Source organism: Eleutherodactylus coqui, chromosome 5 (assembly GCF_035609145.1).
Source record: "Eleutherodactylus coqui strain aEleCoq1 chromosome 5, aEleCoq1.hap1, whole genome shotgun sequence".
NCBI classification, from domain to species: domain Eukaryota; kingdom Metazoa; phylum Chordata; class Amphibia; order Anura; family Eleutherodactylidae; genus Eleutherodactylus; species Eleutherodactylus coqui.
In genome coordinates, this window is record NC_089841.1 from 150,647,769 (window position 1) to 151,610,429 (window position 962,661).

The window sequence follows — 962,661 nt, forward strand, 5'->3', positions numbered from 1 at the left end:
GCGCGAGACAAACCCGATGCAGGGGTTTAAAAAAAACCCCGGATAGTGCTTACCTGAATCCCCGCGCTCCGGTGACTTCTTACTTACCTTGCAAAGATGGCCGCCGGGATCTTCACCCTCGGTGGACCGCAGGTCTTCTGTGCGGTCCATTGCCGATTCCAGCCTCCTGATTGGCTGGAATCGGCACACGTGACGGGGCGGAGCTACGAGGAGCCGCTCTCCGGCACGAGCGGCCCCATTCAGAAGAAAGAAGACCGGACTGCGCAAGCGCGTCTAATCGGGCGATTAGACGCTGAAAATTAGACGGCACCATGGAGACGAGGACGCCAGCAACGGAACAGGTAAGTGAATAACTTCTGTATGGCTCATAATTAATGCACGATGTATATTACAAAGTGCATTAATATGGCCATACAGATGTGTATACCCCAACTTTGTTTCGCGGGACAACCCCTTTAATGTAACTCTTTGTTGTTTGTTTGTGTGTGGTTGTTTGCTACTGATATAAAGCCAAAATAATAAACATAATAAAATACACCCATTCATGGCAAGAAAAGCAAACTGGTTATTTGTTAGGCCTCCCTCATACAGACGTTTTTATACAGTGCTTAGCATTGCCTTTTCAGCGCAGCGCTGAACGCTGTACAAAGCTCCTATTAATTTCAATGAGGCTGTTCACACAACCATCTTCAATGCTGCGCTTTGACAGCATTGCATGTTCTAGCTTTTGCCGTTTTTAGCCCTGCATCGCCTGTCGCAATGAATGGGCAGCGGTTTCAGCGCTCCTGAAAACGTGGCACAACTTGGTACCACATTTTGGAAGCGCTAAATGCCAGCACTAGCTTCACTTTTAAAAAAAAAAAGATACTCAACTAGCTGGTGCTGTCTGGGACTCTCCAGGGCTCCATTGAATGGCTGTGATTGGTGCATCCAGTGCTGGCTGTGATTGGCTAAGCTGGCTGTCACTCAGCCAATCAGAGCAATCTCTCACTGGGAGACGGGGAATTCAATCCCTGTCACTAGCAAAAAATCCTCTGCTGGCTTGACAAGTGCCTGGCAGCCTGCACGGAGGTCCAGAGAGTGGGGCTGGAGACCCAGACGGCACCTGCAAGGTGAGTATTGATTTTTTTTCCCAGCATCCTTGGATGCCAAAATGCCAGCATAACGCATGCCAGCGCTGCAGAAACAAGGCTGAATCTGCAGTAAACGAAGCATTGAACAATGCAGCGTTTCTGCAAATGCCTGTGTGAGGAAGGCCTTATGCACGGAAATTTGACATCTTGCCAGTGGTGTCCCAAAGACATTTTAATTAAATGGGGTTGATCTGTTACTGGACAACCCTGATTCAATAGAATCCCTTGTATTAAAATAATAAAAAGAACTATACATACCCCTCCGCAACCACTGGGATCTAGTGCTGCAGTCATGCTGTGATCTCATTGATTGTAGTGATGGATGATATCACAGGAAATCAGGTGACCCCTGCAGCCAATAAGAGGCTGCAGCATCACCACTTGTTCTCCTGGTATCAGCACTCACGTCCTGAGTGCCATGATGCCAGGAGTTCAGGAACAGGATGCTGCAGCTTCACATTGACTTCATCGGTCACCTGATTTCCTATGACACTGGGACCACAGCGAGGCTGCAGCACTGGATCCCGGGCAGCCGCAGAGGGGTAAGCATAGTTCACTTAATAATTTTAATACACAGGTTTCTATTGAAGTTGGGTTGTCTAGTAATTGGACAACCTCTTTAATATTTGTGTATTCTAATTTTTTGTGAATGTCACAAGAATGGTAGGTCCTAGAGAGATGAAAAACTGTCTAAAACATTCAAAATAGCTGATTTACCTATCTGGCAAATTTGGTGCAGATTGGTCCAGTTGGTTGCCAAGCATAAAGACTAATGACTTAAGAACTTCTCCAAAAGTAATTGGCAAATGGTGTTTCAAGTACAGAGATGAAATTAGAAATCTAGATTTCACGAGTTTTTCCCAATAAATAAAGGCATACAAAGCCTCACTAGGGCAGTTTCACGCAAGGTATTATGGGTGTATGTGTGCATTCATAATATAAACGAGTGTACCGACCTGAACATTCCCTGAAGGTCCCTTCCAATTCTATGATTCTATCTATGTATTCCATGGAGAGCACATGTACCCATAATAGCCAATGCGTCTATTAAAATTAGTAATTTTTTCCCCAATGGTTAGTATGAAAAAAAATTGGTGCAGGTATTATTCTCTTCTGTTTAAATAGTCAATAGTAGGCTATGTAGTGTACAGTCCTCCGAGAAGCGTCCCTGTGCTGTCAGATATACAGTATTTTTTATCCGAACATAATAGGCTTGTGAATAAGCTTGTAGTGTATCACAGCCTAAAATTAATAAGTTCTACAAAAGTAAAAAGGAATATTCATCAACAGTAGATATGTACTTGAAGATATATATTAATACAATGGAAACTTAGTATCAAATTGTAAAGGTAGGTACAGTATTAGTGTTGGTTTTCAAAAATACCTTTATTTTCATAGATGCTGTATGGTTGAGGAATATGGGACTTTCCTGGAGTAAGGAAGTTTCAGTGTTCAAAACCTCAAAAAACATGACTGTACATCATCAACAAGAAAACAGATGATTCCTGTTGAAGGCGGTTTGATTTTTATTTCTTATAACAGCTTATAACCTGCAGGTGACACGTGTCTTAGATGTTCAGACTTCTAGGTACACAATGCTATTAATTCCCATACGTAGGTTTGCTAATCAATATTAATTACTTTGAGTTGCACAGAATAACACGCTGAAGCTGATCAATGGCAGCTAATATCAACTTAAGCTTTAATAAGCAGAAAAATGTTTACGGTCTTGATTACATTTGACTACAACAGTTACAAGCCCAAAGGCTACACATTAGCTTAAGTACTAGGTATTTTAACTTTCCCTTTCAAGGAATGTATGTTTTAGTAAGTAAATAAATATAATACTTGGAAAATCATGAAAGGCGGCCATACTTACGGATATACAAATATAAGGGCAGGTATAAAACCACATTCCTCAGCATGCAGATAGCTAAATAACTATATGAAGGAGCATTGCACAGCTGTAATATACTAATGGACAACCACTCACTGCTTAGTATTATACTTGCACATAGATAAGGCATACAAATGGTGCCAGTCACACTGATGCGTGTAGTGCATTATGCAGGCTTACAACCTATTAATGATGCCACATACAATACAGCCCGGCAGGTTGCCCTGCTTCCCAAAAGTGAACCACACTGGCAATGCCATACTGGGCTTCCCTAGCATCTAAAGCCAAATTGTTTGCTGCAAAAATAATGATAAGGCCTTGTTCACACAGGCGACGAACGAGCATGCGACAACCCGACACAAAAAATTTGTGGGCCCCGCAATATGCACGTGACTTGTGAGGTTTTGTAACCCATGTTTCCCTATGGAGCCTTCCTCTCTGTAGCATCGAATTGCACAAAAACGCGATTTTCGTGCGGTGCAATGCAACTTTGATAGTAGGAAATCCTACTGTCAAAGCCATAACCTAAACCCTAGCAGCAGAAAAAAAAATACACATATATCACCTAAGAAGCACTGTCAGCCCGGCCATATCTACTCCCCGGTCCTGGTGGTCTTCTTCTCTTCTGGCCAGGGATTAAAAAATCCCCGCCTCCTGCACGCGTTGTCTCTAAATAGCCGAGACACTTAACCAATCACAGCCTCCGCTCGATGAACCAATCACAGCCATTTATTGAGTGCTGGCTCTGATTGGCTAAGTGTTAGCCAATCACAGCCAGCGCTTCCAGGAGGCGGGGATTTTTCAATCCCCGATCAGAAGTGAAGAAAAACATCAGTGCCGGAGACCGGGGAGAAGCTGCAGTGGAGCCCCAGACAGCTCTTGTAGGTGATGTATACTTTTTTTTTAAATGTTTTTCTTCAGCTATGGCTTATTTTCAGGGTAGGGCTGATATTTCAAGCCCCCCTTCTCCCCCCAAAATCCTTGCATGGGGTGCTACAAAGGTGCAGTATCACCACGAGAAACCACAGCGATATTGCACGGACGAGTGATGCGGTATCGTTGCGATTTACTTGCGGTGATGCCTTGTCGCCTGCGTGAACGAGGCCTAAATTCCAATAAATACGAGGTATTAATCACTACTTTTGCCAAAATATGCAAGCTCGCAATCCACATGAAGAGTTTAGCTGTTGCTACTACTATTAGAATAGTGGGGAAGGGGCACCTGGCCAATGCTGCTACTGTTAAAAATGATGAGGATGCAGTGCTTGGCTGCTGTGGGGTTGGTGGGGAAGAGGATGCCTTGCTGCAGTTATTGTGATGGCCGCAAAAAGGCAAAGCTCCTGTTAATGGGGGAAGCTTTAAATGTAATTATTAGGCTAGGGCTACAAGGCAACTTTTACCACAACAGTGGCTACACAACCAACTATCGCTGTGTATCCCTAGAATATCGCACTCACACTGAGGTCAATGGGGGTGTGGTGGGAGCAACAGGTTGTCGCCAATACAGGTCAAATAAAATCTGAGGTTACAGTTTTTTGCAACCTGTGACCTGTGTTCACAGCAACCTGTCTTGCGCCCTGTGACTCCACTGACCTCAATAAGAGTCTGAGGTTGTAGGGCTACGCAGCAATTTATGGTCATGCAACCCCTATTGCAGCCCAAAATCACAATGTAGCCCTAGCCTTGTACTGCTGAGGGGAGGCTCTAGATCAGTGATGGCGAACCTTTTAGAGACCGAGTGCCCAAACTGCAACTCAAAACCCACTTATTTATTGTAAAGTGCCAACATGTCAGGGGGCGGGGCTTATCACGACGTATAATTTTTACTTCTGTTGTTCTTAAAAGGACAAGGCTGTTTTAGAATAGACTGGGTGCAGATTTTGACTTCTTTTGGATGCGGAAATGCTGTGGAATTTGCCACGAAAATTTCCACTGAGGACATTCTGCAGCATTTCCACCTCGTGTAAACATATCCCAGCAGTGATATTGACCCCCCCCCAGAGTGGGCCCAGCAGTAAAGGTGGCCCCCCCAGAGCGGCTTTAGTGGTTATAGTGACCCCACACAGCGGCCCTAGCGGTAATAGTGACAGCGCACCGTGGCCCAAGTCGTAATAGTGACATCCCACAGTGGCCCCCCAGTAGTAATAGTGACATCCCACATCAGCCCAGTAGTAATAGTGACATCCCACAGCAGCCCCTAGTAGTAATAGTGACATCCCACAGCAGCCCCAGCGGTAATAGTGACACCCCACAGTGGTCCCCAGTAGTAATAGTGACACTTCACAGTGGTCCCCAGTAGTAATAGTGACACTTCATAGCGTCCCCAATAGTAATAGTGACATCCCACAGTGGCCCCCAGTAGTAATAGTGACACCCCACAGTGGCCCCCAGTAGTAATAGCGACATCCCACAGTGGCCCCCAGTAGTAATAGCGACATCCCACAGTGGCCCCCAGTAGTAATAGCGACATCCCACAGTGGCCCCAGTAGTAATAGCGACATCCCACAGTGGCCCCAGTAGTAATAGCAACATCCCACAGTGGCCCCTGTAGTAATAGCGCCCCCCCCCCTGAGACCCCAAATCCCCCCCACTTGGCGCTGTTGCTGCCACTGATCTCAGGAGCACACTGTGACGTGCTGCCGGAACCTCCTCCCCTCCCCTGCTCTCGCGGAACCAAGTAGGAGACGTCAGAGGAGGAGGATCCCGGCTGCACACTGACATCACAGCTGCGGCACCCCTCCAGGTATTTACTAATGTGGTGAGCGGCCGACGGTGGCGAGTGCCAGCTGGGAAGGCTCTGAGTGCCGCCTCTGGCACGAGTGCCATAGGTTCGCCACCACTGCTCTAGATGTATATACTATAGCACTGAGCACACTAAGCATTATTCATATTTCTGTTGTCCGGTTTTCATCATGGGTTCTGTCTTAAATTCCAAGAAAAGTAGAAGAGCACATTGCACTATATTTTTCAGTAAAAAGATTGAAGCTATGGCAAACACCAGATGGAACACACACTATAGGCAATGGGGTTCGTCAGATGCCGATGGTTTCCATTATTGTGACAGAACTGACAAACCATTTTATTTTTGTGTTTCTCTTCCACAACAGAAGAATGGAAATTTGAACAGAGCCTTATACTGTAGGCTGAAAAAGACAAACTCTGCCCTTTAACCATGAGTGTGTATAGATAAAAAGTGAACCAGCACCCATGTACCAAGCTGCAGACTTTAGTCCCTAGGTCAACCTGAGAGCTACAGACACCCTAAACTAAAAGGAGAATAGCCGCCCAATATATTTCGCCCATACAGACGTGTTCAGGGAAATTTTGGGCTAAAATGAATCTGTGGAAATGACAGATCTTAAATAGTCTTGAGAAATCTAGGTCTTCCATTCTATAAAGAAAACAGCAGAAAAACTAACTGTACCAAATAAAGAACATGGGGGAAGAGAGAAGTAGAGCGCTCATCCAAGACTACAAATGGTATGTATAGTCTCCCATAACGTACGGGGATTCAACTCCCCCAATAAAAGAAAAATGGCCTTCCTGTCACACTTAAAACATAAACCCGATGTGATATGTATACAGGAAACCCATTTCTCCCACACCTCGGCCCCTAAATACTTCCACCAACACTACTCTAGACACTTCACAGCAACGGCACAAAAAAAACACAGAGGAGTCCTCACCCTACTACATAATTCCTTCCCGTTTCAAGTGGAAGAGACAGATATAGACCAGGAAGGAAGATTCTGTATCTTGGTAGGAAAAATATATACACAACCGATGGCCATAGTCAATGTCTTTGCGCCCTCAGAAAATCCAATCCCAACCCTACTGGTGGTCTTTCGGAAGCTTCTCAAATATACTCAACATAAAATCATATGGGCAGGCGACTTCAACTTCCCTTTCTCGGGAACCCTAGACAGATCAAACAACAACCCAGACAGATTCTCAAACCACCAGAGGAAGGAATGGGGAAACAAACTAGCTCTACTGATGCTAGCGGACAGTTGGAGAGAAATACACGGCAACAGGAGATGATACACCTTCTTCTCCTCAGCCAATCAGACATATTCGAGACTCGATTACATCCTAATGTCCACATCCCTTTTACCCACACTGGTAACCTCAAGGCACTATCCATGTTCATGGTCGGATCATGACTTGGTATTAGCAGTGATACACAGCGACGAGACCCCCAAACCCATCTATAAATGGAGACTAAACGAAGCCCTTATTCGAGACCCTAATATCTCAAACCAAATCCAAAAGCAAATTACAGAATTCTTCAGCCTGAACTCGACCCAAGAATCGCACCCCCATTGGATATGGCTCGCCCATAAGGCAAGCATTAGAGGACAATTAATCCAATTAGCATCTCAGAGAAAAAAAGAAAAATCGCAAACTTACTTAGCTCTAGAAAGGCGATTGTCCCTGCTTGAAACCTATAATCAAAGCAACCCCACAAGGGCCACGATTAAAGAAATTAGAGACATTAAGATTAAACTGAACATCCTACTATCAGACAAGGTTGAGCAAGCACTCCAGTGGACAGGATATAAATATTACAAATACGCTAACAAACCAGACAGACTACTGGCCACAAAATTGAGAGAGAAACAGAAGACGAACTCGATATTCAAACTATACACCCCCCACAACATGACAACATCCAATCCAGACAAGATATACAATGCATTTGCCACATATTACGCATCCCTCTATAAAGAACACAAGGGGAACATCGAGGCCACAGGACCTTCTTTTATAGAATCCCTCCCTCTTCCTACCTTAACTCAAAATCAACGAGACCATCTAAACGGAGATATCCCGATCGAAGAAATAAGGGAAGCCATAGACAACCTAAAGTTAGGGAAGGCCCCTGGCCCCGACGGCTACACTGCAATCTATTATAAAAAATACAAAGAATCCCTAATAGGACCATCACAAAATCTTTTTCAATCACTGCTGAAGGGTGATACCCCTCCCCAAGAATTTCTAAATTCCAATTTAACAGTTATACCCAAGGCCAAAAAAGACCCTCTCTCCCCCAAAAGCTATAGACCTATCTCGTTGTTGAACATCGATTATAAAATCTTCACATCTATCCTGGCGACCCGAATGAACCAATTTCTCCCAAATCTGATACACAAAGATCAAGTTGGATTCATCCCATCAAGACAAGCCCCAGACAATATTAGAAAGGTACTAAATATAATCGACTATTCAAAAGACACAAAAATCCCTGTCACCTTATTAGCCCTAGACATAGGAAAAGCTTTTGATTCTTTGGCCTCGGACTACCTATTCTTTATCCTGCAGCGTATGGGCTTTGAGGGAGCCTTTGTACACTCGTTAGCGGCGTTGTACTCCACTCCCTCCACCTTGTTAAAACTACCAACAAGCAAAGAAACCCCTATCCCAATCAGGAGAGGCACACGGCAAGGCTGTCCCCTCTCACCTGCTTTATTTGCACTAGCTATTGAACCCCTCACAATAGCCATTAGGCAAAACTCCAATATAAGAGGAGTAGTGGTGGAGGGGATGGAGTACAAGTTAAGCCTATTCGCCGATGACCTTCTGCTTACACTAACCCAGCCATTAATTTCCCTCCCCAACTTAATGGGCCTATTAGATAAGTGGGCGGTGCTCTCGGGGCTAAAAATCAATCCAGATAAATGTGACATTACATATTTGAACTCCCCGCCCTCCCTAACAAAATTAATAGACTTAAATTTTGGCTTCCAACATCAACATCACTATACCCCCTACCTGGGTATCAACTTAACCACATCCTTAACCACTTTATACAAATGGATCTACCCCCCCCCCCCCCCCCCGATACAAAAACTTATGGCAGACCTGACCAAATGGGATGACCCCCTACTATCTTGAGTGGGAAAAATCAGCGCAATAAAATTGAACCTACTACCCCGCATACTATATTTATTCAGGACACTACCTATCCCAATCCCCCGTCCAGTGATAGCAAATCTACAGAGACGTGTCTTTCAATTCATCTGGGCCTCAAAAAAAACAAGAATTAAAAACACCCTCATGTATAAGCATAAAAACAGGGGAGGTCTTTCTGTCCCCAACCTTTGGAAGTACTATGTGGCGGCACAAATAGCCCAAGGGCTATCGACACTGGGGGGAGAAAAAGCCCCATTATGGGTAAAGTTAGAATCATCTAGAATATCCCCACAAACTTTTCCTAATCTAATATGGTCTAACAATCCCTTAAGCCCAAACTTACATACCAGATGTCCCCTCACCTTCCACTCCATGAGAATCTGGAGAAGTATCCGATTTAAATATAAGCTCACCAATAAACACTCTAGGATGATGCCTATTATACCTAATATAAGATTCCCACCGAGTATGGACTTAATCCATTTTCAATGGTGGAAGATAAATGAACTGACAAATCTTAACCACTTTTTAATGGGTTCCCAGATAATAACGCTAAACCAACTTCAAACTAATTACAATCTCCCAACAGCAGAAAACGTCCAAGCCAAGTCTTCCATTTCCTACATTCACTGAACTTACCAAGGGTGATCCCTGAACTGACAACACTTGAAAGATTATGCAAAAATGACCCCTTGAGGAAAGGAACTTTATCTTTACTATATAAAATGTTAAACGAACCTGATACAGAAAGCAAACTTCCATTTATGAGAAAGTGGGAAACAGAACTACAAATTCACATGTCAGTGGAGAGATGGCAGCATTGCTGTGAAACTATCACCAGAGGTAGCCACCAAGTGTCCTTAATGGAAACATCCATTAAGGAAACATCCATTAAGATCCTACACCGCACCCATCTAGTCCCGGTAAGAATAAATAAATTTTTCCCCTTGACCTCACCACTCTGCTTTAGGGGATGTAGAGAAGTAGGATCCCAAGCCCACATATGGTGGAGTTGCCCGGTAGTAGCCAGACTATGGTCTCAGATACACAGACTATTACAAAGGCTATTTATTGGACCACTCCCAAAATCCCCAACACTATTCCTACTAGGAGATCGTTCGCCAGGAATAAAATACCAAGCACATAAATTGATCCAGCACATATGCATGGCAACTAGAATCCATATAGCAGCTAGGTGGAAACAACCAACCCTCTCATATAATGAAGTCCAAAACCGGATCTCCCAGATTGCCTTATATGAAAGACTACATGCTATACAAACTGACACTCTAACGAAATACAGTGAAATATGGAGACCTTGGATCGAAATGTTGGACATCCCAGGCCTCAGACATAACTTGCTCTCAACCTAAATTCCCCCCCCCCCCCCCGATAACCACATAAATCCTAGAAGAGTTAAGCAAAATAATTACCCAAAGTTGGTAACGAATGGAAAATAAGAAGTGAAGACCTACCTTTCCGTGTTTTTACGTTCTCTATATAAGTTTATAATTGCAGAAGCCTGAATACCCAGAATTCACTGAGAATGTCAGAAACAAGCGATACAATAGAATTCAGTTTGTTAAATGAAAGGTCGTGTAAGAAATGTACGAAAATGTATGAAAATAAACCTTTGTCATTCCTTTAAATAATCCTATCACCCCCTTGCGTGGGGAAATTAGAAAGCATGAATGACTACGGTTTTAACTTTCTGATCTATATATATAAAATTGAATGTATGCGTGTCTGTCTGTCTGTGTGTGTGTTTGTCCTTTATGCGCTACTACTAGAGATGAGCGAACGTACTCGGATAAGCACTACTCGTCCGAGTAATGTGCTTTATCCGAGTACCTCTCTGCTCGTCCTGAAAGATTCGGGACGCGCTGCGGAGCGGGGAGCTGCAGGGGAGAGCGGGGAGGAACGGAGGGGAGATCTTTCTCTCCTTCTCTCCCGCCCGCTCTGCCCCGCTCCCCACTGCGACTCACCTGTCAGCAGCGGAGCGCCCCGAATCTTTCAGGACGAGCGGAGAGATACTCGGATAAAGCACATTACTCGGACGAGTAGTGCTTATCCGAGTACGTTCGCTCATCTCTAGCTACTACACCATTCATCCGATCGCCATGAAACTTTGGGAAGTTGTTGAGTACACTCCTGGGAAGATTATAGGCATAGTACAACTATCCTACGATAAATGGCACGCGTGCGAGCGTCGTCGACAGTTACGCCCCCCCCCCACGTAGATCGTTCGATTTCCATCACTGCCACTAATTCTCTCACATCCCAATGTCGTAGAAACATGAAATTTGGCACAGGCATTGATTATGTCATAAATAGGAAAAGTTAATGTGTCCCAACTCGATTATTCAATTCTAAGCGCCAAAGAATTAGCGTCCAAATTTTACGTACGGAATCTAATTTTCTCGCTTCCCAATGTCGTAGAAACATGAAATTTGGCACGAGCATTGATTATGTCAAAAATAGAAAAGGCTAATGGGTCCCAACTCGATTATTCAATTCTAAGCGCCAAAGAATTAGCATCCAAATTTTACGTACGGAATCTAATTTTCTTGCTTCCCAATGTCATAGAAACGTGAAATTTGGCACGGGCATTGAATATGTCATAAATAGGAAACGCTAATCAGTCCCAACTCGATTATTCAATTCTATGCGCCAAAGAATTAGCGTCCAAATTTTACGTACGGAATCGAATTCTCTCGCTTCCCAATGTCATAGAAACTTAAAATTTGGCACGAGCATTGATTATGTCATAAATAGGAAAAGCTAATGGGTCCCAACTCGATTATTCAATTCTATGCGCAAAAGAGTTAGCGTCCAAATTTTGCGTACGGAATGTAATTTTCTCACATAGAAACTTGAAATTTGGCACGGGCATTGAATATGTCATAAATAGGAAGCGCTAATGGGTCCCAACTCGATTATTCAATTCTATGCGCCAAAGAATTAGCGTCCAAATTTTATGTACGGAATCTAATTTTCTCGCTTCCCAATGTCATAGAAACTCGAAATTTGGCACGAGCATTGAATATGTCATAAATAGGAAAAGCTAATCGGTCCCAACTCGATTATTCAATTCTATGCGCAAAAGAATTAGCGTCCAAATTTTACGTACGGAATCGAATTCTCTCACTTCCCAATGTAATAGAAACTCGAAATTTGGCACGCGCATTGATTATGTCATAAATAGGAAAAGTTAATGGGTCCCAACTCGATTATTTAATTCTAGGCGCAAAATAATTGGCGTCCAAATTTTACGTACGGAATCTAATTTTTTTGCTTCCCAATGTCATAGAAACTTGAAATTTGGCACGAGCATTAATTATGTCATAAATAGGAAAAGTTAATGGGTCCCAACTCGATTATTCAATTTTAAGCGCAAAACAATTGGCGTCCAAATTTTATGCACGGAATCGAATTTTCTCGCTTCCCAATGTTATAGAAACTTGAAATTTGGCACGAGCATTGATTATGTCATAAATAGGAAAAGTTAATGGGAAGTTGTTGAGTACACTCCTGGAAAGATTACTGGCTATTACATCTATCCTACGATAGGTGGCGCGCACGCGTGCGAGCGTCGTCGACAGTTATGCCCCCCCAGACAAAGATCGTTTGATTTCAATCTCAAGCACAAAAGCAAAAGGCATTATGAGCAACGGGATGCGTGTTCAACTACAAAATGATGCATCCGCCGAACGTATCACAAGACAATTCCTGGATATTGAGAATGCTGAGGTAAAATAAAAGCTGTGCTGTGATTGGTTGCTATATATTATACCGCTGAGGTAAAATGAATGCTGCGCTGTGATTCATTGCTATTTTTTATATTGCTGAGGCAGAATAAAAGTTGCGCTGTGATTGGTTGTTATTTCTCTTACTGCTGACGTAACATGAAAGCTGCACTGTGATTGGTTGTTATATTTTATACTGCTGAGGTAACATATAAGCTGCGCTGTGATTGGGTGTTATATATTATAAAGCTGAGGTAACATGAAAGCTGCGCTGTGATTGGTTGTTATATATTATACCACTGAGGTAACCTAAAAAAGCTGCGCTGTGATTGGTTGTTATCTAGATATATAAAAACGAATGTATGTCTGTCTGTCTTCGCAGCAACGCGCGACGGGTAAGCTAGTCTTTAATAAAATCTGTTGAAACTAAATAGTCTTGAGACCAGTCAAACAACAAGGTATGCCAATGATAGGTTAGCTGAAAAAGTGTCCAATAGCAGAGCCAGATTCCAACAGGTACAGCACAATTAACAGAGGGATCGACCAACAGGCACACAACTACCTGACGGCTGCACAGAGCAGTGGGAGGAAAACATGGATGCATGCGTGCAGGAGCTGCTTACTACACGTGCACTTACCCACATTCAGGACTTAAAGTTTTGTTTGGCGATCTGCATCCTCAGCATACCAGCAGTCCATGCAGTTGTCCTCACTGATAAGTTGGACTTACAAGTCGATCCCTCTGTTAATTGGAATCTGAACTTACTATTATTGGCGTGCCTTGCTGTTTTACGCACCTCAAGACTATTTAAGATCTAGCATTTCTTCGGATTCTTTATTATAGCCCCGGTTTTCCCTGATGATGCCCGTAAAACATGTAGCTGCGGCTATTCTGGTTTTAGTTTAGGATGTTGACCTAGAGACTGAAGTCTGAAGCTTGGTGCATAGGTGCGGGTTCATTTTTTTTATGGTGAACAGATATTATTGTATTAGATTACCACTAGTCCATTTAGGATAGTACAAAGTTATTCTTTAACATCCTTCAACCCTTATATTTTTAAACGTAATATGAGTTTTAATTAAATTAGGAAAAAAGCTACGTATCAATAGGGGACCATGAACATGGATCTTTTTGCTGCCCTTGTGCAATTCTTGTGTTTAATTATACTGGGAGTGGCTAATTTTAGATGTGTAGATGAGTGGTTCTCAACTTGGGCGTTATTGCCCCCTGAGGGGTGTTTTTACTTCTCAAGAGGTTGGTGAAACATGAAGGGGGCAGTAGGGGGCGTTCTGTGTTTGCTTTGTTGATTTTTTTTTTGTCTGGTAAATACATTTTTCTAAAGATTAGTAGTGATACCTCGATTTTGACGATAGTCCATCTGAAAACAATTGGTGAAATCCAAAATTGACGAAAACCGAGGCAATTATTTGCATAGGATTCACTTACATCTAATGGGAGTTGTATGCAGCCTGTGTGCCTCTATCATATAATGTATGACTTTCATAACTCCATGACTCTGCTACAGATCAATAACACTTCATAGCACTGGATAACCTACAACACAAGTTAGTAAACAAGGTAAACTTTGACTGGGTTTAAACTAGTAAGGCTTGGGGGGCGCTGGCCATCAGACCTTACGTATTTTTTTTAATTGGTCTGGAGTCATGTGAATGGAACATGTATAGATGTAGCAAAGTTTAGCTTGTCTGTGATAACTTTCTGCAACAAGTTATCTTATGTATTCTGCTGGTGGCAACAGAAATACAGCTATATCAGATATAAATTTCCCAAGACTTCTGTGCTTTATAACCCAAACTACTTTTTTCATAAAGAGAACTATTGGGTGGATATAAAATATTCCGAAGTTGCTGATGATGAATCTATTGCTTTAGGATGTCCAGATAGTTCAGAAGTGACAAGAAGAGCCAATATTATATGGTTAAAGAGAGAATAACCTATAGTTTCCAACAAATAGAGTTGTAACATTTTATTATACATTCCTAACACTTTTCCTCTGCAGGTCATTGTCCTCACTACACATAGTAGCTTTTATCTGTAATTGTTTTTTAGCCTAGGCTAGTGTTAGTTTAGTGATTTCTGAAAAGAAATTTATTTAAAAAAACACCTCTGTACATGAAGGTGATAAAGTGCAAAGAATGAAAAAGATTCATTGTAAATTAGTCGTAAATTTGGCTAATCTTACATAAGCAATAAATGAAGGCAAAATTAAAGTGATTTATAAAAAACCACAACACACTAAAAAGAAGATTAACATACTGATTTTAGTTAGTATGTGTAACATTGCTGTGTCAAGGAAATTGCCTGCCCAGTAACTGCACTTCTATGGCACCACAAATTTCTATAAGTTTGGCACACATCTACCCTGGTCAGTATGTTGCTGGTTAGAGGTTGAGTTTATTCATTTAAAGAAATTACCTGCTTTACTACCAGTCTAGGAGAAGCAGATGTGGAGGCCTACTATTGAGCAGACAGCAGACTTGTTATCCGGATATCTGGATAGCTGAAAGTGATCAAAACTACCAAAAGATTAGCTTAGCTAATGGAAACGTTCCCAGAAAGGTTAGAGATGCTCCGGTGCCACTCGCAGCAGTATAGAACGGAGGTTGAAGACAGATTTGAGAAGGGATATAGCCACCACCAATATTGAAACTGTGAATTTGCTGATTTTCAAGAAGTTTCCCTTTATCTTCTGGATGTTGTACAATTATGCTTTTATTGAAAGTAAAGGCGAGATTTAATTTTTCCACTCCTGTCTGGCTGAATTTTATTTGGGGTGACAAACTGAACACCAAGGAGCAGAATCTAGCCTCAGTGCATCTTATTCCCCTATAATCCCGCTCTTCATATATTATAAAATTGTGTGACTGAATGGGTTGGAGAACAAAACAGTGTGACTAGTGTTAAGACATACCATCCCTCACCCAGTCACCACACTTCCACAGTCAGTGTTAGTGCAGGTTACTCTGGGTAACAAAGCCTAGAGATCACAGAACTTCACCCTTTTAACTTCTATTCAGGGATGTGCTACTTTGTTGCTAATTGTGTCCCCAGAGTAGTCATTGGTGTGGTAGAGCAAACAGGCAACAGGTAAAAAAAAGCCAATGGTTCAGTATTGGAAAATCAGGAACAATAAACATCTGTCCAAATCAGCATAGATACTCAGGAAAAGAGCCAGGTCAAACCAGGAGTACTACAAGTTACAGAATGGCAAGCTGAGCGTAGTCGATTAGTCCAAAGTCACATTTTGTTCAGGCAGGAGATGGTTAATCCAGGAGAATATTCATGTAAGCCAGATCAGAATCAGAAAGGACAGTCTACATTACACAGATAGCATACCAGGACAGTAACTGGCACAGGTATTCTGTAAAATAGGGTTCAACTAGAATGACAAGCACTCTCATAGGCTGATGTTAAGCTGTCCCGATTGGTCTGCTGGCTGAGCCTGATTGACAGGTCAGCAGAACTAGGAAACCTCTATGCTCAGACATAAAGAGAATATACTGTACTAGAATATATTATACAGAGTTGCCTGAATACTTACATGCACACTGCACAAGTTTCCTGGGTCCACTGCAGTGGCCAAAGAGCCAACACCGAACCCCAAGGACTTATTGCTTTATAGTATATATTGTCATAATTCCAAGCCCTACAGGGAACTTAACAAGTCTGGCATTTTTCTATTCAAGTCTTTAAACTCAAGTGTGTTGAAGTAAGATGTGACAAATTTATTAAGGGTAGCATGTCTCTTAATAAATTGGCATATCTTTGCCTGTCTGTATGCCTGAAATTTAAATCCACATCTGCTATGAGCTGGTGTAGATGTGAGCTATAATGTAGGCCAGTTTCTGGAGTAAATTACAGTAAATTGGTCAGTCCATGGAGGCTACTCCCTTTTATTGCTACTTTTCAAAAGTGGTGAGAGAAAGTAGAAATTGCAAGTTTTATAGAAAATGCAGGGTTATTCAAAAAGAAAAAGCAGATTTGGAGACTTAAAGGGGTTGTCCCGCACCGAAACGGGTTGTTTTTTTTTTTTCAAACCCCCCCCCCCCCGTTCGGCGCGAGACAACCCCGATGCAGGGGTTAAAAAAGAACACCGGAGAGTGCTTACCTGAATCCCCGCGCTCCGGTGACTTCTTACTTACCTGCTGAAGATGGCCGCCGGGATCTTCACCCTCGGTGGACCGCAGGGCTTCTGTGCGGTCCATTGCCGATTCCAGCCTCCTGATTGGCTGGAATCGGCACGTGATGGGGCGGAGCTACAAGGAGCCGGCATCCAGCACGAGCGGCCCCATTGAGGAAAGAAGAAGACCCGGACTGCGCAAGCGCGTCTAATTTGGCCATTAGACGCCGAAAATTAGACGGCCTCCATGGAAACGAGGACGCTAGCAACGGAGCAGGTAAGTGAAAAACTTCTTATAACTTCTGTATGGCTCATAATTAATGCACAATGTACATTACAAAGTGCATTAATATGGCCATACAGAAGTGTATAGACCCACTTGCTGCCGCGGGACAACCCCTTTAATTACAAACAAACTTAGAAGACAGGTACACAACCACACATCCCTGAAAGCAGGAGGGTTCAAAGTTTTTATGATATATAAATAAGTTCCATTTTCTGCCACAGCACAACGCTGTTTCTTGCTGTTTACAGTTTATAGGAAAATGGAGACACCACAGGAAAAATCATTTCAAGATATCAAACATCAAATGATTGAAGCTGTACACTCAATAACTAGGGAACAGCTGATTCATGTGTTGCAAAAATGACTACCAGTTTGATGTTTGTCGTGCAACACATGGTGCACATGTTGAGTGCATACCATCCCACGGACCATAAAACTGTAAACGAGACACTCAGCGCTATGATGCGGCAGAAAATGGAACTTACTAGTATGTCATAAAAAAAACTCTATCTTTTCAGTGATGTGCGATTGTATACCTGTTTTTTGGAGTTTATTTGTAATTAAATCCCCAAAACTGCTCCTTCTTTTTGAACAACTGTGTATCAGGTATGTCGAAAGTTTTGACTTTCATATGCCAGAAAACTGCAGTAAATAGGTTAATAAATTTTCCCAGTTTACAGAAATGTATATAGCACCACATAATGTATATGCTTAAGAAATAAAAAGAAGAACAAACAGTATAAGTATAAAGAGTACAATCTTTTCAGTGGGATTCACTGACATAGCTTTTCGTTCATCACTTCTAAACGAACTATGTGTAACTGATAAAATCATTAAAGCTTAGATGATTTTTTGAGAATAAGCCGCCGTGTGTTCATGAGTAATAACACTATATCTGGCCGCTATATGGCTTGTATCCAGTGCCAGATTATGAAATAGACAGAGTTGGCATCGGAAAGAAAATTACAATCAAGCTCTCTTAAATTGTTTCCATAAGACAGAAAAAAAAATAAATCAACTTAAAGAAACTTTACATGAAAGTCTCTATAGAGAAAATACTGCATTAATGTAATGCACCCATTAACAACTTAAAGTACATGAATTGGTTCATACAACAGTTTTCCTCTTAACAGCTCATCTTCTATCCGTTTCTAAAAGATTTTGGTGCAACCTACATATGTGTACTGTACAGTAATAATGGCCATCTCCATCTAGTGGCCGATTTGCACACCACACTACTTAGTTAAATGGTATATTACTAGAGTGGATGGGGAAGAAACCTTGAGAAATAAAGCTTTCTGTGAGTTAGTATGTCACGAGTTCCCGTGAGTAGAATATTCATGAGTAGAGGTATTGTTTAATAATATTGTGTAATATTGTTTAGTAATATTTAATACTTTGTTTAATAACATAACGTGTCAACTTGTTTAATAACACTAATAATTTGTAATGTTTGCTTTGTGTAAAAAAAAATTGGTTTATTCAAATTGTTGTTTGCTAAAAATTAAAAACATTTAAGTAGATAATTAGCGAGGGGGTCCCAAGATTTTGACTGCCTAGGGCCCTCCGCAGGCTTTATTCCTGCACTGCTTGTATCCAGTGTTGTTCCTTATTTACCACCTCTGCAGGGTATAGATCTGATTTACAAACCTCTCAGGACTGGTGGGGGGAGCCTGGTTGCTGTTATGCACAGTCTATAGAGTGTATACAGAGAACTTCAGGCTCTGTAACTGTAACACACAGAAATAAAATATAGGACAGTGTGCAGCAAGAATTAGAAAGGGAAATGTGATTTCTGTAGCTAAAGCATAGTAAACAGTGACCTACTATTATCTGCAGGCAGTGTTTGTGTGAGTCTCTCCTTCCCTCCTGCCCCTTCTGCTCTCCATACACTTCAGTAAGCACAATGTATAATATATCCCACCGCTTGTCATGGGCTATTGTCACAACATAAAGTTAATATACATGTAATAGGTTAGGATACATATATTAATGTAATAGGTTAGGATATATATATGTATATATATATATATATATATATATATATACATATATACACTACCGTTCAAAAGTTTGGGGTCACCCAAACAATTTTGTGTTTTCCATGAAAAGTCACACTTATTCACCACCATGTGTTGTGAAATGAATAGAAAATAGAGTCAAGACATTGACAAGGTTAGAAATAATGATTTGTATTTGAAATAACATTGTTTTTACATCAAACTTTGCTTTCGTCAAAGAATCCTCCTTTTGCAGCAATTACAGCATTGCACACCTTTGACATTCTAGCTGTTAATTTGTTGAGGTAAGCTTGTGAAATTGCACCCCACGCTTCTAGAAGCATCTCCCACAAGTTGGATTGGTTGGATGGGCACTTCTGGCGTACCATACGGTCAAGCTGCTCCCACAACAGCTCAATGGGGTTCAGATCTGGTGACTGCGCTGGCCACTCCATTACCGATAGAATACCAGCTGCCTGCTTCTGCTGTAAATAGTTCTTGCACAATTTGGAGGTGTGTTTAGGGTCATTGTCCTGTTGTAGGATGAAATTGATTCCAATCAAGCGCTGTCCACTGGGTATGGCATGGCGTTGCAAAATGGAGTGATAGCCTTCCTTATTCAGAATCCCTTTTACCCTGTACAAATCTCCCACCTTACCAGCACCAAAGCAACCCCAGACCATCACATTACCTCCACCATGCTTAACAGATGGCGTCAGGCATTCTTCCAGCATCTTTTCATTTGTTCTGCGTCTCACAAACGTTCTTCTTTGTGATCCAAACACCTCAAACTTGGATTCATCCGTCCACAACACTTTTTTCCAGTCTTCCTCTGTCCAATGTCTGTGTTCTTTTGCCCATCTTAATCTTTTTCTTTTATTGGCCAGTCTCAGATATGGCTTTTTCTTTGCCACTCTGCCCTGAAGCCCAAAATCCCGCAGCCGCCTCTTCACTGTAGATGTTGACACTGGTGTTTTGCGGGTACTATTTAATGAAGATGCCAGTTGGGTACCTGTGAGGCATCTGTTTCTCAAACTAGAGACTCTAATGTGCTTATCTTCTTGCTTAGTTGTGCAACGCGGCCTCCCACTTCTTTTTCTACTCTGGTTAGAGCCTGTTTGTGCTGTCCTCTGAAGGGAGTAGTACACACCGTTGTAGGAAATCTTCAATTTCTTAGCAATTTCTCGCATGGAATAGCCTTCATTTCTAAGAACAAGAATAGACTGTCGAGTTTCAGATGACAGTTCTCTTTTTCTGGCCATTTTGAGCGTTTAATTGACCCCACAAATGTGATGCTCCAGAAACTCAATCTGCTCACAGGAAGGTCAGTTTTGTAGCTTCTGTAACGAGCTAGACTGTTTTCAGATGTGTGAACATGATTGCACAAGGGTTTTCTAATCATCAATTAGCCTTCTGAGCCAATGAGCAAACACATTGTACCATTAGAACACTGGAGTGATAGTTGCTGGAAATGGGCCTCTATACACCTTTGTAGATATTGCACAAAAAAACAGACATTTGCAGCTAGAATAGTCATTTACCACATTAGCAATGTATAGAGTGCATTTGTTTAAAGTTAGGACTAGTTTAAAGTTATCTTCATTGAAAAGTACAGTGCTTTTCCTTCAAAAATAAGGACATTTCAATGTGACCCCAAACTTTTGAACGGTAGTGTGTATATATATATATATATATATATATATATATATATATATATATATAGTTAGTGGCAATGTAGTTCACAGAAGGGCCTCCAGACACACTACTGCAAATGAAGAAGTTGGCTGAAAGCCACAGAGAAAGGTTGCGGTAGCAGCGTCAGGAACTGAGAGACTGAGGTCCGGTGTGTACCAGACTAGGGCCCGTCGCATGCCTGACAGAGGAGGACACCCTCTAGACACCCTGGCTGGAGGAATAGTGATAGGGACCCTGCAGGTATGTTCCAGCGTGTTGATGCTGAAGAGGTTGAAGTTATCCGATGGTCCTGAGTTTTTATACATGTGGTACCAACTCTCTTGAATGGAGAAGGTGCGATCCCAGAGAGTAAGTAGCCCCCAGGGTACCACTATATATATAATATTACATACCTATTACAGGGGCTGTGCTATGTAGTAGGTTATGTCACACACCTGCCTGTTTGTGTACAATTTGCTACGCAGTTATTTGGACTTTTATTTTAAAATCATGAACAACATAAAGTGAGAATTGTGAAAAGAACTGAAATGATACACAAATGTACGTAGTGCATCAGACATCGTGAGTGCGAGAACTAAAGTGTACTCTAATGCTTGGAAACAAGATCTGAAGTATCTTTGATTCAGTACAAAGCAGTTACCATAGCAACCAATCATGCGGCAAAATGCAGATCTGCGTGTATAGAAGAAACATTGACTGCACAACCATAAAACATGAAAGTTCATCTCATGTCCCAATGAGACATACTGGATACATTTCCTTCTCCCTGCAATATTTGCTGCCACCATTGACCACTGAACTTTGGCTGCAATTGTTGCTGTAAGGCCAGAGGGTGGAGGCTGTCCAACACACTTCATCATCAATTAGCAATTCTTAAAACTGGTCATATTAGATCTAACCAGCCAAATCTATTCCACCGAGATAGGTGACGCAACCTCATAGAGCTTAGTATGTCTCTCTAACCACCGCGGTTAAACAGTGGGAAGTGCAGAGAATTGTGGTTGTCCTTGTTGGTTTATAGATACTGACTAGAGATGAGCGAACGTACTCAGTAAGGGCGATTTCGCAATCGAGCACCGCGATTTTCGAGTACTTCACTACTCGGGTGAAAAGTACTTGGGTGCGCTGTGGGTGAGCGAGGGGTTGCAGCGGGGAGTGGGGGGGAGAGGGAGAGAGAGAGAGAGAGGGCTCCCTCCTGTTCCTCGCTGCTACCCCCCACTCCCCTTTGCAACCCCCCGCCCCACAGCGCACCCGAGTACTTTTCACCCGAGTAGTGAAGTACTCGAAAATCGCGGTGCTCGATTGCGAAATTGCCCTTACGAGTACGTTCGCTCATCTCTAATACTGACCAAAATACTGCCATGTGAAAATTCCCATTCACACAGGGAATTATTGATGCCATCCAGGATTCACATTGGAATGCATGTCAATTTTACATCCCATTTAATTCACTTTAAAATCGGCATTGGGCGGCTGCACATGGATTTGTCCTACATAATGTGGCTAAATCTGCAGGCAGGTCGGCATGTAAATCCACAGCAGCGTTCTGAGGCCCAGCCTGTGATTTCTGTGGGGTACTACTGCAGAAAATTCATGTTGGAAATATAGAATGTCGATCTGCTAAATAAAAGCCTGTGTGAACAAGCCCCAAAGATGGTTTCACAAGATTTTTGAAAAAAAGTTCGTTTTTGACAAAAAAATTTTAAGCCAAAGCCAGAAGTGGATTCAAAAGATATGGGAAATATAAAGGAAGGACGTATCCTTCTGTGTCCAAGGTGTGCAGGGTTGTATGAAGCAGAATTGGGAGACAATCCCGCTCTATACATGGTGGGTGTTTGCTGTCTTTGCAAGCAGAAACCCACCTGCAACAGCCACAATCAGCGTTCACATTGATCATGGCTGTTAACACTTTAAATGCTACTGTCAATTCTGACAGCAGCATTTAAATGCCATGACCGGTGTTGGGGGTCTCAAATCCCCCCCTTCCCCCATGAGGAGATTGCGAAGTGCCGTTAGGTTACCATAGCAGGCTGGGGCCTTTTGAAGGCCTGCAGGGCTGCCATGACTAATTGCCTATCAGACATAGTGATCACAAAGTGAAAAAGAAAAAAGTTTCCTGCGCTGCTAGGTGCCTGAAGATTTAACAGAAAAAAGACTTATGACTAATGCCCCATTTAGACACAACAATAATCACTCAAAAGATGTCGCTCAAGCGACTTTTGAGCGATCATCGTTGTGTCATTTACAGCGCAAGATGATCGCTTGTGCTGCCAGCGAAGGATGCAGAAGACAAACGGGTCTTCTGCATCCAGCTGTTCCTCCGCTACGAGCGCCCGGCTGTTATACAACCGAGTGCTTGGAGCGGAGGATGCAGAAGACAAGCGGAGGGGCCCCACTTGTCTTCTGCATCTAGATGTTTTCTGCACGGAGCGCCCGGCTGTTATACAGCCGGGCACTCCATACCAGGTATGGAGAGCAGAGCTGGATCGCTCTGTTCTTCATACTGAGCCTGTTAGCAGGGACGGCATACAGCTGAAACAATAGTATCAGCTGTATCCCCCTGTGAATCCCTGATAAGGCTGATCATCATCTTTCAGCGACGGGATAACGAAAACTGCACGATGTCAGGGCAGTTACATACAACGATTATCGCTCAAAAGACGGCTTTTGAGTGAATTTTAAGTGATATTCGTTGTGTGTAAATGGCCTTAATTTACACACACATATCTTTCAAAAGATTGAAAGCTCAGCGATCGTTTTGCATAAAGTACTAATTGGTATTAGTACTTTTTTAGCTTCATTTGCATGAAAATGAGCTTCTGGGAACTCCATGGAACTTCCCTGTGGAACTCAGCAGGAGGTCTGAGCTCTGTAATTAGCTCCATTGTATAGCCATGGACTGCTAAGAGAAATCAATGCTCTCCCGCCTTAGTGGCTGCCTCAATGCGAAAAGAGTGAGAACAGTTATCACGCACGGACACATCCAACTTCTTCAAATCTGCCAAAATACGGACAAACTGATAACGTGATAAAGCTATCCCGCCCTTATGCAGCAACAGAAAACCATGCAAATCACATCAAATACTCAGGCATTCAAACATGCACTGAACTGGGCATATTGTGACCCCAGGAAACTCTTATAATCACATGGCCCTTGCTACAATGATCGCCACCTTGGAGGCCACCAACCTACTGTCCCTTTGCAATTCCCCATTATCATACCTGTAAGCAGAAACCAGCTCATTTGTGCGGAACACACAGAAAAATGGCAATATAAATTCCAAACAAAATTAGGTTTCCTCGAAAGACACATGAAAATCTAGAATCCAAAACAGCCAAAGTAAAAGATCAGACAAAGCTGTTCTACAACTGCTGTTATTAGTCCTTGAGCCACAGGACTACCTGAAGCCTTTATTGCTTGATGGACAGAAAAAAGAAAATGTATCCTGCTGTTCGTCCCTCAACTCAAATAAAAATGACAGTGCTGATAATTTCTTATTAATCACATTAGCTGAAAAACCTCCCTGAAATACAAGAACATATCCACCAAATCAGCAGTGCTACCCTGTATCCTTCCAGCAAAATTGTCCGATTTTCACCACACTCTACTATAACTATTCAGGTCATTCTACCTAAAAACCTACGCATTAGCTCACCCATTACTCTAGTGGCAGCCTTTATACTAGGCTTGGGCATTTGATCCCAAACTTGTCCGCCCCTGGCGCCAATGCATGGAACCTGCTTCTCTGAAAACGGTACAATCAGCCAACTGGTTCTCAACCCCTGGCACATGTACAGCTTGACAAGAAAATTAATTGACAAACACAACAGCAGCAGAGACCTCAATAAATGCACCACAGAAGGAGATGAAACTGACGGCCTATTAATGGCCAACACAGCACTCATGGCGCAATGAAAACAAGCCTTCTTATTGCATAAATATTCCCTCCATAACTCACACAGTTCTAACAAAGTTAAATTATCTAACAATCTAGCAGTAATCTTCCCCTCTCAAGAACAGAGTGTCTGCTGGTGTCAAGGGGGCTAGACCTGAGTCCTTCAAAGCCTCTTACTGGACCATGCCTGTGCCGCTTCTAGGCACCATCTTGGCTGGAGGATCAAACGCACAGAGGAGGCCTGAGCCCATGTATCTGCAGCGAAGAAGTTGGAAAGTTGCAGAAGAAGGAGCTGGGACATCACAGTCTAGGGTATCTGCACTCTCCCGTGGCTCACTAGATCCTGTTGGTGCTCTTAAACAGCAGTGAATCTTGAGGTGGACTCTGGACTTAGGCATTTAGGAGGCCTTGACCTTCCAGTGTGACATTGATCAGGGGAGGAAGCATACTCATCTTGCAAACCACTAAGTACAGAATGAATCTGTGCTTGCAAGTACTCAATGCCAAGGTGTTGGACAACAGCCCTGATCTTAGCCACCAGAGCTTCTAGGTTGGCCATAACAACGCTGATCTCTCTTGCAGCATGCTCCAAACCAAAATGGCTGGTTCCAGAGTGAGAGATGACTCTATCTACTCCCACTTTTAAATACAACCCCCCGAAGGTCCCAACCCTTTGGGTTGGTAAGTATAAAGGTCCATTTAGACACAACGATTATCGAACAAAATTCATTTAAGCTTTCAAAAGTAAGCAATGGTTTTGCTTTTAAATACGACAGTTAAAACTTAACGATTATGGTTGGAAAATGGACAATAAATGATAATTGAACTATAGTTTGTTTAAAAGGCGTGTGCATCATTGATGTTAAAAAAAATGAGGTAAAAATCGTTAAATGACTCAACGAATTTAATTTAAACCAAACGATAAGCGAACTACCAAACGATGGATTTTAAGCGGACTGAAAAACAACGATGAATGAATTACTAACGAAAAGTGCACGATTGGCGCGCGTTTACACGTAGCGATTATAGCTCACTTTCGACACTTAAATTTTGAGCGATAATCGTTGCATCTAAATTGGCCTTAAGACCCCATCTAGGTTAACCCCTCCCTTTCCCATAACCCATGCCATGGCTCCCTTGCCTGTGTTCACTTTTTGTTGTCCTTGCACTTGTGGTTTTGTAATGTTAAGTGCATACAGAGAATAAATCATTTATATTCAGTAGCAGATCATAAAGCTACTATTGTGTTTAATTATGTAAATGGACACCGTCTGTAAGAGGACCAGGACTAGAATAATGTATATATGTCGTTTGTAGTTATGTAGTTTCCCAGTATAGGCTGATGCTGGTGCACACAAACAGTTTATGTTGTCATGAATTTATTATAGAGGGTGTTAAGTTGCAGCTGCCGTTTTGCATTGCAGTGCCTATTTGCATAATTAAGTGCAGCGATACCATTTTATGATCTCGATGATCATACATTTTTTATGACTTCTGAGCATTGTTATTTCTCATTTTTTATAACGCTTTAGTGAATGGTAAAGCGTACATTTCTCACTATTTAATTCAATGGGAAATATGGTGGTTTACGGTTTAAAACGGTCCTCATTCCCAGTTCCCCCTTCATGTATGAAAAATGCCTGCCAGATTCTCAGCCTGTAGGGTATGCCTGGGGCAAATACAAGTTTATTGTGTACTGTGTCGTTAAATGCTTATAGGTATGTGTAGTGACCCGGAGGGTCCTGCAGGGTAGGCAAAGGGTTAACAGGTCCCAGGGTTCTCTCTATGAGCGCTTTGGGGGACATAGGAGACACACCTCCAGGGAAAGATGATCGTTTTCCCCGAATATCAGGGTAAATATGATCTGCCTAGCAAAAGTGGCCCTTTTTATTGGCTGCTGCCAGCTACTTGTCTGATTGGTAGAGGGAGAGGAGTCAAGAGAAGCCCACGAAAGGAGCCAGGGGGTGACAGAGGAAGTGTGAGAGGAGAGAGGAAGCGTTGAGTCGGAGGAGAGCATGGGAAACAAGAGGAAGCAGGGAGAGGGCATGGGAGTCAGAAGTGTAGTGTCTTTACCAGACAGTGGAGTCTCTTTCATCCCTGCCAGAAGGATCCTGAGCCAGGGCAGACCCTGCAGAAGCTGGACGAAGAGTAGATAGTGCAACTGTGAGCTAAACTGGTCCCTTCACAGTAAGTAGTCAATGAGGCTCAGTAGAGCCTGCACCACTCCCTCCATTCCTCCGCAAATAACCTAGGAGCAGCAGCAACCTTGTAATATAGCTAGTCAGGCTCATCCCCAGAAAAGTTTGAGGGATCAATTCATGTTGATGGATACGTGTGGGAAGGAGTTGAAGTTTATTACTTAATTGAACTGTGATACTCAGTAAACTGTGTGCCTCCGGTTTTACTGCAACCTATGTGGACTGGTCTCGTTATTTCAACACCCTATCACCCTCAACGGCACTGGCGTCACACCAAATTTACACCATTCTTTCAGTTAACAACCCTTGTGTAATCAGTGTGCTGCGCAAGCCACCAATCTATGCAGAATAGCCACTACCGTGAACAAGCCCGAGTTAAAGCATCTACTCAAGCTACTCCTGTCAACTGTCCGCTACATATGTTGATGCACTGCATGCGCCGTTATATTAAAATAGGTACAGTATGTTATATAGAATGCTGTTTTATATGTGGCCAAGTCGTAGCTCTCTTAGGTAAACATAGAAGGTGTAGGCTGTACTAGAATATCATCATGTGAGGAAAACTGGTTCTTTGGGGGAAGTGTTTTGTGAAGCTCAATACGAGGGCAGAGGCTGATGTAAAACAGAAGGCTGTGTGCTTTGTGAGTAGTGCACAGGATCTGATGCAGAGACAAGTGTAGCCCAGCCACGTGCAGTAGCGGAGGAACACCAAGCAAAAGAGGAGAGTGGTTGCAGACCCCAGTGACAGACTCTGTTAGAGAGTCATGAGAGCCTAGAGTAGTCTACGGTGTCCACTGCCAAGCTCTGGAGGAAGTGCCATCTGAACTGGCCACAGAGAGAGTGGACCCTGAAATATAATAGTGTGAGAGTAAGATTTTGCCACGGCTGAAGGACATGCCACAAGGTGCTTGATTGATAGGCAGGTAATGAGGAAAGCCTCCGTGCATGCAGAAACTTGGAGGCACCATCACCATCAGCAGAGTTTTATTGTACTGCAGCTGTTCAGATTTTGTACCTCCATAGAGACTAATTACACCAGGGGCGTCCAACTTGCGGGCTGCATGCGGCCCAGGATGGCCATGAATGTGGCCCACGGGAGCGGATTGGCAGTTTATTGCACCAGGCAAATTCCCAGTGGGCCAGCCACTGTGCTTCATTATACACAACACCGGCCGCTGTCAGTGACAACTTAACTATATGCGGGTGGTGGTAGGACAGAGTGGGGCGCTGTGTTATGGAAAATAAAGTAGATCTAATAGAGACCCTTTATACACTGTAATTCTCTACAGTAGTGTCTGCATCTGTTCTGTAGAGAGCAGGTGCAAACGCATCTCTACTGTTATACAACTAGATGAAGACTGATTTCTCAGCCCCATCTTCACCTAGCTGTATAGTAGAGGAGGCTTTGAAAAAAAAAAAAAGAAAAAAAAAGAAAAATGTACAGAATAGGCTGATAAAACATATTGCAAAAATAGAATAGAATCACTTATTCTGTACATTAAAAAAGTGTAGAGATGAGCGAGCATACTCGTCCGAGCTTGATGCTCGTTCGAGTATTAGGGTGCTCGAGATGCTCGTTACTCGAGACGAGCACCACGCGGTGCTCGTCTCGATTAAACGAGCACTGACCATTGAATTCAATGGAGCCGGCAATACAGCCGGCTCCATTGAAAGCAATGGCCTGCCGGCGAGTGCGGGATGAATTGTCGAGAAGGGCTTAAATATATAAGCCCTTCCCTGCAATTCATCCAGAAATGTGTAAAAAAAAAAAATATATATACACTCACCTTGTCCCGGCAGAACGATGTTAGCCCATTGAATTCAATGTAGCCGGCAATACAGCTGGCTCCATTGAAAGCAATGGGCTGCCGGCTAGCGCGGGATGAATTTTCGGGAAGGGCTTAAAAATATAAGCCCTTACCTGAAAATCATCCTAAAATGTGTAAAAAGTAAAAAATATATATATATACTCCCCTTGTCCCGGCAGAACGATGTTAGCCCATTGAATTCAATGGAGCCGGCAATACAGCCGGCTCCATTGAAAGCAATGGGCTGCCGGCGATCGCACAATGAATTTTCGGGAAGGGCTTAAATATATAAGCCCTTCCCTGCAATTCATCCAGAAATGTGTAAAAATAAAAAAATATATATATACTCACCTGGTCCCGGCAGACGGAGTTCAGCTGTGGCCAGCTGGCAGTTCTCCTGAACTGCTCTCTGTAGTATTCAGCAGCCAGGGATTTAAAATCCCCGCCTGCTGAATGAGCTGCCTCTGATTGGTCACAGCCTGACTAATCAGAGGCAGATCTCACTTACACCCATTCATGAATTCATGAATGGGTGAGTGAATGCTGCCTCTGATTGGCTCAGCGCAGCTCTCAGCTGAATGACAGCAGTTCAGCACCACAATGCAGGGGACAGCAGGAGAAGACGCAGCTGTGCCCCAGCAGCTGAAGGGAGGTGAGTATCTATTTTTTTTGTTTTTAAATCACTTTTAATTCATTTCCAGGGAATGGCTTATATGTAAAGCCCTTCCCTGAAAAAGAATTCAGGTGTGCCAGCGGACCATTGTCTTCAATGGAGTCGCCGTCAGCAGCAGCGGCTCCATTGAAGAGAATGCCTGCATTTTTATTCTTTTTTACACTAAAATCTTTCTTTTTCAGGTAAGGGCTTATATTTTTAAGCCCTTCCCGAAAATTCATCCCGCGCTCACCGGCAACCCATTGCTTTCAATGGAGCCGGCTGTATTGCCGGCACCATTGAATTCAATGAGCTAACATCGTTCTTCTCTGCCACAGCTATTACAGCCATGGCAGAGGAGAATGATCGTCATGCTGATAGTGGGGGGGGGGGGTCTCACTCTTGCCACTATTGTGGCTTAATAGTGAGACCTCGGAGCCCGAAATGCAGCCCTGCATGTTGCTCCTCGCCTGCCCTATCCATTTCTGTGTTTTTTACATGACTTTGGTGATTTGCTAAGATTTTCACAAATGAAAACCTTAGCGGAGCACCAGTCATATACAAAAATGCTCGAGTCGCCCATTGACTTCAATGGGGTTCGTTACTCGAAACGAACTCTCGAGCATCACTGAAAGTTCGACTCGAGTAACGAGCACTCAAGCATTTTGGTGCTCGCTCATCTCTAAAAAAGTGTAGGCACTAGAGATGAGCGAGCACCAAAATGCTCGGGTGCTCGTTACTCGGGACGAAATTTTCGCGATGCTCGAGGGTTCGTTTCGAGTAACGAACCCCCTTGAAGTCAATGGGCGACCCAAGCATTTTTGTATATCGCCGACGCTCGCTAAGGTTTTCATTTGTGAAAATCTGGGCAATTCAAGAAAGTGATGGGAACGACACAGCAACGGATAGGGCAGGCGAGGGGCTACATGTTGGGCTGCATCTCAAGTTCCCAGGTCCCACTATTAAGCCACAATAGCAGCAAGAGTGGGCCCTCCCCCCCCTCCCAACAATTTTTACTTCTGAAAAGCCCTCATTAGCAATGCATACCTTAGCTAAGCACCACACTACCTCCAACAAAGCACAATCACTGCCTGCATGACACTCCGCTGCCACTTCTCCTGGGTTACATGCTGCCCAACTCCCCCCCCCCCCCTGCACGACCCAGTGTCCACAGCGCACACCAAATTGTCCCTGCGCAGCCTTCAGCTGCCCTCATGCCACGCGACACTCATGTCTATTTATAGGTGCATCTGCCATGAGGAGGAACCGCAGGCACACACTGCAGAGGGTTGGCACGGCTGGGCAGCGACCCTCTTCAAAAGGGGCGGGGCAATAGCCCACAATGCTGTACAGAAGCAATGAGAAATATAATCCTGTGCCACCGCCATCAGGAGCTGCACACGTGGGCATAGCCATGGGGAACCTATGTGCCACACACTATTCATTCTGTCAAGGTGTCTGCATGCCCCAGTCAGACCGCGGTTTTTTCTAAATAGTCACAGGCAGGTACAACTCCGCAATGGGAATTCCGTGTGCAGCCACAGCATGGGTGGCTCCCTGGAACCCACCGGCGGTACATAAATGTATCCCATTGCAGTGCCCATCACAGCTGAGGTAACGTCCGATTAAATGCAGGTGGGCTTCGGCCCACACTGCATGCCCCAACCTGATCGGGCTTTTTAATTCATAGACACAGGCAGTTACAACTCCCTATTGTGAAGTCCCTGTGGACCGACAGCATGGGTGGGTGCCAGGAAGCCACCGGCGGCGCATAAATATATCCCATAGCATTACCCATCACAGCTGAGGTAATGTCATGTTTAATGCAGGTGGGCTTCGGCCCACACTGCATGCCCCAGTCAGACTGGGGTTCTTTAGAAGAGGACACATGTAGTTACAACTCCGTATCCCATTGCAGTGCCCATCACAGCTGAGGTAACGTCCGATTAAATGCAGGTGGGCTTCGGCCCACACTGCATGCCCCAACCTGACCGGGCTTTTTAATTCATAGACACAGGCAGGTACAACTCCCTATTGTGAAGTCCCTGTGGACCGACAGCATGGGTGGCTCCCTGGAACCCACCGGCGGTACATAAATATATCCCATTGCAGTGCCCAGCACAGCTGATGTAACGTCAGCTGTAATGCAGGTGGGCAAAAAATTAATTGGATTACACTGTAGGCGAGGGCCCCAAAAAATTGGTGTACCAACAGTACTAATGTACCTCAGAAAAATTGCCCATGCCCAACGAAGAGGGCAGGTGAAACCCATTAATCGCTTTGGTTAATGTGGCTTAATTGGTAACTAGGCCTGGAGGCAGCCCAGTTAAAATAAAAATTGGTTCAGGTGCAAGTTTCAACGCTTTAATGAGCATTGAAACATATAAAAATTGTTTAGAAAAATTATATGACTGAGCCTTGTGGGCCTAAGAAAAATTGCCCGTTCGGCGTGATTACGTGAGGTTTCAGGAGGAGGAGCAGGAGGAGGAGGATGAATATAATACACAGATTGATGAAGCAAAAATGTCCCCGTTTTTGATGGTGACAGAGAACGATGCTTCCATCCGCGGGTGCAGCCTACGTATTGCTTAGGTATCGCTGCTGTCCGCTGGTGAAGAAGAGAAGTCTGGGGAAATCCAGGCTTTGTTCATCTTGATGAGTGTAAGCCTGTCGGCACTGTCGGTTGACAGGCGGGTACGCTTATCCGTGATGATTCCCCCAGCCGCACTAAACACGCTCTCTGACAAGACGCTAGCCGCAGGACAAGCAAGCACCTCCAGGGCATACAGCGCGAGTTCAGGCCACGTGTCCAGCTTCGACACCCAGTAGTTGTAGGGGGCAGAGGCGTCACCGAGGACGGTCGTGCGATCGGCTACGTACTCCCTCACCATCCTTTTACAGTGCTACCGCCAACTCAGCCTTGACTGGGGAGCGGTGACACAGTCTTGCTGGGGAGCCATAAAGCTGGCAAAGGCCTTGGAGAATGTTCCCCTGCCTGCGCTGTACATGCTGCCTGATCTCTGTGCCTCCCCTGCTACCTGGCCCTCGGAACTGCGCCTTCTGCCACTAGCGCTGTCGGATGGGAAGTTTACCATCAGTTTGTTCACCAGCGCCCTGTGGTATAGCATCATTCTCGAACCCCTTTCCTCTTCGGGAATGAGAGTGGAAAGGTTCTCCTTATACCGTGGGTCGAGCAGTGTGTACACCCAGTAATCCGTAGTGGCCAGAATGCGTGTAACGCGAGGGTCTCGAGAAAGGCATTCTAACATGAAGTCAGCCATGTGTGCCAGGGTACCTGTACGCAACACATGGCTGTCCTCACTAGGAAGATCACTTTCAGGATCATCCTCCTCCTCCTCCGGCCATACACGCTGAAAGGATGACAGGCAAGCAGCATGGGTACCCTCAGCAGTGGGCCAAGCTGTCTCTTCCCCCTCCTCCTCATGCTCCTCCCCCTTCTCCTCCTCAACGCGCTGAGATATAGACATGAGGGTGCTCTGACTATCCAGCGACATACTGTCTTCCCACGCCTCCGTTTCCGAGTGCAAAGCGTCTGCCTTTATGCTTTGCAGGGAACTTCTCAAGAGGCATAGCAGAGGAATGGTGATGCTAATGATTGCAGCATCCCCGCTCACCATCTGGCTAGACTCCTCAAAGTTTCGAAGGACCTGGCAGATGTCTGCCAACCAGGCCCACTCTTCTGTAAAGAATTGAGGAGGCTGACTCCCACTACGCCGCCCATGTTGGAGTTGGTATTCCACTATAGCTCTACGCTGCTCATAGAGCCTGGCCAACATGTGGAGCGTAGAGTTCCACCGTGTGGGCACGTCGCACAGCAGTCGGTGCACTGGCAGATTAAACCGATGTTGCAGGGTCCGCAGGGTGGCAGCGTCCGTCTTGGAGTTGCGGAAATGTGCGCTGACCCGGCTGAACCACCAAATTAAAGACATGGGCCAGGCATGGCACGTGCGTGAGGCTGCCGAGCTGCAGAGCCGCCACCAGGTTACGGCCATTGTCACACACGACCATGCCCGGTTGGAGGCTCAGCGGCACAAGCCAGCGGTCGGTCTGCTCTGTCAGACCCTGCAGCAGTTCGTGGGCCGTGTGCCTCTTATCTCCTAAGCTGAGTAGTTTCAGCACGGCCTGCTGACGCTTGCCCACCGCTGTGCTGCCACGCCGCGCAACACCGACTGCTGGCGACGTGCTGCTGCTGACACATCTTGATTGCGAGACAGAGGTTGCGTTGGAGGAGGAGGAGGAGGGTGGTTTAGTGGAGGAAGCATACACCGCCACAAATACCACCACCGAGCTTGGGCCCGCAATTCTGGGGGTGGGTAGGACGTGAGCGGTCCCAGGCTCTGACTCTGTCCCAGCCTCCACTAAATTCACCCAATGTGCCGTCAGTGAGATATAGTGGCCCTGCCCGCCTGTGCTTGTCCTCGTGTCTGTTGTTAAGTGGACCTTTGCAGTAACCGCGTTGGTGAGGGTGCGTACAATGTTGCGGGAGACGTGGTCGTGCAGGGCTGGGACGGCACATTGGGAAAAGTAGTGGCAATGGGAACTGAGTAGCGCGGGGCCGCCGCCGTCATGCTTTTGAAAGCCTTCGTTTCCACAAGCCTATACAGCAGCATCTCCAGGCTGATCAATTTGGCAATGTGTACGTTTAACGCTTGAGCGTGCGGGTGCGTGGCGGCGTACTTGCGCTTGCGGTCAAACAGTGGCTCTAGCGACGTCTGGACGCTGCGCTGAGAGACATTGCTGGATGGGGCCGAGGACAGCGGAGCTGAGGGTGTGGGTGCAGGCCAGGAGACGGTAGTGCCTGTGTCCTCAGAGGGGGTTGGATCTCAGTGGCAGGTTGGGGCACAGGGGGAGAGGCAGTGGTGCAAACCGGAGGCAGTGAACGGCCTTCGTCCCACCTTGTGGGGTGCTTGGCCATCATATGCCTGCGCATGCTGGTGGTGGTGGCTCCCCAGCTGATCTTGGCGCGACAAAGGTTGCACACCATTGTTCGTCGGTCGTCAGGCGTCTCTGTGAAAAACTGCCACACCGTAGAGCACCTTGACCTCTGCAGGGTGGCATGGCGCGAGGGGGCGCTTTGGGAAACAGTTGGTGGATTATTCGGTCTGGCCCTGCCTCTACCCCTGGCCACCGCACTGGCTCGGTCTGTGCCCACACCCTGACTTGGGCCTCCACGTCCTCACCCGCGTCCACGTCCTCTAGGCCTACCCCTATCCCTCAGCATGCTGTATTACCAGTAGTGCAGAAACGGAACGCTGTAATTAAATGTGCCACTTATTGGCCTGTGGTTGGAGGCTGACTTCGCTTACGGAACGCACAGCAGAGCCAGGAAATAATTTTGCGCAAGTCTGCTGTAACACTTAGCTGGCTGCGTATGAATTAGGAGGACAACTACCCCCAGCACAGACCCAGTACACTGAGGACAGTCACAGGCAGCCAGAATAGATTTTTTTTCCCAAATGTTTTTGGAAAGGCCCACTGCCTATATTCAATAAATATGTCTTCTGTCCCTGCCTCACCACTACTGGCCCTGGAGTATGCAAAATACCTGCAGACTGTTGCACTGTGGACTGGAATACAGCGGTGATGTAACAGCCAACACAGAGCCAGGAAATAATTTTGCGCAAGCCTGCTGTAACACTTAGCTGGCTGCGTATGAATTAGGAGGACAACTACCCCCAGCACAGACCCAGTACACTGAGGACGGTCATAGGCAGCCCAAATAGATTTTTTTTCCCAAATGTTTTTGGAAAGGCCCACTGCCTATATTCAATAAATATGTCTTCTGTCCCTGCCTCACCACCACTACTGGCCCTGGACTATGTATAATTACTGCAGGGCGCAATGCTCTGCACAGCCGATATACACAAAAAAAAGTGCAACACTGCAAAAAGCAGCCTCCACACTACTGCACACGGTTAGATGTGGCCCTAAGAAGGACCGTTGGGGTTCTTGAAGCCTAAAATACTCCTAACGCTCTCCCTATAGCAGCTCCGGCACCAGCAGCACTGTCCCTGATCTCTGTCAGAACGCATCTGTGGCGAGCCGCGGGAGGGGCCGATTTATATACTCGGGTGACACCTGATCTCGCCAGCCACTCACTGCAGGGGGGTGGTATAGGGCTTGAACGTCGCAGGGGGAAGTTGTAATGCCTTCCCTGTCTTTCTATTGGCCAGAAAAGCGCGCTAACGTCTCAGAGATGAAAGTGAAAGTAACTCGAACATCGCGTGGTACGAGTAACGAGCATCTCGAACACGCTAATACTGGAACGAGTATCAAGCTCGGTCGAGTACGTTCGCTCATCTCTAGTAGGCACTCTAACTTTAAATTCTGCATTTATAGTGACATTTTTACTATGAATGGGGCTGCCGTTTTAACCCAAAGTTTTGTTGTACCATGTATTTCACAATTACTACCATCACACAGCATTCATAAATTTACATAATACAGATTAGTACAGTACAGGAGAGTTCATAGCTGTGTCTCGCCTTGGACAAGTGGAGAAAGTCCCACTTGGCAGGGCGGGCATCAGTAGCACCCAATTATGCAGGGATGATTGATTAACTCTGCTTGTCTGCACAAAATGCATACCCTTGAGGCTGGCAATGCTTGCACGGGGTATAAATCCAACCAAAGGCAACGTCTGCAAGTTAGTATGTCTTCCTCATTTTTACAAACATTATGACAAGCTAATAGGCTTCCTACAGAGTTGGAATACATACTGCTTGCAGTGGGTGCTAGGTAATTCCAACCATAACGTGTCGGCAGGACACACAACAGCTACCTTCCACTAGCGTAAACTCACTGCACCGAGATTTATACAGCTCCTATTTAATGCAATACGAGCTCTATATTAATTAATTTGCAGTTAGCGCTACCTAGTGGTGAGAATCAGAATATACACCCGGAATTATATAATCTATGAAATCAGAAAAACAGAGCTCCCATAAAGGCATATTATAAAATTGATCAGTCCAGATTTTTGCAGCTATAAGCAGAATAGTGAACATTAACTTTAGTAAAGGTGCAGTATATTTGGCTGCAATCTAAGTTCTGTTATAAACCCCTGCCAGCAGTTTCCTTTCAGTTAGCCCATGTATGCATTACCCAGGACTCTTCATGGACTATGCCCATAGGCATAACTACCATTGTAGCAGCCATAGCATCTGTTATAGATCCCAGTCTCAAGGAGGGCATTGTTCAGCACCTTGTATGTTTGCAGGGCTTATAAGGACTGCTACTGATGATGGCTGGCAGCATTGGAACATTCTGTAGGAAGATTTCGACATGTCAAGAGCTTGAGTGAGACATCATCTAAATAAATAAAAATAAATCTTGGTATTTGTATAGCGCCAACATATTCCACTGCGTTTTCAAGAAATGTATTACCCCCCCAGCAAGCTGGGTATTAATTTTACTGACCATGGAAGAATGGAAGGCTTAGTCGATCTTGACCTGGCTACCTGAACCATACAGGGATTGAACCCGTAACCTTCAGGTTGTGAGCAAGAGCTTAGGACTGCATTTCTGTTGCCTTAGTACTCTACACCACATGAGGCTCTGAAGTAAAAAACCAAGAGGATCCAAGGGTGGTAAGTCAATTAGGGTCTGGTCTGAGGTTTAAAGGATATATGGATCGAGTCTGGGTTTTGAGTAAGTTTAGGGGTCTGATTTGGAGTCTTATTAATTTAGGGGTCTGGAATCTGACTTAATCTAGGGGTCTCCTCTGGGGTCTAACTAGTTTACGGATGTTGTTAGGGTCAATGAATTAAGGGGACTGAGGTTTTTTTTGGTCTGGTCCGGAATCTAATTATTTTAGGGATCTTATTTATTTATGGGGTCTGGTTTGGGGTCGGCATTAATTAAAGGATCTGGTATGGGGTTTAAATCAATTTAGGGGTCTAGGCCTGATTATTTTAGGGGTCTGACCCTGGTTCTGAATAAATCTGGTTTAAGGTCTGAATGAATTCTGGATATTGGGCTTGAGTCTAAATGAAAAATGAGCAATATGAATATTAACATACTAGTGCTTAAAATGCACTAACTTTTCAAACAACTTGTGCTTGTTAGGGATAAATCCATGTTACATTAATATGCTGTGGGGCTCCAAATCAGAGGTGGTTATGGCAGCCACCATGAGAAAGCAATAGACACAGGCATCACGGTCGTGTCTTAGAGCAATCTGAGTTTATTGTATACATTGCCTTATTCTTATACAGAAAATAGTAGGCGTATCAGAGGTTGAACTGCTTTACAGAGGTCGACCTGTTTTACTGGTACATAATTTTGTCTTCTCTATAAACAATGCTTTATTTGTTTGTATGTAGACATCGTGTCTGGTATCCTGATTATCATCACACTCTACATATTAATCACATGCCCTACCTAGACAGCAGACAATGATCAAAGCATTCCTCACAACCTTTGTAAACAAAAGCTGAACAAGATCTTGGAGACATGATGGACATTTAAGATTACACCTCCACTTCATTTAGCAGAGCTTTTCATAGGACACAGAATAGAGTGTACAATTTAGGCCTACAGCCTCCGGAAACGTATATTACAGATGGATGAAATGTATACATATATAAGTTTTCATGTTCATAACCCTCACATGCTTATATAATAACTAGTGTGATCGCTAGCAAAAGTGCGATTAACTTTCATAGAATGATATTTTTATGCTGAAAAATCACTCTAAAGTGTTGAACACTAGGACTCGTCTTTCCTTCTAATTTGCTTTCCACTGCATGTCGTCAAAATGGAGAACAGGAATGAAAGAGGGGGATGCCTTATTTTGCCCATAGAAGGCTATAAAGAGGAGGAGGGGAGGCAGAGAGAATCAGGGACATACCCAGGTGTAGACTGCAGCTAATAGTAACTCATTGGTTATGGTGTTATAGTTACTGGAATCACCTCTACACTGCTCAGTACTTCTCTAGTGTCCTCCTTGATGATGTTTGTCTTTAGCACAAATATAGACATCTTTGCAAGCAGAATCTGCAGTTTGCTGTGTACACTGTATAGAACATATCATTAGAGCTAGTCTGCACCAACAGTAAAAGAACTTTTAGTGGCCCAATGATTCTTGTTATGCAACTGCTCATAAGAGGGGGTAGGGATGCATTGAAATGTTTGCTATGTGGCTGAGCCCTTTCTAGTTACACCCCTAGCTAATCAACTGTGCATAGATACAACTGCAGTACACTGGAAAATGATATAGTATCACTCATCCCTGCATAATTGATATATTAGCACACTGTACAGTTCCATAATCTATAGCATAAAAAAACATAATACCCCCTTAAGTCACACAACCATTACACAAAAGAAATGGACTGAATAGCAGTACAACTACTGCTATATTGTGCAGGAGTGAATAGAGGCCATGAGAGGCAGTCATGAAATTTGGGCAATTTGTACTAGTCATATCTCAGGATGTCAAGGTGGGAAAAGCTGCATGTCTCCAATCTTGTGAAAGTTACATTACTTTATCCAAGACCTACAACATTGTATCCTTCAGCTAAAACAAACTAGGAGTTGCCAGTGATGATGATAAATTCAAATTCAATCCTTTTTGTGTGAAGATCTATAACCAATAAGGAGGCCTTCTTCTCTGTTGGGGTATGTTCACACATGTCCCTTTCATCTACATGAGGCTTGTAAAAATACATGCATACACAGCCAAACCCCATTCAGACATAGGGAATGGATTCTCAGATGTTAGCAGAAATGTACACACTAAATCTGTCACAGCGGAGGAGGCTCCCTTATCATTTACAACTTCATAGTATCCAAATGAGGACAAGCAGTTCATACCGCATATTAGTCAGCGTGTATATATTCTATATTATATTACTGGATTTTGAGCAGATTCTGCAACAATTATGTGCACAAACTCTGCCATCTAGTGTTCATTTCTAACAGTTACAAGTATTTAAATGAGTTATTGCGCAACTGCTGCATGTAAACAGTGACAACTGCAATGTTGTGACCTATAGTATATTATGCGATCTACGTTAGCTCAGAAATGTCCAACACATATACACCGTTCATCATTTACGCACTTTATAGGTGAAACAAACACTTCTTTCTCATTAACAAAAGCCATAGGTACTTCCAGAAACCTGTAACTCTGACCTTCAAAATATAGTATGTTCTTTGGAAGTCACATTCCCTCTTTTGGCCCCAAATCCCCATTTTTCACTATTGATGCCCAATACTGTAATGTGTCTATACTTTCGCACAATATGTGATCTTTTACAAAACCGTGGGACACATGCCTTAGTGAGGGAAATGTCTCTTATATTTATTATCATTAAGTCTCTTAAGATACCAGGATTAAACATTATAGCGTGATGGACCATGGTGGTATAACCTGGGCATCTCCTGTATATAATTATATAGAATCCTAGACTGGTAGAGTTGGAAGGGACCTCCAGGGTCATCGGGTCCAACCCCCTGCTCAGAGCAGGATTCACTAAATCGTCCCAGACTGATATATACAGCTAGTATAAATTATACTTCTCCCTGTATATAGTGATATGAACCATGGTGGTGTCACCTGGGTATCTTCTGTATATACCGTATGTACAGCTGGTATAAGTTATAAATCTCCAAATAGTGATATGGACCATGTTGGTACAACCAGTGTATCTCCTGTATATAATTATATATGTATAGCTGGTAAAAGTTATATATCTCCCTGTATATAGTGATATAGACCATGCTGGTATAACCTGGGTATCTTGTATATATAATTATATATGTACTACTGGTATCAGTTATACATCTCCCTATATATTGTGATATAGACCATGCTGGTATAACCTGGGTATCTTGTATATATAATTATATATGTACTACTGGTATCAGTTATACATCTCCCTATATATAGTGATATAGACCATGCTGGTACAACCAGGGTATCTCCTGTATATAATTATATATGTATAGCTGATATAAGTTATACATGATGTATATAGTGATATGGACCATGCTGGTATAACCTAGGTATATCCTGTATATAATTATATATGTATAGCTGTTATAAGTTATACATGCTATATATAGTGATATGGACCATGCTCATGTAACCTGGGTATCTCCTGTATATAATTACAGCTAGTATAAGTTATACATCTCCCTGTATATAGTGATATGGACCATGCTGTTATACCCTGGGTATCTCCTGTATATAATTATATAAGCAGAGCTGTATATAGTGGTAAGGTGCATGCTGGTATAACCTGGGTTTCTCCTATATATGATTGCACACTTTAACCCCTTCCCGCTGCAGGGCGTACATTTACGTCCTGCAGCGCCTGGGTATGTATGAAGAGAGATCCCGTGGGCAATAGCTGCAATCAGCCACATAGCTGATCAAGCTATTAACCCTTTAAATGCCCCAAAAGATGAGATCGCAGGGAGCCGTGCAAGTGTCAAGGCCCCAGGGCTGTTTTAGCAGTATGCCTTATGCTATGGCGTTACATCATTCTGCAGAGCGATAAAAGCATCACTAGTTGTTGTCCCCTATGAGGGCTAAAAAAAAGTAAAAATAAAATTAATAAAGTTTTACAAATTTTTTTTTTTTTTTTTAAAGTAATAAAAGTTCAAAAAAACTCCCCTTTTGCCACAAAAATACATATTTGGTATCACTGCGGCTGTAAAAGTCCGATCTATCAAAGTAACGCATTATTTACCCCGCACAGTGAACATCGGCCGAAAAAAAATTAAAAACACCAGAAATAGTATCAACGGAAACTACAGGACGCACTGCAAAAAATGAGCCCTCGCACAACTGTCAATGGAAACATAAAAAAGTTATTGCGCGCAGAAGATGGCGCCAGAAAATAATTTTAAAAAATTAAATGTCTTTGAAAAAACATAAAAGTAGTACAGCAAAAAAAAAATTTTATAAATTTGGTATAGTTTCAGTACCTTATATGGTACATTAAATAGTACCAATGAACAATACAACTCGTCTGCAAAAAACAAGCACTCCTACAGCTACGTTGATGGATAAATAAAAAGGTTACGATTTTTTTTAAATAGGGGAGGAAAAAACGAAAATAGGGAAAAAAAGGGGCCATGTCCTTAAGAGGTGAAACACAATTAAAAAAATGCATCAAAAACCTGCATGCGGTTTTAAAAAAAATGCAGGTATTGTTTAGGGTGCATTCAGACGACCGTATATCGGTTGGGTTTTCATGCCCAGCCGATATACGGCGTCTCTCTGCAGGGGGAGAAGGCTGGAAGAGTCGGCAGCAGTGCTCTGAGCTCCCGCCCCCTCTCTGCCTCCTCTCCACCCCCTCTCCACCCCCCTGCACTATTTTCAATGAGGAGAGGCGAGACGGGGGCAGAGCTAATTCCCGGAACTTAGCCCCGCCCCGTCCCGCCTCCTCTCATTGCAAATAGTGCAGAGGGCGGAGAGGAGGCACAGAGGCAGTGGGAGCTCAGAGCAATGCTCCTGGCTCTTCCAGCCTCCTCCCCCTGCAGAGAGAGACGCCGTATATCGGCCAGCGTGAATACCCGGCCGATATACGGTAGTCTGAATGTGCCCTTAAATCCATATATCTGGAGGAAAAAAAAAATTTAAATAGGAATGTTTCCTTTTTCCCCATTGGTTTCAATCAGCTTTTAAAAAAGGAATGTTTTCAGTTTGTCTCCATTAGGTTTTTGTTTTATCAGTGGAACAAATAGTGTGGTCTGCAGCACTACTTGTTCTGGTTAAAAAAAACAGAAACGTAACAGAAGGAAACTTAAAGCAGTCTGTTCTATTAAAACCAATTGAAGTTAATTGGAAAAACAAATAGAAGAGTTTAATGCCAGCAGAGAGAAACAGAATTGTGACTAAAAGCCCAACCCAGGTGTGAATGAGCCCTAGGACTTTAGAGAGGAAGAGGACTAAGCTAGACATGTAAACAACTCTACAATTTTCCTACAGCATAGACATTAAGAAGCATAGAAGGAATCCAAGTATTGCCTTGTTTAGTCCACTACTGGGTGTTACCCTTCTATATGTCTGATGACTGACACAGCGTTACCGACCTCTCCGTGGGTCATATAGAATTGCAGGGTGGTAACCACAGGTCAGATAACGGAAGTGTCACAGATATTACTGGCAACAGAGCAAGCAGAACTTAGATCAAAAGGGTAATGTGCTTTATTTCATAATGGCACATGCTGATGAGATGCTAAACATACAAATTGTAGAATACAAGGTTGACTGATGTTAAATTGCTTAAAGGCACTTGAATTTCAAGCACTGTGTAAGATTAAACAATAATTATCACTGCTTGTTTTAAAGAACTAAAGGCAATTTGCAGCATAGAAAAAGTACTATGGTGTCAGATGCTGAAAACCAGTAATCAGACTACGGCATATTATGGCTATGCACACAATTTCCAGTATATGAAAACTTCCCTTAATACTGGCAAAATCACAAATAACTATATCATCATAATGAGAGGCCACTGCTGTCAAGTTTCCCAGAGATGCTTCTTCATGATAATTCTTTCTGGAAAATTTGGTTGACACTAGAGATGAGCGAACGTACTCGTCCGAGCTTGATACTCGTTCGAGTATTAGCGTGTTCGAGATGCTCGTTAATAGAGGCGAGTACCACGCGATGTTCGAGTTACTTTCACTTTCATCTCTGAGACATTAGCGCGCTTTTCTGGCCAATAGAAAGACATGGAAGGCATTACAACTTCCTCCTGCGACGTTCCAGCCCTATACCACCCCCCTGCAGTGAGTGGCTGGGGAGATCAGGTGACACCCGAGTATTAAAATCTGCCCCTCCCGCGGCTCGCTACAGATGCATTCTGACATAGATCAGGGACTGTGCTGCTGATGCTGCTGCTGCTATAGGGAGAGCGTTAGGAGTTATTTTAGGCTTGAAGAACCCCAACAGTCCTTCTTAGGGCCACATCTGACCATGTGCAGTATTGTTGAGGCTGTTGTGAGCAGTGTTGCACAATTTATTTATTTTTTGTATGTCGGGCGTGCAGAGCATTGCGTCCTCAGTCTGCAGTCATTGTACAGAGTATAGGGCCAGTACTGGTGAGGCAGGGACAGTGGGAAAGGTGAAAGAGATATACTGTCTATATAGGCAGTGGGCTTTTTCAAACAAATTTGGGAAAAATACTATCTTTGGGCTGCCTGTGACTGTCTTGAGTGTACTGCGTCTCTGCTGGGGGTAGTAGTCCTAATTATTACGCAGCTAAGTGTTAAAGCAAGCTTGCGCAAAATTGTTTCCTGGCTCTGTGTTGCCCGTTACATCACCGCCGTCATCCCGTCCAGAAGGAAACAGTATACATATATACGCTGCCTACAGTATCTGTCTGCTGTCTCAGCTCAGCCTTTAAAAAAAGCAAAATACTTAAGGCCTACTAGTGGCCTTTGGACACTTGACTGCTTCTGCGCTGTGAATTCCACTAGCTCAGTCATACGCACCTACGTCTCACTACAGGCTTGCGCAAAATTCTTTCCTGGCTCTGCTGTGCGTTCCGTAAGCAAAGTCAGCCTCCAACCACAGGCCAATAAGCAGCACATTTAATTACAGCGTTCTGTTTCTGCACTACTAGTAATACACCATGCTGAGGGGTAGGGGTAGGCCTAGAGGACGTGGACGTGGGCGAGGACGCGGAGGCCCAAGTCAGGGTGTGGGCACAGGCCGAGCTCCTGACCCAGGTGTATCGTAGCTGACTGCTGCGGGATTAGGAGAGAGGCACGTTTCTGGCGTCCCAAGATTAATCTCACAATTAATGGGTCCACGCGGTAGATCTTTATTAGAAAATGAGCAGTGTGAACAGGTCCTGTCGTGGATGGCAGAAAGTGCATCCAGCAATCTATCGACCACCCAGAGTTCTACGCCGTCCACTGCTGCAACTCTCAATCCTCTTGCTGCTGCTCCTCCTTCCTCCCAACCTCCTCACTCCATTACAATGACACATTCTGAGGAGCAGGCAGACTCCCAGGAACTGTTCTCGGTTCCCTGCCCAGAATGGGCAGCAATGGTTCCTCTCCCACCGGAGGAGTTTGTCGTGACCGATGCCCAACCTTTGGAAAGTTCCCGGGGTCCGGGGGATGAGGCTGGGGACTTCCGGCAACTGTCTCAAGAGTTTTCAGTGGGTGAGGAGGAAGACGACGATGAGACACAGTGGTCTATCACTCAGGTAGTAGTAATTGCAGTAAGTCCGAGGGAGGAGCGCACAGAGGATTCGGAGGAAGAGCAGCAGGATGATGAGGTGACTGACCCCACTTGGTTTGCTAAGCCTACTGAGGACAGGTCTTCAGAGGGGGAGGCAAGCGCAGCAGGAGGACAGGTTGGAAGAGGCAGTGCGGTGGCCAGGGGTAGAGGCAGGGCCAGACCAAATAATCCACCAACTGTTTCCAAAGCACCCCCTCGCGCCATGCCACCCTGCAGAGGCCGAGGTGCTCCAAGGTGTGGCAGTTTTTCACTGAGAGTGCAGACGACCGACGAACTGTGGTGTGCAAGGTTTGTCGCGCCAAGATCAGCCGTGGAGCCACCACCACCAGCCTCACCACCACCAGCATGCGCAGACATATGATGGCCAAGCACCCCACAAGGTGGGACGAAGGCCGTTCACCGCCTCCGGTTTGCACCACTGTCTCTCCCCCTGTGCCCCAACCTGCCACTGAGATCCAACCCCCCTCTCAGGACACAGGCACTACCGTCTCCCGGCCTGCACCCACACCCTCACCTCCGCTGTCCTCGGCCCCATCCAGCAATGTCTCTCAGCGCACCGTCCAGCCGTCGCTAGCGCAAGTGTTTGAGCACAAGCGCAAGTACGCAGCCACGCACCCGCATGCTCAAGCGTTAAACGTGCACATAGCCAAATTGATCAGCCTGGAGATGCTGCCATATAGGCTTGTGGAAACGGAGGCTTTCAAAAACATGATGGCGGCGGCGGCCCCGCGCTACTTGGTTCCCAGTCGCCACTACTTTTTCCCAAAATGCCGTCCCAGCCCTGCACGACCACGTCTCACGCAACATTGTACGTGCCCTCACCAACGCGGTTACAGCCAGGGTCCACTTAACAACGGACACGTGGACAAGCACAGGCGGGCAGGGCCACTATATCTCCCTGACGGCACATTGGGTGAATTTAGTGGAGGCTGGGACCGAGTCAGAGCGTGGGACCGCTCACGTCCTACCCACCCCCAGAATTGCGGGCCCCAGCTCAGTGCTGGTATCTGCAGCGGTGTATGCTTCCTCCACTAAACCACCCTCCTCCTCCTACGCAACCTCTGTCTCGCAATCAAGATGTGTCAGCAGCAGCACATCGCCAGCAGTCGGTGTCGCGCGGCGTGGCAGCACAGCGGTGGCCAAGCGTCAGCAGGCCGTGCTGAAACTACTCAGCTTAGGAGAGAAGAGGCACACGGCCCACGAACTGCTGCAGGGTCTGACAGAGCAGACCGACCGCTGGCTTTCGCCGCTGAGCCTCCAACCGGGCATGGTCGTGTGTGACAACGGCCGTAACCTGGTGGCGGCTCTGCAGCTCGGCAGCCTCACGCACGTGCCATGCCTGGCCCACGTCTTTAATTTGGTGGTTCAGCGCTTTCTGAAAAGCTACCCACGCTTGTCAGACCTGCTCGGAAAGGTGCGCCGTCTCTGCGCACATTTCCGCAAGTCCAACACGGACGCTGCCACCCTGCACACCCTGCAACATCGGTTTCATCTGCCAGTGCATCGACTGCTGTGCGACGTGCCCACACGGTGGAACTCTACGCTCTACATGTTGGCCAGGCTCTATGAGCAGTATAGAGCTATAGTGGAATACCAACTCCAACATGGGCGGCGTAGTGGGAGTCAGCCTCCTCAATTCTTTACAGAAGGGTGGGCCTGGTTGGCAGACATCTGCCAGGTCCTTGGAAACTTTGAGGAGTCTACCCAGATGGTGAGCGGCGATGCTGCAATCATTAGTGTCACCATTCCTCTGCTATGCCTCTTGAGAAGTTCCCTGCAAAGCATAAAGGCAGACGCTTTGCGCTCGGAAACGGAGGCGGGGGAAGACAGTATGTCGCTGGATAGTCAGAGCACCCTCATGTCTATATCTCAGCGCGTTGAGGAGGAGAAGGGGGAGGAGCATGAGGAGGAGGGGGAAGAGACAGCTGGGCCCACTGCTGAGGGTACCCATGCTGCTTGCCTGTCATCCTTTCAGCGTGTATGGCCTGAGGAGGAGGAGGAGGAGGATCCTGAAAGTGATCTTCCGAGTGAGGACAGCCATGTGTTGCGTACAGGTACCCTGGCACACATGGCTGACTTCATGTTAGGATGCCTTTCTCGTGACCCTCGCGTTACACGCATTCTGGCCAGTACGGATTACTGGGTGTACACATTGCTCGACCCACGGTATAAGGAGAACCTTTCCACTCTCATACCCGAAGAGGAAAGGGGTTCGAGAGTGATGCTATACCACAGGACCCTGGCGGACAAACTGATGGTAAAATTCCCATCCGACTGCGCTAGTGGCAGAAGGCGCAGTTCCGAGGGCCAGGTAGCAGGGGAGGCGCGGAGATCAGGCAGCATGTACAGCACAGGCAGGGGAACACTATCCAAGGCCTTTGACAGCTTTATGGCTCCCCAGCAAGACTGTGTCACCGCTCCCCAGTCAAGGCTGAGTCAGCGGGAGCACTGTAAAAGGATGGTGAGGGAGTATGTAGCCGATCACACGACCGTCCTCCGTGACGCCTCTGCCCCCTACAACTACTGGGTGTCGAAGCTGGACACGTGGCCTGAACTCGCGCTGTATGCCCTGGAGGTGCTTGCTTGTCCTGCAGCTAGCGTCTTGTCAGAGAGGGTGTTTAGTGCGGCTGGGGGAATCATCACGGATAAGCGTACCCGCCTGTCAACCGACAGTGCCGACAGGCTTACAATCATAAAGATGAACAAAGCCTGGATTTCCCCAGAGTTCTCTTCTCCACCAGCGGACAGCAGCGATACCTAAAAAATACGTAGGCTGCACCCGCGGATGGAAGAATCGTTCTCTATCACCATAAAAAACGGGGACCTTTTAGCTTCATCAATCTGTGTATTATATTCATCCTCCTCCTCCTGCTCCTCCTCCTGAAACCTCACGTAATCACGCCGAACGGGCAATTTTTCTTAGGCCCACAAGGCTCAGTCATATGACTTTTGCAAACAATGTTTATACATTTCAATTCTCAATTCAATAAAGCGTTGAAACTTGCACCTGAACCAATTTTTATTTTAACTGGGCTGCCTACAGGCCTAGTTACAAATTAAGCCACATTAACCAAAGCGATTAATGGGTTTCACCTGCCCTCTTGGTTGGGCATGGGCAATTTTTCTGAAGTACATTTGTACTGTTGGTACACCAATTTTTTTGGGCCCTCGCCTACATTGTAATCCTAGTAATTTTTAGCCCACCTGCATTAAAGCTGACGTTACCTCAGCTGTGCTGGGCACTGCAATGGGATATATTTATGTACCACCAGTGGGTTCCAGGGAGCTACCCATGCTGTCGGTCCACACGGGGTTGTAACTGCATGTGTCCACTTCTAAAGAACCCCAGTCTGACTGGGGCATGCAGTGTGGGCCGAAGCCCACCCGCATTAAACCTGACGTTACCTCAGCTGTGATGGGCAATGCAATGGGATACATTTATGTACCGCCAGTGGGTTCCATGGAGCCACCCATGCTGTGTGTCTACAGGGACTTCACATTAGGGATTTGTACCTGCCAGTGTCTATGTATTAAAAACCCCGGTCAGACTGTGGCATGCATTGTGAGCCGAAGACCACCTGCATTTAATCGGACGTTACCTCAGCTGTGATGGGCAATGCAATGGGATATATTTATGTACCGCCGGTGGCTTCCTGGGACCCACCCATGCTGTCGATCCACACGGAGTTGTAACTCCATGCGTCCACTTCTAAAGAACCCCAGTCTGACTGGGGCATGCAGTGTGGGCCGAAGCCCACCTGCATTAAACTTGACGTTACCTCAGCTGTGCTGGGCACTGCAATGGGATACATTTATGTACAGCCGGTGGGTTCCAGGGAGCCACCCATGCTGTGGGTGCACACGGAATTCCCATTGCGGAGTTGTACCTGCCTGTGACTATTTATAAAAAAACCCGGTCTGACTGGGGCATGCAGACACCTTGACAGAATGAATAATGTGTGGCACATGGGTTCCCCATTGCTATGCCCACGTTTGCAGCTCCTGATGGAGGTGGCACAAGATTGGATTTCTCTTTGCTTCTGTACAGCATTATGGGCTATCGCCCCGCCCCTTTTAAAGAGGGTCGCTGCCTGGCCGTGCCAACCCTCTGCAGTGTGTGCCTGCGGTTCCTCCTCATGGCAGACGCACTTATAAATAGACATGAGGGTGGTGTGGCTATGAGGCCAGCGTGTGGCATGAGGGCAGCTGAAGGCTGCGCAGGGACACTTTGGTGTGCGCTGTGGACACTGGGTCGTGCGGAGGGGTTGGGCAGCATGTAACCCAGGAGAAGTGGCAGCGGAGTGTCATGCAGGCAGTGATTGTGCTTTGTTGGAGGTAGTGTGGTGCTTAACTAAGGTATGCCTTGCTAATGAGGGTTTTCCAGAAGTAAAAATTGTTGGGAGGGGGGGGCCCACTCTTGCCGCTATTGTGGCTTAATAGTGGGACCTGGGAACTTGAGATGCAGCCCAACATGTAGCCCCTCGCCTGCCCTATCAGTTGCTGTGTCGTTCCCATCACTTTCTTGAATTGCCCAGATTTTCACAAATGAAAATCTTAGCAAGCATCGGCGATATACAAAAATGCTCGAGTCGCCCATTGACTTCAATGGGGTTCGTTACTCGAAACGAACCCTCGAGCATCGTGAAAATTTTGTCTCGAGTAACGAACACCCGAGCATTTTGGTGCTCGCTCATCTCTAGTTGACACACAAAAGGATTGTGTCACATTATGCTCCTGGGACCTGAGGTTTTGCTGGGTTTCCAGGTACACACTTCTGCAAGTGTGGTTGATTTGGCTGGCTGATGGCGTGGAGTTCTTTAGCCAGCCAATCACCACCAGTCTGCTGCACATAAATGCCAGCCGCTCTTGCTAGAGGAAGCTGGTCATCTATCTTGCTGCTCATTCCTCTCATGACCCTTGGTGTTTGGGGTTGCTGAATGCATGAGTTGCTGGGTGGGATTCCCTCGTTTGTTGGTATGAACAGTGTCTTTTTCTGTTTGTATGCCATTTACCACCTATGATGAGCCAGGCCCCTGGGTTCCAGTGTGGAGCCGTCCCTATTAAGACGATCGCCCCGCTTGCATGCAGGACTCCTTGGGGTTTGAGTTGTCTTGTTAAAGTATCAACGCACGAGATAAAGAGGAACCTTGTGTTGGGCTCATGAGCTTAAGTTTATTGGCCAAAATACAAATCAATACCTCGTAGTACTTTAGCTATTCCATCTGTTTATGTGTGTTGCTATTCTAGGTAAGTGTTTTGGTGTTTGTCAGTCGCTGTTGGATGCCTGCTCACAAGATACATTTTCAGTTCACTTGGTTGTGGTGCTTGGAGTGGTATCCAAGTCCTCTTGGAGTTAGCAGTACATTTATCAGTTAAGTTGCGGTTTGTTTCCCACATGCTGGGTTATTTATACTGAGGTTTGGTCTTCTCCTTTACCCCCTGTTAGGGTCAGGTAGCAGTCCAAGAGGCTTCAGCAGGTTTGCACTTTTCAGAGTGGTCTATCTGCTTTCAGGTAGGAGCTTTCTTGGTTGCGTGCAGGGTCAGTTTTCCCATTTGTCCAATGTTGACATAGCCTTGCATCTGTTCTGGGCGTGATGTGCATTGCGCCCAGGATGGATGTGAAAGACTGCCATTAAAACCGGCATAAAGTTGCTTGGCATCATCTTTGGTCTATTCTGTCTAGCATCATAAGTCTAGCTCTTAGGTCTACAGCAGATTTGTACTAGAATTAAACCACAAGTTACCAAAAGGTAATAATCAAATTTCAAACACTTCTTCTACAAACGTCTTCTAGCAGTTATATATGGCACGTAAGTTATATGAGCCCCGCAAGCAAACTTAATTTCACCACCATTTCTATTACCATAGCTTCTGTTTTCATGTTAACTCTGCTTCAGATATAACAATCACTGTCTGCCTTGAGCGCACTCTACTTCTCTCACCCATGCACAGCTCACATGCACTTTCTTAAATCACCTCAAACAATGATTGCACTGTGCACCACAGAGATCACTCTCATAAATCCCTCACCCACCTGCTCATCCTCTCCATTTTCCTACCCCTAGCTGCAGGAAACATTACTCCTAACCTTGGTCCACCTTCTATTTATTTTAAAGGGCCACTCCAGCAGAAACACATTTTTCCATCCCTGCCCCCCTCACCTGATTGCCCGTCACACTCTGGAGGTCTCCTCTGTGTATTCCTGTCACTTACCTACAGTGCAGCCCGCTGTCTGATGCTTATTGGGTACCATCTTGAGGTTGATATTTTTTACTTTTGGTTTCACATCTATCCCATGATGCATCAGCACTAGAGATGAGCGAACGTACTCGGTAAGGCCAATTTCGTAATCGAGCACCGCGATTTTCAAGTACTTCACTACTCGGGTGAAAAGATTCGGGGGTCGCTGGGGGGCGGGGCGGGGTGGAGCGGGGGGTAGCAGCGCGGAACAGAGGGGAGCTCTCTCTCTCTCCCACTCCCCTCTGCAACCCCCCGCTCACCCACGGCGCCCCCCGAATCTTTTCACCCGAGTAGTGAAGTACTCGAAAATCGCGGTGCTCGATTGCGAAATCGGCCTTACCGAGTACGTTCGCTCATCTCTAATCAGCACACTATTAACTGAAGCTATACCATTTTCCTGCTGGGGGAACAGTTTAATTATCATTACATTCTATACTAACCTAAACAAGCTATAGACCATAAGTATACAATCAGGAGGATGAGCTGTGATCTCCTCTACTATACCTGTGTAACAGGAGCTGTGTGATCATTATCATTAACTGTGATAGACGACTCTATAACCCCCCTCTAGGCAGTTTCTGTGGTAGGACGCATGTAATAGCATGACGTAGAATGAGAAATTGACTAGAAACTGAAAACACAACCCCAAGTAGATCTGAGCTGCTCATGGCTGAGATCACTTGACCATCTGACAAAAAATAAGCCAGTAGTTTCAGATAGAAAGGAATAAGTAACCAAGGTAATACTAGCTCACTTATATAAAGGGTTAATCAAAAATAAGGAGCAGATTTGGGGATTTATTATCATTAACTGTGATAGGGGTGCCTGTGTCCCCCTCTAAGCAATTTCTAGGGATCATTTAATAGCATCACACAAACTGAGAATTTGAGTAGAAAATGAATACATTAGTCCAAGTAGATTTTAGCTGGTCAGGATTGAGATCACATGACCATCTGGGGAAGAGAGCCCAGGAGTTTCAGATAGAAAGGAATAACTAACCAAGGTAACAGCAGTGGGGAGAAAGCTATATAATGAATTTTAAAAAATCACTGGAGTGGCCCTTTAACTACCCCACAAAGAAACACTGCAAATCTGGGCGGAATTGCTGTGCGGACTTTCTGCACGGAAATTCCGCGGCAATTCCGGCCCGTCTGAACCTAGCAATAATGTTTAATATACAACCAGGTGTTAGGCACTATACTGCCAATGTAGAACTGACCACAAGAGACCAGATGCAAAATGTTCTACTAACCACATAATAATCTTCCCAGAATATTGCTGGCACTGCCTGGCCGAGGTATCTTCTTAGTAGTGTTCTGCAATATTCATACTATATGCTGTCATTTTACAATAATAATGCTCTATAACAACTAAAAGTCATGTTTAAAATATACTGAACTTCCATATATCTTTCTGCCAACACGGCAGCAGTTCAATCCAATGAGCTAGGTGGTGGCTAAGATTGCATGTAAACAATTTTCCTGCGTGAGTTCTGTCTGATTGCGATATGGACAGAACTTGCACATGAAAATAAACCATTGATTTCAGTGGGTTAATTTATATGAATGATTTTTTTGTTCACACCGATAGTGCAAGATCGATAAGTTGCTGTATGTACTATATTTGGGCGATTCTCTTGAAGAATCACCTATTTTCGCTATGGGAGAAAAAAAAAATTGCAGGGAACTCGCATGGAAATGTGAGTTTCATGCGAGTGCGATGGGATGTTCTATTTTTTTACTATTTCCCTTGCAGGTAAAAAAACACAGGTTTGCAAGTGCGAAATCGGTTTGAGATATTGCATTCGCCTGTGTGAATACACACTAGTTCTTAGCTTTGCTATGGAGAATTTTAGTTGAACTATTAGTACCAGTATTTCTGGTGGCGCAATGCGCCATTTAGTAATATAATGAAGCGGATTGAAGTTGGTCAAAATATTTCCGTTCAGGGCGGAGCCTGACCGCTGAAGAAGATGGAGTGCTGAGCCCAGAGCTCTGTCTCATCGGCACCTGCGGGGACCTCTAACAGCCGCTCCAGGAGGCTTATTGATGGGGAAAATCGGCAAGGAAAGAGGGGGAGAAGTCCAGAGTACCCCCAAAGCACAGAAGGGACAAGCAGACATGCAGCGGTACCTAAAAGACCGGAGCACCCGCTCTCCCCGTGCTCCCTCCAAGATGGCACCGGCAGCAGCAAGAGCTTGCAGTAACAGTAAGGAGAGAGAAGATGGGGACTCTTCTGATGAAGAGGAGGGGGGAAATGTATCGAGGAGCTTCATGAGGGAGCTCCTTTCACAGGCACTGCACCCAGTTAAAGCAGATCTGGCTGACATCAAAGAGGATCTGAGGCAGCTGGGGCGCAGGGTGGAAGAGTTAGAGTCCACTGCAGCTGCTATCATCTCTCACTCACATGGGGTAGAAGACACCTTAAAAGAACACAGATCTCAAATTAACAAAGTCCTCTTGATGCAAGAGGACATTGAAAATAGGAACAGGCGTAATAATGTCCGCATTAAAGGACTGCCTGAGTCCTGGGCTGCAGAGTGCCTACATAAAGTCACCAAGGAAGTGTTCTGCCAGCTTGTGGGAGAGGAGAGAGCTGCCTCCATTTGCATTGAAAGAGTACACAGAGCACTTAAACCCCCTCCCCCCCCCTCAGACCCACCGAGAGACATTATATGTAAAATCCTTGCATTCCCAGACACACTGGAAATATTGAAAGCAGCGAGGCAAGCAAAGGACATTCGTTATGGGGACGCATCTTTACTCATCTTCCAGGACTTGTCTCCAACTACCCTGGCTAAGCGCAGGATGATGCGCCCTCTCCTAGAAGTCCTGAGGAACAGGGGGATCAGATATGCTTGGCTGTTCCCCTTCGGCCTGGGGCTGACCCACAAGGGCCGCAGGCTAAATATAAGATCCCCAGACGATTTGCTACCTTGTTGGCAACTTCTGGACATGGAACCCATCGAAATACCCAGCTGGCTCCCACTACCTGACCAGATGCGATTCCCTACCTTAGCAGAAGCAGGGAGCTGGCAACCGGTTACCAACCATAAATCCCCAAAGGGGAGGAAAAGGAAGCCCAGGGAAGAAACAGCAGCGGTGGACACTTGAAAGACCGGCTGGAGCAAGCCTGACAAGTCCACTTGTTTGGCGTGAGTCACGGATCACGCCAACCCCCTTAGCCCTTGGTGGCGGCTTGTTGTTCATTCCGGTTTAAAGGTTATTGTTGGCAGCAGCAGGAGAATTGGGAGTAAGGACACAGGACTCACTGCAGCGTGGCCTGCCGCGCTCGTAGGGCCAGACATACTGCCCTGTCTGCCACTCCTCCTCCTCCTGACTTTCTTTCTGCTTCTTTTTCCTCCTTTCGCATATAATGTTGTTTTAAATATGCCTCATCTGCTTTAAACAATCACTCCCCCATAGTTGTTGTTATAATGTGTAACTTTATTTGTTATCTCCTGGATTATCACCAGTAATTTCCACAGGTCCCCGACCGTGCCTGTCAGGTCAGGCTGACTTGGTTATATAGTTAACTGAGTACTGCGCTTCAAATTTGGAAGCAGGCCGTCCTCTACTTAGTGTGAAGTTTGAAACGTTTTAAATTACATTTCTTGAGGGGCTACCCCGGTGGTTCTCTCAAGAAGCACCTAACGGTGCTCTCAACTTCCCCCCAATTTTTCCTGCCCCTTCTCCCCCTCCCCCACCCTACCCTATTCCCAAGCACATTGACTCGGGTAATTGTTTACCTCAAGTGAACGCTCTGGTTATTTGTTACTTATTGTTTCTCTTGTGTCTCCGCATCAAGTGACCCAATGAACGAGATTAAGGTTACGTCTTTTAATGTCCGGGGCCTCAACACGCCAGCGAAACGCCACAACACCGCCTGTCTGATCAAGAAGTATGGGACGAAAATCCTACTCCTACAGGAAACCCATTATAAGGGGATCAGGTGTTTCTCTCTGCCTGGTAAGCAATTTTCACAACACTTTCACAGCACGCACGCGACCTCCGCCTCCAGGGGAGTCTCAACTCTTCTCCACAAATCTATTAATTTTACCTGCGATTCGCAGTATACAGATGGTGAGGGAAGAGTTCTGCTCCTGAAGGGGAAGTTGGAAAACACACAGATCACCATTGCTAACTTGTATGCACCCAACTCTGATCAGGTTCCATGGCTGATAGCCCAACTGGAGATTCTAAAGAATTTTGCTGTGGGACAGATTATCCTGGGCGGGGATTTGAATCTAACCCTTAATCCCCTTTTAGACACGTCCACTGGTAGATCTCAAATACCTCAAAAGAGATTGAGGAAACTCAATAAAAGTTTACAGGAGTTGGGCCTGGTGGATGTATGGCGCCTGTTCCACCCAGCAGACAGGGATTATACCTTCTTTTCACAGGTCCACCGAACACATCAAAGGTTGGACTATATCCTAGTCTCCCCGGGGCTTTTAAGGGCTCTTCAGGGGGCTCACATAGATGTGAAGACTGTTTCCGACCACGCTCCAGCTCATGCGGTACTACATCCCTTCAGACAATCTCCCAGAGAGTGGCGCTGGAGATTGAACGCTTCATTGTTCGATTCAATAGAAAATGTAACCACACTCTCAGCTCAAATAGAGGAGTTTTTTCAGTTAAACGCAGGTGGGGAAGTGAGCGAACCCACGGTTTGGGAGGCACACAAGGCCTATGTTAGAGGCTTACTGATTGCAATGGGATCCAGGGCCAAGAAGAAATCCCAAAAGGAAATTGATGACAAACTAAATCAAATTGCCAGGCTAGAACAAAGAGTTAAACTTTCCCAATCAGAGACCGAGCTAGGCAAGTTGACGGAAATAAGAAAGGAGCTGTTGCTCTGCCTCAACGCCAAGTTTAATAAGAAACATTTGTTCTGGAAGCACATATTTTACATCCAAGGTAATAAGGGAAGCAAACTAACAACTTCCTTAATCAAAAAAGCAAGGATTAGAAACACAATCACCGCGATCAAAACAAAAACGGGCAAAGTATCTTCAGACACTAATGTTATTGCCAAGGAGTTCCAACAATATTATGAAGGCCTTTACAACTTACACAACCAACCTTCCCCTGAGGAGGCGTTATTAGCCAAATCCAGGATTGACGCTTTTCTCAAAAAAATCCCCCTTCCGAGACTAAGTGAAGAAGCCGCAAATTCTTTATTAGTTCCGGTTACACAAAACGAAATCAAAGAAATAATAACTTCCTCCCCCCCAAACAAAAGCCCGGGCCCAGATGGCCTCTCCATGCCGTACTATAAAACCTTCCAAGACATCCTGATACCCAGAATTACAGACCTATTTAATTCCCTGCTTGAGGGTGCCCCACTTCCCAGACAGACACAAGAGGCGCATATTACGCTTATCCCCAAAGATAAAAAAGATGAGGCCCTCTGTAGCAGCTACAGACCTATTTCCCTTATTAACTTGGATGTTAAACTCTGGGCTAAACTCCTGGCCAAGAGGCTTGGCAGATACTTACCAGACCTCATTAACGAGGAGCAGGCGGGGTTCGTGAGGAGAAGGGAGGGAAAGGACAACTGTAGAAGACTATTGCATGCTTCACACATAGCGCGCTTAAACAAGATCCCCTTAGCATTTGTTGGAACCGATGCGGAAAAGGCGTTTGATCGGGTGGACTGGCAGTATATGAAAAGTACCCTTCTTAATTATAATATTCCAGTCAGCTTCGTATCAGCGATCTTTTCCCTTTACGACGCCCCTAACGCCAGGATTAGGGTGAACGACATTTTGTCACCCCCCTTCGAAATTAAGAATGGCACTCGTCAGGGGTGCCCCCTCTCTCCCTCCTTATTCGTCTTGGCCCTGGAGCCCCTACTGACGCAGATCAGACAAGACCCAGGTATAGCGGGGTTATCTGTGGGTGATACCTCCATATCCACCGCGGCCTTCGCGGACGACATTGTCTTCGTTATAACCAACCCGGAGGAAGGACTTTGTAGACTTGTCGAGATTCTGAAAGCATACGGCGAGATTTCAAATTTCAAAATCAATTTCGACAAGTCCACGGTCTTGAACGTTTCTATCCCGCCTGCGCTTGGCAAAAGACTCTCTAGCTCTTCACTGTTCGCGTGGTCAGAAACAGCTCTGGACTACCTGGGAGTTAAAATTCCCAAAAATTTAGATGATTTATTTGCAACTAATTTTGCCCCACTACTGGATAAGGTGAAAAAACTGGTTAAGGACTACGATTTACCAAGCATCTCCTGGTTCGGGAGACGCAATATACTTAAATCCTATATATTACCGATCATCCTCTACAAGATCAGGATGTTGCCAATATATCTTCCCCCAAGCTTTTTCAAGACGCTCCGTACGTTATTTGCAGCCTACGTGTGGAGGCAAAGAAGACCTAGACTAGCATACAGTCTAATGATCAGGAGGAAATCGGAAGGAGGTATAGGTCTACCTAATATTGTAGATTATTACCGGGCGGCCCAGTTAAATTACTGGATGGATTTGACACACCCCTTAGGAGACAAGCTCCTTCCAAAATTAGCACTGGACCACTCTAAGAGCGGTTCACTAGGTGACTTGTGGTTCCCGGAGAGGAAAAGATATTGCGCAAAAGATTTTTCCCTACTGCTGAAGGGCCCATGTGAAGTAGTAGATAAACTAAGGGAGAGTTTGACTCCGAGACCATCTCCAGTGACCCCGTTAAATTTATTACCTAGATATCTGACTCTACAAGGAGATTCGGTTTCTTCCTCCATTTGGAAAAAATTTAATCGTTTTACGGTGGGGGATCTCCAAGGGATGGCTCATCAGCCGGTGGCAGAGATCATTCAAACACTTCTGCCGGACTGGTGCCCTTCATTCCTGGTGAGAGCCTCGGTGACAAGAGTCCTTGAGGATTTCCTTGGTACAAGTAGATCCACCAGGCCCAAAACACAATTCGAACGCTCCTTAATAGATCCTGACCCCAGGGCGCGCAGAATTTCGTGGCTTAGAGGTCAATTTATAGTTCCACAGGTGATAAATAAGCCCGCTTTCTTGACCTCATGGGAAAGGGAATTGGGTATCCAGCTGACATCAGCGGACACTAAGTCAATCCTGGCCTCCGCGTATGGCCTCTCTCCATGCATCCTCGCCCAGGAATCTCACTATAAATTATTGGTTCGATGGTATAAAACTCCACAATGGTTGCATGCATACAAGTTGGCTCCAGATGACAGATGTTGGAGATGTGGAGTGGAGACTGGCTCCTATCTGCATATATGGTGGTCATGCGGGAAACTTGAGACCTTCTGGAGAGGAGTGGACGTGGTGCTGAGTAAGATAAAACAGAACTTTGCTTTAACACCAGAGATTATCTTTCTATGGAGACCGTCCCAAACGTTCCATCCGTTGAGAGACAGATTGGTAGCTCAACTGATCGACGCAGCTAAAGCTCTGATTCCGTTGCATTGGAGGGAGGAGTCTCCTCCCCTTCTCTCACATTGGAAGGAGAAGGTGGATTGGATTTATAACTTAGAAGAGCTCGCTAGCTGGCAAAACAATACACAAGAGAAATTCATTACAACGTGGCACCCCTGGCGTGATCTGAGGCTCTTAGACATACTAGCCCAGTAGTCAATGTGCTATCCTATACCCCCCCCCCATACCCTCACCCCACCCCTCTCTACCGCCCCCGGCTTCCCCCACAAGTTGTTATACAGGTACTGAATACAAGCACTTATCCCCGGGGCCAATAGCTCCATTCGGGGGGTGGATATACTGCGGCTGCAGTACCCTGAATTGGTGTAATACGCGTTTGTTGTGAATTATCTCGTCAGGGCAGTAGATACCTGTGTATAGGTTAATGTTTATATGACAAGTAACTTTCCTTGTATGTATCGAAAAATCTTGAATAAAATTTGATTTGAGAGGAAAAAAAAAAAAAAATATTTCCGTTCAAATAGTAAGCTTTTGCCATTATTTGTAATTTTGCGGAACATTGCAAACACCTATGAATAAGAAAATGTCAGTAAATGTATAAAATAGCAATACCGATACTGCAGCATTTAGACCCGTGAAGCTTCCCGAAGAGATACTACCAGTGTTTCTGGTGGTGCGATGCGCCACTTACTAATATATACTGTAAGGAATTGGAGTTGGTACAAATATTTCCGTGCAAATAGTAAGCTATTGGCATTTTTTACAATTTTCCAGAACATTGCAAACACCTATGAAGAAGAAAACGTCAGTAAATGTACAAAATAGTAATACTCATACTCCAACATTTAAACCTGTGAAGCTTGTTGCTTTTGCATATAAGCTGCATGTGATTTATGAACTTCAGCTGCTCGCTGAGGAGACATGTTTGCTCATTGCTTTCGCATATCAGCTGCATGAGATTTACAAGCTTTAGCTGGTGGCTGAGGTTAAATCATGGTTTGTGGCTGTGTCATGTAAACTGCATTAGCTTCATGGCAGTGTTGAACCCTCTGTGGTGACACGTTTGCATGAAAGCAAAGGTTTGTTTCAACACTGGACAACGGTTGACGATTAGATGAAGGCTGGACTGGTGTTGGCGGCATTAGCACTTGAGATGACATGATATCACGTTCAGTAGATGTGAAGATAGTGGTGAAGGACTATGCTTCAATGTTGTTGGTCAATATGCACCACCAGCTATTTATGGGGACATTAGTGATTTGTCATTTATTGGAGTCTCCACACAGGTGTGCAGCTGTGTCACAACCAGCTACAAACTGCCAGACTGAGTAGGGGTAGGGGCACTGTGGGGGATGTAGTCTGCCCATAATCCCTCATTCAGTGCACAGGGATGAAGGACCTGTGAGGACAACATGAGATCAGGGACGAAGGTCAGAGCCCTAGTGACTGATCACATGACTGTGACATCATCACATGTAACTCACACAGTCAGTCATCACTCACAAGGCAGGTGGTCACTAGTATTTTGATAACCCCACTCCTGAATGGCCATATATCATAAGTCATTTTAAAACAAGAGAGAGACTGTGGCTAGCAAGCTGCTCCAATGCAAAGTAAATAGCAGTAGCTACATTCACATACTCTGAAACTCTGAGCAGGTTGCGGCAGCGGGACAGCGGTTGCGGCAGCGGGACAGCGGTTGCGGCAGCGGGACAGCGGTTGCGGCAGCGGGTCAGCGGTTGCGGCAGCGGGTCAGCGGTTGCGGCAGCGGGACAGCGGTTGCGGCAGCGTGTGAGCGGAGTGTGAGCAAGTCTATCTTCACTACTTCCACAAGTAAATTGTAGATCCCCATTAGGATGAGCTCCATGCCTGGCAATGTCATCCAGTGTGCTACTTGTGCAATGTATGCGGTCCTTGATCAGCCGATCGAGGGTGCATACTGTTGCGCAAGATGCATGCACGTTGCAAATTTAGAAGCCCAAATTCTGGATCTAAATGGGCAACTGGCAACACTGAGAGCCATTGACATCATGGAAAGGAGTTTGGTGCTCACTGAGCAGGCACTCGCTGGGGTAGAGGCGGGGGCGGATGGTAGTACGGAAGTGCAGGGGGAGCAGGCAGTCAGCTGGGTGACAGAATGAAGGAGGGATAGAGGGAAGAGAACCAGGGAGGCTAGTCCTGAACTGGCACAACCCAACAAGTTTGCACGATTGGCAGATGAGGGGGATGCCATTACAGAGCCAGCACCGCTGCAGCACGACACGCCCTCTGAACGCCAGGGGGATGACTGCTCCAGTGAGACGGGGACGGGGAGCGCAGGGCAGGCTAGACAGGTTCTAGTGGTGGGGGACTCAATTATTAGGGGGACAGAGAGGGCAATCTGCCATAAAGACCGGGATCGTCGAACAGTGTGTTGTCTTCCTGGCGCTCGAGTTCGACACATCGCGGATCGGATTGACAGATTACTGGGAGGGGCTGGTGAGGATCCAGCAGTCATGGTGCACGTTGGCACCAATGAACAAGTTAGAGGTCAATGGAGGGCCCTCAAAAATGATTTCAGGGACTTAGGGTCCAAGCTCAGGGCAAGGACCTCCAGGGTAGTTTTCTCGGAAATACTACCTGTACCTAAAGCCACACCAGAAACGCAGCAGGACCTTAGGGAGGTAAACAAGTGGCTCCAGAGTTGGTGCAAGAAGGAGGGATTTGGGTTCCTGGAGAACTGGGCTGACTTTGCGGTCGGCTACAGGCTCTACCGTAGGGACGGGCTGCATCTAAATGGGGAGGGTGCAGCTGTGCTGGGGGAAAAGATGGCTAGAAGGCTGGAGGAGTGTTTAAACTAGGGACTGGGGGGGAGGGTAAAATGAGAAATAGTGGGGTAGCCAGTGTAATTAGCGATCTGGGTCCAAGCAAAGGGAATGGGGGACGAGCAGGGGGTGGGGTTAGTACAGTTAGAACTGATAGATCAGCCATAAGTACGAATAGCAACAAAACAAATCTAAAAAACAAAAAAAATGAAATAAATTGTATGATCACGAATGCACGAAGTCTGATCGGTAAAGTGGGCGAGCTTGAAGCAAGAATGACTGATGAAAGTTATGATATGGTCGGAATTACTGAAACATGGCTTGATGATAAGTGCGATTGGGCGGTGAATTTGCAGGGGTACAAACTCTTCAGAAGAGACCGAAGGAACCAGAAAGGGGGAGGGGTATGTCTGTACGTCAAATCGAACTTGAAGCCGAGGCTACGGGAGGATATAGGGGTAGGAGACGAACAGGTGGAATCTCTGTGGGTAGAAATACAGGGAAGAAAAAATAACAAAATCTTGATAGGGGTCTTCTATCGACCACCAAAAGCAACAGAAGAAACTGAAGACTTACTACTAAGGCAGATAGAAGAGGTGTCAAAGCGCAACGAAGTAATTATCATGGGGGACTTTAATTACCCAGATATAACATGGGAGAACGAAACCTGCAAATCTCACAGGGGTGATAAGTTCTTGAGAGTAATTAAAGACAATTACCTGAACCAACTTGTGCAGGAACCAACAAGAGGGAGAGCCATTCTGGACCTAGTGCTAACTAACAAACCGGAACGTATAAAGGGGGTGCAGGTTGAGGGGCACTTGGGGAACAGCGACCACAATATAATCAACTTCCAGCTGTCAATCAATAGGAAGCCTTATCAGGGAGTAACAAAGAAACTAAACTTTAGTAAAGCAAAATTTGATGAGCTTAGAACTACTATCGGTAACATTAATTGGGACAACATCCTCAAAAATATCAGTACGGAGGAAAAATGGGAAAAGTTCAAAAGGATCCTAATCGCCTCATGTGAGCAGTCCATTCCCTTTAAAAATAAAAGAAACTCAGCTAAAAGGAAACCAATGTGGTTCGACAAGACGGTACGAGGGGCAATAAACGAAAAGAAGAAAGCGTTCAAACTACTAAAGCAACAAGGCAGCGAAGAAGCGCTAAAATCTTACAGGGAAAAAAACAAAACATGCAAAGACACGATTAAAACTGCCAAGGAGGAAGCAGAAAGACGGATCGCAAAAGAGAGCAGAAACAACCCGAAGCTATTTTTCAACTACATAAACAGCAAAAGGATTTGCAGGGAGAGCGCTGGCCCTTTAAAAAACAATGCAGGAGAAATCATTGATGATGACGAAGGGAAAGCAAATCTAATAAACAGTTTCTTCTCAAGTGTGTTCACCAAAGAAAAGGAAATGCCACACGAGATGCAGGGGAATAAAACGAACTCCTCACAAAATATCTCATACCTAACGCAGGAGGAGGTGCGGAAGCGTCTAAAGAAAACTAAGATTGACAAATCACCGGGCCCAGATGGATTACACCCAAGGATACTAAAGGAACTAAGTGACGAGATAGCTAGGCCGCTATACCTAATATTTCTAGACACTATCAAGACCGGAGTAGTACCATTGGACTGGCGCATTGCCAACGTGGTTCCAATTTACAAAAAAGGGAGCAAAAGTGAGCCTGGTAACTACAGGCCAGTAAGTCTCACTTCAGTAATGGGAAAAATTTTCGAGGGGATTCTGAGAGACGCCATCGATGAGTACCTCAAGGAGATTAAGGGAATAACTCCTCACCAGCATGGATTCATGAAGGGTCGCTCATGTCAGACAAATCTGATCAGTTTCTACGATGAAGTAAGCTCTAAGCTGGACCAGGGAGAATCTATTGATCTTGTATATCTGGACTTCTCTAAAGCCTTTGACACCGTGCCACATAATAGGCTAATATACAAAATGAGGCAGCTCGGACTGGGCGAAAACGTGTGTAAGTGGGTAAAAAATTGGCTCAATGATAGAAAGCAGAGGGTGGTAATAAATGGTTCGTACTCTGATTGGACCACAGTCGCTAGCGGGGTGCCACAGGGTTCAGTATTAGGCCCCACTCTGTTCAACATATTTATCAATGACCTGATAGAGGGGCTGCACAGCAAAATATCAATATTTGCAGATGACACAAAATTATACAATATAATTAATGCAACGGAGGACAATGTGCGGCTACAAACGGACCTGGATAAGCTGGGGGCTTGGGCAGAAAAATGGCAAATGAAGTTCAATGTTGAAAAATGTAAGACTATGCACATGGGCAAGAGGAACGGATGTCACAAATATTCACTTAATGGGGTACCACTAGGGAAAAGTGATATGGAAAAGGATCTGGGGGTATTAGTGGATAATAGACTAAACTGGAGTAACCAATGCCAGTCAGCTGCTGCAAAGGCAAATAAAGTCTTGGGGTGCATCAAAAGAGGTATAGGGGCGAAGGACGAGAACATTATCCTTCCATTATATAAAGCACTTGTCAGACCTCACATGGAATACTGCGTACAATTCTGGACACCGGTGCTCAGGAAAGATGTCACAGTGCTTGAGGGGGTTCAAAGAAGAGCGACTAAACTAATACATGGAATGACGGGACTGGAATACCCAGAGAGGCTATCCAAATTGGGACTATTTACTCTAGAAAAAAGAAGGTTAAGAGGCGACCAAATAACCATGTATAAGTACATGAGGGGACAACACAAGGATCTCTCCCGTGATCTGTTTACACCCAGGACTGCGACGGTAACAAGAGGACATCCGCTACGATTAGAGGAAAGTAGGTTTCATCACCAACACAGAAAGGGGTTCTTTACTGTAAGAGCAGGTAGACTGTGGAACTCTCTGCCTGAGGAAGTGGTGATGGCAAAATCCATAGAGGAGTTTAAAAGGGGACTTGATGTCTTTCTGAAGAAGGATATTACAGGATATAAATTTTAGGTTAAGTGTCAATCCTGGTATATAGGCAGGTAGGAACTATTAGGGGTTGATCCAGGGAACAGTCTGATTGCCATTAGGGAGTCGGGAAGGAATTTTTTCCCCAAAAGGGCTAATTGACTTCTGGCCTTGGGGTTTTTTGCCTTCCCCTGGATCAACACAGTAGGATAGACAGGCTGGACTAGATGGACAATGTCTTCATTCGGCCTTACATACTATGTTACTATGTTACTATGTAATGCAAAGTAAATAGCAGTAGCTACATTCACATACTCTGAAATATCCCTGGTGACCTTAAGAAATTAAAGCAAAAAAAATGACACAGAAAATAGTACAGCTTCAAAACTAACATTTCTAAAACCTTCTGAAATGTCATGGTGACATGTGAGAATTTTTGAACAGTGGGTGCCCAGGTGCTGAGACCTTCACTGATTGCTACAATGAAGGGTGAGAGGCGCTCAGCTGAGATCGGTACCCATTTGAGTTAGATCGGTGAGCGGTGTGGACCCAAACTTTCTATTGAGCTCACAGACAGTTCCCAGGAAAGCAGAAAACAACTGATTGGGCACAGCGCTCTGATAAATGTGCTTCTGCCCTTTTCATTTTAGAGATCAGTGGGGGGCTCAGCATCCAGACCACCACTGATTAAAACTGTTAACCTCTCATTATGAAAAATCTGAAGTTTTTAAATTTAACTTTTTATTTCTTCCAATTGGTACTTTTATTTGTAGTAATACTATGATATACACTGCAGATGAAAATGATACACCCACTAAAAAAATAGGGGGGAAGTGCTTTAGAGAAGTATAAACCATACTGAGAATTTTTCCCCCAGTTTTAATCAGGAAAATGTATGCTTGCTTTCAATGTTAACCACACTTACAGATGCAATTCTTCACCAATTTCAAGAACTCTGCTTGCTTTCAGTGAACAGACACATTATGTCCTGAAGCTGAAAACCCACATATACCTAATATTTACAAATCTTCTAAAATACTTGCCACAACTACATTTTGTGACATGTAATTCCCTAGTAGGTGGAGCAATATAGTGCTAGGGTTAGCATGGGTTCACACGCGCTGAGGTTTCCACTTTCCTGCTCCGTTCTCTGGACGGACCCAAATAGTGTCGGGTGGACTGCATTAACTATAATGAGGTCCTTCAGCTTTCCACCCAACTGACCTGTTTTTGGGACAGAAAAAAAACACTGCATGCAGCAATTTTTCTTCTGGGATTTGCAACCAGATCTGCAACGGAACCTTCAACCACACGTTCCAATGCAAATGTGAAAGCACTCTTAACCTGCCCTTTACCATTCTGCTTTATTACAAGCACAACCCCCCCCCCCCCCCCCAACAACTGCTTACCTTGCTCTTTGTAACTTTGGCTGCATTGGGCTTTTCAGAGTCTTTGCTGTTAGCCTTCTGGTTTGGTTGCTTTGATGTACTCGCTATTTTACTGCTGGCAGGTTTTTGCTGTGAAAAGTAACAAAACAATAAATGACATTGATTTCTTGCTATATGGTAGTGCACGTTCAAAGGATCAATCACTGAGTATATGGAGTATGTAAACTATAACTTTTTTCCTAGTTTATTGTTCCTATACTTACATACTTCGATCATTGGTAATGTAATATTCAAAACCATTTCAAGGAACCTTTTCAGATATAAAAATAAGTGCTGGTTTATTATAAAGGTTTCCTATTGTATTTGATGTGAATAGAGAGGCAATCTATGCAGTGAGCAGTAAACTACATCGACATGGTAAACATTGCTGCATGATTTGCACCGTATTCTGAGACTGAACATATGTTTGGCACTTTCCTCAAAAACAGCATGGGATAAAAACTTCCCTAGGAAAGCAATAAATCTCTTCCATATTTAAGCCTGCATTTCCTTGTTCACTTCTGCTGTGTTGTTCTTTGGCTTAATCATTAATTTATTATCCACAGTGTCTCTGCACAATGCTGCCAAGAGCTGCTAATGTAATAATCACTGTGCTAGCAGTGTCCAAATAATTAGCTAGCAGGTTATTAAAATGTCTGTATTCTACCTATCAGTGGAGCAAGCTGATCAGCACTCCAAACGTATAAAGAACATGCATGCACGCCTCCTCTCTGGGAAGAATCCCAACCATGTAGATCAAAGAAAGTAGACGGCAACTTCCAAAATGTGGCACCTGCTCATTAATGGCCCTTTTTGAACACCGTATTTTGGAAACTGCCTACTACTTTCTTTGATGATCTACAGTAGAATGGACCAAATGCTGTATATGAGGCAATATATTTATATTTTATATTGATCATTATCTTCTCAGTCTACACCTTTGGATTAGACCAGTTTATAGAATCACATGGCTTTCAGTACTATCTTTATGCCATTGACAGTAAAATCTACCTCTCTGTCCCAAATGTTACCGCTCTGCTTTTCAAAATTCCAGAGGGCCTATCAACTATATAAAAAACTTACCATGGAGAAAACAGAACCATGGGCAGCTTTAGCTACATGCCCCCCATGCGGTCACACAAGGCACTGGCCACAAGTAGACAGGAGCAGCATTATTTCTAAAAGGGTTCATTACTTCTAAAACGGTTCAATGGGGGCATCATTTCTGAAAGAGGTAAAATGAGGCCTTATTTCTGAAAGGAAGCAAAGGGGGCAATATTTCTAAAATGAAGAAAAAGAGGCATAATTTCTAAAAGGAAGCAAATGGGGACGTAATTTCTGAAAGAGACAAATGGGGGCATTATTTCTAAAGATGGACAAAAGTAGACTATTTCTAAAAGTGAAGTGGGGACAAAAGGGACAGTATTATTGAGTGGGGGCAAAAGGGGGTACTAATACTGAATGGGAACATTAAAAAGGCATTATTGCTAGGTGGGGACACTTTTCGGCCTCTTTCACACAGGCGACAGGAATATCGCCACTACCCATGATTTTTTCAAACAATTTTACTGTGAGAAAGTAATAGCAGTTCCTAATGTTAAAAATGTATCGCACAGCATGAAAATCTCAATGCGACAAACAAGGAGGCTCCATAGGGAAAGATGGACTACGAAAAATAGCACATCGCAGAAAGATGGAGCATGCCTCGATTTTTTTTTTCCTAGCAACATAGCATTAGTGAAAACATTGCTAATGTGTAGGAACACACTGGAAAGCTTGGGCAATTTTGTAGCCCATGTGAAAGCGTCCTTACTGTGTGAGGGTCACTCTAAGCAGCACTTCCTGTGCAGGGCTTACATGGGGCCCCAAAATGAGGATGCAACTACTGTGTGGGGCATCACAGGTGGGATTATTACTATCTGGGATACTGTAAAAGGGTTGCTAAAAGGTGTGGATAACGTAGTGACTGCGTTGTCAAGAGCCAATTCTGTGGAGAAAAGTTGTGGCTGGGGGAAAATATTGTGATGGTCTGGGCTGGATACAGAAGAAAAGCTAAATTGAATGACTCCAGTCACGGTGGATATCACCTGTGATCATTGGATATAATGGTACTGTAATGACACAGTCTGCAAAGCACATGTGTATAGCTGGTATCTACTCCTATATGGTCAATGTATGGAGGCAATACCGGTCTTTGCATAGTGTTTGTATTTCTTCAGTATGGTGATATTATTTGGCCCACATACAGTCTTAATATTGGTAATACTGGTCCTTGTAGAGCTCTTTATTCAGCCACAGATAATGGTCTGGAGGTATTATTTAGCTCTCATGTAATGTTATTATTGGAAACAATGATCTTTGTACTCGTCTTTATTTAGTAACAGTACGATGGCTTAGTGGGTTAAAAATAGGAGATAACTTAATTTATAACTCCAGCACTAACATGATCTGTGCTTCATGGAAAATTTGCAATGGGAAGCTGCATAGGCGTCTCCCCTCCTACCAACTACATGGCTGTGGCTGGCAATTTGCTAACCCCTTCCTACTTGTGTTTGCCCCAGTTAAAGCATAAGGCTACATTGTAATCATTTTCCAGGGCTACTTTGGGTTCCCAATCCTCCCCTAGTACAGTGCAACAGTTGCCGCAGGACACACGATTGAAATGATGCATCTTGTCAATCATGCATCCTGCAGCAGCATCTGCACTGTCAGCGTCTGTTGTGTGACATGACAAAATGGTACCAATAAAAACCAGAGCTCCCCCCAGAAAAACCAAGCACTCACACAGCCACATTGTTGGAAAAATATTTACAGGTTCCAGAAATTTGTGACACAATGTAATTATTTTATATAAGGTTTTTTTTTTATTTTTAAGAGTAGTAAAACATAACAAAAAATTATAAATTTAGTATTGCCGTAATTATATTGACCCACAGAATGCAGTTAACCTGTCATTATTTCCAAATAGTTAACACCGTAAAAATGAAATGCAAAAAATAATGCCATAATTACACTACTACCGGTATGTGGTGGCACAAAGGGAAGCATGCTGTGTATGAAGAACAAAAGGCAGCACAAGCTGGTGGTTTAAGGACATGTCCATAAGAAAATGGTAACCATCAAGTGTAATCTCTGGCGCTCTCATTAAAATTAATGAATGAAGTTGTGGCTGAGCATGCACACTGCTGGCTGTTTCTTTTGCCAGTCTCTAATGGGACATGGGACCCCCCATTTTACTGATGGTCCATGTAAAAAAAATCACAGCATGTCCTATTCTAGTCCCATCCACTGTTGTGCACATGAGATAGTACATGGACAGGGTGTCTGTGTGAAGTCTGATGTGAGGTGAGCCCGAGAATCATCGCACATGGCCATCTGAATGTATCTGAAAGGCTTAGTGTTTCGTAACTCCAGTCTTCAAATACCTTCTGCAGGTCTCGTTTTCACGATTTCCTTGGTATTGCACAGGTGATGTAATTGCTTTTAGAGAAACTTCCCAAAGTGTTCTGTTTATAGGATATTCTTAAATCATGACTGTTGGGTATAGCTGAAGTTAAGAAACAAAGGCCTAGAGCAAGCACAACTACTCTTACGTCGCAGCAGGGAGACTGTCGAATGGAGGCAGAGAGGCCTGGGATCACAGTAAACAGGCAGTGATTCATTGATAAATGACTGCCTGTTCACACAGGCAAATGCAGCGGCAGACCGAGAATGATTCTTTCACTGCCTGCGATCACACTGCACAATTATTGTGAAAACCGCTCGATCTAATGAGCTGTGTAAAAGGGGCTTAAGACATAACATTAACTTGACACTTAACAAGTTAAATAGCTGGTTGCTGCAAACTGTAAGTAAACACTTAACAGAACAAAAGCCATTGAAAACCGTCAAGTTAAAATTAGCTGCAACTGTGTATTTAACATGTTAAGTGCCAAGATAATTGCTAAATCAGTACATATAATTCTCTAACCCCCGCAAAGCCACTCTATACAATGTCCATATGACATACATGGATAAGGGGCCGCCCTAATGAAACAATCCCTATAAGACAACTTTGTAATACCTTGATGTATGATCTGTGTGTTCTCTGTAGGACTGCTGGGAAGCCAGCTAGTTATTAAATGATGGCACATTATATAAAATAAACTGTAATAAAATCCTCATTATAACAAGCATAAGACTACCAGCATCCTAAAAACACTGAAGCTTGATAGTACACAGTATACAGTTTAATTATGTCTTTTTGGGTTAACATGCTATATCTTATAATTGTCCACCTTCTGAAACGTTCCTCGGAAAGTTCCGCAGCTCTAACGTAGATGCAGGCACTTCCCTTCTAATAATGCTCCTGACAGAACCTGCCAAGCATCCTATTAGCTACAATGTAATGGATAAAGGTCAGGCCTTGCTTAGGAAGGGAACTCACGCATTATTACAGGAGTGTCCTGAAAAGTGTTGTACTGGCAGCAGAATGAGAAAATGTATCATAATGCAAATCCACAAGCACAGCAATTCTGCCATTCCTAATGCTCTGAAGGGCTGACTGCAGAATTTACAAGGCCAGTATTTTTTATATTAAACAGAGTTAGCAAAATGTAAGAGATATTTATACTTACAAGGCAGACCATATACTGCAGTGTTTCTTAAGGTTAGAGGAAGATACAACACAATTTTAGTAGAAAGAGGGAGTGACATTTATGTCTCTAAATGAGATGCTACACCCCTGAATGAACCCGGGATATGAAATCACACTAATTGTTGGGGTAATGGCAAAAAATGATAACATCAGCTTTGCTTAAGTAATAAATCACTCTGTAAATTGGAGTTTACTTCGCCAGAGTCCTGCAGTACGGTGCACTGAATTAGCCCAAACTATAACTCGTATCTGCACTCGAAGACATATATTAGATATGTGCCAATGAAGCACTAGAAAGTCTGTAACATTTTTAGTAGCTCATTCAGACTCAATAAGGAATCATTTTTTGGCCATGTTGAAAGTTAAGTAATAGCCCGATCCTACTCGGAAGCAAAGTCTCATCACGCAAGTGACAATTCAATCACCCAATTCTGTGCTCAAAGTTCCAACAATGAGACTGTGTTCTATATATACACTCGTTGTCTCTTGGCTCATCTGGTAAGAAGGGATTTTTTTAATACAGTATACAGCACCTCGCTCACGTTAATCTTTCTGTTCTATCATAGTTTGGATGTGATTGCCATCAAAAACATTAAGAATCTCGATGGAGACCTGACGGAACCACAGAGGACCTCCTGTCAAGGGTGACGTGGATCCGCCTTCCTCTCCTCTGAGATAAGAACAAGCATGCAGCCCTCCGCTGACAGAGTACTGGAAACCTTTCCTTAAATGATTTCATTGATGAAAACTGCCCCTACAATAGCGGCAAGAAGCCAAGTAAAACGTGCATCTTTGCTGTGGTTGCTTTGTGCGATAGTAGGGTCTTTGAACCGGTCTTTTAATTGCTCGTTATATTTTAACCCCTTAGTGACCAGGCACAATTTTGGAACTCTGACGTGTCAATATAACATAGAATAACACCGTAAAGGTTTTTCATATCCAAGTTATTCTGACATTGTTTTTTCACCACATATCATACTTCATTCAAGAGGTAAAAATAGACCGCTAAAATTTGTGTATATTTATTAACAGGGTCAAAATTGGGAAAATTTCGACAATCATTCTTTTTTCAAATTTTCAACAGCAAATTTTTGATAAGATATATATTTCCATAGGCTTACTTTATTTTGGACGCACACTGGAAAAACGTTTGTTTTTTAACCATTTAGGAGACGTAGAAATTTAATATTTATTTTGAGGAACACTTTGTTTTCCTGCACCAAGCCAAGATTACAAAGGCTCATAGGTGTCAGAATGATAGATACCCCCACAAATGACCCCATTTTTAAAAATACACCCCTTAATATATTCACTGAGGGGTGTCAGGAGCATTTTGACCCCCCAGTTTCTTTTCAGGAATTACTGCAATTTAGAGGAGAAAAAAATAAAATGTTATATTTTTGCAAATATGTCATTTTAAAGACAGGATTTTTTTCTATAATGTACATGAAAATGAGGATTTGCACCCCAAAATGGATACCCCTGTTTGTCCTGTGTTCATAAACATACCCATCGTGGCCCTAATCTTCTGTCCGAATGTACAACGGGGCCCAAACCAAAAGGAGCAGCCGGTTGCTTTCGGAAAAAACCTTTTGCTTGAAGGCGTTTTAGGCTCCATTGCACACTTGTAGAGCCCTTGAGAAGCTATAGCAAGCGAGAACCCCACATATGACCCCATTTTTAAAACTTGACCCCTTATCGAATTCATCTAGGGGTGTACTACGTATTTTGACCTCACAGTTTTTGAATGAATCAAAGCAAACGAAAAATTTACAATTTTCATTTTTTTGGCAATTGTGTCATTTTAAAATTTGTTTTTTTTTGTACAGCACACATATGAATGAAGACTTTAAACCCAAAATGGATACCCCATTTGTCCTGTGTTCAGAGACATACCCATTGTGGCCCTAATCTTCTGTCTGGATGCACAACGGGGCCCAAACTGAACAGAGCATCAAACCTAAATCAAGCGTAAACTGTCTTTTAATTTTTACGTGATCGCCATTATCAATTGGATAATGGCGATCTCGTGATTGGAAACCACTCACCTCGGCCCTTGGTTACTGCTCCTAGCTCTCGGCTACCTTTAGTAGGAAAGAGCAAGGAGATTTTAAATTTTCCGGGCCCTCCCCAGCTTCTCAGCTTGCACCCGCCATTTTGGCGACAGGCACATGCGCCAAAGCTGGGGAAAGATCCATGGATAAAGATCCCATCGGTGGACATTGTAGCAGGCCTTAGGTAAGTAATTTCACCTCCCCTCACAGTTCGGATCCGTGACGGGAGGTGAAACTTTAGCTTTTTTTTAACTTTTACGTGATCGCCATTATCTATTGGATTGCATCAATCACGTGACCAATAACCACATACCGCGGCCCCCCTCCAGGATCTCAGATACATTTAGTAGCCAGGTGCGTGGAGATTTTAAATTACCCCGGCAATCTGTGGCTTTAGCGCATGCGTCCGCTATTTTGGTGATGGGCACATGCGCAGAAGCTGGGGTAAGGTCTGTGGATAAATGCAGGGGCCTTTGGTACCTAATTTCATCTCCCCTCACTTTTTAAAACTTTTTTTTTTAACTTTTACATGGATAACAGCGATCATGTGACCAGGCACTGCATACAGCAGCTCCCAATGACAGCTCCCTGCTCTCAGTTACTCATACTAGCCGGGAGCAGGGAGTTTTTAAATTTCCTGGGCCTCCAAGCCGTATGCGCGTACACGTGATGTAATGATGTCTGGCATGCATGCGCAAACGCCGGCGTCAGGTCCTGCAGGACCAGAGAGTGGGAACATCGCGAAGGATGGGGGTGAGTATTCTTAGCACCATTACGGATCTGATCCGTAAGGGGAGCTGAAACTTTAACTTTTATTTACTCTCTATTCATTTTAATGCGATACCAGCGATTGAGTGACCGGGGCAAAGTCTCGCGGCCTGGGATGACAACTCCAGGATCTGGACAGCATGGAGCTGTCACGTCCAGAGCCTGCAGGGCTTTAATCCCCAGAGGATGCATATTTTTACATCCCCAGGGATTAAAGCCCAGCAGGCCAAGATGTAAAAACACTATGGGCTGGTCACTAATGTGTTAAATGTAACCAATTTGTGACTGTACAAATGTCAATTTCTAATGTGTTTTTGATATTCTTGTATATTTTTAACTCAGATGACCCTTTTTAAAAATTTCAGTATTCAAAATTCCATATTAACCACATTTTGGTTACCTTTATTCCCCTCAGGCTTTAGTACAGGAAAACTGCACTACAAAGAACCCTGCATGTTTGACATATTTTTTCCTTCAAATATGAAGATTTGGAACAGGAAGAGGGAAAAAAAATCTGCCTTGAAATGTAAATAGCACCTTGTTGTGGGTCCACAAAGTGTCTTATTTTATAGTTCTTAAACTACACAAAAAAGTCTACAAAAATGCCTGCATTCTTCTAAAGTTGCAATGGTTTTCATTTTTTCTTTAAACTCCATCTTTTTGTATGTGCAGCTTTTGGGGTGCATAATAAAAAAGCCTACTGATATCTGTGGAGAAAGATGGTATGAAAAACACCATACCTAGAGTATGCTGGATTTTGAAGAAATGTCGCCGATCACAGAAGTGCATAGAGATAATTATATCTTACTATAAACAACAACAACTCTCTGGTTACAGGGTTGTTGACTATGTGTGAAGCCAGCCCTTTACACAGCGAGTGATTCACACTAAGAATATTCTTGAGGCCATCTAAGTGTCACTCACTTATGTATTAATACATGGCAACAGCAGTTCCGCCTCAACAAGAGTTTTAGCAAGATGGCAGCCACTCCCTAGAGGTCATGTGAAAATATTTGTTCGCACTAGGATGCGTGTGTAGCGGGCATCTTGTTCCAGGATGAGGCATGCAATAAAATTAAGGATACTTAAGTGGCAGCTTAAGATCTGACTAAAGATGCTGTCTGATACACATGAACTGTTCATGGCTGCTTGCATCTAATTTTCGAGCAAGAGTATAAGATCTTTTAATGTTTGTGGAAATAAAAATTTAAATGCTACAGTTTTAGGGCTCATTCACACAGGCGTATGCGTACAACGCTGCGAGTGTCTCGCAGCATTGTACACATTACAGACCATATGCTTCTATGGGAGATTGGAACCACGCATGCTCAGGAATCTGGCGTCACGGACATGCGCAGTGTGTTTTTTTTTCCCCCCCAAATTCTCCATTCTGTTCAACGCAGAGATGCGTAACAAAACGCTGCCCATATACAATGCATGCATAGCCCATTCAAGAACCGCGTATGATGCGTGGAGAAATAGAGCACGCTGTGATTTATTTCTCCTGCGTATCAATACACAGTGCCCACATGCAGGTGCGAATAGAAGAATGAAAGTCCATAGACTTTCATTGCCTCCATTCTCCACGTGTTACGCACAGGATATACGCGTGAGTAATAAGTCTTAATTGTGCAGAGCTTTTAGGAAGTTTTCCTACATTTTCTTTTAACATTGCTGAATTGGAGGAGGGAAGGGAATCTGTCTGCAAGCATAACATCTGTCTGTTGGAGTTCTTTGAAGGAAAAGTTTTTAACAAGAGATGAGCGAGCATACTCGTCCGAGCTTGATGCTCGTTCGAGTATTAGGGTGCTCGAGACGCTCGTTACTCGAGACGAGCACCACGCGGTACTCGTCTCGATTAAACGAGCACTGACCATTGAATTCAATGGAGCCGGCAATACAGCCGGCTCCATTGAAAGCAATGGGCTGCCGGCGATCGCGGGATGAATTGTCGGGAAGGGCTTAAATATATAAGCCCTTCCCTGCAATTCATCCAGAAATGTGTAAAAATAAAAAATATATATACTCACCTTGTCCCGGCAGAACGATGTTAGCCCATTGAATTCAATGGAGCCGGCAATACAACCGGCTCCATAGAAAGCAATGGGCTGCCCGCGATCGCGGGATGAATTGTCGGGAAGGGCTTAAATATATAAGCCCTTCCCTGCAATTCATCCAGAAATGTGTAAAAATAAAAAATATATATATACTCACCTTGTCCCGGCAGAGGGAGTTCAGCGCGGCTGGCCTGCAGTGGGTGTGAAGGGGGTGTGAGTCAGACATGCCCCTGATTAGCTCAGCGCTGAGCCAATCAGAGGCAAATCTCACTCACACCCATTCATGAATTCATGAATGGGTGAGTGAGTGTTGCCTCTGATTGGCTCAGCGCAGCTCTCAGCTGAATGACAGCAGTTCAGCACCACAGTGCAGGGGACAGCAGGAGAAGACACCGCTGTGCCCCGGCAGCTGAAGGGAGGTGAGCATCTATTTTTTTTGTTTTTTAAATCACTTTTAATTCATTTCCAGGGAATGGCTTATATGTAAAGTTCTTCCCTAAAAAAGAATTCAGATGTGCCAGCGGACCATTGTCTTCAATGGAGTCGCCGGCAGCAGCAGCAGCTCCATTGAAGAGAATGCCTGCATTTTTATTCTTTTTTACACTAAAATCTTTCTTTTTCAGGTAAGGGCTTATGTTTTTAAGCCCTTTCCGAAAATTCATCCCGGGCTCGCTGGCAGCCCATTGCTTTCAATGGAGCCGGCTGTATTGCCAGCTCCATTGAATTCAATGGGCTAACATCGTTCTTCTCTGCCACAGCTGTTACAGCTGTGGCAGAGGAGAACGATCGTTATGCTGACAGTGGGGGGGGGGGGTCTCACTCTTGCCACTATTGTGGCTTAATAGTGAGACCTCGGAGCCCGAGATGCAGCCCACCATGTTGTTCCTCGCCTGCCCTATCCATTTCTGTGTTTTTTTACATGACTTTGGTGATTTGCTAAGATTTTCACAAATGAAAACCTTAGCGGAGCACCAGTCATATACAAAAATGCTCGAGTCGCCCATTGACTTCAATGGGGTTCGTTACTCGAAACGCACTCTCGAGCATCACTGAAAGTTCGACTCGAGTAACGAGTACCCGAGCATTTTGGTGCTCGCTCATCTCTATTTTTAACCATTAATATATAAGGGTGACTACCCACTAGCGTTTTTTTCTGCTGCGAATTTGCTGCTATTTTTTCTTCCAATTGTCAATGGGACTTTTTAATGTTAAAAACGCAAAGTTGCGTTGCATCGCGGTTTTAACATTAGGAAGTCCCATTGACAATTGGAAGAAAAAATAGCAGCAAATTCGCAGCAGAAAAAAAACGCTAGTGGGTAGTCACCCTAATAAAGAATTATATCCAGAAAACAAAGAATATTCTACTTGGTATTATGTATTTTAAACACTTGTCTATCCTATGCTTTTTTTTGACATTTTTAGTATGTTCAAAAATTTCGATGATTGGAGCCTGACAGAAGAATGTTCTCTGTGATATCATGCCAACGTACGTGCCTTTCTTTGGACATCATTCTAAGAAATCCTGTCAAAGTATTTGCATCTGCTTCTTCTGTATATAATAGCTTCTTTGGATCTGTAAGCAGAATAGATGTGCGCACCTATACACTATCCTACCAAACGCAACTGTACACCTGAGCAAGAATCAAAAGTAGCATTAATTTATATATGTTAATACTTAGGGGGGGGGGTCTTTTGGCCCTAATGACATCAAATACTCTCTGTGGCATACTTTCATATACAATACATCTAGTATTTCCCTCCATTCATCCTGCAAACGTCTGTCGAGTTCTCTCAAAGAAGATGGATGCTGTTCATATTTCCTGATACAATGTTCCATATGATCCCAAAGATGTTTAGTAGGGTTCAGGTTGGGACTCTGTAAAGCCCAGTCCAATCATAGAACATCCATATCCTTAAACCAAAGTAAAACAGTGTTGGGTTTGTAACAAGGTGTATTGTGTTCGTGGAAATATGATTGACCATTCCCAGAGTATTACCACATGGTTGGTTGCACATTATTGCCTGAAATGTCATGGTACACCTCCATGTTCATGGTTCTTGCCACTAGAACTAACAGTCCGAGACCGTGCTATGTAAAAAAATCCTCAGATCAAAATGGAACCTCCACCATACTTAACTGTTGGCACAACTCATTCCAATTCTATGCATTCAGTTGTGTCAGAATCTTGGATACTCTGTAGGTCAGTCCTCTCCACGCTTCTCTATTCTTTACGACTGCCTTCAATTGCCTGATGACCATTCCTGTGTCTTTTTTGAGTTGGCACAACACACTCAGGCAAAAGGTACTACCCAGGCATCCTCCACACCCAGGAGTCCATCCATCTGATTTGATGATGGAGTAACATGATTTATCACTCCATAGAACATTCTTCCATTGTTCAACTGTCCAACGATGATGCTCCTTGCACCATGTGGATGGGCCAATGGATTTTCTGTGAAAGAACTCACTTGATATTTGCAGGATGAATGGAGGAAATACTATCTGAAGTGTATCAGAATTTAGTAGAAAGCATGCCACAGAGAATATCCAATGTCATTAGGGCCCAAGGAGGCCCCACTAAGTATTAAGAAATGTAAATAACAACTACTTTTGATTCTTGTTCAGGTGTTGAATTACTTTCGGTAGAATAGTGTTTGCATCGCTCTTCTTGAGTAACTGCTTACTGTTCCGGGGAGGTGGGCGGCGGGGGTGAGCGGGGAGGAGAGTGTGAGAGATCTCTCTCTCTCTCTCTTTACCCCCAAGCCGCACCCCCGAGCCTGCTTGGACAAGTAAGCAGTTACTCAAGAAGAGCGATGCTTGCTCGAGTAACTGCTTTATCCGAGCAGGCTCGCTCATCTCTACTTGTGACGGTTTTCATTTTGACTCAAAGATGTGTTGCTGCCAACAATACAACTCTACTGACTGACCAGTCAAAAAAACTGAAACTGGAGTGGCATATTTGGGTTCTGAAACAGTGGAACATTCACATTATATCGATAACTTAAGAAAAATATTACCGGTTAATACAGATGCATACAACGAAAGCTACATAATGTGCTATATGTCACATTTTTATGTGTATAGATGTCTTCAGTGACGTCTATAAGGATAAATTTAGGCCAATACCCCAGCATGGGATTTCTTTCATTTCAGATAAAAGATCTGTACATAAATGGATTTAGATCCTGCAAGAGAAGACTGGCATGGCAGTGAAGTAGGTTCATATCCCTCTAGCCAGAAATAGAACATAAATTGGACCTAGGAACAAGTTCAGAGATTCTAAAACTGTAAGAAAAGTATGAGTCATCTCACATAATCTCAAAGCCACAGATACTGGCAGATAATCAGCATTGGAGGGACAAAAAGACTCTATAACAATATGATCTGTCATTCAATGAATATACATTGTTCACTTTTTGTTCTCTAGGGAAACATGCAACCAATGGAGAAGACCTCATATTGGTTCAACTGCAGCAGGTTTGTTATGGTGCCCTACTGCATTTAGCTACTTTCTATATGAACACATTGCTCTGCAGAGGATACTAAATTTGGGCTTCATTATGTAAATAAATACAGGATATATTCTGTACAGAAATGGATTACACTGCATCGTCAACATGTTCCTGAAATATAAATGAAAATGCTGAAATAATGTCTCCCCAACTCCCACTCCAACACGCCAGAGCGTGACTAGTAAAAGTAAATCCCTGGCAGGGAATGCACGCAGATACATCCTCATTATCGAAGACAGATTGATGTGGGTGGCTCCATATGCATTACCAACTTGTTCAGTTTATGGAGAGCAATGAGTTTACAGACCCGTCTGAACGGCACGGTGCCTGTTTTAACACTTTAAAGTTCTGGAAAATTGTGTATTACATGTATTGATTATCTCCTTGTTGCAAGACTCAGAATCGTTATTTTTCTATTTTGTTCCTGTATTCAATTATTAAGATCAGAAACTTTGTTACAGAAAAGATTGCATTCTTTCTGCATTGTGACCTACTTCTATGCCAGGTAATCCTGTTGGGGTCCCATCTGTCTTTAAGCCAATTGCAGTACATTACATATTCATATATCCTCAGTGGCCAGTTTATTAGATAGAAAGGTTATAGGTAAGGGCTCATTCACACTGGCGTTAGCCTCAGTTAACCATTACCTTTTTTCTGTTTTATTTGAGTAGCAGAGAAACACAGATAAAATGGAATTAAACGTTTGTTGTTCTCCTCATTGATTTCAGGTTTAGAAAAAAAAACATAAATATTTCCACTTAATTCAATTCCATTTCCATTTTGTGAAATGGAACAAATAAGCAGCTGACTGTACTATTTCAATTGAACTCAGCGCTCTATATACGACTTCTGAAGAGAAAGGATGTCCAAAGATATTGCTTTCCCTTCCACCAGTAGAAAACACCCCCAAACCACTCTCAGATCTAGCTAGAAAAGCTTCATTTTAAGTACCATATATACTCAAGTATAAGCCTAGTTTTTCAGCACATTTTTTTTTTTTTTTGCTGAAAAAGCCCCCCTTGGCTTATACTTGAGTAAGGTAAAAAAAAAAAACAACAACAAAAACCCCACAATACTCACCTCAAGCCGGCGTCTGTGTCCCCAGTGTGATCGTCTCTCCGGCGGTGCAGCAAGCTGCTTGAGAATTTTCTCCACTGTCATCTCCCTGCTCAGCTTTGAATTCTCCCACCATCAGTGCTGTGTTGGTAAGCACTGTGATTGGATCGAGCGCCAGCCAATCACAGCCGGAGCTCGATCATTCACAGCCATTCAGTGGATGACATCACTGAATGGCTGTGATTGGTTTATCAAGTGTCGGCTGTGATTGGCTGGCGTTTACTTACACAGTGCTGACGGCAGGGGAATTCACAGCCCAGCAGGAAGATGACAGCGGGGAGAATTCTCAAGCAGCTTGCCACACAGACGGGAAGACCATCACGCCAGGGACACAGACGCCAGCTGGCGTATACTCAAGTATAGCTAGGCCTATACTCGAGTCAATAAGTTTTACCAGTTTTCTGTGGTAAAACATATTGACTCGGCTTATACTTGGGTCGGCTAATACTCGAGTATATGCGGTACTTTAATATAAAAGCACATATAGCATAAAATGCAGCAATCCATGTCACATATACTGCCCAACCCAAGGTTTTGCCAACAAGCTTCTTCTGGGGCATAGTGGCTAATGGTCCCAGTAAACTTTAAATACTTCCTAACATACACATAAAATTTGTAATAAATGCAGTAAACCCACCATATTTGGAATTAAAATTGTTATACAATAAAGATTAAAGTAAAAAATGAAGGGTTATAAATAAACAGATCTGGTGTGCTACATGTTTAAAACAGGAGTCTTCGTAAAACAGGAGGCGTGTCTATCGCTTTCCATAGTTCCCTACAGATTCAGCCCCTTGATGTGCTACGCGACCCGGAAGGACGCTTTATATTTATCAAAGCGGAAGTGATGGGCGAAGTGATCTCATTTGCTAATTTATATTTCCCAAATCAGGGACAGAGCTCCTTTGGAATCTCCACCCTAGTGAAACTGATGAAGTTCGCAGAAGACTCGGCCATTATACTGGGAGGTGACTTCAACCTTGCATTTGATCCAGAATGCGACACTTCTTCGGGTAAGTCCTCTGTCTCGCGGGTTGCAACACGCTCCCTTCTCAGAGAGCTAGGAAAATTACACTTGGTAGACCTGTGGCATGTCTTGCATCCGGGCGCTAGGGACTACACCTTCCACTCGTCTGCACACAATAGCTACGGCAGATTAGACTACCTTTGGGTATCCCACATGCTTCTTGACACACAGCCATCTAGTTCAATAAAACCCTTTATCTGGTCGGATCACGCGCCAGTCTACGCGGAATTTGCGGACACGCAGGGTGACACGCGCTCCAAAATATGGAGACTAAATGATAATTTGTTAAAAGATCCCCTAAGCATCCAAGATGTAAAAACAACCTTAAACAACTTCATAAAAGACCATCAAGAAGATGAAACACGGGCCCTGCTGAAATGGGAGGCCTTTAAATTTGTCCTGAGAGGAATATTAATTTCGCACGGAGCCAGATTGAAAAAAGAGCGTTCACGTGAGCTGGGCGATTTACTGTCATCCCTTCAAGACCAAGAGATGGCCAAAAAAAGAGCCCCGAGTAACGCATTACAGGCAGATATTTCATCCCTCCGCCAATGAATCTGGTCAATATTAGACCAGAGGTCCTTGGCGTATAAGGACAGGATTCGCGGGGAAGCTTTCGAGTTGAGGGATAAATGCAGCAGGTGGTTGGCCCGGTCCTTGCATCCCAGAGCGCCACAGACGTTTATATCAAAACTCCATAAAAAGGGGGGAAATCTGGTCTTTTCCACTCAGGACATATTAAAAGAATTCCACCTCTACTACGATGGCTTATACAACATTGAGCGAGAGCACGGGCTAAATGAGGTCACCAGAAAAGAAGAAGAAGAGTATTTAAAAGAGTTTGGACCGGGTCCTCTTGACCGGCAGCTAACTGAGGCCCTAGAGCAGGATTTCACCCACGGGGAAGTTCTGGAATGCATCGGGGAGCTAAAAATAGGCAAACGCCCGGGGCCCAGATGGGCTCTCCACACAATTTTATAAATTATTCAAAGAGGAACTAGCTCCGCTCCTAACGCAATCCTTCAATGAGGTGTCTCGGGGAAGCCCTTTTCCACCCCAGGCTTTTGAAGCGCATATTGCAGTTATTCTAAAATCGGGGAAAGACCCCTCCTATGGCGCAAACTTTAGACCGATTTCCCTGATTGACATTGACGTCAAAATGTTCGCCAAGCTCATAGCCAACAGACTCAGTAAACTTATTTCTGACCTGATCCACAAAGAGCAAGTGGGTTTCGTCCCTGGCAGGGAAGCCAGAGACAACACCATCAAGTCCATTTCTCGGATTGGCAGAGCCAGAGCAAAAGATAGCTGGCTCTGTCTGCTCGCAGTGGACGCGGAGAAAGCGTTCGACAGGGTCAGGTGGAGGTACCTCGATGGGACCCTCCAGCACTTGGGGCTGGGACGGAGAATGAGAGAGTGGATTATGGCGTTGTACAATTGCCCCTAGGCTAAAATTTGAGTAAACGGAGCCTTCTCGGACACCATAATGAGCCGTAATGGCACACGCCAGGGTTGCCCATTCTTGCCCCTACAATACATTCTGTCAATGGAGTCTCTAGCCAATGCCATCAGAAAAAACGCCTCAATTAGGGGCTTAACTGAAGGCACCATTGAACATAAAATGGTGTTGTTTGCAGATGACCTCCTCCTGTTCCTGTCGAACCCCAGAGTGGGTTTACCAGTGGTGATGAAGGAATTTACGAGATATGGACGGGTGAGCAATTTCAAGGTCAACCTACAAAAGTCCGAAATACTTAACGCAACACTCCCCCAAAACGAAGCCCAGGAGCTTTCAGAGGAATTCCCCTTTAAATGGAGATCCTCATCTATTAAATATCTAGGGGTGTATTTACCTGCAGACCCCGCCCAGATTTTCGAGCTAAACTTCAAGCCCTTCCTATCCAACCTTAGGGCGGAACTAAAAAAATGGAGTCCTCTTTATGTGTCATGGACCGGCAGAGTCAACGCAGTAAAAATGGATTCCCTGCCAAAGTTCCTGTATCTGTGCCAGACTCTGCCCGTTTATCTCAACCGACAATACCTGATGTGCATCCGATCCCTGATCATCAATTTCGTATGGAAGGGACGTAGACCTCGTCTCAGCTTCACGCTCCTCACGCGCCCTAAGGAGGGGGGAGGGTTGGGACGTCCAGACTTTGCCCTATATTATAGGGCGAATCTTGCTAACTTTGTGCTAACTCTCCTTCAGGGAAGAAGCTCCAAGCTATGGGTAAAGATGGAGCATGGACCAGAATCTGCAACAGTACAGGGGGCCCCCTGGATCCCGAGGCAGCTCTTGAAAGAAATCCGCACCCTCTCCCCACTTTTGTCAGGAGTTCTTAAAATATGGGGGACATTCGCTCCAAAAATGGGCCTGACATCCGTTCCGGGACCACTGACTTCGTTGGCGGCCAATCCTCAGTTCCTAGCCTCTAAGGGTAGAGACACTGTCCTGTCCCTGCCTAGTGCCATAATCCCACGTGTAAGAGATGTAATCACTCAACCAGGGGTAAAGCCTTTAAGAGATTTTTACACTGACACTAGACCTCCCCCGGGGGCTTGGTTGAACTATTTTCAGGTGAGGGTTATGTGAAGTCCCTAGCGCCCAGAGGATGTTGCACCTTACCGCTGACATGCTTTGAAGCTTTATGCATGTCGTCATCCCCTATTGACCACAGGATCTCATTAATATACAAACTGTTGATAACCCACAGGACAGAGGACAGCCTCCCCGGCTACACGGGACACTGGGAACGAGAACTGGGTGTAGAATGTACCAGACAAGACTGGAAGAGGGCCTTTTGCCTGTGCCACAAGAGTACTAAATTCAGTAGAATCCAGGAACAGAAATTTTGTCGCGCTGGTATAGGACACCGTCGAGGCTGCATCAAACGGACGCCCAGGTCTCACCTGTGTGCTGGAGGTGTCAGGGTAGTCCGGGGACAATGCTCCACATATGGTGGGACTGTCCGCCAGTTAGAGATCTGTGGAAAAACGTAGAACTTCTCTATAACAACATGACCAGATCAACGGTGTCCCTGACAGCCAAGATGGCCCTCTTACTTATGCTACCAGGGTCTATGGCAAAGATTAAGTTAGAACTACTGAGATTGGTTGTCTGGCGGTTAGGATGTTTGTCCCTGGTTTGTGGTGCTCCACATCCTTCCCCACAAGGATTACATAGACAGAAAAACTCAACACACTCATGAGATATGAAGTGGAGGGGTCAGTGGAGGAGAGCGAGTGAGCCAGGTCTTACGAACTCTGGAGACCATGGATTGTTATGAGAGCCTCAGCTGCCTTTGAGAATTGGTTGAAAACAGGCCGTTTGGACTCCTAGAGGTCCGTCAAACCGAGAGAGCAAGGTCTTCCCCCTCCCTCCCTTACTTTCCCTTACCCCCTACCCCCCCCCCCCCCCACCCCCCCGGTTGCCCCTCAGTTAGGCGTTCCCCTTTTTTTTCTCCTTTTTTTTTTCTTTATCCTTTTAATGAAAATTTAGTATAATCTGCTATAACCACAATAACACTTTGCAGAGATGTGATCCGGTCACGTACTGACTGAAAAAACACTGGCGGACCAATACTGTGAAATACTGCTTTGTACTAATTGAAAATGTTTAATAAAAATTGATTGAAACTAAAACAGGAGTCTTAATTCATTGGTTGACATTGACCATGTGACCTCCATTTTTAAAATGTAGCACACCGGATCTGTGTAATTTATTTGTGAACTTATGTGAGTATGACCAGTAATTTCATATTAAACTATGCCCAAAGGTTCCTGCACTATGCGTAGCCTTGTCATTAGGTGAAGATGCCTTTGAGGAATTGTGTTTAGAGGATTAAGCTGATTATACCAGCAGCTGAGTGAAGCTTTTCTGGCCGGATCTGAGAGCTGTTCGGAGGCATTTTCTGCAAGTAGAAGGGAAGGTGATATCTTTGGGCTTTCTTTTCTCTTTAGAGATCCCATGTGGAGCAGTGAGATCCATTGAATTATTGTCTTGAAAGTTTGGGCTCCAGTTTTTTTTCGTCACCCGTTTCCTGTGACTTTTCAAACTACTCGCATTTTAATCAACTTTTGACTGCGGTATTTGTTTCATTTGAAGAAAACAGAATTAAAATGGAACAGATTTAAACGGAAATAGTTTCTTTAAAAAAATCCCAAAACATTGAAATCAATGGGGAAAACAACTAAAACGTTTAATTCTGTTTTTATTTCATTTCCATTTCTCTACTCCTCAGATAGAAGACAGTAACAGAAATAGTTACTGAGGCTAACAGCAGTTTGAACGAACCCTAATATTGGAGAACACAATTGGTTTTAAAGGGGTCATCTAGTTTTTGAAAAAATAAAAACCCTCCTTAAATGTTTTCTGTCCCAGCGATCCAGCACTGAAGCTCCTTTGAACTGTCCATTTGGGCTTTGTTTACAAATGGATAGCATGTGACCATTGAAGACATTCAGTAGCTTCCACTTGTAAACAGAAATCATTGGGGAGCCACTGCAGCTTCAGGACAGAGAATAAGCAAGTAGTGTTTGATTTTTATGTTTATCACTCTGTTGGGGTTTTTATTTATTTTTTCTTCTCTTTTTAAGATGGATAACCCCCTTTAAGTAAACTGTAATATTACACATAGAGGGATGCCTATCCCTATAAAGTATAAAAGTAAATGGATAAGGAAGGGGTATAACCAAACTGCAGTGGATTAGGCATACTGATGCTCTATCATTTTTAAACTCAAGTTAGATAAAACGTAAGTATGCAACACTGCTCTATGATCTAAAGGGATGGAGTATTTAGAAAGACATCTCATGCTATTAAAATGACACTGGAATTTGGAAGTTCACATGTCTTGACTCTAAAGGAATATAGTTTCTCCCTAGTTTGAAAAATAACAATGCTCACATTCTCCCAGTACAGCAAAGCAAAAAGGCAATGCTGTGTTGGTAACAGACTGGAACCGTGTATGTCCTTGCATACATTATGCTTTCTGCAGTTTAACCTTTTTGCAGTAGACATTTCTAAAGTCCAGAAAGTGATCATGTATGAAGATGACTTACAAGTTCATGAAGGAAGAGTTTAGAGAAATGACTCAACAAGTTTACAATTGTTATTTGTTTGTATTCTATTGGTCAGACACAGGTTGTGGCTACCAACCAAAAAAAAAGAGACACAAACTAAGACATAAAGAATCATATAGAATTAATCTTGCAACCAAAAAAAACACAAATGACTACATTGTGTGAAAAACATCACTAGTGGTTAACAGAGGGCTGAAGAATTGGCTTCTCCACTTATAAAATATGATACATTGTTATCTGTGTCCAACTTGTAAAATACATCCCCAAATGCCCCGTGAATGTAGCAACATTGTATATGTGTAATCAACACTTTATTCACTTCTATGAAATGGGTGGAGATTGCGAATCACATCAATCTCCACCTATCCAACAGAAGTGAGTGGAGCAGTGGTTATGCATACGCAATACTGCTCCATATCAAAGGAGCATTCGGGAGCATATTTCTCAGGATTGTTGGGAGTCCTAATGGTCAGACTAACAGCAATCAGACATTTATGTTCTATCCTGGATAGGGAATAAATGTCTTCTGTGGTAAAACCCCTTAAAGGTGGGCATAGACAGGTCAAAATATTTACATTTTTGGTTACAGTCTGATTGTTTAAATGGTTACTGCACTTTGAGACAATTTGTGTTAATATGATAGCCGGTGGGTTAACTAGCAAAAGTGACAGTCACTTTCGTTTACCTAAAGTGAAATTTTGGAGCTGAAAAATCCCTCTAAAGTGCTGGTGACTAGGGGTCTGCCTTTCTTTCTAATTTGCTGTCCACGGTCTGTTGTTAATTCAACTCCATCTCTAGTAACAGAAATAGCAAGACGGAACATAAGAAGTGGAAGGGGGTGTTATCTCATGCTGCCCATAGAAGTCTATGGAGAGAGTAGAGGAAGGAGGCGGAAGCTGCAGCAGAAAGAGACTCACACATGTGTAGCTGCTGTTAGTAATTATTTACTGCCCCACAGCTACCAAAATCACATCTACACTGCTCTATTTTTTGGTGTGTGCTAAAAAGACTAAGGGAAAAAAATCTGCCGTTTTCTCCATGTGCAATGCATAAAAGACTTCGTAGCAGTTGCTTTCCACTTACCAGCTCAGGAAAGACTGAAAATTATAGATACAGCCTGCAGAAATCTAGAATTCAAGTCATAGAATTGACAGAAATGTTATTCCTCATGTACACACTGGGCAGTTTATTCTCAAAAGTCATCTGAAAAGTGGGTATTAGAAACCTGACGTGGATTAGAAGTCAATGGGATTTGTCAAGCTATGTTAACCGTCCCTGAAGACAAATCCATTGTGTAATGGATCCTAAGACCAATGAGCTTGTTATTGATTGCTGATTACATTCATAACAACACATTCAGCAGATTAGTTAACACGACAGATAATGTGAGCATTTTTGCTACAATTCTAACAAAATATATTTGCATACTGTGTAACATATTAGATTGTGTGTTGTATTGAAGGGGATTTGCATCTATGGTTACCTTGAGATGCAGCAAAAAATAATGAAGATTATGAGAACAGAGGGTGAGAAGAGGTTACATAATATGCATTGTTAAATAGTACCACCAATCTTCATTATCCTATTATCATTTAGAGTGTAAATAACTCACCAACTTTTTCTTCTCCTTATCCTTTCTTGGCTTCTCAGATTTGGTGTCAGTGTGCAAATCCTCCTGAAGAGTAACAGCATGATCATTGCTCTTCTCCTAGAACACAATGTCAGGACAGTTAGATACCATAAAAACCATCATGACACAACATCCTAAAAATGTCAGAATCTAGAAAAAGGAATAAAAGATTCTTTCACCATTGGATACAATGTAAAAGATGCAGATGCAATAGTGAAGTGTATAAACATTGACAGTAGCATGTTAATATCCAAATTCCAAAAATAAGCACCATCACGAAAATCTCAAAATATTAATGCATTATTCTGACCTAAGAGCTGTGTCATATCAGTGTTATATTCTGCTGTGTCAGTGCTCTGTTATCTCCAGATGGAATAGATCTGTACATTCCCAGAGCCTAGGACTAATTATCTCCATATCATTTTGAAGTTTATTCCTCGGTGACTAGTGAGTCATCCAGTCTTCCACATAACAGTAACCTTATGCTACTTTTAATCTTTCCTCCCACCAGCTCGCATTCTGACAATTACCAACTTTGTCTGTCATATCCAGCAGTTCTATATGGAAATAATGATTAGACTTAAATTAAATAACGCACCTTTTTTGCCTCCTCCGTATGATAGGTACCCTGTCCCATTTACTGCTGAGAAAAATAAAAACCTAGGAAGTCAGTGAAGGATAAAAAAGGAGAATAGATGAAGACTTTACAGCTGTTTCTTGATAATGACTCAAGAAAAAAACTCCACTGAACTTCATCTCCATGGAAAACAAACATTTCTCCAGATCTGTCCCATGTTTCACAAGTATTGGAAGGGACATCACTTTATATGGTGTCAATTAGAATTGCCTGCTGAAGACACACTCATGAAGACTAAAGGAGGGAAGTTGCTTTGTCTAAGGATCACAGACAATGTTAAAGTTGACAGTCAAAGGGCAAAAGAAAACTGCTTAAAAATAGAATTTCTGCATACATTTGTAGAAGTAGATTTTGTTCTTAGAAAGAATAAAGTTTATCTCTTTCCAAAGAATGAAGAAGTGCAGGCATTTCTTCCAAAATAAAAGACGCCATCATATTCCTCAAGTAAGAAGTATTTCGTAACCAGCATCTTCAGCAAAGTGTCAACAACTGCCAAGGATCCCAGACTATGAGCGACTGATCGCACTGAAGTCAATGTGCCTCCAAATGTTGCACTCTGAGCCTGTATGTGCTGCTTGTAAGACAAGTGATGAAGCCGGAGCTGGTCCTTCTCTTGCCATCAGCTGCAGTACCTAGCATTCTTTTTCACATGTTTTCATTTTGATAAGGAAAAATCAATAGCAGATAAAGACTCCGCTTAATCCCAGAGGCATACAAGGGAGTGATATCTCTTTTTCAGCTTCAACAAGCATCAAAAGCAGATGGAAGAGCTATGCAATCTGTATGGGCAGTTACTGAGGAATGCACTCAGGACCGTTCTATTCTTTCCATGTACCTGATGAGTGAAGCGTGCAGCATCAATGAACTGAGCTTGCTGCTTGTGGACGTGGGTGGGAGCATACTTGCTGATAACCATCTGCAGATCTTATTCAGTGTATCGTGTGCTGTCATCACAGTAGGAGGGAGACAGAGTAGCGTTTTATAATTTACTCATCATAAGGAGGAGACATAGTATCAAGATGGACTGAAAAGCAGTAAACATTACAATAATACTGGATATTACTGCTTTTTGCTCAAATGCACCACCTACACATGAATTATGTTTATATCTTGGATAAATATCCCTAAATTATCACTGTGATTTTCTTAAACTAGATTGACCCGATGTTTGCTAAGCGAACATAAAAGGTTTGAGAAAATGCTTGGAAATGTTTTAAGAACTGCTTATTTTAATTGGAAGGGACTTCAGGATAAACTACATTTTCAGTGTACCAACTTCCATCTGAGCGTATCCCTTGAACTGTTCGCCATCCACGGCTTGGTCTTCCACATTTTGGGGACATAGCAATAGTCAAACTGGTAAGTACTTGATATGAGCGTCACTTACCAACGCTTGACTCGCCCTAGCACAACAGCGCTGCTAGACTTAACCCCTTAAGGACCAGGCTGATTTGTACCTTAAGGACCAGACACTTTTTAGGGATTTTACTAGAGATGAGCGAGCATACTCGTCCGAGCTTGATGCTCGTTCGAGTATTAGGGTGCTCGAGATGCTCGTTACTCGAGACGAGCACCATGCGGTACTCGTCTCGATTAAACGAGCACTGATCATTGAATTCAATGGAGCCGGCAATACAGCCGGCTCCATTGAAAGCAATGGGCTGCCGGCTAGCGCGGGATGAATTTTCGGGCAGGGCTTAAAAATATAAGCCCTTACCTGAAAATCATCCTAAAATGTGTAAAAAGTAAAAAAAAAAAATACTCACCTTGTCCCGGCAGAACGATGTTAGCCCATTGAATTCAATGGAGCCGGCAATACAGCCGGCTCCATTGAAAGCAATGGGCTGCCGGCGATCGCACAATGAATTTTCGGGAAGGGCTTAAATATATAAGCCCTTCCCTGCAATTCATCCAGAAATGTGTAAAAATAAAATATATATATATTATATATATACTCACCTGGTCCCAGCAGACGTAGTTCAGCTGTGGCCAGCTGGCAGTTCTCCTGAACTGCTCTCTGTAGTATTCAGCAGGCGGGGATTTAAAATCCCCGCCTGCTGAATGAGCTGCCTCTGATTGGTCCCAGCCTGACCAATCAGAGGCAGATCTCACTCACACCCATTCATGAATTCATGAATGGGTGAGTGAGTGCTGCCTCTGATTGGCTCAGCGCAGCTCTCAGCTGAATGACAGCAGTTCAGCACCACAGTGCAGGGGACAGCAGGAGAAGACGCAGCTGGGCCCCGGCAGCTGAAGCCAGGTGAGTATCTATTTTTTTTTGTTTTTTAAATCACTTTTAATTCATTTCCAGGGAATGGCTTATATGTAAAGCCCTTCCCTGAAAAAGAATTCAGGTGTGCCAGCAGACCATTGTCTTCAATGGAGTCGCCGGCAGCAGCAGCGGTTCCATTGAAGAGAATGCCTGCATTTTTATTCTTTTTTATGCTAAAATCTTTCTTTTTCAGGTAAGGGCTTATATTTTTAAGCCCTTCCCAAAAATTCATCCCGCGCTCGCTGGCAGCCCATTGCTTTCAATGGAGCCGGCTATATTGCCGGCTCCATTGAATTCAATGGGCTAACATCGTTCTTCTCTGCCACAGCTGTTACAGCTGTGGCAGAGGAGAACGATCTTAATGCTGACATAATTTTTATTTTTTTATGTTTACACATTTTAGGATGATTTTCAGGTAAGGGCTTATATTTTTAAGCCCTTCCCGAAAATTCATCCCGCGCTCGCCGGCAGCCCATTGCTTTCAATGGGCTAACATTGTTCTTCTCTGCCACAGCTGTTACAGCTGTGGCAGAGGAGAACGATCTTTATGCTGACAGTGTGTGGGGGGGGGGGGTCTCACTCTTGCCACTATTGTGGCTTAATAGTGAGACCTCGGAGCCCGAAATGCAGCCCTGCATGTTGCTCCTCGCCTGCCCTATCCATTTCTGTGTTTTTTACTTGACTTTGGTGATTTGCTAAGATTTTCACAAATGAAAACCTTAGCGGAGCACCAGTCATATACAAAAATGCTCGAGTCGCCCATTGACTTCAATGGGGTTCGTTACTCGAAACGAACTCTCGAGCATCACTGAAAGTTCGACTCAAGTAACGAGCACTCGAGCATTTTGGTGCTCGCTCATCTCTAGATTTTACCCATGTAGTAGTTTTACTGCCCTATTTTTTTTCCTTCAGCTACCAAAATTATTTTTGCTGCGTTTTTTTTCCCGTGAAATATAGGACTATTTTTTAATATCTTTTCACTGACTTTTTTTCCCCGTTTTTTTAGTTTTTTTGGGGTAAAAAGATGATTTTTTTTAACATTTATAGTTATTTTTTTTATTAATATATATACGCTAAAATAAAGTATAAGAAATGGTTTCCTCATTTTGTTTTGGACGTTTTGATATATAGTATGTATGGTTTTGGTTTACAGGGCGCGTACTGCGACGGTTTTAGTTGGTGTCGGCTGTGGGTTATTTTCTTTCTATGTAGATATTGTTTTATTATGTAATTTTTATTCACTGATGTATGTAATTCTGTTTTTTACTATATGTCCCTGATTATGTCATATAAGACCTCTGGGGGACATTCACATGTTTTAGTTTTTTTTTTGACATTTTCCCACTGTTGCTGGGGTATCCATAGGAGCCCCTTGTGATTGTCCCCAGCAAGAGAAACCACGTAATGTTGTAGATATGATACCTTTTAATAGCTAACAAAAATACATGATGTTATAGCGAGCTTGCGAACCAACGCAGGGTTCTTCTTCAGGCTAAAATGGAATAGATCCGAAGAGGCATGAATATTTATACACAACTTACAGGGAAAAACATCCCGTGTAGTGACATAGTCACTGGCAGAGCTGGTTAGGGTCTTCTGGGACCCTGTAGCTCTGCTGTAGCAGGGAATCCCGGCGGTCACGTGACCCCCAGGCTCCTGTAGTGTAAGTTACACTTTGCTTTCACTTTTCAGTACACAGCGCTCATTGAGCCAGCCCGTCACTACTGACGTTTCTGTGCGGGCCTCTCTGAGGCTTGCCCAGAATTAAAACATGCCGCGATTTGTTTTCCGAGCGTGTTTTCATGCGGACAAATCGCAGCTGTGTGCATAGGATTGCATTATGTAATGAAATCCTATGGCAGCGGGCACGGGCGGAAATTCTGCGGAAAATCCCGCCCGTGAGCAGGGGGCCTAAAGAAGTTAATTCCCTTATAAACGGAATGATAATTGTTAGAAAAAAAATAGTTTTCAGTTCAGTGTAAACGTAGTGTGAACGGGGAACAATTTGTTTGCTTTTCATTCATTGTTTATTACATGCAAGCTTGAAAATCATCGTTGGCTCGTTTGCTAATCGTTTGGTTTAAATACAAATCACAGAAGGGCAGAGAAAAAGAAGAGAAAAAGCTGTAAATCACTGGAAGTTCTTCTTTAACAATTCAGTGCATGATACACTTAAAGGGGTTGTCCCGCAGAAGCAAGTGCAGTTATGCACTTCTGTATGGCCATATTAATGCACTTTGTAATATACATCGTGCATTAAATATTGGGCATACAGAATTTATACACTTACCCCCTCCGGTGCTAGCGTCCCCGTCTCCATGGCGACGACTGAAGCCTTCTTCTCTGGTCGCCGCAACAGTCGCGCTTGCGCAGAGAAGAATCATCTCCTGTAGGCTACAGACTCACGAGCAGCGTCCTGGCTCCTCCCCCTTCTCAGCATCATCACATAGCTCCGCCCCCGTCCCGTGATGCCGATCAGCCAATGAGGTGGCTGTAATCGGCAGTGGAGCTCAGACTGGAGAAGAACATCCACGGTGCACCATGGGAGAAGACCAGCGGTGCACCTTGGGAAATGACGGCGGCCATCTTGGAAGAAGATTTTTATAACTTCATGAAACAGTTTCATGGTGAGTAGAAACGCTCTAAAAAAATGATTTACATGTGTAGTTTTTAATGCTTGCTTAACATGGGGGACTGGGGTGTGAAAAATTTTTCGTTTTGGCCGCGGGACAACCCCTTAAAAGGAGCCATGATCAAGATCATGTCCCCCTAATAAACACATCAAGGTAATCATAGATGTGTTACAATAACTGAGACAAACTACTCCGTCTATTCACCCTGCGTTGAATGCAGAGGAAAAATGACAACAAATGAACTACTGTCATCAAAACCTCATGCATAAGAACCAATAGCAATGATGGGGTGAAAAAGACATGAGCAGGGATTCACAATTAATCAACTACCAAAGAAAGTTTGATACCCCCCACCCCCATCCCAAAAAAACAGAACACTAGCTGATCAGAAAATAGAGAACGCAAGCAGGAAACTGTGGATAATAATACACATCCCTGTTACCATGCATATAGACTCCAGTCCTTTACAAAAGTGGATATTTGCTGCTCTGATGTACAGCCAGGGAATTAGCTATAACGGCTCCCATCCAACTGTGATGCTGATGGTAAACCTATATACCAAAATAATATAATAAAATTATATATAATCTGTACACAAATGCTCCAAACAAACAACCATTGACCAATGATCTACTGACGTGTTGTCACTGAATGGCGATAATGGCTCCCATCCACCTGTACACAACATCAAGAGCATTAGTTAGGATAGGCTGGTGATATCAGCAACCAAAGGACTAGAGAAGTGGAATGATAATCTCTGCTAAATTGTTCTGCTGTTTAGTGAAGGAATGGTGATAGGGGCTCCCATCCACCTGTATGCAACACCAAATCCTTCAGTTGATATAAGCTGGTGATATCAGCAAACGTAGAGACTGTGTGTAAAGACTAGAGAGGCTAATAGCTAAAGAACATTCTCTGCTGAATAAACTACATACTCAATGTGTTTCCTTCATAGCGAATTCCTCAGGAGCAATACTATAGCATTACAGCAATTGAATACGGTCAACTCTGATAGGGATTTGACGGCAAAAAATGAAAATAACAAAAAGAGCCGCCACCAATTCTGATGGTGAAATGGTAGCGATTTAGATCAGTCCTTGGGTTGCTGATATTACCAGCCTATCCTAACTAATGATGTGACATTGTGTACAGGTGGATGGGAGCCCTGGTCACCATTCCCTGACTACACGTTACTATACCATTGGTCAATGGTTGTTCACTTGGAGCATTTGCGTAGAGAGTTTGAATATACAGTGATCCCTCGCTATATCGCTGTTCAATGCTTGCGGATTTTAGATAGACCATACAGTATATAATTCTGTTTTCGCTGAGTTTTTTGCTATATCGCGGAATTTTGAGGTACATACAGGAAATACAGTACGTCACTAGCACTTGCCAACGCGAGATTGTACACGGCACATTATTGGCTGAAGGAATGTGTTCTGTATCCTGTGCGCTGATTGGTTCACTGATCGTAGCATGCTGTTCGTTGCATGTAGACCGCCGTCGCTAAAGAGCGTGTGCTTCATTCACTTTTGCGATTGTTTGGCAGTTCACTCAACAGATTGATTTGTGTAAGTTGAACACCGCTACTTCGCGGATTTTTACACATCGCGGGGGTCTCTGCAACGTAACCCCTACGATAGACGAGGGATCACTGTATATTATTTTGGTATATAGGTTTACCATCTGCATCTGTTGTCCTGTTATTGTACACAGGTAGATGGGAGCCATTATCACTATTCCCTGATTGTACAGCCAAGCTTATGTGTCCGTAAGCGGAAGTCGCTCCGAGAGGCCGACGGCGATTCCAGCTGGGAGCCCAGCCACGCAATGTACTATGCATGACCATGTATTCGCACAGGCAGTCCAATGCAGTACAGCTTTATTTTTTGTTCATAATTCCTGCGCCGTCGTTTAGCGATGATGCAGATTCCCACAGCCCATACGCAATGTAGTTGCGTATGGAGTGTGGGTATATCCACAACCATAGAGAACAATGGACTTTATGTTGCAGATATTCGTGATAAAATAGAGCATGCTGCATTCTATTTTCCGCCAGCGGATTACGCAATTCCAACCCGCTAATGTAAGCGGATCTGCATAATCTAATGTATTTGATCAACTGTTTATGGAACCTGCAATTGCTATGAGGTTGTGCAAGACCGGCCTTTATCAGATCAAGAGAGTTATTATGAACCTCTCATGCTCGCCTACAGGACTTCACTAGAGCAGCACCCATCCTCTGGAATGCTCTACCCCAAGGCATCCGGACAATTCCCGATGCACGAAACTTCAGACGTGCCTAAAAAACGCACCTCTTCAGGGAAGCATACCAAATCTCCTGGCCTAGTCCCTCGCCCCTCCCTATGGTGCTCCACCGTTTGCCTTCTGATAAATGATCTGTACATAAAATTTCCTATTGCCTGTGTTCCCCAACCCCTGCACCTCCTGTACCACCCTCAACCCATTTGTGTCTAACCCAATGTACCTTATATTGTAATTGTTGTATTGTTTTGCATTTATCCATGCCTGAAAGCGCTGCGGAATAAGTTGGCGCTATACAAATAAAGATTATTATTATTATTATTAATGTCCACTTTTGTCAAGAGCGCGAGTCTATATGTATCATTATCTACAATCTCCTTTCTGAGTTCTCTATTTTCTGATTTGGGGCAGTTAATCCATTGTGAATCACTGCTTATGTCTTTTTCATCCTATCATTGATAGTTGATTCTAATTCGTGAGGTTTTGATGACAGTAGTTCATTTGTCGTAATTCTTTCCTCTGTATTCAACTCAAGGTGCACAGCCTTCAAAGTGTTGTAGCTAGTGGAACTGCTGCTGCTCTCCTTCTCCCAAAATTAACATTTTCTAAAGCACAAGAAACAGCTTTAGCTCTACAGCTGTTCCTTGGAGCAGGCCCATGCTTGGCTGTTCTGTTCACCTGGCAGAATTTCTCTTTGTAAAATGTATGACATTGCTTTAAAAACAAGCACCCCACCTGCTGTCTTGCATAGTGTAATTTTTGATCTACCAGATCCCAAGTGGGCCTTCTTTTGTTTTCTGTGACACCTATGTGCAACAATTGACCCTAACCCTCTGTACACTATTTTGACTACTTTTTGGGAGGAATACAGTATACCCCAGATGTGTGGCTATATTCACATGCAATATGAAGGGGCTTTGGCTTGGGGACCTTCTGGAGGGCAAATTCGTGAACCCTGTTTAAACACCCATTGACTTTAATTGGAGTCGGATTTAGCTGCCTCAGTTTACAGTGTTTTTGGTGAAATCAGCCCGATACAGAAACAAACCGATTATTCCACTAATCACTCATGACTACTAGAAACTAATTATATGTTTTACCCAATCCAAGCTCCTTTGAGGTAGGAAGAAAAGTAGTGGTTTCCCCGTGATAAGAAGTTTGGGAATCACTGTGCTAAACACTTAGGAAAGAAAATAGTGCACAATCCTTGCTGGCGACCCATAGGTTTTACAGTGCTTTTTTCCCCCCATCTATTCTGAAAAGTAATGGAATAAGTACACTGATAATTGCCTTACTGAAGCTTACATAAATGTAAATTCTTCACATTGCGTCTATCTGATGAATTATTTTATACAGGATGTAATAAATGGATAGGATTAAGAAGATTTTATTTAGTATGTTCTCAAACACTTTGTTCAAAATTTTGATAATTGCCTCTGTAATGGAAAGACATATCTTATCCGCTCTTTATCATTATAGAACAACTGCTGGTAGAGAAAGGGAAAGTATTGATCGAGTGGTTAAGAGGCATCACACTGTTGTACACTACTAATGCAGTCACACGAGGGATTCTGTCACCAGGTTCATGAAGTTTGACTCAGACTTGAGCTCCGAGTCACGGAGGCAGGTCGTGCCAAGTTCTCCCCACACACAGCAGGCAGGGTGATAGATCTCTCCCTATACACAAAAGGGAAGAGAGCTGTCAGTATAGATGATGCGGTTGGGGAGAAGCTGGCGCGATCTGCCTCTGTGACTCGAAGCTTAGCTCTGAGTCAAACTTCATGCACCTGGTGACAGAATCTCTTCAATTTGTAGTGTGAGGAGAGAAATCTCCTGCAGCCTCCCCGCTGTGAGCCAGCGATACTAGCTCCCATACAGCAACACGAGATCGAGTATGTGTGGGGAGTGCGAGTGTAGGGCATCGGTTGCCAGACACTCATCCCGTCTAAATGGGCCTTTACCTTGGTAACTTATTCCTTTCTATCTGAAACTACGGACATCTTTTTTGTCTGGTCAAGTGATCTCAATCATAAACAGCTCAGATTAACTTGGGGTTGTGTGTTGGGTTTCTAGTCAATTTCTCAGTCTATGTGATGCTATTAACATGGATCCTACCATAGAAACTGCCTAGAGGGGGTCATAGACTCTTCTATCACAGTTAATGATGATGATCACGCAGCTGACAAACAGGTATACTAGAGATCACAGCTCATCTTCCTGACTGTATACTTATGGTTTATTGGTTATTTGGATGAATATAAAAGGTGATGTTAATTAAATTCAGAAGGCAGAAATGCTACAGCCTGTAGCTAATGCTGTGCAGATGGATCATGGTATTGATGTGAAAGTGAAACCAAACAATCTTACTGTCAAGATGGTGGCTGATAAGCATCAGACAAGAGGCTGCATTGCATGAAAGTGGCTGCGATACACAGAGAAGACATTCAGAATATGACAGGCAATCAGGTGAAGCTGGCAGAGATAGAAAAATGTGTTTCCTCCAGAGTGACCCTTTAATATTCCGAAGCAATAAAATCTATTCTGCTATAGGGCACACAAGTCTATATTTTGACTGTATAACAGATGCGCACTGTAAAATATAATTATTAAATATATTAAAATGCTTTCCCCAGTGGCCTGATTCACACTTGCATAATTTGGTCATTATTTTGCAATGTTACTTGTAAGATAAAACCAGAAGTGAAGTAGCAACAAGGGGCGATCAGCCCACCTGTGAGATAGTTGAACAGCTTGCTGCACCGACAAATGCCCGGGTCCTCAGGATTCCAATGGCAGAGTTAAACAAACGCAAGTCCAGCATGATAAAAAAAACTATTAAAATTTATCAAAGGTTTTATTACTATTCCAAAGCAACAAAATCTATGCTGCTATAAAGCGTGCCTAATGAACTGAAACTGCCTACACTTTCCAGAAAGTATCCTTAATCAAGGCATGCCATGGTTTGGGGTATTTTTCAAAAAGCATAGGAAGTTTCAATTTCTGGGTCACGCTTTGTAGCAACATAGATTTTATTGCTCTGGTATATTAATTATGGTCATAATCTTAATTAATGTACATGAGGTCGCAACGAAGGTTCAAACCCATTAGTTGTCGACTTTCCACTGACATAATCTAACATCCCTTCCTATTTTGCAGTCTGTTTCTCCATTCCCCCCTCTTGAGGGTTTATTAATCCTTATTAATTCTTGTACCCAAAATGTATCTATCATATTTTTTGCTTTTTAAGACGCTCCCAGAGTGGGGGGAGGGGGGAAGTCAGTGCGTCCTATAAAGCGAACGTGCCGAAATACAAGCTGTCCATTGCGATCGTGCAAACTAAATCGTGGTCACGCAAACAAACTCACGATTTTGAGAACAAACGCGCAATCAGTTAGGAGTTCTCTGTCCTCTGCACTGCTGCCTGTATGTACTGCTATTTTCCTCCTTTAAAACCTTGGTGTGTCTTACCATCCGATGCGTCATATGTCTTACAGCTAGGCACAGACGTACTATAGGAATATGGTTCACAATTTTTACGCTTTTAATAAATAAACACAAATTCTATCGGTCTATTTTTTCCGCCTAAATTAAGTACAACATGTGGCGAACAAACAATGTCAGAATAACTTGGATATGCAAAACCTTAACGGTGTTATTCCATGTTAAAGTGACACAGGTAAGATTTTCAAAATTTGGCCTGGTCATTAAGGAGCAAAAAGGCTTGGTCACTAAGGGGTTAATTTTTCAAGCACACATGTGGTATATATGATCACAGGTACTCTGTGTTAGTTTTAGCATGTTGGTTTGAAAATGGCGGCGCTGTATGGGGCTGTGTGAGGCGCTAAAAAGAGCAGCGCAAGACGCTCAAAAAAACGTCTGTGTGGGGGGAGGTCTTAGGGAACTTCAGGAGGCATTGATCCATGTGTAGCATCACAAATTACATGAAGAGTACTTACAAATCCTTGTTCTCCTCATGCCATGCTAGAGGCGGGCCTACACAATACTAGGAACCACAACCAACCACTGTATCCCTGTGTATCCCTCTTTATGGAACATTAGCTGATATACGGTGCGTTACACTGCGATTTTATCACTAACAGTCCTGGAATATACAAAGTGGGCGATAAAATCAGCCCCGCACCGCACTGTTATGTTCAAAAGAAAATCTGTGTGTAGCTTTCATTTTACCTCAACAGTATAAGAAATAGCAACCAATCACAGCGCAGCTTGCATTTTACCTCAACAGTATAAGAAATAGCAACCAATCACAGTGTAGTTTTCAATTTACCTCAGCGGTATAAGAAGTAGCAACCAATGACAGCGCAGCTTTTATTTTACCTCAGCAATATAAGAAATAGCAACCAATCACAGCGTAGCTTTCATTTTACCTCAACAGTATAAGAAATAGCAACCAATCAAAGCACAGCTTACATTTTACCTCAGCAGTATAAAAAATAGCAACCAATCACAGCGCAGCTTACATTTTACCTCAGCAGCATAAGAAATAGCAACCAATCACAGCGTAGCTTTCATTTTACCTCAACAGTATAAGAAATAGCAACCAATCACAGCACAGCTTGCATTTTACCTCAGCAGTATAAGAAATAGCAACCAATCACAGTGTAGCTTTCACTTTACCTCAACCGTATAAGAAATAGCAACCAATCACAGCACAGCTTTCATTTTACCTCAGCAGTATAAGAAATATCAACCAAATCACAGCGCAGTTTGCATTTTACCTCAGCAATATAAGAAATAGCAACCAATCACAGCGTAGCTTTCATTTTACCTCAACAATATAAGAAATAGCAACCAATAACAGCACAGCTTTCATTTAACCTCAGCAGTATAAGAAATAGCAACCAATCACAGCACAGCTTGCATTTTACCTCAACAGTATAAGAAATAGCAACTAATCACAGCACAGCTTTTATTTAACCTCAGCAGTATAAGAAATAGCAACCAATAACAGCACAGCTTGCATTTTACCTCAGCAGTATAAGAAATAGCAACCAATCACAGTGTAGCTTTTATTTTACCTCAGCAGTATAAGAAATATCAACCAAATCACAGCGCAGTTTGCATTTTACCTCAGCAGTACAAGAAATAGCAACCAATCACAGCGAGGCTTTCATTTTACCTCAACAGTATAAGAAATAGCAACCAATCACAGCACAGCTTTTATTTAACCTCAGCAGTATAAAAAATAGCAACCAATCACAGCACAGCTTGCATTTTACCTCAGCAGTAAAGGAAATAGAAACCAATCACAGCACAGGTTTTAGTTAACCTCAGCAGTATAATAGCAACCAATCACAGCGCAGCTTTCATTTTACCTCAGCAGTACAAGAAATAGCAACCAATCACAGCGCAGCTTTTATTTAACCTCAGCAGTATAAGAAATAGCAACCAATCACAGCACAGCTTTTATTTAACCTCAGCAGTATAAGAAATAGCAACCAATCACAACGAGGCTTTCATGTTACCTCAGCAGTATAAGAAATAGCAACCAATCACAGCACAGCTTTCATTTTACCCCAGCAGTATAAGAAATAGCAACCAATCACAGTGTAGCTTTCACTTTACCTCAGCGGTATAAGAAATAGCAACCAATCACAGCACAGCTTTCAGGTTACCTCAGCAGTATAACAAATTAGCAACCAATCACAGTAAAGCTTGCATTTTACCTCAGCAGTATCAGAAATGAAAGCTGCGCTGTGATTGGTTGCTATTAAGAACAAAAATTACAGGGAAAATATGTGACTTTTTGATTTTTAATTCCGCCAGTATTCGTCTCCTGGGGCTGAAGAACGCTCATGTAAAACTTCACTCAAATCGGACCAGAACTGTGGCTTTGTACACGACACAGACAGATTTAGCATTTTTTATATAAGATGTTAACGGTTACAAAATGGCTTTCATATAAAAACTATTGCAGAAAGTGTAATTTTGAAAGCATTTTTCCACAGGCTGATGGTGGCGGGACGCAGCGGCTGATGGCGGCGGGACGCAGCGGCTGTTGTGTGTCATTTCAGAAAACTCATGGTATATTGTTAGCAGGACCTTGATATTAAACCACGGTGAAGACCCATGTGTGTGCGCTCTTATTACGTGTCGCCTCCATCGTATCCCTTCAGCTACATATTATGTATGAAAGATTACCAAAACATGGAGTGATGCAATCTTGTTGTGGTCCGCTGTGTGTAGAAATATACCCTCCTTCCAGCGATGCACCTCCATCCTCTCCCGCTGTGTAAACGGACGTCCAACCATTCAGGTATGTGATTGGCTGCAGCAGCCGGTGATGTCCCGCCAGACTGCCGGAGGGGAGAATGGAGGTGTGCCACCGCAGCGGTGGTGAGCCGGGACAGGCGAGTAGAAGCTCCTTCATTAATTTTTGTTTTTCCTTAAGGCCGGCTGTCCACGGACAAAGCTCCACCATGGGAGCTGCCGCTGAATCTCCGCCGGTCAGCCCTATCGAATAGATAGGCTGACTGTGGAGAATCGGGGCAATTCGCAGCCTGCCGGCGCTTTCCATTACAAAAAAAAAAGAACCAAGACGGATCCATTCCTTAACACAGAAGTAAACCGGAAGCTATCCACTTGTTTCCATTTTTCATTTCTGTTTCTTTCCTTTAGCTGCTCCCACAACAGAAAAGCAAGACAGAAACAGGACCGCTGGTGTGAACATGGCGTTAAATGTTTGTAGCAGTGCTGTGGCCAGTTGTTTCTGCAAGTTCTCCCTAACTGTATGGAGTGTAGAGGGTGAAGATAGGAGGACATGGTCTCTTGCTTCAGGAAGACTCCCACAAATAGACATGTTGGACAGATCATACATATCATACATCAGTCCATGCTTTAGGGCTGCGTCTCCATCTCTCTATGAGGGAGCACATTTTATACTAGACTTCCTTCTCCAGGAAGGAATTATTTCTGGCTCTCATGAACTAGGTCTTTCAATTGATTAAACTTGCAGAGGCTGCAACTGCAGTCTATTTCAGAAGAACGAGGTTTAGATTTGCTATCCAAAAGTAAAGCTAGCGGAAACACAGAGGAGACCTTTTCATTTCATTTTTACAATCAGAAGGTTTTTATAATGAGATATTCAAAGTTACAGAAACCTTCAATCAAGGCTGTTGGGGGATGACCATTTAAAAAGTGGGCGAACCACTTAATCGGTCTATCTGTAGGGGGTTCAAGCAAAGCGTTCTACTGCAGTAGCCCTCCGATAGGTCAGTAAATTGGGAAAATGAAAAACTAAAAAGGGGATCTGTAACTAGAAGGGTCCCCTTCACTATAGACCATGTCAGAGTTCAGCTCACAGAGAAGACCTACTGGTTGTATTTGCACCCAAATAAGAGGGCTTAATAGAGGCACATAATGAATGTCATTACATCATACCTCCCTACAAGCCTTTGTCACATGTGTTCATACATCCATGTCCCATAGATATTATGTGCAAACATTAAGGTGTACAGTACTCACATTTACATATCAAGATTATTTCTAGTTTTTCTTAAAAACCTCAGTACTTTGCTGTGATTTACTGAAAATATCAAAAACCTGATATAACTCTTATGCGTGAATACACACTGAAAGGGAATCTGTCACCATCTATATGCTGAGAGCAAGGTAAGGCCCCCTGTCCACGAGTGTGATTTCGCCGGTGGTAAATCGACGGCGAATCACGCCGTCTGAAGCTTTCCATAGCGTTGCTATGAAAAGGGCCGGCCTCGTATCCACGAGCAGAGTCATTGCGATTCTCCGCTCACTGGCGGCAATTTGCTGCATGCTGCAAGTTGCCGCGGTCAGCCTGTCAGATAGACTGATCTCCACGGTCAGCCTGCCGACTCCCGCGGCACAGATCCACTGCGGGATACCGCAACGCCCCTGGACAGGGGGCCTATGGCAGCAACTGGCATACTGATTACAGTAAGTCTGCTGTGTGTATCCCTGCAGCAGTTTGATAGAAATCTACATTTTATTACTAGCAGCCACACCAGGGACGAGGGCTTCACATTCATGAGGTGGCTAGCCACACTCTTCCTCTCCTCCAACCAATGATTGACAGCTGTGTCCTTACTACTGTGCATAGAGAAATAGCTGTCAATAAATGACTAGAGGGCATGATGGGGAGGGCTAGCCCTGAGGATGTGCAGGCCTAGCCACTGCTCATGAATATTAGTCCTCTGTGTGTGGCTGTTACTAGTACAATGTAACTAGTACACATACATCTGTTTTTTCGGGGGAAGGGGTTTGTATCACTCTAAGGCTGGGTTTACACAGGGCGGATTTGCTACGGAAATTCCGTCCGGAATTTCGCTGCGGCAAATCCACATGCGTCCAATAATCTGGGGATTAGCCATCCATATGGACGAGATTTGTGAAAAATCTTGTCCACACAGGATGGCCAATCCGTCGCAGCAAAGCCTTTAGAAGCCGGCGCTGCGGCGTGGATTTTCTGGCCGCAGCATGTCAAATTTTTTTCCCCGTTGCACCTGCACTCTCCTCTATGGAAGCGCTGGTCATAATGGAAAAGCGTGCGGCCAAGTCACTCCTAACCCCGTGCTAATTGTCGTGGATTTTGAAGCAGGTCTTTCCCGGATGAAATCTGGCAGTTTTTCGCTGCGGCAAAACCGTGAGATTTCCGCTGGGAATACGTCCCGTGTGACCCCAGCCTAACCACTGTGCCTATCCCTACATAAGGTTGTTCTCAGTGAGGGCAGCATAAAGATGATGACAGATTACCTTAAAAAAATAAAGAAGATAAGCCATTAACTGCAGAAAGCAATTACATATGCTAGAACAGTTACTGCCATAATATATGTTTTCAATACTATGGTATTATGCAAACAGTAAAAACCTATTCATCTTAAAGAGACACTAACCTTTCAGATAACTTATGCTTATCTAATAGCCTGTGTGCGTCTTATCAATATTGTCATATACTTTTATTAAAATGTTTTCTTTTACCTTTGTAAATTAAGTTTGAAGTGTAGCCCCTCTGCAATCCACTGCTTGTTGTTAAGCATTCAGCTTCTCTAGTAACTGGGACAGTTTAATGTCATCTTAGCTATAAGAGTGAGACTGTCTTCACAGGCTCACTCCCCTGCACTCATACTGCTCTCAGATCTGCAGTCAGTGTGTACACAATCTCTGCCTCTCTAAATATATTTACCTAACCTGCTATGTGCACTTATCTTTATTGTGTAGACATTATATGTGTTCCAGTTTGCTGTGGGCAAAGTAGTATAATTCTTATTGAAGTGATCTTTGTTAGCTGCTTAGTAGGTCTTGTGTGTTTGCATAATCAGAGAATATAAATATCTATATATATCTATGTATGCTATGACAATGGAAAACACAGAATACCTAGTAAAGCAACTAATGAAGATCATACTAGATTAGGTAAATAAAACATCAGGAGAGGCAGAGCTTGTGTACACACTGACTGCAGGTCTAAGAGATGTCTGGGTGCAGGGAAGACAGTCCCTTCCCACAGCTAAGATATTGTCTTAGTTGCTAGAGAACCTAAATGCCTAATGACAGGCAGTGGATTCACAGAGGGGTTGCAATTCAAACTTTATAGTGGTGAAACAAAAAATTAATGCAAGTATATTACAAGGTTGATGTGACACACAGACTATTGGAACATCATAAGTAGTCAGAAAAGTTGTGTTCCTTTAAAAGGCTGGAAATGGAAGAAAGCATTTATTTTTACATGTAAAAATGCAATACTTATCACTGTTTGTATATAATAATTAGGTTTTATCGTCATCTACTAGTTCTGGCTAACCTGTATGCTTGTCTATATGGCACATTGCCGAGGCACTTATGATTCAGAATTGTTGGGCATTTACAGTATTTGTTTCGTTATTATTTCAGCCCAGGCATGAAAAATTATTTAATTACACTCTTCTGGCTTAGCAAAGCATTGTAATGCCAAAAAAATAAAATTCTCCTGTTTGTAAGGTAGTGAGAATTCACTATTGTCTCAGACGTGGCTGCAAAACACAAGACAAAGAAGCAAATATACACTAAAGTGGGCTTTTTTTGACATATTTGGCCAGAGCATAAATGTTTGATTGATCAGAGTTTGACAGCTGGGAGTCCCACCAATCCAGTTTGTGGAGAAGAGCTGTGCGTGCATGCGTAGCCACTTATTATTGCGAAAGATACATACGAAGAAACACAAGCCATCGCCATACCATTAACATCGATTAATCTAAAAAGGTACAAAGAGCAACCTAAATGTGATATGAATAAAATGTATTTTGTGGATTTATGATCACAGCATCGCCCATATCCAGGTGAAGGAAAAATGAGAGGTGACCATGCACTGGGCAGATTCCAGTTCTCCTTTTATTCTCTGCCTGGATGGGGCGGCCACTCAACCAAATAAGCCGTATTCTCCCAATAGCTATGTGTCCCAGTCACAGGACCCACATCTTTCTGACAAAAAACAAAATTTTAAAAAATCACGGAAGACGGCCATACTTACTGGTATACAGATACAAATTATAATGGCAGGTATAGACACCACATCCTTCGACAGACAGGCAGATTGGCTTTCAATACTACTTATATGTAGATAACACCCAAAGCTACCTCCCACGGCCTGAGCTTTCCTCTTTGGTATCCTTCAATCCCAACAGTTTTACAACTTTAAAGGCATAAAGTACAAATTTTGTTTCTAACTTGAACTACATTGTAATACATCAGAAAATGCACCGTAAAGTACTATGGATTTAAAGGGAACTAACAGAATGCTATTTAACAAGGAGAAATGCAAAGTCCTACATCTGGGCAAGAAAAATGAAAGAACCACATACAGAATGGGAGGAATTGGGCTAGGCAGCACATGTGAAAAAGACTTGCGTATACTAATAGATCATAGACTGAACATGAGTCAACAATGTGATGCAGCAGCCAAAAAGGCAAACACAATTCTGGGATGTATTAAGAGAATCATAGAGTCTAGATCATGTGGCGTAATTATTCCCCTCTACTCTTCCTTAGTCAGACCTCATCTGGAATACTGTGTCCAGTTCTGGGCACCCCACTTTAAAAGAGAAGAGTTACCAAGATGGTGAGTGGTCTGCAAATCATGTCCTATGAGGAATGGTTCAAGGATCTGGGAATGTTAAGTTTGCAAAAAAGGCGGCTGAGAGGAGACTTAATCAGCCCTATTCTCATTTGTACAAGGAAAGACTAGAAGCAATGGGATGAAACTGAAAGGGAGGAGACATGAATTAGATATTAGAAAAAAAACTTTCTGACAGTGAGGGTAATCAATGAGTGGAACAGGTTGCCACAGGAGGTGGCGAGTGCTCCTTCAGTGGAAGTCTTTAAACAAAGACTCGACAGACATCTGACTGGGATGGTTTAGGGAATCCTGCCCTGAGCAGGGGGTTGGACCAGATGACCCTGGAGGTCCCTTACAACTCTGCCATTCTATGATTAACCTGGCACCAACTATAACTAGCATAAACTAATTTATGGTGCTCATAGTTTAGGTGATGTTTGGGAAGTCTCTTTTCCTACTCATGCAGTTTCCCATTCCTGTGGTGTCCATAGGTGAAGTCAGCGTGTGCATAACAAGCATGATTATTTTCAGAAAGTTGTGCGTGCACTCACATAGGGATGAATGGGATTGTGCGTGTACTCCCTCCTGAGAAGTATTAGGGTTGCTATGCATGCACCAAGTGCACTGAGACACCACAGTAAAGGGATCGGGTACCTGTTGTATTGCCTCTAGCTTGGATACAAGATGTAATATGGTTGGGCATGAAGGCTCTAGTACTCTGTTACATCTTGTATCCAAGCTAGAGGTGGTGCAATACGGGTGGGCATGGAGGCTCCAGTACCCTGTTGTACCACCTATAGCTTGGATACGGGTGGGCGTAGAGGCTCTAATACCCTGTTGTACCACCTCTAGCTTGGATACAAGATGTGATATGGCCAGCAATGAAGGGATACAGGTTCCATATGTATCATGCAGGCTATCAGTCCACATTTACTCTAACTGAGCCTTTAGATTTTTCAAACTCGTAGATTGTCGAAAGTTGGCATCCCAGATGGTCCCATACATGTTTTATTGATGATAAATCTGGCAACTGTGCAGATCACGGAAGTGTGACAATGTTGTAGGAGGCATTCTTGTGACAGCCTTGCTGTGTGTGACCGAGCATTATCCTGCTGGAGAATGTTTCTTGGAAGCTGCCATGAGAGGAGCACATGTGGCTGCAGGGCGTCCTGAACATATCGCTGAGCTGTCATTGTCTCTCGCACTGTGCTGCTTTACAGCAAAGGCAGGATTGAGGCGCTCACCCTTAGGTTTCTAGACACTAACATGGCCATCGTCAATGCTCAAACTAAACCTGGATTCATCACCAATGACAACCTGATTCCACTTTGTAGCAGTCCAGTTTTGTTGTTCATGACACCACTGCAAACAGAGGTGGTGATTGGTGTCAAAACAGTACACATAATGGGCGCTGTGAGACCAGAAATCCTTCAGTAAAGCGCCTGAAATGGTTTCCAACAGACACAGGAGCCTGTAATGATGGTACCACCTGTGTCAGGATGGTGGACAATAAGAGTGTTGCAGCTGCTCATGCTTGTTGGATAATCAGACAATCATCTCTACTGGTGTTGTGTTGAGGGTCTCCTAGCATGCGTGCCCTCACACATCCAATGGTCCCAACACTTCCTAACAGTTTGATCACAAAAGCCCAGGTGACGGTCAATATGTCCATTCAGCTTCTCATATTCCAATAATGCATCCCCTCTTAAACTTTGTTAACTTGGCAAAATCTCTTTGGTTGCTTTGTAGAAGCGTCTAGTGGTCAACAAGCTACACACAAGCGGAAAACTACACACAACCTCTCCAAATGAGTCTTTAGAAATGCTTTTGTAGCCTTTTCCAGCTCTAAGCATAACTATAATACATTTGAAAGTTGTATGTATCAATCATAGAATCATACAATGGTGACGTTGGAAGGGACCTCTCCAGGGTCTTCTGGTCTAACCCCCTGCCCAGTGCAAGATTCACTAAGTCATCTGAGACAGATATTTGTCCAGCCTTTGTTTGAACATTTCCATTGAAGAGGCAAGGCATGGTTCACACTAGTCAATGTTTCTTGAGAACCCCACCTTTGACAGTAACCAAGCTTGGGGTGTCTTTTATATAATAGGCAAAGCACCTATGAAACCCATGCTTCCAATCTTATCTCCTTAACTGAAACAAGTTTTGGCAATTACCTCTTCAAATAGCATTAAGGCCAGGCTCAGATAGCCATAATTTACTGCGTACTTGCTGCATGCTGCCAATCGTCTCACACTATCTTGGCATGTATTACATGCCAAGATACAACATGTTGTGATTCTTCTTGTGTGCGTATTTTGCGCAATTCATGTGAGGGGCAAAATGCAAGGTTATGGGAGATTGGTTCAGCGTATTACATGCACAAAACCACGCTGTGACTATATACACGTGAGCCCAGGTTGACAAAGTTGTTCGCCTCCGTCATCCCACCCATCTGCCATTTCCAGGTCCTGTTTTCAGGCATCCAAGATGGTCAATGCAATCTTCAGACTACCTAATCTCCACAGCGCATTATTGGTAGTCTTAGACTACCAATGCACTATATACCTGTTCTCTGATTAGCCAGAGTTGTTCATGTGATCAGCACTGGTCAGAGAGCAGTGCATAGTGTGCATTAGATGGTTAGAAAACGGATGCAGCCATCTAAGATTGGTGAAAACAGGGCTTGAGTGGCAGTAAAGAACAACAACTGCAGGTGAAAATACCCCAGAGTTGGTCATGAAACTGGAAGGTTGCTTTAAAGATGTTGTCCTAAAGCTGCAATCCTTTTTGGAAAGAAGCCATCACTATGATGATTAGTTGATAGCTATTGGTCTTCATTCTCTAACCCCCAGCAATGAGCAGTTATTGGCAAATGAAACCATGTCTAAGGATGTATTCCCTGTACAACCTGCAGGGGAAATGTAAAATGAAATGCTGGGCATTCACATGAATGGCAGTCCTTGAAATGTAGGGTCCATTGGTGTTCACCATTCTGGCACACGGACAATGGCTGTTATTGTTATTATAATGGAAACACTTCAAGTACAACCCTGTTTTAGATAATACATATAAAAACAAATAAGCACCTCAGAATATAGATGGTCTGGACTCACCTGGTGTGGACACCTGGACCCGAGAGGGGTCTTCAGGTGCCTCACCTGTGGTCCTACGGATAAGTCACAGTCTGTTCTTCCTGTGCTGGTGGCATCCACTGTATCAGAGGACTGATGCACGACTTTAGGGGGACCTCTCAAGGAGGATAGCTCCCCAGCACATAGAATGAAGAAAGAGAACAAAACAATTACAAAAAAAATCCTGCGCTCATAGGACAGCCATAAGATGGTATTCCATGGTTATCAGTAGTTGTGCCCCAAGAGATAGCTGACACTTACTTTGGAGGAGGCGGGTATGAAAATCACACTTCATATAGATCTAGTAGTATCGCAGCAATGTTCTGACCAGTACATGGGTGGAAAAGTTTCTTGAATATTGACAGGATAAGCCAACGAGTTTCAGTGCACGCAAGCACCTTTCTCAACCGCATTTCAGAGTTTTTTGTAAACTGGTCACTTTAATGTAAGAGCCAATATTTTTTTGGCAGGATCTTTCCCAAAACTATCCCACATACAAAGTGGAATGCCAAAAATGAAATATTTCACACAAATATCCAAACCAATCAATTTTCATAGAATTTTCTTCCACTAGTCACTCACTCCAGATAGTTAAACACGACTGGCAGATTGGGTGTATGACAGGACATGGACTACAACTCAGTTATAATAATAGGAGGGGTATATGCAGTAAAGATAGATCCTGTGTTTATCCTGTTTTTTTTCCTGCTTTATTTACCCAAATAGCTGTCAACTGTGCAAACTAGAAGGCATTCTTGAGAAAATGTTCTGCAGATATCCTTAGAAGCAGAGATAATGAGTCGCATAAAAAAAACCTTCCATTTGAAGTTGATACAAGAGAACCACATAGACTGCACAGATTGCAGTATATATTTAAAAATAGCTCCAGTATCGTCAGCTTCAGTAGGGCATCTAGTCCAACGCATTACTCATAGAAGGAGCAGCTGGTAACCTATACTGAAAAATAAAACTGCAGCGGAATAATAGAATACACTTCACTATTACTAATAAAGGCCAGAAATGACAACAAATTATGTTCTGTAGTCATTTAGCAATCTTACTTACACTGATGTTGCAAGTGTAACAGTCAGCCTGTGAGACTTCTACAATGTCACCATATACTGTGCTGATAGAAGTACTGTACACTATATAGTTCATATAAGAAATACATTCTATATATTTTGCTCTAAAAGAAGTAACAAAAGAGTCATTAATTTATTCACAGCAACATAGTATGCTTCTCTACCTTTTTATAAAACGTTACAGTTTGGTGGATATTGCGTTTACTCAGATGACCGCTTCTCGCAAAGAAAAACAACTAGATTGTATTTTTCACAAGAATTCGATTGCTAGGAGCAGCATTTTACTACTTTAAGGCCTCGTTCACATGGGCAATTTTGTCGCGTTGCTACAATGCTACAAATTGTATGTATGTGAAGCCCACGCTTTCCTATGGGTTCCTTCACACATGTGATGTTTTGTAGCCTGCTACAACTCGACACAAAAACTTCACAGGTCCGGCGATATGTCTGCAACTCGTGAGGTTTTGTAGCCCATGTTTCTCTATGGAGCCTTCCTTTCTGCTGCATCGCATGAAAACGCGATTTCCGTGCAGTGCGATGCAAATTTGACACTAGGAAATCCTACTGTCAAAGCCAAATCTAAGCCCCAGCTGCAGGGAAAAATTAAAAAAAAAATGAAAAAACACATGCATCACCTTAGGAGTGCTCTCCGTCACCGCCGCAGCTTCTCCCTGGGTCCCGGAACGGTTTCTCCTCTTCATCTTCTGGCCGGGAAGTGAAAAATTCCCACCTTTTGGAAGCACTGGCTTTAATTGGCTGATGCTTAGACAATCACAGCCAGTGCTCGATGAATGGCTGTGATTGGACCAATCACAGCCATTCGTCGAGCACTGGCTGTGATTGGCTACACGTCAGCCAATCACAGCCAGCACTTCCAGCAGCTGGGATTTTTTAATCCCCAGCCAGAAGATGAAGTAAAGCATCAGTGCTGGGACCCAGGGAGATGTATACTTTTATTTTTTCTTTCTTCAGCTACAGTTTATTTTCGGGGTAGGGCTTATATTTCCATAACCCCCCCTACCACCCCAAAAATCCTCACGTGATGCTACAAAATTGTGGGATTGCCGCGAGAAGACGCGGCGATATAACGCGGTGCAGCGATGCGATATCGCTGCGATTTTCTCACGGCCGTGTTGCCCGTGTGGAGGAGGCCTTATAGGCAATTGCCTCTGTTCTTCAAGAGAGCATACAAGTTTATTCTCCCACCACGTCCACCTAGTCCTCATATACTTTCAATAATGCAATAGTGATGCTTTGGCCCATCTCTGCATGATCACCCAAAGGGAAGTTACGCTGTTTGAATGCTCCCATGACCACCCACATGTATCCAGCGAGTCAAGAATGAAAACTCCTCTTAGGATTTGCATTCATTTTTATAGACAGAGGTATAGTTAAATAGTCACAGATATCAAAAACATGTTTAGTCGACATGAAAAGGACGAAAAAGAAGAAGAAAATCCAACACACACCAAAAACTGCACTTGTGAAAAAGTACATTTTCCCAAAAAGTGTGGTTTTCAGTATAAACCTTTTGTCGGGGTATGCTATGTTTGCTCTGTACCAGCATTAAACACCAGCCTCCTTTTAAAAAGGTTTTTCAAAATACATAAGGAACTGCATAAAAAAAGAATTTCTTCAAGGTGCAGCACCTCAAAGCAAACATTTTTTTTAAAGGGATAGTAACTTCTTAGATCATGTGGGCAGATCTGGTCAATCAATCAGAGAGAAAGTACATTGGTATTCTAAGACAGGGGTCCCCAACTCCAGTCCTCAGGGACCCCCAACAGGTCATGTTTTCAGAATCTCCTATAGTAAAAACAGCTGTGGCAATGTCTGAGGCACCGACAATAATTACATCACCTGTGCAATACGGAGGAAATCCTGAAAACATGACCTGTTGGGGGTCCCTGAGGACTGGAGTTGGGGAACACTGTACTAACACCACAAATGTACAGTGCGTATAAGATTAGGCTGAAGACTGCACTGGCCCATCCTGCATAGCAGAACATGGTACCAGGAACAGGTGGATCAGATGGAGGGCAGAACAACTGTAGGTAATATACCCACCACCTCCAATCCTAGGACAGAAATTGGCTTTAAATGCATATTTATCTCAAGCTGCATGTAAATAAACCGGATGTAAGATTTTTTTCTGGGAGAATGGATGGAGTTATATATTTTCCCTGGGTTTTAGAAAAATCCCATCTACCCATGTAAAAAGAAAAAAGTCACGTGACAGTTGCATATCTAGTATTTCTATTGATGATCATTATGTGAGAAAAAAAAACAACATTTCTGTAATTTCTTGATTACCAAAACACGCGCCTATAATTGCAGACAGTATTGCACTCCAATAAAATGAAGGTGGTACTATTAAGGCTGGGGTCACAACGGACAATATTTCAGCGGAATTCTCGCTGAATGGCCGCACTGAAAAACCACAAGAATTCTACTGGAAAAGCGCAGCTTCAAAACCTGCGGCCTTTAGCTGTGGGTTTTGGAGCAGGTTCACCGTCAGCATTCTGCTGCAGCTTTCTCTCACTGTAGAGAGGAGAGAGGCTGCTGCGGAAATGAATTCTGTGCTGCATGTCAGCTTGGCCGCAGCGTCTGGACGAGATTTTTGCAAAATCTCGTCCACTTTGCTGGCTAATCCCGGGATTAGGAGTCACGGGCAGAATTGCAGTGTCGACTTTCTGCACGGAATTTCGCCCCGTGTGAACCCAGCCTAAGAGTCAAGCCCAATTGCTCTAAGGGCTCTCTCAGGCGTGCGTTTCCTCCCGCACAGGGAGCACGCAGCAGTATGCAATGCATCGTATACTTCTGCATGCCGAAAAAAAAACAAAACACTATTTTGGCATGGATGCGTGAGTAATATATGCCACGATAGAGCATGTCATTTTTTTGGCGCACACATTTCACGTGCTGAGCAGGAAAGGTATTGTTGAAAGTAAACTTTATTAGCATGTATTACACGCGCTACTACTGTATATCAAGTGTGCCATCACTTGTACAAGGAATAATTCAGAGGTCACAATGTTACAGGATGACATTTTTTGGCATTCAGTAGAAAAAAAATGTTGCAACATGTGAAGAAGTATGCTACCATTTTCTGGTGTAACCTAAATCATGTATAAACACACACAAAACCCAAATCCCTTGAGCCCCCGCCAGTTGTCCATCAAGCCTAACAGGAACTCCACCACTCACTCACCCAGCCAGCAGGTACAGTGCAGTCTGTGGCAGCTGTCCGCCCCGTTTCTTCATGCACCATCCCCATCCTGTACGCAGCGCCAACGGCGAGGTGAGAGGTCAGCAGTCACAGACACAGCAGCAGGCTGGGTGAGTGGAATGCCTGTAAGGATGCTGCCCGGCCAGAAGCCAATAAAGAGTTTGCTATTAATACTGGGACCAGAGGCGTATGTTGATTCTTCTGGTCTCCAATGCAAAATCTGTAACGGGGCCCCCAAATATAATGCTTTATTCCTAGTTCTGCGATCCCTGTAAGGAGAGGAGTGAACTTATGGGCCCCCTAAGGCTCCTGGGCCCGGGTGCAACTGCACTCCCTATAGTTACGCTGCTGACTGGGACTTCTATGGGGGGTCATTATTACTACTGGGGCCAATGTAGGGGACACTATTATTATTGGGGTCAGTATTACTACTGGGGTCACTATTGGGACTTGTTCACAGGGGCATAAGCACATTTCAGTGGTACAAATAGGCTGCGTATTTTTCAGCCGCTCTGGTGTCTCTGTGAACAAACTGCAGACAGGCCCATTGAAATGTTGGTTTCCTCTGTATTCACTGCATATTTGCGCCCACTTATTCCCTTCAATGGCCTATTGTGGTGGGTAATGCAGACCAAAATAGGTCACGCTGCATATTTTTTCAAACGATTGCACATTGCGTGACAAAATACACTTATGTGATTGAACCCATTGAAATCAATGGGTCCTACTCACAGTTTATTACATGTGCAAAGATGTTGTGCAAATATGCTCATGTGAACGAGCCCTTACTAGATAATTACAATGGACCCTTTGAAGTCACCAAAAAGCTGATGTGGCCCTTGGTGAAAATGAGTTTTGACACCCCTGATGTATAGGCTGTAAGCGGACAGAGTAAGGTCTGGCTATGTGCTAGTAGAGTTATACCACTTCTAAAGCAGTAAAAAGAAGCACTGCCAAATGTATACCACAAAGAGCAAAAAAACATATAAAACACTGGACCAGTTTAGTGTTAGACATGAAAATACTAATAAGTCACACAATATATATCGGACTGCATTAACCCTTCAGCTGCTTCCTAATACTCACAGTTGTGATGTACAAATGCGTAACGCATCCACTTCTACTCAAAAGAGATTCTGCATAGACGCTGAGAACCCAACTTTTTTTTCAACTTCCTCCATCATAGCTCTATAATAAGGTAATCCAAGGAGCCATCCCTACACTGCCAGAGATGTTGCATAGTGTTACATGCAGAATGAAATCAGAGCCTGCAGTATGCTATTATCCCTACCAAGGGGAGGAGCTGCGTATTAGAAAAGATTCAGCTGTGCCCTTTCATCGGCTAATACAGATTATCTCCATCCAGGTATACAAAGTCATTTCCTGGCTTTGCTGAGCACAAACACTTGCCTTCATTATGTTCTCCAACAGCACAGCACTAGAAGTGATCATCTGCTGAAACGGATGCACTTATTAAATAGCAGCTCGTACTTTTCACATTATTCCAGAGGGAGTTGGATTGTGGTAAATAGACCGTATGTAAAAGCACTACTACATGTTCACAATAGTGACCCTCTGGTTTCAGGACAAATTCTGTCTCTAGATAGGAAGGTGGTATATCATCTGCAGTCCTCTGCCGCTCCTCCGATCCGCCACCTCCGAGCCCCGCTTCTGACTGTCCAAGAGGACTGCAGCAATTACCTATCTGTGCGTTGCTGACTTACTGGCCAGAGAGCAGGTGCAGCGCATTGGTAGTCCAAGGGTGCATTCACATGGCGAAAAAAAATCATGCAAGTTTTGTGCATTGAAATACAAACAAAATTCACGCAAAAATATACCATAACAAATAATGTGTTCTATTTACACGGCGGTTTTTCTCCTGGCAGCAATGATGCAAGACGGAAACGTCGTAGCGTGTTCTATTTTCATGCAAGTCTCACATAAGGATACATGCAGATATGTGGCGTGCCGCACATCACACAAACCACGGATGCGGTGTCTGTGTTCTGTGCGATGCTAGTCATACCCAAGCATCTCAACTCGTTATAGGTCATGTGAATGCACCCTTAGGCTGGGGTCATACAGAACAGAAAATTCTGCGAAATTCTCGCGGAATGGCCGCACTGCAAAGACGCAATAATTTCTCCGGAAAAGCGCAGCTTCAAAACGCGCAACCTTGAGCTGCGGGTTTTGAAGCGGTTTCACCGTTGGCATTCCGCTGCGGCTTTCTCTCCCCATAAAGAGGAGAGAGGCAGCTGCAGAAACGAAAAAAGAATTGACATGCTGTGAAAGTCAATTCTGTGCCCGAAGTCAGTTTCCGCTCGGCCGCAGCAAAAATCTCATCAACTTTGCTTGCCAATCCTGGGATTAGGAGCCGCAGGCAGAATTGCCGTATAGAAATTCCATCCTGTGTGAACCCAGCCTATGGCTGCTCTTACACAAGAGCTAGCAGCATCCGTTAGCGCTTGTGTTCACCTGAATGCACCTGCCAGCGCAGGTGTAGCCCAGCAATTAGTGGTACTGCACAAGCGTTAAGAGCATGTTATAGTGCCGATTGCCGGATGCACCTTCACTTGTAAGTGCAGTCTGAAAATTGTCAGAAAAACACAAGCCGCTAGCACTTGTGTAATAGTACCCTGAGGCTGGAGTCAGACGAACGTATATCGGCTCAGTTTTCACACCGAGCCGATATACGTTGTCCTCATGTGCAGGACGGGGGGGGTCAGATGGAAGAGCCAGGAGCAGAAACTGAGCTCCCGCCCCCTCTCTGCCCCTCTGCACTATTTGCAATGAAAGGAGGCAGGACAGGGCGTGGCTAAGTTACAATAATTAGCCCCACCCACCCTGCTTCTCCCCATTGCAAATAGTGCAGAGGGGCGGAGAGGAGGCAGAGAGGGGGCCAGGAGCTCAGAGCACTGCTCCTGGCTCTTCCAGGCTCCCCTCCTGCAGAGAGAGACGACGTATATCGGCTGGGTGTGAAAACCCAACCAATATATGTTCGTCTGAATCCAGCCTAAGGCTGGGTTCACACAGCGCATAATTGCTGCGGAATTTCCGTGCAGACTTTCTGCCCGGAAATTCTGCCTGCGACTTTTTAACCTGGGACTAGCCAGCAAAGTGGACACGATTTGCAAAAATCTCGTTCACACGCTGCGGCCAAGCCATGCTGAAATTGATATTTTGCGTGGAATTCAAAGATGCAGCATGTCAATTCTTTCCCCATTTTTGCGACGGCCTCTCTCCTCTCTAAGGGGAGAGACTGCCGCAGTGGAATGCAGGCAGCGAAGCCACTCCAAAACCCGCGGCCTTGCATTTCCGTGCAGTCATTCTGCGAGATTTCAGTTCCGTGTGAACCCAGCCTAACACTACCAATGCACTGTGGGCATTAGGTAGTCTGAAGACTGTGTCAGACATCTTGGAAAGCCAAAAATAGGACCTGGAACCAGCGGATTGGAAGGACAGCACAAGAAAACTGCAGGTAATATACCCTGGACAGGATATTGTCCTGAAACCAAAAGGGTCACTTTAATAAATATATGTCCCAACTAATAGGCGTATTTGGTACCTGCATGAAATGTACATAAGGTTTTAACAGTTTATATTGATTAAAATAAAAACTGTTACTATTTTATTTAGGAGGAAATATAAGAAAAGAGTAGAACGTATTAATGTAACTGTCTTCACAAAGCATTATGTACGTTAGGACCGCCAAAATACAAAGAAGGAAAAGTCTAAAACCTCTTTGGGTCCTGAAGGTGTTAAATCCATCTAAAGAATGCATCATGTTGGAGCGTGTGGCCACGGACCAGGTTATTTCCTTCACACTGCAGCAGACAACATGACACAACAGTCACAGAAAGTACATACCAGGTCTTCTGTCTTGCGGTCCATTGCTGGAAGAAAATGGTTTTGATTTGTTGACCTCGGTTATAATCCAAGAGGTGTCGGATGTTAAACGGTATTGTAGGAGACCAGGGATGCAGACCAAGATGCCAAACCATGAGTCTTTAACTATGACAACTTCAGGTCCAATCAGTGTAAATGACATAGGGCTGAGCTACTTCACAGGTGCAAGGTCTGACCCACTGCCTTTGGAGGAGGCAATTTGCCAGCTCTAATTTTAGCAGCGGCTTATGAGGCTTATAAATATAGGAGACATGGAATAGTGATCCAATCCGAATTGTCCCAGGAAAGAATCGCCCACCTATTAAGATTACTATAGCTAGACAAGCTTGATAAAAAGTGTTCATTCGTCCACAAATCATGTCTAACTGGCAGTAATCTGCCGAGAGGTGTTGGTTGCATCACAGAACATTTTGCACAAGAAACTAAGTAGTACGATTTTTATGAAAATAGGCTGCGCACATTGGACGAGCCCCTTTAATACGGGTAGCGGGTCAGTGGATTACTACACAGTAGCGCGGTTTCTACTACTTTTACTGCAGTGTTGCTACAGGAACAAGATAAAATAGGTGTCCTTGACTAAACAGCACTGCTATAAAGAAGGTGGTGTCCAAAAGCAAACCTCCTTATTACAAAATTGTGCTGAAGTGCTAATATTCAAGCAGTGTATTATTAAAAGGGGTATTCTCATCTCAGTCCATCCCTGGGACCGGCACATATCTTCAATTGGGGCCCTCACTGCCCGTGGCCAAGCTGTAAGGGGTGGCTGTAATCAAGGAAGCGGCTGAGCAGGCGTCACTACGCCCATATGACGCAAATTATATAAACAGCGTAACGCCTGCGGTTTCTTTAACCCCAAAGTTACGTCAACGTGGCTAAGCAGTGCTAGACTTTTAGCGTAACTCTCATTGAATTCTATAGGAGCTCTGGAAAGAGCGTATGCCAGTCACGCTCAACTGTATTTGTCCTTCAGGCTATCTCACAGAGTGGTGCCCCCATCGTAGCCATGTTTGGTGGAGATAGAAACAACCCCTTAGTTTCTTTATACACATTGGTATAGCAGCCATTGTGGCCTATATATGCAGTATGTTGAAAGAGACTGTTGCATGTATGTGTATTTGTAAAAAACACCAAGTGAATCATTTGGAATTACCTTGATTTCTGCTTTAATTGCTAATAAAATGTAACATGATTATTATCAAAGTCATAGATAAACACAATCTAACTGAAACACTATAAGGGCTCTTTCACATGAGCGTATATCAGCCGTCGTTTTCACGGCCGGCCGATATACGCTCCCATCTGATGCATTGGATTCCAGTGCAGCAGATCACATGGCCGTATTCCAGCTGCATAAAAGCGCCCAGCCGGGCCAATATAGCACTGGGCGCTTTTACGCCAGGCCGGAAAGACAGTCCTGGAACTATCTTTCCATCCGGAATAAGTCAGCTGCTGTATGGGCTCCTATGGGAGAAGGGAGGGAGTTTAGTAGCATGACTCTTAAACTCCCTCCCCTCTGGCTCTTTGCAATGGGAGGGGGCGAAGCTAAGCTCCGCCCCCTTCCATTGTTGGCTGCAGACAAGGGGCTGGAACTTAGCTCAACCCCCTCCCATTGCAAACAGCCAGAGGAGGAGGAGAGTGGACTAGGGGCGGCGAGGGCAAGGGAAGGGGGAGACAGCTAAGCTGTCTCCCCACACCCAACAGCATTGCGGCTTCTGCGTATATGCATCGGGGCTGTGTTGTCTGAATGGGCGCACATAAAAACGCCTACGGCCATGTGGAGGGGCCCTACAGCTGCCTTCACACTTGCTAGAAAATCGTGCGATGTGAGTAAGAAAACACAGGATTATGAAACGCATGCTTTCAGTCATCCGATGGTGCAAGATTTTGAAGTCGCTGAATGCCTTATCTTTCTGCGTTTTGCCATTTTTCTCGCCCATGTTTCCCTATGGATTCCGATTTATCGCATTGCAATGCACGAACTTGCAATGCTCGTGTTATGCGTTAATATTAGAAACTCCTATTGTCATCTATCATGCGAGACAATCGCTAGCGGCAGCTATGCGAGATTATTTTCTAGGAGAAGCATTGCTGACGCTCAGACACTGCATGAGCACATATGTGATATTGCAGCAATTTACTCGCGGCAACATCGCATTCACCAATATGAAAGAGCCCTAAAGGTTCACTCACACGAGTGCATTTAACTTCCGTAATGCGTAGAGCTAAAAGACCATTGATTTACATTGGGCCATTTAGACCTACGTACTATGTGCTTGAAAAAAAAACACAGCATGTCCTATTTAGGTGCATATTACGTGCCTAATACACACCATTATCATAGTCTGGTGCATTAAATATGCAGCAAATACATCTGAATGAGCCCTAATAGTGGTACCATTTATGTCTGAAAGGGGTTTTGTCATTTAAAAAAATGTAAATAAAAAATTCTATCCTTACCTATTTCGCCTCAGACAGTCTACTCACCAATCTTCTCCTGGCTCCTGCAGTCCCCGCGGGTCTCAACGCAAGCCGGCAGGATCCTCCTCTTCCTCTTATGAAGCGGCTTTCTTCTTCCTGCAGGTCCATGTAGGCTATGTCACATTGCTATGCCTGGCTAATGATGAGACTGTCTTGTGGCGATAGTATAGGAACACTCGCGGTGAGACAGCACACATGCGCAGTTTCGGAATTACCCCGGCATAGCATTCGGCGCTCCCTGCAGGACAGTGAATGCTACGTCACTAGTGACGTTGTGTACATTGCCCTGCAGAAAGGAGAATGCTGGCAATGTACGTAACGTCACTAGAAGAATTCGGGCGGCTGGATGTGACACGGGGACTGCAGGAACCAGAAAAACATCTGTGGGGAGAAGGTGTGGGAAGGAATAGGTGTTTTTTTTTTAATGACAAAACCCCTTTAAGGACATTAGAAGGAAGCATTCACAATGCTGGGAGAAAGTGAGCAAACCTCCGAGCTTTAGGGCTTATTCAGATGTGCGTATATCGGCCAGGTTTTCTGGCCCGGCCGACACACACTGTCCCTCTCTGCAGGGAGGGGGAGGAGGTGGGCCGGGCACTGAGCTCCTGCCCACTGTTAGCCTCGCCTCATCCCGCCCCTCCCATTAAAAATAGTGGCGAGGAGCAAAGTCCCATTCGCCCCCTCTCATTGTAAAAAGTGGCGAGGGGCGGAGAGGGGGCGGGAGGTCAGTGCAATGAGAGGGCTATTAAAGTCTTCTCTATAGAACAGGAAGCATCAGCCACCACTAGGCTTAGTGGTCTGTCATAACTGTAGGATTTTAGATTTTCTTTTTCTAAATACAGAATGTTAAAGAAAAAATTATTTAAAAATCTGTTTATGTATCAGAAATTTGAAGTGATCTAAATAATTTACTTTTGAGGAAGGAAAACAGACCATGGTTCGTTTGCAAGTAAAGTGCATTTTTATTAGGAAAAGGTATTAGTACATAAATCAATTGGATTAAATTCCTAAAAGTCACAGTTTACAAAGCATCACATGTCACAGAATTAGGCACTTACTAAAGGTGTACAATATTCTAAAACATGGTGCTGCAAAACACAGGCAGAACAAGGAAACACGAAAATAGATTATACACAGTCGAAAAGTGGCTGGAGGACATGTGAAACGGAGGAATTTCCCATTCCGACCCCAGGCCTTTACAAATACAGCTACCATGGGGTAATTGTTCCCACATCAGGAATTATGAAGAAAGATTAAAAATGTACAAAGGAACTGCAGAAATAACGGGACAATTCACTGGACTGGATCTGAAAACAGTGCATGCAGGCTACCTCCACACACCGCGCATTTTCTGCAACACATTTTCCCAGCAGCAATTATATACCAAATTGCGTGGACACTGGCAGATTTTTTTTGCCAATTTCCTGGCGCCTTTTAAAAAGAAAGACTAAAAAGAAAAAAACTCCATTATACTCAACTCCTACGGCATCGCTTGCCTGCTGCCCCACTGGTCTCTGTACTCCAGACCTGCATATGTGATATCACCACCGGAGGTGGGGTGTACAGGGAATGGCGGGGGGCCGGGTGAGGGTCACTGCCACAGGAGCACCAGGAGAAGTTAGTTTTTTGTTTTTTTTTATTGCTGTCTTCCGCTGGAATATCAGCAACCAGATCATGGAAATTTTCTGCAGTACATCCGTTATGTGTGGACATAGCCTTAGAATCCTTTTTTGTCAACATTTGCTGAAAAGAAAGGGAGTTGACAATCAAATTTCAGCTATCCATTTTATAGGCCAAGCTAGAGCTCATGGAAGCTCATCAACTTGCCCACAGTGAACGTCCGTGAGGTCACTACTCCATAGTGTAACAGGTACACGTCAAATAGGTCAATGCACTATCATTATATTGGAATGTCATATAGAAATTGATAGCTTCAAGACAAACAACAAAAAAAGGATATGTTGTATTACAAACCTTCTCATCCATTTAATGCAAGGGAAGTAAATTGCTGAGGTTATCGCACCAGCTTTTTGGTGTAGATTCATTACTGTGAGTGCTCCATTGACATTAGGCACAAGGCTATAGGAAGGGTTATAAAGCTATGGAACACGTCTTGAATAAGGCTTAGTGTATATGTGACATTGGTTTACTCCATGTAGACGCTGGTTAAGATGCATTACCTCTGGATTTACATAAAGGTGCACTTCAGTGTTACTTAGCAAGGCACAACAACATATCAAACAATAGACTTAAAACATGTACAATGATATTAGTGACACCAAGATCTGAAGGAATCAAAAACACATTTTGGCATGACCACCGTGGGACGCGTAGACTTTAGTGTTACCAGCACCCTTATTTCCACGGTTATTTAATGCAGTAAACCAATATAAGCCGAGGCACATTAAAATGAACATGATCTAGAAATGGATTGTATATATAAATTTCATTTCAATAATGGAATAATCCTTCATTTAAAAAAAAAAAACAGGAATGAAACTGCATTCACATTCAAATACATCTAAAGGAACGAAAGAAAAATAACTTTTAATAAAAAGGAAAAAAACATAAATTACAACTGCAGTTTATGCAGCTTTAGGAAAGTTTTAGAGTAAGAAAGGTAGTGCTTTAACAAAAAATGCCAACCACACAGCTGAGCCGAGGAAATATCATACTGGTCCAAAGTACGAACCGGTCAAGTCCAAGAACATCTGCTCTGCAGTATGGAAGCGACTTCATTTCACATCAAAGCATAAAAACATTGTAGTAACCTTACACAAGATCAGATGTGCATCATAAAAAGGACAAAGAATCTCATTAGATATTTAAAAATCCCTTCGCATACGTAACTTGACACAAATAAAAGTTAGTCCACGTTAGACTCTGTAGGGTGGATTTATCAATGTGAAGACTATGACAGTGGCATAAAGCGTCCTGAAGCAAGCCTCAGACAACCGTCTCCAGATTTATCAAACTGCCAAGTTCTACAAGACTGTTCGGGGTTATTGCTCTACATGTGGCCAAGACCACACCGACATAAGGTGGCCAATGACTACATGATTTTGCTAGTTCTATCCTTTTACTGAAAATCTCATGCACCCATTGGCCACAACCCTGGGTGTAGTTTCAATGGCATGCAGCATCCAGCCTGAATGGTGTTCTTTTATAATGGGCACAGCACGGGTGTCATCTGTGTGGTTAAAGGGAATTTCGTGGACCTTAAAAAAAATAAATAAAAAATCCCTCGACTTAAAATTGCTTTAACTAAAGAAAACAAAAAGTGCACACTTGCCTACTTCATAGGCTTTCCCCTCCAGCACTGGAGTCCCAGTGCCCTCCACTCAGAACCCAGAAGCAGCCAGAGGGCCATCGCATGTCACACGTTGTGCACGTGGCGACTTAGTCAATCAGCAGCCACAAATGGCTCACAGCCGACGTCTGTGATTGGCGGTGTGGTTACGTGCACATGACTGGCAACCTGCTTCTTCCAGGTTCCAAGTGGCGGGCACCAAGAATCCAGCACTGGACGCGGAGCCTCTGAAGTAGGAGAGTATGCATTTTTCTTTATTTTAGAAAGTTTTAAGCCTAGGAAATATTTTTAAGCCCTGGAAAACCCGTTTAACTAACCCCAGCTGTGATACATTTATACCCAAATACATAATTGTGCCTCACAATATAGAAGCACGGGTATGATGGCAACTTGCTCCAGAGACGTTATTGATAAATCTGCCCTAGGATAGGGATATATAACCAGCACAAAAAGGAGAAAATGGTTAGGCCCATTTCTATGCCTGCCGTTGTGGTTCAACGCGAAAATGTAAATGCAAATCCATGTTCAACCACACTACACAAATGCAGTTGATCAGGCAAATATACACCACAAATCAATTTGTCTGGATCCATAAGCGGAAAAGAAGAAACAGCAATAATTAGTTTACAAGAGAATTTTTTTTTTTTTAGAATATTGCAGTTTCAATCGTGTAGATGCAGGTTTTTCGACTCACACATCAGGAGGTGCAAATGTTTACTTAACATCCATTGAATGTTATGCAATATACAGTCCCTAGCCATCATGATACATAGTTCACATTGCCAGAAGAGAAAGTAATTGCTAAGGTACAGTGTAATCTCTACTGCTACACCCCCGGAAGTACTTTGGGCTTTAGAAGTAAGGCAGGGCGCGGACATTGCTCCCTTTGTTAAGCATTCATACTATTGGAATAGTTGTTGGCTCTAACACAATAAGATCAAACGAATAACATTCAATCTCTCTTGTCCATTCATCCTCAGCAGGGGACTGTATACCACCATAGACTAAAATAGAATCACCGTGACATTGTTGACTACTGCCCATACGTTTCATTGGTTCAATTCTAACTAGAGTTAAATATTAACAAGCCACTAAGCTAGATTTAAAAGGTAGCAGCAGAGGAAACCAGGAAGAAAGAAGCCCATGATCCAACGCAAGGCATGGTGGTTAGTGGCGATCACAAGAGGCTGCAAAATCAAATATGAAAACAGAAGCAGCGTAATCTACATACAGAAAAAAAGAAAATGATGCTAAGGAAATAAAGATGGCGGTCACCTACCTAAAGCACCATAGAACTAACGGTGCTGTTATTACAGAGGACAGGGAGTCGGTGCTGCATTTTTCATACTCACCCGCTTCCTGAATCTGGCAGTGCCCACTTGTAAGGTCGATGCACAGCCTGAAAATCTGACCATTTTTAGCGTTCCATGCATGTACCCTCTCAAGAGCGTGAACATGGGAGTTTGAAAAAAGCTATATTTGCGGCCGGCATGCAGAATTTACAGATGAGCACTGAGAGATACAGGAAACTGGCGAGTATGAAAAATACAGCACCCAACTCCCTGTCCCCTGCCCTAACAGCACTAGAACTCAGTTTATGGTGCTTTGGGCAGTTGACAGGTCCCCTTTAAGACAGCTGCCGGTTAAACTGCTATTTCACCCTACTACGTCATAAATATGCTTTTTTCAGATGTGGACAGAGGAAAATGCTGCTGTCAGCCTTCAGACCCGACAGTCGCCTGTAATTCACGAGAATAAAGCATTCACCATAGCAGATATCAGGGGAAAAAAGAAAATCTGACACCAGAGAAGAGTTGGGAGACCCCATAAACATTAGTTGTCTGTTTCTACTGAAGTTGCCATTTATCTGATGTGCATAGAAACCTTACGTGAACGCAGGGCTAATAGCACTAATACTTGTTTATAACACAGGTAAACAATAATAGAAAGCAATGATAAGTGCAGTACAGATGTAGGGTTTATGCAATCAAGTGTTCCAAATTGGGGGGGAAAAAAAACAAAAACAAAACAAAAAAAAAACACAAATATGACTGTAAAACAAACAATGTGATAAGAAAAGTTCAATTCAGGGGATTGTCTTCTGTTAATAAAAGGTAGGCTGAACAGTTGAAGATGACAGTAAATCAGTTTAGGAGGGCACATAACCTCAGAATTAGTCCTTAACATACAGTATGGTGAGATATACAAAGTTAACACTGGGTGGATCAGCATTTGAGGTTTAAAGTTGTGATGGACTGTAAAGAACAAAAAACATAACATGGTTACAGCATTGTTAGATCTACTCCGTAGCAGGAAGGGGAGCGCCACGGCTCAAAAGGAGAGAAAAAAAATACATATATGTATTTTTTTTCTGTTTCATAAAAACGTATTAAACCTAAAACCTTGTTTGTTAGGTGTAGTGAGGAGCATGCCGAGCATTGCTCTGCTTTCTTACAGAGGACGCTGTGCTTACTCCCATAATAAGAGGCCAACGTGTTTCAGTCTGCAGCCACTTACTCCACACTCCTGTTGTGTGTAAAAGAGCCTATATGTGGCATACAATAAGCAAAGAAAGCTACAAGGCGTCTCATCACTAAGGCAGCCAAGTACTTAAAGAAGAGATTCTGGTGCAAAGCTGAAGCGAGGAGGTGGGATGGCAGAGTCCTTTCTTGGTGGAATCCTTATTTCAATGTTGTACCCAGGATGATTGCAAGAATTAGCAGCAAGATGGCCACGCAGATGATGATGAAGATCATTTTCTGGAAAGGAAAGACGTAAATGAACATATTTTAGCACAGAAATGGAACTAGAAAACAGGTTGATTAGAATTGCTACACAATACAGATAAGAGACATGACTATTTTGTTAATACCTATATTATATTGCCATTCAATATTTTAGATGAAAAAATGAGAAAACAACATTCTCATTGCAGAGACAAGTTACTTCTCGATGCGCCCTTTTTTCCTCCAGAGGTATGTGTAAATATTTGCTCTCAAATCACACATGAATATTTAACGCATGGCTATGGAAAGCGTGCACTGCGCTACTCACAGTTGGATTATCGCAATGCAAGATCGCCCGTGGACAGGAGACCTTATACATTTCATGTCTTTTTGGTACATGAGTACGTTCACTCATCTCTAATTAGAGGGAATTTCTAGTGTCACATTACCTCAAATTAACACTAAAGTATGACAAATACAAAGTAAAACAACAAAGATGTGCACCTAATTATCCCAAGTGTGTACAAACAGTGCTCACATTTATACAACGTGTGTTCACCGTGTGTTGAACTGTAGTGTTCACCCCTTATACAATCAACCTGGTTTACCAAGAGCAAACTTTAAACTGATCCAATAATACAATCTATGTGTTATTACACCCCTATAAATGAACAGTCTTCGTATAGCAGACAGAATCTGACATCCCCATTTCCAGGTTGATGGTACAAGAACAGAGAAGTAAACTAATGGCTTACTTACTGCCTCATGGGCAGATGCTGAATTATAAAAGCAACCAAAAGGTTCATCTGATGCCAACCGATAACCCTATAATCAAGGCAACTATGCCCATCACCACCAACACTAAAATGGCAACGATCCATCTTTTCTGTAAGTAAACAAAAAATGTTTAAAAGAATATTACTATAGTCCAGTTTTTAATAGCATGTAAGCCATTTTTACATGAAACAACCATTGAGATCACTTCTTGTCTAAGGCCTCATGTCCATGGGGAAAATCAGGCCCGCCGCGGATTCTCCATGCAGAATCCTGCAGCGGGTCCCTCCTTTCCCGGGGACATGAGGCTAAAAAAAAAAAAAATTAAACTTGCCTGTTCGGACGCTGCAGATCTTCCCTCCGTCGCGGCCGGATCTTCTTTCTTCGGCCCGGCGGATGTGTTCGGCACGCCGGCAGCGTGCCGCGCGCATGCGCTGGGCACATCTGCCGGGCCGAAGAAAGAAGATCCGGCCGCGACGAAGGGAAGATCCGCAGCGTCCGGACAGCTAAGTTTTAATTCAGGTACGGGTGTTCCGCGGATCCGGACGGATTTCATAGGCCTCAAGAGAAGCCTGCGGGAGCCCCGCACTAAAATGGAGCATGCCGCGTTTTTTTTCCCTGCACACGCAATCCGCTCATGAATGGAAAAATGACATCCGCAGGTATTTAACTACCTGCGGGTGTCCAGTGCATCCCTATAGGGCACGGATCCGCGTGCAGGAAAAACGCTGCAGATTTTAAATCATCTTTTTACCGTGGCCTCCTTCACACGGGCGACACGATATCACCATGAGAGAATCACAGCAATATCGTATCCGTGGTCTGTGCGATATCACTGTGTTTTTTCGCGGCAGTACCGGGATGATTGTGGCGCTACAAAGTCGCAAGTGGTGCCAAGTCACGCGCCTTTGTAGCACCAGTTGCGAGGATTTTCGGGTGGGGTCAGGACACTTGAAATATAAGCCACACCCTGAAAATAAGCCCTAGCTGCAGGCAAAAAAAAAAAAAGAGAATACATCACTTTAGAAGCTCTGTCAGCTCAGCTGCATCTTGTTTCCAGTCCCTGGCACTGGTCTTCATCATATCTTCTGTCTGGGGATTGAAACCCCCTCCCCCCCTCCTAGAACTGCCTCTGATTGGCCTAGCATTGTGACGCTTAGCAAATCAGAGCTAGTGCTCAATGAACCAATTACAGCCATTTATTGAGTGCTGGCTCTGACTGGCTAGGCATCACAGCGCTCAGACAATCAGAGGCAGCAATTCCAGGAGGCGGGGATTTTTCAATCCCTGGCCAGAAGAGATGATGAAGAACAGTGTCGGTGACGGGGAAGAAGATACAGTGGAGCCGGACAGCGCTTCTAAGATGATGCATTCTTTTTTTTTTTACCTGCAGTTACGGCTTAGTTTAGGGCTTTGACAGTACGTTTTCCTACTGTCAAAGTTGCATCGCACAGCACGAAAAAGAGAGAGGAAGGCTCCATAGGGAAACAGACTACAAAACCTCATGAGTAGCGTGTTTATCAAGAAACCTGCAAGGTTTTTGACTTGCAATGTTGCATTCTACAAAATATCGCAAATGTGAAGGAACCCATAGGAAAGCATGGGCTTCACATACATGCGACTTGTAGCATTGTTGCAACGGGTGAAAATCGTGCGACTTTCTCGCCTGTGTGAAGAAGGCCTAAAATTCAATAAAAAAATGAGAGCTGGAATGTGACTGGTTACTATGGATAAAGTCCAATATTCTATACAATAAGGTTACTAACTTACCCTGCGCGATTTGCTCTGATATTTTACAGCCTTCTTGGTTTCTTCTTTGGCTTGTTCAATGTAATCAACAGCATTTTCAACATTCTTTTCAATATTGTTTATCATTTCACCCTACGTAAGTGCGAGATCAAATTTAAAGAAAATATTAAGACAACTGCAAACCAATAGAACATAAATGGCTGATTAAATGTATGAAACTAGACAATGCAGAAAAGCCCCGACAACGCTGATGAGGTGGGTGGGGGGGGGGGGTTCTTTTTCTGGGGAAAAAAAAAAGGGACACGATTTTTTTAACTCTTAAAACCCTACAAGGAAGTAAAACTCATTTTAAAGGGTCATGGATGCCAAGAAACAAAGTCAAGACATAACCGAGTACATTTTCTCAGGCACTATAACTGTATACTGACGAACCTTAATGTTAGAGGTCAAAACAGCTATAGCATTCATCCACTGATGTTTTTTTCATAGCTACACATAAAGGGGCATATGCATCTAAGGATACACCATAAATGTCTAATAATGTGGGTCCCTCCATTAGGGCTTGTACTCATGTCAAGAATGTAACTGTCTGCTCTGTTGTAACTCCCAAAGAAGTGAATGGAGAGACCTGTCCACATGTGTAGCCACCTTTCCATTCATTCTCCATCTGACAGCTGTTGCCACATCAAAAAGCTAGATGGGGTCAAAGTGGAATGAATTTCTGCAAAAGGAATACTGCTTACATTTTGTGCTGATCACATGGCTTTGCTAATATGACAATGGATTTTCCCACTAACTGAGAATTGCTATTATTTTATACCCTTCACTTGACGGATGGTGCGTCCATGTCCTGTGCGATGCGAGTTGTGCTTGAGGACCTCAGGCACAACGCACTCCTGACCACGTAAATATGGCCTCAATCCCAGACGCAACGTCAGAAACAACTTGGGGTCAAAAATATAAAAAACACTGACAAAGTACTGAAACACTCCGAAATCTGCATCACTAACCGAATATCTGGGCACTGCATAAAGGCATCCAAACATAAAAAAGAATGCCTAGTGCTCAGATTGACCAGACAGCCATGCCTTCTGCATGCACCACAGCGCCGCCAGAAACTCTATAGTGGTGGTGGCAAAGAAAGACCATGCTGGAACAAGAACCACTCTTATTTAGGTTTGTCGTCATTATCCAATACTTCAGCATTAAAGAGAAACAAAAACATACAAATGAACATTATGTAAAACAAGCACAAAGTAACACTTGCACAATAACTCTGCTTTTAGGCAATGTTCCCCACTAAGGATTGTGTCTAAATGGTAGTAAAGTCCTTCACTACCAACACATAATAGTCAAAAAGTATCAGACACAAAACAAAACTGGGCGTTGACCTTGAACTCTATGGAGTTTCATGCTATGGGTGACAGGTCCATAAAGAGCTTGGATAGAAGTGATCCATGCATACAAATGGAGGTGACTGTATTAACCAAATACACTGTAAATAGAAAAATGTTTCATGTCATTTGGAGGTGTTGGAATGAAAATGCTGACAAGAGGACAACGTGTGGATTTACCTCAATTTTGGTCCTTCAGAGGATAGAACCAGCAGCAAATAATAGAGCATTAAACAATTTATTAAAATAGGTTACGAAGATCCTATTATTTTCCTGGTAATGCTTTCTATTACAATATTTATATAATGCCGTTACGTTCTGTAGCACGTCACATAGCAAAATATTGCTAACATAGCACCAAAGATATGCATAGAAAATAAAACTATCATTTGTATGTATGCAATTTTTTGGGTGTTTGTCTAATAAAAAAATCACTCATAAATGGTAAAACATAAAAGTTACTCAAATGGTAAAACGTAGTCAGCAATCTGCTTAAAGGGGTAGTCTACTTTAATATTTTTTTTTTAAATAGTTTTAGACCCCAGGTGCCCAAAACTATATAAAAGCAGTATACTAACCACGGCGCCAGAGCACACTTTCGGTGTTCTGGCATCTGACAGATGACATCACTGAATCTTCTGGCCTGGTGACATCACGCAAACCTGTCATGTGAGCTTCTTACCTTGGCAGGTTTACGGGACATCGCTGATGATGTCAGATGTCTCTGCTGTAATACTATAATTAGGTCTTTACACTTTAACCCCCCCTTCCCAAAGTTATTAAGAGCACTATATGACTAACATTATATAGAAGTATTTTCTTATAGCAGATCTGATAAACATACAAGATGCAACTGGGAAGATACTTCAGTGCTAGGGTACCTAGGGTGATGGGTCGACAAAGAGCTACCCTGTGCAAACAGGCAGTTTGCCGTGCTCATTTTTCAGAGGCATCAATGAAAACAGCCATCTTACGAGGCTATGACGAAGTCCTCCGCTTCTCCATAACAGACTGTATAAATGAACGTCATTATGAGCTAAAGCAAAAAATAGTCACCTGAGTCTCCACCAACATTGCAATGTCCGTAAACATGTTATGTAACTCCCGTATGCTCGATTCCAACTTCATGATGTCCTTGTGTCTTGCTTCAATCTCATTCAAAGCCTGCCGCGTGATCTGAGAATCTGAAATAATCTAAACGGGGAAAGAACAGTTGAGGAAGACAAACTTTTGTACTTGCTTGTCAGATGGATTTTGCCAAGCAGTTCTAATACTTACATCTGAAGTGAAGATGGATGGGTTCCCACTCTCCAGCATCTCCTCCAGTTCATCATCCGTGGTTGTTCTTCCAGCTGCAAAAATAAAGATCTAATGCTGAAACGTATCAAGTGAAAAAACAGAGAAAACAAAACCCAGTCATGATAGAAAGAGTTTATAAAGGGTGAACCAAACAGTAAAATAGGCGAAATGAGGAACTATAGGAACTCCAGCACCATAAAACGTAGAAACTTTACTGAAGATCCATAAAAGAACAGGGAAAGGCGCACCACATTAAAACTTGTCGACGTGTCGCAGCTTACCAAGAGCTTTAAACTTAGATGCCAAACTAAAGGGCCACTCCGCTGATTTTTTTTTTTCTTAAATTCATTTATGATGTAGTTGTTCCTTTGCGTCTAAAACTCCCAGACCCTTTTTCCTCAGATGGTCATGTGACTTCAGTTCTGACCAGCTGAGATCTACTTGGGGATTATGGATTAATTTTCTAGTCAAGTAGAAATCGAGCATATGTTGTGTTCTGAGGAAAGTCATTGTGTGAGGGGTACTGGACAAAACATGTCAAACTACGATAAGAGTTTTTCTTACCTGTGTGTTTTGTTCGCTGTTGGCAGTCCTATGTAAGTACAATTCCAGTTTCTACTACACATGGTAAGCTTATCAGTGTGTATGAATGAATACGTGTCCCCGCTGTTTGCGTAGTGTGGATTTGTAGTTTGTATATTACACTCTGAATCCTCACATAGTATTAATGTGACACGTGATTGACAGACGGCGGGATGATGGGATAATTCATGTATTCCAAGAATGTAGCTGCCTATTTGGGATGCAGAAGTCCTTGATCGGTTCAAAAAAAAAAAGAAAAATGGTAGTGGTGGATACCAGGACCACTTCGAAGGAATCTACTTCTCCCCTACAACTAGTGACAAAGAAAATAGACAACTAAAGAGCAACACACAAAGAATCTTGTGATCCAATGTAAAAAATACCAATTTATTCGATATAACAGGGGTAGGACTCACCTGGTGTGATAGGAATGCCTGACGGCACTCCCTCACACCATCAATCGTTAAAGGCCTTAAGATAATCAATCACAGATCAACCCCTCCAAATCCAAGATTTCTCTTCATATGTCAATTCAATTCCAGACTCCTGGCCCCGCCTCTTCCCCACAAGTAGGAGGTGGTTACATGTAGGTAGGTTCCCAGGGTGAGGTGCTGCCAGCAGCTGCTGTGTGTTCAGTTAGGGGACGTGTCTGCCGGCACTAGGGGAGGAGGCCTTTCCTGAGGTTCTCCAAAGTGCGTTGCGTTTCCTGACTATTTATTAAAAAAAGTCCAAGCTTCTTCACTCTAAAAAGTATGAGTCTTCTGTTCCAGCTCTGGACGTGAATAGATATAGGAAAAACAATCTTGGATCAGGGAGGTTAATAGAACCATCACCCCACATGAAGTGATGATTATTTGTGCCCTTTAATTGGTTAGACCCCTGAGCGCTGGTTTATATTTTCTCCATATACTGTGAAAAAACCTTGTGGTTAGAGATGGCTCAACCAAAAATCACCTACTGATCACCCTCACTCTGCACGGAGAGAAGAACACCACAACAGAAGTGGAAGATTTGCTGGGCTTTTCTTATTCTAATAAGTATACTCTTTACTGTATTTTTCTTCTTCACCATTTCCATGGGCCCTTTTACATGGGCCAAAAAAAAAATAAAAATCATTCAGTGCAAATGCATGCCTGATTGAACAACGAATGGGAATTGTTCGTTTTTCAGTTTGTCTGTGCAAAAAATTGGACGGATCGGCCTGTGTAAATGGGCACTTGTTCATTAATGAAGGACTGCCTGTTTAGTGCCAATGGAGGCAGGCGGGCCGAAACAATCGCTGGCCTGCTCTGCCTCCATTCACTAACGATGCTCATTCCTCTGTTAAAAAACAAAACAAAAAAAAACAAAAAAACACAACAATAAGGGTAGGACCCATAGGAGAGTATCCCACGCTGAGCATACGCAAACAGCTAATTACCCGAGGGTTTTAGTACTATTAGCTTCTAATATAACCTTTAAATAAAAAACAACAACAAAAGAAAAATCTGAATTTAAATGAGGGCCCATAAGAAAATCCTAGAGCAAGGGGCAAACTGTCTCATATCTTGACATGAGCTTATTGACCATCTAAGTAGCTAGAGCCTGCAGACCCTTTAAGTTCTATATAGACTCTAGCTACTTTGGATATTTAGAGGTTTGCGTTCCTGCATAGGAGCACAGAAACGATTACTGCTGGAAGACCTGTTGGGCATCTCAGCTTGACAGGTTGTCCCGTGTAAAAGGACTCTTCAGCTTGTCTGCCACAAACAAGCATTGATGGACGCTCCTTCAGCATTATTTACATAGATACGAGAAGTGCTAATCGCTCTGACCAATCATTAGTGCGACCCTTCTCACACACAGGTTTATTGTTTTTGGCAGCACATCATTATCTACACAGCGATTTGCTGCCAAACTGATTTTTGCTGTCAGAGAATAGATACAGTCACTTGACAAATGAGTATGGTTTGTTGGATGATCAGCGTCACCTTCACACGGACAGATGATTAAGTGGATGGATGTTGCTTCCCAGTAGTAAAGGCCCTTTAAAAGAGATTAAAAGGATGCTGGCTGATAAAGGACCAGATGACAGATCTCTTAAGGAGTACACTCACACGTAGCAGAAATGGGGCTGATTTTCCACAAGAGAAAAATCACACCAAAATATGCAGCAGATTGCGCACAATTGGTGCAGATTTAACACTTGCAATTGAAAGGCTGAAGTCTGATGCAGATCCACTACAAATTCCGTACCAAGGGTGCAGATTTGGATGTGATTTTTGCTGTGGAATGTTCACCAGTTCCGCTACATGTGAAGTACCCCAATTCCATTAACAACCCAGCTCCTTCAGGGTCATCAGTGGCTGGTGAGCTCCATGTTTAACTGCCAGGTTGGACAGTATTTTTGTTTAAGCTAAAGCATCTTTCATTAAACAAGCTATGGAGTGTGCTGTTCATATTGCTGCAGTATGTCATCACAAGGGGCAGGAATTTAGTAAGAGTAAGGGAAACAAAAAAAAACAGAGCTCATGCCTGAAATGGGTGCTCAGCTGAAACACCATGATCTAAAAGGATGATGAATTCACTTGACTCACACTTTATTTGTACCACTGTTCATGGTTTTTGTGTTATGTTTCACAATAGAATGGTCACTTGTCCACATCGGACCCCTCAAATGCCAAGATATTATAGGCTGGGTTCCCATGGGGCGAAACTGCAGCGGAATTTCTGAGCGGACTTTCCATATGGAAATTCCGCCGGCAATCTTAAACCCGAGCCTAAGTACTGTGTTCCCCCCGATAATAAGCCCTACCCTGATTTTCAGAGGTGGAGTGTGTGTGTGGGGGAGAGGGGCTTAAAATATAAGTCCTCAACTGAAAATAAGCTCTAGCTACACTGCATGTAAAAAACAAAAACAAAAACAAAAAGGAGCAAAAAAGCGAAAAAAACAAACAAAAAAAACCCCCTCACCTAGCAGCCGGCGTTCACACCCCTCCTGCACGCCGACAGAGCAACAAAGCAGTTCTTTCTGATAGTGGGGCTTGAATACCCCACTTCCAGCAAGCTAATGCTCCGAAAGGTTAACTGAGTGCCACATAAGCCAATAAAAGCCGGCGCTCGATTAACCAAATCACAGCCATTTAATGAAGCTTGCTGGGATTGCTCTGTTGGCCACACACTACGGCCGCGCTGAAACGGACATGCCGCGTGGAATTCAAAGCCATGGCCTGTCAATTGTATTGCCGTTTCTGTTGCCGCTCTCCTCTCTATAGGGAGAGATGGCCGTAGCGGAACACAGGCAGTGAAGCAGGTTTTGAAGCTGCCTTTTTGCCGTGGAAATCTTGTGGAATTTCCGTGAGGTCCCGCTGCAGAGATTGCACGAGATTTGCGCAGGATTTACGCCCCATGGGAACGCAGCCTTAAGGGCTCTCTCATACAAGCGTATATTACTGTATATTCTGTTTTATTGCGCGCTTAATACACAGCACCAATCTTTACATTACTTTCAATTATGCCTCACACACACAGTGTGAAACGCGTCCAAAAAAATAGATCGCAGCACACACCATCTTGGCATGTATTACATGCGCTCACACTCCAAGATAATGCATCCGTGCTACAGAGCAGGAGGTATGAGCGTGGTTCGCTGTATTAAAAAAAAAACCAAAAAAAAAAAACTTGTGTTTTGAGACCCCTTAGATTTCAAAAACTAATTCCATACAGATCTTTATGCAATTGATATGTTGGAATCTGAAAGTGACTGATGATCTTTTGACATTGAGATGCACAAGCTGAAAAAAAAAAATTCTTCTGCACCAAGAAATTATGGGTTCATCAGACTGATGCATCACTGGGCTTTTTTTTCCTTTTTAAGCTTTATAATTAACTGTATGTATTTTTGTAATAGGGTTTTATTAAACATTTTGCACCATTTGACCTCTGCAGCTTTTATGTATCACAGCACATACAGTGGCTATAAAAGGTCTACACACCCCTGTAAAATGCCAGGTTTTTCTCATGTTAAGGGTGGGTTCACACAAGCGTGTTTTTGTGCATACTTAGGTGTGTACATACATGCGCACCTAGGTAGAGCAAAAACACACGTGAACACAGCTGCGTGCTTGTTGTCAATGGAGCCGTGGCTCTTGCCGGCGGCTCCATTGAAAACAATGGTCTGCCGGCCCCCTGCATTCTTTTTCAGGAAAGGGCTTTACATATAAGCCCTTCCCTGAAAAAGAAACATTTTAGTGTAAAAAAAATAAATAAAAAATGATGCAGCAGAGGAATTCTTTAATTCTCAACCACAGCTGTCACACGACAGCTGCGGTTGAGAATCCTGCTGCCGGCATCCTTGTCAATGGCTTTTCAGGAAAGGGCTTCATAAGCCCTTCCCTGAAAAGCCATTTAAAAGAGTGTACAAAAAGAAAAATCAATACTCACCTGCCAGGGCTCAGCCGCGACTTCTGCCGCTGTCCCCGGCTCTGTAGTTCTGAGCTATCAGCAGCCGGGGATTTAAAATCCCTGCCTGCTGGTAGCTCTGATTGTGATTGGCTGAAGCGCTACAGAGTCGGGGACAGTGGCAGAAGTCGCTGCTGAGCCCTGGCAGCCATCAACGGCATTTCAGGGAAGGGCTTCATAAGCCGTTCCCTGAAAAGCCATTTAAAATAGTGTACAAAAGAAAAAAAAACAAAAACAAACAACTCATCTGCCGGGGCTCAGCCGCGACTTCTGCCGCTGTCCCCGGCTCTATAGCGCTGCTGATTTAAAATCCCCGCCTGCTGGTAGCTCTGATTGTGATTGGCTGAAGCACTTCACGGCAGCGGCGGAGAGGTACGTCTTTTTTTAAGCTAAAAGGTTTCTTTTCCAGGGAAGGGCTTATATGTAAAGCCCCATTGCTCACTTGTAGAGCCCTTAAGCTGCCAAAACGATGGAGAACCCCCACAAATGACCCCATTTTGAAAACTAGGCCCCTTCATGAATAAGTATTGCGCATTCCGACCCCACAGTTTTTGAATTAATCTAAGCAAAGCAGGAGGAAAAAAATAATGATTTTCATTTTTTTGGCAATTATGTAATTTTTGAAACAGTTTTTTTTTTTGTACAGCATACATAGGAATAACACTCTCACCCCAAAATGGATACCCCTGTTTGTCCCGTGTTCAGAAACATACCTATTGTGGCCCTAATATGTCTGTATGCACAACGGGGCTCAATCCGAAAGGAGCATTAAACTTCAAAAGTGTTTTAACTTTTAGGTAATCGCCATTATCCATTGGATAACAGCGATCACATGACCCCTCATCGCGGCCCAAGCTCCAAGCTCTCGGTTACCTTTAGTAGTCAGGAGCAAGGAGACTTTAAATTTCCTGGGCCCTACCCAGCTTCTGCGCTTGCGTCCACCATTTTGCTGATGGGCACATGCGCCGAAGTTGGGGAAAGGTCCATGGATAAAGATCCCATCGGGGGACATCGCCGGAGGCCCTAGATAAGTAATTTCACCTCCCCTCATGGATCAGATCCGTGATTGGAGGTGAAACTTTAACGCGATTGGCGTTTTCTATTGGAAAATCGCGATCACGTGACCAGGGACCGTGTACTGCGGGCCCCCGTAAAATCTTCAGGATCTTGGCTGTGTTCGGTAGCCAGGAGCAGGGAGATTTTAAATTACCCTGGCAATCTGCGGCTTTTGCACATACGGCTGCCATTTTGGTGGCGGGCGCGTTCGCAGAAGCCGTGGTGAGGTCAACGGATAAATCCGGGGCCTTAGGTACTTAATTTTATCTCGCCTCATGGATATCATCTGTGAGGGGAGATGAAAAACTTTTTTTTTTTTACTTTACATGATCGCTGTTATCCATTGGATAGCAATGATCATGTGACCGGGAACTGCATGCAGCGGATCCCAGTAACCTCTCTCTGCTCTCGGTTACACATGTTAGCTGGGAGCCAGAGAGATTTAAAATTTCCCGGGCTGCGCTCCCTTCTGTGCACGTGCCCGACGTATGGCGTGCATGCGCAGAAGGTGCCGTCGGGACATCGCGGAGGAGTCAGGTGAGCACTTTCAGAGGCTCTGATGGATCTGATCCATCAGGGCAGCTGAACCTTTAACTTTTTATTGACTTTTATACAAATCGGTGGCATTCGGTAAATGCCAGCAATCATGTGACCAGGGTGGGGGTCCCGCGGTCTGGGATGACAGCTCCAGGTTGCTGGCTATCTCCGGGAGCCGGCAGCATGGAGCAGTCACGTCCTCAGCTTGCAGGGCCTTAATCCCCGCAGGAAGCATGTTTCTACGTTCTCAGGGATTAAGGCCAAGCAAACTAGGACATAAAAAGAGGATTTTTTACTCACCGTAAAATCTCTTTCTCCTCTTGTCATTGGGGGACACAGCAAAGACCGTGGGATATAGCTTCTGCCACTAGGAGGCGACACTAAGCACAAAAAGTTAGCTCCGCCCTCTGGCTATATCCCTCCTGCCGACAGCAGGCTAATTAGTTTGTCGTGCCAGCAGTTGGAGTAGCCATGCGGGAACAGAGAGACAATAGTTAGTCATATGACACGTCAACAAAAAAATTTAACTGTAATGAAAAACACATAACCATGTGCGACTTACAGAATCCGGAGTCCGACCAGGACCACCAACCGTGTCATATAAAGAAAGAGGGGCGGGTGCTGTGTCCCCCAATGACGAGACGAGAAAGAGATTTTACGGTGAGTAAAAAATCCTCTTTTCTCGCTCGTGTCATTGGGGTACACAGCAAAGGCCGTGGGACGTCCCACAGCCGTCCCCGAGGGTGGGTACAAATAAATCAAAACGCATGCGGTCAGTTTACAGCCGTCTGTAAAACCTTTCGACCCAGCGAAGCGTCGGCTGACGCAAACGTATGTAACTGATAAAACTTAGAAAAGGTGTGCAGGGATGCCCAGGTAGCTGCCTTACACACCTGTGATACTGAGGCACCGTGATTGACCGCCCATGAAGCCCCCACCGCTCTGGCGGAATGTGCCGTCACCTGGAACGGCGGTGCCTCACCCTTAGCCTGGTAGGCCTCCACCACTGCCGAACGGATCCAGCGAGCAATTGTCACCTTTGATGCCGCAAGGCCACGTCTCGGACCATCCGGTATCACGAATAGGGAATCCGAGCGCCGGAAAGACGCGGTCAGCTCCAAATATGTCCTCAGGGCGCGGACTAGGTCTAAAGTGTGCAGAGCCCGTTCCCTAGGGTGAACAGCCTTTGGACAAAATGATGGCAGTACAATGTCCTCATTAATGTGAAAGGTAGACACCACCTTTGGGAGAAAAGACCGCACCGGTTGCAACACCACTTTATCTTGGTGAAAAACTGTAAAGGGTGGTTTTGCCGATAGCGCCGCAATCTACGAAACCCTACGAAGGGAGGTAACTGCCACAAGGAAAGCGACCTTCCAGGACAGCAAGCGCCACGGTACTTCCGCTAATGGTTCAAACGGATGGGCCTACAAGGCATCGAGAACTAAGGTGGGACCAGAGACCGGAAAGGGGGTGCCGTATGAGCGACTCCCTGTAAAAAGGTGCGCACCGCCGACCTTGAAGCCAAAGGTCGCTGAAACAAAACTGACAAAGCCGAAACCTGTCCGTTAAGGGAGCTGAGGCTCAGGCCCAAGCCCAACCCGTCTTGGAGAAATGACAGGAGACGGGCCAACGAAAAATGCATCGGGTGCGCCCCTTTCTGCTCGCACCAGCGAAAGAATGTTCTCCCCACCCGGTGATATACTTTCAATGACGACGGCTTCCTAGCCCTAATCATCGTCTGGATAACTGGGTCTGAGAAGCCCCTTGCTCTCAGTACCGCGGTCTCAACTGCCACGCCGTCAAACGCAGTGTAGCTAAATTCTGGTGGTAGAGGGGACCCTGAGAGAGAAGATCCTTTCGCAGGTGTAATCGCCAGGGCGCGTCTGCTACCATGTCCATGAGCTCCGCGTACCACGTTCTTCGCGGCCAATCTGGGGCTATGAGAATCACTGGTAGCCCTTCCTTCCTGTTTCTCCTGAGCAGCCGAAGAATGAGAGGAATTGGTGGGAAGACATAGGGGTAATGAAACCCCGTCCATGGTGCCGTTAGCGCATCTGCTGCTAGAGCTCTGGGGTCCCTTGACCTTGCCAGATAGGCTGGAAGCTTCTGATTGAAGCAAGACGCCATCAGGTCCACGTCTGGCTGGCCCCATCTCAGGCATACTTCCTGAAATACCTCGGGATGTAGCCCCCACTCCCCTGGGTCGACCTCCTTCCTGCTGAGGAAGTCGGCCGCCCAATTTTCTACCCCGGGAATGAAGACTGCCGATATCGCTGGAAGATGTTTCTCGGCCCATGACAGAATTCCCTCTACTTCCTTCATGGCTCCCCTGCAGCGGGTCCCGCCTTGATGGTTTATGTAAGCCATCGCGGTCGCGTTGTCTGACTGGATTCGCACTGGAGTTCCCTCCAGCCGATGCACGAAATGCTGCAAGGCCCGGAGTATTGCTCACAGCTCCAGGATGTTTATCTGGAGACCGGACTCCTGCGTGGATCAGGTTCCCTGTGCTCCCTGATCCCCCAGCGTGCACCCCCAGCCTGTCATGCTGGCGTCTGTAGCCAGCACCTGCCACTGCAGGGGCAGGAATGACCTGCCCTGCTGGATACATGGCAAGTCCAACCACCACTGGAGTGACTGCTGAACCCCTGGCGGAATCCTCATCTTCCGCTCGTGGGATCGTGCTAACCTGTCCCACCCAACGAGGACTCGTCCGGCAATAGGAACGAAAACATCTGTGCTGCGGAGATGACCGCTTTGGACGGTTCTGTAGCAAAAGCGAGCGCTTTCCACCCATAGCCTCTGAGATGAGCTCGTCTAGCTTGGTGCCGAAAAGACGAGATCCTACAAAGGGCATACTGATTAACGACCCCTTGGAGGAAGCGTCCGCATCCCACGATTTTAACCATAGGGTCCAGCGAGTCGCCACTGATGCCGCGGAGGCTCGGGCCGCCAGCCTGGCTGTATCCATAGAGGCCTCACAGAGAAACATGCCCGCTTGTTCAATCTGGTGTGTAATGCCCACCAGATCCTCGGACGCTGCCCCTTCGAGGATTCCTTCCCGTAACCGCTTTTGCCCAGTCAGTAACAGCCTTACTGACCCAGGACGAGGCAAACACAGGCCTAAGAGCGGACCCTGCCGCCTCAAAAACGGTCTTTGCTAGGGCCTCAACTCCTCGATCCCTGAGGGAGGAGGACTCTGCCGTGGGTAGCACCGTGTGCTTAGCCAGGCCCGAAATGGGCGGATCTACTAGCGGTGGAACTGACCACTTCTCCACTAAGTCCTGCGGGAAGGGATATTTCCCGTCCAAGTAACCTATCTTGGAAAAACGCTTGTTCGGTGCCTTCCATTCCTTAGATAGGACCTTGTCAAAGTCCTCATGAGGAGGAAAGGTTTTTGGAGAGCGTCTAGGCTGCCTGAAAGAAAACGATATCCCAGATGCCTGTGGTTCCTGTTCAGCGAGCTGAAAAGTGTCACGCACCGCAGCCACTAAGCTCTCCACCATTGCCGAAAATTTTGGGACCTGATCCTCCTCCACAACAGAGTCTGAGGAAGATTCAGACCATTCCTCGTCCGAAACATCCTCTTCTGCCGACGAGCGCCGCGACCTAGTGCCAGAAGAGTGCAAAAGCGACGAGGAGGATGGTGACCGGGAGGGGCGCCGTGAGTCCAAAGGCCTGACCCGTTTTCGTCTACGGCCGCGCTCCTCACGTGAACCGGTGGCGTCCTGCGCTAATTTTTCCAAAATTGCGCAAGATGCCCGAGTGAGGTCAGACACCGCCATTGACAAGGAGCGGCCCCACTCCGGCTCGGCCATAGCTGGGGGCTGAACGGGGGGGGGGGCCTGCACAGCCACCTGTCTCGCAGGGGAACAATCTCTACAAAAGGGCTCAGCCTGTCCGCATGCGAACTTTAGCAAGCAAACGTGAGCAAGCAAAGTGCGTTACTCTTGCTGTCCCTGGTCCAGCCTCCAGGGCTCTGGGGTCGGACATGGTGCTGGGATTTCACCGGGCAAAGAAAACTGCGAGCTATCCTCTGCTATGCCAACCGCCGGCAGGAGGGATACGCAGTGAAAGAGGGGAGCTAGCCGCCAGGCAGAGCTTACCCAGGTCCTTGCCGAGGTCCGAAGAGGTCCAGGGAGCTGCTGGGTTGGGAGACTGCAGGTGCTGAAGGGCTTTCTTTCCTGGAGCTTGAGCTGTACAGCGTATAAGCTGAGCAGAAAAAGGCAGCAAGGAGTGGAGCAGCAGGGCGGTTTTTAAGTCCTGGCGCGCTGTCAGCAATAGGCTGCTTCTCTGATGTCATCCCCCTTCACCTGTGCTGAGGGAGGAAGGGGGAGGGGCAGGGTGGCGTGCATTGCCGATGAGGCCACGCCCCCTACATGGAGTCAATGAGGGCAGCGTTCTGCCGCACCCACGCCACGAAGCCATGCCCCCCGTGTCACACGGGGGGCGTGGTCACCAGGCGAGGCCACGCCCCCTCAGCAGGGTTGCTGTGAAGTCACGCCCCCATGCATCATATGGGCGTGACCACATGCAAGGCCACGCCCCCTCCGCTCCCAGCATTGCCTCGCCCGGGGCTGCACTGCAGCCCCTCCATTGAGCCCCCACATCGCAGGAACTCCTGCCGGGAGCCCCTGCAGGGAGCCGGAAGACCAGGGCATACTGGAAGTTGTTGCTGCCGTCGCCTGAGGTGCCATGCCCACGAGGCCACGCCCCCCCCGCCGGCTTGTGCCTGGAACCAGCGCCCTGAATATCCGGAATAATGCCCTCCGCTGCCGCAGCCATACATAGCGGATACAAGCCCCGCGAAAGGGAGCCTGTCGGCCTGCGCCTATCCCTGCGCCTCGCTGCAGCCCACAAGGTACGCGTGCAAAAGCGACATACTGGGAGAGCCAGGGAAGGGAGAGGGAGTCGCCAGCGCATACTTACCTCCTGCGTCCTTGCTGGAAGAAAAAGCGGCTCCCCAGTTCCAGCAGCCTACCCCTGTAACATCGCCTGCCCATGGGAAGGGGATGCGGACCTCTGCACCAAACATGGGGGGCTCTCGCTGGCGGGCCACATGCGGATATAGATGACCCGGATGTGCCACCTTTTCTTCTGAGGCGGGCCGGGCAAGAAGCAACATGGACAAACCCGAGGTTGTTCGCCCTCCTCTCCGTTCGGGTTTGATGGGGAGTGTCCTGCCTCTCCGTCTAACCCTGGCCCTTAAAGCAGCCCTAACGGGCACGACCGTCCTCCTACGAGACACTAAGCTAAAAACTAATTAGCCTGCTGTCGGCAGGAGGGATATAGCCAGAGGGCGAAGCTAACTTTTTGTGCTTAGTGTTGCCTCCTAGTGGCAGAAGCTATATCCCACGGTCTTTGCTGTGTACCCCAATGACACGAGCGAGAAAAGGCAATTGGCTGGTCACTAAGGGGTTAATCTGGATATAAACTGGGAAGCCAAAACCTGTGAATTTCATAAAAGGTAAAAAGTTTCTGTCAATATCTAAAGATAATTATCTTACCCAATTTGTTTAAGACTCAACTGGCCATTTTGGACTTCCTATTAACCAACAGACCTGACAGAACAACAGGGGTGCAAGTTCAGGGGAAATAATGACCATAAAATAATGGATTTCCACTTTACTTTCAAGAGAGTTTTAAAGGGGAGGTACTAAAATACTGAACTTCAGGAAGGCAAAGTTCAACCAGCTCAGACATACCCCTAACCTTACTGACTGTAACAGCGAAAATTAATGTATTTGAATTGCTGCAATATACGGCATAATACACAATTCAAACATGCTCATGTGAGCCCGGCCTAACCTATTCCATTCCAGGTTCACATAAAATAAGCTATTATTACTATGGAGTCTGTGCGCAACTATCACACCAAAGTTCATAGCAATATCTCCAAAAATGTTTGGCAAAGACCTTGGGCAATCCTGAAGTTATCCCCCATATCACAAATGTCCTGATTGACTTTAGGAAACATCGTGAATGAAAAATGGGGGAAAACCAGTTAACCCCCCCCCCCCCAAAAAAAACCACAACAACATACACCAAGCCGTATAAGCATTCCCACTGTCACCAACGAGTGACAGAAGCCAAACAGAAAAGTGCATGCTCAAAATGTGATGAAAAAGTCAGAAGGTCTCCATGCCCGCTAGTCCTGTCCACAAGTGCAGGCATACTGGCAGCTGGCTTCCTCTCTACTGAATCAAACAAGCTCATTTAGAGAGACAATAAGCCCGATAGGGGCACAGTGTCACAGAGAATAGAGATTGTGAGTCCTACTTACTCCTACAGCTCAAGCAATTAATCACTTCCAGAAAGGTGGCAGCTGAAGTACTGGTAACGGCTCATGTTCCTGACCTCTCATTATTGATTCTATGCCGGAAGAAAATTATTCTACTTAGATAGGGCAGAAATACTTAATGAAAGAGGAAAGGAGAAAAAAAAAATCTTCAGCAAATTAAGCCTCTCTCCCATATACAACACTTCTCACAACCCGATACGGCGCATTCAATAAGCCCATTTAAATTCTTTATATCAATCGGCTAAGCAGTCAAATCAGCTCCTAACATTTGGGTTTAATAGCCAGGACTGGAGAGAACTACTGATGGCTGGTGATGTACACGGGCACTAAGGCACTGTTGCCAGTTTTTTTAGCAATAAAATGAAAGCAGGAGAGCTTGCTGGTCCCCTAAGAAAAACTGCTAGGTATTTTTATTTTCCAAGCTTGCTTATGGGGTGAGGTTTGTAATAGATTTTCATGTACCAAAACTTATACATGAAAGAATTCTGCTGAAAGAATGTTATCAGCGCTGCCCGCGGGGAAACTTAGCGTGCGGTCCATTTTAACAGTCCCAAAGGATGAACTCAGCGATGGACGAGAAGTGCACAGTAAGTGCACGATGGGCGCACATTTACACACAACGATTATCACTTTTAAGCAATCATTGTTGTGCGTAAAAGGGCCTTAAGCAGTAAATAAGGAAGATGGAACGATACCTCTGCAGCGCCACCTATTGGACGGCAGCATTCCTTCAAATATCAGACCCTTTAAACAATTCTTTAAAACGACTGGGAATTGAAGGCATGTCATTGTTTTAGCAACCTAAAAGCACATCTGTGAGAGGCGCTAAAGTAGTGGAGAATTCAAATAGTAAGCAACTGCCAATTTTGTTTATTCACTGTATTTTTTAGACAGAAAATGCCTTTAACATGGGTCGTTAGTCAGTTATGCACAACTCTTTTTGGTTTGGGATTTTTGCATGGCTAGTTTGCATAGGTGGTAGATTTTTGGGCACTGCCCACACAGGGCAAAGTAGTAATGCATGTGTAATTGATTTTGCACTTGTTTTTACATGAAGACTAGAGATGAGCGAGCATACTCGCTAAGGACAATTACTCGATCGAGCATTGTCCTTAGCGAGTATCTCCCCGCTCGGAAGAAAAGGTTCGGGTGCCAGCGCGGGTGAGAGGTGAGTTGCGGCAGTGAGCAGGGGGAAGAGGGGGAGAGAGAGGGAGAGAGAGATCTCCCCTCCGTTCCTCCCCGCTCTCCCCCGCCACTCCCCACCTGCAGCCGAATCTTTTCTTCAGAGCGGGCAGGTACTCGCTAAGGGCAATGCTCGATCGAGTAATTGTCCTCAGCGAGTATGCTCGCTCATCTCTAATAAAGATGTTAATGGGCAAATAAGCCTAAAAAATTACAAAAAGAAATAGAGGAACATTCTCTACTAAACAAAAAAGTCATAAAATGTGTCACAATCATCCACTTTTCAAATATTCTTAAATTAGTTGATTGTGCCATTTTCACAGTAAGTTAGGTTGCATCATACTTATTTCCAGCTGGCGCTGTATTCTTCCTTTACTTCGTTCTCGGAACTGAATCTGGGTTTCATTATACGCAATCATAACTTCACCAAATTTTCTGGACAATACTGTATGCTGAAAAATGGACAACACAGTCATATCAGGCAAAATGAGAGAGTTCAAGAGACCAGTACTTACTCTGCAAATACTGTCCCTTTATATTCCCTTTAACTTCTTGTTGGAGTTAGATTCAATTGTCTGTGACTAAGGCTAGTTTCACACGGCTGAGTGCAATATGGGGCTGTGAAACTCGGCCCGATATTGCGCTCGTGCGATGTTCCCGCGGATGCGAGGATTTCTGTGTCAAAAACGCCTCCCATCACTCCAGTACAGATGTGATCCTCTGGTGCGCCTTTCAATGGAAAAACTCACATCGCATGCCGTGAAATGCGTTTTCAAGCCCCATTGAAAACAAGGAACGAGGCATTCCGAGACAATGCTTAAAGATAGGCCTCACCCCCCAAAAAGGGGGTTACTCAAGCTGTGTGTGTGTCGCTTATGGCTCCGGGAATGCACACACAAATCACTTTCAAAAATAAAACCATTAGCTTAATAAAATGCAGAATAAAGGTAACTAATTACTTGTCCTTTTTTTGTGGTGGTGGGGGTGAAGTTGTCATTGAAAAATACAATTCATGCAGCATAAACGATGGACGATGAGCTGATTAATGATTGCTCAGTGTAAATTGCAGCCATTCAGTACTGAACGGCCGCTTTGTTAGGTCAATGGAGAGGGGCAGGTGAGTGCGAGGAGAGAAATCTTCTCCAGCCTCCCTACTGTGCGACAGCGATACTAGCTCCTGTGCAGCAGCACGAAATCGAGTATGTGCGGGGACGAGTGTCGGGCATCGTTTGCCAGACACTCATCCCATGTAAATGAGCCTTTAGACAGCCCCTGAAGAGCCGTATGCTTAGACCCCAGACCTCAGTAAGTCATTCCAGCAAATCCAACGCAAACGTCTAAGTTTTTGAAACTACTCATTGGATTGTAAAATATGTGAAATAATAAAACAGACTTGTCATACCTGAGATTTTCTTATTCTTAAATTCACAGAAGACCTGTTGGCATTCTCATCTTGGTCAATGGTTTGCTCAATAGCTACAACAAAAATATATATACAAATTATTCCTTTAGAAATCTAAACTAAACAGGAGCATCCGCTCGCCCCCCAAGCCAGTGTTCTCCTATGTGACCAAGACCAATTTGTTTAAAAACCCAACATTTCACTTTATGTTCTCATAACTCTGGAATAGTACTACTTACCATATATACCGGCGTATAAGGCGATGGGGCGTATAAGACGACCCCCCAACTTTCACCTTATACGCCGGTAATACAGTGGAGAAAAAAAAAATCATTACTCACCTCCCCCGGCGTTCTGTCGCGCTCCGGCAGGATGTCGCTCGCTCCTCGTCCCCGGCGCAGCATTGCTTTCTGAATGCGGGGCTTGAAATCCCCGCCTCCAGAAAGCTAATACACACGCCGTCAGCCAGTTACAGCCATTCAATGGCATCATTGAATGGCTGTGATTGGCTAAAACACACGTAGCTTCAGCCAATCACACTATTCAATGACATCATTGAATGGGTGTGATTGCTAACACACATGCGCCTTCAGCCAATCACAGCCATTCAATGCTGTCATGGCTGCCGGCGTGTGTATTAGCTTTCTGGAGGCGGGGATTTCAAGCCCCGCATTCAGAAAGCAATGCTGCGCCGGGGACGAGGAGCGAGCGACATCCTGCCGGAGCGCGACAGAACGCCGGGGGAGGTGAGTAATGATTTTTTTTTTTTACACTTTTTTTTTTGTATTACCGGCGTATAAGATGACCCCCGACTTCAGGGCAGATTTTTCGGGGTTCAAAAGTCGTCTTATACGCCGGTATATACGGTATTCAAGGGATTGTGAGATAGGTTTTTTTTGTGACACATCTTACTTTATACCCATGGTAAATCTTAGTTGGATTTTTTTACTAAATTAATATAAAAAAAACAGCCATTTGTGGACTGTACTTCATAGCATGGGTTTTAACTGGGAGAAGAAAGGGGTAATCTTTTTGGAATATACTAAATGTTTTCTTACCATTTACAGCAATTCCCAGTAAATGTTTAAAAAAGAAGAGTGAAAAAGATTTAGGCCATATTAGCGAAGATAGATGGGCCGCAGTGTTGCGTGGGATTTCAATGATGGCTCTAGCAACAAATATCGCAATCGTATTTAGTGTATAGAGCACTGTTTCCAGTCCTTACGGACCCAAACAGGTCATGTTGATCACCTGTGGCAATGTCTGAGGCACTGATAATAATTACATCTCCTGTGCAACATTGAGAAAATCGTGAAAACCGGATCTGTTGGGGGTCTGTGAGGACTGGAGGTGGGAAACACTGGTATACTGTTTATCGTACTCCATTAAAGTTGTTTAACATGGGTAGTGCATAAAATTCAGACTGTCCAAATTGTTATATGGATTGTGCAGATTTAATACACATGGTCTGGGATTGTGTACATTTTGGAATGGGGTACTATAGATAATTAAAAATATACATTCTGTCAATATTGTTCTTAATCCCAGAACTTATATATTGGGTATTGTTGATTGGTACTCTCTTTTGGGAATTCCAAAAACATTGTATCAGGCACAGAAGCAGATTACTGTCTCTTAGATGCAGCCTGTCCACCCAAGACTTCGAAATTTTGAAGCAAAAATAATAGGAGCGATAAATCAAAATAGAGTCTGTTTGACTAAGTTTGAGAAAATTTGGGGAAGATGGTCTGATATACAGTGGTGCCTTGGCTTACCAGTGCAATTCGTTCCATAACGGAGCACTTAACTCAAAACACTCGTAAGTCAAATCACTTTTGCCCATTGAGATGCATCGAAATGCCATTAATGCGTTCCAGACCTCCCTAAGCCTTACCTATACTACATGTAAAAAGCAAAAAAAAAAATCAATAGTCACCTACTTCCGGCATTCCGGTCTTCGCGCGGGTCGCCGTAGCTGCTGCAGCCTGCCGTGTCGTCCTTCACGCCGACAGAGCATTTCATCCTGGCTACCTTGTTAGAAGCGGGGAATTCAAGCCACACTTCCAGGAAGAGATGCTCCTTTGGCGTGGAGGGGGAGGCGGCAGCCTGCAGCAGCGCCACAGGCCATCGCAAGGATTGGTAGGTGAGCATTAGACCCCCCCAGCCTAAGCTTGCGAGCTTCTTGACTTGAGAGCAGGCTCGTAACCAGAGTTTTTGCTCTTAAATCAGAGCAAAAATTTAGGAGAGAGCCTGCTCGCAAGTCAAGAGGTTCGCAAGGTGAGGCACTCGCAAGCCAAGGTACCACTGTATATATAATGGATATTTCACAGCGAGTGCTGGTTGCATGAAGGCATTGTAGAAAAGCTGATGGGATTTGGAGGGGGTGGGGAAGAGAGGCGAGAAAATAGTGGAGAGTTCGAGAAAACAAACAAAAGAGAACTTTTTTGTATGTCTAAATATTTTCTTTCATTGGGAACAGGGGCGATTAGGATTTGCTTAAGTATAGTTGTAATGGATTGCACTGTTTGGGTGGGGTAATGATATGTTCCATGAATATTATACTTATGCATGTATAAACGATTGATTGAAAAAAAACCGATATGGCCTATGGTACTGTTTGTATAGCAGCCTCTGGAGGGTGCATACCTAGAATTTTGTATTTCTTTATATGGTTAACTTTGCTGTATCTGGCATATTACCTGTACCTCAATGCATGCTCTTGGCAGTGTACAAACAACCCAAACAGCGGTGACATTCAGCTGTATTTTTAAACTACTGGTGGCTTACATGGTTGCCCTACACCAGCGGTCTCCGAATGATTTGCCTCATTGTATAAGAATCCAATCATAACTGGAGGTTTTATAGAATTGGTACAGTGACGTGTTTAGGACTTCATTTCATTATAAAATTAGCTTCATATTTCAAAGCAAGTCATTCCGAGAAGAGAAAAACAAGCAATGTGACTTATACAAGGTAATTAAAATTGTTCTAAGAAACAGTCAGTGTTTTCCATAGAAAACAATCAAGTCATTTTTTTCCAGTAACTTAAATTAAAGGGTATGCCTATTTTCAGAAAAACATCGAGAGCGAAATACAGGTCGGCTCCGAGTAGCCCGGATTACAGAAACAGCCGATATGGATGTTCTATACTTTCTTTACTTCCCAAGGAAGTGGATGGGAGTTATACAAATGGAGTAGCACAGCAAGCTATGCGGTTTCTATAACTTTTGAGATGCGGATACCGCTTAGCTGGCTGTGCTAGGTTGTTTTTGCAGCTCACATTCACTTATAGGAGTTACAGAAATGGCATAGACCGGGCAATTCAGCCGTTTCTGTAATAGTGGCCACCTCAGGCATTTGGTGGTGAGCTTGGAAGGGTTCGGGAGGGCAATTACAGAAATAGGTGTGGGTCCTGCATCTATCAGAGATTTATAGCATACCCTTGGGATATGCCATAAATGTCCAAGATGGGAATACAGCTTTAAAATTGTTGCTATGGCAATACTGACTGTTTTTATACACAAGAGGCAAAAAAGGTTTTTAACCCCTAAATGCTCCAGAAGATATATTTCTATTTTTTCCAGTTCACTCCACTTAGAATTTTTAGAACGTTTTTTAGTAGATTATATGGTAAATTAAATAGTACCATTGAAAAATACAACTCGTCCCACAAAAAACAAGCCTGCAGAAATCTAGGTCAATGGATAAAATTAAAGAAAAAAAAAAATCTTAAGAGTGGAGGAAAAAGAAAAATGGCAAAAAGAAAAAAAAAGGCCCATAACTTTTGCCATGAATATATTTCCCTTGTTCTCCCAATTCAATTTATAGTCTTTCCAACAATCTCGAAAAAAGTTTGGTACTGTTAGCCAGATTATTCCAAAAAAGGAAGTGGGGCTTTTACATTAGTTAACATATTTCTAGGATAGAACCGAACCCAGCCACGCTACTGCTGAGACAAGCAATACCTTTATTACAACTATTCTTTTTCAAGACATACATACCGTATTTCACCGAAAATAGGTCCTACCCCAATAGTAAGGCCTGAATGGCTGTGATTGTGCTGGCGCTCAAATAGCCAATCACAGCGCTCGCTTTGCTGCATTCAAAGCCCCAGGTGAGTATAAGGCCCCCCCCCCCAAAAAAAAATAAGTCACTGTGCTCTTTTTGGGGGGCGAAAATTAATATAAGACAGTGTCTTATTTTCAGGGAAACGCGTTAGTTGATTTTCTGCTAGATAAATTGTAAAATGACCTAAAGATGTGTTGTCCATTACCATAATGTACATGCAGTATCATGAGGTCTACGGAACTGAAGAATCTGACAGTATAGACTTTAAGGTTTTTTTAGTTGGACTGCAGGGACAGTAGGTCTCATACTTACCCTTTAACTTTGTTCGTACTTTATTGGCAATACTCTTTATTTCTTTGTTAAGACTTTCAAGTTCATCCTTTGTTTCTGGAATAACGGAAGCAGAAGTACATTAGTAACATCAATGTCAGATAAATTGGCAATTTATTTGTGTAGCATGAAATAAACCAAGGTCTCTTTATTCCTTAACAGGAAAATGATCGACTTTTTTTACCAATTAGATCTCAATAGTAAAAATGGTTATGTTTTTAGCTTATATATTTTCCAATTGTAAATTATAATTTTATTTTATGTACATGATAATGGAGACAGCCACCGCACTAGAACTGATGCTAAAGAGGGTATCCAGTTGTAAACTACTGATGGTCAGTCTTCAGACTAGTACAAGTAATTCTGGTGGCACAATGCATCACTTACTAATATAATGAAAGGGATTGGAGTTAGTCACAGGTCCTAAACAGGCAGAGCTGAACAGCAGCCTTATAGTTACAGGACCTGTGATGACGTCACCATCATGTGATCAGGCACTGGGGCTCTGAGCTCCACCCTGATCACATGATGGTGACCTCATAGTTCCTGTAAGCATACAGCTGCTGTCAGGCTCTGCATGTTTTAGGACCTGTGAGGTCACAGTCATGTGATCAGGGTCAGAGCCCCAGTGACTTATCACATGCCGGTGACATCACCACATGTAACTCACAGTCACTCACAGACTAGGACATCAATAGCAGATTGGGCTTTTGTGCTAAAGTTCCCTGTCACTCAAATCAAATTTTTTCTGGGCTGGGGCAGTAATGCACCAAGTTCCCACAGCAGTTGATAAGCCTGGTATTGCAGGCCAAGTTCCCATTGAAATGAATGGGAACTTAGCCTGCAGTACCAAGCCTGGCCACTGCAATGAGAATGGAGCCATCTGCAGAAATCAGCTTGCTGCATTACTGCTCCAGCCCAGAAAACAGCTGATCCGTTGGGGTCCTTGCACAGACCCCCACCAATCAATCTACTACTGATGACCTATCCTGAGAATCAATCATTAGTTTACAAATGCACGTTTTCTTGTAACAGTATTCTGAGATATGCATTACAGCAGCCATGGCTCACAGGGACCTTTAGATTGAAGAGACTCATTGACTACTATAGGAGAATTAGGTGCATGCTATGTGACCCATGTGGATGCCGTTGTGCAGGCTGGGGAAGGGGTGAGCTGCAACCATCACCTATTGTGAATCCATAAGATTCCAATATTCTATTTATCAAATACAGATAATGACATGAAAATCTAAAAAGCTAAACATTTTTAAGAATATTTGAAGTATTCTATTTAACATTGAAAACTTGGATTTAAACATTTGGCCATTTCCAGACGACTCATTCCCTTTAACACACAGCAATACGTGCAGAACATATAACTCTGCAAGTGTAGGACACAAAAACCCCGACTTCAGCAAATTCAAAAGACAAAGAACCAGCAAGAGCATTGCTTTTGCACAATGAGTTAATTTGCTGTATGTGTACTTCTGCCAGAAATTAAAAAGGAAAGGAAAAGGAGAACAATAGATTAATATAAACCGGAAATGAGGCGGAATCACTGAAACTGACACATGAACATACAAAATATATAAAAACATTTATATTATATGCATACACACACTTTTTTCAACATTCGGTATTAACTTGGAGATTAGGAGTCGAGAAAAGGAAGAAAAAGCAAAGAAAAGGAGGAACTAACATTTCTGCCCAGATGAACAAGGGACTATATACATTGTTTGCAGCAGATGCTTAGTGGTTAGTCCTCATCGACAGTGTTGGCTACTTTTTAGGCTTTTCTACATTAATGGGTATTCTTGACCTATACTCAAACTAGGTTGCCAATATCATATCAGTGGTGGTCTGACTGCAGCACCCCCACCAATCAGCGATTTGCAGGAGCCAGTGTGCATCTAAACAAGCACAGCTCTGTCCCATTACTACAAGTTCAGTCCCATTCAAGTCAATAGAGCTGAGCTTGAAATACCATTATGAGACACTGCTTAATATACAGTGGGTATCGGCTAGGCTACACAGCTGACAGATGCTTGTAGTGGCTGGAAATGGAGTTAACTCCACTCAACCCCTTAGATGCCATTATCAACATTAACCATAGCATCTAACTGGTGAGATAGAAAGAAAAGGCTATTTCGGTCACCTGTACACTCCCTGCACAACATGATCGCTGGGTGCCAAATAGTTGCCCTAGAAATAATATTGCAGAGGGCACTCAGAATTATTATGGAAATCCAGCACAAAATTGTTAACTTTTATCCTTAAAGGGGTTGTCCCGCGATAGCAAGTGGGGTTAAGCACTTCTGTATGGCCATATTAATGCACTTTGTAATATACATCGTGCATTAAATATTGGCCATACAGAAGTTATATACTTACCCCCTTCGGTGTTGGCGTCCCCGTCTCCATGGCGCCGACCAAAGCCGCCCTCTGCTTGGATTAGACGCGCTTGCGCAGTCTGCCCTCTTCTGTCCAGCTCCGGCGTGCTCGCGCCGCAGAGGTCTTCTGCGCATGCTCAGAAGATCTGTGCGGCGCGAGCACGCCGGTGCGGCCCCTTCAGCGCAAGCGCGTCTAATCCAGGCAGAAGGCGGCTTTGGTCGGCGCCATGGAGACGGGGACGCCAGCACCGGAGGGGGTAAGTGTATAACTTCTGTATGGCCAATATTTAATGCACGATGTATATTACAAGATGCATTAATATGGTCATAAAGAAGTGCTTAACCCCACTTGCTATCGCGGGACAACCCCTTTAAGTGTACTCAAACTGGAGGGGGGAGGGAAGGAAATATCCAAATGACCCTCTCTTAATCTATGAAGGCTTGTAAATCACTGGGAAGAGCATTAATTGAGGATAGAAACCTTTATTGAAGCTGAACATGTCACAGGGATCTATAATGCTCTCCTGCAGCAGACTGTGGTGCTTCAGCCGAAGCGCAAGCAGCGCCGTTTTGTTGTTCACCATCCAGAGACAGGTGGCACCATTTTTCTAGGCCCCTGTGTCTGTCTGAACCATTTCCAAGTGCTTGGCTGAAGGACATTTGATTTCACGACATCCATTAGGTGTACTGCCTTTGACATGTAGACATCGTTGCAAATTAAGGTGACGGTGAGTGGAACGACTGCTACGAAGTTGAACCAGGTTGTCTTCAGCAATGAATCCAGGTTTAGTTTTGGCACCAATGATGGGCATGTTCATGTCTAGCGGCCAGCACCTAAATCCTGCCTGACTCGTCACCAGATCTATCGCCAATAGAGCATGCATGGGACCATCTGGGATGTCAACTTAGAGTTTGCATGATCTAGAGGCTCAGCTACAGCAAATGTGGACAGATATGCCACAGGATACCATACAGAAACTGTATACCTCCATGCCCGCCTGTATAACATCTTGCATCCAAGCCAGAGGTGTCCACATTTTTTCCTCCAATATTGTAATTGCTTATATCAACGTTTCTAACAAATTCTTCTAGGTGCTTCATTTTTTTGACAATGAATGTAGCAGCACATAGCAGAATGACAAAAATAAAACGTACCGAGAGTGAAACTTACTCTACTGGGGAAATAGTTAACACCAAGTCATCTACCACCACTCCTCTGTTTTCCAGCACAACTTGCCAATATCCAAACAAGAAGCCTTCGAGCCAACCACACGTAGGAAACTTCAAAACAGCCTGTTTATTGGTAACCACGCTGTGAAGCATGCGACGTGTTTCAGAAGGGATAAAGATAACATTTTTTTAAAAAGATTCAGAAAGAATCGTATAGGCAATCCACATATTTTTACACTACTGTATTGGCAAGTGTGCAAGGCACATGAGTTTCTGTCCGCTGGTAGGTGTGCCTTCCGGATACCTGAAGTGATGGCAGGCTGGAAGAGACTGGGAATGCGGGTCAAAGGCTATATGTAATCTGAATTCCACCAATGAACCGTAGAGAATGCTACATTTACAGGACCAGGCTCCATAAACTACCATATTAATGAAAAAGGCTGCAAGTCAAGAGTATTATGCGGTCCCAAGACAAGAAGTGGGATGAGTTAAACTGATGTTTAGAACATCAATGTAAACATCAATACAACCCTTCCTAATCCTCGCCTTAGGACCACATAATACTCTTGACTTATGGTCCTTCTCATTAATATGGTAATATATGGAACATGGTCCTCAGGTATTGTTTTCTCTGGTTCATCAGTGGAACACAGATTATTTCTGGCCTTTGGACTGCACGTTCCTTCCAGTCTACCACCACTTCCGGTATCCGAAACACCTGTCAATTGGCAGCCAGAACCAATCAAGTCACTAATACAAGTGGGTACAAATGTGGCGATTGTCTAAAATAAGTTTTGAATGTGCTTGAGATAGGAGGTTATCTTGCTTCCCTAGAAACATGTTGCATGCGTCACATTATGGCCACCAATAAACAGGCTTTTTAAAGTTTTCTACGTGTGCTTGCTGGTTCGAAGGCTCTTTATTTGGATATTAACAAGTGGCCCTGGAAAAGAAAAAGTGTAGATATTTGGCGTTCACCATTACCCTAGCAGATGACGTTTCACTCCCAATATATTTATTTTATTTCTGCCTACTCAACATTCTCCTGCGTGTTATTTTTTCTTTTTGTCTATTAATTGGAGTCTATGGTAGTCTAAGGGTTAATGCCCACAGACGTATTTATGCCGCGTTCCCTTTGGCGTAAATCCGCAGTGGAATAACATAGCCATTAGGTTCTATTGAACCTAATGGCTCAGTCCTGACATGCGGGATTCTGACACGGATTTATGCCGAGGGAAAACAATCTTAGCATGTTCTATTTTACCTCGTTTTTCTGTGGCTGGAGGTATTCATTAATATAGTATTAATGGAGACCACGAAAAAAGCAGGCATATCATGCTCAGTCTGTGGGCAGGAGGCCTAAAAGAGAATATCCACAGGATATGCCATAAAAGTCTGATAGATCTGGGTCCCACTTATCTCAAGAACTGAGCCCGACCACCCCCAGCTAGACTGTATGAGGCGGCTGGGAGTTACCAATACTGCTACGCAGTTTGCGGAATTCCTATTTTCCTCTATGGGAGTTACAGACGGTGCAACAGGCCTCTCAGTTGTTTCTGTAATCTGGGCCATCCTCACAGCAGCGAATAGTGGTGAATTCTCATCTGACATGATGGGAATACCAGTTTAAACTACAGCTTGCTTTGTGCAAGTTGGCAGATCAGTATCAATGCAAGACATGAGAAAAATGCAATGAAGTAACTGACAATGGTAGATTTATGCAAATGTACATAAAAGGGAGTCTTGGAAAGTTGCTATAGGGGGATTCAAGAAAAACGTTTTAATGCAAATGAATATGACAAAGGCGGGCAAAATCTGGTTGCAGCAATCCTTTTAAGTTTTATTCCGCAATTTCCTGTTATTGTCAACATCCCAATTTCAACACCTCTTTGGTCTTCCTCTTTCTATAAGATATCCTAAAGGTATTAACAAGTTGTCAGAAAGTGAAACTACACATTAGAGCCACTTTAAGAACTATGTCAATAGGCCTCATCATATCATATGAGCATCAAACCAAGCTGGGCCTCTCACTCTGGTGGACTTCAGCCATCCATGTGTAGCCCATGTATCATTACATCTAGCAAAATCACTATAGGAAATATATAGATGGTAACACCCCTCCGTGGCAGAACCATTTGTTTACCGGTGGTGTGAAAAGCAAGACCTGAAGCAGTCAGCTAATTTATTACTTATTTCCAAAATGCAAAGATTATTAAATTCCAAATAGTCTTCATTGAAAATGCCTTACTGCCTTTATGTTGCATGGTGTATGCAACTCTTTCACATAGTTAGCTGTTCCAGACATAGATTGGACAGCACATGGTACCTGGCTGTGTTGGGTCTCTACTTTCCCCCTCCCTTCTGCATTAGAAATAGCAGCAGGGATGGGGAGGAGAATGTACGAACAGATCAGAATGCGGGGAAGGCAAAAAGCATCCAAGCCTACACGGAGGGCAGATCACACAGGCAGTTCTGTATTAGTGTACACAGGGAGAAAAACACACACAAAGTTGTATGCAGGTAAATTACAAAGACTGGGTTTGAGAGAAGAAAGGAGAAATCGACAGCAAACTCTATAGGGGAGAGCAAGGGGGGAAAAAACGCACACACACTCCTCAGCATCAGTGCTTGTTAGCTCAAGGGAGAGGAGAGTCCACATAGGCTAAAAAAGAAGAATGGAGCCCAGGACTAAAGCTCGTGCATGAGAGCTAGTGAGGGCAGCAGCATCCTAGACACAGACCCCATGTGCAGCATCTATTACTGGATGGCAGGAAACATCAACACTGAAGAATGAAGATAGCAGCAGGACGCTTAGTGCGCCTTGTTAACTCAAGGTAACCATTAACATACGGAAAAATCAAGTTTTTCATGCAAGAAGTTCATAGCCTTTAGGGAATGAAACATCAAACAAATGAAAAAGGTGATTTCCAAAGTGACATCCATTTTCCAAAGAAATTGAGTCAAGAGTGGTTACTAACTTTTCATGATGCTTGCTGTATTATTAGCAACATGTTACGGCCAAAAATCACTCAACTACCTAAAAAACAAAGATCACGTTTTATTCCAGACTGTCACCACAGAAAATGCTGTTTTGTGGAAAACGGCATTTGTTGGATTTAAGTTACTTTGGGTATCATCTCTTCAAATTTTGGACCTAAAAACCACATTCTAATAGAAGGTGAAGAGTTACTTTTAGGCTGGAATCACTCATGGAGTTATTTTCTGCTAAACATAAAACAGAGTGGATACAAGAGGGATGTATACGTTTTTTTCTTTACACTTATGGAAAGCGCCGGCCCTGTGTCCACGAGAAGAGAATCATTGCGATTCTCCGCTCGCAGCTGGCAATTCACAGCATGCTGCGAATTGCCGCAATTCTCCGCGGTCAGCCCATCTGTCAGATAGGCTGAACTGTGGAGAACCATCTACTGGCTCCTGCCCCCGGGCGGCGGCTCGCGCGGCAGAGATCTGCCACAGGATACTGCAACGCCATTGGACAGGGGGCCTTACCCTTCCTTTTGGATGCACTTCTGGCTTTGGATTAAAAACATTTTTTTTTTTCAAAAACCGTCACAAAAACGAACACGCATGATACCAGCCTAAAAATTGCGCATTACAAGAGCTTACTTTCTTCTGGATTTGGTGCAGATAAAATAGTGCTATGCTTCTTTTTCACCTCGTCAACATTTTCTGATATTTTAGCAATGTGATTCCTTATTTCTTCTACCTAAAAGGAGAGAAAAATAAAACAGAAAAAAAATCAAAACTAGTAAATTATGCCATACTGCTACTAACAATCATGCAGTGGACTGAGCGATTGATTACCTAAACTCATAAGGAAGAATGCAGTTTCAAGCTGAATGAAAACACAAATGACCTGAAATCATACATCATGTCTGTATATATGCACATAGAATATGTTAAAAGTCACGAAACAGGAGCTAATATTGCATAGAACCCCCTCTAGGCCGCCAAAGTACAGCAACTAGACATGGCATCAATTCCAAAAGTGGATGGAAGATGTCTGGAGAGAGGTCAAGCTATGCCGTTTGGATAGTCACCCACAGGTATTTGTAGGCGCAGGCTCTTGGGTGCGAATGGAACTCTTCCCCACATCCTATAAATACTGGATTGGGCTCATGTTGGACGAACGTGCAAGCCACATCATGCGGAATATAGAAGAAAAGTCAGGACAGTGCTCCGCAATCTTCGAACATACAAACCTTTCATCAAAGGCTACAAATTCAAAATAATTTAAGGTAGACTTACCCAGTGTCTAGTGGGGTACCACTAAAGGAACACTACACTAGCACCTCCATATCCCTGTTTGCTTCTAAACAGTGGCTCCTCTTGTGCTCGTCCGTATCCTGTGTTCCCAGAGGCACAGAATAGAGTGTCGCATCACAGAAAATAAAAAAAAATGAAAAATCTCTCTGTGCTCTTTGGAACAAACAACTTGGGAGTCACCATTAACCATGGAAATTAATTCATTTAATCCAGCATGTTCTATTCTGTGTGGGGAAAAAAAAACAAAAAACACGGATGGCTTCCATTGCAGTCAATGGAAGCTGTCTGTCCCATGACACTTCCTTTAAGAGTCTGTTGACACTTGTGTAAAGGCTTTTGACATTAAGGGCCCATTCACACAGATGTATTGTCACCACGTATTACGCACGCATATTTACCTACGTAACATGTGGTGAATGGAGGCGATGAAATTCTATGGACTTGCATTCTTCCATTTACACCTGCGTTGGAGCTGCGAGAGGACACTACGTGTGAGTAATAAATCGCAGCATGCCCCATCTCTGTGCATGGACAGCATTTGAAAAAAAAAAAAAGGCCACACTGACATGTCCGTAACGTCAGAATTCAGAGTATACGCAGTGCCAATTGCAGCCCATACGTAATCTATGCCGGCAGTACAAATGGCCTGCGATGGGTACAACGCTGCGAGACTCATAGCACTGTACTCATATGCCCGAGTCAATGAGCCCTAGAGGAGTTATCTCATGAAGGCCATCTCAGTCCATATGCCCTACGCAACCCTATGGTTGTCAGAGTTTATCTGTTTTGGCAGACTTGAGCAGTCATTGTATTACAAGGATGTGCATTTAATACTACACCGCTACAGGTGAAATGCCTGGCTGGTATGGCTTTCCATGGAAAAGTTAGCCCTTTACTAGAGGCGCAAGGAGCAGAACCCAGGGAGACCAGTTGATCACCTCAGGGACCACATTTTGAGGTTTTGAAAGGGGTTGTCTCAGATAAAGCCATCCCAAATCTGTTATGAACTGGATCTTCACTTGTCTAGAGCAGCAGAAAGCCTTTCATGGACGAGAGGCATGACTAATGGAAACAAGGGGACATTTTTCATTAGACATTTTTCTTCTCACCTGATGGAAAAAGTCATCCATAAACTGCTCCTTCTCAATAACCACCACTGAATCCCCATCTTCTTCAGATGCTTTAGCCTGTGGAAAAAAGAAACAAAAATAAGCTGAAGAATGACTGTAACCCTTTAAGGCTGGGTTCACACGGGGCGGAATTACCGCAGACTTTCTGCGCAGAAATTCTGTCTGCAATTTTAATCCCAGGATTAAGCAGCAAAGTGGATGAGATTTGCAAAAATCTCGTCCACTCCGTGCTGAACCTGACATGCGGCGCAGAATTCAAGGCCACAGCATGTCAATTGTATCGCTGTTTCCGCTGCTGGCCCCCTCCTCTCTATGGGGAGAGATGGCCGCTGCAGAATACAGGCAGCAAAGCCATTTCAAAACTCACGCCGTTTTGAAGCTGCCTCTCCGCTGCAGAAATCACACTGAATTTCCGTGCAGACCTGCTGCGGTCATTCAGCAAGATGTCTGCGGGACTTACGCCCCATATGAACCCAGTCTAAAGGGGGCTATAAAGATTGCTTGATGTAACAATGATGCATACAATATAGAGGATACAACAGGAGCATAATGCTGGAACAGCTAATCATTCTCTCACTTGTGTCTTCTTTACCTTCCTGAGACTGGGAAGCTTTAAAAGTAAAAAAAGGTGGCATCTTTCAGATGCCAATAGGGGGTTCACACCAAGTGTCCCCCTACATTGCCGGCACCTGCTCTCCTCCAGCCAGTATTGCTATGCGCTTCCCATCATCTACCTTTCTTTTTTGCCTCCATACTAAGTGCCTACTGATGTTCCATTCAAAAAGCAGGAGAAAAGAGCAGAATACGTTGTGCTACTATGTCCAGTAAGATGCCACAGCTGGAAACCAGACCGGCCTCATTACAGTCAATGTGATCCATTCGGCGCAATTCTCTCTGTCACATGATAGTTCTGTTCGCCACTGGGTTCTGCTTTCCTGCTTCCATAACCCAGCAGGAAAATGGAATACATGGCGCTAATGTGAATGAGCCCCAAGTTTGTGTTTCTTGTTCTGTTGCCATTCTGAAGAAGTATGGTGCAGATCCTATTGTTCGCCATTGAATTTAAGATAAATAAATAGAGGCTCATAGACTTACTTGGGTGGCTGCATTTACCAAATTACATAAACCAGAACCAAAAACAGCTAGAAGAAAACCGAAGTGAGGTTACTAAATGGAATGTATTTACTTCCCCAAGGCCTCATCTAAATGTGTCACTGGGAGATACAGATGCAAATCGTGTCTGTGCAAGCCAAACGCCGCGCCGAGCGGTGAGCATGGCTGAAAGTAAACACCTTGGAGTATTGGTGTACGAAAATACAAGAAACATGGAAAATCTGATTCCGTCACAGCGATTGCTGAGGTGGCCTTTTATTCCAGGAGGAATGGAGAACGGAAAAAAAAAGAATTTCTGCTCCCCATACATAAAACACATATACCCTCTAATGACCAGAAAGGAGAGCTAACGAAGCCTCAGCTGGGTACATGGCGGAAATGTAAAAATATATAGAAAAAGTTGTGGCTGACATTAGGTTTGCACTATTTTCAGTAAACACCATGAAAGATCATTAGGATATAACATACTACAATTAAAAGATTGGCTCTGCATTATTTAAATACTGACTTTCTTGGTTCGACTCCCCATCCCCTAGAGCAGGGGTCACAGAATTTTCTAGCCTGAGGCCCACATTAAAGGGGTTGTGACACAAAAAGGAAAAAATAATTTAACTGGCTGGGCAGGTGATAAAATAAAAAAAGACCACATACTTAGCTGTCTTCAGCCCCCTCGGACTCAGCTGACCAGCTGCTGCTGCGGACGGCTGGCGGAAATCAGGTGACCACTGACTTCTGGTGGCAGATAAAAAACGGCAGCCGGTCAGCTAGGTCCCGGAGAGCAGGTAATCCTTTTTTATCACCTATCCGGCCATTAAACTTTTTCTTCTGTTTGTCACTTAAGTACATACTGAAACTTAAAAGGGGAATTACTAAGACACTCATGGTATATACGTTTGATATACCATAAATGTCTGATAGGTGCAGGTTCCACTTCCTGAACTCCTACTATCTCCTCTTCTCCTTCAATGAGCACTCTAGAGAAGAGGAGACCATGCACGAATGTGGCTCTCCATTGTAGGTCATGTGAGAAAACATACCAAACTGCCAATTACATTAACTTCAATTACGTGTTTTTCTCCATTTTCCCTTCTCCATGGTGTGCACTGGATTGTCAATCCTCTCAGGACTGGTGGGAGAAGCCTGGCTGCTGTGCTGTGTTCGTAATACTGGGGCACAGAGACCTATAGATCCTGATCTCTGTCTGCAACAATCCAATACATAACATTATCATGAGAAGTGTACAGTATTAATGAGCATTAGGCAGGGCTCACATGAGCGGGTCAGATTCCACGTGCAGATATCCACAGCGGAAAACCAGTCAATGTGGATGGACAACAAATCATCCGCGTGGAAAACGGAACGCAAGCAGGGTTTGACATCAGAAAGTTGCCCAACCCCCCCAGAAAACACCCTTCTATCGCTCAGACGAACACCCAGGTGACATTCTCTTGTGCCACGTGGTGAGAGCTGTTCTGAAAGCCATGCCTTTAGAACAGGATACTTGCTCTCCTGGCTGGTTTACACTACTTTTTTTTGGAAGTAGTATAAATCATTAAAAAAAAAACAAAAAAAAACACTTGTTCTTGAGGAGCCCAGAAGAATAAGCAGAGGTTGCAGACAGCAGGCTGGATCGTGTGTTGCTCCCCCAGATTCCGTCCTGCATTGTCTGCCCACAAATTCCTGCTTTCTTTATACCATTTGTATCCGGTCTCCTAGAAACGTGTGTAGGAATCTGCACCCATGCACAATGTTAATTGCGTATGCACTGTGGATCGAATGCATCCATAGAGATCAATTGAGCCCATACACCCGGAATCCACAGTAAAATAGAGCATGCTGAGAATTTTCTTCTGCTTGTGGAATCCGCAATTCCTACTCGCAAGTGTGAGCGAACTGGCGAAAGTCCATGCATTTCAATGTCCATGTATCATAGACGCAGACGGCGATAGCAGAATCCACAGTTTAAATCTACTTGTGAGAGACCGGCCTTATACACGGGAATAAACCGCAGCAGATAACTCACCAATAGCTCCTGCGTCTCTCCCTCCTCCTCTTTATACAGTTCAATCAGCAGATGACCTGTATTGCGGATGACCGCGGAGGCTCACAAGCGACCATGCACAGTATAGGGTTTTTTTTGTAGTTCCCACGCTGTCGCTTAGTGAGGACGCAGGTACCAACAGCCCATGCGTAATGTTAATTGTGTATGAGCTGCGGGTTGGACGCCTCCATTGACAATGTAGGCTGTCCGAGCAGATTCACAGTAAAATAGAGCATGCTGCAATTTTTCTTCTGCTTGTGTGAATAAAAAAAAAATTGAAAAGTGCATGCATTTTAATGCCCACGTTTTACCGTAGAAAGTCTGCATGGATGCTGATTGTGGAATCCGCAATTCAAATCTTGTCGTGTGGGACTGACCTTATCACATACCTCTTTTAATGCTTCTCAAACATTTGGGAGCAGACCGCAAGTTAGGAGAAAGGGAGACCCCCTGGTGACCAGCGCTTCAGAGCAAGTTTTTCAGCACAACATTATTTTAAGCAAATAAAGTAAACAGTTTTGTCTGTTATCACACTGGCTATTATTAGGGAATAATAGCAACAGTGTTCCTGGTGGCGCAATGTGACACACAGCTCTACTATATGTGCGTCACACACACACAGCTCTACTATATGCATTTTTCATCCCATACAACAGGAATCACAACTAGCACAGCAGAGTCCTGCACACACTGATCACCCCCTGGTCCTGTGACCACAGACTCCTTGCACACAGGTTACTGATGACATGCGGTGACCTCATCACAGGACCTGTAAGCACATGGCTACTGTCCAGCCCTGCAGATTTTCCAATAAAGCGAATGACGTCACAGTCATGTGATCAGGGGCGGAGCTCAGAGCCCCGTAACTGATCCCATGACGGTGTCATCTCCACATGTAGCTTACACAGTAACCTCACTTACAGACAGGTTGACGTTAGTATTCCATAGCAGCTGAGACCGCGGGGGTTTGTAGTGCACCCGTAATTTGCATAAGGATGAAGGCCCTGTGATGTTGTCACATCATGTAATCAGGGGCGGAGCATGTAACTCACAGGTACAGAGCCCAGGTGACTGATCACATTATGGTGACATAATCACAGGTCCTGTAAGCACATGGCTGCTGTCAGGCTCTGCATGTTTGGTTTCAAACCTCCTGCGCCTGGGCGGATTTGCATTGCAAAAACCAGAGTGGGATTCTGCAGCAAATCTAGCTCATAGCATGCCATGAGAAAACGCGATTTCCAGGCAGAAATCGTGGTGAAGAAATCGCAGCATGCTGTGATTTTGTGCAGGTTATGCACGGCCGCGTCTATTATACTCAATGGAGGCCGCCCGTCACTGCAGAATGGCTGCAGGAGCTGTGTCATCGCCATAGAGACGACCACAGCACCCTCTGTACTGTGCATGTGCCAGCCGGTAATTCACCAGCCTGGCCGGTATTTTTGACGCCAGGCCGGTGCGGGTATTTTTTTTTACTGGCCCTATTACAGGCTGGTATTTTGGTTGGGCTGCTGTGTCCCCCGCAGGGATGACGAACACATCTGCCACAAGAGGCAGAAGTGTTCTTCATCCCCACGGGGAATAAAGAATTCCCTAGCGCAGCTGTCACAGATGACAGCTGCGGTAGAGGATTTAAATATAAACTCTTTCCTGAAAAACAACCCTAACTGGTGTAAAAAATAAGAAATTTAAAAAAAAAAAATCGTACTCCCCTTTCTTCAGCCGCATCCTGTCTCCGCTGGCCCCGCCTCTGCACTGAAGTTCTTTCAGCAGGCTGGAAATTAAATTCCCCGCCTTCTGAAAGAGCTGCTTCTGATTAGCTGAGGCGCTCAGCTAATCACAGGCAGCTCTTGCCTGTCATTCACTGAATGGCAACTTCAGTGCAGAGCCGGGGACAGTGGAGACAGGATGCGGCTGAGCCTTGGCAGCTAAAGAAGGAGGAGAATGATTTTTTTTTTTTTGTCACCATTGACCACCATTTTTATACATACTTGTATGTCTTCAGGTTAACACACCAATTTTACTCCTCGTCTCTGTAGACTGTTCCTAAAGGCCCATTCAAATGGGTGCATGCGAGCTGCATTCAAGATTCTCCATCGCAAATTGCATCGCACAGACATGTGCCGTCAGAGTGGCAAATCTGTGCTGTAGTCCTGTGGCCTCTAACTTGTACCCCTGATGTAATCACAAAGTGTAGTACATAGCAGTGTGTAAATGCTCACTTGTGTGTAGCACACAGCAGCAGAGTCCTCCCACCAGGTCAGAGGGAGCTGAAAAATCGGAGAGACAGCCTGCAGAGGTCATATCATCATATAAGGGTACAAATCATGTAATGACCAGACACAGTGTTATTCCTCATGTGCAGACCGCTTATTCTGTTAAGTGATCTGAAAAGTCAGGTGTGCTTTAAAAAGGTTCTGCCAATCCTAATAAGCCCCACAAACAAAGGCCGGCTGCGCACGGGCGGATTTGCATTGCGCAATCCAGTGTGGGCATCCGCCTCCAGATTTCGCCCATACCATGCTATGAAAAAACGCTTTTTTCTCTACACAAGTGGAAATCAATTGCGATTTTCCACTCTTGAGAGAAAAAAAAAAAAAGAAAAAAAATCATTGCAGAATGCTGTATTTCTGTGCGGATTCTGCACGGATGGCTTCCATTGAATTCAATGTAAGCCGCCCGACCTGTGGCCCTTCTGCAATGACATTGCGGAAAGGTTGCGGATTCCTCGTCATTGCCTAGAGACAAAGCGGGAAAAGCAGAGATTTTTAAAAAAACAAACAAAAAGAACCCCACAAAACACTGTACTGTGCATGTCCGACGGTGAGCCGTCTGGATCAGCTGAAGTGCAGGAAAAAGAAGAAAATCACAGGTAGGCGCAGATGCCGACCGGGCACAGGGTTGGAGTTCTCTGTGGGCTCCCGCATGCAGAATCCAACTCGGCTGTGTGCAGCCGGACTAAAGTCATGGTCTCATAGGCGTTGGGTTGCTGAGTCTGGCAATGTCACCATCACACCTTCCTCAGGGCTTCCCTGCTCCGCAGCCACCCCGGAGCACATCTTTGGCATCAGTGGCATTTTTGTTCAAATTGCAGAGTTCAAGGAATAGCATTTTTGCAGCACTCTTTTTTAAGGTTTTCAATAGAACTACAAAAAATGAATGTCACCAAAAACACATGTATACTACTATTAAGAACTGTGTCAGCAACTAGTTCTGATAAGCCATCGAGTAGTCATGGATACAACGGAGAAAGTGACAGCCACACCCTTGCTGCCAGGCTCCCTGTCTCATCATCCCGGTTATCTCCCCCCCCCCCCCCTCCCCCGTTATCTTATATAACAACCACAATATTCTTCTCATGTGCAATCACGAGGATGAAACCTACACTTTATATATAAACTGACAGCAGTGTGGAGACATTCTTATACTCGGAGATGAAGAAATGATAATTCCGCAGTGGTAATTTGATTTTCTTCGATCCTACAGCAGCACTATGAGCGAGGGACCTCGTCCTCAGGGACAGGAAGCTTGGACTATTGAGACAAGTTAGTACAAACTCCAGTAAGAACAAGACTATACACCACATGACTCCGTGACACAAGTGAGTGCAATCATTGTATCCTCTCTCCCACGACAGCGCCATGAGAAACATAGCAGAAAGGAGACCTGGGGGTGACCACTGCCAACAGCACCTGGCAATCAGACGGAGAACTCTACAACCCACAGAAATCTTCAGGCCTCATGTCTTATGATTATTTAAAATCCGCAGCTGATCACCCGCACGTGGATCCGCACCCCATAGGGATGCATTGACCACCCGCGGGTAGATAAATACCCGCGGATCGTCAATAAAAGTGATTTTTTTAAAAATGGAGCATGAAAAAATCCGGACCATGCTTCACTTAGGTGCGGGTCTCCTGCGGGGACGGCTCCCGCGGGCTTCTATTGATTCTCCATGGAAAATCCGTAGCGGGCCTGATTTTCCCTGTGGACATGAGGCCTCAAGGTAGACCGGGAGGACCATACTCCTGCTTTACAAGTCTGGTCTATGCTGGCCTCCCTACTGCTGCATTTTTTTTCCCGCGCATGAAAAACGAAATTAACATGCCATCCACAGGTGCAAAATTCAATTTAATTGACCGCGGATGGCCAATGGTTCCATATGGACAAAATGGAGTGCGGAAATCCGCAATTACATTTTGCTAGTGGACATGAGCCCTAAGGCCTCATGTCCACAGGGAAAATGAGATCCGCTGCGGATTTGGGCTGCGGATGCACTGTAATTGTCTTTTATTTTTCATGCGGGCGATCAATTGAGCTATGTGCTCTATGAGCTCCCGAACACGTGATCCGCACTAAAATGGAGCATGTCCATTTTTTTTCATGCTCCAGAATTTTTTAAATTCACTTTTATTGACCATCCGCGGGTATTTATCTACCCGCGGGTGGTCAATGAATCTCTATGGGGCGCGGATCCGCGTGCGGGTGATCTGCTGCGGATTTTAATTCTTATTTTCCCCGTGGACATGAGGCCTTAGTGCGGGTCTCCCACGCGGACGGCTCCCGCAGGCTTCTGAATTTCCACTCTGCCGCGGGAGAGCAGAAGTTAAAAAAAAAAATGCACGGTGCGTGCACGGTGCATGCACACAGCACGCTGCCAGCATGCCGAGCACATCTGCCAGGCCGAAGACAGAAGATTCGGCTGCAACGGGGGGGGCAGATGCGTAGTGCCCGGACTGGTAAGTTAAATGTTCTTTTCAGGCCTCAGGTCTGCGGGAAAGGAGGGACCCGCTACGGGATTTTGCATGGAGGATACGTGCGGGCCCGAATTTCCCCAAGGACATGAGGCCTAAGGGGTAAAAGATTGTTTTGTATGAGGTTCTTTCATCAAACCATTAAGAGGAGTCTGTCTTTTACCCAGTTTCCCCAGACCAGTTCTTTACCCAAAGAAATCTAATAAAAGCAGATGAACAGGTGGATAATGCATCTAGAGAAGCATCTGCCATAAGCTGCACAACCACCTTCTACTAAAGACATTCCTATGATTGGGCTTGAGTCAAACAATGATCCAGCAGTGCATGTTGCTACAATATTAGGCTGGGCTCACACAGACGGACCGGATTCTGCATGCATAAGGCCCGCAGCGGATTCCGGCTGTCACCCTGCATAGCTACATTTTCTGTAATGTGGATGACCGCGGTGGCTAGTACAGGTTTTTTTTTTTCCCCTCAAGGTTTGTATTTCCCACGCTGTCAGTTCAATGGAGACCGTCCGCGCAGAAAAATCAAAAGTTCATGCCTTTCAATGCCTGCATTTTGCTGCGGATCCTCTGTGCAGACGTTGACCATGCAATTGGGATCAGTCTGAGTAAGACCACCCCTCAGGCTTAAAACCTGCCAATGATTCTTACCGGTTGAGGTACCCATCTAGCAGATGTTAGAGAAAACCTAGGTCCACCAAAGTGAGTGCAGCTTTACTTAAAACTTTAGATATGGGAAGATCTACTTTTTTTAAACTTTTTCTTCAAAGACCAGATATTCTTAGGTATAAGAAAAACTCTCCTCCTAGACCCGTGGTTGTTAACCTTGTTGGAGGTACTGAACCGCACAAGTTTCCTATGTGCCTTCACCGAACCCTACACAATTGGAAAAAATCAAATGTTGGATACGACCCTCTGGTGGGGAAGTATTGGTCGAGAGACTCTGCGAGACCATCCAAGTGTATGGCAATTGCTTGGCGTTGTTCCCCAGGTACAGAAATGTCTCCGATACCAGACACGTCTTCAGTCTTACTTACACAGTCGTCCAGCAACGGAAAGTTTGCGAACTTATCATTCTCTGTTCGGCGTTTCCATAATGGTAGCTTTTTTCAAAAAGCCTTCAGGTTTTCTTCTGCTTTGATGATGCTGACTTCATCTCCCTACATCCGAGTCTTGACCTCCGAGACTGACTCACCCTAACCCTGTGGTTCGATCGAACCCAGGTTAAGAGCCACTGTCCTAGAGGTATCCAACTCTGTAAGCATGGCGTCCTGTATAGAGTCCCTATTGGTTCTTCCATTTTTATCGTGCTCCTAACAGCTTCTAAGAGTTGGTCAATGTCCTGGGGGCAAAAAAAGCCGTTTCCCAAACAGATGAAGAGAAGGGGGTCAGGAAAAAAATTCTTCACTATTGTGACTGTCATTATCATCAGATGAGGTAAAGTGAGAAAACCAAGAAGCTGAAGCTTTACTTTTTGCTGCCTTTTTCTAAAAAATATAAAACGTAAGGAAATTACAGACCTCTGGTTGGATAAAACATTGTCTGTCCTTGTTGAGGAACAGAGGTCCATCCAGAACTCCTCTTCCAATGCATTCACTACAAAGCGGCTTGGTATACGCACTTCCAGCTTCTTTCTACAAATGCTCATCACATTTTACTAGAAGCAGTCTTTAGGCACATTTAAATGCCGCTGTCAGAATTGATGGCGGCATTTAAAGGGTTAACAGCTCCGATCAGCGGCGTTGCTTATCGGAGCTGTTGAGCGCGGGTGTCAGCTGTAGGAAACAGCCGGCATCCGCATTGTATGGAGGGAGATCACCTTGTGATCCCCCTCCATACATACCTGAAACCTGCAAGACGTAACTGTACATCCTGTAGCGTTACGGGGTTAAAGGGATTCTGTCATGTGGTTCCTACTCCCCAAACTACAAACAGCATAAGCCCAGGACCAGGATATATGTATTCTTCTTAAACCCTGCAACATTTCACAATAAATACACTTTGAAGTTAGACTCGGCGCCGAGGAGGTCTGAGTCAGGAGGCGGGCCGCCACTTTCCGAATAACATACAACAGGGCAACAGGTATTCCTGTCCCGGGTTCATGCTATCCGTAGTACAGGCAGCAACAACTGGATGACAGAACCGCTTTGAACTGGGCCTTTCAGTTTCTCATTAGGGCATCTACAATGTTTTGTAACAATAAAGTAAGACCAAAACGCAGAGCAAAAACAAAAATCATTTTGCCTTGTAAAAGCAGAAAGTGCAGTTTTCTCTCTCTTAGCACATGCAGCGAGTATGCAGATGTGTATCATCACCAAGGAGAGATCAGCGCTGGCAAAGAGGAATCCTTCAGTCTGGAAGTGAAACCTGATCGATGGCCGCCCTTCCCCCGCTCTCTGGGAACAGACACAGAACTTTGTTCTCCGGCTACAGAGGAGTCTTGCTACATAAGTGTCTGATATTTGTACACAATCTGTGACATTCACAATGCTGGCCGCCTGCAGAGTTCCTGTAGTCACAGAGAGGTAGTAGGTTATTTCCAAGGCTCATGGTACCAATTACCCCGAGGCTGGTGCTGAGCAGAGGCTGACACTGCCGAGAACAGGAGCAGCTTGTCTTGTCCCTATTACTTCTACTAAACCCTATACAAAGAGAAGTATGCCGAAACTGACCGCCTGCGGGAGGACTGAGCGTACATATATACACTCATCAGCCACTGCATTACAGCCCACTACTGAGCGCTCCCCCTGGTACTGCCAATAGCACTATCACCCACTGAGGCCTGAACTTCACAAGACCCCTGAAGATGCCCCCAAGGACCTGGCACCAAGATGTTAGCTTTCATACATTGTGAGGTGGGGTCTTTAAGGATGGCACTTGTGTGGCAGTGCTGAAAGAGGATTCATCAGACCAGGCCACCTCCGCCCACTGATCGGTGCCCATCGTAATCGCTCTCAGCAGTGACCAGGGGGCAGCATGCTTCCTCTGATCTACGGCTACACAGCAAGCAGTGGCGCCCCCTTGGGTGCTGACACCTTCCTACAGTCCTAGTATCGCTTCTTTCAGTGATTTGTGCTTCTGTAGGACTGGACCAGATGACCAACCTTCATTCTACATCTGCGTTGGTGAGCCTCGGGCAGCCATGACCCCAGTACCAGTTCCTTACAGGAACACCCGCAGAGTATCTGACACTTTGGAGATGCTCTAACGAGAAAATTGAGTGAGATCTCTTCGTTGTAAGATGAATAGAGATGAGCGAGCGTACTCGGAAAAGCACTACCCGCTCGAGTAATGTGCTTTATCCGAGTATCGCTGTGCTCGTCCCTGAAGATTCGGGGAGCGCCGCTGCTGACAGGTGAGTCGCAGCGGGGAGCAGGGGAGAGCGGGCGGGAGAGAGGGAGAGAAAGATCTCCCCTCCGTTCCTCCCCGCTCTCCCCTGCAGCTCCCCGCTCCGTGCCGGCACCCGAATCTTCAGACCCGAGCACAGCGATACTCGGATAAAGCAAATTACTCGAGCGAGTAGTGCTTTTCCGAGTACGCTCGCTCATCTCTAAAGATGAACAAATATGAACCCCATTCACATTAGCGACATTTTCCTGCTTAGTACCGCAAGTATGGACGCGATCCTCTGCTGCGGCACCTTGCATCCACGGGGGTTTCACATGGATGGCGAGGGCGATATAGAGCAGTGATTCACAGCCCGATACCGCACTCACCCGTGTGACACTAGCCTCAGGCCACGCTCACACATGCGCTTTTTACCACAATTACCGCGGTACAACTCTCCTGGACCTCCGGTGGAACACAGTGTTATTCTAACGGCCGGGATTTTGGAGCGCTGTCTGCTCTATTTTGGTGCTTTTTCACATTTTTTAACGCACCTCATCACCCATCAGAATGATGGGATGTGTTTAAAAACGCTGTCAAACTCAGCAACCTGGGTTCGAAAAGGCAGATATAAATCACGGTAAAGCGCTGCGATCAAAATCTGTAAGTCAGAAAATCATTTTCCATGAGGCCTTTGTTGGAGGTGTGAAAACGGCGTCTGAAAGGGTCTAAAATGCATCACAGATGGGGTATAAAGTCTGATGGGCGTTCTGCGGTACAATCTGTGCCAGAAAACTGTTGCATTTTCAATGGAAAATCAGCGCCATACAGTACTAGAAATAGGACACTGTCTTATATTAATTTGTGTCCCCAAAAAAGAGACTGTCTTATTTTAGGGGGTGTCTTATACTTACCTAGCTGACAGCGTCCCGATGCCTTGCACTGGTCTCCAGTGCTGCAGCAGTCTGCAGTGTAATCCTCCGTGCTGACAGCATTCTCTTCCTGGTAACGGGGCTTTGAATACCCCACCTCCAGCAAAGGCAGTGCTGCGATTGGATCATGAGCCCCGCTGGCTCAGCCAATCAGAGCTGACGCTCGATGAACCAATCACAGCCATTCAGTGATGTCATTCACTGAATGGCTGTGAATGATTGAGCGCCGGCTCTGATTGGCTGAGCCGGCAGCGTTTGTGATCCAATCAGTGCAGAGGATTATACTGCAGCCTGCCGCAGACTAGCACAAGGGACCCCGACGCCGCCAGCTAGGCGAGTTTTGCCATTTTTTTTTTTAATCCAGTGTAGCTTGGGCCTTTTTTCGTGGGAGGGCTTATGTTTCAAGCCCCCCACCCCCTTGGAAAATCCGGATAGAAATTATGGGGGTAGGTCTTATTTTCGGGAAAACAGTACAAATACTCATACGCAAAAATAACTATTAAATAGTGTTGTGCCCAGATATATGCGAGTGCAGCTCAGCAGGTCTTTTAAGGGTGGTTTCAGGTCCGGGTTTCGAACACAACATAAAGCACGGCTCGCACCGTTTTTTCTTCATCAGTGACGGAACGTCCGGCTGGAGGTTTTGACATAAACGTGAGCCCAGCCTAGGGCTACCTCCGCACTGGCGAGCATGGTGTTGGGCCGAGAGACTAGGCTCAATATCACACTCACCACCGTGCGTTTTTACTGCGATATGAGGCGTTTTTCTGTTGAACCGCCACCCACCATTTCTGTGAAGTAGCCATCCCCCGTGCGGCTTTCAGCCATGTTAGAGGATCAGCAAGTGTTTCCCATTGTTCTCAAGGAGAATCCTCGCATCCCGTCGCACAGCATGCGATGCGTTTTACTGTCCCATTGAAAACAATGGGCGAGGCGTTCCGAGGAACTCAAAAAGAAAGGACACGCGGTGATGGAAAACGGCGCCCATGTACACCTCACACGAATGGGGTTCGTATTCACATTTCTTCCCCGTTGATTTCAATGGGTTTTCAAAAAAACCTGTAGGCTTTCAGTCGACTTCAGTTCCGTTTTGCTTCAGGTTTTTGGACTGGAACATAGAAGCAGCAGAACGCAGCAGTTTTACATCCTCCAAAAACTGAGCAGAGACGGAAACCCTGAACTGAGTTTAGGGAGCAAGAACGGGGAATCCCAGCGGCCGAACGGATGCTGGGCGGACCCCATTAGCTATAATGGGGTCTATCTGCTTTCGCCAAGCTGCCCGGCTTTTGGATGGAAACAAACATTTGGAGCCACATCTGCGATAGAAGCTTTGGCCAGAGGTGAAACCGGCCCATCACTGTGATTGGGGACAGATGACAAGTCGTGGCCACCGACTCCAGCTTGTCACCCCATATAAGAAACAACTCGTCACCCCCTCCGTGTGTCGGGGACAGCGACGCCAGCTCGTCACCCCCTCCGTGTGTCGGGGACAGCGACGCCAGCTCGTCACCCCCTCCGTGTGTCGGGGACAGCGACGCCAGCTCGTCACCCCCTCCGTGTGTCGGGGACAGCGACGCCAGCTCGTCACCCCCTCCGTGTGTCGGGGACAAGGATTAGCTCTCCGTGCACAGGCACATCTGTGGGCCAGAGCCCCTCCAGAAGAGAGGAGAATGGAATTGAATCTCAGAAGAACAGCTTCCTCTGGGAGAGGATTTCCTTCTTCTCCTACTGGGGTCAGCCTCTACATCAGGCAAGGAAGAACACGAAACCCCCCAACGACATAATGGTGTACACGAGGCTCACCGGCGCGTGCCACCCTCACCCACATAACGGTGTACACGAGGCTCTCCGGCACGTGCCGCCCTCACCCACATAATGGTGTACACGAGGCTCTCCGGCACGTGCCGCCCTTACCCACATAATGGTGTACACGAGGCTCTCCGACGCGTACCGCCCTCACCCACATAACGGTGTACACGAGGCTCTCCGACGCGTGCCGCCCTCACCCACATAACGGTGTACACGAGGCTCTCCGACGCGTGCCGCCCTCACCCACATAACGGTGTACACGAGGCTCTCCGACGCGTGCCGCCCTCACCCACATAACGGTGTACACGAGGCTCACCGCCACGTGCTGCCCTCACCCACATAACGGTGTACACGAGGCTCTCCGGCACGTGCCGCCCTCACCCACATAACGGTGTACACGAGGCTCTCCGGCACGTGCCGCCCTCACCCACATAACGGTGTACACGAGGCTCACCGGCGCGTGCCGGCCTCACCCACATAACGGTGTACACGAGGCTCTCCGGCGCGTGCCGCCCTCACCCACATAACGGTGTACACGAGGCTCTCCGGCGCGTGCCGCCCTCACCCACATAACGGTGTACACGAGGCTCTCCGGCGCATGCCGCCCTTACCCACATAATGGTGTACACAAGCACAGTTGAGACAAGTTTTTAAAATTTGCTAATTTGGCGCACTTTACACCACAGATCTGGTCGAGTTTGCTTCACAGATAAGGGCCATAGAGCTTCCATATATCCGATTCCTTGTAATGACACTATCACCTCTATAAGGCCGGGCTCACACCAGCGGATGGAATAAAACGCAGCGTTTTACAAGCATGTGGAGCTGCGACCACCGCGATTGTGATAACGTATGCCTGTGCAGGACAGTATCTCACGCACGCCGCCCTGCACCGGCTTCCTGCTGTCTCTTAACGGTCCTTGTTTGTTTCCTACCATCATGCGTATAAACGCAGCACATGCACCCTATACGTCTGGGTTCACACGGGGTGGTAATCCCGCGGTATGTCCGCAGCAGGACCGCACACAAATTCTGCAAGATTTCCGCAACTTCAAGTCCTGCGGGTTTACAAGTGGCTTATTCCGCAGCGGCCAGCTCTTCCCCACAGGGAGGAAAGACGGCTGCAGCAGAAACGGCGATATAGTTGACATGCCGCGGCTTTGAATTCTGCGCAGCATGTCAATTTCACCGCAGCGTTTGAGCGAGATTCGCAAAATCCCGGGATAGAAATTGCAGGAGGAATTTCCATGTGGGCTCTCTGCACAGAAATCTCATGACAATTCCGCCCCGTGTGAACCCAGCCCAATTGTGCACATGCATTTTCATACGCACCCATAGGCCGCCTGCAGACGGCCGGGTCAGATCCGGCTGCGAGAATTCTCGCAGCGGGACCGGACTCGAGCGTCTGCAGAGAGCAGTGTGACACTCACCTGCTCCCGCGGCCCCGACTCTTTCATTTGCCGGCTACCGGCGCATGCGCAGAGCGGTGCTGGCAGCCGGTGAGTGACGTTTCTGTGCGGGGCTCTGCGAGCCCGCACAGAAATAGAGAATGCCGCGGTTTGTTTGCCACGCCAAATCGCGGCCGTCTGCATAGGATTGCGTTTGTTAATGCAATCCTATGGCAGCTTCCAGGGCCAGAAATTCCGCGGTAAATCCCGCCCGTCTGCAGGCGGCCGTAGACAACACTAGGGCTCTATCGCACGCCCTGTGTTTCCCCAAAAATAAGACCCTGTCATATTTTTGGGGATGTCTTATAAAACTTACATAGCAGATGCGGTCCAGGTCCCTCCTGCTGCTCGCCGGAGCTCTGACGCGCTTCCCACAGTCCTCGGCTGCTCATGATTGGTTCTTCAACCGCTTCAATGCATCGCTAGATGAACCAATGCAATGGCTGTGATTGGCTAAGCAGCGGTCAAAGAACCAATCACAGCCATCGTTTCCTGGAGGTGGGATTTATGAATGCCGTAACGAGGTGATGTTGTACGAGCGGCCGAGGACTGCGCCGAACCTCTAGAGAGCAGCGAAAGGGACCTGGACCAAGCCTGCTAGGCAACGGATTTTAGTATTTTTTTTAATGTAGTGTAACTAGAGCTTATTTTGGGGGGAAAAGCGTAATACGCAGTAAGATAGAACATGCTGTGTTATTTTTTAAGCGCGCATTATATGCAATGTATATACGCGAGTGGATCAACGATACGCACCGTACTCTCATTGACTCCATTAACCGCGTATATCGCACACATAATACGCAATGATATTACGCCTTGTAATGCGTCCATATAGTATGATCGTACTTGTGGGAGACTTCCATCCGTCCTGCTAGAACGCCCACGGGGTTGTGCTGTGGGAACACATCGGGCACCCTTGGAGAAGAAGTTGTAGAGTCCTAACGAGGGACATTTATCAAACTGTCTAAAAGGAAAAGTCTTTGTTGCCCATAGCAACCAATCACAGCGCAGCTTTCATTGTATATTGCACTCTTGAAAAGTGAAAGCTGTGTTATGAGCAGTTGCTATCGGCAACAGACTGTTTCACAAAGCTGCACCTATGGCCACCCATCGGTTAGATGGCACCCCATGATACAAATTTTTTTAACAAGTCCCTCAACCGTCATGAGAAGAAAAAAAAACAAAACAAAATATTTTTATATATATATATATATATATATATATATATATATATATATATATATATATATATATATATATATATATATATATATATATATATATATATAATTGCCTGCTAGGCCGTTTGCATGTATCCTGCTTGTGGAAGCAACAAGCCTGAGTCCCACATCCAGACCAGAATAGCTCAGTACACAAGTACGGTGCCAGAGCCAAGCCCATCACATATACAGTACCAGAACCAGCGACATCACTGCCTGACCAGCCATCACCCCCCAACAGGCTGGCAGAACTGCGCCAAGCTGAAGGTGTCCACATCTGCACTGTAAGGCACCATTAAGTCCCCGGGCAGTGACCAGTTGTGGCATCGATGGCATCTGCTTACATCACCGACACATCAGATGATTTGTGAAGATGCAACAATGTAATTATTGGTGATAGCAGAGCATGTACCAGCTGCCGCCACAACTCAGGCTGGCACTCTCCGCAGCCATGTGAAGCTATGCCAGGCAGATAGACATACGTCAGCCTGATGCTATTTCCTAGAAGAGGAGCCGAGGGACAGCGGTGACATGCAGGACTCATCTGACGGCAAGAAGCCGCACCCACACTAGAGCTGGGACTATACAGCGACGGCACCCCATCACTGTAGGGGTCCAGCCCGACCCTGCCAGTCAGCACTATAGGAGGAGCAGCCGCACACTTATGGCACTCCATCACTATAGGGGTACAGCCCGGTCCCTGCCAGTCAGCACTATAGGAGAAGCAGCCGCACACTTATGGCACTCCATCACTATAGGGGTACAGCCCGGCCCCTGCCGGTCAGCACTATAGGAGGAGCAGCCGCACACTTATGGCACTCCATCACTATAGGGGTACAGCCCGGCCCCTGCCAGACAGCACTATAGGAGGAGCAGCCGCACACTTATGGCACCCCATCACTATAGGGGGTCCAAACCGGCCCCTGCCAGTCAGCACTATAAGAGGAGCAGCCGCACACTTATGGCACTCCATCACTATAGGAGTACAGCCTGGTCCCTGCCAGTCAGCACTTTAGGAGGAGCAGCCACACACTTATAGCACCCCATCACTGTGGGGGTACAGCCCCTACCAGTCAGCACTATAGGAGGAGCAGCCGCACACTTATGGCACTCCATCACTATAAGGGTACAGCCCGGCCCCTGCCAGTCAGCACTATAGGAGGAGCAGCCACACACTTATGGCACTCCATCACTATAAGGGTACAGCCCAGCCCCTGCCAGTCAGTACTTTAGGAGGAGCAGCCGCACACTAATGGCACTCCATCACTATAGGGGTACAGCCCGGCCCCTGCCAGTCAAAACTTTAGGAGGAGCAGCCAGACACTTATGGCACCCCATCAGTGTGGGGGTACAGTACCTACCAGTAGCACTATAGGAGGTGCAGCCACACACTTATGGCACTCCATCACTGTGGGGGTACAGCCGCTGCCAGTCAGCACTATAGGAGGAGCAGCCCATCACTGTAGGGGTACACCCCGGCCCCTGCCAGTCAGCACTATAGGACGAGCACCCCATCACTGTAGGGGTACAGCCCGGCCCCTGCCAGTCAGCACTATAGGAGGAGCAGCCCATCACTGTAGGGGTACAGCCCCTGCCAGTCAGCACTACAGGAGGAGCAGCCGCACACTTATGGCACCCCATCACTGTAGGGGTACAGCCCCTGCCAGTCAGCACTATAGGAGGAGCAGCCGCACGCAAGGCTCACCGCACAGCCACCAATGCAACAACTGTCTCCATTTCCCAGCACTCCCTGCCAGGACCGTTACTTCCTAGCGGTCCGCACACTTACCGCTGACAGCTCCACCAGCCGGTCCCTCATGCCCGTACGAGGCAGGGAGTCTGTTTACCGGAGTGCCCGGAGGGTGCCCGCCTACTTCCCTCCGCCCGGTACCACAGCAACCACCGCTGTTGGGAGTAGCCGGAGGAGAAGGGACGCAAGCAACTGCGCATGCGCCTTGTCCGCTCCCCTTTTTTTTTGCCGTGTAGGAGCTACGGAAGGGAGAAAGTGTAGGCGTGGTGATGTCAGTACCCTGTGCAACAGGTGGGGGCGCTGGAGAGCCGGGAGTCTTGTAGCCGTACAGTGCTGTGTCCCCAGCAGGCTATGTTTTCAGGTTAACCTAGCTCCTCCAGGTGCTCCAGCATGTCTTCAGGGTGTCCACAGCTGGCTATGACTTCAGGGTGTCCTCAGTTCCTCCAGGTGCCCGGGTCATGTCTTCAGGGTGTCCCCAGATCCTCCACGTGCCCCAGCAAGCCATTTCTTCTGGGTGTCCACAGCTCCTCCAGGTGACCCAGCAGGTCATGTCTTCAGGGTGTCCCCAGCTCCTCCAGGTCATGTCTTCAGGGTGTGCCCAGCTCCTTCAGGTGACCCAGCAGGTCATGTCTTCAGGGTGTCCCCAGCTCCTCCAGGTGCCCCAGCAGGTCATGTCTTCAGGGTGTCCCCAGCTCCTCCAGGTCATGTCTTCAGGGTGTCCCCAGCTCCTTCAGGTGCCCCAGCAGGTCATGTCTTCAGGGGGTCCCCAGCTCCTCCAGGATCCCCAGCAGGCCATGTCTTCAGGGTGTCCCCAGCTCCTCCAGGTGCCCCAGCAGGTCATGTCTTCAGGGTGTCCCCAGCTCCTCTAGGTGCCCCAGCAGGTCATGTCTTCAGGGTGTCCCCAGCTCCTCCAGGTGCCTCAGAAGGTCATGTCTTCTGGGTGTCCCCAGCTCCTCCAGGATCCCCAGCAGGCCATGTCTTCTGGGTGTCCCCAGCTCCTCCAGGATCCCCAGCAGGCCATGTCTTCAGGGTGTCGCCAGCTCCTCCAGGTGCCCCAGTAGGTCATGTCTTCAGGGTGTTCCCAGTTCCTCCAGATGCCCCAGCAGGCCATGTCTTCAGGGTGTCCCCAGCTCCTCCAGGTGCCCCAGAAGGCCATGCTCCTACAGGTGCCCCAGCAGGTCATGTCTTCAGGGTGTCCCCAGCAGGTCATGTCTTCAGGGTGTTCCCAGTTCCTCCAGGTGTCCCAGCAGGCCATTTCTTTCGGGTGTCCCCAGCTTCTCCAGGTGCCCCAGCAGGTCATGTCTTCAGGGTGTCCCCAGTTCCTCCAGGTGCCCCAGCAGTTCATGTTTTCAGGGTGTCCCCAGCAGGTCATGTCTTCAGGGTGTCCGCAGCTTGTCCAGGTGCCTCAGCAGGCCATACTCTTCCAGGTGCCCCAGCAGGTCATGTCTTTAGGGTGTCCCCAGTGTTGTAGAGGGGTGACATTACTGTCAGGGCCTTAGACATGGCGCTGTGTTCTCTCTATGGGATGCTCTCCACTCCTGGGCTGCTGGGAGAGCTTCAGGCATGACGGTGGAGTTCACAGGCCGCTTTCGCACCAGCGTATTGTTTTGCAGACCGTAATACGGAGCTAATTGCATAATATAGTCACATGACTGGAGTTTTCAGAGGCTTTTATAAAACCACAGCTTGAGCTATTTTTCCCGTATTTGCCTCTGTGTTGCTCTTATTCTCTATTAATACGGATCAGTATTTCCCCAATAGAAAATACAATATACAGAGGCGAATGCACTCGTTCAAATAAATGGCGGCTATTTCCGGCTAATTTTCCAAAAATGCGTCCGTGTGCATGTAGCTTTACTATGGGAAGCACATAAGAAGGAAGTGAGGGCTTCTTCACACAACCGTATTTGTGCATATTTTTGCGCATGTAAAATATACATGCGCAAAACACAATAGAATCCTCTGATTTTAACGGGCCCGTTCTCAGCCGCGTGTGTTGACGCGGAGAAAAGGACTTGCTGTATCTTTCTATATTTTGCGCAGTAAAGGCCCCCATAAAAGTCAATGTGAGGTGCACAAATACACAAAGGAGAAGCATGAACCGCTGTGCAAAACCGTAAAAAAACCACATCCGGACCTCATTAGGCTAATAGCCTTTTAATTCACACACGCACGAAAATATACTCATCCAACTCCGTTTATGTGCAATTATGTTGCGCTGCGGCGAGTGTTTTTGCGCATACGTTTGTGTGCAGAAGCCCTGAATAACAGATGCAAGCTGCACATTAGAATTGAAGAGCCGCATGGCAAATGTATGAAAATCGCACAGAAAATGGTCAGTTTTTCGCTAACCGAAATCACACTCACCTGTCTGAATACAGGACAGGGGATCGCGATATCATGCGGGAAAATCATGGCAAAATCGCTCTTTTGTCTCGCGATTTTTGAGCCTCGGTGCTGCTTTTTCTTGTGAAAACATCGCTGCTGCTCACGATTGTCTCAAGTGAATTTTTTTAGTGTGAAGGTCAGTAAGACTTTCTAACGTTAAAATCACATTATACGAAAATGGCAAGTTCGTGCTTTGTGATGCGATAAAAGGAGGCTTCATAGGGAAAGATGGGAGATTAAAAAAAACAAAAAAAATCTCACATCGCAGAAAGATAGGACATGCTGCGATTTTTTTTCCACAACATCGCATGTGTGAAACTATCGCAAATGTGAAGGAAACCATTGAAAATCATTGTTTTCATAATTCTGCGTTCTCACTCACTTTTTCGGACTACGCGAAAATCGCTTGATTTTCCCACCTGTGTGAAACCGGCCTAAAGGTACATTCACATGTCGCGTAAGTTGTGCCAATATTGTAAATCCTTGTCGATATTGTGTAGGCAAAAACAGGTGGCTGTATGCGCTACTATGCTCGCAGCTACGGTGCGTAGTTGAGCATGAACAGTTTTTTTTTTCTCGGAGTATTCGAACTCTGTGCTATAGCGTGTGAGTTTGAATAAAACATCGGGAAGATAAGTGCTGCACTATCTTTCCCACATGTAGTAAATACCACATGTAGGGTGAGTCCCATCTTTTCTCGCCTGTACTATTAACGGTGAGAATACCTTCAGGAATGCTGCCTTCCAATAGGTGGGCGCTGCAGAGGTAGAGTAGTGCATGTGACAACCATCTCCCTAAGGCCTCATGTCCACGGGGAAAATCAGGCCCGCCGCGGATTCTCCATGCAGAATCCGCAGCGGGTCCCTCCTGCCCCGCGGACATGAGGCTGAAAATATGAATAAACACCTGTCCTGGACGCTGTGGGTCTCCCCTCCGTCACGGCCAGATCTTCTTTCTTCGGCCCGGTGGATGTGCTCAGCACGCCGGCAGTGTGCCGCGCGCATGCGTCGGGCACATCCGCCAGGCCGAAGAAAAAAGATCTAGCTGCGACAGAGGGGAGACCCGTAGCGTTCAGGACAGGTGAGTTTTAATTCACGTACGGGTGTTCCGCGGATCCGGACGGCCTCCATAGGCTTCAATAGAAGCCTGCGGGAGACCCGCATGAAAATGGAGCATGTCGCGTTTTTTTTCCCGCACACGGATCCGCGCCTGAAGGGAAAAATGACATCCGCAGGTATTTAACTACCTGCGGGTGTCCAATGCATCCCTATGAGGCGCGGATCCGCGTGCGGGAAAAAAGCTGCGGATTTTAAATGTTAATTATGCCGTGGACATGAGGCCTTATTCTTAATATGTCTGGACTGTGGGGGAGGGCGGCCAGGTGGAAGCCTTTCCTAACAAAGAAAAACATCCAAGCCAGACTAGGTTTTTCCAAAACCTCCAACAAGTCTGTGGATGTGTAACCACTAGATTAACCTACCAGGTAGGTGAAGGCCTATTGCAGCGAGGCTGACAGCTGACCCTTTGGTGAACAGAGGTAAAGATACCATGTGACAGTAACCCAGTCCGAGGAGGAGAACATGGGAAGATACCTCGCCCTAAGTTAGTACAGGGAAGAAGGGATATCCCTGCCTAAAAGCGGGACTGGCATCCCGATAAGAATGACCCCACGGTCTTCTTCTAGGTGCTAGCTGACTTTTACAGGATAAAAATGCCTATAAACCAAAAGACAGAACAGGACCAGGAGAAGTAATGAAACAGAGGGACGGACAGGTGCACAAGCACAAGACGGTAACAGGCGATGAGACTACTGACAGGAAGAGCGCAAAGGCAGAAGAATAACAAACCGAAGGACACTGGATAATAACAGAGTAAATGCCGAAGCAGGAGCTAAGCAGGCTGTCCGAGAACAAATTCACAACAACACTGAAGCATTGAGTGGAATTCCCAGCTCAGCTATATAGGGCGATAATTGGCAAAAGTCCTACAGCTGAGCTGGAAGGCCAGGAGCAAGTAACCACTGAGGAACCGGAAGAAAGTATGTAGAAGCTTAGGTTACAAGCAAAGCAGGACGACGCCCATGGAGGAGGGATACCCATTATCACTCTATGTGCCCATGCCACCCAAGCCTCTGTAATTACCCCTGTTTTGAGACATACCACAGAGTTTTACATTATTACTTTTATCTAAGATCTGGGAATGCCAAGGTGGTGGGGGGGAGGAGTCAAAATATTTTCTGTACAAGTGTGCAATGCGGCCTGGAATTTATACAATTGTGCCCTGAAAGCCAAAGGGTGTTCCCTCCATTACAGGCCTAGCCATGTGTCCAGTAAGCAGATTGGGGCTACAATAGGTATGTTTCTGAACACAGGACATACAGGAGTATCCATTTTGGGGTGAAAGTCTTCATTCATATGTGTGCTGTACAAAAAAAACTGTTTTTAAAATGACACAATTGCTCCCAAAAAATGAAAATCGTAGTGTTTACCTTCTGCTTTCCTTAGATTCATTCAAAAACTGAGGGGTCAAAATAAGCAGTACGCCCCTAGATGAATTTGTTAGGGGTCTAGTTTTCAAAATGGGGTATTTTGCGGGGGTTCTCTCTCGTTTTGGCATCTCAAGGGCTCTACAAGTGAGCGATGGGGCCTGAAACACCTTCAAGCAAAATGTCTGTTCTGAAAGCCACCGGCTCTGTTCCTTTCGGTTTGGGCCAGGTTCTGCATATGGACATAAGATTAGGACCACAATGGGTATTTTTCTGAATGCAGGACAAACGGGTATTCATTTTGGGGTGCACTATAGAAATAAAAACTGTCTTTAAAATTACACATTACACAATTTGCACATATTTGACATATTGCAGGTAAAAAATGTAAAAAAATTTAATTTTTTGAAACTTTTCCCAATTTGGGCGCTTTTTATATATATATATATATATATATATATATATATATATATACACATTTTATTTTTTACCACAAAATGTGGTGAAAAAACAATGTCAGAATCACTTGGATATGCAAAACCTTTACAGGGTTATTCTATTTTAAAGTGACACATGTCAAATTTCCAAAATGTATCCTGGTCATTAAGGCACAAATAGGCTTGGTCACTAAGGGCTTAGATGTGTCACAAGCCACAGCCACAGCCACAAGACCCTTGCTGCAATGACACTCAGATGGTACTCTGTGGTCTCATTGTGGAGGGGGGTATTCAAGACATTTAAATGTGAATGTCAGAATTGACAGCCGCATGTAAATGGTTAACAGCTGCAATCAGTGTTATTTCTGATCACAGCTATTGCTGTGTATGGAGCGGGCTTGGCTGCCAAGTCTCCTCCATACAAACCCTCAACGACATTTGATGTACCTCAATCGACTGTTATCACCTATTTATAGGATAGGTAATAAAAGGCTAATTGGTGCCAGGTCCCACCACTATGAACTCAATAATGGTGGTCCAGTATCTCCTTTTCCTCCTCACTGCACCCCCACATTACGTAAGAGTTTGAATGGAGTGGTGGTCCAGCATGCACACTGTGCTTTATTCGTTTCAATGTGACTGCCGGAGATAGCCGAGTACAAGGAGTGAGGAGTAAAAGGGGATAAGGAACCCCTGTTCTCATGATCATTGCCTCGTATTTGCAGTAGTATCTGCTGAAGAAATCCATGCCGAAGCTAGGGATTAGTTCCATTCACTCAGTGGATCCCACATCGGGTGGCTGCACATGTCATGTCACATTTAGTATGCCCTGGTGCTTTCTAAATAATGGTAATAAATGAGACTTTTCACACAGGCAGAATATTTCTGCAAGATGTACCAAACGATACAGAAAATTGTGCACCAAAATACATGTGGGCTATTGAGCAGAAATTGACAGCAGCAGATTAGGCACGTTAGGTGCGTCTTGCAGAAGTACAAGAAGGTACCAAAAAGAAACAGGAATTCATTTATTAAAGATCTGTTTGTACATTTTGAACCTTCAGGCTCCTTCAGAGTCCTCTCCATGTGAAGCAATACATTTGTCCAAATGCTTTTTCCGCTGATCGTAGCATTTTTTAAACTCATCATTATTGATGTCTTTTAGTACTTGTGCTGTTATTTGTTATAGCTCTTCAACATCAGCAAAATATTTTCTTTGAGGTGCCTTTTAACCCGAGGAAATGAAAAAAGGTCCCACGGAGTGAGATTGGGAGGGTGAGGTATGGGTGTCGTGCCGTTTTTTGTCAAAAATTGCTTCACACTCAGTGCTGGGGGAGCAGATACGTTATTATGATGGAAGAACCAGTCACCTGCTTGCAACAAATCAGGACGTTTTCTCCGTACATTAGAACACGACCCTTTCAAAACTTTCAAATAAAAACTTTGGTTGACTGTTTGACCCAGATATACAAATTCTGAGAGCATGATCCCGCTCATGTCAAAGAAACAAGTGGCTTTTGTTCATACATTGTTAGTATTAATCAACCATGCCAAAAACTGAACAACTTGTTGAAAATAAAAATCCCTGGAGCAGGACATAACCATCTCCGACACTATCTGGCATATCGTCTCAGAAGAAGGTGCTATAGTTATACATTGTCTGCTTTATAATAAACTCAGAAGAGCATCATTGTCGGATTATACTGACTGTGTCATGTGTCAGTGATTTGTGTACACAACTTCTCATATAATTCGGACCAGGCAAGAAATCTCTGATGATTTTCCTAACAACGGGTTCAACAGACATTCACCAAGCAACAGAAGCCTGTACTAGTAACCTTTTCCCCCCTTCTCCGTCTACCAGAAGAAGATTCCTATTTCTTTTGGATATTCCGCTGGTTCCCAATGAAGACATGTAGGGCTATGCTTATATTTGGTGACTGTGTTACATCACCACTGCACCATAAAAAAGTAACAAGTAACATACCATGCATGTTTGTTGCAAATGATTTTGTGGAATAAGCGCCATAAAAATATAATCTGTGAAATGTACATGATCCTATCTCCTACTGAATCTCGTCACCTCCATTTTGTATTTTTCTTTTTTATATTGTAATTAACTTTTCTACCATAGTTTTTACCAGTGCCGTGCTAGGGAATATGATGGAGATAAATAAATACATGTTCATACTTTCTCAAACACCAGTGGTGATTATTTCCCTCTAGTGGAAATACATGGAAATTACTACAGTATTCACTCCTGTAAAAGATACTTTTCATGTTTTTACAGCTGTCTTCTTAGTAGGAATAACTTTTAGGATTTTTTTTTCCTGGTTACCAAGATATAGTCATTGCTGGTTTATCTTAGACGGTTCAGAGGTCAACACTTCTGCTTTACGATACTGCAAGCCTAAGCAAATCAAACCAGGGGAAGCATCTGAATGGGGTTAGCATGTTCTAGTGAGTTCATCAAGTGTGTTCTCATACTGCAAAAATCTGCAATGTGTCAAATCACCATAACAGTATAAAATATAGCAAAAACTATACTCTGCTTTTAAATGTCCTTTTAGATAAGTGCCACCGGTCCCAGCTGCTCTCTACTTTCTGCTGCAGCAAGGATGTCCCACAAAAGCGGGACATGTGACTGCTGCAGCCAACCAACAGCTCACATCAGCCTGCCCAATTTCTTGAGATTGTCAGGTAGCAGCATGCGAGTCATAACACAACCGGATTCACTAACAGTAGGTTGCGAAGTAGTATGGCAATACTGCAATCTTTGGTCATGCAACAGGCGTTGTGGCCATAGTCACCATGCAGCCCTAGCTTGATACAGAATTAAGGCCCTTTTACATGAAATGAGAATCTCTCAGAAAATCATTCAAACGAGAGAAAATGAACGATAATCGTTCAGTTTAAATGCAGCCAACGATTAAACGATTAATTATTCACTTTTTGTTCATTGTCCATGTTATGCAGGCATAAAAATCATCATTGGCTCGTTCACTAATCGTTTGGTTTAAGCAGCGCCCGTTCAGTCCCTTATACAGCAAATGTAAAAGACTGAACGATTTCCTGTTTGAATGAGCCAACTATGTATCTGTCTGTATGAACGAACTGCACGAGAGATCGAGCAAACTCTGACATCTAAACGGACCCTTAGTGAGGGCCCTAGCAGCAAAGGCTCACAATCAACAAGAAAACACGATAATGGTAGACATTACATGGCAGTGTAGTGGCAGTAAAGTAATGTTCCTGTTGGTGAATGCCTCAATGATGCTAAATCATCATAAAGCATCTCGCCAACGTTAGGGCTGCTTCACATGAGGGTATGCACAAATGCGGAACGCAAATATATTTGCGCTATGAACAAGGTTGATTTGTGCGCGCATTGGCGCATTGCATGTACTTTTTTAGCATGTACGGCATGTTCATTTGTGCACGGCAGACGAACACGACCGCATTTGAATGGCTATTTAGTTTCACGAGGTCCATATGTGTTCTTTTTTTCATGGAGTTGCGCATTTGCACACCTCCCATAGGCTTCTATGAGGACCTTTGCTGCGCAAATGTGCAGAAAAATATATCATTTTCTATAGCATGTTCTATATAATGGGTTAGTGTAAACTAACCCATTAAAATAAATGGGTTCTATTCACTGCGTATGTCACACCCCTTAGGGATGAAACTGGGACAGAAATAATATAGCGAACTTTCAGACTTTGTCTAAGGACTGTGATTTTAATGTCCGCAAAACGGGACGAAACAAAACAACTGATTTTAATGGTTTTGTTTTGACTACCGTAATGAGTGGAACAGGTGACCACGGGAGGTGGTGAGTTCTTCAATGGAAGTGTTCAAACAAAGGCTGGACAAATATCTGTCTGGGATGATTTAGTGAATCCTGCACTGAGCAGGGGGTCGGACCCGATGACCCTGGAGGTCCCTTCCAACTCTACTATTCTAGGATTCTATGTAATTCTTGCACAATATTACTACACGAAAGAAAAGACAGACCCTGCCCTATCTTTCTCGCATGTAGTTTTAGTTTTTCTACATTCGAGAAAAGATAGTACAGGACCTATGATCCTGCTTTTTTTTTCTTGCCACGCACAATAGCGCTAAATTAAACTGGTAATAAAAAAATAATTTTGACTTATTCTTGTGCAAATACACTTCATAGCGAAACTCCTGGCCACAAAAAGTGACAAAGTAAAATAATTGAAACCGTGTTTCTTGGCGCAGTTCTTGCGCACTAGAAAAAATAGCAATTTTCCTATCTTTCGCCTTTTTTCTTGCGTGGCATTTGAACAGTTAAAAAGAAAATTTTCACTGGTTCATGTGCAAATACGCTCCATAGCGGTAAGCGTATTTGCGCATGCACCGGGCTGTTTAAACCTTCCACCCTAGTAATGCTAATATGGGTGTTACTTCAAAACACAATATATGGGTGAATAAACCACTTTTTTTGGAAGTGCTACGTTTTTATGGACTCGTGCTTCTTTGAATATTTATATTGTCTTGCCAATATTCGCAGGCAGTCCATAAAGAATGTATGTTGATTGTGAGGGCAAAAAAACATGGCCATATGCGCTACTACGCTCGCCACTACGGAGCGTAGGTGCACATGAATGGGGTTTTGTTTTCCTTTGAGTATCCAAATACCACGCTATAACGTGCAAATTAAAAAAAATAGCAAATTTGAGAATCCCGGTAGTGAAAACGAAACCATTGAAATCAGCAGTTTTGTTTGGTCCTGTTATGGGACCGTGAACGGGAATTATTGCAGCCACATAACGGTATTAAATCGCGCCCATGTGAAAAAGCCCTTAAGCTGCACCACAGCAAAATGTTTGAATGTAAGCGTTTGAGTAGCATGAGAGCCGCCGGGAGCAAACCACCCTCTGTTCGCTGAATACATTCCCCTTGTTTAACTGCGGGGCTGACAGCTAAAACAATGTAATCAACTGTAATCAGCGCTCCCCGGGCAGAAAACAGTGTACGATCCTTCTTATCAGCTGTTCTGCTTAGCGATGGATTTTATGCCGAACTGAAATCCATGGTTAGGCTGAAAAGTAAAAGATGGGCACATTTACACGCAACGATTGTCGCTCAAAAGATGGCTTTTGAGCGAAATTTGAGCGATAATCCTTGTGTCTAAATGAGCCCTAAAAGTTTCAAATTTCAAATCTGAATGTCACAATAGAATTTGGGAGTACAAATTTATAACCATCTTTGATATTCTCAAGAACAGAATGAACTTCGGAGGTGGTTCTTGCATCAGTGGAGATAACACGCTGGCCTGCTGACGCCCTAACACCAATTTAGAGACCATAAAACGTTCACATCCCTTATCAGTCGACCAATTAAATATTTACTCCTATGCTCATCCTGTTCTGGTATTCTTCTAAGTGCAAATTAATCACACCATGTCTGTGCCTTCTCATATATATATATATATATATATATATATATATATATATATATATATATATTTGTGTGCCTCTTCAGATCTATATCATTAAGCCTGAGGAAGAGCCCTAAGTAGTTTGAAAGCTCGCAACAACATCATGAATTCTTGTTAGCCATGAAAAGGTATCATATCTACAATATTACTTGGTTTCTCTTACTGAGAACAATCACATTGTACATTCTGCATGTGACTGCTCAACCAATTACAGGTTTCTGTGGCCATGGGAGAATCACCTCTGAAGCCAGTGATTGGCTAAGTAGTCAAGTGCATAATGAATGGCACGTGACCGCCCACCAGCTTCTGCGTTGGATGGGGGGATGCTGGAATAAGGGAGTATACATTTGTTTGCTTATTGTATACCATTTTAAACCTTGCAAAAAAGTTTCAAGTTCTGGAAAACCCCTTTAATAACAACAATTACGTTTTAAATAAAAAGAGGCATCTTGAGTTATCCTCTTGTTTAAAATATGAAGTCTATGAAGGGCTGTGAATGATCACCAAGCTGTGAAACATAGCGGGCATCAATGACATGTTTGGAACAATGAGTGGAACAGTGGACCCAACTCATGCCACGAGAACACACCACACACCATTATGGAACCACTCTCAGCCTGCACAGTGCCTTGCTGACAACTGGTCTGTGCCCCACACAAAGCTTATCATCTACCCAAAACAATTGGTACTGTGACTCATTGGACCATGCCACATGTTGCCAGTCCTCTAGGATCCAGTTAATAACCTCACAAGCCCAGGTAAGGCGCAGTGTCCAGTGTCATGTTTTTAGCAGAGACACTTTGGTGGGTCTTCTGCTCCCATGGAAGCTAAAGAACACTGACTGCACTGACCTGCAGGATATGTGTGTGGGGCCTCCTGTATTGAATATATATGTGATTTCTGCTGGAGTTGCTTCTCTGTTCATACTGCACTAGTAGCCAGATGCCGCTGGTCGCAGTCATTAAGTACCCACAGGCATCCACTGTGCTGTCCACTGCGGGTGGTAATACCTTCTATGACGTATTTCCACTACACACATAACTTTTTGGATCAAGGAATGTTAAATGCCTGCACAACTTCAGAAATGGAATGTCCTATCAGTCTGGCACCCACTATCATGCCTCGCTCGAACTCTGATAATTCCTTGCCATGAGCACGCTGGCCAGTGTTCGATGTCACTCACAAGATAACACCTCACACGGTATACAGGTGAGGGCATTCACAAGCCATCACCTGAGGTAACACCACTTCATTATCAATTTACATACAGCTATCCCATGACTTTTGTCAGTGTAGTTTCTGGAATTTACGTCTTTATATGCTGAAATGAAACTATATTATTTTGACCTTACAAGTGTTTTTGCACTAGAATATCATGGTCTTGAACAGGAGGAAAAAAATTCAGTCTCGAATATGGTCTCGTTGTGAATGGAAACTAGTTGACGTCAGCAATAGTAATATGCAGTATTTATACACTGCTACAGAGAGTAACTCATTTAATGTTGACATTAAATTAATTATACGGCTTTAATGCAGCATAAATGTAATTGTAAACTCATAAGGACTGAGATCACCTCTACTGGATCTTCATATTGTTTACGTTCAAAACTATTTTGTTATGCTTTGCTACCAGAATTCAGTACTTTGTCTGAACACAGCTAACACAGCAAAAACTGAGGTCCTACCTTTAAATATTGCACAGTCTCAGTTAATTGCCCTCAAAGTCAATCACAAATACTGTTCACAGGACACCTCATCTAAATCTGGGGATTCAGTTAACCACAGCCTATACCTCTCTTTACAGACATATTCATCCCAAACTCAATAGAGAGATGGAAAGTCTCTTGAGTAAATAAAACAGTCTTCCTCTATCTCTCTCCCTCTTCGGGGGAATTTTAGCAATTATGATGACTATATTGCATAAATTAATGTATTTATTTGAGACCTATCCTGCCCTTTCAACTTGGTGAACTCAGGGCAATCAAGGCCTTGATGCTCTGTTTTATTTGAGCACATAAAAGACATAAAATAGCAAAAAAAAAAATCATGCTAGCCACTGAATCCAATAGAGGACTGGTGACAACCCCAGATATTATTAAATGCTACTAGTAATTATTAGGAAATTATAGTACCAGTGTTTCTGGTGGTGCAATGCGCCACACAGTTGTGCTACATGGTACATCCATTATGATCCCCACACGGACAGCTCTACTAAATGGTACATCCGTGCTGATTTCCAGACATCACCAGCTCAGCAGACTCCTGGATACAGTGATCAGCCCCTGGTCATGTGATCCCTAATTTCACCGACACCGGTGATCACATGACGGTGATGTCATCACAGGTCCTGGTGGCTACTGTCGCCTTATCCAGTATACAGTACTTTCTACCAAACTCCAAAATGGTTCCTCCCAGAGCAGTGACGTCACCGCAGGTCCTTCAGCCCACCAGATCTCTGTGGTGGTGGTAGGTCGGTGTCTTCTGTAAGGACCGCTAAATTGTGTCTGAGATAAAAACGGCTTAGTTGTATTTTCATTTTGTTATTTTTGTGCTCCCCTTCCAAGAGCCCAACTTTGTTGTTCTTCTGTCGGTCAGGCTCTGTGTTCTGTATATGTTGTAGAACCTCACCAGGAGCGAAGCGATGACATCACCATGGGCGGAGCATGAAAAGCACTCACACACAAACATATATACTCATGGTCAAGTGGTCATTAGTAGTTTGACTGTGCTGCTTATCTTAGAAGAATAACAGGTTGGTCCACCCTTGTGGCTTATACAAGGTGTATGGAGGTTGAGAAACACTGGAATGCTCCTGTGCATCCCAACTCCCTTTTGTGGTCCACCACCCATTTGCATTTGAATTGTGCTCCTTTAGATCCTATTGTATTTACCAGAGATGTGTGGCATATTTACCCCAAGAGGTTCCTTTTATCATCTGATCTTTACACAATGAACTGTCATGGGACAAGAGATCTCCAGGTGTTAGAGACCTCCAGGTGCATGCGTGGGACCACATGATGCGTCATTTTTGCATTGGATGCTAAAGAGATTACATCTCCCTTCTGTAAAGAACTGATGGGTTGGCTGTGGTGATTCACAGCTTGATCAGCCTGTCAGTACTTGTCAGTGCAATTTTATTCTGGATCCTCCTGTTAAGAGATGCCAGTTATACTAACTATATATTTATGGTGTATGGTGGTGTCTTTCTAGTCTTGTCAGTTAAAGAGTACTGTGGCCTATTGTACATTGTTTTTTAGCCCTTCCTCCCTTACTTTAGAAAATATCTACTTTGGTTTGGCCATTCCAGGAGTTTTACTTATTTTTTTTCCACTGTATTCCTTCTAGGGAAATTCAGGTAAGCTTCTTGATTCCTGCTGTGGGGTTGCCCTTCTCAGGGTGTGTGCTCCACTTTTAGGCAGTTATGGTGTAAAGTTGTGCAGCTGGGACCTGTGGTTCCACAGGTTTCCATGAACATACCTTCACGGGTTAGGCTTTAATGATCTGGCTGGGTGTGGTATTGCCATCTAGGGATAAGTGCAACCCTAGGTTCCAGCTTGGGGTCATCCTTATGAGGGCAATCGCCCTGCTTACAGGCAGATTTTCACGTGGTGGTTGCCCCGTTAGAGTAGGGATATGATATGTCTTCCCGTGAACCAGTTCACAGTCCTACCTTGCGTTAAGTATGCATTTTGTGTGTGCTTATGGCATTTGTGTGAACGCTGTCTTGCGTCCGTGCTGAGGCTTGATGCCTTGGGGTTGCACGGACGTAACACATGATCACTTAAGGCCTCATGCCCATGCACCTGTTGGACTCTGCCAGCGGAATATTGCAGCAGAGTCTGACACAGCGCCCCTAAAAGACCCCATACTTACCTCTCCGGATCCGCCATGCGTGTCCTGTCTAGCGGGCCGACAAGCATGCGCAGTACAGCGATTTCTTTCATGCTGCGGAATTCCGCGGTGGAATTTTGCAGCGTGAACATTGAAATGCAGAAAGCTATTACGTTTAATAGAACCTAATAGCTGCGGTATAACACCACGGATTTCTGACGTGTAAAACGCAGCAAAAATCCGTCCGTGGGCATTAGCCCTTACGATCAGGAATAGTTTCTAGCCCTTTCTCATGCATTTGTCAGTTATGCTCCGCCTGTTCCTAGGTGTGCTCACATCTTTCATCTTGTTCCCCTCCATATTTGTTAGTCTAATTTGGGCTGGACAAACATGGCATGACCTTTTACTTATTTAATCCGTTAATCCCAGATGGGCTGATGTGTTCTATGTCAAAATCTTGGTTTAAGAAGCAATTGTTTAGGTTTGCAGACATAGTAGGTTATAGAACAAGGAAGATTTTTCCTTATACAGTCAAACCTCCAGTTTTGTTGTCTTCTAGTTTCGCCAGTTTCGCAGATTTTTCAAGCCAGAATTTCGCCTCTAGCTTCACTGTCTGCTTTTAGTTTCACCGTCTAGCTGTTACTGGCAGAGAGGGCTGTCACTCAGCTGATTCAGCCAATCAGACCAATCTCTTGCTGGGAGGTGGGGAATTCAATCCCTGTCACTAGCAATAGTTGCTTTGCTGGCTTGACAAGCGCCCTGCAGCTGTCCAGAAGCACCGAAAGCAGCGGTGGGGACCCAGACGGCACCTGAAAAGTGAGTATTGATGCCACCTGCAGTCTCATGTAACACCACAGATAACACAGTGATAACTCTTAGGACAGATAATGATGCCACTTGCAGTCCTATGTAACACCACAGATAACACAGTGATAACTCTTAAAGGGGTGGTCTCGCGAAACCAAGTGGGGTTATACACTTCCGTATGGCCATATTAATGCACTTTGTAATGTACATTGTGCATTAAATATGAGCCATACAGAAGTTATTCCACTTACCTGCTCCGTTGCTAGCGTCCTCGTCTCCATGGTTCCGTCTAAATTCGCTGGCAGCTTGCTTTTTTAGACGCGCTTGCGCAGTCCGGTCTTCTCCATTCAGCACGAGCCGCTTCAGTGTGCTCCCCGCTACAGCTCTTCTGCGCATGCGCAGACGAGCTGTCACTGCTCGGGAGCGCGCTGAAGCGGCCATTCTGCACCATCCTCTGTTAGAGGAAGGTGCAGAAACTGGAGCTGCCCAGCGGAGAAGACCAGCCCAGCCCAGCCCAGCAGCAGCCCCGAGAAGCCTCCCAGGTAAGTGATGGGTCGGGGGGGGGCTGCCGCTGCGCCGGGCTGCGCCGGGAGGGGGGGCTGCCGCTGCGCCGGGGGGGCTGCCGCTGCGCCGGGGGAGCTGCCGCTGCGCCGGGGGAGCTAGCGCTAGGCCGGGGGGGCTGTCGCTAGGCCGGGGGGGCTGTCGCTGCGCCGGGGGAGCTAGCGCTAGGCCGGGGGGGCTGTCGCTAGGCCGGGGGAGCTAGCGCTAGGCCGGGGGGGCTGTCGCTAGGCCGGGGGAGCTAGCGCTAGGCCGGGGGGGCTGTCGCTGCGCCGGGGGAGCTAGCGCTAGGCCGGGGGGGCTGTCGCTGCGATGGGGGGGGCTGTCGCTGCGCCGGGGGAGCTAGCGCTGGGGAGCCGGGGGCTAGCGCCGGTTACCTGCTGTCTGGTCGGCGGCTGCGATGCGTCCGGTTGCCATAGAGACACAGCTGGCGGCGTCTCGGGAGCGCGCACGTCGGGCTGCAGCGAGCGACTGGGAAAGAGCCGGCGGCCATCTTGAGGAAACTTTTATAACTTGCTGAAACGCTGGAACGGTAAGTACGAACCAGCTAGAAATGTCATTTACAGGGGTAATTAGTAATGTATGTTTAATGGGGGGGACTGGGCAAAAAAAAAAATTAACTGCTTCCTCGAGACATCTCCTTTAAGACAGATAATGATGCCACCTGCAGTTCTATGTATCACCACAGATAACAGTTATAACTCTTATGACAGATAATGATGCCACCCGCAGTCCTATGTAACATCACAGATAACACACAGTGATAACTCTTAAGACAGATACTGCAGTAGATGTGATCTGCAGTTCTATGTAACACAACAGATAATACACAGCTCTACATTAGCTGCTTCTTTGGTATTAAAAACATATTTATTCTCTATTAAATGTGGTTTGGTGTTTTTTTGAAATGTTCAGAACGAATTAATTGGATTTACATTGATTCTTATGGAAATAATGACCTTGAGTTTCATGGTTTCAAGTTTGGCCGATTGCTTACAAACAGATTACCAATGAAACTAGAGGTTTGACTGTACTTCTATCGAATCTACTCACTTCTGGCATCCGCGATGTCCCGCAGTGATTTGGTCCTGCAAAGCAGATGCATGCGCAGAAGCTGCGGAGGGCCTGGGAAATTTAAAATCTCCCTACTTCTGGCTACCAAAGTTACCTGAGAATCTCGAGATTTCATTTGAGAGTGCTGTACGCGGTACCCAGTCGCGTGATCGCCATTATTCAATAGATAACAGCGATCGTGTAAAAGTTAAAAAAAGTTAAAGTTTTACCTCCCCTCACTGACCAGATCCATGAGGGGTGGTGAAATTACATACCTAAGGCCCCCGACTTTGTTCACCGATGGGATCTTTATCCACGGACCTTTCCCCGGCTTCTGCACATGTGCCTGTCGGCAAAATGGTGGACACAAGAAGCTGTGTTCTTCATACTCAGCCAGTGTTTAGGGAGCGAGATACAGCTGAAACAATAGTATCAGCTGTATCCCGCTGTGAATTCCTGATAAGGCTCATCGTTGTCTTTCAGCATGCTGAAAGACAACGATGAGCGACAGCTTAACAAAAACTGCTCAAAGTCAGTGCAGTTAGACACAAGTAAGGCGGCTTTTGAACGAATTTTGAGCAATAATTGTGTCTAAATAGGCCTTTATACTCCCATCCACAAACTTCCCTACAAGTTCTGTGTCCAATCTATGCGTTCCTGAAAGATACACCTAAACAAACACTGGATACTGCTAAGCAATTATATGTATATGTTAATGGGGAAGCAGAGGTCTCCAAGAAAATGCACATAATTAATTGGGAAAAAGATCTTGGAACACCCTATTCTATGGCACAGTGGCTCACCGCCTTGAAGTAGGCTCTAAAGGCCTCGTTGTGTGCTAATATCCAAGATATATCAAAAATTGTTTCTACGGTGGTATTATTACCCCTCCAAAATAGCCCACTAATTTCCTGGAACTTCTAGGAAATAACCTCCGCAAACATCCAACACCTACAACGGCAGATACCTCCAACAGAGACCATGTCAAGGCATAATAAATATGCTCATTTATAATGACAAAACTTCCTTATTGCAAGCCTTTCAGTCCAGGAACGGGCCTCTCCATATCAGGGACTATGAAGTCCTACTATTTAAGGACTTTTTGGCAGAGGTGGCCAAGCGCCGGAGAACATTTCGTGACATTTGTACTATCTTGTATAAGAAGAAAGCCTGATTCCAGCTCTAATATCTGTCAGTGCTCAAAACATTCTATTGTGATGGCTCCTGCACTGTTTTCTAGTAGCCGGAGGAAGCAAAGGCAGCACTAGCTCAACCAAACTCTGGACGGAATTCAGGCTATAACTACCGTAACTTCCCACCGAGGAATCCTGTCTGCCCGAGAATTGCTGAGCTATGAGTTCCAGATCTTCTCACAACTGCCGGTATGGCCGGCTTTTGCCTCTTCCACTCTATGTCTATGGGGGACAACCCCCCTTATCCTGCATATGATGGTCGACTTTTTCACTTTGACACAGGTGGGACAACATTTTCCTTCTTTTAGTTGGATAGCCTGATACCAAGGGGCCTTTTCGCTAAGTGTTATATCTATCACAAGACATTATGATTCCTTTCACTTACATTCATTTTCTGATATAATGGCTGAAACACTAGAGACACAGCCCCTTTTGACCTGTGCGGCATACATAGGACCAAGGTGTTTTTACATGGAATGATTATCGTAAAAAAAAAACAAAACACTGGATCATGCAAATTTGAACGATAATCGTTCAATGTAAACACGGCCTTGGACTGAACGTGTAAAAATCATTGTTGGCTTGTTCGCTCATTGTTTAATTCAAACACTGATCGGTAAGTCGTTCTCATTCACAGTGAACTGAACAACTGTTAAAAAATAAATGATTTGGGTTTAAACTGACAGCCTGAGCAAACTGCGTTATCATTTGCACGGTCGCTCTGGCAAACAATTTTTGACAATTTTTGTGTAAAAGTACAGTAACTGAGTTAGCTCTGATGTCTCATTGATGAGTATATCTATTGAGCCACAGGATGGGTAGCACCACATGGTAGAAAAAAGTGAAGTTCAAACCAGCTGGCCACATGAGACATATGGTTTTTTTATGATCTCTCATCAAGGTTGAGGTTCTTTATTTTCTCTAAGACCTGAGAGTACGATCTAATTTAAAGGTTCAAAACAACTTGTGGTTTATTGTTAACCCTACCCACTTTCAAGTCACTTAACCCGCCTTTCCTCCTTCCAACCTCCATTTTTAATTTTTTTTTTCATTTTCTTTTTCTATCCATTTCACATCTTCCTTTGGTACCAGGGACCCCTACTTCTGTATACATGCATATCATATCCTAGAATGTGAAGGGACTGCAGTCCACTAACAAGAGGGTTAAAATTCTGAGCCACCTTAAAGAACATTACCCAGACTTAGTGCCGCTACAGGAAACACATTTGCTGGAGGAGGATTATTTCAGGCTGAAAAGACTTTAGCTCTCCAGCCCATAATGGCGATACAGGAGTCATTACACTGCTCAGTAGATCCTTCTCAGGCACGTGATCTCGGGATAATCATGACCAGGAAGGACATTGGTCACATATTGTGATGGACTACAAAAGTAGTAGGTTTAGCATATATAATGCCTATGCCCCATAGAATGAAAACAAAACATTTTTCAGACAGGTGGAACAATTATTGCTTCAAGATCCTGTCCCTCAGAAAATTGTAGAGAGATTAGAACACTGTTCTGTTCCTCTGCGAAGACCGCAAAGGACCCACGGGGATGCCTTGTTGCAGAGACCAAGTTTTACTACCTATATTATCAAGCTTCTTTGATAGATAAGGATAATAATTAGAGATGAGCGAACGTACTCGTCCGAGCTTGATACTCGTTCGAGTATTAGCGTGTTCGAGATGCTCGTTACTCGTGACGAGTACCACGCGATGTTCGAGTTACTTTCACTTTCATCTCTGAGACGTTAGCGCGCTTTTCTGGCCAATAGAAAGACAGGGAAGGCATTACAACTTCCCCCTGCGACGTTCAAGCCCTATACCACCCCCCTGCTGTGAGTGGCTGGTGAGATCAGGTGTCACCCGAGTATATAAATCGGCCCCTCCCACGGCTCGCCACAGATGCATTCTGACATAGTTCAGGGAAAGTGCTGTCTTGCTGAAGTTGCTATAGGGAGAGTGTTAGGAGTTATTTTAGGCTTCAAGAACCCCAACAGTCCTTCTTAGGGCCACATCTAACCGTGTGCAGTAGTGTGGAGGCTGCTTTTTGCTGTGTTGCACATTTATTTTTTTTTTTGTATATCGGCCATGCAGAGCATTGCGTCTGCAGTCTGCAGTCATTGTACAGAGTATAAGGGCAGTACTGGTGAGGCAGGCAAAGAGATATTCAGGCTATATACGCAGTGGACTTTTTCCAAAAAATTGATCGCCGTCATCCCGCCAGAGGGAAACAGTATACATAATATTATACGCTGCCTACAGTATCTATCTGCTAGGGGTTGTAGTCCTAATTAATACGCAGCTAAGCGTTACAGCAGGCTTGCGCAAAATTGTTTCCTGGATCTCCTGTCTCTGTTACATCAGCGCTGTCATCCCGCCAGAGGGAAACAGTATACATAATATTATACGCTGCCTACAGTATCTATCTGCTGGGGGTTGTAGTCCTAATTAATACGCAGCTAAGCGTTACAGCAGGCTTGCGCAAAATTGTTTCCTGGATCTGCTGTCTCTGTTACATGATCGCCGTCATCCTGCCAGAGGGAAAGAGTATACATAATATTATACGCTGCCTACAGTATCTATCTGCTGGGGGTTGTAGTCCTAATTAATACGCAGCTAAGCGTTACAGCAGGCTTGCGCAAAATTGTTTCCTGGATCTGCTGTCTCTGTTACATGATCGCCGTCATCCCGCCAGAGGGAAAGAGTATACATAATATTATATGCTGCCTACAGTATCTGTCTGCTGTATCAGCTCAGCATTTTAAAAAAATAGAAGCAAAATACTTAAAGGGGTTGTCCCGCAAAAGCAAGTGGGGGTATACACTTCTGTATGGCCATATTAATGCACTTTGTAATATACATCGTGCATTAATTATGAGCCATACAGAAGTTATTCACTTACCTGTTCCGTTGCTAGCGTCCCCGTCGCCATGGAGCCGTCTAATTTCAGTGTCCAATCGCCCGATTAGATGCGCTTGCGCAGTCCAGTCTTCTCCCTGGTGAATGGGGCCGCTCGTGCCGGAGAGCTGCTCCTCGTAGCTCCGCCCCGTCACGTGTGCCGATTCCAGCCAATCAGGAGGCTGGAATCGGCAATGGAACGCACAGAGCCCACGGTGCACCATGGGAGAAGACCTGCGGTCCACCGTGGGTGAAGATCCCGGCGGCCATCTTAGCAAGGTAAGGAAGAAGTCGCCGCAGCGCCGGGATTCGGGTAAGTACTATCTGTTTTTTTTTTTAACACATGCATCGGGTTTGTCTCGCACCGAACGGGGGGCCTATTGAATAAAAAAAAAACCCGTTTCGGCGCGGGACAACCCCTTTAAGGCCTACTACTGGCCTTTGGCCACTTGACTGCTTCTGCGCTGTTAATTCCACTAGCTCAGTCATACGCACCTACGTCTCACTACAGGCGTGCTCAAAATTGTTTCCTGGCTCTGCTGTGCGTTCCGTAAGGGAAGTCAGCCTCCAACCACAGGCCAATAAGCGGCACATTTAATTACAGCGTTCTGTTTCTGCACTACTGGTAATACAGCATGCTGAGGGGTAGGGGTAGGCCTAGAGGACGTGGAGGCGGGCGAGGACGCGGAGGCCCAAGTCAGGGTGTGGGCACAGGCCGAGCTCCTGATCCAGGTGTATCGCAGCCGACTGCTGCGGGATTAGGAGAGAGGCACGTTTCTGGCGTCCCCACATTCATCTCACAATTAATGGGTCCACGCGGTAGACCTTTATTAGAAAATGAGCAGTGTGAGCAGGTCCTGTCGTGGATGGCAGAAAGTGCATCCAGCAATCTATCGACCACCCAGAGTTCTGCGCCGTCCACTGCTGCAACTCTGAATCCTCTGGCTGCTGCTCCTCCTTCCTCCCAGCCTCCTCACTCCATTACAATGACACATTCTGAGGAGCAGGCAGACTCCCAGGAACTGTTCCCGGGCCCCTGCCCAGAATGGCCAGCAATGGTTCCTCTCCCACCGGAGGAGTTTGTCGTGACCGATGCCCAACCTTTGGAAAGTTCCCGGGGTCCGGGGGATGAGGCTGGGGACTTCCGGCAACTGTCTCAAGAGCTTTCAGTGGGTGAGGAGGACGATGACGATGAGACACAGTTGTCTATCACTCAGGTAGTAGTAATTGGAGTAAGTCTGAGGGAGGAGCGCACAGAGGATTCGGAGGAAGAGCAGCAGGACGATGAGTTGACTGACCCCATCTGGTTTGCTATGCCTACTGAGGACAGGTCTTCAGAGGGTGAGGCAAGTGCAGCAGCAGGGCAGGTTGGAAGAGGCAGTGCGGTGGCCAGGGGTAGAGGCAGGGCCAGACCGAATAATCCACCAACTGTTTCCCAAAGCGCCCCCTCGCGCCATGCCACCCTGCAGAGGCCGAGGTGATCAAAGGTCTGGCAGTTTTTCACTGAGAGTGCAGACGACCGACGAACAGTGGCGTGCAACCTTTGTCGCGCCAAGATCAGCCGGGGAGCCACCACCACCAGCCTCACCACCACCAGCATGCGCAGACATATGATGGCCAAGCACCCCACAAGGTGGGACGAAGGCCGTTCACCGCCTCCGGTTTGCACCGCTGCCTCTCCCCCTGTGCCCCAACCTGCCACTGAGATCCAACCCCCCTCTCAGGACACAGGCACTACCGTCTCCTGGCCTGCACCCACACCCTCACCTCCGCTGTGCTCGGCCCCATCCACCAGTGTCTCTCAGCGCACCGTCCAGCCGTCGCTAGCGCAAGTGTTGGAGCGCAAGCACAAGTACGCCGCCACGCACCCGCACGCTCAAGCATTAAACGTGCACATAGCCAAATTTATCAGCCTGGAGATGCTGCCGTATAGGGTTGTGGAAACGGAGGCTTTCAAAGGTATGATGGCGACGGCCCCGCGCTACTCAGTTCCCAGTCGCCACTACTGTTCCCGATGTGCCGTCCCAGCCCTGCACGACCACGTCTCCCGCAACATTGTACGCGCCCTCACCAACGCGGTTACTGGCAAGGTCCACTTAACAACAGACACGTGGACAAGCACAGGCGGGCAGGGCCTCTATATCTCCCTGACGGCACATTGGGTGAATTTAGTGGAGGCTGGGACAAAGTCAGAGCCTGGGACCGCTCACGTCCTACCCACCCCCAGAATTGCGGGCCCCAGCTCGGTGGTGGTATCTGCGGCGGTGTATGCTTCCTCCACTAAACCACCCTCCTCCTCCTACGCAACCTCTGTCTCGCAATCAAGATGTGTCAGCAGCAGCACGTCGCCAGCAGTCGGTGTCGCGCGGCACGGCAGCACAGCGGTGGACAAGCGTCAGCAGGCCGTGCTGAAACTACTCAGCTTAGGAGAGAAGAGGCACACGGCCCACGAACTGCTGCAGGGTCTGACAGAGCAGACCGACCGCTGGCTTGCGCCGCTGAGCCTCCAACCGGGCATGGTCGTGTGTGACAACGGCCGTAACCTGGTGGCGGCTCTGCAGCTCGGCAGCCTCACGCACGTGCCATGCCTGGCCCACGTCTTTAATTTGGTGGTTCAGCGCTTTCTGAAAAGCTACCCACGCTTGTCAGACCTGCTCAGAAAGGTGCGCCGGCTCTGCGCACATTTCCGCAAGTCCCACACGGACGCTGCCACCCTGCGCACCCTGCAACATCGGTTTCATCTGCTAGTGCACCGACTGCTGTGCAACGTGCCCACACAGTGAAACTCTACGCTCCACATGTTGGCCAGGCTCTATGAGCAGCGTAGAGCTATAGTGGAATACCAACTCCAACATGGGCGGCGCAGTGGGAGTCAGCCTCCTCAATTCTTTACAGAAGAGTGGGCCTGGTTGGCAGACATCTGCCAGGTCCTTGGAAACTTTGAGGAGTCTACCCAGATGGTGAGCGGCGATGCTGCAATCATTAGCGTCACCATTCCTCTGCTATGTCTCTTGAGAAGTTCCCTGCAAAGCATAAAGGCAGGCGCTTTGCGCTCGGAAACAGAGGCGGGGGAAGACAGTATGTCGCTGGATAGTCAGAGCACCCTCCTGTCTATATCTCAGCGCGTTGAGGAGGAGGAGGAGGAGCATGAGGTGGATGAGGAGGAGGGGGAAGAGACAGCTTGGCCCACTGCTGAGGGTACCCATGCTGCTTGCCTGTCATCCTTTCAGGGTGTATGGCCTGAGGAGGAGGAGGAGGATCCTGAAAGTGATCTTCCTAGTGAGGACAGCCATGTGTTGCGTACAAGTACCCTGGCACACATGGCTGACTTCATGTTAGGATGCCTTTCTCGTGACCCTCGCGTTACACGCATTCTGGCCACTACGGATTACTGGGTGTACACACTGCTCGACCCACGGTATAAGGAGAACCTTTCCACTCTCATACCCGAAGAGGAAAGGGGTTCGAGAGTGATGCTATACCACAGGACCCTGGCGGACAAACTGATGGTAAAATTCCCATCCGACAGCGCTAGTGGCCGAAGGCGCAGTTCCGAGGGCCAGGTAGCAGGGGAGGCGCAGAGATCAGGCAGCATGTACAGCACAGGCAGGGGAACACTCTCTAAGGCCTTTGACAGCTTTCTGGCTCCCCAGCAAGACTGTGTCACCGTTCCCCAGTCAAGGCTGAGTCGGCGGGAGCACTGTAAAAGGATGGTGAGGGAGTACGTAGCCGATCGCACGACCGTCCTCTGTGATGCCTCTGCCCTCCTACAACTACTGGGTGTCGAAGCTGGACACGTGGCCTGAACTCGCGCTGTATGCCCTGGAGGTGCTTGCTTGTCCTGCAGCTAGCGTCTTGTCAGAGAGGGTGTTTAGTGCGGCTGGGGGAATCATCACGGATAAGCGTACCCGCCTGTCAACCGACAGTGCCGACAGGCTTACACTCATCAAGATGAACAAAGCCTGGATTTCACCAGACTTCTCTTCTCCACCAGCGGACAGCAGCGATACCTAAACAATACGTAGGCTGCACCCGCGGATGGAAGCATTGTTCTCTATCACCATCAAAAACGTGGACCTTTTAGCTTCATCAATCTGTGTATAATATTCATCCTCCTCCTCCTGCTCCTCCTCCTGAAACCTGACGTAATCACGCCGAACGGGCAATTTTTCTTAGGCCCACAAGGCTCAGTCATATAATTTTTGTAAACAATTTTTATACGTTTCAATGATCATTAAAGCGTTGAAACTTTCACCTGAACCAATTTTTATTTTAACTGGGCTGCCTCCAGGCCTAGTTACAAATTAAGCCACATTAACCAAAGCGATTAATGGGTTTCACCTGCCCTCTTGGTTGGGCATGGGCAATTTTTCTGAGGTACATTAGTCCTGTTGGTACACCAAGTTTTTGGGGCCCTCGCCTACAGTGTAATCCAATTAATTTTTTGCCCACCTGCATTAAAGCTGACGTTACATCAGCTGTGCTGGGCACTGCAATGGGATATATTTATGTACCGCCGGTGGGTTCCAGGGAGCCACCCATGCTGTGGGTCCACAGGGAGTTGTAACTGCATGTGTCTACTTCTAAAGAACCCCAGTCTGACTCGGGCATGCAGTGTGGGCCGAAGCCCACCTGCATTTAACATGACATTACCTCAGCTGTGATGGGCAATGCAATGGGATATATTTGTGTACCGCGGGTGGCTTCCTGGCACCCACCCATGCTGTGGGTCCACAGGGAGTTGTAACTGCATGTGTCCACTTCTAAAGAACGCCAGTGTGACTGGGGCATGCAGTGTGGGCCGAAGCCCACCTGCATTTAATCGGACGTTACCTCAGCTGTGTTGGGCACTGCAATGGGATACATTTATGTACAGCCGGTGGGTTCCAGGGAGCCACCCATGCTGTGGGTGCACACGGAATTCCCATTGCGGAGTTGTACCTGCCTGTGACTATTTATTAAAAAACGCGGTCTGACTGGGGCATGCAGACACCTTGACAGAATGAATAGTGTGTGGCACATAGGTTCCCCATTGCTATGCCCACGTGTGCAGCTCCTGATGGCGGTGGCACAGGATTATATTTCTCATTGCTTCTGTACAGCATGGTGGGCTATCGCCCCGCCCCTTTTAAAGAGGGTCGCTGCCTACCGTGCCAACCCTCTGCAGTGTGTGCCTGCGGTTCCTCCTCATGGCAGACGCACTTATAAATAGACATGAGGGTGGTGTGGCATGAGTGCAGCTGAAGGCTGCGCAGGGACACTTTGGTGTGCGCTGTGGACACTGCGTCGTGCGGGGGGAGGGGGTTGGCAGCATGTAACCCAGGAGAAGTGGCAGCAGAGTGTCGTGCAGGCAGTGATTGTGCTTTGTTGGAAGTAGTGTGGTGCTTAGCTAACGTATGCATTGCTATTGAGGGCTTTTCAGAAGTAAAAGTTGTTGGGAGGGGGGGGGGCCACTCTTGCCGCTATTGTGGCTTAATAGTGGGACCTGGGAACTTGAGATGCAGCCCAACATGTAGCCCCTCGCCTGCCCTATCCGTTGCTGTGTCGTTCCCATCACTTTCTTGAATTGCCCAGATTTTCACAAATGAAAACCTTAGCGGAGCATAGGTCCCATACTAAAATGCTCGGGTCGCCCATTGACTTCAATGGGGTTCGTTACTCGAAACGAACCCTCGAGCATCGCGATAATTTCGTCCCGAGTAACGAGCACCCGAGCATTTTGGTGCTCGCTCATCTCTAATAATAATATCAATTCGCACCCAAAAAAAATCAACACAATATTGCTGAAATTCTATGCGGTCCTCTACCAATCCCCAGTATGTGATAGTGGCAATGGTTATAAATTTCTGGCATCTACACCACTGCCGCTACCCTCACCCTCCCAGAGAGATTTTTTAAATGATGGTATCTCAGAGGAAGAGGTTAACTGAGCTATCAATACTCTACACAATGGCAAAGCACCTGGCCGCAATGGGTATATCAGGGAATTTTATAAGTCCCTAATCAAGCTGATTTCTTCAAATTTGACCTGTTATTTCAATCATCTATACACTGGAGGAATCTCACAACAAGCTAATGTAGTGCACATTAGGGTACTCTTTAAACCAAACCAAAATCCGTAATCTCCCAGCTCCTTACGCCCAATATCTTTAATCAAGATTTCAAACTGTTTTCTAAGATCTTGACAGACGACTAATCTCCACAATGCTGTCTCTCATAGGACCATCGCAAGTAGATTTTAATAAAGGCCGTTCGGCTGTGGCGAACATTAGAAAGGCAATCCTGGATGCCACAAAGCACCATTCCCAGGTAGGTGAGAATCCCATCTTGGTATCTTTAGACGCTGACAAAGCCTTCGATGATGTACACTGGGACTGGTTAGGAATGATGCTTGATAAAATGAAGTTCCAAGGATCTTCTCGAATGTTCTTGTCTGGCCTTTATAGAAACCCTGTCACTAGGATAATTACCACAGATTTTTATAAAACCATTTTCTGCTCTTCAAACGTACCATACAGGGTTTTCCCCTGTCACCCCTATTGTTCGATTTTGCCTTGGAGTCCTTGGTGTGGCGTCTGGAAGGCTCTTCCTTATTCTGGTAGAACCCTGTAAAGTAAAATGAACTCTTTGCAGATGGTATTCTTATCTTTATGACAGACCCTAAAGTGCATGTGAAACCTCTGATACTGGGCATCAAGGCTTTCTAGGCCTTCTTAGGTCATCGTATTAACCCATCAAAAAGCGATCTCCTGAAAATTGGGAGGCCACACACAGTGGATTTTGGGAATTACCTTGGTTAGGAGAGGAGGGTATCCAAACACTATATAACCTATCTAGCCATAGAAATTGGTAAGGAACCAAGCTCTCTGTAGACACTGAGCTACCCCTCGCTAATTGACAAGAGACTACCGGAATTGAGCACATCTCCCCCCTATTTTTACTAGGCAAATGCTATCTCGTCAAGACAATGAGTGTTTCTAAGCTGCTGCTTGTATCTAATGCAGACTATCCCTATCTTGCTTAAGTATGTGGATGTTTCCCACTTCAATTTCGCTTTAGCCGAGTTTCTTTGGGTTGGGAAACACCCCCCGTATTTCTCTGCAGAGCAAATCGGACAGAGAGGTAAATTTCCCCAATATCTGGAGTTACTAGTAATTATTAGGAAATCATAGTACCAGTATTTCTGGTGGCGCAATGTGCCATACAGCTGTACTACATGGTACATCTATTAGGATCCCCACATATCACACACGCAGCTCTACTACAGGGTACATCCATTATGATCCCCACACATCACACACACAGCTCTACTACATCCATATTGATCCCCACACATTAGACACACAGCACATTACACACACAGCTCTGATACATGGTAAATCCATTATGATCCCCACACATCACACACACGGCTCTACTACATTCATCCTGATTCACAAACATCACACACACAACACATTACATACACAGCTCTACTACATCGATCCTGACCCCACACATTACACGCACAGCTCTACTACATCCACCCTAACCCCACAGATCACACACACAACGCATTACACACACAGCTCTACTACATGCTACACACAACTGTAGTACATCCATCTTGAATCCCACACATTACACACACAGCTCTACTGCATTGTACATTCATTATGATCCCACACATCACACACACAATTCTACTGCATCCATCTTGATTCCCACACATTACACAAACAGCACATAACACAAAGCTCTGTTACATTGTACATCCATTTACATCCATCCTGGCCCCACACATGACATACACAGCTCTGCTACATTGTACATCCATTTATATCCATCCTGACCCCACACATCTCACACACAGCACATGACACACACTTCTACTACATTGTACATCCATTTACATCCATCCTGCCCCTACACATCTCACAGAGCACATGGCACACCCAGCTCTGCTACATTGTACATCCATTTATATCCATCCTGACCCCACACATCTCACACACAGCACATGACACACACAGTTCTACTACACTGTACATCCATTTATATCCATCCTGACTCCATACATGACACACACAGCACATGACATACATAGCTCAGCTACATCCTGATTCACACACATCACACATACACAGCTCTGCTACTCCACACATCACCAGATTCCTGGATGTATATATTTATATTCTACAACATTTCTGCTCGATTCAACCCAAACAACCAATCACTGTGAATTAGCCAACCCAAACAACCAATTACTGTGAATCAGCCAACCCAAAAAACCAATAAGGTTGTGAATCGAGCAGAAGTGTTGTGGAATATAGATATATGCCTCCTGGATACAGTGATCACCCCTGGTCATGTGATTCCTGACTCCACTGACACAGGTGATCACATGACCGTGACATCATCACAGGTCCTAATAGTAGCTGCTGTCAGTTTATCCAGCATACAGTGCTTTCTACCAAACTGCACAATGGCTCCTCCCACAGCACTGATGTCACCGCAGGTCCTTCAGACCACCAGATCTCTGTGGTGACGGCAGGTCGGTGTCTTCTTTCAGGACCACTGAGTTGTGTCTGAGATAATAACGGCTTAGTTGTATTCTCATTGCGTTATTTTGGTCCTACCATTTTCATGAGCCGTAACTTTGTTGTTCTTCTGTCGGTCAGCCTCTATGTTTTATATATGTTGTAGGACCTTCAATGATGTCACCGGGGGGTGGAGTGGAGCGATGACGTCACCAGGGGTGGAGCATGAAAAGCACTCACATACTATCTGACAAGTGGTCGTTAGTAGTTTGATAACCTCTTGTGCTTAATGCGCCATTTTATATATTGGCTACAAGGTTCCAATATTTTCTCTAATAGGCCACTGGAGTCCAGTCTATCCCCCATGGAGCCTAACAGCGCGCCTTCATACCTGGCTGGCCCATTTAACCTCTGCAATTAAGCATTCCATTTTGTTAAGAGAGAAAATCATAACCTGGAGGGAGGTCAGGAAACCCTATGGTCTTCCCTTCCTGCTTTCCAAACACATACCCTTATTGGACCACCCAGAGTTCCCTAGGGGCCTGGTTGACAAAGTGTTTGAAGCACAGTGGAAGACAGGGATCACTTTGGCTAAACACTTTATGCACGATAAAGAACCCAAATTGCTCTTGGACAGTAATCTTTAAACAAAGTTTGGCTTGCTTGATTCTTAGTTTTTGCAAATCTTCCAGACTTTATCCTTTTGTAAGAGTAGACTAACCAACCTACGTAAAGAAGCAGGCATCACAGATTTTGACTCTCTGATTGGCTCCGCCAAAAGAATGTTTTTGTTGTCTTTCCTGCAAAAAGCAATTGGATCTAGGTTTCTGAAAATTGAGGCCTGTAGGGTCTTTTCCGGGTGGTAGAAACTTACTCAAGTGGTCGACAATCGGGAAAAGATCCTGCAGGGAAGGTATAAGGTTTGCGCTTATGTTATTAGCGAGGTATGGTGGGACTCCTTCTTTAAAATTATGCACCATACTATCTGTGGTTGTGATATACCTATCTGTCCTTCCTCAGTCGTATTGTAAGCTGCCCTAAATGCCCAGACTCACTGGAGGGTTCCCATGCCCATAAAAACTTAGACACTGATCTTATAAGCAATGCATGCCTTCCTCCGTCTCTGACCCTTCTAACTGACAGAGCCCCCCATTATTTATTCATATTCTGCTCCTGGTTGCCAAAAGAGTTCACTTATATAATTTGCTCTCTTAGTTGGTGCCTGGAATACCAGAGGTTGTTTCCCAGCTCAAATTTCTCTTGGGAATGAACCACGTTGAGGCTGAAAGACACAAGGAAAGAGCACTTGGAAATTCTTTAAAAAATGAAAAACCTTACTTATTACACATTTCTTTGACATAGAATCTGTGTCCTCTTTCACATACACTGCCTGGTACCTAATGGAGGACCTTAACCCCTTATGGACATGGCCTATTTTGGGCTTAAGGACGCAACGATTTTTGGCGGATTTTCATCTCCATATTTCAAAAGCCATAACTTTTTTAATTTTCTGTCGACAGGGCCACAGAAGGGCTTGTTTTTTGCATGGCGAACTGTAGTTTTTATTGGTGCCATTTTTCGGTACATAGACTATATTGCAAAACTTTTTTATGAAAGCAGGGAGAGAAAACGCATCAATTCTGCCATAGAGTTTTTGGGAGTTTTTTTATAGCATTAATTATGCAGCATACAGGACAGAATACATTTTTTCTGCGGGCCAGTACGATTACAACTATACCAAAATTCTAAGTTTTTTTTTAGGTTTTTCCACTTTTCTGCAATAAAACACCTTTTTTTGGAACTTTTTTTGTTTTCTAAATTGCTGCATTCAGAGTCCTATAACTTTTTTATTTTTCCATAGACGGAGGTCTGTGAGGGCTTATTTTTTGCAAATCGAGCTGTAGTTTTTATTGGTACCATTTTGGGGTATAAACGGCTTTTTTGATCACTTTTATTGCGTTTTTTTGGAGGCAAAATACAAAAAAATAGCATTTTGCCTCAGTTTTTTAGCATTTTTTACATTTTTTGCCCAGCAGGATAAAAAACATGTTCAACTTATTGTACGAGTCGTTACGGACACAACTATACCAAATATGTGGGATTTAATATTTTTTTAAAAAAAATTTATGCTAATATGAGAAAAAGCACAAAAAAGGGTTTCTTGTACATTTTTCTTTTTGGTACATTATTTTTATCTCTTTTTTAAACCATTTGTGTCCCTGTGGGAGATTTACATCATAGCACCGATGATCGCTATGGTAAGGCATTGCAGGACTTCTCTCCTGATCATAAGCATAGGCAATACAGGACGCCAGTATCTGGCATCCTGTTGCAATGGCAACCAGTTGGGCTCTCCGTGATAATATTGCGAGAGTCAGATGATGTCACAGAGGGAGTGCGCTCACTCTGTGAACCCTTCCCAGGGAAGAGTTAAGAGCGGGGTTTGCTGCTCCGATGCACCCCCGCTGTTGCAGCGGGAGGCCGGCTATCAGTAGCAGCCGGCTCCTGCTGCCGGATAGCGCGGGATTTCTTCTGATCGCGCTATCCACAGGACATAAGTGTACGCCCTGTTGCGGGAAGTACCCTACTGCCAGGGCTTAAACTTGCGCCCTGCAGCGGGAAGGGGTTAAAGGTACCTTGGGTAGCCTAAAACTTACTAACAATTGAAGCGCAAGACAACCTTTATCAGGATTGGTTTAGGTGGCGGTCCATGGCGGATGTTGTTGTGATATGTCAATGATATAATATGATCTATCCTCAGAATATAATGTATGACCTGGCTCCCCATAAAGGTGATTCTCTCACAGGACTCCACTCTCCTCAATTACTTATTCCTTTTCTTTCTCCCACCCATACTAGGTTTGAAGCATATTGTATCCAGTTTTGTTTGCCCGTGTGAAGATCGATCTTATGAAGATGTATGGGCATTAGAGATGAGCGACCGTACTCGCTAAGGCAAACTACTTGAGCGAGTAGCGCCTTACGCGAGTACTTGCCCGCTCGTCAAAAGATTCGGGTGCCAGTTGAGTTGCGGGAGTGAGCAGGGGGGAGCAGGGGGGGAGAGAGTGAGAGAGAAATCTCCCCCACATTCCTCCCCGCCGATCCCCGCCCCCCGCCAGCACCAGAATCTTTTCAGATGAGCGAGCAGGTACTCGCATAAGGCACTACTCGCTTGAGTAGTTTGCCTTAGCGAGTACGCTCGCTCATCTCTAATGGGCATTCTATTCTCTGTACACAAATGTACCCGTTGTTATTCCTTTTGTTTAGTTGTTAAAAAATTTCGAAAAAGGCTTTATGTAAACAGAAATTTGAAAAAAAATAAAAACAGAAGTATGGAATATATTACATTTTTGAGCTTTTTGAAGCTATCTGGTCAACATGGGAAACCTATTGGAACCATCAGAGCCATTGTATGTATAAGGTTGACTTCAGATGAGCATATTACAAGTGCATTTGTGTGTCCGTGATATGCCCATATGTCCCGGCCTGACCGTGGGTTTAAGGGACACGAAGCTCCGCAGAAGTCTCGCTCTTGCTTGAGGCTCTGTCCACGCTTATATAAAAGTCAACATTCTGCTTTAGTCATGACTGTGTTATAAGACTTGTTCTTCAATCCTGTACTTACTTACTGCCCTTTTCCCTCACCAAGGGTTGCGGCACTGGTTTAAATTGACTCTGGCGCGTGGGTGCTGAGAGCCTGGAGTCCAGTCTACTAAGTTGATCTCGACATGAGAGTCAACTTAGCACAGTGTAGTATGTCTCATTCTATACTTAACATACCAAAATATTAAGTTGTCTTATAGGGATGCATCCTGGAGAAATCTGGAGTCTCACCCTTAATGCATTATGAAAAATTACATGCATGAAATGGCCTTCTGGGATCGCAGTTGCCATCCGCTAACAGGATTTTTGCAGGATGACCTTTTTTGACTAGATCTGTTATGTTGATCAAGTTTTTGTGCTTATTTACTCTGCCTTATGACTGCACTGAATTTTTAAACACACGAAACGTGCATGTTCATTTTATCCATAACAATGCTGAAATGTTTTGTAATGCAACAAACATTAATTATAATATACCAGGTTCAGGTCACTAAAACCCACGGTGCTGAGACACGTCCGTGTTACAGATGCAGGAATGCACCCATAGTACGCTCATATGAAATCAACCGAAATGTACCATTGTGTCGAATTTGTTGGAAAGAAGAAAGCTGCTACAAAGCTGATTTTTTTCCCTCCTCCCATGTGTCCCTTGTCATAAATTAATTCTGTTGTAACCTCATTTTTCTTTTAAGTGTTTCATATTCATAAACAGTCTTAGTAAAAACCTATGATCGGACCTGTTTTGGGATTTAGCTATTATTATAATAGTCTAATTAGCTGTTTGTATTCATGTTATGTTTTTCTTATTATTTTTGAGGTACTATACAAAACACAGACACGTGATATTGCAATGTGAACATCTTTATTTGCACCACCACATTTTATTTGCATGTTATTATGGTATTTACTATGACTCAATAAAAATACAGCTATACAAAAACATGTTTTGCAATAGCAGTTATTCTCTAAATGTAATGTTCACACCAATTTAGTACCACAGTGGACAGCTCTACAAAGGACTAAAGGAAGTCTGTCAACTTGAACATGCTGTCCAAACTGCAGGCATCATGTTGCAAAGCAGGAGGAGCTATTTGATATATGGTTTATGGGGAAAGATTCAGTATAACTTGTATTCTATTCATTTAAGCCTTTGGTCATCCCAATCACAACCATTCATTCATTGAATGGCTGTGATTGAACGCATCCAGCGCTGGCACTGATTAGCTCAGCCGTCTGTCACTTAGCCAATCACAGCAATCTGCCAGTTTCACAAGGTCCTGATAGCGACGCTGAGGTCAGCAGCTTCACCTGCTAGGTGAGTATTGATTTTTCTTTATCAGCAGGCTTGGCTGCACCAAAATGCTGGCATAATGCATGCCAGCGCTGCTGAAACCAGGGGGAATCTGCAGTAAACGCAGCATTGAAAAGCGCTGCGTTTCTGCAAACACCTGTGTGAGGGAGGCCTTATACTGAATCTTTCCGCATAAACTGTATATCCATCTGCTCAGCTCCTTCTGCTCTATACCATGAGAGACAACTTCTTCAGAAAATGTAGCTCCTTGGTCTGCTTCCAGCAGTCCTGGGAAATAGTTAATTTTACAGGAGGGAGCCACGCCAGTCAGGTATTACCCCTGCATAAAAATGTAATATTAAATGATGAATTGTTGTCCATGCACGGACAATAGCGGCATACAATATGCACTGTGGCGGGTTTTTCTTTATTTAGTTACAATGCTTGCCACTCCCTTAGCCCCTTATGGTGGGTTTACACAGGATGACTGTCGGCTAAATGACATTCTATATGAAGGGCTGAGCAGGGAGCGTTTACATGCAGCGAGAAGTCAGTGATCCAACAACAATTTTTATGCTGGTTGAAAGTGAGCAATAATGAAAAGTAAACGAATAGTGAACAATGGTTTTGCATTTACACTTAGCGATTATCACGTATTTTCAAACTAATTTTGCGCGACAATCGTCCAGTGTAAATGGCTGTTTAAGGTTGCAGCGTGATTAGGTACTTGAGGGCGTAATGATTTTTTGATCTTCCATCAGCATAGCTGTGTGGGCTTGTCCATTGTGTGGTGAGCTGTAGCTTGGATCTATTTTGGGGTACATATAAGGCATTGTATAACTTTTTTGTTTTGGTGAGGGGCAGAGTAAAAACAACAATTCTGTCATTTTTTTACAACGTTCACTATACGGTATTAATTACATGAAAATCTTTATCTGTGGGTTGGTATGATTACAACAAAACCAAAATAATATATTTTTTAGGTGTTTCCACTTTTGCATAATAACAGTCTTTTAAGGAAAAAAAATTTGCATCTTTGCATTCAAAGATCCCGAATTTCTTTTTTTATTCAATGGTGGAGCTATGCGAGGGCTTGAGTTTGCATGACAAGCTGTAGTTTTTATTGATACCATGTCGGAGTATTTATGGCTTTTTTAATCACTTTTTTATGATTATTAGAAAATAAAATACAAATTTACTGAAAATTTGGAAAAATACACAATTTTCAAACTTTGACCTTCTATCTTACAAAGAGAAAAATTCAAACACCACAACATAGTTATTAATTAACATTTCCCATAGGCCTACTTTACATAGCAATAATTTTTTAAGTGTTATTTTATTTTTTGCAGACTCCACAAAGTATATAAATTTAGCAGTAATTTTTCGCATTTACTAGCAAATTTCAAAATCTGAATTTTTTTAAGGTCCAATGCAGTTCAGACATGGATTTTAAGAGCCTGTATATCAGAATCCCCCATGAATTGCCTCATTTTAAAATCTGTACCCTTCAAAGTATTTAAAATGGCATTTAGAACGTTTATTAACCCTTTAGATGTTTTACAGGAATTAAAGGAAATCAAAAATTAGAACAGTTCCATTTTTCTACAGATTTTCAATATAAAACCCTTTTTTTCTATAAAACAGCAGGAGTTAGCAAAGAAACAAAACTTGGAATGTATTACCCAGATTCCGCACTTTTTAGAAATGCCCCATATGTGGACGTAGCCTGTTGTATGGGCACATGGCAGGACTCAGAAGGATAGGAGTGCTTCTTGGCTTTTTGAATGCAGATTTTGCTGGAATAATTTTCAGACCCCATGTAGTGTTTACAGTGCCCCTGAGGTACCAGTGCATTTGAAACTCCCAACAACTGACCCCATTTTGGAAACTACACCCCTTAGGAAATTTTTAAGGGGTGTAGTGAGCGGTTTGAACCCACAGGTATTTGAGGAATTTTTTAAACAGTTTGAATTCCATACAAAAAAATCAAATTTTTCACTTTATGTTTAGCTTTAGGCCCAGATTTTTACTTTTTACCTTTGGCAGAAGGAAAAAACGTACCCCATGATGTGTTACCCAGTTGCTCTCGAGCACGTAAATGCCCCATATGTGGACGTAAACTGTTGCATGGGCACATGGCAGGGCTAAGAAGGAAAGGAGCGCTTCTTGGCTTTTTGAATGCAGATTTTGCTGGAATAATTTTCAGGCCCCATGTAGTGTTTGCAGTGCCCCTGAGGTACCAGTGCATTTGAAACCCCCAACAACTAAGCCCATTTTGGAAACTACATCCCTCGGGGAATTTTATAAGGGGTGTAGTGAGCAGTTTGATCCCACAGGTGTTTGAGGAATTTTTTTAACAATTTGAGTTGAGAACAGAAAATTCAAATTTTTCCAATAGTGTTTAGCTTTGGGCCCAGATTTTTATTTTTTACCAGGGGCAGAAGGAGATAAAGTACCATGATGTGTTACCCAACAGGAAAATGCCCCATATATGGATATAAACTTGTTAGGGCGCAGGGCTCAGAAGGGAATGACTTGCCATGTAGTTTATGTACAAGCTGTGCAAAGTACATCAGGGTAAAACGTCAGGGCAATAATAAAATTAAAATTTCAGGGACGTGTGGTAGATCTTAAAACAATTACTTATACACAGGCCGGGTTTTGTGGGGCACGTTTCACAGTGGTATATGGTGTCTTTTCTTATCCCCTGTTTATAGCAGACTCTGCACCTCTTTTGGGTCCTTTCCCTTTGTCACAGTGGAGGGAATTTCACTGGGAAAATGCTGCCCTGGTACAATCCTCGTGGCCTCGCTTCCAGAAGTACTGGGCCTCTTCCCCACCTCCTGGTCCCCAAATATTAGGTCCTTGATTACTTCTTCCTGAAATTCAAGGAATGTACCCCTATGGCCTGTACGGACAGTTTTTTTACCACACCTGTGTTTTCCACATGGCTTTATACGGCTCCAGCACCTTGTCTGATAGATCTACCCCTCCCGTGTACTTATTATAGTCAAGGACGTAGTCTGTTTTGGGGGGTCTCTGCACTGGTAACTCGTACTGGGCAGGGGGTACTGCTGTGAGCATGTATTGTGGTCAACATAAGGACATCCCTCTTGTGCTTATATTTGACTGACGCACAATATATTGTCGCTGCATTGGGCCCGGCTCTCACCCCTTCTGAGCAGTTGCCCAAGCAGCGTCTTAGGGAGGCTTGTCAGCTTTTTTCGAACAGTGCCACATGCCCCTGTTCCTCTGGAAGTGAGGCACTGAAACAGGGGGACACTGGTATTAAAGTTATCCAGGTACAGATGGTAACCCTGGTCTAATAGTGGGTGCATCAGTTCCCACACTATTTTTCCTGTTATTCCCAGCACGGGGGAGGGGGGGGGGCATTCTGGGGACTCAATTTTAGTGTCCTTCCCTTCATAAATGCGGAACTTATGGGTGTACCCCGATGTACTTTCGCACAGCTTGTACAATTTCACGCCATACGGTGCCCGCTTACTGGGCAGGTACTGATGGAATTTTAGCCTCCCTTTGAAGTGTACCAGGGACTCATCTACAGCTATATTTATCTCTGGGGTAAGCGTCTGGGCAAACTTGGAGTTAAAATGGTCTATTATGGGCTTGATTTTATACAACCGATCGTAATTGGGGTGATCGCTGGGGGGGGGGGGGCGGCACTGCTGGTTATCATTATAGTTCAGGAATTTTAAAATACTTTCAAAGCGCGTCCTCGACATCGCCATGTGGAACATTGGGGTATGGTACAAAATATTGGTACTCCAGTACGCCCTGATCGTTAGCTTCTTTATTGTACCCATAGTTAATATAGGCCCCCAAAACTTTTTTATTTCTAGTGCATCCACTGGAGTCCATCTGTTGGGTCTGGCATAGCTGGAATTGGGATTTTCTTCTATAAAATTCTGGGCATACAAATTAGTCTGGGTAACAATGTGGGCAATAAACTCTTCTGAAAAAAAAACTTGAAGAAGTCCTTGCCTTTGAGCCCTTTCGTATTAAATTGAATCCCTGGGTTCCCAATAAAGTCAGGAATCTGGGGTCTGAAATCTTCAGGGGTACTCCAGTGAGCATCAGATTCATTGGGGTCAGTTCATTGGGGTCAGTGGCGGTCCTTGGATGCCTTCTCGGGGTGCAGGGAGCTCAGACTCGCTTGATAATGATGATGATGAGTCAGAAAATGCCAGAAAAGTGGGGTCTTCACCACTATCTGAGTCTGATTCTGATGCAATGATTGCATACGCTTCCTCTGCAGTGAACCTCCTGCGGGCCTTAGTAATATAGAATTGGGCACACGGGGAAAAGGTTTTATTGGATAGGACACTGCGGGATGGAGTGACCACAGGACGGGGACAGAATGACAACGGAAACTTGTGTGGTGTATTTCACACTGAACAATACCGCACTGAGCATAGGCTGTTGTTTTTTTTTTTACACTGACAGACTAAACAGACAGACTAAACGCTAACTACACGCAACACACTAGACAGGCTAACGCCATGCTACACACTAGACGGACTAACTACACGCTACACTGACTAATGACGGGTGACAGGATAGGTAACAAAATGGGAAGAGCAGGAACTTTTTTTGATTTTTTTTTTTTTTTATACTGACAAATACACTGATACTACACGGACTAACTACATGTTACACACTAGACGGACTAACTACACGCTACACTGACTAATGACGGGTGACGGGGGTAGGTAATAAAATGGGAACAACAGGAACTTTTTTTGTTTTTTTTTACACGGACAAATACACTGACACTACGCGGACTAACTACACGCTACACTGACTAATGACGGGGTAGGTAATAAAATGGGAACAAGAACCTTTTTTGGTTTTTTGTATTTTTTTTTTTACACAGACGAATACACTGACACTACATGGACTAAATACACGCTACACACTAGACAGACTAACTACACGCTACACTGACTAATGACGGGTGACGGGATAGGTAACGAAATGGGAACAACCGGAACTTTTTTTTTTTACACCAAGGGATACACTGACACTACATGCTGCGCTACACTGCTGATCACACACTACAGAACACAGCTACAGTACACTTCTGATCACACACTACAGGTCACTCACTACACTACACTTCTGATTACTCACTACACTGCTTATCACACACTACACTACACTACACTTCTGATTATTCACTTCACTGCTGATCACTACACTACACTACACTTCTGATCACTCACTCACTACACTGCTGATCACACACTACACTACACTTCTGATTACTCACTACACTACACTACACTGCTGATCACTCCCTGCCTATTCTGACCTGCTACCTTTTGTGGCAACACACTATTCACTGAGCGCGGAAAATTTTGTTTTTTATTTTGCTAATAGCTATTCTGTATCCAATTTCTTTGGGATCACTCTCTTATGAGAGACCCCAACTATTTCCGCAGCTCTCCCCCTTGATTGGAGGATTGGAATTGTGTCGTTATCCACTATATGACGATCCTGAGGCGCTATCTGGTTATATCTTTATTCTACACTATAATCGCTCTTTATATTCACATACAACACAGTAGGTGCTGTCTACAAGCACCGGAAACACACTGAGGTGCTTCTGCACATGCGTCAGCATATTTCCTTTGGCGCACATGCGCAGAAGACGGCCCAGGGTCCTCTTTGGACCAGATCGTCGCAAGTCATCGTGAAGCACAGGGGTATTTTCAGCGCCCCCCATGGATGCAATTCGTGAAGGGAGCAGAAACTCTTATTTACTTTAATGCGATCTGCACTATCCATCTGATAGCGCCGCTCGCATGACCCAGGTGGGGTTCCTGCGGCCCCCCATGACAGTTCCAGGTTGTCAGCTACCTCCGGGAGCCGACAGCATGGAGCAGTAACGTCTTCAGCTCACATGGCTTTAATTCTCAGAGGAAGCATGTTTTTACGTCCCTGAGGATTAAAGCCTACTTAGCTAGGACGTAAAAAGGCAATGGGACCGTCACTGAGGGGTTATCTGGGCTTTTTTAAACTGATGACCTATCTTTTAGATCAGGGGTCCCCAACTCCAGTCCTCAGGGACCACCAACAGGTCATGTTTTCAGGATATCCTATGGTAAGAACACCTGTGGCAACGTCCAAGGCACTGAGAATAATTACATCACCTGTGCAACACTGAGGAAATCCTGAAAACATGACCTGTTGGTGGTCCCTGAGGACTGGAGTTGGGGAACACTGCTTTAGATAAGTCCTCTGAATAGGTCATCAGTAGTTCATGGACAGGGGTCGACCGCTCCAAACCCGTCAGTGCAGTGAGCCAGACATCGTCATCAAAGGGGGAAGTGGGAGTGCTGGCTCTACTCCCATTAAAATCAATGGAAGAGCTGCGCACTCATTACACTTCCTGCTTCTGACATGGGCAGGACGTCACATCCAATCCTGTCCATGCGAGGAGCAGGAAGTGGAATAGAAGTGTGGTGCTCCCATTAATTTTAATGAGTGAAGCCAGTGCTCCCACGTCCTCCTCTGACCATTGATGACGGGTGTCCATCAGCTATTCGTCTGACCCGCCATCAGTACAGCAGGCCAGACCATATGAAAAATTTAAATGTTATAACTGTCAGAAGATGACGGCATTAAAAAAATGTATGTTTTTCCAAAAATATTTAATTTTTAAAAAGTAGTACAGCAAAAAAAATTCATTGTCAAAAAAAAATCAAGTGGCTAAAAGTTGTCAGAACCAAATGAAATTTTATATGTAAGATTGTAATGTTGATATTAATTATTACAATATCAGAGCAAAAGGATTATTTACTGCAGAGAACTGACCCCTTGAAGGGAGGCTCTAGTACCCTGTTGGGCCGCTTCTAGCTTAGATGTAAGATGGGAAGTGTGACAATGTCATGAAGATATTCCTGTGCCATTTTTGCTGTGTGCTGAAAAATGCCCTCTTGGAAGCCATGAGAGGCACACAGGTGGCTGCAGAATGACCTAAACATATCGCTAAGCTGTCAGAGTCCCTCGTACCACTACTAGGGGTGACCAACTGTCGTATGCAATGTCTCTCAGACCATTACACCAGCAAGGGGGCAGTGTGCTGCTCCACAGCAGAGGCAGGATTGAGGCGCTCATTCCTAGGCAAACATGGCCTTTGACAGTGCCCAAACTTAACATGGATTTGTTGCTGAAGACTCCCTGGTTTCACTCTGTAGCAGTCCAGTTTTGTTGTTCATGACACTACTGCAAACAGAGGTGACAGTGGGTGTAAAAGGCAGGACATGTAATGGGCACCGTAAGACCAAATGTCCTTCAGCCAAGTGCCTGGAAATGGTTCTGACAGCCACGGGTCTGTAACAATGGTACCACCTGTCTCTGGGTGGACGACAATTAAACAGTTGGAGCTGCTTGTGGTTGTTGGATGATGAGACGATCCTCTCTACTGATGGACTGACAAAGGAATCCACTTTTAGGGCCTCAGGTGGCAAGACCATTCATGTAATCACCCCATAACTCTCATCATTTGCATATCTGCCTGTAAAGGCCCATTTACACAGAGCAATGATCGCTAAAAAGCGATCGTTTTAGCGATTATCGTTGCGTCAAAATGCATGCCCATTGTGCACTGCTGATTGTTAAATTCAAGCCAACCTAAAAATCGTCCTTGAGCCTTATCAGCAGTTCTCCACGGGTATTGCTGATAGCATTTGTTTCCCCTTGGAGAACAAATGGACTGAATGCAGATAAGAGCCCTTGGGCTATTAACTGCTTTCAGCTAAGGCTTCATTTGCACACTAAATAGCTATTAAGTAGCTGAGTAGCTACTTAATAGTTTATGCAAAATGATCCCTCAAAGCTGTCACTCAAACTGTCGTTTGAGCAATCATCGGGCCGTGTATTGGGCCTTTACTATATGCCATGTTTTACAGCAGAGCGCCACCTCTTCCAGGAGCTTGCTGTATATACCTTTGGTATCACAGTAATCGCACCGACCCATAGGATAAAGTTATCAGGTCATTTTTGCAGCAGAGTACACCACTAACACAAGACACCCCGAAGTTGGCAGAACTTCATTTTACTTACATTTCACTCTACTTAGAAATGTTTAAAAAAGTATTTCAGCACATTAATAGTACCATGAAAAAATACAAGTATCCCGGCAGTAAAACGAACCCTCCGACAGCGACGGCGGTGGATCAGGAAGAGGGAAGGAAAAACTGAAAATGAAAAAAAACAACCTGATCCTTAAGGCCTCATGTCCACGGGGAAAATAAGATCCGCTGCAGATTCTCCATGTAGAATCTGCAGCGGGTCCCTCCTGCCCCCGCGGACATGAGCGCCGAAAATAAGAATTTAAAAGCATTTACCTATCCGGCGCGGGCGGGGAAGGTCAGCTGTTCCTCACAGCCGGATCTTTTTTTTCGGCCGGCGGATGAATTCCTCACGCCGGCGCCGAGCCGAAGCAAGGAAGATGCGGCCGTGAGGAAGAGGAGACCTTCCCGGTCCGCTACGGATGGTAAATACTTTAAATTCCTATTTTAGGTCTCCCGCGGATCCGGACGGCTTCCATAGGCTTCAATAGAAGCCCGCGGGAGCCGTCCCCGCGGGAGACCCGCACGAAAATGGAGCATGGTCCAGATTTTTCCATGCTCCATTTTTTTTAAAATCCCTTTTATTGACGATCCGCGGGTATTTATCTACCCGCGGGTGGTCAATGCATCCCTATGGGGTGTGGATCCGCATGTGGGAGATCCGCAGCGGATCTTAAATCATATTTTGCCCGTGGACATGAGCCCTTAGGCTGGGTTCACACAGGGTGTATTGGCCGCAGCAAAAACCGCGAGATTTCCGCCGAGAGAACCACCGCAGAAAAACCCACGTCGGCTTTGAAGTGGCCCGGCCGCTCGCTTTTCCGTTGCGGCCGGCGCTCCCATAGAGGAGAGCCCGGCTGCGACAAAAGTAAACAATAAATAGACATGCTGCATCTTTTGAAACCGCGGCTGCGGCGGTTTCAGCTGGACTTACCGCAGCGGATTTGCCGTCCTGTGTGGACGAGATTTCTCAGAAATCTCGTCCACATGGCTGGCTAATCCCGAGATTAGCGCCGCGGGCGAATTTGCCACGGCAAATCCACCCTGTGTGAACCCAGCCTAAGGGGTTAAAAAAATCATTCGCCCACAAACACCCTTTCTAACAATGGCGCCGTCCCCATTGGGGCTCACTATCTAGTTTCCCTGTCAGTCTGTTTTCCGTTTATAGCGGCCATCGCCCCGCTCAGCACTCTGATATATGCTTATCTCGTAGCAAGAAAGAGGGTTTTGTACATCTTCAAAGCTGTAATTTATCAGTGGCGTCTCCCGGGTCACTGCTGGTGATAATCCTGTCACAACGTAGGGAGCGTCCGGAATACCCGGCCCAGTATGTGCACCACACATGTGAGACTCCACCGAGCCAGAATCCCCCGCACACCTCCCCGTCCGCTCTGCTTCCCCGCACACCTCCCCGTCCGCTCTCCTCTCTCCCTCGCTGTTCGCAGCCTCTTGCGCTTCAAACAAAACCTTCCCGCCCTTTTGGATCCGGCGCGCCGCAGTGCTGGCTGCAGTGACGTCAGCCCCCTCCCACGTGACCGCCCCTCCCGCCCCGTGCGCGCCCTGCTATTTGAATCCCGCTTCCGCCATCTTCTTTCGCTGCCTCACAGACGCTTCTGGAAGGTGAGAGCTCTAGTGTGGGAAGCCGGCGCCCGGCCTCCTCAGCACCATCCGCCGCTTATCCCCGGCATCCTTGGCGGGATTACTCCCCCGGCACGCCTAGTAGCCCTCTAGTCTCCCCATATCTGTTAGTCGTCGGTCTGGGAGGGATCCCCCTGCGGTAAGTTGAGCGGGACCGGGCGGCGATGGAGGCTCCCCTGACAGGGGGCGGGGAGGGCTGCGCTTGGCGCGCTTTTCCTCGGCGGCCTTTCCCCGTACCGGGGGGCTGTACACGGCTGCTCGGCGCTGTAGGCCTCGGCGGCCCGGGCTGGGGCGCGTTTACCGCCTTGTGTGCCCGTGACTCCGCATTCCCCGGGCCCCGCCCGCCTGTAACTGCCGCTGTGTGGGGCCGTGTGCTCGGCGCTGTCCCCTCGCTGTCTTGTGTGGGGACGAGGCGGTTAGGCCTGTGAAGGGAACAGGAAGCGCGTATCCGCCATTCGTGCTCGTTCTTCCCCCACATGTGCCGTGAGTGGCGGGAGGCCGCCTCCCCGCAGGCCGCGTCAGGGTGTCGCCGGTCCGCGGCTCCTTTGTGTCGGCTCGTTTCCGTGTTGGTGAGTGCGGGCTGTCACGTGGTGAGCGGTGCGGGCGGCTGCTTTGTCCCTCGGAGCGGCTCGTGGATGGAGGCGGCTGTGGGGCCGGGGGGACAAGTGCCGCGGGGGGCCGGAACTTTACTTAAGTTTCCGTCAGTTTGGCTGTGTCTGGCTGCTCGGGGTGATGCTAGAGGGGCTTCTGTTAGTCTTTCCTCCTCAGTGGGGACTCGTGTGAGTGCAGCAGATGTGTCTCTGTTCACTAAGTAATATGGCTCCTTACAGGCAATGGCAGAAGTGCTCATCTGTGGTACATGAGGCCTTCAGGCCTGTTCACACTGGTGTCAGCACTCCTCGGCTGTGGACAATGCGCAGTTTGTGATGTATGATTTTAGGCTTGTTGCATCCATAATCTTTATTTATATGCGATAATCCTGGTGTTCCCCTTTTCATGGTAGCATATGTCTAAAGTGACACTATGTAGCATCCATATTCACTGGCCTCTCGCTCCCCTCTAGACTTTTGTTGGCTATCTTGGTCCATGAATTACATGCTGTGATTTTATTCGACATACTGCTGAGACCTCTACCTATCCCAGGAATGGTGGTGTGGTGGGGGCGGGTTGTTTCCTCCATCCTCTGGAGTAGTGCTGACGCACATGTTCAGCCCCTCACTGTGAGCTCAACGTGGGGGAGAAGCATCCCTGCAGTGCTAAAGGGGACACTATTCTCAGACCCGCACCAATTAGCATGATGTCCCTATCCTTTGTATAAGGGGTAACTTGTAATTCTGAAGGCGTAGTGGTCCTTGTGTAGATGCTTTACCCCCAGGGTAACTGGTTATCCTGTAGTACACAGGACCTGTGCGTACAGCTGCACTCTACAACCCACATGGTGGTGGGAGTACACTAGGGGCGGTGCGAGTAACACCCTCTGAATGCACCTAAAGCTGTCTGCTTTGGGGGATGAGTGGCCTATTATACAGTTCTCAATGCTGCTTCTCATGTTGCTGACAGGCTCTGACTATGAATGTCCTAATCTATATATATATTTTTTCTTCTTAACTAGATATTGACCATGGCAGCCCAAGGAGAGCCTCAAGTTCAGTTTAAGGTAAAAGCAACACTGTCTTTCTAGTTTAATGATAAACTGCCTCCACCTTTAGTAACTTGATCTGTTTCACTCTACAGCTTGTCCTGGTTGGTGATGGTGGTACTGGCAAAACAACCTTTGTAAAGCGTCACTTGACTGGTGAATTTGAGAAGAAATATGTAGGTAAGAATAATCTCAGTCCTAACTAGAGATCTCGGGCTGATGTGGCTCCGTTCTCTGTGCTTCTCTACCCTGAGTGTTATGACTGGGAAGTAGCTTTGTTGCTGATGACCGCTAGAACTACCTTGTCTGGTAGATTTGCGGTGCAAGGTTGCAAAACAGGCATGCATCAAAGCTATAACCACCCTTCTGGCTGGCAGCTAGCAGTGGTTTTCTCCCAGTAGTGCTCTACAACATGCTGTAGGTGAGCACTGTTACTTAAGGATTTATCTCCTACCTCGCTCCAGAATTTAAAATAAAGTGTTTGTAGTCTAAAAATGTAATTTAAAAAACTCATTCCTATAATCTGATATTAGAGATCGAAGACTAGTGTTTCATACACAAATCTTAATATCCCTGTTGGTGCATGATAAGCCTAATATAGATGTGCACAACTTAGCAGAAATCTATACTAGCTCCTAGCTGTTGTAACGTGGTAGGATGGCCATACTCGAAGTTTAAAAATTCTCATGCGAGTAGCGCTTGCCTTTTTTTTTTTTTTTTTACCATAAACATGATAAATCTCCCCAAATGTGTACATAGTAATGCTATGCCTTTTGCAAGAGTTAAATGGTATAGTGTGCAAACAATGCCCATGGACGGTAGGGCCAGGTTCACATGGCAAAAAGTAATGTAGAAGCGCTGTAAAAACATGAGTTTCATGCATTGCAATGAAAATTGTCAAACTCCCGCCTTTAAATCTAGTTTTGATCCAGTTAAACAGTGCTGTTTGTAAAACTTCCATTTGTATAACGCAGCTCTAATGTAAAGTTGGTTGCTCAAAACATCTTCTTTCCTTCTAGCTACACTTGGTGTTGAGGTCCACCCACTGGTGTTCCATACCAACAGAGGTCCTATAAAGTTCAATGTATGGGATACTGCTGGCCAAGAGAAGTTTGGTGGTCTTCGTGATGGATACTATATTCAGGGTAAGATTTTCAGCACTGGTTTGCATTGGCAGTATTGTCACTGTTAAACTTGTGTTTTGTTCAGACTTGAAGTCTAAATGGTATGTCACATTCCCTGCTATACTGTTAGTTTTATTCAAGACATGCATAGTATATCAACTAAAAACTGTACAGACCAGTCTTGCAGTTTATGTACCTCAATGAGGCACATTATTCTACATGGGTAAGGGGGATCAAATGTGGCACATGTAAAAGCTTTCCACAAAGTAGGCCTCCTGCACAGCTGGATTCTGCACGTGGAATCCAGTTCTTGCGGCGTCTGCGCTTATCTGCTGTCACCATCTTTTCTATACTGCTAATGGACCCAGCTGCTCGCTGTCCGCATGCGCAGTACATGTCTGCAATGGTCATTGTGGACGGGCCATAGGTGAGACGGCTTTCATTCACTGCAATGGAGGCTGTCTGTGCAGAGCACGCATGAAAATAAAGCATGCTGCTGCTTCTCCCTCCCTCTGCGAGTAGTGCATCTCCATAGGAAGTAACAGGTGGAGTTTGTAGACTCGCGGTGCGGACACCAACTGGATTCCGCAGCAAATATCCGCCTGTAGACAGGCCTCGTTGTGGAAGGATCTTGCTTAAATCGGCTACACTAGTGCTGTGTTCAGGATCCCTGTGTTATAGCTTTAGAGTATGTTAGAAACTTTCCGACTCTTGAAGTGTCATGTGAGCAGTTGCTGTTCAGTGTTTGAGAGCTGCTATGGAAATAAATACAAGCATGAGTGGCAATCTGGCTGGTGCTCTGATATGGACTGGCTTGTAACTCATGTTTGCACTTCATTTAGAGATGAATCAAGACTCCTTATGTTGCCATGGCATACTTTTTATCTTGGCTTCACCGCTTACTAGTGTCCAAAGGTTATTTTTTGGTGAACGGGTATTAACAAATTATCACAAGATGTTTTGTGATACAGCCACTTGGTGGGTACTCTGCAGATTTATGTGTGAACTTTCAGCTCAAAATTATTTTACAGTAGCAGCAGGTTGGATGAGGCTTACCATATCTGAGCTACGTGCTGTATGGTAAGTGACTCACAGTGCAGACTTAGGCCGCCTGCAGACGGCCAGATCGGATCCGGCTTCAAGAATTCTCGCAGCGGGACCTGAGCGTCTGCAGAGAGCAGCATGTCACTCACCTGCTCCCGCGTCCCCGGCTCTTTCATGTGCCAGCTGCCGGGCAGCTGAGCAGAGCTGGCGGCCGGGGAGTAACGTTTCTGTGCGGGGCTCTGCCAGCCCCGCTCAGAAGTAGAGCATGCCGAGATTTCGCGCGGCAAACAAATCGCGGCCGTCTGCCTAGGATTGCGTTTAACGCAATCCTATGGCAGCTTCCAAGGGCGGGAATTTCTGCCTGTCTGCAGGTGGCCTTAAAATCTGCAGTATGTTAAGTTATGCTGCGGACTTCTATCTTGGATTTCACTTTGTAATGCTCTGGGTGAAATCAAAGAAGCCACCCATTTGGCTATACCCTTAACTCTTTCCCTACTGTTGTGACTTTCTAAGTTAGGATGTCTGCCTTCACTAATCTTAACTTCTAGTTGGGCCATCCATAGTTGATGGATGGGGGCCACTGCTCAGAACCCCCTGTCAATCAGCTGATTATCTACCTCACTGTTGGTGCAGCAGGCTGGATGTTATTGGCCTTCAGGACATGGCATGTGCTGGCTTCATTCCCATCGAAATGGCTAGGAGAGCCACACTAGTACAGCTTTTCCTGCTATTCTGCTGGTCAGGACAATGCATCCAGTCTGGACCAGGAGAGAAGCGGGAAGTGCTGTAGCAGTGCAGTTCTCCCAGTGATTTCAATGGGGGTGAAGCCAGTGCATGCAATTCCCTCCCTTGTCCACTTATGACAACATCCAGCGTGCCACACTGTACATTAAGCCGAACAATTGGGTCATCAGTTGGATGAGGGTCCTGAGCAGCTATCAGTGAAGGGATAGAACCCCTTAATGAGCAGTCTTGCCTCTTGATCATGCAAAGTTCTCCTGTATAAAATGTGTCCACCCTTACCCTGGATTTTAAGGACTCCTAATATCTACCCAGACTAAATGTATTCTTGTGTTATATTAATAATTGTCTGTGTGACAGATGAAGCTGCCAGACACAAGTATCTTTTATGTGCCATGTCTGGGTATTTTGAGGTAAAAGGTTTTCCAGGCAGTGCCCACTGTCAGTGCCAGGACACACCAATGTCTGAGTAGAGGCAGTTACTCTGACCTGTATATAGTGGCTGTCACTTGTAATTGCAGGCATGGTTCTGCTCTGACCTCGTAGCTTGGCACTGACAGCAGGTGCTTCCTGGGATGACTCTTTAGTCATTATTTCAGCATGTACAGATATCATGTTTAGGCTGGGTTCACACTGGGCGGATTTGCTGTGGAAAGTCTGTAGATGCCGGCGCTGCAGCGTAAATTCGCTGGCCGCAGCTTTTTTTTTTTTTTTTTTTTTTTTCCTGCTGCAGAAGAGCGTACGGCCAGACCGCTCCAAAGCCTGCGGCTAAGTGCTGCAGATTCCCGGCGGAAATCTCGTAACTTTTCGCTGCAGCCAAACCGTGAGATCTGCCCAGTGAGAACCCAGCCTTAAAGGGCCTCTTACATGGTTCACTAGCTGGACAAAAACACTTAAGTGTATACAAGAAGCTGACAAATGAGCGACAGCTCACTTATTCAAGCTTGACTGAGTTATGTGCACAGCTTGCCACTTTGTAAGAGGGCAGTTATGCAGCTGACCAGGCACAGGTCTATGGGCAAAGTAGTCATTTATCATACCTAATAAAGTCTAAATTGGCATAGTAGTGCACTGATCTTGTTTGGTGTTCATCTAATGACCTAAACTGTAACAGCTTTTGCACAGGTGTATTTTGTCCAAACTTCTTAGGGATTTAATTTGGACAGTATACAACACCTTTTGCCTTGCATTGGTGTATACTAATGTTGTGGCCACTGGCTGCTGTGGCGGGTGGAGTCTCGACCACAAGCTGTGATTGCTGTGTGAGAATGAAGCCTTAAATATTAAGGTTTATATCCATTACTAAATGCAGATTACACTAACTGTCTAAATTATTTAACAGCTCAATGTGCCATTATCATGTTTGATGTTACATCAAGAGTCACATACAAGAATGTACCCAACTGGCATAGAGATCTTGTACGAGTATGTGAAAATATCCCCATAGTCTTGTGTGGCAACAAAGTGGACATTAAGGACAGAAAAGTTAAAGCAAAATCCATCGTGTTCCATAGGAAGAAGAATCTTCAGGTATGGTTTCAAGAACCTATGGCTTAAGTTTGACACTTAGTACAAGGCTTCATGTTATGTTTTACACATGCTCTTGCCCTTCCATAGAGAAGTTGGGGATTAATGAAAAAGCCATACTTTGATATGTTTTGAAAGGGGGGTTGTGGGACACCACAGTAACTCCACAAGAGCTATAATAGTGAATTTCATAAGTATTGTTGAACTATAAAGTCCGGCAATGTATTGTCTTTAATGCTATACATGAAACCATCCTGGAGGAGAACAATTTTGCGGTTTAGTTTATGCTAGTGTCATTTCTGGACCATATCTAACACTTTCTTTTTCCTTCCTAGTACTACGATATCTCTGCAAAGAGTAACTACAACTTTGAAAAGCCATTCCTTTGGCTTGCCAGAAAGCTGATAGGTGACCCCAACCTTGAATTTGTAGCCATGCCTGCTCTTGCACCACCAGAAGTGGTTATGGATCCTGCACTTGCAGCACAATATGAGATCGATCTACAGGTTGGCTATTTCAGATTAGTTGACTTCTATCCTTAATGGAACAGACTGTAATTTGATAGATTTTTGGTAAATTTATGAGATGGGGTGCTGTAACAATGCCACTAGTGGTTATAACTGCTTGGCTGCACTTGCAAGTTTAGCCTGACACTTGAGAAATGGATGCTAGTGGCAGCTGCTAACCCTGGTAGCCTGCAAACATTCTGAAGATTTACTCCAGTGGTTACATGCCACTGCTTAATCACAGAAGCTAACCCTTTGTTTTTCTCTCCCTCCTCAGGTTGCCCAGACCACAGCACTGCCAGATGAAGATGATGATCTGTGAGGTGAATGAAGTGGGAGCCCAGAGTCAGAAGTCTAGTTTTATAGGCAACTGTCCTGTGATGTCAGTGGTGCAGCGTGTTTGCCACTTTATCTAGCTGAGCAGAACATATGCTTTATCTTTTTGGGATGCTGAAGGAGATGAATGGGCTTCGGAGTGAATGTGGCAGTTAAACAGAAACTAAATAAATCCTTCATATTTTGGACCTGCATATTTAGCTGTTTGGGACTGCAAATATTCCCTAAAATTTCCAATATTAAGTTAAGACTGCTACAGTCACATCACAATATTCAGTGGTGAATCTCGTTTGTTACTGTCATTCCCATACCTTTTCGTTTAGATCATAATAAAGTTGTATTTCGAATACCCTAGTTCCTCGACATCAATTACATTTGCTCTGACACTTGTTTACAGTACAGGTTTACTCGGCCTAATGTGACTGTTTCTGAATGCTTTAACTGGTTAAAATGAAGTCACCAATTTTGAGAACCTGTTTCAAGGCTTAATTTTTCATAGTAATGACGACTTGCACCTTGCCATATTGTCAGTTTTAATCACTAGATTAATAAACTGATTTTTGCAGCAGTGTGTAAACTATCTAGTACAACTGGTTTAATAGTTTGCATGCCAATGGTATTAAACAGGTTTTCTGGTTACAATTCGCTTTCTAAAACTAGAGCCAAATAGGTTTATAAGGTACTTCCCAGTCTTAGTGGAGCAGAAGTCAAGTGACTGTTGCCTGCCAATCAGAGGCTCCAGCATCACTGGCTCTTCTGGAATCAGTGCTTACATCCTATGCATCAATCATGGTACCAAGGTTTGTGAACAGTGGCACAGCAGGCACTGTCACACTAGAACTGCAACACTGACTGCCAGGACTAAGGACAGGTAAATAACATGGCTTAAGGTTGTACTGGGCTTGGGTCAAACTGAGCTGGATAATCCAGAAGCCATGGAGGAAAGTCCTGTCTGGCTTTATCATCTAAAAGCTCTATGCTTGGCACTGTACTTTGTATAAAAAAAGCATTCTGTGTCCAACTTTTGGTATAAAGAGAACCCTTCATCCTATCCAATCTTGGATTCAGGGTTTCCTAAGGCCTCATCTCCACTGGGTAAATGGAATTGTGGATTTTGCCCATAGGGAATCATTGCCATCAGCGGGTCCATTAAATTGACTTTTGCACCCACGCATGGCGGGAGAAAAAAGCGGCATGCTCCATTTGCCACGGAATCCACGTGGATCGGCAACATTGCTATCACATTGATAGCAATGAGTGCGGATATCTGTGTTTAAAAAAACAAACAGCCATTTAACGCGAAATCCGCAGCGGATTCTGCGCGGATTGTATTTTTTTTAAATGGACAAGATGCCTAAGGCTGCCTGTCCATGGGTGCTTTTGCATTGCACGCCCCACAGCGATAATCTGGCTGTGGAGAACACAGTGCACACTTTCATAGTGATTCTCTGTTCATGGGCAGCAAATCGTAGCATGCTGTGAAATGCCGCGATGGCTAAATCATTTAGGAGCTTCCACCTCCAGCAACTGTAATAGGAGTTTCCATTATAAATCATAGTGCAAAAAGCCAATTGTGGAGTAGCAGCTCATAAATAACATGCTCATCCTGTAGTATGTGACTATGCTATAGTTTTCAGGAACTACATTGGCATTTCTCAGTTTATGCTGCCCATGTAAGCAATATGATGTAGTTTCTAGCATCAAAATACTAGATTTTACTCTTGTAGGAAATTCCACAGCTGGTGTGTGGTGTCTGCCTACAGCTAAATATGTAAAAAGGAAAATCCTCCCATAGACTTCTAGAAGAACCTGAAACTCATAGGAAATGCTAAACACCACAGCTTATGGTGGGTTTCTAACTGCTAGTAGTAGCCTTCTATCAGTTAAGTGACTTAATGGCTGCTTTAATTTCCCAACTGTTACAACTGATGTTTTGGTTGCATAGTTGTACACCATCTCAATGGGCCAGTCTGTCTTGTGTGCAAATCCACTATTTGTGGAGAAATGTCGGAGCAGCTGAAAGTGAAATCGATCTTTCAGTTGTGAAAATGTGTTTGCATGACCAAAACACAATTTATGCCCATGGGAGCAAATGTTAAGTGTCTCAGGTAGGTGGCCTCTGTAATAGCAACCTCCCTATTGGCCTGTGGTGAGGCAGCATTCCTCTCACCCAGCCTGCAGGTCGACCTGTGGCTGCTGACCTCTCCCTTTGGTGTGTACACTGCATGCTGGGAGGTCAGCATCCACTGTGTTGGACCTGCAGGCTGGGTGAGTGGAATACTGCACTGGCTTACTAGGTGACTCTTGGGCAACATAAAATGAGGTGGTGAGATGCATTTGGCTCACAGGCTGTGACACATTCTAGATGTTGGTCAGGTATGTCTTAATGCTGCAGTGATTCAGCAGAAGCTGGGTGGCAGGTTTCTTTAAACTGTTGATGGCCTAGCTCTAGGTAGTTGTGGGTGAGAACTTGGCCTATAATGCTGAGCTATTGCAATAGAATTAGCTGTCAGTGCATAGAGCAGTCACACCAGCCTGGTGAACAGCTGCAGTCCCAGGTAGCATCCTGATCTAGAAGACAGCTGGGCAACTACTTTTAACGGTCTCAAGAGGTTGCATTAAGATGGCATTCCCTGTTTGTATGTCCTAGTGGGGCATATGCTACACTGGGACCCCCTGCCCTGAACCCAACAGCACTGCTCCAATCCTGGTAGATCTGCATCTAATTCTGCAGGTGACATGTCCAGCTGGCTGCAGCTTCTCTGGCAAAAAAAAAAACTTAAGTTGGTTCTTTGACAGCCTTATATTCTCAAAGGAGTTGTGTATTTTGGCATGACCGCTTGGAGTTACTTTCAAAGCCTCTCCAGCAATATAAAGTTGAAAGAATAAACTGTGCTGAGCACTTGTTAAAAAAAATAGCTAGAACCAATTACTATGATAGTTAACACTTTCCAAGCCAGTGTCTGCGCCCATTCATTAAGACTTGTCTACCTTTGCCCAGAGCTATGCAGGCACATGTCTAACAGTATGCCGGACAGTGCAGTTCTGACTTTGGAGCGCTGTCCTCCATTCAGTTAGAAATGTGGTGGTCCTTCTCTGATATTACGATTTTCCTGCATGGCTTTAATGTTGGATGAGGGCTGATACTTGAATTGGAAAGGGTTAATTTTTAAAAATGGCCAATATTATGACCGTTCATTTTGTGGTTTGGTTGAGTTAGTCTAAAGAATCAATGCGCTTTACAATACAGTTTTCCTGTTGTCCACACCAGCTCTTATTTTTCGTGGGCAAGGGTTAAGGTGGGGAAAAGCTGCCTCTCGGTGATCCTCTGGTACTGGACAGCCAAAGATGGCTGCGCTGCCTCTCTGAGCATCTGTCGCATGCTCTACATTAGTATGCATCAGTCTAAAACACTACATGCTGCAATGTGAGCAGCATGTGGTATCTTAGACTACAATGTACACTAATACATAATGTATCAGGTAGTTGGAAGCAGTGGTCCATCTGTGCAGAACTGGAAAGTTACTTTAACTTGCTAGCCTCTAGAAAGGATTGCCTATTTTACATGGCATAATTCCAGGTATTTGAACAATTGTCATCCTGTGTAAATGCATACAGAAAGCTGAACTAGCTGTTCAGTTTTGGGAAAGGGCTCAAACCACTCTGTCTCCATGCTGGCTGCAATCGAACAGCACAGGAGCAAGCTTCGCTCGGAGGTGCTAATGGGCATCGTTTGCCCACATGCTTTTAAATGGCAGCTATAGCATGTCCTGTATAAAAGTGAAGGCTTTTTTGCACACTTTTAAAAGTGCTTGTGAACATTAATTTTAAAGGAGCCCAACTGGAAAAAAAAAACTGACAAGCTTTGGCTGTACACTAGAAACATGGTGTAACATTGACTTCAAGTTAGGTGAAAGGCTTGCTCATCTTACAGGTCTGATTTCACCTAGTGGTGTCATGAAGACAGGGACTTCACTTAGTCCATGCCTGATATGTCTGGAAATTGCATGACTTGGGCATCCTGTCCTAAAGATGGTGGTAAGGCTGATTACATAGCTCTGCAGCCTCGTTGACTTCCTGCTATTCATTGCTTACAGGCTTATCTGTGCAGCTGCTGCACTGTGAACCAGTCAAGTGTGTAGTACCTGAAAAGCTATGCCGCTACCCCTGTTGCATGTATGGCAGGTTCACAATCTCTTGCCAACATCAACTATACATGTATGGTGCACCAGTCCAGTGATACCTGCTTTGTGTTGTACAGGTATGATGCAGATTACCAAAAGCTGAGCTCCCCCTTAAAATAACACTATTGAAAATTTAAAGCACAAATTTGGTATTGATGCATTTGTAGTAAACTAAAATTATCCTGCATAGCGCAAACTATTAAATAAAAACGTCAATTACTGATTTTGATCACAATTGGTGTGATTTATGGATCCTGTAACTACGAAATGGTGTATGAGTGGCTGAGAACTGCAGGAAGCTTGTTGGAGCTGTGGAGCGAGCCTACTAGGTAAGTATAATAAGACCTATTAAAACCGAATCTACAAGGAAAATTAAAATGTTCAAATTCATCTTTTCCTTTAGCTTTGATCACCTAAAGAGCTAACATTTTGTTAACGCTGTTTTGAAAACTTTGAGGGGTGATTTGAAAGTTTCTAATAGGTCTTTCCATGTCACTTCTGAACTGGTCCCTTGAAAAATAGGAGATTCTTATCAAAACTGCACCTACAATTACACGCTTTCTCATATCCAAAATAAAAGGATGTTGTCAATGGTAGCAACATACAGCAGGCATATGGTAAATACCATTTAGTGTGGTATGATTATAATTATCTCAGTCCTGTGTCACACGCCCAACAAATTCGCGTTCGATCTGTGCGTTGCGAGATGCACCAATATGAACCCCATTCTTTTCAATGGGGTCATACACATGAACAATATTTTCCTGCATGGCACCGCGATGCTATGCTGGAAGCAAATTGGCGCATGTTCTGTCTTGTGCATGCTCTCGCCGGACTCCACCCCTTGTTTTCAATAGAAGAAACTCCACGGTTCCCTGCATCCCCAAGTCATAAGTTTTTTTTTAATATTAAAACCACCTGGCAGCCTTTGGGATTTCAACTGGATGGAGTGTGCAATATGGGGGTGGGATTCACAGCCTCATCATGGTCGCTTGTGTGAAGTTAGCCTAACAAGCAGAGAAATTCAAAGTTTGAAAATTGCAAATTTTTCAAAATTTTTGGTGAATTTAGGACTTTTATAAGCAAAATATTGACCAAAACACACTACTAACAAAGTACAATGTGTCAATCTCAGGCTGCTCTTACACATGTTCTTTTTACCATGAACACAGTGGTAATTGCGGTACAGCGCTCACATTGATTTAAATGGGGCCTCACAGACTTACACTTGAATGCAGCGTTTTCTAATGCTGTGATGTCTGCTCTATTTTAGCACCTTTTTGTGCTTTTCAACACACATCTTTGCAATCAAAATTGCGGCATTTTACCCACTCTGTGTGTGAAAATGGCCTCACAATCATTTGTATAAGTAAAAACATTTAAAAGTTATTACCACTTAAAGTGATACAACATTTGAAAAAAAAAAAATGGGGCCTGGTCTGGAAGGCCAAAAATGGCTGCTGGGGGAAGGGGCTAAGTTACATCTGCTGAAACTTTGCATCCAAAAAGAAAATGAATAAAAAAATAGGTATACTCAATAAAGATGAGCGAGCACCCAAATGCTCGGGTCCGCATTATTCGAGTCGAGTTTTTCGTAAAATTCGATAGCTCTACTCGAGTAACGAAACCCCATTGACTGCAATGGGAGACTTGAGCATTTTTATATGTGGGAGGCCAGGTCACGAGCTTTTTTTTTTTTCTTGGTTCGTTCTCTCTGTCTCCAGACAAAAAATTTGCCAACGAGGCGCTGCGGCAGAGGGGCCAAAAGCTGGGGCGGGGTCGAACACTATTTGATGCTCGTTCGAGTAACGAGCACCATTGAGTACGCTAATACTCGAACGAGCGTCAAGCTCGGCAGAGTATGTTCGCTCCACTCTAATACTCAAGTTGTAATTGTACTTTAACCTATTCCTGATGTGCACTGTACATGTATGATGTACGTTGGGCGTCTCTATGGGGGCTAAGCCTACTACGTTCATGGCAGGTGTCAGCCATCTTTGATAGCTGACACCCACAATCTGCATTTATGATAATTGTGGTTGTCAGGAAGAGATGAGGGGGGACTTGACCGATCTTGCCTCTGTTGCCTGTTTGTCACTGATCAACTAATCCAAATACTCTTGCCGCTAACAATTTGTCACGGCAGAGCCTTGAACGATCACTCTAGTGGAATTGCAAGTGCAGCGTCATTAGAATACATGCTGATTTGTACCTAGCTTTTCCAGGTTTCTGTATGCATGTGAACGAAAGCTCAAATGTCCACCTGATCCGGTTGAATGGCTCCTGCACTCTACAGCACAGACACGCACACACGTACATACTGCCACCACCAGCTGTTATAGGTAAGCTGGAACCCAAACTATGAATTATGAACATAATCGTTGTAGAGTTATGGTTTGTTTTAAAACGGACATCGCTTGACTAATAAATAGCAGATTTATTCTAAAAAAAAGTTTGCAGTGCTAAATATTTAGAAGTATACAGAAAAGGATGTTACAATGGAGATAAGATATACAAGCATACACAACAGACAGTATTATAAAATAAAACAAGAAAAGAAAGGTACCAGATTTTGGATACTCGGCCTGAGGTTCTGATTCATGTGGAGTCACTAAAGCAAACAGGAAAGCCTTATACGGTAGCATATCTCTGAAGTCTGACAACTGGGTCAATTTGAGACCTTAGTTTTTAAAGTTTCCCCAGAACACACCTCCCACTGCCCCCTCTGAGGTCATTCAGAGAAGGGTGGGGTAAATGCCATGGACCTGTGGAAAAACCATAATTTCCCATTTTGGCCATATCTCTGCAGGAGATCTTCTGATCGGGAATATATGCCAGGCATCTTTCTGGTTATGATTTTATCTACTCAGTGTCACCAAATAGGACACTGAAATTTTTAGCAGGTACGCGGATACGCCATGAGATCAAGAAGAATAGAATAGCTTATTTACATCACAGCTCTTATCCAGGGGACTGTCAGAGAATGGTCTTTCTAAATGCGAATATCAACAGGCAGGAGTGAGGAACTGGGTGAAAGGTCGACTAAAAGCTACAAATGCAATGTAACTACAAACAAAACGGATGACAATATAGCCAGACCTGACACACACAAAATGGCTGACGACCTACCAGTCTCTATATCACAGTGGCAGTTAACACTTTAAATGCCCCTGTCAGTATTTGGGGCTCCGCATGCCCTCCTGCAATACAATCGGTGAATACTGTGAAATTGTCATGGCAGCCTCGGGCCTTCTGAAGGTCCCCAAGGCTGCCATGAATTAATGATTTCTTGTCAAGGCGTGCCTATCAGAACACAGTATAATGGAATACTATTGCATTTTCTGCATGAGCGATCAATTATTCCTATGGGGGCTAAAAAAAAGTGAAAGAAACCGTTTTAATATAAAAAAGTAGTAAAAGTTTAAAACAACTTTTCAGTCTTATCAAAAAAGTAAAGAAAAATGGTATCTGCATCCACAAAAGTCCTAATCTAATATAAAAAAGCCTACAGGCTTTTTCTTGCACCACACTTTGACCCCTTTGCGTGACCTTTGGTGGATGATTTTGGTGTCTTGCAGTGCAAGAGGTTTCTTTTCTGGGTCATATCACTCCAAGGGGTTTCAAGATGGACCCAGAGAAGGTTCGGGTGCTTCTGATACTTACTGGATTTGTGAGAGAGTAGTTGAGGTTGGAGATATGTCTTCTGATGACAAGGATATTCTTTTTTCTTGGTTGCTGTTGCGCAGATTTGGGCACTCACATGAGGTGGTGGAGATTGTTCCTAGAAGGAGGAGGTTCTGCCTTCCTCCTCTGGTGTCGCAGAGTGTATGTAAGGGGCATTTTCATACCCTTTACGCTGACCAGAGGCGCCATCCGGACAAGTTCATCGCCATCTGTTATTTGGAGTTTCAGCTCTTCGATAAACTTCTGGAGGAGGTGTGATCCAGACTTACATACAGCAACGCCAACATGCACTGGAGTATGGCCAAATGCACACGGGCGGAAATTATGCGGCGGGATTTCCCACAGAATTTCCACCCGTGCCCGCTGCCATAGGATTGCATTAGATAATGCTATCCTATGCAGACAGCCGTGATTTGACCGTGTGAAATCTTGCATGGTAAACAAATCGCGGCATGTCCTATTTCAGAAACATCATAGTGATGCGCCGGCTCCACTCCGCGCATGTGCTGGCTGGCCAGCAGCCGGCACATAGCAGAGCGGGGAGACGCCGGGAGGAGGTGAGCCGCAGTGGTCACTGCAGGGGCACAGCTTGCATCCCGCTGCGAGAATTCTCGCAGCCGGATCCGACCCGGCCGTCTGTAGGAAGCCTATATCAGATGAGGAAAGACTCCTGGTCACCCTGAGGTTAGTTTTTATTTTAATGCTTATTTAGTGATGCTTTCCATATTTTTTGCAATCTACAATGTTTCTTTTCCCTTCTTTTTTTTAGGTTCCTGGCCACTGGGTATTCATATGCTTTGCTGCATTATGATTTTCTGCTGGGACAATCAACCATTTGTGGAATCATCAGGAAGACCTGTGATGTTCTTTGGCAGCATCTGGTGCTTCTGGTGATGCCTCTGGCCTCTCATCTAGATTGGATGGACATTGCCGAGGATGCTGCACAGTTTCTGAACTGCAGTGCGGTGGACGACTGCAAACACATCTGTGTTAAATAGCACTCAGTGTGTCTTTACACGAGCGTGTTTTTGTTCGTTGCCCGTTATTCATTCGGCGAGAGCTGCCTGTGATTGGCTGAGCATCTCAGCCAATCACATTCAGCTCTTTCAGCAGTCGGGGATTTTAAATCCCCACCTGCTGATAGACTAAGCACTACAGAGTCGGGAGATCAAGGAGAAGACGCAGCTGAGCCCCGGCAGCTGAAGCAAGGTGAGTATCTATTTTTTTTGTTTTTTTACAGCACTTTTACTGCATTTTCAGGGAAGGGCTTATATTTAAAGGGGTTGTCCCGCGGCAGCAAGTGGGTCTATACACTTCTGTATGGCCATATTAATGCACTTTGTAATGTACATTGTGCATTAATTCTGAGCCATACAGAAGTTATAAGAAATTTTTCACTTACCTGCTCCGTTGCTAGCGTCCTCGTTTCCATGGAGCCGTCTAATTTTCAGCGTCTAAGCTCCAAATTAGACGCGCTTGCGCAGTCCGGGTCTTCTTCTTTTCTCAATGGGGCCGCTCGTGCCAGAGATCAGCTCCGTGTAGCTCCGCCCCGTCACGTGCCGATTCCAGCCAATCAGGAGGCTGGAATCGGCAATGGACCGCACAGAAGCCCTGCGGTCCACCGAGGGAGAAGATCCCGGCGGCCATCTTCAACCGGTAAGTAAGAAGTCACCGGAGCGCGGGGATTCAGGTAAGCGCTGTGCGGTTTTTTTTTTAAGTCCCTGCATCTGGGTTGTCTCACGCTGAACAAGGGGGGGGGGGGGGGGGGGTTGAAAAAAAAAAAAACCGTTTCGGCGCGGGACGACCCCTTTAAAGTCCTTCCCTGAAATCAATTGATGGGGTGCCAGCAGCAGAATCCTCTACCGCAGCTGTCATGTGTGACAGCTGCGGTAGAGAATTGAAGAATTCCTCTGCTGCATCTGTCACAGATGTGGCAGATGTAGTAACAGGGAATTCTTTTTACTGGCGGGGATGAAGGAAACATCTACCGCATGCGGAACACAACAGCGGCGGACAGGTAAGTTTATTTATTTTTTTTACAGTAAAATTTTTGTTTTTCAGGAAGGACTTATATGTAAAGCCCCTCCCTGAAAAACAATACAGGAGTGCTGGCAGACCATTGTTTTCAATGGAGCCGCTGGCAGCAGCCCTGGCTCCATTAAAAACAATGCGTGCATTCACTGTGATGCACGCATGTCCTATCTTTGCAGGCACACGCCTGTAAAGCACGGACATGTGCACACACCATAGGGAATGCATTGGACTAATAGACGTGTGTTTTTGTGCGTGCGTATGCACGCTCAAAATACACGCTCGTCTGAAGCCACCCTTAGGGTCCAGGTATTTCAATTATAAGCAGTACTTCTCGGTAGTGCTGTTGGCTGTTGCTGATAGTAACTATCGATTTCTGCTTGTGGATATTGGGGCCTATGAAAGCGGTGTAGATGCTCGCATTTTCAGGGCTTCCAGAATGCCACAGCGATTTTTATGCGGACCTGCTTTCCCTGCCAGAACCTTCTTAGTTCTTCAGGCCCACCTGCCCCATTAGTCATTGTGGCGGATGAGGGATTTGGACTGACTACTCATGACCGCTGTCCTTTGCTCACAGGGTCATGGATGCCAGGAGGCAGATGTTTGGTTACTGACTCACCTGCGCCAGGCGTTTCGTGGAGTGTGCGTTTGGGATTCTCACCAACAATTGTAAAGTTTTCCACAGCGCACTGCAGCTGAAACCTTTGCCGTAATTAGAGCCTGCGTGGTCCTGCACAATTTTTGCCAGAACAATGATGCTATTTGGAATGCAGAAGAGGCTGAACCAGCAATTGGATGAGCCCAGGCTGCATCGCAGACCAGCAGCAGCTGCTCTCCAAGTCAGGGACATCTTCACAGACTACTTTCTAAGCCCTCAGGGAGCAGTTCTGTGGCAAATGGACTATATTCGAGGAAGCAGATGAACTGATCTCTCAAACAGCATCTTATAAAGCCAGCTGTGCTGTAATTTTTTGTTTACGATAGTGTCATACCTTGGGGATTAGTCACTCACGTGGACCGCCGTCTTCATCTAAGATGGATTGCGCCACTCTCACCTAGACACTAGACAATCTGACGTCTTTAACTCTCTGCCAGATTTATTGCACACACCAAACACAAAATAAATGCCTGGTCAGCTGACCACTGACTATACACTTGTATGCCCCTCTCTACATTGGCCTAGTGCCAACATTAACATTCTAATCAACAGGTCATTTACTGTACCCCACCAAGGTGTAAATTTAGAGGCGTCCTCACTGTCAGACTCGGGGCCTTTATTGGTCCGTACTGGACCTCGGGGTTGCAGCCCTTTCAGCTCTCCTCAGCTGCCCGCTTTCCTTCCCTCTTGTAGGAGTGTGTCTGGAGGTTTTATATGCTCCGACAACACCCCTACAGCTGTCCCAGCTAATTTAGCACATAGAATGCCTTATTTCACACCCTCTGCAGGCCATCCTGTGAACTGCAGCACCACAATAGATATTATTTGGCACTATTATAGTTAGGCACTCGCAAGACAACTAGAACCCTTGATGTGGGTTGTGAGCTTAACATAATTTTGCTAAATTAATGTATGTTTTTATTTCTTTCATCCCACACTGTCTTTTTAGACAGCTTAACTACCCCGTTTCCCTGAAAATAAGACATACCCTGAAAATAAGACATGGCATGATTTTCCAGAATTTTTGAGGATGCAAAATGATTTTTCAGGCTTTTTGAGGATGCTTGAAATATAAGCCCTACTCCAAAATTAAGCCCTGCTAACAGTTAATTTAAAAAGTTAATTTAAATAGTGTCCAGGCAGCTATACGTGTAAAAAAATTAAACCTTTTTGAACAAAAATTAATATAAGACACTGTCTTATTTTCGGGGAAACACGGTATGTATTAATTTGTGCAAGATTATTAACCAATCCCTTGTTTAATGTATGCCTTAAAAAATTACAATATGAATTTGTACAGAAAAAGCTGTACAGATACTCCCCTACTTGCGAACAGGTTCCGTTCCAGGAGCCTGTTCGCAAGTCCATTTGTTCGCAAGTCCGACCAATTGTCTGTATGGAGCGGGATCGCGGGTGGATCCCTCTCCATACAACGTCGGCTGCAGGTTGTTCTTACAGCGGACACCCGGCGGCTACAGTTCCAACGAGCTGTAAGAACAGCCGGCACCTGACATTCAGGGGGCCTGTACAGTGTCCTGCGATCTTATCGCGGGACGCTGTGCGGTTGCTGGGCAGCCTGTGGTCCTCTGAAAGGCCCCAGGGCTGCCTATGCAGAGTGCCTATCGAGCGCACGGCTTGATAGGCGCTCTGCATAGCCAGCCCTGGGGCCTTTCAGAAGGCCCCCGGCTGCCTAGCAACCGCACAGTGTCCCGCGATCTGACCAGGCAGGCTTCTATCTGGCTTGATAGTGTAGTAGACATGATAATTGATTAGTATAAAATGTCTATTGATTTGTATAAACCAAATGTATTATGCTATTGTAATGACTTTCAGCTCTGTGGAGTTTTAATGGACACACACACACACTCTAATCATGGTATTTACTAGACAATGGGATGGTGAAGGATGTATGATGTAATGTTAGCTAAGTACATAAGGATTGCACAAGAGACCTCTAAGAGTTAAGGGCCATAGTGTTATGTGTATATCCTGTGTTCAATACTGAGTGTTTACCTAGGCCCCCTTCCACTCCTCACACAATCTATTTAAACAATGATTTGTCAACTACACAGAATTCCTTAAGGTTGTCTGCATGCTAAAGCAGACAAAGTCCACACTATGGCGGACGTGAGGAAGGGTGGGTAGGGAGGCGGGAGATTCTATATAATCCAGCGAATAAGAATATATATATGTTACTGATGTAATCTGTTAAACACCCATAAAGGGCAGGTGTTATCCTTTTCAATAAAAAGGCCTGTCTGGATGTCTCTCCCAGAGGAGCCATTTTTAACATGAGATTGATACCTCGTGTTTGACTTGGTCAGTGTGCGCATACTGCTTCTACACAATTAGGAAGCTGCAGAATACCCTGAAGCCTGCTGGAGAAAAACCCTATTCCAGCTCAATAGAAGCTTGTCCGGTCCCTGCACAGTATGATGTAATGCATAGCATTACATTATACTGTGCAGGACAGATTGTTCACATCTTGCGAAATTCGTAAATCGAACGTTCGCAAGTCTGGGACTATCTGTATAAACAAAAATCACAGAAAATGGCCATACTTACTGATACATTGATACAAGAAGGCAGGCATACAAACCACATGTCCTTCAAATATGCAGACAGCCAGACTGCTATATGGAGGAGCAAAAAACAGACACATGTGAGGACACTGATGAGACAACCACTTACAGACCCTCTTTATGATGAGGGGCTGGTTGCTTAGTATTCATTCCTGCACAAGTAAATAACAGGGTGTCAGACCACATAATATGTGTAGTGCACCATGCAGGCTCACAACCTATTAATGACCACATATTTGAAACCAGTGGGCTGCCCTGCACCCCCATTGTGAATCACACTGGCACTGGAACCCTGGGCTCCCCCAGCATTCAAAGCCGCACTGCATGTTATAGATAAGTACTGATAAATGTGAGGTATTAGCTGATATTTTAGCCAAAACATGTGAGCCCACATCCAACGTTATGGGTCCTCGCTTATTGTGGGTCCCTACACTAAGAGTTAAAATCACAGAAAGGGAATTATCAAACAGACAAAAATCACAGAAAGCGGCCATTACTACTGATACATTGTGCAGGAATAAACACTAAGCAACCTCCCCCTCATCATAAATAGGGTTTGTGAGTGTTTGTGTCATCAGTGTCTTCACATGTGTCTGTTTTTCGCTCCTCCATATAGCAGTCTGGACTCTGCATGCCTGCCCTCTTGTATCAATGTATCAGTAGTAATGGCCGCTTTCTGTGATTCTTGTCTGTTTGATAATCCCCTTCCTGTGATTTTAACTGTTAGTATAAACAAAACCCATGTATTGTGTGACATAATGTTGTCTTAGCAGTGTGTTGGAAAGCAGTGGCAGTGCCATTATATGCTGACGGGCACAGTAGTACAATTCAGCAGCCAAACTGTTTCCAAGTGCTCTATCGCTTTCATACATTGTGGGAACTGCGATGGAAGCACACTGTCTGTCTGAAAGCAATGTGTAATACCCTGACACAAGCATATGTTGGTGTGTCTATCATGTCGGTAAACATACAGTGGTTCATAAGGGGGTCACTGTATGACTGCTGCCACAAAATGTAACATTTCACAATTGCGAAATTGTATAGATGCACCTGTTTTCCATGTTGGATGAATAAACTACTACAATGCAGTTTGCTGACCTCAAAAAACATTTTTATGGTGAAAATAATAAATTTTGTTCATGTTTAAACAAACAGAAGAAAAAAGGAAAACCAGACAGGCTCCTGAGGCTCATGCCACTGGCTTCTGTCCTGAGTGCCTGGGCATCCTGTGAGGAGGGGGTGGTGGGAGGGTAGGTAGGGGCGATTTAGAAAGGGGGTTATAATAGGGATCCTGGCTATGAAACTGCCCATGGGTTGTATTAGAAGAACTCAGAGACCCATGACCAGTTTCATAAGGCATATATCTGGGGTAATGGGGTTGGGGATGTGGTTTGTGGTGAGCCAAAATGCTGTGCGGCAGCTTGCAGTCACCTGAGATGGCTAATACTACACTCATCAAAAGCTTTTTTTACTAGAGGGGAGACATGCCTCAAATTGAGTGGGGATTACCACCTGCATTGTATGGACTTTGTGTGGGGGCAGCAGGGGGAATAAATGCACAAGGCTATGGCAGTATATGTCTGCCCAGTCCTCCTTTCACCAGGGTGGCAAGTAGCCCAGAACATTACGGTCAACTTGCAGTCCCAGAAGAGGCTGGGCAGCTGTGCTGTGCTGCCTTGCACAAGACATCTGGAGTATGGCTGCAGAAGTAGAAGGCTGGGAACCCTCCTCCGCTCCTTCCTGACCCTCAGAAACACTGTGCAGGGGAGAGAATGCTCCTACTGGTTCCCGCCCTCGCCTTCCTCAGGATCGTCTTCTGGGCAGTTATCAGAAACTTCTATTATGTAATGAAGCATCAGTAAGTATCTGACTGCACTTCATGGAGCCTACATTGTGGATCCAAAGTGACAGTAGTCTATTGCATGTCAAATATTTATAAGGCCTTTGACATCATTGTTCTGTGGGAATTTATAGGAAACCTGAAGGTCCACCATACCCAGCATGCTGTGACTTGGCCAACATTATTTAATTCTTTTGAAATCCTTTCAAAGACCAACCATACCAATGGAACCTTTAACACTTAGCACAATATATAACAATGAGCCTAAGGACGTCTTTTTGTGGCAAAAATTATTACACATGGTGATGAATCAATGAGCCGCTGCATTCAAATGACAATTCAATCCCAGAAAAAGAATACAAATCTGTAATGCACTTATGGGGCCAAGAGAAGTGGATGCAGGTACTTATAAAGGCGTTTTGTAGGGCCCCCAAAATCACTCATCAGTTGTGTGCTGTCCTCCTGGCGGTATTGATCTCTGGCCGTCCGCCAGCTGGTCTTCGCATCCAAAACTGGTTAAGTATACGAATTGCGTATTCCGTGAGTGGAGGAAAAATCACAGCATGCATAGGGACCACAGGTACCCGCGTCATCGCCTAACCATGACCCCAGATGGTTTCCACTGCGGGATCCCGCATGTAGAATCCATCTATCCTGTGTACAACCAGACTTAATAAAATACAATGTTCAGAATATACAATATATAAATAAGGCGTCTTCTTTAAGTCCCTTTAAAAAGGAGCGCAGGCAATATGAATACTGTAAGCTATGTTATAAAAAAAGGCTTATCAGTTTTTAACAGCAGTTTGCAGGAGGCGAGCCCCAAACTATCTGTACACAGGTGCATTGTACTGAGGTTTGCTAAACTCAAATTGAACACAAATGATAGAATTACAATAAAAAAGTAATGCTGACTCAAAAATACAGAGTCACAAACAGTGCTAGAATAGTTTTTAAGCCATAAATATGTCAAATGAAATAACATTTTAATAATCTACAAAATTGCTTCAGTTAGTGGGAACTGACTGTGTCCCACCCCTCTGCAAACACACCCTGGGTCACCTCCTGCCAGCAGGCGCCCTTCTGTAGCCTCTCCTTGTATTCGGCTCAGCAGCTGTCCCACAGGGCCGGCCTCTGCTCAACAAGAGTTATCAACAACTCCATCTTCACGCTACGTGGCATGTGTTTCTCCAAACCCCTCTCCAAAATTGCTGAGCATGTTTCTCGTGCGCAATTCCTGCATGCGAGAAAAGATAGGTCGGCCCTATCTTGCTGCGTGTTATACAGAAAGCTGCAATAGAAGTCTATGGCAGGTAAAAAAATAAAGGGGAAGGGTGTGACCTTGCTGACACCCCTTGTTCATTCGCAAATACGCTACCTTGCAGCTAGCATGTTTGCGCATATACGTTCGTCTGTTGAAGCCCTTATAAAAAGTAAAACGTGCATTTCTTAATGCAGACAAAACCCTGCTGTGCAGTAGCACCCTAAGCATTCACTCACATGGAAGTATGCAGTTCCAGCCCGTGAATACACACAGCGTTTTCACAGGCCAAGGACTAAAACAGACTGGCGCATATGTAAATACACTCGCCGCTACCGAGCGTATTACGGCATGAACTAGTGCTGTTTTTTTTCGGACCATTGAAACTCCACACTTTAGTGCGCAAATTTGAAAAAAAAAAATGGAAAGATAGGTCCTGGCTAGAGATGAGCGAGCATACTCGCTATGGACAATTACTCGATCGAGTATTGTCCTTAGCAAGTATCTCCCCGCTCGGAAGAAAAGGTTCGGCTGCCGGGGCGGGTGAGAGGTGAGTTGCGGCAGTGAGTGGGAGGGAAGAGAGGAAGAGAGAGATCTCCCCTCCGTTCCTTCCCGCTCTCCCCCGCTGCTCCCCGCCTGAGCAGGCAGGTACTCGCTAAGGGCAATGCTTGATCGAGTAATTGTCCTTAGTGAGTATGCTCGCTCATCTCTAGTCCTGGCCTATCTTTCTTGCACGTAGAAAAAATATGTGTGAGAATGATAGGGAAAGGCTTTTCTCGCACATAGTATTAATGCGTGAAATCATTGGTTTTGTTTGGTCCCATTTTGCGGCCACATAACGAGACAAAAACACGCCCATGTGTTTAAGCCCCAAAACTGTCCCTCTTCCCTGCGCATTTGGCTCTGCTTGTGTTTGTTTTTGCGCATGTATTAACTGCGTTTTTCACGCACACAAAAATTACGTAAGTAGGTCCCATTGATATCATGCGTAAATACACAGTGAATATGTACGTATGATGCCCATTCACAGTATATTTGTGCAATCCCATTAACTTCAATGGGCTTACTCTAATCAAATTGGATTCAGCTCTGCCTACTAGGGCTCCTGCACACTTGCGTTTTTCTTGCACGTTTTTTCACGTGATATCGCTGCCTTTTTTTCACGCAATTGTCAATGGGACTTTCTAATGTTAAAAGCGCATCTCACAAAAATTGCAAAACACCAACTTGCGATGCGTTTTTAACATTAGAAAGTCCCATTGACAATCGTGTCAAAAAAATGTAGCGATATTGCGTGAAAAAAAGGTGCAAGAAAAACGCAAGTGTGCAGGAACCCTAGGGGCTCCCGTCCACTGGCGATAGCGCTATCGCTGCGAGAAAATCGCAAAGCTGCAAATCGCAAGCTTTTGCGTTGCGATGCGAGAATCTGTTTTGCCATTGCACTGTATGGGCAACAGAATAATGTAAAACGCTGAAACAATCCTGCTGCTGCGATTTTTAATCCTTGCATCACAGCTTGCCCTTAAACATCGCTAGTGGAAAGGTTGTCATAGAACATCATGTGTGGGACTTTTCTGCAAGAGCTCGCACTCTCGCATCGCACTGAAAACGTGCGATTACCTCGCCAGTGGAAAGGAGCCCTAACACGTGTAAAAAAAATACATGTATAATACTGAGTGCAAATATGGTCATGAGAAAGAGCCCTCACATGTATAAGTAAACTGGCCAATCAGAACGATGCACCCATTTGAACTTGGGCCTGCCTGACCACATATCCTGACCGTTATATCCAGGCCTTCCAACCTTTCTTCACTAACCGGTTTGGCTTTCTCTGTAAGTTTGTCCCCTGGAATAGTTTTTCTCACCAACACTTGACCCCAGTCCATCCAATGCAAATCCACTAAAATATCATTTGTCTGTGAAGTAATAGTCCATGAAGCAACAGCCATAGCTTGCCTATGGTGACAAATTAACTGAGAGACAATATTAAGATGTTAAACTTCATATCCACCTTGAATGTGGAGGTTGGGAGGACGGAAATAGTCAAGTGCTCTGTGCTACACTATTTGCCTAAGGGCTCAGTCACATGGGCGTTTTGTTGCACGATTTTTTGTGCGCATAACTGATGCATTCAAAAAAGCGCATGACCAAAGCTGGCGTCACAACAGAAAAAAACGCCCGTTTGACTGAGCCCTAACTTCCATTTGCTTTCATGGGAGGTTACTAAAACCGCGTGCCTTAGGGTGCTTTTACACTTTCATTGCAGATTCCGCTTTCCTGCTATGTTCGGAAAGCAGGAAAGGGGAATCTCTGCTGCCAAGTGGTTCCGTTTGTGGATGGAAATGGGCAGACCTAATTGACTATAATGGGGTCCACCGGATTTCCACCCTGCTGTCTGGCTTTTGGACATGCAGTGCTTTTTCTTCTGGCATTTTTAGCCAGATCTACAAAAGAACCTCTGGAAGAAGGTTCCGATGCAAATGTGAAACCACCCTTAGCCAAGCTCAACTGTTTCTGTCATCTTGGTCGCATCTGGCCAAGATGAGAACAACCCTTTAATGTGATTTTCCCATGAAAAAGTCTGATTAGTGAGATCGCCAGTCGCCACCTATCTGGAGAATGGGGTTTACTGATATTAGGTGTCTGCCGACTGCTGTATCCAGGTAGTTCTTGAATGCAGGATGGTCCTACATGTCTCTCTTCTAGTCTAAGACATAACTGAAGAGATTTCGTTCAGTTAACAGAGTTTGAGAGAAGGCACATTATTGGAATGTGAGAAGCTGGATGGTCTTAATAACAGATTGCCCCCCACCTGGGTCGTTCTGACCGGACTGTTAGGAGGTGTTAGAAACAGTGCATGTGTGAGGGCACACACAGAGTATGAATACACATTATGGGATTGTACCGACCCTTTCTTTAGATTTTAAGGTAATTTAATTGACTACTCGTTCATATATTTGTATGACTTTCTCCTGATGGTTTAAAGGAGTGGGTTAGATGCTGCCACTAGAGGTTTTTACTCCATGTCTACAATTGTGTCATGCCTATTTTAGCACAATGCTAAAAGGTGAGTAATATTCCTATAGTTTTATTGAGATACCTCCAAATAGACCTACTACCTTCATGGAGCATACTACTCCTCTCTCTTACTGACATGTCATGCGTGTATAATGTTAACAATGGTTTACAGCACAAATTTATGTTAACATGTACAGATGAATGGTGGACCCTCAGAACCATTTTCCCTGATGGACCCAAGAAACCATAGTCCAACATTACTTGGTTGTATTTTTTGCAATTCACATGCTTTGGGAAACCATAGTTCTATTTATGGCCAAGGCATTTAAAGAGCTACTCTGGTGATTCAATTCATTATGCAGCTATCCCCCTAGTATATATAAGTGAGCTAGTGTTACCTTGGTTAGTCATTTCTTTCTATCTAAAACTCCTGACCTCTTTCCTCAAGTGATCTTAGCTCTGACCAGCTGAGTTTCTTGAGATTATGGATTCATTTTCTACTCAGATTCTCGTTTTTTTTTTTGCAATGGATATACCACATAAGCTGCCTACATGGGAATACAGACACTCCTATCACAGTTACTGATGATGATTACACAGCTTCTGTCACACAGTTATAATAGAGGAGATCACAGCCCATCTTCCTGACTGTATACTAAGAGTCTGTAGCTTACGTAGAAGACTATAAGGAGCTAATGATAATTAAACGGTCCCCCAGCAGGCAATAATTCCATATAGAGATGAGCGAACGTGTTCTTAACGAACACTTACGCACCCGGACACCGGCTTTACCGAGGACTTCAGTGTCCGTGCGTAAAGATTCGGGGGGCGCCGGGGGGCGGGGAGAGGCGCGGCGGCGCGGGCGGCAGCAGCGGGGAACAGGGGGGAGCCCTCTCTCTCTCCCTCTCCCCCCCACTCCCCGCCGCACCCCCCCGCGCTGCCACGGCGACCCCCGAACTTTTTTCGCCCGAGCACGGAATTGCTCGCAAAGTTCGGTGTTCGGGCGAAAAGGGGCAGAGCCAAACACGTTCGCTCATCTTTAATTCCATAGCATCAGCTAATGCTTTGCTAATACATCCTGGGATAAATGTGAAAGTGAAAAATAAAAATCTTAGCCTTAAGATGGTTGATAATAAGCATCAGACAAGGGGCTGCACTGCATGGAAATGGCTGGAAAACACAGAGGAGACCTCCAGAGTATGACAGGCAATCAGGTGAGGAGTGCAGGCAGAGGCGTTTCTAGAGACTCCTGGGCCCCGATGCAAAATCTGTAACAGTGCCCCCTACCTACCATGTGCTGTTTATAATACTGGTGTCTTCTAATGTGATGGAGGGGCCTTTGGGCCCCCTAATGCTCCAGGACCCGGTAGCAACTGCTATCCTTGCACTCCATATACCTTCGCCCCTGGGTGCAGGCATGGAAAAATGTGTTTTCACCAGATCGTCCCTTTTACATTTCAGTACAGGCTCAATGTAAAGCTGATGTGATGTGCTATTTCACGATCTGTATATTTAGTTAATTCTGCGCTTTACAATACGCAATTAAATTGAAATGAGTGAAATTATTATGTTTAAGTTTGTTACGATATGAAATGACTCGGTTAAGTTCCTTGATGGGGCTCCATGTTTCATTTTCACTCTGGGACCCATATAGTTTTAAGCTGGCTTTGAGATCAAACTCCTCAGCCCTGGCAATGAGCCAGAGTGTAAATGATTGCTGAAGCTATTACAGCTTGTGCTCTCTAGTAAAAAAGAAGGTTAATCAGCACTTTTTAAACCTATCCTCTGTTCAGATTACTGCTGAATTAAGTCAGCCAACACAATACTGTAAGACTAATGAACAAGGCAAGGAATTTAGGATCTACAAAGAATATAATGAAATGGAAGGTGAAAAAATTAAAATTTCTTATACTTTTTTATATACGCTCATTGTCAAAAAAAATCAAGCACCTAAAAGGAGTTGTCAGAATTGAATGCAACTTTGAATATATATGATTATAACCTTCATATAAGTAAATGATTACAAAATTCAGAGCAAAAGGATAATTTATTGCGAAAAACTGAACACTTAAAGGCAGGCTCTTGTACCATGTTAGGCCGCCTGCACAGGGCATGCGCAGATTCCGCATGGGAAATCCCGCACGGAATACGCCTGCGCCCGCTGCCGGCGACCTTGCTTACCTGTCATTTCTTCTGTACTGCAGATGTGCAGTACAGATTTCCCCATGCTGTCATTAGGCGATGACGTGGATCCCGTAACCTTTCGCAATGCTCATTGCGGAAGGACCGCGGGACAAATGGCTTCCATTTACTTCAATGGAAACAATCCGTGCGTAGCCCACTCTAAAATAAAGCATGTTGCCATTTTATTTTCAGCACATTGTGTCCGCAACCAAAATCTGCATGTCTGCATGGAGCAGAGGAATTTCCACGCACATCTATGGGCAAATTGAGCAGCAGATCGCCTGCGCCGGTGACAAGCGTGGAATCCGCAATAAAATTTCCCCCGTTTCCATGAGGGCTTAGGCTATTTGTAGCTGGATGTAAAATGTGATACGGGTAGACATGGAGGCATACCGTTTCTTTATGGTATCCTGCAGCATATCGCTTCACATTTGCTGTAACTGAGCCTCTAGATCGTGCAAACTCATAAGCTGTCAAAGTTGGCATCCCAGATGGTCCCATACATGTTTTATTGCCGATAAATATGGTGACTGGGCAGCCACGGAAGTGTGGCAATATTGTGGAGACATTCCTGTGAATCCTGCTTGAAAATACCTCTTAGAAGCCCTGCCATGAGAGGCAACACATGTGGCTGCTGGATGACCTGAACATACTAGGAGTGACCAACTGTCGTATGTCATGGCCCTTCAGACCATTACACCAGCAGTGAGGTCACTCCACAGAAAAGGCAGAATTGAGTCGCTTACCCTTAGGTTTCCAGACAGGAACAAAGTTGTCATCAGTGTCCAAAACCAACCCGGATTTGTCACTAAAGACAACCCAGTTCTACTCCATAGCAGTCCAGTGTTGTCATTCATGACACCACTGCAAACAGAGGTGACATTGGGTGTCAAAGGCACAACATGTAACAGGCACCATGAGACCCAATATCCTTCGGCCAAGCACCTGGAAATGGTTCTGACTGACACAGGGACCTGCAATGATAGTGTCATTTGTCTCTGTATGGTGGACAACTAAACAGTTGGAGCTGCTTGTGCTTGTCAGATGACCAGATGATCCCCTCTACTGGTGGTCTGTTGAGGGCCTCCTGAACCCGGTCACTTTGTATGTGTGCTCTCAAACCTTCACTGGTCCCAACATCGCCTACCAGTCTGGTCAGAATGACCCAGGTGGTGGGCAATTCATCAATACGACCATCAAGCTTCTCGCATTCCAATAATTCGCCCCTCTCAAACTCTGTTAACTAGACGAAATCTCTTCAGTTGTGTCGTACAGACATGTCTAGTGGCCAACAAGCTCTACAAGAGCAGAAAAAGAGGCCCGCTACACACAAGTAGCCTCTGAGAGCCTTTTTATAGGCCAAGGGAGGAACCACTCTTAGAGCCTCAAGTGGAAAGACCATTTATCTAATCACAACACAACTCTAATAATTTGCATATTTGAGATGTGGCTGCATGCCGAGTTTTGCAGCAAAGCAACAACTGCCTCTAGAGGCTTGATTTTTTTTGACAGAGTGTACTTAAAGGTTCTACCTATTATATAATTTTCCTAATTTCATTTAGGCCTTAGTCACACAGGCGTTTTTTGCTGCGATTTGCGGATCGCATGACGGATGCGTATCTGCAAATCGCGTGACCGGGGCCGAAAAATCGCCCGAAAAAAACTGCTCCTAGCCGCATTTCAATAGAAAAGGGGCCGGAGCTGTCCAGCACATTGAATTCAATGGAGCCAGCAATACAGCCGGCTCCATTGAAAGCAATGCGCTGCGGGCGATCGCGGGATGAATTGTCGGGAAGGGCTTAAATATATAAGCCCTTCCCTGCAATTCATCCAGAAATGTGTAAAAATAAAAAAAATATATATACTCACCTTGTCCCTGCAGACGGAGTTCAGCGCGGCCGGCCGGCAGTGGGTGTGAGTGGGTGTGAGTGAGAGCTGCCCCTGATTGGCTCAGCGTTGAGCCAATCAGAGGCAGCTCTCACTCACACCCATTCATGAATTCATGAATGGGTGTGAGTGAGAGCTGCCTCTGATTGGCTCAGCGCTGAGCCAATCAGGGGCAGCTCTCCCTCACACCCACTCACACCCACTGCCGGCCGGCCGCGCTGAACTCCGTCTGCCGAGACAAGGTGAGTATATATATATATTTTTTATTTTTACACATTTCTGGATGAATTGCAGGGAAGGGCTTATATATTTAAGCCCTTCCCGACAATTCATCCCGCGATTACCGACAGCCCATTGCTTTCAATGGAGCCAGCTGTATTGCCGGCTCCATTAAATTCAATGGGCAAACATCGTTCTTCTCTGCCACAGCTGTTACAGCTGTAGCAGAGAAGAATGATTTGTCTTCTATATGTTCTCAATGGGGTCGGCGCTGCTGCCACCGGCCCCATTGAGCGCATATAGAGAAGAGAACAGGAATCGCAGATCGCAGATAGGTGCGATCTGTGATTTCTGTTCTATAATTTATCGGACGAGCGCATAAAAAGCGCTCATGTGTCCGATACCATTGCAAAGCATTGGTTTTAAAAAATCGGCGGACGCATGCGCATGCGCAAATCGCGCGAAAAAACGCCCGTCTGACTAAGGCCTTAGATTGCAGGTTTTTCTTCTTCCCTCTGCTGGGATCAAACCCATTCTGCCATGAAAATATATAAGGGACTACAATATATGCAATAAACTTGTGTAAATGACCCTAAAGTCTTGTGCATTACTGAATTTTGGGTTGAAATCTATGTGGCCATATTGGGCTTCCATATACCTTTTATTGTTTATAAAGGCATGTAGAGGTTTTTGCTCATGTTTTTATAAAGAATATGACAGAGTAAATTATGGCGTTGTCCATCAGATATCATATTACAAAGATATTCTCCCCCAGAAGCATTACTTTTAGTAAAGAATATCTGCATTATTTGGTGCCATACAGAGGCTCTGTAATGCAGGGACTTTGTGTGCTGTGTTAGGAACTATGAGTGTGGACCCACTGTGCCAACCTACCAATTTGGCTTGGGCTAGTCCCAGTGTGGTTGGCAGCTGACCCTTGGTGGTCAGACGGGAAATCTCGCCGTTTGCTAGTAGGAAAGCTGGGGGTCCCCCTGTCTAAAAGTGGGGAAGTCATACTAAAAAGGACGGCCCCACAGTCTTTTTTCTTGGGCCTGACTATCCCTGAGAGGACATAGGACAGGGCAGTGCACATCACAGAAATGGGAATGGTGCAGGGAAAGGAAGGCAATGAACATGTGCAGACAGACAAGGGCAACAGACAGAGGGACAGACTTATGAGGATCCGAACAAAGACAGGGAGACAGCAAACAAATGAATACAGATACAAATACTGGAAGTAAAGACTATGAAAACAGAAACAAGACCTATGCTATCTGTATAAGGCTAACACACACCAACACTGAGGCAATGAGGGATGTTTCACAGCTCAGCAAAATAGGAAGGTAATTGCCCATGCCCTACAGCTAAGCTGAAAGCACTGTAGGGGGTAAACCCTGATATGCTGACACAAAATGTGCAGCAGTTCATGTAATAGAGAAAACTGGATGACGCTCGTGTCTGCCAGAAACAGTAGCAGGAAAGCAAGTCTGGGAAGCTGGACTAATAGTACCTCCCCCCTTAACCCCCTCTCCTCCCACCAGTCTTTTGCAAAAACTTGTGAACCAGAAGAGGGACATTGATATTCTTCGAGGGTTCCCACAACCTCTCCTTCTGACCATAACCCAGTCCATTAAGAAGAATGTTTGGTCTTTCTAACCTTTTTTATATCCAGGATGTTCTTGACCTCGTAGATATTTTCCGTGTTGATCTGGGTCTTGGTAGGTCTGGAATCTCTGGAAAATTTATTCAGAACAAGTGGTTTAAGAAGTGAAACATGAAAAGAATTACCGTATATACCGGCGTATAAGACGACTTTTGAACACCGAAAAATCGGGTCTGAAGTCGGGGGTCGTCTTATGCGCCGGTAATACAAAAAAAAAAAAAAGTGTAAAAAAAAAAAATTTCATTACTCACCTTCCCCGGCGTTCTGTCGCGCTCCGGCAGGATGTCGCTCGCTCCTCGTCCCCGGCGCAGCATTGCTTTCTAAATGAGGGGCTTGAAATCCCCGCTTCCAGAAAGCTAGTACACACGCCGGCAGCCATGACAGCATTGAATGGCTGTGATTGGCTGAAGGCGCACGTGTTAGCAATCACACCCATTCAATGATGTCATTGAATAGTGTGATTGGCTGAAGCCACGTGTGGTTTAGCCAATCACAGCCATTCAATGATGTCATGGCTGCCGGCGTGTGTATTAGCTTTCTGGAAGCGGGGATTTCAAGCCCCGCATTCAGAAAGCAATGCTGCGCCGGGGACGAGGAGCGAGCGACATCCTGCCGGAGCGCGACAGAACGCCGGGGGAGGTGAGTAATGAATTTTTTTTTTTCTCTCCACTGTATACCGGCGTATAAGGTGACAGTTGGGGGGTCGTCTTATACGCCCCGTCGCCTTATACGCCGGTATATACGGTAGGTATACGCAAGGAGGCAGGAAGGCGTAGCTTGTGGTATATGGGATTCACTGTCTCGAATACCTTGAAATTCCCAAAAACACAGAGCAAGCTTGTAGGAAGGCACTTTCAACCTGATATGCTTAGAAGAGAGCCATACTTTGTCCCCTGGGACCAACTGCGGAGGAGGTGGGCACTTGTGATTGTCAAATGTCTCTCAAGTGTCGTTTTGGTCTCCTGCCAGATTCTGCAAAAAATTTCCACTAATGAAACTGCTGTGGAGGAAATAGGCAGGAGAATCCTGGTTTGCTGACCATATACAATGGATAAAGGAGACCTCTTCGTGGACTCACTGACATCCTGATTGTGCGAAGATTCTGCCCAGGGCAGCAGACTGGACCAATCATCCTGATAAGCGTTAGTAAAGTGGTGGAGATGATTTGTCAGGATCTCATTGGTACGCTCCACCTGCCCATTAGATTGTGAGTGGTAAGCAGATGAGAAGTCGAAAGATACACCCATGAGTTTACAGAGGGACCCTTCAGAACTTAGAAGTGAATTGGACCCCCTTATCGGACACTATGTGCAGGGGAAATCCATGGATCTGAAAGATATGATCAATGAACTAGCGGGCTGGTGGATGGTAACCTGGGCAATGGAATGAAGTGAGCCATTTTGAATAATCGATTGATGACCACCCAGATGACTATGCAACCACTGGAAGGGGGCTAGTCACCACACCACCTACTGTTTTCCAGTACATTATATGGTACAATAAATAGTACCATTGAAAAATATAACTCATCCCGCAAACAGAAGCCCTCATACTGCTACATTGATGGATACATAAAAGAATTATGATGTTTTGAAAGTGGGGAGGGAAAAATGAAAATGAAAAATAAAATATAGGTTTGTTTATACACATGCCCTATCCTGACACTCTGACCAGAACCTGTAGTGTATTATACAATACTGACTACCATGAACCACACTAAGGGCTAATGCCCACGGCCGAATTTCTGCCGCGTTTCATGGGGCGGAAATCCGCGGCGTTATGTTGCAGCTATTAGGTTCTATTGAACCTAACTGCTCAATGTTCATGCTGCAGAATTCCATAGCGTGAAGGAAACTGCGGCATGCTCTAATTGCCACGGGAATACGCGTAGCCAGCATCCATTGTAGTCAATGGAAGCCGGCGGGCACTCTATACTTCCGCTGTAGCACAATGGAAGTATCGCGTAATTACATGTCCCTACCGGCTGCATCATCCCGCACTGCCAGCGCGCTACGCGCTGTACTGCGCATGCATGATGGCTTGCCAGGCGGGACACGCACAGCAGGTCCGGAGAGGTGAGTATGGGGTCTTTGGGGAGCCCTGTGTCGGACTCTGCTGCGATATTCCACTGGCGCAGTTCATCACAGCCATGAGCATGAGGCCTAAGGCTTATTTCACACACTTTTTTGATGGGCATACTTTTTTGTGTCAGGTCTTTTTTTTAAATGTCCTGAGTTTCATGTGCTTTTTGCAATCATTTTTAGGTGGTGTTTTTTTGTATACATGAATACATAGTAACATAGTATGTAAGGCCGAATGAAGACCATGTCCATCTAGTCCAGCCTGTCTATCCTACTGTGTTGATCCAGAGGAAGGCAAAAAACCCCAAGGCCAGAAGTCAATTAGCCCTTTTGGGGAAAAAATTCCTTCCCGACTCCCTAATGGCAATCAGACTGTTCCCTGGATCAACCCCTAATAGTTCCTACCTGCCTATATACCAGGATTGACACTTAACCTAAAATTTATATCCTGTAATATCCTTCTCCAGAAAGACATCAAGTCCCCTTTTAAACTCCTCTATGGATTTTGCCATCACCACTTCCTCCGGTAGAGAGTTCCACAGTCTAACTGCTCTTACAGTAAAGAACCCCTTTCTGTGTTGGTGATGAAACCTACTTTCCTCTAATCGTAGCGGATGTCCTCTTGTTACCGTCGTGGTCCTGGGTGTAAACAGATCGCGGGAGAGATCCATGTGTTGTCCCCTCATGTACTTATACATGGTTATTTGGTCGCCTCTTAACCTTCTTTTTTCTAGAGTAAATAGTCCCAATTTGGACAGCCTCTCTGGGTATTCCAGTCCCGTCATTCCATGTATTAGTTTAGTCGCTCTTCTTTGAACCCCCTCAAGCACTGTGACATCTTTCCTGAGCACCGGTGACCAGAATTGTACGCAGTATTCCATGTGAGGTCTGACAAGTGCCTTACATAATGGAAGGATAATGTTCTCGTCCTTCGCCCCTATACCTCTTAATATGCCTGAAAAAATGCGATATGTAGAGCATGGCTTTTCAACAAAAACACCATGGACTCAAAATGCACCAGAAATTAAAAGTGTGACATTGCGTCACAACTAACATCTGACTACAACTTTTATGAAGAAAAAAATACTTGTGAACAAACACCCGGAAAAATGCTGCAAAAAAAGCAAGTGAATAGAGCTGCAGCACACCTGCTCCATTCACTCAGGGACTGGCCAGATCCTGTTCTCCGAGATTATTGCAGGTCCCAGCGGGCAGCCCTACACTGATCATAAAGTTATCCCTTATCCAGTGGATAGGGGATAACTTTAGGACTTTGAGCAACCTCTTTAAAGGGGTTCTGACGCGAATAATGTTTTTATGCTTTAACAGCCATTGTTCCCTGGTCTGCCTAATGGACACAGGGAACCCACGATTTTTGGCTGTTAAAGCATAAAAACATAATATTTACCTTGTGTTCTGTTGTTGTTGTCATCAGGGGGTCATTTGCCAGCAGGCAGTCTTCTTCCTCCGACGAGCCAAGGATGGGCCGCCCCCCTCCCGGATTGCGCGCATGCGCAGTGGAGAGGTGCCCTCTGACAGGAGTCAGGATGGGCTGTGTCTCCACTGCGCACATGCAGAATCTCGGAGTTCAGCCAGGATGGACGGGCCGCCCACAGCAAGCACTGCTTGTGACGTGCTTGCTGTGGGCGGCCAGTCCGTTCACCTCGGAAGTGGCTGACGGGCGGAGCAGAGCAGGAAGCTGTCATTTTGACCGCTCCTGCTCTGCTTCTAGAAGCCACAGAAGAAGATGCCAGATGGAGGGGGCATGCCTGGCGAAAGGTGAGTAAAATTTTTTTTTTTCATGTCAGAACCCCTTTAAGGAACACATCCTGTGATACGTCCAGAATTCTGGATTTGCCATGGGCTTGGTGTATGTGGTTAATGCTGAATAGAGCTGGGTCAGCCTGGCGCAAAACGGCTTGAAAGAGATTTAGCGCTGTATCTTTCAGTGCAGTGATTGTTTTTGGCAGACCATATATACAAATATGAGCTCTGTGAAAACGATTTTCACCATCAAGTTGGAGTTCCAGTCGCTGTATCCATTTGTCAGTGTCATTTGGACCCGTGTTATCCTTGCCAATGACATCAGTAACCTCACCCAGCTCGTCTTCTACATTCAAAACTCTAGTGCCCAAGTCACGCATTTGCAGTTAGAAAGCTGCTTTAGAAAGCTCTGTATAAAATAAAGTCTTAATGTTCTCTAACAAAGCTGTCTGGTCAAAATTCACTGAAGTTGCCAAAGTGAAGAAATCCTGGTCATGATCATATATTGGGTAAACAGAGCTGCCTGGTGAAAAGTCAGTTTCCTCCCTAGCAGTTTGAGCTGGAGTTCTGGAGAGAAATGGTAGATTACTGGAGATACTGTGCTTGGTCAGTCTCCATGGGATATTTGGGGAACAGCCTGTTAAAAGCTTTGGAGCTGTGTTCTTTGGTGTTAATATGAGTTCCTCAATGCTGAATCAAGAAACGGTGAGATACCCCAATTTGGCCACTAGATGGCGACAAACAGTTTATTTTCCTCCTGCAGTCCTGATTTCTGTAAAGGCAGGGAGGTGGAGTAAAATAAAACTGTATTATGGTATAGATTGCTGATGTACTCTGGAAAAATTAGGGCTGGCCGCCTTAAAAATTGTAAATTGAGGCATAAGGGTTCAGGGTTTGTTTTGTCCCTGTTATGTCAGTTTGATTTAGGGCTCCTGTTCATGGATGATAGTGCATTGCGTTACTCGTGGTGATAATCCAGGTGTGAGTACATCAGTGCACGCTTTCCATAGCGTTGCTATGGAAAGCGCAGCCCCCTGTCCACGAGCGGAGAATCATAGCGATTCTCCACTCGCGGAACTCAAATTGCGGCATGCCGCAATTCTCCCCCTCTCTCCCCGCGGCGGAATATCACTAGCGATATTTCGACGCACCCGTCGACAGGGGTCTTAGTTAAGCAGATAGTTAAGATGGTTTCTATAAAAGCTGTTGAGTTGCCCATTTGGTGGCAGCAGATACTCCTTAAACTCTTATTATCTAAATTTGAATGGGTAGACCAAAACAAAGTTGTGTTTCATGAAAAATTAGGTCACTAGCCCCTCTAAACAATTTACTGTGTAAATGGAAGAACTAATTGGACCTCTGATTTTGTACAACAGCCCCTAAAACATTAGGGCTCAGCCATTTCTTACTGTCCTTGAAGTCACTTACAAAACTATGTAAAGTAATTAACACTAGAGAGGACAGTATACGGTTACAAAGGGATCTGGATAAGTTAGGAGTTTGGGCAGAAAAGTGACAAATAAGGTTTAACACTGATAAGGTTCTGCACATGGACAGGGAAAATACATGTCACCATTACACACTAAATGGAAAACACTGACATGGAGAAGGACTTGGAGATTTTAGTTAACTGTAAGCTTAAGTAGAGCAACCAGTGCCAGGCAGCTGCTGCCAAGGCAAATAGGAACATCGGGTGCATTAAAAGAGATCTAGGGGCACATGATGAGAAAATTGTTCTGCCTCTTTACAAGTCACTGGTCAGACCACACATGGAATATTGTGTACAGTTTTGGGCACCGGTACTCAACAAGAACATATCACAGCTTGAGCAGGTACAAAGGCGGGCAACTAAAGTAATAAATGGGATGGGCAGACTACAATACCCAGAGAGGTTATCAAAATTAGGGTTATTTAGTTTAGATAAAAGACGTCTGAGGGGTGACCTAATAATACATCAAGGGGCAATACAGAGATCTCTCCCATGATCTATTTATACTCTGGACTGTGACTGTAACAAGGGGGCATCCTCTACATGTAGAGGAAAGAAGGTTTCTACACGGGCATAGAAGGGGGTTCTTGCCTGTAAGATCAGTGAGACTATGGAACTCTCTGCCTGAGAATGTGGTGATGGCGAAATCACTAAAAGAGTTTAAGAGAGCCTGGACGCCTTTATTGAGTGATACAATAGTCACTAATTACTGCAGAAGTCATTTTTCAGCCTAAAATACTATGTTACTTCCAGGATTGCCTTGGATGGAAAAGGGAGACCTTTTAGGGACCCCTTGCCTAATATGGATCCTGGAGAGTCAGTCTTCTCCCTTTCGCAACCCAGAAGATTGCCTCTCCAAGATGGTGACTGTTGGAAGACTAAGCTGTGGTTAGGGCCTATGGGGCACTCTGATCCAACAACTGAGCAGTCCGCTGAGGTTCCAGGGTTTTTACTCAGGCGAACATGTGGACCCAAGGGGAGTTGCAAGCCAGTAGATCATGTCATACATGGCCCGGCATGCTGGAAATACAGTCCAGTTATTCAGGCACAAATTAGGCCATGTGCGGCTGCAGGCCTCCATTACCAAACTAGCTGGCATGGTGAGCATTAGAGGCACTTCAGCAGTTTTATAGAAGCCCTTCTGGTGGGTACTGAGCTTGGATATGTCTGCTTTAGATGTCCCAGTTTGAGGCACTCAGGAAGCTTGCAAGTCTGGAAGGCCGAGAAGGCCACATTATGCCGCAACCTCCCTACTCTCAGGAGGCAAGACGGATGGATGGGACATCTCTGTGTTGTGATACAGCACAGGACACAGCCCAAATACTCCAGATCTTTAAAGAGGTGGTTTCCAGGATCAAGAGATGGTCAGGTCCCTAGTAGATGAGTGTGAGGGTATATATATATATATATATATATATATATATTGCCATATGTTCTTTATGCTTTATACCTATATGCAAGTTTTATTCAATTCCAAATAAGAAAAAAAACTTATATGTCGCCTTACATCAGATATTCCAAGAGGCTTTGCAAGGCTGAGAGAGATGTTCTAGAAATTCAGAGAAGATACGGAACCAGACACAAGGCCTCGTGTACTTGGCCGTTTTCCCAGAAGCGCTGGAACAAGATATCAAGATGTTCAACCATGTACATAATTTTCACTGTCCCAGGCCGGAAATCCGGACTTCTTAGAATTGAGTGGGTGATTCTTTGCACTGGAGTTAATTAAATACGTGATTTTCTGTACAAGCCAGAGGCGCCTCACTGTCTAAGGCGGAAATCCGGACTTCCCATATATGGTTATGAGCCCATCACCCCTTGTTGGTGAGGGGACAAAGGGTATAAGATCTCATGTAATCTGAAATAAAGCACGTTGGCACAGCCGAGAGCCATGTCCCGTGTGAGGAATGATACCAGATCCCTGTGTGGTGTCTCTTCTTACCGCCGGCAACGGGGCAAGTGGGGTGGGCCTGATTGGTGCTGTACTTAGAATATTTTATTTTACCCTGAGAGAGGGCCATGGTCCGGCCCCGACAGTTCATGGTAAACTGGCCTCTCTAAAATCTCTCTGGTTAATATACAGTTAAATATAATCAGTGAGAGGTTGTAATATTTGGACAAATATTAATCAATCCTTGGGGCCCTGGGAAAGAGTTGGATGGTGCTAGATATTAGGCATCTTAGCGGCACTCAGATTTAGCACATCTTATCTGTGAAAACTGCCAAGCAACGCCCTATCAATTGAGGTTTTAAGTCCGGCCATCTGACCAGTGTCAGGGATCCAACATTTTTAATTTGGGTACTTATCTTTGGAATTTCTACAGCACCCAACTTCTCTAAAGGTCCATTTAGACTCAACAATTATCGATTAAAATTAGCTCAAAAGCCATCTTTTGAGCGATAACCATTGCATCTAAACGCCCTGCCATCGTGCACTTTTCGTGCACTAGTCATTCATTGCTGATTTTTAGCAAGCTAAAAATCAGGAATGAGCCTTATCAGGGCCGCTCCCTGAGTTCTCAGCAGGATACCGCTGATAGCATTCTTTCAGCTGGTATCCCGTTTGGACTTCTCAGCAATAGCTCAGAGAACAAAACAGCTGTTTGCATATAGAAGGCAGCTGCTGTTTGCTGAACTGTTAGCGGTGTCCCGCTCCGCCTTCATTTACTTCTTAGGTAGCTAATTAGCAACTTAAGAGTTTATGCAAAAAATGATCGCTTAAAACTGTCACTCGATTTTTGAGCGATCATGTTTCAGTGTAAATGGGGCTTTGGGTGGTTCTAGGGGCCCTTTTACATGGAACAATTATCATTCAGTTTGTCTCTGGCTCATACGAAACTGAATGATAATTGTTCAGTGTAAACACTGAGAGCGACTAAATGTTCATCAGAGATACAATAAATGATCTCAGCAAGACATATCAGTAAACCAGACATGAGTAAACAAGAAACATGGCACTAAAATATAAACCAGATAACAAAGCAGGGGAAACATAAGACAAGACACAAAAGCAAAAGAGACAGTACCTCAAGGGTCACAGAGTATCCAGCGGTCCCAGACAGCAGAGAACTGATCAAGTTTATTCTAATTGAGAGCAGAATGTATTCTAAGTTCTTCACATCCAGTATTCTAGCAAAAAATTCAGAAATAGATGGCGGAGATGTCAGCTTTCAGCAGTGTGCAGTCAGGATATACAGCATTAACTTCAATGTATTCATACGTAATAGGTAACAATGGTATTGGTAAAACATTAAGGAGATAACGAAATATCGAGCTTAAACATTTGGGAGATATGCTGACTAACCTCAGTCTAAAATGGATGTATTAAGGGACAGTCCCAAAAGATATGAAATATACAACCACCTGAATTCCCATATATCCAGCAAGTGGATGCAATCTTCTGGGTGCACAAAGCGGCATTCATTAATATGAATAAAAACTGGAATAAACCCTCACTTTACTGAATAAATACAGGAATAAAGCTTCACTTAAAGAACAGACAAGTAAAATACTCTAATATAAAACTGAGTATTGTTTTCAAGTAAAACTGTATTCCGAGGGGAAAATAATGGAAATGGAAATGACACAATTTAATGTAAAATCAACAATACAACCGAGATAAAAACAATAATAAAAATAAATCTAGAATATCATAATACAGGGGATTATAATCTGATAAATGTCAAGTTAAAAATATATAAAAAATACTTCAAATGACTAAAAATAGTATGTAAGCGGCAGACGCTCTGTGATATTGGTATGATATAAGATAAGATCAGGTGTAAAAATGGTAAACAAATTACTAATAGTTAATAATGCTTTCAGGGTTGACCAGGAAGACAAAAAATAAGGGGAGGAAGAGGAAGAGGTATGGGCCTTATAGCCCTTTTGCACAGGATGATTATAGTTTAGAATCGAAATATGAATGATAATTGTCCCATGTAGATGCATGCAGCAACTGAACGAGAGTCGTTCAGTTTCTGCATACAAAAAACTGAACAACGAGCCATTCAGTGTAAACAGCAGTTGTTCACTTTTGAACAACTGTTTGCTAACTATGAATAGAGGCAGGGGGAAGAACGCTCCCCGGCCCATTCCACCTCCCTGCCGGCAGCGCTGTGAGCGCTGACAACAATACTCACTCCTGTGTAATGGCATAGGAGTGAGCACTACTGGTTCAAAAGTTCACTTAATGATGGTCTATTCCGCTTAAAAGGGCAGGAAGGAGCCAATATATTTTAAGGGATCTTTCCTTATGGAAGATCATTCTTGGCTGTTCAAGAATATTTTTTAACCAGGAAGGGGTCTTGTTGAAGGATCCCCCAATGTTTGTTAATCACCTTTTTCAGCTGTGCATGTTGTATAGTGTGACAAACGACACCCTTGATGGACTATCCTGTGTATTACTTACATCTCTGTGTAAGCATGCTGTTTTGTCTAATTGGTTTGCTCTCTCAAAGGGAGATTGTACCAATATATCTGGATAGCCTTTTTGTCTAAAACATTCTCTTAAAATTGTTAACTGTTTAAGGAATGCCCCACTCAAGGAACAGTTCCTTCTTATCTTTTTAAATTGTCCAAATTGGATTTTGTTTTCCATGTTTTCATGTAACAACTATTAACCCTTTCCAGTCCAATGGATTGGAAAGGGGTAAACTCTAAGTAGTTATTTGCATCCACTGGTTTTCAAATGGGTTACAGAATGAATAAAATTCATTTCAGAATACAGATGAAAGTCTAAAAATACTATGTCACTCTTACTAATATGACCCGTAAATTCCAATCCCAATCATTCACATTTAAATTCTAAATAAAATATTGCAAATAAATTTCATAACCATGATTATTTAAATGTCATCAATAACCTTTTGTAAAAAATGGCTCTAGGATAATTAATATGTTCTTCAAACACCCCAATGTATACATTAGCATAGCTTGGCCCAACTTTCGTCCACATTGCAGTACCTCTTGTCTGTACAAAAATTGATTTTTATAGCTAAAATAGTTATTCTGTAAAATAAAACCAATAGCATCTAAGAAGAAGGCACATTGATGTCCTGGCATAAGAGAGTCTAATCCAAAAAGTGTGTAAGAGCTTCAATCCCTTTGTTTTGTGGAATATTCGTCTATAGGGATTTTACATTCAAGGAAGCACATACATATGAATTTTTCCACTCTAGGTAACCCTTTCCAATCCAATTTGTATCCTGCTTTTCCTAGGTGGCTTACTCTTTTTCTGCTGTTATACAACGGTGCTATGTGCTGGCTAAAGCCATTCCTCCATGAGGTAACACGTTGGATAGGCTCGGGCAGCAGAGAGGCTGGCAATATACAGTAAGAGAACCCTGACGGACGTCTTCCAACATCGGAGCTGTACAGCCTTAAATCATAATGTCTTCAGAGGTCAGACAGTGGATTGGAAAGGGTTAATAAGTGTTAGGAGGTAGCCCGTGTCTTTAATATATGCAAGCCGGTAAGTGACATATCCTGTAGTTTCCGATCCACATGTTCCAACAGATTACTTGTAATTGAGTCAGCTCCTGCCACAATGGGACATCCTGGTGATTTCGAAAGGGACTTATGAATTTTGGAGAGAAAGTAGAAATAGGGGATTTCTAGATTTAAAATACAAATAAAAGTTCTCATTTTTAGTAATACAGTTATTATTAAAAACACTTGCAATAAAATCAAACTGGGATATTCTCATTTTAATTGTTGGGTTTTCATTAAGTTTTTTTAATAGTACTTCGTATTGTTAAGAATCATCACAGCTTCACAATCATAATACTCTTGGTCCATAATAACCACCCATCCTCTCTTGTCTGCATTTGGGATGACAATACTCCTATTCTCCATCAGTCCTCTCAAAATCCTTTGTTGTTCAATCTTCAAATTTCTTCTAAACCTAGACTTCTCGTTAGACAGGAATCTAAAATCACTTAAAACTTTGTTGTAGAATGTTTTGATGAAAGCGCCTTTGCTTTCAGTCAGGTAAAAGTTACTAATGGGTTGCAATAGGTTTGACGAGTATCATGTCAGGATCCCAGCACGGGACTGGAGTCTCTTGTTGTAGCTGCTACTGGAGGGTAGCATTATTAAGGAATAGCCAAGGTCTGGTACACAAGATGGTGGTGCAGTACAGAGAGTTTGAGTAGAATCATAGTCAGGAGATAGCAGAGGTCTGGTAATACAGGAGGGCAATCTAATTTCGTAGAGAGGTAGGTAGGCAGCTTGGTTACAAGCACAAGGCGCAATAAACATGCAGGATCGGTAAAGTTCTAGGCCAGGTTATATAAGGTGTGCAATTAGGGAAATAGGGTAGAGCAATCAAGAAAACAGGACTGCATAAGAGCTAAGAACAAGGGACAAGAAAAAGTGTCAGCAGGAGAGCTTGTCAGAGGGCTGGATAGCTCAGTAGGAAGGAAAGGCCCAAGGTCCCAAGTTCGGGTCCTGACATATCATCTTGGCTAGATCCTCTAATCAATTTACGGAATTCCCTGAAGAGCTGAGATTATGCAGCGTGAGTTATTGTGGCCTTTTTGTAGGAAAATGCTGCGTTACAGTTTCCACCAAGATGAAGCAATGTAGGGGTAGAGGATTGAAGCTTATTGAAGACCATTTTAATAAATGTAATGTGCAGTAGGAGTATAAAAATTACAAAGAGTAAGAAGAGTTCTATTTAGGGTGCTTGTAAAATAATAAATCTACCATTGAGTTCTAGGGTTGCTGAGGATAGCTGAATAGGGGAGTTCCTAGACAGAAGTATAGCTACTGCCACTTTTTTGCACTCTTGTGTCGCAGAATAAATTGTAAGATAATGTTAGAGTGCAAAATTAAAGGAACACGTTTTGTCAAAATAGTTCTCTTGGGGAAAGGCAGCATTGTCTTTAAGGGATCAAAGCTTGTTAAGTGCCAAGCACCTCTTTAAATTAGAATTAAGGCTCTTGACATTTAAAGAAACACACTTACGCACACAACAGGGATGCCCATTATCCCCCCTTCTTTTTATCCTAGCTATAGAACCTCAGGCAATTAAAATCCGTAATAACTCAAGCATTAGAGGAATCAGGACAGTTTCTGTTCATTGAACTTTTTGAAATCTGACATTCCTCCCCAAACTCCTATTCTTTTTCAGAGCTGTACCCGTCCATGTTTACCTTTATATCCTAAAAACATTTCAACAAATTTCCTTAGGTTTTATTTGGAATATCTCTATTTCAAGGGTTTCACGCTCCACCTTATGTAGGCACAGACTGAAAGAAGGATTGGTAGTCCAAACCTACTAAAATATTATCAAGCAGTTAAAATAGAATTAGCTCTTCAACATTTCTACAACAATTCTACAACAAATGTCCCCCTTTGCTTATCCCTAGAGGCCACAGAGGCCCATCCTTTCACTATAGAATCAATCTTGTGGACCCCACCAGCACATAGAGCCCTTATTTCTAACCTAATAACTAAAAAACTCTTAAAATTTGGGGCTCAAATACTCAGGTGGCCTGATTTCTCCCCACTTGCCTCTTCTTCCCATATAACGAAACCCTTTATCTCCCCCTGAAAATGACTCCCCTCAACCCTTTAAAGCTTGGACAGACAAGGGTCTCACCAAAATATACCACATGCTTTCATTGGAAGGTGATACCTCATTGCGCATCCTCCAAAAAAACTATGTTGTCCCTTCTTCTGAAATATCTTTTGATATCTTCAGCTCAAGCATTTTATATCTTTCTTTTCTTAAAAGCACTAACTATCCACTAACTCTAACTCTTTTGAAACTTTTTGCCTAAAATATCTGCACGCGAAAAGGCCTCATCTCACAGATATACTGAAGACTAGTTCACTCTTCTTTCTGCACGCAATTAACATATGTCTCACATTGGGAAGAAGATATAGGTAGCACCCTTTCTGATTAGGATTGGTCCCAAATATGGAATTAAGCAAACAGCAGTGCTCATAATATTTTAATGTTAGAAAACAACATACAAAATATTGCTTTGATGGTATGTATTTCCCAACAGAATAGCACATGCAGTTCCAGGTTACTCCCCAAATTGTTTCTATGGATGCTTATCCCCAAGTAACATGCTTCACATTTGGTGCACTTGTCCCCTAGTTCAAAGACTACGGATCAGGGAATACTCTCTGATCTTCTATGTAACAAATTGTAATATACGTAAAAATCCATGGGAAGCTCTGTTAAATAATTAGATCACAAATATTTCTCCATCCTCACGAAAATTAATCTTCTTTTTCTTCTTGACCAGTCAACAAACACTCACTCATGGCGAAAAGCATCCCTAGACTTCTCACAAGTTAAACATCAAAGTAACTGGTATTTAATCAATGAAAAATTGACATTAATCCCATTAATCTAGTCTCTATGGATTGACTATGCCCTTCATTTATAAAATACTTTACCCTAAACTTTACCATAAGTTCCCCAAAGTCTTAATAGACTGCTTTGTAGTTTCCCCAACCACGGACTCCACAAGAGGGGAGTTCCCCCTCCCCTCTTCCCTTTCTCCTTCCCCTCTCTTCTATTATCCACTTTCCTACCTCGCACCATTTCCCTACAGTGTGGGCCTGGATAGGCCGCCATTTAACAGTTAAGAAATATGTACTATATATAAAAGAACATTGCTATGAAAATAAGTATTTTTAATACATTATAGTTATTGATAGAGATGAGCGAACCTACTCGGCCACGCCCCTTTTTTGCCCCAAACGCCGCGATTTTCGAGTACTTCCGTACTCGGGCGAAAAGATTCGGGGGGCGCCGTGGGTGAGTGGGGGGTTGCAGCAGGGAGTGGGGGGGGGGGGGGAGAGAGGGCTCCCCCCTGTTCCCCGCTGCTACCCCCCACTCCGCCCCACCTCCCCCGCCCCCCGGCGCCCCCCGAATCTTTTCACCCGAGTACGGAAGTACTCGAAAATCGCGGTGCTCGATCGAGTAATTACTCGAAACGAGTATGTTCGCTCATCTCTAGTTATTGATCTTATAACATTTTGTCATACAACAAATTTACTAGCCCATTATCCACAGTCTATAATGCATAATTATGCAAAAGTAACAGGAAATGATCAAAGTCATCAATGAGGGTGGCTATTCCTCAGAGACAAAGCAATTGAGCTAGCGAAAGGAGGATGTCTTCTCTTTTGCTGTACAGGCTGCCATAATGGATGAGACAGCGGAGCATGGCAGTAGACCTCCAAATCAGAGAAGCATTCGGATCTACAGTGACAAACAATAGGAGGAAAGTTTATCAAAGGCCTGCAAGATTATTGAATGGCCATCTTTCTTTGCTCTAAGAGAGAAAGGAAAGCCCCAATGATGGCTTGCAGATCTTCATCACTAGTCGCCTCAAGGAATCTACAAACTTGTATATTAGTACAGCACCCCCTGTTATCTAGACCCTCTAAGTGACAGTTTGCAATTTTAAGAGTGTTAGTATGTTTCCTGAAGTTGCATAATATATTGGTGAGTTTCATCATACGCTCCCTCTAAGGAATCCACTCGGTCTGTCACATGTTTGATATCTTGTATATCAAGTGCAATTTTGGAGCAACATGCCATTTTTACTTCAGCAATAAGGGCTTTAAAATCTTCCTTAGTCATTATTTGAGAGAAGTATGTTTGTAGATGTGGCAGTATAGCAGATGGAGGTACAGGAGGAGAAGGAGGAACAGTCTGTGGATCAGAATGTACACACTACGGCAGAGTGATAGCAGCCATGGCCAGTGGGGAGGCTGAGGCCATCCAAGGAACATAGGGTTAATACTGTCTCCATGTCCCAGTCAACCATCTCACTGAACTTAGATAGGGCTACTTGCCCTTTAGGTCATATAGGTGTCAGCAGCACTTTTCTGAGGCAGGGGGAAATATTCAAGAGTTGAGAGAGGGAGGACACCAGAGAACCAGGAGTGTCTAGTATGAAAGCCAAGAGTTGCGGTCCTCCGGCCAAGGAATCTGGCACACTGAGAGTGTATAGAGGAAAGCCTTGCTGGGGAATCATGTGGAGAGAGGATGGTGGCAGCTTAGCAGAAGGTTTGGAGGCAGATGGCAGAGAACGGGGGAGGAAGCCATGCAGCGCTAGTGACCCGGGTGATGGGTGCAGCAAAGGAACAGCCTTCCTGGAGTGCAATTTCTTCCCAATAGTGTCCATGGGTTCAGGTGAGCAGCCTTGTTTTAGTGGTTGGTATCAGGAGCTCCAGCACTATGCGGGCCTTCAGGATGGGTTTCCAGTCACACTCCCCAAACCTCATTCCAGCCAGGACATGTGAGTTCCTAGGATTCAAGGGTATGACTCTCAGTCTGACTCCTTTGAAGATAGCTTTGTTATTGCCCTTTTACACAGGCTGATGATGGGGCACAAAGGTTCACCTGAATGTTCATTATTAGAGATGAGCGAGTATACTCGCTAAGGCACTACTCGCTCGAGTAATGTGCCTTAGCTGAGTATCTCCCCGCTCATCCCTAAAGATTCGGGGGCCGCCGCAGCTGACAGGTGAGTTGCGGCGGGGAGCAGGGGAGAGCGGGCGGGAGAGAGGGAGAGAGAGATCTCCCCTCCGTTCCTCCCCGCTCTCCCCGCCCCCCACCGGCCCCCGAATCTTTAGGGACGAGCGGGAAGATACTCGGCTAAGGCACATTACTCGAGTGAGTAGTGCCTTAGCGAGTGTACTCGCTCATCCCTATTCATTATCCCAATTATCATGTCAAACACTTGTTCATTGGCTGATGATGTCTTTATTGTAAAAATTCTTACTTGTCAGCGGCACATCTCACCATGTAAATCAAAATTGATAGATGCTTATTAGGGAACATGGGCTTATCAGGCACAATAGTCTCCACCCAAGTTGGACACTTAAAGAGTGACAACAAATAAAGCCTATGCCCATATAGCATCCATCTTTAGCACAGTGTGACCAAACAAGTCTATTAGCAGAGTAATCCTCTTTCGGATATCCTCACGTTTGTACAGGATGAATTTGAGAAGGAGTTTAGCCCCTTTTTGGGGCCTAAGGTGCCTATTTAAGGAACCTTTGATGAAGTGGTTGCTGGTGGCCATTAAGAAACTTTAGCTGGTGTGGTATTGCAGTACACAGAATAGCCTTCAGAGGGCTGTAGACAGGCATTTAGGTACTAGAGATAAGAGATAACACCTCTGGGTGTGTCAGGAAGGAACATAAAAGTACAAGTTCCTGTCATCCTCAGGGAGAAGTTAGCTGCCAGCCAGAGAGAGAGAGGAGGCAGCAGCAGTATCAGGACTGGGAACCTGAGGTCCAGAATGGACCAGTCTGGGCTTGTCACAAAGGTCTGACAGAGGAGGATGCCCTCTAGACGCCCCAGGTGGGGGATAGTGATGGAGACCCTTTGGGTTGTGAACTCTGAGATTGTGTATTGTAGCAACACGGGGGTTAATGACCATGCCAAATGGTCACTTTTACTTCTTGGTTAGTTTATTCATACACGTTTTAGCAGAACATGAACGACTGGGTCTCCATAGAAATAATAAAGTTTGCAAAAAGTCCTTTCAATTTAACCCTCAGTAGTCCACAGGAGGAGCAAGTAAGTCCACAGCTGAAGGAAACAGTAATAAGTCAGTTTGTTTTCACAGACCTGCAGTTGTCCAGAGAGCAGCTGGTCCTTAAGTCATAGTGTCTCCAGACCCCAGTCCTAGGGCAGGCGTTCCCCAAGGGTCCTGCTGGAACAACGTAGCTCCTTGTGCACAGCATCTCTCTGCTCACAAGAGAAGTCAGGTTACCACTGAAGTCTGATTCTTCCAGACACACACACCTCCTCCTTAGTTCCACCTGTCCCTTTACATAGCTTGCTGGTTCAGGTGGAAGATCTGGCCTGGAGTATTATTGGACCGATCTACATCACAGAAGCTAACAATCTCTGTGACATACATCTTCCATTCCATACCATACCTGTGGGGTGTTTTTCCTCTTGTCTCAGGCACCAGACTGACTGTCTGTTGCCCCCTACAGGCCACTCTCTGCAGTGCCCCCCCCCCCACAGTATATACCACAAGTTGTTTGCTGTGATGAGAAATAAAGCTAGTGGAAACCAGAATTTGAAGTGACTCGAGCCTCCTGAGCCTTTATGCACGTGTGCCAACTATCCTGGATGGAAAAGATGGCGATCCTATACACGGGTAACCCTCAGGTTGCCACACTGGCCACAGTCAAGCAAAACAGGATTTACCACTGATATTAAGGTTTCTAAAACCACTTAAGGAAGCAGACTTGCTCTCCCAATCAGAAAAAGCAGCTTTCTTGGTGGCAATCACATCAGCGAAACGCATCAGCATGCTACAGACTTTAACTGCCAACGAGTCTTAGCTATCCTTTCATGAGGTTAAATTGGCATTGAGAACTTTGACTTCATTTCATTTACTTCAAATGTCAAGCCTTCTCTAATATAAATCAGGAAATGCTCCTGCCAGCTTTTTGCGCTGACCCTGCCTTAGAGAAGGAAAGGGGCTTGTGGGGCCGTGTCTGCTGATCATGTTCCTATCCTGGATGAAGAGTTTCTGGAAAACAGATCATTTGTTTGTGCTCACATGGGCCCCAAAGAAGGGGAAGAAACTATCAAAATCCACTATAGCTAGGTGTCTAGCAAATGCTATGAGCTTGTATTACAAGAACAAAGGAAATTCCCCCCCAAAAGGCAATAGATACAGAGACAAATAGGTGCAGCAACCTCGAAGTGCAAGTGGGGCACTCCTAGGCAGCATTGTGGAGCACCCCAACTATCTTCATTCAACATTAGAGATTTGACTTTTCTGCAAAAGATGACTCTTCCTTTGATTATTCAGTTTTGATTTCTGGTATTCCGATCCCCAATGGATTATGCAACATCCTCATATGTATGTGCTGCTTTGCAGGACATCCAGGAAATTCTGAATTCCTGAAGAGTGCAAGGCCCCTTTCAAACAGGTTGCCTATTTTCATTTAACTCTTCATGTCACCTATCCAAACCTTGTGTTAGGTGGATAAATCCCCATATGCATGTGCAGATGTTTGGACTAGAGTAAAGAAGAATAATAGGCAGCATGGTGGCTCAGTGATTAACATTTTGGCCCTTGAGTTCTGAGTTCAAATCTGACTAAGGGCTTAGTCACACGGGCGTTTATTGCCGCGATTTGCGCATGCGCATGCGTCCGGCGACTTTTTAAAACCATTGCTTTGCAATGGTATCGGACACATGAGCGCTTTTTATGCGCTCGTCCGATAAATTAGAGAACAGAAATCGCAGATCGCACCTATCTGCGATCTGCGATTCCTGTTCTCTTCTCTATATGCGCTCAACGGGGCCGGCGGCAGCAGCGCCGACCCCATTGAGAACATATAGAAGACAAATCATTCTTCTCTGCCACAGCTGGAACAGCTGGAACAGCTGTGGCAGAGAAGAACGATGTTTGCCCATTGAATTCAATGGAGCGGCAATACAGCCGCTCCATTGAAAGCAATGGGCTGCCGGCGTGCGCGGGGTTAATTGTCGGGAAGGGGTTAAATATATAACCCCTTACCTGCAATGCATCCTTAAATGTGAAAAAATAAAAAAAAAGGATGTTCTCACCTGCTCCCGGCAGCTGGAGATCCCGGCGGTCGGCCTGCAGTGGGTGTGAAGGAGGTGTGACTCAGGCTTGCCCCTGATTGGCTCAGCCTGAGCCAATCAGAGGCTGAGCTCAGTTACACCCATTCATGAATTCATGAATGGGTGTGACTGAGACTTGCTTCTGATTGGCTCAGCGCTGAGCCAATCAGGGGCAAGCCTGAGTCACACCTCCTTCACACCCACTGCAGGCCGACCGCCGGGATCTCCAGCTGCCGGGAGCAGGTGAGAACATCCTTTTTTTTTATTTTTTCACATTTAAGGATGCATTGCAGGTAAGGGGTTATATATTTAACCCCTTCCCGACAATTAACCCCGCGCACGCCCGCAGCGCTTGCATTCAATGGAGCCGCTGTATTGCCGGCTCCATTGAATGCAATGCGCTGGACAGCTGCGGCCCGTTTCTAATGAAACGCGGCTAGGAGCAGATTTTCGGGCGATTTTTGGGCCGATTTTTCGGCGCCGGTCACGCGATTTGCGCATGCGCATCCGTCATGCGATGCGCAAATCGCGTGAAAAAACGCCCGTGTGACTAAGGCCTAAGGGTAACATCTGCATGGAGTTTGTATGTACTCGCTGTGCTTGTATGGTTTTTTTCCCCCACACTCCAAAAAATGCTAATAGGTGAATTAAGATTGAGAACCTTCATGGGGAAAAGACTCCATATGAGTGATGATAATAGGTGAGTGAAATGGATAATGCAATCTTTCTGCTAACTGAATTATATAGGCTTTCACAGTTTTGTGTCATTAATCATCAGTAGTGGTGCCAGAAGTATTACTGTTGGCAGTCACCTTTAGGTTTATGTGGAGTCTTGGCTGAGGACTCCAAACACTGGTTGATATTTCTTGATGCTATCAAGAGACCTTAATATTAGTAAATATCAAGTAACAGGTCCTGGGCTGAATCTAAGTGCCAATATTCTACTACCGGTAACTATAATGTATATGCGTGTACTCCAAAGATTATTACTCCTTTATATGATATATAATATGGAGAAGATGTATTTCCCAGAGGTATAAGTAAAGTATCTTACTCTGGCACTTCTCTTATTGCAATCTGTGTAGATTCCCAGTCTTCATACCCCTTTGCTGTTACGGAATAGCATGCAACATTCGAGAGTAGCCTTATTGTTCTACGTGTAACTAGCCAATTGGAAAGGTTATTTTTCTGCATAGGAAATTTTAAGGGGTTGCAGAAGATACACTTGCAAGGCTGTATACATGGGCCTCTCAACCATCACCAGGATAATGGCTGGCAGGCTAAGCGCAAAATATAAGCTTTTTCTGTATCAGCTTATTGATTTTTTTCATTGCACTGCTTTTCACAATGTGTAATGGTTTAAATATATTTTTTTATCACAAGGGGGCACTCCATGCTTATACATTTATATAGAGTGAAGTTCTAGTAACAACCGAGATTTGAACACGACACGAATGCTGATGTACTGCATAAAGAATAATTCAGATGGTAGATTTTATTAAAGTTAGTCAAAGTTGTTTATTTGAATTACATTTATTGCTGGTAAAACATTACTTTGCACAAGTCCGTTTTTAGGTTCCAAGATAAATGTATGTAGCAGTAATTATTACAGTCACAGCATTGTACAAAAATGATGGCTAATATTCAGGCCTGATTGCAATTTCCAAGGATCATGAATAACACTGTCAACAACAATATTTCATTTTGTTATCCTTCTATTGTATTGTTTTCGTCTTTTTTAATTCCACAGTCAGGCAATAAATGTTCTAGATGACTTTCAGGGTCCACATGAAGCAGGAGCGCTGCAGACTCTCCGTGCAGGATATAAATCTACAGCTGTCATAATTTTAGTCTTCTTTAAATTCAGGTAGAGGCCCATTTTTTCACTTTCAGTTTTAATCTTCCATATCAGCTGCATCAGACCGGCTTCTGTTTCTGCAGGCAGAGTTGTTTCATCTGCATTACGGAGATTGTTCAAGTTTCTGCCACCTATTTTCACCCCAATTTCCAATTCATAAAGGTAAATTTTACACATGATCACTTCCGCATATAGGTTAAACAACCAGGGGGAAAGGATGCAGCCCTGTCAGATGCCTTTGCTCATCCCAAACCAATCTGTGTGCCCATACTGTGTTCTCACAGTGGCTTCTTGATTAGTATAAAGTGATTTTATTAGCTTAACTAGATGTGCCGATATGCTCAGCTCTTGTAGGGCCTGAAATAGCTTGTCATAGTCAACGCAGTCAAAGGCCTCGATGTAGTCGATGAAGCACATGTAGATTTTTTTTGGTATTCTTGAGCTTTTTCCATGGTCCATCGCAGGTGTACAATATGGTCGCAGGTGCCTCTTCTTCGCTGGAATCCTGCCTGCGCATCAAGTGCCGCTTCAACTACTGATCTCAGTCTTTCCTGTATAATTTTGAGAAGTCTTTTGTTTGCGTGCGGAATCTAGGGGTGACCTACTGTCATATGCGATGGCCTCCCATATCATCACACAGCAGTGAGGGCAGTGTGCCACTCCTCAGCAAAAGCAGGGTTGAGGCGCTTACCCCTAGGTCTCCTGAATTCTTTGCTGAAGACAACCTGGTTTCACTCTGTAGGAGTCCAGTTTCATTATTCACAACACTGCAAATGGAGACAACTGTGGGTGTGAAAGGCAGTACATGTAATGGGCGTAGTGAGACCAAATGTCCTCCAGCTAAGCACCTGGACATGGTACAGACAAACACAGAGGCCCATAATGATGGTGACAAGTGACGCTGGTTGGCGGACAACTAAACAGCTTGAGCTGCATCTGCCTGTCAGATTATCAGACAATCCTCCCTACTGTCGCCTGTCGAGCGCATCCTGAGCCCAGTCACCTTCTGTGCATGTCCTCACACATCCACTCATCCCAACACCTCCTAACAGTCTGGTCAGAGCGGCCCGGGTGGAGGGCAATTCGTCAATAAAACTATCTAGCTTATTGCATTCCAAAAATGTGCCCCCCTCTCAAACTGTTAATTAGGTGAAATCTCTCGGATTGCGTTGTAGAACCGTCTAGTGGTCGACAAGCTCTACACAAGTGGAAATAGAGGTCACTACACACAAGTAACCTCTGAGAGCCTTTTTATGTGCCAAGGATGGAACCATTGTTTAGGGCCTCAGGTGGCAAGACCATTCATCTAATCACAACACCACTCTAATAATTTTCATATCTGCCTGAGATGTAACTGCATGCCAAGTTTTGCAGCAAAACAACAACTCCTAGGGACTTTTTTTTTTTTTTTACAAAGAGTGTATTTATGACAACCAGGGATTTAACCCAGCTGAGAAACACTCCCTTCTCTGCATGTCTGTTTTGTTTAAAAACCTGGTTATTAGTGTAGGGTGAGAATAATGGACCTCACTCCATCCTGACAGTCCTGCTTTTGGGATATTTGATTAACCCTTTCCAATCCACTGTCTGACGTCTAAAGACATTCTGATTGAAGGCAGTACAGCTCCGATGTCAGAAGACGTCCGGCAGGGTATTCTTACTGTAGATTACTGGCCGCTCTGTTGTCGGGAGCCTCTTCAGCATGTCACATACCACAGTACTGGCTCTAGCCAGCAGATGGCGCCATTGTATAATAACAGAAAGAGAAAGCCCCCTAGGAAACCCTCAATCCAAAATTGGATTGCAAAGGGTTAAAACAAACCTCCAATTTTAGTACAAAATGCGATCCTGGAACCAAAGTGATTAGGATATACTACCTGCACTTCTTCTCTGCTGTCCATCCGATCCACCAGTTCTATTCCTGGTTTTCAGCCACCCAAGATGGCAGCTGCAGCTTTTTATCTAGCTAACTGCACACTGTACACTGCTCTCTGATTGGCCAGTGATGATTACTTAAGCAGCTCTGGCCAATCAGAGAGCAGGTATATTGCTTTGGTAGGTTAACACTATCAATGTACTATGGGGATTAGTTAGTCTGAAGATTGCGTCAGCAATCTTGGACATACAGATATGGGATCTGAAACTGACAGATCAGAAGGACAGCAGAGAAGAACTGCAGATAATACACCACACATCATCTCCAGTCCAACAATGACATTTTATGGGTCAGGTGTGATGGCTCTTTGAAGCTCAGTCAGTCTGTCTCTCAGGCCTCTTTCACATGAGCATTTTATCGTGACTATCTTGCCACGATAAAATACCAGCGGAGAATTGCAGCCATCTGAAGCATTGGATATCAATGCATCCACTGAGATGGACGATTTTCTAGTGCATAAAATCATCTGGCCAGAAAAGATAGCGCATACAGTGTGCATTCCGGGCAGCCCCCTTACACGTGGCAGGAAAAGATAAGACTTCTATCTTTTGCCACTATATGTAGCCGATGTCCATAGACTCCTATGGGAGCCTATGAGAGCCGTCAGAGAGGGGAAGGCTGAGGGGAAGTCCGATAGGTTGGGGAGAAAGGGGAGGGAAATTAGTATGGCAAGTGCTGCTTAAGTCCCCCCTCTCTTTGCCGACAGCTCCCAAAGGCTTCTATGGGAGCTTCTGTTGCCGTGATCAGTGTCAAAGGGAGCGGGAGAGACTTTAGCAGCTCTAAAGGCTCTCCCCCAGCCAACGGAATTCTGGCCTGCAGTGCATATATACACCGCAGCCATCTGAATGAGCGAGAAAACGGGAGATTTAGCCACGACTCGGTCACAGTTTTCTCTCATTCATGTGATTTTTGGCCATTATGTGGGCAGCCGAATATCGCAACGCCTGTGTGAAAGAGCCTTTAGGCTTGGGAGAGGAGTAGGTGCTGTGAACCTGAGAGAGCACTGCAGCACAGCAGGTTGGATGAACTATGTGTGTGGTGTCAAGTATTAGGCCTGCACTAGGAATGATAGGAACTGCATCATGCCGGAGAGCCATAGGTTTTTCGTTTTCTTGTTTTGGCTCAGGTCAGTAGTACTGGGACCTTACTCCATGGACTACCATTTTCTTATGTGCCTTCTGCAGAGTATTTCATCTGTTCTAGGAGAAAACTGTTTTCTGCTTACTGATCTCTTATTAATTGCTTTCTGCAATTATCTGGGGTTTCAGTATTAGAAATCCAAGAGATTTGAAAAAGGAGTTATCCTCGGCGCCATAAGTGCAACTGCAGTCTGATTCTACAGTTGTCAGTGGGGAAAGGAAACATACTGATAACATGAAATAGTTGGAAAATCCTTTTATGTGATTGCATCATACATACAGTACATGGCCTGATTGTTAGCCCCATCCTTGAACGGCTTTGAAAATACAATGTGGTTTAGTATTTTGCCATTTAGACACATGGTGGCACTAGAGGCACATTAGCTGGGTAGAAAATCTCGGAAAGAAAAATACAGCTTTAGCTGATCTCTACTCAAGGAAGTTGATAACAGCGAAGGTTTAAGTTCAATGCAGATGGTGGTCATTTGAACATTTGTGCAGGGCAGCTAGCATGTAGCATTGTTGCTGTGAATGGCTGTGTCCTTAGTCCCTGCGAACGCTCTTCTTTATTTAACTATAGCATTCATCTAAGCATACTGCCTTACAATATAGCATTTACCAACACTTCAAGAAAAATGTACATAACCCCTGACTTGTGAAATGACATTGAATTATCTAATGCCACCTGTCAAGAGGAGGGATAGGGACTTTTCACAAGTAGACATTTCTGCGTCACAATGTTTTTCCCATAGGGCTTGGATTCTGCACCTACTTCAAAACCACAAGATTAAATTCTGCAGCAGAAAAACCTTATGCTGCGTATGTAAGGATGTCTTGTGGAAGCGTTGTTGTGGATTTCTAACATACAGGAGATGTAATTCCTCAATTAAAGTTGTTAAAAAAACCCGCTAGAAATGCTTCAAGACGTTAAGCAGAATGTGTTCTGCAGTTAAAAAAGCCACAAAATCTGCACTAATTGACAAAATCCACATCTGCGCTGTATCCTGTGGACAATCCCATCCTGTGTGAAGGCTCTCATACATTAGGCAGTGAGTGAATAGGCAGTTCTTGAAGCTCGTACAGTTGAAGCAAGAAAAATGGGGAAATGAAAAGCTCTGAGCAAGTTTGACAAGGGCCAAGTTTTGATGGCTAGACGACTGGATCAGAGTATTTCCAAAATGGAAGTTTTTTTGAGTGTTCCTGATATGAAGTAGTTAGTATCAACCAAAGGAAGAAGCGTCAGTATAACAGCAACAGGGTCATCAACGCCTCAGGCTCATTGATGCATAGGAGGATTGAAGGTCAGTTTTCCTGGTTTAATCCCATAGATGAACTACTGTAGTACAAATTGCTGAAAAAGTTAACCCTTTCCAATCCAATTTGTATCCTAATTTTCCTAGGGGGCTTACTCTTTCTGCCGTTATGCAACAGCGCTATATGCTGGCTAAAGCCAGTACTGCATGAGGGGACACATTGGATAGGCTCCAACAGCAGAGAGGCTGGCAATATACAGTAAGAGAACCCCAACTGACGTCTTCCAACATCAGAGCTGTACAGCCTTAAATCATAATGTCTTCAGAGGTCAGACAGTGGATTGGAAAGGGTTAATGCTGGTTACTATAGAAAGGTATCACAACACACAATACATGCAGTTTACTGTGTATGAGGCTGTGTAGCTGCAGATCGGTCAGAGAGCCTATACTTTTCCCTGTCCACTGATGAAATAACTTACAATAGACAGGTGAACATCAAAACAAGACCATTAAAGGGGTTGTCTAGTTGTAAACTATTGATGATCTAGAATAAGCCATCAATAGAAGAAGGTGAGGGTTTGCCGCCTGGGGTTCCCGCAGATCAGCTTTTGGCTGGCCCGACGCTCTCAATTCAATGAGAACTTTACCTGTAATACCTAACCTGGCCACTGCAGTGAGAATGGAACTATCTATTTCTGCAGAGATCAGCTCAGTTTACAAGCACACTGGCCCGGCTAACGATTGATCAGTGGGAATCTCAGGCGGTAGGCACCTGCTGATCTAATGCTGATGACCTATCCTGCAGATAGGCCATTAATTGTTTATAATTGGACAACCCATTTAGGGCAAGGAAGAAGGTGGGCTTGACTGACGCATGACAGTTTATTTCACATCATGTAACTTATTTAGGCCCCCTGCACACGGGCAGAAATTCCACGGCGGGATTTCCCGCAGAATTTTCGCCTGTGCCCGCATGCATAGGATTGCATTAGATAACGCAATCCTAGGCAGACGGCCGTGATTTGTCCACATGAAAAAACACGCGGAAAACAAATCGCGGCATGTCCTATTTCTATGCGGGTCTCGCAGAGGCCCGCACAGAAATGTCAGTGGTGACAAGCCGGCTCCTCCCTTCGCATGCACCGGCTGGGCGGCAGCCAGCACACAGCGCAGAGAGAAGACGCCGGGAGCTGGTGAGCCGCAGGCCTCTGCAGGGGCACGGGTCCACATCCTGCTGCGAGAATTCTCGCAGCAGGATCCGACCCGGCCATCTGTAGGCGGCCTAACCTGGGAAAGAAATAGCACCAGAATGCACTAAGTGAAAAAGGCAAGCTGCAGAGGTAGTGCAATGCTGTGGACTATATTGTGTTGGGAAACTTTGGTTCCTGGCAATCATGTGGGTGTTACTTTTACATGTAAGATAAAGCCCTCTAGGGCAAGCACCGAGTCATAACATGTACCGTCTACCTAAATAGTGTTGGAGACAAAGTACACTACTTACATTAGTTGTAATGGCCTCTTTCAGCAGGATTATGTGCCCTCTAAAGAGTTCAAGGTGTTAACTTGGCCTTCAAATCTCCCAGATCTCAATCCAATCAAGGGTCTATGTGATATGCTGTAAGAACAAGTCCAAACCCTGGAGGCCCCGTTAATTTACAGGACTTAAACGATCTGCAGTTAACACTTTGGTGCCAGATATCACAGGACACCTTCAGGTGTCTTGTGGAGTCATGACTCAATGGGTAGGTATGAGGGAGACATGGCCAATGTTAGGCAGAATGTTTTGCTGTTATGGCTGATTGATGTATTCTATGTATTTTATGATACTGTATTTGGAGTGGTGAAAAACGTAAATATATGTATTTCAGCACTTGCAATTTATTGCTCTGTAAGCCTACTGTATTTCTCAGAAGCCCCATCACAGACAGTGTGGTAGAACCCAACAAATCCCATTATAAGTAAAAGGGGTTCGTTAAATGACATAATTGAATGTCTGTGATTGGTTCATCAAGTGTCAGCTTTGATTGGCTCAGGCGGCGCTCGTGAACTAATCAGAGCAATCGCTTGCTGGAGGTGGGGTATTCAAGCCTCATCACCAGCAAGAGATGCTCCGTCAGCATTGAGGACTACACGGAAAACTGCCAGAGCAGGGGAGGCCAGCAGGAGGGACCCGGACGGCGCCTGCTAGGTGAGTATAATCCACCCCTCGAAAATAAAACTCTGTGCCTCTTTGGGGCAAACATTAATATAAGACAGGGTCCTTTTTTCGGGGAAACGTGGTAAAAAGTAGTTTCAAGTTGGAGCCTTGCTTCATTGCAGGGGCTTATAAAATAAGTGATGGATTCAGTCTATGCGTGTATATGTAAAGAAGTGCTGCAGACGAGAGTTCATACAGTAAACATATAGAACATGAAAAAATAGAATACTTATAATAATTGTAATAATTGCATTTGTAATTGCGTGCGAGAAATGACTGTATCACTCCACAACTATCTATAAATAAATACGTTGTCAAGGTTATTTGGCTTTCCACAAAATTTCCCTGTAATTCATGTGCGTGCATGAGACTGAGAAGCTAGATTTGAGCCTCGTAGGGGGCAACGTCCAATGTAAGTGTACTATTTGTATTGCACTACACAATATCTTGGTGGGAAGTAAAAAAAAAAGGTAAGTTAAAGGAAGGCTTTAGCCACGAGATAGGTGACAAATGTTAGATGAGTGGAGGACCTACACTGTCTGCTAGAAGCTTACATACCAGTGGGCACACTCTTCTGTTTAGAGAATAAACTGTATATATATATATATATATATATATATATATATATATACACATATATATATATATATATATATATATATATATATATATACATATACACACACACACACACATACACACATCTGAGGCACGTAGAACTCTATGGATCCAGTCTGGGCCTCTATGGGGATCAAATTATAGATCCTTGTGTACAAGGCCAATCTTAGAGCTATAACCAGAAGAAGAAACATTTTGGAGCATGAGACTGTTAACAAGTGCTGCATATTGTGCCACATAATAGGGCTTTTTATAGCCAGTTTAATACTAAGCATATGCAAATGAGCAGCAAATGGACTCGGTCTTGTAATATTCTTTGCATGTATGTGTAATTACTGATTTCAGATGAGGGCGTCTCGATGATGGCAATCTGTTCGGTAAGAGAAGATTGCCAATTTACATTTCTCCAGGCATCTCAGTTGCACTTTTGGATTGTGTAGTTAACAGAAATTCTGCTTACAACGTTACATTAGGTGATTGCTACTTAGGCAGTTTTCATAAATATTCCTCAGTCAAAACATAACTATTAATGCTTGCTCACATGGGCGTGGAATTCATGAAGCTGCTAGCTGCGCAAAAAAAAAAAAATCACAACTATAGCTGCTGAAAATCCTCTGAATGGACGACTTTTCTGCGCCGAAGTCCCGAGCTTCATCTGCGATTTTTCCATGCCGAACGGGAGAGACTGAAAAAATGTGTTGCTGGAGAGAGAATGCAGGGATGAAGGGAAGCCCCACGGAGATGAAGGGAAGCCCTGCCGCAGTAATGGAGTCCAGCTCCCATAGAAGTCTATGGATACTCCTGCGTTTTGCACACATAAGATAGGTCAAGACCTATACGATGTGAAAAAACCCTTTGCTGGAAGTTCAAAATGCTGCGGACTGTATGCTGGGCATTCCACAGTTTATCCATGCTGTGTGAATTTAGTCTTATACAGGTGTCATTGATGAATTACTGTTGTGGAAAAGATATTGTTTCATAAAAGGAACATATATATATATATTTAGCACTTTATGCAAGACATAAGAGGTCATTTGCAAGTCTGTTTTAACCCTATGGAGGTCAATGATACATATTTCCCAGAGCCAGGTAGATATTACCATACTTGTGAAAAAAGTGGTTCAGACTCTGACACGGGATTGATTTAAGACTACAAAGTCTTGTTAGGCATAAAGTGTAAAATTGGTCAGTTGATGGATATATATGATGAATTTAGATTTCCCACTGTCATGCTGGTTACAAATTACCAACTTTCAATCTCTTCCTTGGTAGAGACAACAGGGCTGTTTTATCTTTGACACAGCGGGCCTGCAAGAATTAATTTGTTTCAATTACACACGCCTTAACAAGCTAATATGTGCAGAGGTACATAGAGATAAATGAGTGGTGTCAATGGCTGCATCACGTACTGAAGCGATATAGAGAAATACTTAACATTTAATGTATGAAGACATTCCTGTGGAATTAGTACTGTCAGCGCACTGCAACTCCATGTTTTATGTATGGCACACATAGCATGCAAATGTGTATTTCATTACCAAGCATTACAAGTTGTCACCTGCTTTCAGCTGCTAATGAAAGGTGTGTCTCAGACCCTTTCTTCATGTCAGGTGGCAAGTTGATGAGATTGACATAATTAGATTCAGATCATACACTGCATTAAAGTTGCATGAGCAGCATTCTTCATTGCGTTCTCAGTGCCCCCTGGCTTTATATGCTGAGCATGCAGCTCGATGAGGAGCACTGATTCCTACTTGCCATCAATTATCACTCTGTTTGCCATTACAATGCAGCCCATACTATTTTGCTAGTTGTTTGAACCTAGTTGATTGCGCCGGGAGATTTCCTAATAGCCTCATCGTTAAATGGAAAAACTGCTGTTGTTTACTCGCACAATGTGAGTTCATTATGCTCTTTTATTTGTTAGAAATAGATCACATGAGGATTCTGCTGAAAGTTAACTTCATTGAAATTATATTTGCTACATTTTTCATATGGCTGGATGGGCTATTATGAGAAATGTTATAGGATGCATCACAAGTGTATTACAGTAAGATTGGCCATTAAGGGGCATATTCTAATACAATAACCATGCTGTCAGATTATGATCCTATGTCAAGACAATGGTAATATATTAACATTTTATAGGGGTTGTTACATCTGAGCCAGATGCCAAAATCACCTAGTCCGGATCGGACATAATAGATACCCAGAAGGATGAATATACTATACACTAGCAATAACTTGAAGAACAAACAATGGGGAAAAAGGGAAATCTCACCTTGTCAAATTAATACAGGAAAGCACTGCTTCTAGGCAATGTTATCACACTGTGATGTCGGCCTCACATCCGGAACCTGAAGGCTACCTAGACTATCCTAGATAGCAAAGAGGATGCAATTGACAGATGTTAATATCAATAATAATGACCGCACAAGTAACAGATGTACAAGACCAAATAAAAGTATTAGCACCAGAATCTTCAGAGAAAGCACCTGGACCACCTCCTCACTGACCAATTACACCCAATTGTTAGGTTGTACTGCTGGGATCTGTTGTTCTACATGGGTTTCCAGCAGCACAGCTTCACAGGTGGGGGTTGATTGGGCTGGTTGGGTGTGGATTTCTCCAGCCAGCCAATTTCCCAGGTCTGCTGCTCATATATACCAGCTCCTCTGCTATAGGCTAAAGGGCTTTCCCCCTGTTTGTTCAGTGGAACAGTGTCATGTTCCTGCATGTCTGTGCAGGTGGCCGGACATGAGGTTTGAACTGGCATGTTCAGTGTTTTTAGATGTGAACAGTGTCATGTTCCTGTATGTCTGTGCTGGACTTGTGGTGTGAATAGTCCTGTTCAGGGTTCATGGTGTTCGCTGTTGTATGCAAATCCCTGGTGTGTTGGTATGAGCTGCATTCGCTCCTGCTGTATTTCGATTTTCATCTAGATCTAGATAGGTTCCTAGATTCCTTGGATTAGTTGTCTTATTAGAGTAAGGACCCATGAGACAGCGAGGACCCTTGAAGTGGGCTCGCGGGCTTAAGTATCTTGGCCAAAATACAAACTAATACCTGGTGCATTCTCTAGTTATTCCATCTGGCTATGTGTGCAGGTATGCAGGTGAGTGTTTGTTAGTCATTTGTTAGGTCTGTCCATGAGTTCCACTCACTGTTTCCGAGTTCCACTGGAGTTTCGCCAGCTCGCGAGTGTGAAAGACATAACACCTATACGGGGGCTAACGTATTGGCGTCCTGCGCCATGGTCCTGTAGACCAAGCAGATGTTGTGACATGTGCTGAAACCTGCTTTCATGTTGTGGCTGTCATGTTGCAACACTCATGTTCTGATGAGGAATCTGTTAGGACAGAGGTGCTCAACCTGTTAAACATTGTGAACCAAACGCAAATTCTGATCGATGGTGAGAGCCACATTCATCTTAAAAAATGGAGAAGAGATATTTTTAGGTTAGAACAACATGGTGATTTTGGGCTCAACACACATCGCCAGGCAAAAGATCACACTATGGCTCTGCTCAACCTAATGGAAATGAATGTGATTGGGTTGTGTAAGTTACCTTGCCAAAGACAGCAACTAGAAAGTTAATTGAGAAGACGTTTGAATTGCAGGAAAATAATCATTTTGATTTTCTTTCTCAGAATGAAAAGCCAGAAGTGCTCTGGGAAATTCAGAACTCATGGCCATTACTGCAATCAATAAATTATAAATGACTTCTGAATACAACAAGTATTACACACACAACTTCCTGTTAATAAAAAGAAAACACCCCTTATCTATATTGTGCTATTAGGCTGCAGGCACAAGGCTGCAGTAAGAATTAGTTCTTCTATTGCTTGGTAGATTGGGAAGCCGATAAATGTTATTATTCTGAAAAATTCTACGAAAAAAACCCTATATTAATTGAAAACTGCTGTAAAAACTTCCTACATTTATTAAAAAGCTAAAAAAAGAAAGAACGAGCTAATATATTTGATATTTGCCTTCTCAATTGTACCGTGCCTTGATTTTGTTCTCTGTCTGACCTTCCTAACCGTTGGCCAAATCCAATCTTTTCTAAGATTGCATTGGTCCAGACACTAGATGATAAACAGTACTGCATTTCATGACAAATCGGAGCTTTTGATGGGATAAATGAAGCTTAAAGGAGTTCTACTGTAATAAATAGGGTTTATAATATTGCACTGTACGTGCCCAGACTTTGCCATATTGGTGTGCCTGTTTCCCCCTCTTCTCTCCTATACGCAGTCCTTAAAGGAAGTGTCATTTACTTGATTGCCGTATACCATTAACTAATTGGCCAACCCCTTTAACCCTTTCCAATCCAATTTGTATCCTGGTTTTCCTAGGGGGCTTACTCTTTTTCTGCCGTTACACAACAGCGCTATATACTGACTAAAGCCAGTACTGCATGAGATGACATGTTGGATAAGCTCCGACAGCAGAGAGGCTGGCAATATACAGTAAGAGAACCCCGACGGACGTCTTTCAACATCATAGCTGTACAGCTTTAAATCATAATGTCTTGAGAGTTCAGAAAGTGGATTGGAAAGGGTTAAAGGAAGTCTGTCACCAAAAAAAAAGTACCATAATTCACTGCTAAGGATTCCTTTACAAAAGCTTATCTGTGCGTGCATAATTTGCATGCACAACACTAGCAAAAAAAAAAGTCATGCTGTATCTTCCTGCACATTTGCGCAGTAAATATTCCCATAGAAGTCTTTGGGAGAAGAAGAAATGCGCACGCAAATGGGCAAGTCAGTGGAAAAAAACATCTGGACCTCACTAGGCTAAATAGCCATTTAAATTGGGGCATGTTTGTCTGCCGTGCACAAATGAATATGCCCTGGGTGTACAAAAAGTACATGTGCAACTCAACCTCGTTCATAGCACAAATATGCTGCACTAAAGCGTGCGCAACTGTGCGTACTCATGTGAAGGAGCCCGAAGAGTAGATTAGTGATAAATCTACAGCTCCAATTAGACAGTGGGATGGGCTGAGGAGAATCAAGCAGTTGACAACCCAGACCAGAACAAGCTGAAAGACCGCCCATTGCAGCTTATATGGAGCACGCAAAACATCATATCTCCCTCATGGCTGCTTTTTCAGTAAAATAGGAGGTACAATACTGCATTAATGGTACAGCACTAATCTGCTGTTGGCAGTGATTTATGGGATATTCTCTGGTGACAGACTTCCTTTAAACGAGTTAGCCGCTTAATTAAGAGTATATGGCAATTAACTAAATAGCAGGTATATGTAACTTACTAATGCTGGGACCCCAGTGATGCCAAGATCTCTGTGCCCCAAATGGCCTACATGAATGGAGCAGTGGTGCTCATACATGATATCTACTCCATACACCTCTATGGGACCGGGGAATATCAATGCACTCACAACCAGGCTCCCTCCCGTAGAAGTGAATAGAGTGGTGGTCACTGATGAGCACCAACACTCCATTCACATGCGGCATTTGGGGTACAGAGATCTGGGCATCGCCAGGGGTCCCAACATTAGTAAGTTACAAATACATGTACATTTTTTCCACAGCAAATGTGTTTCGGGTTGCTTTAAAGTAAAACAGATCTCCTAATTAGAATGTACTGACGATCTGTATTTGCCCATTAGAAAATAATAACAATGAATGCAAATACAGAGGCAAACCTGGACAAAAGTAGCGCATGCTGAGTTTTAAAATCATCACTGTGAAAAATATGACCATGCGAATAGTTACATAGATTAACCGTTTCCAATCCAATTTGTATTCTGGTTTTCCTAGGGGGCTTACTCTTTTTCTGCCGTTATAAAAAGATGCTATCTGCTGGCTAAAGCCAGTACTGCATGAGGTGACACGTTGGATAGGCTCCGACAGCAGAGAGGCTGGCAATATACAGTAAGAGAACCCCGAAGGACGCCTTCCAATATCGGAGCTGTACAGCCTTAAATCATAATGTCTTTAGACGTCAGACAGTGGATTGGAAAGGGTTAACAGTTACTCCATATTTTAGTCTGCGAGACACGGACCATAATACACTCATTTTATAATGAGCTTTGCATCAATTCTTGTTTGCAGTCTGTAGAGAGAATGCATGTTTTTGTAAGGGGCTGTCACGTCTGCACGGGACATGCTGGATACATAACCTGAAGACACTGTGCTGCTGCACACCAAACAGTACAAAATAATGACAACTGCGTAAAGGAAACAAACTCTCCCTAGTAAACTAAACCAGGGATGGGGACCTGCCTAACCAGCAGATAAGCCGTCCTGACAAGGACGAACCTGACCTCGTACTTCGTCCACTGGTTAACCCTATGAGGAATAGGGGAATAACACGGAAAACAAGATGGAATAAAAATTAACTGCTGTACTGAGCTTTGTGTAATAACAGGTAAACAGAGTAACTGACTTCTAGGTTCCTACACAGCCAGTGGATGACTGAAAATAAACCACACCCAAGCCAACCCCCCTTCCCATCCCAGGCCAGGCTAAATAGGCCTGACAAATACCCACAGGTGAGATCAAGCATGACTCATCTAATACCACTCCCACCAGAACCAGAAGACAGAAACACACCCAAAGGCTGCATTCCCACGAGCGTATATCGGCTTGGTTTTCACGCCAAGCCGATATATGTCGTCCTCATCTGCAGGGGGGGGGGAGGAAGGAAGAGCCAGGAGCAGGAACTGAGCTCCCGCCCCCTCTCTGGGCCGGGGGCGGGGCTAAATTCTGCAGATTAGCCCCACCCCTGCCCCACCTCTCCCTATTGCAAATAGTGCAGAGGGGTGGAGAGGAGGCAGAGAGGGGGCCGGAGCTCAGTTCCTGCTCCTGGCTCTTCCATCCCCCCCCCCCCCTGCACACGAGGACAACGTATATCGGCTCGGCGTTAAAACCTAGCCAATATACGTTCGTCTGAATGCAGCCAAAACCTGCACCAGACTATCCAGCAGGAAAGCGATCCCAGGACCACCGCGACAGGGGCCTTTCACATGGGGCGGAATTGTCTACAGTATACATCACATTTACGGATTTTGTGAATTAGTGCAAATTTTGTTGTATTTTAAGTGCAGAATGCTTTCTGCAGAACTTCTTGCATACTTTTTTGCATTTTTTTTCTGCAGACTTTAATTGCAGAATTATATCTCCTGTGTGTTAGGAATCTGCAACAACAATTTCGCAATACATCCTTAATTCCATGACTGGAAGCTTTTCCACTGCAGAATTAAATCTTGCAGTTTTTAAGTAATAATGTGTGGATTTTAACAGGTGCGAAATTCAAGCGCCATAGGGATAACATTGTGATGCAGAAATTACTTCCCTCCCATGTAGAAAGTCCCTAACAGCAGTCTATATTCTGGGGATAGAAGAGGTCCTTTTATGCTTCCCTTGAAGAAGAAGCAGTTCTGATAACAACACTGTTTTGATGCGTTTGCTTTGTATGCAATTTCCTGAACTTTTAAAGTTTTTCCCAAGTTGTGGCTCTGTTTTAATATCCTGTTCCCACACTTGATACAGCGTTCAGATACTGAGTTCTCATCTATGCACTTGTTTGGAAGAGAACACAGCACTATACAGTAGTAGGAAGAGTTGTATGTGTGTCTTCTAGTTACTATTGTCTCTAGCAGGCTGGTGTTAGGACCCAGAACACAGCTTGTAATGTGAAGTTATAAATAGTGTTGTGGAATAGGACAAAGTTTGAGGAGTGAACATGACATCACTGAGGGCTTCTCCCCACCCTGGATTTGGTGGGATGGAGGTGAATACACATTGTCAGGGTCTGGACTCACATTCCTCTGTGGTGACAGGATGAACAGCACATGTTAAAGTCTGAGCAGTCACTTATGCTGGGACCTCTCTGCCCATCAGAGAAGTGAGAAGTGGAGACATTTATCACAGCAGAGTGAGACATGTACCAGCCTGACGTCCCTGCATCTCCTAGGGGTCATTGACTCCTTACTAGGATCACTTTCTAACCAGACTAGTAGTCCACAGAGCAACTTCATATCTGGAGGACATTAGTTCTGAAGACTTGACACTTGTCACAAGGAGTTATGGGGAACTCTCTGCACTTCTTCCCTTGGATTGCTTTTCTGGTGTTGAGACCATGTGGAAATCAGGTAAATATCTGGAACTACAACTTCTGCCTGACAGGTATGCTGTGACTTCTAGTTCTACTGCCAATGAAGGCCACAGGCAGAATACTTCTAGGCACTTTGGTGTGATCTCCTTACTTTATTCTCTTTTTTTTCCCCTTTTCCTCTAATTCTCTTTGAGCTGCAGAAGAGAAGCTATCTTATTATTACTGTCACATGTACATCGTTTCCTAAATTGTTATGACCTTTATTGCTGCGGCGTGTGAGACTGTCCCTCAACATTTACAGCAATTGTAACATTTGCAAACTAATTAAGAGAGATAAGTGACACTTACAAACTCTGTCATGTTGTAGGTGAGCGCCACAGGTTTTGCAAGGGAAGATGATCAAGTGTGTTGATTTCTAGTGCTTTTTTTGTCTGTGCATAGTCCGATTAAAACATGTTCTATACACGGACAGCATATGGACCCATGTTGTGGCTACACACTAGTGAATTTTTTACCTGCAGATATGGGCTTCTCAAGTCATTGGGGATGTTAAAAAAATTGACAACATGCAGATACCAGTCCGTTTTTTGAAAAATATGCAGAAAAAAAGAATCGATCTAGTTTCAGTTTTTTGCAAATGTGAAAAAAACAGATACAATAGAGAGTAATAGAATGGACACTCGGACCGAATACGGACTGAATACAGAGATCAATCAACTGGAAAAATATCTTTAATTTTTATGGACGGAACATGGATTTTTTTTTTTTACGCAAATGTGCACCTAGCTTAATAAAGTTATTGATTCAATAAATGGTATACATTAACCCATTAGGGGCCAAATATATGGTGCTAGGTCCTGAACTTTAATCCCGGCCGATATTTAATCCCCTGCTCTTACAATCTAGCAGGGGCAGCCGAGGACCCGGAGGAGAAGACAGAAGCGTTTTTTTTAACTGCTTCTGCCTTCTGTTTTAGAGGTTACATTACACTCATTTAGGATTATGTAGAGAATGCATGAAGCAGCACTGCTGTCTCCTGCATGGGATCCACGTGATTGCCAATGACCCCCAGGATGTCAAAGTTGCAGGGTCCTAGCAGACACAGATCAGCTCTGACGGTTACTACTGTGACACTAAGGGGATGTTTTCCCCTGTAAGTGGGGCTCCTGTGGATGTTCCAGTTACAGTGGAAAAGTGTGAATAACCCCCAGAGGTTTATATGACGTCATGGGGGACATAGATGTTAAAAAAGGTACAAAAATAAGCAAAAAGAAGTTACAGAATAAAATATAAATGTATATGAAAAAAGGAAAATGACAAATCACTGATGCCAGCAAAAACCGTTCCCATACCACCCTGTAATTTGAGATTATAGGAATTATATATCAAAACGCCCAAAACAAAATGACAAACCCATTCCTGTAGTTTATTTTAATGTAAATATAATAATTTAAAAAATAAAGAACTATAAATTAAACATTTTTTTTGCACACATTACCTCTAATAAAATAAAAAACTGAAAAAATTTCAGCGAGAAAAGGTATTAAAATATAGCCCTGTATTGGACAACGAAAAACCAGCAAAAATAATTTTGGTAGGGCAGGAAAAACAAGAGTCATAAAACCACCACATGGGTAAAAACCGCTAAAAAATGTCTAATCCAAAACACTCATTTACACGGGAGGATCTATCGGGCATAGATGCACCTGATAGTAATCCTAGTCATATTTGTTCCTGTGCTTATGCAGGAACGATCATCACTAGTGAATGGAGTTGGAGCGGGCCGGGGATCGGTCCAGTGCGCTCTGCCTCCATTCACAGTAAACAGGCAGTCGTACATAAGTGTAGAACTGCCTGTTTACACAGAAAGATCCGTTGTTCTGTTTTCTGTATGCAGAAACTAAATGACGCAAACGAATTGTCATTCGCCATTCAGTCGGGGCACGCATTTACAGTGAACGGTAATTGGTCAGATTCTCACTGAATCGCGGAAATCTGAACGATTACTGGTCCGTGTAAAGGGTCTTTAGGGCAGCTTTGCACGCAACATTTTTGGCAAATTTTTGATGCACTTTTTTGAGCCAAAGCCAGAAGTGGATTTAAAAAAGAAATGGAATTCTAAAGGAATGACTTGTACTTCTCCTTCCTGCTGGATCCACATCTAGCTTTGGATAAAAAAACCTGCAAGTGTGTTTCCCAAGAGTAGCTGTGTGAGGCCACCCTAAGGGCTCAGGTAACCACATGGCACATGCCCTGGGATGAGTCTGTGGGGCACAGTGTTTTCTGACCTCATGAGAAGAACCTCTGTAAAACCAGAGGGGCACCTTTTTCCATGATGATTGCGGTCCGGTTGCAGTGAGCTGCTCCTATTCTTCTATCTGGATAGATCGGAGGTGCCTACTAGCGACTAGACTACATGGTCCATAATACAGCTATGTGCACGGAGCCTGAACAGTCATAGCTTCAAATTTGGAAAAACAATCATTTGCCTCCGTTGTACAATGAACGCTTAAGAATGTCTCAGTGCTGGAAGGATATGTCGCTCCAGAGACCTCTTCTAACAGCTGCGGTACATTTTGCCAGTTTTCCAAACACTATTCTGAACATGTCGCTGCCTGTATAACACTAAGAAGTAATTTGCAGTATTGTAGTTAGTGTATAGAGTAGGGTGCATGTAACCTCTCACGCCTTTATGGCAGTTCACTTAACCCCTACACTGTGATTAATGAGCCCAGAAATGTCCCTGATACTGATTGCAAACAGGATTTATAAATGGAGCGTCACACTTTAATGTGTGGTTCTCACTTCATTACATTAGCAGCAGTGTAGGATAGATCCAGCTTCTATTCTTTGTCCTTGTCATCTGCTCAGCTCCGGGCTGAAATCTGCAGTTTCCTCTTTTTTCATGTATTTTTTAGATCAGTGCTTCCATTAGATAAGTGATCTGGTGACGGGATCGGCAATGCAAACATAAAGCCCAAACGACATATTAAGCATTAACTATTTTAATGGCCCATTATTACTTGTGTGTTGTTTATTATATCAGTTGGTAACGGCATGATTTATTATAGTTCCCTATTACAGAACACTAGCTGTGCTTCACATGGAAATATTTTCATTTCCCTTTTCTGTCTGGTGCACTTTGTTCTCAGTTTAAGGGCTTACATAGGCAAATGTGTTTGCGCATGGTTTTGTGCGCGTAAAAATCATGCTAGCAAAATATGACAAGAATAATGCAAGGAACTATGCAATTTTGTGGGGAAATCTATAACACTAGGGACTAATTAGGCTGCACAGTCTTTTAAATTACGGCACAGTGTGTCCCGTGCCGATGTGAAAGCGCAGAAAGTATAGTAAGGCCTCGTTCACATGAGCGTTGTTTTTGCACAGTATAGGTGTGTGAAAAAAGCGTGCCTATATGGCGCTAAAATCGCGTGAACAGACAGCTGCTCCAAGAGGAGGGAGAGAAGAAGGCCCGCAGGGTTCTGGGATTTCCCCATAGCATGGAGAGAGAGCGCAGGGCTATAGGGAATAAACCCATAGCCCTGCTCTGGCTCTCCCTGCTATGGGTTAATCCCCCATAGCCCTGCTCTGGCTCTTCCTGCTATGGGTTAATCCCCCATTGCCCCGCTCTCTCTCCTTGCTATGGGGGATTAAAACACACGATTGTCAATGGGACTTTCTAATGTTAAAAACGCATCACAAGTTGGTGCTTTGCAATTTTTGTGCAATGTGTTTTTAACATTAGAAAGTCCCATTAGAGATTGCGTGAAAAAAATGCAGCGATAGCACGTGAAAAAAGCCTGCAAGAAAAACACAAGTGTGGAAGAGCCCTTAGATGCGGGCATTGTAGCCACGCATGTCCTATCTTTGATTGGTGCAAGTATTTAGCGCGTCTAAAATTCCTTCATGTGAACGCTACTATAGGAAACCATTGGTTTCCATAAACCCTATAAAAATTCATGGGATTCCTTGGCATAATGTTAAATAGTAACAAAATTTTAGTGTGAACAAAGCTTGGGGCTTCTTCACACAAGTGTATATCGTCCGCCGTTTTCACGGCTAGCTGATATACGCTACCATCTGATGCATTGGATTCCAATGTATCAGATCACATGGGCGTATTCTTGCGGCGTAAAAGTGCACATCTGGCCAGAAAAGATAGTCCTGGAACTATCTTTCTGGCCAGAATACAGTGGTGGCTGCGTAGACTCCTATGGGAGCCTATGACAGCGACCAGAGAGGGGCGGTGGGAAGGAGTTTAGCAGCGTGACTGCTAAACTCCCTCCCCTTCTCTCCTCCTCTCCGCCCCTTGCTGTTTGCAATGGGAGGGGCGGGGGCAGAACTAGTTACTAAGCCCCCAACCCCATCCCGCTGCTGGCTGCCGAGAAGGGGTAGAGACGTCCGCTCCTCCCCTTGCTGAGAGTTGGCAAGGGGGAGGGAAGGGGGAGACAGCTTAGCAGAGCTGAACTGTCTCCCCCCGCCCAACGGCATTGCGGTCTCGGCATAAATGCCCCACGTCAGGACCATCTGAACGGGTGCATGAATGTTAGCTTTGTGCACCCGTTCACATGTTTTTACAGCGCCGGCAGGTGAACGTAAAAATGCTGACGCCCGTGTGAAAGAGCCCTTAAAGTGATAAAAGTTGCGTGAAGTTTAGTAGGCCACCTATATTATCAGGCTATATAAACCCGCAGTTACAGAACACAAGTGTCAAAAATACGAGTTGTTTGTTCATTTAACATGCATAGTACAGTCACATGACCCAAAATGTTCCACCGTACAGATAACTACAGGATTTTGTGGTAATTATGTTGCAACCAGTTTTTTAACCACATGAGATGAGTCTCTTTTTTTGATTATGGGTTTCTACAGTTTCTAGAAATTAAAGGGGTTGTCCGAGTTGTAGTAACATTCTTGAACAACCTCTTCCCCATGCAATAACAAAATATTAAGAGTTAAACTATCTTATAGTGGTTGTACGAGTTGCAGGATCTCTGGAAACCCCTTCCCTATGTACTAACATAACAAAATGTGATATACGCACCTCTCCCCAGCCAATAACAGAGCTCAGCCCCTATTGGCTGCAGCCCCTATGACATCCTGTAAACTGGGCGGGACTGCAGCTGTCAACAGAGACTGGATCGGGGACCTGAGCACTGTCACGGGACACAGCAAGGAGAGGCAAATGTAGTTTCAAGCTGCATATCAGCAGGGATGTGGTGGCCAGCTTGGAAAATAGTGAGGCGGGGAAGGATCAGAAATGGAGGACAGGATAAGAAGGTAATGGCTGTGAGATTTATGTCCATAACAAGTTGGGCATAAGCCTAGCACAAACACCTGGAATTTTTGAAAATTCGCTGCAAAACCAGAATATCTCTTTAAATTATAAAACTTCCAATCAGGATTTCAAAGCGTCCAGAAATTCCTGGGCAGTCCATAAAAATAGGACACCTTTTCCAGTGTCCGTGGAAAAAAGTAGACTTGTCTGTGATTTTTTTTTTTAGGCTGTCGGTACTTGAGCAGATTAGTATGTCTGTAATTATCATCATTTTAGAGCTCACAGTAAATGTTGGTAAGGAGATCATATCAGTTTCTGATCTGTAGACACGTATCACTTATAATTTTTATCATTCGTTATGGTTCTCCCATCTGTCCTAAAAAATGTTAGCTGTAATTTTTGGAAGAATTGTTCAGAAAAAAGAAAATTTCCGCCTGAGAACCCTACATTCATCTCTTAGTTATGCCTCTTTCAGGCCTCATTCACACGAGTGTTGCGATTTTACACCAGCCATACCGTGGCCGAAAATTGCATGTACGGGAAAGAGCTGCGGCGATGTCGCGGCTAATATTCGAGTTTTCTCATCCACTCACACAGCGTATATATATGCTGCAGGCCAGAATTCCGTTGGTCGGGAGAAATGCTCAGCATTGCTTCTATTTGAATAGAGCCAGCTGACATGGTTTTGCAGCACTAGCCACTGCTAATCTCCCTCCCTCTCCCTTTGCTGGCAGCTTCATAGAAGCCGCCAGCTGATTGTGGCCGAAAGGCAGGACAAGATCTATCTTCTCCCGTCATGTCAAAACATCGGCCGGCGTATTTGGCCGCCGATTTCCTATCTCTGCCGGCTGGACGGTTTTACGTGGCTAATAATTGTCCATGTGAATGAATGCATTGGAATCCAATACTTCACATGATTGTGATTTTCACCTGATTTTGTATGACGGCTAAATAGCCGTATAAAAAGGCTCATGTGAATAAAGCCTCAGAGAAAGCTATATGGCAACCAATATGGTCACCTATTAAAGGGGGTTGTTGTTCAAGTCACCTAGGCTCCAGATTAACATCCTCTGCTTCAGGGCTCTTTCACACAAGTGTATATCGGCCGCCGTTTCCATGGCCAACCAATATACGCTACCATGTGATGCATTGGATTTCAATGGATTAGATCACACGGGCATATTCCCATGGCGTAAAAGTGCCCGGACGGCCAATATAGCGCTGGGCGCTTTTGCGTTGGGCAGGAAAGATAGTCCTGGAACTATCTTTCTGGCTGGAATACGTCGGCAGCTGCATAGACTCCTATGGGAGCCTATGACAGCTGCCGCAGAGGGAAGGTGGGAGGGAGTTTAGCAGCGTGACTGCTAAACTCCCTCCCCCTTCTCTCCTCCTCTCCGCCCCTTGCTGGCTGTTTGCAATAAAAAGGGGGTGGGGCGGAGCTAGTTGCTAAGCCCCTCGCCCCTCCCATTGCTGGCTGCTGACAAGGGGAAGAGAGGGGGCGGGAGCTTAGCACCGTGGCTCCAGCCCCATCCCGCTCCTCTCCTTCCCGAGTGCTGGCGAGCTAAACTGTCTTCTCCTGCCCGACGGCATTGTGGGCTCGCCGTATATGTGCCAGGCTCAGGCCGTCTGAACGGGTGCACAAATATTAGATTTGTGTGCCCGTTTACACATTTGTACATCGCCGGCGGGCGAACGTAAAAACGCCGACCCTTGTGTGAAAGAGCCCTCATGTGGCTGAATAAGCGGGCAAGTCTTCTGATCACTAATACAAGAAAGCTGTCTCCTCTATGAGAGATAAACAGACATAGGTATGGAATGGTTGTTTAGACATTTTACCAAATGATATCTTTAGTAACACCTACTAACAGCTGTCATGTTGTGCTCCTGGGGCCTGTAATTCTATGGGTTCCCAGGAGCACACTTCCATAGGTTATTGAGCTGGCTGGGAGTGTACTGCTCCAGTCAGACAATCACCATCGATCTGTTATAGGGTGCTGGTCATTTATCTTTCTCCTCATTCCCTCTCAGAATTCTGGTGCTTGGATTCATGCATGGTCTGCTTTGGTTTGCTTTGCATGCATGAGGTTCTGGATAGGATTCCCTTGTGTCTGTTTGTTAGTGTGAACAGTGACTTGTTCATTGTGTGTTTGTAGGTGTGAACTGTCCTGTTCAGTTTGTATGTTGTATTTCCCTTGTCTGGTGTTCCTGCCTGTTACCATCTAGGGCGAGCCAGGCCCCTAAGCTCCAGCGTGGGGCTGTCCCTATTACTTAGTTAGAGTAGGGACTTGCAAAACAGTGAGGACCCTTGATGTGGGCTTATGAGCTTACGATTTTTGGCTAAAATATTAGCCAATACCTTGTATGTATTAATTTATTAGATATTTCTATCTGACTGGGTTTTGTGCTACTTTGGGAAATATTTTGGCATCTGCTGTTGTGGTTGTTGTTTGTATGCACGTATTTCTTCCCTTTTCTTCTCTCTAGCCCTTAGTAGGGTTGCGTTCATTTAGGTCCCTGTTTGCACGGACGTAACACACAGTTTTTAGTTATTTATTTTTAAAAAAAATCTGACAATCTTATATAGCTTTACAGGAAATCTCTTCTAATAAGGGGCCTGTGTAATATTCTGGAGGTGCGAGTCTTGGACAAATTCTGTGTTTTCCTTTAAACCGACACATGGATTCACAAGTAAACTGCAAATGTAAATATTCACAAGCTGTTTGTTGGGAATTACAGTATTTATCCATTTATATTTATTCTGCTAATAAGGATTGCAATAAACCCCTTCACTTCTTACATACTAGAGAAGAAATAATTCATTAATGACGAGGCATGATGATACCTAACGTGGCTCATGTAGAAGTGTCATTTGGGGTCATGTTTATCAGCATGGTGTGAATTTCATCATACAGGATTCCTCTATGTCCCATACTCTAAAAAAACATGACACATTATCATGCAAGCATTGGGTATATTAATTAATTAATGGAATATAGGACAACTGCAACCAAAGGGCATGTTCCAAAAGTACTTTATAACAGATACACTATTCTACCAAAAGTAATTGAACACCCGAGCAAGAATCAAAATCAGTATTTATTTACGTATGTTAATTAGAGATGAGCGAACGTACTCGTAATGAGTACTTACGCACCCGAGTACCGCGATTTTCGAGTACTTCAGTACTCGCGCGTAAAGATTCGGGGGGCGCCGGGGGGCGGGGAGAGGTGTGGCGGTGCGGGGGGTAGCAGCGGGGAACAGGGGGGAGCCCTCTCTCTCTCCCTCTCCCCCCCACTCCCCGCTGCAACCCCCCGCGCCGCCACGGCGCCCCCCGAATTTTTTCGCCCGAGTACGGAAGTACTCGAAAATCGCGGTACTCGGGCGAAAAAGGGGCGGGGCCGAGCACGTTCGCTCATCTCTAATGTTAATACTTAATGGCCCTAATGAAACTAGATCCTGTCTATGACAAACTTTCTACTAATATCTGACACACTTCATCAGGTATTTCCCTCCATTCATCCTTGCACCATTGTAGACAGGCCAATGCATCTTCTTTCAGAGAATTTGCCAGATGTTTGCAGGATGAATAGAGAGAATTACCAGCTGAAGTGTATTAGCTGTTAGAAAGTGTGCCACAGAATGTATCCAATGTCATTGGGGCCAAAGGAGGTGTTAACATATGGTAAGTAAATACTACTTTTGATTTCTGCTCAGATGTCCAATTACTTTTGGTAAGGTAATGAATATTTCATTCATACATTCATTTGGCAGTACAAAATGCACCTAGTACACGTGTTTCGTGTATCATAACTGAAATGTTACATTTTGCAATGTGAACATGCAACATATCATTCTTTAGGAGAACACTACTATAGGTTGACTTAATGGTAGCCAGCTGGCAGTTTGGAGTACAGTAACCCTCACACATTTCTATTATGGCTCTGTCACACATTTTTTAATTACATTAATAATAGAAAATCAGTAGCTTGACAATATTAAGCTTTTAATTTAAAAAAAATAGCGGCACATTTACTATTAAACATTTTGCAGTTTACTGGCGCAATTAAACTTTGTTACACGGCTTGCATGACATTTGTCATGTGTTTTTTTTTACACTTTTTGACACTTTTTACTACTTGTCTGACAAAGGGCATATGGCCGAATGGTCAGCTGAGCACCAAAAAGTGGATATACCTACTTCTTTTCTGTGTCACTAAACTCTTCATTTTTACATGATTTTATTTTAGCGTATAATTTACCTAGACCTCTGTGTAACTTCAATTATCTTCCCCTCTGTCCTCTACCCCCGTGCCTAAGAGTAGGAGGAACCAGAGAGGAGAGACATGGTGTAGGTGGGGGAAGGAAATAAGGACTAAAGCTTAAGAGTTAAAAATTAACAACAGCGCGGTCATCCTTAGTGTGGCAATGGTGATCTGTATGCTAGCCTGGGTCGGGGGGCCTGGTCCTAATTGTGACCGCTGCGACCCCTATAGCTATGCCACTGCACATACTAAAATCAGATCATTTAATGTCTTACAGCTGGTGCCATCACTTATATCAATAAGCCTGTCCTGTTCTTCTGTCCCTTTTTTAATGACAAGTCTCTTGATTGCCATTAACAACCTCCAAAAATCTTTCTTCCATATGGTTCACAGTATCTACAACACTTTTCATGTGCCTCTTATGCCAGTTTTTAATTTATGGGTTATTACTACTTAAGCCCAAAATGCATTTCTTTAAGTATATGAAGGACGTTTTGGAGCAGGCATTTTTTAGCATTTTCTACAGCTGTTATGGCTCGTAGAATTTCTTAAATATGACTGGTTTGTTTTTTCACTCAGTAGGGAGATCGATCCAGCACCTGGTCCAACCCATAACATTTTGGTCCAGGAAAATTAACACTTAATATTCATAATAAATGTCCTGAAATGTTATTAACTTTTAATTCATCACAAATCCTATGGTTGTTGATGAAGGTCTCCACATTTTTTGTGTTCATTGAACTTTTCAGTCTTTTGAAACCTTATTTCCCTCCAGCACTTCCTATAGAAAAGTACTGTGCTGTGATTAATTACAGGGAAAGTTGCCAAAGAAAGTTTAAGAAGTGGCTATTGAGCTCTGATACATCACAGTTTCACTAGAAAATTCCTGTTATTCTTAACAGAATATATATTTTTTAAGAATATTAGTGCTTCAGATGTGTACAGGCCAATCTGTATATATAACTATGTGGCAATATGCTGCCGATCACAATTATGTCATGTATTTGTTACTTTACCTAAACCTACTTTTCTTGTCTTTCATGCCTAATTGGTAGAAGAATCATAGTAGAAGCTATCCCTATCACTATCTAATAACCTGCTCATCATTATCTATTTAGTTTAATATCATTATCATTTTTTTTATACAGGCTCATGAGAATTACACCAAGCCACAGGGCCATCCAGGTGAGCATTCTTATTTGTCTCTAATGGCTATCACCACTGTGTGTTGAAGTGCATTGAACTTCAAGTGTCCCTCCAACTCTGTACAAATAAAAATGGCCACGGCTTCTCTGACTACCTGATGCACACTGTGTAATAGTATGCATCATTAGCCTAAGACTCTACATGCTGCTCTGACTGGTCAGCACTGCTCGTGTGGGAAGCACTGGTTCATTAAAGCAGGTGTAGCATCTTAGACTACCAATGCATAATACTGCACTATGTGCAGCAGGTAGTCAGAGAAGCCGTGCGGCCATCTTTGTTTGTCCAGGGCCTAAGGGTTGCGTTCAAGTTATATGTGACAAGACTCATATTATATAATCGGAATGTTCTGTAAGTGAATGGTAAACAAATCCAAATGATGAATATTGAAAAGCTTGCGTGTGCTTTTGTTACATGATTGATATTATACAGTGTCTTTCTACATTCTTTAGTATACTTTAGTTTACATGTAAAGTGATGTTCTCCTTCCATTGACAAACATAAGCATTGCACATAAGCATCTTTAGCACGGTACCCCCAAGAGCATGTATTAATTTTTAGAGGATCTAACTTATTTAGGGGGCTATAGTTCTCAAAGATGTTTTCTTGTTTTAACTAAAACTTTTTCAATGTTCTCATATGTTTTATTTTTAATTCTCCATCGTGTTCACCATCACTGTTTTCTGTCATTAGATGAATACAGTCTTGGCTATATCCATAGGTTGAAACCGAATCAGACCTTAACCTACTGTCATATATATACCGCTGTCTGAGCAATCGTCTACAGCTTATTCACACTCACAAGTCTGATTTTGGTCAGTTCAAAATCTGACCGATTTCACTTCGACAATACGTACATTTAAGGGTGCCTTCGCACTGGCGATAAAATCGCACGATTTTCGTGCGATGCGATAGTGAAAATGCAGAAATATTAAACCAATGATTTTCAATGGTTTCCTCCACATTCATTACATTTTCACTCGTGTGATGTTGCGTTTTATGGTTTTTATTTTTAATCTCCCATGTTTCCCAATAGAGCCTCCTTTTAAAAAAAGAAAACAAAAACAATAATTTTTATTGAAAAATTCTCATTATACAAAGAAATGGCAGTATGAAAAATTATGTTGGCATATTATAAAAAAAGCTATCACATAACAATATTTGATCTGGTTTGATAAAACAATACCAAGTTTTGGTGTTTCAATGTAACCAGAGTTTTCTGCTGTATTTCAAGTAGTAGCAATTCACTGTTAACAATGGCCTGACTAGTGCCAATGAAGGTCAGAGGGGAGGAGGAGGAGGGAGAGGGATCCTTCTCTCTCGGGATGATGACCCAAAAGGGGTGGGGGGAGCTGTAAGATTACGTTTTGGACTTTTAGAGAGGTTGTTGGGCCAACTCCCATTGCAGAGAGGGCATAATCTATCCATGGGGTCCAAATGTTTAGGAACCTATCATACCTGTCTTCCGTTATTGATGTTAGTTTTTCATTAACTAGATACTAGAGATGAGCGAGCACCAAAATGCTCGGGTGCTCGTTACTCGGGACGAAATTATCGCGATGCTCGAGGGTTCGTTTCGAGTAACGAACCACATTGAAGTCAATGGGCGACTCGAGCATTTTTGTATATCGCCGATGCTCGCTAAGGTTTCCATTTGTGAAAATCTGAGCAATTCAAGAAAGTGATGGGAACGACACAGCAACGGATAGGGCAGGCGAGGGGCTACATGTTGGGCTGCATCTCAAGTTCCCAGGTCCCACTATTAAGCCACAATAGCGGCAAGAGTGGCCCCCCCCTCCCAACAACTTTTACTTCTGAAAAGCCCTCATTAGCAATGCATACCTTAGCTAAGCACCACACTACCTCCAACAAAGCACAATCACTGCCTGCATGACACTCCGCTGCCACTTCTCCTGGGTTACATGCTGCCAACCCCCCCACCCCCCGCCCGACGCAGTGTCCACAGCGCACACCAAAGTGTCCCTGCGCAGCCTTCAGCTGCCCTCATGCCACACCACCCTCATGTCTATTTATAAGTGCGTCTGCCATGAGGAGGAACCGCAGGCACACACTGCAGAGGGTTGGCACGGCTAGGCAGCGACCCTCTTTAAAAGGGGCGGGGCGATAGCCCACAATGCTGTACAGAAGCAATGAGAAATAGAATCCTGTGCCACCGCCATCAGGAGCTGCACACGTGGGCATAGCAATGGGGAACCTATGTGCCACACACTATTCATTCTGTCAAGGTGTCTGCATGCCCCAGTCAGACCGCGGTTTTTTATAAATAGTCACAGGCAGGTACAACTCCGCAATGGGAATTCCGTGTGCACCCACAGCATGCGTGGCTCCCTGGAACCCACCGGCGGTACATAAATATATCCCATTGCATTGCCCATCACAGCTGAGGTAATAAATTCATGTTTAATGTAGGTGGGTTTCGGCCCACACTGCATGCCCCAGTCAGACTGGGGTTCTTTAGAAGTGGACAGATGCAGTTACAACTCCCTGTGGACCCACAGCATGGGTGGCTCCCTGGAACCCACCGGCGGTACATAAATACATCCCATTGCAGTGCCCAACACAGCTGATGTAAGGTCAGCTGTAATGCAGGTGGGCTAAAAATTAATTTGATTACACTGTAGGCGAGGGCCCCCAAAAATTGGTGTACCAACAGTACTAATGTACCTGAGAAAAATTGCCCATGCCCAACCAAGAGGGCAGGTGAAACCCATTAATCGCTTTGGTTAATGTGGCTTAATTGGTAACTAGGCCAGGAGGCAGCCCAGTTAAAATAAAAATTGGTTGAGGTGAAAGTTTCAACGCTTTAATGAGCATTGAAACGTCTAAAAATTGTTTAGAAAAATTATATGACTGAGCCTTGTGGGCCTAAGAAAAAATTGCCTGTTCGGCGTGATTATGTGAGGTTTCAGGAGGAGGAGCAGGAGGAGGAGGAGGAATATTATACGCAGATTGATGAAGCAAAAAGGTCCCCGTTTTTGATAGGGATAGAGAACGATGCTTCCATCCGCGGGTGCAGCCTACGTATTGCTTAGGTATCGCTGCTGTCCGCTGGTGGAGAAGAGAAGTCAGGCTTTGTTCATCTTGATGAGTGTTAGCCTGTCGGCACTGTCGGTTGACAGGCGGGTACGCTTATCTGTGATGATTCCCCCAGCCGCACTAAACACCCTCTCCGACAAGACGCTAGCCGCAGGACAAGCAAGCACCTCCAGGGCATACAGCGCGAGTTCAGGCCATGCGTCCAGCTTCGACACCCAGTAGTTGTAGGGGGCAGAGGCGTCACGGAGGACGGTCGTGCGATCGGCTACGTACTCCCTCACCATCCTTTTACAGTGCTCCCGCCGACTCAGCCTTGACTGGGGAGCGGTGACACAGTCTTGCTGGGGAGCCAGAAAGCTGTCAAAGGCCTTAGAGAGTGTTCCCCTGCCTGTGCTGTACATGCTGCCTGATCTCTGCGCCTCCCCTGCTACCTGGCCCTCGGAACTGCGCCTTCGGCCACTAGCGCTGTCGGATGGGAATTTAACCATCAGTTTGTCCGCCAGGGTCCTGTGGCATAGCATCACTCTCGAACCCCTTTCCTCTTCGGGTATGAGAGTGGAAAGGTTCTCCTTATACCGTGGGTCGAGCAGTGTGTACACCCAGTAATCTGTAGTGGCCAGAATGCGTGTAATGCGAGGGTCACGAGAAAGGCATCCTAACATGAAGTCAGCCATGTGTGCCAGGGTACCTGTACGCAACACATGGCTGTCCGCACTAGGAAGATCACTTTCAGGATCCTCCTCCTCCTCAGGCCATACACGCTGAAAGGATGACAGGCAAGCAGCATGGGTACCCTCAGCATTGGGCCAAGCTGTCTCTTCCCCCTCCTCCTCATCCTCCTCATGCTCCTCCTCCTCCTCCTCAACGCGCTGAGATATAGACAGGAGGGTGCTCTGACTATCCAGCGACATACTGTCTTCCCCCGCCTCTGTTTCCGAGCGCAAAGCATCTGCCTTTATGCTTTGCAGGGAACTTCTCAAGAGGCATAGCAGAGGAATGGTGACGCTAATCATTGCAGCATCGCCGCTCACCATCTGATTAGACTCCTCAAAGTTTCCAAGGACCTGGCAGATGTCTGCCAACCAGGCCCACTCTTCTGTAAAGAATTGAGGAGGCTGACTCCCACTGCGCCGCCCATGTTGGAGTTGGTATTCCACTATAGCTATACGCTGCTCATAGAGCCTGGCCAACATGTGGAGCGTAGAGTTCCACCGTGTGGGCACGTCGCACAGCAGTTGGTGCACTGGCAGATGAAACCGATGTTGCAGGGTGCGCAGGGTGGCAGCGTCCGTGTGGGACTTGCGGAAATGTGCGCTGACCCGGCGCACCTTTCCGAGCAGGTCTGACAAGCGTGGGTGGCTTTTCAGAAAGCGCTGAACCACCAAATTAAAGACGTGGGCCAGGCATGGCACGTGCGTGAGGCTGCCGAGCTGCAGAGCCGCCACCAGGTTACGTTCGTTGTCACACACGACCATGCCCGGTTGGAGGCTCAGCGGCGCAAGCCAGCGGTTGGTCTGCTCTGTCAGACCCTGCAGCAGTTCGTGGGCCATGTGCCTCTTCTCTCCTAAGCTGAGTAGTTTCAGCACGGCCTGCTGACGCTTGCCCACCGCTGTGCTGCCACGCCGCGCGACACCGACTGCTGGCGACGTGCTGCTGCTGACACATCTTGATTGCGAGACACAGGTTGCGTAGGAGGAGGAGGAGGAGGGTGGTTTAGTGGAGGAAGCATACACCGCCGCAGATACCACCACCGAGCTGGGGCCCGCAATTCTGGGGGTAGGTAGGACGTGAGCGGTCCCAAGCTCTGACTCTGTCCCGGCCTCCACTAAATTCACCCAATGTGCCGTCAGGGAGATATAGTGGCCCTGCCCGCCTGTGCTTGTCCACGTGTCCGTTGTTAAGTGGACCTTGGCAGTAACCGCGTTGGTGAGGTCGCGTACAATGTTGCGGGAGACGTGGTCGTGCAGGGCTGGGACGGCACATCGGGAAAAGTAGTGGCGACTGGGAACTGAGTAGCGCGGGGCCGCCACCGCCATCATACCTTTGAAAGCCTCCGTTTCCACAAACCTATACGGCAGCATCTCCAGGCTGATAAATTTGGCTATGTGCACGTTTAATGCTTGAGCGTGCGGGTGCGTGGTGGCGTACTTGCGCTTGCGCTCCAACACTTGCGCTAGCGACGGCTGGACGGTGCGCTGACAGACATTGGTGGATGGGGCCGAGCACAGCGGAGGTGAGGGTGTGGGTGCAGGCCAGGAGACGGTAGTGCCTGTGTCCTGAGAGGGGGGTTGGATCTCAGTGGCAGGTTGGGGCACAGGGGGAGAGGCAGCGGTGCAAACCGGAGGCGGTGAACGGCCTTCGTCCCACCTTGTGGGGTGCTTGGCCATCATATGTCTGCGCATGCTGGTGGTGGTGAGGCTGGTGATGGTGGCTCCCCAGCTGATCTGGGCGCGACAAAGGTTGCACACCACTGTTCGTCGGTCGTCTGCACTCTCAGTGAAAAACTGCCAGACCTTTGAGCACCTCGGCCTCTGCACGGTGGCATAGTGCGAGGGGGCGCTTTGGGAAACAGTTGGTGGATTATTCGGTCTGGCCCTGCCTCTACCCCTGGCCACCGCACTGCCTCTTCCAACCTGCCCTGCTGCTGCACTTGCCTCCCCCTCTGAAGACCTGTCCTCAGAAAGCGTAGCAAACCAGGTGGGGTCAGTCACCTCATCGTTCTGCTGCTCTTCCTCCGAATCCTCTGTGCGCTCCTCCCTCGGACTTACTCCAATTACTACTACCTGAGTGATAGACAACTGTGTCTCATCGTCATCGTCCTCCTCACCCACTGAAAGGTCTTGAGACAGTTGCCGGAAGTCCCCAGCCTCATCCCCCGGACCCCGGGAACTTTCCAAAGGTTGGGCATCGGTCACGACAAACTCCTCCGGTGGGAGAGGAACCATTGCTGGCCATTCTGGGCAGGGGCCCGGGAACAGTTCCTGGGAGTCTGCCTGCTCCTCAGAATGTGTCATTGTAATGGAGTGAGGAGGCTGGGAGGAATGAGGAGCAGCAGCCAGAGGATTCAGAGTTGCAGCAGTGGACAGCGCAGAACTCTGGGTGGTCGATAGATTGCTGGATGCACTTTCTGCCATCCACGACAGGACCTGCTCACACTGCTCATTTTCTAATAAAGGTCTACCGCGTGGACCCATTAATTGTGAGATGAATGTGGGGACGCCAGAAACGTGCCTCTCTCCTAATCCCGCAGCAGTCGGCTGCGATACACCTGGATCAGGAGCTCGGCCTGTGCCCACACCCTGACTTGGGCCTCCGCGTCCTCGCCCGCGTCCACGTCCTCTAGGCCTACCCCTACCCCTCAGCATGCTGTATTACCAGTAGTGCAGAAACAGAACGCTGTAATTAAATGTGCCGCTTATTGGCCTGTGGTTGGAGGCTGACTTCCCTTACGGAACGCACAGCAGAGCCAGGAAACAATTTTGCGCATGCCTGTAGTGAGACGTAGGTGCGTATGACTGAGCTAGTGGAATTCACAGCGCAGAAGCAGTCAAGTGGCCAAAGGCCAGTAGTAGGCCTTAAGTATTTTGCTTCTATTTTTTTAAAATGCTGAGCTGATACAGCAGATAGATACTGTAGGCAGCGTATAATATTATGTATACTGTTTCCCTCTGGCGGGATGATGGCGATCATGTAACAGAGACAGCAGATCCAGGAAACAATTTTGAGCAAGCCTGCTGTAATGCTTAGCTGCGTATTAATTACGACTACTACCCCCAGCAGATAGATACTGTAGGCAGCGTATAATATTATGTATACTGTTTCCCTCTGGCGGGATGACGGCGATCATGTAACAGAGACAGCAGATCCAGGAAACAATTTTGCGCAAGCCTGCTGTAACGCTTAGTTGCGTATTAATTACGACTACTACCCCCAGCAGATAGATACTGTAGGCAGCGTATAATATTATGTATACTGTTTCCCTCTGGCGGGATGACGGTGATCATGTAACAGAGACAGCAAATCCAGGAAACAATTTTGCGCAAGCCTGCTGTAACGCTTAGCTGCGTATTAATTACGACTACTACCCCCAGCAGATAGATACTGTAGGCAGCGTATAATATTATGTATACTGTTTCTCTCTGGCGGGATGACGGCGATCATGTAACAGAGACAGCATATCCAGGAAACAATTTTGCGCAAGCCTGCTGTAACGCTCAGCTGCGTATTAATTACGACTACTACCCCCAGCAGATAGATACTGTAGGCAGCGTATAATATTATGTATACTGTTTCCCTCTGGCGGGATGACGGCGATCATGTAACAGAGACAGCAGATCCAGGAAACAATTTTGCGCAAGCCTGCTGTAACGCTTAGCTGCGTATTAATTATGACTACTACCCCCAGCAGATAGATACTGTAGGCAGCGTATAATATTATGTATACTGTTTCCCTCTGGCGGGATGACGGCGATCAATTTTTGGGAAAAAGCCCACTGCCTATATAGCCTGAATATCTCTTTCCCTGCCTCACCAGTACTGACCCTATACTCTGTACAGTGACTGCAGACTGCGGACGCAATGCTCTGCACGGCCGATATACAAAAAAAAATAAAATTGTGCAACACTGCTAAAAGCAGCCTCAACAGTACTGCACACGGTCAGATGTGGCCCTAAGAAGGACCGTTGGGGTTCTTGAAGCCTAAAATAACTCCTAACGCTCTCCCTATAGCAGCTCCGGCACCAGCAGCACTTTCCCTGATCTCTGTCAGAACGCATCTGTGGCGAGCCGCGGGAGGGGCCGATTTATATACTCGGGTGACACCTGATCTCGCCAGCCACTCACTGCAGGGGGTTGGTATAGGGCTTGAACGTTGCAGGGGGAAGTTGTAATGCCTTCCCTGTCCTTCTATTGGCCAGAAAAGCGCGCTAACGTCTCAGAGATGAAAGTGAAAGTAACTCGAACATCGCGTGGTGCTCGCCTCTAGTAACGAGCATCTCGAACACGCTAATACTCGAACGAGTATCAAGTTTGGACGAGTACGTTCGCTCATCTCTACTAGATACCAGTTCATATGGCGCTTAACCTCAGAGAAGTCCAGGGAAGCCTTACGCCAAGATTTAACGATAGTTTTCTTTGTGGCTGAAAAGAAGAACAAGATTAGTTTTCTGGAAGATGGGGTATATTTTCGATCCTCTTATTTAACAGGGCTTCCCATGGTTTTTTTCTCAGGTTATGATAGGTTACAAAATAAATTAGAGAATATGTCCTAATCCTCAGTCTTTTGACTCGAGAGCAAGACCACCCCCGGAAGCAATCTCTGCAGTAGCCTAGAACCGCATGTACTATTCTAGTGGGAACTAAATACCAACGCAGTAGAATTTTATATGATGTTTCCAACATTAGTGTATTCCGGGCACCACAGTTGGTCGATCTCCATATCTGGGACCACTCATCCTCCTCTAAGGTATTGCCTATATCTTGTTCCCATCTAGATAGATAAGATAGTTGTGCGCGGCACGAGGTATGTACTAGCCTCGAGTAGATTTGTGAGATAAGGCGTTTTGCTTGCAGGTATTCAAGACAGAATGTTTCAAAGGGAGTTATGATTAATGGGGAGTTTGTATTTCGGAAGAGAGAGGGAGAATGTCAGCCCTGATGGTGGACTGACAGCATGCTGATACGCCGCCGCTTTTTTATTTTATTTTGTTTCTGTTTTGCAATACTACGCTCATCATGTATGAGCATTATTGAAGCTCTTTTAGCGTAGTTAGGCTAGATTACTATCTGTTTCTACTCAGCAATCATCAGTTTAGCAATTGTCTCAGCCTTATACCTTGCAAAATAGACGGCTTTGATTTAGTCCCCATTCGGGGGGGTTTAATAGCCTGCCTGATAGCCATTCTTTTATCCAACTCATAGGACTCTTTAATCTAGCACCAGATACTAAGAGAGGAATCAGGTTATTACTCCTATCTTTATAACAACTAGGTTATTATTGTCTAGCCATTGAGTCAGCAACCATTCAGTTAATCCAGACTGGTTCCATCTTTTCTTTTTGGCCCCTGAGGAGCCCACTGGTTGGGTGAAATGCGTTGGGAATTAGACATTGGGTATTGACTAGGTTTCTGTCATTTTTTTGTTCTGCATGACAGTCAGACATAACCTATACAATCGATAAGCAATTAGGCATTGGGTATTGACTAGGTTTCTGTCATTTCTTTGATCCAATTGACAGTCAGACATTGTCTATATAATCGATAGGCAATCTGTGACAACTAAGTCATTACCATTTAGGTGGCAATTGACTATATAACGAAACAGCTACAGATCTGGAAAAAGCAAAACCAGACTTTTCAACGGGAGTATCATCTTTTTATTACTCCTCGTTGAGTTATATGTGTGTATGTGTTTGTCTTCTATATAAAAAAAATTTTAAACAAATTCTAATAAAAGTTAAATTTTAGAATTATTAATTTGTAGGTCCTAAGAGTAAGTTTGATAAATTTGGCGCTGGACCTGTACTGCCTCTATGAATTTCCGTGTGAAAGAGTCCTTCATCTGTAATTGCCACTTTTCCACAAAATAAGCTAAAGGGTGTGAAAGACTAGATGTTTTGAGGTCTTTCATACACTGTCCATGGAAAAAACAGGGGATCCTGTTCTCTTTACTATCTTTTACATATACTCATAGCAGCATAGAAAACTATATACGGTGGGGGAGAGTGAGGAGTGAACTCTCCGCCAGTCGCCCTGCTGTGAAGAAACAATACTTGTTCCTGTGCAAAAGCATGTAAGCAAGTACACTACCGTTCAAAAGTTTGGGGTCACCCAAACAATTTTGTGTTTTCCATGAAAAGTCACACTTATTCACCACCATGCGTTGTGAAATGAATAGAAAATAGAGTCAAGACATTGACAAGGTTAGAAATAATGATTTGTATTTGAAATAACATTGTTTTTACATCAAACTTTGCTTTCGTCAAAGAATCCTCCTTTTGCAGCAATTACAGCATTGCACACCTTTGACATTCTAGCTGTTAATTTGTTGAGGTAAGCTTGTGAAATTCCCCCCCTACGCTTCTAGAAGCATCTCCCACAAGTTGGATTGGTTGGATGGGCACTTCTGGCGTACCATACGGTCAAGCTGCTCCCACAACAGCTCAATGGGGTTCAGATCTGGTGACTGCGCTGGCCACTCCATTACCGATAGAATACCAGCTGCCTGCTTCTGCTGTAAATAGTTCTTGCACAATTTGGAGGTGTGTTTAGGGTCATTGTCCTGTTGTAGGATGAAATTGGTTCCAATCAAGCGCTGTCCACTGGGTATGGCATGGCGTTGCAAAATGGAGTGATAGCCTTCCTTATTCAGAATCCCTTTTACCCTGTACAAATCTCCCACCTTACCAGCACCAAAGCAACCCCAGACCATCACATTACCTCCACCATGCTTAACAGATGGCGTCAGGCATTCTTCCAGCATCTTTTCATTTGTTCTGCGTCACACAAACGTTCTTCTTTGTGATCCAAACACCTCAAACTTGGATTCATCCGTCCACAACACTTTTTTCCAGTCTTCCTCTGTCCAATGTCTGTGTTCTTTTGCCCATCTTAATCTTTTTCTTTTATTGGCCAGTCTCAGATATGGCTTTTTCTTTGCCACTCTGCCCTGAAGCCCAAAATCCCGCAGCCGCCTCTTCACTGTAGATGTTGACACTGGTGTTTTGCGGGTACTATTTAATGAAGATGCCAGTTGGGTACCTGTGAGGCGTCTGTTTCTCAAACTAGAGACTCTAATGTGCTTATCTTCTTGCTTAGTTGTGCAACGCGGCCTCCCACTTCTTTTTCTACTCAGGTTAGAGCCTGTTTGTGCTGTCCTCTGAAGGGAGTAGTACACACCATTGTAGGAAATCTTCAATTTCTTAGCAATTTCTCGCATGGAATAGCCTTCATTTCTAAGAACAAGAATAGACTGTCGAGTTTCAGATGAAAGTTCTCTTTTTCTGGCCATTTTGAGCGTTTAATTGACCCCACAAATGTGATGCTCCAGAAACTCAATCTGCTCACAGGAAGGTCAGTTTTGTAGCTTCTGTAACGAGCTAGACTGTTTTCAGATGTGTGAACATGATTGCACAAGGGTTTTCTAATCATCAATTAGCCTTCTGAGCCAATGAGCAAACACATTGTACCATTAGAACACTGGAGTGATAGTTGCTGGAAATGGGCCTCTATTCACCTTTGTAGATTTTGCACAAAAAAACAGGCATTTGCAGCTAGAATAGTCATTTACCACATTAGCAATGTATAGAGTGCATTTGTTTAAAGTTAGGACTAGTTTAAAGTTATCTTCACTGAAAAGTACAGTGCTTTTCCTTCAAAAATAAGGACATTTCAATGTGACCCCAAACTTTTGAACGGTAGTGTACATGCAGGGATAAGTGTCGGGCATCGTTTGCCCGACAGTCGTCCCATGTAAATGGGGCTTTACACAAAGGCAATTGTCATTGCCTATTATTCCAAGTAACAGGTGATAGTTGTTGATAAACAAAGTAAAAAAAAATCATTTGGAAGGTATATTTTTTTTTTATTGGCACTGGTCTAATGTTGCCAATAGAAATGCTTTTCATGTACTATTGTTTCCCGTTAATTGGTCAAAACATTTGAAATTGCCCAATTTTACAAACTATGATGTATTATTTCTGGCCACTTTAACTCAGGTGCTTATTCAGTAGTATTTTTCAATAAGCAGTTAAGCATTTTTATACGTATGCTGAGTTCAGTGGGGTCAGCTGCAGATCTAACATTTCTTTCTAGACTGGATTGTATATGTGGTGGGTCATAAAATATATGCTGATTCTACCTCTGATATGTGCAAGATTAACTTCTGGTTCCAGACAATATAGAGTCTGTCAACTGAAAATGTAATGTGCTAAATGTGTTTGCAGCTTTTAACTGAAAAGAGCAGATGGATGAGAAAATTGAAAACCTTCAATGTCCCTCAAAGTCAAGAATACACTACATTGCGTATTATATTTTCTCAATAGGGAGTGCACATGGTAAACCTCTACTATATGCTTTCAGTAAAAGAGTACCAAGTACAACTTTAAATGAAGAAATGATATGGTAGCCATTAGAGATGAGCGAACTTACTCGTTTAGGGCGTTTTTGCACTCGAGCATCGCTTTTTACGAGTAACCGACTACTTGGGCGAAAAGATGCGGAGGGCGCCAGGGGTGAGTAGGGGGTTGCAGAGGGGAGTGCGGGGGGGGGAAAGAGAGAGCTACCCCCTGTTCCCCACTGCTACCCCCGCTCCACCACGCCGCCCCTCGGCGTCCCCCGAATCTTTTCATCCGAGTAGTCAGTTACTCGGAAAAAGAGATGCTCGAGTGCAAAAATGCCCTAAATGAGTAAGTTCGCTCATCTCTAGTAGCCATCTTACTTTATTAAATAGTTCCAAACACTACAGCACAAGGGAGCCTGGCCTATTGTAATGCTACACTCCCCGAATTGGGGCTCATTTGCTCCCTGGTCCTAGCCTTGAGTTGGACCAGAAGGGCCTGACTGTCAGAACCAGAACTAGACCTCCATGTCACACAACACACCTGTTTCACGGACCTGCTGTCCTCCAACCTGTCAACTTACCCTGCCATGGATCGCTCATTTAAAGGGCCTTTACACAAGTCACTGTAAACCGTATGGGAGATGGACAATTATTAATATGCTTGTTTACCTCCATACACTTTCATTATTGATAGCATCATCAGCCTATCATTCCATGTAAACAGGGGATGTGCTGCCAACAATAATGAAAGTGTGTGGGGGACAAACAACTATATATAAAAGGGAACTTGTCATTGGGTTTATGCTGACTGAACTACGGGCAGCCTGAAGCAGAAACCTGCGTAGGTTTGAAAGCTCGCATTAACATCATGCATTTTTGTTAGCCATTAAAAGGTATCATATCTACGAGATTACTTGATTTCTCTTGCTGGGCACAGTCACATTTTGAATCCAGGACAGATATACATAGTAACCCCATGTATGTGTGTTATTCTGAAATGTTACGGCATTTCAGAACACACTTTGATGGCTTCGAAAGACGAGCACATGCTGAAATAGACTCACCGTTACGAGCGTATTTGTGCACGAACCAGTCAAAAGTTTTTGTTTTTTTTTACCGCTCAAACTTTGTGCTATTGCATGTGTAAAAAAACTTTTACAAACTTTTCTTGTGCAGAGGACTATCACGCGAGGAATACGCTTGCGAAAGCAAAAGCATTGCAATAAATGGCTTCACTTTGCCACATTTTGCGAGTGTGAAAAACATTCCAAAAAAACCACGGTCATCTTTTTAAGCCCTGACATTTGTTTCACCTGTTTGACTTGGGAATGGAGCTCCGAGCCAAAGAGGTGTTCCACGAAGGCTCCTCCCATCCACAGCATGTTGACTGACAGCCATCTCCCTAGGTGTTGGTGTGTAGAGCCCGCCTGTTTGACTTGGAGCTCCATTCCCGAGTCAAACAGGCAAACTTCAAAATGCTCTTATTCTGAAAAGCTGTGGCGTTTGAGAATAACACGTACACGAGTGAGCATGTCTGTCCTGAACACAGGATGCCCCGTGCTTCGGTCAGGATGAACCTGGTTACAGGTTCCCTTTAAAATTCCATCATCCCCCATACAGTTTGCATCACCTGGGTGAAGGCGCTTTAAAATGAGCACCAATCAACTTGCATTTTATCGATTGGTGCTTGAAATCGGCTTGTGTAAAAGGACCTTCACACCTGTGCATATAATTCAGTGCTAGATTTCTGTTGATGATCGTTATAGTTTTGTATGAAGTCTTTAAAACCATAAAGAGGACTTTGGACGTTGTGTTCTGTAGTGATACAGGGCTACAATCTAGAACTGTAAGTCCTGAGAAATTCTCATCTCCAAGGTTGCTAGGCAACTACTTCCTTAAAATAGGAGAAATGAAATCAATACATGTTTTTTTTCTTCTAAAGATATGTAAAGATCTGGCTGTATTTCTACTTTGTAATAAACAACAGTTTATACCTTCCAACAGGAAGTCATCCTATGCTTATTAACATCTGTGCCTGTTTACTGCCAGTAAATGTTACAGCAAGAGATACTATATTATACAGTACAGATCCTGCTGCTCTTATTGTGGATGTTATCTAAGGTATCAAAGAACACTTCTAGCATGAGAAATTGCTAAGGAGATAAGGAAAATCTCAGGTTATTCTTGTCTATTACCAAAATGCTACTTCAGCGGTGTGCCGGGCGGTTATGACCTGCCATATGTACGTCAAGGACAACTACAGGAACAATTACTGAGGAAAACTATTTCCTTTTTTTAAGACAAAATAATACAGTTTTATGTGGGCATTGTGTCATGTCTATAATGGGGAACATAAAACTCCTATTCCCCTTTGCATCTTTTTAGGATTGTGGCTGTACATTTCACGCATATAACTTCTTATAAGATCTGGCGCCTGTAAACAGCCCACTGAGAATTCCAGAACAGGTTTTATTGGCAATAGGCGCACATACAGCAAATTTTTATTTACTTTCTATTTTATTTAGGAAGTTCTGACTGCATTGAAAAGTCCTCTTTGCTAAAGCTGATAATGCTTATTTAAAGTGCCACTTTTATGAGAAAATGATGTTTTAAAGAAGGATATCTATAAGGGGTTAAACTAGCGAGCAGGTAAAGTGTCCACTGTATGCCCCCCCAAATCAGAGTTCAGGGCTCCTGTTCATTACTTTCATAGTCCTGGAGGCGGCAGGCTGATAGAATCCTCTTGTTGATATGCTGCATGTAACTCTTAACCAGGGGACTATACAATGGATATTCTTTGTGATTGTTCGTTTCGTCCTTTTTGAGCATTTTATAGATACCCTTATTTGAAAAGCTTATGTCACATCCGCTTCAAGTGTGCAATAACTGCAAACAAGACTTGCGAGCAAACATCCTACTATGACTGACAAACACCAAAACACGTACCTAGAATACCAACACACATAAGCAGATGGAATAGCTGAAGTACATATGAGGTATTGGTTTGTAGTTTGGCCAAGATACTTAAGCTCACAAGCCCGCGACAAGGGTCCTTGTTGTCTCGTGCGTCCCTACTCTAACAAGACAACCTAAACCCCATGGAGTCCTGCATACAAGTGGGACTATTGTTCTAATAGGGGCAGCCCTACACTGGAACCTAAGGACCTGGTTTGCCATAGATGGTAAATGGCATACAAGCAGAAAATGACACTGTTCACACCAACAGATAAGGGAATCCCTCCCAGAAGCTCATGTATGCAGCAACACCAAGAAAAACATGCATGACTCTATACACCAGGGTTCCGGTAGAGTTGGAAGGGACCTCCAGGGTCATCGTGTCCAAGCCCCTGCTCAGTCCACAGATAAATGACCGACACCCTCTAGCAAGAAGGGCTGGTATTTATATGCAGCAGACCAGTGGTGATTGTCTGACTGGAGCAATACACACCCAGACAGCTCAATCATTCCGCACCTCTTGAAGTGTGCACCTGGAAACCCATAGAACTATAAGTCTCAAGAGCACAATATGGCAGCTTGCCTCTGGATGAAACGTCTTGTTCATATGTCCAATAAGGTTTACGGACATCAGAGAAGAGGATCCCCTTCTATGAACAAAAGGGGAAAACTGCAAACTGGCTATTCTGTTAAACCTGTCCCATACATATAGTATTACATGTTCGGACATTTATTTGAATGGGGGCATGTAATACTACATGCAAGACAACCCTTTTAATGCTGATAATGGATAATCACTGAGGTTTCCAAGGGTCAGATTTGCAATTTAATTCCTTCATGAATTACACACTGGCTACTTACAGAATGGAGCAGTTCAGCTAAGGTGCAAAAACCTTTGCAAAATGAAAAACAGAAAAAATCTTGTGGCGCACTATACATGCCATAGTAGCTTTTCAGGCCATACTGCTTTTACACTAAGCCACAAGAATATGTATTTCCTCACAGGAATAGTGCCTCTCAGTGTCCCCCTCCGCCAGATTACTATTTTGTCTCTAAATATTAGTCAGATACTAGCTCTACAAAGTAATAGTGATTACACTGCAGTTATTGCCACTGATTACAGGTGGCATCATCTCTGATTGGCATCATTCTCTTTTACTTTTCTTCTTTATCTGGGTCCAGACTGCCATGATGACTTCTCCTGGCCATAGCTTTTCTGCAGAATTTGACACACAGAAATCTTTGGCTCCTTCCTTTTCCATCACCCTCCCTACATTTTCCACACTTCTAGACAATCCATATTTGTCCAGATAGTAATTAGGCCCCACAGAGTAAGTACTATTATGAGTGCCCTTCACACTGTAATAGTGCCCCCTTTTCTGTTCCTATCAGTAATAGTGCTGCCTTTTTTGTCCCATAGGTAATAATACTACCTTTTCTGCTCCCATAATTAATAATGTCCCCCTTTTCTACCCCTGTAGTTTTAATTCTTTTTTTTCTGTCATCATAAGTAACAATGCAGCTTTTTCTGCTCCCAGAAGTAATAATGCCTTTTTTTCTGTCCCCAAAATTAGTCTTATAGGAAATAATGTCCCTTTACTGCCTCATAAATAATTCTGCCCTTTTTTGCCCCATAAATGATAATGCCCCTTTCTGTCGGCATAAATAGTTATGCCACTTTCTGTCTAAACTAGTGAAAAAAACCAACTACATACTCTTCAGTTTTGCTCCTCCAAGCATCTCTGAACTTCTTTCTTGTGGACAGTATGTATGTGCCACACATGACCACTGTGGCCAATCCCTGGTCTCTGAGTCTGAGGCAAAGGATTGGCCAGTGTTTATCACATGTCTGTACATAATCAGAAGTAAGAAGAAGCAGTTCGAAGTAGCTTGGAGGAACAAAACAGGTGAGTATGTAGAGTTTTTTTTCCTTATCACCAATGCAGAAAGGGCCTCAATGTTTTTTCATTGGACCTACTGAACTGGTGAGAACCAGTGTTGTAGGCCTCCCTCAGCCCACCGGAGAGAGCTGGCAGCTGGGGGCCTCTCTGAATGGCGGATATCATGGGACCTGGAACCAAATCTGTAAGTGCACCAATGATAATCAAGCCTTCTGTTCTACATTGTAGTCTTGTAAATGGTTTTTTAGCATCAGCTTTCTTTCCAGTACGATCGAAGAAATAAATCAATGTACAAAAGGTTTTTCCTTGTTAAGAACTCTCAGCATTTTCAAGGTTTCTTGCAGAATGAGACAATGAAGGGAATTTACAAATGTAAGTATACCAGTTTTCTAGTTTAATTGTCATTCGTCATACTGTATGTTAAAAGAGGTTATGACTTTCTGGTCACATTGAAGGCGACTAATTCCTAAAGTGAATAATACCACATACAAGCAAATGTTCTCTTTTCATGCACTATAGTATTAAATCAAGGGCAACTAGTTTGGGTTATGCCATACACTAAACTGAAAATTTCCTGAATATTTTCTCTCAAGTGCTCTGCCTTTGTAGATTTTCCCATGGTAACCAAATAATAGCACTTTATAAGTGGTTTACATAGAGCTGTTCACACTAGCATTCAAAAACCTGTTGATAGAGGAAAGAGTTTAAATAATGCCTGTCCTCCATGCAGGATAATGGTAAAAAGTCGGGATCATCAGCAACCAATAGTCTCCAGGATTTCTGCAGAGAGGAATTGCGCCACATGCTGTGAGCTACCACGCCGTGCACTATTTTAACGATAATGTGAAAATCGCCTTGTTTACTCTTCAGTAGGATGTTTTCGATAAGTGTATTCTATGTTGTTCACACTGCATATGTATTCACATGAACCTCCATCCATTCACTAGCTTCCAGAATCATTGTATTATACTTTTACAGAAACATTTTCATGCTTTAATAGCCCCAACTCACATAATTCACAGTAATTGCAATCTCTCAGCCCTTTTATTGTTGTCCTTGTAAACGAAAAAACATTTTATCTAAATAATTGTATCTAAGCAAAGCACACAGACATCCAAATGTGTTGTTTTCAGTCCCTGCATATATTTTATTATGAATGATTTGGTGTGCAGAATGAAAGAGACCATATCCTGAGACAAACGCTGCGCATTTAATTACAGCCCTGTTATGCAGAGCTTGCTGTGTTTTATTCATGGCTACAGTAACATGAAACCTTATGATTAAATGAAATATGATTTCCACCGAGAAGTGTATCAGCACATTCAGAGCAGCGGCTTCTAATGTTAGTAACAAAAAAAAGAGTTTTTGTCTGGGTGTTTCAGGACAAAGTTACCACAAAGTGGTTACAAACAGAATTGCTAACACTACACAGTAATTAGCGATGTACTATGAATATACTGGCGTGACAATGCATATACTGGGGCGATAAGTTCGGTACTGTTGTATCTTGTCTCCACCAGAATAATGGGTGGAGACATGCTTTGGCTTCCTGAGTTGAAGGACACACGTTCAGCGGCTGATTGGCTGCCACATACGTGCCCTCCTGCCTCATCCTCCCAGGCCCCACACACATATATGTTGCTGGATGTGGGGCGGGCCTAAAACTGCACCCACTACAGTTGGTAGAGTCACAGTGGTCCCCCTGTGCAGCAGCTGCAGGAACAACAGGGAGAGTAACAGCATTGCCAGCACAGCAGGGCCCTGGATAGCATGGTTTGGGTGCGAATGGCATGGGAACATGTGAGAGAGGGTGGGGCTTGGCTTCATGCCTCCTTGTCCTCCGCTGTCCCCATTAGCTAGTAGGGCCGGTGGCTTGTAGGGAAGGTTCTTGTCAGCCCCCATGGATGCCCCCTGCATTAGATGCCAGTTGGGAAGCAGAGTGACTGCGGTGTGCACCAGGGGCGATGATCCTAGGGTGTCAGTGTACCTTAAGGGTCAGCGCCTCTCGCTTTCAGCAGCATGTGTGTGTGGGTCCCGGCTGGCCCCGATTCCTGCGGCATGTGTGTGTGTGGGGCCCGGGAGGATGAGGCAGGGGTCCAGCTCAGGAGGGCACGTCTGCGGCAGCCAATCAGCCACTTGGGGTGTGTCCTTCAACTCAGGACTGCCAAAGCATGTCTTCATCCATTATTGTTGTGGACACAAGATGCAACAGTACCGACAGATTCTTCTGGGGGTGATAATGGATCCAAATAGATTGGACAAATTAGGTACACAAAATGCCCAAGTCTTTGAATCATTTTTTTCATTTTTTAAATAGTTTTACCCATTATAGTCAACACTGATGAATTGAGCTGTGGATATTTTGTATCACTTGTCTGGTCCATCATCAAATGACATTCAAAAGATTTTCTTGGACTTGAAAAAAACTTAAAAGGGTTGTATGGTTTCAATATAAAAATGTTTAATACCTGGGCATGAGTTACAATAAAAAAAGAAAAACAATTTACTCATCTGTTTTTGCCCCCACTATCCTTTACAATGCAGAGGTAACCAGCTCCTGCTGCTCCACTGGTCAGTCAGAGGCCGCAGTGAACTCCTGGTATCACGAAGCCCAGGATGAGAGCTCTGATGCCAGGAGTTCGGAAGGTGAGGTTGCAGCTTCTGATTGGCCACAGCAGTCTCTTCACTTCCGGCAAAGAAGGATGAGGATGGAGCAGCAGGAACTGGTTAGCTGTGCCCCACAGGGGAGCGAAAACAGGCGAGTATGTCTTACACCTCATTCAGACTAGCATATTTTTGCATGCAGAGAATCCTGCTTACAAAACACAGAGAATAGAACCAATTGATTTCAATTTTTCTGTGTGCAGGGTTCTCCTGGCTACAAAAAGGATCTGCTCTATTTTGTGCACCAACGAGACCCATGAAGGTCTATGGGAGGTGTGCAGATGTGCATATATATGTATCTGGGGTACACCGACACCTCTTTATTCCCTCGCCCATGTGAACTAGCAGTGTCTGCGCAAATATGCACAGTATATGCGCAGGCACGCGCACAAAACACACACAAAAAAGTTATGCAGGAGTAAGCGTATTTTGGAATATTCTCGTCTGAAAGAGCCCTTATGTTTTTTCACTCATGCCCTGCCGTTAAACATTTGTCTTTTGAAACCACAAAACTGGTTTCATTTTTTTTAACAATCTTGATATTACAGAAGCAAACATGATTATGAATGTAAATAAAGTGGTGATGAATGCTGCAACTCCTCTTGGTGCTAAAGTGCTGCGGCTGTGATCACATGCCTTTATTTGCATACAGTATGCACTGATGTGATACTATTTGATGCTCTTTCTTAAAGGGATCTATCGGGTGACTGATTCCCTTTGAAGAGACCCACATAATGTATTACACCTAAGGCCTCGTACACACGGCAGTATTGCACATTGCACTACATATACTGTATGGTCTGATACCCTGTCTACATTTCTTACTTATGTGCAAGTATGTTGCTGGGCAGCTGTCCCCTCTGTGCAGGGAGGATGTGTGAGTGGTTGTCTATCAGTAACTTGCACCGGAGCTCCTGAGTTGGGCTGTCTGCATGCTGAGGGATATGATTAGAGATGAGCGAACCTACTCGGCAACGCCCCTTTTTCGCCCGAGCGCCGCGATCGAGTACTTCCGTGCTCGGGCGAAAAGATCCGGGGGGGCGCCGTGGGTGAGTGGGGGGTTGCAGCGGGGAGTGGGGGGAAGAGGGAGAGAGAGAGGGCTCCCCCCTGTTCCCCGCTGCTACCCCCCGCTCCGCCACGCCTCCCCCCCGCCCCCGGCGCCCCCCAAATCTTTTCACTCGAGTACGGAAGTACTCGAAAATCGCGGTGCTCGATCGAGTAATTACTTGAAACGAGTAGGTTCGCTCATCTCTAGATATGATGCATTATCTGCACCTCCTATGTTACACAATAGTAAGTATATGGCCTTTTTTGGAGTATTCTAGATTGGTGTCTTTACACACCTAGTTTTATTCTTAGTTCTTTATGTGGCGTACCATGGAGCATTGCTCCTATAAGGTAATACATATCCTCATGGAGCCACCATAAAGCATTACTTATGGGTCTGCAATAAGGAACCATAGGAATTAGGTCTGCCAAGTGCACAACAATGTTATGTGTATGGACCCAAGCAAATCTATTTAATTTTGAAATGTGAAAAGTTCTAGAAGCTTATGCAGATATCCGATCCTTTTTATTGCTAAAGTAGAAATAAGGAAGGAGCTTTACAAAAAGCCTAGATTAACAATCTCCTAGTGTTTTGTGTATACAGATCCTATGCAGACATATGGCTACAGACTACAAACAAACCTGGCGTGTATAGAAACACAGCCCTACAATTATTTATGTAGCTCAATAAAATTTTATTTTTTTTTAAATTGTCTGTAATCTTGGAAAATCCCTTTTTTAATAACCAATGTCGTTGAGTTATCCTATCCAATCAATATCAGAGGGAGTTCCAATTTTCAGCACCCCACGGATCAGTTTTTTGAAGGGTGCGGACACTGTAGCCACTTTATGTCTCCGTTTTTCTGTACACCTGCGCTCTATATATCGAGTAGCATGGGAATGGGACAACACTGCAATGAACTGTATGGCTGCTACTAAATGCCCAAGATCTGCCGCATCTTCATACAGCTGTTTGGCGGAGGTGCCGAACGTTGGACCCTACCAAAATGTTATTCATCATGGCCTATCCTGAGGATGCGTTGGCTTGTAAGGTCTGGCTTTTTAAAATCTTTGTAGCTGATAATAGGAAATTACTATAGCGTGAAACAGCAATTCAATGTATCATCGTTGAGGGTAATGCCATATCCCAATGGTGCTCATAGTGGGACATGTATTTAACATGAAGAGCGATTCAACATTTCCCAGCTTTCACAAACAGCATGATGATTTTATCTTATCATAGAGCATAGATCAATTTGCACTTGTAATCTGGCTACAAATGAATCTTCCTGTATACAAATATCAGTACTGCTTATCGTAATGCTCTACCTATTTATGACAATAGGGAGTACAGTCATATGTTGCTTGCTGAACGCAGAAACCAGATTCCAATTGCCAAATTCCATTAATGGGGTTGAGAATTGTTCCCAACTAGATCACACACAGATTTCATTTGTCAGCTTTTCCCGTGCTAGTATTATATTATTAGTATATGACGTAGCGTACATTGACCTGGAGACTTCAAGAATGTATGTAACATCACAGGAAGCAGAAGATTCCACCGGCTGGAGAAGACAGGAGAGGATGCAGTAAGACTGCATTTTTGTTGCAGTGTGTACGCCATAGAAGCAAGACGCACTCAAATATGGCGGAATTTCACTTTTTTTTCCATTTCACTCCACTAAGAATATTTTAAATGTTTTTTAGTACATTATATAGTATCATTGAAAAATACAACTTGTCTGTGAAAAAACAACCCCCAGACAGCGACGATGATGGATAAATAAGAGACTTATGATTTTTTAAAAGGCAGGAGAAAAAAACAAAAATGGGAGAAAAAAAGGGGGACGATCCTTAAGGAGTTAATAGCCATGGAAATCAGCTAGCAGTGCCTGCACAAGCACACACAGTAAAAAAAACCCACAGTGCAGTGTACTTGCGCATAAGGTTCGAAGAACAGCACCTTCAGCCTGTTGCACACGTCTGTACATAGTACTGTACTTTTTGTGCGCGCAGGGCCAGTTCACACACACGCAACGCACCCTTTCTGTGAAATTTAATGGTTATTTCATCCTAATAAAGTCCTGCATTTTTGCGCAGTGTCACACCCCTCCCCTTGTGACATTTCACCCCTGCCATAGACTTCTATGGCAGTTTCGCTGTGCAATACGCAGGAAAATAGAGCAGGACCTATTTTTTAGGGGGCACGCACGAAATGCACATGCAAAAGGCGTTACTGAGAACAAACCCATTTAAATCAGTGGGCTCTACTCTCTAAGTTTAGTGCGTGCAAAAACATGTGCAAACATGGCTGTGTAAAAGAGCCCTCAGGGCAGAGACACATGAACGTTGGTGCAAATACGCTCGCCACAGTGCCACGTATTTGTGCATGAACAAAGAGCAAGGTAATCAGCCTGTTGCATGCATGTCTGCGCATATTACTGTAATTTTTGTGCATGCTGGGCCAGTTCACACGCGCGTGTGACACTCCCTTTCCATGAAAATGTAATGGCTAATTAAAGCCTAATAAGCCAGCTGCCTTCTTTTTCTGCGTTTTGCGCACTGTCACACCCCTCCCCTTGTGTCATTCCACCCCTGCCATAGACTTCTATCACAGTTCTGCTGCGAAAAATGCTGAAAAATGGAGCAGGATCTACTTTGTGCACACACGCTTATGAGAACGAACCCATTGTTCAGCACATGCAGATTTTGCGTGCGTAAAAGAGCCCTAAAAGGCCATTTAGTCTGATGAGGTCCGGATGTGTTCTTTATTTGCAGTTTTGTGCAGTGTTTTACACATTCCCTTGTGTGTTTGTGTAACTCCCATAGACTCGTGTGCCGCAGAGTGTTAAGGCAGCAGAAATGCAGTACTAAGCTCTTACTCACGACCTGAAGGTTGCAGGCTCAATCCTTACATCGTTCAGGTAGCCGGCTCAAGGTTGACTCAGCCTTCCATCCTTTCGTGGTCAGTAAAATAAGTGCCCAGCTTGGTGGAGGGCGAAATAAATAAATTACCTGAAAGCGCTGCGGAATACGTTGGTGCTATACAAATAACAAGATTTATTTATTTATTTTTCTATGGGGACCTTTGCTGCACCAAACATAGTAAAATAGAGGAAGTCCTACTTATTGCTACATGTGAAATGTGCGTGCAAAACTCATGTTTGTGTGAATGAATTCAAGTGAAATCAATGGGTTCTATTCTCTGTGTTTTGTGTGCGCAAAAGCATACGCAACTACAGTGATGTGAAGAAGCCCTTATTAGTAACGACACGTTCCCATGTCTATAGTGCATAAACTTTAACGTCCACATTAAATTTAATTTGCCCACCTTCCAATTTATTCAAATCCCTTTGCAATATAGTATAATCCTCTATTGAATCAATTACACAGTTTCATGTCATCTGCAAATATGGAAATTTAACAGACAATTTAATGACAACCCTCAGATATCTGTCTTTGAAGGGAAATGCACTTCTGAATGAAATTCCACAATATTTTAGTCATGGAAAAAAATGCTTGACACAAAACCTCTTTTCGCGAAACCTCTTTCAACAGTGCATTGCACCCCTCATTCTATACAACGTGCCCACATGATGACCAGGTACACTAGTAATACAGTCAGGAATTTACCCGATTGTTACAAGTTATGCATAAGTGTTCATCCCTTTTAGGCCTCGGTCAGACGGGCGTTTTTTCGTGCGATTTGCGGATCGCATGATGGATGCGCATCCGCAAAATACGTGCCCGGGGCCGATGACTCGCCGAAAAATCTGCAGCTAGCAGCGTTTTCGGCGAAACGGGCCCGATCAAAGGAGCGCTGTCCGCTGTTCGCCCATTGAATTCAATGGAGCCGGCAATACAGACGGCTCCATTGAAAGCAATGGGCTGCCGGGGAGCGCGGCATGAATTTTTGGGAAGGGCTTAAAAATATAAGCCCTTCCCTGAAAATCATCCTAAAATGTGTAAAAATAAAAAAAAATGTATACTCACCTTTTCCCTGCAGCCGGAGTTCATCCACGTCCGGCCGGCAGTTCTCCTGAACTGCTCTGTGTAGTATTCAGCAGCCGGGGATTTAAAATCTCCGCCTGCTGAATGAGCTGCCTCTGATTGGTCACAGCCCTCACCAATCAGAGGCAGCTCTCACTCACCCATTCATGAAAATTAATAAAAGTTTTATAATACATTGTATGTACCTTAAAATAGTACCAATAAACACCTAAAGTTTGCCACGCAAAAATCAAGCCCTCATATGGCTATGTCAATTGAAAATTTAAAAAGTTATGGTGTTTGAAAAGGTAAAAAAAAAGGCCAAAAAAAGGTCGTGTGCTTAAGAGGTTAAATGAGGTCTAATCCAAGAAATTGCATACAGAAGTCACATAATTAGTTGAATAAGGTCCACCGTGTGCATCTGTCACATGTCAGTATAAATACAGCTGTTTTGAAAGGTCCCTGAGTCTGCAACAGCACTAAGCAAGCAATATGGAGACCAAGGAGCTCTCCAAACAGGTCATAGACAAAGTTGTGGAGAAGTATAGAGTACTTGGGTGGAGGGTTGAGTATAAAATATCCTAAACTTTGAACATTTCACAGAGCACCATCCATTATAACACAGCTTAAAAAATATGGCACAACTACAAACCTGACAAGAGAAGGCCACCCTCCAAAACTCACAAACCAGGCAAGGCAAGCCGTAATCAGATTCAGCAAAGGCACAACCCATAACTCTGAAGGAGCTCCAAAGATCTAGAATGGAAATAGAAGTATCTGTTGTGGCAAGGTTGTGCACAGAATGGCACGCAGAGGGTTGTAACCAGGCCTTCTGTCTACTAAAGGTGTGCTAATCAGCAGGGACAGCTGTGTGTGTGTGTTTGTCTGTCTGTCTGGAGCAGTTAAAATCTCCAGACACCTTTAATTCCTTGCTGCAAGATGGAGCTGGAAAGCTGGAAGCCAGAGCTGCTGCCGAGAGAGGAGAGCTCAATGCTAGAGCAGTGCTGCTACCAAAAAGCCAGAGCTAGGCAGGGCTCTGGTAGGGACCTGGAGCTACTCCTCGAGAGGACGTACATATAGTGGTGCTAGGCCATGGTATAGTAGTTAGTGAAGAGTTACTGTTGAGTTAGCGCTTAGATGAGCAAGTGTTTATTATCTTCATAACACCAAATCTATGCGCTGCCAATGGCAGATGTATTTGCACTGGATTTACTTTCTACTGCTGAAAAGTCATACAAATAAAGTTATTCAAACTTTTACATAGACTGAGAAAGCCGTTGTGTCTTCGCCGAACCCTCCTCCGTATGCAGACATTGCCTTATAGTTCATAGGACCGCTATAAGCCAGACACTCCGCAGAGTGCAACTTTTATGAATAAGTGGCCAGAAAAATCATTGCTTAAAAACCTTAGAAAACACATTTGAAGTTCACCAAACAGCATGCGGCAGACTCCCCAAACACACGGAAGAAGCTCTCTGCTCAGATGAGATTAAAACTGTACATTTTATCAATCGTGGAAAACGCTGTGTGTGACACAAACCCAACACTTCCCATAACCTTGAGGACACGATTCCCACAGTGGTAGCAGCATTATGTTGTGGGGATGCTTTTCCATAGCAGGGGTTGGAAAACTGGTCAGCAGCGAAGGAAAGATGGATGAACGTAAATGCCCAGTACCTCCAACCCAGTCTGCCAGAGATTTGAGACTGGGTTGGAGGTACAGTACACCTTCCAGCAGAACAGTGACCACAAACATGCTGAAGCTACATTGGAATAGTTTAAGAGGGGGAACCTTTAGATGTCTTGGAATGGCCTAGTCAAAGCCAGACCTCAATCCGATTCTCGGTTTTGTTATCTTTAATCATTGTTTGTCTCACAGTAAAACATATTTTGTATCTTCAAAATGATCAGCATGTTGTGTAAATGAAATGGTACTAACTCAACAAAAAATCCGTGATGATTCCGGGTTGTAGTGAAGCAAAGCAGAAAAAACACCCAGTGGGTTGGGGTGAGAATCCTTTTGCAAGGCACTGTATGGCTGCTGTGATACATAAGCTTTATGGGAATGCTACGATTAGCAATGAGATCAGGTCCTTGATGACTTTGTTAGATTTGGTTTTCACCAAAATTTATTCTGAATTATGGGACTAAATTTTGCCTGCAGCAACAGGGAACTTTGGTGGGGTCCTCCTGTAGCTTTTAGTTCTACAGATATCTGTAGGTCACCGTGTAAATAAGTAACAGACTGCTGAAATCAGTGTGCCTGCCACTGTGCTGTGCTACCTGCAGCCCGGGCAGCTTGTCAGACCTGACTGGTTCCCCTTAATTCCAGGGTACTGTCCATATGAGAAGGTGTTAATACTGCAGAAAACAGAAACAAGTATAATAAGCATGAGCTAAGTGAGTGACAGACTAGTATAGAGGACCCTGTCTATCAGGATTTAGGGCTCATGTCCACGAACGGGTTGAATTCCGAATGTGGAAGCCCGCACTGTGCCACCCTGCGTACCTGTCCATGTCTGTACTGCGGATGTGTGTGGGAGCATCAGTCGGTGCACATGTGTAGTACTTTTTTTTTTTTTTTAAACTCCTGCTTTCCCACAGATCGGACAGCTTCCATTGATTTCAATGGAAGCCGTCCCTGCGGAACCATACTAAAATGGAGCATGCTGTTCAAATCCATCCGTGGACATTGGGCCTTACAATCTATAACTGACAGGCAAGGAGTCAGTAAGTGAGAGTAAAAGCTACTTGTTTGACTTTTTTAAAGACAGCAGGGTAGGTTCTTGGCTTTTCTGAAGAGATGGCTTAATTAGTTTGGAGTATTACACAGAAGAAATCTTGGAGGCAATTGTGTGAAGAGCTGATAAGGGGAGAACAAAGAGTTCTTGTGAAGCTGGGAGCCAGTGTGTGGGGAGATACGGGAGATTAGATGGATTAGATGGATGGAGGGAACCGCTTGTGGACAGCCTTGTGCATCACTGTTAATATTGTGAACTGCATTCTCCGTACAACGGGTAGAAGGGGCTGGCAGAGGGTAAAGGCACAGACACACTGAGGAGAGAGGGAGATCAACCAAGCAGCAGGGATGCAGGAGTGTTAGATGGGAGGCCACGGAGAAGGATGTGGCAGTAGTCTAGATTGTGAGCATTGCACTAGCATTTTGAAATCTAGATATACCATATCAGTAGCCTTGTCAAAACTCAATTTTTATTCTAAGTTATCAAGTCGGTAAGACCAGCCCCTAACAAACTTATACTGATGCTATGTTTAAGTAACAATTAAAAGCTCTTCAAACTTTTTAACCATAATAATGATTAAACGTCTATAATTTTCTGTCTCTGCTCTCGACTCCTTTCTAATCATTGGCCTTAGGTTTGGAAAGATAACTTCACAAATTATGCCGCTTTCACACCTGCTATAGGGCATATTGCATGACTGGGTGCATTTGCACTCCCGTGATCTATGTTTTGCAGGGTTTTTTTTTTTTACGCTACTAAAAAACGGACATGCGACCACTTTCTTTATCAAAAAACGAGAAGCCAACAGAAGGGCTTAGGTTTGCTTCCATTCTGTCAAGTTTCTATTTTTTGTATGGAAAAATAATGCTGCAGACTACACCATTTTCAGAAACCGAATGGAAGCAAGCTGAAGCTTTCTATTTTTTTTGTTTGTTTTTTGAAACCCCTTTGAAGTCAATGGGCAAAAAAAGCAATTTGGCTTTTTTTTCATTTCGTTTCTGTTTCTCTCCTCCACAAACGGAGCAGAAATCCTGAGCTGAGCGCTATTCCCACAGTGCACATGTGTGTCTGTCATTTGAAACTGAGGATTTGTCTATTTTGTACTTTTAATTCCGGTCCGCACCTATTTTTGTATTAGTTGGATGGCATTTAACAATAGTTGTCTGAGCACAATAGGGTTAACATTTTCCTCTCTCAGCCATTCTACCTTGATGATTTCAGAGAGGGACAAACCATTTCAATTTTATTTCTTTTTTTGAAATGTATTTACTTTAATAAAATTGGATTCTATTTACTTTCTTTCATGATAACATTTTCTATAGTCTTGTAGCAGTACATTTGCATTCCCTTAGTGGACTCAGATTTATCTTCCAACATTATTTCTAGAAACAAAGTCAAAACAAAGCTAAACACGTATTAGTAACCTCTAAGTGGAAAGTCAAGTGGATGAAAGTGGTTTAGTAATGCTGGCTAGTCACAAGGCTATATAGCATCAATGTACATGGATAGCCAGGGGAACAAAAGCTAGATCTCTGGTGCAACCTACGACAGGTAAACAAGCCTAAAGGCATTTTCCCATTACTTAAAATTGCTCTACAACCACTCTGTACTTCCTGATTGCAGCTGACCAGGACATGTGACTGCTACAGCCAATCACTGGCCACAGCAGTGATCTACTATAGCCATTGATTGGCTGCAGCAATTATATGTCCTTTTCAGCCGCAAACTGGAATGGAAAAATGGCTGTGGAGCAGTTTAGGTAACTGGCACCACTGTCGTCATCAGCTTTTCAAGCTTGTCATAAGTTGTGCCAGAGCCTATCACTAAGCTGCCATTGTCCCTCATACCACTGCCAGGGGTCACCCACTGTTGTATGCAATGGCCCCCCAGACCATCACACCAACCGCAAGGGCAGTGTGCCGCTCCACAGCAAAGGCTTAAACCTAGGTCTCCAGACACAAACACTGCAATCGGCGGTGCCCAAACTAAACCTGTATTCAATCGCAGAAGACAGCCTGGTTCTAGTCCGTAGCAGTGCAGTTTCATCATTCACAACCCTACAGCAAACGGAGTGGGTGGGTGTTAAAGGCAGTACATGTAATGGATGCTGTGAGACCAAATGTCCTTCAGTCAAGTGCCTGGAAATGGTGCAGAGGGACACGGGTGTAATGATGGCACCACCTGTATCTGGATGGCGGACAACGAAACTGTTGGAGCTGGTCATGTTTGTCAGACAATCAGACTATCCTCTCTACTGGTGGTCTGTCGAGGGTGTCCTGAGCCCATTTGTCCTATATGTATGTCCTCACGCATCCAGTGGTCTCAATACAGTCTGGTCAGAATGGCCCAGGTGGTGGAAAATGTTTTGATATGACCATCCTGTTTCTTACATTCCAATAATGCTGCCCCTCTCAAACTCTGTTAACTGAGGGAAATCTCTATGCATTCTAGAGACTTGTCTAGTGGTCAACAAGCTCTACATAAGTGAAAAAAGAGAGCAACCAGACACAAATGGCCTTTGAGAGCCATTTTATAGCCCAAATATGGAACCACTTTTAGGGCCTCCGGTGGCAAGACCATTCACCTAATCATGCCACAGCTCTAATCATTTGCATATGTGCCTAAGATGTAACTGCATACTGAGTTTTGCAGCAAAACATCTCCTTCCAGGTGCTTGATTTTATTTGGTCTTTGTGTGTATGTGTGTATATACTATGAAAATAATACCCTGTTCGATATGAATTTTTGCCCCAAAGGAGGCACTAGGTCTTATTTTCAGGGCAAAGCCAATCAGAGTTATTGCTTCCTGGAGTCAGGATTTATGTATCTCGAAACTAGGAAGTGATCTTCTGTAGGTGAATTAGGACTGCAGAACACGCGGCAAAGCTTCATAGAGCAACAGAAGGACACGGATCAAGGCTGCTAGGTAATGTATTCCTTCTTTTTTTATATAATGCAGCTAGGGCTTATTTTTGGGGTAGGGCATATATGCCTCCCCCCAAATCATGGCAGGGCTTATTTTTAGTGTATGTCTTATTTTTGGGGGAACACATAATTGACTGAAAGTCACATCCGACCTTCTGTCACTCTATAGATCAATGTCCTCCATGCATTCCTGTCTTTCACCGCTTCTTTTAGTTCTGCCATCATGAACATGTCAATTGTGGAGCTGAAAGAAGCAGTGAAAGACAGGAATGCGTGGAGAATATTGATCCATAGAATGACCGAAGGTCGGATGCGACTGAACGGATCATCATCATAATTGATAGTCCTTATGCTTGACAAAGACTAACGGGTCGAAATGTTGTTGCCGGTGATGAAATAATAACTACAACTTTTTCTGTCTTTGCCCCTTTATGCTGTCACGTGTCCTTTTTTAAAACATTATTTGTTTTTGTGAGCTCCATATAGAATCAAATAGACATATTTTGTGTCAGTGTGTAGAAAATGATTTGAGTGTCGTTTGTCAATCTGTGCAGGTTCATTTATACATTCTTATAGGTTCTTTATGAATAAAGATAAGAAATGTTTTGAGCAACAAATAATCTGCTACAAATACGTTTGCCTTCTGCTAGACTTTTGGGGTCAATTACAGATGCAGAATTGTGGCTTACTAGAGCATCCTCTGGTACTGTAGTTGGCTAGCCATAATACATTATAACAGCATTCATTTGTTTTACTTTGTCATTGAATTTTTTTTTTGGTCCTTAATTTTTTAAAACTTTTCCTTTTGAAGGCTCTGTCCACAATTTCGTCAGAAGTGATGGCAAGAATAGCTCTTCATGCCACAACAGAACCACGCTAGAACACAAATGGACCCTATTATAAGTTTGTCAGGCACTTTCTGAATCTGCCATATAAGTGTTTACTTAAATGTCCTGGCTCCTGAACAGAAGTCACCATGCTGTGGTGATTCAGAGCCTAACTCAGAAAATTATTGTTTTCATATTCATTTTTAGCTATATATGAGATTATTGACATAACTTACTTTGCTGTTAAAGTATCCTTAAAGTAGTGCACCATTATTTCACACATTTAATTTAACTTTCCATTAGAAAAGGCCTGACTCAGAAGTTACAAGTAATTATGTTTCTATCAAAAGTGATAGTTTCACAGATTGTCATTGCAGTAATGTGATTCTCTCCTCTTCCGAAGAACAATGTCAATCACACTATAACGTATGTACACTGCGTAGATGGAGTACTTTTGAAAACAATTATAATTTGAAAACTTCTTGTGTGTCATACTCATATAGCATCCTGATTAGGGCATATTTTCCTAAAGTCCTAGATGCATCAAAATGCTTATCATGGTTGGTAAAATGCAGGGCTGTGTTTTTAATAAAGTAGTCTATTCTGAGCTAGTTATTACATATAAAAGGGAAGAAAATTGATGCAAAAGAAGCGAAAATCAAATCACGCAGGATAAAGATCTTTAAAATGAATTGAATAACAAATATGAAAGAAGCCCTTAAGAAGTGCAAATACCAACATTACTACGACATCTCAAGGTATAATGAAAATAGAAGCAAAAATTGAAAAGCTAGGATTGTTTTCTAGGACTACAAGAGCAAAAGTAAATTTAAGCTTAGAATGTACAGTTGCAAGAAGTAGTAAGTGAATCTTCTGAATTACCTGGGTTTTTGATGACTTGATTGATTACTGTGACTGCATGATAAACAACAGAACCCAGCTGAGATGTCCAAGCACTGCAAATGTGCCGAGCAGTGAACAACTAAATGACAAGAGAAAAGATAAAAAGCGAGTATCGATAAAGTAACATACAAATAATATGGAGGTTCACCATTGGATGGCAGAAGCACAGGATGAAGATACTGATAATGAGTATAATGACACTGGCAGTGGAGTCTGGAACAGGTGATGGAACTGGAATAGCAACCACAAATAAATGCTAACTCTCCCTAAGGTCTCGTTCAGACAAGCGCTATTTTCGCGCATGATAGGAGCGCAAAAAGGTTGCGTCTGAATTGAATGGTTCTATAGGAAACTATTGGTTCTGATGAATGAATTTTAGACGTGCAAAACGCTAGCGCCTGCCAAAGATAGGACATGCGACTGCAACTTGCATCTGAAATCCGTGGTGCGAGAAAAGATTGGACCTGACCTATCTTTGGTGTGTGCTTTCCATAGACTCCTATGGGAGCTGGAAAACACGCATCCCCAATCGTGTGAATGGGCTAGTTCAAACAGCTGGAATTCACGCGATCTTTAATGCAGGGTAGCCGTGATCTTTTTGAGTGTCTATCATGCATGAAAACAGCGCTCGTCTGAACGAGGCCTAATTCTGTTTTCTAATCTTGCCTTAATGCTATCCCTCACACTGACACCAGTGTCTGTTTGTAGTCCTCAGTTATCCCACCTGCAATTCTGTTCCTAATTTTCTGAGGATACAAGGCCCAGACAGCAATTGAACAACCAATACTGGAAATAAGGCAAGACAGATAGATACAAACCAGAAGCACAGACTTGACTAGACATGAACATTATGGGGTAATTCGCACTAACAAGATAGAGAGACACGGCTTGAACTCAGAATACTGCATGAACACAATTGCCACAGCTATCAGCTGCACAGACTGATACAGCCAAACAGTATTTAAGAAGGGGCTAGCAAATAGCAACTTTTCCCCCATGAAGTAGGCGGAACAAAGTGGTCAGCTGATCCAGTCCAATGGTTTGGCTGTGAGAACAGTTGCAGGACAACTACCACAAGTACAACTTAGAAGTGAGAAGATAAAAATGAGTGTCCTGATGATCATAACAATTACAAGTAAGATGTGATGTGATTGTTTTTTTCTTTTTTAAGTAGGATATATAACTTTGAGGAATTTTAGACCATTCCACCCTGGAAATGTGTTTCAGTCCATCAATATTTTTGGGATGTCCTGCGTGGATAGCCCGCTTCAGGTCATGCCACAGCATCTCAATAGGGTTAAGGCCTTTGCAAAGCACAAATCACATTTTCAACCATTATTTTAGTTGACTTACTTGTGTTTGAATCATAGAATGGTAGAGTTGGAAGGGACCTCCAGGGTCATTAGGTCCAATCCTTTGCTCATTGCAGGATTCATGAAATCATCCCAGACAGATGTCTGATCAACCTCTGTTTGAAAACTTCTCGTCACCATCTTGGTAGCTCATCTCTGAACTTGTTCTAGTTCGTCTGTCTTTTTAAAAGTTTTTCAGAACTGGACACGGTATTTTAGATGAGGTCTGACTAAGGAAAAGTAGAGGGCAATAATTACCTCACGTGACTTAGACTCTATGCTTCTTTTAATACATCCCAGAATTGTGTTTGCCTTTTTTGCTGCTGCATTACACTATTGACTCATGTTCAGTCCATGCTCTATTAGAGTATCCAAGTCTTTTTCACATGTGCTGCTTCTTAGCTCAGTTCCTCCCATTCTGTATGTGCTTTTTTAATTTTTCTTGCCCAGATGTAGGACTTTGCATTTCTCCTTGTTAAATACCATTTTGTTAGTCGTCGCCCACTGTTCGAGCTTTTCTACATCTTTTTGAATACTCTCTCTGTTTTCTAGTGTTAGCTATTCCTTCTAGCTTTGTGTCGCCGACAAACTTGATTAGTTTCTCTTCAATTCCCTCCTCCAGATCATTTATAAAAATGTTGAACAACACTGGGCCTAGGACAGAGCCTTCTGGTACCCCACTTGATACATTCTTCTAATTGAATGTACAGCCATATCTCTGCTTATAGATAGCCTGCATTCTTTTATTCCCCCAATAGTACAGGGAAGATCAGCTGATGTTACATCTACTTTCTGAGAGAAAATGGATACAAAATAGGTATTTAAAAGTGCGGCCTTCTCAACATAATTTTCAACCAATTCACTATTTTCATCCTGTATACAACTTATGGCATCTTTGACTTTATTTTGCTTTTGACATACTCTCCAAAATACCTTTTTATTGCTTTTGGCCTCTGTTGCAAGCCTCAATTCATTATTAGCTTTAACTTTTCTGACACTTGCCCTACAGTTTTCGCAGACCGCATTATAGTCTTCTTTAGATATACCTCCCTCTTTCCACTTGATCAACATATTTTTCTTCCTTTTTAACATGTGCGTAAGTTCTCTATTTATCCATCCTGGTCTATTTAAATGCTTCCCATTTTCCTTCTTTTAGGGATAGTTAACAATTGTGCTTTCCCAACCTTCTTGGACGTTTCTGTCTTTAAGAACATCCAGCCATGGGATCCTTCCTACCCTGTTATCCAAAATTCAAAGATAGCATAATTACTGCCTCCTAAGGTCCCAGCCACCCGTACTTCCTCCACCATTTCCTCCCTTTTTGTAAGTACTAGGTCCTGGTTTTATTGAATGCTGAGACACAATAAAGGCGAAAGTTTTCCAAACCTCTTTTTTGCTGAACTTTTCCTAGGTCTAAGATAGCAGATCCCCTTGTTTTCTACATTTTGGAAGATAAAGTTGTCAGCAAGAGTGAATAAGAATTTGTTGGATCCATTACTTTTACCCGAGAGAGATACCCAACATATTTCTGGATAGTTAAAATCTCCCATGATCACTATGTCATGCTTTTTTAAGAGCTTGGCCATCTGATGTAGAAAGAGTTCATCTATATCTTCTGCTTGTTCAGGTGGCCTATATTAAATGCCTACAATGGTGTCCTTTCTGTTGTTCTCTCCTTGTATTCTTACCCAAACAGTTTCTACAGAACTCCCATGCTCTGAAGCTTGAGTCTCGGTGGAGATGAATGTTTTCCTAACATACAACACAATACCTCCTCCCCTTGTTTTAGGTCTGTTTCTTATAAGTAGGTTGTATCCTTCAAAGTCTTGTATTCCAATCATGTGTATCATTCCACTAAGTATCCGTAATGCCTATGACATCATATTTCTCTTCCTGTATTAGGAGCTCCAATTCCCCTTGTTTGTTTCCCATGGTCTGGGCATTTGAAATATTGTGCATTCATCCGGTCATTGCCTTGTTGTATCACACACCATTTCTCCAGCTTGAGGTCAGGGATTACTGCCCTTACACTCTCTGGTAAAATGTTTTGATACACTTGAGAATTTATTGTTCTCTCAATGACAAAACATCCAGACCCTGAGCAACTTAAACTATGATGGTCCTTTCACCATGAGGGTTTAGTGTTTGCATGCAGTGTTCTTTTTCTTCCAAACATCATGTTTTGTCTCATCTGTCCCTAGAACATTTTCCCAGAAGCAGGGGCGTAATTAAAGGGGATTGCACTCGGGCCCAGGAGTCTTAAGGGGCCCATAAGGCCACTTTTCTCCATATAAGGAGCCCAGTACTATGAATAAAGCATTATAGTTGAGGGCCCTGTTACATGTTTTGCATTGGGGTCCAGGAGCTTCAAATTATGCCTCTGCCTAGAAGCATTGGTGAACAAATGCTTTTTTGATGAGTAGTGGCTTCTTTCATGATATTCTTCCATAATTACCATTTTTATTCAGTATTTTTCTAATAGTGGACATATGAACAGAGATTTTTGCAGTTTGCAGAGCTTTCAGTAGGTTTCTTACCGTGGAGTTCTTTCTCACCTTCTTCAGGATAGTCCTTTGTGCTCTTGGCATGCTCTTAACAGGATGGCCACTCCTAGGAAGAGTAACGACAATCCTAAATTTTCTCCATATGTAGATGTCTAACCGCAGATTGATGTACACCCAGGTCTTTAACAATTCTTTTGTAGTCCTTTTCAAGCTTCATGCATCTCTATAACACATCTTCTGCTGTCTCCTGAAAGTTGCTTGCATCAAGGCATGGTTCACACTAACTGGTCTTTCTGGAGAACAGATTTGTCAGGACCCAGGTGCACCTTTTATATAATGGGCAAAGCATTTTTGAAACTCATACTTCCAGTCTCATCTCCTTAATTATTAAAACCCCTTTTGCCAATTATCTCTTGGAAAAGCCATTGGAACTCATTCACTTACTTTTTCTCCTTGCACTGAGGAGGTTTACTCAAGGATGCTTAATAATAAACATAAACAGTACAACTATTTGTGTTATTAGTTTAGTTAGATTGTGTTTGCCTGTAATTCTGACTTAGATAACAATCGGACAACATTTTATTAGTAATCCTTGCAGAAATCAAGTTAATTCCAGAGGGTTCACTTACATTATCTTGCAGTTGTATAAACAGAAAGAGATGTCAATGGAAAAATGAAGACAGATGAAACAATGATTAGAGAAGGGGAGACATAAGGTATACAGAGAAATCTGCTACAGAGAAGACATCAATAATAGAGATGAGCGAGTATACTCGCTAAGGCACTACTTGCTCGAGTAATGTGCTTTAGCCGAGTATCTCCCCGCTCGTCCATAAAGATTCGGGGGCCGCCGCAGCTGACAGGTGAGTTGCGGCGGGGAGCGGGGCAGAGCGGGCGGGAGAGAGGGAGAGAGAGATCTCCCCTCCGTTCCTCCCTGCTCTCCCCCGCAGCTCCCTGCCCCGCGGCGGCACCCGAATCTTTCGGGACGAGCGGGGAGATACTCGGCTAAGGCACATTACTCGAGCGAGTAGTGCCTTAGCGAGTATACTCGCTCATCCCTAATCAATAACCAAGACATCTTTACGATACCGGCTACTGTGCAACAAGGATTCTTGTGGACAAATCAATCCAATGCATATCACTACATTAGACTTTTCTAATATTAGCACCAAAAATCAAATGTATAGAGGCACAAACCTTCAGTCATCAGGGCAATGAAATACAGGCAGGATGGAATATTGACCTGCCAGATTTAATTTACCTTTGTTTTGTGCCCTAGAAGTATCTGACAACCAATCTTTCCCCTTTTCTTGTGAAAAAACATGCACCCTCATTAGAACAGTATTTTTGGAGGCATCTTGCTGTATATTGATGCTGCTATACAATCACTTTATAATCTTGTATACGATGATAGTATTATACAGTCTGATATTTAATTACGCCAATCGCTATGATCACACGCTGGGAAAGGGGTTTTTCTATCAAAAGGCCTTCCATGAGTTTCAATGCAAAATACACTGTAGGCTGTCAAAAATGGTTTCCCGCTATGGAGTGTGTTCGGTCAGCTCTCTATGGGAGAGACCCATAAGGCGGTTTCAGACAAATGTATTTGCGGAGGCATTTTGTGAAAACCTAGCTGGTATAAGGTGATGAAGCCAAGCCTTTGATTTCAATAGATTCGTTCAGACGAACGTGTTTTTGCTATGGAAAATCTTCATACGAGAAAAGAGTGGACCAGCTCTATCTTTGTCCGTGTTATGCAGAAAGCTGCCATAGAAGTATATGGCAGCTTATAAACAGGGAGGGGGAGGGAGTTACCCTGCGTACAACGGAGGGAAAAAAGACAGCTGGCCCTAATTTAGCATTTAATTGCCATTCTATTTCACTGGAAGGGTCTAACATGCAAGTGTGTGAACTGGCATTTTGAGCGCAAAAATAACCGAACTATCTGCTAGCATGGATGCACTGGCGTAACTATAGGGGATGCGGTTGCACCCGGGCTCAGAAGCCTTAAGCGGCCCATAAAGCCTCTCTTCTCCTTAAAGGGAGCCTAGTACTACGAATAAAGCATTATAGTTGGGGGCCCTGTTACAGGTCTTGCATTAGGGCTCAGGAGCTTCAAGTTACACCTCTGCATTAAGGGGTTAAGAGAAAATGGGAGGCCCCCACAATAAATTTTTGCACCCGGGCCCATGAGCCTTTAGCTACACCCCTGCATGGACGTATCAGCCTGCCTCTTCGTTCAGGCGCAAATATGTTCCATACCGGTAAATGTATTTCCGCAAATGTTCATATGAAATCGCCCTCAGGGTGAACATAACATGCGAGTTCTGTGAGATGCACAAACTTTGTGTATTGTAATGACCCATTATTTACAATGGGGGTATTTATTTTCTCTGGCAATATATTGTATTTTTGGTACGATATCGATCAAAATTTTCTATAGGAGCGAAGAAAGAAATTGCATCGCGCTCACATGCAGATGGGATTTTCATGCAGTGGGATATGATTTTTTTAAATGTTTCCTATGGAAATAATGTGCAGCTTTCATACAGGGAAAAACTGCATGTCCGGAAGTGCAATGTGGTTTTCTCACAAAATGCATTGCATTTGTAGGGAAAATCGCAAGTTTGCAAGCGCAAAATCGCCCTCGCCCGTTTTAATCCAACCTCAATCTTAAGATTGGTAAGGGATACAATTATTGAACATAGTTACTGTATACTGTTTACTTCATTCTCAAAGGTCTTTTTGGCTAATGACCTGGTTCCAAGTAAGGGTCCCTTGTATTAGTTATATTTGACCTCAGAGTATTTGAAAATATGGGCGCCTTAAGTAAAATGCTCTAAACATGCTCTTTTACACACATACTGTATTTAAGACTTGAAGGTCTTATAAAGCCCTATAATATACTAATGTCTATTTTGTGTTTCTTTCTTTTCCCAGGCTTTCAGGTCTTGAAATCAGCATCACACTACTGGCCTTTAGGAGTGGTGAATGGGATCCATGAGTTACCTCGGGAAAATGACGACCGGACCGGTTCTGGTAATGAAAGCGATGGAAGTATGTGTAGACGCAGGGCAACATTTTTCTCTTTCTTGTAGATATCACATCACATAATGGAAGATGTAGTGTTTCTGTTTTTTACACTAGAGGTTAATTTACTGGTATCTTTATAACAAAATACATTAATGATGCTTTACAACCTCCTCCTACTGCAAGGCAGGATTTAAAGGGAACCTGTCATGTCCATATAAACTACGTTATGGTGATGTGACAGGAAATCGGGTGATGGATTTTTTATACTCGCCCGCTCCCAAGATCCAGAGGTGTCACCTTCTTAAGTCCTACCCGCGCATGAAAATTTGACTCTTTTCAGAGTCCCTTGCATGCTTTTTCCAAAAGACGTGCATAGGAGAGTGTGCACATGGAACTATGAAAAAAAGTCAAACATTCATGTGCGGCCAGGACTTCAGAAGAGGACACTGCTGGATAGTGGGAGTGGGAGAGTATAAAAAAATCCATCACCCTGTTACATCATCTAACAGCACCATAACTTAGTTTATAGTGCTATGCGGACGTGACAGGTTCTCTTTAACGACAAGATCAGGTCACGAAAGTCACACTGAAAATGATGCCATTTTTTCCTTGAATTACAAGTCTCATAGCATCCCAACTATATAGATTGATTTTAAAGATAATCACATTTAATACATGCATTCACCTAGTTTCAAAATAAAGTTCTACTAAAATCTAATTTTCATGTTACCCATGTGGGAAAAGTTCTTATTAAAGTATTTGTGGACCTAGTTCTCTTATGAGAGTTATTGCAGACACTGAATTTCAGACCAGTTTAATATATATTAATCTATATGTGGGATACCAATGTTACTGTATTCATAAAGAGTAGTTTAGCGTAGTAGGGTATTCAGTCAGTAACCTGTATAAAATCAATTTGCCTGAAGGTAGTTAAAGGGACATTTGAAGTCAATCCCTTTTTGCGTGGAAGCAGGCTGTGCCAGGGGCGTAACTATAGAGGATGCAGGGGATGCGGTCGCACCCGGGCCCAGGAGCCTTGGGGGGCCCATAAGGCCTCTCTTCTCCATATAGGGAGACCAGTACTATAAATAAAGCATTATAGTTGGGGGCCCCGTTACAGGTTTTGCTTTGGGGCCCAGAAGCTTCAAGTTACGCCTCTGGGCTGTGCTATATATTTTCCCTGCAGTGGTTGCTTGAGGTTAGAACCAACAGATCCTTGATGATCAACTGAGAAGGGGTTGCCTAGATGGGACAAGAAAATCTCAGGAACTGTAGAGTAAAATGTATTCTAGGAAGTGAGCTGGCCACCTGCTTACTCTACAGAACAGAGTAGATGCCATATTATTCCTGGGTACAACATATTTATATGGACAGATATCACCAATACATTTTCTAATGGTGTGGATTTCACCACAATTATGTGCCAAAATCCACGATGAATCTACAGCAACATCTGCATGTGTTAAATGCAGATTTGCTCCACTTTTTTCCTGCAGATTCACTGAGGATTTCTCCCCGCTCATTCAAAGGGGTCATGTCTGTTGTATAAGTTGACATACTGTGGATTTAGAATCCACAACACATGTGACTATATATCCGCACTGATTTTTGTCCCCGCAGTGCGTAGATGAGAGTTATTAAAATTTCATCCCCTTTGCTGATATTCTAAACACTGCAGATTTTACAAAGGGAATATCTAGATGAAAAATCTGCTGTGTATCTGCCCTGTGTGAACATAATCTAAGGGTCATTTCAGATGTGGCATAAAAGATCTGCTGCACATTTCAATGCAATTTCATGGCAAAATGTACATGTATTACATGTTGATTTTGTTACAAGATTTTCCCACTAATTGGTCGTAGATTTCATTGTTTACATTGCAAAGGAGGAAATCTGGGGTGGAAATCCGCAGTATTTCTGCAATAGAATGAGCATGCTGCAGATTTGAAAATCCACAGCATGCTTGTTTTTCCATGCAGAAAATTTACGCAACAAATAGCATTTTGTTAAACCCCATCTACATGTATTGCAGCAAGTCTGTCATATCTGACTTCAGCTTAAGGGCCTAAACAGATAAGTGCATTCGCAAACACACTGCTACCAAGTGTATTTGCGCATTGGCAAGTCAAAATCCTTATTTCTTTACCGTAAACCCCCCCCCCAAAAGATAGGGAAAGTCCTATATTTTCTCATGCATACAATCACACTTGTGAAAATAAAACCATTAAAATCAATAGTTTCGTTTTGTCACATTTTGCGACCGTGATTCTCACGGCCACAAAACCTGACAAAATTACGTTTTTCTGTTTAAGCTGTAAAGGCCCTTTTACACACAAAGATGATCACATAAAAAAAGATGGCTTTTGAGCGATCATTTTGCATAAACTACTAATTGGTATTAATGCCTATTAGTACCAATTAGGAGAATGTGAGCCACCAGGAGCTGTAATCAGAGAACAGCAGGTGGTCTGTTCACTGCATACATTCCCTTTGTTCTTCCATGGGGCTGACAGCTGAGAAAATGTAATCAGTGCTCCCTGGGCAGAACACAGTGTGCGGTTCTTCTTATCAGCTCTTCTGCCAAATGATGGATTTTATGCAGAACTGAAAATCATTGTTCGGCAAAAAAGTGAAAGATGGGCACATTTACACACAACGATTATCGTTTAAAAGATGGCTTTTGAGTGAATTTTGAGCGATAATCGTGTGTTAAAGGGCCTTAAGTGTAGAAGTGTCAGATATTGCATGTTTTATTTGTCCCTATCTCTCTCGGTATATACTTTCTCTAGAACACAGTCAATTTATGACTTTTTTCAATGCCTCCTAAACATTTCATTAAATTGTATAGTTTACAAAGATGAATCTTCTTCTGAGATTCCAAATCTGTTTCCTTCCTTTTTTATCCTTCTATATCCCTGCACCCTGGAGTCATGCATCTCAATAAACCTTTTGATCTTGTTTATTTTTTTGGCTCCATCGTAACCACAAATGTATTCCAGGAAAGATATCTGATGAATTTGTATGCTAAATAGCATTGCCAGTAAAACATGAGATTTTGTACACTTTTTATGAGCGATTCTTGCATAATGAACATGACATGGGTCATTATAGTTCTGGTGTTTGATTTAACACTACCCAGATGCCCTGAGAATATCATGAGAAGAAGAGCTGACAGCTGATCTCAAGATGCTCTTGGTCAGGCTGTTCTCTCTGTTCTCTGTACAGATTGTCTCAGCTCTATGCTGCTCTTAAACTGTTACATAAACTAATGTGATTAGCTCATCTGTTTTTGATAGTAAACATACAATGCATAGGGATCTGATTTTATATCCAGACCTCTATACAACAGAGTAACAGCATTATCATTCTAGGAACTAGTATTCTCTTGATAACTCTTTAAAAAGCAATTCCGCTAAACACACACTAGTAATTATAATGATATAATTATCTGCTCTGAGTCACCTGCTTCTGTAATAAGTTACAACTGGTAAATGTTTCAGGGCATTTCAATAGCTTTAAGGGATATTCTAATTTCATAAGTTATTCCTTATTCAGAGGATAGGGAGTAACGTGCTGATCAATGGGGATCTGATCACTGGGATCCTGATACTTCGTTCGCAGTGAGTCCCAAAGCATTGATAGCGGCGACCACACATGCCCACCTCTGTTTTATTCACTTTAATAGGGTGCCAAAGATAGCCAAGTGCTTGAACTTGGCAATCTCTGGTGGTCCCTTTCAAGACGATGGGGTGGAGTTGCGCATGTGCAGGCACTGCTACCAGTACTTAAGGATTTGCCAAGGACAAAATCTCAGGATCAATGGGGGACCAAGAAGTTGGACCCCAAACGATAAGCAAGTTATTCCTTTTTTCCAAAAACAGCACCCCTCTTGTCTATAGTCTACATCTGCTGTTGCAGGTAAGCACTCAGTTACTTGAATGTGACTGATTTCACAGTCATGAACAAGAGTGCAGCTCTTTCTGTGATAGAACAAACTCTTCTTTCTAATCCTGAAATCCACTATTAAAGAGTATAGTAACAAAGATAAAGTATCTATGTCCATTTTACAGATGATGACTGGTAACAGAGAGTAAAGCACCAGTTGACAGGGCCTCCGGTAAAATTGTTCTCCATAGTAAACTTGTTAGAGACATCACCCACATTTCCACGACTTCTGAGTCCTCTGGGGTAAATCTAGGTTATTATCCTGTGATACAGTTTTAAATACTTGATAGATGAGAACAACTCATGGTTGATTACACTATTGTATACTCCAAATGTATCGGAAACTAGTGGAACCCTTGTCAAATGGACACCAAAGTGATGACCTTTTGACTAATGACGGAGAATGTTTCCATGACAATGCTGTTTTCAGCACCTGTGATAATCCTATAGTGTGGAAAAAAGAAGAAATAAAGCTAATAATACTGTGTGAATAATCGCTGATTATATTCTGTTTTGTTTTTGTACTCATTTCATGTGTCATTGTCATTTTTCTTCATGACATCTGCTTCTGTAAGTCTTCCATTATTATATGTAATCATGTTGCAGTAAATGTGTTATCATTGTTATCTTGTGTACAGCGGTTATTGAGCTTTATATCTCTCAACAAATCCTTCGGCGTTCGAGGTAAATGATCCCTCTAGGTGATATTTTGTAAGAGAACAATAAGCGTGAACTGACACGATCAAATGTAGTACTGGCACTGAATATGACCTATTTGCAGTAATGCTATTTGCCCAGTAATACGGGTCAGTATCTGTTGTAAGAGAACGTGATGCTGATAGGAAGAAGCCAACTCGTTTTAAGCGGGTTTCACCAATGGGAGCACCACGCTTCTATTGCACTTCCTGCTCATCATTACAGACAGGACAGGACATCCGGTTCTGTCTGTAACAAGAGCAGGAATAGCCGTATGGTGCTCCCATTGATATCAATGAAGTGAAGTTGATGCTCCCACTTCATTTAATGACCCTGTCCAGGCCACTGCACAGTGGATTGAATGATCAGCTGATGGAAAGGGATCCTGAGTGGCGGACCCCATTTATCAACTACTAATGACCTATCCAGAAAATTGGTCATTAGTTAAAAAAAAGCCCAGAATAGCTCTTTAAGGTGCTTAAACAAATCAAATGGATGTTGGCTTGGCAACATATCAGAGCGATCGGCTGACCATGTAATGTGTGTGGTAGTGTTTTGACTTGTCCATATTATTAAGAAACAGTGGGATTGCTCCCCATGAAGACTAAACTGTCAAACCTCTATGAGACTTGCCAGCAACTGTTTACACTGCTACTGGAGTGGGTTCCCATACTACCACATATTTGGCCATCAGTCTTCATCTGGTCCTGTTACTTCTATTCAGCTGGGTAATGTTTTTTGTTATTTTATTGGCTTAGTGAATAATTAGGGAAAGCTTTTAGGACTAGAAGGTCCTAAAATGTACATCAGGGACCAGCATGGTCCTTTCACATATTTGCTTCCATTACATTTTCTTCACTTGGGCTCAGAGGCCTTTAAATATAATGCTAAAAGTTTATGTTTGAATTGAGATCTACTAGTGCATTTCACTGCATGGAGAGTTCCCCTCAATGAAATACCAGCTGGAATAAGCATGAGATAAAAATTAGACTTTGCAGATTTCATAGGTGATAAAGCTGGAAACCACAGCTGTAAAATGGGTCTTTGGACCCACATGGGGATATTCGTTTTCTACTCGTCACGATGTGTGCTATTGGTAAATTCCTTGCATAGAGCCAGATAGATTTAATTTCTCTTCAACTAAAATTCTTCCAAGTTTCTCTAAATATAGTTTTTTGTGTAAACATTCCTTTCCTTTTTTTTTCGTGATTTCACGGTTTATTTTTGTTGTTAAAAAGTTAAAATAGAAGAGAGTAACGAATGCCTCAAAACTCTTCCAAGCCGGCCTCTAAGGGCGGCCATAATGAAACCTGTGTGTTTGTTGAGAGATGCAAAGTGTTTGTCATGCTTTTTTCATCATGTGTCATTTTGCTTGTTTTTTATTCATTCCAGCAGTCATCATCCACAGCTCCATTGTGCTTCCTTACCATAATGAGTCCTTAGTCAATAGCAATGCCTCTGCCTACTCTAACTTGTCTGCAACTGTAGGTGAGAATCATATGCTATATGTATATGCTGCATGTGAATCAATGTGTATGTGTATACATATATATATATATTGTATTGTATGTCAATGTGTTTTGCAACCTTAATGTATCTGTTTGTTGTAGATGAGATACTGCTCACAAGTAAAATATTCTGTTGTGCCTGCGCTGCATAGTGGGATTTACAACACAGGTCTAGAGCTCCAAATCTATTTTAAAGCATTAGGTTTTCACACAGGAATTCTCATTTGAACATGCATTCAGCACTGCCAATGTGTTTCACACCACTTGAGAGTTTATTACTATGCGTTTGCTTTATTTTTCTTTCAGCAATTTTAATTATATAAACTACATCTGAAATACAAATTGCTTAATATGAAGTGATGTGAAAAACGCATCTGAATATTTAAATGGGGGTTTCAAGTTTGTAAAATAAACCTGTCTGAAATAAGCACATAAAGTCTTCACAACGTACAGTAAAAAGTTGTCTGGCTTCTAAAACCTATTTCCACATGCATTAGTGAATTCTAATTTAATAAATATCATTTTTGGACTCTCACTTATTACCAAGAATGAACAATTGCAAAGAGAGCAACTCTGGAGAACCTAGCACATCCATGCATTAAATATCCCACTGATGTCAATGAGGTTTCTGTAATGCTTCACTACTCCTGCTGCGTAAAACGAGAAGAGTTTAGTACCGTGCCAGCCAGTAGAGCAAAGTAAGAGAGACCAAGTAATCTTGTAGATATAATACCTTTTAATGGCTAACAAAAATACATGATGTTATTGCAAGCTTTCAGACCTCTCAGAATTCTTCCTCAGACATAATGAAACAGATTTGGGTGGGGCTCATATAAACATGATCACATGGTAGGGTACAGACATGGTGAACTTAGTTTGCACTGGATAAATACCAGAGACAGCATAAAAGGGCACAGACATTGTGATTTAATAGCACTTAGATAAATATCAAGGAGGGAGGGATGAGCAAAACAGTAAATAATTAGTCAAGTGGCAAGGAATGTGAAAGTTTATAAACTCTACATTGATGTTAGGGGGTCAACACCAGGCCAACCTGTCACCAGCGTTTGAACACTTGCTGACAGGTTTCTTCACAGCTGAACACTGGGGCCCCATCAATGGGACACCATAATATTAGTTTAACACTGGGGACTTTACTTAATAAGGCCCACAATCAGCAACCACTTAAAATTGGTCCTTAAATAAACAATAACTTTTCAATCAACTTGTGCTTGAAAAGTTACTGTTTATTTAAGGACATATTTAAAGTGGTTGTTGATTGTGGGCCTTTTTTATTAGTAAAGTCCTCAGTGATAAACTAAGTTGGAGTTAGTTTAAACACATTGGAGTTTAAAAAGCTTTAAAGCATACCTCCAACAATGTAAAAGTTTTAATATGTGGCAGGTAAGGTGATTGTGCAGCTTTTATAATTATCATGACTATAAGTCAGTGCTCTTTTCTGCTAATTAGAAGAAATCCAGTAGTCAAAGCAACTACCAGATAGCTTTAGCTCTGCTTAAAGAAGTATTTCGAGGAGGTGGGGGTTTAAACTGATAACGGCGGTTGATATACACTTGTGTGAAAGAGCCCTAATAGTGATTAAAAACTAATTGCTATATCTTTTGGGTTTGTAAGCTTGTCTTTTTTGTTGAGTTCCAATAAGTATGGAATCTGTGATTTAATATGGTGAGCTTTAAGGCGAGAAGCCAAAGCTTCCTTGAACTATAGTTTAGCAAATAGTACTGAGCTTTTTTGTAGCTTTCTTTCATACTTTTGGAATAGATAACATTGGAATTTATGTCTGTATTGAAAAAGTTCCTCTGCTTGTTGAGGTGATTGATTTTGTTTGTGCTGTGTGTTAAGAATCTTAATTTTATCAAGTAATTCCTTCAGGGCTTTAGTCCTTCCTTGACCTGTTCTGATAAAGGAGCCCTTTATGCATGCCTTATGAGCATTCTATAAAGTAGGAGGACTTAAATCACAGGAGTTGTTGAAAGCAAAATATTCCTTTTTAAATCTATTTCCAAATCAGTTTTATGTCTCAATTGTGATAAGAAAAGTCATTACTATGCCAAATGTATGTTGGCGTTTGATTACGATGTTCTGTTAGAAGCAAGGATATTGCGGCATGATCCGACCAAGCGATCAGCTCTACTGTTGATTTTTGGGAAAGGAGTCTACTTGTCTACTCTGTCTACTATAAACATATCAATTCTTGAATAGCTACTGTGAACATGTAAATAGAATGAATAATCCCCTTTGGAACGGTGCATAACCTGCCATACATTGAAGAGTCCCTCCCTCCGTCATATGTTATGTAACGATTATGCTTCGCCACGTAGTCCGGAGGTGGTGTCCATAGTTATATTTGAAACTGCAATAAAATCAACACAAGAAATGTATTTACCTTGTTTGCATTTAGAGAGTGTAAACAACATTATTTTAAGAAAAATATCTTTTTGTTTCTTCTTTGGGGCATGAGTTGAAACCAACATATAATATAGAATTTATTTGTAGAGCGAACTATAATAACGTATCTGGCTAATGGGTCTATATTTTTTATGGATGAGCTGCAATGCTATGAAGATTTTCATTGCAATCAAGACTCCCCTGGATTTAGACACAAAATGGGATTGGAATATTGTGGGGAAATTGGGGGGTTTAATACAGAAAGCATCTTTTGAAAGCAAATGAGTTTCCTGTGCACAAAAACATCTGGAGACAATCTTTTACCATTTTCCCACATGAATGCACATTTCTGAGGACTGTTAAGCCCTTTAACAGTTAACGATACAATCTTAAACCCCATATTGAATAGTAATCAGATCTGAATAGAAATATAGTCTTATCTGTTCAAACTGGTATGGAGTCGTCCTCCAAGGAGCTGCGTATCCATGTTGAGTAAGCCTTTGTCTATACCTGGCAGATGACAGAGAAACAAAGGAAAGCTAGAGAAACATAACAATCAACTATTCTTCGTGAGATTGTGAATGACAAAAGAAAAGTAGCTGCTCCTCCAGAGCTGAATGCTCATTATGGGGGTAAAAGTTTTAAGGTTGTTCCAAGTGTACTTGCTAGTCCTGTGCTTTTCACCAGGCGAGCTGGGTAAGGATAAGTTAATTTGTGGGATTTCACTATCTGCCACTCTTCTAGCAGTTGTTGAGTGGACAGATTAGAGTCCTTTATAGGGAAGAAGACTTCTAGATTCCACTGCTGCAGCAAGCTGATACCTTCATCCACTGACTTTATCACAGATGTAGTGTTATTGTGAGAGACAATAAGGTGCACAGGAAATCCCCAATTATATGAAATCCTGTTATTTCGAAGGGTTGTAGTGATGGGGAGCAATTGTTGTCTTTGTGCCAGATAAATCTGTAAACAGCACCAGAGTCTGATATGGCGCAGGTAGAGAGCTTAAGGCCCATTTACACGCAACGATTTTTGCTCAAAATTCGTTCAATGATGGTAAATGAGCAATAATTATTGTGTATAAATGTGGTAATTGTTCACATTTCATCTGAACGATTATTTAAAGGAGAGCTTAAAATCCATCATTCCGCTAGAGAGAGATAACACAGACCGCACGCTGTGCTCTTAGCGGGGGCTGGAGATTACATTGTATTTTGCAGACAGCCCGTGCAAGAACAATGCATCTGTGTTCAGAGCCCAGCCCGCATGTTGTGCTCTGCAAACAGCTCTCAGAAGCCCTTTTACATGCAAGGGAAGCTGATAAAGTGTTAATGGACATTAGTGTCCATTAACACTTTATGCAAAATAATCGCTAAAGCTGTCAATCTTTTAATCATTTAAAAAATTGTCTTTGTTTGTAAGCGGGCCTTAAGTTTCCTGGCTGCTTCTAGTCACTTTCCTTTAACATGAAAAAAATGGATGCATGCCAAGATATCTCTCTGCACATGTTCTGCCAGTTGCCTTGGGTGGGGAAGCCCATGAGGTGCAATCCGGTATAGTTTTTCATTAAGGTGTGTAGATATTACATCAGCTCTGAAGGGGACACTATCTCTGGAATCCTTTTTAATTTGATATTGTTGCGGCATGACCTTTCTTGCAAGTCCACCATTTTGCTGAAAAGACATTCAATTTCGAATTCCTGTACATCATCTGCATCTATGAGGTTATTATGTTAGGATGCAAATTCAGTTTCTGCATGTGTAATTCTCTGCTCTGCCCCTGCTATGGCCGAGTTTGGAGGTTCTATAAGTTGAATAAACTAGCCTGGAGAGAAATTTGCAATGCTTTCAGCATATTTTTTATAGACGTGTCTATGATGATGATTATCCGTTCAGTCGCATCCGACCTTCGGTCACTCTATGGATCAATGTTAGATGTGTCTATAACTGATATTATTAACTGGTATATCAGCAAAGGTATTTGTTTCAGGCAGCAAAAAACTTTTAGTAAGTGTTTGGTCACTCACCCCCTCTTCTGGTTGCCCCTTCAGAGGATCCATTTTCAGTTTGTTTCACTGGGCTGTCCAATGGAAAGAAAGTCTCTTCTGCCATGTGGCCTGATAAATTATGATAATGACTCATATGTTTAGAGGGCTCCTTTTGGTCTTTTGCGGGACTTCCCCTTGCTTTTTCGAATGGGTGAGCAACACTGTGGAGACACTATATTAGTAGATAGTTCAGAGTGGTGTTGCTGCTTCATTCCCTTTGTGGTTGAGCACTCAGTTACTGAACATATAGATGATCGCTCCAAGCAATCCAATTCCAGGGAGCTCTCCTGTGAGCTTCAAGCTATGCCATCTTAGTTCCATGCGGGGGACTGATAGAAGTAGAAATATATGTGCCTGGTAAGACATGAGCTCAGAGATAAGGCAGCCATGTGTCTTGCTAGCCAAGTCATGCCCCAATGTCCGACCTTTTAACAAGTCTTGTAATGTGTCTGAGAATATTAACCGAAGTTAGGCCAGTTTCACTTCTGCATTGGAACCTCTGGTCAAAGGTTCCATTGCAGATCTGGCTCAAAATAACGGCATACAGTGCTTTTCTTTCTGTCCAAAAGCTGGGCAACTAAGCGGAAGCCGAATAGACTCCACTATAGTTAATGTTTTCATCTGTATGCATTCATCTTTCCTGCTCCCTGAACAGACCAGGAAAGCAGAACCCCCAGGTGCAGGTGTGAAACTATCCTAAGAGTCTTCTCCAGAAGGCAGAGGTAACCATGTGCAGACAGCTGTTTCAGGGTTTTTGCTCCATATCAGTGTATAACAGGTTTCTGGCTGGCGGTATGAAAGGTCTATAGATGTGGGTCGCGAGAGGTATTGTTGTTAATTGATAATTGAAAGGCCATGCATGATCCACTGGGAAATTTGGTATGTTAAAAGGTCAGACATTGACTTGTAAGAAATCTGCTTTCTAGTAGGAGGCAGTTAGTTGCAAGGCATTGTAACATCTCCCATTTGCATGACTTTATTGTGTGACACTGAGTGTGTGCACTTATCTGTAAATTCAAAATGCTTTGTGTTGCACTAAAAAATTTGGTAAAGAGCTAAATATTCCCCTAAACTCCCTTCTTCCACTAAGGCCTCAGCAGTTCTTGTAGGTTGCATGTGGTCCCTAAAGAGATATTAGATCCTGACCCTGTTTAGTCTTACACAGAGAAAGAGTTGCGTTTCCAGAGTATGTAATATTGACATTAGGAAACTGACTGTTGACAAGAGCAGATTCTCTTGATCAAAGGTGATAAAACCCAGGCTGTCATTTCTTAAATGTCACTACATACTGCTTAATATCATCTTAATACACACATGTAAGCTAATGGCTTCATCTCCTTCAGTCTGGTCAGCCTTAATTTCTTCAGGATCACAAATGCCAAATACTGAAAATGCCTTACAAAGCTTGCTATTAATTGGATGCCTGCAGTGTTTGTAGTAAGACCAAAAGTATTTCTTTCATACAGTTCAATCTTGAGATACTTTAGATTCAGGTGTATTCTAGCAATGACATTAAAAAGGGTTATCTGTGATTAAAAAAAATGAGTGCATGGAGCTGAGTTGCAATAACAGACATACCCCATGATCCAGATTAACACTGTTTCTGGAAAATGTAAGACTGTATTTTCTGACCCCTTAAAGGGTGGTTTCATATGGCGTTTTTCAGTTTTTAGTGAACTTTTTCCAGACATTTTTTTCTTTTTTGTGGTCAGACGTTAGTTCGCTGTAGGTTAGTGGGGAAAATGAAATGCACTACAAATAGTGTAGTTTTTTTTTTTTTTTTGGCGACCTTATCTTTCACTTGTCAGGAACTTCATGGGCCAGTGCAACTTTTGTTCTTCTATATAGAAGAAAGGTGAAAAATGTATGAACTTAAAGGCACCCAAACAATGCCTCTGAAAACACATCTACCAGTTTAAAAAATTACTGGCTTTGGTATTTTAACATGCATTTTAGGGACAAAAAAAAGTGTGTTTGAAGGAAGCCATAGGGTATCACCATATATTAGTACATTAGGTGATGAGTAGAGATGAGCGAACGTACTCGGTAAGGCCGATTTCGCAATCGAGCACCGCGATTTTCGAGTACCTCACTACTCGGGTGAAAAGTACTCTGGTGCGCTGTGGGTGTTGCAGCGGGGAGTGGGGGGGAGAGGGAGAGAGAGAGGGCTCCCCCCTGTTCCCCGCTGCTACCCCCCACTCCCCTCTGCAACCCCCTGCCCCACAGCGCACCCGAGTACTTTTCACCCGAGTAGTGAAGTACTCAAAAATCGTGGTGCTCGATTGCAAAATCGGCCTTACCGAGTACGTTCGCTCATCTCTAGTGATGAGTACATTAGTCTATTAATATCAGTAGTTCAACATTAGAGGATATAAAAAAGTTGCATACTACTCCTCCCTCCATAATCCTCCTCATATTCCATACTCCTTCTCATCATACTCCATACTCTTGCATATACTACTACTCATACTCCATACTCCTCCTCCATACTATTACTCATACTCCATACTCCTCCTCCTCATACTCCTCCATAGTCATACTCCATACTCCTCCTCATACTACTACTCATACCGCATACTCCTCCACCTCCTCCTACTACTACACATACTCCATACTCCTCCTCCTCATACTCCGCCTACTCCTACTCTATACTCCTCCTCCTCATACTACTACTCATACTCTGCCTATTACATTTTTGTGGGCAAATAAGCACCCGGCCCACACAAACATGACCTGGCGGAAACACCAACTGGACCGAGAACTGTACACTGTGGACTGGACTCAAGGATAGACATAAGATAGAACTGGAAAATGACCAACACACTTACCAAACATCCCCACATGCTAAAGCAGATGGAATTGCTGAAATATAAATACGAGGGATTAGTTAGTGAATTGGCCAAGTCACTTAAGGCACAAGCCCAGCAATCAAGGGTCCTCATGTCTCGCAGTACGTACACTAGCAAGACAACTGACCCCAAGCTTCAGGGAGGATGGCAGGACCCTACCTAATAAGCAGGGCGATCGCCTCGATAAAGCCGGCCTGCGCTGTTACCTCGGTCCTGATTATCCTTGAAGGGTTTATACACTGAACCAGAACAGACTGGGACACAGAACACAAATCACACACCAACACACTAGGGTTAGCCTGCAAGACAAAACAACCACATAGAACAGGACAGTTCACTCCTCATGTCTAGCCACCAGCAGAGACATGCAGAACATGACAGTCTTCACACCATATACACAAAACAGGATTATCCACACCTAATGTCTGGCTACCTGCACAAACACTGGACTAGCCCCTGTTCAAACACATAACACATATACAGGCATGCAAGACCAACCAACCCTAGAGTGAAAGGATACCAGACACCAAACACACAGCAAGCTGCACAGACAAGGAAACCAGACACCAAAAACACAGCAAACTGCAAAAGAAATGCTTACCAGGGAAACCAAACCAAGGAATGAAGGGATACCAGCTTCCTCTTGCAGAAGGTGGATATTTAACTGCAAACAGACCGGAAGTGATTGGGTAGCCGGAGAACACCACACCCAGCCAGCCAAATTCCCTCACCTGAGAAGGCGTGCTTCTGGAACCCTGTAGAACAACTGATCCCAGCAGCAAAACCTGACATCGCCTACTCCTACTCTATACTCCATTTCTAAGCAACTTTAAACTGATCATAGAACAGGGAATCGCTTGGAAACAAATTGCAACCTTTCAGTAGATAAATGCTATTTTATGCCAAGCTGAAAGTGTAGTACCGGAGGCACAATATGGTCTACCATTAACAGCAACCTATATTCTTTTGTTCACATCTGTATAATGGCCTCCATAACACAAGGCAGGACAAAGTACCCGATTCATCATACAATGGATCCCAAAGAGACCTAATGTACCCCGCTGACTTACAATGGGGTTCATTGATTTGAAAGCTAGAATAGCACTGTTGGGAATTTAATTTCCATACTACTGTCTATCTTTACATTCAGATCACTTCTGCTTGTGGAGAGAGCAATTGCAATAATAGAAAATATATGAGGAAGTTGCTGATTTTGCAGTTCCCTGAAAAACAAATATTTGTTCCAGAAAAGTAAATCTACATTTGAAAGTAAACTAATTTTATCTTAATCACTTAAGTATGTAGTACTATTGCTGCAGTAAGACACTGGATTATATTATCCATGCACAGGCTGTCTCACAACTTATTCCTGGTGCTTTATTTATAGACATCTCAGAATATCCTGCTGATGGAAATACATTCAAGGGTACATACACACGGACGGTGAAAAAGTTGTGTCTATGATTATCAGGCACAACTCAGATCGGACAGCAGACGAACATCCCGTCCATGTGCTGTCTGACGTGCGGAACACCACACATTGAGACTATTTGGACACAAGCTTTTTTTTTTCTTCTTCAGACCGAAAATCGGACAGAAATGGCACCGATTCTTTTGAATGGCTACATGCAGATAGATTTCTTTTTTACTCTGACAAATAGTTTGAGTAAATAAAATCGCAGCATGTCCTATTCTTGTCCATTATGTCAATATGTGGTGTTTAGCACATCGGATAGAAAACGAATAGGATGTCTAATCCAAGTTGCATCCGAGAATCTCGTGAGCAACTTTTTTCAGTCTGTGTACATGTACTTATATAATAGTACTTTTATATGTACTATTTTCGGCAAAGAGTCAGACAAAAATACAACATGCTGCAATTTTCTTTCCCTATTTGCCCTATCAAAGGAAGCCTATGTGAATACATGGATTCCACATTGATTTCCATGCAAGTGAAATTGCAGATGAAATGGTCAGGTTTTCACTTTCCTACATTGCAATCTCCCATATAAATACAGCCTAAGGGCTCAGTCAGACGAGCGTTATTTTATTTTTGTGCACCCATGTGTGCAAAACAAAGTGCTGCATGGATGTGCAAAATGCGCCTGACCACAGCTCCGTGCCCATTGCTTTTAATGGGACCAGTGCTGTTGCCACCCCATTGAAAGCAACGGGATGCAGGCAACCCCCGCAGTGATTTTCGGGGAAGGGCTTGAAATATAAGCCCTTCCCTGAAAATCATTCCTAGCTGCTGGAAAAAAATATATACATCACCTCTCCGCCGCTGTGCAGCTACGGTGTGTCTTCTTCCTGGCTTCCAGGCACTGTTTTGAAGCACTTTACCCTGGCCGGGGATTTATAAAATCCCCACCTCCTGAAAGAGCTGTGTCTGATTGGCTGAACGCTCAGCCAATCACAGGCAGCGCTCAGCCATTCATTGAATTCAATGACCATTCCTGGTGCATGCATGTCCTGTCTCTTACAGGTGCGAGTATTTTGGGTCTGTAAAAAAACCGGACATGTGAACACTGCATAGGAAACCAATGGTTCTAATAGATGCAGGGTATTTTTGCGCACATAGGCGCACACAAAAAAATGCTCATCTGACTTCGCCCTTAAAGGGGTTGTCCCGCGGCAGCAAGTGGGTCTATACACTTCTGTATGGCCATATTAATGCACTTTGTAATGTACATTGTGCATTAATTATGAGCCATACAGAAGTTATAAGAAGTTTTTCACTTACCTGCTCCGTTGCTAGCGTCCTCGTTTCCATGGAGCCGACTAATTTTCGCCGTCTAATGGCCAAATTAGCCGCGCTTGCGCAGTCCGGGTCTTCTTCTTTCCTCAATGGGGCCGCTCGTGCTGGATGCCGGCTCCTTGTAGCTCCGCCCCGTCACGTGCCGATTCCAGCCAATCAGGAGGCTGGAATCGGCAATGGACCGCACAGAAGCCCTGCGGTCCACCGAGGGTGAAGATCCCGGCGGCCATCTTCAGCAGGTAAGTAAGAAGTCACCGGAGCGCGGGGATTCAGGTAAGCACTCTCCGGTGTTCTTTTTTAACCCCTGCATCGGGGTTGTCTCGCGCCGAACGGGGGGGGGGGGTTGAAAAAAAAACAAAACGTTTCGGCGCGGGACAACCCCTTTAAGCAAAGATCTATCTAATCTATGAGCTGCAAGAGAGATGGTTTAAAGAGACTCTGTCACCTACTTTTAGCCCTATATGCTTGGCTATGGGCTGAAAGTAGGTGACCTGCTGAGTTTGGGGACATAAGTGTTATACTTACCTTCCCCATGTTTCTCGTGGTGTGAGCGCTGAAAGCTCAATGCACTGTGCTCAGTTAGAATGGGTGGACTACTTAACATACCGCTCAATGCATTGAGCAGTGTCTTTCAGCGCTCGCACCAGGGAAATGACAGTATAACACTTACATCCCTGGACTCAGCGGGTCACCTATTTTCACCCCGTAAACTTAGCTTATAAAGCTAAAAGTATGTGAAATATCCCCTTAAACATCTCAGTCGCACAGATAGTGAATAAAAGACCCACCTTTTCAAGTGCTATACATTTGAAGTGCTGCTTTCCCCCTATTTATGTTTACTGGTTGGCTGTTCACAATGTAGCCTTCGTCTTATCCTAGAACTTGTAATTTAGCAACAGCTAGAAAGTCACTGATTGCAGATCTGTGATGTAAATATGTATAATGGATTTCTTTGTATACACTTGGCTGTGCAATATGATATCTTGCATTGAGTGTGCTCATGGATTGTTAGGTTCTATGAGATATGCCTTTGCACAGTGAGAGAAATGGGAAAGTTGCGTCATAGGGGTTGGTTTCTAGGGAAAGCTGACACAGGCTGCAGAATGTAAGCATTAACTGACTACATAAAGACTGTTGTAGGCTGTGTACTTGTAAGCCTAAATTGGAAGGGTAATCGCCTAGTGAAGAGCACCACAGGAGAAATTGCAGCGAAGGGAGTCTTATAAGCCATGAAACTCTCCCTAGGATAAAGTCATGCCAGTGAGTGATGGAATAATCCTCCATAGCGCCACCTATTGGAAGGTAGCAACCTTATGACTTAATATCTGACCTTTGAACAAACCTTGCAACATAACTAGGGTTGGATATTGATTCATAGGACAGCTGCCTTGCAATAGCTTGTGCTGTGAATTATTCCATCCCTCATTTGCATGCTTGTAAGCTGAAGAGATATTAGTCACATTGGATCTAATTGAGTTGATGAGAAGTTGCTTCCTCTAACAACTGAACGACAGGACTCAATCGCTAAACATTAGAAAGCGCTGTCAGATCTACAGTTTTTGTTTTATGTTCACATTCATTATATGTTCATTAAGTAGATAAGAATGCAAAACACAAAATAGAGGGATGTCATTTCGAGCTCAACACTGAAGAGAAATCTAGAAGGATTGAAAAGCCAAAAAAGTTTGTTTTTATTCAATCATGCTTTGTTGTAACATTTGGAGTCGGGCGGCGAAGGTATTAAACAGCACACATCAGCGTGTCTTCACTCTGTCAAACAGTTTTCCTAGGCTGACAACTGAGTACAAAGTAGCAAAGTAAAATATTTATTTACTGAATAGAAAAACCATCGGTCGAGCTCATAGCTTCCCTGGACATAATTACAAGCAGTCATGTATGGATGAGCTGAACTTCACTCATCTGGATTGATGCTCGACACCTTTACAAATCAGACTTTCCTAGAAGACGGCTTAACACTTTGTAGGCAACTGCCTTGCTTCACTCTCTGGCACATTGGAAATGACTTCATCTACTATTCATTACATTCTCAGCCTTTTGCAGGATACAAATGATCTCAATCACTTCTCACGGTCCTAAAAGTAAACTTCATAACAATAAACTTTTTTGAATATTGAAAGGACAACAACATTTTTTAGTAATTTGTTTCTTAAGTTCCCTTTTATGAGGATTGAAAATTAGAAGGTTCGTTCCATTCTTATTTACATGCAGTGCCTGAAAATGAGAATAGGCCAATGCTAAGTGTTTGGTACAATTGTATGCCTACAAGATTCCATGATTTGGGAGGGTGGGGGGACAATTTCTCCTTATGGAGCATGCCAAGTGGGCATAGGGAGTCTTAGGGGCCATGCAATGCTCCTTGTGGGGAAACAGTATGCAAATTAGGTCTCTTGCCAGGAGTAAGGAAAATTGTTTCTCTACTGCTAAGGGAGGACAAACAGTACCCCCCCCCCCCCTCCCTTAGATCTAAGTCAAAAGCCTCTCATCCAGCCAACCAGTACCCTGATGGTCATTGATGAGGGGCAAAAATCCTGAAATGATTGTCTACAAATGGGTGTCTTTTCCTTATGAAGAAGATTCTGGTTTGTTGATATATCTGTTAAAAGGTTGGACTTATAGGGTAGCTAACTTCATGCAATGGATGTGCAGATTATCACTCCTTCGAAGAAAAATGATCTATAAGACTCCGTACACCAACTTGGCACTCAAGGAGAAACAGTAATGCTCAGACCTAGGAGGCCTCTTTCTCAGCCAACTGGAGGAGCAAGAACCCTGAAACAGTTTTCTGCAGATGTGGTCTCTTCCGTATTGAAAAGACTCTGATTTGGCTTATATTGCAAGTCATGTTGCAAGGCCTGTAAAAATGGTGGACATTAATTTATAGGGAAGGAAGTCATGCTAAAAAACAGATTTTCCTGGAAGTAGAACTAATTTGCACAGACAATTCTTTGTGCGCTAAAGAGCTTTTGTTTGCAGTTTTTTTTAAATGTATATATAAAACATGATACATTTCAAACATTTCTAATGGTATTTTGTGTTTAGTGACATTTTGTACAGTCCTCTTTCCTGACATTTTTAAAGTTGTATAGAGAAAAATGCTACTGACCCCAGAAGCGCTACACAAATGTCAAAAAACCGAAACACTGTATATGACTTTTCATAATGTTGCTGCAGACTTGAGTAGCCTCTGGCCACATCAGAAAGTTGTATAAAATGTTATTGTGTTAACAAGTTTTGTTTGTGTAATACACACACAAAATGCATAAAATGGCGTTCTCATCTTGGACCCTTATGGCATATCCACAGGATATGCTATAGAAGTATGATAGATGTGGGTCCCAGCTCTGGGACTTGTATCTATCTTAACAGCTTAGCCCAATCAGCCCCTGGAATGGCTGTATATGGAGATTGGGGTGGTGGGAAGTTACAAAAACACATGAGTGGGCTGTGTTATGTGTTAGCTGTTTCCATAACTCCTACAGACGTAAGTGTGAGCTGAGGAAACAGTAGCACAGACAGATACACTGTTTTTGCAATTTCCAAGCTATGGAAATAATGTAGCTAGCTGTGCTACACAATTTTCATAACTCCCAATCACTTCTATAGGAGTTACAGAAACAACCTAGCACAGCCCACTTGGCTGTTTGCCACCATGGAGTATTCGTAATGTGGCTATGAGAAGCTGAGATGGAAATACCCCTTTTATGGGATCCAATCGTAGACATATTAACGTGTGAACCAACAGGGTTTAGAATTTATTGCAAACTAGTGGCTCTAGGCTAAATTCACAACTGCATTGGACAATCTTTGTCCTAGATGCCATTGCTTTTGCTGGTAAAGAAAAATACAGCATGCAGAACTATTTTCTCCAGTGAAATAACAGACACCATGATGGAAACCAATGGACCTAATTATAAGTCAGTAAGTATCATCGGGTGCCATGATCACTGGCGTAACTATAGGGGATGCAGGGGATGCGGTTGCCCATGGGCCCAGGAGCCTTAGGGGGCCCATAAGGCCTCTCTTCTCCATATAGGGAACCCAGTACTTTAAATAAAGCATTATAGTTGGGGACCCTGTTACAGGTTTTGCATTGGGGCCCAGGAACTTCAAGTTACGCCTCTGGATGAGTACTCCTTATGTGACAGATCCATCACTTCTGCCATTTTCACTTTTCTGTTCCTATGACAGAAGTCTTCACTAGCTAGTAACTAACGTGGTGAGAAACAGGGAGTGTACTGATCTCTGGGACTATCTTACATTAAAGTTAAAAGCGGGAAATATATCTGCAGTAATCATCATAAAGGCTGCACATCAGTATATAATTGAGACAATATTTCTCTCGAGATGTCAGTGACCACATCAAAGTGCCTACAAGTAAAGTATGATAGAAACAAGTAATGTACTACAGGAAGGCAATACTCTCAGGTGTGCAGGTAAAATATTCATGACAAATACTGACTTGTACTCGCAGTCTTTTAATGTACTTGAATGTAGTACTTGTAGATATAGTACAAGCTATCAATTAGTTCCGTCCTCATGGACTTTCATCAGATAAACTGTGGCTCAGTAAGAAGAAATGGTTGCCAAAGTAACTATGATCTAAATCACCAAGGGAACTGGCGAGAGAGAACAAAGGGGAAAGAATAAAATACTGACCCAAAAGACAGCTTTTCATGTGTTTTTATGGAACTATCCGAGCTAAAATTATGACATTTCATGTGAGTTATTCACACATTCATACAGAAAACTTCTGCTTGCACTTGGCATAAGGCACAGACACCATTGCCACACAATTAAAAAGCTGAAAATAATTCTTAAATGAAGCCAGACGTGGATCTATCGCACTGCCTTGTTGTCCATAAGAGCCAGACAGTCCAAGTTTAATATTTCAAGTGAAAGCTGAAGTTTAATAGATTGCTGTTGGCAAGAAGACTACTTTTTCTTTGATTCAGGATGCCCAGAACCTTTTACCTCAGTGAAAAAAAATCACTTTGTGTCCTGTTTTTGTCAATTTTCCTGGAAGAGAATAGACCATGCAATGTGCAGGATTCTTGGGGATTGGAGAGGACACGGACTGAGTCCATGTACCTTTCTGACGGGAGTTGGGCACGAGATCCCCAAGTGCAACTTGCATACAGCCATGTGAATTCGTCCTTACTGAGCTACCAAAAAATTATCATCATTTGAACCCCTCTGAAAGACTCTCAAACTTGAGCACTTTGTCTCTAACTGCCCACTGACTTTTCTTCCCATTAACAACACTTGGGTCTACTCCTACATAACCACTCAGGTACTCTGCATCCTCTGGTCTCTGACTTGCCAGCAGTCTTACAGCAGCCCCACTCCACTCAGGCTCTTGTCACTCTGTCTCTATATACAGGCCACTGGCGGATTCCACAGTGGCTATGCTCAGTATAAGGGAGCTTTCACACACGATGGAATTAGGCCACATGGACATTTCTGCATCAAAATGTTATCCCTATGGGCTTGAATTCCGCACCTCTTTACTTCAGAACTACAAGATTAAATTCTGCTGCGGAATTAAGGACGTCTTGTGGAATTATTGTTGCTGATTTCTAACACGCAGGAGATGTAATTCCTCAATTAAAGTCTGTGGAATAAAACTGAAAAAATTCTGCAGAACGCATTCTGCAGTTAAAAATGCAACAAAATCCACACTAATTGACAAAATTTGAATCTGCACTGCGTCCTGTAGACGATTCCGTCCCATGTGAAAGGTCCGTCAAAGGTCCATGTTTCTTAATCTATTCTATTCGATGACGGAGCATTCTTGCCAAACTTCAAGAGAGACAAGTGTGGGAAATTGATTAAAAATGCTCGTTCTGACACGTCCACCCATAAGCACAGGCTTGTAGCTTTGCTTAGAGTATACATCAGTGTCTTTTGGTTGAAAATGTGGCCATATGCGCAACCATTGTCAAGGCTATGAAGAGTAGTTGCGCAGGAACAGGCATTTTTTCCTTTATTCTGGGACTTTTCAAACATCGTGCTATAGCATGCGAGTCTAAAAAAACAGAAAGAAGATGGGTCCTGCAATATCTTTCCCACATATAGTTAATACTACGGGCAGGAAAGATAGGGCAAGTCCTATCTTTTTTTTTGCACGTACTATTAATGGGAGAAAATACCGCTAATAAAAACAAAACCATTGAGATAAGTGGTTGCGTTTCATCCCGTTATGCGGCCGTGGTTATCACGGCCGCATAACTGGACTAAATCGCACCCATGTGAAGAAGCCCTTATACTGTATAGTTGAGCCTGGTTTAGACACAACGATTATCGTGAAAAAAAGATGTCTTTTGAGCGACTTCTGAGCGATAATCATTGTGTGCCTTTACAGTGCAAGGTGATCGCTCAAACGTTGAGCGATCACTTTGCGCTCCGAGCAGGGGTATACAGAATACAAGTGGGGCTGCTAATTTTTTGCATCCAGCTGTTCCACGCTCGGAGCACTCAGCTGTTATACAGCTGAGTGCTCTGAGCGGGGTATGCAGAAGACAAGCGAGGCCGCTTGGCTTCTGCATCCAGCTGTTCCATGCTCAGAGCTCCCGGCTGTTATACAGCCGAGCGCTCCAAGCGGGGTATGCAGAATACAGCTGGACCGCTGTGTTCTTCATACCTAGCCTGTGTTCAGGGAGCGAGTTACAGCTGAAACAATAGTAGCAGCTCTATCCTGCTGTGAACTCCTGATAAGGCTGCTTGTTCTCTTTCAGCATGCTGAAAGACAACGATGAGCGATGTCATAAGGAAAACTGCACGATATCAGTGCAGTTACACACAACGATTATCACTCAAAAGACGGCTTTTAAGTGAATTTTGAGCAATAATTGTTGTGTCTCAATGGGTCTTCTTAACACATTATATATGAAAATTGCTCAACGGGCGAATACATAGTATATATGAAAATATGAAATTGTAGGCACTATTCACAGAGAACAGACTGCAGCAGGTAGTAGAGGATACTAGATATTTAAAAATATAACTAATTGTAAGAAATTATTTAATGAAAATTGTCTTTGTTGTATTTTTCACAGCAGCTTTCATTTGTAGTAACTTGTATTTAAATCATGAGTTTTTCATAAGACTAAAAGAAAGTGCAATTTGATTCCACAAATTGATTCCTCTAATAATTTGCATGAGATGAAGTTTCTCTTTTAAGCATCTACAGCGACAAACAAACAGCATAATAGGAAACGGATATTATGAATGCTGAACATTCAGTATTTGCATTTGCACAACCTGAAGGGAGAACAGATGGATGGATTTATTGGCAAACAGATAAAAAAGTCAATAAATATGGATGAATATTAATACGTTGCACATGTGAGGCACTGCAGATCTGGTTGCTGCCTAGATCCACGGCCTTGTATTGTGTCTTATTCTATGTATGGTATCAGAGATAGGCACATCATTGGTGTACGGAGCTAAATGATTAGTATTGTACGTATTTCTGACTGTGTCTATTGCGTCTCTCATATCCTATGAGAGTGCATATTATCTGACATTGCTGTGATAGTATTTGGATACAGGATGGTTAAATATGTCTGCTTTCTCCCCAGATATTGTAGAAGGAACGGTCAATCACGGCATTGTCCTTAATGAGCAGAAAGGCGTTACTCTGCTATACTTTGGAAGTTCCAAAAACTCTTGTATTAGTGATCCAAGTATATGTGGGCCGGAAGGTTAGTGATCGAATAATTTCAATGTAAATACTAATGACCGCTTGATGTCACCAAAGATGTAACAGACTCTTCCAATGCATATTGCATACATTGCCTTAAAGGGGTTGTCTCGTGGCAGCAAGTGGGGTTATACACTTCTGTATGGCCATATTAATGCACTTTGTAATATACATCGTGCATTAAATATTGGCCATACAGAAGTTATACACTTACCCCCTCCGGTGCTGGCGTCCCCGTCTCCATGGCGCCGACCAAAGCCGCCCTCTGCCTGGATTATACGCGCTTGCGCAGTCTGCCCTCTTCTGTCCAGCTCCGGCGTGCTCGCGCCGCACGTCTTCTGCGCATGCGCAGAAGCCCTGTGCGGCGCGAGCACGCCGGAGTGGCCCCTTCAGCGCAAGCGCGTCTAATCCAGGCAGAAGGCAGCTTTGGTCGGCGCCATGGAGACAGGGACGCCTGCACCGGAGGGGGTAAGTGTATAACTTCTGTATGGCCAATATTTAATGCATGATGTATATTACAAAGTGCATTAATATGGTCATACAGAAGTGCTTAACCCCACTTGCTGTCGCGGGACAACCCCTTTAATATCTCAGGGTATGTTCACACTGCAGGTTTACAGTACAAGCCATGTGGATTAGTTGTCAACAAATCTCATCCTCATGGTGCTCAAAAATTCCATGCAGAATCCACAGTAGAAATGACATTAAGGGCTTCCACAGACGAACATATGTGCAAATATGCTCGCGGCAAAGGAGCGTATTTGCGCATTAGCAAGCTTTTGTGATGGTAATAATATGGCTGATCCATACGTGCCAGCACACAGTAATGTCATTTTTATACTCAAAATGTCAGTTCACATGCGCGAGTGTTATTCCCTTTCCATAGACTAGAATGGCTATTTAAAGCCAAATTAGGGCCAGCTGTCCTTTTTTTTTTCCTTGCGGTTTACACAGGTTCACACCCTTCCTCTTGATTTTTTTTCAACCTGCCACTGACTTCTAAATGCAGAAAGATAGGGCAAGTTCTATTTTCTCTCGCACATATAAAAAAAACCCAATTCTTAATTGCGAGAAACATGCTTGTGAGAACGAAGCCATTGAAATAAATGAAACTTTTCGGGTACCTCAACTCGATAAGGAGCAAGTTTAGTAAATATACAGCACTTGATTCTGGACTTTAGTCCTCATGTCCACGGGGAAAATCAGGCCAGCGCGGATTTCTACTGTGGATGCACTATAATTGTCTTTTGAGATCAATTGAGATATGAGCTCTATGAGCTCCCGCATCTGTGATCCATGCAAAAATGAAGCATGTCGCGTTTTTTTCCTGCACGTGAAATCGGCTAATTACTTAAAATACCATCCACGGCTATTTAATTAACTGCGAATGGTTAATGCTTTCCTATGGGATGCGGATTTGCATTTTTTTAAGCACGGATTTGCTAAATATAATTTCCCCGTGGACATGAGGCCTTAATCTTGCATCGTAGTAAAAATACGGCGCAAAATTAAAGCTCCTGCAATCAGCTCTGAGAGACAGCTGAGGACCCGGTAAAGAAGACCAAAGAGGTTTTAATAGCTTCTGCCTTTACTTTTTCAGGCTACATAATGTTCAATGAGCGCTATGTAAAGAATAGAGAAAGCAGAAGTGCAGCTTCCGCTACTTGACTCAACAATCACTGGATGCCCCTAGCATGGCAGAGCTGCAGGGTCTTAGCAGGTCCATAACCGCTCTGCCAGTGACGATTGTCACTACAGGGGAATGTTTTCCCCTGTAACTGGAGCTCCTATGGATGCCCCAACTACGGTGCAAAAGTTTAAAATAAAAGAAAGACATTGTGTATGTTCCTCAGAGCTCTGATGGGACATCATCACCCATCAGCTTGAGAAAGGCCACAAGGCCGAAACGTTGCTTCTGATTGTGATGGGGCAATAAAAGTATTTTTTACTGCATCCCAAATGCTGCCAGTTTCACTTTTTTCCTGTGGATTTTCTCTTGGAGTTTTTGGTTTGAACTCCTTTTCTGGCTGTTGCATTTCTTGGCCTGACCCAGTGTGGGGTAGTTTTTGGTGCTGCTGGTACACCTTTTTCTTATTCTGGATCATCACCGATCAGATGATTGAAGGGAGTATGGCTCTCCTTCTGAGTGGCATGTCTCCTTCATTGCTTATTAGGCTCAGCTCTGTACTCTTTGTAGTGGCTGATCTGCAGGGGCACTAGGAGTTGGATCCCCAGTAATCTGATATTCATGGCTAACCTAAGGATAGGCCATCAATATTATAGTCCCTAAAAACCCTTTTGTTTCGAAGGTGGTCAAATACTGCAACAAACACTGCAACACAATTCAAAAGTTTCTCTTCTTAAGACTACTTCACACAGCAATTTAATTCTTGGGCACAACTTGCATCAGATAGCACGCAGACATCCTATCCATGTGCTGACTGATGTGCTGAACATCACCATCAATCCAAGTACAAAAAATCCCTGCCCATACACCCATTCTAATGAAGGGTCCTATTTCTGTCTCATGTTTGGTCTGAAAATCGAACGGAAAAAATAGCTGTGTGCAAGTAACCTTAAAATGTATTTGCACCATCAGGCCTATGTTTTCTAATTAGATTTAATATCATTGCACTTTTAAAATGTTACATTTTTTCTACAATTAGAATCACTTTTACCTTCATATGTATAAGTTGTGTGAATGTTGTTTTTTCCTTCCAAACCAGGTGTCTCGTTCTCCTTTTTTTGGAAAATCCAGGACCAACAACAAAAGAAACAGCAGGATACATATAACCACAATAGCCAGCACCTACCTTCTCAGAATGGAGGCCACAAGGCCCAGCAAACACAGGCCTTTGGGAAAAAAGTAACTTCTCACGGATTTGAAATCTATTCAGATGAACATGATGGTTATGTGAAAGTCTACACTGACAGTAATTCAAAGGTTTGGAAAGCCAGCATTAAAGCCCCAGGTACCTATCACCCTACTTTATGAAGCTGGTAATGAATAATTAAAGCCTCATTTGTTAAATGATCCAGTAAACCATCTACTTAAAGAATTGATTTCATTTATCAATAAAAATAATTAGTATCTTGTTAGATGCATCCAAACTGAAATAACTAACAGTCACAATTTTCCATAGAAATTCAGTATGCAAATTCCGCTATTGTTTTGTGTCCAAACTGGAGAAAGATCCCTTGCTTAGACCAAATGAAGGGATTGGCCCACTTGTGGCCAATGGTAGTTCTATAAGAAATGTAATACAAGGTTACGTAGTATGTAAGGCCGGAAAAAGACACAAGTCCATCCAGTTCAGCCTACTACCCCCCAATGTTGACCCAGAGGAAGGCGAAGAAACCCCAATAAGGTAGAAGCCAATTTTCCCCATTTAAGGGAAAAAATTCCTTCCTGACTCCAATCTGGCAGTCAAAATAATCCCTGGATTAACAACCCTTCTGAAGATATTAGTGATTGTAACATATAATATTGTATCACTCAAAAAAAGACAGCCAGGCCCCTCTTGAACTCTTTTATCAAATTCACCATCACCACGTACTCAAGCAGAGAGTTCCATAGTCTCACTGCTCTTACAGTAAAGAACTCCCTTTTATGTCGGTGTAGAAACCTTCTTTCTTCTAGATGTAGAGGGTGCCCCCTTGTTAGTCACAGTCCTGGGTTTAAATAGATGATGGGAGAGATCTCTGTATTGTCCCCTGTTATATTTATACATTGTTATGGGGTCACACCTCAGTCATCTTTTTCTAAACAAAATAACCGCAATTTTGATAAATTCTCTGGGTATTGTAGTCGCCCATTCCATTTATTACGTTAGTTGCCCATCTTTGAACACCTTATTACCAGATGCATTTGTGCTTGGGCATACGTACCTTAGCAGTAACCCATGTTAATGCTGTGCGACCCTTGGAGCAGTGGTGTAACTATAGGGGATGCAGTTGCACCTGGGCTCAGGAGCCTTAGGGGGCCCATAAGGCTTCTCTTCTCCATATAGGGACTATGAATAAAACATTATAGTTGGGGGCCCTGTTACAGGTTTTGCATTGGAGCCCAGCAACTTCAAGTTACGCCTCTGCCTTGGAGAAAGGTGACCCAGCTCTGGTTTGCTGTATCCCGAATTTGGGTATTAAGCATCACTACAGAGATCCCCTGCACACAGGGTATATACATTACTTCAAAATAAGTTTTAAGAATATTCCCAAGGAACATTGAAAGAAGATTGGGACAAACAAGCACAGATTCGTCCTTCCCAAGATCTTTAGGCGTATAGTGGTGTCGTCTAGTACTGTTTTAGCCTTGGCTTTTGGCCGTCCTCTGCTCATCCCTGTATATTTGTGATATGATAGTTCTGTAGTTATCAGTACATGTATTTTAGATATTTATTAATGCCTGGATATTTCAGGGTTATATGTCTTCTATACTCCTGCCATCCCATTCAGTCTATTAGACCTATGTCACAGGGGCGTATTTGCACACAAAAATTGTGCGCGTGCAATGCACAGAAAATAGAACCCTTTGATTTCAATGTGTTTGTTCACAAGCACATATTCTGCATGCCCAACTATGTAGTGCCAAACAAATGCGGCATGCTCCATTATCCTGCACATTTGCGCAGTAAAAGAACACATTCAGAACTCCTTAAAGTAATTAGCCATTTCAATGACTGGGCGCGTCGGTGTATGTTCTTTTTGCGTGCGCAATTGTGCATCCAGAAAGCACAGTACAAAAATGCTGTTGTACATGCAAATATGCAATGGCCAACGCATAAAAACGAATTGCAAAGCACACGCGAATATGCATACACCCCTGTGACACAGACCATAGACAGATGAACCTCTGAGCACAGTTTTTGACCCTAGAGTCAGTAAAATACAGTAACTTCTGAATTGTGAGTAATCGTGTGACTGCTCATGAAGCTGAACAGTTTCCACGTCTGGAAATAGTACCGTATTCTCTACTTCACTTCTCTGAAAGACTTGACATTTAAAAAGAAAAAAAACATCACGTAAGCTGTCATTCCTGATGTAGAGCTGAAGGACTAGTAATGGGCATTATATATGTGGGTTACATGGGTAATTAAATGAAATCTGCTCAAGTACTATTAAAAGGAGTGTACTGAAGTAGAATGAGATGCTCAATACATTATATATTAACCATGGCTGTGCATATTCATATAGTAATGGCAACTGTAGATTTCATAGCACATGGGTTTCTTTATTGTAGTTTCTCCCTAGTTGTCAATCATAATCATGTCCTAGTTACTATAAATTCTGCTCCTTTACTGTCAAGGTGAAGCTGTATGGTTAGCATCAGATGCTAATGATAGGAAGTTTAAATTTAGTTTTAAGATATTAATGTGTGTAAGGTGTAAATAAGGTTGGAATTACACTATCTTGCAAAAAGTAGGTGAGGAACTGATTATCACACCTGTATGAGTATGTTGGACATCCCATTCCACAACCACGCTCATTAATATGGATTCTGACTGATCAGCAGAGCGGGCACATGCTGTCAGTGCCACAGAGGTCGGAGGGGAAGCCTCCGTGCCGACCTCTATGTAGTGCCTGGTGCTTGTAACTGCAGGCACAGCTCTCAATGAAATCAAGGTGAGCCGTGCCTGCAATTACAAGCGCCGGCAACTGTAAGGAGGTCGGCGCAGAGGCTTCCACTCTGACCTCTGTGTATTTGGAGCGAAAGTCTCCGTGCCGACCTCCCATGTAGTGGCCGGTGCTTGTAACTGCAAGCATGGCTCTGTGTATTTGCGGCGTTGACAGCATGCGCCCGCTCAGCTGATCGGTCAACTATTGATGACTGATTATGATCATAGGTCATCAATAGTATTTCACTGGAAAACCCCTTTAACATTACCCATCAATAGAAGTAAGAGTTCTAAAAGAAATCCCCCAAACTAACCCATACTATTATTCCGTGTTCAACAAATGTTTCAGTAGACACTGTGCATTCTGGTAGGTAGTATTCTCCAGGCATCTGGTAAACCTAGAGTCATCCATCAGACTTTCCGATAGTGAAACACAATTTATCACTCCAGAAAATGTTTCCACAGCTGCAGCATCCAGTGACAGCATGCTTTATATTGTTCCAGCTGATGCTTGGCGTTGTGCATGATGATCATAGGCTTGTATGTAGCTGGCTGACCATGGAAACCAATATTATAAAGCTCCTGATGCATACTTTCTGTGCGGAGGTCACCTCCAGGGGCAGTTTTTAATTCTGCAGTGAGCAACACAACAGTTAATAACGCCCACAAGCTTCAGCACTCTGGAGCTCTGTGAGTATGTATGGTCTACTGCGTTGTGGTTGGACAGTTGTTACTCCGTAATACTTCCACTTGACAATAATAGCACTTTGAGTTGTCTATACAGATTTATTATGTCAGAAATTTTAGAAGCTACCTTGCAGCAAGAGAGACATCCTGTGAGGCCTGATGTCCACGGGTGGGCCGGCTTCCGCCCGCGGAGCCCACAGCGGGAGCCGACCCTGCCCACAGCCAATAAAATTTTTTTTTTGCCTGCAAAGCCTTCCCCCTCCTGTCCAGATTTTCTTTTTTCTGCACTGCGGGAGTATGCGGGCGCACCGGCCAGCACGCAGTGTGCATGAGCAGTACACTTTTTTTTTAAACTTCCTGCTTTTCCGCGGGTCTGGCACATCTGCAGTGTCAGCTGCGGGTGTGCCGCGGATTGGACAGTTTCCATTGACTTCACAGAATGCACAGAAATGGAGCATGCTGCGATTTGTTTCCCGGACCAGAAGGTCCGCAAATCAAATCCGCATGCTTTAATTAGTTTGTGTATGCCCATGCATCCCTATGGGGGGGTTGATTTGCAGATCTCCTGCGTGGGTGCTCCACATGGATTCCGCAAATCAAATCTGCCCACGGATATGAGGCCTGACAGTACCACGTTTAAAGTCACTGAGTACGACCCATACTGCTTCCAGTATTTGTGTATGGAGATTACATGGCTGTGTGCTTAATTTGTCCGCCTGTTTGCAATGAGCATGGGTGAAATACCTGAACCCAATAATTAAGAGGGGTGTCAACATACTTTTGGCCATATAATGCATCATTAAACCCAGGAGACCTATGTCTATAAAGGAAATAATGGTTGGGCACACTAGACTAGACCATATGATACTCTGCACAAAGTTTTCCAGTCTTTCCGATATCCTTTGTGGATCTTGTACTATACTGTGTACCATACATATACTGTACATGTGTGATTGTATTATTAGGAGTTATGTATAATTCTCTAAATTCTTAAGTTGCTGATCTATTTTCTTCCTTTGTCTTGAAGGTCCTTATTGGACACACGTCTTATTTACATGGACTTCCAGTGAAGGCCTGAAGGTTTATGTTAATGGAACATTCAATGCCAGTGATTCCAGTGGCCAGGTTTCCTATAGCTATGGGGACAGCAATGACAGCCTGGTTCTTGGAACAAACAATGATCTTTCGAAACATTATGTGAATGGAGCTTTCGATGAGTTCATCATATGGGAGAGAGCGCTCAATCCACAAGAGATCCACCACTATTTTACAGCTGCTATTGGTATGTTATTTTGGTAAGCAATATCAGTGTATGTCGCTTCTTGATTACATGTATATTCATACATAAAATTACTTATGTTAACGTAGACCTTACTTCTGACACTATTTAAGGGGAAATATTTACTTCTGCAACTACATTCAGATGCAGATTGGTTATGGCATTATCTATAATTAAGCTAAAAGGGACGTCTAATTTCCAGAGGCAAACATTCTTTATTTCTAAATGATAACCAAAATATGTAGTAAAGGGTTATTCTTATCATAGACTGTTATGGTATAATGCTACGATGTGATGTAACATTCTTATTAGTGGGGCCTGACCTCCAGGGAACCGAGGTTCCTTTGGTTTTCCTATGCATGGAATTACAACCTTGTCCCATTGAAATTAATGGGATGTTGCACTTTCCTGCACTGTGGGCAGTAGGAAATGTCAGTGTGAAGGAAAATTCTAAGGTTATGTACGGGTCCTGGCAGTCAGACCCTCACTGATCAGTAAGGGTGGCTTTACATGGGACGTTGCACCTGATGGTCATCCCAAGACTTATTGCTCCTGTTCACTGGAGTCAAAGTGTGCTGGAGATCTCTTCCAGTCGCCCGCCTCCATTCACTGTGAACAGCTAGTCATTCAAAGATGACTGACTGCCTGTTTACACTGAGCGAGAACTCTTTTACTAGTCATTTTGCTTCAGTGAGCTGAAACATAGTGATTAGTGACTACTCAGTGATTTCTTGCTCAGTATCCTGTTGGGTCCTGTGTTTACAGGGGACAGTTTATTGACGAAAATCGCTCAATTGAGAAATTTTTTTGGCCGATACTTGTCCCATGTAAAGCCACCCTAAGTGATGACATATGCTAGTGAGATGACATCACCTACAATGGTGGGCAAAACTCTTTAATGCAAATCCAATGTCAACATGATACATCCCTGCCAACCTGACTCAGGGACGTGTTGTTTCTAAGTGGATAGCAAGTGGGACCAACTTCTTCTGTCCCTTGATGCCACATTAGAGATCATTTAGTGAGCACAACTGGGTGCACCATTTCAGCTTTTATGACCTATTTTGCCAATGCTCTCAGTTAAAGGGTTCCCATCTGGAAGGTTTCATATGCTCCCTATCATGACTGTGTAGGGAGCTGGGGCTTGTAGTTAGAGCATCAAGTACCAATTATACTCACACACTAAAACCCTAGTAAATAAGTAAATGACTATGTACTGTACCCAAGTGTGGAATAATGGACTCCGTATTACATTACATTTTGACATTGGCTATTGCTGCTGTTAGTACAACTAGAATGTATACATTCACATACTTACAGATTTGTTTTAGGGTGCGTGAGTTAATTTAGTACTTGTCCCATTCTCTTTATTAATTATTTATACATCTTATGGTGTTCTCACTTTGCCCTTCTGGTTACCCTAAAATTTGTGGTCAGATTCTTTTAATGCTTGCATTCAAGTACTATGCACATATGTATATAAGCATTTGTTTAGCCTTGAAATGTGAGCATGGAGAGCAGGAAAAGCCAGATGTTAGAGTGCAGGCGGTGTTATAGAAGTTGGGACAAACAATAGTATTGACAACTTTTCAATTCTATTATGAGCTGGAAAAAGACGAAACGTAATAAATACTAGAAGACTCCCACAACTTGTACTAGGCTATGTCTATAGAATAGCTACAACTAATTGGAAAATTATCCTTTCGAAGGAAACCATATGATAGTTCTGAAAGTCTTCTATTTTCCCTTAGAAGAAAGTATGGAAGTCGTATCTAGACTGCTGCACTTCTGCAGATGTCCCTTTGCAGCTGGATAACTGTTCAGCCAGCGCAGGATTCAGGAATTTCCGCACTTCTCTCCTGTTGGCACTCATTAAACATGCAGGAGAACGATTGTTCTCAGTACTAATATTAACCTTTGTAGCACCAGAATATTACATTGCATGTTTATTTCATTTTTTTTCTAGAATATCCTTGATATAAACCCATCGTATTTCTTGGCATTGTATATGTACAGTATACATTGATCAGCCATAATATTAAAACCTTAATATTAAAAGACATTGATTATGTTGCTATCATGGCAACTAATAAGAGGTAGAATATATTAAACAGCAAGTAACTAGTCACTTCTTGAAGTTGATGTGTTGAAAGCAGAGTAATGCCCCTTTACACATAATGATTATCGCTCACAATTCGTTCAAACGAACAAATTTGAGCGATAATCGTTTAGTGTAAATGCCAAAAAAAAATCACTGAATATTCATTCAGGGTTGTTTATCGCTGGCTTCTCATTACGTGTAAATGCTCCCCATAGAAGGTGAAGCGTTGAGCCAGAAGCCTGTAATCCAGCGGGAAGTCTTTCGGTCTAAATGCTCTGCCCGATCGCTGACAACCTTAGCGGTGATGCCAGCGCTCGTGCAATCGTTTAAACTACTGTCAGCCCATGTAAAAGGGCAATTAGTGTAAGAATCTGAGCAAAAATTGAATACAAAGTCATATATATATATATCCCAAAATGGAAGCAATAAAAACTACAGCATACCCTGCAAAAAAAATCATTCAGACAACTCCATTAACAAAAAAATAAACAGGTTATGGGTCTCATATTATGGTGAGAGAAAGCAATTTATTTAATTTACCTTTTTAAAGTATTAAAACTTAAAAAAACACTATAAAAATTTGGTATCACCAAATAAGGTTAACGTCCTTTTTACCACACTATGCATGTCATAAAATTAAAAAAAAGCAGCGGCAATATTACATTTTTATCCTTGTTGTTCACTTAAAAGTGTTCTTGAATACTCTTATATGGTACAGGAAATGATGACACCATTAAATACAGTTCCAGAAAAAAACAAACCCTCATATGGCTATGGCCGGTGACATACCACTGTGTTTTGTCCTGACCTGAATTCTCAGCATCATAAATCCCTAAGATGGTTAAAGGGGTTGTCCGTCAAGTAAAGTTAAGCACTTCTGTATGGCCATATACATGCACTTTGTAATATACATTGTGCATTAAATATTGGCCATACAGAAGTTATACACTTACCTACAGGGGGTCCCCCCGACCGAATCCTTCTCCTGGCTCGATTAGACGCGCTTGCGCAGTCTGCCTCTTCTGTCCCGTTGAAGGGGCCGCTCCAGCGTGCTCGTGCCGCACAGCTGGTCTGCGCAAGTTATGGCTCTTGGAAGATGGGAGGAAATATAGTAGTAGAAGGAAGGGGTTAAATGCTCCTGTCCTTGCCTCCAGAATTGACACAGCAGGGCAGCTGAGAGGGTGCAGTCTAGCTGGCTGCTGCTGCAGAACATCTTGAGACTGCCACAGAACTGCCAAGTACACTGTACCTCCCAACTGCCCTTCTCTCTCTGTTCCTGGAGGCAAAGACAACAGCATGTAAATCTCTTATATGCCATCAGCAGGTTCCCTCAGATCCTCCAAGATTGTCCCTGGCTCTTGTAGTCTGATTTTGCCCTCCCTTCCATTCCCACTGCTCAGACTTGCATGCTGCTCACTTCTTTTAGTCTGCCTCGCATCCATCCACACCCCTCTCTAGGTAGGAAGTGGGTTGGGAGGTAGGAGAAGCATGGAAGAATTTTTTAAGTTTTAGCTTTTACTTTTCTCTTGCTACCGCTGTTGCCCCCTTCCCCAGCCACCTACCTTGTTCCATACCAAGTACACCCCTTCATTTCAACTGTATTCCCTAATGGCCGTGGGCTCCTTCAGCAGGTTAATGCGCCCTGCCATAACATATTTGAAAGTGTAAGAAATAGTGTATTTGCATATTAGTATATCTTATAGAGTGGAGTAGAAAGTATATAATATATTTACATACATGTATGAATGACCCCCATTAGTGCACTCAGAGAATGGAACAAACTGGGCCAAAAAATTCTACAAACGTAATAATTCTCCTATTCTATAATGAAATCCTTATTTATGAAGATGTGATAGCAGAAAGGTGGGGGTTCCAGTCCCTGCTGTTGCAGCAAGATACGGGCGGTCATTCCATCTCTGAAACAAGAGATACAGGCTGCTATAAAACATCTTGAATCTGCAGTGCTGACAGCAGACACAGATCTAGAACCAGAACTCGCACTTGGACTAGAGTAACATCTTAAACGCATAATACACCATTACAACTACACCACGAAAGAAAAGTTTTCTTACACAAATATCAACTTTGCACATTAAGTGCAGTTTTAGAGCAGTTTTAGAGCAACGCATATAACTGGATGTATTACCATGTGGAATCACATTAAAATGTGTAGAAGTGCATGTGAGAACATCTCAAAAATATCTAAAGTTTTATGTGTTTAATTTCCTGTGTTAATATGTGCCATTTACTGATGCTCATGCATCTGAGCCCTAAAGTGCTAAATGCTTTAACACCTGTCTAGTTATACTGCTTACCCTGAATACACCTAATTAATTGTTCATTTCTTGTCAGGTGATGAAACATTTGCTACTGAAACAATATCCAGTGCCCCGGGCACATCACGCCCAATGGTAAGAGCAGTGTGTGTGTGTAGTATTCTGTTGATAGATTTGGGGGATTTCTTTAAAAAGATCGATTCTGTTATACGTTATGCATGCTCGATACCCCTTGCAGGCTAGCTCAGCAGTTGTATAATGCAGGCAGTTCATCAATATTTATCAGTATTTGAACTATTTGTGTTCTTCACCTTATTGTGCCATTTTGTATAATGTGTACCACTATACCAAAAGTAATTGGACCTCTGAGCAAGAATCAAAAGTAGTATTTATTACATATGGTAATACTAAAGAAAGGATTGAAAGATTGACAGTTTTGGCAATCGTTTTGCATAAACTGCTAATGGACATTAATGTCTATTAGCAGTTTATTACCTTCATTTGCATGTAAATGAGCTCCAGCAGCAGTTTGGAAATCCCAACATGTGGTCTGGACTTTGCACTAAGCTGCATTGTCTTCGCATGGGCTGCCAGGGGCGGTCAGCTGAATACAGTGTAATCAGCTGCTCCCATGGAGAACACAGCATTTGGTCTCTGCTATCTCTCTCTGGCTGAACGATGGATTTTATGCTTACCTAAAAATCATCGTTCAGCTGAAGAGTGAAAGATGGAAGCCTTTACACACAATGATTATCGCTCAAAAGCCATCATTTGAATGAATTTTGAGTGATAATCGTTGCATGTAAATGGGGCTTTAGCGGGGCCTCCTTGGGCCCTAATGACATTGGATACTCTTCTGTGGCACACTTTCTAGTAATGTCTTATATACTTTAACTGGTATAGACGAATGCACTATGGAATGACCAACCAGGCTACTCCATCTTCAAATCAGATGGACATACCTTGGTGTGGAGGATGCCTCGGGAGCGCCTTTTGTATAAGTGTGTTGTGCCAACAGCTATGTACGATGGAGGTTCCATTACGGTCTGGGGATGTTTTACGTTGCATGGTCTCAGTCTGTTGGTTGCAGTGGCGAGAGCCATGAACTCAGAGGTGTACTTTGACATTCTAGACAATAATATGGTGCTAACAATGTGGCAATACTCTGTAAATGGTCAGCAACACTTCCAATAAGACATTGCGCCTTATCACAAATCCAACACTATTTTATGTTGATTTGAGGATATGGATGCTCCACAATTGGAGTGGCCTGCACAGATTCCCAACATGAACCCTACTGAACATCTTTGGAATGAACTGGAAAATCAGGTCTGGAAATATGAACCACATCCATCTTCTTTGGGAGAACTTGCCAAACGCTTGCAGGATGGATGGAGGGAAATACCAGCTGATGTGTATTAGACATTAGTAGAGAGCAAGGGTACTTTTAGATGGAGTGATTTATTGTTCACACTGGTAAACAATATTAGAGTTCACTTTGTTCACTTTACCAGTAAATGAGAATGACTGAATGATCGGTGTTTAAACAGAATGATTAGCGAACAAGCCAGCGATGATTTACGAGTGCTTGCATGAAATGAACGATGAGCAAGCATATTATCTATCGTTCATTGTTGACTGTGTTTACATTGAACAATTATTGTTCAAATTCAAACGATCCAGCGATATTTTGAAGAATAATTATTGTCAAAGGAGCCTCCATGAAGTATTAATATATGTAAAAGAATGCTACTCGCTCAGGTGTCCAATTACTTGTGGTAGGCTAGTGTACTAAAGCATGGATCTATACATGAAAGGTTGTAGTCAAACATTCCAAATGTGACTCAGATTGTCCCATCTTTCATGGTTATGTCAATGAAGGCAGACAGAAGGGCCACAACAGTAGGGTCTGGTGCTAATGACAACCCCAAAATAAATGTCCAAGACAGGACTGCAGAAATAACCATTAAAAAATCGTTTATTGAAAATTACATATATAATAAAAACATTTAAAAACATGAAGGAAATGCAGCATCCATACACAGGGAAATACATCCCCGAGGTCACATATATAAGAAATTCCTAAAAAAATCATGTTCATATCAACCTACAATAGGTGCACTAAGCTCATTGCCATGCACATAATAAAGTGTTAGCCACATGAATGGGGGTCTGGATATCCCTGCACCTAGAGGTGTAACATGAAGCTCCTGGGCCCCAATGCAAAACTTGTAACAGGGCCCCCAACTATAATGCTTTATTCATACTACTAGACTTACTATATGGAGAAGAGAGGCCTTATGGGCCCCCTAAGGCTCCTGGGCCCGGGTAAAAACGCATCCCCTGCATCCCCTATAGTTATGCCCCTGCCTGCACCCCAATGCACACGTTTGCCTTTATCTTCATCCAGGAGGTCTGGTGCTAATGAGGTATCGCTACTAATTTTCTAAACATATATGTAATTTCATACAAATTATCTGATGTTTAATTTTTAGATTTCTACAGATGCCTATGATTCTGTTATAACAAATCTGACTGAAGACAGAGAAAAATCTATTCTCTTCAAGCCTGTCTTAGGCTACTTGGAAGTGGTTTCGCAGATTGTGCCCAATAAATCCTTAACGATAGACACAGCAGGCAACTTGACTCAGGTAACACTTCCTGTTCTATTAGTGCTGAATCAGAAATCTGTAAATACATTCTCAGCGGTGTCCCAGAGGCAAGGCATGCTATAGAAAGAGGGCCTGTGGAAAAGTGGGTGGATTAGTTCATAGGTTACAAGATTGGTAATAGAATGAGAATTACTTGTCCGCCTTAATAAAAGGGGTCATTCACGACTTTTACTATTGATGACCTGTTCTTAGGCTTCTGCTGTTCAGGATCAGCTGATCACTGGGCCCAGTGTTAGCACTGGAGGCAGATAGTACTGTCATCATTGCAGCTGCCCAGTTTGGTGCTACAGGCTGCCATAAGGCCTGATGATCAGCTGATTGGCAGGGATTCTAAGAGGTGGACCCCAATCAATCAAGTATTATGCTGAGGACTATCCTGAGGAAACGTCATCAATAATAGTAGACCTGGACAACTCTTTTAATTTTTTTTATATGCCAGCAGCAGGCCCCCTCAGTTGCTTAAGCAATGTGAGCGAGCCGCTGGGAGCTATTTTCAGAGAACAGCGGGTGATCTGTTCTCTGAATACATTCCCTTTGTTCTGCCGCGGGGCTGACAGCTGAGACAATGTAATCAGCGCTCCCTGGGCAGAACACAGCGCGCAGTCCTTCTTATCAGCTCTTCTGCCGAACGATAGATTTTATGCCGAACCGAAATTCTGAGTGTGGCAGAAAAGTGAACGATGGGCACATTTACACATAACGATTATCGTTCAGAAAATGGCTTTTCAGCAAATTTGCAGCGATAATCGTTGCGTGTAAAGGAGCCTTAACTTACTTGAAAACTGTAGTAAACCATAATAGCAGGCACAGAGACTACCAGAAGTTCTGAGCTGTACAAGGAAGGGAAATGGCCTCTTTAAACTGTACAGATGAGTGGATGTTGAGAGTCAGACCCCACTGATCTAATATTAATGCAGGATAGGATAAGCCTTCAATTTAGAAAAAAACCCAAAACAGATAATCCCATTTAATTCTGCTAAAATAAACTTGTACAAGTTTTGTATACTGTTTGGGAGTGATTTACACCCATGCCTCATGGATTGAAATGTTTAAATAGTGCCATGGATTCTTAATTGGATTCAGATATTGACTTCAATTTGGTTATTGTAGAACATTCATCTTTTCATCCTGTTTTACGTTTTACTTTGGCTTTGTGTTTTGAGTTCCTTGTCATGCTGAAAAATGACATTTCTTCCAAACTTTTGTTTTTTTAGCAGACTGAAGCAAGTTGCTTTGTCGCTTTTCCTTGTATTTTACACTATCTATCCATCATTTTAACAAGATGTCCATTCCCCCTTACTGTATATCACGGTTTGGATATTTGCTGAGGAATGGGCAGCGTTCATTTTCCAGTACACAATTTTTTTCGTCTGCGGCCTCTGAAGTCAAATTTTGGCACTATTTATATAAGCATTATGTGAAGTCAGTTATTTTCGTCATATTTAAAGTATGCTGTTCATCTCCCTTTAAGCAAGTTGGTGCTTTAGTGGTCTCATTTGGCCCTAATACTTAGAGCCAAACTCACCTAAGCATGAGGGAAATCTCTGGGGTTGTCTACAGATTAGATTAGTTGTTAAATTGTTTTATATTTGACTAAACATTCACTTTATTCTCCACTATATTCTTCTTCTATCCTGCAACTGTATTATATTATTGTTACGTCTGTGCAGGGCTTATACGTTGTAGCCTACAGAGGTCTACATTTATTATCCGAATAGGAAAAATATATATATACAATATACTGACAAAGCAGAGTACTTGCCCTGATGAGGGCGACCCCACGTCAGGAACCCTAAGTTTTCCAATGGTGACAGGACAAATGGCAAAGGAAATATGACATTATAAGAAACGCACATTCAGAGCAGCAAGGTGTTAAACGGTTTCACAGGCGTAAAAGTGGATGTGCAGCAAACTTGACTGAGGACTCAGGTCAGGCAGGGAACCACAGACTATATCAGAACGGTTTCAAACAACAGTCTTCAGACAGACGTCCACCAACCAGGATGCAGAGAGTGTCACACAGGGTGTCAGACTGATATCAACCAGAAATCAGACCAGAGTCAGACAAGAGAGAGAGATCTGACAGGAGTCAAACCAACTGAGGCTGGAGTCTAACCGATGCCCTCTGAGGGGAGGGACTTGAACTGATGTGCAAAGCCAAAGGCTTTGTCCATGGGCAAATTTGAACTCCAAAATCCTTTGCGGACAATCCGCAATGCAAGCCACCGATAGGAAGACATGGACATCCGCAGCTTAATTAAAGCATGTAGATTTCTTTTGCTGACCTTCTGGTTCGGAAAACAAATCGCAGCATGCTCCATTTTGCTGCGGTTCCCGCATGGATGGCTTCTGTTGAAATCAATGGAAGCCGTCCGATCCACAGCCCATCCGCAATTCAATTGCGGACAGTTCGCGGATTCCGCTGAGAAGCCGGAGAATTAAAAAAAATCTCTACGGGCATGTTCAGCGGTGCGCCGGCCGGTGCTACCGCACATGCCCGCAGTGAAGACCCAAAATAGAAGTGATCATGTGCTGACATGAGGCTCACATAAGCCAAGGCTGATATTGTGACATCATCCTGCTCCGTTCCTCTGCCGGCACTGTAATGCTGTGACCATTATTGTAACTACTGTCTTGATGCCAGAAGCTTCTGGTACTGGGAGTTATAAAGTTGCTACCAGTTTATAGTTTGGACGCATAGCAATGTACCTTAAATTATTAAAGCCAATCATAGTTTAATATTAGGTCTTCTTGAATATTCAGGACTCGTTATTGCAAGTAAGAATGCCATCTCCAAAGGCAATTTGCAGCTCCATTATGATCCACCATGCAGCTGTAACACCAATCTCAAAAACACGGGCACAAAGTTGATATAAACAAATGTAGGCTCTGTGCCTTCAACTTCTCCATTTACAAAATGGAATAATCTCTCTTCCAATTTCCAGTCAAGATATTGCATATTCCTGAGACACTTCTCTTGGTATTAAAAAGCTACAGAAGCTTTAATGCTACATAAAAAATGAGTTGGTACATTTTGCAGTGTTGTGCATTTGCTATTGTAAAAGATTTATCTGTGAGCACAGATGATTCTGCAGAACTGCACTAAAATGCCACTACATCTAATGCTAGATTCATTGGCCTATGTTATAGCCTAATTGAAGTACTGTATCATCCCCATGTATATTTCCATTATAATTAATCGGTTAAGTAATATACCTATAAACTAAGTAGGCATAAAACAAGAACTTTAATGCTGAGGATGCATGTATTTCCTGCAAGGCATATGTTTTGCTTGAGAATTAGTTTGCTGGGAAACATTTTTCTATATGAATTGGTATAATCTGATTTCTTGCATTGTACACTTATAGGCCTTTCTCAAAACTGTGGAAGAAGTCCTTTCTTTACCTACCTGGATTGATACACCAACAGTAAGTATGCTACAGTTGTAACATTATAGTTAAATCACTATGATATACTTTCATCCCATTGCATTTCATTATGTATGGTCTTTTCTCTTCTTTTATGCTCAAGTTATACATTCTACTTCATACAGAGTGAAGTTTCTCTTTTCTGGAGGAACTTTTTCCAGTGTAGGTGTCCCACCTTAGATGCTGGGCCTCTGCTGCTATAACTACTACCTCGGAAGTATGCCCATGCTTAAACTATACACAGTCTGGGGGGAAGGCATAATCTAAGGCTTGGATACAAAAAAAAACTAAGTATAGGAATTGGGTGCCTTTTTAGTGGGTTTGGACTAGACGGTGTGGACAGCACTAAATGGGTGATTGGCATTATTGAAAGTATAAAGAAGAGAGAATGGGGAGTTGACATGTGAACTAATGCAGTAAACTCAAGATTTGTACTGTATCATGTGCATTTGCTGACATATTTTTTCCCAATTTCGCTGACAAAATTACGAGAATGACCAAGAAGCCCCTAATATTCCCACACTGTGCTCTGAGGGCCTGGAAATAATTAAAGTTTCCTTTCATACATTTCAATGTGCCTCATTATATTGATCCATCAAGTAATAAATGCCTTACTCGCAGCATCGAAATTCTTAATGAAATATCAAAAAACTTTGTCCATCTATGTAAGAACTACAGCCGATGTTTACAGCCTGCTGGGTGCACAATCTTCGTAGCTGGAGGAAGCAATGATATGTGCCTAGAAAGTCCAACAAAAATCGATTATGATAAATCATTCTTGGCCCTACATTACATGGATTTTAAAATTAAAAACTAATATTTATGCTGTTACATATGGAACGCTGAGATATGACGAACTGTTATGTCTATCTCCTTTATCATTATAGCTGTCATCTTCACTTCACTTACACTTGTACATATTTTATCCATAAAAGCAGCTTAAAATGTCTTTCCAGCTCCTTCAGACTCGCTCTCCCACTCAGTTTGAGCCCACCCACAAGTTGGTTTTAGTAGTGTTATTACAGATGGGTTGAACATCTTCTTCTTTTAATCTTTTGGGTGGGGTAAGTAGGTCTTATGCAACAATGAATCCATCTGTGTACAACAACATTTTAACAGTAAATGATCTTGGTAAAGATCCAGGCTCAAGATTGCGAATAGAAGAGATTGCAGTTGGTGTTTTCAGCATGAGATAAAAGATTGTAACAGATAAGTTCAGAAATATGGTCGACAACATCCACCTTATCAAGAGTCTTACAGCCAAGCCGAATACATTTGAAAAGTATAAAATAATCCATACACCTACTTTTACCATAAATAGTATAGCGTCACCTCTTATGGAAAGCATAGTAATCATAGGCTCAAAGGTATCAAGAATATCTATATACGTATTGGCAAAAGTTAAGAAACAAGATAATCATTGAGGAATTACTGTATGTTTAACGTAGGTTAGAAATAAAAATAGCATAAAAAGAGAACATTGCATACTTACATGTTTTTTTTCACACAATGTTCTTTTTCCTAATGTACTAATACAAAGGCTACAGTTCGAAGAAACCAAACAAATGTTTTGTGACAAAAATTAGGAAACCTATTTTGTTGGAATTCTATATAATTAATCAAACACAAGATATTTCAGACCATATTTTCCAGTTTTTTTTTAATTAACGTTGTTTTATTAGTAAAAGAATGACCTCTCAATCGTCATCCAATGTCATCCCACAGATGTTCTCTTGGGTCCACATATGCAGATTTACTTCACTTCATTACAATAACATTTTGATCCATAAGAAATGTCTTAACCCTTTCCAATCCAATTTGTATCCTGGTTTTCCTAGGGGGCGTTACTCTTTTTCTGCCATTATACAACCACGCTATCTGCTGGATAAAGCCAGTACTGCATGAGGTGACACGTTGAATAGGCTCCGACAGCAGAGAGGCTGGTAATATACAGTAAGAGAACCCCGAAGGACGTCTTCCAACACCGCAGCTGTACAGCCTTAAATCATAATGTCTTCAGACGTCAGACAGTGGATTGGAAAGGGTTAATAAGTTGGAATTGTTTTTGGTCATTACCATATACTGAAATAACCATTCTCTGGATATGTATTCATTAACAACTGACCGTTTATGACTTTGAAGCAACCCCAACACAACATTTTCACCACCAAGTTTTACTGTTGGTATGAGGAACCTAACATTAAATGTTTGACCAATAGGACATGCACATTGTTCCTGGAGTCATTTCCAAATAAATTTAGCTTACTTTCATCACTCCATGGAATTTTTGACTACTCAGTGACAGTTCAGTGAGTGAACTCCATACAAGCTTTCTTTTTTCTTTTTTTAAGAAACCATCTTACACGCAAAGTGTGGAAAAAATGTTACTTTTTGTTAGATGACTAATTAAACAAAGCCTAACTGTCTTGCTGTTAATTTTTTCAAGACTCAATTGATTTTTAATTTTGGAAGCAGTATAAAATGAATTGCGTTTAGGGAGCCTTGCAATTTGACAATCTGACTTTTTTGTTTTGTGTTCTGCTGGTTCTCGGTGCCATTTTAACTGTTCCAGTTTCTTAAAATAGTTTTAGAAGTTTTGTGCTAATGCAATGATTCACATCACACAATTTTGCAATGTCAATCTTGCTCTGGCCTTTTTTAAACATTGCTCCTACTCTTTGTTTCTGGCTTTCAGCTAAATGTTGCCTTCTTGCCATGTTTAATGCAGTTTACAAGGCAAACCACATTTTACACTGTCAGAAAGGAGATTAAAGTTGTCTAAACATGTTTGTTAACAATGTGTACTTGACTTATTGCTAGACGTCTTCAAGTTTCCAAACTTTTTGTCACAAAGCTCTTATTTGGCTTCTTCGACACAGGGTTATTTGTAGACTTTGTATTGGCATATTAAACATATTGTATGTAGATGTATGGAATATTATCTCTTTTTTTTATTTTGTGTGCATCTCAGAAGGTAAAGGGAACCTGTCACCTCCCTACAGCACCATAAACTAACTTGTGATGCTGTTAAAGGAGGTTACCGGGTGATGTATTTTTTTATACTCATTTGCTCAGGTTCCCTCGATGTCACCCACTGAAGATTGCATGCTGCATAAAAAGCTGACTCTTTTCAGATTGCCATGCACATGATCTTCGATAGACTTGTATGGGAGAGAGTGCACATGGTAATATTAAGAGTCAGATTTTTGTGTGACACGCAATATTCAGTGGGGGACATCGAGGGAACCTGAGAGCAAGTGAGTATAAAAAATACATCACCCGGCTCTGTCACCTCTCCTAACAGCACCATAACTTAGTGTATGGTATTGTAGGGAGATAGACAGGTTTACTTTAAAGAATATCCAGTAATTCCCAAATAATTATTTTGTTTCTTAACTTTCTCAGTAATAGGCTGTCTATAATAGCTTATAGTAGCAAAACAGAAGGCCTGAGTCACATTTACCCAGAACTGGTGATAACATATGCACAAATGTGAAGTTATGATGTGATAAAATTGCTTCCAGCTTTGAAATGTCTAAAGCATTTAAGCAATTTTGCAGGGGTGTCAGTTTACGAGTGAACCAACATAGATCTTTCATAACGTTATCAGGATGGTTGGTGTAGAAGAAGTAAGATCTTATTACTGTTTGATTGACATATTCTGCCTAAACTCTTAACATTCAGTCTTTTACGTTTCCAGCAGAATGGCTTACTGAAACTGAAATCTTGCTTAAAACCAGTGCAGTATGTAAATGGATTGTATGGCTTCACAGACTGATGCCCTTTAGAAATTAGGAAAACAAAAGTGTAGTTTTGACAATAATTTTAAAACAGAATTTTTATATTTGCAGGCTAACCCTGATGTCGGAGGACTCATTGATACCGTTGATACCGTTATGGGGAATCTGGCAAAAAACCTCATGGAGAACCCATCTACGATTGTTACGCTGGAAGGCAGTTCATCAGTGGCCGGTTATTATCAGTTTCTATAGAACTAATAGTAGAATATTGGACCCCTTAGGCTCTGTTCACTTTGAATTTAGTGTGAACGTTTGGCATATACACCTGGAAATAATCATGGCATATGTATGCCAGTAGAGGGTCCTTTCAGCGTACAACTGGGTGGTATGCATTGGTATACGTTTTTAGAATGGAAATGTGTGGTTGAGTATGTCACGTAAAAGAAAGATGTACCAGGTGGTATATCTGCTAATGTCCGTGGCAGATGTATACATCTGTATAGCATACGGTGGCATATGTCTGGGCTAGGCTTCTGATGTACATATCAGGAGCTTTTCCTGGCATATTCTATGCTGTGAAAAGAGCTTAAGGCAGCATATGAAGATAGGATATATGAACATTTTTTTGCATTAATGCTATTCATAGTCTTAAGGCACTGGCCATGTATGATGGCACATAGTGCCTATAGATAACTAGTACAGACATATTTTTCCTTATGTGCAGCCATATTTTACTTCCATGATGTGGGGTACCATATTTTCCCTAGAAGTTTTTCTGTTTCTAATATTTGCTGTGGGTCAGGAGGAGTGTCGTGTCTACTTAAGGAGGGCACCCAAAAAGTGCGTGGAGACACCTAGGGGGTTGAATGGTTCACGGGATGGTATATTATATTCTTTCCCCAAATAGAGCACCCAATAGGGGTGTGGGGACACATAGAAAATGAGTGAGGAGACTTATAAGGCCATACTAGCTCTTCTGGGTAATTTATGAAAATAAGGCAGATACTTCTGCTACCTCTGATATTTGCTACAAGCTAATCTATTTTGCTTTATGTAGCTTTTCACTGATATTAGGTTGGCTACTGTACAGTAAAATCAAGAGCTGCATTTACAATGTTGTAGATTTCATGACAGAAATCTTCCAGCATGCCTTGCTAGCGTAATGTCTTTATATACCCTGTGCTATAATCTAATATAAGAAAAAGTACCCGTCCCACTTAGCTCGGCTAAGCTCTTAGGCATGTATCAACCAACAATTTTTTACAATTCCCAATCACAGCAGGCAGAATTGTGAATTCATTTCGGGACAATAAAAATTGGCCGAATACGAATAAAAGATAAGCAAGACAACATATGGACTAGGGGTGCACAACCTACAGCTTTGGGTCCACGTGTGGCCTGTGATGCTATTCTATGCAGCCCCCTAACCATCCAGAGACAAAAATTCTTGTCTATGTATAACTGTTTACATGTAGGTTCCATATCAGAGAGAAGAAGAGTGGCACACAGCTGAAGTAGAGATGGGCAAGTGTAAATGGTGTAGCCTTCTTTGGGTCCCTCATATTTTAGGAGAATGGGGTCCGCTGATCTATTTGGCACTCCAGAAAGGAGTTATATAAGGTAGAGATGGCAACCTATGCATGTGGCTCTCCCCATTGTAGTTTTTGGGAGTTATGAAATGCTAATCAATTACCATAACCCCTATAATCTACAATGGAGAGAGTCACATTCATGCACAGCAGGACCCCCACTTCTGTGAAGTGCTGATTATGGGAGAAGGGGGTTCTATTCTATCAATAGAGTGATACTTTCGATATGCCATATATATATTAGAAAATAATACCTCATTGAAGTGATTTTCTGCCCTTTTTCAATTGATTACCTATTCTCTAGATAGGTCATTAGTAGTTGGTGGACGGGGATCCGCTGCTCAGGACTCCCATCCATCAGCTATTGTCTGGCCTACTGTCAGTGACATAGGCCAAACATTTTCATCAGTGATCAACACAGGAAGTAGGAATGCTAGCTTCACTCCTATTGAAATCAATGTGAGCGCCGCGCTGCTATTCCACTTCTTGCTTCTCTCATGGTCAGGACATCACATCCAGTCTTGACCCGAAGAGAAGCACGGCACTCACATTGATTTAAATGGGAGTGAAGCCAGCACCCCCACTTCCTCCCTTGTCCACTGATGATGATGTCTAGCTTCTTGCACTGAACAGTGGACCGGACGATCAGCTGATGGACAGGAATCCTAAGCGGTGGACCCCCGTACATCAATTACTGATGACCTATCCAGAAGACAGGATAGGACAGAAAGTCCCTTTAAGTATTGTTGTTGGTCCATGGGATTAGTTCAATATGATGATCATGTAGCGCCCAGACCAGGGAATGTTGTTCACACCTGGTGTAGACAAAGCTTCTCAACTTCTATGTCAATTTGAATTCAGTATTTTTTTATTAGGGTACATTTACACATGGCAGAAATATCAGTAACTTAAAATGTCATTCAGTACATCTGAATGGTGATGTTTCTCTAGTATTTTACATGTATTCAGATGAATGGCATAGTAGCAAAAATATGTGCAGCAAATATACCATGTGTGAATGTACTTTTAGGCTTCTCCACTTTAATAGATCTGTTGGTAAATACTTCCGTGTAAAAAACTAAAAGTATTATAACAATCATATATACTCCTATATAATGTATATATAAGTTATATTTGTAAGTTTTTGGAGCACAAAGGCTCCTTCATCAGGCTTGAAATAATAATAATTTTTATTTCCCGCAGAATTTCCGCCCGTGTTCGCTGCCATAAGATTGCATTACAAAACGCAATCCTATTCAGACGGCCACGATTTGTCCGCGTGAAAACACACGCGGAAAACAAATCACGGTATGTTCTATTTCTGTGCGGGTCTTGCAGAGGCCTGCACAGAAATGTCAGTGGTGACGGAGCCCGCTGCGCTCTGCGCATGCACCGACGGGCCTGCTCCGCTCTGCGCATGTGCCAGCTGACGCATAGCAGAAAACAGAAGACGCCGGGAGCGGGTGAGCCGCAGGCCTCTGCAGCGGCACGGCTCTGCATCCCGCTGCGAGAATTCTCGCAGCAGGATCAGACCCCGCCGTCTGCAGGCGGCCTTAGTGGTCAATTATTGGGAATAAGGGGGAGTAGCTTTTTTTCTCAGTCATTCATTTTTTAATGCCTGATGAAGAGGCCTGTGTGCGCCAAAAGGTTGCAAATGTAATTTTTCTGGTTAGTCAATGAAGGTATTTTTATAATATTACATAATAGTTAGTTGTTTGTTTTTTTTCATCAGTGTATTAACCAACATACATTTTTTGGCTAACATGGTATCTTAGTAATTTTTCTGCACTGTGATATTAAGAGCGGTATCTTACAGTGTTTATACCAGAAGCCAAGGGAAGATCTCTAACTTGTAAACAAGACAGGCCGAAAGCTGCTGTATACATTTAGTAGATGTTGGCATGTGATCCTGTGTTACAACAAGAATTTCCATTATCTTATTTAATTGAAATGAATGTTTCATACAAGGTTACAAGTGGAAGTATTCCATTGCTGGTTATATCTATACAAACATTCCTTTGAAGTGTAGTATATAACCTAAGTGATGTTTGATGTGCAGACAAGAGGCATGCTCATCTGTGCCACTCGGTGCCTGCCGTTGCGTGGGAAAATGCAGAAGCTGGGAGATAAAACGGCTTGTCTTGCTGCGCACTCCTATCGGTTAAAAACAGGATGGAAAATAGTATATGTGCTATTATGGACTGACAAGTAATATGAAATTACAATAGTAAAAGCAAAATTAATTGCACTTTCTTATATCAAACTTACTGTAGGTAGTATGGTAACTGAACTGTTATATTAGCATATAACAGTTTGCCAGTGCATTCATTTGATAATTGCCTTCACTCTGTAAGAGGTTAAACAAACATTAAGAATCTAATTTTTTATTTTTGTTTTTTTTTGTTTCTGCCTTTCAAGCAACATAACGTTTTATTTTTCCACTGACAGCATTGTCTGCATGAGGGCTTGTTTTTAGTGGGACGAGTTTTACTTTTTAATAGCACAATTGAATATATATAATGTACTGAAAAACTTTTAAAACTTTTTACATAGGTGAAATGTAAAAAAAATACAATTATGTAATTTTATTTTATTTTTTGGGGGGGGGGGGGGTAACTTTTTACGCCATTCATGGTGCAGTAAAAGTGACATATGAACTTTGTTCTGTGGGCCAGTAAGAGTATAGGGATACCAAATTTGATAGTTTTTTTATGTTTTACTACTTTTATAATAATTACATGTTTTTTTTAACAGAAATTGCTTTCTGTCGCCATATTCTGAGACCCATAACTTTCTTATTTTCTTGTCAACTGGGCTGTATGAGGGCTTGTTTTTTGTGGGACGAGCTGTAGTTTTTAGTTTCATTATTTTGGGATGCATAGATCTTTTTAATCAGCATTTTTTTAAAAGCCAGGTTAATAAAAAACCTGCAATTCTTGCATTCTGCACTTTTTATTTTTTTAATTCACTGGAAGGAATACGTATTGTGATATTTTATGTTATGGGAAAATGGGAAAAGGTTTTATTAAGTTTTAATATTTTTTACTGTTTAAAAAACTTTATTAAACTTTTTTTTCTACATTTTTATTAACTCCTCATCGGGGACTTGAACTTTCGAATCATTTGATCACTTGTACTATATATTTTAATACTTCAGTACTTGAGTATTACATTGTATATAGATTTTTAATGGTGCCTATTAAGCCTTGCCACAGACATCAATGCATGACTTCAACTGAGAGTCTTTAGGCCCCCTGTCCATGGCCGAGGCGGAATATCGCTAGCGATATTCCATCGCGGGGAAGAAGGGGGGAGCACTGACAGGTCTCTGAAGTGAGCCTATCTGATAGATAGGCTCATCTTGGAGAATCATGGCATGACACAATTTGAATACCGCAAGTGGAGAATCGCTATGATTCTCTGCTTGTGGACGGTGGCACTGCGCTTTCCACACTGTGATCCGCCAGTGATCTATTGCCAGCAGATCATCGACCATGGACAGGCAGTGTTACTGGACTCTGGGCTACCATTCTAGCTCATCAGCACTTCGCCATTGCGTTGTGATGAGTGCTGGGGGGAGATTCACTCATTTAAATGAGCCAGAGTTCTGTCTCAATTTGTGTAAAAAATACTGGCCTTAATACATGTCTTACATCAGGTTTATTATGTGTTTTATGGTTCAAAAGTTTTTTATTTATTTTGTCTGTTATATAAGTGCGAAGATTACAAAATTGTAGTGTCATCTTCATCAAATAAACTTTTTCTACTGAAACAGACTATCTTAACTGTAACATTAACCGTGATGCTAACAACATTTGTAGTTTGTAACTCTCATGTAGGTGTCTTAAATCTCTGAATTCAGTTACTGATTGGTTAATACAGTCAACAAAACAAAACAAAAAAAAAAAAAAGCTGAACAGTTATAATGTTGTAACTTCCTATGAAAAGAACTATAGAGATAGAGGAAGGAGTTAAGAGAATAGAAATATTTAGAGAGAGAAAAGAAAAAAAAAAAAAAGGGGGGGGGGATTGGAGGAAAGGATCGTGGGGGGGGGGAGGGGGGGCGACATCGCACGCCTCAAGATGGCTGTTACAGTTTCAAGGTCTGACGGCGTCAGAGGGGTTGCTGACTATGTTCGTGTTGGGGGGTAACCCCCTTTCTAGCCAGAGGTCAAGGTCGCGGGAGAAGCGGAACTGATTCCACGACATCCAAGTGGCTTGGTACTTATCAAATCTCATCGCGTCCCTGGCACATAGTTCCTCCATATATTTTATGCGGTCCAGCTCCTCTAGCCACATTAGTCTGGAGGGGGGGTTTGGTGATTTCCATTTCTTAGGAATTATCTGGCGCATTGCCAGGACGAAGAATCTTAACAGGGAGCTTTTTGATTGTGCCAGCGTGCCTGGGAACATTGACAATAATGCTATCTCGGGAGTTAGTTGTATTTGGTTTCTACTAACTGCGATGTAGAGGGAGTTGATCTCCCGCCAGAGGGGGCAGATCAGCGGACAATCCCACCAGATATGTATAAATGTTCCAGTTCCCGTTATGCATCTCCAGCAGCTATCCGGATACTGGGGGAGCATTCTCGCCAATCTTGCTGGTGTCCGATACCATCTGGTTAAGATTTTATAATTTAGTTCCTGTAGTTTACTGGATGTATTTATTTTGTGAGTCAAAATATAGGCCTTTGCCCATGATTCCTCTGAGGGTGTAGTGTTCAGCTCTCTCCCCCACTCCCGCTCCAGCGCCTTGTTACAGTGTTGTGTGTCTTCAACCAAGAGCATCCGATATAGGTTTGATATTTTGTGTTGGTCCTTGGGGGTCGTGATGCACAGGTTTTCGAAGGGAGTGATAGGGCGCCTCAGCTGATGTATGTCCCCCAATGAGCCCACATAATGGCCTAATTGTAGGTACTGAAACCACGCTCCGGGATGGGGCCGCTGTTCCTCTATGATCTCGTGCAGTGGTTTAATACCGGTGTCCGAGATTACGTCCCGTACTCTTGGGATCGGGTTTGTTATCATATTAGTCAATGCGGATCCCCGCAGGAAAGAGGGGGCATCAGGATTGCCCACCAGGGGTGTGAGTGGGCCCGGTCTGCGGATCAGGCCTGTCTTAGTCGCAGGACCTACCCAGGCCGTCACCATGTCTTCTATAAATGGGGATAGTCCCATCCCTCTGTGTTTCCCCCTGCCTGGCAGCCATATAATCCCCTTGCCCTGGAAATGTGTCATGTCCTGCTCCGCTTCGACCCACAGTTTCTGTGATCTGCCGTGAAGGAGGTCAAGGATTCGTTTGGACAGCGTCGCTCTGTAGTATAGGGTTATATTCGGGACTCCCATGCTGCCTGATTCTCTTAAGCTGGTTAGGGCTTTCCACTTGCGCCTGGGTTTGGTGCCTCCCCATATGAAGCCCATGATTGCTTTCCTAACCCTTGCCAGAAAATAGCCCGGTAGGGCGACAGGGATTGTCTGGAGGATGTAAAGAAACCTCGGAAGGGCATTCATTTTTACTGTGCTGATCCTCCCAAACCATGACAAAGAGATTTCCTTCCATCTATTAAAGTCTGACTCTAATTTGGTTAGGAGAGGCACATAATTTTTTGTAAAGAGTTTTTCTGGATCTGTAGTGAGCACCGTTCCCAAGTACGTTATTTCTTCCGTTTTCCATTGGAATGGAAGAGTTGGTTTTAAGGCTTCGACTTCTGTATTTGACAGGGTTACATTTAGGATCAATGATTTGCTTAGATTGACTTTAAAATTGGATAGTCTACCAAATCTTTTAAACTCTTCTAATATGTTAGGGAGTGCTATTCTAGGATTTCTGATATAGATCAACAAATCATCTGCGTATAACGCTACTTTATGTTCATTTTCTCCTGTTTTAATGCCTTGCAGGTTGGGATTCGTCCTAAGAGCACTCGCCAGGGTCTCCATGACTAGGATATATAGGGAGGGGGACAGGGGACAGCCTTGTCGGGTGCCGTTGTGGATGTGGACCGGGCGTGACATCAGGCCGTTGACCCTTACGCGGGCTGAGGGGTCCCTGTATAGTGCCATCACCCAGTAGATGAACCTGGGTCCGAGGCCAATGTGTTGTAGTGTCGCCTCCATGAATCCCCAGCTCACCCTATCAAACGCCTTCTCGGCGTCCACCGAGAGTAGGCATAGGGGCTCCCCGAGCTTACGGGCCCTAGACATCAAGGCCAGTGTTCTTATTGTGCTGTCCCCCGCCTCCCTCCCCGCGACAAAGCCCACCTGGTCTCTATGTACCAGTGTTGGGATACATGTCTGTAGACGTGTTGCTAGGATTTTTGCAAATATTTTTGTGTCTATATTTAGAAGGGATATTGGCCTGTAGCTGCCGCAGGCTGCTGGGTCTTTACCTGGTTTAGGTATCACAGTTATTACTGCCTGTAGTGCCTGGGCAGGGAAGGGGCAAGACCCCGATATGGAATTGAATGCGTTAAGCATCAGTGGGGTTAATTTTTCTCCTAAGAGTTTGAAGAAGCGTGGGGTGTAGCCATCAGGCCCCGGGCTTTTGCCATTTTTGAGGGATTGGATTGCCTCTTTTATTTCCTGGGGGGAGATGTCCTCTTCTAGGGTCTTCTGTATTGTCTCTGTTATCTTTTTTTGGGCGTAGTTGGCTAAATACTCGTCTCTATCCTGGATTAGTTTTATTATGTGTTTTAGATGCTTTTTGCACTTTATTAGACAGTTTTGAAAAGTCTCTAGAAGAGGGGTGTGGCTTAAAATGTGCTAAATAGTTTGGCGCAACATATTGAACTAGCGAAAGCCAACCAAGAGGTGGAGTAAAGAAGAGAAAAGTTTTTACGATTTCTAGCAAAAAGCATTACATTTTTCAGACGGTGTGAGCCACAGTGATAAATTTGGCGCATCTTCTGTCTCTCTGGTTTCAAGCCTTCTAAATTTAATACAGTAATAACAAATCTCCTCCAGTATCTTTTGTATTTTGTACAAAGCTATCTTAGAAAGTAACTAAGCTTTGTTGGATATTTGCTATTGTTCTATTTTGTTTGTATCTCTTAGGTACATGTCCAAACATACATTCTTTTATGCTTTTCTAATGAGAAAATTCTTTCTAGGTCAGAACACTGGTGAAAGATAGCGTTCTTACAAAAGCCTTATACAGGATAGACAGGCATAGCTTTACAGCATGTCAACAATTGTACTAAATAAGGTTATTGTAATGTCAACAGGTTTGCAGTTTGAATGCAGTTTATGGTTACTTTTTGTGTTCCTTTTCAGATTATGCCATGGTGAAGGTGCCACAGAAGACAAGTTTATCCCACTACCGCTTTCCATCAGAGGGGCAGTCGTACATCTCTGTTCCTGGAGAAGCATTTATGAGCAAATGTAAGTTCAGCTTCCCCTCTTACCTTTTTATAAGAATGTCTTCTAATTCCTACTGGTAGGGGCAAAAACACATGGCCGTATGCGCAACTATGCTCGCCGCTAAGGAGCGTAGTTATGCATGAACTGGAGTTTTTTTTCTTCTCAGACTTTTCAAACTTTGCGCTAATGTGTGTGAGTGTAAAAAAAAAAACTGTACAAAGATAGGTCCTACCCTATCTTTCCCAAAAAGAGACAAAAATGCTTCCCAAGACAACAAGTCAAGCAATATCTTCACTAATTAATGTCTTATTTAGCTATTGAATTCCTACTATTAGGTAAAAACCCAGCTGAAGTGAAAACCTCACAACTACGCTTGCAGTGCAGAATATGGAAACGAAGATAGCCCCATTGGTACCACATTATGGAGCCTGAACTAAAATATATGGCTCATTATTATTTTAGCAATTACTGCATCCAACATCTTGCCCCATCTACTGATCAGCATGCTGTAATTTTCTGGTTTTGACTCCTGAATTCATTTTAACTTGAAATGGGGTAAAAATGTATCAACATGTGCTTAAAAAAACTTAAAAATACCATGACAGCAAGAACGTATGCAGATAATCTATTCTTATTATAGGCCATCAATCTGCAATTGGTGGGGTTCCGTACCAAAGGACTGGGTTGATTAAAGAGGTTGTCTCATCAGACACACCCACTATCAGGGTGAAGCCGCAGGGGCGATCAGTTGATCTTGCTTCTAAAACCACACTGCTGGTTATGCTAGGGTAAACTGTTGCCAGCCAGGCATTGCCTCTGCAGTGGCCACTTCAAGCAAGATGCAGTTTTACATGGTGGCCATTCAAGTGAATGGCCGTTTTCCTTAATCAATATATCTTTGACTCTGCCAGTAAGGGAGCCGCTTGCTATGATGTTCATATTCCCTAAAAGAGCATATGGACAGAGGTTCTCTTCAAGAATCAACCCCTTCAACCAGGGGCGTAACTATAGAGGGTGCAGGGGATGCGGTTGCACCCGGGCCTAGGAACCTTAGGGGGCCCATAAGGCCTCCTTTCTCCATATAGGAAGCCCAGTACTATGAATAAAGCATTATAGTTGGGAGTCCTGTTACAGGTTTTGCATTGGGGCCCAGAAGCTTCAAGTTATATCTCTGTGCAGCATGGTTTAGGTATGGGTACGGGTACAGATACAGATAGAGGGGGGGCCCCAGCTCACGTTTTGCATCAAGGCCCCTGAGCTGTTAGGTACGCCCCTGCCTTCAACAGAACCAACGGTTGCTTGCTGACTTTGTACCATTCTTGTGAACTGGGATAAACTGCCATATCTGGAACAGCACGCTGTATCTGATGCATCGATGAAGGGGAGCTTAGTGCTCCAGAAAATGCCAGGCTCCATTCATATATATCCTAAGGACATAACTATGATGACTTAATAAAGTTGTCCTATTGGCTAAAATGATATCCACGAATCAACCTCCAAAACTGGTAAACTAGCATTGTTTTCTATATTTTGGAGCCCTAGAACACTTCACATTATGTCTGGCCTTTTTTGGAGTCACGCACAATACTTCACGGTTGTTCTCAGCCATTGAAGGGTTCTAGTCATTTTATGTCATTTGTTCCTCTTACCACCATACTATAGCTTTCCTCCACCATAACGTGTAGCAGTTGAAGGAAGCATTGCCCTCCCCTTCAGATTTCCGGGCCTTTTTTTTTTTTTTACAAAACACTTCAACTACTTGCAAAACTAAATTTAAGATTGAATAGGGACTTTGAATAAGTAGTTTATAAAGTACGGAGCTAATTTAAAGTGCCCTGTATGCAGCAGGAGGGATGAGAGGCCACTTTTCTCTGATACTCATTGGGACTATCTGACAGCTATTCCACCCAAACTTGTAAAATAATCTTTTTCAAGTGTTATAAATTTTCCTTTTTATTCGCTGCGTTTGTTCTTCAAAATTTGGACCTCATTTTATAGGAAATAAGAATAAAATAGTGATCTAAGTATTATTTTATTTTATTTTTTGGTATTCTGTACATTTTCAGTAAAGTACAAATTATACGTCTAGTAGTAAAAAATTGTCCTACTTCATGTCGCAATACATTATGTGATGATGTGGTACTTCCCAGCAGTGAGAAAGCAATTTAAATAATTTATATCTTCTTGTGCCTTAAGAACTTGATATATCTTTTTCAAACCTAACCTTTTCTTCATCAGAAGGGCAATGAATTTGTTGAGGGAAAAGTTGACTGTGTTTTTTCACTTTCCTTTAAATCATGGCACCTCGTAGGGCGCAGTAGCACTGATGGATTTAAAATAAGGCGCCATTATGTTTGCATTTGGTGCTATCTGTCTCTTATTTATGATGGTCCTCTCACACTTTATGCCTGTCATCCCAAAATCACAAGACCGCTTCTACGAAGAAGTCAATGGATAGATTAGTTAGGGATGCAAAAGAAAAAATAAAGCATAGCTCCCATACAGTAGTGCTAATAATTTATATGGCAATGCATATGCAGATTTCAATAAGAGCATATTGCTTGGCTGATCAAAAATGTGTTCTGTACTTTATCACTTTGTGTCCTATTATGTTAACCAGCGCAATAAAAACAGGAACTGATACAGGCTAAAGAATTGTATACAGAGTCATAACTTGAACTCCTGAGCCTCAAGGAGAATCTGTAACAGGGCCCCCATCTACAATGTGCCATTTATAATACTGATGTTTATGTGCCTTTGACCTCCTCAGGCATCGGGGTCCTGGTGCAAATGCTATTTCTGCATCTCCTTATAGCTGCTATGTCAGAAATGAAAAATCTTAGTACAATTATGACCCTAACTATATGCAAAACAAGAGATAATAAAGGGCATTGAGTGGGTTAAAATAAAAAAAGCCATAGTCATTGGTCAGAAGCCCCCCAGTCTAATGCAGAGCCTTGATCCCTGCCAGTACAGTCCCAAAAGAAGTTGCATTGGTCATGTGCCATTCATTATATACATGACTCAGTAACCAAATCAGCCAATCTCTGGCTTCAACTGTGATTCTGCCATGAAAGGCACATGACAACTGAAACCATAGATTGGCCGAGCAGTCATATGTGAAGAGTGAATGGTATGCGTGATTGCTGCATCATCTTCCAAGTCCAGAGAAACAAAGAGCAGGGTTCCTGCACCGGACCAGAGGGGGATCACTGACTGGTGGCTTTTTTTTTAAACCCATTGCCCCACCATAGTTATCTTACAATTTAAAAAGATTAGAAACCCCCCCCCACAAGAGGTGTACAGGGTTACATATAGAGGCTGTCAGGGTGACCATAATTCTTTTCAAGTTTTTTATTTCAGCACAATATATAAAAACAGATAATGAGTGGTCAGTATACATATACTACTGGTAACATTGTTGAACCAATGCAGTCATGAAACAGGGCATCAAAACCTTCAGACCTTGCATGCTAGGGCCCCCATCTACAATGTGCCATTTATAATACTGATGTTTATGTGCCTTTGACCTCCTCAGGCATCGGGGTCCTGGTGCAACTGCTATTTCTGCATCTCCTTATAGATGAGATCTGATAAAAAGATAATGCTCACACTTACGAAGGGTACTTTTACATGGGACAATTGTCAGGACCTTAAATGCCCTACAGTCAACCCAACAATTATTGCTCCTGTAATCCTGTGCTTTCACACAGCATCAATAATCGCTCACTGAATGCAGGAGGAGCGCACTGGAGGTCACTTCCAGCCTCCATTCACAGTAAATGGGCAGTTGTTCATAGATGAATCATTGCCTGTTTATGAGCCAACCGTCATTTAATTTCTGTACCTACATGGCAAACAATAAGCGACTGAATTATCGTTCGTTGCCCAATTGGTAGCAGTGCTTACATCAAATGATTATTATTCAGTTTCGCGTGATTCAACGATGAACTGAACGATAATAGTTCTATATCAAAGGGCCCTAATAGCTTGTTCAAATGAGCCTATTCCAAAATACGCTTGCTCCTATGCAACTTTTTTGTACAGAGAACAAGCGTACTTTGCATACATGCCTGCAATACTGTGCATATTTGTGCAGCCCCCGCTTGTTCACAAGGGGCGAGGGAATCATCCCACTCTGATTTAAATGGTTAAGTCAAATGAGGTGTTTGTGATCGCGGGTATATGCTGCATTTTGCGCATACCTGCGCCTACATGTCAGCATTTGTGTATCTCCCATTGACCTATATAGGCCTATTTGGGGTGCAAATGCCAACAAAATAAAGCAGGTCCTATTTTTTTGGCGCCCATGTAACCGTTCATGCAAAAAAAAAAATTTGAATGAACCCATTGAAATCAATGACTTCTATTCTCCACATTTTGCAAGCAGGAGTATTGCGCTAAAATATGCTCATCTGAAGGAGCCCTAAGAACTGGTGTATTTTATGCCAATTAGGGCTCCTCCACATGGTCGTACTTGCGCTCATAAAATTCACGCATGCAATACGCAGGGAGTAGAATTCATTGCTTTCAATAGGTTCATTCTTATTTCCTTTTTTTGCAAGCACATTTCTTGTGCTCTTTTTTACGCACATTTGCACACCAAGGCTCCCCATAGAAGTCCGTGGGAGGTGCACAAATGCGTGCACAGATGGGCAATACTCTGCGCAATTCTGTGAAAAAAGAACACCTCTGAAACTCAGGCTCATTAGATTAAATCGGGGCATGTTCATCTGCCTGCACAAATTACCATGCCCTGCATGTGCAAAAAGTACGGTAAAATCTGCCAATACGCATGCAAAAATGCCTCAGTACCATGTATTTGTGCTATGTACGAGACTTGCGCAAAAACAAATATGACCATGTAAAGAGGGTGTACAGTGATTTGTGACAATTTTTTTTAAAGGCACATGATTCCCAATGAAATGACATTTGACTTCAGATAGAGGCAAAAAAAATCCATATCTCCTTAGTTGAGTTCATTATTATGGCCTACAATAAATTGTCCTGAAGGCCACACCCACCTTTATTGTCACTTTTCCCATTTGACAAATTATGAGAAAATTTGCTAATCTTTGCACAGATTTAGCACGTTACAGTGCAACTTTTAAAATGTGCATTTCACATAAAAAATCCATTTGTCGAGACTTTGATGAATGGGTGTGATGTGTATGGGCAGCTCCTCTGACTTGGGGGGGGGGGGGCACTAATCTGAAGCAGCTCTGCAGTGTTTGTAGCTGGAGCACTGATAAATGGTTAATAGATCCAGCCGTGTGCTTTTTCTCCTGTCAATAGTCGGAGTGAGAAGCGCTTATCGTTGCCCCATGTTGTTCATAAATCATCCCTCGTTTTACGCCTCTACTTCCGAGTTCATACAAAGTATTCACATTGCTTTCCAAAAAATAAACATCTGTCCCCATCGCTTTTCTGTCTCATTGCGGAAAGCAATTTCATGTCATGTTTTCAATCATTCCCACTTGTTTACAGTTTCCATTTTGGAGATTTAAAGAGCGCATCTTGTCCTGATATTTTTATTCTTGGGAAGGTTTAGGTGCTTGTAACATCCTTCAGTTCTTGTTGAGGAATGCTGGCAGAGGCTCCTCAGGAGTAATACTGCTAGAATGCCAGGAATGCAGGGAGCCTTAATTTCACAGTGCAGTGGCATCAATTATGATGGGGATGGGATGTGTTGACAAGGAAATGTTCTTAAATGAGCAGAATATTTCATTGTTGGGTGAGACGGCTGTGTAATGTGTCTTCTTTAACCTCTTATTTATTTAAGCTCGGACGACCATTGTTGGATTGCTGTACCACACTATGCATCGCCACTACAGGCAGATAAAACCAAGCGACACCAGGTACGTGTACAATCATAAAGCAGATGTTTTGTTACATATAAAAAGTTCTACAATTCTAGTAGAGTTTTTTTCGACTATTTTAAGCTCAAAATGTATCATATTTTCTCCTACTTGGCTCGCGCTAAAACTCAGGAAAGCAATTGAAATGAAACATAATATAACAAATAATATCAGTTGGCTTCAGCTGCAATCCAATTTTCAATCCAGTTTTGGATACTTTCCTTCTTTATTTCCTGCCAGAAACTTAGAAATGTGGTTAAATAAAAAAGAAAACAAATGACACTAGATTACTATACAATATCCATTGTGGTCAGGTGATCTGATGACTATAATATAAGAAATGCTCTACAGGGGTTTATCCATATAATGGATATGCATAGATGTTTATTATCAATCCTAGGGGTTTCCATTATTTGGATAAATCCCTGTAATTTCTACTCTAAAACGCAAAAACTGAAAATTCAATTTTTAGTTAGACTGTTAAGAAAACTATAGATCAATGTATCAGTTAATTGTTTTTGCTAATAGATTGAAGAGTAGGAAGATATAGCATCCTGCTAGTATGAGTAGTGAAGGGGTTAAATGCAACCATTTATATATATCAGTGAGTGGTACTGTGTAAGACAGAAGGTAAGATAGTCCTCCAGACCCCTCCCTTGCATTCCTTCCTAATGAAATAATAATGGTTTCTTTACAAGTTCACCCCCCCCTTGCATTCCTTCCTCATGAAATAACTGTTTCTTTGTACACGTTCTAGATACACCTTAAAAGGTGTGATCTTATGTTAATCATTTTAGTTAAAGCTTATCATGCATTCTTATTAGTTTTGGAGGTATATACTTTTCCTGTGATGTCATTTATGATATACTAGCTTACCTGTCGCGCGTTGCTGCGAAGACAGACAGACATACATACATTCGTTTTTATATATCTAGATAACAACCAATCACAGCGCAGCTTTCAAGTTACCTCAGCGGTATAATATATAGCAACCAATCACAGCGCAGCTTTCATGTTACCTCAGTAGTATAATATATAGCAACCAATCACAGCACAGCTTTCATTTTACCTCAGCAGTATAAGAAATAGCAACCAATCACTGCACAGCTTTCATTTTACCTCAGCAGTATAAGAAATAGCAACGAATCACAGCACAGCTTTCATTTTACCTCAGCATTCTCAATATCCAGCAATTGTCTTGCGAAACGTTCGGCGGATGCATCATTTTCTGGTTGAACACTCATCCCGTTGCTCGTAATGCCTTTTGCTTTCGTGCTTGAGATGGAAATCAAACGATCTTTGTCTGGGGGGCATAACTGTCGACGATGCTCGCACGCGCGCCACCTATCGTAGGATAGATGTACTATGCCAGTATTCTTCCCAGGGGTGTACTCAACAACTTCCCAAAGTTTCATGGCGATTGGATGAATGGTGTAGTAATGCATAAAGGACAGACAGACATACATACATTCATTTATATATATATAGATGACATCAGGAAGTGAGAGAATTAGATTCCGTACGTAAAATTTGGATGCTAATTCTTTTGCGCTTGGAATTGAATAATGGAGTTGGGACCCATTAACTTTTCCTATTTATGACATAATCAATGCCCGTGCCAAATTACATCGGGAAGTGAAAGAATTAGATTCCGTACGTAAAATTTGAACGCTAATTCTTTGGCGCTCAGAATTGAATAATCGAGTTGGGACCTACTAACTTTTCCTATTTATGACATAATCAATGCTCGTGTCAAATTTCATGTTTCTATGACATCGGGAAATGAGAAAAGTAGATTACGTCCGTAAAATTTTGATGCTAATTTTTTTGCGCTTAGAATTGAATAATTAAGTTGGGACCCATTAGCTTTTTCTATTTATGGCATAATCAATGCTCGTGCCAAATTACATCGGGCAGTGAGAGAATTAGATTCCGTGCGTAAAATTTTGATGCTAATTCTTTGGCGATTAGAATTGAATAATCGAGTTGGGACCCATTAGCTTTTCCTACTTATGGCACAATCAATGCTCGTGCCAAATTTCAAGTTTCTATGACATCAAGAAGTGAGAAAATTAGATTCCGTACGTAAAATTTGGACGCTAATTCTTTGGTGCTTAGAATTGAATAATCGAGTTGGGACCCATTAGCTTTTCCTATTTCTGACATAATCAATGCTCGGGCCAAATTTCAAGTTTCTATAACATTGGGAAGTGAGAAAATTAGATTCCGTACTTAAAATTTGGACGCTAATTCTTTTGCGCTAGAATAGAATAATCGAGTCGGGACCCATTAACTTTTCCTATTTATGATATAATCAATGCTCGTGCCAAATTACATCGGGAAGTGAGAGAATTAGATTCCGTACGTAAAATTTGGACGCTAATTCTTTTGCGCTTAAAATTAAATAATCGGGTTGGGACCTATTAACTTTTCCTATTTATGACATAATCAATGCTCGTGCCAAATTTCAAGTTTCTATAACATTGGGAAGTGAGAAAATTAGATTCCGTACTTAAAATTTGGACGCTAATTCTTTTGCGCTAGAATTGAATAATCTAGTTGGGACCTATTAACTTTTCCTATTTTTGACATAATCAATGCCCGTGCCAAATTTCAAATTTCTATGACATCGGGAAGTGAGAAAATTAGTGGCAATGATGGAAATCGAACAATCCACGTGGGGGGGGGGGGGGGCGTAACTGTCGACGACGCTCGCACGCGCGCCATTTATCATAGGATAGTTGTACTATGCCTATAATCTTCCCAGGAGTGTACTCAACAACTTCCCAAAGTTTCATGGCGATCAGATGAATGGTGTAGTAGCGCATAAAGGACAAACAGACAGACATGCAGACACACATTCAATTTTATATATATAGATAAACCACATGCAACTTTGAATACATTAGAAATCATTTGATACCGCAACAGGCTGGTGTGATTTGTATTTCTCCTAGGAGCCCATGCTTTTACACGAGATCTGAGATTGTCTTCTCCTTGGTAATTCTAACATAGACCTCTTGAGCGCTATATTCTTACAAACTTTCACTTGAATGGGGCTGTTTTGGAGATCCTGCTCTGTTCTCTCCCTGGCCATGACTGAGCAGCCCTATTCAGAGCCACGTGGGAGTTTTTCATGGAAATCCATGTAAGGGCAGCTTCAGACAAGTGTATGCGCATATACACTCACCGCAGTGCAACGTATTTCCACAGTGTTCAAGGTTGATTTGCAGACTTATTGGCACATATTACTATACTTCTTTTCACCCATAAGCCCTGTTCATATGCGCGCCAGACACCCTCACTCTGAATTAAAAGGCTTTTTAGCCTAATGAATTCCAGATGCATTCTATTCACAAAATTGCGCATTTGCACTCACATTTGCACTCATGACTTAGACATCTACGGGGCCCTTTGGTACACAAATACACAGAAAGACAGGGCAGGTACTATTTTTTGAAAGCGCAAAAAAATTATTGATGAGAATGAACCTATTGACATCAATGGGTTCTATTCTGTGCGCATTGCGTGCACTAAATCCACGTGTGCAATGTGTGGCTCAAATAAAACCATGTAAAGCCACTCTTAAGCTGGATTCACATGGATGATGTTCATACGTGAGTTCCGTCTGACTGCAATCTGGACGGAACTTTACTGAAATATGCTTAACTCTTCATTCCATAGGAGGGTGGTTCATACTTGAACTTTATGCATTGTTTATTAGAAGTCACACATAACATATATCCGCATGTTCATATTAGTCCATCATAGTCCGTAGTGTGCACACACTAATGTCATGGTGGATACTGGTTTCACGGGTTTTGCAGCTTGCCCTGTTCTAGTTTCTGGGTCCATGCCACCAGCTGCTTCTTCAGGGAACAAGTCCCCTGCAGGAAGGAAGCCTGCTTCTCCGTTCACAGAGCTTGCTTCTTTCAGCTCCTCGCTTATTATGGCCCCTGGTCTCTTCCAATGGATCTTGGCATTTCTCCGTGGATGGCCTCCGCCACTTCCAGTGTCTTTGCTCAATCTGCCACTGCTGCATCACACAAGTGTTGCTCCTTTGTCTCAGCTATGGTGCAGCTTGTTATTTCATTTATACAGCCGAGATTGCCAACGGCTTTGTCATTGATGTGTGGGGCTTAGCCCCATTCATCATTTCTTATCAGAGAGACTGACCTATTGGGCCACTGGCATGCTTGTCTTGCCAGCACCCACATGACAGGAGGGGCTGAACCTCCTCTTCTGCTCCACATCATAGTGCCCAAGGCGCCTGTCTCTCCTCCCGGACCGTGTCTCTCTGACTGGCAGAGGGGAGCCTCTCATACAGCACCACATGGCTCCCCGCTCCTGGACTCTAGTAGTATAGCAGGAACTCTCTCCTTGTTAGCACCTACAATTTCTGGCACTCGGCTGCTTGACTCTTCCTAGTCCCTGTAGGAGGAGGACTTACTCACAGCTGCTACAGTCTTCATGTATAAAGTTCAAAGTGTTTTTACTAAGTCTCTAGGTCTAAGCTGAAGGTAGCACGTAGTATAACCACCGCAGAAAGCAGGACTTCTAAGGCATCATTCACATCGTCATTTTCCCACTGCTACAATCTCTGTTGTCCTGCTCCATTATAGAAGCAGAACAATAAAATTAATGGTGGTGCCAGATGTGTCATATCCCAGACAACAATGGCACCCATTGACATGGTGTCTGTTAAGTCTCTAGCACGTTACTGAAAAAAGTAGCTCTGCATGCAGTGTTATTTTTTTCAGTAGTATTGATGCAATCTGCAATGACGGCACCTAACGAAACCCCAAATGTAGATATGAATGAGGCTTTAAGCATCTAATCTATTTAACATACAGATAATGCTACCCATAGGATTAAAAAAAAGGCAACATATCAGCCTAAAGCTCTACATTCAGAGACTCCGCGGCAGGTTCAGCACCAATCCCACATGAAAGAGCACAGCATGCAGCACTATTTTGTCAGGATAAAATGCCAGGTGGCGAGACTAAACCTCAATGGACCCCATTGCAGTTGAAAGTGCCCGTCAGGTGCCATCCATCTCGTCTCATTTGCAAGTCCGGCACTTCTGTTATTTTTATTGATTGGCTCCCTTAATGAGCTTAACAATGTAAATCATAGCACAGATGTGAATCTAGCTTAAGCTGATAAAACAGATAAAGTATCAAAGCAAACAGAATTATATCGCCATTGGAATCCGAAAGAGAATTATCTAGCATATATCCTGCAAAGAGAAAATTCATATACCGCACAGCCGGGTATAAACATATGACACTTTTCTGCCTCAGTGTATTACAGACTCTCTTATCACTGCTTGTTCTATTCATTTATACAAAAATATTGAAGCAACAATTACTCTTTAAAGCTTAAATTATATCCCATTGTATGCGATTCCTAGTTTTATGTCCCTTCTGCTAAGAAAGAGAACACATTTGCATCATGTTCTGTTGTCCAAAATTATAGTACAGTTGCTATATTGGCTTGTCTGAGTTTAATGGGCATCTAGAATAATAACAATGTAAGGTAGGAAAAGAAGTTACATTCTTCTGCATAGAAACTGGTTCATGTTTTAGCATCACCAGTATTAGTGAGAATGCAGCTTATCGAATTACGCATTTATGGTTATATAAAAAATCATTAGCTATTAACATAAATTCTGAAACAATAATCACAACCAGTTACCAATAAGAACAAAGCTGAGAACATAAGATCCCAAGTTATAGCCTTAGGCCTCTTTCACACGAACGCCATTTTAGCGCTCCGATATCTGCGCTAAAAACTTGCAGCTTTAGGAGCACTAAATTGCGTGAACGAAAAATAGCCGCAACCAAGTCTGCGAATTTACATGGCCAGCTGTGGCGTCTTGCAGTGCACTGATGCCGCAGCCCTGAAATCCCTTGGCCACCAGAACAATGAAAGGCATTCTCGCAGGGACTCCCTTCATCCCTGCAGGGATGTTAGACTCCCCCCCCCCCCCCCCTTTGACAGCCTGCTCGCATAAACCTTGGGTGGAGAGAAATCTCGGCGTCCAAAAAATTGCGTCTTTTGACGCGCAATTTTTTTTTGGTGCAGCTAAAAAATCATTCATCTGAGAGAACCCATAAGAAACCATAGGTTCTTTTAGATGCAATTCTTTTTTTTACGTGCCTACGTCAAAATGACGCTCGTATGAAAGAGGCCTGAGGCCTTAGTCAGACGGGCGTTTTTTCGCGCGATTTGCGCATCGCATGTCGCATGCGCAAATCGCGTGACCGGAGGCGAAAAATCGCGGGAAAAATCTGCACCTAGCCGCGTTAATCGTCGCAGCAAAACGCCCGTCTGACCGGAGAAAAATCGCCGTGCGCATCAAAATGCGCATGAAACTTAGACTGGCCGGCGAAAAAAATGATTTTGGTGGCAACATAAAACGCCGAACGCAGATAGGCGCGATCTGCGAATCGTCGTGTCCTATAATTTATCGCATATCCGCATAAAAAGCGGACATGTGACCGATACCATAGCGAACCATTGGTTCTATATATGCGCGAATCACATGCGCAAATCGCGCGAAAAAAAGGCCCATCTGACTAAGGCCTTACTGTGTTGATGCAATATCTACTTTGATAGATCTGCTACTGAACGGAATGAATTTATTGTCTGTCATTAGTCAAATGACCATGACTTTGGTGTCCATTTGACAAGGGTTTTGTTCATTTTAGGCTATATTTGAAGTTTACAATAACCTAGTTCAGTGTTCCCCAACTCCAGTCCTCAGGGACCCCCAACAGGTCATGTTTTCAGGATTTCCTCAGTGTTGCACAGGTGATGTAATTATTGTCGGTGCCTCAGACATTGCCACAGGTGTTCTTACTATAGGAAATCCTGAAAACATGACCTGTTGGTGGTCCCTGAGGACTGAAGTTGGCGACCCCTGACCTAGTTGACTACTTGATTGTATACTCCAAATATAGTGGAAACGAATGGAACCCTCGTCAAATGGACACCAAAGTCATGTTCGTTTGACTAAGGCCAGTCAATAATTCCCTCACATTGCTGATTTCGACACTTGTGAAAGAACCTACGTACTATACAAAAATGCTGGATGAATTCTCCCAGCGAAACATATGGCAAAAGGAGACTCTTTTGGCACATGTCTGGCTAATGATGGTCTATGGACACTTTAGACGTATGCATCAGGAGAATGTCCTGGCCAAATGTAGAGACAAAATATGATGTGCGCTTAGCCTTATTGATCTGTTATAATTTCATATATATTGAGTCTGTCACATGTGTTCATACTCAAGCGCTGGATAAGAAGTTAGCTCTTTCCTCCATCGCTTTGACAAATGAATTATGCCGAGACAGTTTAATAGCTTTTTCACCTTTGTGTGGCACTCTTATATCAAAGCAGGATAATCCATGAATGACAGCACAGGATGTGATATAGAAAAAGAGCCTTAATACTATACTTTCTCCAGAAGAAGTGCGGGGTGTTAAAGGGTCTAGCACGGACTAGGAAGGTGCTGTTAACTGAATGATGAAGGGAAGATTCCTTTTGATTTATACTCAGAGCACATTGGGCATTTAACCTCCCTACTGAAAATTACATCTCTGGATCTAAGCAACTGTGCCCAAATGCAGGCTGCTGAAAGCTCCGTTATTTCACTGTTGGTGGTAATGTGCTGTTCTAGTCAATTTTTCGTTCAAAGGTGATAAATCTGTTGGATAAGAACACAGGTGTAAGATTTCCCTGCACGACTGGCTTGTATTATTCCATTATGCCGCTTATTATGTTCCTTTAATTGCTCATGTAGCATTTTTTAGCAGCAAAGAGGTACATTATGTCACCATGGATTAAAGCTGGAGTACAATCAGAGAAAATTTGGCTCAATGCATTAAATATGCTGACAGTTTGGGAAAAATGCAGAGGAGGAATGCTTCCAAAGAGCTTTTGTTCTATTGTGGATAGTTTGAGGCCACCTAGACACCACATTGGTCAAGAACTGGCACTAAGAAACCTTTTATGAGCAGTAAAACTATGTATATACTGTAACTGCTATGTGTGTGGTAACTGAGTATTGTCATATTGCTCAATAATACTAAAGGGAGGGTTATTATTAGAGATGAGTGTGTATGCTCGTTTAAGGCTGATGCTCGAGCAAGCATCGGTCTTTTCAAATAACTGATTACTCGTCCAAGCAAATGCGGGCGGGCGGCGGAAAGCGGGGGGAGCGCGGGGGGGGGGGGGAGGAGTGAGAGAGATCTCTCTCTCTCTTCTCGCTCACCCTTGCTGCCCTCCCGCATTTGCTTGGACGAGTAATCTGTTACTTGAGAAGACCGATGCTCGCTCGAGCATCAGCCTTAAACGAGCGTGCTCGCTCATCTCTAGTTATTATCTATATGTAAAAGGAAATCCCACATGATCATGGCTCCACATCACTTACCCTTAGTGCCACTGTTCTCATATGTGGCATGGAATCTAAATGTGGCTTATCTTGATCTTTTATCTCCCATAATGTGCATTTTAATGTTACTTTAACCAAATGGGGTAGGTACGACTGGCACTGATTATTTGAAGGGAAAACCGGGTTCAACTGGCAAAATGCAACCTATCCTTTTTGTAGACAGGTTGAACCTTTTGTAAGGGGGTTGCTGTAGAAGCTGCCATGCACTGCACCCTAGTAACAAATGTCTCAACTGGAATGTAGTACCATTTTTGGTGCATGGACTTAAGTCCACCATAATTGAGACTGCTAATTGTGGCACCACCATTTGTTGTGTGCCATGTTTTGTGTTAACCATGTTTTTCTGTAAATACTGTGGAGTCTTAGGCCAAATTCAGATGTCCATATCCAAGAATCTTGTATGCAACTCTCATCGGGCTGTGCTCGGACATCAATCTATGCGCTGTCCAATCCGCAGGGGCAGTGGACAATGCATGTCCTATTCTTGCCATGGAATGGATGGCAATGAGACTTGCAGCCTCATAGACTCTAATGGGATCGATAATAGTTAGTTAGTTATCACGCTTAGATGACGATGGTCCGTAGCGCCGATCTAGAATGACCACAACCAAGAGCATTGTTCCTTTCAATGTAGATGTCGGAGGAGGTACTGTTGCCTATCTGTTCCACCCACAAGTGCCACAGATGACCAGGAGGCCTCCATCATCTGGCAGGGGGTTGTCTCTCGATTTTCCTAGCAATTGCTGCGTTAGAGCACCGTGGGCTGGGACAGCTTCTGACAAGTGTGCAACATGACCAAAAAGTGCAAGCCATCTTTCGTTATTGTTTCTGTGATTGACTCAAGCCCCATGCGAGCCTGTATCTCACTGTTTCTGATGAAGTCGAACCAACGGACACAGAGAATCCGGCGTTGGCATTGCATGGGAAAGGACTCCAGACGCTCAGTAGTTTGCGGCAGCATGGTCCAAGTCTCTGAGCCGTACAATAATATTGGCATTAGGCAAGTGTTGTAAAATCAAATCTTAGCCCTGAGTGTTATGTTCTGCATCTGCCAGAGTTTTTCCAGGGACCTCATCGCCAAGGCTGCCAGCCCTATTCTCCGCAGGATGTCCGGAAGCGCCCTCCCATCTGTGTGGTGAATGCTTCTGAGCTACAAGATCTCACTGACTGCGTTGACTCTCTGGTCGTTTACGTCTAGGTCTGGAGGGACTGCCCCGGCTCCTAGATTCTGCAGCTTGGTTTTTTGCCAGGAGATGTGAAGCCCAAAACAGGACGCCTCAAAATCGAACTGTTCCAATGAGTGTCTCAGATTATTAGATCGACAATATGGCCATCTGAATAATGCTTAAACATTTGTTATGCTACAATACATGCGATTGGTCCTGGGTTACAGGTGCGGACACTGTGTATAGCATCACACAGGCATCGTCTAAGATGGACTGCTTCGAGTGCCACTGGAGCCCAAAGCAAAATATGCAGCATGGCTTTATATCTAACACATGGCACTTTTTAATACTTGTGTCTTCCTATGTAACATAGGGGCATTTGGCTGACCTCATGCACTAAGTACGACTGCTATCTCTGCACCCCCTATAGCTATGTCCCTACACATAAATGTAGCACTGGAGCTTGAAAATATTGGAAATGCACATATCAGTGTTTTTTGCTTTACTTTTTATGTGTGATATATTTTAAGAAATATTCAAGTGAGAATGATATATATTACGTTATGTGAATGCTGTGCTGTGCTGATGAGATGATATGTGCCTTGTCTGTGCATCTTGGATTGGTGGGGCTGGTGGGCTTTAGTACTTGACAGTGCCAGGATGCCCAGTTAGCGTAGCTGGTAGCAAGAATGATTGATTGTTTTTTTTATCAGTTAGCTAACAGGAGGTGGTACCAAGATCAGCTTAGACCCAGGAAGAGCTTGATGTTCATGGGCAAGAGTGTATCCTGACATTAGAATGCAGAGCCAGAATGCTGATAACAGGGGCAGAGAGGAGCTGAAAAAAGAAGAATGTTTTGATGCCAAGGCACAGAGTACAGATGATCAATGTGAGATGTCTTAAAGACTAGAAATTGGCCTGTGTAAATTATTAGACCTGGGCTTGTCCATCAGTGATGTGTTGGGGAGCTCGAAGCCAGAGCAGTTTGTTCATTGGAGGAGCATCAGTGGGCTGGAGGTTGGAGTTGCTTGCTTATTGCAAAAGAGACGGGTGGTATGAGTAACAAGGGGCTTGTGGAGATGCTACATAGTGGGTCGCCTGGTAATCTAGCATTCTCATGGGGATTCTATAAGGTGATAAGTGGCATCATCTAGAAAGACCTGAAGAATGTCACTGGGAAGTAGATGGTGAACTGGCCTAGGAAATCATTGCTGGTTTAGAGTAGTGGACTGGGAAAAGTCTAGCCAAGGAAAGAGACAGCTGGCAGCTCTCTGTGTGGGCTGTCGCTGAATCAACCCAAGCTGAACATGCTATCAGCCTTGGTCATAATCAGTTCTGGGGAGTTTTCTGTGGCTTTGAAAACTGTCAGCCCATAGGGAAGCCAAGGTTATTTGGGTAATGCTAGACTCAACTGTGATAGAGTGTATGGGATGACTGTCTGGAAGGGATTGGTGTACCAGTCTCTAGCGGAGTGATGGCGTTTGGCTGTCCAGAGGTCTTGTGGTGTGGTCTGGTGGTTTAGTCTTATGGATGGAGATGGATTAAATGAGAATTGTAGAAGGGGCTGGTTAGGGAAGGGCTTTCAGGAATAGGGCTGGGAGTAATAGTGACCTGCCTCCTGCATATTATTAAAAGACGCACATCTCTAAATACATTTGGTGCATGTTTGGCCATCTGTGCGTAGGAAAGTCAAATCTACACCAGTTATGAGTTGGTGCAAATTTACACTGTCATTCATGTGCATGCTGGGCCACTAGTAACTCTGCACTGCCGCCTATACTCTCCCTTTTTTTAATTTGTAAAAAAAAGTGAAAAAAGTTTAAATTATTGTACAAGTATGGCTTGCTCAAAATTGTGTGTTTTTTTTAATCCCACAAATGTGGAGCATGGCCCTTTTTAAATTTCCCCAAGGTATGACATGAAATTACATTAAAACACTATTTGGAAATAGAAGCCTTGTTAATCTCGTTCTCTACTTCTTTCTGGAAAGATGGAATGTATGATTGGCATGGATTCTGCATTTTCCAATGTTCTGGCTTTCTGAAAAACTATCCTTTTATTGACAGTTTCCTATTCATAGGACATACTGTTGTCCAATGAATATTTGTATATGTACTTTCCTGCTGTGACAATGAAATGGTTAAGCATTTTCTCCTTGTAGATTGTAACCCTATACTGTTTTATTAAGTGATGTCTACCTTGTTATTTGACAGGAATGGCATTCTCTGAAGCCTCTTGTTGATATATAATCCAGCTTTGTGCACCATGTAAAACAGATCTAACCTGCTCATATCCTTCGTCAATGCAGGAGCACTAACTTTACAGCATGGGGAATCCATAATTTGTTTCCCAGACACTTCAATTACTTGCTTATCATTATTTCATTTTCTGAGGGCTGTTCAACATTCTCATTCATGTTCCCTAGTGGATGTGTGTTTATATGCATGCTTAGTGACAAATATATATCACAAAGCAGCGGCTTTGCTTGTTTGCATTTGGTTCCCTACTGATGAGATTGCAGATCAGAGAGATCATACTCTACTGCCTTTAGTGGGCATATGACAGATCCAGAGACCAAAAATGGAATCGTCGTGTGATCCGGCTTTCAGCTACAAAAAGCAATTCATCATCCATCTTATCAAAGGAAATACAGAAGTATCCCATTCCATGCCATAGAAAATGTATTAGCAACGGGACAACACTAGGTTGAAAGAACTTTATTTATGCACTGCTGCAAGTTGAAACATTGGTCTGTGCCCATATTTCACGACAGAAGCACCTGCTGACAGGCAGCTTTCAGGTTCACATAGGGGCAAGTGTCGCGCATAAACAGAAAAAAGCAGCAGAACGTAGTATAGGTCCACATCCATGCAGTTATTTGTGTAGGTTTTGAAGTGTTCTGAACTGTGCTAAACTGCACATTTCTAAGTGATGCTACTTATTTTGACCTTACCTGATTTAGGTTAAATTGACAACATGATTGTGGCATACTGTCAGAAATTTCCTGATGTATATATGTATATCAATGTGCTCAAACACTTAAAGGGTTTTTCCACTAGTGACAATTTATCCGTTATACACAGTAAGGCTTTAGTCAGACGGGCGTTTTTAGCCGCGATTTGCGCATGCGCATGCGTCTGGCGATTTTATAAAACCATTGCTTTGCAATGGTATCGGACACATGAGCGCTTTTTATGCGCTCGTCCGATAAATTATAGAACAGAAATCGCAGATCGCACCTATCTGCGATCTGCGATTCCTGTTCTCTTCTCTATATGCGCTCAATGGGGCCGGCGGCAGCAGCGCCGACCCCATTGAGAACATATAGAAGACAAATCATTCTTCTCTGCCACAGCTGTAACAGCTGTGACAGAGAAGAACGATGTTTGCCCATTGAATTCAATGGAGCCGGCAATACAGCCGCTCCATTGAAAGCAATGGGCTGCCGGCGTGCGCGGGGTGAATTGTCGGGAATGGCTTAAATATATAAGCCCTTCCCTGCAATTCATCCTAAAATGTGTTAAAATAAAAAAAAATTGTATACTCACCTTTCCGCTGCAGCCGGAGTCCAGCCGCGGCCGCTGTCAGTTCTCCTGAACTGCTTCTCGGCACTATTCAGCCGGCGGGGCTTTAAAATCCCCGCCTGCTGAATGATCTGCCTCTGATTGGTCACAGCCCTGACCAATCAGAGGCAGGTTTCACTCACACACCCATTCATGAATTCATGAATGGGTGAGTGACTGCTGCCTCTCAGCGCTGAGCCAATCAGGGGCAGGTCTGACTCACATCCATTCATGAATTCATGAATGGGTGTGAGTGAGACATGCCTCTGATTGGCTCAGCGCTGAGCCAATCAGGGGGCAGGTCTGACTCACACCCCCTTCACACCCACTGCAGGACGGCCGCGCGGAGCTCCGGCTGCCGGGAGAAGGTGAGTATATATATATTTTTTATTTTTACACATTTTAGGATGAATTGCAGGGAAGGGCTTATATATTTAAGCCCCTCCCGACAATTCATCCCGGGCTCGCCCGCAGCGCATTGCTTTTAATGGAGCCGGCTCTATTGCCGTCTCCATTGAATGCAATGCGCTGGACAGCTCCGGCCCGTTTCTAATGAAACGCGGCTAGGAGCAGATTTTCGGGCGATTTGCGGGCGACTTGCGCGCACCGGTCACGCGATTTGCGGATGCGCATCCGTCATGCGATCCGCAAATCGCGTGAAAAAACGCCCGTGTGACTAAGGCCTAAAGAGGATAAATGTCTAAACGTTGGGAATTTGATCGCTGGGACGCCCATAGATATTGATAGCTACCACCCAGAGTTTCTCATGTGAGTGTCTAGTGGCCCAGAGTAACGTGGTCCCTCCATAAGTATGAATGCATTTGCCCTGTGCCCATGTATTGTCAGGGTCTCCTATGTGAGTGAATTTGATGTGTATTACACCCCTGCAGCGCTGAGTGGGTTTCTGTCTGGGTTATGGCTAGAAAATGTATCTTGTTGTGTGTCATGTGACCTTGTTTGATATATGTGTTTGCAAGGTGCATGAGAGGGAGAAGAGTTAGTTGAGTTTGTGAGAAGGTTGCAAGAGTAGTACAGTTTGGACCCCCACAGACACGGATCGGTCTGTGCGGGGAATATGGAAGAGGCTGAGCGATTGCCCTGTGTGTGCCCTGGGCCCAATCTACCCAGGCATCTATGCTAATGACTAGAAGGGCCGCAAATGTGTGAGATCCCACCATGCAGCACTGAGTGCCCTTTCCTAAATGTGCATGTGTACCGGTAGAGAGAGAGAGAGAGAGGAGTATGCTGGGGACCGGGTCACGCAGATAACTCGACTGCGGATCGTCTGGAACAACCCGTGAGAAACTTCCTGTCACAACACTAATTTGCCTGGACCAGTGTCCTGATGGTGGATATACTCTGTACTGGACTGTAACTGAACTTTCAAGTAAATGAGCTCTACTGACAGTTTCTGATTTAGCTCTGAAACGTTAACTCTGTGTGTTTGTGTGTGAACTCTTTATTGACACCTTCTGGATTCACTGCAGAGGGTGGAACAGTGGTGTCACACGTGACAAAGAACTTAAGGTAAACCATAGTTTGGGTTACCCTTTCAATGGCCTGCCCTCGGTTACTTGGACGGGTCCCGTGCTACCCTCTGGTTGGGAGATGTGAGAGCCCCATGACAAGTCCCAAACTATAGCCCGCTATCTTCTAAGGCCCGCTCCTTGGAAGTTGCAAGTGGAGTGAGGGTGCGCATGTGTGATAACTCCTTCATTCACTTCTGTGGAATGGAAGAAAAGTCCCATTGAGCTCCGCCTGTCCCACAGAAGTGAACAGGGGACGTGGCAGAAGGGGAAATCAAGAATTAAAAACAATCACAGAAAATGGCCGTTACTTACTGACTGAGGAGTGCATATAGATGCATCCTCCTCTCACCATTCAGGTAGCTGACTACCAAATGGAGGAGTCAATAACACCTGTGAGGGCACCGATATAACAACCACTCACACTGCCTCTTGATAATGAGGGGGGTGGCTGCTTGGTGTACACTCCCACACATAGTGGATACAGGGTGCCAGACCATTCTGATATATGTAGTTCACCATGCAGACCAGCAACCTATTAATAACGCCATGATAATTCGGCGGGTTGCCCTGCATATCCATCAGTGAACCACATTGGTACTGCCACCCTGGGCTCCCCCTGGAGTCTTAATGCCACACTGCATGTGAATGATAGATAATAAATGCAAGGCATTGGTTGGATGTTGGCCAAGATACATGAGCCCACTAACCACTTCACGGTTCCTTGCGTTGTAGTGGGTCCCTACACTAATATAAATGCATCACAGAAGGGGAAATCAAGAATTAAAAACAATCACAGAAAATGGCCGTTACTTACTGAGTGAGGAGTGCATATAGATGCATCCTCCTCTCACCATGCAGGTAGCTGACTACCAAATGGAGGAGCCAATAACACCTGCGAGGGCACCGATAAAACACCCACTCACACTGCTTCCTGATAATGAGGGAGGTGGATGCTTGGTGTACACTCCCGCACATAGTGGATACAGGGTGCCAGACCATTCTGATATATGTAGTTCACCATGCAGACCAGCGACCTATTAATGACGCCATGATAATTCGGCGGGTTGCCCTGCATATCCATCAGTGAACCACATTGGTACTGCCACCCTGGGCTCCCCCTGGAGTCTTAATGCCACACTGCATGTGAATGATAGATAATAAATGCAAGGCATTGGTTGGATGTTGGCCAAGATACATGAGCCCACTAACCACTTCACGGTTCCTTGCGTTGTAGTGGGTCCCTACACTAATATAAATACATCACAGAAGGGGAAATCAAGAATTAAGGGGGACATGGGGAGCAATCTGCGTGAGAGAGAAAGACATGTCAAACAATATGAGAGAGGATGGTGCATGGGGAGCTTTCTGTGTGAGAAGAGAATTTCAAACTATTCTATCCTTCCTGCGATATCAATAATAATAAAGCCTGGAGAAGTGAGTAACATACTAGAAAACACAGTGCTCCTGGATTTGGTGGGAGAGTCCTGAATTTGGGGAGCTGTCCAGCCTTCCTGGGAGGGCATACCCCATGTCCAGCTGGGCCTACACTCCACTAACTTCTTCCATATTTAGTAAAGACACCATTATAACACTTACTGAATAGTCTGCCGCTCTATACTAGTTTAACTCCTTACCCCAACTCTAAGTGTGATGACAGTAGCTTTACTACAGATGGAAGGAGTTAGTGAAGTGGGGACCTTGGTGTTAGAGGAAGGGGCATTACAAGTAAAAGAGGCCATAGAAGGGACATTATAGCTAAGAGTAGCTACAGAGAGGCATTATAGCTAAGAGTTACCTCAGAGGGGGCACTATAAGTAAAATGGGCCACAAAGGGGAAACTGTTACTAAGTGGTCCAATTAAGGAATTACTATAACTAAGAGTGGCAGAGAGGAGACACTATAACTAATTGGGGCCACAGAGTGGGGCACTATACCTAAGAGGGTCCCCAGAAGGGACATCATAGCTAAGAGGGGCCACAGAGGGAGGCTATTATAGCTAAGAGTTGTCACAGAAGGGGCACTAAAATTAAGACAGGCCGCAAAAGGGGAATTGTAATTAAGAGGTGCCATCAAGGGGTTACTATAACTAAGAGAGCTTGGAGAGGAAACACTACAACTAAGTGTGACCACAGAGAGGGCACTATTACTTTGTGGGGTCACAGGCTGAACTAGATGGACATTGTCTTAATTCAGCCTAACATACTATGTTACTGTAACTAAGTGTGGCCACAGAGGGGGCACTGTAACTAAGGGGGGCCTGGATAAGGATATCTTATTTTATCGGACCACAGAAGGGGCACTAGTACTATGGAGGGAGATTAGTTAGAGGGGTATTGGGGGTAACCGCAGGATTAAGAGTCTAGGCATAGACGACTTGTGGCTGAAAGAATTCTTCAAGGTGGTCTGGGTCTATAGAAAGAAAAACAAAAATGGATGGCACCAATCAGAGAAAATGTCACCTATGATCACTGCTTGTAACTGCACTGTAATCAGTAACTGTGTAGATCTGTGCATCTAACTATTATTTAGAGGTATACTGGTACTGTGACAAAGTTACTGAAGGGCGCTATAGCTGTGAGGGGTCACTGACAGCCATTATTTCTGTGAGGGCTTACTATGGGACATTTACTGTGAGAAGATCCTTAACTAGCACTACTACTGTGAGGGAACACAAAGGGCAAGGCTTAATGTAAAAATGCTACAAGAAGTTGCCTTTTTTTCATTGTTGAAAATGTTTGAAGTATGGAAACCAGATATGCATCCTTAACCCTTTATCTGCCCTAGATGGTCAGGGTTCCTGACACTAAGGCTGCATTCAGACGAACGTATATCGGCTCGGTTTTCACACCGAGCGGATATACGTTGTCCTCGTGTGCGGGGGGGGGGGGAGGATGGAAGAGCCAGGAGCAGGAACTGAGCTCCTGCCCCCTCTCTGCCTCCTCTCCACTATTTGCAATGGGGAGAGGCGGGCCAGGGGCGGGGCTAAGTTCCAAGAATTAGCCCCGCCCCTGGCTCACCACTCCCCATTGCAAATAGTGCAGAGGGGCGGAGAGGAGGCAGAGAGGGGGCGGGAGCTCAGTTCCTGCTCCTGGCTCTTCCATCCCCCCCCTGCAGATGAGGACGACGTATATCGGCTCAGCGTGAAAACCGAGCCGATATACGTTCGTGGGAATGCAGCCTAAGGTGGTGCAGAGATTCTGACATTAACCCTTTTCCTGCCCTAGACCAGGATGTATGCATACATTAATCACTTCCTTGCTCTAGGCCACTAAGGCTGCTGACATTAACCCTTACACTAACTTAGGGATCCTTAATCCATTAATTACCCTATTTATTTGCCACCATACAGCAATACTTATTTGTCGTTAGTCTAGAGAAGAACAGCAGCCAGGTTCCTAACTTTCTACTATAGATGTATTATTGACTAACAATCTAATATATAATAATAATCTTTATTTGTATAGCGCCAACTTATTATGCAGTTAATATATATATATATATATGGGATCACACTGAATCTTTGCTCCAAGTGATGAACAGCCTAGGTACAGCTCTGCACAATATGATTTGAGGCATATAATGACCGCTGTTCAGCTATAACTGTTGTCAATGCAGACGGTCTGCAAATTCTGAAACGGAGCTTGTTGTCATGACTACATGATTTGATGGGTAAATCAACTTTTACAGGTGTGCACTTGGCAAATACGTTTGTGTCCATGAAATAGAAAAAAGACATGATTGTATTTTCCTTATTTCAAGACCAGAACCTGCAAAGTGATATTTTAGCCTATGCCTGTAGAGCGATGTTTTCCAACTCCAGTCCTCAGGGACCGCCAACAGGTCATGTTTTCAGGATTTCCTCAGTGTTGCACAGGTGATGTAATTATTGTCGGTGCCTCAGACATTGCCACAGTTGCTCTTACTATAGGATATCCTGAAAACATGACCTGTTGGGGTGCCTGAAGCTGGCAAACACTGGTGGAGAGTCTGATAGTAGATTTATTACTTTGCATGCTCACATTGTGTCATTTGCTGTGTTATTATGTAACAGCTTGGTTTATTTCATCGATGGATGTTCTAGTTACAGAATTACATTAGGAGGGTTTAAAGTATACAAATTTAAGACTATATTTTCCCATACAGTGTTGGAATGTGGTTACAGTATAAACAGTACTGATGCACAGGGTTTTGTCAAATGAATGGAAACACCTTGGACTGATAATAAACATCTAGGTGTTGCCGTTTTTTTTTAAATTCAATCTTTATTTTATTAGGCATTTTTCAATATTACAAACATACAAATCAGGTCTGGCCGGACCTCATATAATAAGTATCACAAATGGTGAATGACCTAAAGTGCCATACATAAACCTAACGGGTGGAGCATGAGCTCGTATCCCTGTAATTATTCTCTTGTCCCAACATGTGATGTGTCCTGAGCACACTTCAGCAGGGCATGAATAGGTGACCTTGTCCTCACATGTTTATCTCTACAAAGGGACAAAATGTGTTGATCTCTACTCTATCACCAAGAAATTCAAACTGTATACTAGGAGGTCCAAGTTCCCTGGTTATTGCTACACAACAACCAAGGGGGAAGGTAACATAGGGAAGAAGAAGAAAAGAAAAAGAGAATTTATAGTTGACTTATAGAAAAAATTAATTAAATAAATGAAAAGAAAAGGCAGAGAATAATCATTAATTACGGGTTGAGCAGAAGGACATGACAGAGGTATAAAGGGGGAGGGTAGGACACAGAAGGAGGGGGTGATGACAATTAGAACCACTCCATATTTTATCTGATAGACTTTGGATCCACTGTTACGTTCAGCGCACAGTTCTTCCATGTGACACAGCTGGGCCATCTTATGTTGCCACTCACTCATAGACAGCATGTGAACCGTGTGCCAATGCCGTAGAATCACCGCCCTTGCCGCAGCCAGGCAGAATCTGAACAGCCCCCTTTACTGTGCTCCAGTTGAGCCAGGAAGGATGGAAAGTAGCGCTATCTTTCAACACATTGTATTATATATCAAGACTAGAGATGAGCGAGCGTACTCGGAAAAGCACTACTCGCTCGAGTAATTTGCTTTATCCGAGTATCGCTGTGCTCGTCCCTGAAGATTCAGGTGCTGCTGCGGCTGACAGGTGAGTCGCAGCGGGAAGCAGGGGAGAGCGGGCGGGAGAGAGGGAGAGAAAGATCTCCCCTCCGTTCCTCCCCGCTCTCCCCTGCAGCTCCCCGCTCCGTGCCGGCACCCGAATCTTCAGGGACGAGCACAGCGATACTCGGATAAAGCAAATTACTCGAGCGAGTAGTGCTTTTCCGAGTACGCTCGCTCATCTCTAATCAAGACCTCTCTGTCCCAGAAGGGCTTTACTCGATCACAGCTCTACCACATATGTAACATAGGACCCCTCTCAAATCCACACCGCCAACACCGATCCAACACAGGGGAAAATATGTAGTGCAGGCGATCTGGGCACCTGTACCATCTTGTAAGAATTTTAAACCTTTTTTTCTTGGGAGGTACAAGCAATAGATATTCTCTTCTGCCAATCACCAGGTGATATACTAGTCCCCAGAGGCGTAACTTGAAGCTCCTGGGCCCCAATGCAAAACCTTGAATGGGGCCCCCAACTATAATGCTTTATTCATAGTACTAGGCTCCCTATATGGAGAAGAGAGGCCTTATGGGTCCCCCAAGGTTCCTGGGCCCGGGTGCAACCACATCCCCTGCATCCTCTATAGTTACGCCCCTGCTAGTCCCCAAGTCAGCTTCCCACGCCAGCTTAAACTCAGGATCTGTCTCACAGGTGTCAATTGTCAGCAAATATCTAAGATATTGCATGGGCCGGGAGAGATTGCAAGGAAAGCAACTTCTTAAATAGTATTAAAGCTCTCCCAAAGGAGCTGCCTGCTCCCTGTACGGAAAGGAAGGAGCAGGGCTGATAGTACTCACACCAGTAGAGATCTATTCCCTCAAAGTTTCTGTTATTTTGATAAATCCCTGTAGTTAAATGAGTTATTCAGGGACAATTTTGTATTAAGTTGCCCAGAGTGGAGTAGCAACATAAAAGAAACCACACTCTCCTGACCCGCGCCCCTGCTGCTACTGTCCGGGCGCAACAGCAATGATGTCCCAAAAACAGGACATGTGTGCTGCAGGTAATCACCAGAAGTGAGCCAGTGATTGGCTGCACTGGTCACATGTCCCTGGCGTTGGTGACGACGTCTCTGTGGCCAAAAGTTAAGGCTGGATTGGGACCACACAGCAGTGAAACAATTGCGACGGGGGAGCAGCTGAGGTGAGTATGGCTGCTTTTATATTGGCAAACCACTCTGAGCAACTTAGAAAAATGTTTTCATCCCCAGATAATTCTTTTAAGGCTGTGTTTACCCTGACTTCACAGCTTCAGTTTCTAAAGCAGTCAGGACATCTATGACAGATTAGTTTTCAAACACTTAGCAAACTTCATTGACTTTAATAGGGTCCATTGGGGATCTGGTATTTTTCATGACAAAAATAACATTACAAACTGTGACTTTCTTGACATCAAAGTCAACTGATGGAGAACCTATTATACTTCTACTGTGAGACTTAATTACTGCCCTACGGCACTAATTACTGCAATTACCCCTGTTTGCTTTGTGAAAGGGGCTTTATACGACAGGTTGAAAATATTTATGAATTTGCTAAAAGGTGTATATTAAGTTTCATTTTCCTTGCTATCCATGTACGGTATTATTAGTACGTCAGTGTCACCTGAGCCGTCTACTGGAATTTCATATGGAGGCATATGGTTTTTCTCTGTCAGGTTTGTGACATCAGACTCCATATGTATTAAAGCACCTTGCCTTAGGGCTCTTTCACATGACCATATGCGTCTTTACGGCCGCCCGTACATGCTGTAAAATCGCATGAATGAGGAATAGCCACGATCAAGTCCCAATTTTTAGCTGTGTATTTTCTGTTGTTCACACGGACAGCTGCTGCGTATCGGCAAAAAAATACACTGCAGCGTGAAAGTCTCTCAATCGTCAGAAATCCTTGGAATGACTTGTAATACTTAAATAGAGCCAGTGGTCTTCTTTTCCCAGCATTGGGCGCAGTTAAGCTCCCTCCTGCTCCCTTTTTTGTCAGCTCCCATAGCAGTCTATGGGAGAATCCAGCGTATCTCAGCCAAAGATATGGCAAGACCTATCTTTTGACGCAGTGTGTAAAATCGGCCACCAAAAACGGTTGCCGATGTACTATTTTTGCTGGTGCAATTTTTTTACGTGGCTAAAAATTGGCCATCTGAATAAATACATTGGAATGCAATGCTTCAATCAGATGGTCGCGATTTATGTCCGATTTTTGGATGTAGCTAAATAGCTGTGTGCAGAGGCGTAACTTGAAGCTCCTGGGCCCCAACACAAAACTTGTAACAGGGCCCCCAACTATAATGCTTTATTCATAGTACTGGGCTCCCAACATGGAGAGGAGAGGCCTTTTGGGCCCCCTAAGGCTCCTGGGCCCGGGTGAAACCGTATCCCCTGCATCCCCTATAGTTATACTAGTGGCTGTGTGTATATGGTCATGTGAATAAGGCTATAGGGTATGTGCCTAAGGGTTCGAAAATGCTGTGGATTTTCTGCCAATTGGTAAAGATTTCAGTATGTATTTTGGTGCAAATCTCACCCCTTCATTTGAAGAGGTGGAATCCGCACTGAAATTACCCAGCATAAATTGACATGATGCGGATTTAAAATTTGCACCAATTTTTCCATCTTGCTGTGGATCTTGTGCAGAATGTTACTACACTATGTGGATGAGATTTTTTTAAATCTTCTATGTAGCTTACACTGTAAGTGCTGCAGACTTTCTGTGTTGAAAATTCACTAGAACATACTTCTAGAGGACAATATCGCTATATACACAGACTACAACAGAGCAAGTAGGGCAATGCATCCAGGGGCGTAACTATAGTGGATGCGGTTGTTCCCAGGCCGAGGATGTTTAGGGGGCCCATAAGGCCTATATTCTTCATATAGTAATCCTAATAGTATGAATAAAGCATTACAGTTGGGGAACCTCTTTCAGATTTTGCATTGGGGCCCGGAACCTTCAAGCTATGCATCTGATGGAGGTTGTATAGTTCTGCGCAGTGACATTCAGTAAGTAGTGTGCATGTGCCTTAGGGATCACTTTCAAGGACCTAGAATAACAACTTTGTTTCTATTTCTTTAAGAATTCCAGGGGCAAATAAGTTCAAGGACCACATGATATCAGCGGCTAGTTACCTCATCTCTTTGAAGGTAGAGCCACCTCCATATCTGAGTCCAAACCTATCTGGGTCACCTCTTATTACAATTCAGCTCACGCACATCCTGGTAAGTAATGAATTTAACATTAAGTTAAAAAAAATAAGCTCTAACGTGATGGCTCTTATGTGATCAGTATTCATTGGCATGCTGGGAGTTGTAATTTCACAGCTGGAGAGCCGCATGTTGAAGACCACTGTTGTACATCTAGTAGATGACCTTATCTTGTATGTTTGCAGGGGTTAAATAGCTGGAATGTCTCATTAAGGATTTAATAAGACTTTGGGTAGGGCTGTGAAGTAACATTTTGTTTATGTTGGGAGAGGTTCAAGCTTGAAGTTTCAGTTTTGTACAATCCAACATCTACTCTTGTACCCTGGTTAGAGAAATTCCAGATTTCTTTGTTAAGAGGGGCCGTTTATGATTTATGATCGTCCTTAATGTAATCCTTGTGCTCTGAGGAAAGCCAATAATCTCTTCATTCACTCATCACCAGCTAAATTTAGAACTCATTACAAAGAGGAAAAACAGATAAACATTAATTTATTTTTCATTGAGGAGTATATCTCTTAGGCTGGTGTCACACGGAAGTAAGCGTATTTGCATGTCGTACTGTAGTTTTTGCGCATGCAACCATGTTTGAAATGGGCAATTAGTGTAATTAGTTGAATATATACTCTTTTTCTGTGCAAATAGATGTGCAGGAGAATAGATCATGCTGCGTATTTCTTTTGCGCAACTGAAATTTACTGCATATTGCGCGCACAAATTTTGCACGTGCAAAACGCTGTACAAATAAGTTTGTGTGGCACAGGCCTTAGGGCTCAGTCACACGGGCGCATCCAGGCGCCGAAGCGCACGTGTGACTGAGCCTTTAAGGTGTGAGGCCGCTTTCACACAGGTGATTTTCTTTTCACCAGTTTTTTGTGAGCCAAAACCAGGAGAGGGAGCAAAATACGAAAGAAATGCAAATGCAAATCATTCCATTATACATTCTCACAAAAAACTGATGAAAAAATAACCCGTGTGAAAGTGGACTAACTCATGCAGCAAAAGCTGTATGGTGCTTTTTTGTGGCATTATTTTTGATGATGTATAGGTTTTTACTGACTTTTTTGGGACAATTTTTTTTTTCCTATGGGAGAATGCCTGAATGCCTTTAAAAAAAATAGCCTTGGACCCAAAAACAAGCAGTATCTTTTTTTGCAAGAAAACACAACTACATCAAAAACAACAAAAAGTGACATGTTTAAAAAAAAGACTGTGACACCAGCCTTCAAGGGAACCTGTAATCACCTATAAGCAGCATGAACTACGCTCATAGGCTTAAAGGACAGGAGCTGAGAAGTCCAGGGATGCGCTTTTTTGATACCTTAAGCATGGGATGGAATATTCCACAACAGCACAACATTCCATCCCTGAATTCCGCACCAAAATCTGTACTTCTAACTGTGGATTTCAATGCTGAATTGCCGGCAGGATTCTGCTATTTTTAATTCCGCACCAAAACCTGGACGTTGGCAATGTGGATTTTGGATTTGTTTATTCCTCGGGAGGGCTCCCTATTCCCTTGCTGTCAGCCCTGCAAATCTTTGCTCGGTCCATGCATCAGATTAATCTTCAGTCAGTGCCTGCACACACCCATAGAGAACAGTGTGCAGAGATTAGTCCGAAGCAGCATGTGCATGTCTTTCTGCAATAACTATTCAGACATCTGTGGCAGTCATAGAAATTTCTGCAATAAATCTGCTTTATATGAAAAGACCTCTACAGTTGTGCTCCCCTCTTGCTCCCTATCCTTTGCACTTCAGCTCCACAAATACACTGTTGCTCCTCTGCCCAACACCTCGAATACACCAAGCAGTAAGCCACTGCATGGAGTACTGGTTTCTATTATAGCTCGGATACATTTTACATCTTGGATACATTATTTGTAATAACTAGTAACAGCAGTAATGACAAACACTGTGCAACAAATTGGATAATGTTATAAAAGAAAAAAGTATCTCAGAAAATAAACCAGTTGTAAACCAACAAACCATGACAATGGTAAGCATTCATACACTTGTCATTGCCAACAAAAAAAAAAACTCAACTTATCAAAAACCCAAGTATGTGTCTGAACTAAAATAGTTGCATTGAGTAATGTGTTTTAGAATCTTCTCAAGTTGCATGCAATATTTGATTTTGAAGTGATGCCAGCGAGGAAAGCTTCCCGTTTGTGCCTGTAGGGCGGAGAGACCATTTTAAAATGATTTCACCTTTCCATTTTTATTGATAACATCAATCAGTACAAACTTGACTTGCTTTCATCAGCTCCCAGTCAATCCCCAAACTCAGCCAGGCTAGGAAGTTATAATAAAGGCCTTGTTTGACGTAGCTGGAAAGGTAAATCTGTTAAGTAAAGTGAGCCTGCCTTTGGATAAGAACAAAATAAATGATATCATTAACACAATCTTTATTAAGTCTTTTGAAGGTATTTGTTAGTTATGGGCTTAGCGAGACACCTAATAAACAAGTCTCTGCAATGATTTATCACTCTAATTATAACAAGATCTACTGTTATTGCCATGTTCATTACATGATGGCTCTGTTACCAGAACGGTAAGAAGCACAGCTGTGGCACTCTCGCTATACAGATTTTATTACATATTTTCTCAGCTTGTAAGCCCCTCTATTTCCATAATGCTATGCCATGACCATGCCAATACACCTGGAAACAAACTGACAGTGAGCAGCAAGACCACATTAAATAGTGAAGCTTAAATGCCCTTGCTGTATAGTAGTGCTTCTCCAACTGTGCGGTGGGCTCCTCATGAAGCACCCACATCTGGGGAGGAACATCTGAAAAGAAGTCATGATATGTAGCAAAGACCTTTGGCTGGTTACGTATCTACATTGGAAGCTCCGGCTGGCGGTTCCGTCACAGATCTGGCTCAAAATACCAATCAATGGGTTAGTCCAGAGTTGTTCGGTTCCGTCTAAAGATGGAAACGTTCAGCCACAGGGATTCCTCTTTTTTGCCCTCCTTCTGCAGCAGTCTCTGGCTTAGAAACATGAATTCAAGGATTTTAATGATATACTGAGTTCATGACATGAATGAAAGATAAATTGAGGTACATTTTTAATTTTGGCATGGACTATGACCAATGGTAAGGTCCAGGCATCTAGATGTTCTGGCTGTTGAGTTCACATAGAAGAAGGATGTGAAGCTATGTTGTCATATCCTTTTTATATGGGATACTTTTGGTTTGTTTTAGGCTGGGTTGACACGGGGCGGATTTGCTGCGGAATTTCGCCACGGCAAATCCGCATGCGGCCGCTAATTCCGGGATTAGCCAGCCATGTGGACGAGATTTCTCAGAAATCTCGTCCACACGGGATGGCAAATCCACTGCGGCTAAGCTGGCAGAAGCCGCTGCTGCGGCACGGATTTGCTGACCACAGAATGCCTTTTTTTTTTTCCGCTGCGGCCACGCTCTCCTCTATGGGAACGCCGGCCGCAGCGGAGGAGTGAGCGGCCGGGCCGCTTCAAAGCCGCCGCGGGTTTTGCAGCAGCGGTTCTCTCGGCTGAAATCTTGCGGTTTTTCGCTGCGGCCAAACCGCAAGATTTCTGCCGAGAATCCGCCCTGTGAGAACCCAGCCTTAATGGAGAACTGCACTTGGGTGAATTTGCCATCTTGCACAAAACTTTGCAGTAATAGTCACATTAAGTGAGGCACACAGACTGCATCTTTATGGTCCCCCCTGTTTTATGACATTGGATTTTGAATATTAACTGCTCTTGCAGTGATGGCACATCTCATCATTGTGAATGTGTCCTCTACCTATGACATAAGTGTATGCCATGTGCTCTCTCTCTCTCATATCTATCACTTTCAGATTTCATTTAGCACAATCAGAAACCTTTCTGAAAGTAGCAATGCTAAGCTATGCACAGATAAATAAAAATCACTTTCCTGTGATTCAGTTATTAAAAACTGAATTGGCTCATAACGTTTACTGTGCAACGATTTGAGGGATCTGTAATAGAGACAGATGCTTTATAAACTAAGGAAATAATGGCATCGAGTGGTGTTATACTAAAGCATAGGATAGGAATAACACATACTTGTGACTGGCTGTCAGACGTATTTCTAAACCTTGTTGACGTTTCCTAGGATTGGGAACTATACAAATGTTGCCATTTCTAAATGCCAGATGCCCAGTGATCCAAATAGAAATGCCAAAATGTGACCTGAATAATAATAATATTTTACCAGCTTGTAATCATAAGATATTTGTCAGTCAAATCAGAAGATCCATAAAGAACTGGTGTAGGTTTATTAAAGAAACGTTGTTTACAATTTCATATAAAGATCATCTAGACGTCTCTACATTGTGATACAGCGGGTTATGAAGAAAGTCATTATTTTGTTACAGCTTAAATCCCCTCCAGGTTGAGCTAAAAGGAGTCCAAGAGCTGAAATCTGGAGAACTGCATTCATTGTTGTGCCTACAGAAGTGATATAGTCTCTGCTTTCTTCGCTTACTGTCAGTTCTGCAGTCACCGAAGATCTCCAGCATACAGAAGAGTAATGGGCCTCTAAACTTTTTGGATGGTCAAAAAGGGGGACTGGTGGCTTGTGGTGTGAGATATCAAAGTTTTGCATGCATATTTAGACACTTGAATAGTTTTTCATTTTTATATTATTCCTAAAGCCATCTGAAGCATCAAATCCTGTAATACAGTATACACAAATTAATAATATACACTAATGGGCCAGGCAGGTTCTTTTGATCTTTGCCTAGTTATCAAGTTAAAAGAGGACAAAGCTGGACAGAGGGATTGAGTCAAAAGAGAGGTATTAGGGGTGAGTATCATAGATATCAACTTCCATGACCCTGATCAGACTTAAAGCCCATTTAGACGTACTGATTATTGTTGAAAATGCATTATAACAACCGAAAATGCGCAATAATCATTAATTCTAAACATGAGTCATCGTGCACTTTTCGTCCCTTGTTCAGTTTCAGCCAGCGTAAAATTCATTGTTGACTCTATCACTTCTCTTAACAATTAAACATTCCCCGCTGAGTGTTTCATATAGTATGTGAAGAACTGAAAGAGAAGTGACTGATTCTCAATGATGATCTGCCTGTCAACAACTAGTGGTGACGTTACTCGCTAGTGCGTTCATTCAAATGAGAATCGGCTTATGTAAAAGGGCCATTAAAGAGGACCTGTCATGGGATAAAGTCAGCGGGGCTGGCTGTATGGCGCTACAGCTGCGGCACCTCTAACTCTATCCCCATTTTTTCTCATAGTCAACTCCTTTTGCCTAGACGGGCTCTTCTTAGAGCTGTTAATGTGTCAAGTGGGCGGTCCTCATTGCTCACTGTCAGGCTGGGCTGACACATCCAAGCTGTGAGATATATGCTTGTGGCACGCAGCCAGTATGCAATGACATTGCATGCTGGCTGTGTGCCGCCCATCGCCATGTATTATCTTGGAGTGATTTCATACATAATACGCACCAAGATAGAACATGTTGCGATTTTTCTTGCTTGTATAATTTGCACAATTTATGTGAGTGTTAGCATAGCCACCCTTTGGTATATCAGTTCAACGTATTATGTATGCAAAACCTGTGCACACTATTACCGTACGCACATATGGGACAGCCATCAATGGGTGGTGTTGGATTGTCAATCAAGTCTGACATCACCCAGTGGCAGTGAGGGGGGCTTCCTTCTTGACTCATTGAGAGTGCCAGGAGCCAGACTGAAGAAGAAACTGTCCAGGCAAATCGAGGTGAGTATTGAAAAAAAAAAAAACTGGGGAAAGAGTCAATGGGGCTGCTGCTGCAGAGCCATACAGCCAACCCCACTGACTTGATCCCATAATAGGGATTCTTTTTGGTGAAAGGGGGATAGAAGGGTAATTGGAAGATGGGGATTAAGTGCTGTACGACCTGAAGCTGTGAGTGGCATAAGCAAAGAACATGGAAGAGTTATTGTGCTTTCGAATTGTTTCTGATTTGCTTCATGCTCGCCAATTTAGATCGTATGTACATGACTTTTTTGAATGCACCAGCTTTATTAGTCAGTTTCACTGGTCGAAAATATATCACTCAAGGGAAGTCATAAATAAGAGAAAAGAGTCTAACGTGTGCTAAGGTGCACCAAATCTATCAAAGCGTGTTTGCATCACTGTTATGTATGGCACATCTTCAGCCCAGCTCCTTCAGCTTTATTTAAGCCATTAATCATAAATCTGTCCCATTGATTGTAAGATATGATCTCGATGCGTTGAGTGACAGCTGTGTGGTTAGATCAAGCGGGCCGTTGGACACACAAGGATTTCTGTGCATTTATATGTATGACATGAGTTATTGTTGATGTCCTCGCCATGTGTTGAGCCTTACTTCCTACGCGGTTCACAGACTGTAGTACCAGGTTGCCCTTTATCTGTAAACAACCGGTGGTATAGATAGATAAAAAGCATTAAATATTCCATCCAGGATCTCCCAAACAACAACTGTTGTATATATCCTCCTGACGTTCAGCCTCTTTGTTGTGCTCAATACCCAACTTCTCTGAAAGGCATCAGTGGAATTTAAACCTTTCCTGAGAGCGATTAGAAAACAGAAAGCAAAATGAGTGACAGAGGATTTGTTCAGCAAAAGCCATGAAGCGAAGACTGTAATTTCCTCATGGCAGGAATTTCAAATGTTGTCAGGTTATTTTGGAACCTCAAAGTTGAACATTACTTTTATGAAATGCAGCAATCGGACCAATGTAACCTTCAAAGTGAAAATGCATCACTCTTTTAATTAATATTTAGACAGATTTTAATAGTGCACAGCTAAAGCAGCATAGAGTGTCTGCCTATGTGTAGCTGTATTGGCTTTTCAATGCATGGTTTTTTTAGAGGCACCATATGAGCTATTTTTTAAAGGGAACCTGTCACCACCCAGGAGAATTGTAAAGTTATGGTCGGGTTCCCAGTAGTCCAAGAATATAGTTCTTGAATTCACCCGGTTTCCTGTTCCCAAACTGTCACCCGTGGTACTTGGCACCAGCAGACTAATGTCTGCAGCTGTGCATGCACACTCCTATAGAAGACAGTATGTATGTGTGTGCATGCACACACACACTTCTCTATGGGGATGCACATGTACAGCAGCAAAGTTAAGCCCAACTTCTATGGGTGACAGCATGTGAACATGGAGCCAGTTTAGTATAAAAATGATATCTCTGGACTCTTCGGAATCTGGCCTACGAGCGCCATAACTTATTTTATGTTACTCATAAGTGGTGATAGGTCCCCTTAAGCATAATTGCCAAAGAGGATCATATTGGGAAAGAGAGCACAGCATGCATTTCCCAGAATTTCCGCAACTAAACTCGTAATCATGGACCACCTATCTTATTTCTTTTTTCTAAATAGCCTAAACAGCTGATCTGTGATTATCTTTTAGAGCTTATTCACACATGCATGTATTTTGTGTGTGTGTAGTCTGTGTTTCCAATGGGCTGCACACAAATGAGACATGGACTCGTGCACTTTATTGAGCCTTTTCAGATATGTAACTTTTTGCACGGACCTGTGCTCTGTGCAAAAAAGTCAAACAATGACCTATTTTCAACCTTATTATGGATGAGAATCAAACATGCAGTGTCCAATGTCTGTGGGGCTTGATCAGAACACAGATTTATGCTGACCAATGGGAGTTAGACCTGGGATTTAGGCACGCAACTTGCAGATAAAAGTATGACTTAGCCCTTAATGTCAACTGAGTCATTGCTCAGTGATTGCCCAATTTTCCTCTCTAATAATGCTGCTCTATTAGTGGTCACTTTGACTGAGTAAAGTTGTTATTGTGTTATTGTTAGCCATTTAGTCGTTCATGACCCCCGGTGACCCTAAAGGTGAGCCCCTCCATGTTTTTCAGTTTATCAGTGCTTCTTTCAGTTGGTTGATATTCATGCCAGTATCAGCCTTGTACAGTACCAGGCTACTGTTAAAGCTACTGTTACATAATAACATAGTATGTAAGGCTGAAAAAGACATCCGTCCACCCTGTCCAGCCTATTATCCTGCAATGTTGATCCAGAGGAAGGCAAAAAAAAACCTATAAGGTAGAAGCCAAATTCCTTCCCAACTCCAATCTAGTAATCATTCTGATGATCTGATTTGCTCAAACTTCATGTGATAGCAAGGACCACAGTTTACACAATTGTGTGATGTCTACTTTTTACCCCCATTTATAAGCGATCCTCATCCATTTGGGGTATTATGTGCTCATGAGTTGTGGTACACACTGTACCGACTTTTTTTCCTATAAGCATTGTTCGGATTATTAGAACTGTAGGGCTATCAAGCTGCATCCTCCTGCTTCCTTTCACTAATGTTTTAATACTGGCAACTTACTGTATGTACAGCTGTCGATATTTACTGAGGCTTAGAAGGATCATTACACTAATAAGATGATTGCCATCTCCATATGCCTCGTGAGCTTACCTGAAATTGAGACCTGGTGTTTCTTCCTTTAACTATTTGCATAAATGTTGAAGCAAATTTGTGTCTGGTACTTTCAACTGTGAACTACCTATATTATTGAAATGACACGACTGAGAATAAGGTTTAGGATATCTTAAGAAAGTTCTCTCATATATCTCTTATTCTGTTTTCGGCATGGTGGTAGTTTCCAACACCCCCTTTTAAGGCTGGATTCACACATGTAGTTTTTGAGGTAGGGGTTTAAGCCATAGCCAGGTGTGGGTCTGAAAAAAATGCAACCACTTGTGCTTGATTAAGAAATCAGTATCAAGATATGATTAATAACTGCATCAAGAAACCGCATTTGAAAATTGCATGCAGTTTTATTGTGACTTGCTGTGGTTTTAGTGCACTTATTTTGGTTGTTACTGGTGGAACACACTTATGTTACAGCGGTAGAAGAATACATCTAATAATCACATTGCAAAACTATAGCAAATCTCACAATGTGCAGGTTTCAAATAATTTTTTTTAATGTGGTTATCATCTGACGCTCAACTGTAACATGTGAATATACCCTAAAAGAAGTAGTAAATACAGAATAGGTGCACAGACACCTGTACTACATACAGTCAGATAGTGACATAAAGCACCCAAAAAATTCAACAAAGCATTTGTGATCAAGTATTTCCATCCTGCTTCTTCAACCTGATCATTGCTTGCCTATGTTAATCTATATCCAATCCAGTCCTGTTTGATTGAATCTTGGTGAGTATGATGATTTTGATGATTCTCTTTACTCTTATTTTCCCTTCAGCCCAGACCATCCTCATGATTTCTGCCAAAGACTGCAGAATTTGGTGTCAGGGGTATAGCTATAGGAGGTACAGAAGTAGCAGTCGCACCCGGGCCCTGGAACCTTATAAGGACCAAAGGCCCCTTGCTACAAAAGAAGACCCAAGTATTATAACTAACTCTAGGTAGCTGGGGGCCCTGTTACAGATTTTGCCCTGAACCCCTTAATGAATAGACAATCTATGTCAGAACCGACTCAATACTCAAGCTCCCTTTTAGACCAGACTATAAGAAAAATTAACTTCCTCACATCTCCTTACTATGTCTGAGTGCTGTTCCCACCACTCTGCGTTTGGGTGCTGCCACTGACCATGATGCTGCTTCAAACCTCTGGGTCTACTTCTGCAGATGCTGCACTGTGTCCTCATGCCGATATACACTACGTCCTGACTTGGGAGTCTTCAGAACTCAATGCAGAGCAGATGGGGAGCAGCTGGCATCGAGGAACGATGAACAATACAAGCCATGTTCACCACTCTTAGGACTCCTGTAACAATAAGTGCTTCCATCCCTAATCGAGACACTGGTTATATAGAAAGTTGAGTGTCACAAAAAACCCCAAAATGTTTCCAATAAAATTGTGCCCTCTCCTCACCGGTGGCATGGTAGTGCTCTAGGTGGTTGTGTTTCCTCATCCAGGTCCTGCTCATTTTCATAATTATCAAGTAGAAGTAATAATCACAAGATCTGATTGCTATGGTAAAAATCAGCAGATGCCGCGTGCCTGTAGTGTGTGGGTAGGAATATATATTCAGTGCAGATGAGGATGGCATCTCTTTCTCATTGCTGCTTCTGGCACCAAACGTCATATAAGGGCCTGAGGCAATGTTCTCTTGTTGCCTTATGGATTGTGCCTTATAAGCACGGAAGGATTGTATGTTCTGGATTTGTTGCACTGTAATCCAACATCTCTAACACAAGCCATATGTATTCCACTCAGAATCATCAGATATACTTTATATATTTCCCCAACTTCTTGCTTTAGTTATAACACATAGAAAAGATCCGAGCATTTGCTACAGCTAACACAGAATATGAACAATATGTTGTTTCGAAACCCTAGTGGTGCAAACAATCCCAAGACTTGTTTTTGAATCCCAGCCTTCCCTATGGACTCCGTGAAATATTCAAGCCTGAAGTTTCAGTAAAGCTTCTCAAGAGGTGTAAGTAAGAAAAGCTGACTGCATAGTGCTAGTTGTGTGCATTGAATAACCTATATATATACAGCGTCTTTCTTAAATGAAACACAATGTTCTCTTGTAATCATCAGGGAAAGATAGTTTTAGCACCTCATCAGCAAATGGTGAGACTGACATAATTTCTACATGGATTTAGATGGAGGTATAGTAAAATGAGAAGCAATTTTCTCATAAAGTGCTTTTCTCATTTAGATGTAACCAAGCGTGAAAATTGCTTATATGATATGTTCATAAAATACTCCAAATCATTTTATTAAAAATGTTCATAGACAGTTCAAAATGTGGCATACTGTCAGGTGGAGAGACTCAAAGGCCTGTAGCTGAAAATGAACTTGGGCTAAGTTGCTGGGCTTGTGTACCTGACTTCCTATGCCCAGCTGCACATACCATTAACTGTTAACTGACTACCATTAACAGACACACCCAAAACTTTACAGGGCTTCTTTGTAGTCTGTAACCATGAAGATACATTGCTCTGCATTGGATCTGTAGACCCAAATTGATAGGAAATTTATAGTTAGGTCTATTTGCAAAATTGCTTCAATTTTTGGTGTAGATACATTGAAACAATATAAATTGTTACAAAGATGTACATACCCTTTAAATTACAATCAACTGGTGTATTTGGAACCTAAGTAGCGCTCATGGTAAAAGACAAGCTATTAATAAGCAATGCAGAATAAATAGTAAAACACTGAAATGGGGATAAAGAGGCATTGGAAACAAATATTACTCCCCTAAATGTAGGTTGGTATATAATATAGAAATCATTCAGTAAGGAATTCCACCAATCCAGAAGAAGGCTATAATCCACAAGATATATTGATAATTCAAAGATGAACAGACAAATAGCATAGCATAGGAGTACAGAGCAGCACGTTTTGGTGCAGGACTTGTAACTTCTTTGGGCTATATTACAAAATGAACAAAAAAACATGACACCTCTTGATATCCATGCCAGAAACCCACTTCACACTGATGAGGGGCAAACACCCCCAAACAGCTGTCTGTGTATGGATTCTGGCTTGGCTTTCAATTCCCAGTCATTGTTACAAGGTTTGTATAAAGAGACTAACATTGACTTGCAGGAATGCTGCCTTCCAATAGGTGGCGCTGCAGAGGTATTGTTCCACTTTCTTTATTTGCATATTACCCAGAGGAGCATGAATGACCTTATAAGCCTCCTCACTCACCTTCTAGGTACTCTACCTTCTTGGAACACTATCTTTTCTCCCCAAGGAGAAAAGATAGCGTTCCTGACCCAATCTAAAAAAGGTGACACCATAATGATAAATAAATCTTGTTCATAGAATCATAGAATGGCAGAGTTGGAAGGGACCTCCAGGGCCATCTGGTCCAACCCCCTGCTCAGTGCAGGATTCACTAAATCGTCCCAGACAGATATTTGTCCAGCCTTTGTTTGAACACTTCCATTGAGAACTCACTGCCTCCCGTGGCAACCTGCTCCACTCATTGATCACCCTCACTGTCAGAAAGTATTTTTAATATCTAATTGGTATCTCCTCCCTTTCAGTTTCATCCCATTGCTTCTAGTCTTCCCTTATGCAAATGAGAATAGGGCTGATCGCTCTGCAGTGTGACAGCCCTTCAGATATTTGTAGACAGCTATTAAGTCTCCTCTCAGCCTTCTTTTTTGCTAGCTAAACATTCCCAGATCCTTTAACCGTTCCTCATAGGGCATGATTTGCAGACTGCTCACCATCTTGGGAACTCTGAACTTACTCCAGATTGTCTATGTCTTTTTTAAAGTGGGGTGCCCAGAACTGGACACAGTACTCCAGATGAGGTCTGACTAAGGAAGAGTAGAGGGGGATAATTACCTCACATGGACTCTATGCTTCTCTTAATACATCCCAGAATTGTGTTTGCCATTTTGGTTGCTGCATCACATTATTGATTAATGTTCAATAGTTTGCCATCGGGAAGGTTCTATTGAGTTGGGACTTGACAATTGCTTTTGACTGTTGCTTTTCCTTTAATATTGCTATGTGCTGCTGGTGGTGTCACTGTATGACTTGTTCTAAACTTTTATCTCATGTGTCTTGTTTTGCCTAAATCCATATATATTGTAGTATCTTTTGACAGATGGCATCGGAAGAAGTGCAAGTATGTAAAATACTATGCACCATCATATCTCCTAGCGTTAAAAGACTACTTAGTAAAAAATGGTATTGTATAGAGCTTTAGAAATTGGCAACAATTGAATTAAGAATTGAGAGAGGGAATACAAAAAATTCTCTGACTGCCTGTAAAACAGTACGATTGGGATTAAAAGGGAAGCCTTTCTGAGCGGGACACGTAATAAGTTAAAGCTTTTAAGTGATTTAGCACTAATAGCAACTGTGCACATGCCAATATTAGCATAAAATCGACTCATTCCTGTTGGAGAAAATGAGAATACCAGAAGCTTCTAATTTAAAAGTGGAGTTTAGTTCTTCCACTATTATTATGGGCAGTTATTTTTGTGGGTGTATTGAATTATTTTGCCATTTATGAAATCAACAAGAAACCTAATATTGTTTAGAAAATATATCCAAACAGGATTTTAATGGTTTTTTTTTGTTTTAGCTTCAAATTATAGTAATTTTGTCAATTAATCCAGCCTGTCTTTATATTTCATGTAATTTTGTATAATTATTAGAGATGAGTGAGCACACTCGTCCGAGCTTGATGCTCGTTCGAGTATTAGGGTACTCGAGATGCTCGTTACTCGAGACGAGCACCACGCGGTGTGCGAGTCACTTCCATTTTCTTCCCAGAAAATTTTGTGCCGTTTTCTGGCCAATAGAAACACAGGGAGACACTACAACTTCCTCCTGTGACGTTCCAGCTCTATCCCACCCCCCTGCAGTGAGTGGCTGGGGAGATCAGGTGACACAGTATAGAAACTGGGTCCGGCTGCGGCTCGCCACAGATGCACGCTGAGAGACATTAGGGAAAGTGCCGTCCTGCTGTAGCTGCTATAGGGAGAGTGTTAGGCTGTTATCTTCGTCTTCAAGAACCCCAACGGTCCTTCTTAGGGCCACATCTAACCGTGTGCAGTATTGTTGAGGCTGCTTTTAGCAGTTTTTCAAATTTTTTTTTTTTGTATATCAGGCATGCAGACCATAGCGTCCTCAGTCTGCAGTCATTTTACTGAGTATAGGGGCAGTACTGGTGAGGCAGGGACAGTGGTACAAGGAAAGAGAGATACTGGCTATATAGGCAGTGGGCTTTTTCAAAAAAATTGGAAAAAAAAATCTTTGGGCTGCCTTTGACCATGTTCAGTTTACTGCGTGTCTGCTGGGGGTAGTAGTCGCTCATTAATACCCAGCTAGGTGTTACTGCAGCCTTGCGCATAATTTTTTTCTGGCTGCACTGTGCTTTCAATAACCACATTCATCCTCCAACAGGGAAATCCATATACAGGCTATATAGGCAGTGGGCTTTTTCCCAAAAAGTGGAATAAAATACTATATTTGGACTGTAGTAGTTGCTCATTAATACCCAGCCTTGCGCATAATTTTTTCTGGCTGCACTGTGCCTGCCAACCCTCTGCAGTGTGTGCCTCCGGTTCCTCCTCATCACAGAGGCAATTATAAATTGACATGAGGGTGGTGTGGCTATGAAGTGAGCGTGTGGCATGGGGGCAGCTGAAGGGAGCGCAGTGACACTTTTGTGTGTGCAGCAGACGCTGGGTCGTGTGGGGCGGTTGGGCAGCATGTTACCCAGGAGAAGTGGCAGTGGAGTGTCATGCAGGCAGTGATTGTGCTTTGTTGGAGGTAGTATGGTGCTTAACTAAGGTATGCATTGCTAATGAGGGCTTTTCAGAAGTAAAAATTGAAAAATTGTTGGGGGGGGGGGGGCACTCTTGCCGCTATTGTGGCTTAAAGGGGTTCTGACACAAATAATGTTTTTATGCTTTAGCAGCCATTGTTCCCTGGTGTGCCTAATGGACCCAGGGAACCCATGGTTTAATGGCTGCTAAAGCATAAAAAGATAATACTTACCTGTTCCGGGATCGCGCGCATGCGCAGTGGAGAGGTGCCCTCTGACAGGAGTCAGGACGGGCTGCGTCTCCACTGCGCATGCGCAGCACTCCGGAGTTCAGCAGGATGGACGGGCCGCCCACAGCAAGCACTGCTTGTGACGTGCTTGCTGTGGGCGGTCCGTCCGTTCACCTCGGAAGTGCCTGACGGACGGACCAGAGCAGGAAGCGGTCTTTTTGACCGCTCCTGCTCTGCTTTAAAGGCACAGAAGAAGATGGCGGCTGGAGGGGACATGCCTGGCGATCGGGCCAGGCCAGGCAAGGTGAGTACATTTTTTTTTTTTTATGTCAGAACCCCTTTAATAGTGGGACCTGGGAACTTGAGATGCAGCCCAACATGTAGCCCCTCGCCTGCCCTATCCGTTTCTGTGTCGTTCCCATCACTTTCTTGAATTTCCCAGATTTTCACAAATGAAAACCTTAGCGAGCATCGGCGATATACAAAAATGCTCGGGTCGCCCATTGACTTCAATGGGGTTCGTTACTCGAAACGAACCCTCGAGCATCGCGGGAAGTTCGACTCAAGTAACGAGCATCCGAGCATTTTGGTGCTCGCTCATCTCTAATAACTAACATTTCCATGTCAACATTCACAATTGTTTGTTGCAAATTTGTACAATCTGAGCTTACCTCTAGTGCCGTATAGCAGTATAATACCCAATATTTAATGTGCTCATACACGCTGTTATAAATTAGACAGAGGTCATATAAAGCTCAAGCTGTGGGGGAGGAATCATACAATGTGCATTATTTCAGATTTTGTGAGTGTGTTAGTCCAAAAATAACAATGTATTAAAGGGGTTTTCCTACTACAGACATTTATTCCTTATCTACAGGCTATATCCGACTGCTGGGACCTGCGGCAAACCCAAGAATGGCGCACCCTGAATGCTCCATGTAAATGGAGTAATGGTGCACATGTGTTACTAGGACTCCATTCACATCTATGGGATGGCAAGAAATCAATGCGATGTGCTCAGCTATCTCCCTTTGTCCCATAGATTTGAATGGAGTGGCAGTAGGGCATGTGCACCACCACTCCATTCACATAGGGCATTTAGGGTGCATTGGTCTCAAAATCGTGGAGGGTTCCAGCAGTCAGAAACCAAGCAGTCACATAGGTATAAGCATATTGTGTTGAGAGGAGATAAACATCTTTAAAGCCAATTTCACAGAAGTGTAGTATAACAGGTCCGTCAAACAAATCCATAAGTCAGACATCTTGCAGATGAAATTGCATCCGTATTGCATCTGTATTGCATCAGTATTTGATCTGTATTTGATCTGTATTTGCTTCCATATTTGCTTTTATTGCCTTTATTTTCTACTGGACAAATACAGATCCATTTTTTGCCCTACAGAAACTAACAATACGGTCAGATACTTATGGACTACGGGGCACCCATATTTTAATCACTTTCCATAGACTATAATATGCATATTTTTAATTAAAAATGGGCAAAAGTAGTGCGTGTAGCATTTTTAAAACACAGCTATGAAAAATATGCCCATGTAAACTGATTCATAGATTTTCATTAGCTTGGATTAGTTAGGATTACAATGCTCAAAATACGGACCAAATACAGATTGAAAGCGGCCCAATGGTAAAAACCCTTTAAGTATCCAAAGAAGTTAGGCCGCCTGCAGACGGGCGGAAATTCCGCGGAGGGATTTCCCACGGAATTTCCGCCCCTAGAAGCAGCCATAGGACTGCGTTAACAAACGTCACTCCCCGGCCGCTGGCTCCGCTTTGCGCATGCGCCGGTAGCCCAACAGCCGGCACATGAAAGAGCCGGGGCTGCGGGAGCAGGTGAGTGTCACGCTGCTCTCTGCAGACGCCCGGGTCCCACTGTGAGAATTCTTGCAGCCGGATCCGACCCGGCCGTCTGCAGGCGGCCTTACACCGAGCAAAGATGTACCCCAATACAAACTATGTTCCATTGAAGAAATATTGGCATTTTGCTTTACCCAATTATTTTTTTTCTCATTTGCTAATGAAGAAAACACAACAATTTTACCACTTAACACGAGTATGGCTTAAATGATGGAACATATTTCCAGTGGTATTCATTACATAGACAGGATCGTATTGTTAATGATAATCTTTATAGCTTTGACCCACTTACTTTTATATCACTTCAATATATATAAAATGAAATAAATTGTGCAATTATGTAAATAATCTTTCTTGGAAATATCTTACTCTTTTATGTCTCCACCCCCTATACAGACCTATGTCTCTTCATGGTTACAGACTACGAACAAACCCTGGTGTAGTCAGATCTTGCAGTTATACTTACTTCTATCTGTGACCTAGTTTTCGCTAACTTACTTTACCACAAATCACAATGAAAAATCTCCTTTTTGTACTCCATGTGATTGTTTCTCATTGCATTCTTATGTACCTTCGCCTTTATCCTACAAAGTTTGAGTAATCATACAACTTACGGTTTCAATAGGTCATAAACTTCACCCTATTCTCATTTTAAGATGCAAATTGTTTTAAAGGACTTCTTACCGTTTGTCTTGGAATGTTTTACTGTCAATGCTAAAACTCAAACGCTCCAGATTCTGGTACATTGAGTTTCTTCAATAAAAGAGACTGATTTAAAATACAGTGGAGGTTTAATTACACCTTCCATGGCTTTTTATTTCTTTTAGCAAAACAATCCCTCAACTTTGATGGTAATAAATATCTAAAAGTCACTACAGCTACACATTGCTGCTGCAGGCAAAAATAGAACAAACCACCAATATAATTACTTTTACATTGTCAGTGTAGCTTTATTATACATGTATAATTTCCACCAGCAAGATCATACTGGGCGTGTTTTATTTACAGCTTTGGGATAAGTAGTTATCTTAAGCAGAAGGAACAATTTGAAAATCACAAAAGCAATCAGTTCCTCATTCATTTGGAAATAAAAACCCTAAACACTATAGACCTTTCTGCTGACAGCCCTCTCATACAGTAATAGAGAGACTGTTGGCCACAATCAGGAAATGGAGTTGGGGTGGTGTCATGACATCAGCCTGTGGACGCATACATCCTGACATTTGGAGCTGGGCTGATGCTCTTTGTTATCATTGCAGATGGCTCCTTTAGGTGTCTGTCAGAAACCCCTTTAGTGTTTCCTGTCGCTGCGGAAGGCCCCTTAGGTCGTCTGTTGGAAATTCCTCAGAGTTTCATGTTTTCTTCTATTCCCTGCTTCAACATCTCCTGTGGTGTATTGACTGATAGGGGATCCATGTTGGCCAACCGGGCTAATCAGCCATAGTGGAAGAGTGTTTATTCTGGTACCGCCCCTACATGGGTGCTGGTTAGCCTCCTTTGTGCAGTTCTCTATCTATTTGTCTGGATCCATTTGAGTCCCATGCTGTCTGTTCCCCCTTTGTCCAATGGGTTGTCAGACGCCTGAGTTCTGTCCTGTCTGTTCCCCCTCCATCTGAAGGGTTGTCAAAAGTCCTGTCCAGTCTGTTTCACTTTTGTCCAATGGGTTGTTGGACACCTGAACCATGTTCTGGCTGTTCCCCCATCATCCAAAGGGTTGTTGGATACCTGAGTCCTGTCCAGTCTGTTCCCTGATGGCTTATGGGATATTTAAACCATGTCTTCTCTGTCCCCCCTCTGTCTGAAGAGTTGTCGGATACTTGTACCCTGGCCTGGCTGAAGTGTTTGATATAGCAGCAGATTCCTATCAGCTACGTATTTGTGGCTATTAATTCTGTATTGATTCACACCATAGAGAAATACACTATTCTACTTCTTGTTCTGTACTACTCTATGATCTGATGAAGGTGCCCATTCGGTGCTGAAATGTATTACCCCCATTTAAGACTTTTCTTCATCTTACCAGATACCTTCCTTGATCAGCACCCCCCCCCCATCCTGTATCCAGTTTTTTTTGTAACTTATCTATTACACTGTATACTGAAAAAACTATCAATCACAGCAAGTGGGTGGAAATAATGGTACCTCATAAATTATCTAGACTCGTCTCCAGCCAGGCATAGCAGCTTCTCTATATAAGTGCTCGGCTGCTGCAAAACAATGGCACTAAGTCATGCATTGCTGGAATCAGCTTGTCTGTCACTGCTTCAGGCTGCCCTCAGTGCAGGCAGCTTAAAGTACCTGACCAGTTCCCTTTAAGAGCTCACCGCATACTCTTTTATTATTGAGTTTAATGTGCAATAAATATCTATGATCCTTCTATGCTAGCAGATAAAATTTTTATCATAGTCAAGAACTCGTCTATTTGGGACAGCCCAATTGAAATGAATGGAGCAGCGATGTGCATGCTCAACCACTGCTGCTTTCATGCAGGGACATTTTGGGACTTCCATTCTTGGGATCAGTGGGGCTCCCACAGAGAAGACCCCTATGGATCAGAAAATTAAATGGATAGGGGTTAACTTTCAATCATAGTACAACCCCTTCAGCTGGATGTCGGTAGAGGGAATTCAAAGCTCTGTATCAATGCAGAGTTTAGGAAATTAGTCAGCAAAAAGAAATAAAATAGTCTACAAAGGTTGGACTGTAAAAGCACTTCTAGCTACGTAACTCAATAATTTCATTATTGCTTTAAGGAATTAAATCGTGTACGTTAGACACATTAATAGCTCAAACCACATCTGCCCCAACAATGGCAGCCAAAAGGGACCATTCTTTACTGAAAAAGGTGTGTTTTAATACAGCGCTATGAGTCACAGTCCTACGGTAACAACACAGACTTTCTGCACTTCATTAATGACAAACATATGTTCCTCCAGTATACGGAGGTGCTATTATTTAGATGAGATTGGCTGAACCAACCAGCACTTTTCACATTAAGGTCTGCAGCTTCTTTTCTGGTTAGCACTGGCCAGTCTAGACATTCCTGCGATGTGAACTATTTCCATACTTCCACCACGGAAGCAGAGAGACATGTAAAATCCATATGAGTGGGAAAGCACACTAGATAGATTTAGTAACCATCAGAGTCATATACAAAGCTTCCACATCTTGCACTGACAGCAGAGGCTTGAAGCATTCAGGGACGATTGAAACATAGCTGTTTACAGAAGAAGGAGCTTGTAAAAGTCATCAGCATGTTGGAATGATAAATCACCGCGGGGTCATTTTAGGATCATGCTGTGTTAGAGTGCAAAGCAAAACTATTGTTAAAGTTCTTAAAACTACTGGAAGCATTTACCAGTAATGAACTTTGTCAGATATATGCAGATGAGGCATTTGGGACAACTGTAAAATATATGCAGGCACAGAAGTATATTCTATGCACTGTCGCAGCTTATAAACAGCAGTGTTGCTAAACATAAGCACTTACAGGTGTGTAGTTGACCGCTGGCACATAAAGATACAATTTAGACTGAGTTCAAATTTTGTTTTTCTGTCCTAAGAACAAAAAAATGGATACAAAAGGATCCAGTAAAATTCCCATTGATTTTAATGGGACTTGCTTCTGTTCTGTTTCCCCTTTTTGGCAGAAAAATACTGGTCTGCAAAACTTTTTTTTCTGTAAAAAAAAAACAAAATTAGATTGGATAGACTAGACCTTTCCATTGTACTCTGTGGGCGATGGACACACAAAAAAAAACTATGTCGTTGGTACTCAGTTTAATACAACTGTACATTTGTAGTTGTAAATTAGTGATAGACTTGAAACGGGGAATTCCTGTGCTCAGGATGGTAACTCTCCCCAGTGAGCTATCAGTCCTCTGAATAGCTCCTATGCTAAACTTTGCCCTAGTTCCATGCTCCTGCCTTTCCCTGATTGGCTCCACCCTGTGTTTTCCATAATTAGTCTCCCAATAAAAGCCTGGCCCCACCACTTCATCCTTGCTTGTTTATTGTGCTCTGAGCCCTTGGCCTTTAAACTAGCTCCTTCCTCTACCTGCTCCTTTAAAGAAGATTGCTCTCATGTACCGACTACCGGCGTGTTCCTGACTACGTGTCTGCTGAATCCTCTGTACTGCATCACACTTTGTCTACCAATCACCGTTTTGCCAGACCACATTGCCCGACCTTGCTGGCTACCCCCCCCCCCCCCCCCGAGACTCCAATCCCAAGCCAAAATGTAACATACAGCTACAGTTCAAACAAACAAAAAAAAAACAGGTCAATTAGAAACTGCTAAGAATTTATGTCTAACTAATGGAAACAAACTATCCTTTTTGATGGATCCTTTTGCAACAGTTAGGCCAGTCTCATACGACCGGATTTGAATTGCGGGTTCCGCTATTGCCGACCTCGCAGATTTAAAATGTGGGCATTGAAAGGCATGGGCTTTTGAATTTTCCTTCACACCCGCAGGTGCGAATTGCATATTCCGAGAAAAACTTTATTGATCTCCCTTTCTCCTTTTTTTAAAGCCCCCCTGGGGGACTACAACATGCAATGCTTTGATTGCTCCTGCAGTATGACGTAATGGTATAGCATTATGTCATACTGCGATTAGACAGGCAGTCTATCAAGCCACCCCACAGGGATGGCTTGATAGGCAGTCACCTAAGGCAGCCCTTGGGCCTTTCAGAAGGCCCCCGGCTGCCATGACACCTGCACAGCTCCCCCGATCTCAGCGTGGGGGGCCGTACGGGACCCCCGAATATCATTCGGGGCATTTAAAGGGTTAATAGCTGCGATCGGCCGCACGCTCGCGGGTGTCAGCTGTAATAAACAGCTGACGCCCGCGCTTTATGAAGAAAGGTCACCCCACGACCTCTCTTCATACATACCCCGACGCTCCAGGACGTAAGTGTATGTCCCGAAGCGGGAAGGGGTTAAAGCCGTTTTTAGTTTCACTCAAAAGAAACTCCAATAGGGGAGCACAGTGTCCGTAATCCACAGTCTAGAATGAGTACAGTTTGAGGTGAAAATGAATTTGTCTTCAGTACTTTACATGAAGAGAATAACATATTAAACATGTACACTGATAAGCAATAACATTAAAGCCACGTGCAGGTAAAGAGTAAAACATTGATTAACTTGTGACAATGGCTCCTGTCAAGTGGTAGGCTTTAGTAGACAGCAAGTTAGTTCTTAAACAGTATGTGTTGCAAACAGTAAAAGACTTTGACAAGGGCCAAATTGTGATTCCTAGACTGCTGGATCAGAGCATCTCCAAAATGGCTGATCGTGTGGTATGTTCCCAGTGGTTAGAACCTACTGAAAGTAATCAAATGAAGAACAACCAGTAATCTCGCAACATGGTCATGAGTGACCAATGCTCATTAATGCATTTGAGGAGTAAGTCCAATTGTCTGGTCCAATCGCACATAAGAGCTACCATAGATCAAATTGCTGAAAAACTTACTGCCTTCTAGGAAAGATATCATAACTGACAGTGCATCACAGCTTACTGCGTATGAGGCAATGTAGCCACAGAGCAGTTAGAGAACCCATGCTGACCCCTGTCCATTGTCGAAATTGCCTACAATGGGCATGCGAACATCAGAACAGGACAATGAAGCCATGAAGGATGATGACCTGGTCCGATGAATCCTGTTTTCTTTTACATAATGTGAACACCCATATACATGTGTGTGTGTGCCTGGGACAGAGATGGCACCCGGATGCCCTATAGAAAGAAGGCAAGTTAGCAGAGGCAATATCATTCTCTGGGCAATTTTTCTGTTGGCTCCACTTACCTAAACATTGTTGCAGACCAAGTAGAGTACTTCATGGCAACAGTCTTCCCTAATCACATTAGAATCTTTCAGCCGCATAATATGACTTGCCAAGAATTTCAATTTATTGACTTGGCCTCTAAATTCGTTAGCTCTCAATCCTACCGGTCATCTGTGGGATGTGCTGGAAAAACAAGTCAGATCCATAGAGGCTCCACCTCACAGCTTACAAGACGTAAAAGGGTATTCCCAAAATAGACTTTTATCATGTGTCCGTGGGGGTCTCACTGCTAAGACCCCACTTGTCCTGAGATAGGGCATCCTGTGCCCCCTCCATCTCCCCACTACAGGCTCTTTGCACCCACTCACAGTGACGTCAACTTGAATGAAGAGGCACATGCATGGCGCTCCACTATTCCTTAAGGCTGATAGAAAGTGCCAAGAACAAGGGCAGTGGCAGCAAACAAGCATAACTGCTGCTCCATTTAATCTCCTCCTCACTGCAGGGAGTGCAGCCAGCCCACACTGTGGAGGAGGGGGAAAATGAGACCCTTGTTTTTGGGATCAGTGGAAGTCTCAGCGGTAAGGCACCCACAGATCAGAATTGTATCCCCTATCCTATGGATAGATGATAAAAGTCAATTTTTGTACAATCCCTTAAAAAAAACTGCTGCTAACACCTTGGTGCCAGATAACACCTAATACTTCAAAGGTCTTGTGGAGTTGTTTTGGCGACACCAGGGGGGTGTACTAAATATGAGGTTGGTGGTTTTAATGCTATGCCTAAACATGAATTATTTGAAGTGCATACAGCCACTACTCTGAGCAGGCAGAAATGAGTGATTGTTTTGCTATTTATCCAGCGCCTACTCCCTGCAATTATTGTCTGTATTATTCCTCGTAAGTAGATAACTTAACATGACAATAATTTATGATGTTGGTTATTTGTTATTGTGATTTATGAAACCTTTGGTTTTGAAGGATTATCCTATAAAACCCTGGGAAATATACTTGCTTTGTTTGAAAGCAATCCATTTTTTTTGAGTAGAAGCCTCAGTGACGTTATCCAACATTTCTCCAAAGGATAGCATGATTTATAAAACAATGTAACATTTACTTCATGTTAACACAGCTTTATCCCAGCATCATTAGAAGCTAGGGAAATAAATTATGCATTTCTGTAAAGAGACAATTAAGTTTTAACTTGACTGAGCCATTTAGGTTGGATAAATAATTGATTAGAGTTTTGAGGAATATTTGTTTGTACTTGACCAATGTTGTTATGCATAAACCTTGTTCAAAGCCGTGTACATAGAAATGTTTGCAATGCGCTGTTGTGCTAAGGAAATTGATTTATCAAATGTAACATGCGTAAGTGTTCATCAACAGTCGGTCCTAATTTATTTCTTTATACTCAAGGATAAGCCTTATTGTAACGAGCATCTAGTTTCTTTACTTTCTTTCAAAGTTTATAGCATGCTATAGAGTTTGAAGGATAAAACTGATGTTGAAGACTGACATTTACACATCTGTGATGTATCAATGAGATGTGTTCATTCTCCAAAAACTGGGACCTGATTGGAAAGGGAAGGGGGGTTGGGGAAGGGCACGCTTTTCTTTATGGCATCCATTTGCCTTAAAAGGGCATATGGGAAGGTATTGTCTAGCAGAAACGTGTGCTTTGACCAAACATATGTAGACTTGGGCAACAGCAGACTGACTTCGTGATCAATTAGTCCTCCTGGTTTATTTACCACATGTGAACATGCATGGTAAACAAACCAGAAGGAATAATTTATCATGAAGTCTTCTCTGCGGTTGCCCGACTCTACATACATCTTTGATTGAAGATGAGAGAATAATTCTCCCTTGTAGTAATGTAATGTGCATACTAGTCTTGAGGGTCTGGAGTATGCTGTATGCATTCTTCTACAAGCCCTTTAGCTAGTCGCATAGTACAAGTCCCTACTTCACACACAATCATAAACGTTTTCTCCTGTCGTTGTCCATCCTCATACTTCATAGGCCTGCCAAAAAGATCACTGGAATAATGACATCAAAAAGTACTACAAAGAGTTAAAACAAATGACCATCTCAAAAATAATTTCCCCCTAAAATCTATGGATAATAATCATCATCTTTATTTATATAGCTCCAAAATATTCCGCAGCAATTTGGAATACAGAGAGTACATGAAGACACAATCTGACATCCAGAGAAACCAACTAATGAACAATACAGACAACAGGAGTAAGGGCCCTGCTTGCAAGAATTTACAATCTATGAGGAAAAGGGGCGACACAAATTATAAATGCTTGTTCTGTACAATGGTGCAGCCATCTTTTATAAAACAAGGTAGTACATCTAAAGTTGCATGAGCCATTCACCAGCCAGTATTGTTGTAGCTCAGGACAAGTACTCGAGATAGGAGTGTAAGGTTTTGGATTTTGAGGATATTAGTCTGATATCATTTGCAGGACAGAAAGCATGGGTAGGATGGTAGATAGAGATGAGGGAAGAGATATAGGGTGGTGCAGCACTGTGGAGAGCTTTGGGGATGAGTGTTAAATTTACACTGTTTTCTGTAGTGATGGGTCCAGAAAAACCTCTAGGCCAATAAAATGCAGAATACTGAGTAGGATTTGGTGGTCTATGGTGTCAGATGCCACAGACAGATTCAAAAGAATCAATACAGAGTACAGGGCAAACACAGGATTTTTAATGTGGGGTTTCAACTTGGCAGCCAGATCTGACAGCTAGGATTTGTCCTCCTTCCTTTATCTAATAAGATTTGGCTGATGAGTATAAGAAACATTGGTGCAAAACATTGAAACCAGCCATACTCAATATTATCGGGCTCTTTCATTTTGTACTGTAGTCCACACTAGTGGACACAGTCAATACTACCACACACACTATCAACCAAATAGGTAGAACATGTAAATTGGGGCCAGGGGAGCCATCACACTCCAGATCAGATGCCAAAAAAAAAAAATAGACTCCTCCTACATAATTTATGCCCTCAAAACTAAAATTTAGCAAATGCTAACTTATGAACAATGTTCATCCAAAGTTAATTTCTAAATTAATACCCCCAGTAAACTGCAGCATAGAAAAATTGCCCCACAGCCATGTGATATAGATAGTACTCTTTAAAGTTTTCCACAGTAAATAGTGACCCCTAAACAATGACCCCATAGCACCACATAGATGGTGCCCTCAAAATAACTGACAATATCTGGAATAAATAGAAGATAAAAATATCGGTAGACATACAATCCATTTCACGCTGCACCACAACAGACAATGGACACACGAGACCAACAGACATTACCGCCTTTTCTACATACAGTATTTTTCCCTTGGCAGCCAAACGCGCATTCCTTAAGCACTGGTTAGAACGAACAATGCCAGATGTAATGGAGGTAGAAGCACAGCTCATACATGTAATGACGCTAGAAAGAATAGAAGTGGAGCGTAACAAAGAAAAAGAGGCAAAGCACCATTTTAAAAAATGGAAACATTTTCCGGTATCGCATTTCTCAGTTTCTGAGATTTCGGGTATAGTTGCTCCCTTCAAGTACACGTTATGGAACATTAGGAAGACTAGCAGGGCAAGAGGGAAGCTAATGTTCCCAAAGACAACTGACACATCTGCAAGAAAATCGCAAGGATCTGACAAACCACGACATGACAGGGGCAAATTGATATAAGAAATCATCATCATTATCTCCCCCCCCCGAACCATATTTTACCCAATCAACTATGCTCCCCCCATGCATGCCTTGTATTACATCATTTGTCCTATTGTGAGTGTTATAAACAATAAAGAAATACCTACTTTTCTAAAGAAACATGGATGAAATGTGTGATATTTGAAAAGCTAACCTAGATTTGTTTTTTCCTCCTACACCCGATATGTCAGGAGAGATGACATCTTCTCTATAGATCCACTGATCACAGGTGATGTCTTCTCTGATTGAAGTCATTTTTTCCTTTTCTTCTCCATCCAGCACAGTCCACTATGACAGATGCTCCTGATGAATATTGCATTGGATACTGAGAGATGTTTTCCCCCTCACTATTGCTGCCATCCCCAGCATTTGCAGCCATAGAAATAAGTTCAGACACAGACCAAACCTAAGGATAAATACAGACCCAGAAATAAATACTGACTCCCTAAAGTAATATAGACCCCAAACCTCCTAAACTATTACTGTTGCCAAACCAGATCCTAGAGTAGATCCCCTAAATAAAAGTAGACCTTCGAAAAACAGACCCAGACCACACTTCCTAAATACAGACTTTAAAACCAGGCCTCTTAAAGCCCAGACCTACTAAATATTGATCAAGACTAGATCCCTTAAATAACTTCAAGCCCCAGACCCAATAAACACAGAAACAGCCCAGACTCTATACTAATTTCAGACCCCAGACCCCCTAAATATAGACCTAGAGCTGATCCCATAAATTTAAACCCCAGACACACAAAATTCAGACTGAGACCCATTTAAATAAATTTAGACCCTTTCCCCCCTAAAAACAAAGTCAGAGCAGACCATCTGAATACCCACTAAATAAATGTAGACCTGTACTTGCACTTGGCTGTGAGTCTCCTCCTCCCCCTCCTTGCTGCTCACGTCTTTTGCTTGAGGACCTGGGAAGTCATGTTACTTTATTGCTAGAGGTCTATCTGCAGGTTCCAGTATCATTGTACAACAGGGTTTTATTGAAATCAACATGCTTTGTGAATTAAGTCTTTGGGTCAGGGATAATTTTCCATAGCCATTTTGTCATATTTATTTTCCGCAATTCTTGGCAAATACCACAATAGAACCACATTGTGCAATCTAGCAGGGAAAATTACGGTCTTGCCAGCAGGGGGCTTTCTGGGCAGCTGAAAAACCAATCTAACTGGACCCTAAAGTGGTAACTGTTGCTTTTAGCTGTAAGAAGTTCATTTGAGCCTTCCAGATGGGCATTTTTTGTAGAGTGTGGAAATCAAATTGTAAGTGGCTGAAAAAAAGAGTTACCTATGGATATATCACTGCCTTTCTTATAATGCATCTAGGGACTGGATATAAAATGTTTTGTAGAATCTTGTATTGTAATTGACATCCAAATAAATTCAAATCAGAAGGCCAGGGGAGCCATCACACTCCAGATCAGACGCGGGGGGTAGCAGGGGAGAACAAGGGGGAGCTCTCTCTCTCTCTCCCCCCCACTCCCTCCCGAAACAACCGCTCACCCCCAATGCCCCCTGAATCTTTTCGCCCGATTAGGCAGTTACTCGAAAAAAGCGATGCTCGATCGAGTAATTAATCTAAACGAGCACGTTCGCTCATCTCTAATACTTAATGTTTCTGCATAGAATTATGCTGCTCCTCCTCCTGACTTTCCTCTGTCCAAACTCTGGCTTTAGCATTGTAAAGTAGATGATAAAAAAGTCCCTTACCCCTAAACAAGATTTAGTAGTGTGGCTACCTGTGAATAGTAAAATTCCGGCACCTGTATTGCATGAAGTTCTCGGGCAATTAATCTTGTTAATTATGGAGATAACGATGACAGACTGATTGTATTATGAGTGGTAGATGGCATTTTGTGGTGATTACTACTTGAAAGTTTATGCATGGGGTCAATATAAAGCTAGTGTGTTATTAGCTGTGATGTGAGGAACATTTTCCCTGGCATCTATAAATATGGTGTGACCATGACGGAATTGCTCAATAAATCAAAACATTTTATGAGCTTATGTGACCTACCAAACGCTTCCTGATTGGAAAGTGTTTTACAAAGAAGCAAGAAGTATAAGTGTTCTAGCAGGGAATAAAGAAATGTGCATTATTGAATAGTAGAACAAAAAGAACACAGTTTTTCTGAAACCGTTTAGATGATTAGAACATTAGGTTTTTCGAGGTGATAAAGTGATTCTCTGAGCTGTTATAGACAAATATTACATATAGAATAGTAACTATTATAAAACGAAATATATGCTCTTTATTTTAAGACTCATCAAATAATGACATAGGGGCAATTTACTAAACCCGGCATTTGTGATGCCAGGCTTAGTATAATTTCCCCTGGGCATGGGGCGCTGAATACATTAAAGACCAGGCCTCTTCATATATAGAGCACATCCCAGCAGCTCCGTGCATCTTTTCGGAAATGTTCCACAGGTCTGACCTGACGTACATTTCTGGTATAATTTATACCAGTTTCTGGCATAAATTACACATAAATCTTTTTGTCCAGGGCAGCCATGCTCCTTCCCGACAATCCCCACTCACTTTTTTAAAAAAATGATGGGGTCGGTGTACAAGGGGAAAAAGCTGTAAAATTTTGGGGAAATATCAAAGCATGATAGAAGTATAAGCCCTGGAGTGGCTGATGGTTGAGTTTGCTGGATGATGTTGGTGGATTGTGAAAGGGAATCTAAGGTCCCCTTTCACAATCCACCAACATCATCCAGTAGACTGAACCACCAGCCACTCCAGGGCTTATACTTCTATTCTAGGTCCAACTCTTATTTTTTTTTTTTACTTCTAGCTTGACATAGGACTATATTGCCCGAAACATTTCTTGGATATATCGTGAACATCTGTTACATTTGTAATTAAAACGATTCACAAGCTTTTGCAAATTCAAGAAGGTTGTGCAATACTATTTTTTCAATTTTAATTTTTCAGTTTCCAGATCCTTTTTAAGAGGTTCTTTTGAAAATTAAAGCAGTGACCTGATTGAATGCCACAGACAAATCCCTCCGTTATTTTTTGTCAGTACTTTGGAAAAATAATTTCCCCCCATTTTGGATATCAGGTTTCTCTCACTATTAGTTTCATGTGTTACACTAGGCCTTTTGTATCATAAAACTGCTTTTTAAACCCATAGCAATCAATCATAATTGAGCTTTCTTTTCTATGCCAGACTGGAAAGATGAAACGCTAATTGTTTTCTACAGGCAATAAGGCCACTTTCTCTCTGTCGGGGATAGTTCTGATTCACTAAAGCCACAACAATTTTCAACTTTAAGGAACAAATTAATAATGAATCAATGAGTCAATCTACTCACTTTCAATGGTTTCTCTGCCACGTCTACCCATTTATCCTCTACGCAAAATAATCACTACATTATATGACTCTTTGTGGTTGTATATTCCCTGGACTGTTGGAACAGTTCAAGAAAAACACAAGTTCTGGACACTCTTAAGTGAAAAATAATTATTTTCTAAGAAGTTTTGGCTTGAAGTTAACCCAATGCTTTGGGAGTTTAATAAGATTAATTTCTCTTAGTTTTTTTTTTGTCCGTTGAACGTATTTTTATAGCCAAAAGCTGAATGCTGGTGTCAAGACGATATGAAAAAAGTAATTATGTAAATGACATTGGTTCAAGTACTGAAGATTGCTTTTGGAAAATATTACTACATGCAGTCATGCAATTAGATTACTTACCTTAAAACAGTGCTGGAACATACCAGAATGAAGCTTCACTTTACACAGTCATCTCTTCCTCGTAAACTGCTTGTTCCTTGTAGGTGTTCAGTTTTTTTTTCCCCTCCAAGTATATATCTTGCAGAGGAAAAGTAGGGTGTACAGTGCACTTTAATTCAACCTTGGCATCAAGGGCATCTTATGTTTTCTTTCCGTTTCACCTTAATTACCACAAGATGTAGACAGACATTTATGTCAGATGCACCTTAGTTCTTTCCCTAGTCGCTTGATCATTTATCAATGATGTAACGTTGAATACTCTCCAAAATGCTACCAGTCCTATTTCAACAGAAATGGAAGAAAAAGTTCTGGATATAATTTTGCATTTTATTAACTAATTAGGAATTTTATGGAGTACTGAGTCTCTATCATGAAACAAATTTTGTTGTTGTTAGCCGTTTAGTCATTCAAGAACCTCAGTGACCCTGAAGCCAAGCTCCCTCCATGTTTTTTTATTTTCCATTGCTTCTTTCAGCATCAGCTTTGACAGTATCAGCCACCGTGTCCTTTGGCGGTCTTCTTTTGCCACTGATCTGTCCAAACATTATAGATTTTTCTAGCAACTCTGCTCACATTATATGTCCAAAATACATGAGTCTGAGCCAGGCCATCTTTCCCTCCAGTGATATACCGGGTCTTATCTGATTCAGGACTTCTCTGTTTGTTACTCTTGCTGTCCAGGGTATACATAGCAGCTTTTGCCAGCACGACAATCCTCCTCCTATCAGCTTTTTTCGCACTCCAGCTTTCTCATACATGGCTATGGGGAATACGAGGGTTTGCAACATCCTGCATTTAGTTGCTATGCTGATATCTCTACTTTTCCAGATATTGTCATTGTTTAGCATTCACCCCAATGCTATCCTATGTTTTATCTCTGGCATAGATTCTCCATCCTGCCCAGTTTTTGAACCAAGAAAGATGAAGTCTTGCACACATTGTATGGCCTCGTTGTCGATTTTTATTTGAATTTGACCATTTTTGTAGTCAGAAGTTTGGTCTGATTTAAATTCAGGTAGAGGCCCATTTTTGAAAACAAATATTAAAACAAATTTTAAAACAAATATTATCAGCAGCAAAGAGAAAATCCAGTCCATATGATCATCTTATATGTCATACATACATGTGAGAAGATCATTGCTGAAGTTTATGATCTCAAACCTCCACTAACGTCAACAATAATATTCAGAAAGACCAAATCTTTTTGGTACTGCTTAGAGATTTCTGTTACTAAAAATGTGATACAATATTCTAAGCCAAGCGGCATTCAAATTACTGGAAGTTTTCTTAGAATGTTGTCTTGGATACATTAAAGTGAGCAGTACCTAAGGTGCTGCTCACTTTTTATGCAATCTGATGTTGGATGTGTAAAGTGGGCTTGGGAGCTGAGCCTGCTCCATACATGGCAGGTGTCAGCTGTTTTTGACTGCCTACATGCAGCCGCAGTGGCCATAACGGGAGATAACCTTGCAGCTTTTAACCATTTAGATGCTGCAACAAAGGGTGGAGGCTCCGTCTGTCTCCTGAACAGCTCCCACAAAGAGATTGTGGGTTGCTATTTGGGTGTGATAGAAGTATTGAGCCTTGTGAAACTGCAGGTAGCAGATTGTAGCCATAGCAGCCTGCGTCCTAATGAAAGTTCCCAGGCCTGCCATGTACTGATGCCTTAATTTATAGACTGTCGATAAGAGTACAATATACTGCAAAACTGACGTACTGCAGTACGTTGTGCAAGCAATCAATCGACCACAAGTTCAAGATCTAAAGTGGGACTTAAAATAAATAATTAAAATAACTTTAGTAAACATAAAAAAAATTTCAAACTATCAAAATATAGCTTTCTTTACCTCAGTCAGTGAACACAGGAAAATAAAAAGTACATGTCAGAACAGAATAAAAAGTGATGAAAAAGTTGCACGTACCCCATAATAATACAATAAAAGTTATACCTTGCCCTGTAATAAAAGAAACCCTCACAGCCCCATGAACAGAAAAAAAACAAAAAAGTTATGGGATTCAAAATATGGTAAGAGGGCAATTAAAAAATATATATTTTTGCAAAGAACTAAAATATAAAGGAAAAAATATATATAATATTAAGAGATTTACAGCTTGTCCTTATCCAAAAAGCAATGGTATATATTGTGGTGAGCATATTTGCGCTCACGTTCGTCTGTTTAAGCCCCCAGATGAAAAATTCAGTTTGCTTTGTAGATTAAGGGGCTTGTTCACATAGGCATATTGTGTATTTCGGTCTTTGAATATGCAGTTTATTCACTGGCTGAAATACGCTAATTCCATGCATATTTCTGCCTATCAGCTTTTTGTTTACATGCATAAAAAAGCACAAAATCCCTTTGATCTTCTATGTAAACGCGTAAGTTTCCTATGTATTTACACATGCCCATTCACTTTTATGGGCTATTTTGGAGTGTACTATGCACCAAGATAGGACATGCTGCGTATTTTTTTACATGACCGAAATACAATCAAACCTCTACTTTTGTTATCTTCTCCTTTCGCCGGTTTCCAATTTTGCAGCTTTTTTCTAGCCGGGATTTCGCCTCATGTTTCGCTGGCTGCTTCTAGTTTTGCCGGCGCCCGCCGACACACTTAACCTTGCAGGCATCGTCCCCATCCCTCTTGCAGCCCTCTAGCTGCTTCGGCAGGCTTCTGTGTCGTCTTCAGCGTTGAAACACCATTCTCTTCCTGGTAGCGTGCGTTGAATACCCCGCCTCCAGGAAGAGAATGCTGTGATTGGCTCAGGAATGCCCCCTGTAAATTGGAATGCCTAGACTAAATTCATTGGAGTTACATCGATTCCTTTAAAAATAATTGCCTCTAGTAATGAAACTAGAGGTTTGACTGTATGCATGAAAAATACTTGACTGTGACTTAACCCATTGAAATCAATAAGTTCTATACACTGCATATTTTGCATGCGTAATACGCTGTGTAAATAGGCTCGTGTGAACGAACCCTTTCTTGAATACAGTAGTCCTTAAAATATGGTTGGCTGACATGTCATATAAGTTCACTAGTGCTTTCTATGTACGATAGATCAAAACGATTCCTGCTCTTTAATGTGGCTCACAGTTTAGAGATAGAGGTAATAATTTTAAGTGGATGTGAAATGATATGCTGCATTGCCAGCATCTTATTATATCTTCCTTAGTGTTATAACTTCTTGAAGGAATGCATTTTTCTCAGTGTGGGAGAAGAAATGATACCTTTCAAATGTCAATCTTGTTCAGTTCTGTAAGGGCAGACATAAATAGCGTAGACCTATGCCTAAAATTAGGATTGTATGAAAATACTTAAAAGGCCTTTGGTTTTGCCGTATCCTCGGAATTCGTTTGCAGAGTTGGCATATTTCAGACGTATGAAATCGTGACTTGAACACAACTTAAAATGTAAAAGCATTCTGTCTCTGCAACTTTTTCATGTCTTATAATTGTGTTTTATTTAATTGTTAAAAGTCCCTTGTAAATTGCAGTTTATTAACCCCTACAGGACCAGGATTATTATTATTTTTTTAAATGATCATTTTTTTGTCCCCACCTTCCATGAGCCATAACTTTGTAACTTTTCCATTGATATAGCCATACGAAAGCATAGTCTTTGCAGGGCGAGTTGTGTGTTTTAATGATGCCATTTAATGTACCGTATAATATGCAGAAAAACTTTTTAACATTTTTAAGGGGGCAGAATTCTTTTTTTAAAAATGCAATTGTGACATTTTTGGTGGGTTTAGTTTTCACAGGGTTCACAGTGCAGTAAAAATGACACGTGAACTTTGTTCTATGAGCCAGTACAATCATGATGATACCAATTTTATATACATTTTTTTTAGGGTTTTTCAATTTTTAAAAATTAAATACATATTTTGGCTAGAACAAAAAATGCTTATAGGTAACCGTATTCTGAGATCTGTGACTTTTTATATTTTTTCGTTGATTGCACTGTGTGAAGATTAATTTTTTGCAGGGTGAGCTGTAGTTTTTATTAGTACCATTTTGGGAAATATATGTCTTTTTGATCAATTTTTATTCAAACATTTTGGGAGTCGGGATAGTAAAAAAAAATTGCATTCCATTAAGGATGAGCGAGTATACTCGCTAAGGCACTACTCGCTTGAGTAATGTGCCTTAGACGAGTATCTCCTTGCTCGTCCATAAAGATTCGGGGACCGCCTCGGCTGACAGGTGAGTCGCGGCGGGGAGCAGGGGAGAGCGGGCGGGAGAGTGGGAGAGAGAGATCTCCCCTCCGTTCCTCCCTGCTCTCCCCCGCAGGTCCCCGCTCCGCGGCGGCCCACGAATCTTTAAGGACGAGCAGGGAGTTACTCGTCTAAGGCACATTACTCGAACGAGTAGTGCCTTAGCGAGTATACTCGCTCATCCTTACATTCCATCCTTTTTTTTCTTTACAGCCTTCACCTTGCGAGATAAATATTTTAATATTGTGGTAAGGCTCATCGCTGAGTTTTAGCTTGCTAAAAGTCAATGATGAACAAAAAGTGCACAATGGCTGCCCGTTTAGACATAACGATTAATGCTCAAAAAATGGCTTTTGAGCGATAATCGTGTCTAAATGGGCCTTTACATGAAAATACAATGTGGTTTATTCATTAGGACTTGTACTCTAGATTTCTGGCTTGTCGTTCAGTGTAAACGCTCCCCCAGCACTTCAGGTAGAAGGTGAAGCGCTGAGTGAGGAGCAAGCGAAAACTGAGTGATCCAGCGGCAAAGTCTGTCTGTCTAAACACTCTGCTCGAGCACTAATGACCTTAGTGGTGACATCAGCGCTCGTGCAGTCATTTAGCCAACTGTCTCCCATGGGAAAGGGCCTTGATATCTACTATTAGTGGTCATCACAATATACAATACTTGGACATTGTTTGCAAGTCAAGGATGTCCCTGAAAGCAAGCAATTGGCACATGTGTTTCCACTCAAAGTTCCTGACTATAATATTAACTACTGTATATACTCGAGTATAAGCCTAGTTTTTAAGGAAATTTTCTTGTGCTGAAAAGCCCCCCTCGGCTTATACTCGAGTCAGGGAAGGCTTTAAAAAACACCTCCATACTTACCTCCAGCCGGCGTCTGTGTCTCCGGTGGTGGTGCGGCAGGCTGCATGAATTCTCTCTGCTGTCATCCCCCGCCATCCTCTTTGCTCAGCTCTGTCATCACCCGCCGTCAGCGCTGTGTAAGTAAGAGCTGTGATTGGATCGAGCGTCAACCAATCACAGCCACTGCTCGATCATTTACAGCCAATCAAGCTGCTTTAGAATTCTCCCCGCTGTCATCTCCCTGCTCGGCTTTCAAATCCCCTGCCGTCTGTGCTGTGTAAGTAAGCGCTGTGATTGGATCGAGCACCAGCCGTGATTGGCTGGCGCTCAATCCAATCACAGCGCTTACTTACACAGCCCTGACAGAAGCGAGCAGAGAGGACGGTGGGGATGACAGCGGGGAGAATTCAAGCAGCTTTCCGCACAGACAAAGACGCCAGCTGGGAGGTGAGTATGGAGGGTTTTCTTTTTACCTAGTATATACTCGAGTATAGCTCGGCTCATACTTCAGTCAATAGGTTTTTCCAGTTTTTTGTGGTGGAACGTATTGTCTCGGCTTATACTCGGGTCGGCTAATACTCGAGTATATACGGTATGTTTTTTTGCTTCTGTTGAAAGAATAATGTAAAGCTCTGAACAATATTGCTGCTGCATGACTAATTACTGTGCAGCTCCGATACCAGAAATGGATGGTTTTCTAATGGGTTTATAGGGCGTTATAAGTTAGGTTATTACTCATTTATGAACACATCTGATAATAAAATCATCTTAGTAAATGGAGGTGTTATCTGATTCATCGCCGTAAACATATTTCCAGTACTATTTTATGACCTATAGAGTTTTCCTAAACAGAAAATAGCTAGCTAGAATTAGCTATAAAATCTATTGATTAACTCAAAGAATTCTGCAAGAAACTGTATTCAAAGTAGCACTAATCATCATAGTAACCCTATGTGCTACACGTGAGAAGCGAACACTAGTTTCTATCACAGCTCCTTCTGTTCTGTCATCTCCTGTCTACTAGTTTGTTGTTGGGAGAGCTGCTATGCATGGAATCTTACGCTTTAATAAAACCTTACCAAACTCTTATAAATAACCGACACAGACACCAATATTGGATAAAGAAGGCCGCTGTGTTTATTTAACGGGGTTACAAACATTGTGGAGAAATGTAACCAACAATAACCATAACACTTCCTGTAAACTCTGTCTTACAGACATAAGTTTACCACCACAAAATTCTCCCCAAGTTTGCCTACCCACCCGCCTAATGCGGGCGACAATCCCCCATCAACTACACGGTGACAAACCTAAGGGAGGGAGGGCGGGATGCTGCTTCTTTTCCAGATGATGATGGCCCCACAACTCTGCACCTCCAAATATCACTGCTACTCCTCCCAAACAATTCTTCTGGGCCAATCACCAGCTACTGTCAGGCCACCTGATTCTTCCTGACAACCACAGGCATTTCCCGCCATCTTTCTTCAGCCAATCATTTGCTGCTGCCAGCCACTCCATCGCTGGGCAGAACTCATTCTCTTCCATCTCATCTGACCCAGTAATGACCTTTGTAACATATCTTGACTAACCAGACAAACCCCTCCATAGAGGGTGACATATCATCCATCCATCATGTACATAAAGCTCTTAGATTCCATGAGGCTTTCTCTCCTAATTGTCCCTCAAGCCTTACAATTGTCCCCCGCCTGATTCATTGGAGTGGCTAAGCTCACCACACTGCTGCAGCTCAGGCTCATTTTGAGAGGCATTCCTAGTAAGTTCCTGACTAGCCTTTCTTTAAAAGGGTTGTACCATAATTACAAGTTATCCCCTATCCATAAGGTAGGAAATAAATTGCTGATCGTCGGGGGTCTCACTGCTGGGGGGGGGGGGGTCTCACTCCCTCTTCCTCACTGTGGGCTTACTGCACTCCCTGCAATGAGGAGGATACTGAATGAAGCACTGGTCGTGCTACCATCCGGTTACTTTCACCATTCTGTTCCTGCAATCTGTTGGTGAGTTTGCATTCTTGCATTTTTTGCATATAGTAGAATTCATATATGCTTCATATTATTGCTCATTTGACAGTCAGGATGTTGCATTAATTTAGCCTCACTGTAAGCCAGGAGGTATTTGAGTACTGAGAGACACTATTACCCAGGAAAGGTGACTGCAACCCTGTTTCCCTGAAAATAAAAACTACCCTGAAAATAAGCCCTAGTATGATTTTTAAGTAGTGGCCAGGCAGCTATACATGTAAAAAACAAATATTGTGGAGCAAAAATTAATATAAGGCCCTGTCTTACTTTCGGGAAAACATGGTATAGATAAAGTCCGATTTTGTCATCCTGTATCCAGTCAGCCTAATTTCAACACAATTTTACACACAAACGAAAAGGTAATTCTGGGGATATTGTTTGTGATGTTCATCCAAACTTTGGAGTTCATCCAAAGTATGCAGAATATCGCCATATACTTTCTGCTTTATATCCCCCCACAGATAGAAAATTGCATGTGGACAGGTCTGGGGAACATGATGGCCATAACCCCTTGCTCATAGTTCGCTCTTCCATAAACCGTTCATGAACCCATGCTAGTGAGTTGCATCTTGTTGGAAAAAGCAGTACGTTATTTCTTCTGGTGTTAGTTGGTCATAAAAATGTTCAAATTATAATATTCACAATTGATTCAAAGAAAATTGAAACGACACGCTTCTGCTCCAAGAGTTCCAATAAAAACTGTGACAGTTCACAAAGAAATCAAAGATATAAGCAACATAAGACTAAAGAGAAGTGAAGAAACATATCAAAGCAGGAATCAAAGAAATAAGCAACATAAGGATAAAGAAAAGTGAAGAAACATACCTGAAAAGATTTCCTTCCTGATTTCCTGCGGTACTTTGCTTCAGGAACACCTCTCCGTAAGGTCCAGCAGTAGTCGGACAACATTGCGGCCTTCCATTTGCCTTGATAACGCTTTTCCATTTGAGAAATGTTCTGGTGGAACCGTTCTCCATGTTCATCACTGTTGGCAACTGACGGAACAGAACATGTTTGTACATGTTCAAGCATGACTCATGGGCAATGTTGCCAAACCTCCCTTATTTCCTGGTGGTGGCTTTCTAAACTAAGGGTTCTGTATTGTAATTCCTAGTATATTTCAATTGTTTTTCAACAATTACAACTGCTGAATTAAATTAAGCCACAGCAGAATACCAAAATGCAGCGTTCTCAAGGATTTCTATAAAAAGGTAGTTTGTCAAAAAAACTGAGCCCAATAGGCAAAAACTGATTTCATTTTCGAATTCAACACTCATGACTTAGCTAAGAACACCATTCAATTCTTTGTAGCAAAAATGCTGTTTACCAGTGTTTTCTGGTCACACAGTGGTGTTTCTTGAGTCTGGTGTGGATTCTCAGTAGATCAGTACCTCATAGTCTGTGAATTCATGTGACCTGATAAATGAAACTACAATTTGCATGTCAGAAAGTACAGCAATGGGTCCAAAAATCCTCTAGTTATCATAATAAGAAACCATGTACAGTAATTTAAGTGTGTAGCTTTGTTGAGCTCTTTGGGTTTCTGTACATGTTATTCCATATGGCTTCAGGTTCAGAGGTTTCAGTACTTACCATCATGTTGTTTGTGCCACCGGGGCAGTCTCTACCACTTCTGAATGTCATGGACGACTTTGGACGTCTGGATTGATGAAGGCCTTGGTCTCTTCATGTGTGTAACAGACCTGGTTTTGCACCATTTCTGATCCAGGCTCTGAATACAATGTTTAGCTGGTGCTTTTGGACTTGCTTACTTGTCAGTGAAGGCTTCTAGCATTTCCTTAATTAATCCGCTTCACACATGGCCTTCTACAAAATTCATTGAGGCAGATTTATGAAAGATTTTCTTTTAGACAGCTTTCATAAGATTGTGGTGCCGGGCTACTTTTTAATAGGTATATCCATCAGGCTACCAACACACTTGCTATGTGCTTGAGTTGTGCCCAAAAGGCTCAAGCGCAAGTCACATCAGATATCACATGGGCTCCTGTCCGTGTGCTGTCCAATATACAAATGGCCCACACATTGACACGCATTTGCATGTCCTAATTTCCGTCCGTGATGTAGACAAGAATAGGACATGCGAAAAAATGGCAATGTGCACAGCCCCATAGGCTATAATGGGTCCGTGTGCTGTCCTTGAATTAACATGGACAGCACATGGACCTAAATATGCTAATGTGATAGAGGCCTTAGTTGAACACAGTTGTGTGCCAGACTGTTATTACTGAATCATTAAATAGGGGCTGTCTTGGGTGACTCCTATTTAGCAGTAAAAGCCAGCTTACTGTACTTACATTGGTGGAGAAGCAAGGAAGAGCTGCTAATGTATGAGTATAAGCGCTCTGACGTTTCTTTAACTCCTATTGACTACTAAGAAGAAAACTCTTCCTGTCTTTATCTGACATCTACAGCCAGACCATTATCTCAAGGTTCAAGAGGTGGTATGTTTGTAGCATATTTCTTGAGCCCCTTCAAGTAACACCAGTGGACCAATAACTAAAAAATAAGAGCAAATAGAGTCTTGCTTAAAATTCGTTGGACGATACGTTGCTCCAGGATTCTAGCACTGAATTCTCATTCAAGGTTGGCCTAGTTCTGTGAAAAAAATGGAAATAAACATATTAGTGCTATCATAATATAAAGTATCTCAGAGCTGCAAAGTAAATAATTGAATGTCATATAATTCATATTTATATATGTCATAAAATCTATTTCAAAGACTCTGTCTGTAATGAAGAGGTAAAGAGCACCTCCAGTCCCAGTGCATTTTCTTCACAATACTCCATGTTTCTTAATTATAGCTAGAAATTTTGGAGCAGAGACACATTCTAATGACGACCTACGAAGTTAATGTCAGAGCTGCAAAAGAGAAGACGATGAATAATAATTGCTGAAATGATTTCAGTATTACTAAACAATATAAAACATCAAGATACTGACTCATGAGAGAGTCATTCAGGGGCTGATATGCTCTTAATGCTGTAAGGCATGAGACACTGTAATACCAAGCTTACTATGGAAGGTGTCAAAAAAGTAACAAACTGTATTTGAGAAAGTGCAGGGAATCAAAACTGCATAATGAAAGCAATGAAAATGTAAAACAAAATGTCAACTCGTTATGGAAATGAAATGTTTTGTAGTTAGTCGTAAAATATATAGCTCTGATTCTAGCAATTGAGGTCCGGATTAGAGCAATTTAAAAACTGAATTTATTAAATGGACTTTAAGTACACCTCCAGTGAAAAGTGGAAATTTACTGTGCTCTTCGTTTCTTACGAACGTTGGCTTTGTGAAAACGTTGTCTTCAGGGCTCAGCCGTTGGTCTTTAGCCCCCTCCTTGCTTCTCTCGATCTGTCCAAGGCTTTTAATTAGAGTAGAGTGTAGTTGGACTCTAACTACCCTTCCATTTTGTATCTCTGGGTCCAGGAGAGGTAAGTTTGTCAGTGTAGGGTTCTATTTCAAGAGGTTGCTTTGTTGCTGGCAGGTGGACTCTCATAATTTGATTAAAATGTGCTTTAAAAAGCTCAAATTTATAAGTATAGTATATAAAGCAGTATGCATGGTGTTGTGCGTTTCTGGGCAGATGGCTGGATATGTCCATGAACAGTGTTGTGTTCATTGGGTCTGTGCAGGTACCAGACAAGGTGTTTGAACAGTCCCGTTCTATCTTGTGTGCAAGTCCCTAGGGTCTTGGTATGAACAGCAACATGTTCAGTGTCTGTGTAGGTTCCCATATAGTAGGTGTGAACATTCCTGTTCTGTGAGTTGGTGTGAGCTGCATCCTGTCCTGCTGTGGATTGTTTGCCATCCAGGGATATGTAGGTCCCTAGGTTCCAGTGCGGGGCTGTCCTTATCAGGATGATCACCCTGTTTGCAGGCAGGTTTCACATGGTGGTTGTCTCCTTAAAGTAGGGATACGTTATGTCTGTCCTTGAATTTAATACGCAGTCCTACCTTTGGTGTTCAGTAAGCATTGTATGTGTGCGCTTATGGCGTTTGTGTTGAACACTGTCACATGAAAATGCCTCGCATCCACATGGCTTTCACATGGATGGCGAGGGTGATGTCAGGCTGTGATTCATGGCCCAATATCGACCTCACCCATGGAAAATCGGCCTAAGGCTGAGTTCAAATCTGTGTTGGATCCTCTGGCCAGAGCTTCCGTCGCTGATCCGGCTGAAAATACTGCATGCAGCGCTTTTTCTTCCATTCAGAAGTTGGGCGGACCCCATACAGTCAATGGGGTCTATCTGTCCCTGTTTGATTCCGTCCAGAGACGGAACAATTCAGCCACAAAAATCCCTGCTGCAGTTGTGAAACCACCCTAAATGACGTTACAGATAATATAAGGGAGGGTGGTACACCTGGAGAGGAAGAAGGCAAAAACCTTATAGGACCATAAACACATTAAAGATTTAGTGGTTGTTTCTTTTTGCTTTTTTGCTGCACTCTTTAAAATACAAAAAACACAGTTTTGCCATAAGAAAATTGTCAAAAAACCACAACAAAAAGTCGTGTAAATAGTCCCTATATAAGCATGCAGAGCTTGGGTGGATTTCAGTGGATTGAAGCTTGTTTTATCAGGGATGAGTCAAGGGACTCAGTTAATAACTCTGCAGAAGAGACTTGCTCCTTGATCAATTCCCTAATTTACACTAGTAGGTTCAACAAAGGAGAATCTATGCTTTAAGGCTTTTCATTATTACTTCATCTGCTGGTTAAAATTGCGAGAAACAAGGCGCTTATTACTGTGTGTTCGTTTTTTATTGAGAGGCTGAAAGGCTTCGCTATGTAATAATTGTTCACTTTTAGAATGGAGAAACGTGTTTGTCCTCTGCCTCCTCCACACAGGAAATGCTTTTTGTAACTAAGTTATTAATGAAGAGCTGAAATTAGTCCCTCAACTCAGACCCATCTGTACTGGAACCGTGTCTGTCACTGGGAAGTTCACTGAAGAGAAGAGCAGGGAAGATCTATGCGAAAAAAATCTGTACTTTCTTCAGCCAGTCTCCAGCTTATGGCCGAGCAATGTGCAATCTGTTTAGTGCATTAAGGCAAGTGTTCCCAGGGCACCTTATTCATTTGTTTGTAATAAAGAACACATCTGTAGCTCTATACTGGCCTCTGGACAGCATTACTTCATCAGGACTCGAGTGGATGGAAGCCAAATGGGCGCTCTTGTTCTGTGGGACACTTTGGTTTGAAAGCTGCCCATTCAGAAGAGTGACGATGAGTACTGATCCAAAATTACACTGAGCAGACACAAAGTAGCTGTGGGCATACCAAAGCATTGGTGTAATATATCAAAACACATTCCTGCAAAAGCTCCTATTAGACTAATACGAGCTGAGGCTGATACTGACCTGTGATGCTTATCAGTCATTATCCAGATTTCGGGGCAGTAAAAGAACTGCTATTACAGTATTAATAGGATAAAAGAACACACCATTTTCACAGCGAATGATAACACCAAATACATTTTCTAATATTATCTTATTAGGAGTATAATCTATATAATATATGTCATACAGCTCTTTGTACTCGAATACAAGAAAAGTGAAAAAGGAATGATCAGACCTTAAAAAGCTATTCATCAGCGCCTCATTACATAGTGTGTATATATGTATATACACACAGGCATACTAGCCCGGGTACCCGATACAGAACACGTGCAATGCAAAACGTGACATTTTAAGTAAGAAAAGATGATATAAGAACGTACGCATAAATACGTCAGAGGACCTATGCTGATTAATGCTGCGTTAATTCAGCCAATAGAAAGCTGGGAATGACACTCATAGTTATTGTTTGTATTGTATCTAAAAGCTTCCCCCTCCAAGAATTTCCAAGATGTTCTTCTCAAAATGAAGTGTCTCTCTCGGTCCGAAGAATTTCAGGCATGCTTCGCTTCGTCAGTTTCCACAATTCGAGCGGCCACTTGTCACTTGTGTTGATTCTCCTAGTTTGCTCCAGTGTCTCAGCTAGTTGAGCGGTGGCTCGGCGAGTGCGTTAATTCTCGAGTCGGGCGTTAGTTTGCTCCGGCGCTGCAGCAACTTCAGCGGCTGCTACTTTAAGTGCAGCTATTATCCTTCTGCCCAAACAAGTACTTTCGCTTGTTTGGCATCTTATATCTAAAGCATAAAATCTGTTTGTTTGTGTCCTATACAAATCCACAGTTCTGGTCCGATTTGAGAGAAATTGTGCATTTTTTTGTTGCCAGTAGCAACCAATCATAGCTCACCTTTCATTTGTTGTTCTGCTGAGGTAAAATCAAAGCTGTGCTGTGATTGGTTGCTATAGGCAACAGCTTTAAATCCTCTTAGTGCTGAGGTAAAATGAAAGCTGTGCTGTGATTGGTTGCTATGGGCAACAGTTTTCAATCCTCAGAGCTGTGGGAAAAAGAAAGCTGCTCTGTGATTGGTTGTTATGGGCAACAGTTTTCAATGCTCTTAGTGGTGAGATAAAGTAAAAGCTGCTCTGGGCAACAGTATTTAATACTCTTAGTGCTGAGGTAAAATCAAAATTGCTCTGTGATTGGTTGCTATGGGCAACAAAAATAGTTTTTTTTACTGTTTATTGATTTCCTGTTAGACAGTTTTGATAAATGAGGGCTGGTGTTCATAAATTTGCTCCATGCATTCCTGTCTGGGGACATATTCCTTTCTGAAACACAAATTGTTGGCACTCAGTGTGGCTCTTCTAGTGGGAATTACTTGTTGGAAGCAACCAGGAATACTAAATCGAGTACGTAGAATCCATTGTTGAAAGCAAATTTGGGGGTTGCTGCATTAAAATTCAAGCAAAGGCAAAACTATGCAAATAAGGTTGCCGAGACAACAAAATTTCAGAATTTTTATTTTAGCCTGTAATCTTCTCCGGATTGAGATTATACTGGGTGCAAAATTTCATGTCAGTCGGTGGTACCGTTTCTGCGTGATCCTCGAACAAACAAACAAACAGACAGACATTGACAAATATATAGAAGATATATATGGTACTGGTGCATCTTGTCTCCACCAAAATAAAGGGTGGAAACAGGTTTTGGCAGCCCTCAGTAGAAGGCAATGCCCCCCAGCGGCTTATTGGCAGCCGAAGATGTGCCCCCCTGAGCTCTGCCTCTTTCCCCCAGCTGCTGATTGGCTGCTGCAGACATGTCCTCCTGAGCTCTGCCTCCTGCCTCATCCTCCCAGCACTGAAGCTGCGGAGCAGGGAAACATGCTGCTGAAAGCGGTGTCTGCACTCTACGGCCGCTAGTGTTGCTGCCCATCCAGCTCTTTGGGCGGGGGCGGCATGCAGCCGTGGCGAGAGCTGGGCCGGCTTCAGCGGCGCAGGAGGAGTAACTGACCACACCACAGTCCACCGGGAAGAGGATCAACCACCACAGTGAGAGCAGTCCCGGCTGTAGCCGCCACAGGGGGAACAGGAGTGGAGATGGCAGTCCGGATGGGAGAGCAGCGGAGCCTACAGTGAGAGCGCTCCTGCCTGCAACAGCTGCAGTGGTAACAGGAGTAGAGCTGGAAGTCCGTTGGGAAGGAAGAGTCAGAAAAGGACATGTGTGGGTGCTGAGGGGGGGGGGGGGGGCGTGTGCCATGGAAGGTCCCTGTCACTTACACTGGCCGACCCCTGTCTCCACTCATACATCCAGAGGAGACAAGATGCACCAGGACCTATATATATATACAAATGGCTCTTATGTGGACATCTCATCATTGTGATATAACTGTCACATAGCTGCATATGCTGTTATACTGTCCATCTGTCCATCCATCAGCCCATCCAATTTCCCAAGACAGTTATTCTCTAGAAGATACAGACATTGATGCACCCTCCCTGTTAAGGTCATATCTTTTAATAGCAAAAAAAAGTTTAATAAGTAAGCAAAGTTTATTTACTTATTAGAACAACAGATGTTGACCTTTCACTTGTCAGTTTTGGTTTTTTAAGCACAATATTGAAGGTAACAGCTGTGCCCATGACCCCTTGTCAGCCTAACTCATTGGTTTATAGTGGAAACATAATCACAGTTTTTCTGCTCTGAGAAAAATACTTTTCTAATCTTGCCACTTATCAAAAGGCACATCTTACCTCTTTGGATATATAGAATTTGTGTCTGAAATGATAAGCCTTGAAGTTCTGTTATTTGATTTGCAGGACTGCACATAGCCTGTTCCTATAGTGATGATGAATATGCCTCCCACTGTTTATATAGAAAGGACATTTTGTGCTTGAAATCTACGTACTAATGTCTTAAGTGCATTACCTACATGAGAATTACTTTGTACAATACATTTCATGGCAGGTAAGGGCTCCACGTGAGGAATAGGGGTTAAAATCTGGCAATTTTCTTCAGCTTGATATGACCTAGTAATGCAGCCGCAGAACGCAATAATACACCTCATGAACCTTTCACATAATGCCATTGCCATTTTTTCATTACAAAAACTTTGCAGAGTCAGTATAACTGAAAGTCGCTTCTAAAGTTTCATTCTGACCTAACAAACTTATAGAAAGGAAACATAAAATGACAGAGTAATTTCCTGGGGTAGACACAGCTTGTAAAGATCTGGGACTCAAATTACTTTGTTCAAAAAATCCTGTGTTGCACTGGAGTGTTAACAGTTTTTAGTATTTACCATTCGTGTCTCGCTCTGTACTTGATGTGTGATGGGTTTGCAAGACATTGAAAGCCATGTGATTAGATTTGGAAGGAAAGAAAGAGCTACATGTGACAAGGCTGTGATGTGAGGGGCAATGGCAACTCCAGGTTCAGGTCTCTCAGGTGTTGGGACAGAAAATCACCATCCTTGTCCCAATCAAAATGGGTATACACTAGCACAAATGTGTTAGCGGTTAGCTCAGTTAAGATTTACAATATTTCTGTCATCCAGCCAGTCAGAGAAATTTACTTATTATGGTATACCGTAAACCTGGCTACTTTACCCGAAATAAGTGGACTCTTCAGGAAAACCGCTAGCACAGCTGTCGACATCTGGGGATTGGAAACACTGCACGGATGACCAGCTCTCGGTTAGTCCTGGACACTAGCGGTTTCTCTAGCTTTATGAATTAGTTTCCTGACAGTTCGCACCCTCACTGGGGGTCTTCCTGGATGTTCTCGATTGAAAGCCTCAGCCACCTTATATGAACGTCTGTAACTGACTTTAGGGATGATCTCAATTTTGTCCTGGATTGTTCACAAGTCTTTTCAGGTTCAGAAAATGCCGTTATTAGTGTATCCATACCGCATAATTCAACATAACAACTTTATTAATACTTAACATGACATCATCCATAACTCAAAAATGGTTACAGATATTGAAAAAATGAATGCACCTATCAATTTCTGGTGAAATTCTACCCTTAAACATGTATCTCATGACTCCTTTTCTATTGATGTTTCCTGGCTAAAACCAAGATGGCTAACAGGCACCACCACAATGCCAAAAAGTTTTCCCCAATTCATCTAAGTCTTCTACAATGTTTCCAAACTGTATACTTTTTCATTCAGTTGGCTTTTTCCATTCCAGTTGGCTCTGACTGTTGAATCACCTGTGCAAAATGATTGACATTAAATCAAAGTAAATAATCTGCACTCCAGGAAAAAATCATATTCGCATGCTTTAAATTGCCTTGTGGATGCTAATGTGTCCCAATGGGCGGCTAGAGCTGTGGGTCTCTCGCGCTGATTTTATAATTAAAATCCGCCCATGGACATTGGGCCTTAAAGGTTCGGGGTACTGGGATCTCAAGCACAAATACTATTCGTATTTAAACAGTATTTCCTAGGTGGACTATATTGGATACAATAGTTTTTCCAACCATGGAAATTGTGTACTCAATGAACATACCCCAAGCAAATGAAGAATAGCAGGGATGTATACACTCTATAAGATCCTGTGGTTGAAGCTGAAGGTATCATTGCTTGGGACAACTATCAGACACCCAACAGTCTTTCCAATGACTATCGTACTTGTACTTTCACAGAGTCGTTCAGAGAATGGAGGTGAAGCTCTTTTCAGGGCCCTCATTCACTTTGAATTGGCAGTTGTTCAGAGATTAAACGACTCCTGTTTACACTGAGCGAGAAGTCTGAGCAATTTCTCTCTCCCGGTACCCTATTGGTGGTTGTGTCTAAATGGTACGGCTATAGCCAAAAATCACAGTTTCAAGCAATTATTCAGACGATAATAACACCCTGTAAAGGTACCTTCAGTGACAAGAAAAACACTACTTAAATATGGTCTTATGTGTCATTCCAACCTACTGATGTATACAACAGCAATTATTCATCGGACTTGGAGTACTATCGCTAATTTGCCAAATCATGGCTCATTAAAAGAGTATCCCAAGATTAATTATATATCTTTTGGACAATTTTTTAAATTAGAATTTTAAAATTATGTTTTGTGTGCTAACAGAGAAAAGTAATATTTAATATGGAGATAACCCTGTAAGTAAAGACATCATGATGTGCCATCAATGGGCTATGGGTAGGTTTTCCATTGTTCTACTGTGAAGTATTATGTTGTTATAATGCATGTCTAATCTTCTTTTAGACAGGCAGATTAATTGTGGTCAGCTTAATTACCATAACAAATGCTGATTGATGATATAGCAAGTTGATTAGCATTCATTGAGGGACCTTTCACAATTGGTGATTGCCAGGAAAGAACAACTGTACAAACAATCATTCTCAACATAAAATCATTCATGTGGCCGTTCACTCCATGATCGTTGGCAGAACATTCCCCTGCAGAAGAGGATTGCTACCAACAAACGAGAATATATTATGTCTACTTTAAATAATTGGCAAGCTTTGATTGGGCAATTATTGGGAATAAATTATTTCCCCATGTAAAAGGCTCATAAAGCTCAGTTTACATTGTGTTTTATGCTTATGTCAGAGATACTGTAACATAGTATGTTAGGCTGAATGAAGACAATGTCCATCTAGTCCAGCCTGTTTCAACCCCTAGTTGATCCAGAGGAAGGCAAAAACCCAAGAGGCAGAAGCCAATTAGCCCATTTGGGGGAAAATTTCTTCCCGACTCCGTACTGTACACATTGGGAGAATTTCCAGATGCATAGCTCTGACAGCAGATTGTGACACAAGCCACTAAATATAAAGCAAAAGGTCCCAACAGCACATAAAATATACCCCACCTGTGGTTGGATCTGCTTGTTAGATGCAACAGCCATCTGGATCCAGACCAACTCCGTGATGCAATGTCAATTAGTAGTAAATGCGGCAGCATCAATGGGTGTATCAATTAATCATTGCCTCAATTATGCGCAGTTCTATTCTTTAGTTTTCTATCATCTAGAGTCGCATATTATTCTTTTGTTTATTATTTGTCCTACTGGACCTTTATGAGCCAGTTAGGTCTGAATAGATAAAACCAGTGGATGATCCTAGATGCTACGACCATTATTATCTTTGACCGAGTATTCTAGACTTAGATGTATCTGTGTCTTGTTATATGTTATTCGTTGGTGATAGCCCTATTTTAAATTAAGCTAATAAAGTATCTTGATTTTAGAACTGTCTATAACTGTGAAGGTCATATATATGGCAGTAGTTGGGCTCTGACATAGTGTGAACAGAAAATCATATAGATTGCAAAAAGTTGAGACAACTTGACAACTCGTCCACGTGTTTTTCTTATTGGCTCTTTTGTGCAACCTTTTATTCCTGGGTTGTAAATATTGTGATATGTATAGAATTAAAGGGCTGCTTCTAGGCATACATAGGCTTTTTTGAAGTCTCAAAAGTAAGTAGCAGTCCAGGATGCAAGAAGTCGGTGGACGGAGAGTGTGAAGCAAGTTAGAAATAAGTGCTTTTTTGTGGTTTTGTTCTATTTGTTCTAGCTCTTAGCAACCATGCTAATAAGGGCAGTGCTTTAAGATTTTTGTGTATATTCCAGTGCACCAGGGCACTGAACGCATAAAGGTTTCTATACAATGGCATCTACAAAAGCACATACATAATCAAAAGGCAATCAGTAAAGACATTTTCTCCATACACTGGAACATATCATTGACTCCTAATAAAACCCTAGCGCACTAAAATGTGGTATTTAAGTGACACATGCTTTAAATTTAAATCATGTGGCCATTTTACGTTAGAGTTGCAGGTTGATATCTGACTTTTATTGAAAGTTTGTGAAAATGTACGGATTGGATATAAACAGACTAAATAGTAGGTGACATTTTTTTATCCACCTGTTGCTTAGATTGTGTGAAAATGATACCTTTTCTACTGTTTTATAGTAACTCCCTTCTCTTAACATTTCAATTGTATTGCTAGAAAAAATTGTTATAACAGTTCCAGTCTACTTTTGCCTTTTGTTACTTCGCTTTTAGAGCCATACAATAATTCAGATCTTTGACACATAGAAATCTAGCAGATTTGAGTAGGGGGTGGACACTTTGACCTTTTCTAGTTTACAGCCCATTCTAAAGTCAATTATTCATTTGTAAGACCAAAAGTTAAAAGGCAGCAGAGAACATAAAAATCACTGTGGTAACTAGCATTAGCAATGGGAACATTTTTTTTTATCTTTCCTAACAGCTATTATTATATTATTGCAGCTTTCCTAGGTCCTTTCTTACGACTCGTTTGGAAACAAAGCTGCCAGGACAATGCTTGTGATATTTGGTTTTATGAAGTTGTTTGACCACTAGGGGCACTGCTTCACCAGAGATTCTGGAAGATTTATTTTACTTTGTGTTTATATTTATTTTAGTAGTTTTGCACTGATATATTTTCAGTGTTTAGTAAAAGCAAATTAAAGGAAACATTATTACACATTTTCTGCAGCATAAGGATATTAGGAAATACAAGCCTACTAAACAATATAGCACAAGAATGAAGGGAATAGACAATACCAAGATTTATGGGTCAAAGAAGCTCACTTATAGGCCCCATGCCCATGGCCATGTTGGACTCCGCCAGCGGAATATGGCAGCGGAGTCTGACACTGCGCCTCCCAAAGACCCCATACTCACCTCTCCGGTTCCGCTGCGCGAGTCCCGTCCGGTGCGCAGTGCAACGCATAACATGCCGGCGGTGGGCGGTGACGCGTAATCACGTGATACTTCCTCTGTGCTCACAGTGGAAGGATCACGTGACGGATGGCTTCCATTGACTACAATAGAAGCCAGCTGTGCATTTTTCCTAATACCCGCAGTATAACGCCGTGGATTTTCACTGCGTTAAACGCGGCAGAAATCCATCCTTGGGAATTGGCCCATAATATGAGAAACTCTCAAGGAATTTATATGATGCATTTATATCGCCTGCACACGGCAGAGTCGATTCCGCATGCGGGAACCCGCATAGGAATCTGACCTTGACAGCAGCGGTGTCCACACTGTACCTGTCATTTCTATTCTTCAATGACAGCTGAGCTGAGCCAATCAGAGGCAGCACTCACTCACCCATTCATGAATTCATGAATGGGTGTGAGTGAGAGCTGCCTCTGATTGGTCAGGCTGAGACCAATCAGAGGCAGCTCATTCAGCAGGCGGGGATTTTAAATCCCCGGCTGCTGAATACTACAGAGAGCAGTTCAGGAGAACTGCCAGCTGGCCGCAGCTGAACTCCGTCTGCCGGGACCAGGTGAGTATATATATATTTTTTTTTTTACACATTTCTGGATGAATTGCAGGGAAGGGCTTATATATTTAAGCCCTTCCCGAAAATTCATTGTGCGATCGCCAGCAGCTCATTGCTTTCAATGGAGCCGGCTGTATTGCCGGCTCCATTGAATTCAACGGGCTAACATCGTTCTGCCGGGACAAGGTGAGTATATTTTTTTTTTTACTTTTTACACATTTTAGGATGATTTTCAGGTAAGGGCCTATATTTTTAAGCCCTTCCAGAAAATTCATCCCGCGCTCGCCGGCAGCCCATTGCTTTCAATGGAGCCGGCTGTATTGCCGGCTCCATTGAATTGAATGGGCTAACATGGTTCTGCCGGGACAAGGTGAGTATATATTTTTTTTTACTTTTTACACATTTCTGGATGAATTTCAGGTAAGGGCTTATATTTTTAAGCCCTTCCCGAAAATTCATCCCGCGCTAGCCGGCAGCCCATTGCTTTCAATGGAGCTGGCTGTATTGCCTGCTCCATTGAATTCAATGGTCAGTGCTCGTTTAATCGAGACGAGCACCGCGTGGTGCTTGTCTCGAGTAACGAGCATCTCGAGCACCCTAATACTCGAACGAGCATCAAGCTCGGACAAGAATGCTCGCTCATCTCTAGTGATAATCATTCCAGCCACAATCATCTGTCCATGATTCTTCAGTTGAAAAAAAAATAAAAATCCGTTCCTTATTTTCTTTTTGTGGACTCTGGAAAGACATTTCCTATTTTTACAGAATTTCCAGAAATTTCCAGCTACTTATTCAGCATGTAGGAGATCTTTGGAGAACTATATACATTTTGAAATAAATTTGACGTTGAAAAAATTTTGTGTTTTTTAATCTGAAATAGAATTTGAATGTAAAATGGTCCAAAATTAGACGAGCTTCAGATTTTGAGCATTACAAACTGACTGAAAATCATCCGAATAATTATACTTTCCAGTTCAGAATATGAATAACACTGCAGGGATTATCAGAACTTGAAAGAAAATGGATCAGCACCTCTCTGTACATGGACTACAATTTTATTAGAATAGCCAACATATCACAACATGTTTCTCAAAGAGCAATATGGATGGGTCGCATTTGCAAAAGTCAAAGATCATGCTAATAGTGGCTGTCTGCCGCGAGTATTAGCTGAGGATCCCAAGCGAGGTCCCTCCAACGTTGGCATGTACTGATAAGCTATATAGAAAGGGATGGTTTTGGGGTCCCTAGTAAAGGACCCTCCTATGTAATGTGCAAGTGCCCTGATAGGGAATATGGAAAGTGATACTTTTGTGATAGAGCTCCTTTAAAACACCGTTACTCAATTTATTGCATGACTAAATTGTCTGTATGCTAAATTTAAGATGCACATAAAGAACAGCATCTATAAAATGTAGGTGAACTCCTCAGGGCTAGTTAAAGGGCACAGGCACAAAATGGAAATTCTGAAAATTCTGAAATCTAGGAGGTACAGCGAAGCAGCAGCAACCTGTACCTTTTATCCACCACTCTGGACCCTCTTCATCCCGTGCAGTTCTGTGATCTGCCGCTGTGTTTACATGCAACACTTCCATAGTAAATACAACAAACTGTTACCTACAACTTCCAGCATGCATACCGCTTATATACCGGCCAGCATTATAGCTCCGCCCACAGTTTATGGGTCCTACCACTTACAGTACCAACCTCCCTCTCACTGAGTGCCAGAGAGCTGCTGAAGCAGACAGACCGGACCCTCCAATACTCTGAACGGCACATGAGCCATACAGCACAGTGCCTCCGCCCCTGTCCTCCCATCATGCACTGCTCACAGGATGTCGGACGGGAGGAGGGAATAGCAAATACGGACAAGATTTCAAAAGAAGCGGAAATATTTTTCTGGCGTAGGGGCACGTGACATAGATAGAAAATGAAGAAAGTAGATAGACCAAGCACAGTACATCTATTAAAAATGACTTATTGGGATGATGTTCATTGGATTTTATAATGTTAGTCTATACCTAGAATTCCCCTCTTAAACCATTTGTACACTATAGATAATCCTTCAACCTTTTATTCTTGGTATTGTTAGATAGTGCAGAACTTGAAGGCCACTGTTATGGTGATGGCGTTTTGTTTTTCTTAAATATACGGTTATATGAAAAAAATTCTTAATTTATAGTAACAGGTGCACTTTATTAGTTATTATGCTAGCTTTTTTATGACTGTAGTCATGAATCATATATATTTAATAAGGGGAAAAAGTACATCAAACATGGAATGTTATCTATAACACGGTGTTTATCCGGAGAATTCTTCTGCTGTTATAGAAGGAGAGGAACACAAACGGAACATAAATTCTTGTCGCTACACAAAATAATGCATTTAGTAGCTGCAGAGAATTTCATACCAGAAATATGCTATGCAGAAAGAACTTGATTTAGTGGAATTTTTGCTGGATACCGCTTTAATATTGAGCCTGGATGTAATCCGTGTAAATTATGACATAATCCTATAATTCTATGATGTAATATCTAACTAGTGCAATAAATTGGTCTGAACGGAACGCGCAGTGAATATTATAAAACACTAATCGTAGTGCTTGGAAAATCCTAGCTTTCAAGGCCTTCATACATTAAATCATAAAGATATATTGTATAGAGGTGTAGCAAAACTGAGTCATTTGGCCTCCTGCATTTTCTGCATCATGTCGAAACTGATGGAGAATTCTAAGTTTTGTTTAATAGGACTGAAGGTAAGTCTCCTGCATCATCCTCACACCGGGAGCGAATGGAGCTGGACTGAAATACCATTACCAAAAGTGGCGCTGTTTCTGGAAAAAAAAACAGCCCAGTATTTCTGTTCTTACTATCTCTTTAAGATCCTTTACATCCTGAGTTATGTGCACAGTATGTATTACAATTCGGAGTGAAATAGATAAATCGAAATCAAAGTAAAATGCTCACATTTCAGGTAAATGTTAATGAGCTGGTGCTGTATTTATAGAGCCCTGCAAATGTGTCCACAGCAAAGTGGGAAAAGTTGTACTTATCATTATCTGCAGTAAGACATTTCACAAGCAATGTTGCTATAAACGTAACGCTCCTGACTGCCAGTATATGAAATGACTCATGGGGGATATTAATGAGAATATGGAACTTTTCGCTCAGGTCTATATTTAGCAGGGATGTAACAACATATGTAGAAATAGAAATTCCTATCAGCATGTTACATTTATTCATTAACAAAACCTCTTGCATAGACTTCCTAAAGTGGCGGTGACTGGCTGAGGTTTGTTTTTGCAAAGAAGCCTTACAGCTCTGAAAATATGCCTTAAATTAATTGGAATTCAAAGAACATTTTGAGAACAGTAGAATATTGTAACAATGATTAGAAAGAAACGTTCAAAATAATTTTTTTGTACCACCTTTTTACATCCATATAGATATACAGATTGAGCAGAGCTTATTTCGGATGTGGTGGAGCTCATTGTGATACCACAAAGCATTTACTGTACATAATTTTGCTGAGGTCAACCTACGTTTTTTTTTTCCCACCAATATTTCCATGAAGAGGTCACCACCTTTGAGAGGGGATCAGTATCTACACTACCAGTCAAAAGTTTTAGAACGCCTCAATTTTTCCAGTTCTTTTAAAGATTAACACAGTTTAAAGGGGTTGTCCCGCGCCGAAACGGGTTTTTTTTTTTTCAACCCCCCCCCCCGTTCGGCGCGAGACAACCCCGATGCAGGGGTTAAAAAAGAACACCGGACAGCGCTTACCTTAATCCCCGCGCTCCGGTGACTTCTTACTTACCCGGTGAAGATGTCCGCCGGCATCTTCTCCCTCGGTGGACCGCAGGGCTTCTGTGCGGTCCATTGCCGATTCCAGCCTCCTGATTGGCTGGAATCGGCACGTGACGGGGCGGAGCTACACGGAGCCCCATTGAGAAAAGCAGAAGACCCGGACTGCGCAAGCGCGTCTAATTTGGCCATTAGACGGCGAAAATTAGACGGCAACCATGGAGACGAGGACGCCAGCAACGGAACAGGTAAGTGAAAAACTTCTGATAACTTCTGTATGGCTCATAATTAATGCACAATGTACATTACAAAGTGCATTAATATGGCCATACGGAAGTGTATAGACCCACTTGCTGCCGCGGGACAACCCCTTTAAGTCCAGCAAGTTCAAAGGTTCAAAAGTAGGTTAAAAACATAATATTATGAAATTTTAACTTGAAACACAACAGTCTGAATTTATGATGTTAACCAACGGGCTTTTCCTAGGGAGCACATCAAGGACAGCTTCTCTGCAGCACAGAAAGCAAATTATGGTTTGAAATTGGATGCAAACTGTTCCTACAGGTGTCCTAACTTTTGTAGATTACTTTAAAACCCTCTGATTCTATATAACCAGTGCTGGAATGAACTGCATTACAACACCCTCTAGGGCAGGATTTGGACAGTTTCTCTCTTCAGAACAGAGAGCATTCCTTTTATAATGGCAAGAAAAAAACCAATCAATCAAAGAAGACAGGCCAACAATTATAACCCTTAGAAGTGTAGGTCTGCCCTAGAGAGAAATTGCCAAGAAAGCAAAGTTGGCAGTCAGTACAGTTTCCTATACCATCAAAAAGCACTTGGAAACTGGAGGAAACTCCCAGAAATTTAGTGATTGATTGGATGTCGTTGGGTCTGATTAGGTCATAGAGAATTCCAGATCATGATACTAAGTGGGATATTGTTAGCGCTGCACCTAAGCCCTTTCCTTGCTATTCTTTCCTTACCCTTGGTTATATTATGGTTTTTCTATTTTGTAATGCATATAATTTCTAGAATTTTTGACACTTGCATTACAGTTTATATTTAATGACCTGATATGTTACATCATATTCTATTGTTAGTTTCTGCTTTTTCTTTAGTGAGTTGTATTTTAGTTATCTTGTACATGTTGTCTATTTTCTTGTTATGTGGATGTCTAATAAAATGTTTTTAAACATAAACATTAAGGGGGAATAGTGATAGTCTGGGACTCCTTTGCTCGATCCAAAGTTGACAACTTGTGCAGGGTGACTAGCACACTGAACAAGAAGGGCTACAACAGCATTTTGATATGCCATGCAATACCTTATGGTGTACGCCTGGTTGGTCAGGGGTTCATATAACAGCAAGACAATGATCCAAAACATACTTCTAGATTATATCAGAGCTTCTTATTCAGACAAGACGAAGCCAGTAGGCTTCAAAGAATGAAATGGCCTGCACAGTCTTCAGATTTAAACCCATTGAGCTTGCTTGGGATAAACTGGACAGAAGGGTGAAAGCAAAGTAACCTACAAGTGCAGCACATTGTGGGAACTTCTGCAACAATGTTGGGAAAAAGTTTCTGAACAATATCTGAATGCCATAGTAAAAAGAATGCCTTCATTGTGTAAAGCTGTGATATCCACGAGAGGTGGCTACTTTGAAGATTCAAACATCTAGATTTAATTTGGTGAAACAAAGTTAATCCATTATTAATCTTAACTTACTTGTTTATTCTATGCTTTCAGTTCAAAGTACATTTGAGTACATTAAACTGTGGAAATATCAATGAAAACTGGAAAAATTGAGGTGTTCTAAAACTTTTGACCATTAGTGTATAACAACTTGCTTTGATATCCACAAGGGCAAATATGATGTGAATTTTATGCCGCGGATTATGCGTGGTATTTCTGCAGTTTTTTTACAGTAGCAGAAAAGTGGATGAGATTTTACAGCATGGTGGGCATTGTGCTTCAGTGGCCAGCACTATTGCTGGGGTCCTGAGTTCAAATCCAATCAAGGGCAACATCTGCAGATTTTGCCATAGATCTATAGTGGATTTTAATGCTGAAATGTGGAAAAATTATTGGCAAAAATTCTGTTGCAGAAAATCTACTCCATGGCTGTATGCTAAAGATTCACAATACAGAGGTTTTCTAGGACTAAGATACTGATGAGACATCTTCAGGAATGGTCCTCTATATTAGATCAGTGGGAGTCCACCACTCAGGATCGTGCTGATCAGCTTTCTGAAGTCAGTGTGGCCACTTCACTGCATTCCAGGCTTTAAATTTCATAGCAGGGGTGCCTGGTATAGCAGCTCAATCCCATTCACTTGACTAAGTCTGAGGTGCTCTTTGGCCATGTGACCCATTAACGTGATATCACAGGCCTGAGAAGGGGCAGCAGTGCTCACTTGAGTGCAGTAGCCTGTTTAGTCAGCTGAGAGGTGGAGGTCCTGACAAGTGATCCCCACTGCTCTGATATTGATGATCTATCCTGAGGATAGGTCATTAGTATATTACTCCTGGAAAACACCTTTAAATACTTACAATTCTGCATTCACTCCCCCTAGTGGTATCTTTCTGCTTCAGAAATGTTTTTATTTAAGAAATCTTTGCATATATAGAAGTTACTTTAAAAAAATAAAAAAGTGCTAAGTTTACATTACATTTGAAATACTAGTTACATTTTTAATTCTGCTGACTGAAACCTTAACAGTTTCCAGTAGCGAACACTAGCATTATGAATGGGGAAGGGACTTTTATTTGTATACCGCCAAATTATTGCGCAGCGCTTTAAGGTTATTTGTTTATTAGCCCCCACCAAGCTGGGTACTCATTTTACGGACCTCAGAAGAATGGAAGACCGAGTCACAACCTTGAGACGGCTACCAGACCCATGTGGGGATTGGACTCGCAAGCTTTGGGTTGTGAGTGCGAGCTTAGGACTGCATTCTGCTGCCTAACACAAGGCCCCTAATGTATCTCTAGATATACTTTATAATACAGCCTGTAGTTCAGGATCAGTGCAAGATCAGTAATGCAGTGCATTTACATTTTTATTCAACTTTGATATACATTGCCCTTTAACTTCCTTATTTTGCTGTTTTGCTCTTAGGTTGCTATTGCAGTTTATTCACAGACTTAACCCATTGAGTATTTGTCAGTGGTATTGAATGTTAATAGAGGCACATTGCTTCTCTGTCATTAATTCACAGTGAAGTGACAAATGATGCCTAGCCAAGCATAAGGTACTGGATTTCATCCAAGAATTCTGCTGGGCTAGTTTCTGACTTTTTTATGATTGTTCATGGAATTTGTGGATTCGATCAACTTGAATGAAGAGTCAATTCCTTCCAATTGTGACTTGAAGCCAGCACTAGAACTGAAAGTTTACAGGCCCCCAGTGGTATCACTGCTACACCAGGCGTGTTCAGTTTTAATTATTTTCTCTCCAACTGGCATTTTATTTTAAATTGTTTCTGAAAAAGATTTGGACCTCAAAGCAATCTCATTGATTGTCTATGGAGAAAATAACACTTGAAGATAAAGGTTCTACCAATTTTGTGGTTGAATAAGAATAACAACAAGATGACAAGCTGCTTTATCCTTTGGGTATTCCCATCTCAGAAATCCTATTTCAGTGTGTTTAAAATTGCAAAACAATGCACTCACCCATAAGATGCTTATTTCCAAAATATCCCGTTCTCCAAATATGCATTCCCCTCCCCTCATGTTGTTTACAGCTCGTGGCCAGGGAGAATAGCCAACTCCGCTATCGAGCAGAGGTGGATGGTACTTGTGTCCTTCTTACTTCTTCTTTCATCTAAATCTGGTTGCTGGGATCTCAGGAGAACATGCGCACTAGCTCCCAGTTGGCCACTAGCTATCACTGTGCTCTACTATTTCTCTTCATAGAAAGACTTCTGGGCAACGCAAACAAGTCCTGGTTGTTTGGACTGCCCAGAAGCTCTTATGTGGAAAGAAATAGCAGAGCAAAGCAGTAGCTGCCAGGTTGGCATCTAGTGTGCATGCGCGCCAGAGATCCCAGCCACCTGAATTAGATGAAAGGAGGAGTAGGAGGTGCACAAGTGTCAGCTGTCTCTGTTGGATAGCAGAAGTGTCTGGTTGCCCTGGCGATCAGCTATAAACAACAAAAGAGGAATGAATATCTGGAGAATGAGGCATTTTGGAAATAAATCTTACAAGTAAGTGCATTGTTTTGCGATTTAGAACACATTGAAATATGATTCCTGAGATGGCAATACCTCTTTAAACCTTTAACGTTACAGGAGGTACAGTGACATCCAGCAGCTTCGGGGTATATATGAAGGGGATCGTGGGTGACTCCCGCTCCATACAATGCAGCTGCCGGCTGTTTCTTACAGCCGGCACCCACCGGCAACAGCTCCGATAAGCTGCGTGGCTCATCGAAGCTGCTAACCCTTTAAATGTTACCATCAATTCTGACAATGGCATTTAAATACCCCAACCGATGTTCGGATGACCCGCGCTACCCCCTGCAATAAGTTCGCAAGTTGTTGTGCGGTTTTCATGGTAGTCCCTCACTGCCTTCTGAAAGGCCCCACGGCTGCCATTGCAGAGTGCCTATCAAGCCATGCCTGTGGTGTGGCTTGATAGAATGCCTGTCAGATTGTGATATGATGTAATGCTACAACATTACATCATACTGCAGGAGCGATCAAAGCATCGCAAGTTCATGTCCCCTGTGGGGTTTAAAAAAAGAAAGTTAAAATAAATTTTTAAAAGTTTTACTAATTATTAAAAATAAAAAGGTAATATGTTTTTTTAAAAAACCCTTTTACCATATTTATAATAAGATCATCTAAATCATAAGACAAAAATACATGTTTGGTATCGCTGCATCCGTAAAAGTCTAATCTATCATAGTGGCACATTATTTACCCTGCATGGTGAAAGTCGTCAGAAAAATAAAATAAAGGATGCCAGAATGGCACTATTTTGGTCACCTCATCTCCAGGAAAAATGAGCCCTTGCTCAACTATGTCAACAGAAAAATAAAAAAGTTATGGCTGTCAGAAGATGGCGGCAGAAAATAATTAAAAAAAAATTACATGTGTTTGAAAAAAATATGTAAATTTGGTATCGTGTTTATCATACTGACCCATAAAATGAAGTCATCGTGTCATTTTTGTTGCTGTGTGTACATTGTAGAAAGAAGGCGCACCCAAAGATGGCAGAATTTCATTTTTTCTATTTCACTCCACTTAGAATTTTTTAAAAGTTGTTCAGTACATTATATGGTACATTAAATAGCACCATTGAAAAATACAACACGTCCCGCAAAAAACAAGCCCTTAGACACTGATTATAGATAAATAAAGAGTCACAGTTTTTTAAAGGGAAGGGGATGGGGGGGGGGGGGGCACGAAAATGGGGAAAAAAGGGCCGTGTCCTTAAGGGGTTAAAAGATGCAATGATCTAACCTTCAGTAGGATGTTTGCAGAATTGTAATTTACAGTATTTGTAACATAAAACGTGAAGCATAACAATGTGTAAACCCAATGTAAGTTATTAATTTTCACTTCTTTTGCACCCATTACTAAAACTCTTTAACATTTCGTGTACAATGTCTAGTAAACAAAAACAACAACATTTCATAGTAAAGTTTGCCAATTATGTGTGGCATTGTGGTAATCATCCAATTAGTTTGGATAGGTGATGGATAGATACCAAAATGAACTTTTGTCTATCTATCTATCTATCTATCTATCTATCTATCTATCTATCTATCTATCTATCTATTTACCTATCTATCTAACTATTTACCTATCTCATATCTATCTATCTATCTCATATCTATCTATCTATCTATCTATCTATCTATCTATCTACCTAACTATTTACCTATCTCATATCTATCTATCTATCTATCTATCTATCTATCTATCTATCTATCCATCCATCCATTTATCCATCCATCTATCTATCTATCTCATATCTATCTATCTCATATCTATCTATCCATCCATCCATCCATCCATCCATTTACCCATCCATCTATCTATCTATCCATCTATCTCCTATCCATCTAGCTATCTATCTACATACATAGCTATCTCATATCTGTTTATCTATCTATGTGTCTCTCATATTTCTCTCTCTATCTCTCTCATATTGCTATCTCTCATCTCTTGCGCTCTCTCATATCTCTCTCATATCTCTCTCATTTCTATCTATCTCATCTCTCTCTCTCTCTCTCATATCTATTTATCTATCTATCTCATATCTATCTATCTATCTATCTATCTATCTATCTATCTATCTATCTATCTATCTATCTGTCTGTCTAAAAAAGCGACAATGTACACTGCAAAAATTAGGATGTTGAAACTTTACAGAAGACAAATGCAAGTCCCAGGAATTGTTTGACGGAAGTTATTCTTCATTGATTTTATGACCATCAAAGCCTCGTTAACAGCATTGTAAATTAGCCAATGGTAAATGAGAGCAGATTAAATCAGAAGTCAACAGGGCCAGTTCAGAATGGAGAAATAATTCTATGCTCTCTTAATCTCCTCATATTTCATCCGCTACAGGCTGTAAATTTTCTGTGTATGATGCTGCAGGATAGAACACAATGTTTTGGGCTGGTGGTGGAAAAAAATAAACCAGGGATAGTAAATTATGGAGGACACGCAGGCAGGGGTATCATAATTCCATAGTCTATAAAGGGAGGGTTATGAAATATGCCTGCATTCTAGGCTTATGGCGGCAGAGATAAGACATTCTGTATCTACATACAGTAGGTGATTATAGCAACGTGGAATCTCAGTGATAACACCGAAAAAGTGGATGTTAACAAATAAAATGAGAAAAGTGAAAACAGTTTGATACAAAATGAAAACAAGATAACATCATTTAATACCACAAACATAAAAAGGAAGATAAATTATATCTGAGCATGATGCACAGTAAGTTGCAACTTATTAGAAAACTCATTTTTTGTTATAAATGGTTTGCTAAAAAATACGCCTGATTTACAGATGGTAGAGTTCGGTCACATGATGTTCTGTTTACAGGTACCTGTGGTTCAGAGAATTAATGTATAGTATGTATACTGACAAAGCACTACTTTCTATCTATATGGAAATTAACACAGCAGTAACACTATGAGAACAGACTATTTAGAGTCAAGACCATATGAACCATAGAGGCAGACCATGCAGATACTGTGGGGATTTTGGAGAAAGGGAACCCAACCCTATTCTGAGGTTAGTTCACTAGCGTTGATACACTAGAAAAAGTTGAAAACAGCAGAAAGCTTTCCTTTATCATGTCAACATGTTTCAGTATAGTAGTTTCAGTAGAACTTGGAATCTGTTCCTCCATAGCTTTTAATATGATGTTTATTCAGGACACTTTTTAAGAACACTATAGCATTAGGAGTAACGATGTGTGATATACACAGCTATTACTTTGGAACATAAAATGGATTTTCAATGGCAGACATTTATGGCATATCAATTTAGTATAGATGACCAATGAAAGTTTGAATGCTGGAATCCCCTCTCAAGAGAGGGTGCCGGATGCCATGTTTTCAGAATATAGGTACTCATATAGATATTCGCTGCCAGAAAGAAATCCCTATTTAAAACTTAACTTTTAATAAAAGTTTATTAAAAGTTAAGTTTTAAATGGAGACTCCTTCAGGACTGCAGGAATATTTACAGTTTTGCATTGTTGCCTTCGGCAGTCATAACTTTTATTATTTTTCTATTGATGTAGCTATATAAGTGGTCTTTGTGTGATGAGCTGGATTTTTCAATGGTACATTTTTGGAGTATGTTTATCTTAATGATTAATTATTGTTAATTCTTTGGTGCTTTCAGACGAGCGTGTGCGTACATAGGTGCGCACATAACCACGCATCTATTAAAACCATTGGTTCACTATGATGTGTTTACATGTCTGTGTTTTACAGGCGTGCAAACGCACATACCTGCAAAACATAGGACATGCGTGCACCATAGGTCAGAGGTGCGCGCCAATATTCCCCAGTGGGGAGTACGAAATCCCCTGTCACAGCTGTGACAGCTGTGGCAGAGGATTTCTTCATTTCCACAGGGCTGAATCTCCTGGTTCGTGTTCACAGCAAAGGTCATGTGACTGCTGCGTGCCGATTAGAGGCTGCAGTGTAACCCTTCCTAACTCCTGGCCAAGTATGTTACCGCTAATGCCAGAAGAACAGGCGGTGATGTTGCAGCTTTTGATTGGCAGCTAGCGGTCACCTGACTACCACTGTTACCACAAATCAAGGGAATCAAAGGGTTATAGCGCTGGATCCCCAGGGCTGGGGAAAATAATTGTTTGTATTAATTTAAATCATTTGGATCTCATTTGAAAAAGTTTATTTTTAACCGAACAACGATTTTCACGTGTGAGTTCCATTTCATTTTGATATAAACATGTACTAACAAGTGAAAAGAACACATGTATTTTTGCGTACCAATGGTCTGGATAGAAAAATTGATGCATGACCTATTTTAGGCAATTCTTGTTTAAGAACCGCCCATTATTTCCTACAGCAGGCAAAAAAAATTGCATTATACTCAAATGTAATGTAAGTTTCATGCAAGTGTGATGCGAGTTTTCTATCTTTTAGTATTGAAAAACGTGCAATTTTCATGAGCAAGTCCAGTGTTGCGAAGCATTTTTCTCACAATATGAGAAATCCACAGCTGCAGAATTCCACACCAGAATCCTACTGTGGATTTTGATGCAGAATTGCAGGCAATTTGTAAGCTATTTTCAATTCTGCATCAAGATCCCCATGTAGCCTGCAGATTTTGGTGCTTGCAGTGCGTTGTGCAGCCTATTCCGTCCTGTGTAAAACAAGTCCCTAAATCAGTCATTAACTTTACAAAATAAACAACCTTGCTGTGTTATTCATATTCTATGCTTTCCAAGTAAGATCTATTGGGCTCTTTGGTTCAGTTTAACCATGATTGTCCATAACGCAAAGGCTAATTGAATGTGGTTACAAAATTGTATATTGTTATGCCAAATCAAGTAGATTTCCTGTCGGCTCTACTGAAATATATGTTTTCCTTATATCATGTGTCCTCTATCAAATAACAATACTGGGACATCTTTTAGTAGAACTCTGCATTATAGTGTTCCTCTGTTACTCCCTCCTAGAAATGTAAGAAGAAATTGACAACCTGTTGTTACTAGCTAGGGGTTGTCCATGCACAATCTGTCCAATCAGTGCTGGCTGTGTATGGGCACACCTCTTTGACATACATTTCTAGGAGGAGTAACAGAGGAATAGCACAATACAGAGCTATTGACAAAAGATGTCCCAGAATTGTTGTTTTATGGAAAATACAAATATTTACTAAAACAGACAGGTCAAGAGTGTTGACTGCTCCCCTTCAATATGTTTGCAATGAAGCATTTCATTTGAGCAATAAAACAGTGGTAAAAATGAGCAACAGTTCCCAAGTATTTTTTTTTCTTTGTATGTTAATACATGATTGAGCACTTGAAATATTGCTTGTAATTGCTATACTACCATGTTTCCCTGATAATAAGACCTACCCCAATTTTCAGGGGGGTCTAAATATAAGTCCCCTGAAAATAAGCCCTAGCTAGACTACATGAAAAAAAAAACAATACTCGCCTAGTAGATGGCGTTGGGGTCTCTTGCACTGGGCTGCGGCGCTGCTGCAGGTTGCCATGTTTTCCTGAATGCAGAGAATTTCCTCCTGGTAGTGGGGCTTGATTACCCAGCCTCCAGCAAGCTAATGCTCTGATTGGTTAATCAAGCACCGCATCAGACACTCAGAGCTGGCGCTTGTTTAACCTATCACAGCCAATTCATTAAATTGCTTAATCAAGCATCGGATCTGAGTGGCTGATGCGGTGCTCTATTAACCAATCAGATCAATTGCTTGCTGGAGGCGGGGTACTCAAGCCCCGCTAACAGGAAGAAATGCTATGTCGGCATTCAGGAGAACACGGCAGCCTGCAGCAGCAACTGAGACCAGCGCGAAGGACACGAACGCTGGCTGCTAAGTTTTATAGGACCCCCCTGAAAATAAGACACAGTGCCTCTTTTGGGGCAAAAATTAATATGACAGGGTCTTATTTTCGGGGAAACACGGTACTATTAGAATCCTATATGTTTAAATGAAAATGACACATTTTCTATGAAATATATATTGTAATTTAATTTAATTCAATTTTCGTATGTAAACTAAGACGATAATGCAATAACCCTAGCAGAAATATGCATTTTATTCTTTTAAAACCTATATTTCTTGTCGTACTTGATCTTCAACAAAAAAAGAAAAGCATAAATGCAAATTGAAGGTAACGTAAAACAAAAGTCAGAGGAAAAGGGATTAAAACTGAAACGTGAAAATGTATTGGATCTGCATTTAAATTGCTTTAGCTCTTCAGTGCTGAGTCTTACAGTATATTCTACATAGTATCCTCGCATGTAATTGACCTCTGGTAACCATCCAAGGCATCAGCATTTGTTTTGCTTGGATACCAACTGCGTTTTCAAATAGCCCAATATTTTGTGTATTTGAGAGAAACCGAATATTTGAAAACTAGGTATAGCAAATCAAGTCCACTGTGATAAAGCAGCCTGTGAAAGGATTGAATCTAATCCCCACAGTGTTGTCTGCCTGTTGCAGCTCATTTGCTGGGAAACGTTTGGCTCATAATCTTCACAGATTGTGTTCTGTACGTATGCCAGTGAGGAGTTGGCAAGCGTGCACTTCGTGTTTGTTTTAATTACGATTGCCATTAATAATAATTCTTTGATCAGATGAGAAGCGATGCAATTAACACTTGGGAAGTGTAGCTGCATAGAAAATAGAATATTATTCATGTGTGGGTGTGCTTAGCGTGTCTTGTGGTAGATAGACAAAAAGTAGGTGGCTTCTGACTTTTTTGCATTGACTGTTATTATTGTATAATTGAATATGTGAGAAGAATGTTGCAGTGTATAATTTTATGTTTAATTTGTAATTAAATGTTGTCACTATTCTTATCACCATCCCCTCTAGTAACACAGTTGGGAAGATTTTTCCTTCTGTCATAGGTTATAAAGTTATGTATTGTATGCCTGCAAATGACTTCCTTTTCAGGCACATCGCAATCAAATCACAAGACATTTGCTATGTTCAGGTTATCTATAAGCAGAGAGATGGTGAGGGAACACTTAGCTAACTTACATGATTTCAAGTCTCTAGGTACAGCTACTGAAGTAAGCAGCAGATGTAATTGCTGAACCACTCATCTGTCCTGGGCTCAGTGTTGTTCAACATTTTTTATAAATGATCTAGATGACGGAATTGAGGAGAAACTGATCAAGTTTGCCGATGACACAAAGCTAGGAGGGATGGCTAACACTGGAGAGGAGAGAGCAAGTGGATTCTAAAAGATCTGGACAAACTTGAACAGTGGGCGGCAACTAACAGAATGGTGTTTAAGTACATGTGGGCAAGAAAAATTTAAAAAGCACATACAGAATGGGAGAAATTAAGCTAAGCAGCAGCACATGTGAAAAAGACTTTGGTATACTAATAGATCATAGACTGAACATGAGTCAGAAATGTGATGCAGTAGCAAAAATGAAAAACACAATTCTGAGATGCATTAAGAGAAGCATAGAGTCTAGATCACATGAGGTACTTGTCACCCCTACTTTTCCTTAGTCAGACCTCATCTGGAATACTGTGTCCAGTTCTGGGCACCCTAATTTAAAAAAGATATAGACAAATTGGATGAAGTGCAAAGAAGAGTTACCAAGATCTGCAAACTATGTCCTATGAGGCACATTCAAAGGATCTTGGAAAGTTTAGCTTGTAAAAAAGGCGGCTGAGAGGGGACTTAATAGCTATCTACAAATATCTGAAGGGCTGCCACAGTGCAGAGGGATCAACCCTATTCTCATTTGCACAATGAAAGACTAGAAGCAATAGGATGAAACTTAAAGGGAGCAGACACAAATTAGATATTAGAAAAAACATTCTGACAGTGAGGGTGATCCATGAGTGGAACAGGTTACCACGGGAGGTGGTGAGTTCTCCTTCAATGAAAGTCTTCAAACAGAGGCTAGACAGACATCTCTCTGGGATGACTTAGTGAATCCTGCATTGAGCAGGGGGCTGGACCCGATGAACCTGGAGGTCCCTTCCAACTATACATTCTATGACAGTAAACAGTGAAGGCATGCATGATTGACAGCCATGAGACATTTAAATTTACCCTTGTATATTGGAAATTGACATGTTCTTTTAAAGGGAACCTGTCATGTCCCCACAGCACCATAAACTAAGTAATGATGCAATTAGGGGACATGATAAGGAAACAGGTGATATATATTGTTTATACTCATCCGCTCCCACAATCCAGCACTTCCCCCTCTAGAGGTCATGCATTGCAGGAAAATCTTATTCTTTTCAGGTTGTTTTATGCCCGCTCTTCCATAGACTATTATGGGAGAGAATGCTCACAGTACTTTGGATAGAGTCTGCTTTTCATGCCGCATGTCGATTTCAGAGAGGGACAGTGCTGTAACGCGGGAGGAGGCGAGTATAAAAAATGCATCATCCGCCTCCCTGTCACGTCCCCCAACAGCACCATAATTTAATTTATGGCACTGTGGTGACATGACAGGTTCCTTTTAAGTGTTTATATCTTTTTCATTGTTTTATCAGACCATTTCTTCCTATAATATTTTGTAATTGCCTTTGCTTTAAATGTAAGTTTAACCCAGACATTTAGAAAAAGTTGGGAGATATTTAGTTTCTGTTAAAATCAAAGCACAATGAAGGTTCAAATGACATGTGTGTTCTGGGTTTTCAATCAAAATGATGGAAACCAAAGAATCAGCCACAAATGTTCTGCCTGTAGAGTGTGTAGGCGATTGATGTTCTATAAATGACTCTTCTGTGGTTTTTAAATGTTTGGACAAAGCTTTATTATTTTCCCTGATGTCTGTTACACAAGAAGCTACATTATTAGAAATGACACTTTAGATTCTGTAGGTCACTGTTTCTGGTAGTTCTGGAAAAATGAAAAAGAGAAATATCTACTAAGAGGCGTTAATAAAAACTTAGCAGGTATTTTTGCAAATGGTAATATACCATAACTTTTTGTTTGAGTTTGTTACCGTGCAAAAAAAACTAAATGTCACTGAGGACAGCATAAAGTAGTGATGGACACATTAACTTTAGTGGTCTGCCACTTAGGGACCTTTCACAAGTGCAGAATATTAGTGCAAGATCAACTTTAGGGACTCTTCACACGTGGTTTTGTTTTGTCCTGTTTTGCGACTGTGATTATTATGGCTGCATTATGGGACTAAAATACGTTCATGCGTTCAAGCCCTAAGCTTTCGCAAAATTGCTTGCCCAAACCGCTGACAATAAAAACTATTAATTTCAATGGGTTCCCTTACAGTTGGCGCTTTTATGTGTGCATTTCCGTTGGGCGAAAAAATATGCAACATGCTTTATTTGTGTGCATTTGCGCACCCGAAGCACCATAGGAGTCTATGTTGGTGCGCAGATGCGCACCATGTCTGCACGAAATTGTGTACAGAAGAAAGTGATTTTGTGGTGTTAATTGATAACACTGGGGTAAAGTTAGGCTGCTCAGACGATTCAATAACCGCACGGTTGTGTCCTGCGCTAGCCTGAATGGGCCTAGCAGCGCAAAAACGTACAGTAGACTGCACAGAAAAATGCGTGAAAGCACATGATAGCGCTCCATTTACAGCACAATCACATCACTCTCTTGCGAGCGTATGTATGCATATGGTCGTGTGGAGGAGCGCTTAGTTGCGTCTTCTTGCAGAAATAGTCCGCATGTGTGAACTTATAATTTAAGAGCTTAATCCAGAAGCGCACGGCCAGAGGAAAGTCATGGCTGCCACTACTCCACTCACCTGCTGTGATTGACAGCTTTCTGGCTATTTCAGTGAAAAGCTAGAAAACGGTCAATTACGACTGGTGGGAGCGATTAGCAGAGGCTGTAACTTCTGGAAGCTATTGAAAACCCTGCACATTAGCCTATCAATGACAGACCACTGAAATCAACTTGTCTGTCACTACTTAAAATTGTCCTCAGCAAAGGTGACAGAAGGGACATGACAGCTTCCTTTTTGACTATGCTTGTCCAGTAGATTAGAACTTTGGTATCCAAAAATATAAGCTCTGATTTAAAGAAAAAATATTTAATATTTTACCAAGATAGAAAAAAGAAACAAAAGAAGAACAAACTAAATGGCGCTCAAGGGAGAAAATTCACTGTAATTCCTCCTGTCTTGAAATTGCTGTGGTTGTTTTTGAACACTGTTTTTGATCATTGCTGGAGATTTACTAAGCTAAATGTGCCAGAATTCTGACTTAAAAAGTCATTCACACAAGCGTATATCGGCCATGATTTTATGGCCGGCCGATACATGCTGCCCATCTGATGCATTGGTTTACAATTAGAGATGAGCAAACGTACTCGGTAAGGGCGATTTCGCAATCGAGCACCGCGATTTTCGAGTACTTCACTACTCGGGTGAAAAGTACTCGGGTGCGCTGTTGGTGAGCGGGGGGTTGCAGCCGGTAGTGGGGGGGAGAGGGAGAGAGAGAGGGCTCCCCCCTGTTCCCCGCTGCTACCCCCCCACTCCCCTCTGCAACCCCCCGCCCCACAGCACACCCGAGTACTTTTCACCCGAGTAGTGAAGTACTCGAAAATCGCGGTGCTCGATTGCGAAATCGCCCTTACCGAGTACGTTCGCTCATCTCTATTTACAATGCATCAGTTCAGATGGGCGTATTCCTGTGGCCTAACAGAGCCCGGCTGGCCAAGATAGTGCATGCGGTGTGCATTTCGGGTGGGCGCTTTTACACTGGACAGGAATGATTGTTCAGGAACTATCACCTGACTGGGATACAGCGGTGGCTCCCATTGACTCCTATGTGAGCTGCCGGAGAAGGGAGGTGGGAGGGAGTTTAGCAGCATGCCGACTGTTTGCAATGGGAGAGGGCGGGGCAGGGCGGGAGCTAGTTGCTAAGCTCATGCCCCATCCAGCCCCTTCCCCTTACTGCAGCCAACAAGTGGTGGAGAGGGTGCGGGAACTTAGCACACTAGCTCCTACCCTGGCCTGCCCCCTCCCCATGCCGAGAGCCAGCAAGGGGGCGGCAGTGTAGCAGACCTAAACGGTCTTCCTCGTTCGATGGCATTTGAGGCTTGGCATATATGCGCCAGACCCAGGCCATCTAAATAAGCGCACAAACGGCAGATTTGCGTGCCCGTTCACAAGATTTTTGGTCATGCTGTGGCCGTAACGTGACATGGACGACCGAAAATTGATACGCTTGTGTGAAAGAGCCCTTGGACTGTTTTTACATTTTACTTGACAAATAGACACCACTTCTCAGAAAAGGGGCATGACAGTGGGAAAAGAGGTGTGGCTTAACTGCAAAAACCTGTCAAAATTTTGTAATCAACTATGCTAACCAATAGGTGGTGTAAAGTTATACAAATATTTAAAGGTATTTCAAATTTCTTATTCTGCATGAGCCACTATGGTGAATTTGGTACATTTTCAGACTGTCTAGTTTAAGGGGGAGATTTATGTAGACTTGCATTTCACACTCCAGTCTGCGTCCAAAATACAGTGGAAGATGTGGCACGTTTACTAAGAGGTGCATACCTCTTAATACATTTAGTGCATCTTTGGCTGTGTGTTCTTCGTAAATTGAAATCAATAATAACTTTCCCGCTAAGTTTAAGCTTATTTCAGCTTCAATTACTTCACTCACTGTGGAACATTGGCTTCCAGAGCATGTGTTGATATTTAGTAGTATCCCTTCTTCGCTCTATCTTGACATTTTTCCGAGGCCGATGGCTGCTACAGGAACAACATTACTACCCCTGGCTGTATAGTTGGCAAGATGTACATATTTTTGAATGCTTAGCTTTTTTTCTCAAATATACCTTCAGTACAGTGTAGCCAAAGAGCTCAATCTTTGTTTCACGCAGCCAGAACACTTCCAAATCCCCCAAAATATTAAGTAATTTTATTTATTTTAATTATTAATTGTACTTTATTTATGTTACCTCTTTTTATGTAAATGAAATCTCATGTGTTTCAGGGGAAAATAATTTTGGGACTTGTAAGTGGAAATCCCATGTCCTTAACCCCTTAGTGTGGCTTCAAGAGAGCGTGTTTTTGTGCGTACATAGGTGCGTACATAAGTGCCCACCCATGTATGTGCAAAAACTCACGTGAAATCAGGTCCGCGCATTGTTTTCAATGGAGCCGCGGCTGCTGCCAGCGGCTCCATTGAAAACAATGGTCTGCCGGCACCTCTGCATTCTTTTTAAGGGAAGGGCTTTAAATGTAAGCCTTTCCCTGAAAAAAAAAATTTAGTATAAAAAAATAAATAAATAAAAGCTATACTTACCTGTCCGCCGCTTTCCCTGACCCCTGCGGGGATGAAGAATACATCTGCTGCATGTGGCAGATGTTTCCTTCATCCCCGCTAGTTAAAAGAATTCCCTGCTGCTACATCTGCCACATCTGTGACAGATGCAGCAGAGGAATTCTTCAATTCTCTACCGCAGCTGTCACATCTGTCAGCTGCAGTAGAGGATTCTGCTGCCGGCAATTGATTTCAGGGAAGGGCTTTAAATATAAGCCCTTCCCTGAAAATCAAGTGAAAGTGGTTTAAAAAACAAAAAAAATAGATACTCGCCTCCCTTCAGCTGCCGGGGCTCATCCGCATCTTCTCCTGCTGTCCCCTGCTCTGTAGTGCTCATTTATCTGCTGAAAGAGCTGAATGTGATTGGCTGAGGTGCTCAGCCAATCACAGGCAGCTCTCGCTGAATGAATGACGTGCGAGAGCTGTCTGTGATTGGGGAAATAAGGCATTACTTTGATAGATCAGACTTTCATGGATGCAGGGATACCAAATATGTATTTTTGTTTTATTATATAAATTCTTTTATTATAAATATGGAAAAAGTTTTTTTTTAAAACTTGTATTACCTTTTTTAAAAATAATTATTAAAACTATTTAAAACCTATTTTTACCTCCCAGAGGGGACAAGAACTTGCAATGTTTTCATCGCTCCTGCAGTATGATGTAATGCAATAGTATTACATCATTCCACAATCTGATCAGCACTCTAGACAAAAAAAACTTGAATTTCTTAAAAATGTGTTTGAATGAAATATTTAGCTGGCAAGTCCTCATTAGATGAAATGGAACATGAAATAAAAATGTGGGGCAGAGTGTTAAGACAGCAGAAATGCAGTCCTAAGCTCTCGCTCATGACCTGAAGGTTGCGAGTTCAATTCCCATATGGTTCAGATAGCTGGCTCAAGGTTGACTCAGCCTTCCATCCTTCTGAGGTCGGTAAAATGAGTAACCAGCTTGGTGGGGGGTAATAAATTAACTACCTGTAAGCGCTGCGGAATAAGTTGGGGCTACACAAATAAGATTCTTTTTTTAATGTAAAATAATTCAAAGTACTCCATGACTTTTCCCATAACAGTGACTGCTGTGATACAGGGAAATAATCTATATAAAGAGGAAGCTCTGACTTTTTTGCCCTTAGAATTTTGTGTTTTGCATTCCTTTCAATGCATATTAGGTTCTTCGCCATCCCTTTTTTCCTATCCCTTTCCTTTCCTCATCTCCTTATCTTCCACTGTGCTTCCTTTCTACTCCATTGTGCCAAGATTTTAATCTCATGTGATGATAAATAGTTAATAGTAGAAGATTTGCACTTATTGCAACTGACAATCTGCTGGGAGGAAAAGCCTTGGAGGCATTCCAGTCATAATGGCAAAAATATGTATGTTTCACAAACAAACACAAGTCCATGAATATTTTGGAACTATTCAGTAAACTCATTGTTTTGATCGATTCTTATATTTAACAGAAGGCATTCAGATAGTCTGATTCATTCTTTGGAACAATAGTCAAATGACAGAAAAATGTTTTGTGGTAAACTGTGATGAACTAAATTACATAATATATTTTAATATGAATTGATAATGGAGCTTTTCATGGTTTATTCTGCAGTGAGTGATTATCACAATCTTTTTATATGGCAATGTAGCAACGAATTGCAAACATTTACTGGGTAGTTAACATATAGTATGTCCCATTTGTGAATAATTCCCATATTGATGTATTAACTGTGACATTTTAGTGCATATTTTTGCATTTCTGTTGTTGATTATATTTCTCTGAACTATATTGTTCCAACTATTTGGAACTCGAGCCTCAATTTTATGTTTGCACTATATTTTTAGTCCCTTTAAGATGATGTTTACTTAGCTGTTCCTCAAACGACCAATAACCTTATCTATAAGGGTGCATTCAGACGAACGTATATCGTGAAAACCGAGCCGATATACGTTGTCCTCATGTGCAGGGGGGGGGGGGGCTGGAAGAGCCCAGCAGCAGGAACTGAGCTCCCGCCCCCTCTCTGCCTCCTCTCCGCCCCTCTGCACTATTTGCAATGAGAGGAGCCGGAACAGGAGCAGGGCTAAGTTTCGGGAATTAGCCCCGCCCCCGTTCCGCCTCTCCCCATTGCAAATAGTGCAGAGGGGTGGAGAGGAGGCAGAGAGGGGGCGGGAGCTGAGTTTCTGCTCCTGGGCTCTTCCAGCCTCCCCCCCCCTGCGCATGAGGACAACGTATATCGGCTCGGCGTGAAAACCGAGCCGATATACGTTCGTGTGAACGCACCCTAAGGCAAACATATATCATAATTAGAGATGAGCGAGTATACTCGCTAAAGGCAATTGCTCGAGTGAGCATTGCCTTTTGAGCGAGTACCTGCCCGCTTGAGACTGAAGGTTCGGGTGCTAGTGCGGGGGAGCGGTGAGTAGCGGCAGTCCGGCAGTCAGCAGGAGGGAGCGGGGGGGGGGGGGGGGGGGAGAGGGAGAGAGATCTCGTCTCCGTTCCTCCCCTCTCTCCCCCGCAGCTCCCTACCCGCTGCCGGCACCTGAACCTTCAGTCTCGAGCGGGCAGGTACTCGCTAAAGGCAATGCTCACTCGAGCAATTGCCTTTAGCGAGTATACTCGCTCATCTCTAATCATAGTGTTACAGCTTAAATGTTTCCCTACTTTCCATCAGAAGGGGTGGCCTAGGCATACAATATTAGCCTTGCACCCATCAATGTGCTCAACCTGCGCTGCTGTGACCTCAACAAACTACAACCATCACAGTATGTGATATATGGCTATAGTGGCCCCATCATCCTTTAGTAAATATATTATAACATATAATAATCCAATTAAGGGGGCGATAAAAGTGATGGGTTCACTCATGTGATGTTGCGAGAATAAAAAATCGCGCCATACTCTATCTTTCTGCGTTTTGCATTTTTTTTATCTTCCATATTTCTCTATGGAGTCTCCTTTTTATTACATTGCAAAGCATAAAATTGCAATTAGAAAGTTCTATTGACTTTTGCGCTAAACAGTTGCTGTAAAATTGACCGAAAAAAAAAAGTGCAAGAAAATTGCAAGTGGCAGCGATGTTTTTGTGAGAAAAAGCAGCTCTGATGCTATAAAATCGCGGGGAAAAAGTTGTGATTTTTGCCTCGATTTTCACGTTGCGATAGCACAATGGTCAATGTGAAGGAGCCCTTAGATGTAGAAAATCTGTACATAACTCCTAGAAAAGGGAGCCAGCAGGCGGAATGGGCTAACATTAAATGGAAGCTGAGATGGGCCCAAGGCCTGGCACACACCAAAATGTCTGATGGCCTAGCAGTCTCTACATCACAAAACCACTGGTTCTATTAGATGTGATTTTTTTAATGCACCTATTCTGCACTAAAACCACGCTCGTGTGAACGAGGCCCAATATGCAGGCACCCAGCTCAACCTAGTCCAGATTGGGGAAGTGGTGACTGCTAATAAACATAGTCTGCACATGTGAACTGATACCAAGGATGTCAGCCATAGATAAGTGCACCACACCAGGTAGCACTACAAGCCCTACTGGCAAAGGAATGGATTGTCCTGTGTCACCACAGTCAGCCACACTGGCATGACATCCCGGGCTCGCCAAGCATCTATAGTAAACTACATAAAAAACCACACTGATAAATGCGGGGGTTAGTCTGCATTTTGGTTAGTCTTCTATGGGTCTAAGGACGTGACAATTTTTTTTGATTTTCATCTCCACTTTAGTATTTTCCTATTGCGATAGCCATATGAGGCCTTGTTTTTTTGCAAACAATCTGTAGGTTTTATTGATACTATTATTTGATACATACAATGTACTGTGTATCTATTTGTTTTCAGAGGGGTGGAGTGGAGTGAAAAAGCATATCAGTTCTCCATTGTCTCAGCCCCAAAATCCGCAATGCTAACATGAGCCTGTGTCATCCATATGACTTTTATATACATCTTTTAACGGGAGCCCTTCCACCCCCCCCCCCCTCCCCACCCCGGATGTGTATATAAGTTCTGTGGTGGGAGAGGGTTAAAGATTTTGATCATGCCCCCCCTCCCTTCTTTCCTCCCCTCTATGCATATTAAGTTCTTAAGTCATTTACAATAAGTTTTGTTCAAGAATGGCCTCCACTACTCTTTAGAACTGTCTTAGAAGATTCACTATGATAACATGCTCAGGCGGAGAGTGCCACGGTCTAAGATGGTCATGTACTAACATAGAACGCTCAAACCATCTCCCATCATATTTATATTTGGCATATACACTGGAAACATGTTGCGGTATGTGCTCAACACAACTTCTAATGTATATAACTGTATATAACATAGATGCATGTGCTTCCCCATAATTATTGCTCTTTGCAGAATGCCTGTATTGAAAACTGCCTACAGCTGAAATGGGTTTGTAGCCGCAAACACTTCCTCCGGCATGTAGGCCAAAACAAGACACTATATGAACATTATTTTCAAGACATTTAGTTTTAATTTATTTTTTAATCTAATTAAATCTAATTTACAGCACATAAAAATATAGTGCAGCAATATATAATATGTAATATGTATTCATAAACCGTGTTAAATAACAGAGCAGCTGAAAATTACTGTTTCCATATCAACTGCCTACAGGTTGATTTAATAAGCTATGTTTAATAGAAAATGATAGTTATACTTAAAAATGGCACTGTGTATTCAATATAATGAAAAACATGTGCAGTGACATTGTATCACGCACGTTAATAAGGAACTGTATGGCAATTGATCTACTGCAGCATTTGTTTCAAATGGATGATACAACTCTAATAATCTTGTAATTTGAATAGTGGTTTGTGATCAGCAAATGCATATATATATCTTTGACTGACGTTTTGCCAACCTATAATAAAAATAAAAGCTCGCTAACCTTTCAACAAAATTTGCATAAATCAATAGTACAGATGAGTGTAAGAAACTAATGTGATATATCCTATTAGAGAAAAACGCTTCTTCCTCCACTTATTAGGTTCCTTTACCTCGCTCCCTATAAACTGTTCATTTGCTCTAAAAAGCTGCTAAAATGCATATTGCTAGGCAAGTAATACTAACAGCTCACTGACCAATCAGATTACATGCTGCCCATAGAAGTATAAGGAGAAGGGAAGGAGACAAGTGAGAGAAGCAGAGGGACATATATAAATATGGTTCTCCAGCGAGTACAGTGCTTCTCCGAAAATAAGCCCTAGCCAGATTTTCGGGGAGGCTTGAAATATAAATCCTACCCTGAAAATAAGCCTTAGCTAAACTGCATTAAAAAAAGGAATAAATTACCTATCAGGCTTGGTCCAAGTCCCTCTTGCTCCTCTTCATAGCTCAAGTGCGCTTCCCGCAGTCCTTGGCGCTCACACAACATCACTTCCTGGTTATAGGATTCATAAATCCCGCCTTCAGAAAGTGATGGCTGTGGTTGGTTCATCAATCATAGCTCAGCCAATCAATGCAGCGCTTGATGAACCAATGCAATGGCTGTGAATGGTTCATCCAGTGCTCAATTGATTGGCAGAGCAGTAGTCGAAGAAACAATCACAGCCATCGCTTCCTGGAGTTGGAATTTATGAATCCCGTAACCAGGAAGTGATGCATGTGTGCAGAGGACTGCAGGAAGCGCGCGCTGAAGCTATGAAGAGGAGCAAGAGGGTCCTGGACTGAGCCTGCTAGGTAATTATAAGACCTCCTCCAAAAATAAGACCTAATGCCTCTTTTGGGACAATGAAAACAAAGATCTGTTACCGTGTTAGCCAGTAGAGCAAAATGTGATTGTTCTCAGCAAGAGAAACGACGTAATCTTGTAGATATGATACCTTTTAATGGCTACAAGAGTACATGATGTAATAATAGCGAGCTTCCGAACCGACGCAGGGTTCTTCTTCAGGCTTAAATTCAGATCCAATCCATTTAAGCCTGAAGAAGAACCCTGCGTCGGTTCGGAAGCTCGCTATTATTACATCATGTATTTTTGTTAGCCATTAAAAGGTATCATATCTACAAGATTACGTCGTTTCTCTTGCTGAGAACAATCTCTTTTGGGACAAAAATGATATAAGACATGGTCTTATTTTCGGGGAAATGCTGAAGTTTGTTTTTTACTGTCTCTCAGCTAGTGGAATCGCAGCTACACAGCTCAGCAATTCATTATAATGTCTTCCATGCTCCTGCTTCCATGTATATGAGAGATATAGAAAGGTGACTCTATCTATGTGCAGTGTATGAGAAACATCATAGCAGCTAGTCTACCCCCACTGGCTTAGGAAAAACTGAAAATTAGAGTTGAAATCTGCAGAAGAGTGCGACTAAAAAATACAGGCTACATAGCAGAAAGGCAGTGCATAAATGGTGTACTACTCCTTAGTATGAAGCTGCATGACCTGCAAGTTCTGTTGTACGGACTCTGTATGTATGAAGATATTCCCCCATATAAGCAGTGCTTCTAGGGAACAATCTCTCTGTAAATATGACATCTGATGGAGCATGCTTGCATTTGGTTTTTTTAGTTGGATTCTTACAAAGTAAGGGCTTATTCAGACGTGCGTATATCGGCTGAGTTTTAACTCTTGGACGATATACGCTGTCCCTTTCTACAGGGGGAGGACGCGGGCCAGGCTGGGAGCAGTGCACTGAGCTCCTGCCCCCTCTCTGCCCCTTGCCACTGTTTGCAATGGGGGCAGAATGGGGGGAGGCGGAGCTAAGTCCTGCCCCTCCCCTCCCATTGCAAATAGTAGCAAGGGGCAGAGAGGGGGTAGGAGCTCAGTGCACTGCTCCCAGCCTGGCCCGCGTCCTCCCCCTGTAGAAAGGGACAGCGTATATCAGCCGGGCGTGAAAACACTGTCGATATACACACATCTGAATAAGCCATAAGAGGCATATGAAGATACAGTAGAGTCGCTTTGCACGGAATAACAGCCATTATTGGTAACTGGGCCGTATTATTAGTGTAGTAGAGAGACTGCAATATCAACACATCAATGTCTTTAGAAAAAATGTTTGCTAAGTATGAAAGTCCGAGTTATTCAAATGAGTTAAGTAGACACCACTCAGAGACTAATTACTATTACTAATTACTAATTACTATTACTAATGATAAAAGAATGGTATTTCTTTTCGTCCCATGATATCAGATATTAGAAGTTACACACTTTTACAATTATGAGGGAGAAGAAAGCTTTTCGGGCTTTGCCTGTTCTAAATAGCTGTTTCTGGTTTGGAAAATCTGAAGAGATGCAGCCAAGTCTTAACTGCTATGGCAACACATATACATTTCTCAAAGCTTTAGCTGACAATCCTCAGGGAGCAGAGCTCGCCAAGAAGACTACACTGGGATTTTACATCCAGCATTAGAGCAAATCAGATAAATGGAAAGGTTGTCCCATAATTCTGTTTGACAGATCTATCCATACATCTTGTAAAATCTCTGTGTGACGCAGGTTAATCAATGTTCACCGATTCTGAAAAGTTCAAACTCACGTGGTAAGTTTTGATTATGACTACAGATAAGTACAAAGTCAAATATCAAAAACTAACTATATACTTACTGGAGTTCTGATCTCTAGGTGAGCCTATATGCTCTGATATCTGAGAGAATTAATAAATGCAATATTGCCCATCTGAAATGAAATAGTCTGAAAAGCATATTACATACATGAGTGCATAGCGCTAAAGTTAAAGGGTTTCATTTGCTGACAGTAGTTCAGTAATATACTTAATGGCCACTTAATTAAAGACACCTGCCCTTTCAGGATTGGTTCCCTTTATGGAAATTAGACATATGACCCAGAGTGCAGTTTTAAATCAAGTGAGCAAGTTTTCTGTGACTCATTTTAGTGTAAATGTACATTAGAATAGAAAAAGCAATCTGAGGGACTTTAAAAAAGGCCTGGTCATCAGTGCTAGATTAGTATTTCAAAAATCATCACTGTAAAGGGAAAATTCAACTCAAATATCACTGGCAATGGCCATATGTACTGATATACTGATGATACACAAGGGCAGGTACAAACATCACTTCCTGAAAGAATGCAGGCGGGCAGATTGCTATATTGGGGAGCATCGCACAAGTGCAAGATACTGGTGAACAACCACTCACACAATTACCACCTGTTAGGGGGAATGGCTGCTTAGTGTTATGCTTGCATATAAATAAAGCATATAAAGGGTGCCAAGTACCATTGATATATGTAGTGCACCATATGGGCTTACAACATATTAATGACGCCACATACGATTCGGCCTGGCGGGTTGCCCTGCATCAAAGAGACCCACACTGGACCAATACCACAAGCTCCCTCAGCATCTACAGCCAGACTGCCTACTGCAAAAATTGATTAATATTTTGGCCAAATATGTAAGCTCATAAGCCCACGTCATGCGGCGTCATTATGTTGCGAGTCCTTACATTAACACCTGCAAACCTATCACTGCAATGGGAAAAATCTATTCCAATATCACTGCTAGCAGCTATATTTACTAATATTCTAATACAAAGATGTAGAAGGCAGGGGCGTAACTAAAGGCTCAGGGGCCCTGATTCAAAAGGTGAGCTGTATCTGTACCCATACCCATACCTAAACCATGCTGCACAGAGGCATAACTTGAAGCTTCAGGGCCTCAATGCAAAACCTGTAACAGGGCCCCCAACTATAATGCTATATTAATGCTTTATTTTTATACTTTATTATTATAAAAAGAGGCCTTATGGGCCCCCTAAGGCTCCTGGGCAGGGGCGCAACCGCATCCCCTGCATCCTCTATAGTTACGCCCCTGGTAGAAGGGCTTCTACAAACACCACTTCCTGATAGAATGCAGACAGGCACATTGTTATATGGAGGAGCATTGCACAAGTGCAAGATACTGATGAACAACCAATTGGGATATTTTCTCATGCTAAGAGCTTATTTACACGACCGTATATAGATCAGGTTTTCACGGCTGGCCGATATACGCTTCCATCTAAGCAGTTTCCTCCGTCCCTCACCCTCACCGACTCTCTGCCTCTCTCCTCCAGTTTGGCGTTTGCAATGGGAGAGGGCAGAGCTAAGCTATGCTCTGTCCCGCCCACTCCCATTGCAGGCTGTGGATAAGGGATGGAGAAGGGGCCGGGGCTTTGCCCACTCCCATTGCAAACCACTCGGAGGGGATGAGAGAGACATAGAGCCGGTGAGTAGGAGGGAAGGGGGGAAGAACTGCTTAGATGGAAGCGTATATCGGCCGGCCGTGAAAACTCCGGCTGATATACGCTCGTGTAAATAAGCCCTTATCAAGAGTATACTAAGAATAGTGCAGGTGAGTAAAAACATTCAGTGAAAAGTGATCCTGTGGATGTTAATGACTCAATAATTGAACAGGCAGAGCACAGTCAAGTAAACTGCAGCCAATGCTGGTGCTCCAGCTAAAATGCTCGAATGTACAACCCATTGTGCTTTACCATGGTTTGGCTACTGTATAAGAACAGACAACCAGTGCCATTGTTATCTATGAGAAACAGAAAGGAAAAACTCTAGTGGACAAAAAAAGCACAAAAATTGCACACTAAGCAGTAAAAACATTTACTGGTTAGACAAAACTTAATTTCTGTTGCACCATGCTGATAGACGAGTCAGAATTTGGGGCAAGCAGCATAAATCGATGGACCCTTGTCAGGTGTCAACGGTTCAGAGTTTTATTTTTTTAACATTTATAGGGTTTTTTTTATTAGTATATTTACCCTAAAATAAAGTATGGGAACGGGTTCCTCATTTTGTTTTGCACGTTTTGATATACAATATGTATGGTTTTGTATTATAGGGCACATGCAGCCTTTGGTTTTTCGTTGGTGTTGGCTTTGAATTATTTTCTTTTTTTTATGTATATATTTTTATTTTATTCTGTAATGTTCTTATATTTATTTATGTAATTATATTTTTTACTATCTATGTCCCCCGTGACATCATATAAGACCTCCGGGGGACATTCACATGGTCTTTCTTTTTTTTATTTGAAATTTTTTTCATGGTATCTGTGGCATCCATAGGAGCCCAAGTTACAGGAAAACATCCCCCTGTAGTGACAATAGTCACTAGCAGAGCTGATCAGGGTCTGCTAGGACCCTGTAGCTTTGCTGTGCCAGAAGATCACGACAGTCACATGACTGCCGTCTCACGTAGTAGAAAAAACACTTCCACTATCACTCTTTAGTACATAGCACTCATTGAGTGCTGTGTACTAAAGAAAGGAGGAGGCAGAAGGGGTTAAAAACCACTTCTCCCTCCTCCTCTGGGTTATCAGCTGTGACTAACAGATGAAAATCCGACCTGCTTCTGATTGATTGCAGAACAGAGGCTTTAAACCCCCTCGCTGCATTTTTACTATCGGCTGGGATTAAAGCCTAGGACCAAGCGCTGTAAATTTAGAGTGCTTGGTCCCTAATGGGTTAAGATAATAAATACTAGATTAGTAATGTTTCAACTGCTGAGATCCCTACTGAACAGTAGAACTGATGTTTTGCCTTTTTTGCCTCAGCGCGTGGATTATTCTTCCAGAAAATGAATGTCCGGGCCATATGTTGAACTCCTAAATAACACAGAAAATTCATTAAAAAACTCTCATGGAAGCTACAGCCAATCTGTTATCTTGTTAAACCACTTATCTGTAGGGGATTTGGAGCTTTGTATCAAAAAATATTAACAACTAGTTTGTTACGCACAACTTCATCTGCGTGGAACTTGTATTTTTTAAATCTAATCTGTGTTTTGCTGTATATTGAAACGTAAAAAGTTGAAATAGTGAGAGGAATGTAACAGCGATCTGCTGTCAGCACAGTTTTGTACACTACCTTTTTGGTCTTGTCATGTTTTGCTAGTCTGTTTGTGTTGTACAGCGCAGCTTTACTCTGTTGTACTGCTGAGCTAAAATAAAAGCTGTCCTGTGATTGGTTGCTATGGGCAACACAGATTTTCTTTAAAATCTCAATCCATGTTAATATGTCTTTCGTTTTAAGCTTTTACCCTGGGCAACTCCAGGTATCCCAGTTAGCTTAATAATTGCATACGTGCAGCAACGATGTCTGCCCTCACGACGCCTGGGCATCATCAAATAAATCTGTCTTGTCACGCTCCCTAGAGAACTCTATAGATTTTTGGAATAAAACGTAGCCTATGTCCTTTCTGAAGATGCAAGCTATCTCCCTGACAAATTTCATCAAAATCGCTTCAGCAGTTTAGCTGTGAGAAGGTAACAAACAGACGCATTTATAATATTAGTATGGATGAAATTTATCAGAAAGTGATTTTGGATTTAACCCTTTCCAATCCAATTATTTTTTCTCATTCATTCTCCCTAGCTCCAAATAAATTGGAGCTGGTGAGAATGGATGAGAAAAAATACATTTCCCTGCATCCTCCTGAGCTGACAGAGTTCAGAAGGGTGCAGGTGCTCACTTCACCATGGGGGATCCTGCTTACCTGTCCGGTGTCTTCCGCATTCTCCCTCTGCCTCCCAGCTCGGCGATCATGTGACCGCTGGGGTCAGGTGGCACCCAGCGGTCACATGATCGCCGAGCTGGGAGACAGAAGTGAGAATACGGAAGACGCCGGACAGGTAAGCAGGCCCCCCACAGTGCAGGCTCCTGGCTCGGCGTTCATGTGACCGCTGGGGGTCAGGTGACACCGGCAGTCACATGATCGCTGGCCGGAATCTCCGTGCATTACATAGCGCTAATTGAGCGCTATGTAATGTGTAAAGGAGAAGGCAGAAAGGGTTAAAAACCCTTTCTGCCTTCTCCTTGGGGTCCTCGATGAGGACCAGTGCAGAAGTGTATATGCACCCAATGTGTCTGATGATCGGGTGCAGATGCACTCCTGCACTGCAGTGTCGGGCCTGCCCCGACATCTGAGCTGTGGAGGGAAATTATGATGTCGGGGCAGGCCCGACATTGGACTGGAAAGAGTTAAAGCAACATGAGTGTAAAAGGTAGAAAGTCACTTTATACTGAAGACCTGGGTAATTAGTGGCAGGTTGGCTTCTAGGGATATGCTCTCACTGAAAAGAGTGTAGACTGCATATGAGTGGTATTCAGACTGTCAGATTTGACAGTTCAAATCAAAGCTCTGTTAAATTAACTCTGTGATAATTGTAGAGAAAGGAAAAAGCAGCAGAGAAACAACCAAAATGTTCCATTTCCTTCAGGCTCAGAATTAATCAAATTAAAAAAAACATTCAGTTGAAAGACTGTAAGATGCAGTCTCCAGCACATGACACTGGGTGACCGTATCTCCATAGGATATACTAAATCTTCAGCATGGTATTCTTCGTTAATAACTCCACACTCTCATAGCTCATAAATTATAGCTGAATTGTCCACTAATTGACTGTGTAAATCAGAGTCGTAACCAGGCTGTTCTTTTCCCAGGGAAAACATTCAGCTCATTAACCTAGCCCTATATTTAAATATCCTTACCAAGGCAGAGAGGCTTATGGCTGTCCCCTGGCACTGAGCAACCAGGGCACTTGCCCCTGCAGTCCTTTCCTCCTCTCTAGCTACCACACTTTCTAATAAAACTCACATATAAAAAATAACATAAATAACGCTTGTTGAAAAGTGTAAGTAGAGAGGCACAACTAATTTCACATACAAGTTTAATGCAGGTGTGGACCCACTACATCATTGACTAATTTGGCTTTGGGCTGCACCTACAGATTGCACTAAGGGGTCTGCTGGTTTTCACTCTTTAACCCCTTTTTGAGGGATCTGGTCTTTGCAGCAGGGAATGCTTACATCACTTACCTAGGAGTAGCCTCAGTACAGTGACAGTTGACCTGGGCAGATCAAAGGCTCTGAAGTGTGGCATCAACGGGATAGGCAATGGCATAGTCAGGGTAATAGGCAATATTTAAGACAGGCACAGTTTATGCAATACAGTAAATCAGGCAAAAGATCATGGCAGGTGGCAATCATGCAAATTTTAGTCAGAAAGGAAGCTGAGATCGGGTCAGGCAAAGCTTGGGGAAGCCAGATATACAGACAAGGTTCAAAACCAAGTGAAAAGCAGAAAACAGGAACACATTTACTTGGAACACTAGGAACCTTTTGCTCAGGCATCTTCCAGTGGAAGATGGTGCCTTAAAAGGTATTCCAGTAAGATTTCGTTTCCCCTATATGTGGTACAGAGGATAACTAGCTGATTTGGTGGGGATCTGACTTATCCCGAGAATAGGGGTCCGTTCGGTCTTCAAATAAATGGAGTGGATGTCATGCATATGCTTTGCCATGCTATTCATTTTAATGATCACTCCAGAAATTGCTGAATTCAAGCACTCAGCAATCCTTGATGCTTTCATTCAAGCACTCCATTCATTTGGGGACTGACCAGAGTCATGTTCTCAAGATCGGTGGAGGTCACAGTCATTGTACCCCCACTGATCAGCTCGCTATCCCCTACACTGTGGAAATGGGATTACTTAATCTTCCCAGAATAGCCCTTTAAGTCACCTGGGAAGCACTTGAATAGGCTTGGAATGAGAAAGCTTGGTGCTTGCACTGGCCTTTTAAAAAGTTGGTCAAGCACATACATGCACCTTGTAGGCAAAGTTGCTGCACAGGACACCCAGGTGATGCCAACAACTGCAATCAGCAGGAAGCGGGGTGAGGAGAGACACTGCCAGCTATGGCCAGTGGCTATAAAAACAGGAAATTAATCTGACAAGAATTAGTGACTAGTCGTCATATAAACTTTGCAACCACAAAAGGTAAAGCTAGCTGTATACATTAGATAAATACTAGCCAAATCCAATGATTTTGGACTGGTATTTGGACATGTTGGATTTTCACATAACTGCCTCTTTGTTTCCCTATCAAGTATTCACACTCTGTGCTAGAAGAATACCGCAGATCTCCACAATGTAGAACTCTAGCAAAGATTTTGTACAAGTGATGGGAAGAAATCTAGATGGAAATGGAATTTGTATTTTTTGTCCAGAGTTAAGCTGGATTTACATTTCTCACCAATCTGAGCGATTTTATGGATATTGAGATTGGTCTAAGTTAGCCATTTACACACCCAGATATTTTGTATACTTCGTTCTTATCTTCCTTATCTTCTATGGTCTTCCTAAAATAAAATGGTACTATTCCTGATAATAGAGTTGCCCTTCAGATATTTTTCAGATACTGTTTGCGTTCCACAGTCATGGTCATTGGCAGATAGAGTTTTAAACACTTCAGGTCAGTTTTCTTGTAGATGAAATAGATTTCAATCAGATCAATCTGCAACTTAGACTCATCAAATTAAATTGACGTTGGTCTGACCGGATAGGAATTGGAAAGATATCTATCCATGTAAAGACATCCTAGGTGTGCTAGTACGCTGCAATGTCTCTCTTCCACAAAAGGCAAGCAGAGCGCCTGTGATTGTGGCCAACATCGTCCTGATGTGTAAATTGACAAGTACAGGTGCTGGCCACAATCAGCGTATCTCCGCTTGCGTTTTGCACTGCATTTAATAGCACTCTTACATTTTGATGTCTAGTAGTTACTTTGTACTGTATAGAAAACTCTATATTTATAGACATAACGTACAACATTTCTTTTAAAAAACTGTCTTTTTCTTAATTTTCCAAGAACGTTTTAACTAAAAATGGGCCACTATTGCTTTCTGTTTAGTTGTGTGTGTTTATCTTTGTAGGGACTTTTACATATGCTACATGATTTATAGAAATCCAATATACAAAGAATGTCACGCAATCAACATACTCTCAGCTGTAATTGTCTGCTATTATTTGTAACAGTCAAGTAAAACTTCTGGTGACATTTTTTTTGTCTACAAGATAATATGCTCTATTTATTCTGGGTATTAAGAATTCACTTACCCACCCAGTCCCTAGAGAGACTACAGCCTTAAAAACCAGAAAATGCAGATTTGTGAGGGAGGATGATAAGTCTACATTGTGATATTGAATATAAAATGTCATAATTGGATACCATTACTGTGTATTCATCCTAACACCCCATTTACACTTAAAGATAATCACTGAAAACTCACTCAAACAATAGTTTGAGTGACAGTTTTGAGCGATCATCTTTGCATACTTTATAGTAGCTAAGTAGCTACGATAGAATAAGAAGCCAGAGCGGGACACCGCTGCATAAGCAAACAGCTGTATTCTTCTCCACTCTGACTGCCAGTGTCCCCGCTGTGAACTCACAGCGAGAAACTAGCAGAGAGAGACTAGCAGAGATAATCTTATCAGCACAGAAGGCTGTGATAGCAGCCGACTCTGCTGATAACAGCTGATTGCTCAATTCTAGAAAACTAGAATTCAGCGATCAACAACTCTTGCACAAAAACTGTACGATGTCCCTGCATTTAGACAGAACAAGAATCACTCAAAAGACGTCTTTGAGCGATTTTTGAGCGATTCTCGATGTGTCTAAATGGGCCTTTATACTGTGCTGCCCTCTGCAAGGTAAAAACAATTGCCCAGCCTACCTTATCCTCACCCACAATGTATGGAATATACTCTGTAGCACTCAACAGTTGGACCCTTGTTATTCCACCACTCTTATAACAGCAAAATACCATATTACCACTTTTTGTTTATTTCTTCACCTATCTTGCTAGATTGTCAGATCATTCCACTGGTACTGAAGCCATTCTCAATAGAGAAAAATTAAGAGTCCTAATGCTATGGGCATATATAGAAGTGAGAGAGCAATAAAGCAAAGACTAAAATTGGCCCATTTCTGGTGCTGGTCAATTCCATAAGCAGCTGGTACATGAGGATTTGGTATTGGTTACCTCTATCATCTTTTCATGATCCTTGAATCAATTCTTGGTACTTTTGTTTTGTTAACATTGTGAGTCTTGTGAAGAGGGAATCCTTCCCATGGTCTTCCAACCCATTAAAGGATACAGCCAACCCTCCTTTCTCAAAGGGCCCCATACAGGTTTTGTGAAATTGGACTGTACCAGACTTAAAGAGTGGCATGAAGATTCAATTATTACATATCCAAGTTGAATGAGAATATAGGAGTTGATTTCCTATGGTAGATGCCTATGTGTAATTTGTAATGTATTTCACTTAGTTGTTTATATTTGTAGGAATATCATCATTTAGTTTGCAAAGTATATACAAAAATTAATATATTTAATGAGTGTGTTTTTTATAGTTATATTTAAATTTGTGTGTTTTCCATCGTTGCACTCAAGTTCTTTATTCTGAAGTTGTATGTATCTGGAACATTTCATCTTAATTGGCTAATTTAGAAATCAGTTATAAGGGAAGAACTGGCCAGTCCTCTGGTACATTTTATTCTTGCTTATCTTGTAAAGATCAGTGCAGTGTGTGGGTTTGCCTGGCAAATAGAACTCCACTACCTTAGATGCTAGTGGCTTCCAAAACAACAATCTACACTGCCAACACTTAATTTCATCATCAAGAGATATCTGATACACAAATGTATCCAAATAACAATAATTAAGTTTGCCCAATAGCTGATCTGTACACAATTACCTATTAGATGGATTTGCGTGATATGGCATAGGGTAGTGATGGCAGACTTTTTAGAGACAGAGTGCCCAAACTGCAACCCAAAACCCACTTATTTATCGCAAAGTGCCAACACTTCAGGGGGCGGGGCTTATCAAGACATACGATTTTATCTACACTATAAAAAGGACAGGGCCATTTCAAAATAGACTGAGACAAATGCTCTGTGTTGTTTTTTCCTAGCTGGAACACTGGGGTACCATTGGTGTAGATTCTGACTGGAAATCAGCTGTGTGCCCACAGCTGATTTTATACTGTGCAGCGCTCCCCCTCACCTCCTCCAAAGGTTTCTCACTGTCAGCGCTCCCCAGCTTCTGGTTCCCAGTGACCTGTAGTGGCCTCACCAGACCAGCATCACCTAAGCAGCGGCATCACACCTGACCAGGCTGCTGGGATCCGGAACCCGAGGATCACTGACAGTGGGAAGCCTTTGGAGGACGTGAAGGAGAGCGTCGCATTGTATCAAATCACCTGCGGCTACATGGCTGATCTCCAGTTCAAATCTGCACCAACGGTGCAAATTTTGACTGTTTTTTGAATGCAGAAATTTCCACTGCAGACAATCTGCAGCATTTCTGCCGTGTGTAAACATACCCTAAGTCAGCTTGAGTTATAATGCCACATGTAGAGTGGCCTCAATAATAATAGTGTCCCTTGTATCGGCCCCAGTAGTAATAGTGATCCCCACAGTTGCCCCAGTAGTAAAAGTGACCCCCACAGTGGCTTCAGTAGTAATAGTGTCCCCTATATCAGCCCCAGCAGTAATAGTGACCCCCCACCATGGCCCCGGTAATAGTGTCCACCACAGGACCCTCAGTAGTAATAGTGACCCCCATATCAGCTCCAGTAGTAATAATGACCCCTATATCGAGCCATTAGTAATAGTGACCCCCCCCCCATAGCAGCACCAGCATTAAGTGCCCCCCCCCCACAGTAGCCCCAGTAGTAATAGTAACAGAACTGGACACAGTATACCAGATGAGGTCTGACTAAGGAAGAGTAGAAGGGGGATAATTACCTCACGTGATCTAGACTCCATGCTTCTCTTAATACAACCCATTCCTGATGGTATTGTCCATGTTGGATAAATGATACATTATTGTAATAGATTGAATTTTTATAAACATGTTGACACCACATTGTTTTTTTATGCTAATAATTAAAATAGCTATAGTCTCTATAGGGAACTTTACCTGGTGATCCTCTAATCGCTTATACACAATACTGCAATACCTCAATACTGCAGTATATTGTATACCTGCAGGCATTTTATTAACTTGTACAACAGGTACATCTTAATAGGTAGAAAATACATGGGAACCCTAAAGTCATTCACAAGAGTTGCCATGACACCCAAATGGCACCTCACGATCTGATTGCAGCAGCCGTTTGGGAGAGAGAAGGAGTTTGCTCCCTCTTTCTGGCCATTTTAACTAAATGCCACTATAATGCAACAGTGGCATCTAAATGCTTAACAGTTGCGATTGAAGTTATCTCCAATTTTGGCTGTTGCAGGTAGATGTTAACTTTCAAAGACAGCCAGTACCCATTGTGTATGCTGTGAGCTCGACTCCTTCTCCTTACAAACCCCAGAGAGAATACATGCACGCCTTTGTTTTTAGTGCTGAGGGGTTAAATAATCTTTAGAGTTTTATTTCTTTTTTCCTGTTTCTTACATATCACCAACATATTCCCCAGTGATTTACAGAGATCACCACTGATATAAGTGTTGACAATCTCAAAGACCAGCACAAGTTAATTTCATATGAGGTCAATTCACCTATCACTATGCCTATTAGAGTGTGGAAGGAAATTGGTGTACTTGGAGGCTTCCAATCAAAATGGGGAGAGCATAAAAACTCCATGGTTATGATGTCACTGGTAATATTTGAACCTAGAACCCCAGTGGTGCAAGACAACAGTGCTGACCATTGAACATTTTTGAAGCTACATTATTTGAACATTCTGATAACTTTAAAATTAAGGGTCCTAATTGACATGCAGTAACAGCTGCCACTAGAGTACACATTTTCCTGATAATTGCCAGGCTGAAATTCTAAGTTCAGGTGTAGCTCGGCAGTTAGTACTATTACAAAAGCATTAATGGCGCTTGTGTAATAGCGCCCTTAAAGAACTTTTCCAGTTTCATATAAATGAAGCTTGATCAGTAGAAATAGAAATTCTACAATATTCTACTGTACTGTACTTTGTGTTTTACTATTTGGAAGATATTGGTTAGAAACCTGTAATAACTAGCCCTGCTATCAGATAAATTGATACCTTTGTATGCAGTCTAGGCAATAATCTCCGAGTTAAACAGACTAGTACATTGTGGCAAATTAGTAATTCGTGTAGCTGTAACTGATGTATTTACTTTACAGATCATTTAGTAGACTAGATACAGCTGTATCCACTTCTTGGCTGAGATCAAGACTAGTTATGTACCTCTGCATGTACACAACAGTGTCCTTATTCACTCACAGCATCACAGTAACTTAAAGTGTACCTGATTTTGCAGAAGAAGCTACTATCTTCGTACATGAGGAATAACACTATTTCTGGTCATCCTATAACTTGTATCCTGCATTTATCACCAGTCCCCCCCCCTGCAGGATGTATATCTCATCTTTAGTTCTCTCTGAGTTGGTGGGTGAAAACTAGTTGCTATTGTGTCTACATGCACTGCACATGGAGAGAACTCTCTGTAACACACAGAAATATCATCAGGGAGAACAATAAAAAGTACTGACCAAGCTAACTGTGAATAACTAACAGTAAGTAACCCACCATTAGCTCCATCAGCATGTCTCTGTGAAGACTACTTCTCTACCTCTTCCTTCCCCTTCTCCTTTTCTCTATATACAGTTCTATGATGAGCATAACAACACCTTCTTTCACTTACTCCATCTTAAATTTGTTACTAGAGACAGACATCACTTTATAGCAGGCAATGGAAAGCAAATTAGAAGGTGGACAGTGCTGGGGGCTGCATTCAGACGAACGTATATCGGCTCGGTTTTCACGCCGAGCCGATATACGTTGTCCTCGTGTGCAGGGGGGGGGGGGATGGAAGAGCCAGGAGCAGGAACCGAGCTCCCGCCCCCTCTCTGCATCCTCTCTGCCCCTCTGCACTATTTGCAATAGGGAGAGGCGGGATGGGGTTGGGGCTAATTCTCATAACTTAGCCCCGCCCTGCCTCTCCCCATTGCAAATAGTGCAGAGGGGCGGAGAGTAGGCAGAGAGGGAGCGAGAGCTCAGTTCCTGCTCCTGGCTCTTCCATCCTCCCCCCCCCCCCTGCACACGAGGACAACGTATATTGGCTCAGCGTGAAAACCGAGCTGATATACGTTCGTCTGAATGCAGCCTTAGAGAGAGTTTTCAGCATTTTAGGTGAATAAAGGAGATTGCACTTTTGCTAGTTATCATAATGTTGGATATCACATAAGCACAAGTTATTTAAAACGTGAACAGCCATTTAAAAGAGGCCTGTACATGCAAGACATTCCAGAAATATATGCACATGGGCGGAAATTCTGCAGCGATATTTCTCGCAGAAATTCTGCCCTTGCCCGCTGCCATAGGATTGCATTTGAAAATGCAATCCTATGCACAGAGTCGTGATTTGTTCGCATGAAAACATGCACAGAAAACAAATCGCGGCATGTTCTATTTCTGTGCGGGTCTCTTCGACCAGTTCATCAGTGTCTGAGGTTCCTGTTGGGGCCTCTGTTGCTGAATTATGTTAAATTACAGGAGGAAACAGCGCTGCATGTAAGATGCCAGACAGCAGAAAACCGAACGGACCCTATAACAGTCAGCGTTGTCTATTTGGTGCCCTTCAGTGCCACCCTATGACGGATCTATTCCATTTTCCTTCTCTCAAAACAGAGCACGAAAATGGAAACCATAGTGCTAACGAAGTCGTAGCTAACAACCAGCCCACATTTTATTAGTAATCAATGCAGAAATCCAAATACAGTAATTCCAAAGGGTTCACTTCCTTTTCTTTGCAACTGTAACATGTTACAATCTGCCAGATGATAGGAGTTGCTCTGCTAATTCAATTTTTTTTATAGAAGTTTTCAAATACTAATATATTAGTATAAAAGCCATTATTTTGCCTTGGTCTCAGCTTTCTGGTAGAGTACATCCACATAGATATAATTATTTCATACCTGAATATAATTTCATTGCTGACCTTATTGAAACTGTTTGGAGAATGAGTCCTTTGAAGCGAGATAGCCAATTAAAAACATTAATCAAATAATTAACATTTTGTCATCCTGTCAGCCATGAAATATTGACCAGGTCTGTTCTAATGGTTTATGTGCAGTTTCTCCCTTTTCTGTTTCCTCTTTGTCATCGCTGCAATGGCAAAAGTTCATGAGATAATTTCATCAGATGAAAATCGTTGCTTTATGCCATATGTTCTGGTCTGAGTAATTTTAACCTAGAAAATATGGCTTGATTTGAAAGCTTTCAATGTCCTGTTTAATCCTATGAAAGCTCCATCAAATTATATGCTAATAATAAAGATGTTACTTATAAATGGTTATACATAAAAAAATTACGAAAAGTAACGACAAATGGTTTATTTCATTATTGTAGCACCATGAACTTGTATTATGCAAGGTTTCTGTTGACATGGACTAGTATACCATTAGCGCCATTGTTTTCATCGCTAATGGGAAAATCTTTTAGAGTGTCGCACCATGTGTCCTAATAGGCTGGTCCATTACATATAATAAGGAGTATTTATGAAAGTCTTGCATTAAAAGACTAATGCATAAATCTGAAAAATAATGTCACAATTTATAAAAGAGTAGTTGATTTTTTCTTATCAAAAGGTTTTTCTCTATGGATATATATAATTGCAGACACAATAGCAGTGCACTTGACATGCCTACACTTTCATATAAAAATGTTCTCAGATTTAACCCCTGAGAATTGACCATAGAAATTGCATTTGAGTAGAGCAGGGGGAAGGGAGGTGGTAGAGACTGCCAAACTTGTCTGTCTACCAGCAGATTATGGCCTCATGTCCACGGGGAAAATCAGATCCGCTGCAGATTCTACATGTAGAATCTGCAGCGGGTCCCTCCTGCCCCGCGGACATGAGGGCTGAAAATAGGAATTTAAAAGCATTTACCTATCCGTAGCGGGCGGCGAAGATCAGCTGTTCCTCACGGCCGGATCTTCATTTTCGGCCGGCGGATGAATTCCTGACGCCGGCGGCACATCGCCGGCACGTCGTCGACGTGCCGCGCGCATGCGCCGGGCACATCCGCCGAGCCGAAGCAAGGGAGATGCAGCCGTGAGGAAGAGCAGAGCTTCGCGGCCCGCTGCGGGTGAGTAAATGCTTTAAATTCCTATTTTAGGTCTCCCGCGGATCCGGACGGCTTCCATAGGCTTCAATAGAAGCCCGCGGGAGCCGTCCCCGCGGGAGACCCGCATGAAAATGGAGCATGGTCCAGATTTTTTCATGCTCCATTTTTTTTTAAATCACTTTTATTGACGATCCGCGGGTATTTATGTACCCGCGGGTGGTCAATGCATCCCTATGGGGTGCGGATCCGCATGCAGGAAATCCGCTGCGGATCCTAAATCCTATTTTCCCCGTGGACATGAGCCCTATAGGTTGCATTTTACTACTTGTTGTTGCTGTTTTTGTATCAGCGGGGAACCTGATGTTCAGTGTATGTTTCCAATGCTAATACTAATGCTGAGTGCCATTGAAAGTAACAGGCCATCTGTTGATTTTAGCACGTGATGAGCAAACGTTTGAAAAGTTTGGTTTGACTGGTTCACCAATTTTTCGCAAAAAGTTCAGTTCAGTCCAAATTAGTTTGAACCAAACTGGAAGTTCACCAAAACTCCTAGAACTAGCATATAACAGTATCTAAGAACCATAAAAGCCCTGTATAACACTCTGAGAGGCCTATTATGACTCTTAGGGCTCCCACACACTTGCGTTTTTTTAAAGCTGTGTTCTTTTTACACAAATGTCAATGGGACTTTCTAATGTTAAAAGCGTATCGCACAAAAACTGCGAAGCACAAACTTGCGATTTTTGTGTGATGCGTTCAGGATTAGTGTTGAGCAAACCAAACCAGTCGAATTCTGTTTCAGGTAGATCTCTGGCCAAAATCTTGGTTTAGGTTCATGCCAAACCAAACTTTTACCAAAGTTCTACTTGGAACAGGGTTCTACTGGTTCTGTTTGCTTAACACTAATTTTAACTAATAGTTGCATTTGCTCTTCTGGGACTTCTCATGGAGGTCTTGCTCAGGTAACTTTATTTGGCATTTTACAAGGGGTAGCAAAGTTTAAACATCCTTTTTATTCATCATAGTAACTTGTTATCAGTAATTATTTATGTATATTTTCCATTAAAACAGAACTTGCATGATATAGAACTGTCCTTGTTATAGACCTGATCTTGAATGATAGTAGGTTATACGATTTGGTCGTTATGAAAAGGAGACATAGTAAACTTGCAGCGTGTAGTAAATCTACTTGTGTTACAACAAGAACATTTTTTATTTTATCAAAGACTACGTATACTTTCAAAGTACTAACAGCCACTTGTCCATGAGTGAGTGAGTTACATGCTCTGCCCCTGGTCACATGGGGGTGACATCATCACAGGTCCTTCATCAAGTGAGTTACATGCTCCACCCCTGACCACTTGACTGTGACGACATTACAGGTCCTTCAATATTTTGACCAATTCCAAACGTCATCACAGGTCCTTCAGTGAGTTACAGCTGAGGATGTCATTCACAATATTATATTATAAGTGGCACATTGCGCCACCAGAAACACTGGTACTATAAATAATACTAATACCTAGTTAACTAATGAGAGACAACAGAGAAAAATATGTGAAATGAAACAGCACACAGCACTGGTTCTTCTCTGTATCACCCTGATCACATTTACCCCCACTGCTTAGCAATTTCTGCCAGGATGAGAATTATAACTTTTTACTAAACCACTTACAGGCCTCAGTCACACGGGCGCATCGGCACCCGTACACCGGCGCCGATGCGCCCGTGTGACTGACACCAGCAGACGGACGTACCTGCAGACGGCCGTCTCTCTGCAGCGCCGGAGGAAAGAACATGTGACCGGCTTCATTGCCGGTCATGTGTTCTTTCCTCCGGCGCTGCAGAGAGACGGCCGTCTGCAGGTACATCCGTCTCCTTCGTGCAGTCACACGGGCGCATCGGCGCCGGTGTACGGGTGCTGATGCACCCGTGTGACTGAGGCCACAGGAAGTAGTGCACAAGAAAACTACTTCTACGAATCATCATCTTTAGGTATCAGTCACTATTGCCCCAGAGAACACCTCAGTTTTTGCTTTTCAAATGAGAAATCATAATGCCAAGTGAACATTACTTATGTAATTAAGAAGTTCACAGCTCTCAGCTTTGGGTATAGTGTCTCAGGGGTGTTATGAGTAAAACTTGCCAAATGCAACATATAGCACTTGACTAAAAACTCCCAATTCTCCCTTAAACATGCACACTTGGATTGGTGGAGTGCAGGGTTGCACTTGGGAGAGAAGTCTTCAGTACCCTGAAACTACCCAGCTAGTGAGAGCAAGCCACACAGTCATATAATTACTGTAATATGTATCTAGCTCAGATAAGTTTGAGCCACTTACATATGGAGTTATACGCTAGTATTGACTATACATCCAGCTGTGGCTGCATACAGCCAAATATTCTTCTATAACCCTATAGGTTAGTAAAGGTAAGCAGGTGACTTTCTGCTCTGTAACAAAGAAGGATCTTTAACCTTTATAAAGATATTCTATAAAATTAGGGTGGCTTCACACGAGCGTGTTTTTGTGTGTACATAGGTGCGTACATAGGTGCGTACCTGTGTACGTGCAAAAACACGCATGTATGAAGGTCTGTGTATTGCCTTCAATGAAGCCACGGCTGCTGCCGATGGCTCCATTGAAGACAATGATCTGCCTGCACCCCTGAATTGTTTTTCAGGGAAGGGCTTTACATATCAGCTCTTCTCTGAAAAACAATAATTTTAGTGTAAAAAAAAATAAAATAAAAAAAAACTTACCTGTCCGTCGCTGCCATGTCCCCGCGGATATGAAGAACATCCCCCCGAGGAAAAATAATTCCCTGCTGCACCTGCATCTGTGACAGATGCAGCAAAGGAATTCTTCATCCCTGCGGGGAATAAAGAATTCCTTACCAAGGATGACAGCTGAGGTAGGGGATCCAGCTGCCGACATCCTGTAATTTTTTTCAGGGAAGGGCTTGAAATATAAGCCCTTCCCTGAAGAACAAGAAAAAATGGTGATTAAAATAAAAAAAAAAAGAATACTCACCTTTCTTCAGCTGCCGGGGCTCAGCCGCGTCCAGCCGGCTCTTCTCCCTGCACTGCTCTCAGTAGTATTTAGCAGGCGGGGATTTAAAATCCCTGCCTGCTGAATGGGCTGCCTCTGATTGACTGAGCACTGTGACCAATCAGAGGCAGCTCTCAGCTATTGAATGACAGCTGAGAGCTGCCTCTGATTGGTCCCTGCTCTCAGCCAATCAGAGCCAGCACTCACTCATTCATGAATTCATGAATTAGTGAGTGTTGCCTCTGATTGGATGAATACTACTGAGAGCAGTGCAGGGAGAAGAGCCAGCTGGATGTGGCTGAGCCCTGGCAGCTGAAGAAAGGTATGTATTCTTTTTTTTTTTATTTTAATCACCAGTTTTTCTTGTTTTTCAGGGAAGGGCTTACATTTAAAGCCCTTCCCTGAAGAAGAATTACAGGATGCCAGCAGCTGGATTCCCTATCACAGCTGTCATCTGTGACAGCTATGGTAAGGAATTCTTTATTCCCCGCAGGGATGAAGAATTCCTTTGCTGCATCTGTCACAGATGTGGCAGGTGCAGCAGGGAATTCTTTTTCCTCGGGGGGACATGATGTGTTCTTCATCCCCACGGGGACATGGCAGCGGCGGACAGGTAAGTTTTTTTTATTATATTTTTTTTACACTAAAATTATTGTTTTTCAGGGAAGAGTTTATATGTAAAGCTCTTCTCTGAAAAACAACTCATGGGTGCCGGCAGACCATTGTCTTCAATGGAGCCGCTGGCAGCAGCCGTGGCTCCATTGAAGACAATGCGTGCATTCCCTGTGGTGCACGCATGTCCTATCTTTACAGACATGCACCTGTACCACACGGACATGTGCACACACCATAGGGAATGCATTGGTTTAAATAGAAGCATGTTTTTGTGCGCGCGTATGCAGTAAAGATTTATGGATGTATTTAGTTTAAATAATATCATTAACCACTTCTCTAACTGAACCATGGGAAATATTACCTATTACAGGAAGTTGCCCGAGATAAAAAGTTTTTCTAAAAACGGGTCCCCAATGACAAAAAATAATAAACAAGCTAAAAACACAGGCATTGGCAACCTTAAACCTGCTGGGTTAAAATATGGCATCATTAATAGTATGTGTAGTGCGCCATGCAGGCTTACAACCTATGTGGCCTAACACCAAGTATATACCCGCCTATTGTGCAAGAATAATACTAAGCATCCAACCCATCAATTTAAGGAAGTGTGTGAGTGATTATTCATCAGTAGGTCACACCTGTGCAATTACTCCTCCATATGGCCGTCTGCATGTTGAGGGATGCAGGGTTTTGTATTAGTATATCAGTAAGTACATGGTCGTTTTTAGTGACTTTAACCCCTTAGTGACGGCGCTATCGTAAAACTACGTCCTGCTGTTGCAGGACGTGTATGGAGGGAGGTAGCGCCGCTATCTCCCTCCATACAGCGCGGGCGTCAGCTGTTTATTACAGCTGACACCCGCGGGCAATAGCCGGGCTCGGCCGTTCGGCCGATCGCGGCTATTAACCCTTTAAATGCCGCTGTCAATTCTGACAGCGGCATTTAAATCCCCCGAACGCTGTTTGGGGGTCCCGCACAGCCCCCCCGCGGTGAGATCGAGGGAGCCGTGCAGGTGTCATGGAAGCCGGGGGCCTAATGAATGGCCCCAGGGCTGCCTTAGCAGACTGCCTATCAAGCCATCCACACAGGGTGGCTTGAAAGACTGCCTGTAAAAAAGCAGTATGACGTAATGCTATAGCATTACGTCATACTGCAGGAGCGATCAAAGCATTGCATGTTAAAGTCCCCCAGGGGGACTTCAAAGTAAAGTAAGAAAAAAGATCAATAAAGTTTTTTAAATTGTAAAAAAAAAAAAAGTTATAAACGTTTAAATCACCCTCTTTTGCCATATCAATTATTAAAAAATCTAAATCATAAAATAAAAATATGTATTTGGTATCACCGCGTCTGTAAAAGTCCGATCTATCAAAGTAGTGCATTATTTTTCCTGTACGATGAACGTCGTCCGAAAAAAAATAAAGAATGCCAGAAATACACTTTTTTAGTTACCCTGTCTTCCAGAAAAAAATGCAATAAAAAGTGATCAAAAAGTTGTATGTATTCCAAATTGATACTATCGGAAACTACAGGACATCCCGCAAAAATTGAGCCCTTGCTCAACTACGTCGACAGAAAAATAAAAAAGTTATTGCGCGCACAAAATGACCACAGAAAATAATTGAAAAAAATTAAATATCTTGAAAAAAAAAATACAAGTACTACAGCAAAAAAAAAAACTATATAAGTTTGGTATCGTAGTAATCGCACTGACCCATAGAATAAAAATATTAGGTCCTTTTTGTTGCAGTTTGTGCGCCGTAGAAACAGGACGCACTGAAAGACGGTGGAATGTCATTTTTTTTGGTCCATTTCTCTCTGCTAAGAATTTTTTTTAAAGTTTTTCAGTAAATTATATGGTACAATAAATAGTGCCATTGAAAAATACAACTCGTCTTGCAAAAAACAAGCCCACATACAGCGAGGTCGATGGATAAATAAAGGAGCTACGATTTTTTAAAAGGGAGTAGGAAAAAACAAAAATGGAAAAAAGCAAAAAAGCTCCATCACTAAGGGGTTAATGGTTACAGCAAGTTGAATGTCCACCTTTTAACACTAAGGGCTCCAACACACTTGCAATTGCGTTTTTTGTTAATGCGATTGTCAATGGGACTTTCCAATGTTAAAAATGCATGCGTGCGTTGCGTTTTTTTACAATAGAAAGTCCCATTGACAATCGCATTAACATAAAACGCAATCGCAAGTGTGTGGGAGCCCTAAGTTGTCTATAATTCTGAGCACATTACTGTTTTAATACATCTTGATCTCGTTGGGACCTTCTTTTTCAGATCACGAGCTCTACATCACTTGCAGAGACATAGATTCAACAGCTTACATTCCAGTTACCTGCTAGATTTCGCATTCTGAGTTTTGAATTTATTTAGATATAGTAAAGACAAGGAGATGAAATGGAAAAAAAATAATTTTTTTAGTTATTTCTTAATCTTCCAGTCCTGTTTTCATTTATTTCCACTTTCATTTGTCTTGGACCTTAGTTCTACCACTGAGCTGTTGATTCAGCTCAAATGTCGCTTTGTAATGTGTCATTCCAGAGTCAGTATAATGTATGAAAATATTATTCATGATTCTGAGGAATGTTCTTACCCTTGGTTTGTTTGGACGATACACCCAATCCCCAAAGTCTTACAGCATGGTTAAATGACAATGGAGTTTTTATAAGATAGGTAGTTACAAATGCTTCCACGTGTTCACTGCTGGCAGCTACATTGGAATGTGTCATTTCTCCTTGGGTGGCTTTTGGTCACTTTGGAAGACATTTAAAATCTAATGTAACACTATTACCATTGACAAATAAAAACTATGCCTGAGAAACATGAAGCATGCATTGGTAATAAAACCTTGGTCTTAAGAACTAATTTCTCAAGACTGGGATAGAAGTAATCCTAATCCCTAAGAAACTAAATCACTAAGGGAAACATACACAAAGAAGTAAATAAAGGTATGAATAAATTACCTTAAATATTGTTCACTGGGAATTACAATTTGATTATAAGCATAGAACACACATGCCAGAGTCTTGCATTGACTTTCTATTTAATACTCTCATTCAAAATGCAGACTTGTTCATTGTAGCATTTGTAAAGGTAGCATGCTGGATGAAGAGAAACAATACTGATATACATGAGTTATCTGTATTTCTGACTTGTTCAGGTTAGGATGTCCAGCTGTTTCTATTTTATATAAAACACTTTGGATGTTACTTAAATTCAGCATTAAATGCACAGTCTTTATTTTTTAAAGCAATATTTGTGTTATTTTTGGCTGTACAGGAAAGTGCCTCTAGGCTAAAAGCCCATTTACACGGAGCGATGATCGCTCGAAAATCTCTAAAAAGCGATCGTTTGAGTGATAATCGTTGCGTCTAAACACACGCCCATCATGCAGTTTTTGTGCACTGCTAGCTGATCGTTAAATTCAGTCCAACCTAAAAATCATTGTTCGGCCTTATCAGGAGTTCTCCGCGGGTAGTGCTGATAGCATTGTTTCCCCCTGGAGAACAAAAAGAGCCCTCGGGCTATTAACTGCTTTCAGCTAAGGCTTCATTTGCACAATTAATTGCTTTTAAGTTGCTGAGTAGCTACTTAATAGTTTATGCAAAATGATTGCTCAAAGCTGTCACTCAAACTGTCGTTTGAGCGATCTTTGAGCGATCATCGCTCCATGTAAATGGGCCTTAACACCTAATCTGCTTCAGAACTGGCCCTGCTCTGGGATGTGCCTAAACCCGTCCTAAACTGTATATTAAGGTAGATTGTGCCAAATGGGAATTGAAGCTCCACCTTTGACTAGCATTGACTCTATTGTCAGCAAACATAGAATCAAAAATACTGATTATATTTTTTGCAGTTTACTGATTATTGAGGATTTCCTTTGAATACTGTTCAGTATATAATAACAAATCTGTTGCTAAGTGGAAATGGCCCATTTGGTAACATGAATACCTAATTGTGTCCAACTATGCCATTTTGTCATGGAAAAATAAAAGAAACAAACTAAACCTGGTGAAATGGAGACCAATTATACCTTTGTTCTCTGTTTGACCAAAGAAAGCCTATAGTTCCAATGTTCTGTCTGAATGCCTTTTGGGCGATCTTACTCAACCCATAAATGGAAAGGGCAAACAAAGGCATTAATGCATTCTGAACTTAGGCTTACTCCCTTTTTAGTGATTTTATTAAAGCCAGGAGAGGGGAGCTCCCTAATTTTTTTTCCACAGACTCAGCTGCTTATTCATATGGATGGCTGTGCAGGTCAGTCCCATTCACTCTATTTTGCCTCCTAGTAGTGTTTCACTGTTGGGTGTACTTGCAATTTATGTTGTAATTTTTGTAGCTAAAGGGATTTAACCAAGATTACAAATTATCCCCTATCCACAGGTTACTGCTGAGACCCTCGCTGATCATGAGAATTGGATTCCCGTGTATCCCTCTGCCTGTAACTGTGGGGTTGCTTCTCTCCAAGTAGTAACATCAGAATGAATGGAGCGCTGGCTGAGCATGCACAGTCGGCGCTCTATTCGTTTTAATGGGGCTGACGGAAAATACCTTAATGCTTGCTGTTTGGCTATCTCTGTAGTCCCATTGAAAGTGAATGCAGGGTCAGTTCACTTGTATGACTAGTGCTCCATTCAGTACAGGGGAATGCAGTAAACCCACAATGAGGAGAAGCAAGGACATGGATCCCCTGTTTTCAAGATTGGCAGGGGTCTCATCCTGTGAATAGGGAATAACTTGTAATCTTGGTCCAACCCCTTTAACTACACAAGTTCTATAACTGGAAGCTATACGTTGTCTTCTCAGCACATAAACCATTCTCTCTAATGATTTATCCTGCAGCAAGACTTTCTCTGTGATGTTACACAGCAAGATGCAGTAACTGAGAAGAACCATCTTAGCCACAGCAGGAAGGAAGGGAAGATGAGGAGACATTGTAGCCTAGAGTGGTGAGAGAGGGTAGGAAGGAGTTGCTGTCTTAGTATAGGAAAGAATAGAGCACAGTACATATTCGGAGTATTTGCATCACATATCACCAAATGGGAATGCCCAATTGTTTCTGATTTGTAATTATTCTGTCGAATCTTTCTGAAAAGGTAAAGCAACATGAAAGCTATAATGATTCTAAAAAAAAGCAAAAACTTAATAAAAATGAATGCATCTTTTAAAGGTTAATGTACTCTATAACCTATCCAAAAATGCAGGGTCAAGCTGAACGTTTACTTTTTTTGTACATTGTAAAAGCTCAAATAACCTAAATAGAAAAGCAATAAACTTTTCAATGCGCTTATTCCCTTTCCAATTTTCCTTTCCTCCTGCCCTACCCAGATCCCATGTTGCTTCATTGTTTACAAGCTTGAGTAATCATGTCACCGGGGTTGGAGATGATTGGCTGCTACAGTCACATGTCATCATTTTGCGGGTTTGTAAATAACGGAGAGGCAGGGGACCAAGACAGCAACAGTAATAAGGCAGTTAATAGCACGAGTATTGGCAAGCGTAAAAGAACTTTTGATCTTCGTATATGACTTACTCAATTTCATTTTGAGGTATTTTGATAAAAACATTTTAATTAGTGACTAGGACTGGAAACAATTGCGCACATTCATTTCGACATCGATATGACAAAATAAAAACCAGCTTAATAAAATAAAAATTGACTTTACCTTGAAGAGTTTGACTTTACAATAAAGTGTAGTTATTAAAATGCATTATTTACAAGAAGTGCTGTGAACCTTTCAACAGTCTGTTCTAAAAGACTACAGCCATGTCAAGATAAAGGCTATAAGCCTTCTAAATATTTGTTTGGTGTTTTCCTAAAATTATACCTCAAGGCAGACCGTTAATTTAGCACACAAACACATCCTAGTGTGACCCCGTGTGAAGTAATGTTCTTCATACTTTTATCAGCTTTTCACATCTTGTCTTAATACAACCGTTGCCCAAAGCGAAGGACTAGGAGGAAAGGATGCTTGTCTAATATTCTATGAGAGCTTTTTCTGTGTCTTTGTAATGTGTTGACTTTTCACTGTCCCTAGGCAAGGGATTTTAGGAAATCAACCTTATCTCCAATTTTGTTACAAGATGTTCTTCTATTTCTTCTATTTTTCCAATGTATTTTGTACGTTACATTTGTCACATTCCCACATGACAAATCATACTGGACAATATTTACTGTTAACTGTTTAAGGTTTGACTGTATTTTATTGTAGCAATGATTGACTTCTTTTTCTTTGATTTGTATCCTGTCTTGTATCTTTGTATCACAGTATTTGTAGCTCAGTAATATTTAGTATTGCAACATTAATTAAATAGTAGGACAAGGAAAATGTAACATTTTTAGGAAACCCCAGAAGAGGTTTTGTCTCATAGCCATAGTGTTAAGTTTTAGGGATGAGCGAGCATACTCGCTAAGGACAATTACTCGAGCGAGTGTTGTCCTTAGCGAGTACCTGCCCTCTCGGAAGAAAAGATTCGGGTGATGGCGGGGGGCGGGGAGCGGCGGGGGAGAGCAGGGGGGAACGGAGGGCAGATCTCTCTCTCCTTCTCTCCACTCGCTCCCCCCTGCTCACTTCTGCAACTCACCTCTCACCCACGCCGGCACCCGAATCTTTTCTTCCAAGCGGGCAGGTACTCACTAAGGACAATACTCGCTCGAGCAATTGTCCTTAGCAAGTATGCTCGCTCATCTCTATTAAGTTTCTCAAAATGAGTTAGCCCAGCGTCACACGAACGGATTTTAATTGTGGAATCTGCAATTGCCATCCGCGTAGACTTTCTGCAGCAAAACGCAGGCATTGAAAGGCATATAGTTTTGATTTTCTTTCTTCACACTTGCTGATATGAATTTAATATTCCGCGATCTGCAGCCCCTATGCATCGCTAAGCGGCAGTGCGGGAAATACAAACAAAAGAACACAAAAAACGGTACTGCATATGACCACCTGCGAGCCTATGCAATTCAGGTTAGTGCTATATGTAGGGTCACCAGCCCGGGCTCACATCCGGAATCCGCGGTGGTCGCGTGAGCTTGGCCTTAGGCTATATTATAAATTAGAGATGGAAAATTAAATGAATCAGTTATCCTATTAGCTAAACAATGGTTAAAGAACAGTCAAAGTATTGCAATAGCTGTGACAGCCATAGTGTCCCCCATAAGAGTGACAGAATGTCCCCATAACAATGACAGCCATAATGCTTTCATAACCGTAATAGCCCCAATGCCAACATAACAGCATTGTCCCCATAGTAGTGACAACTACTATTGTTCCTCCCATAGTATTGTCTAGCATAATCCCCCCAACATTGAAAGTCACAGTGCTTCCATTAATGCCAGTCACATTACATTCAATAATTTGCAAGAGCCTTATTCCCCCCAATACTGCTACCAGCCATAGTCCAAAACTTCTCCAGAGCAGCACTGGTCCTCTGGAACGAACTGCCCCAAACTATCCGGGCAATCCCAACACAAAACTTCAGGTGTGCTCTAAAAAAGGTAGGCATACCACATCTCCTCAACCAAACGCCTCTTTACTCCACCTGATAACATGCTCCCTGTCCTACTGACTCTAATTCCTGCTAGCCGTAACCAATCGCCCCCTGCAGTCATACTGATTCAGCCACTATACCGCTCAACCTGAGCATTGTCTCAATCTCACCATACCGTGCACATCTCCAGCCCCTTTACCTTCTGAATCACCCCATTATTTATAGTATGTAAGCTCATTGGAGCAGAACCCTCACCCCTATGTTTCCATCAACTGATTACTATGTACCCGTGGTTTTGTTTTTATTCCGCCTATCTTGCAAGCGTTGTGGAATATGTTGGTGCTATATAAAGATTATTATGATTATCGTAGTACTTATTTTTCTGTTTCTGTGCTGCTTCTTTGACTAAGAACCAGGAAGACGTGTGTGAATGACTGCTGGGAGCTCTCATGCATCTTCTAGTTCCTGCAGTGTAGGGAAGAAAGAACAGAGCTGCTGTTGAATGAAGGAACTCTGTTCACTGCACCAAAAGGATATGTCTGTTTTCTGACTACTGACTTTTTCTGTGCCATTAGGATACAAACACAAATGTCTAATGTTTGATGGTTGCAGGCCACACAGAATGACAGAGAGGGCCTCATCCACCCCCAGGCTGTGCACTCAGGGTTTAAACCTTCAAATAGTAACAACAGCATCAATAACCATTTGTGATATGCCTTTCTCACAGGGACATAAAGCACAGTTTGAGAGTAAGATGATCAATTTGTTATAATGCCCTGTGTAGAAAGCAAGTGTCTTATCTTCCCTTAAATGTCAAACTGAAAAGCCACCTTTTGAGTCTTGTTTTAACCTCCTTACAGATTACCCTGAGCTCTGTTCCTTCTAGAGGAAAACAACATTACTGTTTGGACAAATAGAGCTTATTCTGCTTCAAATGGCAGTAGATTCTTGGCTTTAAAATGAAACCAAAAACATGTCTATAGCACTGGTAGAACCCAAGCTCATCTGTTTGAAATGGAATTGGGAACACTGAATTTACTCCCGTCACAATATGTCTGTGTGCAGAGTGTGTGGGGGATTATAGCAGGGAACGAGCAGGCAGCAGAGAACATCTGTCATTCAGCTGCCTGTCACCCTACCCCATAGGAGGGGTAATATAGACTTTTATAAATATTATCAATCCCCCTTCTCAATGAGGAAACATATTTTGTAGACATTTATAGCTAGAGATATATTATTGACTCCTAACTTTAAGGACAGTAGTGGTATGCCTGGCCATGCTGGCTCTGGATTATTTTACCTAATAGTAACATGTACTGTTAACTGCAAACAGAATTGGTGATAGAACCAAGTCCTGTAGTAATTTGATGGATTTGGTGAAGAGGATAATGAGCCAAGAGATACTCTTCTGAACCATACCTCTTCTTAACAGAGACTGGACAGACAAAACAGAGACTGAACTTGACATCAGTCTGGGATGATTTAGTGAATCCTGCATTGAGCAGGGTTTTGGACTCGATGACCCTGGAGGTCCCTTCCAACTCTATGATTTTATGACCACTGAAGAACCATTCTATCAATTCCATAAACCTGCTTAAGTATATTAAGATGTCATGGTCAACTATGTGAAATGCTGTTAAAATCAGAACAGTATAAGGATAGTGTATTTGCATGTCTCTTGCCATGAGCAGGTCATATTTTCTAGAAAATAATACTTTCCATTTTTGTACTAATATATATGTCCACCATATCTCCATGTAACTGTATATAAAGAATTAGCCAGCATACCTCTATATAAATCCACCCACTTCCACTTAATGACTCCATATATCTTTACTGCATAAGATGCTGGTGTTGTTGTTTCCTTTAATTGCTAATTGTATTTATGAAAATGATGAGAATATTCATGTTATTTTTATTTCTTTCTAACCTTCCACGTGTATGTTAGCAAGATGTCTGGACAGATGGAAGGGAATATGACACTAGGGTCACGCTACATAGGGTTTGTTTGCTGTCTGTAACCAGGAGACACATAGATCTGCATAGAAGTTGTGAATACAAATCTGAAGGATATTTTCAAGCTAAATTATTTACAGATTTGCTTTTTTTGTATTTCAAATGCATTACAAAATTGACAAAAAATGTTGGAAAGGTAATCATAGCCTTTAACAGTACGATACACAATTTACCTAAAGAAAATCAGAGACCGTCTGAGGGTTTCTTGCGGCAGTAATATGAGAGATGGCTTCAGAAGAAGAAAATCTTATTAGAGCATTCTGTAGCCATGTGTCCGTAAAGAAAGAAGTCTGGAGATCTTCCCAATCTGCTGATATGTAAACCTTTCCTAAAATCTGGTATGGGAAAGCCAATTCTGAATGAAGCTAGTGGGATATTTATTGCATATGATGACCATGACCAATGCACTAGACTTGAAGTTGTATTCCTTCCACATATTTGAGTAAGTTCAGTGGACTAAAAACACCGTTCTTTTCCCATGACAGCAAGTGGAAAGCTTGCTGGTGTTGTTGTCATAAAATCAATGACAAGAACATAATCAGAAGTAGCTCACAGATGAACTTTCATGCTCAGTTAAACCAGAGAAACATATTATTTTAAACAAAAGCCAATTTGCTCTCCATGGAGTGTCCGCTCATGGATTCTCTTAATAGGAAACGATTGCAGATCAATGTTTTTAAATGAAAAAGTTCTCCCCTGCTTTATCCAGCTGCAGCTTTGTTCTTCTGACATATTTAGCACTGCCACACTTCCTACAATCACTCTTCGTACAATGCCAACTCTCTGACAAAGTTGTTTGGGGAATAAAAGAGGTTTCGTCTGAATTCATTGTTTGAAAACTCAAGAGATGTTATTGTTTTATTCATCAGTGGCCACCAGTTGACCCTACAGTGACACTTCACGACTATGATAGCCTTCTTTTTTTTACCATCAAAGCCTTAGGGCTCATGTCCACGGGCAAAATGTGATTTAAAATCCGCAGCGGATCTCCCGCGCGCGGATCCGCATCCCATAGGGATGCATTGACCACCCGCGGGTAGATAAATACCCGCGGATCGTCAATAAAAGGCATTTAAAAAAAAATGGAGCATAAAAAAATCTGGACCATGCTCCATTTTCATGCGGGTCTCCCGCGGGGACGGCTCCCGCGGGCTTCTATTGAAGCCTATGGAAGCCGTCCGGATCCGCGGGAGACCTAAAATAGGAATTAAAAGCATTTACTCACCCGCAGCGGGCCGCGAAGCTCTGCTCTTCCTCACGGCCGCATCTCCCTTGCTTTGGCTCGGCGGATCTGCCCGGCGCATGCGCGCGGCACGTCGACGACGTGCCGGCGACGTGCCACCGGCGTCAGGAATTCATCCGCCGGCCGAAAATGAAGATCCGGCCGTGAGGAACAGCTGACCTTCGCCGCCCGCTACGGAAAGGTAAATGCTTTTAAATTTCTATTTTCAGCGCTCATGTCCGCGGGGCAGGAGGGACCCGCTGCAGATTCTACATGGAGAATCTGCAGCGGATCTGATTTTCCCCGTGGACATGAGGCCTTAGTGTTGATCCCTTGTTTTGATCTCCAGTTTAATATAATCAATTGTCTAGATTACATTCCTTCAGTATAAACACTATTTATACAGAAGAAGCATTTGCTGTGCAGATTTTATATTCATGCATTGAAAATTCCCATGGACTGGCATTTACAACCAAATTTTCTCACTGAAGGCAAACATATGCAAATACATACTAGGGGATTAAGCTGGTCAGTTTATGGTCCTAGCGAGAGAACTGCATTGTGTATACACATAAAACAACATTAACAAAGCATCCTAGTCTGAATTGAATTTCTAAGGGAACCATACTAACTACTGTGTCTTTCTCGTTATTAATTGTAACCGTGGAAGGTAACTTTGTAGTAGATGATGTAAAGAAATTAAATAGTCTCTTTGCTGTTACTATACAATATAGTGACACTGGTTCAAAGGACCGTGGAGGACTTACCCATGGCAGACAATCTTTGCATCAGTTTTTATACATCAGTTTTGACACCTTTCATATCGTATAGTGGACAAGAAGAGAATATTTGACTTCTGTATATTATCTCTCTCAATGTTATATTCCGAATACACCCTAAAGAAAAAGAAAGAGAATGTCCAATATATATTCTTGAGTTGTTCTCTTTTATCAATTCATTTTAGTCAAATTTAGATTATTTTCTATAAAGTTTCTTCTGCGAAGAGAGATCTTTCTATTAAAGCTGAGTGCTATATAGCAACTATTAGAGGTTGGTGCAGGTTTTGAAGTGTATTATTCATGCTAAACAAGGAGCAGCTATTGATAAGAGTAATATAATTCTATTTGCTATAAATGTCTTCCTTTAGAATTCATTCTTGGCTTAAAAAACAAGAAAAATAAAAAAAAAAATACAGAAAACTTCCCTATGTGACCCTAGCCTTACATCTGGATCCCATTCAGTATTCTCAGACTTCTGACTGATGTAATCTGCGTACTTATATAATAATACATTCCACGCTTTTGAGATTAAGCATACACATTACATAGTAACATAGTATGTTAGGCTGAATGAAGACAATGTCCATCTAGTTCAGCCTATAAGCATAGCTAAGAATATTTGCCGTTCAGGGCTTTAGGAAAGTTAAGCATTAATGGTAATGATTTTGCTTATAATTAAGATTTCTTGGAAAAAGATATTCCCATGAAACAGCTGGATATAATTTTTTTATAATTAAGACCGATTTCACATTATGTTCTGTGAAACCAGCACTGATTGCATCCTGGTTTCCATCCTTGATGTAGAAAATTTCATGGGAAAAGAAATCAAGACGTGTTTGGTGTTTTCCTTCCCAGTTTGAAAAACTCATCTGGATGGAAACTATGTGAAACAGATACCAAAGAGGTCTCCATCTCACATGCTCTCCTCTATGGTGCCATCCAGGCTCCTTCCTGGTTTTCGTCCTCCATGCAGATAATTGCATGGAGACTGAAACCAGGTTGGAACAAGTGCTGGACTGCTAAAAAATGGTGTGAAAAAAACATTACCGTAAGACACCCAGATCAAAATTTAGTAACAAAAATTAATGAGATGCATTTCAAAGTCCTTTACATAAGCCAGTTACTTTGTTATTGTGAAGTAGTGCAAAAAGGCAAAAAAGAAAAACATTTAACAATAATAGTTTTAGAAACTCTATAATATCTAGACATATTTGTCTGCTTTGTTTCCTAAATATGCTGTTCTTTATTTTGCAGCCCCATCCGGCCGTCAACAATAGTAACCATGTACACCTATATTGTGCCTTTCTGGACTTCAGGTTAGTGGTCAGTCGATCATCCTTTTTATGTTACTTATTTGAGTACTGATTTTCAAGTGGGCAACTTGTATAAATAACTCCCATTAGCTCTACTTACTTATGGGGGCATCTGTACTGTTGAATTTACTAAGACTTCATATACATGGATCTGTGTTGTAAGGACCTGTAATACAGCACCCACAGCCTACTGTGGGCTCATATTGAACCACTATGTTCCTCCCTTCCATTTTATTAGATGGTTACATATGTTATTTCTTATGATCTGATATGAATTTATGAGAAAAAAAACTATCATGCAATATCACATGGCATATTACCTGCAACAGAAAACCAAGTCCCAAGACTAAAAATTAGGAAATCCAATACCAACCCTGACATGCTTGTTCCTGTAGGATTATGCTATCAGCTGAAAGCCACCATTGTGATCCTGATAGCAGCATCCACCTCTATGAATGCTATCCCTTTCAGACTACCACTTTTACTCTATTGGCAGTATGGGGAAATCTCTTGTCTGAGATTGTTTAGTACATAGTTCAGACGGTGATGACACTCCCCACCAACTGCCCACCTATATGGGAGATCCCCAGGATGACTGTCCAGTCAGGAGACTTGGCAATTACTTCAGTGATATAGAACCATAATAAGAACCCTTTATACATTTACAGTGTCCTAGACTATATACAGTACATATAAAAAGCTTCCAGCCCCTTTGGGGAGCATTATGACTTTATTTTTTTATAGGAACAGTAAGGAGCCAAGAAGTCTCTAAAACTTTCAGAGTAGGTAAGAACCACTAGTTGCTGCCATAGTAACTGACCTGAAAAATACGTCAAAGTAGTGAAACTAATCAAGACAAAATGAATCTACATAGACCCATTTTAACACATTATTCCGTGGAAAATAACTTTATGTCTGCAAGACTTCGTGTTGCTAACAGCTGGTCACACCTATAAAAACCTTGAAATTAAGGTTCTGATAAGTCATTTTAGATGGAGAGGTGTTCATTTATATGCATCCTTGAAATGTGTTTTTCTTGTCAATAATTTCTTACTAATTGGCCTCAAGCACCAAGAATGAATTGGATGAAACATAATTGCATAAAGGAGCAAAAGCACACCCAACAACTTCAAAAGTAACTACACTTTTTACAAACTTTTGACATGTCAAAAGCTTTGATTAGTTGAGGTCCAGGTGCAGAGACCCTGCTGATCGCCAAAATGAGGATACTGCAGCTCTCACCTGATCACTGAGCCCCTTTGGCTGTTTTCGTTGTTTGCCATCTCTTCTTGTCTGCTAAAGATAAATGCACAGAAGTCTAAAGACATCTTCTGCAGACTTTTCAGTGTGAATTCCACCTCTACGAATCACTGCAAAATCCACCTCTTTCTGCCTCATGTTTTGCTTGGGATCTGTGTGCAGATTTTGCCCCATCCATGGGCAAAATCCACATGCGGAAATGACCAGAAAACGCTTCTGAATCCTGCACATATACATGGCAAAAACCACTGCAGCGGCGGATTGGCCACAGTTTTAAGAAGAAGAATTCACACGGACAATTCTGCTGTGAATCCCGCCATGTGACCATTTCAAGGACCATTTCCTCTCTGGAAGACCTAGCATGTCTATGCATTACACCAGTATTCCCCAACCAACCTGTTAGGAGACAAAGCAACACAGGTATCTTAATAAACAGTGCACACTAAAATCAAACTTGATCCACAGTTCATTGACTGATATTGAAAAAAAATGTGACGACAGTATTCCAGTTCCAAGTCCCTGCATCAGGTATGAAACACTGGGATAGGCACCTGGAAACGGTCCTGTTGTATTCCAAACCCCCCTGGTACACCTGCCGTTTGTAATGAAATACTAATTTATATGAGTCATACTATGTGGGATATATGTATACTAGGATTGCCATGTTTTTATTATCTTATTAATTGGATCACATTTTTCACTGAGGAACATGTGTAGTAAATGTCCTTAAATATGGTGGTAAATGCATTATTGTTATGCTTGTGAAAAGCTCATTTGGAACTGAAACTCATTCCACATCTATTCAAATAAAACATTTACATTTCCGTGAGTAGAAATAAAATCGCAGCATGTTCTATTTTTGTGCGGATTCCACATGGACAGCTTCCATTAAAGTCAATGGAAGCTGTGTGACCCACGGCCCATCTGTAATTGACATTGCAAAAAGGGCACGGGTACCCGCATCACTGCCTAGCAATGGGAATAATCAAAATTTTTTTTAGAAAAAACCTGTTCTGCGCATGACTGATGACCAGCCGTCGCGGTCATCCGCAATACAGAATAAACCAAATACACAGGGTTGCCGGCCGTGGTCAGAGCCAGATTCCAATGCGGGCTCCCACATGTGGAATTCGACCCATTCGTGTGCCACCAGTCCTAATAAGAGAACTAGGAACTGGAGGGTAGTCCTGTAGGTTTCTACAATAGTGTTCCCCACCCTGTTGCTCAGAAATGCTATGCCCTTAACAGTAGAGTAGGAGCTATACAACTTAGTCAAATCTAATAGACTTGTCCTTTTTGAATACCTAGTGCGGCTTAATACCACCTCTTGCATTATAAATTAGCTTGCGAGCTAGAAAAGATTGAGTTTTTATAAGTACCATAGTACCATGTAATGCTTAATTTTCCCTGCGGTGGCGCTGCAGGTAAAAAGTAAACACTTATGATCAGGTTTCCCTGCAAATTATAACTGATCACTGTGACATTCCAGCAGCTAGGATCGCTATGGTCACCTTGCCATTAGCCTGGCTCGAGGACAAGCATATTACAGGTGCATTTCTGTGTTTGTAATACAGACGTGTGTCCTAGCCCGACTGGGGGAGTTTACTAAGCCAGACTCAGACTATCATAGGTCCCTGTGATACTTCGAGTTTTTGTCAGTAAACCCCGCGGTTGGGCCAGGGATATATATCCGTATTACGGATGCAGAAATGGGCCCGTAATATGCTACTCTGAAGCTGGCATTTTTAGACCTTTGTAATAAAAAGGTATAAAGTGGACAACCCCTTTAAACTTGAGAATCTCTGTTTTTGCAGGCAACTGAGCCTTATTCACATATAGAGGTTTTTCCATAGTATGGTTGCTATGGAAGATTAGGGTAGTAGTCAGATTTCATCAGTGAGATTTTATTAACGACTATGTGGATTATTGGTTGTACCTATGCAATATTTTTCATATTGATATATGTTCTTAGAACAGTGCCATTTATAAAGGCGTGACAGGTAATGTGCTATTTACAAGTTTTTTCAGGCTGGTTTCTGCCACACAATTTGTGCTACTGTATCCTTCCAATGCAAAACTAGACTCGATTTTTGTCTTATGACTCTTCAGACCTGTTATTTTTTGCTACCGTACCAATACCCATATCAAAAGTTCTAAAATATGCGCCTTGTAATCTGTAAACCGTTCTATACTTACTTTTGATATTTTGCACTGTTCTCAGTTTCTGTTCTTCATCATTGATATACTACATCCATGTTAACACCCTTTTATGCTTTTCTTGCAGCTCTGGTTCAGGTATTTGGTCCAATGAAGGATGTATTCTTGTAGAAGGAAACTTGAATTTCAGTGTTTGTCGCTGCAATCATCTCACTAACTTTGCCATTCTAATGCAGGTTGTTCCGGTCGCGGTAAGAACACTTTGATGTTGTTTACAAAATTGTATGCTATTTTCCACAAAAAAAAGAATGCCTTAGATGTTAATGGGGCTGCATACCTGTCTCTCTCAAAGCTGCAATTTTCCTAACAAATGGGTTTTCTATTAAATACTCTTGTTTGGTCTCCTTGAGATTTGGTAGCATTGCATGTGCATATATTATATTTAAGTACATGATGTGAGAGTTACAAGGTCAACGATAAAAAAAAAACTCATTTAGTTCCATAGAATAAAATAGGAATTAAAAATCATACAAAAGAACTGTCAACTCTGTTCATGGCAAATAAGTGAAAGTTCAGTGATGTGGTTTTCTGGTTCAAGCATATAAACTGTATAATGATTGTATAACTAGTAGTGTCCGCTGTCTATCTCCACCTGGATGAAAATATTTCAGATCAATTGTTAAGGTAAAAACACATTCTATGGAAAGACCAATGGAGCACATTAGTTAGATATTGTATACAGTAAGTGAAGAGACAAATTCATAAAAATGACAAAACTTTAGTAGAAGTAATGAAAAAAATATATAATAGTGCATTCATATTGAAGGTAAACTGTACACCAATACCACATCTGCCAGCAATTATAATGTTGCCACAAGATAATGCAATGAGATCATATATAACAAACATATACTTTAACTAGAGATGAGCGAGCATACTCGCTAAGGGCAATTACTCGATCGAGCATTGCCCTTAGCGAGTATCTGCCCACTCGGGAGCAAAGATTCGGCTGCCGGCGGCGGGCGGGGAGGAACGGAGGGGAGATCTCTCTCTCCCTCTCTCCCCCCCGCTCCCCCCTGCTCGTGGCCGCAACTCACCTCTCACCCGCGCTGTCAGCCGAACCTTTTCTTCCGAGCGGGGAGATACTCGCTAAGGACAATGCTCGATCGAGCAATTGTCCTTAGCAAGTATGCTCGCTCATCTCTAACTTTAACCCATTAGAATCTACAGCATCAGACTAGGAGTATCTCCAACATAATTCTGAATCTGAAACTCATAACTAAGTATGAGATAAGGCCAATATTCCTTACGTATTAAATGTACTCGATCATCAACCGTATTAACTCGAGTATTAGCTGACCCAAGTATAAGCCGAGTCAATAAGTTTTACCACAAAAAACTGGTAAAACTTATTGACTTAAGGATAAGCCTAGCTATACTCAAGTATATACTAGATTAAAAAAAAACAAAACGCAGTACTCATCACCTCTCAGCCATCGTCTGTGTCCCCGGCGTGATGGTCTCCCCACTAGTGTGGCAAGCTGCTTGAGAATTCTCCCCACTGTCATCTCTCTACCCCCAAAATAAGCCCTAGCTGCATAAAAAAAGAGAAATATATTACTTAAGAGACTCAGAAGCTCTGCCGGAGAACTTAAAACAAGTGATGGGGAGCTTCGGGAGAAGTGCGGTGGAGCTAGACAGCGCCTCTTTTTTTCTTTTTTAGGTAGTTAGGGCTTATTTGGGGATTTTTACATTTTCTACTGCAAAAGTTGCACCGCACGAAAATTGTATTTTCATGCAATGCAACACATAGGAAGGCTCCATAGGGAAACATGGGCTAAAAAACCTCGCAAATCGTGGCAATATTTAGCAACCCGCAATTTTTTTTCTCGCAATGTTGCTGGCTACAAAACGTCACTAATTTGAAGGAACCCATTAGAAAGCATTGGCTTCACATACATGTGATTTGTAGCACTGTCGCATCGTGGGAAAATCGCTTGATCTTGTTACCCGTGTGAAACTGTCCTTAAGCAAAATAAAAAAATTCTTCGCTGTGGCCTTGGAATATGTATTATGTATAGGGAATGATAGAGTGGAGTGTTTAGATTTAGAAATCATAGTGGTGGAGAATGCAATAGAATGTAATGTTCCTCCATTAGTTGGATTCAATACACAGCTGTGATCTGCTATGCCTTGGTACACCTGGAGGTATAGACACCGGAAAAAAACGCATTACCTCGGTTGGTGGGGAGTGCTGATATCTGGCATGGCTTATTTTATTGACTTACCCACATATTTTCATTTACTCTGGCCACACATGGGAATAAGGATGACTTATAGGATTTACATGATTGGGCGGATTTTTTCGGTATGCAATCAAGTTATTTTATATCCTTGAAGCAGTGATATAAAGAGGCAGGGGAAATTCGGATATATTGCAGTTGATGAAATTTCATCTGTTTTATGTGTATGGTTATTTTTTATCTTAGGCCGCCTGCACACGGGCGGAAATCCCGCGGCGGGATTTCCCGCGGGATTTCCGCCACTGAAAGTTTGCATAGGAGTGCATTACAATACGCACTCCTATGCAGACGGCCGCGGTTTGGCCGCGCTAAATCTCGTGCGGCAAACAAACCGCGGCATGTCCTAGTTTTTTGCGGGGCTCGCACTCACCCGGCCGCCGGCTCCAGTCTGCGCATGCGCCGGCTGCGCGGCAGCCGGCACATGAAAGAGCCGGGGCCGCCAGGCGCGGGTGAGTATGCGCTCGTCTCTGCAGGCTCTCGGGTCGGGTCCCGCGGCGAGAATTCTCGCTGCCGGATCCGACCCGCTCGTCTGCAGGCGGCCTTAGAGTGCACTTTAATACATATGTAATATATAATATTTAAGTGTTGTGAAGCACAGGCATATTATTGCAAGGGCCCCATGGTTGATATGTTCCTGTGCAATTATAGTGAATATCATTTTATTTATTCTATGTTTTATTATTAGGGCTATATATTGGGTTGTGTATTACTAAAAGGAGCAGCTTGAGAGCGGTAATTTGTTCACACCAAAAAACACTGCTTATAGCTTTTCAATATACCCTATAGACTTGCAGCTAATATATGGCCAAAGCTTTTTTTTGCCTAAAGAAAGCATTGAAAACCACCACCAATGTGTAGATTTTTTTTTAATTTCCCTTAAACGACACTATAGGAAAGCACCGTAACAAGAGCTTTTTCACTCTAAAATCTTAAGAAAACAGAACAGTTGAGAAAAAAAACTCAAATCAACCTTGATTTAAGTTTCCTGTGTAAAATCTGTTTTCCTTTCCTTCCCGTTATCTTGACATATGATCTTTTGTAAAGCTTTTCTGCCTTTCATTTCCAAGATCTTTCTCAAGTAGTCTAATGAGAGATGAACTTTTCTATCTGTTGGTTAAAATTTCAAGTGGCGGGGCCCTCACATCCACCTACTGTCAGTTTTTGGAAGAAGGTCACTGCCTTAAATATATTTTCCTGACCTTATACAAAAAGATTGACAGGTTTCCATGGAGATGCCAATCATTTCCCTTGGCATTCCTCCAGTACTACAAATGTGTTCAGTTGAGATATGTTAAAGGTATAATGTTGGAATGTTCTCTGTGAAATACGGATGTCTTGTCATCAAACAGAACTCCCCCATAATTCTGTGCCGGAGGGGTTGTTCCGGTCTACAGAACAGCAGGATATGGCTTAGGTCTTTTGATCATCTTGTATTATCTTGTTCATCCATGATGAGTGCCTTTTGATAGGTAAGATCTTTTTCCCAGAAAGGTCACAATGATTGGCTTCAGTAGACATATGTTACTGGAAGTCTCATTTGTGTCAAGATACAGCTCTACTTCTAGGGTTTAACAACAAGAATAAAAATAGTTATTTTAAAATATCACAGCACTGTGGGAACTGCCATATAATAATTTCATTCTCACAATCCGACTTAGGTTCTAAATATAAGGTAGCTATAAAGCCAGATCCTGATGGGAAAAATAAGCTGGTGGTCGACCTGTAAAAACAATAGGGAGTTAGGAAATGTAATTTCCATGTGGCATGTTTTAGGATTTCACATGATGAACATTTACGAATGCTCTTGATTCATTTGCTAACATCTAGCGTAAGTAATCTGCTCTCTTCGCATAAGCACTACAGTGTTCTTCGAAAAGTAGAAACCATTAAATTGACAAATTTCTCCATATAAATCCAATATACAGTGCCCAATTCCAAGAAGCCATTAGTAAAGCTTTCTAATTAGCATTACCTTACCAACTATTATAACTAGCATATTTTATAATCAGACGGACTGGTTTTATGTGCTACAAAAAAAAAAAAAATTCCACAAATAAAAGTTTCAAATTCATCTCTAAATAGTATTTGTTCCAAAATGATGAGATAATTTTTTTTTTATTATCACTGAACTGATTTCCCTGATTTATTCCATTTCATTAAGCATATCCTATGCATGGCTAATCATTTTGTATAAAAATGGAAACAATAATCTTAGAAATATGACATCACTGTTGAATATTTTTGGCTGAAACATTTTTGTCTTTTTTTTTCTCCTCCTGATAAAGTAAAAACTCAAAGAAAACAATTACACATCTTTAAAAAATCCTAAATGATCTTTTCTGCGGCTTTTCCTTTATTGATGAGATGATGTGGTAGCATTGCTAATTCAAGCCAGTCTTTGCTCTGTGGCAGATTGTGCAGCACTGGGAATACGATTGCAGAGACTCTGGCTGCTATTTCCATAGTTGGCAGACTTTAATTTAATCACGGGGATTATGAAGTTATTACCCTATGTATTCACCTGCATGTTTAATGATAAGTTATTTGGGGAAGTTTGTTCATGGCTGTCTACTTTCAGATCTCCATAAAATTCATATACTCCTGCCAAAGTCAACAATGTTTTTTCTCTTATAAACGGCTCTGCATAGCTAATAGCAGAAGTCTCCGATAAGTTAATTTGCATTTTTATTAATGTGACTGAATTGTACTATTTCTGGTTTCTAGACAGTTAATCTGTTCTTAGTAATGCACTAAAAAGCAATGACAAAATATTAACTCTTTCATGAAAAAGCCTTTCAATGCCTAAAACAAACTTTTATCTTCTGAAATGACACATTGTAAAGATTCATATTATTTTTTATAGTATGCTTGAGCTTAAATTTTTCTTGTGACATATGCGAGGCTTTCATATGATAAGAAAATTGAACCATTTATTTTAAGTTTTATTAAGAAAAAATAGACTGACGTATGAAAAGAATGGTAATTCTCTTGTTTTTCTTCTTTCCTTACTTTTCCTTTGCAAGTGAGTGGTAATAAGGTTGAGAAAACCTGTCTTACCCAAAAAATAACCCCTTCACCCTATCCATGTATCATGATACCAAATATGTGTACTTTGGGTGGTGTGATCACCAGCCAACATGGGCTTGAAAAACATAATACAAATAATGACAATCCTCATATGAGATTCCTTCAAAGCATATGTATAGGGATTGTCCAGAAATTCAACAAATCGGTCATCGTCCATGCAGCCTGTAAAAACCCATTTTAGGATGGAAGAATGCATCTCTAGACTGGAGGGAGAAGGGGCAGGGCTGGTGGAGGAGACGAATGTCACAGTGTTTGGGCCTGTTAGGCTGAATGCTAGACCTGGTAGGAACAAACATTTTGCATTAGGCTTTGCCCCTACCCATGGCCCTATCTCTGGTCCCACCTACTTTTTTTTTCCAGTCTAAAGATGCATTTTTCTTTTGTAGGCTTGATTTCCACCAGCTGTATGGACAGCAGCCATTTTATTGAATTTCTGGCAAGCCCTTTAAAAGCCTGTTTAAGATCAATCACGTTTTGCATAAAAACAACATCTACCCATAATGATCTCAGGTGACAAAAGGTGAAAGTTTATAAAATTCTCAGCCCATTAAGGTACATAAGTAGCTGTTAGGGTTTATTGTGCCTTTAGACACACCCGTTTCATCTCAAAACTAAATATAAATTATTTTTTATCCATCAATTCTACTTTCAGATGGGCCACCAATGCAGCCAATTACTGGTTCATCTTATGAGGCTGGAGAACAGTTCCCACTGTATTATGAAAATAAAAGACTGCACCCTACTGAGGTGTAAGGCATTGCCATGTTTTGGAGAATTTTATGCCAACCTCTATAGTCCCTCTAATGAAAATTCAGTCTCCAATGTCTTATGAACCTCATATTTCCAACTTTATTGAAGGAGTAAGTAACGCTGTTAGATGTCCCTATCACTCTAGAGGATGTCTAGGAGGCTATCCAAAATACAGCATTAAAAAAATCTCCTGGACCTCACAAGTGATCTATAGACCAGTTAGCTCCATTATTCCTCAACATGCTACAAAAATTCTTGAATAATAAAAAAAATAATAAACCTCCTTTTGGTAATAGGTAAAGTCCCCTGGTGCACGCACCGAGTCATGACTGACTACCAGGGTGACGTGGCATCGTGACGTTTTCTTGGCAGACTGTTGTTCTGTGAGGTGGTTTGCCATTGCCTTCCCCAGTACAATCCTCCTTTTATGATACCACAATTTTATTATTATTGAAGCTTGGCAAAACTCACCTAGAATGTAGCTCCTATTTACCAATGTCATTGGTTAATGGCAGTCATAAAATATTATGCAAAGTGCTGGCTAATAAACTAAACCACATCATCCTGTCTTTTGTCAGCCAAGACCAAACTGGGTTTATGCCTGGGAATTCAACCACTATAAATATTAGGTGAGTGCAAATTGTTAATCAATTGAGCATGTCAGACATGCTTTAGGCCATGGCCTCTTTAGACACTATGAAGACATTTGACTCAAGTGCATGGCCCTTATTTATTGCATCTCTCCAATGCTTTAACTTCGGACCAAAATTTCAGGCTTCGGTACAACTTATTTACCAACCTCCTTTACCTGATGTAGTTGTAAAGGGCATCTTATCCTCCAGTTTTACCCTCTCCTAATGCACCACATGTTTTTTTGCCTTATATGTGGATTGTGTGGTCCTCTTTCTTTAAAGTCTAGACAAGTCTCTACATCATAATATATAGGAGAAAAATCAGACCCAGGACTCTGTATTCTAATGGACAAGTATATGGAATCTTTTTATACTGTTTTTAGCAATTTATGTAACAACAACCTGATCATTTCAGCTCTCTGTCATTTCAGTTGGGTTGGGTTGGGCTGGTACAGTATCAGCCAAGTCTCTTTTGTGGCAAAGCGCAATACAGAGAGAACTGCCAGAAAAGTAGTGACCACATATATAAGTCCTAGCTGCACTGCATCAGCATTTAGGACATATACAGTATAATTATATAATGGACATAAAAGTGTTATTATTTTTGATACTGGTAAAAAAAACTTTAAAATAGGAATTCTTCCATTTTGGTCCTGATGTCTCATGTTGAATATTTAAAGTGTAACTGACATTACAGATATGCAAATGTTTCCCTAGTGAACAGCCCACATCTTCCACTTTGATATGTTTAGAGAAGCAAAATGTACATAAAGAAATCATTAACTGTGTGACCACCCATGAGAATCTGTTTCTGAACAAGAATTCGCTTTTCTCCTTCTAAGATGTTTTTCTTGTACAATTGTCTTCTCCCATGAAACAGTACACTTGTTGACTAGCAGCTCATTTGGAATTGCATTCCTCCTGACAATATGATTTTTAAATATTTTCTGGAAGAAAACATGTAGAACAGAATCCAGAACTACTAATGTGCAATTTCTATCAAATAGCTAGCAATTCCATGAAAGTCATAGAAAGAAAAACAGAAAGCAATTTAGAGTCAACACCTCTAATTTTTAAGTATGGCAGATGACATTTTGAGCTTTTTTATGGTTCTCCGAACATGTTGTATCACAGATTAATATCTATCACTGATGATTCCTACTTAGTCATTACAAATATCACCCCTTAATGATGGCCTCATTGCCTTTGTACATTCGAGCTAAGTGGGCTTTAAATCCTCAGAGGTGTGGACGTGACCGCTCCATGCTGTTCCCGGAGGTAGCCGACAAACTGGAGCTGTCATAGGGGTCCGCGGGAAGTCCCTGCTGGAAATGCAATCAGCGTTATACAATGGATAGCATTGATCGCAATAAAGTAAAGAAGAAGTGAAAAAAAGTTAGAGTTTCAGTTTCCCTCATGGATCACTTCTATGAGGGGGGTTGAAAGTATTCACCCCCATCCTCCGCGATGTCCCTCAGCGATATCTTCCTTTCAGGACCTTATGTCGCCTTCTGCCCATGCACAGCAGGGTTTGTGCCCCCGGGAGATTTAAAATCCCTCTGCCTCCGGCCAGCATGTGCAGCTTGGGCAAGAGAGATGTCACCGGGGACCGCTGTATGTGGTTCCCGGTCACACGATTACTGTTATCCAGTGAATAACAGTGATCATGTGAAGTAAAAAAAAAGTAAAAAAAAGTTTAAGAAGTTAGTTTCATCTCCCCTCACAAATCTTATCCATGAGGGAGGATGAAGTTATGTACCTAAGGCCCCAAAATGGCAGATGCATGGGCAAAAGCCACAGATTGCCAAGGTAATTAAAAATCTCCCTGCTCCTGGCTACAAAATGTAGCCGGGAGCCTTGAGCATTGACCGAGGGCTGCGGTGAGCGGTCTCCAGTCACGTGATCCTTGATATCTAATGGATATTGGTGATCACATAAAAGTTAAAAACAGTTGAACATCAATGCTCCTTTCGGTTTGGTCCCCGTTGTGCAAACAGACATAAGATTATGGCCACAATGGGTATGTTTTTGAACACGGGACAAACAGGGGTATCCATTTTGTTGTGAAAGTCTTCATTCATACATGTGTTGTAAAAAAAAAAAAAGGGTTTTAAAATGATATAATTGCCCAAAAAAAATGAAAATCGTATTTTTTTCCTTCTGCCTTGCTGAGATCCATTTAAAAAATGTGGGGTGAAAATAAGCAGTACACCCCTATATGAATTTGTTAAGGGGTCTAGTTTTCAAAATGGGGTCATTTGTGGGGGTTCTCTATCTTTTTGGCCGCTCTCTACAAGTGGGCAATGGAGCCTAAAATACCTTCAAGCACAATGACTGTTCTGAAAGCCAGCGGCTGCTCCTTTCAGTTTGAACCCCATTGCACATACTGATATAAGATTAGGGCCACAACGGTTATGTTTCTGAACACGGCACAAATGGGGGGTATCCATTTTGGGGTGCAAAACTTCATTCATATGTGTGCTGTACAAAAAGAACCTGCTTTTTTAAATGACACAATTACCAAAAGATTGAAAATCATATTTTTTCCCTCTGCTTTGCTTAGATTCATTTAAAAACTGTGGGGCCAAAATAGGCATTACACCCAGTGATGAATTCATTAAGGGTTCTGGTTTTCAAAATGAAGTCCTTTGTGGGGTTCTCTGTCGTTTTGGCCACTCAAGGACTCTACAAGTGGGCAATGGGGCCTAAAACACCTACAAGCAAAATGTCTGTTCTGAAAGCTACCGACTGCTCCTTTTGGTTTGGGCCCTGTTGTGCAAACGGACATAAGATTAGGGCCACAATGGGTATGTTTCTGAACACAGGATAAACAGGGGTATCTAATTTAGTGTGTAAATCCTCATTTTCGTGTGCACTACAGTAAAAAAAAATATGTCTTTAAAATGACATATTTGCAAAAATATGAAATTTTATTTTTTCTCCTCTAAATTGCATTAATTCCTGAAAAAAACTGTGGGATCAAAATGCTCCTGACACCCCTCAGAGAATACATTAAGGGGTGAAGTTTTTAAAATAGGGTCATTTGTAGGGGTATCTATCATTCTGACTCCTATGAGCCTTTGCAATCTTGACTTGGTGCAGGAAAACAAAGTGTTCCTCAAAATGTTGATAAGTAATGTTAAATTTGTACGTCTCCTAAATGGTTTAAAAAAACCTCCCAAGTTTTTCAAATGTGGGCTCAAAATAAAATAAATAGATGGAAATATATATCTTAGCAAAAATTTGTACAGTATGTTTGCACATATTTGACATATTGCAGTTGAAAATGTGAAAAAATAAATAATTTTCCCAATTTTGGCACTTTTAATAAATATACACAAATTCTATTGTTCTAGTTTCACCACCTAAATGAAGTACAGTGTGTAGTGAAAAAACGATGTCAGAATCACTTGGATATGGAAAACCTTTATGGGGTTATTCTATGTTAAATTGACACGTCAGATTTCCAAAATTTGGCTCAGGCGCAAACAGGCTTGGTCCCTAAGGGGTTAAATTGACACTGACTTTTGTAGCTCGCAGAATAGCTCTACTGTCTCATTTCAGTCTAGCAAGCAACAATAATTTATCTAGTTTTACTCTTTTATAAATGTCACCCACTGCTCATTTTTGGAAGTGTGAAATGTAAATTATACGGTAGTCTATTCTCTAGTTTGAATACTTTATTCTTCTATATCTGTTCACATCTCTATGTATTTTGTGTACATATTTAATAACAGTCAGCCAAAACATTGTCACTATCATTACTGTATTTGAAGGGTTTGGGGAAAGAAAGATTGAAACCCACTTTCACTCAAAATTGATAATTTTGAAATTTGAAAATTTCACAACTTGTCAAGCCTAAAGTTTACAACAAAATGGAATTTTTAACACTGTGATACATACATGGAACATTTCTAAAGCTGAAAACATGACTGAAAGTTATATAATAAAAGGAAAATGTTTCGGTTTTTCCCTTAATCAATCATCATCTGTAACCTTGACCAAGTGTGGCAAATTGTCCTAGTAACCATGGTATTTCATTGACACAAATTGTTTGAGTCTGCAAATCATTGTTCTTCCAGCAACATGTTTTCTTTGCACAGCCATGGAATAGACTATGATATTTTTTTTTATTTATCTGCCTACACCAACACATTTTATAACATTAGTCTAAAAAATGGCAGGTTCTGTTTAAAAAAGGTAGACTTTTATAGTTATTTCCCCGAGCCCTTCACATATTGTACAATAAAACTGCTTTAATTTAGCATTCAAGAATCAACAAACTCTGATTCTCCATCACTTATTATCATTGTAGCACAATTGTACATAATACATTCTCAGGACAGAATGCCTTGAGTCTGTACAGTATAGGTAAAAAAACAAAAATGTGTACTTATCTATTCCTCCCCAGGCAGTCTTCTTACCAGATCTTCACCTCACCTATTTTCTCCTGGCTCCTCCAGTCGCCTGGCTCCTCCAAGCTGTCCGGATCCTTCTCTTCTTGTGATGAAGCGTACATTGCCGGCATTCTCCTTCCTGCAGGTCAGTGTACATGATGTCAATGGTGACGTAGCATTCACTGTCTAGCAGGGAATGACGATCCTCAGCAACCTGCTTAAGTGCGCTGGGTGTCGCCGCTAGTGTTCACATAATATGTATAGCAGCGACCTGCAGGAAAGAGGATGCCAGCAATTTACGCCTCATCACTGGAAGAAGAGGATCCGGACGGCTTGCGGTAAGGTGACCACACGGGGGACTGGAGGAGCCAGGTGAAGATCTGGTAAGAAAACTGATGGGGAAGGAATATATAAGTACAATTTTTTTTTTTATGACAGAACCCCTTTAACCTATCAGCATACTTTGGGAGGAAAACACATAGAGAAACATAAAAACTCCATGCAAATATTTCCCCTAATCAGCCTTCAACCTAGGACCCCAGTATTAGCCACTGAGCCATTGTGACATACACCAAGTCAGGTTTTAACTGCGGTTGTAGGCTCTGCTAATTATATACCTGTCGGGGTAGAAAATCTCATTGTAAGCCGCCCTAAATAAAATAACAACTCAGTATCTCTTTTTTTATAATCCGCCTTGTGAATATTTGTTTCTGCTAATTCTTTTTTCATCCACTCTGATACTACTGCAGACTGGGCCATGGACAAGTAGCCCCCCCTGACAATAATGCAACAGGAAGAGCAAGCAAGTGGATTGTTTTTCCAAGGCTGTATTGAATTACCCACATGTAGAGTTGAGCGACATACTCTGCCGAGCTTGATGCTCGTTGGAGTATTAGCATACTCGATGGTGCTCAATACTCGAATGAGCATCACGCTATGTTCGACCCCGCCCCAGTTTTTGGCTCCTCCCCGCTGTGACGTGCCTGTTTTGGCCCCTCCCCGCCGCGACGCGCACGTCAATGGCAAATGTTTTGACTGGCTGGGAGAGGGAGAGGGAGAGAGAGACGAACCAAGAAAAAAAAAAGCTTGGGACCCGGCGTTCCACATACAAATTGCTCAAGTCTCCAATTGTAGTCAATGGGGTTTGTTACTCGAGTAGAGCGCTCGAATTTTACGAAAAGCTCGACTCGAATAACGCGGACCTGAGCACTTGGGTGCTCGCTCATCTCTACCCACATGTTAAAACCGATGCTGGAAGTGGTTCCTGTTTGCTTCTAAGCACCTGTGGGCACATAGCAACATGTTGGCTGATACTGCCTGCAGCTCTTCAATGGTGATGCTGTGGACAGTGTTTATGATGTTTTCCTTAAGTTCATCCACGGTATGCAGGTTAATTAGCGTACACTTTCTACTTTAAATTTCACCATAGAAGTCACATGTGGACAAGTCCGGAGAACGGGGTGGCCATAACCCCTTATTCACAATTTGTTCTTCCATTAAGGGTGGAGACCCACTAGCGTTTTTTTTTCTTGTGCTGCGAGAGCAAGTGAAAACACTTGCCACGCAGTGCAAAAAAACTGCTGTGATATCGCAAATGCTTTCAATGGAGCCGGCAGCAGCAGCAGCCCCAGCCCCATTGAAAGTATAGGGGGTTGATCACAGACTTCTGCCACAGCTGTGACAGCTGGGGCAGAAGTCCAGGATGCTATCCCATTGCTTTCAATGGGGTTGACGCTGCTGCTGCCAGCTCTATTGAAAGCAGTGGTTTTTAGGCAACACCGCAGCATGATTTTCGGGGAAGGGCTTGAAATATAAGCCCTTTCCCTGAAAATCACACCTAGCTGGTGAAAAAAACAAAAACATTCTTTACTCACCTCCCAGCTGCTCAGGCGCGTCCTCCGGCTGGTTCCCCTGCACTGCTGTCCAGCACTTTCAGCAGGCGGAATTTAAAATTCCCTGCCTCCTGAAAGGGCTGTGCTGATTGGCTGAGCACTCAGCCAATTACAGGCAGCGCTTAGCTATTCATCAATGAATTCATCAGCAGTATATTTTTCTGGTCTTAAATAATCATACAACTATTCAAACATATTCAGATTAACTGCAATATTCACAGTGAATTTGAAGAAAATTGTGCTCACTATTTGTGTTCCTGACACTGTGCACCCACTATCAATTTCCTGGTTGCACAGTGGTGTTTCATGAGTCTGGAGTGGATTTTCAGTAATTCAGTACCTCGTATCCTGTGAATTCTCGTGACCTGATGAATGAAACAGTCATAAAGTACATAAATGGGCCAAAAACGTCTGTAAAAAATCATAGTCAGCACCCCTCTATACAGTAGTTTACATGTTCAGCTTTATCAAGCTCTTTTAGTTCCTGTACACATGTGATTTGACATCCAGACTGACGGAGGCCTCAGTTTCTTCATGTTTGCAATAGATCCGGCTTAACGCCACTTCTGATCCAAGCTGTGAATCTAATGTTTAGCACGTGGTTTTATATCTGGGTACTTGTCAGTGAAGGTCTCTTATGTTTCCATAATTGAGCCGCTTTGCGCATAGTCTTCTGTAATGAATATTTGCTATTGGTGCAAGAACACTATGGGGCAGATTTGTGAAAGCTGTCTAAAAGTAAATCTGTCTTTGTCGCATATAGCAACCAATCACAGCACAGCTTTCATTTCTCATACTGCTGAGCTTAAATGAGAACTCTACTGTGATTGGATGCTATAGGCAACAAAGACAGATTTGCTTTAAGACAGCTCTCATAAGACTGTGATGCTGGATGCAGGCTAATTTTTGGTGGCCCACCCTGTATAAATGCTGCAGACTTTCAACATGCAATTCTGCTGTGTAAATGGGCTATCAATGGGCTCATGCTGGAGGATACATAGATAGATATGTGATAGAGAGAGATAACTACTGTATGCAATAGAGAGATAGGAGATAGATGGATGGATGGATGGATGGATGGATGGATGGAGGGATATGAGATGGATGGATGGATATGAGATGGATGGATTGAGGGATATGAGATGGATGGATGGATATGAGATGGATAGATGCATATGAGATAGATGGATGGATGGATATGAGATGGGTGGATGGATAGATATGAGATTGATGGATGGATATGAGATGGATGGATGGAGGGATATGAGATGGATGGATGGATGGATATGAGATGGATGGATGGATGGATATGAGATAGATGTCTATTGCTACAACATTGTACATGTGCATATTTTAAAGCTTCAAGCAGTGGGTAGTGGTTATTCAAATAATGAAAAATATCAAGATAATAACTGTCAGAAAGGCAACTTTTTATAACAAAGAACATTCTCGGTGAGAAAACTATTCTGAGATTCTTCATTGCTTTGGAGAGAGTATAATAGAAATACTAATTGTCTTTAATCTTCCGTGTTCTAAAATCTTCCGCTTCACTTACACATAAGTGCTCCTATATCTGTAATCATTGTCATGTATGTGTTAATTATATGCTTAAAAGAAAACTTCAGTCGTGGCATAGTGTTATATGATGGATATCCCGTAGGACGGCGGAGATGGAATGGAATGTAGAGAAACCGTATGGTTTACTTTAGTTGGGACCCGCCATGTATCGTTTCTAACTGCCCTCCCCCACTATGAGTTACTTATAATTGTATCTACTTATAAGTTATGCATGCTACAAATATTATTAAAAGTAAAGCCACACTTCAAGGATCACAGTTAGGCATGTTTTCCAAGTCAATTCTCTGTGCAGCTGCATTTAAAATAATAATATTCAGGCAGAATTTTTTTTTTTATGAATCCCGTATGTCTTTATATTCATCCAGGCAAGAAATTTACAAGAAAATAATGCCACCCTTATGGCACTTCCCTCGGTCGTATCTGCGAGGGCAAAATTTATACGCAGAGAATAATGGGTTCTCCATTGATTTCAACGCATTCATTTCCATCTTCATTTTCGGCTGCGCATTATGCATGCGTGAAAAACAAATGCAGCATGCTCTATTTTAGTGTGCATTTCCACACCAAAGACCCCATAGGAGTCTACGGGGGTGCGCAAATGTGCACCCAAAACCTGCATATTTGCACATTACGCTGCACAATTTTGCAGGAAAAGGAAAACACATCTGGAACTAATTAGGCTGCATAGCCTTTTAAATTATGGCACAGGTGTGTCCTGCACCCATGTGAAATGTCCTATTAGTGCAAAATGTACAGTAAATTGTGCCAAAACATGTGCGTTATTGCGCATATGCCGGTGTGAAGCAGGACTTGCGCTTAGAAATATGGAAGGGAGCTACGCTAGTGCAACGTGCATTTTGCTAATGAATAAGTTGCATGTTGAGCCAGGGTTTGAAAATACGACTCAATAACTCTTTAAAGTGACAGTAAAAGAGTATATACTGTAGCTTACATGTTTACATCTGTATGTTAATTTTTCAGTTTCTAGTGTCAGAACTGGAGGTATTGGAGGACTATGGGAAGGCACATCCTTAAGTTTAGTGCCCTGTGCACAGGGCTGGTTTTTAGAGAAAGTGTGGCCCTAGGCAATGTTAGAAATGGGGCCCCAAATACTGAAATTGTGCATTAACAGCACTGTCACATTCAAGATATTTAGGAGGCGGCGTGCAGAGTGCTGCAGCGCTGAACTCTAGTACTTTCAGGGGTGGTGGTAGAGTTTTATAAGAAAAATTTATTCATGCACATTACTAGTTATCAAATACTGTGCACCACCTTTTGCTGATGCCCCCTTATGATTTATCACATGGTGCTCAAGTAATGCTTGTTTCACATTACCTTTTGTGAAGCTAGCGCTTGTTCTGTCCTGGTTTCTGTTCTCTATGCAGAAGACTGCACAGGGACAGAAACACTGGCGTAACTATAGGGGACGCAGGGGATGTGGTTGTACCTGGGTCCAGGAGCCTTAGGGGGCCCATTAGGCCTCTCTTCTCCATATAGGAAGCCAGGTACTATGAATAAAGCATTATATAGTTGGGGGCCTGGTTACAGGTTCGGCATTGGGGCCCGGAAGTTTCAAGTTACGCCTCTGGGCGGAAAGTAGGATGGAATCAGTGCTGGGTTCACAAAATGGGATGTGAATCCAGTCTAACAGAATGACACAGTAGACAAACCACATTACTGCAAATTGTCAGAATAACACTGCCAAGCAGTTACCCAAGTAATATTACCCAATGTCTAAACCAGGGAATAAAGCCGCCTCCTGTGCACCAAATGTGGGATCACAGCAGCTTCAGGTGGCCGGCCCATAAGGACATGCTTTTGTAATGACAGTTGATATGTGCTGTGGAACCACACCGGTCGTACTCCTAAGCAATATGTATGGACAGAAATTTTACGGTCATGCACTTGAAGAACACTGCAGTTAGCTTCTCCTCATCCTAAAAGGATAACATGAAGCAATATATTGCATTAAAGTGCAAAGCAAATTGACATGAAACTTAAAGGGCTTATGCTAACATACAAAATCTCTGTTCATATGTTCTATTAGGATTTATGAACGTCGTAAAGTGGGGAACCCCAATTGGGACCCCCCCTCTATAACTGGAACGTAGAGTCGCTTAGTAAGAGCAGCTCCCATACTGGCGGACTGCGCTGTCCTTGTATAACAAGATTGCTATTTATCAGAAAGGCCGTCTTGTAATACTACACTTCACAGGCAAAATGCTGGGCTTGCTGCAGCGAAAATCCACTGTTTGATTGGGGTGCAATGAGCGATTGGCTGTTCTCCCTGTGTGCCACATCCTGAGCAGAGTACCCTCTGGTGAGACAATCTCTTTAATGTTCAGTACACCACATTATTATCGCCACTTAATAATAAAATATTGTTTAAATTCCTGCTAAGTGATAATGTATGCGTCCGTAAATGATACATTTTGTAATGCTGCAAGGCGTCCTTCAGAGAAGTTGAAGTCTGTTTTTGCATGTGAACCTTTTATAAACCGCATTTTATCCAACAGATACTAAAATGAAGTTCAAGGTAGTAGAACAAATAATATATTTTCAGTAGTGAGCTGTAAAAGTCTAAGCTGAAATAATGTACTAAGCCAAATAATGATATATGGTACCATAATGGAAGTCTGAGAGCACAGCCACTGTTTGGATATGTCCTTGTTGGCAATAGAGTCTTGAAAGAATAGGTTTTTTTTAATGCACATCCAGTGGACATGATGGTAATGGTAAGGTTCATTGACACAGGTGTAACTGTAAAATGCCAAAAAATGATTAAAGTATCCACATGTAGGGAAAATCTGCTACAGTAGAGTGAACAATAACTCTGTGACATGGCTGCCAGTTCTTTATCATGAACATCCTTCAGATACTTCCAATAGCAGTCATGTACTTTCAGGATCAGCCAAGAGCTCGCTCCCCAGACACTAAGAAAAGTATCAGCTTGGAATTTTTTATTAAACAGCTGCTGACGTATTGTCCAAGGCAAAGTCTGTAGTTTCCAGTATGCACAGAACATCAGTCAAGGCCATCAAACCTGGAAAGTCAGCTTTGCTTTCACAGATAATATATCCAGAGGTGAAGGTGGAATTGGCAAATATGATTAAATGTTGACATTAATAACATGAACCAAGAGAGGGTCATCTCAAACTTATCCTACAATACATGAGATAAAGAGATAGCCAAAAGTCATATTATTGTAGAGAAATAATGTTTGATTTAGACAAGAAGTATGTAAGAGCAGTAAACGGTACGTAGGACTTTTTAGTGAACTGTTTATGGACATTTTAAGGACGTAGTAAGTTCTGTATTAGTATGTTGTGTGAATCTGTATCTGCTGTAATGTTATGTAAATGCTGTGTTAATGTGTTTTCCATGCACAGTTTATAAGCACCTTGTGTAGGACGTTGTATGGGCTGGTGGATTGTCATATACAGCGGCACCATCATGCTCTGGCAGACAGCTGGGAGGCAGGGATGGTAATTTTCCTCTGTCAGCTTGGAGACAATGCCAGCATCAGCATTGGCCCAGGACGTACCTGTTGCTAATGTAGGTGTGAGCATTGTGGAACTGAAAGGCTGTGCTGATAAGACAGGGCTGAAGGAAAGCAGTTCAGCCTGGTTCAGAAAACGGGTCTCTTACAAACATTATTAAACTGAGGCCTCCATCAGTTCAGACATCCAAAGTCATCTGTGACATTCAGCAGCGGATTTCAAATAGCCCTCGAAAGACACTAGTCAGGCCTCACATGGAATACTGTGCACAGTTCTGGACACCGGTGCTCAGGAAAGATGTGGCAGTGCTTGAGGGGGTTCAAAGAAGGGCAACTAAATTAATAAACAGAATGGGAGGACTGGAATACCCAGGGAGGCTATCAAAATTGGGATTATTCACCTAGAAATAAGACGGCTTGGAGGTGATCAAATAACTATGTATAAATACATTAGGAGACAATAAAAGGATCTCTCCTATGTTCTGTTTATACCCAGGACTGTGACAGCAACAAGAGGGCATCCTCTACATCTAGAAGAAAGACGGTTTCATCACCAACATAGAAGGGTGTTCTTTACTGTAAGAGCAGTGAGACTGTGGAACTCTCTGCCTGAGGATGTGGTGATGGCAAAATCAGTATAAGGCCTCCCTCACACAGGGCGTTTTATACAGCGTTTAGCGCTGCCTTTTCAGCCCAGCGCTAAACGCTGTACAACACTCCCATTCATTTCAGTGGGGCTGCTCACACAGGGCTGCTGAAAACGCAGCGCCTTCCAACACTGCGCTTTGACAGCGATGCATGTTCTATTTTTGGCCGTTTTCAGCCCTGCGTCGCCCATTGAAATGAATGGTCAGCGGTTTTAGCACTGCTGAAAACGTGGCAACACTTGGTGCCGCGTTTTTGGCAGCGTTAACCGCTCGCCGATTTTCGGGGTGAGGGCTTGCAATAGAAGCCCTACCCCGAAAAACAGTCCCAGCTAGGCTAGGTAGAAAAAAAGAAAGTAATACTCACCTAGTCGCTGCAGTCCGGGTCGCGGCCGCTGATCTCTGCAAACGCCCTGTGTGAGGGAGGCCTTAGAGTTTAAGAGGGAACTAGATGCCTTTCTAATGTGCTATGATATTACAGGATATAGACATTAGGTGACCAGTGCGGTTGTTGATCTGGGTCTTTGAGTTAGGTAGGAACTTTCAAAACATTGATCTGGGGATTATTCTGACTGCCATTATGTAGTCGGGAAGGAATTTTTTTCCTCAATGGGCCAATTGGCTTCTGCCCTATTGGGGTTTTTTACTTTCCTATGGATCAACAACAGGGGGTGGAAACAGGCTGAACTCCATAGACATTGTCTCCCTTCAGTCTAACATACTATGTATTGTCCCAGCAAGTTGGTGTATCATCAAGAATGTGCACTGAAATCGCTGAACCTGAAACCATACCAAATAATGTGTGCAGGAACTGAAAGAACTCGGCAAAGCTAAATGCCTAAATTACTGTACATGGTTGCTGACTATGACTGCTAGAGGACTTTTGGACCCATTGCTGTATTTTATGACAAAGTGTGGTATCATTTATCAGGTCATGTCAGTTCACAGAATATGAGGTACTGGTCTACCGAAAATCCCCAGCAGACTCATGAAGGACCTCTATGCAACCAGAAAATTGGTGTTTTGTGCGCAGTGTAAGGAACATGAATAGAAGGCCCAGTTTTCTTAGAAAGAGCTGTGAATACCACAGTTAATCTGGACATGTTTGTACAGTTTTACAACCATCTAACAGCAGAAGAATGTACTGCTTTTTTAACAAAATGGGGTAACATGCCACACTTCCTGCAACTCCCTAGCACAGGTTCATTCATTGTTTACATCGGAAGAGCGAACTGAGAACAAGGGGTTATGTCCACCAACGTCCCAAGACATCTCCACATGTGATTTTTATCTGTGGGGAAATTTAAAGCAGAAATGTATGCCTTTATTTGGCATACCCTGAATAAATTCAAGGAAAACATCACAAATACTACCTGCAGCATCACCGTTGAAGAGCTGCAGGCAATATCAGCCAACATGTTACAATATGTCCAGACGAGAGAACAGGGACCACTTCCAGCATCTGTTTTAACATGTGGTAAATCAATACAGCTTTGGAAAAAAACATTCCGCTTGTTTGTTCTTCTTGTGATAGTATTGTCGAAGGCAGGCTACCTTTCCATGGCCTACTCTGTATTACACTGTAAATAGGAATGCAAAGGGATTAGTGAGGATGGGGCAATAAAATAATCAGATTATAACTGAATGATCTCCACTATATTTCTGCATTGAGAGACTATTATGTTTCCACAAGTACAAATTCCCCGTTGATAGGTAATTCTGCATAATTGCCTGCCTTGGATGTCCATATTATTGTCTGCCTCAGTTACTCCAGGACCAGAAAGTTGCTGCTATTTCCCAAATTGCGTTCAATTTAGCTATTTGATTAATTAACTTTGATAAACTTTTTTAAATTTGCACCTGTAGTTTGCGTCATATGAGCAAAGAAATCTGGTACAAAATCAGTACATTATAAGTGTCTAGAGATGAGCCAGCGTACTCGCTAAGGCAATCTACTCGAGCAACTAGTGCCTTATGCGAGTACCCGCCCACTCGTCTCAAAAGATTCGGGTGCCAGCGGGGGAGAGCGGTGAGTTGCGGGGGGGGGGGGGGGAGTGAGAGAGAGATCTCCCCCCCGTTCCTCCCCGCCGCCCCCCCCCCCCCCCCCCCCCCCGTCGCCGGCACCTGAATCTTTTGAGACGAGCGGGCAGGTACTCGCATAAGGCACTACTCGCTCTAGTAGTTTGCCTTAGCGAGTACGCTCGCTCATCTCTATAAGGGTCTAGTATAGATCTTCACTTGAAAATGTTCTTGCTTGGGGTCCAGTCCTGGTTTTGTCTAAATAAGTGAGCACAAAATTGCAATGTGTGAACTTGTAGTTGGCAATGATAAAGCACTGCAGTCCTATGGAGTTTACAGTTGAGAAGATCCTGTTACACATAATCAATGTTACTTTGTATTCATACAGTGTTAATTTATTGAACTAATAAACCCATCTTAAATTAGGAGGCAGATGTTGGGAAACAACAGTGGATGCATTAAAAAGTTCAGTGTATTTATTCTTTATTGCATTTCCAATATTCTTTGCTGAGAAGAACAGCAATTTCACTCATGAAGTGGTCTATGGAGCATTGTAAACCAATTATAAACTGTAAATTAAATTATGAATTGTAAAACTAATGTGCTGTGCACACCTCACCTGTCCCGTCATGCTCTGGAAGATCTCACATATGAAATCTACATCTACATAAACTTCTCTAATTTATCTGTACTTCTCTGCTACATCTTGCATGACGTTTTACCGTTTCCATGAATCTATCTGTTTATAGAAATTTAAAAAAAATTAATGCTGGTGAAAATGTAATTCAGACAGGTCTCATAGGGAAATCAAAACATGTTCACCTCCTTAGCCCCCTCCACCATCCCAACCACCCCCTTCTCCTTGAGATTTGCAACACTTTTGAGGCTGATGCATAAGGACACATAGAACCATCTACACCACCTTAGTCTTAGAGATAAGGGGCTCCTCCTCTTGCCCCCAAACACTATCTGGGTTACAATAGTCAGGGCAGCTATTGCTGCAAAGTTAAATGACATTTCTGCTATGCGGGGCCCTTTTCAAGCCATTGTATGCATACCCCCCCCTCCAAAACATGTTACAGCCAAAACTCGCACCAAACCTATCCACGTGATTTAAAAAAAAAGAGTTTGCACTGAAATGCATCTGATTATGCATACAAATGGCAATTGTTACGTATAAATTAATTCTAGGCACCGTTACAAATCTCATCTTTATATAATGTGGATCAGTCACAGTTAAGAAATCCCAGACATCTGCTTCTGCTGGCTTCATACGTGCGCATGCATTTCCTTGCATGCCTCAACACAGCGTATTTTCACTATATACAAGGCTTTTTTGCGTCTGTATCAGCACATTTTACTGTACTTTTTGTATGTTCATTTGCATGGGGCAGAAGAACATGCCTCGATTAAAATGGCTATTTAGCGTAATGAGTACCAGATGTGCGTATGTCTTTCACGGAATTGCATAGCACATTGTGCATCCCATTGTGCATTGCACACATATTTGCGCACCCCCATAGACTTCTGTGGGGATCTTTGGTGTGCAGACAGATAGAGAAGGTCCTATTTTTTGAGTGTGTAAGAAATGCCCACGCAAAATCAGGAAATGAGAATGAATCCATTGAAATCAATCTGCTCTATTCTCTGCGTTTTGCAAATCCCCCTGTGTGAAGCCAGCCTTCCTGTAGCATGACACCTCTAGATGTAGTAACCAATAATAGTAGCTGAATGGCATTGTACTGTAGTTATAGTTCAGAGCTGGAAACAGAGACAGGCGAGGCCTGTTAGGAACCCTCAATTGACGCGCCACTTGATTGTGGTGTAACGTAACATTGAGCGATAAAGTGAAGTGTAACATGTAATATTGGTTTTGAACACTAGATGGCAGTGTAAGCAGCAACTTCAAAGTCATACTGTATATGGCATTGTAGGCCAGACAGAAAAAAGGGTTAACTGGGGCCTATTGCACAGTATGACAAAATACAGAAGGGAGTGCATAGTACAAACTAGAGGGGACACAATAGGACATTTAAGGCTTAGTGGTGGGGCACTGCTGGGAAGGTGCCCTGCAATCTCTAATCCAACAGCACTGGCTCCTGCAGCCCCACTCTCCTCTCTTATACCAGCTAATTACTCATTAACTGTACAAGCAGAGAAAGGCACTTGGGGGTATTGCGGGGGGCACCTGCTCTGCTCACTGGTGGCAGTGCAGAGTTGTGTGAGTGCCTCCTTGCCATACTGCATTGTACAGAGGTGGGTAGTTGCACACCTCTGCTGCCCTTACCATTGAGCGTAGCTTGTGTCCCCCACAGTGTCCCCACCTTGTTCCTACAGTTTACAGTGCGGTGCTATACTACACACTGTGTACACAACTTAATCTCACTAAGTCACTAGCAGGTGTGTACTCAGTGTGTATAGCACAGCACTCTGCAGAGTGGGGACAAGATGGTGACACCATGGGGGACACGGGGCTCCACTCACTGGTGAGGGCACAGAACTGTGCAAGCACCCAGTGGCTGACAGTATAGTGAGCAGCATTTTTTTCTCTCAGTTGAATAAAGCCCATAATGCATTATGATTTATCTTTTCAATGCACTACACTGCAATACCCTGTCGGGTTAACGCATTATGCCACTTATTTTAACTGATTTTAAAATACGAAATTAGATAAGGTACTTCCTCTCTATGGCAGTGGTATGGCATACGTCTGTGGTAAGCTTTGCAACTCCATCCATAAAGCAATGATAGTATTTGTATACTTAATCTTGCAATTGTTATATCAGTAGCAGGAGCAGAAGTAGCATCACTACTTAGAATACTACTGGGATGCATTCACACATTGCTGATTTGGTACAGATTTTACGCAGCTAAATATATCTGTAGCAAATCCACACCAAATCCACATCAAGTGTTTAATACGGAGCCCTACCTAGCAGGCTTGGGACGGGTCCTCCCACTGCTCTTTGGAGGTCTGCCACTCATCCTGCTGAGCCGCAGCATTAATTGGCCAACTCATATTTCCTGCATCCACAATGCGATGGCTGCGATTGGTTCTTCGGCCGCTGCTCAGTCAATTAATGCAGTGCTTGATGAGCCAATCACAGGCATTGCAATGGTTCATCCAATGCTGCATTGGTTGGCTGAGCAGCGCTCAAGAACCAATCTGAGCCATTGCTTCCAGCCACCTGTGACCAGGAAGGGATCTTCTGTGGGCAAATGATAAATGCAAATTGCATGGCAGAGCTCTAGAGAGCTGCGGGAGGACCTGGACTGAGCCTGCTAGGTAAGTATTCCTTTATTTTTATTTAGAGTGCAGCTAGGGCTTATTTTTGGAGTAGGGCTTAACCTTCTTGCGATAAAATACCACAAGTTTTAACAAGAAAACGCATTGCTGACACTACAAAATCGCAGGGAAAAAGCGTCAATATTGCTTTCGCCCATGTGAAAGAGGCCTTACACATTAACATTCACAATTTTCAAGATCTCTGCTTGCTACCAGTGAACCAGAATATTCTTCCAAAGAACAAAGCTAATACTTTGCTCTTGGGCCCCAATGCAAAATAGGTGACAGACCTGCTGACCCACTATGTGCCATTTATGATACTGGCGTGTTCTTTTGTGACTGAGGGGTCTTTGCATTCGCTGAGGCACTAACACCCAGGTGCAGCTACCACCTTTGCATCTGCTAAACATCTGTGAGCCATATATATCAGTTGCACAAATGTTTCCCTCTTGTCCTGACTGCAACAATATAACTGTACTCATATTATGTATCGGCCTGAAGTCTAAGCAGTTTAGCTTTCCATGAGTTAATACTGCTGTAGCAAACTCTTAGCTAGGACTTACAATTGAATTGCTTGTGCGTTTGATAATACGCTGTTCTCACAGATATGTATTTGGACTATTTTTAGAAATATATTAATACCTTCAATGTGTTTTTGTCATCTCTTTGTCACAATCATGCTGGAAATTTGCATTTTTATCAATTACAATAAAGCAACAGAGATGAGACTGGGATTTCTGTTGTTCAAGATTAGTATCCTGCTTTGAATTACAAAAAAAGCTAAATAAAATTCAGTTCTAGCTTGTAGGCAAAACTCATAATGAGAGAAGATAACATGAAAATGTGTAATAATAAACAGAGCAAAACAAATACATGATCTGAGAATGATTACAAAGACTGAAACATATTTGTATTAATTGAATCAATATTTATGAATCGGCCATTTTGCAACTCAACTTGTGTTTTGGATTTAATGTGAACCTGCTATCACCTGTAAGCACCATAGACTAAGTTTATAGGCTCATGGGACAGGGGTGTGCTTTTTATACTCACCTGCCTCCACATTCCTTCTGTTACGGTACTAGTGGGGTGCTTAGGGTGCATGGCGCAGGGCTCCCTGATCTACACCCACGCCACTGTCCCTTCCTGGAGATAGCCCTGATGGTGGACACGTCCAGGCTGCCAACTCTGGCTCTACGCTTACTAGGGGGGAAAGGGAGGGACCGCAGTACCTATGCAAGAGACTACTACTTGACAGGAAAGGCAGATGACAAGAACCAACACAAAACAATACAAACAGAACAGAGGCAGATGGTAAGGCCTGGCTGATAACAGCAAGGTCTAGCAGACAAACGGACAGAAGCAAGATACAGACAGAGCCGGACTGGAAAAACCCTGGCTGATAACAGCAAGGTCTAGCAGACAAACTGACAGAAGCAAGATACAAACAGAGCCGGACTGGAAAACAGGACCTGGCTGAAAACAGAAAGTAAAGCAGACAATAGCAAGGTCTAACGGACATGAAAAATAATCGGCAACTCCCAGGCAGCATGAGCTGGATCTTATAGGGAGGCGGGAAGAGCCGATAGGTAGATGGACCTGTCAATCACCAGCACACTACTCAAACACACAGCAGGGTAATTAACCTGACAACATTGTTACCTTGATTTGTCATTTTGGACATTCTACTCTAAGGAGCCGATAAAAGCGCAGATTATTTAATTAGATTATTCAGTTAAATTCTAGATGCTTTAAGGAATTTTTTTTAGTTTAGAAAACCCTTTTTTGAATACTTTATTAGTGCATTCTGGGTTAACAGATGCTCTCATTCCTAACCTCCATTTATATCTTGACAGCCCATTGATTTCAATGCTCACCAGGTACTAGTCTGCATAGCAGAGAAATTGAACTCTTTCTGCCATGTTTCCCCTGCAGACTACCGTTGTTTGTTGAGAATTTCAGCAGTGGGACACCCAGTAATTAACTTATTTATTGAGGTCCCTTGTAACAAAAAGGGATTACTCAAAGCTAACAAGTCCTTTGAAGATATTTGACAAACTCCACTGCAGCAGGAAATAAAGTAAATAGTATGTTTAGCTGTAGGTTCAGTTACTGTTTGACTGAGTATCGCAGGGACCTAGCAGCCTGCATACCAGTAATGCAATATTGCAGATGCTTTCTGTCAGCATTGTGGTTCATATACATGCATTTAACAATATTTGTCTAATTCTATGAATGCAGTGCTGCAATTCATTATGTTTTAATTGTGTCAGAGCTTATAGAGTTTGCAGCTGTGACCATGTTCCAAATCCAGGGAGGCCCAGGGGTCCTCCTCAATACATTACCATAAAAGCAAGGATACCTCAGGTTTGATTAAAAAAGAGGTTGAAATGGATTCATAGAAGTAACTTTGTGATGTAGGTTGTGGCCTAGAACATGATGTAGCAGTGAAGAAACATCAGGAAAGCTCCTACCTGGTAGGCAAGCTTCCTAGCTTGGTTGTCTTTCTGAGGCAGTGCTTTTGATTCTGCTGTACTGGCTGCCTTGCTGGTCCTCTGGCTTTTGGTTATGCTGCACCATGGTTCCAGTTGTGGGAGAGTGGAGGAGCAATGATAGCAAAAGCTGGTCATTTTGTGAGGCCTGTATGTCATTAACTAAGTTGCGGGGACTAGATGGGAAGAAGCCTGCAGTGCATCTGCACTTCATGATGGCACCCAGGCGGTGCATCTCCAAACACTACTGCGAATACTTTGTACCATAAGGCTAGCCTTGCAATATTAGAGGCAATATCAAATACTGAGCAGGATGATCATGACTAATGCACAGAACACTTTGATCATTCTGATTGCTTTACTGAGAAATGCCACAATGTGGCAAATAGGTTGCTGGAATTTCCTTGCTCAATTCTTCCTGAAACCCTGGTAAGAAATGCTCATGACACATCTATAGTTGTATTTGCCTCCTCTGATGCGACTTTTACTATGTTATCTCACTCTGCTGAGAAGGGTAAGCATGGCCCTGTTTTATATGCTTCATTTGCCTCTGTGAATACCATTATGTAGGCAATTTCAACACAAACTAGTGGTGTGGATATGCAAAGGGATATACAAAATGAAACTAATCTACATTATGTTTTTCTAGCTATGAGTAAAAGCAATACTGTTTTAGCTTCCCACTCTATTCAGATTGGTAACCTGAAAGAGGATGTTGGATTTATAATACACAATTGGCAGAAAGGTACTAAGAGATTGGCTAAAGTAGAAACACATTAATTAAATGGAAGAAAAAATAGTAAATGTGAGCAGTTTATCCATAGTTTGCAATATAAAACAGATGACCTGGAAAATAGAAGAAGAAATAATTTGAGGCTGGTGGGGGTTTCAGAAAAGGTAGAAGAGAATTCTTTAAAGGATGTCTGAAATCATCTATTGAGGAAGATATTTTGGTAGCTTTCTTTGCTGTGGAAAGGGCTCATAGAGTTCCTGCTAAAACACCTCCACCTGCCCTCATGCCGAGAACTGTTGATTAAACTCCTGCATTATAAAGATGTGACATTATTTTAAAAAGAGAAAGAGACATGAAAGAGATAACTATGGATGGTGTTCGTTTAGCTGTCTTTCCAGATTATTCAGTGGACATAAAAAAATGGATGCAGTTTTAAAATGTTAAGAGAAGTTTATGGGGTTTACAGCTGCCTTATGCTATTTTGAATCTGGCAAGAATAAGAGTTATGATGCAGGGGGAGAATTTTTATTAATTTGCTGATTCTAGGGATGCTCCTCCTGGACAGATAAACATGAACAATATTTATATAACAGTAATAAGTAGTCCTTTTTATTAGTGGATTATTAGTAAAGTATTTGACTGCCTAAAATGAGATTGTTAGATAGGTGGGAGGTTCCTGGGTACTGCTCCTTAGTATTAGTGACTAGAGATGAGCGAACGTACTCGGTAAGGGCGATTTCGCAATCGAGCACCGCGATTTTCGAGTACTTCACTACTCGGGTGAAAAGTACTCGGGTGCGCTGTGGGTGAGCGGGGGGTTGCAGCGGGGAGTGGGGGGTAGCAGCGGGGAACAGGGGGGAGCCCTCTCTCCCTCTCCCCCCCACTCCCCGCTGCAACCCCCCGCTCACCCACAGCGCACCCGAGTACTTTTCACCCGAGTAGTGAAGTACTCGAAAATCGCGGTGCTCGATTGCGAAATCGCCCTTACCGAGTACGTTCGCTCATCTCTATTAGTGACCTTACTATGATATTGGGATTTTTTTGACCATCATCACTATGCTTAGATGATTAGAGCCCTAGGGAATATTGGTATGTGTGTATGGGGCTGGGTGTGGTAAAGTGTTTCATTTTTTTTCTTCTTCTTCTAAAAATGTTATGCTTCTAAGTTAATAGTGTACTGTGAATATCTTTAGGGATATTTGGCTCAAGTGCAATTGCTAATTCTGTCTAATGATCTGAGAGTAATATTAGAGGCTCCTTTGACACTGAATGAGTTAAGGGATGCAGTAGCAGCACTTCCTAATGAAAAGTCGCCTGGGTTGGATGTTCTTCTAAATGAATTTTTTAAACGCTTCAAGGATATGCTTCTGCTACATTTATTGCCGGTGTTGAATGAATCATTGCATGAAGGCATGCTTGCACTATCAACGAGAGATGCTATGATTGTCTTGATTCCTAAACCAGGAAAAGATTTGTTTCTTCCTAATTCCTGTCGTCCAAAATCTTTGTTTACCAGTGATGATAAAATCTTGGCGATGGTACTCGCGAAATTACTTTTACTATTGACTCATCTAATACATGAGGGTCAGTCCAGCTTAATGCCAAATAAATCAACTGCCATTAATTCAAGGAGGTTATATCTAAATCTTCAGGTGGATCATTGAGATTCTGGAGATTGTGGGAGCAGGGCTGTTTTTTCACTCAACACTTCCACAGCTTTGACCGTGTTGAATGGAACCTTTTGTGGTCTGTTCTACATAGGACTGGTTTCAGTGAGAAATTTATGGCACTAGTTAAACTGCTGTGTTCAATGCCAGGAGCAAGGGTGAAGGTAAATGGTCATATTTCAGGATGGATGGTATTGGAGAAGGGAACAAGACAGGGGTGTTCCCTACCCCCAGTTCTTTTTGCCTTGGCAATTGATCCCCTGGCTGGTTTCATAAGACAATCACCCAAAATAGTTAGATTGTAGTTTGGAGAAATTGAGAAACACATCTGATTATATGTAGATCATCTTCTGTTGTATATGGAAAAAGTGATTAGATAGCCCTATTATGTCCATTTTTTAATATATGTGGTAAGATGTCCATCTTTACTATTAATTGGGGAAAATCTGTAATTTATTTAGATGCTTTGCTGGTGGGCTATTCATGGGAACATACACAATTACAAGTACCAGGTAAAAAGGAAAAAAGATGACTCCTGCGCTCAGGGTGACCTGTGTAATTCCAAGTGTGACTGCCTGACACTGGAGCAACACAGACCCAGTGACCTTGTGCTTGAGGAAGGAGCGCCCAAGCTCCAAAACATGTTGCACTGTACCTGTAGCTCTGTTCAATAAATTTACATTTAATTTATCACAGAGGGCTCTGTTACTATCACATCCTATGGACTACACCCATCCATGCACCTAGGTGTCCTTTTAGGCAGTTACACTTGGTATCACACTGGTCACCCTGAGTGCAGGAGTCATTTTTTTTCCTTTTATCTGGCATTGCACCTAGGGGCCCAACCCCGCAGTTCTTATCCATGCATTCTCTCTTCTGATGTCCCTTCTTTGGGATAGGGTTTCCTTTACCTGTGACTACCACAATTATTTTGCACCTTCCACACGCTATCCACTGTAAACTATCCTAGGTTTACTTTTCATCTACAACTTACAGAGGTGCAGTCCAGATTTTCTACTTCTGTTCGTTCACAATCACAAATAGTGAATTCAAATATTTGGGAGTTGTGGTATCTTCCAAGCCTCAAGACTATATTTGTGCCAATTTGCTTCCATTGGTACTATCATTAGAGAATAAAGTCCTGGTCTGGTATCTTCTCCTATTGTATATAATTGGCAGAGGAGATCTTTTTTAAAAATGGTTTTGATGCCACAACAGCTTTATATACTTCATAACTTTCCAGTTTGGAATTCATCACAATATTTTTTTATACTCCATACAATATTTAGGAGCTTATTATGGAACAAGAAATTTGCTAGAATTAAATTGGAGACCCTTCAATGGGATAAACAGTCTAGAGAGTTGGCAATTCCACATGTTTGCATATATTTTTCGACATCTCAATTTCAACAGTTGAAGGGGTGTGGAGAAAGAAATGGGGTAAGGTTGAATGCTAGATTGCTTTCTAAAATGACAAGTTGTCATCCCCCTGTAATGGTATGTGAGAGAGGGATGACAGGAGGAAAAAAGAGTTTATATCTCACAATTATTTGAATTAAATTATGGAATAAATGTAAGCCGATTTTGCAACTAGATGGATTTACTATATACACCCCACTCAGGATCCTAAATTGGCAGAGTTTTTTAAGATGGAGGGATTTTCAGTATGGTAGTAGAGATGCAGTATCTTTTTGATTAATTGTATTGTTTGGGTGGGGTAATGTTATGTTCTATGTATATTATGCTTGTATAAATGTGTATTCAAAAATATAACATCAAAAAAGGATCTGATATTAAAAAAGGGGGGTTGAAATGCTAAGTAGAGTAGAATGAACAGTGCATGTGGGGTGGGAAAGAGTAAATGCACCTGCAAGTCTACAACCCTAAAGAGGTTTTGTCACTAGCACCAAAAATGATCTAGTTGCTGGGCCCAGTGTGAAATTATAAAAAGAGTATACTTGACTCTCCTCAGCCCTCTGGGATGCGTCTGGCTTCCAGGTGTATAGCTGGAGGAAGTCAAGTGACCGCTGCAGCCAATGAAAAGCCACAGCATTACCATCTGAACTCTGTGCATCAGCGCTCATATCCTAGGCGCCATATTGCCAGACGTTTGGGACGGTGACATTGTGACTTCAGATTGGCCACTGGTGTCACCTGACTTTCATAGGCTGTCCACTCAGAAGTTTGCATTGGGGGCCATGGTAGCCGCTCCGCTTCATCCAGAGGGCCAATGAGAGGTGAGTATACCCTAATTTTTATATTTTATGCCAGGCCCAGCAGCTAGAAAAGTTTTAGCACTAATGATAAAACCCCTTTAAGAAAATAGAAGCTCACAATATCCCTTTCTACTCATCAGCCTTGGCACAACACAGGCACAGCACATCCAAAATCTCTGTATGCCTCCATATGAAATTTTAGGTTTATGGTGATCTTTCTTACATACCTCTAATAACATAATTAGCCTATATTCTTACAGACATACATGCTTAGTAATCAAATTTGACGGTTTTTGAACCTCACATTAAATGAGGCAGATTACAGTTTTTGTGGTGAGCACAACAGTTAGGATGAGAGTCATTTTCTGGTCTAAATATATGTATTTCTTCCTGTCTAAAAAATGAAATAGATTTACAATTGATATGACATGAAACAAAAAATCATATTAGCAGATAATGTATTAAATGATTGAGTGCTTTAATTTCATTGTGTGAGTGACTATATCCAGACACCACTGGGACATTCTGATAAGTTGAAACATAAAACATCTGTGGATGGTGTCCTCCTTATCCACTGCTTCAGAAAATTCAAATTACTTTGATAAGAAACAAGTCTTGGAAAAAGTATTTCCAATTACAAAACTGTTCTGCTGTACATGATAAGGACTGTGAAGCTTCACATCTGTGTTTTATTCCTTATAGTTATTTAGAAATAGCAGAATGTGTAGATCTGGTTTCTATTTAATAGAGTTATTGTTGTTTTATATACAAGTTTACAGGAAAAAGACTGCAGGAAAATTAGTAGAGACATATCTTAGCAGTTCAAAGGTGTCACATGAACATATCAAAATACATGGATAGAACAGTTTCACCAAATCGCAGGTAGATCGTTATAATAAACATTGGAGAGCCTGAGGTTCCAGACTGTATTGAAGTCAACTCCAGATGCACCACTATTCCTGGAAGTACTTTTTAACTCATTAAGTACCAGGCGCGGTAAATATACGGCGCCTGGTCCTGGGCTTAAAACCCCGTCGATAGTGAAATTACGGCGGCGCTTCAAGCCTCCTGACTCTGCAATCAATTACAGGCAGGATGGGTTATCAACTGTTAGTGACAGCTGATAACCTGGAGGAAAAGGCAGGAGGGGTATTTAATTCTTCCTGCCTTTTCCTTCCCCGTGTACACAGCGCTCATTGAGCACTGTGTACTGGAAAGTGAAAGTGGAAGGGTTTCTTCCACTGCGGGAGCCGGGGTCATTTGACCGCCAGGGTTCCTTGCTACAGCAGAGCTGGAGGGTCATACTGGCCAGCTCTGCCAGTGACTAATGTCATTACAGGGCTTGTTTTCCCCTGTAACTGGGGCTCCTATGAATGCCCCAGCTACAGTGGGAAAGTGACAAATAAAAAATAAATGAATGTCCCCCAGAGGTCTTATATGACATCATGGGGGACATAGATAGTAAAAAAAAACATAATTACAGAATAAAACAATATATACATAAAAAAAGACACAAAGCCGACGCCAACCAAAACCGTCGCCGTATGTGCCCTGTGAACCAAAACCATACATACTATATATCAAAATGTCTAAAACAAATAGAGGAACCCATTCCCATACTTTCTTTTAGTATAAATATACTCAATATGAAAAAAATAACTATAAGTGTTTAAAAAAATCTTTTCTTTTAGCATTTTACCACCAATTAACCTAAAAAACGGAAAAAAAGTCAGTGAAAAAGATATTTAAAAAATGCCCTATGTGTCACGGAAAAAAAAAACACAGCAAAAATAATTTGGGTAGCTAAAGGGTAAAATCTCTAAAAAGTGTCTGGTTCTTAAGGTACAAAACCGCTTGGTCCTTAAGGGGTGGAAGGAACACTCTGAACAAGACTGATACAAGGTTATATGATTTGCACAGGGCAAAAGGGCATAGTACAAAAACCATGGAGAGAATTCCTATATTAGGTAGCACATGCCATCAACCCCACAGTAGCCGTAATACAGGGCACCGGTTTGCCCCAGACTGTTGCAAGTGTCTGGTAATGTAGTTTTAGGTTATGTTCACATAACATTTTCTTAATAGAATAGCACAAGGGCATCTAGATCAGTGTTTCCCAGGCCACTGTCCTCAAGAACCCTCAACAGGTCAGGCTTTTAGGATTTCCCCAGTATTGTGCAGGGGATGTGATTATTGTCAGTGCTTCAAACATTGCCACATGTGTTCTCTCTATAGGATATGCTCAAATCGTGACCTCTGGGGGGTTGGGGTGGGGGCATGAGGACTGGAGTTTGGGAAACCTTGATCTAGATTAAGAATCATTATGAATAAAAATTGCATGTCATAAATGTCTCTAAAAGCATCACTCCACTCAAACCCCAGGTCTTTTCTAGAGACTTTTGAAAAATGACATGAGATGCGTAATATCTCTTCTTTTGCCCGAAAGAGTGAATTTTTCTTAATTGATTTGCACCAAAAAAAAGCGCAACTTACTCTAGAATTTTAGCATAACACCAGTAATAAATGTACCTCAATATTTGTAGGGTGCTTCATATATTACTATTGACCTTCAGAAAATAGCTGGATGCAGCATCTTTCACGCCAAAAAATGTTTATTTTTTGAAAAACAGGCTAGGTGTGAAACGAGCCTTAAGAATATATTGAGAGTAAAGGGAATACTGTACATGGTAATATGCATTGAGTATCAGAATGACAGCAAAGCACTAAATTTAAAGCCTGGCTGTCAAAGAAGAAAATATAGCTGGCATTTTGTATGCTGATCTGTCCTCATCTTATTTTAGGCCTATATCGTATATTAGACTTGTCCACCCAGTCTGCAGAAGATTAACTTTAACAGAGCACTAAAAGCAAGAAGGTTAGATAGTTGGTACAATGCTACATTCATTCAGTTGCTATGTCAAAGGGGCTGAAAGAAGAGAGTGACTGTTCCCATAAGTAATGTATGCTATGGTTCTTTCAAATTGTCGAATGGGCAGGTTAAGCCCCTCGTTGTCTCTGACATCTAAATGCATTGTTATGTGAGCTTTTATAGCGCTATGGATAGTAAGTCATTGGATTTTTCTATACGTGTCACCCAAGGCAGATTGATGTTTCTGGCAGTATGTTGTATCAACCTTTCTACCACTTTATTTTGGAGAGAAATCTATTCTTCGAAGGAAGTTTTAATGAGAGTTCTTACTGATTGGTGACATCTGACAAAAGCTCCATGAGATCTGATTCTAGTAATGTGTACAAAGTCCTTTCAGACTGCACTATTTTCAGGTTTAATGTGTTCTTAGAAATACAGTATCATTATACTTTAAAAAGGGGTGAATCGATTGTGCTTGTGTGTGGTCAGCTTGTTAAACTGAAGTTTCTTAGCTTCTCTATAGATTCTGAGACAGAAAAAGAAACTTCTCTGTATGTTGACATGGGCCATAAATATCCTTTAATGTAGCATAATCTAAATACATTTGAGTATTTCTTAGATCTTCCAGAAGTATATGTAGTATAGCTCAATGAATATGAGATGTAACACAAAACACAATAGGGCAGATTTGCTACTAATAAGGATGAGCGAGTATACTCGCTAAGGCGCTACTCGTCCGAGTAATGTGCTTTAGACGAGTATCTCCCTGCTCGTCCTTAAAGATTTGGGGGCTGGCGCGGGGCGGGGAGCTGCGGGGGAGAGCGGGGAGGAACGGAGGGGAGATCTCTCTCTCCCGCCCGCTCTCCCCTGCTCTCCGCCGCGACTCGCCTGTCAGCCACAGCGGTCCCCGAATCTTTATGGACGAGCAGGGAGATACTCCTCCAAGGCACATTACTCGGACGAGTAGTGCCTTAGCGAGTATACTCGCTCATCCTTAGCTACTAAGAGTACCCAGAAAAAACAATTCTAGATTACAAATGTATTACTACACTTGGGATTTAAAGGGAAATTCCCATTTTATATTCACATCCATCATATTAACAAGTTATTCCATAAATGGCTGGTTTGTATTTGAGTTTATGGAGTGGTGGCCCCAGTTGCATGGTTCGTGCTTCATTCTAGTTTTTGAAAGTCAAAGAAACAACAAGCAAACTATCAGCTTTTAGAGAACTCCCATAAACGTCAATGATGAGGGTCCTGCACAAGCGTAGCCACCCCCCTACTGAAGTCTATGGAGAATGCAACAGCTTGGAATTGGGAAAAAAGTTTGTGGACCGACAGTCACCTGGTATTTGAGTGTTCCAGGTGAGGTTCCTGCAAGTGAAATAAGTAATGTGTCAGGGGTCTAGGGTATGAGACATCATAGTTGGGGATATCCATCTGACATTTTATTTGTGGGCATGCTGATAAAACTAAAGGACATGGCATTGCAAATAGAGACTGTGCCTAAATAGTATGTTGCCTGATGCCACAATACATTGTTTGTATGGTGGAAGACTTGCATGCTTATACTCCATAATGTGCTTCTATGCATAACATCCTATGTAGCAGTGGAATGCAATGATATTCAACAGCCTCATACATTATACATTACATACTGTACATAGTATCTAAGATTACTAACAGCAATGCAATTTACATAATGTGCACCACAGACATTATATAGTACAAGAAGTCAAGAAAGAACTTCAGAATAGCTGTCTGGGCAACAAATATCATAATCGGTCAGACCTACGCTTAAATATATTATAAATCTGGTCTCCACCCCAAAAAAAGCAAATCGGTTGCTTCATTATCTAAATACATACATTACTGTAGTCAGTTAACTATCAAAGGATTACACAAAGGATTATCATCCACCTATATATATGCCATAGGCCAGTGGTCTTCAACTTGTTGCTCTTCATCAGTTGTACAAGTACTCCTAGCAGGCTCTGATAAAGTTGTAGTATATCATCTCTAGTGAACTCCAAGTTATCAAGTGCTAATAAAGCTAGGTTGTATCCATGTTTTACCTCCTCTCTATTTATGTGGCAGGAGTTACTTGATATGTAAATATATTATGGACCATGCTGATTGTATTCTAGTTGGCTTTTCTGAATATCCATTGCAATGTGATATGATCATTTATTTAGCAGCAAATGTAAAATAGCAGCCAATATGATATTCAGATGTTGGCAGCCATGAATTATTCAGAACTTGTTACAAGACTTGCAATATAAAGATTATCATGCGGTCCCTTCATCCACAGAAAAAAATAAGCAAATAAAAGATGTAAAGAAATGTAAAACAAGCCGAGGACAAGTATTTCCATTTAGGGATATATGCACTTCTATTTGTATAGATAAATAGGTATTTTCGTGAAGTCTTTCTTTTAAAGTTGAAAACTAAATTACCTTTCAGTGTGTTTACTGGAGACCAAATTGCATTTTCTTATTGTTGCCAGTATAGGTTATATTCAGATTAGTTATTCTATCATTTTGCCTTGTTCAAGTGAACACCCCCTCTTAGAAGATGGTACTTCAGAATGTTTGCAGTGCTCTTGGTGTTTTAGCAGACTCTCTTGGTGACATTTTCATTTTCTTTTGGTGTGACAATTGAAATATAAAGGATTCCTGTTTAGGAACTTAGCAGGTTGAAGTATGCAGAAACCTGTGACTACTTGAAGAAACATAACTTGCAGTACAGCTTCTTAGATAATTTATTAGATAATATTTTTTGCAATCCAAGAAGAATGTGGCAATATTTCTGGCCAGCCAACTGCAAGTGAATTTTTTTTCCCAAAATGGCAACATTTTTGTTCATAGGTTGAGACTTGTATTATAACTCAGCAGCATTGAAGTCAATAGGGTTGATTAAACTATTTTTTTCTAATCTTGGACATTGCTTTAAAAGTTTGATTATATATATTTCATTTACTTGTTCGTAATTCTGCCAGATTATGACAGACAACAAAAAATCATTTGTCATTAGTGACTGCTGCCATTACTCAATGGGAGATACTAAAGGGTTTGTGCCAAGTTATAAAGATATACCATATCCACAGGTTAGTAGACAAAATTGTGATTTATGGGGGTCCAACTTCTGGGATTCCCACCAATCCCAAGCATGGGGTCACAAAGGTCCCCACATGAATAAAGCAGAGGTCATGCATGGTCGCTGCCGTTCCATTCATTTCCATTCAGCACTAATACTCGGCAATATCCAAAGCTCCTATAGAAATGAATGAATCAGCAGCACACATACACGACTTCTCCATTCATGCAGGGACTTTCAGAGCCTCATCATCTTGGGATCAGTGGAGGTCCCAGCAGTTGAAAGCACACTAAGATCATAAGGTATAACTTTATAACTTCACACAACCCCTTTAAGAGGCTATCGCAGTTAAATCTGGTTGTCATGCTGGATCTAGAATTAAATAGTGGTCCTCTTCTTAGTTAATATAAATTATAGTAGATCAAGGAAAAAGTGAGAAGGGCAAAAGTATTTATTTCAACAATGAAAGAATTCAGCTGTTTCCCTGCATTGTAAAACTGTGGGGTGTCATATTTTATTCTTTTATTTATTTTTTCAACAACCACCTTTCCAATAAAGATGTCAATCCTCTATTGGCTTTTTACTGTACCATCATATTCGTCTCTGCCAAGGTGAGTTGCCATCAGGTTATAGAGAGTTAAAATGCTTGAATAGTGGTTTAAATGTCAATTAGGTTTACATAAGTTTTTTAATAACTTCACTTATTAGTTTCTAAAGTTTATTTCAGTTCTTAACGAATCACACATTCAGGTTTCAATGCAGTTTTTATCCCAGAAGTAGAAGCGTATCCAAAAAGAAGGAACAGTATAAAGAACGAACTGATACATTTTCTCTATTTTGTGTCCACCACTGAGTTTGGCTTAAAAATCTACAGCACTGCAAATTCTACTTGTGTGATTCTAGCTTTAGGCAGTTGCTTTTCTAAAAATTGCCTCTTTTCAAACAGAATACCAAAACTCTGAATTTCGACAAATGTACCCACATGTCTGACAGCAGAGTGGAGCTAAACCGCTCTGTGGTCTGAAGGCAACAAGCATAGGTTTTAACAACTTTGAAATCAGCTATGTGTATGATTGGAGAAAACAATATTAAAGGTGTTGCCCAGGGTATAAACATTTTTTACCATTTTTTTTCTCTTGCATTTTTAATTAAACATTAAAAAGCATGAAACATATGCTATTCAGCATCAAATAAGGAGACAAGTCAAAGTTACTTGTAAAGTTAATGCATACAGCAAATCCTATATATCACAGAATAAGATCCCTACTTTCAGTTATTTGGTGTTTCATTTCTTTAGTGTGTATTTGCACTTCACACTCTATCCACACCCACACCTGACAAACATGGCATTGACATGGGTCGCATATTTTAAAGAGAATCTGTCATCCCATTTCACCCAAGTGAACCAAGCTCATCACTATAGTTATGACTTACATCTCTTTCCCAAACTTCTTTTGTCATGTCTCTTATAAAACCATACTGGAGGAATCCCTGTCTAAAGGTTTCCTGTACCGCATATAAACTATGCAAAGCAGTCCGGGGCAGACCATACTGCCTCTGCTAGCTGCAGGTTTTGCCCAGAAGTCTGCCCCTCTCTTCTCCTATTATGTGGTTGATGTTTACATCATCAACGGACTGCTGCAAAGTCTTGCACTTCTGCAGTAATGTAGCTGAGCGGTGCATGCGCAGATATACACAGTGGATTTGCCCACAAAAGGGACAGATGATTTGCGCATGCATTGATCAGCTAAATCAAGGTGCAAAGAGCAAGATTTTGCTGCACTCCTCCGTATATCAGTCACATCATAAGGAAAGAGAGGGGTAAACGTTTGGGCAAAACCTGCAGCTAGCAGAGACAATCCGGTTTGCTCACCGGTGCAGGAAATTGTTAAACAGTGAGTATATAGGTATGTTTTTATAGCTATATGGCAAAATAGGTTTGGGAAAGAGATATAGGCTATAATTGTAGTGTTGTGCTTGTTTATTTGGGTAAAATATGATGGCAGGTTCCCTTAAAAAAAACGGTCTGGTGTCGTACTAGCAGAGTACGTTAATTTCAACATAAGTAAAACTTTGTCAATCAATTTAAAACTAGCAGCCTATTTGTATGTACTGGACTTTTCCACTGATTACAGTGGACCTCCAGGAGGAAGTCATTCCCTTCACACGGTGACCCTCCACATCTGGAATATCTCCCCCTCACCTCTCAAATAATCTCTCCATTGGAGATACCGGTCTTACCATAATCTTTTTACAGAAAGAAGAGACTTAGATTTTCAAGGTGCTCTGAATGAGCAATCGATTCTACAAACCCCGCAGTACAGGCATGTCATAGCAGGGGTTATCGAAACAAACAGGTCTGAAGGAGGGTTAATTCCTGTTTAATATCCACAGTGACTTGAAAAAACCTTTAGAAAATGGTGGACAAAATGCTTAATGCCCCTTTTGAGCCAAAATCTAAATGCAGGAAATGTTGTAAAATAAAAATACAAGCATCCTTCATCCATTTAATCCTCCGTGGTCCCCGCGCCGCCACCCTCGTGCACATTAATGTTGTCTGTTTACTTACTATATGTAGTGATAATGCATTTATGAATGGTATAAGACCACTGAGGACAGTGATTGACATGCCGGGCAATAATGAAGCCATCACAGTCCATATAAAAGGCTCCTTTTATTTCAAATCATTAAAGGGGTTGTCCCGCGGCAGCAAGTGGGGTTATACACTTCTGTATGGCCATATTAATGCACTTTGTAATATACATCGTGCATTAAATATGAGCCATACAGAAGTTATATACTCACCTTCCCTGCGCTTGTGTCCCCGTCTCCATGGTGCCATCTAATTTCAGCATCTAATCGCCCGATTAGACGCACTTGCGCAGAAGGGTCTTCTGCCTTCGGCTCGGTCTGGCACGAGCGGCGTTCTAGCTCCACCCCCTTCTACGCGGCATCGCGTAGCTCCGCCCCGTCATGTGTGCCGATTACAGCCAATCAGGAGGCTGGAATCGGCACATGTCATGGGGCGGAGCTACACGATGGCGCATAGAAGGGGGTGGAGCCAGAACGCCGCTCGTGCAGGGACCGACCAGAAGGGAGAAGACCCTTCTGCGCAAGTGCGTCTAATCGGGCGATTAGACGCTGAAATAGACGGCACCATGGAGACGGGGACGCAAGCGCAGGGAAGGTGAGTATATAACTTCTGTATGGCTCATATTTAATGCACGATGTATATTACAAAGTGCATTAATATGGCCATACAGAAGTGTATAACCCCACTTGCTGCCGCGGGACAACTCCTTTAACCCCTTGCAATCCAAATTCCCTGCCATCCAAACCCTCCCCAGCATTTATTTTGGGTGGGAAAGTACATTGTGGATTCCTTGGAATTATTCAACAGAAACACATAAAAATAAACTGACACAATTTATTTTATTGCCAATTTTTTAAAAAATTAAACGTGTGTGTTTCACATAGGGAAGATCCTTTGTAATAGACATGTAATTATAAGTATATTGACATAACACACATTTATATAATAACACTATTCATTTCTAATTTATCTAATTTTAAATAGAATTAGACGAATTAGAAATTAATAGAGTCTTATGTCAATTAGAAATTATATAGGGTATGCAGAACATAGCTCCGATGTTGGAAGCTGTTCTGTATATGTATATCACAGTATGTAGGACAGCTCAGCTCCAATGTCGGAGGCTGTCCTGCATAGTGTAATATACATATGCAGAATAGTTTTTGACATCACAGAGCTGTCCTGCCTAGTGTTAGAAACACGTGTCGGACCTCGCCAGACTTCAGAGCTAGGCAGGGAAATCTGAATGTCGGCTAAGGTCCGACACTGGATTGGAGAGGGTTAAAAACATGCCATAACACAAACAATCCAAGTAAGAACATTTACACGTTTCAAACAATCACCCTGATCTTAATCGTAGCATGTCTACACTTAATACTGCTCACTATTTAAAAACAATAAGGACCAATCAAAACACAGGCATGTTAACTCCTGGTTGCCATGGTTATATAAAAACATTGCAGCAGATCGTTGTTTATTAAAGATGAGCGAGCATACTCGTCCGAGCTTGATACTCGTTCGAGTATTAGGCCTCCTTCCCACGAGCGTGACGGGCTCCGCAGCGTAATATTCCGCTGTGAAGCCCGTCACGGCGCCCCCCAGAGCCCCTATACTTACCTGCGGGAGATAGCGTGAAATCGCTTCCCCGCCCGTCACCGCTCGTCACCGCCCACCGCTCTCGCGTCACCAGCCGTGTCACGTGACGCGGCCGGACCGCGTCATTTGGCGTCATATGACGCTCGGCGGTGGGCGGGAAAGCGTTTTTTCACGCTATCTCCCGCTGGTTACAGCGGGAGATAGCGTGAATGGACGGCTTCCATTGACTGCAATGGAAGCCGTCAGTGCGTACAGCCCGTCCTCACCCGCAGAAAATAGAGCATGCTGCGGGTGAGGACGGGAGAAATCGCGGTGCGTAATTCCGCGGTGGAATTACGCATCGTGAGCATGGAGCTATTAGGTTCAATAGAACCTAATAGCTGCGTGCAACGCAGCGGATTTTCGCCGCGAATTACGCGGCGGAAATCCGTTCGTGGGAAGGAGGCCTTAGGGTGTTCGAGATGCTCGTTACTCGTAACGAGTACCACGCGATGTTCGGGTTACTTTCACTTTCTTCCCTGACAAATTTGCGCGCTTTTCTGGCCAATAGAAAGACAGGGAAGGCATTACAACTTCCCCCTGCAACGTTCAAGCCCTATACTACCCCCCTGCAGTGAGTGGCTGGCGAGATTAGGTGTCACCCGAGTATTAAAATCTGCCCTCCCGCGGCTCGCCACAGATGCATTCTGACATAGTTCAGGGAAAGTGTTGTTGATGCCGGAGCTGCTATAGGGAGAGCGTTAGGAGTGATTTTAGGCTTCAAGAACCCCAACGGTCCTTCTTAGGCCATAGAAATCGCAGATCGCACCTATGTGCGATCTGCGATTTCTGTTCTCTTCTCTATATGCGCTCAATGGGGCCGGCGGCAGCAGCGCCGACCCCATTGAGAACATATAGAAGACAACAGCTGTGGCAGAGAAGAAGGATGTTTGCCCATTGAATTCAATGGAGCCGGCAATACAGCAGGTTCCACTGAAAGCAATGGGCTGCCGGCGATCACGGGATGAATTGTCGGGAAGGGCTTAAATATATAAGCCCTTTCCTGCAATTCATCCAGAAATGTGTTACAATAAAAATATATACCGTATATACCGGCGTATAAGGCGACGGGGCGTATAAGACGACCCCCCAACTGTCACCTTATACGCCGGCAATACAGTGGAGCAAAGAATAAAAATCATTACTCACTTCTCCTGGTGTTCTGCGGCGCTGCTGCAGGCTGTCGCTCCCTCCTGGTTCCCGACAGAGCATTGCTTTCTCTACGAAGGGCTTTAAATCCCCACCTCCAGAAACACACGTGCCTTCAGCCAATCACAGCCAATGACAATGATGTCATTGAATGGCTGTGATTGGCTGAAGGCACGTGTGTTTCTGGAGGCGGGGATTTCAACCACTGCGTCCAGAAAGCAATGCTCTGCCGGGGACCAGGAGGGAGCGACAGCCTGCAGCAGCGCCGCAGAACACCAGGAGAAGTGAGTAATGATTTTTATTCTTTGCTCTGCTTTATTCCCGGCGTATAAGGTGACAGTTGGGGGGTCGTCTTATACGCCCCGTTGCCTTATATGCCGGTATATATTTTTATTGTAACACATTTCTGGATGAATTGCAGGGAAGGGCTTATATATTTAAGCCCTTCCCGACAATTCATCCCGCGATCGCCGGCAGCCCATTGCTTTCAGTGGAACCTGCTGTATTGCTGGCTCCATTGAATTCAATGGGCAAACATCGTTCTTCTCTGCCACTGCTGTTACAGCTATGGCAGAGGAGAACGATCTTTATGCTGACAGTGGGGGGGGGGGCCCACTCTTGCCGCTATTGTGGCTTAATAGTGGGACCTGGGAACTTGAGATGCAGCCCAACATGTAGCCCCTCGCCTGCCCTATCCGTTGCTGTGTCGTTCCCATCACTTTCTTGAATTGCCCAGATTTTCACAAGTGAAAACCTTAGCGAGCATCGGCGATATACAAAAATGCTCGGGTCGCCCATTGACTTCAATGGGGTTCGTTACTCTAAACGAACCCTCGAGCATCGCGAAAAGTTCGTCCCGAGTAACGAGCACCCGAGCATTTTGGTGCTCGCTCATCTCTATTGTTTATACAAGCTGTGATAATATATACATGAAAAAACTTAAATAATCATGTTGCAAACTGACTACTATTTCCAGTAAATACCTGAGATATATTTAGTAAATATTTGCAACGTCTTGCTTCCAGTTTATCCAGTATTATGGCAGCTGGTCACAGCTAACGGTGTTCCCTACCTTCTCCTGCCATAGGAGGCAGTCAACACCGTATCTCCTATGTTGTCTGCAGCAGATTTAGTGTTACCATACAGTGCGGCATGGGGTCCCGCGGTCGGCGCGCGTCGCTCCGGCATCGGCTCCAGCAGCCTGGAGCCCTGTGTCGAGGTCATCCCAGCAGCTTGGGTTGGCCAGTGGGCGGCGGCGTGGGCGTGCCCGCCCGTAGGGTGCCGCCCGCACTCCTCTGTGCTTCTTATACAGCAGTGGGTGGAGTTGCCTCCTCCCACTCTCCGCCCCTGGGCGGAACCTTGTGGTTAAAAGACTGGCAGTGAACTGAGCTCATTGCCAGTTATTGGTTCTGCATGCACCTAGCCAGTCTGTCTGCGGGTCTCCTCAGTCAGTCCCTAGTTGTCGGTCAGCTCCCTCTGGTCCCCTGTTACTTAGTCTGTTTTAGTTGGTTCTGTTTGCCTCTAATCTAGTCTGGCCCAGTCAGCACTAGTTGCTATCCAGCACCCTGCCAGTTTGCATGTGAGTTCCATCTCCAGCCTTGTCAGTTTTGTTGGTCTGATTCATCTGCCTCCTCTGTCGGCACTCTGTTCCCCCCATTAGGTAGGTTCCTGCTTGTCAGTCGCCAGGCCCCTAGCCAGGGCAGGGACCGCCGTCCAGTTGTCCGCCTGGGGTTAGCCAGGGCCGAGGCAAGTAGGCAGGGACAGTGGGGGTGCGGGAGATCAGGGCACCCCAACTGGCGCTTGGGGGGCAGAGTGCCGTAACATTTAGTATTTGCTGTCAGTATCCTGGAGCCCATAGAGTGCCTCTTAATGGGCCTGTGCATGCACCCAGTTGTCCATCCTTGGTTAATCTTGACAAGCTCCTGTTTAAAGCACCCTCCTCCACTAGAGAGTGCCTGAGCAATTAGTCCTATATGTTAAAGGTTTTTATTAATTCATACAGTCTCCTGCTTTGGCCCATGGCTGTTCTACTCTGCTTTCACGTCTTCTGTATTCATGACCTTGTCTTGTTTCTGGACAGTGTTACATCTGTAAGCTGCCTGGCTTGACTCTTTTATATCCTTATGCAAGAACTCTCCCTGTCTTGACCTCAGCTCTATTTCATGACTACATCTTCGTCTCCCCTTTTGATGATATGCTATGTCCACCTTGACCAACTTTCATCAGCTGCCACAACACCAAGACTACTTCTGGGGTAACAGCCTGTGGGACTCTACAGTAAAGAGCAGATCCTGATTGGTGGAAATAAAGAGTGAATACCATGGTAGCCCTAAGCAAATTAGTTTGAGGCATGGTGGGTCCACATTCGCTGCTATGACAGCATGTATTTAAATTCAAAAGTCATACTGCTTCTCTTATCAAAAGGCAGGACTTTTAGTTTTCCTCCTCTCAGTGAATTTGGAACCCTCTCAACAGCATAGAAACAAAAGGTTTTTGCATCTCTGTCATGGACTTCTATGACTAGTTTGGTTGCTTCAGATCTGCACATAGTTTTAGTTGCTATATCACAAATATGCTCCACTATCTGGGATTTGACATTGTGTATAGTACAGCCAACATGCCTCAAGTCACAAAATGTACATTCTGTTATATACACTACATAAATGGTGTCATAGTTCAAAAAAGGTTTAATATTCTAGTGTTTTCATTAGGTAATTTGAACTTATCTTTTGAAACTGCACAGCAGCACACATTATTCCTTCTTCCCTCCAATAAAAGAAAAACAACTTTCTAAGGGCTCCCACCCACTAGCGTTTTTTTCTCCACTGCGCTGCGAGAGTAAGTGAAAGCTCTCGCAGAGCAGTGCGAGAAATCGCAGCGATATCGCTGCGACAGTCTTTTCAATGGGGCCAGTGGCAGCAGCGCTAGCCCCATTGAAAAGATATGGAGAATGCCGCTGACTTCTGCCACAGCGGTGACAGCTGTGACAGCTGTGACAGCTGTTACAGCTGTGGCAGAAGTCAGCGGCATTCTCCATATCTTTTCAATGGGGCTAGCGCTGCTGCCGATCCCATTGAAAGCAGTGGTTTCTGACAAGCCCTGCAGAATTATTATCGGAGAAGGGCTTGAAATATAAGCCCTTCCCCGATAATCATAAAAAAGTGGTTAAAAAAATAATAAATGTTACTCACCTCTCCTGCTGTCAGCCGCGTCCTCCAGCTGGCTCCCCGACACTGCTACTGAGCTCTTTCAGCAGATGGGGATTTGAAAATCCCCACCTCCTGAAAGGGCTGTGCAGATTGGCTGAGGGCGCGGGGATGAAGGAAACTCCTGCCACAGCTGTGGCAGAAGTCAGCGGCATTTTCCATATCTTTTCAATGGGGCTAGCGCTGCTGCCGCTGGCCCCATTGAAAAGACTGGCGATGTCGCAGCGATATCCCAGCGATTTTGGGATATCTGCCTGCGTTTTTCTTGCACTGCGATGCGAGACTTTAACTTTAGAATCGCATCGCAGTGGAGAAAAAAACACTAGTGGGTGGGAGCCCTAAGAACGCCATATCCTGTTATTATTGATCTTATTACTGGGCAAAATACTTGGGGAAAAGATGTCTCTTAAAGATTTCTCCTCCTTGGAAACAAACATACAGCCATCCTCAAGAATTTTTAAAGCACAGGCTTAAGGCCTCATGTCCATGGGGAAAATCAGGCCCGCTACAGATTCTACATGTAGAATCCGTAGCGGGTCCCTCCTGCCCCGTGGACATGAGCGCTGAAAATAGGAATTTAAAAGAATTAACTCACCCGCAGCAGATCGGGAAGGTCTTCTCTTCCTCACGGCCGGATCTTCTTTTTCGGCCGGCGGATGAACTCGTCACGCCGGCGGCACGTCGCCAGCACGTCGCCGGCGTGCCGCGCGCATGCGCTGGGCACATCCGCCGAGCCGAAGGAAGAAAGAGGAAGAGAAGACCTTCCCGGTCCGCTGCAGGTGAGTTAATTCTTTTAAATTCCGATTTTAGGTCTCCCGCGGATCCGGACGGCTTCCATAGGCTTTAATAGAAGCCTGCGGGAGCCGTCCCCACGGGAGACCTGCACGAAAATGGAGCATGGTCCAGATTTTTTCATGCTCCATTTTTTTAAAAATCCCTTTTATTGACCATCCGTGGGTATTTATCTACCCGCGGGTGGTCAATGCATCCCTATGGGGTGTGGATCCGCGTGCGGGAGAAGAGTTAAAATCCGCTGCGGATTTTAATTCTTCTTTCGCCCGTGAACATGAGGCCTTAGAGTGAGAATTAGTAGATACCGATTAATGATAACCTTTACTCGTATATTGTTACAGTTGGTGTTGCAAAGGGTAAAGAAAAATTGCTTCCTCTCCATAGGAACCTTCACCTGATTAGTGAGTAGCCAGGATGCCTGGGAATTATTATTCACATATTTTGAGACCCTCTTGAGCATTCGATTTTCAGCTTACAGGCCTTTTTAGAGATGATCTCTCATTTATCAAGAATGCCTAGTAATTATTGGGTCATTATAGTACCAGTGTTACTGGTGGCACAGCACACACAGAGCAGCTTGATTCCCACACAAGACAAACACAGCTTGGGTCCTCCCACAGCAGTGACATCACACAGGTTCTTTAGCCCACCGGATCTTTGTGGTGGTGGTAGGTTAGTGTGTTCTATCAGGACTGCTGAGTTGTGTAGGAAATTATAGTACCAGTGTTTCCAGTGGCGCAATGTGCCACACAGCTCTGCTACATGGTACATGCACTATGATCCCCACACATCACACACAGTAGCTTGATTACCACACAAGACAAATACAGCTTGGCTCCTCCCACAGCAGTGACATCACCACAGGTTCCTTAGCCCACCGCATCTCTATGGTGGAGTTAGGCCGTTGTCTTCTGTCAGGATTGCTGAGTTGTGTCTGAGATAATAACGGTTTAGTTGCATTCTTATTTTGTTATTTTTGTCCTCCCCTTCCAAGAGCTCTAACTGTGTTGTTCTTCTGTCGGTCAGGCTCTATATTTGTTGTAGGACCTTCGATGGCATCACCAGGGGGTGGAGCGATGACGTTACCAGGGGTGGAGCATAAGAAGCACTCACACACATACTACAGCCAAGTGGTCATTAGTAGTTTGACGTCTTCATTATGAAAGCTTGTTTGACATGTACAAATTCTCTACTGGTATTGACCATATTTTATGAAAGGGATGACAACTCCTGCATTGAAAAGAGTATTCCCTGCTTGTGGGTTTTCTATAAAGTTTAGTCAACACCTGTCCTTTGGCAATATCGTCCTTCAACTTAAGATATAAAAAGTGGTCTACAAAATTGGTACTGTCACAGTCATATGTTGCAGTGAACTTTAAATTTAGTAAGTTAGAGTTAATGGCATCCAGTAAACGGGGATGCACTATTCTGGACACCATTCTATACTAACAACATACCTTATTGGCTATGTAATAAATATAGAAAATGAGTGGCTCATTAAGGGGATTGCTTAGGAAGTATGTGAAATTCTCCTCCCACCAGCACATATAAAAATCTGTCAGCGAGGGGGTAAATTTCAGCCTCAGTGATGCACCTTATGTTGTAAATAACAGTGGCCGTTAAACCCCCAAAATTATGATGTAAAATATGTTTGATTGTCCTCACTATAAATTCATTCTGGTCCTGAGAATAAAGACTATATTTTTAGAGATGAAAAGCAACAGCCTGTGATGCTAAATTGTCATGCTATGCATTGATACTGTGGATAGATGGCACATGATAAGTGGCAGGAAAGTAAATAGAGACCAGCTGGGACCACCAGAGTGGCCGATAACAAGGGATGAGCAATGTTTGTTTTCTTATTTTACAGCATTCCATTTTGTTTTATAGAATATTTTATATCCTGGACAACCTCTTTAAATAATATAAATTAGGTAAATACAAATATCCCAATTTTGCATTTAGATTTGAACAATGAAATTATGTTAGTTTTAACACTTTTTAATTAAACATGTAAGTTTGTCACTGATCAGCTTTATTTCGTCTTCTTTAAATAAGAAAGGCAATTTCTAACCTCCTTTAAATAAACCACAATTTGAAGCATATATGTACATTTTTAAAAACTGGAAAGTCAGATGTTTTCATAATTTTGAGTTCATTTTTTAGATTAAAAAATGTTTTTTCCTGTAAAGCCTTTCTTTCAAATCAAGTTTTGTAGTTGTACCCTCTTTTTTTTCTTTTTCTTAGTTTTGCCATTTGAGAACAAGAACATAGAAAATAAACATAAGCTTTAGAGATGAGCGAACGTACTCGTCCGAGCTTGATACTCGGGCGAATATTAGCGTGTTCGGGATGCTCGGTACTCGTAACGAGTACCACGCGATGTTCTGGTTACTTTCAGTTTCCTCTCTGAGACGTTAGCGCGCTTTTCTGGCCAATTGAAAGACAGGGAAGGCATTACAACTTCCCCCTGCGACGTTCAAGCCCTATACCACCCCCCTGCAGTGAGTGGCTGGGGAGATCAGGTGTCACCCGAGTATAAAAATCGGCCCCTCCCGCGGCTCGGCTCAGATGCCTTGTGAGTTAGCTGAGGGAAAGTGCTATCGTGCTGGAGCTGCTGTAGGGAGAGCGTTAGGAGTTAGTGTAGGCTTCAAGAACCCCAACGGTCCTTCTCAGGGCCACATCTAATAGTGTGCAGTACTGTGTTAGCACTGTATTTTTTTTTTTTTTTCAAAATTGGATCTGCAGAGCATTGCGCCCTGCAATAGGGACAGAAGTGGGGGTTAGGCAGGGAGAGTGTTAGCAGTGAGTGTAGGCTTCAAGAACCCCAACAGTCCTTTCTAGGGCCACATCTATCCGTGTGCAGTACTGTCCAGGCTGCTGTTAGCAGTGTTGCATATTTTTTTTTCTTTCTCAAAACCGGCTGTGCAGACCATTGCACCCGGCATTAATACTACAGGGATAGAATTGTGTAGGCAGGGCCAGAAGACATACATTATTCATTGAATAGACGCCATTGAATAGACGCAGTGTGGCTTTTCCTTTGAAAAACAAGGGAAAAAATTCTATTTCGCCTGCCTCTGACAGTCCTCAGGGCTCTGGGTACGTGTGTGCTGCGTGCAGAACGTTAAAAAAAATCAGACGCAGCCAGCTACGTTTTACTGCAGGCTTGCGCCAATTTTTTTCCTGCATGGGAAATCCCTGATCTGCTGTAGCAAATAACTTTGCATCACTGCAGTTCTGTGACACATTTGCAGGGCCACAACACAGTTATTAAACTTAGTAGTATTCATTGAATACACACAGTGTGGCTTGTCCTTTGAAAAACAAGGGAAAAAATTCTATTTTGGCTGCAGGCTTGCCCCAATTTTTTTCCTGCATGGGAAATCCCTGATCTGCTGTAGTGAATAACTTTGCATCACTGCAGTTCTGTGACACATTTGCAGGGCCACAACACAGTTATTAAACTTAGTAGTATTCATTGAATACACGCAGTGTGGCTTGTCCTTTGAAAAACAAGGGAAAAAATTCTATTTTGGCTGCAGGCTTGCGCCAATTTTTTTCCTGCATGGGAAATCCCTGATCTGCTGTAGCGAATAACTTTGCATCACTGCAGTTCTGTGACACATTTGCAGGGCCACAACACAGTTATTAAACTTAGTAGTATTCATTGAATACACGCAGTGTGGCTTGTCCTTTGAAAAACAAGGGAAAAAATTCTATTTTGGCTGCAGGCTTGCGCCAATTTTTTTCCTGCATGGGAAATCCCTGATCTGCTGTAGCGAATAACTTTGCATCACTGCAGTTCTCTGACACATTTGCAGGGCCACAACACAGTTATTAAACTTAGTAGTATTCATTGAATACACGCAGTGTGGCTTGTCCTTTGAAAAACAAGGGAAAAAATTCTATTTTGGCTGCAGGCTTGCGCCAATTTCTTTCCTGGCTTGGAAATCACTGGTAATACAGCATGCTGAGGGGTAGGGGTAGGCCTAGAGGACGTGGACGCGGCCGAGGACGCGTAGGCCCAAGTGAGGGTGTGGGCACAGGCCGAGCTCCTGATCCAGGTGTGTCGCAGCCGACTGCTGCGCGATTAGGAGAGAGGCACGTTTCTGGCGGCCCCACATTCATCGCCCAATTAATGGGTCCACGCGGGAGACCTTTATTAGAAAATGATCAGTGTGAGCAGGTCCTGTCGTGGATGGCAGAAAGTGCTTCGAGCAAGCTATCATCCACCCAGAGTTCTGCGCCGTCCAGTGCTGCAAATCCGAATCCTCTGTCTGCTGCTCCTCCTTCCTCCCAGCCTCCTCACTCCACTACAATGACACATGCTCAGGAGCGGGAAGACTCCCAGGAACTGTTCTTGGGCCCCTGCTCAGATTGGGCAGCAGTGGTTCCTCTCCCACCAGAGGAGTTTATCGTCACTGATGCACAACCATTGGAAAGTTCCCGGGGTCCGGGGGATGAGGCTGGGGACTTCCGGCAACTGTCTCAAGACCTTTCAGTGGGTGAGGAGGACGATGACGATGAGACACAGTTGTCTTGCAGTGAGGTAGTAGTAAGGGCAGTAAGTCCGAGGGAGGAGCGCACAGAGGATTCGGAGGAAGAGCAGCAGGACGATGAGGTGACTGACCCCACCTGGTGTGCAACGCCTACTCAGGACAGGTCTTCAGAGGGGCAGGCAAGGGCAGCAGCAGGGCAGGTTGCAAGAGGCAGTGCGGTGGCCAGGGGTGGAGGCAGGGCCAGACTGAATAATCCACCAACTGTTTCCCAAAGCGCCCCCTCGCGCCATGCCACCCTGCAGAGGCCGAGGTGCTCTAAGGTCTGGCAGTTTTTCACAGAGACGCCTGACGACCGACGAACAGTGGTGTGCAACCTTTGTCGCGCCAAGATCAGCCGGGGAGCCACCACCAACAGCCTCACCACCACCAGCATGCGCAGACATATGATGGCCAAGCACCCCACAAGGTGGGACGAAGGCCGTTCACCGCCTCCGGTTTGCACCGCTGCCTCTCCCCCTGTGCCCCAACCTGCCACTGAGATCCAACTCCCCTCTCAGGACACAGGCACTACCGTCTCCTGGCCTGCACCCACACCCTCACCTCCGCTGTCCTCGGCCCCATCCAGCAATGTCTCGCACCGCACAGTCCAGCCGTCGCTAGCGCAAGTGTTGGAGCGCAAGCGCAAGTACGCCGCCACGCACCCGCACGCTCAATCGTTAACCGTCCACATAGCCAAATTTATCAGCCTTGAGATGCTGCCGTATAGGGTTGTGGAAACGGAGGCTTTCAAAGCTATGATGGCGGCGGCGGCCCCGCGCTACTCAGTTCCCAGTCGCCACTACTTTTCCCGATGTGCCGTCCCAGCCCTGCACGACCACGTCTCCCGCAACATTGTACGCGCCCTCACCAATGCGGTTAGTGGCAAGGTCCACTTAACTACGGACACGTGGACAAGCACAGGCGGGCAGGGCCACTACATCTCCCTGACGGCACATTGGGTGAATTTAGTGGAGGCTGGGACAGAGTCAGAGCCTGGGACCGCTCACGTCCTACCCACCCCCAGAATTGCGGGCCCCAGCTCGGTGGTGGTATGTTCGGCGGTGTATGCTTCCTCCACTAAAGCACCCTCCTCCTCCTCAACCTCTGTCTCGCAATCTAGATGTGTCAGCAGCAGCAGGACGTCGCCAGCAGTCGGTGTCGCGCGGCGTGGCAGCACAGCGGTGGGCAAGCGTCAGCAGGCCGTGCTGAAACTACTCAGCTTAGGAGATAGGAGGCACACGGCCCACAAACTGTTGCAGGGTCTGACAGAGCAGACCGACCGTTGGCTTGCGCCGCTGAGCCTCCAACCGGGCATGGTCGTGTGTGACAACGGCCGTAACCTGGTGGCGGCTCTGCAGCTCGGCAGCCTCACGCACGTGCCATGCCTGGCCCATGTCTTTAATTTGGTGGTTCAGCGCTTTCTGAAAAGCTACCCACGCTTGTCAGACCTGCTCGTAAAGGTGCGCCGGCTCTGCGCACATTTCCGCAAGTCCCACACGGACGCTGCCACCCTGCGCACCCTGCAACATCGGTTTAATCTGCCAGTGCACCGACTGCTGTGCGACGTGCCCACACGGTGGAACTCTACGCTCCACATGTTGGCTAGGCTCTATGAGCAGCGTAGAGCTATAGTGGAATACCAACTCCAACATGGGCGGCGCAGTGGGAGTCAGCCTCCTCAATTCTTTTCAGAAGAGTGGGCCTGGTTGGCAGACATCTGCCAGGTCCTTCGAAACTTTGAGCAGTCTACCCAGGTGGTGAGCGGCGATGCTGCAATCATTAGCATCACCATTCCTCTGCTATGCATCTTGAGAAGTTCCCTGCAAACCATAAAGGCAGCCGCTTTGCGCTCGGAAACAGAGCCGGGGGAAGACAGTATGTCGCTGGATAGTCAGAGCACCCTCCTGTCTATATCTCAGCGCGTTCAGGAGGAGGAGGAGGAGCATGAGGAGGATGAGGAGGAGGGGGAAGAGACAGCTTGGCCCACTGCTGACGGTACCCATGCTGCTTGCCTGTCATCCTTTCAGCGTGTATGGCCTGAGGAGGAGGAGGAGGAGGAGGAGGAGGAGGAGGATCCTGAAAGTGATCTTCCTAGTGCGGACAGCCATGTGTTGCGTACAGGTACCCTGGCACACATGGCTGACTTCATGTTAGGATGCCTTTCTCGTGACCCTCGCGTTACACGCATTCTGGCCACTACGGATTACTGGGTGTACACACTGCTCGACCCACGCTATAAGGAGAACCTTCCCACTCTCATTCCCGAAGAGGAAAGGGGTTCGAGAGTGTTGCTATACCACAGGACCCTGGCGGACAAGCTGATGGTAAAATTCCCATCCGACAGCGCTAGTGGCAGAAGGCGCAGTTCCGAGCGCCAGGTAGCAGGGGAGGTGCGGAGATCGAGCAGCATGTACAGCCCAGGCAGTGCAACAGTCTTTAAGGGCCTGGACAGCTTTATGGCTCCCCAGCAAGACTGTGTCACCGGTCCCCAGTCAAGGCTGAGTCAGCGGGAGCACTGTAAAAGGATGGTGAGGGAGTACGTAGCCGATCGCATGACCGTCCTCCGTGACGCCTCTGCCACCTACAACTACTGGGTGTCGAAGCTGGACACGTGGCCTGAAATAGCGCTGTATGCCCTGGAGGTGCTTGCTTGTCCTTCGGCTAGCGTCTTGTCGGAGAGGGTGTTTAGTGCGGCTGGGGGAATCATCACAGATAAGCGTACCCGCCTGTCAACCGACAGTGCCGACAGGCTTACACTCATCAAGATGAACAAAGCCTGGATTTCCCCAGACTTCTCTTCTGCACCAGCGGACAGCAGCGATACCTAAGCAATACGTAGGCTGCACCCGCGGATGGAAGCATAGTTCTCTCTCACCATCCAAAACGGGGACATTTCTGCTTCATCAATCTGTGTATAATATTCCTCCTCCTGCTCCTCCTCCTGAAACCTCACGTAATCACGCTGAACGGGCAATTTTTCTTAGGGCCACAAGGCTCACTCATATAATTTTTCTAAACAATTTTTATACGTTTCAATGCTCTTAAAAGCGTTGGAACTTTAACTTGAACCAATTTTTCGTTAAACTGGGCTGCCTCAAGGCCTAGTTACCACTTAAGCCACATTAACCAAAGTGATTAATGGGTTTCACCTGCCATCTTGGTTGGGCATGGCCAATTTTTACTGAGGTACATTAGTACTGTTGGTACACCAATTTTTTTGGGCCCTCACCTACAGTGTAATCATAGCAATTTCTATGTTCTTCGCCTGCACTCATGGTACAGAAAGGTGTGTGGGGTTGGCCTACACTTTAGCTACATAAATGTAACTTGGGCCTTGGCTATACTGCAGCTACTGAAATGGAACTAAGACTGCGCTCCCACTATACTGCTGCTTCGGAATTGTTCCTGGGGCCTGTGTAGGCTGCTATTATTACGTAAATGGAACTTAGACTATGCTCCTCCTATACTGCTGCTTCGGAATTGTTACTGGGGCCTGTCTTGAGTGCTACTATTACTGAAATGGAACTAATACTGTGCTCCCCCTATAATGCTGCTAGTGATATGTTAGTGGGGCCTGTCCTAATGCTACGGCTGAAATGTTACGAATTCTGGGCTCTGCCTATACCGCTGCTAATGGTATGTCTCTGGGGTGTGGAAACAGAGGCTTCCCAAAGACATGATGGCGGCGAGGCCATTTCCCACCAACGCGGTTACTGTTAAGGTGCATATAACCACGGACACGTGGAGAGGACACGTAGTGCCTCAAAAACATCCCCCTCCTCCTCCAACAATGAAAACATTCTTGGCAAATGCCTTTGCATTGGTTCGTCTGGTGGCAGTCCAAGAATTTCACCTTTACCGACACAACAAGAGAGCCCCCCCACCATCCCCCCACCACGGCCCACTTAATCCTGGCCACATTCCGAAAACCAACAAAATACAACCGTGCTACTAGGTCCGCAGTCACCACCACATTACCACCAACGCGGTTACTGTTAAGGTACATATTACCAGTCTGACTGGGGCATGCAGACACCTTGACAGAATGAATAGTGTGTGGCACATAGGTTCCCCATTGCTATGCCCACGTGTGCAGCTCCTGATGGAGGTGGCACAGGATTGGATTTCTCATTGCTTCTGTACAGCATTGTGGGCTATCGCCCCACCACTTTTAAAGAGGGTCGCTGCCTAGCCGTGCCAACCCTCTGCAGTGTGTGCCTGCAGTTCCTCCTCATGGCAGACGCACTTATAAATAGACATGAGGGTGGTGTGGCATGAGGGCAGCTGAAGGCTGCGCAGGGACAGTTTGGTGTGCGCTGTGGACACTGTGTCGTGCAGGGGGGAGGGGGGTTGGGCAGCATGTAACCCAGGAGAAGTGGCAGCGGAGTGTCATGCAGGCAGTGATTGTGCTTTGTTGTAGCTAGTGTGGTGCTTAGCTAAGGTATGCCATGCTAATGAGGGCTTTTCAGAAGTAAAAGTTGTTGGGGGGGCCCACTCTTGCCGGTATTGTGGCTTAATAGTGGGACCTGTGAACTTGAGATGCAGCCCAACATGTAGCCCCTCGTCTGCCCTATCCGTTTCTGTGTCGTTCCCATCACTTTCTTGAATTGCCTAGATTTTCACACATGAAAACCTTAGCGAGCATCGGCGAAATACAAAAATGCTCGGGTCGCCCATTGACTTCAATGGGGTTCGTTACTCGAAACGAACCCTCGAGCATCGCGATAAATTCGTCCCGAGTAACGAGCACCCGAGCATTTTGGTGCTCGCTCATCTCTAATAAGCTTACATTAGAAATGTAGAGCTTTATATCTGGCTGATATCTCACAGACTGTCCGCAGCAGACCACACAGAAATTCTATGAGATTTCTGCAGCGGAAAGACTGCTTCAAAAGTGGCTTTTCCGCATGTATTCTGCTGCAGAAATTTCTCCCCATAGAGAGAAGAGAGCCCGCAGTAGAAATGGCGATACAATGGGCATGCCACAGATTTGAATTATGCGCTGCATGCTAGTTTCCGCTCGGCTTGTCTGAAGCGGACTATTGGCAGCATGTGAATGAAATTTTTGCAAATCTCGTCCATTTTGCTGCTTAGTCTCAAGTTTAAAAATGCATGTGGAATTTTCGTGTGGTAAGTACACATGGAAATTCCATCCCGTGTGAACCCAGCCTAAGTGTTCATAATCTTTCCATGACTGTAATGCACAAAAAATGTCTGTGTTAAGCATATAAAACGTTTGAAGGACAGAAATATGTGATGATCTACACTATTCTATTTTGCAAAAATAAGTATATGTTACGTTTGTGTGGGCAAATAAGCTCAAGGCCCACACGAATGTGCCCAAAAACTATCACAAACACTGGGACCTATAATGGAATTCAGACTGGACGTGCTGACGGAAACACCAACTGGACAGAGAACTGCATACTACGGACTAGACTTACGGAGAGCCATAACAGGACAAATGACCAACACACTTACCAAACATCCCTGCACGCTAAAGCTGATGGAATTGCTGTTATATAAACATGAGGGGTTAGTTTGTGAATTGGCCAAGTTGCTTAAGCCGCAAGCCCATCGATCAAGGGTCCTCATGTCTCGCGGTCCCTACTCTAACGAGACACATGATCCAGCAGCACCGGACATAGTTCACACAGCAAGCAGCAACAGCGCAGACAACAGGACACAAGTTACACCACAAGCTGTACAGAACAGACAACAGAACACCAGTCACACAGCAAGCTGCAACACAGAAGAAACAGGACTGCTCATCCTGGACACCAAACAGACACTGACAGGAGCTGGGTATATATGTGAGCAAAGACCTAGGGGATTGGCTAGTAGGAGATCACTACACCCAGCTAGCACAATAATGCCACATCTATGGAAATGTGCTCCTAGAAAACAATAGTACTACAGATCCCAGCAGCACAACCTAACAGTATATAGATATAAAGAGGGCTCAAACATAGAAGCTCTTTTTAAACTTCACCACTTGTAGCATCAAGGAACGCATCTGAATTCTTTTTTTTAATGAAACATACATGCTCAGCAAATAGTTAAAACTTTATGTGAGCAATCTCTAACTTGTAGCCATCCTTGTCTGGTAAGATTGCAGCGAGTTACTTCCTACACTACACTAGCATCAGAGGCTAATATTGAATATCCTTATGTTATCCTTCCATCACTTCATACTTGCATTGTTTACCCTACAAGCTAATTCAGTCCCAGCATTGCTCCCTTAGGAGGATCATTGTTCAATAACTCTGGCTGCATTCTGCATCATATTTGCATAAATTCACAGTGTGATATTTTATTTCATTTTGTCATTATCTTGGCCTGTGAGTGTACAAACTGCTAATGGGCAATTGCTTTCTATTAGTAGCATTGTTAGTATTGCCTCTTCTCTACTTTGTCTGTTATAATGAAACATAAAATTAGTTTTCTGCCTTTTATGTTGGTGATTAGCATGGTGTTGGCTTTTATATTGGGACATAATAGCTGGCTTTATGTATAGGACAGCAATAATTCACACTCTAACTAACCAATAAATTAACATAAACAGTAAATAGACTCATTTAAACTTGTAACCTTTTTAGTGGTATCAGAGAGAGAACAAACACTCCAATAGAGCCCAAGGTTGAATATCCACAGTATGAAGAAAAGACAAGGGGATTAACTTTATATATACATATATGCATGTCTCATATTTAATCTTTTAGCCAAATGATTTTTTTCCGTTTATTATGTAAGCCGTTTCCCAGTATATAATGTCAGCTAGTGTAACCTAATTTGCTTATTCCTCTCTTTCTGAAAATTTCTGGAATCCTAATTTTCATTTGGGTCATGTAATCTCATTGTGGCGACCTGAGAATTGCTTGTTTCTATGTGATTTCTGCAGAGAATATTCACAGTCACCAGCACTTCCTGTATGATGAAGCTATATGGAGTCTACTACATGGGCTATTTAAAAGGGGTGGGGGACATAAACTCCTGTCACAGTTACTGCTGACAATTATACAGCTCCTGTCACACATTTACAATAAAGATTACAGTTCATCCTCCTAGACTGTATACTTATGGTGTTTAGCTTATGTAGGTGAATATGGAGGGTAATGATAATCGCACTGTCCTCCCAGCAGGCAGAGATGATACTGACTCTAGATGCTCATGTAATGCTGTGCTGATGCTTTAAGGGATTGATGGCAAGCGTATCATATAGCAGGCTGCACTGCATGGAAGTGAATGCAATATACATAGATGTATCCAGGGTATGACAGAAAATCCGGTGAGGGTACAGAGATGGAAAAATGTTTTCACTGAGGTGGCTCTTTAAACTATTGAAAAATCCTCTCAGTTCAGAGAAAGGAACAAAAAAACTGGTAATACAAATGATGTTTTCCAAAGCCAATCACTTTTCTCCCTTCCAAAAATGTCTAATTTCTAGGTCTTATCATTTATAAATTCATAGTAAACATTCCTGGTATTCTTATCTCTAAAAACTAGCATGCGTTATCACTTATTTTTCCTTTTGTGCGCTGTTCTGTTATGAATTTCCTGAAGTATAAAAATGCAGAGTTTACATTTTTGTATTGAAAATGTAAAAACAATTGACCACCTACTTGTAAGGAAACAGAAGAAAAACTTAATTTTCTCCCCATGAATATCCAGTCACCCAATGTGATTTTAGATTCAGTCTAGGTTCCCTGCTTTTAGTTTTATTTCCCTGCACTGTATCCAACTTTTTATAAATATATTAGTAGACCAGAAGATTTTGCAGAAGCTAAAGTTTAGTTCCTGTGTTTTATTTCTTTATAGATAGATATATTGGCATTTTTCTTTTTAACTTCCGCAACAATTTTTTTTCAAAATTGACAACTAGAAGTTTGTCAACTTTGTAAGAACTTGTGATAAAACTGTGACTTTGGCTGATGTCCTAACTTCTGATTTACTAACATATGGCCAATTTGAAGCCCAGTATGAAAATCCTCTTTATCCTATTTGTGACATGTTGGTTCCTCTCGCTGTTGCTGAAGCTTTAATGATATTTTAGTATTTCTTTTGTCCGCTCGTGTCTGGCCGCAGAGAAAATGTCATTCACGGATGGTGTCAGACAATTAGGGTTAGTTGTAAGAAGCAAAGTAGAGTCATTAAAAGTTTACTCCTTTTATGCTATTGACACTAAGTAGAAAGAGTAAAATGTTACACGCGATTATATATTTTATAGGGCACATTATAGTGGTTGTGCAGGGACTAGAATTTTTGTTATAAAGTGAGTGACTGCCTATAAAATAATAGAGGAGCCTATGCTCACTCATTGATGACCTATTCTATGGATAAAGCAGCATTGAAACTGCCAGAAAAACCCTTTAATGTCCACATAGAGCTTGCTTAGGTGATTTATATATTGGGAATAGTATATTAGACACTGAATGCTAAGTTGATATGTGGCAAACTAACCTCCTCTACAAATTAGGCGCTCATCTAAGATGTTAGGGATGTGTCTATTAACATGCTTGCTGACCGTGTCTAATAACAACCTGCAGAATTGTGAATGCAGTGCTGGAGTATAATATAAGTTGGAACTCAGGAGGAGCCTAAAAGCAAAGGATACATAAAGCAATGAATTGACAAACTTGCTCAACCTTTTAAAGTACCGTAGTATCTTCAAGCAATATAGTACACACAGTATGTGAATGAAGAAAATAATACTGGTCAACTGTGTATTTTATTCTTAGTAGGTAAACTAGTAATTATTAGGACATTATAGTACAAGTGTTTCTGGTGGCGCAATGCGCCACACAGCTGTGCTACATGCACATCACACACAGCACTACTGCATACATTGTTCATCCCATACAACAGGGATCAGAAGCAGCACAGCACTGGAGATGAAGGACCTGTGATGATGTTACAGTCATAATCCGCCCCTGATCACATAACAGTGACACCAGCAAAGGTCCTTCATCGCCAGTGAAGGAGTTACATGCTCCCCCCCCCCCCCCCCCTTATCACATGACAGTGATGGAATCACAGGTCCGGCATCGTTGTGCAGATTATGTGTGAACTACAAAACCCCCTGCGGCCTCAGTTGCTATGAAATACTAGCAAACAGCTAGCCGGACAGCAGCCGTGTGCGTACAGGACCTTTGATGATGTCACCATCATGTGATCAGGGGCGGAGCATGTAAGTCACTCACAAACCCAGTCGCGCACGGACGGACAGGTTGTTGTTAATATTTTGACTGCTAAACTTAAATTGCTTTTCAATATAAGTGACTAAGTAATGGTACTCATGAAAATAAAATGTTCTAAAAAGCCCTGATAAGCACCTCTGAAATTCTCTTATAACTGACTGTATATTTATATATTCAGTTAGATCATTTTCTGGTTAGTCCAGCTTTTAATACCAAGGTACTAATGAAGAAAGGTGTTTGAAATTCAGGGCAAATTTGCTGAAGAGCTATTATATCTCTAGGCCAAGCAAGAAATAGCAAGATAAATCATTAATATAGCCTTTATTTTTGTTAAGTGATGTTTTTGGGTGATAATTACCATCTGATGTCATAATGAGGACGCATTTATTTGAATTAAGTTAAAAAAACCAATCTTCTTTTGTAAAATTTTGGCACTTCTAGCTCAAGTTGCATCTACTGCCATGGATTCTTTTGCGCATACAATGCCACATTTATTAACGTTGTATGCAGTAACATGCAAGGTACAGTGCTTACAGAAATACAAAAAGATTCCAAAATAATATAGCCTACAAAATATGTAAAACAGACTCAAAATAAAATGAAGAAATAACAAAAATACCTACACAAAGTTCTCTTTTGAAGTTTCTTCTGCTTCCTTGGAAATCAAGAACAAGAAATGCACGTATTAGATTTGGCTCTGAACCTCACAATGTGAACCACTTGTTATTGTCCAAGGCCTTGGGTGACATTTCCACAGTTCGTTAAGTAAATAACATGTATCCTGAATGGACAGTGAGATATTTAGGGGCAATGAACATGTTTATTAATCCCTTTAAGGCCTTAGGGCTCATGTCCACAGGCAAAATAAGAATTAAAATCCGCAGCGGATTTTAACTCTTCTTCTGCCCGCGGATCCGCACCCCATAGGGATGCATTGACCACCCGCGGGGTAGATAAATACCCGCGGATGGTCAATAAAAGGGATTTAAAAAAAAATGGAGCATGAAAAAATCCGGACCATGCTCCATTTTCATGCGGGTCTCCCGCGGGGACGGCTCCCGCGGGCTTCTATTGAAGCCTATGGAAGCCGTCCGGATCCGCGGGAGACAAAAATCAGGATTTATTCACACGCTCCGGTTCTTCTCTTCGCCGCGGCGCCATCTTCTCTCAGTCGCGGCCGGATCATTTTGCTTCGGGCCGGCGCATGCGCGGGGCACGTCAACGACGTCATCATGCGCTTCCGCCGAGCCGAAGAAAGAAGATCTGGCCGCGAGGCAGAGAAGATGACGCCGCGGTGAAGAGAAGAAACGGAGCGGATGGGAGGTGAGTTAATTCTGATTTATTGTTATTTTCGGCGCTCATGTCCGCGGGGCAGGAGGGACCCGCTGCAGATTCTCCATGGAGAATCTGCAGCGGATCTGATTTTCCCCGTGGACATGAGGCCTTAGTCACACGGGCGTAAATACGTGCGTATATACGCGCGTAAAAAAAACGCGTGACCATGTCCATTGCCACCAATATGTTCTATCTTTTGTAGGTGCGTTTTTACGCGCGTATATACGCGCGTAAATACGCCCGTGGGTTTTTATGCGCGTATATACGCACGTATTTACGCCCGTGTGACTAAGGCCTAAGACGAGGCTGCTATGTTCCTTAAGGACCAGACACTTTTTAGGGATTTTACCCATGTGGTGGTTTAACTGCCCTATTTTTTCCCTTTAGCTACCAAAATTATTTTTACAGCATTTTTTTTTCCGTGACATATAAGGCTATTTTTTTAAATATCTTTAAGGGCTGACACCCACTGGCTTTTTTTTCTCTTTTGCGCTGCGAGAGCAAGTGAAAACACTCACCTCGCAGCGCGAGAAAAAAGCCGGGATGACGCCAGGATATCGCCAGTCTTTTCAATGGGGCGAGTGGCAACAGCGCTAGCCCCATTGAAAAGATAGGGAGAATACCACGGACTTCTGCCACAGCTGTTACAGCTGTGACAGGAGTTTCCTTCATCCCCGCTGGGACCGCGGGGATGAAGAAATCCTCTGCCACAACTGTGGCAGAAGTGCAACATGCTATCCCATCACTTTCAATGGGATTGGCGCTGCTGCCGGTCCCATTAAAAGCAGTGGTTTGTGGCAAACCCTGCAGTATGATTTTCAGGGAAGGGCTTGAAATATAAGTCCTTCGCTGAAAAATCATTATTAAGTGGTAAAAAAAGAAAAAAAAATTACTCACCTCTCCGCCGCTCAGATGCTTCCTCTGGCTGGCTCCCCGACACTGCTGTCCAGCACTTTCAGCAGGCGGAGATTTAAAAATCCCCGCCTCCTGAAAGGACTGTGCTGATTGGCTGAGCGCTCAGCCAATAACAGTTAGTGCTTAGCTATTGGCTGAGCGCTCAGCCAATTACAGCTAGTGCTTAGCTATTCATTCATTACAGGGCGCATATAGCAACGGTTTTGGTTAGCGTCGGCTTTGGGTTACTTTCTTTTTTTATGTATGTATTGTTGTTTTATTCTGTAATTGTGTTTTACTTATTTATGTAATTATTCTTTTTACTATCTATGTCCCCCATGATGTCATTAAAAGACCTCTGTTTTGTTTTTTTTATTCAACATTGTTCTACTGTAGCTGGGTTATCCATAGGAGCCTTAGTTACAGGGAGAAACACCCCCTGTAGTGACATTAGTCACTGGCAAAGCTGGTCAGGGTCTGCTGGGACCCTGTAGCTCTGCTGTGCCAGATGTCACCTGGTGGTCACTAATTGCCGTTTCGCGTTGTGGAAGAAAGTTTTCTACTTTCACTTTTTTAGTTCATTGCGCTTATTGAGCAATGCATACTAAATAAAGGAGGAGGCAGAAAGGGTTAAAAAACACTTCTCCCTCTTCCTTTGGGTTATCAGCTGTGACGAACAGCTGACAATCCGTCCTGCTTCTGATTGATTGCAGAAGCCGGAGGCTTTAATCCCCGCCGTAATTTTACTTACAGCTGGGCTTTAAGCCCAGGACCAGGCGCCGTAAATTTACAGTGCTTGTCCTTTATAGGTTAAAAAGGTGAAAGTCCTTTACTTCCCTTTCCTATGATTTCTCCTGGTTGTGGAGATATCGATTGGCTCATCTTTTGAAGTTTGCACAGACTAAGCTTTAAACGTTATAGGAGATGCCACATGCAATGATAGCCCCTAGGTTCTAGTTACTACTAAACCATGGCCTAGTACACTTCCTCATACACATTTAGTACATTTTATGAATTTATTGTCTTTGCTAAAGGATAGAGATGAGCGAGCGTACTCATCCGAGCTTGATACTCGTTCGAGTATTAGGGTACTCGAGATACTCGTTACTCGAGACGAGCACCACGCGGTGTTCAAGTCACTTCCATTTTCTTCCCAGAAAAGTTTGCGCCGTTTTCTGGCCAATAGAAACATAGGGAAGGCATTACAACTTCCTCCTGTGAAGTTCCAGCCCTATCCCACCCCCCTGCAGTGAGTGGCTGGGGAGATCAGGTGACACCCGAGTATATAAACTGGGGCCGGCCGCGGCTCGCCACAGATGCACGCTGAGAGACATAAGGGAAAGTGCCGTCCTGCTGTAGCTGCTATAGGGAGAGTGTTAGGCTGTTATCTTCGTCTTCAAGAACCCCAACGGTCCTTCTTAGGGCCACGTCTGACCGTGTGCAGTACTGTTAAGGCTGCTTTCAGCAGTTTTGCACATTTTTTTTTTTTTTGTATATCGGGCGTGCAGACCATAGCGTCCTCAGTCTGCAGTCATTTTACTGAGTATAGGGGCAGTACTGCTGAGGCAGGGACAGTGGTACAGGGAAAGAGATATACTGGCTATATAGGCAGTGGGCTTTTTCAAAAAAATTGGAAAAAAAAATCTTTGGGCAGCCTGTGACAGTGTTCAGTTTACTGCGTGTCTGCTGGGGGTAGTAGTCACTCACTATTACCCAGCTAGGTGTTACTGCAGCCTTGCGCATAATTTTTTCTGGCTGCACTGTGCTTTCAATAACCACAGTCATCCTCCAGCAGGGAAATCCATATACAGGCTATATAGGCAGTGGGCTTTTTCCCAAAAAGTGGAAAAAAAATACTATGTTTGGGCTGCCTGTGACCGTCTTCAGTTTACTGCGTGTCTGCTGGGGGTAGTAGTCGCTCATTATTACCCAGCTAAGCGTTACAGCAGGCTTGCGCATAATTGTTTCCTGGCTCTGCTGTGTCCGTTACATGATCGCCATCATCCCGCCAGAGGGAAAGAGTATACATATATACGCTGCATACGGTGTCTGTCTGGTTTTTTCACCTCACCATTTTAAAAAATTGAAGCAAAATACTTAAGGCCTATCACTGTCCTTTGGCCACTTGACTGGTTCTTCGCTGTGAATTCCAGTAGCTTAGTCATACGCACCTAGGTCTGACTACAGGCTTGCACATAATTGTTTCCTGGCTCTGCTGTGTCCGTTACATGATCGCCGTCATCCCGCCAGAGGGAAAGAGTATTGTTACTGGGGCCTGTCTTGACTGCTACTATTACTGAAATGGGCGGTTGGGCAGCATATTACCCAGGAGAAGTGGCAGTGGAGTGTCATGCAGGCAGTGATTGTGCTTTGTTGGAGGTAGTGTGGTGCTTAGCTAAGGTATGCCTTGCTAATGAGGGTTTTTCAGAAGTAAAAGTTGTTGGGAGGGGGGGGGGGCCACTCTTGCCGGTATTGTGGCTTAATAGTGGGACCTGTGAACTTGAGATGCAGCCCAACATGTAGCCCCTCGCCTGCCCTGTCCCTTTCTGTGTCGTTCCCATCACTTTCTTGAATTTCAAAGATTTTCACAAATGAAAACCTTAGCGAGCATCGGCAATATACAAAAATGCTCGAGTCGCCCATTGACTTCAATGGGGTTCATTACTCGAAACGAACCCTCGAGCATCGCGGGAAGTTCGACTCGAGTAACGAGCACCCGAGCATTTTGGTGCTCGCTCATCTCTAGTAAAGGAATTAACCATGATGTAGGAAAACACCTTGACAAGTCATAACGGAGTTCATCATTCGAATCATAGCCATAAAGTTCTCTTACCTTGTGCCTCTTTATTTAAGATTACACTCTTTTGTTCATACACCTCCAGATCCTTATAAATATGTTGTAAACATAAAAGCAAAAAGCAATGTATTTACTGTTTCTGCACATAACCCATAACTGTATATATAAGAATATAAACTTTAAGGACAAATTCTAGCAACTTAGTTATGCCTCGGGTGAAATACTTTGTGCATATCAATCCACCAATCTCAGTCTGGACGGCATCTTTGTACCAGAAGCAATGCAAACAATCAGACTGATGATGGAATCTGCATTGCCCCAGGATGGTGTAAAATAAAGAATTTTCACTTTGCTAACATGCAGGTTGTCAACAGATTACATCAGAAGACTATTTAATATATAGTAGATGCTTTATTACTTTTTATTTACTTATCGTAAAAGAATAACACTTTACAACAAGCCTTCAGCACTGAGAATAAAATACAAAACCCAACAATTTTGACATTTTCTATTTCTATCCACTTCCATTTGCCTGATTTTAGACTTTATTTTGATATCCCTGCAGGTTTTTTTTTAATTTCATCATGAGTCAATAGAACAGGAAACTTGTAGTTAAAATTGCTTCCAATAAAAATTACAGTGGTGTAAAAAAATAAATAACTAAAAAAAAAAAAAATAAAAAAATAAAAAAAAAATATATATATATATATTGCATGGCTGGTGTTTATTTTCACCTAATCAGCATTATATATTGGTTCTGTTAGCATACATGTATAATTATGATATTAGGGAGCTTTATACAGTTTAACTCCCCGAAAATGCGTTTTCTTGATCCCAAATATAGGACTGTAATTTCTTTCTTATGTTTGCTTTGGACTATACTGTATGAAGAAAATGGATGACAGATTTTAGGGAAAGTCATTTGAGCGATCAGAACGAGAATCGTCCCGTGTAAAAGGACCTTAAATGACTAGTGAAAATTACATATAGATAGTGACAGTCCGTGGCAGAGAGTAGCCTTTCAGAGACCTATAGGGACATAATAGTGCAGCGTCATAGCCAACAGTCACTTTGGTATAGCCCGACATGGTGTATCCTCCAGCAGAGGGTGACATCATCTACCCCATTTAGGAACCGCTCAAGAAGATTGTGCCACTGTTTCATAAAACTACTCATTTAACTCCGTTTTTTGTGTTATTCTCAGGTGCCCCTGTTACAATTAGATTACTTGTCAGTGCACTTCTGTCTGGTAGTGTGATTGCGGTATTACTACAGGTCTGCATTCACTATTCTGTGGGGGATATTTCTTAAGACCAGGATTTCAGATGCCGTACTTAATAATATTTCTGCCAGTGCACAATGTGCCTAATACATGAATAGGAACACCTCCATGTGCCTACACAGAAATGTATGGCAGATATATCTGCCATTTATTCCTAGTGTAATGTACACCAGTTTCTAGCATAAATTATACAGAAAAGTGTCAGTTTGAGGCGATTTTTTTCCCTCCTGACAAGCTACACCCCATTTTTTTAGACTTTGCAAACTGTGGCACATACAGAAAAAAGTTGCAAATTTTGGCAAAGTGTCACTTTTTTTTACAATTCCTTGAATATCCCCCCATGTATGTCCTTGACTAAATAGAAAATGTATTCATATCATAGAATAAATATTGCATTTAGGTTTTTCACTGCAAAATATTTTTTGGATCAATGAATGTGGTTTCCTCTTTATTTCTCCTGCCTTTGAAGATCATATTGACCACCTTTGCTTAGCCTAACTGCTGGCGTAAACAGCATATTTGCACAAATGCTGTTACTCTGCAGAGGTCTCTTCTTGCAGATGTACAAAGTGACAGTTTAGAATTGGCTTATAGTCTGTGGTGCATGGTGTGAACACGCTGATAACAAATCTCCTTAATCATGAAACATAAAACAAATTGGAAGCAAACACATTTTTGCACCTGTGTGAGCATTCACTGAAAGACGTAAGAGAAAAAGTCATGATGTTAATGAAATAAGACATAGCAACTCCGAATTTCAGGATTAACACACAACAGCAAGCAGATTTCAATAACCCTCTTCGAGCAGTGATACACAGATACAGAAAATGTCACGGTCTAGAAATTAGATAGAACATGTATTAATGCATGCTGTAAATTTGATGATATATTGAAAGGAGTTGTCATGAGTTTTCATTGGTGGGGCTTCTTATGCTAGGACCCCCACTTATGTCTGAATGAAGAGGTAATGGTCCTTTTTCAAGTGCGGAACAAAGATCTCTAAGCTTTATAGACTTAGCAATGAAAATGATGTTAGAAGTCTTATAAAACTGGATGTATGCCTCACACCTCAGTGATGTCACTAGTGATTAGTGATTTAACCCCTTAAGGACGAGGCCCTCCCCCCCTCGCCTCATTTTCGTTTTTTCCTCCCCTTTTTAAAAAAATCCTAACTCTTTTATTTATCCATCCACGTCGCTGTATGAAGGCTTGATTTTTATGGGACAAGTTGTACTTTTCAATGGTACTATTTAATGTACCATATAATGTACTGAAAAACATTTAAGAAATTCTAAGTGGAGTGAAATGGAAACAAAGTCAAAGTCCACCATCTTTTAGTGCATCTTGTTTCTACGACGTACATACTGCAACAAAAAGAACCTGATAATTTTATTCTATGGGTCAGTGCGATTACTACAATACCAAATTTATATAGTTTTTTTTTTGCTGTACTACTTTTATTTTTTCAAAGATATTTAATTTTTTAAAATTATCTTCTGCCGCAATAACTTTTTAAAATAGTTTTTGTCAACATAGCTGTACGAGGGTTCATTTTTTGCAGGACATCCTGTAGTTTCCATTGGTTCCATTGTGAAATACATACAACTTTTTCATCGCTTGTTACACAATTCTGGCGTTCTTTATTTTTTTTTCCTGATAGCATTTACCGAGCAGGGTAAATAATGCATTATTTTGATAAATCAGACTTTTACAGACTCAGCGATACATATGTATTTTTATGTTTCATTATTTAGATTTCTTTATTATAAATATGGCAAAATGTTTTTTTCCAATGTTTATTACGTTTTATTTTTTAAATAATTAGTAAAACGTTTTTAAACTTATTTTTATTAGTCCCCAGAGGGGATAAGAACATACGATGCTTTGAGTGCTCATGCAGAATAATGTAATGCCACAGCATTACATTATACTATGATCTGAAAGGCATTCTATCAAGCCACCACATGGTGATGGCTTTATAGGTATTCTGCTATGACAGCCCTGGGGCCTTGCAGATAACCCCGGCTGCCATGACACTTGCACAGCAACCCATGATCGTATTGGGGGGGGGGGGGGGGGCGTATGGGACCCGGAACATTGGTCTTGGGATTCAAATGCAGCTGCTAGAATTGACTTGCAGCACTTAAAGAGTTTACTGTTCCGATGAGCCGCACAGTTTATTGGAGCTGTTGTGAGAGTTAACCGCTCTGATGAACCGCACAGCTTATTGGAGCTGTTGTGAGAGTTAACCGCTCTGATGAACCGCACAGCTTATTGGAGCTGTTGTGGGCAGGTGCCGGCTGCAAGAAACACCCGGCAGCCACGATGTATGGAGTGAGATTGCGATCTCTCGTTATACATGCCCCAAAGCTGCAGGACATAATTGTATGTCCTGTAGCGTTAAGGGTTTAATAAGCTGCAGTTTCAGCCTTGTAAAATGTCTGAACTATCTTTTGTAAAAATGTTTAAGTAGAGCTCTGCCTTTCAAGCCACTTTAAAGTGAATGCCTCAAATAGAACATTTATAACACATCATGGGTCTCTTCTCTGGCCCTAACTATGACAAGGACAGTCTGGTTGACTAACCGTGAAGTGGATATGCATGTGTAGTCGATATTCATTGAAGTAAATATAATTTGCAGAAGGATGAATGATAAAACATATTAGGGACATGCTTGGATAGGAGGAGCTGTGTCTTAGGCAACTTACCGTAAGCTCCATTGATGGATAACTGACTCTATCAACAGGCCATTGGCAAACTACTGACAGGTTTATAGGAATTACAAGAATTTCCCAAGCACTGCATGCTATTTATCAGAATGCTCTTGTGGATAAATAGAGTCGTATTCATTAGTGATGATAATAGTGTTTTATTGGTGGGACTTGACTTTAAAATTCTACCCATTTTGCAGTTACAGCTTTCCTCTGGATTAGCCTGTGCTCTGCTAGCTTTCCCTACTGTTTTCTTATATTGCTTCTTATGTTTAAGCTTTCTAAAGTAATGATTCCCATGTTACCATCTTCTACGACTTGATTAGTTCCTCCTGTATTTTCACTGGAATTTTGTGACCCTGGCTTCCTGTTATGCACCTTGGCATTAAATCCTAGTGCCAGTGTTATTGTTACATTCAGCCGAACACATCACTTATAACTCCCTAGTGTAAATGATCATCCTGCCTGTGGTATTTTCTCAATGCCATTGATACATTGTGTCTGATTACTTTTGTCTTCCTATTAGGTAAAACAGTATTTTACGTACCGTAGTGAATTGCCAATCTTGACTATAACTTACCTAGTAATAGTAATGTTTACAATCTATTTGATGCTATGAGTCCTACAATATGTGAAGAAGACCAGTAATAGGAAACCTCTTATTAGGTTTCATTCATTTAATTCTTCCAATTTTTTGTTCTTTATTATACTTTACCTACATTTCCAAGAAACTGTCAATTCCACTACCTATGTATGCTAAATTTGACTAACCTACCCCTTCAAATAAAACACACACATAGCAGTTGTAGTCTTTGGATTTCATATGTCAGAAATATGGTAGCTGTGACAAGAACAAAATGATGTAATGAAAAAGTTCACAAAAACTGGCACTCTTATCAGGACGAATGATGACAGATAAAATTGCACTTAACACAAAATGCTGCCTAGCAAACTCAATTATTTACCTCATTCCTCTTGTCAGAATTGCTTGTTGCTCTGTAATGTCTGATTTTATTTGAACGGTACATGTAACCTCTAAATTATAAAGTGCTACAGAAAATGTTGGCGCTATTCTCTACATAAATGAAGATTCTTGTTATTAGCACCTACAACCATGCTTCTCATCTAAGAAAGGTGGCCTCTGCTCATCTTCAACCATTCTTCGATTGTGTAGGGACATACTTGAACGATAAGGGAAAACACAAATCTTTTAGACCTTTTTTAGTTGGTATACTTGTGTGATTTGGGTCATTGTCTTGTTACATCGCCCAGTGTCTCTTCAGCTTAAGGTCATAGACTGCTGCCCTTGCACTTTCCTCTAAAATGTTTTGATTCACCTAAGTGATTGTAAGGTATCCATGTCCTGAGGCTGCAAAGCTACTCCAAACGATGATATTCCCTCCACCATGCTTCACAGATGGGATAAGGTTTTTATGCTGATGTGTAATGTTGTTTGTATGTCCAAAATAGTGTGGGCATTTGTGTTAAAAACTTCCACCTCTATGTCATCTGTAGAAAATTTTCCCAGAAGCATAGCGAAACATACAGGTGGTCACAAGCAAAGGTGACGCAGGCTACAATGCTTTTTTTGGTCAGTGGCTTCCTTCATGGTGTCCTTTCATGAACACTATTTTTGTTTGGGGTTTTTCTAATAGTTGAACAGAGATTTTTATAGTTTGTAGAGTCTTCTGTAGGTCCTTTGCTATTACCCTTGGGTTCATTTGCACTTGTTTCAGAATTACCTGTTATGCTCTTGGAGTGATAATAATCCTTATTTGTATAGCGCCAACTTATTCCGCAGGGCTTTCAAGCATGGGAGAACACAGACAATGCAACAATTACATGTTATATACAATCAGTTTGAAACAAATGGGGTGGGGGTGATACAGGAGGTACAAGGGGGGGGGTAGGGCATGGGGGAACACAGGCAGTATGACAATTGCATGTGAAAATCAGTTATTTAGAAGCAAATGTGGTGGGGAGTTAAGGAGGTGCAGGCATAGAGGTTTATGCAATAAGCAGGGTGAAAGGTGTGGGGACCCGTAGGGAGGGGCAGGGGGAGTAGGTCAGGAGATTTGGTGTGCCTCCCTGTAGAGGTGAGTTTCTAAGGTGCGTCTGAAGTTTCGTGCACCGGAAATTGTCTGGATGCCTTGGGGTAGAGCGTTCCAGAGGATGGGTGCTGCTCTGGTGAAGTCCTGTAGGCGAGCATGTAAGGCTCGTATTAGAGGGGTGTTTAGTCTGAGTGTGTTAGTAGATTGGAATGTGCGGGCTGGGTGGTGTACAGACAGGAGGGAAGCGGTGTATGGTGGTGCAGTGCCATGGAGAGCTTTGTGAGTGAGGGTGAGGAGTTTAAATTTAGTTCTGCAGTGGATGGGCAGCCAATGTAGTGACTGACATAGTGTAGAGGCATCTGAGAAACGGCTGGATGGAAAAATGAGCCTAGCTGCTGCATTTAGTAGGCTGCCCACTTAACAGGATGCCCACTCCTGGGGAGAGTAGCAGCAGTCCTTAATTTTGTAGCCTTTTTCCAGCTTAATGCTTCTCTATAGCACATCTTGATGTAAAAGTTCTCGGAATCCTTCTTGAGAAGAACAGTTTGTCAGTAACCAGGCTTTGTGCTAATTATTTAGTGGCTAGGCATCTGTAAAACACACACTTCCAATCTCATCTCCTTAATTAAAACAACTTTTGATAATTAGCTCTTGGATAAGTCCTTATAACAGATGTTCATTTATGTTTTCTCCCCGCACTGTGAATGTTTACTTAATTCGCCAATTAAAAGATATGAATAGTTCAAATGTTTGTGAGTTGTTGTTTATCTATAATGGTGACTTACAGTGCATTCAGACCACTTTTTATTAGTAATCAATGCAGAAATCCAGGTAATTCTAAAGAGTTCACTTACATTTTCTTGCAACTGTAGATTAGCCTAGAATAACATTTTGTATCTATATTAATAAAGATACAGTAGAGTGTTACTTCATACAATATTGATCCATACATATTTAATCCCTTCCTCTCACATATATGGCTATATACGTCCTAACTGCACATTCCCCCAGTCAGTTACAGCATGTGCTGTATATGGAGCAGGCTCTTTTCGCAGCTGGTAATCCTTTAGATGCTACTTCCTGCTTGGACAGCAGCATTTAAATGTTCTGATTGATTGGGATTTAAAAATCTCAAACAGTCTCCCGTGATAAGATCTAGGTGGCATGACAGCCTGAAGCCTTGTGAAGGCCTACAGGGCTGCCATGATCATTTGTCTATTAGAGATATGCTCGTAGCAGGTCCCTAGTAGACAGCCTGTTAGAATACAGTTTAATGGAATGGCATAGACATTGCATTATACTTTATACGTGATCAAGTCCCATATGATGACTAATAAAAGAAGTAACAATAAGTAAAATAAAGATTTTGTAATTATTATGAAAATAAAAAAAATATTAAACGTTTAAAAAAATTCCTTGCCTGGCTGTTGAATAAAAGAATTTAAAAAATTGATCCAATTCATTAAAATAACACATTATTAATCTTACAAGGTTTTTTCGTTGGAAAAAAAATCACAGTGGCAGAATTGCATTTTTTCTGTCACTCTGACTATCAATAAGGGCTTATTCACATGTGCCTATATGGGCCAGGTTTTCACGCCCGGCCAATATACGCTGTCCCTTTCTGCAGGGGGTCAGGCTGGGAGCAGTGCATTGAGCTCCTGCCCCCTCTCCGCCCCTTCGCCACTATTTCCAATGGGAGGTGAGAACTTAGCTCCACCCCTATTCTTCCCCTCCCATTCCAAACAGTGGCAAGGGGTGGAGAGGGGGCGGGAGCTCAGTGCACTGCTCCTGTCCCACCTCCCCCCTCCCTGCAGAAAGGGACTGCGTATATTGGCCTGGGTGTGAAAACCCAGCCGATATACGCATGTCTGAATAAGCCCTCAGTCGTATATTTTTCAAATTGGTACTAATACAAACTACAGGTCAAACTGCAAAAAAATAGGGCCTCACAAAGCCTCCTTGATGGAAAAGTAAAAAAGTTATGGGGGTCAAAATATGACTGCAGAAAGTAATTCTTTTTTTTTCTTTTTAAAAAGGTATATATTAAGTATTACTATATAAAAAAACTATATGAGTTTGGTATTGCTGTAATCGTACTGACCTACAGAATAAAGACATGTGATTTTTACTGCATCATGAAAGCAAAAAAAATAACCCCTCCCCTCACGTAGTGCAATTGACAAACACAGCTCATCCTGGAAAAAACAAGATATAGATATGTTACCCTAAAAAAAAAGTTATGATTTGTAGAAAATGGGAATAATAGAACTGCAGAGTGTTACCTGAACACAGGTCATCAAAAACCTTTTGTTAAAAAAGGGTTTACCAGAATTGCAAGTTATTCCCTATCCACAGAATAAGGAATAACTTGCCAATCAGTGGGCGTCTCACTGATCCTAAAAACGGGGGGTCCCATATCCCCCTCTTGTCAGCACTGAAGGGATGCTTCTCTCCCTATAGTGACTTCACAGTAAATGGAGTGCCGGTTGAGCATGCCAGTTGGCACTCCATTCATTCCAGTGGAGCTGACAGTAATACCCAAGCTCCTGTCATGTCTTTGAATTCTATATTGTACAATTCCTCTTTCTCATCATAGAAATGTATGAATAAATGAACTTGATGTTACCGTTTGGGGATGTGTTCAAGCACAGTCTGACACTGTCCAATCCGTGCTGACAGTATCAGACTACGTAGAGACACACCCCTTTGACAAGAGTAATGGTAACACAGAGTTGTCGATTTATTCATAAATATCCAGTCGATATAACAGAGGAATGGCACAATAGAGATTTATACAAAAAGTAATGCTAGCATTGTATTCCATGAGATATTGAGCGGGCCAATCCTTTTTAACGTTATTTTATTTGGGGTTCTTTTTCTTGCTTCATGAGCATGTAGTGTTTCGGATATGTTATGAATCTTGCATATAGACCTATTTATACCATGTTACTCTTCAACATGTTGTATTTAATGCTTTTGATTGCTACTAGAGATGAGCGAGCGTACTCGGAAAAGCACTACTCGCTCGAGTAATTTGCTTTATCCGAGTATCGCTGTGCTCGTCCCTGAAGATTCGGGTGCCGGCACGGAGCGGGGAGCTGCAGGGGAGAGTGGGGAGGAACGGAGGTAAGATCTTTCTCTCCCTCTCTCCCGCCCGCTCTCCCCTGCTCCCCGCTGCGACTCACCAGTCAGCCGCAGCGGCACCCGAATCTTCAGGGACAAGCACAGCGATACTCGGATAAAGCAAACTACTCGAGCGAGTAGTGCTTTTCCGAGTACGCTCGCTCATCTCTAATTGCTACCCAATACCTTACTACTATTTGGTTGTGTCCTTTGTATGGTTTCCCCAAATCCCAGTGAATACCTTGCTGTATTTTGCAATGTCTAAATGTTTTTAACTAATACTCTATGCCTGTAGACAGAGGCTGCCATGGAGCTGATCTGTGCAACTGTGCCTGCTCTTCTGGAGCATACACACTTAAAAGGACATATATCAATTATGTCATCCAGCATCAAATCCTTCAGTGCAGATTTAGGACTTGCTCATATGATACGAATATACTACTCATATTACATGTGCTGGTGGGGAGCAAACTGTTGGTAATAGGATGTGACAGCAGCAGTCCCTTGTGACCACTGTATCAAATCCTAGGAGGACAGCATATTGAGCTATCACTAAATTCCTAATCGAACCGACCTTAAATGTGCAGTTTTATCCCCTTCAGAACATGACCATTTTTTTTTCATTTTTCTTTTCTCCTCCCTACTTTCAAAAAAATCATAACTTTTTTCATTTTTCCATTGCTGTAGCTGTGTGAGGCCTTGGTTTTTGTAGGACGAATTGTATTTTTTAATAGTGCTATTTAATATGGCATATAATGTGCTGAGGAACTTGAAATAAAAGAAAACCTAACAATAGTGTTTTTTCATGTAGAGGGTGTTTTTATGGCATACACTCTGCAGCAAAAATAACATAAGGATTTATTTCCATGGGTCATTCTGAATATGACAATACCAAATTTATGTTTTTTTTTATTGTACTTAAAAAAAAAAAAAATATAGATTTAAAAAAAAAAAAAAAAATTTCTGTTGCCATTTCTTGACTGCCAAAACTTTATTTTTATTTTTCTGTTGATGCAGCTGTGTAAAGGAATGCTTTTTGCCAGTATGACCTGTGGTTTCCATTACTACTTTTTGGGGGTACATATACTATCAGTTTCCCTGAACCTCTGAATCAGTTTCCTGACAGTCAGTGCATTCACTAGCGGTCTTCCTGGGTGTTCTTGGATGTCCCCAATACCTCAGCCACCTGATGTGAACTTCTAGTACCGACCTTCAGCATGACCTTAGTTCTGTCCTGGATTGTTAACGGCATCTTCTGGTACCTGAAATGACTTGCAATTCCTATTTTCCATATCACATAATTCAGCATAACTTTATTAATACTCAACATGGCTTTATAACTCAAAAATGGTTGCAGGCATTGAAAAAATGACTGCACTTGTCAATTTTTGATGAATGTTTACTCTTAAATCATGTATCACATCACTCCCTTTCTATTGAAGTTTTTTTTGGCTGATTCCAAGATGGCAGCCACTAAGATGGTCAAAAGGCACCCATCCAAGTGTTCTACAAAGTTTCCTACTTGTGTCACTTTTTGTTCAGAAGATATTCCAGGTGGCCCCAACTTTTGTATAAGGGCTTAAACACACGGCTGTGTATTAGTCCTATTATGCAGCCTTGATCATCATGGCTGCATAACGGGACGAAACGAAAGCATTGATTTCGACAGTTTCATTTTCACTAGCAGGATTTTGCCCGTTAATAGAACGGGTGAGAAAAGATAGGGCTTGCCCTATATAGGGGAAAGATAGTGCAGGACCTATCTTCCCATAGTTTTTTTTTCAAACTCACACTATTGTGTGGAGTTTGTACAGCCCAAGAAGAACACATTAATGCGCAACTACACTCCGCAGCAGCTAGTGTAGTTGTGCATACACCCGTATGAAGCCGATTTAACCCTGTATACTATGTTCAGCAAACTAATGTCTTATAAAGATGTTCTTACCATCTTCTTCATCTTTATTTCTGCACCATCTACGCTTATTTTTGCGCTTTATTACAAACTTACCCTTATTCTAATCCTCTGAGACCTCTTTAACATTAAAGTCCATGTAAGACCTGACAGATCAGATGTGACTGCATTGTGGGCTATCTTGGGGGCCTCTGTCATCATTTATGTACCTTAAAGGGGTTGTCCCACGCCGAAACGGCTTTTTTTTTTTTTCAATAGGCCCCCCCGTTCGGCACGGAACAAACACAAGGGATGGGTTAAAAAAAAAAAAAGTTTAGTACTTACCCGAATCCCCACTCTGCGGCGACTTCTTACGTACCTTACCAAGATGGCCACCGGGATCTTCACCCACGATGCACCGCGGGTCTTCTCCCATGGTGCACCGTGGGCTCTGTGCGGTCCATTGCCGATTCCAGCCTCCTGATTGGCTGGAATCGGCACACGTGACGGGGCGGAGCTACGCGATGACACGTAGAAGGGGGTGGAGCCAGAATGCCGCTCGTGCCGAGACCCAAGAGAAGGGAGAAGACCCTTCTGCGCAAGCGCGTCTAATGGGGAGATTAGACGCTGAAATTAGACGGCATCATGGAGACGGGGACGCCAGCAACAGAGCAGGTAAGTGAATAACTTCTGTATGGCTCATATTTAATGCACGATGTATATTACAAAGTGCATTAATATGGCCATACAGAAGTGTATAACCCCACTTGCTTTCTCGGGACAACCCCTTTAAGTAATGCAAAAAAAGAGCAATCTAAGGCTGTTTTCACACCTGTGTTGGGGCTCTTTTCAGGGCTTCTGTCTCACTGCTCTGTTTTTGCAGGAGGCAAGCTAAAATAAAATGGAAAAAACAGAAGTTTTTTTTTCCGCATGGATTGCAATGGGGTTTAAAAAATTTAAAGCAAACAGGCTTCCATTTGTTTCCGTTTTATTATGTTTCCAGTGTTTTTTAATGGAAAAATAGCACAAATCACAGCATTATTTTTCCTCTCTCCTTCTTTTTTTTGAAACCCTGTTGAAATCAATGGAGAAAAAAAAATGACCATTTTTTGCCGTTTTACTTGGGTTTCTCTCCTCCAATCTAAAAACTTGAAAGGAGCCCTAACACAGGTGTGAAAGCAGCCCAGCAGTATATTTTTAGTTATCAATATCATTATTTTAGAATCCGTTACACACCTAGTTAAATACTGTAGATTATTAGCCCCTGTATTTTTCTTACTATGTTACAAACGGGGTCATAAGACATATGTAGATGTATCAGATACAGATGTTTACACAGTTTGCCACACATTTTAGAGTGAACCTGCGACCAGGTTAATTGTGCCTGAACCACAGTCAGCACGCAGCCAGGACAGGGATGCCCATATGGTCCAAGTATGTTTTATTGATAAATACAGCTGCATTTCAGAAAAAAAACATACTTACTGGAACGGAGCTTTGAGATAAAGAGGCGGGCCGTGCTGTGTAATAAAAATTGACAGCCCTCTCCCTACACCCAAGCAAGAAGAAGAGGTGTCACTCTTTCTCCTGCAGGCACGGAGAGCCTGACATGGCTCATCCTTCCAACTCATGAGCTCTAAGAGCTCAGCTCTGTGTCAAAAGTTTTTGTTTTTTTCTGAAATGTAGCAGCATTGCAGAATAAAACACATATGGGCCGAATGGACATATCAGTCCTGGGTTCATGCTACCCATGGTTTAGACACCATGAACCTGATGGCAGGTTCCCTTTAAGGACTCCAATTTCTCATTATACAGATTCAATATATTACTGTATCCCTTGACAGGATATAATGCATATCACACTCACTGGGTGGCTACAACTATAGCATATATATCTCACAACAGAGTATCTCAGGATCATGTATTTTTTCAATACTTGTAATTTCACAAAACACATCTCTCGATATGTGGAGCCAAGGGGGAAGGTAAGGAAGAACACATCTGTACTTCTGAAATGACTTCTTCCAGGTACATGCTTTTATCCATTCTTATAATTGCCCAACCTTTGCCAGTAGATGTTTAAATGATGATTTTATTCTGTGCAATCATTTTCCTCTTGAGGCAAGTTGTTAGTATGTGTGTGGCATCTCTATTGTACTTACATTACAAATATTCCATTATGTGACATGCAGAGTCAGGTAGAGATCCCAGCAAACACCTACCTGCACTGAACCTTTAGCACCCAAGCCACTAGTTAGTGAGGATAGATCATTTTCTCCTCCATTGTGATGCTAAAGTACATTCTGAAACACAAGAAATGGGTTAAGCATATGAGAATTAGCATTGAATATTAAAAAGGATCTCATAAATGAGGTGACAAGTGTTAAAATTCCCCACGAGGAAGACGACTGGGCAAATTGGCTGCTGCGGAGTGTAATGAGTATGCAGCACAGCGCTGCCGGCAGCTGGGAAGGGTTCACATATTGTCAGAGCTTTTTCTTGTCTACTGGGATCTCACAAGATGCAATATGGTTAATCCACAAATAGATCTGAACAACCATAATATGCTTTGTAAATCAGAAAGCATTTATTGCATTAAATAACCTTAATGTCATAATATAGAATGGATAGGAGTGACGGAGCGGGACGTGCTGTTTTCCTCCATTTAACCTCCAAACAGAAGTGAATTCTAAAAGAATTTCAATTACATTACCAATTTCAGGACATCTGTCAGCATTCCTGCAGCGAATAAGCCAGTAGCATGACATGGGCTACAAGCTGTACACCGCAAAAAAAGCCAGCCGACGCACTACTGCCAGTTTAAGAATAACCGCTTTGTTGATTGTAGGTACTAAGACTGTAGGAGCTGGCCCATAATCTGCATAAAAATAGATTAATTAGGCTTTTTCAGATGGACACTTGAGCAAATACAATTGCCGCTACAGAGCGTATTTGCGCATGAACCTGTCAAAAGCCTTTTTTTTCACACACTCGAACCGCTATAGCACTTGAAACCCCCTCAGTAACATCGGGCAAGACCTATGTTTTCTTGTATGTAAAAAAAAATGTGTGACAAATATAGGGCAAGTAATACCAAATGAGAATCATGATTGTGGAAGCAAAGCAATTGAAATCAAGGGGCTCGTTGCATCCCGTTTTGCGGCCGTGATTATCACGCCTGCAAAATTATCCCAAAACACGCTGGTCTGGAGAAAAAAGAATTAAGTCCATGAAAAAAGAATACTTGACATGTATCTGACCTAACATATACAAGTTAGGCAGGGCTCACATGGCCAAAAGCTTAAAACATTGCGGTGTGTGAATGTTTTACAGCCGTGGAGCCGGCGGTGACCTGGCGTACTGCTGTGTCTGGTGGCAATATTGTACTACCCATAAAAGCGCATCTCACGCACACTGTCTTGTGCAGTACACTTGTTTTTTGTTTATATTTCCCCATAGAGAACAATGGGCTCCATCTCGTGTATATATATATATATATATATATATATACGCATCAAAATAGAACTTTCTACTTTCTTTTTTGCGCTCACATTTTACACAATTCCGACACGCTAATGTACTTCGAACTGCGTGAGTGTAATTGATTGCCTGCGAGTCATAGGCTATCACACGGGGATACAGCGCCTGCGTAATATGCAGTAATTATATGCCTGTGTGAGTCCAGTGTTTTACCGGTCTGTGTGAGTCGGCAGACAGCCAGCTATCGCCGCATATGGAAGGGCATGACAGCATATTTCACAGACACTGTTATGTGCAGTGTGACTTTTGTATTCTTTTTTCTTTAATTCTCTGCTCTGGTTCATAGCGGGGGTTGTGTATGAATCGCCACCTATACTCAATGTATTGCACATGGACAGTGTTGCATACGCTACCCATACAAAAGTGTACGGCTCTTGCTGCGTGATTACATACGCAGTGTTTATACGCTAATGTGAACGGATCAATGACAGTCTGTGTACTTCATTGACTCCATTCACGGCGTATCACGCAGCACTGCATGGCGTGCGTAATACGTTCCGAAATCACAGTCATGTGAATGAGCCCTTAGGCAAACTACCTGAAGAAACAGAAGTTGATATCGACTAGCTCTCCCCTGGCTCTTGATTGATGGGGCTAGCAGCCAACCAAGAGCTAAAGAGAAGGGTTGATAATTGCTTATTGAAAAAAGCCTAGGGATACTATCAGCATTAACCCCCCCCCCCCCCATCTGACTACTCCAGAGGGATTTACATATGTGTGTAGCTGATTGAAAAGAGGATTCTGGGGCTTCTGAGATGGGCTCAGCAGAGAGGAAGGTATGTATAGCCTTCCCCCCATGTCACTACTGTGCTACTAGTATAGTAATTCCAGGGATGCTGACATGTCCTTTGACCCCTTAGAGACATCAGCTTTATATGCGCAGTGCATGGGGTTATTATGGAGCAAGCTTAGGAGGCCTCTTCATGCATGGTGGGTGTGGAATGCACCCTACCGTTAACATAGGATGCATATGGACTGTAAAGCCTGGTTTAGACACATCGCTCAAAAAATCTTTTGAGCCATTTTTGAACGATAATCGTTGTGTGCTTTTTACAGCGCAAGGTGATCGCTCAAACTTCGAGCGAGCGTGCGTGTGGGGGGTGGGGTGCTTGTCTTCTGCATCCCGCTGTTCTCTGCTCAGAGTGCCCGGCTGTTATACAGCCAGGCACTCTGAGCGGAGGATGCAGAAGACAAGCGGGATGGCCCGCTGTGTATCAGCTGTATCCCGCTGTGAATTCCTGATAACTGATAGCATGCTGAAAGATCAGCGACAGCTTAACGAAAACTGCGCTATGTCAGTACAGTTAGACACAATGATTATCGCTCAAAAGATGGCTTTAAGCGATTTTTAAACGAAAATCGTTGTGCCTAAATCAGGCTTAAGGGGCATGTAATCTTGTTAACGGAATCTGTCAGCTGGAACATGCTGTAAACTGCCGGCATCATGTTATAGAGCAGGCGGAGCGGAGCAGATGGATATATAGATTTATGGGGAAGGATTCAGTATAATTTGTAATTTATTCATTAAAATCTGATCAGTCCAATGGGCAGTCCTATCAGTAAATGACTGTACATACAGGGGTAGCTGTCAGTCACTTATAGGTCCGCCCATTGGACTATTCAGCTCAGAATGAGCAGAGATATAAATAAATAAAATGCAAGTTATACTGAATCCCTCCCCATAAAACTATATGACAATCCGCTCAGCTCCTCCTGCTCTGTAACATGATGCCTGCAGTTTGGACAGCATACCCAAGCTGACAGACTCCCTTTAAGGCAAGGTTGGGCAGTTGTGAGCATGGACTAAGCCCCTCATCTCATCTGTGGCCACTTGCTTTGCACCACCTCCCCTTTACAATTTTGGGAGCCCCTCTTGTTGGCCAATTAGTCCCCAAAATTGACTGCTCCTCCTAGGTTATATTTATGCTGCCATTTTAGTTTATTATTAGAGATGAGCGAACGTACTCGATCGAGTACCGCTATTTTTGAGTACTTCAGTACTCGGGTGAAAAGATTCAGCGGGGAACAGGGGGGGCCCTCTCTCTCTCCTTCTCCCCCCCACTCCCGGCTGCAACCCCCCACTCACCCACGGCGCCCCTCGAATCTTTTCGCCTGAATACGGAAGTATTTGAAAATCGCGGTACTCGGGCGAAAAAGGGGCGTGGCCGAGTACGCTCGCTCATCTCTATTTATTATCCCTCTTCCCACTGAGTACTGGAAGCTGCCCCTACCCCCGTTATCTTTGTATTCATATTTTGGCATATTTACAATTGTATTATGTTATTTGTTTTAAATTTAGGTTAAAAAAGAAATAACGAAAACAAATTTGAAATTTTCACTTAGGCCGCCTGCAGACGGGCGGAAATTCCGCGGTGGGATTTCCGCCCTTGGAAGCCGCCATAGGATTGCGTTAGCAAATGCAATTCTAGGCAGACGGCCGCAGTTTGCGCGAAATCTCGTGCGGCAAACAAACCGCAGCATGTACTATTTCTCTGCGGGGCTCGCAGAGAAATAGTAGAGTCCCGCACAGAACTGTCACTCACCGGCCGCCGGCTCCGGTCTGCCCATGCGCCGGCAGCCCGGCAAGCTGGCACATCAAACAGCTGGAGCTGCGAGCGCGGATGAGTACGCGCTGCTCTCTGCAGGCGCTCGGGTCAGGTCCCGCGGCGAGAATTCTGTCTGCAGGCGGCCTTAAGGAAATAAAAAAAAGTTAAGTAAAAAAGAAAGTAAAATATGAGCTATTTACTATGGTTTGTTTCATTTCTACTGTTCATAAGTTACAGCTGGTGGTCAGAGATAACTTTTTATGTGAGGTGAAGCTTGGAAGGCAGACTTGCACGCTGCGAGTCCAGAAGGGCAAATTGCTTCCCAGCCTGTTGGTGATCTCTATGTTATGCTTTAAAAAGCTGTTTTGTTATAAGCAAGTTTTCATCAAAGCTGTGAGTGACCATCGCCTACTTAAAGAAGCACAACTCCATCTTGCGTCATGACATCAGAGATAACTGTGATTACAGCTGTTTACCATTTGGATACCAGTAAATGGGAGGGGGACAGCTAGACAGTAACCACTAAGTAGGAGTGTCACTGTGAGCTGTAATCCTGTATATGCTTGGCATCAGACTATAGTACCGGTGACAGATGAACAGTAAAATGTGGAAATAGATCTGAGCAGATAACTTGCTACACTTTATATAAGATGTGTTAGTATTTGTGGAGACATCCATTCTCATGACTGCAGTTACCAATGACAACCAAGGTTGGGAAGCATATCATGTCTCCTTAAGGTTAACTGCACAGGAATGGATTTGCACTGCGGAATCTGTGGCAGGCATCTGCACTGCGGATCCGCAGTGAATACCGTTTGTAACATGCCGTGGAAAAGTGCTTCTTCCTGCACACAAACGGAAATCAATTGAGATTTCCGCTTGCAGAGGAAGAATCACTGCATGTTCCATTTTAGTGCATATTCCGCACAGGCAGCTTCCATTGACAATGCGGATAGTTCATGGGTACCCGCGTCATTCCCTAGCGACGGTGCAGGAAAAATAAACATTTGAAAAAAAAATTTGTAATGTGCATGCCCCATGACTCACTGTCCGGACCATCCACAGTACAAATAAAGAATAAGGAAGACAGGTACGCGGGGTCGCCGGCTGGGGTCAGAGCTGGATTGTGCTGCGGGCTTCCGCTGTGTGCAGGCGGTCTAAGGAGAGTACCTAGATGGTGCGTGAGGAGACTTATATGGTTGGGTTCACATGGGGTAGATTTGCCGCGGGTGGAAATTTCCACCCGCGGCTCCTAATCCCAGCATTAGCCAGCAAAGTGCACAAGATTTTGCAATCTCGCCCACTTTGCAAAAATCTTGTCCACACACTGCAGGCAATCCGTTGCAGCCTAGCCGCACAAAAACTGACATGCGGCGTGGAATTCAATTCCACAGCACGTCAATTCTTTTCTCATTTCCGCAGCGGCCTCTCTCCTCTTTTTGAGGAGAGAAAGCCGCAGCAAAATGCCGAATGCGAAACCGTTCCAAGGGCTTTTAAAACTGCGCTTTTCCCACGGAAAGCTCGCGGTTTTTCGGTGTGGCCATTCCGCGAGAATTCCGCTTAAATTCTGTCACATGTGACCCCAGCCTAAGGCCATGCATGCTCCCCAATCACAACACAGTCATTTGTTTGTATAAACTGAATCAACTAAACAAAGAATAAAGACAAACATGTGCACTTAGTGGTCCTAGGTAGGTTATCTCATACCGATCTTCAGCAGGGAAGGCTTTGGTAGTGCAAGAGTTATTTCTTTACATTTGGAATGCTGATCAGGATGACATATGAGTTGCAATAACCAAGCAATCTGCCTTTTTCTTTGTTTATTTCCCTTGAGCCACAGTCAGAACAGTTTGATTTGGCTGAACAAGCAGGCCCTGTGCCGCTGCCAGAAACATCCATGTACTCGGGCTCCACCATCAACTAGCATATTTATTTAGGAATCCATAAATAGCAGTGATTTACAGTCTGCACTCCGCACTGTACGGGATCCCGCAGCCAGTGTGCAGGAACCTGGGGATTTCTAACCACCTAGTACGGGAGGAAACACTTGCAACATAAAGTTTGTGTCATCTCTAAAAGCACATAATGCCCTTGTTTGGGAATACCCTGCTGCTTTATCTGATGGAGCCTCTTTTTATGGCCTTGTAAAACATCTATGTGGTGTATGGACTCTTTATTTACTCAAACCAGTAACTTTAACACTTGTTTATTTTAGGAAAGTAGACATTTGGAACACATTTGAAAATATTTATTTCATTAAAAATCAGTTTACATTTGCAGCATAATCACAAGTTTTTTTAATTTTTGAAACCTTGTGACATTTTAGTTTTCTACTATGCCTCAATTCTTTAGAAGGTAACCGACAAATATACCTGTAAATTATTGATATTAATGATCTTTGCATTAAAAGTTCCAATGTGAAAATTAAACTACGTAGATTAAATTAGTAATGAGCGAGCATACTCGCTAAGGGCAATTACTCGAGCGAGCATTGCCCTTAGGGAGTACCTGCCTGCTCGGAAGAAAAGGTTCGGCTGCTGGTGGCGGGCAGGGAGCGGCGGAGGAGAGCGGGGAGGAATGGAGGGGAGATCTCTCTCTCCCTCTCTCCCCCCCCCCCCCCGCTCCCTCCTGCTCACTGCCGCAACTCACCTGTCACCCGCACCTTCTCTGCCGAGCGGGGAGATACTCACTAAGGACAATGCTCGATCGAGCAATTGTCCTTGGCGAGTATGCTCGCTCATCTCTAGATTAAACCAGTTTGCTAGGCTGCAACTTTATATTCCTGTAGAACGACATACTTCTTCAATATTTGCATTCGTTTAAAAAGGATTCTGTCACCGGGTCGATGAAGTTTGACTGAAGTAAGTTAGGTGGCCCATGCTGGCTTTTTCCCACCTGCAGCATGCAGACAGCTCTCTCCCTATACACAAAAGGGGAGAGATCTGTCAGTCTGCATGATGTAGGTGGAGAGAAGCCGGCACGGCCCATGTCTGTGACTTAGAGTCAAACTCCATGAACCTGGTGACAGAATCCCTTTAAGATCTGTCCACGGGCGAGCTAAGGATTGCCTGTGTCTACAATCAATAAGAGTTATAGGGTCTTTAGCACTGATGATATTTATTTTTTTTATATACTTGTAAAATCTTTAAAAACGTTTTTCTGGGCAATTTCTATTAATGACTTATCCTCAGGATAGGTCACCAATCACTGGCGTAACTATTGGGGATGCGAGGGGTGCAGTTGCATCCGGGCCCAGGAGCCTTAAGGGGCCCATAAGGCCTCTCTTCTCCATATAAGGAACCCAGTATTATGAATAAAGCATTATAGTTGGGGGCCCTGTTACAGATTTTGCATTGGGGCCCAGGAGCTTCACGTTACGCCTCTGTCACCAATAGTTGATCATCTGCAGTTCGCTGCTCATTATCCCAGCAGATCAGCGGTTCAGGTGCCCATTGTCAGGACCACAACACAGTGTATGGAGTGGAAGCAGATAGCACTGACTTCTGTGTAGTGGCCGGCACTGGTAGTTGCAGGCACAGCTGTCATTGATTTTAATGGGAGCTGTGCCTGCAATTACGAGCACCAGCCACTCTACAGGGTTCAGAGCTATCTGCTTCCGCTTCACACACAGTGTTGTGGTACTGACAGCGAGCGTCTAAACAACTGATTATCCAGGGTGGACCCCAGCCGATCAGCTAGTGATGACCTTTCCCCTTTAAGAGCTATTCTCACCTTCGCAAACATTCTTTTTAACTCTCTTAATGCATATAAAATAAAAAATGAAGCAACTTTGCAATAGGTGTTTTTTAACAGTTTCCTACCATTTTGTTACTACAATTCCTATGCAGACTATGTATCTCCATGGTAACATAAAACAATAAACTGTGTTTTACTTATTTGTCCTCAACTTCTGCAATATCATACATTTGGCCCCTGCTATGTGTTAACATACATTTGGTAGGTTAGCAAGTAGCAGACTACAGATATAAGGAGAGTCAGAGCAGGATCTGACTACACACTGTTGGTTGTCTGTTACCATAGAGATGAATGGTCTGCCTAGGGGCTCTAGACACAAAACAATAGGACATTTTTAATTAAGACCTATTGCAAAATTGTTTCGTTTTTCATTGTAGGTTTTATTAAAAACTAAATTAGATGCAGGGTGTACATAGCCTTTACTTCATTAATTTTTCATTTGTGCAAGGAAACAAGATTTGTAACTCTCTCTAAAACAAAGCTCTTACATTCTACAAATATATGTGATGCAGTTTCTAGGGGCAGGTCTGTGGATCACTTTAATGCGCTGAACCTTTAGGTAGTGCCCTATTGCCAAATGTTTGGCCCATCCCTGTAATTATGACACGTGTCTCAGATGATATTTTGTAATAACATACACATTTCTTTACAACTTGGTGAATGAGAATCTCTAGTTCCTCCCTAATTCAACCAATAAAAGCAGAACCTAATACCACATTTATACCATCATCCCATTTCTGATAGCTATTACTGTGCATAGGGAGAAAGCTGTCAATCAGCGGCTTGAGTGCAGGAGGAGCCCACATCTCATGAATAAGTCAGACTCTTGACTCCCAGTGCTCACACATGCTGTAACTACCAAACTGCGAGTTTAACAAAAATGCAGCACATTCACAGATAAGAGACATTCTGTCACTACTTTATGCTGCCTTCAGACAGGGTGGCAAAAATGTGATGACAGATTCCTTTTAAGAGTTGCATCATGTTAATATGCAATCCAGTATTCGTAGTTCTAGTACACTTCACTTTCTGAAATAGTCATGTTTTAGTTTCCAAGCCCAGCAGCCATATTTTTATTTCTCCCACTTTTTCTCTAACAGGATGTTCCTGCCTTTATAGCTTGGTGTTATGTGAATAAACGAGAAAGACTGCAGCTTGCTACCCACACAGAAGTGACAGCGAGGCAGAACCATCTGTACTAGTATCATTTTAATGAGAATAGGATGCACTGCTCCCCCTAGCATACTAACCAAAGTAACAAATTACACGGAAACCAGGTACAGAGATTGTGATAATTCTGCTGTCACAATGACCCAAATCCATTGTAAGTGCATACAGCATTCTAAAAGTGTGAGCAATTCAGGCAGATGTGGAAGGCATGTATAGAGCAAAAACAAAATTCACCATTAAGGATTCTTTTGCACGCAGCTAAAACCCCTCCCCCTCTCTTTTTTCAGCTCCCAAAGGAGTCTATGGGAACTTCCATGATATCTGGGCCAAAATTAGGGCAAGACCTATCTTAAGACGCAGCAATAAAATCGGCGATCGAAAACGGACGCCAATGTTCTATTTATGACGACACAATTTTTTTTCACAAATTAAAATCACTCATCTGAATGAATACGTTGAAATCCAATGTTTCAGATGGTCGCAATTGTTGCCTAATATTTGAACGCAGCTTAATAGCTGCATATATACAGTCATGTCAATAAGACATGAGGGGTATTTCAGGCTTTTATAAGTGATGACCTATCCTCTGAATAGGTCATCACTAGTTGATCATCGGGGATCTGCTGCTTGGAATCCCTGCTGATCAGCTGATCATCAGTGGGACAGATGTTAGGAAGGAGGGGGGGGGGGGATTATATTATCAGCCTCTCTCCTTTCTTTCAATTCCATCACCAATCTTTTTCTTCCTGGGGTTCCTTTTCTTTTTTCCAACATGTTCGTGAAGCTCCTGTCATGATTCAATGCACTTTGCGCATTGGTAGTCAAACATTGCATGCTGCTTTCTGATTAGCCAACAATGCTCACATGAGCAGTGGGCAATGCCTTAGACTACAGGTGCACCACCAGTGCTTAGTGTGTATTGGGAAGTCTAAGGATTGCCACTGGCATGTTGGTGGGATGAAAAGGGGCGCAAGTAACAGATAGATTGGTGACTGAACAAGAAGAGAGAAGGACAGACGGTAATATGAGCCCTTTAATGCAGGAGTTCACTTACTTTTGCAGTCTATACTGTGAAGGTTTGCTGTATGCGCTCAATAAAAGATATGAACAGTACAAATGTTTTTGTGTTAAGAGTTTAGTTACATTGTGTTTGTCATCTAAATCACAATTACAATCAGACCACATTTCATTAGTAATCCAGGTGATTCAGGAGAGTTCACTTACTATACTCCTGCAGCTATATAATTACAGGTCTCGCCTGTAATCTAAAACTTGAAATCTCTTTATGCTCTGGGGACTTTGTAACAGGTAAAGAAGAACATTTTGTGTACAGCTCTTGTAAGCGTTCTAAAGTAAAACGCTCCGTGAATTGGGCACTCTCCTCCGCAGCCCCCATCTACTAGAGTATGTCAGCACTAATTACTGCTGCTTACATAGAACATTATAAGCACTGACGTAAAGAGCAGAGGTAGCATGAAGGGCATACAGCATTTTATAGCAACTTTTATCTAAATGCTCAAACCCACACACCGCTATTGAAAGAAATGATTGCCTTTTTACATTAATTAGTGCAAAATTATTAATTCTTTTCATAACTAAAAGAAAGAGGAAGAGTTGAGACAAAGAAAGGACATCATCCACGGTGAAATAGTTAAATCGGTCATTACAGAGAAAAGCGAACAATGGCATTATATTTGTTGTATAATATTCTAGCAATGCAGTACACATTAGTAGATGCAGAATGCTGATGAACCTCCAAGGTCCACACCGTAAAGAAGCAGAGAAAATGTGTTTATGTGAATATTCCATTTGTGTCCTAAAATGACACCTTTTACACTGGGGTTGCTAATATTTTTAGCATGCAGAGCAAATTGGCTAGTTACCTGGTTAGCTAGTTATAAAGTTAGGATCATATTTGGTGACCCTCCATTAATATACTAAACAGTATAAGTACTGGATCTGTTTGTGTGGGGTTTCTTTCGGGACTCCACATTCCACCCTCCCTCCAATACATCCTGATAGCCTAAAGGGATTATCTCATGAAGACAATCCCTTTTCTAAAGATAGCCCTTCCAGCGTTCAGCTGAGGGTCATGCTACTGGACGGTGGACATTTCCCCTGCAAGAAAGAATATAGTGTTACATGCTGGCCATTCAATGAGCTCAGTCAACCAAACCAGAAGCCCATTCCATGAAGGGGACTCCCACTTTATGATGATCATATGCCCTAATCATGTATATGGACAAGGCTTGTTTTCATGAGATAATGTCTTTGAATATAGTTTATTAATTATAGCTAAATCCAGCCCATAATTCTAAACATTTTTTGCATTTACACTTATTAAAAAAAATGTTTCTATCCCCAGAAATTCAAGGGCCTGCTGTTTCTATTGAAGACCATTTGGTTCATTCACCTCAATAAATGTTCCAAGGTGGTCACACCTACTCAGTCTTGCTTCTCTCTAGAAACACTTTATTAATTGCTCAGCATCTCTTCTGACATCAGAGAAGACACAGCAACTGCAGTGGAAGCTGCTCACCACACCATAAATCCCTTCACATATCCAGTAGTGCAATGAGGGTAACAAGCCTGAGCAGGTGGCACAATTACTGAGGTGGACAAGGAATAAAAACAGCAGATGGTGCTATTCTAACATTAGTCTTGGAATTATCTGGGATGGAAACTGTTTTAATTAGTGTGAATGCTAAAAATGTTTATAATTATGGGCTGGGTTTAACTATAATCAATGGGGGACATCTAAGAAGGCTTAATCTGGTGTAGAAAAGTTGCAAAATTCTGCGACTTTTCAGCTTTCTGCGCTGGTCACACCACTCTTTTCAAGAGTGGGCTTGGCCTATTGGAAAGCTGTGTGTCTTCTTTGGACTGACAGATTTATGTAAAATTTATCAGGCATACTTTTCTGGAGTAAATTTTGCCAAAAATGTATGCCTGGTCATTTATAAACATGAATGGCGGTTCATGATGACTTGGTTTACCGTAAACTCAACTTTTTGTCCATTAAAAAAAAAGTTAAATTAAAAAAAAAACTTAAGGGAATGGACGCAAACTAGGAACTAAAAGCAATGGGGAAGAAACAGAAATTTGTATTTTAGTTTTAATTTTGTTTTTCTGCTTCAAAAAGGGAACAGAATTGTAACTGAAAGTCTTATGCGGGTGTGAATATACCTAAAATCTCCAACATATCTACAACATTTACTTGAATCCGAGGACTTGACAAAACAACCATTGATTCTTATATCTTACTACATTAGCCCCAACTATGTGCAGGGTCTGCTATGGAGTTTGGCTTCTAGTAAGCTGTATTTATAGTTCATACTCTATGACCTGAAAGCTTACATCTAGAGACTGACAATGGGTTTAACAGTCTAAACCTATTTTCTCTGCACTATATTGCAGAGCGCCAGCATGGATACAAGCAATACAAATGGCTAATAAGAAAATACTGTTCTCTCATTGCTCTATGTGCCAGATGTTGATTATAGAGAAACATTGAAAAGATATTAAAACATTCATACAATGGTCTTTTTCACATCTTTTCATTTAATAAGGAGATGTAGGGTAGTGAGTGGAAAAATGAGTGAAAAGCACAGTATGAATTTTTAATGGGCAGACTCTATAACGCTGCCTGGAGATATCACATTCACATTATGATGATGGCTACGGGCTGCAAGTTCAGAACATATAATTAGAAACAGTTATTTAATATATTGCAATTAAAAGATTGGACTACTTATTACATTTTATGTTTGCTAAAGTAAAAAGTATTTACTTGTAAACAGGGGAAAAAAGCTAAAGTTGTTACAAGTTCCACAATTCTATGGTCACTGCATCTCCTAGGGAGGTTGAACTTGTTACTTGGCTTTCCTTCATGACTAAAGGACAAATCTATAAAGAAATGAAGTGATTTATGTCCCACTACTGTATTAGTGATTTTACGGTATGTGGGGAAGAAATGCTTATTAACAATAGTGAATATGTAGGTAGTTTTGTTCCCTTTCTACTTTTTCCCTATCCTTTCCCATAACAATCCCATTGCCCTGATAAAGTTATATTTCTCTATGATTGCACTTCACATTGCCCCATGAGTGACAATCACACTGCCCTGGCAAGTGCTGAACTATTAACTTCTTCTACACTCCCAGGTAATTGGCTGGAAGAGCACCTGAGACTCTTGGAGCTTTCGAAGATAAGACATGCTGACATCTATAGCTCAGACAGCTTCAGACATCTGCACACTAGGCATCACTTCCGAACTCCTGCAGCTCATAGAGCTTCTGATGTTCGGCATTTCTTCACTTTAACTTTAAAGGTTTAGGGTAACTACTCCTACAGAATGGGGGTTGTAGTTTTGGAAACTCCTCCATACGGACAGTTCTATGGACAGGACATACCCTACATCATCGGTAGGGGTCCTTTGAACCAGCGCTTGCAAGATATCAAATATATCAACTAGAAATCGTGTTGCTACTTTTTTGCAGAAGTACTCATACAAAGAGTTCTGCACTGGAATGAACATTGAATGAAGAATAAATATGCATTGTGTCATACGAGGCAAACAGTCATATTAAAAGGGATTTTTCCCTCTTTATATATATAGCTTGTACTGCAGTTGTTTGATTGTGCTGTACTCTTCTTTACTTGCAGTCAATCAAGGTTTGACACTTCTTGGTGTCAGTCAAGGCTCCTTTAGACAAAAAGTTTATGAAGAATTTGCATGTGAACCTTTAGCTTATAGATTTCCATTCTCCCCCTTGTTTCTTTGTGAAGCATGTACTGTATGTGTGGCAGGTACGCTGTCAAGCTTTCCTCTGGTGTCTTTTCACGTGTGCGGTGCCATTTCTCATGCAAATAAGAACAATGCTTACAAAGCCCTTTGAAAGAATTTACATGAATAATAAAATAGCTCAAAGAGATCTGTTGCGCAGTGAAATAAGTTACCAGTCTTGAAAAGAAGCGCATTTGTCTGCGAGAGCAGGAAGAGAAATATAAAAGCCTTGTTTTTTAGTCTTACTGTTAATAATTAATCTTGCATTTATTTGTAGAATAGATTGATCTTCAAAAAGCTGTTCTGAATCAACAAATGTATATAAACAGAGAGATATTATGGAGGCGATATTAATATTCACAGTATGTCAGGGAACAAGATTTTGGTATATTTTGCAAAATACAACAGTAATCACCCTTAACTTTTACTGTTTTTTGTTGTTGTAAGGCAATGCTTCACAAAGTAGATTGTAATTAGATGTTGAGGCGTGATCTCACCCTAGGATATCCTGCTGTTCTGTAGTTTTTCCATAAGAAAAGGCACAAATTACCTTCAGAAATTGCCTATATTAAACATCACCTTTTCATAAACCCTGTTAGAGCATATTGAGCTATTAGAGGTAGCATCAACTCCATCAAGTGCTCTGGAGGACCTCTGGCATCTAGTCAACAATTTCAGTGGATGCCCTGTAATGCCCAGTCCTTGGGGGATTCACCAACAAAGCAGAATCCCCAGCCATATCAGAGAATGGCTCATTAGTGGGTCTTCCTGAGATTAGGGGCACTTTTACATAGCTCAAACAGCAGTTTGACGGGCGCAGATCAACTAGATTGGCATTTGTCTAGCGGGTCTTTACACAGGACTATTAATATGCTAGACTAGGATTGTTCATTCCTTCTCGATTCAGTTGCATCACTGTTGGCAGCACATCTCCCATTTACATAGGGAGATGTGCTGCTAATAATAATGATTTTTACTGTAACACAAAACAGCCAAATAGCGTCTGCTCATGGGAAAAAGCTTTCATTTTAATTTGGGTGCCCCAGGGGTGTAGCTATGGGGTGTGCAGAGATAGCGGTCATAACCAGGCTTGAGGGTCCCTCTACCACATAACAAAACATCAGTTTCGCTGATTAAATAGATTTTGAATTAGGGCCCAGGGATTTCTGGTCATACCTCTAGGAGCCCTCGTGCTAAAATAGGATTGTTTGAGCTGTACAGCTCCTTCATTTCCATTATGATGATACCATCTCAGATTAACTCTGTGGTATTGGTTTCGGGGTTCAAAACCTACTACAGCAACAGTTGCATAGAGCTTGTATGCAATGCCTGTGCTTTAACCCCTTGAGTGGCACGCCCGGAAAATTTCCGGGGACGAGCTCCACTGCTCATAGTGACATAGCCCGGAAGATTTCCGGGCTATGTATCACTATGGGAGCTGCAGAGCACAATGCCACAAGCTGTGACAGTGTGCTCTGCCTGCACAGTCCTACAGAGAGCAGTGCAAGGGCTTTGAAAAACCAGCAGAAGATATTGCAGACATGTCGGCAATGTCCTGCTTTGTTTACAAGTTGCCATAGAGACCATCGGCTTGTCAGAAGCAAGCCGATGGTCTCTGTGGCAGGGAGAGCTTGGTGCTTGGCTGTCAGAGGACATCTAGGCACCAGCTCTTACAGCAGAGATCAGAGAAAACCTCCGATCTCTGCTGTGTTAACCCTTTACATGCTGCAGTCTATGTGACTGCAGCATGTAAAGGGTTGTCACTGCAGCATGTAAAGGGCTGTCACCATCGGACCCCCGGAATGTGATCAGGGGTCCTGATGGGTCCCTGTGGAAGTCCCCTAAAGGGACAAAAAAAAAAATTAAAAAAAAAAAAAAGTAACAAAATTATTAAAAAAATAAAAAAAACACTTGTCTCCCTTTACTTTGTAAAAAATCAAAAATACAATCACACATGTGGTATCCATGTGTCGTAATGACCTAGAGAAGGGAGTTAATACATTATTTAACCCCTTAATGACATGGCCCCTTTTTTTCTTTTTTCCCCATTTCTTTTTTTCCTCCCCCCTGTTTAAAAAATCACAACTTGTCCCGCAAAAAACAAGCCCTCACATGGCCATGTCAATGGAAAAATGAAAAAGTTATGGCTCTTGAGACGCAACTGCAAAACTAGTTGAAATTCAATGATTAGACCATTTAAAAAAACCTGCCCTGGTGGGCACGACAGGGTGGTAGGAAACCTGCCACTCAAGGGGTTAAAGAAGATATTCCACCAAAAAGCATTCATCACCTATCCATAGAATAGATGATTAATGAATGATATACTGGGAGTCCAATAGCTTGGGACCTCCAGGGATCATGAGAATGGTGTACAGTGAGTTACTCTCATGAATGGAATAGTGGTATGCATGTATGTCCACTTCTCTGTTTACGTCTATGGGCCTGAGGGAAATATCTACATAGACAGCAAATGGAGCGGGGATCTTGCATGTGCAGTACTGCTCCATTCACTAAAAGAACTTTGGCGTGCTATTCTCATCAGTCAGACCCCCATAAATCATACATTTACAAATAGGTGGATTGATGTTTTTGGTGGAATAACCCCTTTTTGCTTTGGTTAATCTGTTTTCCCACACTTCACAAACATACTGAGGGGCTTATACATGTCCTATGAAATAACCCATAGTGTATGTATGTACATACGTCTGAAATAGGAAAAATATACTGTGTGCCATTCTGCGTAAAGCAGCTAATATGAGTGCAAATTGTTGATGATTGTGGATGTTACATAAATAATGGAGAAAAATAATGAATGCCTCTGCTCATCAGAAATATTTTGTGCTTTCCTATACTTGCGCCATGCATTCATTATATTGAAATGCTGCACGATGAGTGGACCGTTTTGTTATGAAAGTATAACTATAAAAGCTCGTATGAACTTAATCCATCAGTCCAGAGGCAGATAGCGATGCAGTGTAAGAGCTTCTACGGTATCTTATTGTAGTTCATAGACTAAAGGAACCTGCAAGTATTATCTCTAACTTATTGAGGAACAATGGACTTCCCCATTGGAAACTGACTCTAAACTGCCAATAAAATGTTCTCTCTCTGCAATGTACAAACATAGCTCTACTAGATCAATATAGCTCACTGTATAGCTGTAAGCGCTAGATTGATTTGTACATAAATTATTAAATAATTCCAAATTGTTGCCTTCCCTTAGAAGATTTGTGGACGTTAAGAGTCTGCTGTTTTATCACTGTGTGACCTCCGAGGCAACATTTATCTCGGATATAGAGAGCCTAGATATTTGTTGGTTTCCTGTTGCTTATCTGTAGAATGGCATAAATGTCACCTGGGGATGGCCTTCCAAATCCTTTTGCACATTATATCCTATATGTTGGTTTTTCAAAGTCTCTTTTCACATAAGAGATTATAAAATGTCACCACCAGGTTAAAGATTTGCAGTGAATGTGCTTATTTTGGAGAATCAGCAGAGAAGCGAATCTTTAAAGGTCTACTAATCTTATAATCATAGTTAGAAGGATCCTGTTACATTGAACATGAAGTTCATTCAACAGCAACATGTTATAGAGCATGAGGAGCTGAGAAGATTGATATAAAGTTTTATGGGGAAAGATTCAGTAAAGCTTGTATTTTATTCATTTACATCTCTGCTCATTCTTAACTTAGAGGTCCAGTGGGCGGTCCTATCTGTGCATACAGAAATAGCTGTCAATTAGAGATGAGCGAGCACCAAAATGCTCGGGTGCTCGTTACTCGAGTCGAACTTTCAGTGATGCTCGAGAGTTCGTTTCGAGTAACGAACCCCATTGAAGTCAATGGGCGACCCGAGCATTTTTGTATATCGCCAATGCTCGCTAAGGTTTTCATTTGTGAAAATCTGGGCAATTCAAGAAAGTGATGGGAACGACACAGCAACAGATAGGGCAGGCGAGGGGCTACATGTTGGGCTGCATCTCAAGTTCCCAGGTCCCACTATTGTGTCCCGCTGAGCCAATCAGAGGCAGCAGTCACACACCCATTCATAAATTCATGAATGGGTGTGTGAGTGGAATCTGCCTCTGATTGGTCAGGCTGTGACCAATTAGAGGCAGCTCATTCAGCAGGCGGGGATTTTAAATCCCCGGCTGCTGAATACTACTCACAGCTGTTCAGAGCAGTTCAGGAGGACTGCCGCTGGCCGTGCTGAACTCTGTCTGCCGGGACCAGGTGAGTATATATATATATATTTTTTACACATTTCTGGATGAATTGCAGGGAAGGGCTTATATATTTAACCCCTTCCCAACAATGCATCCCGCGATCGCCGTCAGCCCATTGCTTTTAATGGAGCCGGCTGTATTGCCGGCTCCATTGAATTCAATGGACTAACATCGTTCTGCCGGGATATATATATATTTTTTACACATTTCTGGATGAATTGCAGGGAAGGGCTTATATATTTAATTGCAGGGAAGGGCTTATATATTTAAGCCCTTCCCGACAATTCATCCTGCGCTCGCTGGCAGGCCATTGCTTTCAATGGAGCCGGCTGTATTGCCGGCTCCATTGAATTCAATGGTCAGTGCTCGTTTAATCGAGACGAGTACCGCGTGGTGCTCGTCTCGAGTAACGAGCATCTCGAGCACCCTAATACTCGAACGAGCATCAAGCTCAAACGAGTATGCTCGCTCATCTCTACTGTCAATCACTGATAGGACCGCCCACAGGACCTGTAATCTCAGAATGAGATATAGATGAATGATACACAAGTAATGCTGAATCTTTTCCACAACACTATGGATCACCTTGCTCAGCTCCTTCTGCTCTATAACATGAGGCCTGCAGTTTGGACAACATGTTTGAGCTGACAGGTTCCCTTTAGTCGTTATATCCCAATTCCTGATTAACAACTATTGATATTTGTGATTTCAAGTTTTCTTGGACAGAAATGCAGATTTTCCCATTGGGTTCTCTGGGCCTTTAACTATTGATATCCTCAGGACAGCTCATTAATTAATTGGCAGAGATCTACTGCTCGGGATCCCTGCCGATCAACTGATCTCCACATCCACTCTCAGTTCGGACAGCGCTGGAAGCAGATAGCACTGTGTATATTGCAGTGCACTGAATTCAAAGGAAGCTGTTCCTGCAGTACCAAAACAGGTGCTGCAATATTGACAGTGCTATTTCCAATGCTGTCCACACTGATAGCGGGACCAGACACCAGCTGATCAGCAGGGACCCCATGCAGCGGACCTCTACCAGTCAACTATAGATGACTTATCTTGAGGATAGGTTATTATCAGTAAAAATCTTAGAGAACCTCTTTAACCCTTTCCAATCCAATGTCGGGCCTGCCCCGACATCATAATTTCCCTCCACAGCTCCGATGTCGGGACAGGCCCGACACTGCAGTGCAGGAGTGCATCTGCACCCGATCATCAGACACATCGGGTGCAGATACACTCCTGACTCTGGTCGTCATTGAGGACCCCCGAGGAGAAGGCAGAAAGGGTTTTTAACCCTTTCTGCCTTCTCCTTTACACATTACATAGCGCTCAATTAGCGCTATGTAATGCACGGAGATTCCGGCCAGCAATCGTGTGACCGCCGGTGTCACCGGACCCCCAGCGGTCACATGAACGCCGAGCTGGGAGCCTGCACCGTGGGGGGGCCTGCTTACCTGTCCGGCGTCTTCCGCATTCTCCCTTCTGTCTCCTGGCTTGGCGATCATGTGACTGCTGGGTGCCACCTGACCCCAGCGGTCAAATGATCGCCGAGCCGGGAGGCAGAAGGGAGAATGCGGAAGACGCCGGACAGGTAAGCGGGCCCCCCCACGGTGCAGTGAGCACCTGCACCCTCCTGAACTCTGTCAGTTCAGGAGGGTGCAGGGAAATGTATTTTTTCTCATCCATTCTCACCAGCTCCAATTTATTTGGAGCTGGGGAGAATGGCTGAAAAAAAAAATTGGCTTGGAAAGGGTTAAGGGTGCATATCCACTAGCGATATATTCTCTTGTGATGCGAGAGCGAGTGCCTCGCAGCACAGAGAGAACTCTGCGATATCACTCAGTGTTTGCAATGGGACCGTTGCAGCAGCGCTAGCCCCATTGAAAACATAAGGAGTACATTGCGGACTTCTGCCACAGCTGTGACAACTGTGGCAGAAGTCCGTGATGCTATCCCATTGCTTTCAATTGGGTTGGCACTGCTGCTGCCCCATTGAAAGCAGTGGGTTACAGACAACCCCCGCAGCGATGATTTTTGGGGAAAGGCTTGAAATATAACCCCCTCCCCGAAAATCATGCCTAGCTGTAAAAGTAAAAAAAAAAAATTATACTCGCCTAGAAGAGCCATCTGGCTCTTATCTCTGACACGGCAGTCTTCTTATGTGCTCTAGAGGCCGGGGATTAAAAAATACCCCCCAGAAAGCGCTAGTCTCATTGGCTGAGCGCTCAGCCAATCACAGGCAGCACTCAGCCATTGAATGACAGCTGAGTGCTGCCTATGATTGGTCACAGCGCTCAGCCAAACGCAGGCCACACTCAGCCATTCATCAATTCTATGAATGGCTAAAAAACGCCTGTGATTGGCTGAGAACTCAGCCAATGAGACCAGTGCTTTCTGGGGGCAGGGATATTTCAATTCCCGGACTCCAGAAGACAGAAGACGACGGGCTTATATTTCAAGGCCTTCCCCAAAAATCATTGCTGCGGGGTTTTGCTGCAACCCACTGCTTTCAATAGGGTGGCAGCAGTGGGATAGCATCACGGACTTATGCCACAGCTGTGACAGCTGTGGCGGAGGATTCCTTTATCCCCGCGATCCCGCTGGGATGAAGGAATCCTCTGCAATAGCTGTCACAGCTATGGCAGAAGTCAGCAATGTACTCCCTATCTTTTCAATGGACTGGCACTGCTGCCGCCGGCCCCAATGAAAACACTGAGCGATATCGCAGATTTTTTTCTCTGCACTGGGAGGCTTGAGACTAAAAATCGCAAATGAGTATGAAACCATTGAAAATCATTGGTTTCATATTCATTGCTCTCGCATTGCAAGAAAAAATATCGCTAGTATGTGTTGTGGCAAGGGGGGTACTCTTGCCTGCGGGATCGTTGACTTCTTGACCGGAATGACCCCCACACGTGAAAAATTACTTCACGAAACGCGATTTCTCTTTAGGACTGGCGCCTGCCAGCATTTATTCACAGCATAACAAATAAAGGAAACAGAGTCCCAATATGCATTCCTTCATCAAATAAAAGTCCACATAAGCACCCTTATGTGGGTGTTTTAGGTTAGGGGCGTCACCCTGTCAACCTTTTGCCTTTTCAGGCTACCAGCCGGCAGCACCTCACTCGGCTGCGCTGGTTCTCACTCTGTCTCTCCTTGGTAGGAAGTGTCCTTTTATCTCGTTCCTGCTCCACCCCCTGGTTAACGCTCGCAATAGAAGACCTGTCTCTGGCCCTCTACAGGCCCTCCTGTGTACTGCACTACAGTGTCCACCCTAAGGCTTACACACCCAGTTACATCTGTATACAGTACATGGAGCCTATACAGTAGTATAGAGCATCCTTACAGGTCTAGACTAAATTAAAATAAATAAATCTTGTTATTTGTATAGCACCAACATATTCTGCAGTCCTTTCAGATAATTTATTTATCACCCCCCCCCCCCCACTTAGCTGGGTACTTATTCTACTGACCTCAAAAGGATGGAAGGCTGAGTCAACCTTGAGCTGGCTACCTGAACCAGGCAGGGATTGAACTCACAACCTTCAGGTCATGAGCAAGAGCTTAGGATTGCATTTCTGCTGCCTTAAAACTTAGTGTCACACAGGGCTCTATCCACAGAGAATGTGCTGTTGTATGGTACCTCTTTATATTATGGAGATATTTTCATGTTTAAAAAAATGTTTTTAGGAGAAAATATCTTCATAATATGGCATGTAATGGAACATCAACAGAAAAAAATCTCCGTTTGCTCCATATAAATTCAGAAGTTCATGGAGGCACAGTAATGCCTCATAGACTTTCTACAGATGTGGTATTACAGCTTTGTAGAACTTAAATTGTGTGCAGACCTGTAAAACAGCCATAAGTAAAGGACCCTTAAATGAAGTGCATTTAACCCCAGGACTTTGTTGGCGTAATGATCGTGTTCAGTGAGCCATAGGCAAATAACTGCCCACAGGCGTAGGCATTTCATGAATTTTTGCAAATATTTGGGAATCCAAATAAATCACATTGAAAGATGTTGAATTTATAGTTGTGATGTATAAATCCAATAATACACCTCATGTCTTTGCTGGAAGTATATTTTATGGTGAGAAAGTGTGTGTGGGGGGATGGTGGTGGTGGTGGGGGGGGGGGGGGGGGGATTACTGCCTGGCTTTTAGCTGCTCTATGTGCAATATTATACATAAAATGACTAGTCGCCTTGTGCATAGAAAGATTTTCTTTGATTGCACATCTGTAATAATGTATGCTTAGGAAGACAATTAGCACTGATTGCAGTGTTAAGGTTAAACTGATAAACTTGTCAGAAATCCAAATTAAACGAAACTAAAATTAATGAGTATTTTCTCCTCTTCTCTTGCACAGCTCTCCAATTCCCACAAGGTGGCGCTGTCTTCCATCAGTTACATTGGTTGTTCTCTGTCTATTTTCTGCCTGGCAATTACACTGGTCACATTTGCTATACTTTCGTAAGTAATTTTTCATATTTTATTATTTCTTTTTTTCCTTCATTCCCTGCTGGGCAAATATTACTGGTTAAAGACCATCTGAGATTTATGTGTGTTCACATATCAGACTAGCACTGCACAATAACATTAGAATTCTCTCAATCATAAATACCATTAATTCACATCAACCCTTTAATTGGATTTTGCCTATATATTTGTAACAGCTGGGTGATTTTGCTCAAATTGCTTTAATTTCCTGATCAGAGGAGTTTTCCATTTACTTTCATCGCATGTTCTGGAGCTGCCGTTTATTATCTCAGCCCAATTGCTTTAGAGCGATAGAACATTTGCAGCAAAGACAACATTTTAAATCTATTCTAGTGGCTGAAGGGCCTTCAAATCAGTATAGGTCAAAAAAGCAAGATCTGCTCATGTACTCTACTTGCCAATTACAGAGGAATGTATTCAGTAAAAGTGTATGAATCCAATGTGAATTTATGCAACCTGACAAGTGTCAGATTGTCAAATAGCCTAGATGGACATAAAATCCTGGCATAAGGACAATGACAATCTTGCTTTTACCAGGAACAAAGTTACCTAACTCACCTCCAAAGTCTTATCTACATGGCCTCCACTCAATTGGGGGCACAGTTGTAGCAGCCCGTTACTGTAGCTTGCCTGCATATAGCAGGCCAGAACAGTGATTAGCGAGACCCTCCTGGGTACCTGTCTAAGGAATGACTCACTACCGGCATGCAGCAAAAGCAGTGAATAATTCCTTAGACAGGTTCCTGGGTGGATTATGGCAACCATGTTCGAGATCTCCATATACCAGCATTCTGCAAGAGTAAGCTGCTAGATGACTCTGTGATTGATAGGAACCCCACAAGTGGAAATCTGGAGTGAGATGGGCGCTCCGCTCTATGCAAAGACTCGGTTTGGCTTTGAATGTCAATTTAAGGTTTAAAAGGATTATCCTAAAATCTAAAGATATCCCCAATGAACAGTATAGGGGAGCACTTTATGATCAGTGGGGGTCTCAGTGGTGAGACTCCCCCGAGAACGGGGGCCCTATGTCCTTCACTGCAAGATTATTGCAGCCCCCACAGTGAGGAGGACAAGAATGGCGTGATGACTGCACTGTATGGTGCCGCTCTATTCACTGCCATTGGGAAACTCAGCAGTTTCCATCAGCCCCAATTAAGTGCATAGAGCGACAGCTACACATGCTTGGCCATTGCTTTATTCAGTGTCTCATCACGTTGGATGGGAGATGCATCCCTGCGGTGACGAGAAGAGGGGGACATGGGACCCCTGTTCTCAGGATTGGTGGGGGTCTCAGCAGTGAGACCTTCACTGGTCATAAAGGCATTTCCTATCTTGGGGATAGGGAATAACTTTAGACTTTTGGATAACTCATTTAAGTTATTGAAAAAATGCAGTTGCAATGCTTATCTATGGGGAGAGAGACCACGTGATCATAACATAATTTAATTTGAAACATCATGATAGTCAAGCCTTAGTCAGACGGGCGTTTTTTGCCGCGATTTGCGCATGCGTCCGGCGATTTTATAAAACCATTGTTTTGCAATGGTATCGGACACATGAGCGCTTTTTATGCGCTCGTCCGATAAATTATAGAACAGAAATCGCAGATCGCACCTATCTGCGATCTGCAATTCCTGTTCTCTTCTCTATATGCGCTCAGTGGGGCCGCCGGCAGCAGCGCCGACCCCATTGAGAACATATAGAAGACAAATCATTCTTCTCTGCCACAGCTGTAACAGCTGTGGCAGAGAAGAACGATGTTTGCCCATTGAATTCAATGGAGCCGGCAATACAGCCGCCTCCATTGAAAGCAATGGGCTGCCGGCGTGCGCGGGGATGAATTGTCGGGAAGGGCTTAAATATATAAGCCCTTCCCTGCAATTCATCCAGAAAAGTGTTAAAATAAAAAATATATACATACTCACCTGCTCCCGGCAGCCGGAGTTCCGTGCGGCCGTACTGCAGTGGGTGTGAAGGGGGTGTGAGTCAGACCTGTCCCCTGATTGGCTCAGCGCTGAGCCAATCAGGGGGCAGGTCTGACTCACACCCCCTTCACACCCACTGCAGGCCGGCCGCGCGGAACTCCAGCTGCCGGGAGCAGGTGAGTATATATATATATTCTTTATTTTAACACTTTTCTGGATGAATTGCAGGGAAAGGCTTATATATTTAAGCCCTTCCTGACAATTCATCCCACACTCGCCCGCAGCGCATTGCTTTCAATGGAGCGGGCTGTATTGCCGCTCCATTGAATGCAATGCGCTGGACAGCTCCGGCCCGTTTCTAATGAAACGCGGCTAGGAGCAGATTTTCGGGCGATTTTCGGGCACTGGTCACGCGATTTGCGGATGCGCATCTGTCATGCGATCCACAAATCGCGCGAAAAAACGCCCGTCTGACTAAGGCCTCACAAGGGCCTTGTGCAATTTCTCCAAATCGGAACCACAATTTTCCTATCTTTTATGCTAAACCTTTCCATGTTAGATTAGCAAAAAATCTCAGTAAACCCACACTAATACGCTACATTAATCAATTTAACGCTTAGCAACTCCATAATTTGTACTTGCTCTCTTAGAAGCCACTTCCTTTACTAGGTCAGGATGTTGCTGTTTACGCAATACGTCATGATATTAGTAGACCGCATGTAGACCATAGATCAAATACTACTGTTACTTCACAGATTATGTTTGGCTTGCTGTAGAAATCCAGTCCAGTGGCAGAAAAAACATCATTATGCATTTTATGCCATCATAAGACAGAATTCTATGCCACAAATCAATCAACACAACAAATGAGTGCATAAATAACTAATACTATGAGATGTACTCAACATGGAAGCGCCATCCTTTACTCCAAAATGCACTACAAAGTCTATTTGCTGTACTAGAGTCCATGAGAGGGGTAATGTTTCTCCTTGTGGGGAACACCTTGAGGGTGTAGGGAGTCTTATATTTCCATGCTAGTGAGTAATGGAATTATTTTCCACAGCTCTACCCTATGAGTCAACAATATCCAACCTTTTAACAGGCCTTGACTAGGGATACAAGCCAAAAAGGAATATCTATGTACATACAGCTGAGAGGCAATAACCCCAAAACGTCTGTATGTGCAATAATATTCCGGTTTGGCTTATATCATAGACATCTTGCAAGGCCTGTTAAAAGGTTTAACATTGACTCATAGGGAAGCTACCATTCCAATAGGTGGTGCTGCGGAGGATTATTCCATCACTCATTTGCTTGGCTTTGAGTATTAGCTTAGGCTTATATGTACTAATGGAATTCTGCTGAAAAGACAAGGAGTGCATTATTGATTAAAAGGATTAACAGGACTTTAAGAAATCTAGCAGAAAGCAGGAGATGTCATTAAATGGCAAACTAACTATTAGGGTGGATTCACACATGACATAAAAATCCATCGCAAACAAATTAGACTAACAATCTGCATGACTTACCTGCTAATGTTGCCGCTTATTGGCTTCAGATTACAGCTTTTGCATTGCAAAGAAAGGAATCCACAGCAATTCTGCACCATTCACATGGCAAGCCTGGACCCAAATCCACATTAAAATCTGCACGTAAGAAATGCAGACTTTGCGGCATATTTGTTTGTGGCGGGTTTTTATGCTACTTGTGAATCCACCCTTAGGGCGGATTCTGATGAACGCTGTTTTCTCCCCTTATGTAGCCACATAATGGAACAAAATGAAACCACGGATTTCAGTGGTTTCGCTTTTACTATCAGGATTTTGGCCCGTTAATTGTACGGCTGCGAAAAGATAGGACCTGCCCTATCTTTCCCGCACAATGTATTCAGTATCGAGCGGCACACCTATCTTCCTGCTGTCTTTTTCAAACTCCTGCGCTCTGGTGCGGAGTTTGAAAAGTCAACGAAGGGGAAAAAATTCCCCTTGTTAAGGTGCAACTACACTCCATTCGCCCACGCTTGTCTGAATCCACCCTTGGGGTATGTTCTTACAGGACTGAATTACTGCTGATCTTCTGCAGTGGAAAGCCTGCAGCGATTCTGCTGAAAATCCACAGTGGCACAAATTTGTATCAAATAGTACAATTTTTTTGTTGCAGCTTTCAGTCTTTCAACAGCAAAGAGTAAAATCCACAGCAAACAATTCTTATGTTGCAAAGTTAAAATCCACACCACAAATCAATTCCACTGCGGATTCCATGCAGATTTTTTCCGCAGCATGCGGATGACATTCATTAAAATCTCATCTACATGGCATGTACTATAAATGCTGTGGATTTTCTGTGCAGGGGAACATACCCTGGAAAATCCCCTGCTATTCCTGTGCTCCCATCAATTTCTATTACTATTCTAAAGTGATGGTTTTTCACAATTATCTGCATGTGATCACAGCAGGCAATCAATGGACTGTGTATGGCTGTAATGGCCATGAGCAGGAAGTTGCAACATAATCCCTGCATGACATTAAAAATGTTGTGACAAGGTATACTTGCATAGTCAACTATACAAAAAATACCGGCTAACTTGTTTCTTAATCTGGAGATTACCAAGTTCAAGCACTTTTGTAATTTGGGGCGCTTATATTGGAGTGAATGGAGCAGCAGTGCGCCTGTGAGACTTCCGCTGCATTCACTCAGAGACCAACTGACACCATTCTCAGGATCAGTGGGGGCCCCAGCAGTTGGACCACCATTGATCATAAAATGATCCCATACACTATAATAGGGGACAATTTTATAACTTGGAACAACCCTTTTAAGGGCTCCCGCACACTGGCGAGAGCGATATCAGGATGTGATTGACGTCCCGATATCGCTCTCACAATCCTTCTTGAAGCCTTGGATGTGAGGTATTTCCGCAGGGAAACAGTCTCCCATCCCTGCAGGGCTTATGGAATCTCCTGCCGTGGCTGTCACAGCTGCGGCAGGACATAGTAATCTTCTCTCACTCATTTCAATGAAGCCAGCGGCAGAGATGGTCGCGGTCCTCTGCCACTGCTGTGACAGCAATGGCAGGGGACTGTCTATGTTGAGGATTTTCGGGGGGGGGGGGGGGACTGTTGAAAAAAAATACTAATACCTCACCTGGGAAGCGCCCATCTCCAGCATGTCTTCTTGCAGGTGCCACAACTCTTCTTCTCTTTGTCTTCTGGCTGGGGATTTAAAAATCCCTGCCCCCTGAAAGCGCTGCCTCTGATTGGCTGAGCACTGTGGCCAATCAGAGGCAGAGCTCATATAATGAATGACAGCTATGCACTGCCTCTGATTGGCCACAGTGTTTAGCCAATCAAAGGCAGCGCTTTCAGGGGGCAGCAATTTTTAAATCCCCAGACGGATGTCAAGGAGAAGAAGAGTGCCGGCACCTGAAAGAAGACGCACCGGAGATGACAGCGCTTCCCAGGTGATGTATTAGTATTTTTTTTCAACAGTCGTGTATTATTTATTATTTTTGGGGTGGGGGGCTTATATTTCAAGCCCCCCTCACTCCCCTTGAATATCCACGGAAAGTGGCAGAGGACCACGAGCATCTCCCATTCTTTCAATGGGGCTGGCACTGCTGCCGATGGCCCCATTGAAATTAATGGGTGAGATCACAAAAAGAATGGACATGCCGCAATTTTGTTTTAACGCTGCATCGCAAGTGTTAAAACATCGCACATGTGCATGGAGCCATTTGAAGCCATTGGCTTCATGATATTGCGATTTATTGCATCCTCGCAGCGCTGGGAAATTGTGTGATTTTCTCGCCATTGTAAAGCCACCCTTAGAGAGACCGTGTGGAGCCTTAGAGCGGTAAGTCATTAGCCAAACCAGTAAAACGTATTTTGTTATTTTATGACATTCCCTGCTTTCTGCGAGATTTTTAATCATCTTGGACTTCTCCTTTGATTAATTTTGTCTAGAAAAACCTTAGAATATGTTGTTTTCTATATCTGAGCTTTATACATCCAATATTTATGGAACAGCATCCGTCACCATAGGTTGAAATGTTTGTGCTTCCTTAGTGGTAGAGACGCTCCAATTACTGTTCATGCCATTTTAGTATTCAGATAGCCTACTGTAGAGCGCTTTAATTATCCCATTAGATATTAGCAAAGCCACTAATGGACAGGATTGCGGCAAAAATCTTTAAAAATAATTTTACAACCCAGACCATTAGGCACAACATGAAACACTCAAGCTTTGTTTTCGCTTCCCTAAACATGAAATTGTATTTTATTAACATTCTTGGGGTGTCCATATGGTATTATCTATTTGTTAAGAGAATGAGACTCATTTTAGAACTAGATTTTATTTTATTGGCCAGGCTATTACACTCTGCATTTGCCATCTCTAATTAGTTGCATTTATAGGCTGTTGGTTTACTTTAGTATTAACTTATCAAACAGCAAAGCTGGAAATAAATGAAGATTGATAGTGTACTTATTCTTGGCCATTGCCAGACTGCTTCTGTCTTTCATCTCTGATCAGGCATACACTCCAGTGCACGAAGCTCAGAAGATCATTTGTGTTTATGACAAAGGTCTTTACTGTTCGATTTAACAGCTATTTAAAGTCCTTTTTAAAGTGAACCTGCACTTTTAAGAGTTAAACAGTCTGCCTTCCATAATTAATAGTTGGTGATGTTATTAGAACCTACATCTCTCTAAATGACTATTAATTCCTCGTAATATTTTGGATACTGGCGAAGAAAGTAGACAAAGCATTAAAAAAAAAGAAGTTTACGAGCAGCCGTATATCACCATTAAATGTACAATTTATATACAATGATTTTAACGTGCTAGAATGAGACAGAAGGAGAATTGTTCTTTGGAGACAGCTGAAGGAAGATCTCAGTTTTAATATTCCCCATGCAGACAGACCTCAGTGAATCAGTACATTGTGCAAAGTGAAAAAATGGAAACTGTTGAGGCAAGAAAAACAGCATTTTAGAGTAATCCATGGACATTTAACACATTTAGCAGAGGGTTTTGACCCATCGGACTTTTGGAAGTGTCGATGAATTGTTTATGAATACCATCTGCACCATAGCTATGCATTGCCAGGGTGGAATCGTTTCATTAGATTGTCACTGGAGGCGGTAGAAATGTTAACACTTAAAGAAAAGGCAGTTTCATTGAATCTAATAGCTTACAAATCCGCATTGATGTAAAAGGTAACTTGTTCATAAGTGACATTGAAACGCTTTTCCTGAGGCTTGTCACTATTGGCAGACGTACTGGATTTGTGTTGCCTTCCGGACAAGGGACAGACTATTTCAGTGGATGGTTAATAATCCTGGCAGTGTGGTGCTGCGGAGTCCACTTAATATTGTATATTGTAAATGGTTCCATATGGATAGTTGTAAACTCGTGGTCTCGGCATTGTAATATTGGCACTCCTGTGGAGCATGGATTTGTATAACTTTCACATTGGCATTGTCATAAATAAGCAGCATGTGAATTGATTACTGCACATAAACCATCTGTTCTTACTAAGGAGATTTGACAGGTTGTGGCCTGATTACAGAATCGTCATGCATTTTAGCCTTTTCTAGTCAAGCTAAAAATTCGAATGCTTCTATAAAGCTGGATAATTAATGCTCCTGTATTCCTCCAGTCAGATCTACACACATATACATAAAGGAGCTCTGTTATTTTAGGCCCATTTACACGCAAAGATACTCTTTCAAAGAATTGAAAAATTGAACGTTTTAGCAATCTTTTTGCATAAAGTGTTAATAGCCAGTGATAGCAATTAACACTTTATCATCTTCATTTGCATGTAAAAGGGATTCCACTAGCTATTTGCAGAGCCCAGAATGTGATTAATCACATACCCAGCTGTGCGTACAGCGGCATTGTTCTTGTCGTGGATGCCGTCAGAATACAATGTTAACTGCCGTCTCCCCGCGGAGAAAACGGCCTGCGGTCTACTGACAGATAAAGCAAACTACTTTATCTGCAGTAGCTGAACGATGGATTTTAAGTTTACTTTAAAATCATACAAACTAAACATGTCCCCGATGCCCGTGTTTACATGTAACTATTATTGCTCAAATTTGGTAATTTGAATGAATTTTCAGCGATAATTGTTGCATGTAAATGGGCCTTTAAATTTTTCTTACTATGTATAAAAGGGTATTCCCAAGATGGGCTTTGATCACCTATCCATAGGATACTACTGGATAAGTTTGACCCGTGGGGGTCTCACAGCTGATACTTCTCGTCACTATGGTAATGCTTCTCCCACCCACAGTGACATCAGAATGATTAGAGATGCTGCTGCTCCATTCACTTCAATGCGGCTGACGGAAATAACCAAGTGCTTATACTTTACTATCTCCAGCAGTCCCATTGAAAATGAATGGAGCGGCCCTGTGCATGCATGACCATAGCTACATTCAATTTCCATCTCACTGCAGGGGGTGCAGCAAGCCTGAAGTGAGCAGGATTGGGGAAGCAGGACCCCTGTTCTTGCGATCAGTGGGGGTCTCAGCACCTATGGATAGCTGCTAACTGTATCTTGGAAATATAAAAGAGAGAAAAGATTTCTATTTCCATTGTTTTACAGTCCTGTGAATGCAACCATTGTAAGCAATTGATATTTCCCTTCTGGTTGCCATGCCAACATTCCTGAACAAATATATTTATATACCTACTGATGTTTACGTAAAGGGGTGCTCCAATCTTGGTAAAACTTCACTGCAATAGGAATGCCGCTATGTACGAAGTTGCTGGTTGGCCAAGAGTACAAAAACAGCCAAGCATGGCTGAGTTGTGATGTTCCAGTAACTCCCATAGAAGTCAATGGGATATACACAAAGAGTGTAACACTGTGTACTAAGCTGTTTCCATTTCCTACGGAAACTGTGCAGCTCACTGTTCTACGCTGTTTGCACAACTCCCATTGACTTCTATAGGAGATACAGAAACAGCATAGTGAAGCCTGCTCATTTTTGCTAGACACATTTTGTACTTGTTATAACTTGGTAACTAATGCAAATTAGTACATTAAAATAGCAATACGGTCACACTGTTAGAACAGAATGGATAATACCAGACTGTGCGAAGGGAAGGCAAAAGACAATACTCTACTGTTAATTTATTTATACATTTACAAGAGGAATAACCAAGGAAAGGTTCAGTGCGGAGTTCTAAGAAAATATGCCGCAGAATTGCTATTTTAGGGCTCCTGCACACTTGCGTTTTTGTTGCGCGTTTTTTTTCACGCGATATCGCTGCGTTTTTTTCATGCGATTGTCAATGGGACTTTCTAATGTTAAAAACGCATTGCAAGTTGGTGCTTTGCAATTTCTGTGCGATGCGTTTTTAACATTAGAAAGTCCCATTGACAACCGCATGAAAAAAACGCAGCGATATCGCGTGAAAAAAACGTGCAAGAAAAATGCAAGTGTGCAGGAGCCCTCATGGTGAATGCAAGTATTTATTAAAATAGACATGTCAGAAGAATTGATTGGTTCTCTTTGGGGAAGGCAATGGCAAACCACCCTGCAAAAACATCTACCAAGAAAATGTCACAATGAGACATCACCCGAGGAGTCAGTCATGACTTGGTGCTTGCACCAGGGGACTTTACCTTTACCTTATCCTTGATAATCTGACTTTCCATGTAGAGATATTTTGTTAGCATAGAACTAGACCATTTAGTTGGTAGCTCATCTACTATATTATTTATGTAGTTACTATTGCATTTTATGAATAACAAAATGTAAAATAGCTCTCTTGGAGAAGAAAACTGTTTTTCTCTACTAGCACTTAACGGGAACTAAACTGTTAATCAAGGTCCAATCTTTTAAGTGGCCTTAAAATTATCCTCCAGGCCTGGAGAGACAAAGATGACCATGCTGCTTTTCTGACTACCTGACACACACTGTGCATAGTATGCATCATGAGTCTAAGACACTACATGCTTTGATTGACCACTGCTGTCCACACGAGCAGTGATGACCAGTCAGATCAGCATGTAGTGTCTTAGCCTAGTGCTGCATACTATGCACAGTGTGTGTCAGGTAGTCAGTGAACCAGCATGGCCTTCTTTGTTTCTCCAGGCCTGGAGGGTCGCTTTAAAACATGGGTTATCAGACAAACTGGCACTGTCTTGTCAACATAGAGGAAGGTTCTGGTTAGCTGTGTGAGATGCCTTCTAGATAGATCTTTATAAAAAGAATCAATGGCAGTATACATCTATTAGATAAACTCCATAAAATCTACCATATTCTTGTTTTCTGTTTTCCTCCTTTTTGGGTTCGCTTAAAACAAAGTCATTTTATTGTTGTCAGAAAAGCGTACCGAGCTTTCAGTCAAGACGGTTAACAGATAAAGACTAAACAATAATGAGCAATTAAGATAAGAGATACAAATGTGATCTTAAAGCATTTTTCATCTAGATACTGAATGTTCTTCTTGCTTGTACAGTGATTTCTTATTGGCTGTCTCCAAGGAGTTAGGGAGAAGAGTGGAAGTGTAATCAATGCATTGTCTCTCTCCATTTCACAATTGCATTTAGATTATTTTGTTTCATTTTTTTTTTTAGAAGCCAGAAGCTTTTAGCTCATGCAAATCTCTAGGATGTTGTGCTTTAGTACTGACTCAGGTATTCTTTGTGTTTTATTTAATAGCTCAGTGAGCACAATCCGAAATCAGCGATATCATATTCACGCTAACCTCTCATTCGCAATATTGGTTGCACAGATCCTGCTCCTTATCAGCTTTCGCTTTGTGCCTGGAACGGTGAGTGAATATTTAGAACTAAAGATAAAATGTAATCATTTGAGGAATTTGTAAACTTTTAAATATTTTTTCATAAATCAAGAGTATAAGAGAAAATAAGAAACTTTGTGACTCATTCTCTAAGTAAATTCCACTTCTCCTACCCCCTTGCCTTCTGCACTGATCGCTCACTCTGAATGTACTGATTACATTTATACACAGGGGTATCTGCACTTAGGTTATCGCTACAATCCATGGATGTTTATGAAGAAGGGAGGGGAGAGGAGAAGGGAGCTGCTGAAAGAATACAGAGAGACGCACAGATGTTGCTGCAACTAGTGCTTTATCTCACCTCTCACTATAGTGAGAGTCACAGTTACACTGCTCAGTCTTGTTGTATAATGTACTCCATGCTGCTGCTATTTCTGAGGATGTGATATAGAGAAAAGGGAACCTGATCTACTCTTCTCTGTGTGCAGTGTATGGGAGACATCATAGCAGCTAGTCTCCACCCACTTTTGCAACTGAGTTCAGGGAAAACTGACAATTAGAAATAGAGTCTGTAGCAGGGAAAAATGACTAAAAGTGCATGATGCAAATCATATAACGGTCAAAAAATTCCCCATGCACTTTTTGAAAAGTTAGCCAAAAGTATAGTTACACTTTAATATACTCTTTAATACTCCTTGCATGCTTGTACAGTGTTGTGCTCTCTCCTAATGTACCTTGCATAGATCCTGATGCAGCTGGTAGACAGACTTTAGGTTAATGTTGGGAATGTATCACAGAAGGGGAAATCAAGAATTAAAAACAATCACAGAAAATGGCCGTTACTTACTGACTGAGGAGTGCATATAGATGCATCCTCCTCTCACCATGCAGGTAGCTGACTACCAAATGGAGGAGCCAATAACACCCGTGCGGGACAACGATAATAACACCCACTCACACTGCCTCTTGATAATGAGAGGGGTGGGTGCTTGGCGTACACTCCCACACATAGTGGATACAAGGTGCCAGACCATTCTGGTGTTATTGGCTCCTCCATTTGGTAGTCAGCCACCTGCATGGTGAGAGGAGGATGCATCTATATGCACTCCTTACTCAGTAAGTAACGGCCATTTTCTGTGAATGTTGGGAATGTGTTGCAAAATATCTCTGCTCAATAACTGGCAAAAACTATCTAGTACCACCTGTAAGTAGCTACCATCGTACTATGACATCATTAGCTATTTCATTATCATATTTATGATATCTGACAGTCAATGTAAACAATTATGAAATTAGTTGGTTTGCAACCAGATTAAGACAGCAATCTATTATGGACAAATGTACAAATGTGTGAATTTGAACTGTAACTTAACCATATAAAACTGAACTTGACAACATTAAGATACATGATAGCAAAAGATTTAACTACAAGACAGTGTTGAGCAAACTTTTGAAAAGTTGGTTCAGCTAGTTTGACGAATTTTAGCAAAAAGTTCAATGTGGTCTAAATTAGTTTGAACTGAATCGGAACTTCACCATTATCAATAAAAATGGTATATAAAGAGCCATAAAAGTCTTCCTTCAATGTGGCTCAGTGGTTAGCACTGTTGCCTGAGAGCACTGGGATCCTAGGTTGAAATGTGACCAAGGGCAACATCTGCATGGAGTTTGTATGACTGTTTGTACAAGCCAACACAAACATCTATGTCTATGCAGATTTTGTTCTTGACCAGATTTGAACTTAGGATCTCTGTGCGGCAAGACAACACTGCTAACCACTGAGCCACATTGGAGAAAGAGGAATTTTAGTGGGTTTGGCAGTCAACATACAAAGTTCGACCGAAGACTCGTCTGTCATTCATTCCGCGAGAGCTGCCTGTGATTGGCTAAGCGCCTCAGCCAATCACAATGAGCTCTTTCAGCAGAGAAGATGCGGCTGAGCCCCGGCAGCTGAAGGGAGGTGAGTATGTATTTTTTGTGTTTTTTACACTACTTTTACTGGTCTTTCAGGGAAGGGCTTATATTTAAAGCCCTTCCCTAAAATCCAATGACAGGGAGCCGGCAGCAGGATCTTCTACCGCAGCTGTCATGCCTGACAGCTGCGGTAGGGAATTGAAGAATTCCTCTGTTGCATCTGTCACAGATGTGACAGGTGCAGCAGCAGGGAATTCATTTTACTAGTGGGGATGAAGGAAACATCTGCCACATGCGGCACATGTGTTCTGCATCCCATGGGGGACATGACAGTGGTGGAGAGGTAAGTTTTTTATTCATTTTTATTTTTTTACACTATAATTAGTGTTTTTCAGGGAAGGGCTTATATGTAAAGCCATTCCATAAAAAACAATTCAAGGGTGGCGGCTCCATTGAAAACAATTTAGTGTGTGTCCTGTCCATCCGCACTATGTAACAAGACTGTACTCATTTTACACTGTTTATTTTTTGCTAAAGTGTATGCAAAACACTATTTTGCATACACTTTAGCCAAATATAAACATGTGGGGAGGAGAGGGTGAAATTTTCTCGAGCACCGCGTGGTGCTCTCTCGAGTAATGAGTACTTTCAAGTATGCTAATGCTCGAACGAGCATGCTCGCTCATCTCTATTTCTTATATACAAAAAGGAAAGAATAATGAAAAAAATAGAAACAAAAAATTGGGTTAAAATGGTCACCCGTGTACTTAGTTTAAGGAATATTCAACTCATCTGTTTTTTGTTTAATAGATTTTAAATTAAATTTCAAATCATCTTGAAGTTTGCAATTAAAGTGTATTTAATCTTACCTGTAATGTCAAAGTAGCACGGAGCTGCAGACCTTAAGAAGTGACATTTAAAAACAGAGGAAGCAGAAAGCTGAATTCTAGAAAAATGTAATTTTTGTTTGTACAACTTGAAGGTTTTTTCTTCTTTCTTTAAAGCATATCCTGGCAAATAAGTGAAGAAAATACAATCTTGGAAGTTATGTCTAGCTAAACAAGCCAAAATAAATGTTTATTGCACAAACCAGTTGTATTTGTAGTCAGCTGGCCAAATGTAGCATAACTAAGTTTTAAGGATCCAAAGAGATTCAATAAACCCCCTCGGAGAGCTATGGCCAACGTTTTATATGTCGTAATGTTCTCTATCTGCCAAACCTAGGAGGCAATAAGCTCCATTTACCAAGTAGACTATTTAGCTGTCCCTAAAGCCTTACTTACTCCCACACTGCTTTAATTGTTGATACTGGTGAGTGTTATTGTCTGTAAAAGAATTATGATTCAATCTGTTCCAAAAACTAGAAATTTTCAAAAATCATCTATATAATTTCTGACAGCCTAGTCAGCCAAACAAGGACATCTAACATTTCAGCAATTATACGTGACTTAATGTCAGACAGCATTAGCTCATTAATACACATGATCTATTATACCATATGGGGATGTTTAAGGTGAAAGCAGCATGAAAACCACAGAAAAGAATGCATGCAAATTCTTCCAGTTTTTGTTGAGATTTTGTCATTATTCATGTTGTGGCTTTTTGGGGAGACAGTTCTAGGAAAATGGGGATTATTTACTATTCAAAATAAACAGTTTTCTGTCTCACATTACACCAAAAAAAATGTTTTACATGCTTTGCAGCCTATTTACTATGTGTTTTTAGACACTTTAGAACAGGTTTTCTAATTTGTCTGAAAAGGAGTGAGGCCTAAATTATGCCAAAAACTGCCCCAAATTGCTGTAAATTTTGGGTTCCAATTGCGATCTACTGTTGTGCACATTTTGAGTTGACCAGATTATAGTAACATGACCAGATAAGGATTGTTGAAGCGTTCGTACATTTCTATGGGAAGTCTGTATGTCAGCAGCTCTAAACTGTCTAACCATGTTCTTCCACATTAAATAACCATAAAGAAGAACTTTTTTTATTATTCTCTAGTAGTGTTGTTTTTAGTAAGAACATTTAGAAAGCTTACACTAAGTAATCTCCTTTTCCTAGGATTGCTTAATCTTGCAATTTGTGCAAAAAACCTGAATTGCTAAGAAATTCTGAGGTATAGGATTTAGGCGTATTGAACAGACATGTTATGACAGCATTTTGAAAGCCATCAGAGAAAATGCACTATGGTATTGTAAAGACAAAGTGCTGAACAAATTGCTTCCTCTATTATCTATTTGGACACAGTATAAAATCAAAGGCATTTATCAGAAGGCTGGATGAGAGTGGGTTAAGCTGCCATGGAGAAACCAATTATGGAAATTATGGAAAGGTTACTCTTTATTTAATATATTATTCTATCATCTCTTCATTACTATTGTAAGAGATTTGTTTTTTGAACTTCAGCAGCCAAAGGATTAGAATACAATTGAGTAGTCAGGACACGCTGCACAAATATGCGTCGTATGTTTACAATACAGGCTTATTGACCAGCCATAACAACCTCCATACAATCTGCCTGTTCCCGTTTATCGATACTATCAATGTGATAATGTGTGAGCCGGCTAGAAAAAAAGAAAGCAGCTTTGTGATGATAGCAGCAGGAGATCTATAGCAAGCGCAGTGGAATTGTGCCAATCTTTACGTCAAGGAGATAGGTGAAATTGCTGTTATAAGTCGAAATTGCAGCTGTAAGGCATACGTTTATATATTGTAGGAAAAAAAATACATTCTTGGGTCCGCGTTGCCAAATTTTTTTAGAATGAATGCTACATATACTTTCTAAATACAGATTAGCATATCGAATGTCATTAATTCCTTCTGGTGAATCATAAAGGCTGTGAAAGGTCTAATAAAAAGCCAAGGGCATTGTAACCTGTCATGGTTCTTAGCAAGGAATGTGGCTCTATTTGTGGACTATTAATTCAAAAATAGATGGAAGATAAAATAAAGGATCAAACTACATATTTAAAAGAAATCCCTTGTAAATATCCATGTGCTTTTCTTTCATGTTAAAAATTCAATTTGGTTGTCTGGTAGCTGCATTTATTTGCAGATTGAGTGACCATTAATATGGCTGCCATTATGGTTGTCAACTAGCCTTCCTAGACTTCTGAAGAGTTGCAAGTTAGACTACTTCCATGTATAGGATTCAAGAAAATCCAGCACCTACTTTGACACACAATCTTTTTTTCTGCCAGTTCCTTGTAAAAATAAATATAAGGCAGAAAAACCGTATCCGTTTTTTTCCCCGATGATGCATATCAAATGTATCCGGAAGTTTTCGCCTTAATGCTAATAACAATCCCACCAACTGAATGAAATCCTTTACAGTCAGTAGTAAGTTTTCAAACTATCCCGAATCGGAACTCTTCAGTACTCAGTCTTTTTCACTCACCTATCACTGAGAAGCTATGGATTCTGATAGGTAGTCAATTCAAGCCAAAACAAATGCATGAATCCCCCTGTCCTATTCAGGGACCACCATATACCAAGGTGTTTTTGTCCAATGCACCTGTGTTTGCAAGGAGTTGAAGAACTGCACAGAACTTTCTGGTTAAAAATAAGTATTTATTAATGGCATTCACTGGATAACAGCAATGCTGAGTATAATCACATTTAAAATAGCTCAGTTTCTCTAATTCCAACCATGTCAAGGATCATAGCACAAGTAAAGTCCATTTTTCCATATAAACCTTTACACCTCTCCTACATTTTCATGGGACATAGCAGGTATAACTTTAGCACATAAACCCAATGTTTCATTTCCCGTATGAAGTTCACCAATGCAAAAAAATAGGTTAACATTAGAGATGAGCGAGCATACTCGCTAAGGGCAATTGCTCGATCGAGCATTTTCCTTAGTGAGTACCTGCCCGCTTGGGAGCAAAGATTCAGCTGCCGGCGGCGGGCGGGAGTGGCGGGGGAGAGCGGGGAGGAACGAAGGGGAGATCTATTTCTCCATCTCTCCCCCCCGTTCCCCTCTCATGGCCGCAACTCACCTGTCACCCGCACCGGCAGCCGAACCTTTTCTTCCGAGCAGTGGGATACTCGCTAAGGACAATGCTCGATCGAACAATTGTCCTTAGCGAGTATGCTCGCTCATCTCTAGTTAACATTCAACCATACAATGTAATGCATAACATATAAGAAAGAATTCTATTAGGTAACAGAAATGCAGTCCTAAGCTCTCGCTCACGATCTGAAGGTTGCAAGTTCAATCTCTGCAGGGTTCAGGTAGCCGGATCAAGGTTGATTCAGCTTTGCTTCTTTTTGAGGTCAGTAAAATGAGTACCCAGCTTGGTGGGGGCTAATAAATAAATTACCTGAAAGTGCTGTGGAATAAGTTGGGGCTATACAAATAAGATTTATTTTATTTTTATATAGTATGTTTAATCATAGTTCAATTTTGAACTCACATTTATACACCTTATGTGTAACTGTCAATTAACCCTGACATAACAATATAGACATTGGGGCCATGATCAATCCCTCAATATACACATGCTTACCACACCTGAAGATTCTTTCCTAATCTCTAATATAGCAAGCTTTCAATATTGAACCCTTTTGGTGATACCGCGCACAATGATAAATGTAATTTATTTCAAGCTTAGAGAATTTCCTTATCACATTCTCACCCCTCCAATGCTGTTCAACCTTTGAAATTCCCATAAACTTCACTCCTCCCCTTGGATATTTTATACAACTTAAAATCTAAAGATACACTGTGCTCAAACAAAATATTTTCAATTTTTTTTTTGTATTTCAATTTTTACTGACATATTTTCAAAATAACTAGTACAAACATATAAAATAACACAGCACCATAGAGATATTGATAGACAAATAGTACTATGTCAGGAGAAAGGTTCGCAATGGAACAATAAAGCACAAAGCAACAAACATAGCAGACCACAGGGTCTACTCAAGATACATAGTCATAAAAGAAAATAATCCAAATACGATGTAATGCAATTCATATGGCTACCAGGCATAAAGGAGGTAAAAAACTAAATAAAAAATGGAAAATGTACTTACAGTCAAAATGGAGACTTAGGGGGTATATTGGTGGGACTCCCAAGGGCAGAATGTTTTATTCAAGTTCCAATTTTAGCTAAACTTATCAATAACATTAAGCTACATTTTCTCCATATTGTAGTCAAGCTGGAGTAAGTTGCGCAGTTCTGGGAGGGTAAGTGGAGAAGGTAACTTCCAGGTTCCAGCAATAACTAATCTAGCAGCCAATATTATAAGTCACAGAGCAGGGGCCAGCTGGGATAACATTTTCTAATATTAATCATGTGCTCATTAAATCTAGTTTTGAGCATTCTTCCGGTACACACTATGAACAGAATCACAAAGGGACACTCTAATAAATATACAGTATTGGTCATTAGTCACCTCAGAAATATTGCTAAAATCCGTTCCTTCCTTACCACGGACATGCTAAAGACATTCGCTGTCGCCCTCACTCCCAACTCGACTACTGCAACTCGCTGTTCATTGGCCTTCCCTGCACCAGACTCTCCCCTCTCCAATCCATATTAAACGTGGCAGCTACGCTCATTTTTCTATCCAGCCGCCGTCTCTATCCAGAGATGCCTTTGCACTATGCCAGTCACTTCACTGGCTGCCCATCAACTGCAGAACTAAATTTAAACTCCTCACCCACAAAACTCTCCATGGCGCCGCACCACCATTCATCGCTTCCCTCCTGTCTGTACACCACCCAGCCCACACATTCCAATCCGCTAACACACTCAGACTAAACACCCCTCTAAAAAGAACCTCACATGCTGACCTCCAAGACTTCACCAGAGCAGCACCGATCCTCTGGAATGCACTACCCCAAGGCATCCGGACAATTCCTCATGCACGAAATTTCAAACGCGGCTTAAAAACGCACCTCTTTAGGTAGGCATACGAAATCTCCTGACCTAGTCACCCTGCCCCTCCATATGGCTCCCACACGTTCCACCCTGTCTATCACATACAACCTCTGCCCCTGCACCTCCTTGCTGCTCCCACCTAGTTTGCTTCCGAATAACTGATCTCCACATGTAATTCTCATACTGCCTCTGTGCTCTCTCATGAATCCAAAAGCAGAAAAAGAGAGATCCAGCAGGACAGCACATAGAAAACTAGCACCCCTGGGAGAGCCTTAGAAGGTGCACGCTCCAATGGATCCTGAATGCCTTGGATTCTCCAAATATGCGTCCAAAGAAATCACTTGTAGAGCAGCACACAGGGATTTAGAAGTTCATGTAGTGCCATAAGGTGCCTCCTTTATTATTTCTGCATAGTAAAATAGCACAGACAGTGATGTTTCGGCCCTGACTGGGCCTGACTGGGCCAAGCATGACAAAGGCCCAGTCAGGGCAGAAACATCGCTGTCTACTATTTTACTATGGAGAAATAATAAAGGAGGCACCTTATGGGGCTACATGAACTTTTAAATCCCTATGTGCTGCTCTACAAGTGATTTCTATGGACGCATCTGTGCTCTCCCATGTCTCATCTTCCCTCTCCTTGTAACTCCTGTATGAACCCCACCCCATTTGTTTCAAACTGATTGTATATAACATGTAATTGTTGTATTGTCTGTGTTCTCCCATGCTTGAAAGCGCTGTGGAATAAGTTGGCATTATACAAATAAAGATTATTATGTCACATATAAGATCTCGTATTTGGAATTTTAACCATTGCTAGTCAATCCAGTATTTTTACATGTCTTACACTTTCTACATGGAAAAATCCTTTTAGTACCTATCCAATACTGCCAGACCTCTAGCAACTCTTTACAACCCAATATTTAATAGTTCTAGCCCTCCTAGAAACCATTTAAACCCATCATTCCCACTGAATCTCTATCATTTACCGCAGTTTCTTTACCTTAAAGGTTCCTCTGATTTAGTTGCTCTATTTCTTTCATTACTTTACTACTGTTCCCTTTAAATACTTTTCTTTTCAAATTTATTATACTGTAAGTTCTCACTTCAGGAACAATTTCTCTTAATTCTAATAAGTTGATTTTTTGAAATGTTGTTTTAACATGAGTCAAGATGTCAACTACTTTTTTCTATATAGCTATTACAGTCAATATTCCTTAGTCTTTGTCTGTACAACATTTCCTTCTAAAACTACTAAGGTCCAAAAATTCAACATTACATCTACTCTTCTAGCATATTAATCACGCATTCCAATAATTTGAGGGTGATGGTTTCCTCCATACCATAGGAGGAAACAGTCATCTATATATCTCCACATTTATTTTGATCTTTTGGCTGTTCGTGATAAATTGCGCCTCCCACAATAACATAATGAGGTTAGCATAACTGGGGCAAACAAATCTCCAAGATGTGACCTACTGTAGAATTAAATTGCTTCTTACAACACATTTCTATTTATTTCTCTCCTTGTAGAAAGTATAGTAATAGAATAGTGATGGCCCATTTAGACAGAACGATTATCGCTCAAAATTCACTCCAAAGACGTCTTTTGAGCGATAATCATTGCGTTCAAATGCGTGGTCATCGTACACTGTTCGTTCATCATTCATTTCTATCCCAGAAATCTCCAGGCCCAGATGGATTCTCTATCAATTACTATAAACTCTTTTCTAGCGCTTTGGCCCCCCAGATGATTCAAGCTTTCTCCCAAAGTATAGAGTTGGGTAAACTTCCCTCGGAGATGCTAGCAGCCACAATTGTCCTGATCCCCAAACTGGGAAAAGACCCCTATCTCACTTTTGAATTCCGACACTAAGATCAACGCAAAACTTCTAGCACAAAGACTCCTTAAGATTCTCCCCTCAATCACACACTCTGACCAGGTGGGCTTCACTAAAGGATGCCAGGCCCCTGATTGTACCAGATGAATTCTTAACATCCTAGCAAAAATTGACTCTAATTAATTGCCGGCAATTCTGGTTGCCGAAAAGCCGTTCAATAGAATTCACTGGGGTTTTGCCTTCTCCACATTGGAGAAATTTGGCTTCAGGGGGAATATTTTAAATGCCATCAGAGCCCTCTACACTACCCCCTCAGCCAGAGTTTTGGTGGATGGCACGCTCTCTGATCCATTTAACAGTACTAACGGGACTAGGCAAGGTTGCCCGCTATCCCCACTCCTTTTTCTTTAGTTATTGAACCCTTGGCGGAACTCCTTAGATCCTCACTTGGTATTTACGGCGTACAGGCTGGGCTCCGCCAACATAAAATTGGACTGTTCGCAGACAATGTTATATTGACACTTAACAAACCCCTGTCCTCCCTAAAAGCTGCTTGTCAAATAATTAATACTTTCCAAGATGTCTCATATTACAAACTGAATATCAACAAATCACTAATTATGGGCAAACATATTAAAGAAGATCTGAAGAGAGATATAGAAAAAGAATTTCCATTTGCTTGGCAGCAAAATAGTATCCCTTACTTAAGAATCAAATTATGTTTCTCCTTAAAAAATATAGCAGAGGATAATTATACTCAACTCTATGTGGATCTCCAACGACAAATTGATTCATTTAAACAGCGCCGTACCACGTAGATGGGCTGTATTGTTTTATATAAAATGATGATTCTCCCGAAAATCATATATTATTTCCGGACCCTCCCAGTCCCCATCCCCCAAATGACATTTACTAAATTCCAGAAACAACTCTCACATTATGTCGGGGAAGGCAGGAAACCTAGGACCACCCTCTGACTATTGTCTCTGTGCTGCACTCAGGGAGGTGCAGATGTGCCTAATCTAGAAGGTTACCGAGTATTAGCAATATTTGACCAAATTAAAGCGCCGATCAGCAAATCTCCTGCCACTAGTTGGCCTTGCGTTAATAGAGACTTTTCACGCCCACTTGGGTATATTTCCCTGGAGGTGTTGGAATATTTTATTTCTGATCTTAATATTAAAGCATGGGTAGAAAGGGGTATTAAAAACATCTTGAATCTTTTAAAGAGTGATTCCCCTAAGTCCTTTGCCTCCTTGAGAGAAGAATTTAAGCTAGATAATTCTGAATTTATCAGATATTGTCAGATACAGACAATGTTAATAGCTACGCGAATCCATAAAATCTCTATAGCCGAGTCGATATCCCATAATCTAGGTCTTTTACATGAGTCATTGGGTGAAAAGATGAAATTCTACTATGATAACTTAGTGGGTGATCCAAAAATAAAGAAAGAAAGTTCAATTACTTAACTGGGAAAGAAATCTATAAGAAGCTATTTCCATAGAAAAATGGCTGAAAGCCTTTAGACTGGCTGCTTGGGCTTCTGGAGCTCAATTCCTAATAGAAACCCATATAAAATTAGTGACAAGATGATACCTGACCCTGTTTCAATTAGCGAGACAGGGATTGGGTCAGATTGATGCGTGCTGGAGAGGCTGCGAGAAAAGTGGAACTTTTTTGCATGTTTTCTGGTCCTGTCCCGTTCGGAGGACATACTGGAATGAGGTTCTATCACTTATAAAGTGTATTTTGGGAGTGCGGGCCCCACGTGACCCAAAATATATGTTGCTACTTTTAGATATGGATGGCATCTCTTCGTCTCAAAAGGAGCTGCCGGCCCATATTTTAGTGGCTGCCAAGCTTCTTATTACAAGACTCTGGAAATTACATAACCCACCAACAAAGACTGAATTGAATAGGCTAATATCAGAACACAGTATATATGAAAAGATCTTAGCCCTCCGTAACAATGCAATCTCAAAATACAATAATATGTGAAACCCATGGACTACCCATTTCCCTACATGAATATTCTGACACCCTCCTCTTTTTTCCCCTTATCCCCTCAGTTCCTCCCTTTTCAAACTAGTTCCTTTGTTCCAACTATACAGTATCTTATTGTAAAATATACAAATAAGGAGAATAATAATTAAAATATTGATATATCTATGATTTACTTATAACCCAGGTCTAGATATACGTTATAAATGCTATTTGTTACTCTTTGTGATTATAAAACAGAATTGATATAACCTGTGAATATTATCTTATGCAAATCACAATAAAAATGTAATGACAAAAAAGCATGTTTTGTACTAAAAAGTCATTTACAAAGCAGGGGCCTGAATGTTTATGGCCTGTTGCTTAGCATGGTTGACAACAGCAGATCTTTAAATGTCAGATTATTAGCCAAAAAAATCTAAGATGCTGAATACAATTTTCAACAGATTGTTAAAAATTGTTTTGTGGAATGAAAGCATTGGACCAAGTTATCAGTTGAAATCATTCATTTTGGCTCAACACAAGTCAAACACAAAGCAAACAGTATCTTAGCCACAGAAATAAAATTATAGCTTCATTAAGCAAATGTTTGATAAATAATGCATTTGACTTGAAAAAAAAACTGTCATCCAATTCCTAGCTATATTTTATTCACTTTGTACACAGAACATCCATGGCAAAGCTTTTTCTCTTTTGGATAATACAGCTATTGTTACTCCAGAACAGGCAGTGAAGAAGCTGCATGGGGTCAAGTCTAAAGGCCCATTTACACGAGCAGATAACCACTCAAAGATCGCTCAGAGGACAGTTTGAGTGACAGCTTTAAGCGATTATTTTGCATAAAAAATAATTGGTATTCAAGTAGCTTCTCAGCTACTTAAATACCAATTATGTATGTAAATGAAGCCTTCTCTGAGCGCAGGCTATTATCTGGGCTCAGATCCTTTGTTCTTCATGGGGGAAACAATGCTATCAGCACCCCCCCCCTCCCCTCTCCCCGTGGAGAACTACTGATAAAAATGATTGTTAAAATCAAGTGATTTTAAAGATCACCAAGAAGTGCCCAAAATGCGGGTGCCCCGCGCCCATTTACACGCACCATTTATTGCTAAAACGATCGCCGATTAGCGAATTTTTAGCGATAATCGTCCAGTGTAAATGGGCCGTTACAGCAATGGGCATTTGACTTCCTGAACAGGATGAACCTTTAAAATCTTGGTTGAGACCCTATTTGCATACTGTGTACTCTCTTTTTTTACTGTCTAGAGAGTAAAATGAATGTCCAATTCAGTATCAATAGTTACATATTCTCATTAGTTTTCACAGCATTTCACTGTAGCAGCAGTTTGTGCTTCTGCTTTTAACTAATCTAAGTGGGAATAGGAAGTTTGCCAGAAATAATTGCTTTAAAATATACCTTCTTTTTTAATGAAAATGTGATAAAAGGTTGGACCCAATGTCATACCTATCATAGAGGCGGAAAATACAACTGCTATGGGCGTGTTACCAATCTCAGATGTCGTTCAAAGTCAACAGTCAGGCTACTTTGAATTATTTGTAGACCTTAACAAACAGGGATAGTTCGTAAAGATGCAAGCTATACTCTGTGGCTTTCTGTTTTCACATATTGTGCCTCTTAGGGATTGTGGCTTATTTAGCTGGTGGTGTTTTTTTTTTTTTTTTTCGTTTGGATCAGGAAAACAGCAAATATATACAGTGCATGTCAGCGGCTGTAGATATTGTTCAAAGTTGACAGTCCGGCTACTACAGATTATTTTCATTACATAGCTAGCAGTACACTGCACCAAACAGACAGTTCACCAAGATACAAGCTATACTCTATGGCCTCAGATATTGTTCAAAGTCGACAGTCCTGCCACTACAAATCATTTGCATGCAATACGCAGCTAGCTGTGGTTTTCTGCAAACTACAAAGTTAGCTGATAAGTTATATTAAATTTCACTAATAGGTAAACAAAAAAAAAACCCAAATTAAAAAAATCCATGAATGAAAATGAAACCTTAAGAAAGCAAGTAGTAGAGGACATGTTGGTGGTGGATGTGGTAGAGGATGGCCCAAATTGGCACTTCAAGCAGGTCCCATTGAAGCAACAGCTCCATTTTCTGCAGGAGGTGAGGCAAGCCCACTGCCATTCCTTAGAAGTGGTTCTAACGAGTCAGAGTGCATGACACAGCATGTCTTAAGTACCACCACCTCCTCTTCCTCCCAGTCGTAGGCACACAAAAGTCGGTCTGTACCAGTCAGCCATGAGCATCCTCCCTCTATTTTACCCTAAATCCCCCACACCCTCCAAAGCAGGCCACATAGATCAGTCTGAGGAGCTGTTTCATCATTCAGTGTCATGGATTTCAACGGGGCAGTCCAAACAACCAGAGGGAAAAAAACAAGACATTGGAGGAAAAAAAATGGTTGGGCAACAGTGCTTTTGAAAGAGGAAGATGAGGGTGGGTAAATGCATGTGGTCTGCCCTCTACAGGCAGTTGTGTACTTAGGAGGATGTGGAAACAGAGCTGCCAACTCCTGGTGCTCATTGTGACATAAAGTCTACTCAAGAGGCGAAGGCTGATAAAGAGGAAGAAGAGCTGGAGGATGATAAGGTGCTTTACCCAACATGGATATATAGGGAGAGTCATGATAGTGTCTTGTATGGGGAAAAAAGGGTGAGCTGAGTATTGAGTAGCAGCACCATACGAAGACAGAGAAGACCCATTCTTGATTATTGTCTTCACCTCACAGAATTTCTCCTTTTTAAAATTTATGACATTGCTTTTAAAACCAGCAAAACACCAGTTGTTTCCATAGTGAAATTTTTAGTAGCTCTACAGCTATACCTTGGAGCAGGCCCATGCTTGAGTGTTGTGTTCACCTGGTAGAATTTGTTATTGTACAATTAAATGACATTGCTTTTAAAACAAACACCACACCTGCTGTCTTCCTTGGCACAATTTGTGATCCAGGAGACCCTATGTAGACCTTCTTTTGTTTTCAGTGACACTCTTGTGCTACGATTCACCCCCTACATCATTCTACACTATTCTAAACAATTTTTGGGAGGAGCGCAGTGTTCCCCAGATGTGGTTGTATTCTCATGCAATTTGGGGAGCTTTGGCTGCATTGGGAACCTTCTGCAGGTCAAATTAGTGAACCCAATTTTTACTCCCATTGAATTTAATGGGAGTCAGAATCGACCATCCTGTTTCAATTGGCACAATTCCGACAAAATCGATTATTCCACTAATTGCTCATCACTACCTGTTATCAACTATAAGCATCACAAACTAAGTATTGGTGCTTATAACTTAGGTAATGGGGAGTCCGGGAAGCTATGTTTCATACTCACCCAGTTCCCCATTCCTGTGGTATCATCTGGCAAAGTCAGCACATGCACAGCAAGCGTGACTCTTTTGAGAAGGCTGTGTGCACACACTCCCATTCATCTCTATAGCAGTCCACACACACAGCCTTCTGAAGAGTCAGACTTCCAGGGGACTCCGCCGGAACAGGGGTCTCCGCATCACCTAATCTATAAGCACCATAACTTACTTTATGGTGCTTATAATTGTTGGCAGATTCCATTTAACTACATTGAAGACTTTGTTTGGTCAAATATTCTAAACATTTAACCCCTTCCAATCCAATTTGTATCCTGGTTTTCCTAGGGGGCTTACTCTTTTTCTGCCATTATACAATGACGCTATATGCTGGCTAAAGCCAGTACTGCATGAGGTGACACGTTGGATAGGCTCCGACAGCAGAGAGGCTGGCAATATACAGTAAGAGAACCCCGATGGGCGTCTTCCAACATCGGAGCTGTACAGCCTTAAATCATAATGTCTTTACACATCAGACAGTGGATTGGAAAGGGTTAAAGTAATCTTCTTTCATCGGCCCGACGGATGTGCTCAGCACGCTGGCAGCATACCGCGCGCATGAGCCATGCACACTTTTTCTTTTTTTTTTTAATTCCTGCTCTGTTTGTTCTGCGTCACAGCAGAAATTTAACTGCGGGTGTGCTGTGAATACGGGCGGCTTCCATAGGCTTCAGTGGAGCAGGAAAATGGAGCATGCTGCGATTTCTTTGCTTGTGTGCAAACCGCACGCCGGGAAGAAATCCTATCCGCATGTCTTTAGCTGCCCTACGGATCCTAATACATCCCTATGGGCAGCAAGATGCAGTGTGGGGGCGACGTGTGGATTTTATAAATAAAATCCTCCCGTGGACATTGGGCCTTATTGCAAGTCTATTTCTGCGGTTGCTGACCAAAGAAAATTAGACTTAGTAATTGTGCCCATGGCTCTATCTGTTGACACTTGCAAATGCCATTTTTATCATCTTCAAATATAAAAGCAAAGTCAGCACAAATAAGCTTAATACATCAGTAGGCTCTCCAAACTATAAATCACCTACTAAATACATGTCACTCTACAAAAAGATTATCAAATACAGTAGACCAAAGCTGCGAAAGCATCAAAGTGAGGAAAACATTTGTAGTAACTGAACCCCAAACAAGTGTAAACTCTAATCCAATCCTGTGGTTGGCTTATATAAATGAGATTCCTTTGTCATCACTGATGTATAAAAACCTTTCCAGCACCAATTTCGTACTTTCCACACACCAGCAACTTGCTTTGGAACATATCAGGACTGCCTTTAATCAGGGAAACTTCAATAAACATGAAATATGAAAAAAAGACATAGACATGAAAGTGAATCTGTAGCGGGTCTTGTATATTTATCAGAAAAAGCAAAGGTTAAAGAGAAACACAGTGTAAAAATAGAAATGAAGGATCAGGTAGAATGAATTGAGTTGTCGTGATAAGATAAGAAATATGATGTTGGTGCCATTCACAAAAGCAAACCGTTCCCTTTAAAGCTTAGTCTCACTTGCTGCATTCTGTTTTAGAAACAGACTGTGAATTGTGAGTTAGCATCTTCCGTAATGTAACAGAAGACATTGCTTCTACTTTAAAGGGGTTGTCTCGCGAAATCAAGTGGGTCTATACACTTCTGTATGGCCATATTAATGCACTTTGTAATATACATCGTGCATTAAATATGAGCCATACAGAAGTTATTCACTTACCTGCTCCGTTGCTAGCGTCCCCGTCGCCATGGTTCCGTCTAATTTTGGTGTCTTCTTGCCTTTTTAGACGCGCTTGCGCAGATCCGTCTTCTCCCTTCGGCTCCGCTCGGCAGCATCGGCATTTTGGCTCCGCCCCTTGTACGCATCATCGCGTAGCTCCGCCCCATGATGTGTGCCGGTTCCAGCCTCCTGATTGGCTGGAATCGGCACGTGACGGGGGCGGAGCTACGCGATGATGCGTACAAGGGGGCGGAGCCAAAATGCCGATGCTGCCGAGCGGAGCCGAAGGGAGAAGAAGGGAGAAGACGGATCTGCGCAAGCGCGTCTAAAAAGGCAAGAAGACACCGAAATTAGACGGAACCATGGCGACGGGGACGCTAGCAACGGAGCAGGTAAGTGAATAACTTCTGTATGGCTCATATTTAATGCACGATGTACATTACAAAGTGCATTAATATGGCCATACAGAAGTGTATGGACCCACTTGCTGCCGCGAGACAACCCCTTTAAGCACAACCACTAATAATTGAAATTTCATCCTTCCCCCGTGGTAAAATATTGGCAGAATTTATAAAGCTTTTCAAATAATCTAGTGTAAGGCACATCATGGAAATTTTTTGATCTGCCATATTCGTATTGTCACAGAGTTCTTGAAAGAAAGCAACAAAAGTATTTACGCAGGTATTTCGCCATGTAAAAAAAAAATAAAATTGCACAAAAGACGTGACCATGTGAAACATTGTATTTAAATGGGTTTATATAGAAGAACACATTTTTTTGCAGCATAAAAAAATTGCACCTGGAAAAATAGAACATACAGAACAGTTTTTGGTTGCGTATTTTATACACTGCATTGAAAGATAGGTTTTGCCCTACCTTTTGCCAAAACACACAGCAAGCTCCTATAGACTTCTATGGAAACTGGAAAAAAAGGAGGGGAAGAGAATCACCCTGTGGACAATACTGGGATAGGAACACAGCTTACCCTAATTAGGCATTAATTGACAATCTGAGCATTTTATAGTAATCAATGGTTTCCATCATTGAGCGTATTTTTTGACATTCATGCAACAGTGCCCCGTGTGAAAGGTATGAAATACGCAAATATAGATCGAAACTCGATCGGGTCAAATATTCATTTATGTGGACGTAAAAATGCATCCAGTCATGTAATTGAGGCCATAGATTTATAATTTAGGCAACTGCCACAGGTGTCCTTTTCAGTGTTTGCCACAGGTGCACTTTTTAGGCTACAGCTACATGGCAACTTTAGTTACACAACATAAAGTCTCAGAAAACTCACATTACAAAAAAATGTGTGCAACCTGTCTGTGACTTGCTGTCATGCGATTGTTCTAGAGTTGTGATTTGGCTGGTGAAGAGCAGCCAACTCAAACAGGTTGCAGGCAAGTTGCAGTCTATACCGGCAAAGTCGCATGCAGCTTTCAACCTGTGACTAATAATCTAACTGTTATGGATTTTTTCCAACTTATGCGCTGCAGTCACATTTGGTTGCAGATCACAGCACGAGCCCATTAGATACGATTTTGCAGTGCGACATTATGATCTTCATGTACCTGACGAGAGTCAATATGTAGCCCTAGCCTAGTGTGTACCAAAGCTTCCTTCTTTAAATGGTCACTGCTCTTTTAGACTTGTGCTTCTGAAATAGCCAATGTGATAACTAGCAAAAGTGCAAATCACTTTATTTACCTAAAATGATGGTTTTGAGGCTGTTGTCTAGTCAAGTCAGTCTTTAGTAATAGAGCTAACCAGATAGATTAGGGAGCAGAGGAGGAGGATGACTCATGATGCCCATAAAAGTATATGAAGAGGAGAGGGGAGGGAAGGAGTTGCTGCAGGATGCTCATACAGACATACAGTGAATTATGTATTGAGTTATAGCTAATGAAATCAGATCTACACTACTGTATAATGCTCCTACATGATGATATTTTGTCTATGCGTGCTACAGAGAGATATAGAAGAATATATCATGCTCTCTTTGTGCACAGTGTATGGAAAACAACATAGCACTAGTCTCTTCCTACCAGCTCAGAGAGAACTTAAAATTAGAAGATAAAGCATGCAGAGGAAGCTGGTGCTAAAAGCAGGTTACAAGTCATATAATGATCAGATAGTGTTATTCCTCATGTACATACACATGACAGCTTGTTCTGAAAAGTAATCTGAAAGCGCAAGCATGCTTTAATTCTTGTCCTCTTTAGTGCCGGACACAGGTTCTCTCTTAATATTGACACAACCAGAGAATGCAACAACTTAGAAGACATTTGTTTCACCATGAGGCAAGGAGATTTTAAGCTAGAAGTAGCAGTACTGTGTGATCTGACATTAGTCAAGAAATCAGTGATGTAATCCTGACTCGTACCTGGATATATGACATCATCTCAGGCTGCATTCATGTCTTTTAGCATTTGTTGATCTCTTCTAGGAGACATCATGTTCCCTCTCATCTTGTACATCTTTGGAAATTGAATAATTGGCTTGTTATTGAAATTATAACTAATTAGGTTAATGTTTGGTTTTCCCCCTTTGTATCTATTTTCAGTTACCATGCAAAATTATAGCGATCCTGCTGCATTTCTTCTTCTTAAGTGCATTTGCTTGGATGCTCGTGGAAGGCCTGCACCTCTACAGTATGGTTATCAAAGTGTTTGGGTCAGAAGAGAGCAAGCACTTCTACTATTATGGAATTGGATGGGGTATGTGCACACTTATATCAATTATAGTGAAAACATTGCTGAATATGTGATTTTGTAAACCGGTTATAGGGACATTCCATCACCGTATATACATAGTGCATTATTATGGACATACTGTCAACTCAATGAAGGATAAGATCACTGGAATAATATTTTGTACTGTACTAACTGTATTTCTCCCGATTCGCCTGTATCAGTTTGTACCAGCCTTATCCGTACATTGTAGAGATCATTTTTAAAGGGCATTATTTATGCTTATTCCGTGTTTTTTGAGAATTTGTTATGTTCTATATTATGGCATTTTTTGATGATTAAGATACAAAAAAGTGAGACTCTTAGGCTTTATTCCCACAAGCACATATATGGCGCGTTTTCATGCCCAGTTGCATATACGGTACCGATGTGAAGCATTGATTTCCAATGCAGCCATTCACACAGGCATATATATGGCTGGTATATACGCCGGCAGCGCAAAAAAAAAAAACATATACGCGGCTGGCGCATATACGCTCAGACAAAATATAGTTCTGGAACTATGTTTTGGCCAATATATGCCCGCGGGTCCTATAGACTCCTATGGGAGCAGGGAAACAGAAGGGAGGGGGAGGCATTTTTGCAGCGTTCAACGCTCCGAAAAGCTTACAGGTACCTCTACATAGGCACTGGAAGGCATCCCGAGGATTTTGGCAGAGCGAGGGTTTTCCAGTGTGCGGCGTAGTTTTTTAGCTAAAATGATGCTCGCGGTCGTGTGAATGGATGAGAAAACGCTGGCCGTGATCGCGGAAAAAAGCCCATTCAGGCACTTATATGGAGTAGGCGTGAAAACATAAAAATGCTGTCGCCGTATTTGCGCTCATGGGAAAGAGCCCTTAGGATACATACTGCATGAGAATTGTAAAGTAATTACAGATGTGTCCATCCCTAGAGGGGTTGTGCCAGGTTTTTAACGTATTCCCTATCCACAGGATAGGGAATTCGTATTTGATCGGCAGGGGAGGCAAATGCTGGGTTCCCCCCATCATCAGAATGTTGTCCTAGGCTAACTGCAGCAATCCGACAGAGCTGAACTCAGTGGCAGAGAAACCAGCACATCCATAAGTATGGGGGTGTTCACACGTAGCAGAATTGTGGAATGCATTGCAAAATTCACAACAAAGTACAGTAGGATTTTAGGGCATGATTTAGTCCTGTTATGCATCCATGATAGTCACAGCCGCATAACGGGACAAAACCAAACCATTGGTTTTGTTTTCATTAGCGGCAAATCGCAGCATGCTCCATTTTCCTGTGGATCTCCCACACGGAAGGCTCCCATGGCTTCCATTGAAGCTTATGGAAGCTGTCTGTATCTGTCTGGGAGAGCGAGAGATTGGTGTGCATGGCACATGCACGCGGCATGCTGCTGGCGTGCCGAGCACATCCACCTGCCGGAAGAAAGAAGATCCGGCCTGCACAAAGGAAAGCCCCGCAGTGTCCGGAGAGGTGAGTATAATGTATTTTCCCTCTCTATGGCCGTGGACACGCATGGATTTTACTGCGGGATTCAGCAGTGAAATCGATGCGTGCAAGTGGACATTAGGCCTTAGAGTGAAACCTATAGTGAAGATATGGCTGAGTAATATTTTATTACAATCTGCTATGGTTCTGACTACATTGCGAAGTTCCAGTAAATCTGCAGCTGCCAACCGCTGTGGAGCCACATATATTGGGCCCAAGCTATTGGTTGGGAGCTTTCCTTAATTTGTTATATGTACAAGATTCATACCAAAAATAATGCAAAAGTAGTCAGAAACTTTTTATTAATATATTTATATATTTATAATATATATGATATTGATATATGATGTCATTCAAATTGCGCATATTGGTAGAGGAACTCTTCATCTATACAATGTAGTCTCCATCACAAATGATGCATTTGTGCCATTGTTGAAATCCAACTCATAAAAAATTCAAATGTGAACTGTTCTACTCATTTTTTCACAGCCACTTTCACCTTGTCTGTCATATCCCTAAAGATTGTCCTTCATTAGACCAAACAGGTGGAAGTCAGAGCATGCCAGATGCAGATTATACAATGGATGGGGGACTACCGACCAGTCCAATTTGCCAATTGACTGATTTCTTACCTGAGATGTGTATGGTCATGCATTATGGTGAATGTGGTTCCTTTTCAGATTCTTGTTTGTTGTCTTCCTCCTTATAGCTTTTCCAAGCTTATTGAGTGTCTAAATGTACCACTTCCTGGTCACAGTATGGCCTTGTTACAGAAAATCAGGAAAAATGACACCCTTGTTATCCCAAATAACAGTCATCATGACTTCATGTGCTAATCACTGCCTCTAGAAAGTATTAGGAGAAGAGACTTGTACTCCTCTCTCCTTTAAATCAGGTGTCAACTGCTGAGGCAACCACTTACCACACACTTTGCAATACCTTAAGTCTTCTGTATGACATTATGACCACAGTCTAGTTGGTCAGAAAGCTCATGGATTGTAAATCATCTCTCCCTGTGAATCCGTTTGTCCAAGTACTGACAATTTGTGTCAGTGAGTGAAGTTGATGGTCTCCCAGTGCATGGCTTGTCTTCTTTAACCTTCTTCATCCATCTCTGTACATTACTCTTGTCAGTGGTGGTATTAGGTTATGTACCTGGGACCTGTAGTTCTATGGATTTTCAGGAGCACACCTTCACAAGTGAGGGATAATTTAGCTGGCTGGGTGTGGAGTTTCTCCAGTGAGCCAATCTCCCTGTTCTGCTGCACATAAATACCAGCTTCTCTGATTAGAGAATGCTGGTTATTTTACTCTGTCTGTTCTATTTCCACTCAGAGCTGGGTGTTATGCATGTTGGTCTGTAGTGTTTCTCCTTTCCCGAGGATGGTCTGGACAACTGTAGTCCCAGTCTGCATCTTATATGGAACCCCTCTACCTTTCACTTTAGCAGGTGTGGCTGCCTGACATCAGATGTCATGTATGGTTAGATGGGTGATTCCTGACACGGTTCTCTTTATGTCAGCACAGTGGCTGACTCTTTTTCCCCTTGTTGTGAGGACACCTGGACTAGCTGTAGTTTGCTATCTGTGTGGAATGCATTACGTGGCGTGTAGGTGAGAACAGCGACTTGTTTTGTATGTCTGTGCAGGTGGCCAGCCATGTGCTGTATGAACAGTCGTGTTCTGTGTGTGTGAACAGTGTTGTGTCTTGTGTTTTGTGCATCTTTACAGGTTCCTAATCAGGGATAGCCAGGTCCTAGATGAAGACAGTGAGACCGTCCTTATTAGGGCACCTACCCCGGTTTTAAGCAAGGGTGCCCCACTTTCTTTAACTGATTAGTGAGGGACAGGTGTCCTCCTATCGTTGCCTGCAGTTTTAGCAGGACACCATCTTGCGTTCGTTTAGGTGTGGTGCTTTAGTGCGCCAGCAGACATAACAGGTGTCAACTCCATAAACATTTTGCAGTATAGCCTTTTGTGGATGAGACAGCCTGCACCCTTCCTTTGTCAAGAACTTAATGACTGCACATTGTTCTGCTTGGAATTCATCATTTACTTGCACTTAAGACTTACTATACATACCATTCTGCACTACACAGGAAGAGTTTCCCTACCAACATGTGTAATTTGAATGACCTATGTCATGTAATAAAAACGTTCTGACTGCTTTTGCATTATTTTCGCTATGACCCTTGTGTTAGGAAACCGTTTACCTTTAAGAGCAGACTATAATAGAAGTCTTGATTATTGCAATCGGACTGGGAAGGCAAGGGGTCATTGGTATAGGTTCCTTCCAGAAATTACAAAAATGGTAATAGACTAGAAATCCAGCCAAGAAAAGCAGCTAACTTGACCAAGCTCACCTGCTTATCCTTCCTATCATTAACCTTTTCATACAGGCCTCCATTATCATTTATTCCGTCATTATTTTACTCAAGCTTACTAATGTGCCTACTTGCAGATCTGTATCTCTTCTACTATGTCTGCTAAGCCAGGATCTGACACCAATTTAAAATGTGATCGCGAACTTTACAAAGTCTTTTCTTTAAGAATGAGTTTATTGTAAAGTATTTTCTGAACTTTCTAAAAGTTGGACAGGGATCGAACGAAATGAGCATGTGCCTGTAATTGTGAATAATTTTACAAATGGCTTACAATGAACATTGTACTTTAGCTGACCCATTTCTGAAAGCTGTATCAAACCTAATTATAAAAATAACACCGGCTCTGTACAATCATAATTGGAATACTTTAAAGTCACTATTATACTGCGAGCCATTTTAGTAATGCCTCTAATTTCTATGCATTTCTACCTCTATCCAATTTAGATATTCCTGGCTGACCTTTTATTTCCTTATACTCGACGTGCTTTAATCTCAGCTGTAACCTTTCCTTCACTATATCACCAAGACAGTGTTAATCGCGATGTGGTCAACCTCATGAGGCAGCTGATATTTTCAGCTGCTATATTCTTACAGGAAATGAAAATTACACAATTCACACTTATGCAACGGGCGCTCTTTGGGGGACATTGTTTACTTCAACTCTTCATTTACTGAAGGAGCCTGGCAAGCTAGAAAATGACATCAAGTATGCGACCAGAAAGAAGCCTTACAAAGTTCTCTTTTTCCAGAATTAAGAAATGTAGGTTTACATTAGTATATTGGAAAATGCATTAAAGGCAAACGCCCAGTTATTTTATTTTTTAATATTAGCTCCCTTTATTCATCTCCCAACTTTGATGATTTTCTTGCAGCTGTCTTTTTCTCATGTCGTCTTACATCTTAAAAGTCAAAAAGAACTGATTGTTTTCCTCTCATCTGCATCAATTCCCTTAACGATATCCGGGAAAAGCATTCCATTTGCTTTGTGCTTTTGCCATTTAGCTGCTGTATATGACTCTTCATTGTCTTATATACCCTGATATCTAGTGCATATTAGGCCATGCAATGTTCAATTTATAGAACATTCCGAGCACTAAGGAGTTAAAGCAGATTGGCCACATATACATGCTGCTCTGCCTGATAGCAGCAAGTAGCCATGGCAGGGACCCTGTACTATGCTACTGCGAGCCCTGCAAGTACAGGCGGCCAGTTGATCCATGAGCCAAGCAGTTTCACCTGCCACACACTGTGATTGGCAGCTTTCTTCTTTTCACAATAAGCTGTCAGTCATGGTTTGTGGGCAGGGGAAGCTCCTCAGCTCTACGTTAAAGGGCTTCCTACCTATCAACTGCTATTTATAATACTGGTGTCACATCCAAACTGGACGTGCTGAATCCGTAACCATGAAATACTCACGGGCTGTGAACAATAGAAGCAGAAACCAAAAAATGGCAACAGCATGCGGCATACATTTGCTATCAGAAATTTTCATACCTATAGTAAATACACTAACCACATTAAATAATGCAGGGTTCTTGGTTTATAATTTGATTAAACCATATTGGCCCATCTACCAACGTCCAGGTGACCAAGCTTTCAAATGGGTCCTAATGCTAATATCAGATAGTTTAGTCTTAACCTGGTAGAGATAGGTATCTACCTTTTAAAAATGCACCTTTCTTAGGACTAAGTCTACAAATAAAACCAGGGAAGGTAGGATACCATTTATATGGCCCAGTAGGAGAGACAGAAGGTAAATGGGCGGCAGGTGTGCACGACTAAGTGAAGGCAGCCAAAACTCCATAATATTTGTAGAAAAAAAGGATAAAATAAGTCAGCACTTCCTAATAGAAATCTATAGGTGCATGTTAAACCATGGCTGCAACATACAATTGAAGCAGAAACCAAAAAAGGCAACTGCACTCAAAATACATTTGCTATCAGAAATATACATACCTATAATAAATACACTAACCAGATTAAATAATGCAAGGTGCTTGATGAACAAATGAACTGCAAGTGCACATAAAACAGTGGTAAACAATAAAGTACCCCGGTGAAACACTGTCCCTATAAACCCTTACCCAGGGAAGGGACTTGCCTATATGCAGATAACCTGCCCTGACAAGGGCAAACCTGACCATGTACCTACTCCTCTAGCAGACCCTACATGGGTGAGGAGAAAACAAGATATAAACGATTGTAACCGCAGCACTTAGTTTTGTGAAGAATCGGGCAAACAGGAGATCCAGCACCAAACTCTAACTTCCACCACAGTCAGAGGAAGACTGAAAATAAACAGCAATGAGCTAAGCACAAGGCCAGGTTAAATAGTCCTCCCAAATTACCCACAGGTGAAACAAAGCAACCAACTCTCATGGTTTAGTCATAGTACTGGGCTCCCTATATTGAGAAGAAAAGCCTTATGTGCCCCCTAAGGCTCCTGGGCCCGGGTGCAACCATATCTTTTATAATTACGCCAGTGCCACCAAAGCCAGAAGATGAAGAGAACCAAATACAAGACCTGAACTAGATTACTAGAAAGGAACAGATTCTAAAAAAGTGTCAGCAACTGGTTATTTTTTGTGACGGTAGGGTCTTTGGGCCTGATGTGAATACTATTTCTGTATCCTTTAGGGATAGTCCAGGCCACCCCATAGTCAATGGTGTTCCAATCTTGTCCATGTTTGGCCGAGATGAGAACATCTCTTTAAATGACAACATATATTCTGCCAATTGCAGACTACAGAATGAAAGCAAGAAATGTGCAGCCTGCCGGTATTACTGAAATGGTTGCATATCTGGTATTAACATTATACAAGGGAATTGCTATTCACACAGATCCTTAACATCTTCTTTAGAGCAGGACTATGGGTAAAGCATTCATTTAATGGTAAATTCTGATCCTACAATATTTAATCTTTAAGGTGTTGGCCATGTGTAGGGTGGCTTTACACTTGAAAACTATCAGACAAAAAGTCACTTAAAGCATCAATTTTCAGTGATAGTTGTCCCATGAAAACACTTGACTTGACAGGGTACCAAGTGAGAAATCACTTACCTGTCACTGGTTGGTTCGTTTTAGCTCACTGAAAATGAAGCAACTAGTGAGCGACTTTCATTCAGTGTGAACAGGCAGTTGTTCATCTTTGAATGCCTGCCTGTTCACAGTGAATGGAGACATGTGGCCTCAACCTCCATTCACTAAATGACTGTCATTCCCGTGTGAAAGCACACCTGATACCAGCGTAATTCTGCAATAGGCTGCAGTAGTTAACGGGAAAAAGAAATACATCTGGTACTAATTAGGCTACACAGCCTTTTAAATCATAGCACAAGTGTGTTCCATGCCGCTATGAGTAGTCCTCGACTGCACAAAAAGTACAGTAAAATACGCAGATATGTGTGTGATGGCACAAAAACGTTTTTGCCCTTTACGCTTGTGTGAGGCCGCCCTTAGCGTTGATTCCAAAAAACAAAGATGATCAGAGGGTGACTATCAAGCTGCTTGGACTCCTAGCTGTGATCTGACAGCAACTCCCGTTAAGGCCGGCCTCATATGAGCGTGATTGCGCATGTGTTTGCATTGCATTGTTCACTCTCACTTGCTCTTTTGTGCATGCATTTTATGTGTGCAATGAAAAAATGCTGCGTGATCAATTTTAGTGTACACGCAACGCACCATTGCAATCTATTGGGGGGTGGGGGTAGGGATTGCACTGCACTCACATGCCATGTGCGATTGCAATGCAATTTTTGCCATTAAAATTGCTGGAGCAACATGCTATTTTTTTCATAGGAGATTCGCATGTACAGTGATGCATTACATGTTTCTCATAAAGCACATCAAACTCACAGAAAAATCGCATGTTTGCAAGCGTGATATCGGTTGGAGTTTCTTGGACCGATATTATGCTCTTCTGTGTAAATTTGGCTTTAGGCGCAGGCAGGCAGAGTCACCCAGAGAGACAGCTAGAATTGCGTTTTACAGTGGCTCTTGCTAATTAAGAGGATTACACATGGCATAATGTTATGCTACTAATGACAAATGCACCTCAAAATTGACATGTCTTGCCTAAGGATTTTGGTGTGGATTTACCTTGGAACTGCTGCGTATTTGCAATTTTTCTGCAAAGAAATCTACTATAATTAGTCCACAGCAGAGATTTGACTTTTTGACGCACAGGGCATCCAAAGGAGTGACCAATTTATTAAGAAGCATGTGATTTTAATAAATTTGTTGCATCTTAGTCCAGCAGGCACTTCACTAAGAGGTGGTGTATGTGCCTCATTGCCTTAAACATACAACTTCTGTCTGTTTTATAATCCCAGGACCCCCTCTATGACCATCTCCTGCTCTGGGGGCACTTGGCTTGTCTAAGTGTTCATTTAAATGTTTGCCATGCAGTGTTACAATTCCCCATCTGGAGACAGTGTGATGTGATATCTGAATGCCACTCAGTCGGACTACAATATCCAACACAACCTTAAAGGGGTTGTCCCGCGGCAGCAAGTGGGTCTATACACTTCTGTATGGCCATATTAATGCACTTTGTAATGTACATCGTGCATTAATTATGAGCCATACAGAAGTTATTCACTTACCTGTTCCGTTGCTGGCGTCCTCGTCTCCATGGTGCCGTCTAATTTCAGCATCTAATCGCCCGATTAGACGCGCTTGCGCAGTCCGGTCTTCTCCCTGGTGAATGGGGCCGCTCGTGCCGGAGAGCTGGTCCTTGTAGCTCCGCCCCGTCACGTGTGCCGATTCCAGCCAATCAGGAGGCTGGAATTGGCAATGGACCGCACAGAGCCCACGGTGCACCATGGGAGAAGACCCGTGGTGCATCGTGGGTGAAGATCCCGGCGGCCATCTTGGTAAGGTAAGAAAGAAGTCGCCGCAGCGCGGGGATTCGGGTAAGTACTAAACGGGTTTTTTTTTTAACACATGCATTGGGTTTGTCTCGCGCCGAACGGGGGGCCTATTGAAAAAAAAAAAAACCCGTTTCGGCGCGGGACAACCCCTTTAAGGCAATGAGTTGCTGAATACATTTTGATGTTCCCTCCCTGGTGAGTTGGTAGAAGAGGAGTTCAATCGTATTTATTACACTTGTAAAGCAGTGATGACGAATTGTATTTCTGACTGCTGACTTTGTGGCTAAACATGTGAACTGACACACAGTTCTGAGCAAATTTTTCGACGAAGAATGGGGATATGTATCCTACGTAAAAGCTAAATAAAGCAGCCTATTCTTTTCCTAAGATAGAAGTTCTATTAAGCCTTTCTGCCTTATGCCATCCATTTTCCATGGACTAAAATATTGGCATTTAGTCCTTTCCGTTCTGCTCTATAACATTTTATAATTCTTTTGTTCGTTGGAATTTATTGAAGGTTGGAGCAAAGATTTCAAATACATTCAAGTAATCGGAGCATGGAAGTAACAAAAAGCAACCTTTTAGCAGACGGCAGGAAGGGTTACTATGCAGGTTTCCAACTTCCACATCCATTGTAGACGATGCAGTTTTAATGAAGTATGTAGAGATAACTTTGAGCCAAGTTTTTATGGAGACAATATTAAAATTTCATGTTTTTTATTGGAGTCTCTATTTGTTTAGCGATAAATAGCCTTGTATTTTATGCCTCTCATAGAGGTCCGGTGGGCAGTTATGAGTCCCATAAATCACTTTGGCACTGATATATTGGTAAAGCCATGAAACAACATATTTTGCTAAGAAATAAAATGTTAACTCTTTGCTTTCAAACTTAAAATATAGAGAATATCCCAAATAATAAGGGAAGCAATGAAAATAACTATTTCTCCTTTCCTACTTTTAAGATCTCTTTTAGAATGTGTCCTGTATTAAATGAAAGCTTTTCATGGCTGCAGACTAATTTTAAATTACAGCTATTTTTTGGCATCAGTATGTCCCCATTGTCACCTGTCTGTTCATAAAGTTTACACGTATTATCTAATTAGTTTTTTGGATCGAGTTGTCTGCTTATAACGCTCAGCCCGTTGTTTACTTTTCTCTAATATAATCAGTATTTAATTAAAAAAAATCATAACCCAACAATTCCCATACCAGATATTTCTTAACCGCAGATAAAAAATAATTACTTGTTTATCCGGTCTCTCTGAATTCTGATTAATTCCGCTTCGATTTCTGAGAATATAGATGTTTCCTTAACATATACGATCTGTTTAACACGCTCAGCTGACGTACCATGTTTCTTCCAGCCTTATAACTGTTAACTCAACCTCGGATCCCTAAAGACGGTGATGAATATTTGAGTAGCAAAGTGTATGGTTTCAGATTTACGGAACATGTGTATCTGCCAAGACTGACATTCAAGCAAGGGATATACTATATGAAAAAATCCTCCAAACCAAATCAGGGCATTGTAGTGACAGAGAGAAGGACGTCTGTACAGTTCATAAAAAAAAAGTCTGTATCGTTGCTCCTTTGACAAGTGTTTCCTTGGCAACGCTTCTTATTAAACAGCTCATATCACGCTACTGTTCAAAATGCAACATATTTCTTCTAGTGTGCTGCTGGAATCGAGTGTTTCACATTGATCTGCATGTATTAGTGGTGGTCTAGGGCGGGTGATAAGACGCTAATAAAATATTTAGCTAACTCAGATTAAGGAAGGTCACACTTGCGATTTACAGAGGGTTAAGCTGATGTCATCTAGTTTTCTAAATCTGCGCTTACGTTTTATCCAGAAGGGTGATGTTAATCCCAGAAAGGTTAAGAGAAGTTTCATCTCGTTTCCTAGCTTGTTCGCTAATTAGGGCAGATGAATTAATTTTCAAATATGACTAATAGACTATTGATATAAACATATCTAAAGGAAGTAGATATAAAGTAAGACCATTCAAGTAAAATCCAAATACTGTAGTTCCACAATCTTATGCTGATTCATTTGATATAATATCTTTAGAAGGGTTAATACTTTGTTTTTCTAATAGAGAATGCAAAATCCCCTACTTTCTATAGAGGCATAGAAATGATCTATCCCTGCAACTAGTGAGACTCAGGGTTCTTTTACACTTCGCAATAAGTAGGTTGCCCGAGCAGGCGAGCCAACGATGTCACCGTTTGCTTGTTCACTTGGGCGGTCAGTTTAAACATCAAGATAAATTGTTTTGTTTTTTTCAGGTTCATATAGTCATTCAGTTCACTGTTTTAGTGAATGAGAACAATTGAACAATCAGAGTTTAAACAGAACAATTAGCGAATGAGCCAACGATAATTTTCATCCATGCATAATATGAATGATGAACCAAAAGCAAACAAATTATTGTTCATCCTTCATTTATTGACCATGTTTACCCTGAACAATTATAGTTCAAATTCGAACAGTCCAGAGATTATTTTGAATGATAACGTTCTTTGTAAGAGGGCCCTTAGGTGCGTTCACATGCAGTGGAAATGCTGCAGAATCCACAGCATTGTTGCATCACAAAGCCTCGGTAAAATCTGCACCGTTGGTACGGATTTTGACTACGAATCGGCTTTGTACCCGCCGCGGATTTCAGCATCTATAGCATTCCTCTCATCTTGGAATACTTTGCGTTGGCAGTGCACCCCATCACCTAGGAGCCGCTAGTGAGCTCTGCACCGCTAGCCAAGTGGTACCAAAATCCCTCAAGTTACAGTGGCCTCAGGATGCAGTGTTTTCAACTTACAATGGTCTTACAATGGCCTTCCCGGGACCATTGTAACTTCAAACCAGATTCAACACATGTACAGATCTGCGGTACTCACATTTTGCTGGAAAATGCGGCCAATCAGCATTTCACTATTAAAGCACCTGTATTACTAAAGTGAATGCACTGAATTTCTGTCTAAGGATGCCTCTCTATATTACAGTGTGGTACCACATGTCCTATACTACTCTTTATCTGTACAAGGATAAGCTGATCCTTTGAATACCAAATGAGGACAAATCCATGTTATTTTTCTAGTACACCGTGTACTGCACAGGACCTTGAAGAAGCTCCTGCCCTCATAGATAGTAATTTATAGCTTCCAGCAACTCTTTCTGACTTGTATATGTAAAGACTTGCTTTATCTGTATTACTTATCCTCTTTAATTCTCATTCACCCTCACTTTATTTGACTTTTGGTTGACATTTTGGGGGCTTTGCATCCTGTTAACATACAATATTTTCAATATACAATGACCAGAACATTTTTTTCCCCTTTGAGATATATGAGGGTTTGTTCTATGTAAGATGACTTGCAATTTTTTTAATTACTTTTTATTCCTGTTTTGGAGGAGCGACTCGAACAGAAAACGATTATTTTGGCATTTTATTTTTTTGCTATTTTTCACTGAATTTACCATGCTGGATAAATAATGTAATGTTTTATACTACAGACTGTTATGGATGTGCCATTACCAATTATTTTCTTTTTCCCTGTTAAGTATTGAAAGCATTGTGTACAGGGAAAAAAAAACCTTTTACTTTTTTTTCTGTAAAAAATATTAAGAGGCTGCGGTCACCAATGAATGCATCGCATGGGGGAGGTGGGGGTTAAACAGCATAAAGTAGTGAGTAGATGACAAAGTGCTAATCTCACTTCTTTTCTGGAAAAAAGGCCCCCCATATATGACAATCAGATAACAAATATGTTCTCTGATTGTTAAGGGGTGATGGATGATAACATGAACAATATCCATGTTACCTCCCAAGGAACAAGAGTATAGACAGGAGAATAACAGATCTTTCTCAGCTGCCTCTTTATCCTCCTCTGCCCCCCTCTGCTCTGCATAGAGACTGACATTGACAGCTGTAGATTCAGTATTCCCAACCCCACTTCAAACGGCTGTAGCTCCTGTTCTATCAATTCTATGAGTGAGTGTTTGGTCTCATTTTAAACCCAAGAATATTTTCTTTACTTCCATCCTCATTACTTCACACTCCAGTGCATTCTGCAGTTTTGCTTGTATGGTATTACTGATGGAGAGCTCTTAGAGCTCTTTGGTAGGGAGAACACTGTTCTTAAGAATAAGCAGTGATTGTCAACTTATGGAGAAGATACATCAATTATTATGTAAACACAGAACCAAAATCAAGTACTACAACTTTGCTTTTTATTTTCTTTCTGACCACTACATGTCAGCATCACATGGAGAAGATTTGAGTTGTAGGTTTTCAGAGCATAAACTAATTCAAGGCTGTTTCATGTTTATTTTAAAGCAATTTTCAGCTAGCTCTGCTCTCAACCAATGAAGGAGACTCAAGGGGGCTCTCGAAAAGTAAGGTTGAATAGTAAATATCATCTCTTAAGCACTCACTGCATTACATGACTGTGTAGCTGGTGAATGAGGGGCAGCTGCTTGCATAATGCTAACCATTTGCTACATTCAATTGCTTTAATGGAGCCAGAGGAATTCTGGATATAGGAAGATATTCATTGGAAAGCAAAACATTCTTATTTGCAGTTTTTCTCATTATTGTTATTGTGTAAACCTTAAAACGCTCTAGAATGTACATTGCCTACTGTTTCACACCAGCTGCTCCAAGCATAATCTCGTTGCAGATACTGTTAATTGACTCATTCTGCAGCACAAGTCTGCATTCCTGGAACAAGATAGGTGTAATAATTTTGTGTCTTTTTTTGCTTCTTGAAGTTTTTGTTTGAGAGCCTTGTCAAAGCTACAGAACACGTATTGTTCATAGCAGTGATATACATACCAGAGAGGCAGAGCTAGGAACGGATATGGGACCACTGTGAGATGAGGGACTGAACTGCTTCCTTGCTTCCTCTCATACAGAGGTAATGATTGCCTGCAGCCTGACATGAGGGAGCTTACTGTACAGATGTGCTCAGCTCCCAATGAGTTCAGTACTAACTGAATAAGTCATGTGCATTTAACTCCCATAGTGGTGGTTGCAGTCAGCTAAAAGTTTATCACATAACTGCATGTGTGAAAGGAAGCTGGGAATTTGGGGTCTATTTGTGAAAAGCACCGTTTGAACTACTATGTTGATAGTGAAATTACAGTGGACCTTATCTTTCATAAAAAAGTAAAATAGTACAATTGGTGGAGCTCTCTGTGGGTTGACTTTTTTCTGAGTTTTCTGTTGTTCCCTGATGATTTTGTATACCCCTGGTTGATACATTGTGTAGATATGGTCTTAAAAAACTATTAGGCATTAAGCTGCTTAAGGTACATTTACACCAGAAAGATGATCGCTCAAAAGATGCCTTTTGAGCGATCATTTTGCATAAACCACTACTTGATACTAATGCCTATTAGTACCAAGTAGCAGCATGTGAGCCGCCTGGAGCTGTAATCAGGGAAAAAAACATCCACTGTACCCTAATTCAATTCCCTTTGTTCTGCCATGGGGCTGACAGCTGAGAGAATGCAATCAGCTGTAATCAGTGCTCCCCGGGCAGAACAAAGCGTGCGGTTCTGCTTATCAGCTCTTCTGCCAAACGATGGTTTTCATGCAGAACTGAAATTCATCATTTGGCAGAAAAGTGAAAGATGGGCACATTTACACGCAATGATTATCGCTCAAAAGATGGCTTTTGAGCAATAATCGTTGTGTCTAAATGGGCCTTAAGTCATTATAAGTTCCTGTTTTTATAATGGAAGAACAGTATGGAGCGTGAAAAAAATATGGATTTTCCATTAAAGGTTCCACTAGTATGACATTAACTTACATAGAATGGCACCACCTGGTGTTCAGACTGTAAGGGCTCAGTCACACGGGCGCATCGGCGCCCGTGTGACTGCAGGGAGGAGACGGCCATACTTCAAGACGGACGTCTCTCTGCAGCGCCGGGAGAAAGAACATGTGACTGGCTTCATTGCCGGTCATGTGTTCTATATTCAGCGCTGCAGAGAGACGTCCATCTTGAGGTACGGCCGTCTTCCTTCTGCACTGAGGGCTCTGTCACATGGGCGCGCGACTGAGCCCTAAGGTAGTGTGCAGGTCCACCTAATGAGTTGAGTGATGGAGGATGCATATGTTCAGTCGCTCTTCCCATAGTCAGATCTCAACATAGTGATCCTCTGTTTATTGTAGAACAGTCAATAGAAATAGCTTTCTGTTTATCAGGGAAATTTGAATTTGTGATCAAATTGACATTAGTGTAAAACATATGCAGTTAGGTGTCCACAAGTATTTGGACAGTAACATAATTTTGATCATTTAGCCTTTGCACCATCTAATGACAGTTGTCAATTCAACACTTGGAATCAACTCCAGTTGTTTTTTAGGCTGGGTTCACATGGGGACGATTTGCTGCGGCATATCCGTGTGCATATTCGCTGCGGCAAATTGGCCTGCGGACGCTAATCCCGGTTTTAGCCAGCCATGTGGACGAGATTTGTCAAAAATATCATCCACAAGGGGCGGCGAATCCGTTGCTGCAAAGATGGCAGAAACCGGCGCTGTGGCACGGATTCCCAGGATGGAGCATGTTCATTCTTTTTTTTTTCCTTCTGCGGCCTCGCTCTCCTCTATGGGAGAGCCAGCCACAACTGAAAAGCATGCGGTGAAGCCGCTCCAAAACACATGGCTAAGTGCCGCGGGTTTTGAAGCTGCGCTTTCCCAGGGGGCTTACTTTTTTTCTGCTGTTTTACAACGGCGCTATATGCTGGCTAAATCCAGTACTGCATGAGGTGACATGTTGGATAGGCTCTGACAGCAGAGAGGCTGGTAATATACAGTAGGAGAACCCCGACGAGCGTCTTCCAACATCAGAGCTGTACAGCCTTAAATCATAATGTCTTTAGACAGTGGATCGGAAAGTGTTAATGCATAGAAATGATGTGGCACTGTATTAAAATTATAATTTCAATAAAAATGATCCGCTTAAAAAAAAAGTTCTTCATCTGTCTAAGTCATGAAGCAAAAAGCCCTCTGCAAAAAACCACAGCAATGCAAGGTAAAACCATGAGCAGTTCTTGGCTTTGCGCCAAAATAGCAATACATGTAAGGGCATCCTAAAGAGTCCTTCACATGAGGCGTTTATGGACCTAAAAAGTGTTAGATCGAACAAATATTTCCAATCATTGTACAATGTCAAAACATTTAATGGGTGATCAATGAGAATCGCTCATTTTTCATTGATTGCATTTTTTATGATGACACCAAAAATTACATAGAGGCCTGTCATAGGAATTTCTGAGTTCTAAATCATCAAGTGATAAGACACCCCTCCCCAGATCAGTAGTGCACAGAACTTCTATTTTAAAATTAAATACATTCGAGAACAGCCTTACAAAATGCAACCTGAATAATAATTAACGAAAAGAAAAGCTCAGGAAATGAAAATTATCAGTGTGAGGAAGGAATTTCACTGATTACAGCCATATGTATGCTCTAAAGGTTAATTTCGGCATTGAATAATAACAAAAGCAAATCAACAGGTCATGCCCGAGTGTTCTACACCATATTCTACACCAAGGAAGTCTAGGAAAAAAATAGAACCTCATTACCCAATGCAATCATCACTACAATGTAGATATAGAAGGTTAAACTGCTTAAAGAGAACCTGCGCTTTTAGAAAACTTTCGACATGTCAAACATATTGATCAGCTGGGATCCCACTACTGAGACTCTCTCATCGCTATAGGTAAACCACGGTTCACCTTTTTAAATAGATGATGGTCACAGCTCATCTACTCTCCTTCTATGCACAATAACCTCTGCCATTAACAGAGCAAAGTCCTAATTTGTTTGCTGCAGCGCCTTATGTTATATATCAGTATATTTTACAATAAGAACCAGAATCAAAATGTTGCTATCAGTAGTTTCGCCTTGATAGTGAGCTCTCATATCACCTCATATTATATTTTCCTGTGTAAAAATCCTTGTTCTTACCTATATTCAGTCTAAATACATCAACCGAAATAGTCCATCAGTCAAGCTAATAAAGTTATGAAAATCATAAGATAGTAGAATATTCGATATTTTACCATTTTTTAAACGGTATATAGACCATTAAAAATATGGTCCTCATTTATAAAAAATGTCTAACAGTACTTCCCGGAGAGATGCAGTGACTTCACCAGGACATGCGTGCAATTGAAAAACTGTATAAAGGAAAGTGGATGCCTACGATGCCAGCTAATTACTGCTGGAATATTCCAAGGGAGAACACTGGCAGACAGAAATGAAATATGTCACTTATGCAAACATTGCATCTAATGTCTCATATTTTCATGCCACTTATGGAAGTTCTTTGTTATACATTTGCCATCTGGTGATCTTATGCCATGCTTATAACTGTATGTTACCCTATTCAGGATTTACGGTTTACAAGTAACGTAGTATTTAAGGACACAAAAAAGACATGTCCATCCAGTTCAGCCTGTTACCCCCCAATGTTGATCCAGGCAAAAAAAACAATAAGGGAGCACCCAATATTCCCCATTTAAGGGAAAATTCCTCATTGGCTCTAATCAGAATAATCCTTGGATGAACAACCCTTTTAAACTTAGTAATGATTATAACATATAATATTGTATTGCTCTAGAAAGACGTCCAGGCCCCTCTTAAATTCGAATTCGCCATCACCACGTCCTCAGGCAGAGTTCCATAGTCTCACTGTTCTTACAGTAAAAAAAAAAACCTTGCATGCCAAGTGAAGAAACTTTCTTTCCTCTAGATGTAGAGGATGCCCCCTTGCTACAGTCACAGTCCGGGGCACAAATAGATGATGGGAGAGATCTCTGTATTGTCCCCTGATATATTTATACATAATTATTATGTAGTCCCTCACCTGTTGTTTTTATAAACTAAATAACTCCAGTTTTGATAACCTCTCTGGGTATTGTAGTCCGCCCATTCCATTTATTACTTTGGTTGCCCGCCTTTGTACCCACTCAAGCTCTGATATGTCCTTTTTGAGTATCGGTGCCCAAAACTACAGTCATAAACTATTTTTAATTGCAATATTATCTACACTTCATTCTACCGTTGTGGTTATTTTCTGTAAATCTGTTCCTGACAGTCAAAATCTGAGCACAAATTTGGAATCAGTTGCCAAAACTCTGTTAGCAATTTGGATTTTGGTGCTGAATATTCTGCAGGAGGGAATATCCCATCCCTTGTATTATATGCCTGAATCATTCTGTATGTGGAGCTTGCCATTGGCATTAAATTCTCTTTGGTTGCTTCCTGTACAAGAACACTTGCCTTATAAAAGATGGAATACACAGTGTATCTTATCCTTCAGACTAATATTTAAACACAATTGTAATGCTTTAAATGCGGTTGTTTCCACTGTAATGTTTTTTGTTTTTTTTACAATATCCTACAAATACTGATAGTATTTTGCTACTTTGACCTCCATTATTATGTTCTTGGGCACTTTAGCTCAAGCTAAATTATTAAGCGAGAAAAATATTGTATAACTACGTTGTTTATCTCTATTTCAGATGACTTGATGCCTCCTTTTATTTCAGGTTCTTCCTTGGTTATCTGCATTGTGTCTGCAACATCTGCTCTGGACAGCTATGGAGTTGGGGAAAAGTAAGTGAATAGTACAGATAGATTGTTATGTCTATCCAAACCAAATTCTGAAAGAGCAGACAGGAACATGTACTTGGTCTTGTGCTGACGCTGTGGCGTCACACCGGACATTTGCATGTGCTCAAAGCCCATCAGCATGGCAAAACACAGTGACGTATAATTTCTGATATAAGGTCCAGATCTACAGTAACATACCTATAAGCTTTGGAGCTAAAATCTCTTAGAATTTCTCAAATATATTTTCGGTACAAATCATTTTATGGCAGTGGCGTACAGAGAAATTGGAGAGTCCCATATCAAAGCCAAGGATGGACACCCTCACCTCCTTGAGAGTTCTAAAAAGTTAATGTTCACTGTAAATGAATAACAGATCTTTATATGGGTTGGAACTTATATCGCAGGAGCTCGATTAATACTGATGCATTATATGAGTGGTGTGCCTGTATCTATTTCTTGTGCAGCACTCACAAAATTTATCAAAAGGGTGCATGCCGTTTGATGAATCCGGCTGAGCTTTTTCAAGATAAAACCACTATGTCGGGCCTATTTGTTTTCAATACTATTTTAATTTAAAAAAACACTGGACTCAATTTTTAATAAACAGGTCGCTGTCTCCACTACTGAAACTTTGACAACTTTTTCCAGCTCAGTTGCAAGTCAGCAAAAGTGAAGCAAATGCTTCATAAATATGCTGCTTAGTCTGAACACCATGTTTTTCAACATATTTATGAAAGACAGCTACATAAATACACTAATACTTGTATTTTATACACTCCTAAATCACTGTTTCCCTTCAAAACGTACATGATTAAAATAAACACAGGCTTTCTGCTGTTACCACTAAGGGGAGTTCAGTTCATATGAATTTATATTGCTGCCATTGAACTCAATTGAAGCTGTAAGAATATCTTTGCATAGAGTTTATTTTAATTGTGGCTGCATAAGAATGCTCTAACTATGTCTAAAAGGAGAAAGAGTTCAGTGCTGCGCCCCCTCATACCATGGACGCAAAGCCAATAGTGTGGTCTGCCACTATGTTCTCGTCTCCCATAGTGTCCTAATGGAATACCCCTTGGTCACATCATGTAAACAATGTGACCATGTGGTATGCGACCACCATAGTAACATAGCTTGTAAGGCTGAAAAAAGACATATGTCCATCCAGTTCAGGCTATTACCAGCAATGTTGATCCAGAGAAAGGCAAAAAACCCTAATGAGGTATGAGCCAATTTTCCTCATCAGAAAAAATCCCTGGATCAACAACCCTTCTGAAGTAAGCTAATAAGTATACCATGTATTATTCTTACACTCAAGAAAGAGCTCTCTTGAACTCTTTTAGCAAGTTTACCATCATCATGTCCTCAGGCAGAAAGTTCTAAAGTCTCATTGCTCTTGCAGTATAGAATCCCCTATTACGTTGGTGTAGTAACCTTCTTTCCTCTAGATGTAGAGGATGCCCCTTGTTAAAGTCACAGTCCTGGGTATAAATACATGATGGGAGAGATCTCTGTATGACCCTGATATACACTGAACAATCACTGCATTAGGAACATCTACTCAATAACAGTTTAGTACACTTTTTTGGTGACCATGGCTTTCAGATGTCAGTGAACAGATTTCACAAACTGGCAAATATCCTCCATATTCAACATGACCCATGCCCGCTGTAGTGGCAATGGTCAGTTGGTGCATATTTTGCAGGTAAGTGGGAGCAGATCTCACAGCCCTCTCCAGCAAATCCCAAACATATTCAATGGCGTTACAGTTCTGTGAGTTTGGGGGCCAAGGCAGTGTGAAGAAATCATTGGCATATTTCTCCAACCACTCCCTAGTGATCTGAGCTTGATAATACAGAGTGTTGTCCTGTTAAAAGATGGCACTGTGCTTGTTGATCCATTCACAGAATTGATTAAAAAGTGGGTTGTATTAAAGGAGTATATGCCTTGGCTAGTGTATTTAGGTGTGGCGTGGAAATTATTTGTTCTTAAAGAAAATCATAGACTATATTTTGAGATATTTCCCCACCTTCTATCCCCCCTGTTCCTGTCCTACTCCTTACCTATGTTAATTCAATCTCACGGTTTGTAATTCTACTCATTGAAGTTGCAATGTAATTTTACAATTATGGTTTTTGTGAGAATTTCAGTGTGCTGTTACACCCATTCCCTCATTTCCCTCTTTTCCTTCTGTTCCCCCCTCTATTCTATAAATAAGGAATTTATATAAAAAATGATGGCACTGTGGTCAAGGAAGTCTTGCTGAAGATATGGGTGCAAATGGTGAGCGAATATGTCCCTGTAGCGTTCACCATTCAAGAATTGTGATAGGATAACCAACGGCCTTAGACTATGCCAGGAAATGCTCCCCAGACCATGACACTGTCAACATCCATCTTTCCGCTATTTTTTTCAAACTCCTGCAATATGGCATGGAGTTGGAAAAGTCCGAGAAGGGGGGAAAAAAAACTTTTTCAAGTGCAACTATGCTCCGTAGCAGTGAGCGTAGTTGCACATACTTAGTAACATAGTATACTAGGCTGGAATTTCGTGGCCGGCTGATATACGCTGTGATGTGATGCATTGGATTCCAATGCATCAGATCACATGGTCGTAATTTCGGGACGTAAAAGCACCCGGCCGGCCAATACAGCGCCGGGCGTTTTTATTTTGGGCCCGAAAGATAGTCCTGTAACTATCTTTTGGGCTGGAATACATCGGCCGCTGCATAGCCTCCTATGGGAGCCCATGACGGTGGCCGGAGGTGGGAGGGAGTTTAGCAGCGAGGCTGCTAAACTTCCTCCCTCTGCTCTCCTCCCCGCTCGCTCTTTACAATGGGAGGGGTTGGGCAGAGCTAAGCACCGCCCTGCCCCACCATCTCCCATTGCTGGCTGTGGACAAAGGACGGGATGTGGCAAAGCTAGGCTATGGGTATACGCTCGTGGGAAAGAAGCCTCAGGCTCTTTTTACTTGACTGAGAGTGAATTGTGCTAGAGGCAAACTGTGCATCACATAGCACACGTACATCCAGACCGTGTGCTGTGCAATGTGTGAGACATGGTATGAAAATAGGACATGCAGTGATTCTTAAAACTGGGTTCACTTTCTGTGTGATTTCTCTCGGGTTCTTGGACACAGATAGAATTTAACGAGAATATCAGCTTTGTTAATACAACCTTACACTTATGATACACAAATTATTTATCACGCTATACTGTAATCATTATGTGGGAGTCAAATTTTTGTTGCACAGGTTTTTATAAATGTACTGATATTATACACAAGTGTAATGTAATTTAATGCTAGAATATTAATCAGTAAAAGATGAATCCGTACTAGAGAGGGAGATGCTGACTCATAAGTATAATTTAAGTTCTTTCTAGAAAGGTTAACATCTCCGTAGGGAACAGTGCCATAGAGGTAGCGAGAATTAAGAATGGACTTTGTAGGCTGCAGTACTTGTGTTTAATTCTTGATAATGGCTTAGCTAAATGGTTAAATTTTGTCTTAAACACTTGAGACACCAGCCTTTATTTGTTTATCAGTAAATAAAAAGGATTTCATCTCTAACTGTGAAGTAAGCAATACAAAGATGGCTGACTGGCAGCAAGCACTAATCTTTCATGCCAGAGAAACACATGTGTCCACATATCCAAAAAATGTATCCAGGGAAGATATTATTAGACCACTCCATCACTGCACAGAGAATAAACTTCTTACAAGTTATTGGATTCAGGTAAAAATGACAGGAATTAACACGGCCATTTATCAAACGGCCACAAGAGGCGTTTTCCCTAAAAGTGATACATATAGATTTGTGTTGGAAAATATATCTTAACATCAGCCGCAAACAAATAAGAAACATTCTGCATATATATTATGTTTTGCTTTCAGTGCTGTTTTCTCACTCAGTATGCTAAATCATTTCCCTCTTTATTGGAAAAGGATATTGTCCTGTTGACTCCGCAGAGAACTCTGCAAACTGAGAACTTTGCAAAGAAAAAACTAGTTATATTTTAACTATTCTTTTATTGCAAAAAAAAAAAAATATGCCTCAGGCTGCATTTTCTGCTTTGAAGCCTTGGGCTCATGATAAAGTCAGCACTTTTCTGTATTTTTCTATATTTAACCATAAAAGCTGCTTAAACTTTTTATTTCTTGCAAGTATGTAGTAAATAAAGATAAACCGACAGAATATATCTGTGTCTCCAATTAATGATCACGGGGACTGTGACTGTAGAGAATATAGTTTGTGCCTGCATGGCTTATCCATCTATAAGGCCTCTTGCAAATGACCAGCTTACAGATCTGTGTTGTATGGATACATAATATAGACTTTTCCAGCATATACACCAATCAGGAAGGAATAATGAGCTCTAAACAGCACTTAGTGTTGGTGATTAGTTGGGGTACAAATACCCATGATAATAATCCGCTTTATTTATACAGCACATCCACTTAGTGAGGAGAAGGATGAAGCATGGTGGCTCAGTGGTTAGCGCCTTGCGGTGCTGGGGTCCTAGGTTCAAATCTGACCAAGGGCAACATCTGTATGTTCTCCCTGTCTTTGTGTGGGTTTCTTCTTCAAAATAATCACCTTTTTAAGATGGTGCATTCATTTATTGAGGTGGCTTAGTGGTAAGCACTGTTTTCTTGCAGTTATAGGTTAAAATCTTATCAAGGGCAGTGTGTTTGTGTGGGTTTCCTCCAACAACACATAAATGTTTTCAGATTTGAACCTATGGTCCCAGTACTGCAAAGCAACAGTGCACACCACTGAGCCACAGGAAAACAACCACAACCTGAGGGTTTGGCCGCAACCAACCATTTGGGGTTGGGTTTGCCATAAACCAAACTTTTACCAAAGTTTGACCTGAAACAGGGCTTGAGTGGTTCAGTTTGCTCAACACTAATTAGGAGCTTCTAATTGCAACCACAGTTGCTGCAAAGTTGCAACAATAACTACAATGTGTAATGGTGCCACATGATGTCACTCAATTACCACCGTATGTGAATATACCCATATCTATTCAATTGTATTATAGTTAATAGTCAAAGTGAACATAAGACACTCTGCAGAGATTTGTTCTCACTTTTAGGTTAAGCAATCTCCTGTCCATCATTAAGAACCTTAATGTAATTCACTGTGTGAAGGAGCCCCTACACTAATTCACGAGTGTATTTACACACATCTTTGCGCAGATAATAGAACCCATTAATTCCAATGGGTTCAGTCAGATCTCCTTTTTTTGTGTGCACATTTCCTCCACGTGAAAAAAAATAGAACATGCTCTATCTTTCTGCGTAGTTGTGCACCAAAGGGCCCCATAAAAGTCTATGGGGAGGGGGGGAGGGGGTGCCCTGGGGGGGGGGGGGTGCCCCAATGCTCACTCAATGCGTGTGCAAATGTGCAATACACTACTCAATACCATGAAAAAAAGAACACTTCTGAATCTCATTAGGCTAAATAGCCTTTTAAATCAGTGTCCTGTGCACAAAATGCACAAAAGGTACATTAAAATGTGCCGATACAAGCGCAAAAGCGCCTTGTTCATGGCGCAAATGCATTGTACTTAAGCACACACAAGAGAGCATGCACCCATGTGAAAGAGCCCTAAGGGTACTTTTGTATGAGCCAAATATCATCCAGTCAATTTTGCCTGATAGTTGTCCCATGAAAAAACAGAACCCAACGAGATACTGAGCCTGAAATCGCTGATTATTCACTAGTCACTTAATTTTAGCTTACTGAAACACAGAGACTAGTAAGCACTACTGGGCCTCGTGTTAAGGCAGCAGAATGCATTCCCCGCATCGTTCACGCAGCCAGCTCAAGGTTGACTCAGCCTTCCCTCCTTCCGAGGTCGGTAAAATGAGTACTCAGCTTGCTGGGGGATAATAAATTACCTGAAAGTGCTGCGGAATAAGTTGGCGCTATACAAATAACAAGTTCCCCCGTAAACAACTTCAGACTCAGTATAAACAGGCGTTTGTTCATGTTTGAATGAAAAATCGCTCATTAGTCACTAATCCCTTTGTTTCAGTCTGCTAAATCTAAAATGACTAATAGAAACTTCACTCAGTATAAACAGGCAGTTGTTCATCTTTCAACAACTGCCTGTACACAGTGAATGGAGGTAGTCAGTCAGAAGAGACCTCCAGTGCACTCTGCTTCCATTCACTGAACATCTATCGCTTCTGTGTGATAATACTACCTAAAAGTACCTTTACTCAACAAAAAAACTTTTCCAAGGGGTGAATACTCCAAGGGGTGAATACTCCAAGGGGTGAATACTCTAAGGGGTGAATACTCCAAGGGGTGAATACTCCAAGGGGTGAATACTCTAAGGGGTGAATACTTCTACAGGTGCTTTATCTAAACAATCACCCTGCCCCTGCTGCACATGTTGTTATTTTTCCACTCTGCTAATAACACAATGTGGATACTTTGAATAGATTTGATAGTGTCATTAGTATTACTGCCACCATTGTCTTGTTTTCCTATAGAACAATAGTAGAAGCAATTGTACAATGCTGATGCTACTTCTCATTCTTCCTGTTTGCATACAAATGACAATCTCAGAATAGCAATTGCTAAAATGTTAAATCAGCAAGTAATAGTGTTTGAAATAATGAAAAGGGCCAGGATACTCAAATACTTTACTCTGCAATTCTTGAAAATGAAAAACAATGGTAATAGGTGTCCTTAGATTTAGTGACTTTAGTAGGGAGTCACTCACATCTATTTGTTATTTTCACTTATATGTATTATTGCATTTTTATCTGTATCATCCCCATTTAGAATGTACTCCATGACTTCAATGAGGGAAAAATTTTAAAGTGCAATGAGGAAAAAGCAAATCTGTTAAATAGGTTTTGCCAGTGTATTAATTCAGGAAAATAATATGTCAGGTGAAACACAGAATGATAAAATAAACTCATCATTAAATCTCACCAGTCTAACCCAGAAAGAAGGGCAGAGCCACCTTAAAAAGATTAAAATACACAAATCGCTAGGTCCCAATGGCATACACCCTCAGGTTCAAAGGGAATTAAGTTATGTAATAGACAGACGAGGTCTATTCTACTCCATTGGCACATAGCAAACGTGATGCCGATATTCAAAAAGGGGTGAAAAAGCAAACCTGGAAGCTATAGGCAGGTAAGTCTAACTTGTATTGTGGGTAAAATGTTTGAGTGCTTTCTAAGCGACACTATCCTGGAGTACCTCAAGGAATATTGCTGTAACAGCATCAGTTTATTAGGTGTCACTCCTGTCAACCCAATCTGATCATCTTCCAACAAGAGGTAAGTTCTAGACTGGATCAGGGAGAGCCATTGGATCTTGTATAGCTTAATTTTTCCAGTGTTTGATACTGTGCCGCATAAAAGGTTGGTATATAAAAAAAGAGAATGCTTGGTCTGGGTGAGAATGTGTGTAAGTAGGTAAGTAATGATAGACAATAGAGGGTGGTTATTAATGGCACATACTCTGATTGGGTCACTATTACTAGTGGGGTACAACAGGGGTCATTATTAAGCCCTCTTCATTTTAATATATTTATTAACATTGTGGAGAGTTTATATAGTAAAATATGAAAATTTGCAGATAATACAAAACTATGTACTTAACATGAGAGAACAGTATACAGTTGGATATGGATCTGGATAAGCTGGGGATTTGGGCAGAAAAGTGACAAATGAGATTTAACACTGATAAATGTAAGGTTGTGCACATGGGCAGAGGAAATACATGTCAGCATTACACAATAAATGGGAAACCACTGGGCAAAACTGACTTGGAAAGGGACTTAGGGATTTTAGTGAACTGTAAACTGGAGCAACCAGTGTCAGGCAGCTGCTGTCAAGGTAAATAGGATCATGGAGTGCATTAAAAGAGGTCTAGGGGCACATGACCAGAACATTGTTCTTCCTCTTTACAAGTCACTGGTCAGACCACACATGGAATATTGTGTACAGTTTTGGGCACCGGTACTCAAGGAGGACATATCAGGCTGGCAATTAAAGTTATAAGTAAAATGGGTGGCCTACAATACCCAGAGAGGTTATTAAAATTGGGGTTAATTAGTTTGGAAAATGATGGCTGGAGGACAACCTATTAACTATATATAAATATATCAGGGGACAATACAGAGATCTCTCCCATCATCTATTTATACCCAGGGCTGTGACTGTAACAAGGGGGTATCCTTTATAGTTCTACACCAACATAGAAGGGTTTATTTTTGCTGTAAAAGCAGTAAAACTATGGAACTCTCAGCCTGAGGACGTGGTGATGGTGAATTCACTGAAAAAGTGCAAGAGCTGCCTGGACACCTTTCTTGAGTATAGTAATATTATATTACATGTTATAGTCACTACTTACTTCAGACGGGTTGTTGATCCAAGGATTATTATGATTGCCAGATTGGAGTCAGGAAGGAATTTTTTTTCCTCCTAAAATGACAAAAATTGGCTTCTACCCCATTGTGTTTTTTCCATCTGGATCAACATTGAGGCTGAATTAGATGGACATATGTCTGTTTTTTCCGCCTTACACACTATTTAACTATGTGTTAGCCTGTAGACAGGTGTAAACAGAGCAGAATATGTTTTACAATGGCAAAGAGAGTGGGTCTAATCTACTAACCGCTACATTTAATCTAACAGCTACATTTATTATTTTCCAGTTGCTGGCTGTCTTTGGAGAAAGGAGCAATATGGGCATTTGTGGCACCCGCATTGTTTGTCATAGTGGTATGTATTATAAATGTAAATACATATATTCTATCCTACAATATACTGCTTTGAGGGATTTTTCTTGGATGTGTTAAAATATTCACAGCCATTTTTTATTTAAAGAGGTTGTATAAAATTGAAAAAACATGGCTTCTTAAACATGACAGTTTTTACTGTAGACAACACTTTGGTGGAAATGTTTCACCTACTATATAAACCAGGTTTTCATGTTAAACATATTTTTAAAGAATTTTTGCTGATATTTTTTTAATCTTCAGTCACGATCTATATGTTAAAAACAATCCTAAAATCTTGCAGTTTTCACATTGACCTCAACCTAAGGGTCTTTTTATTAGGGACAATTGTTTGGCGCTTAAGCGCCCCCGAGAGTTGTCCCGACGATTATCACTTCTGTGCTTTTGTAGAGGAGCGGTGATCGTTCAGTGAATGGCATCAGAGCGTGCTGGAGATTGCTTCTGGCCGCCATTCACAGTAGGGCCCGGCTTACACGGCCGTAAGTGTAAAACGTTACGTGGGTAACACAGGGTCTTACAGATGTGAATCTGACAGTGACCCAGAGTATGGCAGCGAAATTGTACTGAGCATGACAGCATATTCACACCACCCATACGCAGTGTAATTGGGTATGGCCGCGCGTATATACATGCCCATGGAGAACAATGGTCTCTATCGCGTGTATTTATGCGGCAGGACAGAACACGCTGCTTTCACGCTAATGTGAGTGGAACTGTGTAAGGCAGTGTAATTGATTGCCTACGAGTTACCGCGTATCATACGGGTGTACAGCGCACACATAATACGCGATAATCATATTACCATGTGAGCCCGACCTAAACAAACAGCTCTTCAGAGATGAACGACTGCCTCTTTACAGAAGCCAATATTCGTTTGATTTTTATGCCTACGTAAACTGAAGGACGAACGTTAAATGAACAAATTGAAACCCGCTCACCCACACCATGTAACATAGAAGTTGTTCCCCTTTTTTACTATCTGTTTCTATGGGAATGTTTTTAAGGATGCTATAATAAAAGTTTTGTTTGTAACTTCAAATGAGTGCTGGAAGAAATCTTGTGTTTTGGTATTGTGTCTATGCCCCATGAGGTTACTGTAAATCATATCTCTAAATGCTGTTACTAGCTGCTCAGGCAAGATGGCCGCTCTCATAATTATGTACAGACGAGGGAATAAAAAAAAATCTACCTTCAGAAAATAAAAGCAGATTAGAAAAATTGAAAATGTTTCACTCTCTGGTTTTAATTAGTAAAAAAAGTGACATATTCCCTTTAATGGGCTCTACCTTGCATTGCAGCTAAGCTACTATTCACATGAATTGGATTAGCTTTTAATCATTCACAGTTTCTTTGTTTGCATAAGAGAATGATAAGCAATATCATCTCTGTATAGCTGTGCAAAGCCATGTGGAGAACTCACAGAACCATGGGCCCCGGGCAGGATAAAGTCTTAAAAAGTTATTAAAGTAAAGAAAGATCCTTAAGGTGAATACTCACATGTGAATACTGTCTTTGACAGGTTCAGTATTCTGTACAACTTCCTTCATACGGGCATAGAGTTTCAAATTTCTTATGTAACTTTTAGAGCCATAGATGTTTTCCAGGGAAATATTATTGATGGCCCATCCATGGGATAGGTCATCATTAGTTGATTGGCTGTTGTCCACTGCTCAGGACCTTAGCCTATCAGCTGACTAGGCACCCGCTGTCAGCGGCATTACTACAGGCTTTTGGGAATGGGTGCAAAGTCCAGTTCTAAAGTACTGTCCTCTAAACTGAACCTTCTTTCCTCTCCTGACATTGCCAGCTAATAAACCCAGTTGCATGGGTTCCTCCCCATCAGTAGGCATGGAAGTTGAAGTAGAGAAAAGCTCATTATGCCTTCCTCTAAACCGTCAGCCAACTCTGATGGCTAAAGACATAGCATCATCAAGACTGTGAGGCACAGAATAAGCAACCAATACATCTTTAACTTTATTAGCCAGACCACAATAAAGCTGGCTTCGTAAGGAAAGTCCTTCCATTCAGTTTCTTTTGCTCAACAGTGAAATTCAGTGCAGAAATCCTCAATAGAAGGGTCGCCCAGATGTAAACCTCTGAGTTTACCCTCTGCCATTTTTAAGTGCACTGTTGATGAAGTCCTGCTGTGTGAAATTGTGAATGACTGAAACGCATGATAATGAAACCAATGATTTTCAATGGTTTCATTCTTATTCACGATGTCTTCACTCAACCTTTGCAGCGCTAAGAAAAATTTGTGCTATCGCCTTTCTCTTTTTCTACGGGGCCAGCGGCAGCAGCGCCAGCCCTATTGAAAATATAGGGAGTACATTGCGCTCCCCTGACACAGTTGTGGCAGCTATGGCAGGGGATTTACTCACCCAGACGAGCTGTCCAGCTCTGGAAGACAACTGCCGGGGATGGAGAGAAGAGCCGGACAGCTCGTTTAGGTGAGTAAATTTTTTTTTTAAACTTTTTTTCATTGCTCCAGGGTATGCCTTCATGCCATCGCCTTCAATGGAGCGACAACAGCACCAGCCCCATTGAAAGCAATGGGATAGCATTGCGGACCGCTGCCACAGTTGTCACAGCTGTGTCAAGGGAGCGTGATGTACCAAGGGAGCTCCTGCCGCTGGCCCCATTGAAAACAATGAGCGATAGTTTTTCTTAGCGCTGCGAGAGTTAAGTGAAGACCGCAAATGAGAATGAAACCATTGAAAATCATTGCTTTCATTATCATGAGTCTTCACTCACTCGCACATCGCAAGAAAGCCTATCACCAGTGTGAAGCCGGCCTGAGTGTGAGGGCTGGCTGGGATTGGGGGAAAGAAGCATTTTTTTCCACAGACAACACACAGGACAGGTCAGGGGAGGACACCACACAGGGACGGCACAGCCCCTGTAAAGAGCTGGACTGTGCTGCTGCATACAAGTCAGGCTCCTGGGCTGGCGCTGGCTGCAGCCCTGCAGAGAGCACAGTGTGCCATGCAGGCAACCAGGTGGTGAGACAAAATGAAGTTATCAGTGTACATCCATGCACCGCTGTTGCTGCGTGCTGAATTCCTGACCCCCTCTCCTCCACAGCCATGGACTAATCATGCTATGATTACCACTGAATGACTGCAGTTACAGAAAATCACAACTGCAGCCTCAGTGGTGGGATGGCCGTGTGCACCGGAAACATCTGGTGATAGGCCTCATGTCCACGGGGAAAATCTGGCCCGCTGCGGATTCTTCATGCAGAATCCCGCAGCGGGTCCCCCCTTTCCCGTGGACATGAGGCCTAAAAAGAAGATTTACTTACCTGTCCGGACGCTGTGGATCTCCCCTCCGTTGCGGGCGGATCTTCTTTCTTCGGACCAGCGGATGTGCTCGGCACACTGGCAGCGTTCCGCATACATTCGCCATGCGCTCTTTTTTTATTTTTAATTCAGCTGCGGGTGTGTCGCGGATCCGGACGGCTTCCATAGGCTTCAATAGAAGCCTGTGGGAGCCGTTCCCGGGGGAGACCCGCACTAAAATGGAGCATGCTGCGGGTGTTTTCCCGCACATGCAATACACGCCTCAGGGGAAAATGACATCCGCAGGTATTTAACATGCATCCCTATGGGGCGCGGATCATGCATGCGGGACACTCACTGCGGATCTGTCTGCCTAGACATGAGGCCTTAGTGGCTGCATGCAGGGAGGCGAGGTCACAGAAATGGTCTGTGGCACAGGGCAGAAGCGTCGGAGTAGCAAATATCAGAACAATATGGCTAATTTATGGGACACATGTTGGGTAAAAAAAGGGCAAAGAAAAAGGATATATTAAAACCTTTCTTTGCAGCATTTAATGTGATAGAATCTAGTTTTAATAGCCTGTTAGTGAAAGGCCAGCACACTAGTGGGCATTGTGTCCTTTCAGTAATGGCGCTATATTGGAATCAGTTTCTTTCCCAGGCTGTTTTTCTTTTCACATCATATTTCTATCTTAATTAAATATTAATGACTAGGGATTTTGAGTAGGATATTCAGGAGGAATATACATGTTCACCTTTTGCATATTTATCTAGCTGATGCTTCGAAGTATAGGCTTTTAGACTCTTATCAAATTGCTTGTCATTTTTATGCTTATTGCTTCCCTTATGGTGGTGTTTTATAAGTATAGGTTATTATTATGCAAGAATTGCAGAAGTCATTCGGTACATACGTATAAAACAGCAATATTGTCTTCTTAGCTCATAAAATGAAGTAATTTTGCCATGCTGTTTACTAATTGAAATAACTGTGCACAGATTACTATGGAAACACTTGTCAGATGGTCTCTAGTGACATGTAATTGGATAATCTATGGTAACGCACGGATACCCAGATATTGCTCTCCTACCACACTGGCTTCTATTATCCCATAGTAATGACACACTTGTCCTTTGCGTTGCTATTAAATATAATATGACTTACTCTGTCCATAGGTTTGAGTCTGCTGCGTATACTGATATAATAAGCTTTTACTGATCAACTCCCACTGGAAGCAGCGGCAATGTGAAAATTCAATGTATGATTCATACGTTAACAACTTGAGGTTGGAAACGGCAAAAGCAGAGAACTGAAACATGGATGTGTATTCTATTATTTTAATGTAACAAATCTCCATGCAGAATTATGGCGCAGAGGACACATTCTCAGGCAGATGCTTTGTATTCGTAGGGAAAACAAGGTTGCAGCAATAGAAAGAAATACTGCCAGATCACAGCACCCCGAAGAAGAGATATAAGTGTTCTGGGAGTAGGATGTCAAAGTAGATTCAGTTTACGAGATGCTCATGAAAGAATGTTCTTGGTGAAAAACACAGCACTTAAATAGAAAGAAAGGCTGGTGTCTGTTGCCAGTCCCAACCAGAACACGGTTTATGGCCACATAAATATGCAATTGCTACCAGGATCAATACGCCATTGGTGGCAACTGAAGCGTCATTCTCACATGTCTCCAATAGATCACTGGAGGTTTACGACTAATTACTCACATACAGTATATAGAGATAAAGTTATTTCCTGGATAGTTGATACTTAATTCCTGTTGAGCTTATAGCAGTAACATATTCTACAGCACTGTACACAGATTGTCTTCATTCACATCTGTCCTTTCTCCCAATGAGGGTAAGGGCTTCTTTAAATGGTCGTGATTTCGCAGCTTTTTGCCGCCATGAAAATCAGCAAAAAATGAAGAAACTGAACCATCACGATATTGCTACATGCAAGAAGAGACAGGCCTTGCCCTATCACTGGTTCATCCACAAATATGCTTTATGGCGACAAGCGTATTTCACACAGTGGATTTTAGCATACTTGAATGCCTCCTGTGAATGAAGCAACAATGGGCATGCTCAGTCACTGCTCTATTCATTTCTATGGGACAAACAGACATCAATGCACTCAGAAATCTTCCTCCATTCCCATAGAAGTGAATGGAGCACTGACCAAGCATGTTCACCACCGATCAATTCACATGGGGCGCTTGGGTGTACCAGTCTTGGAGTTGCTGATCAGATATTTATCCTCTATACTGTGGATAATTGTATTTAACCCTTTCAGGACCAGAGCCATTTCAATTTTTCATTTTCATTTGGGTAGTGGCTGGAGGGTTCTCCAGAATAAACCACTATGTCAGCATCCTGCTCCACCTTGCTATAAGCTCTAAGGAGGCATAGAAGGCGTCGTTCATCAGAGGAACCCTGTTTTCCCCCTTCCTTGCTTTAAAAATCTACAAAACTGTTTAGCAGAAGCTGGTCTACCATTGGCTGTTTGTGTGGCTTTCCCTAATTGGTGGAGAGAACAGAACCCAGGAGAGCAGGAAAAACACCAGAGGCAAAGGGGAGGGGTCGGAGAAAAAGTGCAGGAAAGAGAGGACAGGGAAAGGGTGAGTTGGGTCGTCATCAGAGGTTAGAGAGTGTGTCAGAGCCAGTTGCCAGAAAGAGAGGAATAGCCTGGAGCAATCCAGAGAAGGGAGTCACTACAGCTCAGAGATAAAGTGCCCGGGAGTGAAGGCCTTATCTAATCTACACCAGCCGAAGATAAAAGACAGTAGAGTACAAGAAAGTGTGGTGCCACCTTGTCATCTTAATCATAAGTTATATAAACCCCCACTGAAAGTCAAAGTCAGGAGTTTCTCCAAGGGTCCTTCCTAGACTGTCTAATTTCAACTAAACTACTAAATCCGTCCCATTAGTTACCTAAAGAGGGAGAACCAGCTTCTAGCTTAACTACCGTTAAAGTGCAGAAAGAGAGAGCGTTGAAGAGATTGTCAGTGTGAGAATTCAACTGTATTCCTGCATTATTCTGCTTGCACAAGTGTATCTTTGGAACTGTATTGTGCTCTCATTGGACTGTGCTGTATTGCTTTGCCTCCAGCAATTGTGTTTAGTAAACTGTGCACTTCCAGTTTTGATAAAAACCACATCACTGGACGCGCGTCAAGTTATTTCCGCCATCTTGATAAAAGTCCAACTGAAGTGCTGGTATCACCCGTGACAAATACAAATGTAAAGAAAAAGACCCGTATACAGGTAACCGTTAAGTTGGCATTGCCTGGAGAGGCCTGTCAGGGCCTTGGCAAAGGGTGGCATGCATCCCTCTGGGAATCTGGTAGAGCCACCATAACAAGTGCCATCTCTACCCCCGCCAGCTCCTTAGCACGCTGTCCGGACCTTGTGTCTCGGTTGCTACATTTGTATCTCCCCATTTTTCAAAAAACTCTGAACTTTTCTGTGCAAGACACATTCAGATGAATGAGGCAATTGCAACAGTTTCTGCAACAAATCTGTCACCTATTAGTATGCTCTTTCAAAGGCATTTTATATACTTCTGTATATACAAATGTTTTGGTAATTCAGCATATTGTATGTCAAGTCATATGTAGTGATGCTAGTAGCATTAGCATGGAAATCTAGGAAGGGGGAGCAAGTTCTCCTTGCTCCCCAGGCTATACTGTTAGAGTGGCTTCTGCCGCTCCAGAGGTGGTTGCTGCTAACCCCCTGATTCTGGTCATTGACATGGTCGGGGAGGGGAACGATCAGGCGCTGTGAGCAATGAAGTGTAGGACCAACCTTGGCATCAGAGAGGTGCGCAGAGTGCTAAGGGAAGGCTCTGCCTCCTGGATGACATGGCGGTGATGTGACTAGTGCGTCATTGCCATGAAGAGCTAGCCCCTTGAAGCACTTAAAAGCCCACCTCACAACACAGCCACCCTGTCAATGAGAAGATGCAAACGGGGTGCCGTCTTGTTTCACTCCAAAAATGGCGCAGAAGACAGTAGAATGGCAGCGGAATTGGCGAAGGCCTGATACAAAGAGTGCGGGTGAAGGCAACTTATGAGCAGCTGAAAGATGTGGCCCAGCAGACCTGGGAGGCCATGTAAAAGACTGAGGAGTGGCACCAGCTATGAGTGCATCCATGTCTCCATGCTGGGGAGCAGCCAGAGTTTTAGAGCGTTCGATTGAACACAGGCCCAAGCACCAAGATGGGTCTGCCTTAAAAGCCGGCACAGTGGGTGCTATGCTGATGAAGAAGGAGATGAGCAAAGATAGAGACTCTTGTGTGTAGCATGTGAGAAGAGAGAGAAACTCTCTCCTTGCCAGTTCCTGAATGCCCAGAGACAGTGTTAGTGTAAAGGTCTGCATAGCGGACACTGCACAGATGAAGGAAAGTGATGCAGTGAGGAGTAAGAGAATCACAGCTAGACAGAACATGATGAGCCCTCTCATGCATTATTGATAGAGGCTAGAGATTATGGGCCAGCATGTAAATTTGGCAGACAACTATGTATTAGATGATAAAAAAGCGAGTCATGACAGACGGTGGTTTGTGTGGACAGGCCGACAGGACCTCCAGGAGAGATAACGACCTGTGAGTGATCCTCAAGTCAGATGTGGAGAACCAAGAACTGAATGATGGACATTCCTGTGCTCAGAACAGAGTTCCATGTGTGTAAGCATAGGAGAGCTGGCGATGAGAGAGAAAAGCAGTTGGGAAAAGACCGGCTGAGATTACAGAGACTTGAGTTTTCTGGTTGTAAAGATGACTAAAAATATATCTTTTTGGGCAGTAAGCCCAGTGGATGAGACTGTGCCAAACACGGCATTAGACCTTCTTCACACGGGCTACAAAATTGTGCGATTTTGTAGTGCTACAAAACTGCATGTATGTGAATCCCATGATTTTCAGTGGGTTATTTCACATGAGAGATGTTTTGTAGCCTGAAAGAACCCATTGGAAACCATTGGCTTTTGTAATCAACTGCTCTAAACAAAAAAACATCAATATACTTTGCAAACATTCGTGATATAAAACATCCTACCGTTTGGTGTTAATAGCTCCATACAGACCTATATGTCTTGTTGAGAAAAGTCTACAGACTACTGTATATGTAGTTAGATTACACAATCATGTGTTACTCTCTTACATCTGCCTCCTCATCTTGTTAAAAACTACGTGTCAGAAAGATAAGGCAAGGTCTATCTTTTCCTATGCGTAGTAATAGCGTGCCCGCCAGAATCCACGTTACTGAAAACAAAACAATCGAAATCAATGGTTTCGTTTCATGACATTTTGCGGGTGTGATTCTCACAGCCATAAATCGCGACACAATCGCAGTTGTGTGTTTAAGCCCTAAGACCCTAAGACTGCCATTTGAATTGCCGGTATTACCAAATGTCCACCATAGCTCCACATAGGAGCTGTATGCACAAAATAGTATGATGTTATATGCATTGAAACAATACAAAATAGTTGCAAAACTGTGTATAAACTTTCCTATAATCATACTGCATATCAATATACTTTACCTACCAGTCATTCTGCACGCAGCCTTCCTTGCTCTGTTATGTACTGTTCTAGGTATCGGTAGAGAAATGTGCCGGATTAAAGCTTAGTCACTGATACATGAATACATTACAGCAATTTAATTACGCCAGCACCTTAAATTACATAGAAATGTGCTAAATCACTTTCATGGCCAAAGGAATCAGTGTGCTCCCTTACTTGAAAGGGAGGGGAAACAAAGTAATTGGGTAAAGCAGCGGTGTCTTTGTAGCGTAATGTCCCTAGACTAATTGAAGTTCTTTTGCTGTTCTTTGTCAGGGGAAAAGTTATTTCAGCATTTCCAGTTCATTAAGTACTGTATTCAATAATTGATTGATATGAATATGTTTTTGTTTGTGGCTCAGGTATTTTTGTGAATGTGGGTAATATCCATTTTATTTTTATTTTCAATTATTGTAATGTGTTCCAGTGGCAGCACTGAGCTCTGGCAGACGTGCCAGTCATCTGTTCGGTGTCCCAAATATGCATAAAGTATGTGAGCCGATAGAATGAAATTACACAGTGTAAACAATGGATTTTACAATAACAAGTGATATATCTGTTTCAGTAACGCACAACATACTTTTGATGTCCCCCGAGGACATGTTTTTGATCGTAGGCCCGGTACAGCACTGACATGTTTATCACCGCTGTAACCTCATTAATTAGCTTCATTTTATTGAGCTCAGTATCCATCCAATTAATAAAAGTTGCCAGTGTACTTTCTATCTCTGTCGCTGGCTTGCTTCTCAGTCCTCATGTAGAGTTCGCCCTTGTGAATATATCAGTCAATGATATACCCCGTAGCTAGAACACAGCACTGTCAGAGCTCATCTGCAGGAGGAAGCTAATGAAAATAGTTTAGGAAGAGGCATGTTAGTGATGTGCGTTTTATGCATTATAGCTTTATTATACAGACTTTTCTCCTTATTTCCTTGGAGGGGTGTTCGTCTGCATCTCTTTTGAAGATTTGCCTCCGGGGAAATTCTTTTTTTTTCTTTTTTACTCGACTAGTATAAAATACAAGTGGACATATAAAAGAGCTACAGTACCAAAAACATTTGTGGATATGCATGCAAACGTTTTAATAGCTCAGAGAGCGCAGGATATTTGATATGTTGAATAGTTGTATTTATTCTTCAAGTATCTTCAAAGAAAACTTTGTATCTGCCTTTTAGGAAAGGGCATCTTTGTGTACAGACTCCTGAACATGACCATTTAAACAATCACATGTGTAACAGGGTAGCTGGTTAACTGCCTAAGGCTGCCTATCCACGGGCGTTGCGGTATCCTGCGGTGGATCTCCGACCCGGGAGCCGCCACCCGGGAGCAGGAGCCGGCAGACGGATCTCCACTGTCAGCCTATGTGACAGGTAGGCTGACCGCGGAGAATTGCGGCAATTCGCAGCATGCACACAAAACCCACGTGAAAAATAATATGTGGCGCCGATTTTAAATCCACAGTATGTCAATTAAAACACCAGATACACTGCGGATGCTACCTCTTCATAATGAGGCAGTGAATTCTGCACCAAATTCCGGATTAAAATCCATGTCAAAATCTGCACTAAATGATGCGGTTTTTAATGCGTATTTGCCATTGCAGACCTGCTGCAGAAATTTTGCAGCAAATCTGTCCTGTGTGAAAGTAGCCCTAGGGTGCAATTACATGAGTACTGTTTAGCATTCGGGTTACGGCTCAGTCACATGGGCGCATCCGCATGACGATGCGCCCGTGTTACTGCACAAAGAAGATGGCCGCACTGCAGGTGCGGACGACTATCCGCACCGCCAGAAGAAAGAACACATGACCAGCAATGGAGCCGGTCATGTGTTCTTTCCTCCGGCGGTGCGGAGAGTCGTCCGCACCTGCAGTGTGGCGGTCTTATCCTGCAGTAACACGGGTGCATCGGCGCCTGGATGCGCCCTTGTGACTGAGCTCTCATAGTACTAACTGCCTGGCTGCACCTGTGCTTACAGGTTCAGCCCAGCAGTTGTCTGGACTATGCAAGATTAAAGGGCCTTTTACATGCAACAATTATGACTCAAAATTCGTTCAAGCGGCCGAAAGTGAGCGATAATTGTTACGTGTAAATGCGAGTAGTCGTGTATTCGCGCTTGGTTTAAATGACAATTGTTCAGCTGTTCAGCAATTCATTAGGAAGGGTTATCGTTTGGCGGGGAGGACTTGCTTGCATCCAAAAAGGCACAGCAATTGGCTGTGGGGACAACAAAGCAACTATTTTTACATGCCCTCCTAGTGCTCCACCATTGGCTAGTAAATCATCAGCCATTCTGCCGTACACTGCAAAAGCTACAAAGAGCATTGAAAATAGATTTGCATGCTAAGGTCACAGCATCTACAGCGAGGATTTATCTTTGGGCACCAGCTGTTTTCGCTACTTCTTCTGATTAAAGATTCGTGATAGTAAACCTGACAACTAGAGAATCTTTCACATTTCAATTCACAAAGCTCCTTGTTTTTTTTTGCACACAAACAATGCGCACCCACCTGCTTTCAAAGGCCAATCCACACTTGCACAATAACAATGTGTTTTTTTCCCATCACTAGTGCACACGCCCTCCTATCAAACGATTGTCCACTTATCTTTATATGTAAATGCTACCAAGCGACACACCAAATGACTGAAATGCCCAGACGCCACGTGCATTTCTAGTGATAAACGTTAGATTTTAATGCTCCTCTTTAAAAGCAAAACCATCGCTCATTTTCGGCTATTTGAACGAATTTTGAGCAATAATCATTGCGTGTAAAGGGGCCTTTAGTGGCCTCTGCTAGCGCTCATGTACTTGTAGCTTTATTATACCCACAAATTAGTCCCTTTTTTTCAGCTTGAATGCCTATAGCAAATAATGTAAATAATGGCCCTTAATAGTCCTAACTAATAGTACTTTAGGGAGGGATCGCTCAGACTGGAAACCACAGGGCACACCTTTAATTGAGGCAGCCTAGACATGGATATTCAAACTTAGAATAAGGTTTACTCTTTCCAACTTAGGTTGCAGCGGTGCAGATATCAGCCACTTCATGTAGTATCCAACTTGATTTAAACAAAACTACTGGTGGGTTACCCCCTTCCAGTCTACCTGCATAAACAAAACAGGATTATCAATTTTATTCTTCCATGGTCATGACAGCGACTTTTTGACCCGACATATGGGTCTCTCTCAATCAGCTTGAGAAAGACCCATATATCGGGTCGAAACATCGCTGTCATGACCATGGGAGAATTAAATTGATCCTGTTTGGACAATCCTGTCTATATGGATTTCTGTTACACCTCTGATGCTGCTCCTTTCTCTGGATACATTGGATTCTGTTGGGATTAGGGTCTGATCCCGTGCAAGTGTGCATCAATTCCACTCCACCCTCACTACCGTCTGGTGGGCTACCCCCTTCCAGTCAACCTGCATAAACAAAGCAAGCCCAGTTTTTAGATTTGAACTCGCACAAGGTTTTTACAGGTTTGGCTGTCTGTGTGTCCAGGGCAGAGATCAGAGCTACACATCTCCCTTCCTTTTAACATCCCCCCACTGGAGCTTCTAAATACTTCACAGGTGAGTCTGCTCCCTGCTATTCTTCAGCACTCTAGGAGAAACATACCTGCCATCCACTACTAGGCCTATCATCCTGTCACAATGCTAGCGAACAATGTGCGATGTGGCTATTTTGTCCAGAATCAGAGGGTCGCTTTAAGAACACTGGCCCCACCTACATCAGTTCCTTTCTCTCGTTTTTTTAAGTACAGAGCTAAACAATTTATTTAGCAACTTTGCCCTTTCTTCAACCCCAGTGACCAACTCCACATTACCCTTACTTAGGAGTCCTACATGCGCTGTGTCCAATGCGGGAAAAACGCTGCGGATTTAAAATAATCTTTTCCCCGTGGACATGAGGCCTAATATATACTTTTTGGGATTGCTTTATTTGGCCAACTGCCTTTCATTTTGCAAATATTCTTCACTCTTGTTGCCCATATGGAGGTGTAAGCCAATAAAATGGTACAAAGATAGTAATAATAAGAACAAAGAATTGCCATGCTACACAGAATCACCCATAATATTATATCAGCTATGTAATAGGTCTAATCAGATAGCAGTCAGCACATAGCAGTTACTGCAGAAACAGTACCCATACCGCATTGTGGCACTTAAAGCAGCAATGTGTACTCTGCAAATGTATTGTACCAGCTACAATGCTGTTATAATGCAAGACTTACATTATTGTTCTGCACTGGTCTCTACTCTTCCATTCACAGTTAAACACGAGGGAAGGCAAGTTAGACAGAGGATTAAAGATTTGTTGCATTTTGCAACCGTGCCAGAAATCCAGGACTGCCTCATTCAATTATGGTCGCCTATTTAGCATGAGGTTGAGTAGTCAGGAGCTGCATAGAGGCTAGTTGACTGTATTGCTGATCACATAACCATGTGGCCACCATCGTTATGAAAGAAAATGTATGACTCACTATGTAGGGTCTTCTTTATATGTATACAGCCCAGGGACCCATATTGTCTACGAATGTCTTCACATCGGCTTATTTTGTTAATAACATATCTTCCCTGCATGTATTTACACAAATAAATCCCATTTGAAAGATTTATCTGTAATGTTTGATGCTTCATGATCTTGCTCGCAACATAAGTGATAAGACTCTACAAACGCTTTGTGACCTACAAGGAGTGTTGGAAGTGTACTTTCTAATGTTTCTCCTTCAGGTTTAAAAGGATTCATTGTAGTGGAGATAAAAAAAAATCACATATTAAGTATATTTTCTAATAGAAAGAGTAAAAGGATTATACTTTTTGTACTTGTTTTCTTTATATTTCTGGCAGCATTACTTCTTGGTATTCATTGAAATCCGACATACTTCTATTTCACCTCTGATTCAAAGCCAGTGTAGACAGTGAAAGCTGCTTTGTATCTCCCAGAATGGAGATGTTTTGAAGATATCTCTGGCTCTGATGGGAGTTCCTTCTCAAGGTTATCCTTCCTGCAAGTGACATCAAATAAAATGTAGAAGCTTTTCTTTACCCCATCTAGAGCTCAGTAATTATTTCTTTTTATTTATTTAGTATTCTGAAAAAATTTATTTATTTAAAAAGCTTCTGAATTTATGCTGTCACAACAGCTATGATTATCTGCAAGTTCCACATGTATTTGTCCTTCATGATAATTTGTGAGCCGTTTGATATTAAAACATGAACACATATTCTCTCACTTTTACATAATTATATATGATATGCAAGTGTTTATGATGACTTCTATCAATGGTGCACATATCATAAAGGCAGATCATGCGGTTGCTATGAAGTCGTTTTCAACTCATGCTGTATTTAGCATTAGGCACTTGCGGGCCTGTGCCTAGGCCAGCTCCTTGCAGGGGGCTCTCTCTACCCCTCCCCCCCACAAAGTACACTTTAACTCTACTTAAGTGTAGAGTAGTACATAGAGGTGCCTTCTGTTTCACCAATCACTGCTTACTTCTTGAGGGAAAGGTAGGAGCATTATTAGTCCGCCTCCCTTTCTGCTGCATCTTGGTGCTGACACGTGCCAGCCAGCGTCCCCATTAGAAAAGTAAAAATGACCCTTCCATTTCCATACACCAGCACTGTTCTGTCCCTTTCCTTCTATTAAAACCACCGAGGAGCGGGAAGGAGAGCATGAAGTACGGATGAATACTTGTAGGTAGTGTGGCTAGTGGAGCAGAAGGCAGAAGTGCCTTTCTACTTGATCAAACACTTCTGACTTGTTGGGGTGGGAGCGATGAGGAAGCATTACTGAACTTCTTCTATCTCTCCTGCCTTAGAATCAATAGCTGCCACCCAGTAAGCTATTACTGTAAGGACCTAATGTCAGAAGGTCACATGACATTTCAGAGTCATGTGATAGTACACGTTCCTGCTGCATTACAAGGTACTGTGTATGGGGGATTAACTTTTTGTAGCTCATGGGTTGTTTTTTCCTGGTTGTAATACAGGGCTATTCAAAAAGGAGCAGATTTGTGATGTAATTACAAACAAACTACAAAAGACAGATACACAATCCGCACATCACTTAAAGGAGGAAGGCTCAAAGTTTTTTATGAAACTTTTTATGCGGCAGAAAGTTATTTTCTGCCGCATAACATCACAATACCTCCTGTGGTGTCACCATTTTCCTGTAAACTGTAGGCAACAAGAAACAGTGCTAGACTGCAGCAGAGAATATAACTTACTGCCATGTCATTAAAAAAACTTTGAACCTTCCTGTTTTCAGTGAGGTGCGGATTGTGTACCTGTCTTTTGTTGTTTGCAATGAAATCTCCAAATCTTCTTCTTTTTGAATAACCCTGTCTACTCTTTCTGGGGGACCAGTATTGCAGGGGGTGCAGTACTCTACTTGTGTAGTGTGCTGTTTAGGGTTGCACTGTGGGGATGATATGCTGCATGGGAGAAGTAGTAGAAGAAGTCTCCAGTGGGAGTGGGATGATGTGTGTTTTTAGGGAGTGAAGGACAAACTAAGGGGGGGGGGGGTATCTATCTAGTAAAGATTAGCTTCATGGAGCGGTTTGAAGTGATGCTTTTTTAGGGGTGAAGGGACAAGATTTTTGTGCTGAGGGAAAATTATCTGTATTGAGGTGAATAGTTTGCTATTGGGAAGAATTAGCTTTATGACATTACAATTAATCATCAACAATAATGATAGCCTGACGCTAGGAAGTATCGTAATAACTGGCGAGAAGCATATGTTCACACGATGCGTTTTCTGTATGAAATCTCTTTTATGCAAAATCTGCAGCATTTATGTACAATCTATGTGAATAAGATTATAGCAAATCTCATCCATATGGCGAGGAAAAAATCCACATGCAATCATTTGCTGTGGATCCTCACAGTGTATATCAGGCCAAATTTGTGGCAAATCCATAGCATATCCAAAATTAAATCTGTGACCAAAACTGCACCATTTATCATGTTTTGCCACTAAAGATGTTCAACAGATTTGCTGTAGATATTTTGTGCTGCAGAAAATCTGCAGTGACTCAGTCCTGTGGGAACTTGCCCTAAATGGGTCCCTGATGTGAGGGTATTCTGGAGTTGTGCCTAGAGCAGAGTGAGCTGTAAATACGGTCCTGTTTTGACTGCGTGGCAAGGATCCATGCAGGACTCCCCCACTCCATAGGAACTGCATTGTTAGCAAGCAGGGAGTGGGGAATTGGCTTAAGGGTCAAGAAGATGGCATTACAGGGAGAAACAAACAGGCCTTTATGGCTTTGCTGGTAATACCCAACATCTTACTAAGTGGACCCATGCTGATCTTTTGCTATTAGGTTTTCTTCTGTGAACACGTTGGGCATTCATTCATCTAAATATCTTAATGTTTTAGCACAATTGTAGTATGTATCTGTATTTCTCCCCTACATTTTTTCTCATATGTTAGTTAGATTTCAGATGTAATGTAACTAAAAGATATTGGCAAATTCCCCTTATGGTAAAGAGAAAATGTTGTTTATTACTCTAGTATGTGTATCTGCCTTTTGGGTTACATGGAGCTCTGGCAAACTTTCAGAGGTTGATGGATATAATTATTAAAACCTATAGTTAACCCTTTCTAATCCAATTTGTATCCTGGTTTTCCTAGGGGGCTTACTCTTTTTCTGCCATTAAAAAACAGCACTATCTGCTGGCTGAAACCAGTACTGCATGAGGAGACACATTGGATAGGCTCCGACAGCAGAGAGGCTGGCAATATACAGTAAGAGAACCCAAAGCGATGTCTTCCAACATCGGAGCTGTACAGCCTTAAATCATAATGTCTTTAGATGTCAGACAGTGGATTGGAAAGGGTTAATATGCTTTCACATATCTCAATATTTTAATCTTTACTGATGAATGGAAAACTTTTTTGTTAAAGGTGTAGGCTATGTAGAATTCTCTTACAGCCTCGGGATCGAAAGCAAATTCTAAGAAGTGGGCCTTTGGCCATGAAGAAACACCTTATCTGGTGTATACAATAGGAAGGAATGACTGACACAGACTTGCAGCCAGAGAGAACTGAAAATTACAAATGCATCCTGCAGAGTGAAAAACTGGTGAAAATTGCAGGATGCGAGTCGTTTAATGTCCATATATAGTGTTATTCTTCATGTCTGCGCACACAGCTCATTCTGAAATGCTATCTAAAAGTGCTGGTACACTTCAACAAAAAAAGAGGTGAGAGCCTTTCAATGGATTGTGGGATATTACCGGAGGGTCAACCCACATCTTACTAGTATAATAGCACTCAACAGATATCACCAAGGAGAGAAAGTTAGTCTTGGTCAGATAGAATAATGAAGCTGAAAGCTCATTTTAGAAATTAAAAACAGTTCTGTGTAACCAATCAATATTGGTGACACCATATTTCAGAAGGGACTGCTTTAGATGTAGCTGATACAGAGTTTGGGACAGTCCTTTCACAGGAGCTTGGGTTAAGGAGTGTCTGTTGATATAGCTTAGCAGAAAGCTTATACCCGCTGAGGAAAATTATAGCATTGTTTTAAGAGAATGCTTGGCAAGTAAATGGGCCCATGGAGTCCCTTAGATACTATTTGCTAGGTTGTCAGTTTAGACTCGTTACAGACCACCTTCCTCCTACCTGGATGTCTTAGACTACAAAGAGAAGGATAAAAGAAATAAGATGGTTCCTGACCCTACAGGACTTTACATTTACGGTGGAACACAGAGTTGTCGGGTTGCAGGGGGATAAAGATGCCCTGCCTAGGACACACTGCCTGGTTGCTAAAAGTGTCCGACATCACGAGTTTAAAAAGAGGGGAAGGGTATGTGAGATAGAAACAGGGTTAGTCATGGAAAATATATTTCCCCTAGATTTCTTTCATACGGCTGTTAGGCTTCAGTAAGAAAACCCAGGAAAAGGACCTGGATTGCGTTGGAGTTGGGTAAAGAAGAGAAGAAACAGGCCGTGCCACCTTAGGAAGCCATAAACCTGAAGTTCTGGTATGAACTTTGAACCTTAATTGAACCTGGATTTTTATTGTTGAATACAAAAAGTACATGAACGTGCAAATAGACTTTCCCTAACCCTTGTAAGTCTGGAAGCTGGCATTTTGAAACAGCCAATATCCCACTAATGATATATTGACCTGGTTTCTTGATAAGTTGCCCGCACATCCATAGAGGCACTTAACCAGGAATATACATCTTTGTTTTATGTTGTTATGTCTTTCTCGTCATTTATGTCTACGGGGCACTATATTTTAATTATTTAAATAAAAGTTAATTTTTAAGGGATCATTCCAGTGATTATATTGTTCTGGCAGGGGTGCTGAACAAGAGACATACATCTGGGCAGCTAGAGACATTTACCTAATTAGTGTTTATCCACTATTTTACATGCCGGTTAAGTAAGTGGCGAAAGAGTACGATGTGTCAAATGTAATAAGAGATACAAGCTTCTTATTAAATTTTGTGCATTCAGTGCTGGCTGTGGTGCACTTACTGAAATATATAGCAGATAAAACGTTCTGTAGATTTGTGCTATAATTTGTGGTGTCATTATAGTAAATTTGATAGGCAGCAAGTGGTCAGAGCCTCTTCTGCCAAGTCCCATCCACTTTTTTTTTTACATTAACTCATGATCAACAAGTATCCTAGTATCCGCTGGAGGATCTCAAGGTAAGTACTGTAGTCTAATGACCCCGGGACTCTAGCCAAGGAATATAGGGTAGTGTGTGCTAGAATTCGAGTTGATGATCACAAACCCTATTCGTCCAGGGGGATTACTCTGCAAAACTCTATGGTAGAGGGGCACCCGCATGTGTGGTTGCATTTAAGGGCCCCCTACTCACTTTTGTGATCTGATTGTGCTGGCTTCTGGAAAGTATCCGTCAAGCTATCAAGTGAGGGGTGGATTATCCTACAAAAGCCCCCCTACCTTGTTCAGTTCTTACATATTTGATTTGTCTGTGTGTTTTTTGTGGTTTGTGAGGCATATCATTTTTACTTTATTCAAATGGATGTGCAAAAAATTAGCAACTATTCTATGCCAGAATTCTAGCATAAAGTTATTTATGAATTCCCCATGTGTGCTAGTTAGTGACCAGATGGCCAGGGTTTATGTTATGTTTCTGCACTGTTTGGTGTGACCTGCTTTTACACTGTGAAGTAAATTGCTTGTCATGTATAAAGAAAATCCAGAAATCTATTTTGATTAATTTCATAATATATCCTTATTACGATTGGCATTTGATTTAACTGAGGCCTGACTCCAAATCCCCTTGCTTCTTTTATCACATCCCTAGAGTTGAGTTCTAACATCTTTGCTGCTCACTATTACCAGTGTCTGTGCGTGTGTGGAGGAAGAATGAGGGGGGGGGGGGGGGGGGGATTCGAATGGGACATATATCTCCCATTTACTCCTTGATTATTGTCACAAGAGTTGTATATTGTGATTGATTATGATAGCTACCACTCGTAACAATTGCATTATAATTTGGGTCATCGGCTGGTTTAGCACCTCTAGGACTAGCTGTGCGGTGACTTCTAGAGGTGGTGAATTGTGTGAGAAAATATCAAGCAGAAAAGAGTATCCTGAGGATCGGGTATTGCCTGATTCTTTCATTCTGATGATTAAGGCAATTTGTAAGCATACAAGAGTCTCACATATTCATCTCCGTTTTTTTATTCAACCTTTGATAAGGTAAGCAGCCTGGTCTAAGTTCTTTTTTTATTAGCAGCCAGCATTGGGCAGTGAGAAAGAAAATGCAGTAAGTGTATGATGAGGCCGGTTACTTAGTATTCTGGCAGCAGCATTCTGCAATGATGTGATAAAGATTCATTCAATATGATGAAAAAACGTTTAGTGCTAAATGCTTGGTTGAACAAGTGTATTTTGAGCATACTTTTGAATGTTGTACCTCTAGAGAGTGTATCTCAATGAGTTATAATTTGTTTCTACAAACTTAGCCGAAACTTTCACTAAATATGTCTGTGGAGACTTCTCAGCTGCGCCATTTCTTCAAGTATAGTAAGACTGAAAAAATACTGTAAGCTATGCTTCTTTAGGATCTAAAGGACTTACAGCGTCCATCCTTTTTACTATCCTATAAAGACAGCTTTGGATCAAATAAGGTTATAATACTTTTATAAACTGACTGTATGAATATTTCTTCAGGGAGAGTCCTACTTCAAATCAATTCCTACATAATTCTTAGAATGGCTTCCAGTTAATTTAATATATTTGAAAATCTGTCAAGGGAAATTTCTATTTCAATAGAATATATAAGTCAATATGTTTACAAGTGTTTTCTGCTGTAAATACATTTAAAAATATATTGCCGAGACAATTCTATATTTATGAAGCCCCTGGACCACTTTTTTTGACAAATCCAAATTTGTTGGAAAAAGTTGATGAGGCTTCAAACCATAATAAATATAACTATTTATTAGTATTTTAATATTTTCTCAACTTTTATAATTAGAAAAGTAACAGAAATTAACAATAGATTTTCAACCTGTTTTACATTAAGCAGCATTCAGCTGTGTTGATGGATGTATTACACTCTGCACATGGAGAGATGGTGGTGCACACTGCGTTTTTATTGTATTAATAAATATCATCCATTTTATCTATTCCAAGTTTCATGTAACTTTTAAGGCCTCATAGCCACGGGCAGATTGGATTTTGCATGCAGGAGCCTGCAGCAGAATCAGACCCTGCCCGCGGCTGAGGACCCTGCTTACTTGTCCAGGTCTTCTGCGTACCTGTCCAGATCTTCTATTTTCTTCACTGTGGATATGTACGGAAGCGCTGGTCGTCCGCCACACATGCGCAGTAGAACTTTTTTTTTTTTTTTAAACTCCTGGAAACCACAGCCCATCCCCAATTCAGTTGTGGACAGGCCGTGGATTGGATGGCTTCCATTGACTTCAATGGAAACCATCCATGCGGGAACCGCACTGAAAAGGAGCATGCTGCGATTTGTTTTAGAGACCAAAAGATTTGCAAAATAAATTTGCATGCCTTACTACATGGACGGATTGATTTGCGGATCTTCCGTGCAGGTGACCGGAAATCAGATCCGTCTGTGCACATAGGGCCCTACTGTAAATGTTCCAGTTTGGCTGTACAGAGCAGCACAACTGCTTACTAATATGTGGAAAAATTAGTGTAAAAAAAATTTGAGGCATCTCATACAGTGAAAAATGGTTGTTGTGGCTAAAACTTACAAAAATAACCTTGTGAGATACTTAACCTCTAACTATAGACGTGATTTATTTGTTACACTTCCGTGGACATGGAGTCTCACAGTCTCATATATTGTGGTTAACTTTTTTCGCAATAATGAACTGGATGTTTACAATAACTGTTTTTATTATTTTTCCGGTTATAAATAATTAAAAAATGTAGAAATAATCAACTTTTATTTATAGATTTTAGTAAAGCTGCATAATACAAAACTGTAGAAACTTTTTAGTCTTAATTGATGATGTAACCTCCTCTCATACCGGTCTTTTCACAACTAAAAGAAACGCTACTGAGCTGTTAGGTCGTGGGGAGAGCGGGGAAGTGTGCAATTTTCTGAAATCTAGAATGGGAGGGGTCTGTGAAACTCCACGTCTACGGTTAAAGGTTAAATAGGACCTATCACCAAAATACCCTGCCAGTTTTAATTTTTTTTAAAAGTTAACCTCCCCCCTCCCAAAAAAAAAATATTTTCTAAATATAAATATCTGCTCTTAAAAAAAGGAAAAGCAAAATAAAAAAGCCCTGCAAATCGCTCACTAAATGTTTGGTTGAAAAAAGTGATTTGTATGTTATTAGGTGGAGATACAAAGGGCTGGGGGAGCAAACCCAAAGAAGTGCCTAAAGATATAAATTAGGGGAGGCAAGTGTAACTCCCTTTTAGTGATGTGGATACAAACTGTTCTTCAGAGGGGATGACAGTGTCATACACCTGCTGCTGCAATGGTAGCTGTGGTGCCAGGGGTAAGCATGTGATTCGAAGGAAATTTAGGTGCTGCATACCTCTGAAGAACAGTTTGTGCCCACACAACTATTACTTCCACTTATAACTTGGTGTAACTGATGAAGAGGCCTTGCACCTCTAAACACAATTTAGTGTTGGTATCTTAATCCACAATAAAGGAATCTATTAACATAAACATATGAGAAGTAATTGCTATTGGCTGGTTGTACGGTGCAGCAGGCTCATCTTTTTTGCATGTTATATTTGCTTCTGTATTATGTTTACTAGGATTTAGTGAATATTATTTGTAACCTTAAAGAGAACCCGTTATGGGATAGAGTGGGGCAGGCTGCATAGCTCTGCAGCTGCGGCTCCTCTGACTCATCACAAGCTCTTTTAAGTTCCTGCTCCCGATGCTGCCAGTGTGTCAAGTGGGTGGTCCCCGCTGTTCACTCTCAATACGGGATTTCAGGCTGTCAATGAAATTTAAATTCACCAATTAAGAGTCAGTGGAGGGAACCACAGACTTGACACAATAAGAGCCCAGGGAGTCAGACCTAAGAAGAGCTCATCTGGGCAAAGGTGAACATGAAGAGAAAAAAAAGACCACAACTCCATAGCCGTACAGTCAGCCTTACTTTTTCGATCTCATGACAGGTCCTGTTTAAATGATTAATTCTTCTGTCAAACAACAATGCAGCACTTAATCAATCTTTCTCTAACTTTACAATTAGGTAAATATTGGTATCCTCATTGCAGTAACCAGAATCATCTCCAGAATTAGTGCCGATAACTACAAGGTGCACAGAGATGCCAATGCTTTCAAGTAAGTGTTTGATACTACTAATAATAAATGGCCGGGTTTGTTTCAGAATATCTAAGTACAGTACAGATTCTGAGGTTTGGAATTTAAAGTGAACTTCTCAGACATCACCTTCAATTTATCATCCTCAGATCATTAAAAATATCTGAACTTGCCATATATTGTTTCTCTATACCCCTGTTATTTATCATTGGTTTACCACGTTGAAATTGTGCTTTTGTGCCCATCAAGTATGAAGCACTTTACTTCTGTAATAACGTGACATACTATACTCTCTTTTTTATATGAAAATGAATCTGCAACTGACCTTGAATATTTGTACAGAGCTTAGCATAATTTCGGGAGATATTTTTAATTCTTGATATTTAAATAGAAAGCTGTTTTTATGCTGGAGCCATGGAAATGCCAGAATTTTGTTTTAAGAGATTAGTGAATCGTTATAACAGGATAGAGATTCAATAAGAATCAGGCCAATTAGCATAATCCAATGGATTTTGTTTTTTTTTCTACTGTTAATATACTGCTTTCTTCAGAGATTTTACTATTTTACATTGAGCTAATATTTAGCCGGGTCCTGCATGAGACTCATTGGCTGTTGCAGACTGTATGGGGATGAACAATCATCAATACAATCACTCGTTCCACATATGCTTTCATATTACATGTGTCTGACAACAATGATATTTGGTGCTGCATAATAAAATGAGACAACTCAAGAAATGGACGAACTCTCGTTTGTTAGTTGACCGCTGTTAGCTTCAAACTGGGCAATGATTGGGGGAATTAACGTTTGTCTGAATGTTCATTTCCGATCATCGGCAAGTGTAAAAGGGTCTTAATTAGAGATGAGCGAGCATACTCGCTAAGGGCAATTGCTCGAGCGAGCATTGCCCTTAGCGAGTACCTGCCCACTCGAGACAAAAGGTTTGGGTGCCAGCGCAGGGAAGCGGTGAGTAGCGGCAGTCAGCAGGGGGGGATGGGGAGAAGAGAGGGAGAGAGAGAGATCTCTTTTCTAGCTTAGCATTTTTTAGTGTCCTTGTCACTAATGGTAGCATGAGGGAGTACCTGTAGCTGAATCAGGTTGTACAGATAGTCCTACTTCTCTAGAATTCCACTTCCATATGTGTTGTCACAAGAAGGTCTGCAGTGTCTTCCAGCACAGTCTCAAGAACATGGAGCAGATGCAAGCACAGGGCCATAATAGGTCATCAAGGAAGCATCAGGACTGGTATCTGCTCTTTGTATGAGGACGAACAGGAGGGACAATGCCAGACCCCTACAAAATGACCTCCAGCGGGCTATTAGTCTGCATGTTTCTGGTCAAGCTGTCAGAAACGGACTTCACAAGGGTGGTACGTGGGCCTGATATCTTGTGGTGGGACCTTTGCTCACAACCTAACACCATACGGCTTAAGTGGCTTTTAACAGAGAATACAGAATTAGCAGATCCACCATTGGCACCCCGTTTTCTGCATAGATGAGAGCAGTCTCACGCTGAGCATGTGTGACAGACAAAAAAGTTTGGAGATGCTGCGGTGAACATTGTTATCTGTGATTTAAGTGTTCCTTTTATTTTTGTTACTTTGGCACTTCCTGCTCCTCTCCTGTTCCGGACTGGATGCAATGTCCTGATCAACAATGAAGCAAGAAGTGCCGTAGTACTGCAGCTCTCCCAGTAATTTCAATGGTAGTGACGCTAGTGCCCGTACTTTCTGTGCTGACGGCTAATAACCATGTTATGCCGGCTACACTGATAGCGAGCTGGATGATCAGCTGATAGACAGGAGTCCTGAGCGTAGGTCCCCTGTCCATCAACTACTGATCGCTTATTCAGAGGATGGGTCATCAATGAAAGAGGGCAGACAACCTTTTTAAGATATCTGAACAGTACACCTTTGCAACTTGGTCAGATTTGCACAGATTAAATTGAGTTTCAAAGTTTAACAGACAATGTTCACTCAACCCTTGAAGGGAGATATAACCTTTATCTTCCTCAAAATATTGAAGAATGAATGAGCTATCTCCAGTCCCAGCTATTGCTGCAGGGAAATGGTTGTCAATCACAGACTCTATCCTGTGGCGTGCTGCGGGCCCTCAGCTACTGTGCTTGCAAGCCCACTAATGTACATGAGGAATACTGTAATATCCTGCCTCCCACCTCATACATGTACGTTATAATCTGGGAAAGAATACAATGATTTCATACCTTTCAAATTCAATGAAGGGAAATGATTATTGAGGATCAAAACATCATTTCTGACATTCACTCTAAAATAGGAAAAGAAAAAATAGCCTGCTACTATGTTAGCAAGAAAAATCTATGTGATGGTAAATACTCTTGTAAGGGAAGTCAATATTATGATGTATGGGATACCTTTATTGGCTAACCCGAAACATTATGTTTGCTAGCTTTCGGAGCACAGAGGCTCCTTCATAAGGCAGGTTAACGAATGCACAACATTTAAACTATGTTGCATCAAGACATTGTACATTGGGTGATACATCATTGGGATGAGCCAGAGCAATAAAACTGCAGTTTGTGTATGCACGAAAGTGTGAAAGGTGAAGACTTAGGAGTTCCCAGCTCTTGATTCAGTTCAATGGTGTGAGAGGTCCATGTAGTGAATCAAAAATCCAGAGGTTACATTGAGTCTTTGTGTCAGGGTTGGACAATTCTTATGCGTTGAAAGGCAATTTTACGAATGACAGAGAGAAAAATTTGTGAATGGAAATTGATCTGAATTCTCCAGTCATTGCTGCAAAGACTCAATTTAACCCATGTATTAATAGCTTATTACATGGACTCTTCACACACATCAGACTGAATTTAGAGCTGTGAACTCCTAAGTCATCACCTTTTATCCTTCCATCCATACACAAACCTCAGTTTTATTGCTCTGTCTGATGTTAATGTATCCGTCCATGTACAATGTTTTCATGCAACATTTCTTAAATGTTTTGCCTTTTTCTCAGCCCTTCCTTTATTAACTTGCCTGATGTAGGAGCCTCTGCGCTCCGAAAGTTTGCAAATACAATTTTTCAAGTTAAGCAATAAAGAGATCACCTCCATAATACTTTAGCTTTTTATACAAGAGTATTTAACATAAAAATATAAAACAGATCCTGTAGAGTAGCATGCTATCTCTCCCGTATTTTGAAGTGAAGAGTCTTTGATGTAATGCCATCCCTGGTAAGAAGAAAAAAAGTAAATTTTTATCATTTTACACCAGACATTATCATGTGCATAGCTGCATTTACTTCAGTAAATTAGAAGAATATCACCCTCTGCTTATATGGCTTATTATCCTCATCAAAATGTAAAATATTCTTCTTTGAGGCCTTTTATTTCTAAGGAAATACATAGTTACAGAGTGCCTTTCTTACTCTCGATCTCTGATCTGGAATAGATTTGTGAAGAGATGTCACTATAATTGAATCCTTGTAGGTAGCCTCTGAATGTACTCACTTGACCTTTACCTCCTAGCTCTATCAAGAAATGTCTCATTCAGTCATAGTTTTATTTGGTTTGCTGATGAAAAGCACTCAGTTCAATAAAAGCGGGTAACTGCTGTGACAGCTGAACAATGGCACAGCGCACAATAAAAAACTGAAGAAGCAGGGAGGATACTTTGCCTTCCATAGTTCTCTATATCTTTTAATAATTCTGGGAAATATTATTTCTTTTCTGAATAGATGATGATGTAGTTGATCATGACAATACCAGTGTGTATATAGCATTGCCTGTGAGTATAATGAATAGAGATGAGCGAACGTACTCGTCCGAGCTTGATACTCGTTCGAGTATTAGCGTGTTCGAGATGCTCGTTACTAGAGGCGAGTACCACGCGATGTTCGAGTTACTTTCACTTTCATCTCTGAGACGTTAGCGCGCTTTTCTGGCCAATAGAAAGACAGGGAAGGCATTACAACTTCCCCCTGCGACGTTCAAGCCCTATACCACCCCCCTGCAGTGAGTGGCTGGCGAGATCAGGTGTCACCCGAGTATATAAATCGGCCCCTCCCGCGGCTCTCCACAGATGCATTCTGACAGAGATCAGGGAAAGTGCTGCTGATGCCGGAGCTGCTATAGGGAGAGCGTTAGGATTGATTTTAGGCTTCAAGAACCCCAACGGTCCTTCTTAGGGCCACATCTGACCGTGTGCAGTACTGTTGAGGCTGCTTTTTGCAGTGTTGCACTTTTTTTTTTTTTGTATATCGGCCGTGCAGAGCATTGCGTCCAGAGCATTGCGTCCTGCAATAATTTTACATAGTCCAGGGCCAGTAGTGGTGGTGAGGCAGGGACAGTGAAAGACATATACAGTCTATATAGGCAGTGGGCTTTTCCAAAAAAATTTGGGAAAAAAAATCTATTTGGGCTGCCTGTGACCGTCCTGACTGTACTGCGTCTCTGTTGGGGGTAGTTGTCCTAATTCATACGCAGCCAGCTAAGTGTTGCAGCAGGCTTGCGCAAAATTCTTTCCTGGCTCTGCATTGCCTTTACATCACCGCTGTCATCCTGTCCAGAGTGAAACAGTCTGCAGTAATTTTACATAGTCAAGGGCCAGTAGTGGTGGTGAGGCAGGGACAGTGAAAGACATATACAGTCTATATAAGCAGTGGGCTTTTCCAAAAAAATTTGGGAAAAAAAATCTATTTGGGCTGCCTGTGACCGTCCTCAGTGTACTGCGTCTCTGCTGGGGGTAGTTGTCCTAATTCATACGCAGCCAGCTAAGTGTTACAGCAGGCTTGCACAAAATTCTTTCCTGGCTCTGCTGTGCGTTCCGTAAGCGAAGTCAGCCTCCAACCACAGGCCAATAAGCGGCACATTTAATTACAGCGTTCTGTTTCTGCACTACTGGTAATACTGCATAATGAGGTGTAGGGGTAGGCCTAGAGGACGTGGACGCGGGCGAGGACGCGGAGGCCCAAGTCAGGGTGTGGGCACAGGCCGAGCTCCTGATCCAGGTGTATCGCAGCCGACTGCTGCGGGATTAGGAGAGAGGCACGTTTCTGGCGTCCCCACATTCATCTCACAATTAATGGGTCCACGCGGTAGACCTTTATTAGAAAATGAGCAGTGTGAGCAGGTCCTGTCGTGGATGGCAGAAAGTGCATCCAGCAATCTATCGACCACCCAGAATTCTGCGCCGTCCACTGCTGCAACTCTGAATCCTCTGGCTGCTGCTCCTCCTTCCTCCCACGCTACGTCTACTGAGGACAGGTCTTCAGAAGGGGAGGCAAGGGCAGCAGCAGGGCAGGTTGGAAGAGGCAGTGCGGTGGCCAGGGGTAGAGGCAGGGCCAGACCGAATAATCCACCAACTGTTTCCCAAAGCGCCCCCTCGCGCCATGCCACCCTGCAGAGGCCGAGGTGCTCAAAGGTCTGGCAGTTTTTCACTGAGAGTGCAGACGACCGATGAACAGTGGTGTGCAACCTTTGTCGCGCCAAGATCAGCTGGGGAGCCACCACCACCAGCCTCACCACCACCAGCATGCGCAGACATATGATGGCCAAGCACCCCACAAGGTGGGACGAAGGCCGTTCACCGCCTCCGGTTTGCACCGCTGCCTCTCCCCCTGTGCCCCAACCTGCCACTGAGATGCAACCCCCCTCTCAGGACACAGGCACTACCGTCTCCTGGCCTGCACCCACACCCTCACCTCCGCTGTCCTCGGCCCCATCCACCAATATCTCTCAGCGCACCATCCAACTGTCGCTAGCGCAAGTGTTGCAGCGCAAGCGCAAGTACGCCGCCACGCACCCGCACGCTCAAGCGTTAAACGTGCACATAGCCAAATTTATCAGCCTGGAGATGCTGCCGTATAGGGTTGTGGAAACGGAGGCTTTCAAAGGTATGATGGCGGCGGCGGCCCCGCACTACTCAGTTCCCAGTCGCCACTACTTTTCCCGATGTGCCGTCCCAGCCCTGCACGACCACGTCTCCCGCAACATTGTACGCGCTTTCACCAACGCGGTTACTGCCAAGGTCCACATAACAACGGACACGTGGACAAGCACAGGCGGGCAGGGCCACTATATCTCCCTGACGGCACATTGGGTGAATTTAGTGGAGGCTGGGACAGAGTCAGAGCCTGGGACCGCTCACGTCCTACCCACCCCCAGAATTGCGGGCCCCAGCTCGGTGGTGGTATCTGCGGGGGTGTATGCTTCCTCCACTAAACCACCCCCCTCCTCCTCCTCCTCTTCCTCCTCCTACGCAACCTCTGTCTCGCAATCAAGATGTGTCAGCAGCAGCACGTCGCCAGCAGTCGGTGTCGCGCGGCGTGGCAGCACAGCGGTGGGCAAGCATCAGCAGGCCGTGCTGAAACTACTCAGCTTAGGAGAGAAGAGGCACACGGCCGACGAACTGCTGCAGGGTCTGACAGAGCAGACCGACCGCTGGCTTGCGCCGCTGAGCCTCCAACCGGGCATGGTCGTGTGTGACAACGGCCGTAACCTGGTGGCGGCTCTGCAGCTCGGCAGCCTCACGCAGATGCCATGCCTGGCCCACGTCTCTAATTTGGTGGTTCAGCGCTTTCTGAAAAGCTACCCACGCTTGTCAGACCTGCTCGGAAAGGTGCGCCGGCTCTGCGCACATTTCCGCAAGTCCCACACGGACGCTGCCACCCTGCGCACCCTGCAACATCGGTTTCATCTGCCAGTGCACCGACTACTCTGCGACGTGCCCACACGGTGGAACTCTACGCTCCACATGTTGGCCAGGCTCTATGAGCAGCGTAGAGCTATAGTGGAATACCAACTCCAACATGGGCGGCGCAGTGGGAGTCAGCCTCCTCAATTCTTTACAGAAGAGTGGGCCTGGTTGACAGACATCTGCCAGGTCCTTGGAAACTTTGAGGAGTCTACCCAGATGGTGAGCAGCGATGCTGCAATCATTAGCGTCACCATTCCTCTGCTATGCCTCTTGAGAAGTTCCCTGCAAAGCATAAAGGCAGACGCTTTGCGCTCGGAAACAGAGGCGGGGGAAGACAGTATGTCGCTGGATAGTCAGAGCACCCTCCTGTCTATATCTCAGCGCGTTGAGGAGGAGGAGGAGGAGCATGAGGAGGATGAGGAGGAGGGGGAAGAGACAGCTTGGCCCACTGCTGAGGGTACCCATGCTGCTTGCCTGTCATCCTTTCAGCGTGTATGGCCTGAGGAGGAGGAGGAAGATCCTGAAAGTGATCTTCCTAGTGAGGACAGCCATGTGTTGCGTACAGGTACCCTGGCACACATGGCTGACTTCATGTTAGGATGCCTTTCTCGTGACCCTCGCGTTACACGCATTCTGGCCACTACGGATTACTGGGTGTACACACTGCTCGACCCTCGGTATAAGGAGAAGCTTTCCACTCTCATACCCGAAGACGAAAGGGGTTCGAGAGTGATGCTATACCACAGGACCCTGTCGGAGAAGCTGATGGTAAAATTCCCATCCGACAGCGCTAGTGGCAGAAGGCGCAGTTCTGAGGGCCAGGCAGCAGGGGAGGCGCGGAGATCAGGCAGCATGTACAGCACAGGCAGGGGAACACTCTCTAAGGCCTTTGACAGCTTTCTGGCTCCCCAGCAAGACTGTGTCACCGCTCCCCAGTCAAGGCTGAGTCGGCGGGAGCACTGTAAAAGGATGGTGAGGGAGTACGTAGCCGATCGCACGACCGTCCTCCGTGACGCCTCTGCCCCCTACAACTACTGGGTGTCGAAGCTGGACACGTGGCCTGAACTCGCGCTGTATGCCCTGGAGGTGCTTGCTTGTCCTGCGGCTAGCGTCTTGCCAGAGAGGGTGTTTAGTGCGGCTGGGGGAATCATCACAGATAAGCGTACCCACCTGTCAACCGACAGTGCCGACAGGCTTACACTCATCAAGATGAACAAAGCCTGGATTTCCCCAGACTTCTTTTCTCCACCAGCTGACAGCAGCGATACCTAAACAATACGTAGGCTGCACCCGCGGATGGAAGCATTGTTCTCTTTCACCATCAAAAACGTGGACCTTTTAGCTTCATCAATCTGTGTATAATATTCATCCTCCTCCTCCTGCTCCTCCTCCTGAAACCTGACGTAATCACGCCGAACGGGCAATTTTTCTTAGGCCCACAAGGCTCAGTCATATAATTTTTGTAAACAATTTTTATACGTTTCAATGCTCATTAAAGCGTTGAAACTTGCACCTGAACCAATTTTTATTTTAACTGGGCTGCCTCCAGGCCTAGTTACAAATTAAGCCACATTAACCAAAGCGATTAATGGGTTTCACCTGCCCACTTGGTTGGGCATGGGCAATTTTTCTGAGGTGCATTAGTACTGTTGGTACACCAATTTTTTGGGGCCCTCGCCTACAGTGTAATCCAATTAATTTTTTGCCCACCTGCATTAAAGCTGACGTTACATCAGCTGTGCTGGGCACTGCAATGGGATATATTTATGTACCGCCGGTGGCTTCCTGGCACCCACCCATGCTGTCGGTCCACACGGAGTTGTAACTGCACGTGTCCACTTCTAAAGAACCCCAGTCTGACAGGTGCATACAGTGTGGGCCGAAGCCCACCTGCATTAAACATGACATTACCTCAGCTGTGCTGGGCACTGCAATGGGATATATTTATGTACCGTCGGTGGGTTCCAGGGAGCCACCCATGCTGTGGGTCCACACGGAGTTGTAACTGCATGTGTCCACTTCTAAAGAACCCCAGTCTGACTGGGGCATGCAGTGTGGGCCGAAGCCCACCTGCATTAAACATGACATTACCTCAGCTGTGATGGGCAATGCAATGGGATATATTTATGTACCGCCGGTGGATTCCTGGCACTCACTCATGCTGCCGGTCCACAGGGACTTCACAATAGGGAGTTGTACCTGCCTGTGTCTATGAATTAAAAAGCCCGGTCAGGTTGGGGCATGCAGTGTGGGCCGAAGCCCACCTGCATTTAATCTGACGTTAGCTCTGCTGTCCAGGGCACTGCAATGGGATACATTTATGTACAGGCGGTGGGTTCCAGGGAGCCACCCATGCTGTGGGTGCACACGGAATTCCCATTGCGGAGTTGTACCTGCCTGTGACTATTTATAAAAAAACGCGGTCTGACTGGGGCATGCAGACACCTTGACAGAATGAATAGTGTGTGGCACATAGGTTCCCCATTGCTATGCCCACGTGTGCAGCTCCTGATGGCGGTGGCACAGGATTATATTTCTCATTGCTTCTGTACAGCATTGTGGGCTATCGCCCCGCCCCTTTTAAAGAGGGTCGCTGCCTAGCCGTGCCAACCCTCTGCAGTGTGTGCCTGCGCCTCCTCCTCATGGCAGACGCATTTATAAATAGACATGAGGGTGGTGTGGCATGAGGGCAGCTGAAGGCTGCGCAGGGACACTTTGGTGTGTGCTGTGGACACTGGGTCGTGCGGGGGGGGGGGGGTTGGGCAGCATGTAACCGAGGAGAAGTGGCAGCGGAGTGTCATGCAGGCAGTGATTGTGCTTTGTTGGAGGTAGTGTGGTACTTAGCTAAGGTATGCATTGCTAATGAGGGCTTTTCAGAAGTAAAAATTGTTGGGAGGGGGTGGGGCCACTCTTGCCGCTATTGTGGCTTAATAGTGGGACCTGGGAACTTGAGATGCAGCCCAACATGTAGCCCCTCGCCTGCCCTATCCATTGCTGTGTCGTTCCCATCACTTTCTTGAATTGCCCAGATTTTCACAAATGGAAACCTTAGCGAGCATCGGCGATATACAAAAATGCTCGGGTCGCCCATTGACTTCAATGGGGTTCGTTATTCGAAACGAACCCTCGAGCATCGCGAACATCATTGTCATTGGCTGTGATTGGCTGAAGGCACGTGTGTTTTCTGGAGGCGGGGATTTAAAGCCCTGCGTCCAGAAAGCAATGCTCTGCCGGGGACCAGGAGGGAGCGACAGCCTGCAGCAGCGCCGCAGAACGCCGCAGAACACCGGGGGAAGTGAGTAATGATTTTTATTCTTTGCTCCGCTATATTCCCGGCGTATAAGGTGACATAGGTGCGTTCTGCGATTTCTATGGCCTAAGAAGGACCGTTGGGGTTCTTGAAGCCTAAAATCACTCCTAACGCTCTCCCTATAGCAGCTCCGGCATCAACAGCACTTTCCCTGAACTATGTCAGAATGCATCTGTGGCGAGCCGTGGGCGGGCAGATTTTAATACTCGGGTGACACCTAATCTCGCCAGCCACTCACTGCAGGGGGGTGGTATAGGGCTTGAACGTCGCAGGGGGAAGTTGTAATGCCTTCCCTGTCTTTCTATTGGCCAGAAAAGCGCGCAAATTTCTCAGGGAAGAAAATGAAAGTGACTCGAACATCGCGTGGTGCTCGTCTCGAGTAACAAGCATCTCGAACACCCTAATACTCGAACGAGTATCAAGCTCGGACGAGTATGCTCGCTCATCTCTAATTCTTTGATAATCTTTCTATTCTCTTTTCAATATTGAAAACAGTGATTTACTACTGTCCACTTCAGATGTCCTGATATATATTGAAAAGTTTATTAAAAACCCTTCAAAGCAATTTAATTAAAACTCTCTATTTAGTTATTGTTTTTTTGAGTCCAGTAGTCCCTTGGCTAATTTCACACAGGCGAGTGCAATATTGGGCACGGACATATAACGCGCTCACCAGCATGTGACTTCGCTGCAGATTCGAGTCGTTTTTATATCAAATCTGCCTCGCATCACTTAGCGATGGGGAGAGACAATTGCGGAGGATCTACCATTGTTTTCAATTGTAAAACTTTGCACTGCACCGCGCGCACCAATGCTGCTGCTGAGCCCATTGAAAACAATGGATGAAGCGAGGGCACACCCAAAGATTGGACATGCAGTGATTTTGTTTTCACACTGTGGTGCAATGTGATGCAGGAAAAAAACGCTTATGTGTATGACCCCATTCAAAAGAATGGGGCTCATATCCATGCAAGATTTCTGCGTCTCGTCCCACAACACACAAATCTCATGTGAGAATCTCAGACGTGTGATACCGGCGTTAATTTGTGGTTTAACTTGAAATTATTAAGCTGATGGAAATTACATCAAATCTACAGTAGATAGATCTGTCATCGCTGTTAATCAAAGCTACAAAATCGTATACAAATTAATTCTGTGATTGATATGATAGAATCAAAGAGGGCAAAAAATAAATAGATTTATTCGTCCATTACAAAAGGCAACTGCAATGTTTTAATCTTTGCCAGGTCTTTGTCAAGGATGGTTGACAAAGACCTGGCAAGGGTTTAAACGTTGGGATTCTCTTTTATAATTGAGGAATAAATATATTTATCTTTGGCATCCATTGATGTTGTTGCATATGTATGGATCATTTGATTATATTGGTCCAGTGGATTCTTGGATATAAGTGACTTTGAATTAGTTTTTTGGCCTACTTTACATGGTGAGATGCATTGTGAGTGCTGCTGTCATCCTTTTACTTTGAGTATTAATTAATTTAATGATCTATCTTTATAGAGGTGGGAGCTCTGAATCTCCTGTTTCCATAGCTATTGAATTGTTGTCTGCAGCCACCACTAGTGGGGCTTGGAAGCATATTGAATATAAATTTGGATTTGAGGCAGGAATTTTTAATCTATGCCTTTTGATGTAGTGGGTAATACCATTTTACATGCCATATTATTTTATTTTACTCCTCTTATATAGTGCATACATAATCTGCAGTGCTGTATATCACTTGACATTATGTTCTGTCCCCATGGGGGCTTACAATGTAAATTCACCTATTAGCATGTTTTTGAAGTGTGGGAGGAAACAGAAGTGTCTATTGGAAACCCATGCAGATATGGGGAGAACACACGAACTCCGTGCAAATGTTGTTACAAGCCACATAGCTCCATTCCGAGTACCACATCTCAGGATTACGATTTTCCACAGAAGGACTGATACTAGCACTTCTTAGGAAAACGCAATGTGATATGTGACATCCAATGGAAAAAGCTGTGGTTTTTCTTAGGTTTAATCTACCTTGTAAAATTACTTTCTACAGTACCATCATATACTCATATAAGGATATCCTTACTTCCATTGCAATATATTATCACTGTATTCAGGATCCATGTTTAAGAGGCCATGCTCCATGGCAGTATGAAGGGAAGAATGGAATTTGGAGCACAGTATAAGAAATTCAGCGCTGACCCTTATAAAGAAATACAGTACTGTGCAAATCTTTAAGCAGGTGTGGAAAAAATAGTAGAAGTGTTAATAGTTTAATTTTGTCATCTAACAATATGCAAAATGAAATCAAAATCAAATCAATATTTGGTGTGACCACCCTTTGCCTTTAAAACAGCATCAATTCTTGTAGATACACTTGCACAAAGTTGGGGTTGTTTTATGATTATAGTCAGGTATATGATAAAGCAATTATACCAGGCAGGTGATAATGATCATCATTTTCATATGTAGCTTGAAATACAGTCATAAACAGAAACAGCTGTGTAGGAGGCTTTAAACTGGGTGAGGAATATCCAGACTCTGCTACAAAGGTGAGGTTGTGGAAGACAGTTTCATGTCACAGGTCACACAGCATGGCAAAACTGTGCACAGCAACAAGACACAAGGTAGTTATACTGCAGTGGTAAGGTCTCTACCAGGCAAATATTTAAAAGCAGTCTTGGGTTTTAAGATGTGCTGTCCAAGATCTTTTGAAGGAGATCAAAGAAATAGACATGCTGAGAATCGTAGACGCAGTGGACGGCCTAGGAAACTTAGTGCAGCAGATGAAAAAAATATCATGCTGACTTCCCTTTGTGATGGTGAGTGATGTCATCTGAACTCCTTGTCTTTGATTTGATTACAGGCAGATAATTTGGCCGTACTGGTAAGACCCAGTTCTATCAAGCACTAGGGCGAAGTTGTGAGGCTATGAGGTCGGCATACAGAATTACTAGTTATGACAATAAGTGATCTTTTCTCACGGACGGCATTGTTACCCAGTACTCAGTGGAATTTTCCGTCCTTTTGAAAATCCTGGATCAAAGTCTGCATGGCTAATGTGCAGATTTTGATGTGGAATTGAAAATGGCTTAATTCTGTCTGCAATTATGTATCAAAATCTGCATTTAGACATGTGGATTTCTTTGCAGATTTCCATGATGGCAAATTCCATAGCGTTGTGTGGATCAATTTGCAATCGTGTGAAAGGTTCCTAATAGTTATAGATTGGACATCTGTCTTTTTTTCTGAATAATGAGTCACATTTTACCCTAGTCAGACACACTTCACACATCAGGTTTTATTCCATTGTTTATGTAGAAAAACACTCAGGTAAAAAATGTACCATGATGAATAATTACTGTTAGTATATCCCTTTAATCCCTGATATAATTGGGACTATGATAAGCAGCAAATTAAGCTAGAAATGTAAACACTGAATGGTAATTAATGAATGTTAAGGCCAGTATTCTGCAATATTCTACTAAAATGTGTACACAGTCCCATAAGACATGCTGATATGCTTCTTCTCGTGTGCCGATTATCATAACTCTACTGTGCGTATAATGATAATCAGCAAATAATTTCTTGTTGGATACTAACTACTGAAATGAAAGGAAGCTACAAAAGTTATATTGTATCCATGTCCCTTTAAAACTAAAGAATATTAGTGCTTTGTGGTAGTAATTTATTGTTAACTGATTAGCAGTCAAAGGTGGAAAGCTACTGCCAAGTTTTACTGTCATAAGAACAATGGAGGGAATTTATCTAGGCTCTAAAGGCCCATTTACACGCAATGATTTTCGCTCAAAATTCGTTATGAGCGATAATCGTTACATGTAAATGCTGCCATCGTTTACTTTTCATCTGAATGATGATTTTAAGGTGAGCTTAAAATCTATCCTTCAGCCAGAGAGAGATAACACATACCGCACGCTGTGTTGTTAGTGGGTGCCGGAAATTACATTGTATTCTGCGAGAACAATGCAGCTGTGTGCAGAGCCTAGCACACATGCTTTGCTCTGCAAACAGCTCCCGGAGGCACTTTTACATGCAAATCAAGGTGATAAAGTGTTAATGGTCATTAGCGTCCATTAACACTTTATGGAAAATGATTGCTAAAACTGTCAATCTTTCAATCATTTGGAAGATTGTTTTTGCTTGTAAAAGGGCCTTTATGTGAACTTAAGGCCCATTTACACACTATGATAATCTTTCAAATGATTGAAAGATTGAAAGTTTTAGCGATCTTTTTGCATAAAGTGTTAATGGACACTAATGTCCATTAACACTTTATCATTTTCTTGTAAATGGGCCTCCAGGAGCTGTTTGCAAAGTCTAGCATATGGGCTGGGCTATACACACATCTGCATTGTTCTCGTTGGGGCTGCCGACAGAATACAATGTAATCTCCCATCTCCTGCTGAGAAACGCATGCAGTCTGTTGAGAGATACTTTATTGCTCCGTGGCTGAGCGATGGATTTTAAGTTCACCTTAAAATCATCGTTTAGGCGAAAAGTGAAAGATGGCAGTGCTTACACGTAACGATTATCGCTCAAATTCGGTCATTTTAACAAATTTTGAGCGATAATCATTACATCTAAATGGGCCTTTACTGATGTGAAAAAGTTGCTTATTCCAATACAAAAATCTGCTTTTTTTAGGACATTACACTGTAGTTGCCACTTTCAAAAACGCATGTGGTGCTTAGAGGGGCAGACGTTGCCCTCCTGCAGTCTGACAGATTTACTACAGAAACGGGTATAAATTATAGCACAAATCTTAGCTAGCTCATAGATTGCATTGATTTCACTTTTAGGTGTACACATAGGCAAAATATGCACCAAATTTAGAAGCCTGTGCTTCTTAATAGATTAGGCGCATCTTACTTCTGTGTACTTTATATTAAGACAGATGTATGAAATGTCTAATAAAAAACTACAGCTCATCACAAAAGGAACAAGCCCTCACAAAGCTCCATCAATAGAAAAATAAAAAAAGTTAAGGGACATTGAATGCAGCGATGCAAAAAAAAATGGGATGGGGGCGGAGCCAAGCTCCGCTCTGTCCCGCCCACTCCCATTGCTGGCTGTTGACAAGGGGCGGGAGTTTAGCTCCGCCCCCATCCTGTCCACTCTCAGTGGAAAACAGCAGGAAGGGAGGAGAGAGGCAAAGAGCTAGTGAGGGGGGAGGAAAGGGGGGGAGGACTGCTTAGAAAGAAGCTTATATCGGCTGCCTGTGAAAACGCGTGCTGATATACGCTCGTGTAAATAAGCCCTTAGACAGTGTTGTCCACTAGTTGTAGGAGTACTGGTGAAGTTGTGGTTCGTTTGAACTAATTCAGAAAAAAAACAAACTTTTTGCAGAATTTTGGCAAACCAGTAGAACCAAACTTTTCAAAAGTTCACTCAGCATTAGTTATCTACTTTATGTGATTTTAATGTTATGGCTGATTGGTGCATGTCTGGATATTGCTTTGCATCACAGGACAGAAAAGTGTAACCTGCTATGTTTTTCTGCCCTGACAAAAACCAGAATCTAGATGAGTACTTTTTTTTTTTACAATAGAAGTAAATGCAAGCAGTCGTGCATCATGTTGTCGCAGTATATAATTGTATGCCACGTGCATGCCTTGTGAAAGGGACCTGAAGTATTGATGCAGGAATTCAGCTTTCTACAAAATCTCACTGTAGTCTGGTATGATCCTCTTCTAAGCTGCTACTTTGTGCACTGCTGAAATACAATGTTGTAAATCAATTCAGGCTTCTTTATCTAAATTGATGAATTTTCATTTAAGAAGACAAAACAAATTGGCTTATAAATAAGAGGCGCATTCATTTCACTAACTACAGAGAGATTTAAAGGCAACAACATGGAGGCAGAAGGTTCAACAATATTACAGTCTTCATTTACAAAATATACAAGTGATACATAAACCGGCCTCACTGGGAAATTCTCTGGCCATGGTTAGTAATGGCCTCTTTAAGGAATTGTCTTTCAAGCAGCACATTTCAGTAAGGCCCAATGCACACAGGCGTCTTTGTATTGTGGAATCCGGAGGCTGGTGTCTGCCTCCGGATTCCGCAGCATAAACATGCTACGAAAATCGCTTTTCCATGTCCACGAGCGTAAATCAAGCTGTGGAATCCACATCACTGCCTAGGGACAGCGCGACTGCCGGCACATCTGCAATACAGAAGAGACGACTGCGGATAAGTATGCGTGGGACACTGGCTGGGCACAGGGTCGGATTCTGCTGCGCAATTTCCACCTGTGGAATCCGACCTGGCCGTATGCATTCGGCCTAAAACAATTAAAATCCTCCCCTTGTAGAGAAGCACACAATTGAAGAAGTGGTTATGTGCAAATGGTTCTCAAGTGGCTCATTCTCATGCACATCTTACTTTGTGACTCCTCCAGCACCGCTGGTATCAGTTATTTATTTTCTCGTCAGCATTGTTTCAGACAAGTTGTCTGTAACGCCGTAGTAATCGCGGTATAACACTTCCATGGATTTCAATGGGGCCTCATAGACATGCGTTCGATCGTGGTGCTGGACGGCGCTTTCCAGTGCCGTGATTTTTGAGCGCTGTCTGCTCTATTTTCCAGCATTTAACGCATCTCATCACCCATCACAATGATGGGGTACACTAAAATATGCTGTCAGCCACAGCTGCAGCCAAAAACTATAGTAAAATCGCGGCAAAGCACATTGACTGAAATCACAGCGTTTTGACAAGCGCCCGTGTGAGAGTGGCCAACCCTGATCCTCAGCCTCTCTTGTTGTCTCAGGCCTGCTAGCAAACACAATGTAAAGGCCCTTTTACACGGGAGGACTATCATTCTGGTCATTCAGAACCCCGCACGATAATCGTCCTGTGTAAAAGCATGCAGAAACTGAATGACTGAATGCAAATCGTCCAGTTGTTCTGTTTTAAGCATGCTCAAAATGCTGAATGACCATCGTTCAGTGTTAACAGCAGCTGTTCAGTACTGATCGACCACTGCTTATAGTGAATAAAGAGGGGCAGGGGAGAGCGGGTAGAGAATCTCTCTTGGGTACACTCTTGTATCACATCTGTTCTCAACTTATTGTTCAGTTCTTCTCCCATTACTGACACCTGACCTTTGACCACTGTTAGGTTAGCAATGACTTGACAGTTCTAGCTGTCTCTAGCTAGTTGTCTCTGCCGTCAACTCTTTAGTGGCACACTTGTGGGGAGCAAAACTCCTCCTCCTTCTATGTGCTATTCTGTCACTGTCATTGTAACTCTAGTCATGCAGGCGGGAGACCCCCTCTATTGCTCCAAACACTGGCTGTCATCACTGGCCCTTTATAGCGTTTCAGGCACTAGGTTGAAACTTGTGGTGTTGTAACCCATATAGACCGGGAGTGCAGTCAGAGGAGAGCCAGGAGTCGGTAACAGGAGGTCACAGTTTGCAGTACAAGAGAAGAAGCAGGTATTGTTGTCAAGAGGGATGCCAGAGGTCAGTAACAGTAGGTCTCAGTTTGGTTGCAGATGAGCAGGCAGGTAGTCGAGCTTGACTATGACTGTGTTATTCTGAATGGCTCAGCAGGGAGAGCTGCCGACTGGAGTACAGGAGGTCCTGGGTTCAATCCCCTTCCCCTTCTTTCCTGTTTGCTGTCTACTGGGTCCTCCTGGTGGTCTTCTGTGCCTACTTTACACAGGTTTCCCCTGTTTGCCACATGCAAGGATCCTGAATCGCACTCCTAGCATGGGAATGTGGTTACACCTAAGATAGTGCTTAGTGACACCAATACCCAGCATAAGTGTCCCATACCACTTATAGTGGTGCTCGGTTGTTTAATGACAGACAAACTCCTGATTTAATATCTGGGATTGGATAACTCTCATCCCTCAGTTGATAGAGATGGTGGCATCTAAGAGCTTTGATAGCGGAAATTTAATCCTTCCAGAATTGTTTTTTTTTATCCATCCTGCCACTTGAAAAAGGAATAAGAAAGGGATCAAAATGGTGTATGTACCCCATTCAATAAAAACTAAAATTCGCCCTAAAAGCTAGCCCTTATATGGCTCTGGTAATAGAAAAGTAAGAAAGCTAAGAGTATTGGGTAATGCAAAAACATTTTTTTTTATGACTCAGCTGTGGCAGGGGATTCTTTTTTTCCCTGCTGAACACAGTGATGAAGGGACTCCTCATGGGGATTAATGGAACCCTCCGGGAGTCCCCTCATTCCCATGGGGACAAAAAAGTTAACAGCGGGACATTTAACAGCTGCATCTAGCCAGAAGCAGCTTTTAAATGTCCTGCTGTAAGCTGCGGGGAATCTGTTCCGTGCCCAGGAGTTTCCATTAACACCTGCTCCCATAGGAATCAATGTAAACTCCTGCAAAACACGAACCTATGTCCTATCTTTTTTAGGTGCGTGCTGTTTTGCACTTCAAATTCCACACATCTGAACACTTCTATAGGAACCCATTGGTTCTATTAGACGCAATCTTTTTACGTGCCTATACTGCGCTAAAACCAGACTCATATGAATGAGCCCTAAACATGGCTTCTGTGCAAGCATCTATAAGCAAACTATAAGTGACTGAGTTAGTGTAACAGGCCTGAAGCAATTAGTTCTTAAAGGGACGTCGATCAAACGTCACTGACAGAGGCCTCACATGGCATATCAAAGCAAACAATTTATTATATTGTTCATAGTGAGTAGAGCCTTAACCTTTTCTCAGAAGAACTGTGAATTATAATCTGTTCATTATTCAGTTTCGTGTTAGAGGATATATCTTTGCAAAGTAACATTATACTGTTTCCCTAACACCGCTGTTTTCTTATTACTGTGCGTATCTTAGGAGAGGAACTGAGTTGATAAAGACGGCAGTAGGCCACTACAAAGTCAAGTTAAATTGCTTATTTATTCTCATACTGCTACTCATTTCATTCCTGTCTTCAAAAATAAACCTTGTATAGTTTTTTTGGTATCCCATGGGCTCCATTGTATCATGATACCTCTACCATCCCCTAGCACTATCATACAGCCCTCTGTAATAGCTCAGTGGAAAGGCAGTGATTGACATTCACAACAGGGGAGCAGACTGGGGAGGAGCTCTCAGTTTACTCTGATTGACAGACTTTGCTAAGATTTCTGTCCTACAGTCTGCAGTGTCTTGGAAAACAATTCAAGCAAAAAAATCAAACAATCAGAATTTTTTTATGAAAATCAGTTATGAAAAGTCTTAATTTCCAAAAACACATTGATTTTAAAAAAATGCAGAAGTGTACATAGCTATAAAAAGGGGTTCGATACTTACCTATTCCTCCCCAGGCAGTCGTCTTACCAGATCTTCTCCTCACTGATCTTCTGCTGGCTTCTCCAGTCCCCCGAGGCACTAGTGACGTAGTATACACTGACCTGCAGGAAGGAGAATGCCGAGAATGGATGCTACATCACAGCAAGAAGAGGATCCAGCCAGCTAGAGGTGATGTGACCCGTGGGACTGGAGGAACCAGGAGAAGAACGGCGAGGTGAATATCTGGTAAGAAGACTGACTAGGGAGGAATAGGATTTTTTCTTCTAATGACAGAACCACTTTGAGAGATTGATTACTACTGCAACCAGGGCATCCAGTAGTCAAGCTAATGCAATAAATGATAGTATCCATAAATGCCCCTATTGGTTACTGCTTTAGGTTAGTTCTGCAAAGTACTTCTGACAATATTTTATTCATCTGGAAGTTGGTCTTGTGATAGTAAGAGAAGTCGTCTTCCTTGGGGGTATAATTATCCTTTACTATGTTAGTTATAAGTAACATAAATAATGGATAAAAACTGAATAAGAAAATGGAATGTGGTCATTCATATGGAAATTTGTGTTTCACTTGATTATGTGGCTTAAAGGGGTTGTCCCGCGCCGAAACGGGTTTTTTTTTTTTTCAACCCCCCCCCCCGGTCGGCGCGAGACAACCCCGATGCAGGGAGGTAAAGAAAGCTTACCAGAGCGCTTACCTTAATCCCCGCGCTCCGGTGACTTCAATACTTACCGCTGAAGATGGCCGCCGGGATCCTCTGTCTCCGTGGACCGCAGCTCTTCTGTGCGGTCCATTGCCGATTCCAGCCTCCTGATTGGCTGGAATCGGCACGTGACGGGGCGGAGCTACACGGAGCCTGCATTCTGCACGAGCGGCTCCATAGAAGACTGCAGAAGACCCGGACTGCGCAAGCGCGGCTAATTTGGCCATCGGAGGGCGAAAATTAGTCGGCACCATGGAGACGAGGACGCCAGCAACGGAGCAGGTAAGTATAAAACTTTTTATAACTTCTGTATGGCTCATAATTAATGCACAATGTATATTACAAAGTGCATTATTATGGCCATACAGAAGTGTATAGACCCACTTGCTGCCGCGGGACAACCCCTTTAAGATGTTCTGTCAATTCCCTCCTTTCTGTATATTACACAGAACTACCTGTCAAGTCTAACTTTATTTCACTAAGTTGCTCCGTCTGTCTCTAACCTGTTCCTTCACTTCAGCCTGTCTCCAAAGGCTGCAGACTTGCTGATGAAACACCTTTAGTTAACAAACCATTTGCTGTGGAAACAGCTGGGAGACAGAGTCAGCCTTCCTTGACATTAAAGGTTCACATAATGGCTTCAATGTCTCCCTCCTGTGTTTTATTCGTGGAGTGGTAAGTGCCGGTGTTCTTGGCTAATCGAGTATAGGGATCAAAGGGAAGGTGAATATTACCTAAGGCTGGCTCTGAGAATGACACGCAAATGTCAGTGTGATCACTGTCACCAAATATTAAAGCCAAGAGTGTAACATATAACTCTGCTTTATTATTGCAAGGTTCATTTAATAACCCTCTATGTTTCTGCGGTATATCTGAAGTGATTTGCAGCTTCTTTTGCTGTTACTGTATTTCTACAGTCAATTACAGGCACACTAGTTTACAAGCGGGCTCCATATAAAGGAAGTTAGGAGCTATATTATGTAAACAGTTTACTATTTATCAGTTGGACCGTTAGCTTTTGTTTCTGACAAGCTTTATGACATCATTATGCATTGTGTATCAACCATTCTGATAATGGCAGTTCTATAAAAGCCATAAGAGACACTACAGTATCTTCTGCTACAGCTGAAAGAATTCACAGCTTGACCAAGTTCAAAACAAGTTCAAATTAAGGCTTGTCCAATAAATACTGCTTTACATCGCTCATCACATTAGCACATTGCATTAAGCTGCCAGCAGCTATTAAATACTCAGCGTTCCCATCTCCTTACTTGGAGAGGATGTGTATTGTTTATATATTATGCCAACTTTTACCATGCAGTCGATAGATCATACATCAGTTACAATGGAAACAATACGTTTTAATTCCTTTCATTGTATTATCTTTTTTTCATTCTTTTGTGGACAATTAGGCCATATCCATTTTGACAAATACAGTGTGCATTATGGAACTGCCTTGCAACCCAGACAAGCGCCATGATTTCCAGATTTTGGACTAGTCTGGGGTGACATCACAATATCATCGCCAATGCTGAGAGACTGGCTGGGCTGTCTGTCGGCCCAATCATCCTATCAGGCTTCATGTTTAAATGTTTAAACCGGCTCTTTTTTTTAAATTAAGGATGCTTGTTATAGTTTGTGTGTAGGTCAACACTCGGTGTTAGCATTTATTGTGCTTTGTTTAATTAGTGTTCAGTGAACTTCAGTTCTTAGTACTAGTTTAGTAGCCAGCTGTGAGTATAGTATTCATGTTCTGAGTAGTCAGGGGAAAAGTGAATGGAGTTGACAATTTGGTTCAGATCAGTTCAGATTGGCTTTTCTCCTGTAGTGGCATCGCCCTTTTCAGGGTGGATACTCTGCTTGAGAGGTCCGTCCAGTTTGAACAGTTCTGGTATATTTATTTATCAAATCCATATAATTTCCTAGATATGTGGAGCCTTTTACGTTAGTCATAATATATCCTGTTTACTTGTTCCTGACTTGACTTCGAGTTTAACTTTAGATTAGTTGACCATCGATCTGGATTCTCACTAAGCTACTTGTTATATTCATTCTCAAATTTGAATCAGTGCATTACTTTGAACTAGTTAGTCTTTCTGCACACTGACAAACTTAGTGAAATGTGACAAGCTACAGTAGTTGTCTGTAAGGTGCTATATCTTGAAAACAGTGCTGCTAAGGGAACACTTGGACTGTAATATGACATCTGCTGTAGCATTCCTGTTTAATGTAAGCATGTGCATTGTGATGAATGTGATTTTTCAATTTTTTTAGCCAAAAGCTTTAGTCTAGAATTGAAGGTATATTTCAAAGATCACACGCAGGAAATATGTTAATACATAACTCCACTGAAAAATAAAAATGTTGCTGTGGTCATACATCTTCATGCACAGTAACTTAGTGGATATTTTCTCTTCAAAGCTCAACCATTTGTACGGCGCCATCTGACTTCACCTATGGGAAGTTGTTATTGTCTGTCATGTTAAAGATACAGTGGAGCTGAAGCCCAGTCACTGTTTTTACAAGCATGGTAACTCACATTAAACTTGTCATTCCTTCCCTCTTCTCTCTTGGGTCTCTTTCACATGAGCATTGTGATTTTTGTCTGCCTGCATCGCATCCAAAAAGCACATAGACGTGAAAAAGCTGCAGCTAAATCTCACGGGTTTTTTTTGCTCGTTCACACGGTGGGTTCAGCGTATATGCACCACAGCTTAGAATTCCTTTGGTTGGGAGAAATCTTCAAAAATCCTTCTACTGGCTCGATAGGGCCAGCGGACATAGTTTAACAGTGCTAGCCGCTGCTAAACTCCCTCCCCCTCCCTTTGCTGGTAGTTCCCATAAAAGCCAGCTGATCGTGGCTGAAAGACAGGGCAAGACCTATTTTTTCTGGCCTGTCAAAACATCAGCCGGTGTATTTGGCCGCCGATCTCCTATGTTTGATGCACATTTTTATGCAGCTAATAATCGGCCATGTGAATGAATGCATTGGAATCCAATGCTTCATGTAGTCACAATTTGTTTAGCCACATAGAAACGCTCATGTGAAAGAGGCCATATATTTATTTCAGTCTGAATACGCTGGGTATTCATTCCCCAAAACCTGCATATTCTGGTTTATTCTTGCCTTATTTTAGCATGTGTAATCGCTGCATATTTATGTGTGCACAAAAAATGCAATAAAACCTATTGATTTCATGTGCAAATATGCCGTAAATACGCACAGTTTATTTGCACATTCCTGTTGACTGCGGTGGGATATTTTGGTGCATATTAGGCACCAGTTTTGTTGCTATTTATGAGCTATTATAAATGCTTATTAATATTGTAATATTGTGATTTATATCTACAGTATATAAGATATTATTTATAACACTGTTAAGGAATGCATGTTGTATAACAGATTGATGAAATTAGCAGATACCGTATATTTCACATGACTACTGATACAGCATACATGCAGTACAGATATGGTAGCTCTTCCTGTGTTGAAAGCTCAAGTTCAGATGGTGAATACCCTATATATTGTATGAGTACGTTGTGATTTTTTTAACAATTTGTAACATTTTTAAGTTCCTTATGCATTTTCCTGCTGTGTTTTCATATCCTTAGTAATATTTTGACCCACAATTCTTATCTTTTTCATCAACTTTTTTTTTCATTTTTTTGTTTACTCACTATAATTTCTGTTTTTATGATTGACGTCTTGTAATTTCTGAGCAAACCGTATATATAAATTAGGACAAATCAAAATTCAATATTTCAGTTAAATGTTTTTTTTTTTTTAATTTCCTTTAAGCTAGAACATTCTTGGTTAAATTCAGTGCAGATGTATTATGCTAATAAAGTTCCATTAGCTTCCAATGCATAAGTACAAGGCATGCTAATGAGGTGTTTATTATGAGATGCTAAGAATATCGCCATAACTAGAAGACAGAAGCTCAAACATGTGTGGGTCGTATCACTTTAGAGGCCCACTCTCTTGCTCACGCTGTGCAGATCAGCCATAATATATGCTAAGTATTCAGATTACACTATTATATGAATTCAAAATGGCAGTAAATAAGGCTAATGTTGCAGCGTTAACTTCTAGCTGAGGTTATCTGTGAACATGGGAGGCAACGAAGGATTTTAGAAGATTGTAAATGCTTTCAAATGTTTGAAGTGGGAATGAACAGCAGTTCTAATGAAAATTTATAATATACATAGTGAGTAAGGAAGAAAAAATGTACAGCATAAAAGCCTTGTTATGAAACCTGTTTTAATACTTCACTCAAACTTTTTAATATACTGGAGTCAACAGATTAATAGAAAGCAGAAACTAAAAATGAGTTATGAAGAAGAGACTGGAAAAGTTAATATGAGCGTTTGTAATAACTTATGTAATAGATGGCTCTTATATAATAAGTTTGTACATTCTTGGGTGTATGAATGCAGAAACCAAAGCTTCAGAGTTCTGGACTGGTTTTTGCACATTAATGAAATAGATCATTGCCAAGTGCATCAATTTCCATTGATGAAAAGACTGTAGAAAACACTCTTACGGATTAGATAGAGGAGCAGATATATCATTGTGTCTGGCTGGCTATAATACTTATCAGTCTTTGCTTTCAAAAAGGATATTCACACATGGCAGATTCGTCATGCAGATTTCTGCAAGCCCTACATGCAGTCATTAGCCATGGCCCATAGTTATCAATGTTTAGAGCGAGAATTTTGTCGTACTATAGTGAAACATATGCGCTTACATTAAAGTTTGGTTTATAACAGTTTTTAGGATTAGACACATCTATCATGCTCTAAATAGTTGTATATAATACTGGCCAACACATATTTTGGTGCAGAGCATTTGATAGCTGATATAAGGTATATTTCGTGTGCAAATTTCAAATATGCCATGCATTTTTCCCTATCAGCTCTAGCTTCTGTGATATAGGCACCGACTGAATTTTATTACCCTATTCCATATTACACATACGATCAATATAATTAAACAAATACCATACAAATTAGTGTTATTTTCTACAATATCGTGATGCAAGGAACAAAACAAAGTGGACTATGTAACAATTTCCTATTCCAAATAATGAAAATGAAACCATAAATGAAACGGACATTAGTTTAGGTTTCTTTTATGGGACATTCGTGAATGAGCTTTGGTAAGAGAGTCTCTTTGCAAATTCCAGCAGTAATCAGCCATCATATGTTTATCCCATCATCCATTGCATGGTAGACCTGTTTCACGAAGTCTGATATAGGTTTTCTATTGTCTTGTAGGGTATATTCCCCACAGATGTAGCAAAATACATTTAGGTGATTTAAACAACTTCTCCGACTGGTAGAGGCCATCATGTGTATAAACTTTCAAACAACACAACCACAGGTGTATCGCTAGGGGGAGCAAGGGTGGCGATTCCCACCCGCCCCTTGCGATCAGGGGCCCAGCGACCCCAGCGATATAGAGATTGCATGCTGAGTGCTTGGCTGGCTGGTCACCAGCAGGAAGGGATGCCAGCAGAAGATCACCCCAGGCGTCCTGGAGAGGAGAGGACAGCCGCTGCTATCACTCACCTCACAGCCGTCTCACACAGACCCCCACTGGGAGAGCCAACAACAGCATCCAGGACCTGTGATGATGTCACCAGTGTTGGAGGAGTCAGTGATCACATAGTACCCTTGTGTGTGTATACTCTAGTGTGTGTGTGAGAGTGGCCTAAGGGGCTGCAAACAAATTTTCATGTAGCGTAGGAAATGCATCATATTTGGAAAGATTACACTAAGGGGCTAGATGATGTATGGAAATTTGTTTTGCAGCTGTATGCAGCATGATTTAGGAAGGAGGGGGGGGGGGGGCCCAAGCTGAACTTTTGCACCCGGGCCCCTGAGCCTTTGGGTACGCCCCTGAACACAATGATTGTATAGTTACAACACTCCACAACACCTTGGACGATAAATGTACACAACTGTTCCTCACTACCGGTCGGGACAAAGTAAATGTACGAATAAGATTGGTGATGTGACATGGCGTGGCTGGCCATGCGCATGTGCTGAAACTATAGCTGATGGAGAGAAACTATTTGCATATTCATAAATAATAGGCCAAATATACACTAAATCAGTTGTAACATTCCCGGCACCAAAAAATGTTTTCAATTTTGTTGGCCAGTGTAATAATTTAAAATACATTTTACGTAGTAAAGCTTTATTCACTTGAGCATTTTTACGTGCTTATGTATCTGCATTTTCACACCTGGCCGAAAAATCGCGACCATCTGAGGTATTGGATTCCAATGCATTCGTTCACATGGCGATTTTGTGACATGTAAAAACGTTGCACCAGAAAAAAATAGAACATACGTGACCGAAATGCTATCATATGCCGCGTGAAAAGATAGGTTTGAATCTATCTTTCAATCGATATACGCTGGCGGCTCCCATAGACTCCTATGGGAGCTGGAAAAACAGGGAGGGGGAGGCCGTTTAGGAGCGTCCAACGCAGGGAAAAGCTTACAGGTGCCTCTATTTAGGCTTCTGAAGTCCTTCCGAGGATTTATAACGAGCGGGGATTTCCGAGTTGCGGCATATTTTTTTGCTAATACATCACACCCAGCCGTGTGAATGGACAAGAAAACGTAATTAAGCTTGAGACTTGATCACGGAAAATCATCCATTCATGCAAATTAACAGCACATACAAGTGAACATAAAAACGCATACGCTTGAATTTTGCTAATTAGTAAATTATCCTCATTTATTACAATGGAGGCTGGCATTTCAAAGTTTCACTCATTTCAGTATAGCACCAAAGCCCATAATTGCTCAGTAGTGTGGAATGCAAAACATAAGGGGGCATGATATTGGGATACTGTGGCACATTAAAGTGACCCTTTTCAGAGCAATTCACATTGATTTCTACGACACTTTACATATTTACAGCAAACTGCATTAAGTTACCTTTGCCCAACACAGAGCATTTTATTGTACCTGACGGCATCATATACTGTAGGTGTGCGCGGCCCTCAATCATCTTCGGCATTTCAGTTACAATTTACTATCTTGCCACCGTACAGAATGTAGAGTTTGTTTCTTGTCAAGGCAAATCGGATCCAAGTATAGAGACCTTTGTATTCAGTCCCTGCTCTAGGGAATGTGTTACTAGTCCTGATGTGAGCAGAGTTATTACTTAGACAAAGAAGTGCGAGCAATAAGACAGAATGCGGTATTTCTGATAATGTAACAGCGGCTGAGCTTTAGATGATAAACGGTCTGAGTGCGTATCATTATCATTATAGTTGTCACACATAGTAATAAGAGCAGTGTAGCCATAGGAGGAACTCCCAACAAGCCTGGATGTAGCGTATTGTATCTTTAAGTCCTCTTTCAAAAATAGCATTTTGTTTATTTCAAAAGCAAAACCACAATTTTTTTGTGTTCTTTGAAAAATGAGAATCTATGGGAGAAAAACACCGCCCCTACAGCCCGCTGTGATTGGTTGCTATGAGCACGACGGACAGTTTTCCTGGTTACATAAATGAGGCCAACAATTGTGTGGATATAAATGAATCATTTTCGGCTCACTTGGAGCAAACATCTGACTGACCACTGTGTTTTTGCCCAACAAAAATTTCAGAAAAGATCACTGCAAGAAATATATGTAAATTTCTCTGTACGGACATTCACCCATTTGCAACAACTTCATGATGCAGTCATATTTTAACCCTTTCCCATCCACTGTCTGACATCTAAAGACATTCTGATTGAAGGCTGTACAGCTCCGATCCCAGAAGACGTCCAGCAGGGTATTCTTACTGTATATTACTGGCCGCTCTGTTGTTGGGGGGCCTCTCCAGCATGTCCTATACCACAGTACTGGCTCTAGCCAGCACATGGCGCCATTGTATAATGGCAGAAAGAGAAAATCCCCTAGGAAAACCCTGAATGCAAAATTGGATTGCAAAGGGTTAAACAGTAAATTTGCCCCAATAGGTCTAACTGGGGTCATAGGTATAGGGGGTGCACTGGTTATGATCACACCGTCACATGGAGCATGAAAGGGCCCAAAAGATCCCTTGGTGCTATTAGTAATGCAGAATAATTGCAGAGCTCTGCTACAGATTTAGCTTTGGGACCCAGGAGCTTTAGGTTAATGGGGTTGTCCAGGGCTAAAAAAAACATGGCTGCTTCCTTCCAAACACAGCCCAGAGGGTTGTGTCTGGTATTGCAGCTTAGTTCCCATTCCCTTTAATGCAGCTGAGCTGCAATACCGCACGCAACCTTATGGCGCTGTGTTTGGAAGAAAGCAGGCATGTTTTCTAAACCCGGGACAACCCCTTTAAGCTTCTTACCTTCTACTCTACTGTACAGTATATCTAATAAGCCGGCCCAGGATTACTCAGGAAGGAATATGTGTATTCAATTATGTCACTAATTTATGACATAGCTCATTAAAAATAACAGGACATTGTTGTGATGCTATGTTTTCTGAGGTCATATAATGCATACCAAAAATTATTAAATGAACACTAAACAAGAAAATGCTGAAAAAAATCCTTTCAGTTTTTTCCTTAAGACGTACCTTACTTTTCAGAATAAGCTGCTGTGTGGAATGTGGAATATGAGGAATAACATTATTTCTTACCGTTACATGATTTGTATCCTGCAGTTATCACCATTTTCATCCTATGTAGGCTGTATTTCTGATTTTTAGTTATCTCTGAATTGGTGGGAGGAGCCCACAGTTATGATGTCTTCTTTGTAGTGCACATGGAGAAAGCAGAAGATTCTGCTTTCTTAGGTCAGCTTTAGATGAGTGTATTGAAAAATACACTCGCTCCTGCGCAGTGAACGAGGGCACTTTGTTCATGTGTCTGCACACAATACTGTGCATATTTGCGCAGGCACTTCTAGTTCACATGGGTGAGGGAATCGCCCCCGCCCTGATTTCAATGGCTATTAAACAAAAGAAAGTGCCTATGTGCGCAGGTTTGAGCAGCGTATTACGCATACCCACGAGTATATTCCAAAGCTCTCTATGGGGCTCTTTGCTGCACAAAATAGAGTAGGTCCTATTGTTTTGCATGTGCAACAACGCGCATATAAAAAAAGGAATGAAAATGAACCAAATGAAATCAATAGGTTTTATCCTACATGTATTGTTTGCAAGATTTGTACATACGCAAAAGCCCGTGCAAATACGGTCAATTGAAGAAGCTCTGGCTGTCTGTAAAGCTCTCTTTGAACACATACACAACACCATAATACAGAACAAAAGTACTATGCAGAGTAGATGTGAATAAATAACAGTAAATAACTTACCATTAGTTCTAATGGTGTATGCATATCTATACTTCTCTCCCTTACTTCCCCCGTTCTTTCTCTAAACTTCTATGGGTGGGATGAGTCATGACCTACTTGCACTTCCTGTTCTTCCTCTTGTTATCTCTGTTACTAGAGATGGGCAGCACCTGACAACAGGCAGTGGACAATAAGTTAAGAGGAAGCGAGACCTATAGTGGCCCGCACTTTAGAGGGATTTATCAGCAGATAAATGGCATTTTAGGTAAATAAAGGGAAATATAAAGCTTTGCACTCTAGCAAGTTATCAAATTAGCTATCACGTAAGCACAAGTTGTTTGAAAAGGCAGTGACCATTTAATCTCCTCCTTTTTCTTGATATTATTTGGCTTCATGTTGTAATTAAAACAGAGAAATACTATATACAGGGGTCTTCTGTGTCTCATACTCCCCCCTCCTCACTGTCCTGTGCCTAAAGTATCTGTAAGACAACTAACTGGAGCAGGAGTCTTCATCTTCTGCCCAGTTTGCAGTGGAAAAAATAGTTAAGCCCCACCCTTTGACTAAGCCCCTCCCCTATTAGAAAAAAATTAGAAAAGAGGAACAAGAAATTAACCCCCGTATTCTCTGTAGGATTTCTACAAGACTGTTTCAGGATCCTGCAGACAAGGTTGTAGACTGACAAACAGTGGGGATATGATTATCTCCTCATTACTTGCATCATTCATTGTGTCGGGGCCCACAGATGGTAACAGAAGGAGGTAGAGCCATGGGGAAGGATGTCAGATTCTCATGCCACTATTACAGATAAGTGATAGGTGTTTTCAACCCTTGCCTTTCTTTAGGGCTGATATATCTAAAGCAATTACAGATTTTATGTGTTCCAAGCAGCAAATGTTAGGAAATTAGAGGTCACTATAATATCCCCGCGCTATAAAGCCAGTGTTATACATTATGCTTTCATAGAGTTGTGCAATGATAGGATTAAACAACTTTTTTCTCTTCCTTACTTTTAATATCCAGTCATCTCTCAGCAATTATTACTCGATGTCTACTCATATTTGTTCTGTACCCAACACTGATTACTTTTTATGATTTTCAGGCAGATATAATTTTCATCCACACTGTCTATTCTGTCAAAATTGGGAAAGGGCCAAAGTGAAGTAGCAGAGGTTATGAAAAGATGTTGCTGCTCTAGATAACAATCATAATGTCACAATGTTCCTGTAACTTCGTGTTTCTTTTCCCTTTTTTAAGCACAGGGTGCATTTAAGAAAAGTGGTGAGTCATTGCTAGTTATCGCAATTACTTCAGTATGTTTCCTTATTAACCTATTTTCTGCTTATGGTGTTTTAACACCTGCCTGCATTTTGCCACAATGTCAAATAGCTTACTGTGGTTTTGAACTGCTTGGTTAAAAAAGCACATTATGCACAATACTTCACCAGTATAAAGCAAGTTGCAAAGGAATGCATAAAACCCATAAGTCTGCCTGCACATGGCAGAGCCGGATTCCGAATGTGGAATCCAGCCCTGACCGCGGCCGGCGACCCTGCGTTCAGGTCAGTCGTCTTCTTTGTCTATACTGAGGATGGTCCAGATGGCTCGCCATCGGACATGCGCAGTACAGATTTTCCTGCACCATTGCTAGGTGATGACACGGGTCCTGCAACCTTTCCATAGTGTCAATGCTTCAAGAGAAGCCATCCGTGTGGAGCCCACATAAAAATGGAGCATGCTGAAATTTTTCCTCCACGAATTTCTCTATTGGTTTGAATTGGTGTGGAATGCCTCGAATCGTCCGCATGGGAGACTATCATGGATTTCGCAAATCAAACCCGTGTGCAGGGGGCCTAATTATGTAAACTCATCAGTTTAAATAGACCCAATGGCTGTACTTACATAAGCAATTTTCCCATGTGAGTGTGGTGTGCCATTGTTTTCATTGGGTATATTTTTATGTGGGTTTTTCCTCTTGCAGCAATGCTACGAAATGGGTAAGTTGCAGCATTGCTTATTTTTTCACAAGATTTCAGAAAACTCACCCATTATTTGCTATGGGAAAGTTAAAATGTAATCACTCACATGTACATGTGAGTTTTATGGCAGTGCTATGTGATTTTTATTTCTCCTTTTGAAAACCATGGGATCTTAATTAGAGATGAGCGAGTATACTCGCTAAAGGCAATCGCTCGAGCGAGCATTGCCTTTATCGAGTACCTGCCCGCTCGAGATGAAAGGTTCGGGTGCCGGCGCGGGGGAGCGGTGAGTAGCGGCAGTCAGTAGGAGGGAGCGGGGGAGGAGAGAGAGATCTCCCCTCCGTTCCGCCCCGCTCTCCCCCGCAGCTCCCTGCCCGCTGCCGGCACCCGAACCGTACGTCTCGAGCAGGCAGGTACTCGCTAAAGGCAATGCTCGCTCGAGCGATTGCCTTTAGCGAGTATACTCGCTCATCTCTAATCTTAATGTGTGTGAAATTCGCATGTTTAGCAATGCAATGGAATGTGACTTTCTTGCAAACTACATCGTACTTGCATAGTAAATCACAATTGCTTGCCATTGTATTTTTTACTGGTATCATTTGAATACTCTTTTCTTTTCTGTCCAGCTTAGGCTAGGGCTTAAGGGTGACTTTGGCCGCAACTGGGGACACATGACCAGAAAAAGCAATGTGGCACTGTGATCTCACATTGCCGTTGAAGTCAAGGAAATCGCAATGTGAGTTGCTGCAACTACGACATCATGATGCCAAAACTCCAGCTAAGTTGAACCATGGAGTTCAATGGCAGTGTGAGGTCATAGTGCTACACAGCAATCTCTGGTCACATGTCCCCAGTTGTGACCAAAGTCACCCTGTAGCCCTAGCCTAAATTGAAAAGTAATTAACAGAGCGTTTCAAATAATACTAGTAGCAAATGCTTAAAGACCCATTTAGACAGGACGAATGTCAGGCAAACGATGCCCGACACTCGTCTCTGAATATACTCACTCCTGTGCTGTTGCACGGGAGCTAGTATCACTTGCTCGCTCACAGAGCGGCCAGCAGGGGGGCAGGAAAGCTGCAGGAGATTTCTCTCCTCGCTCTCCCCCGCCCCTCTCCATTGACTTAACATAGCGGCCGTTGAATACTGAACAGCTGTTATTTCCACTGAACAATCGTTCAGCTCATCGTCCATCATTTATGCAGCATAAATGATGGATGATGAGCTGAACGCTGATCGTTCGATACTGAACGGACGCTATTTACACTGACTGATCGCTATGTTAAGTCAATGGTGAGGAGCGGGGGAAAGCGAGGAGGGAAATCTCCTACAGCCTCCCCACTGTGAGCCAACAAAGCGAGTATGTGTGGGGACGAGTGTAGGGCATCGTTTGCCCGACATTCGTTCCATCTAAATGGGCCTTTAGCATGTATTTACACTTAGAATTAGTATGCTTCACCTGTGACTCACACTGAGACCTTTGGTTGCGCCCCCTATTGTGGCCAAAGTTAGGATGTATTACTAGCCTTAGCTCTGTGCTCAGTCCTGGAAACCTCACCTCCAAAAAGACATTGATAAAATAGAATGAGCCCAAACATGAGCTACAAAACTGGTGGAATTCTTTAAGCATAAAACTTATCAGGAAAGACTAATTTGCATGTCCAATATTGCAGAGAACAGAACTAGAGATGAGCAAGCATGCTCGGTTAGGGAAATTACTCAAACAATCATCTGCATTTTTGAGTAATTGCCTGCTTGTACGAAAAGATTCAGGGGCGGCGGGTGGGAGCGGGAGAGAGAGAGATCCCCCCCCCCCCCCGTTCGGGCCAGCTCTCCCCCTGCGCAAATGCAATGGCTGGGTTCCCCTGCAGGGAAGAATACACTTTTTCTTGTTTTTCAGGGAAGGGCTTATATTTAAAGCCGTTCCCTGAAAAACAATTACAGGATGCCGGCAGCTGGATCCCCTATTGCTGCTGTCATCTGTGACAGCTGTGGTAGGGAATTCTTTATTCCCCGCAGGGATGAAGAATTCCTTTGCCGCATCTGTCACAGATGTGGCAGGTGCAGCATGGAATTATCTTACCTCGCAAGGATGAAGGATACATCTGCCACATGCAGTAGATGTGTTCTTCATCCCCGCAGGGACATGGCAGCGGCGGACAGGTAAGTTTTTCTTTTTACACTAAAGTTCTTGTTTTTCAGGGAAGGACTTATATGTAAAGCCCTTCCCTGAAAAACAATTTAGGGGTGCCGGCAGACTATTACCTTCAATGGAGCTGCTGGCAGCAGCCACGGATCCATTGAAGGCAATGTATGGACCTTCATACACGCGTGTTTTTGCACGTACAGGGGTGCACACTTTTTTTTTCTTGGAGACTGGCTGACCAAAAAGTGCATTTCTGGCATTCTTAATTTTTTCCCCTAACAACGTTCATTGTTCGAGGTAAATAATGCGTTACTTTGATAGATCAGACTTTTATGGATGCAGCGATACCAAATATGTAATTTTATTTTATCATTTAGATTCATTAATTATAAATATTGCAAAAGGTTTTTTTTTTTACTTTTACTACTTTATTTTTAATAATTAGTAAAACTTTATTGTTCCTAGTCTTACTTTTTTTTAGTTCCCAGTGGGGACAACAACATGCAATGCCTCGATCGCTCCTGCAGTATGATATAATACCATAGCAGTCTATCAAGCCACCCCACGGGTATTGGCTTGATAGGCATCCTGCCAAGACAGCCCTGGGCCCTTTTAGAAGGCCCTCGCCTACCATGACACCTGTATGTCTCCCTGCAATTTCATCGTGTGTGTGTGTGGGGGGGGGGGGGGGGGGATGACCCTAAAACATAATTCGGGGGATTTAAGTGCCAGTGTCAGAATTGACAATGACATTTAAAGAATTAACTGCTCCAATGAGTCGGGTGTCAGCTGTAAGAAACAGCTGGTACCTGTGTTGTACCCCGACGCTGCGGGACATAAAATGTACGCCCTGCAGCACTTAGGGGTTCAATTATGCAATTGAAAAATACAATTCATCCTGCAAAAAAACAAGCTCTTATGTAGCTATGTAAACCAAAAAAATAAAAAAGTTATGATTTTTGAAAAGGGAGGAGGAAAAAACGGAATTGAAAAAAAAAGTCTACGTCCTTAAGGGATTAAAAGGGATTAAGGATGAAGAAACTAGGTTCAAAGTTGCATATGCATCAAGCCTAATATGAACTGGAAGTGAAAGATAAAGACTAGCTATTGTGCATGTATTACAACATTACTGTTGTGTTATCGCCTTGTTTTGCTCTTATTCTGTTCAGTTTCTTCATTACATCTTGCTGCTGATCTTTAATTGAATCAATTTCTCTTCAACTACATTATCCCCACTACTGAATGTAATGAGAATGTGAATAACTCTGGGCATAATGTGATCAAATGGAGCAAAATCAATAGATTCTATGAAACCTGTGAAGCATTTACGAATCATCATATATTCTGGTACTATCTTTAACCCTCTGCTAACACCATTATTGTCATGCAAAAAATATTACAATTCTCAAAACAATACACATCTTTTTTGCACTTTTTACATGCACAGAAATGAAGAACGTGGGAAAGACTTGAAGCCTAAATACACTATGTGCTAAACGAATCTGTTCCAATACAAGCATACGATTTATGTACACTAAAGAGAGACTTCACTGTTCACATTCATAGATATAAATGTACTGCTATTTTTTTTAGATTGTAAGGAACTAAACTTATGATCAATTGGAGTTTAATGCAGAGATTGACTTTTTTTTTGTTACGGCAGCATACAGTTGCCATATTTTCTTTTACAAACTATAAATGGGTTTTCCCGTTGGACAGTTTTAAAGTACTTTAAATCTATTCCAGACATATCTATTACCATACAATATATCTAATTATGTATAGATCAATGCAGAGTTCAAGGGAGAACTAAAGGAAAATGAATCTCCATTGTCACATGCACATTTCCCTAGCATGTGATGTGTGTGTGCAAGGGGTTAATCTATTTTCAGTCACTCAGTCTTGCACTTGCCTTCTATTCAGGTTGAAAATTGAGCATGAATTGCACTACAACACAGTCCATAAACCCACAATTCAATTTGACCCTCCAGCAGTCAAATTTTGACACTACTAAGGCTATAGGTTCAGAACAACAAGAACTAAGCTGATTAAAGTTTTAAGCTTTAATACAGAAAAGATACAGTGCTTACAAAAGGTAAAAAGAAGACCAAATAAAATAGCATATAAATATCAAAAGTTATGTTCAATTTGAGCTAGCTTAATCATGGCTTAGGGATGCCTATTTGAGCAAATTTACTGAGAAGTTTCAAATATGACAATGCTCTTCAAGGGATGATAACCCCACAGAACACTCTTCCTGCAATAAATGTTCTTGGGCAATTCAAAGTGTTGAAAGAATGAAAGGAAGTTAACATCATACAGTCAGTCATGTTACCTTTTCATTACAGCTACTTTTTTTCGTTAGAATATATAGTATGGGTAATTCTGGCATAATGGAATTCACACCACCTTATCATCTTCAATATACCTTGGTGAACACTGTACAATGGATATGTTTCTTGTACTGGAATGTGATAGTTCCCAGCAAGAGAAACCAAGTAATCTTGTAGATATGATACCTTTTAATGGCTAACAAAAATACATGATGTTAATGTGAGCTTTCCAACCTACTCAGTGTTTTGCTTCAGGCTTAAATTAAATGGATCCGAAGAGGCATTGTGTGAATGTAGATAATGTGAAACATAAAGATTGCTGTAGATGTTATAGTGATGGTGAGCGAGTGTGAGGCATAGCGTGTGGAGGTACAGAATGCATATATATGAGGGCACAGTTGCTTTGAAAACAAACCGCACCACATCAGGCTAAGATGTATAGATCTTAGAATCAATTTTTTTACTGTGTAAAGTAACTTTTTTCTCTTTAGTTGTACACAATCATTTATAATACAAAAGTATACAAACATAGAATCATAGAATGGTAGAGTTAGAAGGGACCTCCAGGGTCATCGGGTCCAACACCCTGCTCAGTGCAGGATTCACTAAATCATCCCAGACAGATGTTTGTCCAGCCTTTGTTTGAACACTTCCATTGAAGGAGAACTCACAACCTTCTTCAGTTTTTTTCTAATATCTAATCTGTATCTCCTCCCTTTTGGTTTCATCCCATTGCTTCTAGTCTTTCCTTGTGCAAATGAGAGTAGGGCTGATCCCTCTGCACTGTGACAGCCCTTCAGATATTTGTAGACTGCTATTAAGTCTCCTCTCAGCCTTCTTTTTTGCAAGCTAAACATTCCCAGATCCTTTAACCGTTCTCCATAGGACATGGTTTGCAGACCGCTCACCATCTTGGTAACTCTTCTCTGAACTCGCTCCAGTTTGTCTTTTTTAAAGTGGGGTACCCAAGAACTAGATACAGTATTCCAGATGAGGTCTGACTAAGGAAGAGTAGAGGGTGATAATGACCTCACGTGATCTAGACTCCATGCTTCTCTTAATACATCCCAGAATTGTGTTTGCCTTTTTGGCTGCTGCATCACATTGTTGACTCATGTTGAGTTTATGATTTATTAGTATACCCAAGTCTTTTTCACATGTGCTGCTGCTTAGCCCAATTCCTCGCATGAATCCATATATTTGGGTCTGTCTGCCATTGACCTCCATGGAAACAAATAAATCCACAGACCTTTTTTAAAGGACAGAATAGTGTGTTAGGCAATATCCATTTGCTCTAATACATGCCAAAAATACATTGTTTTAGAAAATATGCGATTTACAAAGAGTCACAGTATATGTGTGCATTCAATTTCTTTCATTTTATATGAACAATACTTGATGAGCACATCCCACGAATGTGTTGTAAGTAGAGATGAGCGAACGCGTTCGTCCGAGCTTGATATTCGTGCGAATATTAGGGTGTTCGGGATGTTCGTTATTCGTGACGAACACCATGCGGTGTTCTGGTTACTTTCACTTCCTTCCCTGAGACGTTAGCGCGCTTTTCTGGCCAATTGAAAGACAGGGAAGGCATTACAACTTCCCCCTGCAACGTTTAAGCCCTATACCACCCCCCTGCTGTGAGTGGCTGGCGAGATCAGGTGTTCGCCTAATATAAAAGTCGGCCCCTCCCGCGGCTCGCCTCAGATGCGGTGTGAGTTAGATGAGGGACAGTGCTGTTTATACCGGAGCTGCTGTAGGGAAAGAATTGGTAGTTAGTGTAGGCTTCAAGACCCCCCAAAGGTCCTTATTAGGGCCACTGATAGCTGTGTGTTGGCTGCTGTTAGCAGTGGGATTTTTTTTTCTTTCTCAAAATCGCCTCTGCAGACCGTTGCACCTGGCATTAGGGACAGAAGTGCTGCATAGGCAGGGAGAGTGTTAGGAGTGAGTGTAGCCTTCAAGAACCTCAACGGTCCTTTCTAGGGCCATATTTATCCGTGTGCAGTACTGTCCAGGCTGCTGTTGGCTGTGCTGCATTTTTTTTGGGCTTCTCAAAATCGCCTCTGCAGAGCATTGCACCCTCCATTGATACTGCAGGGAAAGAATTGTATAGGCAGGGCCACAACACAGTTATTATTCATAGAATATACGCAGTGCTGCCTGTTGGTGGGAAAAAACTGAAAACAAATCTATTTGTCCAGCCTGTGTCCGTCCTTACGCCTGTGGAGACGTGTGAGCTGCGTGAAAAACATTGCTAAATCATACGCAGCCAGCTACGCTTTACTGCTGGGTTCGCCATTTGCTTTCCTTAATTGGGGAAAAAAATACCTGCTCTCCAAGAGTTATAATAACTCTGCTACCCTCACGTTCTGTGACACATAAGCAGGGACACAGCGCAGTTATTAAACTTCGCAGGTTCATTGAATATACGCAGTGCTGCCTGTTGGTGGGAAAAAACTGAAAACAAATCTATTTGTCCAGCCTGTGTCCGTCCTTACGCCTGTGGAGACGTGTGAGCTGCGTGAAAAACATTGCTAAATCATACGCAGCCAGCTACGCTTTACTGCTGGGTTCGCCATTTGCTTTCCTTAATTGGGAAAAAAAATACCTGCTCTGCCACAGTTAATAACTCTGCTACCCTCACGTTCTGTGACACATAAGCAGGGACACAGCACAGTTATTAAACTTAGATAATTCATTCACTAGAGGCAGTGGGGCCTTTCGTTTTCCAAAAAGGGCAAAAATTATATTTGGCCTGCAGTCTTGCGCCAATTTATTTCCTGCCTGGGAAATCTAATCACTGGTAATACAGCATGCTGAGGGGTAGGGGTAAGCCTAGAGGACGTGGACGTGGACGTGGCCGAGGACGCGGAGGGCCAAGTCAGGGTGTGGGCACAGGCCAAGCTCCTGATCCAGGTGTGTCGCAGCCGACTGCTGCGCGATTAGGAGAGAGGCACGTTTCTGGCGTCCCCACATTCATCGCCCAATTAATGGGTCCACGCGGGAGACGGTTATTAGAAAATGAGCAGTGTGAGCAGGTCCTGTCCTGGATGGCAGAAAGTGCTTCGAGCAACCTATCGTCTACCCGCAGTTCTGCGCCGTCCACTGCTGCCAATCCGAATCCTCTGTCTGCTGCTCCTCCTTCCTCCCAGCCTCCTCACTCCACTACAATAACACCTGCTCAGGAGCGGGAGCACTCCCAGGAACTGTTCTCGGGCCCCTGCTTAGATTGGGCAGCAGCGGTTCCTCTCCCACCAGAGGAGTTTATCGTCACTGATGCCCAACCATTCGAAAGTTCCCGGGGTCCGGGGGAAGAGGCTGGGGACTTCCGCCAACTGTCTCAACAACTTTCTGTGGGTGAGGAGGACGATGACGATCAGACACAGTTGTCTTGCAGTGAGGTAGTAGTAAGGGCAGTAAGTCCCAGGGAGCAGCGCACAGAGGATTCGGAGGAAGAGCAGCAGGACGATGAGGTGACTGACCCCACCTGGTGTGCAACGCTTACTCAGGAGGACAGGTCTTCAGAGGGGGAGTCAAGGGCATCAGCAGGGCAGGTTGCAAGAGGCAGTGCAGTGGCCAGGGGTAGAGGCAGGGCCAGACCGAATAATCCACCAAGTGTTTCCCAAAGCGCCCCCTCGCGCCATGCCACCCTGCGGAGGCCGAGGTGCTCTAAGGTCTGGCAGTTTTTCACAGAGACGCCTGACGACCGACGAACAGTGGTGTGCAACCTTTGTCGCGCAAAGCTCAGCCGGGGAGCCAACACCAACAGCCTCACCACCACCAGCATGCGCAGACATATGATGGCCAAGCACCCCACAAGGTGGGACGAAGGCCGTTCACCGCCTCCGGTTTGCACCCCTGCCTCTCCCCCTGTGCCCCAACCTGCCACTGAGATGCAACCCCCCTCTCAGGACACAGGCACTACCGCCTCATGGCCTGCACCCACACCCTCATCTCCGCTGTCCTCGGCCCCATCCAGCAGTGTAGTTCAGCGCACCGTTCAGCCGTCGCTTGCGCAAGTGTTCGAGCGCAAGCGCAAGTACGCCGCCACGCACCCGCACGCTCAAACGTTAACCGTCCGCATCGCAAAATTCATCAGCCTTGAGATGCTGCCGTATAGGGTTGTGGAAACGGAGTCCTTCAAAAGTATCATGGAGGCGGCGGCCCCGCGCTACTCAGTTCCCAGTCGCCACTACTTTTCCCGATGTGCCGTCCCAGCCCTGCACGACCACGTCTCCCGCAACATTGTGCGCGCCCTCACCAACGCGGTTACTGCCACGGTCCACTTAACTACGGACACGTGGACAAGCACAGGCGGGCAGGGCCACTACATCTCCCTGACGGCACATTGGGTGAATTTAGTGGAGGCTGGGACAGAGTCAGAGCCTGGGACCGCTCACGTCCTACCCACCCCCAGAATTGCGGGCCCCAGCTCGGTGCTGGTATCTGCGGAGGTCTATGCTTCCTCCACTAAAGCACCCTCCTCCTCCTCCTCCTCCTCTGTCTCACAATCAAGATGTGTTAGCAGCAGCATGTCGCCAGCAGTCGGTGTCGCGCGGTGTGGCAGCACAGCGGTGGGCAAGCGTCAGCAGGCCGTGCTGAAACTACTCAGCTTAGGCGATAAGAGGCACACGGCCCACGAACTGCTGCAGGGTCTGACACAGCAGACGGACCGCTGGCTTGCGCCGCTGAGCCTCCAACCGGGCATGGTCGTGTGTGACAACGGCCGTAACCTGGTGGCGGCTCTGCAGCTCGGCAGCCTCACGCACGTGCCATGCCTGGCCCACGTATTTAATTTGGTGGTTCAGCGCTTTCTGAAAAGCTACCCACGCTTGTCAGACCTGCTCGTAAAGGCGCGCCGGCTCTGCGCACATTTCCGCAAGTCCCACACGGACGCTGCCACCCTGCGCACCCTGCAACATCACTTTAAGCTGCCAGTGCACCGACTGCTGTGCGACGTGCCCACACGGTGGAACTCTACGCTCCACATGTTGGCCAGGCTCTATGAACAGCGTAGAGCTATAGTCGAATACCAACTCCAACATGGGCGGCGCAGTGGGAGTCAGCCTCCTCAATTCCTTTCAGAAGAGTGGGCCTGGTTGGCAGACATCTGCCATGTCCTTGGTAATTTTGAGGAGTCTACCCAGGTGGTGAGCGGCGATGCTACAATCATTAGCGTCACCATTCCTCTGCTATGCATCTTGAGAAATTCCCTGCAAACCATAAAGGCAGCTGCTTTGCGCTCGGAAACGGGGGCGGGGGAAGACAGTATGCCGCTGGATAGTCAGGGCACCCTCCTGTCTATTTCTCAGCGCGTACAGGAGGAGGAGGAGGAGCATGAGGAGGATGAGGAGGAGGGGGAAGAGACAGCTTGGCCCGCTGCTGACGGTACACCGGCTGATTGCCTGTCATCCTTTCAGCGTGTATGGCCTGAGGAGGAGGAGGAGGAGGAGGAGGATCCTGAAAGTGATCTTCCTAGTGAAGACAGCCATGTGTTGCGTACAGGTACCCTGGCACACATGGCTGACTTCATGTTAGGATGCCTTTCTCGTGACCCTCGCGTTGCACGCATTCTGGCCACTACGGATTACTGGGTGTACACACTGCTCGATCCACGGTATAAGGAGAACCTGCCCACTCTGATTCCCGAAGAGGAAAGGGGTTCGAGAGTGTTGCTATACCACAGGACCCTTGCGGACAAGCTGATGGTAAAATTCCCAGCCGACAGCGCTAGTGGCAGAAGGCGCAGTTCCGAGGGCCATGTTGCAGGGGATGTGCGTAGATCGAGCAGCATGTACATCCCAGGCAGTGCAACAGTCTTTAAGGGCCTGGCCAGCTTTATGGCTCCCCACCAAGACTGTGTCACCGCTCCCCAGTCACGGCTGAGTCGGCGGGAGCACTGCAAAAGGATGGTGAGGGAGTACGTAGCGGATCGCACGACCATCCTTGGTGACGCCTCTGCCCCCTACAACTACTGGGTGTCGAAGCTGGACACGTGGCCTGAACTAGCCCTGTATGCCCTTGAGGTGCTTGCTTGTCCTGCGGCTAGCGTCTTGTCGGAGAGGGTGTTTAGTGCGGCTGGGGGAATCATCACCGATAAGCGTAGCCGCTTGTCAACCGACAGTGCCGACAGGCTAACACTCATCAAGATGAACAAAGGCTGGATTTCCCCAGACTTCTGTTCTCCACCAGCGGACAGCAGCGATACGTAAGCAATACGTAGGCTGCACCCGCGGATGGAAGCTACGTTCTCTCTCACCATCCAAAACGGGGACATTTCTGCTTCATCAATCTGTGTCTAATATTCCTCCTCCTCCTCCTCCTGCTCCTCCTCCTGAAACCTCACGTAATCACGCTGAACGGGCAATTTTTCTTAGGGCCACAAGGCTCACTCAAATAATTTTTCTGAACAATTTTTCTAAGTTTCAATTAGCTTAAAAGCGTTGGAACTTTAACTTGAACCAATTTTTCGTTACACTGGGCTGCCTCCAGGCCTAGTTACCACTTAAGCCACATTAACCAAAGCGATTCACCTGCCATCTTGATTGGGCATGGCCAATTTTTACTGAGGTACATTAGTACTGTTGGTACACCAATTTTTTGGGGCCCTCACCTACAGTGTAATCATAGTAATTTCTATGTTCTTCGCCTGCACTCATGGTACAGAAAGGTGTGTGGGGTTGGCCTACAGTTTAGCTACATAAATGTCACTTGTGCCTTGGCTATACTAAGGCTACTGAAATGGAACGAAGACTGCGCTCCCGCTATACTGCTGCTTCAGAATTGTTACTGGGGCCTGTCTTGAGTGCTACTATTGCTTACATGGAACGAAGACTGCGCTCCCGCTATACTGCTGCTTCAGAATTGTTACTGGGGCCTGTCTTGAGTGCTACTATTGCTTACATGGAACGAAGACTGCGCTCCCGCTATACTGCTGCTTCAGAATTGTTACTGGGGCCTGTCTTGAGTGCTACTATTGCTTACATGGAACGAAGACTGCGCTCCCGCTATACTGCTGCTTCAGAATTGTTACTGGGGCCTGTCTTGAGTGCTACTATTGCTTACATGGAACGAAGACTGCGCTCCCGCTATACTGCTGCTTCAGAATTGTTACTGGGGCCTGTCTTGAGTGCTACTATTGCTTACATGGAACGGACACGTGGAGAGGACACGTAGTGCCTCAAAAACATCCCCCTCCTCCTCCAACAGGGAAAACATTGTTGGCAAATGCCTTTGCATTGGTTCGTCTGGCGGCAGTCCAAGAATTTCACCTTTACCGACACTACTAGAGAGCCCCCCCACCATCCCCCCGCCACGGCCCACTTAATCCTGGCCACATTCCGAAAACCAACAAAATACAACCGTGGTACTAGGTCCGCAGTCACCACCACATTACCACCAACGCGGTTACTGTTAAGGTGCATATAACCACGGACACGTGGAGAGGACACGTAGTGCCTCAAAAACATCCCCCTCCTCCTCCAACAGGGAAAACATTGTTGGCAAATGCCTTTGCATTGGTTCGTCTGGCGGCAGTCCAAGAATTTCACCTTTACCGACACTACTAGAGAGCCCCCCCACCATCCCCCCACCACGGCCCACTTAATCCTGGCCACATTCCGAAAACCAACAAAATACAACCGTGGTACTAGGTCCGCAGTCACCACCACATTACCACCAACGCGGTTACTGTTAAGGTGCATATAACCACGGACACGTGGAGAGGACACGTAGTGCCTCAAAAACATCCCCCTCCTCCTCCAACAGGGAAAACATTCTTGGCAAATGTCTTTGCATTGCTTCGTCTGGTGGCAGTCCAAGAATTTCACCTTTACCGACACAACGAGAGCCCCCACACCATCCCCCCGCCACGGCCCACTTAATCCTGGCCGCATTCCGAAAACCAACAAAATACAACCGTGGTACTAGGTCCGCAGTCACCACCACATTACCACCAACGCGGTTACTGTTAAGGTGCATATAACCAGTCTGACTGGGGCATGCAGACACCTTGACAGAATGAATAGTGTGTGGCACATAGGTTCCCCATTGCTATGCCCACGTGTGCAGCTCCTGATGGCGGTGGCACAGGATTGTATTTCTCATTGCTTCTGTACAGCATTGTGGGCTATCGCCCCGCCCCTATTAAAGAGGGTCGCTACCTAGCCGTGCCAACCCTGTGCAGTGTGTGCCTGCGGTCCCTCGTCGTGGCAGACGCACTTCTAAATAGACGTGAGGGTGGTGTGGCATGAGGGCAGCTGAAGGCTGCGCAGGGACAGTTTGGTGTGCGCTGTGGGGGGGAGGGGGTGCGGTTGGGCAGCATGTAACTCAGGAGAAGTGGCAGTGGAGTGTCATGCAGGCAGTGATTGTGCTTTGTTGGAGGTAGTGTGGTGCTTAGCAAAGGTATGCCATGCTAATGAGCGCTTTTCAGAAGTAAAAGTTGTTGGGAGGGGGGGGGGGCCCACTCTTGCCGCTATTGTGGCTTAATAGTGGGACCTGTGAACTTAGGATGCAGCCCAACATGTAGCCCCTCGCCTGCCCTATCCGTCACTGTGTCATTCCCATCACTTTCCTGAATTGCCCAGATTTTCACACATGAAAACCTTAGCGAGCATCGGCGAAATACAAAAATGTTCCGGTCGCCCATTGACTTCAATGGGGTTCGTTGTTCGAAACGAACCCTCGAGCATCACGGGAAGTTCGTTACGAATAACGAACACCCGAACATTTTGGTGTTCGCTCATCTCTAGTTGTAAGTCCAGCCTAGGGTAGCGATATAGAGCATAAAGTATGTAACACAAGAGTTGTAGTTTTATACCCCTTGTTTTAAAGGAGCTCCATGTTATGATTGCTCAGAATGAATGAATGAATGCCTTGCAGTGCATCAGTGCTGGGAATGTGCATCCAATCTAAACTGTTTATGCCACTAACAAAGGTTGGATGAGGCTAGTAGTTTGCTTTAATATACCTAGCGTTGTATGGAAGGGAATGAAACACGTTTTCTATAAAGGCGTTGTGCCACTTCTAGCTTTTCACTGCAGGAAGCAGACAGCTCCGTACACTGCACTGTGGCTCAGGTTAGTACTGCAGGCAGAGTCCTATTCACTTCAATAGGAATCAGCCTGCAGTACCAACCGGAGAAATGCTGCAATGTATGGAGCATAACTGTCTGCTTCCTGCAGCAAAACAGCTAGGAATGGGACAACGCCTTTATAGAAAACATGTTTCATTCCCTTCCATACACCGCTAGGTATATTAAAGCAAACTACTAGCCTCATCCAACCTTTGTTAGTGGAATAAACAGTTTAGATTGGATGCACATTCCCAGCACTGATGCGCTGCAGGGCATTCATTCTGAGCAATCATAACATAGAGCGGTGTTTGTTATCTCAGTGTAAGTTCATGCACTCAGACAAGGGTGTCACATTCAAAATATTTCAGTAAATGTCCCAATCTTCAATCACAATCTTTGGAGAACACCAAGTTTCCTTTTTTTCCGCTTACATTTCTGACTTTATGGTCACAGTCAGATCTTTCCTTTGATTTTCTGCAGTCTAGTCATCTAGACGTTAAAAGCCGATCCGTATGTGGTAATTCAAAATGTAACTCTCACCATGGAGCATTAGAACAGTTATCAATGAGCCCTGCCAGACCGTGCTGACTGCTTTAATGTGAAATGGCAATAAGGTGAAAGCATTTCACCTTATAATGTTTCCTGCATCAGTGGGTATCTGTGTTACCAGGGTCACAGATTGCAAAATCCATCTAATTCTGTTAGCATGAATCCATCTCATTGCTCAGCCTACAGTTTGAGGTCACACAGGACCAGAACACAGTATGCGTTATACAAGGTGCCATCTATCCTTTCTCTATTTCTTGCTGTTAGAAATGACTTTACAGCTCCAAGTAATAGAGAAGTTGTTAATTGCAACAGCTGGAACCGATGCTCATCAATATTGCCTCCAGGGGGAATATGTACTTTTTTTTATCAACTTTAAAAACTGCAATTAAATATCCCTTCTTTGCACATGGCTAAATCTGGATCGAATTGGCTGCAATATAATAAACTCAAATGCCGGCACTCTATTTTGTTGAAGAGCTTCATTGATTACTTGTTTTTCAAGCAGCAATTTTTTCCTGTGCAAAACTGTAACAGCCAAGACTTTGTGCTTATGGGGATACAACAGTAACAGAGCAAGTGAAATGAGAATCCTTATTTTGTATGCAAGTTATCTGTTAGTGATAGTCCAGGGTGCTCCTGACATGACAAAAAAACTGAATTTTTCTCTGCCTTGGACTATAAAATTGCAATAATAATTTGTTCTAATAAAACCATTTTAACTGGAAAATATTTTTACTTGAGACAATATCTCTATGGAGAACTAGGGTAGGAATTGCTGCTGAAACCACAAAATGTCCCTTCAAAAAAAACAAAAAAAAAACAAAAATGAATACATAAAATAAACCAATAACTTATACAAATAAGCAATTCCTTACATATAAAGCATTAGAAAGAGGTACTGGAAGCTGTAAGTCACTTTTTAGGATGAGAATAACATACGGCTTTTAATACCTGAGAGGGTTCATTGCACAGGTACTAATTCACCTCCCTTTGCCTCTGCACCACCTCTATCCCAAACCTTTTTTGTGGCAAAAAATCACCACACTCATCTAACGCGGGCCCAACAGGCTGCAGCCTTCCCTGTGGTCTCCGCTGTCCTCTATGTCTAGTAGTCAGGTGCCTGTCTAAGCAGTTGCCCGCTGTGGCAAATTACTGTTGTTAGCCGATAAGTCATTCACGACCCTCGGCAACCCTGAAGGCGAGCTTGCTCCATGTTTTCACATTTTGCGCTGCTTCTTTTAGTTATGTGATACCCATGCCAGTATCAGCTTTGACAGTATCAGCCATCGTGTCCTTTGGTGGACAGGTCTTCTGTTGCCACTGATCTGTCCAAGTATTATGGATTTTTCTGGTGACTCTGCTCACATTACAAGGCCAAAATATACGTGAGACTGAGTCAGACCATCTTCCCCTCCAGTAATATATTGGGTCTTATACGATTCAGGACTTCTCTGTTTGTTACTCTCGCTGTCCAGGGCATACACAGCAGCTTCCACCAGCACCACAGCTCAAATACATCAATCCTCCTTCTATCAGCTTTTTTCGCTGTCCAGCTTTCACATCCATACATGCCTATGGGGAAGACGGTGGTTTGCACTATCCTGCAGTTAGTTGCTATGCTGATATCCTTATTTTTGCAGATTTTGTCCATGTTTAGCATTGTGCTTTACCCCAATGCTATCCTACATTTTATCTCTGGTGTAGATTCTCCAGCCAGTCTCAACAGGTACTGAGATCAGTGATTGGCTGCAGTGGTCATATTTTTCAACAGGCATGTGACTGCTGGACCTGGAAGTGAGTGGAGACTGAAGTGGCAGAGATACGCAATAAGTGAGTTTAGCTTTTTCTTACCTCCTGAATACTTTACAACTGTATCCTGAGAACGTGGATACCCTTCACAGATATAGATATAAAATAAATAATTTTTATTAAATTGTTCTAAAAACATGGGCTTACACTGACACTAACAAACATAAATCAAGACGAAACAAAAGAAAAACCAAAAAAGAGGGGGGTACCCTGGTTTAGGATTGAATAGGGGATTCACTTCCTCTATACTTCGTGGAGATAGATGTGCAGTCCCTCCCACTTTGTCTAGGGGTATCCCTTAGCGGTTAGTGCGTTGCAGATACAGATAGATGTATAGAGGTTGATATTGTCAATTGGCAAGATTCAACTGAATTCCGCTATTTCAGGTGTAAGGAGTTCTTAGAAATTCACTGGGTGAATGTGCGGTCTTCTAGTGAATCCCCAATTATGCCACAATGTTCCTTTGCATATTCATTATTTTGTTTGAGGATCTGGTCATAGTATAATAAGGCTTTTAAATGACCAGATCTTTCAAACAGATTCTTGCACGTTAATGGTGCTAGATCCAATAGCTCAGAAAGAGCTTACAATAGCATTAAGCAGGTAAGGGTCTGTATACTCCCGTCCTGCAATAGTGCCATGCAGCAACAATCACTGGTAGGCTCGACGCGTTTCCCTATCCGATTTTTGGATAGTTCCTCAGGAGCAAAGGTACATATACCATCAGTTAATGTGCCGTCCTTTAATCGTGGACCAATCGTCACCAGGGTTGGTGAAAAAGTTACGTGTGGTTTTTTGCGGTGGATTCACGTTTTTTCCACCTGCTTCTGTTAAAGGAATTCCGTATCAAGCGGTTGTAGATTCCTTCTCTAGCTCTCAAAAATACGCACACCAACAGGACGTCACTATTAGTCGGATTTAAACAGAGTTCTGATATATATCAGCACTCTATCAGATCATATAGTGAAAGTAGTTGGAGCTGAATGACCCTTGGTGTATAGTGGTCAATTTCATGCGTTTGATTTCCTAGTGAAGAGATAGTTCCCCGGGTTGAACCATCTCGACCATAACCCCGGTGTCAGAAAGGGGTTTACTGTTGTCTAGATTCAACCTCTCTCCAGTCTGTTTTAACCCATAAAGCGCTATATAAGCAAATCCCTTATGAGTTTGCCGGCGTCCTATTTGTTCGCCAGTGACTTGATTATCGGTCTATATAGAAAGCCAATCGGAGGTGATACTCCGTATAACGGTCAAAGAGTGACTTCTTTGCCCATAGGGGGATGCATAAGCAGAACCCCTCTAGGTTTAGTAGCGTTCTTTAGTCCGTCAATGACCTGGCTGTTGATTATAGGCGGCCGGAGATGGTACTCCGTATAACAGTCAGGGGGTGACTGTATTAAGTTAGAAGGAGAAAAGAAATCCACTCATATGGGTAGTTTCCAGGGTTACAACCCAATCGGTACAGACAGGCCTAGAGAGAGAGGACAACAACACCCCTAAATAGTCCCATCCACAGTCAGATGGGACCCGGGTGTGCAGTCAGAGTAGAGAGAGCAAGAGGTCGTGCCTGCGGCTCTAATGGTGAGAGCCGTAACTTTTTCACCAACCCTGGTGACGATTGGTCCACGATTAAAGGACGGCACATTAACTGATGGTATATGTACCTTTGCTCCTGAGGAACTAGCCAAAAATCGGATAGGGAAACGCGTCGAGCCTACCAGTGATTGTTGCTGCATGGCACTATTGCAGGACGGGAGTATACAGACCCTTACCTGCTTAATGCTATTGTAAGCTCTTTCTGAGCTATTGGATCTAGCACCATTAACGTGCAAGAATCTGTTTGAAAGATCTGGTCATTTAAAAGCCTTATTATACTATGACCAGATCCTCAAACAAAATAATGAATATGCAAAGGAACATTGTGGCATAATTGGGGATTCACTAGAAGACCGCACATTCACCCAGTGAATTTCTAAGAACTCCTTACACCTGAAATAGCGGAATTCAGTTGAATCTTGCCAATTGACAATATCAACCTCTATACATCTATCTGTATCTGCAACGCACTAACCGCTAAGGGATACCCCTAGACAAAGTGGGAGGGACTGCACATCTATCTCCACGAAGTATAGAGGAAGTGAATCCCCTATTCAATCCTAAACCAGGGTACCCCCCTCTTTTTTGGTTTTTCTTTTGTTTCGTCTTGATTTATGTTTGTTAGTGTCAGTGTAAGCCCATGTTTTTAGAACAATTTAATAAAAATTATTTATTTTATATCTATATCTGTGAAGGGTTTTGAACATTTTCTATATAGATTTACATACCACTGTGATTTCTGAGAGCGTGGATACAGTTGAAATTGGTCCCTCTGCTAGCAGGCCTCATACAGATGCACTGTTTGTCCTATGGTTAAAAGTGGCCTGGGAGCAGCAGCTTCTTCAAGGTTCTGTACAGCAAACAGCCTTCATCTAGTGTCCAAAGGAGCTGCTTGTCCTGCAACAGACAGACACAGTAATACAATATATGTAATACTGTACTGTAGAAAGGCGCTACCAGGCAGCCCAACTTCACATGTACTTCAGTAACACAACGCTCTCTTATCCCCATATGAATGATGATTTACTAGTAAAATGTCCATGTTGATTGCTGGTGTCACGTCTGTGCAGTACATGAGCACTAAGCTCAGCACGGGCGCAGGGTGATGATAAGTTGATCGTTTATTGCACTGATGAACAGTGCGGAAAACAACCAAAATACATAATCAAGAAGTAAGCCCGTGCGACACCAGAGTACAACACTCCGCATGGCGACAGGAAACATACATACAGTAGTAAATAGCCGCGCGCCACTACAGGGAGACTGGCCCTAACCTAGCAGGAAGGGTGATGGATCCCTGCCTAAAGCAGGGACATCGCCTTTCTGGGCCCTGATTGTCACTATAGGAACCCCTGGAGAGATGAACCGACACGCAAAGCAAAAACAGAAATGAAAAGCAAAAGCAAAAAAAAAAAAAAAAACAAACTGGAAAGAAACCAGCAGCTACTTATCTGCAAGTTGAAAAACACCCAGCACAGCAGAGCTCCAAACTCCATGTTCTCCTCTGTGGAACAGAATAATCAGTACTGGTCACCAGGAGGGGGGAAAATACATAGCCACTCTGGACCTGAAATAATGCAACAGAAAACCACGCCTCCACCCTACTCTCAGGCATGGCTAATCCAGCATGCATCCATGCAGCAACAGACCCTGCACATGGTGTATTAACCCTTAACTTTCTTAACCAGGCAACCGGTCTTTGCATGTGTTGAAACCACCATGTCACGACATTGTCGCGATCGACAAGCCGCGACAGCTGGGATCATTCAGCTTATTGCCTGTGCCACAGGTCAGCTATGTCTGTGGTATTGTAAATTGCATGTGGCTTCAAATTATGATAGCTCAGGAAATCCTACTGCAAGTTGACAACACTGTAATTTAAGGCTGTTGTAACTTGAAAGACCACTATGTATTGTAAAATATCGTAATTAACTTGTATAATTTCATGATTTTATGCCTGAATAATTCCTTTTATGCTACTGTTATGTTCTGTTCTATCTCTTACTTTTTGACGACAAGAATTATGTTATTTTCTGTACTATTCTTTGCAGGAAACCTAATAGACCCATCATTAGTCAATCAGATTGCTTGGAATCCCTTTCAGAACAGATCTACCATAAGTGTGTGATGGCTCTGCTAATGAGAAAAGCTATTATGATAGCTGTTATGAAAAAAGCCTAACATCCAATGATGTTACAATTGTGTCATTGTCAAGTATTGTGCCCTGCCAGTATACTGTACCTCTCAGAATAAACTGTAGATATATTGTTTGACACATTAGATTACAGTGAACGAATAAACTGAATTTCTGGAAATGGTACAAACTGACTATATAGAAATGCTTATTTGGAGGTAAATAGAGATGAGCGAATATACTCGTTTCAAGTAATTACTCGATCGAGCGCCGCAATTTTCGAGTACTTCAGTACTCGGGTGAAAAGATTCGGGGGGCGCCGGGGGGCGGGGGGAGGCGTGGCGGCACGGGGGGTAGCAGCGGGGAACAGGGGGGAGCCCTCTCTGTCTCCCTCTCCCCCCAACTCCCCGCTGCAACCCCCCACTCACCCACGGCGCCCCCCGAATCTTTTCGCCCGAGTACGGAAGTACTCGAAAATCGCGGTACTCGGGCGAAAAGGGAGTGTGGCCGAGTAGGCTCGCTCATCTCTAGAGGTAAAGAAAGAATGAAAACATTGTGTTCAAATAATACAGTATTTAAAACAGAATTTCAAGCAAATTCAGTTAAGTTCATTTCCTGAATTCTGAAACAAATTACTTGCAGGATTCTTGCTGGTTGTTATTGGTTTTATCCAATGAATTATTTTGGCTAACTTTGATACCATTTTAGGCTCTTAAAAAATCTAGACAGCAATAATTATTCTAAAGAGACTGTCACCCCTGGATTTGTGCACTGTGCCAAACAACTTGTATTCCATAGTATTCATTTAATAATGAATTTGCCATTTAAAGGGCCACTTTAGCAAAAACACATTTTTCCATCCGTGCCCACCTCACCTGATTGTCTGTCACGCTCTAGACATCTCCTGTGTGTATTTGAATCACTTCCATGCAGTTCAGCCTCCTGTCTGATACTTATCAGGCATCTGCTTTCTCTTCCACTAGTCTGTGCTATCAATCCCATCATGCATCAGAAAACATCACATGACCAGCTAGAGCCAGTACCATTTCTGTCTGCTGGGAGGATACTGGAATAATCAGTTCCCTCATTATTAACCTAAATAAGCTACAAATCATAATTGTATAGTCAGGAGACTGAACTGTCATCTCCTTCATTATAATTGTGTGACAGCAGTCTCTAATGATCAACAGTAACTGTGATAGGAGTTTGTTTCCCCCTTTAAAGAGCTTGTGTGGTAGGGTCCAACACACTGGAACTATTCTGACTGAAAAACTGACTTTTTTGAGAACAATGTAAAGCCAAATCTAAGTTAGTCAGAATTAAATCACATGAGCAGAAGAACTCCAGGACGTTTCAGAAAAGAAGGAATAACTAAACAAGGTAATGCTAGCCGACTTACATATACTGGGAGACTAATTCACCAGAGTGGCTGCTTAATATTATAGACCTGGTCATCTTATATACAGGGTAGGTTACAGCAAGGTACAAACCTTGTGTTAAGGCTGGCGGGTGTGGACCCACTGTGCCAACTTACCAGCTAGGCCATGATCCAGGACCAGTGAGTTTAGCAGCTAATACGGTGGACGGAGTTGTTGGAGCTCAATGCTGCAAGTCTGTCGGATCTGCGAACAGGAGAGGTACAAGGAATACTTAGTATAGATAAAGGCTGATGTCCTCTGACAGGCTACAGGAGATGGAGATCTAGCCCTAAACTAAAACAGGGTCAGGGAAAAAGCCCTGCCTAGAAGCAGGGTAATCGCTCTGACAAGAACGACCCTGCAGTCTTCACTTGGGATCTATCTATCCCTGACAGAGCACAGGTAAGGTGAACTGAAAACTAAACACACACACAGAGAACAATAAATGTAAACAGAAGGGACTGATCACAGAGATAAATACTATACAAGACAGGAAGGCGCTAGGGGACACTAATACGGGAAAAGTACAAGACGTAGAGCAGGAAAGCACTTGGAAATAGTCTATGAGGCAATGAGACTAAGAGCCCAGCACAGCTAAATAGGAAGCTGATGGCTGATGCTTTGCAGCTGAACTGGAACACTGCGGGGATTATCCCCTGCACTGCTGGTGGAAAGAAATGAACAACAGTTCAGGTTACCATGGAAACCGGGCAACACCTATGTCTGTCAGAAATAACCAGAGGCAGGTAGGTCTGGGAGATAGGCCTAATACCTTGAGTGCATTTTGCTGAGTGTAGATTCGCTGGTGACCAAGTTTTTTGCGTTCTCTACTGATGCTCCAGTAGCTGTGTGTCTGGAGGGGCCGGTCCATGACACAGACATTAAATATGAGAATTGGGATCTATATTTGATGTAATGCTATGCATCATAGTAGTCTTTAATCACATAGGCGTAATGCGTATTACTTCCTAATTGTAAAGCAGTCAAGAACATTTGAGTTGTATAATTGAATGTTACTATTGCTATTATTAACAGCACTGATAATCCACAGGCTAAATAAATATCTCTGTTGGTGCAGTGGTTTATCCCCAGTGATCCAATGCATTACCTAATAATATACTTTCTTTTCTAAAGTTATGTAATATATTTTATGTTCATAAATTACTTTCCTGTGTCTATTTATCTGTCCAGGATCTTTATGTCCAAATCAGATGGGATCATTGTCATGTATCATCGTAGCATTTCCGAACAGGCTCAATTCAATATAGCATCATTTCCGAACATTAGTGTTGAACTGGCGTTGGCTGGTTGACCTTTGATGAATCAGTAGGGTTAATTCTTTATTAATCATAGCTCTTTTCACAAGGGCACTATCTTAATATACAGACCCGCTTCTGCTCTTCCATTTATAGATAAAATTAGGCTGCATTCTGAGTAACTAATATGATCACCGAAAAGATACACCTTTTAGAGCTGTAACTGTGACAGCTGGTCTAAGTTAGAAGACATGGAATGAAGATATTGAGCAGTGCTGATTTTTCATGTTCGTTTCATTCTTGCTCATGAAATGTCAGGAATAATCCCAAATAATCAGATAACATGAATGGGGGAGGATAGGAGGCTGCTTTGTAACCCAGCTGGATTTATAGACTCTGTACAGTAACACACTGACATTTGGAAAGGAATGGTATGTCAGACTTATTTGTGATCTGGCAGAGGCTGACTCAGCCATCTTTCTATCTGTCCATTAGGAACGAAGAGCCAAGAATGAGACAAGTCAGTATGCTGCAGAAAGACGAGTCATTATATTTGGCCACAGGACAAAAGTGTAATTTCGGTGCACTTACCAGCGTTCTAAGTGACTTTATGTTCCCGAGGAAAAAGTGTTGTGATAGCTTTGAAAAATCTATTGGTACAGGTTGTAATGATTTAATTTCCCATTTACATCTCTGTATCCAGTGTAGGGTCTTTACCACTAGGCTGTGATATTATCTGTACTGAGGTTTTTAGGCCAATTAGACCAGTGTCTTCAATTCAATTAATTAATGGACAATGTATAATCTATGGTTTAGAATTTTAAGTGAGGTTTCAAAATACTTTAATGGTCTCGCTATAATCATATTTATAATACTTAGTCATCCGAACCACCACAAATCTACTTTGTTGTATTCAACACTGACTGGAACTTCAAAAACAAACAGTACTGTAAAAGTATTTGAACCCTTCCTGATATGTCAATCTGAATGTATAAAATGAGATAATACTTACATGAGATGAGATAATGTACATGATGTTTCAGAATCAGTTGTCTTGGGTATACATAAAGAATAACACAAACATAAATATCTTCATCACTGAGGAAACAAGAGAAGTACTGAGCAGTGAAAATGGGATTGGAGTAGCTGTAGCATAGCCAATTATTCACCACTAGCTGTATTAACACATATGTGTGAATCTTTTTTTCTGTCTTCCTCTTCCTCCACCCTCTTCTCTCCATAGACTTCTATGAGCAGCATGAGTCACACCCTCTTTCGCTTCCTGTTCTCCATCCTGCTAACGCTGTTACTAGAAACAGGTATTACTTGATAACAGGCAGGAAATTGCAAGGAAGGCAAATTCTTAGTGGCCAACACTTTATACGGATTTTGTCAGCACAAATGTTATCTTAGGTAAATAAAGTGATTTGCACTTTTGCAAGTTATCACATCAACTAACATAAACACAGTTTGTATGAAGAGTTAGTAACCATTTAGGGAACAAAGTTATCCAACATCCCTATTACCCTTGTGAAAAAAGTAACTGTCCCTTACCCTTAAAGGGGTTGTCCCACAAAGAACATTTTTCACTTATTTGCATAATTAGCGATACATATGTTATCACTGTGTGCCCCACTGCTGGGATCCCCACCGATCACAGAATAGGAGGCCCAAGCCCCTGCTGCTTTTTTCAATATCTATAGGGTTGACAGAAACAGCGAAGTACACTAAACATTGTGTGCGCATATGTTGTCAAAAACTCTTAAATGTTGTGCATTTGAGGTCAGGGATATTTCATACATCTACCTTACCCATATCATCACTGAATCTCCAGTGTGACTTATGGGATTGTTTTGAGAAGTAATCCAATTTGCTTTCAGGGAGTAATGGCATCTTGGGCTAATTTCCTTTAGCGTGATCAATCTTTCCTTGCTTCATGGGACTGACAGATTGTTTGGAGGGAGGCAGAAATTGGAAAATAGAAATAACAGGAAGTATTGACTTAGCAGGTCTGTTTGCTTTATAGCATTATAAACTTTCTCCTTTAGTAATACAGTGATGTTTCTTTTCTCGTTTTATTTACTTTCCCTTCGCTTTGATCATAGAGTGAATAATGGAAGCTGATGCAAGAAAAAAATGAATGTCTTAATAAATAGCTCAGGTCATTTTTCTCTTGTGCTAATATGCTACCTCTGCCTGATAGAAATATAGCAACAGGCGTGAGGATGCTCGAAGCCTCTGCTGCAATTGGCTGCTTTTTGTTTAAAGCCCCAAAGGGAGATAAGCATATCACAAGAACCTCTTCTTTATGTTTTCTATGCCTGTCAATGGAATTGTGTTTATTTCCCTATGCAGTATAAAACTGTACTTTCTAGCATAAAATCAGGAGACACAGAGTTAATCTCAGGATTTGAATGGAAGGGATGTCCTTGTGGGGGAATTTTATGGGAATTGTGTGCACTGCAGAATACAGTGGATTGTATATTATAAGGAAATTTTGGGATTTCTCAGACTTTTACCTTTGTCAGAGCATGAGAGTTTTTTAATGAACACTACATGTTCTTTCTGTGAAAGGTTTGCCCATGCAAACAGCTATGTAGTATAGAACATTTACTTTATAGTTAGGAAGCATGACTTGTCTGGAGTTGAAAATCGCAGACTGTACAATGCTCATTCTTAGGTCAGGTGCATGCAGCGAATTGAAGATTGAAGGAGTCATTACTTAATAGTTTTCTTCCATGGATTTGTGGGTAAAGTAAATAGTAGTGTGAGCTTTTTTTTCACAATATTAGTTTAACCTGTGTTATAACCCTATGCATAGTGACAAGATATATCAGTCTGAATGTAGAAAGCAAAAGTCATTGAATATATACCAATCTTGTAAATAATGATCTACGACAGTCATTGTATATTCTGTACATTTTCAGTTAAAGGAAACCTAGACTATATAAAAAGGAATACTGGTGACTTTGAAGTCAGCTCTCAGATTTTGAATGATGTCTTGTCATGCTTTCCAGAAATGTTACCAGCTAGGGAAAGAATGTTCTAATGAGTTGGGTTCATCCTAGTCGTTCACTATTAATGAAGGATTCATGTTTTCTAGTGATCTATACTTATTTTTTAGAATTTGGATTGTGTGTGAAGAGATTATTCACTGGACTCTTGCCTTTCTGTTTTTCTTAGGCAGCAGTGGCACTTGAGTTGGTCATCTGCTGTTATAGCCCATCTGGGGTAATGAACAACAAGTTGTGCCTTTAGACATGTTATTTGGAGAACCAGCATTGTATTCAGCTCTTTTTTGCTTCACTGTGCACCGCCTATTTGTCAGAATGATTCTTGATATTCTCCCCTGACCTCTTTTTTTTCATCCACTGGATCTCCTTAGCACTGGATGTTTTTCCTCCTTCACACCATTCTTGGTATATTCTTGACACCGTTGCATGAGAAAATCCCATAAGGTTGGCAGTTTTTGAAATACTGGCCCAAATAGTCTTGCAAAGATGACCGAGCCTCATTCAAACTCACTCATATCAATCAATTTTTCTATTCTAATGTGGATTCACGCTGAAACTGATTCACAAAAACGTACTCACTTGATTTTGTGTTGCACGCGTCTAATATCCATACACAGAATCTCCAATGGGGAAAAGGGCATGGATATCTACTAAAAGAGGCCATTCAGTGTACAGTATATCAATGAGAGAGGGGTCCAGTGTCATGGTGAGATGTAAATAAAAGTTTATCTTTATTTTAGGCATGTTAAATAACTGTCCGTATGGTAAACACAAGCCCCAAAGGCTTACACATTTCAGATGTGACCCTTACTAATAGCCTGCATTTTTGTTGGGAGAACCACTATCTCTAAAAGCACCTATGATAGTCATATGATCCAAGTTATGACGCATTAAAAAGAAATATGTATAATAAATGGTGTGACAAAGGAAATATACATCACCATAGTGTATGATCAGATTCTGTCTCAAATATAACCCTCTTGGTTGTGTTGTCTGAAGGGCAACCAAAATTCAAATTTCTAAAGGAGTTGTCCAAGATAAAATATTTTTGGAAAAACAGGTTTCCCATGAGAAAAAAATGATAAAAAGCTTATACTCACGTCTCCCTGCAAGTCCCCCATCGTGGCTCCGGGTCTTCTCACTGATGTATTGTTTACTGGTTGCAGCAGCCTGTGACATCCCATGAACAGGCTGCTGCAGCCAATGACAAAGCTCAGAAATTGATCTCCAGAGTTTCTCACCAGAGTCTACACCAGCAGCACAAATTAGTGGCAACAGCAAAGGGGACCCATGAAGAAAACATGATGCTAGAATCCCTGCAAATTATTTTGAAATGGCTATTAACAGTCTTTCGGGATTTTCGGTATGAAAATGATTGGTGGGATAACCCTTTAGCCATGTCAATCCTTTGTTTTACCAGGTGACAAGCTAATACCTTAAAGGGGTATTAAAGGGGTTGTCCCGCGCCGAAACGGGTTTTTTTTTTTTCAACCCCCCCCCCCCGTTCGGCGCGAGACAACCCCGATGCAGGGAAGTAAAGAAAGTTTACCGGAGCGCTTACCTTAATCCCCGCGCTCCGGTGACTTCAATACTTACCGCTGAAGATGGCCGCCGGGATCCTCTGTCTTCGTGGACCGCAGCTCTTCTGTGCGGTCCACTGCCGATTCCAGCCTCCTGATTGGCTGGAATCGGCACGTGACGGGGCGGAGCTACACGGAGCCGCTCTCTGGCACGAGCGGCTCCATAGAAGACTGCTGAAAACCCGGACTGCGCAAGCGCGGCTAATTTGGCCATCGGAGGCCAAAAATTAGTCGGCACCATGGAGACGAGGACGCCAGCAACGGAGCAGGTAAGTAAAAAACTTTTTATAACTTCTGTATGGCTCATAATTAATGCACAATGTATATTACAAAGTGCATTATTATGGCCATACAGAAGTGTATAGACCCACTTGCTGCCTCGGGACAACCCCTTTAATTTGTTTGTGTTATGAAATGCAATACACTTTTCCTTTTAATTTTCTGTCATTTTATAGGAAACCTTATTGTTTAGAAACTGTAAGAAATTCATAACCATAAATATAGTGAACAACCTTTAAAGGGCTCCTGTCACCGGGTTCATGCTGCTCAAACCACGCTTCTATACTGCACTTATATATGTCTTACTCTGAAATACTGCACTGTTTCAGAATAAGCATACTTTGAAGTTAGTTACTTTATGGCACACCAAGTAAGGGTTGCAGCGCCATGCCCACATCTCCTCACCCACATTATCTAGAGTGATAACTCTCTCCCTATGTGATAATTGGGGTTGGGAGAGCCCAGTGTGGTGCCAACCCCCGAGATTCAGAGCACTATTCAGAATCAAACTTCAAAGTATGTTTATTCAGAAACATTGCAGCATTTCAAAATATGACATACATGGGTGCAGTGTACATGCCTGTGGTTCGAGCAGCATGAGCCTGTTAACAAGTTACCTATGAACGCTGCAACTGTCGTACTCCTTTAAGTGCCTGGCAGCAGTTTGCCTCACTCTTCCCATTAAAAAGAAAACATAATCTGTAAGGGGAATGGAAAGTTTAACCCCTTGTATGTCAAGTTTAATAGGATTTAGTTAGATTACATAGAATGCTAATGGTTGATGGGAATAGATCATTTATTAGTTGAAAAGCTGGTAATAATGTTAATTACTAGTGATAATGCTGTAAATGATGTGTGTTTATCCAGAAAACTGTTAGAGATTTTTTAAAGGGCATTTACACGGGACGATTATAGCTCAAAATTTGTTCAAACAAATGAATTTGAGCAATAATTGTCAAGTGTAAATGCAAAAAAATCATTTCCTATTTGTTCACTCTGCGTTATCGCTGATTTTCAGTCAGCATAAAAAAACATTGCTGAATTGCGGGCTTGTCATTGTGCGTAAGCGCTCAGCACTTCACATAGAATGTGAAGCGCTGAACAAGAAGCCAGCGAATAGCCCAGGATCCAGCGGTGAAGTCTGCCTGTATAAACACTCTGGCATGAGTGCTAACAACCTTAGCGGTGATGTCAGCGCTCTTGCAGTCGTTTAGACCACTGCCGTCCCATCTAAATGGATATTAGCGTTAGCCAGTGAGGAGGAGTAAAATACAAATGTATACTAGTAAGGATTTATAAGACCAGGTTTATTGAGGAAATTAACGTGTACTATGTAAAGGCCACAGAGATACATAGTACACAGCTGTAACGGGTATAATATATTATAACTGTGTACCAGGCAACTGATGGTTAAAGTTTAGTTTATACTGTTGATGCTTAACTGTGTAGTTGGATGTTTGTAGCAGTCTCTGTAATGACCCAAGCGGATGTGTGACTGTGTGTATGGTAACCAATTGGAGGGTGTAAAGCACCAGGTCACCATGCTGCATTGGACCTGAGCAACAGTGGATGAATCAGAAGACACAATGTGCCTCATAGGGTTTTGCTAATCGACATGTAAAAGGTGGGGTGTGGCACGCAAGTTGTTACTGTATAGTCTTGGTGATGAGGAGTGCAAGTAGGCATGAGTGGGCAGTGCAAGGCTGGCTTGGTCAGGCCTGTGCCTCAAGCAAACCATGGTTAACAGTATGAAGACATTGAGAGCAGCTGGATTATGTGAGCTATGCATTAATTCACTGTCTGGAAAGTCAGACCTGTGTTGGGTCCAGTCATATTCCACTGTGTTTGAAAGCGAGAGAGCCTTTCATCACAAGGACCATGGGTGGTAAAACACTGTGAACATATTGAGTGTCCACGGAGCCAAGAGAGATCTGAGCATAGCTAAGCAACTGTGAGTAACCAAAAAGGCCAGTGAATACTAAGAGAATAGTTGTAACTAAAGTAGCGTACAACATAACTAAGTACCCGCGCATATATGAGAAGCTTGCTAATTTGTAACAGACTTGCACTTGTGCTGAAGACTGAGACTTGTTGCTGCAAAGGCCAGTGAATGAAAACATTTGGCTAAAGAGCAAAGTCAGCACTGCTAAAGTATTTGAAACTGTATTTCAACGTTCTAAAACTGTGTGTCAAGTTCAAGTGAATGTACCGCAGATTGCCATGATAGTGACCAAATAAAGCTTGTTCTTATTTATTGGATGCCATTCTCCATTTCTTAAAGGGGTTGCCCAGTTAAAAACTAGCTTCTAAAATGAGATCCAAATGAGTGACGAACAATAAAACAAACGGTACTTACCTGTCCTCCACTTCAGCGATCCGGTGCTTGAGCCCCGCGATTCTCCCTGTCTCCGTTGATAGCGGAAGTCAGGTGACTGCTGCCTGACAATCAGAGGCTGCAGTGTCAACATTCTGAATGGTGACATGGTGCACTGGATGTGAGTGCTGATGCAAGGATAACAGGCAATGGCATTGCGGTCTTTGATTGGCAGGCAGCTGTCACCTAGCTTTTGCTGTCAACAGAGACTAAGAGAATCATGGTGCTGCAGCGCTGGATCACCAGGGCTGAGGACTAGTAAGTGTTGTGTGCTGCTGGGATCTGTAGTACTAAGGTTCCTAGCAGCACATCTCCACAAGTGGTGAGTAATTGAGCTGGCTGGGTGTGGTATTCCCCAGCAGCTGAGCCCCTTTAGCCTGCAGCACATATAAACCCAGCTCCTGTGAGTAGTTGAGGCTGGTCATGTACTGTTTGGATGTATCTATTTTCTTCCCACTCAGATCTGTGTTTGCATGTAGGTCTGTTGTGTCTCTCTGCTTCTCAAAAGACGGTTTGGAACCTGTAGTCCTTGTCTGTATCATATGCAGACCCCCTCTTTCCTTTCCCTGACAGGTGCGGCCTCCAAACTCTTGTCTTTTCTGGTGTGTCAGTTGGTGGTTCCCTAACACAGTTCCCTATGTCAGCACAGTGGCTGACTGTCTATCCCCCCTGTATGAGGACACTTGGACTTGCTGTGAAGTTTCATCTGTGTGCATGTGAGCTCTGGGTGGAGTCCATGTTGTATGTACTACCTGTTGTAGTCTGGTGTGAGCAGTCCTGTTCAGTGTTCATTCTGTCTCTGTTAGTGGTGTGAACAGGTTCTATGTGTGGTGGCTGCATGAAAGGTTGTGTTGCAGCTTGCTGTGTGACTTTGTTCTGTTCTGTCCTGTTGCAGCTTGCAGTGTGAACTGTGTCCGGTGCTGCTGGACTCCTGGTTAGTGTAGGGACTAGCGGTATAGCCAGAAACCGTGAAGTGGCCCGCTAGCTTCCATGTTTTGATCAAAATGTCAACTAATACTTAATATTTATATTCAGCCTTTACTATCTGCTATTAGTGGTTGCATTTTGGCTGCTGTATGCTGTGTATTCTGGCTCTGTGTGTCCAGTTGTTCTGTCCCTTTCATGTGGCATGTGTATGTTTCCTTTTCTGGTGACGTGGTTCCTAGGAGCAGCTAGGGCCCAGATGCGAAGACCGCTGGGCCGCCCTTTATCAGGGTGATGTCCCTGCTCAGGTAGGGCCATGTCATCCTCCCTGTAGCACAGAGCCAGTTGTCTGAACCCCGTGTGCATATCCTTTGGTTACGATCGTGTGGGCCCCGTGCTTAGTTTGCCCACACGATCGTAACAGTAAGTATTTGTTTTCACCAATTTTCATTTAATTTTAAAAGTTATTTTTTAATTGGACAACCCCTTTAATCCACCTGCATGTGGGGTTCCTCCCAAGCATATATATTTGGTGGGGTTCTGGAGCGATAGCTACTTAGCTGAGAGTAAATGGAGTAAAATGAATTTCCCGAAATGGTTAGAGGATGACCACAATGTTTTAGTAGAGGCGTAGTAATCTCTAAGCAGTTTTGTATCATCATGTGTACAGCGTCATATTTATGACGAAGCAAATCATTTTATTCTAACAGTTGCGCAGCCAAATGCTAAGATTCTTCCAGGATACCTGAAACAATTCTGATGCCTTACATGGAATATGTGTTTCTATTAAACTATAGTTGCCTACGTAATGATTTTTAAACTTTGTTGCATTATATCAGCTCACTATTATAGCACCCAGTGGTGTACAAAAATGAGAGTTCCTCTGGTGCTGATGGCATCCTGTATATTGCAAAAGTGGTATGTACAGTATATATCCCACAGCGGAAATAAACTTTAAAACAAATTATATTAAAACGTACTGAATTCTATCAAAAAAGATCTTAGGTGATGTACTGTTGGCCCCACATTGGGGGTACATTTTGGCAATAAATGTCAGAAGTGAATGAACACAGTCATTCAGGAAGACACAGCCAGTGGCATGTTTTAAACTGCACAACAGTTTTGATTTGGTGCCACTGTCATCTTCTTAGTAATGCCTCAATGTGTTTTACTGTTTTATTTTCCCCCAGTCTCATTTGATATGGCTCTTTAGACTGTGTCTGGTATTTGACATAATAAATAATAAGGACAAACACTCTTGTGAGTGCCATAAAATCGCGTTCAGTGCCATCATGGGACTTTTTCATATATTTTTAAAATGAGTTTTAAGGTAAAAACAAATGAAATAAATTAATATTTAATAGGAACATGAAAATCAACGTTAAAAATATGTATTTGTGTCATTTTTGTTCAGATTAACAGCTAAAGCCGTTGCTGTGCTCCTGCCAATCCTGGGAAGCTCCTGGATCTTTGGAGTCCTTGCTGTCAATGAACAGTCAATAATATTTCAATATATGTTTGCTGTCTTCAACTCTTTGCAGGTAAGGTCTGCAGATTTACGATTGTACTAAGGAATTGGTCAAGGTAAATTATGCATGTAACAGAAGACATCTACTGATGTATGCTACTTTTATATGTTTCTTCATGCTCTTCTCTGCCCAGTATTCTGAGCAAGAGGTGGAAAAACAGCCAGATATTATAACTGTTTTCCCTATAGCTGATATCATGTGGTAAGTGGCACCTGTAAAATGTGGTGAACTACTAGTAGACTTCAGAGCGGTCTTTTGTTATTTGAGGTGGCCCATAATTGCACTGATGGAAAATCCTAATCCTAAATAAAAGTCCAGTGCTATATACTTCCAAATTTACTGTAAGGGGTCAGTCACACGGGCCCATCGGCGCCCGTGTTACTGCAGGGAGCAGGCGGCCCTACCTGAAGACGGACGTCTCTCTGCAGCAACGGAGGAAAGAACATGTGACCGGCTTCATTGCCGGTCATGTGTTCTTTCATCAGCGCTGCAGAGAGACGTCCGTCTTCAGGTACGGCCCTCTTCTAACTGTCAGTCACACGGGAGCATCGGCGCCGGTGTATGGGTGCCGATGCGCCCGTGTGACTGAGCCCTATACCTGCATTTCCTTTATTACAATAACAGTGTAGCCATGTATAAAAAGGGACATTCTTAGGTAAAAGTTCGCTAAGTATGTTTGGGAAGAAATTGACTGGCCTGATTTAAAAGTCTCTTCTCACATCCATTAAAAACAAAACGTCAGCCATGTCTTGTTTGCCTGATCACTCCTGTGGATGAATGAATGTACAGTTCTGCAACTGTTTTCCAATTTCCCAAAAAACATTCAAAGAATAAAAAAAATAAAAACGGCAGCGAAAGAGAAGAAATCCCATATTACAGAGATTGCAATACTTAACACACCCCATAAATAAAAGTGGACCTATTTCGGAAAGCCAATATACATTTTTAATCTCATATTACCCCTTTGATATGCATATTTTTAAATCTGATATTCAACAAGAGAGTATTATCATGATGGTCCGATGTCCTAATGCTTACAACCATAGACCAAATCTGAGAATAATTACTGCTTGTAACATATTTTCAAAAACACAGATCTCCTATTAGTAATTTAACGGGTTATCCAGCTATAGGAAATGAGGGTATGATGGTAGGATATGCCATAATTTCCTGATTAGTGAGGGCCAACTGCCATGACCCCCACTGATTCTCAGAATGGAATAACAGCAGTGCTAGTCAATCAGTCCTTTTGCTGATTTTCCCTACACTGACACTCCTGACCACCCAGGGTTCTGCCCATTCTGGCGAATATTTTTGGATGTGTGTTAAATCTGATTTTGACTGTTGTAAAAGTGGTTAAGTGTTATTCCAAGTGTTTGAACAACTATAAATGGCAGCAATATTTGAAGAAAGCAGTTATCACTCACTTCAATAAGGAAGATCTGCTCCCAATATTTTATTCTATCCTGTGATATTATGTTATGTGATGTATTAATCTTTATAACAAGTGATGCTTTTCCTTCAAAGAGAACCTGTACTCTTAGGGCATCAGTGCAATGCTTTAGCACAGGGATGTAAAAGCATTTTTGATCCGAGGGTCAAATTAAATTACATACTGGAGCTGCAATGAAACTTAAAGGGGTTGTCTGAGATAAACGTTTTATAAAGAAACAGAAATAATAAAGAACTTATGCTCATCCCTCTTCGCTGCCCCCAAGTCTCCCACCGTAACTCTGTGTCTCCTAGCTGACATATTGTTTACAGGCTGTAGTAGCCTGTGATGTCTCGGAAACAGGCTGCTGCAGCATCTGAACTATGCGTCAGTGAGGAAACCTGAAACCATGGTAGGAGACTTGTGGGGAGGGGGAGGGGCAAGTTTAAGCTCTTTATTATTTCTTTCCCATGGAGTACCCATTTTTACAAAACAAATTTATCTTGGAAATCCCTTTAGGAACCTTTGTCAGAAGTATAGGGCATAAATTTCTGAATAGTACAGGTTGATCATTCAGGATTACTACATACCGGGAGAATGGGGGTCTCCTTCTCCCCAATCAGCACTGGAGGAGGAAGGAGGCAAAACATGAGACTGTATTGTAGATTATGAATTGTGGTAACAGTCCAGCATTTCACAACTTACATAAACTACAATGGAAATAGCTGCTTACCTAGAAGACCGTTTCTAACTCATATACTTTCTGAAGTACCAACTAGGGTTCAAGGGACCCCATTCTCCTGTTCTATGGGGGACCCATTGATCGCTACACAGTGCACCATTAGTACTTGTTCACCCTAAATAATTCGGAACTGTATGCCACTCCTCTTCTTTCTGACATGAAAATTACATGAAAAAGAAACCCACATGGACAGGAATATCTGTGACTAGATGATTGGATGGACACAAAAAATGGCATTGCAGGTTGTATGTGGGCGCTAGTGAATCTAATTGCAGCCACTATATAGTTTTTGGGGTTTTTTTTGTTCTTTTTAAAATGATGCCAGTATTTCTTGCCTGGTGCTGAAGAACACTCATGCAAAATTTCACTCAAGTCGGACCAGAACTGTGGATTTGTATACGACACAAACAAACAGATTTTGTGCTTTATTTATAAGATAATACATATAAATTGTTGTAACTATTGTCAATTTTCTTATTGTTTTAGGGATTTTTCATCTTCTTATTCCACTGTCTTCTCAATTCCGAGGTGGGTTATATACGTTCAGCAAGCTAAGTGGTAGATGCATAGATCATAAAAAGAAACATATGTTGCCCTTGTCATATCTACGTGTGAAAATGAATAGGCATTCAGAGCCTTTAATATTTCCAGTGTCACATTAATTTATAAAATCCTCATTACTCTTAGAACATCGGCTGTCATAAATAGCAGTGAGATTTATATCTTCCTTTCATGGCACCCGTACATTTTCACACCTCAGTCATTTTGCCGAGACTGGACGAGAAGGTGGAAATGCTAAAATCTAGCCCGTAGCTGCCTTAAAGTGTTTGCATGTCATTAACTTCTGTAAGTGGCAGTTGAAAATGTAAAAAATTTCACTACTTTTACTTAAATTTATCTAAAGCTTCTTTTATCTTACTTTCAAATCTTTAAAGAAAATTTATAGCACTTACATAAATATTCAATTTGTTATAATGCTAAAATAATGGATCAGAAGAGATCTCGAGGGAGATGAGAGTTCAGTGCTGGATTAATGCAGATGTCAGATTTTTTTACATACGGTATATTTTCTCAATACAGAACTATCCAAGCTGATTCTGTCAAGTGATTAAGTATTTTATAGGATTAGACTGTTTTTTCTGTTGTCTGTCATTTTAGCAATTTGACATATTCTTTATGGGTTTGTTTACTGATAATACTTTCTTGGAGTCTTTGGAGAGTAGTTTCTTCACTGTGCCCAAAGTTCTTATAGCCTGCCATACCTTCATTGTCCATTGTCCTTCATTGTGCTAAAGCAAAAATTAGATGTACACTCCCTCCAGTACATTTCCTGCCACATGCCCACAAAAGGCGTGCAGCTGCATAAGAGTGAAGTGCATGCCCAACAGTCTGACCAAATGTGCCCCATAGATGTGATACAAACACATTTGGGTTAGTTACTTAGACCAGTGACTTTTACACCAGTCTAAGCAAAGGCAGTACCCAACTATGAGTGACAAATGTATTATGAAGCTCGAGCCTCTCAATACATTTGTTTCATCTAACAGCAAGGAGCTGGAGAAGGTTTTTTTATGATCTATGCCAGTTTGTGTTGTAGATTATGGTAAATGTGACAAACCATGTGCAGAAATGCCCTCTAAAGCCGGGCTCAGCCTACTTTCTTAAAAAGTGTTGGGGTGTGGCATAATTAGCAGAAAGGTTGCAATTTTGCCACTTGCGGCAAAATTGTGACTTTTCTCAATACAAACTAGACTTCATTGTCTTCATATCAAAATATGTGATATGAACACAATATTGGTGTCATTTGGTAGTAAACAAAAGGAATAAATATTTACTTAGTAATTACTTGTTGTATTACCATAATAGTATCATGCCGATATATATATATTTTTTTTTAAGGTAAGGGCAGCTTTCAAGCACAAAACAAAAGTGTGGTCCCTGACAAGTAGCTCTATCCGCAACATCAATGTAAAGCCTTTCAACTCTGATGTAGTAAGTGCAAATAATAAATCTCATTGAATACTAAATTAATCCACCTCTCCTCTGATTACTTATCTGCCTCTCCTCTTTACCAAACCCTTTACTGGTGATCCATTGTTTAAATGTAGCTCAAAATCTAAACAATGACATGCAAGGTTATCTCTTACCTCCTTCAGACATCTGTGATGTAATCTCCTAACACCTTCCCACAGGTAATCTCCAGTCCTCACAAGACCTCCTCCTCTACTCTCCCCTAGTGTGCTCTTCACAGGATTGTCTCCAAGATTGCTTCCATATGTCATCTATACTCTGGAACTTGCTACCCCAACACATCAGACTCTCCACCACCACTGAAAGCTTCAATAGTAACCTAAAAACCCACCTTTTTCGAAAAGCTTACAACTTACAGTAACCCTGCTGCCAGCACCATATGAGCAACTTCTACTCCCACCACTGACTCTTACCCCCATCCCTTGCAGATTGTAAGCCCTCACGGGTAGAATCCACTGTCCTTCTCGACCAGTCCATCATTAATTAAGCTTATGTTTATTGTACTTGTTGTTTATTATCTCATGTTAAGGGGGTTTTCCAAAGTAAAACAAAATAGAGCCAAAGGGGAGAATGGCATGAAATACCAACTCTGCTCTTCCAGTACTGTCATTCTTATGCTCTTTACGGGTCTTAGTTTAACTTGCTGTAGCAAATATGTGGTTGTATACCATGTGACTGCTGTAACTACTTACAGCCATACTCAACTGAGACCAGCAATTGGCTGTAGAGGTCACGTGGTTATACTATCACGTCATCAGTGCAGCCAAGTAAACAAAGGCTGTCGTGGGGCAGCAGAATGCTGGCACTGGAATGGCGAGCGTTCAACGTACAATATTAATTACCAGGATGGCAATTATATGTTGAAAATACAGAATTATTACAAATGATTTCCCCGATTTCAAACACTTAAAACGCACATCGAGTAAAACTCAGATACATAAATATGATATAAATGAAAACAAAAACTCAAAAATTTTCTTTTAGCAAAACTGTCTAATAATGAGACTGTCCCCGTTGTCTGCAGCAACCAAGCACAGCTATAATTTCTCAAGCTACTGAGGGTGATTGCTTGCTATGGGCAGCAAGGACAGTCTAACTGTCATACAGTTTTGCTGAATGAAGCCCACAAAGTTTTATTCTGCCATACTCATCACTAGGGATGATATAACACAAAATGGCTGCCAACAAAGACAGGAGAGCGCTTTGTGTCTTTGATTTTCACATCTAATAGATCGATTTTAATAACCCTGTATTGTATGTTGAAACCATAACTCTATGAAAAACTCAAAATGTCACCCAGAAATAATGCCGAATGAAGATTAAAGAAAATTAAACAGATAACGAATACAGAAAGCAAATCTTTACATATAAAGTCAGAAATACTGCTTGAAGCTGTAAATCACTCTCTGTGTAGAGGACCGGTGCTTCTTCAGAGTCTGTACAGCATACAATGTACCAGAAAGGTAAAATGGTGCCACCTTAACCATATGTCTAAAGGAGATGCTCATCCTGACACATATAGACAGAAGTACAGAATATGTAGTACTGCACTGTATTATAAAGAGGTGGTACTATACAGCCAATCAGTGCATGCAGTGAAATACCCATGCTGATTGGCTGGATCTTCCAGCACTGCCTACATGCTACAGATATAGACTAAACTGTCTGTTACATTGTATGTCGAATATGCTTTGAAGTTACAGCACAGTAGCCTGGAAAGTGTGATTATTCTCAGTAAAAAAAAAACAAATCTTGTAGATAGGATACCTTTTGATGGCTAACGAAAATACATCACGATATAGCGAGCTTTCGAAACACAGCAGGGTTCTTCCTCAGGCATAATGGAACAGATCTAAAGATGCATTTATATAAATACATTTACACATGATCACATGGGAGGGCACAGACGTGGTGTGATTAATTTGCACTTAAAGGGATAAGAGGGCACGTTGAAAATGTTGTAACTTGAGAGATCACTGTACTGTGCCTGTTGTTATTTTATGCCATTCCCCCATTTCGAACATTGAATTATACTTTTAAATGTATGTATGTAAACTCATGGCAACACGCATGCACAACCTTGTTTTGATTGTGTAGTGCTCTGGATGAAATGATGCTTTAAAATAAACTATCAAAAATAAATCCGCTAATAGAAATGATATTGTCTTGTTTTGTGGATCAGAAGCCTCCATTTACACACAAATATTATGTATACCGTATATTCCGGCATATAAGGCGATGGGGCGTATAAGACAACCCCCCAACTGTCGCCTTATACGCCTGGAATACGGTCCAAAAAAAAAAAACAGTACTCACCTCCCTCTGTATTCTGTGGCACTGCTGCAGGCTGTCGCTCCCTCCTCGTCCCTGACAGAGCATTGCTTTCTGGATGTGGGGCTTGAAATCCACCAGAAAGCTAATGCTGTGATTGGCTAAGTCATGTTCCGTCAGCCAATCACAGCCATTCATTTACATCATTAAATGGCTGTGATTGGCTAACTCACGCAGCGTCAGCCAATCACAGCCATTCAATGATGTCATTGAATGACTGTGATTGGCTGACGGTGCATGGGTTAGCCAATCACAGCATTAGCTTTTTTGGAGGCGGGGATTTCAAGCCCCGCATCCAAAAGCAATGCTCTGTTGGGGACGAGGAGGGAGCGACAGCCTGCAGCAGCGCCGCAGAATGCTGGGGGGGTGAGTACTGTTTTTTTTTTTTCTTTGTATAGCCGGCGTATAAGACGATTTTTGGGGGTTAAAAGGTCGTCTCTTATACGCCGGAATATACGGTAATTATTTGGCTCAAACAATACAAATTATTATTAATGTGTGTCTTTCCAGTTCCTATGGTTTGTAACTTGTTAAATAACAGCAATCTAAATGGGGAAAAAAGAATTTTTAGCTTCCACTAAAATATAATAGAAAAAAGGATATACTGCAATACTGTATTTTTTGTCAGGAGTAGCAATACGAGAAGTATGTGCTATAACATATGCATAAGGTTTCAAATTACAATGAAGTGGCTTTTGAAGCATTTGAAAGCTGTAATATTTGGTGTACTTGCAACAAGAATGACTTTGAAAAGTGTGTTGACAAAGAGAACTTTCTATGAGCACTAAAAAAGCAAGCCGAATATAGGTGTATAATAATATATGATAGACAAACACAAACTCGTGGAGTCTCTGCTCACCATTTACATTAGCCAACAATTTAGAAAAACACTGTGTGAATGTGATATGCCATCATGGTCACATTTTTTCTGTATTTCATTTTTTAAGCCTATGTAGGCCTTGTTCGTCATTATATTTATGAACAATTTCAGCGTATGCTCTGGGAAAGCTCACAGCTAGAGATGAGCGAGCATACTCGCTAAGGACAATTGCTCGATTGAGCATTGTCCTTAGCAAGTATCTCCCCGCTCGGCAGAGAAGGTTCGGGTGCCGGTGCGGGTGACAGGTGAGTTGCGGCAGTGAGCAGGAGGGAGCGGAGGGGAGAGAGGGAGAGAGAGATCTCCCCTCTGTTTCTCCCCGCTCTCCTCCACCGCTCCCTGCCTGCCGCCAGCAGCCGAACCTTTTCTTTCGAGCGGGCAGGTACTCACTAAGGGCAATGCTCGCTCGAGCAATTGCCCTTAGCGAGTATGCTCGCTCATCACTACTCACAGCACATTTGCCAAATGTAGCCATAGATCCTCATTCAATTGAGAGAAGCCAAAAAGGTTCCTTTTTGGCTTCCATTAGGCTGGCATACATTTTTTTATATTGTATCAAAAACTGTAGTTGACTTGCTATTCTATGGAAGGGAATCCAGTATAAAAAGGTATAGTGCATAGTATATGTTTTTCTTACATGGAAACCCATAGGTGGCATATGCCACTATATCCTATACAGTGTCACACGTTGGAACCTTCTGTCTAGGTAAACATCCTTCTGACATACAGTATAACTCCGATGGACTGGTCTAAAGTAGTCTGAAGTCAAGCTAACATAAATTGTACTTTTATGCTAAGTAATTTAGAAACTCGAAACCACTGTGTTATAAACATTCTATCATCATCATTAACAGTCTCCCATATTTTTCGATTCACATTTATCAAATAATGCAAGATTTTAAAAGTGATATTTGTCATGTTTTGTACTTTTGTTTTTGCCTTCCAGATGAATGGGAATCGAGCCAATACATCTCCGACAAAGATGAATACGTGGGACAAAAGCAGCAACTCAGCCAACAGAATTGACTTGTCTGCCGTCTGATTACCGAGTTTTACCACCAACAAAGAAATCACTGGAGGCCTTCGTGTACATAAGTTTGTCTTTCCCAAATTCAACTGAAGGTGCCTTCTCTTTAATAACACTAAGAAGTTTCCACCATGTTTTACTACAGGGATGATTTTGTTTTTTAGCCTGAAGAAACCAATTTGTCTTCAAACACACAACTAAAGAGACACAACTGTAAATAAAATGTTGTTCACTGTTGGCAGTAAGAGCCAAGTTGCCTTAGAGACCATATTCTGCTAAGTGTCTACAAAATATCAAGGAAGCAAGTAATGCTATATTGTGCAATAGACTGCATTACTAAACTGATCTCTTCAGGATTATTGTGAGACAGTGAAAGACCGTTCAGAGCCTTCCCTACAAATCCATCACGTATAAAGCAGTTCTTTTATAGACTTTATAATGAAAGTATTGTATTGTTTATCTGCACACTGCGGAGTTTCTTCTTTATCAGTCTTATTTATGATATATATATATTGGTGGACAGGTAACACAATGAGCTATATTGTAACGTGAATAGATATATTCATTGTATACCTAATTGCTGTGAATAAGATGGCACATTAATAGTCAACATTTACACCTCTACCGAGTAACACGACCTCTTACCTGTTGTTCCCCGATGACTCCTCTCCACAACAGTTATGGGTCAGATACAGTTAAGGATGGGAGATTACTGCAGGTTTGTTTTGTATTGGGGGAAAATTATATTATCAAATGCACTCAGTCTAACCAACGTTTATGTAAGATTCTGTTGAGCTTCTGTGACATTTTCTTGTATTGCAGTTTTTTCAATTTATTAGGAATTTTTCAATTTAGAAAACCCATTGTTTAATACCCTGCTAGGGAATACAAGGTTAATAGAGTGGTGGACGGAGGCTACAAACCTAAGGTCTTTCTATCTGGAGGACCTGGTGTGGCCTTAACATTTACAGACAGCTCATTCATTTTGATGGGCACCATGTAATTTTTCATTCTCTCTGTGATGGCAAAAGAATTGAATATTTGCTACTGGGATGCCCCATAAATTACTGATCTATGAGGTTAGGAGCAGCAGGAGACCATATGATTATTTTCATTTTGACAAGCCTTTCTAGCAAAATTGGATTCTTCAAAGCAGACCACTCCTTTAACATAGATTGGAACTAGTATTCTTAATTTTCCTGGACACCAAGGAAACGGAAATTCTTGCCACACCTCCCCTTGCCATATTTGAAGTAATCATTTATCTATAGGGTCATCTATTTTCATTAATTTAATAATATAGCACCATCTTAATTTTTCTGTTTAATTTTGCAATTACTACACACCCACACATCACCCTCATAAGATCATATACAGTGATTACTCATATTGGAGCAAATGACCCCAGTTTCATCTGAAACTCCTGTTTTGGTTCCTGCTTTTGAGTAGCAATGAGTCTCAAAGATAAATTATAGAGATGAGCGAGCATACTCGCTAAGGGCAATTACTCGAGTGAGCATTGTCCTTAGCGAGTACCTGCCCACTCGGAAGAAAAGATTCAGCTGCCGGCAGCAGGTGGGGAGCGGCGGGGGAGAGCAGGGGGGGGGGGACGGAGGGGAGATCTCTCTCTCCCTCTCTCCCCCCGCTCCCCCCGCAACTCACCGCTCACCCGCGCCGGCACCTGAATCTTTTCTTCCGAGCGGGCAGGTACTCGCTAAGGACAATGCTCGCTTGAGTAATTACCCTTAGCGAGTATGCTCGCTTATCTCTAATAAATTAGCATTTTTCTAATCTGATTTAGATAATGTTTTGTAACACCGCTATTCATTAGAGCTGGGTGACTAATTCCGGAAACAATGCTCCTTATTTAGAGAGTGCTGCTTATGATCAGTATTTCCTAGTAAAATATTTCCATCCTAAATTTTAACTATCTCATTAAAAACAAATTTGTCTCCATGGGACTAATAGAGCATTTTTATAGTAATGTAATGCTATCCAGTTCTAGATAACAAATGATTTGTCACATTATAGAACCCAATTGTAAATTCTGGCAGTGGGATAAATTAGAATTATATGCTGGTTAGATTATTTAGGAAACTTTGGAGTATGCAGTTGTAGTTTGTCGGTTTTTACTTTTTGTGTAACGATGGGAAAAGATCCTGTAATGACCTGTTGAACATTACTGTGAATGCAATTAGCCATTCCTATTCAATCAGAGACCCCTGTATAGATGCTTTAACCATTCCACTAGCCCTAAGTATTAAAAGTACAATGAAATCGCTAACTGTTGTAGGAAGGTTAAAAAAAAGGTAAACCTACCACTACCATTGTAATTTATTGTATAACCCAAGATACATTAGCATTTTGGACTGAGGATCCATCTATAATAATTTAAGGTAAGCAGTTTTCTGACAGCCACATATTGCTGATCCAAGGCCTGGAATATTTATGTGACAAATTACATCAAAATTCAGTCTTGCTTGTAGTGGAACCAAATGTATCATACCTTCCATTTCAGTGATGGAGATTGTAGCTTTGAAATAACCAACTATTTTTATAATGTCATTAAATCATGAGATCAGAGATGTGATAAAAGCTTGTAGAGTATATGTATCTGAAAATGTATCTTCATACATTATGATGCATCCCGTTTTGCTGTCATGTCCCTTCTAGTAAACAAAAAAAGTATAGTAAGGGAAAACTAAATTTAAAAAAAGTTCACAGTTTGTAAACTTTTTCTTGCATATTAGACAACTACATTTGTATCAGTGTAATGTACCCCAATTGCTCCTGTAGTGGAAACAAGTCAAGTAATGGGGAAGTGCATACTTTAGAAAATCAAATTCTTAAAGCCTGTGCTTCTAGGAATTGCAATAGAATTGTTGTTCCTGCTGTGGATAAAACAAAAGTCCACTATAGCAGTCCCTCAGCTTTCAGCATTGATAGTATGCAATCTGTATTTTGGTGAAAGCATTTGGGAGGAATTGGGCTGTCTAATTCACATGATCTTATCTACTATCCAAATCTCTCACGGCTGTGAAGGAAGGTATTCAGGCAAGTAAGAGGATATTAAAAGAGTTGACTGAAGACAGAAAAAAGGGTCTACTTTTTCCTACAGAATCAGCACCGTGCTTGTTTGTAGATTATGCCTTGTACTGCACATAACTCCAAACTAAATGATGCAGAATTGCTACATCAGACATAGCTGTGAACAAAGTGGAGTTTTTCCCCCCATTTCAGATAACCCCTTTAAGGAACTGCTAATGATACAATTTCCTATTACACAAGTGAAGGTTTTTTAAAGGTGAACATTCACTTTAATATTACTGTTTACTGTTTGTACATTTTATTTAGCACAATGTGATAAAAAACAAGACAAAACTATTTGACATTGTATATTTCTGTGTGTTTTATAGAGCCTTGCATTAGATTAGTATATGATTTAATTGCCTTAAGTATGAATTGTAGCAAGGCTTCCCTAAATATAAATTATGTAACTTACTTGATGACATATTCAAATGATTATTAAATTATTGATGCACTAAGTGACATGCAAGTGACCTGCTGCATTGTATTTACTTTGACCTGTACAAGTTCTGTATGCAATATATTCTTTATGTACTATTAAGAAAATATTAATGTGTATATTAATTTTTATTGATTATTATAACACAAGTAGAAATTTTGTTTGAAACATGATAAACAGTTGTGTACATACACACACATGTGTTTGATCTAGAAGTTGATTTAGGTTACTGATTTGAGGCTGGAAGCTACAATGCTTTTCTGTGTTAGGAATGTTGCAAAACCATTTAAATTATGATGGCTTTTATCGACTTTGCTCTCCTTGTTTCTTTTTCCTCATTTCTTTTTTTTACATGGCTCCTTTGTTGCTTGTTATTTTTCGTTTCTATTGTTATACTTTCACAGTCTTGCCCATTACGATGTCAAAATTTGGACATACACTGGAGATAACTGTCGACTGAATGCTCATTTGGCCTACAGTTATCTTCCCCAACCTCCTCATAAACAAGATACACTTGGCTCGGTCAAGTGTGCATGTTTATTTCAATAGAGAGTCAGAGAAAGCTACTGCCAGCAGCTTATTTCCCCTGTGCAAAAAGAGGAACATCATGAAATGGAACATGTCCAATTCTGTATTCTCCGAAATCTGTCAAACCCTTCTTTTGGACAGAGATCTGCCATGGTTTATAAATAAACATCTTTATAATAATTCTCATTTCTTGGTCCCTTTTAGTTCATACAGATAGTGTCATTAGGATGTTTTCTCATTAGAGTTAAAGGGGTTGTCTCGAGGAAGCAGTGAATTATTTTTTTTGCCCAGTCCCCCTAATTAAGCATACATTACTAAGCCCCCCTGTAAATGACTTTTCTAGCTGGTTTGTACTTACAGTTCCAGCAACTTATAAAAAGTTTCCCCAAGATGGCCGCCAGCTCTTTTCCCGTTGCTTGCTGTAGCCCGACGTGCGCGCTCCCGAGACGCTACCAGCTGTGTCTCCCTGACAACCAGACGCCCCGCAGCCGCCGACCGGACCCCGGGATTGAACACGGCCGACCAGTTACCCACCGCCAGGCAGCAGGTAACCGGCGCTAGGCCCCGGCTCCCCCGCGCTAGCCCTGGCTTCCCCGCGCTAGCCCCGGCTTCCCCGCGCTAGCCCCGGCTCCCCAGCGGTAGGCCCCGGGGCCCAGCGGTAGGCTCCGGGGCCACAGCGGTAGGCTCCGGGGCCACAGCGGTAGGCCCCGGGGCCCAGCGGTAGGCTCCGGGGCCACAGCGGTAGGCTCCGGGGCCACAGCGGCAGTCAGTCACGCGTCACCCCCGTCAGTCCGTCACCCATCACTTACCTGGGCGGCTGGGCTGGGCTGGGCGGCTCGGCTGGGCGGCTTGGCTGGGCTGGGCGGCTGGGCTGGGCGGCTTCTCGGCACGGCTGGGTGGCTCTGCACCTTCCTCTAAGAGAGGATGGTATCAGAATGGCCGCTCCAGCGCGCTCCCGAGAAGATACAGCTCGTCTGCGCATGCGCAGAAGAGCTGTAGCGGTGAGTACACTGAAGCGGCTCGTGCTCAGAGCAGAAGACCGGACTGCGCAAGCGCGTCTAAAAAAGCAAGCCGCCAGCGAATTTAGACGGCACCATGGAGACGAGGACGCTAGCAATGGAGCAGGTAAGTGAATAACTTCTGTATGGCTCATATTTAATGCACGATGTATATTACAAAGTGCATTAATATGGCCATACAGAAGTGTATAACCCCACTTGATTTCGCGAGACAACCCCTTTAATTTAGGGTGGTTTTGCACATAATTTGTGGCAGTTTTCATGCAGTTTCATTGAGCTAGAAGATGATCCAGCAGGAAGGAGAAAAAGAAGTCCTTCCTTTCCCATACCTTTCAAATCCACTTGTAGCTTTGGCTAAAAAAATGGCAATCCATAGACTACCTAGCTGGTATATAAATTGCAAAACTAAAAATTCCTTGTATCATCTACATTGTGGAAATGTTCCTAATAAGAAAGCTGCATGTTTGAGGAATTGCAGCCATTGAATATCAATGTTCTAATAGACATTGTTGTACATAGGTGTAAATGCATAAATATTAAATCTCAATTCTTGTTATATTTAAAAGATAGCTTTATAGAGTATATTATTATTTCACATTCCATTGTTTTTTGGGGGGGATTCTGCTAGTATAATGTGTATCAGCTCTGCAGACTTCATCAGGCATTGACTATCAGTAGAAAACAGGATCTTTAGATTAGATTTTGCAATCAAACCTCTTATGGAATTTCAGTAATTTGCAGCTGATCTTGAACCTGGGATGAACAGCACGGAAGATATTCATCACCTGCTTCCCTTCCCATCTTTATAAACATACTGTAGCATGTAGACAGAATACAGAAAATTAAGATATTCCCCCTTAATTGTATACCAACTTTACAATGTTTCTAATTATCTCTGTATTATCTTTAGCAGTGATTTATCAGTTAAGCGTAGAGTCCATGTTTATGGTCCAGCTGCATTGATCCATCATAAAAAAACTCTAGACAGGAGTGTTCATTGACTTTTATGAGAGTTTACTAGGCACGCTTTATGACCTGTGCAGACACAAGGTTCATTATTATATGAACGTGTGTCCTCTTGGCAGATGTTGTTTCAATAGTAGGGGGAGTTAAAATGCCTTTTTAGTTTTAAGCACCCATTAACAAATGACACTCAAAAAATTATTTTGGCTAAATAAAGAATTATACATTTTGTATATATTTCTAGTTGGAAAAAACATCTTTTATCAAAACTTTCATTTTCAACTTTATTTGTGCACATTCATTTTGTGTTGCCAACACTTTTGCCTTTCAAGTAAGCAGCATGCCAGTGGTTTGTTTGTTTCCAAATAGCAGAATCCTTGCTTATAAATGAATAAACCCATATATACATACATACTAATGTATACAGATATGTAAACAAAACACATGATATTATCTCCTTTGGAAACAAGTAGGGATGGGTAGCTTTTAGAGATGAGCGAGCATACTCGCTAAGGGCAATTACTCGATCGAGCATTGCCCTTAGCGAGTACCTGCCCGCTCGGAAGAAAAGGTTTGGCTGCCGGCGCGGGGCGGGGAGAGGCGGGGGAGAGCGGGGAGGAACAGAGGGGAGATCTCTCTCTCCCTCTCTCCCCCCTGCTCACTGCCACAATTCACCTCTCACCCACGCCGGCAGCCAAACCTTTTCTTCCAAGCAGGCAGGTACTCGCTAAGGACAATGCTCGATCCAGTAGCTATCCTTAGCGCGTATGCTCGCTCATCTCTAGTAGCTTTACTTTTCATCACTTTTAGTTCATCCAATTCACAATCATCTATCTATCAGTCTCTCCAAGTGTGTATGCCATGACCCTTCTATTTCACTTACTGGACAATAAGACCTTCAGATGATGATCATAAAAGTTTTGGGCATGACATGCTTTATGTAAAAAATCCTTCAATTATTAAATTATACATGCGTTAATTACTGTTTGGTGGTTTGTTTAGCATTAATTGTTGTTAAAGCAATAACAGTGAATGTTTTCTTTTGAAGAGGTTGCTTATGGGCTTTCCTAGTTCTACTGCCACTTCATTCTGTTAATCAGGTCAAAACAGTTGGACCTCTTTCAATCAGATATTGGTGCGATATTCTAGCCATACATCACTAATGTCTGTAAAGAGCAACCCATTTAGTAAGAGGCCTTAGAAAAACCCTCATTGCTTTTGCTTCAAACTTTGCAATCATTGATAAGTGCTACAATTGTGTGTGCAGTTTACTGTCATTTCATAGGAAGAAATGCAGGCCAGTGCAATTGCATAATATTTCTTATGAGTCAAATTATTTTGATGGAAAGCACGATTCATAGTGTGGGAAATGTTTAGCCCCTTAGTCATGGCCTATTTTACACTTTAATGACCAGGCAATTTTTTTGTCACTGTATTCCAAGAATCATAACATTTTTATTGTTTCATCAACATAGCTGTATAATGGCTTGGTTTTTTTTTACATAATGAGCTGTATTTTTTAATGGCACCACTTTAGAGTACAAATAATGTATTGTTTAACTTTTAGTAATTTTTTTGGCAAAGAAACTTAAATTTTGCCACTATTTTTAGTTTTGCTTTTTTCACCGTACCATACAAATGACATTACCTCTGCTCTCCAAGTCAGTGTAATTACGTTGATATCAAACATATGTTATTTTCTTATGTCTTACTAGTTTTCCACAAAATAAAATACTTTTTAAAAAAAATTGCATTTGTATTGTCATGTTCCAAGACAATACAATTCCATGTTCCAAGATTGTATTTTTTTACGAAATGAACTGTGTAAAGTCTTTTTTGTCGAATAAGGTGTAGTTTCCATTGGTACTATTTTGGGGTACAAGCAACTTTTTGATTACTTTTATTGTGTTGTTTGGAAGTCTGCTGAATAAAAAATAGCAGTTCTAGCATTTTTATCATTTTTATTGCATAGACTGTGTGCTATAAAAATGTTTCATTTCTTCTATCAGTTAATATGATTATGTTTGTTTTGTCATGAACCTAAACCTTGGGCAGCTTGCTTTGGATGAACCTACTAAAATCTTCTCAATTAGGGCTTAGTCAGACGGGCGTTTTTTCACGCGATTTGCGCATGCGCATGCGTCCGGCAATTTTTTAAAACCATTGCTTTGCAATGGTATCAGACACATGAGCGCTTTTTATGCGCTCGTCCGATAAAATATAGAACAGAAATCGCAGCTCGCACCTATCTGCTATCTGCGATTCCTGTTCTCTTCTCTATATGCGCTCAGTGGGGCCGGCGGCAGCAGCGCCGACCCCATTGAGAACATATAGTAGACAAATCATTCTTCTCTGCCAGAGCTGTAACAGCTGGGGCAGAGAAGAACGATGTTTGCCCATTGAATTCAATGGAGCCGGCAATACAGCCGCCTCCATTGAAAGCAATGGGCTGCCGGCGGGCGCGGGATGAATTTTCGGGAAGGGCTTAAAAATATAAGCCCTTCCCTGCAATTCATCCAGAAATGTGTAAAAATAAAAAAAATATATATACTCACCTTGTTCCGGCAGACGGAGTTCAGCCGCGGCCGACGGCAGTTCTCCTGAACTGCTCTCTGTAGTATTCAGCAGCCGGGGCTTTAAAATCCCCGCCTGCTGAATGAGCTGCCTCTGATTGGTCACAGCCTGACCAATCAGAGGCAGCTCTCACTCACACCCATTCATGAATTCATGAATGACAGCTGAGAGCTGCCCCTGATTGGTCCCTGCGCTGAGCCAATCAGAGGCAGCACTCACTCACCCATTCATGAATTCATGAATGGGTGTGAGTGAGAGCTGCCTCTGATTGGTCAGGCTGTGACCAATCAGAGGCAGCTCATTCAGCAGGCGGGGATTTTAAATCCCTGGCTGCTGAATACTACAGAGAGCAGTTCAGGAGGACTGCCGCCGGCCACGGCTGAACTCCGTCTGCCGGGACAAGGTGAGTATATATATATATATATTTTTTATTTTTACATATTTCTGGATGAATTGCAGGGAAGGGCTTATATATTTAAGCCCTTCCCGACAATTCATCGTGAGATCGCCCGCAGCGCATTGCTTTCAATGGAGCCGGCTGTATTGCCGGCTCCATTGAATTCAATGCGCTGGACAGCTCCGGCCCGTTTCTATTGAAACGCGGCTAGGAGCATTTTTTGGGGGCGATTTTTCGGCCCCGGTCATGCAATTTGCGGATGCGCATCCGTCATGCAATCCGCAAATCGCGGGAGAAAATGCCCGTGTGACTAAGGCCTAAGAGTGTCACCTCTCATTGAAATCATGTCTGTGATCATTTTGAGATGACTGCTTCAAGTTTTCTCTATGGAACAGAACGTATCATCCTAATATTAGGCTCAGTGATCAGTGTGAAAACTGCTGAATTTTAGGATTATTTTTATAATGTAGTTCATGACATTAAAAACTGAATCAAAATATTCTTAAACTTAATGACTTGATTTACACAATGGAACATTTTCTAATTGCACATTCCCTTTAACTTATAAGAACTGCCTTCCAGAATAACGACCTTCACTGACCAACCATAAATGACAAGTCGTTTTGTGTTAAGGTACTCCTACATATTATAGAAGAGTAATCCAAAGCAGCCCATTTGGGCATGTTTGGCTTACTTTCTAACGTGAAATGGAGTGGGGCAAAAGTCCCTTTATGGCGGGTGTCAAGGAAATAAGGTACTTTAACATGCCTGATCCTTTGTTTTTGCAGAAGATAAGTCTCACTAAAGCCAAACATCCATATACAGTGGATGGGACATACGGAAGAAATAGTTGTGGGCCAAATGAGAGTTCAGCAACAGATGTCTTAAATGTGCATGTATGTGCTTTTTTTTGCTAATAACACTCCATATTTAATGCATAATATCACTGTTATTTTATTAACCCTTTCCAATCCAATTTCTCTGCAACGTGCACAGTCCCTGACTCTTATTTATTTTGGTTGGGAAGGCGTGTTGTGGATTCTTCGGAATTACTTAACAGAAACACATAAACATGAACTGTCAAGATGATTTTATTAGCAATTTTTTGAAAATTGAAGTGAGGTCTGAGTGTTTCACATCAGGATTATCATTTGTAATAATCCTGTAAATCTATGTACATTAATATAACATACATTTATCTAATAGGACTCTATTCATTTTTAATTTATCCATCTCTACTATCTATCTATCTATCTATCTATCCATCTATCTATCTATCTATCTATCTATCTATCTATCTATCTATCTATCTCTGTAATATAGTACCATACAAAGGTATCCTATAACTGCATAGCACTTTTCTAATACTGTGTAGGACAACTCTCCGATGTCAGAGGCTATTCTGCATATGTATTTTACAGTATGCAGGACAGCGCTGTGATATCGGAGACTGTCCTGCATACCGTAAAATACATAGGCAGACATCGGAGAGCTGTCCTGCATAGTGTTAGAAACATTTGTCAGACCTCTCCTGACATCAGAGCTATGCACGAAAATCTGAATGTTGGAAGAGGTCTGACACTGGATTGGAAAAGGTTAATTGTTAATGTTACTATTTTAATAAATTATTGCTAGTATTGGTGGAGCAGTGGTCTGTCATACTGGTCTTGTCCCAGCACAACCAACTGCTTATTCTTGCTGACGAGGGGATTTATGAGCTAGCTGTGAGGAAAGGGAATTAACACCGCTACTCGGCAGTGAAATTAAATTTTTGCTTTTGTGTTGCCGGACATCGGGATCTGTAGCTGCAGCTTTACTACTTGGCTAATGGCCAAACTGTGTGATTAATTTTCTCTCTTTCACCGCAGGTCTTGATGCAGATTACCAGTCATGGGAGAGGACATGTCTGTGCCTATCCCGAGACAGAAAGAAAGGGGGGCTAATGTAGGGATGCCATGAGTCTGTTCCTGGGAGCAGGGAAAGGCTTTTGAAGTGTGTAGTAGCTAAGAGGAGAGAGGAGAAATAATATCAATAGGAGATGAGGAGCATTTATACAGTGTTATTAAATACGCTGTGTGATTTCATCACGGGCTCTGTCACAGCTGCCCACAGCAAGTAGAACCAGTCACTTGAATTAGTAAAATGGGCATCACTTTGGAGTTTGTTTTACAAGGGTTCAGTTCATTTACATTATATTTGAGTATAGAATAAGGTAGTATTATTTGCTTCAAATATAATGGAAACAAACAGAACAATTTTTTTTTTTTTTTTTTTTTTTTTTTTAAACAAATATTTTATTAATTTTCACAGTGGAAATAAAGTACATTATAGACAAGCATAGAGATTCCGATACATACAGATGTGCATATCTGTCCACAGTATTGATAGACATTGGATGAATATTTCCATTATAACTATGTTCTTTCAGATCTTATATATGCATAACCACTTATAGGGTAGCCATAATGGCTATTTCCCATCAGTTGTGGACATAAAGCTGATGAGAAATCACCATGCAAGAGTACAACTCCTGTGGAAAACAGTAACAACAATTACTATTAGGAACAACATTTTAAAGTTAGGAACTGTTGGTCTGGGTTAAGCACCACCAAGACAGGCCATACTGCTGAGTGTGGTCGATTATGTAAGATACATGCCAAATGCCACAACACACCACCCATCTTCTTCCTTCCTAAACCCAATGATCATAGTGCGGGGAAAAAGACTTAACAGGAATAACCTGAGAATTGAAGCCACTTTGCCCAGTTGTTTTTGAATTTTCCCACCTGGTCTAGTTTAGTGGCAATTAAATGTTCCATTACGCAGTTGTGTTGGACCATTAAGAAAATTTCGGATAAGGAGGGAATATCAGAGCTTTTCCATCTTCTAGCAATAGCTGATCTAGTTGCCGTCAGTACATGGGATAAGATCACAAGGTCAGGGGGATTGCACTGTTCTATGCCTAGTGATAGAAGAGCCACACTTGCACTCCAATGAAAGTCAATCTGTAGAATGGAGCAAAGTGACAGATGTATTCGCTCCCATAGAGGCTTGAGCAAATCACACAACCACCAGACATGTATCAGTGTGCCTGTTTGTTTGTGGCATCTCCAACATAGGTGTGAATGCTGTGGTGAAATCTTTGCTAGACGATAAGGAGTCAGGTACCATCTGTATAAAAGCTTCCTATTGGTTTCTAGGTGATTTGCACAGTGAGAGGTCTTCAAACTGAGTTGGAATGCTAGTGACCATTGATCAGAGTTGAAGGATTTCTGAAAATCTCTTTCCCAGTTGATTTGAAAAAGAAAATTCTTTAGGTGTAAGCCAGATGATAGGGACGCATAGGCTTTAGATATGCCTCCAGCTTGCTCCCCACTCTTGTATAGGAATGACTCAAACTTTGTAAGTAAGGCTGTAGGCGGGGGTTTTAGTGATGAGAGATAGTGTCGTATTTGAAGGTATTTATAGAACTCTTTATGTGGTAATAGGTATGTTGCATGTAGCTGAGCAAAAGATTTCATAACAGGTCCTTCAAATAAATCCTCTATATTTCCGATGCCCAGATCCAGCCACATGTCAAGGTTTATATCTGGTATTAGTGATTGGATCACTTCCAAAGGCATTTTAAAGATTCGGCAGGGAAGGAAATTAGTTACTATAGTCATTCTTTTCCACATGCAAAGGGTAGCAGTGATAGTAGGGGAAAAGGATGTAGGGAAACTCTTAGTTAGTCTGGAGACCCATAGGAGATTTGATAGTTTAGAGTATCCAGTAATATCAGACTCAATTTGAATCCAGTGTTTAGAACTATCGTTTATCCACCAGCTTTTAAGTTGATCAAGTAATGATGCATAGTAATAATCCTTTATACAAGGGCACCCTAGCCCTCCTTGGGATGGGTGGAGGTATAATACTTTGGCCGGTACACGCGCTCTCTTATTGCCCCAAATATAGTGCATCAACAAACTTTGTATTCTATTTAAAGTGCTATTGGGTATAACCACAGGGAGGTTACGGAATAAATATAAAATTTTTGGAAGTAACAACATTTTAACAAGGGCAATGCGGCCTATCCAGGAGATTCGTAATTTAATATAGTTTTGGATGTCTTTTTCTAAACTAGACAGTAAAATGTTTAAATTAATATGCCCTAATTGGCTAGTAGGGAATGTTAGGGTAATACCTAAATAGGGGATTTGTCCATCTACCCACTGATAGGGGTATAGTGATTGTAGTTTTGCTTGGGTGTTTTTAGAAATTCCCATATTGAGAATTAGAGATTTGGAAGCATTAATTTTGTAGTAACTGACTCGACTAAATTTTTCTATAATTTCTGATAAAGTACTGAGGGAGGATTCTGGGGATGTTAGACTAAGAATAACATCATCTGCAAATAGGCCTATGCGGTGTTCAGTGCTACCTATTACGATGCCGGAAATGTCTGGAGATGAGCGAATCATATGGGCGAGGGGCTCCATCACCAGAGCGAATATTGCTGGCGATAGTGGGCAACCCTGTCTAGTTCCGTTTGAAATATCAAATGGTTTAGAAATAGAACCAGAGGTATATACTTGAGCAGAAGGGGAAGAGTACAAGGCCATTATAGAGGAAGTCAGATGACTGCCAAAGCCAAATTTCAGAAGCACTTTTTTAAGATACCCCCAGTGTACGCGATCAAACGCCTTCTCTGCATCCAGAGTAAGGAGCAGAGAAGGGGTTCCACGGGCACAAGCTACAGAAATGATATTAATGAAACGGCGTGTGCCATCACTAGTTTGACGACCTTTAATGAAACCGACTTGGTCCTTGTCGATTAGATTTGGCATGATTATCATTAATCTGTTTGCCAGTATTTTTGCATATAGCTTTATATCCGTGTTTAGGAGGGAGATTGGCCTAAAATTTGTAGGGGTATCAGGAGTTTTGCCAGGTTTGGGTAGAGTAATAATGAGAGCTCTCAACATTTCTGGAGGGGGTTGCCCTTTCATAGCTATATCATTAAATACTCTGGTGAGATAAGGGGCCAAAATGTACCTATAGGTCTTATAATACTCACTAGTGAGACCGTCAGGTCCAGGGGATTTGTTAGATTTCAGTGCTTTTATTGCTTTGAGGACCTCAGCTGAGTTAAATGGCTGAGAAACGGCATTCAACTCCGCGGGAGATAGTGTGGGCAATTGTACGTTTTCCAGAAACGAGGATATTTCATATTTATGGGTTGGGTGATTGAACAATCTTCCTTTAAGTTATATAGAGTCTTGTAGTAGCCTGCCAGTACATCAACAATGCCTTGAGGGTCATATATCTTAACGCCCTGAGTGTCATAAAGGAAGGGTATGCGCGCTTTAGCTGTACGGATTTTTGCTTGTTTCGCTAATGTAGACCCAGTCTTATTGCCTTGCCAGTAGTATGTTAATTTTAATTTCCTTAGAGCTAGATCGTGTTCATAGATACGAAGCTCCTGGAGCTGCTGGTGTAAAGCTGATATCTCTCTAGCTCTATCTATGGAGTAGGATGTTTTATTTAATCTATGTAATGTACCTAATTGCGTTTGTAAAGACAGTAGCAAGGCTTTCCTGCGTTTTTTATCATAAGCAGCTTGTTTAAGAAAATGACCTCTAATAGTAGCCTTATGTGCGCACCATAATGTTGGGTCAGAGATCTCGCCATTGTCATTGAGATCGAAGTAATCTAGGAGGGCCTGCAGCGACTGGGGTGCATATTTTGGGTGTTGTAGTATGTAATTGTTAAGGCGCCAAGTCACAATAGGTGGTTGATTAAATTGTTCTTGAAGAGACATTGCTACTGGCGCGTGGTCTGACCATGTTATGGCACCTATTGTCGTAGATGTAACGTTTTTTATAAGGTTTTGATCTATCAGAATAAAATCAATTCTGCTATATACTTTGTGAGGGTGTGAAAAATAGGTATAGTCGCGCTCAGTCGGATGTTGTAGGCGCCAAATATCAAAAAGATTTTTGTTGTTTAGTAGGGGAACAATAGAGGTTGGTTGGTTTGTATTCTGAGTAGTGGATGAAGTATCCACTGAGGGCCATAGAGTTTTATTGAAGTCGCCCAGTAGCACTAATGGGCCCTCTTTAACCTGATCTATAGTTTTTAAGATGTTTTTAATAAATGTATGTTGCTTAGAATTAGGGGCATATATTGAGGCTAGAGTATACTTAAGGCTATTAACAGAGCATATCAGTATGACGTAGCGTCCATTGTCATCTATGATCTCTTTATGGACCGTAAGTGCAACTGTATCCTTGATGGCTATGGACACACCACATTTTTTATGTGTTGCAGGAGAAGAGAAAATATGGGGGAATCGCTTGTGTGTCAGCCTAAATATGTCTTCTTTGTTTAAATGCGTTTCCTGAATGCATAGTATGTCTGTATTAGTTGTATGAGCCTCCTTCCACACCATTGATCTTTTAAAGGGTGAGTTTAGACCCTTGGCATTGATCGATAATATTTTAAGTACCATAATACAAGAAGTTAGGTGCACTGAATTCAGGGAGGGATCTGCGGGGCCCAAGAGAATTATCTCTATTATGTGGGGTCCCCCAGCTCCACCCCCGATCACAATACGACCACAGCCCCATCACGTACAAGCACATCCCAGACCTTTTAGCAAAGGGAAACAAAGTAAACTCAAAATACCAAACACAATGGCTAGAAATATGGGCCTGTAAGGCCAACAAAAGAAACATTGAGATAAATGGTACACATATTACCATAGTTCTCGCGGGGGACTGGATTTACCGGTTACCAGTAGTTTACGTGCCAGATACGGCAGTTTTAGAAGAGAAACAACCCGAGTAAGGAGAGTCCCCAGTCCTGTAATGATTGTTCCGTAGGAGGTCGTGTTAATTGGCCACAGAATGTTCTTCAGTGCGTTTCTTGCTATATGGAACTGTGGACCATTCCTCCCGTAGGGATGGGGAATTCCTTTTTCCATTAGATCCAAGTGGTCCAGGGTGGCCCTGTGGGAGAATATCCCAGTCCTTGCAAAACTGTAAGGCTTCTTCCGGAGATTGTGCATAGAATTTAGTGCCATTTCTAGTGATAATCAGTTTCACCGGGAAGCCCCATTTGTATATGATGCCGTGTTCGCGAAGTATTTTTGTGCTCGTAGCATATGCTCTTCTTCGTAAAAGTGTCGCCGCTGACAGGTCTGCAAACAGTGTAACATTTTTAAAGCGGTCTGGAAGAGTAGGTGGGGTTCTAGCGGTTTCCATCAATTTTTCTTTAATTTGGAAAAAGTGTATACGTGCGATGACGTCTCTTGGTACAGATGCGGGTAAAGCTTTAGGCTTAGGGAGCCGGTGTGCTCGATCGATTGCTAGATCATAGTGAGTGGCGTTGGGGAGGAGGACAGTGAAAAAATCGGTGAGGAATTCCCCAAGATCCTCTGTTTTGACCGATTCAGGTATCCCTCTAAATCTAATATTGTTCTGTCTAGACCTGTCTTCAATGTCTGCTAGTTTTAGTTTTAGAGCTTCCACTTCTTCCTCCATGTTGTTATTAGCGTCAACTAACTCATTGTGGGCTGACGTCAATTCAGCCACTTTATTTTCAATATGACATGTTCGGTCACCGAGTGATGTAATGTCGGCTTGTATAGAAGACATTGCTTGTTGTATATCTTTTTGAATGGAGAGTTTGAGGTCTGTGAGTAGCAGACGCATTGTTGCTTCAGTTATGGGCATATCTGTACTTTGTGACTCCATATTCTGTGCTGGAGTGCTTTTGGAGTGTGTAACATTCTGCTTCCCCCAAGTACCTGGAGCAGTAGGCAATGAAGGGGTTAATGCAGTGACTGTTGCTGTTACTGAGCTCTCTCCTTCTTCTACTTCTGCTGCTGGGTTTATTATTACAGCTACAGATGAAGGGCTGCTTGCTTTATCATTCCCTGCCTTATCAGCTTCAGATAGCAGCGTGTCACTCACTGCCGGTGAGCGGCTGTCTGAGATAACACTGTGAGAGAGTGCCGTGCTTCCCTGCTGCTGGGCAGCGCCATCTTGCAGAGCCCTGCCGGCCGGGAAGAACTTTGTCACTTTTAGAGGACTTTTCTTAACCCTGCCACGAACCATGATGCTCTCCACAGTCAGGACTGTCAGCGGAGCTGAGGAGAGGTGAGTGAGCTGTAGATCGGGTGTTTCTAACCTTGTTTGTGCCGCTGAATTGCCGTGTATGCTGGCAGCTTCGGATCTACACCTCCTCTGCCATGCACTGCTGGCCACGCCCCCCCAAACAGAACAATTTTAATAATTCAAGTGGATGGTTCTGTTTAGTTCCGTTCAGTCAACTGGACCACTAGCTGCATGTTGTACGCATACGCTCCCATTGCAATTAATGGGAGTGTGCATGCACAGCGTGCAGCCAGCGGTTCGGCTGCATGATCTGCGCTTTCGGGGGTTACAGAACTAGATTGGGGTGCCAGGTAAGTATATCAAATGCTTCCCTGGACTCCAGGGAACCTGACATATGAGCACCATGACTTAGTTTAGGGTGCCTGTACCTGGCGACAGGTTGTCTTTAAATGACCTATTGATCAGATTGAAACTTTTCTTATTTGCCAAAAGGCTGATTTTGGTGTGTGTTTACATTCAGGATTTTAATATGTCCCCAGGTTCTAGCACCAAGTTTTCATCTAAATCATGCAGAATAGCATTTAGACGGAAACCTGCATGGAACCAAAAGCTTCCATTGCTCAAACACAGACTAATAATGTTCTTTTTGTACTACTGTACCTGAGATATTAGCTTGTTCAGCTATATTAGTGTTTCTCAACTCCAGTCCTCACGGACCCCCAACAGGTCATGTTTTCAGGATCTCCTCAGTGTTGCACAGGTGATGTAATTATTGTCTGTGCCTCTGACATTTTCACAGGGGTTTTTACTATAGGATATCCTGACAACAGGATCTGTTGGGGGTCCCTGAGGATGGAGCTATACTATTTTCTCTAGCACAAATAGAACCCTGTTCAAATGGAGATGTTATTGGTTTCCATTTGAGCATTGAAAGCCTATGGTTTTATCCAGGTTTCCATCTGAAGCAATCCAAATGGAAATCTCTGATGCAGCCTAGGGCTGTAGTAAACATTGAAGTATGAAGCACGCCTTACCTGTTTAGAATTCTATCTGGCAGGTTCTATGATTATAGCATATAAGCAGCAGCTAAAATATGTGAAACAACCCCACTCTATGAAATAAAAAGTTTTCTTTTTAAGAAGATTATAGATGATAAAGATAAGTAATTCTATTCTACAATGTATATGTATTCAGGCCACGTAGAACAACTTCAATGTCTGCGATAATGATCTGTTTAGTGAGGAATCTGTGTTTGTTATCTCAGTATAGCTTGGGATTGTTAGCATATTTGGCTCAATTTGGATCATACTCAAAGCCTTATCAATCAGGCATCTCTAATTATCTGTACAGTGCACTGGAGAATAACTCAAACACAAAGCAGATGTGGTTGAATCACTGTTTAAAGCTTTTCTAAAAGAAACTTCCCCTTTTATTATTAACCCCTTAGTGATGGCCCCATTGCCTTTTTATGTCCTAGCTAAGTGGACTTTAATCCTCAAGGACATAAAAACATGCTTCCTCTGAGGATTAAAGCCATGTGGGCTGTAGATGTGACAGCTCAGCTCCATGCTAAGGGCTGCCTGAGGTAGCCGACAACCTGGAGCTGTCATAGGGGGATGGGAAATTCGACACCCGGTCATGTGATCGGCGCTATCCATTGGATATGCATTAAAATAAAGAAAAAGTTAAAAAAAGTTAGTTTCAGCTCCCCTTATGAATCAGATCCATGAGGTCAGCTGAAACTACTCACCCCCATTCTTCGCGATGTCCCGCAGGGTCTTGTCCAAAAAGTACCTTCGGCCGTTTTCTGCGCATGCATACCTAAGAAAAAATAGCGACACATGCGCAGAAGACCAGATTGACTTGGGAATTTTAAATCTCCTGGCTACTGGAGGTAACCAGGAGGCAGTAGATGTCACTGGGGACCAAGTTGACCGATCCCCGGGTCCGTGATCACCGCTATCCAATGAATAACAGCGAACACAGAAAAGTTCAAAGAAGTTAAATAAAGTTAAAATTTCAGCTAACTTCATGGATCCAATCTGAAAACACTCACCCTCATCCTCTGCGATATCCCGTGATGTTCTGGTCATCCAGGACCTGATGTCATTCTCTGTGCTACTCTTTATTCAGAATTCCTGATGCTACTCTTTATTCAGTATTCCTGATTCTTCTCTTTATTTAGAATTTTCTGTGCATTCGTGCCATATGTCATACGTCAGGTGCATGCTCAGAAGGGCATAGGACCTGGGAAATTTAAAATCCCTCTGCTCCCGAATTGCATGTGTAGCTGGGAGCAGAGAGATATCACTGGGGACCGCTGTATGCAGTTCCCGGTCACATAACATGGATCATTTAAAGTAAAAAAAAGTGCAAAAAAATTTTTTTAAAGATCATATCCGTGAGGGGAGATGAAATTACGTACCAAGTGCCCCTTGATTTATCCATGGACCTTACCCTGGCTTTTGCAAATGTCACCACAATAGCAGAGGCATGCGCAAAAGCTGCAGATTGCCAGGGTAATTTAATATTTTCCCTGCTCCTGGCTACTAAATGTAACCGAGAGCCTGGAGGTTTCACGGGAGGCCACGGTACATGGTCTCTGGTCACGTGATCCCCACTATCCAATGGATAACGGAGATTACGTAAAAGTAAAAAAATTGTAAAATTACACCTCCCGTCATGGATTTGATCTGTGAGAGGAGGTAAAATTACTTACCTAAGGCCTCTGGTGATGTTCCCTGATGGGATCTTTATCCACGGACCTTTCTCCAACTTCGGCACATGCATCCGTTGGCAAAATGGCGGACGTAAGTGCAAAAGCTGCGGAGAGCCTAGCTTCTGGCTACTAAAGGAAGCTGAGAGCCAACAGTAGTGACCAAGGGCTGCAGTGAGTGTTCCCCGTTCACATGATCGTTATTATCCAACGGCGATCATGTAAAAGTTGCGAACTAGTTGAAGTGTAATGATCCTTTTGCTTTGGGCCCCATTTTGCACGCGACGTAAGATGAAGGCCACAATGGGTATGTCTGTGAACACAGGACAAACAGGGGGATCCATTTTGGGGTGAAAATCTTCATTCATATATGTGCTTTACAAAAAAAGAGTTTTTAAAATGACACAACTGCCAAAATAATGAAAATCTTAATTTTTTCCTGCTTTTCCTGCTTTTTCTTCAAAAACGGTGGGGTCATAATACGCAGTACACCCCTGGTTAAATTAGTTAAAGAGTCTAGTTTTTAAAATGGGGTCATTTGTGCGGTTTCCCTGATGTTTTCGCCGCTCAAGGTCTATACAAGTGTGCAATGGGGCCTAAAATGCCTTCAAGCAAAATGTCTGTTCTGAAAGCCATCGGCTGTTTCTTTTGGTTTGGGCCATGTTGTGCATACAGACATAAGATTAGGGCCACAATGCGTATCTTTCTGATCACAATTTTAATTTTTGTCCTCTAAATTGCATTAACTCCTGAAAAAAAACTGTGGTGTCAAAATACTCAAGACACTCCTGAGTCTCCTAAATGGTTAAAAAAAAACTACGGTTTTTCAAATGTGCATCCAGGATAAATATATCTCATCAAACATTTGTACAGTTTGTTTGCACATATTTGAGATAATACAGTTGAACATGTGGAAAAAAAACTATTTTTTTCAAGCTTTTCCCAATTTCGGCAGTTTTAATGAATAGACACAAATTCTATCAATATTAGAGCTGAGCAAATATACTCGTTTCGATTAATTACTCGATCGAGCACCGCGATTTTCGAGTACTTCCGTACTCGGGTGAAAAGATTCGGGGGGTGCCGGGGGGCGGGGAGAGGCGTGGCGGAGCAGGGGGTAGCAGCAGGGAACAGGGGGGAGACCTCTCTCTCTCCCTCTCCCCCCCCCCACTCCCCGCTGCAACCCCCCACTCACCCACGGCGCCCCCCAAATCTTTTCACCCGAGTACGGAAGTACTCGAAAATCTCGGCGCTCGGGCGAAAAAGGGGCGTGGCCGAGTACGTTCGCTCATCTCTAATCAATATATTTTTACCACCTAAATGAAGTACAAGATGTGGCGAAAAAACAATGTCAGAATTACTTGGACATGCAAAACCTTTACGGTGTTATTCCATGTTAAAGTGACACATGTCAGATTTCCAAAAATTTGGCTCGGTCACTAAGGTGCAAACGGGCTTCATCACTAAGGGGTTACTAGACAAATTATCAATAACAATAACCGATTACGTCTGATAACAGCCGTTAACTATTCTATCACTGATTGACATATATAACATTTTTGTCAGAAAATCATTCAAAAGGATATGTGATGCACGAATTCATTAATCTTATGGGCAAGCAAATATCTATAGCCATATACAGTGATGCCTTCAACCCTGAAGATTTTCTGTGTGGTGTAGTAGTGTAGATGTTCTTCTCAATAACTTAGGTCAAATATAGTTCTGTCTACAGACAGTTCCTCTTTTTGACTGATTTCACAAGTCTAAGCAAAGTTGTAATAACCCAAAGAAGTAATGTATATTAAACAACTAGTAATTGTTAGGAAATTATAGCACCAGTGTTTCTGGTGGTGCAATGTGCCACACAGCTTTGCTACATGCACATCAGACACACAGCTGTGGTACATGGGTATGTGACAGACACACACAACTGTACTACATGCCATGCACCTGACAGACACAGCTCTGCTACATGACATGCCCATCACAGACACAGCTTTGGTACATGACATGCGCCTGACAGGCATGACATGCACATGGTACAAACACAGCTCTGCTACATTATATACGCGTGACAGACACAGCTGTGCCACAGTACATGCGCATGCTACAAACTCAGCTCTGCAACATGACATTGGTGTCACAGACACAGCTTTGGTACATAACATGCGCCTGACAGACATGACATGCCCATGGTACAAACACAGCTCTGCTACATTATATGCGCATGACAGACACAACTGTGCCACAGTACATGTGCATGTTGCAAACTCTGCTCTGCTACATAACATGCGCATCACAAACACAGCTGTGCTACATGACATGCGCCTGTACAAACTCAGCTGATGGGAGAAGTTTTTTCCAGACAACACCTCGCATCCGTTGGTACTTCGTACGAGTGCGATATTGGGCCATGTTTCACAGCCCGATATCACACTTGTCCATGTGCAGCAAGCCTTACAGGATGAATTGACATTTTTTTAATAAATTAGCAACTATCAACCAACCAGGCAATGTTCCCATTATAGAGGGAATTGTATGAAATGTGGTTGAGGATAATTTCAAATTGTGGTGTTGCGGCACGGGGTGAGCAACACAGGATTAAGGATACAATGGAGCCAAGGGAATTAAAAACTGATATACTGAATTTATTGAGGAACACAGATAGAAAGCAAATAAGAAATACAAGTAAGAAAGTAAATAACAAATACAATGACTTTACAGTAAGGCCACTCTCATCAGAGCGTTTTTTACCGCGTACTACACGCATGAGTTTTGCGTGCGTATTAAATGGTAACTACTGTAAATGGTGCCTCGCACACACAGCATACAAAATGCGCACAAAAGAAAAGATGCAACTTGCATTAACTTGGTGTAGATGTACGTGCGCATACACACCAAGATAGTTATGGGTATTTGTCGGCATGCAGCAGTATACAATGTATTGCTTTCTTCTGCATGCCCCCCTTGCATTTGGTAAGCACGGTAACACACTCATGTGAGAGAGCCCTTACTATATGCTATCTGCACCTTCTTAATAAAAAGGGTAAGATTCACTCAAACAGTAAAAGAATAACGGTGCTTGAAACACAGAGCTAGCGGCTGTCTTTCAGAGCTTCACAGATGCAAACAACTTGTCCTTAAAACTTTTCTAAACATCATATAGTTCTGACAAATTTCAGTTTTCATCTGAAGTGCTTCTTCTATGAGCCTTGAACACCATGCACACTTGACATTTTTCAGTATATCCTTGTCTTTTTTGACAAAAAGTAAATAATTATTGCCTATTAAATTAAATGTCAACTTTAGCTTTCTAAAACCTACCAAAAGTGGCTATTTGTGGATTATACATTTATAGGCAGATCTTCAAAGTGTGTAGTCAGCTGGAAATGAAAGAGGAACCTACTGAGCTACAACATTTGTAGAGCCAAATTATAGATATTTGTATAGATCCCGATGTGTTTATATTTCTACATATTAGTTATTTTCCATATTTAATCTCTCTCTCTCTGACTACTTTGTGATTATCTGCTTAAGAAGTTCATCCTTCATGAACTCTTGAGCTGCTTATTACTATAATTGTAAAGTTTTAAAGAAGTGAAGACAACAGAAAACAAGGAATTAGAATAATCATTAGAATGATCGTAGAAAATTGTAGTTATAGTTATTAGTATATGTCTGTTATCTCAGCAATACTGTTCAGCTAGAGACACACAACAGATATTGGGGCAGATATACTAATTCTCTCTCATACTTAGTGCAAACTTAGACAGGAAAGTCCTAAAATGTGCCAAATTTATCACGGTGACTGCTGGATATATCTGTACTCTTTAGACTGTCTAGTCTAACTTTATGTCACCTTTTAGTTGGTTTAGCTTATGCAAAAAATTGGGCCAAAACTTGTCTAATTTAGACCACACTCCTTTTCACAAAATCACACCCCTTTGTCAGCAAAAATGTTGCAGCAATGCTGAGATCGCTGCCGGATTAACGAAGTCCGGTGCGGGTATTTAGATTTAGTTCTGCACCTTCTAGCTCAGTAGGTGTTACGTAATGTAGTCACATCTGTGGGTAATTAGCTGGGTATTTACCTGGGCTGGATACTGAGCTAAAGTGCTATGAATTGCCAGTTGCTTGCTGTCTCAGCTGGTAGTAAGTGGCTCCCGTCGACAGCGTGGTCTCCACTGTGACGTGAACAGAGGACGGCTCCGTGTGCTGCAGTTTCCCTACCAGCTAAGGGCGAGCACCCACTGGCGTTTTTTTACCTGCGTTTTGCGTTTTGTGTTTTTCCTGCACAGGCATAGAGATAACATGTGTTCCTGTCCACTGGCGTTTTTTTTGTGTTGCGTTTTTAACATAGGAACTGTCAGTTGCATATGTGTCCTTATTTTTCTCCTAATGCACCCATGAATGTCAATGGAAATTAACGGAAAAGCCGCGAAAACGCCGCGAAAAACGCGCGGAAAAATCGCGGAAAACGCGGCGTTTTTTTCCCGCGGCAAACGCAAACGCCAGTGGGTGGGCGCCCTCAGTGTGGTGTTTTATTTTAGTTTCTTTTTGGGGTCTGCTTTGTCCTTTATTTTGTTGGCCAAGTAGGGTTACTTAGGTCATAGGAACGAGTGCAGGCCCGCATTTATCGAAGCGATCAGTCTGCCATGCTAGGCAGGGCCCTCTCCCTCGTCGTCACATTTATTTTGTGTGGTTTATTTCAGTTGCTGCACTTTGGGCTATAATTGTGCATAATTGCAGGTGCAGGTCCAGCATGTCATTTGCAGACATAACAAGAAATTAAAAATTTGTCTGAAAATGTCTAAAAACTGTGATAATTATTTTGCAAACCACAAGAGACAGTTTTCACATGCAATTTTCTCTAGGAAACTGGCATATTTTTAGCAGTAAATCTGCCCCAATGTAGCTAAAATCTTCAAGAATTATACCAACATCCATTAAGACAACTGAATGGAGCTGCTATCCAGGCTGGGGATTGTGCAACACAACCATATCTCAGAATTTTCATGTAAAACTCTGCTTGTGATGGTCTATGGCCGAAACCTGAATGTTCTGTAGCGATTTTAGCTCAATGTCAGGTGCTGTTGAGATATTCAGAACATTTGGACAGAGGTTTACATTAATCTTGTGCTCATAGACACCAATGTCTTTGTCCTAGAAGTGTTCCAGGTGATAGAGTTTTGACCACACAAAATAGTTGCCTACAACAGGCAAAAAGTCTACTGCACTACATTCTTCATAAAATAAAAGATAACCATTATTACTTGTATATTAAAAAGAATCTTATAGCCCTACAAGGAAGTGCCTTCCTCTTCCACCCCCCCCCCCCCACCTTCCTACCCATGCTAAGGTCCCTTTCCAGCTTTCTTTCTTATATATTGTTTTTGCATTTGATGACCTGTGCATTACTAATAATATAAGATTGAAAACCAAATAAAAACTTTGTTAAAAAAAAATCTTATAGGGCTTGTAAAAATAGAGGACCCCAAGACATGTACCAAAATATATAGGCAATTAATAAATTTATGCACATAAAACTGGCGTTATATTACTCTTACGATCTTTTTGAATCTCTGAGGCCGGTTTCACATGGCCAAGAAACTTGCCCAAGATTTGTGCATTGCGAGACTCGTGCAAATATTAACCCTTCTTTTGAATAAAGCTATATACATGGCCATGATACTTGGGAAAATAGTTGCTGCATGTCCTATCTTTTTGCGTTCCTTGCAACGCATCACCTATTGTTTTCAATGGGACAGTAAATCATATCGCATGGCATGTGGTGTGCATGCAAGGTTCCCCATTGAAAGCAATGAGAAACACTTGCCAATTGTCTAACACACCTGAAAGCCATGCCAGAGGATCGCTAATTCACAGAAATGATGGGAGGCATTTTTGACAGAAAAAAATGTCCCACATTGGAGTGAAAATGCACATTGGAAAGCGCGATATCGAGATGGGCTTCACGGCCCAAAATCACCCTCACCCATGTGTAGGTAGCCTAAGTGATAGGGTTTAGCTCTCTACAAAGAAAATTCAATGGCGAGTTCCATTCTATAAGCTTTCTGCTTGTTTTATTGAGCCATTTCAGGTATTGAGTCACATTCACTAAATCATCTTCTGTCTTAACCTGCCATCTCCTCTTCAGATTCCAAATTCTAGCCAAACCTTTTTTGCACTCTCTGGATATCATCAGATTTTTCTCCAAGATCCCCAATGGGACAGGGATAATGTTACTCCTCTTAAACTGATTCAGTGACAAATCTCTGTGAGTAGTCAAAGCTCCTCCTTTGGTGGGTTTTGCCTGTGGTCCTACAGCCTTAGACTATAGCTCTACTGCTGAAGAAAAACAGCCTGCAGAGATAGTCCAGCTAGCCCACAAGATATAGTCCAACTTGTCCACCAAGCCGATCCCTGGAAATTAGCATGTGGCACAGGTACTGATTATTTTTACACAGGCACAGATTGTTTATTGTACCCATGGGATGGGTCATCAATATTATTTACCTGGAAAACCCCTTTAATATATGCCCCTTGTTCTATCATATCCTGTGCTTCCTAGAAAATTTTGTGTGGCAAGACTTCTCTACTTCTACCACCTTCGTGGATGCAGTTGGTGGTTTATTGACCCCTTATTTGAGTTTGACCTACTTGGTGGGCCCACCGACAACATGGGGCCACTTTGTAATTTTTTTCCAGGGCCATTTTGGTTTCCCAATCCACCCCTGTGTGTACAGGTATGACTTGATCAGGATTTGTAATAAAATATATTTAAAAAATTGAACTTCGTCATTGTTTTATTGGTGTGACAGATTCCCTTTAAATTTTGAACTGTTGAATATTGGTAAATAAAGTAGAATAATCCAAAACTGGAAGGCATTAAATTGCCTGTGAGTCCACCAGCAGCCTAGCCCACTACTCGATGCATGCACCAGGACTCTGCAATAAACAAAATTCTTTGGTTTGTGATTTACAGCATGTTTGGCTTTGAAATCTTTTTATTAGTTTGCAGGCTCTGCTTGGGTGATCTGCTTGCTGTTTACTTCATAGATACTTATTACTATAATTGCCCTTGCTCTCAGAATTTTCCTTCTCAGTAATCCCTTCTGCTCCTTGTAGAGAGAATCCATCTTTCATCTTGTCAAAAGCAGTTAACAGAATATAGAACCCATTCATCAAAATCCTCAAAAATTAGTAACTGTTAATTTATGCTAATTAGGACATGCAGCTAATAACACACATGTTGATGCTATCATGGAATTAGTCCCTGATAAGATATTGCCACTCTGCCATGAAATCTTATTAAGTATTGTGTATTTAAATCAGCACTAATTTTGCAACTATTCTGAGTTAATGAGTCCTAGAAATATGTGCATAGTATAAATATATCCAGAGATTTCCTGACTTTAGCTGGAATACAAATAGCTTTCCTATTTAAGGAGATGCCTTCTTAAACAGTAACTTTAGTATTTCTACCATAATTGGTGTAGAGCAAAAATAGTGAGGTACTGCGTTAGCTAGAAAAACTATTGTAATATCAAATCCTCTTGTATAAAAAATACTAAAGTATTATAGAGGTTATACCTTTATTGGCTAACCAGAAAAATTATGTATGCAAGCTTTTGAGGCTGTTTAATGCCCCTTCATCAGGCTTGTCAGATTATTACTGAGAAAACATGTTAATACACAACAGATCAGAGACAATGTGATTAATTTACATTTAAAACAGACAGGATAACAAATGGAGGCACAGCATTTACATAATGATAAACCAGTGTTATACAACTAGGGTTTCTGTGTAAGATGAAACAGGAAGGAAGGGGGGGGGGGGGCTGATGATTGAGGATGTCACCAATTAGGCTCATGGGTATGAAGTGCCATATAGGGAAGCATAAAGCCAGGGGCAATGTAAATACCACGTGTTCATGTCTGGAAGGTCTTCATCAGTTGAAATTCACAGATTTTTCTGTTTGTGTCATTTTTAAAAAGTGCTTTGAGTACCAAAACTTTAAGGCCTCTTTCACACGGGCTACAAAATCTCACTGGATGGACTTATGTAGCTCTTTTCCCCCAAATTAAATTTTGCTGGGCATCCATTGCTGTCGGCTACAAGGCCCCACCAGAAAGTTGAGCTGGCAAGGACAACGGAGAAGTGCTGTGATTAGCCACTTATGAGTTAGTATTGGAAATATTCTAAATGCCACAACCAATGACCAGAAATATAGTGCCTATTACATGTACGTAATGGATGCAATAGGAGAAAGCGCTTCATAGCATATCATCTGTATTATGGCTACCTTATTGTGTTGTGCCAAACAGGGCAAAGCAATGCAAAGGAAGCCTCTATTATCTGGGAACAAGTCGAGGGCTTAACCTGAGATCATTAAGGTACAATATGAATTCAAGTCGAAGAAAAAAATGTGATCCTAGTGTTTTCTTTTGCTCCAAATAGAGGAAAATCTATTGAATTATGCATTCTTGGCTATAATCCTCAAACATAAGCTTCTACCATCTAACCATAAAAATATTCTTCAGCCTTGTTTTGTTAGGGAAATGGCAAACCCGCTTATGGTTGTCTCAAATCAGCTGTAACAATACATATTACTGTACATGTACTGTATAGACATCTATGAAGTCATTAACAGCTAGAGAGAAAGAAGCATTTGAGTAAGTAGAATGAATGGCGCATTTGAGGGGTTAATGCTCAACAGCATCAGGATTATTAAAGGGAAACGGTTTTGCAAATGGAATAAGGCCTCATAAAGCAAATTGAGTTACATTTAGTATTTAATATAATTGATTCCAGGTACTAGTTCAGGAGTTTGTGATGAAAAGCTAATCAGCATTATTAAATCATTTTTAAATAGTAATTTAAGCTTTCATTTTTATTCCTATTATACTTTACAATGTATCATACATTACAAATGCTTTTTAACTTTCATATGTGCTTCTCCTTCGCTCAAGTATCAGAGCTGTCTTAGTGGACTTGTCTTTTATATGAACCAATCAGAAATCATTCACTTTTTCCAATACATTTTATTATATAAAACCTGAACTCCGATAAACTGGCATGGGTAGCAAGGATACTTTTTTAGGAGATTTATTACAAGAGTGTCTCCCTGCTGTCCAGAGAAATAGATTGGAAATTACAATTTTGGTTGTCAAGCCTTTTCAATTATTGATATAAGTGAGCTAAAAACTTTCCCTATCACCAAATTCTATAATATTGCAACTTATCAAACAGTATATCACTATTAACATAGTCAATTGAGCATTAAAAATTGTTTTTCCAGAATCGTGTAGGACCCAACTGGAGGGACAGCCATTTTGTATTTAGTATTAACCAACAGACCTGACAGAATAGCAGGGGTGCAGTTTAGAGGGCACTTATGAAATAATGACCATATCATCATAAATTTCCACTTGTCTTTCAGTAGAGAGTTATATTGGGGACCTACAAAAATACTAAACTTTAGGAAGCCAAAATTTAATCAGCTTTGCAATGCCCTTAACCTTATTGACTGGGAAAATCTCCTCAAAAATAAAAGTACAGACAATAAATGGAAAATATCTAAAAACCTGGTGCATATCCAGTGTGGTGCTAATATTCAAAAAGGGGTCAAAAAGTAAGCTTGGAGCTACTGGCTGGTAAGTTTTACTTCTAATGTGGGTAAAAGTTTAAAGGGTTTTTAAGAGATGTTATCCTGGAGTACTTCAAGAAAAATAACTGTGTAACTCTATATCAGCATGGGTTTATGAGGGGTCACTCCTGTCAAACCAATCTGTTTAACTTCTACGAGGAGGTAAGTTCTAAACTGGACTGCGGAGAGTCATTGAATCTTTTATTGCTTCACTTTTCTAAAGCATTTGATACTGTGCCGCATAAAAGGTTGGTATATAAAATGAGAATGTTTGGTCTGGGTGAGAATGTATGTAAGTGGGTAAGTAACTGGCTTAATTATAGAAATCAGAAGATGGTTATTAATGATACATACTCTAATTGAGTAACCATTACTAGAGGGGTACCACAGGTGTTAGAATTAGGCCTTATTCTTTTTAATAGATTTATTAATGACCTGGTTGAAGGATTGGACAGTAAAATATCAATATTTGCACATGATACAAAATTCTGCCAGGAGTTTAACATAAGAAAGCACAGAATGAGTGTTAAGGTGTGCTGCTGGTTTCTATTCTACATTGGCTTCCAGCAGTGCAGCTCCACAGGTGGGAGTTGATTGAGCTGGCTGGATGTGGATTTCTCCAGCTAGCCAATCACCATTGGTCTGCTGCTAGAGGCTGCTGGGTTTTTCTCTGTTTATTAAGTGTGTTCAGAGTAAACAGTGTTATGTTCCTGCATGTTTATGTAGGGTGCAGGACATGAGGTGCGGACAGTACTGTTCAGGGTGCATGGTGTCCTGTGTTGTATACAAATCCTGAGCGTGTTGGTGTGAGCTGTGTTTCATTTGTCATCTAGGTAGGTCCCTAGGTTCCAGCGCAGCGCCGTCCTTGTCAGGACGATCACCTCGCATGCAGGTAGGTTTCATGTGGAAGTTATCTCGTCAGAGTAGGGACACATGAGACAACAAGGACCCTTAAAGTGGGCTTTCGGGGCCAAAAGTATCTTGGCCAAAATACGAACCAATACCTCGCAACATATCTATTTTCATCTGTTTATGCGTGTGGGTATGCTTGGTCGTGTTTTGGGCATTTGTCAGTCAGTGTGTTATGTCTGTGAGTTATGTCCGCTGTTTCTGAGTTCTGCCAGAGTTTCGCCAGTTCATGAGTGTGAATGACGCAACAGAATGTAGATCTGTGTCAGATAGGAGTGACTAGATGTTACAATTAGGTTGCAAATGGATCTGCATTATTTGGGTTACTGGGCCAAAAAAATAGCAAATGAGGTTCAACACTGATAAATGTAAGATTATGCACATGGGCAAAGGTAATACATGTCACCATAACACACTAAATGGTAAAACACTGGGTAACAGTGACATGGAAAAGGATTTAGGGATTTTAGTTAACTGTATACTTAACTGGAGCAACCAGTGTCAGGCAGCTGCTGCCAAGGCAGGTGGGATCATGCAGCCATCTTGCCTTATTACAAAAAAGTGACTGGAAATTTCTCCAGCACACAGAAACTCAGCTACAGCCTGTTGTGCTCGTAAAAGGAGTTACCACTGCAAAACGTGTAGCACTTTGTACTGTCTGTTTGTCAATAAATATCTATTTCTTTCATTACTGAGTACCACATTCCATTTTTTCCACCTACCATGAATGGAGGTCATCCTCTATTCCTGAGCCATTTTCAATCCTCCAATGGGGTCTTCATGTTGCTCTCCTTTGGGCTACCCTGAGCGCAGGAGTTCTTTTATCTGTATTTCCACTTCTGAAGCCAGTACTTATCTTAGGCCGATTGAAGCCGTTTCTCATGAGACCTCTGTAAATGACCTTGAATACGGCCTTGCAAACATGTGATTGTTTGTTATTGCTAGTCTCCAGACTACCACTATTGATGCTCCCAGAGCTACCGTATTACTTCAGTATTGCTGACAGGATTGCCTTTTTTGCCCTAAATTGTAGTCAGGTGTTTGATGCATGAGAATACTCAAGTATGACAAAGTGCAAAACATACTGGCATATGCCACTTTTGGACAGCTGTAAGGTAATCTAGCACTATTGTGTGTTGGTAAGTAACAACAATCAATTAAGCTTGAATTGCGTTAGTTTAATTCCCCCCACCCCATACTGTGAAAATCTGATACCATAGGATATGTACTTTTCAGGACAACCTAATCACCTGAAAGCAAAACAATGCAGGGACTATTTTGAATCTGAATCTGGAATCAAGGAGAATACACATTTATAAGTGACAGTTAACTCTTGACACAAAGCACTCACATGGGAAGTGATGTGTACTTGAGAATTCTCCCCGTTGTAATTCCCTGCTCGGCTTTGAATTTCCCCACCATCAGCGTTGTGTAAGTATGTGCTGTGATTAGATCGAGCGCCAGCCAATCACAGCTGGAGCTTGATCATTCACAGCCATTCAGTGAATAACATCATTGAATGGCTGTGATTGGTTTATTGAGTGTCGGCTGTGATTGGCTAGCAAAACCATTATACACTCTTCATCCATCCTTTTCCTTGCATCATCTAGCTCCACTCCTTGTAGCCTGGCTCTGTTTGAGCATCTCTTTCATACTTCAGGTTAAGTGCTCCAACAGTACAGCTATCATATATAACACATACACAAGCCCTTCACACTCACACACAAAAAAAATTCAAAAATTCTCCTTCTCTCAGACAATTATAACCTCTTAAGGAAGCAGGCCTTTTTTTCCATTTTCGATTGTTCCTCCTTCCTTTTAAAAAATCATAACTCTTTTATTCATCCATCGACGTAGATATCTGAGTGCTTGTCTTTTTGCAGGACGAGTTATATTTTTTAATGGTATTATTTAATGTACCATGTAATGCACGGGCATGGCTTGATAGGCCCCCAGCTGCCTGGGCAACCCATGATCTTATCGCGGGGGTGCAGTGTGGGACTCCCAAACATTGGTCGGGGCATTTAAATGCCACTGTCGAAATTAATGGCGGCATTTAAAGGTTTACCAGCTCTAATGGCTTATCGGAGCTGTTGCAGGTGGGTTTCAGCTTTAAGAGACAGCCAGCACCTGCATTGTATGGAGCAGGACTGTCCCATGATGTTCTTCCATACATACCCCGAAGCTGCAGGATGTAAGTGTATGCTCTGTGGTGTAAAGGGATTAAATCACTTTACATAAACATCCTTTCAATTACACTTTCTTGTAATCTTCTGTACACACTTGCTGAGAAACTTTAATTCACTTCAATTTTTTTCATCATGATCTGCCATGCACATCTACCTTTTACGTTCTCAATTATACAACTTATTGTAATCCATCTGATTCATTGTGCATAATTCAGGGCAGCAGTAACCAATTTTTATACAGTTCTTTGAAGCTGACTGCCCCTCCCTTCAGAATTAACCTTGTCTTTGAAGAGAAACAAGAATCCATTAACCCTCTCAAATCAAGACTCTATATAGGAAAGCTACCCCTCCCTATGAACTGTAAATCCACACTACACAAACAGCAAGAACATTTATTTATTCATATTCAATCCGATTTCTACTAGCTTAATTGTCCAAACATTCTACATCTTTCTGGCTTTTTTTCTCTCTGAGAATCTGATCTCTCACTCCCCCAGTGAGTTCCGCATGACTCACTGCAAGTTTTGTACTATTTTGCTATGTATCTCACAGGTCTGACTCAGTGGCTTTAACACCCTATGAATATCACACTTGCAATCAATAAGACTCTGAAACAGTGCTGGCACACTTTATGTCATGTTACCCACTTACACTCCTCAGGTAGGTCTGGGTCAAGCCTCTTGAATACCCTACCCTTCGCAGGTAACTTCTTTTACGGGAAGTGAGCAGTCAGATATCCCTTCCTTGATCTTAGACTACCCTTATCAATGATTCATTCTTTCATTCGGAGATGTCTATTATTTGGGTTTTTCTGTCTACAGCATCCACATGTACAATAGGGGTCATCTGTGGGGGTTGATGGTGTGTATACGGGAGAAGCTGTGCCAGTCTATTGCTCCCAGCTCCACAGTCAAAACACTCATAAGTCACCCAATTGCCAACTTGAAATTCTTTATAAGCACTTTGGCAAGGCATCACACAGCATGGCCTACAGAGGGCTTTAAAACAGGCATTTTGTGTGCTAAATCAACAAGGACAGCTTTAAAGGTGTGTTTGCAGGAGATAAAATCTCCAGACACACTAAGCTACAGGTAACCAGTTAAGAAAGCTGAGCTAGCTTCTCACTCCCCTCAAGATGAGAGGAAACTGCCCTCTGGGATGAGAGCAGGTTAGATCTTGACAGGGAAAGATGCCCCTGAGATCACTCACTAAATGGAAAAGTATGGACAATGATACATTGTGGTGATACTTTGAGGAATTAAGCCTGACAGCTAGGATTGAAGATTCTGTACTAGTTAGTGGCCAGTCAGGTATTGTTTTGGCATGTGTACTGTGATGCTTGTTACAACTGTGTGAAAACTGCTGAATGGCTGCAATAAAATGTTTGTTAATTCTTGAGGTGTTGCCACTAGAGATGAGCGAACACCAAAATGCTCGGGTGTTCGTTATTCGAAACGAACTTCCCGCGATGCTCGAGGGTTCGTTTCGAATAACGAACCCCATTGAAGTCAATGGGCGACCGGAGCATTTTTCTATTTCGCCGATGCTCGCTAAGGTTTTCATGTGTGAAAATCTGGGCAATTCAAGAAAGTGATGGGAACGACACAGCAACGGATAGGGCAGGCGAGGGGCTACATGTTGGGCTGCATCTCAAGTTCACAGGTCCCACTATTAAGCCACAATACCGGCAAGAGTGCCCCCCCCCCCTCCCAACAACTTTTACTTCTGAAAAGCCCTCATTAGCATGGCATACCTTAGCTAAGCACCACACTACCTCCAACAAAGCACAATCACTGCCTGCATGACACTCCACTGACACTTCTCCTGGGTTACATGCTGCCCAACCGCCCCCCCTCCCCCCCACAGCGCACACCAAAGTGTCCCTGCGCAGCCTTCAGCTGCTCTCATGGCACACCACGCTCATGTCTATTTAGAATTGCGTCTGCCATGACGAGGGACCGCAGGCACACACTGCAGAGGTTGGCACGGCTAGGCAGTGACGCTCTTTAAAAGTGGCGGGGCGATAGCCCACAATGCTGTACAGAAGCAATGAGAAATAGAATCCTGTGCCACCGCCATCAGGAGCTGCACACGTGGGCATAGCAATGGGGAACCTATGTGCCACACACTATTCATTCTGTCAAGGTGTCTGCATGCCCCAGTCAGACCGCGGTTTTTAATTCATAGACACAGGCAGGTACAACTCCCTATTGTGAAGTCCCTGTGGACCCACAGCATGGGTGGCTCCCTGGAACCCACCGGCGGTATACAAAAATATCCCATTGCATTGCCCAACACAGCTGAGGTAGTAATGTCGTGCATAATACAGGTGGGCTTCGGCCCACACTGCATGCCCCAGTCTGACTGGGGTTCTTTTCAAGTGTACAGATGTAGTAAAACCTCCGTGTGCACCTACAGCATGGGTGGGTGCCAGGAAGCCACCGGCGGTACATAGAAAAATCCCATTGCATTGCCCAACACAGCTGAGGTAACGTCAGCTGTAATGCAGGTGGGCTAAAAATTCATTTGATTACACTGTAGGCGAGGGCCCATAAAAATTGCTGTATCAACAGTACTAATGTACATCCAAAAAATTGGCCATGGCCAGCCAAGAGGGCAGGTGAAACCCATTAATCGCTTTGGTTAATGTGGCTTAAGTGGTAACTAGGCCTGGAGGCAGCCCAGTGTAACGAAAAATTGGTTCAAGTTAAAGTTCCAACGCTTTTAAGCGCATTGAAACTTTTAAAAATTGTTCAGAAAAATTATTTGAGTGAGCCTTGTGGCCCTAAGAAAAATTGCCCGTTCAGCGTGATTACGTGAGGTTTCAGGAGGAGGAGCAGGAGGAGGAGGAGGAATATTATACACAGATTGATGAAGCAGAAATGTCCCCGTTTTGGATGGTGAGAGAGAACGTAGCTTCCATCCGCGGGTGCAGCCTACGTATTGCTTACGTATCCTTGCTGTCCGCTGGTGGAGAAGAGAAGTCTGGCGAAATCCAGGCTTTGTTCATCTTGATGAGTGTTAGCCTGTCGGCACTGTCGGTTGACAAGCGGCTACGCTTATCTGTGATGATTCCCCCAGCCGCACTAAACACCCTCTCCGACAAGACGCTAGCCGCAGGACAAGCAAGCACCTCCAGGGCATACAGCGCTAGTTCAGGCCACGTGTCCAGCTTCGACACCCAGTAGTTGTAGGTGGCAGAGGCGTCACGGAGGACGGTCGTGCGATCGGCTACGTACTCCCTCACCATCCTTTTACAGTGCTCCCGCCGACTCAGCCGTGACTGGGGAGCGGTGACACAGTCTTGGTGGGGAGCCATAAAGCTGTCCAGGCCCTTAAAGACTGTTGCACTGCCTGGGATGTACATGCTGCTCGATCTCCGCACCTCCCCTGCTACCTTGCCCTCGGTACTGCGCCTTCTGCCACTAGCGCTGTCGGCTGGGAATTTTACCATCAGCTTGTCCGCAAGGGTCCTGTGGTATAGCAACACTCTCTAACCCCTTTCCTCTTCGGGAATGAGACTGGGAAGGTTCTCCTTATAGCGTGGGTCGAGCAGTGTGTACACCCAGTAATCCGTTGTGGCCAGAATGCGTGCAACGCGAGGGTCACGAGAAAGGCATCCTAACATGAAGTCAGCCATGTGTGCCAGGGTACCTGTACGCAACACATGGCTGTCTTCACTAGGAAGATCACTTTCAGGATCCTCCTCCTCCTCCTCCTCCTCCTCCTCAGGCCATACACGCTGAAAGGATGACAGGCAATCAGCCGGTGTACCGTCAGCAGCGGGCCAAGCTGTCTCTTCCCCCTCCTCCTCATCCTCCTCATGCTCCTCCTCCTCCTCCTGTACGCGCTGAGAAATAGACAGGAGGGTGCTCTGACTATCCAGCGACATACTGTCTTCCACCGCCCCCGTTTCCGAGCGCAAAGCAGCTGCCTTTATGCTTTGCAGGGAATTTCTCAAGATGCATAGCAGAGGAATGCTGACGCTAATGATTGCAGCATCACCGCTCACCACCTGGGTAGACTCCTCAAAATCACCAAGGACATGGCAGATGTCTGCCAACCAGGCCCACTCTTCTGAAAAGAATTGAGGAGGCTGACTCCCACTGCGCCGCCCATGTTGGAGTTGGAATTCGACTATAGCTCTACGCTGTTCATAGAGCCTGGCCAACATGTGGAGCGTAGAGTTCCACCGTGTGGGCACGTCGCACAGCAGTCGGTGCACTGGCAGCTTAAAGCGATGTTGCAGGGTGGCAGCGTCCGTGTGGGACTTGCGGAAATGTGCGCAGAGCCGGCGCGCCTTTACGAGCAGGTCTGACAAGCGTGGGTAGCTTTTCAGAAAGCGCTGAACCACCAAATTAAAGACGTGGGCCAGGCATGGCACGTGCATGAGGCTGCCGAGCTGCAGAGCCGCCACCAGGTTACGGCCGTTGTCACACACGACCATGCCCGGTTGGAGGCTCAGCGGCACAAGCCAGCGGTCGGTCTGCTGTGTCAGACCCTGCAGCAGTTCGTGGGCCGTGTGCCTCTTATCTCCTAAGCTGAGTAGTTTCAGCACGGCCTGCTGACGCTTGCCCACCGCTGTGCTGCCACACCGCGCGACACCGACTGCTGGCGACATGCTGCTGCTAACACATCTTGATTGCGAGACAGAGGTTGCGGAGGAGGAGGAGGAGGAGGAGGGTGCTTTAGTGGAGGAAGCATACACCTCCGCAGATACCACCACCGAGCTGGGGCCCGCAATTCTGGGGGTGGGTAGGACGTGAGCGGTCCCAGGCTCTGACTCTGTCCCAGCCTCCACTAAATTCACCCAATGTGCCGTCAGGGAGATGTAGTGGCCCTGCCCGCCTGTGCTTGTCCACGTGTCCGTTGTTAAGTGGACCGTGGCAGTAACCGCGTTGGTGAGGGCGTGTACAATGTTGCGGGAGACGTGGTCGTGCAGGGCTGGGACGGCACATCGGGAAAAGTAGTGGCGACTGGGAACTGAGTAGCGCGGGGCCGCCGCCTCCATGATACTTTTGAAGGACTCAGTTTCCACAACCCTATACGGCAGCATCTCAAGGCTGATGAATTTTGCTATGCGGACGGTTAACGATTGAGCGTGCGGGTGCGTGGCGGCGTACTTGCGCTTGCGCTCCAACAGTTGCGCAAGCGACGGCTGGACGGTGCGCTGAACTACACTGGTGGATGGGGCCGAGGACAGCGGAGGTGAGGGTGTGGGTGCAGGCCATGAGGCGGTAGTGCCCGTGTCCTGAGAGGGGGGTTGCATCTCAGTGGCAGGTTGGGGCACAGGGGGAGAGGCAAGGGTGCAAACCGGAGGCGGTGAACGGCCTTCGTCCCACCTTGTGGGGTGCTTGGCCATCATATGTCTGCGCATGGTGGTGGTGGTGAGGCTGTTGGTGGTGGCTCCCCGGCTGAGCTTTGCGCGACAAAGGTTGCACACCACTGTTCGTCGGTCGTCAGGCGTCTCTGTGAAAAACTGCCAGACCTTAGAGCACCTCGGCCTCTGCAGGGTGGCATGGCGCGAGGGTGCGCTTTGGGAAACACTTGGTGGATTATTCGGTCTGGCCCTGCCTCTACCCCTGGCCACCGCACTGCCTCTTGCAACCTGCCCTGCTGCTGCCCGTGCCTCCCCCTCTGAAGACCTGTCCTGTGTAGGCGTTGCACACCAGGTGGGGTCAGTCACCTCATCGTCCTGCTGCTCTTCCTCCGAATCCTCTGTGCGCTGCTCCCTCGGACTTACTGCCCTTACTACTACCTCACTGCAAGACAACTGTGTCTCATCGTCATCGTCCTCCTCACCCACAGAAAGTTGTTGAGACAGTTGGCGGAAGTCCCCAGCCTCTTCCCCCGGACCCCGGGAACTTTCGAATGGTTGGGCATCAGTGACGATAAACTCCTCTGGTGGGAGAGGAACCACTCCTGCCCAATCTAAGCAGGGGCCCGAGAACAGTTCCTGGGAGTGTTCCCGCTCCTGAGCAGGTGTCATTGTAGTGGAGTGAGGAGGCTGGGAGGAAGGAGGAGCAGCAGACAGAGGATTCTGATTTGCAGCAGTGGACGGCGCAGAACTGCGGGTGGACGATAGGTTGCTCGAAGCACTTTCTGCCATCCAGGACAGGACCTGCTCACACTGCTCATTTTCTAATAACCGTCTCCCGCGTGGACCCATTAATTGGGCGATGAATGTGGGGACACCAGAAACGTGCCTCTCTCCTAATCGCGCAGCAGTCGGCTGCGACACACCTGGATCAGGAGCTCGGCCTGTGCCCACACCCTGACTTGGCCCTCCGCGTCCTCGGCCGCGTCCACGTCCTCTAGGCCTACCCCTACCCCTCAGCATGCTGTATTACCAGTGATTTGATTTCACAGGCAGGAAATAAATTGGCGCAAGACTGCAGGCCAAATATAATTTTTTCCCTTTTTTGAAAACGAAAGGCCCCACTGCCTCTATTGAGTGAATAATCTAAGTTTAATAACTGTGCTGTGTCCCTGCTAATGTGTCACAGAACTTGAGGGTAGCAGAGTTATTAACTCTGACAGAGCAGGTATTTTTTTCCCAATTAAGGAAAGCAAATGGCGAAGCCAGCAGTAAACCGTAGCTGGGTGCGTCTGATTTTTTAACGTTGTACACGCAGCTCACACGTGTCCACAGCCCTTAGGACGGACAGAGGCAGGACAAATAGATTTCGTTTCCCTTTTTTTACACCAAAAGGACCCACTGCGTATATTCAATGAACATGAGAAGTTTAATAACTGTGCTGTGTCCCTGCTAATGTGTCACAGAACTTGAGGGTAGCAGAGTTATTAACTCTGACAGAGCAGGTATTTTTTTCCCAATTAAGGAAAGCAAATGGCGAAGCCAGCAGTAAACCGTAGCTGGGTGCGTCTGATTTTTTAACGTTGTACACGCAGCTCACACGTGTCCACAGCCCTTAGGACGGACAGAGACAGGACAAATAGATTTCGTTTCCCTTTTTTTACACCAAAAGGACCCACTGCGTATATTCAATGAACATGAGAAGTTTAATAACTGTGCTGTGTCCCTGCTAATGTGTCACAGAACTTGAGGGTAGCAGAGTTATTAACTCTGACAGAGCAGGTATTTTTTTCCCAATTAAGGAAAGCAAATGGCGAAGCCAGCAGTAAACCGTAGCTGGGTGCGTCTGATTTTTTAACGTTGTACACGCAGCTCACACGTGTCCACAGCCCTTAGGACGGACAGAGGCAGGACAAATAGATTTCGTTTCCCTTTTTTTTACACCAAAAGGACCCACTGCGTATATTCAATGAATAATAACTGTGTTGTGGCCCTGCCTACACAATTCTTTCCCTGTAGTATCAATGGAGGGTGCAATGCTCTGCAGAGGCGATTTTGAGAAAAAAAAAAAATGTAGCACTGCTAACAGCAGCCAGCACAGTACTGCACACGCTTAAATATGGCCCTAGAAAGGACCGTTGAGGTTCTTGAAGGCTACACTCACTCCTAACACTCTCCCTGCCTATCCAACACTTCTGTCCCTAATGCCGGGTGCAACGCTCTGCAGAGGCGATTTTGAGGAAAAAAAAAAAAAGGCACTGCTAACAGCAGCCAACACACAGGTATTACTGGCCCTAATAAGGACCTTTGGGGTTCTTGAAGCCTACACTAACTGCTATTTCTCTCCCTACAGCAGCTCCGGTACCAGCAGCACTGTCCCTCATCTAACTCACAAGGCATCTGAGGCGAGCCGCGGGAGGGGCCGACTTTTATATTCGGGTGACATCTGATCTTCCCAGCCACTCACAGCAGGGGGGTGGTATAGGGCTTGAACGTCACAGGGGGAAGTTGTAATGCCTTCCCTGTCTTTCAATTGGCCAGAAAAGCGCGCTAACGTCTCAGGGAAGGAAGTGAAAGTAACCGGAACACCTCATGGTGTTCGTTACGAATAACGAACATCCCGAACACCCTAATATTCGCACGAATATCAAGCTCGGACGAATACGTTCGCTCATCTCTAGTTGCCACTCATCTTAAGAAAAAAAGATGGTGGTCCAAGAGTGAAAAACCAAAGTACCACAGTTGGTGAAAGATGCACGGGCAGAAAATGGTGCAAGGGTGTAGCTTTGAGAGGTCAGAAAGTGTGATTGCCGTAGGCAATGGATGTGTCGTGCAGTATAGGACACCTGCAAACAAGTCAGTGGATTTTTTTTATGTTGGTGTTACAGCCTGGAGGCATATACACCTGTTTGTCCTGTGTCCTGGAGGCTGGCAGAGCTTGAAAGAAAGGTTGAGAGTGAACTGTGTCCAGGGGAGCTGCATTGCCACACAGCAAGCCTTGGGAGTGGTGAGATGATTTGGGGGGGTTGTGAAGGGTTGCAGTATGGAGTTTAAAATACTGATGACTCAATGTTGCATAATGTGTCTTATTCAAAAGTACCATCTCAACTGGCTTCTAAAGAAAGTCAAGCTAAGTTAAATGAGACACACCTGAGTCATTTGCCTCTAGAAGTCATAGTAACCAGCAACAATAATAGTGAGTTATGTGATGAACGTGCTGTTACCAAATTTAACCCAATGGATGTTGTTGCAGTGAGCATCTTGGGTAACAGTGATGTGGTCACTAACAGCAACCTGCTGAGTCCTACATCAACAAGTGAGAGAAAGGTGTGGGAGACAAATGTTGATGAAAACTGTGATTTGGAGAATGAACAAAGTGATAATTATGCTGCAGTACTTGCTGAGCTTGCAAGTGAAATTAAAGCAACCTTGGCTGATAAAGTTAATCCCAAAGTGGATGGAATGTGTAATGAAAAATTGTTGCTGGTTGACAATACAGCTGACTAGAGTGTGGATGTTGGGAATGGTGCTAAGTCAGGTGACTATGCATAGTCACAATTTTCAACACTGGAATCTCCTGAACTATTGTCTATTTGTTGCTGAAGTAGCAGTTCCTCAGGAGAGACAAAGGAGAAATGATAAGGGAAAGTCATGGGAAATGCATGATATGTTTTCTTTGCAGGTTGGTGTGATGAAAACTGCACAGTGTACACTGACGTCTAGGATTGACGTGTCTCGAGAGTGTACTGAAAAAAATGTGATTGAAATGTTTTCTGCTGAAACTGACACTATATCATTATTTGATTTAATGTTTTGTTCTGTGCAGGAAATGTGATTGATATGTGAAAGTATTCCACAATTTGCAGGTGAATGCAGAGTGTTAACAGGCTGGTATAGTAGACCCAGCCACAGCCCATGTGGGAATTAGCTCAAATGTGCCCCTGGTGGTAGAGCATAGAAACGTTGAAGGTATTTCATGCAATCCAGGAACTAAAAGCAAGCTAGAGAGATGTGTTGACAGTTTAGTTACCTGTGATGCTCAAGTAGTTGCTAGTAGCAACCAAATGTCCACTGGGACCTCCGAAAGTAAGATTGCAAAGGAAAAGAAAAAGGCTGCATATAGTGCTAAGAGTGAAGGCAAACTAGAGAGAGTTGTTGCCAGTGTAGTTTCCTGTGAATTTCAGGTAGTTGTTAGTAACAATCAAATGTCCCCAGGGACAACAGATAGCGAAATTGCAAATGAAAAGAAGAAGTAAAGGACTGCTTCTCTGATGATGATAGATGTAGACAGTGCAGGCCCTCAGGTCCAAGATAAGAAAGAAAGTGAACAGTTGCTCAGAATTCAAGAGGAACTTGTACAGATGTGAGCTTGTGTAGATATTCCTTTGAAGGCCAAGATGTTTGCAGAAGAAGCATGTCAAGCTGCAAATAAAATATATTGAAAAAGGAAATTGCCAGCTTGTTTCTAATTGTAAGAGAGACCAAGGTTATTGGTAGAAGAGGAAACAGGAAAAGTCCATTGTGACAGGCAGAATGCTCTTAAAGAAGCTGCTCAGTTAAAAACAAAAATTGAGATAGTCAGGAAAAAGAATGAGAACCTCAGAAATGTAGCCAAAGGTGAAGCTGATTGCAAATTATTTCTGGAAGTGCAAGCTGCTCAGTGTGAACAGGACTTTGAAAAAATTTTGAAAAATGAGAAAATGAAGTTTGAGGAATATCTTTGAAAGGCCCATGAAAGGATGCAGGATCTCAAAATGCAAAAGAGTTAAATGATTAACAAGTGGTCGCGCACGGAAATGCAAGACTTAGCACCGGGAAAGATGCTGAAAAGAGAACTCTGGTATGAGAAAAGTCCTAGAGTGTATTCCGACAGCCAGTAGAAGAAATGAAGACAGTGTTGGAGGATCCTAAAAATGAGTTACAAGCAAAAAAGTATGCAAATTTGTGCTTAGAAGGTAGCTATGGCGCTATAAGTGAAGAGTTCATAAAAAATGAAAAAGGTCTGATGGAAGAAATTGACTCTGTAAACCCTAAAAGCAAAACATATACATTGTGTTTTATCTTGCTTAGTGCAATGTGGGGCTCAGATATTTGTTGCATCCCTTTGTCATGCGTTATTTAGGGCTTTTACCCACTGGTGTTTTTTTAACACTGCGTTATTGCTGTTTTTTTTTTTTTTTTTGTGCAAATGTCAATGGGACTTTCTAATGTTAAAATCGCATCACACAAAAATCACAAGTTTGTGCTCCTGCGATTTTTGTGCAATGCGATTCTAACATTAGAAAGTCCCATTGACATTTGCAGTAAAAAAAAGCAGTGATATTGCATGGGTAGCAGTCAGATCCTGCCCTAAGTACCAGTGGGTGCCCAAAGGGCCCTGTGCACATAAGCAAACATCAGTATTATAAATCATACCTTGTTTCCCCAAATATAGGTCCTACCCTGATAGTAAGACCTATCGGGTTTTCGAGGGAAGCTTGAAATATACGGCCTCCCCCAAAAATAGGACCTAGCTAAAGCGCCCCTGAAAAAAAAAATTAATACTCACCTGGTCCGCGCCGTCCCGATGGTCTCCAACGGTGCTGCGGTAAACTTCGTCCTCCTCGTCTCACAGCTGAGCTTCTGCTGGTGATGGGGCTTTGAATAGCCCGCCTCCAGAAAAGCAAGAGCTATGATTGGCTATTCGAGCGCCAGCAGCCAATCACAGCCATTCATTGAATGACATCACTGAATGGCTGTGATTGGCTCATCGAGCATTGGCTGTGATTAGCTGCTGACACTCGATTAGCCAATCACAGCGCTTTGCTGGAAGCGGAGCATTAAAAGCCCTGCCACCAGCAGAAGCTCAGCTGTGAGATGAGGAGGATGAAGCTTACAGCAGCGCCGCCGCTGAAGACCATCGGGAGGAATCGGACCAGCTGAGTATAAGGCCCCCCTCCCCGCGAAAATAAGACACTGTGTCCTTTGGGGCAAAAATTAATATAAGTGTAAGACAGTGTCTTATGTCCAGGGAAACACGGTACTAGGTAAGTTAAATCTTTGTACTTCATGCCCTACATTGGGCATAAAGTGATGTATCATATTGCCCAGAGCGTTCTTTGAGCCTTTAACAGAAAACATAGCATGAATAAAACTCAAAGCTCTTCATTGCTACTTTTTGGAAAACATTTTATTAACTGAATCTTAGAAATTTTAAAGGGAGACATAATTGTATGGTAGCCCTGAGTTTATCTTGGCAGCTGTGAATAGTGCTGTTTTCTGAGATATGTATTTTTATCTACCAATAACTATTATCAACTGCGGTTCACAGCCTACCTTTTTGTTACACACATCCATATGTATTTATATACTATAGGTAGGGCATTGGATTATAGTATAATTATCTAACTTCTAGTATATACTTGGTCTGTATTCCCGTCTTTACCATGCATGGCTAAAAAGTGAAAGGTTAATGTACTGAAACCTAAATATTCAAGTTTTTAAAAATACATTTTTCCCAAAAGATGCTATTGCTCAAGTCACCCCTATTAGAAACGTCTAACCTTGTAATTGTGTTCTAATAGAAACCTGTTGGAAATTCACTTATGTTCCGCATGGTGTTCACTGAAAAAAAATATCTGGAATCTGAAATGTAGAATTAATGATATCCCATGAGCTTTTGTTTGAAGTGCAAATGAAGGGAAATGGGTTCTTGTGAATAAAAAGTTGGAACTTTGAACAGTTTCTCCCTAAGTACTATGTTATTTTATTATTCATGTCCAATGAGGTATGAACACTGTTCATTGTTCATTTTTAATATAGAAAAGGAAGGACTTTTTATCTTTGTAATACCTCTGCCATTTGTGGCTAAGAAGATTTATGTTAGAATATCACGAATGCAAGAATCAAAGGGGAATTAATGCACATCCAATTCTTGGTAGCTTTTATCAAATGCACAACAAGTGGAAGTCAAGCAGGGGTGCATAAGTCCAGTCCTCGAGGGACCCCAGCGAGTCATGTTTTCAAGATATCCTATAGTAAGAACACCTGAGGCAATATCTGAGGACCCGACAAAATTTAAATCTCTCTGCAATACTGAGGAAATCCAAAAATCATGACCTGTTGAGCTGCCTTGAAGCCTGGAGGTGTGCATCCTGCTCTAGAGGATTTGTGCTAATAATTTCAGATATAGTAATACCCTTGTGTATATTTACTCCATTGCTAGAGCAGGCAGTGAGTTGTCTACCATGATATTTTACACAAGAAGGTAATGACACTTTGCTTAATATAAAACTTGTTTCTGAAGAGACCAGGTCTCCAAAGTTCTTTAGAGTGATAGGATTACTTTCAAATGGTTGAAAAAATTGTAATTATAGTTTTTAAGGATTTTTATTGCTTGCACTCATTATGTTAGTAATTTCAGCATAATTAGCAGGATTGTTCAATATCTTTATCTGCCTGTTTTAAAGCTTATATCCTAATTTACGGCACCTTAGTAGACCCTATGTAATTTTTTTGTGTTAAAGATCTTTCCTTCCTCTTGATTCACTAACAGGAAGTTGTTTCTAGTGTCTGCGCTGTTACGGATACACTAGAGCTCCAATTTGGTCATGGCACTCTATCTAGAAGCTTGGTAGCTCACATTTCACTCAATTCAACTACTTTCCCCTTTCACCTCACAGAGAGAGAAACTGCCTGTTATAAACAGTGCTGCTGATGCTGCAGTAATAACAGGACTTTCTTAGAAAGGTCCCTCTGCAAATACAAAAATGGTATATTACTATTTGGGTAAGTTATTTTGGCTTTAGCTAATGTTTGTATGCCTATGTATCTATCTTAGCAAGAATCTAGACCTTCAAGTTGGTAAGAGCTTCATGTTCGAGGGATAATGTTTCTGATATACCTAGTTCAGACAGACTCATTTGCCTTCTTCTCTTTGCTGCATCCTTGGTATTGTAGAAATCAGGCTTTTGATTTCCTGAAACCCTTGACTCTGTTGAGATATCAGTGCATGGACGTCTTGACATGGGGGAAGGGAAGTTTTTTTTGTTCCATAGTCTCAGGGTTTGAGCAAAGTAGATTAATAAAGATTGTTTGATGTATGGCTAAGTGGAAAACTATGATACTTCTGGAAGGAACCCAGGCATTGTCCTGAGCACTAGGTAGTCAGACAGATGTCAGCAGTACAGCTCTCTGCAAGAGAAGACTTGGATCTCAGTTAACCTGCAATAGGAACAATTGCAACTAAGAACAGAGTCTTCCACGAAAAGTACTGTAGGCTGATGTCCTAAAGGAGTTTGAAAGGTGCTCCTGAAAGCTGATCAATGATAATTTATTTGTTGCAAGATGGAAGAGGGGAATGGACTTGAGATCTAAAGTTTTTGCAGTTTTTAAAGAATCTCCTCATGAGCAGATTAATGGAGAATGTTCTAGGCAAGAGTTTATGGCAGTAAACTGTATTTTAAGAGTGTTAAACTTTATACCTTTTTGAAGACATTCCTTAAGGAACTGCATGAGAACTAGAACTGAAGTTCTAAAGGAACAACAATTCCTACCATGAACACAATTTGGCAATTATCTTCCAAATAGGATTGAAGGTCTAATAAAGACTTGCCAGTAGCATTTGCTCTGCCATTCACGACAAATACCCAGAACTGTGACTGTAAGGCCTTAGTCACACGGGCGTTTTTTGCTGCGATTTGCGGATCGCATGGCAGATGCGCATCCGCAAATCGCGTGACCGGGGCCGAAAAAACGCCCGAAAAAACTGCTCCTAGCCGCGTTTCAATAGAAACGGGCCGGAGCTGTCCAGCGCATTCAATTCAATGGAGCCGGCAATACAGCCGGCTCTATTGAAAGCAATGCACTGCGGGCGATCTCACGATGAATTGTCGGGAAGGGATTAAATATATAAGCCCTTCCCTGCAATTCATCCAGAAATGTGTAAAAATAAAAAAAATATATATAATAATTCATGCATGAATGGGTGTGAGTGAGTGCTGCCTCTGATTGGCTCAGCGCAGGGACCAATCAGGGGCAACTCTCACTCACACCCACTACCGGCCGACTGCGCTGAACTCCGTCTGCCGGGACAAGGTGAGTATATATATTTTTTTTATTTTTACACATTTCTGGATGAATTGCAGGGAAGGGCTTATATATTTAAGCCCTTCCTGACAATTCATACCGCGATCGCCGGCAGCCCATTGCTTTCAATGGAGGCGGCTGTATTGCCGGCTCCATTGAATTCAATGGGCAAACATCATTCTTCTCTGCCACAGCTGTTACAGCTGTGGCAGAGAAGAATGATTTGTCTACTATATGTTCTCAATGGGGTCGGCGCTGCTGCCGCCGGCCCCATTGAACGCATATAGAGAAGAGAACAGGAATTGCAGATCGCAGATAAGTGCGATCTACGATTTCTGTTCTATAATTTATCGGACGAGCGCATAAAAAGCGCTCATGTGTCTGATACCATTGCAAAGCAATGGTTTTATAAAATCACCGGACGCATGCGCATGAGCAAATCGCGCGAAAAAACGCCCGTCTGACTAAGGCCTCAGAAGGGGGCATCCTCTGCACCTAGAGGAAAGAAGGTTTTTACACGAACATAGAAGGGGGATCTTTACTGCATGTGCAGTGAAACTATGGAACTCTCTCCCTGAGGACATGGTGATGGTAAATTCAATAAAAGCTTTCAAGAGGGGCCTCTTGACTAATAACCTCAGAAGGATCAGTGATCTGGGGATTATTACAATTGCCAGATTGGAGGCAGGAAGGAATTTTTTCCCCTTAAATAGGAAAAATTGGCTCCTACCTCATTCGTTTGTTTTTTTTTTGCCTTCTTCTGGATGAACATTACTGGGTAACAGGCTGAACTGGATGGACATATGTCTTTTTTCGGCATTACGTACTATGTTCCTATTTATTCGGAAGTTCCAGAGAAGCTGTGTAGACCAGGGAACAGAAGGTCAAACATTTTCTTCTAGCTTCTTATTCCAAAAGTAGAAAGAAAGGAAATCTGATCATTATCTCCAGGGAGTTTTATAGGAAGTCAGACTGCTTGTTGTTAATTAACCTATCTTTTGTCCAGTAGTGGTTATCTGTGCTTCCCCAGGAAAAAGGTTATTATTTTGCATATTAAAAAGCTATATAGTACAATTAACCCATAAATGTGCTGAATCAATTCCTTGTGGTTTTCAAGATCTCTGCTTAGTCTAATGGGTACAATCTCTTCTAGACATGCATTGGCATGGTTCATCACAGTTATAGTACAGCTGTGTCTTGTAATGAAGAAAGCACTTGTATGCCCCTTATATGACCAGGATAGATTCAATCCACTGGAAGTAAAAAATAAATATTTTTATTGAATTACAGCAAGCAGAAATTTTGAAAACAGTGAGGAACTGATTCAGGAAGTATATTGGAAAATTGGTTAAAAGCGGTTTCCCACAATTTAAAATTGCTTCACAACCACTCTGTCCATCCTTGTAGCTACTGACCAGGACATGTGACTGCTGCACCCAATCACAGGCCACAGCTGTGACCTTCCATAGTCAGGGTTTTCCTGCAGCAGTCACATGTCCTGGTCAAGAGCAACGAGGAAGGACAGAGTGGTTTTGATGCAATTTTGAAGTCATGGGGAACCCCTTCAACTTTTATTACGCAATGAACAACCTTTACCTAATGAAACCGTAATATCCCTTTAACTTTCAATGCAATGACTTTCATATGACTTTGAAATGTAGCTTTTCTGAATTACAAATTACATGGACCCCTTTTGTTTGGAAAACTGCAATTTACTTTTGTAACCGGGCAAATAGACACCAATTTCTAAAAGCAAAACATAGGAACATGCATGTGATAAATATTTTTATGTGCATAGTTATGTAGCATTCACAATTCTTTTATATGCAATTGATTATGTGACCCTTGTAGAGCAGCACCCTATTTACTTTCATCCATTATAAAAACACAGTAAAAAGTAGATCCATGTAATAACCTACAAAGATATGCATATTAGTGCTGAGTATAAAGCAATACTCTATAATTCACGGTGTCAGCCTGGATAAGTTAAAAGACATCAATGATAATGGAGACACATAGTATACATGAAATAAAGATTATATGAGAACTCCAGTAAATTATAGGCAACCGTAAATTGTGCAGTAAAAGTCCTCCTGTCAATGTAATTCAGAAAAGTAAACAAGAAATACCGCAGCATTGCTACATCACCAAACTATAGATTTTATTTGCGTATCCACTTCTTTACGTCTCAGCTTTGAAATGGGATTTGCATCAAAAAATATAGAATTGCAAATATATTTTTTAAAAATTCAAATGTTAAAGAGTGATTCTTACAGAGCCTAAGACTGGCAACTATTTTTACATAATGTAGATAGACAACAGTTTTTTTGTATTTTTGTTTGGTTCTCATTTTTACAAAAGACATAAGAGGAACTGTCATTTTCTTCTCTTTTCATAACAAATTTGAATCCGGTTTTCAATTATCAGTTATCAGGTATGGATGCAGACAGGAGGGTTCCTGTACAAGGACTATAAATGAGCCCCTAGGTGTCAAGTGGCTCGTCAAAGAGCTACGCAATCAATTATGAACCATGAAATTTAGTCACCCTTGGCTTCTGGATTCCTTTGTTGTCCAGGGGTTGTCCAGTTGTAAAGCATTGATAGCCTATTATCAGGATAGGTCATCAATAGTAGATCAGTTGGAGTCCATTGCCAGGGAACGTCACAGAGGAGCTGTTTGCAGGGCAGGTGCACTCGTGCATCAAGTTGATTTCTGCAGGAAGTGGACAGCTCCATTCTTGCTGCAGTGGCCAAGCTTGGTATTGTAAGCAGAGTTCCTTCTGAAGTGAATGCAAACTGTATCTGCAATACCCGGCTGGGCCACTGCTGTGAGAACGGATCTATCTGCTTCCTGCAGAAAATCAACTTCGTGCACATCTACATGGTATAGAAAAATCCATGCAAAATCTGCAGTGGAATTGATATGTAGTGCAGATTTCAAATCTGCAGCATTGTCAATTTATGCTGCAGATTATCAGCACTGACTTCACCTCTGCAAATGAGGGATTGAAATCTACATCAAAATGTTACATGGGGGTTTTGAAGTGGATTTGCAGCACAATCCGCAGTGGATCTTGCACTGCAAAAGATCTGCAACATTTGTTTGTAGCCATAATCCACAAACCACATATTGCACGCTACAGTGAATTAATAGCTGCCCAGCAATATCTCCCATCCTTCGTATTTTCTCCTGCTTGAGAAATATTGATCACATTTTATGTTTATCTTTAATAATGATTTCCATAACAAGAATCTTTCATACTACCACACTGTGAAAGACAGAATTGTCAAAGTAACTTGTTTTTAAACAAGAAAGTCTATAACATAAACTCTTGATTATGAGTAGAGATGAGCGAACACCAAAATGTTCGGGTGTTCGTTATTCGGAACGAACTTCCCGGGATGCTCGAGGGTTCGTTTCGAACAACGAACCCCATTGAAGTCAATGGGCGACCAGAGCATTTTTGTATTTCGCCGATGCTCGCTAAGGTTTTCATGTGTGAAAATCTGGGCAATTCAACAAAGTGATGGGAATGACACAGAAACGGATAGGGCAGGCGAGGGGCTACATGTTGGGCTGCATCTCAAGTTCACAGGTCCCACTATTAAGCCACAATACCGGCAAGAGTGGGCCCCCCCCCCTCCCAACAACTTTTACTTCTGAAAAGCCCTCATTAGCATGGCATACCTTTGCTAAGCACCACACTAGCTACAACAAAGCACAATCACTGCCTGGATGACACTCCACTGCCACTTCTCCTGGGTTACATGCTGCCCAACCGCCCCCCCTCCCCCACAGCGCACACCAAAGTGTCCCTGCGCAGCCTTCAGCTGCCCTCATGCCACGCCACACTCATATCTATTTAGAAGTGCGTCTGCCATGAGGAGGAACCGCAGGCACACACTGCAGAGGGTTGGCACGGCTAGGCAGCGACCCTCTTTAATAGGGGCGGGGCGATAGCCCACAATGCTGTACAGAAGCAATGAGAAATAGAATCCTGTGCCACCGCCATCAGGAGCTGCACACGTGGGCATAGCAATGGGGAAGCTATGTGCCACACACTATTCATTCTGTCAAGGTGTCTGCATGCCCCAGTCAGACTGGTAATATGCACCTTAACAGTAACCGCGTTGGTGGTAATGTGGTGGTGACTGCGGACCTAGTAGCACGGTTGTATTTTGTTGGTTTTCGGAATGTGGCCAGGATTAAGTGGGCCGTGGCGGGGGGATGGTGTGGGGGCTCACTTGTTGTGTCGGTAAAGGTGAAATTCTTGGACTGCCACCAGACGAACCAATGCAAAGGCATTTGCCAACAATGTTTTCCCTGTTGGAGGAGGAGGGGGATGTTTTTGAGGCACTACGTGTCCTCTCCACGTGTCCGTTCCATGTCAGCAATAGTAGCACTAAAGACAGGCCCCATTAACAATTCTGAAGCAGCAGTATAGCGGGAGCGCAGTCTTCGTTCCATGTAAGCAATAGTAGCACTCAGGACAGGCCCCATTAACAATTCTGAAGCAGCAGTATAGCGGGAGCGCAGTCTTCGTTCCATGTAAGCAATAGTAGCACTCAGGACAGGCCCCATTAACAATTCTGAAGCAGCAGTATAGCGGGAGCGCAGTCTTCGTTCCATGTAAGCAATAGTAGCACTCAGGACAGGCCCCATTAACAATTCTGAAGCAGCAGTATAGCGGGAGCGCAGTCTTCGTTCCATTTCAGTAGCCTTAGTATAGCCAAGGCACAAGTTACATTTATGTGGCTAAACTGTAGGCCAACCCCACACACCTTTCTGTACCATGAGTGCAGGCGAAGAACATAGAAATTACTATGATTACACTGTAGGTGAGGGCCCCAAAAAATTGGTGTACCAACAGTACTAATGTACCTCAGTAAAAATTGGCCATGCCCAACCAAGATGGCAGGTGAAACCCATTAATCGCTTTGGTTAATGTGGCTTAAGTGGTAACTAGGCCTGGAGGCAGCCCAGTGTAACGAAAAATTGGTTCAAGTTAAAGTTCCAACGCTTTTAAGCGCATTGAAACTTATAAAAATTGTTCAGAAAAATTATTTGAGTGAGCCTTGTGGCCCTAAGAAAAATTGCCCGTTCAGCGTGATTACGTGAGGTTTCAGGAGGAGGAGCAGGAGGAGGAGGAGGAGGAATATTAGACACAGATTGATGAAGCAGAAATGTCCCCGTTTTGGATGGTGAGAGAGAACGTAGCTTCCATCCGCGGGTGCAGCCTACGTATTGCTTACGTATCGCTGCTGTCCGCTGGTGGAGAACAGAAGTCTGGCGAAATCCAGCCTTTGTTCATCTTGATGAGTGTTAGCCTGTCGGCACTGTCGGTTGACAAGCGGCTACGCTTATCGGTGATGATTCCCCCAGCCGCACTAAACACCCTCTCCGACAAGACGCTAGCCGCAGGACAAGCAAGCACCTCCAGGGCATACAGCGCTAGTTGAGGCCACGTGTCCAGCTTCGACACCCAGTAGTTGTAGGGGGCAGAGGCGTCACCAAGGATGGTCGTGCGATCCGCTACGTACTCCCTCACCATCCTTTTACAGTGCTCCCGCCGACTCAGCCGTGACTGGGGAGCGGTGACACAGTCTTGGTGGGGAGCCATATAGCTGGCCAGGCCCTTAAAGACTGTTGCACTGCCTGGGATGTACATGCTGCTCGATCTACGCACATCCCCTGCTACCTTGCCCTCGGTACTGCGCCTTCTGCCACTAGCGCTGTCGGCTGGGAATTTTACCATCAGCTTGTCCGCAAGGGTCCTGTGGTATAGCAACACTCTCGAACCCCTTTCCTCTTCGGGAATCAGAGTGGGCAGGTTCTCCTTATACCGTGGATCGAGCAGTGTGTACACCCAGTAATCCGTCGTGGCCAGAATGCGTGCAACGCGAGGGTCACGAGAAAGGCATCCTAACATGAAGTCAGCCATGTGTGCCAGGGTACCTGTACGCAACACATGGCTGTCGTCACTAGGAAGATCACTTTCAGGATCCTCCTCCTCCTCCTCCTCCTCCTCCTCAGGCCATACACGCTGAAAGGATGACAGGCAATCAGCCGGTGTACCGTCAGCAGCGGCCCAAGCTGTCTCTTCCCCCTCCTCCTCATCCTCCTCATGCTCCTCCTCCTCCTCCTGTACGCGCTGAGAAATAGACAGGAGGGTGCCCTGACTATCCAGCGGCATACTGTCTTCCCCCGCCCCCGTTTCCGAGCGCAAAGCAGCTGCCTTTATGGTTTGCAGGGAATTTCTCAAGATGCATAGCAGAGGAATGGTGACGCTAATGATTGTAGCATCGCCGCTCACCACCTGGGTAGACTCCTCAAAATTACCAAGGACATGGGAGATGTCTGCCAACCAGGCCCACTCTTCTGAAAGGAATTGAGGAGGCTGACTCCCACTGCGCCGCCCATGTTGGAGTTGGTATTCGACTATAGCTCTACGTTGTTCATAGAGCCTGGCCAACATGTGGAGCGTAGAGTTCCACCGTGTGGGCACGTCGCACAGCAGTCGGTGCACTGGCAGCTTAAAGTGATGTTGCAGGGTGCGCAGGGTGGCAGCGTCCGTGTGGGACTTGCGGAAATGTGCGCAGAGCCGGCGCGTCTTTACGAGCAGGTCTGACAAGCGTGGGTAGCTTTTCAGAAACCGCTGAACCACCAAATTAAAGACGTGGGCCAGGCATGGCGCGTGCGTGAGGCTGCCGAGCTGCAGAGCCGCCACCAGGTTACACCCGTTGTCACACACGACCATGCCCGGTTGGAGGCTCAGCGGCGCAAGCCAGCGGTCGGTCTGCTCTGTCAGACCCTGCAGCAGTTCGTGGGCCGTGTGCCTCTTATCGCCTAAGCTGAGTAGTTTCAGCACGGCCTGCTGACGCTTGCCCACCGCTGTGCTGCCACACCGCGCGACACCGACTGCTGGCGACATGCTGCTGCTAACACATCTTGATTGCGAGACAGAGGAGGAGGAGGAGGAGGGTGCTTTAGTGGAGGAAGCATACACCTCCGCAGATACCAGCACCGAGCTGGGGCCCGCAATTCTGGGGGTGGGTAGGACGTGAGCGGTCCCAGGCTCTGACTCTGTCCCAGCCTCCACTAAATTCACCCAATGTGCCGTCAGGGAGATGTAGTGGCCCTGCCCGCCTGTGCTTGTCCACGTGTCCGTAGTTAAGTGGACCGTGGCAGTAACCGCGTTGGTGAGGGCGCGCACAATGTTGCGGGAGACGTGGTCGTGCAGGGCTGGGACGGCACATCGGGAAAAGTAGTGGCGACTGGAAACTGAGTAGCGCGGGGCCGCCGCCTCCATGATACTTTTGAAGGACTCAGTTTCCACAACCCTATACGGCAGCATCTCAAGGCTGATGAATTTTGCTATGCGGACGGTTAACGTTTGAGCGTGCAGGTGCGTGGCGGCGTACTTGCGCTTGCGCTCGAACACTTGCGCAAGCGACGGCTGAACGGTGCGCTGAACTACACTGCTGGATGGGGCCGAGGACAGCGGAGATGAGGGTGTGGGTGCAGGCCATGAGGCGGTAGTGCCTGTGTCCTGAGAGGGGGGTTGCATCTCAGTGGCAGGTTGGGGCACAGGGGAGAGGCAGGGGTGCAAACCGGAGGCGGTGAACGGCCTTCGTCCCACCTTGTGGGGTGCTTGGCCATCATATGTCTGCGCATGGTGGTGGTGGTGAGGCTGTTGGTGTTGGCTCCCCGACTGAGCTTTGCGCAACAAAGGTTGCACACCACTGTTCGTTGGTCGTCAGGCGTCTCTGTGAAAAACTGCCAGACCTTAGAGCACCTCGGCCTCTGCAGGGTGGCATGGCGCGAGGGGGCGCTTTGGGAAACACTTGGTGGATTATTCGGTCTGGCCCTGCCTCTACCCCTGGCCACCGCACTGCCTCTTGCAACCTGCCCTGCTGATGCCCTTGACTCCCCCTCTGAAGACCTGTCCTCCTGAGTAAGCGTTGCACACCAGGTGGGGTCAGTCACCTCATCGTCCTGCTGCTCTTCCTCCGAATCCTCTGTGCGCCGCTCCCTCGGACTTACTGCCCTTACTACTACCTCACTGCAAGACAACTGTGTCTGATCGTCATCGTCCTCCTCACCCACAGAAAGTTGTTGAGACAGTTGGCGGAAGTCCCCAGCCTCTTCCCCCGGACCCCGGGAACTTTCGAATGGTTGGGCATCAGTGACGATAAACTCCTCTGGTGGGAGAGGAACCGCTGCTGCCCAATCTAAGCAGGGGCCCGAGAACAGTTCCTGGGAGTGTTCCCGCTCCTGAGCAGGTGTTATTGTAGTGGAGTGAGGAGGCTGGGAGGAAGGAGGAGCAGCAGACAGAGGATTCGGATTGGCAGCAGTGGACGGCGCAGAACTGCGGGTAGACGATAGGTTGCTCGAAGCACTTTCTGCCATCCAGGACAGGACCTGCTCACACTGCTCATTTTCTAATAACCGTCTCCCGCGTGGACCCATTAATTGGGCGATGAATGTGGGGACGCCAGAAACGTGCCTCTCTCCTAATCGCGCAGCAGTCGGCTGCGACACACCGGGATCAGGAGCTCGGACTGTGCCCACACCCTGACTTGGCCCTCCGCGTCCTCGGCCACGTCCACGTCCTCTAGGCCTACCCCTACCCCTCAGCATGCTGTATTACCAGTGATTTGATTTCACAGGCAGGAAATAAATTGGCGCAAGACTGCAGGCCAAATATAATTTTTGCCCTTTTTGGAAAACGAAAGGCCCCACTGCCTCTAGTGAATGAATTATCTAAGTTTAATAACTGTGCTGTGTCCCTGCTAATGTGTCACAGAACGTGAAGGTAGCAGAGTTATTATAACTCTTGGAGAGCAGGTATTTTTTTCCCAATTAAGGAAAGCAAATGGCGAAGCCAGCAGTAAAGCGTAGCTGGGTGCGTCTGATTTAGCAATGTTGTTCACGCAGCTCACACGTGTCCACCGCCCTTAGGACGGACAGAGGCTGGACAAATAGATTTGTTTTCAGTTTTTTTCCACCAAAAGGCAGCGCTGCGTATATTCAATGAACATGAGAAGTTTAATAACTGTGCTGTGTCCCTGCTTATGTGTCACAGAACGTGAGGGTAGCAGAGTTATTATAACTCTTGGAGAGCAGGTATTTTTTTCCCAATTAAGGAAAGCAAATGGCGAAGCCAGCAGTAAAGCGTAGCTGGGTGCGTCTGATTTAGCAATGTTGTTCACGCAGCTCACATGTGTCCACCGCCCTTAGGACGGACAGAGGCTGGACAAATAGATTTGTTTTCAGTTTTTTTCCACCAAAAGGCAGCACTGCGTATATTCAATGAACATGAGAAGTTTAATAACTGTGCTGTGTCCCTGCTTATGTGTCACAGAACGTGAGGGTAGCAGAGTTATTATAACTCTTGGAGAGCAGGTATTTTTTTCCCAATTAAGGAAAGCAAATGGCGAAGCCAGCAGTAAAGCGTAGCTGGGTGCGTCTGATTTAGCAATGTTGTTCACGCAGCTCACACGTGTCCACCGCCCTTAGGACGGACAGAGGCTGGACAAATAGATTTGTTTTCAGTTTTTTTCCACCAAAAGGCAGCACTGCGTATATTCAATGAACATGAGAAGTTTAATAACTGTGCTGTGTCCCTGCTTATGTTTCACAGAACGTGAGGGTAGCAGAGTTATTATAACTCTTGGAGAGCAGGTATTTTTTTCCCAATTAAGGAAAGCAAATGGCGAAGCCAGCAGTAAAGCGTAGCTGGGTGCGTATGATTTAGCACTGTTCTTCACGCAGCTCACACGTCTCCACCGCCCGTAAGGACGGACAGAGGCTGGACAAATAGATTTGTTTTCAGTTTTTTGGCACCAAAAGGCAGCACTGCGTATATTCAATGAATAACAACTGTGTTGTCGCCCTGCCTATACAATTCTTTCCCTGCAGTATCAATGGAGGGTGCAATGGTCTGCAGAGGCGATTTTGAGAAGCAAAAAAAAATGCAGCACAGCTAACAGCAGCCTGGACAGTACTGCACACGGATAAATATGGCCCTAGAAAGGACCGTTGAGGTTCTTGAAGGCTACACTCACTCCTAACACTCTCCCTGCCTATGCAGCACTTCTGTCCCTAATGCCAGGTGCAACGGTCTGCAGAGGCGATTTTGAGAAAAAAAAATTTGCCACTGCTAACAGCAGCCAACACACAGCTATCAGTGGCCCTAATAAGGACCTTTGGGGGGTCTTGAAGCCTACACTAAGTACCAATTCTTTCCCTACAGCAGCTCCGGTACAAACAGCACTGTCCCTCATCTAACTCACACGGCATCTGAGGCGAACCGCGGGAGGGGCCGACTTTTATGTTCGGGTGACACCTGATCTTCCCAGCCACTCACAGCAGGGGGGTGGTATAGGGCTTGAACGTCACAGGGGGAAGTTGTAATGCCTTCCCTGTCTTTCAATTGGCCAGAAAAGTGCGCTAACGTCTCAGGGAAGGAAGTGAAAATAACCAGAACACCGCATGGTGTTCGTTACGAATAACGAACATCCCGAACACCCTAATATTCGCACGAATATCAAGCTCGGAAGAACACGTTCGCTCATCTCTAATTATGAGCCATAACAAAGGCGATTGAGTAGCCAGAAGTAATTCATATTTTGTGATTTTATCACTACCCGGAACATGCTTTGTTTCTGTTTTGGGTGTATTTGACCTTTAAATGTGTGAAGTGTATTATGAATAAATATGAGGTGAAAACAGAGTGAAATTAACATTGCACATAACTGTAGTTTAACATAGCATTTTGTTTATAGAGGTAGAATGTCAGGAAATTGCCTGTACCATGGTAAAGAGAATTCTACCCAGGCCTGTAAATCAACATTTTATGTTAGGTTTCGAGAAAAGTAAGTTTCTGTAATTGGGAGATTATGCTTTGTTGATAGGTGTTAGCAGAGTTAGCTTCTTTTTAGCTGTTCTAGGATGGAAGTGTTTTTTTAAAGGAAGCATTTTGAGTGTTTTGCTTGTTAAATATACATGTGATCCACCCACACAGCTTATTTTCCCAAATAGCTTTAATAAAACTCCAATGAAAAGGTTTTTAAGAGCAAATCTGTAAAGTTTTTCTTCCTGTAAGTCAGGAACTTGATAAATATGATTGACATAATAAGGCTACCACTGTACTTATAAAGTGCCAGTAAACTCTAAAAGTATGATTTGCGTTCTAGTTTAACATGTTCCGCAGATTTTAATAATTTAATAAGTATCTACATTTTCTTCTGTCAACTACAAATACATGATTTCATCACAAAGGTTTTTACTGTGTAGTTTCTGTACATAAAGCATTTCCTGTAATATATGGAATGTACAGCAAATAACTTGTATTCATATTATATTTGTCATGTAAACACTGATTCTAACGAGTCGTTGAAATACTGTCAATATACATCCAAAATGCTCCTTCCCACATATATTTTCACTTTTTAAAAAAAATACTATTACTATTTGTGAATTATTGCTGCGGTAATACACCATCTTGATCTTCTGACTTACTAGTCTTTTGACAAACTCCAGAATGATGTTAGGGAAGGGGATTAAAATGTATTACGGCTCTGTAGAAGTTTTAAGCTGTTAGGAGCTGTAATATGAAAGTTATATTATCCTATAGAGCAGAGGAAGACATAGAGTGCAGAAGGTCCCTGTAAAAAGAAGTTGCCTAGCCCACCCCCACCAATGACCAAATAGGTATATAGCCATAGCAGGCCAGCAAGACTTTATTAGGTAACCTTCTGTCATAGTAGCTCATCTGTGCCATATGATCATGTGGCACAGATGGTGTGACAGAGCCAGCCCTCTCTGGCTAACTGCTTAGATGATATGGTTGCTACTGGCCACCAGATCTAAGCAGTTACATAGCCGGGATCAGTTATCCCTGATTCTGGTTATCACAGCAGAATGTCAGCCATATCTTACAGCGACACAGCTTTTGAACGTAACTGTATGCATAGCTATACTGATTGTATCAATGTATCAATCTATCACCTCCTTGCTCACAGTTCAGGGTGCAACAAGTACAGTCACGGGGGGAGGGAGAAGCCTACATCAGCTGCTGCAGATGCACAGCCTGCCACTGCTAAAAGGTTACCAGTCAGTATATGACTGTATCCAAATAGAAAAAGGCTTGGTAGCATAAGTAGGTGAAAATGATGAAAAAATACTTTTTTCACCCATAGTGAAGTCAGGCAGCAACATTTCGGCTAAAGTGTGGCCTTTTTCAAGCTTGGATGAGTCTGGTGGGAGGAGCTCAACACACACAAGGTCACAGTGTGCTCATGTGAATTGTTGTCTTCAGTACCTGACAGCTCCAACTGCAGGACAGCCCACAAAAGTGTTTTAAAGGGCCAGTGATGCTGGAGCAGTGGGGGCAGGATCTCGGAGGGACAGCACTTTTTTTACCCGCTCAGTATTTTTTTTTTATCAGCAATATTAATGGTTACTTGTACAATCATCACCTGACTGGGCAAGATTTCTTCTACTGGAAGTAAATAAAGCAGAGAACATTGAAAATTACCAAGGACTTGACATATATCTCATATTTAGTGTTATTTTTGCTGGCTTTAAAATTCTGGGGGAGCTCGGGGTTTCAGTACCAGTTAGGTTCACATTTGAAGTGCAGAGAAGCCAACCAGGCTTTTTCTTGTGAATCATAATTAACCCCTTAGTGACGGCCCCATTGCCTTTTTACGTCCTAGCTAAGTGGGCTTTAATCCTAGAAGACGTAAAAACATGCATACTCTTTGGATTAAAGCCTTCTTGGCTGAGGACGTGACAGCTCCATGCTGTCGGTGCCCGCAGGTAGCCGACAGCATGGAGCTGTCATCCTGAGCTGCGGGCAGTACCCCTCGGCAATGCGATCGGCGCTATCCAATGGATAACGCCGATCACAATAAAGAATTTTAAAGTTAAAGATTCAGCTGCCCTGATGGATCGGATCCATCAGGGCAGCTGAAATTACTCACCTGCCTTGTCTGTGGTGTCCCGCGGTAAAAGGGTCTTCCACTGTTCTGCACATGCGCGCCAGACAAATGACATCACATGCATGCGCAGAAGGACGGGAGCCAGGGTAATTTTAAAATCTCCTGGCTCCCAGCTCCTGAAGTTAGCCGGGAACCAGGAGATGTCACGGTCCCCGGGTCTGTGACCGCCGCTAACCAAGGGATAGCGGTGATCGAGAAAAAGTTTTAAAAAGTTAGTTTCACCTCCCCTCATGGATCGGATCCATGAGGGGAGGTGAAAATACTCACCCCCGGTCCTCAGCGATGTTCCGGTCCCCTTCTGCGCATGTGCGCCTGATGTCAATCATTGGGCGCGCACACAGAGGGGCTCAGGCCAGGGGAAATTCAAAATCCCTCTGCTCCTGGCTACCATGTGTAGCCAGGAGCAGAGAGAGGTCCACAGGGACATGATCACTGTTATCCAATGGATAACAGTGATTAATTAAAGTTAAAAAAAGGTAAAAAAAAGTGTAAAAAAGTAAAAAAAAAGTTTAAAAAGCTGACGTTTCATCTCCCCTCATGCATCATATCCGTAAGGGAGAATGAAATTACGTAGCTAAGGCCCCCAGATTTTATCCGCGGACCTTACCACAGCTTCTGTGCACACGCCCGTCACCAAAACGGCAGACGCATGAGCAAAAGCTGAGGATTGCCAGGGCCACAATAGGTATGTCTCTGAACACGGGAGAAACAGGGGTATCCATTTTAGGGTGCAAGTCCTCATTTATGTGTGTGCTGTACAAAAAAAACTGTTTTTAAAATGACAAAATTGCCAAAAAAACAATACTCATAATTTTTTCCTTCTGCTTTGCTTAAATTCATTCAAAAACTGTGGGGTCAAAATGGGCATTACCCCCCCTAGATAAAAATTCATTAAGGCGGCTAGTTTTCAAAATGGGGTCATCTGTGGGGGTTTTCTATTTTTTTGGCTGCTCAAGGGCTCTACCAGTGTGCTATGGGGCATAAAAGGCTTTCAAGCAAAATTTCTGTTCTGAAAGCCATCGACTACTCCTTTCATTTTGGGCCCCTTTGTGCATCCAGACATAAGATTAGGGCCACAATAGGTATGTCTCTGAACACGGGAGAAACAGGGATATCCATTTTGGGGTGCAAGTCTTCATTTATATGTGTGCTGTACAAAAAAAGCTGTTTTTAAAATGACAGAATTGCCAAAAAAACAAAACTCATAATTTTTTCCTTCTGCTTTGCTTAAATTCATTCAAAAACTGTTGGGTCAAAATAGGCAGTACACCCCTAGATGAATTTGTTAAGGGGTCTAGTTTTCAAAATGGGGTCATTTGTCAGGGTTCTCTATGGTTTTGGCCACTCAAGGGCTCTACAAGTGGGCAATGGGGCATAAAAGGCCTTCAAGCAAAATTTCTGTTCTGAAAGCCACCGACTTATCCTTTCATTTTGGACCCCTTTGTGCATCCAGACATAAGATTAGGGCCACAATGGGTATATTTCTGAAAACTGGACGAACAGGGGTATCCATTTTGGGGTGCAAGTCTTCATTCATATGTGTGCTGTTAAAAAAAAACCTGTTTTTAAATTGTCAGAATTGCCAAAAAAAGGAAAATCACAATTTTTTACTTCTGCTTTTCTTGAATTCATTCAAAAACTGTGGGGTCAAAATGGGCAGTACATCCCTGAATACATTCGGTAAGGGGTCTAATTTTCAAAATGTGGTCATTTGTAGGGGTTTTCTATGGTTTTGGCCACTCAAGAGCTCTACAAGTGTGCTACGGGGCCTAAAAGGCCTTCAAGCAAAATTTCTGTTCTGAAAGACACTGACTACTCCTTTCATTTTGGGCCCCGTTGTGCATAGAGACATAATATTAGGGCCACAATGAGTATATTTCCGAATATAGGACAAACAGGGGTATCTATTTTGGGGTGTCAATCCTCATTTTCATGTGCACTATAGAAAACAAATATGTTGTTTGTTGTAGGAAAAAAAAGTGTTCCTCAAAATGCAGAAAAGTAATGTTAAATTTTGTCTCCTAAATGGTTAAAAAAAAACAAAAGTTTTTCAAATGTGCATTCAGAATAAAGTAAACAAATGGAAATATATATCTTAGCAAAAATTTGTACAGTATGTTTGCACATATTTCAGATATTACAGTTAGGGATGAGTGAGTATACTCGCTAAGGCACTACTCGCTCGAGTAAAGTGCCTTAACCGAGCATCTCCCTGCTCGTACCGAAAGATTCGGGGGCCGCCGCAGCTGACAGGTGAGTTGCGGCAGGGAGCGGGGCAGAGCGGGCGGGAGAGAGGGAGAAAGAGATCTCCCCTCCGTTCCTCCCTGCTCTCCCCGCAGCTCCCCACCTCGCGGCGGCACCCGAATCTTTCGGGACGAGCGGGGAGATACTCGGCTAAGGCACATTACTCGAGCAAGTAGTGCCTTAGCGAGTATACTCGCTCATCCCTAATTACAGTTGAAAATGTGAAAAAATGACAGTTTTTTCCAAAAGTTTACAACTATTGGCACTTTTAATAAATAAACACAAGTTCTAACGGTCTATTTTTATCACCTAAATGAAGTACAATATGTGGTGAAAAAACAATGTCAGAATCACTTGGATATGTAAAGCCTTTACGGAGTTATAAAATGTTAAGTGACACGTCAGATTTCCAAAATTTGGCTCCGTTACTAAGGCACAAACAGGCTTCCTCAGTAAGTGGGATTAGCATACTTTGTATATCTCTTCTAAGTGCAAGTATAATGCTAAGCAGCCACCCTCCACCAATATGTGGTATGTGTGTGAATGGTTCATTATCAGTATCTTGCACCTGTGCAGTGCCCCTCCATACAGCAATTTGGCTGTCTGAATGCTGAGGGATGTGGTTATATACTTGTCCTTGTATTTATTTTTTATCAGTATGGCTGTCTTCTGTGATTTTTTTAATTGATATGTCCTTTTTCTATAATATCTTTGTAATGTTAGTGCAGGGACTCAAAAAAAAGACCTTTGATGTGGGTTGCGAGCTTGTGTATCTTGGCAAAATATTAACTAATACCTCCTATTTATTGGTATTTATCATTATTTTTGCAGGAAGCAGTTTGGCTTCAAAATGCTGGTGAAGCCAACGTGATTCACTTTTAGGCCTCGGTCAGACGGGTGTTTTTTCGCTCGATTTGCGCATGCAATCTGCGCATATTTAGAACCATTGCTTCGCAATGGGATCGGTCACATGGCCGCTTTTTATGCGGATGTCCGATAAATTATAGGACACGAGGAATCGCAGATCGCGCCTATCTGCGATTCCTTGTGTTCTATATATGCGCTCAATGGGGCCGGCGGCAGCAGCGCCGACCCCTTTGAGAACATATACTACAAAGATCATTCTCCTCTGCCACAGCTGTAACATCTGTGGCAGAGAAGAACGATGTTCACCCATTGAATTCAATGGAGCCGGCAATACAGCCGGCTCCATTGAAAGCAATGGGCTGCCGGCGAGCGCGGGATGAATTTTCGGGAAGGGCTTAAAAATATAAGCCCTTCCCTGAAAATCATCCTAAAATGTGTAAAAAAAATATATATATACTCACCTTGTCCCTGCAGCCGGAGTTCAGCCGCGGCTGGCCGGCAGTTCTCCTGAACTGCTCTGTGTAGTATTCAGCAGCCGGGGATTTAAAATCCCCGCCTGCTGAATGGGCTGCCTCTGATTGGTCACAGCCCTCACCAATCAGAGGCAGCTCTCACTCACCCATTCAGGAATTCATGAATGGGTGAGTGAGTGCTGCCTCTGATTGGCTGAGTGCAAGGACCAATCAGGGGCAGCTCTCAGCTATTGAATGACAGGTGAGAGCTGCCCCTGATTGGTCCCTGCGCTGAGCCAATCAGAGGCAGCACTCACTCACCCATTCATGAATTCCTGAATGGGTGAGTGAGAGCTGCCTCTGATTGGTGAGGGCTGTGACCAATCAGAGGCAACCCATTCAGCAGGCGAGGATTTTAAATCCCCGGCAGCTGAATACTACACAGAGCAGTTCAGGAGAACTGCCGGCCGGCCGCGGCTGAACTCCGGCTGTAGGGACAAGGTGAGTATATATATTTTTTTTATTTTTACACACTTTAGGATGATTTTCAGGGAAGGGCTTATATTTTTAAGCCCTTCCCGAAAATTCATCCCGTGATCGCAGGCAGCCCATTGCTTTCAATGGAGCTGGCTGTATTGCCGGCTCCATTGAATTCAATGGGCGAACATCATTCTTCTCTGCCACAGCTGTTACAGCTGTGGCAGAGGAGAATGATCTTTGTAGTATATGTTCTCAATGGGGCTGGCACTGCTGCCGCCGACCCCATTGAGCGCATATATTAAACACAAGGAATCGCAGATCGCAGATAGGCGTGATCTGCGATTCCTCGTGTCTGCCCGTTTCGCCAAAAACGCTGCTAGCTGCAGATTTTTCAGCGATTTTTCGGCCCCGGTCACGCGATTTGCGTATGCGCATCTGTCATGCGATCCGCAAATCACGGCAAAAAACGGTCGTCTGACCGAGGCCTTAAGGTGTAAGATGGTCTGCAGGGCTTTATCGTATAGGGTGTCATTAATAGGCTATAATCCTGCATGGTGTACTACACATATCTGTGGGACTTGCACCTTTTGTATGCCTTATCTATGTGCAAGTTTAAAGGGGTTGTCCCGAGGCAGCAAGTGGGTCTGTACACTTCTGCATGGCCATAATAATGCACTTTGTAATGTACATTGTGCATTAATTATGAGCCATGCAGAAGTTATAAAAAGTTTTATACTTACCTGTTCCGTTGCTGGCGTCCTCGTCTCCATGGTGCCGACTAATTTTCGCCCTCCGATGGCCAAATTAGCCGCGCTTGCGCAGTCCGGGTCTTCTGCAGTCTTCTATGGGGCTCCGTGTAGCTCCGTGTAGCTCCGCCCCGTCACGTGCCGATTCCAGCCAATCAGGAGGCTGGAATCGGCAGTGGACCGCACAGAAGAGCTGCGGTCCACGGAGGAAGAGGCCATCTTCAGCGGTGAGTAGAGAAGTCACCGGAGCGCGGGGATTCAGGTAAGCGCTCCGGTGAGCTTTCTTTACCTCCCTGCATCGGGGTTGTCTCGCGCCGAACGGGGGGGGGGTTGAAAAAAAAAAAAACCCGTTTCGGCGCGGGACAACCCCTTTAATACTAAGCAGCCACACTCCCCTAAATATGTGGTAGGTGTGTGAGTGATTGTTCATCAGTATTTTGCACCTGTCCAGTGCTCCTCCATATAGCAATTTGCCCATTTGCATGCTGTGGGATGTGGTGCTTATACCTCCCCTTGTATTTTGTATGACTACACCAGTAAATATGACCCTCTTCTGTAATTTTTTAATATGTTATGAGTCAAGTAAAATATGACTGCATTTCTACTTGCTGTAACAGGAATACATATTTAGGGCACATTTATATAAGTTTTTTGATCAAACATCATGTAATAGACTATTTAGCATATAATAGCATTGGAATAGTGTGATACATTAGCAATTAGTCATATACTCTATTGTATATTTCATAGAGTGGTAAAAGTGGGCACAGCACTTCCATTCTGCAGGCACTGCTTTATAAATCATCATAAACTGTATATTATATTTTTATATTATAAGTTTTTTTTATACAGTTATGCCTGTGCCTTATTGGCAGCACATTACACAGCACATCTGCGCAAATACATTTAAAATTTTGCTTAGCGCAAACTATTTTATCATTGGATATATTTCGGCACTGTCCTTCTGCTGCATGCAACACGATAATAACTTACGCAGCACAAATTTTGGATATATTCAGTTTTCATATGCTTCCAAACTAAACTAGTAAGTATGAAAAGTTGCTTAAGTAGGACAACTTTTTATACTTAGTGCTCCTCTAAGCTAATGTAGCAGCTATTTCAGTTATATTATACGCCTCATTAATATACAGTACTTTTATTTTTTTGTAAATAAAACATAGCTTATATAGCACATTAAGAAAAGCTAAACTATAACAATATGCTACACTCCATAAAATACAATGTTCACACATTTTAAATGTTTTTATTTTCCAGCTCTGAAAATAAGCTATAGCTAATAGGCCTCCCATAATAAGTCTTATAATATATTAAAAATGTCTGCTGATTACTTAATAGTACTTTTCTGCTTCTTAGTTTTATCCTTAAATACCACTGTGCTATAATAGGATTCAGGCAGTACAATAGAATAAATATCTACTGTCATATTGCATTCTTTTCTACCAGATCTGTAATGCTACACCTTGTCTTGCTAACGGCATCTAGAGAAAATATTGCAACTTGTTCCTAATTAAGTCTTATGACCAGACTGCCACGCTCAATTTTGTTAACAGCCTTCGATCCTTATACACTTGAACATTTAGAAGCAATTACACTCATGCATTAAAGACTTTGCTTGTATGATAAAATTAAACTTCTTTTTATTGTTAGCTTTAAGCTTGCTTGAGTGTGCAAACTACCTTTTTAGAAGTGATGTTTTCAGAAATGAATGCATAGGTGGTGTTTTTACAGTATGTAGTGGAAGATGGCCGCCTTACAGTAGACAGTTGTGATGTCCATACAACAATAATGGTAAAAGTAAAATACACTTTTTGGTGGTGTTTTTTGGGGGTAATATTGATGGTCTATAGCAGTGGTTCCCAAACGTTTTCAGCTATGAAGCCTCTTTTGAAGCAAAAGTTTTTTGTGGAGCCCCAAGAAAGTGGGACAAAGTTGTGGTCAGGGGAGGGGTTAGGCTTTTCACAAAATATGATTTTTACCTCCGTCATTATAAAAAGAACAAGGCCATTAAAATAAAAAATATAGGGAGGAACACTGGAGCGCTGGATGGGAAACTGATATAAATTATATTTAAAATTAACATGCTGCCGATTTAAATCCCGCACCACATGTCAATATCCACATGGGCTTTGTGCAGATTTTTTCCACAGCATGTGGATGAGATTTTCAAAATCTCATCCACTTTGCTGTTACAGCTACTGTAAATTCCACAGCAAAACCACCCCATGTAGTAATAGTGACCCCTATATTGGTGGCCCCAGTATGAGTAGCATCCCCTATATTGGCCTCAATAGTAATAGCCGCCCTATATATTGGCTCCAAAAGTAATAGTGACTCCTATTGCAGCCCCAGTAGTAATAGCATTCTCTATATTGGCCCCTATGGTAATAAAGTCCCCTATTTTGGTCCCAGTAGTAATAGCATACCCTATGTTAGCCCCAGTAGTAATAGTATCCCTTATATTGGCCCCTAGTAGTAATAGTGACCCCTATTGCAGCCCAGTAGTAATAGTGACCCATATTGCAGCCCCAGCAGTGAAAATGCTCCCCATTGCTGCCCTAGTAGTAATAGAATACTCTTTTGTGGCCTGAGTAGTAATAGTGTCCCCCATCACCACCCCAACAGTGATAGGCTCACCCATTGGGGCCCCACTAGTCATAGGGTCCCTCATTACTGCCCCAGTAGTATTAGGGTCCCTTATTGTGGCCACAGTAGTGATCATGCCCCTATCACCACCCCAGTAGTAATATGTTCTCTCATTCCTGCCAGAGTAGTAATAGGGTCCCCTATTGCCACAACAATAGTGATAGGGTCCCCCATTGCGGCCCCAGTGGTAATAGAGTCCCTAATTGCCACCCCAGTAGTAATAGGGTCCCCCATTGCCACCCCAATAGTGATGGGGTTCCCCTATTGTCGCCCGGTAGTAATAGGGTCCCTTATTGCTGCCCCAGTAGTATTTCTGCTATGCTCTTCAGATGCAGGGAGAGGAAAGGGGTGAATTACTTACTACACATAGCCTTCCCTATCTCTGCTGCACTGCTAACCCCTTCCTCTACTTGAAGCTCGAGGTTTAGCAGTGCAGATTACAATATTGGCAATTGGGACGGGTGTGGGCACCCTTGGAGCCTTGGACCCAGGGCACTCACCCCAATTGCCCCTATTACAATTCGTCATTGGTCCCCACTCTAATCACTGCTGTAGCAGTGTTGGGACAGCCTGTACTGAGGAAATGAATGTCCAGGACCTGCGGTCAGCATAGCAACTCGGGTCACATGACCGGAGTTGGCTCATGTGATCCATGTTGCTTTGCCAACATCAAGTCCTGGATGTTCATTTCCTCAGTACAGGCTGTCCCAACACTGCTACAGCGGTGAGTAGAGCGGGGACCTAGACCCTCTGTTGGAGCCTCTGATATTCACTCAAGGAGCCCAAGGGCTCCACGGAGCACACTTTGAGAAACCCTGGTGTATAGAATGGCAACTGGGATGGAACTGAGCTGCAATACAAGGCACAGCTATTACAAAATGTCCAACACTGTGCTTGGTAAACAATGAAGGGAATGGAAAACCCTTTGAAGTCCAGCGTCAAGAACAATTTAACTAGTATAACTGTATGGCTGGGCTACATATAGACATTTTGTAATAGGAGCACATTTGTCCATACAGTCCATAAGTGCACATTAAGTTACAGAGAAGAAAAAGAAATAGCTCACCCGTTAGCGTCCGTGCTGTTTCCACTTCAACGGTCGGCTTAGAGACAGCTTTGTTGCTCAGTCCGCAATGGCATACACAGAGTAAATAAAGAATAGCTGCTGTTTCTTTAAGTGAACAAACTTCAAAAGCCTTTATGGATAGAAGTGTCACATATAAAAGTTAGACACAATGCAGGACGCGTTTCGATTCTGTAACAAAGAATCTTGTTCACCCTTAATCTTGCACATGAAGTTACACAATTTGTACACTTGCATGCTATCATCATGTAACATTCATGTCAGCGTCAACAAATATGTCAATAAAATAAGTAATAATTGAAAAAATTCCTCAAGGAACATTGACATATTCAGGGCCATCTGTAGAGTCCTACACATGCTGTCCTACTCACATGAAATGCGGATGATCTAACACAGATAACCAAATAAATGTCCAAGACACAGAATGGTTATGTGTGTTGGTTAATGTTGGTGCTTGTATGCTTTGTGTAATCAATGGATAGTCAGCTATTAAGGTAAAAACATTTTAAAGGCAGGCACAATATCAATACAAGTGTAGTGGCCCAGTACATCTATTTCTGGCCCCCTCCATAATGCCATACATGTCATGTCTTTTGTAAGTGCGCTGTGCAAATTGTCTAGTCATTTGTTAAGTGTATTGCATAGCTGCAGCAAGTGAGAGGTTGGGTGTAGCATGAGCCTGGGAGATGCTTGCAATGTATCATTTATGTCCTGTCATGTGGTATGAGTGAGAATATAAATAGGAGTGTGTGAGAACGGGGAGAGGCTCGCTATTTCTGGATTCCTGAGAAAGAGTGCCCGCTACATGGGAGTACCTTCAACTCCCATGTGGTGAAGAATGGAGTAAGAAGAGTGGTCCCTCATCATCTGTATGCCTGTGACCGTGAGAGAGTGAGACCCAAAAGACAAAGAGCGTGAGTGTGTTGGTGGTGAGTCAAGGACAAAATCCCTGTGCAGAGGTACCCCCCTACTACTATACCTACCTATAGAGTAATGTGTACAAGTGCTGTATTATCAATATCACATGATATTGATTAGTGACTTAACTGCTTAAAATACTGTGATGCCAATTCAGTAAGATCTGCTTGAGAAATAAATATACAAGTGGTGGCTTGACTTGTAAGGCTGGGTTCCCACGGGGCGTATTCCCGCCGGAAATCTTGCAGTTTGGCCGCAGCAAAAACCACAAGATTTCCGCCGGGAGAAGCGCCGTGGAAAAACCCACGGCGGCTTTGTAGCGGCCCAGCTGCTCGCTTTTCCGCTGCGGCCGGCGCTCCCATAGAGGAGAGCGCGGCCGCATCAGAAAGAGAAAAGAATGGACATGCTATGGTCGGCAAAGCCGCGGCTGCGGTCGGCAATGCCGCGCCTCAGCCGCGGTTTCAGCCGGATTAACCGCAGCGGATTGGCCGTCCCGTGTGGACGAGATTTCTCAGAAATCTCATCCACATGGCTGGCTAATCCCAAGATTAGCGTCCGCAGGCGGATTTGCCGTGACTAAATTCCGGACGGAATTTCCGCGGCAAATCCTCCCTGTGTGAACCCAGCCTAAGTGTCTCAGCTTGCGAGCTTCTTGACTTGCAAGCAGGCTCTCTCTTGAATTTTTGCTCTGATTTAACAGCAAAAACTCAGGTTACAAGCCCGCTTCTGCATTCTATCAGAGATAGGTGACATAACTGGGCATACGCAGTGCCACCACTGTCCCCGGGAATCTCGTGGTTACGTCATACTGCGCAGCAGCCAATCAGAAGCCTACAGGCTGTAGCAGGGAAGGGAGAAGCATTGTGGGGAGTGACGAGGATGAGTCAGCTGCGCTATGTACAGCTTTATGGGCACAGTGGGCCGCTGTACTCCTTTGCTGACTGCCTGGTAGTCTGTTATATGTCACAGCTCTGTCCTTACCATGTTATAGGGGTAAAATGCAGAACCCCCTCAAATACAGCCACATCTGCAGCTCTCTCTAGTCCTTGTTAGTCCCTACTCCTGTCTGTTAGGGTGTCTTCTTGCTGTCACTGAATCGGAACCATTTACTACCAAGAACCCAATATCTGTATTGGTGATTATGATGACATTTGTCCCTGACTTTTTACAAAAAGGAGATCTGATTTCTAGAATGAGTGCTGTGATGGTGATCAGGACTGATTTTCATCTTGTGGCGTTCCGTGACAGCAAGCAGAGTTACTAAAAGTGCAAAATGCATTGATGCCGTGTTTTGGGGAGGTCGGAATGGATTGATGGCATTTCAATTCATTTCAATTGGGAAAATTGATTTAACATAAGAGTGTTTTGGATTAGGAGCTCCATCATGGAACGAATTAAACTCTTAAACCACGGCAGCACTGTATTCTGTAACATGGAACATGTCAATGATTGCCCTTAGGGTCCTTCAAATGAACTACAACCATTACTTCCTTCATACACTATATGTATATTAATATCCATAACAGGAAATCTGGCCTAATTTTTGAAGGTCTGTTTATTAGTTCAGCACTATATTTAATACAGCTAAATTAAGTGCAATCTTGTTAACTGCTGATGAGGCCGTCTGGCTGCGATTTCAGGTCATTAAAAACCTTCATGGCTTACTTTGTCAGTCAATGAGAGGGATTAGCCTGCCATATCAAGCATGTTTTTTTGTAATCTAATTAAAGAGACCTAATCATCTTGCAATGATCCTGGCAAGTAATATTAGAATTTATCCACAATCCACCAATCCTCACAGGAAAATATTGATTTTAGGATCCATTAATAGCAACTGAGACAGAGCATTTAATCAAGTGCATCAAAGAGTATGAAAAAAGCTAAATGTTCTTGGACCAGGGAACCCTTTATTTTAATTATAGTGGATAAGGAAGAATAATCTAGGGGTGACAGTGTGACCTTTCAAAACTAATAAAAAAGATTGCAAAGGCAAAGTTTTTATAATCTGACTAAGACAATAACCTTTACTGAGACAGAATAGAAAACCTTGTCTAAGAAATGTTCTGAACATATAACCTAGTTTCAGCTCTATGTAAATAGTTTTTACCAACTGGATAAAAAACAATAATAAAAATAGTATTGTGTTTCATCTTTTATGGCTGAGTAACTAAATATAGATGGGAGGTTTTCATCACTTAGGAATGTAGCAGTGCAGGAATAGGAAATGGAAATGCGGGTCATTTGTTTTTTTCTGCTTTAGGGATGTTGAAAAAAATGAAGCTTTTCTTAATAAAGCAGCCTACCTGTTATTTTGCAGGTACACCCAGTGTCAAACTGAGGTGCCTTGGACCCACTTTTGCAATTTTATCTAAGGCTCCACATTACAGCTGCAAGGAAATATTTATGTGTTCATTTTTAGGCCTTATATACATGAATGCAGTTCTTCTTTTTTGCTCTTTGCGGAATGTGTGATGCATGATGACCCCATGGATGCTACACTAAGCATAAGGCCTCTTTCATAGGAGCGCTGTTTTAGCACTGATAGCCGTGCTAAAACAGCGCAGCTATCTGAGCATTAAATCGCGTGACTGAATAGCCATCGCGGCTGCTATTAGCAAGGTTGCTGCTCACCCTCCCTTTGCCGGGCGGCTCCCATAGAAGTCTATGGAAGCCGCCGCAGTGCGCTGTCAAAAGATAGGACATGTCCTATCTTTTGACGGATGATTTTCCCAGCGCGTCAAAAAATCAGTCATTTGAAAGAAGCCATAGGAAACCATTTTTTTGCGCACCTAATCAGTGTCAAAACAACACTCGTGGGAAAGAGCCCTAACATAGTGAATCCTTAAATGTGCCTATAATTATAATTATTGCAATCTCCACCTGCAGATAACATGTCATGCCAGCTATGCATGTGAAGGGTCAGTCCAGTCTTGGCTACTGCATAACGAGTTCTTTATCTATAAACAAATTAGAACAATTCACACTACATTCAAATTTACAACAGGTCAGCTTCACATGAGTGTATTGTGTCCACAATAATCGATCACAAACTGGGCTTTGGCAACAAAGGGAACACTGTTGCTAAAAAATGAGATATTGTATGGGTCATAGGAGTATAGTTGATGGCATGACAGTAAGGAAATTGCCTGAGGCTCCTAGGGAGTCCATGGCCACTCAAACTACCCCCATCTTGGCTGTTGGAGGGAGTCAAACTTACATGGTAAGCTTTCTTCTGGACACTGCCACCTCATTAGAGCTGGTCTGTGCAGAGACTACTCCTCTGCCTCTCCTGTCTTAGAACAGTACTTGCAGCAGGAGAAGGGAATGAGTGCGTTCTGCACAGACCAACTGTAATGAGGCTGCAGTATCTGGAGGAACGTTTATCCTGAAGTACTGGCTGGAATTTAGGACATGGGGGCTCCCAGGGCTGTGGATTGTAGTGCAGTGGAGGAGGCACAGAAATACTGTGGAGTGCAGTGGAGCAGGCACAGAGGGACTGTAATGTGTAGTGCAGTGTGAACAGAGGGACTGTGGAGGGGAGGGTAAGAGGCACAGAGGAGTGGGGATAGTGGAGGAGGCAGAGAACTGGCTATATAGCATTGTAGGGTCACAGATGGGCTCTTGCTATGTGGAGGCACAGCACAAGCTCTATTACTTTGTGAGGGTACAATGTGGGCTTTATTACCTTGTAGGGCACAAAGGGGAATTAGTACTGCGTGTGGCCACAAAGGAGGGATTTTTTCTTGTGGGCTTTATGGGAGGAATTATTACTGTGTGAGAACACTATTTGTGGCGCACTAAAAGGTCACTAGTACTTTTTGGGGTAAAAGTAGGGGCACTGTTACTACAGGAAAACACTGAGAAGGGAGTTTGGGGTAGTGCTAGGATGGGGAGAGTTTGCAAATATAACTGTTATCTATAAAAGATGTCTTCATAATCATCTGGACCTGGATAGAGAAGGTAAAGGAGAGTGAACGGCACCGAGATTTCCGGTTCCGGCGCCATGAAGTGAGGAGCAGTGAGTAACAGCTCCGACCACACCACTCCAGAGAACAAACTTTAACACAGCCGCTGGGCGCTCTGCACTCCCTGCTGGCATACTAACAGCCCTGTCGGGTCCCAGCAGTGAGGAGTGAGGAACAGCTGAGCGGCGCTACCCTCCATAGAACACAGGCAGCATTTCTCCAGCTGCCGGCCGCTGAGTGCAGGAGAGACTGATAGCCTGACAGGTCGGGGCTCCAGAGCTCTCACTCACCCCTGCTTCTGCCTGCCGGCTCCAGCGGGAGAAAGGACTGCTGCTGCTCTGTTATCAGCTGCCTGTCAGAGGAGCTGAGGTGCCCTGGGAGAGCACCCCCCACCCCCACTGCTATCTCTCTCAGGCTGACCGGCCATTACAGAATGCTGCAGGTGGAGCAGGGGAACACAACAAGCAGAGGGAAACTGTGGAGAGAGTCCCTGCAGGAGAGACCTCCTCATAAAGCCACAAAACAGGCTACAATAAAGCCACAGTGTCCCCAGATACAATCAGAAATACAGTGCCACTCACATAAAGGGCACAGTGAGAAGAGTTATATACAAGCTGTACAGCAACTGCAAATACCAGCTAAAGCAGCAGCACAAACCATTACAGCTCTGCTACATCGCACAACAGGACTGTAGTCTCCTACCATCTATTATATGTCCTCTGCACATCTCATTTTATATACCGACTGTTGGAGACTTGCAGTTTTGGATCAGGCAAATATTGCTGACAATAAATATACGTAAGCGCAGGCGGCGGAGCCCCTAGGCAATACGTTCGCATACCAAATACTCATCACTGTCCCTTTCCGTTTTAACATACCAAAGTACAACATACATATATATAATCAAGTCTCTGCTGTATGGAGGACTTTATCCTTAAAATGGGGCGTTCCAAAGCAAAACAATCAGATGGCAATACAAAAGTAATCTCAAAGACAACACTAACTTCTGGCGCTACAAATAAGGGGGATCCTCTACTCGCCGTGCCCCCTCCCTCTCCTACAACATCAGAGAGCGAGACCCCCATGGGGGAAGAAGCATCAATGTTGGATTATAAAAGGCTCGCAATCGAAGTGGCAAAATTGATTTCTCCTGGCATCCAAGAGACATTAGCAAACACAGTCACAGGCTCTCTGCGTCAACTTCAGGAGACGATAGCGCAGCATGGAAACCGCCTAGACAGCATTGAGCACGAAATTGAAAATATATCATCAGAGAGCAGCTCAACATCCAAACAAATAGAGAGCCTTACAAGGGACAACACGAAACTCTGGGACCGCCTGGAAGATCTAGAGAATAGATCCAGGCGCAATAATCTCTGTATCATAGGAGTCCAGGAATCGTATTTACGAAGGAATTTACGCCAGCTCTGCGAGATCACGATCCCTAACGCACTCGGAATCTCCCATATATGCAAAAGTGAATGAGCGCACAGATTGGGGCCGTATACCTGTGCACCAATGGAGAACGCATCAGCAAAAATGCGCCCCAGACCAATTATTGTAAAGTACCTGGACTATACGGATAAATCACTAATTCTGCGGAATTTCAAAAGCCGGCAAAATGTCCTGGAGTTGGGAGGACAGAAAATTCTAATCTTTGCGGACTTTTCTTTAGAAGTTCAGCGAAAGAGAAAGGCCTTCTCACCAATATGCTCTGCACTGTATCGGAAGCAAATAAAGTTCGCACTCCTATACCCAGCAATACTGAAAGTATACCAGAAAGACGGCACAAATATCGCCTTCCAGGATCCGGAGATAGCAGAAAAAGAGCTTCACCTAATATCAACCCAAGACTCTCCAAGGCGACGACAACCTGATCACCTCCGTAAGACGACCGCTGGCGAAAATCGACAAGGAGACACATCACCTTCATCTGCGTCACCTAAGGGACATCGTCATGGAGCTGCAGCGACATCGATGCCAGATACCTGAAAACCTTGAGGCGGGCTGTGAGTATGCATTGAATGTCATTGGTGCCTTGAGCAAGGACCATCACAGGACACTAGATGCAGTAATACTACTATGCAGATTCCCCTCCGGGGAGTACTCTGCGGGACACTAGAAATTCAGATAAAGTTGTTTACGAAATGTTATGGTTCATGGAATGATAGTAAGAATTGAAACACGTTTCTGGAGTGGAATTTGTCAATTTAAACCCAAAAGTGGATGTTCCACTTTATTCCCCTTTGTAACGCATCATAAAGGAGCAGGAAACATTAAAATGTCCTCATTGATGTAACAGCGATATAACTGACAAATTCACTCCTGATATTACTCACGAAGTGGAATTTAAGGAAGTCCATTCATGCATTCTCTTTTGGGAGGTGTGCAGTGCATTCACTCTTAAAGGAGACCGCATTTTACTTTAATTTGACTCTCTACGCCGCGTCAAACGCGAGGTGTGGGAATTTGAGCCACAGAATTTTGGTTCATCGTTTTATTATTGTTTGCGTTTAAGTGTTGAATTGGTAAAAATACCGTTGGATTACAGAGTACATATACATAATTTACATATAATTAGAACTTGCTATGCGTATCATCTCCTGGAATGTAAAGGGACTAAGATCCCCACAAAAACGTATGTCAATATTGCGTCATTTAAAACGTCTGAAAGCAGATATTGCTTTACTTCAGGAGACACACCTCACTGAAAATGACTATATCATAATGCGAAAATTATGGGTGGGAGAGGTCTATGGTTTGCCTGCTGTTCACTCGAAGGCTGGGGTTTTACTGCTTGTTAAAAAGGGATCAGGATTAACGATACTGGATCATTGGCATGACTCAAATGGTAGGATCCTACATGTTCGTATTAAAAACAACCTGGAGGAATTTAGCATCTACAATGTTTACGGCCCAAATAGTAACAATAAACAATTTTTTATAGAACTTTCAGACAGGCTTCTGACAGATACAATGGAGCATAAATTGATTGGAGGAGATTTTAATTCAGTGCTTAATACGATAGAAGATCGTCGTAGTCATGCTATAGGAAAAAATCCCTGTAAATACCATGACAAGGCCTTACAAGATTTTAACTCCATACAAAAACTCAGAGATATATGGCGGGAACTTAACCCAGAGGGCCGTGAGTTTACGCACTATTCCCACGCGCACGACTCCTGGTCCAGAATTGATTACATACTCCTATTTCCTACATTGCTCCCTAGAGTCACCAAAACCACTATTGAAGACTTAGTGATTTCCGACCACGCTCCAGTAGCAGTAACACTACATGATAAAGTTCCTAGAGGTACTGACTACCTGTGGAGATTTCCGACATATTTAGCTGAGGATGAAACTTTTTGGTCATTGGTGCAAGGGTGGTGGCTAGAATATATGTCGGACAATGAGTCACATTCCGATAATCCCCAATTATTATGGAGCGCGGCTAAAGCGGTTATTAGAGGCAAACTTATCGCATATGTATCGGCACTAAAAAAATCTATAAATGACAAAATAGATCATTTTAGCTCTCTCCTTCGGGAGGCATACACTGCATTTCACTCTAACCCAAATTTACAGACTAAACAGCAGTGGGTGGAAACTAAGGAATCCTACGAAACGTGGTTGCACAAGCGTGAACAGTTAGCTTACTCACGAAGTGAAGCACGCTTATTCAAATTTGGGAACAAAGCAGGTAAACTCATGGTAAATCTAGCAAGGGGACCTTTTGCAGCATCAAATATTTCTGGCCTAAAAGATGAGCATGGCAAAGTACAATCGCACCCAAAAAAGATCAATGACATCTTCTATAAATTCTATTCACAATTATATACACAAAATCCAATACAATCAGATATCCCAACTACTGTCCCTTCTCATATCTCATTACCCTCCCTATCAGCAGAACAGTGTTCATTCTTAAACGCCCCTATATCACAGACAGAAATAAAAGAAGCTATAGCAAATTTAAAAAATAACAAGGCCCCAGGACCAGACGGATACACAAGCGAATTTTTTAAAATTCTAAAAGACCAAGCAACCCCAATACTGGAAAAACTTTTTAATGGATACATGCAAGAAAATCCCATCCCAAATGAAATGAACACAGCCCACATCAAATGATTACCCAAACCGGGCAAAGACCCCACTGAAGCGAAGGCATATCGGCCGATTTCCCTTATCAATACAGACTTAAAATTAATAGCGAAAATTATGGCAGACCGCTTAGCCACAGTACTACCCCATCTGATCTCTCCAGTACAATCTGGGTTCATGAAGGGTAGGTCTGCCACTACGAATATACGTAAAATATTGACAATTCTCGATGCTGTTAAAAGTAACTAGAGATGAGCGAACGTACTCGTCCGAGCTTGATACTCGGGCGAATATTAGCGTGTTCGGGATGCTCGGTACTCGTAACGAGTACCACGCGATGTTCTGATTACTTTCAGTTTCCTCTCTGAGACGTTAGCGCGCTTTTCTGGCCAATTGAAAGACAGGGAAGGCATTACAACTTCCCCCTGTGACGTTCAAGCCCTATACCACCCCCCTGCTGTGAGTGGCTGGGGAGATCTGATGTCACCCGAGTATAAAAATCGGCCCCTCCCGCGGCTCGGCTCAGATGCCTTGTGAGTTAGCTGAGGGACAGTGGTATCGTGCTGGAGCTGCTGTAGGGAGAGCGTTAGGAGTTAGTGTAGGCTTCAAGAACCCCAACGGCCCTTCTCAGGGCCACATCTAACAGTGTGCAGTACTGTGTTAGCACTGTATTTTTTTTTTTTTTTTCAAAATTGGATCTGCAGAGCATTGCGCCCTGCAATAGGGACAGAAGTGGTGGTTAGGCAGGGAGAGTGTTAGCAGTGAGTGTAGGCTTCAAGAACCCCAACGGTCCTTTCTAGGGCCACATCTATCCGTGTGCAGTACTGTCCAGGCTGCTGTTAGCAGTGTTGCATTTTTTTTTTTTTTCTCAAAACCGGCTGTGCAGACCATTGCACCCGGCATTAATACTACAGGGATAGAATTGTGTAGGCAGGGCCAGAAGACATACATTATTCATTGAATAGACGCAGTGTGGCTTTTCCTTTGAAAAACAAGGGAAAAAATTCTATTTCGCCTGCCTCTGACAGTCCTCAGGGCTCTGGGTACGTGTGTGCTGCGTGCAGAACGTTAAAAAAAATCAGACGCAGCCAACTACATTTTACTGCAGGCTTGCGCCAATTTTTTTCCTGCATGGGAAATCCCTGATCTGCTGTAGCGAATAACTTTGCATCACTGCAGTTCTCTGACACATTTGCAGGGCCACAACACAGTTATTAAACTTAGTAGTATTCATTGAATACACGCAGTGTGGCTTGTCCTTTGAAAAACAAGGGAAACAATTCTATTTTGGCTGCAGGCTTGTGCCAATTTTTTTCCTGCATGGGAAATCCCTGATCTGCTGTAGCGAATAACTTTGCATCACTGCAGTTCTCTGACACATTTGCAGGGCCACAACACAGTTATTAAACTTAGTAGTATTCATTGAATACACGCAGTGTGGCTTGTCCTTTGAAAAACAAGGGAAAAAATTATATTTTGGCTGCAGGCTTGCGCCAATTTTTTTCCTGCATGGGAAATCCCTGATCTGCTGTAGCGAATAACTTTGCATCACTGCAGTTCTCTGACACATTTGCAGGGCCACAACACAGTTATTAAACTTAGTAGTATTCATTGAATACACGCAGTGTGGCTTGTCCTTTGAAAAACAAGGGAAAAAATTATATTTTGGCTGCAGGCTTGCGCCAATTTTTTTCCTGCATGGGAAATCCCTGATCTGCTGTAGCGAATAACTTTGCATCACTGCAATTCTGTGACACATTTGCAGGGCCACAACACAGTTATTAAACTTAGTAGTATTCATTGAATACACGCAGTGTGGCTTGTCCTTTGAAAAACAAGGGAAAAAATTCTATTTTGGCTGCAGGCTTGCGCCAATTTTTTTCCTGCATGGGAAATCCCTGATCTGCTGTAGCGAATAACTTTGCATCACTGCAGTTCTCTGACACATTTGCAGGGCCACAACACAGTTATTAAACTTAGTAGTATTCATTGAATACACGCAGTGTGGCTTGTCCTTTGAAAAACAAGGGAAAAAATTCTATTTTGGCTGCAGGCTTGTGCCAATTTTTTTCCTGCATGGGAAATCCCTGATCTGCTGTAGCGAATAACTTTGCATCACTGCAGTTCTGTGACAAATTTGCAGGGCCACAACACAGTTATTAAACTTAGTAGTATTCATTGAATACACGCAGTGTTGCTTGTCCTTTGAAAAACAAGGGAAAAAATTCTATTTTGGCTGCAGGCTTGCGCCAATTTCTTTCCTGGCTTGGAAATCACTGGTAATACAGCATGCTGAGGGGTAGGGGTAGGCCTAGAGGACGTGGACGCGGCCGAGGACGCGTAGGCCCAAGTGAGGGTGTGGGCACAGGCCGAGCTCCTGATCCAGATGTGTCGCAGCCGACTGCTGCGCGATTAGGAGAGAGGCACGTTTCTGGCGTCCCCACATTCATCGCACAATTAATGGGTCCACGCGGGAGACCTTTATTAGAAAATGAGCAGTGTGAGCAGGTCCTGTCGTGGATGGCAGAAAGTGCTTCGAGCAAGCTATCATCCACCCAGAGTTCTGCGCCGTCCAGTGCTGCAAATCCGAATCCTCTGTCTGCTGCTCCTCCTTCCTCCCAGACTCCTCACTCCACTACAATGACACATGCTCAGGAGCGGGAAGACTCCCAGGAACTGTTCTCGGGCCCCGCTCAGATTGGGCAGCAGTGGTTCCTCTCCCACCAGAGGAGTTTATCGTCACTGATGCACAACCATTGGAAAGTTCCCGGGGTCCGGGGGATGAGGCTGGGGACTTCTGGCAACTGTCTCAAGACCTTTCAGTGGGTGAGGAGGACGACGACGATGAGACACAGTTGTCTTGCAGTGAGGTAGTAGTAAGGGCAGTAAGTCCGAGGGAGGAGCGCACAGAGGATTCGGAGGAAGAGCAGCAGGACGATGAGGTGACTGACCCCACCTGGTGTGCAACGCCTACTCAGGACAGGTCTTCAGAGGGGCAGGCAAGGGCAGCAGCAGGGCAGGTTGCAAGAGGCAGTGCGATGGCCAGGTGTGGAGGCAGGGCCAGACCGAATAATCCACCAACTGTTTCCCAAAGCGCACCCTCGCGCCATGCCACCCTGCAGAGGCCGAGGTGCTCTAAGGTCTGTCAGTTTTTCACAGAGACGCCTGACGACCGACGAACAGTGGTGTGCAATCTTTGTCGCGCCAAGATCAGCCGGGGAGCCACCACCAACAGCCTCACCACCACCAGCATGCGCAGACATATGATGGCCAAGCACCCCACAAGGTGGGACGAAGGCCGTTCACCGCCTCCGGTTTGCACCGCTGCCCGTCCCCCTGTGCCCCAACCTGCCACTGAGATCCAACCCCCCTCTCAGGACACAGGCACTACCGTCTCCTGGCCTGCACCCACACCCTCACCTCCGCTGTCCTCAGCCCCATCCACCAATGTCTCGCACCGCACAGTCCAGCCGTCGCTAGCGCAAGTGTTGGAGCGCAAGTACGCCGCCACGCACCCGCTCGCTCAATCGTTAACCGTCCACATAGCCAAATTTAACAGCCTTGAGATGCTGCCGTATAGGGTTGTGGAAACAGAGGCTTTCAAAGCTATGATGGCGGCGGCGGCCCCGCGCTACTCAGTTCCCAGTCACCACTACTTTTCCCGATGTGCCGTCCCAGCCCTGCACGACCACGTCTCCCGCAACATTGTACGCGCCCTCACCAATGCGGTTAGTGGCAAGGTCCACTTAACTACGGACACGTGGACAAGCACAGGCGGGCAGGGCCACTACATCTCCCTGACGGCACATTGGGTGAATTTAGTGGAGGCTGGGACAGAGTCAGAGCCTGGGACCGCTCATGTCCTACCCACCCCCACAATTGCGGGCCGCTCGGTGGTGGTATGTTCGGCGGTGTATGCTTCCTCCACTAAAGCACCCTCCTCCTCCTCAACCTCTGTCTCGCAATCTAGATGTGTCAGCAGCAGCAGGACGTCGCCAGCAGTCGGTGTCGCGCAGCGTGGCAGCACAGCGGTGGGCAAGCGTCAGCAGGCCGTGCTGAAACTACTCAGCTTAGGAGATAGGAGGCACACGGCCCACGAACTGCTGCAGGGTCTGACAGAGCAGACCGACCGTTGGCTTGCGCCGCTGAGCCTCCAACCGGGCATGGTCGTGTTTGACAACGGCCGTAACCTGGTGGCGGCTCTGCAGCTCGGCAGCCTCACGCACGTGTCATGCCTGGCCCACGTCTTCAATTTGGTGGTCCAGCGCTTTCTGAAAAGCTACCCACGCTTGTCAGACCTGCTCGTAAAGGTGCGCCGGCTCTGCGCACATTTCCGCAAGTCCCACACGGACGCTGCCACCCTGCGCACCCTGCAACATCGGTTTAATCTGCCAGTGCACCGACTGCTGTGCGACGTGCCCACACGGTGGAACTCTACGCTCCACATGTTGGCTAGGCTCTATGAGCAGCGTAGAGCTATAGTGGAATACCAACTCCAACATGGGCGGCGCAGTGGGAGTCAGCCTCCTCAATTCTTTTCAGAAGAGTGGGCCTGGTTGGCAGACATCTGCCAGGTCCTTCGAAACTTTGAGCAGTCTACCCAGGTGGTGAGCGGCGATGCTGCAATCATTAGCGTCACCATTCCTCTGCTATGCATCTTGAGAAGTTCCCTGCAAACCATAAAGGCAGCCGCTTTGCGCTCGGAAACAGAGTCGGGGGAAGACAGTATGTCGCTGGATAGTCAAAGCACCCTCCTGTCTATATCTCAGCGCGTTCAGGAGGAGGAGGAGGAGCATGAGGAGGATGAGGAGGAGGGGGAAGAGACAGCTTGGCCCACTGCTGACGGTACCCATGCTGCTTGCCTGTCATCATTTCAGCGTGTATGGCCTGAGGAGGAGGAGGAGGAGGAGGAGGATCCTGAAAGTGATCTTCCTAGTGCGGACAGCCATGTGTTGCGTACAGGTACCCTGGCACACATGGCTGACTTCATGTTAGGATGCCTTTCTCGTGACCCTCGCGTTACACGCATTCTGGCCACTACGGATTACTGGGTGTACACACTGCTCGACCCACGCTATAAGGAGAACCTTCCCACTCTCATTCCCGAAGAGGAAAGGGGTTCGAGAGTGTTGCTATACCACAGGACCCTGGCAGACAAGCTCATGGTAAAATTCCCATCCGACAGCGCTAGTGGCAGAAGGCGCAGTTCCGAGCGCCAGGTAGCAGGGGAGGTGCGGAGATCGAGCAGCATGTACAGCCCAGGCAGTGCAACAGTCTTTAAGGGCCTGGACAGCTTTATGGCTCCCCAGCAAGACTGTGTCACCGCTCCCCAGTCAAGGCTGAGTCGGCGGGAGCACTGTAAAAGGATGGTGAGGGAGTACGTAGCCGATCGCACGACCGTCCTCCGTGACGCCTCTGCCATCTACAACTACTAGGTGTCGAAGCTGGACACGTGGCCTGAACTAGCGCTGTATGCCCTGGAGGTGCTTGCTTGTCCTGCGGCTAGCGTCTTGTCGGAGAGGGTGTTTAGTGCGGCTGGGGGAATCATCACAGATAAGCGTACCCGCCTGTCAACCGACAGTGCCGACAGGCTAACACTCATCAAGATGAACAAAGGCTGGATTTCCCCAGACTTCTCTTCTCCACCAGCGGACAGCAGCGATACCTAAGCAATACGTAGGCTGCACCCGCGGATGGAAGCATAGTTCTCTCTCACCATCCAAAACGGGGACATTTCTGCTTCATCAATCTGTGTATAATATTCCTCCTCCTCCTCCTGCTCCTCCTCCTGAAACCTCACGTAATCACGCTGAACGAGCAATTTTTCTTAGGGCCACAAGGCTCACTCATATAATTTTTCTAAAATTTTTTTATACGTTTCAATGCTCTTAAAAGCGTTGGAACTTTAACTTGAACCAATTTTTCGTTAAACTGGGCTGCCTCCAGGCCTAGTTACCACTTAAGCCACATTAACCAAAGCGATTAATGGGTTTCACCTGCCATCTTGGTTGGGCATGGCCAATTTTTACTGAGGTACATTAGTACTGTTGGTACACCAATTTTTTTGGGCCCTCACCTACAGTGTAATCATAGCAATTTCTATGTTCTTCGCCTGCACTCATGGTACAGAAAGGTGTGTGGGGTTGGCCTACACTTTAGCTACATAAATGTAACTTGGGCTTTGGCTATACTGCAGCTACTGAAATGGAACTAAGACTGCGCTCCCACTATACTGCTGCTTCGGAATTGTTCCTGGGGCCTGTGTAGGCTGCTACTATTACTTAAATGGAACTTAGACTATGCTCCTCCTATACTGCTGCTTCGGAATTGTTACTGGGGCCTGTCTTGAGTGCTACTATTACTGAAATGGAACTAATACTGTGCTCCCCCTATAATGCTGCTAGTGATATGTTAGTGGGGCCTGTCCTAATGCTACGGCTGAAATGTTACGAATTCTGGGCTCTGCCTATACTGCTGCTGATGGTATGTCTCTGGGGTGTGGAAACAGAGGCTTCCCAAAGACATGATGGCGGCGAGGCCATTTCCCACCAACGCGGTTACTGTTAAGGTGCATATAACCACGGACACGTGGAGAGGACACGTAGTGCCTCAAAAACATCCCCCTCCTCCTCCAACAATGAAAACATTCTTGGCAAATGCCTTTGCATTGGTTCGTCTGGTGGCAGTCCAAGAATTTCACCTTTACCGACACAACAAGAGAGCCCCCCCACCATCCCCCCGCCATGGCCCACTTAATCCTGGCCACATTCTGAAAACCAACAAAATACAACCGTGCTACTAGGTCCGCAGTCACCACCACATTACCACCAACGCGGTTACTGTTAAGGTGCATATAACCACGGACACGTGGAGAGGACACGTAGTGCCTCAAAAACATCCCCCTCCTCCTCCAACAATGAAAACATTCTTGGCAAATGCCTTTGCATCGGTTCGTCTGGTGGCAGTCCAAGAATTTCACCTTTACCGACACAACAAGAGAGCCCCCCCACCATCCCCCCGCCACGGCCCACTTAATCCTGGCCACATTCCGAAAACCAACAAAATACAACCGTGCTACTAGGTCCGCAGTCACCACCACATTACCACCAACGCGGTTACTGTTAAGGTACATATTACCAGTCTGACTGGGGCATACAGACACCTTGACAGAATGAATAGTGTGTGGCACATAGGTTCTCCATTGCTATGCCCACGTGTGCAGCTCCTGATGGAGGTGGCACAGGATTGGATTTCTCATTGCTTCTGTACAGCATTGTGGGATATCGCCCCACCACTTTTAAAGAGGGTCGCTGCCTAGCCGTGCCAACCCTCTGCAGTGTGTGCCTGCAGTTCCTCCTCATGGCAGACGCACTTATAAATAGACATGAGGGTGGTGTGGCATGAGGGCAGCTGAAGGCTGCGCAGGGACAGTTTGGTGTGCGCTGTGGACACTGTGTCGTGCAGGGGGGAGGGGGGTTGGGCAGCATGTAACCCAGGAGAAGTGGCAGCGGAGTGTCATGCAGGCAGTGATTGTGCTTTGTTGTAGCTAGTGTTGTGCTTAGCTAAGGTATGCCATGCTAATGAGGGCTTTTCAGAAGTAAAAGTTGTTGGGAGGGGGGGGGGGGAGGCCCCACTCTTGCCGGTATTGTGGCTTAATAGTGGGACCTGTGAACTTGAGATGCAGCCCAACATGTAGCCCCTCGCCTGCCCTATCCGTTTCTGTGTCGTTCCCATCACTTTCTTGAATTGCCTAGATTTTCACACATGAAAACCTTAGCGAGCATCGGCGAAATACAAAAATGCTCCGGTCGCCCATTGACTTCAATGGGGTTCGTTACTCGAAACGAACCCTCGAGCATCGCGATAAATTCGTCCCGAGTAACGAGCACCCGAGCATTTTGGTGCTCGCTCATCTCTAAAAGTAACCCATCGGCTCATCCCTTTGCAGCACTCCTAACTATAGACGCGGAAAAGGCGTTTGACAACGTCTCATGGAATTGGTTGAGAGCGGTGATGGATAAGATGGGCTTTAAGGGCTCCTTCTACTCTTATATATGGAATTTATACACCTCTCCTCTAGCACAAATTTATACTCCTGGCTTTCTCTCCCCAAGGTTTCCACTACAGAAGGGAACCAGACAGGGATGTCCTTTATCGCCGTTACTTTTTAATATTGCAATAGAACCACTGGTGTATATGCTGGAGGAAAGCAAAGATATAGAAGGGGTCAAGATCAATAATCAAACTATTAAATCCATGCTCTTCGCAGATGATATCGTGTTGGTACTGGCACAACCGCATACAGATTTGCCACGGGTTTTTGCTCTCCTTGAGTCATTTGGGAAACAATCTGGGTTTAGGGTCAATACCACAAAATGTGAATTGCTAGATATTTCTCCTCGGGGTAATTTGCATAATATAGACATTAAAAAAATACCGGTCACCTTGGTAAAGACCTCCATTAAGTATTTGGGAATAAATATAGGTAGGGTCCCTGAGAGTATATATAAATTGAACTACCCCCCAATAATACATAAAATCATAAACGAACTACATGAATGGAACAACCTCCCACTTTCATTTTTGGGCCGATGTCATCTGATTAAAATGATTAGTTTACCAAAGCTTCTCTATCCATTGCAATCTATCCCACTTTTACTTAAACGACAAGATTTGGGAAGGCTTACCACAGCATTCACGGCCTTTATCTGGTCCTGCAAACGTCCTCGTATAGCCTTGAAAAAGCTTATGCTACCTAAGACTAGAGGTGGATTGAACTTTCCAGATGTACGTGCATATAATATAGCTAGCCTTATGCGACATTCAGTTGACTGGCTACTGAAGACGAGCCATTTCTCAAACTACCAGCTAGAGAATGACCTGATGCATCCTTGGAGCTTAAATGCTCTTCTACACACAGGATTTTCTGGTCTTCCGTCGGGGGCCAAACATTCTACTATGGCAAAGGACACCATTGCTGCCTGGAAAATAACCCGCAAAAACTATCAGCTACCGTTCAAATTGTCAAAACATATGGATTTGTGGGGGCATCCAGAGTTCAAAGAAGGGCAAGACAATAAAATGTTCGAGCTATGGCGTAGTAGTGGAATTATGAAAGTCCTCCACCTTCTTCATCATAGAGAACCTAGGTACAAAACGTTTGAAGAGCTTCGTGAAGTATATGGCCTACCCGCACCACACTTTTTACCATATGCACAAATAAAGGGTTTTCTAAGAGCTAGACTTGGGGATGTCTCAAAAGAGGCAAAAACAAATCCAATTGACATGCTCCTGCAAGGATCATCGCAAAGGCATTCTATATCTGATCTATACTACCGATTCAGGGAGGGGTGGGCCGAAACAGATAGTACACCTCTGTTTAAAAAGTGGGAACGGGAACTACAAGACCCAGAACTATCTCAAAAACTGGTAGATGGTTGGATCTCTATAAGAAAGGCTATAACCAATGAGAGATGGAGGGAAACTTATTTTAAAATCATACATGGAGCAATTTATGGTTTCAACATACCCCCACATCCTGGTAGCCCAACTAGACTGCAGGCGTGCCCTTGATGCTCACAACCAAAAACAGATTTTCTGCATGGAATCTGGCATTGCCCCCAAATCAAAACACTCTGGACAGAAATTAAATCTTTGATACATGAACTTGCAGGAATTACTCTACCATTGAGCCCACAAGCTTATGTATTTCACTCTCTCCCTAGCCATATAAAAAGCGCTAATTTGATACACACTATTCTTATAATAGGCAAGAGGAGCCTGTTAGCAAAATGGTTGCAGGCCAGTCCCCCGGGAGTGCCAGATATCATACAGCAACTAAAACACCTTCTAAAAATGGAGAGACTGGAGACGGAAAAACGGGCAGAATCCCAAGCACCAAAATTTTTTAGGAAATGGTGGGTTTTCATAGAAAGATTCATGGACCCGGATGAGATCTTAGAATGCATGCGCCCATTTAGTAACACATCCTGGTATCACACTCAAGCAGGAGCGGATAGATTAGGAAGATTAAAAATAACATAAAGTAATGTTATTAAATCATATAGGAGATGAGAAGACAATATTCTCAGGCAATAAACAGAAATTTTTGTATATTGATACGCCATAGCATATAGTAAATTAATAAAAAGAAAAACCAAAGAGACACAAAGCTATACTCTTAAAATCCACTGTTAAATGTTTGTTGATTTATTTTATTTTGTTCTATGTTGACAATTAAAGTTAATGTGCTATATATATAATTGTTAACCATTGCGATGCAATTACTCAATGTGATTTAAATATGCAATTTTTTTTCTCTTGTATCGTCATGTGAGTTGCTATGTTTTATTTTTGATTATGAAAAAATTGTAATAAAAAAGAGTTTTGAAAAAAGTGAACGGCACCAATCAGAGATAAGATCACCTGTGATCACTGGAGGTAACTGAACTGTAATCACTATTACTGTGTAGAACTGTTGTCTAACTATTATAATGCATAGTGACCGCATTATTAGGGCTATACCATATATATTATTCTTAACATTACAGTTATGGAAAAAAATTATGAGTAGGCCCAAGATATGTGAACAGCCCAGGACTTATGGTGTACTTAGTATGCCTGAAGATCGATAGATTAATTTGGTGCAATATCCCCCAAATGGTATTTGCTATTTTCTTTTAAAATAAAAGCCTCTGAAGTGGTGAGTGGTTATGTAGACATTTGGCTATGCTAGTCGTAATTTTTTTCCATCATACATTTCAAGGAATAGGCACCTCTATTTACCTATACTATCAATCAGTTTTTCTATAATTCATATTATATCTCCTTAGATATCCCAGGACAGATTTGATTACATCAGAGACATTTAGAAAGTGACTTTACTGTCACTCACTAACTATCTTCTTTCACAGCTTATACATTTTGTTCTTAGCTAAAACACAGTATATACATTATTTATCCCGCATGCAGCCATCTGGGTACAAGTATTTGCTTTCATCATAATTCTAAAGAAAAATTGGGTAATTGGCACAACACCATTACCTTAATTAAGTTGTTGGAATTGCTTCTTTTTATTTTTCTTCTTTCAGATGCGTGTATTTTGTGCAGCACATGTGAGAATTTTAGCAATGTACCTTAAGGGAAAATATAACACCAGCCAGGTGTTCTTACTAAACAATACAAATACATAATGTAATTAAGGACGACTTTTCCAATGCGTATTGCTTTCTAATTTTCTGCTGACAGTTGTGTGTTAATTGTTTTTCTTGTGCACTTCCAAATGTATTGTGCAGTTTTTTCCTCTTGCAATCTTGTCTGCTTTAAAGGTTGACTTAAAATTGACATAAGGAAATTGTCTTGCAAATGATTTATATTATGTAATGGCATTGTTTACTTCTGGGTCTCAAAAAACCCCAATATAATGATAGTCAAGCACAGAGATAATTTGCAGACAGGCCTATGGATACTTCTACAGCTAAGCTTAGAGGAAAGAACTGTAAAAATATTGTCCATGTCAAACTTTGGTCTTATATCTCAAACACATGTAATCATCAAACTGCTTTATATCACTGAAACTGGAAAAGTGTTAGACTTTTTTGAATCAATTTACTAATGCTCCATTCACTGAGAAGGGATTCTCCTATAGACTAATTCTAAAGTATAAATACTGATAAATTAACTTACTAAAAGCATCTCAGGTATTAAGTTATAACTAATGTGTTAAAACTGGTGTGTGAAATACCACCAAATAGCAAAAGGAGAAAAACTGATGCTCAATTTATTAAATTATCACATTATTAATCCTACGTTGTGATTGCCGTCAGAAAAATAATGTGCAATACAAGAATTGAGTTTTTCGGTCACCCCGTCTCCTAGAAAAAATTGAATAAAATGTATGAATCCCAAATTGATACCAATAAAAACTGCAGATTGCCCTGAAAAAAACAAGCTCTCACTTAGCCCTACCAACAGATAAATAAAAAAAGTAACGATTTTTTTGAAAGTGGGAATGCCAGAATTTTTGATATTGATGGTCTATCTTTAGCATAGGACACTAATATAAGGCCAGTGGGGATCCCAGACTCCCAGCACTGCAACTGAGCAATGGAATGAAGGGGTCACAGAGCTCCAAGCAGAGGCATGTGTAGAAATTGTAGGGCTCCATAGCAAAAGCCATACAAGCCCCCCACACCTTTCCTTGGTTGGGAGCAAGGAGCAGTAAGTTATGCAAGCCTTTCTCCATCAAATTTAATATACACAATAAGCATATTGAACATATTACAATTTGCATTAACTTCACTTTACATAAGTAAGGCAAGAAACAAAATCAACATCAAAGCAAAGCTCAGTATCAATTTAATCAAGCTTGGAAATAGAGCAGTTCATGCAAGATCCTACAGTTGTCTCCTGTGGTCTACCGCTATCTGCTGGAGTATTCTTATGGATAAAATATCCTGCCCATTTTGGAACATAACATCTGCAATGAATAATGAAACCTAGCAATTCACTGCAGCAATATTTATGGCAATAAATAAGGAACACCTGACTGCCTCGAACAACCTCTTTTAGGCCGCCTGCAGACAAGCGGGTCGGATCCGGCAGCGAGAAATCTCGCCGCGCGATCCGACCCCAGAGCCTGCAGGGACGAGCGCGTACTCACCCGCGCCTGGCGGCCCCGGCTCTTTGATGTGCCGGCTGCCGCGCAGCCGGCGCATGCGCAGACCGGAGCCGGCGGCCAGGTGAGTGCGTGCCCCAAAGAAAATTAGAACATGCCGCGGTTTGTTTGCCGCGCGAGATTTCGCGCGGCCAAACCGCGGCCGTCTGCATAGGAGTGCGTATTGTAATGCACTCCTATGCAGACTTTCAGCGGCGGAAATCCCGCGGGAAATCCCGCGGCGGGATTTCCGCTCGTCTGCAGGCGGCCTTAACATAAGAAAACATCATTGAGAACTTTCAGATGTCACAAAGATGTTTTGGCAAAAAAATGGCAAAATGAAAACATTGATATGTGTGTTTAAATACATAACAAAAGTGAAGTAGAGATGAAAGAGACGTGTTAATAAAAATCATTGCCATTCTTTGGTGAAATTTGGAATGACATATCCCAGGTTCTGGTCCCTAGAGAAATGGTAACCAGCAAACTGTTCTACTTTGAACAAGGTACTTAGATACAGAACTAGAGCAACAACTGAATTTGCCCTCTGGGGGAAGGAATGCCTGGTTACTACTTTGTATTAATGGCTCCATGTCATAGAAGTACATTTATTATATACTGTACATTAAGTGCTAATATGCCAATTCTCATATACAGATACATTCTTTATGTGTTAGCTGGAAAGTAGTTGAACTTTACTGAACATTTCCTGTACTAGCTTTCCTATGCCTATACTGATGAGCCTACATTTTATAGTGTTCCTGAAATTATGTTCCAAGTTGGAAGAACTTTAGTATCTGATCTGCATATTTAGCATTTACCCCTGAAATATTTTACATTATTTGCAAAATTGAAGGATATACAACATATGTCTTATGTTTATATCAGAGTCTAAGTAATCTTGTTTGACCAGTTACTTTTAAAATTCCTTAAAGGGAACCTGTCATATTGAACATAGTGTCTGACCAGCAGGCATCATATTATAGAGCAGGAGGAGCTGAGCAAATTGATATGTACTTTTCAGGGAAATGTTTCAGTATAACTTGTATTTTATCCATTTAAAGCCCTGCTCTTTTTATGTTTATAAGCCCTATTAGCGTTCCTAATCAGTGATCGACAGCTATGTCTGCACATTTATGTAGGGAAGGGTGTCAATCACTGATAGGACTGCCCACTGGAATGAGTGGGGATTTAAATGAATAAAATACAATTGAGAATGAATCTTTTCCCTACAAACTATATCTGCTCAAATCCTCCTGCTCTGTAATATGCTGCCTACAGATTAGATACCACATACAATGTGACTAGAGATGAGCGAACGTACTCGTCCGAGCTTGATACTCATTCGAGATGCTCGTTACTCGTAACGAGTACCACGCGATGTTCGGGTTACTTTCACTTTCATCTCTGAGACGTTAGCGCGCTTTTCTGGCCAATTGAAAGACAGGGAAGGCATTACAACTTCCCCCTGCGACGTTCAAGCCCTATACCACCCCCCTGCAGTGAGTGGCTGGCGAGATCAGGTGTCACCCGAGTATAAAAATCGGCCCCTCCCGCGGCTCGCCACAGATTTGTTCTGACATAGAGGAGGGAAAGTGCTGTTGGTGCCGGAGCTGCTATAGGGAGAGTGTTAGGAGTATTTTAGGCTTCAAGAACCCCAACGATCCTTCTTAGGGCCACATCTAACCGTGTGCAGTACTGTGGAGGCTGCTTTTTGCAGTGTTGCACATTTTTTTTTTTTGGTATATCGGCCGTGCAGAGCATTGCGCCCTGCAGTAATAGTCCAGGGCAAGAAGCGCTTAGGCAGGGACAGAAGACATATTGATTGAATATAGGCAGTGGGCCTTTGCAAAAAAATTTGGGGAAAAAAATCTATTTGGGCTGCCTGTGGCTGTCCTCAGTGTTCTGGGTCTGTGCTGGGTGTAGTAGTTCTCCAAATTCATACGCAGCCAGCTAAGTGTTACAGCAGGCTTGCGCAAAATTATTTCCTGGCTCTGTCTGGGCTGTGAAATCACCGCTGTATTGCAGTTCACAGTGCAACACTCTGCAGTTCTTTGACATACTCCAGGGCCAGAAGCGCTTAGGCAGGGACAGAAGACATATTGATTGAATATAGGCAGTGGGCCTTTGCAAAAAAATTTGGGGAAAAAAATCTATTTGGGCTGCCTGTGAGTGTCCTCAGTGTTCTGGGTCTGTGCTGGGTGTAGTAGTTCTCCAAATTCATACGCAGCCAGCTAAGTGTTACAGCAGGCTTGCGCAAAATTATTTCCTGGCGTTCCGTAAGCGAAGTCAGCCTCCAACCACAGGCCAATAAGCGGCACATTTAATTACAGCGTTCTGTTTCTGCACTACTGGTAATACACCATGCTGAGGGGTAGGGGTAGGCCTAGAGGACGTGGACGCGGGCGAGGACGCGGAGGCCCAAGTCAGGGTGTGGGCACAGGCCGAGCCAGTGCGGTGGCCCGGGGTAGAGGCAGGGCCAGACCGAATAATCCACCAACTGTTTCCCAAAGCGCCCCCTCGCGCCATGCCACCCTGCAGAGGTCAAGGTGCTCTACGGTGTGGCAGTTTTTCACAGAGACGCCTGACGACCGACGAACAGTGGTGTGCAACCTTTGTCGCGCCAAGATCAGCTGGGGAGGCAACACCACCAGCATGCGCAGGCATATGATGGCCAAGCACCCCACAAGGTGGGACGAAGGCCGTTCACCGCCTCCGGTTTGCACCACTGCCTCTCTCCCTGTGCCCCAACCTGCCACTGAGATCCAACCCCCCTCTGAGGACACAGGCACTACCGTCTCCTGGCCTGCACCCACACCCTCACCTCCGCTGTCCTCGGCCCCATCCAGCAATGTCTCTCAGCGCAGCGTCCAGACGTCGCTAGCGCCACTGTTTGAGCGCTAGCGCAAGTACGCCGCCACGCACCCGCACGCTCAAGCGTTAAACGTGCACATTGCCAAATTGATCAGCCTGGAGATGCTGCCGTATAGGCTTATGGAAACTGAGGCTTTCAAAAGCATGATGGCGGCGGCGGCCCCGCGCTACTCGGTTCCCAGTCGCCACTACTTTTCCCGATGTGCCGTCCCAGGCCTGCACGACCACGTCTCCCGCAACATTGTACGCGCCCTCACCAACGCGGTTACTGCCAAGGTCCACTTAACAACAGACACGTGGACAAGCACAGGTGGGCAGGGCCACTATATCTCCCTGACAGCACATTGGGTGAATTTAGTGGAGGCTGGGACAGAGTCAGAGCCTGGGACCGCTCACGTCCTACCCATCCCCCGAATTGCGTGCCCCAGCTCGGTGGTGGTATCTGCGGCGATGTATGCTTCCTCCACTAAACCACCCTCCTCCTCCTCCTACGCAACCTCTGTCTCGCAATCAAGATGTGTCAGCTGCAGCAGCACGTCGCCAGCAGTCGGTGTCGCGCGGCGTGGCAGCACAGCGGTGGGCAAGCGTCAGCAGGCCGTGCTGAAACTACTCAGCTTAGGAGAGAAGAGTCAGACGGCCCACGAACTGCTGCAGGGTCTGACAGAGCAGACCGACCGCTGGCTTGCGCCGCTGAGCTTCCGACCGGGCATGGTCGTGTGTGACAACGGCCGTAACTTGGTGGCAGCTCTGCAGCTCGGCAGCCTCACGCACGTGCCATTCCTGGCCCATGTCTTTAATTTGGTGGTTCAGCGCTTTCTGAAAAGCTACCCCCACTTGTCATACCTGCTCGGAAAGGTGCGCCGGGTCAGCGCACATTTCCGCAACTCCAAGACGGACGCTGCCACCCTGCGGACCCTGCAACATCAGTTTCATCTGCCAGTGCACCGATTGCTGTGCGACGTGCCCACACAGTGGAACTCTACGCTCCACATGTTGGCCAGGCTCTATGAGCAGCGTAGAGCTATTGCGGAATACCAACTCCAACATGGGCGGCGTAGTGGGAGTCAGCCTCCTCAATTATTTACAGAAGAGTGGGCCTGGTTGGCAGCCATCTGCCAGGTCCTTGGAAACTTTGAGGAGTCTACCCAGATGCTGAGCGGGGATGCTGCAATCATTAGCGTCACCATTCCTCTGCTATGCCTCTTGAGAAGTTCTCTGCAAAGCATAAAGGCAGACGCTTTGCACTCGGAAACGGAGGTGGGGGAAGACAGTATGTCGCTGGATAGTCAGAGCACCCTCATGTCTATATCTCAGCGCGTTGAGGAGGAGGGGGAGGAGCATGAGGAGGAGGGGGAAGAGACAGCTTGGCCCACTGCTGAGGGTACAGATGCTGCTTGCCTGTCATCCTTTCAGCGTGTATGGCCAGAGGAGGAGGAGGAGGAGGGGGAGGAGCATGAGGTGGAGGGGGAAGAGACAGCTTGGCCCACTGCTGACGGTACACATGCTGCTTGCCTGTCATCCTTTCAGCGTGTATGGCCAGAGGAGGGGGAGGAGGAGGAGGATCCTGAAAGTGATCTTCCGAGTGAGGACAGCCATGTGTTGCGTACAGGTACCCTGGCACACATGGCTGACTTTATGTTAGGATGCCTTTCTCGTGACCCTCGCGTTACACGCATTCTGGCCACTACGGATTACTGGTTGTACACACTGCTCGACCCACGGTATAAGGAGAGCCTTTCCACTCTCATTCCCGAAGAGGAAAGGGGTTCGAGAATGATGCTATACCACAGGGCGCTGGTGGACAAACTGATGGTAAACTTCCCATCCGACAGTGCTAGTGGCCGAAGGCGCATTTCCGCGGCCCAGGTAACAGGGGAGGCGCAGAGATCAGGCAGCATGTACAGCGCAGGCAGGGGACCATTATCCAAGGCCTTTGCCAGCTTTCTGGCTCCCCAGCAAGACTGTGTCACCGGTCCCCAGTTAAGGCTGAGTTGGCGGGAGCACTGTAAAACGATGGTGAGGGAGTACGTAGCCGATCGCACGACCGTCCTCCGTCACGCCTCTGCCCCCTACAACTACTGGGTGTCGAAGCTGGACACGTGGCCTGAACTCGCGCTGTATGCCCTGGAGGTGCTTGCTTGTCCTGCGGCTAGCGTCTTGTCAGAGAGTGTGTTTAGTGTGGCTGGGGGAATCATCACGGATAAGCGTACCCACCTGTCAACCGACAGTGCCGACAGGCTTACACTCATCAAGATGAACAAAGCCTGGATTTCCCCAGACTTCTCTTCTCCACCAGCGGACAGCAGCGATACCTAAACAATACGTAGGCTGCATAATCACGCCGAACGGGCAATTTTTCTTAGGCCCACAAGGCTCAGTCATATAATTTTTCTAAACAATTTTTATACGTTTCAATGCTCATTAAAGCGTTGAAACTTTCACCTCAACCAATTTTTATTTTTACTGGGCAGCCTCCAGGCCTAGTTACCAATTAAGCCACATTAACCAAAGCGATTAATGGGTTTCACCTGCCCTCTTGGTTGGGCATGGGCAATTTTTCTCAGGTACATTAGTACTGTTGGTACACCAATTTTTTGGGGCCCTCACCTACAGTGTAATCCAATTAATTTTTCGCCCACCTGCATTACAGCTGACGTTACATCAGCTGTGTTGGGCACTGCAATAGGATATATTTATGTACCGCCGGTGGGTTCCAGGGAGCCACCCATGCTGTGGGTCCACAGGGAGTTGTAACTGCATGTGTCCACTTCTAAAGAACCCCAGTCTGACTGGGGCATGCAGTGTGGGCCGAAGCCCACCTGCATTAAACATGACATTACCTCAGCTGTGATGGGCAATGCAATGGGATATATTTATGTACCGCCGGTGGCTTCCTGGCACCCACCCATGCTGTGGGTCCACAGGGAGTTGTAACTGCATGTGTCCACTTCTAAACAACCCCAGTCTGACTGGGGCATGCAGTGTGGGCCGAAGCCCACCTGCATTAAACATGACATTACCTCAGCTGTGATGGGCAATGCAATGGGATATATTTATGTACCGCCGGTGGGTTCAAGGGAGCCACCCATGCTGTGGGTCCACAGGGAGTTGTAACTGCATGTGTCCACTTCTAAAGAACCCCAGTCTGACTGGGGCATGCAGTGTGGGCCGAAGCCCACCTGCATTAAACATGACATTACCTCAGCTGTGATGGGCAATGCAATGGGATATATTTATGTACCGCCGGTGGGTTCCAGGGAGCCACCCATGCTGTGGGTCCACAGGGAGTTGTAACTGCATGTGTCCACTTCTAAAGAACCCCAGTCTGACTGGGGCATGCAGTGTGGGCCGAAGCCCACCTGCATTAAACATGACATCACCTCAGCTGTGATGGGCAATGCAATGGGATATATTTATGTACCGCCGGTGGGTTCCAGGGAGCCACCCATGCTGTGGGTCCACAGGGAGTTGTAACTGCATGTGTCCACTTCTAAACAACCCCAGTCTGACTGGGGCATGCAGTGTGGGCCAAAGCCCACCTGCATTAAACATGACATTACCTCAGCTGTGATGGGCAATGCAATGGGATATATTTATGTACCGCCGGTGGGTTCCAGGGAGCCACCCATGCTGTGGGTCCACAGGAAGTTGTAACTGCATGTGTCCACTTCTAAAGAACCCCAGTCTGACTGGGGCATGCAGTGTGGGCCGAAGCCCACCTGCATTAAATATGACATTACCTCAGCTGTGATGGGCAATGCAATGGGATATATTTATGTACCGCCGGTGGGTTCCAGGGAGCCACCCATGCTGTGGGTCCACAGGGAGTTGTAACTGCATGTGTCCACTTCTAAAGATCCCCAGTCTGACTGGGGCATGCAGTGTGGGCCGAAGCCCACCTGCATTAAACATGACATTACTACCTCAGCTGTGATGGGCAATGCAATGGGATATATTTATGTACCGCCGGTGGCTTCCTGGCACCCACCCATGCTGTCGGTCCACAGGGACTTCACAATCGGGAGTTGTACCCGCTTGTGTCTATGAATTAAAAACCCCGGTCAGGTTGGGGCATGCAGTGTGGGCCGAAGCCTACCTGCATTTAATCTGACGTTAGCTCTGCTGTCCAGGGCACTGCAATGGGATACATTTATGTACAGCTGGTGAGTTCCAGGGAGCCATCCATGCTGTGGGTGCACACGGAATTCCCATTGCGGAGTTGTACCTGCCTGTGACTATTTATAAAAAAACGCGGTCTGACTGGGGCATGCAGACACCTTGACAGAATGAATAGTGTGTGGCACATAGGTTCCCCATTGCTATGCCCACGTGTGCAGCTCCAGATGGAGGTGGCACAGGATTGGATTTCTCATTGCTTCTGTACAGCATTGTGGACTATCGCCCTGCCCCTTTTAAAGAGGGTCACTGCCTAGCCGTGCCAACCCTCTGCAGTGTGTGCCTGCGGTTCCTCTGGCAGACGCACTTATAAATAGAAATGAGGGTGGCGTGGCATGAGGGCAGCTGAAGGCTGGGCAGGGACAGTTTGGTGTGCGCTGTCGACACTGGGTCGTGGGGGGGGGGGGGGGTTGGGCAGCATGTTACCCAGGAGAAGTGGCAGCGGAGTGTCATGCAGGCAGTGATTGTGCTTTGTTGGAGGTAGTGTGGTGCTTAGCTAAGGTATGCATTGCTAATGAGGGCTTTTCAGAAGTAAAAGTTGTTGGGAGGGGGGGGCCCACTCTTGCCGCTATTGTGACCTAATAGTGGGACCTGGGAACTTCAGATGCAGCCCAACATGTAGCCCCTCGCCTGCCCTATCTGTTGCTGTGTCGTTCCCATCACTTTCTTGAATTGCCCAGATTTTCACAAACGAAAACCTTAGCGAGCATCGGCGATATACAAAAATGCTCGGGTCGCCCATTGACTTCAATGGGGTTCGTTATTCGAAACGAACCCTCGAGCATCGCGAAAAGTTCGTCTCGAGTAACGAGCACCCGAGCATTTTGGTGCTCGCTCATCTCTAAATGTGACAGGTTGCCTTAAAGGAATTTTGGAAGTAACTGTTTGGATACACAACTCTGCTTTGGCTTTGATATTAACATGGTAAGAATTGTGTTGTATGTTGTTCATAGTTGCAAACTATTTGTGGGATAAGTGCTAATCATGCATTTCTATATAGTTGTAATATAATTAAAAATGTAAGTCAATATGTAGAGAAGATATATTTTGAGACTGACAGACATTGATTGTTTTTGTAGGTATCAGTTAAGCATTAGAAAGATATTTAAATTACAGCTTCATCAGTTGTAGTTCTGTAATATATATTAAAAAAGATTTTTCTAATGAGTTTAATAATGATTTTTCTGGTCAAGAACATCGGAGAACCCATCACCACAACTATACTTCAAATCTTTCAATAAGAGCAAACATGTATTCAGTGCAGTATGACAAAAAATATTATTTTCAGCGTATAATGGCACATCAGTTAAGATTCCCTTCACAACCTTTTTGAGAATTTGCAAGATTTCACCAGCTACTGGCTTCTTTAGCGTGGCCAGCATTTTTATTTATCTTCTTTAGCCAATCATGACCTGTCTCCTATTAAGTAAGCACAGTGGAACATTTAAATTCAGTGGAAATCTGACATGGCACTGTATATATTCTGGTTCTGGATAAACCACTGAATAAAAACGTATTGCTGCTTCCTGCGCCAGTAAAGGGGATATTTGATTTTGAAACCTCTGGGCAGCTTGACTTGTTAATGTCTATCTTTTGCCTGAACTCTATTGGCAACCTAAGCCATGTTTAAAGGTCTTTTACAATCCCAACTCCCAAAAAGTTGGAATGCTGTGTAAGGTGTAAATAAATAAGAAAAAAAGAATGCAATGAATTGGGCATCTCATATAACCTTATTTTATTCACAATAGAACACATAACAGAAGTTGAAAGTGAGGCATTTTTTCACTTCATTTAAAAAAATTAACTCCTTTTGAAATTGATGGCAGCAACACGTCTCAAAAAAGTTGTGACAGAGTTAACAAAAGGCTGGAAAAGTAAGTGATACTAATGGAAAAACAGCTGAAGGTATAATTTCTACTAAGTCACACAACTGTGTTTAAAGAAGAGCATGTTAGAGAAGCAGGGTCTCTCGGAAGCAAAGATGGTCATAAGAAAGGACAATCTGTGAAAAACCATATCTACAAATTGTGGAACAATTTCAGAAAAATGTCCCTCAACATTAAATTGTGAAGACTTTCAATATCCCAGCATATACAGTACATAATATCATCAATTTACACATCTTGGAAGGGACTATTAATGCTAAGCAGTATATAGAGGTTTTAGAACACTGTGCCAAACAGGAACAGCTCACAAAGATACAATCTATACGATGTAGCCATCTGTTTTCACATATTGTGTCTCCTGGGATTGCGGCCTATTTGGTTGTTAAAACAAAACAAAAATAAAAATAAACCCAAACAAGGAAACCGCAAATACACCGAGTGTGTGTTAGCTGCTCAGATGTCGTTCAAAGTCGACGCTATAAATTTGCAGATGTTATGCAGCTAGCAGTGTTTTTTTCTGTAAACTACAAAGTTAGCTGATAAGCTACATCAAACTACACTAAAAACTATACAAGAAAAACCTAAATAAAAAAAAAAGGAAACAGGAAGACGGCAAGGTGTAGGGGACTTGTCAGTAATGCTGGCGGTGGAGGTGTTAGGGTACAGGTCAGGTTGGCACATTAAGTGGCATCCACTGAAGCAGCAATTACACATTCTAAAGGAAGCAAGCCCACTGTATTCCTCAGACTTGGTTCTGCTTGTGCATTACATCCATAGCACACAGAACAGATCATAGAGTGGATGACACAGCATGCCTTAAGTACTGCTACCTTCTCTACCTCTTAGTTGTAGTCAAACAGCAGTCATTCTGCACCAGTTGGCCATGAACATCCTGAGTCTACCTGTATCAGTCCGAGCAGTTGTTTGATCATTCAGTGTCATGGATGTTAATGGGGCAGTCCAAACAATCAAAAGAAGAAGATCAAGACATTGACTGCACTAAGGCCTAGCCATTTTTTTCCTCCGAAGAGGAAGATAAAGTTGTGTCAGTATGCATGGTCATCCCTCCATAGGCAGTGTGTACTCAGGAGGATGTGGAAACAGATGCTAGTGATAACATGTCCCTGTTGTTGAAGAATTATGCCATGGGCAGGGTGCTCCGGACCACGGACACAGGGTCCGGCAAGCATGGCAAGAGTGTTGTATATCATTAACAGCATACTGGATTATTATCTTGCAGGTGGGGCAGAAGGTGAGGGAGGCTTTGGCTGCATTGGGAACCTTCTAGAGGGCAAATTAATGAGCCCTATTTTCACGGGAGTTGGAATCGATAATGATTTTCATGAAATCAGCCAGATACAGACATGCATCAATTATTCCACTAGCCGCTCATCACTAGTCATGACAACTCCTGTATAATGCAACCAGTTAACTTTATCTTACTTTACCTCAGAATAGCCTTGTACTGAAGCTACAAATGTATTAATGGAGGACAGTATAAGCACATGGGTAAAGGATTGGTTAAGCAACAGAAAACAAATAGTCATTGTAAGTGATGCACATTCAAAATAAGATAAGTTTAACAGTGCCGTACAATTCTTTTTAATCTGTTTACTGATAAGAACATGGATGTGTTTGAAAGTAAAGTGTTAGTTTTTGTAGACGATACAAAACTTTGTAGGATATTTAAAACTCTGCTTGATTCTAAATTATTATATAAAGACCTTGATAAAGCAGCAGCGTGGGCGAGAACATGGCAGATGAATTTTGATGTTGATCATAATCATAATCGTATTACTGCATATAGATTAGGTGGAATAAAATGGGATAACAGTGCAAGAGAAGGCCTTGGTTATTTTGATAAGATAAGCATAAGTACTTAATGTCAAGCAGCAGCAAAAGCAAATAAGATTTTAGAGTGTATAAAAAGAGAGATAAAAAGCTGATTCCAATGTAATATTGCCCCTCTATAAAGCTCTAAGATCACACCTTCCATTATTGAGCTCCACATTGTAAAAAGAATATAGGAGGGCTGGAAAGAAGTCACAGGTGCATGAATAGATTAGTAAATGGGATGGGAGGCTCATAATAGGAGGCCAGAAAAATCAGAATTATTCAGCTTGCGAAAGAATGCCCTAGAAGTGATCAAATGAACACATAAAATATATATGTACTGGCAAATGTTTTTTTTTTTCTTTCCAACAACTGTAGAAAGAACTATTTATACCCTAATCACCCTTGATGTAAGAGCTAGTGAAGCTAATCACATGTACAGTATGTTAACACTCCAATGGTGCACGATAGTATATGGAAGCTGACCTTGGAGCCACATGGAATGATCCACATATGGATCATAAACTACTGATTTCACATTATTAACTACAGCAGGTTCTTATCATACATTTGCTATTGGAGCCCTACCAGCCAGAAAAGTAGAACGATAGAAAATTTAAATAAAGCACAAAAGAAATTAATTATGTTGCTAAACCAAAGATGGGTACAGTTAGAGAATGACCTGTGCAGGACAGGATATGTAGTGTGATATTTTAGAATACCTGGCATCAAAATGCAACAGTATATTCATACATTTTAAAGATCATGTGAAATAAAGGTAAAGTCCCCTGGTGCAAGCACCGAGTCATGACTGACTCCTAGGGTGACGTCACATCATCACATTTTCTTGGCAGACTGTTTTTGCAGGGCTTTTTGCCATTGCCTTCCCCAGTCATATCTTTACCCCCCAGCAAGCTGGGTACTCATTTTACTGACTTTGGAAGGATGAAAGGCTTAGTTAACCTTGAGCCTACTACTTGAGCCATACAGGGATTGAGCTCACAACCTTCAGGTCGTGAGAAAGAGTTTAGGACTGCATTTCTGCTGCTTTAACACTCTGCACCACACAAGGCTCTCTTTATGTAAAATCTTATATAGTATACAAATATTGAATATGTATTTGAAAAGCAAATTAGTTCTGCATTATTATTCATCCATGGTTCTTTCCATATTTATTCATCTTTTACATAATTAGTAGAGATGAGCGAGCACCAAAATGCTCGGGTGCTCGTTACTCGGGACGAAAATTTCGCGATGCTCGAGGGTTCGTTTCGAATAACGAACCCCATTGAAGTCAATGGGCGACTCGAGCATTTTTGGATATCGCCGATGCTCGCTAAGGTTTCCATTTGTGAAAATCTGGGCAATTCAAGAAAGTGATGGGAATGACACAGCAACGGATAGGGCAGGCGAGGGGCTACATGTTGGGCTGCATCTCAAGTTCCCAGGTCCCACTATTAAGCCACAATAGCGGCAAGAGTGCCCCCCCCCCCCAATAATTTTTACTTCTGAAAAGCCCTCATTAGCAATGCATACCTTAGCTAAGCACCACACTACCTCCAACAAAGCACAATCACTGCCTGCATGACACTCCGCTGCCACTTCTCCTGGGTTACATGCTGCCAATTCCCCCCCCCCCCACGACCCAGTGTCCACAGCGCATACCAAACTGTCCCTGCCCAGCCTTCAGCTGCCCTCATGCCACGCCACCCTCATGTCTATTTATAAGTGTGTCTGCCACAGGAAAAGCAGGCACACACTGCAGAGGGTTGGCACAGCTAGGCAGCGACACTCTTTAAAAGGGGCGGGGCGATAGCCCACAATGCTGTACAGAAGCAATGAGAAATCCAATCCTGTGCCACCTCCACCGGAGCTGCACACGTGGGCATAGCAATGGGGAACCTATGTGCCACATACTATTCATTCGGTCAAGGTGTCTGCACGCCCCAGTCAGACCGCGTTTTTTTATAAATAGTCACAGGCAGGTACAACTCCGCAATGGGAATTCCGTGTGCACCCACAGCATGGGTGGCTCCCTGGAACCCACCGGCGGTACATAAATATATCCCATTGCATTGCCCAACACAGCTGAGGTAGTAATGTCATGTTTAATGCAGGTGGGCTTCGGCCCACACTGTATGCCCCAGTCAGACTGGGGTTCTTTAGAAGTGGAAACAGATGCATTTACAACTCCCTGTGGACCCACAGCATGGGTGGGTGCCAGGAAGCCACCGGCGGTACATAAATATATCCCATTGCATTGCCCAACACAGCTGAGGTAGTAATGTCATGTTCAATGCAGGTGGGCTTCGGCCCACACTGCATGCCCCAGTCAGACTGGGGTTCTTTAGAAGTGGAAACAGATGCATTTACAACTCCCTATGCACCCACAGCATGGGTGGCTCCCTGGAACCCACCGGCGGTACATAAAAATATCCCATTGCAGTGCCCATCACAGCTGAGGTAGTAATGTCATGTTTAATGCAGGTGGGCTTCGGCCCACACTGCATGCCCCAGTCAGACTGGGGTTCTTTAGAAGTGGAAACAGATGCATTTACAACTCCCTGTGGACCCACAGCATGGGTGGGTGCCAGGAAGCCACCGGCGGTACATAAATATATCCCATTGCATTGCCCAACACATCTGACGTAGTAATGTCATGTTTAATGCAGGTGGGCTTCGGCCCACACTGCATGCCCCAGTCAGACTGGGGTTCTTTAGAAGTGGAAACAGATGCATTTACAACTCCCTGTGGACCCACAGCATGGGTGGCTCCCTGGAACACACCGGCGGTACATAAAAATATCCCATTGCAGTGCCCATCACAGCTGAGGTAGTAATGTCATGTTTAATGCAGGTGGGCTTCGGCCCACACTGCATGCCCCAGTCAGACTGGGGTTCTTTAGAAGTGGAAACAGATGCATTTACAACTCCCTGTGGACCCACAGCATGGGTGGCTCCCTGGAACCCACCGGCAGTACATAAAAATATCCCATTGCATTGCCCATCACAGCTGAGGTAGTATTGTCATGTTTAATGCAGGTGGGCTTCGGCCCACACTGCATGCCCCAGTCAGACTGGGGTTCTTTAGAAGTGGAAACAGATGCATTTACAACTCCCTGTGGACCCACAGCATGGGTGGGTGCCAGGAAGCCACCGGCGGTACATAAATATATCCCATTGCATTGCCCAACACAGCTGAGGTAGTAATGTCATGTTTAATGCAGGTGGGCTTCGGCCCACACTGCATGCCCCAGTCAGACTGAGGTTCTTTAGAAGTGGAAACATATGCATTTACAACTCCCTGTGGACCCACAGCATGGGTGGGTGTCAGGAAGCCACCGGCGGTACATAAATATATCCCATTGCATTGCCCAACACAGCGGATGTAACGTCAGCTGTAATGTAGGTGGGCTAAAAATTCATTTGATTACGCTGTAGGCGAGGGCCAACAAAAATTACTGTATCAACAGTACTAATGTACATCAGAAAAATTGGCCATGGCCAACCAAGAGGGCAGGTGAAACCCATTAATCGCTTTGGTTAATGTGGCTTAATTGGTAACTAACTAGGCCAGGAGGCAGCCCAGTTAAAATAAAAATTGGTGGAGGTGAAAGTTTCAACGCTTTAATGAGCATTGAAACGTATAAAAATTGTTTATAAAAATTATATGACTGAGCCTTGTGGGCCTAAGAAAAATTGTCCGTTCGGCGTGATTATGTGAGGTTTCAGGAGGAGGAGCAGGAGGAGGAGGAGGAGGAGGAATATTATACACAGATTGATGAAGCGAAAAGGTCCCCGTTTTTGATGGGGATACAGAACGATGCTTCCATCCGCGGGTGCAGCCTACCTATTGCTTAGGTATCGCTGCTGTCCGCTGGTGGAGAAGAGAAGTCTGGGGAAATCCAGGCTTTGTTCATCTTGATGAGTATTAGCCTGTCGGCACTGTCGGTTGACAGGCGGGTACGCTTATCTGTGATGATTCCCCCAGCCGCACTAAACACCCTCTCTGACAAGACGCTAGCCGCAGGACAAGCAAGCACCTCCAGGGCATACAGCGCGAGTTCAGGCCACGTGTCCAGCTTCCACACCCAGTAGTTTTAGGGGGCAGAGGCGTCACGGAGGACGGTCGTGCGATCGGCTACGTACTCCCTCACCATCCTTTTACAGTGCTCCCGCCGACTCAGCCGTGACTGGGGAGCGGTGACACAATCTTGCTGGGGAGCCATAAAGCTGTCAAGGGCCTTAAAGAGTGTTGGCCTGCCTGTGCTGTACATGCTGCCTGATCTCCGCGCCTCCCCTGCTACCTGGCCCTCGGAACTGCGCCTTCGGCCACTAGCACTGTCGTATGGGAATTTTACCATCAGTTTGTCCGCCAGGGTCCTGTGGTATAGCAACACTCTCGAACCCCTTTCCTCTTCGGGTATGAGAGTGGAAAGGTTCTCCTTATACCGTGGGTCGAGCAGTGTGTACACCCAGTAATTTGTAGTGGCCAGAATGCGTGTAACGCGAGGGTCACGAGAAAGGCATCCTAACATGAAGTCAGCCATGTGTGCCAGGGTACCTGTATGCAACACATGGCTGTCCTCACTAGGAAGATCACTTTCAGGATCCTCCTCCTCCTCCTCCTCCTCCTCCTCCTCAGGCCATACACGCTGAAAGGATGACAGGCCAGCAGCATGTGTACCCTCACCAGTGGGCCAAGCTGTGTCTTCCCCCTCCTCCTCATCTTCCTCCTCCTCCTCCTCACCGCGCTGAGATATAGACAGGAGGGTGCTCTGACTATCCAGCGACATACTGTCTTCCCCCGGCTCTGTTTCCGAGTGCAAAGTGTCTGCCTTTATGCTTTGCAGGGAACTTCTCAAGAGGCATAAAAGAGGAATGGTGACGCTAATGATTGCAGCATCGCCGCTCACCACCTGGGTAGACTCCTCTAAGTTTCGAAGGACCTGGCAGATGTCTGCCAACCAGGCGCACTCTTCTGAAAATAATTGAGGAGGCTGACTCCCACTGCGCCGCCCATGTTGGAGTTGGTATTCCACTATAGCTCTACGCCGCTCATAAAGCCTGGCCAACATGTGGAGCGTAGAGTTCCACCGTGTGGGCACGTCGCACAGCAGTCGTTGCACTGGCAGATTAAACCGATGTTGCAGGGTGCGCAGGGTGGCAGCGTCCGTGTGGGACTTGCGGAAATGTGCACAGAGCTGGCGCACCTTTCCGAGCAGGTCTGACAAGCGTGGGTAGCTTTTCAGAAAGCACTGAACCACCAAATTAAAGACGTGGGCCAGGCATGGCACGTGCGTGAGGCTGCCGAGCTGCAGAGCCGCCACCAGGTTACGGCCGTTGTCACACACGACCATGCCCGGTTGGAGGCTCAGCGGCGCAAGCCAGCGGTCGGTCTGCTCTGTCAGACCCTGCAGCAGTTCGTGGGCCGTGTGCCTCCTATCTCCTAAGCTGAGTAGTTTCAGCACGGCCTGCTGACGCTTGCCCACCGCTGTGCTGCCACGACGCGCGACACCGACTGCTGCCGACGTGCTGCTGCTGACACATCTTGATTGCGAGACAGAGGTTGCGTTGGAGGAGGAGGAGGAGGGTGGTTTAGTGGAGGAAGGATACACCGCCGCAGATACCACCACCGAGCTGTGGCCCGCAATTCTGGGGGTGGGTAGGACGTGAGCGGTCCCAGGCTCTGACTCTGTCCCAGCCTCCACTAAAATCACCCAATGTGCCGTCAGGGAGATATAGTGGCCCTGCCCGCCTGTGCTTGTCCACGTGTCCGTTGTTAAGTGGACCTTGGCAGTAACCGCGTTGGTGAGGGCTCGTACAATGTTGCGGGAGACGTGGTCATGAGGGTGTGGGTGCAGGCCAGGAGACGGTAGTGCCTGTGTCCTCAGAGGGGGGTTGGATCTCAGTGGCAGGTTGGGGCACAGGGGGAGAGACAGCGGTGCAAACCGGAGGCGGTGAACGACCTTCGTCCCACCTTGTGGGGTGCTTGGCCATCATATGTCTGCGCATGCTGGTGGTGGTGAGGCTGCTGGTGGTGGCTCCCCGGCTGATCTTGGCGCGACAAAGGTTGCACACCACTGTTCGTCGGTCGTCTGCACTCTCAGTGAAAAACTGCCAGACCTTTGAGCACCTCGGTCTCTGCAGGGTGGCATGGCGCGAGGGGGCGCTTTGGGAAACAGTTGGTGGATTATTCGGTCTGGCCCTGCCTCTACCCCTGGCCACCGCACTGCCTCTTGCAACCTGCCCTGCTGCTGCCCTTGCCTCCCCCTCTGAAGACCTGTCCTCAGTAGGCATAGCAAACCAGGTGGGGTCAGTCACCTCATTGTCCTGCTGCTCTTCCTCAGAATCCTCGGTGCGCTCCTCCCTCGGACTTAATGCCCTTACTACTACCTCACTGATAGACAACTGTGTCTCATCGTCATCGGCCTCCTCACCCACTGAAAGGTCTTGAGACAGTTGCCGGAAGTCCCCAGCCTCATCCCCCGGACCCCGGGAACTTTCCAATGGTTGGGCATCAGTGACGATAAACTCCTCTGGTGGGAGAGGAGCCACTGCTGCCCAATCTGAGCAGGGGCCCGAGAACAGTTCCTGCGAGTCTGCCCGCTCCTCAGAATGTCTCATTTTCATAAAGTGAGGAGGCTGGGAGGAAGGAGGAGCAGCAGCCAGAGGATTCTGAGTTGCAGCAGTGGACGGCGCAGAACTCTGGGTGGACGATAGGTTGCTGGAAGCACTTTCTGCCATCCACGACAGGACCTGCTCACACTGCTCATTTTCTAATAAAGGTCTACCGCGTGGACCCATTAAATTTGCTATGAATGTGGGGACGCCAGAAACGTGCCTCTCTCCTAATCCCGCAGCAGTCGGCTGCGATACACCTGGATCAGGAGCTCGGCTTGTGCCCACACCCGGACTAGGGCCTCCGCGTCCTCGGCCGCGCCCACATCCTCTAGGCCTACCCCTACCCCTCAGCATGCTGTATTACCAGGAATGCAGAAACACAACACTGTAATTAAATGTGCCGCTTATTAGCCTGTGGTTGGAGGCTGAGTTCGCTTACGAAACGACCGGAAATAATTTGGCGCAAGCCTGCTGTAACACTTAGCTGCCTGCGTATTTATTTTGAGAAATAGTACCCCCAGCAGACACGGACCCAGAACACTGAGCAGAGTGACAGGCAGGCCAAATAGATTTTTTCCAAATCTTTTTTTCAAAAGGACCACTGCGTATATTCAATCTAATATGTCTTCTGGCCCTGCCTACACAATTCTGTCCCTGGACTGTGTGACGGAACTGCAGTGCTGCACTATTATTAAGTGCAACAGAACGGTGATTTCAGAGCCAGGAAATAATTTGGCGCAAACCTGCTGTAACACTTAGCTGCCTGCGTATTTATTTTGAGAAATAGTACTCCCAGCAGACACGGACCCAGAACACTGAGCAGAGTGACAGGCAGGCCAAATAGATTTTTTTTAAAATCTTTTTTTCAAAAGGACCACTGCGTATATTCAATCTAATATGTCTTCTGGCCCTGCCTACACAATTCTGTCCCTGGACTGTGTGACGGAACTGCAGTGCTGCACTGTTATTAAGTGCAACAGAACGGTGATTTCAGAGCCAGGAAATAATTTGGCGCAAGCCTGCTGTAACACTTAGCTGCCTGCGTATTTATTTTGAGAAATAGTACCCCCAGCAGACACAGACCCAGAACACTGAGCAGAGTGACAGGCAGGCCAAATAGATTTTTTTAAAATCTTTTTTTCAAAAGGACCACTGTGTATATTCAATCTATAATATATGTCTTCTGGCCCTGCCTACACAATTCTGTCCCTGGAGTATTACTGCAGGGCGCAATGCTCTGCATGGCCGATATACCAAAAAAAAAAAAAGTGCAACACTGCTAAAAGCAGCCTCCACACTACTGCACACGGTTAGTTGTGGCCCTAAGAAGGACCGTTGGGCTTCTTGAAGCCTACACTAACTCCTAACACTCTCCCTGCCTAACCACCACTTCTGTCCCTGTAGTATTACTGCAGGGCGCAATGCTCTGCACGGCCGATATAGCAAAAAAAAAAAAAAAAAAGTGCAACACTGCTAACAGCAGCCTCCACACTACTGCACACGGTTAGATGTGGCCCTAAGAAGGGCCGTTGGGGTTCTTGAAGCCTACACTAACTCCTAACACTCTCCCTACAGCAGCTCCAGCACGATAGCACTTTCCCTCAGCTAAGTCACAACGCATCTGAGGCGAGCCGCGGGAGGGGCCGATTTTTATACTCGGGTGACACCTGATCTCCCCAGCCACTCACTGCAGGGCTTGAACGTCGCAGGGGGAAGTTGTAATGCTTTCCCTGTCTTTCAATTGGCCAGAAAAGCGCGCTAACGTCTCAGAGAGGAAAGTGAAAGTAACTCGAACATCTCGTGGTACTCGTTACGAGTAACGAGCATCTCGAACACGCTAATACTCGAACGAGTATCAAGCTCGGACGAGTACGTTCGCTCATCTCTAATAATTAGTAATAGCAGCTTCATTTTCATGTTGACAGCTGTCTGACCTGTTAGAAACAACCTTTAATTCATGGGTGACCGAGAGCAAATGTGATTTTATATACTAACTGCACTCCAAAGACTTGATCAGAGATAAGCTAAATCTTAAGACTTGTTTTCACCTAATTATCATTTCCCATAAAGACAAGGTGGTGTGTGAAATAAAAAAAAGACATATCACTGAATACTTCTAAGGACATTTCATTACTGTTATCAAACTCACCAAAATAGTGGAACTACAAGGGTCTACTAATCTACACACTTACAGAGGTGTTGTATGGTGTATGAAAAGTTCAACAATCATTTCTTCTGGTGGGCCTATGAAATTCCAATCTGACCTTACCTTCATAATATTGCAGAAAGCAACTCCTACATATTGGCTAATTAACCAATTTATTTGTATACTAGGTGATATACTGGTGCATCGCACAGCAATTTTATGAATAGCAGCCATGGAATATACAAAGTGGGCCTCAAAAATGAGCCCAGCACCCCACTCTTATTAAAGCTGCCCAAAAGAAAATCTGTGTTGCCCATAGCAAGCAATCACAGTGCAGCTTTCATTTACCTCAGCAGTATAAGAAATAGCAACCAATTGCAGTGCAGCTTTCATTTACCTCAGCAGTATAAGAAATGAAAGTTGAGCTGTGATTGGTTGCTATTAACCACAAAAATTACAGGGAAAGTCAGTAAGCTTTTGATTTTTAATTATGCCAGTATTCGTCACCTGGTGCTGAAGAGCACTCATGCAAAATTTCACTCAAATTGGACCTAAGCTGTGATTTTTTTAATATAAGGCTAGCGTACTCGTCGCACGTTGCTGCGAAGACAGACATACATACATACATTCGTTTTTATATATCTAGATAACAACCAATCACAGCGCAGCTTTCAAGTTACCTCAGCGGTATAATATATAACAACGAATCACAGCACAGCAGCTTTCATGTTACCTCAGCGGTATAATATATAGCAACCAATCACAGCACAGCTTTCATGTTACCTCAGCAGTATAAGAAATAGCAACCAATCACAGCACAGCTTTCATTTTACCTCAGCAGTATAAGAAATTGCAACCAATCACAGCACAGCTTTCATTTTACTCCAGCATTCTCAATATCCAGCAATTGTCTTGCGAAACGTTCGGCGGATGCATCATTTTGTAGTTGAATATGCTTGCTCGTTATGCCTTTTGCTTTTGTGCTTGAGATGGAAATCAAACGATCTTTGTCTGGGGGGCATAACTGTCGATGATGCTCGCACGCACGCCATTTATCATAGGATAGTTGTACTATGCCAGTAATCTTCCCAGGAGTGTACTCAACAACTTCCCAAAGTTTCATGGCGATCGGATGAATGGTGTAGTAGCGCCAAAAGGACAGACAGACAGACATACATTCCTTTTTTTATATATAGATGACATCAGGAAGTGAGAGAATTAGATTCCGTACGTAAAATTTGGACGCTAATTCTTTTGCGCTTAGAATTGAATAATTGAGTTGGGACCCATTAGCTTTTCCTATTTATGACATAATCAATGCTCGTGCCAAATTTCAAGTTTCTATGACATTGGGAAGCGAGAAAATTACATTCCGTACATAAAATTTGGACGCTAATTCTTTTGCGCCTAGAATTGAATAATCGAGTTGGGACCCATTAGCTTTTCCTATTTATGACATAATCAATGCTCGTGCCAAATTTCAAGTTTCTATGACATTGGGAAGCAAGAAAATTAGATTCCGTACGTAAAATTTGGACGCTAATTCTTTGGCGCTTGCAATTGAATAATCGAGTTGGGACCCATTAACTTTTCCTATTTATTACATAATCAATGCTTGTAGCAAATTTCAAGTTTCTATGACATTGGGAAGCGAGAAAATTTGATTCCGTACGTAAAATTTGGACGCTAATTCTTTTGCGCCTAGAATTGAAAAATCGAGTTGGGACCCATTAGCTTTTCCTATTTATGACATAATCAATGCTCGTGCCAAATTTCAAGTTTCTATGACATTGGGAAGCGAGAAAATTAGATTGCGTACGTAAAATTTGGATGCTAATTCTTTGGCGCTTACAATTGAATAATCGAGTTGGGACCCACTAGCTTTTCCTATTTATTACATAATCAATGCTCGTGGCAAATTTCAAGTTTCTATGACATTGGGAAGCGAGAAAATTAGATTCCGTACGTAAAATTTGGACGCTAATTCTTTGGCGCTTGCAATTGAATAATCGAGTTGGGACCGATTAGCTTTTCCTATTTATGACATAATCAATGCTCGTGGCAAATTTCAAGTTTCTATGACATTGGGAAGCGAGAAAATTTGATTCCGTACGTAAAATTTGGACGCTAATTCTTTTGCGTCTAGAATTGAAAAATCGAGTTGGGACCCATTAGCTTTTCCTATTTATGACATAATCAATGCTCGTGCCAAATTTCAAGTTTCTATGACATTGGGAAGCGAGAAAATTAGATTCCGTACGTAAAATTTGGACGCTAATTCTTTTGCGTCTAGAATTGAAAAATCGAGTTGGGACCCATTAGCTTTTCCTATTTATGACATAATCAATGCTCGTGCCAAATTTCAAGTTTCTATGACATTGGGAAGCGCGAAAATTAGATTCCGTACGTAAAATTTGGACGCTAATTCTTTGGCGCTTACAATTGAATAATCGAGTTGGGACCCATTAGCTTTTCCTATTTATGACATAATCAATGCTCCTGCCAAATTTCATGTTTCTACAACATTGGGAAGTGAGAGAATTAGTGGCAATGATGGAAATCGAACGATCTACGTGGGGGGGGGGGTCGTAACTGTCGACGACGCACGCATGCGCGCCATTTATCGTAGCATAAATGTACTATGCCAGTAATCTTCCCAGGAGTGTACTCAACAACTTCCCAAAGTTTCATGGCGATCGGATGAATGGTGTAGTAGCGCATAAAGGACAAACAGACACGCACGCAAATTCCGTACGTAAAATTTGGACGCTAATTCTTTTGCACTTAGAATTTAATAATCGAGTTGGGACCCATTAATTTTTCCTATTTATGACATAATCAATGCCCATGCCAAATTTCAAGTTTCTATGACATCGGGAAGTGAGAGAATTAGATTTCGTACGTAAAATGTGGACGCTAATTCTTTTGCGCTTAGAATTGAATGATCGAGGTGGGACAATACAACTTATGCCCATTTCCACCCACATACTTATATTCACCACTCCACATAGCAACTATTATCACCGTTCATTGTTAACTAAAGATGAGCGAACACCAAAATGTTCGGGTTCGCGTTATTCGAAACGAACTTCCCGCGATGTTCGGGTGTTCGTTTCGAATAACGAACCCCATTGAAGTCAATGGGCGACCGGAACATTTTTGTATTTCGCCGATGCTCGCTAAGGTTTTCATGTGTGAAAATCTTGGCAATTCAAGAAAATGATGGGAACGACACAGCAAGTTCTCCTCTGCCACAGCTGTAACAGCTGTGGCAGAGAAGAACGATGTTAGCCCATTGAATTCAATGGAGCCGTCAATACAGCCGACTCCACTGAATGCAATGGGCTGCCGGCGATCGCGGGATGAATTGTCGGAAAGGGGTTAAATATATAAGCCCTTTCCTGCAATTCATCCAGAAATGTGTAAAAATAAAAAATATATATATACTCACCTGGTGCCGGCAGATGGAGTTCAGCGCGGCAGGCTGCAGTTCTCCTGAACTGCTCTGAACAGCTGTGAGTAGTATTCAGCAGCCGGGGATTTAAAATCCCCACCTGCTGAATAAGATGCCTCTGAATGGTCACAGCCTGACCAATCAGAGGCCAGCCCTCACTCACCCATTCATGAATTCATGAATGGGTGTGAGTGAGGGCTGGCCTCTGATTGGTCAGGCTGTGACCATTCAGAGGCCAGCCCTCACTCACCCATTCATGAATTCATGAATGGGTGTGAGTGAGGGCTGGCCTCTGATTGGTCAGGCTGTGACCATTCAGAGGCATCTTATTCAGCAGGCGGGGATTTTAAATCCCCGGCTGCTGAATACTACTCACAGCTGTTCAGAGCAGTTCAGGAGAACTGCAGCCTGCCGCGCTGAACTCCATCTGCCGGCACCAGGTGAGTATATATATATTTTTTATTTTTACACATTTCTGGATGAATTGCAGGAAAGGGCTTATATATTTAACCCCTTTCCGACAATTCATCCCGCGATCGCCGGCAGCCCATTGCATTCAGTGGAGTCGGCTGTATTGCCGGTTCCATTGAATTCAATGGGCAAACATCGTTCTTCTCTGTCACAGCTGTTACAGCTGTGGCAGAGAAGAAGGATTTGTCTTCTATATGTTCTCAATGGGGTTGGCGCTGCTGCCGCCGGCCCCATTGAGCGCATATAGAAAAGATTTCTCAGGGAAGAAAGTTAAAGTAACCCGAACATCCGAACATCGTGTGGTGTTCGTTACGAATAACGAACATCCCGAACACCCTAATATTCGCCCGAGCATCAAGCTCGGACGAGTACGTTCGCTCATCTCTATTGTTAACCCTTCTACCTTTTCTTAACTCATTGACTTGCTTTTTCCTTCACCCATTTTTGTGTGTCCAGTTGTTTTTACAAACATCATCTCATTGAATTTGCTTGCGAGTCATACTTGATTTTTCCCACACCTCACGACACAGGTCTGGCTTATCTTATTAATAAGCACTTACAAGTTCGTCCCTGCCCATCTTGTCGTAATTGGAAAAATCCTTAATTAATTGAGATTCTCTACTCCTGCACCTCATGGCACAGATCTGTACTTTTGGCACCACATTGTGGAACCTCAACAGCCTGCTTGGCCTGCCATAATCGGAGCAGAATCTTTGGCTAGCCCACATCTTACTCCAAGCCCAAATTCCCTTGAGTTGATGTATGCCAACATGGCAAATGCAAGCATTCCATGTGCACCCCTCCCCCCACATAACAAAGGGAGACCTCATCAACCACATGTTGAACAATGGAGACTCTCTCACCACATGGACACTACTGTTTTTTTTTTTTAACCAGCAACTTTAATCACTACTATAACCTTCAGCTAAAATTGCTTATATCAACTTTCCTTTTTACTTTCTTTTAACAAGTTATCCTACTTTCTTTGTTCCTTATTAACCTGCACAGTCTGTTCACACCATTCACTACTACAGAGACAACTACTTTGCGTAGTAGCGCAAAATTTGGACGCTAATTCTTTTGCGCATAGAATTGAATAATCGAGTTGGGACCAATTAGCTTTTCCTATTTATAACATAATCAATGCTTGTGCCAAATTTCATGTTTCTATGACACCGGAAAGTGAGAAAAATACATTCCATATGTAAAATTTGGACGCTAATTCTTTTGCGCTAGAATTGAATAATCGAGTTGGGACCTATTAACTTTTCTTATTTATGACATATTCAATGCCCGTGCCAAATTTTATGTTTCTATGACATTGGGAAGTGAGAGATTTAGATTATGTACGTAAAATTTGGACGCCAATTCTTTTGCGCTGCAATTGAATTATCGAGTTGGGACCCAATTACTTTTACTATTTTGGAGATAATCTATGCTTGTGCCAAAATTCATGTTTCTACGACATCGGGAAGTTAGAGAACTTTTGGCGAGTGAATCAGTGAGTCAGTGAGTCAGTGAGTCAGTCAGTGAGTCAGTGAGTCAGTGAGTCAGTGAGTCAGTGAGTCAGTGAGTCAGTGAGGGCTTTTGTCTTTATATATATAGATGTATCACATTTTTAATACTGTCAAGCTCAGTGGATGTAGATCTGCATTCTGATTTGACTCAAAGACAAATCCAGAGTCAACATTTTAGGAATCTTAATCTTCACCCATTAACCTCATTAGTTGGGATCTGGGCTTTTCCGAGAGGGGTCCTCAGGTCGTTACTCTAGAAGTTCGCCCCAGTAATGTGGCAACTGACACTACTATAGGCCCATGATCGGTACCTGAGTGTGTGAACAGAGACATAGATCAATCCAGTTCGAGGTAGACATCACAACTTCACAATGAGTAATGCGCCAGAGATTAGGACCAGCACAGAATGGGTGCAGCATGGTATAGCAGGCCAAAGTTTGGGGCAGGCAGCAAGCAGATGTGTGATCAGTATAAGACGTTGGGGTTGAGAGTGGAGAAACACTGAAAAGTCCAGAATAGCCAAAATCAGGAATGAGAAAATCAGAATACACCTTAAGCAAGGCCAAATTCACAATCTCTAGCCACCCCCTATATGTGGAAGATGACTGATATTGCTGCGGATATCACATAACTGGTAGAAGAGGAATTTGCAAGTTGCATGCTGGCACTTTAAGCGCTCTCTCCGGCTGCTTAGCTACTTGTTACTGCAATGGTATCTATTAGGACCGAGCTGTAGTTTATGACTAGTTTTAGCTGTAAAACCTACAGGGATTATTGAGTAGTCTAATATTTACATTTTACCTCAGTATTGGTTCAGTCTATTACATCCTCACCAGGAAGTCAGTATATGGAGAACTGATTCTTTAGTATAGCAAGTCTAGTAATAATAATAAAGTAAAGACTACTAACCACGAGTAGAAGTATGGCAGGTAATGTCTCCTAGTCAGAGGTGGGCAGCGTGGCAGATGTGAGGAGTGAAAAGGGTAAGGACCTGTGATAATATTAGGAGGGACAGAGCTCCATAGTGAATACAGTATAGGCGGTTCTGATGATGTGATGTGGGAAACAAATAGGGAGGGAAGGGGGAATGTCTCCCCAGGCCCACGGCATTGTGGCCTCCGCATATATACGCTGGACCCTTTGCCATTCAGGCGTTTTTACGGTGCTGGCGGGTGCACGTAAAACGCCTACAGCCATGTAAATGGGCTCTAATACTCTACATAACAATGAAATTGCTATTTCACTAGTTAAACTTTTTATATCTAGTAAATGTATTCCTCATTTAAAATTCACGAAAACTTGCCTGGTTCAAAATAAAAATAGCAAAAGATAAAAAACTAGATGATATTTATGTATATGCAAAGGGTTAAAGCACTTACATTGCAGGAAACACCAAAACTCATCCAGATTTGTTTACCATAAGTGTTTCTCCTTCAATTGGACCCTAGAGATGCTATTACAGCTACTTTGTTACAGGGCTTGTTGAAGAAGTGTTTTTTTTCCTTATATTGCTTTTAGTGCATGTTCTATAAGGATTAACTCTCCAGATGACAATTAATTTATAATAGAGTGTTCACAGCCGCAGAAACAAAAGGTGACTGTGTGTGAGTAATTGCTCAAAAACTAGCTTTCGATTTTTTTCCGCAAGTCTATTATAAGTAATGAATAGATATAAGCTAAATAATTTGGAAAGTTTGAATTTCACAGAGGGTTCAGTAAATTGTGGAAATTTTCAATCAGCAACAGGTGATTCTCACGTAACCAAACTAATGTTCATCCACTTTCCAACTCATTTATCAGCCAATCAGGATAGCTATGTCATTTAACTCTCCCCTTCTTATATAGGGCTGTAAGTTAAAGGGGTTGTCTCGCGAAATCAAGTGGGGTTATACACTTCTGTATGGCCATATTAATGCACTTTGTAATATACATCGTGCATTAAATATGAGCCATACAGAAGTTATTCACTTACCTGCTCCGTTGCTAGCGTCCCCGTCGCCATGGTTCCGTCTAATTTCGGTGTCTTCTTGCTTTTTTAGACGCGCTTGCGCAGATCCGTCTTCTCCCTTCGGCTCCGCTCGGCAGCATCGGCGTTTTGGCTCCGCCCCCTTGTACGCGTCATCGCGTAGCTCCGCCCCCGTCACGTGCCGGTTCCAGCCAATCAGGAGTCTGGAACCGGCACACGTCATGGGGCGGAGCTACGCGATGACGCGTACAAGGGGGCGGAGTCAAAACGCCGATGCTGCCGAGCGGAGCCGAAGGGAGAAGACGGATCTGCGCAAGCGCGTCTAAAAAAGCAAGAAGACACCGAAATTAGACGGAACCATGGCGACGGGAACGCTAGCAACGGAGCAGGTAAGTGAATAACTTCTGTATGGCTCATATTTAATGCACGATGTATATTACAAAGTGCATTAATATGGCCATACAGAAGTGTATAACCCCACTTGATTTCGCGAGACAACCCCTTTAATTGAATAATTTAATACTTATATGTTGGGGACTTATTACACACAGTGAAATACAGAATATATAATTTATATGCGCCCCACCAAAATCGTAGGACCCTTTTATTTTTATTGTTGGAAGCAAACACATCATCTGCATCAGCAAATCTATATATTACTACAGAGCACTTTCAAATATCCAATGAATATACTTTCAATAAAGTGTTGGTGACTTTGCACAGTCTACTTCCTGTTGCTTATACAGAACCAGCATATTCTGCGGCACTGCAGAGATTGCCACAACTATCTCTGTCCCTATTGAGGTCCACAATTTAAATTCCCTATTTCCCATACACACACTGTCAATTTTCATAGGATGCAAATGAACTTATCGGGATGTTATTAAAGTGTGAAACAAAACTGGACTAACAAAAACAAGCAAAAGAAGATGCAAACTCCATGCAGATGTTGTCCTTGGTCAGATTTGAACTTCGGACCAGAATGTTGCAAACTACTGAGCCACCATGCCAAAAATAACTTCTAGCATTCTTCATTACATTTTGTGCAAGCATAATGGAGTTTTTCTTTTTTGCTGTGATATATTGTAAAATGCATTTTTGTCCATGTAAGAATGCTAGAAAGAACACCATGGCCAGAGCATACTGTATTAAAGAAAGGTCTACTGCCCCCCCCCCCCCCTTCCAAAAAAAGTAAAAATGCTAGCAAAATGCCCAAAAAGCATTGCTTTTAGTGTGCTTCATATTTACTTATAGACTTTAATGTAACATCTAGCTGCTAACAAACCCACAAAACATGCTGGTAAAAAGATAATAAAAAGCACCACAACAAATGTGGTATTTTTATTAAAAATATTTTATCTGAAATCACCCTAAGGCTTTTTCCCACAAGCGTATATCGGCTGCCGCTTTCCTGATCGGCTGAAATATACTAACATCTGGGGCATTAAAGCTCCTGAATGGACGCACAAATCTAATGTTTGTGCGCCCGCTCACATGGCATGGGCCCTGGCGCATATACGCTGAGGCTAGCATGCCCTCGCCCCTTCCCCCTCCCTCCCCCTCGCAGGCTCACCTCTGCTTTCCTTCCCGCTCGCTCTTTGCAATGGAAGGGGCGGGATGGGGTGGAGCTAAGCACAACCCCATCCTGCCTCTTCCCATTGCAGGCTGTGGACAGGAGTGGGACCTAGCTCCGCCTTGCCCCTTCCCATTGCAGAGATAGAGAGGGGGAGGACAGAAGAGGGAGGGTGTTTAGAAGCCATGCTGCTGCACTTCCTTCCACCTCCGGACGCTGTCATGGGCTTCCATAGGAGCCCATGCAGCGGCCAATGTATTCCGGCCGAAAAGATAGTTCCAGTACTGTCTTTTGGGCCCAATGTAAAAACACCCTGCGCTATATTGGCTGGCCGGGCACTTTTACGTCATGAGAATATAACCATGTGATCTGATGCATTGGAATCCAATGCATCAGATCACAGCATATATCAGCCAGCCGGGATAACGGCGGGCCGATATACGCTCATCGGAAAGAAGTCTAAGGTTGTCTTCACACACGGCAGAAATGCTGTGAAATTTCTAAAATCTCCTTCACTTTCTGCAAGTTGTGCCCAAGTTTCTCAAGGCCCCCTTGCATATGGTTGTATGAATGTCCGCCCTTGGACGCCTGCATAGGATTACATTACAATACACAATCCTATGCAGACGGCCGCGGTTTGTCTGCGCGAAATCACGCGCAGAAAACAAACCACGGCATGCTCTAATTCTGTGCGGGGCTCGCAGAGCCACACACAGAAACGTCACTCATCGGCCGCCGACTCCGCTCTGCGCATGAGCCGGCACATGAAAGAGCCGGAGCTGCGGGAGTGGGTAAGTTCCGCGCTGCTCTCTGCAGACGCTCGGGTCGGGTCCCACTGCGAGAATTCTCACAGCCGGATCCGACCCGGCTGTCTGCAGGCAGCCTTAGATGTTATTTATTTTGACAGCAGATGTACCTCTTAAAATAAAGGGTGAAATCCACATCAAAATCCACAGAAAATTTTCAGCTTCAGAAATTCTGCAACATGTGGCTATACCATAACCCCTTATGTCCTAAAGGACTAAACACCTTTTAGGGATTTTACCCATGTGGTGGTTTTATTTTATTTTATTTTTTTTCTCTCAGCTTAGAGATGAGCGAACGCGTTCGTCCGAGCTTGATATTCGTGCGAATATTAGGGTGTTCGGGATGTTCGTTATTCGTAACGAACACCATGCGGTGTTCTGGTTACTTTCACTTCCTTCCCTGAGACGTTAGCGCGCTTTTCTGGCCAATTGAAAGACAGGGAAGGCATTACAACTTCCCCCTGCAACGTTTAAGCCCTATACCACCCCCCTGCTGTGAGTGGCTGGCGAGATCAGGTGTTCGCCTAATATAAAAGTCGGCCCCTCCCGCGGCTCGCCTCAGATGCCTGGTGAGTTAGATGAGGGACAGTGCTGTTTATACCGGAGCTGCGGTAGGGAAAGAATTGGTAGTTAGTGTAGGCTTCAAGACCCCCCAAAGGTCCTTATTAGGGCCACTGATAGCTGTGTGTTGGCTGCTGTTAGCAGTGGCATTTTTTTTTCCTCAAAATCGGCTCTGCAGAGCGTTGCACCTGGCATTAGGGACAGAAGTGCTGCATAGGCAGGGAGAGTGTTAGGAGTGAGTGTAGCCTTCAAGAACCTCAACGGTCCTTTCTAGGGCCATATTTATCCGTGTGCAGTACTGTCCAGGCTGCTGTTAGCTGTGCTGCATTTTTTTTGGGCTTCTCAAAATCGCCTCTGCAGAGCATTGCACCCTCCATTGATACTGCAGGGAAAGAATTGTGTAGGCAGGGCCACAACACAGTTATTATTCATAGAATATACGCAGTGCTGCCTTTTGGTGGAAAAACAAGTGGAAACAAATCTATTTGTCCAGCCTCTGTCCGTCCTTACGGGCGGTGGACACGTGTGAGCTGCGTGAAAAACATTGCTAAATCATACGCACCCAGCTACGCTTTACTGCTGGCTTCGCCATTTGCTTTCCTTAATTGGGAAAAAAAATACCTGCTCTGCCAGAGTTATAATAACTCTGCTACCCTCACGTTCTGTGACACATTAGCAGGGACACAGCACAGTTATTAAACTTCTCATGTTCATTGAATATACGCAGTGCTGCCTTTTGGTGGAAAAACAAGTGGAAACAAATCTATTTGTCCAGCCTCTGTCCGTCCTTACGGGCGGTGGACACGTGTGAGCTGCGTGAAAAACACTGCTAAATCATACGCACCCAGCTACGCTTTACTGCTGGCTTCGCCATTTGCTTTCCTTAATTGGGAAAAAAAATACCTGCTCTGCCAGAGTTATAATAACTCTGCTACCCTCACGTTCTGTGACACATTAGCAGGGACACAGCACAGTTATTAAACTTCTCATGTTCATTGAATATACGCAGTGCTGCCTTTTGGTGGAAAAACAAGTGGAAACAAATCTATTTGTCCAGCCTCTGTCCGTCCTTACGGGCGGTGGACACGTGTGAGCTGCGTGAAAAACATTGCTAAATCATACGCACCCAGCTACGCTTTACTGCTGGCTTCGCCATTTGCTTTCCTTAATTGGGAAAAAAAATACCTGCTCTGCCAGAGTTATAATAACTCTGCTACCCTCACGTTCTGTGACACATTAGCAGGGACACAGCACAGTTATTAAACTTCTCATGTTCATTGAATATACGCAGTGCTGCCTTTTGGTGGAAAAACAAGTGGAAACAAATCTATTTGTCCAGCCTCTGTCCGTCCTTACGGGCGGTGGACACGTGTGAGCTGCGTGAAAAACATTGCTAAATCATACGCACCCAGCTACGCTTTACTGCTGGCTTCGCCATTTGCTTTCCTTAATTGGGAAAAAAAATACCTGCTCTGCCAGAGTTATAATAACTCTGCTACCCTCACGTTCTGTGACACATTAGCAGGGACACAGCACAGTTATTAAACTTCTCATGTTCATTGAATATACGCAGTGCTGCCTTTTGGTGGAAAAACAAGTGGAAACAAATCTATTTGTCCAGCCTCTGTCCGTCCTTACGGGCGGTGGACACGTGTGAGCTGCGTGAAAAACACTGCTAAATCATACGCACCCAGCTACGCTTTACTGCTGGCTTCGCCATTTGCTTTCCTTAATTGGGAAAAAAAATACCTGCTCTGCCAGAGTTATAATAACTCTGCTACCCTCACGTTCTGTGACACATTAGCAGGGACACAGCACAGTTATTAAACTTCTCATGTTCATTGAATATACGCAGTGCTGCCTTTTGGTGGAAAAACAAGTGGAAACAAATCTATTTGTCCAGCCTCTGTCCGTCCTTACGGGCGGTGGACACGTGTGAGCTGCGTGAAAAACATTGCTAAATCATACGCACCCAGCTACGCTTTACTGCTGGCTTCGCCATTTGCTTTCCTTAATTGGGAAAAAAAATACCTGCTCTGCCAGAGTTATAATAACTCTGCTACCCTCACGTTCTGTGACACATTAGCAGGGACACAGCACAGTTATTAAACTTCTCATGTTCATTGAATATACGCAGTGCTGCCTTTTGGTGGAAAAACAAGTGGAAACAAATCTATTTGTCCAGCCTCTGTCCGTCCTTACGGGCGGTGGACACGTGTGAGCTGCGTGAAAAACATTGCTAAATCATACGCACCCAGCTACGCTTTACTGCTGGCTTCGCCATTTGCTTTCCTTAATTGGGAAAAAAAATACCTGCTCTGCCAGAGTTATAATAACTCTGCTACCCTCACGTTCTGTGACACATTAGCAGGGACACAGCACAGTTATTAAACTTCTCATGTTCATTGAATATACGCAGTGCTGCCTTTTGGTGGAAAAACAAGTGGAAACAAATCTATTTGTCCAGCCTCTGTCCGTCCTTACGGGCGGTGGACACGTGTGAGCTGCGTGAAAAACATTGCTAAATCATACGCACCCAGCTACGCTTTACTGCTGGCTTCGCCATTTGCTTTCCTTAATTGGGAAAAAAAATACCTGCTCTGCCAGAGTTATAATAACTCTGCTACCCTCACGTTCTGTGACACATTAGCAGGGACACAGCACAGTTATTAAACTTCTCATGTTCATTGAATATACGCAGTGCTGCCTTTTGGTGGAAAAACAAGTGGAAACAAATCTATTTGTCCAGCCTCTGTCCGTCCTTACGGGCGGTGGACACGTGTGAGCTGCGTGAAAAACATTGCTAAATCATACGCACCCAGCTACGCTTTACTGCTGGCTTCGCCATTTGCTTTCCTTAATTGGGAAAAAAAATACCTGCTCTGCCAGAGTTATAATAACTCTGCTACCCTCACGTTCTGTGACACATTAGCAGGGACACAGCACAGTTATTAAACTTCTCATGTTCATTGAATATACGCAGTGCTGCCTTTTGGTGGAAAAACAAGTGGAAACAAATCTATTTGTCCAGCCTCTGTCCGTCCTTACGGGCGGTGGACACGTGTGAGCTGCGTGAAAAACATTGCTAAATCATACGCACCCAGCTACACTTTACTGCTGGCTTCGCCATTTGCTTTCCTTAATTGGGAAAAAAAATACCTGCTCTGCCAGAGTTATAATAACTCTGCTACCCTCACGTTCTGTGACACATTAGCAGGGACACAGCACAGTTATTAAACTTCTCATGTTCATTGAATATACGCAGTGCTGCCTTTTGGTGGAAAAACAAGTGGAAACAAATCTATTTGTCCAGCCTCTGTCCGTCCTTACGGGCGGTGGACACGTGTGAGCTGCGTGAAAAACACTGCTAAATCATACGCACCCAGCTACGCTTTACTGCTGGCTTCGCCATTTGCTTTCCTTAATTGGGAAAAAAAATACCTGCTCTGCCAGAGTTATAATAACTCTGCTACCCTCACGTTCTGTGACACATTAGCAGGGACACAGCACAGTTATTAAACTTCTCATGTTCATTGAATATACGCAGTGCTGCCTTTTGGTGGAAAAACAAGTGGAAACAAATCTATTTGTCCAGCCTCTGTCCGTCCTTACGGGCGGTGGACACGTGTGAGCTGCGTGAAAAACATTGCTAAATCATACGCACCCAGCTACGCTTTACTGCTGGCTTCGCCATTTGCTTTCCTTAATTGGGAAAAAAAATACCTGCTCTGCCAGAGTTATAATAACTCTGCTACCCTCACGTTCTGTGACACATTAGCAGGGACACAGCACAGTTATTAAACTTCTCATGTTCATTGAATATACGCAGTGCTGCCTTTTGGTGGAAAAACAAGTGGAAACAAATCTATTTGTCCAGCCTCTGTCCGTCCTTACGGGCGGTGGACACGTGTGAGCTGCGTGAAAAACACTGCTAAATCATACGCACCCAGCTACGCTTTACTGCTGGCTTCGCCATTTGCTTTCCTTAATTGGGAAAAAAAATACCTGCTCTGCCAGAGTTATAATAACTCTGCTACCCTCACGTTCTGTGACACATTAGCAGGGACACAGCACAGTTATTAAACTTCTCATGTTCATTGAATATACGCAGTGCTGCCTTTTGGTGGAAAAACAAGTGGAAACAAATCTATTTGTCCAGCCTCTGTCCGTCCTTACGGGCGGTGGACACGTGTGAGCTGCGTGAAAAACATTGCTAAATCATACGCACCCAGCTACGCTTTACTGCTGGCTTCGCCATTTGCTTTCCTTAATTGGGAAAAAAAATACCTGCTCTGCCAGAGTTATAATAACTCTGCTACCCTCACGTTCTGTGACACATTAGCAGGGACACAGCACAGTTATTAAACTTCTCATGTTCATTGAATATACGCAGTGCTGCCTTTTGGTGGAAAAACAAGTGGAAACAAATCTATTTGTCCAGCCTCTGTCCGTCCTTACGGGCGGTGGACACGTGTGAGCTGCGTGAAAAACATTGCTAAATCATACGCACCCAGCTACGCTTTACTGCTGGCTTCGCCATTTGCTTTCCTTAATTGGGAAAAAAAATACCTGCTCTGCCAGAGTTATAATAACTCTGCTACCCTCACGTTCTGTGACACATTAGCAGGGACACAGCACAGTTATTAAACTTCTCATGTTCATTGAATATACGCAGTGCTGCCTTTTGGTGGAAAAACAAGTGGAAACAAATCTATTTGTCCAGCCTCTGTCCGTCCTTACGGGCGGTGGACACGTGTGAGCTGCGTGAAAAACATTGCTAAATCATACGCACCCAGCTACGCTTTACTGCTGGCTTCGCCATTTGCTTTCCTTAATTGGGAAAAAAAATACCTGCTCTGCCAGAGTTATAATAACTCTGCTACCCTCACGTTCTGTGACACATTAGCAGGGACACAGCACAGTTATTAAACTTCTCATGTTCATTGAATATACGCAGTGCTGCCTTTTGGTGGAAAAACAAGTGGAAACAAATCTATTTGTCCAGCCTCTGTCCGTCCTTACGGGCAGTGGACACGTGTGAGCTGCGTGAAAAACATTGCTAAATCATACGCACCCAGCTACGCTTTACTGCTGGCTTCGCCATTTGCTTTCCTTAATTGGGAAAAAAAATACCTGCTCTGCCAGAGTTATAATAACTCTGCTACCCTCACGTTCTGTGACACATTAGCAGGGACACAGCACAGTTATTAAACTTCTCATGTTCATTGAATATACGCAGTGCTGCCTTTTGGTGGAAAAACAAGTGGAAACAAATCTATTTGTCCAGCCTCTGTCCGTCCTTACGGGCGGTGGACACGTGTGAGCTGCGTGAAAAACATTGCTAAATCATACGCACCCAGCTACGCTTTACTGCTGGCTTCGCCATTTGCTTTCCTTAATTGGGAAAAAAAATACCTGCTCTGCCAGAGTTATAATAACTCTGCTACCCTCACGTTCTGTGACACATTAGCAGGGACACAGCACAGTTATTAAACTTCTCATGTTCATTGAATATACGCAGTGCTGCCTTTTGGTGGAAAAACAAGTGGAAACAAATCTATTTGTCCAGCCTCTGTCCGTCCTTACGGGCGGTGGACACGTGTGAGCTGCGTGAAAAACATTGCTAAATCATACGCACCCAGCTACGCTTTACTGCTGGCTTCGCCATTTGCTTTCCTTAATTGGGAAAAAAAATACCTGCTCTGCCAGAGTTATAATAACTCTGCTACCCTCACGTTCTGTGACACATTAGCAGGGACACAGCACAGTTATTAAACTTCTCATGTTCATTGAATATACGCAGTGCTGCCTTTTGGTGGAAAAACAAGTGGAAACAAATCTATTTGTCCAGCCTCTGTCCGTCCTTACGGGCGGTGGACACGTGTGAGCTGCGTGAAAAACATTGCTAAATCATACGCACCCAGCTACGCTTTACTGCTGGCTTCGCCATTTGCTTTCCTTAATTGGGAAAAAAAATACCTGCTCTGCCAGAGTTATAATAACTCTGCTACCCTCACGTTCTGTGACACATTAGCAGGGACACAGCACAGTTATTAAACTTCTCATGTTCATTGAATATACGCAGTGCTGCCTTTTGGTGGAAAAACAAGTGGAAACAAATCTATTTGTCCAGCCTCTGTCCGTCCTTACGGGCGGTGGACACGTGTGAGCTGCGTGAAAAACATTGCTAAATCATACGCACCCAGCTACACTTTACTGCTGGCTTCGCCATTTGCTTTCCTTAATTGGGAAAAAAAATACCTGCTCTGCCAGAGTTATAATAACTCTGCTACCCTCACGTTCTGTGACACATTAGCAGGGACACAGCACAGTTATTAAACTTCTCATGTTCATTGAATATACGCAGTGCTGCCTTTTGGTGGAAAAACAAGTGGAAACAAATCTATTTGTCCAGCCTCTGTCCGTCCTTACGGGCGGTGGACACGTGTGAGCTGCGTGAAAAACACTGCTAAATCATACGCACCCAGCTACGCTTTACTGCTGGCTTCGCCATTTGCTTTCCTTAATTGGGAAAAAAAATACCTGCTCTGCCAGAGTTATAATAACTCTGCTACCCTCACGTTCTGTGACACATTAGCAGGGACACAGCACAGTTATTAAACTTCTCATGTTCATTGAATATACGCAGTGCTGCCTTTTGGTGGAAAAACAAGTGGAAACAAATCTATTTGTCCAGCCTCTGTCCGTCCTTACGGGCGGTGGACACGTGTGAGCTGCGTGAAAAACATTGCTAAATCATACGCACCCAGCTACGCTTTACTGCTGGCTTCGCCATTTGCTTTCCTTAATTGGGAAAAAAAATACCTGCTCTGCCAGAGTTATAATAACTCTGCTACCCTCACGTTCTGTGACACATTAGCAGGGACACAGCACAGTTATTAAACTTCTCATGTTCATTGAATATACGCAGTGCTGCCTTTTGGTGGAAAAACAAGTGGAAACAAATCTATTTGTCCAGCCTCTGTCCGTCCTTACGGGCGGTGGACACGTGTGAGCTGCGTGAAAAACATTGCTAAATCATACGCACCCAGCTACGCTTTACTGCTGGCTTCGCCATTTGCTTTCCTTAATTGGGAAAAAAAATACCTGCTCTGCCAGAGTTATAATAACTCTGCTACCCTCACGTTCTGTGACACATTAGCAGGGACACAGCACAGTTATTAAACTTCTCATGTTCATTGAATATACGCAGTGCTGCCTTTTGGTGGAAAAACAAGTGGAAACAAATCTATTTGTCCAGCCTCTGTCCGTCCTTACGGGCGGTGGACACGTGTGAGCTGCGTGAAAAACATTGCTAAATCATACGCACCCAGCTACGCTTTACTGCTGGCTTCGCCATTTGCTTTCCTTAATTGGGAAAAAAAATACCTGCTCTGCCAGAGTTATAATAACTCTGCTACCCTCACGTTCTGTGACACATTAGCAGGGACACAGCACAGTTATTAAACTTCTCATGTTCATTGAATATACGCAGTGCTGCCTTTTGGTGGAAAAACAAGTGGAAACAAATCTATTTGTCCAGCCTCTGTCCGTCCTTACGGGCGGTGGACACGTGTGAGCTGCGTGAAAAACATTGCTAAATCATACGCACCCAGCTACGCTTTACTGCTGGCTTCGCCATTTGCTTTCCTTAATTGGGAAAAAAAATACCTGCTCTGCCAGAGTTATAATAACTCTGCTACCCTCACGTTCTGTGACACATTAGCAGGGACACAGCACAGTTATTAAACTTCTCATGTTCATTGAATATACGCAGTGCTGCCTTTTGGTGGAAAAACAAGTGGAAACAAATCTATTTGTCCAGCCTCTGTCCGTCCTTACGGGCGGTGGACACGTGTGAGCTGCGTGAAAAACATTGCTAAATCATACGCACCCAGCTACGCTTTACTGCTGGCTTCGCCATTTGCTTTCCTTAATTGGGAAAAAAAATACCTGCTCTGCCAGAGTTATAATAACTCTGCTACCCTCACGTTCTGTGACACATTAGCAGGGACACAGCACAGTTATTAAACTTCTCATGTTCATTGAATATACGCAGTGCTGCCTTTTGGTGGAAAAACAAGTGGAAACAAATCTATTTGTCCAGCCTCTGTCCGTCCTTACGGGCGGTGGACACGTGTGAGCTGCGTGAAAAACATTGCTAAATCATACGCACCCAGCTACGCTTTACTGCTGGCTTCGCCATTTGCTTTCCTTAATTGGGAAAAAAAATACCTGCTCTGCCAGAGTTATAATAACTCTGCTACCCTCACGTTCTGTGACACATTAGCAGGGACACAGCACAGTTATTAAACTTCTCATGTTCATTGAATATACGCAGTGCTGCCTTTTGGTGGAAAAACAAGTGGAAACAAATCTATTTGTCCAGCCTCTGTCCGTCCTTACGGGCGGTGGACACGTGTGAGCTGCGTGAAAAACATTGCTAAATCATACGCACCCAGCTACGCTTTACTGCTGGCTTCGCCATTTGCTTTCCTTAATTGGGAAAAAAAATACCTGCTCTGCCAGAGTTATAATAACTCTGCTACCCTCACGTTCTGTGACACATTAGCAGGGACACAGCACAGTTATTAAACTTCTCATGTTCATTGAATATACGCAGTGCTGCCTTTTGGTGGAAAAACAAGTGGAAACAAATCTATTTGTCCAGCCTCTGTCCGTCCTTACGGGCGGTGGACACGTGTGAGCTGCGTGAAAAACATTGCTAAATCATACGCACCCAGCTACGCTTTACTGCTGGCTTCGCCATTTGCTTTCCTTAATTGGGAAAAAAAATACCTGCTCTGCCAGAGTTATAATAACTCTGCTACCCTCACGTTCTGTGACACATTAGCAGGGACACAGCACAGTTATTAAACTTCTCATGTTCATTGAATATACGCAGTGCTGCCTTTTGGTGGAAAAACAAGTGGAAACAAATCTATTTGTCCAGCCTCTGTCCGTCCTTACGGGCGGTGGACACGTGTGAGCTGCGTGAAAAACATTGCTAAATCATACGCACCCAGCTACGCTTTACTGCTGGCTTCGCCATTTGCTTTCCTTAATTGGGAAAAAAAATACCTGCTCTGCCAGAGTTATAATAACTCTGCTACCCTCACGTTCTGTGACACATTAGCAGGGACACAGCACAGTTATTAAACTTCTCATGTTCATTGAATATACGCAGTGCTGCCTTTTGGTGGAAAAACAAGTGGAAACAAATCTATTTGTCCAGCCTCTGTCCGTCCTTACGGGCGGTGGACACGTGTGAGCTGCGTGAAAAACATTGCTAAATCATACGCACCCAGCTACGCTTTACTGCTGGCTTCGCCATTTGCTTTCCTTAATTGGGAAAAAAAATACCTGCTCTGCCAGAGTTATAATAACTCTGCTACCCTCACGTTCTGTGACACATTAGCAGGGACACAGCACAGTTATTAAACTTCTCATGTTCATTGAATATACGCAGTGCTGCCTTTTGGTGGAAAAACAAGTGGAAACAAATCTATTTGTCCAGCCTCTGTCCGTCCTTACGGGCGGTGGACACGTGTGAGCTGCGTGAAAAACATTGCTAAATCATACGCACCCAGCTACGCTTTACTGCTGGCTTCGCCATTTGCTTTCCTTAATTGGGAAAAAAAATACCTGCTCTGCCAGAGTTATAATAACTCTGCTACCCTCACGTTCTGTGACACATTAGCAGGGACACAGCACAGTTATTAAACTTCTCATGTTCATTGAATATACGCAGTGCTGCCTTTTGGTGGAAAAACAAGTGGAAACAAATCTATTTGTCCAGCCTCTGTCCGTCCTTACGGGCGGTGGACACGTGTGAGCTGCGTGAAAAACATTGCTAAATCATACGCACCCAGCTACGCTTTACTGCTGGCTTCGCCATTTGCTTTCCTTAATTGGGAAAAAAAATACCTGCTCTGCCAGAGTTATAATAACTCTGCTACCCTCACGTTCTGTGACACATTAGCAGGGACACAGCACAGTTATTAAACTTCTCATGTTCATTGAATATACGCAGTGCTGCCTTTTGGTGGAAAAACAAGTGGAAACAAATCTATTTGTCCAGCCTCTGTCCGTCCTTACGGGCGGTGGACACGTGTGAGCTGCGTGAAAAACATTGCTAAATCATACGCACCCAGCTACGCTTTACTGCTGGCTTCGCCATTTGCTTTCCTTAATTGGGAAAAAAAATACCTGCTCTGCCAGAGTTATAATAACTCTGCTACCCTCACGTTCTGTGACACATTAGCAGGGACACAGCACAGTTATTAAACTTAGATTATTCATTCACTAGATGCAGTGGGGCCTTTCGTTTTCCAAAAAGGGAAAAAATTATATTTGGCCTGCAGTCTTGCGCCAATTTATTTCCTGCCTGTGAAATCAAATCACTGGTAATACAGCATGCTGAGGGGTAGGGGTAGGCCTAGAGGACGTGGACGCGGCCGAGGACGCGGAGGGCCAAGTCAGGGTGTGGGCATAGGCCGAGCTCCTGATCCCGGTGTGTCGCAGCCGACTGCTGCGCGATTAGGAGAGAGGCACGTTTCTGGCATCCCCACATTCATCGCCCAATTAATGGGTCCACGCGGGAGACGGTTATTAGAAAATGAGCAGTGTGAGCAGGTCCTGTCCTGGATGGCAGAAAGTGCTTCGAGCAACCTATCGTCAACACGCAGTTCTGCGCCGTCCACTGCTGCAAATCCGAATCCTCTGTCTGCTGCTCCTCCTTCCTCCCAGCCTCCTCACTCCACTACAATGACACCTGCTCAGGAGCGGGAACACTCCCAGGAACTGTTCTCGGGCCCCTGCTTAGATTGGGCAGCAGCGGTTCCTCTCCCACCAGAGGAGTTTATCGTCACTGATGCCCAACCATTCGAAAGTTCCCGGGGTCCGAGGGAAGAGGCTGGGGACTTCCGCCAACTGTCTCAACAACTTTCTGTGGGTGAGGAGGACGATGACGATCAGACACAGTTGTCTTGCAGTGAGGTAGTAGTAAGGGCAGTAAGTCCAAGGGAGCAGCGCACAGAGGATTCGGAGGAAGAGCAGCAGGACGATGAGGTGACTGACCCCACCTGGTGTGCAATGCTTACTCAGGAGGACAGGTCTTCAGAGGGGGAGTCAAGGGCATCAGCAGGGCAGGTTGCAAGAGGCAGTGCGGTGGCCAGGGCCAGGGGTAGAGGCAGGGCCAGACCGAATAATCCACCAAGTGTTTCCCAAAGCGCCCCCTCGCGCCATGCCACCCTGCAGAGGCCGAGGTGCTCTAAGGTCTGGCAGTTTTTCACAGAGACGCCTGACGACCGACGAACAGTGGTGTGCAACCTTTGTTGCGCAAAGCTCAGCCGGGGAGCCAACACCAACAGCCTCACCACCACCACCATGCGCAGACATATGATGGCCAAGCACCCCACAAGGTGGGACGAAGGCCGTTCACCACCTCCGGTTTGCACCCCTGCCTCTCCCCCTGTGCCCCAACCTGCCACTGAGATGCAACCCCCCTCTCAGGACACAGGCACTACCGCCTCATGGCCTGCACCCACACCCTCATCTCCGCTGTCCTCGGCCCCATCCAGCAGTGTAGTTCAGCGCACCGTTCAGCCGTCGCTTGCGCAAGTGTTCGAGCGCAAGCGCAAGTACGCCGCCACGCACCCGCACGCTCAAACGTTAACTGTCCGCATAGCAAAATTCATCAGCCTTGAGATGCTGCCGTATAGGGTTGTGGAAACTGAGTCCTTCAAAAGTATCATGGAGGCGGCGGCCCCGCGCTACTCAGTTCCCAGTCGCCACTACTTTTCCCGATGTGCCGTCCCAGCCCTGCACGACCACGTCTCCCGCAACATTGTGCGCGCCCTCACCAACGCGGTTACTGCCACGGTCCACTTAACTACAGACACGTGGACAAGCACAGGCGGGCAGGGCCACTACATCTCCCTGACGGCACATTGGGTGAATTTAGTGGAGGCTGGGACAGAGTCAGAGCCTGGGACCGCTCACGTCCTACCCACCCCCAGAATTGCGGGCCCCAGCTCGGTGCTGGTATCTGCGGAGGTGTATGCTTCCTCCACTAAAGCACCCTCCTCCTCCTCCTCCTCTGTCTCGCAATCAAGATGTGTTAGCAGCAGCATGTCGCCAGCAGTCGGTGTCGCGCGGTGTGGCAGCACAGCGGTGGGCAAGCGTCAGCAGGCCGTGCTGAAACTACTCAGCTTAGGCGATAAGAGGCACACGGCCCACGAACTGCTGCAGGGTCTGACAGAGCAGACCGACCGCTGGCTTGCGCCGCTGAGCCTCCAACCGGGCATGGTCGTGTGTGACAACGGGCGTAACCTGGTGGCGGCTCTGCAGCTTGGCAGCCTCACGCACGTGCCATGCCTGGCCCACGTCTTTAATTTGGTGGTTCAGCGCTTTCTGAAAAGCTACCCACGCTTGTCAGACCTGCTCGTAAAGGCGCGCCGGCTCTGCGCACATTTCCGCAAGTCCCACACGGACGCTGCCACCCTGCGCACCCTGCAACATCACTTTAAGCTGCCAGTGCACCGACTGCTGTGCGACGTGCCCACACGGTGGAACTCTACGCTCCACATGTTGGCCAGGCTCTATGAACAACGTAGAGCTATAGTCGAATACCAACTCCAACATGGGCGGCGCAGTGGGAGTCAGCCTCCTCAATTCCTTTCAGAAGAGTGGGCCTGGTTGGCAGACATCTACCATGTCCTTGGTAATTTTGAGGAGTCTACCCAGGTGGTGAGCGGCGATGCTACAATCATTAGCGTCACCATTCCTCTGCTATGCATCTTGAGAAATTCCCTGCAAACCATAAAGGCAGCTGCTTTGCGCTCGGAAACGGGGGCGGGGGAAGACAGTATGCCGCTGGATAGTCAGGGCACCCTCCTGTCTATTTCTCAGCGCGTTCAGGAGGAGGAGGAGGAGCATGAGGAGGATGAGGAGGAGGGGGAAGAGACAGCTTGGGCCGCTGCTGACGGTACACCGGCTGATTGCCTGTCATCCTTTCAGCGTGTATGGCCTGAGGAGGAGGAGGAGGATCCTGAAAGTGATCTTCCTAGTGAAGACAGCCATGTGTTGCGTACAGGTACCCTGGCACACATGGCTGACTTCATGTTAGGATGCCTTTCTCGTGACCCTCGCGTTGCACGCATTCTGGCCACTACGGATTACTGGGTGTACACACTGCTCGATCCACGGTATAAGGAGAACCTGCCCACTCTGATTCCCGAAGAGGAAAGGGGTTCGAGAGTGTTGCTATACCACAGGACCCTTGCGGACAAGCTGATGGTAAAATTCCCAGCCGACAGCGCTAGTGGCAGAAGGCGCAGTACCGAGGGCAAGGTAGCAGGGGATGTGCGTAGATCGAGCAGCATGTACATCCCAGGCAGTGCAACAGTCTTTAAGGGCCTGGCCAGCTTTATGGCTCCCCACCAAGACTGTGTCACCGCTCCCCAGTCACGGCTGAGTCGGCGGGAGCACTGTAAAAGGATGGTGAGGGAGTACGTAGCGGATCGCACGACCATCCTTGGTGACGCCTCTGCCCCCTACAACTACTGGGTGTCGAAGCTGGACATGTGGCCTGAACTAGCGCTGTATGCCCTGGAGGTGCTTGCTTGTCCTGCGGCTAGCGTGTTGTCGGAGAGGGTGTTTAGTGCGGCTGGGGGAATCATCACAGATAAGCGTAGCCGCTTGTCAACCGACAGTGCCGACAGGCTAACACTCATCAAGATGAACAAAGGCTGGATTTCCCCAGACTTCTGTTCTCCACCAGCGGACAGCAGCGATACGTAAGCAATACGTAGGCTGCACCCGCGAATGGAAGCTACGTTCTCTCTCACCATCCAAAACGGGGACATTTCTGCTTCATCAATCTGTGTCTAATATTCCTCCTCCTCCTCCTCCTGCTCCTCCTCCTGAAACCTCACGTAATCACGCTGAACGGGCAATTTTTCTTAGGGCCACAAGGCTCACTCAAATAATTTTTCAGAACAATTTTTATAAGTTTCAATGCGCTTAAAAGCATTGGAACTTTAACTTGAACCAATTTTTCGTTAAACTGGGCTGCCTCCAGGCCTAGTTACCACTTAAGCCACATTAACCAAAGCGATTAATGGGTTTCACCTGCCCTCTTGGCTGGCCATGGCCAATTTTTGGGATGTACATTAGTACTGTTGATACAGCAATTTTTGTGGGCCCTCGCCTACAGTGTAATCAAATTAATTTTTAGCCCACCTGCATTACAGCTGACGTTACCTCAGCTGTGTTGGGCAATGCAATGGGATATTTTTATGTACCGCCGGTGGGTTCCAGGGAGCCACCCATGCTGTAGGTGCACACTGAGTTTTTAATACATCTGTACACTTCTAAAGAACCCGTCTGACTGGGGCATGCAGTGTGGGCCGAAGCCCACCTGTATTACGCACGACATTACTACCTCAGCTGTGTTGGGCAATGCAATGGGATATTTCTATGTACCGCCGGTGGCTTCCTGGCACCCACCCAGGCAGTGGGTCCACAGGGAGTTTAACCTACATGTGTCCACTTGTAAAGAACCCCAGTCTGACTGGGGCATGCAGTGTGGGCCGAAGCCCACCTGCATTAAGCACGACATTACTACCTCAGCTGTGTTGGGCAATGCAATGGGATATTTTTGTGTACCGCCGGTGGGTTCCAGGGAGCCACCCATGCTGTAGGTGCACACTGAGTTTTTAATACATCTGTACACTTCTAAAGAACCCGTCTGACTGGGGCATGCAGTGTGGGCCGAAGCCCACCTGTATTACGCACGACATTACTACCTCAGCTGTGTTGGGCAATGCAATGGGATATTTCTATGTACCGCCGGTGGCTTCCTGGCACCCACCCAGGCAGTGGGTCCACAGGGAGTTTAACCTACATGTGTCCACTTGTAAAGAACCCCAGTCTGACTGGGGCATGCAGTGTGGGCCGAAACCCACCTGCATTAACCCTTTCCAGTCCACTGTGTGACCTGTGAAGACATTAGGGTTTAAGGCTGTACAGCTCCGTTGTTGGTAGACGTCCGTCGGGGTTCTCTTACTGTATATTGCCAGCCTCTCTGCTGTCGGAGCCTATCCTACGTGTCAGCTCATGCAGTACTGGCTTTAGCCAGCATATAGCGCCGTTGTATAACGGCAGAAAAAGAGTAAGCCCCCTAGGAAAACCATATACAAATTGGATTGGAAAGGGTTAAGCACAACATTACTACCTCAGCTGTGTTGGGCAATGCAATGGGATATTTCTATGTACCGCCGGTGGCTTCCTGGCACCCACCCATGCTGTAGGTGCACACGGAGTTTTTACTACATCTGTACACTTATAAAGAACCCCAGTCAGACTGGGGCATGCAGTGTGGGCCGAAGCCCACCTGCATTAAGCACGACATTACTACCTCAGCTGTGTTGGGCAATGCAATGGGATATTTCTGTGTACCGCCGGTGGGTTCCAGGGAGCCACCCATGCTGTGGGTCGACAGGGACTTCACAATAGGGAGTTGTACCTGCCTGTGTCTATGAATTAAAAAGCCCGGTCTGACTGGGGCATGCAGACACCTTGACAGAATGAATAGTGTGTGGCACATAGGTTCCCCATTGCTATGCCCACGTGTGCAGCTCCTGATGGCGGTGGCACAGGATTCTATTTCTCATTGCTTCTGTACAGCATTGTGGGCTATCGCTCCGCCACTTTTAAAGAGGGTCGCTGCCTAGCCGTGCCAACCTCTGCAGTGTGTGCCTGCGGTCCCTCGTCATGGCAGACGCAATTCTAAATAGACATGAGCGTGGTGTGGCATGAGGGCAGCTGAAGGCTGCCCAGGGACACTTTGGTGTGCGCTGTGGGGGGGGAGGGGGGGCGGTTGGGCAGCATGTAACCCAGGAGAAGTGTCAGTGGAGTGTCATGCAGGCAGTGATTGTGCTTTGTTGGAGGTAGTGTGGTGCTTAGCAAAGGTATGCCATGCTAATGAGGGCTTTTCAGAAGTAAAAGTTGTTGGGAGGGGGGGGGGGCCCACTCTTGCCGGTATTGTGGCTTAATAGTGGGACCTGTGAACTTGAGATGCAGCCCAACACGTAGCCCCTCGCCTGCCCTATCCGTCACTGTGTCATTCCCATCACTTTCCTGAATTGCCCAGATTTTCACACATGAAAACCTTAGCGAGCATCGGCGAAATACAAAAATGTTCTGGTCGCCCATTGACTTCAATGGGGTTCGTTGTTCGAAACGAACCCTCGAGCATCACGGGAAGTTCGTTCCGAATAACGAACACCCGAACATTTTGGTGTTCGCTCATCTCTATCTCAGCTATCAAAATTATTTCTGCTGCATTTTTTCTGCGATATATAAGGCTATTTTTGTTATATCTTTTCTCACTAACTTTTTTTTTTTTCTTTTTTTTTATTTGGGGTAAAAAGGTAAAAAAAAACCTTTTCCAATGTATAGTTTTTCTTTTAAATTAGTATATTTACGCTAAAATAAAGTATGGTATTACAGGGTGCATATGGCAATGGTTTTGGTTGGTGTCGGCTTTGGGTCATTTTCTTTTTTATGTATATATTTTTATTTTATTAAGTAATTTTTTAAATTTATTTTTATAACTTTTTTTTTTTTACTGTCTATGAACCCCATGACATCATAAAAGACATCTAGGGTCATTCACATTGTATTTTTGTTCTATATCACACTTCTTCACTGTAGCTGGAGCATCCATAGGAGCCCCAGTTATAGGGAAAAACATCCCCCTGTAGTGACAGCAGTCACTAACAGAGCTGATCAGGGTCTGCAAGGACCCTGAAGCTCTGCTGTAACATTGGGCACCTGGTGGTCAAGTGACCGCGGGGTCGCATATTGGAAGAAACACTTCCACTTTCACTTTTTAGTACATAGCACTCATTAAGCTCTGTGTACCCAGGAAAGGAGAAGACAGAAGCGAGTTAAAACCATTTCTCCCTTCTCCTCTGTGTCCTCAGCTATGATTGACAGCTGAGTACCCAATCTGCTCCTGCTCGATTGCAGCAGCAGAGGCTTTAATCCCACGCCATATTTCTACTATCACTGGTGATTAAAGCCCAGGTTTAATCCCCATCGATGGGATTACAGCGCAAGTGTTGGAGCGCAAGCGCAAGTACGCCGCCACACACCCGCACGCTCAAGCGTTAAACATGCACATAGCCAAATTTATCAGCCTGGAGATGCTGCCGTATAGGGTTGTGGAAACGGAGGCTTTCAAAGGTATGATGACGGCGGCGGCCCCGCGCTACTCAGTTCCCAGTCGCCACTACTTTTCCCGATGTGCCATCCCAGCCCTGCACGACCACGTCTCCCGCAACATTGTACGCGCCCTCACCAATGCGGTTACTGCCAAGGTCCACTTAACAACAGACACGTGGACAAGCACAGGCGGGCAGGGCCACTATATCTCCCTGACGGCACATTGGGTGAATTTAGTGGAGGCTGGGACAGAGTCAGAGCCTGGGACCGCTCACGTCCTACCCACCCCCAGAATTGCGGGCCCCAGTTCGGTGGTGGTATCTGCGGCGGTGTATGCTTCCTCCACTAAATCACCCTCCTCCTCCTCCTCCTACGCAACCTCTGTCTCGCAATCAAGATGTGTCAGCAGCAGCACGTCGCCGGCAGTCGGTGTCGCGCGGCATGGCAGCAGAGCAGTGGGCAAGCGTCAGCAGGCCGTGCTGAAACTACTCAGCTTAGGAGAGAGGAGGCACACGGCCCACGAATTGCTGCAGGGTCTGACAGAGCAGACCGACCGCTGGCTTGCGCCGCTGAGCCTCCAACCGGGCATGGTCGTGCGTGACAATGGCCGTAACCTGGTGGCGGCTCTGCAGCTCGGCAGCCTCACGCACGTGCCATGCCTGGCCCACGTCTTTAATTTGGTGGTTCAGCACTTTCTGAAAAGCTACCCACGCTTGTCAGACCTGCTCGGAAAGGTGCGCCGGCTCTGTGCACATTTCCGCCACCCTGCGCACCCTGAAACATCGGTTTAATCTGCCAGTGCACTGACTGCTGTGCGACGTGCCCACACGGTGAAACTCTACACTCCACATGTTCGCCAGGCTCTATGAGCAGTGTAGATCTATAGTGGAATACCAACTCCAACATGGGCGGCGTAGTGGGAGTCAGCCTCCTCAATTCTTTTCAGAAGAGTGGGCCTGGTTGGCAGACGTCTGCCAGGTCCTTGGAAACTTTGAGGAGTCTACCCAGATGGTGAGTGGCGATGCTGCAATCATTAGTGTCACCATTCCTCTGCTATGCCTCTTGAGAAGTTCCCTGCAAAGCATAAAGGCAGCCGCTTTGCGCTCGGAAATGGAGGCGGGGGTAGACAGTATGTCGCTGGATAGTCAGAGCACCCTCCTGTCTATATCTCAGCGCGTTGAGGAGGAGGAGGAGCATGAGGAGGATGAGGAGGAGGGGGAAGAGACAGCTTGGCCCACTGCTGAGGGTACCCATGCTGCTTGCCTGTCATCCTTTCAGCGTGTATGGCCTGAGGAGGAGGAGGAGGATCCTGAAAGTGATCTTCCTAGTGAGGACAGCCATGTGTTGCGTACAGGTACCCTGGCACACATGACTGACTTCATGTTAGGATGCCTTTCTCGTGACCCTCGCGTTACACGCATTCTGGCCACTACGGATTACTGGGTGTACACACTGCTCGACCCACGGTATAAGGAGAACCTTTCCACTCTCATACCCGAAGAGGAAAGGGGTTCGAGATTGATGCTATACCACAGGACTAGAGATGAGCGAACGTACTCGTCCGAGCTTGATACTCGTTCGAGTATTAGCGTGTTCGAGATGCTCGTTACTCGTAACGAGTACCACGCGATGTTCGGGTTACTTTCACTTTCATCTCTGAGACGTTAGCGCGCTTTTCTGGCCAATAAAAAGGCAGGGAAGGCATTACAACTTCCCCCTGCGACGTTCAAGCCCTATACCACCCCCCTGCAGTGAGTGGCTGGCGAGATCAGGTGTCACCCGAGTATAAAAATCGGCCCCTCCCGCAGCTCGCCACAGATGCATTCTGACATACTTTAGGGAAAGTGCTATCTTGGTGGAGCTGCTATAAGGAGAGTGTTAGGAGTATTTTAGGCTTCAAGAACCCCAACGGTCCTTCTTAGGGCCACATCTAACCATGTGCAGTACTGTGGAGGCTGCTTTTTGCAGTGTTGCACTTTTTTTTTTTGGTATATCGGCCGTGCAGAGCATTGCGCCCTGCAGTAATACTCCAGGGCCAGAAGCGCTTAGGCAGGGACAGAAGACATATTGATTGAATATAGGCAGTGGGCCTTTGCAAAAACATTTGGGGAAAAAAATCTATTTGGGCTGCCTGTGACTGTCCTCAGTGTTCTGGGTCTCTGCTGGGTGTAGTAGTTCTCCAAATTAATACGCAGCCAGCTAAGTGTTACAGCAGGCTTGCGCAAAATTATTTCCTGGCTCTGTCTGGGCTGTTAAATCACCGCTGTATTGCAGTCCACAGTGCAACACTCTGCAGTTCTTTGACATACTCCAGGGCCAGAAGCGCTTAGGCAGGGACAGAAGACATATTGATTGAATATAGGCAGTGGGCCTTTGCAAAAACATTTGGGGAAAAAAATCTATTTGGGCTGCCTGTGACTGTCCTCAGTGTTCTTGGTCTCTGCTGGGTGTAGTAGTTCTCCAAATTAATACGCAGCCAGCTAAGTGTTACAGCAGGCTTGCGCAAAATGATTTCCTGGCTCTGTCTGGGCTGTTAAATCACCGCTGTATTGCAGTCCACAGTGCAACACTCTGCAGTTCTTTGACATACTCCAGGGCCAGAAGCGCTTAGGCAGGGACAGAAGAAATATTGATTGAATATAGGCAGTGGGCCTTTGCAAAAACATTTGGGGAAAAAAATCTATTTGGGCTGCCTGTGACTGTCCTCAGTGTTCTGGGTCTCTGCTGGGTGTAGTAGTTCTCCAAATTAATACGCAGCCAGCTAAGTGTTACAGCAGGCTTGCGCAAAATGATTTCCTGGCTCTGTCTGGGCTGTTAAATCACCGCTGTATTGCAGTCCACAGTGCAACACTCTGCAGTTCTTTGACATACTCCAGGGCCAGAAGCGCTTAGGCAGGGACAGAAGAAATATTGATTGAATATAGGCAGTGGGCCTTTGCAAAAACATTTGGGGAAAAAAATCTATTTAGGCTGCCTGTGACTGTCCTCAGTGTTCTGGGTCTCTGCTGGGTGTAGTAGTCCTCCTAATTCATACGCAGCCAGCTAAGTGTTACAGCAGGCTTGCGCAAAATTATTTCCTGGCGTTCCGTAAGCGAAGTCAGCCTCCAACCAGAGGCCAATAAGCGGCACATTTAATTACAGCGTTCTGTTTCTGCACTACTGGTAATACACCATGCTGAGGGGTAGGGGTAGGCCCAGAGGATATGGACGCGGGCAAGGACGCGGAGGCCCAAGTCAGGGTGTGGGCACAGGCCGAGCCAGTGCGGTGGCCCGGGGTAGAGGCAGGGCCAGACCGAATAATCCACCAACTGTTTCCCAATGCGCCCCCTCGCGCCATGCCACCCTGCAGAGGTCAAGGTGCTCTAAGGTGTGGCAGTTTTTCACAGAGACGCCTGACGACCGACGAACAGTGGTGTGCAACCTTTGTCGCACCAAGATCAGCTGGGGAGGCACCACCACCAGCATGCGCTGGCATATGATGGCCAAGCACCCCACAAGGTGGGACGAAGGCCGTTCACCGCCTCCGGTTTGCACCACTGCCTCTCCCCCTGTGCCCCAACCTGCCACTGAGATCCAACCCCCCTCTGAGGACACAGGCACTACCGTCTCCTGGCCTGCACCCACACCCTCACCTCCGCTGTCCTCGGCCCCATCCAGCAATGTCTCTGAGCGCAGCGTCCAGACGTCGCTAGCGCCACTGTTTGAGCGCAAGTACGCCACCACGCGCCCGCACGCTCAAGCGTTAAACGTGCACATTGCCAAATTGATCAGCCTGGAGATGCTGCCGTATAGGCTTGTGGAAACGGAGGCTTTCAAAAGCATGATGGCGGCGGCGGCCCCGCGCTACTCGGTTCCCAGTCGCCACTACTTTTCCCGATGTGCCGTCCCAGCCCTGCAAGACCACGTCTCCCGCAACATTGTACGCGCCCTCACCAACGCGGTTACTGCCAAGGTCCACTTAACAACAGACACATGGACAAGCACAGGCGGGCAGGGCCACTATATCTCCCTGACGGCACATTGGGTGAATTTAGTGCAGGCTGGGACAGAGTGAGAGCCTGGGACCGCTCACGTCCTACCCACCCCCCGAATTGCGTGCCCCAGCTCGGTGGTGGTATCTGCGGCGGTGTATGCTTCCTCCACTAAACCACCCTCCTCCTCCTCCTACGCAACCTCTGTCTCGCAATCAAGATGTGTCAGCAGCAGCACATCGCCAGCAGTCAGTGTGGCGCGCGGCATGGCAGCACAGCAGTGGGCAAGCGTCAGCAGGCCGTGCTGAAACTACTCAGCTTAGGAGAGAAGAGTCAGACGGCCCACGAACTGCTGCAGGGTCTGACAGAGCAGACCGACCACTGGCTTGCGCCGCTGTGCCTCCAACCGGGCATGGTCGTGTGTGACAACGGCCGTAACCTGGTGGCGGCTCTGCAGCTCGGCAGCCTCACGCACGTGCCATGCCTGGCCCATGTCTTTAATTTGGTGGTTCAGCGCTTTCTGAAAAGCTACCCACACTTGTCATACCTGCTCGGAAAGGTGCGCCGGGTCAGCGCACATTTCCGCAACTCCAAGACGGACGCTGCCACCCTGCGGACCCTGCAACATCGGTTTCATCTGCCAGTGCACCGATTGCTGTGCGACGTGCCGACACAGTGGAACTCTACACTCCACATGTTGGCCAGGCTCTATGAGTAGCGTAGAGCTATTGCGGAATACCAACTCCAACATGGGCGGCGTAGTGGGAGTCAGCCTCCTCAATTATTTACAGAAGAGTGGGCCTGGTTGGCAGCCATCTGCCAGGTCCTTGGAAACTTTGAGGAGTCTACCCAGATGCTGAGCGGGGATACTGCAATCATTAGCGTCACCATTCCTCTGCTATGCCTCGAGAAGTTCCCTGCAAAGCATAAAGGCAGATGCTTTGCACTCGGAAACGGAGGCGGGGGTAGACAGTATGTCGCTGGATAGTCAGAGCACCCTCATGTGTATATCTCAGCACGTTGAGGAGGAGGAGGAGGAGGAGGGGGATGAGGCGGAGGGGGAAGAGACAGCTTGGCCCACTGCTGAGGGTACACATGCTGCTTGCCTGTCATCCTTTCAGTGTGTATGGCCAGAGGAGGAGGAGGAGGAGGGGGAGGAGCATGAGGAGGAGGGGGAAGAGACAGTTTGGCCCACTGCTGAGGGTACACATGCTGCTTGCCTGTCATCCTTTCAGCGTGTATGGCCAGAGGAGGAGGAGGAGGAGGGGGAGGAGCATGAGGAGGAGGGGGAAGAGACAGTTTGGCCCACTGCTGAGGGTACACATGCTGCTTGCCTGTCATCCTTTCAGCGTGTATTGCCAGAGGAGGAGGAGGAGGGGGAGGAGGAGGAGGATCCTAAAAGTGATCTTCCGGGTGAGGACAGCCATGTGTTGCGTACAGGTACCCTGGCACACATGGCTGACTTCATGTTAGGATGCCTTTCTCGTGACCCTCGCGTTACACGCATTCTGGCCACTACGGATTACTGGGTGTACACACTGCTCGACCCACGGTATAAGGAGAACCTTTCCACTCTCATTCCCGAAGAGGAAAGGGGTTCGAGAATGATGCTATACCACAGGGCGCTGGTGGACAAACTGATGGTAAACTTCCCATCTGACAGAGCTAGTGGCCGAAGGCGCATTTCCGCGGGCCAGGTAGCAGGGGAGGCGCAGAGATCAGGCAGCATGTACAGCGCAGGCAGGTGACCATTCTCCAAGGCCTTTGCCAGCTTTATGGCTCCCCAGCAAGACTGTGTCACCAGTCCCCAGTCGAGGCTGAGTTGGCGGGAGCACTGTAAAAGGATGGTGAGGGAGTACGTAGCCGATCGCACGACCGTCCTCGGTGACGCCTCTGCCCCCTACAACTACTGGGTGTCGAAGCTGGACACGGGGCCTGAACTCGCGCTGTATGCCCTGGAGGTGCTTGCTTGTCCTGCGGCTAGCGTCTTGTCAGAGAGTGTGTTTAGTGTGGCTGGGGGAATCATCACGGATAAGCGTACCCACCTGTCAACCGACAGTGCCGACAGGCTTAAACTCATCAAGATGAACAAAGCCTGGATTTCCCCAGACTTCTCTTCTGCACCAGCGGACAGCAGCGATACCTAAGCAATACGTAGGCTGCACCCGCGGATGGAAGCATCGTTCTCTATCACCATCAAAAACGGGGACCTTTTTGCTTCATCAATCTGTGTATAATATTCTTCCTCCTCCTCCTGCTCCTCCTCCTGAAACCTCACATAATCACGCCGAACGGGCAATTTTTCTTAGGACCACAAGGCTCAGTCATATAATTTTTCTAAACAATTTTTATACGTTTCAATGCTCATTAAAGCGTTGAAACTTTCACCTCAACCAATTTTTATTTTTACTGGGCTGCCTCCAGGCCTAGTTACCAATTAAGCCACATTAACCAAAGCGATTAATGGATTTCACCTGCCCTCTTGGTTGGGCATGGGCAATTTTTCTCAGGTACATTAGTACTGTTGGTACACCAATTTTTTGGGGCCCTCGCCTACAGTGTAATCAAATGAATTTTTAGCCCACCTGCATTACAGCTGACGTTACATCAGCTGTGTTGGGCACTGCAATGGGCTATATTTATGCACCGCCGGTGGCTTCCTGGCACCCACCCATGCTGTCGGTCCACAGGGAGTTGTAACTGCATGTGTCCACTTCTAAAGAACCCCAGTCTGACTGGGGCATGCAGTGTGGGCCGAAGCCCACCTGCATTAAACATGACATTACCTCAGCTGTGATGGGCAATGCAATGGGATATATTTATGTACCGCCGGTGGGTTCCAGGGAGCCACCCATGCCGTGGGTCCACAGGGAGTTGTAACTGCATGTGTCTACTTCTAAAGAACCCCAGTCTGACTGGGGCATGCAGTGTGGGCCGAAGCCCACCTGCATTAAGCACGACATTACCTCAGCTGTGTTGGGCACTGCAATGGGATGTATTTGTGTACCGCCGCTGGCTTCCTGGCACCCACCCATGCTGTCGGTCCACAGGGAGTTGTAACTGCATGTGTCTACTTCTAAAGAACCCCAGTCTGACTGGGGCATGCAGTGTGGGCCGAAGCCCACCTGCATTAAACATGACATTACTACCTCAGCTGTGTTGGGCAATGCAATGGGATATATTTATGTACCGCCGGTGGGTTCCAGGGAGCCACCCATGCTGTGGGTGCACACGGAATTCCCATTGCGGAGTTGTACCTGCCTGTGACTATTTATAAAAAAACCGCGGTCTGACTGGGGCGTGCAGACACCTTGACAGAATGAATAGTGTGTGGCACATAGGTTCCCCATTGCTATGCCCACGTGTGCAGCTCCGGTGGAGGTGGCACAGGATTGGATTTCTCATTGCTTCTGTACAGCATTGTGGGCTATCGCCCCGCCCCTTTTAAAGAGTGTCGCTGCCTAGCCGTGCCAACCCTCTGCAGTGTGTGCCTGCTTTTCCTGTGGCAGACGCACTTATAAATAGACATGAGGGTTGCGTGACATGAGGGCAGCTGAAGGCTGGGCAGGGACAGTTTTGTGTGCGCTGTGGACACTGGGTCGTGGGGGGGGGGGGTTGGGCAGCATGTAACCCAGGAGAAGTGGCAGCGGAGTGTCATGCAGGCAGTGATTGTGCTTTGTTGGAGGTAGTGTGGTGCTTAGCTAAGGTATGCATTGCTAATGAGGGCTTTTCAGAAGTAAAAATTGTTGGGAGGGGGGGGGCCCACTCTTGCCGCTATTGTGGCTTAATAGTGGGACCTGGGAACTTGAGATGCAGCCCAACATGTAGCCCCTCGCCTGCCCTATCCGTTGCTTTGTCGTTCCCATCACTTTCTTGAATTGCCCAGATTTTCACAAATGGAAACCTTAGCGAGCATCGGCGATATCCAAAAATGCTCGGGTCGCCCATTGACTTCAATAGGGTTCGTTATTCAAAACGAACCCTCGAGCATCGCGAAATTTTCGTCCCGAGTAACGAGCACCCGAGAATTTTGGTGCTCGCTCATCTCTTTAAACTACTGAAGGTTTATATTTTGGGAGTCTTACCTCTAGCATAGGGGCTGATGAAGGCCAGTGTTGCCTTGTGCAGGTCTGCTGAATTGCTGGCAGACTTTCAAAGAACCGCAACCAGTTTGCCTGGCCCAAGCATTAACAGCATGGATCACACGTCTATTCAACATGATGCACAAACTAGAAGAGGCTTTTTTCAAAATGGAACAGCAGTAATCTTTTCTGGTGGCAAATCCCAGTATTTGAGTGTCCAGCTTGATATTCACTGTCTTTCCATGCAAAGGCAGTCTCAGCTACTTCTCCACAGCCCCGAGGTGAAACTCCTCACCCCCTTCTGCACAACAAATGGGAGCAACTCCCGGACTCAACTTATCAGTATCGCTACCTCTGCTTAAATGCATCACACAGCATGGTGATGCTACCCTTTCCGCTTCCATTACCTCAGCAACTCCACCACCATTTAAAGTAACAGTACACAAATTCACACACTGAACTGGTATAAAACCTTGTAAAGCATATAAAGGAGGGGTACACCTTGTTATACGTACATGGACCAATAAGCCAGTGAATGAGTATTTCTTCATTTGTTGGCTGATTGGCTGCAGCCTTACATGACCTGATAATTGTGGATTATGAACGTTATTGCCCAATCATCGCGCCGTTTTAAAGACCCTTAACAATACATTGACTTTGCTGTTGATAATAATTGTATGTCTTTATAAATTTCTTCTATTCTGGGAATGAAGTAAGCGGTGCAACGTTGTTTTATTCATTCCATTACGTAAAATGTTTGCAGTTGATACATTTAATATAGTGTATTGTGCAGACGCTTTCTTCCATCCATTAAAAACTGATATGCTTTATTTTACAACAAAGAGGATTAAAATTCTCTATGTAGATTATAACACTGAAGGACATTTTATAAAATACAGTTTTCACTGTACTGTTCTACTCAACATTTCTTTTCTGTAGATATCAGAGTAAAATATCTAAACCATTATTTTCATTTTTTTCATTATTTTCCCTGCTTTCAGCCTCAGATTTGTTTTTCTTTGCCATAGCTTTTGCAGTAAATCCCTCTATAAATATATCTTAGAGGAGTGGTGTTGACTATTATACAACTTATCCTTCAGTGGTCTTAGCAAGGATACAGGTTCCATTGATCACTATGTAATGCACATTATGATTCTTAGCTGGTAAAATATATGCACACACTTTTCAGCTAGGCGATTTTAAATCAAGCAAAACAAATGCTGATTACCTCTGCTACGTGTGTCTTCTGCTTTAACATGGATTGGATTTTTAATGCCTCCCGACTTATTCTCTTGGCAATCGCAGCACAACTGCAAATACAAAAGAGCAGAATTTCACTATAAAGAAGTGAAGAATTATAAATTGGTACATGAGCGGGTAATCCGGGCCATGAGCACCTGATACTTGAAATAAGTTACATGTAAACCCATTGGAAGGATATATAAAGTTATCTGATATGTCTTATGCAGCCTTGGAAGCCATTACAATTTAAGTGCTCTACCTCTGGGATCTCTCAGTCTCATTTGGATTTAAATCAGAAAATGCAATTTTACTGAAATGACAGGCCTTTGAAAGCAGATGGAACCTGGAGAGAAATGTTCTTTAGGAAGGTTTTTCAAATGCATTTTCAACTGCTCATTCCAAAAGACCTTGTTATATTGCCTTCTGCATGCTTTATTTGCATTCTACCTTAGTAAACACAGTGTAACCAAACTCGTAACTTGTAATGCATAGTTTAGTGTGCAGCGCACAGCACAGCATATGCGGTCACAGCCCAGGATATGTGGTCATTAGAGATGAGCGAGCATACTCGCTAAGGACAATTGCTCGAGCGAGCATTGCCCTTAGCGAGTACCTGCCCGCTCGAGACAAAAGGTTCGGGTGCCGGCGCGGGGGAGTCTTTAGTAGCGGCAGTCAGCAGGGGGGAGCGGGGGGAGAGAGGGAGAGAGAGATCTCCCCTCCGTTCCTCCCCGCTCTCCCCTGCAGCTCCCTGCCCGCCGCCGGCAACCGAACCTTTTGTCTCGAGGGGGCAGGTACTCGCTAAGGGCAATGCTCGCTCGAGCAATTGCCCTTAGCAAGTATGCTCGCTCATCACTAGTGGTCATGTATGAAAGTGGAGTGACCCCTTCCAAACAAGTTTTGAACTGTTATTTTAAAAATGTTGCAAAAAGGCATTATATGTTGTGCATATTTTTTGTATACATCTCTGACCTGCAATCGGTATTTGTTCTAGGGTAAAAGACAGCCACCTAGCAACAGCTAGTGGGTAAAAAAGGGCTGGCTCCTAATCCCACAAAAGAGAAATAAAAGTAGACTGCTATTGTAGACAATGGATGTCTCCTCAGAATTTGTCATCAGGAGGCATAATGGTCATTAATGTACCTCACCAACCCTAGAGAACCATAAAATGATTAGCGGCAGGAAGGCACACTATAAACATACAGTTTTCAGGAGGACTTTATTCAACAAGGAAACAGAAAAACGCTCCATAAAACCTATGATAAGAGAGAATAACCTAGTGCCTCTTAAAGGGGTTGTCCCGCGGCAGCAAGTGGGTCTATACACTTCTGTATGGCCATAATAATGCACTTTGTAATGTACATTGTGCATTAATTATGAGCCATACAGAAGTTATAAAAAGTTTTATACTTACCTGCTCCGTTGCTGGCGTCCTCGTCTCCATGGTGCCGAATAATTTTCGCCCTCCGATGGCCAAATTAGCCGCGCTTGCGCAGTCCGGGTCTTCTCCTGTCTTCTATGGAGCCGCTCGTGCAGAATGCAGGCTCCGTGTAGCTCCGCCCCGTCACGTGCCGATTCTAGCCAATCAGGAGGCTGGAATCGGCAATGGACCGCACAGAAGAGCTGCGGTCCACGGAGACAGAGGATCCCGGCGGCCATCTTCAGCGGTAAGTATTGAAGTCACCGGAGCGCGGGGATTAAGGTAAGCGCTCCGGTAAGCTTTCTTTACCTCCCTGCATCGGGGTTGTCTCGCGCCGACCGGGGGGGGGTTGAAAAAAAAAAAACCCGTTTCGGCGCGGGACAACCCCTTTAAGTTTACTTTCATAAACAAGTAAAGTCATTTAACTCTTACTCTCAGACTGGAAAAACCAAGGATGTCATCCTTTTATTTATTATGAGCCTGAAACTGAGCCACTAACTTCTTGCTCTTTGACTGACTTGAAACATACAGCATGGGAAATGAACAGTCACCAAACCACTGGGTACCGCAGGCTATTCTCTTGATGAGATGTACTGTAGGTTGCTGTTACTATGTTGCTGTCATTTGACCTAGAACAAAAAATCCTTGGAAAATCATCTTGTAGCCTTGAGGATTGAAAAATCATAGAATCATAGAGTTGAAAGGGACCTCCGGGGTCATCTGGTCTAACTGCCTGCTCAATGCAGCATTCACTAAATCATCGCAGACAGATGTCTGTCCTGCCTCTGTTTGAAGACTTCCATGGAAGGAAAACTCACCACCTCCCGTGGTAACCTGTTCTACTCATTGATCCCCCTCACTAATCTGTGTCTCCTCCCTTTCAGTTTCAGCCTATTGCTTCTAGTCTTTCCTTGTGCACCTCTAATTGAATAAGTGTGAAAGCCTGTAGTATCAATAGCTGCTTCTTTCATAGTGAATAGAATTCAGCTCCTATTTGTATTAGCTAAGGACCTTCCTAAAGGGTTGTCTCAACGTAATAAACAACTTTAATGCACCTAGTCTATGTGGACCAATAAGTCAAGTTATTCTTGCAGAATATTCACCACAAGCAGTGAACAATCCCTAGGACCACAAAGCACATCCAGTGCAAAAGAGTGAACTGTGGTTTGTGTACAGTACATGAACCAATGTATGCTCTATCACTCTTTCTGCCATAGCTAAGGCCAGTAAACATGCTGACCTAATGCCCAAACCCATGAAAGAAGCATCTGCCACTAAATAAATAAGGCAAACAAACAGCAGTTCCACCTCTTATGTAGACACATACTTAGGTAAGTAGGGCCTAGAAACAGCTACACCTTTTTAATAATCTCAAATATACATTATTTTATTTTCCATTAGGTAAGAAATTAAAAGGTTCTGAGTTGAATCAATAGAATAGAAGTTTTTTTGCCCTGAACTGGGTTGGAATATCTAACCCAAAAAGTCCCAGAGCTGCCTCCCAGTCAGAGAGGGCAAGTAGAGCAAATTGTCTGCTAAAGTACCAATCTTTGAATTTGGCAATCAAGTCAGTGGTATGGAAGAGACAACCTTGGGAAGCAGTATAATTAACTGGGGCTGCTATCCATGTTACTCATGGAAACTAAGAAAGAAGGTTCAGAGAACCCCTCCCTGAAGAGGGTCTTGGATTTTGTGCCCCAACTCTGTTAACATACGTTACTGCTATTCTGCTGCCCATCTGGATCAGTACTAAGCAGGGGAGAAATGAGAGGATAGGTTTCTGCAAATGCATTTTGTGGGAGTAAGTATGAAACTTTCTTTGATTACTGTACAACATATTGGTAAACAATTACAAATAGACAAAATTAGAGGAGGTTGTCTTTAGCAATTAAAATTGTCCATTATAATGTTGTAAAATAATTATTTTACATGAACCTATAAATTTGAAACATAACTTTTATGATTAGCTTGTTAAAATATGCAAACCTATTTGTGCAAATTAAAAGTTTTAGGAAACTGTCCTGTTTATTAAATCAGGTAAACTCTGGCTGTATGCCAGTCAGACAATAGTAATTCCGGCTATAATAGGTTAAGATTTTATATATTGAATGGAGCAGTGCCTGCAGATTATCAAATTCCATTCATATCAGACAGCATTGTTTTCTAAATAGTCTGAAATAGTGTAAAATCCTCCACCGTATCAGTTTTCACCAAATGAATGACGTCATCAAGGGACAGTGGCTAAATAAATGCTGGAAGATGCTAAGCAAGATATATATATATAGATAGATATATATATATATATATATAGATATATACACACACACACATCTATATATATATAACCTTGCCTGTGACATAATCAGTAATCCCTACTTATTATCAAAATAACCGCCCAATCACAAAAGGCCTGAAAGGCGCAATGTGATTGATTCAAGGCTGTCACAGTCTGGAGCTAAAACTAATCTGACATCAATAGGAGAAGTGGTCACAAATGTACCAATCTTTGAAATTTAAATCCCTGGCTGCTGATAGGGCCGGAGACAGTGGCAGAAGTCGCCACTAAGCCCCGGCAGCTGTCAATGGCTTTTCAGGGAAGGCCTTCATAAGCTCTTCCTTGAAAATCCTTTTAAAATACTGTACAAAAAAAAAATGAATACTCACCTGCTGGGGCTCAGCCGCGGCTCCTGCCACTGTCCCCGGCTCTGTAGTTCTGAACTTAATATCCCCACCTGCAGGTAGCTGAGAACTATAGAGTCGGGGACAGTGGCAGAAGTCGCCGCTGAGCCCCGGCAATCGTCAATGGCTTTTCAGGGAAGGGCACCATAAGCCCTTCCCTGAAAAGCCAATAAAAAGTAGTGCAAAAAAAAAAATTTTTTAATTCTTCAATTCCGCAGCAGTCACACACCACAGCTGTGGTAGAGGATCCTGCTGCCAGCACCCCCGTCAATGGATTTCAGGGAAGGGCTTTAAATATAAGCCCTTCCATGAAAATCCAGTAAAACTAGTGTAAAAAACAAAAATAGATACTCACCTCCCTTCAGCTGTTGGGGCTCAGCCGCGTCTTCTCTACACTGTCCCCGGCTCAGTAGTACTGTTTTATCAGCAGGCGGGAATTTAAAATCCCCAGCTGCTGAAATAGCTGATTGTGATTGGCTGAGGTGCTCAGCCAATCACAGGCAGCTCTCACATGTCATTAATTCGGCAAGATGACAGATGCAGAAGAGGAATTCTTCAATTCCCTACCGCAGCTGTCACTCATGACAGCTTCGGTAGAGGATCCTGCTGGCGGCACCCCCATCAATGGATTTCAGGGAAGGGCTTTAAATATAAACCCTTCCCTGAAAATCCAGTAAAATTACTGTAAAAAACAAAAATAATAGATACTCACCTCCCCTCAGCTGCCGGGGCTCAGCCGCGTCTTCTCGGCGCTGTTCCTGGCTCTGTAGGCTCACAGGCAGCTCTCGCTTGTCATTCATTTGGCGAGAGCTGCCTGTGATTAGCTGAGCGCCTCAGCCAATCACAATCAGCTCTTTCAGCAGGCGGGGATTTTAAATCCTTGCCTGCTGATAGAACAGCAGTACAGAGTCGGAGACAGTGCAGAGAAGACGCGACTGAGCCCCGGCAGCTGAAGGAAGGTGAGTGTCTATTTTTTTTTGTTTTTTACACTACTTTTACTGGATTTTCACGGAAGGGCTTATATTTAAAGCCCTTCCCTGAAATCCATTGACAGGAGTGCCGGTAGCAGGATCATCTACCGCATCTGTCGTGTGACAGCTGCGGTAGGGAATTGAAGAATTCCTCTGCTGCATCTGTCACAGATGTGGCAGATGTAGCAGCAGGGAATTTTTTTACTAGCGGGGATGAAGGAAACATCTGCCGCATGCGGCAGATGTGTTCTTCGTCCCCTCGGGGGACACGGCACCGGCGGATAGGTAAGTTTTATTGACTTCAATGGGGTTCGTTACTCGAAACGAGCTTCTGAGCGTTAGAAAAAGCTCAGCTCGAGTAACGAGCACCCGAGCATTTCGGTGCTCGCTCGTCTCTAGTTGTTTCATTAAAAAAGTAATCTAGGCCTCTTTTGAACTCTTTTAGGGAGTTCAGCATCACCACATCCTCAGACAGAGTTCCAAAGTCTCACTGCTCTTACAATAAAGAACTTCTGTGATATAGAAACCTTCTTTCCTCTAGACGTAGAGGATATCCCATTGTCACAGTCACAGTCCTGGGTATGAATAGATTATCGGAGAGATGCCTCTCAGACGTCTTTTATTTCTAAACTAAGTAACCTCAATTTTAATAACCTCTCTGGGTATTATAGTCTGCCCATTCCATTTATTGATTTAGTTGCTCACGTCTGAACCTGTTCAAGCACCGATATGTCTTGAGTACTGGTGCCCAAAACTGTACATAATATTCCATGCCTGGTCTAACCAGTGATGGTAAATTAATTTTGCGACTGCTCTAATCTCTTTACACCAATCCATATATTGAGTGAGATACCACAATACTGTAATGGACATCAAGTTTTTGAATAAACACAGCATAGCATATATTTTTTTGGCAAGCCAAACATCTATTCTCCATATAGTAAAATAATATTGGCTGAGTAACTATATCATATATTTATAGAGACAGAGGCCTGCATTTTTTAGCTTGGGTGTTGCCAGTTTCTAATGCCATTACTCTGTGTGCTTAACAGAGAAAACAATGTACATCATCGTTCCTGATTGTTTTAAAGTTAGCAGCTGCAAACAAACAAACTGTGGCCTTGATATGTACTCTGTTACCAATGATAAGGATCATAAACCACAAGTGGTATATATCAACCTCATCACAGATGGATTTAAATGTCTATTATAGATATTCATGATGGAGATGGAATAGAATTTGTGCAGAGAGAGGCACATGGGAGAAGACTGCTCCTCTGAAAGGCATTTAATGTTTACACAGTTCCCTCTATGTAACTATGTCACATTTCAAAGATTAAACTTCTCAAACAATTCAGCTGCTGCCGCATGTTATATTTCCCTGGTGGCACTTTTAGATGAGTTTTAGTGGATTATGAATATATTGCATTAAGAAAACTTGCTTGTGAGTTTTGCTGCAAGCAATCTGCAGCGACATAAATTAATATATTTCTCATGTTTTAAGTGACATAAATCACAATATTTGATTAATACAATGTGAGTAGTTTGAGCATAGAGAAAAAGAAGCAAAATACATGCTGTTCTTAATTGCATTTTACAAGCAAAGATTGAATTCCTTAGCTCTGGGCTTATATTCTGATCCCGGTGTTAACCAAGAATGGGGGAACATTAACAAAGAGTTTATGACTTAGCTACGACCTTGCTAATAATTGACTTGAAAATGTTATTAGGACTTTTGGCCTGCTGGGAACAATTGGTTAAGGGTAAAAAGAAAGCTATTCCTGATATACCAAGCACACTGTAATACAACTATGCTTGTTTAAGAAGGTAAAAGCAATTTACAGTAATGGTTGGAGCCCAGTCTCACAAGTGGAGTGAAAGGAATGTAATCTTAGCTTTACACTATCGATGCTATACAAGTAACAGAACCCTACAGACTGACCTCAGTTACAGTGCAGTAAAAGATTTAAGTATAGCAGTTAAAATATGTTACCATCGTGCCAGTATTCTAGAACTCAGATTTAGAATTTAATTTAAAATTAAGCTTTCATATACTTTGTTCATCCTGTCTTTCCATATGAAAAGTAATGTATTTGTGCATGGAAGCAAACTTTATATAATTTACCAGATTCTATATATAGAAGAAAATGGCACACAGTACATGTGCAATTGCATCTAAATTTGTCAGCTCAGTCTTGTCCAAACTAAGTAACCATATTTAGGCACTGGTTGACACACAAGTATATAGTTTATATCTTAAGGTATTAACACAAGGCAGATTTGTTGCAGAAATTTCTGTGACTGTTCCATACATCTGGATAGGAATAACAGAAGTCAATATGCATGCTGCATTGGTGGTTTTATTTAATTTTTTTAAATACATTTAGATTCATTTAGGTTACTCTTATTTTGCAGGCTTTAGAAGGACACTTGCAATAGAATCATAGAATGGTAGAGTTGGAAGGGACCTCCAGGGTCATCTGGTCCAACCTCCTGCTCAGTGCAGGATTCACTAAATCATCCCAGACAATGTCTGTCCAGCCTTTGTTTGAACACTTTCATTGAAGGAGAACTCACCACCTCCCGTGGTAACCAGTTGCACTCACTGATCACCCTCACTGTCAGAAAGTTTTTTCTAATATCTAATTTGTGTCTCCACCCTTTCAGTTTCATCCCATTGCTTCTAGTCTTTCCTTGTGCAAATGAGAATAGGGCTGATCCCTCTGCACTGTAACAACCCTTCAGATATTTATATATAGCTATTAAGTCTCCTCTCAGCCTTCTTTTTTGCAAGCTAAACAGATCCTTTAACCGTTCCTCATAGGACATGATTTGCAGACTGCTCACCATCTTGGTAACTGTTCTCTGAACTTGCTCCAGTTTGTTTATGTCTTTTTTAAAGTGGAGTGCCCAGAACGGGACACAGTATTCCAGATGAGGTCTGAATAAGGAAGAGTAGGGGAGAATAATTACCTCGTGTGATATAGACTCTATGCTTCTCTTAATACATCCCAGAATTGTGTTTGCCTTTTTGGCTGCTGCATCACATTGTTGACTCATGTTGAGTTTATGATTAGAGATGAGCGAGCACCAAAACGCTTGGGCGCTCGTTACTCGGGACGAAATTTTCGCGATGCTCGAGGGTTCGTTTCGAGTAACGAACCCCATTGAAGTCAATGGGCGACCCGAGCGATGCTCGCTAAGGTTTTCATTTGTGAAAATCGGGGCAATTCAAGAAAGTGATGGGAACGACACAGCAACGGATAGGGCAGGCGAGGGGCTACATGTTGGGCTGCATCTCAAGTTCACAGGTCCCACTATTAAGCCACAATAGCGGCAAGAGTGCCCCCCCCCCCTGCACTGTCAGCATAAAGATCGTTCTCCTCTGCCATAGCTGTGACAGCTGTGGCAGAGAAGAACGATGTTAGCCCATTGAATTCAATGGAGCCGGCAATACAGCAGGTTCCACTGAAAGCAATGGGCTGCCGGCGTGCGCGGGATGAATTGTCGGGAAGGGCTTAAATATATAAGCCCTTCCCTGCAATTCATCCAGAAATGTGTAAAAATAAAAATATATAACGTATATACCGGCGTATAAGGCGACGGGGCGTATAAGACGACCCCCCAACTGTCACCTTATACGCCGGGAATACAGCGGAGCAAAGAATAAAAATCATTACTCACTTCCCCCGGCGTTCTGCGGCGCTGCTGCAGGCTGTCGCTCCCTCCTGGTCCCCGGCAGAGCATTGCTTTCTGGACACAGGGCTTGAAATCCCCGCCTCCAGAAAACACACGTGCCTTCAGCCAATCACAGCCATTCAATGACATCATTGTCATTGGCTGTGATTGGCTGAAGGCACGTGTGTTTTCTGGAGGCGGGGATTTCAAGCCCTGCGTCCAGAAAGCAATGCTCTGCGGGGACCAGGAGGGAGCGACAGCCTGCAGCAGCGCCGCAGAACGCCGGGGGAAGTGAGTAATGATTTTTATTCTTTGCTCCGCTGTGTTCCCGGCGTATAAGGTGACAGTTGGGGGGTCGTCTTATACGCCAGTATATACGGTATATATTTTTATTGTAACACATGTCTGGATGAATTGCAGGGAAGGGCTTATATATTTAAGCCCTTCCCGACAATTCATCCCGCGATCGCCGGCAGCCCATTGCGTTCAGTGGAACCTGCTGTATTGCCGGCTCCATTGAATTCAATGGGCAAACATCGTTCTTCTCTGCCACAGCTGTTACAGCTGTGGCAGAGAAGAATGATTTGTCTTCTATATGTTCTCAATGGGGTCAGCGCTGCTGCCGCCGGCCCCATTGAGCGCATATAGAGAAGAGAACAGGAATCCAGATCGCACATAGGTGCGATCTGCGATTTCTATGGCCTAAGAAGAACCGTTGGGGTTCTTGAAGCCTAAAATCACTCCTAACGCTCTCCCTATAGCAGCTCCGGCATCAACAGCACTTTCCCTGTACTATGTCAGAATGCATCTGTAGCGAGCCGTGGGCGGGCAGATTTTAATACTCGGGTGACACCTAATCTCGCCAGCCACTCACTGCAGGGGGTGGTATAGGGCTTGAACGTCGCAGGGGAAAGTTGTAATGCCTTCCCTGTCTTTCTATTGGCCAGAAAAGCGCGCAAATTTCTCAGGGAAGAAAATTAAAGTGACTCGAACATCGCGTGGTACTCGTCTCGAGTAACGAGCATCTCGAACACCCTAATACTCGAACGAGTATCAAGCTCGGATGAGTATGCTCGCTCATCTCTATTTATGATCTATTAGTATACCCACGTCTTTTTTGCATGTGCTGCTGCTTAACCCAATTCCTCCCATTCTGTATGTGTTTTCTAAATTTTTCTTGCCCAGATGTAGGACTTTGCATTTCTCTTTCTTAAATACCATTCTTAGTTAGTCACTGCCCACTGTTCATGCTTTTCTAGATCTTTTTGAATACTCTTCCCTAGTATTAGCTATCCCTCCTAGCTTTGTGTCATCTGCAAAATTGATCAGTTTCCCATCAATTCCCTCCTCCAGATCATTTATAAAAATGTTGAATAACACTTGGCCTAGGACAGAGCCTTGTGGTAACCCACTTGATACATTCTTCCACTTTGATGTGCAGCCATTTATGACCACAACTTATGATCCCTCAGCCAGTTGTGAATCTACCTAACAGTTGCCTTGTCAATCCCATATTTGGTCATTTTTTCGATAAGTATGGTATGATATACTTTGTCAAATCGATAAATGCAACAAAAATTAAAAAAGGATTGCTGCTTTATTTTTAAATGCCACGTATAAATGTCAGCTACAGAACGGAGGACGCGTTTTGATTCACAAGTGAATCTTGGTGACCAAGATCATTCACAAAGAAACAGTGATCCTTTTTCAATTTTTGTTGGATTTATCTATATGAATTGCCATGAAGGACTGAGCGGCAGAGCTGTGTACAAACATGAGGATCTAGCCGACTGCTCAAGCAGGTGTTGCACGGAGTGAGATGGTGAGCTATTTATATTTTTTCTTGTTATTCCACTTTGTCAAATGCTTTACTAAAGTCAAGATATACTGTATTTACCACATTTCTCTGATCAACCCAGTAAGTGATTGTGTCATAGAAGTAAATTAGATTCGTCTGGCATGACTTCTTTGTTACAAGAATAGGAATTTAAAAGTTCAGCCTTCTCAACATCATTCTTACTCAATTCCCCATTTTCATCCTGTAAGCATACAATAGCATCTTTTACTTTTCTTCTGCTTTTAACGTACCCCCTCCCCAATCCCTTTTTATTGCTTTTGGCCTCTGTTGCAAGCCTCAATTCATTATTAGCTTTTCTAACATGTGCAATACAGTTTCTGCAGACCACATTATATTCTTCTTTAGATATACCCCCTCTTTCCATTTGATAAGCATAGTTTTCTTCCTTTTTAACATGTGTGCAAGTTCTGTGTTCATCCATCCTGGTCTCTTTAAATGCTTCCCATTCTTCCTTCTTTTAGGGATTGTTAACGATTGTGCTTTGAGAATCTCGTTTCACAATGTTTCCCAACCTTCTTGGACATTTGTCCTTAAGAACATCCAATCATTGGATTCTTTCTATCCTCTTTCTAAGTTCATTAAAATCTGCCTTTCTAAAATCCAACCTTGATGTCTGAGTCTTCTCAGCTCTTCCTCCTCTTTTTATCCCAAACTCAAGGATAGCATGATCACTGCCTCCTAAGGTCCCACCCACTCTTACTTCCTCAACCATTCCCTCCCTGTTGGTAAGAATTAGGTCCAAGATAGCAGATCCCCATTGTTTCCTTTTCTACCTTTTGGAAGATAAAGTTGTCAGCAAGAGCAGATAAGAATTTGCTGGATCCATTACTTTTGCTTGAGAGAGATTTCTAGCAAATGTCTGGATAGTTAAAATCTTCCATGATCACTATGTCATGCTTTTTTAAAAGCTTGGCCATCTGATGTAGAAAGAGTTCATCAATATCTTCTGCTTCTCCAGACAGCATATAGTAAATGCCTACAATAGTGTCCTTTCTGTTGTTCTCTCCTTGTATTCTTACCCAAACAGTTTCTACAGAACTACCATGCTCTGAACCTTGAATCTCTGTGGAAATGAATAATTTCCTAACATACAACACAACACCTGCTCCTCTTTTTTAGGTCTGTTTATTATTAATAAGTTGTATCCTTTAAGCCTTGTATTCTAATCATGCGTATTACTCCACCAAGTATCTGTGATGCCTATGACATCATATTCCTCTTTTTGTGTTATGAGCTCCAATTCTCCTTGTTTGTTTCCCTAGCTCTGGGCACTTGTGTAGAAACATTTTAGTTTGTGATCAGTGTCTCTTGCTCCTCTACTTTCCTTCAGATTTTTTTGTCTATGTTCTTTCTTTCCACTTTTAATAGCATGGTTCTCAAATGTATTATTTAGCTGTATACTTTTACCTGGCCTTTTATTTCTATTCCCATATTGTTCTAGTTTAACTGCTATTACAGGGAATAGAAAAATACTACAGAAAATACATTCAGAGGTTGTATTTACAGTCCTCTAATATGTCTTATCCATATTAAACCGTTAAATAAGGCAAACTTAAGAGGGAACCTGCCATGTCATATAAGCACAATAAACTAAGTTATGGTGCTTATAGGACAGGGAATAAGGATTCTGGGCATCTGCTTTTTATACTTATCCGGATGACTGTTTTCGCGCTGTCAACCCTGGAAGTCAGCACTCAGTCAATCAAACTCAGTTCTTCAATTAGTGCATGCACACTTCCATAGAAAACAGTAGGAGCGTGCGCACACAGACTGAAGAGAAGAGTCAAATTGACAGACCAAGTGCTGACTTTCACCATTGATAAATTAGGAGGAGCCTGGTAGGTACTGGTGTTACTATAGGGGATGCGGTTGCACCCAGGCCCAGGAGCCTTAGGGGCCCATAAGGCCTCTCTTCTCCATATAGGGAGCCCACTACTATGAATAAAGTATTATAATTTGGGGTTCTGTTACAGTTTTTGCAATGGGGCCCAGAAGCTTCAATCTACGTCTCTGCTGATAGGTATAAAATGCACACCCCTGGACTCTTCGTTCACTGACCTATAAGCAGCACCATAAGTGGCAGGTTTCCTTTAAAACAACTTTTAATTTCACTATTTCACTATTTAAATAGATATACATACATATAAACTATGACCTTAACCCCTTCGTGACATGTGATGTACATGTACATAACATGAATGCATGGAGTGTGTGGAGCAGGCTTAGCAGCTGAGCCTGCTGCATGCACAACAGGTGCTGGCTGTGTTATACAACTGACACCTGTTTGCAATGGCCAGTGTCAAAAATAATTACATAATAACTATAACAATAATCATAACAAGTAGAGATGAGCGAGCACCAAAATGCTCGGGTGCTCGTTGCTCGAGTCGAGCTTTCCGCGATGCTCGAGAGTTCGTTTCGCGTAACGAACCCCATTGAAGTCAATGGGCGACTTGAGCATTTTTGTATATCACCGATGCTCGCTAACGTTTTCATTTGAGCAAATCTGCAAAACCTAAGTGATGGAAACGACACAGATACGGATAGGGCAGGCGAGGAGCAACATGCAGGGCTGCATCTCAGGTTCCCAGGTCTCACTTATTAAGCCCCAATAGCGGCAAGAGTGGACCCCCCCCCAACAATTTTTACTTCAGACAAACCCTCATTAGCAAGGCACACCTTAGCTAAGCACCACACTACCTCCAACCAAGCACAATCACTGCCTGTGGGACACACCACTGCCTCTTCTCCTTGGTTACATGCTGCCCAACCCCCCCCCCCGCACAACCCCGCATCCAATGGTGACTCCATGTGTCCGCACACTACTCATTCTGCTTGGGTGTCGGATACCTCATCAACAACGCAAGGGGTAAAGGATCTGCACTCTGCACCCTACCCAATTCTGTCAGTGTTTTGGGGACAGACAGGTAAAACACCTCAATGGGAAGTCTGTGTGCACCCACAGCATGGGTGGCCCCCGGAACCCACAGACGGTACATAAAGAAATCAAATGGCAGTGCCCCGGACAGCTGAGGTTACGTGAGAGGAAATACGTGTTGGCTGCGGCCCACACGCCATGCCCTAGACATTCGTGGTTTTGCTTAAAAGTGCCAGGCAGGTACAACTCCGCTATGGCAAGTCTGTGTGCACCCGCAGCATGGGTGGCTAGCAGGAACACACAGACGGTACATAAAGAAATCCCATTGCAGTTCTTAATTGAGAGGTAGAGGTTGCGTAGGAGGAGGGGGAGGGTTTAGAGGAGGTGGCATAGACCACCGCAGATACCAGAACCGAGGAAGGACCCGCAAGTCTGGGTGTGGGTAGGACGTGTGCGGTCCCAGGCTTTGACTCTGTCCCAGCCTCCACCAAATTCAACCAATGTGCCATCAGGGAGATATAGTGGCCCTGCCCGCCAGTACTTGTCCACGTGTCCGTGGTTAAGTGGACCTTTCCAGTAACCGCGTTGGTAAGGGCACGATTGATATTGCGGGAGACGTGCTGGTGTAGGGCTGGGACGGCACACCGGGAAAAATAGTGGCGACTGGGGACCGAGTAGCGTGGGACCGCCGCCGCCATCATGTTTTTGAAAGCCTCCATTTTCACAAGCCTGTAGGGTAGCATCTCCAGGCTGATCAATTTCGCAATGTGCACGTTTAACGCTTGAGCGTGCGGGTGCGTGGCAGCGTATTTGCGCTTGCGCTCCAAGGCTTGCGCTAACGACAGCTGGATGCTGCGCTGAGAGACATTGCTGGATGGGGCCGAGGACAGCGGAGGTGAGGGTGTGGGTGCAGGCTGGGAGGCACTCGTGCCTGTGTCCTGAGAGGGAGATTGGATCTGAGTGGTAGGTTGGTGCCCAGGGGAAGAGGCAGTGGTGTGACCCGGAGGCGCTAAACGGCCTTCGTCCCACCTCGTGGGGTGCGTGGCCATAATATGCCTGTGCATGCTGGTGGTGGTGAGGCTTGTACTGGTGGCTCCCCGGCTGATCTTGGCGCGACACAGGTTGCACACCACTGTTCGTCGGTCGTCCGCGCTCTCACTGAAAAACATCCACACCTTATGCAGGGTGGCTTGGCGCGAGGGGGTGCTTTGGGAAACAGTTGGGGGAGTCTTCGCACTGGTCCTGCCTCTACCTCTGGACACCCCACTGCCTCCTCCAACCTGTCCTGCTGCTGCACTTGCTTCCCCCTCTGAAGACCTCCTCAGCTGGCTTAGCGAACCTAGTGGGATCAGTCACCTCATCGTCCAGCGGCTCTTCCTCCGAATCCTCTATGTGCTCCTCCCTTGGACTTACTGCCCTTACTACTACCTCACAGATAGACGACTGTGTCTCATCATCATCGACCTCCTCACCCACTGAAAGCTCTTGAGACAGTTGCCAGAAGTCCCCAGCCTCATCACCCGGACCCCGGGAGCTTTCCAAAGGTTGGGCATCGGTCACGACAAACTCCTCAGGTGGGAGAGGAGCCATTTTTACCCAATCAAGGCAGGGGCCCAAGAACAGTTCCTGGGAGTCTGTCTGCTCATCAGAATGTGTCATTTTCATGGAGTGAGGAGGCTGGAAGGAAGGAGGAGCAGCAGCGAGAGGATTCAGAGTTGCAGCAGTGGACGGTGTAGAAGACTGGGTGGTCAATACATTGCTGGATGCATTTTCTGCTATCCACGACAGGACCTGCTCTCATTGCTCATTTTGTAATAAAGGTCTACCACGTGGACCCATAAATTGTGATATGAAGCTGGGGACCCCAGAAACTTGCCTCTCTCCTAATCCCGCAGCAGCCAGCTGCGATTCACCTGGACCAGGAACTCGGCCTGTGCCCACACCCTCACTTGGACCTCCGCGTCCTCGCCCACGTCCACGGTCACGTCCTCTAGGCCTACCCCTACCCCTCAGCATGGTGTATTACGAATAGAGCAGACACAGAGTGGTCTGAATAATTATGCAATTAGTGGCGTGCAGTTGGAGGCTGACAGCGGTTATGTTATGCACACTGCAGTCCGCAAAAAATTATACACTAGGCTGCAAAAAGGCCTAGCTGGGTAATGGTGAGCCACTATAACTCCCAGCGGCCACGCAGTAAAATGCACCTGGTCACAGGTAGCCCTAAGAAGGAGCTTTTTTTCAAATTTTTTTGTAAAAGCAAACAGCCTAGATAGCGTGTATATGTCTTTCCCTCTATCAGCGGCTGTGGGCAAACGCTGCGCGTGAAGTTGACGGGATGCACAGAGTGGTGTAAAAAATTAGGCAATTATTGGCCTGTACTTGGAGGTTCACAGCGGTTATGTAACGCACACTGTAGGCCGAAATAAATATACGCTGGGCTGCCGAAAGTCCTAGCTGGCTAATAGTGAGCCACTACAACAGTAATGCACACGCTCACAGGTAGCCCTAAGGAGGAGTTTTGTTTCAGATTTTTTAGAAAAAACCAGCAGCCTAGATAGCGTGTATATGTCTTTCCCTCTATCAGCAGCTGTGGGCGAATGCTGCGCGTGAAGTTGACGGGACGCACAGAGCGGTGTAAAAAATTAGGCAAATATTGGCCTGCACTTGTAGGGTCACAGCGGTTATGTAACGCACACTGTAGTCCGAAAAAAATATATGCTGGGCTGCAGAAAGGCCTAGCTCACTAATAGTGAGCCACTACAACAGTAATGCACACGCTCATAGGTAGCCCTAAGGAGGAGCTTTTTTGGGGTACTTGTTGACAGGATTCTACACTACCACTGTCCCTGCCTGACCAGGACTGCCCCTATACTCTGTATAATTGGCTGCAGACTGAGAGCGCAATAGTCTGCAGAGCCCAAGATGAAGAAAAAAAAAAGTGCAAAACTGCTCTCAGCTGCCACAACAGTAATGCACACAGTCAGAGGTAGCCCTAAGAAGGACCGTTGGGGTACTTGTTGACAGGATTCTACACTACCACTGTCCCTGCCTGACCAGTACTGCCCCTATACTCTGTATAATAGACTGCAGACTGAGAACGCTATAGCTGTAATAGCCCAAGATGAAAAAAAAATAAAAAAATTGTGCAAAACTGCTCCCAGCAGCCACAACAGTAATGCACATGGTCAGATGTGGCCCTAAGAAGGACCGTTGGGGTTCTTGCAGACGCAAACAGTAGCCTAACACTCTCCCTATAGCAGGAACAGCACTCTCCCTAATCTCTGCCAGCGTGTGTCTGAGGCGAGCAGCGGGCGGAACTGCTTTATATACTCGGCGGTCACTTGATCTCGCCAGCCACTCACTGCAGGGGGGTGGGATAGGGCTGGAACGTCACAGGAGAAAGTTGTAATGCTTTCCCTGCATGTCTATTGGCCAGAAAATGGCGCAAAACATGCAGGGAAGGAAATGGAATTGACTCGAGTACCGCGTGGTGCTCGTCTCGAGTAACGAGCATCTCGAGTACCCTAATACTCGAGCGAGCATCAAGCTCGGACGTGTACGTTCGCTCATCTCTAATAACAACTGAGCAGTAAGACAGATGAAGGTGTCCCCAGTTGCCAGTATAGTTTCCTGTGAAACACAGGTAGTTGTTAATGCAGGTAGTATTAAAAGTGAAATCAAACTAGAGACAAATGTTGCCAGTGTAGCTTCCTGTGCAACTGAGATAGTTTTTAGTAACAACCCACTGTCCCTTTAGCAAAATTGCAAAGAAAAAGAAGACTGAGGTTCAAGATGAGAAAGAAAGTGAACAGTTGCTCAAAGTTCAAAAGGAACTTGTACTTGAGCAAACTTGTGCAATTTTTCTTATGGAGGCCAAGGTGTGCGCAAAAGAAGCCTGTCAAGCTGCAAATAGGAGATATAAAAAGAAGTTACCAGCTTGTGTTTACTTGAAAAAGAGGCCAAGGAATAAAGGTACTGGTCTGGTATAAGAAGAAACAGGGGGACTCCAGAGGGAAAGAGAGGATGCTCTCAAAGAAGCCACTGAGTTTAAAACAGAAAATGCGATTGTCTTAAAGGAGAATGAGCACCTCAGAAGATTTGCTAAAGCTGAAGCTGATCATAGGTTGTTGCTGGTAGAGCAAACTGCTCTGTGTAAGCAATACTTGGAAGAATTGAGAAGTTTGGAAAAGAAATATTAGAGATTTCTTTCAAAAGCCCACGAAGAGAGACAAGATCTCAGAAATGTAGCCAAAGATAAAGCTGATCACAGATTATATCTGGAAGTGAAAGCTGCGCAGTCTGAACAGGATTTTGAAAATATGCAAATAAGATCTCTAGAGTTAGAGAGGACACGTTGCGAGTTAGAAAGAGATTCCACAGATTCCCGTTATCAAATTGCAGAGTTGCAAACACAAATGGTGGAGTTGATAATGCAGTTAGGTAATAATAATGGTGAATTGGTGTCTCAGATAAGTGAACTGAAAGAAAACCAGGAATCGAAAAAAACTGCATGCAGCCAGGCGGAAAAACAAACAAGGGTCTCGGAAGATAAGCTGAATGACAAAGAAGCCCAAGAAGCGCTTCTTGAGTCAGAGGTGACCCATTTGAAGAAAAGCTTAGTTGAGAAAGCTTAAGTATATGAAGCTCAAATCAGGAGCTTAAACAGAATCATGCTCAAATTGGAGTTGTTCTTCTGCAAGACAAGCTTGACTCCGAATGTAAGAGAAACATCATAGAAACACAGCTGCAAGAGCTACAAGTAAGAAAAAAAATAAATAAAAAAAAAATCGCTGAAGGTGAGTGGTTGCAGACAGGGAAGGAGAGTTTTTCTGACATCATGTTTATTTATTAGATGATAGAAAAATATCTCCACAGTGTCACCTATTGGAAGTTGACTTCTCGTTAACTCAATGTTCAACCTTTCAACAAGCCCTGCAACATGGCTAAGGATATATGCGAAATTAGAGATTTCTCCAGAAGGAAAAAAACACCCATCTGCAGATAGGCTCTTTTGGGGTGTTTTCCCCTTGACATTGCAGGGTACTGTTTGGTTGAGTCACAAGCCTTTAATGTGGGTCTGGAGGAATAAAGATTCTCCTTGTAGAAAGTACTTCATCCCTTTTTGCATACCTTTTTTCCAAGAGAGCTCTGCATGGCCTATAGAAGACTCTCTATGCCAATTTAGTGTTCTTCATCAGGAAAACCTTATTCCCATAGACCCTATTTATTATAGAAAGATACAGAAGAATGAGGTACCCACTTTTTTTTGTTTTAAAATGTGATGCAACATAGCAATATTATCAATAATTGTTTAGGCAGTATTCAGTTGACACACATAAATTTAACTGACCAAGTAAATGATGTATAGTACTTTTCAAGATACCTTGATAATTTAGTAGAGAGCGGCAGCATTCAAAAGCTGATTGAAGTAATTTCCCTGTAAAATTGTTAAATATTGTTATGTTTTTAATTGTTTTATATGAATAATTATGTACATGAAAGAATGTGTTCGGGCAATTTTCACCAGCTTTTTATAATCGTGAACAGATTCATTACAGAATGGCTTTTGCCCCTGGATTGAAAATGGTTGCAGACATCAAATGTTTGCTTTGAAATCAAAACGCCAAGTTATGTACCCATAGAAAAAGCCTCATGCCCCTTTGATTTGTTCATTGATAATATTGAACAGCTTTCTAGCACTTACTTTTTAATGAATTGTGGTTGAAAGAGGTCTGTAAAAATAAAGAGAGGGTGAAGAGGAAGATGTGTATGATGTTTTTAAGACTACAATTTCAGAGACATTTTCACAGATCAATACAAATGGGATCAAATTAGTGTATTTATAGTGAGCCTAGCAAAACATTAAAGGAAATTTGAATTGTATGTATATGATCAGAAGCTTCTAGAGAAAAGTCTGTCTTTTAGTGCACTTAACAACAAATTGTTAAACAACTTTAAAGATTGTCGACTTCACTGGAGTAAACACATTAATTTATAAAACATGATGTTCATGACTCTTCATCTGCACAGACCTTTTCATGGCCTCTTTGTTTCTGGATCTATGCTGGGCCTCTCATTATCTGGCTTCACTTCCATTTTTTATGGCCAATCCCCCGCATGGATATACAGCTGCACCTGTGGCTTATGCCACTTTTCCAGTCTTCCAGAATAACCTCCCGATCTTGATCTTACAGGCCACCTCTCTGTGCTGCTTATAATGTGGATAGCCATGGAATAAAGATATGGAACAGGATTGGAGGTGATCAACTGGCTACGTCAATGGTGTTGTTATCAAGGATTTGGATTTCTAGACCATGGAGTGAATTACTTATATGATGGACTCCTTGCAAGAGACGGGTAGCACCTTACAAAGATACGGAAGCATATATTTGGCAGGTGCCTTGCTACACTCGTCAGGAAAGCTTTAAACTAGAACAATATGGGAAGTAAAAGGCCAAGCAAAAATATACAGCTAATGAATCCAATTAAGAACCTTGCTATTAGAAGTGGAAAGAAAGAACATAGACAAAAATTTCAGAAGGAAAGTAGAGGAGCAAGAGACACCGATCACAAACTAAAATGTTTCTACACAAATGCCCAGAGCTAGGGAAACAAACAAGGAGAATTGGAGCTCCTAACACAGGCAGAGAAAGTTGATGTCATAGGCATCATGGAAATGTGGTGGGATGATACACATGATTAGAATACAAGGCTTAAAGGATACAACCTATTAATAAAAAAACAGACTTAATAGAAGGGGAGGAGGTGTTGCATTACATGTCAAGAAAGCATACATCTCCACATAGATTCAAGCTTTAGAAAATTGTAGCTCTGTAGAAACTGGGTAAAAATACAAGGAGAGAACAAAAGAAAACACACCATTGAAGGCATTTACTATAGGTCACCTGGATAAACAGAAGATATGGATGAACTCTTTCTACATCACATGGCCAAAGCTCTCAAAAAAGTGCGGCATGGTGATTGTGAAGGTTTTATCTATCTAGATATTTGTTGGGAATCTCTCTCAAGCAAAAGTAATGGATTCAACAAATTCTTATCCTCTCTTGCTGACTACTCTAACTTCCAAAAAGTAGAAGAGAAAACAAGGGGATCTGCTATCTTGGATAATAATGAATTGAGGCTTGCAAGAGAGGCCAAAAACAATAAAAAAGGATTTGGGGGTATGACAAAAGAAAAGTGAAAGATGCTATAGGACATTTACAGGATGAAAATAGTAAATTATGTTGAGAAGGCTTAACCTTTCGGATTCACAAATGGCTGAGTGATCATACTCAAAGAATGGTCATAAATGGCTGCACATTTAATTGGAAGAAAGTCTTGGGGCACCACAAGGCTTAGTGTTCAACATTTCTATAAATGATCTAGATGAATAAATTGAGGGGAAGCTGATCACATTTGCTGATGACACAAAGCTAAGGAGGGATAGCTAGCAGAAAAAGAGAGGATTCAAAAATATCTAGACATGCTTGGACAGTGGGCAGTGACTAACTGCATATATTTAATGAAAAAAAAACAAAAAGATCTAGGCAAAAAAATGAAAAAAGCACATACAGAATGGCAGGAATTGGGCTAAGCAGCAGCACATGTGAAAAAGACTTGGGTATACTTCTAGATCACATATTGTCAACTGTGTGATGCAGCTGCAAAAAAGCAAGCACAATTCTGAAAAGGAGAAACATAGAGTCTAGATCTCATGAGATAATTATCCCCCTCTACTCTTCCTTGGTCAGACCTCATCTGGAATACTGTGTCCTGCTCTGGGCATCTTAAATAAAAAAAATCATAAACAAACTGCAGCAAGTTCAGAGGAGAGCTACCAGAATAGTGAGCAGTCTGCAAGCCATGTCCTATGAGGAACTATTCTGGGAATATTTAGCTTGCAAAAAAGAAGGCTGAGAGGAGACTTAAAGGGGTTGTCCCGCGACAGCAAGTGGGGTTAAGCACTTCCGTATGGCCATATTAATGCACTTTGTAATATACATTGTGCATTAAATATGAGCCATACAGAAGTTATTCAATTACTTACCTCCGTTCTCGCGCTGTCTCTGTGTCCCCGTTGTCATGGTGCCGACTAATTTCTGCCACAGCATGCCATTTTAGCCGCGCTTGCGCAGTCTTCTCTCTTCCCTCTGTGTACGAGCTTCTCCAGCGTGCCCGCGCGATACAGCTCGTCTGCGCATGCGCAGACGAGCTATCACTGTACGGGAGCGCGCAGGGGCGGCTATTCAGCTCCCGGCGTCCCTTTAAACAGGGGTGATTCACCCCGAATCAGCAACAGCCAGCCGGGACCATCCAGGAGCAGCTAGCCGGGACGATCAGCAGCCAGCCAGGACGATTAGCAGCCGGGAGCCACTCGGGATCAGCAGCCGCCAGCCGGGACGAACGCGATACAGCCGCCTGGGTAAGTGAGTTGTCTGTGGGATGCTGTGGGTGCTGTGGGAGCTGGGGGGTGAGGTGTCTGCGGTCCTGTGGGTGCTGTGGGCGCTGGGGGGGTGAGGTGTCTGCGGTCCTGTGGGTGCTGTGGGCGCTGGGGGGGTGAGGTGTCTGCGGTCCTGTGGGTGCTGTGGGCGCTGGGGGGGTGAGGTGTCTGCGGTCCTGTGGGTGCTGTGGGCGCTGGGGGGTGAGGTGTCCGCGGTCCTGTGGGTGCTGTGGGCGCGGGGGGGGTGAGGTGTCCGCGGTCCTGTGGGTGCTGTGGGCGCTGGGGGGGGTGAGGTGTCTGCGGTGCTGTGGGCGCTGTGGGGGGGCGGAGGGGTGAGGTGTCTGCGGTCCTGTGGGCGCTGGGGGGGTGAGGTGTCCGCGGTCCTGTGGGTGCTGTGGGCGCTGGGGGGGTGAGGTGTCCGCGGTCCTGTGGGCGCTGGGGGGGTGAGGTGTCCGCGGTCCTGTGGGTGCTGTGTGCGCTGGGGGGGTGAGGTGTCCGCGGTCCTGTGGGTGCTGTGGGCGCTGTGGGGTTGAGGTGTCTGCGGTCCTGTGGGTGCTGTGGGCGCTGGGGGGGTGAGGTGTCTGCGGTCCTGTGGGTGCTGTGGGCGCTGGGGGGGTGAGGTGTCTGCGGTCCTGTGGGTGCTGTGGGCGCTGGGGGGTGAGGTGTCCGCGGTCCTGTGGGTGCTGTGGGCGCGGGGGGGGTGAGGTGTCCGCGGTCCTGTGGGTGCTGTGGGCGCTGGGGGGGGGTGAGGTGTCTGCGGTGCTGTGGGCGCTGTGGGGGGGCGGAGGGGTGAGGTGTCTGCGGTCCTGTGGGCGCTGGGGGGGTGAGGTGTCCGCGGTCCTGTGGGTGCTGTGGGCGCTGGGGGGGTGAGGTGTCCGCGGTCCTGTGGGCGCTGGGGGGGTGAGGTGTCCGCGGTCCTGTGGGTGCTGTGTGCGCTGGGGGGGTGAGGTGTCCGCGGTCCTGTGGGTGCTGTGGGCGCTGTGGGGTTGAGGTGTCTGCGGTCCTGTGGGTGCTGTGGGCGCTGGGGGGTGAGGTGTCTGCGGTCCTGTGGGTGCTGTGGGCGCTGGGGGGGTGAGGTGTCTGCGGTCCTGTGGGTGCTGTGGGCGCTGGGGGGGTGAGGTGTCTGCGGTCCTGTGGGTGTTGTGGGCGCTGGGGGGGTGAGGTGTCTGCGGTCCTGTGGGTGCTGTGGGCGCTGGGGGGGTGAGGTGTCCGCGGTCCTGTGGGTGCTGTGGGCGCTGGGGGGGTGAGGTGTCCGCGGTCCTGTGGGTGCTGTGGGCGCTGGGGGGTGAGGTGTCTGCGGTCCTGTGGGTGCTGTGGGCGCTGGGGGGTGAGGTGTCTGCGGTGCTGTGGGCGCTGGGGGGGGGGGGAGGTGTCTGCGGTGCATGAATGAATGAATGCATGGCTGGATATGTGTGCATAAGTGCGTGCGGATGCATGGATGGATGATGCTGCATGAATGAATGAATGAATGAATGCATGCATGCATGGATGGATGTGTGCAGGCCGCATGGGCGTTTGGATGAGGCCACATGGGCGGATGTCTTTGTACGTGACGATGCGTGTGTAGGGGGTCTATAAATGAAGACCAAAATGCGAATGTTGCCTAAGTGCAAATTTAGAGGAAATATTATATTGAGTAATCATTGAGAACCATAATAATCCTTTACACACAGACTGTCTAGTAAATCAGCATGAGTTCTAGTCTATTGTTGTTCATTGCTTAGTCTTTATGCAAGATGAAAAGAAGGCATTTCCAAATATTCCCTCATACTAAGTGTCAAACTACTTTTGCTGACCAAACCCTCATTCCTACAGATTACCATATGGCTGTAAATCAAAAGCCTTCTATACAAAAGGTATCAGCAAAACTGTTTGAAGTGTACAGACGGCTCCATAGTGTCTGATTGCATTTCTTCCCAAATCAGAATGTAATCTTCGAGGTCCATCAACAATTTGCACATCAAAAGAGATGGCATTGTTTCTAGTTTACACCTCCTCGGGAGTCAGCACATTGTTGATAAGTTGGGATTCAGTAAGATAGCTGAATAAAATCTAATTAATCGTACATTTAGTATTCTAAAATCAATATTCAAATAAACGCTTGAATATACTTTTTTACATATGATTCTATATGCAAATTCTACTAGCAACTTCCGGAATGTTTTACATATAATACATAACATTATATAACCAAATAACTAATGTCACATTTATTACAATGTTTCATTATCTTTCTTATGTTAGGGGTCAATCAATATTTTTAATAACCTATCACGTGCATAAGTCTGTGTGGATGCATGGATGAGGCCGCGTGTGTGCGTGCGTGCGTGCATGCATGCGTGTTCAGATGGATGGATGTGTCTGCTGGTCTGTAGCTGTGGGTGGTTTGGTTGTTGTAGCTTAGCATGTCTGTTGATCTACGCCTTCTTGTCTTTAAAATGCAGAGCGTATACGTTGGAGCGCATCGGTGGCCATTGGAGATTCCAGGGTTTGGACTCGTGATATTCTTCCGAAGTCACTACAGGAAGGGTGAGTATTTGCACCACACTTTCTTTCCCACACACAGCAGATCAGTCACTTTACAACACAAAATCACAATGCCTAGCTGCGTGGTTCCAACTTGCACCACATACTGGAAGAAGGGAGGCGAAAATTGTCTGCATGTATTTCCAACGAATATCGAAAAAACAAGACTTTGGCTACAGCAGGCTCCTCACATCTTTGTTGACGTTGAAGAGTGGCTTACTAAGATGTCCCAAAAAAAAGATCCTTACAGTTATCGTTTGTGCAGCAAACATTTCTTGGAGGATTGCTACATTACAGTCAGCGACCGTAAGAAATTGAAGCCCGATGCTGTGCCAAGTATATTCCCAACAGCATTGGAAATTGAGACCCTGTTAGCGAAGAAAGGTAAACGTTCAAGAAAACGCAGAAGAAGTGTGGAGACGCAGCAGCCAGAAATTTCTGCCACAGAAACTTCGCGGGAAGAAACTTCGCGGGAAGAAACTTCGCGGGAAGAAACTTCGCAGGAAGAATCTACCCTGGTTGCACCTAGCGCGGTTCAAGAAATGACAGTCGACGTGTATCTCCAAGGTGATGAAACACAGCTAGAAATTCCTCTGACAGTAATCAGTGAAGGTCGTACAGTAGATGCAAAGGTAATCATCAATTTCAAAAGACAGTTTGAGCTAAGAGAAACCGACAACGAAGCAAGCAATGCCGGGAGGGGTAAATGCAAGTCCTGTCAAGCAGCGGCAAATAAATCGCAACACAGGACACAACTCCAGTCAAGAAGCATTGGCATCCAATGCAATGAAGTAGAAGCCAGTCCACACCGGAATCCAATTTCATTTAAAATCCCACAGGGCACTCCGTGCTCTTCTACACCTTTAAAAACCAATATGGGTAATACTGCCTTCCAAGACATACGAGAAGAGAGCCCAATATCCAAAACAGCAAATGAGGCCAATAGAATCAATATGCAACCCTCAAGTTGCAATATTGCTTCTACTTTTGAGGAAAGCCTTTCAAGTGTTTTTTCTGATGATCCAAACGACTCGACATTCAGAGCATCGCAAGCATCGGAGAGTTCCGGTAGTGAGGATTTTGCCATTCCTTCTGATTCCGAAAACCCCTTGAGCTACCCCTTACCAGAATTTGAAACCTTAGCTCCAACAGAGATGGACCCATCCGCTGAAGAAAAGTACATAGTTTTCAAAAGCTCCTTGATGCGTTTATTTTCAATGATCCCTTGCCCTTACCGAAAGCAATGCTGTCTTAAACTAACTCATGTCAAGATTTTCCCAAAGGGATCAATGGTAATTGTTAAATCTTTCTGTGAAAGAGGCCACACCTGCAACTTGTGGCGAAGCCAACCACTCATCCACAATTGCCCGGCGGGGAACATTTTACTTGCTTCCAGTGTCCTTCTCAGCGGATCTAATTTTGCAAAAGTTAGTAATATGCTATATATTCTGAAACTTCAAGGAATCTCAAAAAGCACTTTTTACCGCCACCAACATCACTTATTATTCCCAGTGATAGATAATCATTGGATGCAGCAGAGGGCAAATCTAATAGCAGAAATGAAATCAACACCCTTGTATTTAGCTGGCGATGGGCAATCAGATAGCCCGGGTTTTTCTGCAAAGTACACCGTTTATACTTTTTTGGAGTTGAACAGCAAAAAAATTTTGGGCTTCACGGTGGAACAACTTGTTCCACCTGCTTCGTCAGTTTCGCTCGAAACCACTGCATTCCGGAAAACACTACTTGAATTGATCGCCGATGGATTAAACGTTCAAATAGTCGCAACTGATCGGCATGTCTCCATACGTAAGGTAATGCGCCAGGAATTCCCAGAAATTTTGCACGAATTTGATGTCTGGCATGTGGCCAAAGCTGTCGGCAAGCAGTTGCTTGTGGCTTCCAAAAGCACACACTGCGCAACCATTTCCCCGTGGATATCGAGCCTCAAAAATCATCTGTGGTGGTGTTCGCTAACCAGTCAAAAAAATCCCGAATTACTGGTAGAAAAATGGAAATCGGCAACAAATCACATTATCGACGTTCACGAGTGGGAGAACAATGCCCAATATCACCGCTGCAGTCACGCCCTTCTTGAACCAACCACCTCTTGGTTAGCCCCTAACAGTACAGCACATAGCAAAGTCAAGACCGTGGTTCTGAAAACAAGTTTACTGAAAGACATCCGCCATCTTTCCAATTTTTGTCACACTGGCGATTTGGAGATTTTTCACGCCAGTGTATTGAAATACAGGCCCAAACGAATTCATTTTTTTTATGACGGAATGGTGGCTAGAACGCAACTTGCTGTTCTAGACCACAATTACAACGTAGGTAG

The 962,661-nt window shown here is 43.3% G+C and overlaps 3 protein-coding genes across 7 annotated transcripts; 2 read left to right on the forward strand and 1 right to left on the reverse strand.

Moving 5' to 3' along the window:
- Positions 1-120,983: 120,983 nt before the first annotated feature.
- On the reverse strand, positions 120,984-178,747 carry STX2 (syntaxin 2). Its single transcript, XM_066603411.1, has 10 exons — positions 178,611-178,747; positions 160,152-160,229; positions 158,383-158,482; positions 151,178-151,252; positions 146,798-146,871; positions 145,739-145,847; positions 131,277-131,350; positions 131,055-131,192; positions 128,626-128,736; positions 120,984-126,114 (listed from the first exon to the last, which is right to left on the reverse strand). Exons 1-10 carry the CDS (start codon positions 178,638-178,640, stop codon positions 126,037-126,039), a joined length of 867 nt encoding a protein of 288 aa, XP_066459508.1. The 5' UTR covers positions 178,641-178,747; the 3' UTR covers positions 120,984-126,036.
- Positions 178,748-222,797: 44,050 nt separating this feature from the next.
- Positions 222,798-230,104, forward strand: RAN (RAN, member RAS oncogene family). Of its 2 annotated transcripts, none has more exons than XM_066603413.1 (7): positions 222,798-222,820; positions 224,451-224,495; positions 224,573-224,657; positions 225,497-225,622; positions 228,729-228,916; positions 229,249-229,419; positions 229,697-230,104. In XM_066603413.1, exons 2-7 carry the CDS (start codon positions 224,460-224,462, stop codon positions 229,739-229,741), a joined length of 651 nt encoding a protein of 216 aa, XP_066459510.1. In that variant the 5' UTR covers positions 222,798-222,820; positions 224,451-224,459; the 3' UTR covers positions 229,742-230,104. The 2 variants fall into 2 exon arrangements, with proteins under 2 accessions (XP_066459510.1, XP_066459509.1); XM_066603412.1 differs by lacking the exon at positions 222,798-222,820 and adding an exon at positions 222,846-222,977.
- Positions 230,105-290,717: 60,613 nt separating this feature from the next.
- ADGRD1 (adhesion G protein-coupled receptor D1) lies at positions 290,718-790,817 on the forward strand. 4 transcript variants are annotated; one of them, XM_066603414.1, is made up of 26 exons: positions 290,718-291,026; positions 301,681-301,717; positions 340,603-340,719; positions 346,729-346,824; positions 364,509-364,631; positions 367,357-367,602; positions 371,960-372,214; positions 376,665-376,723; positions 379,084-379,239; positions 382,629-382,688; positions 386,540-386,660; positions 395,290-395,397; positions 401,159-401,234; positions 424,184-424,325; positions 533,305-533,366; positions 536,908-537,031; positions 637,548-637,651; positions 648,284-648,395; positions 667,691-667,844; positions 686,165-686,231; positions 694,919-694,985; positions 717,548-717,639; positions 780,768-780,894; positions 783,543-783,584; positions 784,956-785,048; positions 789,242-790,817. In XM_066603414.1, the coding sequence occupies exons 1-26, from the start codon at positions 290,961-290,963 to the stop codon at positions 789,335-789,337; spliced, it is 2,802 nt and encodes a 933-aa protein (XP_066459511.1). In that variant the 5' UTR covers positions 290,718-290,960; the 3' UTR covers positions 789,338-790,817. The 4 variants fall into 4 exon arrangements, with proteins under 4 accessions (XP_066459511.1, XP_066459512.1, XP_066459513.1 ...); XM_066603415.1 differs by lacking the exon at positions 789,242-790,817 and adding an exon at positions 785,249-787,229; XM_066603416.1 differs by lacking the exon at positions 346,729-346,824.
- The last annotated feature ends 171,844 nt before the right edge of the window (positions 790,818-962,661 follow it).

Excerpts from the sequence above, each read along its gene's own strand:
- RAN (XM_066603413.1), top strand. The coding sequence starts at position 224,460 with ATGGCAGCCCAAGGAGAGCCTCAAGTTCAGTTTAAG. Across the intron at positions 224,658-225,496 it reads ATTTGAGAAGAAATATGTAG|CTACACTTGGTGTTGAGGTC; the intron begins GTAAGAATAATC and ends CTTTCCTTCTAG. Across the intron at positions 225,623-228,728 it reads TGATGGATACTATATTCAGG|CTCAATGTGCCATTATCATG; the intron begins GTAAGATTTTCA and ends ATTATTTAACAG.
- ADGRD1 (XM_066603414.1), top strand. The coding sequence starts at position 290,961 with ATGGGGAACTCTCTGCACTTCTTCCCTTGGATTGCTTTTCTGGTGTTG. Across the intron at positions 395,398-401,158 it reads AGAAGCATTTATGAGCAAAT|CTCGGACGACCATTGTTGGA; the intron begins GTAAGTTCAGCT and ends TATTTATTTAAG. Across the intron at positions 694,986-717,547 it reads CCGCATTGTTTGTCATAGTG|GTAAATATTGGTATCCTCAT; the intron begins GTATGTATTATA and ends CTTTACAATTAG.
- STX2 (XM_066603411.1), bottom strand. The coding sequence starts at position 178,640 with ATGAGGGACCGGCTGGTGGAGCTGTCAGCG. Across the intron at positions 131,193-131,276 it reads CATCCATCTTCACTTCAGAT|ATTATTTCAGATTCTCAGAT; the intron begins GTAAGTATTAGA and ends TTCCCCGTTTAG. Across the intron at positions 126,115-128,625 it reads ATCAGAGCAAATCGCGCAGG|AAAATGATCTTCATCATCAT; the intron begins GTAAGTTAGTAA and ends TTTCCTTTCCAG.